Source organism: Rattus norvegicus, chromosome X (assembly GCF_021556685.1).
Source record: "Rattus norvegicus strain SHRSP/BbbUtx chromosome X, alternate assembly SHRSP_T2T, whole genome shotgun sequence".
NCBI classification, from domain to species: Eukaryota; Metazoa; Chordata; class Mammalia; order Rodentia; family Muridae; genus Rattus; species Rattus norvegicus.
This window is the reverse complement of record NC_141554.1, coordinates 156,264,513-157,386,876: the sequence shown is the minus strand read 5'-3', so window position 1 is coordinate 157,386,876 and position 1,122,364 is coordinate 156,264,513. Positions and strand designations below refer to the sequence as shown.

Sequence of the window (1,122,364 nt, the reverse complement as noted above, 5' to 3'; positions counted from 1 at the left end):
TACTACCTCCTTGTTGTGGCCTTACTTTAGACCATCTTTTCACATGCTCTGGAACCTTGGTCAATTGATTCCAGGGTCTTTGGAGACATGGTTTATAAATGCTTACCCTCATTTTTTATCCGCCTGTTCCGTGAAGTCAAAATACTAGTCAAATGTGAACCAATGCAGTCTTGTTCAGTGGAATGTTTACTGCAATAAAGATGTCTTGTATGAAATATTGTATGGATTCAGTTATAAATTCTTCTCATAAAAATCTGAAATGGTTAGAAACAATTTCTGAATTTAATATCATTAGTAAGGAAATAGTTATTTAACCAATGCTATACTGTCATTAGAAAAGATATGACTACGTTTATCTATTGATTTATGGACCATACATTCATGTATGCACTACTTTTTAAGTCTGTCACACACCTCATAAAGTGAGCAGGGCCAATTCACAAATGATGGAGCTGTTTGCTCCCTTCCCAGAGCTGTCTCTTTTCTGCTGAACAGATGCAGTGCTTTAAACCTCATGAACCACCTCTTAATCATTCACTTTTGGGTGGGGTAATATTTTCCAGGTTGCATTCAAATTTTTACCTCTGTTTGTAAAGAGTGACCTACTATATTAACAAATGGGTTGATGCAGTTCTTAGAATAGAAATGTATATTTTTGTCTCCATTCTGCCACATCTAAGCCATGATGCATGTATCTGAAGAACACAATTTGATTTTCCTGTATTTTGTGCTTATTTTTCATCAATTCATTTCTCTTTATCTTATGTAGGACTTCGAACTTCACCTCTCTCATATTTGAGAATTACAGTAATATATGTTCTAGGGAGTAACAAATAATCATACAGAGAAGACAAGAAGACATCTGATCTTACTAAGGGATAAAAATGTGTGGGGTATGGTGTGTGTGTGTGTGTGTGTGTGTGTGTGTGTGTGTGTGTGTGTGTGTGTGTGTGGTTTTGAATAAGACGGTTTCCTGTAAATAAATTCTAGTCAATATTGAATGCAAAAACCAACAAACTTTATGCTTTAATTATCTGGAAAGGGTTGTCACTATTCATCAGTTATATTTATAGATTAGAAACTGGGGAGGAAAAGGTCCTTAGCCTGGAAAAGGTTAAAATAGATTGTAACCAAAAGAATATGTCTAAGAGAGGTTTTTCCCCTTTGAGACTTAAATAAACTGAAAAAACCTGCCCTTCACTTAGAGGGATTGAATCCAGGTTTTCTCTTTAAAAAAAAAGGAAAAGAAATTGGAGACCTTCACCTCAAATAGCAAAGGTTTCTTATATTGAGCCTTGTGTAGGTAGGATCAGGTTTCCCTACTTGCAAACAAGATTGAATTGGAAACCAGCCTGAACTGATCTCCTATCCCCTTTCCACCTCCCACCCCCACCTGGAAGTGAACCCAAGCAATAATGTCAAACTTTTACATCTTAAGTTGCTATCATAGCCATCCCCCAGCCAGAGAAATGGTGTGCTTACAATATTTTTTTAAATAGAGCTAGTTAAAATTATCTTGAAATTGAATTTCCAACACTATAAGTAAATAGAGTATTGTGTCAATTTCACACTTCAAAAAATTGTGTTTGAATTTACTGGGTACATGGTTTTTTATCTGTATCGATCTGAATAAAAAACAATTTGTATTTTGAAATGAGAGAATTTTATTCAGCAGGGTAGGGAAGGGCAGATCTACTTTCAGTTTGTGTGTGTGTGTGTGTGTGTGTGTGTGTGTGTGTGTGTGTGTACAGAACAGGGGCATTTTGATACACATTAAATCCCCTACAAGCGAGTTAAAATTGACAACAAAATAACTTGTCACTTAGCCTTTAATTTTAGCAGAAGCTAATTATATAGTCAAAGGGTACTCTCTCTTACATGTTTACTGTGCAAACACTGCATTTTAATGCTTTCCAACGCAACACAAAATGTTCATTTATCCAGCACTCAATTGCCATGGCAAGAACCACTTTGGTACGAAATTTCCTGAGGGACACTCCCTACAACAAACATCATTCTGATTACCTCATGTTTTTAGCATCTGGAAGGCACATGAAAATTTTCCAACATGAAATAAGCCTTGGGGGTTGGGTATAATAGTGTGACTTGCTAAGTCAGTTTAACTGTTCATTCTAAGTGTCTACAATGGTGGTACAATTGTGTGCCATGTTAGGCCTTTCTCTTTTCTACCCACTGCTCTTGATGAGCTCGGTGTAGCTATGTGTGTTCTCGAGAAATCTGTTATCTTTGATTTGTATTAATCTGCCTTCAAAAGCTTGAATTTCTTTTGTGGAGGCTAAAAGTCTTAACAAGCGGAGCACAAAGCCAGTGGAAACAGAAATGTACAAAACAGAAGGATTGAGGCTGAAAATGAGCAAAAATTGAATCCTACTTTAAAGTAGAATTTGCAATATGAGGTGCCATTTGCTTGTGGATGTTGGTGGGAGATTAATCTTTTCCAAGTTTCGAATTTAAAGGGTTTCTTGCAGTAAAGAAAGGTTTGAGGAAAACAAACTCAAACTGCCATAAATGTGAGGCAAAAATGTTCTGAGTAGTAATGAGAGACATTTGGAAGTAATAGTGTTGTACGCTTCCTGAGCCTTGATTCTACAAAAGCAACTCTTTCTTCTTTTTTTTTTTTCTAAGAGAAAACCTTTTGAACTTTCCTAACTCTATTCATTTGTATTGATCCAGTTTTTCAAGGCTAAAAAGGCTGTCTGGGTGAAACTGACATTCATTTCTAGGCATAGATTATGTTTCCTGAGCAGATTACTGTTTTCCTGATTCCTCTCCACTGTTCTTCCTCACTGATGAGTCATTACATCGTGGGTTCCCACATCAGGCCATCCAAGAAGGTCTCCATATATCACCATGACCAGAATCTGTCACTTTTGAATGGCCCTTATTTTGAAGCCTGTGATCTGTTGTTGGGATAGTCAGCACCCTTTGACCTTTATGGTGTAACTCCTTCTATAGACTGCCTATGTAGCTTTAGACTCCTGATTAGACAGAGTGATTAAATCTCCCGGATATGTTCACTTACATTTAATATGTTTGGACATTAATTTTAATGCTCACTAGATGATTTGCCTTGATATGGTGTTAAGTGACCTAAACAGATAGGAAATATCCCAGGGACATAAAGCAGTCTCTCTCTCTCTCTCTCTCTCTCTCTCTCTCTCTCTCTCTCTCTGTGTGTGTGTGTGTGTGTGTGTGTGTGTGTGTGTGTGTGTGGTGTCACTCGTACATTTTCCATCTATTTTCACTTTAGGAAGCTCCTGACTTCTTGGTTTGTGGAAAGGTTGTGAGTGATGGCAGCATAATGTGAAAGGGCAAAGTGACGGCCAAATGTGCAAGCATCATTCACAGTGCAGACCTCAGAAATTATTGGGAGAAACATTTCATTTCTGAAAATAAATCTGGTTTGCTACTAAAATAACAAAAGCAATTCCCCCAAAGCAAAGCAATTCCATACATGATTATTTCTTTTCATGGCCAATGCCAAAGAAAGCAATAGACCATTTTTAATCTCCAAAATTGGCATGGTTTCTGTGACTTGCTTTTCAGAGACAAGGATTTCACATTCAGCTCATGACTGAGCCCATGGTATCTGAAAATCACATTTCAAGATGAAAATGTCAATTGACCCTCAATAACTAGTGCTAGAGAAAAAGTAAATTTTAATCTGTGATAGCTCTGCTTCCTGAAGTCATTGTGGAGCCATCAATATATATTAAAATGCATGTTAAAACAAAGATCACCAAGAAAATATTTTAATTCCTATTTAACAAGAGCAGAATCAATCACATAAAAACCAATAATGACCTTGGTGTGATCTAACTAATGAAATCTTTACTAATTTGACAAATCCTAGGAAAGGAACGTCAGCTAATTACTATGAACTTGTTTCATTTCATACACTTATTTCAGAAGAAAAAGTTAATAAGACATTCCCATTTCCAACTTATAATAGGTTTTACAGTTATCTAAACACAGCTTAAGTTTTCAAAATTTATAATAGTATATGGAGAGTAGCTCATGGACCTGTTTGGTACTCATTTTGGGTAGGTTCTAATAATACCAACATGGAAAAGGGAGGATTATTACAGAGAGTACTACATTAAAACATGTATGGTCACTAAAAATAATGTTTGAAGGTTAAATGTGAGTTCTCTCTCTCTTTCTCCCTCTCCCTCTCTCTCTCTCTCTCTCTCTCTCTCTCTCTCTCACACACACACACACACACACACACACACACACATACACACACACACATACACACACACACACACACACACACACACACAGGCAATTAACTGTATGGTAGAGTTAACATTAGAATTTGGTGTAAATTCAAGTCTCTTGAAGCCAAAATGAAGGAAAAGAGAGTTAGCAGAATTACCCACTTTGAGCAAAGGTATGAAGGAATGGAATGGAACAGATGGAGGAGGAAGCTTGTGTAGCATATTAATCAAAGGGATTATGTAATGTAAGGCTGGTAGGGTAATTTGAAGGCTAGTTGTAGGGTAACCTTGAATGGTCTAGCTAAAGTGAAAGTAAGTTGTAACTTTCCCCATCATTTTCTGCCTCCAAATTATGGTCAAATACAGTCATCTAAAATCAAAGAGTATAAAGATTGGCAAGACAAGGTAGCCTGGTAGAGTAACATAATATTAATTTAGTAGTTATTATTAATAGGAATATATGTACCCTAAAACAAGTTTCTACTCTGTCATTTATTTTACTTTAGCAAAGATTTAAATTATTATCAGTTTGTTTGCTCTGTAACAAAAAATGTTTACAAAATGAACTGCTCACTAAAGTTTCCTCACAGTTCAACAAATATTCAGTCAAACAAATATTCATCCAATATGTCCTCATTTCATGAGGTATGCCTTCATTTACCAGGTCTTGGGATTAGAAATAGCTGAAGTTATAGAGAATAATAAAAACATGCCATTAGACCTCAAGGAAATCACTTAATATATGGACAGGAAGAGGATTCCTATGTGGAAGTTAGTGTGTGTGGTGAGGGAGGGGTTTGCAGGTTAATATATAAGTGTGGCAGCAAGGTACGAAAGAAATGGCAATGCTTGAGTCAGATGATGATTCTCCTATGGAGCAAAACATGATCTAGATCTTGTCCCCATGAAACTAGTGCTTAGACATGAAGACAGAGCAACAAGCTGCCATAGCAAAAAGGCCCCAAATGAATGTTCAGCCCTGCTGAGTCAAGACCTGTGTAGTTTGGAGAGGTAATAGGTGATACCCATGGGATCTTTGAGGTTGACTGAGATTAAAGGTAAGAAATAATTGAGTGAGAGTGAAGCCCAGCATTATAAAAAGCAAAGGACATAGTTTTACTTTTATCTGGAAGCAAAATTTATCCTCTCATGCATTATCAAGTGTCCAAGTAGGGCTAGGAACATGGAATTATAGAAAACATAGGTACTGATGCCAATTACATAGTGGGTTGAACTAATCACCACCCTCTACTTAGTGCTAAGTATTCTGTAGAAGACCAGCTCCTCTGTATGCACATGGCTACAGAGTGATGACTAACAGGAGACCTGAGTAATGGTCAGATATATTGTGAAGAGGGGATCTTGAACACGGTGCTTTTCTCTTTTCCAGTTTACTCACCACATACCTTAGACTGTGTTCTGTTTCCCCAGCCCTGCTCCCTGAACTTCCACAGCGGAACTGATGCTAGTCTCTGCTCAGTGTTTGGTTGCAGTTCTAACTAATTGCATGTGGCAGAGCTGAGATTGGGTCTTGATTGCTCAGAAACACACCAGTTATTTGATGAAGGAGGTAGAATTAAGTGTTGGGCATCTGTGGCCTGGTCTGCAAGGAAGTTTGTAAAAACAGGCCTTGTATCTGTTGGTGAGAGTGGCCACAAAGATTTCTTTCTTGCCACAGCTACTCTTGACCTAGATGAAAAATAGGGCAGCAATTAAAAAAAAAAAACTTAGAGTCCCAGCCAAGAGGATTTTCTGAGGTTGGGACTGAGACCTGTTGATATAGAGGGGTAATCTCCAAGATTTAAACAATGCCAACAAGTATAGAAGAATCACTGTGTTGTTTTTTTCAGGTGTTACCTTGAAATCACACTGATCAAATGTCAACTTTTAGAATTAAACCTTTTTCTGGATGATTTACTAAAGATAATTGTTAATAAAATAACAAATCATTCGTTATATACTGCAGCATCAACTTGTGAATTGAAACAGGTGTTTATTATCACTCAAACAATTTCACATGATCCATGTAAATGATAGTAGATAAGAAGTGGACAGTCCTTGACTTTTCAATTCTTACTCATTGAGCACCTATGATGGTTACATAGTCATGCACTGTATTTAATTATCAAAATAGCATTTTGAGGCAAGCATTTTTTTTCTTTTTTATAATTTATTTTTTTTTCTTTTTTTTCTTTATTTTTTTTTATTAACTTGAGTATTTCTTATATACATTTCGAGTGTTATTCCCTTTCCCGGTTTCCGGGCAAACATCCCCCTCTCCCCTCCCCTTCCTTATGGGTGTTCCCCTCCCAACCCTCCCCCCATTGCCGCCCTCCCCCCATAGACTAGTTCACTGGGGGTTCAGTCTTAGCAGGACCCAGGGCTTCCCCTTCCACTGGTGCTCTTACTAGGATATTCATTGCTACCTATGGGGTCAGAGTCCAGGGTCAGTCCATGTATAGTCTTTAGGTAGTGGCTTAGTCCCTGGAAGCTCTGGTTGCTTGGCATTGTTGTACTTTTGGGGTCTCGAGCCCCTTCAAGCTCTTCCAGTTCTTTCTCTGATTCCTTCAATAGGGGACCTATTCTCAGTTCAGTGGTTTGCTGCTGGCATTCGCCTCTATATTTGCTGTATTCTGGCTGTGTCTCTCAGGAGCGATCTACATCCGGCTCCTGTCGGTCTGCACTTCTTTGCTTCATCCATCTTGTCTAATTGGGTGGCTGTATATGTATGGGCCACATGTGGGGCAGGCTCTGAATGGGTGTTCCTTCAGTTGAGGCAAGCATTTTTACTTGTACAGTAAAAAATATGAAAAAGCCTCAAAGAAGCAACTTTCGTGTAGTCATATTCCCATTATATCAAGTTCATATATTAAGTCACTATTTTAGTTTAATAATTTAAAAAGGTTTAATTTTCTCTGTCTACTCATGTCATGTTATTTAATTTGCATTCTTGCCACACTGCACTGGAGAAAGAGATTAACTTACAATATAAAGCACATGGATTTTCATCATCTTCATTATTTTGTCTTGCCTTCCAAACTGATTGAGTTTCTTGTGCTCCTTAAATGACTTTTTTGTGAGACTAATACTGTCCGGACAAGACAGTAAAACAGTTCAAAAGGGTCATGAGGAAGAACTTTGGAAAGCAAGTAATTTTGGATTTCTTGCTCTGGGTAGAGGGATTTCAGGAGGGGAGAAGATGTCACCTTGCAAAATTATTGATCTTTAGAGTCTTCTGTAGGTATTCTCTGCTTTTTAAAAATATCCTATCCTGTTTTTGTCCACTCCCCATATTTATTTTCTTTTTGTGTGCTTATTTGTTTTTATTTGATATTTCATGTATATACATTTCAAATGTTACCCCCTTTTCCCCCTTGCCCATCTCCCCTCCCCCTGTTTCTATGAAGATGTTCCCACACCCAAACATGCACTCCCACCTCAACACCTTGGCATTCCCCTACACTGGGGAAATGAGCCTTCACATGACCAAGGGCTTCTCCTCCTATTGATGCTAGACAATGTCATCCTCTGCTACATATGCAGTTGGAGCCATGGATCCCTCCATGTGTACTTTTTGGTTGGTGGTTTAGTCCCAGGGAGCTCTGAGAGGTCTGGTTGGTTGATATTATTGTTCTTCCTATGAGATTGCAAACACTTTCAGATCCTTCAGTCCTTTTCATAATTCCTCTATTGGGGTCCTTGTGCTCATTCTAATGGTTAGCTTGCAAGCATCCACATCTGTATCAGTAAGGCTCTTGGAAGAACCTCTCAGGAGACATCCATATCAGGCTCTTGTCAGCAAGCACTTGTTAGCATAAGCAATAGTGGCTGGGTTTGGCATCTGTATATGGAATAGATCCGCAGGTGGGGGCAGTCTCGGGATGACCTTTCCTTCAGTCCCTGCTCCACTCTTTATCCCTGTATTTCCTCTCATGAGTATTTTGTTCTCCCTTCTAAGAAGGACTGAAGCATCCATATTTTTTCTACCTTCTTGAGCTTCATATGGTCTGTGAATTTTTTCTTGGGTATTCCAAGATTTAGGGCTATTATCCACTTCTCAGTGAGTATATACCATGTGTGATTTTTGTGACTTGGTTACGTCACTCAGGAAGATATTTTCTAGTTCCATCCATTTGCCTATGAATTTCATGATGTCATTGTTTTTAATAGCTGAGTAGTACTCTATTGTGTAAATCTATCACATTTTTTGTAGCCATTCCTCCATTGAAGCGCACCTGGGTTGTTTTCAGCTTCTGGCTATTGTAAATTAGGCAGCTATGAACATAGTGGAGCATGTATCCTTGTTATAGGTTGTAGCATCATTTGGGTATATGCCCAAGAGAAGTATAGCTGGGTCCTCAGGTAGCATTATGTCCAATTTTCTGATGTATCTCCAGATTGATTTCCAGAGTGCTTGTACCAGCTTACAATCCTACCAACAATGGAGGAGTGTTTCTCTTTCTCCACATCCTCACCAGCATCTACTGTCACCTGAGATTTTTGTGTCAGCCATTCTGATTAGTGTGAGGTAGAATCTTAGGGCTGTTTTGATTTGCATTTCCCTCATGACTAAGGATGTTGAACATTTCTTTAGGTACTTCTCAGCCATTCAATATTCCTCAACTGTGAATTCTTTGTTTAGTTCTGTACCCCATTTTTTCTGTACTCCATGTTTAATAGGATTATTTGGTTCTCTGGAGTCTAACTTCTTGAGTTCTTTGTATATATTACACATTACCCATTTATGGGATGTAGAATTTGTAAAGATCTTTCCCCAATCTCTTGGTTGCCATTTTGTCCTATTGACAGTGTCATTTGCCTTACAGAAGCTTTGCAATTTTATGAGTTCCTATTTGTCAATTCTTGATCGTAGAGCATAAGCTATTGATGTTCTCTTCAGGAAACTTTCCCCTGTGCCCATGTGTTCAAGGCTCTTCCCCACTTTCTCTTCTATTAGTTTTACTATTAGTTTTAGTGTATCTGGTATTAGGTGGAGATCTTTGATCCATTTGGACTTGAGCTTTGTACAAGGAGAGGAGCATGGGTCAATTTGCATTCTTCTGAATGATGGCCTCCAGTTGAACCAGCACCATTTGTTGAAAGTGCTGAAGTGCTGTCTTTTTTTTTTCTTACTGGAGGGTTTTAGCTCCTTTGACAAAGATGAAGTGACCATAGGTGTGTGGGTTCATTTCTGGGTCTTCAATTCTGTTCCATTGATCTACCCACCTGTCTCCATACCAATATCATGCAGTTTTTATCAGGATTGCTTTGTAGTACTGCTTGAGGTCTGGGAGGGTCATTCCTCCAGAATTTCTTTTATTGTTGAGAATAGTTTTCACTATCCTGGGTTTTTTGTTATTCCAAATGAATTTGTAAATTGATCTTTCTAACTCTCTGAAGAATTGAATTAGAATTTTGAGCATTGAATCTGTAGATTGCTTGAGGCAAGATGACCATTTTTACTATATTAATCCTGCTGATCCATGAGCATGGAGATCTTTTCATTTTCTGGGATCTTCTTTCATTTCTTTCTTCAGAGACTTGAAGTTCTTGTCACAGAGAGCTTTCATTTGCTTGGTTAGAGGCACATCATGGTACTTTATGTTATTTGTGACTATTGTGAAGGGTGTCATTTCCCTAATTTCTTTCTCAGCCTGTTTATCCTTTGACTAGAGGAAGGCTACTGATTTGTTTGAGTTAATTTTTTATCCAGTCACTTTGCTGAAGTTGTTTATCAGGCTTAGTAGTTCTCTGGTGGAACTTTTGGGGTCACTTAAATATACTATAATATCATCTGCAAATAGTGATATTTTGACTTCTTCTTTTTCCATTTGTATCCCTGTGATATCCTTTTGTGTTCTAATTGCTCTGGCTAGTACTTCAAGTACTACATTGAATAGGTAGGGAGAGAGTGGGCAGCCTTTTTTAGTCCCCGATTTCAGTGGGATTGCATCAAGTTTCTCTCCATTTAGTTTGATGTTGGCTACTGGTTTGCTGTATATTGTGTTTACTGTGTTTAGGTAATGGCCTTGTGTTCCTGATATTTCCAAGACTTGTGTCTTGGAGGGATGTTGAATTTCGATTAGATGCTTTCTCAAGATCTAATGAGATGACCATACTTTTTTTTGTTGTTGTTCCTTTGAGTTTGTGTATATAGTGGATTACGTTGATGGATTTCCATATATTGAACCATCCCTGCATCCCTCATATGGAGCCTACTTTATCATGACGGATGATCATTTTGATGTGTTACTGGATTCTGTTTTGGAGAACTTCATTGAGTAATTTTGCATAGATATTCTTGAGGGAAATTGATTTGAAGTTCTTTTTCTTTGTTGGGTCTTTGTGTGGTTTAGATATAAGCATAATTGTGGCTTGATAGCATGATTTGGATAGTGTTTCCTGTGTTTCTATTTTCTGGAATATGTTTTAAAAACTTCTTACTGAGATAATCTCGGTTTCCTTTGGAAAACAAGAAGTCTGGTGTAATTCTAATTGGTATGCCTTTTCCCCTTACTGCTTTTAATATTCTTTGTTTTGTGTATTTGGTGTTTTGACTATTATGTGACAGGAGGAATTTCTTTTCTGGTCCAATCTATTTGGCATTCTGTGTGCTTCTTGTACGTTCATGGGCATCTCTTTCTTTAGGTTAGGGAAGTTTTATTCTATAATTTTGTGGAAGATATTTACTGGACCTTTAAATTGGGAGTCTTCGCTCTATTCTATATCTATTATGCTTAGATTTGGTGTTCTCATTGTGCCCTGGACTTTCTGGATGTTTTGGGTTAGGAGCCTTTTGCATTTTCTTTGACTATTGCATCAATGTTTTCTATGGTATCTTCTGCCCCTGAGATTCTCTCTTCTCTCCCTTGTATTCTGTTGGTGATGCTTGCTTCTCTGACTCCTGATCTCTTTCCTAGAATTTCTATATCCATAGTTGTCTCTCTTTATGATTTCTTTATTGTTTCTATTTCCATTTTTAGATCCTGAAAGGTTTTGTTTAATTCAGTTACATGCTTTTTTGTATGTGTTTTCCTGTAACTGTTTAAGGGATTTTGTGTTTACTCTTTAAGCATTTCTACATTTTTACCTGTGTTCTCCTGTATTTCTTTAAGGGAGTCATTTATGTCCTTCTTAAAGTCCTCTATCATCATCATGAGATGTGCTTTTAAATCATAATCTTGCTTTTCTGTTGGGTTGAGATATCCAGTACTTGCTTTGGTCAGAGAACAGGGTTCTGATGATGCCAAGTAGCTTTGGTTTCTGTTGCTTAGGTTCTTGTGCTTGCCTCTTACCATCTGGTTAACTTTGGTGTTTGTTGGACTTTCTGTTTCTAATTGGAGCTTGTACCTCCTGTGGGCCTGTGAGGCTGTGACTGTAAGAGTGAGAGCACTCCCAAGAGATCAGCTCTCTGCAGACAGGCTTTGGGCCTGGAGGGCTGTGGAACAGCTTTGGCTCTGGGAGCAAATGGAGACTGAAATGGTCCTGCCCCAGACTACTCTGTGGTTTCTGTGCCCTGTGTGCTTCTGGTAGGTTTCTCTTTGGAGAATTAGTGGAACCAAAGTGGGGTCTCACCTGTGGGCTTAGGAGTGAGAGCACTGTTGGGAGACCAGCTCTCTCCCCGCAGGTTCGGGGTCCCAAGGGTTATGTGACAGCCTTACCTCTGCCTGTATGTATTTTCTATTTCCACTTATAAACAATCTAGACAATAAAGAGCTATGACAAATAAGCAGAGAACTTGATGGAAAGGAGGCAAAAAGATTTCATAGAATTCAACCTGGAGCCCCTATTCTTTTAATCACTCTGATTTAGCCAATTGTATTCAATTAGCCTACTCATTACAACTTACCCTAACACATATTTGTCTTTTGCATCAAACTCCAAATGAATAGGTCTGATCCTTTGGTATGCTGTGGTCAGAACTGTAGATAGAGAAGGTTCAGAGGTTAAATGGCCTATTCTTTGCGAGAAGCAGCTTTTGAAAAGGAACACTGTCTCATCAGAACATTTCTGAGCTCTTATTCGTTAAACCTTGGAAAATACATGAAAGCACAAATGAGATATGAATGTTGGGAGGAATAGGGGGATCAGCATACAGGGGCAATTGAATGAGAGAACTATAAGAATAAATTACATACATGAATGCTATGAATGCTATAGTGAAATATATTTCTTTGTATTACAACTTTAAGGGATAAAGTTTGCTTTAAGATACAGGAAAATTAAAAAGGCAAAAGAAGTAAAAGGAAAAAGAGAAAATAATTAGAAAACAATCTGCTTGGCTGTTTTCTCCTAGGATGTAATAAGGGAACTGGTGGTGGCCAGTAGAGGAGCATTTATCTACCAGCTCTTTATTTCTCAACTGTGATAGCACCCAGACTCAGGGCATAACCAAAGAAGATAAGGAAAGAGGTAGCAGGAACCAATCCTCAGATTTTCTCTTCATCCCAAATTTGTGTTTCTCAAGTGTATTTTTCTCTTAATGTTGGCAAATGGCAATGAAGTGAGTAGAAGTCACTGTTTTGGGGTAGCCTGTTGCACCTAGGCCACAAAAGACCAACAAAACTAAACTACAACCACTCAAGCTAAGTTCCTGAAAAACTGAAACTTGTTCTAACTTTTTAAAAAATCTGTTAAGTCCAGAGAAATATTCAATTCAATCTATTATTATATAGGAGTTTTTGTCTATTCGAAAATTTCAAATAAAATCCAATTAAATCTCTAAATTAAGTTTTTCCCTGTAAGAACACTTATGTCCATTTTACAGATCAAGAAAGTGAAAATCAAGACAGAGAAATGATTTTCCAAGGAAGCATAAATACAGTATGGTCAAATCTAGGTAATAACTATTTTTCTACTCTGCCATAGTTTCTGTATACCAGAATCATATGCATAAAGGAGGTAAACATATGAACTGAATCAAGTAATATTATAGTAATTAGAAACTATCTCCCATTGTCAAAAAGAAACTCTAACATCACTTAAAATATGGTCAGTCAGGAGTTACAAGCACTTAAAATTGAAGGAACAAACCTAGATTCATCTGCCAAAAAATGTGGATTGTCAGAGAAGAGACACCATTTCTTTTTCTTTTCTTTTCTTTTTTTCTTTTTTTCTTTTTTTTCGGAGCTGGGGACCGAACCCAGGGCCTTGAGCTTGCTATGCAAGCGCTCTACCACTGAGCTAAATCCCCAACCCCCGAGACACCATTTCTATAAGCTTCAGTTTGTTTATTTGAAAACCACAGCTATATAAAAGAGTTGTTAAAAATCCCATGCAGACAAAATATCTTAGTCTGTTCAAGTAACAACAGAAGAATGCCATAAACTGGGTGATTTCGTTTCTGGTGAGTGTCCATTTCCTTGTGTAAAGATGATGCCTTCTCATTCTGTCCTCTTTAGAACATGGTTTCTAAACTTTCTTTCATTGGGAAATGGACCCTTCCATGAGTTCTTTGCCCTTATAACCTAAATTGCCTTCCACAGTCCCAACCTTTTACCACCACACATAGGAGATTAAGGTTTCAACAGAAATTCTGAGAATCTGTAAACACTGAGATAATAGCACTTAGGAAACCAGACAGTTTATGAAAAAGTATCTGGTGCATTTTCTGTGATAGAATTATTGCAAGGCAGGCTAGAGACAACGGCAAACAAAAATGCTGACAAAAATTAATTTGAGGTGAGTCAGAAGATGGAACAGTCACACCTGTCTATGAGAAACAGAAAAGACGCCACAGAAGAATTGACCTCTGACTTGTGTTTGGAAAGATTAAGGATGATTAGGATGGATAAGCAAGGGGTAGGAGCACAATGGACTACAGTGGAATCCACTGAAATGAACAGCCATAGCAAGACATCTGTTAGCTACAAGGGAAACAGCAAGAAGCTAAGCTGTAGGAGAGGCTGAACAATAGCAAAGTGGAAGTGTCATATTCTAGAGCTTCGGAACTTTCAGGAAGGTTGGCATCAAATGCTAGAACAAGGCAGTGGAACTCTTGGGTCAGCAGTGTGAATTCTTTCAAGCTTTCATGATGGAAATGAGAAGTAGAGACATATAATCAGTAGAATTTCAAACAAGCTTTGCAACAGTCTACAGCCTATGGGGTGGAAGAGCATGGGGGAGGGGTTGAATCACTACCTCCATAAAAGATAATGAGGTGCTGAGAGTAGGAACGCAAAGAGACAAGGAGATTAAAACCTACATAAGGCAGACACAAAACAGAAGTGTGGTGGTTCATGACTGTAACTTGCGCATTCTGTGAGCATGAGTTACAAGGATCATGCTTGTTCAAGGCCAGCTACGGTTTCATAGGAAGTTCTTAACCAGTGTGAAATACAGAATGAGACTGTGTCTCAATTGCAGCAGCCCATCCCAATCAAAGACAGAAAAGCAATAGAACACAGTGGTGATTAAGAAAAGCCAGATCAGAGGCGAGGGAAGAGCAAGTTATGATTTCAGGAGTGGGGTTAGCAGAACGGGAAGGGTGATGTGCTGGGGTGGAACAAAGCACAAATGTAATACACAGGAGCCCTGTGCCTGTACAGGTTGGCTTCTGCTGCTTAATAGAAACTAACAGGCTATTGACGCTCAGGTTCAATAAAGCCACTAGCATTTCCTTTTTCAGAGTCCCAGTTGTTCTAGCACTGATGATATTCTAGGTAAAAAGCACATAAGCTGAGTGCTCTCTAGGCCTTAATATATACTGTGAACACAATCCTGCATCTTTAAATGAACATAAAACACTTTCTCACCTCTGGCCTTGTCTTGGTTCTATTGTTAATATGATAGGCCCAGTAAAATGCTGTCAGAGCAGTATTATTTATACATGAAAGATATTGTCAGAAACGGTTGGGGAAATGTGTGAAGGAAAGAGGTATTTCCTTTGTCTTCATGTAACTCTTTAAAGCCTGTGAAAGTAGCAAGATGACTGTATTCTTCAATGAGCCTTTGATAAGGCATTAGGAAGCTGACATAGTAACTCTTGATGGGCCATTACTACCTGCTTTGGATGCTGAGGACTTTCATCCACTGCAGAGTATACTAATGAGGCAGGAAAGGCTATCGGAGAAATGAAACCATCATCTAAGCATGCCTTTTTGCTTTGTTAATCATCCCTTCTTTCTTTTTTCTCCTTTACATTTCAAAAGTTGGTCCGAGTACAGTGGAGCCTGCTGGGGTTTCAGGTATAAGAAACATATGCTATTGGCTCCCACTGGGCTTTACTGAAGATTTCTTTTCCTAGTACATGCCGGGTACAGTCATTTTGATGTTTGCCACTGGGTTGCTTTTCCAGGTACTTTCCTCCTCTTTTCCCTGGGCACCAAAGGGTAAATGAGGAGTCTGTGGCCACATTTAGCAGTTGAAATAGAAACAATGGCTTCTCAAAAGGGGTGCCCACAGAACAGAGTTTTAGAAGGTAGTTCTGCTGGCATTTTTGGGAGCAAGGAGAGTTGAGCTGTGCCTGGCAAGTTGCTTCATTCAGCAGAGCTTTGCCAGCATTCAGAAGACTTTTAACTGCAAGCCTCTGTATTTATTTTATATGAAAGGGGCAAGAAAAGAAATCAGGATCATTCTTCAGATGCAAGTCACTAGGAGGCCCTGCCTGTCTTTTGCACAGAAGTCTGTGTTAATCCCTAAAAAATTGATTTATGTCACTGCCAGTTATGTGCTCATGTGGAGACGAGAGCAGGCCCCATGGAGATGAAGGGCTGCTCTTCATGTGATATTCCTCTGTGAACTTAGCACAGAATTGCCCTCATCTCCTCAGCTCCCTTCTGGGAAAGACAGAGTCTGGGTGTGTTCAGGAATAGTGTTTGCTTAATGATGCACTTAATGAAAGTCTTTGATCAATGATAATTTGTGGGCTTTGAGTAGAGAAGGCCTGAAAAGCACAATCATTTAGCTGGTAACTATTTTCTCAGGCAAGAGGGTGTGTAAATCAATGCTTCAAGTCTAGCAATCTAAAATAATATGACAGAAAGATCTGGATGGCTAAATGCTATATAGACCAAAGCTGCAGACAAAGCTGAGTAGGGATGTACAAACCAAAGTGATAGTTGACAAAGTCGAGATGAAAAGTGGGATGGAGCTGCAGTTTGTGACATGAACCTAAGGAGAAAATTAGGCAGCAAGTATACTTACTGGAATCAACACATTTGGAAACAAAGAGAAAAAAGAACAATATGGAGATCAAAACAAAAATTAAATTGTCTCTAAAGAAGACAGGGTAATGGGAAATGGTGCATACACAGCCATTCAACATGTGACAGGTGGTAGTAGGAGGAGAACTGCTGTGGCAAGGAGAAGGACTGACATTGAAGGAGGACCAGAGGACTGATGCCTAGCAGTAACCCAGTAGGCTTTCCCCATGACACGGGTGGAGAAGGGATCTGTGATCCCAGCCCAAGACCTGCTTGCCACTTCTACCAGCCAAACAGAGAATCTTAATTCCTTAACCTCAAAGGACCATGTGATAGACAGACAATGTGGCCTCTTCCCATCAGGGGTACAAGTGTGTTATGTTCTCTGCTCTCCCTCACCTAGGAGACTGCCTTCCCTTTGTATTCTGCAGTTTGCATTCTGTCCTTGGCAATACAAAACAATCATTCCCCCTTTCTGTCTTCCTTTTGAAATCCAGAATCACACTGTGTAACCTGTGTTTTGGAATGTACACTGATTCCAGTACAGCTCTGCTTTGAGGAATGTGGCCACCCCACATGAGAGTCACTGACCTACCACATCTTCAAAAGGATAGAAAAAGGCAATTAATATGAAGCTTTATTTTCAGATTTTTAAAAAGCTACAGGGTGATTCATTTCATTGTGATGTTTCGTAAGTACACATATACACACACATATGTATATCAGCGTACTAATTCTTAGTTTAGGCCTCACTGCTTTCTCAGTCCCCACTAACTCATCTGGCTGGTCCTCTTCTCCTAACCCCCCAATTTTTATTCATATGACATATTCCATTGAGATCTTCCCACTCTCTTATTTCATTTGTCTTTCCTTTGACCTTTCCCTCTCCTCTCATAGTCCCCTTAATAATTTCAGGTCCTACAGAAAATACACATATATACATACATACACCCAGATTCCACATAAGAAATAAAACATTCACAATGACATCCTGGCACGTACGGGTTATATATGGAGCCCTGTCTTAAACAACCAAAAGAAAGAAAGAAAAGAAGGAAGAAAGAGAAGAGAACAGAACAGAACAGAAGAGAACAGAACAGAAAAGACGGAAACTAAGTTAAATTCTACCAAGAGCCTTTGCTTGCTCCATCCTAAGCTTGGAAATCTAGATTTCTCCCAAACTCTATTCCACATGTCCCAAAGAGTTCGAGGTAGCCCCCTGTGTGCACCTGTATTAATCGAAGTTCGTTAAAGGAATAGAACTGATAGAATGAATTTATGTGCATGTTGATATATATTTTAATTGTTGTTTATGCATATATATTCCTAAATAAAACCTGCTCCATCTATATAAGGTTATTTGTATGTAAGTTTTCAGAGCTGACAATTTGGTATTGGATAACCAACTGCTGCGCTCTTCCCTAGAGACAATTATCCTACTCTCAGTAGTCCTTAGTTGCTATAGTCTATGTCTAGGGTTGATTACCCATGGATTTGCCCAGCTAATCTACTTTAGCATGTCTATAATTTTGTACCTGTTCAGTACAAGTGACTAAATATATATAAAGTCTCACCAACATGACTGTCTAAACATGCAATCAACCCTAGACATAGACATATATATGTTATATGTTACATATTATGTGTTACATGTTACATGGTACATTATATATTATATATAAACTTCTGACATTCCTAGAAGACAGTATCACACAGTGTGTTAGTCACAGTTCTCTTGAGCAGTGGTTCTCAACTTTCCTTATGCTGTGACTCCCGAATATAGTTCTTCGTGTAGTTGTTGACACCTAATCATCAAATAATTTTTGTTGCTACTTCATAACCACACTTTTGTCACTGTTATGATCATGTTGTAAATATGTGATATGCAGGATATCTGACATGTGACTCACGTGAAGGGGTTGTTTGTTCCCTAAAGGATTCAGCATCCGCAGGTTCAGAATCAGTGCTCCAGAGTAACAGAATGTTTAGAAATACATACATACACACACACACACACACACACACACACACACACACACACACACACACACGTGTAGAAATTTATAGAGTGGCTTACAGGCTGGGGTTCAGCTAGCCCAACAATGGCTCTCTTCCAGCAGAATGACTGGAAATCCAGAAGTTGTTCAACCTATGAGGGTGGATGTATCAGCCAATTGTCAGTGTAAGCCAGAAATCCAAAGAAATGGCTGTTGCTAATGCCAGTAAAGCTAGAGGGATGGCAATTGGACAAAGAGAAAATGCTTACTTTCCCCATGTTATTATATAGGCTGCTAGCAGAAGGCATGACCCAGATTAAAGGTGTATCTTCCTATCACCACAGATTCAGATTGCAGGTGATCTTCCCACTTTAGACTACTCGTCAAGAAAAATTTGCCACAAGTATATCCAGTCACTTGGGTTTTAGACATAGTCAAATTGACAACCAAGAATAGCCATAATAGCACCTAAAAATGTCAGATTATTTTTCAAAATATTCTTTTCTCTGATATAGAATAGCTGTAAATATTAATGGGACAGTAAAACATTACAAGTATTCAATAAGCAACAATCATATCAGGTTAATTGGTATAATCACCATCTCAGACATCTGTCATTTCTTTGAACTAAGAACTTTCAAAAACTATGCAATTAGTGTTAATAACACTTTCGCTATAGAGTATAGGACTTTAGAAGATATTCCTATTTTTGGCATTGTTCTTAGAGCTGCCAGTAATGATATTTAGGTAAAAATAATTAAAGATGGAGAATTTTAGATCAGAGAGAAAAAGAGTAAAAGTGCTCCACATGACTGTAATATACAGAATGAGTCATTTTTTAAATACTGGGTTTGAACTCTAAAGTTGTGATATTTGCTATTCATTTCAGTGGCTCTTCCTTCTGCTTTCTTTTTCTAGACAGAATCTCAAGTATCTCAAACTGGCCTTGTCTTCTTAGGGTTTTACTGCTCTGAAGAGACACCATGACCAAAAGGCAAGATGGGGAGGAAAGGGTTTATTTAGCTTACACTTCCAGATCATAATTCGTTATTGTAGGAAGTCAGGACAGGAATTCAATCAGGGCTGAAACGGAGGAAAAGGCTGAAGCAGAGTTTGTTTCCTATGGCTTCCTCAGCCTACATAACCCAGGATCACCAGCCCACGGATGACACCACCCACAATGTGCCCTCCTCTATTAATCACTAACTGAGAAAATGCCTTACAGCTGCATCTCATGGAGGCATTTCTTCAACTGAAGCTCCTTTCCTTCTGATGATCTTAGCTTGTGCCAAATTGACACACAAAACCATCCAGTGTAGGCATCAGAACTCACTCTGGAGCCCGAGGATGAGTTTGGTCATTCTGCATCCACCTCTCAAATGCTGAGATGCTATATTTGTGTCAATATGCCTCACTTTCACTTACTTCAACTAGAACTAGGCTGAAATATGTGTGGGCTTGGTCTGGAAATTAGAAGTTAATTAAACACAAGAATTTTGTTACCCAAAGGCAAAAGTGTTATGTCTCATGTCTACAGTGGATATCTAGGCATGATATAGGAGCTAGGAATATCACCTTAGCAAAAGTCTGCTAGTGCAGACTTTATTTGTTGAATAAGCAAATGAATATGTAAATTATAAAAAAAAATCATTGCAGGTTGCAGGTCGGTGAGATGGCCCAGCAAGTGAAGGCATTTGCTGCCAAGCCTGGGCCTGGATTTCATCCTGGGATCACATATAGTACAAAAAGCGAACTCACTTTCCAAAGTTGTTCTCTAGCCTTTTCACATGTACCATTGAAAGGTAGAAGTTTTAAGGTTGCCTCCCCCCCTAGACAAAGGTTCAGAGTAGAAGAAAAAAAAAACAGTTAGGCCCTGGGATTGTATGTTCCAGGAAGCTTCTCCTAGGACCATAGAATGGGTAATTACATTGGCTGGTTCGACAACTCTCTCCCAGGAACTAGCTGACCATAGAGTTAGATTAAAATCTTAGAGAACAATCTTGAGAAGCAGGAAGCCTCTCCCAGGAACTGGAGGACCATAAAGTTAAACAATCTTGAGAAACAGGAAGCTCCTCCTTGTGATTTTTCACTGGTATTCTCGACATTTTCCAATGACGCCCTCCCTACCCCCTTGGGTTGTGGTTTCTTCCTTCAAATTCCCCTTCTCTTAGCTACTGGTGGTCGAACTCCACTGCCCCTGTGTGGGATATGAGTCTCGACCCCAGTGCACTGGTTCCTATCAACAAACCTCATGTTTATTACAGCAAGGATGGTCTCACATGAGTTCTTGGGGGGTCGTGTCAACCCAAAACTTGAGTGAGGGTCTCCCCGCTCCGGGGGTCTTTCACCATGGAGTGTATGTAGTACATACACACGTCAACACACACATTCAGAAGCATGATAAATAAGTAAATAAGTGTCACTTTAAAAACTCAGAAAATTGTGAAAAGCAAAAACAAAAACAAAAAAAAATCATTAGAAAACTGTTTTTGTCTAGTGTATTTCCTCTTACATAGGGGAACCTCCCTTTCCTAAGCTATCCGAGGAAGGTGGTGATAATCTTTGTTTTTAACAGTTCTTATGAAGTTCAAATGTGTAGCAATGGCATTGTAAACAGGGAATGCAAATACACAGAGATGCGGTGTTAGTTGGTGTGATAAGAAGCCCAGAGAACAGATATATAATCCCCAAATAAGAAATGGAATTATACAAATCCTTCCCCCACTGTGAATTCCCCTCAAGCAAAATTCTAGTGCATGTAGCTTTATCTCTGTATACTTTGCCAGAAATAAATCCCCATGTGAGTATACGTGAGTCATTCCTGATAGGGATAATTAAAGAAGCAGGCAGAGGAAAGGAAGAAGAGTTAAATGAGTATCAAAGCAGAAGTAAAGACTAGGTTATTGAAAAGCCCAGGAGAATATATGGGAAGACAATAACATGACTGTTAAAAATCACAGTACATATTTAAATATCTCTTTTCCTTAACATCTTGCTTATAATACACCTAATACAATTAAAAGGTCAGTGTGTTCTGTTTAAAATAAAAGCAACAAAGATGAAAAGCCTTTGTAGAATCTGACAAGACAGAGGAATAGTCTAGTAAGATTGCCTGTAAATAATTTGTAATACAAATAAACAAGTTATTTTCCCAATTTTATACACACACACACACACACACACACGCGCGCGCGCGCGCAAACACACACCTCTGTCAATACATGTGGCATTTATTTCTCGAGTGACAAATAATTTGAATCTATCACAATTTTTTTATTTATATTTGTTATTTTGTTGTGTGGGGCACATGTGGAGATCAAAGGACAGCTTGTAGGAGTCACTTGTTTCCTTCTACCATATTTTCCAGAACGTTTGAAGATCTGTTGTCTGATCGATTGCAAATGTTTTTATCTGTTTACCCATCATATGGCCTAATAATTTAATTCTTTACAAAACAAATTAAAAACAAGAAACATTGGTTTGAAGATGTCCAGGACAAAATTTAATCTATGTTTTTGAGTGGATGTCTGAAATTTTGACAAAGGCCTGCTGGGTTGAATTTAATCACATGTTTTTAGATAGGATGACACTTCTTTTGCATTGGTCTACTTGTGTGTATGTGAACATATGTTTGCATACATGCAACATAACATACATGGAAGATCAGAGGACAACTTGAGGGAGGTGGTTTTCTCCTTCTGTCATATGAGTTACCCAGATAGAACTCCGTTGCACGACTTGGCAGCACGTGATTTTTCTCCAGAACTCTCTAAGCTCAGGAAAGTTTCTGAACTTACATATATACAAACACAGAAAAATAAATTTCTTTTCCTTTTAAAAATCATATTTAACAAAGCAAACAAAATGAACAAAATATAGAAGCCTTTCCTTGGCCTGCTTGAAGAGTAAGATACAGGGAACTGTTCTCAGTTGTTTTTGTGTGTGTGTGTGTGTGTGTGTGTGTGTGTGTGTGTGTGTGTGTGTGTGTTCTGTCTTGACTGCTTTATTCCTGTGAATGAAGAAGGAATTGCTGAACATTTTCTGCATTTACTATTGTCTCACAAGACTATGTTGGAAGTAAAGTCTATCAGCTGCTGACTTCAGCATATACATAGACATTTTTGGTGGATAATTTTATATGTCATCTTCTTTGAATCAGAGAATCCCTAAAGAGCTGCCAAAATATTATTTCATGTGTACTTTGTATTTAGAGAGTGTTTCTGGAAAGAGAAATATTTGAATCAGTAAACTGAATAATGGTAACAGATCTTTTCTGTATGAGTTAGCGCTATCAAATCTATAGAACACAGTGGTGGAAGAAGGATGGATTTGTTCTTTGCTTGAGCTGGGCTATATTTTCTCTCTTATCCTTAAATATTAGAAGCCTAGGATCTCAGATATTTTGACTCAGACCTGGACCTGCATGTTTGGATTACACCTACTTCATAAATTGTCTTAAAACTGTACTTTGATAGCATTTATTGGCTCCTGTAATTTTACAGTCCAATACCTCATACATTCCTACATCTTTGCAGATCTTGCAGTTTGATTATCTGATAAAGTCTAATATACTTATCATAAAAAACTTGTGATTGTTGATATATTGCTCACTTAATAGAAGTTATCAATATTTGAGTCTTAGAAATGTCTCAAAAAGAGTGAATTGAGAGTGAGATGTGTCTAGATTTTGGGGACCTGATTTATAGTTGATAATTCAATGCCAGAGCTTGACTTAAGATTGAAATAGTATATATTAATAGTTAGAAATCGGTGGAAAATGAGGGATAGATTTTTGAATTAATGCTTGACAAGTTTCACTCACATGAAAAGCCTACTTAGACCCATTCTCATGGGTCCCTTGCTCTAATGAGGGGTACTCAAGAGTTATTTTATTAAAATTTATGGATTTTTATGATATCTCTAGAATGATCAAAATTATATATAATTCCCTTTTTGGATAAGAATTTCCTGTCATAGTAAAATTATATTCTTAATGCAGTCAAAATTAAAAATGCTACCATGGCTAAGTTTTAATTCTGTGGATGCAAAATTGATGGCATGGAACTCTAGCATAACATAAGATGGCATGACCACACTGTTCCCCATCTCTCCTACTTAATACAGACATAACATTTATAACCTACTTAGGAAATTGAAAAATAAATAGTAGAAAATTGAAGAAAAAACTAGAAATGAAAATACCACATATTGGTGGGTAAGTCTGCCCATTTTACTTCTAATACCAGTCTCCATCCCTGAGCACGCTATAGCCCAGTATCAAAGCTGGACTTCAGATACCTACTTCTTATTTAGAAAGCAGTAAACTGAGTGAGAAAGAAAACGTGGATAGGAATAAGACAGTTACCATTTCAGTTGTTTTTCCTCATTTTTTTCTTTTTATCACTTTAGGAAGATAATGTCACAGTGGTATTAGCGGAGCTTGCAGGTATCTAAAATTCTGAGAAAGAGAACCCTCACCTATTCTGAAGGGGCTCTACAGTAACCAGAATTTAATAAATTGAGAAAAAATATGATACAGGTGAAATTAGAGAAAAATACCTGCTTTTAAAGACATGAAAGATTCTAAAGTAAGAATTATAGCACTGTCTTGTTTAATTTTAAATGGGGTAAGAGACAAAGACAGGCAACCCAGTAAGGTTTTTACATTCTTCTGAAGTGGAAATCTAGTAGTTCTCAAGAGATTGAGAAAGTAAATAAGTGAGTATGTGAATCACTAAAGAAAAAAAGCTAATCGAAAGTATATAATCAAAACCATGACTGATAGATTAACATGCATTGGTAATGTTTAAATAACCCCAGAGAAGAAAGAAGAGTAAAAACAAATGAAAAAAAGTATGACAAACCTAACAACAAAAAACTCAAATAAAACAAAATAAATGATACACTAGAAACCAGATCTGTCTACAGTTAAATGCAAATAATTTGAATACCAATTAAAATATAAAACTTGTCAGAATAAGCTTAAACATCTACAGGACCCAATTACAGGCTGTACATAACAAACTCACTTTAAATATAATGACATAACTACATGGAAAGTAAAAGCCTGAAAACAACCCATCATCTGTCATTAACCAAATGAAAGTTCAAGGTGATAAATGAATATTAAACATATTTGAATCTCAAAAAAAGAAAATTATCAAGGATAAAGAGGACTATTACAAAGTGATAGAAAGGTTAATTTGCCAAGAAGAAATACGGAGAGAGCATATACACTGATAATAGAGATTTGTAATACATGATTCAAACCATGACAGAACTGAAAAGCTGACAAACTCATATGTGTAAATGGGGATTTTAACTCTCTCCTCTCTCAGGAACTGGTAGAACTGGAAGACGAAAGTAATCGTTTAAGTTAATCAAGGTAGTCAAGAACTGAAAAATGTCATCAGCTAACTATACAGCCTGAAAGGCACAATGGCTACTCTTTATAGGTGCACACAGAATATTGATCACAATAGATTAAATTCTGGATTGTAGAACAAATCTTACCAAATTTAAAGGAATGGAACCATACAGAATATGTTCTCTAACCACACTAAAACCTGTGGTATAAAACAATGAGTAAAAAATGAGTACAAATTCTAAATGCTTGGACATTGAACAATATACTATTAAATTATTAATTAATGAAGGAGGAAGTACTGAAAATCTAATTTGGATAAAAATATCACTGAAGGACTGTAGCTCTATGGTAAATAAATTGTTCAGCCTACACAAACACACAAGTTAGATCTCCAAAACTACCACCAAAACCAAAATCAAGCCATCAGTTCTCAAATCCTGTGAAATGTAACTGAAGCACTGATTACAGTAAAATTTGAAGCATTGTATTTTTACATGAGAAAGCAAGAGATGTCTCATGGCAATACTACAAAATCTCAACTCCTGAAGTTTAGAAAATTGAGATAAGCTTACATCAACAGTAAGAAATAACGAAGGTAAGAACAGAAATCAATGATGCTCAAAATAAAAGAGAAAAATCAATGAAATTAAAAGCTCAATTAAATCTATAAACATCTTGCAAGACCATTGAAAAGGAAAAGTTTAGAAAAGAAAACTCTAAAGCCCTTTTTCTCTCTTCTATTTTTTGCCAAATATCATGTTCATTTTGGAGACATTCTCAAAGTATATAAATAAAATCCTCTAAGGCCTAATAACTCAGTAAGTGAACCAAAAGTAGTAACCTTAGTTTTAAACCTGGCATTCAGTAATTGAAAAGTGAGATTTAAAGAAAAAGTAGACGCTGGAGTTCTGATTCTTCAGGTAAGGCACTTGCTGTGCAAGCATGAGAACCAAGCTTGGATCTCTAGCACCCACAGTAATGACTGCTGGATGTAATAGCCAGGATGTAATCCCAGTATGGTGAGGTGGAACTAGGGGATCCTGGATTAAACTTTCTAGTAATACTACTTGAAGCAGTAAGATCTCTGGGTTCAAGCGAGTGATCCTGCCCCAGTATATTATGTGGGGTGCAATTGAGAAAACACCCAGTGTCAACTATACAGACATTTGTTATGGGTAGCCTCTCAGGGACAATTTATAGCCAATTGAAAGTCTTTATTCCAGCCAGCTGGGACTATACTCAAGTATTTAGGGACCTAGGTATAGCTTGAGTGTCTAAAACACAAATATTTTGAAGGTAAAAATACCATCCTGCTATGTGCAGCTGCAGGGAAGTTTTGCTGAAGTAATCAGTTTAACAGAAGCTAACATAAGCAGTTAGCTGGAGGAGGCTCTTCCTGGACAGGCAGTTTAATATATGCTAGGAAAAACAGTTAAGTGGGACCTCTTGAACTTGGGTTCTTAGTATAGAACTGGGTAATTTTCCATGGAATTCTCCTTCAAGGAGATGAAATCTAGTTGAACATGGAATGACCTCTGCACTGTCTTGCTCTCTCTCTCTCTCTCTCTCTCTCTCTCTCTCTCTCTCTCTCTCTCTCTCTGTCTCTCATACATACATACATACATACATACATACATACATACATACACACACCAATATACACATTTGTACACAACATACATGCCAAAATAAGTAATAAATAAATAATGGTAGATACATTGCTTTAATATTAGGTGTCCCCCAAAAGTCTGTAATTATTTGGGCAATAGGATGCTCTTGACCAATAGGGAAGCATTACTGGAAAGTGCTGGAGACTTTATGAGCACAGAAGAGAGTTATTCTTGAATAGGATTGAGACTTCAGTCTTCTCTCTCTTGCTCTGTAACTGGCCTGAGGTGTGACTTGTTCCTATATGACCTTTTGTCATGATATGTGATTATTCTGTTACCACCATAACTGAGTCAGTGCCAGTATGATGCCTATGAACTACTAAAATTGTGAGATAAATCAACATTTTATCTTTATAAATTAGTTGTCTCATGTATTTCATTATAGTAGCATGAAGTTGGTTATACATGAATTCATATAGAATCTTTACCTCCAAGAAAATTAAAATGATATAGTGAAACATTTAAGTTATTATAAAAATATGACAGTAAATATAAAGGCTCTAAACAAAATACCATGCTCATGGATTATGGATGTGAATTCTTCCTAAACTGGATTTTTAATGTAACAGAATTCTGATAAAAATGGTAGAACATTTTTTAAAAGCAGATTGTTTGGTAAGTAGAGTAAAATCTGTAACAAAGCAGTTATACCGTATGGACATTTTCCAGAAAGAACGCCCTCAGCATCCTTGCCCTATCTTATTTAAATAACAAGTCAATGGACAGTGAAAAAAGATGTACAAGTGGCTTGGCAGGATGGAACACACAGGCAAAAGGGACTTTCGTACAGTTATGGCCAATCTATTTTTAAAAAATTAGTTTATTGAGGTATAATTTATATGAATGAAATGCACCCATCTTATATACATTTTAGTAAATTTGCTCATTTGTAAACTTCAGAAAAATTTTATTACCTTAATAAAATATCTCAATTCTTAAAACAAATTTACATTTTATTACCTTAATAAAATATCTCAATTCTTAAAAACAAATTTACTTTTCTTTAGATTTTTCTTTTTCTGTCATTTTATATAAATAGGATACTTCAATATCTTTGGGGGCTTACTGGCCTTATTTTAAATCTTAGAAAAATATGCTTAACTAATTTTATTGAGTATTCACTTTATGAAAGACATAATAAACTAGGTTTCTGGTGACCTAAAAGAGACATAAATATTATGATTCAGTGTGGAAAATGAACTATCCACACAATGATGTGAATAAATTCATAATTTTAACTGAATATTCTAATGGTCTGGGAATAGGACTGGAAGTAAAAGCAAAGCTTCCTTGAGGATGTCACATATGACTAAAAGTGAAAACTAGTAAAATCAACTCAGTAAAGACCAGAACATTTCTGATAAATGGAACTGGCTGTCCCCACTTAATCAAGTTCCTGAGAAAATGTTCAGAGAAGAAAAAAGGATGCTGAGACCAGCCTAGGACAAAAGATATGTTCAGGTTATATTAGAGCAATTGCAAAACCAATAGAAAACCACTGAAGTACCTTAAACAGGTTGTGGAGGGAAGGTGGGTGACATCACCCATTTGATTAGGAACAGTTTCTCACTGTACTGTTAAGAATGAATTGAAAGAGAGTCACCATGAAAAACAGGAAATAGGGGGAATTCTGAAGTTTATGAGTTCCCTTTGGATCTATACTGGCATGCAAAATGGGTCTCAGAGAATGGTCAGCTGTCACATACTAACCTTTAGGGTGCATTTTCCGAAGTCATTTAGCATGGTTGATTGAGGGAAATAATAGTGTATACATTCAGGATAAGAAAAAAATTACAAACCCTTTTATATGTTATTGGTGTGAGCACAAAATTGGTACATTAACTCTGGGATACAGTTTTTGCAATGATTTATGAAGTTAAATTCTTACTGATACTGAGTAGATGGGAACAGATTTTTCCCTGGGTAATTAGGCAATTGTTAAACCATGTTAAATTCACTAGCAGTGTTAAAATCCAGTTGTTTATTTTTATTGGATATTTTATTTATTTACATCTCAAATGTTATCCCATTTCCTGGTTTTCCCTCCAGAAACTCCCCCCCTTTGTCCCCCTTTTTCTGATGAAGGTGCTCCCCCTCCCATCCACCCACTCCCAACTCCCAACTCTAGCATTTCCCTACACTGGAGCATACAGCCTTCACAGGACCGAGGGCCTCTCCTCCAATTGATGTTGGACAAGGCCGTCCTCTGCTACATATATGGCTGGAGTCATGGGTCCCTCCATGTGTACTCTGGTTGGTGGTTTAGTCGCTGGGAGCTCTGGCGGGGTCTGGTTGGTTGATATTGTTGTTCTTCAGCTCCTTCAGTCCTTTCCCTAACTCCTCCATTGGCGTCCCCATGCTTACTCCAGTGGTTGGCTACAAGCTCCTCAACTGTATCAGTAAGGCTCTGGCAGAGCCTCTCAAGAGACAGCTATATATATTGTGTTCATTTTCATGTATATAAGCAAAGATGTTGGAGATGGGGCAGTCAACTAGTTATAAGCTATTGAACTTTCCCTTCCTGGCTGTGCTGCCTTAAGCAAAATGCCTATTTGTCTATCAGTCAAATGGGCCACTTTTTTTTTAATTAACTTGAGTATTTCTTATATACATTTCGAGTGTTATTCCCTTTCCCGGTTTCTGGGCAAACATCCCCCTAATCCCTCCCCCTCCCCTTCTTTATGGTTGTTCCCCTCACCATCCTCCCCCCATTGCCGCCTTCCCCTCAACAATCACGTTCACTGGGGGTTCAGTCTTAGCAGGACCCAGGGCTTCCCCTTCCACTGGTGCTCTTACAAGGATATTCATTGCTACCTATGAGGTCAGAGTCCAGGGTCAGTCCATGTATAGTCTTTAGGTAGTGGCTTAGTCCCTGGAAGCTCTGGTTGCTTGGCATTGTTGTACATATGGGATCTCGAGCCACTTCAAGTTCTTCCAGTTCTTTCTCTGATTCCTTCCACGGGGGTCCTGTTCTCAGTTCAGTGGTTTGCTGCTGGTATTCGCCTCTGTATTTGCTGTATTCTGGCTGTGTCTCTCAGGAGCGATCTACATCCGACTCCTGTCAGCCTGCACTTCTTTGCTTCATCCATCTTGTCTAATTGGATGGCTGTTTATGTATGGGCCACATGTGGGGCAGGCTCTGAATGAGTGTTCCTTCTGTGTCTGTTTTAATCTTTGCCTCTCTATTCCCTGCCAAGGGTATTCTTGTTCCCCTTTTAAAGAACGAGTGAAACATTCACATTTTGATCATCCGTCTTGAGTTTCATGTGTTCTAGGCATCTAGGGTAATTCAAGCATTGGGCTAATAGCCACTTATCAATGAGTGCATACCATGTGTGTTTTTATGTGATTGGGTTACCTCATTCAGGATGATATTTTCCAGTTCCATCCATTTGTCTACGAATTGCATAAAGTCATTGTTTTTGATAGCTGAGTAATATTCCACTGTGTAGATGTACCACATTTTCTGTATCCATTCCTCTGTTGAAGGGCATCTGGGTTCTTTCCAGCTTCTGGCTATTATAAATAAGGCTGCAATGAACATAGTGGAGCACGTGACTTTTTTATATGTTGGGGCATCTTTTGGGTATATGCCCAAGAGAGGTATAGCTGGATCCTCAGGCAGTTCAATGTCCAATTTTCTGAGGAACCTCCGGACTGATTTCCAGAATGGTTGTACCAGTCTGCAACCCCACCAACAATGGAGGAGTGTTCTTCTTTCTCCACATCCTCTCCAGCATCTGCTGTCACCTGAGTTTTTGATCTTAGCCATTCTCACTGGTGTGAGGTGAAATCTCAGGGTTATTTTGATTTGCATTTCCCTTATGACTAAAGATGTTGAACATTTCTTTAGGTGTTTCTCAGCCATTCGGCATTCCTCAGCTGTGAATTCTTTGTTTAGCTCTGAACCCCATTTTTTAATAGGGTTATTTGTCTCCCTGCGGTCTAACTTCTTGAGTTCTTTGTATATTTTGGATATAAGGCCTCTATCTGTTGTAGGATTGGTAAAGATCTTTTCCCAATCTGTTGGTTGCCGTTTTGTCCTAACCACAGTGTCCTTTGCCTTACAGAAGCTTTGCAGTTTTATGAGATCCCATTTGTCGATTCTTGATCTTAGAGCATAAGCCATTGATGTTTTGTTCAGGAAATTTTTTCCAGTGAAATGGGCCACTTTTAAGCACCAGTATTGCCTAACACTCCAGGAACACTGACACAACTGTAGGATGATTCAGAGTAGATTGTCCTTGCTCCTGAGTCCCTAGGTTCATCCAGGATTGCTTCAAATTGTACCAGACTTTTTGTTATTTCAAGCCTCAATTAACTCTGTCAGAAGGCAGTCATTTTTCATGAGGGCAGAGAGCAAGTACTTTTCCCAAGTAATCTAGCAAAATTACAAGCTGTGCTGGATGCTAAGTGGTAAGGTGATACTGACTCCACTTTCAATGTTTGTGATTGTTTCTAAGGAATGAGGCTGTGATTGGCTGAAACAAACTACTTGATTGTTCCAAAACAGGCTATGACTTGTTCAAATGAAAGGCTGTTACTGGTCAAAATATGTGGTCATAGTTATTCCAAACAAATGGCTGTTACAGGTCAATGGAAGTGGTATCTTTAAAGAAACAAGTATCTCAGACTCTGGCTGAGAGGTTGTGATGTTTAGCGATGTCAGTTTGATAGGACCTGGAATCATTTAGAAGACATGCCACCAAGGGTACCTGGAAGAGGTTATATTGATGAAGTTAATTGACTAGGAAGAATCACGGGAAAAATGGGCAGCACTATTTCCTGGGATCGAGTCCCAGTCTGTATAGGAAGGTAGTGATGAATAGCATTGCTTTCTTCTTGCCTAGAGGTGCGATATTACCAGCTGTTCCAGGTTCCTGGAGCCTTGACTTCTTCCCCGCCAGGATAGACTAGACCTTCAAACTGTGAGCTGAAATAAATCCTTCTTTCCTTAAGTTGCTTTTGTTGAAGTATTTCACCTAAGTGATAGGAAACGAAACTTAATGCAGAAGTGTCCCACTGGGACCTGATAACTGAGGTCTATGAAAAGACAGCAGTGCTACAGAGTACTATCGACTACTAGTTCTGGCTGTCCACTGTTGTCACTTACTGCTGCTAAGCACTGATGGAAGTGAGACCTGCCAGAGAAGAGCACTTGAGCTTCTCCTTCCCAACTCACAATTTTATTCAGGTAGTGTTAAAGAGCCCTCAGTTAGTTAATGGGTGATATTACTATATATTATTTAGTAACCTCTGCACTTAGAGAATGGAAAATAACCTTTTGTACAAAAACCTGCACATGGTGATTGTATGAGTACATTTATAATTACCAAAGGCCAGAAGAAATGCAAAGATCACTCAATGACCTATTGATTAAGCAAATTATAGTACAGTATAATACTACACAGTTGTAAAATGGAAATCTGATTGAGAAATAGGTTTGGGTGAAGTTCAAAGTCAAGTTGAAACAAAGAAGCAAATACCAAAATATTATCTACACTATGATATCATTTACGAAAGAAATACTCCTGCAGGGATGGTGACCCAATAGTGACAGTCACAGGCTGGGTAAATTAGGGGGGGGGTATCATTAAAAACTGAAAGAAGGGAGAGTTTTTAATGAGGTTATTTATCTTTCAGTATCCTGATTTTAGTACTGGTTACACGGACTTCTATGTTAAATTTCTTATATTATTTTAAAAAGGAGATAAGATATTAAGTATGTGAGTAAGCTAAAGTAGAGATCTTGAAACTCAATTGACAAAAGGATGATGATGGGAGGTAGTTTGTAAGATAGTTATTACAAGAAAAGTTATCTTGGTAAGTATATTTATTTTGTGCATGAGTTCAAATCTTATACTGTAAAAATAATGGTAACAACCTCTTTGGGATATTATATTGTCAATAAAGTTGGAGAAGATTTTGATGAAAAAAAAACATCTAGAGGAATCTGACTGAGAAAGGTCATATGACAGTGTCACTGAAACCAGATCATATGTGTCTCAGAACATGAACTGATACACAGCTCACACTGCCACTTTCCTTCCCAGAATCTTTTAACAGATATGTATGTCTTTTGCTCAGGGTATCATTCTCCCCATTAGCCTCCTTCCACAACACAGAATTATACCCTGCTGGCTCGTTCACAGCCCTAACAGAAAACAACCTGACTAGAGCTGCTTCCTCACCAGAAGACCTGATTCCAGAGCAAACTAATAGTAGCAACAATAACATCAACTAAGATGCTTGCTATTCTTTAATCCAATTATATGTTGCTATAAAATGGACCTAAACTATGATTTTCTTTCCTGGTGACAGCCTTATTTAGAGTGATGCATTTTAACATACGTTTGCTACACGATATAAATTATTTCTTGGCATCTCAATTTTTGTACCCTTCCATTTTATAGTCTTTTCTATACAGTGTTAAAGGAGAAAATTGTTGATTAATAAAGGGGTGAACAGGTGGCTACACTACCTCTAAAGCATCAGCAGCATGATAATTTCTTAATAATTATTATAGTCTGTAAGGGATTAAATACATGCTGATATATTTCTTTCTACTTCTGGTGCCCACTAGTTACTGGCATTCTGTTTCAGTTCCAATAATTAATGGGAAATGGGGTATCTCTATACATTTTCTTCCTCCTCTGTTAGTCTCTTAAGTAACCATCCTGTCACATTTGTGATGCAAATGCTGCAGCAGTCCATGGAATTCAGCAATATAGGAGACCGGAGACCGCCTCTCAGAAAGCCTTGAAGAACTTTTAGGAAATTAACATTTTACTCCCAAAAGCAGAATTTTCTCTATTCCTTTGAAAGAAGCAGATGAAAGCTGCGTAATTGCTGTGTTTTCATCAAGGTGAAGGAACCAATGAAACATTCAATGTATCAGACAATGGAGGGGAGAATAAGCTTGTCTTTCTGTCCACGGCTGATGTCTGTGAAAGGGCGCTAAATGTACAATTAGACACAGAGTACCTGCCATCCCTGTAATAACCACCCACTTTGTGGGATAAGTGCCCTGCCTGTCCAGATAAGGCTTGTGTTTGATTAAGGGAATCATTCAGTGTAAATGCTGGCCCATGTAGCCAATCAAAGCCAGAGTCAGTCTATCCATTATAGACCTGTCAATCATGTCTGTTTGCTTATTAAAGTTCCTTTAGTGAGCCCAGTGGCTTCCCTTTGGTATGCTAAGTAGCCCCAAACCTAGCTAACATCTTAGAGTGAAGTCACAGGCCTTTGAATGACTCTGGAAGAGTCTACAGGCCTAGCCCAATTTACCATTGCATTTTGTTCCAAAAGTTTGTTTGTAAGTCAGTTGTTTGGAAGTTGAGAAGCATTTTTCCCATGGAAACAATGTTACAAATGGTGGGAAGTTTCCCAGACCAGTCCACAAAAGCCTATTTAACCAAGAAGATGGCTGGACTATGAAGCCTATAGCACTGGGGAGCCAGTCACCATCAAGATGACTGTTTCTATGGGAAAATGCTCACTGAAGCTAATTGTGGATGCCAATAGCAATTTCCCAGCCTTGTCTAGCCTCTGGCAGATGGAGTCAGGACAACCTATATCCTGCTTTCCTTCAGACTAGTGAGATGGGATGATGGAAAATCCTGTGGGAATCAAAGAGCCAGAGAATGGAAGGAGTGGGGGTTGGGCAACAGATTTCTGAAGCGGATAGTGTGGCCAGATGAATAAATAGCAGTGAGTCACTAGTTAAACTGGACTTTCCGATCTATGGATGTTTTTAAATATGCTCAATAGAATTAGAATATAAACTTTGAAATTATTTTTTCATGGAAATTTCTGTTTTAACTGTATCCTGACACCACAATTTGAATGTGAAATGTGTCCTGAAGGGCTCATGCATTTCAATACTTGATCTCTGACTAGTGGCACTACTCTGGGAGTCTGTGGAACCTTTATACAGTGGGATGAGGTTAGAAAGGTATCACTGAGAACAGAGGGTCATAAGTGTTATATACAGCGTTGTCTTCGTTTCCTGTTCTGCCACTGTAATAAAATACTATGACACAACCAACTCGAGGGAGAAAGGATTAATTATGGTTCAGAGGTCAAAGAAGTCTATCATGATGGTGAAGACAAGGAAAGCAGAGCTTAAGGCAGCTAATCACTTTGTGTCCACAATCAGGAAACAAAATAGGTAGATGCACGCTGCTGCTCAGCTTCCTTCATTTATAAGAATGAGCAGACTTGACTGACTAATCCACAGACAGACTAAGTATGTCTCAGGTTAGCTATATAGGCTACTTACATAGTTTATCATCCCAGCCAGTGAATGATGCCACTCACACTCAGCAGGTCTTCTGACCTCAACTAATTCAATCAAGATAATCACTCACAGGCATGCCTAGGAGTCCGGTCCCCGGCTGATTTTAGATTCTATGAAGTTGATAATTCTGATTATCTAAGAACCCTACTTCTAACTCAACCTCATTCTCTCTGCTTCCTGGTCCACGGAGAAACCATGAGTCCCAGCCACAGGTCCCCCCGCTCCCTGCCCCAACACACACACACACACACACACCATTAATTCTATCAGGCTTTCCTTGCCACAGCTGATTGCACTCTCAAGTTGTAAACCAAGATAAATTCTTCTCCCTTAAGATTTTTCTCCAACATTTTGTCACAGTAATAGGAAGGTAACTAATACACCCAAATGCTAGTTAGGGTGCTTTAGAGCAACCGTGGGCCTATGCCCATTGCCTCATGGAAAGATTTGAGGGAAGAGTCATTAGACCTTCTGAGATTCAGGCACTTCATTCATACACACTTTCATGACTAGTAACTCTAGTTATTAATATTAAAGAAACCATATTCCAAATTATTATTCCCAGATTCCAAAGGAAGGGCACGTTAAATGTGTCAAATAATGTACAATTATTTTTAGAATCGCCACACATATTCAGAAGTAGAAGTCTCAGGTCTACTATAGACAAAATTGGTCACTACTGAAATTAGGCTATTGTCTATGTTACTTGTAGAGAACACCTGAAAAACAAGTACTGGGTCAATGGTACACTGAAGGAGCATCATATACTATTTTATGAGATGTGTTTGTATGTGGGGTAAGGGTATGACCCATACAGCTATACCATCAATGATATCAATGATATTTAACTGGCAAATGACAAGACAACATAAAACTCAGAGTGAGTTATCACTTAGGTAGGGCTCCTATGCTGAAGTATAATTGAGTCACATATAGAAAAGACAATCAATCTTGGGAAGATTTTGTTTTGTTTTGTTTTCAGGCTTGAGTGACTGTATTGGCTATAATCCTAGGGTTCTCTCAATTCAAATAAATTTGTTTGATGTACAAAATTTCCCTTAAATGATATGAGCTGATGATTTTTGATTGTCAGAAATTGTTTTTATTTCAGATAGGTTATAGGAGATGCTTTATTTGTGAGTAATTTTTTGATCATCTGGAAAGTATCATTTAGCCAATCATATGCATTGCTGCCAAAGAGAAGCTGTTTCAGAGGTTATCTGTTGTTCCTTTGTAAGTTGCACAGTTTTCTCTGACTTTTTTTGTTGTTTGTTTTAACTTTGTTGTAGTTTTTCTGTGTTCAGTGTATAGTATGATGGGTTTGTTTTTTTTATCACATGTTTTATCAGCTCTGTGTTTCTTCCTCCATCTCTGTCTTCCACTGTCTTTTTGAGACTTCATCTTTTTCTCTCTTTTTCTAAACACACACACACACACACACACACACACACACACACACAGTATAGGGATTTTCAAACCAATGTGTTTGTACATTAAACAATTGTGGAATTTTCTACTCAATATCTCTTTAAATAAGCAATTGCTCCTCTCTGTACTCTTTGTCTGGGATTTCAGTAAAATGAAATTTATACATTATTATTATACTAGGTCCCTCCATCTCTGGGCTTTTGTTTTGCATTTACTTTTTCATGCCATTTTTTATATTTTCCAAAAAAAATGATATTAATTTATGCTTGTACACTTACATGCCATCCTTCACATGTTGAAGTCTCAGGACAACTTGTGGGAGCCAGTTCTTTCTTACTACTATGTGAATTTCAGGGATCCAACTCAGTTGCACTATTTCTTTTATGCCACAAAACACTGAAATTCATGCATAGTAAGTCATTTATAGTATATAATGTGACAGGTACTTTGAGTTGAACATTAGAGGTTTACTCAAATTCTGCAGATCATGTCTTTAGTAGTTACTAGAATACTGACATCATAATAAAATAATTTGGATTAATTGTCATCAGATAATAACCCAAACGAGAAGCTAAAATTAGGCCCTGGGAAATTTGAGGCTGTAATTAACCTTTAAAAGATTATTGTATTCTCTCTATGATAAGCTTGTTTAAATTTTTCATTCATCGATAAGGGTAGGGCTTGAAAGCCTATATCTTAAAATCAAGTATGCTAGTTATTTTCATTATCCTTATGAAAAAATAACTTTGTGAAAAATTTTAAGAGGGCAGAGGTTTATTTGAACTCATAGTTCAGAGAAAGCAGCTCTTCATGAAGGGGAAGGCATGGTGGATGGTACAGTTCCACATCTGACAATTAGATCTTGTAAAACATTCTTGTTCCTATCTTAGCAAAAGAGGAAGTAGAGATCTTAGAGCATAACCAGAAGAGGAGGGTGTCTTCAAGGCTTCCTTAGGGTAATCTATAATCAGCCATCTAGGACCCATATCCCAATGGTTCCACAGTTTCCTAAAGCAATGCCAACATTTATGGACCAACTCTTTAAAAACATAAGTCTGCAAGGGACACTTTATATTCATACCATAACTCTAGCCTATGAATTACCATCAAAAGACAAAGTATTGTGGGGAGATTTTAGTCCTCATTCTCCACTTATTTATATTCTATTTCACTTCTCTGAACATAGAAAATTCCATAAGCATAATTTCTGCTTATATTCTCATTATAATACTCTTCATTTCCAGGTATATTTGCTAGAATTCCATTCAAATATAGGTCATATTTCAGAGGGTTTAAGTATGTATCCAGATAAATCACTCGATAGTAATTTTATGGATTTTTCTAACTGGTTACCCATCCCACAGCTATAATGAAAGAACTTTGCTCAGAAGTTCATGAGTCCCAGTCTTATCATGAATTGACTAAATGCAGGAGGGTAATGGATTAAGCCAGGACATAATATTCTATGACTTCTACTCCTCAAAGGGCTTGGACGGTTTTCCCTACTCAGAAACCCAACTTTAAGTCGCAGATGCTATTTGTGATCCTGACAAAAGTGAAGGAAACTATCAGTCTTTTATTGAGTCTGATTTGTGTATTTTCCCATCACATATTCATCCTGTCCCACCCTATAAATTCTAAAGAGAGCCATAAACAAGAGACATTTTAGTAATATCAAGTCAAATATCTATTGGCACCCTTCTATGTATAAAGGAACATTAAGTACACAGCCATTGGTGAATAAGCCCTACTTTGTGGCACTGTAGTTTAGGAAAAGAGATAAATAATATTCTACAAAATGTAAGAGATGATGTCAGTAGTAAGGCTAGTAAAGCAATTACTTTAGTAGTAATTGTCTTATATAGGATTATATAACAGAAGATTACCATGAGTGAGAGCACAGGTAAGAGGGAAAGTGATAGCAAGAGTTTTGTGTGTTTTATGAAATAGGTTGAACATATAAGAAATTCACTAGAGCTTGATCTCAGAATTGGTAAGTGTGAGATGGTAGAAAAGAGGAGGAAAGGAAATGGGCAAAAGGGAAAAGCTAAGCTCTGATCATTCTTCAACTATAGATTCATCTGAGTTCAAGGGAAGACAGACAGCCCTTGTGAGGTATGCTGTGTTGTAGCCAGGAGATGGGGCCTTTTTACACTCATATTTACTTGCTGTTCAATGAATGTTTTTTAGGGGAAAGTGGTGATTGTGAGTGGGAGCACTTCTTTTCAGGAAAAGGCAATTTTCAGTTAGCTAACCACTGAAAGCTATGATCTTTGTAACTTCTCTAGAAACTAGGGGAATAAATCCTTCAGTCAAGAAAGCTTTGATTAGGGCATCCTGACCACATAGACACAATTTTTTCATATAATAGAAGGAATGGTTTCCGAGCTCTTGGGGGTACAATTTTTGAGGATTATTTTGAAGAGAGAAGCTAATAGGGCAAACTGTATTCCCTACTGCTGTAGCTATTCTTCGGGCCTCAACTGACATTGCCCATCTCTTTTATGTAGCTTCTTTTACAGAGTCTTCTTGCCCTCAGCTAATGCCTCTACTAGTTTTGATGGCTTCACAAACAGATGACAAGTCTGAGACCCTGATCTCTGATGTTTCTAAAATCTTAGGCATCATTCTCTTTACAGATCAAACTAGCTCTTGTAAATTGAAAATAAAGATTAGACAACCAACTGGTCCGTCAAAGTTGCACACAAATTCTTTCCTATCTTTACTGGGTGATGTTTTCCTTTGTGTTTCCTTATGATTGGAACCACTTATTAGCACACAGTCACTTCTTGACTGCTTATTCCGTTGAACAAGAAGCAGGATGTGTCTAGGCTGCATTTTCATTTTATACTTCAATAAAAGAAATCTTTCTGTGCCTCTAGTAAAAGTGTTTTTCTTTTGATCTTGTTTTTCCTCAAACACGGTAAGGTCTCAATATGTCACCTAGGCTGGCATTAGTTTCCCAGTACCCCTATCTCAGCTTCCTAAGTGATGAGATTATGGATATGTGACACCACGCCTGGCTATTTTTACCCTTTGAGAATCCTGAACTCTCTATAAACAGATACAATAAAAATAAAATCTTCTAAACATCACTATCTTATAAGATAGGAAATAGGTTCTTCCAGAAGGGGCACTATATATTTATCCTTTGAGTTTATTATATCCAATGTATTAAATTTTTCAGTCACATAACAAACACTAAATGCAGGTCTTAATTTATAGTGTATACTATATGCTGGAAGAAAGTCAAAGGAATCATCTTTGAGCTGTGTCTTCCACTGTACTTTCGAGGGCCTGCACTATAACTGTTAGGAGGATACCTTTCAGCTAGTGTGGATGTGTTAAGACAAATGGGCTCTATAGCATGGTGTCCTCTTCAGCAACTCATCCACTTCAAAGTAACATTAGTTTGGCACAATATTATATACGGTATCATGTCAGTGAATCAAACATTCTTATGCTATCTGAGAGCATTTCTGGAGTATATGTTATTCTTTTGAAAATCAATCACTTGTTTAATGATTCACTTTCTCTGATTAGAAAAATTCCAAGGTTATTGTCTTGCTACCAGGTCATTGGCTATTTGCACAGAGTATTATATTGAAGACTACTGCTCTTGTTCTTGCAAGTTACGCATTCTTCTATAACAGCAGCTCAGCCTGGGTGAGTAGGAACCTGCTGCCTGTGCCCTGGACTACTGGCTGCCTGACCCTACCTGCCCTTGGGGGTTGAAGATGAGGTGGGTTGGAATCAAGGACAGAGACTCCAGGAGCAGGTGCAAGCTCTGAACATTGATGCAAACTCCGTTAATACCCTCCACCCATGACCCATTGGTCCCAAGAAAGCATCTCTTTTAACAGCAGTTCCCAATTGGCTGGCATTGTCTGCATCAGAAAACATTGGTCTGTCAGACAGTCTTCAATTAGGTCCTCCTGCAGGTGATGCCTTTGTGGCTGTGCAGCCCCTGGCATTTTCATAGAGGTATAACCAGTCAAAGGTGCTTTAGTTCTCTACCAGTCCTTATATTACGTTAAACCGCAGAATATTTTCTTTTTGCATAAAACAAATGACCAAATGTATCACTGGACTAATATACTTTTACAGTTGTCTTTTAAGGTCACTCCGGAATGAACTAAAAAGTACAGCCATGGTCAATTTTTAACTTGCATTCACATATGAGCCAACTTATCTGTGAAATCGTCCCAATTATACATTATATATATATATATATATAATTTATATATATACTTTTATATCAGCTTGTTTTCTAATGAATCTGGTTGGACACCTAACTTGATGACCCCTTAATAACTACTATCAAACACTTCTTTTCTACCAAAACCTGAACAGCATACAAGGTTCTGCTTTATATTTAAGAGTCTGAATAATTACCCAATATACATGTTATTGTCCTGTGCTTTCAACCCCATACTTGTTTATAGTGATTGTACTGTTTGAGCTTGCCATAAACCCAAGAGACATAAAAGTGAAATGTGAAAACCTATAAAAACCGAAAGAATTATGATCCAATATATGCTTGTTTTTACATTGCCTATCTCAATGACTAGCATTTCTACCTTGATCAATGTGGATTCTTTTGTTTTTATATAGTTATGAGACTTATTCAAAGTGTTTTCAGTGTTCTTGCCAGGATGATAGTCCTGTGTTTTTCATGAGTGCTACTATAATAATATCATTTATACAACTTTATATTCTGCTTCTCCTAATTCTCTCTGATGCAGTATTGTGTGAGGTGAGTTAAATGATTACTGACCTAGCTAGTTGGTTTATTCTAAATCCAGCAGCTGGTTTGAGGTCAAGTCCCATTCCTTCCTCAGGACCCAGTGACATAATCTCACTATTAGACTCTTAACTAGTAAGGGAGTTGCATAAAGGCTGATCCTGAAGTTGCACATGTCACTTTTAGAGGAGTTCCTTTGCATCATACTTCAGAATGGAAGGAACATTTGTAGTAAAGACCGAAGTATATCTACAAATGCAGAAGGCTTAGATGAAGACTGACCATTCCAGATTTGAGGGCATACAGTGCAAAGTATTCACTACTTATGATGTGGTATTCCATTCTGTTTCATTTAGATACCTGGCTTTTGCCTCATAGATATGTGATTGGGAGTTTAAGCTTCATTGGAGCTCTCTCTGTTGATTAGATGATTAATTTCTAGGACTGGGCAGCTTTCTCTCCTTCTCAAATTCTGGAGACTAACACCAAGTTTTCATTTATGAGAGAGGCTGTCTAGTCTTCACATTTGTCTTGTAACAGCAGATTCCTCATTGTCTTTTGTTACATTACTGCAAAGCATTGGTCACACTTTATAAAGCTCCCTATTTCTATTCTTGCTAGTGAATTTCCTTCCCCATGCATCATATCCCAGTTTCACATGTAAAAATGTTAACAATGAATTGTCTGTTTTATAGATTCCTGTGCCACCTCTCTCCAGTGAAGAGAGTCTCAGCGCCAGTTACACGGCAGATGGTCCAGCTTCAGGATGTCATGCCTAGGATTGCTTTTTCAGACCACTATTGCCAAGATTAGCAGCTTGAGTTAGGTTCAGCTTTGAGATGGAAGGAATATCCTGGAAGAATATCAATGAAAGCCACTAGGATCAACGTTTGAAAAAAAAAAAACAAAACAAAAACCCAGGAAGCTACACTGGTCCAAGAATTTGCTCTGTTACTTGTTCTTATCCAAGGCTTTAGTTTGCCCTTGGGAATGATCAGGGCTGAGAAAACCCTTGAGAGTTTCCCATGTTGCAGTGAGCTGGCTATATCCTTGAACTTTACCCGGAATGAGCTATTGGATATAGCCTGTCATTGGAAATATACAGTTTTTCCAGCCAAGGCCAAGTGCCAACAGGTTTCCCAGCAGCTAGGGAAATGAGCTTGTCAGTTTCTGAAGGCAAAGCACTCACATGGAGGTTCCCTTTGCATAAGGTTACCTCAAAAGTTGGTGAAGTCTTTGAAAGGAGTCCTGGATATCAAAAAGGTAGCAGTGTTGTGCGTGTTTTCTGGAAGACTGGCTTAAATATGAAGTCTCAGAGCTCTGAGGAAGAGGAGCTTCAATGTATTTGAAGAGCAAAAAGGTCAGTTGTTGAGAAGAGGAGTGCACTATGATTAACTGTGGAACAGGTACTTGTCAGGTAGGACAGAACGTTGCAAGTCATAAGAAATTTGATTTTCTTCCCGATACAGTGGGTAGATGTTAGAGACATTTCAGCAGAAGATACTGGATGGTTACACTTGCTTTATTTATTTATTTATTTATTTATTTATTTATTTATTTATTTATTATTTAGACACTGTAGGTCTGAATATCCCTATATATATGAGGCTGGCCTTGAACTCACAGATATCCTCATGCCCCTGCCTCCCTCCCAACTGTGTTAGACTTGTTTTTATTAAGATAGAAATGATGTAGTGCTCAGAATAGGCCAGTTATCCGTAACATTTTTTTTCTGTGCCTTGGGATTACCTGAGGAATGGGTCCTGCTAAGACTGAACCCCCAGTGAACATGATTGTTGGGGGGAGGGCGGCAATGGGGGGAGGATAGGGAGGGGAACACCCATAAGGAAGGGGAGGGGGGAGGGGGATGTTTGTCCGGAAACCGGGAAAGGGAATAACACTCGAAATGTATATAAGAAATACTCAAGTTAATAAAAAAAAAAAAGAAAACATATTGTTGTCTGGCTCCCATTCTTAGGCTTTCTTGTTTACTCTGAAATTGCACGAATGGGAGCACCACACCAAGGAAGTCACACAATATGGGAAACTATGACCCTTTAATACAGCTTCTAACCTACCCTACTCTCTTTGGACTCTGATGACTAATATTTCTCCCTTCATCTACTAAATGATCTTATGCTTCTAGTTGTAAGACATTTGTGCATCAACATATGTGTGCCACAATTAACCAGATATTTACTCAAAATTGTTTTGGATTTACCTATAAAGATATGTTTTGGTGAGTTTAACATTAAAATCAAAGGACTTTGAGTAAACGAAATTGTTTGCCATAGTATATGTGGACCTATCTAATTAGCTGAAAGAACAGATGGAAGACAAAAAGACAGGAATAGAGAATTATCCTAAATAATGCTTTTGGTCTTCATCTGCCTCACTAGCCATCAGCTGTTAAGTTCAGCAGCAGACTTCATTCCCACTCAAATATTAACTCTCCTAATCTATAGGCTGTCTATAAACACTGAAAAATTTTAACTTCCAACATAAGCCCGTTTTGTAAGAGTAAATATCTCTCTAAAGAGGATTCTCAGCTTTTGGGCTACTATTCAGTGATCCGTAAGTATATAGCATGTGTGATTTTTGGTTGATTGAGTTACCTCACTCTGCTTGATATTTTCTAGTTCCATCCATTTGCCTACGAATTTCATGAAGTCATGGTTTTTAATAGCTGAGTAGTACTCCATTGTGTAGATGTATCACAATTTCTGTATCCATTCCTCTGTTAGGGCATCTGGGTTCTTCCCAGCTTCTGGCTATTATAAATAAAGTTGCTATGAACATAGTGGAGCACGTTTCTTTTTTATATGTTGGGGTAACTTTTGAGTATATGCCCAGGAGAGGTATAGCTGGGTCCTTGGGTAGTAGAATGTCCAATTTTCTGAGGAACTACTAGACTGATTTCCAGAATGGTTGTACCAGTCTGCAATCCCACCAACAATGGAGGAGTGTTCCTCTTTCTCCACATCCTCGCCAGCATCTGCTGTCGCCGGAGTTTTTGATCTTAGCCATTATGACTGGTGTGAGGTGGAATCTCAGGGTTGTTTTGAAATGCATTTCCCTGATGGCTAAAGATGTGGAACATTTCTTTAGGTGTTTCTCAGCCATTTGGCATTCCTCAGCTGAGACTTCTTTGTTTAGCTCTGAGCCCCATTTTTTAATAGGGTTATTTGTCTCCCTGTGGTCTAACTTCTTGAGTTCTTTGTATATTTTGGATATAAGCCCTCTATCTGTTGTAGGATTGGTAAAGATCTTTTCCCAATCTGTTGGTTGCCGTTTTGTCCTAACCACAGTGTCCTTTGCCTTACAGAAGCTTTGCAGTTTTATGAGATCCCATTTGTCGATTCTTGATCTTAGAGCGTAAGCCATTGGTGTTTTGTTCAGGAAATTTTCTCCAGTGCCCATGTGTTTGAGTTGCTTCCCCACTTTTTCTTCTATTAGTTTGAGTGTATCTGGTTTGATGTGGAGGTCCTTGATCCACTTGGACTTAAGCTTTGTACAGGGTGATAAGCATGGATCGATCTGCATTCTTCTACATGTTGACCTCCAGTTGAACCAGCACCATTTGCTGAAAATGCTATCTTTTTTCCATTTGATGGTTTTGGCTCCTTTGTCAAAAATCAAGTGCCCATAGGTGTGTGGGTTCATTTCTGGGTCTTCAATTCTGTTCCACTGATCCACCTGCCTCAATTGAAATACTTCTCATATTTGTCAGAGTGTAAAGATTAAAAGGTAGACTTAGACAGCTGAGCTCCAAAACAGGTGGGAGAGTTATAGAAATTGACAATATTTGAAATGTAAATAAAGACAATATCCAATAAAAGAACAGAAAAAAGAAAAAAACAAAAATATGTCTATATAGAAATGTGCATATTTTCTGTTATGTCTGTTTCTTTGAAGAATGCTTTTTACTTGCTGTAGGTGGCTCCACCTTATCCAAACATAGAATAAGAAAAGGTCTCCCCTGCTGAAAACAGATTATTGTTCCCATGGGGCCTCATTGTTTCATTTAAAACAAGTCCTGTAGATCAGGATCCCATATGTTCAAGTACTAAAACGTATCATCTTTTAGCTGTATGCTCTGAGATGAACTTATTTTGACTATGGGTTAAAAATCAAAAGGACCTCACACAGTGCCCAAGAAGAATGACTGAGTTAAGATCTTTTAAGTCCATGCATGGCCCATAGTAGGATCTGGAGCTATTTAGAATGTTTACAGTTAGGCAGTAAAATGTGAATATTGATGCAGAGGCAGGGCAGGGAAATGAACAGAGCCAGCTCACAACCTAAACTGGGCAGTGCTAGTACTTAAAACCCTTTGCTACCTGTGGGTGGGACTTCATTAATGCATAAATGAATACAAAGACCAAATAAAAGCTCCCTAGATGATTCTAATGAATAATAAAATTTGGGAAAATATGCAGTAGAACAGAGAGACCAAGAATAAAAGCTGAAAGACCAATAAAAGAGGCTATAATAGGATTCTAGGCAAGAGACGGTGTCAGCACAGGCAAGCATAGTGTTACTAGTGGTAGTTAGAATCAGTCATTCTTGGCTAAATTCTTGACCTCTTCCCTTTCCATTATGGCACAAATGCTTCTTTTAGTGCAGCTGCTGAAATCACCAAGTTTGTTTATGTTTCACATCTTTGCATTTATTCTGTCATTTATCTGAACTCCTTGCACCACATCTTTGCAAGGCTTGCTGCCCTGGCACATGCACTCCTGGCTGGAAAACCACCTTCATTTTCTTTCAGAATAGTTTTACCCACAGCCGTGCTTCTTGTAGTCTCATCACTGCCTAATATTGCAAGTTCTCCTGCTTCCATCAGGAATTCAAGTAGAAACTTCAGGAGCAATATAGTTTTTGTTTTGTTTTTTTGTTTTGTTTTTCTCCATCATGTTCATCCCCTCTCTCCTCTGTGCCAGGATTGGATGTGTACCCATTATCTGGGAAGCTTCTGGCAACCCTGCTCACTGACGTAATGAGATTTATTACCATCATTGCAGTGCTCTTCATATATGTGTTCCAGTGCCATGTAAACCAGAAGGATGAGATGAGTTTGTTACGCCTGGGATTAATTGATGTTCCTGGTTTGCCTCTGTTTGTGCTCCCATCTTTTGTCCCAGCACTCAGAGCCCTGATTCTCTTCCTTTTGGCCTTGGGGGCTTGTAAGTTTATCTAAAGTATATTGATATAGATTAGAGCCTTTCAAAGCCATATCCATAGCTAAATGTTGACACCCAATCTGATTAAATTCTGATTCACTCAGTAATTCTATACCACAATTTCTTCTAACTAGTATCAATGTGCTTAGGTGTGCTCTGTGGTATCTAATTTTTATACCATCTGTTTTTACGTTTCATCTTCTGAGACTACCATGAAACTGTGTATGATTTCTTGTGTTTGAAAGCTTAAGACAAGTGATGCAGCCATTTCTCATGTCACCTTATGAATAAAAGGGAATGTGGACATTTACTGAGTTGTTTTTTTTTTTTTATGCCATACAGTTAGGTGGTGATATAGGCTGGCTATCCGAAAGAATCTATGAGTTACATGCCATTTACAAATGAAGAAAATGAAATTTAGCAGAAGAAATAATCTGCTGCATGTTTCACAACTAAGAAGTTGTAGCATCTTTGGACTTTAAAAATGCATATTTAGTGCATATATTTAAAAATGCTTTACAGATAAGAACAGATGATATGTAAAGCTGAGGCCAGACAGTAACTAATCCCAGACTACATTCATACAAGAAAATATCTGGAGAAGCACCAAGATCGTGTATGAGGCTTTAAGGAGGTCTTTGTTTTATGCATACAGATAATTCATATTTGCTTGTCATGATTTAATTGAAAAAAATGGAATGTCTGAAATTCAGATTAGGTTAGATTTTAAATTCAGTTTTTATTCCAGTATTTATAATAAACTATATCATCTATGGGTATTTGAAAATTTTGGCATGTATGTGATTATTACCAAATATTTATGTATTGCATAGTTGTTAATTTTGGACTGTTATTATTTATCCCAATTACATAGAGGGGGATATAGGGCCTCTCCATGACAAAGTGAGAAAACTAGTGAGAACTGGACTTTCAACCTCAGCACACTGGGGTCCCTAATTGTGACCAGTGTATCTCATTTATTCAGGTCATGTTAACCATTTGGCATAAATTCTGAAAATGCTAAAAATGAATGGTTTCTCAGCATGAGGAATATTGGTCCAGAGCTCAAGTCAATGGGGTACCTTTCTTTGAGCCTCACTCACCATATTTCTCTGCTATCCTACCACAAAACCAGAAGATAAACAAGTGGCATTGGATAAATGAGGTCAGTCAAGTATGTTATTCTTCTAAAATGCTGGACCTTCTTTCCTCAGACATTAGTAACCAATCATATTACCAACTATCTTAAGAATTATGGGCCCCACAATATATAGGCCTGAGCAGTCCAGTGTAATGTGCACTGAATGTCTGCTTTTCTCCAGTTCATGTTTAAATATTCTCAGCCTCAGTCATTGAAAACATGGTCTTTATGGAGTGAGTAGATCAAACACGGGGTTTATGACTTATAAATGAAGCTTGCTGAAGAGAACAAGCTCACTTTTTTGACAATAGGATACCAAAACATTACTCTACAACACAAAAGGGCCTAACCAGAATCTTACCATGTTGGCAACCTGATTTTAGCCTGCAAGCCTTCAGAGTACTGCAGTAATTTTTTTTTTTTTTTTTTTTTTTTTTTTGGAGCTGGGGACTGAACCCAGGGCCTTGCGCTTGCTAGGCAAGAGCTCTACCACTGAGCTAAATCCCCAACCCCAAGTAATTTATATTGTTTATAAGCTACACAAGCTAAGGAATTCTATTAATGGAAGCTAAAGTGGACAAGAGCGCACTGGCTTCACACTTCATTACTCTCTACCTATGTATGCCTCTACTCATGGGTTGGCAGGGCCTAACTTCAGTTGTGTTAGCGGGCACAAAAATTCAAAAATTTTGATATGTTGCTAGACAAAGTCCCCATTTTCTCATTAAAAGGAAGCGTGGTATAACCTAATACATGATGAAAATGCTAAAATTAGAAAAGTGCTAGAGACTAGCCTGGGTCTTCTTTTCCGTGGTTGCTGACTGCCATTAGCATAATACAAACCCATTATAGCCAGACATGCAACAACTGCTGATATGTCTCCAAATAAATGATTATCATTCAGTTATGATAAAAACACAAACTATGAAACTTACCACCTTACTAACTTTTAAGTGTATAGTGTAGGTTTAGAACAATTATTATTGAATAGCAGATTTTTGAAGTATTTCATCATACCAGCCACTGATACTCAGGCTTTTTCCCCCTATGAGTTTGACTACTTTAGATGTTACATGTGCATATTTTCTATTATTTCCCTTCTGTAATTAGCTGATTTCCTTCTTCATAATTTTCTTTAGGCTTAGCCATGTTGGAATATGACAGAGTTTGCTTCCTTTAAAGGCAGAAAGCTATTCTACTGTATATATTATATTAATTTCATTTCTGTTCTTGTCACTAAAATATGTCACAGGAACAATTAAAAGGAAGATCACAGTTCTAGAGGCTTTGAGTCCACCATTTCAGAGGAAGTGTGGCAGAGCATTTATACTGAAGTGGAAATTTCTGTTTTCTTCTATCTGTGGAATTGAAGTGCAAGACTGAGACATTTCATCACACAGCCTACCGGAAAACAAAGAGAGCAGGCTGGAACTTGGAGTGCATAATTTTTAAAGACCTCACCCCGATGTCCTACTTTTGCCAGTCTGTCACAACTCCCCAAAAGTTCCACACCTTTTATAATAGCACCACAAGCTGGAAAGCTATTGTTTACTTAAGGCTACAGGGTATAAGTTACACTTCAAATTCAAAACATAACATACAAATGACAGATTTTTCTTTCTCCCTCTACTCAGTCATCTGGTAATAAACATTTTAGATTGTTTAGATTGTGTATACTTTAAATGACATTACAATAAACACAGTACAGGCATCTATTGCGCCTACCAATTTCATGTCCTATGATTAATAAACAGAAGTAGGATTATAGGATCATATTATAATTCCCTGTTTAATATTTTGGGGCAAAACTTCATAATATTTTATGAAACAACTGCACCAATTTACATTCTCAACATTAGAGTACAGGGATTACCTTTTATCCATAGCCTCAATTGTTATCTTCTGTCTTGTTTTATGCTTTTTATGCAGTATTTGTAACAAGTGTGGATAAATTATATTTAATCACGTTTTAATATTGTATTTTTGGTGCAGGAGTGGGCCACTATCCTTGCAGACAAGAACTTAAAAACACAAGCACGAGCATCACAAGATTTTCAGGCTTTGTTTGTTTTTGAAAGGAAATTGTATTTGCCTTTCTGTGTTCTCAGTTTGAAGCATATTTGTTTAACAGGAACTATGTGTACTTATTCATGATTAGAATCTGTTGCACTGCAGAAAATTCATGACTTCTGAGAGTTAGTATCTCTAATGAAAGACAACTTAGATGAACACTGGGAATAGCTACTAATCCAGCCTACATTAGAGATCATTGATGACTGAAATCTGTCAGTCTTTTCAATTTAGAAGACTCGTTCTATTAAGTGTAAATGGTGAAATATAAGGTTTCCAAACTAGCCAGTGCACAAATTATATCAGGATTAAAGCACCTCCAAATTTGATCACCACCATTTTTACATAGCAGATGGGCAGATACAGCATTAGCTGAGAGCATGCTTTAATCTATGTCCTCTGAGAATAAGGCCCTCACACTATGTGCCATCTATAAAGGATCAGAATGTAATTTAGCTAGTGCTCTTAAGAGCACTGCCACATGTTAGAATTGGAGTGCCTGCCACAGTATTTATATTACTATGTCAAAGCCCATTTGTCACTATGTTTCAGTTATAAACACTAAGATTAGGCAAAATCTGTTTTGCACCAAATTTACCAAGTTATTTTTTAACGAATTCCTAAAACTGTCAAAGTGTGAGAAGCACTTTGTGAGTGTAGGCATACTGGTATGGTTTGGAATGGCAGGGCTACAAGCTACTTAGAAAATGGACTCATCTGCTCCACCTAATCTTAAAGCTTAGCAGAGGAGGAAATGATACAAAAGAAGCTCCTGTGTAAATTCTTACCAGGCACAAAATGCCTCTTTTCGTTAGTTTCTACTCAGAGACTCTATAAAAGGAATATATGGTGTGGTTTCTATTCTGCTTGGAAGGCAATAGATTATGAAAGGAGTAGGTTTGTGGTGCCCTCAGTGTACCATCTTCCAGAATATGGGCCCACCATGTTTGAAATCAGTTTTATCAGATCTTCCCATCTATTGGAATACATGAAGAAAAGCAAGGTTCCCCCCAAAAAAATCTCTTTGTTTCAGCAGATCTTTGTATGGCAAGAAAGTGAAATCTTACTCAAAGTTCTCCCCCGTCTTTTGCTGCTTTTGGAATCTTACAAGCATACTTTGCTTATCACATTTTCTTCTTGGTATTAGAATTTGTGAACACGTGAGGCAAAATCTCATCTAAACATTGAATCCATTACAATTATAAAAGGTCAAAAAGATGTTTTTGATGCCCTGACAATTTCCAAAGTCTTTGCCAACTTCTTTCTTTCCACCAAGAGGGAAAGAACAGCAGCAGGCTTTGGTGTGTTTATTTCAGAACATAGAAGTCAAGAGTATTCAAAAACTTCATCTCTAGCAGGCAATATATATTGTCTATTAGAGGGATAGTCTGTGTTTAAAACTATGGGTTTAATTGGCAAGTGAAGGAACTAGATCCATATGAGGTTTCCATGTACTAGGAAGAGGCTCCTTCCACTAATGTGTCAGTTTGGCATGCATGCCAGATTGGAAAACTATAGTGAATTTGAAAGAAGACCTGCTAGAAGTGTCCTATGCAACATACATTTATTTGCTGTTCGTGTCTTCATGTAAATTAGAAGTCATGCAATTGCTTTCAGCTGAGAAGTAACACTGCAGTAAGAGCCATGCCATTTTACTTAGCATTCTTACCCTTACTATAGGAATTCTGATGTCAGATGCCTGAGAGTAGAGACAAAACTCATTGCATAATATGGAAGACTACTATTAATTAAATCATGACTCCTATTTAAAACATTATTACAAATGTCAGGATTGCAACTGAAGATTTCTGAAATGAGTTATTAGAGCCATCAAAGATATGGTACTCCTCTGTGCTTGTATGCTCATAGAATCGTCTCTGGCTATATTTAAGTTTTCAATTACTACAGGAGATATAGTGTATTCATGTCTTATCCATATAACATACTAGATAAAATGTGTTTCTGGATATGGAGGAAAGGCATGGTGGGGCTCACCTCAGGTCTTCTGTTCCTAACAGCAAGCCAACAATATTGGCTGTCCTCACCTGAGATCACAAGAATTTTGTTTAAAGAGGTTTCCTAGTATGTCCAATGAAGCATTCATTTCTTGATGTTTACTGTTTGCTCACCCAAGAAGTATTGCACTAGTTAAACATTTAGAAGGCAGAATAAAACAGACCATGAAATATGAAAAAATATTGGAACACTGGGGAAAACATTTGTAGCTCAGAAAATTGTGAACTATTTACAGCTTAGAAAGCTGTTATTTACATGTTTGTAAACTTTGAAGAATTTTTGGACAGAGTATTCCAAAACCTAATAGAAAAACATGAAAAAAGACCCAAGAAGGTAACTCATAAAACAGATATCAAACTACCCTTTACCCATGTTAAATATTTATTTATTCATTCATTTTGTGGGGGTGTATGTGTGAGCCAAGTATCATGGTTTGTATGTAGAAGGGGACAATTCACAAAGCTCAGTTATTTCCATTGACGTTTGGGTTCTAAGTATCAAAATCCGATTGTCACTCTTGGAGGCAGGTACCTTAACCAACTCTGCCATCACACTGGCCACATTTACCCATTTTAAAGTTGTTTGGAGTGAGTGAGATGAGGTGGTTCAGTGGGAGCCACATGAGGAAGGGAGAGGACTCTTACATATTGTTCTCTGATCTCCATTTATGCTGTGTGTGCCCCTGTACACAATTGCATGCATAAAAATAGAAACAAAATAAAGTTGTTTAAGATTATTAAACTGAGTACAACAAACTGAATATCTTTATTTCTTAAATTTATAAGTTGAAATTCTGATAGATACGATTATAATAGAAGGTGGAACTATTGGGACTAGTTTGGGTGGAGATGCTGAACCTCATGGGTGGAATTAGTACCCTTAGAAAGTAAGGCACATAGTGATCCCTATCCACATCTGGCGTGTGAAACACAGTGAAGGTAAGATCTTTACATCATGAAACTCTAAATCTGATAATGACTTGGTGTCACATGGGACATTCTTTCAAACAGTGAAACATAATTGCTGTTGTATACCAGTCACCCAGTTTATGACTTTGTTACAACAACCCAGGATTCAAAATGCAAATTTAAAAATCTATCTCAAGGGAGAGAAATTGTCTTAAAATGGACATCCTTTAGAATTAGGTAAGAACATTAAAGTACTATAAGTGCATTTCACATGTTAGAAAACATTTTAGTAGGGTTATGGAACATAAGAAGGAATTCAGCATGTACTAATGGAGATGAAAACCACAGTGTCTATGATGAAGAATGCAATTTGTGGGATTAATAATAAATTATGCCTTCCCAGTCTGAACCAGTGCTCTAAGCAGACTTTGGGAACTGGCTCCGCAACCACCCCAACAACACCCAGAGGAAGCCAGACTCCCAGGTGCTCTGAAACACCCAGGATCACAGGAGAGGCCATGACATCTGCCCCCAAGCCCACCCCAACACCAGAAGTAACTGGGACCCCAGTATCCAGGGGAACAGGAACCACAACCCAGACAGGAGTATGTATTCCTTCCAGTCTGAAACAGTGCCCTGAGCAGACCTTGGGCACTGACTCAGCACCCAGTCCCAAAACAACCAGAGGAAGCTCAACTCTCAGGTACTCTTAACACACACAAGATCACAGGATCACAGAGGAGGCTCGACTCCTAGGAGATCAGACACAACCAGGATCTCAGGATCTCAGGATTTCAGGATCACAAGATCCCAGAATCATTGAATCACAGAGACAGGTGGAGTCTGAGGAGTTCTGATACAACCAGGATCACAGGAGGGACAGGGTGCAGTCAGAGACAGCAAGGGCAGGTAACACTAGAGATAGACAGATGGCAAGAAACAATCACAAGATCATAAGCAACAGAAACCAAAGCTACTTGGCATCATCAGAACCCAGTTCTCTCACTCCAGCAAGTTCTGGATGCCTCATCACATTGGGAAAGCAAAATCACATCTCATGATGGTGAGAGAGGACGTTAGGAAGGGCATAAATAACTCCTTTAAAGAAATACGGGAGAAAACAGGTAAATAGGTAGAAGCCTTTAAAGAGGAAATACAAAAATCCCTTAAAAAATTACAGGAAAATACAACCAAATGGGTCAAGGAATTGAACAAAACCACCCAGGATCTAAAAATAGAAATGGAAACAATAAAGGGAGACAACCTAGGAAAGAGATCAGAAGTCATATATGCAAGCATCACCAACAGAATACAAGAATACAAGAAATTGAAGAGAGAATCTCGGGGCAGAAGATACCATAGAAAATATTGACAAAACAGTCAAAGAAAATGCAAAAAACTCCTAACCCGAAATATCCAGGAAATCCAGGACACAATGAGAAGACCAAACATAAGGATAATAGGTATAGAAGAAAGCAAAGATTCCCAAATTAAAGAGCCAGTAAATATCTTCAATAAAATTATAGACTGGTACAGAAAAGAAACTCCTTCTGTCACATAATAATCAAAACACCAAAAGCACAAAACAAAGAAAGAATATTAAAAGCAGTAAGGGAAAAAGGTCAAGTAACATATAAAGGTAGACAAATTAGAATTACGCCAGACTTCTCAACAGAGACTATGAAAGCCAGAAGATCCTGGGCAGATTTCATACAGACCTTAAGTGAACACAAATGTCAGCCCAGGCTACTATACCCAGAAAAAGTCAATTAACATAGATGGAGAAACCAAGATATTCCATGACAAAACCAAATTTACAAAATATCTTCACACAAATCTAAACCTACAGAGGATGGAAAACTCCAACACAGGGAGGGAAAGTAAACCCTAGAAGAAGGAAGAAAGTAATCTTTCTTCAACAAGCCTCAAAGAGGATAGTCACGCAAATATAATTCCACCTCAAACAAACAAATAAAAATAACAGAAAGCAACAATCATGTTTCCTTGATATCTCTTAACATCAATGGATTCAATTCCCCCAATAAAAAGGCATAGACTTACTGTCTGGATACGTAAAGCGGACACAGCATTTTGTTGCATACAGGAAACACATCTCAGTGACAAAGAGAGACATTACCTGAGAGGAAAAGGTAGGAAAATTTTTTCCAAGCAAATGGTCCCAAGAAACAAGTTCAAGCAGTCATTCTAATATGAAATAAAATCGACATTCAACCAAAAGTTATCAAAAACAGCAAGGAAGGACACTTTATACTTGTCAAAGGAAAAATCTAGCAAGATGAACTTTCAATTCTGAACATCTATGCTCCAAATGCAAGAGCAGCCACATTCATAAAAGAAACTTTACTAAAGCTCAAATCACACATTGCACTTCACACAAAAATAGTGGAGACTTAAGCATCCCACTCTCATCAATGGACAGATCATGGAAACAGAAACTAAACAGAGACACAGTGAAACTAACAGAAGTTATAGACCAAATGGATTTAACCAATATCTATAGAACATTTCATCCTAAAACAAAAGAATATACCTTCTTCTCAGCACTTCACAGTACCTTCTCCAAAACTGACCATATAATTGGTCGCAAAACAGGCCTCAACAGATAAAAGGAGACTGAAATGACCTCTTGCATTCTATCAGATCACCATGTACTAAGGCTGGTCTTTAAAAACAACAAGAAAGAGAGAAAGTCCACATACACACAAAAGCTCTACATCACTCTACTAAATGATAACTTGGTCAACAAAGAAATAAAGAAAGAAATTAAAGATGTAGAATTTAATGAAAATGGAGTAACAACATAGCCAAACCTATAGGACACAATGAAAGCAGTGCTAAGAAAAGCATAGCTCTGAGTGCCTGAAAAAAAAAGTTAGCAGTTTGACAGCACATCTGAAAGCTCTAGGACAAAAAGAAAAAAAGATATACCCAAGACGAATAAATGGCAGGAAATAATCAAACTCAGAGCTGGAATCAACCAAGTAGAGGCAAAAAGAACTACAAAAAGAATCAACAAAACCAGGAGCTGGTTCTTTGAGAAAATCAGCAGGACAGATAAACCCTAATACTGACAAAACAGAGGGCACACAGAGAGTATTCAAATTACCAAAACCAGATATGAAAAGGGAGATGTAACAACAGAAACTGAGAAAATTAAAAAAAATCATCAGAGCCTACCAAAAGCATATATTCAACAAAACTGGAAAATCTGGATGAAATGGCCAATTTTCTAGATAGATATCAGATACCAAAGTTACATCAGTATAAGATAAACCATCTAAGCAGTACCATAACCCCTAAAGAAATAGAAACAGCCATTAAAAGTCTGCCAACCAAAAAAAGAAAAATAAAAGCTCAGTACTAAATTGTTTAGTGCAGAATTTTATCAGACCTTCAAAGAAGACCTAATACCAATGCTCTTCAAACTATTCCACAAAATCGAAACAGTTCATTCTATGAAGTCACAATCATGCTTATACTTAAAACACATAAAGACCCAACAAAAAAAGAACTTCACACCAATTTCTTTTATGAATATTGACACAAAAATTCTCAATAAAATTCTCACAAACCTAATCCAAGAACACATCAAAACGATCATCCATCATGATCAAGTAGGCTTTATCCCAGGGATGCAGTGATGGTTCAATATAAGGAAATCCATCAACATAATCCACTAGGTAAAAAAAAAATTCAAAGGAAAAAATCCACATGGTCATCTCATTAGATGCTGAGAAAGCATTTGACAAAACTCAACACCCATTCATGATAAAAATATTGGAAAGATCAAGAATTCTAGGCCCACACCTAAACATAGCAAAAGCAATATACAGCAAACCAGTAGCCAACATTAAACTAAATGGAGAGAAACATGAAACAATCCCACTAAAATAAGGGACTAGGTGCTGCCCACTCTCTCCCTACTTATTGAATATAGTACTTGAAGTCATAGCTAGAGCAATCGGACAATGAAAGGATGTCAAAGGGATAAAAATTGGAAAGGAAGAAGTGAAAATATCACTATTTACAGATGATATGATAGTATACTTAAGTGACCCCAAAAGTTCTACCAGAGAACTACTAAAACTGATAAACAACTTTAGCAAAGGGACTGGGTATAAAATCAACTGAAAGGAATCAGTAGCCTTCCTCTACTCAAAGGATAAACAGGCTGAGAAAGAAATTAGGGAAATGACACCATTCACAATACTCCCAAATAATAATAAATACCTTGGTGTGACTTTAACCAAGCAAATGAAAGATCTGTATGACAAGAACTTCAAGTCTCTGAAGAAAGAAATTGAGGAAGATCTCAGAAGATGGAAAGAACTTTCATGCTCATGGATTTACAGGATTAATATAGTAAAAATGGCCATTTTACCAAGAGCAACCTACAGATTCAATGCAATCCCCATCAAAAATCCTAAATTCTTCATAGAGTTAGTAAGAACAATTTGCAAATTCATTTAGAATAACGAAAAACCCAGGATAGTGAAAACTATCCTCAACAATAAAATAACTTCTGGGGTAATCACCATCCCTCACCTCAAGCAGCATTACAGAGCAATAGTGATAAAAACTCTGTAGTATTGATACAGAGACAGGCAGGTCGATCAGTGGAATAGAATTCAAGACCCAGAAATGAACCCACACACCTATGGCCACTTGATCTTTGACAAGGGAGCTAAATACATCCAATGAACAAGAGCATTTTCAACAAATGATGCTGGTTGAACTGGAGATCAACATGTAGAAAAATGCAATTGATCGATTCTTATTGCCCTGTACAAAGCTTACTTCCAAGTGGATCAAGGACCTCCACATCAAACCAGAGACACTCAAACTAATAGAAGAAAAAGTGGGGAAGAGCCTCCAACACATGGGCACTGGGGAAATTTCCAGAACAAAACACCGATGGCATATGTTCTAAGATAAAAAATCAACAATGAGACCTCAATAACAAAGTTTCTTTAAGGCAAAGCACAATGCCAATAGGATGAAACGGCAACCAACAGATTGGGAAAAAAATCTTTACAAATCTTGCATCTGATAGAGGGCTGATATCCAGTATATATAAAGAGCAGACAAAGTTAAACTCCAGAGAACCAGAAAACCCTATCAGAAAATGGGGTACAGAACTAAAAGAAATTTTTCTTTTTACATCCTTTTTTAATTAGATATATTTCTTTATTTACATTTCAAATGTTATTCCCTTTCTCAGTTTCCTGTTCATAAGACCCCTATCCCCTCCCCATCCCCCCTACGGGTGTTTCCCCCATCCACCACACCTTACCACCTCCCCCGACATTCCCCTGCACAGGGGTCCAACCTTGGCAGTACCAAGGACTTCCTCTTCCACTGGTGCCCCAACAAGGCTATTCTCTGCTACATATGCAGTTGGAGCCCTGGGTAAGTCCATGTATAGTCTTTGGGTAGTGGTTTAGTCCCTGGAAGCTCTGGTTGGTTGGCATTGTTGTTCTTATGGGGTTGCAAGCCCCTTCAGCTCTTTCAATCCTTCTTCTAATTCCCCCAAAGGGTGTCCTGTTCTCAGTTCAGAGGTTTGCTGCTAGAATTCACCTCTATATTTGATATGCTGTGGGTGTGTCTCTCAGGAGAGACCTATATCCAGTCCCTTTCACCATGCACTTTTTAGCTTTATCCATCTTATCTAGTTTTGATGGCTGTATATATATGGGCCACATGTGGGGCAGGCTCTGAATGACTGTTCCTTAGTGGCCTATCTCAGCATAAGGGCTGTAGGCTAGAAGTGTGAATACAGTAGCCCCACTGGTGATTCCCAGCAAGAGGAACAATGAGGGAAGGAGGTAGTGAGGTCTGTCAGCCAGAGATGAGCCACTGCACAGCAGGGCACTGTGCGCATGATCTCCCTTCCTGAATATAACCAGTTTTAGAAAGGAAAATCACTGAAATGTACTTATTCATATATGAAATAACACAAATCACAGCAAACATTCAGAATTAAGACCAAAGAAAGACTGGGGGTGTTATTCAATCACCAGCATCATTTGGTATTAAACAATGTAGAGGAAGATGGGCATAATAAAAACAGGGTCACTTTCTACTGCTCTGTTCACATCATGAAATTCTACAGATAGCATCTGCCAAGTGCAGTCCACGTTCACTGTTCCCACCCTCAGTAAGCCATGCTGTACCCAGAGCTCCTTAATGACAAAGTGCGTTAGATCCTCACCAAACACCATCATTTTGTCTTCCTGATAGATCTCAATAGGATCAGGGGGTTGCTGATTTTGGGGGCAGTTCTTTCTTTCCAGCTCAGGATCAGCTGGCTGTCAGTTGAGATCACTGTCTGCTGAGGTCACTGTCAGCTGAGGTCACTGTCTTCCTATTGTGCATGAATTGTCATCGTCATTATACATATCATACCAATCACCATCTGGGTTTCTCAACCTCCTATTGGTCAAGCCTGTAAGGGGAAATGTGTGTGCACTGACATGTTGTAACTAAATCCTTATTGTTGGCCTTTCTGCTTAGACGGGAAGGTGTATTGGAACTTGGAAGCATAGAAACCACAGCTCTTAGGGGGAGAAGGCATTCCCATTGTAGAAATTATTTAATCTTTACCTCGGGTTTGTACCCCACCTTTGACCAATTAGTTCTCAGATAAAAGATACACGCAACCTTTACATTTATAATAAGCCTTAAACAGCACAAGAGCTGGGCAGATGACTACCCTCTATGCTGTTAGAATCTGGTTTCCTATCAATAACACCAAGTTATTACTATGTTTCATCTGGACGGCTCTTAACTCTGGGTGGCCAGCCCTTAGGGCCATGTTTTTATGACTCCTAACCCATGGAGGTTTTTCTTTCTCCTACTCCTCCACCTTCTTCCTTTTTTCTTGGTTCTCCTTCAACCTCAAGCCCAGGAAACCTAAACCCCAACTATGTCTTTTCTTCCTAGTTATTGGCTGTTGTTATTGCTATTTGCCAATCAGAAATAACTAGGGGGCAGGGTCACTTGAGTCTACATCCAGACTCCAGGTCTTGGAAGCCAGCACTTAGCATTACAATAGACAGCAAGATCATACCTTGATAGTTTCCCTTTTGAGTCCAATTAAAGGCTCATTTTCTCATAAATAAATTTAATATGGTTATAAAAATTGTGAAAATTATAAGGTATCATATACATTTATGACATCCAGTCTATTATCTTTAGCAATTTAGATAAAGTATTTTATCATTTATCATAACTTAATGAGTTTATAATTCCGTACCTCGATCATCTTTGATTTTAACTTGTATTACCACCTAAAAACCATCCTTTTATATCTAGAACACCTTATTTAATGCTAATCAACTTACGTTTAATTGTGAGACCATAATTATCTAGTCTTCAATCCCATCAGAGATTTGAAAAGGAACAAATATTTGAGTATATAGGAAGTCCAAGAATACAGCTTCCAAAATTTAAACAATTGACAGAGCCAGCTGTCTGTCTGGAAAATCCCCAACATTCCTTACAACGTTGAAGCATCTATCTTCAGCTTTCTGGCCCAGAACATCTGACAGACCTTAAGTGAAGCAGGAATTATTAAGGGCTAGATTACCCTGACTTGGCAGAACTTAGTAATTTACTCTCCTACATCCCTTTGTCTTTGGGGACAGCATTCTTTCTGTAAATAAAATTGGGGCATTTCTTGCCTAGTGGCTAGCTTGCCACAATGGAAACAACGCCACATGGAGGTAGATATTTAAGCTCATCACCTTCGTCAAAGTGGAAGGAGGGCACTGTTGGGAGCAGATATGTCTCATAGACAAAATATATTTTAATAATGAAATAACCTTAAATATCATACTCTGTGGATCTCTGAGGCTTTTGAAACCATCTATCAACATAGAGCAACCTGAATTTTTAAATTGATTATTTGTAATGATTTACTATGTAACCTTGAAAACATTTTATTGTAATTAAGTAAATTAGAATCTAATATGACAGTGAGTGTGACTATTTGACTATTAACTTGCAATCCTATCGATAACCTTGAGTAATTGCTTACTGTGTTTCATCCAGGCTGCTCTTATCTCCAGTTGGCCAGCCCTTAGGGCCACAATATTTTGATTCTTAACCCTTGGCAGCTTTTCTGCCTCCTCCTCCACATTCATTTCTTTCATGGTTGTCCTTTGACCCCAAGCCCAAGAAACCTAAACCCTACCTATGTCTCTTTTGCCCAGCTATTGGCTGTTGGCATCTTTATTTACCAATCAGAAATAATGTGGGGGCAGAGTCACTTGAGCCTATGTGCAGACTCCAGGTCTTGGGGGCCCACAATTAACATTACAATAGATAGCAATACTAAACCTCAACACACCCCAATATAAGGGCATCCTGGAACACAGAAACCCAGGAACCACACACCTCTGAGGTGGGACAGTGTCCCAGTGGAAGGGTATCCTGAGACAAAGGAGCCCAGGACCTTACAGCTCTGAGAGGAAGCCTCCTCAGCACAGGCAATGCAGCTCCCAGGAAGTGTCCCCAGATGAGCTGAGCAGCTCAGGATCTTCAGCTCTGATCCTTCTCTGTGCTCCTTCCCTTCTTCTCTTCACTGCTTCTTGTCTTCTTCCAGTGAGAGAATCATACCACGCAGCAAATCTCATGAAAGAGATTTATTGGAGGGTCCAGGGTGTGGAAGGGTGAGTCCAGAAGTGGCTGCCAGTGCTCCTGAGAGGGAGCAGACAGCAGGGAATGGAACAAAGGACATTGCTTATTACATAGGGGTTCTAGCTGTGCAGCACATTCTTGGGTGGGATTTCAAGTCCTGAGCTTGGGGGTGGGGTCAGGGATTGGTGGGCTTTCCTGTTCAGGGGATTGGTGGGTTTTACTGTTCAGGTGGGGTTTGTTCAGACCTTTCACCTAAAATTAGCATAATCTGGGGAGGATCCTCTTGAAGGGCTGGAGGTGACCTTTGTGGCAGTTACAGAGGCTGGAAGAAAAATGATGACAGTTAGGGAAGTCTGGGATGCAGGTCCTGGCTGCTAGAGCTCCTCAGGCAGGGGCCTGGCCTCTTTCCTGCCTTGAGGGGTTTACAAAGTTTACAAAGGGAATCCACTGCAGGGAAAGTCTCTCCTGCCTCTTAGGTGGCCTGAATAGCCAACACTTATCTCCTACATCTGGTTCACCTAAGACTCTCAATCTCAGAGGACCCACCTCCTTCTCTCCCTATTTGTTTGCATCCTGCTCCACACTGCAAATGTCCTACCACCGTTCCCAACCATCCACCTTCCATACTCTCCTCCCATCCATATCCCCTCCTACCTCCCTCCCTCCTTCTCTCTCCTCCCCATTCTCTCACCCTTCCTAGCTTCACCCTCCCCATTTTCTCCACTCCCCAGACTCACATCAGAGAACACAGACTTAAGCAATCATTCCTAAGAGTTTGATTTTATTTCATCATCATCTGACCACCAAAGTTGCTGTCTTTACAGTTGCCCATTGGTCGGAGAGAAGACCTCTGGACATGTGACAGGTGGTTCTGAGGTTTCTGGCCTGCTTCACTGACTATCCAGGTCTGCACTGGTGGTGCTGCTGGTACTGCTGTCCTCGCTTTGGTCAACTTCATCCTGTACATTCTGGTTAAGCTTCTGGTTGAGCCGATGGTAAAGACCTAATCTTTGTGGCTTTTTTAATTTTTTCACCTTAACCAAGGGTGTCTGAGCTCTTGTGGGGAGTGGCTTTTTCACAAAGGCTTGATCGAATCTCTTCAGAGCCACTGGTTTCTTAGTTACCTGGAAGGAGATCACAGGAAGGGATTGGTTTGGAGAAAGAAGTGGGAGATGCAAACAGGAGCTCATGGGACAGGTTGAGGTCTCAGGGTGTTTGTGCCTGTGAGGACAGGGTAGGGAAACTAGACAAGAACCTGAGGTAGAGCAGCTCACCTTGACCTTAAATTTCGATTTCTCCTCCTTCTTCCCAACTTGGGTGGTGGCACTTTTTGAATCAGCCGTGTGAAATTCCTGTAACTTCGAATTTATCACCCCCATTTCGGTGTTTCTCAGGAATTCAGCCAGGACTGCAGACCCTTCTACTGAAACCCCTCTTGATGGACAAGGAGTAGCCACGCCCTTGCATTGTTTGATCGGCAAGCCACTTCCCTACCTAGTCCTGCCCTGGTGGGTGGGGGAAGGGTCTAAAAGGCACAGAGCACCAGTTTGTTGCCCCTGTAGGGGGAGTCCTGGCTAAGTGCTGCTTAGAGAAGAGAAGAATTTCCTTAGCTTTCTAGGGTATTCCATACTGGCATGCCCACCCATTCTCACTTCCTCACATGATTTTATGAGGGTGACAGGGCAAAGGGAGGGTGTTCCTCTCTATCTTTCCCATATGTATGAGATTCAGTTGTGTGTTCTGTGTTCTCTAGCTCTTACTTATTCTGTCCCTCTGGTGTGGTGGTGGTGGTGGTGGTGGTGTGTGTGTGTGTGTGTGTGTGTGTGTGTGTGTGTGTGTGTGTGTTAAAGTGACTGTACTTAACTATCTGTGGAGATGGGCTTCTGTGCCTCCCTTGACATTCTAGTGCCCCTCTATTGCCTCATTTCTTGCCCAGCCACTCAATTCCTTTGCTTTTTTTCCTAGAGTCTGCTCATATTGCCTTGGTTTTTTGTTTTCCAGTGAGAAATCGTTGCCTTTAGTCACTATGGGTAGACTTTCTGCCCTGGGAATCCTACTGTTCTTTCAGGTTTGAGGGTCATCCTAGTGCTCTACAAGATTTGGGATTTATAGTGTGTTTGGGGAAGGTGATGGTAGTGAGCTGAGGCAAATATTCATAAGCCAGAAATTGGCCATGCTGGAAATTATGATGGAAGACTAATGAGCATTCATGGTGAAGAAGTTTCCATAACCAAAGATATATAAGTCACAGGTTTAACAGTGTTCTCCACCAGTGCCAGGAGGAACCAGGGACTTTTCTTGCTACATTTTTTTACTCTCTCTCTCTTTACATCATACCTTCCTTTAAGCCCGTCTCACAATTCAGACTCTAGTGGATTTATTTTTGTGAATAGCTCTAACAAGATTCTTTTTTTCCTACATGGGGAACAGTGTAATTATATCTTACTGGGGTACTGTTAGTCCTCCAAGGTCTTATCCTATCTCAAGCCTCCTTAGGCATAGGGTACTTCCGGACCACTATTGGAGAGTCCTGTACTTTAAGTTCTACATGGACTGCGGGCTGATACTCAGCCCTGCCCACACCTGCTGTCTCTGCCCAGGCCTCAGGGAACTCGCAGAGCCACCTGTTCATTTCTTTATCTTTGGGGTGTATATGTTCAAAGAGTCTATATTCATCTTCTAGTTTAACAGTCAGGACTTTTATAGGCTCTCCTTTCTGTCCTTTAACCACAGGCCCTTTGTGGAGGAACTGGATTTGGACCTCCAACTTGGTGAGAAGATCTCATCCCAACAGTGTAGGTAGGGGCATTCTGGTATAACAAGGAATGCGGCCCACGCCTAGGTCCACCATTCTTCAGGTAGTCCATGAATATTGTTTGCTCTCAGTAGCTCCTTGGAACCATGATTTTTGGTGGGACAGGGGTCCATCAGTTTGCAATAAGACTGAGTGTAGTGCTCCTGTGTCCACCAAGAGATAGGTGGGATTCCCCTCCACTCTGAGAGTTACCCTGGGTTTGGGGAGTGGGTCCAAACCCCATCCCCACTAATCACTATCTTCTTGCACCGCCAACACTCTGGGGTGTGGGGTTCCCTTCTTTTTTTTGCTTCTTGGGGCATTCTCTTGCCCAATGCCCTTTCTCTTTCCAGTATGCGCACTGATCTTTAGCCAGGAGTTCGCTTTTGTTGCCAGGTACTATCTTACGAGACTCTCGAGACCCCCTGGCTTCTTTCACTACAGTGGCCAGGATTTTATGGAGATTTCTTTCCTGTCTCTTGTCCCTCTTTAGCTCTCTAGACTCTTGTTCTTTCTCTCTCCTTTCTTCCTTTACTCCCTTCATTTCTCTGTTATAAAACACTTTCTTGGCTAACTGCACAAGTTCCCTCAATGTCTTATCTTGCAACCCTTTTAACTGTAACTTTCTCTTTATATCTTTGGCTGACTGGTCTATGAAGGCCACAGTAACAGTGGCCTTATGTTCTTCTGCTGTAGGGTCATAGGGCATGAACTGACAGAAATCCTCCATCAAACTTTCCAAGAACGCTGAGTGGGATTCTGTCTGCCCTTGGACCGTTTCTGTTACCTTAGCCAAATTTGTGGAGCGTTATGCTGCCCCACGGAGACCCGCCATCAGAGTCTGATGGTAGACCCTCAGGTGCTCCCTACCTTCAGGAGAGTTGTAATCCCATGATGGCCTAGTAATGGGAAACCCAGCATCTATCTCACTGGGTAGAAAGGAGGGCCTCCCATCTGGTCTGTGTACATTCTTCCTAGCCTCAAGGAGGATCTGTTGCCTCTCTTCCATCGTGAAGAGAGTTTGCAGCAACTTTTGGCAGTCATCCCAGGTCAGTTGGTAAGAGAAGAGAATAGAATACAAAAGATCAGTCAAAGCCTAAGGGTTCTCAGAGAAGGAGTGGTTATGGGTTTTCCAGTTTTAGAGATCAGCTGAGGAAAATGGCCAATATTGGAGAGATTGGTTGCCTCAAACATCTGGGAGGCCATAGGCCTGGAGGGGTAAAATGGTGGGATCAGGGGTGGAATCAGGTGTCCCTACCTGCCTACTCCATGTTCCAGCTGCCAGGCCCTGCTCTGGGGAGCCAGTGCCAGTGGAGCCAGGGGGGCGGGGGCTCTGGAGCAGCTGCCTCTCCTGCTACTGGGGGCAGAGTGCGGGGGGGGGGGTAGGGAGGAGGGCTAAAAGAAGTGGGTCTGCATCTCCAGAGGTTAGGATAGTCTTAGTCTTCTTCTTCGTGTCTGTTTTCACAGCACACACTCTCAACAGACTTGAATCTGAAAGTAAAATGAAAGGACAAACCAGCAAAGGGGATGAGTAGGCCAAGTCCTCCCAGACAACAATATAGGGGACCTGGTCAGGGTGCTGCCCTGATCCCAGGAAAATCTTGTCTTTAACCTCCTCTAACTTGTTTAAACAGAAGGAGCCCTTCGATGGCCATCCAATTTGAAAGGATGGCCACTCCAGGTGCACAAAGTCTGCCACTTTCCCTTTTTAACTTCAACAGACAAATTGTGTGCCCTAGCTTTGACATCCGTCCAGTGGTCAAGGGTAATAGTCAAGGGAGTAGAAGTCGTCTGTCCCATCGTCTCATCCAAATTAAGCATCACAACAATACCACAGAAAACAAACAGGACAAACAAGACTAAAACAGGGCATCCTACACACAATTTCCACAGAAGTCTGATACTTTCCATATGAGGCAGCAGTTCAATTCTAGCTGCCACTGGGTTAAGAAGGACCATATCTGATCCTACTTCCCAACGGGATTCAGGAGTGTCCTCCAGCTTCCTGTGGGCTGTGACATCCCAGCACATCTAACTATCACAACGACCACCCAGACAGGTCTCTCTGAGAGCCCCAAAACCTGAGACCATCCACGAAGGGACTCGAACCCCTTGGGACCAACTTGGTCTTGTAGATAGCAAACACAGACAGTGGACGCAGACAACATAAAACAGAAAGTTAACACAGACCTTCTCAAGCGAACCTCTGATCTCTTAACAAAATGTGGGTCTGGAGGGAGCACGTTCCTGGCCAATGCACCAAATGTTAGACCTCCAAGGTCATAGCCTAGGTGTGCGACCCCACAGAACACACAACTTGATGACAGATCGATGCAATGGCAAGAGGTTTATTGATCGATGCACGTGGGGTTGCTCAGCCTCACAGGGAGAGTCAACCCTAAACTCAAAAAACACACATCTTTTATACCCTCCTTGTAAGGGGGTGAACTACTATATTATGATTGGTCAGCAAAGCAGCAGTAGATTAGCAGCATTAGATTTTAAACTCTTTGGTCAAAAAGGGAGGGGATTTTGGCAGTAAGGTTGTTGACAATTTGCGGTTCTTCTCGAAATTCAGCACAGGGAGGGGTGGGGGAGTTATTTCGAGAACATTTCTTTTTGTTTTGTCTTAACTTAGCTTGGTCAGAATAGCCTAGTTATTCTGACTGCTACAACTTTGTTTTTACATTTTCAGAACATTGTTTCTACATTCCCCAAAACTTTGTTTCCACAGTACCACACATTATGTAGTCTCCCATTTACCTTTTTGTCCCAAGAGAAAATGGGTTAGCTATAGGCACTATATTACTGAATAAGTAGCAAGTTTAGCCCGCCTGAGGTCTTCAACTCTATGAGTTTTCTGTGTCCACCCACTTTTGGCTTGTCCTCCTGGCATCCTCAGCCAGCTCTCTTACAGCCCCTGAGAGAGCTTTAGGACAGGGGTAGCACTGCCCACAGTGAGCTGAGCCCTCCCACATCATTCAGCAATCAAGAAAATATACCATAAAGCTCACTCACAGACCATTTTGGTGAGAATACTTTCTAAAGTGAAGTCATATCTTCCAAAATGACTCTGGCTTAGTCACTTTGTCAAGACTAAATGTCAAGATAACATCACATGAAACATCCAGAAACCATACTAGTAGTTGCCACATGTATAGAATGGAGTTAAAAACTGGCTCCTGAGAGTCTTTTCAAGCACCTGACCATACAAATGTGAAAGGTAGCAGCCAACCATCGGACTGAGCACAGCGACCCCAATGGAGGCGTTAGGGGAAGGACTGAAGTAGCAACCCCATAGGAAGAACAATATCAACCAACCAGACCCCTCAGAGTTCCCAGGGACTAAAGCACCAACCAAAGAGTACACATGGAGGACCAACGGCTCCAAATGCATATGTAGCAGAGGATGGCCTTATCTGGCATCAGTGGGAGGGGAGGACCTTGGTCTGTGAAGATTATGCCCCCGTGTAGGGGGATGGTAGGGCACTAAGGTAGGAGTGGGTGGGTGCATGGGGGAACACCCTCTTAGAAGCAGTGGTAGGAGGAGGGAAGAGGGGGGTTGTAGAGGGGAAACTGAGAAGGGGAACAGCATTTGAAATATAAATAAATAAATAAATAAATAAACAAACAAACTAATAAAAACATTGAGTGAGGGAGAAACAAGGAATATCTAAGAGTACTACAATTTTTGTGTTTGATACTCCGGCAGTAGATTAATAATATTATGTACCTGTCAAAATTCACAAAAAATGACAGTATGAATCTGAAACAACCACTTATGGAATTCTGCATTCTGATTAGAAGAATATAACACAAATGCTTATTGTGTTTATCCCTTTTCATTGATTAGTTGTTGGGGGGGTGTTGACTTCAGTGACCTTGGAAATGAGTAGAATCGTAAATATAACAAAATGCACTGTGCATAAGCACTGCATACTACTTGGTTGTTACTCACTATATGCGGGTCAGAATCCAGACATGGAAAAAAGACATTTTAAAAATAAATTAATAGATGAAGATAGAGTGAGATACATTTCTCACTGTTCATGTGGGAAGAACGTTGAAAGCAAGCTAGAATGACCCCAAAGGTCTATATTTGAGCCATAGACAACAGTTTTATTTGCATACACACATATGTTACATCTTATGTCTGGATAGATATAGAGACTGTTACTGAGCTAAATATATACATCAGTTTTAGGACAGAGGTATAGCACCATTTTTTTTAAGATGGAGGTATGTTACCTCTTTTTTTTTTTTACTGAGAAGGACTAAAAACAGTTACAGTTCCATAACAATAGGGCACTCAGGATTTGGTTTTGCAATGAAAGAAATTTGAGATCCTTAGCAAAATAGTGGATTATAATGCTGGAGAAGGAAATATAGAAAATGAGTATAGAACATCTTCTAAGGACAGAAAAGAAGAAAGTGATTAGAAAACAATGGGAAGAAACCATCAATGTAACCTGAACAGTGGCAAGAATGAAACAAGATGATTAACAAAATGTGTAAAATAATATTAAGCTTGAACTCAAAGCAAAAATATAAAAAATAGCCTAAAATCCATGATGATAAAAATAAACAGTTGGAAGAGTAAGTAAATGCAAACAGATGAATCTTGTATATCTAATTAGAATAATTTATGCAATTATTATCTACACCAGTAAGGAAAACATTGACTCCCTACTCATTAATGCTGGCTTCTTAAAAGTGTCTTTCTTACAATCATTATGTGTGGTGGAGGTAGAGGGGAATAGTAGAAGAATGTGTTTTTATAGTGGAGAAACCTGACAAACACTACCTCAGGTGATTGACGTGAACATGAACAGGTGTAAGTCATTCTGATCGCAGGTTCCATTGATTGCAGGTTCCATTGATAGGGTACAATGAAAACGGAACTTTCTCTGCACGGTCTTCTTCCTTAAGAAAACTGTAAGTCCAATCAGATCATAAGAAAAAAAAATCAGACAAATTCCAGTCGAGGTTCATTTAGCAAACTTTCTGAATTACTTCTCAAAACTGCCAAAATTGTTAGAAGAGACTTAGTTCTCTCAAAACCAAGAAGAACCTAAGCAGACAAGAGGACTGAATGTAATCCTGCATGAGGTCCTGCTAATTAGAGGGAAACTAAGGAAAATGGAAAAAGTCTGCATTTACGTTATAACAGTATATTAACATTGTGACAAATGTGTCACATTAATATAGCATATTAACCATAGGGGACATTTTTGTGGAGTGAATGAGTATTATTTTTACCATGTAATTTTCTAAAAGTCTAAACCTCTTCTAAAATAAAAATTTAACTGTAAAACACAAAAATAGTTCTCACTCTAAATGGCCCTGGAGTGACCTGTAAAATGGTCACTATTCTTGTGATACAGAACACCTCACAAGCTCATGTAAATTTAGAAGTTCAGATCTTAATGTTTATAGCAATACCTCTGGAACTGTCTACTACATTAAGGTTATACTACTCTGAAAACCCACCAGCTATCTAAAAGAAGCAGTGTAAAACATGCTGAGGATATACTGATGGACTTGGTAGATGAAACAACGGATTGGACATGAGGTTAGTAATGTAAAATGCAGCTTGAATTTTTGCTGCACTTGCTTAAATACACAAAGGGCAACATTGAACTGAATGTTTTAGAAGTGAATTCTGTGATCATTGGACAGATCCAGCTAAAACACCTCAGAAATGACACCCCATGTACAGAGATCCTGAAAAGAGTTTGTACAGAAAGGGGTGAGAGAGAGAGAGAGAGAGAGAGAGAGAGAGAGAGAGAGAGAGAGAGAGAGAGAGAGAGGAAGAAGAAGAGAAGGAGGGAGAGAGAGAGAGAGAGAGAGAGAGAGAGAGAGAGCGAGAGAGCGCAGAAGAAAATGAATAAATAAAAATTTAAGAAGATAGACCTGGTGGCTCACACATATAGAAGCAAACACTTAGACGGATGTGGCATCCACGTGAATATCTAGGCTAGCATGGCCTCTATAATGAGTTTGAAGTCATCATGGTCTATATAGCAAGATATGATCTCAAAATCCAAAACAACCAATCAAACAAAAAACATGTTAATAAATTCTGCATAAAATAAATGTAAATTTCAAAAAGCACTCCACAGATATAGCTGTTGCAGATCTATTTCACATACTTGAACATTGCTGAGATGAGAGAAGAAAACCAAAGTTTTGGAGATTTAAAATGATTAGTTCAATAATGTTGAAGTATGTACAGAAGAAACTAAGAACTACAACCATATCTTTCTAAGTCATAGTCTGTTTTTCTCCTTTTTGAGTTAAAGGGTAAAGAGAAGCCATTCTTTTCATGTTAGGCAATAGAAATGAAGATTCAGTTTCTGGTTCTATATACTTGTTCATCTAGACTCTCTCCTCAGGAAGAAAGGAAGCATACCACCACCACCATCTGGCCTTTCAGACCTGTGGCCTTTCACCACAATCTGTGTGAGCTACAGAGTGATTGATTCTTCACATCTTTAACCCATTTTTTTAAACCCTTACTTGAGTTGCCAAGGGATGAAAGATGAAAAGGGGTCAAGCCAAGATTTTCTAAGGCAAATATCTCCCCAATATTATCTTTCTCCTCTATCTTCCTTTCAGAAACTAAATAGAGTCATCACTTCTCACAATCCTCTTGCCACCTTTGTTCATTTCCTACAAGAACCTTCCAATTGGCCCTCATTTTCAGGTGAGGAAACTGACACTACCAAGTGAATGGTCAAAATGAAGAGTGGGACATGATGACATACTAGCATGTGGGGTGGCAAGAGGATAGAAAATAATGTGAAGTCCTGCCTCCTCCCTCTCCTCTTCTCCCTCTCCCTTCCCCTCCCCCCTCATGTGTGCCTGTGTGTGTGTGCATGTGCATTGATCACATATTTTTGTATATTAGGGTCCCAGGACAGAATATTTGTTGTAACTTCAGTTTGGCTCTGGAAACTAAGTAGTGCTTAGAAGAACTATTTAAAATAACAGAAATTCAAGAACATCCTGGTTAGCATCTTCTGTAGTTTGAGAGTATATGTAGTAGACAAGTTCAGTATATTTATATTTGCTCCCTAATTCAAAGTGGGCACTAGATGGGAGAGAAAATTATTTCAGTCAGTTTTTTGGAAAAAGAAAAGCCAACATATGATTTCCTGATCATTATTATTTTTATTTTTACTTTCAGATGATTTTATTGGCATTTAGACAGCCTGAGGTCTACAAGCCTGTAATTATCCAGAAAACAACTAAGTTGCTATTTTGTTTAATTATACAGGAAACACAAGGGAAAGGGAATTGTGGGTCTTTTTTTTTCAGGCTGAATTTTTATCCAATCTAAACTGTGTAAAATTTCAAGCCATTGCCAGGCCTGTGGACTTTGCAGTCTGGGTTTGTCTATGTGATTTGCAGCTTCTAAATCAACTACCAACCCAAATGGAACTGGGAATTACTGCACACACTTTATAAGCCAATTTGTATTGTAAAATATTTGATTACTTAAATACCTTTTCACAGAAGACATGAATACTTTACCTTTCTATGCTGAAAAATATAATTGAGCTGCTCAACCTCAGCCACCTCCATTTGCTTTTGCTGCCATAAAATCATGACTCAATGAAAAAGCCATGTAATTTGACTTAAAAGGTGATTATATAGCTCAGCTGAATTTCGTATTGTCTTCACTTTGTACAATTATACCACTATTTAGTAGGCATTCAAATGGAAAAGGGTATTTATCAGGTGAAGGCAAATCATGTTATATGCTAATTTGGTAAAAGTAAATGTGTTTTTTATGGTAAGTGCATACATATTTCATGTATCTTGGAACAATATACAATTATAAAAACACAATTTTATGAAAGTTTAAAATGTCCACCCATGTTGAGGATTTAGCTCAGTGGTAGAGCGCTTGCCTAGCAAGCGCAAGGCCCTGGGTTTGGTCCCCAGCTCTGAAAAAAAAGAAAAAATAATGTCCACCCATGTAGAAATAATTCCTAATTTTAGGAAGGAAAAGCTACTAAGTAATCATGGTCATGTAAGGGATTCCAACAAGAGCCTGAACAAGTCAATCTCAGATGACTGGATGAGAATCTCCTCTTGCTGGTAAGCCTTAGATTATGAACATCTCCGTGCTTACCGTAATTATCATGAGTACATAAGGTTCTTGAATAAATCTTGAGCGAAGGAAAATTCCTACTTTTGTTAACCACAATCACCAAAATAAATAAATAAATAAATAAATAAATAAATAAATAAAATAATTAATTAATTAAAATAAAGATGGAGTTTTGTGGAAGACAAAACAATAGCACTTCTCCCGAACCTGTAAATGTTACCTGTAACTAACATGACTATGAGTGTAGTGTGCTTAGTTCAATGAACCTTGGAAATAGAATTATAGTTTAGGGTCTGTAGATGGGACAGTTTTCCTAGATTATCCTTCTGTGTAATTGCATATAGTCTAGCTTATTTTCAATTGCTCTAACAGAAAACTGTAGCTGGCATAATCCACAGAGTTTCAAAGCTAATTCAAGATTTTAAAGGGTGGAATGCCCAAGAGCAAAGTATCAGTGCTATTTTTGTAGAAGGATCAGTTTCTTGCTGTATCACAACATGACAGAGAGGGGTCATGTGGCAAGATAGAGTAAACATGCCACAAAGAGTTGAATTTTAACATGAAGGCTTCTACCAGGATGAACCATTCATCCAGTGATGCATGAATGACCCCACCTTAAAATAAAAAAAAAAACTGTAAGTGTGAGGGTTAAGTATTATAGTGCATGAAATTGTGGGAACATAGTTAAGCTATTTCTTAATTCTAAACTGCTATTACAAACAGCTGATGGACACAGATACACATGTGCATATGCCTACATGTATGCATGTTACCCCTCACAAACACCCACACATTCTAAAGAGAAAATAGACAAGAGGACATCATAATATGTAATTAATGTCATTTTCTCAAATATTACTTGAGGTTTCCTTTTTTCTGAAAAAAAATCATGTTAGAAACTCCTTTGTTAAGATGTTTATATGTGTGGTTGGACTATTCATTCTTTAGTCACTGAGACATCCTAATCTAATATGTAACAAGAGTCTAAAAGCTAATCAATAATGGAACACAGATCTGCCTATGGAAATACACAGACTTCCTAGTAGAGGAAGCTGCACAAGACAGCAAGCCTCTAAAGGCTTGATATTTATTTTATGATGATTCAACTCTATGTGTAATTCTTTGTATTGTCACTTCCAATTATTTTTGGAACTAAAATGCCAGGGAAAAATGCATTCATATTTGATAAATAGCTTACAGATTAGAGAGAAGATGTTTACTGAAACCAGGATTCAAAGCTTTTTCCTGGTGATCAGAATAAACTACTAGATTAAGGATAACAAATCTGCACTGCTCAGACCATTGGAAGGTAATTGGACAGGGCTACACTAAGTTGTCTATGGAAGTAAGAGTGGTTTTACATGCCTGTGCCTGATATACAGCTCTGAAGAGGCTGCAACCATTTCTTAACTCTATGTTCAATAGTAGAACAAGGGGACGAAAGAGTAGACAAGGGTCTCTTCTGATTTAATGGATAAGATCCATCTTCCACTTTCAGGATCCTGTGTGTACACTACTTAATTGCTGAATGTTTTTTTCCTGAATTCTTAATTCTTTTTCTACTTCCATCCCATTGCACTGTGCAGGATTGGAAACTCAGATCATTTCCTTTGTGTGCTATGCTCTGGGTCCTGTTAAACAAAATATCTTTTACCTGAATGCTCTTTATTAAAAATATGTATCCCTGAACTCAAGGAGTACTACAGAGCAATAGTGATAAAAACTGCATGGTATTGGTACAGAGACAGACAGATAGACCAATGGAATAGAATTGAAGACCCAGAAATGAACCCACACACCTATGGTCACTTGATTTTTGACAAAGGAGCCAAAACCATCCAATGGAAAAAAGATAGCATTTTCAGCAAATGGTGCTGGTTCAACTGGAGGGCAACATGTAGAAGAATGCAGATCGATCCATGCTTATCACCCTGTACAAAGCTTAAGTCCAAGTGGATCAAGGACCTCCACATCAAACCAGATACACTCAAACTAATAGAAGAAAAACTAGGGCAGCATCTGGAACACATGGGCACTGGAAAAAATTTCCTGAACAAAACACCAATGGCTTATGCTCTAAGATCAAGAATTGACAAATGGGATCTCATAAAACTGCAAAGCTTCTGTAAGGCAAAGGACACTATGGTTAGGACAAAACGGCAACCAACAGATTGGGAAAAGATCTTTACCAATCCTACAACAGATAGAGGCCTTATATCCAAAATATACAAAGAACTCAAGAAGTTAGACCACAGGGAGACAAATAACCCTATTAAAAATGGGGTTCAGAGCTAAACAAAGAATTCACAGCTGAGGAATGCCGAATGGCTGAGAAACACCTAAAGAAATGTTCAACATCTTTAGTCATAAGGGAAATGCAAATCAAAACAACCCTGAGATTTCATCACACCAATGAGAATGGCTAAGATCAAAAACTCAGGTGACAGCAGATGCTGGCGAGGATGTGGAGAAAGAGGAACACTCCTCCATTGTTGGTGGGATTGCAGACTGGTACAACCATTCTGGAAATCAGTCTGGAGGTTCCTCAGAAAATTGGACATTGAACTGCCTGAGGATCCAGCTATACCTCTCTTGGGCATATACCCAAAAGATGCCCCAACATATAAAAAAGACACGTGCTTCACTATGTTCATAGCAGCCTTATTTATAATAGCCAGAAGCTGGAAAGAACCCAGATGCCCTTCAACAGAGGAATAGATACAGAAAATGTGGTACATCTACACAATGGAATATTACTCAGCTATCAAAAACAATGACTTTATGAAATTCATAGGCAAATGGTTGGAACTGGAAAACATCATCCTGAGTGAGGTAACCCAATCACAGAAAAACACACATGGTATGCACTCACTGATAAGTGGCTATTAGCCCAAATGCTTGAATTACCCTAGATGCACAGAACACATGAAACTCAAGATGGATGATCAAAATGTGAATGCTTCACTCCTTCTTTAAATGAGGAAAAAGAATACCCTTGGCAGGGAAGAGAGAGGCAAAGATTAAAACAGAGACTGAAGGAACACCCATTCAGAGCCTGCCCCACATGTGGCCCATACATATACAGCCACCCAATTAGACAAGATGGATGAAGCGAAGAAGTGCAGGCCGACAGGAGCTGGATGTAGATATCTCCTGAGAGATACAGCCAGAATACAGCGAATAGCTAGGTGAATGCCAGCAGCAAACCACTGAACTGAGAACGGGACCCCCATTGAAGGAATCAGAGAAAGAACTGGAAGAGCTTGAAGGGGCTCGAGACCCCATATGTACAACAATGCCAAGCAACCAGAGCTTCCAGGGACTAAGCCACTACCTAAAGACTATACATGGACTGACCCTGGACTCTGACCTCATAGGTAGCAATGAATATCCTAGTAAGAGCACCAGTGTAAGGGGAAGCCCTGGGTCCTGCTAAGACTGAACCCCCAGTGAACGTGATTGTTGGGGGGAGGGCGGCAATGGGGGGAGGATGGAGAGGAGAACACCCATAAAAAAGGGGAGGGGGAGGGGTTAGGGGGATGTTGGCCTGGAAACCCGGAAAGGGAATAACACTCGAAATGTAAATAAGAAATACTCAAGTTAATAAAAAAATATATGTTCTATTATTTGACATAAATACTTGCTGAAAAATTAACATATTTTGTTCATTCATTCATTCTCCATTCACTTACCTACTCCAGACATTTTTTTTTGGTTCTTTTTTTTCGGAGCTGGGGACCGAACCCAGGGCCTTGCGCTTCCTAGGTAAGCGCTCTACCACTGAGCTAAATCCCCAGCCCCTCCAGACATTTTTTTTTGTTTTTTTTTTTTTATTGATCATTTTGCTTATTTGTAGATATGGAGAACAGTTACTACCTAATCACTTCTTAAAAATTTTACTTACTAATGTTACAATGACAATTAAAATTCAAGATCAGTTTTGGAAAACCATTCAAACCATAGTGATCATTTAAACAGACAAATAATCCTGATATGGGAGACGTTGGTGTAAACCCATATTATTTCTACAAATAAAGTGCTATGAGCTGAGGTATACTGGTCGAGTTGGTACAACATAGTCTTCTGAGAGGGGGAGTGAGGATGATTATAGAAAAGATTGAAAAAAGATGCAAGAGACAGATAATGGGAGGCTATAGGTCAATAACTCTCCAACAGTGATTGTACTTCTCACAGGCTTCTCATACTTCAGTACCATGGGAAGCAAAGCCACGGACAGAAACAATCTTCAGGCCCTTACCTTGAACTGTAAGTGTGCCTCCTCTTACCATGAAAAAAAAAAAAAAAATATATATATATATATATATATATATATATATATATGACATTGTCTTTGCTCCAAACTTTGTCCCCATTTTTTTCCTTTAGACAGGAGCAATTCTGGGTTAAAAATTTGGAAATGAGTAGGTGGCTCCATCACCCAACAGGGGGCCTTGCCTAACCTCTGGATATGATCTCTATAGGTTCTCCCTTCTTATTGTTTGTCATTTCAGCTAATCTCATCCCTGTTGGGTCTGGGGAGCCTCTTGCTTTCCTAGCATTGGGGACTTTCTGGTGACTAACCCCAGTTCCCCACCCCCCATTGCCAAACACCTCTGTTCATTTTCCTGACTCTCTGTATATCATCCCTGTCCCCTCCAATACCTGATTCTGCCCGCCTTACCCCTACCGCTCCTCTCATCCTCCCAAGTCCCTCCCACTCTCTACCTCCTATGAGTATTTTGTTCCCCCTTCTAAGAAGGACTGAAACATCCACACTTTGGTCTTCCTTCTTCTTGAGCTTCATATTGTCTGTGAATTGTATCATGAATATTCTGAGGATTTTTCCTAATATCCACTTATCAGTAAGTACATTCCATTTGTGTTCTTTTGTGACTGGGTTGCCTCACTCGGGATGATATTTTCTAGTTCCCTCCATTTGCCTGCGAATTTCATGATGCCATTGTTTTTAATAGCTGAATAGTCTCCATTGTGTAAATGTACCACATTTTCCGTATCCATTCATCTGGCATCAATGAGAAGAAAGGCCCTTGGTCCTGTGAAGGCTGGATGCCCCAGTGTAGGGGAATCCCAGGGTAATGAAGTGGGAGTGGGTGGGTGGTTGGTGGAACCCCTTATAGAAGCAGGGCAGGGGGGATGGGATAGGGAGTTTGTGGAGGGGAAACTGGGAAAGGGGATAACATTTGAAACATAAATATATAAAATATCCACTAATAAAAAGAGACATTTGTTCCCATCAAAAAAATGCATCTCTTCCACCATAGTCAGTAGAATCTTCAGGCCCTTACACTGAGCCTAAGAAGTGTACCTCTTCTTACCATTCTATGCCTTAGCATGCTGGGCTATCTGCCAACAGACCCTGACCTGCCTTGACTTTGCCTGGCAGGCAGACATCCCTATCCCTCTCCTCCCTCTCCCTCTCCCTCTCCCTCTCCCTCTCCGCCCTCTCCGCCCTCTCCCTCTCCGCCCTCTCCCTCTCCCTCTCCCTCTCCCTCTCCCTCTCCCTCTCCCTCTCCCTCTCCCTCTCCGGTCCCCTACCTCTGCTTCAGAGAAGCAGACAAATAGCTCCTGTCATTGAGTGAAACTATGGTTTAGTCCAGGCAAGAAACTGGAGAGTAACCAAAAATGATCTGAAGCCTATAATAATGTTAGAATGCCATTAGAGTATACATGGGACAGTCCATGGCTCCTGCTACATGTGTAGGAGAGGATTGCCTCATCTGGCATCAGTGGGAAGGGATGCACTTGGTCCTGTGGAGGCTTGATGACCCCCAGAGAAGGGTAGTGTTAGAGGGGTGAGAGCAGAGGGGAATGGAGTCAAAGTTCATAGATGGGAGACCAGAAAGGGGAATAACATTTAATATGTAAACAAATAAAATGATTGATAAAAAAGAAAGAATGTCTGGAATAGGTGAGTGAACAAATATTCCAGAACTGTGAGAAAATGTATTTCTGTGCTTCACAAACCATGTCTGTCAGGCAGTAAGTTAGAGAAGCACAAGACAAGTCTAAAGAACTGAAGGAGCTGCATTTTCAGCTGTGGCATACAGAAGCTATCTAGACCTCTTTGAATATATAGGTCATTGAATTGTTGTATTAAAGAAGTGAAAACATGTAATGAATGTCCCTGCCATTATTTGCTGTGTCTGCCATATGACAAATTTTTAAAATGAGATGTTAGTTTAAATTATTAGATATGGTTAAGAAATAAATAGTAATTAAGATCAGGTCCATTTTAGGTGCAACTTGGAGCCTATGCTAACTAGTGGATCTACTGATTGCCCATGTGCTGCCTTTATAGGTTTTCAGTCAACTAATACAACTGGTGTGGAGATCATAATAATTCCTTGAGGAAGAAGCATTGTCTATATCATGCAGATGATACAAAAGAAATCTGTGTTGCAGAATTACTTTATCTAACATCTGCTACCATCCATGTTTATTGAAAGCGTCTCAGTGGCCAGGAACATGGGAAGGGGGACACTGGTGTAGTTTAAGTTTATTCCTGTGCTCAGTGTTACAGTCTCTTGCATCTCCAGAAGCTTATGAACTTATTGAACTATGTTTAAATATAGCAAGGACATTTTCATAAAATATTAGACACATTTGTTAATGAACAGTATATTTAGATAACAATAGCAAGAATATATTATGAACTTAATTCTATGTACCATGATTTGTGTTTTACACATATCATTGTTTCTTCACAAGAACACGATGAACTTGAAATTTTTCTTATTCTGTATATTAGGAAATAGTAATAGGAAAATGATTTATTTTGAAATTGAATGATCACTAATTAGAATACTGAGGATTTGTAATCTTGGTTTCTTGACACTCAGATTCCCCAGATTCCACACATTAGTGTCTCAGTGGCACTACATGCTTCCTAAGGACAAGGCTCAGACAGAGGTTTTCTCAGAATCTTTTCCCATTGACAGATGTATTCAGTAGAAGGGCTGGATAAAGCCTACCTTTGTGAACAAACCTCCTGGGGATCCATTCAATGCCAAAGAATTTTTGAGGCCTCCTTCTCCTCCTTAGAGAATAAGTCTTGCTGTGAGTAAGCACTGAGGGATTCCAGTTTTACTCTACGAGGGTATTCTCTGCCTTTCAGGGGGAATTGACCATTTAACATGCATACCATAGGTTCTTTTTTCAACTTAAATAGGAATACAATAGCTTCCATGTTAAGTTCTTGCTACAAAACTCTGATGACCTCTAGATCTCACTGTTTAAATATCATGTGGATGTTGAGCACATTGATCATTGTGCTGGGGCTGTTGCCTTCTCACTAAGCAGTTGTTAGTATGTCATGTTGCCAACAATATGTTAATTGGATGGAAAGTCTTTTAGAAACACAAAAAGGTCAAAATGAGATTTATATGTGACTTTCAGGTTTATCTTATTGTCACTCCGTGCTTTGTTTAAAAAATTAAAGTAGCATTAGTCTGAACAAAGGAACATCCAGCAGGATCTTCGTAGGAACACTAAGTATTATAAGTCTGTGCTTGATTAGGATTATAGTATAGTATCAGTACTTATATTTATACTTTTAAAATGTGGTATAAAATGTATATCATAAATTTTAGTATCTTAACTATTCAAGTTAACTATTTATAGTGCTGTAGTGTTAAGTCTTGTTATACAATCAATCTACAGAATATTTTCATCTTGCAAAACTGAAATCCACTAAGCAATAATATTCATTTTGACCTACCAATAATTCCTACAACTCACCATTGTGATTTCTGTCTTTATGAATTTGTCTGCCCTAAGGACTCCATAGAAACAGAACTCTGCTATATTTTATCCCAATTTTGCCTAGTGTAATGTTTTTAAGTTTGATCCATACTGTTTTACATGACAGAATTTCCTTCCTTTTGAGTTTCAAATAATAATATACTTTGTGGATAGACATTTTATTTATAGGTCAGAAGATATTTGGGTCACTTCTACCTCTTGGCTATTGTAAGTAATGCAACTATAAACATGGATATGCAAATATCTCTTTGACATTCTGTTTCTTGTGGCTATATACTCACTGGACTAAGATTGCAAATTAATATAGTAGTTGCATTTTGTAAGAGTTTTTAAGGAACTTAAACACTGTACCATTTTATATTTTCATTGACAAAACAGAAATCTCAATTTTGCCATATCCCCTTTATCATCTGAAGTTTCCTATTTTATTGGCAGCAGCCATTCTAATAAGTATGAAAGTGTCTTTATAGTTTCAAATTGTATCCTTATAGTACTTCTTAAGCATCTACAGATAAAATATGGCTTACCTTATACAGTATTATGAAAACAACAAGGAACAACATACTCTATACTTAGTACCAGTTACTTAGTAGCACTGAGAGATTTGGAATCTTAGAGAAAAAAATCTTAGTAGTGGCTTACTTCAAACATCATATTTATTACTAAATCCTACCCTTGAATGTACTCTCTAAATTGTCTAAATTATACCATTATTTGTTTATGTCTGCATCATATAGTATATGACTACCTTCAAGTAATTCTTTATTTACCTATTCAAAAGATAGCTATTTTCTAGGTACCTATTCACTCTGTACCTATGACTCAATATTCAGTACTGGTCTCTTCAATTGATCTCAGGGCACTGAGAATGTTTCTAGATGTATCATTTAATTGTGTGGAATATGGAGTCAGAATGCTGAGGTTCGACCTGTACTTAATACTGCAAGTTGGTTTATGACCTTGGGCAAATTATTCCCTTTATATTTGGACTTCAGTTTTTTCTCTCTTAAATCACGATTTTAACATAAACTTTATAACCATGTTGTGAGAAATAAATTAGTTATTATTTGTACACAGTTTGCCAAAGTATTTATAATAATATCTGAAGCATAATAGGAACTCAGATTTTTTTAAAACTCTTTATATATCTATAAGGACTGCCATTGCTATGTTACATTTCATTAAAGATTATATTTCCTAGGTAGTACATTCTAGCTTTACTTTGTCCTGGCTTCCAGTATCTACATTTAAAATAGGTCAATTCATAGACTACTGAAATTGATAATTTATGTCCTTGGCATTTGTGTTTAATGGTTCAGGAACACAGAGTTCCGAACTAATACTCCTGTTTAACAAGATTGCTTTTGTTGAACTTAGAAGTAATCTGGGTATGCTAGGAGATGACTTCTGCATTCCCTCAAAAATAAGGCATACCTTCATTTAAATTCTTTATGTAATGGGACAACAATGGGACTAGTAAGCATAGGCTAACAAATAAAAAGCCCCATACCAGGAATGAGTTAGCTCTTTAGGACATGTTAACCAGTGGGGTCCCATAGACATTCAAAAGAAAAAAAACCTACTGGCTATTGGCAATGCTTTTAGTTACTGTGAATAATTTCATGGTATGGCTTTCTTGTAAAGATACCAAATACTTGAGTCATAAAACTTGGAGAAATCAAGCTGGTACTCACCTGGAGGCTTCATCCGTACTAACTAACTTCTATAATGCTAGACAATGCTGTGTACCAAGTTGGAGAAGTACCGAAACTTACCTAGCTATGAGCCCTACAAGCTACAGTATTGAATGGTCTTATAAGGCATACTCACTAGTACAGTAGTGGCACAGAGGTCATAGGAGCAACCAGCCACTTTCTGATTGGAATTAAGGCTCATGCCATAAGTTGAAATCCATACCAGGCACTGTTATCAGGGCATAAAATTGTGGCTAGACAGGTCATAGGCCCTACAGAAAGATTTATTATGATCCCACTAAATCATCATAGAATTAACCTAATGACTAATGACATATTATTATACCTATAGTATTCTCTTAACCTTCATCAGAAATATTTCTTTTTGTGGTTTATGGCAATTAACATGGAGACTCACAGTTGGTAAAATGTAGAGAAAAAAAAGAGACTGTCAGCCCTAAATGAGTTATCCACAGAGCACATATTATCCTCTAAAGGCTCGGGGCTCAATGTGGTAGAAGGGGTAGAAATATTGTAAGAACCATCAGTGGTGAATGACTACAAGAAAAAAATGTTTATTAGATATGGAAAGGCATTTAATGTCACATATGAACTCAAAGCAGTTGTGATAACATGCATAATATCTTTATAATATCAAGGCAGAAAAAAGTCTCAACATAGAAGAGATGGACTCAAACTTTTATCCCTAACTAAGGCAATTGAGAGAGAAAGAGAGAGCCCTTTTGTTCCATAAATGTTGCCTTATATATACAGGCCACACTCCAGTGGAAGGCCATACACTCAAAAGTGAGTATACAAGCAGCACAAACTGTACTTGATGTATTAAAAATTATGAGTGGGTAGGGAAAGAAAGAATAGTAGATTTGGAAGGAATTAAAGTTGGAGGATATGATCACAATACATTGTATGAACATTTCAAATAAATAAGAAAATAAGAAAAATAAATCACAACTTATAAGGCAAGTATTTGTTAATTTTACAGTTGCAATCTCAAGTTTGTATTAAGGTCTAACTTAAATGATTCAAGCAATATATAAGAAAGGATGTCCTTTGTTCATTCTCTAGCTAGACTAATGAGTAACAGATGAAAGTCACTCTGTTATGAGGAAACTACTAGAAATGATCACTGAAGACACAGTTTATAGCCAAATGAAAGTCTTTATTTCAGTTGGAAGGACTAAACTTAGGTATTCAGGACGCAAGTATAGCCCTAGGCATGCACTTTTAAAATCAAAAAGCACATCTTGGTGACTTGCTTAGCAACTACAGGGGAAGGTTTTGTGCAAGCAAGCAGTTTAACAGAAGCTAAGTTGAGCTGTTGGCTACCGGGGGGATGTTTGTATAAGAGAGTTTAACAGAAGGTAAGATAAGCAGTTTGGAGGAGGGGGAGTTTTCCATAAATAGGCAGTTTAATGGAAGCTAAGATAAGTTAACTGGAGCATCTTGACCTCAGTTTCTTAGAATGGACTTGGTAATTTTCCACAGGATTCTCCATCAAGATCAAATTCTAGTTAAAACCTGAAATATCCTCAGCAAAAATATAAGATGGAAGAACCTCTGCACTCACTTGCTCTCTCACAACAGTTTTTCTACCCTTAATCAATCTCCAATAACTCCGGTATTTGAAACATTTGGAATCAGTGAGAGCATCATAAGAATATAACTTTTTCATTTTAGGTAATAGGTCCTCGGATTTATTTTTGTGAACCTATCAATTTTCATGGACATCTGCTTTTTGTGTAAACCAAATAATAAAGTCATGATAACTAAATGTTAAAGATGATCATTTTAGTATAACGTACTCAATTTTTACCACTACTGTTATCTGTCACTCAGCAAGCATACTTTAACTTCACCTGCACACAATTCATTTGAATCATGATTTTGCCAAGGGAGAAAGGGCATGGATCAATCAAATTTGTGAAAGATTCCTCACATAATATCAAGTATATGGTGATATAAAACATTTAAAACCCTGTTTTATGTCAAATTTGTATAGTTTTATATGAATTAGTTCACTTAATATTTAAAACAACCTTATCTGGGAGAAAAGCCTTATTAAACTATTGCCATCAGCTTAAAATGCAAAAATAAAAGCACAAGGAATTTAAGAAACCTGACTTGAGTACATATAGCTTCTAAGTAGTTCTGTACCTTCATAGATGTGATAACTATGAAATTATATAATTGTATAGGCAGTATAACTGAAGGACTCCTTAGTGACCTTATATAAATTCTTTTTTGCCATGACAAAAACACTGAGAGAAAGAACAATAGCTGTTTTAATTTGACCCTGGGGATGAAGGGCAAATCCAGGACAGTAACTCAGAGCTCCTGATTCTCACAATGCAGACCTTGTTTTCTATGCTTCCTATGGATGAACAGGAAGACACAAACCCTTTCTAGACCATTTCATCTACCTTCTTTTTTCACAAAAGTGTGCCGTTGTTATAGGACACAGAATAGTTTAGAAAGTAGTTTTCAAAATTCCTTTGTTAAGACTGCCAAATGACTTTGTTAGGAAATTTTTGGAAATGATATTGCAGAAGATTTTTTGTTCTCTTTCATTTTCAAAGGGCCTTTCATTTTTAAGATCTTCTTAATTTCAGGATTCTTCTTTTTGGACCCTGACTATGGGTTCTGTGATTTTAATGGAATGCACTTTGTTAGGTCTGAGATCCTTAGGGAAGAGCTGTGTGTCTTCTCAGGCGAGGCTGACCTTGTGTGAGTTCAGGAGGAAGAATTGCAGGCCTCTCAGACAAGAGCAGTGGCACATCTGGGACCTACTGGCAATCTGAAGAAGGAGATGAAGAAGGCAAGAGCAGTTTACCCTTCACAAATATGGATAATTACACAGAACGCAAAGCAGCAGAGAGATTAAGAAAGTTCAGCAGGAGTCTTGGGAGCTTTCCGAACTTGTGAGGATTTATCTATAATGAACCTTTACCCTTTTGCAGTTCACTGTCAGTTAATAAAAAGAAATCAATTGCAGTTATAATCGTGATGAGTTCTCCAAGAAAGAAGCTATCAGAGAGGACAGATCTTGAGATGTGTCTGACCTTGGAAAACTATCTAAATAAGGAAAGGCATTCATTTTTTTTAGACAGTACTTTCCTGGCAGACTGCCTTCCTATTTGTCATGCATGCAAATGTACCACATTTTCAGGTGAGTAAAGTTTTTCTTTCTTTTTTTTAGGATGGAAGACAAAGCAGTGCTGCCCTGTGTTCTGATGCCAGCATTCAGTAGGGGTCCAAGCTGAGACTTTGGCAGAGACCTGTCTGGATTGCAGATGAAGTCATACTTTTCTGAATCAAGAGTATACCAATATGAGAACAGTTCATTTCTTTTCCAATCAGCACATTGTGGCTCAATAGGCCTGAGATCCCATCTCAGATCTTATCTTTATGGCTGTCTCATCTGGTTTCTCTAGAAACCCCTGTATTTTTTTACTTGTATAAAATGAAAATTCTTTCAGTAGTACTATGAAGATTATTGCTTTTATAAAATTAAGTATAAGCCTCCCAGAGATTTGAAGTGCCAGGGTAGGGAAAGAACAAGGGGCCTCTACTTGCTCAGAGAAGAAGGGGATGGGGGAAGGATTGTAGAAGGGGGTGACCAGAAGGAGTCAGTGAAGGGAATATAAAATGAAGAAGTAAAAATGAGATAAAAATAAAACCAAAAGCAATCTACAGATTCAATGCAATCCCCATCAAAATACCAATCCAATTCTTCAAAGAGTTAGACAGAACAATTTGCAAATTCATCTGGAATAACAAAAAACCCACGATAGCTAAAGCTATCCTCAACAATAAAAGGACTTCAGGGGGAATCACTATCCTTGAACTCAAGCAGTATTACAGAGCAATAGTGATAAAAACTGCATGGTATTGGTACAGAGACAGACAGATAGACCAATGGAATAGAATTGAAGACCCAGAAATGAACCCACACACCTATGGGCACTTGATTTTTGACAAAGGAGCCAAAACCATCCAATGGAAAAAAGATAGCATTTTCAGCAAATGGTGCTGGTTCAACTGGAGGTCAACATGTAGAAGAATGCAGATCGATCCATGCTTATCACCCTGTATAAAGCTTAAGTCCAAGTGGATCAAGGACCTCCACATCAAACCAGACACACTCAAACTAATAGAAGAAAAACTAGGGAAGCATCTGGAACACATGGGCACTGGAAAAAATTTCCTAAACAAAACACCAATGGCTTACGCTCTAAGATCAAGAATTGACAAATGGGATCTCATAAAACTGCAAAGCTTCTGTAAGGCAAAGGACACTATGGTTAGGACAAAACGGCAACCAACAGATTGGGAAAAGATCTTTACCAATCCTACAACAGATAGAGGCCTTACATCCAAAATATACAAAGAAATCAAGAAGTTAGACCGCAGGGAAACAAATAACCCTATTAAAAAATGGGGTTCAGAGCTAAACAAAGAATTCACAGCTGAGGAATGCCGAATGGCTGAGAAACACCTAAAGAAATGTTCAACATCTTTAGTCATAAGGGAAATGCAAATCAAAACAACCCTGAGATTTCACCTCACACCAGTGAGAATGGCTAAGATCAAAAACTCAGGGGACAACAGATGCTGGCGAGGATGTGGAGAAAGAGGAACACTCCTCCATTGTTGGTGGGATTGCAAACTGGTACAACCATTCTGGAAATCAGTCTGGAGGATCCTCAGAAAATTGGACATTGAACTGCCTGAGGATCCAACTATACCTCTCTTGGACATATACCCAAAAGATGCCCCAACATATAAAAAAGACACGTGCTCCACTATGTTCATTGCAGCCTTATTTATAATAGCCAGAAGCTGGAAAGAACCCAGATGCCCTTCAACAGAGGAATGGATACAGAAAATGTGGTACATCTACACAATGGAATATTACTCAGCTATCAAAAACAACGACTTTATGAAATTCATAGGCAAATGGTTGGAACTGGAAAACATCATCCTGAGTGAGCTAACCCAATCACAGAAAGACATACATGGTATGCACTCATTGATAAGTGGCTATTAGCCCAAATGCTTGAATTACCCTAGATGCCTAGAACAAATGAAACTCAGGACGGATGATCAAAATGTGAATGCTTCACTCCTTCTTTAAAAGGGGAACAAGAATACCCTTGGCAGGGAATAGAGAGGCAAAGATTAAAACAGACACAGAAGGAACACCCATTCAGAGCCTGCCCCACATGTGGCCCATACATATACAGCCACCCAATTAGACAAGATGGATGAAGCAAAGAAGTGCAGACCGACAGGAGCCGGATGTAGATCGCTCCTGAGAGACACAGCCAGAATACAGCAAATACAGAGGCGAATGCCAGCAGCAAACCACTGAACTGAGAATAGGACCCCCGTTGAAGGAATCAGAGAAAGAACTGGAAGAGCTTGAAGGGGCTCGAGACCCCATATGTACAACAATGCCAAGCAACCAGAGCTTCCAGGGACTAAGCCACTACCTAAAGACTATACATGGACTGACCCTGGACTCTGACCTCATAGGTAGCAATGAATATCCTAGTAAGAGCACCAGTGGAAGGGGAAGCCCTGGGTCCTGCTAAGACTGAACCCCCAGTGAACTAGACTGGTGGGGGGTGGGCGGCAATGGGGGGAGGATGGTGAGGGGAACAACCATAAAGAAGGGGAGGGGGAGGGATTAGGGGGATGTTTGCCCAGAAACCGGGAAAGGGAATAACACTCGAAATGTATATAAGAAATACTCAAGTTAATAAAAAAAATAAAATAAAATAAAATATAATGTATATGAATCAAGTACTATTATGAACTAACCTAACCAGTTTTCTCGTGCATCATTAAATTGTCCCCACACTTCTAAAAGTAAGGCAGACTTAAGCAAAATTCAAGATATTTATTATTTAACTATTTTATGCAGTTCAAACTAATATGGCAGAGGATGGTAGTATCTTTACTGAGGCACCCAAACTTAATGTTTTGATTTCACAGATGAGAACAATGGGTCATATAAGAATAAGCTTTGTAAGTATAGAAGCAAAAATCTCTTACCACAAAGAGGAAGAAGTAGTATTCATTACATATTCATTACATAGAGCTATTATAAGGATTACCTGAGCTAATGTTATAAACTTAGTACAATGCCTAGGTGGAACAAAGGTTTAATATATTAAAGCTGCAGTTCATAGTAAGTCTTTGCTAAATTCAGGGGTGGATGCATAATTTTCAAAACTAAACAATAAATGAAGACAGGCTCTCAAGGATGGTGAGATGGCTCAGAGAGCTTAAAGTGTTTAGGCAATTTTCACTCAAAGCCAGACAACCTAACTTTAATCCCTAGAACCCACATAAAAGTAGAAGGTGTGCATTCCACAAAGTTATTTTTTAGGGTTTATATCATGTGACTTTTCCATTATACACCCATCATAATTATAATAGTTTAACAATAACAATATTTTTTTAATTAAGAAGAAAACATAGGCTTGTTGAATGTGAGTGAAAAAGTGATTTTGAGATTACAGAACTCTAACATGTTTTCCTTGTGATGTGTCTTGGTGACCCTCATGTGCCTTTGATGCCATGATCACAAACTTTGAAACTAAATACAGACTCTCAAAGATGTTCAGAGGATCCCATGATATCTCCTGGGTGCTAGCTTTCTTTTTCTTTTTATATTTTTTCAATCTTTTATTTTATTGTATTTTTCTTGGATAGTTTATGTACTTGCATTTCAAATCTTATCCTCTTTCCCCCTTCCAATATTCCTCCCCACTACCCCACCCCCGCTTCTGTGAGGATATTCCCACTCCCACCTCTATGCACTGACATTCCCCTACACTGGGGAAACTAGCCTTTAAATGACAAAGGGTTTTTCCTCCTATTGATGCTAGACAAAGCCATCCTCTGCTACATATGCAGCTGGAGCCATGTGTCCCTTCATGTGTACTCATCGGTTGGTGGTTTAGTTCCTGGAGGGGGTGGGAGAAGTCTAGTTGGTTGGTTGGGTTGTTATTGTTGTTCTCCCTATTGGGGTTGCAAACCCCTTCAGCTCCTTCACTCCTTTCTCTAACTCCTCTATTTGGCTCCCCGTGCTCAGTCCAATCCTTAGTCCAATTCTCATCTGTATCAGTGAGGATCTGGCAGAGTCTCTCAGGAGACAGCTATATCTGGCTCCTGTAAGCAATCACTTCTTGGTATCGGCAGTAGTGACTGGGTTTCGTGGCTGTATATGGGAAGGATGCTCAGGTGGGGCAGTCTCGGGATGACCTTTCCTTCAGTCCCTTCGCCACTCTTTGTCCCTATAATCCCTCCTTTGAGTATTTTTCTCCCTTCTAAGGACAGAAGTATCCACATTTTTAGTCTTCCTTCTTCTAGAGCTTCAGATGATCAGTGAATTTTAATTTTGGGGGGGAGGGCAGTATTCTGAGATTTTGAGATAATATCCACTTATCAATGAGTGCATAACATGTGTGTTATTTTGTGACTGGTTATCTCACTAAGGAGGATATTTTCTAGTTTCATCCATTTGAGGGCACATTTCATGAAGTCATTGTTTTTAGTAGCTGAGTAATACTCCATTGTGTAGATGTACCACATTTTCTGTATTCATTCCTCTGGTGAAGGGCATCTGGGTTCTTTCCAGCTTCTGGCCATTATAAATAAGGCTGCTATGAATACAGTGGAGCATGTGCCCTTGTTATATGTTGGAGCATCTTTTGGGTATATGCCCAGGAGTGGTATAGCTGAGTCCTTAGGTACTAGAATGTCCAATTTTCTGAGGAACATCCAGACTGATTTACAGAGTGGTTGTATCAGTTTGTAATCCCACCAACAATGGAGGAATGTTCCTCTTTCTCCATATCCTTGCCAGCATCTACTCTCACGTAATTTTTAATCTTAGCCTTTCTACAGGTGTGAGGTAGAATCTTAGGGTCATTTTAATTTGCATTTCCCTGATGACTAAGGATATTGAACATTTCTTTAGGTGCTTCTCAACCACTCAGTATTCCTCAACTGACAATTCTTTGTTTAACTCTGTAGCCCATTTTTAATAGGGTTATTTGGTTCTCTGGAGTCGAACTTCTTGAGTTCTTTTTATATACTGGATATTATCCCACTATCAGATGTAGGATTTGTAAAGATCTTTTCCTAATATCTTGGCTGCTGTTTACACCTATTCACAGTGTCCTTTGCCTTACAGAAACTTTACAATTTTATGAGTAGCTATTTGTCAATTCTTGGTCTTAGAACATAAGACATTGGTGTTCTATTCAGGAAATTTCCCCCTGTGCGTATATGTCCAGGCTCTTCACCACTTTCTCTTACATTAGTTTCAGTGTATCTGGTTTTATTTGGAGGTCTTTGAGCCACTTGGAGTTGAGCTTTGTACAAAGAGATAAGAATGGATCAATTTGAATTTTTCTACATGATGACCTACAGTTGAACCAGCATCATTTGTTGAAAATGCTATTTTCCCCAACTTTATGTCATTGTTTGTTTGCAAGAAAATGAACATTTTAACAAATGATTACAACATAAAACTAAAGAACCCATCACTAATACTAATAGTGATTTTAACAGCTTTTTTTTTGCTTTCTTTGGATAGCTTTTAAATTTACATTTCAAATGGTATCTGCTTTCCTGGGTTTCTCTCCATAAACGCCCTATCCCATTCCCCCTCCCCCTTCTTCTATGAGGGTGTTCCCCCACCAATCCACCCACCCCTTCCCACTTCCACGCCTTGACATTCCCCTACATTGGGAGGGGGGTCCAACCTTGGCAGGACAAAGGGCTTCTCACTCCATTGGTGCCCAACAAAGCCATCCTCTGCTACATATGCACCTGGAACCATGGGTCTGTCCATGTGTAGTCTTTGGGTAGTGGTTTAGTACCTAGGAGACCTGGTTGGTTAGTATTGTTGTTCTTATGGGATTGTGAGCCCCTTCGGCTCCTTCAATGCTTTCTGTAACTCCTCAAATGGGGATCCCGTACTCAGTTCAATAGTTGGCTGCAAGCATTCACCTCTATTTGTCATGCTCTGGCAGAGACTCTCAGGAGACAGCTGTATAAGGCTCCTGTCAGCATGCACTTCTTGGCATCAGCAATATTATTTGGGTTTGGTAGCTGAATATATATGGGCTGGATCCCTAGACAGGGCAGGCTCTAAATGACCATTACTTCAGTCTCTGCTCCAAGATTTGTTTCCATATCACCTTCTATGAATAATTTTGTTCCCCCTTCTAAGAAGGACTGAAGCATTCACACTTTGGTCATCCTTCTTTTTGATCTTCATGTGTTCTATGGACTGTACTTTGGGTAATCTGAACTTTTGAGCTAATATCTATTTATCAGTGAGTGTAGACCATGTGGGTTTTTTTTTTTTTTGTGATTGGGTTACCTCACTCAGGATGATATTTTCCAGTTCCATCCATTTGCCTATGAATTTCATGAAGTCATTGTTTTTGATAGCTCAGTAGTACTCCATTGTGTAGATGTTCCACATTTTCTATATCCATTCCTCTGTTGAAGGACATCTGGGTTCTTTCCACCTTCTGGCTATTCTAAATAAGGGTGCTATGAACTTAGTAGAGCATGTGTCCTTGTTATATGTTAGAGCATTTTTTGGGTATATGCCCAGGAGTTGGTATACCTGGGTGCTCAGGTAGTACTATGTCCAATTTTCTGAGGAACCACTAGACTGATTTCCAGAGTGGTTGTACCAGCTTAAAATCCCACCAACAATGCAGGATGCAATGCAGGAGTATTCGTCATTATCTACATCCTCTGCAGCATCTGCTATCACCTGAGTTTGACACACTTGGACTTGAGGTTTGTACAAAGTGATAAGAATCTATCAATTTGCATTCTTCTCCATGCTGACCTCCAGTTGAAACAGCACCATTTGTTAAAAATGCTGTCTTTATTCCACTAGATAGTATTAGCTCCTTTGTTAAAGATCAAGTTACCATATGTATGTGGGTTCCCTTTTGGGCTTTCAATGCTATTCCATTGATGTACCTGCCTGTCTCTATACTAATATCATATAGTTTGTATCATGATTTCTCTGTTATACTGCTTGAGGTCAGGGATGGTGATTCTTCCAGAGGTTCTTTTATTGTTCAGAATAGTTTTTTGTTATCCTGGGTTTTTTGTTATTTCAAATGAATTTGCAAATTGCTCTTTCTAACTCTATGAAGAATTGAGTTGGAATTTTGATGGGATTGCATCAAATGTGTAGATTGCTTTTGCCAAGATGATCATTTTTCCTATATTAATACTGCCAATTCATGAGCATGGGAATTCTTTCCACCTTCTGAGATTTTTTTTCTATTTCTTTCTTCAGAGACTTGAAGTTCTTCTCATGCAGATCTTGCTTGGTTAAAGTCACACCAAGGTATTATATATTATTAGTGACTATTGTGAAGGGTGTCATTTCCCTAATTTCTTTCTCATCCTGTTCATCCTTTGAATAGAGGAAGGCTAATGATTTGTTTGAGTTAATTTTATATCCAGCCACTTTGCTAAAGTTGTTTATCAGGCTTAGTAGTTCTCTGGTGGAACTTTTAGGGGTCACTTAGGTATACTATTATACCATCTGCAAATAGTGATATTTTGACTTTTTCCTTTCCAATTTGTATCCTTTTGATTGTCTTTGTTGTCTAATTTCTTTGGCTAGGACTTTCAGAACTATATTGAATAGGTAGAGAGAGAGTGAGCAGCCTTATCTAATCCCTGATTTTAGTGGAATTGTTTCAAGTTTTTCTTTATTTAGTTTGTTGTTGGCTACTGGTTTGGTGTATATTGCTCTTACAATGATTATGTATGGGACTTGCATTCCCAAACTTTCCAAGACGTTTATCATGAAGGGATATTGAATTATGTCAAATGCTTTCTGAGCATCTAGTGAGATGATCATGTGTGTTTTTTTTTCTTTGAGTCACTTATAGAGTGGATTACATTGATGTATTTCCTTATATTGAACCACCCTTCCATCCCTGGGATGAAGCCTACTTGATCATGATGAATAATGATTTTGATGTGTTCTAGATTTGGTTTTCAAGAATTGTTCATGAGGGAAATTGGTCTGAAGTTGTCTTTCTTTATAAAGTTTTTGTGTGGTTTCGATATAAGCATAATTTTGATTTCCAAGAACAAATTGGGTAATTTTCCTTCTGTTTCTATTTTTGTGGAATAGTTTGAAGAGTATTGGTATTAGGTCTTCTTTGAAGGTCTGATAGAATTCTGCACTAAACTCATCTGTTCCTGGGCTTTTTTTTTTTTTTTTTTTTTTTTTTTTTTGGTTTGCAGACTTTTGATGACTGCCTCTCTTCCTGGAGGAGTTGTGGTGTGTATATATACATATGGTTTATTTGATCCTGATTTAACTTTGGTACCTGGTATCTGTCTAGAAAATTGTCCATTTCATTTATGTTTTCCAGTTTTGTTGAGTATAGGCTTTTGGACTAAGATCGGATTTTTTTTTTAATTTCCTCAGTTTCTGTTTCTATGTCTCCCTTTTCATTTCTGATTTTGTTCTTTTGGATACACATTATGTGGCCTCTGGTCATTCTGTCTAAGGGTTTATCTATCTTGTTGATTTTCTCAAAGTACCAGTTCCTGATTTTGTTGATTCTTTGTACATTTCTTTTTGTTTCTACTTGGTTGATTTCAGTCCTGAGTTTGATTATTTCCTACCATGTACTCCTCTTGTGTATATTTGCTTCTTTTTGTTCTAGAGCTTTCAGGTGTGCTGTCATGCTGCTAGTGTATGGTCTTTCTATGTTATTATGCAGGCACTCAGAGCTATGCATTTCTTACTGTATCCCATACGTTTTGGTATGTTGTGCCTTCATTTTTATTAAATTCTAAAAAGTCTTTAATATCTTTATTTCTTCCTTGACCAAGTTGTCATTTAGTAGAACATTGTTCATCTTCCATATGTATATGGGCTCTCTGTTGTTTTTGTTGTTATTGAAGACCAGCCTTAGTCCTTGGTGACCTGATAGAATGCAGGGGGATTATTTTAATCATCTTGTATCTGTTGAGGCCTGTTTTGTGACCAATTAGATGGTCAATTTTGGAGAAGCTACCATGAAGTATTGAGAAGATATATTCTTTTGTTTTAGGATGAAATGTTCTATAGATATCTGTTGAATACATTTGATTTATAACCTCTGTTAGTTTCACTGTGACTCTGTTTAATTTCCACTTCCATGATCTATCCATTGAAGAAAGTAAGGTCTTCAATTCTCCCACTGTTATTGTGTGAGTTACAATGAATGCTTTGAGCTTTAGTAATGTTTCTCTTTTGAATGTGATTGACCTTGCATGTGGAGCATAGATATTTACAATTGAATGTTTATCTTGATAGTTTTTTTCTTTGATGTGTATGAAATGTCTTTCCTTATCTTTTTTGATTACTTTTGCTTGAAAGTTGATTTTAGTTAATATTAGAATGGCTACTGCCACTTGTTTCTTGGAATCATTTGCTTGGAAAAATTTCCCCTCCTTTTGCTCTTAAGTAGTTTCTGTCTTTGTCACTGAGGTATGTTTCCTGTATGCAGCAAAATGCTGGGTACTGTTTATGTATCCAATCTGTTAGTCTACATCTTTTATTGGTGAATTTGGTCCATCGATGTTAAGAGATATTAAGGAATAATGATAGTTGTTTCCCTTTTTTCCCCATCTTTATAAAATTGGGTATTACTTATTTACATTTCAAATGTTATTCCCTTTCCCTGTTTTCAGGCTAACATCAACCCTAACCCCTCTCCCTCCCCTTCTCTATGGGTGTTCCCTTCCCCATCCTCCCCCCATTACCGCACTCCACCCAAGAATCCCATTCACAGAGGGTCCAGCCTTGGTAGGACCAAGGGCTTCACCTTCTACTACTGCCCTTACTAGGCTATGCATTGCTACCTATGAAGTTGGAGCCCAGGGTCAGTCCATGTATAGTCTTGGGGTAGTGGCTTAGTCCCTGGAAGCTCTGGTTGGTTGGTATTGTTGTGCATATGGGGTCTAAGCCCCTTCAGCTCTTTTAGTCTTTCTCTAATTCCTTCAACAGGGGTTCTATTCTCAGTTCAGTAGTTTACTGCTGGCATTTGCCTATATATTTGCGGTATTCTGGCTGTGCCACTCAGGAGAGATCTACATCCAGTTCCTGTCAGTATGCGCTTCTTTGCTTCATCCATCTTAACTAGCTTGATGGCTGTATATGTATGGGCCACATGTCAGGCAGGCTCTGAGTCGGTGTTCCTTCAGCCTCTGTTCTAAACTTTGCCTCCCTATCCCCTCCCAAGGGTATTCTTGTTCCCCTTTTAAAGAAGGAGTAAAGCATCTGCATTTTGATCCTCCTTGAGTTTCATGTGTTCTGTGCATCTAGGGTAATTCGAGCATTTGGGTTAATATCCACTTATCAATGAGTACATACCTTGTGTGTTTTTCTGTGATTGGGTTACCTCACTCAGGATGATATTTTCCCAATTCCATCCATTTGCCTATGAATTTCATAAAATCATTGTTTTTGATAGCTGAGTAGTATTCCATTGTGTAGATGTTCCACATTTTCTGTATCCATTCCTCTGTTGAAGGACATCTGGGTTCTTTCCAGTTTCTGGCTATTATAAATAAGGCTGCTATAAATAAATATAGTGGAGCATGTGTCTTTGTTATATGTTGGAGCATCTTTTTGGTATATGCCCAAGAGGAGTATAGCTGGGTCCTTAGGTAGTGTAATGTCCAATTTTCTGAGGAACCTCCAGACTGATTTTCAGAATGGGTCTGCAATCCCACCAACAATGGAGGAGTGTCCCTCTTTTTCCACATCCTGGCCAGCATTTACTGTCACCTGAGTTTTTGTTCTTAGCCATTCTCACTGGTGTGAGGTGGAATCTCAGGGTTGTTTTGATTTGTATTTCCCTTATGACTAAAGATGTTGAACATTTCTTTAAGTGCTTCTCAGACATTCAACATTCCTCAGCTGTGAATTCTTTGTTTAGCTCTGAACCCCATTTTATAATAGGGTTATTTGTTTGCCTGCAGTATAACTTTGTGAGTTCTTTCTACATTTTGGAAATAAGCCCTCTATCACTGATAGGATTGGTAAAGATCTTTTCCCAATCATTTGGTTGTGATTTTGTCCTAACAACATTGTCCTTTGCCTTACAGAAGCTTTGTAGTTTTATGAGATCCCATTTGTTGATTCTTCATCTTAGAGCATAAGCCATTGGTATTTTGTTCAGGAAATTTTCTCCAGTGCCCATGTGTTCAAGATGCTTCCCCACTTTTTCTTCTACTAGTTTGAGTGTGTCTGGTTTGATGTGGAGGTCCTTGATCCACTTGGAGTTAAGCTTTGTACAGGGTGATAAGAATGGATCGATCTGCATTCTTCTACATGCTGACCTCCAGTTGAACCAACACCATTTGCTGAAAATGCTTTTTTCCACAGGATGTTTTTGGTTCCTTTGTCAAAAATGAAGTGACCGTAGGTGTGTGTATTCATTTCTGGGTCTTCAATTCTATTCCACTGGTCTATCTGCCTGTCTCTGTAATAATACATACAGTTTTTTTTTTATCACTATTGCTCTGTAATACTGCTTGATTTCAGGGATAGTGATTCCCCTGGGAAGTCCTTTTATTGTTGAGGATAGTTTTAGGTATCCTGGGATTTTTGTTATTCCTGATGAATTTGCAAATTGTTCTGTCTAATTCTATGAAATGCATAGGAATTTTGATGGGGATTGCATTGAATCTGTAGATCGCTTTTGGTAAAAATGGCCATTTTTACTATATTTATCCTGCCAATCCATGAGCATGGGAGATGTTTCCATCTTCTGATCTTCTGCAGTTTCTTTCTTCAGAGGCTGGAAGATCTCATCATACAGATCTTTCACTTGTTTGATTAAAGTCACACCGAGATATTTTATATTATTTGGAACTATTATTCAGGGTGTCATTTCCCTAATTTCTATCTCAGTTTGTTTCTCTTTTGCGTAGAGGAAGGCTACTAATTTATTTGAGTTAATTTTATACCCAGCCACTTTGCAGAAGGTGTTTATCAGGGATAGCAGTTCTCTGTTGGAACTTTTGGGATCACTTAAGTATACAATCATATTGTCTGTGATATTTTGACTTCTTCCTTTCCAATCTGTATCCCTTTGATCTCCTTTTGTTGTCTGATTGCTCTGGTTATGACTTCTAGAAATATAATGAATAAGTAGTGAGAGAGTGGGCAGCCTTGTCTAGTCCCTGATTTTAGTGGGATTGCTTCAAGTTTCTCTCCATTTAGTTTAATGTTAGCGACTGGTTTGCTGTAAATGGCTTTTACCATGTTTAAGTATGGGCCTTGAATTCCTATTCTTTCCAGAACTTTTATCATGAAGGGGTGTTGAATTTTGTCAAATGCTTTCTCAGCATCTAATGAAATGATCATGTGGTTTTGTTCTTTCAGTTTGTTTATATAATGGGTCACATTGATGGTTTTTCGTATATTAAACCATCCCTGCATGCCTGGGATGAAGCCTACTTGACCATGGTGAATGATTGTTTTGATGTGCTGTTGGATTCGGTTTGCCAGAATTTTATTGAGTATTTTTGCATCGATATTCATAAGGGAAAGTGGTCTGAAGTTCTCTTTCTTTGTTGGGTCCTTTGTGGTTTAGGTATAAGGGTAATTGTGGCTTCATAGAAGGAATTCAGTAGTGCTCCATCAGTTTCAATTTTGTGGAATAGTTTGGATAATATTGGTACGAGGTCTTCTATGAAGGTCTGATAGAATCTGCACTAAACCGGTCTGGACCTGGGCTCTTCTTGGTTGATGACCTTTAATGGCTGCTTCTATTTCCTTAGGAGTTATGGGGTTGTTTAACTGGTTTATCTGTTCCTGATTTAACTTCGGTACCTGGTACCTGTCTAGGAAATTGTCCATTTCCTGCAGATTTTCAAGTTTTGTTGAATATAGGCTTTTGTAGTAGGATCTGATGATTTTTTGAATTTCCTTTGATTCTGTAGTTATGTCTCCCTTTTCATTTCTGATTTTGTTAAATTGTACACACTCTCTGTGTCCTCTCATTAGTCTGGCTAAGGGTTCATCTATCTTGTTGATTTTCTCAAATAACCAACTTTTGGTTCTGTTGATTCTTTTTTTTTTTTCTCATTAAACTTGTTTTAATGGTCTCAAAATTCTGTGACAGATTTTTGGTCAAGTTGTTTCCATTAAAAAGTACTGATTTTGAAAACTAATAACTTAAAACTGCCACTCACAAAAAAAATGGTCCACAAAACATTCTTTCCTTCTGAAGGTTTTACGATGCATTGTTATCATTAACCAGTCTTTTACTATTAAACTTAAATGGCCAATTGAGACAAACAGTTCTGAGACCGTTCTTCCACCACTGATTAAGACTGGGGTGGCAGGTGTTAGGGATAATATTCATTTAGCCTTCTGAGCTTTCTGGGCAGACTTGGTGACTTTGCCAGCTCCTGCAGCCTTCTTGTCCACGGCTTTGATGACACCCACAGCAACTGTCTGCCTCATGTCACGAACAGCAAAACGACCAAGTGGAGGGTAGTCAGAGAAGCTTTCAACACACATGGGCTTGCCAGGGACCATGTCAACAATGGCAGCATCACCAGACTTCAAGAATTTGGGGCCATCTTCCAGCTTCTTACCAGAACGACGATCGATCTTCTCTTTAAGCTCGGCAAACTTGCATGCTATGTGGGCCGTGTGGCAGTCCAGAACAGGGGCATAGCCAGCACTGATCTGGCCTGGATGGTTCAGGATAATCACCTGAGCAGTGAAGCCAGCTACTTCCATTGGTGGGTCATTTTTGCTGTCCCCAGCAACATTGCCACGTCTAACGTCTTTGACAGACACGTTCTTTACGTTGAAGCCTACATTGTCCCCAGGCAGAGCTTCACTCAAAGCTTCATGGTGCATTTCCACAGACTTGACTTCAGTTGTTACATTGACTGGAGCAAAGGTAACCACCATACCAGGTTTGAGAACACCAGTTTCCACTCGGCCCACGGGGACAGTGCCAATGCCGCCAATTTTATAGACATCCTGGAGGGGCAGTCGCAGAGGCTTGTCAGTTGGACGAGTTGGCGGCAGAATGCAGTCCAAAGCTTCCAGCAGCGTGGTGCCACTGGCACTGCCATCTTTGCGGGTGACTTTCCATCCCTTGAACCACGGCATATTAGCACTTGGCTCCAGCATGTTGTCACCATTCCAACCAGAAATTGGCACAAATGCTACTGTGTCAGGGTTGTAGCCAATTTTCTTAATGTAGGTGCTGACTTCCTTAACGATTTCCTCGTATCTCTTCTGACTGTATGGTGGCTCGGTGGAATCCATTTTGTTGACACCAACAATTAGCTGTTTCACACCCAAAGTGTAAGCCAGAAGAGCATGCTCACGGGTCTGCCCGTTCTTGGAGATACCAGCTTCAAATTCACCAACACCAGCAGCAACAATCAGGACAGCGCAGTCAGCCTGAGATGTGCCTGTAATCATGTTCTTGATGAAGTCCCTGTGTCCTGGGGCATCAATGATAGTCACATAGTACTTGCTGGTCTCAAATTTCCACAGGGAGATGTCAATAGTGATACCACGCTCACGCTCAGCTTTCAGTTTGTCCAGGACCCAGGCATACTTTAAGGAGCCTTTTCCCATCTCCGCAGCCTCCTTCTCAAACTTTTCAATGGTTCTTTTGTCGATTCCACCACATTTGTAGATCAGGTGGCCGGTTGTGGTGGACTTGCCGGAATCTACGTGTCCAATTACGACGATGTTGATGTGAGTCTTTTCCTTTCCCATTTTTGCTTTGAATTAGCGGTGGCTTTCACAACACCTGCGTTCTGACGGCAAACCCGTTGCGAAAAAGCGGTTCTGTTGATTCTTTCTATGGTCCTTTTTTTTTCCTACTTGGTTGATTTCAGCTCTGAGTTTGATTATTTCCTGCCTTCTACTCCTCCTGGGTGTATTTGCTTGTTTTTGTTCTAGAGCTTTTAGGTGTGCTGTAAAGCTGCTGACATATGTTCTCTCCTGTTTCTTTTTGCAGGTACTCAGAGCTATGAGTTTTCCTCTTAGCACAGCTTTCAATGTATTCCAGAAGTGTGGGTGTGTTGTACCTTCATTTTCATTAAATTCTAAGAAGTCTGTAACTACTTTCTTTATTTCTTCCTTGACCAGGTTATCATTGAGTTGAGCATTGTTCAACTTCCATGTATATGTGGGCGTTCTTCCCTTATTGTTATTGAAGACCAGCTTAGCCCGTGGTGGTTTGATAGGACGCATGCGATTATTTCTATCTTTCTGTATCTGTTGAGGCCTGTTTTATGACCAATTATATGGTCAGTTTTGGAGAAAGTTCTATGAGGTGCTGAGAAGAATGTATATCCTTTTGCTTTAGGATAGAATGTTCTATAAATATCTGTTAAGTCCATTTGGTTCATGGCTTCTCTTAGTCTGTCTATGTCTCTGTTTAATTTCTGTTTCCATGATCTGTCCATTGATGAGAGTGGGGTGTTGAAATCTCCTACTATTATTGTGTGAGGTGCAATGTGTGTTTTGAGCTTTAGTAAGGTTTCTTTTATGTATGTAGGTGCCCTTGTATTGGAGCATATATATTTAGGATTGAGAGTTCATCTTGGTGGATTTTTCCTTTGATGAATATGAAGTGTCCTTCCTTACCTTTTTTGATGAGTTTTAGTTGAAAATCAATTTTATTCGATATTAGAATAGCTACTCCAGCTTGCTTCTTCTGCTTCTTGCTTCTGCATTTGCTCGGAAAGTTGTTTTCCAGCCTTTCACTCTGAGGTAGTGTCTGTCTTTGTCTCTGAGGTGTGTTTCCTGTAGGCAGCAGAATGCAGGGTTCTCATTGCATATCCTGTTTGTTAATCTATGTCTTTTTATTGGAGAGTTGAGACCATTGATGTTGAGAGATATTAAGGAATATTGATTATTGCTTCCTGTTTTATTCATATTCGGATGTGAGATGATGTTTCTGTGCTTTTCTTCTCTTTGTTTTGTTGCCAAGACGATTAGTTTCTTGCTTTTCCTAGGGTATAGCTTGCCTCCTTATGTTGGGCTTTCCTATTTATTATCCTTTGTAGTGCTGGATTTGTAGAAAGATATTGTGTAAATTTGGTTTTGTCATGGAATATCTTGGTTTCTCCATCTATGTTAATTGAGAGTTTTGCAGGATATAGTAACCTGGGATGGCATTTATGTTCTCTTAGGGTCTGTATGACATCTGTCCAGGATCTTCTGGCTTTCATAGTCTCTGGTGAGAAGTCTGGTGTGATTCTGATAGGTCTGCCTTTATATGTTACTTGACCTTTTCCCCTTAATGCTTTTAATATTCTTTCTTTATTTTGTGCATTTGGTGTTTTGACTATTATGTGACGGGAGGAGTTTCTTTTCTGGTCCAATCTATTTGGAGTTCTGTAGGCTTCTTGTATGTTTATGGGCATCTCTTTCTTTAGGTTAGGGAGGTTTTCTTCTATGATTTTGTTGAAGATATTTACTGGTCTTTTGAGCTGGGAGTCTTCACTCTCTTCTATACCTATTATCCTTAGGTTTGATCTTCTCATTGAGTCCTGGATTTCCTGTATGTTTTGGACCAGTAGCTTTTTCCATTTTCCATTATATTTGATCGTTGTGTCGATGATTTCTATGGAATCTTCTGCTCCTGAGATTCTCTCTTTTATCTCTTGTATTCTGTTGGTGATGCTTGTATCTATGGCTCCTTGTCTCTTCCTTTGCTTTTCTATATCCAGGGTTGTTTCCCTGTGTTCTTCCTTCATTGCTTTTATTTCCATTTCTAATTCCTTCAACTGTTTGATTGTTTTCCTGGAATTCTTTCAGGGATTTTTGTGAATCTTCTCTATAGGCTTCTACTTGTTTATTTATGTTTTCCTGCATTTCTGTAAGGGAGTTCTTCATGTCTTTCTTGAAGTCCTCCAGCATGATGATCAAATATGATTTTAAATCTAGATCTTGCTTTTCTGGTGTGTTTGGATATTCAGTGTTTGCTTTGGTGGGAGAATTGGGCTCCGAAGTTGCCATGTAGTCTTGGTTTCTGTTGCTTGGGTTCCTGTGCTTGTCTCTCGCCATCAGATTGTCTCTGGTGCTACTTTGTTCTGTTATTTCTGACAGTGGCTAGACTGTCCTATAAGCCTGTGTGTCAGGAATGCTGAAGTCCTGTTTTCCTGTTTTCTTTCAGCCAGTTATGGGAACAGAGTGTTCTGCTTTCGAGCGTGTAGTCTTTCCTGTCTACTGGTCTTCAGCTGTTCCTGTGGGCCTGTGTCCTGAGTCCACCAGGCAAGTTGCTTGAAACAGAAAAGTTGGTCTTACCTGTGGTCCCGTGGCTCAAGTTGCTTGTGGATGGTCGCTTTTGAGCTCTCTGTGGGGGCAGCAACCAGGAGGGCCTGTGATGCCTTTTCTGGGAGCCCCCGTGCAGCAGGGTCCCAGATGGCATTAGGTGTTTTCCTCTGGAGTCAGAAATGTGGGCAGAGTGTAGTCACTTCTGGCTTCCCAGGAGTGTCTGCCCCTCTGAAAGTTTAGCTCTCTCTCCCACTGGATTTGGGTGCAGAGAACTGTTGATCTGGTCCCTTCAGGTCTGGGCAGTGTCCGGAGCGTGGGGGACCTACAGCCATTTTCTTCCTTTTTTAAGAGTGTAGTTTCCCTCCTTGCGTTGGAGTTTTCCATCCATTATTCTTTGTAGGGCTGGATTTGTATGAAGATATTAAGTAAATTTGTTTTGTCAGGAAGTCTTTTGGTTCCCCCATCTATGTTTATTGAGAGTTTTGCTGGATATAGTAGCCTGTGATGGCATTTATGTTCTCTTTGTGTCTGTATGACATTTGTCCAGGATCTTCTAGCTTTCACAGTCTCTGTTGAGAAATCTGGTGTAATTGTGATAGGTGTACTTTTATATGTTTCTTGATCTTTTTCCCTTACTGCTTTTAGTATTTCTTTGATTACTGTATTTGGTGTATTGATTACTATTTGATGGGAAGAATTTCTTTTCTAGTCCAATATATTTGGAGTTTTGTATGGTTCTTGTACATCATGGACATCTTTTTCTTTAGGTTACTGAAATTTTCTTTTATAATTTTGTTGAAGATATTTACTGGCCCTTTAATTTGGGAATATTTGTTCTCTTCTATACCTATTATCATTCGGTTTGATCTTCTCATTGTGTCCCAAATTTTCTGGATGTGTTGGTTTAGGAGCTTTTTGCTCTTTACGTTTTCTTTGACTGTTTTGTGCATACTTGCTATGGTATCTTCTGCCCCAAGAGTCTCTCTTCTATCTCTTGTATTCTGTTGGTGATGTTTGCATCTATGACTCCTGATCTCTTCCCTATATTTCTGTCTCCAGGGTTGTCTCCCTTTGTGATTTCTTTATTGTTTCTATTTCCACTTTTAGATCCTAGATGGTTTCATTCAATTCCTTCACCTGTTTTGCTGTGTTTTCCTGTAATTCTTTAAGGGATTTTGTGTTTCCTCTTTAAGGGCTTTTACTTGTTTACCTGTGTTCTCCTGTATTTCTTTAAGGGAGTTATTTATGTCCTTCTTAACGTCCTCTGTCATCATCATAAGATCTATTTTTAAGTCCCAATTTTGCTTCTCTGGTGTGTTGGGATGTCTAGTATTTGCTGTGGTGGGAGAACTGGGTTCTGATGATGCCAAGTTGTCTTTGTTTCTGTTGCTTAGGTTATTGAGCTTGCCTCTCACCATTTTGTTATCTCTGAGGTTATTTGTTTGGTCTTACTGTCTCTGACTGGAGCTTGTCCCTCCTGTGAGGCTGTCAGTCTGTGAGCCTGTGATCTTAGGGTTGAGAGTGCTCCTGAGAGACTAGCTGTCTTTATTCAGGTTTGGTTTTGGAAGTCTTTGGGACAGCCTTAGCTCTGGCCACAAATGAAAAACAGAAGGGTCCTGTGCCAACCCCCGCCCCGGGTGGGTTCCTGTGGGTCTCTCCTTGGACATTTAATGGAGTGAATGTGGGGTCCCACCTGTGAATTTAGGAGTGAGAGTGCTTCTGGGAGAATAGTTCTCTGACGGTGGGTTTTTGGGTCCAGATGTCTGTGGGACAGCCCCAGCTCTGCTAACTTTCTTTGTACAAGCTCTAAAACATACACAGTGTATCCCAGCTTCTGTAATCTGCTTCTTACCATCCAGCCATTTCCTTTTATGGCATATGACAAATTTGTATGGATGGCAATATCCACTTCAGGAGACTTCTAATACCCGAATCACACTGGACTGGAGACTGATTGCTGTCGAAATGCTGATGAGCATTCCATGTTTTCTCCCTGATCTTCCATAGTACCTGACTCAGATTCTTATTATGTCCTTACTATGTAGTGAGGACCATTAATGTTCATGGTGGTAGTTACAAGAAGAGGCCAAATGATGCCTGGTGTACTAGAGTCAGAGGCATGGGTAACTGAGAGCTCATTTTATGGAGTTGTGGCAGAAGTGTTTGGAGTTGGTAAAACATACCTATCATTCTAACTAATTCAACATATAAAATGCAAATCTGAATAACAATGATTAAAAATTATACAACAGTGACCACAGAGCATTAGGCTGAGCACAGGTCCCTGAGTGCTCAACTTGGATCTTTGGTTGTACATCCGTGAAGCCAGCACTTACTCAGCATACCCACTGTATCTAGACTGGTGATAGTTGCAAAAGTGAGTATAAAGAGGAAACAGATCTATTTCTGTCTCAAAAGTGTAGTAGCCCAGCTATATAGGACAGCAAAGTTCCTACCTATTAAAGCAATGTGTAGTTTGGTTTTGTAAAAATGGGTTGACTCCAGAAAACCTTCAGAAAGGTGAGCACAGTAGCAAGCACAGTGCTGTCTGGCTGGCTTTTCTCTAGTCTGGTCCAGACCATCAGACTGTAGAGCTGATTAATTGGTCCATACTCACGGCTTCCATTCCTATCCTGTTGTACTTCACTTGAATGTTCCAAGCTTCTCACATGCCCATGAGTTTTCCTCAGGTTTACAAAAAGACAACTGCGAGGTCCAGTTTGGTATTAAAATTCTTAAGGTTTGCCTATAATAACAATTAAAACATATTATTATGTTATGATATATAATATTAGTATAACATCATTAGTAATAAAATTTTATACCATGGTTTTCTTTTTTGATGAATGTTTTATTTGCAGAAACACTGCTCATTACTGATTAAAAAATAAATAACAATAAACTGCCCAAAATGGTTCTTTATACCTGTAATCCCTACACTCAAAGAACAGAGGTAAAAGAAATTACAACTTTGTAAGATGCTGTTTCAAAAACAAAGAGATGGGGGAATAGAAAAATAATAAAAAGAAGTTGTTTTACAACCCAAATCGGAATCTATGGCTGTTTCATTATCTACTCCATCTCATGCTATTCTTACTGGGTTTCTGTTGTTATTATGAGCTCTGAAGCAAGAAAATATAAAATGCCTCCTTTCAATTACCAATAGTATAACTCTTTATGAGTTCTTTGAGTGCTTAGCATATAGTAATTAAGTGTAAGTACTACTATGTTTTTACTTAGAGAAAGGCAAAGTTTTGACAATGAGAGACGACAGTGAACTCAGCCCCAAATAAAGAATATGCTACAACCCTCTTTCAAAGTTTAGAGATCATTGTGGAAGAAGAGAATGGAAAATTATAAAAGTCTAAGGTAACAGATTACTGTAAAGATATATTATTCTCTGAATACAGTATATATCTTGACTTCTGAATCTGAAACGAATGGCACTTATCTCTCAGGGAATACTCTTTGCAAGCCTCCATTCTGACTAACCATGTAAAAGGCTTGAGAGATATACTCCAAAGAGACATGCTGTAGAGTTTATCTGGTTAATATAGTTAAAGTATTCAGAAGATAAAATGTGCTATATTAATTCTACATTCCATTATTGCTAATAAAGTCTCAACCTTCATACATTAGAATATCCAGAAAAGGACATTTGATTCATCATAAGTCAAGAGTGATTTAAAATGTTGACCCTGGCTCTAAGCATAGCCAGAGTTTTATGTGAATCATATAATGTAATAATTGCTATGGTAACCACTCATTTATATTAATTAGAGGAGTAAATAGAGTTCTGTAATACATATTCCAGAGTAATGCCGAGAGCATAAGTAAGATCTCCCCATTGAAAGGATTAATTGATGCACTTGCCTTGTAGAAAAATTTACTTTTTTCCCTCCATAGGTATATTTAGCCCATTTAAAGCAATTTTCTTTTATACTTGCTTTCCCTTCTGCTTTGCACTGCCTCTGGGATTTCGATGCAATTAGCCATTTGTGTTGAGGAAAAGGAGACCTTAATACGCAGGAACTCTGAGGTTTTTTTATGACTAAATAATGGCAACAAATGCTTCTGAAGCTTTGGATACTACAGCAATTCTCTTGTAAAGTACAAAAAGTTAAAGGCGATGTTATCAGGTGACTTTAAAGCTATCATTTGGAAAATAGGAAGTCATATCTATTTTGGATGTATTGAGTTCTTAACTTTGTCAGGAGACAAACAAAGAAACAAATTAAAAAACCCTAACAACAATAACATATTAACTAAACAGACCATTCTAGGTAATTGATGGGTCAGCCACAGATTGGCTATGTCCTTGTCAAATACATCTTCCACATGTCTCTATTCTGTCTTCCATAACCTAATTCTCTATTACTCACTACTCTAGCAAGCTTAGCTGAGGCACATCATGTATTTGTATGAACTTCTAGCTTCTACGAGGTAAAAGGTTAATATCTTGAGGCCTATTTTCTCATGTTAGAGATGGGGAAACTGGTAAGCTAGTGAGTTTGTGTGAGACTACCATACATCAGTGATAGACTTTGTGCTGTGGATCTCTGTGACTACCACGGCCAGCAAAGTCAAGAGACAAGAAGGCCGTTGAACATTGCTAGGTTGGTTAAAATTTCAGGAGTCTGACCCTGAGTAATTAATTGATTTTCAGTATATTTAAGCACAGCACAACTTGGTCAAAAATTTCCTGATGATAATTTACTCAATCCCATGTTCATAATAAAGTAAAAATTAATCTAAATAAATTTGGATATGGCTACACTGAAATGTTTTGTAAAGTACATGTGACAACTTCCATAAAGACGAGTTCTATACCTTGACTGAGAAAAGCAAGCTTACCATCAGCATCTGAGGAAGGTTCCTGTGTGGTCTCTGGTTACCAGGCCACAACTCTCAGCCTTCTGAGAGAATAGCAGGTTATGCACTCATTTGTTTGATGGAACAAACCTAAGTGTTTAACATTCCAGGTTCCTTAAGGCTTATCTGTGAGCACAAGCACATTTGTGCTTCTTAAAATTTAGGCCAATAGACTTAAGGTTCCTGGTCTCTGAGCTAAGGCTTTCTCTGTCATTTTATAAAAGCTTTCTTGTCGTCATTAGTTTGATTCATGTCAAATTTTTGCTGACACAGGCCCCACACCTCCATGAAAAGATGGTCATATGATTTCTATTTCCTTATTTCTGTATCTGAATCCCCTAATGTAGATTATTATTGCCATATGACATGTTATACATTTATTCATGTAGAGATTATTCATTCACTATTTATTTAATGGTATGATAGTTAGACTCAATTGTCAACTTTAATACAACCTAGAATTTCCTGGGAACAGAGTCTCAGTGAAGGATTATCTATGTTTTGTTAGCCTGTGGACCTGCCTGGGGAGGGACTTGTCTTAAGTTATTGAGGTAGAAAGACCCAGCCCCCTATTGGCATCACATTTTGTAGGCAGGGCTTCCTGAACTGTGTAAGAGTGGAGAAATTGAGATGAGAATACACAATCTATGGATTTGTTTATTTATTTACATTTATTTATTTATTTATTTATTTATTTATTTATTTATTTATTTATTTATTTCTGCACCCCAACTTTGTGGATATGGCATAACCAGTTGATTCAGGTTCCTGCCACTGTGGCTCCCCTGCAATGCTGAAGTTTTAAGGTTAAACAAATCCCCTTTTTCCCATAAGCTGGTTCTTCTTTGGGTATTTTGTCACAGAAACAGAAATAAAATGAAGACAGATGAGGTGATAGTCTTCATTGTCAAATTTATCAGATTTACAATCACCTTGGAAACACAGCTCTGGATGTGAGGCTGTTTCCAGAAAGATTTAACAAATAAAGGGACATCCACTCTGAATTTGGGTGGCACCATCCCATGGGATGGGGTTCTTTGTGAATAAGAAGGAAGAAGTGAGCTGATTGTGTGCATGCCATGTAACCTCCCTTTCATATCACTGCTGACACGCCTTCCCTGTCAGGGCAGAGTTTATTTACTCAAACTGTGAGCTAAACAACAACAAAAACCAAAAACACGAATCAAAAATCTTTTCTCCTTAAGTTGTTTTTGACTGAGAATTTTGGCAACAACAATGAGAAAAGGTAATAAAATGGATTTTATCCACAATATTTTCCAAGTGACTTAGTCCCTGTGCCTTAGCCTAATGAACTATCTAAGACTGGGTTATGCTGTGAAGAAAAGAGGTTCAAGTGCCAGTATCCAGTGGCGTTCTTCTTGTCAGAGTCTAAGTGCTTTGTGAGATATTGTATGGAAAGAGACAGAGTGTGCATGCAGTTATATTTTCCAGGCTGCCAAACAGATAATGCTAATTGCGTCCTAAAGGCCTCTTTCCTAAGCACTAGAGTTAGACTGGATTTTTACCATCTTTATACCTCATAATGGGGATTAAACTTCTAAACAGGAACACTTGGGGCCATGGCCAAATGCTATCTAAAACCTACAGTCTAGATAAGTTTTTCAGGGTCATGCTGGACTAATGTGACATTTAGGCAATAGTAGAAGGTTAAACAATGAGCAACAAACATTGAGCAAATGTTATTTTTCTCCTTTATTAATAAAATGCCTAAGAATGACTAAGACTTGGGCTTAATAGATCATTGACTATTTATTTGTTTGTTTGTTTGCTTAAACTTGTTAGTTTTCTCTGGTTGAATCTATGCACTGACTTCTCCCTATTGACTATTCAAAGCAAAGCAAGACTAATTCCTCAGAAACTGCACAGTGACAGAGTTGTAACAGGAACACTGCTCAAATTTGATAAGATTCTTTCAGAAACTTTCAAGGGAAATATTTCAAAGATGGCAGGCTAGTGCATGTGCAGTAACAAACAGCCTCAAATCTCAGTGCGATGCAATAAATGTTTATTTTTAACTCATGCTACATTTTTAACGTGGACCAGCAGAAAGGCTCCGCTAATTGCATATGTTTAGAGACTAAAGCTGGTAGAAGTTCAGCATCAATGTGTGTGATCTCATGTTTATCTTATCAAATGGGAGATTATGTAGCAAATTGCATCAAATATTAAAAGTGATATCTCCAGTCTCATGGTCAAATTGAACTTTAAATAAAAATAGGAAAATACAATTTTATCATCATCCTAGAAGATACACAGCAAATATATATAGTTTTAGCGGTAGTAATAGCAGAGAAAGAAACATTCAATCTTGTACAAACTAGTTTGGGGGAAGAGTTGGTGGAGGAGAAGGAGGAGGAGGAGAAGGAGGAGGAGAGGAGGAGAGGAGGAGGAAGAGGAGGGGTTGGGGAGGAGGACAGGGAGGAGGAGGAAGTAGGAGGAGGAGGGGTTGGGGAGGAGGAGGGGTTGGGGAGGAGGGGTTGGAGAGGACGGGGAGGAGGATACAACTGTATCCTTAGAACTTTGCCACCCCTCAGGATTCAAAAAGAATAAAGAGGGTTTGCTTAATTTAAAGTCATTCTTTTTTGGAGAGACATTTTTATTATAAAAGCAGGCATGGTTATAATATAAAAATATTTAAAAGGAAATCACTAGTAATCACTTTTCCCAGATGGTCATGGCATGCAGTTAGAAGTATATCCACACAATCTTGTTTTGCATTCATGTTTTCTTCTAGGTCTAAAAATATATTATCTAGGGTTTTTTTTTTTTTTCCTTAGCATCACTACTTGTTTTCCTCGTAGTGGCAATAAAGGAGAATATTAAAGTGGCATATGGACTAAAATCCCCAAGTTCCTTTTCTATTCTTGTAAAAATAGATTTTTAGTTGAGTGGCAGGAAATTTCAAATTGTCATATTAGATAAAAGTTCTTTATGATTTACATTTGCTGCAAATATCCGAGCTGCTTTGTTTATTGATTTACCATTGTCTTAATTCTTTATAAATGAAGGGGATTTCATCATAGTCAAAACTGTAATGCTGCTGCTTCTTCCTCCTCTCTCTCCTCCTCTTCCTTCCCTTTCCCTTCTTCCCCTTCTTCTCCTCTTCTCCCTCCTCTTCCTTTTCCTTCTTTCATCTTTTCCTCCTCTTCCTCTTTCTTCATTGGGTTTCCAAGACTGGGTTTCTCTGTGTGTTGCCCTGACTATCCTAGAATTCATTCTGTAGATCAAGCTGAACTCACATTTAGAGATCCATGTTCCTCTGCTTTCTGAGTGCTAGGATTAAAGTTGTGAGCCACCATCCTGCTGTGGTGCTTCTTTTTAAAATATTTTTCCCTAAGTCCTTTTGCCTATCCCAAAATGTGAAAATACTTTGTTTTCTACCAGTTTTTTCACTTTTCCTCCAACAATTTAAATATTATTACTCATGTAACTAATTTAATCTATTATGCATCTATTATTTCTAATTTGGAATTACCATCAATAACTTTTCTGATATTTCCTTAGTGTATATAAACTCCTTAGGTCTTAGAGCTGCTCTTTTTTATGTTTTTTTATTGATATGCATTAATATCTGTCTTTATGTACTTATTTTAGATTAAATATCCCCCAAATTAGTAATTTTATCTTTACCTATTTATAGCATATGCATTTTAAGTATTGAGGTTTACTTTCATATCTCATACACAGACACATACATATACATACACACATATACATACAGACATGAGTGGATAATTCCTAATTTCAACTATTTTAGTATCTTAATAATTACTTGTCCATTTCCTGACTTATGCTTTCCTTTGTCATTTTCATCATAAATTTACTTATTTGAAAGTTTCAGCCTAGTGATTTTTCATTAGCAATTATACAACATCCTCAGACCACAAGTATACGATAGATTTCCTTTCCCCTCTGTGATACTGGACAAGCTTATAGGCATTAATAGGTTGGACAAAGAGCTATTTGTTTTTTTCCCAGGAGCTTAGATGGGTTTTTATTTAAGCTGTATCCCAGATACAGTCAATAGCACTTTGTTTAAACCTCTTCTCACAGTGGAAGATGCCAATCATGGGAACATTTATACCGATTCACTGTATCAGGAAGTTCAGTCCATAGTCTGTGAAGGCATTATATCATGGGAAGGATATGGGAAAAAGGCTTGTAACCTCATGGCATCTAAGCAGGAAAGAACAAACAGAAAGGATCTAGGACAAGATATACTCTCCAATGATATACTTCTAGTGACTTACTCCTGCTAACGAGTCATCACCTGCAAATCAATGAATTAAGGGCCCTGATGATTCAGCATCCACAAAATAAGGGGACCAGTTGCAGACCAAGACTTGAATACATATGCCTTTGGAGGATGTTTTCCTACATAAACCACAATAGACAGGGAAAGAGAATGGGAAATATCACAAATCATGACTCAAATCATAAACCATAAATGGTTCCTTGATTAGAAATCACCAGTTTTTTTCTTGGAAAAATGTGCTGGGATCGTTATGTTTAACATTGAAGCAGTGATATGTTTTTCTGTAATTTGCTGTGTTTCCAATGTCTGTCATGTTATCTAATATTATTCCATAATTGCTCACTTCTATTTGTATTCTGCAAACCTGATTATGATCATCTTCATGTATAAGTCTTCATACTGTGTGTATTGAATGTGAAAAATGGTTCTTTGTCCTTCTGTAGCCACAGGATATCACAGAATCAGCTTCAGGAAATGGTTAATAAATTAGTAAGTTAGTGAATGAGTGATCTTTGGTCCTTATTAAATATGCATCCTTGAACAACACTATCTTTGACTGTGTGGAAGGATGTACAAATGAGTAGCTACTGGTGTTTTAATCTTCTTCGGCACTAGCTATATATGTAGAAGCTGACAATCCAGTTGATGATTATGTCTCTGTTTGTCATGCTGATATGATTCTATGACTTAACTGTGCAGTGTTTCTTGAACATTGATAGCTGGGTAACCACAGTAGAAGAGATCACATTTACTGAAAACTTCCAGTGTTGGAGTAAAGCTAAAGTATTTACTATTGAGATGAATTTCTCTTATTAAAACAATTACAACTGAAATTTACTTTGTATTGTTTTCTAAAGCAAGATAGCTGATCTTGGAAATTGCAGCATTAATTGCTGGGAGACCTTAATATCTATAGTCTGATTGAAACTTCAGAGTTCTTGAAGATTCCATATCAATTTACTATTCTTAATGCCATCCCTTGTCTTTTTGCTCTCACAAGTCTGCATCCTGTAAATCTGGAAACTACTCAGTGTGTATGCTGTTAACCACTAAAAATGTCAATGTGTTTATATAAATACTGTTACATCTCAAAAAATCTCTGTTCCTCATGAGAATCCCCCCAATATATCAGCATCGGCTATTATTAGTGATCTATATGGTCTATTTCATAGAACAATAACTAACAAGTGTGAAGAAGAGGGCGCCATGCAGTCAATCAAAGCTTGACCTAACACAATCAGGGGACACAAATCAAACTTAACATCTTGCTCCCCACTTCAGTCCTTCCCCTTGTTCACATAGTTAACAGCCACAGCCCTAGATCCTCTATTTTTACAATGGCCCTTAGAATTTTGGGGAGTTTGTGGAGAAGTCAGACTCAGCTATCAGGACCAAGAAGTGAAGAATCAGTTTTACAGAGCATAGATAAAAACGTAATGTTCCACAGACAAATCCATCTGTTTTCCTGCTTCTTTTTTAACCTACAGCCTCTGGGCATTTTGACATCTTCACCTGCTAGAGTCCCACTGAATCATAAATTTTTTCAGCTTTGATGAGCTTGCTGCTAAAATAAGTTCTAGAAGACTATTTGGAGAGCTTGAGCACTCCAAAAATAATTAAAATTTGAGATTATAATATAATGTTACCATTTCACCTTCCCTTCCTTCTCTCCAAACCTCTCCCATGTACCCTCCTTGCAGATTTGCTACCTCTCTTTCTTTAATTATTGATGGTTAAGGCACTATGTAAACTTCCAAAAGAGTCAACCAACAGTCCTACCCAGCTGTGATGCCCATGAGCCACTACAGCAACCAGCATTTCAATAGAATCCTAATGCTGCAATAGAGGCATGCCTACCTTGGTCATAACTATCTCCTTTTGAGTTGGAAGTTAACTGCACAGACACATGCAGGAGTAAGAAGATGTAAATTATTCAGTATGAGTTGCTGCAGAAGAGGCCTGGCAATGTTAGTGAGCACGGTGATGTTTCTTATTCCATGCTAGTCACCCATAGTGAACAATAAGTTATAAATAAGCAGTTATGCTTAGAGGAGCAAGATGTGGGGCCCAAACCCTTCCAGGACCTGCACATATACTTATAGCATAGCAAGATGGCATCTCAGTGCCCTGTCTTTCTCTGTCACATCGAATGAGATCTCAGGCATCCCTGTGATTTTTTCATGCCTATTCTCATCAAATATGTCATTTAAACAAGTGCCAATAAAAAGTTTTTTACTTGAGGCTCCAAATGCTCTAGGGACGGACAGCCTCTCTGAATAGCCCCTATCAATGTTGTTCTCTTTTCATTAATTAATTAGTTAATTAATTATTCTATATCTCCCCTCTGTCCCTCTCTCTGTGTGTTTGTGGACATGTGCACATGAGCATGTAGAGGGGTGAGGACACATTTCAAAGATTGATTCTTGACTTCCATTATATGAGTTCAGGGTAGTGAAGTCAGGTTTCATGCTTGGTGGTGAAGTCAGGACTTTCACAGGATAAGAATTAGGAACCTGGCCTGGCATGCATAGACCAAAGTCCATTGGGTGAGAACAAGGTTCACAAAGGAGGGTAGTATAGTCAAACTCAAGGAAGTAAGGAGTCTGCACATAAAGAGTAGGTGCCTGATACAATACCATGTGATCTTGGAGTTAATTCTATAGCTTTTGCCATTCACTAATTTATTCATTAATTTACTTATTTAATTGAACTACTAGCCACATATCATGCTCTGCCACAGTGAATGTTGTAGAACAGTCTTTCTTGTGGTCACGGCATCCATTCACTAAACACAAGAGAAAAACTTTCTGTATCTCTCTCTTGTACACAGCTCCTCTTTCTTGTCTGACCTCTGTGAACTTCCCTTCAAATATAAGATTTGGTTTTAGTTGTGACTCTCATGCAAGACGGTCTATACAAGTGTCTCAGAAAAGCTATTTGCTCTGCCTCATTCCTGTTCACTACAACCTGCCCTTCAGGGACAGCTTTCTCTCCCTGAGGGGCCTGCTCATGCCATTTCCTCTGTCAATAGACCTCATTAGGCCAGCATAGTAAGTATCTTAAAATGAAAAGTGAAATGGCCTTTTGCAAGAAAAAGAGTGAGATTTTCATGTTTCCAACTGAGCTCCCATTTAGTGGGCAATTTGAGGATCTCTGCCAATACTCCCTGCAGAGGGGGCTCTGTAAATGCAGCTTTTGCTTATCTCTGAAAGTAAAAGTGTTTCAAAAGAGATATAACCCATTCCTACACATACAGGAACCAGGACAATGGACAAATGGACTGTAGAGCTGAGTGGCCACCTTTAGTGAACCGTGTCATGTTCAGTTCTCCTCCCAAACCTTTCATTTGTTCGGCAAATATTAAATGAAGGCCTACCATGTACCACACACCACCATATGACAGGAATAGAGAGCAATGGACAGAATTCCTTTCTGACAATTTTCAGACTGGAAGGTTTGTCTATTTAGCAACAGATGCAATTCCATGCATATCAGGGTCTGGGGGGAAGGCTTTAAAAGCGGTGCTGGAAAAACCGCAGTTCAACGGTGACATGAAGAAAGGTGACTCACAGTCACATAGGTATTTTTCTAGAGCTCTTAAAGGAGTCTGTGTGGTGGGTACAGCCACTGTTGGTGCTTTTTGGGAGTCACCTTCTGCATGTACAGTATGAAAGCCACAATGGGTCATTTTACTAGGACTGAGGGCAGCTCACACAGTAACACTAAGCTGTATTAGTTTTGGCCTTTTCACTGCCAAACATGGGCAGTTAAAATAACAGTGATGACAACAACAACCACAAACAAAATTAGTTGCAATTAAGAATGCCCTTGATAATGAAGAAAAACAAGTATTAATTCAATTAAGCCTCGAACTTGGGTGCATTGGCTTCCTAAATCAGTCATGAAAATGGGAACTCTGTAAAGCACTTCTGCTGTAGTGTGCTGGAGGGCTGGAAGAGCAGCACAGGTGTAAATGAACTGACTGCTTCCTTGTTCTTGAATCCCATTTTCACTTGAAAGAATGGAAATACTGTGACAGTTTCAACTTGAGTATTTACTGACATTTTCTTTAAAATGAACAAACTAAGTCTGCCACCTCGGGGAAAACAATGGGCAGAAGTTTGTTTTAAATGATAAAAACTGAATGTTCAGGGAAAAGTGTGAATTTATAAAACTTGGACCCCTACACTACATCCACAGTAAGCTTGACAGTTTCCTGATTTTTAAAAAGACATTCCCGCTCAGCACTCAGATCTGTGGTGATACTTTTTAAAAAATTCTTTACAATATTTTGTAATGAAAAGTTCAATTCATGTGTTCTACGTGCTCAAATGCACAGTGCTATACAATAATGACTATTTAAAAGATCCATTCGAAGGGCAAGACGAATTATCTTATATCCGAGTACACAAATTCCATTGATAGACTTTCAGTTATTTCTATCTACCATTATTTTAAAACCCTTTTCTCTTTAAGATTTTTATTTTTAATCAAATAAGAATATTAGCAACTATTGGGCAATTATATTAAAATGCATTTTGAGTAAATTTGAAATATTTGGACTAATCTAAATCTAGATTTGTAGAGATAAATCATGAGGTTTGAAGACGAGGTCAAGTTTTCTGAACTATATGATGGCTGTATTAGATGGAAGAGCTTATGTCTCTGCCTCTCCCAAACTAATGCAATTGCCCAGGCTACACATGGATACCTTGGAGAGGGCCTGCTCTAGAAAGAGGAAAATTAAAACAAGGTGTTTTCCTTGAGTTCATCATAATGAACTCACTCAGAAGGAAACATGCATTACTGAGCTACCAACATTCATACTAGCCAGGTTCATGAACATCGTGATAGCAAACTACTGGAATCTGCAGAGAAAAATATACATGAATGTGTCACCATCAGGATAGACTTTATGTTGGACCTGACAATTCTTTGCTTCTTCTTTCTGGCTTGAATTTATATATCCTGTGTTGACTGTATAGTTGTCACAATAGTACATAAGGGGTAGAATATATTGGTAAATTCCCTGCATAGACAAGCAGGGAAGCTTGTAGTTTCTTCTGTACAGGTACACATAGGTAACTGCAGAGGGACTTAGTGGTTCCGGGTTCTAAAAATGAGAAAGCCTGGAACCCTGATAACGAGAATTTTGTAATTAAAGTCATGAAAGTTCCAGTGGACTTTAAAATGTTAGTACTGAGCCATAAAGACATTGGCACACTTGGAATTTGAGTTGCTGTTTGATAGGGCAGTGATAAAAGGCTGTCTGAAGCCCGTAGGAATTTGATCAATTGAGAAATATGCCCCAAGCGATCTACACCAGGGAGCATTGCCAGATTAGCCCAATTCCTGCACATTCTTCCAACTGACTGTTTCCAAATTAACACGAGTGTGTGATTTTTAATATCCTCCTCAGCATGAACTTCCTGCTTTATAATCTTAATGTTTTCCATATGAGGGAGACCTTGATCTTTCCATCTTTCACTGTAGACTAACTGGGTCTGAACACATTTTTAGAGATCTTCATGGGTGGTTGGTCTTTCTGACTTGTCATTTTGTTCTGTGAGTCTTCTTGTGACATTAACTAGCCCTCCTTGCTCATTGTCTTCTTTGATTAGGAGCATATTGGCTGTTCTCATTTGCCCATTCATTGTGGCCCAGGAATGAGTAGCAGAGACTGGACCTTTATGTACCTGTTTAGGTTAAGTTGTCACTTTCAGAGTTTATAGTACACGAGAGAACAAAGCAGTTCTGACATTTACATGCCTTTGAATGAAATTTTGGATGGCCAGAAGTCTTAAGATAGTAATTTTTTCTCTAGATGTGATCTAATAGTCTGTTATTCTGAGAAACCTTCTGGAGAGGGGTAATTTTCTCTTTTGAAAGGTATGGGCAACAGAGCAGCTTTTGGAACAGGATGGGGTGATTAGTAAATGAGAAAAGAAACAATCACCTCAAGCAAAGCATTCTGATCATTTTAAAGGAGGCGAGGAAAACCAAACACCTAAACAGAGAAGGAAACAGTATGGGAGATGTGTACTAGATAAGACAGAAGGCAGTTAGGGATGCCTAGCATAGAGAGGTCTATGCACGCCTGTTAGAGAGGTGAGGGAGGCTGGCAAAAGCTCCAGTTTAGTGAGAGACAGGTGGAACATGGAGGTTGTTGGGTTAAACATTTTAGTTTGAATTTTGTGAAAAATGTTTCCTGGAACACTGGAACATTTCATTCTAAGATGTGTGTGCCAACGTTCATAGCCTTCCCTTCTATCACAGTGGGTGGACAGTCTGTACTTGTATGTCGAGCCAACCTTCCCTTTCTTTTTCATTTGATCCTCTCCCCAGTCATCCTCTTGACCTACTTTAGCAGCAGTTACTACCTGATGTTCTAGATATATGAGTTTATATTGTGTATTGCCTATCTTTTTCACTGCTGTGAGCTTTGCTATAAGAGCAAAGACATTTTTGTCTTTTTGTTTCAATTGTGTATTCTCAACACCTATACTACTCTTAGCACAAAGAAAGCACTCACAAGTGGATGATGGATTAATGTTGTTAGTAGTTTTGCAACAACAGTCATAGTTAAATATCTGTAGGTACCTGAGAACTAACAGTGGGTTTACAGTTTTCCTCCAGGGAATTTTTGGAGTCTCTTAAATATTAATATACTAGAAAAAAAGCAGGTGTCTAACTTCATGGTGAATATGGGGGACGATGAAAGGAAGAGGTGGTTTACTGATCTATTTTAAAGGTAAAACTGGCAAGACTTTTAATGGATTGTATATAAATGATTATGGATAGAAGAAGAGCAAAGTAAACAGTGTGTGTGTGTGTGTGTGTGTGTGTGTGTGTGTGTGTGTGTGTGTGTGTGTTTATTTTAAGAACCCATGTTGACTGATTGCTGGCCCATTCACGGAACTGTTCCAGAGGTTGGGGATTGCATGGAGAAACAACAGATATCTGAACAGGGTAGAGATGGGGTCATGCCAGGTTTGTCAAATCACAGGAGGATTTCTGGAATGATAGCAAGTTTTTAAAATTTTTAAACAGAAAAAGGCATAATACAATTTACACCTTTAAAAGATAGCTGGTATGTAAACAGAATGTATTTATTTTGGCAAGAATATATACAAAAACAGGAGAAATTCTGGGGCTGAATGCTCCCGGGCTTGTAGCTTGCCAGCCAAGTGCCAGTCAGACCACCTGAGCCATTTTTAGATCTGACCAATTCAACATTTATGCAGTCTATTGTTCTTCACATCATTTCCCACATAAAACACTGGTTGTAATAGATTCTTCTCTACATATTTCTGTGGGCTGAGAGACTGTAGAGACCCAGAGCCTGTCCCCAGCACCCACAAGTGTCACTGAGTCTTGGACACATAGCCATGGATATGTCCTCAGAACAGCAGGTCTGCAGGGGTAACTTTACCCATCCTGATTCGCTGCCATTGTGATCCCATCAGTCAAAGCCTAGTCTCACTTTGCTATGTTTTTATAAATCACAACCTGTGATCTATAAAACTAAGAAACAAACAAAAATGCACAAAACACTCAACACACTCCACTATATGGAGGCTATGGTGTTATAGTGTAGCCAGAAAATACTGGACAAAGTGTGCCTGAGCCATTGTAGTTTGTGTATATTTGGATTTAGGAAGCTCTTCCCCACTTTCTTTCCTATTAGTTTGAGTGTATCTGGTTTGATGTGGAGGTCCTTGATCCACTTGGACTTAAGCTTTGTACAGGGTAATAAGAATGGATCAATTTGCATTCTTCTACATTCTGACTTCCAGTTGAACCAGCACCATTTGTTGAAAATACTGCCTTTTTCCCCACTGGATGGTTTTAGCTCTGTTGTCAAAGATCAAGTGTCCATAAAGTGTGTGGGTTCATTTCTGGGTCTTCGATTCTATTCCACTTATCTATCTTCCTTTCTCTGTACCAATACCATACAGGTTTTAATCATGATTACTCTGTAATACAGATTGAGGTCAGGGATGGCGATTCCCCCAGTAGTTCTTTTATTGTTGGGAATAGTTTTGGGTATCCTGGGTTTTTTGTTGTTCCATATGAATTTGCAAATTGCTCTTTCTAACTGTATGAAGAATTGAGTTAGAAATTTGATGGGGATTGTATTGAATCTATAGATTGCCTGACAAATACAGAGGCAGATGTTCACAGCGAACCATTGGGCAGAAAACGGGGTCCAAAATGGAGGAGTTAGAAAAAGTGCTGAAGGAGCTGGAGTACTGAAGGGGTTTGCAGCCCCATAGGAAGAACAACAATATCAACCAACCAGACCCCACCAGAGCTCCCAGGGACTAAACCACCAACCAAAGAGTACACATGGAGTGACTGATGGCTCCAGCCACATATGTAGCAGAGGTTGGCCTTGTCGGGCATCAGTTGGAGGAGAGGCCCTTGGTTCTGTGAAGGCTTGATGCTCCATTGTAGGGCAATGCCAGGGCCAGGAGGAGTGGATGGTTGAGTGGGGAAGGACCCTCATAGAATCAGGAGGAGGCGGGGATAGGATAGGAGGTTTCCAGAAAGGAAACCAGGAAAGAGGATAACATTTGTAATAAAAATAAAGAAAATATTCAATAAAAGAAAAAATGGACTTAGGAGGCCTATCAAAAGGTGTGAGGAGAAGATGGTTCCCTTGTATTCCTGGCTAAGATGTAGGCATGAGCCCAGGTAGATATACTCATGTCCCAGAGGCCCAGTGTATAAGTGCTGAAGAAGCAGCATTTAAAGAACACATACCCTTTTATTTATAAACAAGGAAACTGAAATACAAACATGGACTAGTTGCTCGTGCTCATGTAGCCTAGAAGGCAGTGATGGAAGCAAATAATACAGGAGATGGAAATAAAGAGCAAAGATCTGCCGCCACATTTGCAGACGTGCACTTAGTAGCTCTAGTCTGAACTCCCCCAAGGCTCATTCGCCTGATACATGATATTGAGCTCCTCACATAGGTATATCCAACAATTCTACAGTTTCCTCCCATGCCAGATTGATACCCTTCTCCCCCATGGGCAAGAATGACATTTCAAGCACAACAGTTTCAGACCAGTTCCTGTGCATTCAGTCCCTCAGTCCCTCATCAGTCCCAAGTTGCACAAAGGACATCTGAGAAAATCAGCCTGATTCCAGAAACTGGAATTCAATACAGTGAAAAAAAATATCCCTGCCTGTTCCAAAAGTTTAAACCTGAGCAAAAATAAAATTGTATCCAAACAGCAAACCTGCTAGGCTGCAAGTTTAATAAGCTATTAAACGGCACCATCTGAATCCTGCAATCAAAGCAAAAACACTGTAAAATAAATCAAGAGAGATAAGAAAAGATTTCACATTGTTAAAAGTTTATGCTATTTCTGACTTCCCCAAATGTTACCATTAACCTGGGAGTTAATCAGAGTTTTTCATTTACCTGTTGTTCAGAGCCATAATGAGCACTTTAACAGGGTAAATAAAAAGATCTAAAGAAGCAATAAACTCGAATGTCACAAGTGGCAATCATCTACCTTGTGAGGCTCATGCATTACAAAGCATAGCACAGTTGGAAACAAATGATTCCACAGAACACTGTAAATAACCTCCAAGCCCACTCCTAATTAAAGTGAAGCCCCATTTTCTCATGGGCATTGAATATATGAACCAATTAAGGAAATATCATTTATTTCCTGAAAGGGCCGAGTCTCCTTTCTCTTTTTCTCCCTCCTCCCTCTCTCCTGTCTCCATTCTGTCTCCGTTATGTTCTATCTTCCTTCTAAACTATTTTCCACCAAAGAGCTGGCCCCCAGTGTTCCTGAGCTGCAATAATGAGACATCCCTGCTTTAAGCAAATTTTGCACCTGTAACCTGCAGAAATATAGCCATAGCATTTGAAAAATTGCCTCCACACTGCACAGTGCCATGAAAATTTATCTTTGAGATGATTTTATTGCATGGTTACCCTAGGCAATTAAATCAATAAATCTTAACTGTCAGGAAGGCTGGCCCTGTGCCAGAAATAAATGAAATGCGCGAAATCAGTAAATAAAAGGTTCCTGACAACTCATTCCAGAAATTATTTAGCAGTTGCAGTTGCGTGTGTATGGGGGGGTGTGTTTCACTCCTTGGCCTTTATTGACATCTTTTCTGAGAAATGATTATGCTAACAAACACAATGGCTCGACTACAAAGAAGTCAGAGTTTCTCAGGCCATAAATTATAGTCCTTCAAAAGCAGGAAGGAAATACATCCACATGGCCAGAAGTGGTAGACTTGGAGCAGTTTTGGTTGGGGACAGGTTAGGGAATAGTTCTCTGGTGCCTTTGAAAGGGAACCAGTCAATGATTCTTGGCTCCTGCTTTGTCATGACTCTATCTAGCCTTAGCACTGACAGGAATTGCCCTCTGCCCAGGGAGTTCCACTGGCTTGCCTGGTATTATGTTATTTATAGGATTTCTAGAACATTTCTTCACTGCTGTGTTCTTCAGGTATTTTCAGTCGTAGGAAATGAGTTATTATACCCATTACACAAATGAAAAAAAAGGAGATCCAGCACAGTTAAGTATTGAGATGGCAGGCAAATTGAGCCAAGGCTAGCCTTGTTAGAGCCTGCCACACTGTACCTGGACTGCTTTAGTGTGCCTATCTTGGGCTCAGGAAGGAAAAACCTTAAACACTGTTTGGAGTCAGTTGCTCTGGCCAGGATCCTTATTACCTTTCTCTTTAGAGCTCCTCCCTCCTAGTCTCAGCTTAGCTTCCTTTAGTGAAGCTCCTCTAATAATGTCCTTTCACAGCTGACAATGGCAGAATGGCACTTACATGTTGCCTTTGAGGGTCACAGGCCTGTTTGAGAGCTAAGTGAGAATCTGAGCAGAGGCTTTGGCCTTTCTCAGGGTATCATGCCATTTCCTTCTTTTCTTTAGGCTTCCTAGGTTTCCTAAATTCAGTCCATTACTACCTCCTCAAGTGGAGCCTTTGTCATCGAGCAGGACCTTGCTAACACAAAAGTTTATAGAGCAAGAAATGATTTCTTTACCATTGTCCCCTTACTTGCAGTTTTACTTTTTTTTTTTATTCTTCTGAAGAATAACTTCATATCCTCATATCCTACTGGACAACAAGTTCCATGAGTGCAGGGAACCTTCATCCTGTGCGCATAATGACCAATTACCAAGTGATAAATGAGGAGAAGTATATTAATTTGCTAGGGCTGTCACATGAAAGCATGTGACCTTAAACGAAAGAGATCTTCTGTTTCACAGACTGGAGACTAGAAAGCAAAGATCCATGGCAGCAGGGCTCATTCTTTCTAAGGCTACAAGTGAAGTTCTGTTCTAGCTTAATTTCCCTAGTGATAATCATGTCCATATGACATTGTTCTTGTATGTGAACATGTCTCCAAATGTCCCCTACATGTTGAAGGATATCAGCCATATTAGGTTAGGACACCCCTTAATGATTACATTATTTACTTGATTATATTGATAAAGACACTATTTTGAACCCAGTTGCATTATGAGATATAAGGAATTAGAATTCTATCATATAAATTTCTAGGGGAGAGATATCAACCTGTTAGATAGGAACAACCGAACTCACACTTCTTTCTAGAAAGCCTTTAGAATTATCATCATCATCATCATCATCATCATCATCATCATGATCACCACCACCACCACCATCATCATCATCATTTTAGTGCAGAGGTAGAGTGAGTAGCAGATCCATTCCCAGCTTGCTCTGACAATTCTGTACACTGAAATAAAATCAATCCTTGAAAGGATCCCAGATGAGCTGCCTGGCTCTATCATCAATGGGAGAAGATGGCTAGAGTAACCCAAAGATGGGGAACAGCTTGGGGCCCCATCTCTTGCCTTCAAAGGGAGTGACAGAGCCACCACTGCAGCCAGGGTTGACGCTAGACACAAAGACTCAGGTTTGGGGATCTCTAGCTCAAGGTTTGTTTTCCTTTCAGTGTACACGTACTTAATAAGCCTTTCTACTGCTGTTCAGACAGTTCTTTATCAGCTCCCCCTGGGTCAGAAATATAGACACTGCACTAGATTTGGAGAGTGCTCATGGAAGAAAATATTTCAGAGGACCCTGTAGAGTAAGGGAGGGGAAAATCTTCCATAAGTATGAAAGTTATCTGTAGAATATAGATTCTCCATCAAGACAAGGATGGAGTTCAAGGAAGCAGTTTAGGAAATCATCAGTAGCTTAGTGGGCAAAAGTGGGCAGAAGGTGGAAGTAAAGGCCCATGGGAATGATGTGTAGCACCTTGTTATCTGGGGAGCAGGTCTTACATCTTCCAGGAAGGCTTAAGAAGCAAACACTAAGGAAAGAAGGCCACTGTTGGCAAGTCCCTAGGCAGAAAACACAGAATCATACAGGGGGCAACTATAGCTGTATCAGTAAAGAAAGTGATGCTGATTTGAAACTTACCCATGAGAACATCAGGGCCTTTGGGGGAATTCAAGAGATGCTAGAAATCTGTAAGCACAGCTTTTCTGTAATCCCTAGAGGGTAGGAGAGACAAACTGGTGAGAAGATATTCCTCCTGGTTGCTCATTAGTTCCCTCCTCAAGCTTCAACTAATACACATCTTTGTTTTTTCATAATTCTTGCTGGCAAGTTCCCAGGGCAAATAATTCCCTATCACGCACTAAGGTAGTTATTTTCAAATTAATGGTTTGAAGCAAAATACAAGCATTGTTATTGAGCTAGAGGCTGATAGACGGTAAAGGCGCAGTATCTAATAACTAAGTGTAGACTTTGCAATGACAGCCATATGATTTCAAAATAATAATAATTTACATTTCTATAGCACCTTTTGTCTGACTAATGAGCTTAACAAGATTAATTCATTAATTTACTGTGGTCCCATAGACAGCGAAGAAGTAACGATTGCTTGAATAATTTCTACCTGGAAAAACTAAGGCAGAAAGAAAAAAGATGTTGGCAGGTTACTGTTCCTAAGTCTTTAGGCTCACTGTTCCAGTGATCATGGGAGAGGGAAAAGTAAAGTCTTCCTTGCTTTAGTGATAAGAGTTAAGCAGAAGTTTGACATGTCCCTCAAGATTCTTGTCCCCCAGGATGTGTACCTGGCTAATACTTCTGGTGTGGCCAGGTGGTATGAATAGAATTAATATCATGTGTGTGGTGGGGTTCTGTAGGCATTATGTGATAGTACTTGGCATAATTGAAGTGATTTTACAGAAGAATCTAGGGCTGACAATCAGTTTGACTTGAGTTCACCAAAATGGAGATTATTGTGGCTGGGTGCATTTGCCATAATTAGATGAGTTCTTCAAAGGAATATCTAGAAGCCAGATACCACTTCCTATTTGCATTGAAGAAGCCAGGAGTCCCATAGCTGCAAGGAAATGACCTTGCAATGATCTAAGTTGGCTTGGAAGCCGTCAGAGCTACTCATAAGATCATAGCTTTGTCCAACATGCTGACTCTAGCTTTGAGAAGAGCCTGAGTTATTATGCAGCTAACTGATGCTAAGACTCTTGATGCATGAAATCTGTGAGGAAATAAATGCACATTATGCTTTAAGCCTCTGAGTCCGTGACACTTCATTACTCAGCAACAGAGAAGCAATATGAGGTATTACACACATGCCTCACAGATTTTTGTACTTTGTACTCTGAGCTGTCCCCAACTAAGGTTATAATCTAATAAGGCACTGGCTAACCTTAACTCAAATGGAAGAGCATTTTGTTCTTGACAGTTAAGCTGGTAAAGATTATCGTTATTTAGTGAGATGGCGATTGCTGTTGGTAACAGATTTGATAGGCTTTTTAAATGATGCTCAAGGATCCTTGGGGTAAGCCCCAGGGTTTGGATAGGACTTGTTGTAGTGGTTTAAATATACATGGCCCAGGGAGTGGCACTATTGGTAGGTGTGGCCTTGTTGGAAGAAGTTTGTTACTGTGGGCTTGGGCTTTGAGACCCTCTTCCTAGATGCCTGGAAGTCAGTCTTCTCCCATTTGCCCTTGGAACAAGATTTACAGTGCTCAGCTCCTTCTCCAGGATCATGTTCCTGCCTTGATGATAATGGACTGAACCTCTGAACCTGTAATCTGGTCCCAATTAAATTTCCTTTATGAGAGTTGCCTTGGTCAAGACGTCTCTTTACAGCAGTGGAAATCCTAACTAAGACAGATTTTGGTACCAGGTACTGGGTTATTGCTGCGATAAGCCTGACCATGTTTTTGTTTGGAAGAATGAGGATTTGGAGACTTTAGATTTGGAAATCAATGGAATGCTTTAAGTGGGAGTTAATGGGCCATACTAGTAGGAATATGGAAGACGTTGGAGCTGAGGGTGATTTAAACTGTGTGGGCTTAGACAGAGCTTTCAAAGGAGAAGAATGTTAATATGTGGCCTAGAGACTGTTCTTATGATATTTTGGTAAAGGATGTGGCTGAATTTGCCCTTGTCTGAAGAGTCTGCCTGATGCTTAAGTGGAAAAATTCAGATTAATTACATTGACAAAGAAAGTTTCAAAAAAGCCTATTTTAGACTTCGTCCTATGGTTCAGTTTTATGGAGAACATTTTGATCAAATATAGCAAGCTTAAAATGAAAAGATACAAAATGTATGGTTCAAAGAATAAAGGGTCACCAGGAAGTAGAATGGAGCTGAATCCTATGTTCAAGGAGATAAACAGAATAGGGGAATGGTGACTTGGGGCAAGATCCCACTCAGCTAAGTGTATTCTTTATGCTTTTGCAATTGAACAAGAGACTTGGTTATTGTTTTCATTTGGACTTTTAGTCTAGAATGAACTACAGTCCAGAAATGGAGGACAGAGGCTTTTGATCCAGATCTTGAAGAATAGTGGTCATGTAAAGTTTTGGCTCAGACATGGTGGTACACATTTTTAATCCCAGGAGACAAAGGCAAGCATATCTCTGAGTTCAAGGCAGTCCTAAGACAGTAAGATCTAGGTGAAGAAGAGATTAAATGCAGGTTGGTGGTACATGCCTTTAATCTCAGCATTCAAGAGACAGAGCCCTGTAGTTCAAGGTCAATTTACAGAGCAAGTTCCAGGACAGACAAGCTTAGGCAGTGAAGGAGTTGGAAAACAGGAAGCTGGTGATAATATAGTAGAACAAGGGGCCATGATCCAGCCCCAGTAAGCAGCAGAATTTGGCAGCTTTGGCCATGTGTTTCTGACTTTAGAGTCAAGAAGAGAAAGAAGTACTGGGACAATGGATGCTGGTTAGCTGAAGTTAAGAAATTAGTTGTGATTAAGAAGAGACCAGCATCACTGAGCATCAGTGAAAACTTCTGGAAAATGTTTTCTGAGAGCACAGATATGCTGTGTTCCAGAGATAGCCACGGTTGTACACTGTGCTGCAGCTGGACTTGGTAATGTGTTAAAAAAAATCACTGTTTTTGAAGGCATGATGGGGTCATGGAGAGCTTGGAAATATGAGAGACCGTGGAAGACCATTGGTGAAGGTCCAGCCTAAGTTTCAGTTGGTGGCCAAGGACTGATGTGGTCATGCAAAGAAATTGAAGTTTGGTGTCATGAAGAGAGCCTATGAGAGTCTATTGGTAAAGCCTATACAGCAGAAGACCCTCACGTGTTGGAGATGCCAGTGTCATGGGATAATTACCAAGAACAGCAGGGGGATAGAGTTAACCAGAGCTGAGAATGCCACAGAAAGCAGAGCTGGAGAAGAAACTCAAGCACTTTGGATTAGCTCAGAAGATCATGTGTGGATCCCAGACAATGGATCAAGAAGCTGTAAGTTGGCTTGGAGAACCCAAGATGTTAGAGATGGCAGAGTCATGGGATATCAACTGAAGAAGGCTGCTAGCAGATAGTCAAACTAGCCCAGGAGAAAAAGGTGTTGAAGTCAACAAAGAGGAAAGGAGTTGGAGATCTGAAGAGTGCCTTGCTATCAGACATGGAGATACAGAGTTTAGAGTTTGCCCAGCTGGCTTTTGGTCTTGGTTTCATCCAGTATTTCCTCACTATGGCATTTTGGAATGGTAATGTATATCCTGTGATATTGGATGTGTGTGATCTGCTTTTTTATTCTGATTTTTTAAAATTTTTATTAGATATATTTCTTTACTTACATTTCAAATGTTATTCCCCTTCCCGGTTTCCTGTCCATAAGCCTCCATCCCCTCCCCTCCCCCATACAGGTATTCCCCCCATACATCCCCCTTAATGCCCCCCATATTCCCATGCACTGGGGGTCCAACCTTGGACCAAGGGCTTCCTCTTCCACTGGTGCCACAACAAAGCTATTCTCTGCTACATATGAAGTTGGAGACCCTGGGTCAATCAATGTATAGTCTTTTGGTAGTGGTTTAGTCCCTGGAAGCTCTGGTTGGTTGACATTGTTGTTTTTATGGGGTTGCAAGCCCCTTCAACTCTTTCAATACTTCCTCTAATCCACCCCAAAGAGGGTCCTGTTCTCAGTTCAGTGGTTTGCTGCTAGCACTGTCCTCTGTATTGGACATGCTCTGGATGTGTCTCTCAGGAGAGATCTATATCCGGTTCCTGTCAGCATGCACTTCTTAGTTTCATCCATCTTATCTAATTTTGGTGGAGATTATATATATATATATATGGGCCACATGTTGGGCAGGCTCTGAATGGCTGTTCCTTCAGTCATTGCTCTAAACTTTGCTTCCATATCCCCTCCTATGGATATTTTTCCCCTTTTAAGAAGGAGTTGGAGCATCACATTTTGGTCATCCTTCTTCTTGAGCTTCCTGTGGTCTGTGCATTGCATCTTGGGTAATTTGAGCTTTTTGGCTAATATCCACTTAGGGTATTATGGTTAAGTGATTGGATAAACATCAGAAGAGACTTTGACCTTTGGACTTTTACCATTGTTGAGATTATGGTAGACTATGGGGACTTTTGAAATTAGACTAAATATAGTTTTCATTATGCTATGTCTAGGTATGGCCCCCATAGACTCATGTGTTTGAACAAGCCTATGGGGGTCAAGGAGTGAAATATAGTGGTTTCAATATGCATAGCCCAGGGAGTGGCACTATTGGGAGGTGTGGTCTTGTTGGAGGAAGTATGTCAATGTAGGCTTGGGCTTTGAGGCCCTCCTCCTAACTGCCTGAAAGTCTGCCTTCTCACTTTTGCCCTTAGAACAAAATGTTTTAGTTCCTTCTAAAGCACCATGTCTTCCTGGATGGTTCCATGTTTCTTGCCTTGATGATAATGGACAAAACCTCTAAACCTGTAAGCCAACCCCAATAAAATATTGTCCTTTGTAAGACATGCTTTGGCCACAGTGTCTCTTCACAGAACTTTCCAAGACAAAACATGTAATGACATTTTTTAAAAATGTATTTATTTTATATATGTGAGGACACTGTCACTATGTTCAGACACACCAGAAGAGAGTATTTCAGATAGTTGTGATCCACTAAGTGGTTGGTGGGAATTGAACTGAGGATCTCTGGAAGAGCAGTCAGTGCTCTTAATTGCTGAGCCATCTCTCCAGTCTATCCAATGACATTTTTAGTGATATATTTTGTTCTAATTTATGTGGATCTTTCTATGTCTGGGCACACAAGTGTGGGTACACACAGAGACCAGAAATGGTGTCATCCCTTGGAGCTAGAATTATAACTAGATGTAAGCTGCTCAACATAGGTGCTAGGATCTAAACCCTAGTCTTCTGTAAAAAGAGCAAGTCCTTTTTATTCACTGAGCCACCTCCCTAATCCTATCTATTAACTTGAGTGACCTTTAATCACTTACAAAAAAAGGTGAGAGGGCAGAAATTCAGCCATAAACAATGATTCTGCCCATAAAAAACTATACATTGGCATGAGTGAGGGTAAGAAGTTCTGCCCCAACTGGAGACACATTTGACTAGAAAACTGATTTTTTTCTTTTATTGGTTATTTTATTTATTTACATTTTTTTTCGGAGCTGGGGACCGAACCCAGGGCCTTGCGCTTGCTAGGGAAGCGCTCTACCACTGAACTAAATCCCCAACCCATTTATTTACATTTTATATGTTATCCTTCTTCTCAGTTTCCCCTATGAAAACCCCCTATACTCACCACCTCCCCTGTTCCTATAATAGTGCTCCCCCATCCACCCACTCCTGCCTCACCTCCCTAGCATTGCTCTATGCTGGGGCATTAAGCCTCCACAGGACCAAGGGTCTCCCCTCCCCTTGATGCCAGATAAGGCAGTCCTCTGCTACATATGCAGCTGGAGCCATGGGTCCTTCCATGTGTACTCTTTGGTTGGTGGTTTAGTCCCTTGGGAGCTTTGGGAGGTCTGGTTGGTTGATATTGTTGTTCTTCCTATGGGGTTGCAAACCTCTTCAGCTCTTTCAGTTCTTCCCCTATTTCCTCCATTGGGGTTTGTGTGCTCAGTCTGATGGTTGGCTGCAAACATTCACATCTGTATTGGTCAGGCTCTGGCAGTTCCTCTCAGGAGACCACTATATCAGGATCCTGTCAGCAATTACTTCCTGGTATCAGCAATAGTGTCTGTGCTTGGTGACTATGTGGGATGGATCCCCATGTGGGGCAGTCTCTGGATGGCTTTTTTTCAGTCTCTGCTCCACTCTTTGTCCCTGTATTTCCTTCAGACAAGAGGAAATCTGGGTTAAAATTTTGGAGATGGGTGGATAGCTCTATCTTTCAACTAGGGGCTGTGCCTAACCTCTGGCTATGGTCTCTACAGGTTCTTTCTTCCCTTTGTTGGGTATTTCAGCCAACATCATCCCCATTGGGGCCTGGGAGCCTATTGCTTTCCTGGAATCTGGGACTTGCTGGTGGCTACCACCAGTTCTCTATCCTCCATTGCTACACATATCTGTTCAATTTTCTGACTCTCTGTATATCTCCCCCATCTCCTCCCATACCTGATTCTAACCCCCCATCTCCTTCCCCTACTTGCTTCTTCTCAAGCTCTCCAACCCTCTACTTCCTGTGATTATTTTGTTCTCCCTTCCAGGTAGGATTGAATCATCAACACTTTGGTCTTCCTTCTTCTTGAGCTTCATATGGTCTGTGAGTTATATCATGGGTATTATGAGCTTTTTTTCCTAAAATCCACTTATCAGTGAGGATATACCAATTGTCTTCTTTTGTTCCTGGGTTACCTCATTCAGGATGATATTTTCTAGTTCCATCCATTTGCCTATAAATTTCATGAAGTCATTGTTTTTAATAGCTGAGTAGTACTCCATTGTATAAATATACCACATTTTCTGTATCTATTCCTTTGTTGAAGGGCATCTGGGTTCTTTCCAGCTTCTGGCTATTATAAATAAGGCTGCTATGAACATAGTGGAGCATGTGTCTTTGTTGTATGTTAGAGCATCTTTTGGGTATATGCCCAGCAGTGGCATAGCTGGGTCCTCAGGTAGTACTATGTCCAATTTTCTGAGGAACCTCCAGACTGATTTCCAGAGTGGTTGAACCAGCTTTCAATCCCACCAACAATGGAGAAGTGTTCCTCTTTCTCCACATCCTCACCAGCATCTGTTGTCACATAAGTTTTTTATCTTAGCCATTCTAACTAGTGTGAAGTGGAATCTCACCATCATTTTGATTTGATTTTCCTGATGACTAAGGATGTTGAACATTTCTTTAGGTGTTTTTTTTTTTTGCCATTTGATATTATTCAGTTGAGAATTCTCTGTTTAGCTTTGTACCCCATTTTTTAAATAGTGTTATTTAGCTCTGTAAAGCCTAACTTCCTGAGTTCCTTTTATATATTGGATATTGGATGCATGATTGGTAAAGGTCTTTTCCAAATCTGTTGGTTGTCATTTTGTCCTGATAACAGTGTCCTTTGCTTTACAGAAGGTTTTCAATTTTATGAGATCCCATTTTTCTACAGTTCATCTTAGAGTCTGGGCCATTGGTGTTCTTTTCAGGAAATTATCCCCTGTGTGATGTATTCAAGGTTCTTTCCCACTCTCTTTTCTAATAAATTCAGTGTATCTTGTTTTATGTGGAGGTCTTTGATCCACTTGGACTTGAGCTTTGTACAAAGAGATAAAAATGGGTCAATTTTCATTCTTTTACATGCTGACTACCACATAACCAGCACCATATGTTAGATATGCTGTTGTTTTTCCACTGAATGGTTTTGGCTTCTTTGTCAAAGATCAAGTGACCATAGGTGTGTGGGTTCATTTCTGGGTCTTCAAATTTATTCCATTGGTTTACCTGTCTATCTCTGTACCAATACCATGCAGGGTTTTTTTTATCACTTTTGCTTTGTAGTATAGCTTGAGGTCAGCGATGGTGGCTTGTTGACAATAGTTTTTGCTATCCTGGGATTTTATTATTCAAATGAATTTGAATATTGCGCTTACTACCTCTGTGAAGAATTGGCTTAGAATTTTGATGGGGATTGCATTGAATGTGTAGATTACTTTTGGTAAGGAAGCCATTTTCACTATGTTAATCCTTCCTATCCATGGGAGGTCTTTCCATCTTCTGAGATCTTCAATTTCTTTCTTCAGAGACTTGAAGTTCTTGTCTTACATTTCTTTCACTTGCTTGGTTAGAGTCACACCAAATTATTTCATTCTTAATCTTTATTAGATATTAGGACCATGTAGAGGATATTCACTAAACATATTATGTGGGATTAAGCATTTAATGGTGCCGGGACATGTTGATTTACACCTTTAATCCCAGCGCTTTGGATGTACAGGTTGGTGGATTTCTATGAGTTTGAGGCTAGCCTAGTTTATGTAACCATTCCAGTATAACCAGAGCTACTTAATAAGGAGACTCCTGTCTTAAAACAAACAAACAAACAAACAAACAAACAAGAGTTTGATGTTAGGGGAATACACTAAAGTCATATATGCATAGCAGATATTGGCCATTGTTTCATAGATATGTAAAGCTGTCAGGCTCTAAATATCTGAAACTATGTCTATATGGGCTAAATTTGTAGCAATTAGCTTTCATTTTGAGGTCAATGGACTTTAATGTGTGTTGTAAAAAATAGTATAATGTCTGATGTATACTGTCATTACTGTTGTGTATTCATATGTTCAATTGCCCTGTTTCTGGGAATCACTACTTTTTGTAGCCATATACTTCCTCTCCTCTGGCTTTTACACTCTTTCCACTTTTCCTTCTGCAATGATTTCTGATCACTTGGAGGAGACATGATATAGACACCTCATTTAGGGCTGAGCTTTCTGCAATCCAGACAAAATGGCACCATGGGGATGGGAGATGTATATCAAGTTCCATGTCCAGTTAAGAAGGTATTGGCAAGAGATAGCTTCTGTGGGGCAGGGGTCAATTTGGCTAAAGAGTTTAGCTCTTGGTATGTTAATCACATTTCAGTGGAAGACCATATATTCTAAAGTAAATGAGCTGCACAAATGGACTTGGGGGTTTAAGAAAAAAGGTGAAAAATTTGATTGGTTGGAACTAGGTAGTGCACATGGGAGTAGCTGGAGGAGGGAGGTGAACATAATCAAAATACATTGTATGAAATTCTGGAAGACCTACCAGAAATGAGAAATAAAAGAAATAACATAAGAGCCAATACATACTAAGCACTAAGAAATTCACTGGAAGCTTTGCCTGTATGTTTAATCTGTAATGTTCTTTCCTACAAATGATTTAGTCCAATAAGGAAAAGTGGAAGGACTATGTAAATGTACCCTTATGACAGATGTTTTCTTCCAGCTTTCTGAGTCATTGGTATATCCTGAGAGTTGGGAACTCTGTGATAAACATCACTATCTTTTACTCAAGTCCAAGCATGCTAATTGATATTGCCTCTAGAGATGTAGCCCTCCTTGAACATTTCCCTTCACATCTATGGCACGCTGTAAGGAAAATCTTATTGGTGGTAAAATGAGAATATGATCAGGAGATTGTCACTGAGATAACGCTATTCCTGGAGAGTTAAAAAAGAGGAAATGAATTATTTTACCTGAAGAAGAATACTTTATGTTGGTGTCCTATGGCTTGTGTCCTTGGAAGGTATGTAGGTTGAATAAGTAATGGGGCTTTTATCTGATGTGATCAGAGCAACAGTTCTTCATCTTGGTTTTATGTGAGAACAAACAATAGAACTTTAAAATTTATTAGCATCATCAAGGCCAGAACCTGTGGCTAGATAGGCCATGGGTCCTAGGGGAAAACCTACTACTATAGTTGTGCTAAATGGAGATAGCATTAAGTACAACCTTAATGACTTATTGCTAGACCCAAAGAGCAGTGCTTCTTTCAACAGGCACAAGAGAAGGTTTTCCTTGCATTAGATGACAGTTAACACAGACAATTAACACAGGGATTTATAATTGGTCAACAAACAGAGAATAAGAAACTTTGGAATGCTCAGCCTTAAATGGGATGTCTATATCACATCCTTCCAGATAAAATCTCAGGGATGTTTGTTGAAGAGGTGGCAGAAATATTTTAAGCATCTGAGGTGGTGGTTACTTCAAGAAATAGACTTTTCCAAATACAGAAAGACAGATAGATACACATAATAGCTCACAGCAGTTGGGATGGCATGCACAAGACTTGCTAAACTGGACAAAATTCCAATGTGAAGGAAGAGAAGTAGGAACGAAAACCTACCCTAAATGAGGAGCTACTGGCAGCTGATTGATGTTGGCATAGGCAAAGTCAGTTTTCTTGAGGATGTAAATCAACCAAGCTCCAGGACACGTACCATGACTAGGAGTACTTGGTCAATACAAACTGAACATCGTGCTTGATGTGTTTAAACAGACATGAAGGAAAGGAAGAAGAGAAAGAGGGAGGAGTAAGAGAGAGAGATAGAGATGGGGGATATTTGGGTAGGAGGTAGAGGATAATCTTTATGGAGTTAAAGAATTAATATGATCAAAACACATTATATAAAACTCATACAATTAATAGGAAAATATTATTAAAAAAGAAAATGTTATGGAATTGAGAAAGGATAATTCATAACAACTTGGAGACCATGCTAAAATCGCTCAATTGCATATTTTAAAATGATATAAATTGTGATATACTGGGGCATCGAGCCTTCACAGGACCAAGGATCTCTCTTCCCATTGATGCCCGATAAGGCTACATATGTGGCTGGAGCCATGGGTTGTTCCATGTGTACTCTGGTTCGTGGTTTAGTTTCTGGGAGCTCTGGGGGTGGGGGGTCTGGTTGGTTGATATTGTTGTTCTTCCTATGGGGTTGCAAACCCCTTCAGCTCCTTGAGTTATATCTCTAACTCTAGGGGAAAAAGGTACTGATGTCAGATACCTCTGACCCAGACCTCTGGAATAAGAATCACTTGAACTAGGCTTACATTGCACTTAAAAATTGCCCTCTAGGGTATTTTCACAGGGTGAAGAAACACAGAGGTATTATATTTTCCTTTCTAATGAAAAGAGAACCTCTTTTCTTTGTTATAGGTCAACTTTAATACATATGACACTTCTACAGTATTGTATTTCCATGTCTTCTAAAAATTTTTTTTAAAAATGTTTTTCATACAATATAGTTTTTATTGGATATTTTTAAATTTACATCTCAAATGTTATCCCCTTTCCCACTTTCCCTTCTGGAAACCCACTATCTCATCCTCCTTCCTCCATACAATACAGTTTGACCGTGTTTTCCCTTCACTATTTCTCTCAGATCTGTGCCACCTACCTACTGACCTAAGATCATATTCTCTCTCTCTCTCTCTCTCTCTCTCTCTCTCTCTCTCTCTCTCTCTCTCTCTCTCTGTGTGTGTGTGTCTTTTTCTCTCCCTCTTTCCTTTCCCTCTCCCCCTTTCTTCTCTTCCCTCCCTTTCTCTCCCTCCCTCTCTTTCTCTTAATAGTGTACAATAATAACTGAGCTTGGAATGACATGCCAACTGGTGCAGCAGTGGAAAGAACATTATCAGAGTAACCAGCCACTTCCTGTTAGACTCAAAGTCCTACCCCATGAGATGAAACCCATATCTGGAAACATTATTAGGCTCAGAATATATATCTAGATAAGTCATAGTCCCTAAGGGAGAACCTAGTACTATTATGTTGACATAGTATTACAGTGACTTTTAAGGATTTAGTGTTATACAAAACAAGTGGTCAGATAAGAGACTGTCCTATAGAGAAAATATATACTACATCTCTTTCCCAAGAAGGAGGGCAAAGAGGAAGAGGAGGAGTATGAAGAGAAGGAAGAAGAAGAGAAGGGAGAGGAAGAGAAGGAAGAGGAGAAGGAGGGACAGAAAGAAACTAAAAAGAGAAAGAAAGAAAGAGAGAAAGAAAGGAAGAAAGAAAGGAAGAAAGAAAGGAAGAGAGAGAAAGGGGGAGGGAGAGAGGGAGGGAAAGAGGGAGGGTGGGAAGGAAGGAAGGAAAGAAAGAAGGAAGGAAGGAAGATTATTAAAGTCAGAGGCAGTAAGTGACTACAAATACATTATTTTCTGAACACAGCAGAGTAGCTGCAAATATGAACTCACAGAAGTTGGGAGAGCATCCTCACTCAAGACCTGTGTAAGCCCAAACCAGACCAAATCCCAACATGGAGAAGGGAGTTGGACATAATTGTCATAGTGCTATTGGAAATTGTTAGCTGCTGAGAGCAGAGAGTTTAAGTGTCTTGGTAAGTCAACCAACTCTCCAGTGAAAGACCACGTATCAAGACCTTTTGGGAAACGAAATTGGTCTTTGAGGGTTTTTAAAAATAGGATATAGCTTTGATGGCTAGTGAAGGGGGTAGATTTTGGAAGAGTTGGAGTACAAGGAATAATATAACCTGAACATATTTTATGAAATTTTCAAAGAACTAGTCAAAATGGAAAAAAGAAAGGGGTGATATAATATTCTGTCTAAGCTCCAAATGTGTTTCTTGGAAGAATGTTGAAAGCATTTTCAGCCTTTTATGTGCTACACTGTGCCATGAACTACCCACCTGTGGCATATGTACTGCTGTAGCTTCAGCCTTGAAGCTGCTCTCCCTACTCTTAGACCTATAAGAGGATTGAGACTATTGGTCTTGATAATGACATTGTGTTAAACAAAAGATTTGGGAAAAAACTCTTCCAAGTTGCTGAGAGGAAGTATAGGGTGAGAAATTCTAGTATGAATATCCATGAAAAGGTTGATAGCAGATCCATTTCATAGAGAAAAGTAGAAGGCAGAGAGGTTACATTTCAGGTAGCAATAACCTGCTCTAGAATCCTGCCCCAAAGCCTCAAATCCTGCAGGAGTTAAGCAGTGTCTGGTTCTGTCTTCAAAGCATACTGATATTAAAGCTCCATCAGTCTGTGCCCTGACTGTCATTTCAGACTCAGCGGCTGGCCTATAAGGTGGGAACTTTACCTTTTTTTCTTCCAATCTAAAGAGGATTCATGCCACTGTGCCGTACCTGAGTTACAGGATCCTCTTGTGCCTTGGTCTCAATCTTCACTGAAGAATGCATTTCTGAAAGGCTGCCCCAGTGCCTGTCCTTTTATCATCAAAAGGATATCACTTCCTAAGCACTCAGACATCCTTTTTACTTTTGTTTTTATAATGAAAATGATACATCCTCCAGGGTCAAAGTTCAAGTCTTTTGCTACCACACAAGGTACAAATTTTAGCTTTGCAACTTTTGACAAGCAGCTTAACCATGTTGTGTCTCCACATGGCTATCTAACCAAGACATATAATACTTTTTCTTTATAGGGCCATTATAGGGATTTTATGCAAAACTGTGTATGAAAGTGCAAGAAGTGTGTTGGGTTACTAGTGTCTTTATTAGTGATAACAAGCCTAGAGGAACAGATCACTTCATTTAAACTCAGCACTTGACTTTTTAAAAACGCCATTCTGCATATTTTTCTAGTTTTCCATGTGCATGCATATTTTATGCATACATAATAATTTGTGGCATGTATTTTTGAGATGAGTAAGAAACAACATTATTACTCTATTTAGCTAAATTTACTAATGTAAATATATTTCTTTATCGCAACAAAAATTCATATTTGTGAATGTCATAGGTTTCAGATTAGGAAATGCTATTTCAATTCTTAGTGGTGATTCTCTATTAGATTTAAACACATTTAGGCCCATGAGTGTTCATACCTAGATTATGATTGTTATTTTGCAATGTCAACATATTTGAACAAACCCAAATATAGTGCATTTTTCCTTCACAGGACACTCAGCTAAAAGAATCGATGTCATATTTACTGACAGATGTTATATGTTATATGGTCTTCATATTGTGATTCTTCATTTCACATTGCTAGCTCCTATAGTCCGTATGTGTGGAATTTCGTAGTACCCAAAACATGTTTTTATCTATCTGGAAGATGTTGAACATTTAGGTGAAAAACATTCTAAATTAGATGGCATGTGCTTCTGACTGAATACAGAGAATATACTTAAAACAATGTAATCTCTTTCTGATAACTTGAAATTAATAGTGTGCTCTAAGATCATTATGTTGCCTTTCCAGGCTTGCAGCTACATGCCACTGCAATAAAAAGACACTACTGCTTGACCTTTTGAGGTTTTAGATTTACTTTATCAATTCTGCCATCTCTATTTACAGAGATGCCCTTATGCTTTTGAAAAAAATTTGCTTTTTAATTAAGAACCCAGAAAACAAAAATAATGAAAATTTTTTCTTAAATTAGAGGTTGTATGATTTACCTAGAGTCTATATTATAAAATGAGTTGGATCTGTGAGTTATTTATTTTTATAATGGTTCTTGATTTTATTATTGAGGTAAGTAGGAACACTGGGTCTGTCTTGTGATAAAGAGACAATAATGAGGTCCCTATTGTTGAAAAAGTCTGTAAGCACAGTAATGTACTTGTTGAAAATGAGATTTTCATAAAAAATTGATTTTGCATTTTTAAATAATTCAATGCATTAGCAGCATAGTCTGTACCTTTATGAGATAAACCAATGTACTGTGTAGCCAGTATCACTTTCCCAGAGCCATCTCGTTGAAAGATAATAAAGCACATGAAAATGATCATATGCTGTAGCTATCTTCAGACACAGTTGTCTTCAGAAGGGGGTGACATATCTCATTACAGATGTTGTGAGCCACCATGTGATTGCTGAGATTTGAACTCAGGATGTCTGGAAGAGCAGTCAGTGCTCTTAACCGCTGAGGCATATCTCCAGCCCTTGCCCCACGTGTGGCCCATAAATATACAGCCACCAAACTTAGATAAGATTGATGAAGTTAAGAAGTGCATGCTGACAGGAACCAGATATAGATGTCTCCTGAGGACACAGCCAGAGCATGTCAAACACAGAGCCAAATGCTAGCAGCAAACCATTGAACTAAGAACAGGACCTCTGTTGGAGGAATTAGAGTAAGGATTGAAGGAGCTGAAGGGGCTTGCAACCCCATAAGAACAACAATACCAACCAACCAGAGCTCACAGTAATTAAACCACTACCCAAAGACTATACATGGGCAGACCCATGGCTCCAGCTGCATTATATAGCAGAGGATGGTCTTTTTGGGCACCAGTGGAAGGAGAAGCCCTTGGTCCTGCCAAGGTTGGACCCCAAGTGTAGGAGAATGTTGGGGGTAGGTGGGAAGGTGGGTGGATGGAGAGGGGAACACCCTTATTGATGAAGGGGGGATGGGATAGGGGGCTTATGTCCAGGAAACTGAGAAAGGGAATAACATTTGAAATGTAAATAAAAAATCCAATAAAAGAAAATAAAAATAACTGTAATTTTCATGAAAAAGAGAAAATGATTTTATGTAGAGTTACTGTACTACAAAACAAACAAACAAAAAAACACGTGCGTACCACACATTTAATATGTGAAGCTGTTTGCGTATAGTTTATCCATATAAAGCACATGAAAAACAATTTTAAAAGCCATATAAGGGCTATTTCATTGTTTGACTGATTTTAAACAATTAGTTGAGCCTATACAGAATATCAAGACTCACTGAAATTCTGTTGAGACAAGTGTGCTTATTAAGAACACTGACAGCGAGCCTAAACTAAGTGTGACTATGGGTACCCTGCACCTATGAAGGAGTGCTTCAAAAGGGAAAATTGCTAAAGCCAAAAGGGTACCTCTTGTGCTATTGTTGCATTTTAATGGACTCCTGGAAGCCATCAGTATAGTAGAGACATCTTTTAGGGACAGGACCTCAGGAACTTGTTCTTGGGGGCTAGGCAAGGCTGGTACTAATCATATGTTCCTTTATTTGCTCAGGAAGAGCCCAGGCTAAATATTGACCCCATGGATCAAAGTAGCAGGTTGAAGCAAAATTATTCCTTCCATGAGTGGTCACCTGTTTGTGTTATTAGAGCTGAGATGGCCTTTGTTTTTCCTCACATGTTTCTTTACCCATTAAGTTTCTCTTGGAAACTATGTTAGATTTGAACAGAATCCATTACCTAACATCCATTTGAATGAGCCGTGATATTATGATATAAGCTCCCAAGAAGATAGAGTTTTTATTTTAAAATGCTCTCTCCATATACCGATACAGCCATTGCCTCCTATACCTGTGAAATAATGGTTTTCGGAAAGGAAAAGGTAAAGATCCCGTGGACATCCAGACACCACACACACACACACACACACACACACACACACACACACACACACACACACGCTATTTCTGTAATGTTGGTTTAACACAACAATGGTCTAGAGGCATAGTTGTCAGTGCCCTCATCATTCAGAAAATGCATAGGCTGACACATTACCATTTGTGTCTTAATTAATAAAAAATCCTTATAGGTACATATTCAATATCTGTTTTTAAAATATGCATGAAAATGTTAATTCTGTTCCCCTCCCGGAGGAATAAAAAATGTTACAGAATCACATTTTCATTTGTAACGTGTTCGAAGGACCTTTCTGGGAACATAAGATAATATAACTGTGCACACAAGATAAGAATGTGGCTCTTAGTTATGAATGCATGCACTATAGAACATAAAGAAGATGCTCATGGCAACTTTCATGGATGTTTATAGGTTTCAAGTAACTTATTGTAAGATAGGCATCCTTTATTAAACCATATTAAAGCTTGATGGCTATTATAAAACCACTCATTTGCAAAACTAGATTTTTTCCTTCCTACCATTTGTTCCTGTGGGAAGTAGGAGGACAAAACAAAGAAGGAGGACTCTCTTTTTTGCTAACCCATCAACATTTGTCAAGATTGCATTCCTGGATGATATGTTTCATAGCATAATTCAAGTTTACTAATAAGTGTAATTTCAATACTTTAAAAGGTAAAAGGGCTTTTCAATCAAAATAATTCTTCAGTGAGTAAGAAGAACCCACCTTTCAAAAATAAGAGAGAGAAAAGTAAATGAACATTAAAAAAGCTTTTAAATGAAGTGATCTAGGAAATTAATTGAAGAAAGATTTGTTATTGTATTTACAATGGTCAAAGCAGCATCTGAAAATGTTTGCAGTTGCCAGGCTCCCAATTAAAGTTCATCAAAACAGTCATGATATAAGCAACTTCATTTTCATTTGACAGCAACCATTCTACATGTTCCAAAAGTGTGTAACTAAGGCCAAATGTAGACAAATTATATCAGCATGTATATACACGCACACACACACACACACACACACACACACACAGACACACACTCACACAATGTAAAAGTGTAGTTTCATAATACAGCATGGCTTTCCAGGTGGTGCATTCTAAATCAGGACATACCTATTTTGACTAATTCTTTGTGTCTTAAAATCATGAACAAGTACAATTTAGAATTTCACAATTAATTCACACTGTGTTTGGAGAGAGAAGCATCATCATCAGGAATACCATTAGGGAGTGCTTGAAGGAAAGGGAGGAAGAAAGGGAAGCAGAGAGATGTAGGGAGAGAGGGAGGGAGGGAGGAGAGAGTGTGAGACAGATTACAATTAGCCATAGCCACTACTACAAGAACAAAAGAAATACCAGCTGGTCTCTTTCCTAGAAGATCCTAAGTATATATCACTCATGAAATGTGCAAAGAAAACAATTTTTGGTATCTTTTGAACCCAGGGTCTTTTTCTGAGTATTTTCTTTCTGTAAGCCTCAAATTTAACATGTTAATTTTATAGATGGCAACACCACATTGGAATAATTTTAAGAAGCATTATTATGATCAAAATGAGAACAGAAAGCAGTAATCCATAGCATTAAATAAATGCCTAGCATTTTATCTCAGAGATTTTCCTTCCTAATATCTAGAGTTTAGAACCCTCCAGGAAGAAAACTATTTGACAAATCATCTTGAGATAGAGTCAATCTCATTTGTAATATTCATGAGTGAGTATGATTTATTAGCAAGAATGGACCTGTAGTACCATTTGATGTTAAACACATTTTCAGTTCCTTGTAGCCACAAAAACCAGTCCATTGCCTGTGGCATACAGAGTCCCTATTTAACTGCAAGGCTGATTTAATGGGACCCAGATGTTACCATTCTCTGGCAGGAACAAAAGTTGCAGGAATATCATGAAGGGATTCAGCATCTATTCTCTAGCTGCAGAAATAATTATAGAAGCAAATAATATAAAGACCAAGAACCCTGAGCAAAAACCGCATCTCTTCCAAGGTTTGCACCGGTATGGAGACAGGCTCAGCCAGAATACTGGAGATGTTAAAGAATAGGATATTTTCTCGTCTTGGCAACAAAACAAAGAGAATGAAAGCACACAAACATAACCTCACATCAAATATGAATATAACGGGAAGCAATAATCACTATTCCTTAATATCTCTCAATATCAATGGCCTCAACTCCCCAATAAAAAGACATAGATTAACAAACTGGATACGCAACGAGGACCCTGCATTCTGCTGCCTACAGGAAACACACCTCAGAGACAAAGACAGACACTATCTCAGAGTGAAAGGCTGGAAAACAACTTTCCAAGCAAATGGTCAGAAGAAGCAAGCTGGAGTAGCCATTCTAATATCAAATAAAATCAATTTCCAACTAAAAGTCATCAAAAAAGATAAGGAAGGACACTTCATATTCATCAAAGGAAAAATCAACCAAGATGAACTCTCAATCCTAAATATCTATGCCCCAAATACAAGGGCACCTACATATGTAAAAGAAACCTTACTAAAGCTCAAAACACACATTGCACCTCACACAATAATAGTGGGAGATTTCAACACCCCACTCTCATCAATGGACAGATCATGGAAACAGAAATTAAACAGTGATGTAGACAGACTAAGAGAAGTCATGAGCCAAATGGACTTAACGGATATTTATAGAACATTCTATCCTAAAGCAAAAGGATATACCTTCTTCTCAGCTCCTCATGGTACTTTCTCCAAAATTGACCATATAATTGGTCAAAAAACGGGCCTCAACAGGTACAGAAAGATAGAAATAATCCCATGCGTGCTATCGGACCACCACGGCCTAAAACTGGTCTTCAATAACAATAAGGGAAGAATGCCCACATATACGTGGAAATTGAACAATGCTCTACTCAATGATAACCTGGTCAAGGAAGAAATAAAGAAAGAAATTAAAAACTTTTTAGAACTTAATGAAAATGAAGATACAACATACTCAAACTTATGGGACACAATGAAAGCTGTGCTAAGAGGAAAACTCATAGCGCTGAGTGCCTGCAGAAAGAAACAGGAAAGAGCATATGTCAGCAGCTTGACAGCACACCTAAAAGCTCTAGAACAAAAAGAAGCAAATACACCCAGGAGGAGTAGAAGGCAGGAAATAATCAAACTCAGAGCTGAAATCAACCAAGTAGAAACAAAAAGGACCATAGAAAGAATCAACAGAACCAAAAGTTGGTTCTTTGAGAAAATTAACAAGATAGATAAACCCTTAGCCAGACTAACGAGAGGACACAGAGAGTGTGTCCAAATTAACAAAATCAGAAATGAAAAGGGAGACATAACTACAGATTCGGAGGAAATTCAAAAAATCATCAGATCTTACTATAAAAACCTATATTCAACAAAATTTGAAAATCTTCAGGAAATGGACAATTTCCTAGACAGATACCAGGTATCGAAGTTAAATCAGGAACAGATAAACCAGTTAAACAACCCCATAACTCCTAAGGAAATAGAAGCAGTCATTAAAGGTCTCCCAACCAAAAAGAGCCCAGGTCCAGACGGGTTTAGTGCAGAATTCTATCAAACCTTCATAGAAGACCTCATACCAATATTATCCAAACTATTCCACAAAATTGAAACAGATGGAGCCCTACCGAATTCCTTCTATGAAGCCACAATTACTCTTATACCTAAACCACACAAAGACACAACAAAGAAAGAGAACTTCAGACCAATTTCCCTTATGAATATCGACGCAAAAATACTCAATAAAATTCTGGCAAACCGAATTCAAGAGCACATCAAAACAATCATCCACCATGATCAAGTAGGCTTCATCCCAGGCATGCAGGGATGGTTTAATATACGGAAAACCATCAACGTGATCCATTATATAAACAAACTGAAAGAACAGAACCACATGATCATTTCATTAGATGCTGAGAAAGCATTTGACAAAATTCAACACCCCTTCATGATAAAAGTCCTGGAAAGAATAGGAATTCAAGGCCCATACCTAAACATAGTAAAAGCCATATACAGCAAACCAGTTGCTAACATTAAACTAAATGGAGAGAAACTTGAAGCAATCCCACTAAAATCAGGGACTAGACAAGGCTGCCCACTCTCTCCCTACTTATTCAATATAGTTCTTGAAGTTCTAGCCAGAGCAATCAGACAACAAAAGGAGATCAAGGGGATACAGATCGGAAAAGAAGAGGTCAAAATATCACTATTTGCAGATGACATGATAGTATATTTAAGTGATCCCAAAAGTTCCACCAGAGAACTACTAAAGCTGATAAACAACTTCAGCAAAGTGGCTGGGTATAAAATTAACTCAAATAAATCAGTTGCCTTCCTCTATACAAAAGAGAAACAAGCCGAGAAAGAAATTAGGGAAACGACACCCTTCATAATAGACCCAAATAATATAAAGTACCTCGGTGTGACTTTAACCAAGCAAGTAAAAGATCTGTACAATAAGAACTTCAAGACACTGAGGAAAGAAATTGAAGAAGACCTCAGAAGATGGAAAGATCTCCCATGCTCATGGATTGGCAGGATTAATATGGTAAAAATGGCCATTTTACCAAAAGCAATCTACAGATTCAATGCAATCCCCATCAAAATACCAATCCAATTCTTCAAAGAGTTAGACAGAACAATTTGCAAATTCATCTGGAATAACAAAAAACCCAGGATAGCTAAAGCTATCCTCAACAATAAAAGGACTTCAGGGGGAATCACTATCCCTGAACTCAAGCAGTATAACAGAGCAATAGTGATAAAAACTGCATGGTATTGGTACAGAGACAGACAGATAGACCAATGGAATAGAATTGAAGACCCAGAAATGAACCCACACACCTATGGTCACTTGATTTTTGACAAAGGAGCCAAAACCATCCAATGGAAAAAAGATAGCATTTTCAGCAAATGGTGCTGGTTCAACTGGAGGGCAACATGTAGAAGAATGCAGATCGATCCATCCTTATCACCCTGTACAAAGCTTAAGTCCAAGTGGATCAAGGACCTCCACATCAAACCAGACACACTCAAACTAATAGAAGAAAAACTAGGGAAGCATCTGGAACACATGGGCACTGGAAAAAAATATCCTGAACAAAACACCAATGGCTTATGCTCTAAGATCAAGAATCGACAAATGGGATCTCATAAAACTGCAAAGCTTCTGTAAGGCAAAGGACACTGTGGTTAGGACAAAACGGCAACCAACAGATTGGGAAAAGATCTTTACCAATCCTACAACAGATAGAGGCCTTATTTCCAAAATATACAAAGAACTCAAGAAGTTAGACCGCAGGGAAACAAATAACCCTATTAAAAAATGGGGTTCAGAGCTAAACAAAGAATTCACAGCTGAGGAATGCCGAATGGCTGAGAAACACCTAAAGAAATGTTCAACATCTTTAGTCATAAGGGAAATGCAAATCAAAACAACCCTGAGATTTCACCTCACACCAGTGCGATTGGCTAAGATCAAAAACTCAGGTGACAGCAGATGCTGGCGAGGATGTGGAGAAAGAGGAACACTCCTCCATTGTTGGTGGGATTGCAGACTGGTAAAACCATTCTGGAAATCAGTCTGGAGGTTCCTCAGAAAATTGGACATTGAACTGCCTGAGGATCCAGCTATACCTCTCTTGGGCATATACCCAAAAGATGCCTCAACATATAAAAGAGACACGTGCTCCACTATGTTCATCGCAGCCTTATTTATAATAGCCAGAAAATGGAAAGAACCCAGATGCCCTTCAACAGAGGAATGGATACAGAAAATGTGGTACATCTACACAATGGAATATTACTCAGCTATCAAAAACAACGAGTTTATGAAATTCGTAGGCAAATGGTTGGAACTGGAAAATATCATCCTGAGTGAGCTAACCCAATCACAGAAAGACATACATGGTATGCACTCATTGATAAGTGGCTATTAGCCCAAATGCTTGAATTACCCTAGTTCCCTAGAACAAACGAAACTCAAGACGGATGATCAAAATGTGAATGCTTCACTCCTTCTTTAAATGAGGAAAAAGAATACCCTTGGCAGGGAAGGGAGAGGCAAAGATTAAAACAGAGACTGAAGGAACACCCATTCAGAGCCTGCCCCACATGTGGCCCATACATATACAGCCACCCAATTAGACAAGATGGATGAAGCAAAGAAGTGCAGACCGACAGGAGCCGGATGTAGATCACTCCTGAGAGACACAGCCAGAATACAGCAAATATAGAGGCGAATGCCAGCAGCAAACCACTGAACTGAGAATAGGTCCCCTATTGAAGGAATCAGAGAAAGAACTGGAAGAGCTTGAAGGGGCTCGAGACCCCAAAAGTACAACAATGCCAAGCAACCAGAGCTTCCAGGGACTAAGCCACTACCTAAAGACTATACATGGACTGACCCTGGACTCTGACCCCATAGGTAGCAATGAATATCCTAGTAAGAGCACCAGTGGAAGGGGAAGCCCTGGGTCCTGCTAAGACTGAACCCCCAGTGAACTAGTCTATGGGGGGAGGGCGGCAATGGGGGGAGGGTTGGGAGGGGAACACCCATAAGGAAGGGGAGGGGGGAGGGGGATGTTTGCCCGGAAACCGGGAAAGGGAATAACACCCGAAATGTTTATAAGAAATACTCAAGTAAATAAAAAAAAAAAAAAAAGAATAGGATATTAAGTCAAAGTTCTTCAATCTTTCTTCATGCAGAGCTCTTAATAATTTTAGAAGATTTGTAAGCCCAGGAAAATTAGTTCTTTGAGAGTTTATACTTACTCTCAAGATGATTAGTGGTAGTGGTCTAATGGAGTCCTATGCATGCTTTAATAGAAGCACTGTTTTCTTAGAAAATGAATATTATGTCTTCTTGTTCCTGACCTTAGTTTTCTTCATAACTGCTGGAAAACTGTCATTTTACACACAGGGTTATGTTATTGCTTCAGGAGATACTCTGTTTGAAATCAGAGCTAGAACAAAGTATACAGATTTTAACTATTAACAAATGTTAAAGATTTAACTGAAGTAAAAATTTGATCAATAATGTTCATATGACAAAATTACTGTTTCCATATTACAAAAAAATTAATTTTGGATTGTGCTTCTCAGCAAAGACCCTGTAACTATTTTACCTAAGTTACATTTAAAAATTAGAAACACTGCTTGGAGGATGAAAACTCATATTCATAAGATATATTTTTATCCTTTATATTTTTAGATGACTTATGGTAGCTTTTAAAGTATTAGTCTCACTTCCATATTGTCTTTGAGATACAGAGCCTATGCCTTCACACTAATCTATTTGTGTTGAGGATTTCATTCTGTCTAGTTAGCTCCAGATTAAAAGTCAGACTTCCAGAATTTCCTAGACCTCCAGGGCCTCATCACCCATCAGCTTCATTAATAGATTGTTTCTTATTTAAACTTATGTAATATATTTTAGTTACTAAAGTATGTGTGGACATGAATATCCACATAAACAAATATATGAAACATGAACCCTCTTTGGTTGGTAATGTGTTGTAGTCAGCTTACTTTAACTCACAGGAAATCATAGTGTTCATCTCTCTCAAGTTTGTTTTCAGTAGTCACAATTGCTAAATTTGGTTTCAGCATTTGTTGTTGGAAGGTAGACCATGTGAATTGGAAAATGCTATGAATGAGATGCACTGCATCAACTAGTTGGTAAAGTTGGCACACATTAAAGGTCCCAAGAGCATCAACCTATGATCTTGAGGTTTTACAAACTTTGTTTTCTTCATTGGAACCCCTGAAGAATCCCAGAAGGACCTGAGCGTCTGTGATGCATTTGGTTATTGTCACCGTATTGGGCTCTACTTTGATACATGCCAGTTTAGTAACCACCTAAGTGATGCAGGACAGAGACAACTCTGTAAAACACTGGAGTCACCTCTAGATATGGCAGGTGGTTTCTTTTAGTGGAGACCGAAGAACCCATGATTCCTCCATAAGAACAAGGTGAAAGCATCCAGTGGGCCATTCGCAAGATGCTTTGCTTGGTACCATGTACAGGCAACTGCTGACTGGTAAGCAGGCCTGGCGTTGCTGCTGCAGCATCCCACCACCAACCCATTAGCCAATTCCTTTTCCTTTCCCCTTCCCTCCTCCAAGTCTGAGACAATCAAAGAGCCAAGAGAATTGACAAAAGAGTTTGCAATTTTAAATGATTTTTATTAAACACCGTTAGTCTACACTGCACAGTTAATGAAACAGCAAAGCTCCAATCTCAGAGGAATGATTGATCATGGATCTGAAAAGCAGTTCAGTGTCCCCTAACCCAGTGTGAGCACTATGAATGATTCTTTAACAGTTTATGTCAGAAGCAGGAAGGGGCATGAACTGCAGTCTGGCCTCCAAGGGCTTCCCCACCCTCCACCCCCCACCCACACCCCCCTCTGCCCTCCCCACAATGCAGTTTTCTTTTTTTTTTTAAGATTACAGAGAAAAATGTGATGCTCTTGGTACAGAGGGCTTCTAGATTCATGAGGAGGGGAATGGAAAGGGAACTAACACTTTCTCTTTTGCTGGAAATATCAGATGGTAGGATTAATGTCTGAGACCAGCCTATCTGATTAGTCCCCTGCCAGGGTAAATGCTGATTATCAATACACAGATGCCACTTCTGTCATTGGAGTTTGCTAACACCAAAGAGAAAATGAATCAGAGTTTAATTATGACAATAAGGCTGTGCAAGTGGAAATGCGAAACAACAACAGCAACAACAAGAACAACGATGACAAAGAATCGAGTCTGCCAGTTGGAACACAACACTCACAACTGGCTCAATAGTTTTCCCCACAGAGTTGAATTTGGGGGCACTGAATCACCCATTTTTTCTCAATGGGGATAGTGATGCTTCTCTAAGCAAACAGTGTGTTGCTTTACTGAGTACTCCTACCCAGGGATCCAGTTTGGTTCTCCCACCTGCTAACTCATGCAGGTGATGTTTATTATGTCTGTTGAGAAGAAAGTAAGGGCTTCACCCTCACTACTTTATCGAGTCTGCCTTCAAAATGATTTTCAACTTCAAACTCTAACTTCAACCTCCGGGATCCAACTTTGAGAAAACAAAATCTAAATTTCCATAGCTTCAGGTACAGTAGAACTAAACTAGCATCTTTCCAATGCAGACCAATTCCAATGCCTTTAACCATCCATCCATTTGGAAACTCAGCAAAACACATTTTAGGCAATGGCATCTAATTTTGCTACCTTTGACTGAAGATTTGGATCTTTTCATTTCACTACATGAAAGAAAAAAAAGACATTTCAAAAAGCCACAGAAGCTAGTCTGCTTTCTCCAATTATGTTACCTGAATATAAAACTACTAGTTTTTCCCAATGAGATTATTAAGTAATTAACAGTCTATAGGCTGGCTAACAACATGCGTACAGGTAAATTCTACCCCAAGGACCACACTATCAAATTCTTTTCAAATTAATCCTACCTACAAAACTCAGACAGTAATATGACAAAACCACTAAAAAATCCAAAGCTAATTAAAGATACTAAGCCAAGCCAACATCATAACACAAACTTGTCAGACTCTCTGTGGTTGGAGCTTGTGTGATAAATGAAGGCATAATGCTGGCCCTACCTGGGTCATGTTGTAGGGCTGTGGTTGTTTCTTGTATTTGTTTGGGGGTTGGGGGTAGGCTGCCTATTACTCTGCCCATCACCACACCTTCATAAACTTGTTCAGATGTGACTCACCAAGCCTCCACCAACATCCAGAGGCACAATCTTTCACTGCCATCCTTAGGTCTCATATCCCTCCCACTTAACTGGTACTCTGAAGAGATTCCCTTGACAACATCTTAAATCTTTCAATCCTGCAGATAGCTGAACACCCATAATGCACATCACCATCTTTAGCATGATGACTAGAGTGCCTAGAAAACAGAAACAAATTTAACCAGGAGACCAAAGACTCCTCATCTCCAGGGATGTGAAGGTAATCAATTCATCCTCCATGTTTAACTTGTTTTTAAGCTATGTTACAGGCAGGTCTACTAAATAATCAGGTGATGAACTAGAACTCTCCTGTCACATTTGATAATCATACTGCTGACATGGCACTTTACAATCAGTTACCAGAGATGATGGAGTATTCTCTTGCCTCCTTGTTCTATATTAGAAGAAAAGATGAGTTACTGAAACTAGAGTAACAAGTCTTTCATCTATGTGAAATATGCTTGTTTCTATGGAAAACTGCTCCTACCACTCTAATTTCTAGTTCTTGGAGACTTAATTTCAAAAATAATCTGTGTGTAAATCTATGAAGGCCTAGGATGTGGAGTAGGCTTAATTTACAAGTCAAGCCAGGAGAGCTTCCTGGTTTGCCATGGAAAACAGAGAACTTGAGTTACTGCAAAGTCATCAGCTCATTTTATTTTCATGTGACACCCATTTGGGGTGTTCTGTCTTTCATATTTTTATTTTCCTCATTTAAGAGGCACAGAGAAGATTTAGATTTCATTTGTGTGTGTGTGTGTGTGTGTGTGTGTGTGTGTGCATAAGTAAGTGTTGTTGCTGAAACTGTAGGTTTAAAGCTCAACCACATTGGGAGCATAAAAAGTGCAGGCTTCAGCTGCTGGGGTACACCCATCAGCCATAGAAACAGCATGGCTTTAGCCATTGGAATGCAACTTCCTTAACTTTATTATACCACAAAGAGCCTTAAACTCAAATATGATCAGAGCAGAACTCAAATCTGGCTCTTTTGCAACTAGGGAAGTACCTAACTTTTACAGTGAGAATACAGAGTGATTGCCTGAAGTTCTTATCACAGACCTGCATGACTTGCTTTAGAAATCATACAAGTTTGCAATTTTCATGTACATATCTATTATTTATCTGGTCATAACTCAGTGAATAGAATTCAATAACTCAGCAGATTAAAGGTTATACAGAATTATATGCCAGCAGGCAATTACAAGTAACTAATGAATGCATAGTGTTTACTATAGCTGGAGAAATTTTCTGGTGAGGTGGAACACTGAAGATGGTATTTACAGGGTGATTTTAGGGCCATAAGATGAATGTAGAGAATCATAAAGAGAGATAGTCATAATTCATAAGGAAATGCTCCAAATTAGGTGAACTGTTCCCAAACTTCAAGATTCATTCCAAGGATCCTAGGGTGAAGCACTACCTAAGATTTTCATTTTATAAAAAGAAAATTAGGTATTACTTACAGAATTTAGTATTTTCTTTGGAATTTTCGTGTAAATGACTTATACTAATGTAAACTTTAACAAAAAACCATGACTGTATTTTAGCCAAGATCTTTGGAAAGAAATCATCAAGCAAAGCTGAAAGAAAAATATCTAAAAAATAAAAAATGTGGATAATAGTTAGAAAGTCCAGATAGCAAGGACACTGGGAAATAAATTGTGCATTATCAATTTAAAAAAGTCATAACTTGACTTTTGATTCCACAGATTTTATATGCACATCTATCAAAATATATGAAGTTATGGATTTGCCTACTGGCTGAAAATGAGGCCAAGGCATGGATTTCTGGGAGGACAGCTGTCAGTCCAGTCTGATTTCTTAAGTCTAGCTAAGTGTGAAATTTTGATGATGAAGATGTGCATCTTGTAAAGGAGAGTTTTGTGCAAAGACAATCTCAGGTGAGGAGTTAAGTTTTACATTGTTTATAACAGCTGATGGCAAAGTTATGGAATTAAGTTTTTCTCCTCTTCCTCACCATTAAAATAGTAGAAAAGCATAGGTAACCAGGAATAGGATGTTAACAAAAGAGTCTTGTGTGTCATTTCAAGAGTAGAATTCTTAGGCTTGTGTTTTGCTTGCTACCCTTGATTTTATCACGTGGTTAGAATATCAAATCTGTGGGTTTGACAATGGAGATTCTCACCTGAAGATTTAGTCTATGGGAACCACAGAAATTGTTTAACAATGAATTCTGAGATACATTCTTTTCTGGACCCAAGAGTCTAGTTTGGGGAATGGCTACTGCGGAGATCTCTGCAGGTCCCTTTTCCAGATGCATGTTAGATGCTTCTTTGAGTTCTCAGGGGCCTGTCATCATCACATGTGCTTCTCATTCTTTGTTTTGAATCGTGTGGACTTAACTCAATATTGTAGGGATTTTCATTCCATAAAGCACAAAAATAAGGAGATATGAGAAATGCATATCAAATATTAAAAAATAAAACATACACTTCTCTCACATTGTAGTGTTCACTTACAATGACTTCAGTTTTTCACAGATATCAAAAATGCATAAAAACAAACATAATGAAAGAGAACTTTTCCAAATGAGTGGAGTTCCACCAGTGACCATCAAGGCACTGGTAAAGGTAGAGGGATGAGTGCTGATCCGTGAGATGGGAGAGTGCCCACTATAACAAATGAGCATCAATGCGCAGCCAACACAGTCCCTGGCGAACATAGCGGACAAGATTGGTCATGCTGCTGTGCTGGGTCAGAGGCCCCATCAGTGTATCCAGATCACCAAAGAACTCTGAAAATGAGAGTAGTACTTGGTCAAGCCTTTATTGAACTCGATAAAACTATGCACCAGATTAAAATACCAGATTGTTGTATTAGTCAATACTATAATCACCTGGACATTGAAAGACTTAATCATTTGTTCATCCATCCTACTCCTTCATTCAAGAAAGATATAAAAGAATTACTAGGGAATCTAAATTATCTATGTATCTATCTATAAAACACACTCACACACACACATATATGAGAGAGAGAGTCTGCTTATAATTAAAATCAAATATTTAACAACAGAATGTTTATGTTATTGTGATTAGTGAACCAAAACTCAGTTAAATCTATTAATTCATGTTAAGTACATTTTATATGACTATATCCTTTCTCAAACATCATATTTTTAAAGTGCATTACCATCCTCTAGAAGTTTGTTACATTATCACACACAAACGTACAGACACATATATTTTTGGCTACATATTTCTGTAAATTTATGAAACTATTTATGTATTGTAAAGTGCACATAATGTATATACAGAAATAGTCAAATATCTTACTATAATAGCTTTATTTTTATGAATGCTTCCATATACAATGAGGAGGTCCAATAAACATCATAAATTCTCTGATGTAAAGATTTTTTTTAATTTTATATTCAATTAAATTAAAATATATTTTCCTTTGGTCCAAATGAACTTTTTCTCCTGACTTTTACTCACAGAGTATAGGAAACTTCAATGAAGCTAAACAGCAAATAGAAACATTGTCATCCAACATTAAATGGATGTCTTGGAAGAGTCTGAGTTAGGAAGTCTTAGTACTGATTTTGTAGTGGTAGAAAATGACCAGCAAGTATTTACCACATGACAACTTCTACCACCCTCTTGGGTATGGTTACATCTGGTTGACTTGGGAAATGGGGTGGTCCTGAAGCTACATTACTAACTATTCACCTCTGTGACTTGCATATTAAAATACCTGTTTTGGGGTGGTATATGTGGGGAAGACTATATGGTGTCTGAAAAACTTTCTAGGCACCCCTTTTTCCCACTTGACTTGACTGACACTTTGTCTCAAGAGGTCTTAGTAGCATTTTTTTCTTGTAAGCTCCCCACAGGAAAAGTAGCCTCAGCCTTCTCTAAGAAACTATGCCTGTGCTTGATGAAGATGAAAAATTAAAATCCAGGGTAGGGGTAGAACTGGAGAGGCTGTTTTAAGGTGGCTGAGACACCTTTCTGCCTTCTTAGAAAGCAATTTCTATGCGTAGATTACATGTACTTGATTGCTCAGCAGATGGTATTTCACTGGACAGTGCGTTTATTCTTTATGTTTTATAGAACATATGGGCTTCTTCTCCAGGTATCAACTTCATTTGATTATGTGATACTTTTTAACCTGAGCAATGCAATAAAAGGAATTTCTGCTGACAATGGAGTAAATTACTTCTGGCATCGAATATTTTTTCCTTGGTAACATAATACTAAGAAAAATGTTAAACAACTAGTCTTTGTTGAATGAATGTGAGCTTTATGTGAGCTAAGACATCCCCAGAAGATTCTGTGTAAAGCTGTCTTTGGCATTTTAAGTCAGACTGCCAAGTCATCATTTTAATGACTACTTCAATAGGATAATTTATGTAGCTGGAGTATATAGGGATAGGACTTTCTGAACAAAGGGCAGAAAGTAGATTAGTCCATTGGCTTGTTTCATGACAAGCCTTCTGTAATAAACTATCTGCAAGCACAAGAGTGGGCATGCACTGACAGGAATGGAGGTTTTCTACCAAAAGAGTCAACACTGCCCATCTCGATGTCACAGCTTTCTGTGAGTGGGATGTGAAGTTTCTATCCAAAGAGAAGCTCCCAAGTTATGTCACTTCTCTCTGCACCCAGTGGATATTAGAACACTCCTCACGTCCCAGCAAGTCATAAATGACATGTCTGCAGAATTAAAGGTGGTAAGCACAACATTCCAAATTAGAGTATTTTACTAGGCCACTGAAAAGTCAGTGGCACAATTATCAGAATGTATTCTCTCTGTTGGTACAGTGACAGTGTTGTTTGGATTCAATATTAGGCAAAGAATTTAGCAACTCCTTGGCAGGCTATGCTAATGACAAGATTAGTACTATTTCACCCTAGATTCAGCACAGTCATCATGCTGCTCTTGGAAAATTCTGCTCTTCACTTAAAAGAAACTACTTGAACAGATTTTTAAAGTGAATGCAATTATAAAGGAAATATATAAATATTAAAATCTCTCACTGATATAAAATAAGACAGATTAGAACCAGATAAACCAGACATATCTCAATATGCCTAGGTCTTTGTTCACAGTTCTAGAGCCTTTGTGGGGGCATAGTTACCTAGGCAACTTATATCTGGGTTTCTAGAAGTCTAGGAATGCAGACTATGTAAGACTTTCCTTTGTTCAGATAACTGAGTTCAAAGCTTTTACCAAAGGTCTCTAAACGCCTGCCTCAAAATATGTTTTCTAGATAAGTAGAGTATCCTATTGGTTTTAACTCATCAGATCCTTTGACATTCTTTTCCTGCTTCTGGCACACTTACAGAGTTCTGATACAATGGGAAAATGTTTAACCTCAAATATCCTCAGTGTCTTCATCTATAAAACAATGACAAATAAGACAACACACAACAAATAGTATAGTACCTTGGACATAGGACTCAATATACACAAGGATGTAAGGACGTGTATATGCTCTCAGGAGTCAGTACATATTGAAAGCTGGGTTCAGAGTCAAGTCTATGTCTCAAATAATGAAATGAGCTTTGGTAACCTAGAATTGTATGTGTTATATATACACGCATGTACTCCGATGCTTGCATAGGAGTGCACATATGTTTGTATGTGGAAGAGTTTGAGTTGTTTTCTTCTATAAATCACTTTCCACCTAAATTTATTTTACTCTACCTGTGCGGCGCACAAACAAGCGTGTGCATGTGTGTGTGTGTGTGTGTGTGTGTGTGTGTGTGTGTGTGTGTCCTGCATCCTCAAAGCTCATACTGCTCAGGACCTAGCAAAACTCATGTCAACCCCAAGCAACTTAGATTGTGGAGGAGGATAATTGTTTGCCACTGCTGGTATTATTTTTATTACTTTAGCCTGCTTGTTACCTCTTTCAGGTTTGGTTCTAATAGATCCCCAGGATTCTCTACCTTGTTTGCAATTAGTGGGCTAAAAGAGCCACAGCAAGTGAATAGCTAAACTGAAAGTGTGGTTTTCGTTTTACTTTCCAATGACATTAGGTTGTCGAGGCTTTATTTTGAGTCTGAATGATGGCTGGGGTCACAGATAGCAGCACAAGTCATCAATGATTATTGACCCTGGTAAAGCAGGGTCTTCTTTCCATTTGTTCTGTAGCACATCTTGTGTCTTCCCTTAAATAGAACCTTGATCTTCCTGTCAGGGTGTGAAGAAATTCCAGATGAACTTTACTCCTTACTTATAAATGCAAACTGTGTTGTCATGTATTCATCTGTAGCTGACGAGTATAATGAAGGTACTTGACCTTAGTTCCACCTCACCTTTCAAAATACAAACAGTAGCCAAGGGGACCTTAATTAATTTTTGAATCACTCACTCCTTTTGCCTTAGCAATTATTTCTCTATGATCCTTGTCACTGAGTGAAACTCTGAAACTGTCATTTGTGAATACATTACAGATTAGATTAGTTTAAGATTTAAAAGAGAAGAAATATTTAGACCTTGAATGAATCCAAGTGTTAAAATAAATTACTATGTCAGCTTTAAGCTAACTTCCTTTCACCTAAGACATAGAAATCAGAACTGAATAATATAAGGCTAACAGTCACAAGGGACCTAGTCCTTCAAGGCAAAGAATACACCAGATAACCATACCTTTATTGTCTCTTGTCAGCTTATCAGCCATATCCCAGTGTTCATAGCCCCGAAGCACATTACTGGTAATATTCACATGGCTAGCAGCCATGTGGTGGATGCGCTGGGGAATGGTGACTGGGCCATTGTTACAATTCCCCATTGAGTTGATGGGAGAGACATTGTTGAGAGACACTGGGGATGGGGTATTCCTGGAAAAAAAGGAAAGAGACAGGCCAGGTTAAGTTGGTAGGGAAGAGTGACTGCAGTTTTGGATGCAGAGAGCATGGAGGATCCCTTATCACACTGGGATAGCTCTTCAGAATACCACTAACCAAAGAGAACTTTAGTGTGAAAAAGATGCATGTCCATATCTCTTTGGTTCTTTTCAGATCCTACAGGTTCTTTCAACATCATATATTTATTCAGAGAATCTAGTGTAGGAGAAACATTTTGACACTGTAGGTCTATATTATCTGACTAACCCACCGAGGTCTATAGTGCTGGCCCTAAAAAAACTCATCTTTATTCATTTTTTTAACTAGAAACATTGAAATGCTCAGTGCCTCTAAAATTGGAGAGCCCTTGTGTATACTGCTGGGTTTTTTAAAATAGGAAAGACAGAGGGAAAGAAGGAGAGAGGGAGAGAGGGAGAGAAGGAAAGAGGGGGAGAGGGAGAGAGAGAGAGGAAGAAGGGGAATGACAGAGAAAGGGGGGCAGGGAGAGATAGAGAAAGGGAGGGAGAGAGGGAGGATAGGAGAGGGAGGGAGGGAGAGGAGAGGAGAGGAATGGGAGAGAGAGTGGGAGGGGAGAGTGAGAGGAAGAGGGAGGAGAAGAGGAATAGAGTGTTGGATAAATATTTTTACTTACAAATATGGCTCTAACTTTGAGTGTATAAGACATATAACAATGTTTAAGAAAAAGAAACCACTCAGAGCTTTGATGCTTTCTCTACCTGCTTCAGAATGGTAACTGACAGAAGACATGACTTACAATATTGGTCTATCTTCAAATTGTTTTGTAGAAACCACAGTGACAGGTCATTACAGATACATTTGCCACAATAAGCCAAGTGCAGTTTGTCAAAGCCCTTTGAGGTACAGCATTGGAGAAGCTAGAAAGAACAGTAAGACTTCAGGATTTTTTTAAAGATGTGCAACATAGATGGACTGTTCATTGATGACTTTATCATCATGCTGGTTTATAAGGAGGAGGCTTCAAAGTTCTTACTTTTGACAGTTCTAGTGTTTGGACAGATTTTCATTGAGTTCTTTAACATCAGTAACAATGAGTTACCTGTTGGGTACACACAGCAAGGATGTGATGTTTTTCAGGGCCTGAGTTTAGGATAGCCTGATGCAGACTTGCCTAAGGACAGGACTGAATACATGAGCAGCCACAAATATATACACTGTGTGCAAGACATTTTGAAGGAGTAAAACAAATAGGCATCCCTATGTGGCAATACAGTGCTGTAATTGCAGATACTTGAGAGGCTCAGAAGTGAAGGTTGTTGATGATGGGGATTTGAGACTAGCCTAGGCAACAAAACATACACATAACCAGCAGAAATGAATCAGAACTATGTTTAAGAGTCTGCCTTTTTGAAGAAACCTCTTCTCCACCCCAGAGCACCGTCAAGGGGCCCTGTATCATGTTCTATGCTCAGGTACTTTTCCAACTTTTTTTTTCCATGAGAATTGTCATTTATTCCCGAAGTTGCCAAAATCATCACCAAGGATTCACCAGGGGTGCCAAGGGAACGAGGAGGCTCAAACACTGATTGGGGGTTGTCAAGTTTAGAGGGAGGTGGGATGGGTGGGGGAACCCCAGCTGTCCCTCCCCCATCTAATGCCACAGAAAAGGGTCCTCCTCTGGCCGGCTCCCCTCCCCATGTCCAGTTTTTCTCAAGGGGAGGTGGGTTGGGGACTTGGGAAGAGGTTTTTCCACCTTTTATTATTGGAAATTTGGCATCTCCAAGGTGGCTGTGTTTCTCAGTCTACACCTGCTCAAATACATTTGATTTGGAAAATAGGTCACATATACCAAGATGCTGAAGTGCTGTTGATAAGCTCTGTGAAGAATAGAAGATGAAATCCTCTTCTTCGGACATATATAAATTGTTCCTTCCTTCATGAGAGAAAGTTCATGTATTTCTGTCTATCTTATGGAGAGTTCTGGTTTTGGTAGAAAGTAGATCTTCAAATCCACTATGAATATGTGTGGTATAAGAACATGTGAGGTGTCCCACCTATGTTTATGATTTCTGACATATTTTTCTGCTTCACCATAGTATGACTTATTCTCATGGCAGGATGGAATATGGGAATTTCCAAGTCGAGGAACAAGTAGCAAACAGGGCTAGTCATATGTACTATTTTATAATCTTTCTCTTTGATAATTATAATTAACTCCTAAATGTTAGTTTATAGCTAGCAATTCATACATTCTCTCATTTGTAATCTCTGGAGATAACAATCTGCCAGGAGATACGTGTTGAAAAAGGAACTATATGTGCTAGAATCCTAAGACGTCAGAACTCCAAACTCATCTTAGCACAAAATTGCCATTCTACTTGATAGGCCTTATTTTCCTACAATGTTTTCTGTCATGTTTGTAGATGAAAAGGGAGAAAGAGCACATGCTGCTTTGTTTTCTAGTTCTTGGAAAGTTTGGTTTTTTCCTCACACATCGAAGAGCAAGTGTAGAAAAAGAGCCTTTAGATGCAGTGAGGAGAATCACTGCAGTACGGGCTAAGAAGCTGGAAAATTGGAAAACTGATCCAAAATACAGTTATTTACATAAGAGGAATAAGGTGGAGTGTAGTACCATTTTTATGAACTTACTGTATTTTTTTTAAGGAGAGGGATTCTAAGATTATTAGTGAACGTAGGAAGTATATACTTAGAAACATGGCATTTTAATTATCTGGATTTGATCATTATATATTTTATATATGTATCAAACCATCACATTGCTCCCTTGCTCTCCCTTGACCTCATGGGGCACACACTCCCCTGTTGTGGTTTGCCCTGGGATAATCTGTATTTTGATGCTAATTCCACTGCCTCAAGGACAGCTGCCTAGTCACATACTCAGGACTCACATGACTTCACCAGAACCTTTTCCTCATTTAATTTGTAAAATACAGGTGAGGGCAGGTACAGGATAGGAGGAGGACTGCCATTGGATGAGAAGGAAGGATGGGCGGGAGAAAAGTTTGAAGGAAGAGGAGGAGACTGGAACGGAAAGAGGGAGAGACAGGAGGGACAGAGAGTAGCTGGTGGACAACATGGAGGCTGACGTTAAGATTCTGCTCCGTGTATTTACAGGTTGTTATTAATGTTCTTAAGGGATGGATGGTACTGGGCTTTGTATGTTTATGTGGGCAATTATATCATATCAATTGGGTCAAAAGTTATTGTGTTGTGTGTTCTTTCATGTATAGATTTAAGTGTAATGGAGTGTGGGGCATCTGGTCTGGGCCACCACGGAGTTGGGATGTGTGTTTCTGGCATGGAAACCTGCCTTGGGAACTAGATAGATGGATAGATTGCTGACAGCTCAGATACAGGCCTTTGGCAGTGTGATAGGGGATGGAGCAAAGCAGGTGAGAGACACTTTGCTGATTGAGATTAAGACATCCAGCAGTTATTTTGGCGCACTGTGGTGCCGGACCAAGTGGGGATAAAAGACTTTTATTTTTTATATTTTTACAATACTTCCCCCCATTTCTCTTTGCTTAGAAATCTCATTTCAGATATTCCATGACTTAATCACAATTGTACCACTGCTTCCTGTCTTGTTTCAGTCAATTTTTGACATTTTCCTCTTTTTAGCTCCTTCCATGAGATTAAGTATAATATAATATAATACAAATGTTAAGGCATTGAGCAAAAAGATTGAAGAACCAGAAGACAGATGGAACAACCTCCCATGTTTTTGGATTGGTAGGATTAATATTGTGAAAATGGCCATCCTCCCAGAAAAAATTTACAGAATAATGTAATCTGCACTGAAATTCCAATTCAATTCTTCATAGAAATTGAAAAATAATCTGAAATTTTATTTCTAAGTACACACACACACACACACACACACACACACACACTCCCTGTCCCACCTCATGCTACACCATACCACATCACAGCATGACTGTCAATCTAAATGTGTGTACTTTCATCAGGCTGAAGCTGCTCAAGAAGTATTACATGAGTCTTTTAATGTGACCTCACAAGCTTAGAATGTGTTTGTGTTCTTCAATTTCTGAATTTAATGCCCCACCCATATCTATATCTATCTATATCTATATCTATATCTATATCTATATCTATATCTATATCTATATCTATATCTATATCTATATCTATATCTATATCTATATCTATATTCTATATCTATATCTATATCTATATTCTATATCTATGTATATGTATATGTATATGTATATGTATATGTATATGTATATGTATATGTATATGTATATGTATATGTATATGTATATGTATATGTATATATATGTATATTATATATTAGTCCCAATGATTTTTACTAGCTGCTTACATGACCTTGCCCTTCCTTTATTCTGTGCTCAGAGAAAATAGCTTTCTCTGGTTCTTTCAGTGGTTATTTTTATTTTCTGAACTTCCAGAGAGAGAAACTGTCTTTCCTTTTGTTTGTCAATGTAAGAGTAAGACCTAATTCAACCATTGAAGTGGTGCTTTCTTTCAGCACAGTAATTGAGCTAATGCGTAGTTCTTAATGGATTTGTTCCCTCGCTCTGATCTCAGAGTAAAGTTCGCTGGCCCACGCTTTTGGAGTACACTTTGTAGATATTTATAGAGTGGCAGTCAAGGCTATTCTACTCATGAGGAAGGCGTTTTGATCAGAGGTGCAAGAATTTGATAAAAACTGGGAAAAAAACAGATATAACAGGTTCACTGTGTATGTGTCCACTGACTTCTAATTGTTCTTCCTATACAGACAGGAAATAAGCTTGGAAGAGATGGGATACTTTTGAAACAAGAGATGAGATGGCTAGTCAGGAAAGTTAGCAAAAGCACATTATGGAGACAGATTGGGCTTCATAATTGCCCTCTGTCAGGATCATCTCCTCCAAAGCCCCGAGTTAGCATAAAACTTGGCCCCTTTCATTTCAAAGGGTGAAGGGTAACTCTAGGAGAGTAGCCTTGATTCTATAGCAAGAGTCTCCCTCAGACTCTCTCTGTATTGTCCTGAAGTCTAGGGTGGACCCTAAGCTGATAGGACTCTAAATAAAGCTATAAGTCTGGATCCATCCGTGAGGTCTTACCTCAGTATCAGAGTACATCCTTTTCTATTAAGATCAAGGTCTTTTAGAACTGATATAAAAATCTCCATGAATGCCCAGATAATTGACTAAGTACCTTCACATTTTTAGCTCTATTATGCCTTTGGTTTTATTAAACATCACTTACCATATATCAATGAATATTTCATTGACTTTTCATTACCAAGTGAATCACTGACAAATCATTGCAGTGGATTTAACTTTATCCCACCTTCCAGAAATGGTATGTTGCTTGCCAGCTCATTAGCAGGTAGTTTATAGCAGTAATTTAGCTTATAGATCTTTGAGGAACCACATCATTTAAAACTTTCCTGTCTTTCCATCAGCTAAAACCTGGCTAGAATTCTGTGTGCAGAAAAATGACTGGAGTCTTGAAATTGTCCTTCACTCTTGAGCAATCAATGCAAAATATGTGGGGTCTGTCCAATCATTCATTTCCATGAAAAAGCAGTTTTTGGTAGCATACTCACTTTCCGTTGCCTACCCAAGGAGACGGGATCTGAGGAACTTTTGAAGCATTTTGCTGAAAGAGAGAGAGGGAAATAAGGACATCTATTTTGTGTTTATTAATTCAGAAACAGATGTAAGTGTGATTTAGAGTACATTAATATTGATTGCAGCATTTCGGGATGCAGAACTAGGATGTATGTGCACATCAGCACACCACGACGCACACTCGATGAAAATAGCTGGTTAGGATAATTAGTGGGCTCCAATCAGGACCATGAAAGTCACTTGATGAAAGATCTTATATACTAAAAGGCCCAGTGAAATCAGACTCAGTTCTCCAAGAAGTGGTTTAATTATCCTCATCTGAAATTTATTCTGCAAAAACAAGCCCTTCAGAGAACAAGTAAGTTTTTCCTTCACCTTTAGCATTAGTTGCAAACTTCTTCCATGGGATACAAGCTAGGCTGTAATGTCTGATATCTAAGGAAGATGTCAGAATCAAGCAATATATTTTGTTCACTCGTTTGTTTTCAGGACTCGTTGTGATTTATGGTCTTTACATGCAAATTTTCATGGCTGGTTGTTTTCTCTGTTTAGCAATGCAATTAGTTCAGAACTACATTGCAAAAGAAGTTGGAATTCAAAACCTTCTCTTGTTTCTCTGACAGAATCTAGCTGATTTAAAGTACAGGCTTCCTGGTTTTTGTTCGTTTGTTTCTTGGTTGGTTGGTTGGTTTGGGGTTCTGTTTGTTTGTTTGTTTTGTTTTGGGTTTTGGTCTTGGTTTGTTTTGTTTTCTAGCCACACCCTTTTGGAAGAAAGAAAAAACTGATATTCCAGCATATACCATTACAGGAGAGGGATCCACCTTATTGTGACCCCAGTGTGAGCCAGGCCTTCTCTTGGCAATTGTAGCCAGACTGGTGCCTTCTACCACCCTCTGGTCCTCTGCTCTTTCAATCCAGCCCCTCTTGCAAAAGGGGCCTTTGAAAGGATAGCTAGCATTTGCTAGAGTTAGTACAAATTCAGTGTTGCTCTGGGGTCACAGACATAGCGCGTATTCAGTTTAAAGCTAAATGAGCACAATACATTTACGGGCTACTTAGCATCTATCTGTTTGGTGTTTTCCAGTTCCCACACAAGGCCCAGAGGACAGCTAATTAGAACAGTGGCTATCAGTGAGATGAAAAGGCCAGCAGCATGAGAATTACTTGCAAAGTTGTTAGAAATGCACATCCTCTTTTTTTAATTGGATATTATTTTATTTACATTTCAAATGTTAATCCCTTTCCAGGTTTCCTGTCTATAAGCCCCTATCCCCTCCCACTTCCCTTCCTCTATAAGGGTGTTCTCCTCCCTATCCACTTCCCTCCCCACCACCACCACCCGCCAGACATTCCCATACACTAGGGGTCCAGACTTTATAGGACCAAGGGCTTCTCCTTCCTTTGGTGCCCAACAAGGCCATCCTCTGCTACATATACAGTTGGAGGCATGGGTCAGTCCATGTATACTCTTTGGGTAGTGGTTTAGTTCGTGGGAGCTCTGGTTGGTTGGTATTGTTGTTCTTATGGGGTTGCAAACTCCTTCAGCTCTTTCAATCCTTTCTCTAATTCCTCCAATGGGGGTCCGTTCTCAGTTCAGTGGTTTGCTGCTAGCATTTGCCTCTGTATTTGATATGCTCTGGCTGTTTCTCTCAGGAGACATCTATATCCGGTTCCTGTCAGCATGCACTTCTTATCTAGTTTTGGTGGCTGTGTGTGTATATATATGTATATATGCCATATGTGGGGCAGGCTCTGAATGACTGTTCCTTCTGTCAGAAATGCATAGTCTCAGAGACCTTAGCCAAGGGCACTTGTTTGGGGAATAGAACTTGACACTCTGGTTTCTTGATTTTTTTTTTGTTTGTTTTTTGGGGGTCTTTTCACCCACATGAGCACTACCTTCATGGCATTACATCCACACTATGTAGTAACTGGGAATCTTGTTCATAATCCCAAATGAATCACAGTGTCATCATGCAGACATACACTGGTACTCGTGGGATACTTGCTACAAGGTCATGATGTGGTTAACCTCAGACAACTACTAGGTGCATTGTGGCCAAGTGGTCTCACATATTTGCAAAAAGTAATTTTTCTTTAAGGTCAGGCCTAAAGAAAGGAGCAATGAATGACCTCAATTCTAAATTATGGACAGTGTTAATAGACTAAAGCCATATTAGAGCATAGAGTAGCCAAGTCTAGTACCAGACTACTGCTTGGATTTTATGTTGGTTTATTTTCAAATATTGGTATTGTACTTTGTGGTTACTTTCTTCATTTGTAAATTAAAACAAAACAAACAAAGTCCAACAACCTCATTTTTCTAGAGGATAACTTTGTCCATTTATTTTCTTTGGTAATCAATGCAATCAAATTCCTTAAACTGAAACCGTGGCACACCAAGGTTTCCCAAGGGCAAAAGACTTTCAGAGGCATAAACGGTTGTCCACCTGGTATCAATATGGCCATGTTGACTTCTGTCACAGCTAAATAATTTCTTGGCTAGAATTTTAAATGAGACTGTACACAAGTAATGATCACCTCCATTTCCTCTCACTGCAATCAAGAGGCTGCTGTAGACCATATGCATTACTTTGTATCTTCTCCCTAAAGAGTCGGAAGACTGTGGTGAGCTGAAGGAAAAGAGGTTAGGCTTATGGTGGTATCTCTCTTCTCTTAGTTATCTGACATCTGGTTAATATTTCCAGCCTGTTTCACTAGGATTTTGGTTACCGTCTACCTATGAATCATACAAAAGAATTACTACCTTAAAATATTCCATCAGTGATCTGGAATACTTCATAGCATGGTCCTTCTTCAGCTTAAACATCCTCAAGTAGAGAAGTGACAAGCATCGGTAGCTGGGTGAGGATAAAAGGATTAAATTAATGACAGGGTCTCATGAAGACCATATACTGTTAAATACAAGATGTCACATTTTATAGTCATTGTTTAATCTCAGATTGAGGAACATTTGGAAATAAAGACACTTAACAATAGGAGTCAAAATTATTAATATCCCATTTTGAGAAGGGTGCAAATTGCAGTGGAGTGGGGTGGAGGAGTAGATGTTTAGTAAGCAACTAAAGACATCCATTAGTTATCCTTTAACAGTTCACCAGAAAGCCAGAATGATGAGCTGAGGTAAGCTGCTTGAGTTGATGTGGAATATTCGCATCCCTCTACAACATTTCAGCAGTTTCCTTGTAGTCTCTGTGTGACTCACCATAATACTGCTAGCTTTTTGTCCCCATCAGAAGCTAAGGGGCTTGCAAAGTTCTTCAGTCTCATTGCGTACCTTTGAAAAAACATAAAGAAATACTTAAGTGGAATCTGGATTACCTTTCAAAATTCTGATTGCCAAAAATGACATAGGCTTCCCTCCTTTCCATTAAATGCAGAGGCCAGATGGTCCTTTCTTAAAATCATATACAAAAAGATTACTGACACAGCATAATGGAACATGATGTAACATAAAAAACTGAACTCTACAAAAGCCAGTTTAATTGTGGACTCATGCTTTAGAATAATGTTGTGGAAATTCCATGAGTTTCTGGCTATGTACAAATGCTGGCTGGCAAAACATTGTTTCTATGAGTTTGCTAGGTAAACAATATTATTGGTTTTATAGGTGGGCAAGGTGGGCAAATATGTCAGTCTCACTTCACTTTATGACAGATGATGCAACAATAAAGAACTACGTCTGACGTTGGCTAGAGAGACCTCAATCAGGTAAAGACTCTTTTCTAATGGCTCAAGTTTTGAATATGTTCTTACAGAAAGTGTGCATTCATGCATGCGTGCATTCGTGCATGTGTGTATGCTTCACATGGGTGTGTGGTATGCATAAATGTGTTTTAAAGGAGGGCTAATTTCACAGCATTTTAACGTCTAAGCAACTTTACTTTATGAGACTTGTATATTTTGCCTTCCTATTCTCTTTAATAGTTACCGTTTCATGCTGCAGTGATAAAAGATCAAGTGGTGCTTTTTTTTTCTTTTTTTCCCCTTCTAGTTGAGCACATTTCATTCTGAGCATTCAGAGTCTTGAGACATCAATCCATTGCATAAAATCATTGTCTGAGATTTAATGCAATTTCACGGGTACTTATAGGAGAATAAGTAATCGAGTTCACTGTGGCAGAAAAATGTGAAGAGCATGTGCAGGCTGCCCGGGTTATCCCTCATTTATGGAAGGCAATAGAGGGCCTGTAGTATCCTCTTACTTGCTACTTACAGCAGCCTCTCCAGAGCACCAGAGGCTGGCTCATCCCACTCAAGAGTCTATACTCCTCAGCATGTCATCTGCCCTGCGCTCATGGTAACTTCTCAGAATCTGTTGAGTGAATGTGTTTGGCAACGGGACTTACATACTTGATGCAGGTGCTTTCTGTTGTTACAATGGTGAGAAGTGGGGTTTTCATAATGTAATGTGTCTAACTTTTTTCAACAGCAGGATTACTAAAGTGTCAAGTCATTGTGGTGCATTCTTTTTTTCCCAAATACATTTCTATAGCAGATTCCCTGGGCTCAGGACAACTATAATTATTTGAAAGAAAAAATAGGACTCTCTTCTGTAGCTAGCATGTCATTGGGAAGACAGAAATAAAAATCTCTTCTACACAATATTGTACTACTAAAAAATATATTCATATTGCAGTCATCCCCTAATTGCAACCACATTCGAAAGTTACTAGATGGTGGAATTTCAATTGCTGAAATGGGCTTGAAGACCTAGTTTGTTTCAACTCATTTTATTCCCAAAAGAAATTCCTCTTATTAAAAAATATAAAGAATTCAGAAATGAGTTCTTGCAAAGTTGGGGAAAGTCTGAAATTAAAAAAAAGAATATCTTTGGTTATGTCAATGCCAGTGTCCTGGCTCTGATACTGAACTTCAACTATAGAGGATATTATGATTGCAGGAAATTTAGAGAAGGCTACACAAGAATTCCTCACATTAGTTCCTACCACGGTACCAGAATCTATAATTGACTCAAAATCAAGTTTAGAATATTGTCTTTGGAGAGAATTTTTAAAGAGTTCTCCATTGCCTTATACTAAGGTTCCACTAAAATACATTTCCTTGAATACTAATGCCTCATGTAAAGAAAATTATAAGTAGCAAAGAAAAATTATTTTAGGAATAATTAAGGAAGAAATATGTTTGAGTGAAAATAAATACTATTTAATAATTTACTTCATGCTTTTACCACAGAGTAAAATTTAGTGTTTACCTTGTGAATTTTAAGAACTTTTATTCTTTTGTGTGAGTTGTCTGTACAAGTTTATTTACACCATGTCCTTCATTCATGAAGCCCACAGCGGCCGGAAGAGTGTGTTAAAACCCCCAAAACTGGAATAAAACCTGGGTTCTTTTCAAGAGTAGCAAGCACCCTTAAATGTTAAACCATCTCTTTAGCCCCTACTTGTGGACTTTTAGAAGAATTTGCGCTTTCCTTAAAAAGGAATAAGAAGAAAAACATCCATAATGTTATACTTTCACAATTACAACTACAATTTTAATCTTAATTCTTTCTGCCTTAATTTAGATAAATACGAACATTTTTTCATTTTTTAATTTATATATAGATCTGCACCTAAATGGTTGTTTGAAGTACTAGAGATCAAATCTAGGGCCTCCCACATGATAGGCAAGCATTTACCAATGAGCTTTGCCTCAGGCCTTGATTTTACATTAATAGAATTCCACATTTTTATGTTACTGTTTAGGCTTAATACATTTGTATATTTTGTCAATGCTGCAAAGTATTTTTGAATGTTCAATGTTATTAAATTACTCTTCTAATATTTGTGTTACTTCTGAGTCTTGATATAGTATATATATGTATAATATGTATATATTGTACTTATAGAGTTATGTTTTTCTTTCTTTCCTTTATTTTGTCATCACAATTTAGTAGACTGTGACTTTCTTACAAACATTAAATGAAGAGAGTCCCAATAATTTTTTTAACATTTTGGAATTACCTCCTTGTCTCATTTTGAAGCTATGCAGTATTTTGGGAGAGATTGTTTTGTTCAAAAAAGGAAACGTACAATAATCATGCTTTGTGAAATGTCTTTAAGGAAATTTAAATTTCAAATTTAAATCTTGTGTCCAGAGATACAAATGCTTGCTTACATGGCTTCTTAATGTAATGTCAAATTGCTTGAAATTTTGAATGATAAATTTCTACTCTCATTAGCATTATAGAAAAAGGTCTACCATATGATTTTTGTTTATAAATAGGTATTAACATTGTAATATTTTCCTGTTATTTAGCATATTTTATTTGAATTTGCATAGTTTAGTCAGATGCCCCAGAGTGACATGCTATCCAAGGGGGGCTCCCCTTCTCCTGCAATGGGGTGGAGGGATTTGTAATGGTGGGACTGGGAAGAGAGGTGGGAGGGGGCTTGATCAGGATGTAAAATAATAAAAAATAAAAATGAAAAATAAAAGAAAATATGACTCTTAATAGAAATCTGGAGAGCACTAGTTTGTTTTGAAAAGGAAAGTCAATGGCAAATGATAAAATAATTATACTTTACTTTCACCTGCGACATCTTAACTTCAATTTTATGAATATTATCAATTATGAGACTCACATTATAACTTCTGAAGGGGATAATTTATAAAACAGTGTCCATCAATTATAAATATTCTATGGCATTAATAAAATGGCATGAACTAATTACAGTGGCTTTTGGACACATTAATTGTGGAAATGATAGTTAAGCAAAAAATATTAACAGCTTCTAAATGTTTAAGATTAATTTAAGACTATGACTCTGGGAAAGCCGTTTACCTGAGGAGCTCCACAGTCTCAGAATACATGGTATATGGGGACTTCGCTTCCAGAGGATCACGTTCCATGGCATTGCCACACTCAGTGAAGGACAAGGCTGCGTCTGCATAGTTCACAGCTTTGCCAAATTTCTCAAACTGAAATAGGAAAATGACTGTCAACATGATACCCTTTCTTTTTTCCTTCATATAAAGGAATAATTTCCAACTTGTGATTTATTTTTGTCCCTATGTTTCAGGGAACATTTATCATTTGGTAGGGGCACTTTAGGTAGTTACCACTGGGCAACAGGAGGCACCTAGAAGACAGATACCAGAGGTGCTGCTAAGCATGATGAAATGCAAGAGACAGTCTCTGCAATGAAGAACTAGCTGTTCCAGATATCCAAGCTGAGATATGAGGATACATCAACCCCAATACAGAGAGATAGCAGTGTAAAAATTGGTACCAGTGATAAAAGAGCTAGTTTAAGGTTCTATTGCTCTGAAACTATGGCTGGCTGAGAAAAGGAAAATGCAGCCAAGGCATCAAAATGGATTATGGCAACAGTGTTGATGTTCACATCAATTTTGGGCCAACTACAACCTAAATGCTTTGACTCATTCCAAATCAGTAAATATACTGAATTGGCCAGTTATTGAACTGTCATTTAGTCAGATCTTGCAACTAAGCTCTGCTTTTGTTATCTTCATAGTCTATGTCTTTCTTTAGAATGTCATGAGAATATCAATCCCATTCTAACGTAAAGAATAATAGATGGAAGAGGGAAAAGTTCTAGTGTGACAGTAGACAATAGTCACATCATTTTCATTGGAAATGATGGGTTGAAATGGTGTCAAAAATATAGCACTGTTAAATATTTTACTTTAGTAAGATATTATTGCAAAAGGTTTTAGCCCTGATAATGATCATGATTAAACTGGCTTAGCCATACTGATTTCTTTTTCATGTGTAATGAATATTATATATGACACTTTCATAGTGAGGATTTTATAACAGGATTTTACATCTTCAATTTTTGACAGTTGGATGTAAAAAAATCCACTAATACAGAACTTTATGTAAAAGAACAAGTATAATGCAGCTTTAACGATTTTAAATTTTGTATACCATTTATCCAAATATTGTGTATGCAATTGTGAAGATTTCAACTTTCAAAATGGCAGAGTAGCTGTCTCTGAAAAAGGAATAAATACAACCACACAATAATTAGTTGGAGGTCTTGAAGAATCTCTCATTGTAAATGACTTTACAATAATGTTCTTCAGTTTCTATGTACTGGAGAAATTCTGTGATTTCTGTAAGCCATTGAACAGAATTACCATTTTCTATTCATTCAATTTGATCTTCTGGAAACTGATATATATATATATATATATATATATATATATATATATATATAATGTGTGTGTGTGTGTGTGTGTGTGTGTGTGTATAAACTACTTTCTCTTGGTTTTACTGATTCCTTTGTGTCTTCATGCTTGCATGTAAACTTTTCTTTCTACTTTGTCTTATTAGGTAATTTCCTTATGTCTTCAGACTTCAAGTAGCTTTCCCTTTGGGGAATTAATTTCTACATCTTGGGTTTTGAAAGTGAGTTATCATTAAACATTATTAAGGTGAAACCTATCATTTTTTTCCAAAAGGAAAAGTTACTAAAATCCAGAAAGACAATTACATAGCCATGCCATCAGTTAATTTCCATTCACAAATTGAGAGGTTTAAACTATAAACATGTTTCTAACAGGAGGATAGATAAAAGCTCAAGGAAAATATTGTTCTTTTGATTATGTCTCAACCTTTTCCCTCCTGATCACATACCTCCAAAAACTTTTCTAAAAACATTTTATATATTACAAATAAAGCTTTAATAGCACAAAACACTGAGTTTCTCTTTATTTGATTGTTTTGAAGGGCCACAGCTCTATGCAGTAGCTAGAATTTTCTACTTTACCCTGAGAATCAATTTTTGCCACCATGGAAGCAGTTGCCAGTGATGTTACTTCTAACCACATTATGGGGATGTCTGTACATTTTATTTTTTTCCTAGTCCTTCAACTTTTTACCTTCATGGTCTTTCTTGTACATCCCAGTCTTTTTATCATTCCCTGTACCACCTTGTCAAATGGATATTCATGGACTTCCTTATTTTGATTTTAAAGAGGAAAAGCGGTGCTTTAAAAAGCTCTGGATGCTTCAGTCCTTCTTAGAAGGGGAAACAGAAATATTCACAGGAGGAGATACAGAGACAAAGTTTTGGAGCAGAGACTGAAGGAAAGGACATTCAGAGCCTGCCCCACTTGGGGATCCAGCCCACATACATACAGCCACCAAACCCAAACAATATTGCTGATGCCATGAAGTGCATGCTGACAGGAGCCTGATATAGCTGTCTCCTGAGAAGCTCTGTGAGAACATGACAAATATAGAGGTGAATGCTAGCAGCCAACCATTGAACTGAGAATAGGGTCCCCATTGGAGGAGTTAAAGAAAGAATCGAAGGAGCTGAAGGGGCTTGCATCCTCATAAGAACAACAATACCAACCAACCAGAGCTCCCAGGGACTAAACCACCATCCTGAGAGTACACATGGACAGACCCATGGCTCCAGCTGCATATGTAGCAGAGGAGGGCCTTGTTGGGCACCAATGGGTGGAGAAGTCCTTGGTCAGGCCAAAGCTGCACTCCCCAGTGTAAGGGCATGTCAGTGCAGGGAGGCAGGAAGGAGTGGGTGGTTGGGTGGGGGAACACCCACATCAGAGCAGGAAGAGGGGGATGGGATAGGGGATTTATGGATGGGAAACTTGAAAAGGGGATAATATTTGAAGTGCAAATAAAAAATATCCAATAAAAAAACAGTAACAAAAAAGAAGTAACTCATGAATTAAGTACAAAGAAAAAAAAAGCTCTGGGTGGTACTACCCTTATTTATTTGCCCTGTTTGTTTTTGTTTACAATATGGTACTTTAGAGAGTGAGACAATGAGAAGAAGAAACCTACCAGTGCATCAGCTTTGTGTTTCAGCTTCTTAGCCTCTTGCATGTAAAAATCAGCATTGTGAACACTAAAGGACAAAATACGCTCTTTTACAAACCAGCAGTTCATCTTTTCATCAGAAACTGAACAATACAAGTATTTTTTGACTATTCATTTCTACATGGTGCCTTGAAAAAGGCAGATTAATATTGTCATAGATAGTAGTGTATTATATCTATATATTACTGATACCAACCTTGAAATGACACTGTAACTGAACTTTGAAGTATAAGATAGCCTATTGGGAAAGAAACTTAGACCCTTTAACCCCAGTTACAGATATATATATATATATATATATATATATATATATATATATCACATAGTTATACATCTCTCCAAATAACTGAAGTCATGAATAGAAATGAATGAAAATAGCCCAGAGGAGAGAATCTGCCATAAGAAACAGTAAAAAGATGCAGGGTTAAAGTGGGCTAAAGACATTTATTACTCTTGATGGATGTATGTGTGTAGAATGGGTTTTCCTTTAACATTATAGGGCATGATGTAAATGTCTTATATGGGGTGACACATACCTGGCACTAGAAAATACATCCTACCCTCACCCCCAATCACCACTCCCAAAATGTGTCTGCAATAATCTGGGGACAACATACGAGTCATCAAAAGTGAGCTTGGGTCTCCGGACATTGGTGCTACTGCTGGCCAGGAGGGGCAGGGCTGCCCAGGATGTCATCTCCAGGTGACTGCTATCCATAAGGCCAGAAGTGATTGTAGGGGTGATGCTAGAAATAGTAGTGGTGGTTGTTGTGGTGGTGGCTGTGGCAGTGGTGGTGGCAGTAGCTGTGACAGTGGCAGTGACAATGGCAGGAGCAGTGGCAGTGGCAGTAGCAGTGGCAATAGCTGTATTGGCGACAGTAACGGTGGCAGAGGCAGGCTTTTTTGGAGCATCTCCCTCCTAGAAAAAAGGAAGACAAATAGCTTCCATTAGGTCTGGTTTTCTTAAACCATCTTTTTTTTTCATAAATCCTTTGAATGTCAAGCACAGTAGGAAACACAGCGTTAAAAAAAATGAAATAATACACATAGTTTGGGGATGTATAGGTAGGTGATCCTAGTAATATTTTATGAATATTGAGGATCATCAACTTTTGTTCTCTGGTGACATTAGACAGTAAGATAGCCAGGTTTTGTCATTATATAGCCTATAATTAGATTTAGACTGCCATGGCAAGGGTTTAAATCTAGAAGAATATATTAAAGAGGAAGGGAAGGAATAATAAATGGGGAGAAAAAGAAGAACATGGAAAAAGAGAGAGAGAAGTGAATTGAGGAGGGGGAATATCAGAAAACCTGGCACTGTTCTTCAATAGTCAGTGTCCTGGATGACAGGAGGCTGACACAGGCTTTCTTCCCTTGAGACACTTGACTGCTGTCAAAAGTGAATGGCATGCTATTTTGAAGTTTTCAGAGAGTAAAACCTCATTTGCACCAGGTCACATAACAAATGAATGAGAGATTTATTTGGGGTTTGCTTCGCACTGGCATTGCTGTAGAAAAGGATGGAACCCAGAAGGAAGTATGTGCTGAGAATTGTTAACTATGCATTCACGCAATGCCACAAGACTGTTGCCATGCTTATGTGACAGCCCACTTTTCTCCATTTGGCAACTGGACAATCCTGACTTTTAAATCTCTGATAATACTTTCCATGGTGCCATTTACTTGTTATACTCTTATTAGTTGGTATCTCCCTAAGATGGCTGTGCCTCAAAGTTTGACCCTCAGTTAACTTCTTTCTTGATCTGATTTTTCAAACTTGCATATGTTGATGCAGATTCAGCAATAAACAGTGATTCAAAAAATAGAAACATCAACCTTCCTCTTTGATGCTCTGAATCTGCAGTGACAACTTCTGAACACCAAGGTGGTCCAAATTTCTCTTAGACAATTCCTAGGAAGAACAATTCTTTTTATTTAATGACAAGATGGTGTTTCCTCTTGTCACATCGGAGCTTGCAATTGAGTTCACCAATTCCTGTGGTTGTCTCCAGGTTAGAGGCATTTCAACAGCCATGGTAGGGACAAATGCCTTCTCCACTAGACAAGCTGACTTGTGCGTGTATCCAGATGCACTTTCATTTCTCTTGTACCGTTCATGGGCCTGTCTCTCTTCCAGCCATTTTATGTTCTCCTTTGAACACAAGACTCATTATTCACATCAGATTAGAAGCTATTTCTGGTTTATGACTCTGCCCTTTCAGTCAGTACTCTTAGAATTTGCCAAGTGTGTCCAGACACATAGGTATACATTCTTGCCTTAGTTAAAGATGCCACTTTAAAGATAAAAGCTAAGTATAGTATTCCTTAAATACATGAAAATCAGTCTTTTCCACTTGATCCTTGACCTTCATGACTATCAGATAATTTTACTACCTAGGTCACATTGAGATAAACATATAAAACTGATATATATCTATAAATTCTTATGCTGTATACAGAAATATATTTTAAAGATTATCATAGATGTACATCTCTGAAAGACTCCTGTACCAGCTCCTTGTCTACACTCTTAGAGTCAGACTGACCCAGATCAAACAGTAAGGTTAGTGTCATAGTTATGGTTTTGCTGCTGTGAGCAGACACCATGACCAAGGCAACTCTTATAAAAACATTTAATTGGGGCTGGCTTATGGGTTCAGAGGTTCAGTCCATTATCATCAAAACAGGGGCATGGCAGCAACCAGGCAGGCATGGTGCAGCAGGAGATGAGAGTTCTACATCTTCATCTGAAGGCTACTAACAGAATACTAGCTTCCAGGCAACTAGGATGAGGGTCTTATAGCCTACCCTCACAATGACACTCCTACTCCAAAAGGGTCACACCTTCTAATAGTGCCACTCCCTTGGCCAAACACATACCAACCATCAGAAGTAGCTTAGAACACTATCAACTGTTTCTATGACCAAGATATATGACATGAACCTTGAAGCACTGCATATACCACACATATGGCATTGATATCAGTATAGAAACATCTAACTGGAAAATAGTAGATACAGTCATGATCTTAAAAAGTATGTGAACATGAAATATGCCTACAAATGAACTTGTTTTAATCATGGGAGGTAGAGATAGGGAGACACCTTGGTGGGAGAGGGTAGAGGACAGAAAAAGGGGGACAGCAACAGGTATTGGGGGGACAGGAGAGAGGCCTGGGGGCAGGAGCATGAATGGAAATATGCAGCTGGAATGAGTGGGGGTTTGGGGGGAAATATCTAGGAAGTCCAGGTGACCTTAACAGAAATGACCAGCAATGGGGATATGGAACCTGAAGAGACTACTCTCAGAACTCAGACAGGACCTCCAGTGGAGGGATGGGGACACCAACCCACCTACAATACTTTTGACTCAAAATTACTCCTGTTTAAAAGAAATGTAGGGAGACTGAAGGAAAGGCCAACCAGTGATCAGCCCAACTTGGGATCCACCCCATGGGCAGGTACCAAACCTTGATACTATTGCTGATGCCAAGATGTGCTTGCAGAAAAAAAAAGCCTAACATGGCTGTCCCCTCAGAAGCTATACCAGCAGCTGACTGAGATAGATGCAGATACTCAATGGCAACCATTTCAGGTCAGGGACTGAAGGAACTGAAAGGGATGGCAACAGAGTCAACCAACCTGGACACCTGGGAGCTCCTAGAGACTGAGCCACCAACCAAAAAGCATACATGAGCTAGTCCAAGGCCCCAGACATATATGTAGCAGAAGACTGCCTTGTTGGGTCTCAATGGGAGAGGATGTGCCTAATCCTGTAGAGAATTAAAGCTCCAGGGAGGGAGGATATCCGGGGCTGGGCATCCTCTCAGAGGCAAAAGGGAGGGAGAAGGGAGAACTCTGCAGGAGGGCACAACATTTGGGATATAAATAAATAAAATGTTTAATTAAAGAAAAAGAAATTTTGAACCATGAGAAATTGATAGTTTTTCCTGGCTAGCTAGTCATTCTTGGAAGAAATATTTTCTTTGATATTTGATATATCTGAATCTACAAGGAAGAGTAAATAATGCTGTATAGTTTTTCAGTACGGGATTTCCATTTGCATGAAAATGATTCCAAATAAAGATGTGTTGAGAGGGAAGGGAAAAGGACAAAAGAAAAAGGAAGGCAGCATTTGGGACACTCTCAAAAAAAGAGAATATACCCGTGGTCTCTGTCATATGTAGAAACGATTTGAAAAATAGCCTGAAATAAAAATGGGACTGTTAGTGATTGAGTATTAAATTGGGGCAGAGAAAAGAGGGGCACCTGAGAGAAAATGGAATGAACATCACAAAATCATGACATAGAAATTCCACCATGAAAGCCATTAATATTTTTAGTTGATAATTACCTTTGCAAAAGACTTGAATGTTTAAAGCAGTACCTCTGTTTAAGTTAATATACACTGAATGCATTATATATTTGCACCCGGTGATCTCATAACATCCCAGTCATGTACTATTTTGCTTTTCTGTATTAGTTAAAAATAAATTCAATTTACATTTCAAAGTAAAAAAAGAACTTAGATAAGTGTTATAAAACACAAAGGATGCATTTCTAGGACAAAATATACTGATATTTATAACATTACCCTAGTAATTTTTTGTCATGTGTATCTGACTGTAGTTTCTTGAAGCATTATGTTTGCCATAGTAAAATTTACAACATTTGCTTATATGAAACACAATCTAAGGCATCATAATTTATAATACCTAATTGTTTGTGACAATATGCTAGCAGTACACAAAGATAATTAATTCCCTTGCTATGTCCATGCCTTCCAAGATTTTGCAGTAGAAGACAGTATAAGAGTTTATGATATTAGTTATATTACACAGAGATAAACATGTCACCTGAGCCATCATAGATATTTTAGGCAATGGAGGCTTATATATCAGAAGAATGGATATATGGGAGTGCTATATCTGCATTTATCACGATATGTATTATGTATATTTATATGCATATATATTGGTCATTAACATTTTTAGTGAGGCTGTAGCTCATCATTTCAATAGCTCTTATTCTTATGTTTGAAAAGTGAAGTGAACTGGAAAATATCATCCTGAGTGAGGTAACCCAATCACAGAAAAACACACATGGTATGCACTCATTGATAAGTGGATATTAGCCCAAATGCTCGAATTACCCTAGATGCACAGAACACATGAAACTCAAGAAGGATGACCAAAATGTGAATGCTTCACTCCTTCTTTAAAAGGGGAACAAGAATACCCTTGGGAGGGAATAGGGAGGCAAAGTTTAGAACAGAGGCAGAAGGAACACCCATTTAGAGCCTGCCCCACATGTGGCCCATACATATACAGCCACCAAACTAGATAAGATGGATGAAGCAAAGAACTGCAGGCCAACAGGAACCCGATGTAGATCTCTCCTGAGAGACACAGCCAAATACATAGGTGAATGCCAGCAGCAAACCAGTGAACTGAGAATGGGACCCCCGTTGAAGGAATCAGAGAAAGGACTGGATGAGCTTGAAGGGGCTCGAGATCCCATATGAACAACAATGCCAACCAACCAGAGCTTCCAGGGACTAAGCCACTACCCAAAGACTATATACATGGACTGACCCTGGGCTTCAACCTCATAGGTAGCAATGAATAGCCTAGTAAGAGCACCAGTGGAAGGGGAAGCCCTTGGTCCTGCCAAGACTGAACCCCCAGTGAATGTGATTGTTGGGGGGAGGGCGGTAATGGGGCGGGAGGATGGGGAGGGGAACATCCATAGAGAGGAGGGGGGGAGAGGTTAGAGGGATGGTGGCCTGGAAACCGGGAAAGGGAATAACAATCGAAATGTAAATAAGAAATACTCAAGTTAATAAAGATGAAAAAAATACTAACAAAAACAACAACAAAAAAAGAAAAGTGAAGTGACGTTGTGTATGGATTTTGAAATTATATCATTCTATAGTCTATGCTAATCGAGATGCAGTATAGAACAAAGAACTGGAGAGTTGTTTAGCTTAGAGACATGATTGCGCCTTTTAGAAGAGACCCACCACAGAAAGTCAATCCTATTTTTCTAACAATTCACATTTGCAAATCTGAATAGTGGGAAGCAGCAATGTGGGGTTCCTATTCCTATTTAGTGACCTTGGACAACCTTGATTTCACCTATTTTTCTCACTAGAACAGCAGTTGTCAGCCTATGGGTCATGACCTCTTTCACAGGGATCACCTAAGACCATCTGCATATCAGATATACACATTATGACAGAAAACACCAGCATACTTAAAGTTATGAAGTAGCAACAAAAAATTTCACAGCATTAGGAAGGTGGGGAACCACTAGGTGAGAAGATCAGTGCCTACCACATAGCAGTTTCTTTGTTCAGTATTATGACAGTGCCCTTTCCACCCTCAAGGTATAGAGAGATCAAAGCGAAGGACACCCAGTGCCTTTGGAATAATAGAGAGTTTGAGTATTTCTATACAAAGACACACTTGGTTCTTCTGTGCCAATTCCTCCCTTGCAATATTCCCTTGGGAAAGTCGCACTAGTCCAGCTGCGTTAACTTATTTTTACTTGCCATAGTATTTCTTCGACGGTACTTACACTTATGGATATCCCTTTGAAAGTAGCACAGAATTTGCCTTCACTTCTTTTAGGTTTGGTAGAGGTGATTTGTCCAGCCATGGAGATATTTTTGTCTTGACTGAAGAACCCATTGTTGCCACTGACATTTCTGCGACGTGGAGGGTCCTCTGCCAGTGGGGAAAGTGCGGGAGGGAACAGCTTTTCTTCTCTTTTCCTGTTTGCTCTCCTGGATGAATTTCTGTGGAAGCAAAAAGTGTGTGGTGCCATAAAGTCTCATCTTGTTTCATTTGGAATTCTCATCACTATTATGGTCTCTTCAGCTAAAATGATGCATAACTTGATGATTTGTTATCTGTTTGAATGTGTGTGTGTGTGTGTGTATAATATATATATATATATATATATGGAAAGAATCTTGCTACATACATGTGAAGATATGTACATGAACACATCTCCAAGACCCATTCTCTCTGAGATACAGAGTCCTATGACCAATGTAGATACTTAATGAGAGGGCTACAGTTTGATATCTGAAATGTATCAAGATTAGTGTCAAGTAGCTGTACAAAACACAATGTAGTCTTCAACCTTTTCATTTTTCATGATACTCTCTTCTAAGACTTAACTAAACAGTTCAGCAATAAGTGGTGCAATAAACAATATATTCCACATTTAAACAAAATATTATGTATATACATTATGAAATAAACTACACCCTAAAGACTAGTGTAAAACTTTACAAATTGGCTTTAAAAATGCTCTATGCCAATGCCAAGATGTAAATACCCACTCACCTTAAATTGTTATATTGTAGTGTTGATTTAATACACTTGAAAATCCCATTTAAAATATTCTTTAGTGATATTGACAAGAGACATATGCAATATCAAAGTACCCCTGTGCTTTTAAAGTGATTTATCTGCCCATAAAATGGGTACCATCAAACAAACTGAGACTTCAAATAAAACAAAACAACTAAAATCTTATGCTAACTGCTTTACATGGTAATTGGGTCATGGATTTTCATTTTAGTTACTGTCTTGGCCTAATCAATGAAGATTACTTGAATTTTAATCTTTTCTTGGACAACTAATATTGCACTGTGCAGCCATTTGCTTTTCATGATTATTGACTGCAATTTTCCATAGCAAATTAAGTCAACAAGAATTTATGTTTTCCTTTTGGTCAATTTCAGTCAGTGTCTAGATATATAGATTTGCTGTATCACAGAGCAACAAATCAAGGATGAACAAGCATTCCGGTGGTCTGATTTCCTGAAGGAGAAATCAGTGAAAGCTTCTTGTTCCCCTTTCCTTTGTGATACATATTTGCTGATTATAATAGTACCATCCTTCTTCCTCATCTTTTGTCTCATTCATGTGGCTCTATTTTGTTGACATTTAGCGAACCTTTTCAAAAGGGAAAATAATTCTGCCATTATCATAAAATTAATGTAAAACACTTTCTAATTATTTTTGAAATTTCTTTGAAATATTAGCCATTTTACTATTATTGTGATGCCATCTAAAATGATAGTGGACAAATGGACCAACAGGTTTCTTTTTAGATTCATTTTATGTGTATCAGTGTTTTTCCTGCACATATGTGTTTGCTGGCACCTGAGGAGGTCAGAAGAAGGTGTTGAATTCCCTATAACTAGAGTTACTACAGGAGACTGCAAGTCACCGTGATGATGCTGGGAATCCAACCCAGATGTTCTTCAAGAGCAACAAGTGCTCTTGACCACTTAAAGACTTGTTTAGCCATATATCAGGATTCTTATCCATGAAGTTTCTCTAACAATAAAACACATAAAGTATAATAATTATAACGGTACTTGACCTTTGAAGATATGTATGCACACAAGTAAACCATTGCTATTTCCTCTATTATTTGTAACTAGCACCTCCCCCCACTTAAACTGGCTAAGAAGGTAATGTGGGCTGCAGGGTGAATAGCTGTTTTTGAGAGGTACTTGATAGTAAACTGGATATCAATCGTTTCCCATATTCTCCTGCTGATCAATGGAGAAAAGTCTAGTCCCTCTTATCTATTCAATAGCAAGCTAAAGGTTTGGGATATTTAATAATTTCATTGACAAAAGACTTTCAGGGTAGTTTTTTTCTAAGAAAGCTCACTGTGGTTGTTTTCAACCACAAGTCTTTATATATATATATATATATATATATATATATATATATATATACACACATATATATATATCCATCGTTATATAGGATAGAGAAGGACAGTAGATCAAAACAAAAGAACATTGCTATGACTATGTCAAGTTCTAAATGTGAGGTACTCAAAAGAGCTTCCTTTGAGTTGATGGGGTAACTCCAGTTGTCATAATCAGATATAGCGTCTTTACCAGGTTTAGTATATTCATTTATAAAGGAAAAGATTTTTTCTTAGGAGTTTCTAAGGATTTAGAGCAAAGGGTCAAAGAACAAGTGAACATATAAAGATTTCAAGAGTGTTTCCAAAAGAAGACCCTAAGTTCCAAGGAGTTCATATTGAGAGGCATAAGAACATGTCAAAGATCTAAGCTGAATGACAAATACTCCCAGGGAAATAGGAATTTCCCATTTACTCTAAGAACAGAGTGCATATAAAACCTGGGCCATTTCTCAATTGAGAGTTACTTTCTTCTTGATAGTGACTATTCCATAAATTGGACTAACAATTCCCTGGTAAGATTGCTTAGTAAAGCATTGAGGGTGTGGCAATTGTCCACTACCCTGTGCTCTCCCTTTAATCGGTAGGTGGTATGAACTGGGAACTAAGGAAGGATTGTATCACCACTATGACATTTTATCTTTCCTCCAGGAATGACTATGTTTGAACATCAAGATCCATGCTTCCTCATATACCTGGTCTGCGCCCAGCAAAAGGGATTCCAATTGCTTCACTGGGTATCTTTTTCTGAGAACTATGTTAATAGATCTTTTAAAGACAGATTGCACCAAAGACTACATACATATGTCACAAATAGTAAGTGATTTTCAGAGGTGGGGGCAGGCATCCTAGGGATCAAATGTTACTTTGTGGAAAAGGTCTAACAATAAGGAATCTGTTTCTACCTTTCATTTCAAAACAAGAAGCCAGACACATTCAAGCTGATAACTTCTTTCCAACATCTGATGTGTGACAGATTGATGCTGTATCACTGATGTTAAATAGTAATCTGTGAAATCAATTGTTAGTGGCAGTTGTCCAGATTGCCTCTCTGCTTTGGGCACTAATAGACTCTAAAACTGGGCTTTGATGGAAGTAATCTCCAATGTTGAATGAATTTATTGCAATAATTACATAGACAGAATGTCTCGAGTAGCTGACATGATTGTTGGTTAAGTAATATTTATAAAACAGAAAGGACTCAGTTATAATGCTTGCTAGAAACAGGGTTAGACTTCTCTGGAGAAAGATGATGTTCTTTGACTAGGGAAAGAACTAGGATTCCTCATGCTTAATTCTGGAAACTTGCCACAGACAAAGAAGAGGGAGGGGGACAGTTTGTTAGAATCAACGTACCTATCTCTACCAGCCTTTTCTCAATACAGAACTACCCTCATGGGGGTAGAGCACAATTTCCCAAACATGTCATTCTCCTGAGCTCTGTAGAGACAGGATACAAGGACTAGTCTTCTACTTTTGTATTAACACTAGGAAATGGCATTTAAAGTAGCAGCCTATCAAGATAAGGGAAATTGTCTAGTCACCTTTAGAACTGAGCCTTGGCCAAAAGCAGATTGATCTTATTAAGGTGATATGTGTTTTCTGATATTTCCTTTCTTTAATTCACTTTTTTATTTTCTGCTTGGTGCAGAATGTTCCCTGTGGTTAATTTTGATTATTGTTCTGAGTTGTAATAAAGAAATGGTTCTTAAAAATTCATATCCACCCTAAACATGATATCCCATATTCTGTTCTTAATTCATGTTAGACAATCTGCCAGAGATTGTTGTCAAGCCTAGATTAAGCCACTCTTGATTCTAGCCTGACATTCTAATGAGACAAGAAGCCCCTAATATGTTCAAACATGATTTTTTTTAAGTTAAAACAATCATGCAAGGCCCAGGACATGCACACAAGGAAAACTTACTCTCTAGTGTTGGGAGGCTTGTGGGGTGGGGCTGGTGAGATGCAAGGGGGAAGCAGGCAGATAGTAGTGTCCTCCAGGCGTTGCTTCTTCTCAGGGATTTTCTCTGCAGCTTCTGCTGGCTTTTACGGGGAAAAAAATATACAGAGCTTCAGATACATACACCATACATCCAGATAAGCCCCCCTCTCCTCTCTCTCTCTTCTCTCTCTCTCTCTCTCTCTCTCTCTCTCTCTCTCTCTCTCTCTCTCACACACACACACACACACACACACACCCCACACATGCCACACATGCACGCACACACAAATTGAACAAGGCAGTTTTCTTGGTTGGGGAGATAAGTGTATACCTTTGATTAGACAGAAAAACAATCAAATTTCCCTAATCTACTCCTACCAAAAAGTTAGCTGATGAGAGGTTTGAACTTTAATGTAAATATCTGATTAACCTTAAGATGTTACCTCCTGTAGCCAGGCAGGAACCCCATTTGGAGGGATAGAAATACCAGCCCACCCACAAAGCTTTCAACGCAAAATTTATCCTGTCTCCAAGAAATACAGGCATGGGGGATGGAGCAGAGACTGAGGGAATGGCCAATCAATAACCAGCCCAAATTGAGACCCATTCCTTGGGCAAGCACCAATCCCTGACAGTATTAATAATTCTCTGATATGCTTGCAGATTGGAGAATGTTGTCCTCTGAGAGGCTTTACCCAGCAGCTGACTCAGGCAGGTACAAAATACCCATAGCCAAACAGTAGATGGAACTTGGGGACTCTTATGGAAGAATAGCAGGAAGGATTGTGGGCTCTGAAGGGGATAGAAACTCCACAGGAAGGCCAACAGAGTCAACTAACCTAGACTATTGGGGCTCTCAGAGTCTGAACCACCAACCAGAAAATATACATAGACGGGACCTTGGCACCCCCATACATATGTATCAGATATGCAGCTTGACCTTCCTGTAGGTTCTGAACAACTGGAACGGGGTATCCCAAAAGCTGTTGCCTGTATGTGGGCTATGTTCTTCTAGCTGGGCTGCCTTGTCTGGTTTCAGTGGGAGAGGAAGCAACTGAGCTCTCAGAGACTGGAAGTGCCAGGGTAGGGCATACTCAGAGGGGATACTCAGAGGAGAAGGGAAGGGAGAATAGGGGAAGGATTGTGAGAGGGGGTGACCAAGAGAGGAGCAGTGAGTGGGATGTGAAGTAAATAAGTAAAAATAAATAATTAAATACATATCTGATTAAAGGTTGTGTGGCACAGGGACCTTATAATAAAAGTGAAGAGATTCTATAATTTTCATACACTTCTCTCATCAACAGTACCTTTACAAAGGATAGTTCAGAAATGAACATTGTAACCTTGACTTGACAGGAATTCTGTTGAACAACATGAGGCTTGTGCGTGGCTTATAAAGGCTGTCTATGCAATCAACAACATGTAAGTGAGAGGAGCATGTGAAAAGCCCTTAATTCTTAGATATATTCATTGCAGAGGCACATTTTCACTCTGTACAGTTCTACTCAATAAGAAAGAAGAAGCAAAGTAGGTCAAGAGTGCCACACTTCTTACTCACAAGTCTAGAATTCTTTGTATAGTTTAGTGCAGAAGTCAGTAGAGAACACTGGGAATTCTCTTCAGGACGCACCCGCCTCCTAGAATTGATCTGCCTTCATGTAGTCCGGTTGAGGCAGCCCCTCCAGCTCCCCAATCACACAGATTGTTTCATTTTCCTATCACTCAAATTCCTTCGAACTCTCCTGTCTTCTTGCATCCTCTTGTTGCCTGGGAAGGACCTACTTCTTAATATGACCCTGTGACATAGTCTTGCAGAATTTTCACCCTTCTCAATGCTTGATGCTCAATGTCATGCCACTATTCTACCCCTCCTAGTAATTTCTCAGGCATCTCCAGTCTCTTAAGACTATATAGTCTTCTTGTACTTTCTTGTCCTTTGGTGATCTCCAAGTTTTATCGTTTCTCGTCCCCTAGCATTCCCCAATTTCCTAAGTCCTAGTCATTAAGTATCCCAAGGTCATTCTTCTAGTACTGTCCAGTTTCTTAGAAATTGTGTGCATCCTAGCACTCCCTAGTCCCTTAGCGGACTGTATCTCCTAATACTCATTTTATATTCTCCTAGGACCTGTCTGCTGTATCCTGATGCTTCCCACACTCCTACTGCTGCCCGTTCTGCCAGAGCTCCCCTGCCTCTCAGTGCTCCATTATATCCTAGTAAGGCTCAGTATTCTATTGCTCCTCACTCTCTTAGTGTTCCTCAATCTCTAAAACTTGCTGTGGCTAGGGAACCTCGTCTCCTACTGTCTCCTACTTACCCTTAGCCTGCAAACATTGCAAAGACTGTTAGCTCTCTCCAGTCTCTGTACACTATACTTTTCAAGTTCTTGGCTCCAGCCTATCCCTAGATCGCTAGTATTTCATAGTTTCCCAGGACATGCAGTCTCCTAAAACACTCCAGTAACCTAGCATTCCCCATGTTCTAGCATTTGCCCAATTACCACAGTTCTGCATGCAATTCGTTGTCACAATGCACCTGAGTAGTGCTCAACAGTGGGAAAGATTTTCCCATTTTCCACTGTGATGTCTAGCAGCATTCCCGTTTCCTAGTTGTGCGAGAATTTTGTATTGCCCGTCTTTAAGCAGCCGCAGTCACAGGGGTCTCACCACTCTCCTAGACATTTTGTCTTACATGCCTCCCACCAAAATTCCAAGTATTTTCGTTTCCCCTATTACTCCAGCCTTTTAATGAGCTCAAGTCTCCAACTATTTTTCAGTGTACAATGTGTTTGGCTGAAATCCCTTGTAGCCTCAAAGTTGTCCCTGGTTTTATTCTCTAGAATCTATGGTATCCCCTCTTAGAAGGTTCCTCAGTATCCTGGTATTTCTCCTCTCTTAGTATTGCCTGTTTCTAGTGATACCATTTGCTAGGGCTTCTTACCACCCTCGTATCTCACAATCTAGCATGAGGCAATCATCAGTCATCACTTAGAAGTCCCCTGTTCTGAGTCCACCAAATGTCCTAGCCCTGCCCTGTCTCTGACTATTCCTCTGACTCCTAGCACTTCCCTGTCTTTAACAACAACCATGTATCTCATCTCTCTTGTGTCTCTGAGTACTCCATGTCTCATACAACTCCTCTGTGAGTATTCTCATGTCTCCTTACACAACCCTCTCTCTGAGTACTCCTATATGTTCCACTTCTGACTCTGATTACTATTCTGTATACTAACACCCCTCTGTCTCTGAATGCATCATGTATTCTAGAAATCCTGTCTCTTAATGCTCTCTGGTTTCCTAGCAATCCTCTCTGAGTGGTCCCCTGTCACTTAGCACTTCATTGTGTCATAGCACTCCCCTTGTCTCCTAGCACTCCTCTCTAAGTGCTCACCTGTATCCTAGTACTCCTGTGACTTGAGTACTCCCCTGTCTCCTATTATTCTCTGTCTCTTGATGCTACCCTGTCTTCTCACACTCCTCTGTCTCTAAGTATTTCTGTCTCCTAGCACTCCTCTATTTCCAATTGTTACAGTTCTCCTAGCTCCTCTCTCTCTCTGTCTCTCTCTGTCTCTCTGTCTCTCTCTGTCTCTCTGTCTCTCTCTGTCTCTCTGTCTCTCTGTCTCTCTGTCTCTCTCTGTCTCTCTCTGTCTCTCTCTGTCTCTCTGTCTCTCTCTGTCTCTCTCTGTCTCTCTGTCTCTCTCTCTCTCTCTCTCTCTCTCTCTCTCTCTCTCTCCCACACACACACACTGTCTGCTAGCACTCCCCTGTCTGAGTGCTCCTCTGTATCCTAGCATTACTCTGTCTATGACTATTAACCTATCACCTGGCACTCCTCTGTCTCCGAGAGTTCCCCTTGTTTCTCCTAGTACTCCTCTGATTCTGTGTGGCCTCATGTCTTCTAGACTTCTCTGTCTCTGTGTACTAGCCTGACCTAGCACTCCTCTGTGTCTTAGTGTCCCCACTGTGTCTTAGCACTTCTCTGTCTCTGAGTACTCCCATATTTTCTAGCATTCTTCTGTCTCTGAATGCTACCCTGTTACTTAGCACACATCTGTCTCTGATTGTTTCCCATCGTCTCCAAGTCTCCCTCTGTCTCTGTGTACTACTATGTCTCCTAGCATTCTTCTGTCTCTGTGTTCATGCTTGTCTTCTAGCACTCTTCTGTCTCTCAGTGCTCCCCATGTCACCTAGCACTCTTATGTCTTAGTGCTTCTCCTGTGTCCTAGCATTTTTCTCTGACTGCTCCCCTAGTCCTAGTATCTTTCTTTCTCTGAGTACTACCCTGTTTCTAAGCATTCTTCTGTCTGGGAGCTGCCCTGATACTCAGAAGTCCTCTGACTTTGAATGTTCCCCCATTTCCTTGCACTCCTGTTTCTGAGTGCTCACCTGTATCCTAGAACTCCCTTGTCTCTGAGTACTACCCTGTCTCCTTCTGTCTCTGAGTTCTCCACTGTCTTCAAGCACTCCTCTGTCTCATAGATCTCATTGGTCTCCCTTTACTTCTCTGTTTCTGAGTTCTACCTCTCTCCTAGCACTCCTCTGATACTGAGTGCTCCCTTGTCTGCTAGGAGTACTGTTTTATACTCCATGCCCTGGCTTATATCACCACTCTGTCTCTGAGTGCCCTTCTGACTCCTAATGTTCTCTGTCTCTGTTTATTACACTGTAGCCTAGCACTCCTATGTTTCTGAGTATTCCTTCTGTCTCCTACACTCCTGTCTCTGAGTCCTCTTTTACCCCCTAGCATTCTCTGCCTTCCTTTACTAACCTGTAGCCTAGCACTCCTTTGTTTCTGAATACTACCCTGTCTCTTAGCATTCCTCGGTCTCTGATTCTCACTAGACATGATGCACTCCTCCGTCTCCGAGTGTTCGCTGACTCTTAGTCCTCCTCTGTCTCTTAGTGATCCCCTGTATCCTAGCACTCATGAGTATTTTAGTGTTTCCCTCCTCCCCAGTCTCCTAGAATTCTTCTATCTCTTAGTGCTACCCTATTTCTGAGTATTCCTTTGTCTCTTAGTGTTCAGCCCTGTTTCCTAGTATTCTTCTTTCTCCTAGCGCTCACCTCTCTTGTAGCAAACCTGTCTCCTAGTGCTCCCCTATTTCCTAATACTCCTCTGTCTCTTAGTGTTCCTGACTTCAAACACTCCTCTCTCTCTTAGTTCACTCCCATCTCCTAGCACTCTTTTGTCTCTTAGTGTTCCCTGTCTCCTAGCTCTCCTCTAACCCTGAGTCCTCTTCTGCCTCCTAGCAATCTCTACCTTCCTTTACAAACGTAGCCTAGCACCCTCATGTCTCTGAGCATGACCTTGTCTCCTACCATTCCCCTCTCTCTGATTCTCCCCTGTCCTGTAGCACTCCTCTGTCTTTGAGTGTTCCATGACTACTAACACTCCTCTTGCTCCTAGTGCTCAACTTTCTGCTAACACTCCTCTGTCTCTTAGTCTGACTCCTAGCACTCTATTTGTGCTACCCTGTTCCTAATACTTCTATGTCTCTTACTGTTCACCCCTTGTCTCCTAGCACTCTTTTGTAACTTAGTGCTGTGCTGTTTCCAGCGTATATATTCCTGTGTCTCTCTTTTTTTTCCCCCATATTATGGGCCAACATCCTCCTAACCCCTCCCCCTCCCCTTCTCTATTAGTGTTCCCCTCCCCATCCTCCCCCCATTACGGCCCTCCCCCCAACAACTTAGTGTTTACCCCTGTCTCCTAGCACTCCTCTGTCTCTTAGTGATCCTGGTCTCCTAGCACTCCTCTGTCTCTTAGTGCTTCCTGTCATCTAGCATGCCTGTTTCTCTTAGTGTTCACTCCTGTCTCCTAGCACTCCTCTGTCACTCAGTCCTCTTCTGCCTCCTAAGACACTTGACTAACCTGTCTCCTAGCACTCCTTTCTCTCTGAGTACTACCCTGTCTCCTAGAAATCTTCTGTCACTCAGTGCTCCCTCCTCTATCTCTTAGTGCTCCCATGTCTCCTAACACTCCTCTGTCTCTGTCTGCACCCTGTCTCCTAAAACGCCTATTTCTTTTACTGTTCAGGCCTGTTTCCTAGCACTCCTCTCTCTCTGATTCTCCCCTGTCCTGTAGCACTCCTGTGTCTGTGAGTGTTCCCTGACTCCTAACACTCTTCTTTCTTCTAGTGCTCACCTCTCTCCTAACACTCTTCTGTATCTTAGTACTCCCCTGTTTCCTAGCACTCCTCTGTCTCTTAGTGTTCACCCCTGTCTCCTAGCAATCCTGTGTCTCTTAGTGCTCCCCTGTCACCAAGCATACCTATGTCTCTCTGTGGTCACCCCTGTCTCCTAGCACTCCTCCTCTGAGACTTCTTCTGCCTGCTAGCATTCACTGCCTTAGTTTAATAACCTGTAGCTTAGCAGTCATTTCTCTCTGAGTACAACCCAGGCTCTTGGCACTCCTCCGTCTCTGATTCTCTTGTCATGTAGCACTCCTCTGTCTCCAAGTGTTCCCTGACTCTTAAAGCCCTTCTTTCTTCTAGTGTTCACCTGTTTCCTACCACTCCAGTGGCTCTTAGTGATCATCTATCTCCTAGCACTCCTGTGTCTCTTACTTCTCCCCTGTCTCCTTGCAATACTCTTGCTCCTAGTGACACTCCTCTGTCTGTGAGTGTTCCCTGACTCCTACCACTCCTTTATCTCTTAGTGCTTCCCTGTCTCCTAGCACTCTTCTGACACTAAATCCTCTTCTGCCTCCTAGCATTCTCTGCCTTTGTTTAATAACCAGTAGCCTACCTGAGGACCCAGCTATACCTCTCTTGGGCGTATACCCGAAAGATGCCCCAACATATAACAAAGACACGTGCTCCACTATGTTCACAGCAGCCTTATTTATAATAGCCAGAAGCTGGAAAGAACCCAGATGCCCTTCAACAGAGGAATGGATACAGAAAATGTGGTACATCTACACAATGGAATATTACTCAGCTATCAAAAACAACGACTTTATGAAATTCATAGGCAAATGGATGGAGTTGGAAAATATCATCCTGAGTGAGGTAACCCAATCACAGAAAAACACACATGGTATGCACTCATTGATAAGTGGATATTAGCCCAAATGCTCGAATTACCCTAGAAGCACAGAATACATGAAACTCAAGAAGGATGACCAAAATGTGGATGCTTCACTCCTTCTTTAAAAGGGGAACAAGAATACCCTTGGGAGGGAATATGGAGGCAAAGTTTAGGATAGAGACTGAAGGGACGCCCATTCAGAGCCTGCCCCACATGTGGCCCATTCATATACAGCCACCAAACTAGATAGGATGGATGAAGCAAAGAAGTGCAGGCTGACAGGAACCCGATGTAGATCTCTCCTGAGAGACACAGCCAGAATATGGCAAACACATAGGCGAATGCCAGGAGCAAAACCACTGAACTGAGAATGGGACCCCCATTGAAGGAATCAGAGAAAGGACTGAAAGAGCTTGAAGGGGCTTGAGACCCCATATGAACAACAATGCCAACCAACCAGAGCTTCCAGGGACTAAGCCACTACCCAAAGACTATATACATGGACTGACCCTGGGCTCCAACTGCATAGGTAGCAATGATTAGCCTAGTAAGGGCACCAGTGGAAGGGGAAGCCCTTGGTCCTGCTAAGACTGAACCCCCAGTGAATGTGATTGTTGGGGGGAGGGCGGCAATGGGGGGAGGATGGGGAGCACTCCTCTGTCTCTTAGTGCTCCCCTGTCTCCTAGCACTCCCTGCTTCTAAGTGCTTCCCTGTTTCTAACACTCTTGTGCCTAAGAGTGCTCCCCTGTCTCCATGTTCTCCCTTTGTCTGAGCGCTCCCCTCTTACCTTGTACTTTCCTGTCTGAGTAGTGTCTCTTTTCCCATTACCCTTCTGTCTCCTAGCACTCTCCATTTTCCTAGTCATTTTTTGTCTCTCAGTGCTTCTGTCTCTCCTAGCAGTCCCTGTGTCTGAGTGTTCTCTTGCCTCCTACAACTGTCTCCGAGAAGTTCTATATCACTTATCTCTCCCAGTCCCTCCTGTTTTCCAACAACCCTCCATTTCCGAGTCCTTCCCTGTTTAGTGCCACTCCCTATCATTAATTCTCCCTGTTTAATAATACTCTTCCATCTCTGAATCTTCCCCTAGCTCCTAGAACTCCTTGTCTCCTGGCACTCCCTATTTCTGAGTCCTCTCTTTTCTCCAGAACTTCCTGTCTCCTAGCATTGCTGGCCTCTGAGTACTCCCCTGTCTGCTAGCACTCCCTTGTCTCAATGTCTCAATGCTCCACCATCTCCCAATACTCTGTAAAGTTCTACATCTCCTTTTCTTTTGTACACACCTCTGTCTCTCTGTCTGTTTCTCTCTCTCTCTCTCTCTCTCTCTCTCTCTCTCTCTCTCTCTCTCTTTATATTCATCTTTCTCGTGGTGTTCTAGTTGCCCTGGCATTTCTTAGTGTTCCACCATGCCAGCGTAACATTTCTTGTTGTTTTGGAACTTGTCAGTGTCCAACAACTTCTCACAGTTTGGCAGTATTTCCTATTAGCCCTCAGTCTTTAATAGCACTACCCAATGTGCAAGAGCTTCCTTATGTCAGTGTTCCTGTTTTGTTTTTGTTTTTTTTTACCATTGCCTATGTCTTAGTGTTCCAAGTACTGTACTCTAGTATGCTCAAGCTCCACAATCTCATAATGCTCATTTGTTTTGTTTTCTAGGGCTCTACTTCCTGGTCTCGCAGGACTTGTCTGTGTCTTAACGCTCCCCAGTGTCCTAAGGATTCCTCAACTCCCAGTTACTCCATATTTTCCTACAGTCACTTATTTCTTTGTATCCCCCATCTGGTCACACTCAGTCTCCTACAACTCCCTATTTACCCATCACTCTTGTTTCTTCAGCACTTTTCAGACTCTCCATGATTTCACAGAAGCCTTTTGTCTGCCTTTCCCCTGTGTCCTTGTGCCTTTCCTTCTTATATCACACCCCTGTCTCCTGATATTTCACTGTTTTTTAGGTACCTTCAGTCTCCTCTACTTTTAAACTCCTTAATTACAGGGGAATGAATTCATTTAGAGCACCCCATTCAATAAGTCGCTATTGTCTGTAGGTAATCTCTTTCTTTTGCTAAGCAACAGGAGCAATGGCCACATTTAAGACAACCCTTGCTGGAGAGAAATGGGGTGTGGGGATGAACAACGGATAAGAGTTGCATCTCTGGGCTGCTATGGTGCTATGAGGAATACTATTATCAAATCAGCACCACAGAGAACTTGATTCTGGAAAATTATCCCAAGATAAGGTGATGAATCAGAGTTTATTAGCTAAAAACTCTACACATATTTTAATTGGTAAAGGTAATTCTAGATTTCTTCTTCTTGTGACCCTATCTGAACCTAGAATTCATACCAGTGTATCTTCAGATGACATTTTCACAGACTAATCCTTTCAAGTAGGCCAATTATCCTAGAAGGTATATAAAGCTTTAGTGAGGTAGATACAAGGATAACCCCAGGATAGCGGACTTATGAATGCATTAATATTTGTCCAGAGAAATGAACAAATGCAGAAGATGCCCTTGACCATTATGGGCAGAGAGGCACCCTGCTAATGTTGAAGTGGTAAACTGTGAGCAAGAATAGAGGAGCCATTGACAGTAGGAGCAATCTAAGGCACTTGCTCCAGGGACTGCGTATCATAGCAAAGGTGCTTGTTTGTATACTTAGTTCGCATATATAATAATTTCTCTTATTCCTCTTAGAAATGTCTGTTTCTTTACCAAGGTTTGCAATCCTCTGTCATTGCTCTCTTAAAAAAAAAAGACTACAAACAATTTTAGTAGCCTCTGCTCACAACCACATGGGAGACTCCATTAGACAACTCACCTTGTGCTTACGTTTGCCCTTAGGGGCTGGTTTTTCCACAGTTATGGCAGCAGTTTGTCGCTTGGGTTTAGAGGCAGTCTCCTTGTGGTGGTCTGTCTTTGCAGGTGCTGCTGGGACTGAATTTTGGCCAGGTACTCTAGAAAGTAAGTCAAGGTCAATCTTCACCCAGAGGTTTTTTGGAATCTCATGATCGTGTACAGGGGTCAAAAGCTCAGTTTGCATGGCAGGAGGTGGTGAAAAAGCTGTCTCCTCATTGCTGGTGGACAAGTTGTTGCTGTTGTTGTTGCTGTTGCTGCTGGTCAAGGTGCTTAATGTTAGGCTGGCATTAGAAGTCTCCTTGGATTTAGAAGTATTACCTCCAGGTGCAATGCAAGGTGGCAGTACTTTGATCTGCAGGGTCTCTTCCTGATCTGTGCTTGAGTCAGATGTAGATGAATCTGTTTCAATAAATTCCCGGGACTTGGGAACAATCTTCCCAGGCCCTCTATACTTCTTCTTCTCAGTGGCCAGGGGGACATGTGGCCTTGGCTCTTTCCTAGGCACTGGTTTGTGGGCAGTAGCTTTGTTGCGGCTTCGTGGTGGGTCAGGAAGCTCCACACTTTCTTTTTCTTTGGGAGTACTGCTGGTAGTATTTGGTTTGGGCCAGATAAACTCCTCAAAGCTGGTGTTTTTCTCAACTTTTTTGGGTTGTTTCTTTCCAATTGTCCTTTGAGAAACTGAGTCAACTGATGTTGACAACTTATGCTTCAAGGCCTTTGTTTCTGGAGTTTTCTGTGTAGGCCTTGGTCGAGCTTTCTCCCTAATAAGACTGAGGAGGGGCCTTTCTTTGGGTACAGCCACAGATTGGCTAGGGTTTGGTTTTACTTTGACCTGGACCTCCACTGGTTGTATTATTGGAGGAGGCAGAGAAATGGTCTCTGTGGGTGTCTCATTTTGGCCACAAATAAATGACTTGTTCTGGGACGTGACTTTGTTCAGCCATTTGTCTAGCTGCCATTTGTTGGTTGAGGGTGGCTCAGGCTGTGGATTGAGAAACAGTAACAAGGATGCATTTCACACATGTAGAGACTTTCTGTATAGTGACTATACAGTGCTAAGAAATTATTAGATGCTGTGGGCTGGGAATAGATTTAGTAGAATACTTGCCCACTATGAGTGAAGCTCTGGGTTCCATTCTCAGAACCACATAAACCAGGTATGGTTGTAGAGGTAGTGGAGGATCAAATGTTTAAGGACATTTTTAGTTACATAGCAAGTTTGAGTTTGAAGCTATTTTGGGCTACATGAGACCTTGTAACCAACCAACCAAACAACAACAAAATCAGACTACTTTGGACTTTAAGTGATAGTCCCTACACAAACTTATACACATTCATTAATAAATATACTTTCGGTGAAGATTAAAGGAGTAATTTGTTTTCTCCTGTATCTGACTAGACAAAAACATACAACTACAAATCAAAGTTTGTTTTCTGTAAACACTACTTTCTACTGTTCCCTCAAAAATATTCTCTCCTCCAGCTAGTATATAATGGATTCTTCACAAGGAGATGCTTCAGTCTATAACCAAAGGCTCCTGAGAGTGAATTCTATTCCCAAAAGCTTTTGGTAAGAATCATTGTTCCACCTATCACCAGGAGCCAGAGGTTTTGGTATCTGTTCCTTAAAAGAAATCTAAGTGCATCTCAGGTGTATTCAGAAGGTAAAGAAGGGTGTACTACATGACAGTGTGATTCATTGAAAACATTACGACCTTTGTGTTTTTTACTGAAGGGTGAAATAAATTGATTCCCTCAACCACTATGCTTTCCTAACTATATGAGAAATAATCAATTTATGGAGATGTGCATGTAGACCTTGGAATTCACTATGAAACATTGGAAATGATATATCTAATTCACACACTTGATATTCCACTCTGATTTCTACTGATTAAACTGAAAAGCCATCATTTTATTAGAAGGGCTCTTTTTCTGAAAGCCACCAAGTATGTGGCACCAGTGAATAGAAGATGGCAGAATTTTAAATGAATTAAATAGGTGTGATCCCTGCCTACAGAAAACAATAGCAGGTAACTATTAAAGAAACTCTCTCAGCTGCTACTCTTTGGAGTGTAGTGCCAGGTTAAAAGCTAGCTCTGGTAGTATACTGGCCTGAGTCTAAGCCCTTGCTCTATTACCATATCTCTGTGAGATCTTGGGGCAGTTTTGGCTTAAACTCTCATAAACATACATTGCCACCTATAACATGTCCCACAGTGTGAGAGAGTATAGTATTGGGTTGTTAGTAAGAGTGGATGAGAAAATGTAAGTCAAGTGTCCAGCACAGCATTTGCTATTTTTAACAGCAATAAAATGACTACTGTCTCTATTATTCCTTTCTAGTTATTGAGAAAGAAATATATAAAGAGCCATGAGATGAATTTCCTTGTTGTACAACACGCAGACTCGTGGAACCAGAGAACTTAACCAGAGGATGAGAAGGTAAAAACTAAGTCTTCCATTTTAGAGTTATTGTTCTGATATTTGGGGTGCTAGGCTAAACATTTCATAACTTATTATTATCTGTCACATGATATAAACTGAAATAAGGAATGTGTGACTTCTTGAGTGGTATTTGAACTTTATGGAAAGAAATGTGTCTCAAGTCTTCCTTGCTTAGTATCCATTTGCCACTTTAAAACTTTAAAGTAAAGTAGCATTGGCATCTTCAGATATATAAGTGGCTCTTAGTTCACTTTAATAGTTAAGTTGCAAGCTTGATCATTCCTATCCTAGTTTTATGTGAGCTGAAGCTTGAGGCTCAGCATAGCTCAGTGACTCCCATAGAAAATCCATCACACAGCAAGCAACCTGTACAACTTAGAGTCACACAAAAGGAATCTATAAATGTTAGGGCATACACAAACATATGTTTGAAAGAAACAATCCTTCCAAGTCTCAAGCTACGTTTCTGAAGTAGTTATTGTACTAAAGTACAACTGGTGATATATCTGGCATGCACCTTACGCATCAGCACATAGATGGATCCTGAGGCCTGACAACTCACCTCTGGAGTAGCCACTCTAGGAGCCTCGTTGGATTCGCTGTCGGTGGTGCTGCTTTCAGTGTCTGAGTCTGATTCTGAGCTACTCTCTGACTCACTGGAGCTGCCAGACCCCACACTAGCTTGAGCTGCAGATGTAGGCTGTGGTGTGGCCAAGAGTGAGCTGAAAGAAAAATGACATCATTCATTACCTCATCAAGTCTCAGACTTGAAAGAAACAGACTGGTTCAATATAAACACTTATGATCTGTGAACTGCAGGAAGAGTAGATTACAGGATGCTCACCTGACAGAAACAAAATATAAGGTTCCAAGAGCCCAGTGTGAAGGCCAATGTCAAAAGTTTGATTCAAAGCAAGCACCTTGGCCCAGCACAGTTCCTCTCTTCCAGGAAACCCTTCCTTCCTTCATATTCCATATGAAAACTTTCAACAGAGATTTCATACTAGACTAAAGGCTGAGGCTCAGAGGTTTTATTGTTCCACTTATTTCAGTAAATTTCTCATATTCTGTTATTATATAGACCTCCACCCCAACTTCTTGGAGTATAGTCTAATGTAGTCATATTTCTAAGAACTGGTAACTTCAATTTTCCTTTTATTAGAGGAAACTGAGGCCTAGGGTTGAGAAGGGACTTGACTTCAGATATGGTACCACAGTGCCCTGGCTCCTTCAAAGGATAACGGCTGTGCTCATTACATGTTATTCCAGGTCCAAGGTATGGTCCTCAATTTCTTTCTCTTGGGTCCATGAATAAGGAAATGAGAAAATGTACTTCTTTGCATTCTTCGATATTATTTTTGTAATGTTTTGAAATTCTTATCGAGGAGCATAGACCTTGAGCAAAACATCCGTCTCTAATGCTTGATTTTTAAATTTGTAGAGGTGAGCCAACAGAGTATTTGAAGACCTGCACCATTTGCTATTCTGCCTTTATTGGGAATCAACTCTTCTTTACCAATCGTTTACTTTCTGTGTACTGCACCAAATCGACTTTAATTGTCTAATAGGATTCTGGAGCAAAGCATTGTTTTTTCTGTCCTTTTAACCATTGTCTCTTTGGATTGAATTCTGCTTCACTTTGTCTTAGGAACTGTGCAAAAAACAAACAAAGAGACAAACAAAACTTCAAGGAGGTTTCTAATCTCAGTAAATCTCTTTAACCTGGTCCTCCTTTGAAGATCAATTGAGCTCAATGTCGGCTTGTGGATAGCTCACTTCCCTAAGAGACTAAGTTTGATCCCTTCTGCTGGCTCCACCTTTACCCTATAATTCTCAAACACTTGGCAATTTTCTTGACTTTCCCACCTAACATTCTTCAAGTCTGAGGCAAAAGTTGAAACAAGCGGTCATGTTCTGACATTGGGGGGGGGGGCACCTAATTCTCCGGTTCCATCTTTAAACCTATGATAGAGACATTTCAAGAATTCTCTTGTTCAGAACTCTAGAAGCATGGACATTTATCCTTGCCTGAAGCTGTACCAGTCCATGCTCATCCCATACTCTCAATAGAGCCTCTTTCCAACTCTATGTCTCTCATCACTGAGCTGAAGATTTCCTCCCATACTGCTAAAAGGGAGGTAATCCATTTTAGGGCAGCACCGGCTTCTCAGCAGGCACCATTCAGCACAGAAAACCTTTTTGCACCAGGTTTAATGCCAATCCCTAAAGTCTGGTCTTTTAATTTCCTAGGTAGACATTTGCTTTCACAGAACAAAGACTCATCTTGAATTGCTAACTGCCAAGCAAATGCTCTCCACCAGTACATTCTCTGCCAAATATACCAAGAGATTGGAGGGAAGCACAAGAAATAGCGGACTGTATCTCTTGGGAGAATCTGTCTGTGTTTCTGTTACAGGGAAAGGGAGGAAGCCTGTAACCCAAGTGTTTGTACTTTTTTGCATTTCTTTACAGAACTCCATTTAAGTGCCAGTAATGACTCCATACTTATGCTAAGTACCTTTTAAATTGAATCAATTGGTTTTTAATCTTTAGTTACTAAATAAAGATTAAGAGAATATATCTAAGTGAGACTAATCCTGAGATTAAGCAAATTTGGCCTTAATTTCCCTCAAGTAAAGTAATAATATAATTTAGCACATCTGCAATGCTGAGAATACTGGGTGGTGGATTGAGGGATACAAATCTAATTTGGATCCAAGATGATTATTTTCCAGTAAAAGGCTGGTTCATCCATACATGAATTCATTGTGATTTCTTGTAAGAAGCTGTTCAGCCTGGTATTATTTACTGAAAACTGGTTCTGGATTTACTTTGGGATATTTTTGGATAGTGTTCCCATTTACTGGATTACTTTTGAGCAATTTCTCTTTCAGAGAGAGTCACTATTGAGTTTGTGCCCTTACAATAAAATGCACTAACATAATACACATAAAGCATAGCTAGTTTACTTACCAGAATCAACTTACTCATAAACTAAAAACTCAAGCTCTACAATACTAGGAGGAGACTGTGAATGTGTATGTTTAAAGTAAGTATGCTTTATCTAAAGATATTTGAAGACAAATGCATTTTCGTATGCAGATTTTTAAAACCTCAAAATTAATATGTTGAATGTAAGTCATACACAAATACATATAATGCGCCCAATCAGATCCCTTAATGAAACTCAATATTGCTTCAGTAACCTTCACATTGTGCTTGACATTAGTTTAGGTCAAGGGTGTCATCAGATGAATTTGTCTCAAACATAAAAAGAAAGTTCTAGAATTTTTCTGAACTTCGATTCATAATAATGTGATCATGGGCATTGAAAGAAACCACTACACTCATTCTACTAAGTAATGGAAAAAGTATAACCGAGTCTAAGCCTCACTTACTATGGACTTTTCCTAGAAACAAATGAAGCCAAGACTGAAATACTATCTTCAAAACATAACAAAATCAACATGAGAATAATTGCTTCAGGCCCTGACTCTTGTCTGGAATCTACTGTGGAACTTTCACGTCAGCAGAGCATCACTGAATTTCACTTAGTTGCTCAAAACTATTAGCTGGTCAGCTAAATTACCTCTTCTGCTACATTTATTTCCATATGTCCTTAATTTCTTTTTAAAATGTATACTAAACTGACTGTGAATGAATCCAGCCGATGTGATACTTGATTTTGCATAGAAGATGAAAGATTAGTGCATAATTTATATATCTCCATTTAACAAGGCTACATTAAAATTATTTCCCACACACTATTTATTTTCATATTTACATAAACTACATTTCTAAAGAATGCTAGTAGCTCCAGTGTGTGATATTAAGATCACTAATATTTAGTACATTAAATTAACTGCCTCATACTCTGAACTCTATGACTTAAATCTTAATGGAATATAACCTCTCAAAAGATACATGTTTGTAACAACTTCAAAGTCAATCTTTCATAGATCAGCTTTGCTACTGTATTCATCAGTGAGTCAGCCTTACTCAATGAAGCAAGGCCTCATTTTAATTCCAATTTCATTCATTTTTGTCTTTATGATTGCAGTGCAGACTAGAGGGAGAATTCAAAACTCAAGAGAGAGATCTGAGTAGGCCACTGGCAGGAAAATTTGAGAGGCATTAAAATGGCTTCTTTAGAAAGGATTGTCTCTGGTTTAAGGATCTTGAGTGGGCCGGGAAAAATTAAAGGATTTAAAAGATGACCCATCTACTGCATACTCTCTTCTAGATATGAATACATTTATGATTATATTGAATAAACAGTTCTAGAAACAATTGGGATCAATTTGTGACACCATAATTAATGAGTAGATGCAAGAAAAGCAGAGGATTGAAACAGTGTTGAAGAAACTGGGACCATTTGATGGAAAGAGTTGGGGTTAGAAACATGGGTAGATCATAGCACAAGAACAATCCAGAGGTCTGTCCTTTGAAAAAATGAGTGACATAAAGAATGCCCTCTAAGATAACTGGGCATCTAAGCATCTAGTGCGGAATATGTCACTTCATATTTTTAAATGTAATTTTCCAAATGTTGAAGTAAAATATTCTTTTCAAATCAGTGATCAGGTACCAAAATAGCAATGAAAAGTGTGATAGTAAGATCGAAAGTATGGTTTTAGAGTGGGCTTGGATGCTGTTTAAGATATCTTCTTACTCAAAGGTTCTGATCCTCTTAGAACTAAAGTGTGTAGGTCTCAAATAATCTTTCAACTGCATTTCATCAGTCACATAACTCTTGATAAACTGGAGTACTAAACGATGTATTATTGAAGAGCTAATTTTTTTAAAAAATAAGTTTATTCATTTTACATTCCAATATCATGCTCATCCTCCCAGTCCCCCATCACAAGTCTCTCCCCCAGTCTCCTCTTTCCTCCTCTGAGAAGGGGGAACCCTCTTGGGTATACCCCAATGTTGGCACATCAAATCATTATAGGATTAGGCACATCCTCTCCCACTGCAGCCAGGCAAGGCAGCCCAGTTAGGGGAACAGGATTTGCAGGCAAGCAAACAGCTTTAGGGATAGTCCCCTATTCCAGTTGTTCATGACCCACATGAAGACCAAGCTGCACAAATGCTACATATGTGCAGGGGTCCTAGGTCCAGCCTGTTTATGTTTGCTGGTTGGTGGTTCAGAATCTGAAGGCTTGAAGCCCCACGGGTCCAAAGGAGTTGTCTCTGTTGGTCTTCCTGTGGAGTTCCTATTCTGAAAGAGCTGTTTGATGGCTTAGGCTTTTCATTAATTCAGGTTAACAGCTTTACAAAAGTCAAACATTTGTATTAATGCTCTTCAAGTCTGCTCCAAATTCAACTGCAAGTTCCTTTCATAAGGAGTAAAGAAAAATTATGAACTAATCAATTTGCTTAATAAATACATGTGGGCATCAAAACAAAAATTCTAGAATCTATAATAGGTGGGAAATGTAAATAGGAAATTTTGACAAGAAAGTTCTGGAGATACTGATATTATCAACAAATGTCCAAAGACTTAGAGCTCGCAAAAGACATGCAGCATTGCATATATTTCAGGGTTGACTTGCATTAATTTTTTCTCTTAATTGAGACTTGTGCAAATTTTAACATCCTACTTTCCTAATTTTAGAAGGATCACATATCTGTCTACCAGCCAATTTAGAATAATTTTATATTTGAGTTCATAATTACATTGCAAAGAGATCTCTACTTGAACTTACCTCTCTCTTCCCCTAAAATTTTACTTTATAAATTTTTAAAAATAAAATTTAGTTTATAAAACTCTGCATTTGAGAATTCCAGGAATACATTTGCTTCATTAATGCTAAGTCAATAGGAGCAAACCTTCTGAGCCATGAACTTTTTCCATGGAGTGAGAACAAACCACTTTCTATGCTTTTTAAGAAGTTTGAATCTTCCCATATTTCTCCCAGGCCTGCAACCTTAATCCACTTGGCCAGTGGAAAGGATACAAAGAGTAGAAAGCAGTACAGAGGTTAAGCAGAAGCATAATGTATGATGTAGACAAAAAGTAGAGTTGCTCTGGTGGGAGTGGATGAAAAGAGAAAATAAGATGGCCCTTGAGCACCATTGAAAGGTGAAACATCTTATATACAAATATTATCATGGCCAGCAAAAATGAGGATATTTTTTTTAAATGCTTTGAAAATTAATGTCCACTTGTGATCTGTGTCCTAAATATAATATTTAATTTGCTAGCTGATCTTTGTTTTTGTAATGAAGTCTGATCCACATGTATTTACTCACGCATTCATTTTCATGAACCATTTACTGTATACTACAAGTTTTAAATCTGTGAATGATTGGAGAGGTCTGTGGTTGGCAAAATAACATCCACACCTTTATCCCTGTAACCAGTGAATATGTCACCTTAAGTATTCAATGGGAATTTGAATGTATCAATAAATTAAACATCTTGAGGTAAAAGATTATCCCAGGTTATCCAGATGAGTCTGGTTTGATCACAAGCATCCTTCCAAGAGAAAAAAGAATTTAGAAGACAAAGTAAGGCTGCGGGTGTAGTGTGAGGATTTCATCTGCTGGCTTCGATAATGGAGCAAAGTCAAGGAATATGACAGGCTCTAAAAGCTGGGAATCAAACTTAGTTTAGAGCCATCAAGAAAACTGAAGATAATAAACTGTGCCAATAGCACAAATAAGAAAGGAACTATTTATCCTTGTCGGCTTCAATAAAGAATGCAGCTCTCACCTTGATTTTTGCCTCGTGAGGCTCATGACCAAGTTTTGAACTCCAGAACTCTGATATCAAACTTGTATTGTTTGAAATAATTTCCTATGGTATAAAAGCTACTAATTTAAGGTAATGAAAAAAATACAAGATCCTAACACAAATGACTAAAATATTGAGCACAGCAGATTATACTTTAGCACAGTTATCTCTGTTTATGAAATATCATTTTCCTTTAAAGTCTATAAGCAAGACCACACTGAGAAGCATGAGAACCAACTGGTGAGTGAGGGAGCAGGTCTCTCAGACTCAGGAAGATGCCCAAGAAAAGGGCTGGATCAGTCAGGATAACTGCAAACTAGCCTTTTGAAGCTGTCAGAAATGAAAATGAGTGACAGTGTCTGTTTCTCCTCATTTACCAGAAGCTGTGTCCTTTCTGAAGAGATAATAATGAAAAATTGTGGTAATGGCTTTTCATAATTTCATATATTTATAAATCAATCAGTTCTGAGCTGTGATTTTAGTGAACTAACCAGATCATGATCCTTGGGATTTTCTTGCTTAGGCCCACTTTCAGTCCATTTAAATAGCTACAGTTCCCCTGAAAGCTTTAGAAAGAGTATATTATTATAACCAGGAAGAGTGCAAGGATGGATACCAGAGTATCTGATCTGGTTTTGGCACTTGACCATTATGTTACCTTAGGTTAGACACTCAACAATTAAGTCTCACTTTTTTATCTGTAAGTTGGGGATAATATACTACATACATTTTTAAAGAGGACAGTATGGGCATTCGAGTGATATTCTTTTAACTAGTGTATCTCAAACTTTATTGTGCGTGGGAATCACCTGGAGACCTTGTTAGTGTGCCAGATTGTATGTAAGGAAGCCTGAGGCAGGATCTGATTTCTACATTTCTAATGGAATCCCAATGATATCGATACTGCTGGTGGATTCCACTGAGATCAGCAAGGCTAAAATCTACTCAGGGCTAATCATGAAATAAGCTATTGAAAGAAAAATAAGTTAATGTGTTAGGAATTTGAAGTTATAGGCTAAAACACAATTTTGGTGTCATATATGCATTTCCATAATTATTTTTCCACCTTTAGTCACAAAAATTTGGCTGTTTTCTGTCATTTTTATTATATATGCTATACTTTAAGCTTTTATGTTAGGGTATGTGTAAGTGCATACAAGCACATGGGTGTGTAAAACCCATGTTTGTACATGTAGAGAGGCCAGAGATTAACACTGGGTGTCCTTCATTACTCTCTACCTCATTTTTTGGAGACAGGGTTTCTCATTAAACCTGAAACTAATTTATTTGCCTAGACTGGCTAGCCTGGGCAGTGTGGTGGTCTACAGAGCTAACTACCTGTCTTTGTCCCAACCCTTGCACAATTGCCAGAACAGAGGCGTTGGAGGTCCACACTGTGTTCCACTATAGCCAGCCTTTTATATAGGCGCTATAAATAACAACTCAGCTTCTCATGCTTGTGTAACAAGTACTTTACTTACTGAACCATCTCTTTAGCCTCTCTTTGCTTTCCCCTCACCCCCTTTAAGCTTTCTTTAAGCAATCATTCTTGAAGAATTTTTATTAGACACCTTCTGATAAGAAGGGGCTTCAGTTTGGTACTTTCTTTAGGCCTTTATCTGCTCCAATAGTTATCCAAACACATTACTTTTCCATGTTAATGTGCCTAAAGGATTATTAAAATGAGGTTCTGAAATGAGATGCTTCTGTCTAAACCAAAATTTTGGGTGGTTCCAGACTATACTGATGACTACTTCTAGTAAACAACTATTTCCACAGTGCTAGATATGGGTAAAACATACTATGTACTATGTACCAAGAACTGGGTTATTGAAATTTCCCTACATCCCTTTAATGCATGCCAACACTTACACCATACTGCTTCCATTTTACAGCTGGGAATACTGATGCCCACTATCCAACAATAGCAACACAAAGAATACTTTAGAAAAGTAACGAGAAAATAAAAACTGAATTCTGTTCCACCACAGTACCTAGTAAGATGGCACTAGGGAAGACTCTAGGAAGGCCAGCTAGTGTTTGCCAATGGCATGTTATATCTTAAAAGCATCAACATTTGTGTGGCATTTTAATTTTGCAACTTGGAATCCACATTAATCCCCAATAGTGACTGGGTTTGTTGACTGCATGCATGGCCACAAGAAGAGGGAGCAGAAGTCTACCAATTTTATCAGTGAAGTTCCAGAGCTTCTTAGCCATGTAGTTGGGGCCCGGGGAGAGAGAGAGAGAGAGAGAGAGAGAGAGAGGGGGGGGGGAACAAAAAAGTTGTTTTTATTGTTGTGCCAAAAAAAATCAATTCTACCTTGAGAAGATGAAAGCAATATGAACTGCACTATACAAAGCATCCTTTTAATTATATCAAGTGGTGCTAGGGCTGACTGTAGACATGCTTTCAATGCCAGCAGAGGTAGGAAAATCTTTGACTTCAATGACAGACTGGGTTCCAAAGTGAATTCTAGGTCAGCCAGGCACATAATTGGACCCTGTAGCAAAAGAGCTAATGATAATAATTTTTAAAAAGATAATAGTGACTTGGAGTTAATCCCAAATGTTTCCTCTGGTAACTTAGTGAGATAAATGGCTAGAAGTTGGTGTTGAAAATATTGACAGCCTGTACTTCTTTGCTGAGGAATATTTTGTTGCATTTAGTTCAAAGACACATACAAAATTTCTAAAATAAAAGGCATACATTGAATGAATCTTACTTCCTACTCATATCAGAAATATCTTGCAAAGATAAGTGTTAAATGTTCAAGTTGGTGACAAAACAGCAACCTGGAAATCAGTATTTCTAGCTTCCACAAAAGAGCCAGTCATACAATCTGGTGCTATGTTAGCAGAGAAAACCCTAGTGGCTATGCCACTAGTTCTCAAGAAAGAAACTGCTGTTGACTTTCTTCAATAAAATCACAAAGATTTTGTGAACACTTACCAGTTTGACTTCCTCATTATAAAGGTCTTTGGGCTCAGAACTATTACTATTTGTTTTCTAAAACTGCTGTTTAGTGGCATAGGAAATCTTTAATCTACATAATTCTCATTTCACATACGATATTCCTTATCTATTTTCAGTCTGCACTCTCTGATAAACGGAAAGCTATGCTCAAGTAGTTCTGTTTCAGTTCCATCAACAAAATGCAGCTTATTTTAAAAGTTATTTTTTCATGTGATTGGCATTTATGGAAATACCTTTCAATAGGTCACTGAGTGTACATATGTTCATGAGCATGGGAAATAAATGGTATGCCTCCTTCTGAAAATGGGTGCTACATGCAAACACACTGTCCTGTTTTATTTAAAACACAAATTCCCATCATTTTACTTTGTGTGAAATATGGGCTCCTCTCAGATCTTGATACATTAACCAGTCTAGACAGCACTGAGCCTAAGATTAACTGGTTTTCTACTTGATGCTTTTCAGTGCAATAATTAATTTGCTCATGGAGCAAAAAATATTCCATCAAGTTGAGATTAAATATGAAGTTGAGTTGAAGTATTTTCACGAAAGACAGGACTATATCCTTCAGCTCACATGCATTGTCAGTTATGACAGTCACATCCATGTTAGTAAGAAGAAAATGTTTCTTTCCTGTAAGCAATTGGCTTATGGAAAACATTCGTCCTAGCATTTATTATAATTCACAAAATATATTACTAAACAGAAAATACATTACTAAACAGAAAGAGAAAAATCTTAACAGTTTCTATAAGAATTTACTTCTATCTTTTGCCTAAACCCATCTATACCATTTATAACACTGACATCTTATACCTTTTGCACAAAAGCCCTCTTAGTAAAAAACCCTGGCTATTCTGAAAGGAATTCCCATACTTGTTATTTTGAGTGACAACAAAAGAAAGAGTAGATCTTTAGTCCATTAATACAACCTGTCTGAAAATTCTTACCATCTAGTTAACACAATCTCCATTCTCATCAATGCTAAATTGGAGGAGGTCAAGTGCAAAAGAGAAAAGAATGGACCGTACTTTCCCCGGGCTTGTAGCGCTCATGTGATCCTGTACATAAACCACTTTTACCATTAAGAAGAAAAGTCTGTTCAAGGCCATGAGGGATAAGAAAACTAAGTATAAGCAGCCTTCTTTCTAGTGAAATAGCTGGGCTCACAAGTAAATCTAGATCAGTAACCACAGAAATGGCAAGCCTGTGTCACAATGATTATACACAGTCAATTCCAAGCTGACTTAAAAAGAAATGGAAGCAAACAAGCATTTCACCAGGAACTACTAGTAGATTCAATAAAGGCAAAGGGGCTCATAGTAATAGGTCAGAATGATTTGTTTTATTATTAAGAGAAGTTTTAATGCAGGGGAATTTTTAACACTTAGCAATTCCAAAGATTGGAGAGGTTAGAATGAGAAGGATTTAAGTAGGCAAAAACAAACATCTTTTGTGACTCAGCAAATGATAATTGCATTTGATCACTTCATTAGAAAAAGCAGGGATTCATATGTTCTGAGTACAAGGCACATACCATTTCATAATGTTAACAGTAAACTAAAACAGTACAGGCTTTGCATCAGCTAAATTCATCAAGTGCATATTTTAGGCTTAGCTTCAGGTGGACTGTGAATGTCCAAAAGAAGAAAATTATGCTTACTTACAACCTTGAAAAATATACTTTCAGTGTGATATGAATAGCTATAACTTGAAAGTATGGTTATTCAAAATCTTAGTAGTGTTTCATGAGTCCTATACTATTCCAGCTTTATATTGATAAAGGTTGGATATGCTACTCTGCCAGTGGAAGTTTAGGTAACAAAATATGAGGCAAATAAATATTTCCTAGAAAGTTCTTGTGCTAAAATATTTTTTGTCTGTAATTACATTTAAATGTGTACTTTATATCATTTTATGTAAATCCAAGGTGTTTAAATGATAAATAATATGAATATGGGCATCTATACATTGATGGTTTTGTGTGTGTGTGTATGCTTGTGCATGTGTGTGCATGTTTGTATTTAAATGAGCATATATGTGAGGATAATTACTATTTACTAAAACCCAATACATCTGATAAAATGAATTAATCAATTTCAGCATTACTTTTCATTTACTTGATTTTTAATGCTGGGAATTTGGGCCTCACATAGTAGACAAACACTCTATCACTAAACTGTATCCTCAGCCCCTAGTTAAAACACTGAAATAGATGACTGGCTAAGAAAGAAAAATATGTTTTGGAAGCAGATCTCCAAATGATGCACATAATATTAATTAAAACAATATTACTATGATTTGGATAAAGGCTGAGGTATTGAGTTCTACATCACATACTAGACAATTAGTCATTTAATAAAAGGAGATATTGTTGTCTGCCAATGTTTATACCAATCCCCATTTGTGTTCTAACCATCTCTTCATTATCAGCATTGTGGCAATATATATTAGTTAACATATTTCAATCCTATAACAAGCTAACATTAAAATTAGAATACATAAAGACAAGGATACAATTCAAGCATGAAGGGTGAGAGTGATGGTTTGGTGTTTTAGAATACTATTTTATTTTCGAGAAGACCTAGGTTCCATTCCCAGCAGCTCCTAACCATCTGTAACTCCAGTTCCAGTGGACCTGACACTCTTTACTGGCTTAGTAGCAACCAGGAGTGCATGTAATGCACATACATGCCGGTAAAATACCATATGCATAAAATAGGAGTAAATAAACTGTTTTTAAATTCGAGAATGCAGGCTGAACAAGCTCATGAGGTCCCACCCCTAGCTGAAGTATAGTTGCCAGTTGATGGTTGCTGGGGGAGGCACAGTCACTTTTGGGTCTGGCCACTGATAAGTCATCCATGCATAGTAGTGAAGCCCCAACCGTGTGTATATGAGCCACACAACAGGAAGACATGACGTTGGAAGAGAAATGGGATAGAGATTTTAGGGAAAGCTTGATGTGGAGTGAGGAGTGGCTATAAGCACAATTCATTGTGTGTGGGGGGGTATAATATGTGTGTGTGGGGGGTTATGATGTGTGTGTGTATGTATGTATGTATGTATGTATGTATGTATGTATGTATGTATGAAAAGTTTAAGGAATAAAACCTTTAAAAGGCAAAATGTCTGATCGCCCTGCAAGTGGGATTGTTTCCAGATGTTGCTGTTGACTCACTTCATCCCCAGTCAGTCCGGTGCTAAGCAAAGCTAGCAAGAAGGCTTCTGGTTCCTCAGGGTAACAGGGATTGGTGGTTTCTATGGCATTGTCCTATTCTTCATTTATATGACCTCTTTAATCTTTTAGGCGGTTTTTAATCTTGTTCAAAATAAGGTTTCCTTCTTTCCTGTCTTCTTCCTGAGTCTCCCTTCCCATTCTTCTCACTTGTTCTTCATTACTTCCTAGTATCTTATAACAATCTCAACACTCAGTAGAATACTACTGATAGTGCAGCATCTTGATTACACTACACAGTGACTTCGAAAACTCTTTTCAGGAGTTCTTTCTCTCCTTGTGAATTATCGGAATCTTCATATAAGAAGTGGCATGAAAAATTATTCAAAAAATAAAAGATTTAAAAGCTTTTAATATCTGTGTTTCAAATGGTATTTAGTTAACTCCTTTTTAAAATGAACAGAAAGAAAGAATCTAGCCTCCTATAATTTGCATGCTTTTAATGTTGTTATAGAAGGGCAAGAAACGGCATGACTTCAACAGCTCCAACAGAAACCCAAGGAGGTTTTAAACCAATACTGCCTATGCTCTTTCTTTAGAGATTGCATCTTTGAGAACTCATTATGCCTTAATTGTGTATCCAAATTGTATCTGTGAGAGGAAAGCAAAGCTACTTTTGCTTTGTGATTTTACTTTCCTTTAATATGATATTTTATACACTGTGGTTTATTCATTTGTTGGTCGGATGGTTTTTATGAGATGTGATTCAACATAGATTCTTTTCTAGTATCATGTTTTATAAAGATATGGGGAATGTAATATAAGTCTGATACAATTATGGTTATATGCCATGCAAGACGATACTGTAAATATACAGAGAGTCTGAAAAGCTGCTTAGCAAAATGATTTTAATATACATGGCAGTGTGAAAATGTACAAGGAATCTATAATGACAACGAAGATTAGCCATTTGCTCTCTAACCTTATTTACAGAAGCAATCAGAGGTATTCAGGTCGAGTTAATGACCCTGTCTCCAATTAATTCAATTGTCTACAAACAACACTGGTGCAGTGGCTGTCTCTAAGTCTGCCTCACAGTCTCAGAGGGAATACATAAGACTCCATTAAAAGTGACAATAATAATGCATTTATTACTGAAACACTATTGTATTATAAATAAATTCTTCATGTTAAATTATGCTTCATGCTTTAACAGAAATTCAATTACTGAAATAATAAAAAGACGGTGTATTTGCCAAGTGCTTGGACTATAATTTGGCTGCTTGGTTACCAATGGTTGGCTGTTTTGCAGGTTTTTTTTTCTTCATAGACTATTTCTTTTGAATAAATGCCAGACTTTTTCATACAAATTTTATGAACAAGTTGGAAAATGAAATTTTGAGCTTTTGAATCCAATTATGAAAGACATAACTAAATCTATTATTGAAAAAAATTCTAGTAAGCCCTTTGTGCCACTGTTCAGAGCTGTCTGGTAATTGAGGTAAGCACAGGTGCTGCTCATTATGGACCATTGTGCACCATCTGAATTCTGGGAACTGTGGAATTCAGATGCTTTAAACTCTGTTTGTGTGAATAACAAACAGGCCTGATTCTGCACTTGTTTGTACAAGCTTGTACACAGCTCATTTGGGACATCGAAGACACCTGCTTACCCCTTTGGAGCCAAAACAGTACCACTCATGTTCTGGCTATCCTATTGATAACAATTTTGCAAAAGCAACATATTTTATATTTTCTCTTCTTTCCTATCATCTCTTACACCATAAAACAATGCCAACATACACTTGTCTTCAGTCATAGGGAAGTCAGTTGAATAAATCTACTTTAATTAGTCAATGACAAGGGGAAATACAAAGTTGTACAATATAGCCAGGGGGAATATCAAACCAATGCTTATTGTGGAAGGTTGCTTCTGACAGACAAGCTGATGTTCTGTATGTGTATGTATGTGTCTGTGCGCATATGTGTACATGTACATGCACAAGTGTGTAGAATGCATGTGCTCACATGTACACATGGTTAAGTACTAGAATTTCCTTCCTTCCTTGTTTTTGTTTTTTTTTTTTTCTCTCCAGAGTACTCATATGTGTCTTTGCAATATCTAATCCTATTCTTTAGATGGGTCATTTGGAAACAGAGAACCTCATAATTGTAAAGACTGGCTTCTGGTTTTCAGAATGCAAAGAAAAATTTACTCACAGCAGTAATTTGTAAAGCTGTACTCCCATCCCATAGGGCTAGAGCTGGACATGAAGCCGTCAATTGTACAGTCCTATAGCAGGATGCTGGAGCTTATACTGTTATTCTGAACTTCTGGCTAAAGTCATATTATCCTGAATATGCACACCCTACAATAGCTTAGCAATGTTCCTACTAACTTTAATAATTCAGCGAGTTTCAATTTTCTATGGCAGGTTTTACCTACTGGACAACCACTGCCCAGAAAACATGTGGCGATGTTCTGTTGTAGAGCAAAACATACATTTAGGTTACTCCTACTGCCAAATGCAATTCTGGGTCTCCTCAACTGCAGCTAGCCTTTTCCACAGCGATTAAACATAAGAAGCCAGACTTTCAGATCCTGTAGTCGTTAAGCCTTATGTTTGGCTTGTGTTTTCCTGTGAGAATTCATGAATTAAGTTTAAGGTTGGAGGTGTGGGAAGTATTAAAAGACACTACAGATATTAACACTGCTTACGGTTTTGAAGCTCTACCAGAAGACCCCATAGTTAAAACTAATTCTACCTATTTTACTATGCTTGCACTCCTAGTTCCCAGAGAATTCTCACACTGAAGAGGAGTAGACCAACCACACCTGCTTACACTGCCGCTTATTTTGTCAATCAGTAAATGCTATGGTTTTGATAGGATCTAATAAAGCTAGTAGGAATGGGATTCAACCAAAGTAAGTTCCTTGCTATCAGGGAATGACTATGGCTTATAGAGTTTGGCAGGGCTCCACAGATGTGGATTGGCATCTTACCTTTTCCCTTCTGTTACCACAGAGACTGAGTGCAAGGTAAAGCCCTGCAGGAATGTAAATCATTTGGAAACTCTCATGGACAATATTCTACTGTGTCTCATTTGCACTTAAAGAAAGCTGCCCTACGGATCTTGTGTACTTTTAAGATTTATCTGAAAGATACATGAAGAAGAATCCCAGTCAAAAATGTACATATTTAATGGAATTAGATCTCCAGGCAAGAAGATGTCAAAAGAAAAGGCAAAATATGAAAGTGAATGCGAAGTGTTCCTCTCCACAGCTATCTCCTGCTTTGAGAAATATCTTCTGGGATGCCATTTACTACACAATCGTGATTTTACTGAATTAAAAAAAAACTGAAGTATAAAATATACTTTCTATCGCCGAAGTAAATTGTTGTTTTCACATGTCTCTCTGAAGTCTGCTTTTGTCAGCCAGGAAACTTGATATTTGCCTTTAGATCTGCCTTTTTCAAATTATTCTTATTGAAACATAACAATTACTGTGAAACACTCAAATTGCAGTGAGGAGCAGAATTGGGGAGCTATGCTTACTGCAAGTCCTCATTTATGTTCTGGCCCCAAGAATGAGCAGCTTCACAAGGAATCCAAGTCTCTGGAGCTGGCTGGCTGGTGAGAGCAGCAGGAAAGCCTGCAATGTGCCTGTATGGCTTTTCTCATGAAAACCCAAAGCCCCAGTAGCATTACCTCCAAACACATGCTGTAGGTGGAGAAAAGGACGGTTGGGCTGTTACATGTTTAAAAGTCTTCAGGCTTTACACCCATATGTGTGCATTCATCTCTGTATATATGCACGCATGTAGAGAAGGAATGTCTCCTATTTTTTAAAAAATGCTTTTTATCTTACTGTGTCAACAACCTGCCACTTATAAAGAGAAATTCTACATACTAATAAAATATGTTATATTTGTATCCCCCTTGAGTTTGAAGTCTATGTGTTGAGACCTAATAAGTCAGTGATACTACATATAGAAATCTTTTCTCAAACATGGTTCTTTTACCACATTTATTATTTTTATTATACCAAATATTAACAATAATAACACTTCATTCCACCCACTTCCTCATATGCACTTTGACTCTGATCAAGGTCTCAGAGCTAGGAAGTAGCAGGGAAAAAACAACTCTGTTTTGGAAGTTTTTCTTTGTTTTGCCTATCAGGCAGTTTCCCATCCATATGTGTATTTTGAGAGGGATCTATCAAAAAACAAGTACTAATATCTTTAAACATATGTTTTCATACAATTCTCTGCAGACTTTTCAAGGTATTGCATTGACGGTTGAAGATGCTAGTTATTCTTCAGTTAACAGTGATGATGATGATGATGATGATGATGATGATGATGATGATGATGATGATGGGAATAGCTGCTGCTGACACACCTCTTACTGTGTGCCCTGCACAATAGCCACTTTTTATTATATTCCACTTAGCTCTCATAATAGATGCACAGACTGTTATTGCTCTCATTTCCAATGAGAGGGTGGCAGTTTAGAGAGGTTAAGCAGCTTCCTTTAAGATGCGAGGGAGACAAATAACCCTATTAAAAATGGGGTTCAGAGCTAAACAAAGAATTCACAGCTGAGGAATGCCGAATGGCTGAGAAACACCTAAAGAAATGTTCAACATCTTTAGTCATAAGGGAAATGCAAATCAAAACAACCCTGAGATTTCACCTCACACCAGTGAGAATGGCTAAGGTCAAAAACTCAGGGGACAGCAAATGCTGGCGAGGATGTGGAGAAAGAGGAACATTCCTCCATTGTTGGTGGGATTGCAGACTGGTACAACCATTCTGGAAATCAGTCTGGAGGTTCCTCAGAAAATTGGACATTGAACTGCCTGGGTAGTTCAATGCATATACCCAAAAGATGCTCCAACATATAAAAAAGACACGTGCTCCACAATGTTCATCGCAGCCTTATTTATAATAGCCAGAAGCTGGAAAGAACCCAGATGCCCTTCAACAGAGGAATGGATACAGAAAATGTGGTACATCTACACAATGGAATATTACTCAGCTATCAAAAACAATGACTTTATGAAATTCATAGGCAAATGGTTGGAACTGGAAAATATCATCCTGAGTGAGGTAACCCAATCACAGAGAAACACACATGGTATGCACTCATTGATAAGTGGCTATTAGCCCAAATGCTTGAATTACCCTAGATGCCTAGAACACATGAAACTCAAGACGGATGATCAAAATGTGAATGCTTCACTCCTTCTTTAAAAGGGGAACAAGAATACCCTTGGAGGGGATATGGAGGCAAAGATTAAAACAGAGACAGAAGGAACACCCATTCAGAGCCTGCCCCACATGTGGCCCATACATATACAGCCACCCAATTAGACAAGATGGATGAAGCAAAGAAGTGCAGACTGACAGGAGCCGGATGTAGATCTCTCCTGAGAGACACAGCCAGAATACAGCAAACACAGAGGCGAATGCCAGCAGCAAACCACTGAACTGAGAATAGGACCCCCGTTGAAGGAATCAGAGAAAGAACTGGAAGAGCTCGAAGGGGCTCGAGACCCTATATGAACAACAATGCCAAGCAACCAGAGCTTCCAGGGACTAAGCCACTACCTAAAGACTATACATGGACTGACCCTGGACTCTGACCTCATAGGTAGCATTGAATATCCTAGTAAGATCATCAGTGTAAGGGGAAGCCCTGGGTCCTGCTAAGACTGAATGTGATTGTTGAGGGGAGGGCGGCAATGGGGGGAGGATGGGGAGGGGAACACCCATAAAGAAGGGGAGAGGGAGGGATTAGGGGGATATTGGCCCGTAAACTGGGAAAGGGAATAACACTTGAAATGTAAATAAGAAATTCTCAAGTTAAAAAAATAAAATAAAATAAAATAAAATTAAATTAAAAAAAAAGATGCGAATGAGTGTCATTCTGATAACAAAGGCCATGAAAGTTTACTACTGGGTTGGAACGAATTGCCTCAAGATTCTAATACACAACTTAAAGATAATATACATCATTGTTTTATTAAGTTTCTGTTTTTGTAAATACCAGTTTTAAGAGGCAAATACTGCTTATATAAGGATCTCATAAGGGCATGGCAGAATCATAGAATTGTAGCTATAGAGGGCATTGGGAGTAAGAAATCTATCTCTGTACTATCTGAGGAGGACCTGACATTAATCAGTATACTCAGAAATAAAGGCCATTTAGGGAAATTCATCAATCTCAGGCACTGATCCCAATAAAATTTGTTGCAACCATTTTGCTTTGTTGGGAGACAGGAGCTGGTGCATACAGAAAACTTGCCACAGAAAATACTATGTCTAAGACAATCACCTTTCTTTTGAATCTTGGACAATGACCATGAGATGGGTCTTTAGTTGACTAAACTGTTTAAATACATGACATTGATAACTTGGTATCTGTGGTTATTTAGGAATATGTAGCCTTTAACCCTACATATACCTAATGTCCATATGTACACATAATCCATAGGAATGAAGTTATTTTTGAATAACACCCTTTTTGATTATTATGTGTGTCCATGTTTGGTAGGCATTGGTGTGGGACATGATAGTGTAGTCTAGACTTATGGAATCAAATAAATGGCCAGAAAGGAAAAGGAATGGGGAACACTGGTTAGGGTAGGGAAAATGGTTTTTTATACTTTAGATATTTATCCCTCCTAATAGAAAACAAAATAACAACAAAAAAAACAAAAACCCCATCACAAGTAGTTAATATTCTCTTAATCCATTTACTGACAAAAGCTTTTTAAATACTGTCACATTGTTTTATATTATTATGTAGTTGATAGCATTTGTAATAATCTAGTCAACAGCAAATAGCATCTTTACAGGTACGTGGGCTAGTCTTGGACTAATTCATGACTTCATCAGAGTATTTACATTGGATCCAATTAATTCATTAGTAGATTTGTAGTATTCCTCCTGGAAATATTCTTACTCCATCCACTTTCAACCAAAGTTCTTTTTTAATGACCACTACCTGTATGCCAAAACTATTACAATATACCACATACTGTGTTGACTTTTTCTTTTTTTATTGCATTTTTAATTTACGTTTTAAATGTTATGCCATTTTCCGTTTTCCCCTCCAGAGACCCGCTATCCCATCCTCCCTCCCCCTGATTCTACAAGGGTGCTCCCTCACTCACCCACCCACTCCCCCCCACCTCCCTGCCCTGACATTCCCCTACACTAAGGCATTGGACCTTTACAGGACCAAGGGCCTCTCCTCCCAGTGATGCCCGACAAGGCCATCCTCTGCTGCATATGCAGATGGAGCCATAGGTCCAATCCTGTGTTTTCTTGGGATGGTGGTTTAGTCCATGGGAGCTCAAAGTGCAGGGCTTCTGGTTGGTTGGTATTGTTCTTATGATGTTGCAAGCTCCTTCAGCTCCTTCAATCCTTTCTCTGACTCCTCCATTGGGGAACCTGTTTGCAGTTCAACGGTTGGCTGCGAGCATCCACCTTTGTATTTGTAAGACTCTGGCAGAGCCTCTCAGGAGACAGCTATATTAGGCTCCTGTCAGCATGTACTTCTTGGCATCTTCAATAGTGCCTAGGTTTGGAGGCTATATATGGAATCCCAACCTTCCTTCACTTCTTTCTTGATAGTTTTTTTTTTATGATCCTACCATGTCACAAATTGAATAATCTCTTTCTTCTGCTCAAAGTTCTCCAATATCTTCCAACTCATTCAAAGCCAAACTCTTTTCAATAGCTCATCAGCAATTCTATAATCTGATTCACAGCAAACTTTCCTATCTCATCTCTAAATATTCTTATCCGTGTTCACTCAGCTTCAGGCATCCCCTTTCTTTAATATTTCTATGGCACCTCAGGAACAACTGTGCCTCAGGGGTTTTGCATATGATGTTCTCTAAAGTATACCTCCTCCTCATTTTTAAGGCTTTTCTCAGATGCCAGTTCCTAGAGATGCTTTCATACACACCCTAGGCCTTTCTGACACTCAACCATGATTTATTTTCCTCTAATAGCATTTATCACACTCCAGTATATGTTGTTATTACATACCTGTGTTGTTCATCATTTGTTTCAACACAAGAGAATATAAACAGTGCTAGGGGAGAGATTCAGAGGAAATGTCAATATTTCTAGCTCATAAGAAATTACATAGCAGGAATGTGATAAATATTTACTAATGCAATCTTGAATGACTAAGAAGACAGTTCAAAATGATTGACCAAGCAAACCACTAACAACAGATTGTAAGAGTGTGCATGTATTGAGAAACTACTCCAGGCTAATGGCTAATCACTTGGTACAAATTACCCCAGCCTTCATATTAATTGTCTGGAGAGATAGGAATTATGTTAGATCCAGTTGAACACAACTAGAGAAAGAATGTATATGAGCTTAATGTGGATCAGGTAAAAATGTTTTGGTACATATTTAAATTAAGTTCTCAAGACACCAAGGCTCAGGTAGCATGAGAAAGATTTCCTAAGATTACCCAGCTAATTAGTTAGAAGAGCTGGCAACCAAATCCAGGTCTTCCTGGCTCCAAAGTTCTTTATCTCACACAGACAGGAACAATAGTGTGGCAATGCTCTAAGTCCTTGTCTTCCCCCAACCACCAACCCTTAAGAAGAGCAATGGCCTTTCACTATGATTGTAGTTTACTGCAAAGTCCCAAGAAATCAAGAGGGAGCTCTCTTAGATGACTAATGCAAAAAAATGTTTGGGAGAGTTTCTCAGGACAGGCCTATACTAAAGCTAAATGGTATCTTTAATCTCATATGATTTTATCATTGGAGGCAAATCCAAATAAAGCATTCTACGTGGAAATTTTCAGAGATATACTTAGAGACCATTTTAGGTATTCATTACCCCACTTTTCCGAAGAAAATACTGAAGCCCAGACTTGTTAACAGTGACACACCAAGTTAGAGAAAAATCTGTAAGGAAATTATATGCTTCTTAAATCCTAATAAAGTCTGCCACATATTTTTCACTGGCCTAAAACATACTTCACTTCTGCAGCAGCAGCATCAACAGAAGCAAAGAACAGAGAAATAAAGCTGCACGTAAACCAAAGTAGCAAATGAGCAGCCCCTATGGTTGGCTTTTAGGCTGAGCTGCCTGCGGTTACCATTCCTTATTGGAGTGGATATTTTCCTTAATGGCCTTCTCCTCTAGTGCTCAGACAGTCGGAAGAAAGGATTTTCTAAAGCACTTTCAGAAAAAGAAGCTCACCCACTCTTGGGTGTGATACAGTATCTAGAACAGAATATAAACATGTTTATCAGCCATTCTTTACCTTGTTAATGATCACAAGCCAAAACAAGATCTTTTCCTTTCTTAGCTGTGAAAATACATTTATTTCAACAATAGAATTATTATAGATGATAACGGTGGTGCAAGTCATATAAATTGGAAGATTCTAGTTGGTATGAACTGTGTTTATTAAGACTACTACCTAATTAAAGAGATATTTATAACTGTAGTATTCTGACAAATGGTTTACAATTATTAATATAACCTTTGTATTTTTATTCTAAAAGGCAAAACTATTACTTCAAGTATCAATATACTGCAATGTGTAAATAATTATCAAAAATGCAAATCACACTCATGTCTTGCATATCAATTGAATATGTCAATCTTAATAAAACTACTTGTAAAATACTGTGGTCTTTGATAAAATGAATCAAATCTATTATGCAAGATGCATTTGCAGCTTGCAAAACAAACAAAACAACAACAAACAAAACAAAATAAAACAAAATCCCCAATCATCCATCAACTTCAGTTCTGAAGCCAGGCACTAGTTACAGCTGAAGTAACACTGCCTTAGTGGTCAGAGGACCAGAAAAAATTCTGTTATCTAAAGCCTCCATCAGGTCAATGATTAGCAACATGATATGATACATCTTCATTCCAGTAACCAGAAGCCTCAAAGAGTCCCTGCTCTATTTGCCATGTCTATAGGTGGTTTGGGACCAATGTAATTGAAATTCAAAGGTCAGATGCCAGTGGTAAACAGAAATGGGGGACAAAGCACTTAGAAACACAGTAGCTTGTGGGCCGGACACTGTTGTAAATTGTTCCTGGCTACTTGACATGCACACCAGTTTTCTACATGCAGAGGAAATACTAGGGCAGTGGCTGCCATATAGTTCACAATGATGCTAGCTGATGTACAGACACAAAGGGCTCCTGTTAAACTCTGAGAAACTCTATTTTGACATAGAGATGGCAAGTGCAATGAATTCCCATGCTTTTACTTTGGAATATGAGGCTTTCCAGATTCATAAGACACTCTGATCTATACTGTATAGGTTCAGGCATAAACTTATCTGGTATAATATACCCCTTTGATGAATATATGGTGACCATAATTTTATGCTAACTTATGGCTTCAAACAACCTGTATACATCACGGGAAAAGTAGTTACTCTGTGCACTTTGACTTTATGAGAAAAAAAAAAACAAGAAATATCATCACCCCTTTTTGCAAGGCTCAGTATGCCAGTGAAGAAACTCGTGGCTCTTAAAAGACTTAACTAGTTCAAGAACACAGCATTGTGAGTGTCAGATTCATGGGTGTCAGAATAGTTCAGGTTTGTCTGATGCCTGGGTTTTTTTGTTTGTTTATTTGTTTGTTTGTTTTGTTTTGTTTTTACATTACAACTCTGCTTGAGGCTGCAATGCTACTTAACATACAAAGGGAATGCTGATCCAGTGAGATGGTTCCTGGCTCCTAATGTTTATACACTGCTGTGGTTCAACTCACTTTATAATGCCTTCTAGAAGCTGGAGTTAGGTACCAAAGAACATCCAAGTGTCTTTTAGATCACTCTTTTTATCTATCTTTGGTTGGTAGGCCAAGAAAGGGTGTAACATCAACTGAGTCTCAGGAACTGGGCTGGTCTCCAGCCCCACTAATACTAGTGACCCATTTGGTACCTTTCAGGCATGGATTTATGGGGCATAGGGATTATGGAAACCATAGAAGTAGGTATTTCTTTCTGGTCACAGAAAGGCTACTTAAGCTGAGCACAACAATTTGCTTTGCATTTTGAACAACACACTTCAGAAATACCGTGACTCTTGCATCACCTTCTTTACAAGCTAAAGACACTTAACATCAGATTTCCTTTTAATATTAAAAGAGGTAGCTTTATTTTGAGTTTTCTAAAGAAAACACAGATGGAATACAATGATATTTTCTTTCTTATTTTCATCCATAATATGCTGTTCCTTAAAGAGAAATGCTAACTTAAGGGAAAACAGAAACTATTTTTCTAATTCAGATGGAAAAAAATCTGGATAGCTTGGCTATGATTTGCTTGTAATCAACAGCAAATCAAAAAGATTCATGTTAAAGGAATTACAATCTAATTAGTTTTCTTACTGTTTGATGAGATTAATTTAGAGCTACATCAAGACATGCAGAATTGCATATAGCCAGAAGATCCACCAGTTTCAGTCTCCATTATGAGAAAATTTATAGAGTAATTCTCAACATTGCCAGGCCAAGTGTGTTAAAATAGGCATTTCGTGTGGCTCTGTCACTACCCAATCCATTAAGCTGAAAGAAGAGCCTGGAAAGAACCTAGATAGGATTACCATGCTACTGTGCGTTTGATTTTCAACCACTAATAAGTAACCTTTCTGAGCTTAGTATCCTCTTCTGTAAGAAGATAATCTTGTTTTTTTGTTTATTTTGTTTTCTTATTGGTTATTTTATTTATTTACATTTCGAATGTTATCCCCCTTCCTAGTTTCCCCTTCACAAACCCCCTATTCCCTCCCCCTTCCCTTGCTATGAGGGTGCTCCTGCACTTGCCCACTCACTCTTGCCTCAGTGCCCTAGCATTCCCCTACCCTGGGTCCTACAGCTTCCATAGGACCGAGGGTCTCCCCTCCCATTGATGCCAGATGAGGACATCCTCTGCTACATATGCAGCTGAGGCCATGGGTCCTTCAATGTGTCCTCTAATTGGTTGGTGGTTTAGTCCATGGAAGTGCTGGGATGTCTGGTTGGTTGATATTGTTGTTCTTCCTATGATAATGAATTCTTAAACAGATACTAAAGCAATTAGTGATGATGAAGCTGAATTTGTGGGGCTCAGCAGGCCCTCAATATAGATTGACATTATTACTACTACTATTCTCAAGGTCTTTAGATCATGAAATAAAGGTTGTAGACATTGCTTGACAGAATGGGATACCAAGTAGGGGTTTTTTCCGTGTGACATTTTGGTGTCTGTATTAGAACCTGAAAGCAGTGTCACTCTTTTGTTTATTCAATTTTATAACAATCCATTTGCCATTCACAAAATTTCTTTGAAAGGTAGAAAAGAAGCATCATGGCTTGATGTCTGAATTGTCACTGACAGGTGGCTGAATAATATAAGAAGCACTAATTGTTTGGACTTAATAAACAGTTTGTTGGCCTCAAATAATTGGTGCTTGTTTGGCTGGTATGATTATTGTTATCACAGTCTCTCTATATGATGTGATCTGGCAGAAGTTTCTATCTTTTACAAGTTTTAAATCCCAATAGAATTGACAGAAAAAGCTATAACTGAAAATTGGTTTGCAATTTTCCTCCTTCTTTCCAGTAAGTCCTGTATGGTTATATTATGAACCTTGCTTCACACAAACTGCTTGTGACTTTTATGGCCCTTTTGTGATCTAAATGGCTATCTCATAAGATATTCCATTGCAGCTTCTTTTTCAATTGCTTTTACTGTGAAATGCCCTTGTGGAGAGTTCTGGAGACAATTTCACACTTATGGTATTGATTTGCTAAACCTGATGATAGGTTTATATTTAAGATACAGTATTGCATATGAGCAGAGTGAGAAGCTTATGAAAAACAGAGCTCAAGCTTCCATGACAATATGTTAGACACCATTTTTTGTGCTTAAGACTACAATAGGAATTCCTCATTATCTTTACATTTATTTCAGAAATTCAGCCTATTGAAATTGATACTGAAAAATGAGTTTGTCCAGATGTCCCAAATTGTTCAATTCAAATGAAGTACAATTTACTAATGAATGTATAAAGCCATTATAAATATCATACAACATAATGTTGCATAATATTTTAGCGTGTTATACCATTCAAATGTTGTTTAATATTCCCACTTGTTCCATTTTTGAAAGTAGGTATTAGGTAGTGCTTTTGCTACAAACACTATTCATGACGTTTCATGAGAGAGAAGTCAACATTCAGCTGGGATTCGGATTTGCAAATACAAGTTTTCTGTGACTGAACTGCTGTTTAAGAGTTCAACATGAACACCAAGTGGACTGAGCAGTTGGCAGCTACTTAATCTCTCCGGTTCAGACTCTAATTATACTTTCATTTTGCAGACTACAGAATGACAACTAAGGTGTTTGATCTTTGATCTTTACAGCATGATAATATAAGGCAAAAGAAGAAAAGGAAAGAGAGGAGAGAACTACTAAGAAATAGGAAGTAAAGGGAGCAGGCATATGTAAGAGAAAAATTGTGAAGATGAGAAAAAAAGAATCTGAGGAATAGGCTATTGTAGAAGGCTTATTTATTTTAATGGGAAATTATAATGGCATCTATTTTTGCTGCTGTAAGATTTCTCCAAGAAACACCTCCTGCTTTGAACCTTGCCTCTACCATATTTCCATGTTTTGAGGAATTTCACACTCAAGCTCTCCCAACTTCTACTTAGAATCTATATTAGTTTTCTGTATATAATGAAAAGATTCTCATTCATATAAAATGCTAACATTATTCAAAAAGTTAAACAAATTATTCAAATTTATAAATACTTAATCACAATCACTAGAGAAAATGAGGTCTAAAATATCTGGGAAAGAAAAGCTGTGCATAGGACACTAACTGAAAGCTTTGTGTGCTTTTCAATTAGATCATCAGAGGAGAATACATAAACTTTGTTTTTCATGTGACTGTGTCATTGACACTGATTCTAATGGGTCACAAAGTTAATCTACTCATCTGTTTCCATGTAAGTAACAAAAATCAATAAATATGGATTGAAGTGGTGTGGGAGGTTTAGTCATTGAGAAAATGAAGAGATCATTGCAATCTAGCGTACTATGACATGGGAATGCATACATTACTGTGAGCACCAAGCAAGATGGACATTAATGAATATACCCTACAATTATGATTTATAAATTCTACTTCCATTTGTGAGCTCCATATGCTACGTCTTCATTTAGAAATCATCATTATCATTGATGGCTACTTCCATCTCAGCTCAGAAATGAAATTGATTTCCTATACATCCTCAATAAGAATAACAACTTCCTTTTCTGTGTTGAAGGGTGAAATAAACCTGATTGGGGTTTGAGGGTCTCCCTCCTAAATTGTGTCACCATCTGACACCGATCACTGATGGAAAGCTCATTGAGAAACGTGTGTTGTAGAGTATGAGAATTTCTACTCATCCTTTCTATCTCATCAGAGAAAAAGAGCATGGAGCTGTGAGGCTTTGATGTCTCAAGGTTGTTTTTGGCAAAGGCACCAACACATACTGTGTTGTTTTCTTTTATAATACAGCAAGCTTAGAACTAAAATGGAGTCTGTTTCAGCCTTGATGTCTCTTGCCCCCCTGGACTTAAGCTTGATATAATGAACAATGCATGGGCAAGAGCAGAGCTGCAATATCAGACAGAAAGTAACAGGAACATCATTGCCACAAAAAGGCAGCTGGCCTCTGTTGATTTCACTCCAAAGGCCTTCTCAATAGAGACTTATCCAGAAATTACAACAGGCAAGAATGTTTACACACAGAAGGTGATTTAATATTTAATGATAAGCCACAAAACAATTATGCAAAACATTATCTCTCTTTTCAAATAAAAAAACTAAGAATAAAAAAGATTATTCAATGCTAAAATCTAACTGATTTTCAAACCCAGGTGGTCTATCATGTCTAGAGTATTGGCCACTTAACAAACTGTAGTTTATCCACCACAGAAATAAACATCCCAGAAAACACTCATAGGTATACTGTTTCAAGTGCATTATATAGGTCAACATATCTAACAGCCACCACAATCCTATGAGGTATATATTAGCATAAGCTTCATGTCACATCGTAGAAAATGGAGGCAAATAGAGGTGAACCAACTTGGCCCAACTAGCACTAATGAACTATCAGCGCTTGCAAAATCTGTGAACTTTATCTCATGCCTTTTGTGATCCGGGTTCTTTGAAAGCCTTACCAAGGTCCTGGATTCCTGAGCTCAGGACCAGTACCCAGTATTCTGCTATGTAGGTAACTGTTTGAGAACTCTCATCTACTGATGTATATGTGTAATGTACTATGGAGTTACTATCCTGGAAGCTGAGGGTTTTTTGTTGTTATTATTTATTTCTCATAGTCATTCATTAAAACATATTAATCCCTGTGTGCTAGTCACTAAATCTTGATACACTAGTTTAGAAGTTCAAATTATGCTTTCTGATTAAAAAATTTTTTTCCAAATACACACTATTTCTTTAAGGTTTGGGATTAAATAACAAATGTTCTCAAATTTCTCCTACTGACAGAATGCCATACATTAGTGGATGAAGACTCATGGATCAGACATAAATAGAGCCACATGGATCCTTAGTGCTCCTGCAGTATCTCCCATATTTTGATCCAGGAATGGATGGGGACAAATGGTACAGCTGCTCTTAAAACAAAATCTAGAAATAATTTAATTTAAAATCATACAGGCCTAGTTTTTAATCACTGAATAATGGGGTTGTTAGATGTGTATGTGTGTGAAGTTGTCTTGCTATATACATAGATTTATTGCATAGAACTGGATGTTTAGATATATTAGGCTTCCATGAATCTTCTGGAAAATTTTGAGATAGAGGTAGAACACCGACATCAGAACTTATCTGAAACAGTGAGAACAGTTGTTACCTGATATTTCTAGAATTAGCGAGATTTGTTCAGGGTACTGGCTTGATTTTGGAATTTAATATGATTATACTGGTTTGGAAGCTATATGGAGACAGGAGCATCTCTGTATCTGAACGACTTCCTTTCTATATCTTATCAGTTCTGATACTCCTCTAAGTGTGCACCAGCTTTCATATTTTGTCATCTCTTAAAGCATTTGGAAGAGTAGAGATGATACACATTTCCATTTATTATATCACGTCATGCAGAACACTTTCCTTGCTGGTAGTACTGGTTGGCTGGCTTACCTCTGTTCTATAAATTGAAGTTTTGTTCGTCTAGTAGGGAGATATAAAACCAATAATCTTTCAAGTAAACAGATGCACTTTTCATGCCAGAAAGGTGGGGAGAGTAGAGGAAAAGAAGGAAATGGGGACAGATTTTCTACAAATTCTACTATCATAGTATTTTCCTTTTGTTATATGGAAAATTTAATCACTATATTTAGAAATCAAGTTCCTGACACAAATCAAAGCACATGTAATAAGAGATTTGTGTAGTTTGGGTCCTCGTGGTTGTTCATCCATGGGTAATTCTAAGAGTTGAAGGCCATCCAATATCAATATTGAATTCACTTACTTTGTAGACATAATTTAGTAGTTTGAATTGTTAGTTTTCTATAACCATGACCAAATACCAGAAATGAACAACTTCAACGAGGGAAGCTTTATTCAATGGTTAGTCAGCTGCTCCATTGCTGTGGGTCCTTGCAATGCTGAAATTGCATGCGGGAAGTGTATGATTGAAAAAGGCTGTTCATTCTACAGCACCCTGTAAAGAGTGAGACAAGCAAGAGCAACTTAAAAGGCATGCTACTAATAATGATCTTCTGGTGACCTACTTCCTTCAACAATGCCCTATATCCTTTAAATAACTATCATGATGTAATTCCATAAATGGATTAACCCTCTGATTATAACCTAATGACTAGATCCACAATCTGGGGAAGTATGGTTCCAACAAACAAGTGTTCAGAGCAAGACTTCATCTCCTAATCATTTGCAATAAATGTAAAATATAGTTTGCTCTTATATATTTGCTATCAATTGCCAAGGTCTATGTGTTAACTCCATTTTGGTGAATTATTTTCCAAAATAGTTACACACATCCATAGGAAGAGTCCTCCAACTACTTATTCTATACCAAATATGTTGTGTTCCTTCTACTGTGGTCAAGTTACCCACCAGGCCAATGCACATATGCCATCAGATAAGTTTTGTTCGGGTTTGGAGTGATCTGAGATTCTGTTGGTGAGTATATGATGCACTATGGATTCCATCATTTGGAACAAAAATGTTGCCAAAGCAAAGATTATATCCGTATAATATGGCAAACAATTCTGTGTTTTCTTAGTAGTCAAAATGTCTTTTCAATCCTCTATGCTTTGTCTGTGAAACACCATTTAACTATGCTAATATATACTTTGATTTTTCACACATGCTCTTACTTTGTCTATGATATGTTTAGTTTTACTTACTAGTAAGCTAGATATCATTTGCTATGTTTATGGTTTTGTATTTCTGAAATAGCACATGAGTTTAATACACTCAGAACTCACACTGTAAAGCTGACTCTAGAGACAACATTATGGGATGATTTTATTGGCGGAAACTATCTTTTACTAATTTCAAGAATTAAACTCATTGTGCCAGGCTTATTAAATATAAATCTTCTTTAGATCTAAATTTATAAATTTTGGTAGAAATAGTGTAATGGTATCAAAATATAATTCTATTTCTCCAATACAGATTATAATATTACAGACTCACTTCATCTTAGTAACTTTGGATTCAAAGCCTACATTCCTCATAGGTTTGGGTATATGAATCATCAATGTGCTTTATTATCTAAGAAATGTCTATGTACATTATACATGGTACCTGTATAACAATGAACACATCACTAGCTATAGGACATTAATGCCTAAACAATGCCAACCAATTGCTTGCTATAGTTTCAAAAGTCTGTCAGTGAAATCTGTGCTTTCCCATAATAAGTATGTTCTTCTACCCATGGCTGTTGAACCCTTGCAAGCCAATGAGTTGGAATCAAGAGGATATACTTTGGCAAAGAGAAAGCATTGAAAAATGAATAATAAATGCCATCTTCTCTGCTGGTGGGGTGGGATAGGGATTGGAGCGATTTTTCACTGGTGATTGACTTTGAGTGTCAGGCAGAAGGTTAGAGAAAAATGATAGGCGGGAAATAGAATTAACTGTCTTTGTTTTGCTGCGGATATCTTGATAATTGAGAAGAAAACAGGAAGGTGTGAGTGCCTGTTAATAAAAAGCACTGGACTATCCAAAACCTCTTGGTGAAATCATTCTAATACCTGAGAATGAAAAGATAAGAAAAAGAAATTTTTTAGATACGAGATCATTTCCATGTTTTTGCTTTTAACAGAGAAGATAAGAGAGACCAAGATGAAAGACATTCATTGTATTTCCAAAAACTAAACCATGCTCCATGAGGACCAAATGGTGCTGAATTTGAATTCGTTTTTAGCCACAAATTAGCACCTCTCAAGAGCTTCATGGTTTTGAGCCATTGATTTTGGATAAATCCTGATTGGCAAATGTGAGAACAGATGGAGGTGTGCCAGATGGTTTTTCCAGACATGTTCAGGTCTAACTGCCAGACTTTGAGCTGGCTAAAGCTGAGGATAGGAAGCAATTCTTTATTCTTTTTCTCCTGGCTCTGGGGAAGGTGCTATCTGTGCCCACTAGTTCATGTACTGTGTGCAATATCATCAATTTGAAAAAGAATCACCGACTCATCTTCTAGGCCAAAAGAAATACACAAATGAAGGGGAAACAGAAAGTAGCTTCCAAAAATTAAAATATGCTGGAAAACAGGGAAATATCCATTATCAGTTATGCAAGATTTTATGAGAAATTGCCTGAATCCTTTGAGCCAACAGTGTTTACAGTTACTGCAATGAAAATTCTAATTTTGGGCTCTAATGAACACAAAACAATCCATATTCAACCTTGGCAAAACTTATAATGACTATGTAATTGAACTGACTTTGCCATATTAAAATATTTTGTAAAATTATAGGAAGCTGCCAAAATGTAAGTACATGGAGTTTGAAGCCTTAGATATGTGGTAGGACAGTCAACCCACTTCCCCATATTTTCCAAGCAGACAGAACTGTCAAACAATGAAAACACCATCCACACTTAACACTACCTTACTAAGATGTGATAAAATACATTGAATGCTTTGGACAATGAGTCAAATAATGTATAGTTATTTTAAGCATCAAAATATATCAAGTTTGCATTTACTTTTATTTCAATATTTTTATTTCAATATTTTTCAAAATGCTTAAAGTGGTATCAAATTCTTTCTAGCTATACAGTTGAGATATACTAAAGCAAAGCTGTCTCCTGCCCCATAATATCCCCTTGCTGCAACTAGCTAATATTTATCACTCATACTGAAACATGGGAAAGATCTTGCCAAGTAAAAGAAGGTATGCACTACATGTAAAATGATTGCAATTCTGTGAAATATCCAGAAAAGGCCAGTCCGTGTAGTTAGATAGCAAGTATATTAATAGTCTGACCATGTTGGAGGAGACTATTAGAGTATTTAATGACTAAATTGGTCCCTCTGCAGATGATGGAGATGTTTTAAAACAAATCAAATCATTGCTAGAATTGGTAAATATACTATGTGCTATTGAATTATATATTTCAAATCTGTGAATTGTATGGCATATGAATATTATCTTAGTTAAGTTGAGGATTCTTGTAGTGAACAAATTTTTGAGAGAGGATAGGCATTACAGGGTGTCTACAGGGATAGAAACTACAGAATCTCCAATACTAATGTGTTCACCTAACTAAACCATAATGCTTCCCTTTTAAGCTTACTTTACCTGCTTATAGTGAGCCTATGTTTTAATGACTTTCTTTTCTGGACCATTATCATGGAGAGTTGATCATTTGGTAAGCTGGTGAACCTTCTATTATGTGTCCCAGAGTATCCATATGCCAAAAGCAGACTTGCTAAAGAAATGTTTGTTCCTGATAAGTGCAGATAGAGTCACATAAGAATTCTTTTTAACTCAACACACTGGTGAATTGAAATCACTTACACAGCCCACCGCTGTTTATTTCTGTATGCCTCAAAGTTGATTCTGATATATCAAAGGCATAAGGTTTTTATGGTCAAATGGTTTTTGAGATACTACAACCAACAGTTGTTTTCCTTCTTAGAGATGTCTACTGTATGTTATTAGCATGTTAGGGTTCAAAAATCAACCTAGGGGTAAACTTTCAGATAAAGAATTTCCCATACTTATTTAATGACTATTGAGAGACAAATCTTTTGGGTTTAGATGCCATCTTAGAGAACTTGAACTAAGGTTGAAATAAGGTTAACTAACAGGCTGGTACCTAGAACCAATTTCCAGGCTACTTCCCAATATGACCTGATTCTACCAGTTTCCAGGTTAGCCTGCCCCCGAAAAAACCTGCATCTAGAACCAGTTTTCAGGTTATTCCCCAACAAATCTGCACCCCTAGGTTACAAGCCTGTCTCTGGCACTTTGATTCCTAACAACCACCAATCAGGAGAAAAACTCAAGTTCAATTTATGGTTTGGCTCCCAGCACCAGCCAATTATGTGAAATAACATCATGGCCCCGAGCAAATGTGTACCAGGCTACATACCCACTTCTGAGAGAGAGAGAGAGAGAGAGAGAGAGAGAGAGAGAGAGAGAGAGAGAGAGAGAGAGAGAGAGAGAGAGACATGGGAGCACATACATTTGTTTTTATCTTCTGAAAGGTATCTATTTAACTACTGACATACTTAAAAATATTTTTTATGGATCATACTGGCTGTAAGGCTAAATTAACTAATACAATTCGCTGAATGAAAAGTTAACTGATTAATATTGTCTGAATCCTTTATCTCCCTTAACAACATTTTAATCTTAACAAAATAAGCACTAATATACACTGCTCCTATATATATATTTTTCATAACTTTCTATGCATAGGGGTGGGCTGGGGTATTATAACAGGCTAAATAAACAAGATGATTTTCAATCAAGATGCTTTAGATCTCATCACACAAGAGTTGTAAGGATCAACAAACATCCATCTCTGTAATATATACTAGTAAAAAGCCCTAGAGAAGTTCTGATCTCAACAGTATGTTGAAACTCCACCCCTGATTAAATGATTTTCATGTGGGTGAATTACCAAAGGGGTGGTTCAATACCAACCTACGAAATCAAGGATCATGACTGAATACTTGTAAAAATTAGGCTTAAACTGATTTTGTTTAAGTCCTTAGAAATGTTGAACACTTAATATTTTGTACAAATAGTATAATGAGAACTCATCATCACATTGGCAATCTTGTTTGGTCTACTTGATTATCAAAGGGATTAGAATGTGCATCATATTGCTTCATCATATGGGAATTTGGTATCTTTCAGTTCCTTAAAAAGCATTCTCTCTACATGTGGTATTTCCATTAATCAAATTACATTGATTAACCAGAGAATTTCTTTCCAGAGACCTGTCTAACATTATTGACAAAACCACAAATTTTCAAATACAACTATTTTGTCTTTATTACTCTTTGACTATATTATTCTTTTTTTGAAAGAACTGCTTGTATGTATGATTGTTAGAAGAAAATTGATTTCAAGGATCGTGTTTCTGAGTGTACCATATTATGCTTTCACTAGGAAGACAAATTGAATGTGACATGAAGTTTCATTATGAAGAAACTGTTACATAGAGTGACATTGGTTATTGAAAATTGAAATGAAGTGAGAAGAAGCTAACACCAATGTGTATGAGAGTTTTCTTTCTTCAAATGACACAAAGAACTCAATATATCTAATCATCTCTGCTATGCCCCCTGGGGACTGAGCTATAGTGATATTGCATGAGGTAGCTTCTTGATTGCTTGCAACCTAATTATTAAGCCATATGTCACTTATATGTAGATAAAACCTTTGTGTGACTGATAGTTCTTGGGAATTGATGTTTATTCACTCACGGCTAAAGTAAATAATATTAGTAATCTAGCCATGAAACTCATAATGTAAGAGGACAAACCACTCACTATAGACTGGCATTTTGGCTTTTACATCAACACATGCACTACTACAAACCTAGAAGTAGGCCTTGGTCACATTGTCTCTAAGCACATTTTCTTATGCTCCAAATGTCCTAAGCAGAGAGTCTTTTTAACAGGAATCCAATGGGGAATTTTCCCTCCTCTTGTGCTATGTGAGAAGCTCAAGGACTAGATTCAATTTATGTTTCTGAGTTCATCATTGTTTTTTCGGTCCTATCCACAAAACTATGCCTTCTGAGTCCCTTGGCAGATGATCCTCCCAAGCTTGCAAAATGAGTCATCATTTGATTATCCGTTCTTTGACTGCTAAAGCTAATGCCACCCAAAGATTATGAGGATCCCTCCTGATGGCGAGCATCTTTGTCATTTTCCTCTTTCTCTTCCTCCGTCTCATCCAAGAAGCTCAGTATATTCCCTTTAGTTATTTTATGTTTATAGCTGGATCTTTAGAGGTGGGGTGAACCTAAATGGGCATCTTGGTGAGATATGATACACAGCACCACCACGATGACTCTGATTATCTTTGTAATAAAAACCCCAATATAAGCTGGGCTTGGTGGCATCAGCATTAAGGAGACTACGTCTGGAAAAAAATCACAATTTTTAATTCAACCTGGGCTGTATAGAAAGGCTGTTCCCAAAAACAAAACCAGCATGAAGCAAATCCCAATGGACAGAGAATGATTGATGGATGAGCCATGCTTACATTAGAGTGAGGGCTTCATTACTAGATATGGCCATTCATTCTATCCTCTCTTGGACTTTTACTGTAATTTCCTCCTGTCATTTGAAATTATTTAGAGAAGTGGGTCATTATGCAAAAAGAGTTTTATGCTAAGCATTTGAAGTAAAAGTTATAGTGAGCCCTATTATTATAATAAAATATTTAATGTACATTTTTAGAACCACACTTTGATTGTTGACCTACTAAACCATAAGTCCTCCAAATAATTCAAAGTAAATTTTCCTAATGTGACTAGTTTTTACACCCTGCTTGAAGGAATGCTAATGAATGAGCTGCCTGAATGAACAGAGAGATTGCAAACTCAAACAGTGCTGGCCTGAATAATATGCCACTGTCACCAGAAATGAGTTCTTTCCTATGCAAAGTTTCCTCTGGAGTTATGCTCCTCACCCAGAGGTGATTTTCCAATAAAATCAGTTTTCATTATTGCAAGTGTAAGGACAATCCTTGAGGGAAGAAATCACACAATCCAACTCTAAAAATTGCCATATGAAGCAAAATTTACTTGGTGGGAGTTTTATTTTCTGAAATACAGTATTGCTTTTTTAGTATCCTTTGTACACATTGGTATTAAGTGAGCACATTTTTACCCCATAATTGAAATATTACCTATGGTTTGAGTTCCTTATATATTCATGAAAAATGAAAGGAATGTTGTTTAGTTGTATAATTCTACAGAGTTATTTCTTAAACTCTCGTAACAAGAAACATCTATGACTTAGTGTGTCAAGTCTGGATTAGTAACAACTTCATTTGCCCTGATTACTTTGGAGTTACACAACTTCAGTGACTATTAGCCAAAGAAAAGAGTTATGGAATCTCTCTTTCCCACTGTGATTGCACACTTTGACAGGAAAGAGTAGGGAAGAAGGAATAGCTCTCAGATTCCCCAACTCCTAGAGGGAAGCATAAGTGTATGTTCTGGCCTCACTGCTTCATGTCCAATCCTGTTCATTCCTAAGCATAAAGATGGCCTTTCAAAATAGGAACTATCATTATCATTTATAGTTTCACGGTTTCTTTTTTGTTTTCTTAACCCACGAGGTAAGAATTTGCTTTGGCATTCTTGGAAATACCTAATGATATCAAGCAAAACTGAGACTGCCCATATGTAACCCCCATCCAAAATGGGGACAGAGCCAAAGAATCACCTAAAATGGTTACAGCACTAGGTAAAAGTACTTACTTAAATGCAGCTTGCATTCTTGTGGAATGGCAATATTGTGGCTTAAATAAGAAATGTCTCCTATAGATATACATATTTGAACACAATGTCCTAGTTGGTGGTCCTGTTTGTGGAGCTTTTGGAACTTTTAGGACAGGAGTGTTGTTAGAGAAATATGTCACTAATTACATGCTTTAAGATTTGATACCTTGCCCCACTTTCATTTGTTTTTTCTGCTTCTCATATGCAGTTGAGATCTGATCTCTTAGCTCTGTCTCCTGTTGCCATTACAGATATGTATTCTTCAGGAGGCTTAAGGCAAAACACATTGTCAGGTTTCTTTTGCTTGTGATGTTTTTCAAAACAGCTAGTTATCTTGGGCCATTTATGTTGGAGGAATCATTTTAACAGTGTTGCTCAGACTCAATTCCCTTACAAAAATCCCCCTTTAGGTATTCTCTCTTGCAACAGGAGAGAATGACTCTTATTTTGAACTAACACCCACATTACTCACAATGAACATACATTCCAATAACCATTGTTCTTATTCACCATCTTGGACGAGTTTTTAGATGTTAAAATTATATTCTAAATTCTGCCAGCTATAATCAAAGGCCAGCAGAAAATTATCAGATATAGTTTTGATTGTACATTTCTTGATGCTCCCTCAGCAGGATCTGTTCCCAACAGTATTAATGTAGGGAGGGCTCAGTCGCTCTCTGCGATGTCATTGCAGAACAGTTCCCATTTGGGTGTTAACTGAAAACATATCATGCCATATTTTACAGGGTTTAGAAGTGATTGTTCACTTACTTTTTAAAGTGTTCTCTACAAACTTGTTCAACTCCTGTTAAATCCCTTCTTGAAATTAGGTAGGTTGTTAAACGAGTGTAGTGTGTCAGAAGTATATATTTACATCCATATACCCAAAGTAAGTCCATTAACAGATCTAATTTGCTTAGTAACGACCCTTGCATCAGTGTGTAAGTACTACATGCTAATAAACTGCATGTTTGGAACACTGCATCACTGTATAAGTAAGTTCAAATTTAATCTAATTTATGTTGAAAGTAACACACAGCTCAAGGTAGTAGAAAAGAGATGTATAAGGCATATTTCTATATATACAGTTATTCCCAGATTCCCAGGAACATGTGCTATAGGGTTCAACAATGCAAACCTGGAAACAGTTGGAATGAATCCACGCCTGCCATGAGTGTACCTCATAATGCTTTCATGTAGGGGTATTGTTATATACATTATGAACTGGCTCAAAGATTAGCTAAGAAACCCAACCAATTTTTCTGGAATATCGTTCAAAATATGTGAAATGTATTTATAAGTACATGGTATATAGAAGAAGCAAAATATTTAAAACTTTGTTAAGAGGTGAGAACTGAGAAAAATATTTCAGGGGTTGGTTAGATAGATTAATAGTAATCATTTTCTACATAATTGTAAGAACTAGAGTTGGGATCCCTAACACTAATGTGACATTCGGGTAGGTATGGCAGCTTGTCTATATAATCCCAATGCTGAGGAGATGGGGACAAAGGTTCCCTAGGCAAGCTGGTTAGCTAGAAAAGTCCAATCAGCAAGTTTTGAGTTCAAATGAGAAATGCTGCCTCAATATATAAGGTAGAGATGATTGAGGAAGATACAAAATGTCAACTTCTGGCCTCCACCTGTCCCTGCACACATGAACACATTCGCCAACACACATATTATTACTCATACATGTGTGAAGTTACATATATGTAAGTATGCATAACATGTACACACCTACATCTGAACATAAACACACCCAGACCCACATCCCGCACACACCTCAAAACTGAAAATTTTATTTACTTGTGGCTGTCTTTTCCTTCCTCATGCCAAGCAAAATTCTCTTAGCCTTATGTCACCCTCAGTATAAACATATATTACATGTAAACACTGGCTTGTGATAGCATGTAGTCAGCCACTGTTGTAAATTCTACAAATGAAAATGTTTTCCTGGGGAAGAGCACTTTTGTTTTTCTCCAAATGTGGGCTTTCTGGTTAATTGTTATTAGTTTAGGCCACAATTTTAAGAAAGCAGAAATTATCTGTTTCCTGGTTTAGTTTCTGGTTAAAATGACTCATGTCTATTCTTCTCAGTCCTGCAAAAAGTAGTCACCTACATAATAAGTTATCACCACAAGCTTTTGAACACACTGATTGACTCTTTGGAGCTTTGTGCTATCATAGAGGCACACATCATTTTCATAAGAATAAAAATAGTCCTACTATGCTTATGAATTTTTTTGGATAAAAATACATTTTGAAGAAAACTCATGTCTGTGGGAAAAATATTTTCTATAGCTAAAATAATATTATTATATGTAATGACAAAAATACATTTGAGCAATATGGAATTAAATGTGTGGAAGTCAATAAATTATCAATCAAGAATGCATGAAGCTACAAGAAATCAGCTAGATACTTAGAGAACTTCGGCATGAGTTGATATTTACTCAAAAGCCCACAGACAAAGATTAATCGGATATAATCAGATTTGATGTCAATTTTTGGAAGCCATTTAAAAAACGCTACTTTATGACTACTCCTGAACTTTAAACTATAACTAGTAAAGTAAGTAAATCTCTTCCAAACCTTCTTAGTTTTATCCACATTTCATTGTTCTCCACTTACCCATCAAACGCAGAATGCACATTTTGGGATTTCATCTCCTTGGCATTTGTCACTACTTGTTCCTTTCTTTCCTCTAACTCACAAATGGTATTTTCTGCTACTGTAAAAAATGGCCTCTCTCCTAAGCAGCTTCTGAGTAGCACACATTGCTTACAGCACAGCACCTGCTTTCTTCTTTTAGTGCCTTTTGAAAGTGTTATTTTACTCTCTTGAATGGCTTGTACTCCTACAGTTTATCAGGGGACTCCTGCTGCGACACGGAGAGCTGCTTCCAAGCAATTGCTCAGTCCTTCATGTGTACCTCACAGGATGCTGTATGAACTTCAATCACAGACCCAACCTGTTTCCATTTCAGTGGAATGATTTGTGAGTTTCCCTACCAGACTGTGAAGATTGCCTGGGCCGTGATCTTGTCTGACTCATCCCTCTAGAAATTGTGTTAAGCACATGATAGGTACATAATTAACATTTGTTAAAAGAACAAAGGTTTGTGGCTTTCCAGAGTTTTTAACAGATCAGCTATGCAACTCTGGATTTCTGACAGTTTTCTCAAAGATCACTGAATGGGGTCTGCAGATATAGCTCTATGGTTATGAGTTTTTGCTGCGCATTCATGAGAGTCCCACAAGTGTCTGTAACTACAGCCCCATGGCAGCTAATGAACTCTTTCTTCTATTTACTTACATAACTACATGCTAGTGCACATATGATCATGCAGGCACAAACATATCATACATACACAAATAAATAACATGCATTTTTAAAAGAGAAGGTAACAGAATGGCAATGTCAAAATATAATTTTTAGTATACCTGATCAATTTCAAAATGACTCATTTGAATAACAGCACATGGAATTGTCCATCCCTGTCTATAGAAAACACTAACCAGCGCAACAAGAAACCAGGATGTGAATCAGTCCCTATCAGAACCAAGGATGAGACTAAACATACTATGTTCACTTGCCTTTTGTTGACTTTCAGCATCATTAATTCTATAGATCATGCAGAGTAAAATACGATTAGTGTCCCACTAGATTAACTGTAGATAACCCCTCTGCTGTATGGGTCATGGTGGTAAAAACTGCCTCAGTTACTTTTCAAAGACCTGACAGCAACTCTTGGTGAAAGCACTGACTCTTCATCTGGTGCTTCAGGTGACCAACAGTGACTAAAACAGGCTGAACCTTACCTTCTCTACCATTAATAAGATTCCATGGCTGCTTTGTTACCTTAAACTTTTTTCCTCAGATTGTCTGATTAACTCTACAAACGAACATATTTACATTAAAATTCCCCCATCTCTTTTCTTCCCTTTCAAGCTTAGATAATAATAGTAACTAAGATGTTTTTAAGATGTACAAGGGTAATAGGAATAACCATCGATTCACATCCCATCTCATTCCAGATTATCAGCGATATACTAAGTGGTCTCTAGTTGTCTCACGGTTCCTTACTTAAATTACTTACTTAATCTTTCCCCTTTGCCTAAGGACAAAAGGCAATCAAGTCTGCTGAATGACAATGGTGCTTTCCAGACCTTAGCATCTTCCTGTTTTGCTGACATTCTGATGAAATCTTTTCTCCTTCAGAAACTTATTCTGGGTTTACTGGGTCCTTTTTATGTGCTACATATTTGATCTGGGTTTGTTAATAGGACCTTTAGATTGTTGTTGCTTACAAAAATGTAGCTTAATTTCCTTTCAAAGGTTTTGCTTTTACAACTTTAGGCTTACTTTAATGTTCCACAAATTTAGAAATAAAGAGGTGCTTCCTGTTTTTATTTCATCCTTGTGTTGATCAGGATGTTAATTTGCTACCTAAAGAGATATGTTTTTCATAAAGCTTTTGGAAAGGTGCGTGATAATAATGTTACAACTAAAATGCTTAAATCTTTGAAAGTATTCTTTACAGATATAATAAACCCCATGTAGCTGAAGTTGTTCTAAATGTTTAAGTGCCTTTCAATTTCATGAATCGTTAGTTATTGACACATTTGATACTAATTTTTGAAGAGAATGAACAGCTATGCAAAGTTATGTAATATAACTTTTTAAATCTTCCAAGCATTCAGAGGAATTTAAAATCAGTGTGTTTTTCCTAAATGGTAGTGGCCACTGTGTGAAGTATATAGAAACACGGGGTTCTGACCTCTCTGAGTTTCAGTTGTCTCCTTTTAGCTTATACATAGCATTTCTCTCAAACTCCAGGGGTGGAAGTACCAGAAAATTGTGCAGCAGTAACCTGGAAACTCGTGTAGCGTTTACTAAGCTGTGAGGATAAATTCTGAAAGCTTTTGTATCCAATTGTAGCTACTTTTACCCTATAAAAATACATATAATTTTACAGTGTAATTTTATGTAGCTGTTTAGAGAAATATATTTTGCTGTCTTCTCATTAGTTGGCTATGAAATAGAGGTGATTATAGATTGACTAGAGATTTATGAAGCATACTGCTGTGGGTATTTCACAGTTAAGATATGAGTGGACAGGTAATATTAAGGTATGAGTGGAGCCTGCCCCTCTGGTGTAGCACATTGAAGACTACAGGTCTTTGCCTATGGCATTCTGAGGGAGCCACATTTCCATGTTCCATAGTCTTGCTGGGGTGTGCACCAGGGGATATTTGCAACCCTTAGAAATGATTTGGAATGTGACAGTAAAAGAAATACAGGAGATATTTTGTAGCTTCATGACTTGGAGTTTACTTTCCATGAGACCTTTGAAGATAGTATGCTTAATTCAGGAACTCTCATTAAAGACTAGGTATGAGTTATTAGGGCACTGGATTTCTCAAACTACCTATGGAGACAAGGCTTCAGTGTGGCCACTTTTTTCCTATGGACTGATCTTCCCATTCAACATCCCACTATATATTTTTCAAAGTAAACATGTCCTCTGGCCAAACACATTTGGGAAACTCTTAGTAAAATAAATCTCAACTGAACAGTCTATAGGACTTCTCTGTGCTAAACCCCCATAGTGCATAGTCATATTGTTCTAAAGACAAACCCACAAGAGTAGTGTTTGGCAGAACCCAGTTGAGAAGTCATTGTCCTATCAGTATGAATGAGGGTGATAAATCCAATTCCATTCCATATATCTGCAATATGCATGCATGGAAAATCATTCAAAATGAATCTCTGAAAACTTTCATAAGGGATCATTTCAGAGTATCAGTCCAACATACTGATAGCCACAATTATTTTCAACCTTACAGATCTCTTTTAAGATATAATTATATAGGTTCTTGTCCTTTAATTCTCAGATGTGAAATGTAGAAATGATGGATGAGGATACAGTCATGTCTGTGCACAGAAACCCATCAGACTTTTTAAAAACTATAATTATATGGGTTATTACTCTCTAATTCTCAAATGTAAATTTTAAAAAATGATGGATGAGGATTTATATGTGTCTCTCTGTGTGTAGATGATATACTTATGTACAATGATTGTAGCATACATGCATGCTACTTCAAATTGGATTAAAGATTATCTAGAATGAGTATATTTATAAAACAAGTTTTTAAGCTTCTGTTTTTATTAAGATCTAGAGGACCTTGCTGAGATGTGGAGTGAGGAAGGGATGTATTCAATTTTATATGATAAACTAATGTCAACTTCAGGACTTGAACCCTATATTAACACTTCCTTGCTGTTTAAATGACTAAAGTACTAATTGATTGTTCATGTTCATAAGAAGATAAGAGCGCTTTAGTGCTATTTGACTCTACAAAGCTAATTCCTTTCACTTGAGTTTTCTACTTGTCCCTTCACTATCTTCACACCACTGGACAGTCAGAATTCTTTATATCCACTTCTATTCCTCAAATTAGTATCTTAAATCAGTAGTATTTGCACTCTTGATGCAAATGTTTCTCCTTTACCCTTTCCACCCCTAACTTTAACAGTGCTAAGTTTTCCCCTGAGAGCTCCCCCCTTGATTTTTCACTTCCTGCATACCAGAGTCATCCATCATTCTATCTTCTATTTAGCTCTTTACAAAAAGATATTTTTCACCACTACTAAATATTCTACTCCTCAAGAATAAGACTTGTGTCAGATTTACTCTTAGTTCTGTCAACATCCATCATAATTTCTAGAATTCTGCCAGTCTTAATAATAAAATACCCATTACATGAAATAATAAATGATATGCAAGCGACTGTCTAGAAAATCTTTCTGGGCATTTTTTTTTCATTTTCAACAATGAAACCACCATATCTATAAGATAGACCATTTTCCAAATAAAACTGTAATTTCATCATCTCAGTTGATTCTGACTCTGTTTTGTGAACGACAACTACCCCGTTCTTCAATGTTGTTAAAGTGTAAATTCAGGAGATAATTTTATGCTTTCTTCCCTATTTTTTTCTCTCAACAGATGTCAACCTCAGTTAGATTCAACTTAGCTTATTAGTGCATGGATTTTAGCCAAAAGCAATTCACATTTTCATAAATATACTATCACATAAGTCTTAATAACAGAAATGTAGATTTTTACTAAAAAATATATGTGATAAGTCACATATGGTGGGGGAAATGTGTACATCTCTCAGGCCTTGTTATTACAATGACAATCTATAATATAAAAGTGAATGGCTCTTCTCCTAACACATTACAGAGCTCTAGTTTTACTACATCCATCAAGATTTTCTGCTACTGTAGTTCCACTATATAGAGAAATAAAACAGACAACTCTTGGCTGATTGTTAATCTTAGGAACAATCACTTCGAGTCTGACTCTCAGAAGTAATATTTAATGGTCAAGGTAAGGTCATTATTATACATGAGGATATTACGCATTTACATTCCTTAAACATGTATGTGTTTATTCTCCTTTATATGGAATATTTACTGATGTGGACCATAGTTTCCCCACAGTGATGGAAAGAATACATACCCAGGAAGTTATTGAAAATAAATTGAATGAGTAGCTGAGAAATACGGAGGGCTTGAACTTTTATAGAAGAAACTGAGTGAAGTTAGTGAATAGTTTGCTACAAATCTAACAATAATTTATATAGCCTTAGGTAGATCTAGAAGTTACATAATTTATAAAAACCAATATGAATTTTGAATTGCAAAAGACTAGCAGTACATTGTAGATAAACATTCGTTGTTTTTTGCGATATCATTGCCTGATGATGCACCATGTATTCATTGGATCCTCAATAAAGAGTGAATTGTTTGTCTGTATTGATAACTACGTAGTATGTCAGTCCCAGAAAATCCTGAACACCCAGTAATGGCTCATTAAATGCCTATTTAGTGCCTAAGATTCTTTCTAATACTAGTATCCACCAAAGTAAAAGACTTGGTAGCTTAACCTGTAGTGTCTTTAAAAGTTCTTCTGCCTTTTCCTACCTGTCCAACTACATCCAAAGATAGGGAACTTGTAGCATATAGACTTATACAGTAAGCATGTAAAACTCTATACAGTATATAGTATTTTTTAACTATTCAACTTTGCCACTGCAGAATAAAAACCAATACAAATAATATACAAATGAAGAAATGAATCTATATTCCATTTACAATTTCACATGCAGATAGATATTGAAAAGTCATGTTAGTTTTCACATGACATGAAATATTCTTATTATATTTTGAATTTTTCTAAATATTTGCCATATTATACATAAAAGTACTATATAAAATCTCATCAAACAGTCATCTTCACAGCACTCTATATTTCAGTTGTTATTGATGCCATTAGACCTCAACTTCCACTGAGCGTGCATCAAAATTTTCTAATTGATGTTCCAATAATAGAACCAAATGCTCATTCTAGCTAGAGACTAAAAGACAAGTAAAAATATGAAAAGCCTCTAGAAGGAATAAGGGCATCATGTGGACAGTTTTAGACATGACATAAATAAGAGTAACAGGGAGTAGGTGAGGACACATTTACAACATATAAGCTCCTATTGCCTAATGGTGGCAACCTACTAGATGAGAGCTAACAACTTTGTTAAGCTTCTGGGCAAGCTTCCCAGAAAGACCATTTTCTGAATAATATGTAATCTATTCATTCATATGGAAAATGTGGCTCAAATTTTAATCTTGGGGGCAGGAAGTGCAATGAATGCAATAAAAATTTATTGACAGTCATTAGACATGAAGATCACTGTATATTAAACTTTAAAAAACTCTTTTGTTGTTCTTCTGCCTGCCAATGTAAATAATGCTGTAGAGTTTCTGCCCATGGAATGAGCTTGGGAAGATGGTTTTCTTCTTCAAGTGTCCACCTAATTGTGGCTGTCAACTGAATTTGATATTATGATTCAAAGTACAACAAGATACACTAAACTAATACCGGATTATTTAATTAGAAGACATTTCTAAATACTTAGTACTTTAACTTAACTTTATTACTAAGTAGACTTTTTAAATGTAGTTAAGAGCAGGAAGATCTACAATACTTTGAGCCTTCCAAGGTTTCTATCTTCTTTTAAAAACACTTTAAAGATCTAGTATTTGAAAGAATTTACATTACGAATTAATAAGAATTCATAAAATGTATAATTATATGTAGGGCCACAGTTTTACAATGATCAGGTAGAAAACAGGTCCCACTTCAGGTTATTAGATTATAATGTAATGTAGTCCCATAAAGAGATACTGGACTGTTCTATACATGCAATAGTGAAGCTTGGGCTCATTTCCTGTAGGAAGAGCTTAAACTTAGAGCAACTGAAAGCAAGATTTATACTCTGACAGCCCTTGCCTTACCCCTTGTAACCTGAAGCACACATCTGTATGCAACCATACAGGAGAGAAGGATGTAATCTGACTGTCTGTGAGGGGAAAACACCACTAATGAATCACCCAGGGTAAATTAATCCCTGCCTCATTAGCACCATCTTCTAATCTGTGGAGCTGTCCAGACAGAGGCTTACAGTGGAAGAGCTATCAGACTACACATGGAAAAGAAGCCAGGGTTCAGAGAAGATTCTAACCTCAATCATACAAGACTAAAACCTCAGTTACTAAACTGGTTCCCATAGGATCAGTATAGCATAATACACTTCCCAACTGTCGAGGGCCCTGGAAAGGGCTACAGACAGGTGAAATGAAATATAAGAGTACAGTATACATATGTTACCTCTGGAAAATGATTCTGGGTTTAGACTTAAGGGTATGCTAAACACTACCTGTATGACATAGAAAAGCTAATTCTCCCACACTATGGGAACAATCTTTTTATTCTTGACGTAGCTAATCCATTCTCCAAGAACTATTCAAAAAATGCATACTCCATCTCTGTATTTTATACTAGGTATAATGGAAGTTTGCTGGCATAAATTAACACACACTTTCTAAACATGTTATTGTTCTAGGCTTATAATAAACCAGTCAATACAGCAAGTCCTTCCTTGGCCATGTCCTTGACCAGAATGTTATGCATCATAAGATTGCAATCAAATGACACAAACCAAAAAGACAAGACAGCCATTTTTTTTAATTTCAAGAATCCTTCTAGAAAAGACAGGGTGTGTAACATGTACTATATTTAAGATGACAATGTATGCCTTATTAATAATTTGCATGTCCTACAAAACAGCTTAGTTACTGGTCTTTGTTAGCAACCACTACACACCATTCAGTTAAATGTATTTTTATGAGCTTTTCATTAACTGAGTACCAAGTCCTTGATGCCAAGGTGCTGCCCTCCCCACGTGGCTGGCGATCACTTGGCACATGTTCAGGCATTTACATCTCTGTCATAGGCCCAAAGTTTGCAATTAAAAATGTAATCTTTTTAGCATAAGAAAAAACCTTGAAGCAGTATGCATTGAATATGATTATAATATTACTTTGCAGCTATTCATAATGGCACATATTAATTTATGTAAACTGTATAAATTTGGAGCATTTCCTCATCAGGGACACATGGAAAATATATAAGCTGGTCCTTGCTCATTGGTGGGTGATTTACCCCCGTGTTTTGCTTTTGACTTTAAATGGTCATGAATAGAGATTAATGCAAAATACAAGTAATTTATGACCTTATTTTCCCCCATGCACAGAGTTCATTAAAATTAACATTTTCAACTAGCAAAAATAATAACTTACTTCACAGGATTATTCTTAGGTTTTGCCTTTTCAACAGCCTGCAAACAGAGAGAAAAATGCAATTAGACATTATTAACAGGCATAATCTTTGCAACTAGTAACCAAAACAATAAGCAGTATAAAATTAGAAAATGTTTTTAGAAACATTAGGAGTGAATTAAACAGGCTCCCATGGATAAGCAGTGATATAGAAAACAATTTTCTTCCCCGGGGATGTAGTTACTTGTCTAAGTGCTCAAACACAGATGGCCATTGTCAGAGCACCTGACAAAGTTCAGCAGGAGCCATACAAGGTGGTGGGTGCACAGAAAGATCCTTCCTTCCTCACCTCTTACTCTAACGTTACCCCAGGTGAGCCTGATTGAGTTGTAGTGACAGCTTGGGGGACTGACAAAGAAATGGTTGGTCTATGGCAGGGGACCATTAACCTTAGCTTTCTTCTTGACACCCAGACACACCTGCACTGTGAGAGAAATGCAAAAAAAATGTTCATTTTCAAAACTACTTTTAGCAGTAGACATTACAAAAGGGCAAGGAATTCCCAAATACTGAGATCAATTTCCTCCCCTTGGAACCTTTAGGAACACAAGCACCCAATCTGAAAATGAAGAAATTTCTGGGCCTCATGGCCTGAGTCACCTTAGACATGGAGACTGGTTCCAGTTTATTGCTGAGCCCATTGATCTGTATACAGTCCGTTTATCATTCATGAAAAGAGCTAGTGATCTTCACAGTATATTAGAAGGAACAACTCAGATCATCTGTCAACAGCCCTCTTATTTCTGTTTCCCTCTCCATGGGGATTTCATCTCCTTCGATTGTTCTGGAATTAAAATGTTGCTAAGCAACACAGCTGGGGGCGCTGATGGCAGAATGGCTACAGTCTATCAAACTGTTTAAGCACCTGGAGGGCCTAAGTGATGTTTTTTCCATATATCTGTAGCATAATTATGTAGTCAGAACTAAACCTGTACTCTACTAGACTTTATCAGGCTATCAGAATAACATTTAATATGGAGAGCAAAGAAGAAGCAGCTTGACCACCTTCAGGCCTGTTCACTTTTAAACAATATCCATTAGGGGACCTTGTTTGTGAATTGTGAAGTGGGTAGAGTCCAAGGGAGAGGAATGGTACTGTAAATTAGAACACTGAGGCAATCATTTTAACAGAGCTACTCTCATAGTGCACTTGACATTGTAGCTGATCACCAGTGAGATGCGATACATTGAACTCCTCTATGCCAAGTCAATGCATTTAATAGCAGCAAACAGTTCCCAATATTCATACATTAGAGACCTTCTTTCTTAAGTCTCAGTCTCTGTCACTATATAAAAACATCTGCTGATACTGGGCACTTACTTTGCCGTCATAGGCAAAAATCACTTTCTTTTTTTTATTAGATATATTTCTTTATTTACATTTCAAATGTTATATTCCCTTTCCCGGTTTCCTGTCTATGAGCCGCCTATCCCCTCCCCCTCCCCCATCCAGAGCATGTCAAATACAGAGGTGAATGCTAGCAGCAAACCACTGAACTGAGAACAGGACCCCCTTTAGGGGAATTAGAGGAAGGATTGAAAGAGCCGAAGGGGCTTACAACCCCATAAGAACAACAAAAATCACTTTCTTACTACCTATGCCTGAGTTTGTTTTCTGGCGAGTCCTATAAGAAGACAGTTAGGAAATGAGACAACAGATGAAAACAAGAAAACAAGAACTGTGTCTCGCCTCTCCAAATTCACATCTAATGCATATAGAGGACATGTGAGACCATTTTCATGCAATCCATGTAGACAAAAGTTGTTCTGTCAAGAAGTGCAATGATGACCATTAAACTTTCCTGTGGTAGTTATATTTGGTCTATATCAGCTTGCACACTCCCCTCTGCCCCAATTTCCCTCCTGTCATTCTTCCTTCCCCTCCCCTCCCCTCTCCTTTCCTTCCTCCTCCATTTCCTGTCCCTTTCCTTAGTGCTCTCTTCCTCCCCTCTCTCTCTTTCTTTCCTGTTACTTTCTTTCATACCTTCCTCCTCCTGCCTTCTCCAGGTTCCAGCCATCTCACATCTGTCTGGTTATGGGTAAGGTGTGGTAGTCAGCAGAAGATGCATTACTATGGAAATCATATTAATTCACTTTTCACAATTAAAATGCAAACAAGTCTGTCTTAGAAGCTGTAAGTAATCATAACATAATAAGCACTGTTCCAGTAGTTTCTCTTGCTTGATGTGCTAAAGTGAGCATGGTACTGGCAGATGAGATAGAAGGGAAAAATCAAATTAACATTGTAAACCCAGCTTTGATTCAGAGACAGTTTTTGAAAATGTCTTCTCCTTCTTGTTTCATAACTGTTAATTTTACACAGATATTTTTTCCTGATCAGAAGAGTATTATAGACCAGATTCTTCCAAACCTATGCCATTATGTACAGCCATTGGAAGAATATAACTTCATTCAAGTTATTTTTTTTCTGGATTGCGTGGCTATCGATCAGAAATGTTATATGCTTAGAGGTTCACTTTTCATTTGAAAGGAACTTACAATCATTTCAATGTCTCACAGTTAAAGCCAAATATACTCATGTCATCCCGTGTGCTCATCATGGGGAATTTCTCAACTAAGTGATGACAGGGAACCTATGTCAGATGAGACATGACTCACAATTTATATTCTTCACATTTGTGCAATTTTCTGTGTTATAGGCATGCTATGGGGGATTGTAATAGTAAAAAGATGTGGGGAAAATTTAAGCAGCTTTTTTGGATGCAAATTATACATGCCTTTAAGGCATAAAAATTACAAATTTTACAAGCTCTTATTTGAAACAAGCAAATATAAAAAGGCAATCTCATATTCCAAATACTCGTGGCAGGATGTGAGATGTGATGCAAAAGGAGGTAAATTAAAAGGAAATGACGCACTATAATTCACCAAGCATTAAGAACGTGGTGGAGGGAGTAACCTGGAAATGGGCTATCATTTGATATGTAAATGAATCAAATGATTAATAAAAAAGAAAGAAAAATATAAACAATAAAATATTATTACTAATATAAAAGAAAGACAGCTAAATTTAAGTTTAAAAACCTACATTAAACTAATTTAAACTGATTGGAAAAATGAATAGTGGATAGTTCACAGTTATGTTGCTTTAATTTAAAATTTCTGTATTCTTTGAAAAATCTATATTCTCCTTATTTTGCATCATATTTCTATGACATGATATATATCTCAACAAGGAGGACATTCTCATGTAAGGAAGAATAATGAAAGAACTTTTAAGGGTTATGCCCTAGAATGACATGATGAGAGGTAGTGTACTGTACAATAGTGCCCAATCACTTGACATTGTCATGTGCAAATGTGTAAGGATTTTTTCATAGCTACCTTGAAGTACATGTAGCCTCTGGACCAAAGGTTAGACCTACCTGCTAGTAGAAGAATAAGTTACTGGAAATGTTAATAAACTAAGTTGTGATTCTTGTTTTGCTACTTATGGTATTAGCAAGAGAACTCCAGTTTGCTCCTTTTGATAATGAAGATAACCTTTCTCATCCTTTCCATATTAGTGGCTATTGTTAGCATTCAGCATTGATGGCTATGCTCAGAAGAGTCAGTAGGCTAAGCAAATGCCTGCACATTTGTGAGTGCTTTCTACAAAGGAGTTGGTGAATTGAGAATAATGGTAGGACTATTTGTACATTTACCAAGTAGTCGTCAAGTCCCAGTATCAGCCATATTCAGTTACTATCATGAGATAAGAAATAATATGCTGCTTTCTCCATACCAGGAATAGCTCTGAGATGAAAATAATGCCCCTGTCTAGAAAGCAGTATTAACAGAAGACTCTGGGGTACTGAGAAGACATAACCATAATGAAGCAGGGGAGGGCCTTCTACTATTGTATAGGTATGAATCTTCCATGATTCTTGGAACTTAATGGCAGAACACTCAGGGCACTGGAGGTAGTGGTGTGGGTCCTAAGTATGTTTACATACCACTCAATCTCCCTCTCCTTCCCTTTTCCTTCCTTTCTTTCACTCCTTTCTCTTAGTGAAGCCTAGGATGATTGAATGATCCTTTGTGTTCTCTTACTACACATCCTAGTCTGGCATTGAACAGGTGATTGCTCTATTTCTGTCTCCCAAAGGTTGTGATTACAGCTTCATGCTACCATACTCTGCTCACTGAATCCTCATTTTCAGGTTACCCATCCTTCAGAAACCCCTCCTTCTACAACTCACACCATCATGGGTGTTTCCTTTCACTAACATGTTATGCAAAGCATATTGAAAAAGAACCATACGCCAGGGAAAAGACACTTCTCTTATTCTAAGGAATGTTTATTGTTTGAGTCATACCTCATTACCAGCACTGTACTATCCAAGGTATCCTGCTAAGCATCAAATTTATTTCCTCAGGATGGAAGATGTAGGTAGACTTATAGATGCTTATTCATTAAATCTCCCGTCTTATAAATAGGAAAATTTTCTGTTTTCTATAGAGAAACCACGAATTGCACTAAAGCTAAAATGTTTCAGGGACCACACTGTGTCACAAAAAGCACATGATGTGCAGTTCTCACCACAGAAAGGAAGAAATGAAGGGCAGTAAGTGGCTACCTCGTGAGCACCATCTACCACAGTGTACATAACATTTTGAGGAAGAAAATGCTACATGTAAGCAACTTAGAAAATTTGCTACTCATTTTCTCTATAATGCTAAAACTTTTTCAAAATACTTTAGGATAATTTTGACCTTGTGGTTTTGAAGAATTACAGTACTTTTCCATTAGACCACAGAGAATTTAGAGAGAGTTTGGAGGCTTTTCAGAAGGAAGGCCTGAATAGTTACATCCAGACTTGTACATTCCGCACCTTCTATGAATTATGGAAAACAAACATAATGCTTTATATTCCCTTTATGTGGAGGCTGTCAAAATGAGCACTCAGATGGCTTGGAGATATTGTCCCAGTGGACTCATTTAATAATGATATGTACTCACATACGGCTTTGTTCTGTAATAAATAATAATACTGTTAGCCAAACCTAAATTATTTTATTAGTATTTCTGTGCATAACTTCTAGTTTCCTACTGATATGCTTTTCTCTGTTATTCTACAAGCATGTGTGCCTACATTGAATGTTTATGCTTCTCTGTAAAAAAGGAAAATTTAATCATTCAGATAATTCCAAGTAACTGTTCATTAGGCAATGCAGAACTAAGACAAGATCGATATTATATTAGTTTTATATTCTTTATTGCTACCCATTTATATCTCTCTCTTTTTAACTTTTCACATAGTTGTGTTGCATGACACATTTATGTCCCAACCTAGAGACAAACATTGGTAAATTTCATTGATTACCATAGTTCAGCAAAGCACACCTTTATTGACAAATGGACTCATCAGTAAGGCATTCAGGTGGCTTCCAATCAATGCCTATAGAACTAGCTAAATCACCTGAAAAGATGTATACTGAGAACACTTGCCCAAATATGACAATGCATTTCACTTCAGTCAGTAAAATAAGAAGTCACCATATCCTGGAGACTGAGGTCTCAGCTAGCATAAAGTATACATACTCAGGATGAAAGAGTAAGAAAAAGTGTCACTCGATTTGTACAGAACCTGGATTCTTGGCTGTTTCTGACTTTCCATCCAGGGAGTAGGAAGATGCCAACTATCACTGTACTCTTAGTGGAACCTGAAAGCCAACGTGAAAGTTGTACCATACATGCAGGGCGCAGGAATGGAACTTTGGAGGAAAGTTAATGTAAGTTTGTACACTTAAAATGCTTATGATTTTTTTCTCTTGCTATAAATAAAAAAGTATATATGGGAGCCCAAGAATGAGGTAAACTCTCTGTTCCATTCAGAACATGATCCAACACCACATTTAAAGAGTGGCTTGTGGCTTTTCTAGCAGATGGCCAATACTTGGTGAGAGTTTAGGGTAAGAACACGTTTGACACCTCTACCAAAGCCTCAGTTACTTTTATTTCAAAGCTATCATATCAATTTAAACATCATATATCTTTAATTTGGAAATATTTTTATTACTAGTATTTATGGGACATGTTCATATTTCTATAATATAGTCTAGAATTTTGATTAAAATCAAAGCTTGGAAACTTCCCATAAATTCGGGCGCATGTGGTGCATTTCCCAGAGCTTGCTTACTAATGACTCCAAGATGCAACATCCAGGCATCACCCATGCATTAAGACAGAGGTTGGGAAGATAAAGAGTTTTAAAAGAAATAGCACAATTGAACCAAATGGAGTAGGGCGAGAGCAGAGACATGATGAGATGATCACTGCTCTTTGGCCAATTTCTTCAGCTTACGGTCAGTGACAAAAGAAATAAGGTCATGTCTCTTCCTTCTGACACTTCTATTCAGATGTGCATATAGTGATCTGTAGCTTCTCAGAGGTGGTTGATACTGTCTACTGCCACAATGTTTACAGAGGCAAATATGTGCTGTGTTTTGTGAATGAACAGCCCATGATCATTTTGTCATATGTGAATGTAATCCATCCAGACATGAAAATATTAGTTATTTTTTCAGTTTCAGTCTAGGACAAGCACTTTACTATGACAAATATCTGATTTAAATTTACTATGTAAAAAGTGTCAAGCTAAGCAAAAGAAGTATTGGGTTTCAATAACAATGTGCATAGATGGATAATTTATAAATTATCATGCACAATAACTAGGACATGGTTACTACTGATGATATGACAAACACACCATGAAAAATTTTTGGACTTCTCTACCTCTTTGCATATGACTTCTCTACCTCTTTGCATGCTCAGGCATTCCATTATATAGAGATAACAAGCCTAAATATTTGGTACTGAAAATGGAAAAAACATAATTACGATGAAAAAATGAGCATATGGGTTTCTAAATAGTCACAGACTTGCCAGAAGCATATTAAAAATCATACCATACAAGCCTTAAGCAGTTTTTTTATTAATCTAGTCTCTATGCTAATGCAACCAAATGGGAAACACAATCTTGGGAATATAAAAGCCAATGTTATTCTATTAACCTTGTATGTTATCCTATTTACTTTCTTGTCTTTAATGAATAAATTAAAATGTCCTGTCTTTCTCTAATTGCTGGGTAGTTTTAGTATGACAATGTATGGATTTTATTCTGTTACATTCTGTAACCTCAACAAGCCCCAACTCTATCATTTTGTGGGTATTTCAATGAAAGTCAATGACAGATAAACTGTTTACATTAAAAGACTCTATTAAAGTTATTTTGCAGCCAGTTTCAACCTAATCCATCTGCTGTTTCTCTAGCTCTGACAGGCTGACCTCTCTTGCTGTGTTTGCTGTATCAATGTCATTATAGAAGAGGCCTTCCCTTGCCTTTCTGCTGATAACAAAGTAAATGGAAATGTGGTGAAACCTTGGGGAGGTAACAACTTGTTCAGCACAATGAGGGAGAACTGTGGCCACAAAACAGGAATGATTACAGCAGGGAAGAGTATCTGTTGTCACAACGAATACATTCACTACACCATATCAACTCCAAAAAGAACCAGCGGATAGCATGAGTAAAATGTAATGCATTGTTTAGACTAGCAATTTTTCTACATAAAAGCAGACTTTCAGTTTAAGTTGGCTAATATATTTGGGAAGTTTAGTATATGTTTAAACAGCTCATCCAGAACCTTCCAGAATGCCCAGGATTTGCATGTCTAGGAATTTTGTGCCATTTGAAAGTATTTAAAAATCATCAACCTAGCCAGAAGGTAGTCCAGCAAGTAAATGCTTCATATATAAAACTAAAATTAAGAGTCAGGATTGAAAGCAAGCTTTTATATATGGGAGTTGTTTTAAATCTACAGAAAAAAATGACATAAAATAATGAAGTGAAGGGTAAAACATAAGAAAATACTTTTTTCTATAAACCTGATATGTTGGAGATAGACATACACACAATCTCCACTAACATGCTTTGAATTAAGTACATGTTTTAGAGTATAAGGAAGTTCTTATGGAACTAAATAAATTTGGGTACATTGGAGCTACTTAGATAATATATCCAGATATTAGAATGATTTTGTTCTCAAAGAAATTTTGAATTGTTTGGCTACTCTTTAAAGAAATTAAAACAAACTAATACAAACAATTTTTTTCAGAATATAGACCAATTTGGCCCTTTTGGAGAATTTTTTCAAACTATATACCATCTAATTTACTATAGGCTATATGCTTTTAAAACTTTAACAAACACACAACTCCAAAGATTAGCTACAGTTCTTTGGCGAAACTGACTTATTAACTGAAAATTTCCAATCACATTCAGTGTCTTGAACTTCTAAGTGGACTAAATGAAGTCTAGGATTTGTCTGATTCATATTAATAAAAAGATAACATTACAGTTAAAATGTTTTGATGGCAGTTTCTAGAAGCAAATGTGTGTGTGACTCTCTGTCTCTCTCTCTGTCTCTCTGTCTCTCTGTCTCTCTGTCTCTCTGTCTCTCTGTCTCTCTGTGTGTGTGTGTGTGTGTGTGTGTGTGTGTGTGTGTGTGTGTGTGTGTGTGTTTTGTGTATATTCTGAGGTGATTTGGGTTAAGAGAGTGCTATGTCCTTATCTGAGTAGGTTTCACATACTGGGCATGTCAGAACATCCTACGTCCAGAACATAGACTACAAACTTGGAGGTAGGTAGGTCAAAATACTATTAATGTTATCAATCAGTGAAATAATAAGCAGGTGATTATCTGTTTCTATGAACATATACTGGGCAAGTTTTCGAGTCTGATGCTGTACATTTGAAGTCTTCAGAACCAGTCAAATTCTAGAGTGCTTAAAACTTTAAAGACAGCAATTTTAATAATTTTGTCAATACAATTCTGTTGTTTTAAAAAAAAACAGTTGAGACTGATTAGCCTGCTTATATTGAAAGAGAAGCACAGTGTCTATATCTTTAGATCTGTTATTGAACTGCAAGCACAGCATCAATAACTGCTTCTCAGCTGTAAATGAAAATTGATTTCAGGTTTAACTCCTCATTTTCAGGAGTTCCTTTAATCCCAAGAAATGTAAGAAGAGAATTTTGACAAAAAGGGAAACAGAAGGTTTAGTCAGGGCCATGCAGAGAACATGGTATGTCCCCATTCATATGTAGTTCATCCCCTTGTATCCAGGCAATCCCGAGTGAACATTAGTGAGCTGATCATAGCACCATTGCTTGCCCTGGGTGACTGACATGAAAATGGAAATTCATTAAGTTTTGCAAGGGGAAGGCCAGAGATGGAAATATATCTGTAATGTCAACATCTGAGATGGCAATTAAAATTTTTATCAGCTTGGTGATGGAGAGCAACACCATTCCATTGATATCCACTTGTTCTCTCTCTCTCTCTCTCTCTCTCTCTCTCTCTGTCTCTCTCTCTCTCTCTCTTTCTTCCTTTCTTTGTTTCAAACACTATATTGCTACAGAAATGTTCACACAAACACTAATTACAAATCATTGTTTCTTATGCTAACACTGTTTTGGAACTTTCTAATGTTCGATATGAATTCTCGGTGCTATTCTATGTTATTTCAGATTATTTTCTGAGGGAAACAGTGGAAATATGGCATGACATAGGCCTTTATGACTATTTCTGAGAGCAGAACAGGAGCTATTTCAGAAAAGGAAGAGGCACACTGAATTCAATATGTGGGATTCAACTGTCCATCTACATCAGTTCTTGGAAGAAAAACTTACGGAGACATGTAATTTTCTGGAGGAATTGATACAGTGTCATTGATGACCTTATTCTTGGAGATGCTGACTTAAAAGTTGTCAGGACTCAGGGGAGTTAAGGTCATCTACACTTGACAGATATCTTTGAATGCCAGTTAGGACATCTAATCTAGTTCTTAGTAAACCCTATGGACACCTGAGTCAAAAGGAAATGTAATGCCTATTCTCTTGTATATCTAAGAGGGAATTTCAGTTAATGCTAAATGGGCTACAAGGAAGGATAACTACATACTTGCCATGCTTACAGTTTTACACATACTTTCGCATAGCTAAGCTTTGTCTGATCCTCACAACACTCCTATGAATGAGACAAGACTATTTTATCCTAATTTACTTGCAGGAAATCTGAGACTTGAGGATGTTTGGCAATTTCCCCAAGTGTGGTATAATTAGTATGTATGAAGTAGGACTTAAGATCAGGCTTTTCCATCCCAGAAACTAAATTCCTAATGATTACACTTTTAATTTCTCATGGCCAGGAGCACACAGCTAATAAACATTAAGACAAGACAGATTTTTCTCATTCAAGTTTGCCACATGCTGGGTATTTTTCATGTACCTAATTCAGCAGTTCTCTTTATCATCTGGTTCTTTATAAGAAAGGAAAGTGGAGAGACCTAGCACTTCCAAGCACTCTAGACTTTTTAAATAATCGGATGTACCACAACAATGATGAGTATCATGTAAAGTGCTGAGTACTTGACTACACCCTAGCTTTAGTGTCAAGTTCTTTGATATGTATTGGTCAATTGTTTCATTGAATCTACTATGACTCAATGAGTAGGTAGTTCTGTTACTTTTATTTCAGAGAAACTGATCTTTTGTTAGAATTCATTCAGTTTGAAAGTGGTAAGACTAGGATTAAAACATACATCTCTTTTGCTACTGTGAACTCATGTCAACATCCCTCAAAGTCCTGATTAAGAAGTAAAATGCAGATAAATGACTAGAGCCATATTATCTACATGGCGCTGTGTTACTCAGATGCAAACTATGCCTATGGTTCTTTTATTAAAAGCAAACATAAAATTAATATGAGACCCAGTGTTTCTACTTCTTTTTCAGGTTAAAAGGAGGCAATAAAAAATAGTTGGCTTTAAGTACCTACGACAGCACTAAATAATAGCTAAAAGCACAACTGACTAAAATATCATGAACAGATGAACAGATAAGCAAAATGTGCTTCATCCAAACAATAGAATATTATTTTTCCATAATACTAAATGAAGTGTTACTGTATGGTATAACCTGAAATAACATACAAACAAATCATTGTAGTAAGTGAAGAAGGTAGATATTTAAAACATCCAATATTGTATCATCCCATTATAGGGAATAGGCAAATCTATAAGGACAAAAAAGTAGGTCAGTGGGTGATCTTCAGGGGCTAAGTGAAAGGAGGAATGAGGATACTTCATATGTATTTAGTTTCCATTTAGGATAATGAAAATACTTTGGAATTGGTCATGGATAAACAAGTTTGTCAATAAACTGGATGTCACTAAACTCTAAGTTTATAATTCTTAAGTTTATGTTGTATAATGTTTAAAATAATAAAAAGAAAATAGTTTTAAGTCACATACTCTAGGGAAAAAGTGCTAAGCTTCATAAATCCACAGCTCACCAAATGTTGTCATTAATACCAATACTATAGCTTTCTAAGTCTCTTCACTTGTCCTCCAGACTCTCCCAAGCAGCTCATCTGTGAACACTTGCAATTTTGTAAGTACTTCCTGTTCCACAAACTCAACTGTATTACTTTGCTGTGCTGTGTTTCTACCATGTCAGATCTCCTATTCATTGAGAGAACTTTAGCCTTATGAAGGAAGGCATGTCTGGTCAGAAGGCAACAGGCCATAGGAGCTCCCAACTCCTCATTCCTGAGTATCCACATGTAACAGCACTTTCTATAATTTCAGCAAAGTTATATCAAAATTTCAGATGATTCAGCCCATGAGTCTGATGCCATTTCTTAATGTAATATAAAAATAATCCTATGAATTATAAAGCAAAAATGCATTCATATGTTTACAGAAAGAGAAAATCAATGTGCAAAATTTACTCTTTATTTTTGCTACATTCTGTTCTCAACATTTCCATTAAAATTTAAGGTTGCAGCTGTCAAAATCAATGATGTAGAATTTTTGCTTTGTTTTTGTTTTATTTACAAATGTGATGCTCTTGTTATTGGCATATTAAATGCAGAAAGCAGAAATGACAGACATTGCCAATGGAGTGTGTATTTCACATTTGTTATGCAGTCCACACTCAAGTAGAAAAGGGACGGCTTGTATTTGGTAAATGCACAGCAAGCACTTCAGAAATAGCTGTGAGACTGTGAGAGTGCCGGTAATCCTCTCCTTGTGCTTGTTCTTGATAGACCACCAAAACTTAAAATCAGGCAAACATCAAAATTGCCTTCTGTATTCCATATTTTGTGGCATAACAAACAGAAAAACTCTACATATGGGAAACAGTACAGGGATCATCTATATTATATATCATTGCTGATAATAGGGATTTACAGTGATGTTTTACTTTTAAAACCAAGGAATCCAATCTCATCAGAAATGATTAAAGATATCACATTATAATCATCTCTTCTGGGAAGAAAGTACTAGAAATTATTCAGACCAGAAGAAATCAAGGACAACTGAAAGCTTTTGTTGAATGCATGATGCTGCAACATACAGGGTATTTATTCTCAGCTCCGGAGTAATATGTCTGGGAGAAGAAAATGGAGCAGTGACATTTGCACCCAAATTATTGCCTGTAAATGCTAAGCTTCACTCTGGAGTTACCCAAAGGACATGCCACCCAATAAAACAATAGTTCAAAAGACAGAAAGACAATACTCTATTGCTTATTGATGAGCAGTATTTGTGTATAGAAAATGGAGAGAAATTCAATTGGTTTTGAAGAGCTTAGAATCCCTTGGCTGTAACTTTAAGAAAAAGGGCAGTTTATTTCATCTGTTCCCAAACACTGCTCATCTTTGTTTCTTTTCTCACTGCAAAAGGAAAAGCTTCTCTTTATGAAAGCTATTCTAGTCCCTTGTGCCCCACCCCCTTAAGTTCAATCCAAAGCCCTAAGCCCCTCCTACCTGGTAGAGCTCATTGGCTGTGCACTGTGTGGTCAAGGTCTTCACAGGTTCAAGGTCATCTTCATCACTGCTCAACTTCAGGTCGTCCTCAAGCATCCTGAAGTAAATCAGAGTGGCATTTGTGTTACAAAGCATCTTGCCTAAATTATCCTCAGATTCACTTTGCGATGAGAATAAAAATATTGTTACTGGAATCTGACAGCTGCAATAGTATAGAGGGAATCAAGAGTCTTTCAGCTAATTAGATATTTGAGCTCTTATAGGTATGTCATAACGTCACATATCTTCTATGGCTACCTTACCCTAAATCAAGGGGCAAATAGATGATTTCCTCATCTTCGAAGATGGCAGGAATCTATGTAAATGTATAATAAATGTACTGGTCAAGCACTACAAGGTGATGGGGAACGCTGCTCTGTAGAACAGTTTATTTTGACTTCCAGGCAAAAGGGTGGACAGGAATGACAGCATTGCTAAGCTGATCTGGGGACTAGGAAAGAGTGTTGGGGTTCTCTGAATGACAGATGTCAAGGAAACCTTCACTGCCTCTCTGTATAGGCATCTCAGTGACCACAAAACATCTGGGTGAGAAATAGCTAGTCATTAACCTTTTGATATATGATCCATCTCTTGCTGTAAAATATGATCCAAGAGATGTAAATCCATGTTGTATATATGAAATATTTCTTTCCTAAAGTGAGATACTCAGAAAATATGAGAAGTCTAGATATTCGTGATGAATTAGCACCTTCAAAACTGTTTACAGACCACACAAAGTTTCATCAGGAGTATTAACTTGAGTGATATCTGTCTCTGTTATCTTCAGGTTGGCGCTAGAGCAGGAAAGGCAGCTTATTATCTTAAAGTTTTAGGTGCATAGCCTTCAAAGACCAATTTGTGTTCATCTTTTAATTTATTAAATATGACTTTAGACCTTATCATCATGATGCAGGTAGAGGAAATCTCCATTGTTCTGGACCAGTTCTCAACTCCTAGGCATGTTCTGCTCCTCTCCCCATCCCCCTTTTGGCTCAGTATCAAACTTAACTTTAAAGTCCAAATTGTATTTTTTCAACTCTGGAAATCATCACTGTGCCGTCCCGTGGCTCATTCAGGCTTTTATTCCTTTACAAAAGTTTTCTAGAAATAATATTCTTTTTACACACACACACACACACACACACACACACACACACACTCCCCAATTTTTTTTTTACGTGATAAAAGCAATTTTATTTTTTTTCTTTTTTCTTTTTATTATTAACTTGAGTATTTCTTGTATACATTTCCAGTGTTATTCCCTTTCCCGGTTTCCGGGCAAACATCCCCCTCCCCCCTCCCCTTCTTTATGGGTGCTCCCCTCCCCATCCTCCCCCCATTGCCGCCCTCCCCGCAACAATCTAGTTCACTGGGGGTTCAGTCTTAGCAGGACCCAGGGCTTCCCCTTCCACTGGTGCTCTTACTAGGATATTCATTGCTACCTATGAGGTTAGAGTCCAGGGTCAGTCCATGTAGGTAGTGGCTTAGTCCCTGGAAGCTCTGGTTGCTTGGCATTGTTGTACATATGGGGTCTCGAGCCCCTTCAAGCTCTTCTAGTTCTTTCTCTGATTCCTTCAACGGAGGTCCTATTCTAAGTTCAGTGGTTTGCTGCTGGCATTCGCCTCTGTGTTTGCTGTATTCTGGCTGTGTCTCTCAGGAGCATCTACATCCGGCTCCTGTCAGCCTGCACTTCTTTGCTTCATCCATCTTGTCTAATTGGATGGCTGTATATGTATGGGCCACATGTGGGGCAGGCTCTGAATGGGTGTTCCTTCTGTGTCTGTTTTAATCTTTGCCTCTCTATTCCCTGCCAAGGGTATAGAAATAATATTCTTTAAAAAGAATCTCTCTTTCCAGAATCCATCTCAGTCAGGGTAAGTGCCAGAGCCAGGAATATTTCCTGGTACCTGGATTCCAGGTCAGCTTCTGTGATGCCTAGACGTAAGCAAGTCTCTCACCCTTTCTCTGTAAAATGGTGGTGGTGGCAGTGTGTTTTCTCTCTCTCTCTCTCTCTCTCTCTCTGGCCTTCCAGAATAAGGGAGGACTGCATGCTTCAGGCCACAGAGTCAGCTAAGCAGGTCACATAGGGTTTCACACAGACTGATGTGACAATCATGGCACAATTTTCCATAGTGTTTCCTCTCATTCCCATTAATCCTTAATGCTCAGGTGACTGACAGGGTGCCCTTGATTCACTTCCTTCTCCTGTATAACATTTTCTAGAAAGGATGGGGCCTACCAACTTCATTTTGGAGACAAGGAAGGAATGATTAAGATAGGTGAACTACTTTTCTCAAAGGTCACACAACTAGTTAGTATAACATCAATCTTAAAATTCCCATTTCTGGATTCCCATCTGTGTTATGTATCTGTAAGAAGAAAGATAAAAGGGGAGATGAGGTTTCTGATTTTATTTAGCATGGAATGTTATTTTATAGGTCTTGTTCAATTGTTGGAAAGGATTTTATGCCACAGTGGGCATGTAATAATCTCCAAAGAAAGCATAGCTCTCCCACTCCCAATGGAGACATCAAGGTCTAAACAGCAACAACCACAACCAATATAAAAGGATAATTGGTGAGGAGGACAATTATCTGAGTTGGTTTTAGATAAACTAATTTTTCAGGATTTATGGTGATTCTGCAAACAACTAATAGCTATTTTCAAGATATTAGAGGAGAAAATATGTATTTTGACATGTCTTTTGAAGTTTTCGGTTTGTGCTCTAAATACACATCTCAGGAAATGAAGACTATATCACTTTTACAGGCTGTAGAATCAAATCTTTTTAAATTATCTGCACTTCTAATTGTAAAATGGTTTGCTCTGCGTATGTATGTGCATGGGTTAAAGTATATGGAAGTGGTCAGCATAACAAATTATGCAGGATTCATCTATTTGTATTGGCTAATTTTCTATGTCAGGTATAGTGCTAAATATTTGATCTGTGGCGCAGAATTCAATACCTTCAAGAAGCTTATGATGAGAATCCATTACTAGTGACATTTCCTAAATGAGGTTTAAAGATGTTACAAAATGTTCTTATAATAAACGAGTAGAAGCCATGGAGGCAAACTTGGGACCCAAACCATCTGTAGCCACAATTTAGTTGTACATGTTTTCCTAGAGGACACAAATTATAAAGAATGGTGCATTAAATTCTATCAGAAACAAGAACAAAATGAACTCAAAGACTATATTAACATGAAATAACCTCAGGTATATCATAAGTTTGGGCATATTGTCTGAGTGATTATGACATCTAAGCCATGTGTACAGCACTTGTTTTACATACTTTGGTTATGAGCAATGTGAATCACAACTGGAGCTATAGTGAAGATACTTGACAAAATCATAAAATTCATCAGGGAAGATGTCAGCAATCTACGGAAAAACAATGATAATTCAGGAAATGTCTACTAGCATCTCAAGTTGGATCTAGAAATGGGATCATGGTTATATTATTTGCTTTCCTTAGGCAGAATGAAACCTCCAGGACAGAGACCCAAATTTGGGTTACTTTACTTCCTAGAATACAGCCTATGATTTTATCATGGAAATGAAATGTTCACCAATTTATAATTCTGAAAATACGCAGCTGCTGGACCAATTCTGTTCCTTAGGACTTTTAAAGAAAATGGTGTCATTTTGAGGTTATTCTATGCTTTCCAGTATATTCTATCTGCTTGCCTTAGGGATGTGGAGTAAGGGACTGTTTCATTCAAGTTTTAGACTTTAAGCTAAGGCCCACAGTCTCTGGTCCATCTAAGTATTTTGGGATCTTCTGATTACTTAGATTGTCATTGGCATACTGAGTACCAAGAGCTGATGGCAATCAGAGTAAGATCCTGATAGCTTCAGTTGCATCTCACAGCTGGGCTTGGGGATAATCATATCGTCCAAAGAGTCATAGGATACTTTAGGACTTATGCCTTCTCATCAGAGTCTCACTCTGTACCATCTTCTGGAATAGTAATTCAGCTCCTTGCAGTTCTGTGCCTTAAAGGATATTTCCTCCTAACAAAGCAATCTGGAGGGAATGAAATATGAGTGGTTTCATATTACTCAGGGGACTGTATATTTATCCTCCCTAGGTCTGCACTAGTTGGTAAAATGGTAGGTAACTATTTAAGAAGTGGTAATAATTTTCAGAGTATCAAGTTTGCTTTCCTAGGGTAAAGGTTCTGTGGCTTTTCCTCATATCTTAGAAAGAAGAACTTTATCTAATTTCTGAGATTTTAAATTATAAGTTTCTGATTCAATGATTATCTCACTGGGAATCTTGAGCAGTCTCAGCTTGAGGACCATGGGAAAGGGAAATTGGTTGAAAAAAGAGTATTACATTTTATGAAAGCCTCAAAGATCTATCAAGTGGAGCTATTGGCCCAAGTCCCTCATCCTAGGCCAAGAGCCTGTGACTGCCCCAGATGTTGTACCTACCATGTACATGTAGACCTTAGGAAAGACTATATTCTATAGCAGATGAATTGCTACAAATTGCAGAAAATAGGCATCTCCAAATATTTTGATAGCTTAGCATGAGAACAAAGTGTTTTCTCCCAGAGACTGTCTAGTCCAGACCTTTCTATGTTTCTGTACTGATAATGAGTGATCTGTTTTTTTTAAATGGGTGGGAGAAAAATACTATTTCTAACACAGGAAGATTGTATAGAAATCATATTTCAGTTTTCAGAAGTAAAGTTTTATTGGTATAAGCCATCTCCATTCATTATGTATTGGTTCTAGTTTCTTCCATGTCATAATGGTCAGGCTGACTAGTTGCAACAAAGATGAAAGCCAGTAAGATTTGCCTTTGTTGGAAAAATGTTTTCTGATCTTCCACATTAAGTCAGCATTTTCCAAATTTAAGGGAAAAAAGTTCTTTCTATACCAAGTGAAATCTTCTGCAAACAACAACAACAACAACAACAACAACAACAACAACAACAACAACAACAACAAACTCAAATAAAGGTATTTAAAATCAGGATTTCCTTAGCCTCAAAGATAAGTGTAATGGGGTTGGATGAGATGAATTCATTCAATAAAGTATCAAGTTATGGAGATAATTATGGCTTCATAGGTGTGGTATAGGATTCATTAAGAAAGCCCAACCTTGTTACTTAGCTTCTCTGAACCTCAGTTTACTCCTTTGCTCAATGGGGATAAAAACATGTGTCTCAGAGATGTAGTCACTATACGATTAATGCATTCTTTCACTTTCTTCTGCAACTCCTTTCATGTCACCTACTGCCTCTTCTCTCCCTCCCCTCCCCACACATTATAAATGCATAAATACAACATGCTGTGTACTTTTACTGTTGTTCATATGCATATGTGTTTAGAGCTGACCACTTTGTATTGGATAACGGAATAGAGAGATGATCTCTGGGAAAAATTGATTCTCCTCCTCTCATAAATCATTAATTCCCTGTATATCTTCATCTAGATGTAGGACCTGTGCTATTTCCTCAGCCATGTTGTGATGTCAACTAGTAGCCTCATGTAGGACTGTCTTGGCCGACCATACTGTTTAGATTTCATAGGTGCAGCTTCATGCTATATACAGAAGACATAATCTTGCAGCAAATGTTTTGTTCGTCTGGCCTTACAACTTTTCCACCTCATCTTATTCTAGTCTCCCTGAGACTTACAAATGGACGTTGTATCATAGAATGTATCAATTAGACCTGGACACTCCATGGTCAGTTGTTCTCTGTATTGTGACCAGTTGTAACTTCCTATAATAGTCTCCATTTACTACAAAGAGAAGCTTCTTTGATGCAGGATGACAGTTAAACCTTATCTATGTGTGTAAAACATCCTAAACAAGATAGCTGACCTTCCATTCTTTAGTGGAACATACAAGTCATCTAGATAGAATTTCTTGTGTGTCACATTTATCCAAGTGACATTAATTTCATTCACACATTTAATGGGCATGGAATTTTTGAGGGCTTTGCTTGAAACAGTGAATATAGGTTAAGAGGAAGAAAAATTTATTAAGAAAATTCACTTAGACAGTGGTAGTTACAGTCCAGGCAATAGATGGTAGTAGTAGGTTTCTACTCTCTAATTGGAATATCTAATATCTCCTCCTTTCCCCACTTCTTGGCAATACTCCTGCCTCAGCCTCCCAAATGCTGGGTTTTGGGCATAATGCATCAGACTAAGCATAGCTGATATTGTGCTCCAATAATATCCTTTAGGATCTTTGATTCCAGGTACTGCACTGTTTGTAGTACTCGCTTGTCTCTGGAAACAGGCCTGAGTAGCTTTATTCTCATTGGAAGGAAAATTTCACACTAAAATGCCACGATTTTGGGGTTATGCTTCTCATAATTTCTTAAGTTTCTAATCAGCCAAGAGCTGATTAGAGAAAGAAACCTTTGGGCATACCTCCAAAGTACCTCATGATCAGAAGGTGCTTCATTACTCATCTCCCAGATCAGCTTCAATTATTAAAGGATTAAGCAAAGAGCTCCTTTGTGGAGCTGGTCCCTTAATCTCCACCTAACCAACTCCTCAAAACTACTGAAGAATTTAGTTGGTGTTAAGGGCACTACAACTCACGTCTGCTTAAAATTACTTCACCTGAAATTAAACTTATTGGTGGCTAGGGCCAATACTTTACTTGTATCTGCAAACTCAAAGGCACTGACAACTGAACACTTTAACTGGAATGTTTCTAGAGAAAGGCTGAAGACAAGAGCTGTTTCCTGCATTGATATCACAGGCAGGGTTTCTTTTATGCTGATGCATAAAGAAATTACTTTTCATTTCCGATTATTTAAGCAAAATAGTCAGACTGGACAATTTAGGTTCAACTAAATTTTAACAACAGTGTTGCTCAGTTGTTTACACATATTCTACCAGATTTGTATGATCAGCTCTTTTTGCTGCCACTAAAAGTGACTCTTTACATTTCAAAGTACAAGGGGGTAAATTGCCTCATAACCCACATTGACAGGGCTTCAACTCTCTGCAATGCTACAGCTGGCATGTGTTGCCTATGACACATATAAATTGCATCAGTGAATGTATATACATACAAGATAGGACAATGTCAAGAACAAGTCTTGGCTGATTTACCTTTTAAAGCCACAAAGACTTATTTTCACATTTAAACTGTTTACTACTTACATGATGAACGTTAGGAAGAACAGCCGAAGTTACCTGCTCCTTTTAGATTCTTGGATTGGATCTACATACCCAAAGGGGTGTGCCAAATTCCAAGTGGCTCTGAGAAAACTTTAGAGTGAGTTATAGAATAGTCTGTAGCTGGGCTCTTCTGAACTGGAGCTCAGCAGATTTTTATGAGGAATTTCTATTCTTCAAGGACAGGGCAGGCTTTGTACCTCTGAAGAATCTGAGAAGCCATAGAAAACTGTCCTATGACAGCCTCCCACAGGAGATAGGAAGGCAAGTGGGAGATGGCCCTGAAGTCTATCATGTTTGTCTTCACTCTCTGAGAAGGGAGGATCACTAAGTGTTTCACTGAGATTCAGATTAGCTGCAGCTCAAGTTGCTGACTATGTGGTCTGTCTATATACCTTTAGTTCCCATGGTTGTATAGAAGACATATTTCCCACATTACCGTGCATCCTTAGCAGTTGGTAACTACATCTTACTGTACCTCCCTTGTAGATTCATGCTGAATATATTATATATTCATTTCACAGGGCATATATAATATCATATTTAATTTCTAGCAAAGACTAGGAAATGTATTATTATATAGGAGATAAGATCTAATAGATTTATTTTTCTGTTAAGAATGATATATATGAACTAAGATGGCATAGTAATGCAGCACCCCTTCAAGTCCAAGGATATAGACTGGCAAGAACTAGCCAATGTTCCTTAGCTTACCGAGTTCCTTTCTGGTACTATGGTTTCTGAATGCAGTAAAGTTCCTGGCTTATGAAATCATCTTTGCCTGAAGTCAGATAGACTGAAGCTCAAATCTTCACTAGCCAATTTACTTTATTCAAACCCCTTGAACTCTTGAGTGCCTAAGTGAATTGGGAACCATGATATACCACCTTAGTATATAGTTTCAAATATTAAATGAGATACTCAATATTGAACACTTACCATAAAAGAATTGGCCAATCTTTATCAGTCCTTGTGATTATTGACTCACAGTATTCCAGTTTAAATTACAATGAATACATCAAATACAATTCTGTTTAAAAAATGAGCTTCATGTTAAAATAAAACCCAGATGGTGAAGAGCTGCATCCTTTCACACGACTACACATCAGAAACCTCAGGAAACTATATTATTTTCTCAAGTTTTTCGATTTTAAACTATGTAAGTCTACACAAAATGCAACTGAATTTTAGACCACAAAATATACTAACCAATTACTTTCAATGGTTTTGTTGTTTTATTTTGTCATTTTGATTTTAAATTTCATTCTTTTCTCATATATTACATTCTGACCACAGTTTCCTTCTGTCCTCCAGTCCTACCCAAACCTCCTGTCTCCCACAAATCCACTCCCCCTTCATTTCCCAGGGACTCCCAGAAATATCAACTAAACAAGGCAATAGACTAGGCACAAATCCTCACATCAAGGCTTGATGAGACAACCAGTAGGAGGAAAGGGTCCCAAAGGCAGGCAAATGAGTCAGAGACAGTTCCTACTACCACTGTTAGGAGTCCCAAAGGAACACCAAGCTACACAAGCATATCACAAGATGTAGGGGTCCTATCTCAGAATCATATAGGCTCATTTTTTTCTCCCTCCCAAGTAAGATTGAGGCATCCTCACTTGGACCCTTCAGCTTGTTTCACATAGGCTCTTAATGTTTATTTTCATGATATATCCATGCCATCACCAAGCAAAATGATATAAACATATGATAATAAAAAATAGTATCTTATTTGATACAGCTCCAGAATGTTTCCAGATCCCTACTTTCAAAAAAAAAATTAGGTCAAGAAGAAAGAATTCATTCTATATAAGGAATGTGTAATGGTAAAGCATGAACTTCAACATTGGTTTCCATAAGTATGTCCATATTTGCATTAATACTTGAATATATATTTTAAAACAGAATTGGAAATTTAAGTGTTCTGATTCATTTTTAAGCAGAAAAACAGACTGGTATAATCCATTGGTAATATTTTTTAATAATTACACCAGTTTATATTATTATGCTTTGTACAGTTCAGAGAATGGTCTACCATAGCCATGTTTTTTGTTTGAAATGAGTAAAAGCAGCCAATAGTGAAGATAACAACACACAGAGTAAAATATCATCAAATTGATGTTTACAACATCTAGGTGAACTCAACTAAGGAAATGCTGTTAAAACTCTCACCCAAGTTATTAGTATGAGACTTGTTTTAGGAATAAGACTTTCTGTATACTCTCCATAGATTGACTTTCAATAGTAAAATATTATTATTATTACTTAGTAACAATAATCTAGAAAATATTGAACACAGAAAATAAAAGCATCTAAATGAATCACAAAAGACATCATATTAGTTTGTTTTTTCTTAGCCTGTCTATATCACTGTAACTGGAAAGAAAAAATAAAATCAAGGGTACCAAAGGCTCAGTGGGCAGAAACAAGAGCAGATAACAGGCATGCAGCAAATAAGTCTGAAGAAGAAAAAGAATATTCTATTTCATTTAGAGAAAAGCAGGCTAGGAGATGTTGCACAGACACAGAAAGCATTAAGATTCAACATGGCCCTCGTCTTGTCTCCTGCCTGAAGAAAACAAAATCCTCCCTTATAATGACAAATCCAACAAACTGTTGAAATTGAAGCAGTTGTTGCTATATGCGTTGCAGAGAGGGACTTCAGCATAGAGGAAAAAGCAAAAATACCTGATGTGCTGATTTGGTGCAAAACAGTGGATTTTTAAAAATTCCCTGATCATGAGAAATTCCGGAACCTTTTCTTATCTGCTTGGCCTTGCCCCAGTCCCAAATTCTCCATTGTTGGTTTAAGATGTAACACTTTAATGAATGATTTGGCCTTGAGACTGCTACTTTTTCTGATCATGTACTCAGGCACTTAGCATGCTGCTTGCAACTTCCCAGCTGTTAAGAGTTCTGAGACCAGCAGGTACCAGCCCACAGCAAGGGGAGAGGAAGGGGCTTAGCTCTTCTTGCTCATCTGTAACTCTGAAAAACTCTTAAGTACACCTCAAGCTGAAAATGGACACAATGACTTTTTTCTTCCATGTCCTCGAAAGCTGCTGTATCATTGTTTCTAGCTGTTGCTCCTGCACACTGTCTGGCAGCTGGTAATCCTATGCTTTGGTATCAGGTTGGGAACTGTGTTTTTCCAGACTTCTCCTTGGGATCTTGCAAATTAAGATAAGACTTTAGGCCAGATCAATCAATGACCAAGGGGCCAACCCTAGATAGGCAGGCTCACCTGAAGCCATGCTGAAGAGATAGATGACGCAATTAAGTTTTGAATTAGGGGCTTAGAGTTTCATCAAGACCAAACCACACCTTCTCACTTATCATACCAATAATTTACTATTACCAGAGACTTCAAAACATCTGCATATGCTGGGTGAGTTTGAAGAAAAAGAAATGGAAACATATAAAGAGAGAAGAAGTGCCAGAAAATTTTTTACAATCAAAAGTAGCTTGCCTGCCAAGGGCCAATGTTCCATATTCTTTTAAAACCAGTGAATCATGGAAGACTGTGAGGTCAGATTCCAGCCAATAGTGATAAGACACATTTACCACCTGCATTAGAATAAAAGCCAAGTGAACTTCCCTATCCTGCTGTGCTTACTAACCCAGTTTGGGTCATGGCACACACTGTTTTTGCAAAAGAAAGGGGCAATGCTAACCTAAAAATTTTAAACCAATTTAAACATTTTAGAGATATCGAATATAAATTTTACAAATAATCTTAAGGGGATGAAAAGCCGTACTGTCCATTTTCAAAAACCATCAAGCATTAAAGCACACCCTCATTCTATTGACAGTCAGGATTATCTGCAGGAGTCATAAATACAGAGATGCCAGTTAATGTAACGCAAAATTTGATCACACTGTTTTAACAAAGTAAGAATTGCTTTATAAGAGGCTCCATAATGTCTCCACTATATTTCCCTAAGTAACAGTCTAAGACATACATTCCCCCAGAGAATTCAATGTTCATGCTGAAGCTCTTGACTTCAAGGCCATTTTTGCATTGGGCTATATAATACAGAAGAATTTTTTTTAACATTTTGAGTAATGGGACTGATATAATTTAATGGCTCCTTCTGTGCATGTTAAATGAGTTGCATGATATATTAAGCTTTTGTAGAAGATTTGTTTATACTATAAATTGTAGTACATGGCATAATAACATTGTAGTAGAAGGCAGCCATGTTGAGTCATTCTGGCCATCTCTTTCCAAATTTCAACAGTGCAAATGAATTCTCTGTGTCTCAACACAACCTGAGTTTTTCTAAATGCAATGGCCTTTCTGTGATACATATAAGGCTAGCATCTTAGTACTGCCACTGAACCCTACAAAAGGACTGACCAGGTGGTCTGAGAGGATTCTCAAGATAGGGAATGGTTTGCTACAGAAAAGTGACATTGGTACATAGCTGTTGTGCTAATGTATTAACAGAAATCCAGGTTTTTAAATTAAGTTTGAGAGACTCCCCAAAAGTCATGCTAAGTAGATGAGAACCACATATTGAATGAATGAATGTGTGTGTGTTTGTGTGTGTGAGCAAGACCACATATTGATGGACTACATTTAAAGTAAGTAAACAGGTAGACACAAAAAGTAGCAAGGACTCTGGTTGTCAGAAGATGAGTGGAGGTAAACCAAGGAGTAGCCACTAATGTTAGAGAGATTCTTTGGGCTGGTAAAAATGGAGTTGGAAAATGGCGCTGGTTCATACTGCATGAGTATACTAAATAGCACTGAATTATACACTTTCAAGTGGTGAGTTTTATAGTATTGCATATCAAAAAGGCTGATTGTAAAATTCTGACTCACAGCTGGCCACAGGGAGGAGAGGTAGAATGTCAACCAATACCTTCCAGCTGCCATATTCCTGATCTCTCTAGTTGCTGCCCCGCATGACTGGGATTGGCAGATTGTCTCAGATGCACCCTGACATCTACAGAGAAATGTAGAAAATGAAGCCAGTTTGCCAACACAATCCCTTTCTCTCTCCATTTTTGTACATTGAAATTCCAATTGATGCAGCCACTACAAGCCACACTGTGGGGGAAAAAACAGCTTTATCCTTTCTGAGTGAGATAAAGCACTGCATTAAAGATGCAGCTGTTAGGATGGCGTGCATACCAAGCCAGGATCTCATCCACAGAGACTCCTCTACGCTTCTTGACTTCAGGATCTTCAGACCTGACTCTAATGATGAAAGGAATTTATGTAATCACTGGCTCCTTCTAGGCAGTACCAATTTCCTGTGCCTATACCCAAGAAGCCCTACAGACATGCAAGCATTTAACACAGACTGACAATGCCCATGAGCTGCTTTAATTGGAGTGCGGGGCTGGGAAAAGGAAACCCATATTTTAGTGGAGTAGAAGGATGAGGTTATTTATTTGGCAGTTGTACCAAGGGATTCCCAAAGCACAAGTGAGACAGGCACGCTTCTATCTCAGCACAGGAAAGGTAGCTGTCTGCCCTGGTCTTTAGTGTGGCTGCCTGGATGATAGCAGTTTCTCCTAGTCTCCCATCAGCTAATTTATTTTCTAGGCTGTGACACTTAGGATTAAGTTTACTCCTATGAGGGCCAAGCCCCAAGAATACAGGACCTACATGAATGCAAACGTCACAGATCACTCTTAAATTGAGTTTCTTGAGCCTGAGAGATAGATAATTGTTGTTTAATCCTCTCCTGATTGCCTGTCCTCTAACCTTCACAACCTCAGATTCAATATTGGGAAGCTGTCTATGTTCTTTTTCATGCAGAGGAGATCCCTCCACAAACACATACTCCAATAACAAGCAACTGTGTTTCTACTGATTATCAGCACTGTAAATTCTTTGCCTGTCTTGCAACTCTACAGATATTATTGTCATCTCCCCCCTGCGACCTTGCAATCCCAGATCTGGACAAAGAAAACACCCAGGGAAACTTGGAGGGATGATGTCTTGTCCACAGGCCTCTTCTCTGTGACTATGAAGGTCAGAGTGCCTTCAGTCTAGGACCAAGTAAGGAACAACCAATTGCCCTGTTGTTTTGCACTATGGGTGTTTCCATGTATCTTTCTTGACTTTGGTTATTTTTAAACACCCACTCATTCATCGTGGCCAAATCAGCTTGGAACTCTCTACCAGACTTGAATCTGACAGCGATACCTGCTGTTGTTTAATAAAAACCTGCATTCTACCCATTTACCTTACCTCAGTTTGACAGCTTCACAATAACTATCTTCCTTTGAAATAAAACTGATTTAGTGGAGAAAGAATGTGGGACAGCAACATGATCTGTCTCTTGATCTCCAGTGGGTTCTCTTGGCATAGTGTGATATCATGAAGCCAGAGAATGAACTTCCACAAGGAAAAAAAAAATGATGGTCAAAATCCAGGAACAATTAAGAACATAATAGAGTAGAACTGTTTGCAAAGAAAGTGGGATCAACTTCTGCAAATATTGTCTTTACAAGGAAAAGGAAAGTATACCATTTTCTTAGAAAATTTCATCAATTACCTAAGCATTGCTAGGGCGGGTTTTCTTAACTGAGTGATTATGGTAACTGTTATTGGGTAATTACCATTTGCAGATGGCTTGGACTTAGCTCCTTAACCCTATGTCATTTTGAGATATTAGAGAAGAAGGAAGTTCATGGGAGTTTTGGAGACAGGAGAGGGATCTGTGGTATGTAACTAAGTATCTGACAACTGCTATAATCTGAGAGTCATTAAAATTTGCAAATTCGTGAAGTGGTATTTTCAGCATTTGAACTGTGTTTTCCATCTTCACACACTCAATTCCAACCCTCAGTACCTTGGATTATAACCTGTTCAGAAGACAGGGATTGAAGGTATTACAGTAGATTCCAAAGCAAAGAAATGGACATGCATAAGAGGAACATGTGAAGAGAGACACAGGAAGCAGACAGCCATGGGTACAAGCCTAGAAGAGAGGTGTCAAACACATCCTTGCCTCAACAGACCTCATAGACAGGATATCTTATATTAATGCCTTGATTTTTAGATTCCTAGCCTGGAGAATTGTGAGACAATATATCACTATGATTTCGAGCATCCCAGCTTGAGGTTACCACATATAGTTCCTAGTTTCTATGAGTACTAGTTACTCTTCTATTGCTGTGATAAAGCGACATGACCATGACTTATAGAAGGGCTTTACTTGAGGTCTATAAGTTCCAGAGTGTTAAGAGTCCATGATAGTGGAGCAAAGGCATGGCAACGGTAATGGCTGACAGACCATGTTTTAAACAACAAGCAGGAGGCAGAGAGAGAGAGCTCACTACAAACCTCAAAGCCCATTCCCAGAGACATACTTCCTCCAGCAATGCTGTACCTCTTAATCTTTAACAAACAGTCACCAAAAGGGAAACAAATAGAATGGTATTTAGAATATCAAGTCAAAGCGCATTGTATAGCAAGTGGGCAGAGGGGAGGAAAGTAGGGGGAAGTGCTCACAAAGAGCAATTGGAGGAGTGGAACAGTTCCTACCTCCCCTTTCTCTTTCCACTTTGCTGGGGAGACAAATGTGGCCAAGTGTAGCCCATACATTCATGCTGCCCAAATTAGCTCACATTTGTTTCCTTGTATTTAGTTAGTGACTGCTGAGGGCTCCACTCCATATTACTCTCATCAGGGAAAAACACAGAGTTTTCCCTGAGACTAATAGGAGGCATCTCATTCAAACCACTGTGCCAGGTCCTCAAATTACGTTGTTGAGGCAATATGTTTATATCTCAAATAGGTATATTTTAATCTACCTCCCATCCATATCATTACATATAAAACAGAAACTTTATGGATATGATGTAAGTGTTCACAGCAAACAGCAACTAAATTGACACATAGATAGCATGATCAATTTTCTTAAGTAGAAAATAACTGAAATGTAAGTCATCTAGACTTCTTGAGTTCAAATCTCATCAAAACTCCAACTCAAAGCCCATTGTAGCCTCTACCCCCTTTGAGAGACTGTCATAGTCTAAGAGCTATTATTCATTGGCTTTTAGATATCTCATTTGCTTTCACCTTTGCTAGTTAGAAAGCTGGATTTTATTCCTAGGTACTTATGCCAGTACCATCTCATGGCATCTCTTTCAAGTATGTGACATTTTAAAACTTAATCATTCCCGGATCATGAGTTGTATCCTCTAGAAAGATTAAAGTGTCACCCCTTGAAACATTCTAGGCCAAAGACTTCAGAGGTAGTGCTGAGTCACACAGCATGATGGACCAAATACCAGAGAAGAGGACATAAGGGAAAATCTCATCAGGATGATTACTGTGCATGTAGAAATTATGGGCTACAATTTAGCTTGTCTTCTCTTTAGCAAAGATGGAGAGAAAGGGAGGAGGTAGGGGCTGTTCTGAGTTCCATTCCTCCATTTGCCCCCTGTTAGATTTCACCTTCTCCATGCTTTCTTCCCCTCTACCTACATGCACAAATGCTCCATTTTTGTACATTCCTCTCCATCTCCTAGCTGTTGTAATCTATGATCCTCACTCCTCCAGCTACATCTTCAGCCTAGCATACTCCTAATGAGTTCATCTTTCAAATCTAAGTCTGCCACAAATGGCTCAAGCCCAAATAAATTAAAACTGGACTTACTTTTTCCTTCTGTTGTTTATGGCTGTGTACATGTATTCATTCATCACTCCTTTATTCTTTATTTCTATCTATCTAAATATTATTAAATTTTCAACTTTGTGAATTTGTTTTGTGGTAGGTAGGTAATTATTATCATAGTAAAATAATACTTTGTATAATTTGTTGCTTTAAAATGGACTGTATGTTGCCTTTTAGAGCATTCACAATATTGGGCAATTATGACCATTATTGAGTTCTAGAACATGTCATAATTGTAGACACATCTTATAACTTTTGACTATGTAAATTTTAGCTATCACTCACCAAATCGCTATATAGCTTCCTACACTCAAGTCCTAGACAACTCCTTATCTGTTTTCCATCTATAGAAAGTAGTCTACCCTAGTAGACATCTTGTATGAATGAAGCTGTGTGCCTTTGTGTCTGGCTTCCTTCATTAAACATTCTGTTTCTGGTTCATTGACAGTGTATGATGATATTTCATTCTTTTTTTTTTATTAACTTGAGTATTTCTTATATACATTTTGAGTATTATTCCCTTTCCCGGTTTCCGGGCAAACATCCCCCTAATCCCTCCCCCTCCCCTTCTCTATGGGTGTTCATTCTTATGCTTTCATTTTTCCTCCTTTTTTATGCTTTGCATGTTTGTGCAACCTCTAAAAATCATGTAAAAATTTAACCCTTGATGCATTGCCATTATAAGGCAGGGACTCTTAGGCTTCAGAGAATCTTTGGATTAAGGGCATGGATAGGATTACAGGTGTTCCTCAATTCATGATAGTATTTCTTGATAATTCCATGACAAATACAAAACGGCAGTAGAACAGCCATTTAATATACTGAAAATAAGAGCTATAAATAGACAATTTGTAAAAATGGTGGGATTGGAAAACACAGAGAATAATATTTAATAAATACCACAGCAACACAATATCAGTTGTTTGCAATTCGATCTAGTGGATGGATGAGAGTTATAGCCTGCTGCTACAGCCAAGCATGTGAAGAGAGGTATTGATACCTGGGAAAAATATCAAAATCCAAAATTTGAAGCATAATTTCAGTTTCCATTGAATATTTTTTATAAAATCATAAGGGTCTAATGGTTAACTGGACCCATTGTAAGTCAGATCACTAGCAACACTTTATAAAAAAATTGAGGCTTTGCCAGAGCCTCACCAATATACACGCATATGCTCACAGCCAACCATTAGACTGAGCACAGGGACCCCAATGGAAGAGTTTTGGGAAGGACTGAAGGATCTGAAGGGGTTTGCAACCCCATAGGAAGAACAACAATGTCAACCAACCAGACACCCCAAAGCTCCCAGGGACTAAACCACCAACCAAAGAGTACACATGGAGGGATCCATGACTCCAGCTGCTTATGTAGCAGGGGATGGCCTTGTCAGACATCAATGGGAGGGTAAGCTCTTGGTTCTGTGAAGGCTGCGATGTCCCAGTGTAGGGGAATGCAATGGCTGAGAGGCAGGAGTGGGTTGGTGGATGGGGTAGCACCCTCAGGGAAGCGGACAGAGGGATGGGATAGGGGATTTGCAGAGGGGAAATCAGGAAAGGACATACCATTTGAAATGTAAATAAATAAAAATCAACAAAAAAACTTAACTGGAAGTAGCTAAGTCCTTTGATCTCACTTGCCTTGAGAGAACATCTTCTTTCTCCCTGATGGAGGATATAGGATAAAGGTGCTAACTTGAAAGTCAACACAATTCTTAGTAGACACTAAACATGCTACAGCCTTGGTCTTGGACTATCTATCTAGTTGCCAACTATGAAAATATATTTCTACCCTTTGTGAATTGTTGTTTAGGTACTTTGATGTTACTCATTCCTAAAATATCCCTAAAAAGCCACTGTCTCCATACATTACCAAGCAAACAAAACTTGGGATCATTTCAAAGTTTTACTTACCTTTGTTTTGTCAGTCACTCACTTCCTGTGATGAGAATTCACATGATCATCCTCTAGTCTGCTGCCACATATTTCAAGATTTCAGTATCTCTCACCTGAACCAGAGTGATGTTTCAGAAAGATAACTCTTGTCTGGTAATTCTCTTGACTAAGATACTGTAAGGGTAGCAAAGGCTAAAGCTACTAAAATCAGGGTTTTTTGGGGGGCAAAATATATGAATAGTAGTGTGGCTCTAAAGGAAGTAGTGTCTTGGCCATGTGGAGGAGGTTGCTAGGAAGTTCTCAAACTGGGGCAGTTCAATGCTAGCTGTTATTTTGATATACCAGAGGAGGGCTATGATCGTGGGTGAGTTGTAGTCTCAGCATCAGAGTGTGCTGATGGCCAGGCTTGCACGATGGAAAGGGGTGAGAAGAACTTCATCAGGCATTTAGGGCTCTGACTAAACTTATATTTCCACTTGTGGGATGTCCTTGATGGAAAAGAAGATGCCTGGAAAGGTACATAATACAGGGGGGCTCAGAGGAGATTCTAGAATATGGACATGAACTCACAATTGCTAGGAGATATGCCCTTTGGCAAGGAGAGGACAATGTACCTTTGATACTTGAACTAGTCATATTGTATCTGGTGTGATTTCTACTTGAGGTAGACATGCCAGGATTCCTTAAGTTAGGAATCTTTGTGTGCAATTCTAAGAGCCATAGAGGACAAGGATTTCTAGAGTACTATAGAGAAACAGACATCAAAACCCATGCAGTATAAAAAGGTATGGCCAGGTGTTAGCAAGAACAGATTCCAGAACACATATTTCCTATATCTCTGCATTATGTGAATATATAAGACCTTTAGAATCTGTGCATCTTTTCATACCTAAGATGCTGCTGTTAACTTTAAGGAAACTATTGTTCGGCTTATCTATATAATATTGGTGCTAATTGTTACAGGATTAAAAATATCAAATATAGACTTGTGATTTCTCACACTTGTGAGTTTTGATGGACATTCCTTGGTGGTATTTAATTTTGTAGATGCAATCTCTTTGTCTTCCTGACAGAAAACAAAGAGTTTGGGGGAGAATAATCTAAATATAAGACCCTTCCTAGCTCTTCAGAAATGAAAGTCAACATGGCACAATAGAAGGAAATCTGGCATATTCCTAAAATGCCACATGTGAAACACATGTGAAAGCCATTTTCCTCCTTATTAGTTCTCAATTGAATAAATGTAGACTAAGCATTTTGACATAACTCCAAAGCTTAAAATTATAGAAAAATTAGAATTTGCAGAAACTTAAAGCACATCTCTATGAAGGCTTTGTATGTAATATTTATTAGAATGTAGCTACAAGCTGTTTTTCCATCATGTATAATCTTGAGCGCCACTCACATGAGCACTAGTTTATAATAATATATCACTTTCCCCAAGATGTCCATATTCTCAGTAGACTGCTAACTTCTCAGGAAGTAATGGTAGTTTACCAGGGTTGATGCCAGCGCCAAACATCTTCTGGCTTATGTTGACATCTAGATTTGCTATGATGGTTTTTCTCATGTTTAAGTATGGCTTCATTTCTCCTTTTTTTAAAACCTGCTCTTTGAAGCAGTAACAGACTAACATAAAAGTGTCTATCATTCTATCACATTGGTTGTTTAGTACTAACTATATATTGTTTTATTAAAAACAAAAGCCAATGTATACCTTAGGAAAACAATCTAACTAGGCTGACAGCTTAGACATGTGAAGTCCTTTGTTGAGGGGAGGGTTACAAATAATCCCAGAAGCCTTAAAAACACAAATTTACCTACACTAAGTCCTGTCTTGAGAACAACTCCAGGAATCAGGAAGGGCAGTAGCCATAGAAATAACCTTGTCAATCCCTCTGCCAGCAAACAGCAATAATGACAGTTAAGGTTTCTCTCTACCTCCGCCTCTGCCTTTCCCTTTCCTCTCCTCTCTTTCCTCTCCCCTCTCCCTTTTCTGCTTTCTTCTCTCCCTTCTTCCCTCTCTTGGCCATTCTCCTCTTTCCATATACATTGTACTCAAACTTCCAGCTCATTTTACAAGGGCCTAAATATCAGACAGCAATTCACTTTAGTCTCTGCTAATGGAGTCTCATAAACTTATAAGAGGTTCTGAATACTTCTCTTGCTAGTCAGTCCCACTATTCCTGCTTACTCTACTATAAATTCATAGTTATCTCATTGTGACAAAGAGATGCTTTCATGAAGTCTGTGGCATACTGGCTAAGAAAAGAGGTGGCAAAGATAAAGCACAGGGACACAGGCTTCTTGCTTCTCCTGTATTCTCCATGATGCCTCATTTTTTCAAAAATAACGTGTATTGTTGCTCAAATAAATGGTTTTTGTTTTGTCTCTGAAAAAAGTCCTGGTGGGGTAAAGGACAGTGGGCTGCTGTTTAATTGAACCTATTCTGTGTCCACAAAGGCATTTGGTGATGCAAATGCAGGTGGTCCTGCTGTTTCTTTTTCCCTTTATAAAGTGGCCTTTCAATGTGTGTTTGGGACAGGACAAGACCCTGGTGACTCCCACCTTGTTTTACTCTGTGTGGCCCTAAGAGGAATTTCATTATTCCAGGGCAGCTTTATAATAACATGTTATCACAGACAGTACCTATGCTAGTCTGCTGTACTTTGTACTTTGAGAGATTTGCAGAATTCATCATAGACTGGGAAGACCATTTTATCTAGCAAAGTAGTCCTTTAATTTGGATGTTTCTCTGGATTCCATTATAAAGTCTTTGTCCTTTCACTTCAAAGTAAACAAACACAAGCACTGATCTTTAGAGAGCTATCAAATTTTACTGTAAAACACATTATTGCCCTATCATTTTCTTGAGTTCTCTAATAAAGTTATTTCACATTATTCAATTTGTGACCTGCCTTGTGCAGTGAAATGTCATGATTCTTCTCAGAGTGAGTTAAGAGTCTCATAAGAAGTAGAAAAATAAATGGATTTAAAGCATGATGGAGTCCCGGCTGCTAGCAGGCTGTAAATTGTTCTATTTTAAACATTTGAATTGGGCACACTTAAAATACAAGGGTGTATTTCTTCAGTATTCATGTTTTTCCCTTGACTTTTTCCAATGTTTCACCCATCAAATGATGAGAGAGAGCTTGTCTGGACAAATTACAGTTAATGGTACCTAATGATGCCTAAATACAATGGACTGGTTTTCTGATTTGTTTTACTTTTGCCAGAAAGAATGAAAGTATTACATGGACAACCATCATGGTGCTTGCAAAATTATGTCCCACCTCAATGGTAGGAAATATAAAGCTTGGTCTGGTTTATAAAACAATCCTTGTAATTTATATTTATGTTTTATTTAATCCACTCTATTAGCTTGAGCTAGGAATGAATTATAAAATATATCTCACAGACACAATTTGCCAAACTATGCCAAATTAATCTGCACAAGTTTACACCTGTGTTTCTAGGACTCTAGAATGAATACTGATGAAAAATAAATTTACTTATACTGTAGTACTTGTGGAATTTGGAAGATTTAACTTTAAATAACAACACCTAAGTTCTCAGAGGAAATAATGCCATCTATACTATCTACACCCGCTTAACACTGTAAGTTTTCAAGTTTTAAAAAAGAATTTGAAGATGTAAAGAAGTCTTTTCATCTTTGGCAGATCCAAAGTAATTCACTTGGATCTCCAACAAATTACCACTGGGTGTTGGTATAAACAGACAGATCAGTTGCCCATTTAAAGGAAATCTACTCAACTTTGAAGTAGGGAAACCAGAAGTTTGAAATGCACTGATTCCTCTACTTAAATCACTTTGAAAACAGTATTCTTTGTTGACCACACAAAAATGCTAATGATTTGTTCCCAGTGTACTGGATCTTCACAAAGCACTTGGACTACACTGAGTATATATATTTGAGACTTTCCTTGCTACTGCTACTGGTTAATTTATTTTTTTTCTCTTGGCTTTCATCAAATCCCAGCCAGAGTCAATAGAATGCAGTTAGGAAACACCTACCCCAAGGCCCATCTGGGGCTGATTTGTGAATAAAGTTTCAGCTTCTAAGAAAATGATTGCTATTTTTCATTATAGATAAAAATCATCTCTCCCGTAGACTCTTATATTTCCTGCTTCCTTGCTCCCATTGCCCTCTCTTTCCTTGTGAATGAGGACAGAACATCAAGAGGAAGCACTGTTCACACTGAGTGGCATTCTTGCATTGTGATTACCTCAACTGTAGAAACTAAACTCATGTCTGTATTTGTTCTTTGATCTGTCCTCAAATATGATATAGACTTGGCCATACATAGTGACATTTTATTGCTGTTCATTTAAGTGGTTTTAAGCATGTACCTTTTGCTCTGTCTATATTGTTTTTTTCAGTCTGATTGTCTGAAGCCTCCATGAGTAGACAAGTCATCTGCCATGGTTTACAAGTATGAAATGCAGCCGGACAGTCATTTCCTAACCCAAGAATCCATGGCAATGTAAAGTGAGTTTGTTTTGTGAATGGTTAGTTCAGATAGATTTGGTGTGTGACTGTTGGCTACGTTTGTTCAGCAGTTTCCAACCTCGAGGAGGGAAGGTACAGTCTTATAAATGACAATTTCATTCCAGCCTTGTAACACTTTATATTTCTATTTTCTTTATGATATGACTCATAGTTCTACTACCAAGTTTCAGAATTAAACATGCCAGGTTATAAATTAAATGCTATTTAAAAATGTTTATAAAATGTGTAAACTGGTGATATTACAAATAAAAATATCCACATAAAATTTAAAGTTAATCCCAGAAATAAAATTTTTAATATTTATCTTCCCCATGATAAACAGTAGTTTTTAATAGTCTAACTATAGCTACTAGATAATTTCTCTCTACACCCCCAGGATACATAATGCTGTATTGACTTTACATCAGGAATAAACACTATGAAAAATATTTTATTGGCAAACAATTAAACAGTCAACTAATCAGAACTTATTTCATTTCGTTTACTCAATAAATATTTTAGGTATTTTCCTATCAAATCAACTAATTACCTATGATCAGGCTTCAGATATAAATGAGGTAAAACAATGAAAATTATTAGTTGCTTGTATATTATTATTGCGAAATTTGTCCAACATTAATGTTTAAGCTAATAAAATAATTAAAGTGATAATTAAATGGAGTACCATGCACACAAAACACTCTTTGCTCGACATATGTAGATCAGAATACCAGCTCTCTTTTATCATGTCACAATAGGAGACTGTCAAGACTGTGCTGCAATAAAGGACACATTCTGGGCTTGGTTAAAATGAAGAGTTAGGTGCACAGAGAGAGCTACATCAGCTCTGCATGCCTGCAGCTCTGCAGTGTGTGCCTGATGCACACAGTGAAAAGCACAGAGAGATGCGAGACTGGAAGGCTCTGACTCTGTGCAACGCAGTAGTGTCTCACAACATTTCAAATTCTCTTCTTACTTGTGATGTTTTCCTTAGTTTCATGTTAGGGGAGCATGCATTCAACTAGCCCATTCTCACAGAGGGAAGGAGAAGACAGTTCTGAGCTGGCTTGGGAGGCTGCAGCAAGGCAAGTGGAGAAGACATAATTTAAAGTGGGCGACCATGTGTTAAGTTTTGAGAGTTGACTTCATTACCGCATTTTCAATAGTACTAGCATTCAAAGTGCTCTCAAAAGTCACTAGGATAATAGTACTATTATCTTTCTTGGCGGTATCTAATATAAAAAACCTGCTAAGCACTTCTAGTCCTAAGCACATCTAGTCCTTGGTTTTAGAAAGAAATGGCAGCAAATTATCTCCTGAGAATGTGTGAGAAGGCTGTGTTCTTTCTCTATTCAGCTTGCTTTTCTCCCTAGTGAGGGAAGATGCTCAGGAGCCAACAACCCGGGAGACAATGTACAGTTGCAGGTGGTCTGGCAGGGAGGGAGAAAGAAAGAAAGAAAAAGAAACAGACAAAAGGCTTTACATAAAAGAAATCTTCTGGGGAAACTTGGTGGGATTTCAGAACACCCTCCATATTATCAGTACAAAAATGAAGCTCCTTGAGTTTTGAATGCAAATTGTCTGTGATTTCACTTATCTGCTTGAATGGAACATTTGATTTAAAACAGACTCTCTGACAACTAGAGGAAAGGTGAGTGAAGGTGGCAAGATACAAATCAATGAGCAGCTACATTCTAGGTAGCTACTGACGCTGTACAAGCACAGAGAACTCACAAAGACGCACTCATCAACATTAGTATGGACCAAACTATTCCACAGTATTTAGATAGGTATTCTGAGGAAAAAAATTCTATGGCCAAATCAGTTTGGGAAACATTTCACATTCTACACCCATCCTCTTGTAGAGACACAGTGAACATTAGCATATTAAAAGCTCAAAGAATTCCTACAATGAAAAGACTTGTTGGGTTTTTGTTTAACCCACTGCTCCCCAAATATATTGTATCAAAAATTTGGAGGGAGGGAGAAAAGAAAAAAAAAAACAAATAGTATTTCTAAGTAACCATTTCCTGTCTGGACATTTAGTAAGTATTAATGTGGGTGTTTCATTCTTTAAAATAAGTTCATCATATGCATAGACATAACTGACTGTGAACTGAGGTTATTTCTTTCCCTCTGATTTTACTTGCCTCAAACATTCACATCGCTGATATGGTATAAATGAAACAACACATCCAGAGCTTCCAAAGAAAGACATTTGATGTTAATAGGGGGAGATTCTAATTCCACTAGATAAAACTTCCCCATTGGTTCATAGATGAGGGTTAGTCTTTTCACCTTTAATAGTACCCAGCAACACAAACATAAATCTTTTTTTTTTGAGTCACAGATAAATTTTAAGAAGGTAAAATTTTGAGAGGGGAAAATTAAGAGGCAACTCCATTTATGAAGTCTGAAAGTTCTTTATAAATAAGAACCCCAGGATCGACCTTTGTATAATCAATTCAGAATCATTTTTGATAAAGTTTTAAATTTGGATTCCACATGGAAAGGTAAAAATCTGTTAAATGTAGCTCTGGGGGTGAGTGCTTTAAATGCTTGGATTTATTTTAGGGGCAGAGGCATGAGTTTCTCAAAAAAAAAAAAGACCCTTAGAAGAATAAAGAATAAAAGCAGTCAATCTCAGTAGCACCAGAGTATTCCTGTCTGATTTGACCCTCTCTCAACAAAGATAGAACAATTTGCTTTAAAAATATTACTCAGCTATCAAAAACAACGAGTCTATGAAATTCGTAGGCAAATGGTTGGAACTGGAAAATATCATCCTGAGTGAGCTAACCCAATCACAGAAAGACATACATGGTATGCACTCATTGATAAGTGGCTATTAGCCCAAATGCTTGAATTACCCTAGATCCCTAGAACAAACGAAACTCAAGACGGATGATCAAAATGTGAATGCTTCACTCCTTCTTTAAATGAGGAAAAAGAATACCCTTGGCTGGGAAGGGAGAGGCAAAGATTAAAACAGAGACTGAAGGAACACCCATTCAGAGCCTGCCCCACAGGTGGCCCATACATATACAGCCACCCAATTGGACAAGATGGATGAAGCAAAGAAGTGCAGACCGACAGGAGCCGGATGTAGATTGCTCCTGAGAGACACAGCCAGAATACAGCAAATACAGAGGCGAATGCCAGCAGCAAACCACTGAACTGAGAATAGGTCCCCCGTTGAAGGAATCAGAGAAAGAACTGGAAGAGCTTGAAGGGGCTCGAGACCCCAAAAGTACAACAATGTCAAGCAACCAGAGCTTCCAGGGACTAAGCCACTACCTAAAGACTATATATGGACTGACCCTGGACTCTGACCCCATAGGTAGCAATGAATATCCTAGTAAGAGCACCAGTGGAAGGGGAAGCCCTGGGTCCTGCTAAGACTGAACCCCCAGTGAACTAGACTATGGGGGGAGGGCGGCAATGGGGGGAGGGTTGGGAGGGGAACACCCATAAGGAAGGGGAGGGGGGAGGGGGATTTTGCCCGGAAACCGGGAAAGGGAATAACACTTGAAATGTATATAAGAAATACTCAAGTTAATAAAAAAAAAATGATACTAGCCACCACTCCATATAAGACATTATTGTGAAAGAACAAGTCATGTCCTCTGTCTTCAAGAGGCACTGCACTTAGAGTTCCTGGGCAGACAGACATCAAGTGATGCTATATAACCCAGCCCTGCTGAGTTTCTAGTGCTGGTTTGTTTGCTTCTAATGGACTCCAGGTAAGCACTGTGCCTTGGCTCCAAGGATTCACTAGAGAGCTCTTTCTCTCTCACTCTCTCTCTCTCTCTCTCTCTCTCTCTCTCTCTCTCTCTCTCTCTCTCTCTCTCTCATCTCTTGAGGTATGACACACCATGCTTTCTGTATATTTTACAGTGGCTGCCATATCCTGAACACTCAAAATTGCATCCCATCTCAAAAGGTACTCTTGAAAACTGGTCGAATTTTCTCAGTAATTTATTGTTCGACTTTTCAGCTCATGCTATGTGTCCATGAACCAGACAAACTTAAGAAGGGACTGAAGGATTAGGTTCCCGTGAGAACAAGAACAAGACCATGGTTGATTGACTGCCGCTGAAATAGGGCATTTCTCTAATTATGAATGAGCATTATGGAACTACCTCTGAGGCAGCCTGTGGCATCTCCATCTCCACTTGTGTTAACAAAAACTGGTTGAATAGAAATGATTAATATTAATGTTGAAGAAACTATAAACCACGGACTATATTTTTTATAAAATAGCATTTGTTTTTTATCTTATGCAAGCAAGCATCAATTTGCACAATAGATTTATTGCTGAAAACTGCAAGTAAATTGATGTTTTGAAAATTAAGCCAGTTTGTAAATGGAGGAGATGGGCCTAGAATTTACAGGAAAACTGTGGCCAACTATTTTTAAAGTGAAGGATTCGTTTTAAGGGTGAAAAAGTACTTTTTTATATATTAGAAAATATATGCTGGAATCTTTGTGACAGCTTTGTGTCAAGTGGGAAAACATCTATATACAGCTTTTCTTTTTCTCTCCCACATAAAATGACGTTTCATAATGATTTAATAATATACTTCATGCAGCCAATCTACAGCATAATAGGGTAGGAACATGCATGTGTACTTCCTCAAATTGTTTTTCAGACATTTGCAACAATTCATCCACTTTATTGTTTGCTTTCTATTAAAAAAGTGAAATTCTACTTATAGGAAGCTGTGCTCCAAAATCTTTGTATCTATGGATCCCTGCCACCTTGGAATTAAACAAAGATTTTTATGCTATATGTTAAATCTTGAGAAACTACGTAATGGCTTTAGAGCTAAAGTGCTCTCAAATGTTTACAATGTGCATGATAAGGCATCTCATCTATCATATCCCTCTTGTTGAGGGGACCTCATCAATTTTTCTACATTGAATTAAGAGACAATAAACCTTAATTTAGATATGATTTGTAAAACCACATCACTTTATTTCAGACCTATAATTTTTAGTGAAAGCAATAGAAAGGTGCATGCTTAAGAACGGCTATTATTCCAGCATATTTTAATGGGGAGACTTTAACAGAAAATAACATGAAAATGTGTTTATTTACACTAGTGTACTTATTCTGCTTATGACTTCAGGCTCATAATAAAGCTGTCAGTAGTAAATGCTCTGGGTGTAAAATGCCAAGTTATATGGTAAGCTAGAAGGATTTAATTGAACCTCTTTTGATTCTACTCTAGGAAGTTAATTTATGTCACATTCAGAATCAAATTGCTAAAGACATTGCTTTGCTCAAAATCATTATCTTCTAAAATGAGTTTAGACCTTTACTTAATATGCCACTTAGCTAAATTTCTTACTGTGTACTTTTTCTAACAGGAGAACAAAAGAGTATCCTATTGGGCCTAAAGAAAACATTCTAAAATACACACAAATTTTTTAAACAGTGTACATCGACTTTATGGCAATAGGCTCTTTACTGAGTACTTAGGAATGAGGGAAATAGCACCTCAGTGGATTATTTTTCATAGTTCACTCAGCAATGTGTTTACTATGTCAGTTTCAATTACGTACTTATATATTTTGATATACAGTGTGTTCTACAGTGTGTGCCTTTTGAGATTCCATTCTTATTTTTAAAACCTATTTAAATATTACTTTATTTTTCCTCCCAGCAAAAAGGGAGCTTATTTCTCAGGGGACTCGTAGTCAAGCCTGATAATAATTAAAGGGAGACTCTGAAATGTCTTTTTAGACCATGGAAAGAGGAACAGATATGTGGAATCAAGAATAATATGACAAGGCAAGGGGATAGACTGTTTGTTTCATAGAACGAAAGCTTATTTGCACTTTGTACCCAGATGATTTCCCTTATGCATTCAAAGACCTAGAAATTTCAAAAATGATTCTGTTTACCTCATTAGAAATCTGGCAACACTCTTATGGTATTGCAAGTATAGTCATTCACAAATAAAATAAACCAAGCTATAAGCTTTGGCTCAAAGATGATTACAACAGTGGGTTTAGAATACAAAATGCTTTTGGTCAAGTTACCGTTCTCTACTGTTTTCTCTTGTGCCCCTGTGTTATCTCTGGAGAGGTATTGCTACCATCCAGGACAATTGAGTTCAAGTGGACTCTGGGTTTACAAATTGTATGAGCAGGCAGGAAGGACAGGTTTTAAGGGCTATTTTGAAATCAGTCAAACACAAGAAAATTCATGGACTTGTTGTTATAAACCATAATAATTTGAGATTCAGTACATGAACATTACTAATTCGACAGTAAAGTGTGGGTGACAATAATGAATGCATACCATTGACTTGCAACAAGCTAATTTTTTGGATATTTTATTTATTTGCATTTCAAATGTTATCCCTTTCCCCATTTCCCCTGTGGGAACCCCCATCCCATCCTCCCCCACCCACTCATGCACTTCCTCTTCTCTGCCCTGACATTCCTTTATACTGGGTCATCAAGCTTTCACAGGACCAAGGCCTTCTCCTCCCACTGATGTTCACCAAGGCCATCCTCTGCTACATATGCAGCTGGAGCCATGGGTGCCTCAATGTGTGCTCTTTGGTTGATGTCACCAGTTAATTTGATAGTAGATATGAAACATGCAATATCAATCCTAGCAGTTAATTTGTCTTATCTCTTACTTTTTAATACAACCAGGAAATAAAGGTAAATTGTCACTGTGATAATGTGCTATAGTAACATCTAAGAATAATAAGGTGTTCAGTATAAAAGTGTATGTATGTATGTATGCATGCATATATTTAAGGCAATTTATTTTATTTTATTTATTTATTTATTTATTTATTTATTTATTAACTTGAGTATTTCTTATATACATTTCAAGTGTTATTCCCTTTCCCGGTTTCCGGGCAAACATCCCCCTCCCCCCTCCCCTTCCTTATGGGTGTTCCCCTCCCAACCCTCCCCCCATTCTTATTTGCATTATTATAAACCAAGACTTCAGACAGAACTACTCCTCTCAAAGTTCTCTCCTATCTCCAGTGGATGAGAATTTCCATAGCTCTACTTCCTTAGCCAAAATTAACGAATATTCTCTAATAAGTTGAATTTGCTTGATATCTGCGATATGTAGAATTATGTTAACTTTCTTGAAAGTTTTACACTGAAATTGTTCCTTTCTGCTAGTTAGAAACATACAACAATGTCTTCTTATTGGCATGTAAGAAAGGAAAAGAGGAAAGGGAAGGATAATGAAAGAAAAGAAGAGGATGAAGAAAAACAGAGGAAAGGAGAAAAGAGAGAGGGTCTAAAGCACAGTTTCTCAACCTGTGGGCCACGGCTCCTGGGAGTCTAATAACCCTTTGTCAAGGATTGCCTAAGATCATGAGAAAATACAGATATTTATATTGTGATTCATAACAGTAGAAAATTACATTTATGATGTAGCTATGAAAATAATGTTATGATTGGGCATCACTGCAACATGGTGAACGGTATTAAACTGTCACAGCACTAAAAAGATTGAGAATCACTGATCTAAAGAAAGAAAAGCATGTTGCCTTAGAGCTATGGAACCACAGATGCATTTATAACTTACTGCAAAGGCTACAATGCCATGCTTCCCTTGGGACAGAAAGGTATAATGAAAATCCTAAAATTACCATTGTCTCGTTTCTTCATCTTCTTGAGAGGTAAGATACATCATATTTCTTGTTTTACTTCTCAGACTTGGAGAACAGTCATAGAATTCAAGTCTTTATGCTACAGGGTTATCTGTGACCACATGTCTTCTTGAACCGAAAATCCGTCAATCTGTTTCTCCACATTGTACAGATACCCAGATGCCTAGACATAATAGTCTGTCCATTAACTGTACCTGACATTTATGCCCTTGGTATAGTGAAGTTCAGCAGTACCTTTCTATCCTTACATCTTTATTGTGCCTCTTGGCTTCCTGCCACCATGAATACTGAACAACATGGTTCTTTCTGAATAGCATAAATTGAGCTGAAGTTGATTTAAATTTCATGGAAAAAACAGCTTTGCTTCAAACTGAAGCCAGTCCTTTTTTCAACAGTTAAAAAAACCTACACATATATAATCTTTCTCTTCTCTTTCTAATACACATAAACTTAACATTTTAGTCAATTGACATATGGATGATTTTCGTTAATAGGGTGTCCTTGTTGTGTGCCATCTATTTTTTTTCAAAGTTCACAGCAACAGCACACTTCTAAATTTCTTAGTGATTCTGTCAGGGTTTAATTTTGAAGGCACAGTTCCCATAGTAACAACCTGGAATTTTAATACACCAGTAAAGTGCAAGTCAGGTCACTTTTTAGGTCCTCTTCAATCTCAGAAATAAAAAAGCAGCATGAAGAAGGATGAGGATAAACGCAGGCCCAACCCTACATACAGTTCATATAACCATGAACTTGTATGAACCATGTGATTTTTAAAAATATTCAGATTATTCTACAAGTGCTTGAAGCATCATTATATTAAATAATGATTCAATGCATCTTAACAGAGTGGAAATATGCACTTTTATGAGAAATGTTTAAATATTTAGAAACATACTGAAAGTATAAAACTGGATGGGGGTAGCACATGCCATTATAGATTTAAATCTGTTGTCCTTTGACAGCATTGTCAGGCTGATTCCCTGATTCCAAGCACATTGACACAACACTTGTAAAACATGATGTTGAACGGCAAAAAAGAGCATCCAGCTGCAAGCCTAAAAGCTTAGGACTAAGCAACTACCAATACTACTTACTGTCTATGAACTTGGAAACCTCACCCAGCCTAGCTGAATCCAACTCTCATTTTCAATAGGGAAGGAACTTGGAAAATAGTTGAACTCAAAGCTCATCTGAAGACAATGTAGCCCACTAAAGAGTCTGAATAATGTATCATCTTTGCTTGTTCTTTTCTTTAAATGGAGAAACATATGCTAAGGAAAGCACAGAGTGAATTCAGCAGAGTATAGGACAGAGGACTTTAGAGAGGTGAAATTTGAATGACTCCCAGAAATAGAGGCCACACCTCTTGACCTAGACAATTTAGAAAATTCAAAATGCAACAATTACTAACATCGTACAATACTAAACAATAGCAGTTGCGTAGATTATAACCTTATATGGTTAAGCTAACACACCACAAGATGTTTGAGTTCTAAATTCAAGAGTCTTAGAATAAAATTTCAGTTCCCTTAAGAAGTAATTCTGTGATTTTTCAGCAAGTCATTTAATTTCTGTGAGATGAACTTGTGTGATTTTTCAGAAAGTCATTTAATTTCTTGAGATGAAATTTTCTTCTCCATAAAATTTGTTAAATCATATCCACCTCTCAGAATGTTGTGAGCATGCAGTATGATTAAGCACTGCTGTATGGCTTGTTACAGAGAACACTAGGTAGGCTTGAGTTCCACATTAGCATCAGCATTGATTACGTAAAAATGAAAGTTTGGACATGTCAGAGACCTGGAAAGACAATCACTGGACTGATACTGCTTTGAATATAATAGCATCTTGCAAGGTTGTGGTTAAAAGAAGAATTACTCTATGTGTGTCAACTATTTGTCACAGTGCCTGGAATTAAGTAGGTAACAGAAGAGTTAGCTATAATTATCTAAGCACATTAGTGATATATAGTTTATTTTCTTTATTTTATACTATATGTCCTATGAAAGTTACTGTCTGAACATTTAGAATCCCCTTCCAATATTCAGATAGCTTAGAGACTCTCTAGTTGTAATCATAAAAGTCCTTTTGTTCCTCTGAAAACCCTAGTAATACACATATTGAAGTATCTATCTAGGATTATATTTTTCAAATGTATACAACATTTTGCAGAATCAAGTAAGCTAACCTTATTAAAATGGGGTACAGAGCTAAACAAAGAATTCTCAACTGAGGTATTCTGAATGGCTGAGAAGCACCTAAAGAAATGTTCAACATCCTTAGTCATCAGGGAAATGCAAATTAAAACAACCCTGAGATTCCACCTCACACTAGTCAGAATGGCTAAGATCAAAAACTCAGGTGACCCATGGCTCCAGCTGCATATGTAGCAGAACATGGCCTTGTTGGGCATCAATAGGAGGAGAAGCCCTTGGTCCTATGAAAGCTTGTTTCCCTAGTATAGGGAATGCCAGGGAGATGTGGTAGGGAGTGGGTTGGAGGGGGATCATCCTCATAGAAACAGAGACAGGGGGATGGGAGAGGGGAACCAGGAAAGGGGATAACATTTAAAATGTAAATACATAAAATATCCAAAAAAAAACCTTAAATAAGTTACAAAAAATCTAGGCAATGAGGCTAGCAGAATTATTGTCTACAAAACCATTACATTCCACACTGCCTACTCATCTTCCTTTTCAACACAACTCTCTTAAGTTTGGTTCCTTCATCAAGGACATGACAGTGCAAAAGTACTATCCTGACAAATTGCTGGTATAGATATTCCATGGGTAGCAAATCCAATTCTATTTTATTCCATTGGCAGCAATTTTGAGACTCTTTCTTTTTGTATTCATGGCAAATAGAAATGGATTAGCCACAATGACAGTCATTTGATTTTTTGACTGATTTTCAGTCATAATTGTGTATGCATATGTGGTGCTTTACCAAAGCTGCTTCCTGCTTGTCAGTAACATTTAAAGGCTTTTAGCACTTTTAAAAATGTGTCAAAAGCAAAGCCTTTAAGTATGACATTCCTAACAGCACCTCTGTGATGCTTCATAGGATGGGAAAACCGAGCAGACAGTTTAGAAGTAGGGAAGATAGTTCGTGTCATCTCTCTGGCCTCAGTTGGACTTTTTCCTCTTCCTCGACATCCTTCTTCTCCTCTTCCTCTTTAATTTCTATTCTGCTGCCATTTTTTTTTTACCCATGACTGGAAGACTTACCAGAAATCTAATCAATGAGTTCTGGATTTGTTATCTTGGAAATCTGGGAACAAGGCAGACTATTCTACTGGTCGAACATTGTCTTCATATCTGGTCCTGGCTACTCTTAAGGTGGGAGAATTTGAGCAGGTATCTTGCACTCCCATGTCTGGTCTCTTCCGAGCCGGTCATTAATAAAACTGCTCTAATTACTTTCGGGAGGCTAATAGAATGGATGGAAGTGCTTTAAAATTGTCAGTCACACGCCAGAGGAAAAAGCCAAAGACCATCTGGAACCCTGGTGCACTGAAGCTCCCGGAAGGGGCGGCACAGGTCTTCCTGGTTGCTGCCGCTGCAGAGAGCCCCTGGGCAGCACCCCACGAGCGAACTTGAGCCTCAAGACCACAGGTAAGACCAAATTTTCTGCTGCAAGAAAGCTGCCTGGTGAACTCAAGACACAGGCCCACAGGAACAGCTGAAGACCTGTAGAGAGGAAAAACTACACGCCCGAAAGCAGAACACTCTGTCCCCATAACTGACTGAAAGAGAGGAAAACAGGTCTACAGCACTCCTGACACACAGGCTTATAGGACAGTCTAGCCACTGTCAGAAATAGCAGAACAAAGTAACACTAGAGATAATCTGATGGCGAGAGGCAAGCGCAGGAACCCAAGCAACAGAAACCAAGACTACATGCCATCATCGGAGCCCAATTCTCCCACCAAAACAAACATGGAATATCCAAACACACCAGAAAAGCAAGATCTAGTTTCAAAATCATATTTGATCATGATGCTGGAGGACTTCAAGAAAGACATGAACACACTTAGGGAAACACAGGAAAACATTAATAAACAAGTAGAAGCCTACAGAGAGGAATCGCAAAAATCCCTGAAAGAATTCCAGGAAAACACAATCAAACAGTTGAAGGAATTAAAAACGGAAATAGAAGCAATCAAGAAAGAACACATGGAAACAACCCTGGATATAGAAAACCAAAAGAAGAGACAAGGAGCTGTAGATACAAGCTTCACCAACAGAATACAAGAGATGGAAGAGAGAATCTCAGGAGCAGAAGATTCCATAGAAATCATTGACTCAACTGTCAAAGATAATGTAAAGCAGAAAAAGCTACTGGTCCAAAACATACAGGAAATCCAGGACTCAATGAGAAGATCAAACCTAAGGATAATAGGTATAGAAGAGAGTGAAGACTCCCAGCTCAAAGGACCAGTAAATATCTTCAACAAAATCATAGAAGAAAACTTCCCTAACCTAAAAAAAGAGATACCCATAGACATACAAGAAGCCTACAGAACTCCAAATAGATTGGACCAGAAAAGAAACACCTCCCGTCACATAATTGTCAAAACACCAAACGCACAAAATAAAGAAAGAATATTAAAAGCAGTAAGGGAAAAAGGTCAAGTAACATATAAAGGGAGACCTATCAGAATCACACCAGACTTCTCGCCAGAAACTATGAAGGCCAGAAGATCCTGGACTGATGTCATACAGACCCTAAGAGAACACAAATGCCAGCCCAGGTTACTGTATCCAGCAAAACTCTCAATTAACATTGATGGAGAAACCAAGATATTCCATGACAAAACCAAATTTACACAATATCTTTCTACAAATCCAGCACTACAAAGGATAATAAATGGTAAAGCCCAACATAAGGAGGCAAGCTATACCCTAGAAGAAGCAAGAAACTAATCGTCTTGGCAACAAAACAAAGAGAATGAAAGCACACAAACATAACCTCACATCCAAATATGAATATAACAGGAAGCAATAATCACTATTCCTTAATATCTCTCAACATCAATGGCCTCAACTCCCCAATAAAAAGACATAGATTAACAAACTGGATACGCAACGAGGACCCTGCATTCTGCTGCCTACAGGAAACACACCTCAGAGAAAAAGACAGACACTACCTCAGAGTGAAAGGCTGGAAAACAACTTTCCAAGCAAATGGTCGGAAGAAGCAAGCTGGAGTAGCCATTCTAATATCAAATAAAATCAATTTCCAACTAAAAGTCATCAAAAAAGATAAGGAAGGACACTTCATATTCATCAAAGGAAAAATCCACCAAGATGAACTCTCAATCCTAAATATCTATGCCCCAAATACAAGGGCACCTACATACGTAAAAGAAACCTTACTAAAGCTCAAAACACACATTGCACCTCACACAATAATAGTGGGAGATTTCAACACCCCACTCTCATCAATGGACAGATCATGGAAACAGAAATTAAACAGTGATGTCGACAGACTAAGAGAAGTCATGAGCCAAATGGACTTAACGGATATTTATAGAACATTCTATCCTAAAGCAAAAGGATATACCTTCTTCTCAGCTCCTAATGGTACTTTCTCCAAAACTGACCATATAATTGGTCAAAAAACGGGCCTCAAAAGGTACAGAAAGATAGAAATAATCCCATGCGTGCTATCGGACCACCACGGCCTAAAACTGGTCTTCAATAACAATAAGGGAAGAATGCCCACATATACGTGGAAATTGAACAATGCTCTACTAAATGATAACCTGGTCAAGGAAGAAATTAAGAAAGAAATTAAAAACTTTTTAGAATTTAATGAAAATGAAGATACAACATACTCAAACTTATGGAACACAATGAAAGCTGTGCTAAGAGGAAAACTCATAGCGCTGAGTGCCTGCAGAAAGAAACAGGAAAGAGCATATGTCAGCAGCTTGACAGCACACCTAAAAGCTCTAGAACAAAAAGAAGCAAATACACCCAGGAGGAGTAGAAGGCAGGAAATAATCAAACTCAGAGCTGAAATCAACCAAGTAGAAACAAAAAGGACCATAGAAAGAATCAACAGAACCAAAAGTTGGTTCTTTGAGAAAATCAACAAGATAGATAAACCCTTAGCCAGACTAAGGAGAGGACACAGAGAGTGCGTCCAAATTAACAAAATCAGAAATGAAAAGGGAGACATAACTACAGATTCAGAGGAAATTCAAAAAATCATCAGATCTTACTATAAAACCTATATTCAACAAAATTTGAAAATCTTCAGGAAATGGACAATTTCCTAGACAGATACCAGGTATCGAAGTTAAATCAGGAACAGATAAACCAGTTAAACAACCCCATAACTCCTAAGGAAATAGAAGCAGTCATTAAAGGTCCCCCAACCAAAAAGAGCCCAGGTCCAGATGGGTTTAGTGCAGAATTCTATCAAACCTTCATAGAAGACCTCATACCAATATTATCCAAACTATTCCACAAAATTGAAACAGATGGAGCACTACCGAATTCCTTCTACGAAGCCACAATTACTCTTATACCTAAACCACACAAAGACACAACAAAGAAAGAGAACTTCAGACCAATTTCCCTTATGAATATCGACGCAAAAATACTCAATAAAATTCTGGCAAACCGAATTCAAGAGCACATCAAAACAATCATCCACCATGATCAAGTAGGCTTCATCCCAGGCATGCAGGGATGGTTTAATATACGGAAAACCATCAACGTGATCCATTATTTAAACAAACTGAAAGAACAGAACCACATGATCATTTCATTAGATGCTGAGAAAGCATTTGACAAAATTCAACACCCCTTCATGATAAAAGTCCTGGAAAGAATAGGAATTCAAGGCCCATACCTAAACATAGTAAAAGCCATATACAACAAACCAGTTGCTAACATTAAACTAAATGGAGAGAAACTTGAAGCAATCCCACTAAAATCAGGGACTAGACAAGGCTGCCCACTCTCTCCCTACTTATTCAATATAGTTCTTGAAGTTCTAGCCAGAGCAATCAGACAACAAAAGGAGATCAAAGGGATACAGATCGGAAAAGAAGAGGTCAAAATATCACTATTTGCAGATGACATGATAGTATATTTAAGTGATCCCAAAAGTTCCACCAGAGAACTACTAAAGCTGATAAACAACTTCAGCAAAGTGGCTGGGTATAAAATTAACTCAAATAAATCAGTTGCCTTCCTCTATACAAAAGAGAAACAAGCCGAGAAAGAAATTAGGGAAACGACACCCTTCATAATAGACCCAAATAATATAAAGTACCTCGGTGTGACTTTAACCAAGCAAGTAAAAGATCTGTACAATAAGAACTTCAAGACACTGAGGAAAGAAATTGAAGAAGACCTCAGAAGATGGAAAGATCTCCCATGCTCATGGATTGGCAGGATTAATATAGTAAAAATGGCCATTTTACCAAAAGCAATCTACAGATTCAATGCAATCCCCATCAAAATACCAATCCAATTCTTCAAAGAGTTAGACAGAACAATTTGCAAATTCATCTGGAATAACAAAAAACCCAGGATAGCTAAAGCTATCCTCAACAATAAAAGGACTTCAGGGGGAATCACTATCCCTGAACTCAAGCAGTATTACAGAGCAATAGTGATAAAAACTGCATGGTATTGGTACAGAGACAGACAGATAGACCAATGGAATAGAATTGAAGACCCAGAAATGAACCCACACACCTATGGTCACTTGATTTTTGACAAAGGAGCCAAAACCATCAAATGGAAAAAAGATAGCATTTTCAGCAAATGGTGCTGGTTCAACTGGAGAGCAACATGTAGAAGAATGCAGATCGATCCATGCTTATCACCCTGTACAAAGCTTAAGTCCAAGTGGATCAAGGACCTCCACATCAAACCAAACACACTCAAACTAATAGAAGAAAAACTAGGGAAACATCTGGAACACATGGGCACTGGAAAAAATTTCCTGAACAAAACACCAATGGCTTATGCTCTAAGGTGAAGAATTGACACATGGGATCTCATAAAACTGCAAAGCTTCTGTAAGGCAAAGGACACTGTGGTTAGGACAAAACGGCAACCAACAGATTGGGAAAAGATCTTTACCAATCCTACAACAGATAGAGGCCTTATATCCAAAATATACAAAGAACTCAAGAAGTTAGACCGCAGGGAAACAAATAACCCTATTAAAAAATGGGGTTCAGAGCTAAACAAAGAATTCACAGCTGAGGAATGCCGAATGGCTGAGAAACACCTAAAGAAATGTTCAACATCTTTAGTCATAAGGGAAATGCAAATCAAAACAACCCTGAGATTTCACCTCACACCAGTGCGATTGGCTAAGATCAAAAACTCAGGTGACAGCAGATGCTGGCGAGGATGTGGAGAAAGAGGAACACTCCTCCATTGTTGGTGGGATTGCAGACTGGTAAAACCATTCTGGAAATCAGTCTGGAGGTTCCTCAGAAAATTGGACATTGAACTGCCTGAGGATCCAGCTATACCTCTCTTGGGCATATACCCAAAAGATGCCTCAACATATAAAAGAGACACGTGCTCCACTATGTTCATCGCAGCCTTATTTATAATAGCCAGAAAATGGAAAGAACCCAGATGCCCTTCAACAGAGGAATGGATACAGAAAATGTGGTACATCTACACAATGGAATATTACTCAGCTATCAAAAACAACGACTTTATGAAATTCGTAGGCAAATGGTTGGAACTGGAAAATATCATCCTGAGTGAGCTAACCCAATCACAGAAAGACATACATGGTATGCACTCATTGATAAGTGGCTATTAGCCCAAATGCTTGAATTACCCTAGATCCCTAGAACAAACGAAACTCAAGACGGATGATCAAAATGTGAATGCTTCACTCCTTCTTTAAATGAGGAAAAAGAATACCCTTGGCAGGGAAGGGAGAGGCAAAGATTAAAACAGAGACTGAAGGAACACCCATTCAGAGCCTGCCCCACATGTGGCCCATACATATACAGCCACCCAATTAGACAAGATGGATGAAGCAAAGAAGTGCAGACCGACAGGAGCCAGATGTAGATCGCTCCTGAGAGACACAGCCAGAATACAGCAAATACAGAGGCGAATGCCAGCAGCAAACCACTGAACTGAGAATAGGTCCTCTATTGAAGGAATCAGAGAATGAACTGGAAGAGCTTGAAGGGGCTCGAGACCCCAAAAGTACAACAATACCAAGCAACCAGAGCTTCCAGGGACTAAGCCACTACCTAAAGACTATGCATGGACTGACCCTGGACTCTGACCCCATAGGTAGCAATGAATATCCTAGTAGGAGCACCAGTGGAAGGGGAAGCCCTGGGTCCTGCTAAGACTGAACCCCCAGTGAACTAGTCTATGGGGGGAGGGCGGCAATGGGGGGAGGGTTGGGAGGGGAACACCCATAAGGAAGGGGAGGGGAGAGGGGGATGTTTGCCCGGAAACCGGGAAAGGGAATAACACTCGAAATGTATATAAGAAATACTCAAGTTAATAAAAAAAAAAAAAACATAACTCACATTATAACTAAGGACTGATTGGTATATGGTAATTTGTCTCAGGAGGAAATTTAATCTGTTGCATCGAGTTTATTAGCTTTATATAGATGAAGTACAATAAAAAATTAAAATAAATGCAAGTTTAGATTTAAAAAAAATTATCAGTCACAGATCATATGAAAAACATTTCTGATGACTATATTCTATGATCTAGTAAATGGAAAAGAGCATGCATGTATCCCCATTTATCCTACTAGATCAGACTGCATTAGAAGGCCCTCATTTTGGAACACAGAATGTATGTGCATCTGTGCAAAGCATATATGCGTTATCATAACACTTTTTAATTATGCATCTGAAATTATTTTAAATTTTGAATCTTAATAATTTTGTATATACTAACAGTATACAGTACTAAAGTCCTAGTTACAGTTCAAAACCGTGACGGAAACTCTAAAATATGGTTGAGGACAGATGGGAATTCCTTTTTTAAGTATACTATGAGAATGTAAAGCAACTTCCCAATCATTGAACAGGTTTCTGGGAATGAAAGGCAATGGTTAAACATTTCATAAAAGCAGTCCCATGTACTAGTTCTATATTTGTTTTACTTTAATATGAAAAGTGGAGATTTCCAGAGAGAAATTTGTTTGCATCACATGCCATAAAAAACCATCTTATGTGGATTTTTCATGATGATGTAAGTCCCTTGCAGGCATCGATCCTTTAGCCTCACTGTAGGGACATTTTACAATCTTTGTGATACAATCTGTCTGCAGTGTCTGAGATGAAGAAGTATCTGCTTCCTGAGTTTCCATATTAGCATGCATAGTCTAAACATTGCATGGAAGACTGAGCTCAACAGCACTTTGGAGATCCCTGATTTCAATTAAATTGTTAATTACCATATAGGTCTAAAGTGAGATTAGGTCTAATTATTGGATAAGGAATATCCTGACTTCAAATAGCTACTTCCTAAGTGGCCAAAGTAAGGTCTTAATGTAAAAAGGGTACACGCATGCAGTCAGTTCCAGCATTGACCTTTGCAAGAGTGGCTTTGTGTAACTTACTCAGTGACTCTGAACTTTGGTTTCTGCTTTGGTCATAATGGTCAACACTACAGACTTGCTGAACATAGAAAGACTGAATGGAATGTCCAGGCACACATTAGATACTCCATATGTATAAACTGGTGGAGTTATTGGTTTCTAATTTTACTGAGACTGTGAGCGCCTTGAAATAAAGATGGGCAGCATTCAGCCAGAGTTACAATATGTGACCCAGAGATCCATGTAGTAGGTGTTGTACACATATTTGTTGAAAGTAAGAAAGCCCTAAGAAAATAAATGAATGTAAGTCAAGTAGAAGAGGTACCTGACTTTTCTCAGAGACAGAAATAAAACATGTGCTTTTCTAATTAAATCGACATCTCAAAATCTATGTATAATATTTGAAGGCTAAGATAATGTTGGACCTTTGAAGAACGCCACAGAAATCAAACACGATCTTTCAACTACATTCATATCTGACTGTGAAAGCGAAAACCTCTAGCTTCCTTTACAGTTTACCCCGGTCTCAGCCTCAGCACCTATTAATCCACAGCAGCTTCAGCATGTCTTGATGTGAAGCTTCCAAATGCCAATATTGCTTGTCGAAACATTAGCCAATATACAACCTTCAATATAAAATCCTCTTAATGTCTGATTGCTCTTCTTAAGGAACTCATGCTGCTTCATTTCAAACTGTGAATTACCTTTAATTCACAGCTTGAACAGACTGCCAAATTTTGTTTTCTCTGCTCCCAGGTGGCTGTTCCTGATGCAGTGGAGAACTTCCAAAAATATATTAAGTCCTTTGGAGAGGTTGGCAAGATGTGAGACATAGGCATACAAGACAGGTTAAAAGCAAGTGTTAGCATTTTAAAAAATGTTTTGTTTTTGTTTTAGTTCAAAAATCTGACTGTCTGTGACTACTGAAAGACACTGAGGTTACCAGATTTTTCAGAGAAGTAAATTGTTGGATTAAATCAAAGTTATTATTAGCATTGCTAAATTCCAAGTACCAAATCATATGTTTTAATTAAGCATTAATCAGATTAAAAAGATAACATTTTATTCCTGCCATAACATAGCTATTTTGCTACCAAATTACATCCAAGCAGCAGACCAAATACCTACTTAGGAAGGAACATCTGAAATTGCTAGAGAATTTGGGTTATTGCTGTGCAATAAGGCAGAACAGTTCATAAATTTCAAATCAAATCCTCAAAGGAAACATTTTTGATGATGAAAGTTTTGGCAGGAAGATGGTCATAGCTATAATGAATATGAGGATTTTTTGTTGTTAAATTGGTGAAAATTCATCTAAAAATAATGTTTTCTTTCTATCGGTTATAGCATTCTGAAAGACACATTCTCATAAACTTGCTATTCTCTATGGTAATGAAATCTTCATAATATTTAGAGAAAGTTTAGAGATGATGATAGTTGAGTTAAATAAAGCAATTTTATCCAGTTTTGTATCTTCCAAAGCAGAGGGGTATAATTTCTTGTGGGGCCCATTCCTACCAACCAGCTCAGCTAGTCTCCTTAAAGTTTGTGTCATGAAACAAAAACCAATATGCATGCATGCACTCTGCTATATACTCCTACCTCTCCCTTTCTTTTCTTTAATTTTTCTTTTTGAAAGAGTCTCATTTGGCCCAGGCTGGCCTCAAACCTGAAACACTTTATTGTCTTGCTCTGACACCCTAAGTTCTGGGATTATAGGCACGTGCCAACAAACCTGGACAAAAGGCACAGTTGTCTCAAATTCCTGAACCCATTGGATCACAATGTAAAATAACAGCCAAGCCTTGCAGGAAATGAGGAAGATTTAAACACACAGGCTTTTACCCTAACTTCACAATTTCTTAGCTGAACAACACCATTATTTAAATAGTTCTCTGTAGCCCAAATGTCCTTTGGAGATAAGGGTGTGTGGTTAATTTATCTTCTAAGTGGGTTGCATAAGTTTTGGGGACAGAGACTCTATTATAGCTTCAGGATGACAGACAAGATCATCCTAACAGGTGTGCTCAAAACACAATGGTCATCACTTAAGGTTTCTGCCCTTTATGTAATGGCATAGCTCTCTTTCCTACTATGTAGAACTACATGCATGCATTTACTCATGGAAAAACATATTAACTGCACATATGGAAAGTATAGCTGGGAACAGCAAATCTGATTTCACATTGCTTATCATCAGTTCTCTAGTTCATGGTTTCAGACACATAGTCAGCAGTGTAAGTAAAGGTACTGGTTTTAAGGCAGGGAAAAAGCATCATGATTATATCTGACTTTATATTGGGGCCTGTATGGAAACTCTCCAGACATTGTCAATAGCATGCCTTAAAACACAGAGTTGCTTGGATAAGAGCGATTCTGGATGGTTTCCAGTTGGGCAGAGTCCAAATGCTAATAACCAAGTTTAACAAAGGAACTTGATATTTGGAGTTGCTGTCTTCTCAACAGTACTCACAGAATAACTGAGTTCAAAGGCTAACTGAATGAACATTTATAAGTTCATGGAAGCCATCTAGGATTCTTTTCAGGGCAACTGAATATATTTCATCTGTTGTTGTTTTAAATGCCTCTCCAAATTCAAATATAAAGAGACAAAGAGAAGCAAGTAAGAATGTTGCAGTGGAAAGTACCTGATGATATATTATTATCAATTTGATGAGGCAATGCAAAGAAAATATAGATTTTGTTTTCTCCTCTATTAGCCCTTAATATGTTCCTTAAGAGTCTATAAAGTAACATGATACCTGGTGTGTCCACTGAGAGACTGAATCTAGTAATTGATATATACAAAATGTACATGATATTCATGTTCAAACATATAAAACTCATATTCCTGAAAAAAAATTGAACATCTAACACTCATGCATTTTCCTTTTTGGAGAACAAAAGCCATTTCTGTAAGAGATTAGACATTTTGGATTTAGATTTAAGTCAGAGTATTTTAATGATTATAATTCAGACTCACTGAACACTGGCAGTGGGGGTGGCTGACTGCTGGGTCTTCAATTTTTCTAAAAATTATTAAGGATTAAAGTTTAACACACTTTTACATAGTTACATTTAATTACTAAAATATATGTTTATATTTGAAATCTAGGAAGCTTTTGTGGGGGTATATATGTTTATACATATTTTCTTAAGTTTCTTAATTTCCTTTAATAGATTCTTCGTACTTCCAAATAAAAATAAATTAGGCTGTGATTTAAACTCACATCTTCTATATCCAGTGCCCCTCCCACACACAAAATACCATGACTACAGTGGAACAGAGACTCGTAAATTCTCAAAGTCAGATTCTCTTGTCTAATGAAAATATATAGGTTCAACTGGAGCAGGTAGGAGCACTATATGTCAACAAAGAATAGCAAGTGAGTAGGAAAATACCTAATTCTCCAGAAGGCCAATTAAGTGTTTAGGTTTGCTCAAGGAAAAAGTAGCAAATGTCAAGAACAAATAGTGAGTCTAGGTAGTTGCAAGCCATGACTCAGACCCATAGATGAGAAAGATCACTGGATCAGTGGCCATGAGTGCAGTTCTTATAAACAATCCATACTTGAATGGAAGATCTGTATCTTGTCAGGCAGGGAAAGCAAATCAAGATGAGGAAAATAAATAGACTATCTCAGCAATTAAGGGATTGTGTTTTCCAAGGCTCTAAGCTCCTTCTGCTGTACTAAGAAGTAGGTTACATGCCTTAGACACTTGCTGGCCTTGAATGGGTGTTTCTCATAGCTTGCTTGACTTGAGAGTTACTTCTGACCAACTAACTTCCCAACTTTTGCATTTAGTCTATTCTCAGAATAGATTAATCACCCTCAGGATTACCCTGTCAAATGTAAAATCCTAGAAGTTGGCTTAATAGTATACCTAGGTAAAATATGAGAAAATAATAGTAATAATGTCTAACTGATAAGAATTTGAAAAGCTAAAACAAAAACAATTTTATCACAACTCCCATCTCCCATGCACTAAACAAATACCTTCCCATAATAAGGAAAGTTTCCAAATACAGTCTGATGGACAATACTTGGAGGAGGCTCAATCATAAAATGAATATAGTACCCTCAAGTCATGTTAATACTTATTAGAGAGAATTTTAGTCTTACCATCTGCACAGTATATTGTGCAGTAAATGCTATTCTCTGAAAAGCAGCCTCCAACTCTAAGCCACCTTTAACACATTTCTTTGTGTTAGATATAGACTACTGGGATATTTTAATCTCTAGCCTATTTGGTAAGCAGCATATTTCACAATGGAATATAGCAAACATGCTTTAGGAATAAGATCATTTTGCAATAAAAGTATAATTTCATATTCTTCCTTATTTGCAAACTTGCATTGAATTCTTGAAACCGTGTTTATGTATCTTATTATTTTTAGTAGGAAGATGGTAATTTAGGAATGGCAATAAACAAATAAGATCTATGGCTCATTCAGAACCACAAAAAGAACAGTTCATGTGATTAATGGAAAAACATGGAATGCATAGTATCAGGGACAATTTTGATTCCTGCAGGCCTATTAATGTGGCCATTACATCAAAACCTGATTTTATTATTCCATTTCCTTGTTTTGTTTTGTATTATAAAACTAAAGACTTTTTTGTGTTAAATTTTAGCTTTTAGTTACAAGGTATAGGTCAGCTGCAAAAATCAAATCCAAACAATAACAGCACCACAAAAAGACTGGTGTTCAGGTCAGGGATTTGAGATTTAATTACTACACTGCATCAAGAAGATGGAGTAGAAGCACCATTGGCTATGTCAGAGTCTTGGTTGACTTGGAGACAGTCCCAATTGTTTTATGCAATTATTCATGATCTTCCAAGAGGTGAGCAATTCACTTCAAGTGTATCATTAGACCACTTGTGTGTCATAAATTATTTCATTTTCAAAAATTTCAAGTATATACTATTACACAGAAAAGTCAACTTTCATTTTTTATTATCAGGAAAGATAGAAGTTATGACAAAAATACATTGATATACTCTTGGGCAAATGGATATTTAAAACAATCTACAATAGCTATAACTCCTCTTCTGGTTGACATTAATAAAAAACGAAGAGAGTGCAGAGTGAATTGCAAGGCTCTGACTTCTAAACTTCACTCTTATACTCTGCCATCTTTTTCTCAGCCTCCCTAGCTGTTCTTATTTGTCTATAACAAACAGATGACAGATGATCTACCATCAGTGGAGACTTGGCAAGCCACATTGACGTTCTTGTCCATTCTTTGTCCTTTCTAGTAACTAGACAGCCAGTTGTACTAAAGTTAAGTGAAGCTCAATACACCATCAAAATGTGAGAAACCGGTGTTTGGACTGTTTTCACTGAAGTCACAGCACTTTTCAGGTATTGACCTAGACCACGTCAACATCATTGGATAGCAGATTACTGACCCACGTTCACTTTTACTCTTACTTGCTGACCAGAGGCACTTCAGTTTAAATGATTGTGTCTACTAAAGATATATATTTGCTATCCTTCCCCAGGAGGTGACAGTACTAGGAGGTGGGACACTGAAGAGCTAATTCTGTCACAAAGTAGAGCCTTCATTAATAGGATTTGTGTCTTTATAAGAGCTCCTTCAGAGAGGGTCTTGCCACTACTACAATATGAGCTTAGAGTGAAAATGAGGCTATTTCAACAGACAGCTCTGACTTTACCTCTGCCTTTCTAGAATCTAGAACTGTTAGGCATCTATGTCTCCTATTGATAAACTGCTCAGCTTATGGTATATAAGCAACTGACATGTACAAAGGGAATGAGAATTTGATTACTCCCTTACAAGCTTGAAAAACAGGAGTAAAGGTTCATAGTCTCAAAGGAAAAATAGCAAGGGAGTGGCAGCTCAGCACTGTACTCTGGGAGGCCAAATACTCACGACTTGAGTGGTACTGACTTTGTTGAAGCTCTGCTGCTTGGGTCACTCCACTCTGAATAGAAAGGACACAAATAATTACTATTCATGCTTCTACTCTCAAATGAATATCCACAAGGAAATTACTTTCTAAACATGCAGCCCTGCCAGATGATTTTATACCCTTCTGTTATAGTAGTAGATGAAAAATAGGAACTAGAACAGTGAATCCCAATGATACCTTTGTTTCCATTATTCCTTTATGACTTAATGACATTAAGCAGAACAGAGGGGAAAAGTAAGGGAAGTGAGGATATTGATGGCTGCCATAAAAAGGAATTGGAAAAACAAAACCCACTTACTTTGTAAGGTGAATCCTGGAGTCAGATGCTGAGATTCCTGTAAGGAAGAACGTATAATATAGACATCACTAAAATGATATGGCAGGGGGAGTTATCTGTTATTTCTAAGGATATATCACTAATGTTTACAAATAAGAAAAACTGTTAAAATTACATTAGTTAAACTTCTCTATGTGGCTCTAGTTGTACCTACTACCCAAGGCTGCTGCAACAACTTTAGAAAGAATGCCACCTTATTATAATTCAAAGTTAATGTCTACCTATTTGGAACTGTAAACCACATGAGAACAAATGACCCATATATGTAAAATTCAAATGTATAACATCACTTAGTTAGGCAATGACACCTCTTAGAAAGTAAAGGAGACTTGGCTCAACCAAACACATGATCTTGCTTTGTGTAAAAGGACAAACATTAATAAATATATCTAGTTTCTTTCTTGGTGAAAAATAACTTCTTTTAAAATATGCAAGTTTCAACTTAGTTCAACAAAAGTGTTCATCAAACTTTATTAGAAGGCTCTTGAGATCAAGGAAGTTATTTGAAATATGTTATTGAAAGGATTTAAATTTTATTTCAAAGTACCTTTTACAAAATTCATTCACAGTTTTGAGAAATCTAGACTTGTACTTATGACTCTTTCGGGGAGCATGGTATATCTATGCAGATCTTGACAAATTTGGCATGTAAAAGCATTAAAATAATGCTCAGAAATGGTTTGAATGAGAATGTCTCCTGTGGTCTTTGACACTTTAAAAAACTTTGTCCCAAGTTGATGGTGCTGTTTTGGTAGTTTTAGGAGCTGTGGCCTTGCTTGAGGAAGTATGTCCCCAGAGGTAGACTTTGCGGTTCCAAGGTCATGTTCTATTACCAGATCACTCTTTAAGGTTAGAGATAAGAGCTCTATCTCATCATTCATATCTGCATACCTGCTTGCTGCCACACTTCCTTGTCATGATGTTGAAAGAGTTTTATCCCTCTGGAACCATAATGTCCAAGTAGACCCTTGCTTCTGTTACTTTCCTTGGTTATGATGTTTTATTACAGCAATAGAAAAGTAACAAATATATCGAGTCATACACAGTACTGTATGGAGAATATGCAAGGACTACAGAGCAAAGACAAAGGCAGTTAACTCAAGTAAGTTTCTGGGTTCTGTCACTATCACTGCAAAGAAAGTCAATATAAAATTGCCTTTCTCGGAGTAATGCATTCATTAGGACAGTTCTCACCCTACACAGAAGAAAAAGATCACAGCATAATTTATCTTAAAAAAATAAGCAAAGAACCATATGGCTATACTGTGCTTTATCTGAAAGTCAAGTTTTCAGTCTGTTTATTTATTGTACTCGTTTCACCAGAAGTTTGACTTCTGTGATCATCACTCTAGAAAACTACAATTAACTCAGCTAAAGACTGTCACTAATCCTGCTTAAAGTTTATGGTTAAAAGGCTTCTAAAATTGAAAGAGATCTGCCTGTGAATACTTTTGTTTGGTACTATAAACTTTGCGAAAAAAAAAAAACTAAACCAAACAAACCATGAGCTGGAAAGATAATTGCCCAGAGGAGGGGACCCACCATAGTTTATGCTACCCTCACTAAGGTACATGAAACTGCAGAAGAGAAAGAAGTATTTTAAGAGCCAGAAGAGAGGGAGAATGGATGTAAAATGCTATCTTCAAGACACTGCACAGCTATTGCACACATGATCTCATAGCAGGCTTGGTTGTTTGCACTGGGCCTGTACAAGATAGGTCTGTCAAAAGCTAATTGTGGATTGGAGAGAGGCTTCTGGAACCTATCTTCACTTCTGAAGCATTGGCTAGTAATGGATTGCAGGGGACAGATACTCATTGTCTTCAAGAATCCAAGGAATAACTTATAAACCTGTGACTACATAGAGGATCTGGGTTAAAATCATTAGGTCAGAAATAAAAAAATAAGGCATGTTTGTGGGTCAAGTACATGTAGTGGAGAAAGGACATATATAAGGTATGCCATATTTAGAAGGAAAATAAGAGAGTTGAGCACCGATCAGAGTAACTTAAATGTACTATATACATTACATGAAATTGTCACAAAAATTAATCACTAGAAAGGAAAAGTCATGGAAAACAAGTTATCATTCAGTATGACAGGTTTTATTACGTTTCCCACATATATATCATTGTACCCTTCTGATATTTACTTCCTCAGTACTATTTTATTGTCTTTTGTCCCTCTGTCACTAGAGAACTTGCTGCATTTTGACAAAAGTTCTCTAAAATGTTTTCTTTCTTTCTTTTCTTTTATTGGATATTTTCTTTATTTGCTTTCATATGTTAACCCCTTTAACAGTTTCCCCTCTGGGAACACCTTATTCTATCCCCCCTCCCCCTGCTTCTATGTGGGTGCTCTCCCTCACACCCCACTCCATCCTGCCTACCTGCCCTGGCATTCCCCTCCACTGGAGCATCAAGCACACATAGGACCAAGGGCCTCTCCTCCCACTGATGTCCAACAAGGCCATCCTCTGTCACATACATGGCTGGAGCAATCGGTCTGTCCATGTGGACTCTTTGGTGGTCCGGTGGATCTGGTTGCTTAATATTGTTTTTCTTCCTATGATGTTGCAAACCCCTTCAACTCCTTCAGTCCTTTCTCTAACTCCTCTATTGGGGACCCCATTCTCAGTCCAATGGTTGGCTGCCTCTGTATTTGTTAGGCTCTGGCAGAGTCCCTCAAAAGACAGCTATATCAGGTTCCTGTCACCAAACACCTCTTGGCATTCACGATAGTGTCAGGGTTTGGTGATTGCATATGGGATAGATCCCCCAGGTGGGGCAGTCTCTGAATGGCCTTTCTTTCAGTCTCTGCTCCACACTTTGTCTCCATATTTCTTCCTGAATTTTGATGCCCTTTATAAGAAGGACTGAACAAGCCATACTTCGGTCTTCCTTGTTTTTGAGCTTCATGTTGTCTGTAAATTGTATTTGGGGTATTCTGAGCTTTTGGGCTAATAGCCACTTATCAGTGAGTGCATACCACATGTGCTCTTGTTTGATTGGGTTACCTCACTCAGGATAATAGTTTCTAGTTCTACCCAATTGCCTAAGAATTTCATGAAGCCATTGCTTTTAATAGCTGAGTAGTACTCCATTGTGTAGATGCACCACATTTTCTGTATCCATTCCTCCGTTGAAGGGCATCTGTGTTCTTTTCAGCATCTGGCTATTCTAAATAAGGCTGCTATGAACATAGTGGAGCATGTATCTTTGTTATATGTTAGAGCATCTTTTGGGTATATGCCCAGGAGTGGTATAGCTGGGTCCTCAGGTAGTACTATGTCCAATTTTCTGAGGAACCTCCAGACTGATTTCCAGAATGGTTGTACCAGTCTGCAATCCCACCAACAATGGAGGGGTGTTCCTCTTTCTCCACATCCTCGCCAGCATCTGCTGTCACCTAAGTTTTTGATCTTAGCCATTCTGACTAGTGTGAGGTAGAATCTCAAGAGTTGTTTTGATTTAAATTTCCCTGATGACTAAGGATGTTGAACATTTCTTTTAGGTGATTCTCAGCCATTTGATATTCCTCAGCTGAGAATTCTTTGTTTAGCTCTGTACCTCATTTTTAATAGGGTTATTTGATTCTCTAGAGTCTAAGACTTCTTGAGTTCTTTGTATATATCCCTCTATCAGATGTAGGCTTGGTAACCGTCAGATCTATCCCTTAGCAAATTACAGATGGCAATAAAGAGAATTTGTAGGTAGAGGTCATGCCACTGAGAAAGTCCAATATGTTGTGAAAATTAACAGCATAAGAGCCCATGGAAAATGGGATAACAGAGTCAGAACTTTAAAACTATACAAGTCTGCATCCACTTAATGGGAGAAAAACATTCTTCTTTGTGTTCTCAACCCCTTAGGGCACAATTACTGCTTAATACAATGATTGGTGCCAATAATAGTATCAAAGTTTTAAAGAAAACCTATAGCAGGTTTGACATAATTTCTAAAGATGGAAGGAAATATTATACTTCAAAATAATCTCCATCATTTGGAGTCTCTGAAACTATCAGCTAATTTCAATTATCCAGACCACTTTTCTTACATACATAAAAATGAGTTGCTAACAGTTTGCTTCAGCTTAACTTTAAACAAATATTTCTACCTTTCCCTCAAAAGAATTTTATTACAAAGATGCAGAGCAACTTTAGACTTGTATAGCTTTAGGAAATTAAACACAGGTTCTAAAGTCAATCAAAACAAATATATGATAGGAGATTAAAACACACAGTCTTCATATTTGTCTTATAAACTTTTATTAATTGGCCTTTATGCTAAAACAATCAATTGCTTCCAAGCACTGAATGTAGTGAAACATAAAGCAAATAAGAGGATGAAGTCATTCCACAATTTTGTATAATTGATTTTATATATTATTGATATTGATTTTAATGCTTATCTTGATATAGCATTTTAAACAAGGTTTACAAATAAAGAAAACACTTTTAATTGATGCCAGCGTCACTGTATATAAATACATAACTGTAACTTTATGTATCATGATCCCGGAAAAAATTTACTTTGTTCACATAATAACTGTTATTGAATAGTATAAAAAAGTAATCAGACATGAATCTCAGTATTTCTTTCACAGAAATATCATATATGCCAGTACATAACAAGGCCAAGGAATATATACAGACTCATGTAAAGCTCTTTTTAAATAACTACCTGTATAACAAGAACATGATCTGGATTTTATAGGATCCAGATTTTAGAGTGTCAGCTAACTTTTCTCGTAGAGAGCTAGATGGTAAATATCTTGGGAATTTGTAATCATAGGGTCTTTGTCTTCATTGCCATTATAGTGTAAATGGCTGTGTTCTGAAAATGCTTGACTCATACACACATTACTCACCATAATGTGTTACTTTTCTTTTGATTTCATTTAGCATTTTAAAATGCAAAGATTCCAAGGGATCCAGTGCTATCTCTGTCCTAGAGGTCATCTGCCTGTGCCAACCTTCATCCAAGGATATTGTTGCTTTTTTGGTTCTACTTAGCATATGTTTGTTCTCCTTTTTGTGAAGATTTACATTCTCTATAAGAAATGGGAATTTTAAATTTGCAAATGTTCAGCAAACTTTTCTTTAACTGTCTTTGTCTTTGTAAGTTTACAGATTCATAAGTTGATTAACTTGAAAAATCACACACACACACACACACACACACACACAAACACACTTGGTATGGATGAAGAAAATGAAACTTAGAGGATTTTCAAAAAGATTAAGCAACATACAAATGGAAGAGTTAGATTAAAGGCATCCATGACTGTAGTTCTGTCCTATGGATGAGCTCTGTCATAGCTGAAAAACAAAACAAAACAAACAAATGCCTCCCCAAAGGCCCCTGAAGCCCCAAAAACCAAAAAAACAAAAGGGAATCACTGTCTTTTGCATATTGAGTGGAGACATCCACAGTTTAGAAGAAATACTTTTTAGTGAGAACCTACCGTGTATGTCCTTTTGGGTCTGAGTTACCTCACTCAGAATGGTATTTTCTAGTTCCATCCATTTGCCTGCAAAACTCATGATGTCCTTGTTCTTAATAGCTGAACAGTATTCCATTGAATAAATGAATCACATTCTCTGTGTCCATTCTTTGTGGGATATCTGAGTTGTTTCCACCTTATAGCTATTACAAATAAGGCCACTATGAACATAGAGGAACACATGCCCCTGTGGTATGGTGGGTCATCTTTTGGGTATATTCCCAAGAGTGGTATAGTTGGGTCTTTAGGTAGGTCTATTTCCAATTTTCTGAGGAAACTCCAGATTGATTTCCAGAGTGGTTGTACCATTTGCAATCCCACCAACAATGGAGGAGTGTTTCTCTTTCTGTACATCCTTGCCAATATATGTTGTCACCTGAGTTTTTGATTTTACCCATTTTGGTTGGTGTAAGGTAGAATCTCAGGGTCATTTTGATTTGCATTTCTCTGATCACTAAGGACTTTGAACATTTCTTTAAGTTCTTCTCAGCCATTCAAGATTCCTCTGTTATGAATTCTTAGTTTAGTTCTATACCCTATTTTTTTTGATTGGGTTGTTTAGTTTTTGGAGGTTAGCCTCTTGAGTTCTTTATATATTTTGGATATTAGCCCTCTCTTGATTTTTTTCCAGAACCATAGGTTGCTGATTTGTCCTATTGACTATGCCCTTTGCCTTACAGAATCTTTCCAGCTTCATGAGGTCCCATATATCAATTCTTTATTTTAGAACATAAGCCATTGAATTTCTGTTAAGGAAATTTTCCCCATGTGTCAGTGAGTTAAAGGCTCTTTCCCACTTTCTCTTCTATTAGATTCAGTGTATCTGGTTTTATGTTGAGGTCCTTGATCTACTTGGACCTGAGCTTTGAGCAAGGTAACAAATATGGGTCTATTTTCATTTTTCAGTTTCATGAGGCCCCATTTATCAATTCTTGGTCTTAAAACATGCATGGTATGTACTCACTAATAAGTGAATATTAGCCAAAAAAAGTACAGAATACCCAGGATACAATCTATAAAACTCAAGAAGGTTAACAAGCAGAAGGGCCCAAGTGAAGATGCTTCAATCCTACTTGGGAGAGGAAAATAATCACAGGATGCAGAGGGAGGAAGGGATCTGGGTAAGAGAGAGGAGCAGGAAGTGGAAAAGGGGGAACATGATTGGGTATGGGGGAGATAGAAGAAAAGCCCTGAGGGCCAGCCTAATGAGTGGAAATATGTAACCTCAGTGGGTGGGAGGTGAGGGAGCCCTCAAGAAGTTCCAGAGACCTGGGAGGTGAGAGACTCTCAGGACTCAAAGGGAGCTTAGATGAAATGCCCAACAGTGGGGAGAGGGAAGTAGAGTTCACCTCTAGCAGAAAGACTGGTCATTAACTGGAAAGATGTGGTTGCCCTCCCACAGTCAAAAACTCTGACCCAGAAATTGCTCTTGTCTAAAAGAACTTCAGGGAAAAAATGGACGAGACTAAGGTAAAAGAGATCCAGTGACCTGCCCAACTTGGATCTAACTTAAGGGGAGACTCCAAGGCCTGACACTATTACAGATGCTATGATGTACTTACAGACATGGTCCTGAGAGGCTCAACAATCAGCTGACTGAGACAGATACTGATACTTACGCCCCAACCAATGAATTGAAGTCCGGGACCCTTGGGGTTGAATTAGGGAAAGGCTGGAAGAAGCTGAGGAGGAGGAGGGTTACTCCATAGGAAGACCAGCAGTCTCAACTAACCTGGACCCCCAGGATCTCTCAGACACTGAGCCACCAACCATGAAGCATCCAAGAGCTGATACAAGCCCCTAACACATGTATAGCAGAGGACTGCAGGGTCTGGCTCAATGGGAGAAGATGTGCCTGACTCTTGAGAGACTTGAGGCCCCAGGCACTGGGAGGTCTGTTTGTGGTGGGGAACATCCTTTGGAGACAGCAGGAAGGAAAAATGGAATGAGGAACTGTGGGAGAGGGACAAGAATGGAGGCAATGGATGAACTGAAAAAATAAAATTAATAATAAAAAAGTAAAATAAGATATACTTTGAAATCAGGCATCTGTAATATTGCTGGAGAAAAAATACCATGTTTCTTAAATTTTGTATATTTTTCCTTTTCTTACCTCCATTTTTAATATTTTCAGTTTTTCCTTCTCTTCTTTCTCCTTTTCCTTCTTTTTTACATTCCCACCACAGTCCCCCACTTAGTAGGAGCTCTGGAGTACCTTACTTAATGTGCATGCCCCTTAGTTTTCTCCTCTGTAAATTACTCATGATCAAGTTACCAATGTCTCTGCTTGGTAGTGAGGATTGAATTACTTATTCCATATGAAGTGCTTAAGATGAGTTGAGACTACAGGAATGATGCAAGCCAGGGTACCTATGAGACTGAGGAAGCATGAATGAAAAAGATGAATGTCATGCTCCAGCCTAGGGCAGTGAGGGCTACTGGTTGACTTTGATTTCATCCAAAAAAGAATGGCTATTGAAATAATTTAAATGACAGATACTGTTAAAAACATGAGCATCCCATCTGCGAAATAAGTTTTTTTTTAATAAAAAGAGAAAAACTACTTATACAGCTTCCACATCATTTCACAGCAATGCACTCATTTCCCTAGAGTTTACTTCTATAATTGAGCCTCTAAAACCTCTAATTCAACCACTGTGGTATGCATACCTGTATGGATCACAACACCCTTCATTACTCTATCTTCATCGTGTCAGGCTTCTATAGGCAGTATTCTGTTGTGTCCTTTGCCACCACTCAGTCATAATTATTCTCTAAATATTTCCACCTCCATGATAACTACTTCCTCAAGTTCTCAAGGAAGAGCTGTATACTGTCCAGAGCCTTATGTTTACTTCGAAGACTTAACAGTTCTTTAGGACTGTCATGGATAGCTTAAGTGTATTATTTTACATTCCTAACTTTAAATGTACTTTATGGCTTTAGTAAATTATTTCAGAATAAGTAAATGATAATAGGAGGGAGGAAGGAAGGATAGAAGGAAGAAATATTCTTTTAAATTAAATTATTAGCCACATCTTTCCCTGTTTTATTGAAAAGAGGTTCTTTTCTCATTTAATCAACCTTAATAACAGTTTTCCCTCCCTCTACTCTTCCAAATTTTTCCTGTTCTCCCCTCCCATTCAGACCCACTTCCTTTCTGTCTCTCATTAGAAAATAACAGGTCTGTCTCTGATCCTCCCTGTTCCAGAGACAGCCGCATCTACTCCTGCAGTGCCAGCCTTGTCCTATAGAAAAGATGGTGAAGGTCGGTGTGAATGAATTTGGCCTTATTGGGCTCCTGGTTACCAGGGCTGCCTTCTGCTCTGCATCTGGCAAAGTGGAAATTCTTGCCATCAATGACCCCTTCATTGACATCAACTACATGGTCTACATGTTGTAGTATGACTCATGGCAAATTTAACAGCACAGTCAAGACTGAGAATGGGAAGTTTGTCATCAACAGGAAGCCCATGACCATCTTCCAGGAGCGAGATCCGACAAACATCAAATGGGGTGATGCTGATGCTGAATACGTTGTGGAGTCTTCTGGCATCTATACCACCATGGAGAAAGCCTGGGCCCACTTGAAGAGTGGGGCCAAAAGGGTCATTATCTTTGTCCCTTTGTCCAATACCCCATGTTCGTTTTTGTTGTGAACCATGAGAAATATGATAACTCACTGAAGATTGTCAGCAATGCATCCTGTACCAACTGCTTATCCCCAGCAGCCAATGTCATCCATGACAACTTTGGCGTCATGGAAGGGCTCATGACCACACTGCATGCCATCACAGCCACTCAGAAGACTGTAGATGGCCCCTCTGGAAAGCTGTGGAGTGATGGCCATGGGGCAGCGCAGAACATCACCCTGCAAGGTCAACCCAGAGCTGAATGGGAAGCTCACCGGTATGGCCTTCCATGTTCCTACTCCCAATGTATCTGTTGTGTATCTGACATGCTGCCTGGAGAAACCTGCCAAGAATAGTGACATCAAGAAGGTGGTGAAGCAGGAATCTGAGGGCCCACTAAAGGGCATCCAGGGTTACACTGAGGACCAGGTTGTCTCCTGCGACTTCAACAGCAACTCCCCTACTCTTCCACCTTTGATGCTGGGGCTAGCATTGCTCCCAATGACAACATTGTAAAGCTCATTTCCTAGTATGACAATGAATACAGTTACATACAGCAGTAGGGTTGTGGGCCTCAAAGCCTACAATGGCCTCCAAGGAGTAAGAAACCCTGGACTATGTACCCCAGCAAGGACACTGAGAGCAAGAGAGAGGCCCTCAGTTGCTGAGGAGCCATTTGCTGTCTCAACTCAACCCCAACACTGAGCATCTCCCTCACAAATTTTCATCATCCCAGACCCCCATAATAACAGGAGGGGCCTAAGGAGCCCTACCTACTCTCTTGAATACCATGAGTAAAGTTCAATGTACCCATCAGAGAGAGAGAGAGAGAGAGAGAGAGAGAGAGAGAGAGAGAGAGAAAGAACAGGATTCTAAGAGACAATAACAAAGAATAACAAACTAAAAGATATCAAGATAAAACAAAACCCCCACATCAAAGTTTGACAAGGCAAACCAACAGAAGGAAAAGCCTAATAGAAGGTACAACCACCAGAGACACACATGTTCAAATACTCAGGAATCCCTTAAAAATACCAAATGAAAGCCATAATATATAAACAGAGGACATGGTGGAGGCCCATGCCAGCCCTGTGAGTGTGCATGCTTCTCAGGTTCTGTGAGTTCATATGAGCCTTCTCCATTGATTTAGAGGACCTGTTCTCTGTCCTCCATCCACTCTGGGTCTTATACTTTTTCTGCTTCCTCTTCTGTGGAGCTCCCTGAGCTCAAAGGGTATGAATTTGATGAAGACATCTCACTTAGAGCTGACAATTCCAACTTCTCTTTCTTTATGCATAAAGTCTGAGAACAGCCATATGTATGACAAAAAACCAAAACAAATTAAAAACTAGTGGTGATAAATTGTTACTGGAAGCTGATAAAGAAGTTATTTCATGTCTTGACAATAGAATTGTAGAAGAAAAGGTTCTGCCTGTGTAATATTTTGGTAGAATCAGTCTGTTAGTAAGCAAGGACTGGAAAGGTAACAGAAAAATTAAAACCAAATGACATGAATGAAGAGTATAGCTTTCTTAAATTCAAAACTGTAGGTCGAATGGTGGATTATTTATCTGGTCTTCTTTAGGGGATGATCCTCTGTTTCCTTAGCTCTATGCACCATTTACTTGGACAGAGGTATTGCCTGGGTAGTGAGATATGTGTTGTTTTAAAGACTCTTCTTTAAATTTGTGGTACCATTATGAGGACAACAGAAACTTCAGATTATTTTTAAGGCACCTGAAGGTCAGTTTTATTTTATAATCATAAATCCCACTAGAGCATTGGTTCAATGAATACAATGACTGTAAGGGAGAAGAGCAGAATACAACTATTATATTTTGAGAGTGGAAATCTATTCTACTTAGAGATTCCAGCAATGTGGATGTCAGTGAGAGAAGCGGGCTCCAAATGTGTCATGCTCTATGAGGAAAAGCAGACCACCTTTCTTGTACAAAATGTAAGGATTTATTTTTAAAAAGATTATGCTTCCTGACATTGGCACTACTTAAGAATACCTATTTAATACCCCTTCTTTTTAGAGGGGGTTAGCATCATTTGGTCTCATTCTCTTTCTACTTGGTTATTGAAGACTATCTAAAACACAAAGGTCATCTAGTTTTTAATCTGGGTGTGTGTTGCCCATGGAACACACACACACACACACACACACACACACACACACACACACACACACACGTGCACACACAAAGGGAAGGAAGGAAGGAGGAAGAGAGAGGGAGAGAGGGAGGAGAGGGAAAAAGGGAGAGGGAGAGAGAGCTCATCATGGCTTGAAACAGGTCATCTAGCTCATGTGGAGACAGCTGGATCAGAATCTTCTCTTTTGCTTGTGAAGCTAAACACCTGTCTCACAAACAATTCTACCTAGAGAGAATAATTTGGAGGCATAGGGACTCAGTTCTTCCTCCTTCACTGCCAAAGACTTTCAGCTTTGGAAGACAGCAAGTTTGTTTGCTCCCTTGTGGTATGTATGTCTCTTACCCAGGTTGAGATATATTCTTGGCCTGCTCATTTACTTTCCAGAAACTTTAAACTTTTCTTCCAATATTTCAGCTTTGAATTCTATCACTATCTTAGATGTTCTGAAGGCAGGACTCCTGACTGCCTGGGCCTTTTTTACTTCTTAGTATCCTGCTCCAGGTATGATATGAGTTCCAGGAAGGGTAGCCCCTCACCATCTTCATTCTATATGCTCTGATACTCATCTTCTACCGATGCAGCCTAACAGGGAGTGACGAGATGATGTGCATGCTTTGTATTTTCCTCTGCACAGATGGGGCAGCTAAATCATATTCCTTCAGTCACAGAGAAGGCTACTGGGAAGTTGCTGCCTTGGCTCTTCCATACCACTCATACAGTGTATCTGTAAGTCCATGGCTCCAAACAGAAAAATCACCAGTGTTTCAGTCCTCTGTTATCAGCAGGCACACCTTCTCAGCTCTTTCAAACACTCTTTCGAAAAAAGAATGCTGTTCAAATCTTGGTCAAGTCTTAGGGCTCATAGCCACCATGCTTTACCGTAAGAACAGGGATAACTGAACTGCATGCTCACAATCCCAGCATTAGAGAGAAGCTTTGTGAAACAGGAGGGAGTCAGCATGTGTAGAGTTCGCCAAACATTTTCATATATAAACATTAAATATAAAAATCATTGTAATGGTAGAAATAAAGACTGATGCTGGGGCGGGGTATACAAAGATTAGTTAGTGAATATCTTTTTTTAATAAGTGAGTTACATAAGTCTTCCTTTCAGTCTTTACAGGTAACATAATTAGGCATTTCAAAGGTAATATTAGTAAGAACTCTCAGGTAGCACTAAAACATGTTTTTCCCTCCTATAATTACCCAGTTCAAAAGGAGCCTTTGATGTATGAAGAGCTGTAATGCAAGGAGATACTTCACAGCTTCATTCCCAGCAGCTCTGCTGAAGCAGAATTTGTAAGTATTATTCTGACAAGCGCTGACACAGAATTTTCCCCAGCACTATTTAAAATGGGGGAGGTAAATACATTAAACATGCACACAAGATTTAGAAGGGATGCTTAACCTACTTAAAAGATAGGCTGTCTCCAAGTGTTTTGACTTGGGCATTTGCATCCAGTTGATAACATTCATGACAAATGACAAATGCTACTTATATATTCATCAAAACTTGCCCCAAAGTAACTCTATGTGATAAGAGTTTTTGGAAGAATTCTAATTACTTGGTGTTTTTACAATACTTACTGATCTGTTTAAAATGTATATGGTTTTCCTGACTACAGCTGGTCTCTATAAAATAATCATTTAAATTATGCAAGAGGTTTTGTCAAAGTGTAAGCTGTTTTGGTTAGGAGAAAGAAGATGTGGAGTTCATTTTATAGAATTATAACATGTTATTAATATGGAGTAAACCCAAACATTAAGGTAATGCTTGAGATGATGATGATTCAGTTAAAGTGTGCTGATCATCCCACAAGGCAAATACATTGCACATCATTGTGTTATATTTCATACACACACACACACACACACACACACACACACACACACACACACACACACAACCGAAGTTCACTAAAGGGCTGTAAGCCTTATCCCAGGAAAGAAGTGGTAACTCCTTTCATCAACTAGGCTAATCAGAGACATATTTTATCCCCTTTACTACTGTTTTTCAGGGGTTCCCTTGTGTTATCTAAAGGTGTTTCATGCACTGCAAATAAGGAAATCACTTTTTGCAGGCATACCATTTCCCCTTGCTGTATTTTTACTCCATATGCTATGAATCAGATTATCTTGAATTACCAGTGGAATATTTCACACTGTTGGACAATCCACAAAGAAGTATATATACACTGTGGCACTTTCAATTTGAGCTGATTCTTTGTATTTGAAAACATGAAATTTCGTGCAACAGCTCACTGAGTCTATGTTGCCACAGGCACATTGGTGAGAGTGGGGGCAATGTGGTTCAAATATATATATATTTAATTCTCAAATATGTATATATTTAATTTGTGGTTCAAATATGTATATATATATATATAGTTTTCTGAAAGTTATCTTTAGTATGAAGCTTCAGCATATGTTCTTTCAACTCTCAAAATAAGTTAGACAAGTAATGTGTTTCAAGCTCACAGCACACTATAATACATTTTATTAAGAACTGAAAAGTATGAATCTATTGTCCTGTTTTTTACTACCCCTGAGATAAGAATGCCCATGCATGCTTAAACATGTACATAGTGTTCATTTGCCCATCCAGCACCGAGAGGTGAGGACCTGCTCAAAGAAAGTCAGAGGTTTTGCCATTAGATCTAATGCTGAGTAGCTATACTCAAACAAAGTATCACTTTCCCTTTATAAGAAATACATGTATGCATTTAAGATTGCTTGGGCCTCCATAAAGAAGACATTTTTTAAACCTCTGGACTCCTTTGCATCTCCTGCAGAGAGACAAAACAGATATTCTTCTATCTACTAGATCCCTAAGGATAATCAATATTCTGAGAAATGAGGTTCTTACTTAAAATTTCATGCTTCATTGGAATGAACACTTGTGGTCAGTTCCAAAGACATACTACACTAAATATATCTCCCCTTCATAATGTAGAGTAATATGGTTGATGAAAAAAGAGAGCTAAATATTGATATATTGCTTTTTAATACTTGAGAATGTATTTCATGAGTACTCTGCCATTCTGAACGGGCAAGACTTCAAAGTTAAATTCAGGAAAAAAATCACAAAATACTCAATTTTCTACCACATTAGACGTATCTTGGCTCTTTGACTAGGACTCCAAGAAATTAGAACAACTTGTGGGTAGCCCCGCTTTGCCCAGTTAAGACATGAAGGCTGTGTACTCTGTAGGCACAATGAGAAATGGTGTTAGCTGTTCTTTATGCTCTGCCTATCTCAATTGTATTCCATGCTATTCGAGAAGGTTCCATCTCAAATAACTGGTATATTGCCTTAGCCTTATAGTCTACAGATTTGATTCTTTAATTCCTAGTATGCAGGTATGAGTTGGTCCTTTTGCCTCACAAACTCAAGAAACAATATGTAGGATCATATACATTTGGCAAGAGGGGAGCACAACTGCAAAGATGCTAACCAAATGAGAGTGTTTGTACTTCTTTACTTTCACCTTAGTAACTTTTAATAAGTAGACATTATGTATTGGTCCCTCTTATACAGATATGATCAAGCCAAGTTCCTTTCCTGAAAAGTTTTCCTTCTAGTAAAAATTTTCAGGGAAACAGGAGCTGAAGGAAATCATTGTATGAAACACTTGGGAAAGACTTCATTTCATTGTGGGGTTGTAGGGAGAACAGTGTGTGTGTGTGTGTGTGTGTGTGATTTTCAGAAAAGTATACTATATCTCACACATTAACTATTTCAATAATGAAATACTCTGTTGATACTACAAATATTAACTATTTTATTTTCAGGGAATACAAATTTATGAGGCAATTATTCAAACAGTATTTTACTAAGATTAGATGATAGTAGCATGTTTATAGTACATTGATATTATATTTCAGTTACATCAGGAGGAGCCCAAAAGGCATGAGTGGAATGAAAAGAGCTACCTGGATGATCCCGGTCAAGTTGCTTGTCTACTCTGAGCCTGTTTTCCTTTTGTAACAAGAAGGCCTTGGCTTACACAGTCTAGATTTTTTAAAATTTATTGATGCTATTAACCTCTAATTTGACATACTTTTCTTATGCTCTATCACAGGAGAAGCATGTAAGAGATTTAGAAAATATATGGTTTTGAAAACATTTTTACTTCCAGGCTCACAGTCATGGCTACAGTATTGCTAATATGAGCTGTTAGATCTATGCTTCACAACAGGCCATGTAAGCTCTGTTCAGAGCTGATGAGATAAAGAGGTACCCATTCCCAGTTTTTCTTTTTACTGAGATATCAAAAAATATAATCAATGCAAATGTGGAGACATTTACAAATTCCTGCCATTAAGAGTAGTAAATATGAATACCTGAGTATTTTAAGATAAAATAAATCCCCAAAGTAAAGGTTTCTTTTCATAAGAACTTAGAATTAAATTACTCTCACAGCCTCTGAGATGTTTTGGGTTTATGTATCCTTTTTACTTTTAAGGGACTTTTCTTTCCAAAAGTGACATTTTACATCATGACCTTTACAAGTCAGCACAGCCTAAGGTTGCACAGATATTAGATTTTGAAAGCCTGAAAAAATGCTATCCGCATGCTTTGTTTGTGTGAAAGTGATCTTCATTTTGACAGGCACAATTGCCTTTTTTTTTTTAGTTAATGGGCTCCTCTCCTGAGAGAAAGAAATATGTAGTGGTGGGCAGAAGGTGCTATCTTACCATGAAACTAAATGACTAAGGCTCTGTATCCATGGTCTTTGACAGTTCTCCAGGGGCAGTTAGGCTATTAGGAAAGGGAAAGGCTTTGGGATTATCAGGAGTGGTATCCTAAGGACTCAACCTTAGGACAACAGCCAAATCTCTGCTCAGCCCCCAATCTGTTATCAGTTGGGTACTGGTCTGTCAGAAGCTGCCAGTCCCTAATAGGAGAGAGAGGCAGAAGCAATAGCACATTGTCTGCAGCCACCTTAGAATCAGTCACAGGAAATGATGCAAGAGCCAGGGTACACTTGTAAAGGACCCACAAAGGGCAGGAGCCAGGTACTTGCTAAGGTGAGGATTCATGAAAAGACTGTGGCCAGTCCAGGTTTCCATTCTCAGCCCCGGAAGGCAGCCACAAACTGTGCAGACACTAAGGAAATAAAGGTTTCCCAGTGGATCTTCTGGAAGTTGAAAGCTTTGGGTGATCATTGCTATAAGAGGGGACATCTTCATCAGTGTCCATGAATTTGGCTGTTCAACATGAGATTTCTCATAGAGCAGGGCACATGAGAGGATGTTCTATTATCTTTCTTCTCTGACCATTCTCAGGATAGACATTGCATTTTCCAGAACAAGTGAACTTTGCCTTGTATTAAAGCTTTCATGCAACATATACCATTAGCAATTAGCTCAAGGACCTTTCTCACCTCATGGAACTCAAATTTGTGCACTGATAACCTGCAAGAAACATGATCCTTTCAAGGAGAGTGGGAAATTGGTATTGACATAGTATATCTTGGCATTAGAAAACCAATTGTTGCATAAATGTCTTGCGGAATAGGATAGAAATGTGAAAACTGCATTAGTATGCACCACTGTAGAAGGAGATAAAACAGATTTTTAAATAAGCAAATTCAACCTAGAAGGAAAGTCTCTAAGGGTTTTTCATAAGGTTCTTCTCTGTGTGGTATACCATTTCTTCCCAGGGTGCTATGTCATCCTCAAGCAGAATTACTGAGGTGAACTACAGAGGGCCCTGGCCATTGGTCATTACAAAGGGATAAACAGACTACTACAACCCACAGCTAGGCCTATGGCAATGGTATGGAACTGTCAACATTTTCTGAAAAGACCATGGAGATTCACTGTATTCTCCTCTAAGATCTTATTCCCCACATCTTCTTACTGCAGCTGCATATGGTCTTGTGTGTGTGTGTGTGTGTGTGTGTGTGTGTGTGTGTGTGTGTAATGGGGAAAATGCTAGGATATATATCTTCAGTGGTACAGATGAGCATGAGTTGGCTGTACTAGAGATTGGATTGTTTGATGATGTAGCTACCTTTAAGTTCCAGTGCTCTTGTACATAATCCCTATAACTTCAATGGTTTCCTCAATTAAATAAATAGTTGTATCTTTGTCTCTCAAGAGAAAATCACATTACATCTGGTTGACCAGCTTCCTAATAACAACAAATAATAGCACAATGTTTTAAAGAAAGTTCTTTTAAAAGTCATATCATTAAATTAATAATTTAAAAGAGCATGTAAAAAGTCAAAATATTAGGACAAGAGTAATCAGATCAGGAGTGATCTTGAAACACTGGTGTGAAGCACACTGAACGATTTTATTTACAGCAAATGAAATGAGTGCAAAAGACTACATAATTTCACCATAATTCATGGCATAGTCCCATAAAGATTTCAGTTGTTACCTTATTTTAATTGTAACTATTTTGGAAGTTGAGAGAATGCATACTATTCTTAGGTGACATTTATTACAACTCTTACAATGTAGAAGGTAATAATTCTGCTGGATACCATATGAAAACATAACTGTTTGAAACTGGAGCATTATCCCACATTTTCCATTTCTGCAGAAGCATAGGAGTACTACATACAAGAGAGAGTTAGATGCTGTCAGAGGAATATTACTGTCAGAAAGAAGTTCGGGATCTGCATTGTGGACCAGGAGGATCATTACCCCTATGGATGAGAACAGGAGACAGAAACTGGTTTTACACTTTTAGGGCAGGGATCCCATAAGTAGGCAGCTCTAATTCATACCTTGGCCCAGCACCAGGAATGTCTTGGTTCTTTCTTGGTCAGAGACCAAGAATATCAGAAAGTAACATTCATTCCTAATCTGGTTCCTTTATATCTTTCTTCTCCTTTTACACAACCTAAATGACTAGCCTTACCTAGAAACTGTACAAGAGGATTCAATTGAAATTAAGACTCACCAGGATTCCTAATTCTGAGACTGACTGGACTGACCAGCTCATATTCTCATACCTCATAACAGTTATGACTAAAATCCCAGAAAAAAGAACCTAACTGGCAGCTTGGTAGTTTTGCTCCAGTGGCCTCTACCTTCTTTTTCCTGAGCTCATACCTGTAATTTATAATAAAACTATTTTTAGAACTCATCTTCATTTTGTCCTTTCTTTTCTTTCTTAAGTTTAAGAGGGAGAGATCCCAGGAGCTACTGGCATGGAGTAGTTCTGGTGGCCCTTGATTTTTGTCAGACACTTTAGGTCTCCAAGCTATGCACATACCTGAGGTAGGAAAGTTGCTGTCACACTCAAGGACTCCCTGTCCCTCTGTTTTACTGTCAGCAAAAGTCATCAGTAGAACAATTTTGGTCCAAACCAAGAGAGAAAATCCAATCATGTGAGTCCTCCAACCATTGAATTATCTATCTTAGAAAGCAGTGAATGAACACTATGTCATTTAAGGTAGAATGTTGACTAGCTTGAATAATGGAAAGGGAATTTCTAGAAAAGAGAGAAGGAAGGGAGGGAGGGAGGGAGGAATGAAAGAAAGAAAGAAAGGAAGAAAGAAAGAAAGAAAGAAAGAAAGAAAGAAAGGAAGAAAGAAAGAAAGTTGCAATGTAGCAAGCTGTCCATTCTTTATCTCCGTATAGTTAGCAATGTGTAAAAGGACTGTGTAATAAGCAACTGAGTGTATCTATCTGCTCCTCCTCCTCCTCCTCTCTCTCTCTGTGTGTGTGTGTGTGTGTGTGTGTGTGTGTGTGTGTTATACACATTAGATGACCAAATTGGCTAAGCAAATTCATCATTCTTCCAGATCCAGGGTTGGGAAGGCTGTAAGAGGAGAGCCTGCTGTCTCTTAGTGAGACTGCTTACTCTTAATTTGTCTGACTGCTCAAATTTTGGAAAATCCAACAACAATGGAAACCCAGACGTCCCTGGGTTTGATTGCTAACTATTTCTGCCAAGCCTCTCTACTGGTCAGAACATTGTACTGCACTTGTTTGAATGAACATTCCTCAGTAGTGATTTTAAGATAGCCTCCAGAGATTGGAGCCCTGATTTCTGTGCATCCTGGCAAGAGGAAGTAGAAAATCAAGGGTTACATTAAACACAGCTTCGCAACCGTGACATAACAACAGACCATACCAAATGCAATGCACCATACAAAAGGAGACTAATTATTTTAAAAGTCAAAACAAATTTATGTTTTCACTAATTTGTTACTAAAATTCTGACAATACTTCTTCAAATAAATCATTTTTGGGTTTATTCAAACTCTTTAGGGTTAGGAAGTGTTTCAGGAAATATGGGGAAGAAATCCCATTGGCTGTAGAACTGTGCACAGAAAATGTGTAGCTCATATAAGCTACTGTTATCCTAACAGCCCTAATCCACGATCCTACAGGAAAAGACACTAATTCTAATTCCCATGTGAGAAGCATGATCATCAGTGCCCCAGCAACACATTGTGTGCTTAATCAGACCATGCTTTTAGCTGATAAAATCAGTCTTACACTGAATGTAATAAGAACTTTTGTGACAAGGAGTAAAAGCAGTCTGTGAAACTTCCTTTTTTGTTTTTGTTTTTCAAGACAAAATTTATCTGTGCAGCCTTGACTATCCTGGAACATACTCTGGAGACCAGGCTGGCCTCAAACTCACAAATCTGCCTACCTCTGCCTCATGAGTGTCTGTGTAACTACTTTTGGGCCACTGGTTCTTACACATTCTATCCTCATACACTTTAGAGAATCCTGTCTATAGACAATGATAATAGAGTAGAAAATGACATACTGACGTAATGGGTGGCATTAATCATCCTTACTCACTAATGCAAGCAGTAGTACAATACTTTGTGATAAGATGTTTGATATTCCTAACAGATGCTGGCATTGTAAACTTCAACCCTTATCAGAACCCCTGTATAAGTTATATTGAACTAGTCAGGATAGAAAACTACACACATCACTAGGAAATGCTGTTAGACTATACAATGCTGAATTGTTTGGTGTCTGGGCTAAAGGTAAAATTGCACAAGTTCGAGGGTTGGAAATATAAGAACTGGCCATTGTGAAACTAGTTTTATAAGCAATAGGATCAAATAAGAATCTAGTTAGATAGTTTCTACTCAGTAGTCAGTTCAAATATCTGAGGATTGATAACTAGAACTTGTCTTCTTCATTCTTAATCAAATAGTGACATCAAAGTACTGCTACCACTGTTAGTCTTTACACCAATACTATCATGGGTGTAGCTATTCTCCCTTTATTATTTTGTTGAAAATTATGCTGAATGATTAGCACTTAAAATACAATGACTGAAGCCACTTCCCAAATCTTTTGTAATTTATCCTGTTGTCTTTCCCTTTCTTCGCAGTCATTTTCTATGTGGGATGCTGTGCTATATCCTCATAGAATGAGTGGCTTCTTTATGGTTGCCCTTCAGTTGCTACTTTATGTGCAGCTCAGGCAAACCAACAGAAGAAACAACACACCTCCATTCACTTTTCTACAAGCAGTTTATTGAATAATGTACATGTAATCTCATTCATTCAAAATATCACTTGTTGACTGGAAGGCATTGAAGAGCTAGCAGAATGGAATAGGCCTAGGACCAGAGTGCAACTGTCCTAGTAGTAGGTAGAATACTAGTAATCAGAATGTATGTTAAAATAATGAAAATTTATAGTTATCATTCAAACCAGAAAAAAATGACAGGTGCAAAATGGAGTTTATTATGTTGGCCACCTCATTGTTGCACAGTATAGAGGCAGCAACAGAGCTGTCCTTTTGGGATCCACCTTGGACTGTAAGTAGAAGGTATTATTAGTGAATGGCGACTGCAGGCCAAAGGGAGAAGAGAGATTTATTTCCTGCAATCCACAGTCCAAGGCTTTGCCAGGTATTAGCGTTCCATTACTAAGGGCTGCTGCAGCTTTTCAAATGTGGTAGCTTCCTTGTAGTTTACACTTATCACATTAAGAAAAAAATTGGTAATGAGGAGTTCATGACCACTGCTTCGAAGGAACAAAGGCTCACTTGCTGAGGATGGGAGGAGAAGTAATATGTATTTTCATGCAGTGAAGCCTCCAGTGAATAATTTGGCTGTAGCTTTGCTCTCTCATTATTGCTGGGCTCAGTAAAACGAAAGCACTGGCTGCAAGTACAGAGCAAACTCTATGCAGCACCGTTTACACGGAAGTGTCTTTTCATTGAAACAATTGCTTCAATTTTAGAATCACAGCAGCAAGGGGCCAAATGAAACTGGTTTGCTTCATTCACATGAAAATAAACTGCCAATACTATCAGAAGATGTCAGTCTGCTGAACACCCAGCCCTCCACTAACCTACAGACACCCCAATAAAAGTAACCAACAACACCAGATTCTTTACCATAGCCTGAAATAACATCAAATCCCTGTGAAGCTCCAAGTGAAACTCATTCACAAAAACCCCTCTGATTACTTCAAGTCCCTAAGAAGCTGAGTAGTCCTGAATGCCTGGGCAGGCCCTCCTCTTTTTCACATCCCTGTTACCCTAAAATCTTTCCGCATCACAAGGACTAGCTAGCATTTGTATCGTATATTAAAAGTGGTAAGGAAGAGGAAGCAGGAAAAGTGAGAGAAAGAAAAGTTTCTGATCACTCCCCTGGGATTAGGAGCATGGACAACTTGGTCCCATAGGCATATTATAGAGCTTCAATCTTGTTTCAAAACCAGGAAAGAAAATCCCTTCCTCCCATGGTGAAAGCAGATGCTTGTGATACTGTCTAAGTGTGCAGCAGATACATGCTATTATACTCCTGGAAATGGTAGTTGTAGAGATGCAATATATCAAATGTTTGCTAAAAATGTGTCCCGTTTGTTCATCCTACATTTTTCATTTTTTCTTTTTGAATTCTTTCTTTCTTTCTTTCTTTCTTTCTTTCTTTCTTTCTTTCTCTCTCTCTCTCTCTCTCTCTCTCTCTCTCTCTCTCTTTCTTTCCTTCCTTCCTTTCTTTCTTTCTTCCTTTTTTATTTTGCCATTGTTGTAGGGTTTTTGCTTGTTTGTTTAAACTTTTAATATAAAATGTGACAACCACATGTAGGCCTTACTGTGAACATATTTTTTATTAATAATCTCCCATTGACATCTTTGAGAGTACTCACATCTGGCAAGGCATTTTATCTCACTGAGGAAAGAGTACATCCACCTGATTCCTTTCATTGCCGCCAGAGCTTTTTAATAACCCTATGAGAATTCACCATCCGTGAATATCTCCAAATCCTCTGTAAATCTCTGTTTTCAGTCTATGCCAACTCTGGAGTAACCAGATCAATACTTTTACTTCCAACCATAAATTTAGTAAAGTACCAAATAGTAGATTCAAAAGGAACAATGTCAAACTCCTCACTGGGAAGGTTCTAGCAGGCAAATACAAGATTGTGCTGGAAGTACATAAAGAGTTCACAGAGGGCTGTCCTCACACACAGACATGTTTCTCAGGTCCAAGATCCAGGGTGTTGTGTGTAATCACTTTGTAATTCCTGTTGAAAAGCCAGTCGTCAGCCAGTGGTTTGGTACTGGCCTACAGCTTTCCTGCCAGTGATAGCATGCAGCAACCCGTCCATCACAACCCCTTGCCAGGGCTCCTTGCTTTTCCTGTCTCTTCTTCTACTTTCCTTCTACTTCTACAAAGTCATTATAAAACCATCTTAAGACAAATATCTGATAGAGGGCTAATATCCAAAATATACAAAGAACTCAAGAAGTTAGACTCCAGAGAGCCAAATCACCCTATTAAAAATGGGGTACAGAGCTAAACAAAACATTCTCAGCTGAGGATTATCGAATGGGCAAAAAGCACCTAACAAAATGTTCGACATCCTTAGTCATCAGGGAAATGCAAATCAAAACAACCCTGAGATTGTACCTCACACCAATCAGAATGACTAAGATCAAAAACTCAGGGGACAGCAAATGCTGGTGAGGATGTGGAGAAAGAGGAACAGTCCTCCATTGTTGGTGGGATTGCAGACTGGTAAAACCATTCTGGAAATCAGTCTGGAGGTTCCTAAGAAAGTTGGACATTACACTACCTGAGGATCCAGCTATACCTCTCTTGGGCATACACCTAAAAGATGCCCCAACGTATAACAAAGACGCATGCTCCACTATGTTCATAGCAGCCTTATTTATAATAGCCAGAAGCTGGAAAGAACCCAGATGCCCTTCAATAGAGGAATGGATTAAAAAAATGTGGTACATCTACACAATGGAGTACTACTCAGCTGTGGAATGAACTAGAAAATATCCTGAGCGAGGTAACCCAATCAAACAAAAACACACTTGGTATGCACTCATTGATAAGTGGATATTAGCCAAAAAGCTCAAATTTCCCAAGATGCAATCCACAGACCACAGGAAGCTCAAGAAGAAGGATGACCAAAATGCGGATGCTCCCACTCCTTCTTACAAGGGGGAAAATATTCATAGGAGGGGATATGGAAGCAAAGTTTAGAACAGCAACTCAAGGAATGGCCATTCAGAGCCTGACACACATGTGGCCCATATATATACAGCCACCAAATCTAGACAAGGTTGATGAAGCTAAAAAATGCATGCTGAAAGGGACTGGATATAGATCTCTCCTGAGAGACACATCCAGAGCATGTCCAATACAGAGGTCAATGCTAGCAAGAAACCACTGAACTGAGAACAGAACCCCCTTGGGGGGAATTAAAGGAAGTATTGAAAGAGGTGAAGGAGTTTGCAACCCAGAAAAACAACAATGCCAACTAACCAGAGCTTCCAGGGACTAAACCACTACCAAAAGACTCTACATGGACTGACCCAGGGCTCCAACTGCATATGTAGAAGAGAATAGCCTGTTTTAGGGCACCAGTGGAACGGGAAGCCCTTGGTTCTGCTAAGGTTGGACCCTCAGTGCAGGGGGATATGGGGGGCAGTAAGAGGAATGTATAGGGGGAATACCTGTATGGGGGAGGGGAAGGGGAGGGAATGGGGGCGTATGGACAGGAAACCGGGAAGGGGAATAACATTTGAAATGTAAGTAAAGAAATATATAATAAAATTTTTTTATAAAGACAAACAAACAGAACTTGGTAAGGAATTTGCAAGCAACCCACAAAGAATATTATGTAGCTGGCAAAAACTTGGCTAGGCTCTGTGCTAATTCAACAAGTGAGAGAAATAGAAAAACTGCAACGTGCCTTAGAACATTGGTATGGTTTAAACTTAAAATTACAAAACAAAAGCACCAGCATTCTATAAAGCTATGTGTGACTACTACAGAGGCAACTAAGTTCCTAAAGCACTTGCTATGAATCATTCAGGTCTGACTTTGGATTCTCAACACCTACATATAAAAGTAATGCATGATAATGCCCTACCCCTCAAGCTTGTACTTCTGGTGCTAGGGAAGCAGAGGCAGGAGAATACCCGAGGCTTTCTGGTCAGACAGTCTAGCTACATCAGTGTTATCTAGGTTTACCGAGAAACACATGCCAATGAAACAAGGCTGAGAATGACTGAAAAAGATATTCCGTGTCTAACTCTGGTGTCCACATGTGTATGCATAGACATGCAGGCATGTACACTAGCATATACATGTGTATATGCACATGATGCTTATATACATATGTGCCATACATACATGATAAAGACATTCAAGAGGCTTACATGATTAATAATTTAAAAAGTTATAGGTGTGATTTAAACTCCTCAGCTAAATCAAACTGTGAATCCATAAAGGATTTAACTATAAAATTCAGTCTTTGTTTTCAAATTTTGGTATTGCAATACAACAAGAGCGTGAATGTGTACAGGGGCTGGTATTTACCAATCAATTCACTTATGTTACTGTTTTAAATCCATCCATGAATGTGGTAGAGTACTTACTTATTTTTTCCCTTTGATTCATCAGATTATTAACTGTAGAGGACAAAAACATGCATCTCAAGAATGTCCACAAAGCAATATTCAGCCTTAAATGGGCATCTACAGCATACTCTTATTCCCAAGGCTCAGTGGCCAACCCAGAAGAGGGAAAGAAAGGTTATAAAAGAGAGAGGTCAGGAAGGACTGTTGTGAAACAGTATCTTCAGGACATGACAAGAAAGTTGTATTCATGACTTAAAAAAATATATATATATATGAAAAAATCATCTCTAAATGTGTTGCAATGGCAAATGCCAACCAACATTCCAACTAGATTTCTTGCTAAATTGTAAATTGAAATTGTAACTCTATAATTAATGGGAAAAGGAACAGGAGACGAACTAATTAAACCCTTTTAGATAAAGATGATGATTCAGACTATTCTATTTTATGAATTACTCCAAAGCTATACACATAAAAGAATTATTGTATTGACAAAGAGTCTGGCGACATGGGCCAAGAGGAAAGACTAGAGAGTCCAGGCACAAGTTGAATAAAAGTGCTTAGTTAAGTGTGTACAAAATGAAAAAGCAATTCAATGCAAGAAGACACGAACTCCAAATATTTTAATTTCATTATCTCTAACAGGTGGATGGTTTTAGACTTGATTCCAAGCATTAGTTTGGTGATTCTTTGTGTTTGTATGTGTGAAATATCTATAATAGTACTAGGTACCAAACATCAAACTAAAAACCTAGCTAAAGTAAATGTATGGTATTATTGTGTTTGTAGTTTGAATTTCAACCAGCACTGATATACAATTCTATATCAAGAGATAGTTAAGTTACTGACTGGGGAAATTTAGTCAACTTTTTTGAGACATCCAAGATGTCACATATCTGTTAATTAGTGGCTTCTGGTTAATGAGATATATAGTGTTGAAAATTACACAACATCTAAGTAGGAACTTGTCAAAATATATCTTTAGCTGCACTCAGAGCCTTGACAATAACTCATAATCTTCTTTGATTTCCTCTTTCTTTTTCTGTCTCTTTTTTCTTCAGCACTCCAGATTGAACCCATGGCTTTATAGATGCTAGACATTTTCCTGTACTTTTAAAGATATGTTTTTCTTCCTTTTAAACGTCTAGTCTCATTGAAACCTCTGATTTTCCCCTGAGTACCTCTTATCTTTGCTAGCTTATTCTGAAACATGGCCTAGAATTTAAAAAGACTCCAGCTCTCTCACACTTACTTCTAATGTTTTTATTTGTTAATACATGTAGAAGCAATATCATATGTTGTGAGGTGAGGAGTCAAGATTCACTTAGAAAAAAGAATGTTTGTGCTGTTTTCTTCCTTCCCAGGAACAGTAAGGCTTTTCACTTGTTGAAATATTCTTTTTATGTCTCTCACAGTATCTTATCTTGTTCATATATCCATGATACATTTACTGTTAAACTAAACTGTAAAATGTAACATATATTAGGTATAAATGGACTATTTTGAACATTAAATCTTAAACTTCTTTGTTTTATATTTAAAATATGTAAACAATTTATAAGTATCCATCCCATATATTTATTTTAGAGAAAGAAAGCTTCCCTGATTGTTGCGTTATTTATAAGTGAAATATTCTCATTTGTGCTGACAATGCTCCCTCCAGATTCAAAGACTATGAAATGAAAACCCCAACAGTAAACATGGGAATTTCTCTTTTGAGTTGTTGATCAGGGATTTCCAAGGTATTTCCAAAATATCACAGGTTACTGCTACTGCCGTCCAAAAAGTGGAAGGTAAGATCCTATTGCTGAAGATTAAATGTACTTCTGACACAGCACAGAGAGGACCCGGAGCTGGAAGTGACCTGGTTAGCCTCCTCCTTGGAGAGTAGTTTTCATAATAGAAGGAAGGAAGCAATCAATAGTCATACCCAGCTATGACACCTATGAACCACAAAACTGATCAGCATAACATGATGATTCTATGGGTACAGCAGTGGCATGTATACCTTGGTAGTAACCAGCATCTCTCTAATTTGACTTAAGACATACTAAACAAGAGGGAAATCATGTTGGGCACTGGAAACCTAGCCAACTACTCAGGGCTTGTAAAACCCTGAGAATTTTGGAGAACCTACAATTGTCACTTTCCTAAACTAGCATAATCCTTAACTATATTCTTAATATTTGCCCTTATTCTGACAGATAAATGTAGTTCTCACTTCTCATCAAGGAAACTTCTCTTTGAAACATATGGAGACCACTACAGAAAACTACAACCAATCAAAATGCACACATCTCCCATATCTGAGGCTCAGGGACTAGTGCAGAAAAGAGGGCAGAATGATTATAAGAGCCAGAGCACCAGGTAGTTTTCTGTGAGATAGTGTCTCATAATAATGTAGAGGCCACACACATAAAATCTCACCCATATGACTGCCTAGCATCAGCTGAACAAGGACAATAATAGTGGACTTGCCAGAGTAGACAAGGGAAGGATCCTGAGATTTCAATACTACAAAAGAACTACAGACAACTGAGAAATGTGGGGAGTGGGAGAAATAGTCCTACTGAGGAAAAAGCACACTTAGTTACCCAATACTAAGTGGTCAGCCCTGAAAACACACATACATGTAACCATTTCCTTTTTTAACTGCATTATGCCCCCTAAACTCTTTCAAATTCATGACCTGTTCTTTTTTAATTATTGTTCACACACACACACACACACACACACACACACACACACACACTGTTATGGCTAATGGCTAATCTTTACTGTCAACTTGATTGACTACATCTAAAATTAGCTAAAACCCAAGTAGCTGGGCATGCTTGTGAGGAATTTTCTTAATTGCATCATTTCAAGTGAAATCCTAAATCTGGGTTACACCTTTTGACAACAGTCCACATTAAAGTACATGTAACAAGGAAGTTTTTGCTTGATGGTAGCTTATCCTCAGTTTAACTGGCAAGCTCATTTATCCTGTTGCTGAGACATTCCTTGGCTGATAATATAACCTATCTCTTTATGATTCCAATATAAAAGACCATCAGGGGGCTGGAGAGATGGCTCAGCGGTTAAGAGCACTGACTGCTCTTCCAGAGGTCCTGAGTTCAATTCCCAGCAACCACATGGTGGCTCACAACCATCTGTAATGGGATCTGATGCCCTCTTCTGGTGTGTCTGAAGATAGCTACAGTGTGCTCACATACATGAAATAAATAAAATCTTTAAAAAAAAAAGACCATCAGCTCTTTAGGAATTCTCCAGGACTCACCACCATAACAGGACTGCTGAGATATCCAATCTCACAGAGTAAACAACTGTGTTATTCTTGGCCATTCTGCCAGGAGCCATTGTTGTATTGCTCAGACCACAACCATGTACTTTATTCTGTCATTTCTGGTCCTGCACAGAATCCTGACTAGCACACACACACAAAAAATACATACATGTGTATGTATGTATGTATGTATATATGCACACACACACACACACACACACACACACACACACACACACACACAGGCACAACCATATAACCTCCTGAGTCCATTTATTGTCACTTGTATGTATGTGATCTTATGGCTGACCCCAGCACCAGGCATGAGAAAACTTTGCTTCAAATCTTTGTTGAGAAGAAGGATCCAAAATATTTCTATAATAGTATAAACTATGGCTATCCCTCTTTGTTGCCTCCTAGAACTTAAAGACTCTACTGTAGAAGCAATTGCCCATTCCAGACTGAGTAACATGGAGAAATCCACTTGGAAGCCTCCAGAATGCTTTTTATAAATGAGAGGACTGATCTTTACTTTATTCTTCCAATTTTTCAAAACCAGAAGATGCCTACCATGTTGATTATGAAAAGGTTGCTACTTTGATGCATTTTTCAGACACTGGTCATATATTTGCAAAGTAGCAAACAGAATGGCAAAATTTCCTGTATTGCCATTTGTCTCTCCCAACTCAATTCTACTGGCAAAGTCAGGACCAAAATTCTGGTTCCCAAACAAAAGTCATAAGCTATTTCTTCTTTCAGATAAACCTAGAACCCTCTTTGCCAAGCCAATGCATTGTTTCATTGCCCTTTTCTGTTTACCTAAGATACAAAATCAGGTGTAAATTTTATACATAGCTTAAATTCTCACAGGCTCATTGAGTTCAATAGAAAACAATCAATCACCATATTCACAAAAAGAAACAGGTCGACAGAAAACAGACTCATTTTTATAGCTCAACTAAAATATATAGGGGCTCATATATCTACTCAGCTATTTTAAAGGGACTACTCTTGCTCCCTCCCTGGATAACTAAATGCTCTGTTGCTAAGTTACTGGTATTTGACATCATCTCTTTCCTGACATCTTCCCATGTGTGACAGGTTCTCATGATTCACTGAGCCAGTCACCTCGTTACTCACATTACTCACTTTCCCAATGACGTCTGTAAAATAATTTAAAATTCGCCTCATATGCTAGCTGTAAACCCTCAGATTCCACATGAAAATACTTCAGCTGCTTGCCAGGTTCTGGGTGCATTTGTAAGCACATCAGAGAGCTTACATTCATTGTTCACATAATAGATTTTATAATTAAATTTAGCATCTTTCTTCTAAGTTAGTTTATGCTAGAGAAAAGAGAAAATGATTACTGGGAAGCAAATAATGGACAATATACGTTATGGGCTAATTTGGTTCTATGAATAGCTCACCTCACATGTGCATGCTTTTTATTAGGTCCATTAGGGGTTTGAATTAGCTTCAGAAAAGGTAGTACTCCATATAATTTACCCAATCAAGGTCATTTTCACCTGCTGATAAATTTACATATTTCACAGTGTCATTAGGTAAGAGCTAGTTGTCAGATTAGGTGAGGGTAAAATCATTAGTTCATTTATTTGACTCTATCAATGTTAACATTAATTATAGTCTTAATTATGTAAAGCAATTGTCTTCATTGGATGTGCTATTTATATAGTATTTCAGAAAACTATAATTTGAAAAGCCCATACCAGAATGGGATAGATGCTTTTAGAGACATTCCAGAAATATTAATATTTAAGGGAATTATTACAAAAACATCTCCTACATGAATTCAATTTGAAAAGTATTTACAGACTCATTTGACAGGATATAAAATCAATTGCTTAATTATTGGTTAAATTTGTAAAAGAAATTTTTCTGAAAGGTACTGATTATTCTTTATAATTATGATAATATAATCAAATTTTCTTTCAGACATAATTGTCTGACCAATTTTGTTCCCTGATCCATTTTATCTCACACATAATATGGACTTTTTCATTAACCCCACTAAAGATTAAAAGTAACAAATACTGTATATGGCTATCCTATAATTATTTGGCAAGTTTGTTCCATGATAAAACTATAAACAAAAATATAAAGCTAATGAGTAGAATTGCCATAATTTAATATGCTGTAGAGACACAGATGAGCTGTAATCAAAAAGTGGTGCCTGTGTAGGTGTTTACCAACCTGATCCATATGGCAAAGGAAATTGTAAGAAAGCACAGTTTTTCAAATACAGTTCCTAAATCCTAGATAGTGAATTCAGCATTTTTCATAAACAGTGAATTACCCTTACAGATGTTTGCCTATGAAATTATCATCTACAGAAGGTACTTTGCTAGGAAACACAATCTGTTCAGCATCAAATCTAAGAGAAGCATGCTATCTGCATTTTTGACTCTAGAAAGGATTTAATTGATAGTGTGTTGACATTTTATGTAAATTCTTGCAAGATACAAATAAATCATATTGTTGCAGAACAAATAATCACTGAATATCCATCCTTAGCTGGTAGCATTTAGAGCATGCTATTCTCTTTGCCTTAATGCTCCCTGAAATGATGAGTCTATGATGCATAAAACCCCATAGAGCTCAGAAAAGAAGCTGCTGGTGTTGCCCATATTAATTACTTACAAGCAGTCTAGGAATCCCTGTATGATAAATGAATTGTAACTGCATAATACTATCACTGGGTAGAACTATTGTTATCTGTTTGCACTAGAGAGTAGCCTGACTCTAAAGAGCAAATGGCACACTGACAGAAATAAGTACATAAGCTAGGATGTAGTATCCAAATGGGGCTGCCTTCAAATTTCTAATGTATGAAATTTATAATAAGCAATAATACTCTTGTGAAGTGTCAAATGCACCTGCGTCTATATAGCTTGCTTTGTGGGTCAAAGTAGTTTTATGGAAAATTTTTGTAGGTGGATGCATTCTAGTATATTTGAAAAATTGAATATAAATAATATAATTTGTACATACTCTGTGCAAAATATATACATAATTAATGTTTTACATAATTTGCACAAAATTATGCCTTTAAAGGTTTCTCTGAGGATTCAAAGAATTGTACTTAAGTGCTATTCAGGTATTATTAACATTTCTTCTTTTGTCATGAGCAGTATATTTGCTATTGCTGTCTTTATTATCAACTGAAATGAAACTTGAAAATATTCAATAATGGCAAGGAGGAATTACTGTCATTAAGACTTGCTCAAACTCAGTTAAAGTTGTTAGTATTTTCTTTTTCAAATGCAAGAAATGCTATCCAGGGTATGAAGCATTTTTATATAATTTTTAAGAGATTCTCAATGAAAGCTGGTGGTGGCAGGGCAGTTGATAGCTAAATATAGTGCAGAGATCACTAGATTTCAACAACAAAGAAAGCCATGCTTTACTCCAGTTCAGCCTCATGCAAGCGCCCTATCCTTGCTAACAGGTCATTTAGCCTTGGGGACATTGGTTTACTGGAATTATAAATAACTACCTCATTTTCTCAATCAAAATAATGTTGTTGAAGTGCTTTGAACTGTAGTCACCTCCCACAGGAAAGTAAAGTTACCTATAAGGTCCCAGTTAGCCTTTTGTGACTGCTTGTAAGGGCATGGAGAAAAGAAGGAAAATGCTAGAAGATTAAACAGAGGGTGTTGGTATCTTATAAAGCCAAGGAATGAGAGAGAGAGAGAGAGAGAGAGAGAGAGAGAGAGAGAGAGAGAGAGAGAGAGAGAGAGAGAGACGCTGGTTTGAAGGGAAGCCGAGACCATTTTCAGAGAAATGGTGAAAGGGGCTTTCAATATATGTGAGTTGGTATGAACTTAGACAGTATTTTGAGAAATTGGGCCAAAACAGAATGCATGAAGCAAAAGTATTTCTAATGCTTATGAGACTAAAGGGTTGGCAGTAAGGAAGACTGAGGGTGTCACACCTGATTAATACAAAAAGCTGTCCTTGTGTTTCCAGGGAAAAGGAAATCATAGAGGGAAGAAAGTTAGAAGAATGAGTAAACTAAAATGTACATAATCAAATAGACTACTGTCACAAAACAATATGACATAAATGTGAGAAAGGAATCTATAGAGGGAATGGTTGACAGGGATGGGAGGGGGTACAAGATTGTGGGGGATAAGAGTAATCAGAATGAATTACATACAATATATATCAAATTGTCAAAGAAAAAATTTAATTAATAAAATTCCTTCACTAGGGGGTAGGCAGTGGGGTAGAAAGGGGGTAATCTTCCTTTGTGGTTTAGATAAACAGACTAATGCAGCTCCTGAGGAAAGAAATGCCAAGAGCAACTGGGAGCCAATTCTTTCTCCTCAGGGGGTTAGAGCCACATCTTCCAGCTACACAGTTATTTTACCTAGGAGAGATGAATCTGCTTTTAAATCAATTTAGTTTGAAAAGCACAGAAGGATTCAGAAGAAAAACTGAGCAAAGGAAAAGTTACTTTGCCTGAGTTGAATCAATTTAGTTTGAAAAGCACAGAGGGGTACAGTGGAATAGCTGAGAAAAAGAAAAAAATTATTTTCCCTGAAGAAGGACACAGATGGGGAGTACGGTGACAAACAGACTTCCTGTAGAACAAGTTACAGACAACAAGGTTCTGCAATCAGCAGCATGGACATGTCAATAAAACAAAGACCCACAGCATGCTCTGTCATGACATGAATTGTGGTCTACAACAATTTAAATATGAGTCATATGACTTGAGGAATAAACTTTGGAAAGTTAAATCTTGTTCCATGTATAGGGAATAAAACATTCCAGTCTTCCATAAAAGAAAATCTATCCGTTTATAACACTACTGAAGAAAATGAACCAAACAGAATTCTAAACAGTCGATTCCCCTTTCAAGACAAAACCAATCCACCAATCAAAACAGAAAACAAAAACACCAACTTTCCCTGGGTTCTTTTCTAAGAACAACAGTAAGATTTTTATTTCTTTTTCAATAGCAACTCCTTTTTATGAACTTACTAAGGCAACTGGCCTTTTTTTCCATGTTTATTTGAAAGGCTGCTGTTTCCCTAAGTGCTTAGACTCTGACAGGTGTTCTAGCTAATTCCCTCACTGTCACTGTGTGACACACTTAAGCACCAGGCTGGGTTGCCCTGAAGGAGAGAATTCAATAGTGACAAGTTAGATGGTGACTCTTAGATGGAGCTGACATTCTGGGTGTAAAGAAAAAGCCCTGACTGACAGACTTCATTTATGCTTGCCCATCAGGGAACCAAGAGTAGACTGAGGTTACCATGCCTACTGAGTAATCCATTTCTTTTCCTCTTGCCTTTCTTTAAGGATGCTGGATGATAGCAAGGAAGGTTTGTATGAATTTCCTGTATCTCCCCAATGGTACAAATAGCCAAGCTCCCAGGGTGTATCATGCTTGTAGATTTCACTATGATGGTTATGGCTCCTGCCAAGGCCCAGAACCCAAAGGACAGATACTGAACTAAATTGCTGGGCTCTTTTCTTACAAAAATGGCCACCATATCTTCAGTATATAGAGTATCATCTCCAATCAAACAGGTAAGGCTAATCTTTTTAATGCTCAAAAGCAAGGTCTTTTGACTGAAGCAGATTCAGAGACAGCCATAGGAAGCAAAAATGTTTAGCAGGCCAAGTTGACTTTAGGCAGCTAAATGTTCTTCACTATTCGTTGGCAGCAGGTAGGCAGGGATGGCTTCAAATACTAGGTTGCTGAGAATCCCTTACCTAGGAGCCAGTGCTTTAAGAGTTACACTGATGTTGAGAGAGGAAAAGGAATTGCTGAGTTTCACTGACACACATTTTGTCTTTTTTTCCCAAGAGGAAAACTTGCATGGTTTCTGAAGGCCAATTCTGGTCAACATTATCATAATAATGAGCATTTATATAATACTTGGCAGTTTATAAGAAAATTATGGTATTATAATCTTTGACAGACAAGAAAGGGGGATTCAGGAAGATGAAGTCATCTGTCCAAAGTCACAAAGTCACAAAAGTGACAAATGGTAAAGCTAGGACAGGAACTCCCTCCCGCTATTCATCTTCTTTAAATACTATATTACCATATGATTCCAACTGGCAAAGATAATAGGTAGATACATTTTTCTTCCTTCCTTGTGGTGTTTTACTGTGGTGCTAACTGCTATCTATTTTAACTTTGTTCTTCCTCTAAGCTCCTCCCATTCTTCTAAGTAGTACTGCCCATACATGCCAGGATTGGTCACCCTGCTCCTGCTCACTTTCCTCCACACAGTCTCTGTAACCATATTGCATTGTCAATGTATTCAAGTCCCAATGAGGTGCCACTGAGAGCTCCAAAACAGACAGGTGAGGTGAGGATTAAGGTAGGTGTGTGAATAGGGAATGTTTCCTAAATAACGTGAGTGCAACTTTGTTAAGAATTCTAAATTATGTCCTAGACCAGTGAAGAAATTGCCAGAACTTAAATTACTTTAGAGTGCAGAGTGATGAAAATGTAAAAAAAAATGAAGCAGGTGATATAAGCAGAAGACCATGGGTGTCAGGTGCAAGAGTACTTTCAACAATTTAGATAGATTGCTTTGATGTTAAAGGACACAGAAAAAAAAAGTTCAAACTCACCCGCAAGATTTCCTCAACACAGCTTGGCTCGCTGGTAAGGCTTACCTAAAATAAACAAAATATAATAAATATAACCAAATTACACTCAGAAAAGCTTACAGTGTCCAGTGTCAGATAAGCATGAAGACAGAAAAAAACCTAATAATATTATTTCCCTATTTTATGCAACAGTCTGAAATGGCTGATCTTGTACTATTCTAACAAATCAGGGAAGCCAAAGTGTACTATGTGGAAAGAAAGTGACTCCGTGCTCATTTACATGCACTATAGGATGCTGAATTGGTTTCCTCCTGTTCAGGTTTATCCGAAAAGGAAGCTTGACTCTCTGATTTCCCAGCCTTTCCACCCTGGAACATGGTTTAGCATACTATTATATTTAAAGATGAAGGCTACAAAAAAAACAACTCTGATTAATTGGATTCTTCTTCAATTTGGGCAGTCAAATAGATGCCTACTTTATTTTTAAAAATTATTATCATCATCATCATCATTATTATTATTATTATTATTATTATTATTATTATTAGTTTGCCCCATGACCACAGTTTCCTCTCCCATCTCTCCTCTCCGGACATACCCCTTCCCCAATCAACACCTTCTCCATTTCTAGATGCCAAAAGGCAGGCCTCCCAAACGTGGTGCAGTAAGACTAGGCACCTCCCGTCATGCCTACATTTCTTTTTATTACAAAATAAACTGAATTCCTGTGTGCATTGCAGATTTGCCTTGACATTCAGAGGGACTCTCAAACATATAGTAAGTGACTATCATGAGGCATTTTTCTGTCTCTCTCTGTGTGACATTTTCTTAATCAACCAAAATCCAACCCTAACATCAACATACTGAGGACTTGCTGTATGTCAAGCAAATGACATTTTTCTCCCAGGGCTTGGCAACCAGTGAAGACGATGAGCCATAAGATAGCAGTCACACTGTGTTGAACGATGAGGGACTTGGTACCATGTTTACTTGTGCAAGGTCTGAGCATCTAAACATTCTTGACTCTACTCTTTCAACCTTCCCCCTCTTCAGGATTAAAAAAATCCCATTACTCCTGTTCTGGGAAGGAAAACAGCAATTCTCTCTCATTAACTGCTTTGAGGGAGGACGGGAAAGTCCTGTATTGTGAACACGGAGGACGGCTACAGTATCTGTGAACCCAAGACCTCTTGCAAGGCTGCTTCATTATTATGCGCAGATTACAGATGAAGTTAAGAATACTTAACAAAGTTAAAGAAGATTTGAGTAAATCCAAAGGGGCCTGTGACACCAGTTTATTTTTCAACCTTAAAAAATGCACATGATATTATGTAAATCTTCAAGTATTATAGAATTCATTATTGAATAGCCATTGTTTTCCACCATAATTTATTGAATGTCTTCTACATGTAAGGGTCTCTGTTTCAGGAAGTATAAGATCCCAAGTAAACAAGACAGGCTGAGATGGTATCCAATAATGAGGTTAGCTACCTTGGATGACCACATACATTTCCAAGTTACACTTGTTATTCTATTATAATTATTAACTGTACTCCCTTTCACATTAAAAAGTTCTCCACTTTGGATGACGAATTATATAGTCATTCTTCCTAATGCAGTAACATTTGAATATGGGATAATAGAGACACTACAATTCAAGGCTCAAAAATTGGCTGGATACATGTTATAAAGAACCTTAAATTATAGGTTTCATATAGGGACTCAACAATGATTGGCCTAATGCAGTTTGTTATTGTTTAGTTTATTCAAGAAATACTTTTGAAAGGTCTTCTGAATCAGGTTGGCGATAGGCAGAAATGTAATAGGAAGCAAAAGAAGACATGTTTTTTCTTCCTCATTGACTTGGTATGTTTGATAGGAAGTTGGCTATGAAGATAATCCATATACAACTATGACTCTGTGTTACAAAGCTGTATAAAGGAGACTGTTCCATGTATATCCATATATGTATGTGTACCACATATGTACCTGGTACAAATGGAGGCAAGAAGAAAATGCCAGATCTCTTGAAATTGGAGATATGGATGCTTGTAGAAAGTGACAAGTACTCTTAACTGCTGAGTCATCTCTTCAGCTACTACTTTAGATTCTGACTTTTACATGAACAACTACTGATAGTTCACAGAATGTATATTTTCTGGCCTGGTATTTTATTCTACAACTTACAATTTGTTTTAATGGTAATTCTTAGTAAAAAATAAGATACCCACTAATTTCTCAATGATACAGCAATTGTGGTTTTCAAGATGATTCTTAAATTTTCAATTAATACCTTTCCCAAACACAAATGTCCAAATAGTTGCATGAAGACTTAAATTGTCATTGTTACATAGTGTCAGAGTCAATGCTATAGAGTAAATATTTGGCACCAAGACCCCCTTCCAGTGCCATTGCTTACCTTTTTATACAAATATATAAATATTCATTTTGAAACTAAAGAGAACTAAAACAACGATATTCATGAACATAAAGAGTACTCTCCTGAGCCAAAAACTTGGGGAAGAAACTTTGATAGGAGATATATTTAATAACTTTGCTTATCAAAGTTTCAGCATTTATACCAATAAAATATAATGTAATGTAAAGGAAAAGTAACAATAACTGATCCGCTTAAAATTCCTGGTGCCCCTGCATTTAGCAAGTGAAATGAGAAATGCTGAGTATGCTATAGCCCCTCTTGTGTGTGATTTCTCTTACTTCTAAGTGCAGCTGATAGCTGCCTCATGCCAGCTGCAAATAACATTCCTCCACCTGGAGTTACAGATGTTCATTTCATTATGGAAAGAAATTCTGTGAAGAAAAAGAGATGTGGACATAGAGATTGCAGAAAGTCAGATAATGACAATCAGAGTCAGAGACAGTATCATTGAGGATTGAGAAATATACAGACAAATCTTTATGTACCCACATGTAGTGTTTTTTTTTTTAAGAAAAGCTTGGAATGCTTCACTCCTTCTTTAAATGAGGAAAAAGAATACCCTTGGCAGGGAAGGGAGAGGCAAAGATTAAAACAGAGACTGAAGGAACACCCATTCAGAGCCTGCCCCACATGTGGCCCATACATATACAGCCACCCAATTAGACAAGATGGATGAAGCAAAGAAGTGCAGACCGACAGGAGCCGGATGTAGATCTCTCCTGAGAGACACAGCCAGAATACAGCAAATACAGAGGTGAATGCCAGCAGCAAACCACTGAACTGAGAATAGGTCCCCTATTGAAGGAATCAGAGAAAGAACTGGAAGAGCTTGAAGGGGCTCGAGACCCCAAAAGTACAACAATGCCAAGCAATCAGAGCTTCCAGGGACTAAGCCACTACCTAAAGACTATACATGGACTGACCCTGGACTCTGACCCCATAGGTAGCAATGAATATCCTAGTAAGAGCACCAGTGGAAGGGGAAGCCCTGGGTCCTGCTAAGACTGAACCCCCAGTGAACTAGTCTATGGGGGGAGGGCGGCAATGGGGGGAGGGTTGGGAGGGGAACACCCATAAGGAAGGGGAGGGGGGAGGGGGATGTTTGCCCGGAAACCGGGAAAGGGAATAACACTCGAAATGTATATAAGAAATACTCAAGTTAATAAAAAAAGAAAAAAGAAAAAAAAAGAGAAATATACAGACAAATCTTTATGTACCCACATATAGTGTTTTTTTTTTTTAAGAAAAGCTTGGAATCTTGTATTTCTCATGAAATCACTACTTCTGCAAATATCTAGCTCAGTCTGATAGCTGGTTTCTCTACAGACAACTCAAATAGAGCTGCAAGTGCTTCTTAACCAGTAAATACTTCCTAAGTGTTTGGATAAGTATTGGGCATGGGAGCTTACAGTGACAAATGCTGTGAGACCTAATCTGTATCTTAGAGTTAAACGTCTAGATGGAACAGGAAAAACAATTAGAAACCCACTGGGACATACATGGTAAGATAGTCTTGACAAGGGTAATAGAATCTCATTCATTCACACTCTGCCTATTCATCAGATCTCCCATTTACTTCTGTAGACAACAAGTCCTGATTGAACTCACACTGTGCTCAGGATGGTGTATTGGGGGTGGGGGATACTTAAAGATAAAAGACAATTGAAGACTCCATGCACATAAAGAGAAAGAGAAATTGTCTATTTACAGAAAAAATAGACAATAAGGAACTGGAGGACTCATTAAGTGCCAAGGAAAGAATAGCTATTGGTAGTCTTCTGATATTCTACTGGTATTCACTGACAAACTCATGTCCAACAGATGCTCCCAGCCCTGTGGTCCTCACTGTAGTCATCAAACCATATGGGAGTAAGAAGCCAGCGATTTAACATGACTGAGAAGTGCTGAGACCACCTGAGGCCACGTTAATTTCTGGGACCCCTGCAATACAGCACCACTCTAGTGTCACAGTGCCCTTTGGAAGAAATATACTAAAACCAAGGGTGAAATTTGTATTCTCACACACTGTCTCAAGCAAAATCACCCACAGGTTTCCTAGGAATTCTGGAGGAGAAGTTGTGGTAGTACTGGGATTAGAACAGCCACAGTGTCACTTAGGTTTGCAGCCATTCCCTCCTCTTTCTATGTCCACTGGAGTATTTGAATAGTCCACAAATCACAAGTCAGCCACTCAGAGCTGCAGCATGCTTTCAAGTCTCCCACTTCCATCCCCTCTTCCTAGAGTAGAAAGTAACTGCACAAGGATAGCATTCAGGGGAAACTTACTTCTGGCCCTAGATGACTCTCGTGCTGGGCATGGAAATGGTCTTCTGAGAGCCAGGGAAGGGAAGCATACACAAACAGGTGGTGAGTAGACTGATAATGCTCACAAGAACCTACCCTCTCTGAATCTAACCATGCACGCAGCTACTCCATGTAACCACAGAGAGGCTACATACATACAAAAGAGGCCTTTTGATATGTATGTGTGTGTATATATATATATATATATATATATATATATATATATATATATATATATATATATAGAGAGAGAGAGAGAGAGAGAGAAATAATTAGGGTACCTTTTAAATCATCAAATATTAAATTAACTCCAGCAACAATAAATAAATTTCATAGGATGTTTTAATCATTCTGGAATTAATCAGTTTGGAGCACCCTTCTTGGTGATTAGGGTAATAATACAAAATATGAAAAATATCCTGATTGTGGCATTGGGAGATATAATCGGTGACAAGAACTAATAAAAGACATGGAGATTAATATAAGACATAAAAAGAATAATGATCATCACATGTTTAACCCATAGGAGTTCAGTACATTCCTTTAAGTGCATTATTGCTAAGGGATTGTCAGGGAAGAAAGGTCATTTTTTTTTGCTATAAATCATCCAAAGGTTGTAACATAATATGTGGTAATCAAAGCCTACTATTCTGAGAATACTCTACCTTTGTAAAGATTTCTCAAAGTAAAACATAAAACTTATATAAGTTTAATTGTAAATTAAATAACTGGCTCAATTATATAATATGTACAATTGACACTGATAGCAACTTTCAAATGAATTCCATTTGTATTTTCATTAACAGATTACCACATTTATCCTCATAATTGAATTATGTGATACAGAGGTCCCTGACATAGTATTAATAATGAAGTGAAAATACATGTTATAATATTCTTAAAAATGAGCCTTTTTTTCAAATTGTTAATCTTCATCATTGGTCATTTGGAAATACGGAACCAGCAGCCTCTTGTTTCTTATTTGTATTTGCAGATCCTTGGATTTTCCCATCCAGAGAGTCCTAGGTTCCAAAATGAATTTGGAAACCACATTCACATTAAGATCTATTGCTGTCTCTGTTTCTTGCCTCATCTTAACCTGTCCCTAGTCTCATTTGTATTCGTGAATCTATGATTTAATAGGAGCGGTTAATATTGCATAAACTGCAGACAGAAGTCCTTGGGTAATAATCAAAACAACAACAACAACAACAACAACAACAACAACAACAACAACAAAGATTTGACAACAGTTAGATGCCAAATCAGATCATCTTCCAATTTTATTTTAATACAGAAGAACTCCTGTGTATGCACAGTATTGATGCTTACTTTAGAGTATGGTTCTTGGAAGGAGGTCATGAATTTGAAAGATAGCATTGGAGGAGAGGTATACAGGAAGAATTTAAGGGGAGCAGGGGAGGAGGGAAATGATGGAATTATATTATAATCTCAAGAATAAGCAATTATAAAAATGCTGCTCTTGAACAATTTTTCAGCAAGTCACATGATTGAAATACTCCACGTAAAACAGGCTAATAAATAGTATGCTATTCTCTCTAAGAAAGAAGAGGACAAAAAGCAGAATACAAAACTTAAAGGAATTCGACATATATCAAGATAAATAAAGAAAATGACTGTCTAAAATCATACAAGACAGTACAAGTAAAATGGAAAAGGTGGCAATAAGCTTTTGTTCATTACAAAATGCATGATATTATTTACTTTATTTTTTTGGAATCTCTAAGGCATCTTTGAAGTTCAACAGATTTTGATTCAAATTCCAGCTCTGAATCTTGCTTTTTGACCTTGGGGGAAAAATCACCCAAATGTCTGCCTCTGTTTACCTACCCACCTGAGAACAACTAAAATAAACTGCTTTAGGACATTCTGTGATGTTGAAATGAAGTAAGGTATGTGAGGGTACTTTAGCCCCAGTAGTAGTTTCATGCTCATGTTCATATTCTAAGTCCCTTAGGGAGGAGTCGGCATCCTCTTTCTAGAGAGCACAGAGGAGCTGCTGTTATAAGCTTGACACTGTGACATCTTCTGAATGTTGCTAATTAATCATTAAATCCTCTTTAGGGACTTAGTTCATAAGAAGCTTCAGGATGTTGATCCATCTGCTGGCTCTCACTGAAGGTGACAAAGGAGACTAGAGATGGGACTTAAGGGGATATGACAACAAAAATAAGAGGAGCGAGTGGTGGATAGGATGGGGAAGGGTGATCAATGTGTTTCATTATGAAGACGTCTCTTCACTGATTACATTAGGTATGGGCAACAGCAGAATGCATATGTAGAAAAGCCATCATCAGCTAAGAGTACCTAATGGCAGACAGAATTTAAAGTGAAGAGTACTTAATTCCATGGGTTCTGAATAGCCATTAGCATGCTGTTCATTTATGTGTTCTAATAACTACTTTCTATAGAAGAGGGAGCTATAATCAGGAGGGTGTTTTGCTTGCTTGCGTGTGTGTGTGTGTGTGTGTGTGTGTGTGTGTGTGTGTGTGAGAGAGAGAGAGAGAGAGAGAGAGAGAGAGAGAGAGAGAGAGAGAGAGAGAGAGAGAGAGAAAGAGATTTTACAAACAGAATAGTCATCTAGGAATATTATTATAAGTAACCAGGAACCAAGGAATGAGGAAAGTCCCTCTGGCTTGATCCACATTCTTTCAAGATTGTGTCTGCTCACTTAAGCTGACCTATGGGTTCATTACGGTTGTGTCTGCTACCATTGCCAGTACTCGAAATGTGTTGTTTCCTCCTCTGGGCAAGTTCTCAAATCTATAATCCCACTCCAATATTCTCTGTAATTTCACCTCCATTCCTTCAATCTAGGCTCAAAATTTGTGCCAAATCCTTATAGACTGTCAGCTTCCTAGATTCTGACCCAATTTGCTTGTTTTTCCTTTGTTGTACTCACCTCACCTAGTATCTACTTTACAGTTCTGCCTTACAAGAATGGGATTATGGGGATGGGGGATGAAGGGAAGAAAGGCTACACGGAAATGATGTAGTTATATTATAATCTCAATTAATGGAAATAATTTTATAGGTTGTGCTTTAAAATCTACAGACTTTCTACCCATGTCCTTTTCTTTTTGAAATATTTACATGAGTATACAACTCCCCCATGATTATGCGACAGCCACTTCCATCCCCTGGAAATCTTAGCTATATAACAATGACCATTTTAGACATAAAATGGATCCTACTGAATCTCTCCTTATTGCAGTTACGCCTGTAATTTCTTCTAGTCAAAGAAAAGAATGTAAAAATACAGATGTGCCTATTAGAATGAAATAAGGCAATTTCAGAACTAATACATGGCCCAAATATATGACAAAGATGTATCAGGAAGAACATTCATTTCTTAATTCCATCAACTAAAGAATAAATGTTTTGGTGTCTTAGAATTGCCATGCATTCCTGAGTTCTCCAATAATTACAACAGCCACTAGAATTGTTAAAATATTGTAAAGCACTGATCTCACTTTCTTGCAAAGTTTCTTATAAAATAGTAAAAATAACAAAACTCTGCCAGTCAAGATATGATCTTTGTATGTCAAACGTACATGCAAACCAAAGTAGCACTTTGCTTCTCAGCATCACTTTCTTTTCTTCCTACCACTTATTTAATTAACCACAGTTCACATATTTCCAACTGTTCTCATGTATAAAAAGCTTTATTCTGAATTTACAAGATAAGCAGAGAGGCCAAGAAGAGTAATATTAATAATTTGAAGAACCCACACTCATAATTCTGGTAATGTTATACAAGTCCAGATGAAATGAAACCCAGAGGCCAAATATATCCCCAAGGCTTGAGGATATATATATATGAGCCGAAATAAATTCAACCTTGTGTACAGAGGAATAAGGGGAACTACTTTTGCCTATATCTTTCTCCTAGAAATTAAACCTGTGCATTATCAGGAGGAGATTATAGATTTTAATATTTTAAATGTTTTAATTGTTTTAAATGAGGTTTTCAATCATTCTGATACTCTATATGTTAACAATATTTTATTTTTTAATTATTTCTTTTATTTTTTGAAATTATGATATAATCATATAATCACCCTTCCCCTTTTCGACTTGCTCTTTTTAAACTTCATGACCTTGTTTTTATTAATTATTGTCACATGCATATTTGTTTATGCATATAAATGCATATTCCTAAATATAAACTTTTCAGTCTGTATGTTATTTGTTTTTATTTTTTATTAATTATTTTTATTTACATTTCAAATGTTGTCCCCCCCTTCTAGGCCTCCCCTCCCAAATCCCCACTGAATCTCCTCTCTGTTTTGCCTCTACAAGGATGCTCCCTCACCCACCCACCTCACTCCTCTAGCATCCCTCTTCTCTGGGCATCAAGCCTCCACAGGACCAAGAGCCTCCTCTCCTATTGATGCCAGATAAAGCCATCCTCTACTACATATGTTGCAGGAGCCGTGGACTGGTCCATGTATACTCTTTGGTTGGTGGTTTAGTCCCTGGGACCTCTGAGAGGTCCAGTTAGTTGATAGTGTTGTTATTCCTATGGGTTTGCAATCCCTTTCAGCAACTTCAGTCCTTCCCCTAACTCTTCCATTGGGGTCTCCATGATCAGTCCAATGGTTAGCTGGGAGTATCTGCATCTGTCATAATCAGGTGCTGGCAGAGCCTATCAGAGACAGCCACACTAGGATCCTATCTGCAAGCACATCTTGGCAACAGCAGTAGTGTCAGGGTTTGGTGTCTGCAAATGGGAATGGATCCCAAGGTGGGACAGTCTCTGGATGGCCTTTCTTTGTGCTTTGCTTCTTTTTGTCCCTGCATTTCCTTTAGACAGTAAGAATTCTATATTAAAATTTTTGAGATGGGTGGGTGACCCCACCTTCACCTGGGGGCTGTGTCTATCTACTGGATGTGGTTTCTTCAGGTTCTATCTCCCTGTTGTTGAACATTCTGGCTAATGTCATTCCCACTGGGTCCTTGGAGCCCCTCATATCCCTGGTGTCTGGGACTTTCTGGTGGTTCCCCCACCCCATTCCCCACTCCCCACTGCTACATATTTCTATTCATTCTCCTGGCCCTCTGGCCTACTCTCCTTTCTCTTCCACCATACCTGATCATTCCCCCATTTTTCCCTCCTCATCCGCTGTCCAACCCAGGTAGCTTCCTCTCTCTGCATCTCATGATTATTATGTTCCCCTTTCTAAGTGAGACTGAAGCATCCACACTTTGGTTTTCCTTCTTATTAAGCTTCATAAGGTTTATGTGTAGTATTGTGGGTATTCTGAGCTTTTGGGCTAATATCCACTTATCAGTGAGGACATACCATGTGTATATTTGCATGTGTTGTATTGGTATAGGCTAAGTAATTAATGTGCTCATTCGTGGGAGAGACTATTTCAAAAATAATTTTATACATTTAATATATGATCACCAACATGGAGCATATTATAACATAATTATCTTTTATAATATATCTGGGTCTTCAAACATTTGTTGTTCTAAGATACGAAGATTTCTGTTTTTTGTTTGTTTGTTTGTTTGTTTTTAATGTGAAGCTGGCACTATGGTCTTTTGGGAAATTCCTGAAGACACTGCCACAGTTACTTGGTGAGGTCTTAAATTAACTGCTTTAATCACAATTTCAAGAGAAACTTAATTTTTTTTTATCTTTAGTTCCATTCTTTCAAAGTCCTTTAGAAAAGAAATGTCTTTCCTTGACTTTTGTGGTCGCTCACCCTAAAGAAATCTCTATGCTCTTCTGCTAAATACATAATTATTTAAATGCCAATTTTAGTATAAAGGAGACCAATTTCAGTTTGATTTTCTTAGTCTAATCTTCCTGGGGAAAAACATATAAGTAGAACTGACTTTAGAAATTATACTCACACATGCACTCAATAAAAATGTGACAACAGACTGCACTTGATAGAAAGTGGCTCCACTTTTAAAGTAACCTCCAATGAACTTGGTGCCTTATTGACTCTGAAAACCCTGCACTTAGGATTGTCTTAATTGCGAGAGGATGACATCGCAATTCCACAGGAACAGTTACAATTGCTCTTCTCTGACAGTGATGATCCCAAAGAACAAGCCATGTGCATGGGAAAGTGAAACCTTGCCAGCTCCCCTATTAGTTATAACTCTAATTAAAACACTTTTATCTATTAATGCTAAGTGACACTGCTAAATATATTCAAGGAAGTTCACATTTGTTCTATGTTTCTGAAATCTCTTAGGTCTGTGTCTACTTACACGTGCTCTAACTGCTCACTAAAATGAACCGATATCTAAGAATAACTTACTTCCATTAGATTTATAAATCTCATTAATTAATTCTACATCTCCAATGGTGTAAAACCCAAACTCAAATGCAAGATCTAATTAAAGAGAAGTAAAAAAAAATTGTTAAGGAATAACACTGAGATTGAAACACAGAAGTAACTGTTTAGCCTCAAATTAATGAGGCGCTGTGCTAAGTAAGCATGTCCATTAATCCCTAATGAGGATTTTAAACACATTAAAACTTCCTAATACAAAATGTTTGCCTTCTTTTTATCCAATAACAAATAAGCCAATAATTTTCTGACTCCAAATGACACTATTAACTGTCACGGCATGTTTTATTTGACAAACCCTCCATTCAAATACTGTAAAACCAATTAATCTGCTTGCTGTGAAATGTATTTCTTGATAGCTTCTATGTGAGGTTTTTGGTTTTTTTTTTTTTTCATTGCAAAGCAATGTAAATCGAAGGCCAATGTAGGTGCTTCCTTTGGTTTAAAAAAAAAATACGCTACAGTCGCTATAGGTTGTCAAATGTTTTTGCATTTCAAATGAATTGAAAGCCAACCTCTATTTTCAGGTCATCAATCACAGATTGGTCTCCTTATAAGTAAATTGCCTCAGAGTAATACTTTGGTTAATGTGAAGATGGTCACATCTTTAAGAAGGAACAGTAGGCAAAATTATTACTTTCTTCAATTATAAATAATGATGTGCAACCTGATCCTTCTTACTTTGTTAAGACAACTAGAATGCTATTGGAATTCTTCTTCTTACATGCAATCTCTCTCTAAACATTATATATTGTATAATGTATATACAATTATATATATAATTATATAATATAAACAATATATTTCTCATTTTATATAATATGCAATATATAACATATATAATATATAACATGCAATATACAATATATAATGTATAGGGTATATGGTATAATATATATGGTTCATGGTATAATATATAATAAATATATCATACATCATATGTTATATAATATACAATATTATAATATTTTAATATATAATACAGGAAATTATTTTATAAATTTGGAGTTCATTTATGATATTTTAATTTTTGCTCTTATTATTTTCAGTTCCTGTATAAAAGAGTGGGGGTTTTTTATAACTTTTCAACATGCATATCATTGTTCTTTGTTCATATTCTCCCCATCACCTTGGTCTCCTTTTCTGTATTCACTAATCTCATCCTTTCCCCCCAAAATATTCCTCTTTCTGATTTCTTGTCACACACACACACATGCTTTCACACACACAAACACACACACACATGTATTCTAGCATGAGAATATATATATATACCTTTACTACTACCCCCTTATTTTTTACATTCCTCATCATCATCCTCTTCCTCCTGTTCCTCTTTCTCCTCCTCCCCTCCTTCTCCTCTTCTTCTAAAATAGATTCATCTCTCATACAATGCATCCTGACTACAGTTTTCCCTTCCTCAACTCCTCCCAGAACCTCCCCATCTCAACTCTCCCCCAGATATATTTCCTTTCCATTCTCTTTATAAAAGAGTGACCCTCCAAGAGAGGACAGCCAAATAGTACTAAAGAAGATAAATTAAGACATCTATTCTTCTTATGAAATGTTTCATTTCCTATGCTATTATTAATAAGAATCTGTCTTTCCCTTCCTTCACAGGAGTCCCTGAAGTATCTTTAGCATTACTGCCTTTTTTGTTATTTGTTTTACTTTTTGCTTCTCTTGAAATATTTTTATTTCTCTGTGAGTTTCTAAGATAACTTTTTGGTCACAATATTATTGGTTAGTGGTTATTTTATTTAGGACTTGAAATATACAATTCTATGGTTTCTTGTCTAAATTAGTATCTCTATGTATATAGATTAGGATAGCTCTCAGACCTTATCAGAAAAGGTTTTCTTTTGCAGTGGAAGTCAGCTAATGTGGAGATTCATGACTGATCAAAGTGAAAAGAATAAGTGTTTGTGAGAATGTTCAGCCATAAATGGGAAGTCTACATCACCCTACACCTTCAAGAATGCTGAAAGCATCATGGAAGAGGGGCTAAAACAATGGTAAGAGCTAGGAGGAAGGGATGAACCAGGGTGAAATAATATCTTCTGGACATGTCAGGATCACTGCATTCATAAATTTACAGCTGCTGTGGTTGCCTACACAGTTCAATCTTTAATTTTGGGAAGATTATAATAATCATTTCGATGTTATTTAAAGAAAGTATATGTGACTCTCCCAGCCGATATGCCCCAGCCATGTGAGAGATGCTCAATGAGTTACGTGTGTGTACGTTGTTGCCAAAAGCAATAAACATATAGTATATGATTTGCTACATCAATATTTGAAGCCAAACCATGTAAAAATGACTGTTTGAAGTGATTTTCCTGAAGAAAATGCATGATGATTTCCAAATCTTCCACTGTAATCAAAGATTGCTCATATATGAAGATCACTAGAAATCATATGTCTTCTCATTCATTTCACCTGTCACAACAGACAGATTTTTATCTTATGTGAATCAACTCAAAATCTCAAAGGTTCAGTGCCAAAGCATGAATTCATTTCACTAGACATGTTGAAATTATAATTCAAAATTCAGTTTAGTTTTACGTATTTTGCTGCAATATTTTTGGCGCCCCAGGGCAGAAGGTGGAAACCTGGTTTCTAGTGAAATTGCCTGCATTGTGCCCTAAACATGGGCAGTGAAAATCCCTCATTGTCATGGCAAACAGCTGATACTGCATTCAATTACTCTTCTTCCAGTGACTACTACTTAGTCTTTGGAAGATTTGCTTTAGGTAAGGATGCTTACTTGCTGTTGGACCCCATTAAATAGAGACATAAGGTGACCTTCATATGCTTGAAGACTGAGAAATTTCTTTCATAGTTTTCATTTATTCTCATTGTTGTCAAAAGCAAAAAGGAAATGTGGTAAAGACATATACCTAGAATCATTAATAATTCAACTTTAATCAACCACATAAAGATGTTATAATATGAAGTATTATTTGCTGGTCTTTTTACAAATATTTTGTTCTGTTGATAACTTCTTCAGATATTTTATTTGCAGTGAATTTTATTGCTGTTTTAACCAGTAAAATAAATATGATTGCATTTTCATGATTTAATATTTGAAACATAAACATAAGAACAATTTGGAGTAACTCATTTGAAGTCAACATATAAAGTCCAGTCTTAATTCTTTTTTAATTAATCATTCCATTTGTTTACATTGCAAATGATATCCCCCTTTCTGGTTAACCCTCCATAACGCCCCTCCCACATCTGCCAACTCCCACCTTGCCTTTGCCTCTATGATGGTGCTCCCATACCCATACACCCTCTTCTGCCTCACAGCTCCATCATCCCCCTATGCTGTGGCATCAAACCTCCACAGGACCAAGGGCCTCCCCTCTCATTGTTGTCAGACAAGGCCATCATCTGCTATCTATGTATCTGGAGCCATGGATCCCTCCCTGTACACTCCTTAGTTAGAATCACTTTAAAAGTTTTTCTTCATCCAAAGTATTATCATAAAAATATAGATGGCATAACTAGTAATATTTATATTTTACTTAGTCAGAAATCTGTGCTTAATGACATAGTTAAAAAATAATGATGACCACACTAATAAGAAATTATATATCCTTTGCAGGAGTTAGAAAAAGGTTGAAGATCCGAAAGGGGTTTGCAACACCATAAGAACAATACCAATCAACCAGAACTCCCAGGGACTAAACTACTAACTACTCAAACACTACACTGGACAGACCCATGGCTCCAGCTGCATATGTAGCAGAGGATGGCCTTGTTGGGAACCAATGGGAGGAGAAGCCCTTGGTCCTGCTAAGGCTTGACCCTGCAGTGTAAGGGAATATCAAGGCAAGGAGGCAGAAAGGTGTGGGTGGACGGGTAGGGAAACATCCTTGTAGAAAAGGGGGAGGGGCATGGGATAGGGGGCTTATGGCCAGGAAACTGGGAAAGGGGATAACATTTGAAATGTAAATAAAAAAATCCAATAAAAAGGAAATTATATATCTTGACATACAAATATCAAATGTGTTACACTAACTTTTAAATAATTTGCCGTGTTTAGATTGTCCTCAAAAAGTAAGTATGATCTCTTCTCAACATGTTACAGTTTTAGAGCATTGTCTAGTGTATATTATCTAATGATTTAGTCTCCAGTTAACAGAATTGTAGAGAAGATTCTCACCCCTATAGTCATGGTGAAATCCCAAAAGACATTAGCCCTTAAATATAGCACCCCCATGACATATAAAAGAGAATAAGTGTATTTATATAAGTGTGTTATTAAATATGCCATTCGTGTTACTATCAACTACCACTTTTTTGGCATTTTATACAGTCATTATTAGATGAATACATACTTCTTTATCTTTCCTTACTGCTAATTTCATTGTTTTGTTACAATTTCTGAAAAGACAAAAACCATACATTAAGTTCCATCTTAAGATGAAAAAAATCAGGACTTCAAATAGTTACATGATTTGCCTGTTTTATGGCTAGTCATTGATGAAAACTAGCATTTGAGGTTTAAGCTATTCATAATAGTCTCTATGCCATGCTGTTGAATCTAAATATGAATTTTCCATGAAATTCCCATTAGGGTCACTGAAATCCACAATCTGTGTTCAAGAATAGTACTTCAATCTCAGATCAGGTGTTTCATTGAAATAAGGTAAATAATATTATCCCACACTCTGATATTTCCACAAATTTTCAAAACGGAAGAAAAAATATTAACGCTCTAAAATGAGACTTACAAACTGGCACATGGGAAAGTTGATAAGTTAAAAAGAGCATTTAGAGGGGACACTGCTTACACACTTTGAAGAATATTACTACCAAACCTAAGCTCTGAGGGCAGCACTGCTTTCCTTATCTTGGCACTGCAGTCATTTACTCTTTTTTGGCTTTTGTTTCCCAACTAGAGGAAATTTCAATAGTTACAAATGTGCCCCACCCTAAAATGTCTTTCTCCCAAAACCCATACTCAGAAGAATTGTAAATCTGTGGTAAAATGGGCTTGTTGGTATCGAGAAAGAGACGAGATACTTACTCACATAACCTAGCACATAATGTACTCTTTATGGAGTCTTAAAGAATTAAGAAGCAGCCAAATGGAGTTGACAAGTTCAAAATTTCCATCATAGAATTCTGGTTACTTATAATAAGGCATATAACTCCCCACAATGATTGCCCTTTTCACTTGACATAAACCATTAATGCTCTGACTGACAAATGCTAAATCTGATAGAACAGAGTAAGGAAAAGAGCTAAGTCATCCCAGAACTAACGATAACAATGTATCATCTTTTTCATGCAAGGTGAACATTACTGGTCCATTTGCATAGACTACTATTGAATTGCTTTTCTAGTTAAATTAATGTATTCAGCTCATAGACTCTTGTTACAAGAAAAAGCCTTGGCGTTATACATTCTAAAATTTTGCTCTCTGAACCATTTTAAAGAGAAGGACATTAAGAGGGCACGAGGTGAAATTATTTCTCCAAAGTCACAAAATTATGGTAATTGAAGACCTAAATACTAATTTTAATCCATCTACTTGAAAAACACCAAATTTGATCATTATATTTATGAATAGTGTTTATATGACTCTTATGATGGGAGATTCACTACTTCATGATCCTATTAGTTCAGGTTCAATTTACTTCAATTTAATTAATTTTTATCAAGAAGCTTGATGTGAACTGCCTTTGACTAGAAAATTTGATCTGTCAACGTTACCCACTCAGTATTCTGTTAAAAAATGGCAGAACATTTGTAACATATGTGAAAGTATGTCTCCAAAAATTCAAAGTTTGTGTGATGTATTGATTGTAGAATCATGATGAAAAGGTGCCTTTGGTAAGCAATATGGAAGCATAAAGAAACATTACTTGAAAGATGGGCTGGAAAGATGGATCTGGAGTTATCACAGGTGGTTGTGAATTTCCTAATGTGCTAAGAACCAAATGAGTTCCTCTGTAGGGAAAGTAAGCACTCAGAACAGCTTCTACTGGTTTCTGTGGCCATCTATACTCTAGTACACATACACAAACACCTACAAGCATATACTTAAAAAGGAAATGAAAACTTTAAAAACAAATTACAGAGAGGAGCGACTTGAGGCCCAAGACCAGAGATAGGACCAACTTTTCTTCTCTAAGTGACCTGCCTGGTGGACTCAGGACACACGCCCACAGGAACAGCTGAAGTCCAGTAGACAGGAAAGACTACACGCCTGAAAGCAGAACACTCTGTTCCCGTAACTGGCTGAAAGAAAACAGGAAAACAGGTCTGCAGCACTCCTGACAAACAGGTCTATAGGACAGACTAGCCACTGTCAGAAGTAGCAGAACAAAGTAACACCAGAGACAACCTGATGACGAGAGGCAAGCACAGGAACCCAAGCAACAGAAACCAAGACTACATGACATCATAGAAGCCCAATTGTCCCACCAAATCAAACAATGAATATCCAAACACACCAGAAAATCAAGATCTAGATTTAAAATCACATTTGATCATGGTGATGGAGGACTTCAAGAAAGACATAAAAAAACTCCCTTAGAGAAATGCAGGAAAACACAAATAAACAAGTAGAAGCCTATAGAGAGGAAACATGAAAATCCCTGAAATAATTACAGGAAAACACAATCAAACAGGTGAAGGAATTAAAAATAGAAACAGAAGCAATGAAGAAAGAACAAAGGGAGACAACCCAGGATATAGAAAAACCAAAGGAAGAGACAAGGAGCCTTAGATACAAGCATCACCAACAGAATACAAGAGATAGAAGAGAGAATCTCAGGAGCTGAAGATTCCATAGAAATCATTGACACAACTGTCAAGGATAATGTAAAATGGACAAAGCTACTGGCCCAAAGCATACAGGAAATCCAGAACACAATGAGAAGATCAAACCTAAGGATAATAGGTATAGAAGAGAGTGAAGACTCCCAACTCAAAGGACCAGTAAATATCTTCAACAAAATCATAGAAGAAAACTTTCCTAACCTAAAGAAAGAGATGCGAATAAGCATACAAGAAGCCTACAGAACTCCACATAGATTGGACCAGAAAAGAAACTCCTCCTGTCACATAATAGTCAAAACAGCAAATGCACAAAACAAAGAAAGAATATTAAAAGCAGCAAGGGAAAATGGTCAAGTAACATATAAAGGCAGACTTATCATAATTACACCAGACTTCTCAACAGAAACTATGAAAGCCAGAAGATCCTGGGCAGATGTCATACGGACCCTAAGAGAACACAAATGCCAGCCCAGGCTACTATATCCAGCAAAACTCTCAGTTAACATAGCTGGAGAAACCAAGATATTCCATGACAAAACCAAATGTACACAATATCTTTCTACAATAAAAGCCCAACAAAGGATAACAAATGGTAAAGCCCAACACAGAGAGTCAAGTTACGCCTTAGAAAATAATCGTTTTCAACAAAACAAAGAGAAGACAAGCACACAGACATAATCTCATGTCCAAATATGAAGATAACAGCAAGCAACAATCACTATTCCTTAATATCTTGCAACATCAATGGACTCAATTCCCCAATAAAAAGACAGAGATTAACAAACTGGATACACAATGAGGACCCAGCATTTTGCTGCCTACAGGAAACACACCTCATAGAAGAAGACAGATACTACCTCAGAGTGAAAGGCTAGAAAACAACTTTCCAAGCAAATAGTTTGAAGAAACAAGCTTGAATAGCCATTCTAATATTGAATAAAATCGATTTTCAACCAAAAGTCATCAAAAGATAAGGAAGGACACTTCATATTCATCAAAGGAAAAATCCACGAAGATGAACTCTCATTACTAAATATCTATGCTCCAAATACGAGGGTACCTAAATACATAAAAGAAACCTTACCCAAGCTCAAGACACACATTGCACCTCACACAATAAGAGTAGGAGATTTCAACACCCCACTCTCATTAATGGATAGGTCATGGAAACAGAAATTAAACAGAGACATAGACACACTAATAGAAGTCATGAACCAAATGCACTTAACAGATATTTATAGAACATTCTATCCTAAAACAAAAGGATATACCTTCTTCTCACCACCTCATGGTACTTTCTCCAAAAACAGGCTTCAAAAGATACAGAAAGATAGAAATAATCCCATGCGTCCTATCAGGCCACCAGAGGCTAAAGCTGGTCTTCAATAATAATAAGGAAAGAATGGCCATATTTACATGGAAGTTGAACATGCTCTACTCAATGATATCCTGGTCAAGGGAAAAAATAAAGAAAGAAATTAAAAACTTTTTTAGAATTTACTGAAAATGAAGGTACAACATACCCAAACTTATGGGACACAATGAAGGCTGTGCTAAGAGGAAAACTCATAGCTCTGAGTGCCTGCAGAAAGAAACAGGAGAGAGCATATGTCAGCAGCTTGACAGCACACCTAAAAGCTCTAGAATAAAAAGAAGCAAATACACACAAGAGGAGTAGAAGGTAGGAAATAATCAAACTCAGAGCTGAAATCAACGAAGTAGAAACAAAAAGGACTATACAAAGAATCAACAGAACGAAAAGCTGGTTCTTTGAGAAAATCAACAAGATAGATAAACCCCGACTAACCAGAGGACACAGAGAGCATGTCCAAATTAACTAAATCAGAAATGAAAAGGGAGACATAAAAACAGAATCAGAGGAAATTCAAAAAAATCATCAGATCCTACTACAAAAGCCTATACTCAACAAAACTTTAAAATCTGTAGGAAATGGACAATTTCCTAGACAGATACCAGGTACCTAAGTTAAATCAGGAAGAGGATATAGATCTTTCCTGAGAGACACAGCCAGAATATGGCAAATACATAGGCAAATGCCAGGAGTAAACTACTGAACTGTGAATGAGACCCCCGTTGAAGGAATCAGAGAAAGGACTGAAAGAGCTGAAGGGGTTTGAGATCCCATATGAACAAGAATGCCAACCAACCAGAGCTTCCAGGGACTAAGCCACCACCCAAAGACTATACATGGACTGACCCTGGCCTCCAATTGCATAGGTAGAAATGAATAGCCTAGTAAGGAGACCACTGGAAGGGGAAACCCTTGGTCGTGCCAAGACGAGACTCCCAGTGAATCGGATTCTTGGGGGGAGGAAGGTAATTGGGGGAGGAACACCCATATAGAATGAGAGAGGGTGGGGTTAGGGGGATGTTGGCATGGAAACCTGGAAATGGAATAACATTTGAAATATAAATAAGAAATACCCAATTATTAAAGGTAGAAAAAAAAACTTAATTAGGAAGTATTTTTGTGTGATTAGAAAGCTACTATTACTATACGTGAAGATGTATTTGTCTCCATATATTTTTGTACGTTGGTTAGAAATACAGCATATATTTACTTTGACATTATGTTGTTTTCAATTTGATACAATAAAAGTCTGTACTGAAACAAAAAAATGATTTACAGAAAAGAAAACGGTCTTTTGTCGTGCTTGATATCTTGATAATCAGCAATCTATGTTTTACCTTTACTCAATCATTTTGCCAAAAACTGGAACACCAGGAATTTAGAATCTATCTTTGCCATAACTAGAGGACAGCCTTAGAGGTATTGACTGCATATTCCAGTGAGGTAAACTGATGACCTGGGAGGTTATAGTTTTTGTCTTGGCTTTCCCATCATATCATTCTGTCTAAACAACTAACATAAACAAAGCAATTAGATGAGGTCATATAATGTTAGTGAATTAGATATATGAAGAAATTAGATGAACAAATACACTTTGTAATGTGTAAAATGAGAAACAACGATAGTACTTATTAACTTCTGGCATTTTCTTTTAAACAGCTATGAATTTCTCATTCCTCTAGAGGATCTTTCGGTGTCTATTTTCAAATGATATCTATGAGTTGCTTTTCTTTTCTCCTTTCCTTTCTTGGATACTCAAGTCACAAATGTAGCCCCAGAACAGCCTTCAAACAGGACAGCCATTACATTATTTACAATTTTGTTGGGATGCTTAAATATTGACAAGAAGTAATTTAAGGAAAAACCTTTACTGTAGCTTATAATTTGAATGGATACATGTCATAATGCTAGTGAAGACACAGAGGCAGGAGCTAGAAAAGATTTAATCACAGTGCACTCACAATTAGGAAGCAGGACAAGAACAAGGCATGGGCCCTGGCTATAAAACTGACAGACCCACCTCAGGGACCCACTTTCTTCTACAAAACTACCTTCTTAAGGTTCCACAACTTCCAAAACAGTAGTACCATCTGTTGTCAAAGTGTTCAAAGTGTTAGCATACATGCATCTATAAGAGATATTTCACATTCAAAACACAGCAGCCACAGTAAAGCAAATTGGCCCCTCCCTTTGGGACTCCCTATGTAGTGTCATTTATTCTGAGAGCCAAATTATGACCTAATTGTGACCTCTATATATTGTCCATTGGGTTTAATGCGTGTTTAGTTGTAGGTTTCTTAAAGTTATATACAATTCTGTATGGAAACCTTCCCAATATTGGAATTCACATTTAAAGAAAGAAATTATAGTCTGAGTTTAAGCTAATGAGAATGAAGCATATTCATGTATAAAAGACCTTTTCTATTAAAAAATTCCTATTTTATTAAAACAGCAACATAAATGTCTATTCTATAGAAATATTCCTTGAGCACAGATGATGAGTTCTTCATCTTACTTTTTATGAAAATCTGATGATATTACCATCATTATCCACATTCTATAGATGAAAATGAGGTTCATGGAGATTATATAATATTTCCAAGGTCACTTAAATCCAATGTGATAAATCTCATAAAATGATAATGCCACTACTTTAGGCCCTTAAAAAATCTGATAGCCATTGATAAAAATAAAAGTTCTTTTCTATTATTATTTTCATTTTATAGATTCATTTGTCTTAGAGATATAAGATAACATAATGATCAGGACAATAGAAAATAGTTCATTGAGGCTACTTTGTCTTGTAATGATGAATATGAAATGACCTATATGTAAATGTAGCTTGTCAGGATAAAAAGATACCATGATCATTTCTTTCTTCTATAACAACTATGGCCAAATACAATTTCTTCAAATCAATATATACATAAAGTATAATATTGAGCTCAATGAGCTATTTCATAAAATATCAACAAAAATCCAATTAAAACAGTCAAGGAATGATTTAGTGCCATTGTCCTCTCATGTAAGAAATGAGGAAAATTAGAAGGAAAGTGTTCATTGAGGCTATTGGTTAATGACAAGTAACACAGGAATCAGTGTTTAAAATTTTGCTTGTCTTTATTTTTTGCATGTATTTCGGTGTTGTGTATATGTATTCACACATGTGTGTGCATGTGAGTATGTATTGTGGTGTGTGTGTGTGTGTGTGTGTGTGTGTGTGTGTGTGTGTGTGTGTGAAGTCTCTGAGGGCCAGAGGACAGTGTGTTGAGTTGGTTCTCTACTATCCTACTGGCTTTGAACTTGAGCTTTCAGTTGTGGTGCCAGTGCCTTTACGGTCTGCGCCATCTTACTGGCCTGAATATTTAAAAATATAATTGGCCTCCTGTGGGTTCCTTTATTCGAAATCATAGTGTTTGAATGTAAAGAGAGCAAATACACATTGACCAACAATTGTTAACCCAGTGGCAAAAAAAGAGTCTTTTCAAAAATTCTCTCCCATTTATTTACAAGATATAAAGTTTATTGTAATTTACTAACTTTGAAGCAAACAAGGGAGGTAAACTCCTTAACAAACCAACTTCCCTTACATCCGGACTAAATAGTGTGGTAACAGGCTACAGAATAGTGGTGCTTACTGATTCCAAAGGTTTCACTTTTTTTATATGTTCTATCTAATGGGATCAATAGTGTTCACTTGGTTCCAATGGTTTCAAATGGAAGAAAACTCTGTTCTTCCTGCATTGGCTTTAAATGTATTTTGTGGTCTACTCTTTCTAAAAATGTTTCTTCAAACTTAAATCAAAGGTAACGTTTTAAAAACCAATTCCTTTGTTCATTCAAGGCATCAAAATTACATGTTGGAGAACTAGTTTGAAAATGAGTATTTCCGATAATGGACTTCATTATAAAATCACAATTAAAAAAAAAATGAGGTCAAGGGATTGGAGAAATGGCTCAGTGATTGAGAGCACTGGTCACTCTTTCAGAGGACCCAGGTTCAATTCCCAGCACCTATATTGTGGCTCACAAAGTGTAGCTCCAGTTCTAGGTTATATGACATTCTCTTTTGGCCTCCATGGGCACCACTATATGCATGTGGTATACAAACACACATGCATGCGAACATCCATATTCATCAAATTAAAAAAATGAAGTTGGAAAGTCTTGTTTCTATAACCTTGTCTCTATAACCTTGTCTCTAGACATTTCTCAGGTCCATAGTAAGCCTACTATAGTCCCTTGCAGTTTTTAATCTATTGAATGACCAGCTTTCAAGGTAAATATTCTACATTCTGTAATCTTTCACTAAATGGAAAAGTAGAACTGATTACTTACTGAATTGATTATACTTAAAATGGAGGTTGTAGATGATCTGGAAATATTCTGTAACACTGTGGATGTGAGGATGTGAGGACCTTTACCTTTACATTCAGAGCATTCCATAAGATTTGATTGTCAGATGGTCTTTATTTTACTGAAGCATGTTTTTACACAGGTATTTTGCTAAGTAGGTCCAGCAGGCTTCAAACTTAACATCTGCTTGTCGCATGTCTAATGTGCTGAGATTAACAGGTGGCCCTACAATGACTGGCTCTCAAGGTATCTCTTGATTATGTAAAATTCACCACTTGGGGCTCAAACCTTCTCTATTCTGTGGTTCATATTTCATCTAATTTTGTTTATCTTTCTGTGTAGCACTGATGAATCGCTGCTGCTCTCTGGGATATAGTCTTTTCTCTACGAAACAAAAGGGTTCTCTCTACAGTCTGTTATGGCTTCAGTGTTATATTTTTATGTATAGCTATTGTTCCTAAGGTTCCAAGGAGATTTCTGGTAAAATAATTATCTTTGGTAATAAATGGTATTTCTATTCATTTGACATATTGAAATTCCATTGGAATGTGGGTATGTTCAACTAGTCAGAAAGTAAATAGGAAACCTTGGTTTCCCTATCCTTTGACTATATCAATTTACTACAATAATCAGGGGTCGAGATAAGACTGCAAAAGATAGGATTCTTAATTGGCTAAAATACGGCATGAACACATTTGATAAAATTGACAGACCACATCTCTGTAGAAGTAACATGGTCTTAGAATGTAATTTAAAGTAATTTAAGCCAAATAACAATCATTTTCAAGAGAAAAGAGAAAAATAATATTCTTCCTCAGATCTGGTGGGAAATATACCATAACAGCTACTAAATACATAAGGAAGATTATTTCTCTCTCCTCACCATATCTAAGTGCATGTCATAATTCAGCTTTTTTTAACTCAGTTATATAAATGGGCACAATAACCTAGTCAAGCTTACCCATATAACACAAGCAACTAATGTTCGTAAGTTGTTTTTATGTACAAAAATAAAAAGCCAGAGTAAACATAACAGCTTAACATCAGGAACTAAGCAAAATAAGTTGTTTTTAATGAGTGCTGATTTCTCTACAAAGCCTTCTACATACTACCAAAATGGCATTAGCTTCCAGAATGCACAACTGATGGGAGTTGAGAGCAGTGCAGCAGCTGAAACAAAGAAGGCCTCATTACCATGCAAAGCACAGCATCCTTCAGTTGTGATGAGAAACGTGACTGCATGACAAACTGGTCCTGAGGAAATTTCAAAATATGACCACTCAAGCAAAAAGGAGAGTGTAGTGAGAACAGGAAGAGGGCAGTGGGAAGGTGGGTTAATCCTGCATTTAGGCCCCCACATATATGCAATGGTCTGCTGACCTGCAGATACGTCAGTTTTATATTAACAGAGATCCACACCAACACAGTTCTTGATATGTGGCTCTGTAAAACTGTGTAAAAATAGAGAAGTTAATGGAAGTAAAATTGTCATGCTTCATTTTTATTGTATTGGATCCTTTATTATGCATTTTAACTCGATATACTATATTGTTTTACAATATGAAACAAATTGTAGCCTCTGGATAATTGTAAAATCCTAACAGTTTCTAAAGTTCACGAATCCTTCACAGCGATTTGCACATTAGTTGTGTTGCCAAATGCACTTAAACTGTGACGAGTTGGGATTTATACAGTAGGGATTTATAGACCTCGAGAATGACAATCTAGGCATCAGCAGAGAAGGCTCACTTAAAAATGAAGCAAGTACCCTTAACTGATATACAGGTCTTCCTCTTCCAGCTAATGTACTATTGTATATTTATAGTACTGGAGGGACAAGATAACTGAGAAAGACCTTGCATATTCCTAAGCTCAGATCAATATGACTTCCTAGCTTGAGTCACTTTATTGGTGACAATCCTTTTATTATAGTGATTAGAGATTCCACATCTTTTAACAACCTTCAACACCAAAATTATGTCTTCTTATCTCTGTTATAGCAATTGACACAATGTAAAAATAATCAGTGATTTTCAAGTAGGATTTTTTCATGTTACTGATTTTCTGATTTATTTCAGCCTAGTAATAAGTGATAACATTAAGTAATTGTTACTATAGTGGTATAAACAACCAGAGAGGAATCTGACTTGGTTGTACAATTCCTTAGTTGTACCAATAAACTAAAGTAAACAAAGAACAAAGACAACACAACTTTACATTTTCTTAGTCGTTGAATAATTGCCTACTTTTTGCTTTCTGACTGCTGGGTATTACAAGCAAGCTGTGATGTAGTGTAGTAATTGGAAGGTTTTCACTCTTATAGAATGAAACACTGCTTTGAAAATGTAATAGATACCTTTTAACATGGAGTGATAAACTAGCTTTGCCTATGAACAAATAAATAGCACACATGTAGAGGGCGAATTGGACTATTCCATAAGAAAGTTGGATAACATTTTGAACCAGAACAACCATTACACCGATCTCTTATCATTACATATATCAGAATATAAAGTAATAAAATACAATTAAATTAAGGCCAATTTATCAAAGGAGTTTAATTTAATTTGCCAAATGCTTATAAGACACTTGGGTTCTACTCATTTTTAAACTAATTTTTAATCCATTATTCAGCAAAATGTTTGATTTACAACAAGCTTTATTCAGCATCTATTATGTAAAGGCATTTTGCGCGTGCACACAAACACACACACACACACACATATATATACATATATATACATATATATGTGTGTATATATATATATATATGCCTTTAGAATGTGTATAAAGGCAAGAATCGGAAACCTTACATACATTTTAGTGTAAAAATAGACTTGAATGGTCCATGGAAGAGAAATAAGATTAAAATCCACTCTTGTTTGCCTCTGAATAATGTCCATATTTAAAAAAAAAAACTATAGTCCACACACTGATCTAGACAATGTTGTTAAAGCTTTAAAACATATACAATACAAACTACATTGTTAATAACAGTTGTTAAGTATTATTTGTTCTGAACAAATGCATAATTTCTGCTTTCTGACTGTATTACAACCCAGCTTTTATAAATACAGTATTTGGGAGGTTTGCACTCCTATAAAATGGCAATGTAAGCATTAAGTATTAAAATGATAATAAGTATTATTGTTCTAAATTTCATATATATCATATATCTAACCTAATCATGTAGATATGGGAATGTGATCTCATATGTCAACAGCATCTTTATGGCAGTAATTATGTTAAAATGAGATCACTAGGCTAAGCTAATCTAATATGACTAGAATTCTTAGAGAAGTATAACTTAGACAAAAATATATGTAGAAGTATGATGATGGTCATCTAAACACCAAAAAGAAATCTAGACAAGATCCATATCTCATCGCTATAAGAGATAACCAACTATGATAGTACCTTGATCTTGGCATTCTAGTCACCAGATTGTCTTTGGGCACATGTTTAAGGTGTTTAAGGCACCCTTTTATTGACTATTTCCACATCTAAGTGTGAAGCTCCTGATGCTACTGATTTCTACCTTCATTCATAGGCATTATGAAATATATATACATATATGTGTGTGTGTGTGTGTTATAAAATAATAACTATACTTTCCTGATGGAGGAAACAAGGTAGAATGTGCACACATGAGTTGGGAGTATCATATTCTCTATAAGAGGGTCTGTTGTTAAAGTCCATAAGTATACAACCTTTGCCATCCCAAACATATCTTCTGTTCTCTCTTTCCTCCCTCCAGATCAACAAATCAACATGCTTGACTGCAAATATTTATTTTTAAATTACCAAATGCATTTTGAGTGATGGTCATGATAATAGTAAAAAATTGTAATGGCTTGACCATATTGTTTTAAACATAAAGGAAAAATTTATCAGCTCAGAGGTTTTGTGCAAATGTGAGTTAAGTATATTTTAATGCGATTTTTATTTATTTCATTCAGTGATGTGCATCAAATGAAAGTCCCTTCATGTAAGACTGCAAAGTGTGCTCAAATCACTTCAGAGAGGTGGCACTTAGAAATACCATCAAAACAAAGCACTTTTTTTTTTCCGGAGCTAAACAAAGCACTTTAAACATGGTGGCAAAACCCTTTAATTCCAATACTTGGGAGGCAGAGACAGATGGATTTCTAAGAGGTTAAGGCCAGCTTAGTGTACATAGTGGTTCTACACCACCAAAAAATACATAGTGAAAGTCTGTCTTAAAACAAAACAAACAAACAAACATAAAAACAATATTGTTAGATGGCAACACCTTGGCCATTAGTGAAGAGGCTTTATGGTGTGATATGGAATACATGAATGTTCTCCAGGGAACCTGAAATCATATTAACAAATTTTGTATGTATATCTACATGAATTTATGGTAAGAGATTCCATCATTTTGATAGAAATGTCAAAGATCTTGGGGACAACTGGCAGAATACTTGAAATTTGGCCAGCTTTGAGAAACGGAAGGCCTGTTTATAGCATATCTTTTTTACCAAATGAGCTATTAAACTGGTTATCAACCCACAGACAGAAAGAAGACTTCAACACTTATCAGAATTATAGATATGAATGTTGTACATGTGCTTTGTGACCAACCATAGGTTGACAAACAGAACCGAATGAAGGAATGAAGGAAAAGCATGAATGCGGTTCCGGTTTCCTGTTTGGTTCCATCAACATAAACCACTGAAATGTTCTAGAAGGCACATGATTTGCTTCTTATCTTTGGTACAGAATGGCTATTATGAACTGAGTGTAGTTAAATGAAATTTCCAAAACCAAATGGATGATAGGAAAAGACACGATTAAAATCCCTGGCCAAAAATTAATCTTTCTAGGCAAGGGAACCTTCATCAAAAGGACAAATAGTCCCAGCGCAGGAACTAATCTCTGCATGATACTGTGTTTAATGATATCTGTGACTGAATGCAAGCACCCAGGAGCTATACTCTATGCCTTACATTATTCTGCCTGGAAAAGATGAGCGCTCACTGGACATGCAAAAGGAAAATCAACTGCACTCATTCAAAGACCTGATCCTTCTCTAAATGTATATGTGGCTCCCAAGGGAAGACCGTTGCCAGGGGGACCTGCACTAACAGCCTGTGGCTTTGTGTATGTCAAGTACTTATATCTTTCTCTGAGAGGGGCAGCCCCTGTATGGAGACAGTAGGCTGATAGGGAGCTCCTTCTGCATGTGTAATTAGTCACGGTGCACCTGTACCTAACTGCATTAACAATTAACACAATTACACACACAATTGTGGAATTGCCCCCACTATTTGAATAATTAGTGAGCTAACAACATGATTTGCAGGTGCAATTGAGCAATTATGTACAGTTCCAAAGTGGAATGTGCATATTCAGAGGCTTGGATTGAAGCCCATTACTAAATCTTGTTCCAAATGGTCAAATTAATTTTATTATTAGAAGAACAGTACTCAGCAAAAACTATCTAATCCTGATGTACCGTAGCATTAGGTACTAGGAAGTGGTTCATCTCATCACAGTATTCATTCAGCTCTAGGGTTGCACCAACACAGACAGTCCAGCCACAAATCCACCAGTCTGTAGAGCTGTACCTCCTACTTTCCCCATCCTGCATGCAGCATGCATCTGGGGTGTGCTTCCAAATTTGCTCCTCTCCATCATTTGAAATGACTCCTTATAGTTCTTCCTAACTTAGTTCTCCTTTTTGCATTTAGGTTCAGAAATGCAACACTTCAATATAAGGAGTTGAACACATACATTAATTGAGGTGCCTACTGAAAGAAAGGAGGAAACCCAGAAAGGCAGGAACAGTGACTGGGTGCCACCCACAGCCACTCACAGTAAAGGGCAAAGCAGGGAATTATGTACAGCACTACTGGCTGCTGACAGCAATGGCTGTTGAGGCTCGATTTCTGGCATTAGAGAACTTTCCTCAAACTAGTCTGCCTTCTTTCCCCCTGCTGGCTATTGTAGTCTGCTTTGGCAATGAGAATGGCACTCACTAAAGACTGAAGTTTCAGATGTATACAGTAGGAAAATCAAGGAAATTCTGGGACATTTATTGTCCTAATTATAGAAAGTTCAACAGGAAAGCAGAGGGTCTATAGTTCTGAAACGTAGGAGAGAGACTTGGCTGCCACGGTCATAGAGGTATGCCCACTCAAGTCAACAGGCCCATAACATCCAGGCCTTGTTTTACCTCTGATCCCACAGGTTTCTAGAAGGGAAGCAGACAGTCTCAGGCAAGACTGTTTACCATGCTGGAAGTCATTCCCAGACTCTAGCTCTCTAAAAGAAACCCAAGGAATAAGCTACCCATGGCTCTAACTAGAATCATTGGCGATTCTCCCAGAGACTAAGACAATTATTTGAGAAGAAACTTAAAAGTCTTACATTTTAGATAGTTGTTACTTTCTAGAATGAACTCAAATCATGTTATATCTTCCATTACTCATTTCTGGGTGGTTATGATGTATCTATTGAGTGACAGAGTTCAGGAAATAAGATAGGTGGCCCTGCAATATGAACAGTAGAGTCTGCCAGTATGCAGAACGAACTTGCTCTTCAGACTACCATATAGTTACTAAGTGCTACTGACAGGGTTTGAGCAATATTTCTTTGTTGCTCATCTTAGTTTTGGTGTTACTTTATACCACAGAGAGACAAATAACGACTTCACCTGTCATCTAACAAACAAAATCCAATAGGAAGACTTGAGAGTCAAAATAAAAACTTGTCTTTTTGAAACCATGGATTTAGATTATAACATAAAAACAGAAATAAAGTCTAAACTGGGGTGTTTAACCAGATTCTAGAATGCTTATAAGCATGCACCCTGTTTTATGATGCTGCACACCAGGAAGAAGACAGTGATAGAATGGAAGCTCTGTTCACCATTCTCTCGAGTTCCTTATCACTGAGATTTTAGAAAGGTATATTTTAAGCCAACTTAGTGCCATATTTTATAGTTCAGCTGCATAAAAAATTACAGAATATGTTGAAATAGATTTCTTGACCCATGTATAGCTACATCAAACGGTGTAATTCAATGCAATCTAACTAAATTAACACCAATTAGACAGGCTAAATTAAAGGGTATGTTACTAATAAATTTTATGCTAAACATATTACTGATAATAAGATAACTAAAATATATAATCAAATAAAATATTCTCTTCAGCTTATCTTATTCCAAGCAATACTTAAAAGCTTTAAAAATGAGCTCGAGACCCCATATGTACAACAATGCCAAGCAACCAGAGCTTCCAGGGACTAAGCCACTACCTAAAGACTATACCTGGACTGACCCTGGACTCTGTCCCCATAGGTAGCAATGAATATCCTAGTAAGAGCACCAGTGGAAGGGGAAGCCCTGGGTCCTGCTAAGACTGAACCCCCAGTGAACTAGACTGTTGGGGGGAGGGGGACAATGGGGGCAGGGTTGGGAGGGGAACACCCATAAGGAAGGGGAGGGGGGAGGGGGATGTTTGCCCGGAAAGCGGGAAAGGGAATAACACTCGAAATGTATATAAGAAATACTCAAGTTAATTAAAAAAATAAATAAAAATAAAAATGAAATATATAAAATAAAACTTCCGTTTTCTTATAGAGAAATGGGAAAATGCAAATCTGTTTTATTAACATGGGTTCTGATGATTCATTTTGCACATGTTAGTGTGATTTTGTAATGGAAATTTCAGAACAACTCCTCTCTAGGGAACCTAGTATCCTAACCTCGGAAAGGCAAAGGGTACACTCAACTATTTCCCAATTTATTCTTGATCCAAGATAAAGTACATTTAATACAGCATTAGAAATAGTACATACTTTTTGGTATTATGGTACTTAGATTCCACTCATTCTCAATTTTTCCACTTATTAGTTGGATAAACTTTATGGGAGAACAAAAACGATCACCAAAAGGTATGATCACGTCAATGCCCTAGGATCCAAATAATAAAGTAGAAAAATTATGATAAATTTCTTTATATGGAAAAAGATGTGATCAGATTGAAGATCTTGAGAATACTTATTTCTAGTATATTTGAGTGGAGTTTAAATAAAATTACTTAAATCCTTATAGGACAGAAGAAGAGGGAGCCTTTTGGTACACACACTCACACATACACACACACACACACACACATGCATGCGTGGGGAGAGAGAGAGAGAGAGAGAGAGAGAGAGAGAGAGAGAGAGAGAGAGAGACAGAGAGACAGAGACAGAGGGAGAGACAAAGGTTGAGGGAGAGGAGGAGGAAATGCAGATGCCATCTGTTTATGTGAAGATGAAGTCAGAGAGAGAATGATGAATCCATAAATCAAAATATGGCAGCATATACATGCTTACATGGAAGTATAGAACTTAGAAATACAGTTTGCAAGACATTTTGAGCTCTGAGAGGCTCTACCTAGCAGCAAACTGAGACAGATGCAGACGCTCACAGCCAAGCATTAGACTGAGGTCCAGGATTCCTGTGGAAGGGTTAGGGAAAGATTTAAGGAGCTATAAAGGATGGCAACCTTATAGGAAGACCAACACGGTCTACTAACCTGGACGCCTGGGAGCTCCCAGAGACCAAGCCACCAACCGAAGAGCACACAAGGGCTGATCTGAGGCCCCAGCACATATGTAGTAGAGGGCTGTCTGGTCTGATCTCAATGGGAAAGGCTATACCTAATCCTGTAGAAACTTGATGCCCCAGGGTGGGTGAGATACCAGGAGCGTATTCTCAAAGAAGAACGGGGGTGGTGAGGAGATGAATTCTGAGAGGGGGGGACTTGAAGGGGGCAACATTTGGGATTCACAGCCAACCACTGGATTGAGAATGGAGATCCCAATGGAGGAGTTGAGAAAGAACTGAAGTAGCTGAAGGGGTTTGCAACCCCATAGGAAGAACAACAATATCAACATCAACCAACCAGACCCCACCAGAGCTCCCAGGAATTAAATCACCAACCAACGGGTACACAGGGGGTGCCCATGGCTCCAGCTGCATATGTAGTAGAGGATGGGCCTTATCAGGTATCAATGGGAGGAGAGGCCCTTGGTACTGTGAAGGCTCAATGTCCCAGTGTAGGGGAATGCCAGGGTGGGGAGGCAGGAATGGGTGGGTGGGTGAGTGGGTGGGTGGGGGAGCACCCTCACTGGGGCAGGGGGTAGGTGGATTGGATAGGTGGTTTCTGGAGGGGAAACCAGAAAAGAGGATAATATTTGAAGTGTAAATAAAGAAAATATACAATAAAAAACAAATATAAAAGAAAGAAATTTTGAACCAGGAGAAACTGTTTTTCCTGGTCCCTTAGTAACTCTTTTAAAGAAATGTTTCCTTTGATATTAGATATATCTGATTTTACAAGGTACAGTAAATAATGCTGTACAGCTTTTCAGTAAGGGATTTCCATTTGCATGAACAATGATTCCAAATTAAGATGTGTTGATTTTGCATAATTCCAATAAATCAAGCAAAAGAGCTGAAGTTCACAACCAATAGAATTTCTCTGCAGGTTTCAGTCCAATAACTTCTACCTCACTCTTTTCGCCAGTCTAAATGTTCCAAGAGTTCATTCCATGGTCTAATACTCACTGACTTTCATTTTCTCTGCTATCTGGCTAAAGAACAAGCAACAGCATTGGACAATAGCAATGTTTTACAGCCAGTATTTGCTTAGTAACTTATGAACTGCAGTCCTTCTCTGTCATTCTGGGCATAGTAGCACATGCTTTTAATCTCAGCACTAAGGAGGCATAGAAAGGAGAACTTTTGAGAGTTTAAGACTAGAACAGTTTATATAGTAAGTTCTATATACAGCAGGACCCTTTCTAAAAACACAAACAGAATGAAACAAACAAACACAAGCATGTTTAAAATATAAATAAGATAGAGAAGGTGCTTCTGGAATAATTATAATATTCTTCCAGAATAATTATATACATTTTAAATATTAACTATCAGTTTTATTGCAGCAGTAGCCAAGTTATTTAGAGTTGTGAAACATGTATAAATACTGATATAATTAGGAGAAAATATAGGACACAAAGTCAGCAAAGCAGGAAGGAAGATATGTTTGTTAAAAATGCTTGTCTTAAAACATATAAAATGTATCGATCAATGGGTTGCTAAATTCAAATCTTTCAAGACTTTTTATTTCAATGAAATTCTGCTGGTTGAAGACGTATGTAGTAGAGATGTCATGATGAAAATATGAGTACCAAACACAAATTAAGTGTTCAGTCATGGATGGCAACTACAGGTGAAATTCTTGGTGGTGTTATTCTTTATTCTAATGACAGTTATTATTTTTTCTATTTCATAGACTTTGAGGAAGAGTTATAACATAAACCAATAATGTAAAGTGAATTAAAAATGGCAGGATGTCAGAGCTGGAAAAATGGCTCAGTGATTAAGAATAAGAAGTGTTCTTGTGGAGGACCCAACTTTGGTTTCTAGAACCCACATAGGGTGGTTCAATGGTCACTACATTCACATGTTCATTCCCTACAAATACATATACACAGAATTAAAAACAGTAAAATTAAACCTATAAGATATGAATGGATATTTGTATCATTTCTGGCTAGTAGTACTACCAGATATCCTTGTAGTAACTATGGATGAATAATAAATAACTCTATACAAGGGAAAGTGTCAGAAATTGTAGCATTCTTTCACAAGCTTAAGTTGACCCACATGAAATAACTTATTAGAGGTGGGAAGTCCCACACCTTCCACTTTCAAATCCTTCAGGAAATGAACAATTTCTGTATGTAATTGTTTATGAAAATCCCAATTTTCAGTGGAAACAGACTTAGTTTCCCAATTTTCTACTCCTTTAGAATGCAGAGCAAACACATGTGACAAACACCTGGCAGAAAATGGCAAGCTATCTTCTCTATTATCATGACATCTCACTGCTCTCTGGAATCTTAAAAGAAAAGCCAATTTCACCAAACCATTGACAATGTCTTCTTTCCTTTTCCTTTTTATTTGGGGGGGGGGGAGCAGCTTTACATCTCTACAGAGCACTCATCATTTCTTTTTGTAACTCTGATTAATTACCTCCCTTATTTTGCATATCTAAGATGAACCCCAATTACTACTTAGGAGTCTACCCTCTTTTCAGGCACTTATGAAGTTGCCTTGTCCTCCATTTGGTATTCAGAGCCTGACTATTAAAAGCTTCAAATAATCTTCTTTGGAAGGTTATTTTCTTCTCATAGAGATTTGAGGAAATATAATCACAAATAATCATAGTAACCTTCATAGTTTACATATTGTTGTTTTTTAAAGAGGAATTTTTCTTCCATCTTGAAATAAAAAGGATGTTTATTTTAAATTAAGGAAACAGATTAAGATGTATAGTACTAGATTTATAGTGCTGTGTAGTCATCTAGTGGTTTTTACAAACTCTTATTTTTTCACAGTAAAAGAATGTTGCATATAATCTGTTGCTTCTTGAGCAATGGATACATGTTTAGCTACCATGTCCTTAGTTTACTCTTAATTTTCTTCCACAGGGTTATAGCTAGGTCTCTGGCAATACAAAACAAATAAGGCACCTGTTTTCTTAATCCCATTCTAGACTAAACATGTGCACTTCTTTACTGGCTTCAAAATATTTGGAAATCAATGCATGGTTTTCCTTTAGATGGTAAAAGGCTTACACAAACAGCCATTAGAATGATTCATCATTGAAAATTTAAAAAAATCAATTATCACACTGAAGAGTTGTGGGGGATTTAGGCAAAAAGTAATTGAAAATACAAGACACAACTATAACAATCACATGGTCTTTTATAGCCTCAGTGTTAAACTCATCGAAAGCATCATTCTGCCATTCTTTCCTTTTGGATCCCACGTTTCAAGTAAGCAAGCTGCTTTCAGATGCTTCTATTATCCTTTCTTCATGGCCACACACTGTGGTGCATAAAGGATGGAAAACAAACTTGTCAACTATTTGAGAATTTTAATGTATCAAACATCATTTCTAAATACATTCTATTTCATTTCAAAACACAAAACATGAGTGACTTGGTTTGAAGAAGTCAGTCTGGTTCATTAACCTATAATGGTACAAAAGCAAGAGTCAAGTACATTGCCACATCAGATGTGTGTTGAGATAATTTCCCTGAAAAGAAGATGTAAGTGTGTCCATAAAGGCAGTGAAATGTGACCTATTAAATCAGCCTCTAACTTATTTTGGGTCAAAAAACACATTTGTAAGGTCAGCAGTCTCCTGTCTACATCTAGTATTGCATGGATTCTGCAGGTGTTTTTTGCAAGTAAACTTTTAGTCTGTTATTTCTTGGAGTTCTGCCTGCCTACCTTCACTACACCTTGCTGCGATATGGATGTAGATATGTTCTTCACAGAATTAATTTTCTACTTAAAATTGCATCATTTGAAATCTACTGGCCTAACTGAATACAACATTAGGACAATTAAATGAGCAAGCCTCATTAAATGAGCAGAGGCTAATTTTGGTTCCTTTTCCTGTAAGCTCTCTTCTTGTTACTAATGAGTAACACTGATTTCCGTCTGCAAAAGCAACATTTGTTAAAAGAAAGCAAATGAATCAATGATCAAATTGAATCAACATCACCTGATATGAGAAGAAAATTAATTGCTATTGCCTATACCAGGATTACAACCAAATATTTCAGACAAAAATTAGTGGAGAGGTAAAAAGAGAGCCTCTATTCTGAATATTAGCCAGGGTAGAGGATGCTCGTTATTAGTTAACTTAGTACAGAAATAACAAGCTACTGTCTTGCAAATAGAGATGGAAAAGACAAACGCATGGCTATAATGAAGAAATTTGATTCTGATTCCTGTCTGTGGAGGCCTTCTACAAATTCATAGCATGCATTCAAAACTAGTACTTCAGTACTGAGGATGCAGTATTGTGGTAAAGCACTTGTCTGTGATGTGCAAGGCTTTTGAGTCTATCCCTGGTTTTCCAAGAATGTTTGTTATTCTCTTGGTTCAGAGGACACAAAGACCATATTATGTATATGTTAATTATGTATGATAAGATTTAAAACACCATCCATAATTTTAGAGAGAACTAAGAAGTACTTATAAGACTCAGCATATAATTATCTTATACCCAATGTTTATGATAGAAAAGCACTATATCACAGGACCTTAGAGAAGAAATTTATGCCTCCATGATGTCTGTATGAACAGTATAGGTTTGATAAGATATCTTTTTTTGTTTTTTATCTTTATTAACGTGAGTATTTCTGATTTACAGATTTCTTTTATTTTTAAAGTGTTCATTCCAAGGCCAAGATCCCAGAAGTCAGCTAGGAACTAAATTTGCAAGCAGGCTCTTTGCATGCAACATAAATGTTGCTATGTCAAGTCTTCTCTGCACAAATAAACCTACATTTCATAAACAGAAGCTCACCATGCAACAGAGAAGTCACCATAAAGGGAGACAAGGCTGTCTCTCTGTCTAAACATTTTGTATTCTACAAAGAAGACAGAGAAGCTTTCTGTATTGCATCTCTTCATATGTCCCATCCAAGACTTCACACATGTTCTGTCAAAGACATCTGAAGCCTTGCCAGACTTCAATAGTCATAACAATCTTTTCCCATACATTCCTGTTGATCTTGCAACATCACTAATAACCAGTTTTAAATGTATGTGAGTTTCTGCTCACCCATTTGCTCATGTGTTTATTATCCTGCCTTCATTTGTAGTACTTCCTGCTCTTGAAATCATACCTGAAAAACCACTATTATAAATTGTAATGATCACTCAACGTTTAGGTTCAATTACTTCTCTTGCTTTTGAAGTCTTTATGACCCTGTGTGAAATTAATTTGGCCCTTAAATGTCAGAACTATACTTTAAACTCTGACCATTTTTGCAGCTATCATGCTACACATAGGCTTTCCCTCCTCACCTGTAAGTCATATGAATATAGGTCTACTCTAATCATGATTGCTTGGTACAGTCTGTGATTTCTGTTTCATATCTCATTAATATCTAGCATAATATAGTAAGTCATTTTCTTGCTACTCTGACAATATGCCTGATAAAAGAAATTTAAGGATGGCACAGTTCGTTTTTCATCCAAGTTTAAGAGTCCAGACTGTCCTGGCAGGGAAGGCATGGTGGCAGGAGCATATGTTAACTAGTTGCATTGCAGGAGAGGAATGCCTGTGTTCAACTCAAATTCGCCTTTTTATGCAGCTGGTGCTTTGTACATTTAGGGTGGGTGTGATTTGTGTTTGGCTACTTTGTGGGTCCTTCTCTCTTATACCCTTCTTCTCTATCTTTTTCATTCTTCTCTTTCAAGTCCCTAACACTAGATAGGAGAGAAATAATATAGAGGAAGAGATCCCTGAATATTACTAGGGGTAGGAAAGGGGGACGATATTATGGTTAGACTATTCCTGCTGATTAGGGGTATCAAGTTCCTTGGGCTATGTTTGATCTTTACCATCAGGATATCTAAATTCTTCTTGTTACGTTTTCTTTGTACATGACTACATGATAAACTACATCCAACAACAACCAATAACAACCAACAGCCAACCAATACCCCTGCCCTGGCCGCCACCCCTCTGCCCCCTAGCATTTATATTCACTCTGAAAAATGCCCAGAATTCAAAAGGTCATGCAATCACAGAAATTATCTACCACTGGCAAATTCATGCCCCTGCTAGAGCCCAAGACAAATCATAGTCAGCTGCTATGGACAATCTGAAATAGATCTGACCCATATCCCACTTCTATGATTAAAATGAAAACATTCTATTTCTGTGGTTTTTTTTTTTTTAAGAAACGGAAATTCCAAAATTGTCACTACAGATGGGTTCTTCCACATCAACTGACTCAATCTAGAAACCTTCTCATAGACATATCTAGAGGTTTGATTTTTAGGTGACTCTGGGTTCTGTCAAATTGCACACAAAAGTAGTACATAATAGGAATATGGAAAATGCCTATTACCATATGGATGGATGACAATGATGGAGCAGTTGAAAATCTGGGAATCTCTCTCGGGAGATGGGCCACTATTTTGTATCAAGTCAACAAGGTAAGGTATAAATTTAAAAAGAATTCAACTGATATAGAGTGTTATTATGAATATGAAATATCCTTCTATGGGTCATTATCTGAGGGCTTGGCTTGCATTATCTGAAGGCTTTTGGAAAGTGATCAGATCATGATAACTACCTTCATGGATGAATTCATGCAAGGTAGATATATAGTATGTTGACATCATTGGGAGGTAGTAGGAGATTTTGGAAATGGGACGTAGTTGGTGGAAGTAGGCTTGTATTGTTGTTTTTCTATGTTACTCTTGCTCTTACATGCTTTTGAATGTCTGGTTGGAACTCTCTCTGAAGTTAAGTCAAGCAGAGGAAAAAGGAACCAAGTCTGGGGTAGAGGAGGAAGACTGTGTCTTAATTTAAGACTGAGAGGAGGCTTAATATTTCAAGCAACATACCTACCCAGTAACATGATGAGTCGGAAGATAAATGACTGTGCATTTTAAAACTGCCCAACAGTTTATCAGTAGAAACAGAAAGGACATTACTGTCAGTGCTTCCTATTACTCTGTCACCTGAGTTTCTTCTGTCACAGGTTTGTGTCTCTTCTGTTTATGAAAACCTTCCACACTTCCCACTTATTGGCAGCATTCATGCTGCTATAGCTGCCTTTTATCTCATGAATTCAAAATAGCCCCTTAACAGGAAAGCCGTACCTTGCCTTCCACAAAGCAGGGCCAATTGTAAAAACTTCTGTAGCAACTCTTTTTTAAATGCAAAAATCAAATTTATCTATTTTTAATATGATTTTTATCTATCAATTTCTTTCCAACAAAGCCTGCCTCCATTCAGGTGAGAGAGATGAGAAGCCACCCAGATAGCCTGAAGTTCATTCCAATAGATGGACACACACTAGTTGAATAAAAGCTGAGCTCCTTGGCCTCTCCGGATATCAATGTTTTCATCTTTAAATGGAATAGAATATCATCTACTTCAAAGCACTCTAGAGAAAGAATTAAAAGAGAAATTTGGGGATAAAAAATAAATGATACAGTGACAAAATCTGATTCTTGATCTTGATTTTGATCTTCATCTTGTGTCGTCATGGAGATGTATCCAGGGCACAGGTGAGACAGATGGGTGGAAGAAATCCTAGGCCTTTTCATGACAATTATTATAGTACAAAAGAAAAAAAAAGATGTTTCTCTAACTTTCTGCCACAGCAAATACATTTTGGTCAGTGAATCCAAAGGATACTTTATAGTCTTGATTTAATGGCTTAGAAAAGATTTTCCTCCAGCAGAAGTTATTATTGCTTTGAAAGGGAATGGTTCTATTAACTTACAAATATATGCATATGACTGTGGGTGCTCATGCACATTTCGGTCTTGTGTGAAGGAAAAGCTCTAAAGATCCTTTGTAAAATTGTCAAAAGCAGCAGCAGGAGTGGTAAACAGGAGGCTTGCAGCTCAGAAGACCTGGAAGTGCAGTCAAGGAGGTACAAAGTGCATTTAATTAGCACTTCTTTATCTTCAGCTGTTGTCTGGACAAAAGGATATGCAGGTAACCGGTGTGCATTCAAATATGTAGGGCAAAGGGGTTTCAGCCTGCTCCGAAAAGCACTGGTGCAGAGATTATTGTATTGATTATACTGATTATATATTATTGATTTTACTGATATTGATAGATATTTTAACAGCCATAGGAACAAGAGCAAGTCATTATCAACCACCAGCATTGAGACTGGGGCTAGGAAAAGAGCATGGAGGAGCAGGGAGAAACTTGTCTAGCAAAAGACCAGCTTGTGTAGGCTCTTATGGGCTGAAATAAAAGTTCATTGGGGAGAAAGAGTAAAGACATTCAATTATTCTAAGAAGACAACAATATCACGAAGAAGGCGTGTCAGCAGAGAAAGACAATAGTTAACCAATGAAATGCCAAATGCATTGCTTAATAGTCAAATGGGCACTCTCTATTCTCAACAAACCGGGGCCACAATTACAATCCTCTAGCCAGGGATGTTACACAGAGAAACCCTGTCTTGAAAAACCAACCAAGCAAGCAAATGGGAAAGAAGTCTAACAAAGCTTCCTTTGCAGAAGCTTTAGAAGGATAAAGAAAGGAAGTAAAATTGACTTCAATGATATCTGCAAATATAAAACACTATATAACTCTGTAATATTGCTCATTAAAAAAGCATTAAAAACCCTTTCACCTTCGTTACAAGCCAAGTTGTGAAAATAAAGCTGTCTTATTTCATTAAGAGTAACCAACTGAGTCGAGAATGTCAATAATCACCCTCTATCAAGATGGCGGTAATTTGCTTGTCAGCCCTTTTAAGTTGTTAGCAAATTAGTTTGTTCAGCATGTGGTTGCAACCATATGATGAAATCACAGACTTTGGAATGCCCAGTGCTCCTTTTTTTTTTTTTTTTGGAGCTGGGGACCGAACCCAGGGCCTTGTGCTTGCTAGGCAAGTGCTCTACTGCTGAGCTAAATCTCCAACCCCATGCCCAGTGCTCTTACAACAAGCTTTAGGTTGTTTAGGGCTTCAAGAGTAACTGCCCTATGAAATCCTATATTCTAATAGAAGCAAGTGAGCTCACAGGAGTAAATCTCTTTGAATTGAAAACTCTCTTCTGAATTCCTTGTTGGAAAGGCATTGATGATATATTAAAAACAGAACATTTTTGTAAATGGCCACGTTGATGCCACTTATTATATTACAATCACATTATATTCCTTGATTAGATTTTTCTTAAGGTATTTTGATTTAAGGACTGGTAAGCTTTTAAAACTACTCTTGACTATAGTTATTTAAGCTATACCCACTAATCAAATTAATAATACAAATAGGGCTTATGATGAATTTTTTAGCTTGTCATTTTTGTATCCAGTTTCATATTTATTATTGTTGTTATTTATTTAAAACTTTAATAGTTTTATTTATTTATATTCCAAATTTTGTCCTCCCTTCCTGGCTCCCCCTCCAAGAGTTCTTCACGCCCTCCCCCTCCCCTTTGCCTGTGAGGGGGTGCTCCCCTATCCACCTCAGCTTCCAACCTCCTTACCTGGGGCATCAAGTCCCATTAGGCAATCCTGTCCCTCTGAGACCAGACAAGGCAGTCCTCTGCTACATATGTGTCTTGGTGGGGGTTGGGGTGTGTGTGCAGGAAGGGGGAACAAACCAGCCCATGTATGTTCTTTGGTTGGTGGTTTATTCTCTAGGAGCTCTCACAGGTCCATGTTAGTTGTTAGTTGATCTTCCTATAGGGCTGCAATCTCTCCTTCTCTCTTACCCAGGTCCGTCTTTCCCTCTAATTTTTGGAACATGGAGCATCACTTATCCTTTAAAGTATTCTTCTTTAATACTATACAATGTAGGAATGTCATTTCCATGATTATGCTATTAACAATTTCTCACCAATAGAATTCAGTATTTAAATTAAGATGGTGTTTTAAATATCATGTTTCCTAAAATCTAATGAAAGTTACTCTTGACTTTATACCAAGACCAATAAATTGAGCTCAGGACATAAAACAAAATAGAAAGGACAAAGATACTGTTAGCCACATTTTAAGGTAGATTTCTACTTCAGTATGTCTTTTGACATTTTTCAGTACTGAGAAACTTGGAAAGAACAATAAACCAAGAAGAAACATCACAATGATCAGTTACAATGAAAGATGCCTGAGGCAGCAGCATCCTACAAAATCTTTGATAGATCAGAATCTTTCTTAGATAGGAAAGAAACTCACAACTTCACTTAGCCATCACTTGTAAAATTTTAATGACCCCCAGCTAGTAGGATATTCAATGTTATCCTAAACAGAAATTCTGTATGTTATACCATCATGTATACATGTTATTTTTGCAGAGAAAACTCTTTATTTGCAAACAGAAAATAAGCTTCAAAAGGAATTTTCATTGCTTAATATAGGACCATGTCTCTTTCCGGAAATCCACGTATTTCCAACAAAGATGAAGTTAGGAGTTTCACAATTCACAATGAAGTGAGGCACCGTGTGATAGAAACAGCTTATTGGAAATGAAGGAATTTGGCCTATAGGGTCTGTGGAGATTTAGGAAGAATATTTAACCAATTGCTGATACTGAAGTTATCAGACCACCTTAGCAAAAACAAAAGTCAGCATGAAACAAGGAAATGAGAGCAGAGAGAGAGGTGGGGGGACAAGAAATTAAGAAAAAACAAGGACACAGTAGTGAAGTACATATTACAAAGGTGATGCATTCTGAAGCCCCATTAAAATCTCAGATTTGCTGATCAACAGCTCATGCTTCTCTCAAATGCCAAGATCACTAGAGATGTCAAGCAGTTGAAGAGATTGACTCTAGTGCGGAAATTAGGAAGGAATATTTTAAAAAGATCTGTCATCAGGAAGCAACGTTTCCCTTTTAGTAAAACCATTCAGAACTGGTAAATTTTACTTCCAAGGTGAAACAATAGAAGTGTTTAAAAACATCTGCATGTATGAAATTGTTACCGGTACTTTTTATGTATGCTGAATGAAGAAGACCTGGATCCTGCCTTTCTGTGTGCAAAAAGGAGAGTTTTCAGGAGGAAACGAATGGTGTATTATAAAACTAAAATCATATTCAGAGAAAAAATCAACACAAAAGGAAACCAAGAGGATTACAAATAGTTACTGTCAAAACAACTTAACACCCATCATCCTACTGATATTATTCAAGTACTAATGTATTTCTAAACCCATTTACTACTGGAACCTTGAACAAACAGACAAACAAATTTGCATGTCCATATTTTAATTACTTAGACAACACTTTTTATGGTAAAACCCAGAATTCATCAGAAGTCTCATGTTTCAATGCTAATTCTAATTAGAACAAGCACTGCATTTTGTATGCTTTCCAATTATACATGAGAAAAGTCAGCATAAGTGTCCTCTCTTATCATAATTATCTGTTTCTAATTTCAATTTTGGCTATGACTTTGCACTCAATGATGTAAATGTAACTGTTCCTGTCAGATGAAGATTAATTTGATTTAAGCTTTCTTTGTTCTAATTATATATTCTATTTCGGCTCACTATGCAAGTTTCTTTTTAAGACACATCTGTATTTTATCACAACAATGGAAAGTTTCTTTGGTATTGAAAAGACCCCTACAACATTTCTTTTTGGCTCCATTATGACAACTTTGCTAAGCCCATGCCAATGGATTTCTCAGATTAATGTAACTATTAGTTGAATATTAAAGCATACATTTCCTCAGTGAAATCTATAAAAGACATTGTTCTAATTAGTTTCTCTGCTACCAGGAAAACATCATCACTGTTAGTTTATTACCTGAGTAAATTCCTTTTTGTGGGTGTTGAGACATTTGCTTAAACATTTCAACTCGTATCATTTTTCAGGAAGTGGCAAAAATAAAAGGTTTTTCAGTCAGGAATTAACCTTCCTTTTCTGTAGGCTGAGAATATGAAAATCTTATATAGTAATGCACAATTTATCTTTATAATTTCTAGCTTCATCATTTTAAAAAGATGCTCAGATGAAAATGAGGAAAAAGCAAGATAACACAAGTAATGTCAAACTTGAAAGTTTGTGGAATATGACATAATAAATAAGAACTGGTACCAGGAATCATTTTTGAAAGCTAAGCTGTTAAACCAGGCTTAACATTTGATTAGCATGTTCAACATGTATCTAAGAGACTAAAATTTGGAAGTTGTGATTTTTGCCATATTAAAAAAAATATCAGTCTGCAAATGTGTAATTCACCTTGATTCAGCAAACACTTTCTACATGTCCAAAACAATGAAAACACACTGATGGTTTTACTAAAAATTATTGTCAAGTCTAGATACCATTTGTTTGTAAAACACAGTGAAAGTTTCAATAATTAAATGGCTCTTTTTTTTCAGTCATCATTTCTTGTTTTGAGAATTGCCATGGTACATTTTTCTTTAAATATAAAGCAAGGCAACAAAGAAGGCATGGAGTTTGTTCCAGTAATGACCTTCTTTGGCCTGGTCTATGCAGGTCAGCTATCATGTACCACATACAGTTTTTATAGTTTATATTCTCAATACTGTTCTGTTAAGGAATAGATATGACAACTAATATCAACAGGATGGCAGGAAATGGGAGAAATGAAGATGGTGGGAGCAAGCCAAGATTAATAACTCACGTGCCCTTTCATAAAGCCTTCACAGTTCAGGCATGTCACAGAGTGCTCACTCAGTTTCCTGAGAGGGACTCCCGAGATTCAGAAAATACATGAACTCAACACAAGACAAGTATGTACTAAGTCTTTAACTTGGGTTAAAGCCTGTGGTCTTCTGGATTCATAGGACATAGCAGATTATGCATGTTTAAGCAGTGCCGTGATAGTAGGTGTCTTAGGAGGTACTTTATTGCCAGAGAAATTTTAAGACAGTTGTTATCACTCAATTTCTCAAAAATATATTCACTCTGACATTCATTGCCTACCCCTACATCCTATAGAGATCTGCGTTACTATAGACATGATGCTCAGCAACAAGGCAGCCACAACAGAAGGGGCATGCACTTCCGCTATATGCTGTGAGTGCACCATCCTACTCTGCTCACAGAACCTAGAGATGGATATCTCTGGCTCTACAAATGGTTATTGAAAATAAAGTTCAATGAGATTTAATTTTTCATAAGTAATTGATCCTATGTAAGTACTCAAAATGATACATATATATATGTGTATATATATATATATATATATATATATATATATATATATATGCAGCCAACATAATATTGACCTGATAGTCACAGTAAATCCATGAAGCATTATGGTGGAATAAAGTTAATTTACACATATGTATAAAACTATGGTTGTTCCACATGTTTTTTCTAATGCCACAAATAGATAATATGAGGAGGGTTCAATGTAGGCAAGTGAAACTTACATCTTCTCTTGGCCATTAGAAGTATTTCACAGTTGCAGTTTTAATATTCAATGTCAGATAAGAATATTATCAGTCCAGTTTCTATATTCTAAAGAAATAACAATATTTTGAGAAAAGTTGCATAAATTATTATTATCCTAACAGTCTATTCAACATAGTCCATTGACTACATTGAAACTGCTTTAATTGTTCAAGTAGATAGAAGAACATTTCACTATTTTACACATAGAACATTTCCAATTTAGTTGTAGTGGTTTAACTTCTTCTCAATAAGGCTTTTCCATTCACTGTCTCCTAACCCACTGACACGGTTGAGGTTTGAGCATGAAATTGAGAGTACAATTTTTTAAAAGCCCATTTTCCTATATATATTTGATAATGCCTGAATGCCAATGGATTTTTATGAGAAGTCAGTGACGTAGACACAGATGGAAGGGAGGAATCTTTGTGATTTCTTTCAGAAGATGATGTCTTATTTCTTACAATGATTTAAGTAATCAGGTTGTAGAGGGAGGAATCATAAACCTTTGAAAGGAGGCCCATAGAAAACTGCAGGATAGCGTCATTCAGTCCAGTTTCACAGGCTTCAAGGGATGTGCAACTGTTTCCATTGAAACCCAATTCTTGTTTGTTCTGTAGCTTATCTATTAAATCTGCCATAATAGATCGTAGCTTGAGGGTGAATTCTGCTTCCGACCTGATGAAAATTTCAACTACCGCAGAGATATTTGAACAAAGAAACAAACAAATGACTATGTTTTGATGTATTGTTTTTAACTTAAAAGATTGTTTGTTATTACAACAAACCACAGCAAAAATAGCCGGGGGGGGGGGGTAGATAGATTTGGTAGCAAATGAATAAGCTCAAGAGGTGAATTTTCAATTCTGTACTGTCTAACTGTGGCTTAAAGCAAAGGATGAAGAAAGCATATTTAATAAATTTGAGGGGCACTACAACTGCCATTAATCAGTTGCTTCAAAGTTTCTTTTCTAACATTCCCTTGAAGTTGATAAGATTAGTGAATTCTTTAGCCAAGCAATGATTTTCTATCCCAGGCTGAATGTGGCTGAGGTTTACAGACACAGTTCAGGCACTATTCTAATTACAATATGTTGGTGACATGAACTGCAACACACAAGTGATCCCTAGGATGACACAATGACCCTTGGAACTTCAATACACAATGAAAGGTGTTTCCACCCCACTTCTCTTGCTATGATTCGGATCAACTCTGTCCTCTTACAGGGCATTTTGTGGTCAGTACAATGTGAAGTGGGAGAACTATGTCAGCAAACATCCCATTATGAAATGCTTTACTTCTTTGAAATAATTTGGGTATCCATGACCACGCAAAGATTTCGTATCTCAGTAAAATCCTTGAACCTTCTTCACAGAGTTCTTGCAAAGCATATCCCTTTCAGGATTTCCTGGGTTTAATTAATTATATTTTTTTAGTTTGAAAGAATACAACGATTCCCCAGAACCTTCTTAAAACTGAGTAGTTTATGATTTCGTAAAGATTTTTCGAGGGCCATTAAAAGCTAAAAGGAATAACTTTCTCATGGACGTGTAGTTTATCATTATCAAGGCCTCCTTCAAAGTTCAAGCCCAATGCTAGCCAATGGAGAATGGAAATGTTTTGTAATGAACATTTATACTTTCAAAAAAAGCAAAATTCAAAAGTCATACTCCTTAGTGCTGTCAAGGAAGAGGGTCTGGCTATATTAGCATTCTAGGTTTCTGACAGGATTTTTTTCACAGTGGCAATACTTGCCTGGTGGACAGTTGGAAAACACACACCAATCTTCTTAAAACATTGAACCAATAATTATAGTCATAAAATTGTATTTGTTGAGTATAAATTGAGATGCTGATACCTGAGTCATGCAAATGTCTCAGGCTCTGATAGTGCTGAGATCAAGCAGATGGCTCACCATGAGGCTTTGCCCTGCATAGATAAGATTAAGCAAAATACTGTTACTGCATGCTTCTACATAGTAGCGGTAAAAACCTGAAGTAGATTATTCAAATTTTTCATTGCTGTGATCTGACACCTACTTAATATGAATCTACTTTTAATGTACTATTAAGATAAAATTTAGAAATTTTCATATTTTAATAAAAGTAGTTATTTTGAGTTCAGACTCTTGATGTGTAATATTAGACTACTGGTTTTATTTCCAGCTTATGAAGCAGAGACACATGAGAGTTCTATTTTAAAAAAGCTTAAAAACAGAAAAATGAGTGAGAAAATATGTTTTATAAAAATTTTAAGGCTTAGTTATTAAATGTTCTATTTAGGTTCTATTTAGGTGAAAATAAGGTCGATGTATGTATTTAGTTTTTAAAAATTAATAAGTCTTCTATTTCAAGTACTTATTAAAATTTCTTTCCTGTGGGGATCAACAGAAAAGCAGCCCCATTTAGTTTTCTTTTTGAAGAGTCAATTGTTTTAACATTAGTAACTTTTTAAAATCACTTCCTGAGGACCAACTCACATCATAGGCTCTTAGAACCTATAGAATTTTCATTATTATTTTCAATTTCATAGGTATGCTTGGTAATTTTATATTCATACATTGATAACTTTCTTGCTCTTACAGAACAGAAGGCAGTAAACATTTCTTGCCGGGGAATAGATTGCATATTTTTTCAATTTTATGGGTCCCATGGTATGTTTTTAAGTATACAACTCTAGATTTTTAACATTAAACAACCATAAAATATATTTAAATGAATTGAAATGTTTCATATTGATAAAACTTTATTTAAAACACAAGTATATGTGCTTTGTGAACCCATGGTGTATACTAAATAAAAGTTTAGTATAATACTGCCTACACTCAGAAAGTTTTACCCTGAAGGTAGCATTTATTGTAAAGCCAAACATTTTCCAAATACACAAGGATGCAGTTAGATAGGTTTTAATTTTAAAATTCAACAAGATCCTATAATTATTCTATCAGGGAATAAAGAATTCAGGTCATGTGACCATTTTGCTAGACACCATTTTTTATCATGTTATTTGGATGTTCTATGACATTTCTTAATTACCACCCTCTCCAAGGATTTACAGGTTAAATGTAGTAATGAGTTATTCAAGGGTTACATATTTATCATTCACTCATTATATGTATGTATCTCTTACCCAGTTAGGTCACCATCTGAAATATATCCTATATTCACACTTAAGCCCCTGTATATTATCCCTCAAAATACTGTGCTATGTAAATCGTCATCAGAGTAGGGAAGAGTTCCCTGTCAAACATGTTTCATTTCATTTATATTTAAAATCCCAAATCATAATTTTGCTTAACAAGCTTGGGCAGGTTTCTATATTATTCAGGGATAGTAAATAAAGGCTCAGACTCACTACCAAGGAAACATTATATTAAAATAGGTCAATTTATAAACTATCTTTTATTACTGTTTCAAACAAGTTATTTGCTGATTACGGGAGATACCAATAACCATTATTAAATGAAATGTTCTTATTTTGAACACATCAGTTTCGGAATTTTCACATTTCACCAGTAAAAGGCACAGGTCATTTAGCTGTCCTGTATGAGATCATTAACATAACTCACTTCACCAATTTGCTAACTTCTTAGGAAAGCTCTAGCCAACTCCCTTTTCAACCAAGACAACTCTATTTAAAGGTTAGGTTAGTCCATATATGTCACAGCACAGCTTTTGTGATAAAAATTTCCTGTGATCCTAATGCTGCAGGAGAGCACTATTATCCCCATTTCACAGATAATGAAAATTAGACTGTGGACACAAATACTTTTCACAAGTGTAATGATATAGCCCCTGGGTATAAATTCTGGTATTATATTATAAAGTCTATGTTATTCCAATTATATATCCTACATTGACCCTCAGTAAGAAGGGCATTTACCCCACCTTTATCAAGCCTATCTATCAAGCTTTTAAGAAATCGGTAACTGTAAACATTAAACTTAGCCAGTGCTTCACCTTAGCTATTTGACCTCACTGATTTTCCTTAACTGACCAAGTAGTGTAGGTATTCAACTACATTTTTTTCAGGAATGTATTTGAATGTTGCAAGCAGAATTTAAGAAGCATCCTATGATAACATAGTAGCCAAAGGCAGGGATGGATAGACAGACAAATAAATACTGGGTAACTTAATATGTGATAACTTTAATGATACTTAGAATTTTATTATTAGAGAATCCAATATGTATCATGTCCTAGTTAGATTTGTTAACTTGCCAAGGCATCTGAAAGGAAAACCAAAACTGAGGAATTGTCTAGATCATACTTTCATATGTGCACGTCAGTGAAAGATTGTCAACTGTCAATTGATGCAGAGAGGCCCTGCCTACTGTAAATAGCAGCAGTCCTTGCACAGTGGGCTGAAGGTTATATAAGGACGCTAACTATGGAGGAACCTGCAGATAAGTAAGTCAGCAGGCACTACTCTCAGATCTCAACTTCCCTCAGTGGAAGTTCCTGACCTAGAAGTGTAAACCAAACACTTTTCTCCCCAAGTTGCTTTCTGTCAGAATATTTTATCAGAACAGAAGATAGGAGACTAGAACACGCCCTTGTCCAAAGAGAGGCCCAATCACTGTAGTGTGATGATCAGATCTAAGAGCACCTGGGCATATGCAATGACCCTTTATATGTAAGACTTGGTATATACAGGTAAATAACTGACAATATGTGATTACCCTTAGTGAAGTACCTGTCACTCCCTCATCTGTTTGTGATTTAGCATAACCTGAAAAGGGACCAATCTATTCTTTTGTTGAGAGGAAAAAAAAAAAAAACACAGGATGGTCAGAGTTAAGGCTCTGATTAACAAAGACTGGAAAAAAATAAAAATGCTTTTCTGTAATTGAATATCTTAAGCCCCAAATAATGTGCTTTCTAAATGTCACAAAGATTTCAAAACAAAACCAATTAAGGCCGTTTGAATCCTTACCAAGCTATGCTTCGATGTATAAGATGGAAAGAACTGATGGTTCAGGAGTTGCTGGTTTGAGTGTTGGCAAGCCCAATGCTAATATGGTGAGCAAAATAGAAAGCAAGTTCCCAGTAACGATTCATTTATTTAACTCCGAAAACCTCCAAACCAGTAGAAAGGTAATCATTTTTTTTTGCAACTAATAGAAAAACTGTCCTCTGTGAGAACGGGATCCCAATAGGCATGTCTGTGATTTTGTCTAACTTGTGCATAGTCTGCAAAAGAATTATGGATAAGAGCCTTAGTATTTATGTCACTGTAAATTTTTGTACATTTAAATTAACTTTTCTATACATCTTAGACTTCTGGAGTGGTGTTAGGTGGGTAGTATTTATCTTATGGTCTCTAATAGTACATTTGAATTTAGTAATAAATGAACAAGAAAGCAAAGGACTATAAATCATAAGAAAACACCATTTTCAGCATTTTATACAACCCTATTCAACATTGATTAATTGTTCATCTATTATCCATATAATCACTACCTAAACAGTGAATGGATTTTATAACAGAGATGTATCCTGCTGGCATTGGGAGAGATAAGGAGAAGGACTATTACAAGAAGGAACAATAATATAATTCCCTCCATTAATTGTGCTAAAGGTCAAATGTTTGAATCAATAAATAGTAGTTGAGTCTTTAAGTCTAATAAATAAATCTTCTTCATTTTTTATACCTTCTCCCACTACCAATATAATTTGAAATTTAGGGATTTCTGTTATTCTTCACTGATGTTTCACCAATTCTGTCTTTTAAAGGAATTATTTTAGTGAGAGATATATAAAACTCAAAAAGGAAAGAACTAGTGTCTGAGAACTTATGGCACTGAGTTGAGGTATCTGTGTATGTTCAATATATAAATACATATATTTGTGAATTTCTAAATCCAAAGGTACAGTCTTGATGGTTTACAGTCTTGATGGTTTTCATTATAGAGGAATAACTAAAAATAATGATCAACTCAAATATCCTAGAAAGTAGTGATATGTGGAAAGGTAAACGAGCCTCAGATTTCCTGAAGAGTGTAATAAGACAACCCAACTAGTGATAATTAAGTGTTTAACTGATGATTATCAAAGAGAAAAAAATTGTTACATATCTTGACATTGCAGGGTCTATTATATAATCAATGAATATCATACGTTATTTTCTTATAGAAATATTTAGAACACAGCTTTGAAATTTTGTTGTTATTGAAACTTACACTTGAGAATTCTGCTTTCCTGGTTTATTCTTGATTAGCCAGAATGAGCTATATAATCAAGTCCAAGATAACCTATGCCCATTTGTCAAATTGTTCTTTCATATGCAAAAGAAGATTGTCTAAATATAAAAAGATTGCAGATTCTGTATTCTGAATAACTTGCCTAAACTTATGATTAGTAAAATTTGGAAGCCATGAATTAGGCAGGTGGAATAGAAGGGCTAAATGGCAGACCAGTAGGAGAGACTTCTACTGAGTGCAGATATAACTGATAGAAATTAGACATCATGTCCTATCACTTATTTGGATTTATGGTAAACTTTTCACTTAAGGACTTTGGCTGACATCTCAATATCAACTTAGAATGTTCATAAGAACTGCAGGCAACCAAACCGGTGGCAAAATTATTTTTCCCCAAAAAGCTATTATATGGGTGTTTTGACAGCCAAAGAAATCAGATACTACTACATGAAGAGTATGTCAGAATAAATTTAATAAGATAAATGGGGATATACTAAAGCATGTAAGACAAGAAGCATATCTTCTAGTATTAGCTGAGCCATGTTATCTGTCCCATAATCTATTTCATTATTGCCTTAAAAGTTTCTATGAGTGTTATATAATTGCATTTAAAATATATTCCATAGTATATAATTTTCTCACCAAAACCAAAAACTTAAAAAGTAGCCTCAGAACAATCAAAATAGCTACATCTCACAAATCCATTTGAAGAATTTAAAATCATATTATCAACTCCCAGTGGTAGGAATTTTTCTGAAACAAAAAGTAAAGAGCATCTTTCAAGGATTTCAGAAAAAATTCAACAAATTATGGATATTATAAAATGTTGAGTTGAGTGATTCTGGCACGGTTTCACTTCATTTAATCCTATTTCATTTCCTACAGACAAACAGCTGTCTCATAACATCATTCGAAGAACTTATGTAGAACTTACAAAGCAGTAAGCCTTATGAACAGCTGCCCAAGTCTACTCAAACTTGACCTACCATCCATGCTCACTGAGGAGGTTTGTCCCAGGAAATGGGGAGGATAAGCTCTATTGTGACTTTGTGAGGGCTTTAATATTGTTAAGATGGAATTTTAGGAATTGTAGTTGATGTCTAATTTTTTTTCAAGTCAATAAATCATTGTGAATAAATCAAGGCAATAAAAATCATTGTGAAGTTCCTGGAAGAATGTCAGATAATGTATTTAATAGGACAATTAAAACAATATAATGCTGATTCTATAATTAGAAACATATCCAAACATGTAATTTTTCTTCAATGCAGTTCAAAAAATCATGAATTTCAGTCAGTGTTCAATTAGCGTCTAGACTAGATAGCACTGCCACATTAAAGAGATGAGATTATCTACCACGAAGGTTAAATGAAAAGAAAAGCCAAAGCCCCAAATGGTATATGTTCTTCCATCACTACTTAGATTTTCACGCAGAATAATTAAATCAGGGATGTGTTGTGGCTAGTTCAATGGTAATATGACCATGGCATTCTCTCACTTGAAATCCAATTTTTAAAATTAGGATGCTATTCAAGAATACAAATAGAAGTGCAATCTCTATAGTTGGATCATTAACATGTCATTTGGTTCCCCAGTGAGTTTGCTAATTTCCTGGTTTTCCCTACCATCTTCACTTCCTCTCATCTTCTGTTTTCTCCATGAACATTGACAGAGTTGTCTGAAACTCTAACAGTGGATGGTGGGCAAGACTTTACAATGTTCACTCAAAAACTGGTTTTCTTTGTTGTTTGAAACAGATATAGGAAATGATTAGATGAGAAAATAAGGAGTATGATATTTCTGACAGTGGTCATAGCACATGTGACATGGTTAAAAGGTTTGTATCCCCAAATTTATATGTTAAAATCTTAATGGCAGAGATGATGTTTACCGAGAGTGGGGACATTAGGAAGCGATCATTTGCTCATGAGAGCAGAGAATCTATGTATAGGGCTACTGATGCTATAGAATAACCCCCAAAGCTGCCTTGACTTTTCTATTATGTAAGAAGATATTATGAAGGCTCTCACTTTGAATAAGGAATGTAGTCTTCATCACACTTCAAGTTTCCCCACACTACAAATAGGACTTTTCAGCCTCCTGAACTATTGGAACTGCTATAAATTACCTTTTCTATTTTATTATAGTAGCTTCAATATACTAATAAAACTTCCATAGAGACTGAACAAGCAGCTTGTTTCAGAAAAACAGCCAGCCTGACTATTTAGGAAGAGTCCAAAAGGTAGACATACAGACACACACACACAGAGAGAGAGAGAGAGAGAGAGAGAGAGAGAGAGAGAGAGAGAGAGAGACAGAGAGACAGAGAGACAGAGAGACAGAGAGACAGAGAGACAGAGAGAATGTAATGTATATGTAGATTAGAGGACAATGTACAGAGGTGGTTTCCTCTTTTCACCATGCAAGTTTCTGGAATCAAGTTGTCAGATTTGGTGGAAAGTGCCTATAATCACTTTAGCCATGTGGCTAGCACAGTACTACCATTTTAAAGCACCTGGTATTTGGACATCCAGGATAAATGTGTTATATAATTTAAAAAAACCCCAAATCCTACACATACGCAGATGATATTTATGATAGATATCTCCAGAACACAAACTCTATTAGGTACTTTTGACTCCAGTAATGCCACTGTAGTCACATGCTCTTTGCCATGGTCAGCAGGATGTCATAAAATTGTTCATAATTAATTTACATAATCTGGTAATCTCATTTTGCTCTTGAAGGACATATCATATTCATTCCCAAAGATAATACCTCAGTTGTAAAATAGCACCATGGCCTAGAAAGAAGGACACAGCACACACACACACACACACACACACACACACACACACACACACACACTCATACAAACACATACGCACACGCTCATACACACACACATATACACACACACGTACACACACATACACACACACAAGGATGATGCTATTAAAATAGATCGATGATGTTTTAATTCCATTTTCCCTGCAGCTAGTAACGTGATTAAGTCAAGACAGGAAGCACACCTCAGTTTTGGCATGACAGTTTCCTAAAGAAACTTGTTCTTTCCTTCAAATGTTACATAATGTAGGCAAGAGATTATTGCTTTATGCTGCAAACACTGTTATCTCTATGTGGATTCAAATGTACATTTATGAGCTGAAATATTTGGAAATAAGCGAAATTTGTTATGTTCTGCTCATAGAATGAAAACAAACTATTGCATTTGGCATCAAATAAGAAGTTGACCACGTGACATTTTATGGTGGCAGTTTGATAGATGCATAGTTTCTAGCTGCTCATGGAGAGTGTGACAAAGACAGGATATGCTCATTAAGAATGACAATGCACAGATCTATTTTCCTTCCCAGGAAGGTCTTTGCGTCTCCCTCTTATGCTGTACTTCTTACTTAGGCTGTTGGTCTGTGGATTACAGCATGATTGTTTTTTACTTTATAGCTAATAACCACTTACAAGTGAACATGCCATGTTTGTGTTTGTGTATATGGGTTACCTCACTCAGGGTGATGATTTTCTAATTACATTTATTTGTTAGCAAATTTTATGATGCCTTTTATTTTAATGGCTTATAATACTTGGTTTTACAAATATACCACATTTTTCAACTCTTTGTTTGAGAGACATCTAGGCTATTTCCAGCTTCTGAATCTTATGAATAAAGATCCTATGAACACGGTGAAAAAAATAAAGAATGACAATGCAAGGAATCTTGTGACATGTGACCTAACAGTAAATTCTAGTTTTAAGACTAGCCACTATTGTTTAGTGTTTACTATATACCACAATCTGTGCTCAGTCCTTTACAGTCTCATTTTAAATTCTATATGCTCTATAAGGAACTGTAACTATTTCCAAGTTACAAATGAGGAAATGGGGGCTTAGCAAATGTTCATCAGCTTTACTGAGTTTACTCAGCAAATATCTTATAGAAATCAGTTTTCAGTCCAAAGTTGGCACAAATGACAGCTAGATGTGCAAGAAGGGATTCTAGAAATGTGACATAAGTTGAAATGCCTGCTTAAGTGACTGGAATTTAAAAATGAATACATCAGATGACTGACAAGGACAAAGGTTAAGACACTGAAATGCTGATCCTTTATGATGTGGGCAGAAGAGAAAGACACAGCACAAGGGGCCTGGTATGCGTTCTGACAGAATTCAGTGTCATGGAATATCTTCAAACTGAACACTGTCATATGCTATTGCCTCTAAAAGAAATCAAGAAAAATGAGGTCTGACAAAGAATCATTGCTTTGGAGGCCTATGGACCAATGTTAAGATGTTGCTATTTGATATGATAGTGAAGAAAAGTGCTGGAAATTGCGAGAGAAGCAGCTGAAGTGGAAAGATCCTTGCTCAAATTGCCCATGATGTCTTCATTGCTTAGCTACTAATTAGCTGACATTCTTGAGCCTCATGTCCCTCCTTAAAATGCTAACTACCTTACATGTCCGCTTAGGTTTCAGGAAGAATCACGCCATATTGGAGCACCTCTTGTCTGTACATCGCAGATTGCAGTACCTGTTTGGTCACTTTTTGGCACTGCTCAGTTGCTTCAACACTCACCACGCACTGTTCTTATGAATGGTATAAAGTAGCCAATGCAGCCTTAAGAAATAATCTTTCCATAATGGTTATAATTATTATGATTAATAAAGTTTGAATTTGCTAGTTAGGGCATACTCTACAAAAGACTCAGAAAATATGTACTAAAAACCTCAAAGGAAAATAAAGACTTTTTGGGACATGTTCAATAGCATTGAGAGAAAGATAAGGAAGCACAATGTGTGGTGAATATGATTGATCAGAATACACACACACAGACACACAGAGACACATAGACACACACACAGACACACACGCACACAGACACACAGACACACACACACACACACACACACACACACACACACACACACACGAAACTGTCAAGGAATAAATAAGAAAATGTGTTTTAGACCACAAACTGGAAAGTCAACATGGGTTTCATTAGTTTGAGCAAAGCTCAGTCAATGAAATGACTACATCCCAAGTAATCTCAGAAGTGGAAAGCCAAAACAGCAGCACTTGTATTAAGGGAAACAAAGAGATGGAGATATATTGGAATGTCAGCTGTGTAATGGGGTCTCTCCTCTTAAAACTCTGTCAAGTGCAGATTTTATATTTTCTCTAGCAGGTAGAACCAAAAATGGGAGAGATTTTTCCCATGCCCAAAGGATATTATTCTTGGCAATAAAGAATTTTGAAATTAATGAGCTGTCTACTTGAGATCTACCATTAAAAATGTATATGAGAAAACCAGTCTATGCAAACTCCATCCCCTCAATCCGTAAACACTGTCCTGGGAGTTAATTCCGAATTTAACAAAAGTTCCATTAACTCTTGCAAACCTCCCTTATCTCAGTCAGCTGTGAATGCTGAATTTATTCCACCCTCTCTCTGCTGTGGCCTGCAAAAGAGTAAGCACTTTCCCAGGACACACATGGTTGTTTCCAACAAAGTTTCTATTTCCTCATTGGAGAGCTTTCTGTGACCTCTAAAATCAAGATAGGTCCTGCCTAAAGCAAGGGAAGGCACACATTCTCTACAAAAGATGGATAAGTGCCTATGATCATTAGTACCACACTTACTGCTTATATTGGAGAATGAAGAAATGCTAATGAAATTGCTTTTATGGGCTGACATTCATGGGTGGCAGAAAGGGACATCAGAGAATGACTGCAATATTTGCTCTTCTGAGTATTGAAGCTTTCAGAGAGGCTCAGTGGCAAAATGACATGAAAATCACATAGTAATACATGCACCATCTCACCGAAGTGTTAAAGGCCACTGGGTACTTGTTAATGTTGAAGTGGACATTTTTAAAAACTTGGTATTTGCCCCCAACAATACTCAAAGCTTCTTGTAAATCATATTCATATACTTAAGCATTAATTTACATACTTAATTTCTGACAGGCTGACAACCACAAGCCTTCTCCCCTCTTAGTGTAAAGTGAGAAGTCACTTGTTATTCAGTGTATCCGTTACAGTGGTGGTGCCGCTAACGGTATTTTATATAATGTGCTATCTGCAGAAAGGCAGATAAGAATTTGATTTAACATCCAATTAAAAGCCGTCATTGAAAAATTACTTCAAATAAGCCTTTTATTTTCTTTAATCAGTCTTCAATTCAAGCCTTCCTTGGACCTACTGAACCAAGCATCAGGACTCATGAATTTTGATTAAAAAATTTGAGCCCATTTCTAACTTAAGCAGATTTTTTTTGTTGCACTGTTTGATAGAAATTTAATAAATCTATGAATCCTAGCCTGCATCATTTATCATCTTTTTTTCCGCAAGACTGGCCTATTATACCTAGGCAGTAAATTATGAGGGAACCAGCAAACCAAAACTTTTCAGCCCGTTACTGAAGAAGAGATATAATCACTTGCATTGAACCATATAATTATAGTAGAATATGAAGCTCTGAAACATTAGGTCCTGTTTTGAATATGTAATGCCCATGCTTAGAGAGGCTAAAGATTCTGGATGATCTAATACAGCTCACTGTAGCACCATATTAAAGTATTTTTTATTAATGAAAATAACAAAAAAAGTAAAAATAAAACAAATCCAAAATGTTTGTAAACAAGAAACCTGAGAACTGAACCTGGCTTTTAAAAGACAGATCAAAAGCCAAGAGCTGTCAACTTGCTACTTGACAGCTAAATATCTTGTTATAAAGGTTTGGATTGTAATTTCCATCTACTCCTCCGAATAAAAAAATTATTTTCTTTCTTCTTCTTTTTAAAGTGATGCATGTTCAAGATTTCACATACGTCCCATATGGCACTTTAGTGTATGGAATATATACTACTTTGTTTGGTTCATTCAAAAAATGTTTCTTTACGCCTGTAGGGGACACATAGTATGTTTTGCTTTGAACTACAATTGTTCAAAACAAAAACAAAAACAAAAACAAAAACAGGCAAGCGTAACGTCTAATACCTATTAAGTAAAGAGTAATGTGGAAAGGTTTTGCACAGGCCCCTATGAGGGATGCAGAGTTCAGGGAAAGCTTCTTTACAACACTGTCATTTAAGGTAATTATTAAAAGGCAGGTAACAGTTTCTAAAGAGTAGTGCATGTTCTGCTACCAATGGCTTCTACTGATACCTGATATTTGGGAGGATGACACTGGAATATGTCATGTAGAATTCACAGGGTCACCATGAAAAAACAGTTGGAAAAGATTACATTGTCTCAGCAGTCACACTATATCTAATGCAGCTTTTCACTCTATAAATCAACTTACTTGCCCTTGCAGTTCTTGGTCACTATGTCAGTCACTTCTAACACTGGAATTCTTTAGTTTTAGGATAGGCCAGTCCTTTGCATATTTCTATGCTATTTATATAGTATTGTAGAATGTCAATCCTCACCAGTCTTTAGCAATAAATGAGATTGCAGTCTTTAAGAAAGGGAAATATTCAGAACAGCCTAACTGCTGTGTCTCCCCTTGGCTGAGTTCTCACAGAATCCTGGTAACCCTCTATTATATAACATAATATTACCATAGCTCATATACTTTTCTCTTCTACAAAATGTATGAAAGAACAAGTAAGGATGAATGGACTGATGAATAAAATACTTTACTGTAGTCTTAACTTCTTACTATGCTGACTTTTATGTTTCTGGTGATTCTGGAAGACAAAATTCTTAGCCAAACACTCTAGGCAGAGGTTTAAAATGCTCCAAAGGATGAACAACACTGATCCCCTTAGAAAATCCAACAATGATGAATTAACTATAGAACTAAGAGGGATTCTGCTTAGCTTCACAACTTGTGTTCTTTTATATGTAGTCTTCCTCAAACACTTTGGGCATAAAAGAAGGCAAATGATGTTTTAAAATGCTCATTTTCAAAAAGGTTGAAAGATAAAAATTTAATTCAAAGTCAGGAGAATAAAGTAGCATCTCACAAACGTGAGCTAATATTCCAAGAAGGAAAAAGGATGGTCAGTGAAAGGATGCTTCAATATTAATTGAGAAGAAAGATCCATATAATCGAGGACCACATGTTGGCTTCTACTTACAGCATTGCCACCATGCATCAGGCAGTAAGTTCTAATCATATTTTTATTTGAGTTTTTTAATTGATAAGCTACATTGCTCCCTTATTTTTATTTTTCCTGTTTAAGTTATGCAGTGTGATTGTCACTCTTTAGTGCAATGTAGTGTTAATATGCAGGTCATCCCTTATGTTTTAAAGACATGGGGGCAATAATCATTGCATTCATGTACAAGACACAGGCACAGGAATTCCAGCTTAAGCTTCAAGATACTCTTAAAAATATACCAAAACCTTTGTTTTATTTTAAGCCAATGGACATTCTAAATCAAATAGATTCCATATATTATTGATTCATTAAAAATTGTCTCATCAAAATAATATTAGCAAGATGTCATGAAGCAACTGGATTCTAAAATAAATCTTGGCATGGGGAAGATGAAATCTCTAGTTTGAGTTCTGTTGCTGTGATAAGCACCATGACCAAAAATCATGACTTTGGAAAGCAAGGATTTATTTGGCTGATATTTTATATCACAATCCATCACTGAAGGAAGTTAAGGAAGGAGTTCAAGTAGGCACTGAAGCAGAAACCAAGAAGAAACACTGTTCATTGTGTTGTATATTCTTGCATCTGCTGTGATAGTTTTCTTATAGAGCTCAGGATCCATTGCCTAGGGATGATCTCACCCAAGTGACAATCAAACTGACAATCAAAAAATGCCACACAGATATACCTAAAGCTCAATCAGACTGAGGCAACCTTGAAACAGATATTTACGCAGATAACTCTGAACTATGTCATAATAACTGTACTACTAACTAAGAGATTGTGATAAAAGCTCATGGATATAAGAATATCTTTTACTTTTACAATCTACCATTGTAGTTTTGTTGGAGGACTCATATCTTATCATTCACTAAATAGTATATTATAAAAGAACTATGCATTTAAATGAGGTCCTGTGGTGGCTTAAATGAGAATGCCTCAAGAAGCTCATGTATTTACATGTTTAGGTTCCAGTTGAACTGTTTGAAAGGATTAGTAGGAGTGGCCTTGTTGGAGGAGGTATGTCAATGGGATGGACTTTAAGGTTTCAAAATATCACACCAAGCTTGATATCTCACTCTCCCTCTCTTTCTGTTTCTCTCTCTCTCTCTCTCTCTCTCTCTCTCTCTTTCTCTCTCTCTCTCTCTCTCTCTCAGAGATCAGGTTGTGGATCAGGTTGTAGCTCTCTGCTACCTACAGGACCATACCTCCTTGCATGTTGCTATGCTTCCTTCTCTGATGATAATGGAGTAAAAACTCGGAAATCTGTAACCCAGCCCCAATTAAATGTCCATTTAAAAGAGTTGTTTGGTCATAGTGTCTCGTCACAGCAATAGAACAATGACTAAAACAAGTTAGGTAGTTCAATATCTTCATTTCAGAGATGAAGCAAGAGAGGAATTGAGGGGTTCACAGTTGCACAACTATACCAAAGCAAGATGGGAACCTTGAAGCATTGGCTCACCCTTGATTTACCAAAACATCTATACATGAGACTATCAGAGTAGGAAAGCGACATGGGTCCACATGAAGAAAGTATGGCGCCAGGCACAAAAGTGATCACCCCTAAAATACTGGAGAGATATCATGAGAAATTCTAGTATGTTCTGTGAATCTTCAAAATTCTGAGTCTTATGTGATTTTAACTCTTCCTTAAATCCCTTCTTCTTTGGAGTATCATTCCAACTTTACAAAAACAAATACACTGTAGGACAGGTAGAGACATGAGTAAGAGCCCTTGGCTGATTTTTCCAGAGGACCCTGATTTACTTACCAAAACTCACATTGTGACTCACAACTGTTTGTAACTCCAGTCCCAAAAGATCCGATAACCTTTTATGATTTCTGTGGGTACTATTTATTCATGTGGTACAGAGACATAATGTGTAGGCAAAATATGCATACACATAAAAAAAAAGAAATCACAAGAGACAAGGTCAGGACAAGTTTAGAGTTAAAGATAGAAGCATGGCCAGCTAAAATCTCAGCACATGTAAAAATTTCTTTTTCAATATTTTCCTTCTTGGTATGTGGTACAAACAAAATTAAAACAAGCCTCTACATTAGGATTTCCACAAGACAATATAATTGTATTATTGATGGCTCTTAGAGGGCCCTCATTTATGTGTATATATTAATTTTGGACAGTCAACTATGAGAGATGAACTCCTTGAAGGAGGATGACATGATCTGGAGAAGGTACTGGATTTTAAAATTGTTCTTCTGAAGGCTACCTAATAATATGCAGAAATGCTTATATTTTAGGAGGAAAACCAAAGGCGAGATAAGATTTCAGGAATAATCTCAATTTTTACCTTTGACCTACACATGCATGCATCTTCAAGTAAAAGAAACTGTTAGTAGTAGGTATTTCTAAATGATGATGCTTTTACCTTACTCACAGGATATTTAAGCAAGCAATCATAAAAAATGAAAGTGGAATGGATCATGTGGTAGTATTTGATTCTTTGTCTCACCAACGTCAAGTTACACGGCAAGAGCAGACAAGTTCCTTTTAAGTTTGCTATGGTCTGTATCTTTAAAAGGGTTTCTATCTTACTAGGCTATTTCACACAATGACTGAGCTTATGTGGGAAAAAAGGCAAATGAAAACAGATACAAGCAATCTTCGGTGGTTCTTAACATCATTATTGACATATAAAATTTGGGGATATGATTTCCTAGGCTATTTCTATACAGAAAACTTGGCATCATAATAGAAGATAATGTGTCCCATATATCACACACACTTTTTTTGAATTCTATTTCCTTTAGAAAATATCTTTCAAATAAATTCAGCCTAAAATTGACAGTTGTATTTCATGAACTTAAACCTGTAAGTAGCTGCAAATCTATTGAGATGGACACTATGTATGTGACTTTATTTTAAACAATATGTATAGCATAACCTATTCTGATCTTCAAAGAGTTCCTTTTCTAGGTCCTATAATGTTTTCTCATTGTATTTGTTGAGTTGGGGGGGAAATCTGGAGTCTTCCTATAAAATTTAAGAAACAAAAAGAGAAAGAGTATAGGACATTCATCATGTCTACTCAAGTCCAGCATGATACATTCACAAATATACCTTCCTGATACCCAGTAACTTACAAAGAGTTACTGGGAGTTGTATTTCATTGTTCAATGAGTCATAGAGAACAAAATACTATATACATTAAGAAAAATGGGAGGTGAGGGGTTGTATTATGTATGGGGGCAGTTTTCTTTTACTGTATTTAAAGCTTATAACCATTGAAATTCTAATATTTATGTAACAAAACATTGAAATTTTCAGCTATAAAGTCTTCACTTTCATTGATTGTCACAGGTGAGGGGCATCAATTGCTGCCCGTTACTTAAAATGAAATATCTCTTGATTGCTGCGTACTATTACCTCTTGAAAAACATCTCAGTCTCAAAGTGATTGGTTGAGCTGGAGCATTATAATGTAATGCCATTTGTTAAAAATCTCAGGTCCATAGGATTACTTAGGTTTATAGGGAAACTCAAGTGTATGCTGAAAAGCAAATATTAGTTGTAACATGAGATCCAGAGGAAGCATGTAAATGTAAATTTAGGGGCAATAATACCTAACTAAAAGGAGAGCTGTAAACAGATAAACATGACTAATCTCAGCCAAGAAACTAAAATTTGGAGGAAATCATGATAGAATTGGTACTCAACATTAGAAGAAAAACTAACTTTGGGATAAGTGACTGTCACAGCCTAGAACAGGATTCAGATAAGTTTCTGAAACTAAGAGAAATGGTTTGAAGAACACATAACCAGGCTTTGTTGAGGATTCTACAAGCAACAAAAATGACCTATTGGGATTTTCCTAACCAGTCATCCCATTCTTGTGGAAAAATAACCCTTAATTTTCTTCTTTTTCACCATAAATATAATTCTTAATCTCCCTACCTGAAATTCAGATGTAACATACCTAATGGTGTAATGTTAGAGCTAAAAGTGTAGTGTGTAAACTTGACCCCCATCTTTATTTCATAGGCCCCAAAATGTGGCCCAGTGAACTCTGATAGCAAGGTGTGATTGCTATACCAAAACATGTCATAGGCTCAAAAAACTGAATAAGGACTGCTTCCTTTAATTTTAGAGCCTTAAGTTATACTCTAAACATGATTTCTAATACCTTCTACAAACGGGCAAAATAGAATAATTGAACTAATAAAGGTTGCCTTTTCCTTTTCCCATTGACAACTGAAGTGCCATAATATGGAGGACATTGACAAGTCTATTTTTCATCCAGAAACAAGAAACTGGTTTCTTATGTAATGGTTTCATGTAAATATTGTTGAATGGTCATTTCTACTGTAATCTATAAAAAGTTGAGTTTAATAGCTTTTAAAAGACAGAGGCTTACCATTGAATTCATTTATAGCAAGAGATAGTATTTATTTGCATTGCTCACTTATTTGTAAAATTAAAAATCTACAATGAATTTAATTGAATTTTGATGTAAGTGAAAAATAGTACTTTCTAATACTTTCAGATACTTTAGTCCTTTGCCATGGTCAAAATTATAATCCTGATCAGCCTAACTAAGCCATGACAGTGACACATATTCAGTCACAGTCATCTGTGTTATCTGAGTTAATAAGTAATGTTGAAATAGGTTTAGTGTATTAGAGGTTTTCAAAAACACAAGGGCTATGAAGTTAACATGGATTTGACGTGGAATCTTGTCTCCATCCTTCACTGCATGGTTTTAGGAATAAGGCTGACTATTGTTTCAGTGAGACATAATATTAACTCATATTTCATGGAAATCTTTGGAAGTTCAAGTAAAATGAAGTGCCAAGCGTGACTATGCCTGCTAAGTTTCTTCTTCATTCATCCTGTTTCCTACTACTGTAGTTTTGGTTCTAGTCCCCAAAGTATGGACAAATTATTAGGCTCCAGTCATATAACAGCTCAAGTATAAGAGCCAAAGAAGTATCTGCTAAAGAATGAAAATGTTAAACAACACTGAAAGCAAAGGAATCACAGAGTAAACAGCTTAGCACATTCCCACAGGCATATACAAACTATCCTAAGATATCCCCATTGTGTGAGCAGAAGCCACAGTACATGTTGTGTCCCCAGATTTTGGTCCCATAGCATGCCATGAAAGGTCATCAGGAAGTCTAAGCAAGAAGAGTTTTTTTTTTTTTGGTTGGAATTCACACCACCGCATGAAAATAGTTTGGGTAGATGTTGGTCTCCTCCTATCAGGTTATAGGCCATGTACTATAAAATGGGCTAGTTGTATCTTCCTCAAACAAAAATTGATCAAGGCAACTATCAGATTAAGGTGTTAAATTATGCTTATGGAGACTTTCTGAAAGGTACAATTTCCATGCATTAATTATATATCCTAATAAAGTATGCATCTAATGATATAGTAACTAACTGGCAGCATTCCAAAATAAAATAGGTAAAACCTACAAATATATACCAATCATGGAGGTCTAGGATGTATGGCATTGACTTTGCTAACATATGGAAAAATGTTATTAGTTAATATGTTTTTCCCCTTCTTTTTCATTAACATTGTTATAAGCTCCATGTTAAGGATTATAGAGAATTCTACCAAGCTCCATTTCCAGAGTACTTGCAATGTTTATCATATGTAAGAGATCAATTCTAGTATTTATCAGAAATTGATGGATAGAGATATGGATATTGCATAAAACAAAGATGAGTACACTATGCTTAAAAAGACATAATGCATTAGGGAAGAAAATACTATATAGCATTTAGTTACTAAGATGACAGTGCAGGCGATATGGACATTGTATCACAAATATTTTAATGAATAAATGAATGACAATTTCACTCATCCACAACCAAATGCTTTTGAGAGATAATATAAAACAGGCAGGCAATATATTGCATGAGTAATCAAAATTAGCTACTTTTATTAATTTATTCTGAGCAGTTCATTAATAGGGAAAAGACAATGAACTTTACCTTCTGAGAAAATCTCACAGGTATAATACTAATTGTTATAATTGTTTCAGGATGACCACAGTCAGCGATGGGAAACTAATTGCATCTCTAAATCTGAGTCATTGATAACTTCTTAACCAAAGATCAAATTGTTTTGAACCTAGTTATATTTATATAGAAGGAAAAGGAAGCCACAAAGATGTCACTGGGTGTTCCTTAAATAGAAGAGTGGGCTGCAGGGTTATAGAATTCTTCCTGCCTCTACTGACAGGTAATTAACCTAAACGACTATGTATTCTCCGACTGAAATACATTCTTCTTCCCAAATAGAAAGTTGCAAATAATCAACCCTTTATATATTTTAAATAATGAATACATTCCTATAGAAATTACCCACTCATGTGAAGTCAAGTAGTGCTACTTTGTAATTTACATCACATAGGACCTTGCTCTTGGCCCTGATATACTCTGTGTTTCTAGCTTTCCTTGGTAATTATGCCATGATCGTGACATCTGTAATATTCTGACACCCTTACTGCAACCAGGCATCACCTTCACAGTTTCCCAGAATGGCACCTTGGAACCTTCTTCCAGTGAAAGGTCTGGCTTGGGAGTCTCTCTGAAACAAGTCCACTATGACTGCAAAACTAGTACCATAAGGGTGATGCTTTCAAGTTGCATTGACAGATTGAGATGCAGTGTAGTCCCTTTCTTTTTTTTATTTTATTTATTTTTTTTATTAACTTGAGTATTTCTTATTTACATTTCGAGTGTTATTCCCTTTCCCGGTTTCCCGGCAATCATCCCCCTAATCCCTCAGTCCCTTTCTAATGCAGCTATAGTGGCTTTTGTTCACATTGGCAGCTCAACCTGAGAAAATACATTCCCAAGATTTAGGACTAGGGCACAGGTAGACTAACCCCTACACTAGAAGTTTCATTTCAGGATCTCTCTTTTCATTAAAATGTATAGTTTCACAAGTTGTAGCTTGTCAATGAGTCTTGCTCCAAGCTACTTTTTAATGGACAAACTGTTAAACACAAGATTTCTCTCTAATTGGCATCAATCACTTTTAAAAATTATAGCTGCATTCCTACACCTGCCCTCTTTGCATCTTTAAACTCAACTATGTTTTTTTATTCATATTTTCTCTCACTATACAGCTAAGACCAGTGAGAAGTAATTATCACACAGTTTGGATGTTGTGGTGTCTTAAGGTCTCTTCTGCCAAAAAAAAAAAAAAAAAAAAAAAAAAAACTTAAATTATTTTGAATTCAGCTATACTCAATATTTCAGGACACGGATAGAATGAAGCATTTTTTCTTTTTTCTTTTTTTTTTTATTAACTTGAGTATTTCTTATATACATTTCGAGTGTTATTCCCTTTCCCGGTTTCCGGGCAAACATCACTCTCCCCCCTCCCCTTCCTTATGGGTGTTCCCCTCCAAACCATCCCCCCATTGTCCCCCTCCCCCCACCAGTATAGTTCACTGGGGGTTCAGTCTTAGCAGGACCCAGGGCTTCCCCTTCCACTGGTGCTCTTACTAGGATATTCATTGCTACCTATGAGGTCAGAGTCCAGGGTCAGTCCATGTATAGTCTTTAGGTAGTGGCTTAGTCCCTGGAAGCTCTGGTTGCTTGACATTGTTGTACATATGGGGTCTCGAGCCCCTTCAAGCTCTTCCAGTTCTTTCTCTGATTCCTTCAACAGGGGACCTATTCTCAGTTCAGTGGTTTGCTGCTGGCATTCGCCTCTGTATTTGCTCTATTCTGGCTGTGTCTCTCAGGAGCGATCTACATCCGGCTCCTGTCAGTCTGCACTTCTTTGCTTCATCCATCTTGTCTAATTGGGTGGCTGTATATGTATGGGCCACATGTGGGGCAGGCTCTGAATGGGTGTTCCTTCAGTCTCTGTTTTAATCTTTGCCTCTCCCTTCCCTGCCAAGGGTATTCTTTTTCCTCATTAAAAGAAGGAGTGAAGCATTCACATTTTGATCATCCGTCTTGAGTTTCGTTTGTTCTAGGGATCTAGGGTAATTCAAGCATTTGGGCTAATAGCCACTTATCAATGAGTGCATACCATGTATGTCTTTCTGTGATTGGCTTAGCTCACTCAGGATGATATTTTCCAGTTCCAACCATTTGCCTATGAATTTCATAAACTCGTTGTTTTTGATAGCTGAGTAATATTCCATTGTGTAGATGTACCACATTTTGTGTATCCATTCCTCTGTTGAAGGGCATCTGGGTTCTTTCCAGTTTCTGGCTATTATAAATAAGGCTGCAATGAACATAGTGGAGCACGTGTCTTTTTTATGTGTTGAGGCGTCTTTTGGGTATATGCCAAAGAGAGGTATAGCTGGATCCTCAGGCAGTTCAATGTCCAATTATCTGAGGATCCTCCAGACTGATTTCCAGAATGGTTGTACCAGTCTGCAATCCCACCAACAATGGAGGAGTGTTCCTCTTTCTCCACATCCTCGCCAGCATCTGCTGTCACCTGAGTTTTTGATCTTAGCCATTGTCACTGGTGTGAGGTGAAATCTCAGGGTTGTTTTGATATGCATTTCCCTTATGACTAAAGATGTTGAACATTTCTTTAGGTGTTTCTCAGCCATTCGGCATTCCTCAGCTGTGAATTCTTTGTTTAGCTCTGAACCCAATTTTTTAATAGGGTTATTTGTCTCCCTGCGGTCTAACTTCTTGAGTTCTTTGTATATTTTGGATATAAGGCCTCTATCTGTTGTAGGATTGGTAAAGATCTTTTCCCAATCTGTTGGTTGCCGTTTGGTCCTAACCACAGTGTCCTTTGCCTTACAGAAGCTTTGCAGTTTTATGAGATCCCATTTGTCGATTCTTGATCTTAGAGCGTAAGCCATTGGTGTTTTGTTCAGGAAATTTTTTCCAGTGCCCATGTGTTCCAGATGCTTCCCTAGTTTTTCTTCTATTAGTTTGAGTGTGTCCGGTTTGATGTGGAGGTCCTTGATCCACTTGGACTTAAGCTTTGTACAGGGTGATAAGCATGGATCGATCTGCATTCTTCTACATGTTGACCTCCAGTTGAACCAGCACCATTTGCTGAAAATGCTATCTTTTTTCCATTGGATGGTTTTGGCTCCTTTTTCAAAAATCAAGGGACCATAGGTGTGTGGGTTCATTTCTGGGTCTTCAATTCTATTCCATTGGTCTATCTGTCTGTCTCTGTACCAATACCATGCAGTTTTTATCACTATTGCTCTGTAATACTGCTTGAGTTCAGGGATAGTGATTCCCCCTGAAGTCCTTTTATTGTTGAGGATAGCTTTAGCTATCCTGGGTTTTTTGTTATTCCAGATGAATTTGCAAATTGTTCTGTCTAACTCTTTGAAGAATTGGATTGGTATTTTGATGGGGATTGCATTGAATCTGTAGATTGCTTTTGGTAAAATGGCCATTTTTACTATATTAATCCTGCCAATCCATGAGCATGGGAGATCTTTCCATCTTCTGAGGTCTTCTTCAATTTCTTTCCTCAGTGTCTTGAAGTTCTTATTGTACAGATCTTTTACTTGCTTGGTTAAAGTCACACCGAGGTACTTTATATTATTTGGGTCTATTATGAAGGGTATCGTTTCCCTAATTTCTTTCTCGGCTTGTTTCTCTTTTGTATAGAGGAAGGCAACTGATTTATTTGAGTTAATTTTATACCCAGCCACTTTGCTGAAGTTGTTTATCAGCTTTAGTAGTTCTCCGGTGGAACTTTTGGGATCACTTAAATATACTATCATATCATCTGCAAATAGTGATATTTTGACCTCTTCTTTTCCGATCTGTATCCCCTTGATCTCCTTTTGTTGTCTGATTGCTCTGGCTAGAACTTCAAGAACTATATTGAATAAGTAGGGAGAGAGTGGGCAGCCTTGTCTAGTCCCCGATTTTAGTGGGATTGCTTCAAGTTTCTCTCCATTTAGTTTAATGTTAGCAACTGGTTTGCTGTATATGGCTTTTACTATGTTTAGGTATGGGCCTTGAATTCCTATTCTTTCCAGGACTTTTATCATGAAGGGGTGTTGAATTTTGTCAAATGCTTTCTCAGCATCTAATGAAATGATCATGTGGTTCTGTTCTTTCAGTTTGTTTATATAATGGATCACGTTGATGGTTTTCCGTATATTAAACCATCCCTGCAAGCCTGGGATGAAGCCTACTTGATCATGGTGGATGATTGTTTTGATGTGCTCTTGAATTCGGTTTGCCAGAATTTTGTTGAGTATTTTTTCGTCGATATTCATAAGGGAAATTGGTCTGAAGTTCTCTTTCTTTGTTGTGTCTCTGTGTGGTTTAGGTATAAGAGTAATTGTGGCTTCGTAGAAGGTATTCGGTAGTGATCCATCTGTTTCAATTTTGTGGAATAGTTTGGATAATATTGGTATGAGGTCTTCTATGAAGGTTTGATAGAATTCTGCACTAAACCCGTCTGGACCTGAGCTCTTTTTGGTTGGGAGACCTTTAATGACTGCTTCTATTTCCTTAGGAGTTATGGGGTTGTTTAACTGGTTTATCTGTTCCTGATTTAACTTCGATACCTGGTATCTGTCTAGGAAATTGTCCATTTCCTGAAGATTTTCAAGTTTTGTTGAATAGAGGTTTTTATAGTAAGATCTGATGATTTTTTTAATTTCCTCTGAATCTGTAGTTATGTCTCCCTTTTCATTTCTGATTTTGTTAATTTGGATGCACTCTCTGTGTCCTCTCGTTAGTCTGGCGAAGGGTTTATCTATCTTGTTGATTTTCTCAAAGAACCAACTTTTGGTTCTGTTGATTCTTTCTATGGTCCTTTTTGTTTCTACTTGGTTGATTTCAGCTCTGAGTTTGATTATTTCCTGCCTTCTACTCCTCCTGGGTGTATTTGCTTCTTTTTGTTCTAGAGCTTTTAGGTGTGCTGTCAAGCTGCTGACATATGCTCTTTCCTGTTTCTTTCTGCAGGCACTCAGCGCTATGAGTTTTCCTCTTAGCACAGCTTTCATTGTGTCCCATAAGTTTGGGTATGTTGTAACTTCATTTTCATTAAATTCTAAAAAGTTTTTAATTTCTTTCTTTATTTCTTCCTTGACCAGGTTATCATTGAGTAAAGCATTGTTCAATTTCCACGTATATGTGGGCATTCTTCCCTTATTGTTATTGAAGACCAGTTTTAGGCCGTGGTGGTCCGATAGCACGCAGGGGATTATTTCTATCTTTCTGTACCTGTAGAGGCCCGTTTTTTGACCAATTATATGGTCAATTTTGGAGAAAGTACCATGAGGAGCTGAGAAGAAGGTATATCCTTTTGCTTTAGGATAGAATGTTCTATAAATATCCGTTAAGTCCATTTGGCTCATGACTTCTCTTAGTCTGTCGACATCACTGTTTAATTTCTGTTTCCATGATCTGTCCATTGATGAGAGTGGGGTGTTGGAATCTCCCACTATTATTGTGTGAGGTGCAATGTGTGTTTTGAGCTTTAGTAAGGTTTCTTTTACGTATGTAGGTGCCCTTGTATTTGGGGCATAGATATTTAGGACTGAGAGTTCATCTTGGTTGATTTTTCCTTTGATGACTATGAAGTGTCCTTCCTTATCTTTTTTAATGAATTTTAGTTAGAAATTGATTTTTTTTTGATATTAGAATGGCTACTCCAGCTTGCTTCTTCTGACCATTTGCTTAGAAAATTGTTTTCCAGCCTTTCACTCTGAGGTAATGTCTGTCTTTGTCTCTGAGGTGTGTTTCCTGTAGGCAGCAGAATGCAGGGTCCTCGTTGCGTATCCAGTTTGTTAATCTATGTCTTTTTATTGGGGAGTTGAGGCCATTGATGTTGAGAGATATTAAGGAATAGTGATTATTGCTTCCCGTTATATTCATATTTGGATGTGAGGTTATGTTTGTGTGCTTTCACTCTCTTTGTTTTGTTGCCAAGACGATTAGTTTCTTGCTTCTTCTAGGGTATAGCTTGCCTCCTTATGTTGGGCTTTACCATTTATTATCCTTTGTAGTGCTGGATTTGTAGAAAGATATTGTGTAAATTTGGTTTTGTCATGGAATATCTTGGTTTCTCCATCTATGTTAATTGAGAGTTTTGCAGGATACAGTAACCTGGGCTGACATTTGTGTTCTCTTAGGGTCTGTATGACATCAGTTCAGGATCTTCTGTCCTTCATAGTTTCTGGCGAGAAGTCTGGTGTGATTCTGACAGGTCTGCCTTTATATGTTACTTGACCTTTTTCCCTTACTGCTTTTAATATTCTTTCTTTATTTTGTGAGTTTGGTGTTTTGACAATTATGTGACGGGAGGTGTTTCTTTTCTGGTCCAATCTATTTGGAGTTCTGTAGGCTTCTTGTATGTCTATGGGTATCTCTTTTTTTAGGTTAGGGAAGTTTTCTTCTATGATTTTGTTGAAGATATTTACTGGTCCTTTGAGCTGGGAGTCTTCACTCTCTTCTATACCTATTATCCTTAGGTTTGATCTTCTCATTGAGTCCTGGATTTCCTGTATGTTTTGGACCAGTAGCTTTTTCTGCTTTACATTATCTTTGACAGTTGAGTCAATGATTTCTATGGAATCTTCTGCTCCTGAGATTCTCTCTTCCATCTCTTGTATTCTGTTGGTGAAGCTTGTATCTACAGCTCCTTGTCTCTTCTTTTGGTTTTCTATATCCAGGGTTGTTTCCATGTGTTCTTTCTTGATTGCTTCTATTTCCATTTTTAATTCCTTCAACTGTTTGATTGTGTTTTCCTGGAATTCTTTCAGGGATTTTTGCGATTCTTTCAGGGATTTTTGCGATTCCTTTCTGTAGGCTTCTACTTGTTTATTAATGTTTTCCTGTGTTTCCCTAAGGGAGTTCTTCACGTCTTTCTTGAAGTCCTCCAGCATCATGATCAAATATGATTTAAACTAGATCTTGCTTTTCTGGTGTGTTTGGATATTCCATGTTTGTTTTGGTGGGAGAATTGGGCTCCGATGATGCCATGTAGTCTTGGTTTCTGTTGCTTGGGTTCCTGCGCTTGCCTCTCGCCATCAGATTATCTCTAGTGTTACTTTGTTCTGCTATTTCTGACAGTGGCTAGACTGTCCTATAATCCTGTGTGTCAGGAGTGCTGTAGACCTGTTTTCCTCTCTTTCAGTCAGTTATGGGGACAGAGTGTTCTGCTTTCGGGCGTGTAGTTTTTCCTCTCTACAGGTCTTCAGCTGTTCCTGTGGGCCTGTGTCTTGAGTTCACCAGGCAGCTTTCTTGCAGCAGAAAAGTTGGTCTTACCTGTGGTCCCGAGGCTCAAGTTCGCTCGCGGGGTGCTGCCCACGGGCTCTTTGCGGTGGCAGCAACCAGGAAGACCTGTGCCGCCCCTTCCTGGAGCTTATGCAGCCTCAGGAGTGCCCACCTGAGCAGGCGGTGAGGTCTCTTTCCCACGGGGTCTGGGAGCAGAGAGCTGCTGCGGGCTGGGATCCGCGGGTGTGGGACTTCCGGTAAACACAGGACGTGCCGGTCCTAGAGGAATTCTGCCTCTGTGTGTCCCGATTTCACCAGGCAGCCTTCTTGCAACAGACAAGTTGGTCTTACCTGTGGTCCCGAGGCTCAAGTTTGCTCGCGGGGTACTGCCCAGGGGCTCTCTGCGGCGGCAGCAACCAGGAAGCTTTTTCTTTTTTCTTTTGGCCAAGGTATAATGTCAGGGACCTTTATGTCAGCTTCGGCTAGAGTCACCATATCCCTCTGAGGCCTTAAGAGCTTCACCACTGTTTTTACTCATCTTGGCATTCTGGTCTTCTAAACTCCTACTAGTATTCTTAGGCTTTCCTAACTATGGATCCAAAGTATTTGATATTTGCCATTCAGACAATTTTTAAAAGAATAGGAACTGTATGGTCAAACTTCTCTGTGTAGAACCCTGGGTCCTGGTGCCATTTTCCCATAATAATTATTTAGAAGTTACCATAGTAAAATGGTATAATCAACTGTATTGTGGAAGGAATGGCACTGAGCTGACTGTCGGTCTGCTGGATGGCATAAGTGTGAAGAGTCTGATCACGTTGGGTCCATAGACAAAATACTGATAGCAATAGTGCTTGCGTTTCACTTGCTGCCTTGATTTGACTCAGTCTTTTTCTTCTGTTTATGTGCTCTTAGAATCTAGCCCATTTAGTCATTCTGTACACAGAGTTTGTCTTTCCTCCTCAGTGAAAATCCTCTAGAATTACTCTTACAGGCTGTCCAAAAGTGTGTCACCATGATCATTCTAAATCCCATTAAATTGACAATCAAGATTAACAATTATACCATCTGCCTTCCTTTTACCTCCTGAGTTTATGCTTTGTTCTCCATCAGGATTAGAATATTTGAACATATACTTGTTTTTTTTCACAAACCAATATAATACACAATGAATCCATCCACTTTTCCCTAACTTAAACAGAATAGAAAATAATCTACTCACTGTGACATATAAATATTCTGTTAACTGGTCCATTTAGCCTTACCTCTTTTGATATTCCCCATGGAGACTATACAATATTTTCTTTTGTGTCTTTACCATTGTTTATTCAATAAGAAATGTCCTTCATCCACATTTCACTAGTTATTGTCATTAGCATCCTTCTTCAAAGTCCAGTAAACCTAGTGCATCTTTTATGATACATGTTTGCCTTTCAATCAGAATGTTCAGTCGTCTGTTCACTAACCCAATATATCAATTGATGCTCTGTTCTACATTTAGGTAATTCTACCCTGTTTATATTTCTGTATATACTCATGTTTGGATCTATCCTGTGAGGCTATACATTTCTGACAGGAAAAGACAATGTTTGATTAATCCTCATGTTTCATGTATATTGCAACAACTAGTATCATCCTTAGGCAACAGAAAAACATGTAACTGCCATGTAAATAAACATATGGGGAAGAACCAGCATAAGTAGAACAGTTTAAACCTCTGAAGTCATTAGATTTACCCGACGCTTGGATCTCAACACTATTTAGGGAACAAGTATGGAGTTACTTTTCTGTCTTAGTCCTTAACAACCCTCTTGAAGTTTATACAGTGAATTTTACAATGTCAGCTCATTCCCAATAAGTGACTTCTTTACCAAGTGTACATCTTTTTCATTTATCACATTGCTAGCCCTGTGTGAAGGGACGTTAAGAGGCATAGAATAATATAGTACTTACAAGCAACTGTCAAAAGCAGTGTACTAATAGATCTGCATTTGTGTGCACATTATTAAAATATACCTTAATGTGACTAGAGCATTTTCAAACAGCTGGCATATTCATCTGAAAAAAATAATTAGTTTTCAATGAAAGTTGCTTTTTATTACTCAGGAAAAGTCCTCCAGTGACTTTTAAGGATCTGCCAAGTAAAATTTCAAAATGAAAATAAAGTATCCCTGATGGCTACTGGCCAAGTGGAATGAAAAGACAAACACTAATTGTGCCAAGTCCTAGACACATTGTGAAGAGGCGAAGTAGGAAAGTACCCACCTGGTTTTAATTTTGCATAAGAAGGCTCAGTGTCCTTCCCAGCCCTACAGAAGACTGTCCACTGAGGCCAGTGGCCTATGGATTACAACAGTTTTATCTCTCTGACCTTATAGCTAGGAAATGAAAATGGGTTCAGGAGACAACAGAGAATTCTTTTATAAGTCAGTCTGTCTCTGAGAAGACTAATACCCAGAGAGTTGTTACATAGTCTAACAAAAAGGGCCCAGGAGAATAAGCTTAATGAGGCTGGGAGAATAGCTCTGTTTAAAAAGAGGCCTGCATGTGACTCCTCCCTTTAGCTAGTTCTTTAGAACCATGTGATAAACTGCTCTAGCTATGAATAATGGTTAGTAAGTCTTAGCAGTTTATGGCTTAACAACTTCCTTCTTGTTCCAGTGGTCTTTCTAATGTATACATCTGCCAAAATAGCAATATCATTAATTCCATTACCACCAACAAATATACAAACTTCTTATGAAATACTCTATTGATTTTTGTACCAAAAATTGAGGAATACCTAAATAGAAACATCAACCTTAAAAACTTAGTCTTGTTTTTAGAACATGAGCAAATCATCAACTAGGTTTTCTTCAATGTCATGAACTTTCTCATGCTGAAGCAAGGGATAGACCAGGAATTCAATAGTCAGTATTGCAACAAAGAAAACAACAACAAAAAAAACCCAAACAAAAAACTGTAGAGTACCTTCCACATTTCTTTCAATGGAAAGTTACACTGTAGATTTAACCTGTACTGCTGTAAATGACCTAACCATTAGCGAAACTTTGGTCTTTCAAAGACACCACGGGTATGCTTCCTTTGCAACTTCTCACTAACATGATGATACCTCATACCTGGAAAGATTTCAGGTCATGGGCTATTTCTAAATTAATGCCTCACAATAACAATTAAAGGTTCATTCAAAACTATAAGAAAGAAGTTCTTAATCTACCTTACTATGATAAATATAATTTTTGTGGGGCATATGAATTTCTAAAGAATAATAGATTTTTGTCTCAACTATTTCTATATTTAGATATCATTGATCCTGACATTACTTTTTCCTCTTCTTCATTAGTCTCCCTTCTATCATCAGATTGCTTTTGTTTCATATTTCACATAGAAGAGAAAACATACAACAAAAGGCAGATATAAATTTGGAGGTATATTAAGTGAGTTGTGTTATGAAAGAAAATGGGAAAAAGAAAAATGTACAAACATTTATCAAAGAATATTTCATTAGAAAAGTTGAAACGTGATCACATACCAACCATTCATTAGTTAAGTATTTTTTAGAGCAAGCACTTCATTTCTACTTGCCCATAAGGTTGACTTTCAGTATTCACTTGTCATCTAGTAAAACCATATAAAATAGAGGTCAACATGTGGGTAAACTGAACATAGGAATGATGAGGCCACGTAAATTGACATTGCTCCCAGATTCCTTGGATCGGGTTTTGGACTGGCATCTCCTTTCCTTATCCCACATCTGAGGTATTTTCTAGATTCTGATGCACTGTTAGATGGCTATGACTATCTTGGTTTGTTTTGAATCCTTTGGAATAGACTATTATCACTCATAGGCTCAAGAGTTGTAAAAAGAATGGATTTTCATGAGTCAAGCTTTTGAAATCCAGCAACCACATGCCATGTGACTTACCATTACCAAGAACCAGAGTGACTACAGTTTAATATAGCCATTCCGTATAAGGCTCAGCTACAAATAATAGTATTAAAAGTTCAGATGACTCACTGTTGCTGCCGTTCTGCTTTCTTTCATTTTTTTATTGGTAATTTTTTTTTTACATTTCAAATGTTATTCCCTTTCCCTGTTTCCCGGTAAAAAGCACCCTATCCAATCCCCCTTTCCTTCCTCTATAAGGGAGTTCCTGCTCCCCAACCACCTACCCTTCCTGCCTCCCTACCTTGACATTCCTCTATACTGGGGGATCCTACCATGGCAGGACCAAGGGTTTCTCCTCCCATTGGTGCCCAACAAAGCCATCCTCTGCTACATATGCAGCTGGAGCCAAGGGTCTGTCCATGTGTACCCTTTGGGTAGTGGTTTGGTGTCTAGGAGCTCTGGTTGGTTGGTATTGTTGTCCTTTTGGGGTTGCAAGCCCCTTTAGTTCTTTCAAACCTTTCTCTAACTCCTCCAATGGGAACCCTGTTCTCAGTTCAATCGTTTGCTGTTAGCATTCACCTCTGTATTTGTCATGCTCTGGCTGAACCTCTCAGAAAACAGCTATATCAGGCTCCTGTCAGCATGCTCTTCTTGGCTTCATCAATACTCAGGATATATGGACTGGATCCCCGGGTGGCAAAGGCACTGAATGACCATTCCTTCAATCTCTGCTCCAAACTTTATCTCGATATCCCCTCTTATGAATATTTTTGTTCCCCCTTTTAAGAAGGACTGAAGCACTGGAAAGGAAGAAGTCGAAATATCACTATTTGCAGATGATACAATATTTTAATTAAGTGACCCCAAAAGTTCCACCAGAGAAATACTAAACCTGATAAACAACTTTATCAAAGGGACTGGGTATAAAATTAACTGAAACAAATAAGTAGCCTTCCTCTACTCAAAGGATAAACAGGCTAAGAAAAAAATTAGGGAAATGACACCCTTCACAATAGTTCCAAATGACATAAAATACCTCGGTGTGACACTAACCAAGCAAGTAAAAGATCTGTATGACAAGAACTTCAAGTCTCTGAAGAAAGAAATTGAAGATCTCAGAAGATGGAAAGACCTCCCATGCTCATAGATTGGCAGGATTAATATAGAAAAAGTGGCCATTTTGCCAAAGGCGTCCTATCATTTCAATGCAATCCCCATCAAAATTCAAACTCAATTCTTCATAGCATTAGAAAAAGTAATTTGAAATTCATTTGGAATAACAAAAAAACCAGGATAGTGAAAACTATCCTCAACAATAAAAGAATGTCTAGAGGATATCATCATTTCTGTCTGCAAGCAGCATTACGGAACAAGAGTGATAAAAAAAAAACTGTATGGTATTGGTACAGAGACAGGAAGGTAGATCAAAGGAATGGAATTGAAGACTCAGAAATGAAGCCACACACCTATGACCACTTGATCTTTGACAATGGTACTAAAACCATCCAATGGAAGAAAGATAGCATTTTCAACAAATGGTTCTGGTTCAACTGTAGGCCAGCATGTAGAAGAATGCAAATCAACCCATTTTTATCGCCCTGTACAAAGCTTAAGTCCAAGTGGATCAATGACCTCCACATCAAACCAGATACACTCAAACTAATAGAAGAAAAAGTAGGGAAGAACCTTGAACACATGGGCACTGAGGAAAATTTCCTAAACAAAACACCAATGGCTCTTGCTCTAAGATCAAGAATTGACAAATGGGACCTTATAAGACTGCAAAGTTTCTGTAAGGCATAGGACACTGTTATTAGGACAAAACAGCAACCAACAGATTGGGAAAAGATCTTTACCAATCCTCCATCTGATAGAGAGTTAATATCGAAAATATACAAAGAACTCAAGAAGTTAACAGACTTCTGAGAATCAAATATCCCTATTAAAAATTGGATACAGAGCTAAACAAAGAATTCTCAGCTGAGGAATATTGAATGGCTGAGAAGTACCTAAAGAATTCGTCAACATCCTTAGTCATCAGGGAATTGCAAATCAAAACAACCCTGAGATTTCACTTCACACCAGTCAGAATGGCTAAGATACAAATCTCAGGTGACAACGGATGCTGGTGAGGATGTGGCCAAAGAGGAACACTCCTCCATTGTTGGTGGGATTGCAAGCTAGAAATCAGTCTGGAGGTTCCTCAGAAATTTGGACATTCCACTATCTGAAGACCCAGCAATACTACTACTGGGCATATATACAAATGATACTCCAACATACAAAAAAGAAAGATGCTCCACTATGTTCATAGCAGCCTTATTTATAATAGCCAGAAACTGGACAGAACCCAGATGCCCTTCAACAGAGTAATGGGTACAGAGAATGTGGTACATCTACACAATGGAGTACTGCTCAGCTATCAAAAACAAGGACTTAGTGAAATTCATAGGCAAATGGAATGAAGTAGAAAATATCATCCTGAGTGAGGTAACTCAATCACAGAAAAACACACATGGTATGCACTCACTGATAAATGGATATTAGACTAAAAGCTTGAATTACCCAAAATACAATTCACAGACCACATGAAGCTCAAAGAAGAAGGAAGAACAAAGTGTGGATGCCTTTCTGCTTCTATTTCTTTTCATTCCAGCCTGATTTCAGTAGCTTTCTTACTCTTCCACCAGTAGTAGGATATGCTTTTTTCCCCAAATATACAACAAGGAAAGAAAAAAATCTTTTCTATTCTCGAGTTCATTTATTCTTAAAGTTTGAAGACCTGTATTCAAATCAAATTTGTAAACTAATAATGTGTTCTATGTGTTTGCATCACTTTTCATTGATAACCTGGCATAGTAATATCTGTCATCAAGTTTGGTCATAATATTAATAATAATAGAGGTAAAGCTAACTGAATACTTCCCCTCAAACTGTCATATATGGACAACAAGGTATTATTCCTTCATAAAGTATGATATTTTGTCATTTTCCACAAAATGAGTATAACTGATATGAACCATGCTAGATGGAATGAGATAGATCCAGCAATATAATCAGTATCCTTTCCAACCATCTATGGAATCTGAAATTTTAAGGAATGAAAGTAGAGGTCAGACTCTTAGGAAGAAAGAAGGGGAAGAAGTGCAAGAGAAAGGGAAATCAGAAAGGGTGGAAAGAGGTAAGAATATGCTCAATGTACACGTTATACCTCTATGTAAAGTTACAATGCTAACTTATATTATAGATATATAAAAATTATAAAAATAAGGACACAAACTGTCAAAATATTGTGGCTAATATTGATATTGATAATACTACTCTCTTTCAGGTTCTGGGCTGGAGAGATGGCTCAGGGTATAAACATAGTTGATGCCAAAGTTGATGACCTACAATTGATCCCTGGGCACCACAATGTAGAAAAAGAGAGCCAACTCCTGAAAATTGTTTTTTGATCCCCACAGATGAGCTATGGTATACATGTCCCCAGTATACATTCATACAGACAAACAAATAAGTTAGAGTAATGAAACTTAAATTTTACTTTGTTAGTCTTAAAATGAGTATACAGCTACCCATTTATTATTTGAGGATGAGGTTACCAAAGTATCAATGCCATGTAAATCACTCAGAGGAAAGGAGGAATAGAATATATTTGACTATTATACTTCAAATATGTGCCCTGAGACCACCTGTACTACATGGGAGGTCACCCAATATCTAAGTCTTTTAAAGGACAGAAACTCAGTGATTATTCTAATAATATTTTCTTCAAATTATATACTATATGTTTGTGTATACACAGCTCAATGAAAATCACAAGCTTTTGATATTTTCATTACGTTTATTCATATTCTATTTTGCAGACTAGAAATGGGGTGTGAGAAAAACTGGACACTTGCTAGTGACCTATTCCAACTTCTCCAGAATATGCTTGGCAATTAGCATGACTCTGCAATTAACATGAGTAACATTGCTCCCTTATCATGTTCAATGTACCCAGCTAACATCAACAAAAAAGAAAAAAAAAAGAAGGGGACATTCACACTTCATTACAATTTTGGTTAAAGAACAATAAAGGACAGGTGACAAGCCCAGCTGGAAGGCCTCTTTTTCATTTTCCTGTGGCCACAAATCAGACATCTTGGGCTCACAGCAGGACAGGCTCCACTGGCAGTAATTGGCACCATCTGTAGCTGTCAGAGCACTGGCTGGCATTCCAGCATTTCATCTTTCTAGTCAAGGCATTCATCACTAGTCTAAAACTCAGCCAGCTGACACCGAAAGATGAACTTGCATTGATTTGCTTGGCTAAACTTGTCTGAGCTTCAGTTGGTACTGAGTATGCTTGTTTAATAGCTGTTTCCATTCAATATATTTACAAGGTAGATTGTGTACTGAATATTATCTCAATTATACTTAATGTACTCTCAATAATTATGGTGAATTAAAACATTCAAAGTAAGTATTCTATATGAACTATGTAGATCTCTGTTAAATGTCAACACATGGGCTGTGCCATGAAAAATTCCTCATCTTCTTCCCAAGTTAAACTAATGACTTCTCTTGCTAAAGGATTTGTAGAATGTAGAGGCAATATTCCCTCCTTAATAGCTGCCAAAAGAGATTGGAAGGCTGTCATCTTTAAGAAAATTCTAAACAATGTGATCGTTGCAAATAGACTCTCCATTCCAGCCCAGAACAGTTTCTTAGTTTTTCATCCTGGACCAGACTCGGTCAGCACTTAGTATAGCAGATAAAGAAAGACACATTCTAGTTCTCCTTAATTGTTCACTATGTGATGGAGTAGAAATTTGATTTAATTAATGATCATGATATTCCATGATATACAACAGAGTAAATGTTTAATTGCTGTTTTATTATTATTAGGACTATTAAGCACAGTTAAGCAACATTTTCTTATTTGCTGCATATAATAATGGCTTCTTAACCTCTAGTATTTGTGGATATAACCTTATATGGAAATATGGCCATAAAAAGTATGGTCACTTGACATATACAGAGTATCAACAGTATCAAGAAGTGACTATAGGAAGAAAAAACAGGTAGAAGAAAGGTAGAATGGGGTAGAGTGGTCTCTGAATCCAGTATGACTAATGGCGTTAAAAGAAGACAGAAATCCAGACCAGAGTGTGCAGAGGGATGATGGAAATTGAAGATGACACGCCTTCTGCTGCAAGCAAAAGAACATCTTGGGTTACAGAAGTCTAGCGGAAGTAAAGAAGATCATTCCTCTAAGGGTTTCAGAGGGACTATAGCTCTTGTCACATTGATTGTTGAGCTTAAGACTTCAAAACTGTGACATAATTTTCTGTTCCTTAAGCCATTTTGTATATGGTCCTTTTGTTATTTCAGTCCCAGAAAACTTATAAATTAAAACATAAGAAAACCTACATCCTCTATGAAGCTTCATTCAAGTCTCTTCAAGCCTGATATTATTTATCTTGACAAGTCAGAAAGTAATACTATCACTTAATCCTTTGCCTTCATCAATTCCTGATCTTATATCAATGGTCCCAACCTAGTGGGAGATTGACATGCATAATATGTCTAATAGTAAAATACTAATAACAACTCCCAATTATGAAGAGATTCAAAATACTAAATACTTTAAAGATTTTCTTTTGGGTACTCACAAATGATTTTAAATGCATTTGTTTTATTTGTACTCAAGATGATAATGAATCAATGCTTAGTATTATCTACAGCACATAGGTAAGGAAACTGACTTCCATGTAAGGGCTTTTTCCAATACCACATACATAATAAATATTAAGCCCAGTGGTTTCCATTTCCAAATCATGTGCTTTTCATGCCTATGGTCAAGATATTATTTGTTCATACCAATCTTTGCTAGATAGTTGCCCAATTTTGTCAAGATATATGCAACTTCTTTTTTATAGTTTGGTTCAGATTTTAAAATGTCTGTTGCTCATTGAGAAATATATACTCAGCAGCCATTTGTCCTCTAAATGATCAGATGAAATAATTTATATAAATATATTTAAAATCACAATGTTAAGAGGTAATAGGTCATACATATGTAGCATATTATATATATATGTATATATATATATGGAATAATTTTAGCTTCTGAGAACAAGGACAAAAACCTCATAATATACAGGGAAATCAACAATTGGGCAGGAGGGAGGAATTGCACAGATATGTTTTTTCTTTTTTAGCTTACTTGAAAACATAAATTAAAAATGTAACAATACTACACACTGTTTAAAGAAATGAAACTCCCAGCATTTGCATTGGAAAGCAAAGCAAGTGATAAATGACAAGTCTCATGGAAATTTTCACCCTCTTACTTGACAATGTAAATAAGATGATGTTCTTTGAATAAAAATGTGGGAGTCAAAATAACACAAATATTTATATAGATATTATCAATATATTATTAACAAATATGTTTCCATTATCAATATATTATCAACAAATATGTTTCCATCATCTTTTAGGAAGTAATTGATGACAACATTAATATTTAATTTTGTACTTGAGGAGAAAATCATTGGGAAATAGTAAATGAACTGCTTTATCTATTACTGCTATCTTTAACACTCATGAAACCATTCATGAAACAATAATCATAAATATGTATAAGTCCAAAGGGCAAAAATCAAGAAATATTTGACAAGATTTACAGATAGAAGATTAAATATATATATATGGATATAGATGGTACATGATTGAGGATTAGAGGGCAGGGGATGGGTAAAGAAAGGGTAATGAAAGAGAAAGAAAGAAAGAAATGGAAAGAAATGAAAAAGGATAGAGGAAAGGGAGAGAAAGAAGAAAAGGAAGAGAGGGGATGAGGGGCGTGTGTGTGTGTGTGTGTGTGTGTGTGTGAGAGAGAGAGAGAGAGAGAGAGAGAGAGAGAGAGAGAGAGAGAGAGAGAGAGAATCCACATGTGTACATGTGTAATGGCTTAAACATTCTCTGGAAATTGGTGGTGTGTTTTTATAGTTTGTCCAGCAACAACCTCTTACCATGCAAAATTTGAAAATGAGATTCCTTCAAAGATGAATTCAACAGCCACTTCAGCTAAGAGAGTTATTGTATGTGAATTGCCTTGTGTCCATATTTATAGCCTCCTGCATACTTGCGGGCAAGCACCACTTATTGTGGCTAATCTTGAGTTCTCATTTCTCAGTAACTAAATGCTGATAATAAGCCTTATTTTATGGAGTGGTTTTCAGGTTCAAATCAAATTTAAAAATTCCCAAACATGAAAACAAATAAAAATACTACCATCAAGACATAGCCATTTATCTACTCTTTAACTATTCATGGGTACAATAGTAGAGTGAGCCAGCAGCAATGGGTTGGGCTTTAATGTGACAATTAGCTTCTCTATTATCACCTGTGTTTTGCTGCTGTACCAGTAATACTAATGGTAGCAGCTAAGCACAGCATATCAAGAACTTAGCAGGATTTTTTTAGAACATAGTAAATACTCAATGAGAATTACATCACTCAGGGAGCACACTGGAAAGATACTTTGTGTACGTAGACCCTCCTAAAACCCTCTCTACATCTTGGATTTTATAGCATTAAAAAATAATAAAGAAACTTAGTTTCAGCATGTCCTTCTCCATGATCCTAAAACTCACCTGATCCCTCCCAGCACCTGAGCAAATGACCACAAAATGAAACATCGGAAACAGCAGCCCAAAATAAATCTTTCTTTCTTTCTGTTGAAAAGTTTTAAGGTACTCGTCATAGCAATATAAAGAGACAGCATAGTTAATATAAAAAACAACAATGCAAAAAAAAACCTTTAACTCTTCTAAAGAACTCAAGAGACTAGATGTCAAGAAATCAAATAAAACAATTAAAAATGAAATATAGCTCTAAACTGAGAATTCTCAGCAGAGGAATATTGAAGGGTTGAGAAGCACTTAAAGGAATGTTCAATATCCTTAGTCATCAGGGAAATGCAAATCAAAACGACCCTGAGATTCCACCTCACACAAATCAGAATGGCTAAGATCATCAAAAATTTAGGTGATAGCAGATGTTGTTGAGGATGTGGAGAAAGAGGAAAACTCCTCCATTGCTGGTGGCATTGCAAGCTGATACAACCACTCTGGAAATCAGTCTGGAGGTTCCTCAGAATACTGGAAATAGTTCTCCATGAGGACACAACCATACCTCTCCTGGGCATATAACTAAAAGTTGCTCCAACATACAACAAGGACACATGTTCCATTATGTTCATAGCCAGTTCACATAATAAACAGAAGCTGAAAAGAACCCAGATGCCCTTCAACAGAGGAATGGCAAGAGAAAGTTTGGGGCATTTACACAATGGAGTACTATCCTGCAATTAAAAACAATGACTTCATGAAATTCATAGGCAAATAGATATAACTAGAAAATATCATGCTGAGTGAAGTAACCTAGTCACAAAAGAAAGCACATGGTAAGCACTGATAAGTGAGTATTAGCCAAAAAAAAAAAAAAAAAAACTCAAAATACCCATGATATAACTCACAGATGATATGAAAACCAAAAAGAAGAAAGACCAAAGTGTGGCTGCTTCAGTCCTACTCAGAAAGGGGAAGAAAATAATCACTGGAGGTACAAGGAGGAAGAGATCTGGGAGGAAGTGAGGGAGGGAGGGGTGACAGGATCAGATGTGGTAGGACACTGAGAAGTACAGAGGGTCACGAAATTGAACAGTAGTGTGTAGCAGTGGGGGATGGGAAACTAGAGGTCAAAAGAGGCTTCCAGAACACAACAGGGCAGACTTTAGCCGAAATACTCAACAAAGGGGAGAAAACCTGTAGAGACCATATCCAGTGGCTAGGCACAGCCCCCAACTGAGAGATGGGGCCACACATCCATCTCAAAAATATTAATCTAGAATTTCTTCTGTCAAAGGGAAATGCAAGGACAAAGAGTGGAGCAGAAACTGAAGGAAAGGCCATCCAGAGACTGCCCCTGTGGGGATCCATCCCATCTGCAGACACCAAACCCAGACACTGTTGCTGATGCCAAGAAGTGCTTGCTTACAGGAGCCTGATATAGCTGCCCCCTGAGAGGCTGTATATGGACTGCAGACTGAGCACTGGGACCCAAATAGAAAAGTGAGGGCAAGGACTGTAGGAGCTGAAGGAGTTTGCAACCACACAGGAAGAACAACTATTAAAAGGCCTAAATACGTACAAACTTTACAGGAATCTGTGACCAAGAGGAAAGGATAGTTTATGATACAATTCTTGGACTCAGGGAAAATATGAAACATCTTTCTTTACCTCTCTACTACCTGTGTTGTCACCACTGCCAATCATGGCAATTATTTGGATCAACTATAGTAGGAAACTACTAAAATCAGAGATGAGGAAGGCAAAGGCTATTCCCATGGGCATTTCTTCAGTCATTCCCAGACACACTATCTCCATCTTGTCTTTTGGAGCTGCTAAACAGGTCCCCATTCAAAGGGGTATTACAATGGGCACTACCACCTTTACTTGTAATGGCCATATCCTGCAGGTTTAGCTCAGGTGGCAGCTTTGTCCAACTCTCCTCCATTGTATCATTAAAATTCCCCTAGGTTTCTCTAGTTTTCTATTTGAGATAACATTACAAAGCATAAAGTTAAATGTGACCCATTTAAGGACATATAATTTAATACTATGGATCACATTCACAATATTGTGTCACCACCACCACCATTGTGTTATTCTGGAACGTTCTCAAAAGGAGACACCAGCACATTGAAAGATCAATCTCCATTTCTCTCCCACTAGTCCTTAGGTAGTACAGGTCTCTTCTGATTTTTTGGACATTGCTGGTTTTGAATATATCACATCAATGTAAACATACAGTAAGTTACATTTCATTGTGACCTTTCACCCAGCCTTCTACAGTGAGGTGCATACATCTCTTAGTATGTATTAATAATTCATTCAGATTTTGTGGTAGGTATTTGAGGTGTTGCTACTTCTTGGATATTCTGAATAATGCTTTCATGCATCAAAAAGTTCTGTATGAAAATTTACAGTCAGTTTTCTTGTACAAGGGGGTAAATTATCCGGTCACATAATACTTTTACTGTTAATTTTTATGGAACTTTCATTTTTTCACTATTCTATATATCATATAATTTTCTTAATGTCTATTGTTTCATTTTTGCCTAATTGCTTTTTCTCCTTCTAAAATATTATTCCCATAAGAACATACTTTTTTCTTTAATGGATCTTCATGGTATAATCCCACCAAAAAGCATTATAGTAGATAAAGTCAGCCACAGTGACACCAAAAGGACCTGGCTGTAACCCTGAATGCCTGCCATGACCAAGTACCTGTATGGACAATAATGGAAGACCAGAGACACTCCCTTTCTTCAAAGGCAAGATATGTACTCAGGAATAAGAAGTAAGGAAATAAAGTAGTTCATTCTGCACTAGATGTGGGTTTGCATAGGATGACATTTTCTTTCAAATTAAATGTGCTTGTCTAGAGAGTTCTCTGGAGAATGTTAGTAAGTATGGGTATAAGCAAAACACTATTACATGGTTTTGTTAGGGCCAAACACCAATGGAGGTAGATGAGAGAGGAGGGGAGGGATGGAAGGAGGGAGGGAGAGAGACAGATGTTTATCTGAAGGCATTGAATTCAAAGCAGTTTTTATCTACAAAATCAGAAAGGATAAAAATTTCAGGCAAATATAAAAAGAAAAGGATTAGTTGATACCGTTGTTCTTTCTATTGGGTTGCCATTCCCTTTAGCTCTTGGGAAGAGGGGCAACATTTGGAATGTAAATACATAAAGTAATTTTAAAAAAAGAAAAAGAAAAGGAATCTGTGGCTTAGTTGAAGTGTTTGTATTTACAAATAGTGTCCGCCCATGTTTTCTGTGTAAGCAAACCCGCCTCAAAGTTATCAAATAACATTTATTTCTCTTGGGGAGATTGGGAAAGACCAAAGTCAAACATTTGGTCTTCAGACAGAGTGAAAAGCAGTTACTTTGGAGTGTAACTCTTCTAGTGTTTCTCACCATGTCACCTTGGCATTTGTTATTGTCCATAGGATTCTTGCTTGTAGAAAGACTTTTGCCAATGAAGACTCTGTTAGATTTATATTTCCTAAAATCCTTCTGATAATAACAGCAGTAAACAATAATCATGAAGAATAAGGCACTGCTTTTATCTCATTTTATGGTACACCTTGTTTTGCCATAGTGAGGTCTGCCTTGTGACTTCTCTGGCAAGATTATTGACATGATGTTTGAAAAGTCACAATGTACCTCATCTTAGAATCAAAGAGGCCTAACAGGGTCATACAACACATCAAATTACAAATATGAGATATCTCAGATGAAAGCTACCCACAGTTAACTTCTGTAGTAAAAACAGAAATGCTAGGATGGTGTTTTGTGCATGCATGAGCATGAGTGTCTCTCTCTCGCTCTCTGTCTCTCTGTTTCTGTCTCTCTGTCTCTGTCTCTCTGTCTCTGTCTCTGTCTCTCTCTCTGTCTCTCTCTCTCTGTCTCTCTGTCTCTGTCTCTGTCTCTGTCTCTGTCTCTCTCTCTCTCTCTCTCTCTCTCTCTCTCTCTGTGTGTGTGTTATCTACACAATGGATACCTAAATCTATGATGTAGCCACGCTTTGAATCCTTTTTCCTAGGGAACAGAATAAACAATTTTATGACTAAGCTATTGGCCATCGAATTCATCTATATAGATTCCTGAAGCCTATAATGAGGATAATATTGACCACAGTAAAGATCCTGCAAGTTCTTTGAGATCCCCCAGTGAGCATATATATAGGTTGCTGATTCTTGATAATTTTGTATTGTAGCCATGACACATGCCAGTTCATTTTGAAAATGCCAAATTATTTCCATACATAAAGCATCCTTTGAAGTAGGCACTGCAGCCACTGACTCTGACAGAATATAACTGTTGGAACCACTTTTGAATTAACATTAAATATCTTGAAGCAATAAAATAAATACAATTGCATAGTTTTACATCGACTTTCAGAGCTTACTACCTTAAAATGTAGGTATTAACAACTAAGTTTACAAAGTAGATATGAAACCTTTTGTTTGAGATAGAAGACCAGGTCAAAAGCATATTTTGCAGAATTAGGGAATAATTCATTAGATATAAGGGCATATATTAAATATAACTTCTCATATATTTCATCTTCTGAGTACCACAATTATTAATCAAAAGTTTACATGTTTTTTCATACTAATAAAATAAATGTGCACAACTCCAGTTAAATGTACTATGGAAATAAAAATGTTCTCACAGAAGTTTTTACTATGCCTAGCATAATTTATAGGATTTAAGTCACACAACTGGGGTATGTTTATATCATTGCAGCGAGTAATTTAAGAGTATAATGACCTACTTGAAATTATTTAGCTACACTATTACTTGGGTCACAACTAATGACAATATCCTCAATTAAAGCCATACTTCTTTAAAACATGCTCCCTTGTATCTGATCACCATGAGATTCACTTCTTTGCAGTTTCAAACTCTTAAAGGGATCATTATCACAGGACTTCATAAGCAGACCAAGGTTAACACATTTAAACTCAAGAGATTCATTTCAGGACATAATAATGGGAAATATGCCCCTTAAGACATAAACTATCCCCTTTCTTACATTTCTGTGGAGTCGAATTTGTCATTCTTTCCTCTATATTCCTGTCTACCTCCTCTATTTGTGCTGAGACTCCCTCAAATTGATTTTTCAACTCAAGTCAATATCTTGGCAGCTATTTCAAGTGTATCCCTGTCAGTGGTTGAGGTGATACCTAAAATGTCTATAATTGGGCTGATTGCAAGTGCTTTGAAATATATTGCTTTAGAAATTTTCCTTGTTGGACAAAATAGGAAGTACTATCAATTGTATAATATCTTATAATTGTACAATATATCTTATGGGATCTATTAATAATTATGTAAGTATTCTAATTCCACATTACTAATTATCCCTCTCCAAAGTGCTAGTCTTATGACATGTAAATTTTATGAAATCCTTTGTCTATATCAAGGGAAATGATTAACCATGATCCAACTTTGAATGCACTGAAATGCCTCACCAGAGCACCTTGCTTATGCTATGGAAAACCATCCAGTTGTTACTCAGTATAAGACACAGAACCCTTGTCAATGGTCTACAGGTGCTCCTGACCCATTCTTCTTATTCAAAACCAAATTAACATTCATTCTCCTGCCTCATTTGCTGCTATTGATCCTCCTCTCTTTTACAGTCTCCCTCAGATAGCTGATATTTTTTATAATTGTTTGTACTTACTACTATCTTTAACTGGAAGGCTGTCCCCCAACATGGTTTCTAGCTTGCTTCTTCACCTCATGGTCTCTGTTTAAAAGCTATTTCTGTTTGGTCTCTCTTACAAGAAGCTGAGCTCTTGTATAGAATTGTTTCATTATCAACTCCACAAAAAGAAAGAAAATGAGCCCTTATGTAATTCCTTAAACAATCACTGTATTTCACAACCCTAATCATTACCATATCTATTTTATATTTTTCACATTTGTTTTGTTAAATATCAACACATTCTACACATGGTTATAGAAGGCAGGTTTTTAACAATGTTTTATTCAATAATGTGTACCTAATCGCTATAAAAGAGATTATGAATACTTACTGTGTATAAATATGAAAATATATCTTTTTAAGTGAGTTAATTCAATATATACTGAACTTATGGTTAGAATCATTTAAAACTAGTAGCTAATATTTCTCTCAGAGCAGAGTTTTAAACCAGAAGGACAGTCTCAATGGAGGAACAGGAACAATGTGTCCTTTTAAGGTTCTTTCATTTTCCTTGGAAAAGGGTGATCTTCTTGAGTGTCATAAGAATAGAAAATTTTAGATTCTAAAGAAATGATACCAGGTTTTGAAAGAAGAATTTAGAAAAGGAGCTAATGTTTAAATATAATCTCTACTTGGTATGAGACGACATCTTTAAATCATCAGGACTCCTATTGATAAACACGTGTTCTTCATTTCCAAGTCATAGTAATGCATCTTACAGTAAGTTTACCAACTATTAGAATAAAATCCCTGGTAACATAAGCTAAGGTCACTCTTCTAAGTGGGGATGGATGTGAGTGTGATTGAATTTTGGAAACCATTATTTTTTGTTATCTGTATATTTTATTGGAATAGCAGCAAGGAGATAGATAATTCTTACTAATGCCAAGAAAATGTAGCTCAGTGCACCGGTGGATGGATAATCAGTACTATCACGACCGCGAAATCTGAAAGTATGTATGGTATTGAAAGAGAAGGATATATCATCACATAGTTAACGAAATAGTGGCGGGCCCTTGAACAAATACTCCACAAAGTCTTCAGAAGGTGACATAGAACAAGTTTCTCTGTAAGGAGGCATGTGTTAAGTGATATGAATGGGACATAGTACATACTACTATTTAAATAGTAGTACCACATAAGCTCAGTTTGATGGAGTGCTTCCATTTAAAGTTATTAATTGGGATAAATGGCTTGAACTCAATAAAAGGAATATATTGGATAAAAGAGAAAGTGGAACAATATTGTCTTCATTAACATAAAATCTTCCAGGTTTTCTAATATACTTCCCAAAGAGAATTGGAAAAATGCCTCAATTTTCACCAAATTTTTATAGTTTTATAGCAGCCCTGGATATGCATGAATTTCAGAATACATTTACTTGAAAATTCATTATATGAAACATTTATCCCATGAATAAATTAGAGAGTCTGGAATACAGTGTAATAAAACTTTTGCTGCTAGAAGAATTTTATGGGTGAAATAATGTGAAAATTAGTAGCATCAAATATGATTCCTCTTGACCTAGACTAGTCCTCCACACAATTATTTTGACATGGTCTGTCATACATAATAATGTAGCTTTTCAAATAATGCTACCAAAAGGGGTTATAACAATTCTTATCAGAATTTCAAAATCCATGAACAATCACAGGGTAAAGAAAATGCCAGTGTATCTATCTATTGTAGAAAATGATTTTCACAAAGCTCAATTGGATTGAATAACTTGTTCTGTCTTTATAAATTATCTATGATATATTTGCGCAAGAAAATAAAACCATTATACATAGCAAAAACATTTTCATCTCTGTTTACTCAATTGCACATGACTATGCTGTCTAAACTCAGCAAATGAAGCATTTCAATAATATTTGACTATGGGTAACACATTTAAACACATCATAATGCTGGTAATTTCATCAGGTGCAATTCATTATAGAAACAAGAGATTTCTAAACAATTGAACAACTTATAAAAATGACAGTCAGTATGTGCAGTATTAAACTGAGTATAGTCATTATTTTCAAGACAGATCATGATGCTAGACCATACAGTCAATTGACCTGAAGCCAAGGCCCAATCTTATCATGTGGAACTGTTATGATTTTGCTTATGCAAATATGTGAGAATTGCTTCCAAGGGAAATGACATAAATGTAAAACAAATAAAATAGTTGTTTAGATTTAATTATACAGGAAAGAATAAACCAACTGTGCAAATGATCCATGAGGAGATAAAGAACTACCTCCATACAATTTTCAAAAAATCAAGATGGATTTTCATTCCCAAAACGTAAGATTACAATGTTGTGTTTGAAATGATAGAAGAACTTTGGAGATAGATAAGGATGATGGCTTGCAACACTGTACATATTTTCTGCAATTGAATTGTAAACTAAACAGTTAAAAATGATAATATTTGTGGATGATTTTTTGAGCTAGGAAACAACTAATGCTACTTATAAATGACTAAGACTTTTATAACTTTACTCATTAAAGTTATAAAACATTTATAAATTAAATGCTTCCATTTGTCTCAGGTAGGAGGGAGAGCACAGACCCAAAAGTTACAAATGTTCTTAGAACTATATTGATGGATGGAAATTGCTATCAACAGAGACTGAGAGGTAGAGTTCGGAGAATCATTTTGGAAGATTCATTTTATTGCTCCACAATAAATACAATAAAAGTCTTACTTGTCTCCAGTTCAGTTTTGCCATTATGTCATTATTTTATAACAAGTTAGGTATGCAATGAGAATAATTTGATCAAGCTATCCAGAAGTTAAAAATCTAATTTCCAATTGGAATCTTCCTTTTAACTCATTGAGGGCTTAAGAGATGGTTCATTGATTAAGAGCACTCACTGCTTTTCCAGAGGATCGAGGTTTGATTACCAACGTCCATATAGTAGCTCACAACAAGTTGCAATTCCAGTTCCAGGGTATCCAATATCCACTTTTGAGCCAGATGGACAATAGGCATGCATGCAGTGAACAGACATACGTGCAGGAAAACACCCATACACAAAAATAAAATCAATTTAAGCTGCTTTTCTGGAGTGCCTTTTTAAAAAAACATATTCTTAAAAAAAGAAACAAGAAAAAGATTTTTAATGGACTTGAATGAATTGTAAGAGTATAAAAAATCAAGAAATTTTATAAAAGATTAGGTATCTTATCTATGAATATATATTTAGATCACCACTTATTGTCATGATCAGTGATCCTAGAATGGTTATTGATGGTTATAATTGATAAGATCTCTCATTTGAAAAACTTGACAATGAATATCTAATAAAATAAATTGCCCATGACCAAAGATATTTCTTTTTAATGATTGCTTTTATTTTATTTTTATGTGTTCTGGTGTTTTCCTGCATGTAATTCTATGTGCTATGTTTGTTTCTGATCTCCATGGGAGTCAAAAGAGAACACTGCATTTCCTGGAACTGAAGATACAGATGATTATGAGCCAGCCACCATGTGTGTACAAGGAATTGTACCCCTGAGTCCCCTGCAACAGCAACAAGTGTTGTTAACTGCTGCGCCCACTCATTAGCACAGTGTTTGCTTATTTTAAAGAACAGCATCCTTTGCCTTTAATGAACAACAATGCCAAGCAACCAGAGCTTCCAGGGACTAAGCCACTACCTAAAGACTATACATGGACTGACCCTGGACTCTGACCTCATAGGTAGCAATGAATATCCTAGTAAGAGCACCAGTGGAAGGGGAAGCCCTGGGTCCTGCTAAGACTGAACCCCCAGTGAACTAGACTGTTGGGGGGAGGGGGACAATGGGGGGAGGGTAGGGAGGGGAACACCGATAAGAAAGGGGAGGGGGGAGGGGGATGTTTGCCCGGAAACTGGGAAAGGGAATAACACTCGAAATGTATATAAGAAATACTCAAGTTAATAAAAAAAAAAAAAGAAGTCTAAGTACTATAATCCCTATCTCACAAACAAGAGAAGTGAAACAAGATAGACAACGATGATTTCTGAAATCAGAGAATATGAAATTGTAAAGTAAGTGGAGAAAGATTTCACATTCTACCACACCACACAGCATGTGCTTCTCTGTGTTCACATGAATGCATGTGTGTAATTTTAGAGTTTCATCAACAAAGATACTGTGAAGGGTAATTACTTGAGTATATACTTTTCTTTTTATATCAATTGACTGAAAATGTGCTAGACATTATTAATGATACTGAATTATATAATTTTATCTTTATATCATGATGCAAGACAGCTGACACAGTTATTGTATATAGGTCCTACATAGTATATTGAAGATTTTCCCCGATAGATATTCATAATAAATCAGTAAATTCATGATTCCATAAATATGCATTTATTTAATGCAAACCACCATAAGCATGTACGAGGCATCTTTTAAAAATAATCATTCTCGTCTTTTATTTTTCTATTTGTGTTCAAAGTAGTGAGCAAGGCAGGTGCTGCTTCTAGACTACTTGGCTAAAAAAGCCACTCAATAAAAAAGTTTGTTATTGTAAAGGTTAAAGAAGTAAATTGCATCATAAAATATGATCTAAAGCGGCCCACTTGCATCAGATTATCACATGCCTAGTGTTCACCGTCAGACCAAAGTAATTTAAAGATTTTCATTTATGTTGGAAGAAAAACGGCCAAGTCATGTGCTGAAGAATTTTTCTCGTTATTGCCTATGAATTTTAACTCATTTTTCGTTGATCAAAGAAGATGAGAAGACAGCCATTACTTATGAACTTTATCTTTCACTTATACTTTAATGTTATGTATTGTCTCTAATGGAGAGACTAGGATACAATTTTTCAGTTTATAACTTTGTTTTTACAGGAAACAACTTTATAAGATGATTCAAATATCTTTATACACTTTTGCGTTTCATTTATGTAAATTTACAAATGATCGTACTTTTAGTAGCTCAAAGATATTTCTTTATTAATCATTTTATCTGTTTACATTTCAAATGATATCCCTCTTCTTGGTTATCTCTCCACAACCCCCTCATCCCATCTTCTATCTCCCCCTCCCTTTTGCCTCTATGATGATGCTCCTCTACCCACTCACCCACTCCCACCACACCACTCTAGCATCCTCTTACACTGGGGCATCACACCTCCACAGAACCAAGGGCCTCCCCTCCATTTGATGTCATATAAGGCTATCCTCTGCTCCACATATATCTAGAGCCATGGACCCTCTATGTATACTCTTCTGCTGATGGTTTAGTCTCTGGGAGCTCTGGCTGTCCCAGGTAGTTCATATTCCTATGGGCTTGCAATCCCCTTCAGCTCCTTCAGTCCTTCCCCTAGCTCTTTCATTAGGATCTCTGGGCTCAGTCTGATGGTTGACTGTGAGAATCTGCATCTGGATTAGTCAGGTGTAGAGACTGAAAGAAAGGTCTTCCACCTAGGGAACCATGCCATCTGCAGACACCAACCCCCTTCACTATTTATTGCTGATGCCAAGAAGCACTTGCTCACAGGAGCCTGGTATGCCTGTACCCTGAGAGGGTTTACCAACACCTAACCAATACAGATGTGGATACTCAAAGATTTTTTCTTTAGAAAAAGCTAATTAGAAGACTACTTGGGAACAAGGGTTTAGATAATCATTAAACAGATAAGAACAAAGTCTCAGATACAGAAGGGTAACAATGATAAGCTAAGAATAGTAGTTAAAAATGGAAATGGTTTGAAAAACATTTAAGACACTGCAGAGTAATTCTGATGGTATCATTTGCTCTTTTTACTTTATATTTGTATTTGTTTTCTATTTAAAATAATTCAAAACTTTTCCCCTCTAATGTATTGTATCTTTAGAATGGGTGGTAAGCATCACACACTTTTAATGTTGACATTAGATCAGGACCAATATAAATAAAGCTAGATGCCATCCACAGCAAACTTGACAAATGTATATGCTAGACCAGAAAGGAACAGTTGGCAACCGGGGTATATTTAAGAACAAATCTTTTATTTTGTGATCCAGGGAAGATTTAATCTTTTTCAGATTCATTTTCAAAATTAAAAACATTGCGATGATAACATATTTCACAAAGAATCCCCCCCCCACACACACACAAAGAAGTTCGTAAGACAATTCAACTTTTGGCAAAGAAGATGCAAATCAACTTCTCCTACCAAATGAAAATGGTAAAAAGGCCAGGAAATATGAAGTATGGCTCAACAGTAGAAAACTTGACCTAAAAGTTCTGAATGCAATGCCCAGCATTTTACAAAAGGTAAAATTTAAAAATTACATTATTTTCTTTTTCTTTCTTTTTCTTCCTTTCCTTCTTTCCTTCCTTCCTCCCTCCTCCCTCCTTCCTTCCTTCCTTCCTTCCTTCCTTCCCTCCTTCTTCCCTCCTTCCTTCCCTCCCCCTTCTCTCTATTTGTTTCCTTCTTTCTTTTCTTGAGACAGGTTTCTCTCTGTAGCCCTGACTGTCCTGGAAACTGCTCCATAGAGCAGTCTGGCCTTAAACTCAGAGATCTACCTGCATCTGCCTCCTGATTGCTGTAATGATGGTCACATTATTTTGATTCCTGAAATAGTATAATAGTATATTATTTTCTCAATTGGCAAATAAAATGCCTAATTATAATATATAGAATTTTCAAATATAAAAGTGACACATAGTGCTTTCATAGAGAAATAATGTAATTTAATATGTTAAAACTACAATATATTTTAGTCTACAATAAATAGCTAAAACTTAATAAGAGTTATCTCTAGAGATCAGATATGGCTAAGTAGTAGAATGATTTTCCTGTGCATGGCATGTATGAGACTGGTAATGTCCTGACTTAAATTTCCAGCACAAAAGAAAAATAGATGCACAGATATATAGACATATACACAGAGACAGAAATAGAACAGGAGAGAGAGACACACACACAGAGTGACACACGGTGAGAGTTATACTAATATAAAAAGAAGAATAATTAATGAACTACCCACTCAAGGGACTCTCTAGCCTTTCCTTTGAATACTGTGACTGGAAAGATTTGTATGCTGTCAACAGGATGGATCTTCAAAATTGGCAGCCCTGAGGCTTTCATGAATGAAAAAGGAATCAATTACTATAGAGCTAAGTAGAACAAACTTGATTCGTCCTTTTTCTCCATTTAAGTTCCCTAGACTTTACTGTTCCGTAAGATCTCCAACTTGGGTTCACATGGTAATGCCTGAAAGTTTACTTAAGTCCCCTCTGCCCCATCTACATGGTGGCCCTTTTAAATGCAGCACAAAGCCCCCAGTGAAATTTTCACAGTGCAATGTGCATTGCATTGCACCAGGAAGTGTATTGCCTCTGTATGAGACCATGCCTGATCCATATCAACTTTGTACAATGATTTCCTAGGATAGCCTTTTCTAATCATCTTAACTCACAATGCTTATGGAATGACTACTGTATAAACAGTATTCCCCTTCTCTCCACAAAGTTAGTTTAGTGCCATTTCTGTTTGCTTGAATTTCTTTAGCCCAGTTACTCCTGGGCTACATCAAATTTCCTGTTTCTAAGCCTTGTAAGTCAACAGATTTAAGTAGAAGAAAATTTAGTGAGGAGGTTTAAATTATAAAAAATGAACCTTATTTATGAGAAAGTCCATTAACCAATTCTAAATTAAAGCGAGATGGAAATAAAATTATAGTAGAGCATGTATAAAAGAACATGTAATATTCACATGGATACCTAAGTGAATCCATTATCCTAAGTACTCTTCCAGTAGTAGCAAATGAATTCATAATGATGGCACACTTAAGAAATATGAAATCTAAAAATATAAATGTCAAAATATCTATATATGGTTCAGCCTTACAATTTACCTTTTCATTGCACTGCAAATACAGTGTCAAACTGAATCTATGCAAAGGATTTCACTCTAATACTTTCGGCTCATGAATTAGACTTGATTATTATAAATGGAGTTTTATGTAAATTAGAGGGACAGATGATAAATTTCATGGCTTGGTCTTGGCAAAGATGGCAAATTTCACAGTAAGTCTCAGGCTGATGTACATATACACAACCACAAATATAATCAATTCAACGGCTAAGTAAATTATACTTGAGGATTGAAACTCAGAATATGGATGTACCAGGGATTATTCTAGTTCAGATGCCCTGAAAACTCTACCCTAAACTGATGAATCGAGAAGTTTTTCTACAGCACAATAGTGATAGTCTATATAGTTCTCAAATCGTTTCATGTTTTTATTGCTACTTGGAAACACAGAAATTCATAAGTAATATTTGAAAATACTGATTTATATTTTAAATATGGGATCTTATTGAATTTGCTTTAATCATTTAAATATCACATGAACTACTTTAAGTTGTGTCACTTATCATTGGTGTAAAATTACCAAATTATGAGCATAGTGTTTGAATTAAGGAATGAATGGATATTAGATACTATGAGGCAAAACAAAAGGTCCTAGATGATTTTTGAGTCTGTTGAGAGCTTGTTACAAGCTAAAACTGACAAGCATTCAAACAGGCCTGAAAAGCAATATTTAACATTTTCCATATATAAGTTCATACTCATCAAAATGCTCATAGCACATCACTAAGAACAAAGTTTTTCTGTCTAATATCACATTCTTAAACATAGGGGGCAATTTCAATATCATGGACACAACACAATCGTTATCGCTATCATCACTGGTTTTTTACAGTTCAGTAGACTATGCTGAGGCAATTTACTGTAATAGTATAGGCAAATGTTCATATGAGCACAACACAGAGACAGAAACAGATACACATAGACATGCACACACACACACACACACACACACACACACACACACACACACACACACACACACATGCATAGGCACCCACACATACTTCATGTCATTATAGCTAAGAAATAAAGGTGCTCACAAAATACAACAATGATCTTAATGATGAACTCAAGTTTTATTTAGTAAATTCTACTTACTTTTGGGTTTTATAATCTCTAATAGGTGAAAGATTTTCATCCCCATAAAACATGTGATGGGGCATTTCCTAGTCAATTGATGTAGCTTCAGAAGTATTGCAACATAGTAGGGCCAAGTATAAGTAAACTATTTGGCCTGTGGTTTATACATAACTAAATTAGAATCTTAGAAAATAGATGAATTTTGGATGTTTTTTCAAAACAAGTGATAATATTTTTCTGCAGTTATATTCCCAAGCAACCCTTCTTTTCCAGGAAGAATCAAAAAAGGGGCATGGTCACAGTAGCTGTATCAGCATGAACAAATAATCAAAGGCAGTTTAGGAAGATTAGGAGTGCTTCATTGTCAAGATCGAGGCTGCTTTAGGATCAAGGTGTTAGTCCTGTCAGAATGGGTTCTCTCCCCATTTCAGCTATAGTTTCCAATTTTGGATCAATGTAGAGTTCAAATACTCTCTTGGATAACTTCACCATATTGGGTGCCTCACACATTTAATTAAGCTAAGTATAAGGAGAGCCTATCTGGGGAGACAGCCTGCTCGCCTGGCCTTGTTGCAAAGAAGGCTGGTTTGAACAGAGCATCAGAAATAGAGATTTGGCAATTTTTCAGCTCATCTGTTCAATGAAAGTGGCCAAAGTAGATTATTTTTTGTCTGAATCATGAAGTTTGGCTGTCTTTGTCAAAGAAATGACCCATAAAATTGCCAAATTTTCATTTCACCCAGTTCCACAACCCAGTCTTTTGAGGATCCCAGCACTTATCCTGACTTTGTCCCCATTTGTTAAATAGGATGAACAGTAACTGGAATCACATCTCATTAGAAAGCAATATAAACCCTTCAGGTGCGATCCAGAAATTACTATGTGCTTAAGACTGAACAGAAAACACAGTGGTAAAACCAAACACAAAGTATACTACTAAAATCTTGATATTGGATTGAATGTAGTTCATACTTACTGTGGTCTTCTTTGGAGTTATTATATGAATATTAGGTTCTCTTAGAAAATATATGGCAAGGGAGATGCAGAGTCAGGGCAGCACTGCATTTTTATCTGGTACTATTTTATTCTGGCAGACTTTCTAAGGACAAATGGTGGATGGAACTGAGCTAAGTTTGTAGAAGCCAATTTTCTCCTGTGAAGGACCTGAGCACAAACCCAGTATGAAAGTTCATCATTATCTCCCAAGAGCACTGACTTGCCCTGTCGTTTCTACCTCCTTCTGACTTTGTTGTAATAGTACTTTGCCACTAGAGAGGTATATTCCAAGCTCTTCCAAATATCATTGCCACCCTTCTGGCATTATGGGCCTCCTTTGCAAATCCTGCCTCAACATTTTCATTGACTGCTCTATGCAGTATAACTCGTATTGTAGCAGCTTCCTCTACATATATGTTTCTGCAATCTGACTGACAATAGTGTCAGAAAACAGTACAGATTGTGTGTGTTTATGTGTCTCTGTGTGTGCATGCATGTGTATGTGTGTGTATACTTTTATTTATTCACACATGCACACTCATGTAAAGATGTGTGCACATGCATTGATCATATTTAACATACTTGCTTGCTTTCTAAATTCTTCTGGAGAGAAATAAATGTATATTTTTCTCATTATGAAAAGCTGACAATTATTTCTATCAATTACATCCTGTATATACCCATCCAGTCCATCTCTGCCCTTAGTGTAGCCAGTGGCAACATGAAATCTGGTCAGTAAGCTACATGCTTACTAAAATACTAGTGTGGCTAATTCAACAGGAACGTTAGTGTTATACTCATCTGAGTAGAAGATGATGCAAATAACATGATGCACTCTAAAATAACCCACAGGAAGGCTTTTATTACTTCTTCCCATTGCTGTGCATTGTTCTCTCTCATTGAATAATAAACTGCACGCATTTGAAGAGTATATATCTACTTACCTTGCTGTTAAATCTTTAAATACTAGGCTAAGGTAAAGTGGAGAGGAAATACTAGAACATGGGAGATCCATAGGTTCGGTTCACATTTAATATGATTTCTATCTTGAGAAGAAGCAATACAGCTGTAAAATTTTCAAAGTTTCAACCATGATGCAGAAGAACTGACTACATTATTATCTATTCAGTTCACATAGTTTAACATTTGTTTATGCAAACCACATAATTGGAAACTCTGTCCGTTTTCTGCTTGTGCTAAGTGTTCTGTGTATAAATACTTTTTTCATAGTAGATAAATAGGGTTTTTATTTAGGTCTTATCACATTCATATTACATATTCATTGATTTCTAAACTGCCTTAAACAGCTCTGTAGCTAGGAAACATTATGAATGCAGCTTTGGCACCTTGGTATTAAATTTGCATACCAGGTCACGCGTCGCTTGACATACATGCAAAATTGCACTGCGGCTATTTTATTACAAGCCACAAAAGATATTCAGAAACTGCATACAACATCAAAAATAAATTAAAATGGATCAAAGACCAATAAGAAGCCACCTTTTTATTGTTTTGTGATGCCTAAAGCCATTTAGATGTTCTAGTCGGTAAACGAAAGTTAGACTAACAATTTTTAGTCTTCCTAGTTGTATATTGTAATTACCAAAGGTTAACACAATTTTTCTTTATAACATCAGAACTCTCTTTTGTAGTAAAGAGTTTAATATTAAATCCACTCTATTATGACACCAGCAATGACATGTATACTCTAGATATTCCTGTGCATGCTTGTCACCATAATAAAAGTATACTTTGTTGAAATATTCAGCATTTGCCCTTCTGAAATGATATGACATTTATTAAAATGTATCAACATCCCCTTATAAATTACCTGTCCTGGTATTTTGTATTTAAATAAATCAACAAAACATTTTCCATGCTAAGTCTGTGACATACAGTAGAAATGAGGAATGCTTATATTATTTCTAGATACACTGAAAATTTTTAATTATATAAAAGGCTCAGGATCATAGGCTGGATCTTGTGTCTTACATATACAACATGACTTCTAACCCTTTAACAACCCAATAGTCTAAGATACTCAAATATAAAAATGATTCACCACACTATCAAAAGTCAGAATTGTAGACTTACCTAAATTAGTTTGTCTGAGGAGAGAAACTAGAAATAAGATAATTTGCTACCCATCTGAAGAAGTTATGATTGTTTTTGATATATAGAGAAGAGAACATGGTAAGAGAAAGATGTACGAGCAATAGACTAGAAAACAAGTGTGCCTCTAAATCTTGTTCTGTCAATGACCCAGAGTATCTGCTGTAGATGGAGAAGTGGTGTTTAACTTTGGTTGCTGATTTGCAACAGTAACTTACAACCTGGAATGATTATACTCCCAAGTAAAAGGAAACCAAATGATTTCATGTAAATTCAATATCATAGTAGTTAGAACAATAAAAAGTAACTTTTCCCTAAGAAACTGTAAATGTATTTATAAACATTTTATCTCAAGGACATTGCATTTCACTAAGATGAACACTTGGATTTCTAGGACATTCATCTCACAGAATCCATACATATATAATATACCCTCTAAGATTACTCATTTGAGAATATTTAAAGTGGCTTAACAGCCCAAAGACATTTGAGAAAAATCTGAAGCACAAAACCTTTAAGTTTTTCATAACTTTTCCTTAATCTGAAATATATACCTTAATAAGACCTATTGTGATTGTCTTTGTTGAGACATGTAGGTATGATGGAATGGTACTAATATATTTTTCATACGGAATAGATGTGAGTCTTTTAGGGGTTATAAGACGAACTATGAGAGATCAAATAATGCCTTCCTTAATGTCGTTCACACCCCAAACCTTTGATCCTCCCAATATATTATTTTACATAAAAGTGTGAATAAATAAAGGCTCTTGAGATAAAGATGTTATTTTGAATCCTACTAGCCCATTGCAACGAATGAAACAGGTTCTTCAAAATGGAAGAGAGAGTAAAGAGAGTCCATGGGAGAAAAGATAATGTAACAGAAAACAAACAAACACAAAACAGAAGTATAGGTCACACCAGAAGCAAAAGTCAGGGAAAGATGTAAAATGTGGTATTGGCTCTGATTGTGATATGAGATCACATATTAAGGTAAAAAGAGATACAGGTTAGAATATCACTAGAAAACAATGCTAGAGTTTGTTCTTATGCATTGTGTTTAAAAAAGTTAATAAATTCAGTAAGTCAGAACTCAGGCCATTAAATTAGAAAGTGTTACTTATTCTTAGAAAGAAGTGGAATTTGTTTCTTGGTTTTGGGAATAGGTGTATATTTTTAATGAGGGATTTTATTTAAGTGACTGTACAATGCCAGCAGGTTAGATTTAGTTTAGATCTCGCATCAAAGTCTCTATTGTGTAGAAAAAATCTGTTGGCTGGTGAGGTAACTCACTTCTGGATTTTGCCTGGCTCCTCAGATATACCACTCCAGATAATGATTTCTAATCAGGATCACTTTCTCTAGACCATGCTTTTTAAAAGGAACAAATTTATTCAAAGCATTATTATAGACCACCATGTGAAATTCCCACATTCTTAGCAGTCTGAGAAATGTTTAATTTATGTTTATGTATTCTTATTCAAAATGTTAGTTAACAGTCTGTAGGGACCCAGTAATAGGACCTTTTTTCTTTTTTATGTTTATTAGCTACATTAATGACTGTTTCTGCAATTCCACAGCAAAGACTTTTGTTAATGAACGCCAATTAATTCTGAAATGATTTTAAACAAAGGGCGATGAGAATAACCAATCAACCATGACAGCTAGGAGAGCAAGCAAGCTGTTGTGGCCCAAATTTCCTGTGTTGATTATTTGCTGTCAGATGGTATTGTTATTCCTTAAGCCTGTCTTCAGATTCCATGGACATGAGTTCTCCTGGAGTGTCATTATCTCAGTCATACTTGGGGTCCTTCCTTCAGTGGCATACGGTTTGTATTTAGTAGATCATGTGCACAGTTGGAATGAGGGTAGAAGTAAAACCAAGTGCATAGAAAATTAAGTGGCCATGTTAAATGGCAGCTAAATTGTGCCTTATGATGCCTCTATTTCATGGTTCAAAGCAGATGTTCTATTTTCAAATTTAGAAAGCAACACATTCTCAAACATTGACTGTAACTATAATTTTCCTAAGCACATTCATTATAATTGATAACAGTTTACACACACACACACACACACACACACACACACACACACACACACGCATGCACAATGTATACTTATATTTCTAAAGCTAAAACATCAACACTTCAAATATGCTGCAGCTGATTCAGGTATAGTGACACCAATGTGTTATTTGTAGAATGAAAATACAAGTTTCACTCATAGTAGTTGCAGAGTCTATAAACTTCACTTCCTCCTCCTATCTATAATAACTCACAAGTTTGTGTACCCAGAGTTCTCTTCAAGTTTAAAAGCATTAGTGTCAGAGCACATACAGCTGAATTGAAGGTACTCTTTAATTAAAAGTGCATTCTTCATAAGAGGTCATGAACAGGCTAGTCCTAGGCAACAGTAGAGCTTTCCATATTTGGGCACTTCATTCTTTTAAACAACTCTGATTTACACAGACATTCATTCCATTGAAACAATAAATTATTTGTAGGAAACCTAATAAACCTCTTTCCCTTGTCAGGCAAGATCTAATGGACTTTGGATCTCACATGTACGAAAGATGTAATACTGTGTCTATATAAAGAAAGTGATGGCTTTTCTTCAAGTGGCTTTATCCAGAAGGCATTAATAAGCATTACATCAGGTTAGTTGAAAATGTGTATTTAAACAATTTACCTATGTGATGAATCTGCTGTGAAATGATGAAAAAACCTAGCATGTCAATTCCTAAGTTAAACACCTGTTATATGTATCAATATCAGTATTGCTTCCAGCAGATGCAGAGTATGCGTACTGGTGTAGATTCTCAAGTAGTGTCATAAGTGACCTAGGTCTTCTCTGACCTCATACTTAGAAGAACTCATACATCCTTTGCTACGAGAAGTGTTTACTAGCTACACAGGACTGAACCTCCATTCTTGGAATTATCCTTCACCGCCAAGAGCTACCAATACACACGGTTGGGACAACTTTCCTCAAAGCGTAATTACTGGTTGATATGGCAATATAAAAGCTTCAACTTGATTTTATCTCAGAGAAACATAAAGTGTTGGTTGTTCTATTTTCTTTGGAAGGGTTTCCTCCCAAATGCACTCTTGGAGAAACTTTCCACATAGATAAATGCCCATATCCTAGTCTGAAGACCAGTGAGAGCATTATTGGAAGCATCTTCTGACTCTGAGATATATTAAACATAAGCAAAGCAAGCAAGTAGGAAACATTTTACGTGTCAAGTCATATCTATGTGTAATTATGTGCACGCATTAACTTATATGTGCTTTAAACTTCCAAAAATTCAACTGTACATGATTCCTGGTCATTTAAGACTAATCTACCTCATTAATAGGCTCCTATTTCTCTCTGAATAAGACATGGATATTGAAACAGCACAAAAAATGGCAAGTCAAATTATCGAGAGTGCTCTGTATAACTCCTAGGTCCTATGATAATAATCTACAGTGCTGATCATACACCATGTCCTATTTACATGCCTTGTTACAAGAGAGGATAAACCCAGGGTTTTCTTTTGGGGTTATTAGAAAAAATAATACATTAGTTTTTGGCAAAACCATATATTCATTTTTAAAATATTCTAGACCAAGATTCCAATGACCATCATATGATGCTATAATTTGTAAATTTCATTGAATGTTAGGATCTCAATGAAGCCAGTTAACATAAAACAGAGAAATCTAATCTTTGTTTTTCAAGTAACAATTATAAATCTATGTAATTATGTCTGACCTAATTCAATTCTCCAGAAGAATATTTCTAACATATCTACAAATCAGCAAACGAAGTGTGTTGTATAAACTAAAAAAATGCAGCCTTAGGTTATGAATCTCAAGAATAGTAGTTTTTAGGTAAGGTGAATTTTTCTGTTAATTCTATTTATTAATAATTGGCATCCCCTGCAGCTAGACTAAAGACCAACTTTCACTGAGTGGTAACAGTTGTCTGAGTGACTGGACTTAGGTGGATTCAAAACTATAATAAGGATGAGTGGGAAGAAGTACTGTAATCAATTACTAATGTTTCTATTTTATTAGCCAGTTTAGTGAATATAATACTAGTCCACGTTGAAATACACAATTGTTCAGTCTCATCACATATAACTGTTATCAATCCAGCTGAAGCTTTGATTGTACTAAGCTATGGTGGGGCAATTGTTATCTTTAACACTTTGTAGCCTATGCATGTTTTTTTGTGTCACATCAAAATATTTCCTCATTGTTGGCTACTTGGTCAATTTTGGTTCATATTCTGTGATTTATCTTCTAAGTTAAATTTCCTAGAAAGTATTTCATGTTCTTTCTTAAATATGGCTTTATAATTTTGACATCTATAATTATGAGGAAATTTTTTTTTTGTTTTTTTGTTTTTTGTTTAAGCCACCAAATCTGTGATGATTTGTTTTGGCTTCTCTAGAAAAATGCATATAAACAGAAAGTGTCTTGCCAAAGTGTTAGTGTGGGGCTCCAACTGAGGAAATTTAGTTCTTGAGTCCATGCCATTAACTTCTAAGATTTATTGTTTCTTAAATGGAATTTATAGTTATAACATGCTAGAACTAGCAGATTGCTGCTAATTACGATGTGATGAAAGAGAAAAGTGAGAGTCAGAAGGAGCACACTTCTAGTGACTAACTCTAAGGAAGCCTCTAACCCTTCTCTGGACTTCAGTTCCACCAGATTTCTAAAAGGCTTCAACTAGGAGTCAGAGATAGTCTTTTGTTTCTTTGGTTCTGTGACTATATGATTCACATTGTCAGAGAACAGGTTGTACTAATCAGAAAGTTGAAAACAGAAAGAGCTATTTGCCAGATATTTACTTTCTTTTTTGATATTTACTTTCCAAAACCAAGAATACTTTCTAACCAGTTGCGGTATCATCTTACCAATTATTTTTTATCTCAACTGGTAAATCTATCTTGTTTTCTCAAGGTGACAATCCATCCTTTAAATTTTTAGTATTAGAATCAGTCTTTATCCTTTGGAAGAGCTATGACCCTACACATTTCATTTACTTTGACTCAAGAAGTCTAATGATATGCCAGGTCCATTGATTCAAACATACTTTCCACTAGGTAAATTGTGAAGCCTAGCTGAAAAACAAAGCCTATTTTTGAGACCATTTTAGTGCCATAAAACACATTAGTATGGTGTATACACACACACACACACACACACACACACACACACACAGAGAGAGAGAGAGAGAGAGAGAGAGAGAGAGAGAGAGAGAGAGAGAGAGAGACTTTAAAGGTTATAACAAGTGCTAGTGAATCCAACACACCAGAAAGAGAACAGTATATTGATAATTTATGTTTCTGAATAAAGAAACAATTGATGAATAACATACCCAACAAACAGGATAAAGAACCTATAAGAGACTATATCCAGAGGTTAGGTACAGCCCCCAGTTAACCCAGAATTGCTCCTGTCTACAGGAAATATAGGGACAAAGAGGGGAGCAGAGACTGAAGGAAAGGCCATCCAGAGACTGCCCCACCTGGGGATCCAGCCCATATACATATAGCCACCAAACCCAGACACTGTTGCTGATGCCAAGAAGTGTTTGCTGACAGGAACCTGATATAGCTGTCTTTTGAGGGGCTCTGCCAGAGCCTAACAAATACAGAGGCAGATAGATGCTCGCAGGCAAACATTGGACTGAGAACCGGGTCACCAATGGAGGAGTTAGAGAAAGGACTGAAGGCACTGAAGGGGTTTGCAACCCCATAGAAAGAACAACAATATCAACCAACCAGATGCCCCAGAGCTCACAGGGACTAAACTTCCAACCAAGGAATACATATTGAGCTATACCCATAGCTCCAGTTACATATATAGCAGAGGATGGTCTCATCTGACATCAATGTGAGGGGAGGCCCTTCGTCCTGTGAAGGTTGATGCCCCAGTGTAGGAGAATGCTAGGGGCTGCGAGATGGGAGTGGGTGGGCTGATCGGGGAGCACCCTCATAGAAGCAGGGGGAGGGGAAAGGGATTGAAGTTTTGTGGACAGAAAACTGGGAAAGGGGAAAACATTTAAAATGTAAATAAATAAAATATCCAAAAAAAATAATCTGTGATGTAACAAATAGACTAATGTCAGCCAATTAGTTTTTGAGTATCGATGTTTACTTTCCAAGTGACTCTACTTAGAGAATCTAAGAAGAAGACTTCTAAAGTACATATAGAAAAAAGTAAATGTTAGACTGCATCACACAAATATAGTATTCAGGCAATAGTTGCATGAAAATATTAAAATATGTTTTGGTTCCTAGAGAAAAGAACATGCCTAGGGTCTGACAAAACAATTGACATTAAAAGAAGATAGATCTTTATCTTTGGCCCTTAAAACACTCTATTGCTGTGGGAGCAAGAAGGCCAGTAGAATCTGTGAATTTGAAGAGTTTATTGCTCCAAATAGACTTGGAACACTCACACTCAAAGCCTGTAGACTCTGTGACTGTTTTCCTGGCTGTTGTGAGAGATGCACTGTAAATATTTTTATTTGTCCATAGTAAGAAGGTCTAAAGCAGTAAGTGGTCTACTGGAGTGTAAACATCGGAAAGAGAAACTGTGAGGCTAGATTGTATGCCCACAAATAATCTACGTTCAAAGAGAGCACCCAGAAATACCTCAGGATATGTTTGGCATTGGAAATAAAATCTTTAAATAGTAATTCAATTGAAAGGTGTTTACTTGTACTACTTGTTATGACTAGCCTGGAAAACTAATAAAGCAAGCCAGGTCACAGTTATTATTAATTGGGACTTTACATAAATTCTAAGCACTGCGCTAGGTAGGTGTGAGGAATATACAAGGAAATGAACTATCTATACTTCCTAACCTCAAAGAGTTTCCAGATTATTGCAGAAGAATCACTAACAAGCAATTAAATTCCAATGTAAAACATGCTTATATAGGGCACATATTACACATGGCAGAAGCATGGGTCTCACTTTATAAGTCTCACTGGAAAACGAGAAGCATAGAATGAGGCAAGACTGTGAGAGAGAACATTGGCTCATTTATACAGTTGGAAAACACTAGATGAGAGGATGTTGGGACAAGCTAGGAAGTAGAGTAATGAACAGGTCAAAAATTGTCAAGACCTATGGCTTTCTTGTCTACAAAATTGTAAGAATAAAAACCATCTATGGCTGCAACACAGAAAGTGCAGAGACGGGGTGAGGATGAGGTAAGAAAAACAGATGCAGAAAGATGCTGAGGAAATAAGGAAAGGAACACTAGGATTCTGGAACATGTAGTTCAAGAAAGAAATATCTAGAACACAACATACTGTACATAGAAGCAGGACATAGTAATGTCATAATATATGAAAAAGAAGAGAAACACAGAGTGTAAGGAGAGAAAATCTGGACCCTATGGAAGTCCAAATCGTTTTCAGTGAGTTTTCCTTAGCTAATTCAAATGCTTGAGCATCATTCCTTACTAAAGAGGAAGCACCTCTACAATCTTCAGTTGGGCCATGAAGAGAAAACACTGTTTAGTAAGATCCCAGGAAGTGAGAGAGACACATGCTGCTTGTTTCAAGAAGAATTAAACAGAAAGGAAGCCAGAGGCTTAAGGATAATGAGCTTGTACCTAAGTACCAATATCATCTTGAGGTGCAAACTAAATATGTAGAAAACACTAAGTATCATCAGCTAAATGATATTTGGAAATATGCCTTTCAATATTTTCTCTAGTATGAGAAGCGCAACTAAATTTTCTGTTGCTTCCAAATCAACATGTTGATTTGAATCTGAATGACTCTCATGAAAATAAAGAAACAATGACACCTCCAAAAAGTTCAGATTTTTGTCATCCAAATAGGTAACTTTGGATCACCAAAAAATTCAAATTTATGCCAAAGTGGAAAAATTACTGTTTAAATACTTAGTCTTCCCACATGTTGAAATAGTTTCCATTGAAATGTGATCTTGCTTGTTCTGTTTTTAAACATGGAAATCGTAGAATACTTGCCCCCTGTTCCTAAAATATACTGATACTTACATTACAACAAAAGCATAGAAATTTCACACATCTAAATACAGCCAAGAAATTTCCTTGTTCATCCCCATGGAAACAAACAGACTCATTAGTGTCAAGTGTCTCTATGAAGCCAAATACACAAAAAGAACTCCTTTAAGTTCCCCAGATTTCTAGTTCACTATTTGATGAAGATACTTTTGCTTTATATATTTGATTATATATTCTCCTCTTGTTTTTAAATTATTCTTGGCTGGAAGCAGTTTAACCCACAGCTAATGAAAAGTAACTCACACAGACAACCTAACACAGTGGTAGATGCTCGGTCACTATGTACTACTGAGGAGATGTACTCTGATTGAAGAGTGAGTGGTAAGGTCCCTCACATTCAGGTGAGAAATAGAACCCTAGGTATGAACCCCGGCATCAGTTTTTTCTTAACCTTTCATTAAGAGAAATAATATCAACTTTATTCTGTGATTTCTTGAATGCATTAAATACATCAGAATAGAAATACAATAAGTTATGGTTTTGTCAATGTGCATGCACACATTCATTTTGACTTTGTTAAAAGTTATAGAATTTATAATTTCTAGTATACTATGGAATTCTATCTCAGCTATTTCTGAAAATGAGCATGTGTGATTGGATTTTTTTATTTACAATTCAAATGTTATTCTCTTTCCTGGTTTCCTATTCATAAGCCTCCTATCTCATCCCTCTCCCCTTCTTCTATGAGGGTGTTCCCCCTCCCCATCCACCCACCACATTCTGCCTCCTCACCCTGACCATCCCCTATACTGAGGATCTAGCCTTGGCAGGACCAAGGGCTTCTCCTCCCATTGGTGCCCAACAAGGCCAAGGGATAGGTTTTTTATTTGGACAAATTTTATATCAAAGTTCTGAGAGTTTACAAAATAATTAAATTGGTTTGAATTTTATAAAGGGAATGTGTGATTACAGGTGGTTAGAAGGGAGAGATTTAGCAACTGTGAGAATTAATTTCCAAAAGCCATGGTGTTCCTTATATAAAGAACAGGGGTTATTTCTCCAATAAGAATTACTTGTATATTCAAGATTTCAAAGCTTTTATTTGATATTCATAGCACTGGATGCTTTCTCCTATATCCAAAGTGTCACGTTTATAATAAACCAGAATAGAATCACTATTCATGTTCTTTTCTGTAATTTGATGCCAAGACCTTGAAATCTCTGTGCAAATGTCATAGATGCCCCTGTATATTACTTTATCAGTATCCAATGGTTGCTGCCATGACATGGGCATAATTGTGATAATATTTTTCTGACTTTGTTAAAATAATATAGAAATTATACAATTATTAAAAATTATTTTCAGCCATGGTCATTGTTTTTTTATCTACTTTTTCTCTCCTCTCCTCAAGGAGGAAACACCGAGATATAAACTACACAGAGATCCTAACAGGACACTTCTCCTTGCCTAAGATTATGGTAAGGTGCATATTGGCCCATAGTAGTTTTGGGGTTTTAACATGGTAAATTTTCACATAAATGCCTAGTGTGTGTGTTTGTGTGCGCGTGTGACTTTTTAACAAGTATACATTAATTTCAAACTGACAGTTAGAATTGAGAACTTAAGAACTAATTTATTCTCTTAACATATAATATAGGTAATGTCTACGGAAGTATAAGTTGTAATAAGACCAAGGTTAAAAGATGGTTATTTTAACTAAAAGATAGATAATCCCATTTTTCAACAATACACCAATGCCATAATCATGTGGTTCTTTCCTTCTACCACGTGGTTCCAGGTGAGAAAACTCAAATCTATCTGACATTCTACATTTTTAGTCACAATGACTTTATTTCTATTTCACCAAAGAATTGTAAGTAAATTTTTATTTAACTGGCAAATACTCATTTTTTATTTTATTATTTATTCATCATTTTATTTATTTACCTGTCAAATGTTGTTACTCTTTTCAGTCTCCGCGCTGCAAATCTCCCCTGAATCTCTCGCTCCCTTTTTCTTCTAAGCTGATACTCCCACACCTCCCTACCCACTCATGCCTCACCCCGCTAGCATTACCCTTCTCTGGGTCAAGCCTTCACAGGAGCAAGCAACCCCCCATTGGTGCCCAACAAGGCCCTCCTCTGCTACACATGCAGCTGGAGCCATGGGTCTGTCCATGTGCACTCTTTGGTCGGTGCTTTAGTCCCTGGGAGCTCTGAGGGGTCTGTTAGTTGATAGTGTTCTTCTTCCTATGCTTGTTTTGCACACCAATGTTTGTACCATGAGGCTCACCTTAAAACTTTGTTGCTCTGCTCCAAAGAGATGAAGTGAAGTATAGAGTAGCAAGGTATAGGTTTATTCAAAGTTCCTATGAGCCTATTTTATTATATTTATTTTTATATGTCTGTATGTATTTAACATGTACATTTGTGCATATAAACTCACCAAGGTGTGTGAGTGGAGGTTGCAGGCAAATTTGCAGAAGTCAGTTCTCCCCTACTACCATGTGCATTTCAGGAATCAAATTAAGGTCCTCAGACTTGGCAGCCATCACCTTTATCCTCTGCTCCTGTTTGCTGACAGCTATTTAAGTGGTACAGGAATTTGTGCTTTAAATAGAGGGCCCAGGCTATCAATGTGGTCTCAGATCGTTAATTTATGCATGATTCCCTTATGTGTGAAACTTGCAATATATCTATTTAAAGCCATTTTAAAGAAATATATATCTACCTACAAAATCTCTTTGAGCTTCCACATAATAGTCCATGACTATGAACACTTTAAAACTGAAGGCACAAAGTTAAAGATAACCAAATCTTCCACCAGAAATAAAATTGTTCGGCCTTGCTAAATACAAAAAGAAACTAGTATTCAAAAGCCTGTTTATTAAGTGGGAATCATTGGGATTAGTGAAGGGCGATTATACTCATTAATCATTTTATAACCATAAGGATCATACCTTTTATTTTTTATTGGTTATTTTATTTATTTACTTTTTAAATGTTATCCCCCTTCCCTGAAGTTTTCCCTCCATAAAACCCCATCTCACCCTTACCCCATGCTTCTGTGGGGGTGCTCTCCCACCCACTCAACCATTCCTGCCTCACCAGCCTAGCATTCTCCTATACTGGGGCATCAAGCCTTCACAGGACCAAGGGTTTCTCCACACATTGATGCCCAACAATGTCATCCTCTGTTACATATGCAGCTGGAGCCATGGGTTCCTTCTAGCTTCCTTTTCAATGATAATGTTCTTAAATCTGTTATTGTCTTTCATATTTAAATTGTTGATACACCTAATTCATTTAACATAATAACATAGATAGTCCTTCCCAGAATAACTTCTGAAAAATTAGGTATGCCTGGATTTAATGTACACCAGAAAAAAATTTAGTTGGATGATGAATAGTCAAACAGAAAGCACAATTCTCCTGTGTAATAGATTTTTTTTAAGAAGACATGCTCTAAGTAGATTTCCAAGTCTCAAAAATCTAGTACTTTGAAAAGAGTGATATACCAAAAAAAAAAGTCTAGAATAGGTGTTTTGGATTAGGGATTGTTAGGAGAAAGATTGTGTTTTATGAAAGACAGCCAATTTGAGGAATCATACAGTTTAAATCTGTACTTAATCCTTCTTCAATAGTGAGGTGAAAATAGGACCAAGATACATACCTTATTTTAAAAGCCATGCTTCTCACCTAGTACCAATGCTACATGCACATTGAGAAAATAACCATAACAGTAACTCAATACCATTCCAAGCTTCCCAGCTCACAAGAACACAAAGAAATCCGTATATGAATATTCAAAGCTAGAGCTCAAAGCATGGTAGTTTAACTCCAAATGACAACCAATTCAGTCACTGTGTGCAATGTTAAATTACCCTTTCATATTCATAACCATAAATATTGAAAAATACACATGCAATTTTGATTGAACAGGTAAAAATGTCTAGAGGGTTCTACTGAAGATAACTGAAATCATCATATGCATACAAGACAATTTACAATTTGTACAGCACTTGAACATGTAGAACCATAGTAAATTTTCTCAGAGCTTCTTAAAAACCAAAGTAAATCAAGGATTCTTTCCCCCTCTAACAAAGCTGAGATGTACTTAGCTTGGAGAATAGATGTAAGTTGGTCAGTAAATGAGTAACTAGCACAAGACTCAAGAACCACTACCTAGAATAGCTTGATGGTAATAGTTTTCGCTGTTACTTTCCCACTAGCTCACCAGGAATGCAGTTTAGTGTACACCACATAACCTCCTTTATCCTTGATTCTCCAGAAAATGTTTCCCTCTAATAGTGAAAACAGTAATTGTATGATTTGCAAGCTCTTATGTATCACTCACTCTTTTCTGACAGTCTGCAAATCCACAGTCCTTACCAATTGCTATTTATCCAAATCACCAGCATTTTGGATTTTCTCAAATAAAGGCAAGACAAAATCAACTCACTTCATTAGCAATTCAGGAAGTTTCATATAAGTGTATAATACAGTATTGAGTATTAACTTTTGGCACAACAAATCACAAGTATTTTGTTCTTTAAAAATAGATTCGTGTCTCTTTCTCATGTAAACAAGTATGCTTTGATAAATTAGCATATAGATCCTAATCTTACTGTATCATTAGGTTTGCTTAACCATCCACCCATACATCCACCTGTCCACCCTTTTTTCCATGAAACAAATACCTACTGGTTGCCTCATTTCTGGCAAGACCTTGCTGCTCTCCAGGTCTTGCATTTTGCGTCTTTCTCAGGAGCAGGCTGGTCTGACAATCTTTTATTTCTCTTGAAACCTGGGACACTAAGGTTCACATGACACTTGACGGGTACCATGGTAGCAGGAGGGGGTCGCATTCACACTTTCATTCAAAGGACTTTAGATGTCAAGAGGAAGCTTAGCCCACATGGTGTGTGTGCTAAAAGTGTATTCAAATAATTACGCATTTTATTTTGGAGAAAATAACTACAAAGCAATGAAAAGCTCAATAGAAAGGCTTTGTGTATATAATGAGTATTAATTCCACCACTTTTCTTAAAATTGGGTTTGCATATTTTTAAGCTTAGGAATCAACATGTTCACAGTATACAAAGCCAATCTGAATCACCTGTACAATGACCAACTGAATAAGTTGATTTTAAAGCTAACCACCCACTGCTGCCCTCCTTTAATTTCCACATCAAATGTCATGTTTATAAAGCTACCTACATCATCACTTTGTATAACAACTACAGTATGTGTCATCTGCTGCAACCCTGTTTTTATGTATGATTGTGCCAATACATATATGCATGTTTCTCTGTAAATATGTATGTTCCTATACAGATTTTAAAAATGTTATTTTCTTCTTTCAAATAGAGTTTCATGTTATCCAGGCTGGCCTTGAACTGCTGATCTTGCTGCCTCTACTATACTACTAGTGGGAGTAGATGGGGGACCACAAACCTTCAGCTGTCCATTAGTAAGTCAACATAAACCATGGGCAAGTCCATTTTAAGTCCATTAGCAGGTGTGCAGGAGAAGTATGAAAGGCCAACAGTCTCCAATGGGGAGACAGAAATAAGATAAGCAAGAATGTCTAGTTTTGTATCATTCTAATGGTCCTTCATGTGTACATTCTATGCATTTTGGATTTATTAAACGTTTATTTAAACATTTGGGCTTGTTTTTTGATGGTTGTAATCTAGGAATTCAGTGTGGGCTTATATTTCCTCAGCTAATATTTCTCTGAGCACTCATAATTTTACCATTTTGATGGTTTTTAAAATCCAAATTGATCTGTTGGCTAGGACAGCATGAAAAACAGCTCTCAACATTAGTCTAGCAATGTAGAAAATTCCTTTTCCTTGATGGAAATACATAAAAAATATGGTAGCTATTGAGAATAGAAAAATATGTTTGGTGTTTGACAATGTGACTAAATGATTCTTATTAATACATTCAGTGCCAAACTCACTGAGAGGTTACTGTTATCTATATTTTACATAGGTGAAAACAGAGTGTAAGAACTTGAGAAATGTGCCCAAAGCAAAAAACTAATGGAAATAAGTTGAGCTGCAACTATGACTCTGACTCTTTCCCTAATCCTTGTTCAAGAATTGTGTTAAGTATCAGTGCATGGATTCTCTCAAAAAACCATAGGCTATCTTCAGGAAGTCAAAAACATTGTTTGCATAGTTCCACTTATTCTAGAGAGAGGAGCTAAATAACTTATTAGCACCTTGAACTGTTCTGAGACTCTCTAAGTTTATAAAGGACCATGTCTTCTGCTAGTGCCTTGATACAGTTCAGTGAGGTTCAATACGTCCCTACAGACATCCTAGATCTACTGTCATCCTTTTCTTATGTCTGTATGCATTTCATGCTCTCATGGGCTCCACTGGCATTGAAACCCTGCTAATTTACCTTCCTTTGGTGGTGGTAGAGGTGGTAGTGGTGGTGGTATGTGCATTTCTCCCTGCGATACACAAATTTCTTTGTTTTTGGTTTTGTTGGTTTTGGGTTTTTTTTCTTTTGCTTTATGGAAATTTTATTGGAACTCTCTAACCATGCATTATATTTTTCTTTTCAACATCTTGTTCTGCAGCTTCCTTTGCCATTTTGGCTTGGATGCCAAAGAGCCTGGCATTGGCACAAACCATGTGAAGGCTGACAAAATCCTTAAAGTTCTTCTCTTCTGTGATCAGTCTGGCCTTTTCCTTTAATATACATCCGGAAGGGCATCACAGGTCCTGTTAGCTGGTTGGCCAATTTAAATTCTTCAGCACAACTTTCTCCCTTCTGTGGAGCAGAAGGCTTCTTGGGGTAGAGTATGAGCTTGGGGCAATACTCCTTCAGGCCCTGCACGTTGGCCTGTAGTGATTCAATGGATTTGTTTCGCCTCCTTGGGTCCACAGAGATGCCGATGGTGCGAGCCATTTTCTTGTGGATACCAGCCAACCTGAGTTCCTCTGGGCGGAAGCCCCTGTCATTCCGGCCTTGGTGTGGTATCTAACTGTAGGGCACCACACAATGGGCCTGATTGGACAAGACAAGGGGCAGTGTGGCGCGCTTTAACCTGCCGGGCCTTGCTTCTGTGGATCTTGTGTGCTGGCTGATTGAACCAAGTGTCCTGCTGTCAATCTTTGTGGAAGTGAGGCTTCGGGATCATGGCATTCCAGCTGGGTGCTATGGGTGCGTGGAGACTATAACTATTGTATTTTCAATATTATCTCTTATAGTCTAAAAATGTACATATAGTAGAAGCTTGGCAAAAGCCTACTGGTGTTGATTTGTTCTCTTATCAAGTTGTACTTAATAAAACTGCTTAGTATGAATATTACTGACCGCATTCCTCTCTCTGAAGTTCAAAGGATTCTCTAGTTATGAAAAACCCCAGATTAAGAAAGTCTTGTGCATATATGAGTCTTATATTTTTGCCTTGTTACTACACTTCCACATACCTATTTTCTTATGATTATTCTTTAATTATGATCATATATGTGATGACCATGAGATTCATTCAGTTACAAAACATTGTTAAGGAGAACTGAGAAGAAACCTCTGTAATTGAAATCAAAGAAAAATGATCATGTCTTTTAACATTTTTGAGCCCTAACAAAGTTTAGAACTGTATCGTACACATTTATGTGCTCAATATTAATAACTGGATGAATAATAGCTGGATCAACTTTTCCAGGAAATTACTTTTGTTGTTCACAATGGCCAAGAATAGGCTAGCTGTATTGCTTTCATTTTTAGCAATACTGAGTTCCTTAGAAATATGAGTGCTTTTTCAGAATTACAATGCTTATGGGTTTATAAACTAGTTTTGACTGGTATATATGTAAGGAAATAATCACCTGCTGAGCCATAATTGAAATCAGATGTCACATAAATGACACCCAGAATTTACAAATATGCCTCCTCCAGTGAACAGAAGTGACAAAGCATACAGTTGAATGTCCTATGGCCTGGGCTTTACACATTCAGGAAGGCAGGTAAGAAGAAAAAAGAGATAGACAAAGAGAGCATCAGCGATACACTAGTACAATTTTAATTGATTGGTCAGATGCATGGGGAGTAGGCCTCCCTTGCCATCAAGAATGCTTCAGTAGTACAGGATACCATAACCTGGGCTAAGATTCCATCCCATTTATCTGGAAAGTCATTCTCTCATTGGCTTTAAGAACTTCCAAATGCTACATAATGAATAATTAAAGGGAAATTGGAAATAAATAAGAGTCCTTTAAAGTTATGTTCACAAGGCATCTCTATCCCATTTAAAATTTAAGCCTAATTGTAATGTCCACTGCAGAGAAAGTTAATACTAATTATTGAAATAAATATGGTTTATAAATTAAATGGCTATGCAAAATCGGAACTGCAGAATAGTAGTAAAATCAGAATGGTTTTTTCTAGCTCTAGTATCATATCCTCTTGATTTATGAAGATGTAATTTTAGACACCTATTAGTTAAACCTTTTTAACTTGCACCATTTTGAGTTTACAATTGAATCGTCATTGAAAATAACACGAATCTCTCCCTAACGGTGAACAAGTATGGTCTCTGCCAGCTTTTGTATAGCTTTAAAGGTATGTGATTTTATGATTTATAAATATATTCATCTACCTATATAAATGGCATAATAAATCATTTTATAATTAAAAGTAATAAACAATATCCATATTTTTTCAGCATTTCTCCTCAATGCAATATGTCATTTAGTGTTCCAAAGTATTACTAAGTAAGGCATAAAAATACTGTCATAGGTTTGATGAACTCTGCTTCAGAAATTAACTATGGTTTACATAAACAAAGTCACAGCTCTTGCCCTCAACGTGCTTTCTTCCCCGTCTCTTCCTCTCCACATTTCTCTCTCTCTCTCTCTCTCTCTCTCTCTCTCTCTCTCTCTCTCTCTCCCTTCTCCCCCTCTTTCGCTGTCTCTCTGTCTCTGTCTGTCTCTGTCTGTCTCTGTCTCTGTCTCTCTCTCTTTCTTTCTGTCTCTCTCTTTCTCTCTCTCACGCACACAGGCATTCTCTCTCTGATGCTGGCCTCAGTCTTTTTATCATGTTACCCTTTAAATGGTAATTCCAAGAAATATCTGAAACAGGCAGAAGCTAGCTATGATTGTCTTTAGACTCTCAAATAGCCATAGGTCTAATTCAAAATACAGATGTGAGATATTTTCTTAAATTGCTAGATTCATGTTTCCAAGAATATACTAAGTAAAGATCTAACATCTATATATTCAAAGTGTGGAAAACCATCAAGTGTCATGACCTACTTATTTTTGAAGCACTTTATTTGAGGTCAAGGTCCTATCTGTGGCCTTGAAAGACCTTTCAGAACAAGTAATGTATAGATCAAAAGATTGAAAATGTATTGTTAATGAGCCAGTAAACTTGTGCCATTCTTCCTGTAGTAAGATCATTTAACTGCATAAATAGAACCATTGCTATTGCCAGTCTTGCCACCACTCCCAGCCCCCACTCAAGAGACAAAGATGACTCCATTTTCTAGACATAGTGCAATTTCAACTCTGTGTATTAATTGCATATAAACTGTTTTGTAAAGTGTTTACTTTTATCCCCTTTTAGCTAACTGCATGGATTTGGAAGTAGAGTTCTAAAGTTTTGATTGTACAATCCGTTGCCATAAATGGCTTTTAGTAAAACCTCCTATCTGGCCTCTGGATTCTCCATTGAAAAAAGTGACCCTTTCAACTTCCAAACTCTTCTGTTCTATAGTAATGAAATATAAGAAAATGTATAGGCATTAATGAGAGAATTTCAAGCACATGGAAGTGGATTAGCAAACTTTAGCAAATACATTATGATTAATTTCTCTATATTAGAAAAATCACAATTTCAACCCAAGAAACTGTAGACTCTAAAAATGTTAGACACTTAATTGTATTCTTTTTCCCCAGCTTCCACAACCAAAACTTCATTGACCTTACTAGAATTCAATGACCATAATCACGAAATATATCAAGCAATATGTGAGATAACAATTTATATGGTCGAATGAAATAACCCTATATTAACTCCAATTCCAAGGACATGGTTGATGTATCCCACAATTTTACATCAAGTGGGTTGAGGCTGAGTGCAATGGTACCAAAATTCTTCATTCTAAGTCTGTAACTCTTTCAGACAGCTTCAGTCTAAAGAAGAGAAAGGTAGGAAGAACAAAAGCAAAGGTCATAACTCTCACTACAACTGAAAGCCTTCATGCCTATGATTTTTTTCCAGAAATATCCAACATAATTTCTGATGTTTGTGAACTCCTATAAAATTATTCCGAGATAAGTTATTAGTTTCTAAGTATCAAATAAAAATGTCATTTGTGTGAAATAAATTCTTCATGGATGCAAAAGAATTAATCAAGATTTTTGCACATAGATTTACACAAGAAGTTCCATGTAACCATTAACATAACAATGTTTAAATCTATGATATCATGATGGTATGGTAATAAAAGAGATAAAAATAGAAACTTACCTACTTTATGAAGATCTGAGTTTCAAGAGAGCAATCTTATATAATGGTACTATTACATTGAACAACCTCAATATTATTTTATATCTCTTTTCTAGCTTGCTCTTAATAGCCAATCTAATTGGCTACTTGATGCAATTGAATCAACTTTAAAAGTCTATCTCAGAAATGCTTCTAGTTCAAATTGCTAGCATTCTGTCCTGGCATATTGCAACAGCTTACTCACCTCTTGTCTCTAGTCTTAGCAGCCTTCTGAGGCTTCTGACACCCTTTCTCCCATTCTCCTGCCATTTTCTTCCTAACATGACTTTTGTAAAGTCATCACTCACGAAGCTCCAATCTCATACCTCTAAATGGATTAAATTTTTGCCTTATTGCCAGGAACTGGCACAGCACTCTTGATTTTTTTCCAGCTATTTTCCCTCAGAACTCTTCCAAAATTGCTACATATTATGAATTCCAGCATCATCAGGCCCACTTTTAACTTGCTCTGAGTTTGAATCATGAAAATGTCACAAACTAGTTCAATACCTAACATACAGTTATTTGGAAAAGCCTTCTGAAATACCCCCAGACACTATTAGATATCCTCTCTGCTTCCACAGAAGATTAAACATCTTCATTCCCCACTTAACTCTGTATGATTCTTTTCCATCTTGCTTCTATATTTCCTGATTTAAACTATCAACAGAGAGAATTTATCAAATTAGGTTTCTAGTTTGTAGCATAGTGTCTGATATAAGTACTTAATAAATGTATTTCTCAATGAATGAAAAAGAATAAAGCATAAAATAAATATAGGGTTTTATAAAATAGTTATTGTTTAAGGAGTCTTTCTATAAGTATACATAATCCATGGTAATTGAAATGTGACATTGCACTTTATATTTGTTCTTGGACTAATTTTTCCTTAGAGCATTCAAAAGCCTGTCCTATTCTACACATAATCAAGATATGTTGTGGAGTCAGACTAAAGTCTCTTCTGCAAACCCATTTTACCTATTAACCTTGAGTGAGAAGGAAAGTTAGATTTTTCTATCTTACCAAGAATCTGCAGGCTATATTTATTCCAATAAACAAGTATAGCCACACAAAGGCCATTTGGATGCCTCAATTTCAGGAGAACATTCTTGCCAGTTTCTTGGGTAGGTTTGCATGGAAAGACTAGAACTGTACAGGTAAAAAAGAAAAGAGAAAAAGAAAGAAAAGAAGAAAAACAAAAGAAAGAGAAAAAAGAAAAAGAAAACCTCCCGAGTAAACTTACACGAAGTCCTGGGTGAATACAAAAAAATCTTGACACATGAAAATATCAAAAAAGAGTTGTACTTTCAACACAGCACCATCTCTTTACCCAGCTCCAGAATTATTTCTCACATGGTATTCCATCTGAACAGTGATCCCCGAAACTATGTGATACGGCAGTCAATACTAACCTCTTTCAATAAAATTGCAACACTTTTAAAGTTGTATTATGCCCCCCATTTGAAATAGTGATCTGCCATCATACCTTTAAGTCATAGGAAGCTGGGTATATATATGCAGTCCATTTCAGGTGGCTAAGATACACTTTTTATCAACACAGGCATTACTCAAATGCCTTAGATCAACTTCCCTTCATCCTTAAAGCCATTTAGTCAGATCTTTTCCTACCACTCTTTCATTCTATACCACCTAAGAACGTAGGGATTTTCTGAAGCAGCAATCCATCACTTTCCAGCATTCCTCTGTACTATAGGATTTAGTATTTATTTACAACTGATGAAAAAGTCACTGTCTCTACCTACCCTTGGTAAGCATATTTATCAACTCCATATACTAAATAGTTTGTGAGGTCAGTGTAGTGGAGAAGCTCCAGCATTTGAGAGACTATTATCCCCTGAAATTGCTTGTCGTTGGGTTCAGATTTTACTGGTCTTTCATCTGTACCTAGATTCATCGTAATAATATTGGGATTTCGGCCACAAAAGTCTTGGTTGTTAGCTGTGCTATTTGGACATACTGTTAAATTATCTCAGCAAAGTGACAGAAACTCTGAAATCCTATGTGTGAATCAAAACATGTCCTCTAACAAGTTGTATCATATGTTACTCATTTAAAAATATGGAAAATGCATGGCTTCTTAACATATTTGTAAATGAAAAACATGTGACTATAACCTGTTTGCATGAGGAAAACTATTCCTTTTGTATGCTCAACCAAGCCCAGACTTTTGAAATATAAACCCCAGGGGATTTTAAGTTAAGCTGAATTCAGCTCATTATATCCATGCTCTATATGCGCTAACAGAGAAGCTATTTTTAGAAGAGTAACCAATTGTGCATATATTACTCTACCGTCTTCTAAATGCCATAGAAGAAATAACACTTTGCACCTAGATTTCAGGTCCAGCATGATCACCTGTGTTGATCTCAACGGCTGTGTGATTTTAGTCAAATAAAACTTGGTTGCTTTGAGACTTGGTTCCTTCATACATGAAAAGGGGATAATGATAATTTTAGGTCCTGTTGGGAGCAGGTCAAGATGAAACATTGTATTACAAGGAATAGGCGTTGTTTCCCATATTGCAAACTCAATAATGTCAATCAAAGCATACTCCATTTTTAAAACAATGGTGAATTAAAGATTAATCACCTTTGCAGTAAATATAAATACTAAACACTCAGCACCCATGAAATTTTTTATAAGTCATCTCTAGAACCCTTTGTATTTATTATTTTAGTGGGATCAATATGGTTATTTACCTGCCAATTTTTCTTATTATTTAACACGGAATGAAGGCTATCCTTTTTTATGGCTATCTCAGCAAGTACTGAACTAATGAGTCCAGTGATAACAAGATGATTTGGTACACACATTACAAAGGCTTATCCTGTCACTTTATACTGAACCTGTTCAAATATGTTTTTTAGATATAATACAAAGCAGATATTCTCTGTCCTCCATTATTTTAGTGAATGGTAACAAAATGATTACAAGGCTATTTGATGATTCCACAGCTTAGTGCTTTTGAATGAAATGCACCATGTACCTATTATTAAAAGTTGAACGTTGCTCTAGGCTTAATTTCAAATTATAACCCAAATATACTCAGTTTACTCATATTTTCCCAGTATCAATAACTCCTAGATTATTGTAAAATGTGGTGATGAGGAGTGTAAAGAGTGATATGCTCCCATTCTGTCTCCATGTGGATAATCTTGGGAAACTGGAAGGGACTGGTTAAACTTACGTTAGAAACAAAATCGAGTTAGACTTACCTTGCAAGGAGAAATGCACCTTCAGTGAACTAGAGACATTCTGATCTCACCACGGAACCAGTCTAATCCTGTGTGACAGGAGGTCCAGAAATGAACCTCTCAAATTTGCAAACCAAGGCAATCCAGTAGATCCTGTATGCCAGCATAAGTCATTGATATTATGCTTTGTGACTATACCACATATTCCCTCATAGACATATTTGCTTTCCGTTGTCTCATAAAGATTTACTAAACTGAATAAATAGTGATCTTTTAAGTTTTATCATTAATAATGGTGATCACTTAAATTTGTATAACACACTAGAAGTTGTATTACAGAATGAGGATTAAATAGTCTTTTGGCTTATTTTCATTCACAAAAAATTACTAGCAATGACAACATATTTAAAAACAAAGGACACCAAGAATAATCTGTGGAAAGCAACTGTCCTTTAACTTTGAGAAATGAAAGGCTGATGTAGCTGACAGTTGTTCAGGGGGCTGCTGGATATATTTCCAAAGAAAATGTTGCATATAGGAAAACAGTAGGACTTGGAGAAACAAGAAAGGGAAAAATCAGGAAACCAAAATGGTGTCAATGCCAGTGTTTCTACATACCACTGTTGATTAGTTCTAATGGGCAAATGAAGGGAGGAATGAAATAAATGAGCAGCAAGCATACACACTAGAATAGGCTTTCCCGCTTTTTCTTGGCTAGAGCTTTAAGGCATCTCACAGAGGAAAAGCTGCAGTATTGAAAAGAAAAAAATATAATGTTCTTTCTTATAAGGGAGCGGAGAACACACATAGGTGACTCAGAACTTCCCGGTGGGATTCTAAGGAAAATTAGCTTGTTGTAAAATACACCATAAATTTAAATAGGTTTACATTACTTTCCCCTTCCCTTTCCTCCTCCAACCCCCTCCCATGCCTTTTACTCACCAATTGATGGTGTCTTTTGCTTTAACTGTTATTGCTAAATATATCCACATGTATGCATGTATATGCACAAATTCATAATACAACCTACTGTGTTCATATTTGTTGTTATTTATGTTCTCAAGGATTACCATATTATATTGGACAATGAATAAGAAGACTTGATGTGGCTTTTTAGAGTTCTCTAATTAACCATTAAGTCAGAGAAACTGAAATGTCTAGTGGATAATTGTATTCTGACTGATTGCCACACTACCTATACATTCAACATAAAGAGTATTGTTTATTGTTGTTCTGACTGTTGTTTAGCCCTATCTCACCTTGGTCCTACAAACTGTTAGTTGTAGACAAACATGTCTTTCCCTAGAATATGTTTAGAATTTTTTATTGTCTTCCAGTTTTCTATGTGTCATCCCCTCTATCTACTAATGATATGCATATATATGACTTGACATACAGATTTGTAATTTGATTTAGCATTCAAGATCAAGTTCAAAATCTTTCTTTCAATCATTGTCTGTAAAACTTTGACTAGCTATTTCTATATACCAGTGATTTATAGAGCAATCCAACTATTTTAGGAAAGGTGCCGGCCTTCTCACCTCAGAACCCCTTTCCTCTTTACTTAAACGAAATAGTAAGAGTCCTCTTCTTGCATCAGTGACCTCACAAGAAATGCAGGCTATCCTTTGCTATCCTGTTCAAGTGCTCTGGTGGACTGGCTTCATTTAACTTCAGAAAACACTAAAATTAGGCAAAGCCAGAAATGATGTGTTTAGGAAAATGACTGTGAATATCATTAAGACTAGACAAGTTAGAATGTTTCATTCAAAATCTTTAAAAAAGCACAACTGTATGAGGACAAAATATTCTGTATTCTACACATGTGTAGAAACTTTTTTCTCATGTCTTGAATGTGTACGACCATACAGAGTGTGTCTATTCTTTTTTTGTAAGATTTATATTAGGCCACTTATAGCTGAAGCTGAATCCTTCTTTACTTCCCTAAGAATTAAATACACATCCAGTGAAAACACAGAAGATGTATTGCAGACACATCTAAACCAACATTGGAGAGATTCCAGCATTCTCTATAATAGTCACAGAAGGGATAAAAGTTTACCATTAACATCATGGTAACTAAAAATAAGTATTCTTACATGTTCATGTACAAGGCATAAAAATAAAAGGCATAATCATGAATGTGAACAAAATTTTTCAGCTAGGTGACAAAACTTCACAATCATTATCTATAAGTCCCATTAAACTTTTGTACAAAGTTCCTAGTTGTTAGGCAATTGGAGTCATCAGCAACCTTAATAAAAGCAAACAGAAGTTTGTGTAGCAAATTAGGATGATGTCACTCTATATGTTAGTGCTATGCTCGCAAATGTTTTTTAAGATACTCAGCATGAGATACTGGATTTCCCATATGTAAACAACACCAATAAGAAATTGAAATTGGACACAAGGAAGCAGAATTTCTCTAGGACCGGGCACGTTCTGTGTTTACCGGAAGTCCCACACCCTCGGATCCCGGCCCTCAGCAGCTCTCTGCTCCCAGAACCGGTGAGAGAGAGACCCAACCGCCTGGTCAGGTGGGCACTCCTGAGGCTGCAGAGCGGAAGAGACCACCAACACTGCTCACCCCTGCCCACATCCCTGGCCCAAGAGGAAACTGTATAAGGCCTCTGGGCTCCCTTGGGGGAGGGCCCAGGAGCAGCAGGACACCTGCCAGAGACACCGCCGGAACCTGAAAGAAACAGACCGGATAAACAGTTCTCTGCACCCAAATCCCGTGGGAGGGAGAGCTAAACCTTCAGAGAGGCAGACAAGCCTGGGAAACCAGAAGAGACTGCTCCCTGCACACACATCTCGGACGCCAGAGGAAAAAGCCAAAGACCATCTGGAACCCTGGTGCACTGAAGCTCCCGGAAGGGGCGGCACAGGTCTTCCTGGTTGCTGCCGCTGCAGAGAGCCCCTGGGCAGCACCCCACGAGCGAACCTGAGCCTCGGGACCACAGGTAAGACCAAATTTTCTGCTGCAAGAAAGCTGCCTGGTGAACTCAAGACACAGGCCCACAGGAACAGCTGAAGACCTGTAGAGAAGAAAAACTACACGCCCGAAAGCAGAACACTCTGTCCCCATAACTGACTGAAAGAGAGGAAAACAGGTCTATAGCACTCCTGACACACAGGCTTATAGGACAGTCTAGCCACTGTTAGAAATAGCAGAACAAAGTAACACTAGAGATAATCTGATGGCGAGAGGCAAGCGCAGGAACCCAAGCAACAGAAACCAAGACTACATGCCATCATCGGAGCCCAATTCTCCCACCAAAACAAACATGGAATATCCAAACACACCAGAAAAGCAAGATCTAGTTTCAAAATCATATTTGATCATGATGCTGGAGGACTTCAAGAAAGACATGAACACACTTAGGGAAACACAGGAAAACATTAATAAACAAGTAGAAGCCTACAGAGAAGAATCGCAAAAATCCCTGAAAGAATTCCAGGAAAACACAATCAAACAGTTGAAGGAATTAAAAATGGAAATAGAAGCAATCAAGAAAGAACACTTGGAAACAACCCTGGATATAGAAATCCAAAAGAAGAGACAAGGAGCTGTAAATACAACCTTCACCAACAGAATACAAGAGATGGAAGAGAGAATCTCAGGAGCAGAAGATTCCATAGAAATCATTGACTCAACTGTCAAAGATAATGTAAAGCGGAAAAAGCTACTGGTCCAAAACATACAGGAAATCCAGGACTCAATGAGAAGATCAAACCTAAGGATAATAGGTATAGAAGAGAGTGAAGACTCCCAGCTCAAAGGACCAGTAAATATCTTCAACAAAATCATAGAAGAAAACTTCCCTAACCTAAAAAAAGAGATACCCATAGGCATACAAGATGCCTACAGAACTCCAAATAGATTGGACCAGAAAAGAAACACCTCCCGTCACATAATTGTCAAAACACCAAACGCACAAAATAAAGAAAGAATATTAAAAGCAGTAAGGGAAAAAGGTCAAGTAACATATAAAGGGAGACCTATCAGAATCACACCAGACTTCTCGCCAGAAACTATGAAGGCCAGAAGATCCTGGACTGATGTCATACAGACCCTAAGAGAACACAAATGCCAGCCCAGGTTACTGTATCCAGCAAAACTCTCAATTAACACAGATGGAGAAACCAAGATATTCCATGACAAAACCAAATTTACACAATATCTTTCTACAAATCCAGCACTACAAAGGATAATAAATGGTAAAGCCCAACATAAGGAGGCAAGCTATACCCTAGAAGAAGCAAGAAACTAATCGTCTTGGGAACAAAACAAAGAGAATGAAAGCACACAAACATAACCTCACATCCAAATATGAATATAATGGGAAGCAATAATCACTATTCCTTAATATCTCTCAATATCAATGGCCTCAACTCCCCAATAAAAAGACATAGATTAACAAACTGGATACGCAACGAGGACCCTGCATTCTGCTGCCTACAGGAAACACACCTCAGAGACAAAGACAGACACTACCTCAGAGTGAAAGGCTGGAAAACAACTTTCCAAGCAAATGGTCAGAAGAAGCAAGCTGGAGTAGCCATTCTAATATCAAATAAAATCAATTTCCAACTAAAAGTCATCAAAAAAGATAAGGAAGGACACTTCATATTCATCAAAGGAAAAATCCACCAAGATGAACTCTCAATCCTAAATATCTATGCCCCAAATACAAGGGCACCTACATACGTAAAAGAAACCTTACTAAAGTTCAAAACACACATTGCACCTCACACAATAATAGTGGGAGATTTCAACACCCCACTCTCATCAATGGACAGATCATGGAAACAGAAATTAAACAGTGATGTTGACAGACTAAGAGAAGTCATGAGCCAAATGGACTTAACGGATATTTATAGAACATTCTATCCTAAAGCAAAAGGATATACCTTCTTCTAAGGTCCTCATGGTACTTTCTCCAAAATTGACCATATAATTGGTCAAAAAACGGGCCTCAACAGGTACAGAAAGATAGAAATAATCCCATGCGTGCTATCGGACCACCACGGCCTAAAACTGGTCTTCAATAACAATAAGGGAAGAATGCCCACATATACGTGGAAATTGAACAATGCTCTACTCAATGAAAACCTGGTCAAGGAAGAAATAAAGAAAGAAATTAAAAACTTTTTAGAATTTAATGAAAATGAAGGTACAACATACCCAAACTTATGGGACACAATGAAAGCTGTGCTAAGAGGAAAACTCATTGTGCTGAGTGCCTGCAGAAAGAAACAAGAAAGAGCATATGTCAGCAGCTTGACAGCACACCTAAAAGCTCTAGAACAAAAAGAAGCAAATACACCCAGGAGGAGTAGAAGGCAGGAAATAATCAAACTCAGAGCTGAAATCAACCAAGTAGAAACAAAAAGGACTATAGAAAGAATCAACAGAACCAAAAGTTGGTTCTTTGAGAAAATCAACAAGATAGATAAACCCTTAGCCAGACTAACAAGAGGACACAGAGAGTGCGTCCAAATTAACAAAATCAGAAATGAAAAGGGAGACATAACTACAGATTCAGAGGAAATTCAAAAAATCATCAGATCTTACTATAAAAACCTATATTCAACAAAATTTGAAAATCTTCAGGAAATGGACAATTTCCTAGACAGATACCAGGTATCGAAGTTAAATCAGGAACAGATAAACCAGTTAAACAACCCCATAACTCCTAAGGAAATAGAAGCAGTCATTAAAGGTCTCCAAAACAAAAAGAGCCCAGGTCCAGACGGGTTTAGTGCAGAATTCTATCAAACCTTCATAGAAGACCTCATACCAATATTATCCAAACTATTCCACAAAATTGAAACAGATGGAGCACTACCGAATTCCTTCTACGAAGCCACAATTACTCTTATACCTAAACCACACAAAGACACAACAAAGAAAGAGAACTTCAGACCAATTTCCCTTATGAATATCGACGCAAAAATACTCAATAAAATTCTGGCAAACCGAATTCAAGAGCACATCAAAACAATCATTCACCATGGTCAAGTAGGCTTCATCCCAGGCATGCAGGGATGGTTTAATATACGGAAAACCATCAACGTGATCCATTATATAAACAAACTGAAAGAACAGAACCACATGATCATTTCATTAGATGCTGAGAAAGCATTTGACAAAATTCAACACCCCTTCATGATAAAAGTCCTGGAAAGAATAGGAATTCAAGGCCCATACCTAAACATAGTAAAAGCCATATACAGCAAACCAGTTGCTAACATTAAACTAAATGGAGAGAAACTTGAAGCAATCCCACTAAAATCAGGGACTAGACAAGGCTGCCCACTCTCTCCCTACTTATTCAATATAGTTCTTGAAGTTCTAGCCAGAGCAATCAGACAACAAAAGGAGATCAAGAGGATACAGATCGGAAAAGAAGAGATCAAAATATCACTATTTGCAGACGACATGATAGTATATTTAAGTGATCCCCAAAGTTCCACCAGAGAACTACTAAAGCTGATAAACAACTTCAGCAAAGTGGCTGGGTATAAAATTAACTCAAATAAATCAGTTGCCTTCCTCTATACAAAAGAGAAACAAGCCGAGAAAGAAATTAGGGAAACGACACCCTTCATAATAGACCCAAATAATATGAAGTACCTCGGTGTGACTTTAACCAAGCAAGTAAAAGATCTGTACAATAAGAACTTCAAGACACTGAGGAAAGAAATTGAAGAAGACCTCAGAAGATGGAAAGATCTCCCATGCTCATGGATTGGCAGGATTAATATAGTAAAAGTGGCCATTTTACCAAAAGCAATCTACAGATTCAATGCAATCCCCATCAAAATACCAATCCAATTCTTCAAAGAGTTAGACAGAACAATTTGCAAATTCATCTGGAATAACAAAAAACCCAGGATAGCTAAAGCTATCCTCAACAATAAAAGGACTTCAGGGGGAATCACTATCCCTGAACTCAAGCAGTATTACAGAGCAATAGTGATAAAAACTGCATGGTATTGGTACAGAGACAGACAGATAGACCAATGGAATAGAATTGAAGACCCAGAAATGAACCCACACACCTATGGTCACTTGATTTTTGACAAAGGAGCCAAAACCATCCAATGGAAAAAAGATAGCATTTTCAGCAAATGGTGCTGGTTCAACTGGAGGGCAACATGTAGAAGAATGCAGATCGATCCATCCTTATCACCCTGTACAAAGCTTAAGTCCAAGTGGATCAAGGACCTCCACATCAAACCAGACACACTCAAACTAATAGAAGAAAAACTAGGGAAGCATCTGGAACACATGGGCACTGGAAAAAATTTCCTGAACAAAACACCAATGGCTTATGCTCTAAGATCAAGAATCGACAAATGGGATCTCATAAAACTGCAAAGCTTCTGTAAGGCAAAGGACACTGTGGTTAGGACAAAATGGCAACCAACAGATTGGGAAAAGATCTTTACCAATCCTACAACAGATAGAGGCCTTATATCCAAAATATACAAAGAACTCAAGAAGTTAGACCGCAGGGAAACAAATAACCCTATTAAAAAATGGGGTTCAGAGCTAAACAAAGAATTCACAGCTGAGGAATGCCGAATGGCTGAGAAACACCTAAAGAAATGTTCAACATCTTTAGTCATAAGGGAAATGCAAATCAAAACAACCCTGAGATTTCACCTCACACCAGTGCGATTGGCTAAGATCAAAAACTCAGGTGACAGCAGATGCTGGCGAGGATGTGGAGAAAGAGGAACACTCCTCCATTGTTGGTGGGATTGCAGACTGGTAAAACCATTCTGGAAATCAGTCTGGAGGTTCCTCAGAAAATTGGACATTGAACTGCCTGAGGATCCAGCTATACCTCTCTTGGGCATATACCCAAAAGATGCCTCAACATATAAAAGAGACACGTGCTCCACTATGTTCATCGCAGCCTTATTTATAATAGCCAGAAAATGGAAAGAACCCAGATGCCCTTCAACAGAGGAATGGATACAGAAAATGTGGTACATCTACACAATGGAATATTACTCAGCTATCAAAAACAACGAGTTTATGAAATTCGTAGGCAAATGGTTGGAACTGGAAAATATCATCCTGATTGAGCTAACCCAATCACAGAAAGACATACATGGTATGCACTCATTGATAAGTGGCTATTAGCCCAAATGCTTGAATTACCCTAGATCCCTAGAACAAACGAAACTCAAGACGGATGATCAAAATGTGAATGCTTCACTCCTTCTTTAAATGAGGAAAAAGAATACCCTTGGCAGGGAAGGGAGAGGCAAAGATTAAAACAGAGACTGAAGGAACACCCATTCAGAGCCTGCCCCACATGTGGCCCATACATATACAGCCACCCAATTAGACAAGATGGATGAAGCAAAGAAGTGCAGACCGACAGGAGCCGGATGTAGATCGCTCCTGAGAGACACAGCCAGAATACAGCAAATACAGAGGCGAATGCCAGCAGCAAACCACTGAACTGAGAATAGGTCCCCTATTGAAGGAATCAGAGAAAGAACTGGAAGAGCTTGAAGGGGCTCAAGACCCCAAAAGTACAACAATGCCAAGCAACCAGAGCTTCCAGGGACTAAGCCACTACCTAAAGACTATACATGGACTGACCCTGGACTCTGACCCCATAGGTAGCAATGAATATCCTAGTAAGAGCACCAGTGGAAGGGGAAGCCCTGGGTCCTGCTAAGACTGAACCCCCAGTGAACTAGTCTATGGGGGGAGGGCGGCAATGGGGGGAGGGTTGGGAGGGGAACACCCATAAGGAAGGGGAGGGGGGAGGGGCATGTTTGCCCGGAAACCGGGAAAGGGAATAACACTCGAAATGTATATAAGAAATACTCAAGTTAATAAAAAAGAAAAAGAAAAAAAAATAAATTGAATACCAGAGCCTGACAAATACAGAGTCAGGTGCTCACAGCCAACCATTGACCTGAGATCAGGGTCCCTAATGAAGGAGTTAGAGAAAGGACTGAAGGAGCTGAAGGGGTTTGCAACCCCATAGGAAGAACAACAATATCAACCAACCAGACCCCCCCGGGAGTTCCCAGAGACTAAACCATCAGACAAAGAGTACACATGGAGGGAGCTATGGATCCAGCCACATATGTAACAGAGGATGGCCTTGTCAAGCATCAGTGAAAGGAGAGGCCCTTGGCCCTGTGAAGGCTCAGTGCCCCCGTGTAGGGGAATGCCAGAGTGGGGAGATAGGAGAGAGTGGGTGGGTAGGTGGAGGAACACTCTCATAGAGGCAGGAGGAATAGGGAAGGGCTAGGGGGACTCCACAGGGGATATTGGAAAGGGGAGAACATCTGAAGTGTAAGTAAAGAAAATATCCAATAAAAGGGGAGGGGGGGAATCGACTGAAATTGCAACAAAATCCAAGCTATCCAAATGAGCATTTTCATCATAATGCAAAATGTAAAATAAGATGGAAAATACAATAAAACTAAACCTTTGGAACAGAATCATGTATAAAGGTCTATTTATTAACAATTTCATTTTAAGAAAACATAATTTGCAAATGACTTTGAGTTTCTCTTGGGTATAAATAAAGGCTTTACTATTTTCAGTTGCACTTTCTAGAAAATTCTTCTGTAGCCAACTATATAGTACATTGCTCTTCTTTGTTGGCATAAAATGTTAATAAATTTTTAACATGGTGTTTTTATCATTTGCTTAAATGTTAAGCCCCAATTGGACAGCTGACCTTTGCCATAAAGTTGGTTGTACATTTTGTCTTCTTACTGTAATATAGAAATTTTAAGAAATGAAGAATGGCTTCTTGAATGAGAAATAACCTTTTTCCCAATAAGTATAGGCCTAAATTAACATGAACACACACAAACACACACACACACATACACATACAAACACACACACAAATGCATATCAGGTTTAAAAAAATAATTTTAACTGATGGATATGTGAAGATTATCATGTCTGATTGTTTGTATGTGTCTGAGTTTCAGTGGTATGAGTGGTATCATCTAATTTTCCCTGCTCCTTAACCAGGCCAAATAAACTTCACTAAAGTGTCAGGTCCTGTCTCTAGAGCCAGGGAAAGAACTGCAAATGCTTAGATAAATACTGAAACTGCTCTGTAGATAAGTGTTCGGAGGAATAATTCAAAGTAATACTGGAAGCCATCAAAAATAGCTGTGCTGACAGGGACCCAGAACCAGTGGCCGAAATTCTGGTGTCATGAGCTAGAGCTGAATTCTAAAGCTAAGTGCTTTGAAAAAGTCCATCAATATTTAATAGGGTGAATTTTCAGAATTGGTCAGAATTTTAGCCACATTAATTCCATTAGGTTCAAAGCTCCATAATGCACTACCATGTCTATATTCATGTGCAAATTTCAACCTACAGCCTTCAAAGTTGTCTGTTGGGCTGTCTAAGGTCTCAATTTCTTTCCTCCTAATTTTGGTTCAATTACCTCTCAAATCTGTTTATTCCCTTAGCTTTAGGGCCCTAAGCTTCACTCTTCCTTCATCTGAAATCCTTTGAGACCTCTATTTCAAAATAAACACCCTCTTCACTCATCTCCTATCATGACTTTATTAACAGCTGACAAAGTTACACCAGAGTCCATTTGAACCATCACTAAGGCTGCATGAATATGACTGCTCCTTGGACAATCATATCCAGAGATGATACCAGCTCACTCAGAAAATGTACCTCTTGTAGCATTGAGGAAGAACCATGAAGTTATCTTTGTGTCTGGATCAGCTATTTTGTGTATATATAAGAGTGAAGTGTACAATGGAATGGATACCACTGGATGGGTGACCTGTCACTCTGTTAATGAGTTATGGAGCAGCCGAGCAGACTGCTTTATGGAGAAGCACTACTTGTAGGTCTGTGCTGAGTGATGCCACCGCAATATAAGGAGAGAACAGTAGTAGATACTAAGACAAGAGAAGGTTCAAAGGATATTTCAATTTCCTATTATTGTCCTCTTCCTTCAAAGCATGTCCATATTTAGTTCTTTTATATTAAAACCCAATATTAAGACATGCTGAAGAAATTAAAATTAAGATTCCTTGATGACTACATAAGAATATAACAGAGTAAGAAAGAGGCAGAAAAATTACAATTAAGTATTGCTGAAGACGTATTTTCTACCAAACAATTCCTTTAGTACCAGAAAGGAAAAGTCAAGTCAAAGCGTGAAGAGACTTAGACATGGAACTAAAACCACTGGAGATTGTTATGATAGTAATGACAATCCATTGAAGAATCCAAATAAGGGACTGGCATGTATGAAGAGAGGACTGTTTGGAGGAGGAGTGCGACAGGAGGAAGAGGCTCAGTTAGGAAAGGTTCCAGCAATCCACAGACAAAGGCACTGGGTATAGAGAACTGGAGCCAGATCACAGAAATATGGAGGTACAAGTTTGACAAGACTTTATGAATAATAATACAAAAATAAAAGTACCTCGATATGAGACAATATCAAAGCATAAGGTCCACAAAATACAACCATATGCCCTAGACCGCTCTTTCATTGTGTTTGTATCATTCACCAAAGTCATCATCAACATATCTACTGAGAATGAGGAGAAGATGAGAAGTTAAAATATGAAGTATGAGCTTATTGGCACTGACTCAGAATATCTAACAATTCAGACTGTTAGCCTATAACTTTCAATGATTGAGAAAGATAATGTGTTTTTTCCCTCTGTGTTTTTTCAAGCTTCTAGTGACCAGTCACAGAAATCTGACCCAAAGGCCATGGCTTCTTAAAAACCATGTGCTTGAAGTGGCAGCGAGCAGCTGTTTACATGAGATCATCTCAGGGGCAGCCTTATCTATTTCCTCCACTCAGGGCCCATAAGGCCTATCATAATCATTACCTATTTGTTTGCAAGAGGTGATGGTACCCCTAGACTTCTCATTTACAGGTAATGGTTCTTGAGTTAGACAAAGTATTAGTCATTTTAAGCATGGTAAAACTTGGTTGGATATAGCAAGGATAGAGGTAATTATGAAAAGGGCTATGTTGACATCTGTGGAAGAAAGTGGCACCATAAAGAAACTGGGAGATATGGAAGATATTATCAATACCTTGACAAATAATGCTCCTTTCAACAGACTCACACGACATGAAAGAAGTATTTAAAATGCCTTGTCATGCTAGGCCCTGAGTATTATGGTGTGTGCTTGTACTTGGAACATTTGGTAGGTTAAGGTGGAAGGATCAGGAATTTAAGGTCAGTTTTTATTTCTTTGTGAATTTTATACCAGCCTTTGCTATGTGAGGTCTTGTTTCAAAGAAAACATATTAATGCATTCATTCTAGAAAATGCGTTCATGTTGTACATAATTTTATTACAAGATAATTTTCTTAAATCATTCTTTAACTACCCCATTTCATTCACTCAACTCAACCATGCATTTCTTCATTACAAATTATGGAGACCTAACTGAACTTACAGAGTGTTACCTATTTGGGTCACAAGTTACCATAAAGTAAGAATGAAATTCACCTTGAAGACATCTATGCACACAGCTCAGTAAGATAAACGAATAGGTAACAAGTAGTTGATAATGGAGAATAGAAAACCCAACCATAAAATAAAAGAAAATGTTAAAAATTACTTACTTCACTTGTTTGCAGGATTGTGAACTTTGGCAGTTTGTTCTTTGTACTGGCTGCACTGGGTTTCCCATCCAACAGTGATCCAAAAGAGAGGTTTCCAAAACTGTTCTCAAATTCAATGGAAGGCTTCAGTGTCGGAGAGATGTCAGTTGCCTGGTCCTGCCCATCCATGGGCCTTACATATGCAGTTGGTTTTTGTTGTCCCATGCTTGTTTTGCAGTAAAGCCCTGGTGGGAAGGTTGGGACTGAAAGGCCACTGCTGGGAGCTAATAAAGATGAGGCAACTAGGGGAGACCCAGGAGCTTGGACTGTAAATTCTGATTCTTCTGGTGAATTAGACTGAAAGATTTCTTTGAAAGCATCTTCTCCACCTGAATTAGGGTTATTATCTTCCTTTGCAGATGGGTTAGATTTTTCAGCTGTACCAATTTGAGGTTGCTCAGCTGGGTAGACAAAGAAGTCTTCCAGGCGGGTTTGAGGTGGGTCTTGTGTGGATGTCTGTATCTTGTTTGGTTGACTGCTAGCCTGGCATGCTTGTCCAGGGCTAGTGTTATGATTATCTCGTGGCCACTCAGATTTTGATTTTCTGTTGCTGTTTATTAGCGTGGAATTGAGTATCACGACTGAAGGTGGAGGCATTGGTACTGAGGAGTGGGTATTCTCCTGGTGAGATGGGATCATCCGATTCTTTTGTTCTGGATACAAGCTTGCTTCACTTTTGCTGATGGGAGTTTGGGGCACCGAATTCTTTGGGATGCCCACCAGATGATTCTGGCTGGAATGGTTAGAGAGCAGATCCTTCATTTCATCATAACTTCCAAGAGTGTTCTGGACTCGGTTGGCAAGGGCGTCCCCTTTGTTTGTCTAAAGTAACAAAAAGATAGGGGTGGGAGGAGAGAAAAATTAATATGTGTCTGCTACCTAACATTAACACTTCAAATAGATGCCATATATAGTCCAGTAAACAAAGCTCTTTAAAATTGCCATACTATCACATAATTTCATACTTTGTGAACTAAGTGAGGAGAACATAAATATTATATTGAAAGGTATTTTGGATCCCGATTAGAATTTTTCACAGATCTTCAGTGACCATTTTTAAGTTTCATGTGGAGTCACATACATACACATACAAACTCTCTCTGTGTGTTTCTCTGTGTCTCTGTGTCTCTCTGTGTCTCTGTCTCGCTGTCTCTGTCTCTTTATCTCTGTCTGACTCTCTGTCTCTCTGTCTCAGTCTGTGTGTCCCTGTGTCTCTCTGTCTGTCTCTGTCTCTGCTTCTCTCTCTTTCTCTGTCTCTCTCTCACTCTGTCTCTCTCTCTTTCTCTCTCTCTCTCTCTCTAGAAAGGACAGATATATCTTCCTAAGAAAGGGAAAGAGAGAAAGTTATATATAAATGAGGATAGAGACTGGAATAGGAGGATCAGTTAGAGAGAGGGAGGAGGGGCCCAAGGAAGGAAATACAGGGAAAAATAGCTAAAACTAAGGGTCATTTGAAGGGTAGTATCAAAATCTAGTGTAATAGGCACTTCCATATATATATATATATATATATATATATATATATATATATATATGAAGGCAATCTAAATGAAATCACTAATTAATGGGGGAGACAGCAACCCATAAGACATAGCTTGTTACCAAATGAAGCTTCCAGAACTGGGATTGGGACATATATAACTAATTGAGTTGTTGGACAAAGGGGTCCCAAAGAAATCCCCGAACAATCCAGGATGTAGCCACAACTCTAAAATGCTCTCTACAAACTGATAGAAAGTTGACATTGCTGAAAACAAGATCTAAAATCTCACTGAACATGGAAGTCAATCTGTTGCCTACATAGAGTCTTTATCTTTAAGAGCTAGCATCTTTGGTATAGGGATGCTTCATACTACCAAAGGGGAGGTATAAACAGCAACAAAGACATAACCCTTTGATATGCAATGATTTCCTGCTTGCAAGAAAACTGAACAATATCTGATTTGACTGAAAGTCTATTCCATGAGAGAAACCAGTACCTGACCATGCTAGAGTGATAAAGAACCTATGACTAGATAAGACTAAATATTTCTGCTCTTTTAAAAAAGTAGCAATCAAATACTCCTTAAGACATTTCACATAGTCATATGTCAGTGCCCTGCCCAACCATCATCAAAGAAGCTTTCTCCTACAGCAGATTGGGGCAAATAAAGAGGCCCATGGTCAGATATTATGCAGAGAATGAGAAACTTTGGAACATTTAGCTTTAAAGGGGATGTCTAATCAAAGTCATCACCTTGGGGCTCAAGGGAGCCTATCAAAAGTGGAGATGGAAAGAGTGTAAAAGCAAGAGGGAATGGAGGATACCAAGAACACACAGCACTCTAAATCAACAGGATCAAAAATCGGATGGACGAAATAATAGAGACTGAGGCAGCATAGAAATTGTAGGGGTCTGTATATCGGGTCATAGGACTGAGAAAAGTAGTGGACCTAGACCCTCATCCTTAATCAAGAAACAATCTCCAACTAATAACCACTTGCAACTGAGTAGTTTCTTCTAAGGAGTTTCAGTGAGTATATAAACCACAATTTAGGTTAGGCCCCAGGCCTAAGAGTTGTTAGTTGGCCAACATAAAATGGTTTGAATGGTATTGTTTAGAACTTTATGTATCATTTTACATTGTTTTGGCAATTGTGTCCAATTAATCTTTTACTTGCTTACATATTGTGACTTTCAGTTTTAGTGTTTTATATGAGATTCCTTAGTGTGCAAATGAGTGTGGCTCTGTTTCTTGTACCTGCTCTTGAGCCCTTCTCCTCTTTGTTTTGTCATTTTGTTTTTGTGTTAGCACTCAGAAGCCAGCTTGTTTTCTAATGAGAGAAAGAAAAGGGGTGAATCTGGATTGGACAGTTGGTGGGGAGGAACTGAGAGTAGTAGACAGAGGGAAATCATAACCAGGATACATAATGTGAGACAAAAAGGTAGTTTGAATAAAAGAGGGGATTTAGAATGAATAGTGAGGGTAAGTGGTTGGTGTTCTTCATGTTCTGCCCTTAACACATTTATTGCAAGAGAATGTTAAGGCAAAGTGAGTAATTTAGCAAAACAATAATGAAATAAAAACAGAAAACCCCACTAATTGTGGGTTTGATGAGATGGACTGATGCATTGTACATTAAAATTAAAGCTATCTTCTTATTGGTGGTTGAGTCACAAGGAATGCTTGATTTGTGTGACATATTAATCTTCGTAATACATTATACCATAAAATGCAAAGCCTGTTTGATAGAGAAATCAGTTAAACTATTCCTTCCTCACTACACGAACTTTAAACAAGGCAATGGATTAAACAACGTCTAATTGAGCTAACTTATGACTAACATGAATCTAATTCCTTAATCAGAGAACTGTAGAAATTGCTGGGGCCTGCCTACATATTCTGGGGGCGGCTGTGTTTACACATTGATGATTCATACTCATTTACTTTGAAATGCTGCATTGTTCATCAACAGTGACTCAAGTTCTCCTGTGTCTTTCCAGTAGTTAGAACATTTTTTCAAGAATTTAAATGTGACTTAAGTAAATCAAAACAAAGTTATTTTTTCAAAGCAATGTTAGCCTAATGTGGAAGCGTCGAAGAGGCAACCAAATCAATCTTTTGAATAATCAGCTGCCTATCTCCATCATATCCTTGTAGGATATGCTAATCTCATAAAATGCCAGATTATTATTTTATGAAATAATTAGAGACTTATATTTTTGCAATGAAGAATCAAAGCTTTTATGACTAAAATAAGGATAGCTGTATACTTGGAAATAAATCTGATGAAATTCAGTTGCTAATTCTCAAAATTAACTTTTAAGCTTCTCTTTACATCTAAATAGGCTACCAAAAGAAGATGTTTAATTCAGAAAAGCAAAAGACTTCATTATGCCTATGTAGTACTATTGTGGCACCATATGTTACAAAAAGTAAAAGCTACCATTATCCTAGGTATCATTTGTCAATGGAGCCATTAGTTACTAAAGATCCCGTATTATATGGCCTTTATGTCATAGAAACCATGAGCATGCCATGCTTTCCATGCACAAAAGTAGAAGGCAATGTGGTCCATAAAAGTTAGATGTTCTACATTCAAAGTATTACAAATGCCCCCAATACTTCCTTCTCTCTTAGGCCACACGAGTGTTGTATTTATTCAAGTCTCAGATATTAATTTCTATTTAAGGATATATAACTCTATTGTCTTTGCATGTGAAGATGGGAAAATATGAGGAAGGATAAAGTGTGATAGATTAGAAATTGATGATATCTCCTAGAGAAAGAAAAAAAAATGGACTGAGAAGATTGGGCTCAAGCAAAACATTTGGAGCACATGCACTTTTAATAGACAGAGTCAAGAGGAGCCAGGAAAGGACAGCAAAAGGGAATAATCAGAGAGTGAATCAAACTAGGAACCTTGGCCTCATTATTAGAGTGATCTCCACATATTTAATTCATGTCATGTGTTAATTCTTAGACATTTGTAAAAAAAATTAGGGCAGTTAGAAAAATATGAATTTCAAAGACTATACAAAAATATGCTAAATATATGCTAGGAGATTTCTGTGGGGGATGGAGGTCATTAGAATTTGAATAAATACAAGTCAATTTTAGTTTGCTTATCATCAAGAACATCAAGAACATGGTTGCATCATATGCAACCATGGTGCCAAAGTAGTGATTAAACAATTAACATTCTATGGAATTCTCAGTAGAATAATTGCCCTGTTTTCAGAAGCACATTTGAAAGGCATATTTAAAAGATATAGAAGGGATAAATCATTTTTAGTCCCTAAAATTCCCTAGGTTTACCATTTTTATGACAGAAATTACTTTTTAGCAAAGACAAGAATAAACTCTTTGTGTATAGCAATTTCCTTCAACTGACTTACACAATGAACCATTTGGACAGCAGCCAAAGTCAGGATGTCTATTCACTCCCTAAATATAAAACAAAAAAATTCCATTGCCTTAAGATCCCACCAAGAATCTGATACAAGTCTGAAATATTTTCAGGGTTGTTCTACATTCTTAAAAACATCTATCTCTCAAGTCATATTATTGTATGTTACAAACACAGATACCTAGCTATGATCAAGGATCTCACTCTACCAGCAGAAACAAAGAAATTTAACTTCTCACTCAAAATATCATGGGCATGCTTAATGGATACAGTGGTAGTGCATTTCTACAAAATATCCTTATCCTTTCCCACTACTACCAGCACAACAATACCCCTTGCTGTGAGAAGTCACTCCACCCTCTAGATCCACATCATAAGGATCCACATACCTTCTATCTCATTTGCTTACAAGCAAGCTAGTAAAATGCCTGTTGTTATTTTGATGATATGTAGAAGACATATTTTTTTATCAGTAAGAAGAATAATGTCTAATTCTTAATGACTCTTCATTGATGTTTACCTATTAGAGTTACCTTAGTTTCTGAGGCAATTCTTAAAACATATTTTGAACAAAGAGAATTTCTAAACTGGCAAATATCTATCAATATGATGTCAAAATTAATAGAAGATTAATTTTTTTAAAAAGCCCAGAAATTAACATCTCGCTATTCAGTATATGTAGCAAAGGTACATTTTCATTTCCTGTCTAAACCTACAGCTATTAAAAACTTGAGGGATAAATCTGAGTCATCTTTATATCACCAAAAATTGCTACAACTTTAGTACAGTGATTCTTAACCTACCCAATGGTGAGATCCTTTAATAAAGTTTCTTGGATCGTAATGACCCCCAACCATAAAATTATTTTTGTTATGACTTCATAACTGTAATTTTCCTACTTATACGAATTGTAATAAAAATATTTGACACACAGGATGTCTATGTGAACCCTGTGAAACAGTTGTTTGACCCTCCAAAGGGGTTGTAACCCACAGGATAAGAACTACTTCTCTAGTATTAAATTATCAAATAAATTGTTGCAGAATTTAACAGAAAAAATTATATCCCATACTGTGCCTCCACCAAATGAAAGAACATATAATAACTTGAAGCAAGTGATACCCATAAAAGGCAAAGGGCATGTCAACTTGGTTACTACTGATTGAACAATAACTTGAAAATACCTTGGAAAAGTCCATGATATTAACGTTAGGTCAAAAATGAAAAGTTTAGGGGTTGGGGATTTAGCTCAGTGGTAGAACGCTTGCCTAGCAAGTGCAAGGCCCTGGGTTCGGTCCCCAGCCCCCCCCCCAAAAAAAGAAAAAGAAAAAAATGAAAAGTTTATAGGTTAAAATATAATATTTATCTATAAAAAGAAAAATATCACCACATATCATTAAGTAAGATAAAATAATATGTATGGTCTTAAAATGTAAAACGGGATTTCTATTATGGGCTCACCTATAAAAAATTTAAAGCAATTTAAAAATGATTTCTTTTTCCTTAGCACAGACTTTTGTGTAGAAAATACCAAGGTATTCCTTATATACATTTTTCATGAAGACAAAATCTATTTCAGTGAAAATGAGTGTTTATTTCAAGTTAGGAGTTAAACGATCCCAATAAGTTTCTGTAGCTTTTCTGTACACACAAGCTACAGGAGTCGACTAGAACAGTGGTAGCCTGTAAGAATGGAGGCTGCATTCCTCTTAGAAGAATTTCCTCAGCGAGCAATTGTTTCAGAAGGCCTCATGACAGGAATTCTATAGGAGATAATTTAAGGTTGAGTTTACTATCCAAGCTTTGTAAGTTAAAAAATGAAGATCTGCACAGTTTGCATAACAGATGTGCTGTGGCTACAAGTAGGATATACAGTGATCATCCATATGACAAATACTGGTAAGGAAAAACACTCACAAATTAAAGTTAGGCATAGACACATAGGCATAGATACATAGCCTCAAAATGTCCACTATTAACAACCACCAGACACTTCATAGTTCAGAACAGGTGGACAGGTCAATTTTCTGCCTCCCTACCATTGGAGAGGTGACTGTCATCTAATCTTATAATTTCTCAAAAACTAGGCATGACATAGAAAACCTAGTGGAGCCTGAAACACATCTCTCTACACCTACATTATCTCCTCTCACTATACACAATAGAAACTTCTGATGTACACTAAATGTTCCTTTTTTGCCCACCAGCAGCTTAGCAATCCTGTTAAGAAGGAAGATACTCTCACCAGACTTGTTTGAAAATTCTAAACATTTCAAAGATGGAATTTAGCTGTTTCAATCAATTATAGACTTCTTTAAATATGGCCAATACTTTACTTCTCATTCTACATAATTGGTTGATTCCTTAAAAGTAACCGGTGTAGCCATTATTTTCCAAGTAAACACAATCTCTCTATCATCAAGGAAATGCATTTCACAAGTATTTTCAAGCATGAATTACACGTCTGCTTTGTGGCTCATGACTAACAGCGCTGATTCATTTAAGCTTTCTGCTTCTCATTACCTTAGGAAATGCAAAGTTCCCTCAGTTTGCTTCTAATGTTATCTACAAATCTGTAGTGTAATTTCATTGCCAGACTAATGTGCTAAGAGGCTATTGTACCATATTATTTCCTTTTAATAAAATAAGCAAAATAATTCAAATTTCAAAGTTCATTTTTCTTCTTTTTTTTGTGGTATAACTGAAGTATGTAATTTAGTAATTTCCTTTTTTCCTAATTCTGATATTTTCACAGTTAATCTCTCTGGGCCATGAGTTGCCATTGCTTCCTCTACATATAATAATGGCACGAATAGAACTTTATGTACTTTATGGATTTTAAGGCAAGGTGTTCCAAGGCATTTCATTGGATCCTCACAACAATCATTCAAATAACCCTCCATCAGTCTTGGTCTTTACTTCCTTTAAAACAAATGTATTTGTATAAACCACTTAAACCTTTCTCTACTCCAGTTTCCTCATTTTTATTAAGTCATGAAAATCTGTAAAATAGCACTAGCAGTAGTAATTGTAGTAATAATAACAAGATCAATTTTTAAAAGGAGGACTAATGCACAAATGTTATGAGAGAAATTAACCACTTTTTGATTGGACTTAAGTTCCACTCCATGAAATGAAACTAATATCTGTCAGTGTTCAGGCAGTTAAGAACTTGAGACTACATAGGTCATTGACCTGCATGAAAACCAAACACCAAAACTTAATTTTGCTAAAGGAACATAGCAATCAAATGATTCTGAATGCTATTCTGCTATCAAACCCATAAATCGTTGCCTCATTCAACCTTCATGAGAGAAGCTTCTTCCCCTAGGTAAGTAACAAAAAGAACCACAACTCAATAGTATGCAGAGAATGTGAGTCTTCGTAATTCTCAGTCCTAAATGGAATGTCTTCATCAATCCCCTTCTTTCCTTCAATTTTCAGGACTCTATGCAGAAGAAAGAGCTAGAGACTCCAAGTGTCGTTCAGACACAGCAGGACTAATGTTCATATAAACTCACAGAGACTGTGACATATTCAGAAGCCCTGCAAGGTTCAAGCCAGATGGGGTCCTAGCACCAAGAGGAAGATAGGGACACTGGGCCCCAGCCCTAACCAAGAATCTATCCATAATTGATGACTGTTGGCAAAGGCAAAATAAGTTTCCTGCAAAGGGAATCCTACTGAGGATATAAACCACAGTTTATTTCAGTCCTCAAGCCCAGGATTAGTTAGTTGGACAACACAAAAATGGTTTCAATAGTATTTATATGGGTGGGGCTTTTTGTATCCTTTTACTTTGCTTTGCCATTTTCGTCTAATTTATCTTTTACTTGTTTATTTTGATTATTGTTTTTTGAGGGTTTTTGTGTGTCTTTCTAAGTTCTTTCTTTGTTTTTTGTTTTGAGAGAGAGAGAGAGAGAGAGAGAGAGAGAGAGAGAAACTATGACCCTGAGTAGACAGAGAGGTAGAGAAGGACTAGAATGAATTGGAGTAATGTATAACGTGATCAAAGTTATTGTGATTGTGTGATATTTTGTTGAAAAATAATAGCTAGGCAGTGGCTGCACACACCTTTAATTACAGCACATGGAAGGCAGAGGCACACAGATCTCTTGAGTTTGAGGCCAGCCTGGATTACTGAGTGAGTTCTAGTACTACCAGGGGCTACACCGAATAAAGCTTGTCTTGAAAATGAAAAGAGAAGAGAAGAAACAAAATAATAAAAACATAAACTTGAACAAAAAGGCAGAGAAAACTATGAAGCGAAGAAAATATGAAGATGCTGAGGAAACACCTAAGTTCTTAGACTTAAAATTCCTCAAAAAACATGGGGACAATTTGTACCCCACGTATTGTAAGGATTAAAAGTATACATATATAAAGCCCTAGTCTAGAGTAGGGGCATATTATTTCCTCACAAGTCTTTTTATTCTCATAAAGTCATGTCATATGGCTTCATTATTCTTAGGCCCCTTTCAAATCACTCTTGTCAACACCTTAGCAAAAACTTGAGTTTCAAAGACTCACACTACAAATATCCCCAGGGAGAAAGTTCCTATCAACAACCAAATCTTAAGAAAGTCAATATTCTTTCCACTGTGAATATGGCACAGTCCAAGAATAGAAATAAATTAGTAAACAGTATGAAAGAGTCCCATATTGCTCATCCTGCCAAGAAAAATCAGCAGGTGCAAGGGAATGTACCTATTATTGTCTATTTTTATGAACCATTGATAGTATTAGACATACTATAAAGTCCTGAGTTAAGTTTGGTACAGCTTGATGGCTGTCATTGCTATTGACATTTTTGGATTTTCCAAAGTCAGGATGTCCTTTCCCCATGCAAGATAAAGTCCATATTAATTACCTATTATTTTCTACTTAACCATTTCCTGTGCATTCTCCAATCCCTGGCAATTGTTTGCCCATAATTTTTCTATGGTCATAAATTATACTTAGACATTAGGTCCAATAATAAATTTATAGTTCTTATAGTCCCTTACTTCCTAGAGAAACAGTAGCAAATATGTTCACCAGAGAATTTTTTATTTCCTCGGTTCTCATTAAATGTTCCTTAACTTAAGAGTTCTGCCTATCAGTTTTCTTTCCAGGACTCAGCTCTTACCACCCTTTACTTCTTTTCTGATGTCACCCTTGGTAATGATGACAGTATCTATTCTCACAGCTTCCACATGTCCCTCAAATCTCTCCCTTGACCTCTCATATAAGCTCTAGATGTGGGTCTCCAGTGCCTTTTCTGTGTTATCCCACATGTATATCAAATGCAACATGGTCAAACTTGAATTATTTTTTTACACTACAGCATCAATGTTGCCTTCCTCTTAAACTACTTACTGATAACCACCATGTCTTCAGGTAAGAAACTAACAAAACAAAATGTAGACTAAATCCTCCGTTTTCCACATTACATTTAGTTAGGAACCGAGTCTTATCATTTCAACCTCCATACTTTATCATAAATCCATCCTGTAATAAGTTTCTCTTAACAAATAGTTCCTTAAACTTCCTCTCTCTCTTTCTATCACCAATGTCATCACTCACTTACAACATACTCTTGTCACTAGACTAGAATTTTCCTGAAGGTAGGGACCATATTTTGTTTCTATTTGTAAACTTGTCTAAGATACTCATCAGCTCATAGTGGACCTTCAAAACATATAAATAAACCATATATCTGAATATGCACAGATATGTGTACTACATAAAGCGGATCAATTGAAATTGGAAAAATGCTGTGTAACTATGGGAATTGCCAATCATTTAAAAATTAGTGGTTTATTCAGTCAGCCTTTGAAAACTTGAAAGGTACCCAAGTGTCTAAATCAAGAATTCTTTACTCATTCTTAACAAAGCAGCAAAACTCTTGACTTAGTAGCCACCAATGCAAACTGCTAGCTTTACACCAAAGCAGACTCTGAACCTACTCTGTATTTGTTGAGAATTTCCCGTTTCTAGAAGCTACTGTCTTTTAAATGATACCCTTCTTAAATCACCTTTTGAATTTTCATTCATTCATCTCATCTCTTTTATTGGTTTAGTCTCATTAAAAATTATACTACTAAAAAGTTTTACTTTAAAAAACAGCCAATTGCTAGTAATAACATTAAAACTCTTCCCTTCTAATCTCTTTCTAGTTACTTCTAATTTCTACCACCAAATAATCATCCTAAAATAAATACTTGGAGCTATACATGTTTGATCATTCATGAAACCTCATAGGAGGCTGGATGCCACTGGAAAAATCAACCTTACATCATTCTATAATCTGGTTGAACAATCTCCCTAGCCCATGCTTATTAGCCAGGAAGAAACATGATGGGTTTTTTTCCCCTTGCCAAGAAGCCAAGGATTTTCAAATGCTTATTAGAGCTACCTACCATGAATCCTAAACCGAACTGGAAAAACAAGGGGGAGCATCTGTTTTGCATTAGATGGCACTGATTGGGAAGATGAGTAGTCCTATCCATTGGCATTTTAATAAGGCCCACAAGATTTGCTCAGCTAAACACATAAAGAACAGAAAGAATTTTCTTATAACAAGTGTTGGGCTGTGAGGGGCTCTTTGAAGACAGAAAGTCTTACAAGTCAGAGAATATGAATTTTGTTCTTGCACACATCTTTTGAAACTTTTAATTGCCCCCAATTTAACAGTATCACTTTTAAAATAAGTTTTGTTGTTTGAAAATAAAGTTAGTATTAATAGGCAGGTTCAAAACTATAGCAAGAAAGTATTGTCCAAAAAGATAAATTACATACATATTCAGCTACCTTGTAGGGCTCCCCAAAAAGATCAAAGCCTGAAGAAAAAAGATCTTCTTCTTGTTGAACTTCTTGACTCCTTCGTTCCCATTCCCTTTTTTTAAGTGCACTACGGTCTTGTTCATAGTGACTGACATGAAAAGGAAAAGACAAACAGAGAAAATATTAATTAACCATGAAGAAATGTAGATCTCCCTATTTATGCCTAAGAAGAAAAAAAAGATGCAAAATCAATTCTTTCCAACACAGTGCTGCATAGAGAACCCTGTACTGAATTTAAAAATAAGGAAAAAAAACCCCAGAAATTTGTTGATTAGAAATTGTACTCGTGGCCGTAAAAGTATGTAGAAATCTTCTCTTTTGCCCTTTCGATTAGCAGATGCAGTTTCACAGTATGAAAAGGTAGTCTACTATGCAGAAGAGGGATAAATTACGGTCATGTCATGTTATTAACTACCTGGGGCCATGAATCCACATATGTCACACAATACAAAGAAATAAATTATTAAAGTATAAATCTTTGCGTAAAATAGAACTATTCCCAAAGCCTATACCATATTTTAATGATCACTGGTGAGTTTCCAGGCATTAAACCATCTTAAGTGGCAGTGGACACATATGAATCTTAACTAAATTATTTAAATACTTGGAATTCCTTTTTGATTGGAGACATATATGTGTATATGCATACATACATATGCATGTGTAAATGCATGTGCGCGTGTGCATGCACACACACACACACACACACACACACACACACACACACTTTACACTGCTCTAGGAACCCTTTGGGAAAACTTTTAAGAAAGGAAGGATCATAGCTAAACCAACAAATTATTGACTAGGAATGAAAGAGGTTTATGGCAGAAGAATTAATTGCACTCAATATAAAGGTGTTTTAATAACACCACTTCTAGAGTTTCATCAAATTTGAGGCTTTTCCATTGAAGTATTCAGAGATTCTAGACAACATTTAAGATCTAGTCTGTACCTCTGAGGGTTACAGAATTGATTGCTTCCATATTAAGAAAAATCTTAACCCACAAAAGGAACAAAGAGTGGAACTGAGAATGAAGGAATGACCATCCAGGGACTGCCTCACTGAGGGATCCATAAAATCTGCAGTCACCAAACCCAGTCACTATTCCTGCTGCCAAGAAGTGCTTGCTGACTGGAGCCGGTTATACTGGATTCCTGAGAGGCTCTGCCAGAGCCTGACAAATACAGAGTCAGATGCTTGCAGCCAACAATTGGACTTAGCATGGGGTTCCCAATGGAGGAATTAGAGGAAAGACTGAAGTAGCTGAAAGGGTTTGCAATCCCATAGGAAGAACAACAATATCAACCAACCAGACCCCCCCAGAGCTTCCAGGGACGAAACCACCAACCAAAGAGTACACATAGAAAGACACATGGCTCTAGCTGCATATGTAGCAGAGGATGGCATTGTCTGGCATCAATAGGAGAAGAATCCCTTGGTTCTGTGAAGGCTTGATTCCCCCCAGTGTAGGGGAATGCCAGGGCAGTGAGGCATGAGTGAGTGGGTGGGAAGGGAAGCATCCTCACTGAGTCAGGTGGGGGGAATGGGAGAGTGGGGTTCCAGAGGGGGAACCGGGAAAAAGGATAACATTGGAAATGTAAATACATAAAATATCCAAAAAAATTTAAAAATTAAAAAGGAAGTTATTCTCTCTACCATGCAATACTTCAAATTAAACTCTAAATGTATATGGGTTATACCAAAAGTTGAGAATCTCTAACACAAATATCTGAAACTCAAAATGCTACCAAATCTGAAACTTTTAAAGTGCTTACCTGATGCTACAAGTGGAAAATTCCCTAGTTAATGGTATGTATGAGAGGTCACAGTGAAAATTCAGGCACACAAATCATATTCCTTCACAGTGGGAACATATGATTTATATGCAACATAAATTTCCTGTCTTTTTCACATGATATCTATGTATGGATCTGGGAGGCACAATTACAACTAGCTTATCAAAACATACCCACTGGCATAATAGTGGGATAGGTGTTATAAGAGTAACGCTTTTGATTGAATTTAAATCCCAGTCCATAGGACAGATCCTATTACTGGCTAAGTCATAGACCATAAAGGAAAATCTAATTCCATTATTCTGCTTTTTAAAAGCACACACTATGGAATTGCATCTGGGATTTAATCATTAAAATTATAGATCAGTATAGTTTTCAACCCTTATCAGAGAAATTTACTTTTCAGTATATGGTAAGTAATCCTTTACTAATAAAATGCAGATGATAAAATATTGTGGAACTCTCACTCATAAATGAGGCACAAATTCCAGCACATCTGAGGCTCAGATGACACTTCAGAAGAGATGGTAGAACGATTCTAAGAGCCAGAGATAGTAGACACAGACATATTATTTACTCACTTTGTGGAGCTATTGTACACATGAACTTACAGCAACTCTGACTGTATGCGTATGAGATGCATAAGAACAATACATCAAAAATCCAAGCATGGATGAGGAAGGGGTTCATGAAGTTCTTCCCCTACTGGCAAATGTGGTTCTTTGAAGAGGAAGAGTCAGTTTTCTTAAGAATGTGGCCCCTGAGAGGCTACACATGCTATGCTCTAATAGATTGTCCTACATTCATGCACAGTTACTGGATTTAATAAAAAATGAACACATGTAATTGGGAGGAAAATTTAATGAGAGATAGGGAAGAAACTAAAAAGTAGGTACTATGGGTAGATTTGACCAAGCATAATATGCATGTATATGAAATTTTAAATAAATAGAGGCATGTATAGTGATGCAGGCCTTAACCACAGCATTGAAAAGACAAGGAGGCATGTGGATTTGTGTTGGTTTGAGTAATAATGGCCCCCATAAGCTCATCTATTTGAATACTTAGTCATCACAGAGTGGCACTACTTGTGAAGGATTAGGGGGTGTGGCCTTGTTGAGGTTGGTTGTACAATTTTTGCAGGAATTATGTCACTGGGGGTTGACTTTGAGGTTTCAGATGCTCAAGCTAGGCTCAGTTGCTCACTCTTGCTGCTGCCTGCAGATCTGAATGTAGAGCTTTTACTTCTCCGGCACCATGTTTGTGTGTCGCCATGCTCCCTGTGGTGGTGATAATGAACTAAACCTCAGAAACTATAAGCAAGGCCCAACTAAATGTGTTCTCTTATAAGAGTGCCTTTGGTCTTGGTGTCACTTCATAGCAGTAGAACACTAAGACAGGATCTCTGTGAGTTTGAGACGAGTTTGACCTCTATCCTGAGTTCCAGGTCAGTCATAGCTATATAGTGAAATTCCATTTCAAAAGAAAGAAAGAAAATATTTCAAAATTAGTGGAAAAATCAGAAACATGAAAGCGAATTTATTTATATAGTTATATAAATATGCATAACATGGCTATCAGGTAATTTACATATCTATACACATATATATGTATGTATTATTTATATGGATGAGTTTTCTGCCAAACACTAATACTATATTAAAGCATAAGTCATTGAAATACAATTTGCCATGATTGAAAACAGGGGTCAAAGATGTATATCAGTATACAAGTGGAGTTAGAGTTTCTGAATACATCATAAACTCGAGTGCCCAGTTAGCTAGTTCCCTTAGGAGTACTGTAGACATCATCTACAAAATAAGGGCCTTGAGCAGCAGTTCTCAACTGGTAGATCCTGACTCCTTTGGGGAATTGAACAATTCTCTCAGAGAGGTCAACTAAAACCACCCTGCATATCAGGTATTTACATTATGATTCATAACAATAGCAAAATTAGAGTTATTAAGTAGCAATGCAAATAATGTTATGGTTGAGGTCACTACAACATGATCAATCATATTAACAGGTCTAAGCATTATAAAGGTTCAGAACCACTTGTCTAGTGCATTAACTATGCACTTTAATATGTAAGGCATATGTGATGCTAATTCACTCTTCACAGAAATCTTTAAATTGTCAAACTCAGTACTTGAATTGATGGGGATATTGTCAACATAAATGACCGTTAGGTTTCCACTTTGAATTGATGACATTTCTAGAGTATTCAGCTGTACCTCCAACTTTCATAATATAGAATATGTATAGCTCATAATTCGTGAGGGGCACTCCTGAGTATGTTCTCAAGTAGTATCAGTTTGTTTGATCCCAGGCTGAGGTCAAAAACCTTACATATTGTGGCACCATGTGTTCAATGTCCATGTTGAAGGCTGATTTGAAATTAACCAGGCATAGTAAGAATTTCAGTCCTTTTACTGTGGCACTGTAACCTCAATACCACAAATAGCCACAGGTAAGAGAAACGTATCAGTTTGTCAGAAATATAAGAAAAATGTGTGCACAGTGAAATAGAATAACAATTTTAGGTAACATTTAGCATTGTAAAGGTGGGAGGATATTTTTTTTGCAATAGAGAAGGACATTAATTTCTTTGCTTTCCATAGCAGATGATTTTCAACACAAAAGCAAGAACTGAAGTCTCCTGCTTCTGAGTAAATGTGAGCAAGACGTCAGTTTCCTTGCTATCTGTTCATTTTTTGCACCTGACAGCTCAAAATGACAAGCTCATAGATCACATTTAATTCTCCCATGAAGAAAACTGAAGTGCTTTGGTCTCTTGGCTTTGCAAACTACCTTCTTTCTCCTCTGAGGGAAAGACATAATTAAAACCCTGAAGGCAAAAAAGGAGAGGGAGAAGAAAAGGAAATGTGCTTTAAGTTGCATGACAGCCCTTCAAGCGGCCAGCAATAAGGGTACTTTCGGGGCTTTAGCCCTAGCTTTCATTTGTTAGGAGGCTCTTGGCTGCATTTTGTATCAGTTCATTAGCTACCAAATTCCAGATGCAAATTTGAATAGCAGATTGAGCATGCACACGGGTGTTATCTGTTGCCGGCAAAACTGCCTGCTGCATTTTTTAACACATCTAACAAAGAACAGTTAATTCTCATATCTCCGGCGAGAAAGAATTTACTCTCCATAGAGTTCCACTGATCTTGGACAGCAACCAAATAGGTCCAACTTTTTCCTTTCAAGCCCAGCATGGTGTTGTATTGAAAGTTTCACACGGTGAAGTTTAATGAGGAATGAACTACACGGTGATGAGGTTTTCAGTGTATAACGTCACTGATTTCTGACTGAAACCAACATTACTAATTTGAAGCACCAGCTAATTAAAACCATAGCTATGTATTTAGCCTCTTGTTATACCTACTGCCGTTTATAATTATGAGGCCCTCTTTATCTACTCAATTAAAGTTCTTACAATTCATGCAGGTTGCATTTGAACCTGTGAACCCTGCAGAGACTGCAGCAAAGTCTGTCTATCCCCCTGAGGATTTGATGCATCTTTATTCTGGGACTTGTTTTTTCTTTCCCCGTGGAAGAGCAGCTGTGGAGCCTAAATAGAAAGCTCAAGCCAGAAAGGAGTTAAGGATCACATTGATGGACAGTCTGAGTTTGCTCAAGAAGACAAGGACAGGCTGAGTCAGTCTCATTAACACAAGAACCCATCTTCCTATTGAATAAAGTCCTAATAAAGCTTCTGTAAATTACTCTAGTACATATCATGAAGATGAGAAATCTCTCTCTCTCTCTTTCTCTCTCTCTCTCTCTCTCTCTCTCACACACACACACACACACACACACACACACAGAGTTTTTATATCTTTTATATGTTCCCCATCTCTGTTCCTCTCAAGCTTAAAATAGCAGATAAATTCCATTCCTTTATACCGGGGAAACATAAGATGAGGGGAGCTGTCCTAAGATTTAAGTGAGTGTCACAGAAGACCTGAACTTGACTTCCTCCTCTCTTCATGCTGAAGCCATTCCTTCTCGACTCTTCTCTTTCTCTCACACACTCTCCTAATCTTGTCCTTAAATCTGATCTCAAATGTAGGTAACTCTCATTTTGTACATTACAAGCCCCAGGTCCATTTGTGCAGCAATAAACCCAGGGCACATGCAGATTCGATGAGATCTGGAAAGTTCAATTGTACCATATCCATTAGCTCACAGTGGTAGCTTACTTGGCCGACAATGCAGACTTCTCTTTTAGAACAGGAGCGCTAAAGCAGAGAGACACTTTAGCAATCATCTGGCTGTGTTGCCCTCATTTTACAGATGAAGAAATTTAACTAAAAAGGGTAATGGGCTCCACAGCAGGTTCCAAGTAAAATTCCAAGCATGGAAGCCAGGTTTTCACATTTTCAGACCAGCTCTCTCCCTCCACTACTCAAGGTTTGACCGCCCAGTTCCCAGCATACTCAAGAATAAATGAGTCTTCTTTGTACACACCGGCAAACTTTCCTTAGGACTGCATTGCTTTAGAAACTGTCAACAGGGAAAATGTTTAGAAATTTGGTTTGGATTTGAGTAGAGTTAAAAAGGAACATTTACTTTTATATTCAAATGTACAGAACCTAAAATTACTATAAAAATTAACTTCATCTGCTGGGATTGATAGAATAATAATAATTTAAGTCTGATTTGCTTGAATATTTCATGAAACTTATTAAATGACTCTTGTTTGCTTCATTTACTATTTTACAAACATTAAAAAGTGCTAATATTTTTAAATATTTAAAATACAATATGTTAAAGTACTGCTGTATAATATGGGATTGACTGTGTTCTAATATAACAGCATTAAGCCCCTCTATACTAACATTTTTCAGTTTCTTAGAGGAATGGGCCAGTGGGCATCCTTTGGTTCCCTCTGATCTTTACTTAGTAAGACAATAGTTGCTCCAATACTACCAGAAATTATGGTGGAAGAACTTAGAATTTCAATAGAGGGTACCTTCTGAAAAATGGGAGTAGAGATACATTTTACCCAGAAAGCCTATAGAAGCACTCTGGGGAGAAGAGCAGACCTTTCCAAAGTCATGTGTCTGGCCTCTCATTCATGTCACCTGCTAGCCTTAGCCTCATGTCTTCTGTTTCTTTCTTTCCTTTTATCATACAGACTACATTTGTTGAAACACAATTCCTATCATGCAATTTCACCTATTTTAGGTGCACAGTGCAGTGACATTTATTATAATTACTGAATTTTACAACCATTGTGTTATGCTTTCAGGAAAAGCTTGACCGATCACAAAGGAAATTATATGTTTTAGAGATCATTCTGCCCTACAATTCTCTAGCCCATACAGATCATCAAGAGCTTAGAACTTTTTCATTTGTTTCTCCTTAATATTTTACCTTCATTGAATAATATATGTGGTCTTTTATATTTTGCTTTCTTCATTAAACTTAACTCTTCCAGGAATATCCATGTTGCATTGAGAAGTACCCAGTCCTTTCTGGAGTTGAATACATTCCATTTCCTGTATACTGATGGCTTTATACTACTTCTTAAAATGGATCAACTGGCACATTCTTTTTTTCAAATGTTTAATTTTTTACTTTATTTATTCACTTTATATCCTGCTTACTGTCCTCCTCTTAGTCACTCCCACCCACAATCCTTCTCATATCCCCCTTCTCCTCTGAGCCATTGGGGTACTCCTGTAGTATCTCCCTGCCCTGGCACTTCAAGATTATAAGAGGCTAAATGCATCCTCTCCCACTGAGGCCTATCAAGGCAGTCCAGCTAGAAGAAGACACCCAGTACAGTCAACAGCTTTTGGGATAGTCCCTGTTAACCAGCACATTTTTAATGGTTTAATTGTCATTGTCTATGCATCCCATTATTAAAGACAGAAGTTTATAAGTCCCTTCACAAAGACCAGGGACAAACACAAAGAAGTTTTTGTGTATATGTAAGCCACCTGTACAATCCCTTGGGACCCTCCAAACAAAGCTATTGTTGGGGATTTTGGTTGCTCTCCACAGAATGTCAATAAGGACCCATTGTTGAAGACAATATGTGTACTTCTCATTGAATCCAGAGAAATCAAGCTTGTGTCTACATAATGACTTCACCCCTACGGCCTAATGGTTATGGCACTGCAGTAGTAACCAATGACTGATTAGCTTTATGGCATAGTTCATGAGATGGGGACCATCCCCAACATTAGGTGGCCAAAATATCTGAGACTAGATAGGCCAGGCACCTAGGGGAAATCCAAATACTATTGTTGTGTTAAAGAAATGAAGACCTAAAAAGTATTCCCAATGACATTCTGCTGTAATCATAGATCAGTTCCTTGCTCAGCTATCAGAGAAGTTTCCTCCTTCAGCATAGGAAAACAAAAGCAGAGACTCACACCTGGACAATGTGCAGAGAGAGGGAGACCTTGAAACAGGTCTAAGTGGTATGTCTCCATCAAATCCCCCCCCCCTCCATCAAATGCTATGCTGATTTGTGGAAGGGAGTGACTAAGGGTACAGAGAACACTGAGGAAAAAGGCAAAAAGACTGTAAGAGTCAGAGGGTACTGAGGACATCAAGGAAACAAGCCCCACTAAATACAGCCGGACCAATGCACATATGAACTCACAATCGGTGGAAGCATCTACAGGGCCTGCATGGGTGTGCGACAAATGGAGTCCTAAAGCTAAAAGGAAGTGTAGACATGTGCCCCCATCAGTAACCCAGAAGCTATCTCCAGCTGACAACCATTCACAAATGAATAATTTGTTTTCTCTGAGGGAGTCTCGATAGAGAAACAAACCACTCTTAAGCACAGGCCCCATACCCAGCAATAGAAGGCCAACAGAAAATGAACTCAATGATGTCTTTAGAGGTTCCTTGTCTCAGTAGTTGGGACATTTATGGGTTTATTGCTTGCTTTCTTGCTTGTTTAGTTTTATGTTCAATTTTACAATTTAGCTATTTTTATCATTTTTTATTTACCCTGCAGGTGTTTTGTGTATATATTATGACTTCTGCTCTTGTGCTTTTATAGGATCCCTATATGTACAAATGTGTATGGTTTCACATCTATATGTGTTTCTCATGCTTTTTGTGTGACTCTTTTCTTTTTCTGTTTGCTTTGTCCTATGCTGCTTTGTTTTGGTTTATCTCATTATTATTCTTTATGTGCCTGTTGTTTTGTAACTAAAGGCAGAAGACTATATATGGGAAGGAAGGAGGATCTTAGAGTAGTTAGGGGAGGGAAAACCATAATCAGAATAAAATGTGCAAAAAATCTATTTGCATTAAAAAGAATAGAAGAAATGAACACTGAACTTGAACTCTTACCCTTGATTAGTACATCTTTCAACCTTCATTACATAAGCATCTTTTGGGATGTACTGCAATCTCTTCAGAGATGCAGTTAGTCAGTATGTAGAGAATTAGATACGGTGGACGTCTCAGGTTTAAACAGAGCATGCATATCACATCCTCTTCCCTAAGAATCAGATATCACCATGAAAGAGTGTCCAGAAAAATTGTAGGAGTCATAAGTAATTGGAGTCTACATCCAAAGAATATTTACTGGATATGAAAGAACTATTAAACACATGAACTCAATGTGTATAAAACCAGCTCAAGATTAAGACACCCCAAATCCCAGCATAAATAGGGACGTGCTCATGACTCCAAATATAACTTAGCAGCTACTGGCTTTTGATGACCAATGAAAGGAGTCAGTTTTCTTCAGGAATGTAGTCTGTGAGAGATGACCCACATTCCAGTACGAGATCCTACCCATGTATATACCAGTAGCATTAACTAGATTCCATGTATTGATGTGGGAGGAATCAGAGATGAGGGATTGGGGAAGCAGATTTGACCAAATCCCATTATATGCATGCATGAAACTCAATTTGTAAAAAAGAAAAGAAGTAGCATGTGGTCTAAATTTTAGACAAAATTATTTTGACTGGCCTACCAAAACTCCAAATGAATAGATATTATAGCCTCATAAATGACACTGTAATCTGTAACAAATGTCAAATATTAAGGCTGCAATGATAGTTAAAGTATTTACAAAGAGTAAAAGTCTAAAAGCAAGCAAATAAAAACCTGACATCCACTGAAAGAATACCATTTTGCTTTTACTGAGAAGAAATCCTTGAAGAACGGTACTACCCAATGAAGATCCCACACATACTCTTTCAGTTACTAAATGCTTTCTCAATTATATACCATTTACTGTCCATAAGCCTGGACTTTCTCGTGCATAAAATAGAAATACTGTTTATGCTCTCTTCCTTCCGTTAGTGTAAATGTTGACATGCTAGTGATTAAGAAAAGGTTCAGTGAACTATTGATGGTTGCACACAGCTAATAGACAACATCACTGCCACACTAATCGCGTTTAACCTTTACCATACAACATTTACCTACAGAGGCCCTTTGTAATGGCATGTGGACAACTAGTAAAGATAACAATGTTTATTTAAATATAAAAAACTTGGGATGAGAAAAATGTTGTCCTTACACTACCTATATATTCAACCATGATCTTTGAAATATCAGCACCAAATGATAATTAAATAAATTGAATTCACAAATCAATATCAGCCTGAATTTCCACATTATATAAATATTAGTTTTCTTTTTCTCTAACTTGGTTCTTCAGCTTGACTTACATTAGAAATAGCCCAGGAATAGTGTTTTTAAGCTGTCATGATAAAACCACATGTTAGATCAATTATATACTCTCCTGTGTGAGTCTCAAACATTTCACATGCAACAACTTCTGGTACTTGCTCAGGAAATAATCATTCATAAATAAATGTTTGTATTTGATTCATTTATGTGTGCCTAACTGATAGACTGGACCTAAAACAGCCATTTATTTCTGTATTACAAGAAAGCAAATCAAAGATCAGGCACCTTTGGGGAACTAAAGGATTCTATTATGAAAAATTCTACTTTGTTGATTGAAGAAATGCCTTCGAGGCAGAAGCAGTTATTACAAAAATAGACTTGTTATACTGAGAAACAACAACAATAACAGGAACTGAATCCAGAAGCCATCATCTGAGCCAAAAGAAGTTCATCTTCTCAATAAAAAGAACACTTGTAGAGTCACAGCCAAACATTTAAGCCCTACTCATACTTCAGAAACAGTACAATTTGGGGCTGGAGAGATGGCTCAGTGGTTAGAGCACTGACTGCTCTTCCAGAGGTCCTGAGTTCAAATTCCAGCAACCACATGGTGGCTCACAACAATCTGTAAATGAGATCTCATACCCTCTTTTCCTGTGCCTGAAAACAGCTACATTGTATTCATATATAATAAATAAATACATCTTTTTTTTAAAAAAAAAGAAACAATACAATTCATCCCGGGGTGTGTCTTAATCCTGAATTCCCTACAAAGTATCCTGGCTTGTAAAAGTGCTCTTGCAATACGATGGTATAGATTCTTTTTAGTAAAGCAAGCATAGGTGGATACGCAAATGAATTTTGATCATCAATGATACAGTAGGTGTACAATAAACTTCCATTATTGAATGATTTCATTCGAATACAAATGTCATTTTTCTATAGAACAACCATGACTTTAATATTCAAAGGTTGTCACTTTTTTACAATAGTACTCACCACATCAAGAACTTTGTAGAATAGAGTTAAAATGTATTCTGAAGGCAGTCTCTTTAATGAAACAGAGTTTTTCTGTTCACACCATAATTATTGTCTAAAAGGTGGGGCCTAATATCCAACATGCTTGATTGGGGTATCCCTCCCTGATAAAAAATGTTGCTTTTGTACTCTTGCAGGCAAATGAGAATGTATCCCATATCAGTTAGCATGTCTTTGACTTTCTGACTACTCCATAAAACCTATTGATTTGCCACTTCCACATGCACACCGACCTCTATAAGAGGCCTCTATTACACAATAGGCATTGAAGAATCTCTAAGTTTCCTTTTTCTTGGGTTATCTGTATGAGTTCTGCTTTTGAGCAAATCACTTAAAGTACATTAGAGTCGGCTTACTCGATAAACTGAGACTTCACTATAACACTTAATGGCTCACTGACTCATTAGAAATAGAACGCAAAGACATTTAAGCATCTTCCTCTCAGCATGGTCAAACCATGAGAGCTACAAGCAATTACTTGGTGTGAGAGTTTACCAAAATATATCTCAAGGAACAATAGAAGCCTTGAGTAGATACTATAAACCAAAAAAGCAAACAAATAATCAGAAAATAAAGCAAGCCTATTAATTTATATGTTTGTAGATTTTGAACAGGTTCCGCACTTTAAACTGTACGATGGTATATAATTAAAGTTATATAAAATATAAATAATGAGATAAAACATCATTGCTTCTACTCTTGTCATCTACCCTCTTTCCTGTTACTAATTAGAGGTAACAACTTATTAGAACCCCGTTGCTTTATGTCTCCCTGAATTCTACATGTGATCTTCAGTCAACTTGAACTTATTCATAATTCTCTCTTTAAATGAATCAGAGTTGATGGTGATGCTGTGATTTGAGGAGCTGCTAGATCTAAATCTTGATTTACTTTAGGATTATGTGTGCCTGTTCTTTTTAATCGGAAATGGTTGCGTGGATCTTGAGCTGATGAATCATAATGGAGGAAGTGGCAGGCTCTGAACACTTGCAATGGCTGTAAAGTATGCTATGAATTGTTTGAATTCTGGCTTGAGGCAGAGTTCTGTTTGTGTATTTTATGGTGCAGATAGTTCAGGAGGCTATGTTGTTGCTATTTTCATGATTAGCCTTGTTTTGGTTGCATTCAACGACCTTCCCCGACCTTACTGACCTGGGGAGTTAGGCATAGTCCTCTTCTTGGTATCCCTAACATTTTTGGTCCTCTGCCTTTATCTCCGCAGGCTCTGCCCTTGTTACCTATCCTGAGTCCATACCATTGGCACCTGCATCCATCATACTCCAAATCTCATTCTTTTGAGTTTAAAAAGTATTACCTGGATTAGTTCCTCTCCATGCTCATTAAATATTTTCCAAGTTAAAATCGTAATATAACCTCCAGGCTTCTCATAAATGACAATTTTAAAAGGTGTTTTATTTTCACTTAACTCTAAGTAAGGCAATTTCAATAACTACTTAATTTAAAACAATATTTTCTCAGAAATAGTATCCTTAATTACTTTTAAACTAAGAAAATTAATGCCCTTAAGGAGCAGTTTATAATTGACAATTTTAAACTGAGTGTTTTCTTGTCTCACTAAACCCTTTGATCCACAGACACTCACCAAATTTACCCAGCAGGTTTTACCCCCTGCAGGCCTATCCTTTGGCCTCTGTCTCTTTTCTTGCGTGCAGCACCACCCATGAAGCTTTGACTTAGGCATGAAACCAGAACAAGAGGAAAACTCTAGGCAGAATATGTCTGTTCTGTTCTCTGCAACTTATGACCCTGGATTTGTTTTCACACATGGGCCTATAGGTGTGATCTTCCCCTCTTGCCCTGAGAAGATGGCTGACAACAATCAGGATATTCTCCTACTGTGAGTTGAATTTCAGCAAGGCATACTCACATACTCTGGCCCTCAGCATGTCTGAAATGACCTTACTTGAAAATAAGATGCTTTAAATGTTAATTAGTTAAGAGAATAGCATATTGGAACAGTGAGAGTCCATAATATTGTATAATTCTCATTCTTAAAAAAATAATAATTGGCTTGTGTCTGCACTCCAAACAATGGAGATGTGGAAACAGGAAGATGGTAGGTTCAAGTCCATCACGGTCTTCTTACAAATTTCAAGGCCAGATTGAACTATACAAGACTTTGTCTCAAAAACAAACAAAAATAGAAAAGGAGCAGTAATGTTGACATAGAGACATAGAATTCTGTATGGAAATGATGATGGAAATTGGGGTGATACTGCTACAAGTCAAAGAGGCCAAAGATGATCACATATTACTATAAATTTGACCAGATCTCCTTTACAATGACCAAAAGGAATGAGATCAACATGCCAGTGCCTTGCTTGAGTTTTAGAATTCCAGCCTCCATAACTAGGAGATAAAAAGGTGTATTGCTAAAGTACTAATAGTTGTGGTAATTTGTAATCATTGCTTAAGCAAATAAATATATTCCAAGAAACCCCAACTACACGTTAAAGACAGTTCACTTGGAGTCATCAGGGAGGTATAGATGATCTAGCCTTAGGGACTGCCCTTTGTACTTCAGATAACATGCTATCAACCCTGTCCCCATTGATTCAGTACAACTTTCTTCTGGGCTTCCAACTCTGATCTCCTATTCAGGCTCTGTCTCAAAGAACTTGTGGGTGTTAAATGACACTGTCACCAGGGAAGAATAATGCATTTATTTCGTCTTCCCATTTATCTGGAAACTCACCAAGTTCAGTGTTTGGCTTTAAATACATATTTTTTGACCGAATGAATGAACAAATAGCAGGCATATTTTTCTGCCCAAGTTCAATAACACAAGTTGATGTATATCCATTCATACATTAATGACTCTAATCCACAAACGTTTACTGGGGATGACTATGTCATGACAGGTGCCATGGTAGGTTCTTGGGGTGGGGGTGAGACACAATAAAATCCTTCAAGAAATTCACACCTGAGAAAGTAAAAAGTATGCCAAAATGACATCAATGAGGGGTATAGCTTCCAATTTTTTGAGGTTATGAAAAGAAATCTTGAAGCTGTTTGCTACATAGGTCTTGAACAATAAGAGAGGTCATATGCTGCATGTGGCTAGTACAAATATTTATAAACCAAGTGGCACCAAAGAAGAGCCTCTGGGACAAATGAGTATGAATAAAAATATAAATAATTAAAAAGGCTATAGGCACAACCAAGATCAATCCTAGTGAATATTTATTTGATGTTTGGTGACAATGACCTAAAATCTTCTCAGAAAAATCAGTTTCTGTTCTTTGAGAAAGTTGAACAATAATAGTTTGACATTTATTTATTTATTTATTTATTTATTTATTTATTATTTATTTATTTATTTTTATTTTTATTTTTTTGGCAGCAGTGGCACACTTTATTCCTGTGGTCATCGGGTCCATCGACTGCACCTTCGTGGTACATCCACACCCACATTGGACCCTACCTGTGGGTTCCACAGCCCCTACCCTCACCAGGAGGCTTCTCAAAGAAACTGTGGCCTGAGTCTCAACAGAGGCACTGCTGTCTGAGCCCTCATCCTTCACGCTTAGAGGCCCTTGGGGGCATCTTCGGTGGGAGAGACGCGGAATCCTCTTCCGTAAGGTCGGCTAGCCAGCAGGAACGTGAGGCACTTGAGAGGGGTCCCCGGCTGCCCAGACAGCTGCTCATCACACGAGACACCCCTAGGAGCATCATCAAGCAACCCTTTGGGCGTGGCCCATCAGCACAGTAGTTTGACATTTATAAATGCTTATTTCAGTGTTCTAACTATACTTGCGATGGGAGGAATATCTTTACAAAAAGAAATGAACAATGAATATAAGCATGTAAATAGTAGGTTCACAAGAACTCGAAGTAATATTCAGAAGGAAACGTTTACTGTTTCCTCAGTAGAGCACACTGTCTCTCAATATGTTTAGATATCAGTCTCAGTTATCCAAAACTAGTATGAAATAAAGCATTTGTGCAGTTATGCTTCATTGATGTCAGCTAGGGGAGCATGAAAATCTCCATGAACATGGGTAATTGATGTGTAAATCAGAGCTCAATCACTCTGTAATAGAAATGGCCCCACTGAAAATATGCTTGTTGAACACAATCACACTAGAAGCCAAAGGGAGGGAGGGAAGTAGGGAGAGGATATAAGCCTTATTTATTAAAAATTATAATCACTGGCTATTTGTGCATTGTCTCTTCCACAGAAGATGTCAGAAATGGTTGTAAGTTGTGACCGATATATTGCAGTAGTTTCCTTCTGTTCTGATGAATGATTTGTTTTACTGAAGCAAGAGGAGGCTCGGTCGAGGTATTTAAAACACAAATGAAAACAAGACGATCATTTTTGAAACATGACACATATAAACGATGCCAGTGATAGTGGTATGGTGAATGATGCTCTCTTCCCCCCACATATAGGCTTCTTGGTTTTATTAAAATCTTTCTGCCAGTTTTCATTTGCTTCCTGAAGTGCACTGAATAAAAGTGGATGATACCAACCTTATAATTTAACATATTAATACAACATATTTTAAAGCAAAATACTTGCTTAAATTGCTGAAGAACAAGTACTTCTTATATCTGTCAATATTATAAACATTTTCCTCAGTAGTACTTTAGGTGTAATGATAGTATTTGATGGAAGACTTTTCTTCCCGTCTACCATAGTAACTGAAAATCAAAAGATGTCTCTACATCAATATGACCACGGTACTTTAAAATACGATTATCATTAATATCTGATACTATGAAAATCTATGAGCTCTTCATTCACCCTCCATTTCTGATTTAAAATCAGAAGCAGCTTTGTCTGTCTCGTGTTTCTCGGCGTGGATCTTATAAAGTTTGTGCATCTGGTGCATAAGCCACTCTTGAGCGTCAGCATCTCATGTGCATATTACACTCTTGGCAAGGACACTGTTAGTGGCAATACAGGAACAAGGATGCTGGTGCCAATGTGCTCTGTCTGCGAGCTTAACTGAGGTCATCAGCTCAACTTTACATTCGCATTGTGGATATTGCTGTAATCTACATGTTCTCACCTTAAGAAATATGTCTAGACTAGGCCCATCACCAGCTAGCACTGAAGTGGGAAGCCAGACACAAAGGATTGAGGAGCAATATCTGTAATGGTTTAGTTTTATTTTTTAATATGTTGTCTTGATCAAATATTATCAATTTTATTAGAATATAGTTGAGTATATTAGTAAGGGGTGTGTTGGGATTTTAAAGTTTGCTTCTCTTTGAAAAAGCAGTAGATCTCTTACATTTTATGGCCTTTATACCCATCTTTGGTTAGTGAGATTGGATTTTTGTGAGACTTCTGGGAATCCTGAAAAATAGGAAGAGAAATGCTGCATCTTCCCATTTTACAAATAAAGCCCCCAAGATTCAGAAAGGTGAGCACTTACTGTTATCTGTGACTCTGACAATGAGGTGAAAAATAAAGCCTGAAAGAAAAGTCTCTTAGCCCTGGTACAGTCTTCTCTTTGTGATACCACCCTTTTTACTAATCGCAAAACCATTTCATACTTTATTCATTCAGAACGTGGGGGAAGTGTTTTTACCTATGTGTTAAAACAGAAGCACTTCATTTTGAGGATTTGGGCAAATTACTTTTGTAGCTCATTAGTATGAAATGGCTAGTATGACAGGTAAAAATGTCCCGTTCATAATTGTGTGGCAGAAAGCCCTCAGACTGTTACAGATTATGTGACCCTAAGCATGTCTTCAGAGTACTATGAGGCTCAGGCTCCCACAGCTCAAATACTCCTACCCTCAAAGCATTAAAAACAAACTCTTCTCCAAATAACAACAAAATCAAAGAGTAGAAGGTGCAATCATAAAGAAACCATCAAAAATGGCATTGCCCAGCCAACCTCAAAACGTGCAGTTACTAGTCTGAATTTAAATGAACTGTAAGCTTAAATTGTGTTTTGCTGTCAAAACTTTAGTAAGAAACTAGCCAAGGCATTAATTATTTTGTACATGACCACATGTTGCAATGACATTTTTAGGTATTTTTTAAACAAAGGATACACAGTTCATCTACTTATACTTTAAAAGTTATTGCTAGTATCACATGTAAACTCACATATATGACTTATATCCGTTAGCTTTCATTATATTCCTTCTCAGCAGAGCTGCTTTAAGAGGAGAGATTATCCATCTGTACTAAACAAGCCAGACAAAACTTATGTAATTCTGTCCCTGTTCTCTACTTCTAAGTGACAAAACAGTGTCTGTCTGTTTGTGTGTGTGTGTGTGTGTCTGTGTGTGTGTGTGTGTGTGTCTGTGTGTCTGTGTGTCTGTGTCTGTGTGTGTGTCTGTGTGTGTGTCTGTGTGTGTGTGTGTCTGTGTGTGTGTGTCTGTATGTGTGTGTCTGTGTGTGTGTCTGTATGTGTGTGTCTGTGTGTGTGTGTCTGTATGTGTGTGTGTGTCTGTGTGTGTGTGTGTGTCTGTGTGTGTGTGTCTGTGTGTGTGTCTGTGTGTGTCTGTGTGTGTGTTCTTTTCTTATCCACTATTTTATCCTCTCTGTTTCCTCAATTCCATCTTCACCTGAAGGTTGGATGCATATGCCAGTGTTTATTATCTGCTGCATTATCTAATTGGGACATTGTGTTGTTGATCTTAATAATATGTGTGGTATTGAGCTCTGTTTGTGTAATATGTTTAATAGGCTTGTAACCAAAGGCACCATATGGAGGCACTGCACTGTCTATTATGACCGTATTAATGCTAAGATTCAATTGAATATCACTGGTGCATAGAAAACTAGGAAAATAAAATAGACCAAGTAGTTGCTAAACATCATTGTCTCAGTATTTTCATCCACATCACAGAGTATGTTGATGTGTCAGAGGTAGTAAATATACTTTGAAATACTCCATGATTCTATACTCTAGTCCAGGCTTGGTGGACTGTATTTGACTCTGGCATTTTTCTGGCACAGAATTACAGAGAACAAGTAATTAAATGAAACAATCTTTGACAACCATCTCTTAACTAGAAACATCGTGTAGTTGTGAGGTGCTTTAATTCTGTTCTGTTGTTTGCTTGTTTATTTTTACTTTTTAAACTCAAAGCATGTATATGAGCTTGGAATAATTCTGATTCACAAAAGCCACTGCTACTTGGGTTTTTCCTATACCCCTTCCATATATACACCACACATTACTTTTTAAACCACTCAGTTTGCTGATATTTTCTTGAAAAAAAAATGCCAGCTAATCTGTAGCAAAGTGAAACTGCCCTTGCAATACAAAACAACCATTGATTAGCACATACTGTTTAAGCCAGATGAATCAGCAGCCTAAAAGGATGAACCATTTTTTATCCACATACTCTGATAAATGCATTCATTTGCTGATGGGCACCACGACATTCAAGAGCACAGGCCCACATTTTACAGCACTTCATGCTTGTTCCTCAGCACACAGTGTGCTCAACAAGAATGCAGTCAAATGAACAATTTCCTGTGATTAGGTTAGTTTCATTTGTTAATTGCAGATTCAGTAAGAACTGAATGTGGGAGCTTTTCAAATATCAAATACCCATTGATCCATAGCCCACAACATGTTCAAGTAATACTAGAAGTCTAATATAATTTATTGTGACTTACAGAACTGATTGGCTACAAGGATTATACTCCAATAAATTATGGGGCTAGCATTGAATCTGCCTATAATTGCTTCTATTCATCATGATGCATGATCTGAGGCAGACTAGGAAGAAAAGAGATGATCTACTTCAAGTTTCAGCTGTTTCAAATTCCTCAGCATGTTGCTAAGTTAATGATATTGAATATCATGCTGACATACATGCTATGTTACACTAGATGTGTATGCTCATATGTAGATTCATGCACATCTATGGTCAGTGGCCACCAAATGAGCTTGCTTGCCTCATAGAAGAGATAAAAAGATTTTAGAGCTTTTGGAAAAAGTTAGAGAATCCTTAGGAATGAAGAGTCCTCTATCACTCTTTTCTCTGCCTTAATGTTCATGGAACTCCCAGGCTAAGATTAATTCCCTATGCTCAGTGATATCTAAAAAATCCATGTCTTGACTGGTAGCTTGTGCAGTGATTAGACACCTGTGACTCATTCCTTGGTACTTCCTCAAGTAAGACTTGTACAACACTCCACCTTTCGTCTGGAATCTAAACTTCCGAGTCTCCCTTAGCACTCCCCGGCATTCTACAGCTCCTTGTCAGCCACATTGATCTTATTTGGTAAAAGTGTTTACTTGCTATTTTCCCAAATAGTTAATGAATTCCTTGAGATGAGTATGACAGATTCTTTGCTTGGACTGCCAAATGACCATAAATGTGATGGCTTCTAAAGATATAAATCTATGGTCCTTCAGTACTAAAGGTTAAAGGTGCAAAAAAGGCCTTCATGGATTAAATTGAGCAGCTAATAGAACTGCTTTAGAACTTCTGTTTTCTTGCCTTTTATAGGTTCTTTCAGGCTAGCAGCATGAAGTTCTTGGTACCTCTGTGTTTATCTCTCTTTCCCTTCTGTTTCCTTCTCTGTTTCTCCCTCCTTCTATCATTACTCTCTTCCTTATCCTTATTATTTCCTCTGATTAGGATCTTTGCAATTACCCTGGACCCATCAAGACAATACACCATAATCCTATCAGCTCATGATCCAGAACTATTACATCTAACAATCCCACATTGCCATATAAGGTAACAAACACACAAGTTTTGGGAGTGGGACATAGACATCTCGAAAAAGGCCACGATTTTGTGTAAACACAGACACAATAGTTTATTTGATTTGGCTCTACTTTTGAGAACCATTGTACGACATGTAGTAGAGCTTAAAGATTCTTATTGGGATGAATGAACTCAGGAAAGTGATTTCTTGGAGCTTTAAAAGCTCTAGAGAATCACTGCACACCTGAACAATGCCCAATAGGTTGAGGCCAGGTAAAAATGAGGGACTTATGTAATGTCATCACTACATGCCTGTCATTTAATAATTGTAAAAAGGATGGCATTGTCTGGCATCAATAGGAGAAGTCCTTGGTCCTGTGAAGGCTCATTTCCCCAGTGTTGAGGTCGGAGTGGGTGAGTGGAAGTGGGAGCATCTTCATAGAAGGAGGGGGAGGGAGGATGGGAGAGGAGGGAAGGGGGATGACACTTGAAATGTAAATACACAAAATATCCAATAAAAATAAGTAATTGTAAAACATGGGTTGAGCTGTTTTAGATCTCCAAAGACAACTTTTCCAAACGTATTTCCAAGAATCATTATAACCCTCAGATAAGATATGCATATGAATGTCTGTTGAAAGTAATTGGTTTTATGCTTGCTATTTATCTTTATCTGAGTTATTTCCAATAAAAGGGAAAATAGATCTTTAACGGATGGAGAAAAGAGGGAACACTTCTGCTTATATAAAAGATGTTAGTTATTATTGCTTAGTAAATCTAAATAAAAATAATAAAGTGATCCTAGGGATATTCCATTCATATTCCAGAAGCTCAAGAGGCTGACATAAGACATTCAAATTATCTCAAACAACTAAGTTCTTAGTTTCTCAAGATAACTGGGGCAATGCTCACCCTCTTACATTTTAGTTGGATACAGCATCAAGTTCTTAAATAACCAATAAAAATATTATGTTAAAAAAGATTTATCACATTTATGTATTACAGTACTTTAAAAATCGGTAGCTACTCATTTATATAACCTTACACATCAGCCCATCAATTCTCTTGATTAACAAAATGATTAAGTGGCATTACAACAATGTCAATGACTATATAGCTTCCACTTCATTATACGTCAAACCAGAATGAAAAGACAGAAGAAAAACTGTATATGAAAACTAATGTCAATCAGTCTTCAGCATGTATTTAGATCAAAGCTATCATTTTTCTACTGTAGAGAAGATCAAGTACAATAAGAGGAAAAGGCTGCCCAATGTCATCCAGCTGCTTAGTGACATAACTTGGAACAGAAACCAGGTCTCCTGACAATTCAGTATTCTTTTTATTTCTTGTGCCACCCTTTGGGTTTCCTAACCTCTATCCAAGGCTTTTAGCTTGCCTCATGAGAGAATGGAAGGTGAAAGAAAAGTCAAAGAAGCATTCTCCCAGCCCTGTGGGTTTAAAACAGAAGGTTGAGCAGATACAATGAGTTTTGGAAGTTTCCTTTAAAATGCTCATGAATTACTAAAATCTAAACAGGACTTAGTGTCTGCAAGCAATCCACTTTGTGTGAAAAGGCTGCGGTATTTCAGACTGTGTGGGATTAGTTTAGGAGAGAAATAACTTGGAAGTCCTCCAAGGAAAGCCCATAGTTTGGCAGAAGGCCGAGAGTTATTAAATAAAGAAGAATGTGGAAACTAAATGGCCACGTGATTGACAGAACCCTTTCTTTGTAACGGGTTGTCTTCATGTTATCTTGTAGGCACAACCTGAGGCTATTAAACCAATGATATGGCTGAATATTGGCATATAGTGAATGCTAATGGTATTTCTATATGCATACATGCAAATGTGCATCTGTAATTCATAGCAGAGTATCAAAGTACAAGAGGCCACAGGAAACACACAGTTAAGCTGCCCAACCCTCCATTCAGTATGAAACATCGTTTCTGACAAGTGGCTGGGTCAGCTCTAGGGAGCTCTCTACCTCACAAGTTGGCTAAAATGGTACTTTGCACAACTGTGGCTGGGCAAGAAAGGACATTTAGTTTTCTCCATATAAGCTTAAGGCTTCAAAATACCCAGACTTGCATATGCTGCCATTTTTCACAGCACTCCTAAAACCAAGGTTTTAAGTGTTTTGAAGGAACTAAATATCATCTGCTTGTACTGTTCCCTCCAGCTGGCTCTTGAATGCTCTCTATACCTTGGTTAAGAAGGAATTTAGGAATGTTAGATCCAGGATGTCTTCTATTATTTATGTATGTATGAACAAGCAGTTAACCCCAGGTAAGCACTTGTGGGTTTCTAGCTACAGATGGTAAAGCTGTGTGGATCCTAGGTGAAGATGTGACATTTCTTAATTAAATGTAAAGGTGGCCAGAATCACAGTGGAGTTACTTATGTTAACACTAACAAAGATTAGAAAAGCTTTAAGGTATGGGCTGTCTAATAGTCCCTAGCATGAGATACTGCTAGAGGAACAAGCTTATACAGATGATACTGTAGCCTCATACAATAAGATTTTTTTTTTGTTCTTTTTTTCGGAGCTGGGACCGAACCCAGGGCCTTGCGCTTCCTAGGCAAGCGCTCTACCACTGAGCTAAATCCCCAACCCCATACAATAAGATTTTTATAAGGACTTCTGTCTAACCACTCTCTGTAATAGACTGCTACCAACTTTTATTAGTTATTATTGTAACTATTGATTTAAGATATATAATGAAATCATCCTTACTTTTATCTTTAAAAATGACCTTTTGTCTCATCTACCTTTTTGAGTATGTTCAGGTTTGCTAGGGCATAGCTACTCTCCCTGCACTGCTCTGTTTTTTACATTGCAAGAATATATTATCAAATAAATAGCAATTTGATTTTTAAGAAAGTCTTTGATTTCTTATTTTAATTCTATATTATTTCTATAAAGTAATGTTGCATTGTGATATTTTGTGTCTACATCTGAGAAACTTTGACCACCCTCCCAATACCCCTCCAGTTAGTTGCACACATCCTATCTGCTTCAATTCCCATTCCCTTTATAACTTTTATGTTCTTTTATTTAAAGAGTTCACATATGAGAGAAAACTATGATAAAATTTGCCTTATTAAGTCTGGCTAATGTTTAAACCTTAACATAGTGATTCCCAGATCCATCAACTTTCTGTTTTGTTGACTTGTAGTTACCATCACTGATCCTCAGTGACATTGAATAATTCATTTAACCTTTCTAAACCCCAGTTTCCTTATACATATAGGATACCTTTGTTACCAGAGAGGTAGCTCAGTGAGTACAGGAACTTGCTGCCAAACAAGATGATCTGATTTCCATCTCAGAACCCATATGGTGAAAGACAAAAAGTGACAATGGTAAATTGAGCTCTGACCTCCTCGTATACATAGAAATACATGTGTGCACATAAATAAATGTAATAAAATTTATGGATGGCCCTTGTACCAGATATTTTATGGAGTACTAAGCAAGTCTTACATACTGATATTTCTTTATTAGATTCATGGATTTGCAACTTCTACCTTTTATCTCTAAGCCAAACTAGCTCCAGCCTTTTCAGAGAAGACCCCTAGCAACCCCAGTGACTTCATTATCATCCAACAAAATTGATGGTATAGAGCATAAATCAGCTTTCCTTGAGTAGCTACCTTGTGGTGTAGTCAATGATAATCCAGTAAAAAAAAGTCTGGCACCATGAAAACTAAAACTCAAGTGAATACAAACTAAAATCATATACTGAGCTGTGTTTATACTTCCAAATCCATTGCTCAGATTTTTCCAGTATTGGTATTAAATAACCCTCAAATCTCTGAGTGTAATGACTATCATACTGTAATTTTAAGTAAAAAATCTATTCTATTTTGAATTCTACACTCTCAATCTGTTGCCTCATATAAATATTATACTATATAATATGTAAATATTAAATTTTTCCTTTAACAAGTTGAGTTACAGTCATTGGAATTCTGCCAAGACTCTAACACTTTTTCATTATTTCCAAAGAGAGACCAATTTAAGAAATGCGAGCCAGTTCCAAATCATTTCAAAATTTGGCTTGATGTCAAAGAAATTTTAATGAAATTCTGCTTAAGCATTAAACATGAAGGTATTTATTTGATTATTAAGGCAGCATTCAAGTTCAATTAAAATTAGTTTTGGGTTTCTCACTGCTGTGTTTAAAGGCCAGTGAAACACAAAGTGATAGCTGCATTACCACAAATCCCTCTTCTCATGATGTAGGCATTTAAATAGACACTAAGAGATATCAGCATTTATCTGTGTTTGCCTAGACTCTTAGTATTTGGGCATGGCGCTGGCATGTTGTTCTACCTGAAGACCCAGCTACACCACTGTTGAGCATATACACAAAGGATGCTCCAACATATAACAAAGACATATGTTCCACTATATCAGTCTTATTTATAATAGCCAGAAGCTGGAAAGAACCCAGATGCCCTTCAACAGAGGAATGGATACAGAAAATGTGGTGCATCTACACAATGGAATACTACTCAGCTATCAAAAACAATGACTTTATGAAATTCATAGGCAAATGGATGGAACTGGAAAATATCCTGAGTGAGGTAACCCAGTCACAAAAGAACACACATGCTATGCACTCACCAATAAGTAGATATTAGCCCCCAAATCAGAATACCCATGGTACAACTCACTGACCACATGAAGCTTAACAAGAAGTAAGAACAAAATGTGAATGCTTCAGTTCGACTTTTAGAAGAGGGAACAAAATAATCAATGGAGGTAGAGGAAGGGAGGGACCTGGGAGGGAGAGAGGAGGGGGAAGGAGAAAGGATGGCAGGATCAGGTATGGGAAGAGACAGGAAAGAAGTCTAGAAGGTTAGGAAAATTAATGCAAATATGTGGCAGTGGGGAGTAGTGAATGGGGGATCCACTAGAAAGCCCCAGACACCGGGTAGCAATAGGTTCTCATAAACCAATGGGGATGACATTAGCCAATATACCCAACAAAGGGGAGAGAGAATCTGTAGAGACCACCTACAGTAGATAGCCACAGCCTGCAGTTGCAGGATAGGGCCACTCACTCATCTCAAAAATTTTAATCTAGAATTGTTCCTGTCTTAAAGAAACACAAAGACAAAAAATGCAGCTGAGACTGAAGGAAAGGCCATCCAGAGACTTCCCCCACCTTGGAATCCATCCTATAAGTAGACACCAAGCATCAACACTATTGCTGATTCCAGAATCTTTTGTGTAGAGGATTGCTACTGATTTGTTTGAGCTAATTTTATACACACCACTTTGCTGAAGTTATTTGTCAGCTTTCAGGATCTCTCATGTATATAGTGTATATATACACTATCATATCATTTGCATATAGTGATATTTTTACTTCCTCCTTTCCAATTTATATCCCTTTGACCTCCTTTTATTGTCTAATTGCTCTGGCTAAAATTTCAAGAACTATATTGAACACATAGGGAGAGAGTAGGCAGCCGTGTCTTGTCCCTGATTTTAGTAGGATTGCTTCAATTTCTCTCCAGTTAACTAGATGGTGGTTATTGGTTTGCTGTATATTGCTTTCATTATGTTTAGGTAGCTGCCTTGAATTTCTATTCTCTCCAGAACTTTTAACATGAAGGAATATTTTATTTTGTTAAAGATTCTTTCAACATCTAATGAGATGATTATATGTTTTTTCCTTTGAGTTTTTTTTTAATATAGTGGATTGTGTTGATGGATTTCCATTTATATTGAACTATCCCTGCATCCCTTAGATGAAGCCTACTTCATCCAAGTAGTTGGGAACGATAGTTTTGATATGTTCTGGAATTTATGCATTGAACATTTTTGCATTAATATTCATAAGAGAAATAGGTTTGAAGGTCTCTTTGTTAGGTCTTTGTGTGGTTTAGGTATGAGCATAACTGTGGCTTCATAGGACGAATTTGGTAGTGTTCCTTCTGTTTCTATTTTGTGAAATAGTTTGAGAAGTATTGGTATTAGGTCTTCTTTGAAGGTCTGATAGAATTTTACATTAAAACCATCTGGCTTTGGGCTTTTTTTGGTTGGGAGACTTTTAATTACTACTTCTATTTTCTTAGGATTATGAACCAGAATCTTATGGAACAGAAAAAGCAATAGGCTCATTAAGAACAGAAAGGAAGACTATGCAAAATTGGCTCACCAGCAATTTTCTTTGGCACTCTATCTAGACACATGAGTAAGGAATGTATAGAAACGCACACTGGGTGATTGGGAACCCTAATGATTATGGAGGTGGCAGGAGGGGTTGTAGGTCTAAGAGCAGTTTTTCCTGTGGAAGTAAGTGCACAAGGGAAATATTCTAATCTTTTCAGACCTGAGCAGAGATTAGGGCAGTGAGGTGGGAAATACAGCTAGAGGTAGAATTTGGGTGGAAATAGAATTTGGGTGACCTCTAGAATTTCTTTCCTGTAGGAATGAAGGAATTCTTAGAAGAAAACAAAAGAAAATATTTCTCCTGGATGACCTATGACTAAAAGACAAAAGAAAAGGAAAACGTGAGTTTTTATATCTCCCCTTGTTGACCCAGATAATCACAAATCATTGCAACTAGTCTACATCCTGATGAAGGCTACCTTGAACTACAAAGCCTGTTAAGAGACTTTAGAGTTTCCTGTAAAATAACTGCCTGTTGAAACATTTGGTAGGGTTCTTCTTCCTTCATCAAAAAACTTCGCTAATGTGAACAAAAGTTTATAACAAAATAAAATAAAATGGATTCACAATCTTGACTAGACAGGGCCTTGCGAATCCTATAAGAGAAACCATTTATGTGCAGGTCTGTGTTCTTAAGGATTGGTGAACATTGGATGGGTGTTCTTTAAGAGAAACAGTAAACTCAAGGTCTGTGGGCACTTGTTGAAACAGAAACTGATGGTAAAAAGATATGATGCCAAGAACATACAGACTCTTTCTTTCAGTGTCTGAATGGCAGTCATTTTGAAGACAGTACAGCTGTTCTTGCTGACTCAAAAGAGCAAAGTACTAGAAGAGGAAGAGTCTACCTCCACCCAATGGCTCAGGAGTTATTGGCTGATGTACATAGAGTTAAGGAGGGGAACAAATTCTGGATAATCTTAGGAAGGCCCTCCCATCTAAAATTCTGAATTTCAGCTTGATAAAGACATTGTCAGCCATGTAGGCTGGCCAGTGCACCATTTTTCAAAAGCCTCCCTTTCCTTTTTTAAAAATCCACTGATCCCTTCCCTGGGAACTTATTCTTGCAGTTCATCTGTTTGTATAGCCTCAATCATCAAACCCTACCAATGTGCCTTTTATCATATATATATATATATATATATATATATATATATATATGTGTGTGTGTGTGTGTGTTTATATGTATATATATATATATATAATGGGATTTCAATTACAAATTTACATATTACCAACTGGAAATGAATAAACAACTTCTAATCAGCCAAAATAAGAAAATTAATGATGCAATTAATCAAACATTTGGCTTTTTAAAGTTTTGATTCATTGAAGTAAACTAATAATTTACTATTTGAAATCATGAATGATTTATCTCAACCCTTTAGTAATCTCAGTTGTTGTTCTGTTCATAATGTCAGAAGCATATAATATTTATAGCTGAAATTACTCAAAGAATTTAATGGGTCCTCACCTTTCATTTCATGAATGAAAAAACTGAGACATAGCGAGGATGTTACCTTTCTCATCCTATTTCACTATTTCAATAACTCTTACTATAAACACATACACCACACGTATACACACACATATTGAGCATGCACACATACATATACATAAACTTCTCTAATCTCTTGCAATATATTTATAATCCAAGGCCAATTAACATTGTTTACATTGTTTCTCTTACCCTTGGATAATAATTTTAAAAATGACTATATTTGGTGAAGTGGATATTACATCATACTGAGTTAGATCATGAGAAAAGGGTCAAGAAACATTACACTTAAATGTGTTGAAATTTTCATTTCTCTTGGCAACAGAGTCAAAGAAAGGAGAATTAAACAATATTTTGGCATACTAAAAGGTGCATGATATAGGTGATCCTAATCTTCTTTCAAGGGAAAATACAGCTTTCTAATATATCCAAGCCATTATAGTAATCTAGAGACAGTGTCAGAATCTTGATGACATCACCCCTATATCTTGACTGAAATCACTGTACCTCTATTAACATTGGGAGTCTATTGTGAAAGGCAAATATCGTAGCTTCATTTCCTTGCCCCCGTGTGACTACTTTTCTTGCCACAGTCACACACCTATGAGACATTTTTACAACTTTACCTATTATTAGTGTGAATTTGTGTATATGATGTGTGTGGATGTGGCAGGTGTGTGAATGTGTGGAGGTTAGAGAACAACTTTTAAAATTCGTTTAGAGTCAGTTCTCTCTTTCTACTATGGGTTCTGGAGATGGAACCTTGGGCATCAGCCACTCATGTGAAGCACTGTTAGCTGTTGGACAATCTTATCAGCCCTATGAGGATTTCATAATACCAACTCAAGGTATATAATGTAGGAAGAAATTTACTACGGTGGTTTCAAAAAGGCCAAATTAAACAAGATTGTTTGTTATTTAAAGCGAATATTTGAAAAACAAATAGCTTCTTCACATTTACCCTTATCAATTCATGCATACAACTGAATTCTTTAATACTCTACATTTTCATATGTTAAGTTATTCTTTCAGATGTTGATAAAATACAGCTCAAGCAGAAACTGCCACTACAACCACTTTTAGATGCTCAGTTCGCCTGGGTTACATGGATTCACAACGTTTTTTATCACCACTTCATACCAGTATTACTACTAGAAAATAGTGGGCACTAGCTCTGACCTGACCATCTGGTCTCTCATTCACTGTGTCTCTTCTCCTTGCTTCTTCCACCCTGAATGTGGAGGTTCTTAATCACTTCTCTTTTGTCTGTGCCATAAACTTTCACTTACCCACAGTGCCCAATCCCAAGACTTTGAAGAGTATACTATACCCAGCATCAAATAATTACTGTAAGATACCCCCCCTGATTTTAAGTCGAAGAGCCTCACTTGGTGAAGGGTTATTTCTGTGTGGACTTCTATTGTCTCCAAAATTACAGTATAAATTGTTCTTTTTTACTTGATTTTGTTCTTGTGTTGTTCATCATTTTAACAGATTTTCATGAGTTTCTCAGTTATCCAGTATTGATATTAGATCCTTATCTTTATCTTTATATCCTTACTTTTGCTTGCTTTATGCCATAGCGCATCTGTGATATATATATATATATATATACATATATATATATATATATATATACAAATTCCTAGATCATGTTACAGTTATGACTCTATCCTTTCAATCAATACTTATTTCTACTATTTGAACTCATATTTTTCCTACCTCCCTTATGAATGCTTTCATATCATCCTCTTTCATTTTATGGTCTTTCCTCAAACAGTGATCATCATATAGAAAATGTTCATTTGCTAAATTTCTTACTTCTATATGATGGTCACAGTAAAGCTCATTCCTATTCAATCCTAAAACATAACCCCTGCCCTCAAAATTCCATTGTCTTCTCTCTGTCCCCATGATATATTTTCCACATAGAAAGAGCTTTCTTTTGTAACTCTGGATGTAAAGGCTGTCACTTTCAGTAAGAAGACTCTAGTGGTCCTACTTGTAATTCACTCCCTGTAGCAGGTTGAATAATTATCTTCAACGGACATGTCAACTTAGAACTTGTAAATGCAAACTTATCTCGAAACGTGGGGATTTCTATATAGATGTAATTAATTTAAAATCCAGAAGTGAAATTATCTTGGATCTGTGGTAGATCCTAAATATAGTTACTAGTACCCTCATAAAAGAAAGGCAGAGAAAAAGGAGACACAAGATGTCCATATGAGTATGGAGGCAGATACTGCCTTATGCAATCACAGATCAAGAACTTTTAAGGCTACTAGATGTACTTTTATCTTTCACGTTTCAAGGAAAGTGTGGCCCTGGACACTTTAATGTTGGAATTCTGATATCCAGAAGTGTAAGAGTGAACAATACATACATGTTGTTTAAGATACCTAATTTGTGACCATTTGTTATAGCAGTCCCAGGAAACTAATGCACCACTTTCAATTATAGCTCAGAATTCCTATTCTTGAAATTCCCCACACTTCATATGAACTGTGCACCCATTCCAACAGCCTATCAAAGAGCACAACATCTGGCAGAAGGTAAATTCTTAATCAACATTGTTGATGAAGGTGCCAAAGAGGCAACAGATCTGGACCTATAGCAGCAGAGTGAAGAAGGTTGGAAAGCAGAAGACTGACCTGCCTTACCATCTCTTATTCTCACTTAGAGCCCAGTCTACAAAAACTAAGAGACTGGTGCTTTATGATAATGGAACCTGCCATCAGTATCCTTCAGTTCAATGTGTCTGGGATTAGCAGTCAATACACATTAGAGAAGGGACAGGCTGCCTATCTCAGCAACACCAATTTTTCACCAAAGATAGACATTTTTTAAAGGAAACGTTACATTTTCAAATTTACTTACCATTCCTTAGACTAAGATGCTATAAAATAAATCGATCAGAGCTCATTAATATAACTCATGTGCCTCTGGTTCTTTCAAGTTATAACTGCAATAATTAGCTATGAATGGATTTCCCAGTAATTAAATGACTGATAGGGGTTAACAGCCCTCTGGTTTTGCTGTGTGTCATCAGTTCCCTTGAGTCTGTCATTAATTCCCAGGAAGTACCTTGCTTAAACAGGTCATTGGTGATAATGGTCTGTGGTGTTTAAATGGAACTAATGTGTTTTCCTTTTTCTTTCTAAGTAAGTCAGCTTGGCTAAAAGATCCTCTATCTTTAATATAAAGACATTCTTCTCATGGAGGAAAGAAACATTTGATTATTTTCATCCCTATCACACTAGTAATAGAGAAATGAAAGAAAGGTACCTGACACCTGAATTCTTTGATAACCATCCAGTGCAGTGGAGGGAGAGACACATAGCACTATATCAGTAAATGAAGCAGCTTCCAATTGATAGGAAGCCAGATGTGACTGATAATGTGGCTGAGATACATGTTTTGTTTTGTTTGTTTTGTTATGCTTTTCTCTCAGTGGAAAGGGGTAACCAATCTTCCCTCCCTTGTTTCCTTCTACTCCACTGACCCTTGTGGAGAGTAACAAGTCAAAAGTCTGCATACTTTAGTACACCTTTCCCTGAGAAGATAACAACTCGACAAGTCAAATTATCCTCAAGGCAGGCCAGCTAACCAGCAATAGACTCATCAACCTGGCATCTCTAGAATACCTTGCAACATACTAACTAGAGGTTAGTATTCAAGTTAATGATAAAGTTTGGCAAGGTGGTTTACAGTTTCAAGTTACCGCCCCTGTGCAGAGTACTCAACCCTATGTTGAACAAAGTATGCAGGAAAAGTAAATTATTAGAACAACATCAGCAAAGACTGACAGGTTTCTTCTAACTGCAAAGAAATTTCACAGATGCCTGTGAGATATACACACAAGAGACACTTTGTCTGATTAGGATAAAAAGGCTGAGAATAATGGAGAAACTTGAGCAAATAATTAGGGATTCTAAGTGTTGGGCCTGGATTCCTGATATTCACTTGTATTTTTTATCAGCTGAGTGCAAACGAAATTTTATACATCCTTGTGCAAGTTTAACTCCATTCTCGAACACACAGTGATGTTTCTCTTGTTTTGTCGATGTAATTTATTTATTTATTTACATCCCAAGTACCGCCCCCCCCCCCGTCCCCACATCACATAGACCCTATCCTATCCCTGTCCACTTCTCCTCTGAACAAAATTTTAAGATTCAGATCATCTCCAAATATAAAGTGAACTGTCATTATATGAGCCCAAAACAAAATTTGACAAAATTGGTTCCCATTCGTCTTTATACAATAATAATTTTTTCTTGTATCAAATATTATTTGGGCACTAAAAACACTACTCATAGTTAAGGGGAAACAAATGTAAAGAGAAATACAAGTAACTTCACTTATTTGGATAATCTGCTGTTACTTTTCTCATAGGTACTATTAGTCTACAATAAATATAAGAGGATAATATAAAAATAAGTTTAAATCCATTCTCTTATTGTTGACCTGTTAAACCTGATCTGCATAGTCAATGTAAGAGGTGTATTGATGCTGAGATGTGAAGTAAAAAATGCCAGCAGCAAACCACTGAACTGAGAATAGGACCCCCGTTGAAGGAATCAGAGAAAGAACTGGAAGAGCTTGAAGGGGCTCGAGACCCCATATGTACAACAATGCCAAGCAACCAGAGCTTCCAGGGACTAAGCCACTACCTAAAGACTATACATGGACTGACCCTGGACTCCGACCCCATATGTAGCAATGAATATCCTAGTAAGAGCACCAGTGGAAGGGGAAGCCCTGGGTCCTGCTAAGACTGAACCCCCAGTGAACTAGACTGTTGGGGGGAGGGTGGCAATGGGGGGAGGGTTGGGAGGGGAACACCCATAAGGAAGGGGAGGGGGGAGGGGGATGTTTGCCCAGAAACCGGGAACGGGAATAACACTCGAAATGTATATAAGAAATACTCAAGTTAATAAAAAAAATGTAGACAATATAGTCTGTATCATTGTGAAATGACGGTACAAGCTCATGTCCTGAGAAAGCCTCAACATTAGAACAGATACAAACAAGTGCTTCTCTGATTTGCTGCAGTATGTGCTGCATAATGTGTACTGAAATGCACCAATCTGTAAAATTAACACAGAGCAATGAAAAGTTGTCCTAGGAAAACTAAAAGTCATTTTGAAACAAGACACACTGACATGAGTATAATTCTATGTATAGAGAAAGAACTGGAAGAGCTTGAAGGGGCTCGAGACCCCAAAAGTACAACAATGTCAAGCAACCAGAGCTTCCAGGGACTAAGCCACTACCTAAAGACTATACATGGACTGACCCTGGACTCTGACCCCATAGGTAGCAATGAATATCCTAGTAAGAGCACCAGTGGAAGGGGAAGCCCTGGGTCCTGCTAAGACTGAACCCCCAGTGAACTAGACTATGGGGGGAGGGTTGGGAGGGGAACACCCATAAGGAAGGGGAGGGGGGAGGGTGATGTTTGCCCGGAAACCGGGAAAGGGAATAACACTTGAAATGTATATAAGAAATACTCAAGTTAATAAAAAATAAATAAATAAAAAAAAAGAAAAGGACCAAGTTTCATGGTAAAGAAGAAGAGTTTAATATGAAGACTGGCCAGCTACAAATTTAGATGTAGGGATGGGAGTTGGAGCACAGCATGTAAAATATGTGATGATTCAAAAAGCTTCTGTATTAAAAATGTCATCTCTCAACACTTCAACACTAAATCAGAAATTATAAAGGCTTGTTTCTTTTTGAAAAGAATCCTATGCTGTTATTGATTACTAAAGTGCATTGGCCAGATCTATTGGCTTTCAAAATGTCTTATATGTGACATCTGCCAAATTGCTCTTATAAAAAAAATTACATGCTAGATCTTCCACTGACCTTGCAGAGGGGAAACCGATGATGATTTTGCACACTTGATTCATTTCTAAGAGATGTCTGTGTCATTAAATCTTTGCCACACTACCAACTCACACTGTCCCAAAATGCTTAAAGTATAACTGATATGAATGGAGAGGGACAATGAAGCTGAAACACTAGGAGCATGATTGTCAAAGCACATGACAGCTGAAAAGACTGAATGTTCACTCACTTTAAGGTAGGGGTGGGAAAAAGTGATATGAATGGAAAAACTGGACTACGTTGAAAATCTGGCATGAACTGGAAGATGGTCCTCTATTAGCTAAGGGTTCTATTGTAATGATGAAAAATCATGACCAAAGCAAGTTGAGAAGGAAAGAATTTGTGTGGCTTTCACTTCCACATCCTAATCCATCACTGAAGGAAGTTAGGAAAAGAACTTAAACAAGACAGAAACATGGATGCAGAAGCTTATGTAGAGGCCACAGAAGAATCCGGCTTACTGGCTTACTCCTTGTGACTTGACCAGCCACCCAGGCCTATCATCACATGGATGACCTCACTCACAGTGGTTTGAGCCATGCCACATTAATCACTAATTAAGAATCTATTCTATATACTTGCCTACAGCCCAATCTTACGGAGGCATGCATTTAACTGGGATTCCCTCTTCTAAGTTGATTCTAGCCTGTGTTAAATTGACAAAACTACACAGAAAACCACCCTACTGCAACAAAGATTTCTTTTTTTTATTATTAACTTGAGTATTTCTTATTTACATTTTGAATGTTTTTCCCTTTCCCAGTTTCCGGGCAAACATCCCCCTAACCCTCCTCTGTGTTTCACAAAGGACACTCCCCCTACCTGAAAGCCTTAAAAGCTGTAACGTTCACCCCAATAAACGAGACCTTGACAACAGAATCTTGCTTGGTCTCCTTCTTCTCTCGCCCCCCATTTAGGCCCAAGGGTAGCGCCCCTTCAAGACCCTGAATAACTGGGTCCCCGCTGGCAGAGACACCCATCCTCCCCGCCATTACCGCCCTCCCCCCGACAATTACATTCACTCGGGGTCCACTCAGGGTTCAGTCTTGGCAGGACCAAGGGCTTCCCCTTCCACTGGTGCTCTTACTAGGCTATTCATTGCTACCTATGAGGTTGGAGCCCAGGGTCAGTCCATGGATAGTCTTTGGGTAGTGGCTTAGTCCCTGGAAGCTCTGGTTGGTTGGCATTGTTGTACATATGGGGTCTCGAACCCCTTCAAGCTCTTCCAGTTCTTTCTCTGATTCCTTCAACGGGGGTCCCGTTCTCAGTTCAGTGGTTTGCTCCTGGCATTCGCCTATGTGTTTGCTGTATTCTTGCTGTGTCTCTCAGGAGAGATCTACATCCGGTTCCTGTTGGCCTTCACTTCTTTGCTTCATCCATCTTGTCTAATTGGGTGGCTGTATATGTATGGGCCACATGTGGGACAGGTCCTAAATGGGTGTTCCTTCTGCCTCTGTTTTAATCTTTGCCTCCCTATTCCCTGCCAAGGGTATTCTTGTTCCCCTTCTAAAGAAGTAGTGAAGCATTTGCATTTTGATCATCTGTCTTGAGTTTCATGTGTTCTGTGCATCTAGGGCTATTCAAGCATTTGGGCTAATAGCCACTTATCAGTGAGTGCATACCATGTGTGTTCTTCTGTGATTGGGTTACCTCACTCAGGATATTTTCCAGATCCATCCATTTGCCTATGAATTTCATAAAATCATTGTTTTTGATAGCTGAGTAATATTCCATTGTGTAGATGTACCACATTTTCTGTATCCATTCCTCGCAACAAAGCCTTGGCTAGCAGGACTCCAATGTGTAAAGAGAGAGCCCATCAGCAATCAGCACTGTTACTTGGGATGCAACAGCTTGACAAGGTTCTAGTTCCTAGATGACCACCCAAACACTAGTTTTGATGTGCTACAGTATTATACATGTGTTAAATGGTTCAATGGTTCAAATTAGTTCACTCTAAGCAGAGGAGGGTTTAATCCAGAATTTAGACAGCACTCATCTAATCAACTGAAGAACTTAGGGAAAACTGAAGTTCGCCAGAAACATTTTTTTTTTTTTTGCAATGAGTCTATAACAAAGACACGCTTTTCTTCCAAACTACATCAAAATTTAAATCTGGATTGAACTGACCTGCCCCATGGACTTTAGAATTGACAGTTCCCACAATTATACATCTTCCTCTCACTATTTAACTATACTTTCACATTTAGGAATGAACAGACACTACTGACAAACTTTTGAGAAAGAACCTCCGCCAGTACCTGTATTATCCCTCTAGGCTACAGAAAGTAGACAGGGACATGAGTAAACTGTCCTATTTACTTTTCATTGCAGAACACCAAAATACTTCCCTTCCTGTTAATTAATCTGTGTTCTTTACCATAAAGCTTCCTACCACAGTGGCTCCTTGATGTGACAGGACTGATATATTCACAAACTCACAGCAGTGGTGACTGTATACACAAGACCCACACAAGATGGAGGCAGTCAGCATTTCAGCATGAATGAAGGAGTGTGTCAAGGAGCATATGGGTTTAGTAATTGCATTTAGTGAATTATTTTACAAAGACGATATGAGGTTAGAAGGAGGTTATTATAAAGGGTCTGAGAGGAGTTAGAAGAGGGATTTGAAGGGTCAAAATAATCAAAATAGATTAAGATATATTATAGAAAAGACACAGCAGACAAATGTAATATTCTAGAAGCTTGACTGCAGACTCTAATAAATCAATTATAAAAATAATTCTGTATGTTTAAATAATAAGAATAAATCATTCTGGCAAATAAAAAGCAGAACTGAGCACAGTCCCTTGTGGTAAGCTGAGTCTCTGTTAAGTCCATTTTTTTACACTTTAACCTTCTGCCTGAGAACTGTGCAACCTCAAACAATGTAGCTGCTTCAAACTTTTTAGCCTTCTGAGACATAAAATCACATCCCTGGTCCTTACAAGTTCTCTAGACTGTTGTGATTCTGTTAAAAAAAGGATAAAATAATCCAAGATTTAATATTATTTTAACACACATACACATTAACAAGCACATATTTACAAATTGAATTAATCTCCTTAGTTATACCTTATATATTCTCACTAAATGATTTTCCCTTTTACAAAGTATCTATAAGTGGAAAGCAGCATTTGAAATTCAAGGCCATGGATCAGAATTTAGAGGACTTTTATTTTCTGTACTCTGGCAGCTAATATTTTTAGCTTCTTGGACTTAGAGCTTCGGTGTAAGGATCATTAGGGAGGTATATACAAGAGATATTTTATATGAGTACATTTAAGAAGCGTTTAAATCATGTCAATATTTTAAAAGGGGGAAGGGAGACTAGAGAGATGGCTTAGCTGTTAAGAACACTTGCTGTTCTTGTAGAGGTCCTAAGCGTAATTCCCAGAACACTGTTGGTAGCTCAAAACTATCTGTAACTGCAATTCCAGAATTCATTTGTCCCCCACAGACACCAGGAACACATGTGGTACACAGATAAACATACAGGCAAAACACACATATACACAAAATTAAAAATAAAATCCTGCCAACCAGTATTACTGCCTAAACATGAACTGAGCAAGGCGACAATAGACATGCTACAGTGAACAAGGGAAAGCTCTAAAGGCCTCAAGCCAGCACAAAGAACTTAAGGCAACTAAGGATGCTGACATCTGGAGAAATAGTCTTTCAATTGGTTATGCAATTCCAAACGGTCATCATTGAAAACTCTAATGCAAATAACAATATCTAGACTCAACAACTTATATTTAGGCATATATATGTGTGTATGCATGCACATGTAACAAGATTAATGTAAAACAAAGAAAGCCCACAAGTATGAAAGGCAAAAAGAAGGGTTATATGGGAGGATTTGGAACAGAAGAATGTAACTGTTTTATAGTCTCAAAAAATAAGAGGTACTGAAAATACAATAAGTAAATAAATATGTTTTAAAGGGCAGGGCCTTTGAAAATATTTTCTATTGATTTCATAATTAAAAACCTGAAATAAACAAAAAACAAAAACAAAAACAAACAGCTGGTTTTGCTTTTTTACAGGTTCTACCAGTGTAGTTCTAGATGTCAAACCATCTCTAAGCATCTAATTGATGGGAAAGATAAAGTAATATTCATTGAAAATGTGTCTGTGTCTGTCTCTGTCTCTGTCTCTCACTCTCACTCTTGCTCTCTGTGTGCATGTGTTTTCAGGGAGTAAAGAATTCACAGAACTTCACATTGCAATCATGTTTGAACTGTTTTAGTCTCCCACTATTCTCTAGCCTTCTTTCAATTTAATAAAGTAGATTCCCCCAAAATGTTACATGAATATCCTAAGAACACATAGCTAGCACATAGTGGATTTTCTAACTTGACTCAAAGTTATTCATCTAACAAATTATGGGACCACTGGAAAAGAGACAGTGTAATGTCAATTATTTATCTCAGAATTTGACAATTTCTCCTGACTCTTTGTTGGGAGAGGAACAGAAAAGCAGAACCAAATAAGAAATAGAAAAAGGTTTGTCACATTAAGTTTGTATATTACATAACCAGGGATAAGTTGTTTATATATTTGTTTGTTTTAGTTTTAATCCAGAGAGTGGACTCATAGACTGCGTCTCTATTTGTTAGACAGCTAGATGAAAAGGAAACTTAGTAAAAGAAAAACTATATTTACAAATATGTGCCTTCATCTAAATATTAGATTCTGTATAGACAGAACTTTAAAATAGGTACGTGAGAAATATAAAACTAAATTTTCCTATGATTGGGTGAATTGTTACCTTTGGTTGAGGACAAAGGAAGGGTGGTATGTTCAGTATGCATAGAGCATTTAGAGACGTTTGCTGTGATGGATATTTTAACACTCATTCTAACCATACATAGAATGCAGAATTAACACAAGACTGTCTTAATTTGGCTTATTTTATATACAAAAGAATAATGGGCTAAATGGTTTGGGATGGGTGCCATATTTATCCTTCCAGGGAGGAAAAACATGATGATTCACAGGCAGCTAAGCCAAGAGTACTGGGTCTGCTCATGAGTAGAATATCTTGTCTCATAATATTTTGCCTTCTAGTCCTGAAAGTTCCCCTAAAGGCACAAATAGAAAACACATGGAAAAATACAAAACTATTCATTTTAATTTCACATATAATAATTTTCTTTCATGGGTTCTATTATACAGATAAATCCTTGTAAACTTTAGCCATCCCAGAAGACACTATTTTCATAATGAGTCTTCAATTTTGGACGCATCTCCTATACGCCAGGATGTCAGTGGCAAGAGACTCTGTGTAGTTAAGTTAAGGAGACTCAAACTCAGCAATAGTAGATGATTTCAGTTCATCTGTTTTCTCCAGCAAATTCTTTGATTTTTGAGTGTTGCTACCTTTAGTGATTCTGTTTGTTTCACATTTACACTCATAATTATGTTTTACTGAGACTAAAATGGATTTGACTCTCTCAGAATAGAAGTCTCAGACAAAAGCAATAGGCATAAACTGTGCTGGGTGACAAGGACAGGTACAGTTGCTATAGATGCCCAGGAACTGATGATAAAGTATTCAGAGCTGAGCAAACCTTACATTAAGTGACACAGGTAGACTTTTCAGAACAACAAAAAAAAGGAATCACAGAATCATTTCTTCTACAGTTTGTGCAGAATCAAACGTCCCAGAAAACTGAGTAGGATTTTATGTGCAGAAAGAAAAGTGATGCACACTTTGTGTGGAAATTTAAGACAAATGGAGAAGCAAGAGGAGAAAGGAGGGAAGCAGAGGGAAAGCAGGAAGATCTGAGAGAAGGGTTTCCCCATATAAGACATATCTTTGACAGTAGTCTGTATTCTGTTCAATCTGAAAAATGATCATTCCAAATTGTGCTGTTAAGCATACATCAAATATGAATCTCATCTTGGCCAAGCAGGGACCTTTCCTCCAGGTGGAAAATGGTCATAGATCTCGTTTCTTTAACCTGAAAGGACATGACTTTCACTTGAACATTCAAGTCAACTCTTTCTAAATTCCTCCAACAACATGTTGGGTTTTAGAAAGGCAAAGCTCATAAAATCTAATTTGTAGGTATACTCCACTTTATAGGACACCTCATTTCTTACAGAGTAATATGTAAATGAAAGTATCAGCAATGAGTTCTCATTAAGCTTGGTTTTAGGTGATTTATTTTCATCACTAGTAGATAATAAACTAATAAACTGTCCCAACATTTCTTTCTCTGGAAAGGCCATTCAGTAGTTGCACTAAGTTGTTAAATATTTTATTTAAAGTTAAATGCTTAAGTTTTCTTATGCAAAGTTTTCCTATAAGCCAGCTATATTGGCCATATTACTCTTATTAAGTAAATGAATCGATTTCAAAATATTGGATTGGGATTTCCAGGAACGTATAAATGATTGAATGAAATACAGAACTCTCAAATTCAAGTCTAAGGTACAGAATGTTGAAAGGATATTACAAAGATTTGAATTTTTATTAGAAGGATATGGCAGGTTTCTTAGCAGAAGCATGGCCTTAAGGTATATCTTTCCATATTATATAAAGCACGAGAGAGAGAGAGAGAGAGAGAGAGAGAGAGAGAGAGAGAGAGGGAGAGGGAGAGGGAGAGGGAGAGGGAGAGAGAGAGAGAGAGAGAGAGAGAGAGAGAGAGAGAGAGAGAGAGAAGAGATGAGGAGAGCAGAACAGGAGATTGATTCATAAGCTTGTGCACTGTGAGAATCAAATTGTGCTGGGAATAGGATTCCTAACCCAAATTCATGGCCTTGATTTTGAATGGGATGGAGTAGCATGGAATACCAACCAATAATAAATTACTTTAGGCAGATAGCAAAGCTGAAGCACCTCTCTAATTGTCATTCCCATTGTGCCTTTGGAAGCTTACTGAAATCGATTTAGTGAGAAAGGTCTCTTTTGCCTAGTCAAAGATGTCAACACTTAGATGAGCATTTTTGTACCCATTTTCATCCCATCCATATTCTGTATCCATTTAATATTCTTTACACCAATCCTCTCACAAATTCCACACCCCTGTGTATAACGAGAGACCTATTTCTTAAGGCAATTCCCACCAAGAAATCCTTATGAATGCTTTCAAGATTTTGCACCTGCAATTGGCTAATTGCCAACACAATAGACCACTTGAGCTTACAAAATTAAGGATTTAACTATAAGTGGGGAACAGCAATGATAAATGAAAGGCTGAACTCACACTTCGGATTTCTATGGCCTAATATCTCAGGGGATGAAAATGGAGGCAGGTCATAATGAAGCCTAGAAGCGATCCTTATGTTCACCATTGAGTCTCCTGGAAACAGCCTCTCCAATTTAGAAACCAGAGTGAAAGACTGTCTTGAAAACTGTGATGTGATCATTATTAGAATCTCAAAAGGCAGCTCAGACACAAATAGAATGGTTATTTTGTAACTTCTCTGAAAGATTGACTACTTTCCTTTCCCTTCCCCTGGCTTACAAGAGCCAATTAAAAAAGACAAAAGAACCAAAGAATGAGTTCAGGAAGGGCACATTTTCCAGAGACTCAAAACAACCCGAGAATTTTCACCAACTGGTTCATAAATATTTGCACTTCAGTTATTTCCCTTTATTAATCAGAAAATTCCCTTGAATAAAATATTCTGTCTCAGCTTAGAACAGCAGTGCCCTAGGAACAAACTACAAATCCAAGATTTAAATAAGCCCTATGTCTAAAATTCATGTGGTAACTATGTCTCCACTTATGTTGGGATATCACACACACAGACACACACACACACACACACACACACACACACACACACACACACACACACAGTGACTGGCTTTGAAGCATCATCATTTGCTAAGGTGGCTGTATGCACTTTCCAGTTTGCCAATAACATTAATGGTATCAGGTTGACAATACTCTTTCTGGGAAACAATGTATTTCCAGTATCTTTGACAGGATACATCATACTTGGTTCTTTCATAGTAAGAGCATTCTTAGAAGAAATATCTATCAGACATAACAAGTTGGGATGGGGCGATCTCCATAAATAAGGATCTTTTTCACACAGGCAAGACTACGTGTGTGAACTGAAGCTCCAGGATGGTCTCTTCAAAACTACAAAAGGTGTCTGGCTTACACAATTTATTTGAAATTCTTTATGGCTTGACATTGGTTTCTTCCAGGTAAGCTGAATCAAAAAGAGATAGTGTAGTTAAATAGTGAGTTATAGTAGCATGTATAAATAGTCAGGGGAGAATATGGAGCTGTAGTGAATGGCAAAGCTGAGGTTTCTGGGGCAGGTCAACTGGTAGATAAAAGGTATTTCTATGTGCAAGCTAAGGAATTAAATGTCAATATGTTTAAAAAGCATAACATGCTTGATTAATAACATAGAAAAGTGAAGCCCAGAACAAAAGGATTGCAAAACTGATCCCTATTCATATGCACTGTTATAAAAATACATATTTCAGGCTTAACTAAATAGTCAACGGAGAACCTGCCTATATGAATGACATGCCTGATGATTTTAAGACTGTAATTACTTGGACGACTAAGACCTATTGACATATAAAGATAATTAACTAAATTAGATACCTTGTGACAACTGCTAAATAAGTGATAGCAATTTTAACGACTAGGGAACTCCAAAGAGGCAAGTATTTGCAGGCTGAAGTAAGAGAAGAAAGCTTTATGAGAGACGTGAAATTGGAGCTTTATTAGATGGAGAAAGGAAATAGCAAGTTTCAGGCAGAAAAGTGGGCCCAGCCCACCACAGTACAGTGGCTGACTGAGTCTGTCTAAAGATAGGAAAAGGAAGGAAGATGGGTTTTGGAAAGTTCGGTATGTGTCAGGAGAGTATGATGGACGGTGTAAGGTGCAGAGTCAGAAGCTCCAATCTTACCCAGTTGCCAAGGGCAGCAGCCATATTTGCCAGATAGCACAGTTCTCCCTCCACACTGGTGACAGGTTGCCAACTGGGTTCAAGGGAAGTAGACTACAAGCAGGAAAGTGTTTTAATTACCTGTGTTCAGTAGAATATACATGCTTGAGCTACGACACAATGAACGACTGATAAAGTGAGGTATTGTAGGCATTTCCAAGTTTTCCCATGTTTCAGATTTCAGCTAGCAGGTGGTTGTTAATCACTTTTATTCACACAGAAACTGTGGCCAGAGGAGTTTGTGAAGATGTGTTCCTAGTCTCTGAAGGGTGCTGTTGTTTGTAGACGTTTTACCTTGTCTTTATAAGTGACAATTCTGAGTCACAAAGATGTTAATCACACATATGTCAAGCTGAATAATGTATATAAATGTTCACACCCTAATCTCTCCTAAACCTGATCAGGCATAACAGACAACTCCATTAAGAAATGAATCTCGAAGATTATTCTGGATTATCCCAGGTGGAATCTGTGTGAATACGCAATCATTATTAGGGTGTAGCTGGAGGTGAGAGCCAATGGAAAAGACAGACAGTCAAGGGCAGCAAGTCAAAGGGAAATGTGGCTAATCACAATGTGAACAGCCTCTAGAAGTTGGGATGGTAAAGAAAGGGGATTCTAGAGTTTCCACAAAGAATGCTAATCCATTTTTTTGGTTTCTGACCTCCAGAACTACAAGAGAATACATTTGTGTTGTATAAAGTCAGTAAAGTGTATAATGATTTGTTATGGTAGCCCTAGGAAGCTAATATATCACATGTCTATAGAAACATATTTTTCATCTTCATAGACTTACTACTCTGACTGCCAGACCATACTGCCTGAATTTAATTTTTAATTTTGACAAATTGCACACATGACAGCAAGACATTGAGAGTCATCCAGAAGTAGCAGGCAATATGCCAGCTTTTTCCAGGAGAATACCTTCCAAATTCTAAATGACAGTAAAAAGTTTTACCTTCCAAAATCACAACATACTTGGTGCTGTCATTTGTAATCAATTAGAAAGCTATATCACAGGGCTCCACCATAGAAAGGATTACACTGCGTAATGCAACAATCATCTACTCAGTGCTTTCTTTATCTGTCATACACTTGACTATGAATGTCCAAACTCCTGCACACCAATATTCACTAGCCACCATCTAGCTCAGCTTCCTGCCTGACCATAGTGACACTATACACTTCGTGAATGCTCTTATCTTCTGTGTTCTCCCTGGAACATTAAGTTGGAGCAGTATTTGGAAAACATTGGCCTGAATTACAGGAATTTAAAACAATGTAATTTTTATGATATCCCTTGCCTTCAGTGTTTGCCAATATAATTACTGAATGTGGTACTTCTGTATTTATAGCATGCTCCCTAAATTACCTTTTAAGGGAAATGTATTGCTTCTGTGGAAGAGAAATAAAGTACATGAGGAATATATTTTATTCTATCTCTTACCAAATACAAAGTAGATTTTGAAAAACCAGACATGACTGTGGGCAAACATCCCACTAGAAATTAAATTATGATGGCAGGAACTCACCTGTGTGAATAAATCCCCAGATACCTCCATAAATCACTCATCTGTCCAGTTAAAAAAAAGAAAGTAAGCATACAACTTTCATGTACTAACACTGTTGCTCCCTCAGAGCCAAAGTGAAAAATAGAGAAAGAAATATGAATTCCTCTGCCCTCATTCAATGTTAATCATTCTCAACAGTCTTTGTTGTTATTTTGGTTGTTCTGGAATACAAAAAAATTTAGACATTCTTAAATAAGAAACATTGAGAAAACAAATATCAGGAACAGGAGCCTTTACAGTATTTAGTATTAAGTTCCTAAGTGTTAGGCTATTATAGCCTCTGTCACTTAATCGTTCACCATAAGGATTATTAATAGTAGGAAGAAGCTTAACAGTAATACTCCTAATGTGTTTGTAGTATAAACCAGCAGTGCATGCTTCAGTATTTCCTATGTGTGTTCTCCAAATCTTACAACAATCATGTGGGAAGGATGCTTGCACAGTTGGGTTTAGATTACTTAGCCTTGAATTTGGGAGGTGTTAGCGAAAAAAGAAAAAGGAAAACAAAAGCTTTCTTATATACTGCTTCCGCCTCCCTCTCAATCCCAAAGGACAAGCTGACGGAAGAAGACACAAAGAGCAGGCTATTGAACTCTGAGAAAAGTTTTATCTGTGAGTTAGAAGCTCGCTTGATACTGGCTCTCCATAGAAACAATGATGGTTCAGATTTCTTGACAATCCTCATCCTTACAGGTCTCAGGATCAGTCAGCTGAGCCAGTCACCAGGTCCATATCTGATGTCTGTGTCTCAAGATTCAGGCTTTTAAAGGGATCCTGTTCATTACTTTCCTAACTCTCCTGCACATAATAACTTAGAAAGTGTATGTGGCAAAGGTGAAGAGTTAGCAAGGGAAGTAAGTGCTTTAACATTTTTTTTTGTTTCCACAAAAAAATTGAAATGTTCCAAACAAGACAATATTAACAGTGTTTCAATTAAATCTTATTTCAGATCAAAAGCTAAGAAAATGGAGAAAAGCCCTTATAATCTAGCCAGTCACTTCTTCCACATAGTCACACTTGACCTTAGCCAAAAGGCCGAGAAGCGGTCTTCTTCCACATATTCAAATGGAACACAAATCAAATAATACCCTTAGAAGCACACACGTGTACATCCAAAGCTCAATGTAACCTAACTAGCACAAAAAGCAGGTGTTAACACTAGTCCCCAAACCACATTTCCACAGGATTTCAAAAATTTATAGCTTGTTATAAATTACACCAGGCCATGTATCAAAGAGAGAAAATCACCCATATTAAATTAATCAGAGATTTTAGAAAATTATACATTGCACATGGTTGAACATAATCCATTTAATGTTTCAATGTCATGGAACATTTGCTTTATAAATAAAATATGAAAGTGATTAAGCTCCCACAGACCCCAAGGAATATGACAAATCTACATGAGAACTCCCTAAGCTCTGGATTTGTATCTTTGCATTTTGGTTAGTGGGAAAAACTAAAAACTAAAAATTCATACAACTGAACTGGATTTCACAAGCTGGTGATACTCCAAAGGAAAGTCAATTTCAGGATGAGAAAAAGTGAAATTCAATATCCTAGCACTTAATACTTTGATTTCCTACAGCAGAATTCAAATGTTACCCTCAGCTCTAAAAGCTCAGTTGCAGCTTTCCTTTAATGGAAATTTAAGTGCACACTGAAGGCAAATTTTGTCTCAAAGACTCTCAGTACTGCACTAAACACTCCTGTTGTTAAAAGCACCTTTATACATACATGCCATTATGAACTAGGACTGAATTTCAGGATCAGAATATAAAAGGAAGACTTTGAAGAAGTCTGAAGAACAGATTAACATATTCCAACAACTCTTTTACCAAAAACTGAAGAAATAATTGACATCCCCCTCAAAAGCAACAACAAAACAACCAAATATGTCTCAGCATTCTTCCCAATCAAAAAATTATGCCAAAGTCACCAGATAATGATGACGTTGTTCAGATTCTGCGTAATTCTCTAGTTGTGCTTTTTTATTTTCCTATCATTTTTCCAATTCCTTTATAGCTCTCTGTATATAAATGTTAATTTTAGTGAATTTTGCTTTGAAAACTTTGAATAGGTTTTTAGCATTATCTGGAAAAAAACATTGACATTAAGTGACACTGGAGCATGTCAAGGGTTGTGAGCCCTGAAATATGTTTTATTCGACTTGATAATGCAATAACAGACCATGGCTTTCTTGTCAACTTTTCTAATCAAATGGCAGAAAGATAGGGAGATCAGAGTGACTATACTCTATTCCCTCGGTATGGTGGCTAGATTACAGCTGTAGGTTGACTTTGAAGGTCCTTAATTCAATTACCTCCTTTCATTCAGTATTTCTTTAAGTTGAATTTTAGCATACATTTCATTAATTATTTGAGAATTCCATACATGTATACAGTGCATTTTAAACATATGCAGTGATGCAGTGTCTTGCCTTTCCCCCAAGCCTCCTGATCCAGGATTTTTAAAGAGAGCAAGGCATTATCAGCTTCTCTCATAATTCATTCTTATTGAACAAACTGCACATGAAAAATAGGAAACATTTGGGTTTTCAAAACATCTTACATGCTTGATGAACTAGCAAACATCTGCTAAGCACATTCACATAATATACACAATCTAAGAAGAAACAAAGCAAGAAAATTTTTAGACCTGTTTTGAAAAATTTCTTCCCTTGTCCTTAAATACAAACTCAAGTTTTTATGTTATGAATAACAAGAGATGGTTTATAGCAGAACATATACCCATGACTCTTTTGGGATTTCTAAGGTAACCTTTGTATATAGCCATCAAGATCTCAAAGTATACTGAACCCTTCTAGGGACAATTTAGGATCCTGTGAAACATTGTGGAAAAGTGGAAGATTTGAGTGAAATTTGCATTTATAGGTTGTTTATTATCAAAATGAGCATACAAACCAATTACTCCATGCCTAGAACATTCAATTTCGTCATTTTGAATTACCCAACCCATAGCAGGAAGGATCTTAGTGTTCTTTATAAGTTGTTTGCTTTTGACATCTTCCTCTCTAGATCATGACCATGGTACTTGGCACACAGTAAACTTGTACTTGGAATTCAAGACAAGAGAATTGTATGATGCTCATAAACAGAATCAAGTGAGCTCAGAGTTAATACTTCCAAAAGGGAAAAGTTGCTTATTTTACTCTTCCTAGGCCAGAATTAAATGGAGAAAGTACTCTAAGAAAACTGTCATCTCCCAGCCTTGACACAGTTCTCTGTGGTCTCTTTGTTGTTCATTATCTTGATCCAGAAGATGAAATAATCCACTGGTCTATCTGCCTGTCTCTGTACCAACACCATAAAGTTTTTATCACTATTGCTCTGTAATACTGCTTGAGGTCAGGGATGGTGAATCCCCCAGAAGTTCTTTTATTGTTGAGGATAGTTTTAGCTGTCCTGGGTTTATTGCTATTCCAAATGAATTTACAAATTGTTCTATGTCTATGAAGAATTGGATTGGAATTTTGATGGAGATTGCATTGAATCTGTAGATTGCTTTTGATAAAATGGCCATTTTTACTATATTAATCCTGCCCATCAATGAGCATGGAAGATCTCTCCATCTTCTGAGATCTTCAATTTCTTTCTTCAGAGACTTAAATTCTTATCATACAAATCTTTCACTTGCTTGGTAAACTCACACTGAGGTATTTTATATTATTTGGGACTATTATGGAGGGTGTCATTTCATTAATTTCTTTCTCAGCCTGTTTATCTTTTGTGTAGAGGAAGGCTACTGATTTGTTTGAGTTAATTTTATACCCAGACACTTTGCTAAAGTTGCTTCTTTAGTAGTTCTCTGGTGGAACTTTTGGTGTCACATAAGTATACTATCATGTCATCTGCAAATAGTGATAATTTGACTTCTTCCTTTCCAATTTGTATCCCTTTGACCTCCTTTTGTTGTCTGATTGCTATGGCTAGGACTTTGAGAACTATATTGAACAAGTAGGGAGAGAGTGGGCAGCCTTGTCTAGTCCCTGATTTTAGTGTGATTGCTTCAAGTTTCTCTCCATTTAGTTTAATGTTGGCTACTGGTTTGCTGTATATGACTTTTACTATGTTTAGGTATGGGCCTTGAATTCTTATTCTTTCCAGGACTTGTATCATAAAGGGGTGTTGAATTTTGTCAAATGCTTTCTCGGCATCTAATGAAATGATCATGTGGTTTTTTATCTTTGGCTTTGTTTATATAGTGGATTGCGTTGATAGTTTTCCATATATTGAACCATCCCTTCTTCCCTGGGTTGAAGTCTACTTGATCATGATGGATAATCGCTTTAATGTATTCTTGGAATCGGTGTGCAATAACTTTATTGCACATTTTTGCATCAATATTCATAAAGGAAATTGATCTGAAGTTTTCTTTGTTGGGTCCTTGTGTGTTTTCGGTATAAGTGTAATTATGGTAGTGCTCTGTCTGTTCCAATTGTGGAATAGTTTGGACAGTATTGGTATGAGGCCTTCTATGAAGGTCTGATGGAATTCTGAATTAAACCCATCTGGTCTTTGGCTCTTTTTGGTTGGGAGACATGATTTTTGACAAAGGAGCCAAAACCATTCAATGGAAAAAAGATAGCATTTTCAACAAATGGTGCTGGTTCAACTGGAGGTCAGTATGTAGAAGAATGCAAATCAATCCATTCTTATTGCTCTCTACAAAGTCCAAGTGGATCAAGGACCTCCACATCAAACCAGACACACTCAAACTAATAGAGGAAAAAGTGGGAAAAAGTCTTAAACACATGGGCACTGGAAAAAATTTCCTGAACAGAACAGCAATGGCTTATGCTCTAAGATCAAGAATCGACAAATAGGACCTCATAAAACTGCAAAGCTTCTGTAAGGCAAAGGACACTGTCATTAGGACAAAATGGCAACCAACAGATTGGGAAAAGATCTTTACCAATCCTACATCTGATAGAGGGCTAATATCCAAAATATATAAAGAACTCATGAAGTTAGACTCTGGAGAGCCAAATAACCCTATTAAAAATGGAGTACAGAGCTAAACAAAGAATTCACAGCTGAGGAATATCGAATGGCTGAGAAGCACCTAAAAAATGTTCATCATCCTTAGTAAAGAGGGAAATGCAAATTAAAACAACCATGAGATTCCACCTCACATCAGTCAGAATGGCTAAGATAAAAAAACTCAGACAACAGCACATGCTGGTGAGGATGTGGAGAAAGAGGAACACTCCTCCATTGTTGGTGGGATTGCAAACTGGTACAACCTCTATGGAAATCAGTCTGGAGGTTCCTCAGAAAATTACACATTCCACTACCTGAGGACCCAGCTATACCTCTCTTGGGCATATACCCAAATGATGTTCCAACATACAAAAAAGACACATGCTCCACTATGTTCATAGCAGTCATAGTTATAATATCTAGAAGCTGAAAAGAACCCAGATACCCTTAAACAGAGGAATGGATACAGAAAATATGGTACATCTACACAATGGAGTACTACTCAGCTATCAAAAATAATGACTTCATGAAATTCATAGGCAAATGGACTGAACTAGAAAATATCATCCTGAGTGAGGTAACTCAATCACAGAAAAATACACATGGTATGCACTTATTGATAAGTTGATATTAGCCAAAATGCTGGAATTACCCAAAATGCACAGACCACATGAAACTCAAGAAGGATGAGCAAAATGTGGATGCTTCATTCCTTCTTTAAAAGGGGAACAAAATATCCATAGGATAGGAGGCAAAGTTTGCAGAAGGAACTGCCATTCAGAGCCTGCCCCACATTTGATATATATATATATATATATATATATATATATATATATATATCTCCACCAAAACTAGATAAGATGGATGAAGCTAAGAAGTACATTCTCACAGGAACCGGAGATTGATCTCTCTTGAGAGACACAGCCAGAACATGTCAAATACGGAGGCGAATGCCAGCAGCAAACCACGTTGGAGGAATTAGAGATAAGTCTGAAGGAGCTAAAGGGGCTTGCTACCCCATAAGAACAACAATGCCAACCAACCAGAGCTTCTAGGGACTAAACCACTACCCCAAGACTATACATTGACTGACCCTGGGTTCCAACTGAATAGAGCAGTGAATAACCTTGTTGGGGCACCAGTGGAAGGGGAATTCCTTGGTCCTGCCAAGGGTGGACACCCAGTGTAGGAGATTGTTGGGGGTAGTGGGGGGTGGTTGGGGAGGGGAACACCCATATAGAAGAGGAGAGGAAGGGGTTAAGGGGCTGCTGGACAGGAATCAGGGAAAGGGAATAACATTTGAAATGTAAATAAGAAATACCCAATTTAATAAAAATTAAAGAAAAAAAGAAGAAGAACTAAAGAATCATCAAAGATTCAGTTGCATCTTATCTAGATTTAGTTGTATGTGATTATTTAGAAATTGGTAAATCCTACATGGTATAAAAACTGAAAAATTTGACATATAGCCTTCATATGCTATCATGTCCTCAATACTTGGATCACAATGGAGAAAACACAGCCCATGTAAAGCAGACTCTTAGAAAGTTTTTTGAATCTATCTAAAACATGGACTTTATCTGTAAAACATGTTTAAATTATTTTATTTTAGAGAACAGTTATTAGCAAAGAATATTACTAACATTTTCTCAGTATACCACATTTGATGGTAGTATATCATACTGTTGATAATATTTGGATATGTTCTTAAAGTTATGTTTTCCCATTTTAATTATAATAAACTGAAAGGAGGTAATCTTGAGATTATGATGAAATTTCCCTTCAAACATGCATCCACAGACTTTAATATCCATCAGAAGACCTCTCCTGCACTTATGATACTTTTCCTAATGATAACTTTTAATTTCATTCATCAATTCACTTTTGTTATCCATTTTTATTAAATTGGGTATTTCTTATTTACAATTTCAATTGTCATTACCTTTCCCGGTTTCCAGGCCAACATCCCCCTAACCCCTCCCCTTCCCTTTCTATATCAATTCTCTCTTATAATGGCAGTATTACAACACATGTATGTATTTTAGTATATATGTGACAATTATAACGTCTATATTCTAACATCACCTGTTGGGTTGTGGGACCCTCGTCTGCCCTGCCACTGGGCAAAGCTGCTTGGGGAAGAAGGACTCAGGGAGTTTGATTCTTCTCATTCTACTCAACAGGTAGGAGCGAGTGTTGGGCTATAGGGAAGCACCTAGGCACTGATTCTGGGTGGGAAAGTGCAGTCTGAGGCTTAGGAAAGCCTGATCTGGTTCAGGAGCTTGCATGGGGAGGCCAAAAGCCCTGGGGTTCTCAGACCCTTGAATACTCAGGAGCCTCTGGGAGTCACAGAAGAGCAGAGAACAAAGGTAGGGGTTTGGGGACAGCATCTTGACAGGGGTGGGAGACAGTCTGGCTAGTCCTCTTGGGAATGTTGTTCTCTTGATGGTGAGCTGGCTTAGTAGTGGTTGTGGCTGGGAGGCCTTCTATCGGAGACTAGACTATGGCTCTGTAGGCTAAAGCCTTTTCCAGGGCTCCCCACAGGGGATCTTGATGAAAAGAGACAGACCATGTTCTATCCAGTTAATTGTTATGGTGGAAAGTTAATGTGTAAAATCTTACCCTACTTCTCAGGGTGGGCCTGAGATTAAATAGGTTTTGCAGGGAGGCATGTGTGGGAAGACAAGGTTATCAAATAAGCCCTCAAGGGCCTCTAGGAACCTCATTAGCATGGAGATCTCTGTTTTGGACTGAGATGTTAGGGATGCCCCAATCTACACCTGAAACGGCTTGGTGTGTTGCCCCTATGTGGCTGATAACCACAAGTCTGTGGGGGAAGGTGGCTATATAGCAGGGGCCTGGTGCCTGGAGCCCGCAAAGCTCCTACCATTCCTCCAGGGTCTCCATGGCTTCTTCAAGCCTATAGCTCAACAGAGGACCAGGCTTCCTCTCACAGTCCACTGCCCCAAAATCAGCTATCATTTAGAAAACATAAGTTTATGCTGATACACCAATTATAATTTAAAACCAGGTGTTTTATTCTAGTTTTCTATTTTGATTATTTGTAACTCATTTGCCAATATTGAGAAACCTGTACCCAGTGACATTTGTTCATATATATATTTACATGCTATTTACATAACAAAAAGTCACATATCTGATCTATCCTAACATGCACATGGTAGATTTAGAACTATTTGACCATTTGAACCTGCTGCTGGTGGTGGTGGTGGTGGTGGTGGTGGTGGTGGTGGTGGTGGTGGTGGTAGTGGTGTGTGTGTTTGTGTGTGTGTGTGTGTGTGTGTGTGTGTGTGTGTGTATGTGTATTTCAATTACAGCTTTATTCTTTTCATGAACCATGATTTGCTCAATTTTCTAAGTCAAGCAATGCCAGTTTTATCCATGTTAGAATTTGCATGGATGTTTGAAAAGTTATTAATTAAAGTGTTTATTACAATGCAAACTTAAAATTAATGAGAAAATACACAGGATAAATAATAGAAAAATAACAAAGTTGAAAGATGAAAATGTAAAATAATAAAATTTAGAATGAGTAAAAAGAAAGGCTAATCTAACTATTGTATCAAGGTTCAATATTTAAAATGCAAATAGAGGAACTGAACTCTCTTAATGAGAAAAAAGAAAAAGGAAACTGCATGAGATGTCAAAGAAGAAATAACCAATGGAGAAAAAGAAATGTAAAAATTAGACTAATCTACTTTTCAAACATCCATGCAAAATTGAAACATGGGTAAAACTGGCATTGCTTGATAGGTGTGCTTTTAATAATTTCAGATTTCAATAATGTAATGTTTCATTTCAATTATAAGTTTATAATTTCAATTTACATGTCTTAATTTATTCAGAAGTTGCTTAATACAAACCTCTTAAATTTTCTAGATGAAAATTATTTTCTGGTATTTATTTTGTTGATAATTTTTAGTTTTATTTATAATTAAGACAGTTATAATTTTCTATTTAATGAAATAATACATGTTAGTTATTACCAAAATATGATCAATTTTTAATGTATCATCTGATAAAAAATTAGTTACTGATTTCATCCAATTGTATGTACATTGCATAACATAATTGCTTTTAATAGCTCAGTATATTCCACCGTATAAATGTACCACAATTTCTTAATGCATTCTTAGTCCCCCCTTAATGTCCCTTAGTAGAGGTTTATTTAAGTTTTTTCCAGTTTCTGAAATTATGAATAAAGCTGCTATGAACATAGTTGAACAAATGTCCTCATGGTATGGTGAAGTATCCTTTAACTATATGCCCAGGAGTGGAATAGATGGGTCTTGAGTTAGATCTATTCCAAATCTTCCAAGAAACTGCCATGTTGATTTCCAAAGTAGTTTTGTACAAGTTTGCTCTCCCACTAGCAATGGAGAAGTATCCTCCTTGATCCATGTCATTGCCAGCATGGCTATCACTTGAGAATTTTTTTCCCTCTGTCTCTTATCCATTCTGATGTGTATAAGGATGGAATCTCAGCACTGTTTTGATTTGTGTTTCCCTGGATGCAAACCCAGAAAGACCAAAATAGTATGTGCTCGCTTATAAGTGGATATTAGTCATAAAGAAAAGTACAATGATGCTGCAATCCACAGACCTAAAGATGCTATGTAAAGAGGGAGCAAGGAGGGCTCAAGAGGGAGCACCTGAATCTCACCAGGAAGGGGAAATAGAATAGTCATCATGGGTAGGTGGAAGGGGAGAAAAGATTGGATGGGGAAAGGGTTGGAAATAGGAACAGAAGGGATCAGCTGGGTGGAGAGAGTGCAGGGATAGACAACTGGTACGGAGGGGTGCATCACTGGGAAAAGCTAGAAACCTAGTGCAATTGAAACCCACAGGAATCTATGATAACAAACTTAGCTAGGACTTGTAGCAATAGGGCTATGGAGCCTGAGGCAGCCATCTCCTGTAAATAGGCAAGACTTTCAATAGCGTGATTGGGATGCCAGCCCAGCCACAAAACCTTTGATTTACAATTTGCCCTGCCTATAAGATGTGCATGGGTTAAGATGGAGAATAAATCGAGAGAGTAACCAACCAAACACTGATCCAGCTTGAGACCCATGCCATGAGAGGGAACCCATCCCTGACACTGTTAATAATATTCAGCTATAGTTGAAAACAGAAGCCTAGCATAACCATCACCAGAGAGGATTAACCGAGAAACTAATGGAAACAAATGCAGAAACACTCCGGCAAACATTAGGTAGAGCCTGGGGAATCCTGCGGAAGAGTGGGAGGAAGGATTAGAAGAGCCAGAGGGGTCAATGGCACTACAAGAAAACCTACAGAATCAACTAGCCTGGGCCCCTAGAGGTTCATAGATACTTAACTACCAGCCAGGAGATATGCACAGGACCGACTTAGGCCCTCTGTTTATTTGTAACAAATGTGCACCTTGTTCTTCATGTGGGACCCCTAACAGCAAGAGCAGGGACTGTTACTGATGCAGCTTCCTGCCTTTATGGCCCTTTGTCCCTCCTGGGTTGCCTCATCTAGCCTCAACAGTAGATGTACCTAGTCTCACTGCAATGTGATATGCCAAGGCAGTTAGATACCTATGGGGGGAGGTACTCTCCTTTTCTGAAGAGTAAGGGAGAAGGAGTGGATAGGGTGGGGAGAACAGATGCGGGAAGGACTTGAAGGGGAAGCTGTGGACAGCATGCAAAGTAAATAAATAAATTAATTAATATTGTAAAAAGAAGTTAATGTCTAAATACTGTTAATTCAGGAGACCCTTAAGCCAAGACAGTTATTATGTAGAAAGTACAAAGAAATAATATAAAGAGAATTACGTAAACTCAGGGAAATTATTTCCTTATTTTAAATTAAATTGAGTGCTATTTGTGTATATGGATGCATTTCTACATACTTCTATGCACACTGTATCCGTACAGGGGCCCATGGAGGTCAGAAAAGGGAGTTGGGAGCCCTTGGAAGAGGAATTACAGGCAGTCGTGAGTGCTCAGTGTGTGTGCTGCCAATTAAACTCAGAGGCTTTGGAAGCGCTTAACCATTATGCCATGCCATTGGCACCAAGACTGGTAAGAGAAAAACCACTTTAAGTCAGAAAAGAAAATTTTAAAATAACAATTGTTTAAGTAAGAGGGCTAGAGAGATGGCTCAGTGGTTCTGATCAATTGCTGCTCTTGTAGAGGACATAGGTTCATTACCCAGCACCCACATGGTGGCTCACAATTGTCTGTAACCAGTTCCAGAAGGTCCAACACCCTCTTCTGTCCTCAGCTGACACTGCATGCACATGGTATACGTAAACACATACAAAATACTCAAAGAGTTTTCTTCCCTTTGCTCCCTCCAAACCCTTCCATATACCCTTCTGTGTTCTCCCTCAAAATCATGCCTCCTTTTCCTTCAATAATTATTGCATGTATACATTTACATGTGCATAGAAATCTATTCCTAAATATAACTTGTTTGTTCTGTATGTCACTGAACTCACAGAATTTTAAAAGCATTTTAAGCATAAAATGCATTAAGAAATTAAAAGTTAATTATAAAATTCAAGAAATAATATAAAGAACAGAAGTGTCTGAAAATTCGAAAATGTGACAAAAGTACACAAAAAAATAGATCCAAAGGAAAACTGATTTGCACTTATTGAAGAAAAGGCAAAAATGATCAGAAAGAAAGTAATAGAAATAAAATGAAGGTAAAAAAAAAGACGTAATTATGTATATTACCAGTCCCTTGAAAGACAAAAGAAAGCTAAGTTGGATTATTATTTAAAATCCTACTTAAAGAAAAGATACTTGAAATGAATAGAACCTCAGGCAACTCATAGTAGTGGCTTGCTATATATCTAGGAAGATCCATAATAATCAGCGAAACTACTAGGAAAATATTGATGAAACTCCTAGAATCTTTGAAGAAAAAGCAATTTATATAGGCAAAATAATTAGACTTGCATTAAAAATATCAAAACCAAGATACCAATGGTGAATCATTCTTAAAAAAGTAAGGCTTCCAATGAAAATGACTAGAATTAACCTGTAAGTGACCTATTGGTTAAATCAGAGCTACTGTTTTCAACATACAAGAACTCAGGGAAATCTGCACTTACCCCCTCTGAAATTGATTCAGTCTTTTCCACTTTCTGCAATGCTTGTGTCAGAGCAGGGGTGGTGACTGATAAGTTGAGAATTTTTGGTTTGTGTAAGATTTCCTATCCATATTTTGTTACTTCTTACTGTTTGACCAACTGGCATTCTTATTTCATTTTAAAAGTAAAAAATAAGAAATTCCAAACAGTTTTGTGAACTCATGATCGTGTAAAGTATTTCACCTACATTACTTTCATTATAATTTATTTTAAATGTTTATCATTAATTTTTTACAAACGATGAAGTATGACTTAGGAAAATAAGACAAGACTTTCTAACATTAGAACCAAGTGACCTGCATTCCAAAGTTGGGGCTTCCAGATATCACTCTAAATTGCCTATCAGTCAGTCTCAACCTAGCCTTGCTTTTTTCTGATGACACAATCACATTTTCATCTGACTTTCGCCAAAGCATATTCCTTTCTCTGGTTCAAATCACAATCAACTCTTACTCTTACCTAGACAGTCGCCATAATAATATATTATATAAAATATATTAATTCGTTCTCTTCTGTCCCGTATCATCTCCTCCAAAGCTGGAGCAAAATATTATTAATAAAGCATAAATCAAACCTTTTAATTCTAACATAAGGTCTGCAGTGACCTCCCACTGTGTTCAGAATAATGTCTAACTCCTGGCCATGGTCAGCCAACCCCTACAATGTCTGTGTTTGCTCACTTTCTTTCTTTTAAATCTCATTCCACTTAATTATTTTTTCTTGCAAATACTGGCTTCATTTCTCTTCCTTAAATTTGCCAATCACATTCACAGCTCCAAGTCTTGGCATTTTCTGTACACTTAGCAGAGAATGCTTACCCTAGCCTCTTCCTGCAAGTCTTTATTTGAATATCCCGGAATGACTTCCCTAGGTGTTCTCTCAAAGCTAAGGACGCCTCTTCATCATTGCAGGCCTCGATCCCTATCAGTGTTATGGATGATGTTCAATTAACCGCAGCAGAGTGTTCAGTTCTACTGTGCTGCTTGGTATATTCTCACGTACCTAAGAACATGGGACACAGAGAAGAAACCTGATGGAAATCTGATGAATGAGAATTAAATAATTTACACACTAGTCAAATTTTGAGTCCAATAATAAGGAGCAAATAAAATATTTCTATGCTGCTTGATGGAAAGGACATCTAGAATTTATCATTGGCATATTGAGATACTGAAATCTATAAGAAATGTTGGGGTTCATGGTACTTAGATAAATCTTTTAAAACAAAATATTTTTGAAAAACACAGAATTCATCCGAAAAGCAAATCCATTGCTAAAAGAACTTAAAGTCCTCTCTAGAAGGAAGGTAGTAACTGCCTATAAAATATGCATATGTAATTTATGTTGAGTGGCAGAAACTAAAAGCCAAGGGAATTGACCCAACATGGGAATGCTAAAAGATGAAGTTAGAATTGATCTTGAAGGATAGGAAAGAGTAAGAAAGCTTTCTTCACTGTATTTTTGTCCCTTTAAGGTACAGTTGGGTTAAAGCCACTGAATATGCCTATATGCCAGGCTCTCCTAAAGTACATACTACTTCTAACTGTGATTTCTTACAGGAAGCTTGTAGTTAGGTTACAGTTTCAAATATGAAGCAGATAACTTGCTACATAATACACCTAGCAGTCTCAAAGAACTCTTGCAGCCTCTTAAAATGCCTCATTCCCTAGGCAAATAGTAGCTTTACAATTCTGAGAATATGATTCATTAGCAATATATTGCTACATCTATAATTACAATTAGTACTTAAGTAGCAAGAACATTCTACACAGAAAAACAATTGTGAGAAAGAGATAAAGGGAATGTATCCCCAAAGACTTTTTAAAAGAACAGTATCCACTGTGTGGTGAAGACTCACTTACGTAACTGACTATGGGGGTTCCAGGAAGATAAGAGTTGCAGGTATTTGCACAAGGGAGGAGAGGAATTCCTTGGGATAGTGGTGAGGAACACATCGGAGTCCAATCCACCACATTGTGGGAGCAGGAGAATTGTCAGCAAACACTTCCTACACTTGATATCTTCTGTATGGAGAGCTGCACATTTAATAAAGAAGCAGCTGCCACTGCTGAACGATTAATCAATAGTGGTAGCTGACATTCGAAGAACTGCTGAACTGAAGCTTTTCTTCCCCGCTTGCATTTACAAATAAAGTGCTCACTATGGGACTACAGCCTGTTGACTTGACCAGAAAATATCAAGGTCCTATTTAAATGACATTTGGAGAAAATGAGATTTTCTTCTGGCCATTGCTCCTTATCGCTAATAATAACATCAGATTAGTGGGTTTAGGCTGGTGCAGGAGCCATGTCCTTCCTGATCCCTTCTTAAAGCAGCTCTTTCCTTCTGTCTAACCAGTGCTCCTCCCCATGCACACATATACAGTTGTACGAGCCTAACTGCAATTCCTAAATGGCCTTTCACTGAGGCCATGGTGACTTTCTATTTATAGACCTATTCGGATGCTCAGTTATTGCTGTTGAGCTCCCTCTATGATATCTACAAGTGTAACCCTTCCTCAAGAGAATTGCTACTAATGTTGAGTCATGAGATTTAAAACCAAAAAAATAATCCCAAGTGATAGAGATTTTCAAACACATTCCATTTGTCAATTAAATTTCACTTACCATCATTTCAGCTCACCAACAATTTGTCAAATTTTAACTGTGACTAAAGCTGTAATGGTTAATTGCTTTAGGGGAGGTAGACGTATGGCCCAACAGCTTCAAGATGCATATAAGGGAATATACCTTTACTACTGTTTAACATGAATTTTGAGAATTTGAATGCCAACATGATTTAAAACCTACTTGCCAGGTCCTACTAGAAAGAATGTAAATATTTCTAAAGCTTCCTCGTAAATAACCATTTTTAATATCCCCTTTCAACATTTGGCACTTTAAAAACCCTTTTATAATTCACACCTATGCTATTTAAGTTAATAGCTGACATTTTCTCTACAAAATACATAATGGAAACTTGAGTGTTTCTCTGAATCCCATAAGGCAGGAGAATCACTAGACTTAGTTCACTGCTATCTTTTTATGATCACAATTATTGCATATACTTTGTGCTAGCTTTGTATTTCAAAAAAGTATTCCCTATTTTTAACTTTGGCCAAAAAGGTTGCAATATAGTATCAAACTTCTTGCCAAGCAAAACCGTAGTAAGTTAAAGTGCTTGACACGAATTTTCAACAAAAATGAGTCTCTCCCTCTCCCTCTCCCTCTCCCTCTCCCTCTCCCTCTCCCTCTCCCTCTCCCTCTCCCTCTCCCTCTCCCTCTCCCTCTCCCTCTCCCTCTCCCTCTCCCTCTCCCTCTCCCTCTAACTTCAAAACTAGAAATTACCAACACATGAAGGAAAAACCAAGGCCTTGCATGCATCTTTTGTCCTTACCCATGTTTCTGTATATCCTCCTGGTGACTGTGGGGGAAATCCAAGGGTACTTATATGTTAAGGATGCATTCAACTGTTAAGTTATGTATGCCATAAAGTCAGTAATATATTCTGCAGAGGACACAATTCATCTTCATTCCCCGGGGTCACAATAAGTACATGACTACATTTCCTTCAGCAAGCCCAAAGATGCTCAAGCAGCAGTCATTATTTTGAAATAAACCAAGAGCACTCAGATAAACACCTTTAATAACAACGATTCAACTATTACTACTGGAGTTGAAATGGAAGGAAAATACTTTAACAAAGCAACATAATTGAAAAGACCAAAATTATTTTAGCTTAAAGGCAAGAAATGTGGAGTGAATCTGATTGTTTAAGACACAACTCAAGAAAAAATGGTGATTTTTAAATTTTTTAACTATTGTTTTTATTTTTGAGATTATAATATAATTACATCATTTCTCACTTCTTTTCTTTCCCCAAACTATCCTATATTCCTCCTTGTTCCTTTTCTAATTCATGGCCTCTTTTTTCATTAGTTGTTGTTACACACACACACACACACACACACACACACACACACACACATTTGCATGGATAATCACAACAGACAAGTTTGGTTGGTCAGTCTATCAAGCTTCTAGTGCACCTGCTTGTACTCGATGTAAAGGAAATCACTAGACACCCATTATATTCCATATACAATCTTTGTTGTTTAAAGATGTTGGTGCGACAGATAAGTTTATTTGATACTGTATTCTCTTAATATGACCTCAAACCTAACTCCGGCATTATTACTACCTTGAAAAACTAGCTTGTTGTCATGGCTAGTCCTCCCAGTATGCAATATGCAGGCAAGAATAAGTAAACTACAGGACAGTGACACCTCAAGTACCAGGGCTTTCTCACCCTGCCAACTGGTCCTGGCGCAGGAAACACATTGGCCATTTTGCTTTGTTTTTGTTTGTGTGGACTGGATCTTTCCAGTTCCCAGTCTGCAGTTGGCTGGGCATAGAAAGGAAGTTTTAGAGTTGGCAGAAAACTGAGATGGCTAAAACCTAACACATGTATTTTTTCCCTCTTTCTTAGACTTTGAAAATGAGGTACTGTACTATTTTGTTTCCATTTTTTTAAAATTCTAGTACCAAAAAAAGAACTTTCCTGTAGGACCGAACTTAACATGAGAAGCATGACCATTTGAAGACATTTCACACCCTGTGTATGTTCTCTTCAGAGTGTAAACAATCATTAATCCCCCACAACACCCGTGGAGGATGTGAGAACAGCATGACTGATTACATAACCTTCTAAAACATACAGTAATGCTGTCACTATTAATATAGGAAACCTTTATACTGGTATAAGCCATTTCCTGTGATCAAAGCCATTTTTCCTCAGTTCATTCCTGTGTAAAATGGCAAGAGTTTCTGATGAGCAGGAAGGCACTGGCTGCCTGGATTCCTGGCTGTCCACAGGTAATCATGACCCAGTGGAAGCAGAGCAACTTCTCTGGACCTTGTGCCTTCTGCCTCCTCAGGGCAGTGATTATCTCATGATAATTGTGTACCCCACCCTATTGTGACTTACAGATGAATTAACTACCACATAAAACATAGTTCTGTTTGGATCAACTTTATGTATAATATAATTGCCCTGAATTGCAGTTCTGAGATGAAAAAATAGTGGTTCAAATCACTACATATATTTTGTTTGATTAATCATGAAAAAAAATCATTAAGGGATTAAAGGGAAGCCATTTTACTCCTGCTGATCATGTTCAGCAATTTGAAATTATTTTATGATCCTGATCAATATAATTAATGAGAATGGCTGTTAATTAGTTACACTAGCAGGTGGGCCATGAAGAAATGTATTCACTTAATAATATCAAAGAACAACATGCGATTAAGGGCTCCTGTGCTAATTTTGCCTGGCTCAGAGAAAGCAAATTCCTGTCCAGCTCACCCTGTATGCTCTTTAATATCACCTCACTCCCTTCTTGGGGGCACTTCTGCTTCCCTGCCCTTTTGTAAGGTCTTTCCTAGGGCAACATACAAAACCAGCAGGGTGTGAGATTGTAAATGCAGGAAAGGAATGTGCGGCTGCAGAGCTCCTTTTCTGTTTGGACGCCCTGCAAGCAGAAGTTTCTGATAAACTCCAGGGAGGCACCAACCACGTCGAATTGACTAACTGTGCTGTCACCTCAGGAAATAGGGGAATTCATTCATCCTCATCTGCCCCATTTGATGTTATATATCTCCAGAGAGTCCTGCTCTGGTACTCTTAGGGGAGCTGATGATGATACACAGATAGGAAGACTTAACATGTTCTATCTTCCAAGTGATTTATTAGTAGTGCTCACCTTATCAAAGATTATTCTGTGTTATCACAAGATATCACGTTTCCCAAGAAGTTAGTTTAACATGCAGTAAACTCTACAAATTTTGATCATGCAACAATATAAGTAGAAAATAATAACAGTTTCAATAGTATCCTAGCTGAACTATTTAGTCATTCCAAGTAAGTGACAATAAATATATTTGTATATAATTTCGCTATGTACTTGGATTTCAATAAATTCTAACTGGCAATTAAGATCTGTACCAACACATCACTAGTTGGCCTAACTGAAGGAGCTGAGTTACTAAAAGATGAAGAAAATTCTGATTCCCATGGACAGGAGGAGATGGGGATATAGTAGTCCCACTGTATGCTTTTTGTAGGCTAAATCTCAAGTGTCTATTGTATTTGTGTTAGCTCCATTGGATTTTACAAGCAATTAGGAGGAAAGACCTGGCTTGATGAAGGGGTCTTTGTGCAACTTTGCAGGCTTCTAGGCTAGACACTCTCTCCAGTGCACAATGAAGTGGTCAGGGGCCTGGAGGTGCACTTTGGTATTAACTGCTTTTCTTGCAGAATTCAAAGTCTGATAGCAGCCTTCATTTTATAACTACCACCTGCACAGTAGGAGCTTCTATTACTACTTTGTTCATTTTCATTTTCAATCTCTAGGGAGTTTTAATTGTTGAATTTGAGAAAGGGAACAGTGAAGATGTTTAGAGTATTCTCAAACTGACCTTTACATGTGATGCTTGTAACAACCAACTAATTATAAAAGATTCTTTAAGACAAACGTGACCATGAAATACAGTTCTTCTGCATGATTTTTTAAGTTGATTTTTTGAGCATCTGATACCATTTTTCTGAATAACACAATTAAATTACTATTCCTTGATTTTTCTGTCTCGGGTGCTGATTGTTAACACTTAACATTCTGGCTTTCTTCTTTGATATCATAAGTTGAGGTATTTCTCATTCTCCTACCTTCCAAAAAGACTTACTCCAAAATTAAGCTCACTTAATATATTTTCTACATTGTCCAAGTCATGTTCTCAACTATAATCTTCTTTACTTAAAAATACTTTGATCTAAACTTCATAATTGGTTTTTATTATTTGGGGGATTATTTCCATGGTCACTAATACAAACTCAAAATCTATCAGTTTTATGAAACCTATCAAAGCATTATTCATAGCTCTCAAATCCACCTTCTTTATGAGCTTCATTCAGAACTCTCTGACCTGTTTCAGTCTCAGATCCTCAACACTCCAACTTTCCTTTGTCTTCTTTCCTTTGTTGAAGTTCCTTGTCCCCAGAGACAGTGTTTCTTCCTTGACTCATTCCCTTACTTGGTGACAAGATGCATCATGCTTATCATAAAAGGATAATTTAGAGAAAATTTTGTGAGATATTGAGTGTTTGAAATGGTTTGCATTTAATCAACTTGCTTTACAATTTGGCAGTTAGGCTAAAAAGTGTTTCCCTTCAGTGGTTTTCTAGTTTCCAGGATTACTATGAATTCCAAAGGCAGCCTGTTCTCTCACCCGCTCCTGCTTTTCCTACCTGAAAGCTTGCTGAATTTCCTCTTCCTGTCCATTTTTCCCTAAAGGTCACTAAGATTGCTGGCACCCACTCTGGGGAGGAAGGCTGATGGTGCCTACATTTAGCTAGTTGCATTTGTATGCGTTGACTTAGTATCCCTTTTTCTGGAAATATCTCAGGACAGTTTATTTCAGTCTATTCAAAGGAAGAAAGGCCCAAGAAGAGTCTCATAGGAGTCAAGAAATAGTGTACAAAGGAGGGAAAGCAGCCAGCTTTCCATCAATCCTTTGTATTCAAGATTCTTTCACTCCCCCCTTCTAGAAATAATATGTTACTATAAATTGTCAAACTTCTTAAAGACTCTACAGTCTGATTGGTGCTTAGCTTTTTCTAGTGCTAGGTTAGAATTTGTATTTTTACAGCTGCTAAAAATGTTACCTGTTTGTTTGTTTGTTTGTTTGTTTGTTTGTTTGAGAATTTACACATATTCCCAGTCCTTTTGGGTTACTCCTTAAAACCAAAAAGAACAACAACAAAAACCAAACCAAAACAAACAAAGAAACAAACAAACAAACAGCTTTATTGACATTGAGGGGAGAGCAATGGGGGATGATCAATCCACAGCTGAAAAACATCAACCTTGTCTCTCAACTCAACACTCAACTATATACGACACCATTAGCTCCAAAACTGAAAAAGAACATCAAATTTAGCAAACATAAACTGGAGACCAAACAGTCCTGAGGAAGTTGTCACAGATGTATTTCTGAATTGATTCCAGACCCAGGCTAGGGCTAAGCACCTCTAAAATTTCCCATGCTATTGTAACCAAAGCATGAGAACCCATGAATACAAAAGCTAAGTCCGACCCCTTTGTGCTGGTTTATCTGTGTCTCTTCAGCCTTGGCCATCCTGAAGCTGGAACACGTAGCTTATTTCTCTGACTGCTACCTCTACTAATGCACTCCTTCCATGTAGATATTTATGTGCAATTCATGGATGGTATAACATATCAACACACTTAATTTCCTACCCCTGAACATCATTGTGATGTCGTTCTTTTAAAAATGATTTTAAGGGAAGGGGCGGCACAGGTCTTCCTGGTTGCTGCCGCTGCAGAGAGCCCCTGGGCAGCACCCCACGAGCGAACCTGAGCCTCGGGACCACAGGTAAGACCAAATTTTCTGCTGCAAGAAAGCTGCCTGGTGAGCTTGGGACACACGGAAGCAGAATTTCTCTAGGACCGGGCACGTTCTGTGTTTACCGGAAGTCCCACTCCCGCGGATCCCGGCCCGCAGCAGCTCTCTGCTCCCAGACCCGGTGAGAGAGAGACCCAACCGCCTGGTCAGGTGGGCAATCCTGAGGCTGCAGAGCGGAAGAGACCACCAACACTGCCCACCCCTGCCCACATCCCTGGCCCAAGAGGAAACTGTATAAGGCCTCTGGGCTCCCGTGGGGGAGGGCCCAGGAGCGGCAGGACACCTGCCTGAGACACCGCCGGAAACTGAAAGAAACAGAACAGATAAACAGTTCTCTGCACCCAAATCCCGTGGGAGGGAGAGCTAAACCTTCAGAGAGGCAGACAAGCCTGGGAAACCAGAAGAGACTGCTCCCTGCACACACATCTCGGACGCCAGAGGAAAAAGCCAAAGACCATCTGGAACCCTGGTGCACTGAAGCTCCCGGAAGGGGCGGCACAGGTCTTCCTGGTTGCTGCCGCTGCAGAGAGCCCCTGGGCAGCACCCCACGAGCGAACCTGAGCCTCGGGACCACAGGTAAGACCAAATTTTCTGCTGCAAGAAAGCTGCCTGGTGAACTCAAGACACAGGCCCACAGGAACAGCTGAAGACCTGTAGAGAGGAAAAACTACACGCCCGAAAGCAGAACACTCTGTCCCCATAACTGACTGAAAGAGAGGAAAACAGGTCTACAGCACTCCTGACACACAGGCTTATAGGACAGTCTAGCCACTGTCAGAAATAGCAGAACAAAGTAACACTAGAGATAATCTGATGGCGAGAGGCAAGCGCAGGAACCCAAGCAACAGAAACCAAGACTACATGGCATCATCGGAGCCCAATTCTCCCACCAAAACAAACATGGAATATCCAAACACACCAGAAAAGCAAGATCTAGTTTCAAAATCATATTTGATCATGATGCTGGAGGACTTCAAGAAAGACATGAACACACTTAGGGAAACACAGGAAAACATTAATAAACAAGTAGAAGCCTACAGAGAGGAATCGCAAAAATCCCTGAAAGAATTCCAGGAAAACACAATCAAACAGTTGAAGGAATTAAAAATGGAAATAGAAGCAATCAAGAAAGAACACATGGAAACAACCCTGGATATAGAAAACCAAAAGAAGAGACAAGGAGCTGTAGATACAAGCTTCACCAACAGAATACAAGAGATGGAAGAGAGAATCTCAGGAGCAGAAGATTCCATAGAAATCATTGATTCAACTGTCAAAGATAATGTAAAGCAGAAAAAGCTACTGGTCCAAAACATACAGGAAATCCAGGACTAAATGAGAAGATCAAATCTAAGGATAATAGGTATAGAAGAGAGTGAAGACTCCCAGCTCAAAGGACCAGTAAATATCTTCAACAAAATCATAGAAGAAAACTTCCCTAACCTAAAAAAAGAGATACCCATAGGCATACAAGAAGCCTACAGAACTCCAAATAGATTGGACCAGAAAAGAAACACCTCCCGTCACATAATTGTCAAAACACCAAACGCACAAAATAAAGAAAGAATATTAAAAGCAGTAAGGGAAAAAGGTCAAGTAACATATAAAGGCAGACCTATCAGAATCACACAAGACTTCTCGCCAGAAACTATGAAGGCCAGAAGATCCTGGACTGATGTCATACAGACCCTAAGAGAACACAAACGCCAGCCCAGGTTACTGTATCCAGCAAAACTCTCAATTAACATTGATGGAGAAACCAAGATATTCCATGACAAAACCAAATTTACACAATATCTTTCTACAAATCCAGCACTACAAAGGATAATAAATGGTAAAGCCCAACATAATGAAGCAAGCCATACCCTAGAAGAAGCAAGAAACTAATCGTCTTGGCAACAAAACAAAGAGAATGAAAGCACACAAACATAACCTCACATCCAAATATGAATATAAAGGGAAACAATAATCACTATTCCTTAATATCTGTCAATATCAATGGCCTCAACTCCCCAATAAAAAGACATAGATTAACAAACTGGATACGCAACGAGGACCCTGCATTCTGCTGCCTACAGGAAACACACCTCAGAGACAAAGACAGACACTACCTCAGAGTGAAAGGCTGGAAAACAACTTTCCAAGCAAATGGTCAGAAGAAGCAAGCTGGAGTAGCCATTCTAATATCAAATAAAATCAATTTCCAACTAAAAGTCATCAAAAAAGATAAGGAAGGACACTTCATATTCATCAAAGGAAAAATCCACCAAGATGAACTCTCAATCCTAAATATCTATGTCCCAAATACAAGGGCACCTACATACGTAAAAGAAACCTTACTAAAGCTCAAAACACACATTGCACCTCACACAATAATAGTGGGAGATTTCAACACCCCACTCTCATCAATGGACAGATCATGGAAACAGAAATTAAACAGTGATGTCGACAGACTAAGAGAAGTCATGAGCCAAATGGACTTAACGGATATTTATAGAACATTCTATCCTAAAGCAAAAGGATATACCTTCTTCTCAGCTCCTCATGGTACTTTCTCCAAAATTGACCATATAATTGGTCAAAAAACGGGCCTCAACAGGTACAGAAAGATAGAAATAATCCCATGCGTGCTATCGGACCACCACGGCCTAAAACTGGTCTTCAATAACAATAAGGGAAGAATGCCCACATATACGTGGAAATTGAACAATGCTCTACTCAATGATAACCTGGTCAAGGAAGAAATAAAGAAAGAAATTAAAAACTTTTTAGAATTTAATGAAAATGAAGATACAACATACTCAAACTTATGGGACACAATGAAAGCTGTGCTAAGAGGAAAATTCATAGCGCTGAGTGCCTGCAGAAAGAAACAGGAAAGAGCATATGTCAGCAGCTTGACAGCACACCTAAAAGATCTAGAACAAAAAGAAGCAAATACACCCAGGAGGAGTAGAAGGCAGGAAATAATCAAACTCAGAGCTGAAATCAACCAAGTAGAAACAAAAAGGACCATAGAAAGAATCAACAGAACCAAAAGTTGGTTCTTTGAGAAAATCAACAAGATAGATAAACCCTTAGCCAGACTAACGAGAGGACACAGAGAGTGCGTCCAAATTAACGAAATCAGAAATGAAAAGGGAGACATAACTACAGATTCAGAGGAAATTCAAAAAATCATCAGATCTTACTATAAAAACCTATATTCAACAAAATTTGAAAATCTTCAGGAAATGGACAATTTCCTAGACAGATACCAGGTATCGAAGTTAAATCAGGAACAGATAAACCAGTTAAACAACCCCATAACTCCTAAGGAAATAGAAGCAGTCATTAAAGGTCTCCCAACCAAAAAGAGCCCAGGTCCAGACGGGTTTAGTGCAGAATTCTATCAAACCTTCATAGAAGACCTCATACCAATATTATCCAAACTATTCCACAAAATTGAAACAGATGGAGCCCTACCGAATTCCTTCTACAAAGCCACAATTACTCTTATACCTAAACAACACAAAGACACAACAAAGAAAGAGAACTTCAGACCAATTTCCCTTATGAATATCGACGCAAAAATACTCAATAAAATTCTGGCAAACCGAATTCAAGAGCACATCAAAACAATCATCCACCATGATCAAGTAGGCTTCATCCCAGGCATGCAGGGATGGTTTAATATACGGAAAACCATCAACGTGGTCCATTATATAAACAAACTGAAAGAACAGAACCACATGATCATTTCATTAGATGCTGAGAAAGCATTTGACAAAATTCAACACCCCTTCATGATAAAAGTCCTGGAAAGAATAGGAATTCAAGGCCCATACCTAAACATAGTAAAAGCCATATACAGCAAACCAGTTGCTAACATTAAACTAAATGGAGAGAAACTTGAAGCAATCCCACTAAAATCAGGGACTAGACAAGGCTGCCCACTCTCTCCCTACTTATTCAATATAGTTCTTGAAGTTCTAGCCAGAGCAATCAGACAACAAAAGGAGATCAAAGTGATACAGATCGGAAAGAAGAGGTCAAAATATCACTATTTGCAGATGACATGATAGTATATTTAAGTGATCCCAAAAGTTCCACCAGAGAACTACTAAAGCTGATAAACAACTTCAGCAAAGTGGCTGGGTATAAAATTAACTCAAATAAATCAGTTGCCTTCCTCTATACAAAAGAGAAACAAGCCGAGAAAGAAATTAGGGAAACGACACCCTTCATAATAGACCCAAATAATATAAAGTACCTCGGTGTGACTTTAACCAAGCAAGTAAAGGATCTGTACAATAAGAACTTCAAGACACTGAGGAAAGAAATTGAAGAAGACCTCAGAAGATGGAAAGATCTCCCATGCTCATGGATTGGCAGGATTAATATAGTAAAAATGGCCATTTTACCAAAAGCAATCTACAGATTCAATGCAATCCCCATCAAAATACCAATCCAATTCTTCAAAGAGTTAGACAGAACAATTTGCAAATTCATCTGGAATAACAAAAAACCCAGGATAGCTAAAGCTATCCTCAACAATAAAAGGACTTCAGGGGGAATCACTATCCCTGAACTCAAGCAGTATTACAGAGCAATAGTGATAAAAACTGCATGGTATTGGTACAGAGACAGACAGATAGACCAATGGAATAGAATTGAAGACCCAGAAATGAACCCACACACCTATGGTCACTTGATTTTTGACAAAGGAGCCAAAACCATCCAATGGAAAAAAGATAGCATTTTCAGCAAATGGTGCTGGTTCAACTGGAGGGCAACATGTAGAAGAATGCAGATCGATCCATTCTTATCACCCTGTACAAAGCTTAAGTCCAAGTGGATCAAGGACCTCCACATCAAACCAGACACACTCAAACTAATAGAAGAAAAACTAGGGAAGCATCTGGAACACATGGGCACTGGAAAAAATTTCCTAAACAAAACACCAATGGCTTATGCTCTAAGATCAAGAATCGACAAATGGGATCTCATAAAACTGCAAAGCTTCTGTAAGGCAAAGGACACTGTGGTTAGGACAAAACGGCAACCAACAGATTGGGAAAAGATCTTTACCAATCCTACAACAGATAGAGGCCTTATATCCAAAATATACAAAGAACTCAAGAAGTTAGACCGCAGGGAAACAAATAACCCTATTAAAAAATGGGGTTCAGAGCTAAACAAAGAATTCACAGCTGAGGAATGCCGAATGGCTGAGAAACACCTAAAGAAATGTTCAACATCTTTAGTCATAAGGGAAATGCAAATCAAAACAACCCTGAGATTTCACCTCACACCAGTGAGAATGGCTAAGATCAAAAACTCAGGTGACAGCAGATGCTGGCGAGGATGTGGAGAAAGAGGAACACCCCTCCATTGTTGGTGGGATTGCAGACTTGTAAAACCATTCTGGAAATCAGTGGAGGTTCCTCAGAAAATTGGACATTGAACTGCCTGAGGATCCAGCTATACCTCTCTTGGGCATATACCCAAAAGATGCCTCAACATATAAAAGAGACACGTGCTCCACTATGTTCATCGCAGCCTTATTTATAATAGCCAGAAAATGGAAAGAACCCAGATGCCCTTCAACAGAGGAATGGATACAGAAAATGTGGTACATCTACACAATGGAATATTACTCAGCTATCAAAAACAACGAGTTTATGAAATTCGTAGGCAAATGGTTGGAACTGGAAAATATCATCCTGAGTGAGCTAACCCAATCACAGAAAGACATACATGATATGCACTCATTGATAAGTGGCTATTAGCCCAAATGCTTGAATTACCCTAGATGCCTAGAACAAACGAAACTCAAGACGGATGATCAAAATGTGAATGCTTCACTCCTTCTTTAAATGAGGAAAAAGAATACCCTTGGCAGGGAAGGGAGAGGCAAAGATTAAAACAGAGACTTAAGGAACACCCATTCAGAGCCTGCCCCACATGTGGCCCATACATATACAGCCACCCAATTAGACAAGATGGATGAAGCAAAGAAGTGCAGACCGACAGGAGCTGGATGTAGATCGCTCCTGAGAGACACAGCCAGAATACAGCAAATACAGAGGCGAATGCCAGCAGCAAACCACTGAACTGAGAATAGGTCCCCTATTGAAGGAATCAGAGAAAGAACTGGAAGAGCTTGAAGGGGCTCAAGACCCCAAAAGTACAACAATGCCAAGCAACCAGAGCTTCCAGGGACTAAGCCACTACCTAAAAACTATACATGGACTGACCCTGGACTCTGACCCCATAGGTAGCAATGAATATCCTAGTAAGAGCACCAGTGGAAGGGGAAGCCCTGGGTCCTGCTAAGACTGAACCCCCAGTGAACTAGTCTATGGGGGGAGGGCGGCAATGGGGGGAGGGTTGGGAGGGGAACACCCATAAGGAATGGGAGGGGGGAGGGGGATGTTTGCCCGGAAACCGGGAAAGGGAATAACACTCGAAATGTATATAAGAAATACTCAAGTTAATAAAAAAAAATAAATAAAAAAAAAGAAAAAAAAACAAAAAAATGATTTTAAAATTAGCATGTAAGATACTATATATCATTATGACATTTTAAATGAAGTGTGGTATAGACTCTTCTCTGTCATTTCTCACAACCCCTTGTTACTCTTAGTTCTAATTCCCCAATGTAACTTCTAATCCCCACCACCACAATTCTCTTTTTCTTTTTATGTCGAATGTGTCATTTTTAGAATAATTGATAAGAGCTTAGATTCTGGAGCTACTGTCACATGGGTAAGACTTCTGGCTCCATATTGATAATTTGTAGGGCCACATAAATCAAACCAGTTCTTTGAGCCACACTTTTCCCATCTTTAAAATGGAGATTACTAGATTACTGAAACCTTTGGAAATTCATGTGGAAACTAAAAAGTGTTTATAAGATATTTAGCATAAGCACATAAAGGGGCAGAGAGAGAAAGGAAGTATTTGTCTTTGCAGGAGACCACTAATTCCTGTGGGTCGTCCCAGCTTCAAACCTGTATGGTGGAATGAGGTAGAGAGAGCTGCAGACAGATGAGGAGTAGGCAGACACCCAACCACAAGTGAGGAGAGAGTCACAGGGAGCCCTTGCTTGGCACTGAAGACAGATTGGAAAGGACAGAAATGCAGGTACTCCTGAGAATGCAGAGTCGACAAATTCTTTCTGCCCACATTCCTGACCCAAGAGAAAATCGCCTAGTACCATCTGTGCCCCCTGCACACAGGGACCTAGGAGCAGTCATGGGCAGGACCCTTCTGGTTTCTGCCTGTGCCAAGAGCTGAAAGCCAATTGTGGGGTGCGCCTAACACCTGAGAGTAGAGGTAAGACCAACTTTTCTGCTGCAAGTGACCTGCCTGGTGGCACCAAGACACACAAAGGCAGAAATCCTCTGGGACAAGACACTTCTGGTTTCTGGCTGTGCCCCAAACTTAACTGAACCAATCGCACAGCTCCCGGTACCCAAATGTCATGGAAGAGAGAGCTGAGCTCCCAGAAGTGCAGACAATCATGAGACCTCAGGACAGACTGCCACTTCTACCCACTTCTGCTCATTTCTACCCACATTCCTGGTCCAAGAAGAAGCTGCAAAGTGACTCTGGATACAGGAATATAGGAGCACTCAGTGACAGGAACTGAATGACTTCTGGTTGGGCCCAGAATTGAACTGAAATGGTCCCACAGCTCTCTGAAACCAAAACTCATGGGGGAGAGAGCTGGACCCTCAGAAGTACAGACAATCCTGAGAACTCAGAGGAGACAATAACTTTCTGCCCATATTAATGATCCAAGAGGAAATTGCCCAGTGCCTTCTGTGACCCCTGGGCACAGGAACCTAGGAGCAGTCAGGGGCAGGACCCTTCGAGTTTCTACCTGTGCCAAGAGCTGAAAGCCAGTTGCCTGGAGCACATACACACCGAAGAGCAAAGCTCTCTGTTCCCTGATCCAGCTGAAAGAAAACATGTCTACAGGAGTGCTAAAATACAGGCTTACAGGAGGGCCAAGCCACTTTCCAAATCAGCAAGACAAGCTAACACCAGAAACAGCCTGATGGTGAGAGGCAAGCACAGGAACCTTAGCAACAGAAACCAAGACTAACTTGGCTTCATCAGAGCCCAGTTCTCCCACCGAATAAAATAATGGATATCAAAACATACTGGAAAAGCAAGATTTCGATTTAAAGTCACATTTTATGAGGATGATAGAGGACTTTAAGAAGGACATAAATAACTCCCTTAAAGAAATACAGGACAACAAGTAAATAAATAGAAACCCTTAAAGAGGAAACACAAAAATCCCTTAAAGAATTACAGGAAAACACAAGCAAATAGGCGAAGGAAATGGACAAAACCATCCAGAATTTAAAAGTGGAAATAGAAACAATAAAGAAAGCATAAAGGGAGATATCCTGGAAATAGAAAAAAAAAAACAGATAAGAGATCAGGAGTCATAGACTCAAGCGTCACCAACAGAATACAAGAGATAGAAGAGAGAATCTCAGGGACAGAAGATACCATAGAAAACATCGACACAACCATCAAAGATAATGTAAAACACAAAAATCTCCTAGCCCAAAACATACAGGAAATCCAGGACATATTGAGAAGCTCAAGCCTAAGGAGAATAAGTATAGAAGAGAGTGAAGACTTCCAATTTAAAGGGCCAGTAAATATCTTCAACAAAATTATAGAAGAAAACTTCCTTAACCTAAAGAAAGAGATACCCATAAACATACAAGAAGACTACAGAACTCCAAATTTGAATGAGAGAAGAAATTACTCCTGTAACATAATAGTCAAAACACCAAATGCACAAAAGAAAAAAAGGAATTTTACAAGCAGTAAGGGAAAAAGATCAAGTGACACATAAAGGTAGACCAATCAGAATTATACCAGACTTCTCACCAGAGACCACAAAAGCCAGAAGATCCTGGGCAGATGTCATACAAACACTAAGAGAACACAAATGCCAGCCCAGGCTACTATATCCAGCAAAATTCTCGGTTAACATACATGAAGAAACCAAGATATTCCATAAGAAAACCAAATTTATACAATATCTCTCTACAAAACAATCCATAAAATTCTTGCAAACTGAATAAAAGAACACATCAAAACGATCCTCCATCATGAACATGTAGGCTTCATCCCAGGGATGAAGGGGTGTTTCCATCTACAGAAATCCATCAACAGAATTCACTAAGTAAAAAATCTCAAAAAAAGCACATGATTATTTTATTAGATGCTGAGAAAGCACTTGGCAAAATTCAACACCCCTTCATGATAAAAGTCCTGGAAAGAACAGGAATTCAAGGCCCATACCTAAACATAGTAAAAGCTATATACAGCAAACCAGTAGCTAATATTAAACTAAATGGAGAGAAACTTGAAGCAATTTCACTAAAATCAGGGACGAGACAAGACTGCCACTCTCTCCCTACTTATTCAATATAGTTCTCAAAGTCCTTAGCCAGAGCAATCACACAACAAAAGAAGGTCAAAGGGATATAAATTGGAAAGGAAGAAGTCAAAATATTACTATTTGCAGATGATATGATAGTATACTTAAGTGACCCCAAAAGTTCCACCAGAGAAATACTAAGCCTGATAAACAACTTCAGCAAAGTGGCTGGGTTTAAGGTTAACACAAACAAATCAGTAGCCTTCTTCAACTCAAAGGATAAACAGGCTGAGAAAGAAATTAGGGAAATGACACCCTTCACTATAGTCCCAAATAATATAAAATACCTCGGTATGACTCTAACCAAGCAAGTGAAAAATCTGTATAAAAAGAACTTCAAGTCTCTGAAGAAAGAAAATGAAGAAGATCTCAGAAGATGGAAAGACCTCCCATGCTCATGGATTGGCAGAATTAATATAGAAAAAAATGGCCATTTTACCAAAAAGCAATGTACAGATTCAATGCAATCACCATCAAAATTCCAACTCAAATCTTCATAGGGTTAGAAAGAGCAATGTGCAAATTCATTTGGAATAACAAAAAATTCAGGGTAGTGAAAACTATTCTCAACAACAAAAGAACTTCTGGGGAAATCACCACCTCTGATCTCAAATAGTATTATTGAGAAACAGTGATAAAAACTGTATAGTTTTGGTATGCAGACAGACAGGTAGATCAGTGGAATAGAATTGGAGACCCAGAGATGAACTCACACAACTATGGTCACTTGATCTCTTCCAAAGGAGATAAAACCATCCAATGTAGCATTTTCAACAAATGGTGCTGGTTCAACTGGAGGTCTGCATTTGGAAAAATGCAAATTGACCCATTCTTATTGCCCTGTACAAATATTAAGTCCAAGGGGACCAAGGACCTCCACATCAAACCAGATACACTCAAACTAACAGAAGAAAAAGTGGGGAATGCTCTCAATCACATAGGGACGGGGGAAATTTTCCTGAACAGAACAGCAATGGCTTATGTTCTAAGATCAAGAATCGACAAATAGGACCTCATAAAACTGCAAAGCTTCTGTAAGGCAAAGGACACTGTCATTAGGACAAAATGGCAACCAACATAACGGGAAATTATCTTTACCAATCCTACATCTGATAGAGGGCTAATATCCAAAATATACAAAGAACTCAAGAAGTTAGAATCCAGAGAGCCAAATAACCCTATTAAAAGTGGTGTTCAGAGCTAAACAAAGAATTCTCACCTGAGGAATATAGAATGCCTGAGAAGTACCTAAAGAAATGTTCAACATCCTTAGTCATCAGGGAAATACAAATCAAAACAACCCTGAGATTCCACCTCACACCACTCAGAATGGCTAAGATCAAAAACTCAGGTGACAGCAGATGCTGGCGAGGATGTGGAGAAAGAGGAACACTCCTCCATTGTTGGTGGGATTGCAGACTGTTACATCCATTCTGGAAATCAGTCTGGCGGTTGCTCAGAAAATTGGACATTAAACTGCCTGAGGATCCAGCTATACCTCTCCTGGGCATATACCCAAAAGATGCTCCAACATACAACAAAGACACATGCTCCACTATGTTCATAGCAACCTTATTTATAATAGCCAGAAGCTGGAAAGAACACAGATGCCCTTAAACAGAGGAATGGATACAGAAAATGTGGTACATTTACACAATGGAGTATCACTCAGCTATCAAAAACAATGACTTCATGAAATTCGTAGGCAAATGGATTGAACTAGAAAATATCACCCTGAGTGAGGTAACTCAATCACAGAAAAATATACTTGGCATGCACTCATTGATAAGTTGATATTAGCCCAAAAGCTCAAATTACCCAAGATACAATCCACAGACCACATGAGGCTCAAGAAGAAGGATGACCAAAGTGCCCATGCTTCACTCCTTCCTAAAAGAAGGAACAAAAATATTCATAGGAGGTGACATGGAGCCAAAGTTTGGAGCAGAGACTGAAGGAACGGATATTCAGAGCCTGTTCCACATGTGGTGTGCATATATATATATATATATATATATATATATATATATATATATATATATATGCCCACCAAAACTAGATAAGATTGATGAAGCTAAGAAATGCATGCTAACAAGAGCCAGATATAGATGTGTCCTGAGAGGCACAGTCAGAGCATGCAAAATACAGAGGTGAATGCTAGCAGCAAACTATTGAACTGAGAGTGTGACCCCTGTTGGAGGAATTAGAGGAAGGATTGAAAGAGCTGAAGGGGTTTGCAACCCCATAAGAACAACAATGCCAACCAACCAGAGCTCCCAGCGGCTAAATCACTACCTAAACACCATACAGGAACTGACTCATGGCTCCAACTGCATATGTAGCCCAGGATGGCCTTGTTGGGAACCAAAGGAAGGAGAAGCCCTTGGTACTGCCAAGATTGGACCCCCAGTGTAAGGGAATATTGTGGGTGGGTGAGAAGGGAGGATGGATGGGGAACACCCTTATAGAAGAAGGGGAGGGGGAGAAGATAGGGGGGCTATGGACAGGAAACCTGGAAAAGGAGTAACATTTGAAATGTAAATAAAGAAATATCCAATTTAAAAAAATTTTTCAACATAGTGGAGGTAAATCAGGAAGCCCTGGATAAATATTTCCATTTTCCAGCAAATGGCCTAATTTTGAACTTCTTTATGGCTTAGTCAAAATATCATATTTTCTTATAATGTATCCATTTGCTAATGGGCAATCAAACTTATTTCATAACTTTGTTTTTGTGAATAATGTTGTAAGAATGGTAGATGTGTAAGCATCTCTATGGTACACTTTCTTAGTGTCATTCCAGTATATATCCCAGGATACTATTCTATCTATGTCATATGGCCTATGTTTAGTTCTATTAGAACCTTGGTTAATGATTTCCATAGTGATCATACTAGTTCACACTGTACAACAACAAGAACAAAAATATTCAAAGCAATCCTATGAAAAATAAACAACAGTCTGGGTATCAGAACACATGATTTGAAACCATACTATAGAGTTATCATAAAAAAGACAGTCTTTCACTGACACAAAACAAACATGTAGAACAAATCAATAGAATATAACTAATACACAGTGTTAAAGCCTTTTGCATTTGGCAAAGTGTTAAAAAAACCTACAGTGAAGAAAAGCCAGCCCCTTCAACACATACTGGTGGGAAAATAAGATTTCCCCATATAGAAAAATGAAACTAGATCCAAATATTTCACTTCTAGAAAACATCATTCAAAATGGATCAAAGGAAAATGTTAATATGAGTTAAATATCTGAAAGTGTTATAGAAATCCCTAAGAACAATATCTTAAGATGGCATGTTTTGATTCTGAATTATTACTTTGTCTCTCACTCGTGGGCTAGATTTTTATTTGTAATACCTAATATGCTAATAATGTATTAGTTATAAAAAGTATTAAATTTAAAAATTACAAGAATTGTTCCCAAAGACAGTTGTTTGACTACTACAGGAAATGTCTGCTTTAAAGAAATAACAGCTTGTCAGAAAGAGCTAGAAATGAAGATGTCAAACTTCAGCTATGGAGTTGCCAAGACATCAAGAATTCATGGGGACGTTGTTTTTGTGAACAGTCTGGACTCCCCTGAAGGGTTGGCAGAGTAGTCGTTTTCCAACACTGTGGGGCAGCCTGAGCTGATGACCTACATGGTTTAGGTTTATGTGTTTCTAAGCAAGAATTAATACAAGAGGAGGCTGGACAGAGAAGCAAAAGAAAAGGTGTAAACAAATGGCCATTTATTAGAGAATGGGATGCCAAGAAGAGAAAGAAGGTTGCTTTAACCAAAAAGATTTCAGCAAAGAAGCTGACTGCACCTTAGAGGACATGGAATGAAGACCAAGGTTACAGAGCTGATTTCCCATGAGGCATATGCGAGGGCCCGAGTCCAATGGCACACACTACAACACCTTATGCCATACACTACCTCAGGATTCTCAGGAGTAGGCCAATAATGCGAGAAGGCATAAGCCGGCCACATCACTGAAGACCTATCTACAAAGTCAAGCAACAATCTCAGAATCAGAGAATTTCAAATATCACAGATTTTGTAATGATAAACATGGAGTTTTATGCTCCATAAGTGAACATTCATATTAAACTTTGTCTTCAGAAAAATCCTGTTTCCTATTATCAGGACCTGGACTTAGCATACTTCCTACCTAAGATCCAGACAAAAGTGATCTTGTTTAGAAGATGAAACAAAATAAAATGGGAGAGAAAAATGCTGAAAAGAGGGTGTGGGAAATCTTTATGCCAAGAACTTCTTACATAGTAAACCAGAGTTTGTTTCCATGAATCATGTCTCATTCTCATGGACTTGGCCCAAGTGTTTTTCACCTGTGAAACCTGCTCTAAAATTCTCTCTGCAAAACCAAATACTGTAGCCAGCACCTATTGGCCTCTTCAGATAAAAGATACTTGGCATTAGCCAGCTCCTGAGCACATTTCCATAATCACCCTGATCATGGGTTCATAGCAGCTGCTCAATTGATGTTGTTAGACAGGGAATAAAGAGAGATGCCAAGAGTGCCCTCAGAACTGACATAACGAGGCAAACATCAGTCATTTGGCTAAAAAGCTCAGAAAAGCTCCATCAGCTGTAACACAGGTGTCTGTCTTGGACAAAACTAATGAGGAAATGCAGCACTGTAAGCATTTCCCTTCGGTAAGAGCAAGTCTGTGAGCTGCATTTTCTGTAAGTAAAATATTAAGAGGAGCGGGAGGAAGAAGAGCAGCCGGTTGAAAACCCACTCTTAATCTGGCTCTGGTGAGAAAATGATACATCCATGTTTTGAAACAATTGAGAGGAAGCTTTCCCTTAAGTGTTCTACTTCATTTTCTAACTGTGCTCAAGAGGACATAAGATTGGTCCTTGCAAGTAGTCACTTCTATGATAAGCAACATTATACACGGTATAATCTTCACTTCCTCAGAAAAGGAAATTTCTTTGTTAATGGCACAATAAATCTAGTCCACGCCACGAAAGACCTGATCATGGCTGGAAGCCATCAAATAAAGGATTTGGATAGCAATCTAAAAGCTTTAGAAGTGGCCACCACATACGTGACTTTTGAGGGTGGGGTATTTCAAGCCCTTTTACAGTGCTTCATTTGATCTGCATTGACTAAAGCAGGGAAGAACCATTATTAGTTTCAGGTCACAGGGGAGGAGCATGGCATGGAAAAACATGGAGAAACAGTGCGACTGAGACATAGAGACAGAGCTAATTTTGCAAGATAATTCATTTAAAGCCCTACAAATAATCCGTAGTGGAATTAGGCCTGCAAACCAGTTCTGTTTTAGAATTCTAGCCCTCTTGACACTATTATTAAGCTAGAACACTGACTCTTAAAGAAGCTTGCAAGCAAACTAAAATGATTGTTTATCTTCCCCAAATTCAAACACTGCCCAAGAAAGTTGACATAAAGGAATATTGATGTAAGAGGAGGAGGGTATCCTCTATTTCCTCCTATTTTATACTAGGGGCAGGCTTTTGGTCCTCTGTTAGCATTACCAGTTGCAATAGTAGGAAAAGCTTTTGAATGATAACAATTAATATTTCAATGAAAAATCAAGCTTATTGCTAATACTGATAATGCCCATACCACCTAGATAGCATCAAGAGTAATTTGAATATGAACAAAAGCACTATACAAGTATATTAGAGAGGGGTGTTTCAAAATAATCTGCACCACCCCAATGGAATTGTTCTAGACAAGTATTTTCTGAAATTCTAATGTTTTGTGTGGATGTGTGCCTCTGAATCTGTTTCCATCAGCAGCTGGATAGGTGGAGCTCAGGAAATCTTGTAGAAGAGTTGGGAAAACTGATGAAAGAAGCCAGAGCGGTCAAGGACACCTCAGGAAGACCAACACAGTCAAATAACCAGGGTCACGGGGGCTCACAGAGGCTGAATCACCCACCAGAACGTGCATGGGGTGGATCTAGGCCCCCCTACATATACGTAGCAGACGTGCAGCTGGGTCCCTAACACTTGGAGCAGCTGCTGTCTCTGGCTCTGTTGCCGGCCTGCCTGGGAATCCCTTTCCCTTTGGTGGGCTGCCTTGCTTAGTCTTAGTGGGCGAGGATACACTTGATCCTGCTGCGACTTGATGTTCCAGGGCAAGTTGGTGCCTGGTGGAGCTCCCCTTCTCTAAGGGGCTGCAGTCAGAATGAAAAGTGAATACATAAACTAATGGAAAAAAACTTAATATAAACTATTTCTTGGGAGTAGAAAACAAATATAACATATGTGTAAATTCTTCAGTTTGGATGTGAGCATCCACCATGTTTTTTTCTAGCATACTCTGATAGCTCTTCAGGAAGAGCACATATACATTTTTTTACAGCCCCTGGGATAGTCTGAAGAACACTCCCACGCTGACAAATGCCAGAAGATCATGGTCAAGGCAAGAGGAAATTTCTCCTACTCCATAGTAATAAAGAATGTGAAGATGAAAAATGTAGGACCACTGAAGACATTGGAGCTCTAAAAATTAATGAGGAACTACTTGAGGAAAGGAAGAAGAGTGAAACAAGCCCTAAAATCATATAGAAGGCATGGACATGTAAAGACCTCTCGGGGACCACGAGAATCAACAGCTAGGTAAATGCTCACTCCTCGGGAAAGGTGAATTGCTATACAGGATAGAGTGGTAGATCAATGGGGTGCTTTGGTAGGGCCCATTGCACAGTATGATCTTTAGACAATAAAGAAAGACTAATTGCCCAGTGATGGTTTGCTTGCTAGTTTTCCTAATAGCTAATAATTCCTCTGCTCCTCAAATGCCAGAAAAGCTCAGAGTAGATCTCCTTCTCAGTGCCAGCTCAGCTCAGCTCTCTGTAGAAGATAGTAATATATTTTAATGCTGTTCCAGCTGCAGGTTTGTGGGCAAAGATGAGCAAGTACCCATAGTAACAGAAGACTGAATTCATGCTTTAGAGGTGGGCTTAACATGGGAACTTCTTTGTTATAGCCTTGAAATTTAACCCACTGAGTAACAAGGCTTTAGTTTTGACAAAAAGGTAAACTATTATGGCATTTGACTGTGTCATTGGCTTCCATGTCTAGGTAGGTTTCCTCTCTAACTTGGCCTTTGTAATTTACAGTCACATAAACTAAGAGCTATTGAACAGAAAGAGTTTTGCTCCCCTCTCCAATTATCTTACTTATAGCTGTACTATTTATATTGGTATTTTTTCACAGTTTACTTTCCTGCAGTGTATTTAGGATAACAAGATTGCTATTTAGAACAATCTATTAGGCTGATAGAACAGTGCCTACTTCCTAAGGAGCTGGGAGAATTTTCCTGAGAAACCAGTGCATAGCCTGGAGCCATATGCTCGGCATACTAAATGGTAGACAATTGCAGTGCTCTGCAAACTCACCAGTTAGCAGTGGTATGGAGTACACAATGACAGTAGAAGAACAGTGGTGCAGTAAGAACTACTTATTTCAAATTGCATAACATTGCAATATGCAAATAAATTTTCCTTTCCAAATGTCAGCAGCCATGTGATTTTTCAAGGCAGGTACACTTGTGCTTCCTTGAAACTGTCAAAGGGGTACCGTTTGAATCCTTGTGCTCTTGCATCATTCCTGGAAGTTCAAGATCCATTTTCTAAATACTGCATGGAGTAGCCCTTTGGGGAAGGATATTAATGAAGAGGTGCTCTCATGCCAGCACCTACTCTATCAGAGTGCAAATGATACAGTCTGTTTGGAGCAGCTTTTAATTTCTCATAATTAACCTTGCCAGAATTAACATCCACTGCTTCAGTGACAGCAAATTAAAAAAAAATCACATCAACATAGCTAAATGACTCACAGCAACTCCATGCCCCAGCCACCTTATGTGGAAAGATAAATTCTGAATGTGTTATATTTACTACAACCTTGTCTTTGCAATGAGACCTCCTGGGCTAGCTATTATGGGGCTTCTTTCTACCCCTTCCCCTTGTTATGAATGCCAACCTAGTTCAGTTCTTAACTGGCCACACTCCATATAGATCCGTGGCAGGGTTTCAGTTTCTTTTATGCAGTGACAGAGTGGGAGTCACCAAATGCGCACTGTGAGCACTTCGAACTGAAACCTGAGAATGTGGCATTCCTGCAAGTTCTAATTCTAACTCTATGGATGAAATGACCAGGAGGTCTGATGATTCGCTTGATCTAGACTTACACAAGTCTTCTCTAACAGTTTGGGATTTGAGGAGAAAATGGAAGATGACAGTGATAAGCAGATGAGCAAATGTGACATTACCCTGGCAAGCTACTGCAAGTTGTATAAGAGTTTGATAGTTCTGTTTTCAGTAAAAAAGACGGTATAATATTCAGATGTTATGGAAGAAACAATTCACTGAAGAATACACCTGCTCAGTATGCTCGTTGTGATTTCAGGATCCAGAAGCTAGTACCTTTTCTGTCCTCTATAAGTAGATCCCCCCCCCCCCGGTTTATCAAAAGAGCTAACAAATTAGAGACCTGCTAAGGTGAAAACAATTACGTGAATCTAGGGCTTTAGCATGTTCTGTGTGTCAGATTCTTAAGAAAATGATACTAAAATCACATCACCTTTTAAAGGAGAGAATGCAGTTGATTCAGATAATTCTATTAAATTCTCTACATATATTATGCATATTCTTGAGAAAGTAATGAAGCAAGCTATTTTCTTTCTGTTAAAAATATACCATCAGCATCCAAGGGCCATTCTCTGGCCTGATGAAACCATTATAGTTAATAGCACATGGATACTATTCTGAAAATGAGACTGGACAGCCTATTGAAGGAAACACAAACAGTTAATATCTCAGCAATCAAGAAACCCTTGTATATACAAAGTGTATGTGAGGTCCAGGAAAATAGGACATCCGAAGACACAGAGAATGGATTAATACCTAACAGATAATGCTGTCTAAGAAAACATGAAAATGGATCATTTCCAGATCAAGCATTTGGTTTTAACTGATGTACATGTCGCTGAGATTTGTCTCATTTGCAAAGGTGCTTAGGGCCAGGCAGGTGTGTAATACAGGTCTCCTATATTATATTATCGGCCATATTCCCTTGGCCATGACTTAAAGTAACATTAGTATGATCTTTCCTTTTAAGAGTTCAACTCAAAGTTTCACTACAAGACTTTTTTAAGATATACTTCTCTCATTCTCAAGTGATATGCCTTTTCTAGGAACCAATTAGGTCCTCAAACTAATGTTTAGAATCACCCTTTAGATTTCAATTATGAAATTTATAACATATTTCATACTAGACATTACAAAATCCTGGATTTGTCTCAGACATTTCACTTAATAAAACACCCATATACAAAACGCATGCTTTATCAACATGAGAAATATATTTAAAGTAATTTTCTATTGCTCATTCCATTTTAGAGTGGTTAGTACTTTCTGGCTCTGAGAACACTATCATAATGAAGATAAAAGTATATCTCGTCTTGTACATAGCCCCTAAAATATGGAAATTTTGCCTATATAAACTTATAGGCTTTTTTAATGTATGAATGATCTCTGCCAGTAGATTGTCTCATCCTGGGAATTACTAAGAGAATAATTCTGTAGGAAGCTTTAGTGTACAGACAACTGTTAAACACGTGGAGGAGATGTAGTTAGAACTAAAAGGAACAGTGCAACCATGTTTATGACGGGGCTTCAGTAGTAAGAATACAGCCTGAGTCCTGAAGATTCTAATACAGAGGTGTTTTGTAAAGGAAAAGAAAGAAGCAGGCAATGAGGGGAAAAGAAGAGAAAAAAGATAGGATAAAGTCTGTATGAAGTGTGTGATCATGGTCAAGGAAATTACTCTTTCAAGTCATTTATCCCAATAGTTGAACTGAGTGGACCAATAATTTCTAGAATATTTTGCCTGCTCTATAAGTCCAAAATTCAATGACTTAAAATGTCTATAATTATATGATAAAACTGTGTATATGGATATGTAATCTGTTTGAAATATCATGCCTCTTTTGTCTAAGATGTGTGCCATTCTCCAAACATTGAAGAATACTTTATTTCAAATATTTGAACTGTACAGGATGAAGTTGGTGTATATTTGCTTAATTTGTAGACTGACCACTCAAATTCAGAAGGTTTACTCAAACACTTACCAGAACTCTAGGTCAACATTTGAGTATTATCTTCTCATAATAATGTATGCTTATGAGGTAAAGAAAGCTATTGACACATAAAACGAATGCACAGAGAATATTAATTTCTTCAAGTTCTAAAAGCCTAGGAAGTATTTCTATCATGTTCTTTATCGATTAACCGTGCTATAAAATTTAAAGCTTGTTAGTATTTGTTTGCCAAACGGAGTCCTTACCAAGCTGCTTTAAAGAAACAAACAAAATTTTAGGGCCAGCAAGACGGCTCAGTCATTAGAAGTGATTGCAAAACAAGCCTGTTCGTTTGAATTAGGTCCTCAGGTGTCAGCAGGTGATACAAAGTGGTTCTCTGAACTTAACAGGCCTGAAGTGGCACAAAATGCATGTGTACACGTGCGCGCGCGCGCACACACACATACACACACACACACACACAAACACACAATACTTTTACTACTAATAATAACAATAATACTTTTAAAATATATTTTCTTGTACCTGAAAACATTATAAGACCATATGCATTCATCAACTAACCTCCTTAGGTATATATAATTTTAACTATGAAGAGATGATCAAGATATGAAACTGATATTCATTCATTCTCACCTCATCTCCCAGCCTTCTTGTCTCAGTAACATAGGGTGTGTGAGTGATACTTAAACTGAAGTAAACATATAACTAATGTTAATCATACTAACATATACTAAAAAAATTAGTAGCTCTCTATTACCTACAAAATGAACTTTAAACCTCATTTTGATACCAAGAAGCTTAGGAGCTGTGAAACAGCTGATAAGTTTCTTAACATTCCTTTGCTTGATTTATCCATCAGTAGCCAGCTAGAAATAGTGCTGATAGCTATATCACAAGGTTAGTGAGCAGAAGAAAGGACTGATATATGCAAAGCACATGGAACAGTATCCCATATTCCCTAACAATCTCAATATAGATTTCATGCTTTTCCTTCCACTGCTTCCATCTCAAATATTCTAAGCCATTAATGCTGCTTTATTCACTCTTTTGAGGTTATCTCATATTTTCTTACCTTAGAACTCTTGTTTTTTACATTAAATGGCAAATATTTACTGGGAGCATACTACATGCCATGCATTGCGACAAATGGTGCTCATATCACCTTCCTTAACTATCTTAGATATTAAGATGGCAGATACCATTGCCTTTGTGTTTCTCAGAGTAAGGTAACTAATGCCTGAGAGGGATAAGCAAGTTTACTAGAGTTGCAGTGGTTAATAAATCCAGAAGCAACACAGTGAAGTCCAGGCATAAGTATGGTTCTGGGTATTCCCTACAACCTACTGTAACACCCTCCCCATGATTCCGCTAACCATTGGGTTTTCTGCTTCTGCAACAGGCTTCATTCCATGAAATCACATGGGCTCCAAAGAACACTCAAACCCTAATCTATCCTTAGAAAACCCCTATACCACTCCTCCCAGTTCTTGGAGTGCTTGAGTAATGAATTCTCAGGGCAAAGTATGATCTACTCGAAAGCCATTAATCAATTAATTTTTTTAATTTCCTGGAATATAGATTCTAATTTTTTTAATTCTGAAAGGTTTTACTTTATCTTATACCAATCTGGTTTGTTTCTCCTATTACATCTTCTGATACTCTTCAAGGACAGAGGCCAAATATGTTTCTTTTATGCCCTACAGAGTATTGGTACAAAATAGGTATTTAATTTTAAAGTCATTTTTACTTTAGCCTTCCAGACAAATAACTAGATCAAAGTGACCTTGACTTCATACTTAAAAGCTGGTCAGCAAGCATAATAAAATTAAGGTTTTATTTTCCATTTTTCTCTTGATTATTCAATTATTACATCAGCCATTTCTCTGTTTTTCTTCTTTGGATGCTAATATTTCCTTTTGATTCTGTGGTACCGTATTTTCTTAGAACCTCATCTTTGGAAATAGATTTAAAATACATTTTTTAAAAAGTAGACTCTTACTGCATAAAAGGGATACATTTGAAAAACATACCACAATTTCATTTTTAAAAAGAAGAGAAAGAGACACAGGTGAGAAATAAATTTTTAGTGAAACTCAAATGGAAATAAATTAGACTAAACTACCACCACTGTAGTGGAGTGTGTGGGATAATCAGAAGCAAGAGCTTGCCCAGGGGTTGTTTACTCTTTCTTTCCAAACTGAATGTCCTTAGGCTAAAGACAAAAAAGAATTTAGCAAATGGTACATAGAAGTTGGTAAGCTGCCTCCATAGCCTCATTGGTTAGCAATGCAGAAAACACTGTCTGTGTATTGCAGAACTTAGCAAGTAAGTTAATATATGCTGAATAATTGGGTACAGGGCTCTCAATGTGAGGAAAGTGAGCTATAAATATGGAAAGAGTGAAAGGTAGAATACAATCTGTAGTAAGAATGGGAATTAAAGGTGTGAATAAAATTTTATGCTTTCCAATGTGTGCCCCTAACTAGCAAACTGTATATGAAAGAAAAACTGAATTTGTGTGTGTGTGTGTGTGTGCGTGTGCGTGCGTGCATGTGTGTGGTGTGTGTGCGCATTTTCTAGCTCTACCCTATTAAAAGGGCTTACCCTATTAAAAGGGCTTAGCAGTAGCAAGAGGCACATTCAGTGCTGAGATCTTGTTTTTTTCAACTTCATTTCCACTGAAAATGAATGTTTGGAAAAAAGCTGATTCCATGCTATAATAGGGAAAATACAGAATGGACTAGAAATAAATTTCATATTTTAGCAAAGAAAGACTTACCCAAAGATTATTAATGTCAGCATGTCAAAAAAGACATCGAGACTGCCGTATGGGGGTTGTCATAGGACAAACAGTAAATAGGCTGAGAATCAATATCTATAATGACAGGAAATGCACTCAATAAAAAAGTGATGAGAGGAAGAGGAGGAGCCAAGAGACAGAAAGGTGGAGGGCATCCAGAAACCAAGAAAGAGAGAAAGATGGGAAGGAAAGAACAAAAAAGAGTAAAGGTTTCGCATGAAGTGAAGGAAGGGAGAGAGAGAAGGGGATAGGGGAGAGGGGATACTCTGCGAAATCCAACAGAAATTTCAAGGGAATTAGGAGAATTTTTTTCAGTTATACGGATGCCAGCACTAAGCTACAACTCCAGAGCACTATGGGATTTTGAGACAGGTTATCACTATGAAGTCCAGTCTTGTGACCCTCCCAATCCCCTCTCCAGGGTGCTGGGATTACAGGTATGTATTACCAGTTAAGGCTGCTATGGTGAGAGATTAAATAATTATTTACAAAATACTGTTAGTGTGTTTACTATTATAATGTTGCATATATAGTACAGATTTATTTACAGACTTTGAATGTAAACCATCAGCCATGAATCCTGATGTAAAGCATGAACTTGGGTGGCAGTGATGTGCTAACATAGGCTCCTCACCTGTGCTGGGAGATATTAGTAGTGAGAAAATACATGAAAATATATGAGGAGAGTGCATATATGGGAAATTTGTGTACATTTGTTAGTGGTGCTGTGAAAGTCAAAGCGGTCTAATGGTTGTGATGTTTAGCACATGGTGTATACCACAATAAGCAGCTCGGGAGAATCAATGAGTGATAAAACTACTAACAGAAGCCTTGTATGTATCTGCTTTCTGAAAGTACAACTCACATAGCATATAGTCTACCATTTAAAGTATATAATTTAGTGGATTTTAGTGTATCAACAAGGTTATGCAATAATTGTCATTGATTCTAGATAATTTTTATTATCCCCAAAGGAAAACTTGTGATCATTAAGCATTTGTTTCCCATCTGCCTCTCTCTACCCTACAGCGATCATTAATCTTCTTTTTGTCATGGTAACTTTGTCTAATGTGAACATTTCATAGGAGTGGAATTATACAGTTTGTGGGGGCTTGTGGCTAGCTTCTTTTACATCCTGTGTTTTGTCAAATTTGTCCAGGTTGAACTACATAATATGGCATAGTTCTTTTCAGTGAATAATGTTTACTGGATGGCGAAGTCATAAATAGGCTGATAGACATTTGTTGTCACTTTTTATTAGTTCTTTCATGAACATTCATGTGCAAGTTTTAGTGTGAGCAAGGGCCTCATTATGGTTTTGATTTGCTTTCCTAGATGACTGATGGTGTTGATATAGCTTCATATGCTTTGGCCATTTGAATATCTTCATATTTTTACTAGGTTTGTGGGTGAAGTTTTGATGAGTAACAAGATAATAGCCTCAACTATTCATAACAAGATACTTCATGACTTCAGAAAGGACAATACTGAGTTTAAAAGAAATTTGTTTATTGATTAATGTATGAATGAATAGATGGATTAGTATGTGTGTATGCATATAGTCCATAATGCATGGGTGAAAGTCACAAGAAACCTATGGGATTGGATCTCTCCTTCCACTATGTGGGGATTGAATTCAGGTTTCAGCCTCAGCAGCAGGTGCTTTTACCCTCTGAGCCACCTCAGTGACCTGAAAAATACTGACTTCATATAAGATAAAACTGGTAGATACCACTTTAAGTAAGTGATCAAAATTAGTATTAGCATCACCAGTAACAGGACAATCAACACTATCTATGTATATCTCCATAAAATACAATGAAAAGAACACAAGTCCACTCCTGTGGATTTCCTGCCAAGAGAACAGAATGTGAAGGGATTCTCAAGAAACCTTAGAAAAATCCAAAATGAAGGACATTTTGCAAGATAAACTGGCTTCTGATGTTCAAATGTATCAAGGCCACAAAATATCAAAACACACTGAGGAGCTATTCTAAATTAGACATTTATAAGCAAATGGCTGAACGACCCCTGATATTTTAATAAAAAGATTTCACTTGAACAATTACCAAAATTATTAATTAATTAAACCATTTTATTAATTAAAACATAATTAAAGCCTCCAGTATCAATGTTAGCTTTCTAATTTTGATAGATATAGTATAGTTAAATAAAACAGTTTGTGTTCTTAGGAAATATTCATTTAACTGTTAAAGTAAAGAAATAGCATGTCTATGACTCCTTAGGAAAACAACTTAGGAAAGACATGTGTAAGTGCACAGATGCATGCATGCATACATTTTTGAGAAAGATTTAGAAAGCAATGTGGTAACATATTGACATTTATGAAGAAGAGTGAGGGGTATATAGAGATTCTTTGCATCATTCTTAAAAGTTTCCTGTGGGAAAACATAAAAAATATAAAAAGAAAACAAATTTTAATGATAAGATACAGTTGTTCTTTCTTGGTTTTACATTATAAATGTAATGAACTTCAACCATTTAATCAGAGACTCATCCTTTCTTTAATGAAGTGATTAATTGCAAGCAGGTTTTATTTGTATTCTTTGTCACTTCGACAACTGTATTTTAAATAAGCCATTATTTTAACAATAGAGAATGATAGATTTAAAAAATTCCATATTATATTTTTATTTGAAATTTTAAATTTGGAGATTTTTTTAAACCAAAGTGAATCTTTTACCAAAGAAGGTTCCAGTTCCAAAGATAATTCCCTTGCAAGCATAGCAAAGCTAAGCTTGAAGGATTTACTGGCTTATGACCAATTGCAACCATCTGGCAACTGGGAAGCACTAGGCTCAAAACCTCTAGTTATGAATGGAAAAGTATATCCATCCAGGCAGGTCTAGCACTTCTCTGAGGCATAACCAAAGTGTTACAGTGTAACTTTCTTAGGAAAACACCTTGATTTTCAATCAACAGAGAAGCACGTGTTCAGTTTGCAAGCACAGAGTGACTTGATAATGGGAAAGCTTGCACTAACCTAGCCTTGCACTGCTAAAAACTCAAACCCATACACTGTCTGTGAACGAAGGGTGATCTCCTTGGATCCAAAGAGAATCAGTTTAGTGAGAATACAGGAAAGATGCTGCCTGGCCTTCCCTTTCTCTGCTAGTGTTCTAGGCTGAATTCTGACACTGTGCTCTGTCCCAATTGTTTACCCTTGAGGATGCTTCATGTTTTATACTGTGTCTTTGGTCACATGACAGGCCGACTGCAAAGAAGCCCGACCAGAAGTTACGTAACAAGGTTCGCAGACTTAGTTTTACATTTTGGATTGCAGTGATTTCTCCTTTGTTTTCTTTACTCTAGTTTTCCCTAGAACACTGGAAGATTCTTTCTATAACATTGTATTTAACAGGACAAACTTGGAATGGCATTCACAGGAGGCTGTAAATGATTAATAGCATCATTTAAATAGATTGCTGTTGAGAACTCTCTTTTGAGTGAAGCAAATAGCAAAAATCACTTTATTTTTCAAAACATGTGTAGCAGTGATATACGTGCTGCTGATAAGAGCGTATTATTTACCAAATTAAATAATGTTTGGCCTTACATTGAACTCAGAGAAAAGTATGCACGTGCAGCTCAAGTAAGATTTAGCTGCTTATTGGTGCAGGCACACTCCAGTATTGTTCACAGATAAGGTATATTAAAAACAACTGGAAACTGATATAGGTGCTTTATTCAGCCATCTCAGCCATTAATTATAGACATACTTGGGTTTTCAGTTCAGCATATATAAAATAGCTACAATGCTTAATTATCACAAACATTTTCATTCAAACTGCTGTTTGATTTTGTCTGTAGCTACATTACTGCAAGGGTGCTTGAATTCCCAATCTTCCACACACTTTTATAAGTTTGCAAAGCATCAGAAGAGTTCCCATATGCTCTCAAGCACGGCTAAAGAGGACACGACTTTAGCCAGTCATCAAAATCGGCGAGAAGGGTTTAAGTGCAGGGCCAGAAGTAGACATAACTGAGCAATCCAGGTCAAGGTATGATCTTACCACACATCTGGGCTTCCATGTTTTCTAGAAGAGTCTCTGACAAGTGGTAAATTTCTTGCCTGGAGAGACAAGCTCCCCCTTCTGGCTGGTTGTGGATTTAGCCTTTTTACTTTTCTCAGTATGAGATTTTTAGTGGGATTCCATTATCTTTGGGCCATTATTTCAATAGTCTGATAGCCAAAGGGAGGGACACAAGTGGCTTCTTGTTCTCCTAAAAAGAACATATCTATAGGTAAAAAAATTAACTTCAGTAATACAAAACAAGAAGTTGAAACAGATTGAAGATCTTTAAAGAGTTAATATGGATCCAGTTATCACTAGAAAAATTCACTGGACAAATGCTATGAGCCTGAAACTTCATAAAGCTCTTGGAGTATGAAATAGCATATGTTCCTTGTCCTCAAGAACCTTAATGTTTCCAGGCAGTGGAGAGAAACATGAAAGCACAGAACAGTTGGTTCACAATGGATATGTATCACAGAATGCTAAGGGATGACCCTAAAATTCACCCCTCAAACAAGTAAGCCAGAATAAAAAGATGATTACAGAGAAGGAAGATGCTCTGAGTCTAAAAAGAAAAGGGGAAGGGCAATATTAAATATGACAGCCTAAGGAATAAAATAGAGGCATAAAATAACAAACCCTCATAAAGGTAAACTACAGGAACCCAAGATTTCAGCTTTGCAAAACCTAGAGCTTAAGAAAGATGTGTAAATGAGTACATCCAATTACATATATTTGCAATTTTCTGACTGAGTCAGTTCACAAAACATAAAGGCTATGAGCTCAATTAAGTGTAACACATGAACAACTAAAATGAGTAAGATACTGTGCCAACTCAGGACTCAGAGAAAGAATTTGAGGCTTTTGTCGAGGCATCGGTCCTTTTGCTGGATAATTCCAGAAAGCACAGCCAAAGCGCTGCAGCTTATCAACAGATGGAAGGACACAGGGCCAACGATGCAGTTAGAATTCTAATGAAAGCACACACACAGCCTCAGAGGAGAACCGTAGGTGGTACCTGATGCACATGGGACATGGTACTTAGATGGAAAAGGCTTTTGAAGGAAAATACAATAACACCTTTGAGTGTGCTTACCAGACAGCACCCATGGAATTAGAAAGGGAAGGCAGGACTCCCAGGATGCCTAGAATGTAATGTTTCTGGCAAAAGGGAATATACAACAAAACATCCCAAACATGGGAGAGTTTCCATGAGGTGGCAATTTGTTGTGATCAACTCAGTTTTAAATAGGCAGCAAACTGGCAGATATAATGAACGCAGGTCTTGCTTCCCTTTTTCCTTTTCCTCTTGCCTTATTTGTTAATGATATTGCTAATGACCTTTCATCAGTCCAGGATGGCAGAGAATTGGAAGTCTGGGACATGCAGTGCTTTGTAGAATAAACTTGAACAAAATAACAGCATGGTTTATGAAACCAGAGGGTTTACACTCTATAAATATCTTCCAGTTATTCTGATTCTTTACACGTACATTATTACTGAAGACTGGGTGATAGCTTTTTGCTATTGCCTAGTTGACTACACACACACACACACACACACACACACACACACACACACACACACCTCCTAAGTAATGACAATATTGATTCTGAAGAGGCACCTTTTTTAGACAAGTAAAAGAGCCATAAAAGTGGTCTAATAGAGCAGGTCTAGAAATGTCATACTAAGACTTCTGCTTTTTTCACCACTAACAATCATCCTAATGGACTCACAATTCCTACTTTTTAATAGGATCAGAGGTTTGCACTGATATCAGGAAGCATATGATACCTTAGAGATACTCAAGACAGTGAGTGGTCTGTGCTATTTTATTGTAAATTAAGTTCTACATTTTCTCTTTAATAAAAAAGTAATAACGTCTGACTAAACCACATTAGATAAAGCAAGAAAATAGAAGCTTGCATGTGAAAACATCTCAATTAAGTAGAGAATTCAAATATAGAGCAAAGGGACTCTATTAAGCAATTCAAACACAAAAATATGAAAATAATTTTATCATGAAGCATGGATTAGTTTCACATACCTATAAATTCATATTCACTTCACTAAAGCAGGGGAATTGTGGAAAATGATTTTGTCTTTGGGGGATAGCTACCTCTTTCAGTTAAATGTAATATTCAAAATGTGCCTAATTCTTATAATCCAAATGTGTGACACTGTTTGGGTTTCCATGACTACTGCTCTAAAAACCATATTAATTATTCAAGAGGTCCATGCCATTCTCCCTGTGTGCCCTAAGGAATGATGGGAACGGCAGCATGCCGTTATAAAGGGAATTGTTGTAAAACAGATTGCATGACTAAATCTAAATACGAAACTTATTCTCTTTGAGTACTGAACTCCATCACAGACAGCATTAAACAGTATCATTTAACCTCGTGAGAACAACAATGAAATAAGGGGATGCAAGAATTGTGCTTACATTTAATATCATCACATGTTTGTTAAGTAAGTATAGTTGCACACTCTATTTGTTTATCTTAGAGTTTTTTTATTTCATCAAATTGGCTTCCTTACATGCCAACCTGCTCATTCCAAGACCCTGTTGCCCCAAAGGCAACCACTGTAGAATTTTTAAACCAGATAATCAAGTTATTAAAACAATGCAATAGGAAATAAAATGCATGCAGGCCATTATTTTTATTCATTATAAATATTATCAAAGCAGAAGCAAATAGGTCTGTCTGTGATCAAACAACATGCACACTCTTACTGATTTCCTGTCATATTGAAATCCACAGTTTTGATCTCATAGCAGAGTAATAAAAAAATATATCAGTTCAGTTACACAGACTGGAAAGAGAGCTAAAGGCTATATGCTATTGAGCTCCTTCAGAATTCAGAGAAACACAGAACATTTCCATTTATTACTTGCAGCATTATAGTATTAGATAATAATTACATAATAAAATAGCCTGTTTATTTTGTTCAACTTGGATATATATGATCTTTTTATTTATACTCTGCATTTACTAGATATAGCTTTTGCAAGAGACAAAAGTACAAGTTCTAAAGTTCAAGTTTGAAATGTCTCTAAGTTGAAAATTAAAGAAAATCATGTTAGTATTGGATTTTTCCAATTCTGAATCATTATTTATTATATGCTTACAGGGACGAGAAAAAGGGTAAATTCGTCAGAAGTAAGGAATCTGAGAAAATTCAAAGTACTTTGAATACACTGAATTCTTTTCTGCATAATCTTGCAATCAAATTTCAAAACAATGTGATAAAAATTATACCCTGCAGAAATATAATCACCTGCCACAAATGATAATGAAGTAAAAATCAAATGATATGTACCAATTATCTAAAACATAGTGAATACTTTATTTGCTAATTAAAAGGAAACATATCATGTATTGTAATTATTATTCAATATTTAGTAATGTAATTTCTTCATAGTTAACTTGTGAGCCTTTTGTGAATTAAAAGTTGATGGAAAGAAGTAAAAACAATGACAAATGCTCATCCCACAAATAAACAACTTTTATTATTAATTATTCTTTCCATTTGCCATTTACCACCCAAACTATCAGAAGGCTAATTACAGAAGGAAAGCCACTTACAAAAGTTATTTGGTGAGATTTTAATTTAATTTAATTTAGCAACTATATTGAATCTGTTAGGCATTGGCAAACTACTCATCACAGGTCAGGATAAAAAATAAATAAAAATAATAAACAACACATGTATTTTATTCACTAATGTGTTTTATAAGCCGGACACTGCTTGCAATAATCAGTGACACATATACACACTCACTATCAGAGTTGTATGCTTATGTGCATGAGTATGCACACTGTCCTAAAAAAGACAGATAATAAGGTTATTTGTACAGCAATCTCAGTCTTTATTATTTCATAAACCCTAAAATGAAAACTATACTTGGTATTCCTTTGTTTTTTCCTAAGGCTTAATTTGCAAGGTTGAAAAAGACATAATTCAGTACCTGAACAAAAATAACAATTACCAGATATCAGCAGATAGATAAATGCTGAGGGTAAAGCTACCTAGCACTAAATTGTTCACTCGACATTTCTTTTTTAGCATAATGGCAGTAGACCAGCATTCTAATCCCTGTCCCAGGATATAACATTGTCAGTTAGGTCTTTTTCCTACAGCAATGTGACCCAAACAAGAATAAGTAAGTTTCTGAGATACAGGATGAATCTGGCACTTTTCTTAAGAGAGATTTCCATGTCACAGGGTAGGATCAAAGCAATTGGACCTAGAGCAGTGGTTAGGTCTGATACCTACACAAGACAATGAATTGTAATGAAGAATCCATTAACTTTGATTTTGTTGATATTCACATATTTCTCTTCAGTCAGATCCACTCACAACATGCTAGCCCATCCATTTGTCACTGGCGCAGAGGGGCTGAAAGCCATGAATATAGAAAATCATTTCATATATATCAGTAAATATTGGATATATATGGCCAAGAATGAATAAGGTGTTATAGAAGACCAAATTTTTTTATGAATGATTAGTATAGTATACACAAGGTATCAATTTTCAGGAACTATCCAAGAATAAAATAATTTTGTGGTTTTGTTGGGTTTTCTTGTTTGTTTGGTTTTTTGTTCATTTGTTTTTGTTGTTTGTTTGTTTTAACAGGATCTCACTTTCATAGTTCTGGCTAGCCTGGCACTTGTTATGTAGATCAGCCTGTCCTTGAACTCAGAGACATCTGATTGCTTCTTTCTTCTGTGCACTGGAATTAAATGCATGCACCCTCACACCTATCTGTATTGTTAAGTCCTAGATGAATATTTTAAACTCATTTTTGGATGATTTAGGTAATTGCAAATCATGATGCTGGTACAGTAAGTGTAGATTGGCCAATGTCTATTGTCTGTCAGGTAAGTTTGGTATTATACCCTCAAAAGAATGCTGCTGGCTTATCACGTTTCCTCCTCATCAAAATGTACCATAAGGTATTCACAATAAAAAATTCTCTCCCTGAGCTCTAAATTTTGGAGTGTTACTTTTGAGTTCACTGTCTGTTGAGAGCATGGCACTTAACAGTCATTTCTTTATTAAATCTACATTATTATTTTTGTAGTATACAAAATACTCCACAAGTCCCATACCTTAACTTTACTTTACCGAGAATAAAATTTAAAAGATATGTTTTGTTAAAGCAAAACTTGGTTCCAAACCTGGGAAAAAAGCATTAATGTTGCCCCACATTGTGAAAATGAGAGATATTAGCCTTAAATGGTTGCTGTTCACTTGAAGGCCTTTCTACTGCAAAGTTAACCTTGCTCCCATTTTTAATAAAAAAAATACATAATTGAAAAGGGCGATGTTGTTGGCTCCAAATGGATTCTAGTGTTAATATTCTTTGTATGCATATGCTGCAGATAGAAATTTTATCTCTAATGCCATTTTAAAGAGCAAAATTTAGTATTGAGTACTGCGTTTCAAAAATCACACAAGAAAGTGTTTGTCTTGCTATAATTTCAAGTGTTTATCATTACATGCAGCATTTCCTCCAAGTGTGACCTTAGTTCAGAGCACTATTTCCACCACGGATATATTGTAGCTCAAGTGCTCTGCTTTACTGACAGTTCTATGCAGGATTCTTCAGGATCCAGGAAGTAGGAATAAATAAAGCTCCCATCACGAAAGCCAGGGTAACCTGGGGTGGTGATTGTCTCTGCTGACTGGCCCAATACTAAAACATTTCTATGTATCTTTTTATTCTTCAGGAAACTAGGTGATTCATACAAAATAGGGTGATTAATGTGTTCCGTCATAATTCACCTAACAATTTGTTAAAGTCTGTCTGCTATTTAATATCACTATGCTGCAGCAATTCTAAATGCCAGTGATAAAACTCTCCTCCAAGGGGGGAAATTGTTGGTCTTGGTTGTAAACAACGATCTAGTTAATGATTCAGTGAATCATTTGTGAGTGATAAAGACAGCAAGTGAAAAGTATGTCTGACAGCATTATCGAGCTATAATATATATACAATACTGTTCATCATTTCAAAGTATATAATTTTCTAGTCCTTATATATTCAATGATGTGCAAATGATGAAAGAAATGCTGTGTCGATTAGCAATTACTCCATTTTCTATTCCTCATGTCTCCAGACATGAGAAAATACGCTATAGATTTTGCATTTTGCCTATCTAACGTAAATGGAACCATACAATATCTAACATTTTATATCTTTTTTACTTACTATAGTGTTTTCAGAGTTTATATATACTGCAGTTTTAATTGGTATTTTCTTCCTTTTGGTGATTCAATAAACTGCATTGCATAGACAGGTCATATTTGTTTATTTGTCAGGTGGCACATGTTTTGAAGTTACTCTCATTTTTAGATACTACAAATATTATTATGAATAGGTGGTACTAGTTTTTATGTAGACCTATATCTTTAATATATATGTTGAGAACTAGGAATATTGTGACATATGGTAACTCCATGTTTAAATATTTGAGGAAACGCCAACTTGTTTTCTGTAGTAGCTACATTGTGCACAGGGATTTTCACCTTCCAACAAGCTGAGCATTTCAAATTCTCTACTTCCTTACTTTTAAATGTGTATATTTTGGACAGAGTCACCCTTATGCATATGAAATAATATACCACTATGGTTCTTATTTACATTTTCCTCATAAAATGTATACTGGTTTCTCTCTCTCTCTCTCTCTCTCTCTCTCTCTCTCTCTCTCTCTCGCTCTCTCTCTCTTTCTCTCTCTCTCTCTCCCTGTGTGTGTGTATTCTTTGAAGAAATATCTATTTGTATGCTTTATCCATTTTAAATTGACTTACTCATGAGTATTAATTGTTCAAAATAATCAGAAAGAAACAAATCAGAGATACAGAGATACACTTTGCATCTATATGACACTGTATTCTCTCATAAAATGATGGGGCTTTGTACGCAACTATTACTAATTCCTAGCACCTTAAGTTACTTTGAGTCTCTGTGTTTATACTACATTTCACTGGAAAGAGAGGCTTCTTTGGTAAAGGATGAGAATACCATTTGTCTATGGATATAAACATAGATGTTCAGAAGGCATTTTGACACTACATGAATTTAATCATACAAAAGTAGTAGTAGGTTCCTCACTATGGCCTGTGACTACCTTAGTAACATTCTCTTTTTTATCAGATGCATAGTGACTTGTCTTGGTTCTGTCAACAATCAGTTGTGGATGGGGTTAGGGCTCATGGTACTTATTTTTTCCTGGGAACTATGGCCTAACCATGATTTTCAGAGAAGTGAAGTCATTATCTACAAGTTATTTGCCTACTGGTAAGCCAACAAAGTTCCAGTAGATAATTCCAAAGCCGTGGTCACCAAGATGACTCAAAGTAAACTCAGATCAGAAAAATAAAGAGACATGAATGTGGAAAAGGGATGATAGGAGGTGGGTTCACAAAGATAGGAGGTAAGAGTAATTACTTTATCCACATAGGAGAGCATTAAAGAAGTTCAATTAATAACAACAAAAAAATTAAAAGATACATTGAAGTCCTAATCCTCAGGACCCCAGAATGTGACTTTATTTGGAAGGAGGACAGTACAGAAATGCTCAGGCCAAAATGAGGTCATCAGGTTTTAACTGAATATAACCATAGCTGAAGAAGAATTGTGTTCTTGAAGAACTAGACAATGAATTCAGACACCAGCAGGACCACAGGGAAGACAATGTGAATATACAAGAAGCCAGGAGAGGACACCTGACCCTCCCAAAGCTAGAATACAAATATGGAAAGCACCTTTACTCGCATCTTTGATGACAGTGCAGACAGTGTTTCCATTTTTGACTTGTAGTCTGCAAACTGAGAGACCATAAACTTTTTATTGTTCTAAGCCACACACATTCGTGCAGTTTTATTTTAACAGCCCTAACACATTGTAATAGAGCTCCAAACACTATGAAAAGGGAAAAATTCCTGTCTCTGATAGAATGAAGAGTTGCTACTTGTCTACTAACTGCTCCTGTCACATTGGCCCATCCAAATAAATTGAAAAAAGAGTGAAACATGTATAGTTTCCACACTTCTCTAAAGCTGCTCATTGAATATGAAGAAATGTCAAGTCATGTGCATAGTAGATGCAAAATTGGAGTTGTTTGTGCCAAAGTGATGCATTTGTGAGCTTAATAAAGTAGTAAATCATCCATATGCATCCATAACTCATCCATAACTCAGTCAAATAACGATGACATTTTATTCACTGATATGAAATTTTATTATCACCATCATATCAATGATGGTCTGTAGCTTTGTAGACATGGTAATGATATACAGTTAGTGGGGTTCATGTAGGTTTGATAAAGATGGCAATGACAGTTTGACTGTTACAGATCAACAGGAATATAGAGCAGGTCATTTTAATTGAGAGAAATTATAGTCTGCCTCTCAATCCAAAATAAAGTCAAATACTAAGAGAAGCAATTAAGATAGCCTCCTTTTAGAAAATAGTGAATATAAGGACAAATTTGGTTCTGTTAAAAAAATTTCCTTAATCTTAAGTTAATTGAAGTATATGATGGATTGTGTATCCCAGGTGATAAATCGTTGGAATAAATTGTGTTGAGGGATTACGGGATATTACTTACTATATATGTGTCCTTCATTTAAGGAAATTTATTTTCTTTCCACCAAACTGTATTTTAGCAAAACTTTAGGCCTCAATAGCAGAGGGATGAGAGCCAATAGCTTGGTAAAAGGAGGGTACTAATATGGTTTCTTCATAAAAACAAGGGAAAGGAACAAGCCTCATATTGCACACTTCTCATGCCTTGAGTTTTCTTATCTATGCTTGATAGCAGCCCACTGATCCATCCTCTTCTTTCGTCCGCTTCTTATCATCACCCCCATCACTATTATCACCATTCTTTAATACAGATAAAGAAACTGAAGTCACAGGAGGGAAGTGATTTATCAGAATTCACACAGCCAGTGAAAGGGGACTCTATGAGCTAGCACATTGCACATCACTACCTCCACAAGTCAGTTTCCAGGATATCAAACAGCTTTTAACACCTGCTCACAAAATGTAGTTATCTTATACACATTTGAGCTAGCATCTTATTAATGTCACTCTACAGTGTTTATAACTTATAGTGTGTGAAATGTGTTCCTTCTATTTTATTATCCAGTCCCCTTGTGTCTTGTGTTTTCTTGTGACATATTTCAGATCTGAGGAAGTTCATATTTCAGAATGACTCATTCTGCTCTGCCAACTGAAAGCAAAGACTGCAATAAATACTCTCTTGTTGATCAAGTGTATATATTTGTGAACAGGAGGAAATACTATCTAAATTTGTGTCATGTTTTGAACCACCAGCAATTAATACATTGAGATGTCAATATACTGGCTTGTTTACTTACAAAGTAAATGTCAAGCAAAGAGAAAACTCTTTTGTCTATGGCTTGCTATTCCTTCTAGCTTCTGGGACTTGTCAGATTGAAGCAAAACAGGCTTGCCTCATCCTGTCAGTACATATGACCTCAACTTCATTTAAAAGACAAGAGAGATCATTTTAGAGTTGTAGTATTGATTAGGCTTTAGGAAATCATTCCTCTTAGAATTTGATTTTCTTAGCCAATATCCACTTGAGAAGAATGTTCCAGCTCTGAAAATTAAACTAAAATGCAGGCACTTAACTCTAATTTTATAACAAAAATATTTTATGGATGTAGGCAGATGATAAAGGAAAAAATACTGGTATGTAGTCCTGAGGCTTAAATGCATGCTTGAAAGAGTGAGTTGGGTGGAGACACAACTAGCAGCACTGCACTCAATGGCAAGGAGCCCACTTAAAGGTCTACAGTCATCAGATACTGAGTTTTCTTTCTGTTTACCTCTTTCTTCTTCTTTTGACAAGAGATTCCAGTTCAGAGGTTTTCTGGCTTTGATGCTGGATGACTGGGCTGTGACCCTGCTTTGCATGAGAAGAGGCAGGGATTTCCAGGCAGCTCTTCCCTACTGCCAATGACCTTAGAGAGATGCAGACCGAGGCATTTCCCCAGCACTTGGGCCTTGTACTGTGGTTCTCTAGCAAGCTAGGACCTGATGAGCAGGCCTTACTATCATATGGACTTGGGAAAGCACCTTTCTCCTCCTGATTACTACGTGTTTCTATAGAAACAAGAAGGAATGTGTTCCTGTGCTAAAAATTTCCCTAAATGTTTTACTAGTACTATATAAAACATCTGTATTTTTTTTTGCTATTACATTCCTCCATTTAGAGCATCATTTAACCAATCAAAGAACTATGGACTGCATAAAGATGAGTGGAAGTGTCACTGGAAAAAAATTCTATCTGCATGGTGTATGAAGCATCCGTGGTAGTTCATCTCTCTTGTGACACTTTAGGACTTAAGACTCCAGTATTCTAGTGTAAATATTTGAAACAATAGTATATCAGAAAGTTAAAAGGGGTCAACAAGGCATTTACTCAGCCAGGGGTTGAGTTTTTGAACATTGGAATACTTCAACATTTACAGTATTTAAATAAACTCTGCTCATCAGTGTCATCATAAATTATCCTAGACAACTCCAGAGCTCCTTACCACAGAAACACAAGTCACAGCCTCAATTCCTGTGTGACTTTGCTTCCAGATAATGGCTGTGTTTCCCTGCTTTATTACTGTGTGTCTCTCTCCAGGGATCACATTTGTTCAGGAGTTGTGAAAGCCAGTAAATATTGTATCTGTCTTCCTGTAATCACCCAGCAAACAGACTTGCTTTCTATCACATAAACTCCCAGAGCTGTTAGGTCCTGAAAAGGGTAGAATTAGGCTAGTGCTACAGAATTAGGAACACAGGTCTATGCGGTATAAATCAAGACTAAAAGCACTAGGTAACTCATGAACCTAGTTCTATATTTTTTTCATTTATTCCTGTATTAGTAAATATTGATTGAGTGTCCACTATTTTCCAGCTACGTGGTTTAACACTGCAGGCAAGGTGAAAAACTGAGCAATAAAATTATAGACTTTGTCCACCTAGAGTCTGTAGTCTATCATGGGAGACATGTATAACACACATAATGACACAAATAATTAATGAACTCCAAAGAGTAAGAAATGCTATGAAACAAAAAATACCATTGGTGCCTAATAGGTAGTCTGATATAGCCTGGAGAATATCAGACACATAGAGTAATTTTCTGGGACTTTATTTGTAAAGAAAAACAAAAACAAACAGAAAACCCACAACGTAGTGTTTTGCATAAGGCACAATGAACTTGAAACTTTAGCATATTTTCCAAAATCATAACATTGTTAGGCATTTTAACAACCTAATGGCTCTGCATTTGGGACTGAATAGCTTTTCTCCAGAAGTTCATTAAAGACTGGGGCATTTCAGCCTTCACCAGTAGCTTACATGGTGTTTAAACTCATTCTAAGTTGAGTTCCTGCCCAGCTACCAATAGACCTGCCATAAACTCACTTCTTCACTGCACGGCTACACTTCTTTGCTCAGACTCATGTAAAGTCAAGTAAAGGCAAATGTTTGAGAGCTGACACTACTCTCATTTAGAATCACAAGATTATGCATATAATAAAAGAAATCTATTTGTATTCTTAGCCAACTAATTTTGATGTGTAGCAATCATTTCATGCTTTTGTTATTTTTAAACTAAGTTATTCAAAACCTGTAATTCTTGGAAGAAATTGACGTATGGTTAAATTAAGGATATTTCCAGTGGATCATTGTTTAGACATTAACCACACTTGGGTTTGAGGACCGACTAGACTGCCTAGCAGAAAGTAAACTTAGGCAAAATAGTAGTGCTTCTGATGGCTGATTTCTATACATGTAACACCATGGGGAAATAGTATTCTACTGAAAGGAAGTATTACATAAAGCAATGCATATAAACTATTTGTCTTAATGCCTTAAACTGTGGTAAAGAAAATAACTAAAAAATGCACATACATTACACAAATTGTTTCTCATTTAATAGTACACATGCATGCTTACATATAATTCCAACATAGCTTATTGATATATATATATATAAGTATATATATATATGTGTGTGTGTGTATATATATTGATTGTTTTTACATCTAATCATCTTACAGTTTGAATGAGATGCATAATTGCTGTGCAATGAATTACTGTTGAAAACAAGGGTAGATGGGTGAAATTCATATTTAAATATAAAAAATTCAAAGGTTTATTGGTCTTTATTTTATGTGTCTAGGTGTTTTGCCTGTATGTACCTCTGTGTAGTGTATTGGTGCAGTGCTTTCGGGGGCAAGAGATGGCATTGGATCATGTGAGACTGTATTTAGAGACAGATAGTTGTAAGTGACCATGCAGGAGTTGATAACCCAAACTGGGTAATAAAAGCAATAAGAGCACTTAATCACCAAGCTGCCTCCTCAGGCCAAAAATTAAAGAAAATTAACATTTGAAGGCTGTGATGACTCTTTGTTACCATGGTATTTTCAATGGTGTTTTAACTACATGGACAAGAATTTGGACTTTTCTTTCTTTGAAGTTCCTCAGTGATGGTGGACCCAATAATTCTGCTGACTGGATGCAAATGTGATGAATAAAAAAATCGTAATTAAATGTCACTCTTATAGCCATCAAATCCTACATAAACATATAAGGAAGTATATTATGTTCCCCCCCCTAAAGTTACTTTAACACCTTAAGATGAAAACAGCTTATCACTATGAGGTTTAGTTATCAATGTTAACTTGAAATGGGAAAAGCTAAATACAGCAGGCAACTCAGAAGGTAAAAAGTAGCATATTCATACTACTTACTATGTCTTTAAAACATAATAAGCTAATGATCTTACATTTTTCTAGCTCTGTTTCTTAGGAATAAAAGTGAATCATCTACTATAAGATATTTGTAAATTTTTGCTACTAACGCCTAAGGGGGAATACTGAGTAAAGTGTTTGAAAGTTATTTTTTACAACCTAAGATGACAGAATATAGAAGAGGCAGATATTTTGCATTATAAATACATATTTTATTAAAAGATAAATTATAGAATACTCCTCCTAACACAGAGATATTCAGCTCTTCCACAATATACAATGACCCAATAATGTCTTTCTATAGTCTCAAAGGCAAGTACTGCTGGGTTCTTATTTAACATGAATGGGCCTGAAATTATAATTTTCCCCCAGGACACCCATGTTACAATTGAAAACAAGTATTGTGTTCTTGTCTCTTAATTTCAGTTCTGCGTAATACAGTTAAGTTTCCATTTACTTTAAACTCCTGCAAGGAGCATATTCAAGAGCAATCACCTCTACTCAAAGAGAATGATAAAAGGGATCTTGATATGATCATTACTCTATTTAAGCACTCCACAGATCTCTAGTGAACATCCCCGTATAAAATGCAAAAAGGACCATGGAAAAGAGTTAGCACAGAGATATGAGAAACAGCCACAGAATGTGAGCATAATAGAAGCTAGAGGAAACACAGAGAGAAGTATAAATGCAGAATGAGAAAGTCCAACATGACTGTTCAGAAGAGATTGTTTTTTAACTAAGCATTAAGATCTCTGAGTCTCTGGCAGGATAGAAGGTAAGGGAGCTCTTTTCCTTTCCGTCAGAAGGGCAAAAGGAAAGGAATAGGCAACAGATAAAAAATAAGTAGTAAACAAAGGGAAAAGGTGTCAAATTGCATAATAAGGGTAAAAGATAAATGGGGCATACAGAAGCATGTCAAGATGCCCCAAAAAAGGAGTGCCACATAATGCTGATGTTTTTTTTTCTCTAATGAAGTAGAAACAGCCAAATTCTTTGGTAGAAAATAGCTTTCTCTGCAGACAGCACATTCGTTCTATTGCACCACAGAGATGAGACAGCTCCTCTCTAACTGCATAGACACTTTGGACTTCCTTTTGTTAATCATTTCTTTATTAGTTACCAAATATAGCCTAATGATGGTACATTTCTCATCCTAAGTATCTCGCACACAAGAGGAATGGGAGTTTATCTAGGTCTGGATTCAATAGTAGTAGAGAATTGAAAAATATTGTGATACTGCAAGACATGTAAATGTCTCTATGGGTTTGTCAAAGCTTTGCACAGTGTTAGAAAATGATTTCCAGCATGCTTTGTTGTTATTCTATTCTTCCATGGGCAGTATAGCAAGGACTCATTTCTAATCTATAGGAAAGTCCTTATTGTATTTACCTTTACATATCCTACCACTGTAATGATAAGGAAAAAGTTGGGCAAAATTCTTTAGAGGGTTATTTATATTTCTTCCCCTCCTTTGCATGTGCAGAGAGCACACATCATTGTAAGATGGACCCACAGACACAGGAATAATCAAGGGAGTATGACACAGTATTCTGTCTACCATAAGTAGACTTCAGATTCAAACACACACTAAAATTGGGTCCACAGATGGTATACATCCTACAATGAAGTATGTGGAATTGGGAATACAGAGGAAGCACTGGAGGGATGCTAATTGTTTAATTTGATATCATTTTACTGTTGTCTCATTCATGAGAGAACTTTCTTAGAAGATATGAGCTCTTTTTTTTTAGAGTAGTCATTTCAATAGATTCTGTAGTTATAAACAAATAAAATATAACAAATGAGAACAAAACCTGGGAAGCCATACTCAGCTTCCCTTCCTCAATTCTATCGCACATGCGCGCGCGCGCACACACACACACACACACACACACACACACACGCACACACACACGGGGAGTGAGAAGATCTATTAGTAATACCTGACTCTCTTTTAACCTTTCAGGAGCTTCATTTATTACCCCCACCTCTACCTTCAGCAACATCCTCTAACTCCTCCTGCTTCTCTGTAGTTTATGCTCCACAAAGTAGCAACATACTAGAAAATGTCAGGTCATTCATCGACCCCTCCACAAACTCTTCCAAAAGCACCCAATTCAGGTAAATTAGAATTCAAATATCTTGTCTTGGTCTATGAAGTACCCATGAATCTGGTCCTTGTCTTTGTCCACTACCTCACCTTCTTTAGCATTACCATCTTCAAAGGGAACTTCTCATTCCTTCAACAAGTCACATGTGTCCATACACTGAAGCCTATTCCAATTATACCACTTTCTCCTTGAAATCTCTCCCTGAGATCCACTCATGGCCAACCATTTCTCAATATTCAGATCTCAGCTAAAACAGACCTATCTCAGACCACCCAGGCAAATATAACCTTTTTTATTTCTACTTCCAAAATCCTGTCTTGCTATCCTGTTTCATTCTCTACAAATCGCCTTTTGAAATATGAAGATGGGTTGTGTCTTTATTAATTTTGTCATAGATGCCCACCCATCAAAAATATAAGCCTCATGAAAATCAGCACCAACTTCCTTTGGTCTGTAAATCAGTGCAGATTAACACTGAGCTTTCTGCCTGTACTTTGCAAGGGATAGAAGTGGAGACATGTGTGGTGGCTGTGTATGGTTTTCATCCTAGTATCTACAAGGCTAGAGAAGGAAGACTGCCATAAGCTATAGACAAGATTATAGTATGTAAGTGAACTCCATGCCAAACTGGCTGTATTATTATTGAAAAAAGAGGCATGAGAAGGAGGAAGAGGAAGAAGGATGACCATTATAATTCTTGTAGATAAGGATGATTTAACAGCAACATGATACAATTATTTTCAGATTTGATCTTTAATAGCTCATTATATCTGTGGTCTTAGTTGTAAATTGGCCTGGGGCAATGAAGGAAAGGTGATTATATAGATCCCTTTTTTGACAAGCCAGGGAAGTTATGCCCTACAGTTTCTGGTTCAGTAGAGAGAAAGTGAAACATAGACATATTAAAATATATCTTGAGCAACACACAAGATTCAGAAGTATTGCTTTAACTGGGAGAGGACCATATCCCTTCAGGAAACTACTTAGAGCACACTGACTACTACCATTTGACAAAACATCATGACTGTTCTAAGACATTGGAAGGTTGCAGAAAATCTTCTTCCGTTTTTTCATAAGCAAAGGAGTGAAAACAATACTTGGGAAGGAGTTTTCAGAAGTGGCACTTATGCTTACATGGCTATTTAGTAACTTACACAGGGGGTCTTACCAACATACTTTGAGGAAAGGACATTCTCTGGTTAGTGATTATAATGAAAAATGTTCTAGAACCAGTTAGGTGTTCTCCATAGGATTTCCGGTTCCCAAATGGAAGGTCAAAAGGGACCACTGAAAGTTATATGTAGGAATATTAATCTATTAATGAATTTAAAATCTCAATCATTCTTATTTGCCTATTTAGTTTGCTCATTCATTTTACTGTTGTGTTGAACAACCAGAAATTATGTTTGAGTCCCAAATAACCTTTCATGAACACTGAATATACAAAGAACAAGAAGAGAAAGGTATTTTCTTTCTTTCAAAGGAGTGGTGCACTTTGTAAAAAGCAGGCTACCACAAAAAATTATAGTCACATGGCTGCAGCTGGAAGGATATCTACAACTTGCTTCAGAAATCTGATGGGAATACACTCTTACTAAGACCAAGAGAGATGGTCCAAGGAGGAATCAGAAAACAAACAACAGTAAAACAAAAACTTCAAAGATAGCAGCAGAGCTGAACTTTGAGAGACAGTAGGCTCTTCTCTCTCTCTCTCTCTCTCTCTCTCTCTCTCTCTCTCTCTCTCTCTCTCTCTCCTACACACACACACACACACACACATACACATATACACATACACTTACACATATACATATAGAGGTACACATACAAACCCAATCAAGAGTAATGTAATTGCATACAATATTTTAAAAATTAAAATTAAAGGATTTGGGAGTGAGTTGGTTTTAGGGTGTTTGTTTGTTTGTTTGTTTTGTCCCAGGCTCTAATATAGGTCAGAACTGCACTGTTCCAGATTCTGTGCCTATCTAAATGTTCATCTTTCGCTCGTTATAGAGAGCTGAGAATGGAAGGGCGCATCCTTCCACTCCTCCCAGGTCCTCCACACCTCCTCTTCCACCTGGATCCACTCCCTTTTTGTCTCTCATTAGAAAAAAACAGGATTCTGGGAGATAACAACCAAACATTACAAAACTAAACATAATCATCACATAGAGGCTGAAGAAGGCAATCTGACAGAAGAAAAATAAACTCAAGTGCAGACACAAGAGTCAGAGATCCAATCATTCATATACTCAGTAGTCCCATAAAAATACTAATCTGAGAGGTATAGTGTCTGAGCATAGGAGCTGAGGTATAGTGTCTGAGCATAGGAGCTGAGGTATAGTGTCTGAGCATAGGAGCTGAGGTATAGTGTCTGAGCATAGGAGCTGAGGTATAGTGTCTGAGCATAGGAGCTGAGGTATAGTGTCTGTCTGAGCATAGGAGCTGAGGTATAGTGTCTGTCTGAGCATAGGAGCTGAGGTATAGTGTCTGAGCATAGGAGCTGAGGTATAGTGTCTGAGCATAGGAGCTGAGGTATAGTGTCTGAGCATAGGAGCTGAGGTATAGTGTCTGAGCATAGGAGCTGAGGTATAGTGTCTGAGCATAGGAGCTGAGGTATAGTGTCTGAGCATAGGAGCTGAGGTATAGTGTCTGAGCATAGGAGCTGAGGTATAGTGTCTGAGAATAGGAGCTGAGGTATAGTGTCTGAGCATAGGAGCTGAGGTATAGTGTCTGAGCATAGGAGCTGAGGTATAGTGTCTGAGCATAGGAGCTGAGGTACAGTGTCTGAGCATAGGAGCTGAGGTATAGTGTCTGAGCATAGGAGCTGAGGCAGACAGGTGTAGGCTTTGTTCTTGCTGCAGCAGTCTCTGTGGGTTTTCATAAAGCATCCAAGAGGCTTGTCCCTGCCTGTCAACCCCTGTACAAGATGCTGGGTATTGGTTATTGTTTTCACTCAGTGAAGTCAGCACTTCAGAAAATAGTTATACTCAGTCACTAGGAAGCTGGATGGTGATCATTGCTCTTTTCACCCTTTTCTCTAAATTAATGCATTTGGCACTGGAAAATCAGTTTCCTCTAGCTGAGTAAAGCTAATGAGCTGGTGCAGTCTCTCTGAGAAGGAGGGAGAATTATTGGCAAGAATTCCAGGTTGTAACTTTTACATTTCAATGTAATTACAAAAAGGTGATTTTATTTGAAAGTTATAGAATTGTCTCTAACACAGTTGGAAGTGGCCATGTTCTCTGTTCTTTCTCACTATTTATCTTGCTATAAAGAAGAAGGTGGTATGGGGAACCAAGCTTAATGACAGAGAAGCTATATAGATAAGACTATGTGATAGACAGGAATACTTACCTTTCTGCAGAACAACATCCAAGAAGCTTAATTCTGACTTCAAATATTCAGCATGATAAGCAGGGAAAACACTTCGCATCCTCCACCCCCTGCTTCTTCATCTCATTGTTAGAGCACCTACCTCATTGATTTTTGTCTGAATTTATGACATCATCATTTGTTCCTCATCAGTGCCACTTGCCTGCACAAATCTACCAATCAAAAGTAAAATATAACCTAAATGGACCAAATAGAAGGAGAATAGAAAAATCAAAGAAGTAAGGTCTTGGAAAATCCACTGCTTTTGCAGGAATATTCCATTCATTTAACAGAGTTTGTTTTACTTTTTAAAATAATGTTCAAATGGTCCCTTTTATACCTGTACCAACCCAGGATACTGGGAAATGATAAGCAGGTCCCTAGGCACGTCTTTTTGAGTTTAAATGTTTTCTTTATCTTTCATAAGCTGTGCGTTTTGGTCAAGTTACTTAATATCTTTTTCCAGATATCCCACCACCAAGAAACTATGTGTTCAGCTGTCAAAATCATAGATAAATGAATTAAATAGTCATCATTGTCAAGAGCTGAAATATCTAAGGATGAAGAAATTCAGATGGAACCAGCCATTTAGGTTCCATGGCACTATTAAATAAAAATGGGTACGTGGGACCCAGTGTAAACAAAAGCAAGCTCAAGTGGAATGGGTGAAGTTCTGGTCAGAGGAGGTTAGTGTCAGCCACTTTTCACTTTATGGTCAACGCTGTAAAGACACTAAGGCAAGCACAAACTATTTCTAGCAGGTCAACTTTCTGACATAGCACCATGACCATGTACATTTGTCTAAATTAGGTTGTCTACTTTTGAGATTCTACACATAAACAGAAATTTTCAAGAGGATATTACCTCTGAAATAAAGTATTTTAGGGTTGCCTTAAGTGTAAAAAGGCTAATTTGATTCTGAATTAAACCAATGTGAAACTCAAATCTTTTCTGGGAAAGCAAAAATGAACCAGCAGAAAATCACCTTGTCCACACAGGGTTAATAAGGAAAATGCTGATACAACCTTAAGTATGATGGCGCCCGGATCCAGGGCTATAATTAATCTAAATGTACCGTAATTACACTAAATGTTACTTCTGTAGAATAGTTCCAAATCATGTGGCTTTTTAATGCTTAGATAACATGCAGTTTATTTTCAATCATGATGTAGGCATGATTTACGAAAGGAATATTAGGTCTGGAAGCAATATCTTAATCAAATCAGAATTTCTTCTGTAAAACAAATGTTTGCCCTTTGAAAAATTAGCAGTATCCAATGCCTAAGGCTAGAGATGTGAAACTGAGCTGGAGCCCTACCATTGGCTCTCCCTCTGTCTTCTGGCTTCCAGTCACTTACAAGTATGCAACTGTGTTGGTTTCTACCCACACACCTACACTTGCTATTGTCATAAACCACCACAAGTACATCTAAATTACACCCTTAAAACCCCCCATTCGAAATTACTTGTAGGAAAATTCACCTCACGTTGTTTATTCATGAACAGAAAACGGGTTCCTTTTGGAAAGTACTCACTTAAACAAAACCTAATAGCAAGCACCCATAAATTACAGGTCTGCCCTTATGTGCATAACTTGATGAATAAAAACTGAATGAATATTCTAGGACAGAAAAATTCAGATTCTTACATATGTACAAATATTTCTTATGGTGATTTGCATAGCTCACGGGATACATAAAATGGACTGAGCAACCTATAGTAATTGGCTTTTGGCCTTCCTCTCTTACTGCTCTTTACCCTAGGACTGTGGCCTTAATCAGTAACTATTTCTAAAACAGCCCAAATCTTGACAAACCAAAGTCTAGTGCTCAAACAGAGGATAACATGATAGATAGCAAAAGGTTGAGAAAAATTGCTGCATTGAAACTGACCTTGGAAACATTTTAGGCTAAAACACAGATATATTTTTGAAATGTAGAGAAGTGTGGGGTTAATTTTTTCCAATTTATCACACACAGTGATGATCAAGTGCTTAGATGAAAGACAGAGAAAGGAACAATGAAATAAGTACAGGTTCCAACAGAGACCAAAATCCTCTCAGTGCCTTTGCATCCCTTTTGCATTAACAAGTGCAGCTCTGCCACTACTATTGACAATGTACTCTGTTTTCCAATGTTTTGAGCTCCACTTCCCAAGTAGACTGCTGAGAAACTTATATTAAGTGTGGGTGTCAGGAGCCAAGAGTGTGGGAGTTAAAGGGTCACAGAGTTAGAAGTGTGAAGAAATATCAGTTCATGGAGTCAAACTCACTATTTTATGGCATGGGAGCAACAGGCCCAGAGGACATAAGTGACTGGCCAAGATCACAAGCAAATGATGGCAGAGAGAGATCAAGCATCATTACAGGCCAGAGATCCTTCTAATGATCAGTGAAGAGCTATTGGTCAGTATGTGTTGACTTACGTGATGACCTTGGTTAAACTAAATTGAGTGCTGAGACACAAAGTCTTAGTCCATTCATTTAACACATATTTGTTAACCATCCATTCTGTTCCAAGCCTACTGCTGCTGGGCATGCTTGAGATCCCAGCACTCAGAAAGGAGATGCAAGGGCATTATGAGCTTGGGACAAATTCCCAAATGTAACAAGACCTGTATTGAGAAATAATACAAGTGAAGCAGGGCCAGGAAGAGGGTGAAAAAGAAAAGTCTCTGAAGCCTCAACATCATTATCAGAGCACTTAGTGACATTAGGGTAAGAGAGTCTGATAGTGTAGGTTCCCTGGTTTTAAAAAGTGAAGTATGCCTGGTATACCCCAGCACATGCACATTAAACCAAAGTGTCTCCATGTTTCCCACTATACCTATGACAGAATAACTGACACAAGTTTCATTCAAATACACAAAGTATTCCAAATATTAGTAATTTTTGATAGTAATAGCAAATACAGATTGATAGATTTAGACCATTTCCAGCAGCAATGAAGTATACAGTGAGACATACATCCCAGTCCTCTACCAACCTCCGCTCTACTTTCCCTGGAGGCACAGGAAAATGGCATTTCAATGTCTCATTCTTTTTCCAAAATGCACCATGGCCTTTCTCATGTTGGCCTCCACTTACAACAATAAAACCCCCTATGAAGAAGACATTAAGTTTTGGAGTGACATGGGCCATGACTAAGTCATTTGTTGCTATATTGTCAGCAACTATTCTAATAGCTGGCACTTAATATATGTCTTGTGATATTTGTTAGTTGAATGAATAAAGCAATAATTGCAAAAATTTTAAAGAGTTTAATATTTGATAACTATAATAAATATGCATTATTTCTGGTGAGTTATTGAGAGAAGACTTAGAGAGCCAAAACCATTCACTCAATTTGATTTCTAATTCATGTTCTTATTTATGTATTTATTATTCTTTTACTTATTCACTTTATATCCCACTCACTGCCCCTTCCCGGTCAACTCCCCCAAAGCCTTCCCCTATTTCCCCTCATCCATGTTCTTGCCATTATTATTTTCTGTTCTTTCTTCTCATCACTTCTTTGACTTGAGTTCATAAGCATGGTTGCAGAATAGATTTGATCTTTAGAGGCTTACTGTATCCTGAGAACTATGGTATAATTCCATAAAATGATATGCAAAAAGATATTCTTCCACTTCCATCCTGTTCTAGACTGCTTCACAGATAGAATGATGTTATTGTCTTTCTTGTAGGAATAGCCATAATCACACACACGCACCCATGCACACAAGCACCCACTTATGTGCATACCATAGGTCACATTATAGAAAAAAAATCTAGTTCATTTATCCTTAGAGATGTGTTACAACATAGATGGGAGAAGCCCCTAAACACTGGTGAAATCCCCACCCACTAGGTATGAGGTATGATTCCCTATCTCACCTTCAAAGTGCAATTATCAGGATCTCATTTTTTCCTGTGGCTTTCTTTTTCTCTCCACAGCAACAAAGAATCCAAGTGAAGCTGTAACCCTGACTGACTTAAGTACAGTTGTCATAACAGAATCAGCAAGTAAAATAAGGTCCAATATCTACATACATAGACAAGAACATTGTTAAAACGAACCCACGATACAGAAAATTCACACACCATAAACTTTTCCTTACATTCTCTCAGATTTGAGTTTTTCTTTCACACAAAGGCATACATACTCTGAAGCTGAGATTCACTTCATAATACCAAACTAATTACTCCAATAAAAACCAAAACACTAAAGTGAACATGCCAAAAAGCATAGCAAGCGGCCCAAGAATATGGCTCAGAACCCACTGACAGGCAATGGCATCAGAAGCTACATCTCTATTCTGCTTACCTTGCAAATGACACCCTGTCAAATGTAGCCACAGGTGGGACTCTAGGGATATAAGATTCTAGCCAGTGGTCTCCCGAGGGAGAATGAATCCTCTGTCTGTAGGGAAACTTGTCCCTACACATGTCCTTTGGCTCCATCATCTCCTTGACCTCTAAAATCACTGGCTACTTATGAAGGACAAGCAGGAAAGCTCTCTCAGCTTTCAATGCTTTGCTTTTGTTGAGAGCCAGTCAGTAGGTGTGACGCACTCACATGCCTGACCTTAGTTATTCAGTCTCCAACTGCTTCAGTGGTCAGAGATAGTGAGTGACTCAAGGCCTCTACCTTAGACCACATTGTTAGCATAAACTAGCTGCAGTGGCCCAAGGTCTCAGGTATACACAGATACTGTTATCAGACAAGGTTGCCTCTCTGGAGCTGATGGAGGACTAGCACTTTTGTGCTAAGTTAACCCTTTATTATACAGAAGTCTTGCAGAAGGGAAGCAGTCTTCTTGATGGTACCTCTATTGTATAATGAGTCTCTGGAACAGAACTCAGAGTCACAATTCCAAAAATTACAGGCAGGGAGAACCTCCACTTTTTTCTGACCTCCTTTGTTTTAAAAATCCAAAAGGAGAGTCTACAGTATAGGAAAAGGGGCTTTGTGCCTAAAACTAATTAACAAGATGCTAATTTTTCATTATCAAACATACACATAGTAAGTGTGCGCTGAACATAGAAGAAATTTTTTATGTCCTTGGTTTTTATAATACGGAGAGAGTTAATGTCCTATCAATCATTCATATTATAAGAAAAATTTCAGAAACACCCATAAAAGGAGACAAGCTCAGATCCCAAAGGCCATTTATGGCCATGTGTGTACTCAAAGAAGTAGGGTGAAGTCAGAAGGATCCCCAGGCTCACCAGCTAGCAGACCTAGCTTACTGAGAAATTCCCAGGACAGTGTGAATCCTGTGAATAGCCTCTGAAGAACAACACCTGAGGTTGACCCCTAGTCTCCACATACTTGTACACACTTGCAGACATGCACCCGCACAAACATGAATACTCCTAGAAATATGTACACATATGTGTCACACAAGCACAGACACAAGTTGTGCTGGTATATAAGTGGGGTTTTTTTGTTTGTATTTATTTATTTACACCCCAAATGCTGTTCCCCCTTCCATACTTCCCTCAGAGTCTCTCTCCCTTCTCTTTCTCCACAGAGAGAATGGGCCCCCTCCCTGGGTATCCCCCTGCTCATCAAGTCTCTGCCAAATTAGGTGCATCCTCTCCCAGTAAGGCCAAACAGGCCAGTCATGAAGACTGAACTGCCTGTCTGCTACATGTGGGCCAGAGACCTCATTCCAGCTTGTGTATGCTTCACTGGTCTTCCTGTGGGGTTCCCATTCCCTTCAGGGCATTCAATCCTTCTCCCAACTCTTTCATAAGTGCCCCAACCTCCATCTAATGTTTGGTTGTGGACATCTGCATCTGTTTCAGACTGCTTCTGGGTAGAGCCTCTCAGATGACAATTATGCTAGGCTCCTGTCTGCAAGCATAACAGAGTATCATTAATAGTGTAAGAGATTGGTGTTTGCCCATAGGATGGGTTTTGAGTTGGATCAGCTATTGTTTGGCTTTCCCTTTGGTGTCTGCATCATCCCTGCATTTCTTCTAGACAGTACAAATTTTGGGTCAAAATTTTGTGGATGGATTGGTGTCCTCATCCTTTCATTGTGGATCTTGCCCATCTACAGGAGGTGACCTCCACAGGTTCCATGTCCCCACTGTTAGGCATCTCAGCTAAGGTCACCCACGCAGGACTATACAGTAGAAAGATGATTAAGACTCCTGGGATTCCTACTATCCTAGGTGTCTGAGACTTCCTAGAGATTCTTCTTCTCCATATCCCCACCCCTACCCACTCCCACCCCTACACCTGGCAGCTGCAGATTTCCATTCGTTCTCTTGGCCCTCAGACCTCTCTCCTGTCCTTCTTGAACCTAATCCTGCTTCCACATTCCCCTCCCCCATCCTCTCTCTCACCCAGTTCATATAAATGTTTCTTAGTGGGAGCTAAATTTATCCTAAACCTTTATGCTGATGGCACTTGGCAATGTTTAAAGACATTCTTGCTTGTTATAACATTGGCATAACAAGTATTAATTATATCAAGGGTCTAGAGACCATGATGCACAGGACTGTCCCTCACAAGAAAGTTACTCTGCTCCAAAGATAAGTTAGGCCAGTACTTGGTTCACATGCATACAATCCTTAAAGAAATATGTGAAAATATAAAAAATAAAAACTAAAACAGTCCATAGCCTCCTCATGTATTAATAACAGTACATTTTGATGCATGTCCTTCTAGTTTTCATCATGCACATATATGCATATATTATTTTAGTTCACATAATATCAGTCATGTTATTATTTTATTTATTATGAGAATACATAAAAATAACAAAGGATACTGTAAGAAAAAATTAAGAATCCCAATAGGGTAAAAAGAAGAAAAACATAATCAGAAAATCAAACCTTATGTAATTTTTCCCTTAATGTTTAATGTTTGAATGCTTTTTTTATTTCATGCTGTCTTTATGACTTAACCTGTATAAAATGTGTGAAAACTAACTCCCTTCCTCCACCAGGAGTCTTAGGCATTTAACATTTATCATCTATAAATCTATACTAGAAAGTCTTGCTTCCAGGATTGGATCATTTTCACAAAATTTCCTGGGTTAGTATGCCATTTGTTCTCACTCTTTAACATTTTACCAACACTGACACACTTCACTTAACTAAATCTGAATTCTGTCAACTCTCATTCTAACCAAACTGCAGTCATAGAGATAGGAAATACTCCTTTGGGGCCTAAACAATAGCAAATCAATATTTCCTGGCAAAGGACAATCTCTGAGGACCAGAATTGTATAGAAAGAGGGTGAAATATTTTTCCAGTTCTTAGAGGAAGCTATTTGAAAATGCATAATAAACTATTAGGTGTAGTGTTTTCAATATCCAGGACTGGAAGGTAGCAGCAAAAATGCATCCTCTGTTTTTGAGGCTGTCAAATTATAGACCAGTTCTAGAAATAGCAACTTGAAGAAAGCAGTGTAAAGAGGTGGATGATCTAGATTTTGAAATAAAAAGTCCCAGCACAAATTCAACCAAAGACCTATTGTCTTATGGTTTGCTTCATCCACTAATGATGTCTGTGATTACCGTCATCCAGGTTCCGAAGGCAAATGCTCACTAATCCCTCTTTAAATCTCACACTGGACTGTACAGCAGAGAGATGATAATGATGTGCTATGGGATCAGAGTACAGTGCAGAATCTTAGAGGCTCAGCGAGATGAACATAGAAATTGATGTGCAAAGGCTGTGATTATTCATCCAGAAGTATGAATTTAGGAAAGAATGAATATTTCTTTCAAATATAAAATGTGCAGTATGTTGTAGTAGAAACTCTAAAAACTGAATAAAAAAGATTTTCTCTGGAATGTGAAATAATTAGATGACCTCTAAAACATAATTTTCTAGGGCCTTTCATGTCTATTTGGTCATCTAAACCATAGGTATGTGTTTGGATCTTACTTGGTATTCAATTAATGCATTTCCAATAAACATTCATTGATTTACTTGACATATATTTGTCAAAGCTCTGATAATCTCAGGTAGGGGAATTGATACAGAAATAATTGTCATAACCCTACCATCATGGTTGTGAAACTGGATTTTAAGAATACCATTGGAACTCGACTACATTTAAGCTAATCACTGTAACAGAATAATTCAGATGAACTCCGAAAGTATGTCTTAGCTATTTGATCCTTATATTTTCATTCAAACAAAAATACTGTAAAATCATAAAACCAAAACATTTTTACCAATGTACTGCAATGTGACATCTTTGTAAACAAGAGTTATATCTAGCTAGTATATATCATAGCATAGTTTTTATTCTCTTAATTTTATGAATTTTTTTTAGAATTCATTCAAAGTACTAGAATTGTTCCCACCTGATGGAAATGCCTATCTTGAAGACTAGAACAAATGTTAGACTGAAAAGAGGAAACAACTGTTTATATAGTTTTATCGTTAGATATGAGTGGTCTCAATACTGGAGAAAACTCCAATATGCAGATAAAGAGAGCTCTGTGTGTTTCCCAGTAAGAGTACAGCATGTGTGTGTGTGTGTGTGTGTGTGTGTGTGTGTGTGTGTGTGTGTGTGTGTTTGCTGTTGTTGTTGTTTGTTTGATTTTTTGTTTGTTTTTTCAGTATCCTCAACACAGAATGTCAGTGGGAGCCCCCTGATTCAACAACTACAGATGGTAAGAACAGGAGTTGATTTCCTACTCACAAACTGGCAGAGTGTGACATGAATCCAGCACGATCCTTGTGGAAAGTACTTTTAGGAGACTACACCCTACTTGTGGTGGAGCGGTGGCTCAGCTGAACTGACCAGATAACAGTGAAATTCTCTGCCTAGTATATGACTTCCTATTAGTCAGCAGGAAGTATCCAGGGATAAAAGATCTTTGTATTTAGAACAGTAGAGAGTGGATAGATAGTAACTGGAGCAAGAGGAGATGTAAACCCTCTTCAGTATATCAGTAGGTAGACAGGGTAAGGACAATACTTCCAGCTAAAATACCATTCTCTGAAGAAAGGCTTCTTTGTTGTTTAAATGTGATTAAATTCCAGTATCTTGCAATGTTATGAACTTTAAACGGCGACCTAGGGACAGTTTAAAACTATTAACTACTTAAATCATTGTTTGTTGTTTAGAATATTTATTAGAAGCATTTTGAAGAGACTGTGTTCTGGAAAAAAAATAGAATTCATAGGTCTTGTTTAAGGTGAAAATCAAAGCATTGCCTTCATCCCTATGACATTTGAAACCATTGATAGTGATTCTTAGGCACACTAGGGTTTGACAGACAACCTATTATGATAGATTTCCAATATGAATCCTAAGCAAATACATATTCCTTATTTTAGAATTTTAAAAAATATCTGTAGTGTATAAGAGCATTTGTAAATTCATAGTGGTTGCATTACTACTGTATTGTTCTAACATGAATTCACATGAAAATATCCACTGAGAAAAATTTGCTTGGTCTAAAAACACAAAGGTATTCCAAATATCTATGTTACAGGTAGAATGCCATTGCTGAAATTGAAGCACTGGTTTGGCTTGCTTCATGACAGTACTTCCTAACCTCAACTATTTTAGCCACAGACACCCAGAACTAGGAATACAATTTCATGCTTACTTTCAACTTCATGCTTACTCCAACTGTGAGTAAAACACACCTGTTATCCCATGTTGAAGAACCAAGGTTGTGGGTAGTATGACCACAGTGTTATCTCAGGCTCTTTTATGCCTTCCCTCCTATTGTTTTATTCCTAAAGGAAGTCAATCCCCTTTATTTTAGCTAGCCAGTAGCCTCCTCCTTGTCCTTTTCACATAACTACCGAAATGATCTGCACATTGTTCCTTAGGCATTTTTTATCTATCTTCCACTGTGTCAGTGCGTATCTCTTCATGTACAAAATCAACAGCAAGGCCACTTGTCCTAACACTCCCAGAAGGGAGGATTACATTAGTTGTCTCAATGTCATATTCTTTCCAAAGGTCTCCTAACACTTAAAAACATGTCCTTTATTCATTTATTATAATTTTGTATATATATATATATATATATATATATATATATGCCAGACACAATACTGTGCATATGTGGTTCTTTCCTTCCACAAAGCATTCTATGGATCAAACTTAGGTAAGTGTGCTTATGCAGAAGACTTTTACACACCAGGCCATCTTGCAAGGCCTCATAAGGCCTAATTAAAAACTACTATAGTTTTGTTGTTGCTATTTTTCTGTTTGTTTGTTTGTTTTATGGGCATTTGTTATTTCCCTGACAAGTCTTTGACTCTTGGCCAGCAAGATCAACATCTTAGTAACTGCTCAGTAGATGAATGACTGATATCATTCAAATAAATATGAACAAATTAGTGCTAAGATGATAACAAACTACACCCCCCAAAAAAAGGTAGTTTCAAACACCTAAAAACAGTTTCAACTAAAATTTTCAGTATACCTGGCCTTCAGTAAAGGAAAACTAAGGTATAATTTCCTAAGACTTAGCTTATCATTCTGGGACTATATTTATTAAAAGGATTTTATGATTAGAATCATTGACATTCAAACATCTACAGGATACTCTTACATGGAGAAAGAGGAAATGATTAAAGTTTATATTATTAAAATGTCACAAAAGCAACAACAGGAAAATAACATTATTCAATGATGCACATTGGGTCTCAAATTTAGTTCTTATATCATGGGTGTTTTGTTATTGTTGTCCTTTCCTTGAAATAACCTTGCTAGGTAGCCAAGGATAACCTCAATTTTCAGATGCTCCTGGCTGCCACTCCTGAATGGTGGAGTGATAGGCCTGCAATACCATGCCTAGCATTACAATCTTTATGTATATTCTTCACCTACAATAGAGAACTATACACAAAGCATGGATCTAGCCTAAGAGTAGAGATGTCACTGTTGCACCATACTTTTTATACAAATTTTCTTTCTTTTTTTCTTTAAAGATTCTTTTATTTTGTGTATATTTTCTGTGGTGTGTGTGTGTGTGTGTGTGTGTGTGTGTGTGTGTGTTGCCTACATGTGTGTATGTGAAAAACATATGTACACTACCCAAAAAGGCCAGAAGAGGGAATTAGGCCTTTGGAACTGGAGCTACAGGTAGTTGTTAGCCATCATGTAGGGGCTGGGAATCAAACACAGGTTCTCTGGAAGAGCAGCTAAATGCCCTTAATCACTAAGCCATCAATCCTGCCCATACTTGAGTTCTTGAGTCTTGATTTCTCCTAAGTGTGTTGTCATCACCACTGCAATGTGTATCCAAATAGATACTTAACATTAAATTAAGCAAGTCATCTTGAGGTCCATTTATGTTCTTAGTACGTAATATAAACAAGACATTAGGTGGGTTGTCCAAGAGGGCAGGTATAAATCTGTCCTCAAATTCACTGTAGCAAAGGTTTGGGAATGGGGAATATTATCTCTCTTAGTAATTCTGTTTCTTTAAAAAAAAATAGAGTCAATGCAACATTAAAAAAGTACAAATATGGGTTGGGGATTTAGCTCAGTGGTAGAGCGCTTGCCTAGCAAGCGCAAGGCCCTGGGTTCGGTCCCCAGCTCCGAAAAAAAGAAAAGAAAACAAAAGTACAAATATGAAAAATGCTTTAGCAAGATTTCCAGGTTACATTCAAAATCAGGTTGTTGTATCTGACAATATTTAAGATTGTTAATGGTTGTTGTTCATACTGATGTCACTTTTATATACAGGGATATAATCATCAGTGCTGTTATTGCTATTATTGCTCTTATTCTTCTGCCAGTAAATGAATTTCTATAAACATAATTTAATAGATAGACTAATTTGAGTACTAGAGAGCTGGTTCAGCAAGTATGGGTGATAATTGACAAGACTGAGGACCCGAAATTTGGTTCCCAGGATCCACATGGTAGAAGAGAATCAACTTCCACAAGCTGTCCAGTGACCTTTACAGACATGTGCATTCACATGCACATGTGCTTGTGTGAATGAAGGCATGCACGAACAAACACAAATACACAGTGAGTATGAGAGAGCTAATAAATAAATGTAATTTAGAAAAATAAAGGGTTTTTTAAATAAATATTTTGTTTGACAACATGCCCATATCCAAAAATTATATTCTACTAACAAATATTAAAAATATCCACAACTAACACAGTTGCAGCAGGTGTAAGTCTACCTGATCTTCTTCTCCATAAAACCACCCCATACTCATATCTAGTTGTGGTCCTACATCCAGTGCCCTGATTTAGTCTGGCCACTACTGCTTGTGCCAACCTCGGCATTCAGGCATAGAAGAGGACCCTGCTGCATTCCCACAGACCCCTTACATGCCATATCCAGCCTCTCTACCCAGCCATATCCTTGATACCTTAATCTAGGGTCTACTAAGGTGAGTTCATCTAATGGTCATCCCCTTCATGAACCCTCGATAACTCCCAAATCTACCCTCAAAACATCAGGCTTAGACCAGGACATACATATGACATACCAGCCTAGCCCCCAAGTCTATCAGACTTTATTCCACCTAACTCACATCCAACCCTTAGATCCAACTTCACTTGCATATATTGTTCTCTGCCCCAGTCTTCCGTGTTTATATCAGAAACAGAGCTATTATAAGTTCACATACCTAGGTCTCATTGCAAAAGTACAAATAGTATGAAAGATTAAAGCAGTATTCCTATCCCAAAATCCACATCCTATAAAAATATTCTCTACTATGAATTACCTAAATTAACCACAGTGCAAATAATTTAAAAGAATAATCACAAATTCCATCAAACAAAGAAAGTTAAAGAAGACAGAAAGAAACAGTTCAATGAACCTTTAAAGATAATGGACACAAGACATAAAATACCAGAGACATGACCAAGAAAACACAAATTAAGCAGCCATTCCAGAATTTGAACATGGAATTCAATGAAATGATAGAAAAGTTGAAGAAAACTCAAGCTGGAGTTTAAAAACCCAAGACCCAAATAAAAAACTCTATGGAAAGCTTTACAAGTAGAATCAATAAAGTAGAAAGCAGAATATTAGGGCCCAAAGATGAAGTAGAAGAACAAGTAAGAAATATGAAAAAACATAAAAGCATGGGGAAGGAACATGCAGGAAACATGAGACATCATGAAATTATAGGAATAGATGTCAAAGAAGAATCTCAAGTCAAGGGCGTTGAACAGATCTTCAGCAATATCACAAAGTTCTCCAAACTAAAGAAAGATACATCCGTACATATACAAGAAGCACATAGAACACAAGATAGACAAGACCAGAAAAAAAAGTCCTCATAGCATATGTTAGGTGAAACTCTAAGAATACATTTTTTAAGAGCATATTTAAAGCTAAAAGAAGAAAATGATAGTCTATATATAATGGAAAACCGACATATTAACAGCTGATTTCTGAACGGAAATTCTTAAAGCCAGAAGAGCCAAGACTACTGTACCCAGTAAAACTACCTGCCACAATTGAAGAATAGAAATTACTATTCCACAGCATAAACAGCTTAAAAAATTATGTCTAACAGACCAAACCTCAAGAAAGGACAGAAAGAAGGGAATAAGAATAATCACGCTTATGTAGAAAGAAAATAATGAAGCAATAATTGCTAAAACACAAAGTATTACTAAAAAGACAAACACCAGAAGTCAACAATGCAATGACAGCCAAAACTTTCAATAATAACATTCAACATTAATGGCCTCACCTCTCCAACCAAATGGTATAGGTTGGCTGAATAGAACAGGAAAATAAATCACCTATCTGTTGTCTACAAGAAACTCAGCTTTGTCTTAAAGGGCACCACTTTAGGATGAAGGAAAGGACAAAAGTATTCCAATCCAAATGCGACCAGGAAGCAAGCAGTCACTGCAACTAAAACTAATCAAAAGTGTTTAATTAGGGATATTTCGTTCTAATCAAGTGAGAGGTTAACAAAGATAGTAGTATCCTAAACATATAGTTTCATAAAAGTGTGCAGCTGTAATGAAAGACATGGATTGACATCAAACCACTAATACTAGGTGATTTAAACTAATATACAAATCATTTGGACAAAATCTGTGCAGAGAAACATCAATTAAATGACATGATATATCAAATGGACTTAACAGATGTCTACACTACGTTCTACCCAAACACTGAAGAGTGTATATTCCACTCAGAAGCACACCAAAGCTTCTTTAAAATAGATCATATCTTGGAATACAAAACAAAACTTAACAAATTCAGAAAATTGAAATAACCCTGAGTATACTATCTGTCCACAATCTAAAAAAACTTAAAATTGACAGCAAACAAATCTCTAGTAAATAAACAAACTCGTGGAGATTAAAAACCTCATTACTAAATCATGAATGGGTGAAAGAAGAAATCCAGAAAGAAATAAAAATCCTTGAATTAAATGAGAACACAATACACACACACATACAGCATACAGAGAGAGAGAGAGAGAGAGAGAGAGAGAGAGAGAGAGAGAGAGAGAGAGAGAGACATAGACAAAGACAAAGACAAAGACAAAGAGAGACAGAGTATTTAATTTACTTGGTCCAAATGGAAAAAAAGCAAGAAGGATGACAGAAGGGGAGAGGGAGAGACGGGGGGACAGACAGACAGACACACAGAAAAAGAGACAAAGAAATAGATAAACTCGTTTGTTCTCTTGCTTCCTCTAAACAACAAAGCATTGGCCAAGTAGAACACTTTTATGAAAGTAATGAATACACATGGAAGAAGTTGTAGAAGTAATTCAAGTAACAAATTGATAAATTATTTAACTTCAGGGGATTTCATTTATAATTAATGGTGGTACACATTTTGTTAAAGAAAAACAAATGAAACAAACAAATGTGATTTTATAATGAATTCGTGCAGCCCATGCCTCTCCAGAATCTACCAGAGACCTGTAAAGTGTGAGACCCTCAGTATTCAAAATGGAGCCAGGGGAGTGGGGAGAACCTAGATGAAATGCCCTACAGTGGGGAGAGGGTACTTGTTGAGTCTACCTCCAGCAGAAAGACAGGGCACCAAGTGAGGGATGGGGTTGCTATCCCACAGTCAAACTTCTGACCCATAATTGTTCCTGTCTAAAAGAACTGCAGGGATGAAAATGGGGAAGAGCCTGAGGAAAAGAAAGTCCAGTGACAGGTCCAAAGTGGGATCCAGCTCAAGGGGAGGTCCCAAGGCCTGACACTATTACTGAGGCTATGGGTCATTCACAGAAAGGGTCCTATCATGACTGCCCTCTGAAAGACCCAACAAGTAGCTGAAAGAGTCAGATGTAGATATGTGTACCCAACCAATAAACAGAATCTGCTGACCCTGTGGTTGAATTAGGGAAAAGCTGGAGGGAGCTGAGGAGGAGGGCAACCTTGTAGAAGGAACAGCAGTCTCAACTAACCTGGACCCCTGAGATATCTCAGATACTGAACCAACAACCAGGCAGCATACACCAGCCGAGATGAGGCCTCACACCTATAGAGCAGAGGACTCCCGGGTCTGGGTTCAGTCAGAGAAGATAGAGACTAGAAGCCCCAGTGAGTTTAGAGGTCTAGTGGGGTGGGGGAGGATATGGACATCCTCTTGGAGACATGGAATGTGGAACAGTCAGAGGATTGACCCGGAGGAGGATAAAGTCTGAAGTGTAAAAAAAAAAAAAAGATTAAATTAAAAAAAAGAGAGAAAGAAACACAACACAACCCCTTATGAAGATATTTTCCTGTGAGGGCTTCTTCATTTTCACTGGGCTTCCATTCCATGTTCAATCCCACAGGTAGTGATGATTATTTACTCTAAGATGAAAGTTACTACCTTATCTCAAACTACAACAAATTACCGTCTTAAACTAAGTTGACCTTTTCCATGCTTTCTATCTTTCTAGAGACAGCCAGGGGAAGTAATTAACTATTGTGGCTTAAAAGACTTCTATCTTCATGAAACAAAGAGGACAGAAAATAAAGCAGTGGTGTGCATGGCAATTGCACAAGACTCCTTCACCCACTTCCACCATTTTAATAAAAACACCAAATTAAGCCATGCAGATAACTGAACATTCAGTGAAACATCTCAAAGCCTCTTTAAAACTCAACAGCTTCACACAATATTGCCAAATAGCATTTTTGCATGTTTATCAAGAGAAACAGAAGCACACTATCAAAACAATCTCACCATAATAATTAGAGCTATTAAATAGCATTAATGGAATCATTCTCTATCTTGGAGATACAGGCAGTTCTATCTATTCTCAATCTGCTATCTGCTCTCTCCTTCAGTATGCCATTGGGAAAAAAATTGAAATCTCATCATCTAAGAGTTAGCTATCATGTTTGACAATTATCCCCTGACCCTGAACATCGTGCTCTGTGTCGATAATTTACATGTCCGTAAGATGAGGAAGGCAACACTTCATTCCTAGAATGGCTATCAGGGGAAGCAAACAGGTATACAGTTGGGGATTGGTACTTGGTAGAACCTTGATCAAGTTCAGCTCCTTTTCCTTTTTTCTTTCTCTCTTTCTTTCTTTCTTTCTTTCTTTCTTTCTTTTTTTTTTTTTTTTGCAAAAGTAAAGCAGAATGCCATCATCTTTACCCATTCACTATACCCATTGAAGTGGCTATGTAGCCCCTGCAGTGGTATGCAATCGAGAGGATGGAGTGTTCAGTCTCAGCCGTACATGCCTTCCCCAGTTACCTTCAAATAATGCAGACTTAGAATGGGGATGCCTGTGCTGGCACCTCAAATTAGGCATTTCTCAGAGGTTATATCAAGTAAGGCATATGTGGCTGATCTGTGGATTCCACTTTAGGTGCCAAGTTCTACAATGAAGGGGCCCTGCTCTCAGACTTCAGCTTGCTTTCTAGAGTACAAAATGTCCTCAGCAAGATCTTGTCAGCTCATGAGAAAATGGCAAGGCCATCTGACTCCTATAACTGATTTTCTTGCAGCTTTACCATCAGTGATCCAACCTGTGTTATGGAAGAAAAAGTTCCAAATTTCACATGTAAGCACTCACTTCTAATGATGCCCAAATGGCCAAAGGTATCACAGACTGTGAAGAAGAAAAGCACCTAGCAAGTGAAACTTTCCTGTCATCTACTATTTGAACACATCTACCTTGTTTCTCCTATGCTTAGGGATTTAACCGACCCTCAGACAGGAAAATATGATAAGAAGAAGTCTTTTTCTCCTCCCAGACTATTTCCTTCCGTTATATGACTGCCAAGCTATACCCTGGTATAGAGGATGAAAAGCTGCAGTCTCTATCTATTTGTGCCTTTAAATATTGATGATACATACGCACCGGGGTTTGAATAGGCTAAGGTTAGTGATGTGAGAGGTTCAAACATTTTTTAGTACATAAAAGGTGAAGCATGACCCTGGCCTTACCATCCCTCTAAATGATACAATTAACAGTTACTTTGAAAACACTGGGTTTCTAAATGTTTTAAACCTCTATCTTTAAGAATGGTTTCCTCCTCTAAGAAGTAGTCTTCAGAGAACTTTACAGGAGCAAACACTTTGGGGATGGACTAAAGCCACCCAGAGAGCATGCTCCCTGGGTCTATATGCAATAAAAATAATCTCACCAATAGCATTTCTTCTTTTTCTTCAGAATCAATACAGAAAAGGCACACTATGTCCAAAAAAGCATGTACCTATTGTTTAACAAAATGGACAAAATCACTAAGTAGCTAGGACGAAGCAGACTTTATACTCATATAGCACAAGTCATACATTTTCAAAAGAACTGTGTTAACCAGAAGTCAGTTTCACTTTTACAACCAAGAACATACATGGAACAAACACCATTTATGTTATAAAATCTCAGGGGTGTATCTAAAAGGGAAACTTGTCTCCACACATCTACTAGCTGGCTAGCAATCCTTGTTCCTCAGGTAACATAGCCTTACTAAGCCTTAGTTCACTTATCTGTAAAATAGGAATGCACAATGTCTTTCTGAAGGTGTATAAAGGCACTTTGAATGCTATAGCATTTTTTCTCTTATGAGTAGAAGAGCATGTTATCTGCTGTAATGTGGTTTGTTTAAAAGTGGCCCGATGTGGTCCATCAATGAACACTTTCATAATGTTAATATAGTATGTTAGACTGACTAAAATTTCAACTATGCTATCCACCCCCATCTCCTTGGAAAATTAATGAATTAATGAATCTTTAAAGGACAGTCAGGGAGGCCTCAAAAAAAAGATGCCTTTTTGAGTAAGGAGAGAAAGTAGTGGATTACAACTTAATGGTTTCAGAATAATGATAATTTCCCTATTTTCTTCACTTGCCTTAGCTCAGCTAATGGCTTCATTAATGGCCACACTCCCTAGCGAATAATAGAGGCCCTTGTCACATCCATCATAGTCACGTCACAATAAAACCAGTAAAATACAATCTAGCACCCTATCTCATGCCAATCAGCAGAAGGAATCAGAATTAGGTGAATAGCCCATCTGAAAGACTATATGTTAAATTCTTAACAATAAGCACACAACAGGCTGCTACAATAAAATGTTAACTGTACTGCACATCCTGTATATGAATAGATAACTATGACAACACTCTAAAAGCTGCAAGGATGTGCTGTTCTTTATTACAAGTTGAACCACAATGTCTTTTTATTTCCTTCATTTTCCTTTAATCAAAGTAACATATTTTCTCACAATTAGCACAATCATGTCAAATCTGCAATGTCATATCATAATCTAAAGTGTCACTTTATAAAATCAAGCTGTTTGAATGACTGAGCTGTTTCTTTTCGAAAGCATCTGGTGTAACTGAAAGATCTTAAATTTTTACACAGTTATTTTTTTCTCTCCCATCTCAGCTGGGGAGAGGAAAACCAGCATTTGGAGGGCAGTTTAAGTTTGTCACGGATGTCAATATTTTGTATTAATCAAAGATGCCAAATGTAGTTGAGCCACAGTTTTGCACTAGATGTGACAGCATTCAAGAAGTTTCATACACAATCTCATTGCCTCTATTTTGCATTCTCCCTGAGCAAAAGCTTCTCCTGCAAGTTACTCTGCATTAGGCACTACATTCGTTCATTCAGGGGGCCACCAGAAAATCAGTAAGTATCCAAAAGCAATAGCTAACATAATGGTTCCCCAAAGACCTGGATTCAACTAGGAAAGCAGCTATCAAAAAATTGCTTTGTTTATTCCCAGGAAGTGGTGTCTGCTTATGGGGAAGCTGGGCTGATGGAGAAGACAAGAAAGGATCCTCTGCTGGGGGAAGTGGAAACTGAGCACCTGACACTCCACCAGCGTTGCTTCTCTCCCCTATATTTTACAACTACATTATAATGTACTTTAACGGGACTCCATATTTATATTCAGAGAAAATGAAGACGAGGAAAAGTCAATGTTTAAGTGGTCTTTGTTCCTTCCAATATTGCTATCTTTACTCCGCACCCAGCTCATTCCAGATAAGGATGTGTCCAGTTAGTTTTAAGATGTGAAGATGAAGCAGCTGCTCTTGGAAAGGGTTTAGGTATTTCATCTTCACTCTCATCTGGAAATACTGTTTATATTTAACATTTCTCTTTATTAGCAAATGTAATATAGAAAACCCTTTGCCATTCTCCTGAGTAGCCCCAGATTAAGGAAAGAACACATATTTTCTGCAGATGCCTTATGGCTGTTTCTAATTAAAACAAGTTGATATTTAAGGCTAGCAGAATAGAAAAAAAATGATGCTTTTTACCAAACGAATTAGATCACATCTTTTTAAACAAGGGACATAGATATACTACAATAACTTTCAATGTTACATTATCATATTTGCTCTTAATTAATGCAAAGTGAGAAGCAATCTTCTTTGAAACTATGGGGGCAAGGGAGAAAGGTATTAACCTGAAAATTCCTGTGTACAAATTGTGGCCTATGTAGGTAGGGTGTATTTGAGTTTTAGAGAAGCTTTAGTGTTGAAAAGAGAGCATTCCATTGGAAAGACAAATAGGACAGAATTTCATATTGCTTCCTTCTTATGGTCAAGAAAAATTAAAATAAACAGGTACCATATACTGAATCCCTAACCTCCACCAGGAATTATAATTTGCATACGTATGACTCTTTGAAGCATAGTTTTGGTATCCTTCACACCTCAAGTTTATCTTGAGCTGTGTGATTGAGCTGGTCAGTAAACGTCATAAAATATCATATATAAAAATAAGGAGAACAATTCTTACCTTCATAACATTTAAAAGATAAAGAGCAAGTCCATATGGAAACACGGTTGATAAGTGCCTAACATATTTTACATAGTTTCATCCTCTTGTAACCTCTTAGACATCCTAGGTTTAAAGGTTGCCCAAAGGGTAACAGAAAATTACAACTCTGCATTCTATCACATGCTTATTGGGAAATTTAAAATATACTGGTTTTCAGAGTACATAAAGGCCAATGAAGCATAGCAAGGAACATTATTAACAGAATACAGGCAATTTGAATACAAATTTAATGTAGTTTGAGGCACTTTTAAGGGTATACAGTTCACTGAAAAAGAGAAGCCAATGAGCTTTGAACAACACCACACCTGGTTTGTATCTGAAGTCTGTCATTTACTTATCTATGTGATTTGTGTAATCTCTCCTGGCCTTGGTTCTGCCTTGGTAAAATGAAGATTGTCTTCACTTAGTGTTGTAAAAACTAAATGAGATAACACAGGTGAAGGTCTTAGCACAAAACCCTGAACCTAGTAAGAACGCAAGAAACGATTGATATGTGGTCCAAGGGGTTACTGTCTTTTTGAATGCCATTCTAGAGAAATCAAGTCAGGTGAGCAAACCAATAGACTTTACTTAGACTATCAGTTGCATCTAGACAACACTTGGCTAGATCTCTCATACAGTCTATATTTTCACAAGATCAAGTGACAACTCATGTCTGTACTAAAACTGAGGCCAAACCTCTTAAGATAGCCTTTGACCTTACTCCTTCAAGCGTGGGGTAACACCAACAGAATAGACTCTTGCTAGAAGCTTTTTAGAAAGCTGACATCTCAGCTCCAAACTTGCACTGTAAGCATGTATTTGTTAGGGAAGTAGGAATTCTGATGTTCTACTGTTGCTGATTTAGCAGCATTTGGCATAATCCCAGGAATACAAAAAAAAAAAAATGTTTAGCACTGAGTCCCATCAAATTGGCTTGATTTAATGCCCTGAAAGTTACTAGATTAGAAGCAGTAAATTTTCTTGGGTCTACTTAAATATCATTGGGTGTTATATAAGAAGTTTTTATTTGTTTTCATTTTTTTGTTTTTGTTTTATTTTTTATAGTGGGGGATATAAGGACACTAAGTCCATATTTGGAGGTGGAAATATTGGTTAACACCTGTGCCACTTTCTTAACTTGCATCATTACAAATTATCAACTCCTTGAACATCTTAAGAGGCAACTCAAGGGCACAGTTATCAAAGCTTGCCTTTCAGAAAATGCAGCATTTACTACAATAAGATGCTGCATTATTTAATCTTGGCACTCCTGATGCTAGCACCTGGGATATTCCTTAAACTGCTGCTTTTCTCTGGGCTATCAGCACCTTATTTCTGGAAAACAAAATAAAGGGACACCCTCATTATCTTGATGTGTGCAAATGAAGCCAAGCTAGCAGGAACCAGAGAGCTAGCACCCTGGTGGACAAGCATCAAACACACACAGCAGGGGGTGTAGGAACAGTAAATAGCCTTGAGATAAAAGGTCTGCAAATCAACTAGAACTTTTAGTGTGTTGTTTTCCTTCGAGTGCAGCAGCAGCAGCAGCCAGCAGAGCTACAATTATATGAATATTAGCTAAAAAGAAGAAAATGTTTGAATGAGCATGAAAAAAAAATAGAAGTAATCCACCATTGTTTTCAATTCCTACAAATAGAAACAATGCTGGGCCAAGCTTTCTCAGCAACTTTTTCTTAACTATTCAAAGAATAATGGCAAAACTCAGTTCATTTTAGAATTTAATATGACCTAGCAGCCAGCAAATGTTCCATGAATGGGTGTGTCTGTTTGAGTCTAAGTGTCTTAGTTACTTTTCTGTATGTTGTGATAAGACACCATGACTAAGAAGAAAGAGCTTATTTGAAGCTTACAATTTCAGAGGCTCCATGACTATTGTTGCAGGGAACACAGCAAGCAGCAGGTACATAGGCATGGAGCTGGTGTGATAGCTGAGAGCTCAACTCTTGAGACAGAAGCATGAGGCAAAGAGAGCTAGTTGGAAATGGAATGGGATTTTAAACCATTCAAGTCAGCCTCCACTGACACACATCCTCCAATAAGGTCATACTCCTTAATTTTTCCCAAATAGTTCTACCAACTGAGAACTAAATATCAAAAGAAATGAGCCTTTGTGGGCCATTCTCATTTAACACGGCACAGTAAGCAATATTTCCACCAATGCTCTTCTTTTTGATAGTTCTTGTCTTTTAGATTGTGCTTGTTTTCAGGATATTAAGAAATCTTTTCAAGTTTTAACTACTGTAAGAAAACTTTACTAGCCAACTTTCAGAGTATTTGGGAGCTGAGGTGAAATTAAAATTTTAGTATTGTAGATCTGAGAGTTGGGCCAGCATATAAAGCCACATGTGGCTGAAAATGTGATAGCGAGAGTATGTGAACTAGAAAGTTGAGAGCTCTATGATCTTTATTTGATACACTGTGTAAGGTCAGGTACATTCGAAGTGGCAGGTTCTGTGAAAGGACACAGCCTTCTTATCCCTCATTCCACATCCAGAGTCACTTCCATATATCCAGGCCACACTGAGAAATTATCAACAGCATTGTAAATTTTAGTTCCCAAAATTAAATGTAATCAAAATGCACCATATACATGTATAAAATTGACATAATGCAACAAATCCTTATATACAATTAACATGTGGTAGTAAAAAGCAAAAATAGTTCTCATACTCAAATGGATATAAATTTGTTAATCTGTACCCCTTCTAGAGAGTACTCCAAAGGCAGCTGGGGAGGTGTTTGTAAATCATTTAGTGCTCAAGAAAAATACACTGTTCTGCTGTTTAAATAACACCAACGGAATTTCTGAAGTATATGTATTCTTTCCAAACAGGTACTTAACATATATGTGTACTCACTGACAAAATGGGTCTTTTCTGAGCAAAGTTTAAATTTAATTATATATTTACTTAATTAAAATGCAATTATTCTAGGACTTTAACAATAAAGTGTTTACAACAGACTGAAGAACAGCTCTTAGAAACGTTGGCAAGGGTAAGAATACTTTCAATTGCATGATATAGATTTAGATTTCATGGTGATGGGTAAATATCTTTACAGATCTATTGGATTGATCTCTTTTAAATAAAATATAGGTATCATGGTGGATGTTCAATATTCACACATAGAAATGGCAGCTCCTATCATTTACAACTACTAATTAGGTCACTTAGGTGATGTTCCCTTTACTCTTGAAATAAGTTTTACAGAATTTTAGCCAGCAAGGTGAAATTACTAACACAATGTTGATGTGGAGTAATGCTTTCTATGAAAATACTGATTATTCTCTTGATAAAACTTTCAACATATCTACTAAAAGTTTCTTTTAGTCTATAATGCAATAACCAATAAATATTTATGTTCATTTTTCATGGCAAGTAAGAGGAAGATTTGTCATCTGAATCAATCACTCTGACTACATAGCGACACTTGTTATCATTTTTCTGCTCAACAGCACAGGATGTTATTGGTAGAGGCATCCAAGTCTATTAAGCAAGCATACAGGAAGATTGGGTATATGATTCAGAGAAGATCATTATTGACATAAATCTAGGAAACACTAGACAACTCTATTGAGATTTGAAGAGCTGAACTTCTAGTAAATACTAAATACAAAGAGATAAAGCTTTCTTAGTTAGGTTTTAGTTCTTGAAAAAAATTGGGGGGGGGTGTTTTTAAATTTTGTTCTTATTAGTAGAATGTTTCCCAAGAGCAACAACTAACCTTTATGAAGTGACTTTTATGTGCCAAACATTATTCAAGCTTTACAATCTTGAGAGGTGGATTCTGTTATTTTCACAGGCTTGAAACCAGCTCTACAGAACCATGTGATATGGTCATGGTTTTAGAGCTCAGCAGGTGGAAGAAATAGTGCTGAATAAGCATGTGGTGTCAGACGTGTTATTTACTAGGCATAATCTTGCCATTGATATATCTTTTACAGAGACCAAAGGTCTTTCACATATGAACATCATTTGATCACAGAGAAGGGCAACCAGTTAGTATTTGAACGAAGTGACTAAAGTCATGAATGTGGTCCTCAGCATATATTTTCAGTGCCTGAGCCTTGTGCTAGCCCAAGCTTAGAGCAGTCTTCCCAACCGAGAGAAGAAATTTGTGAAGTAAGCCACTCACAGTTATTCTCTAATTGTTGAAGGAAGAATCCAGCGTGAAGCCTTCAGGGTACTAATCTAACTCGTTAGTTTGAAAGCACAGACTTCATTTAAAAACCTCATTTTCTTCAGTGGATTTTCCAAGGAAATGGAATATTTGGCAAAAGTAATTGTAGAAAGAGTTTCTTATAAGCAAAACCTGTGCAAAACAAACAAACAAACAAACAAAAACAACAACAACAACAACAACAACAACAACAACAACAACTATGGCCAATAAGCTGAGGCAGGAAATAGGAAGTGGCACATAGCAAGGAAGAGGATGATTCTGGGAAAGAGTGAGAAGCAGGAGAGATTTAGGCTAGAACATTCAGGAGATGGAGAGATGTTAACCAGTAGGTAGCTGAACTCAGGATAAAATAAAGAGGAGGTTCACCCCAGACTTTGATATTTGAAGCTAAGGAAAGTAACTATGTAGAAGACATTGATCGTTTGAGTGGGTTAAATAAGTTACAAGCTAGTCGGGGACTGAACGAAAGCTTATGGCCTAGGCATTTATTAATAAATAATTAGTCTCAGAGTTGTCATTCTGGGAGCCAGGGCTGGGGATGAGTAACTGGATTTTTGGAAGTGATGATGGTAATTACAATTCAGTATGACTTGCCTAATAAAACTGAACCATCTAGTGAGCTGTATTTTTACCATAAAATTTAAAGAGGAAGTCTTTTAGAATATTTATAATTAATTACAAATATATTAAGTAATAAATAAATACTGCAGTTTAGGATTTAGTCTTCAAAAATTTTCAGAGTAATGATAGCAGAAAAATAGCACAGATGTAACCATAGTAAAACTTTTGTAACTGAGGTGGTTTAAATGAGAATGGTCCGCCATAAGTTGATAGATTTGAATGTTTGGTCCTCATTTATGGAATTGCTTCAGAAGGATTATGTGGCATTGTCTTGTTGGAGGAGCTGTGTTCCTGAGGGCAGCCTTTGAGGTTTCAAAAGACTCTAACCATCCACCCAGGGCAGCCATCCACAGTGTGCCTCCTTGCCTCCTGATTGCAGAGCAAGATTTGGGCTCTCAGCTATTACTCTAGTGGCATACCAATCCTCTTGTTGCCATTCTTCCCATGTGATGAGCATAGATTCTTATTCTGCAGAACTGTGACCTCCAAATCAAACTCTTTCTTCTGTTAGTTGTCTTGGTTATGGTGCCTTATCATGGGAGAAAAAAACAAGGCAAAACAAAACAAACAAATAAACAAAACAAACCCAAAACCCCCCAAAACAAAAATACACCAAGACAGTAACAATCTCATTTTAGGAAGATCACTTGCTATGAATCTTTATTTCCATAATTCATTGCCAATTAGAGAAACTAAAATGAAATAAATTGCTAAAGGCTAGCACTATCCATTCATCATTCCATTGCTGCATTCCCACTTTAAAGCTGTTATTTCACCAGAAAATTATAATTTATGTACTCTTTAACACAGTAATTTGGGGTGAAAGAGAAGTTTATTCTCCTTTCATAATAATTGTGTCAATGTGTTTCACCTTTGCATTTGCAAAATCCCATCATCCTCTGACACAGAGTTGATTGGACCTGCGTTTTAGTTACTACCCATAGAGTATGACTGCAAGTTTCTGGTGTGTGGAAACATGGGCCAGGGTAAGCTTTTGTAGATTTAGCCTTCTGTAAAAACTTCATTGGAAACTGTCCGAGCTGGTCACCAGATTTTAACGCTACATCATTACCTAACATTTTATAGCATATGAAGACAATGTTCCCTTCATCTTGCATATTAATATCTCTCTTCTCCCTTCTTCCCTCTTGTTCCCCTTCCCTCTCCCTCCCGCTCTCTCACTCCCCTATCACTATTTTCATCTCTTCCTTTTCCCTAATCCCTCTCTCCTCATTAAGAATATTTATAGACAACAAAGTTATTTAGGGACAAAAACAATTGTATGCCATGCAAAAGCACACACAATTGATATCAAATTAGTGCTATATTTAACACACACACACACACACACACACACACACACACACACACACACACACAGGGAAGAGGTATCTAAATTGCAATCACCTCCATGTATTTTGCTCCAAAGTGTGAATAGGATGTTTTGACCTCTTAATAAGTTCTATTTCTTTCAATTATTCTGTACTATATCTCTCTAAGTGATTTCAACTGTTGATTTATACCTTTGTATAACTTCTGTAAATATTGTCCACTTTCATAGATAGAAGCTCTATTTTTTCTAAATAAACATCATAGAGCAATCCCTTGATTGTTATTCCAGTGTTTGTGTGGATTTTGGTTGTGTGCATATGGTTAAATAAATCTTAGTGAAATGCACAATAGTGTCATCTACAACCAATTACCATCAGCAATTGCTTTGTAAACACTCAACAATGAAACAATTTATTTTAGTGAACCGAGTCTCTGTCAGTCCAACATTAAGTTAAAAAATAGCATGGAATCCACCTCAACCACAGTAGTGCTTAATTGCTACTCAATTTGCATAATTTATACAAATTAATGTAGACTCAATAATTAGCATTTTCATATGGTTTATTGGAATCTAAAAGGCACAACAGTATGGTCTGTTAGCAATCTGAACATGTTTAAACAATATGTTTTGTGAGTCACTGGCATCTTAAGTTAGCCTTGCACAAAACTGGATTCAAGGAAACATACAGATGCCAGTTTGTATGCTCTGCTTGGGCCATGTTACTGGATCTAGATTTCAGTGGTGTACTTTCACGTGATGATAATGACATGATTAAAAAACCACCATTAAAGGGTGTTAACAACACTTATATAAATACGATGGGCAGATGCTAGTCCCGCATTTTATGTCTTTTTAAAGGATAATTCATGATATCTTGTAAATACTAATTCTTTGCACATGTGTATGTAACTATTGTAATGCAAATAAGTAAAAAAGTGAAGAAATCCAGCCAAGCTGTACTGATTTAAACAAAGCTTGATCACTGGTAATATGAAGATCGACATTTCTAATTCACTTTGTAGACAAATGTTGTGTAGCCATAATATTTCCAATCATTTTTAAGAATAGAAAATCACTCTTAAACTGTTATCTATCCATTCCTAATTTTATACCATTTAATAGTCTACAGGTGCTTTCATACACACTGCCCTTAAGGTTGTCAAAAGAACTCCATTGCACCTGTGAAGAGACCGAGGCTAAAAGAAGTATCCCATTCATTCATCCCCCTCCAGCACTTAATGTAGCTCCCCTAAAGATGAAATCTCAGGTCTTAGAACTCTAAATATTTCCCTACTGCATCTAGGCTGTAGATATGGCAAGTAAAGCATATATTTCCAACCCATTCTTTACATTTTACCTGAATACTCAGAGTTCTGGAACAGGATATTTCATTTAATTTTGATCAATACTAAATTTAATTTTCTGCTTTTGTGAAGTTAAATACTTAATGTTCTCAGAAATATAGGGTTTTCAGAAGACTATCTTAGATACAGAATAAGAATATCTCAGTCCCTGTGTTTGCTCACACATATCCCAAGGTGAATTGAATACCATGTCCATACTTTTGCCATATATTTCTTTGTGATAATATTTTAATATACCTTTAAATACATAGAGGCTATATTTTTTTCTGAATGTGTTACACTTAAAATAATTTCATGGCCATTGTTATGTGTATGAGTGAAAAAAAAGAAAAAGTTAAGTCAAATGTATTATTCTTCTCTGTTTTCATTGTTGGTCCTCATAGCAGTGAGTATTGCATTGCATTGCAAAAGTATCAAGGCTTTGCTCAATATAAGACTGGATGACTACAAATAAGTAATGCTAAGCTTTCAGTGCTTCTGTAAGGCTAGCATATCTCTAAGCTTTAATTGTTGCAAGCCAATTTATTTTACACAAAGACCAGTTTACCCACTTACTATGCATGGCATTGATTTCCCTTCCAAATTCTGAGCTTCCAGCCTTACACATTTGAAACTGATCATATCATGTGCTAGCTGTCAGCACCTGCTGGTGATGTAGAGAATTGCAGCTTAAATGTACAAGACTATTAAGCGGCCTAAAAAGAGGAAGAGGCAACTTAACAAGCCTTGCACCAGATTTCAATGTGTAGAATTCATTCATATGGAAAAAGCAAAGCACAGAAGATTAACTGATATTCACTCCAAGGTAGCAGTCATCAAACTCTTTCTAACTTGGAAAATGTTAAAAAGTCAAACAAATACAAGGTTGCAGGGTGTTTATGCTGTAAGTTTATGTTGTAATGCCACTCATATTTATTAACTCCAGTATGTCTCAGGCATAGTATCATATTATAATAGTAACTAGATAGTTACTATAGTAATTAATAGTAACTATAATAGTTACTAGATAGTGAACATCTAGTCTTCAAATAAAAAGTGGCAAACTTGCATACTCATGGCCTGATAATCAAAACACTTAGCATAGTAGCTGATATTTCCTTACTATTCAATGTAAATCAAATGGTACTTTACGGTACTCTGCTGGTAGGAAATCTTTCATTGTTCTTAGCTGCCTTGGAAAGTCATAGGCATCATTATTGCTACAAGCCAGACGCTCCTTTAAGCCCGTTCACATAGCAATATGCCTGGACAACATAAATAGCCTTTCTTTTAGGGTATGAAAAGGGAGACATGTAATAATGAAGGTGACAATGAGACTGAGGGAGACAATATGACTCCAGGACATGCTGAGTACTTGTTTGCTGTTTTCTCATCCTTTCAGCAGTTCTAAGAAAGTAGCTTTGTGTTTTCATTCCCCAAAACACAGTTAAAGAAAAATGTTCCAGTTTTCTTTTAATAATCTCTACAGTCACCTGGAAATGTTTAGTGAATCTAGGTGGATTTTTAAGGTACCTCATACGCTAGTCTGGAAGCTTGGGTATGATGTTACTAGATACTTCAAAGCTGGTTTTCATATGTTAGGGAGACTTCTACCTAGGCATAATTTAATTATACCTCCAATATCATTGGAGGAGTTGTGTTCATCAAAAGGTTGTTGGTAACAATCACTTTGACTGAAGACAAGTGAATAAGCACACACTCACTTTATCACTCTCTAGACCTGTTCTGATAAGCTGACAACCAGTAGTTATCAGAGCAGCAATGCCAGCACCAGCATAATGTACTCACTTTGATTAGCCAGTTGATGATGATATCTATGAACATGTTAACATAGAAAGCTCCATTTCATAGGCAGAGTAAAGCTAGATAAATAGTCTATCAATGTGTTTGCAACAAGAACTGACTGTCTTTTGTCCTTATTTATAAAACAGAGTTTCAGTGGACTAGGAGTGTTTTAGAGTCATCATGGCATTGTTTGTCCACCTATCAAAAGCCATCCCTGAGGTAACATACTAAATATTCCAGATGTTACTCCCTCCCGTGCTTCTGCTTATTCTCTTGAAATGTACAACAGGTACACTGCTTTCTAATGAGTTCTGTGTAAAAACTGATGCTTGGTGACATTTCAGATATGAAATTGAAGTGGAAATTTCTGGTTTCTTTGGAGACTTAGTGTGTCATGTGATGCTTTCCTGGAAGCTGTCTTATGAGTACATGTTTTGCTGAAGCAGACATGTGAGAGAGTGTTTTGCTGAGAACAAACATGTGGAAGGGCACGGGATAGTTTGCTGAAGCAAACACTTGAGAGGGCATGTGATATTTAGAGAGAATATAAATATAACCCCAGAGACAATGAGAGGAAGCTCTTGTATTGGTTCACCTTGCAGTGCTTTGCTGGTCTTCACCAATCCTTGCTTGATGTGACTTCTTAGAGAGAAAAGTGCCAAAGAACTTCTTGTGGTATTCTGGCTGCCTCTTGCCACATGTGTGGACTTGTGCTGAATGGAGCCTTGCAGTTTCTTCTGAATCAAGCCACTGCTACTGATTCATGTTTGGAATTTCTCCAAAGAACTACTTCTAAACAGGTCCACATCCCCCATTTTCTATTAACCTTTTTTCACCCCTATTTTTGATAGGTGGACTAGAAGGGAGATGAAAACATTTAAAATCCCTTATTAAAATAGGTTTAAAAAAATCTAAGCCTACATGGAAACTTGGGCCAAATTTGTACGTCTGTAATTTGAAACTACTAATCATAACTTAAGAGCATAGAAGAAAATGGACTTAATACTTAAAGGAAAATACTTTAAGTGGTTATATCAACATTAATCATGATATTATTTTAATCACTTGCAAGTTATTGCATGTATAGATATGTTCAGATAAGTATATGAAGAGAATTTATTATATTACACTTTTACTGTGTTTAGAAATGAAAATAAACAACTGCAAAGAAGCCAAACCTACAATTGACTTCACTAGTTCCGGACCTAAGTCTATATTTAAGGGCAAATAATATCTCTAAAAAATCATAAATCTATCAACCCTCTGTTTGCCCCCTTATTCTTTCTTTGCCAGAGGTCAACTTAAGAAATATAGAAGAAAGGGAGGGGGAATGGATAGGGGGTTATGTCCAGGAAACCGGGAAAGGGAATAACATTTGAAATGAAAATAAACAAATATCCAATATAAAAGTAAAAACTGGGAAGTCTCTGAAACGGAAAAAAAGAAATATGAATTCCTATAGGTTTTGCTAAGCTCCCCAGTACCTACTGTCATTTGTGTTTGGCTACTTTAGATCTGTTAGAGAAATTGAAATCTGCATTACAGAACACTACCTAAGGCAGCCAGCAGCACTGTTTCTCAGACCAGCTAGATAGAAGCAAATGGTCACGACTGATGGAGAATGAAGAAAGAGACATATTCAAGTTCCCCTCCGTTATTTTTCTGCAGATAAGAAAAGAATTGAATCTCGAAAAAAAGGCCATGACTGTTGATGAATCTAGATCAGCATTCAAGTGGGGCAGATAAGCCAGTCTTGTGGCTTAACAGGGACCTGTTTGCTCTTCCAACAGATGACAGGAGCAAATGAATATAATGAGAAGGATGAGGAGGGAGAGAAAAAACAAAACTCTTCTCATTTCTTTTTTTAATTTAATTAAGTATTTCTTTTTTTTTTTAGATCCAATTGATAAGATATAATTGCCCACTTAAACATACAAAGCCCGGTACCATCCATCCCTTAGGAACATTGATAACCTGTAAATACACAGAGCAGAATCTTAACGTCACCTGCCATGGTTTCTCACCCTCTCCTCTGTCCTGTCTCTTCCTTTCTCCTCTTTTATTAAGTATTTCTGTTTTAAAAGAAAACAGGCTTCTAGAAAAGTTCCCCCAAAAATTACAAAGAGTCTACTCCCTTCACATATTGTCAAGCTATAATCATGACACCTTCCTGTCTTTTAAGCTGTCAATGTTCGTTGCCTGAAATGAATTAAGCATTCCTCCATATAACCACAATAAAATAAAGCAAATAATGGTGATGGTCTACTATTATCTCATCTCCTTATTTCATTTAAAATTCACTAGCTGTCCCTTCTATCAACAAGAACACAAAGGACAGGGAGAAAAGATGTCAGATCCAGGATCCAATCTGGATTATCTAGAATTGTGCCTGTTATTAGTTCCAATATCTCTTTATTCTCCCTTAACCTGGAGCAGTTCTTTAGTTATCTGTTTGTTGTGACTTTGGCATTTTTAAAGACAGAAAACTTATTTCATACAACACCGTTTGATATTTCTGCCTGGGTAGATTGGGATTGTGTACTTTTTGCAGGAATTGCAGGGAAGTGATGGTCTTCTGTTCCTTTAATGCAGAGAATCAAGGTACACTTGAGATCATTGACTCTCATTGCTGATGATGGTGACTTTGATCACTTGGTTGAGGCTGTGTCTTCCTGATAGGTCTACTCTCAAGGTATTGTATCTTTCTCTTGCAAGGAATATCTCAGTTACATGAATGTACTTCAACACTATATTAGAGTTTTGCTATATTTCAACTTTCCTTACACTTGATGAGCCTTACCTGTAACAATTTTTCACAGTAGCCTATTTGGATGGAGCAAATATGCAGACATATTGTGTATGGAAATATATAATTTTGTTAGTTGCATGAAGAACAATCAATGAAAACAAAAGGGAAGACTGGGAATTTGCTATCATAGTATTTTAATACATATATAGATGGTAGCTACTGATTTAAAACATAGATGTGTGTACATGTATGTATATTTGTTTTGCATATCTAACACTTTCTGCTGACATAGTGTTTAAGAAGTGATACCCAGACCCTGAACTCTTCAGATTTCCCCACATCTTGTACTTTAATTACCATTTCCCTATAAAACAGAATGAGGAATTCTAAAAAATGTTCTAGAACTTAAACAAAGAAATTTTAAGATTACCTCAGAGTATCATGATCTAGAAATGAAAAATGTACTCAAAGATCAAAAGGATATAGCAACCTAATTGAAGTGTTTCCTATTGTTCAAACTTGGGGCAGTAGTGATGACGAAAAATAAGATTCTAGTATTAGATATTATACTTGTATTTTATAAAACTGGTAAAGGGTCCATAAAAATCTTTGTGTATTGATTTTGCAAAATATGTTCTTGCTTTCTTGTCTAAATCCACAATGATCTCAAACTTTAAAATAAATAAATCATGGTAAAAATGTGTACTTATTCTTTAAAACAAGAATATACTCCTTGGAGAACTAAGATATTTTGTGGGTTTTTGATCAACAGCTAACTTTTTTCATATTTCCTGTTTGACTTTTGCCAATGCCTTATCGCTCACTGATAATCTTTGTTGAGTCAAAACTGTTACTATTATTTTGCTGGGAAACAGCTGATGATTATACAAGGTCCAACAATGTTTCTAAACTGTGTTTAGTGCGTTTTTGATGGTGCAAAGTATTTAAAGACCGAAAATATACAGAGAAGAATGGTACCCTTTGCATGTAGCTCTAGGGATTCCCAGATGTCTTGGGTATCATTTTAGCCTGCTAATATTACATTTCTATACATTGTGTCTGTGCGTGTGTACATACAGAATATTTTCTGTTTCCTTCGTTTATCTTTAAAGTACATAAATTAATCAGAATGTCCTTCCTATATGTTATAGATTTCACAGTTCAATTGCTTTTTCTAACATTTCAAAACTTTGCTGTGGTCCATGTTTAATAATACTATAAGATTTCTCTAAATATCTTACTACATTAAATATCTCTTGTTACAGGCAAATAAGGATGAAGCCTAAAGCTCAAATCATGATTCATATTTATGAAGTCTTCTGTTCTAATTATTTAGCCATAAACTATTTATAAATACATAGTCACGTTGCAATATCTGACTAACAATGCTATTATCTTCTAAGAGTCAGCTCATTCACTAGGCTGAGCTTATCACCACATACTTGTATAGTGATAATTGAGTTATAAGTGTTACAATTTTGTTTGTTCTTATAAGCTTTAATATCAGCCAGCCCTTTTTGATTAAAGTCAATATTAGCAATGCAATATTGACATTGGCTGGAGTTCAGATTTTAAATGGTATGTCAAAGCTCATTCAGTGTCTTACGCCTGGTAATGGAAAAGTTAAAAAAAAAAAAAGGAAGTTGCCATACATGCCACAAACTGTCCACAAGATCTCTCTGTGTCTCTGTCACACACACACACACACACACACACACACACACACACACACACACACACACACACATGTTCACAGATGAAGATTTGCAGTTACTTGCTTGTACAGTTGCCAGAGTCAGTGTGAAAAAAATACCAAAATATCACCAGAGTTATTTTTCCTAATAGAATACAAACATCTTGTTTTCCATTATAAGCTACAATTATGAATGTAGTGCACACATTTTACCTGTCAATTTACCTTCCGAAAATACTACAAAATTCAATTGACCTAATTTATCACAACCTGTTCCCTTAAAAGAACACTTCGAGGGGAGAAGAACACATAGCATTTGTTATCTAACTAGATTGAGTGCTTTATCAGTGATGCCTCCAATTGGTGATGTGGCAGTACAGTCCCTAAGAAAAGAAAAAAGGCTCCATTTCTCAGGACATGCACACTGCTGCTGCCTGCTCTGTGAAAATCCAGGCATGTATCACTCAGATATAGTATCTCTTGGTGTTTATATATGAAATCTGCTAATGGAAATACACTCTTTATACTTAGCCTTTTAGTACTAAGTTTGTCCAGACATTGTCTCTGCATATTCTCTAGAAATGAGACTATTCTGCAATATATTTCAGTTCCTATATCTTAATGGAAATCAAGTATACAGATCCACTATGCATCTTTATTTATGAAATTGTTCTAAATTGGGGAAGGTGTGGTTCTGGGAAAATATCTCAACTCTACAGCCAAATTAATGAGTAAAAGTAACACTTTAAAATAATTTCTTTTGGGAATTCCTGATGGCACATTTGGAAATATAGATTGTAACATTTGGTTCCTAGGGATATGTCTATCTAAAAGACAGAGAAGAAATGAGAAGCAAACCGAACTTTTACCTTCCCCAAACATAATATATTCTAGAAAACATAAAATCATTAAAAATTCTTCAGAAACAGTACTTAGAATAGGAAAATTCAAAATGGAAAGGCCAAAATGACATTACCTAGAAAACAAATAAATAAATATGTAAAAATCGAAAATAATAAACAAATGTAATAATACAGTGGTTCCCTGTCTCTATTTTAATGTTATTTCCTCACATTTAACATGTACTTTATAAGCCATGAGTTAGCAGTGGGATACACATTATTGTCAGACTACCATAGTTACCTCCACATACACATATACTTATGTACTCTTACATGGACTTCAAGAGAAGGGTACCCAGTACTGAGGTAGCTAACAGTTTAAATGGCAAGAGGCCTGGTATCCAATGCTTTGAACAAGTATCATACTGGTTCATAACAGAGAGTTTCTTTGAAATTATCAGTCTGAGTGGGGCACTTCCCACCTTTCCAAATCAGTACTCAGACTTCTTTCTTTTTTTCCACCTCCTTATCTCTACCCAAATGATTACCCTGAGGAATTTGTCATTACTTTCTCAATCTGTAGAGGCTGGATTGAAAGGCTTTCTGGAGAGGAGACAAGGCTGAAACATCTGCTATGAACAACATGAAAGAGAAACAACAGTTATAATTCACTTTGCAACTTGCCCAGTTTTAAAACTGCCAAATAAAAAGATTAATATTTGGAAATTATTTTATGAGCAGGCATTCCAATGTTTTTGCATGAAATCAAACACAGTAGGCGTCATCTTTGATCCTAATTTCAAAACACTTCTGATAAATGGTTCATAACATCTTTATCTGTGGTGTAAGAGAGCTATTTTCACTTGAACTACACAGTATATAATTGAAATCAGAGTTGTAAATTACATAGCCATCTGTCCTTAAGCTGTCACAAATCATACATGGAGGAGCATATGTATAATGAGGATAGACTGACAAACTTTTTAGAGTTTACATGCTTCTGAGTTAATTAATCCTTTATCCCCACACATTTCCAAGATTCTTTAACAATTGGTTTAATTACATGAATAGGGTATATGTGGATGTGGATGGTTTATAATGTCAGTGTTACAAATCCAAAGAACACCATGCCATGTGATATATATATATATATATATGTGTGTGTGTGTGTGTGTGTGTGTGTGTGTGTGTGTGTGTGTGTGTGTATACAATATACATTGTTAATACGTCAGAAAGTATACAGCCACAATTTTGGAAAATACCTGAGATTCATTTAAAGTATCACTGACACTGAATGAAAATGGTAAAAATAGCAACAAGGAAACTGAAAAGGTTTCTACAATATGTTCCCAAAGCAGGAAAGAAATGAAGTTATATTCCAAAGTAGTGCTTCTCAACATGTGAATTGTGACTCCTTTGGGGGTTGCATATCAAATGTTCTGGATATCAGATATTTACATTTCGGTTCATAGGAGTATTAAAGATAAAGTTATAAAATAGCAGCGAAGTAATTTTATGGTTGGCAGGGTCATGACAGCATGAGAAACTATATTTAAGGGTCACAACATTAGCAGGGTTGAAACCTCTGCTTCCCAGCCGTTTCCCACCCCTGCTTTGCAGAAACAAGAAATCCCCTCGCTCCTCTTAATAAATAGGGCAAAGAGAATTTAAGTCATGTGAAATTGCCTTTATCATCAGATGGACAGAAGGCAAAAGCTGATCAATCTGCCTCACACAAATGCATTCCCCAAAGCTCTCAAGTGCTTCTGTGACAGCCCACACAATTAAATATAGCAGCATGCACCTGCAATCCTTGGAGAAGTAGTGAAGTAGGGGCAACCAATGTTTGTCACTGGGACAGGTCGCCAGCATACATCAGGCATGATTTGACTATTTTGCATCAAAAGTTTTTCAGGGCATACTTTGAGAAGCATGCCATGGAGTTTGTATGAACCCAAAGGCAAACTGGAACATACTGAAGTACAGTGCAGCCAGCTGTACGTCCTTGTGCAGCCATCAGAGAGGAGGCAAAGGCTTTTGCTCTTTAGCAATACGATCACAAATTTTGACACTCTAGCAGAGGTTTCAGAACCCTTTCTCCATTTGTCATCCTAACCTGGTAATGGCATGAACTCTGCACATCATCAATGTGAATAGCTGACCCATTTCAGAAGTACCATACCTCTCAAATGCAGTCAAGACTCCCAGATAGAACTTGCTTGTCTATATTCTTCCTTTTCCTACTTTGAATTCCAACACCTAACATATAAAAAATGTAATTATAATTAAACGCAATCTAATCTGAAATATTCATTGTAAGCCCATGTGGCCTCAAATGAAAGAAACTATATATGGTCACTTACATCAAGGCAAACCCAATGTGGGTAATGGACTAACATGGAAATCCACGGAGAAACTCATATATATGTATATAATCTATACATTGTAATTTGCTTATAATTTGTTCTAAATATTATAAGACCATGGTTCTATATCTTACTAACACAAACAATGGTATATAAAACTTTTTACTTTTTAAAAGCAAATCTTTTTTGTAAAAAAAAAATGGCAATTTTTTCAGGTTGTAAAACTATCTTGACTTATTCTTGAATATATCTTTAATTCTAGTACTTGCAGGAAGTTGTATTGAGTTTGTATTTTAGCCTTTCCATTATCATACAAACATACAAAAATGGCAAAAAGAACCCCTCCCACTTTAGATTCTTTTCAGAAGGTTTCTTGTGATTTATCAACACTTATGAATGGAACTCTGGACTGTTTTCCTTAAGCCAAACTCCTAAGAAGAGAAAATGTTATGGGCGGTTTCATTCTAACTGCACTTTCAGTCCGTAGTAGGCCATGCACTGAGAAATGGCCCCCCTCAACTTAGTCTTCTTTATGCTGTGCTAGTCTGTTTGACTTCCACATAAAGACCTCTTCACAGGGCCAGTATCTAGGGTTGTCAGAGGCCTTTGTAATTGTACCTATAAGCAAATTACTTTAGGAAACAGGCCAGAGCCACTAGCCATAATAAAAGCGCTTGTTCAAGAGTGCTCTTGATTACTGTATATCAGATTCCTTATTAAATAGGGAGAATAGCAAGTGTAGGTGAAGTGATTAATGTTTTAATGGAGATTTAATGACTAAAATAGAAGACATGCTGAAGAATGAGATTCTCTAAGACTTTTTTTTTCTTCTTACAGATGACAAAGTAGGAGAATGGTCTGTCTAAAAAAGACAAGTTCCCTGAAAGTTTGGTCAATGGGATAAAATTCCTTCTTCTATCAAGTTTATTTGAAAATATATTTGATTGCATCCAAAGCAGAGACAGCTGGGCCAGTACTAAGCAGAGCCAAGAGAATACGACCTGCTAAGCATAGTCAGGCCAGTACAGAAATGTAGGCGCCTGCTTCCTACCACCTGGACCCTCTAGCATACTCTGCTTAAGCAATTTTTAAAAAGACTCAATTTTGTTAGATAGTTTTGTTTGTTCAGCCTCAGTAAAATCAGACTTTCTGATGGGCAGTAGAGTGGGGGTAGTGAGGGAAGTTTTTAAAAGCCGATTTAAAAAAAAAATCCCTACTTCTAGAACATCAAATGGCTCTACGAAACGACATTTGATGATTTCAGTGTAAATGAATCAGAAACATATGGATTACATTTCCCTCCACATGCACACGGGTCTCAAAATTAAAGAGGGGAAAGAAAGGCTTCAGGCAACATGCATTTGGGGTTTTGCTAAACAAAAAAGCGTTTGAAAAGTCTAAACTATAGCATGCCCACAGTGCAGTTGGGTGTGTCCATCATGGACAGTAACACATTTTATAGGTTTTTAAAATATTAGATAATTAAAGGTCCATTCTTTAATGCTTCTAAAATGTAAGCTTATGTTATATGATTTTCCCCTGTAAGTGCACAAGTGCTTAGGGCAGCTGGCATTGATTATTTTACTGTAAAAAGTAATAGTTAAAATAAAATAATGGCATAAATTCTTCGACAAAACAATCTTCGATCAGGTAAAATGGTTACTAGAAAAAAAGTATATTTGTATATATTATAAAGAAGAAAGTTGGGAGGGGCTATTATGTTCATGTATCTTAAGAGGTCATTACACACAGCTTAGAACATAAAAACTAGCAGATGTACATATGCATGGTACATGTGTATACATGTGTGTATATGTAGGAAGATGTGTATATAACATATTTATGTAAGCACATACTTGTAAACATCAGTACTAATAAATTGTTTTATTGGGTCTCCAAATGGCCATTTTAAAATCTTAAATTGATACTAAATGCATATATATATATATATGTATACATAAATATATATATATCCTAATACACAGGTCCAAAATAGAGTTCAAATTCTCTGAGTTTGTAAGCTCTCTCATTTTGTCTCATTTCCTCTCCTTTGTGTAACTCTTATGTCTACATGACTGGAAGACATTTATTAAAAATGAAACTGAATCAGAAAAATTGCAAATTATTTCACTAGTGTTTTCAAAGACTGTAATATTTTTTCCAAGGTGTTATAATAAAGAAGAATAAGATTCTTAAGTTTTATTGTACAAGTATACAAAAGTAGGTAGATACAAGGGAGGTCAACATATATTGTCCATTATAAGAATAAAACCATCTGAATTCCTAAGTGTCTTCTAAGAATAACATTCCTCTAAGAAGCATGTCAGTCTAAGAAGTGATCAGATAGAGGAAGGTCCCATGCACAGTGGCAGGGCAGTGACAGTAAGCTGGGTTGCAAGAGGCAAATAGCTGCATGTCCACAATTTACATAAGATGCTGTTGAAGTGCAACAAGAGGGTGATAGTGATTAATAGGGTCTGTTTACTAAGCTCACGAAAGAGACAAAATGTCAGAGAAGGCTACATACAGAAGCACAACTCTAAGTTTTAAAAACTTGCAAATAAACTAATTTGGATTTGTACTATTAATTTCATTGTTTGCTATATTATAGACTACAATAATCTTTTTCTTATTTTCTACTATAAACTCCCCCGCTGGGCAAAATATTGTAAGTCATCTACCTTTAAAATTTAAACTAAACTTAATATGACTTGTGAATTATTTCCTGATCAGTTCAAACACTAGAATTATGAGATGCTAAAAAGCATTATAAGAATTCAGTGAATGAAATAATCTCAAAGGCATCTGGGTCCATCTTTATCTAATGTTGGCATCTTCTCAACAGTGTTCCTCATAGGGTCATCTAGCCTTCAACAAAAGATGTATGTGCACCGCCACATTAAACACTAGGTAACCTCCATTCAAACAGAAAGGTACCAAAAATCTACAGGCAGAACTTCCTTTCTCCATTAAAGGTCAGTGCTTTTGGCAGAGCAAAGAGAATATTGATTTAACAAATGACATATGGTTATGTACTGTTTCTGCCACAGAGGACAAGCACCATGGCAAGGATATATTGCAAATATAACAGACCATGGTCCAATTAAATACAATAAAATTCTCATCACAAATGCCATCATCTGTCATCTACACTTACCAATAAAGTAGATCGCTAGAAGAACTCGGCCCCCTTGGCAAAAAAAATCAGTATTGTAAAGTTGAATTCATAGGTTTCTAATAACTTATTGATAACAAAGCAGAAGACATGGCTTGTTGAGTAATGACTGAAAGATTACAGTAATTGACAATGTCATAAGGGCTAGGTTTTGACTTCAGAACACTCTTATGCAACAAGTTTTTAAAAAGCGAGCACTAGATACTGACAAAACCATTCAAGGCAACATTGGATCAGCCTTGACTCCTGGCAGACACAAAAGAAAGCCAGATGCCATGTGCAACGAGTTTCAACATATGATTGATGACTCCAGCCCTTTTGGAATAGAATCTTTGGAAATGGTTTACTGTGGTTCCAAACAATACTCTCTCATAAACTGACCAGTCACATAAATTTCAACTATGAGTTTACCAAAGTAGTGGTTCTTAAGGGAGCTAGGAAGACTGAGATATCTCTCTTTATTTTTATGATTTTTATTGATGTGCAAATGAATGTTTTTGTGTGCACACATGTGTGGAAGCCAGAAGATGGTGCTGAATCCCTTGGAGCTCAAGTTATGGAGTGACTGTGAGTTCCCCAGTGTGGGTGACAGATTCCAACTCTGGTTCTCTGTGAACCTCTGAGGCATCTCTCAAGCCCCACAAGATACCTGTTTCTTTTTTCACTTTAAAGTGCCATAAATTGTAACCAGAAGGATCCTTATGCATGACTTTGGGTAATTTAAAGAAATATAGGACATCTAACAAACTTTTGTTGCTTTTTTAAAGGATTTAGTTGCCAGGGGGCATTCACACAAGACTTACTATGATATAACTTGTAGCTGGCCCTTGATAACTATGCACAATATGGGTAATGAATAAATCAATGAGGGAATGATCATTCTTTTCTTTCTCAGGAGATATTACACCTTCTTTTCATTCTCAGGAGATATTATACCTGAATTTCACTCATCCTAAGTGCAGATTATCCTTTACCATACATATATTATTAAAAGAGTGTCAGTTCTTGAGGCTGTAGTGTTAAAGTGGTGGGACTTGAAACCTAATCTCTACCTTGCAAGATGAATGGATACTCATCACTTGGAAGCACAGCTTATGGATGAGCTTCCAATAGTAGATTTCTAAAGATATAACTAACAAGCAGTTATCTCAAAATGTATCTCTGGGAAACCACATAAAAATACAAGGTTTTGAGTGCTTAGACACTATGTTGTCTATTATCTACCTTTGTGATTTTAAGCAAATCAGTCAATCTTTCTGGACATCAACATCAGAAAAGCAATAGTAAACATGTATACTCTCACTGAAGCATTTAACAGGGTCTGAATGCAGAGACTTTATAGATTAGTATCTGGTATGTAGCAACCCCTCAATATGGGAGCCACTATTTTCTCTCAAGTCACACAACACACACACACACACACACACACACACACACACACACACACACACACACACACTTTCCCAGGAGGCATCAGGATTTGACATTAGGCTACTGATTTTTCCTGTTATGATTAGAGGGAATGGAGGAGAGATGCTTCCCTCAGAGAAAATGGTAGAAACCTGATTCTTGTCCCAAGTTTAGCTGAGCACTTGATGCTTATCTAATGGAAAGAACAAAAGCATTTAAGGAAAGAGAGTGTAACCACCTTCTAACCACATACCTCCAGCCCCACCCCGCCCCACCCCCATCCAGTGCTTTTCCTGGGCAAGGAATGCAGAAGGGGTACTTGCCCCCAAAGCTTGGTGAACCAAGTTGAACTGAAGAGCTTAGATTATTCTGTATTGCCTCCAGAGTACAGCTGCAATAAAGAGATTGAAGCTGTAAGACACACACATCCCACACCCCAAACTGAATGTCTTTCAGAACTGCCCAAATGGAAAGAAATCAGCTGCCTTGAGAAGTAAAAGCTGAATGCCTAACTGCTGGTAGGGAGACTGCAAAAGGATCTGGCCCGACTCTGAACCTCCTTAATGACCTTTACAGTTTGAAAGCTCTACAATTCTCACTGTTATTAGAACAAGGCTCCAGAAACACTGATGCCATGTGCTCTGCATGGAAATTGAGCCAGACAGTTTCAGGGCAACTGATCATAGATCTTTTCTTACTTTTATGACTTTTATGGTTTTAACATTTCAGTTTTTAAATGGGAAATTATCATTATGGAAAACAGGGCTAGCAGAAAGTCCCAATTCTCTTGTTATATTATGATGGAGGAGTATAGAATATCAGCACTGTAGCTAAAAATGCTTGGTGATCAGTTGTCTATGAAAGTTTAGTTGTATTGTTACACTGGAAATATAGACAAGTGTATCTTAATTTGCCACAGGAATGCAGCTAAAATATCCAGTGCTTTCAAATTTAGCAATTCAACTGTTTGAATTCAAAATTCCTCCTTGTTTTTATTTTTAACTGATGGGTCATAAATCAATATGAGTCATGATTTTTTTACCTGAACCTTAGAATACAGTGAAGCAATTTGCAAGATATTAAAGACTTCTGTCTCCTGAATGTCATCCCCCCTCCTTTCCCCCAGTGAGGAAACAGAGCGATTTGTTCATTACCCCTTCAGAATCAGCATATGAAAGGTAAAAATTGCTTATTTTCTTTTAAAATAATGTTAATTTTGTCCAATCCCCTCAATTATTCAGCATAAGCTGTTCCAATCACTACAACGTTTTAAAGATTTTCTTCATAAAATGAACAGAGTTTAGCAAAAAAAATGTTAAATGACTACAAAGCAATGATGATATTTTTCCTCTTTCAGATATCTGCTGTCAGCATCCAACCAAAGGCATAAAAACTCTGCAAGTATATCAGAAATATAAAAGATTATTAAAAGGAGAAGGATGAACCAGAACAAAGATGCCGATGTCAGGCTAGCTTCACCAAATCCCTTTTTTGAAATACCTAAGGACACAAGTGAGACAATGAACACAATGATGTTTATGAAAAGAAATGTCAGGAATTTATGAGATAGTGAAAGAAGTGAGTAGGTGAGGGAAAAGGGCGGGTTGTATACTTAAAAGGCACAGCAAGGCTTGTCTTCAAGGCCATTTGAAATCCACTGAGAACTTTGTTCACAAAGGAGGCAGGAGGAGCAACACATTAAAGGATAAAACACACACACACACACACAATCAATCAATCAATCAATCAATTCAACTTGCAGTTTCTCCACTTCCTACCCTTAGCACTGAAATGCACATTCACTGCTAGAAAGATTTATTTTTGAGAAGAAAATTATAGAAAAAATATATATGGGTGCGAAAAATGTGTAAAAGTATTCATTTTCAAAGATATACTTTATGATATATCACCCATTCCCATACCACAGTTTATAATAGAAGACTCAAACTCGCAAGTGAGGTCAATCACAAATATTCCCAGAAGGTAGAGAAAAGAAGATAGATGAAACACAAGAGGAAAAAGGAACACTTGCTTTGGCACTTCAGTTTTGTTCTCTGGCTGTTCATTTTTTTTTTTTGTTTTTGGTGTTTACACTTCTGTGGTGTCTGGTTGTCATCACTGTTAAGAATATGTGTTCAGATAAAAAATAACAATCACAGTGACCCTAAGACCTATTTCTGGGAAGTCTTGTAGGCATAGTCATTGCCCCCTCAAATTCCTATATAATCAACAACAAAACAAAAATGGCAATAATGGTGTGAATTAGTCAAAGCTCGATGAAGATTTATTAGCAAAGCCCTTTCCCATCTTCTGACCTAAAGTCTTTCTGAGAAATGCCATAAGCCATGACGTTTCTGACTTGCGGATCATTTATGATGCCCTTGGGAAATAGGCTCTCCCTAAGAAAACCAAGGCCCAGTGCCCCATAAGGTTCTCATTACAGACAGGAATGTGCCAGGCCAGATGTACTGAGGGTTGTCAAGCTTTGTGAACTCCCCCCTAAAGAACCTCTCATAAATTTTGCAGGATATATTGCTTTTCCTTGAATTTTTATGATTATGTTCAATTTAAGGAAACTTACCCCATGCTTCATCATTTACCTTATGTTTTAAGAGTTATGTGATGTCTGTGAACTTCTATGAACTTTTTCAGAATCATATTTTTCTATCTTAAAATATAAGCCCACATATTTCCATCCAAATATTAACGTAATAGCCTTTCATTTTTAGTAAGTAAACACAAGTTAGACAGAATTCAAAGTTTTTTAAAAAGGACACACTTACCTTTCTTTATCCCATTAATGTAATGAGTCTAATGAAATATGGAGGTAATAACTGATTAGAGTATTAAAATGACCAGGTCCTGGTATTACAGTCATATTTCGAGTGACAAGAAAAGCCTCAGAGGAACGCATGTGTCTTTAGCAGCCACTATTGTGTTTGCAGTCAGGGGCATTGAGTATTCATGGTGAGCTGTTTTGGACTTAGGCAAAACTTTGTGGCCCTGTTAATTTATTGCATTTTATAATAGTATGCACCAAATACTAAAATTGAGCATACAGTAAGAGAACAGTGCCATAGATTTGTATATATGGTGATTCTTAACTCTGAAGTCAACATTAGAGGGTTTTGTTTACATCCTAGTAACCTAGAGGCAGGGAACGGACTCAATGGACTGTTGTCATCAAGGAAGATAGCAGATAGGAGACTTACACGTCGTGCTCTATTGATAGGCACTGGGGATAGGAATATGTTGCAAAGATAGGTATAATCATTTTAAAAATCAGATTATGAGAAAAAGGCAAAATCACAACTTTGCTCAATGTGTCATTTATCCTGAGTGACTGTTGTATTATTTGTATGGAGTTAAAATTGAGCCTTGAGAAACTCTGAAATAAATCAAATGCCATATTTTATGTAATTTTAACAGACAGATCCCATTAGGAGTCTACTATGCATAGCTGTTGGTTAAAATCATTGACCAACATCCTTACAAATTAATCAGCTGAGGCAAGGCTGGCTTGGCTGTCATCGTTTGCTACTAAACTACATTTAGAGTTCATTTTAACTTTTCAAGCCATGTAAGTTCATCACATTTATCTTTTTGTTCAAGATATATGAGTCAGAGCAACTGTTTACAAATGGCTTTGTGGCAGAAGGGTGTAATGAGTGCATTTTTTTCAATGGCATTAGTGTATACATTGGCATTTCACTGTAACTCCTGGATAAGATGTTGACCAGAACCCAGTAAAAATGGTCTTCATCATGCTTAATGGGAGTTTTTATAATTTACAGTCTCAATCTACTTGCACTATTGATGTTTAAACTGTCATATAACTAAAAACAGACAAATAAACAAACAAATAAAAACTAGAGTCTAATTGTAGCAAAAGAGATCTGATTAACATTGTGCCCTTTTGGGTGGTAGGGACTGCTATGTGCATGTCATGGCTCTTGGACTTTTCTGCAGGATCTTTAACTTATGCAAGTGCTTGATCTCTACTTAGAATCCCATTAAATACTTACTAACTACTTTCCGAGGATATTTTCCAACATCTAGTTAATTTAGCCAGGTGGGTGTTAGAGATACCCACCTAAAATTTCCTAGATAGTTTCATTAACCTTTTCTCTGCCTTGCTGTCTTCTAGACCTGCATGTTATCACTTTAAATTTTGGACTCTGAAGAGAAAAATAGTCAGGGGATTCTAAGCATAGCCTTATTACTGAGATATCATTTATCAACTACACATCTGTAAAGGGAGGTGGCAGTAGGTAGGAGCACAGACATCACTTTCAGGAAACCTGAATTGTAATTAGGCTTCTGCAGTTTACCAATTGCAGGAATTTGTGGAATTGTGTCTCTCTCATCTTCAACTTCTAAGGCAGTAAAACAGGGGTAAAAGCACCTATTGTTAAGGTGTTTGTTCAGTGGGTGATGCCTACAAATGATATGACCTAATGGAATGTATGTTCTTATGCTTGTTGTTGACTGTGAAAACATCTTACAGAATTCTTAACATTTGGAACTTGGAAACTTTTCTGCACATCCGTGAGATGAAACTGTCATCTGAATCCTCCAGAGGCATAAATAGAAGATGTGCTCCATCTAAAAATATATGTTTGCAAAACCCAAATCCTAGGTTAGCCTCTCAAGAAGGAAAATTATAAAAACAGCATCTGGTTCAGTGTGGAGAAACTACTCAGGAGAAGTTCAAGGCATATTTGACTCCCTTTGTACTACATAAGCCTTAATTCAGTGATTGTGACATGCTAAGACACTTTTAACTGTGGTACATGGTCTCCAAAGTATAACCTTTCTTATTCTTAAATTCAATTTCTGTGAGAATGTCATACAAGAGTCCTGTATCTCTAACTCCTCTTGTGCCTCCTCCCAAATCCCTGCCCTCTTCTTTAGTTTTAGCCAGGAAACTAAGGGCTCTAAGAATGTTAGGTAAAAACTCTTCCACTAAGCCTTAGCCAAAAGAATCTTATCTAAAATCCTCAACACTAATCTATAAAATACCATATCAGATACTGGATGTACTTGTACATTATCAGGAGAAAATAGTGGATATAAAGTGTACAATTACAAATCTGATAGACTAAGCATATTTTTACACGGCATTTGCTTATCAACAAAGAATTCTCAAGAATCTTTGCAAATAAGATGCATGTAAGAAACATTTTATTTATAACAACTCTGGAAAAAATACTCACTGAAAATGAGACAACATATCTCTCTATTTCCAATACCTACCTATAAACTGTCAACTTTTGTGTTCTGTTAAAACTAAGTTTTACACCTCTGAGTTACATCTTCACAAATTCAACCACATAAAGTATGAAGCAAGTTGTTGTACAATAATCCATTTATATATACAACAAAATATAAACAAACACCTTCTGTGGATCAGTTACTGTTTGATGTGCTGGAGAAACACAGGGTTTCTCCACTGAAGCACTCAAATCTCTAACCTAATTGATCTCAGTTCTGATGTCTGAATTATGTTCAAGTTAACAGATCAGTGCAAACTCTGGAAAGCCCCAAATTTGCTGCATATAACAAAGAGGCACAGAATCATGAGTCTTCTTGGAGTAGATACCTCATTACTTATGCCTCATATTTGATTATGAATTTAAACCAAAAGTTAATTCATAAAACCTTCAAAAATGATCAGCAAAACCCTCATCACCAGACCACTGCAAAGTCCCACAAAAAGCAGAAGGGAATCATTGTGGGTTAGCAGAGTAGTTAAAGATTCACTATATTCTATATTAAGTCCATATCTACAAAATACTACCTCAGTTTCACCTGGGGCAATTCACTAGATCTCATTGGTACTGTATAAAATACAACACATATCAGAGCCTAGCACACAGTAAATTAATACTTTCACTTTTACTCTCAGTATTAATATTAGTGGTAGCAGTATTATTATCCCACCCAGATTTACAATTTTGAATAACTATCTCAACGACTGACTGAATTTAATAAATATATGATGCTCTACTTTGAACCAAGAAGTAATTATTACTCTAGGGGAAGCATTAGAAATGTAGAAAGAAGAGGCAAGTGACACACACAAGAACCCAGGTGAATAAAGACATCAAGAAAGTGAGACAGTGTACTGCAACCAAGACAAAAGTGTATTCAGAACACAGAAAAGGGGAATTTAAGATTAGGCAAGGGTATCTGAGTTGGAAAGGGACAGTAGCCTGGGGGATGCTCCTCTCTGGTTGCTCCATAGATAAACAGCTGAAATGTGAAGAATGAAATAACTAAAGAATTATTTGATGTTTAATCAGTTAATCATAAACACATATGGAAATAGCAATCAGATGGTATACTAGCTTACAATTTAGGGAAAATAAAGAAATGCAGAGAGCGAAATCCTGCTACATACCTTCTAAATAAAAGATCACATCATTTTTCTTTAAAAAGGAGAAAAGTGAAGGGAAGCTCTATATCTGAGACTATCTAAAATGCTATGGTATACACATCTATTGAAAACAGTTATTTGGCTCGTTAGTTGCCCATCTACAAACATTCATTTTAATTGTTTCAGAAAATCAAATTTTCATTTGGTATTTCTTAGAATAAGTGCACCTATGTTTCCACAGCTTGGGCAGTCAAAAGCATTTTTATGAGTTTCGTGGCCATCTCTCAGCAATGGTACTTGGTGTTACTAAGGAGTGGATGCAACTGCACAGCAAAACAAAGCACTGGCAACTGGGAGACAAATATGAGCCAGAGGAGGTAAGCCCATGTCTACAGGCAATCATTTCCTGTTGCAAACTGGATGCTCTAGGCCTTTTAAATAACACAGTTTGCACCTTTCTATTTTTGTTTGATTGTTTGGTTAATTTTGAAACAGGGTCGTAATGCTAGCCCTGGCAATCCCCTGCCTCAGGATTATAGTCATGCACCAACAAGCCTTGATAGCCACTTCAATTCTTCCTATATATAAATAAAAGCACTTAAAGCATTTCATGGGCCGGACGAAGATTGCTTCACCTACAGTAGGTCTTTGGAAATTTCTCGTTGACTTACAAACCTGTGCCACACTGTTTCTCCACATTTAAATCTCTATTCCAGTGTTAGATCCGTAAGGCCATAGAGGCCATTTCTGTTCTCTTAATTTGCTACTAAAACTGATACAAGCTGACTGACTAGGAAAGTCAATTTACTGTGCTGGGCCTCAGTCTCCTCGTCTGTACTAGGTCGATACAAGCCAAGAGGATTCTAAGGAGCCCCATAGCCTTTAAACAGTCGGTTCTAGGGATTGATTAATGTCTATGCACCAGAGCCAAGCATTTTGCCAGCAAATAAATAATCGCTAATTGATGAGACCTCTCCATGGCACTTCATCAGAGACATCCATCATGCTGAATCTAATTTAGTTACTGTGGCTGTGCCGACCTGGCATGAAAACAATCAGTCCCTTTGGAAAATTAATTTGTTCAAAAAATTAGTTGACTGACATGCTGGAGAGGGAAATAAAGCCCATGTGATTACACTTTTTACGTCGTTCAACAGATAGTTAGGTCATCCTGTACATGTTGCTGCAGTCTGCAGGTTAAACTGACCTCATAACATGCTCCATCTGAGTGGCCAGTTTGATCAAACCAGAAATGCAAAGATGAATGAGATGTCGAACTCCTAGCAAACTCTTCCTATGTTTCAAAAACCCAAACTACAATTTCATCCCTGCTACGAGACAGATAGTACTTTGTTTCTGTTTTCTTATTGTTTACATTAGAAAGAAAACATTTTGACTCTATTTCAAAGAGATATGCTGCCTACCAAAAGAAATTTTCTAACTCCAAGAAGAGATATAATAAGGTCACCAAAAGAAACATTATCTGCTCCTGAGATCAGCTTTTCATGGAGAAGGATAAATGATGCTGAGAAATATTCTTTGGAAATCTAACAAAACAAACCATTCTTCATTGCATAGACGTGATTTTTGGTCCAGAAAGGAATACTGAAGAATGAACAGATGAGTGATTTGGAGCCTGGAATGAAAACAAAGCCAATTGCTTTAGCATATTCCCCAAAGTATGGCTTATATACCATCACTTGCCTACTGAAAAGCAGAATCAAAGACTGCAGTAAAGCACTAGTTTATATTCGTTTTCAAACAAAACATAGTGATAAGTGTATTTTTAAAAATCCCATAACCTAAGCAATTTATAATCAAAATCAGGCTCTGTCTATAGTACTATTGTCAAGTCTGCTTAAACCACACAATTTTATTTAGGCTAATGGATAATTTTTCTCAACTCAGTAAGTTGGTAGGTGTTAGTAGCTAAAGTTATTGAAAAGATTTACTTTAAACAAATCCAACAATTCAGAGCATCACCTTCTCCACAGTGCGGTGTGCCTTACTTTGAACAAGCATATAAAATTTCATTAAAGTACAACATAAACGTTTAAAATAATATGGAGCCAGTGTTGGACCTTTGTTTAACAGTCATGATAATTTATGGTGTAGATCTGCAACAGTTAAGTAGAAAAACAGCTTTCGCATGATGAAATACAAGTCATAAAGGGTGAAACTCAAGGAAAGCTGAAGGATTCCCAACCCTCCAATCACTCATCCCTTCTTCAGATTTTTGTCACACATTCTTCTTTAACTTTCTCCATACAGACTGAGAGACAATAACACTGACTCCTGTAACTTCATGCTTTAAAAGTTATTCCTTCATGTTTTTAAATGCTAAACATATTTTATATTTCATAGAAATTGTGTTTTAAATTGCACCTATAGCATGGCTTCTATTTTTGTCTTTCCTATGAAGTTTTTGTGTAACTATTACTTTGTCTCATTATTTTCTTCTAAAGAGATCAGACTGCTAACAGACTTGACAGGAGTAAGAATTAATTAAAACACTACGATGCAAGTAGAAGCTAGTATTATCTCATGGACTTATTAAACAAGTGCTTTTGAAAGACGCACATTTGCATGGATCAGTCTTTGAGCCAGGTATAGCTCTGATGTAAATCAATAGACAGTTTTTCAATACCTCGGATGGGAAGGGACAGTGCTAGATGATGCAAAGGAGTGATATGCCATCACTTAGGAAGCGATGATTTTAAACATAAATTCCTTAATGTAACAGTTGTGAGGCAGTGAAAAATACAATGAGCACATTTCATTTAACCACTCATTTACTGTGCAAACTTCAGGAAGTCACTTAACCCCTCTGAACTTCAATTTTCTTCCCTTGAAAATGGAGTTAATTATACCAGTTCTTACAAAGTCTCAAGGTTACTGGTAGGATCAAAACAAAGAACAGATGTGACAGATTACAAAGCTTTGACAAGAAGTATTATGAACTTCCTACCCCCACTTGGGGGCTGCAAATAAACGTGAGAAGTGTATTGTGGTCATCTTTATAATCAATACCAAATTTAAGAAATTTGACCATTCAAAATATGTGGTCAATGCTCAATGATTTCAACTTTTAAACTTCAGTTTTCACTGTTACATATGTATATACGGTGTACCTGTATGCTATCACAACTATAATTTATGTATTCCATACTTCTAAAAAATGTGTTGATGTATACATGTATCTGTTAATATTCATAAATGTCTAAGAAAATGCATTTATGAAAGTAACTAGAAATGAAAAGATTGATTATGGTAAAAATATTATATACACAGATAAAATTGTCAAAATAAAATCCATTATTTTCTACAACTAATGTATGCTAAGAAAAGAGAAAAACATTTCAAGAGATTGTATCAATACATAAATTGTTCTTTTTTAACTAAAAGAAAAAAATCAGTGTTCTATAGCTGGTAATTGCACAAATTTATTTTTCTTATGTAAGTATAATCTACACAATTCAATCCATTTGATTTAGTGAGAACTACTTATCCTCAAAACACACAATAAGTTAACAGTCAATAATGTTTTGTGGAGGGGCATCTGATATATATTTCATAGATATGGAATTATGATCATATCCACCAGGCTGTGTGTACTCGAGTAAAGTGTACACTCGCCATGTCTAGAATCAAGTTTGCTCATCAGAAAAATGGGAACAACTCTGTCAGTTTCCAACTCATAATGATAAAAGGATGTGTCTATGGAATAGCAATGAACTTGTTGGAAATACTGTGTTAAAATGTCCTTGATGTCCACTCCATCTAGGATGAAACCTGACCTGCATTACTAAATAGCCGACATCTCTGAAAATAACTATCATCTTAGGCCATTGTGCTACAGAAATTGCTGGGAAGATTAAGTGAGGTAGAGTACTGAATGTATGAAGTATAGAGCTCCCCCAAATGAATGAATACTCAAACTACAATAGGGCTGATTAGCCTGAGTTCTACTGCAGCTGAAACACAGGCACATGTGCATGCCCTCAAGATACTTTCTTCAACTTCAATTCTTGATTTCGTTAATCTTCATCACACATTCTTTTTGCATTTACCAGTCAATACGTTCTTTTTTATGTTACGCTTCCTTTATCTCATAGGCACCACAGAAAGACAAAATTAAGAGAGAAAAATGTAATCACTGAGTTGTTTTGTCTACATGAGAAGTTAATCTAGTATATGGCGATTGACCCTTTGAAGTATGACCTAGAGTTACAATTTCTTAGGCAAACAGCATCAAGATTATTCTACAGATGATCATTTCATTGGAATTTTAGAATTTTTAAATTATATTAAACATGTGTAAATATTGCACACAAGAAATAGTCACATCTAAGAATAATGGAGATAAAAATAAAGATTCAACACATTATATCCAACAGTAATTAACATGTTTTAATACAATATAATCTTTATCCATCTATAAAATATTTAAATGTTTGGGGAGTCATGAATGCCTATAACTGACACATTTTGAGGCAGTCATTTTCTATCTTGATTTGTGTATTTTAAAGTTGTTAAATGCTTGACTGAACCATAAACAAAACAATTCATGTATCATTAAACTGATTTCTAACATGAGATAATTTTCTTTCTTGTCCAATAGCTGTAATTTTTAAGATTAGCTCAGACAGCCTTAATTCTCTGCAGGGATATCTGGAGATTGTAGGGGAGATCTTATCAAGAGCAAGTAATACCATTTTCAATATCTCCTTTCCATACCTTTCTTTAAAACATTATATACAAAATGGTTTACTGAGCACATACTCAAGCATACTGAAGAATACATATCACACTAGGCAAAAACATGAAATATAGAGAGTTTATTTTTAATGTACCAAAGAGTATAAAGGGGAAAAGATCAATGGCTGACAGCAGAGAACAGAGGTTCTGACAACCCACAGGCCTTAAAGAAAATGAGACTCCTCCCCCTTCCAGTGTTGTTCTAGTAGCCCCAAGCATGAGAAAAGTTGTACTCCCTCTATTTCCCACACTTTCCCATCCACAACCAGTCCTGTTCTACTTCTCTGGTAGAATGTAGCTAAGGAAGCCCCAGAAGACCTGTGTGGAACACAGGAGTGGGTGGAGGCAGATGGGCTGCTGTGGTACAAGCCATGCCTGGCTGGAGCTGGAACAGTTCACTTTTGTCTGGAAAGCAGGTCCCCTCCTCCAGCCCCCATGAGGTCCAGAAAACTTGGGAAAGTGTTAGCTGTTGGAGCAGGCCCTGGGGGTTGCCTTCCTCCAAATAGAAGAAGCCTGGCTGGCACATGGCCCCTTCTCAGCCTTGACAGCCTCACATAGACCTTTGAACTTTCTATTTATATAACAGTTTAGTGAGTTTAAGTCTCTTCCTGTATAACTGCCCGTTTGCAAGCTTGCCTCTAATTAGGCTACTTGTGAGACATCATATAAAATCTACAAACAACTGGTGTGGTTAGTCCTTTGCCACGAGAATCAGGCCACTATCACAATTTCTTAACAAAAGTACGTTTTAATATTTGGGGTTTGCAATCACGAGAGATTTTACATTTCTATTCTTAAAAATTATCAATGATTTTACCCACTGAACACACACACACACACACACACACACTTTATTTTTTAATAAAAAGGTAATTGCCTAACAAAAAGAAATTTGGCATACTACAAATAGGCACTTTAATGCTATGGAGGTAGGTGCTTACGTGAAAGAAAACCTGTACAATTTGTAAGCTTTTACATTTATATTAATGACTTTGCCATTGCTAATAAAGACAGCCAAATCTATCCACATGATCTTCAGACACCTCAAGAATTTGTTTACTTGTTTAACAAGGACGAATCTATGGAATGATTTAAAAATTGTGAACTGTTGTGCTTTCCTCCCTCTCCCTCCATATTTTTTCCTTCTTTTAAAAAGATAAAATGATGTATTAGGCAGACAAACATCTGTGCCTTCCTTTCCTTTCACAGAATGGTTCATATTAAATTCCAACTCAGGTGAACACTGCTCATGCATCCAAGGATCCTAAAGAACTTGAGCTTTTGCCCTTTAATGGAGTCCAGAGCATGACCCATTAAGCTACCATTGCAGTTTGTAAAAGCCATTGATACATTCTGTTAGGCATATGAGCATTCCCAGACACTGCACATACCTGCACCATGCAGCAGCATTCCTAACCCGTCCTTGGACTGCATACATTTCCTAATATGTTTATCAATGTGCACTCAGTTTTTTAAAATGTACTATAGCCAATGTTTGAAAATAATGCATATACCTGTATATTTGCAGCCATTCTTCATTAAGCCTAGAAAGTTGATTTGCGGTTTATTATTATTTTACTTTCTCAGCTCTCCTGTTGAATTTATTGATAGATATCTAGGTAGAGTTAACATAGAAATAGTTTCAAGCTTGCTGTTCCACAAGTGAATAAGTCAAATGCAAATGAGCTCTTTAACTTTTATGCCTTTCCCCCTCATCTGTCCTTCTATATACACGAGGCAGTGCATATCAGACCTTTAACCCTCTAGTTATGTTCATGAAATGGAAGTAAACATATAACAAACATGTATGTTTTGAAGGTTATATAGATTATCATTAGAATGATGTCAGGCTTTTCAGTTTATGCACAACAGTCGGATCTGTGTTTCTTTTCTCTGTGGAGGTACTTAAAACACAGAAGCACAACCACATTACAAATATTAAAAATAATAGACCCAGATTCATAAGAAACTTGCCCTTCGCAACCACGCAATAAGAAGGAAAACTGTGTAGATCATGTATACAGAAAGGGATGGCAGGATTTTCTTTTTTTATGTAGATATATTGTACCATTCCATCAGTATTTTCTGTCACATCTACCAAATCGGTCAGCATGCTCTAAAATGGATGTGACATAGTTACAGATCAGGAGGAAAATGGTTTTGTATTTTTCTTAAGAATAGGAATTTCTAAAGGGAAACAGGCACACATGTTCCTGAAAAACAGAAATTAAGCAAAAAGGTTTACATCCCCTTTAAATATTCAACTACACATGTATAATAATGAAGTAGAATTAAAACAGTAATATATGTGACTATGTTCAAAAACCTTAATTCCCAGTATATGCTTACATTTTCAGGTAAGCTTTTAAATCAATTATAACAATGTCTATTAAATCAGCCGTGTTCCTTAAAACATTTTAGACAAATTGCATGCAGATAATAATGCTGTGGTTATCTGTTGTCAGGAAAGTAAATTACTATAGCAGAATAAATGTTGTATTTAGAAATTTAGCATTAAGTTGAGCAGTAATTTCAGGAATTTTTTTAAAAATTAGTATGAACAGATTCATTATAACATGTTTTCCTCACAGCTAATAAAATCTCACATAGTTATAAAAATATCTATAGATAAATACTGATATATTGGATGATTTATTTAGAATTTCTATAAAACAAAATATAAGGTGTCTTGGGTTTGCAACCAAGCAGTCATGAGTGGCATAAAGAAGCTATTGGCCAAGCATCTGACCCCCTTTTAAAGAAGGAAATTGCCTAAAACGACATTGACAATGGAAATTCCTGCAAAAAAAAAAAAAAAAAAAAAAGGCACAGCATTCATGGCCAGCAGCTAGTAGCCTGAACATTGCAAAAGATTTCAAACTGTTGGTGGGCACTACAGATTCTTCTCACTACATTTAAAGGGCAAGAGTGCTACATCAAGTCTCTGCTGCTGTGCCTGCCTGCCTCGTCTAAATACTTGGGCATGGGTAGGGGGACTGCTATATTAAAATACTGTGACTTATAAAGAACGATAATGTTTGTAGTAAAGGGTGAAGTTTTTCTAAAGTTATTAGATCCGAGGAGCAGTAGGCATGAGCGTCTGTACATCAACACAGAGAGGAAGAACTTTCTGCTCCCCCACCCCCACCTCAGTCACCTTTGCACCATGTTTCAGGATCTCTCCGCAACTTTAGGGTATTTTGTTTAAAGCAGGCTAAACCTTGGGATTCTAGCTGTGTGTCCAATACACAAACCTAAGGCTGCCTCCCACTGGGAAGCCAATGGGGGTTCAGAGGCTAATTAAATGTTCATTGACTTCGGAGCTGTAGACTTTGGGGGCCAACTTCAAACACCCTTCCACTTGAAAGCCAAGCGCTAAAGGCAACCGGGCTGGAGGTCCCTAGTGCAGTGGCCCCTGAAGACGCTGCTCTGAGAAGGGGAACTTAGGCTGGATAGACATTAGGGAAGGTTTTGGACCCATGCCTTTCTGGGTGGGGATTGAGGTGGCAACAGCGTGGGCGGTGGCCGCTAAGCAAACTGAGGGTGGCCTCTGGGTACCTGGCTGTCGCTTTTTCTCCCGCCACTGGCTGCAGGCACTGGTAACTGGAAAGTTAAAGCATTTAGGACTGGATCCTACCCAAAAAACCGCTGGTGAGAAAAGACCCCAGGAGGTTGTTGTGCGGATGGGTGGCACTGGAGCTCCTATGGGCCAGCTGCAACTCTTTAGACTTGGAGTGCAAGGGGATGCTTTTGCCGGCATCTTTCCCTGTCCCTTTTCCCGCACCTCCCCCATCCCAGCACCAGACCAAGGAGTCACTGAAGCCAAAGCTAGAGGTGTCTGGGAGCAAGTGGGAGAGTGTCCGGGGCGCCCCCCACAACAGCCCAGGCTCCTCTTAACAAAGGCGAAAAGCCCAGACCAGACCGGGGATCCGACTCATCAAAAGAGAAGGCAAATTTTAATACCTACCACTGCTGCTCCAAGTCCCAATCCCTGAAAAAGTCGAATAGATCCATAGCGGCGGGGCGGCGGCGGCTGGCGGCCGTCTGTCCCTGCTCGCTGCCTGTCGGCGCGGCTCTGAGCTGCGCGGCTCTCTGGCTGCGGTCGGCGGCGCGGCTCTCTGGCCCTCCTGCCCGGTTAAAAGTGCTGGGGCCGCATTAGCGGCAGCGGCGGGAGCCCCGGGTACCTGGTCCTGCGCTCCGGAGCAGTGGCGGCGGCGGCGGCGGAAGCGATGGCACCGGGCAGGCAAGAGCCTGACCGCCCGCTCTGGTCCACTCGCTCCGCGGCTGCCCGCGTGCCCAGGGCGTCCGGGCTGCGGTGGCGGCCGCTTGGAGCTGGGGCCGGCTGGGCCGCCCGCCTGGCAGGCTGCGGGCGGGTGGCGACGGCAGAGGCGGGGGCGAGCGAGGCACTGGCAGTGGCGCGGCGCGGCAGCCGGGGCGGCAGCGGCGGTGGCGGCGGCTGCACAGGCGGCGGCGGCGGCCGAGACAGCATCACACACTTACACACTCACAGGGGGCGGAGCCTGGACAGCTCGAAGCCGCGACATGGAGCAGACACGTTATCATCCTTGGATCTGGCAGGGCTAGCCCCACCCGCCTGTGCTCTTGGATGCCCCCCACCCCCTGTCAAAATCAGCTGATGGGGGCAGTTGCAGAGCTGAAGAGTCAGACCCAGCCCAGGACCAGGAGGAGGTCCTGGGACACAGACACGGGGACACAGAAGGTGGTATCGCTGTACCAGAATGTAGAATGGCAGAATGGGACACCCCCACCCCAACCTACCACTGGGATGTAGTATTTGCCAAAAGGAAAGAGTGCACAAACTGCTGCAAGAACGGGCTAGCACCCTGCTGTTGTTGCCTGCAGTCACTGCTCAGACATTCTTTTCAGACCACTGGATCAAACTTTTGCGTCCCCAGCATCCCTCAGGGCTGCATCACGGGGCATATGTGTTCAGGGAGGGCAGGGCGGTCACCTTCACCGTTTCTGCGGTGCTGCGCATCCCAGCTCAAGTTCACGCTGCAATATCCTCTTAGGCTGAGGGAACACTGGTCGCTCAGTAGGTCCGCAAGCTCTGGGCCCTGGATCTAGCAAGCTGCAATGGGAGGGATAAAGGGCAGCCCTTTGAGTGGTGCTCGGGATAAGTGATTACAGCGCTAGTTTCTTCCAACCTTGTGCTTTGGGCAAAAACCTCCTGCATTTTCCTTCTCTGAGAAACAGGAAAACCGCTGGGTGTATGCCCACTATCCCACGCACCAGCTGCTTCTCTCTCTTCTGGCTTGAGAATGGTCTCTCTGCACGTGGAGGGCTTAACCACACCCCTCTCCTCCTTTCAGCTTGTCCTTCTAGTCCAGGAAAGGATGAATACATTACTTCAGCGAGTTCCTCAAAGGAAAAGTTTCCTCACCTACTCAAGAGAAAAAGGATATAGGGAATTGCAAAGGCTGCTCAGTTTGGAATCCCAGTTATCCGAATTGCTTCCCTACTGCCCTTACAGGAAAGGTGCAGTATTGGCACGATGCTGAAATCCTAGGGCTGGAAGTGAGCAGCGTGGTAGACAACATTGACAGAACCTCTTAGCCTCAGTTTTTCCATCTGTACAACTAAAGCGTTACCCTAGTGGCCATCTGTCTTATTCTGTTCTCTTCCCCTTTCCTCTTTGATTATTTGTTTTCAGTCATCTCATACCCTCAAAATTATCCAAATAGCCTTGCCTTTTGATCCTGATGAACTAAGATTCCCCACTAACTTATTTGCTCAAGATCTAATATTTCTCCTAGAGGGGGGTTGGGGGGTAGACTCAGATTGCAACCTTGGACCAGAGAAGTCATATAACCCTGTAGAAAGTACCACAGCTCTGTCTTTGGATTGCTTATGCCAGGGCTTATTTCATTTTATTTTATTTTTAAGGGGAAGAAAGCACATTGTTGGTGTGGAGAAGTGAAGCTCCAAGATGCTACAATTTCTGTATTCAGTGGGAATTTACCCAATGTGTCCTTTGCATGGAACTAAGTCTTCAACAGATACTATTAGATTGGCAGAAAATCAACCAATGGATAGCCAAAGGGAGAGCATGTTTCAAATCAGCTTGTTAACTGGCTACAGGTTATGTTAATTCCACTAGGATATGGCTGTTACTGCAGGATTTAAAGATAGGGATTACCGCATTTAAAAATAATGGGATTGGGGGTACAAATTATCTGTGTGTCTTGTTTATCTACTGTCTCAGATTGTGGGTCTTTCCTGTGACAAGAAATGCCCCATTCAGACACATGGCCCTCATACATTATGCCCTCAGTAAGTGATGCTCAAATTCCATTTGATTGCCAATAATGGGTTGGTGCTTGATCTGTTTAAAAATGCTTATGCAAAACCAGAACATATACAGTTAACATTTAACTGGGGACTATGGCCAATTGTTACCTGTTTTATTTTCATTAGAAGGATCTGTTGTTGGGGAAAAACAAACAAGCAATATTCTAAATGAATTCTCAACAGAAATAAAGCTGCTCCTTTAAGAGTTTCAAACCCCATCACCCCACTGGTGCACTTTCTTCCCAATCAGCAGGGGGACAGAGCAGAAGCAGAAGGAGCCAGCAAGAGGCACCACTCTGAACAGAAGTGCCTGCGGGAAGGAGAGAAGAGACAAGTGGTGCTGGCTGCTGCTTCAAAGAGGGGCAGGGGCTTTCCCTTCCTGAGATCAAAACCAAGTTAGAAGGCATGGGAGCAGCTCCCCTCCCCACCACCTCCTAACAGAGAGGAGAGTAAAAGAGCCAACACAGAAGAGGCCAGGCTGTCCCTGATGCCAGCAGCTCAGGTCCAGCACACACTAAGTGGGGGAAGCTTTTGTTATCTTAGATCTAAGGCTAGTTTTCTCCCTTAGTATTAGACATACCCAACGCTGCCTCTGATAGATGTTCCCTGGAGTCAGGGCTATCTGCAGCCATCATGCTAAAGACCATCTAGTCTCTAGAAGGACAAGTTACTTTTGTCCCATTCCACTTATTGGGCATCTTCCCCAAGGTAAAAGGGTCCTCTAGGACAGCTGTTGTCCTGGATTTGGCAGGCAAATTCCCTTAGTTGTCCCTGATTTCCTGACCTAGCAGGTCCTATGTTAGGCCACAGATTCACAGTTGTCAGTTCAATTCAGTATTTGCTAGCTGCACACTCCCTCTGCTCTGCCTGATCTTCCTCGCTATTAGTGTCTGTCATCTTGACTACCTTGTACATTGTACTTCACTAACCTTCCCCATTCACCAAATCCTCAGTCAAAGGGGGCCTGCTAGGATGGCCACTGTACAGCGTCTGCAGGCAGCACAAGATCAAAAGTGAGACTCCATATCTCAAGCCATGTAAGTAAAGCAAAAATTATTTTTACAGGTGTGACTTGAGAGAAATGCTGATTCTAAGATCTTCAGAAGGAAAATTTTCCCTTGAATTACTTTTTAAGGAGTTTAATTCAAAGTCTCCAAGTACTAATCTTCATTTCAAAGAACCTGAAACCTTCCATTCCTACAGCATTGCTAAAGGCATTGTCAGAGAGATTCTGATAGTGTCTAAAACTAAAATTAATTTTAAATAGTTTAACCATGCATGTCAGTTTCAGGAAAAGAACAAATTGACAGAGTGTGATATACATGTCATCCAGTTGTAACTCAGATTTCCGCTTTTGCTTCTGGCCTGGCATGTAGTAAGGCTGACTTACTTTCTAGGAAGAAATTACAATTTGTGTTAGTTCACATTAGTGAACCTCTTTAATGTAATTCCATGAACTACACTGGGAACATCAAGGACCTTTATGATAGAGAAACCTGGTCTTAGCTTGAGTTTACAATGGGCCACCATAACTGATGTTGGGGCAATTTCTTCAAATATGTAGCAACTTCCAGAATAATCCATGTTAATGGAGACTTCCATTTTTTTTTGTTTGTTGGCTTGTTTTTTGTTTTTGTTTTTTGGGTTTTTTTTCACTTCCAGATTTCTGTACTTACTTGTTCAAATCTGTTGTGTTCAACAACTACAGACCTCGAGGGCAGGGACAGAGACTATGCAATGAAACTCAGCACAGTGTTTGGGATCTACTGGGCCTCCCAGGGTTCATTCAACCAATCAGTGATGGTGGTGGTTCATAAGTTGATTTCAACTCAGCTCAGGGCAATTCTCTAAAAGTGTGATGATGCACCTTATAAATATACATGTGGTTTTTTTTCCCCACCATTCTACTTTGTACTTTGGATCTCAATCTTGTATTATAATTGAAAGTCTTTACCCTTGGGCTTTCTGGTTATCATAGAGAATGACCTGATTTCAGAGCTTTCCAAAGTTTCTGTCTCTGGGTTCCTGCTGGGTCTTAAATATCAGATACAATCATGCCCTTAATGATAGCCGAGAAGTGATGCTATTATGATTAAAAATTTAGATTTTTGTAATTCCTTCATTATATTTAGCATTGCAGTAAAACAGATTAAACTTGATTGTCTATCCAGACACTGGTCTAAACATACATTTGTTTGGTTATTTTTTTCATTTGTGCCTCAATGTGATTCTTTAATGTAGGTATTGCTATTAAGTCTCTTGCAGAGGGTAAGTATTTAATCAAACTCACAGAGTTCACAAGTGATATAACCAGGTTTTATACCCAGGTTTACTTGCTACCAAATCCTTGTACTAATACTTACTTAATGGAGGATTTCTTACTGTAACTATGGAAGGTTTGCAAGGCATTACTTTCATTTGACAGCCAAGAAAACCCAGGTTAAATGCCTCCATGAAGGTCACATAGTTGCACAGTTGAGTAGCTGAGTCTCAGATATTATTCTCTCCTAGCCATGCCCAGTACTAATTCTATTTGCCTTATTTTTATAGTCTTAAAGCCTAGGAGTTTGGGAGTGTAGTTGTATCATCAGTTAGCTGTTACATTTAAAAAAAAATTCTCATGATGCAATTTCCTGGATCTCAACTGTGGCTGAATCGCAGGAATCAGTTGGCTGAGCTAATTCCTATGTTAAAGAAAGTTGGTGTGAAAGGCAACAGGAAGCAAGAATATGGTGAAGCAATTCTTGCTCCATCATATAAGGAGAGCAAGGCGTGTCATTCTCCTGAAGATGAGAAATCTAGAGCTAGAAAACTTTTCTTTGGTAAACTTTTGAGGAACACTTGGTGGTTGGTGCTCTATAATCCACATCTATGGGGAACTGTCTTCTACATAAGATCAAATATATTTTAAGTGCAAATCCATAGCTATCTGTCTCCTAACTTACTAAGGAATCTATTTCCTTATGGAGAGGACTGGAAGTGGTTCACGTCTGATTCTATTTCATGTAGATTCCATGTCATGTAGATCGCACACTATAATGATTATGCAGGCATTGTGAAGAGTCAGTCACCTTGGTCACCAGATCAGTAATTTCCATTCCTGACCCTGTAGAGTAAGTTGTCTCTGTCCTGGAGCACTTTGATCAATGATCCTTGGCTTCCCTGCCCAATCCTTTCAACGGTGTGGCTACCAGAAGTCCTTTTACTGACTGATTCTACTACACAGGGATGTAGGACTGGGTTCCAGAGGCATGTCATTTTCATAGCTGTCAGCGAAGAAGACTATTGTACATGAAAGTGCTTTACAAATAGCAAAAGCCCAAATCAGTGTGTGCTCTTACCGCTTTTAGAGCTGGCATCTCAGAGGCCTCTCTGCAGGTGAGATCAGCAGTGTTCAGTGTACTAGCTGTGTTTGCAGGGCTTTCCTAAGAATATTTGCTTGTTTGCCAAAGGGTTTCCAGAGTGGGAGTTCTAGTATATGGCAATCTGGAAGTTTGATATTTTCAACTAGTAATTTAATAAGGAGTAAAAACTTCTGTACTTTTAGAGGAATGCTGGTCGTTATTTTTCACATTAAGATAAAAATGGTTTTAATTCAGTGTTTTTGTTTGAGTGATCTTGGTTCTGAATATTATTAGAACTATTTATTTGTCTAATAAATTACTGAGAGTGAAAACCTTAGGAGTAGCCATAGTAGGAATAAAATGAGTTTCTAAAGTGACCACATAACCATTTCTGCCTTGTTTCATTTTTAGGAAGCAGAATTCATTAACCTACTGAAGTTCTGAGTTATTCTAGAAAGCTTTGATGCTGGGCTTAGGAGTGATTGTCAAAGCTAGAAAGAATCTGTGGTGGTTCATGGGATGGCAGTGATTCTCAGCCGTGGGAACTTTTGTCTAATCAATTGACCTCCTAGCCATTGTTGTCCTAAAGAGATACGGCTGTCCTGTTATAAGAGATGATCCCTTCTCCTTTCCCTGCAATTGAATCCCATCAGAATAAGTAGTCAACCTGAAATGCAGTAGTGACATGACTAAGCAGGCTACTTATTACTTGCCCAATCACCCCATATAGGATCCTTCTACCTTAAGCCTGAAACAATCTTAATGAATACACTGCCTTGGTATTCACTGACAATGGTATTTGGGTCTACCTGTGATTGTTCTTGTGGATGCCTACTCATGTCAAATCTGACCTACTTCTTCATATGTTGTGAAGCATGTAAAGGTTGACTCCAGCCCAAAGTTTCTTCCTAACCTGAGAAAATATAGTCTAAAAGAGGTACATATCACTTACAAACCTGTACTTCATGCTGTCACATTTGGTTCACATAGAAGTAACATTTCCTGATGTAATTTGGCCATCTTATATAACTTTAACTGCTAGATCATGATTTCTTTCTTATTCCTTACACGCAAATTGATCAACAGAAGAATGACTCTTACAAGCTCTTTTTGTCTGCCACTATCTAGTTTTATATATCAAACGAACAGCTCCATCAGGAATTTTTGATTGTCCATACACTAATGGAGCCCTAAATTACTCATTAAGAGCTTTCAGAAAGTTTTATCAGATCTAGATTCATCAGAAAACTCCATCCAAAGATCATTAGCCATTGTGTTCTCTACCACTTTATATCATCAAATAGTTGTTACTTAAACCCTTAAGAAAAGCTTTATTTTTTGAGAAGAATGTAAATTTAACTCAAGACTCTATGAGATCCAAGTTGATTTATTTGAAAATTAATAATCTCTCTAGGCAAGGTAGAAGTAGGGTAGCCTATGCCTTTAATCCCAGCATTCAGTTGGCAGAGGCAAACAGATCTCTGTTAGTTCAAGGCCAGCCTGGACTACAAAGCAAGTTCCAGTCCAGTCAGGGCTGTTACACAGAGAAACCTTCTCTTGAAAATGGAAAAACATAATAATAATAACAACAACAACAACAACAACAATACCCTTAACAAATTATTGTCAGCAAATGTCCATTACTCTCCAAGAAGTTTCAGACTAAGCAAATCTTTGTCTCATACTACTGCTTGAAAATGTGTATGCTCTAAATAGAAAAGCATGCAGTCCACCTCATTTAAGAAACTACTAAGCATTATGTGAAAAAACAGTCAACTTATTTAAAGCCAGTATTCTTAGAATGAATTATATTAGTTCAACTAAGTATAAGTGCCAACAGAGTACTTAATTAAAATAATAAAATCAAACTAAAAAAACACATATTTATAGAGAGAAATGCTCTGTCCCTATTTTGATTTTCCATTAGTTTCATTAATAATGTGTTTTGACCAAAATGGTATCATTTGTACAGCTAATATGAGGTCTTCTTTCAATTTTCATGCCATCTTCCCCAATCCTCTCTCCAATATTATTTCCTTTTCTATTTTTGTCCATTCTGATTGGGCTCAAAGTCAAGCCAAGCTCATGCTAAGTAAACACTCTACCACTGACCCATGTCTCCAACCCCAGTTTTTCTATTTTCACCAGGAGAGAATACTATGTTCACTCTAATTTTTGGGGATTTTGGTAATACAAGTGTTCCACATAGGCCAGATGGAAACCATATTCTATATATGAAGCAGGCAAAAACTTTCCTATTTTACTCATTCATCTTCAATTCACTATGGCCAAAACTGTCACAGATGAGAATCTCTTGATCTGAAAAAGGAAGTAAAAACATAAAACATGTACCTCTCTTCCTGCAATTTTCATGTGCTTCATTTCTACTCACTGAATTGGCTTTTCATGAAAAGCACATGTAAATAAGCAGTTATTTCAACTCATTAACCACTATTAATAGGCTTCCAAGTAGCTAGTTGGAAGCTTTGCAGCATACTCACTAATGTCGCTTCCAGAAATTCAATGAAACAAACATGACAAAAACTTTCTGCTAGATTTGTGTCTGTACTTAACATTTTTAAGGTTGAATAAGCATCAAGATCATTTATAGGAACAAGAAGTTCACAGTCCCCATGAGCTTTGTAAGGAGACTGTGAAGTGAGTAACATTTTTCTGAGGCTATTAGTCAAGGGCCTTGTGTTCCTATGAACCATTAGCAGAACTTAAATCAATAAACAACATAATTAAAAGTACATAAGCTAATTGTGATGTTTAAATGATGTCTTTCTATACAACTGGACGTAACATATAAAACTTTTCAAAGATATTGTTTTAGAGTTTTAAAGTGGTAAATTATATGCCTATTGGGTATATATGCATGAAGCATTTTGAACTATAGAAACAAAACATATATAAAGGATGACATATCAGCACATAAATAGTAATAACATTGAGTGGCCCATACAATACTGGACATTGTTGAAAAACTTATTTTTAACAGTAATATATATGATGTCAGAAATTTAGACCTTAAATACCCTTGAGGATTCTGGATATAAGTTGGGGTATTTTTCAACTGAAAATGTCAGAAGTGTAAAGAAAAATAGGCATGATAAAGTTTAAAAGCTTTGGGATCTGTGGCTGGAAAGATATCACAGAGGTTTAGAGCACGTGATGTTCTTACAAAAGACCAAGGTTTAGTTTCCAGCATGTAAGTCTAGTTCCAGGGGGATCTGACACCCTCTTATGACTTCCATAAGTACAGGAATGGAGAGTATACAGACAAAATTCTCTTAAGCAAATAAATCTTTATAAGGAACAGAATGAGATTTCAAATGAATATCACCACTCTGCATCCTCTATCAAAAAGCCTTTCTGAAAAAAGCACCAGTATATGATGCCTTGCAACAAGGTTGTGGTGGTTTGAATAAATATTGTCCCTATAGGATGATAAATTGAAAGCTTAGTCACCATTGAGTTGCACTGTTTGAGAAGGATTAGAAGATATAGTCTTGTTGGAAGAAGTGTGGCCTTGTTGGAGGAAGTGTGTCCCTGGAAGTAATAACCTTTGAGGCTTCAAAATCTAGACCACACAAAGACCCAACAAAAAAGAGAACTTCAGACCAATCCGACTTATTAATATTGATGCACAAATACTTAATAATTTTCTAACAAGCAAAGAACACATCAAAACCACCATTCACCATGGTCAAGTATGCATCACACCAGGATTGCAGGGATGATTCGATATACTAAAGTACATCAACATAATACACTAAACAAACAAACTGGAGGAAAAAAGTCACATGATCATCTCATTAGATGCTGGAAAAGCTTTTGACAAAATACAGTGCCCTTCATGTTCAAAATCTCGGAGTGATCAGGAATTCAAAGCCCATACCTAAACATAATAAAAGCAATATATATCAAACCGTCAGCAAATATCAAATAAAATGGACAGAAACTTGAAGCAATCCCACTAAACTCTGGGACAAGACAATGCTGCCAACTCTCTCCATATCTATTCAATGTAGTACTTGAAGTTCTGGTCAGACTAATTAGAAAACAAAAGTAGATCAAGGAGATACAAATTAGAAAGGAAAAAGTCAAAATACCACTATTTGCAGATGATATGATAGTATACTTAAGTGACCCCTAAAATTCCACCAGAGAACACCTATCGCTGATAAACAACTTCAACACAGTGGCAGGATAAAAAAATTAACCAAACAAATCAGTAGCTTCCTTTATACAAATGATAAACAAGTTGAGAAAGAAATTAAGGAAATAACACCCTTCACAATAGCCATAGATAGCAAAAATATTTTGGTGCAACTGTTACCAAGCTAGTGAAAGATTTGTATGACAAGAACTATAAAACCCTGAAAAAAGAAATCAAAGAAGACTTCAGAAGAAGGAAAGATGTCCCATGCTCATGGATTTGTAGGAGTAACAGTGAAAATGGCTATCTTACCAAAAGCAATCCACAGATTCAATGCAATCCCCATGAAAATTCTAACACACTTACTTCTTCAAAGATGTGGAAAGAGAAATTCTCAACTTCATATGGAAAAACAAAATTCCCAGGTTAGCCAAAAAATTCTCAACAGTAAAAGAACTTCTGAGGGAATCACTATCCCTGACCTCAAGCTGTACTACAGAGCAATAGTGATAAAAACCACATGGTATTGGTACAAAAACAGAGAGCTCAACCAATGGAATAAAATCAAAGGCCCAGAAGTAAACCCACACCCCTATGGTCACTTGATCTTTGACAAAGAAGTCAAAACGTACAGTGGGAAAAGAAGACATCTTCAATAAATGGTGCTGGTCTAACTGGTGGTCTGTACGTAGGAGAATGAACATAGATCCATACTTATCATCCTGCACAGAGTTCAAGTTCAAGTGAGTCAATGACCTCAACATAATACCAGAAACACTGAGTCTTATAGAAAAAGGTGAGAAACAGCCAGCCTCAAACTCATGGGCATGGGGGAAATTTTCCTAAACAGAACTTGAATGGCTCAGGCACTAAGACCAACAATTGATACATGGGACCTCAGGAAACTGAAAAGTTTGTATAAGGCAAAAGACACCAAAAGTTTCAATAAGGCAAATCGGCAACCTATGAATTGAGAAAAATCACTAACCCTACAGAGGACTAATATCCAAAATATATAAAGAACTCAAGAAGTTAACCTCCAAAGAACCAAAATAACCCAATTTAAAAATGGGGTACAGAACAAGAGTAACAGAACTGTGCTGTTTTCTCGGGTTTTGTTTTTTTACTTTTTTTTTTTAATGGAGTGTGCTGGATGTCTCTACAGTTTTGTTCAGATGACTGCAGAACCTGGAAAAGCTGTTGCTGCTGTTGATGCATAACACACTGCTATTATTGGTCTTTTTATATAAATATAAATATATATATACAGATATATAATTTGAATTTTTTGAAACTTTAGCTGTGCTGTCAACTTTGGAAAAAAGTATCCCCGTTTACTGTGTTGAGTTGGCACTGTACAGAAATTAACAGCCATATTGGTCTAGAAATGTTGAACTTAAGTTTTTTCCATTTGTACAGGGGTAACACACTGTATTAAATATGTAAGGTCTTATCTATGTGGGTTTGATTACAAAAACTAATAAAGTATTCTCTAAATTAAAAAAATGGGGTACAGAGCTATACAGAGAATTCACAGCAGAGGAATCTGAATGGCTGAGAAGCACTTAAAGAAAGGTTCAAAGTCCTTAGTCATTCTACAAATCAAAACAACCCTGAGATTTCACCTCACACCAGTGAGAATGGCTAAGATCAAAAACTCAGGTGACAGCAGATGCTGGCGAGGATGTGGAGAAAGAGGAACACTCCTCCATTGTTGGTGGGATTGCAGACTGGTACAACCACTCTGGAAATCAGTCTGGAGGTTCCTCAGAAAATTGGATATAATTCTACCTGAAGACCCAACTACACTATTCTTGGGCCTATACCCAAAAGGTGCCCTACAATACCACATGCTCCACTATGTTCATAGCAGCCTTATTTGTAAGCTGTAACAACCCAGGTCTCCCTCAACCAAAAAATGGATATAGAAAATATGGTTCATTTACAGGATGGAATACAATTCAGCTATTAAAAATGAGGACGTCATGAATTTGCAGGCAAATGGATGGAACTAGAAAATATCATCTTGGGTGAGGTAACTCAGACCCAAAAGGACATGCATGGTATGTACTCAGTGATAAGTGTATATTAGCCAAAAGGTACAGAATATCTAGGATGCAACATACAGACTGTAAGAAGTGTAACAAGCAAAAATGCCCAAGCAAGCAGGTCTCAACCCCACTTAGAAGGGGAAGGCAATAATCACATGAGGTAGAGGGAGGGACCTGTAAGGGAGAGCAGAGGGAAAGGGGAAAAGGGCAACAGGATCAGATGGGGGGAGGGGACAGGAGAGAAGCCCAGTGGGCCAAGACAATGGAGATAAGCAGAATCTGGGGTGGGGTAGGGAGGTGGGGAGGGCTCTCTGGGAGGGGAACACCCTTATAGAAAAAGGGGAGGTGGATGGGATGGAGGCTTATATCTGGTAAACTGGGAAAGGGAATCACATTTGAAATGCAAAAAAATCCAATTAAAAAAAGAAATGCTAAAAAAAAAAGAAAAGGAAAGAAATAAAGAAAGAAAGAAAGAAAGAAAGGAAGGAAGGAAGGAAGGAAGGACAGAAAAAAGGAAGGAAGGAAGGGAGGAAGGAAAGGAAGAAAGAAAGGAAGAAAGAAAGAAAGAAAGGACCAGAAGGTGTAAGACTCTAAGGACTCACTGGTGGTAAAATTAGCAAAAATGCCCAACATTGAGGAAAGTGAACTCGAAGTGTCAATCTCTAGTAGATAGGGCCTCGTGGAGGGATAGAACTATTCCTGTCTAAAAGTACTGCAGGGACAAAAATGGAGAAGAGCCTGAAAGAAAAGAGGTCCAATGATTGGCCCAAATTGAAATCCTTCTTGTGTGTGTGTGTGTGTGTGTGTGTGTGTGTGTGTGTGTGTGTGTGTGTGTGTGTGTAAGGAGGGGTGGGAACCAAGGCCTGACACTAAACGGATGCTATGATATGCTTACAGGTAGGAGCCTAGCATGGCTGTCTTCTGAGAGGCCCTACGATCAGCTGACTGAAACAGAAGCAGATGATTGTACCCAACCATTGGACTGAAGCTGGTGGACACCTATTAGAGGAAGGATTGAAGAAGCTGAGGGGGAGAGCGACCCCATAGGAAGACCAGCAGTCTCAAAATAACCCAGACCCCAGGGAGCTCCCAGAGACTGAGCCACCAACCGGGAGCATACATGGGCTGGTCTGAGACACTTGGCATAAATATAGCAGAGGTCTGCCTGGCCTGGCCTCAGTGGGAGAGGATGCGTTTAATCCTAGAGAGACTTGAGGCCCCAGGGAAGGGGAAGAGTTGGTGGTGGTGATTGGTAATACACTCTTAGAGGCAAGAGCGGGGGGTTGAGGAATGGGATGAAGAATTGTGGTGGGGGAACTGGGACTCTTCATTATCTGAAGTTTTTGCTTCATAAGTGAGGTTGCTATGTTCTCCAGTACATAAAAAAACTATAAGTGATACATCTTCATTGTGAATTATGGCTTTCTGTACTAATATGCATGGTATTCCATTTTCCATCACTTACTTTTAACCTGTACATTTACTTGGATTTAAGAAGATTGATTATAGACATGAAGACACATATTAGTCAAAGAAAACCATAATGTTTAGAGAAGATGGATATTATAAAATAATTAATGCTCAATTCTTTATGAGAAAAATGCTCTTAAGCATGGACTTTATAATTAGACTTGAAAATGCACAAGAAAAATATGAAATTGAAAGAAAATTAAATATGTCCATGTTAGAATTGGGGACTTCAATACTCTTCTTTTAAGAACTGATAAAAAAGTGGGCAGATAATGAGGAAGCATACAGCTGACCTGAACAAGACTGTCAAGCCACTGTAAGTACTTGATGTTACTAAATGTTTTATCTAATAACAGAATTTTACACAGAGCATTCTCAAGGGTAGAAATTATTTTCTTTTATGTATATTAATAAAGTTGTGCCATTGTGCTGTTTTTCTTTCCCAAAGCCTCCAATAATATAAAACCATCCCTTCTTTGCCTTCCTCATCTCTACCTTTCTCGATGATAATTATTAATTTTCATTTTAGTCACTTCTTGAATCTCTTGTAATATTCTATAACGGTGACATTTGTCATTTTCATTCATTTATCAACATTTACAAAGTTTACTTGATGTTCTTTTGTGTTGCTCACAGTATTTATTTATCTTACTGTTCGTTTTTAAATTTATGGCTTAATATTTTCTAGCTTTAAGAGTTGTTTGTATATATTTAATCATCTTTTTCATTTTCTTAATGCTTTGTGAATAATTTTCAGGAGTGTCACCTTTTCCAGTCATAACCTTTAATTTCACTCTTCTCTGTTTCCTGTTTCTGGTACTGAACAATCTAATTTAATGTCACCTTCTTCTTGAAGAAGTCCCATATGTTTTGACTGTAATGCCTGAAATGGTCATGCTTAGATTTTGGGTTTTCCTCCAATATTGGGATTGCAGTTTCTCTCCTTTTCTCTTGGTTGGTGTTCTTTTTGACTATTTAATTGCCAAGTAGTCGTTTTGCTTCTTTTCACTTCTATTTTCTCCATCATACATGTTACATGTTTTTTTAATTAATCATTCCATTCGCTTACATTTCAAATGATATCCCACTTCCCGGTTACCCCTCCACAAACATCCCATTCCACATCTGCCCTCTCCGCTCTCACTCCTGCTTCTATGAGGGTGCTCCCCACCCTCCCACCCACCTACTCCTGCCTCACCGCCCTAGCATTCGCCTATGCCGGGGCATCAAACCTCCACAAGACCAAAGGGCTTCCCCTCCCATTGATGTCAGACAAGGCCATCTTCTGCTACATATGTATCTAGAGCCATAGATCCCTCTCTATACATTCCTTGGTTGGTGGTCTAGTACCCTGGAGCACTAGGTAGTCCAAGCAGCAGATGTTGTTCATCCTATGGGGTTGCAACCCTGTCTGCTCCTCCAGTCCTTCCACCAGTTCCTTCAATGGGGTCCCTGAGCTCAGACTGATGGTTGGCTCCAAGCATCTATATCTGCATTGGTCCGTTGGTGACTGAACCTCCCAAGGAACAGCCACACCAGTTGGCGCATTTTTGAAGATGCTTTCTTTCTGCCATCAATGCCTTTCTATATTGTTCCTCTGTTTAAATAGTACTCAATTTCTTTAAACCATGTGCGCCTCCCTTTAAATCATCAACAACTTGAATCTTTCTCTAGTTCTTGTACTATTATCCTAAAATATATTTGTTTATGGACTTTCAGATTTAGAGGGTTTTGTCTTTCTAGCAAGAGATTTAAAATGGACTTAGTATCTTTTGCTTTGTTTTCCGGTTGTATTTTTTGTTTCTTTCTTTGTTTTTGATTCTCCCCTCTAGATATGTTTTCTGATTTGCCATTGATTACCACAGACACTTCAAAAAGACATGTATGGGTGAAGATCAGGGGTGATCACACTCTGGGAATTGTATACTCTCTTACACCTAATTTGAGATTTAGACTTTTGTACCTAAGCTAAGGGTATTGTTTTCATGTGGAAGAATCTTCTACATTTCTTTTTTTCCCCACTAACAAAATGTATAAAGAAGCAGGTAATTATGTGGCAAATACTGTCAGCTACCTGATGTGTGTTTGTGTTTATTGTTTTAGGAAAGGCTTAACAATTCTTTTGCTTACAACTTTCATGAACTTTGTTAAGTATTGTTGCTGTAATCCAATATACATACATACATACACACACACACACACACACACACACACACACACACACACACACACACACGGACCACACACACACGGACTGACCATTAATGATGGAAACTTCAAAATTTAGGCAAAAAAATATGTCTAGCAAATGGTTCCACAGATCCCTCTTTTAATTATATTGTATTAAAGACTTTGCTTTGCTCCAAGATATAGACACTGGATGTTTATATAAAAAACATTTTCCCCCTTTTCAAAGCTGTCATGTAATCTTGTATTATGTAATTCAGATATTTTTGGTTAAAAGTATCTAATCACTAATGAAACGTATTTGAAACTACAAGAATATTTACTGTTAGTAACAATACATGTAAAATAGGTAAGTCTCATAGTTCAGCAGGTATTTTTATATTCTCAAGTATTCAGAGTTTCAGTTTCTATTTTGCTAAACTCTGCTTTTGTGTTATCTTTTATATTTTGGGGTAGAAATGTTTAGATTATGTCATCTCATGATCTCAACATGGCTGTTGTACCTTAATATATTATGTATGCTCTCTACTAGGGAAGATAAACACATGTGTCCTGCCACCAGGAATCCATACACATTTTTCTGAGTTAGCAGCAGATTTTGATCAAATCTAGTTACAAATACCTAGCTTTTCCAATATTTAAAGACAACAGTGAAAAAGGGAATTGAAAACGGCTGTTACATTTGTCAGCCATCAATGTCTGCCAATGGTTCCCATATAGTTGTCATTGAAAGCTTTAGCAAGACATTGAGTACTTCCAAAATAATGGCAGTTGTCAGCAGTTTATGATGACTTCCTATAACTAAGGTGGTTTCAAAGGTTTCCTCATTCTTATCTGTGGTTATACTTAAGTTTCATGTGGCCTAAGGAGGCTTACAATGCTATGTTCACATCCATGGGTGTTTTGAAAGGTAGCATGGGATCGTAACTGAAAGTGCTCGGTGTTTGTACACAAGGTATAGTCTAGTCACAGAACTCTAAGGCTACTGAAACATTTGTAGTTCTAAAGCTCTTTTTATTGTTATTTTTGTTTTTTTATGCTCTTGTATTTTTAAACCAGAATTTGGGAAAAAGAACTACAACATATCTAAATAGAATCATGGAACTCAGTTTTCCAAAGGCCTTTTCATAAAATTCTAACTGAAAAGAAGTTATATAATACAGAAACTGATTCTGGAAGAACTATGAGCTTACAACATTTACTAATCCTACCATTACTCATTACAATAGGATCTAGCTCCTTGTTTATCTGTTTTGACTTCAGTGTAAAGTATGCCAGCTGGCAACCTCATGACTATAAACATCCTATAGTTATTAAACAACAACAAATCATATTTTACTCATGACATGGAGATAAACAACCAACAATTTCTTCATTCTCTTAGGAGAATAGCAATAATCTTTCTCAACACTTATCAGGAATTTTATAGTTTAGAAAGATATTTCATTGGCTCCTCACAAGAAATAAAGAGCTATTTTCAAAGTTCATATGGGAAATGTGGGCTCAGAGGGGGGTGGGGGGAGGACTTGTCCAAAGTTGCCTAGATGTTTCCTGAAATTAGCAAGGCTTGGACTTAAGTTACCATAGTCTTGTTGTACTGTTATCTCTCTTTTCAAGATATTTCTGGGACTACTTTCAAGTCTAGGTTTCCAGAATAGAATACCCTTACTAGGATGCAGTCCCACTGTGCTAAATAAACTCGAAGATTAAAAACTGTGATTTACCTGTTACTTCTGTTTCAAAGAAATTAACCAGCATCAAATGTGCTGCCTAACTGTTCTAAGTAAAGTCACTTTGTCATTCTTGTGCATGTCCCATTCTTTTTTCACTACAAAATGGAATGAACAGTTCTCTGATACCACGACCAAAACCAATGGCTGATTTCATAACTGCACATTTTTTCTTGGATTTTTTAAAATTTATATTTTAAATATTACCCCTTTTCCCACTTTCCCCTCCAGAAACCTGCTATCCCATTCCCCTGCTTCTATGAGGGTGCTCTCTCATCCACCTACCCTCTCCCTCTCACTTCCCTACCCTGACAATCCCCTACACTGCAGGTTGAGCCTTGGCAGGACCAAGGGCTTCTCCTCCCATTGATGCCTAACAAGGCCCTCCTCTGCTACATATGCAGCTGGAGCCATGGGTCTGTCCATGTGTACTCATTGTTTGGTGGTTTAGTCCCTGGGAGCTCTGGTTGGTTGGCATTGTTGTTCTTATGGGGTTGCCAGCACCTTCAGTTCCTTCAATCCTTTCTCTAACTCATCCAAAGAGGACCATGTTCTCAATTCAATGGTTGCTTGCTAGCATTTGCCTCTGTGTTTGTCATGCTGTGGCAGAGCCTCTCAGGAGAGAGCTGTATCAGGCTCCTGTCAGCACGCACTTCTTGGCATTGCCAGTAGTGTCTGGGTTTGGTGGCTGTAAATGGGATGGATCCTCCAGGTAGGGCAATCTCTGGATGGCCTTTCCTTCAGTCTCTACTCCACACTTTGTCTCCATATTTCCTCTTGTGAATATTTTTGTTCCCAGGTCCGAAGCACCCAGACTTTGATCTTCCTTTTTGAGCTTCATGTGGTTTGTGAATTGTATCTTGGGTATTCCAAGCTTTTGGTTTAATATCCAGTAATCAGTAAGTGCATGTTCTTTCATGATTGGGTTACCTCACTCAGGATAATATTTTCTAGTTCCGTCCTAAGAATTGTCTAAGAACTTCATGAAGTCATAGCCCAAAAGCTTGAAATACCTAAGAAAAAATTTACAGATCATATGAAGCCCAAGAAGAAGTAAGAGCAAAATGTGGATGCTCCATTCCTTCTTAGAAGAGAGAACAAAATACTATTGGGAGGAAATACAGGGAAAAAGAGTGGAACAGAGACTGAAGGAAAGGCCATCCAGAGACTGTCCCACCTGGGGATCCATCCCAAATACAGCCACCAAACCCAGACACTATTGCTGATGCCAAGAAGTGTTTGCTGACAGGAGCCTGATATGGATGTCTCCTGAGAGACTCTGCCAGAGCCCTACTGATACAGATGATGGTGGTTTCAGCCAACCATTGGACTGAACAAGGGGACCCCAATGGAAGAATTAGAGAAAGTACAGCAAACAATATTAACCAACCAGACCCCACCAGAGCTCCCAGGGACTAAACCACCAACCAATGAATACACATGGAGGGACCCATGACACCAGCCATATATGTAGCAGAGGATGTCCAGCATCAATTGGAGGAAAGCCCTTGGTTCCCTGAAGACTCATTTTTCCAATGTAGGGTAATGTCAGGGCATTGAGGTTGGAGTGGGTGGGTGTGAGTGGGAGTATCCTCATAGAAGGAGGGGAGGGAAGTGGGTATGGGAGAGGGAAGAAAGGAGATAACATTTGAAATGAAAATACATAAAATATCCACAAAACATAAAATTTAAAAAAATAATTAAAAAATAGCTGAGTAGTATTCCATTGTGTAGATGTACCACATTTTCTGTATCCATTTCTCTTCCATTGTGTAGATGTACCACATTTTCTGTATCCATTCCTCTGTTGAAGGGCATCTGGGTTCTTTCCAGCTTCTGGCTATTATAAATAAGGCTGCTATGAACATGGTGGAGCATGCGTCTTTGTTGTTATGTTGGAGCATCTTTTGGGTATATGCCCAAGAGAAGTATAGCTGGGTCCTCAGGTAGTTCAATGTCCAATTTTCTGAGGAACCTCCAGACTGATTTCCAGAGTGCTTTTACCAGCTTGCAATCCCACCAGCAATTGAGGAGTGTTCCCCTTTCTCCACATCCTTGCCAGCATCTGTTATCACCTGAGCTATTGATCTTAGCCATTCTGACTGATGTGAGGTGGAATCTCAGGGTTGTTTTGAATTGCATTTCCCTGATGACTAAGGATGTTGAACATTTTTTTGGTGCTTCTCAGTCTATGTTGCTCAGCTGTGAATTCTTTGTTTAGATCTGTACATCATTTTTAATAGGATTATTTGATTCTCTGGAGTCTAACTTCTTAAGTTCTTTGTTTATATTGGATATTAGCCCTCTATCAGATGTAGGATTGCTAAAGACCTTTTTCCAATCTGTTGGTTGCTGTTTTGTCCTATTGACAGTGTCCTTTGCCTTACAGAAGCTTTGCAGTTTTATGAGGTCCTATTTGTCGATTCTTGATCTTAGAGCATAAGCCATTGCTGTTCTGTTCAGGAAATCTCCCTCTGGGCCCACGTGTTCAAGAATCCTACCCACTTTTCTCTTCTATTACCAACTGAGCATTTTTAAAACGATTTGGTCTTATAAGAAATGTCAACAGATAATGAGAAGACCTCTGAGATTGCAGTCATGTATCAACACAAAATCAAGAAACCAAAGTAAATATAATCTACTGTTCTAATTTTATTTTGTCCTCCTTAGTCTTACAAAGCATTAGCATTGTTTAGATTACTATGAGAATATATTCAGGAGAAACATACACATAAATACATAAATGCCTGTCTGTTACATACTCTAGTTACCTAGGGCATTTACTCTAGTTACCTAGAATGCAATATATATATATATATATATATATATATATATATATATTCCACCACAAATCTCAATATCAACTACTTTTATTTTTAAAAAAATTGAATAGGTACTGTAGGACCAACAAGAAAATAGGTCATTGTGTTTCTGTTTATTTTCTTTTGTTTTTGCATCATTCCTAGTGTCCAGAAATATTAAATTCTTCTTCTTCTTCTTCTTCTTCTTCTTCTTCTTCTTCTTCTTCTTCTTCTTCTTCTTCTTCTTCTTCTTCTTCTTCTTCTTCTTCTTCTTCTTCTTCTTCTTCTTCTTCTCTCATACATTTTAACCCAACTGCAGTTACTGAAGTGGAAAGTTCAGGTTTCTTTGGAGACTCAGTTGTGACAAGTGATTTTTTTCTGGAAAGTCTTTTTTTTAAATGGTTATTTTGTTAATTTACATTTCCAATGTTGTCCCCCTTCCAGGCTTCCTCACCTCAAACCCCTTATCTCATCCCCTTTCTCCTGCTTCTGTGAGGGCGCTGCTCCCCCACCTACCCACCTACTCTGGTCTCACTATCATACCATTCCCCTACACTGGGCCATAAAGCTTTCAACCTTACAGACTAAATGAAGCTCAAGAAGAAGGAAGACCAAAGTGTGGATGCTTCAGTACTTCTTAGAAGAGGGAACAAAATAATCACGGGCTATGATAGAGGGTGGGAGGTCTTGAGAGAAAAACGGGGGGGGTGAGGAAAACAGGGAGGGTGCAGAATCAGGTGTGGGAGGAGACAAGGGAGATATACAGAGGGTCAGGAAATTGAACAGTGTTGTGTTCAATCCCAATGAGGGATGTGGAACTGAGGATAGCCAACTGAAAACTGTCTTATGAGAGGATGTTTTTGCTAAAAGCAGAAAAGTGGTGTTTTTCTGGATGCTGCTTGGCAAAAGGGTATAAAATATTTTTCTATTCTAAAGTGCATGCTAGAAAGAACACATGATGTTTAGAAAGGGTATACCTATAACCTAGCAGACAGTGGATAATAGTATGGCATTGGTTTACTCTGCTGGTCTTCATTGGGCCTTGCTGATAAAGCTCTGGCATTGTTTCACCTTGGTGTCTTCACTGATCATCCTTTGCTGTGACTCTGAATATAGAAATGCACCGAAGAACTTCTGATATTCTGGAAGCTGCTTGCCACTCCTGTAGACTCAAGATGATTGGCGGCACCTCCTGGTTTCTTCTGGATCAAACTGCTCTTGCTGATCTGTGAATGGTATTTGTGAGTGGCTTGAGCTATTCCTGCAGATCCTGTGAACTGAACTGCTGATATCAATATCTGGACAATGCAGATTAAAATCTCCCCAAAGAACTATTTCTAAACAGGTCCACATCTTCCTTTGCCCTATTAACCTTTTCATTCTACTCTCTGGTGAGTGGTAGACTAGAAGGGAGTTTAAATCATTTAAAAACCCTTATTACAGTAGGTTTTAAAAACTATAGCCTACAAGCATGTGAGGCCATGCCTATGCTATCTACAGACTACAGCAAACAGCATATTTATGTGGCTTTCAACCCTTCCTTGCATTATTTTGCCTATTAACATCTATTTTCAAAACTGACATGTCATATTGATAAGCAAAGTGAAACAAAACAATAACAACAAAATGTCAAGGAAAACTGTCACTTTAGTATTAATTATTGAGGCCACTCAAATGAGATATTGAGATTAAATAAATAAATAAATAGCACATCCTGGTTCTACAAAGCTTTGGATCCAGGGGCTTAGCTACTAAATAAAGCTTGGTGAAAATAAAGAAACAGAAACCCTCATAAAGGCTCTCTCAGACACCTTTTCACTACCACACATCAAACACATGTAGTTGTGGCCTCCAATGCCTGCACTCTACCTCTTGGAGTTCACATTTAACCTTGTCTCTAATTAGCAGAGTGGCTCTTGTAACTACGGTTTACTTCTTTTTTTCATATTAGTGTATTCACTTCAATTTTCTTCTATCTAACCCAAGATCTTTTAAAATTATTTTTAACCTACCGTTTGTATATGCTTTACTATAAAAATATTTAGAGTGGATATATTTGAGGCAGCACAGCATTAAAAGTGCAGTCACCAATGAAGATGTAAATCAATTAAGAAACTGTCTGTTTAAATCAGAAGGCAGTACAGGGCTTAGCTGCCCAAACAATTCCAGGATTAAGGGTTTAAGGTATCTTTGTTCCAAGGACACACCAATCTTTGGATTAAGCTTTCTTTCAAAAACAGTATCCAAGATGTTCTTAGAGATTTCTTGTCACTGAGGGTTTGATGGCTGACATATTTATTTCATACAGCGAGAACTAACACCATGTGAAAAGAGCTAAAATGAGTGTTATCTAGCTCCTTTCCTGGCAATGAAATGACTCTGCCTTGTTTTTTTCTGGGAAAGTTGCCAGGTGAACACTGAAAGGCTAGCATGGCTGAGGTGATTGCTCTGGCAGTGAAGTTTCTTCTGGCACATAGAAGGGACTTGTTTAAGACCTGGGTATGAGGTATAAAATGTCTGCCCCTCATTCGATGGGGCCAAACTTGCTCTTACTTTATTAAAATTCAAATTTGTATACTCCCTCCAAAATCTCAGAAAGCAGAGTACCTCTGTACGGAGGTTGGGTATTACCTTTTGACAAAAAGACCTGATTGAAATTCTTCCTGGTATTGTGAGCTTAAGTAAGTCACTTAGCCTTTATCAGTCTCTATTTACAAAGCGATCATAGCATTAATTAATGCATAGATTTGAAAAGAAACAACGGTATGAACTTTAAGTATGTAAAATGTATGACTTATTTATTATAAGTCATTATATTTTCTTTTTATTGTTTCTTGTTTGGTTAGGTAGCAGGCTCACCTTTTCCAACAGATTAAAGGGCTTCTTCCACTTAGCACTGGCATTCCAGCATCTAGTGTGTCTGATTATCAATGAGTATCTTCATTTCAAATTGGAACCTTTTTAAATCATTTTTGTACTACTGTAGCAGAATATATGAGCCTGACTCATTTACTAAGAATAGAAATTTATTTTATCACAGCACAGTCTTTTGCTTTTATAATTTCTGGCTTCATTGTCAATTTTATGTGTGTATATAATGCAATCAGGTCATTTCCACATTTTGTTACCCTCTCTTTTTGTCTTCTGTCTTCTGCCAAGACCCTTCTTCTTCCTAACAGGTCTCCTTCTGCCTCCCTAACATGATTTTAGTCAGGATTACTTACATGAGCATGAGTGGGAGGTAAATAGTACATTTGAGCTTGCTGGATTTCTCAGTGTACCAAGTGTTCCCAAATGACTGAGCATTTACATCTGATGTGGTTGATCACACAGTTCAATTATTGAGACCAAATTCTAGTGGTATTTGTTTCAGTTTATCACACTGCCATTTCACTACAAATCCATTTTCCAAGAGCAGTTACTTTGCTCACCAAACCAAAGTCTTTCTATGGAGATGCAATAATATTCATAGAGCTCATTCACTGGAAAGACAATCATCAGTATGAAAAGAGCTAAACACTACTTCCATTCCACTTAGTTCATTTAAATGAAGCTATTGTATGCACAAACATATGTGATAAAAGTTTGTATTTAAATGTAAATGCAAACTGTACAAACCAGTTCTCAGGCATTATTAACATACATACATATATATATGTATATATATGTATGTATATACTTTACAATGCAGTAAAAAAACCCCAATATAGAGCATTTTAAAATTTAAAAATAGGCTATTTTTGTTTCCTTAGCTTACTGGCTAAGGGTCTAAAGGTTCTAAGAGAAGTTATATAGATCAGAAGGGTGAAAGACTGATCCAAGCTAACATGATACAGCACAAATATATTCTCAGAGACAAAATACAGGTGTGTTTTATGCCTTATAAAATTGGAAATAGGTTTCTTATAGTTAAGTTGAAATGTAAAAGCTACCTTAGTACAGATAACACTTAAAGCATCCTCTCTCTCTTTCTCTCTCTCCTCCCTCCTTCTTTTCCATCCCTCTTTCCCTTCCCCTCTCTCCCATTGTGTGTGTGTGTGTGTGTGTGTGTGTGTGTGTGTGTGTGTGTGTGTGTGTGTGTGTGTGTTTAAGTTGTTGAATACAGGGTATAAGCAGTTCTGTATTGCTAACAGCACAGTGAGTCCAACTTATTTGAGGCTTCTCCAGATAGTAAAATTAAATTTAACTTTAATTCATAAATAGTAGTTTTTGAGCCTCCACATGAATTTTGTCGACATTTGTCCACATTACCAAAATGCTGCACCAGATGACACATTTTGGCACTCCATTTAATCTCCATTTGAGAAACAGAGAATTGTAATGGGGACTTGGCAGAGGCGTATGTCTGTGTTTCTACTCGTTGTATCATCGTGTTCATCTTCAGAGCTCTAAAAGACATCACTTTTCCTAGGCTTTGAGAAAGTGGTGTGACTCTCTATGAAGCTGATGATTTTCCATTGCCAATTTATTTGGGACCCAAGAGTATGCTGGTCAACTATATATGGCACTTTAGCAAAATTACCAAGCTGTTAAATATGAGGTTTTTGGTCTAACAACTCCTCAAAAAAAGAGCTTCCCTAAAAGCCTAATTGTCATTCTTTGTTTATTTTAACAAGGGGATAGTTGTAAATACAATCTTTGAAGGAATTAGACATGAGTTTTCAGCCATTAGAAATCACCAACTCTATAGGGAGAAGACTCACAAAGAACAGAAGACCTACGTTTAGCCACATGGAACTGTCCAGTTAAGCATTGGACAGATATCACTTCCTGTGTGAGGGCTGTTGTCTTTGTGGTCATCACATAGTCAAACACTGTTTAATGGGACAACTGTGTGGGAGCTAATGCTTACATACATAGTGATCTGTGTCAACGGATAAACTAAAAAGGATGACATGGAAGTTTTTACTATGAACTGGTCTCCTCACACCAGTTTTTGTTATTGTTTTGCTTTCTTACAAAATGTGAAAGGAATGTGAAAATAGTCATAGGCTTACTATTTGATTTAATTGAAATATATACATATAAAGTAATCAAATCTTTCCATTAAGGAACTGAACACTGGCATGAGAACATTTTGTATAGAATCAAGTTACTTTTGTGTGGAGTAAGTTTTTTTTGAAAGCAGATATTACTATAGAGCATTTGAAGAGGAGGGATGGGAATTAACATTTAATTAGTTTCTACCCTGTAGTGATGCTTGAAAAGTAGGGCAGAATTCTGATTGTGAAGTATTGTGCAACCCTTTCACTCTGGAACATATATGTTATACTGCACTCCTGTCCTCTTCATTGGAACAAACAAAAGATATCATTACTGAAATAGAAAGAAAATGAGACCCAAATCCATGGCTTCTGAATTTCAGGTGCTAAGATTCAGGAGTTCTGAGCATGGGACCAGCCCAGTAAGCCCCTTCACCAAGGTGCTCAGTGCATGCCTTCAGAGGGACACTGTGATGTCATTTTCAGAATAGTAGTATGACAAACAAGCTACATATTCAAATCCTACTGACACCACATACAAGGCTCATCACCCCTCTTTCACCTCAGTTTCTTCATCTGCAAATGCTACAAATTGTAGTAGCCATATATATCACTGAGCTATTCTGAAAATTAAGTTTATAAAGTTTTAGAGTATTGGTAATACAAGATCCCAGCCATTGCATAAATGTTAGGCATGAGTGGAAGAAAGGAAGAGTAAGTTAAAGTGACTGTATATGCAAGATAAAAGGATCTCTGGACAGAGGAAGTTAGGATGATAAGAAATGCGAGCAGATGCTTGGATTCTAGTAACTGATGGGCTTTGGCTTGCAATTTTCAGGTGATAGATTAGGCAATAGTGAGTTTCACAGTGATCTCTCAGTTACCTCATCATTGCTCAGGGGCAATAGATTACAAATCATGTATAGCCCCAAGGTTGAAAATACAAAAGCAGCCTCATAGTAGTCCTCAGCTCAACCAACAGGAAAGAGTAATTGGACAGTTTCTCATTCACCACAAGTAAACCCTAGAGCTAAGAAAAAGTCAAGGTGAGGAGAGCACAGAGAAAAAGTTAAGGGAAGAACAGTGGCAACTTGTTTGAACATGTTGCACCTAGATGATTTGCCCCCTCTAAGCTCTATATTCAAACTGAACACCACACTGTCTATATTAAGAAGTAAAGTCTATGAGAGGTGATTAAGCTATGCAAACTCTGTTCTCATAGGTGATATCAATGCCTCAGTAAAAAAGCAATTTGAGCTGCACATATAGCTCAGCACTTTAACTTATCCTTCTTGTGCCCTAATTCTAATACCTGCTCACTAAAAATGCAGAGGAAATGTCAGGAAGAAGAAAAGTCTTGGCAGAAGACATATGAGAAAAGAAGAGGGTAAAAAAGTGTTGAAATGACCAGATTGCATTATATATACATATAAAATTGACAATGAAGCCAGAAACTATAAAACAAAATACCTGATGCCAAGTGTGGGGTATCTCCCTTCAAGTTATTGGTCAGGGTAGTACAAGAGATCCTCCACCCAAATCATACAGGCTATTGCCATTGCTCTTAGTTGTTTTCAAGAACCCGAGGGCAAAATCCCTTGATGAAGACATAATTCACTTTACTCATAACTCTGGTAGAAATTGAGCTGGTACTGAGTTGTAAACAACTCCCTAACTTTCACAGTTGGAACTGTGGCAGGGGAGATGAGAGAAGTAACCCACACCCAAAAGAATATGTGTGGTATATACTCACTGATAAGTGCATATTAGTCATAAAGTAGAGAATACCCACGATATCCCCCATAGACTCAATTCTTTGGGTCTAAAGAAGACCCAAACAAGAAATGAGGCCTAAGTAAGGATGATTCAGTCCCACTTAGAAGGGAGAACAAAATAATCATGGGAGCAGAGGGATGGAAGGAAGTGGGTGGGAGATTGGGAGAGTATGAGGAATGGGAAGACAGGATCAGGTTTTGGGGGAAACAGGAAAGAAACCCAGAAGACCAGGAGAGTAAATGGAAATCTGCAGCTGGAAGGGGTGGGGAGGAAGGGGCATCTCTAAGAGGTCCCAGTAACTTGGGATGGGAACAGGGTTCCTCGTAGTCAATGAAATTGACCTTAGCTGAGATGCCTAACAATGAGGACATGAAACCTGCAGAGGTCACTGCCTGTAGCCACGCAGGCCCCCAGTGGAGGGATAAGGACAGCAATCCACCCACCAAACTTTCAACCCAAAATTTGCCCTGTCTAGAAGAAATTCAGGTGAGAGCCATCCTATGGGCAAGCATGAATCCCTGACTCTAGGTTAAACTTGCAGACAGGAGTCTAACATAACATTCCTCTGAGAGGCTCTACCCAACAACTGACTGAAACAGATGCAGATACCCACAGCCAAACATTGGATGAAGGTCAGGACACTTATGGAAGAGTTGAGGACAGGGAAGGATTGACGGCCCTTTAAGGGGACTGGAACCCCATGGGAAAACCAGCAGAGTCAACTAACTGTGAGTCACCAACCAAAGAGCATACATAGGATGGACTGAGGTGTCCAGCACATATATAGCAGATGTGCTGCTCAGTCTCCATGGCTTCTTTGCCTAGTCTCAGTGGGAGAGGGGGTACATAATTCTGCAGAGACTTGGTGTAACAGAATGGGGGATACCTACTAGAGGCCCACCATCTCAGAGGAGAAGGGGAGGAGGTTTGAGGGGAGGGACTTTGTGATGAGGAACCAGGAGGGCAGTATTTGGAATGTAAATAAATTAGTTAAAAAATAAAATATAATACATTGAGCCATAAATACTGAATAGTATAATAATAACTATACAGTAAGATATGCCTACTGATGCATTTGGGAATCAATATCTTGTGGTTAGCTAAGAACTATATCAATGGACTGAAAACTTGCACAATCAGACTTTTGACCGATACTGTAAACCTAGCCAAAACTCATGGCTACGAGACTCATACTGTCCAGGAGCATACTCCTAATATTTTTATAAATGGATATAATATCAAAATGTCTTATAAATATTTACCCTTATATGTTTAGATTAGTGTACAACTTACCCCTTTCCAAAGAAGCTTCTTTTCACTGTGAACAACGACATTACAAAGAACAACAACTACTCAAAGTGCAGGGAGCAAGTGACTGCACAGTGCTCAGCCCTAAACTGAACGTCTACTTCATAATTCTTCTCTGCAAGAATTAGCAAACATCAGAGAAGAAGGAGTAGAAATATTGGGGGGAGAGACTGGGGCATGTGTGTTCTGGACATGACAGGGCTTCTGAACGTATGACTTCATTGCAGCTGTGTTTAGCTGTGATCAAGCCAGACATCATTCCATCATGATAAAGGATGAGTCTCATAAGATCCCACTGATAAGTAAGATGCTCTTGATGTTTCTGCTGAGGGAAAAAGAGCCAGTTTTCTTCAGAGATATATGTCTTGGTAGGCTTCCATGCTCCAGTGGATGACCCCATATCATATATATATATATGGACAGTACTAATTGGACTTATTGGGTATAAGAAAACCAAGAGGATATAAAGTATGGAAAGGGGTACATGGTTGAAGGGGTGTACATAGGTTGGAAAATGTCAATGGGTGATGTGTGTGTGTGTGTGTGTGTGTGTGTATGTGTGTGTGTGTGTGTGTACGTACACATATTTCTCAAAAAATAAGTAATTTTAAATTTTTTAATAGATATATTTCTTTACTTACATTTCAAATGTTATTCCCCTTCATGGTTTCCTGTCCATAAACCTCCATTCCATCCCTTCCCCCTCCCCCATGCAGGTATTCCCCCTATACATGCCCCTTATTGCCCCACCAATATTCCCTTGCACTGCGGATCCAACCTTGGCAGGACAAAGGGCTTCCCCTTCCCCTGTTGCCCCAACAAGGCTATTCTCTGCTACATATGCAATTGGAGCCCTGGATCAGTCCATGTATAGTCTTTCAGTAGTGGTTTAGTCCCTGGAGGCTCTGGTTCATTGGCATTGTTGTTTTTATGGGATTGCAAGCTCCTTCAACTCTTCCAATCCTTTCTCTAAATCCCCCCAAGGTGGTCCTGTTCTCAGTTTGGTGGTTTGTTGCTAGCATTGACCTCTGTATTGGACATGCTCTGGATGAGTCTCTCAGGAAAGACTATATCCAATTTCTTTCAGCATGCATTTTTTAGCTTCATCAATCTTATCTAGTTTGGTGGCTGTATATATATATATGGGCTACATGTGGGGCAGGCTCTGAATGGCCATTCCTTGAGTCGCCGCTGCTCTAAACTTTGCTTCCATATCCCCTCCTATGGATATTTTTCCCTTTTAAGAAAGAGTGGGAGCATCCAAATTTTGGCCATCCTTCTTCTTGAGCTTCCTTTGTTCTGTGGATTTTATCTTGGGTAATTTGAGCATTTTGGCTAATATCCACTTATCAATGAGTCCATACCAAGTGGTTTTTCTGTGATTGAGTTACCTCACTCAGGATGATGTTTTCTACTTCATTCCATTTGCCTATGAATTCCATGAAGTCTTTGTTTTTGATAGCTGAGTAGTACTCCATTGTATAGATGTACTACATTTTTTTTAATCCATTCCTCTGTCGAAGGGCATCTGGGTTCTTTCCAGCTTCTGGCTATTATAAATAAGGCTGCTATGAACATAGTGGAGCATGTGTCTTTGTTGTACGTTGTTGTGGTTTGCTCTGAAGGTATGTGTATTTTGATGCTAATTCCACTGCCCCAAGGACAGCTGCCTAGTCATGTACTCAGACAGAACTTAGGTGACTTCACCAGAACCACATCCCCATTGAATTTGTAAAGTACAGGTGAGGGGCAGGTACAGGATAGAAGGAGGCCTATCATTGGAGGAGAAGGAAGGATGGGCAGGAGAGAAGTTTGAAGGAAGAGGAAGAGACTAGGGGAACCGGTAGATAGGGGCACTGGAGCTGCAGGTCCCCTGCACCCGAGACACCACCGGAACCTGAAGGAACTGGATCAACAGTTCTCTGCATCCAAATCCCGTGGGAGGGAGAGCTAAACCTTCAGAGAGGCAGAAACACCTGGGAAGCCAGAAGAGACTACACTCTGCCCACATTTGTGACTCCAGAGGAAAACACCAAACGTCATCTGGGACCCTGGTGCACCGGGGCTCCCGGAAAGGACAGCACAGGTCCTCCTGGTTGCTGCCTTCGCAGAAAGCTCATAAGAAACACCCCACAAGCAAACTTGAGCATCGGGACCACAGGTAAGACCAACTTTTCTGCTTCAAGTGACCTGCCTGGTGAACTCAGGACACAGGCCCACAGGAACAGTTAAAGACCTGTAGACAGGAAAAACTACATGCCCGAAAGCAGAACACTCTGTTCCCATAACTGGCTGAAAGAAAACAAGAAAACAGGTCTACAGCACTCCTGACACACAGGCTTTTAGGACAGTCTAGCCACTGTCAGAAATAGCAGAACAAAGTTACACTAGAGATAATCTGATGGCGAGAGACAAGCGCAGGAACCCAAGCAACAGAAACCAAGACTACATGGCATTATTGGAGCCCAATTCCCCCACCAAAGCAAACACTGAATATCCAAACACACCAGAAAAGTAAGATCTAGATTTAAAATCACATTTTGTCATGATGATGGAGGACTTCAAGAAAGACATAAAGAACTCCCTTAGAGAAATACAAGAAAACACAAATAAACAAGTAGAAGCCTATAGAGGGGAATCACAAAAGTTATGTGTGTGTGTGTCTCTTCTTTTTTGTTCTGTTGCAAGGAGATTACTTTCTTGCTTTTTCTCGGGTGTAATTTCCCTCCCTGTGTTGGAGTTTTCCATCTATTATCCTTTGTATGGCCGTATTTGTAGAAAGATATTGTGTAAATTTAGTTTTAGTTTTGTCATGTAATATCTTGGTTTCTCCATCTATGTTAAATGAGAGTTTTGTTAGGTAGTAGCCTGAGCTGGCATTTGTGTTCTATAGTTTACTGATGATCTGCTTTTTATTGATTTCTTCTTTATTTTGTGTTAGATGGTTTCTTTCTTCACAATCCAAATTTGTTAATACTTTGTTATGCAATCTCATGTCTGCTATTAATCACAATCCCAAGTACATTTCACTTTAAACGTTATCATTTCTTCTTTTAGAAATTCAGTTTGAACCCCTTGTATCTTCCATCCTGTTTTCGATGCATAAATATAGCTTTCTTTAAAACCTAATAAAAATAAATGTCCATATAAGATATTCAAGTGTGCATCTTCTGTCTTTAACATATTCATTAGCTTCTTGACCAGATGAAATAACATCTTAATGCTCCTAATCTAATAGTCTTATCATCTTAGTTAGTTCCTCTCAGCATAGGTGAGAATTTATTTACTTTTTTGTGCGTTGGACATTTTTTTAATTTTAGAGGGACATGCAAGTTGGTAATTTCTTATACATGTATTTTTGGCGTGTGATTGTACTTCAGCTTTTGGAGGAATTATATTTGCTGATACTCACCAAGCCACATCATTTGAGCCTTTTTCTAAAAATGTAACTACATTGACAGAAATGACTCGTTCTGTCTATCTTACAAAGGTTTTTTGAACTAGGATTCTCACTTTTAATGCTCTTTCATCACTTTGCACATTTTGAGGTGATGAAGGTTTGTATTGCTACTGAAACTACTTTATTCATCTCCTCGTTTTTGTTTATCTAATACATTTTACTCCCTGATGTTTTTGCAATTGTTTGTGAAAGTGGCCTCTAATTATATTAATAAGGCTAAGGGCCTGTATGTATTTAAACTTCATGATAGTGAGCACAGATACATGATATCCTGTAATGTCCATCAGGAGTTCCTGTTAAAATTAGAACTTTTAAGGAAAAATTAAACAAACAACTACAAGTGAATATGTTAATACAAAGAATGTAGACATAAGCAGAATTTTTCAAGTTTCTAGAGAAAATCTGTTATTTTTCCTTCTGATCTAATTTTAATAAGGCATGATCAGTACATTAACAAAAATTGTGGTACAAAATATTGGTGACAAACAGAGTTTGATTGGACCCTTCCTGAATACAAACTATTGCTTTCTGATGTAAAGGGGAAAGAATTAGGGAGCACAAGTATTTTCTCTTTAAAGGTATTGTTGTATAATATTTATTTAGGAGAAAGAAAAAGATGATAGGTAATACTTAATTCTTTTCTTGTAGTGACAACACAGTATCTGGAGCCTAGCTGAAAATGAAGATCATATTTCTGAATAGAAAAAGTATTTCCATGGTGGTTAGATTCAATAAAAATTATAATAAAACTATATCAATTCATAAATACACATTTATTTGAAGTGAAACTTTAATAAAATGATGGAAATGTTTGTTTAGCAAATTTTTCCTAATATTTTAGACCATCCTTTTAAAAGACATTTGTGTGTGTGTGTGTGTGTGTGTGTGTGTGTATACCTTCCTAAGTTTGTTTGTACCACCTGCACAGACTTCAAAGGAGAGTTTCAGATCCCTCGAATTGTAGTTACAGGTGATTATGAGCTATCCAATATGGATGCTGGGAACTAAATTTAAGTTCTCTGGAGCAGCAAGCACTCTTTACTTCAGAAGCTTCTCCCTATACCCATTTGAGATAATTTTGATGACAAACATTTGTTTAGCCATTACCCATACTGTGTTGTATTCCTCATTATACTCAATCTGCCCATAATTTCATATAATTAATTTTGATCGCATATACTAATCCTGATTTCAAAATGCTAAAGCCCATGACCTCTCTTTGTAATGGTCCTGAATAAGGATAGAACACTTTTGACTTTATAAGGATATGTTTTTACTTCACTAAATCACCACAAATGATTATTTTCTTTCCATTTGCCAGATATGAATAATAATGTTCAGTGTCCTTGTCATACTAGTTATATTTGTCACACCTCAATGCAGATAGTTTGAGGGCATTTCCTAGCTTCTTTATGTTTTCATGGAGCCAGAAAACCACTACTGATCATTGAGGTGTTAGTGCAAATGATAAAATTCCCTTTGGGCTCAAAATTTAATTATCAAAGTCATATTTTCCATCGGTCTTGTTGGACCTCATCACAGTGTTTGGCAATGGTTGTAACTCTATGTGTTCAAAACTATAGTGGGCATGGAATAGAAGTTACACTGAAGCTTTCCAAAATCACTGTCTCATGATCACTGTGCATCTCCAAGAGACCAATAGCATGTTAAATTTTTGCAAGATTATTTGAATCATTTAATTTTCTTCCTATGTTTAGCTTCTATTATTTTGTCCATAGAGAACAAGTGCCGTGAGTCATAAACTTTGTCACAAAACAATTGTGATTCATGTAGAATTTGATGAGTCAGTGTGTTGATTAACTATACTAACTACTGACACATTCCCCTTTCATTTTTAGTTAACTAGACAAAACACTTTTTCTTTTTTTTTTTTTTTTTTTTTTGGAATAAAGATCTTGATATGCAGTCCAGGCTGTCCATCACTTTAAATATAAAATACTTTCTGATACTCAAACATGATTACTATTTGTGTTTTGGTTAGCTTTTTATCTTTGTAGTGTTGTTCTTGGTTATCTCTACAGGATGGAAAACTAAGCTATATAGAAAAACATCGATTCACTCGGTGAGTTGAATCACTTGATGTTTAATTATGAACTACTTGGAGATTGTTAAAAATTCATGCAGTCTTGTATTCATGGTGGTACAGGTTTAAAAGTCATTAAGAAACAGCATGACTAGCTTAGATAATTAATATTTGGCTTGAAAAAGAAAAACATTGCAATTATGAACAGCATGACCCATGGTCAATTATTTTTTCAAGTGAACTCTATAAACCAAGTGTATTTGTTGTAAAATTACCCATTTATTCATTTACTCAATAAATAGTTTATTATTGTTAGCTACTTAATGCCAGGAACTGTCAGGAGCATAGAAATGAACCAATTTCCCTGTCCTCAAAGAGCTTATTATCTATCAGAGGAGTTAACACAGCCAAAAAAAAAAAAAGTCTTTTAATTCAAGGTGCATGTACCAATGAATTTATTTAATTATTTAAATAACTCAAAGAAGATTAAATTTACTTTTACTGGGAGGAATATAGTGTGTGTGTGTGTGTGTGTGTGTGTGTGTGTGTGTGTGTGTGTATGTATGTATGCTAAAAAGCTATAATGGATTTTTAAAAAAAATTCAATCACACAGAAAGACTTAAAAGGTAATGTGCCTTCAAAGACTGATACTTAAAACTTTAACAGCTAAAAATACATAGAATATATAGCGACCGGAAATCCCACACCCGCGGATCCCGGCCCGCAGCAGCTCTCTGCTCCCAAACCCCGTGGGAGAGAGACCTCACCGCCTGATCAGGTGGGCACTCCTGAGGCTGCAGAGCGGAAGAGACCACCAACACTGCCCACCCCTGCCCACATCCCTGGCCCAAGAGGCAACTGTATAAGGCCTCTGGGTTCCCATAGGGGAGGGCCCAGGAGCGGCAGGACCCCTGCGCCTGAGACACCGCCGGAACCTGAAGGAAACAGACCGGATAAACAGTTCTCTGCACCCAAATCCCGTGGGAGGGAGAGCTGAACCTTCAGAGAGGCAGACACGATTGGGAAACCAGAAGAGACTGCACTCTGTGCACATCCAGACTCCAGAGGAAAACACCAAACGTCATCTGGAACCCTGGTGCACGGAGGCTCCCGGAAAGAGCAGCGCAGATCTTCCCGGTTGCTGCCGCCTCGGAGAGGACTTAGGCAGTACCCCACGAGCAAACTTGAGCCTTGGAACCACAGGTAGGACCAACTTTTCCCCTGCAAGAAACCTGCCTGGTGAACTCAAGACACAGGCCCACAGGAACAGCTGAAGACCTGTAGAGAGGAAAAACTACACGCCCGAAAGCAGAACACTCTGTCCCCATAACTGGCTGAAAGAAAACAGGAAAACAGGTCTACAGCACTCCTGACACACAGGCTTATAGGACAGTCTAGCCACGGTCAGAAATAGCAGAACAAAGTAACACTAGAGATAATCTGATGGCGAGAGGCAAGCGCAGGAACCCAAGCAACAGAAACCAAGCCTACATGGCATCATCGGAGCCCAATTCTCCCACCAAAGCAAACACGGAATATCCAAACACACCAGAAAAGCAAGATCTAGTTTCAAAATCATATTTGATCATGATGCTCGAGGACTTCAAGAAAGACTTAAAGAACTCCCTTAGAGAACAAGTAGAAGCCTACAGAGAGGAATCGCAAAAATGCCTGAAAGAATTCCAGGAAAACACAATCAAACAGTTGAAGGAATTAAAAATGGAAATAGAAGCAATCAAGAAAGAACACATGGAAACAACCTTGGACATAGAAAATCAAAAGAAAAGACAAGGAGCTGTAGATACAAGCTTCACCAACAGAATACAAGAGATGGAAGAGAGAATCTCAGGAGCAGAAGATTCCATAGAAATCATTGACTCAACTGTCAAAGATAATGTAAAGCAGAAAAAGCTACTGGTCCAAAACATACAGGAAATCCAGGACTCAATGAGAAGATCAAACCTAAGGATAATAGGTATAGAAGAGAGTGAAGACTCCCAGCTCAAAGGACCAGTAAATATCTTCAACAAAATCATAGAAGAAAACTTCCCTAACCTAAAAAAAGAGATACCCATAGGCATACAAGAAGCCTACAGAACTCCAAATAGATTGGACCAGAAAAGAAACACCTCCCGTCACATAATTGTCAAAACACCAAACACACAAAATAAAGAAAGAATATTAAAAGCAGTAAGGGAAAAAGGTCAAGTAACATATAAAGGCAGACCTATCAGAATCACACCAGACTTTTCGCCAGAAACTATGAAGGCCAGAAGATCCTGGACAGATGTCATACAGACCCTAAGAGAACACAAATGCCAGCCCAGGTTACTGTATCCTGCAAAACTCTCAATTAACATAGATGGAGAAACCAAGATATTCCATGACAAAACCAAATTTACACAATATCTTTCTACAAATCCAGCACTACAAAGGATAATAAAGGGTAAAGCCCAACATAAGGAGGCAAGCTATACCCTAGAAGAAGCAAGAAACTAATCATCTTGGCAACAAAACAAAGAGAAGAAAAGCACACAAACATAACCTCACATCCAAATATGAATATAACAGGAAGCAATAATCACTATTCCTTAATATCTCTCAACATCAATGGCCTCAACTCCCCAATAAAAAGACATAGATTAACAAACTGGATACGCAATGAGGACCCTGTATTCTGCTGCCTACAGGAAACACACCTCAGAGACAAAGACAGACACTACCTCAGAGTGAAAGGCTGGAAAACAACTTTCCAAGCAAATGGTCAGAAGAAGCAAGCTGGAGTAGCCATTCTAATATCAAATAAAATCAATTTTCAATTAAAAGTCATCAAAAAAGATAAGGAAGGACACTTCATATTCATCAAAGGAAAAATCCACCAAGATGAACTCTCAATCCTCATCTTCGGTTGGTTTATATACAAGTGTGCAATTTCTAGGCTTGAAAGTAAAATGATGCTATCTGGTGCTGGATAGAGGAGCCTTATTTTTTATTATGGCAGCTTGCTATTTTTGTAACATGGTGATTTGGTTGAACACAATAAAGTACAGTAGTAACTGATCTCCCCTTCTTCCTGGATGAGTGAGGAGATGATTAAATGTTGATGTCAGCATCCTTGAGCATATTCAGATGAGCTTCTGCTTCTGTTGAAAAGGATGCTGTGTTTGATTGTGGTCCGAAGCTTTGAAGCACTACTTGGCTTCTCCTTCCTTGGAGGTCTCACTGTTTAAACATAACAGATTTGATAGCTTGTTGGTAAGGTGAGGTCCAGCTTGTCTCCACTAGGTCATCTTCATGTGAATCCGGTGGTTATACTGTTTTGTTCTAGGGATATTTCATTTTTTTAATAACGGTTTTAGCTGACATTCATGGAGAGAATGAATCCTTAGAACTGTGCCACTTGTGAAAGGAAATCCTGTCTAGAGTATGTTTCTTTACAAAGCTGTGTCACACCATCCTTTGGGCCCTCTGCTGGAAAAGTAGAATCAAGTCTCAAATAATGCCTTTTAAATTGTATCCTCTAGTATTATAGATGTAGGACAGTACTGTATCATACCTCTGTGGATGTAAAATAGCTTGTACCTGCTTTATGATACGTAGTAGTGACCGTGCTTTATCAGAGCTGTTTTTAATGATGTTGCTCAGAATGTTTTCTTTCCAGATGATGATTGAGAAGCTAATTTTAAAAAAAAATGGTGCCAGGTACCACAAGAGTAACAGAACTGTGCTGTTTTCTCAGGTTTTGTTTTTTTACTTTTTTTTTTAATGGAGTGTGCTGGATGTCTCTACAGTTTTGTTCAGATGACTGCAGAACCTGGAAAAGCTGTTGCTGCTGTTGATGCATAACACACTGCTATTATTGGTATTTTTATATAAATATAAATATATATACAGATATATAATTTGAATTTTTTGAAACTTTAGCTGTGCTGTCAACTTTGGAAAAAAGTATCCCCGTTTACTGTGTTGAGTTGGCACTGTACAGAAATTAACAGCCATATTGGTCTAGAAATGTTGAACTTAAGTTTTTTCCATTTGTACAGGGGTAACACACTGTATTAAATATGTAAGGTCTTATCTACGTGGGTTTGATTACAAAAACTAATAAAGTATTCTCTAAATTAAAAAAAAAAGAATAGACAACATAGGCAGGAAATGAAGAGAGAAAAGAAGTCTAGAATGCAGTCACTGAGCAGGGAAAGAAGCTTTGGAATTCCTCACTGCTCCGAATCTGCATTTAGTGGTATTTGTGGTATGGGAAGGTTTTGTTTTTAAAGCATGCATCGTTATAATTTTTGTTCAATAACTTCCAATGATGCTCGCTTTTATTAAAAATTTTCATGTGAAAAAAAAAGAATATAGCAGTTTCTTCCCAAATCTGCTACTCTTGATGTTGATCTTGTTAACATGCAGATTAGTTTAGTAGGTCTAGTTTCCAGGGACTTTGCATTTCTATTCAGATCCTAAGTAACTATGTGCTTGGTCCATGAGACATATTTTGAGCAGTAAAACACTAGATCATTATTCTAAAAGTAAGAGACAACAGTATAATACAAATGATAAGGAACATAGTACTCCATGAGAACACAGTGTCAGTGAACACTAGAGTGTTAGCCAATGCCAAGCGGAAGAAATGCAGTCAGAGCTGGGAAGTGCAACCTGTAGGGAGACTTTGTGAAGGAGGTCAATATAGGTCATAATGTTAAAAGCATAGCTTAAATAGTGCCACAGAGAACCCAAATGGTAAAACAAAGAGGCTTCAGGATCAGCTTGCCCTTTGGCATGATAGGGATGCAGCCTGAAAAATCCAATAATAATACCCCAGGGGACAAATAAAAAAAAAAAAACACTACCATCATATGCCATGTGCTTACAGCACTGAGTTTGTCGGTAGGGAATACATCTACATTTCTGAATAAAGCTACCATATGGGGACCTGGCAAGGAAAGGGTGTAAAGTCAGTTTCTCGTTGGTATTGGAATCTATACAGGATATGCAAACTAGTATTTAGTAATATAGTATAACACGAGGTAAAATTAAAAGACTAGAGACTGGGAAGACCTATCAAGTGAAGGATTGATATTTTGTACACAATTAGGTACTCAGTTTTGGAAGATGATGAAATTGTCCACAGGAAAAAATGTAGACTGGACTTCTTAGGCTTCTTTGAATGCTAATGAAAGCAATAAATCCTTTCACACTAACAAAGAAACAAGTGCACAAACACAATATGGCAAAAACTTGTAGGGGTTTTCTGGAGTTTGATGAAGTGAAGTTTATTTCCTCTTATAATTAGAATCCTAATACATAAGACAAAATTGTTGCACTACAAAGTATTGGAATAAAAAGAAGGACATGTATGGAAAAATAAAACAAATCCTCAGAAGGTAAGAGAGGCAAAGCTTTTGTAAAGCAAAGGGCATGGTCATTAGGACAAAATGGCAGTCAACAGATTGGGAAAAGGTCTTTACCAATCCTACATCTGATAGAGGGCTAATATCCAAAATATACAAAGAACTCAATAAGTTAGACTCCAGAGAGTCAAATAACCCTATTACAAATTGGGTACAGAGGTAAAACATTCTCAGCTGAGGAATATTGAATGGCCAAAAAGCACCTAAAGAAATGTTCAACATCCTTAGTCATCAGGGAAATGCAAATCAAAAAAAATTCTGAGATTAAACCTCACACCAGTCAGAATGGCTAAGATCAAAAACTGAGGTGGTGAGGATGTGGTGAAAGAGGCACACTCCTCCATTGTTGGTTGGATTGCAAACTGGTACAACCATTCTAGAAATAACTGTGGAGGTTCCTCAGAAAATTGGACATTCCACTACCTGAGGACCCAGCTCTACCTCTTCTGGGCACATCCCAAAAGATACAACATACAACAAAGACTCATGCTCCACTGTGTTCATAGTAGCCTTATTTATAATAGCCAAAAGGTGAAATATACCCAGATGTCCTTCAACAGAGGAATGAATACAAAAATTGCAGTACATCTATACAGTGGATTACTACTCAGCCATCAAAAACAATGAAATGACTTCATGAAATTCATAGGCAAATAGATGGAACTAGAAAATATCACCCTGAGTGAGGTAACCCAGTAAAAGAAACACACATGGTATGCACTTACTGATAAATGGATATTAGCCCAAAAGCTTGAATTACCCAAATTACGTACCACAGACCACTTGAAGCTCAAGAAGAAGGATGGCCAAAGTGCCGCTGCTTCACTCCTTCTTAAAAGGGGGAACAAAAATATTCTCAGGAGGCAATATAGAGAAAAAGTTTGGAGCAGAGACTTAAGGAATGGCCATTCAATGCCTGCTCCAATATGGGTATACAATATATATATATATATATATATATATATATATATATATATATATTCACCAAAACTAGTTGATGCTAAGGAGTACGTGCTGACAGGAGCTTGATATAGCTGTCTCGTGAGAGGCACAGCCAAAGCATGACAAATACAGAAGTGAATGCTAGCAGCAAACCACTGAACTGAGAGGATGGCCTTGTTGGTCACCATTGGAAGGAGAAGCCCTTGATCCTGCTACAGCTGAACCCCCCAGTGTAGTGGAATACCAGGGGGGAGCAGGATGTGGTGTTTGTTGGGGAGGGGGAAGACCCCTATAGAAAAATGGGGTGGGAATGGATAGGCGGCTCCAGGAAACCGGGAATGGTAATACCATTTGAAATGTAAATGAAAAATATCCAATAAAAAAAAACCTTCCCTCACCATATTTTGCTCACAGTACTTTATGTTAACTAAGACTTTTGTAACAGAAGTGGAACATAAATTAGTCACATTACTTTCCAAAACATGACAAAACAGTCTGTAGGCTGTTGCTAATATTATTCACCTCTGAAACCTTTACATGATCTACATAGATCTCAACAATGCTGTCCCCAAAACTTATACTCTGTTGTTCCATTAAACTCTGCTTACAACATTCCTTTGTGTTTCTCATCCCAAATTGCAAAGCCTTCTACATTCTTAGAGTTAGACAGACAGACAGACAGACAGACAGACAGACAGACAAATGCATAGATGCATAGATACATAGATACATAGATACACGGAACAGCACAGTCAGGTTCTTCCATACTTCATTTCTGGTATCAATGTTGTTTTAGATACTTTGATAGTTTGTGATTAAACTCGATGTTCAACATAACTTATAGAAGGAAAACTTTGCTTCGGGTTTACAGTGCCAAAGGAAAAAAAGTCCATCAACATCATGGTGGGGAAACGACGGTAGATAGACATCCTGACCAGAGCAGCAAGCTGAAAATAGAAATTCTCTTAATTTGAAAATGAAAGCAAAGAAATAAGTAGAAATGACATCAAGCCTTTGAAATTTTAAATCCCACCCGGTCTATACTTCCTGCAGCAAAGCCTTGCCTCCTAGACTCTATCTAAACAGTTTTATCAACTGGAAATGAAACATTTTAACATCTGAATCTACAGGGGACATTATTATTAAAACTACCACACTGCAGATACAAAGAGGTGCTTTTTAGTAGTCCTAGTGAACATTACTTTGTATATTCACTGAAGTAGCAGCAATAGAAACTGCACTGGTCATATATTTGACAAGTTTTTTGATAAATCCCATATGATTTCCTTATGATTTGGACTTGCAATGTAAACACACTGAGAAATAATTTGAAGATTTTTTTGGTCTTAGAAAGTGAAAAACAAATTGTTTTAAATTGCTTCTGTTTTAAAGAAACATAGAGTTCAAACCATCCTATCAAGCCTAAAGCAACAGTTTTTTTTAAAAAAAATTTTCTCATTTAGAAGTCATTCATAATATTAAAGGTCAACCTTCCTAAATTGGCTCTTGAATGGGATGTGCAAGGAATTCTTTCTCTAACCAGTCTTCTAGCCTACTTCAGTATAACATGGAAATTTGTCAAAAATTCGGCAATTTATCTTGAAACCAAATGACATGGTTTGCTTTTTAATAATCATAGATGTCCTTTTTAACGAGGAGAACAGTTGGGATGTTTCAGAAGTTTCAGCTGCCAGTAGATTACCACAATGTCAGAGTTCAGGGTTGTTTTTGTGACTTGCCAACTGGCTGTAATAGAATGGTTTCCCAGCATCATTTACAACTCAGGAGTATTCTATGCTTATCATTCTCACTTGAGTGTTTTCTCATGCATCACCTGCCAGGCCAGCAGGAAAGAGTAGAAAGAAGTGATCTCTTTTTCAGGTGAACTGACTATATAAGTAGGATGCAGTTATGACAGAAGTTAGAAAGAGTATAACTCATGATACTTAATATTTTATTTATAAATGTTTAACTACTGTCATATTTTTTGTCACTAAAATAAAATGGATAACTCGTACCACAAGTATCATACTAAATTGAAAGCAACAGTTTGTAGAAAATTATACTTCTTCTGTTTGGAAACTTCCATATTAAGTTAAATTCGATACTTATTTGAGAACAGTTCCTAGTACCTTAGTATTTACCCACAAGCTGGATCAATGTGTGGTAAGGTGTCAAACAGCTCAGTCTTCCAAATGTGTATAAGACAATTTTTGATTTAGAAATTTTTGTGAAGACCCCTAAAGCACTGGACTAGGACCAGTGTATACATGCATGTGAAGAGCACAGGGCAAGGTGTTAAAAGGAGGATGGAAAAAAAACAAAGTGCTAACTAGAATTTGTATCTTATAGAGAGAATCACACATTAGTGGAGAAAATAGGTATGCAACTGTGTTATGAAACATGTTTCTGAGGTCCATCATAGGATCTTGCCATGATATCCTAGAGTCTTTCAGCACATTGAGCATTTGCTCAGAAGTCTGTCATATTTTGACATTTTAGGATGGTCACAGTGGTCAATTAGAATAGAAGCAAGTTTTGCTCTTTGTGTTTCCACTACTTGACCTTGTCAAAATTGCTCTTATGTAAAAGCAAAGCAAAACAAAACCACCATATAACATTCACTACAAGAGGACAATACTCAAGAAAAATTAATGGAAATGTTACTCTTGATGAAAGGAATCATATGCAGTGCTACCAAAATGAAATGTAATCCAAAAGGTGCCACATTTCTTGGCTCTGAGGAAGTTTCATAACTATCCTTAGGATGTCTTTTATTTGCATGCTGTTTTCAATGTTTCATGGCTTCTCAGTTCTAAAAACAGAAGCCACGTACGTGATAAAACCTGGGACTTATGGGGCCAACTCAATTGGAATTCTTACACATCGTGCTTTTAACTATATGCTGATTTATAATTTGGATATTAAAGAGACACAAATATGGTAATATATCCTGTCCTTAGTAGTGTCACAAATGACAACACTTTTGTCCTCTCATTGATTCAAAAAGTAGACAAACTTCAAGGTCTTCTCACTATTACTTACCTAAATTATGCAAATATCCCAGTCTACACTTCAGACTGTTCTGACAACATCATATAAAATTATTTTATTCAGTTTTATTGTTAATATAATCATAATTAATAAAGAGTTTTATCTCTATATCTGTCTATTTATTTATTTATCTATTGCTAAATTGGAAATTGAGTATATGGGAAAGGATATCGGAAAGTCATAGCAGGTTCATCATAGACTGGTAGAATTCAGCCTTTAATTTGTATTCAGCAAGAGAAACCAGTGGTAACAGGTATGAAGGACAGAGTCTCAAGGGGATAAAATTTGGCACAGTAAATGAACAACAAGCACAATTTTCTGGCTGTAACACTGGGGAGCTAATGTTGGACAATGTACACTAGATATATGTCACAAAGAATTTCATAGACCACATAAGACCCTAAGATCACAGAGAGAAGAGCTGATAGATTTTTATAATCTCTCTTCTTTTGTATATATTTTTTAATTCTAAGATAGGATCTGAATTTGCTGGACTTGTCTCATTAACACAATATTCCTTCCATAGCTTCCCAGATAGATGCAATACAGCCATCCACCGGTCTTCATAACTACTGACAAGTTTAAAAGGTTGTGTGTTGTTTTTTGGGGTAGGGATAGAGTGTGTGAGTTTTTTGAAAATGGTATGGATAGTCAGGAAAGCTAGGTTGTGATACATCAGATGAACCAGGGCTGTAATGGTAAAGTTGCATTTATTTATTTACTATATATTATTGCTTATCTGTTGCATACTAGTTACTCATTTTCTTCCCTGGCATGGTATATGTGTATGAGAGGAAATATCAATATTTAGATGGTGATGAAAAAGAAGAAAAGTTGATGATTATGCCTTTTATATACCATTCTTTGGGTATGGGTTTCTCATGAAATTCAACCTCTTCCACTAGAACTATTTGAGAGAAAACTCTCTTCCTTGGATTATTTAGCAGGTTTTTATCTTTGTTTATTTGTTTTTGGCAGCTTTTAACACCGCCTTGAAAACTTGCACGAACATAGAATGTGCTCCACAACTGCTAGCTATGAGACTGCAAATCATGCTATTATGAGAATTAGTGAAACCATCTTCAAACAGTTTAGGAAGTAATTTCATTACAAAATGCAAAGCTAGCCTATTTTTTAGTTGCTCCTTCATTCCTACCTGATCAATAAAAGTCACACAGAGTCAAAAACGTTAGCTCCTGTAAGTATTTAAGTTCTTGGAGCAGTACATTTCCTTTCATTCGTATTGCTTGTCATCATTGAAATTTTATGCCAAATTCTATTTATTCTAGTAACAGCTTTACCCCTTAAAGACAGTTCTGAGAGAGCAGGGAAAAGATTGTTATGTAGTTGTTGTTCAGTGTTGCAGCTATCAGAATTAAACATTTAAAAGATACTTTAAATGAATTTAAAACGATACTCAAAAATATTTACTAAGTAACTGAATAAATTGACAGATGGATGAAAGGTTGTGAGAAAGATTAATCAACATCAACTAGAGAAGATTGACAAAAACATTCTGGGTATTTGAGCAGGGACTTAAGAAGAAGGATTATCTATAGGAAAATGGTGGAAGATGGGGATGAAGAGCTGAAACAGAAAAGAAATAGAAAGCAATAAAAGAATAAGTCATAGATCCCAAGGACAAACCTACACCAAAGCTTCAGAGAACACAGTGTGCTCTGTTGTGCTTGGCACATGCAATGGGTACAGGCTGTTGATAAGCAATGAAGCTGGAAAAATGGGGTCTAAGTGTTTCAAAGACATAAAAGTAACAATGGCTACTTCCTTTCTTGTTGTAATAGGAAGGCTTCTAACAGCAATTGAATTTGACTCTGCAGAATCCTGTAACAGTGGTTCTGTACTGTAGTCCAAGGGTTCAGAACTTGTGAGGAATATTGATTCCTTTCTTAATTTGTCTTGGTGTGTGTGTGTGTGTGTGTGTGTGTGTGTGTGTGTGTGTGTGTGTGTGTGTGTGTATGTGTGTGTGTGTGTGTGTGTGTGTGTGTGTGTGTGTGTGTGTGTTTTGAGACAGGATTTCATTGTATAATTCATATGGGTTTAAACTCATTTTGTACCCCAACTTGGCATTGAATGTACAATGGTTCTCTTTCCTTTTATTTCTTAGTGCTGGGATTATAGATATAAGCTATCACTAGCTGAGAAACAGAAATTCTTGTGTCCATCACAACTCATAATCAGTGGTTCCAGGGTTGAGTCTCAACATTTTTTGCTTTAACAAACTCTCTGGAATTTAACTATGCATTAAAGCACATTAACCAATGCTTTGTATGTTAACAAACACATGCATACTTCATTGTTAAATAAACTAAACTTAATTATGTAATCTGCTTAATAGTATATGCTTAGTTAATTTTTGAGTACTTCATGTACGTCAAAGTCCTTGACCTTTCTCCTACATCACGTTACTTTACTCCTAAGAGTGGGTAGTTTTCTGAGCACATTAATGTGTTGCCTGATAATTTTTATGAGCAGAATAATTTAATTCTATTTGTGTTTTTATAAATACCAACTGGGTCCCAAAATGGCTGTATTGTGGAAGTGTTCTCGGGCAACTTAGGAAGTTGTTGGTATAGACCATTTAGAAGTATGTGAGCAAAAAATTATCATCCATTTTTAAAAAGGAGACATGATATAATATTCATACATATTCACATGCACATAAAAATATGCATAGTTCTTCCCTCTATGCTCCAATTGCAAAGGGATTGTATCTCTGAAATAAATGAGGACTGTTCATTCTGACTTATGTTTTCTAGAGCACAAATGTTAAAGCCATGCAAAAACTTTGGAAGTGTAAGGACAGCTTGGTGTTTCTATCAACAAGAGGGAAAAAACTCACAATTTTACAAAGTAGCTTACAAGTGATTATACTTTATATGTAGACTTGGGGCATGGTAGGTATGAAGGCTTAAATTCATATTCTTATCTTATAAATTTTAGTATTCCTCAATCTGGAGCCTCCTTTATTATTCTTTCCTTGATCTGGACCTAGGGAAGAAGGGTTTATAAATGTTGAAGCTACATCCCATTTTCATTAGCATAAACAAGTCCTTTCCCTGTTTTATTTATGTGTTTATTCCCTTTTATTTCTGCATGATTTTCTATCCTTATGTCACTTTAAACTCAAGGATAATTATTATAATACATTAAATGGCATCTTTTTGTTTATATTCTTATAAGGTATAGAGTCATTCTGCACATATATTTTTACTAGCTTTATTGAAGTATAATGAGTAATAAAAGCACATATATTTCTAGTGTACAACATAATGTTTGATATATGTATACATTGTAAAATGATTACCATAATTATGCAAATTAATGTATTCATCATTTCCCTGAGCTGCTCACATGCACATATTTTCATTTATGGAAATGATGCTGTATTATATGTAGCATGCAATTTTCTGCATTTCGCTGAGCACTTGGTAGGTCCATCTGTTTTATTACTTACCATTGTGTAGTATTCCACTGTATATTTACTTTGCCAAATTGTGCCAATTCAGTCCTCCACTAACATTTCCCAGAGCTTCCCCAATTCCCTACCATCTGGTGATTGTCAATATGGCTATGAACATCTTCCTGCCAGTTACTTGTTAACCTATGTGAATAATTTTTGGAGAAGCAAGTCCAGTAACTAAATTCTAAGCTATGGAGAGTATGTTTAACTTGTCCAAAACTACCTACCATATTCCTATGTGGTTTTCACTGCCAGAAACTTTTTAACCCCATGTCTCCATGAGAATTTACCACTGCCCACTCTTCTGAGTCTACCTGTACACTATCTCATTATTACTTGATTCTGTATTCTTCAAATAACTAATGAATTTGAGTATCCATTCAAATATTTTTCCAATCTTTGAATATTTTCTTCTCTAGCAATATTAACTACCCAGAGAAACAAGCTGATGATATACAACATTTTATATCCAGCTCTGACCATTCCCTGAATTCTATGCACAAACATGCAAGTCTGCTCTAGAATTTCTCAAAAATGATTTGTTTTCTTTTACCAGCAAACAATACTATTATCCACATAGTCTCCCAAGTCAGAAAATTAGGAACAATATTTAGAGGGAAAGACAGCTTTTATTTCCCTACATTTCATCTACCAATAAGCCACATGACCTTTTTTCTAAAATATATCCTTTTTTATTTATCCCTATCCCCACTCTTACAATACTGCTGTGCTATTAATGGCATTGAGTTTACATATTAGTAATATATAATTGATTCCTCTGCTTATTTATTTAGGACTTGTCTGCGTTCTCGCCCTGGTTATTATTTCCTAGAACAAACGACTATGTCTACCTTGGTTACTATTTGATCCCCAAATCCAGTAGAGCACAGGTATTCATTAAATGTTACACGATAAAAAATGTCTTTTATTTTTCACTTGGCTCTATGGGATGGTGAACAGGCATGCACCAATAAACAGCTATAGTGTCACTGGAAAAGTTGCTGTATATTGTGCAGATATTCAAATAACGTAATTCAAAACAACAGTATACATATCATTACTCTACAGAGATAGAACTTAGTACTTAATACTTGTTTTGGTACCATGATAATGTCCTTTAAGGTATCTAGTATATATAATACCTGTAATAGGTAGCATTGGAATTGATAAAACATGAAGGATAGTGAGTGTATGGAAAAATGGCTTCTCTGTGGATACATGACTGCACATATCACTCCTTGTTACACAGATCTCTTTATTAGACAGGAGCAGACTCAGAAATCTGCATTATTTCAAGTTCCCTATGTGACTGAGCTGCATTTTGAGAAAATCCACACTACAGAGATTGACTCAAACAATAATCTAGGAGAAAGACTGAAGATAGACTTCGGAATGGCTAGCACTCAGTTTAACAATGGCCAGAGATATGGCTTTGGACAATCAGAGAAAGGAGAGACTAACCCAGCGATGAAGGTTGCTTTTCTGAATTCAAGAATCACAGAATCATCCAGGTCAAGCACAAAGTCGCTGAAGATCAAGTAGCTTGGGTGCTTACATCTCTGAAGGTATTGTCTTGTAATCTGATTATCAATATCTCCATATAAATGTAATTAATTTGTTCATTAATTTTTTAAGCTCCTGAAATATTTTTGTACTAAGAAGTCTATCTACAAGGGCTTTAATTATTAATTTGAGGATAGGGATTTTTAAAAAGAAGCAAAGGCCCTTATATTTTAACTACTTCCCTAGATAAGATGAGGATCTTCTCAAAGACAGAGAACTGAGAAAGAAATATACACAAACAAAACTCCAGAATATTATCAAAATGATAGCTAATGGTCATTAATAATGAGACATTTCAAACCCCAATGAAGTAAAAATTATGATATTAGACAAGAGTTAAATTTAGAAAAAAATTCTAAAATATAAATCTTGACCCAAGATTTCAAAAAAACAGATTTTTATCTGAGAATCTATTTTATACTGTATTTATATAGTATAATAGATGCAATAAAATAAGAAAGGAAGAGAAAGCAAAGGCAAAGGATCTGCAAGGGATGGAGCCTTCATGCCCACTCTGTCCTGCTTGGCTCAAGGTCCAAATGTGAATTATTTATAGTCTGTTTTCTGAATTGTCATTAAACCTCTTAATTCCAATTCTGAGATTCTAGGCTTAAAAGATTTTATGATGGGATATTCAAACTCAGTTATCTTTGTTGACTCTACCACATAAGATTATATAAAAGCCAAATAATTTAGACAGTACCAAAATACTGAGAAGACTTTAGTTCATGATAGTACTTCTTTCCAGTACAAATATTATTCTAGCCTTTAGTAGCCCTTCAGGACTATTACTTTGCTATGTTGAACCTTCAACAAGAAACTTCTTCTGCATTCCATTTACAGTTATGCTCTTTGAGTTCTCCTATCTTCTCAACAGTATGGAGACATGTTTAACCTGTAACCTGTAAACCCCCAAGGCAAGAAATGGCCAAGCCTGGTAAGCAACTGAGAATCAGGTTGACATAGAAATATGTAAAATGAGATAAGTTTATTATATAACTATATATTTATATGTATTCTTACCTTTTCCATAATTAGAACACTAAAATTCCTTGATGTGGAATTCAGTTATATCCTCCAAACCTTGTCCAGAATCTCTTCAAAATGATTAAGGGGGAAACTGCATTTATAAACACTGATGCATTCATTCACTCTTGTTTTACATTGAGGTGGTGTATTTTATATGCTGCATTATGCCTTATGTCTGCAATTTTCATAACAAAATGACAGTTGAATTGTATCATCAACATTTGCTATGTTTTAAAATTAAGGTTGTAGAGATATACACCATAAGAGAATTTGAACTGCATAATTTTGTCTTGCCAAACTCAGTTTAAACCATGCATTAAAAATAACAAGTTACTACTAATGTAAATGCAGTGGAACTTTGATGTTGCACTAATTTCCTAGGCTCAGTGCTCAGCATCATTTCCTGATGCCAAGGTCTCTAGGCTTCCAGCTCTGGAGCCTATAAAGAGTGAGCTAAACATTCAAGATTCCTCTCAGAAATGAGAACAAGCCTGGTGCTACACAAGAGAGATGAAGAGATGATTAGAGCTATTTTGTGTATTTAAGACTTTCTAATAAACCCAGGTACTGATATTTAGCCAAAGTATCCCAAAGGTAATGTCTGATTGGGGTCTACATGACTTTAGAGATCAGCTCTTACTGTGTAGCCACTGCTTACATGTTTGATGTGGTAGCCATTTGTGGAATATTTACTTTCAAAAGCAAGTCTAATATCGGGATGTTTAGGTGTCTAAACAAGTAATGGTGTTTGCTGTCAAGCCTGAGGATATGAGTTCAATCCTAAGGACCCACATGGTGGAAGGAAAGATGTCAAATAACCTACAAAGCCAAGCTGTAGTATGCACAGCTGAGATCATACATGTTCTCTCTCTCTCTCTCTCTCTCTCTCTCTCTCTCTCTCTCTCTCTCTCTCTCCTTCTTTCTCTCTCTCCTTCTTTCTCTCTCTCTCTCTCTCTCTCTCTCTCTCAAATCAATGGTCTCTTTGTCATTATTATTTTTACATACAGGTAGGTATATGTTCATAGATACATAAATATATTAATAAAAGCTGATGAGTCAGTTTTTGTTGTTTGTTTTATATGATTTCTAAGCTTACTATTTGTATTAGATGAGCAATTAGGGCTCATCCCTTGGAGAAGCTAGTTTGTCTTCTCTCAGTCGTTATTAGTCACCTATAGTTCTTTGTCTATTGGTGGAGCTCTGTGAGATTTTCCCCTTTCCACATTATCATGTCTGTTGATACTGATATGATACTTGGAATGGCAATGTTTTTATTTTCACGATAGCTAAAATTTACCTAACAAACCTTAGTACTAATCATGAGAAAACTTGATTTGAGTTGTTGGTAAGAGTAATCCACCAACAACAAGTAATGATTCTTAGAACAATAAGGGTATTGCTGTTGCCCTTGGTTGACCTTCAGAGGTTGAAGGTAATTCCCTATTGCTAAAGGTGACATAGACTTTGGACAAAAGACTTGGATGAATTAAGATGGATTTAATTTGAAAATCTCCTTTCTGTGAAATAGGTTCCAAAGTACCAAAAAGTATGTAAGCTGTCAAGGCAGGGATGCAACAGATAGTCCTATCTATCTAGATTGCCTAAGAATCACAATGATGAGCATGGCAAGATACAAGTAAACCTCTAAGAGTAGCACTCACATGTTAGGAGTAACCATTGACAGTCCAGTTGGGATTAAAGACCATTTAATAGGAGGGAATTCATGCCTAATACTAGAAACGTAGCCAGCTATTTGGGACTAGTGAGGTAATGTATCTTAAAGGAGAATCTATTAGAGGCACATTAGTAACCAGCATATCCCCTAACTACATTCTGAAACTTATAATTTTACACAGAGATAAATATAGCTTTTACCCTTCATCAAGGAATCATCTCTTTATAGCAAATGGAAACCATTAAAGGAAACCACACTGGACACCATGCAAAGATCAAGGCATCATGGGGAGTCCAGGGTCAACAGATACATCTTCAACACAACTTCTAAAACATCAGTCCTACATAAGAGGGGAGTGAAAAGATTATAAGAGCCCAAGGACCAGGAAATCTGCTCTGAGACAGTGTTTGCTAGAAATGGCTGCTGTAAAAATCACCTGAACAAAATATAGCATCTAGCGATCACCTACTATTTGTATAGCACTTCCATCAGCACTGGATATAAAATAGTAACTGAAGCAGAAATTTATCCTTCTCTTAAAAGGAGGACAGAAGAATGAAATCACCTAGGTTTTGCTCCTTATTGATATATAACCTTAGGGTATCTACCTATCTTTCTGGTGTTTCTATTTTACATATCTGCAATAGGGTTGTTGTAGAAACACATTTTGAATTTGCTAAAAATAGAAGTAATTATTCATAAAATCCAATAGTATATAGAAAATTAGCAATCCTTAAATCTCATTATTTCAGATTTGGCCCAGATGGACAAAAATAAATGCATTAACTAATTCGACATAGTCATGAGGGCTGTGAAATCTATAAAGCATGTGGCAGACTGAAAATGATAGTACAGGAAAGAGCTTTAAGAGGAGCTATCAAACCCTGTCTAGAATATTTATTTTTCAAGGCCAAATCGAATTAAATTGGACAAATTGGATTATTGTTATGAACAAACTGAAGGAGGAAATTAGGTAAAGATTACTTTAAGCAGAGGAAAGAGGAATGGACCTGGTATTAGTAAGGTATTTGACTTGTTATAGGAACCATAAAATATTAGTGTGATAAAGTAATATGTGAAGTAAAGAGAATGGATAAAATCAATTGAATCAGAGAAAAATTTCCTGATACAGAGTTTGTTTATGGGTGAGCCTTGCCTCCATATTCCCTGATAGAGTACAGATGATCTTGGGCCCATATAAAACATATGGATTGCTAGGGCTTTTCCTTTAGAAATTCATATTGATTAGCCTCAATATCCATTAAATAGAAGATGTTCCTTAAAGAACTAGGGATATATCAAAACAGACAAAACACCTAGCTCAATGGGGCTTATTTTCCAATAAGCAAAGATTAAAAAGTGTCTTTGAAAATGATATAGTGCATTAGCTACTGATACATGCTAAAGGAGAAAGAAGCTATAACCTCATAAGTGGGATGGGAAATAACAAGGATGCAGTTTAAACAGGCTGATCAGTTCTGGATAGGACATACATATTTTTGATTTGTTAACAGGCAGATGGTGGTTAATGTGATGTGATTTAATTGGCTTAGATCACCAGATGAGTAAATGTAGACAGAGAAGTCCAAATAGTACTGTGAAGATGAGCAGGAACCAGCAAAGGAGACCAAGTGGTAGCAGTCAGTGAATGAGAAAAGAAAGCCAGGCTTAGCAGTACTCTGGTTATTGAGTAAAGAACATATTTCCAGGAGAAGAGAATGCCAGCTGTGTCAACAAGCTGTTGCTAGGTCAAGTAAGATGATGACTAAAACGTGACCATTAGCTTCAGCACAGTAGTTTATCATGATGACAGGAGCGAAGATATGTGGTGGCATAATAGCAAGACTTTGAGAAAGCTCTCAACCAATTGCTTCAATTTTCAGTGAATAATAGGAAGCTGCTTTGTGAGTTGAAAATGAAGCTGAGAAGAAGGAGATGGACACTTGGGGTGCACAAATATGTATGGATAATCAACTTTGAAAATGTGAAAGTTGGAAGGACCTGGAAAATTTTGTATGGCAGCCAAACTGCATTAAAAATCCACTTGAAGTTCATAGTCAGGACTTTTAAAGTGAGTCTGGCAAGCATAGCTGCAGGGTTTCTGCAAGTCATGCATACAGTCTGAGTACAATCCCAAACAGCATTGATAGAGATTGAACTTAGATTGTGGTTTTCCTCAATAGAGGAGGAGGACAGCGAGTTGACAATACATAGAGGGAGCAATTATAGTAGTGTTCATTTGTGGCATTGGGGAAGGAAGAGGGAAACATAAGATAAACATGAAAGAGGGTCACTAAAGCTGAACAAATGCTTGGAGACCAGATATAGACAGATTGAAGCATTGTGATAGCAAGTGAAAGAAAGAGAAGAGGAAAAATGAAACTGACATTGTAGGGGTTGGGCTTATTGGAAGTTATAAGTGCCATGAAGATGGTTTGAGGGAAGATAACTTCAGAAGAAGTCAAAGAAGAGAAGAGGCCAGTGTGCTAAAAGATCCACCCACCAATAATCAGTACAGGAAAACTATTTGGAAAATTGATATTGAGCCAGGAATGAAAATATTCACAGCAGGGAGGTAATCAAGGATTGGAAGAAAAGAAAAAAATGGCACAGAAGAGAAACTGTTAAACTCCAGCATATTTTCTCTTGAGGATAGTTTGCAAAATCCTCAGTGTAGCTTAGGTCATAGTATAAATTAATATCTAGCCATTTTTTATGCGTTTCACTTCCTGTTCTGCTCAAGAGTTGCTTAACTCACAGTCCCAATCTAGGGGAGCTCTGGTGTCATGTAAATTTTTGTTTGTTCTGCCTGTGTATCATGTTTTAAGCAGAGATCAAACCTAATTCAGAAATATAGACCACTTACTTTGAACTTCATTTAAAAGTTACAGAAGTTTTCTTTGTAGAACATAGGGCCATTAAATTAACAGGAAACAGACACTGCTCTTTATGAATAGAATATCATCAAAGAGGTAAGTAGAAACATGCCAAACTTCACATTCTGTGACAGAAGAATGTAGAAGTCGTTAACTTGAGCATAGTCATTTATAAAATAATTATTAAGTATCTTCTTTGTACAGTAACAATTGTTAAGAGTTACTGATGAGGTGGGAAAAGCCCTGATATGATTAAGATTTGCAGGCTAGAGAGGGAAGCTGGAATAAGTGAAGGAGTAAGCACATATACAAGTGTAGCTTGAAATGTGTAGATAAAAATGCTGAAACAGAAATCTGGTGAACGCATTCTAAAGTTCTATTCTACATGTTAGTCCACATCACATTTACAATAAGAATAATATTTGAAATGGTTATCAAATTTTACAGATTAAGCAATTGAGGCCCATGTAAATTAACTATCTATAGATTTGAAAAAAATGTGTATGTGGGAGGGAGCTTCTGCTTTTTCCCTTATAAAATGGGAAATAATAATAACAACATTGCCAGTATATGGATGGTTTTACAATAAAGGAGACTCCTATGTATAAAGGACTCAAAATGCTTCTTAGGACAGAGTAAATGGTGATTCTTATATTCATTTTTACCATGACAAAACTATTGTTTGGAAAGATTAAATATGAACCCAGTATATATTTTGAATATGTGAGCGAGTACATCTGTTCAATCAGCTTGTGCACTAGTCTGAGGGACAAAACAGGCCTCTTGTGTGTTTTCTATCCTATGCAAAACCCTTGTCTTATGCCCTACTGCATTTCTACACAGGCAAGCAAGACGTAAGGATGGTATAAAAATACATCGTATTTAAGTTCCCTTCTCCATGTCTGAAGATACTAATCAAACTGCATTGCAGAACTGGAACATGTGCAGTATTAGAGTGTGGCACAAAATCACAATGAAACAACTAGGGGAGAAAAGGGCATTCAGTAACATGAGAAAAAAAGGTGAGAAATAAGCAATATGTCCTTGTTTTTCTCATCGCCAGATTTTTTTTATAGTACTTCACAGTTTCTTCGACTCTTGTTTTCTATAGAAGAGAATCACGATATATATCCAAACAGCACATGGTTAAATTAAATTAGATATAAAAGACCCACTTTAAAAATTAAAGCTCTGTAATGAAGACAGGAATGGATTGCCCACTTTTTACTTTATAAGTTCCATAAAATTGACGATTCGGATAGATAAGATATGAACAACTACAACTCAGTCAAAGATTGCAGACCCCTTCAGGTTAGCTTTTAAATGTTGGCTCCTGCCCTACATGTTAGCCTGGGCATTTGCAATTGTAACATGCTAATGGTTCATGGACATTATGCTCTCTGCACTGGGATGCTTCCAGCACAAAAGACAGGAGTGCTAACCATCCCTCCTGTGTATAATGTGGCCTGCTCATATGCACTCCTCCTCATAGGGAAGACTTTCTCACATGGGGCTATCTCCACTGACCAGTCCCTACCAAGCAATGCTAACAATATATTCTCCCTTTCTATCATTGCCTCTGCCAATCCACATAGTTCTTTTAAGTTTAGATCTCTACAGTCTGCAAGCTCTCTGAGGACAGGGACAAAGCTAACGCCTCTCAGGTTCCTTACAAGTTAAACAAGCACTGAGATAGTATAGACAAAGGGACAAGGGCAGAAGATTGGGATGAGTAAAATAAATGGTAGTCTGTGATGTAGTCAGTCAGACGTTTGGCTGTTTCAACATGTTACTTCCAGCTATACCATGCTATTTCAGCTAAGAGACTTTAATGTTTGCACCAAAAGAGCCTCATGAAACTTCCAGTGATCTACTGTGAAAATAGAACTGTCCTCCATGCAAAGTGAAATACTGTATATAACATGAGTTATTTACTTGCACCATTTCCCTCTCCTCATTTTTCCCTTGGAATAAGAAGACTCAGTCAAAGGCCATTGAAGCTCTCCAATGCAGGGAAGATGGGCACCAGAAAAATCTATTAGGATTCAGAAGGCTTATGTGAGAATTTTCACTCTTTTTCTGCCCCCATCATTTTCTCCAATTCAGCGAAAAGAAAGACTTTTCAAGAGCCTGACTGAGAACAGACTTTTTTTTTTATTGCATTCAAAACCATCAGCATTGTTTCAGGCAATTTGTTTCCAAAACATACACATTAATTGGCATAGCATCCTTTCTAAAATTTGAGTTGCACCATTGTATACTTTCTTTTTTCAAGGCTGACCTCAGAATCTTCAAGGCTTTATGACAGCAAGTGATAGTGTGAAAAGCAGTTCTTTCTAAGTGCCAACAGAAGCATCTGCTGTAAGCACCCCTCAACCCCATCCCGGTCACAAGTGACAAAGGCTTTATTCCAAAATCTCAAATGTATTCAGCCTTCCACTGTTACCATGGATTAGCAGTGCCTCAGAAATGATGTCTCAGCATGGAGTCTTCCCATGTTATTTCACTCTGAAAGACCACCAAATCTCTTGGTTATTAATCTAAGCAAAGTGGCTATGAAAGCCAGTCCTAGACCCCATAGGAATAGATCCAATGGGGATAATTTGATTGGAAACTACACTTTATATCCTGACTGTCTTTTCCATCCTAAAAAGACTTTACAAAGTGCATGTGCAAGGCTTTTATAGTAGATTTTTATTGTTTAAGAGAATATAAATTAACATTCAAAATGCATTTTGAAATATTTTCTGTATCCAGGGCACTAGATATAAGCTCCACAAACCAGGAACTTTCTATCTCATCCATTTTACCTAATCTTGGAAGTATCTGTTTTGTATATCCAAAAACACAGCATATAGACAAAAGAATAACTCAAGCAACAAAGAATCAAAGAGAAACCTAGAAAAGCCTAAGACAAAAATTTTATCAGTATTGTATCGGTGTAGCTATCCATTAGTCATCAGAATCATTATTCCAAAATCAATCACTGAGGGCTGGACAGGTAGATGAGCCATTAAAGGCTAAGCTCTCCACCAATAAAACAAAATGTAGATGACCTGACCCCCTCTCTTGATTTTGTAATTGCTGTGTCATCTATGAGGGAAATGACTGAAATTCTTCATTTAAATGAGGAGCTGTGGGAATTTTCAATTTTAAAACTGATTATTGAGTAGATTTAATTACATTCCTCAGTATTACTGAATTCAAGAATATTTTCATTACCTAGAAAGGAAACCCTGTTACTTACTAAGGAATTTTTCAGTATTCATTGTTTCCTACATGATAATTGGTCTTATGTTGAACGATTCATCTCCAATAGACATTTAATATAAACATAATTATTCACTATGTGGTCTCTTATGCCTTACTCTTCATGTGATACAATAATTTCAACATTCATCCATACTGTCATGTGGAGTAGTACTTCATTCCTTTTTACATATGGACAATATCATATTGTATAGACACACTGCATTCGTGTGATATGCAACTTGCCTATTGATGGAGTTTGGGATGTTTTGATTTGGGGCACCATTATGGATCATGATGATACAAGCATTTGCTATGTGGATACCTGCTTTCTATTCTCTCTTCAGTGTGTAACCGGAGCAGGCATCAATTGAAGCCATGGAACAGGGAGACAGGATTTAGAAGAGCATACTTGTGCTCACACAAGAAGTCACTATCAGAGGCAAACTTCCCAGCCATGACAGTGCCCTTTCTCATCATGGCCATCTTACTGAGAAATCTGTGTGAACCTTTTAAAAATATTTCTTCCCAGGGATTTAGAAAGTATACACAGGGCAAGCTGTCATACCTGAATAGTCTGCCGTTGATGAGGGCTTGTCAGCAACTGGTTGAGTAACTGAACCTACCTAACAGTAACAACCTATTGGAAGTGAATGTATAGTTTCTTGGGGACCCTCACTCATGTAGCATAGGTTGAAAAGTAGACAATATAGCCATTGACTCTTCCACCTACAGAAAGTTAAGTTGCTTCTATTTCTGTCAGATACCCCAGAGAAGCATTGAGCACACTTTTTCTAGGAAATACTCCCCATTCTACCGACTACTATCATTGCTGAACTTGAACGTTTGAAGGAGAAACAGCCTGAGTTAAGGCACCAAGTTCTTTGGTGCGGCATGACTTGCAGGGGCAAATGTCCATTGGGGACTTATTTTCCAGGTACCAAATACTGATTGAAAGCTTAGTTAACTATGTATGAAATTTCAGCTCTCTCAATTAATTGGGGGCATTAAATTATGGCTGCTCCAAAGAGCAGAAAAGTCTTTATGAAAATTGAACCCGTTAAAGGGATTTCTCCCAGGTTAGTAGCAATAAACTGCAGCAGCCTGCAATGATGATGACATTTAGCAAGAACACCAGCTTCCCTGTCAGTGGAAAAGTATCAGAACACTGTCTTTGAGGTCATGCAGATCTGGCAAAATGCCAATACATTAAGGCTACACCAACTATTAGTTAGAAAACTAATTAGTTGCTTAATCGGCACTCAGGGTAACTACTTTTTTTCATATTTATGAAAAATACCCAATTCCTATTGTCTCTTTCCTCAGTGTTCATATGTTGAAATTGCAACTGGCCAAGGTTAGAATTAAAAATTACACACTTTTAGAAGGTGAATATGTCATAACTGTAAAGTTCTCATAAGTATAACTGGTACCTTTATTTTTTTTGGAGCCCAAATCCATTGTGAGGCTAGGCTAGAGATGGCATTTAAAAACCAATAAACAAACTTTCATCAAACATATAATATGCCAGATTAATGGTGGACTCCCTAGCCTTGAAAACTGTAAGAAATAATTTTATGCCTTTTAGAAAGCTATGTGGTCAAGCCTAACATGTCAAAATTCTGTAGTTCATCATTCTTGAGAACAAGGCAAGAAGATAATGAGTTCAAGGATAGTCTAGATCACATAGCAGGACCCTTTCCCACCCATTATTAAAAGGTACCCTTTGTTGTATTTGTTATGGTGGTCAAAATGTAGTAAGACACTAATAATAAATATGTTTTCTGTGCTTATCAGTAACTTTTGCCTCTGAGCTCAATTAAGCAAATGTCAAGTACAAGCTAGGAAATCAACAGGCAGTTTGAATTGATAAGCTGATAATGAATCTAAAGAATCTTCTGGAAAGCTGGCAATGAGCATAAATCAAATTCTATAAATTTTTCAAAGTGACAGTAGTAAGTGCATGGTAATAAGCTAGACAAATACAAAATATGGATTCACAAACCACAGGAAACATTAAAATAAGAATGAGTGTAGTGTCCAAAAGACATTACAAAATACCAGTCTTGAGTTGGTCTTAAGAACAACAATGCCAACCAACCAGAGCTTCCAGGGACTAAGCCACTACCCAAAGACTATACATGGACTGACCCTGGGCTCCAACCGCATAGGTAGCAATGAATAGCCTAGGAAGCGCACCAGTGGAAGGGGAAGCCCTTGGTCCTACCAAGACTGAACCCCCAGTGAACAGGATTGTTGGGGGCAGGGCGGTAAAGGGAGGAGGATGGGGAGGGAAACACCCATAAAGAAGGGGAGGAGGAGGGGTTAGGGGGATGTTGGCCCGGAAAACAGGAAAGGGAATAACAACTGAAATGTAAATAAGAAATACACAAGTTAATAAAGATGGAGAAAAAAAAAGAGAACAAGGCAAAGCCAAAAGCTTATGTAATATTAAAGTACTCAGGCATGAAAAAATGAAAAGTGGTCAGCATCCTTAAACATCAAAGAAATGAAAGTCAAAACTACCCTAGGTTTCTACATCATGCCAATCAGAACAGCTACCATTAAATGACAAGCAATGTTGACATGGATGTAGGGGACAAGGAACCCTCACATAGTACAGGCAAACAAATGCAGCCACTTTGAAAATAAGTATGGAAGTTTCTCAAAAAATAAAAATAGTTCTACCATATGGCCCAGCTATTGTGCCCCCATGTTTATTCCCAAAGGATTCTGAAAACTACAACAGAGACAATAAACCCATAGGAATTACAGGATATGAAATGAGATAAACACGGGAGTATGAAGAGAGTGTAAGCAAACTGAAAAGTAAGCCTCAGAAATAGACTGCCTTCCACTCTAATATGCCTTTCAAATGATATTTGGTCTTCATAGCTCATGGTTTCTGAATGATATCTTTAGTAGCATGTGATACACGTACCACTCTCTCTTTTTCTTTTTTTTTTTTTTTTTTTTTTTTTTTTACGAGCTGGGGCCCGAACCCAGGGCCTTGCACTTGCTAGGCAAGCACTCTACCACTGAGCTAAATCCCCAACCCCCCCTCCCCGTACCACTCTCTTAATACTGTATGTTGAAGTCGCTTTTTTCAAGTATGTTCATATAAACATTACTAGACCGATAGTTGTGTGTGCAATACCATTAAATAAGAAGTACTCTATGTATACATTTTTGGAGATTATGTGCTTGAAACATATAATCAGAACCAGATATGCAAATGATTCCTGGTAGTAATATTTGTATCCTATAGTATTATATGGGTTTTTTTTAAAGATGCTACTTTAATGAATGAAGAATCTCAAGATTTTGTTAGCAAAGTTGTGTGTATGTTTATGTACGTGTGTGTGTATAGTATAGTATATGTGTTTGTGTTTTTGAGTACAGTGAATTTAACACTGTGTGGTACACATATTATTTTTTTAGTTATATATGCTGATACAGTGTGTCTAAATGACAGAGGATGTTAGCCAAGGAATGGATGGTATGTAATCAGGGTTGATGAAAAAAGCAGGATCAGGGAAGAAAAGATATGTAAAGTAGAAACAAGAAGATTCACTAACCTCAAAAGAAATCTTCCTGAAAATAAGATACTGAACCTGGAAAACTGTATACTTTGAGATGATCTATTTATTGGCACATGACCTGTGTCACATAGTATTTGAAGAGTTCTACATGATGAATTCCATTTTCTTCACAAAAGCCATTTAACACTATTGTACAGAGAAACGGAGTCACCTAGTGCAGGTGGAAAACTCTTCAAGACACTAACAATGTAAAACCTGCTTTGTCACCATTAACTTTGAGTGTCACCTTATTTTTGAAATCAAAAATGGAGAATGAACATTTCAGAAACCAAAATCAAAGTCCTCATGGATGTTTGTATTATATGAAATGTACTGAGAGAGTGCTATCATGACAGAAAAAGAGTACATTAAAGAAGAAAAATATGAAACATGAGATAAAGTCCAAGTGAAGCACATTGACTTTAGCACTCAGTTCCTTGAAAATTATAGGAAAAGTTTGGATAGTATTTCAAGAAAAGAGAAACATTTGGGTAGTAATTGTAGGTTTACAATATTTTCTCTAAAATGGTGGTAACACTGTTGAAATTATTTTACAACAAACTGTGACTTGGAGATTAAGCATTTGAGTTTGAAGGAGGAAAATATTTCACAACGTGTAAGTTTTCACAGGCACAGTCTTCGGTATAGTAGTGTATCCCACTGAAGCATAGAAAGAGTTGCTTCCTTGGACTCTTTGCAGTTATTTTGGATAGTGTGTCTGGGTTTTTTGTAACTCATGTCAATGGAGTTAGGGGCCAGTAAGGTGGTATAAAAAAGTTTTCCATATCCCCTATTTCCTTGTGTCATTGACAATAAGCCTGTGCCTTGATATGATGACACCAAAAAATGACATGCAGAACACCTTGCTTTACTCCTTCTTAAAAGGGAGAACAAAAATATTCCGAGGAGGGGATATAGAGGCAACATTTGGAGCAGAGACTGGAGGAATGGCCATTCAGAGCCTGCCCCACATGTGGCCCATATATATACAGCCACCAAAACTAGATAAGATGGATGAAGCTAAGAAGTGCATGCTGACAGGATCCAGATATAGATGTCTCCTGAGAGTCACAGCCAGAGCATGTCCAATACAAAGGCGAATGCTAGCAGCAAACCATTGAACTGAGAAGGGGACCCCAATTGGAGGAATTAGAGAAAGGATTGAAAGAGATGAAGGGGCTTGCAACCCCAGAAGTCCAACAATGCCAACCAACCAGAAATCCAAGGGACTAAACCACTACCCAAAGACTACACATGGACAGACCCATGGTTCAAACTGCATATGATGCAGAGGATGGCCTTGATGGGCACTGAGAGGAGAAGCCCTTGAACCTGCCAAGGTTGGACCCCTCCCCCAGTGTAGGGGAATGTTCAGGGGGCTGGAAGGTGTAGTGGATAGGGAGGGGAATGGTCTTATTGAAGAAGGCGGGGGGGGGGGGGGGAGATGGGATAGGAGCCTTATATCTGGGAAACCAGGAAAGGGAATAATATTTGAAATGTAAATAAAAAAATCCAATAAAAAAGAAAAGGAAACATGTTTTACATTCAATTTATGAAACGTTGGGATTAATTTCTGCCCTTGCATTATTAGTAACAGACAGTAATCTAAGTCATGCTCTCAAGACAGAATCTTGATAACAATGATAGCCAAAGGACAGAGGAGGTCTGGGAAACAAAGAGTATGCAAGAGCTTCCATGGGAAGAAAACAGCCCAAATAATGGGGGTTCTGAAAACAATGCTCTGTAGGATTTATGCAAGTGCTGTACCCAAAGCCATAGAACTTCTGCTAAATAGGTAAGTGATATGAAGGTGGAACGTTTGTTGGATCCTGAAACATCTCAATAATTGGTGATCATAATAAAACTGGGAGAATTCAAAAGATACACGAGGGAAAAAGGAACAGTATAAGACATACGGCCCATTTGTTCATTTACTGTGGTGCCCCAAATAAACGAGACAGTGCTTTAAAGAGCATGTGGGATCCACAAGGGCATTTTCTTTCTTTCTTCCTTTCCTTCTTTCTTTCTTTCTTTCTTTCTTTCTTTCTTTCTTTCTTTCTTTCTTTTTTTATTGATAGAAGACATTTGAGAATATAGAAATGCTAATAGAAATACTGGAGAAATAATAGATAATGTGATTAGCTAACACATGCTGGGCACTGACTAAGCACTTTTCATGCATAATCTCATTGAAGCCTCACAGCATCCCTGTAAGATAGTGCTTTTATTATCCCTATTTCACAGTTGAAGGCATGGGGGGAGTAGAGGTTTTGAAAGGCCTGTCCAGTGTCTCACAGATGATAAGTGACAGAGCAAGAATACAAACCCAGGAAGCAAGAGCTCATGCTTTTAATTTCTCTTCTTCAGAGATAAAGAGGCTAAAGAGGCAAATGTAGGGTTGGCCACAAATTTTCAAATGCTCCAGAAGTAGTGATGGTCTCCACAGTACTAGCCTTTGACAACCCACTTCTCAGTGCTAATCAGCAGGTGAGGAGCAACACTTGGGGTATAGACAGTCAAACATATGGACTCATTGGTGGACTGTTGAAGGAGACATTTTATGATGACCTCTGTCTTGCTGTAATAGAACACCTGAATCAAATGCTGAATTTGAAAGGATGGACTGTGGTAATGTGCCCTAGGAAAATAGAAAAGATTCAAAACAGTAGACACAATAATCGAAGGAACAAACTCTGTTGAGAGCCCACTTAAGCATGGTAACCATGAATTTAAAGTAGAACCAACATACTGGGTTGTGTGAATTTCTCCAGCAGTGAACAGCTGTGGATGGAATAATAGCAGCTAACTTAATTGAATACTTAGCATGTGTGAGGCATTGTGTTAAGTACTTTACATGTGTTACCTCATTAAATGTGCTCAATAACTATGAAATACATTCAAGTACTGACTTAAAGAAGTCTTTTAACTCATATTATTTCAAATACAGCTGGGATTTTCTTTTCCTGTCATACCCTCAACCTGAACACCCTGTTGACCCTTTCCTAACACTTTTTGGATTTGTATGTTCTCCTAATTCCTCTGGTCAGTCTTTCTGAGTCCAAACCTAAACAACAGAAGCTCCTCTCCTAGTTAGCCTTTCTTCTCCAGCACTGTCCTGCTCCAGGGCCTTTTTCACATGGCCACTAGAGTAATCTGCTCTAAGGACACTAATATCTGATCAAAGTTTTGATAATATGGACTTCTCGGTAACAATTCTTAAATGGCACATCTGTACTACTCTATTCCCCAAACAGGGTCCCCAAAGAACGTCAGAGGAGATGGCAAAGAGAATTTAAATGATGGAGGATGGCAAAGAGTTTTGTGTAGTATTGTCATCCAAACATTTCAACCATGAACACAAAGCAGCTGTAGGCACCTGCACAGGATTCAATCTGCAAACTATCCACTGTGCATAGAGGAGGTGTTTCTGAAGCTGTAGTCCTTCCTGAGGAGCAAATAACTGTTAATGAATGCTGGGTAGAGGGGTATAGTATTTTTCATAGTCTAACTACAGGTAGACCATATACATAGAAAAGTCAGTTCAGAAGGAAGTGAAGAATACCAGTGGATAATTTGTGTACGTAAAATTACAACACATTGAAAACATGTATTAAACTGTCAAGAGTAAAAAAAAATATCTAAATGTAATGTCAATTTCTTTATAATGGTAAAATTCAAGAAGGTGTTTGTATTGATATTCAAGTTCCCTGTGCAACGTATATAACTAAATTTTAGTTAAGAGTATAATTACTAAAAATCAAGTAAAATTATAAAAAAAGAATTATTGGGTTGAAGGAGAACTATGATTTCATTGATTTCATTGCTCTTAGGCTCAAATATATAATGGCTTCTTATTTACTACATCTTTAATTAATAATCACATTTTCACATTAAGATTCAGAACCCAGGCTAACAGAAACCCTGCATGAACTTGCATTTAACAACCAGGACCCATATGGTGCAAAAAACAAAAAACAAAAAACACCTTCTGCAATTCATCCTATGATCTCTATATATGCACCATGGCATATGTGCCACACACAAGCACACCTTTGTATATCGCCACACATCCCCATGTATCCACACACATGCACAAGCACATGCATACACAAAAATGAACAAATGAATAATGTAGTAAAATTTTTTAAATATTTAGAATACTTTATTAAAGTTTCACTATCTTGTATCAATATTATCACAATTATCACTTAAAATTTTTTAGTAAAACAAAGTGTTTTTTTTTTTTTGAGTAAAGCGGAGATCACTCATAACTCTGAACCTAATGGGCTCTGTAAGTTTATTTTGTAGCTTTTAAATGTGTGGAACAGAAGTAACTCTAGAAAGTTTTTATTTTTCTCCCAAGCATAGAACATTATATCTGTGTTCACTTACAATTCAGAATTAATTGACTCTAGAAGTGAAACACCTGAGTTCTTTGGAGTCATAGACTATGAATTTGGTTAACTTTACCAGATATTGTCAATCAGTTTTTCAACCTTTTAGTAATTACTTATAATCCTTCCAGCATTGCACAAAAGGTCTAATTGTTCCACAACTTTGTCTATTCTTAATAATGTCAGCTTTCATAATTTCAACCATTCTTCTGGGAATGTAGTAATATCACATTGTGCTTTTAATGAGAAAGTCACTAATGACTAATAATATCTACTATGAAACCCTTTTCATGTTTTTTAACCGTTTATTATTATTCTTTTTTTTTTATTTTTTTTTTATTAACTTGAGTATTTCTTATATACATTTCAAGTGTTATTCCCTTTCCCGGTTTCCGGGCAAACATCCCCCTCCCCCCTCCCCTTCCTTATGGGTGTTCCCCTCCCAACCCTCCCCCCATTGCCGCCCTCCCCCCATAGACTAGTTCACTGGGGGTTCAGTCTTAGCAGGACCCAGGGCTTCCCCTTCCACTGGTGCTCTTACTAGGATATTCATTGCTACCTATGGGGTCAGAGTCCAGGGTCAGTCCATGTATAGTCTTTAGGTAGTGGCTTAGTCCCTGGAAGCTCTGGTTGCTTGGCATTGTTGTACTTTTGGGGTCTCGAGCCCCTTCAAGCTCTTCCAGTTCTTTCTCTGATTCCTTCAATAGGGGACCTATTCTCAGTTCAGTGGTTTGCTGCTGGCATTCGCCTCTATATTTGCTGTATTCTGGCTGTGTCTCTCAGGAGCGGTCTACATCCGGCTCCTGTCGGTCTGCACTTCTTTGCTTCATCCATCTTGTCTAATTGGGTGGCTGTATATGTATGGGCCACATGTGGGGCAGGCTCTGAATGGGTGTTCCTTCAGTCTCTGTTTTAATCTTTGCCTCTCCCTTCCCTGCCAAGGGTATTCTTTTTCCTCATTTAAAGAAGGAGTGAAGCATTCACATTTTGATCATCCGTCTTGAGTTTCGTTTGTTCTAGGGATCTAGGGTAATTCAAGCATTTGGGCTAATAGCCACTTATTAATGAGTGCATACCATGTATGTCTTTCTGTGATTGGGTTAGCTCACTCAGGATGATATTTTCCAGTTCCAACCATTTGCCTACGAATTTCATAAACTCGTTGTTTTTGATAGCTGAGTAATATTCCATTGTGTAGATGTACCACATTTTCTGTATCCATTCCTCTGTTGAAGGGCATCTGGGTTCTTTCCATTTTCTGGCTATTATAAATAAGGCTGCGATGAACATAGTGGAGCACGTGTCTCTTTTATATGTTGAGGCATCTTTTGGTATATGCCCAAGAGAGGTATAGCTGGATCCTCAGGCAGTTCAATGTCCAATTTTCTGAGGAACCTCCAGACTGATTTCCAGAATGGTTTTACCAGTCTGCAATCCCACCAACAATGGAGGAGTGTTCCTCTTTCTCCACATCCTCGCCAGCATCTGCTGTCACCTGAGTTTTTGATCTTAGCCATTCTCACTGGTGTGAGGTGAAATCTCAGGGTTGTTTTGATTTGCATTTCCCTTATGACTAAAGATGTTGAACATTTCTTTAGGTGTTTCTCAGCCATTCCGCATTCCTCAGCTGTGAATTCTTTGTTTAGCTCTGAACCCCATTTTTTAATAGGGTTATTTGTTTCCCTGCGGTCTAACTTCTTGAGTTCTTTGTATATTTTGGAAATAAGGCCTCTATCTGTTGTAGGATTGGTAAAGATCTTTTCCCAATCTGTTGGTTGCCGTTTTGTCCTAACCACAGTGTCCTTTGCCTTACAGAAGCTTTGCAGTTTTATGAGATCCCATTTGTCGATTCTTGATCTTAGAGCATAAGCCATTGGTGTTTTGTTCAGGAAATTTTTTCCAGTGCCCATGTGTTCCAGATGCTTCCCTAGTTTTTCTTCTATTAGTTTGAGTGTGTCTGGTTTGATGTGGAGGTCCTTGATCCACTTGGACTTAAGCTTTGTACAGGGTGATAAGGATGGATCGATCTGCATTCTTCTACATGTTGCCCTCCACTTGAACCAGCACCATTTGCTGAAAATGCTATCTTTTTTCCATTGAATGGTTTTGGCTCCTTTGTCAAAAATCAAGTGACCATAGGTGTGTGGGTTCATTTCTGGGTCTTCAATTCTATTCCATTGGTCTATCTGTCTGTCTCTGTACCAATACCATGCAGTTTTTATCACTATTGCTCTGTAATACTGCTTGAGTTCAGGGATAGTGATTCCCCCTGAAGTCCTTTTATTGTTGAGGATAGCTTTAGCTATCCTGGGTTTTTTGTTATTCCAGATGAATTTGCAAATTGTTCTGTCTAACTCTTTGAAGAATTGGATTGGTATTTTGATGGGGATTGCATTGAATCTGTAGATTGCTTTTGGTAAAATGGCCATTTTTACCATATTAATCCTGCCAATCCATGAGCATGGGAGATCTTTCCATCTTCTGAGGTCTTCTTCAATTTCTTTCCTCAGTGTCTTGAAGTTCTTATTGTACAGATCTTTTACTTGCTTGGTTAAAGTCACACCGAGGTACTTTATATTATTTGGGTCTATTATGAAGGGTGTCGTTTCCCTAATTTCTTTCTCGGCTTGTTTCTCTTTTGTATAGAGGAAGGCAACTGATTTATTTGAGTTAATTTTATACCCAGCCACTTTGCTGAAGTTGTTTATCAGCTTTAGTAGTTCTCTGGTGGAACTTTTGGGATCACTTAAATATACTATCATGTCATCTGCAAATAGTGATATTTTGACCTCTTCTTTTCCGATCTGTATCCCTTTGATCTCCTTTTGTTGTCTGATTGCTCTGGCTAGAACTTCAAGAACTATATTGAATAAGTAGGGAGAGAGTGGGCAGCCTTGTCTAGTCCCTGATTTTAGTGGGATTGCTTCAAGTTTCTCTCCATTTAGTTTAATGTTAGCAACTGGTTTGCTGTATATGGCTTTTACTATGTTTAGGTATGGGCCTTGAATTCCTATTCTTTCCAGGACTTTTATCATGAAGGGGTGTTGAATTTTGTCAAATGCTTTCTCAGCATCTAATGAAATGATCATGTGGTTCTGTTCTTTCAGTTTGTTTATATAATGGATCACGTTGATGGTTTTCCGTATATTAAACCATCCCTGCATGCCTGGGATGAAGCCTACTTGATCATGGTGGATGATTGTTTTGATGTGCTCTTGAATTCGGTTTGCCAGAATTTTATTGAGTATTTTTGCTTCGATATTCATAAGGGAAATTGGTCTGAAGTTCTCTTTCTTTGTTGTGTCTTTGTGTGGTTTAGGTATAAGAGTAATTGTGGCTTCGTAGAAGGAATTCGGTAGGGCTCCATCTGTTTCAATTTTGTGGAATAGTTTGGATAATATTGGTATGAGGTCTTCTATGAAGGTTTGATAGAATTCTGCACTAAACCCATCTGGACCTGGGCTCTTTATGGTTGGGAGACCTTTAATGACTGCTTCTATTTCCTTAGGAGTTATGGGGTTGTTTAACTGGTTTATCTGTTCCTGATTTAACTTCGATACCTGGTATCTGTCTAGGAAATTGTCCATTTCCTGAAGATTTTCAAATTTTGTTGAATATAGGTTTTTATAGTATATTATTATTCTTATAAAATGAATACTCAAGTGTTTCCCCAAACTTAAATTGTTATGTTGTCATAGTAATTGTGTTGCTATACTAAAATATAAAAGATGGTAACTTTATAAAGAAAAATGTTTTATTTGTTATGAAACTTGGATGGCAGAAATTCTAAGTGGGCTGAAACTTGTGTTCATTGTCTGGTGAAGGGCCTATCGTCTACATTTCAATGTAGGTGATAGAATCAAATGGCAGGAACACATACAAGAGAAATCACAAAGAAACACAGGTAGCAAGAACCTGCCCCCCAAAGGCTAAATTCACACTGCAACAACTCTCACAGGAACTAATGTAGCCCAGTGATAACTAACGTAGTCTCTTGAGAAAGTTACAACCCATTAGTGAAGATGCATGCCTCATGATCACCCAAACCACTGTAACAGCCTTACTACTTAATAAATATGTGTATAGTCCCCCAGTCTCTGCTTTACTTTCTCACTACCTATAATTCTGTGGCAAATAATTGTTGACAAACTCATGTAACACATACATCCAAGATTTATTCCAAATATGTTACCTCTTTCTATGTCCACCTTAATGTTGTAGCACTAGCCACAGTTGTCTCCTGTCCAAGGTAAGTGTTGCATCCTCTGAACTTGCTTCTTTACTATTAGAATCCTTCTAATTAATTTTTCATACTGAAGCCACACTGATATTTTCTAAATAGAATTCAAACATGTCAATTTTCTGTTCACAAAGTACATCAATACATTTCTATTTTTCATGGCAGAAAGTTTAATTTTTGAACATACTTTTGAAATATTTGAAATCCTTTATACTCTGGTTCTTCATCACAACTATTACTTCTGCTTCCACCAAGCCTATTTTCCAAGCTCTTCAGTCAGCTACATTGATTTTGTTAGTTCCTTGAATGGGCTATATGCTCTTTTTCCATTTAGGTCTTTATGCATGCATTTGCTGTTTCCTGATTACCTTTCACCAATACTATGTCTAAACTGTGCTAATTCATATTCATCTTTAATCATTTACTATGACTCACCTCCTGTGCGCATTCCCTTGAATCATCATGAGTAAGCTGAATGACTCTTCTAAGTGCTCTCATGACACCGAAGGTATGCTTCTATTTCATTGTATTGTAAATACCCATTTAGGATTCTGTTTCCTCTGTGTAACCATTAGCATCTTGCAGGCAAAGGCTGTATCTTATTTTGAAGCCTCGCTTTCAACACAATACCTGATATATGGCAAGTACCCAATAAGCAAATAAAAAAAGTAACAATACATGAATAAATGAATGAAATCATAATCAGGGATATTTCTAATATTTTACAGAATGGAATTATGCTATTGAAAAGAATTGACTCTGGTCACTGGCACTAAGACTACAGTCTCAATTGTCTCCAAGGAATTTTGTAATATCTTTCCCAAAGCTGAGATAAAAGCAATGTAGCTTTAAACTCTAGCTGTTCCCGGAGCCAGCAAGATCCATTGAGGAAAGCACTGCTTGTTGGAAAATATTTCTGAGATAACGCTAGGAAGTTGCCTACTCAAGGAACAAAGAGAAGAGTGCAAACACACATGATGTTCCATTCATGGAAATGTCAGAATATGTTGACAGATGGGATATGGGGAACTAAGCACATTGAGGTGCCAAAAGTCACTCTCTAGTTTTTCCCTTCTCACCCAATAGGTCTACCTACCTTGACTGTTAGACAACCCACAATTTATTACTCTATGGAGAAAAAGACAATATAAACTTTAGCATTGTATAATCAGTGTCCAGAATGTCCAGGCATCTGCTAGGATAATGGAATCCCTGGATAACTGGATGTGATTCAGGAGCATTGGAATACATTAAAATTCATGATGATCACAAAATATTAGATAGATGTTTTCACATCAGTGGTTTCCTACCTGTGGGCAGGAATAGTTTGGATTGTAAAACATGAAATATGAAGACTCAAGGACTCAGCCTGATTCACTTACTATTATCACCATACTTTATTAATTTAATTTATCCAATACTTATGTAACTCCTTTGAGATAAACATTATTTTAATTTGGGAGATATCAAACAAGAGCATATCATATAGAATTTGGATTTAGTCAAATAAAAAATGAAATAAAAAATTTGAGAGCACTACAAATTTAAAGATCAGGAGCTGTCCAGGGCACAGGCTGAGCAAGTGATATTAAAATATTTTCTCTATAATATAGTGAACTTTCTACTTCAAAAGGTTTCTAAAAATAAGAATTTATTGTCTCACATAAAAAAAATGGAAGCTAGGTAGGCTTCAGGGTTTGCTCATAAATATCTCAACATTGTCCTCAAAATTCCAAGCAGTCTTCAACTCTGCTTCAATCTTTAAGGATAATATTTTTCTTGGAACAAAATATGTCATCAATGTGCAATGTCATTGGAAGATACAACAAAAGACAGAGGAACTGAAGAGAAAATCTCCTGCATCTTTCATAAAGACAGAGGAAGAGTTTGCTTTGATATAAATGAAACTTCATTAGCTTCAGAGTCCCTCCATATATGAAATCTCAAGAAGGGATTAACAATTGGTTTGCAGACACCCGCGGATCCCGGCCCGCAGCAGCTCTCTGCTCCCAGACCCAGTGAGAGAGAGACCCAACCGCCTGGTCAGGTGGGCACTCCTGAGGCTGCAGAGAGGAAGAGAACACCAACACTGCTCACCCCTGCCCACATCCCTGGCCCAAGAGGAAACTGTATAAGGCCTCTGGGCTCCCGTGGGGGAGGGCCCAGGAGCGGCAGGACCCCTGCCTGAGACACCACCGGAACCTGAAAGAAACAGACCGGATAAACAGTTCTCTGCACCCAAATCCCGTGGGAGGGAGAGCTAAATCTTCAGAGAGGCAGACAAGCCTGGGAAACCAGAAGAGACTGCTCCCTGCACACACATCTCGGACGCCAGAGGAAAAAGCCAAAGACCATCTGGAACCCTGGTGCACTGAAGCTCCCGGAAGGGGCGGCACAGGTCTTCCTGGTTGCTGCCGCTGCAGAGAGCCCCTGGGCAGCACCCCACGAGCGAACCTGAGCCTCGGGACCACAGGTAAGACCAACTTTTCTGCTGCAAGAAAGCTGCCTGGTGAGCTTGGGACACACGGAAGCAGAATTCCTCTAGGACCTGGCACGTTCTGTGTTTACCGGAAGTACCACACCCGCGGATCCCGGGCCGCAGCAGCTCTCTGCTCCCAGACCCGGTGAGAGAGAGACCCAACCGCCTGGTCAGGTGGGCACTCCTGAGGCTGCAGAGAGGAAGAGACCACCAACACTGCTCACCCCTGCCCACATCCCTGGCCCAAGAGGAAACTGTATAAGGCCTCTGGGCTCCCGTGGGGGAGGGCCCAGGAGCGGCAGGACCCCTGCCTGAGACACCACCGGAACCTGAAAGAAACAGACCAGATAAACAGTTCTCTGCACCCAAATCCCGTGGGAGGGAGAGCTAAATCTTCAGAGAGGCAGACAAGCCTGGGAAACCAGAAGAGACTGCTCCCTGCACACACATCTCGGACGCCAGAGGAAAAAGCCAAAGACCATCTGGAACCCTGGTGCACTGAAGCTCCCGGAAGGGGCAGCACAGGTCTTCCTGGTTGCTGCCACTGCAGAGAGCCCCTGGGCAGCACCCCACGAGCGAACCTGAGACTCGGGACCACAGGTAAGACCAAATTTTCTGCTGCAAGAAAGCTGCCTGGTGAACTCAAGACACAGGCCCACAGGAACAGCTGAAGACCTGTAGAGAGGAAAAACTACACGCCCGAAAGCAGAACACTCTGTCCCCATAACTGACTGAAAGAGAGGAAAACAGGTCTACAGCACTCCTGACACACAGGCTTATAGGACAGTCTAGCCACTGTCAGAAATAGCAGAACAAAGTAACACTAGAGATAATCTGATGGCGAGAGGCAAGCGCAGGAAACCAAGCAACAGAAACCAAGACTACATGCCATCATCGGAGCCCAATTCTCCCACCAAAACAAACATGGAATATCCAAACACACCAGAAAAGCAAGATCTAGTTTCAAAATCATATTTGATCATGATGCTGGAGGACTTCAAGAAAGACATGAACACACTTAGGGAAGCACAGGAAAACATTAATAAACAAGTAAAAGCCTACAGAGAGGAATCGCAAAAATCCCTGAAAGAATTCCAGGAAAACACAATCAAACAGTTGAAGGAATTAAAAATGGAAATAGAAGCAATCAAGAAAGAACACAGGGAAACAACACTGGATATAGAAAACCGAAAGAAGAGACAAGGAGCTGTAGATACAAGATTCACCAACAGAATACAAGAGATGGAAGAGAGAATCTCAGGAGCAGAAGATTCCATAGAAATCATTGACTCAACTGTCAAAGATAATGTAAAGCAGAAAAAGCTACTGGTCCAAAACATACAGGAAATCCAGGACTCAATGAGAAGATCAAACCTAAGGATAATAGGTATAGAAGAGAGTGAAGACTCCCAGCTCAAAGGACCAGTAAATATCTTCAACAAAATCATAGAAGAAAACTTCCCTAACCTAAAAAAAGAGATACCCATAGACATACAAGAAGCCTACAGAACTCCAAATAGATTGGACCAGAAAAGAAACACCTCCCGTCACATAATTGTCAAAACACCAAACGCACAAAATAAAGAAAGAATATTAAAAGCAGTAAGGGAAAAAGGTCAAGTAACATATAAAGGCAGACCTATCAGAATCACACCAGACTTCTCGCCAGAAACTATGAAGGCCAGAAGATCCTGGACTGATGTCATACAGACCCTAAGAGAACACAAATGCCAGCCCAGGTTACTGTATCCAGCAAAACTCTCAATTAACATTGATGGAGAAACCAAGATGTTCCATGACAAAACCAAATTTACACAATATCTTTCCACAAATCCAGCACTACAAAGGATAATAAATGGTAAAGCCCAACATAAGGAGGCAAGCTATACCCTAGAAGAAGCAAGAAACTAATCGTCTTGGCAACAAAACAAAGAGAATGAAAGCACACAAACATAACCTCACATCCAAATATGAATATAACGGGAAGCAATAATCACTATTCCTTAATATCTCTCAATATCAATGGCCTCAACTCCCCAATAAAAAGACATAGATTAACAAACTGGATACACAAGGAGGACCCTGCATTCTGCTGCCTACAGGAAACACACCTCAGAGACAAAGACAGACACTACCTCAGAGTGAAAGGCTGGAAAACAACTTTCCAAGCAAATGGTCAGAAGAAGCAAGCTGGAGTAGCCATTCTAATATCAAATAAAATCAATTTCCAACTAAAAGTCATCAAAAAAGATAAGGAAGGACACTTCATATTCATCAAAGGAAAAATCCACCAAGATGAACTCTCAATCCTAAATATCTATGCCCCAAATACAAGGGCACCTACATACGTAAAAGAAACCTTACTAAAGCTCAAAACACACATTGCACCTCACACAATAATAGTGGGAGATTTCAACACCCCACACTCATCAATGGACAGATCATGGAAACAGAAATTAAACAGTGATGTCGACAGACTAAGAGAAGTCATGAGCCAAATGGACTTAACGGATATTTATAGAACATTCTATCCTAAAGCAAAAGGATATACCTTCTTCTCAGCTCCTCATGGCACTTTCTCCAAAATTGACCATATAATTGGTCAAAAAACGGGCCTCAACAGGTACAGAAAGATAGAAATAATCCCATGCGTGCTATCAGACCACCACGGCCTAAAACTGGTCTTCAATAACAATAAGGGAAGAATGCCTACATATACGTGGAAATTGAACAATGCTCTACTCAATGATAACCTGGTCAAGGAAGAAATAAAGAAAGAAATTAAAAACTTGTTAGAATTTAATGAAAATGAAGGTACAACATACCCAAACTTATGGGACACAATGAAAGCTGTGCTAAGAGGAAAACTCATAGCGCTGAGTGCCTGCAGAAAGAAACAGGAAAGAGCATATGTCAGCAGCTTGACAGCACACCTAAAAGCTCTAGAGCAAAAAGAAGCAAATACACCCAGGAGGAGTAGAAGGCAGGAAATAATCAAACTCAGAGCTGAAATCAACCAAGTAGAAACAAAAAGGACCATAGAAAGAATCAACAGAACCAAAAGTTGGTTCTTTGAGAAAATCAACAAGATAGATAAACCCTTAGCCAGACTAACGAGAGGACACAGAGAGTGCGTCCAAATTAACAAAATCAGAAAAGAAAAGGGAGACATAACTACAGATTCAGAGGAAATTCAAAAAATCATCAGATCTTACTATAAAAACCTATATTCAACAAAACTTGAAAATCTTCAGGAAATGGACAATTTCCTAGACAGATACCAGGTATCTAAGTTAAATCAGGAACAGATAAACCAGTTAAACAACCCCATAACTCCTAAGGAAATAGAAGCAGTCATTAAAGGTCTCCCAACCAAAAAGAGCCCAGGTCCAGACGGGTGTAGTGCAGAATTCTATCAAACCTTCATAGAAGACCTCATACCAATATTATCCAAACTATTCCACAAAATTGAAACAGATGGATCACTACCGAATACCTTCTACGAAGCCACAATTACTCTTATACCTAAACCACACAAAGACACAACAAAGAAAGAGAACATCAGACCAATTTCCCTTATGAATATCGACGCAAAAATACTCAATAAAATTCTGGCAAACCGAATCCAAGAGCACATCAAAATAATCATCCACCATGATCAAGTAGGCTTCATCCCAGGCATTCAGGGATGGTTTAATATACGGAAAACCATCAACGTGATCCATTATATAAACAAACTGAAAGAACAGAACCACATGATCATTTCATTAGATGCTGAGAAAGCATTTGACAAAATTCAACACCCCTTTATGATAAAAGTCCTGGAAAGAATAGGAATTCAAGGCCCATACCTAAACATAGTAAAAGCCATATACAGCAAACCAGTTGCTAATATTAAACTAAATGGAGAGAAATTTGAAGCAATCCCACTAAAATCCGGGACTAGACAAGGCTGCCCACTCTCTCCCTACTTATTCAATATAGTTCTTGAAGTTCTAGCCAGAGCAATCAGACAACAAAAGGAGATCAAGGGGATACAGATCGGAAAAGAGGAGGTCAAAATATCACTATTTGCAGATGACATTATAGTATATTTAAGTGATCCCAAACGTTCCACCAGAGAACTACTAAAGCTGATAAACAACTTCAGCAAAGTGGCTGGGTATAAAATTAACTCAAATAAATCAGTTGCCTTCCTCTATACAAAAGAGAAACAAGCCGAGAAAGAAATTAGGGAAACGACACCTTCATAATAGACCCAAATAATTTAAAGTACCTCCTTGTGACTTTAACCAAGCAAGTAAAAGATCTGTACAATAAGAACTTCAAGACACTGAGGAAAGAAATTGAAGAAGACCTCAGAAGATGGAAAGATCTCCCATGCTCATGGATTGGCAGGATTAATATAGTAAAAATGGCCATTTTACCAAAAGCGATCTACAGATTCAATGCAATCCCCATCAAAATTCCAATCCAATTCTTCAAAGAGTTAGACAGAACAATTTGCAAATTCATCTGGAATAACAAAAAACCCAGGATAGCTAAAGCTATCCTCAACAATAAAAGGACTTCAGGGGGAATCACTATCCCTGAACTCAAGCAGTATTACAGAGCAATACTGATAAAAACTGCATGGTATTGGTACAGAGACAGACAGATAGACCAATGGAATAGAATTGAAGACCCAGAAATGAACCCACACACCTATGGTCACTTGATTTTTGACAAAGGAGCAAAAACCATCCAATGGAAAAAAGATAGCATTTTCAGCAAATGGTGCTGGTTCAACTGGAGGGCAACATGTAGAATAATGCAGATCGATCCATCCTTATCACCCTGTACAAAGCTTAAGTCCAAGTGGATCAAGGACCTCCACATCAAACCAGACACACTCAAACTAATAGAAGAAAAACTAGGGAAGCATCTGGAACACATGGGCACTGGAAAAAATTTCCTGAACAAAACACCAATGGCTTATGCTCTAAGATCAAGAATCGACAAATGGGATCTCATAAAACTGCAAAGCTTCTGTAAGGCAAAGGACACTGTGGTTAGGACAAAACGGCAACCAACAGATTGGGAAAAGATCTTTACCAATCCTACAACAGATAGAGGACTTATATCCAAAATATACAAAGAACTCAAGAAGTTAGACCGCAGGGAAACAAATAACCCTATTAAAAAATGGGTTTCAGAGCTAAACAAAGAATTCACAGCTGAGGAATGCCGAATGGCTGAGAAACACCTAAAGAAATGTTCAACATCTTTAGTCATAAGGGAAATGCAAATCAAAACAACCCTGAGATTTCACCTCACACCAGTGAGAATGGCTAAGATCAAAAACTCAGGTGACAGCAGATGCTGGCGAGGATGTGGAGAAAGAGGAACACTCCTCCATTGTTGGTGGGATTGCAGACTGGTACAACCATTCTGGAAATCAGTCTGGAGGTTCCTCAGAAAATTGGACATTGAACTGCCTGAGGATACAGCTATACCTCTCTTGGCCATATACCCAAAATATTCGTCAACATACAAAAGAGACTCGTGCTCCACTATGTTCATCGCAGCCTTATTTATAATAGCCAGAAACTAGAAAGAACCCAGATGCCCTTCAACAGAGGAATGGATTCAGAAAATGTGGTACATCTACACAATGGAATATTACTCAGCTATCAAAAACGAGTTTATGAAATTCGTAGGCAAATGGTTGGAACTGGAAAATATCATCCTGAGTGAGGTAACCCAATCACAGAAAGACATACATGGTATGCACTCATTGATAACTGGCTATTAGCCCAAATGCTTGAATTACCCTAGATTCCTAGAACAAACGAAACTCAAGACGGATGATCAAAATGTGAATGCTTCACTCCTTCTTTAAATGAGGAAAAAGAATACCCTTGGCAGGTAAGGGAGAGGCAAAGATTAAAACAGAGACTGAAGGAACACCCATTCAGAGCCTGCCTCACATATGACCCATACATATACAGCCACCCAATTAGAGAAGATGGACGAAGCAAAGAAGTGCAGGCCTACAGGAACCGGATGTAGATCGCTCCTGAGAGACGCAGCCAGAATACAGCAAATACAGAGGCGAATGCCAGCAGCAAACCACTGAACTGAGAATAGGCCCCCGTTGAAGGAATCAGAGAAAGAACTGGAAGAGCTTGAAGGGGCTTGAGACCCCAAAAGTACAACAATGTCAAGCAACCAGAGCTTCCAGGGACTAAGCCACTACCTAAAGACTATACATGGACTGACCCTGGACTCTGACCCCATAGGCAGCAATGAATATCCTAGTAATAGCACCAGTGGAAGGGGAAGCCCTGGGTCCTGCTAAGACTGAACCCCCAGTGAACTAGTCTATGGGGGGAGGGCGGCAATGGGGAGAGGGTTGGGAGGGGAACACCCATAAGGAAGGGGAGGGGTAGGGGGATGTTTGCCCGGATACCGGGAAAGGGAATAACACTCGAAATGTATATAAGAAATACTCAAGTTAATAAAAAAAAAAAAAGTAAAACTAAAAAAAATAACAATTGGTTTGCAAAATCATAGGATGTTCTCTCTGTCTCTGTCTGTCTGTCTCTCCATCCATCCTTCCCTCCCCTGTGTGTATGTGTCTGTCTGTCTGTCTGTCTGTCTCTGTCTGTATGTGGTGCATACACATCAGATGTCAGTTCATACAAGGCCATACATAAGAAAAGGACATCCTGTGATCCTCTCTCTCTCTCTCTCTCTCTCTCTCTCTCTCTCTCTCTCTCTCTCTCTCTCTCTCTCTGTGTGTGTGTGTGTGTGTGTGTGTGTGTGTGTAATTTACTTAAGGTAGATTTCCCCACTAAATCTAAAGCTTGCCATTTTGGCTAAGCTGCCTAGTCAACAACATTCTGTGATCCATCTCTCCACTGCCACTCTGCAATGCTAGAGTTTAGGTACACAGAGCCATATCCATTTTTTTTTAACATGAGTTCTGGCAATTCAGATAGATCCTCACACTTTGATAGCAAGTGCTCTTACCTAGTGAGACATTTGTCCAGACCAAGATATTTTTGAAAATATAACATAAGTATTTAAACTACCTTCAGGTAAAGCCACAATCTCTTACCATTCTTGAAATCTTTAGCCTCATACTGCCCCTTGTATAATATCTGCGTATAGAAGTGCACAATAGGGCTGGAGAGATGGCTCAATGGTTAAGAGCACCGACTGCTCTTCCAGAGGTCCTGAGTTCAATTCCCAGCAACCACATGGTGGCTCACAACCATCTGTAATGAGATCCGATGCCCTCTTCTGGTGTGTCTGAAGATAGCGACAGTGTACTCATATACATTAAATAAATAAATTTAAAAAAAGAAGTGCATAATATATTATATATGTATAAGATTATATATCAGAGAAAGGCAGAAAAGGGGAAGATGCGGAGATGGGAAAAATGAAAATGTATGGATATCTTCACATATATATATATGTATTATGTTTTTCTTTAATCATAAGTATTATAAACTGGGACCTTTAAAAATCTTTTTTTAAATAATCACTTACACATCTATATGTAAGCACTCAGTTTTCCTCCAGCTGTAGACAGTATCAACTCATATTTTCTAGTTCTAAGATATAAACCACGATCTATACTTAGGTACATATACTATGACTCACAAATTTATGCCTTCAATATACACATATGCTTTGAATCTCCATAACCAAGTGCCCATTTGACATCACTATCTATACTTCTTATTAGCCTGTCAAACTTAAACTTCCATAACTGAATTCCTGACAACACCCCTTTTTTATTCAATATTCCCCCAAACCTCTGGTTTATCCAGTTATCTATTTACTTCATTTAACAGCAACTTCAATTTCCAATCTCCAAAAATAGTCTCTATAACATCCATTGTTTTCTTCTGCTTTAATTCACATTCATTTTATCAGGAAATTCTATTTAAAACTCTTCAAAATATGTCCAAAATCTTATAGCTTATAATCATGTCAGTGTCTGTATAGCCATTATCTTTCATGGTGTCATTGCTGCAATGTAGATCTTATTTCTCCCTTAGATCCATTTCAACCTCTTACTAGAATATATGCTCCATTAGGGTCAGTCCTCGTTTTGTTCACTGTTGTATCACCAGGCTGTAGAAGAGTAACTGATATATAGAAGGTATAGTTCTGGGAATTCAAAATTCCATTTCAACATTCAGCAGCTGCTAATGTTATAGTGTTAAGAGCATGATCCTTTAAGAAACTATTAGGTTGTTCCATCATACTCTGCCATTATGAACAGGACTGTGTTTCCTCATAAAAGACCATCAACTTCTATAGAGTGAAATATTCAAAGGGCATATTTAAAACCGTGTTGAGATTCTTATCAAACAATTGAGCCTGATGCTTTGTTCTTAGACATCTAGCTCCCAAAACCATGAGAAATAATTTTATATTGCTTATAAATTACTCAGCTTGTGACCATTTGTTAACACATTGCAGGATAACACATCTCTTGAGCTAAAGAATGCCCATTCTTAAAAAATTTGTATGTGAAAAAGGTCAGATATCCATTTTTTAAAAACAGGTGTGTTTGTGGTTAGGGTATGTATATTCTTTCTGTCTCACTCTGCCTCTCTCTTTCTGTCTGTCTGTCTGTCTCTGTCTCTTTCTGTCTCTTTCTCTTTGTCTCTGTCTCTGTCTGTCTCTGTCTCTGTCTGTCTCTCTCTGTCTCTGTCTCTCTGTCTCTGTCTCTCTCTGTCTCTCTGTCTCTGTCTCTCTATCTCTGTCTCTGTCTCTGTCTCTGTCTCTCTCTCTCTCTCTCTCTCTCTCTCTCTCTCTGTGTAATATGCCAAGACATGCATTTTTATATTTTTTTTTATTTTTTTTATTAACTTGAGTATTTCTTATATACATTTCGAGTGTTATTCCCTTTCCCGGTTTCCGGGCAAACATCCCCCTCCCCCCTCCCCTTCCTTATGGGTGTTCCCCTCCCAACCCTCCCCCCATTGCCGCCCTCCCCCCAACAGTCTAGTTCACTGGGGGTTCAGTCTTAGCAGGACCCAGGGCTTCCCCTTCCACTGGTGCTCTTGCTAGGATATTCATTGCTACCTATGGGGTCAGAGTCCAGGGTCAGTCCATGTATAGTCTTTAGGTAGTGGCTTAGTCCCTGGAAGCTCTGGTTGCTTGGCATTGTTGTACTTTTGGGGTCTCGAGCCCCTTCAAGCTCTTCCAGTTCTTTCTCTGATTCCTTCAACGGGGGTTCTATTCTCAGTTCAGTGGCTTGCTGCTGGCATTTGCCTCTGTATTTGCTGTATTCTGGCTGTGTCTCTCAGGAGCGATCTACATCCAGCTCCTGTCGGTCTGCACTTCTTTGCTTCATCCATCTTGTCTAATTGGGTGGCTGTATATGTATGGGCCACATGTGGCACAGGCTCTGAATGGGTGTTACTTCAGTCTCTGTTTTAATCTTTGCCTCTCTCTTCCCTGCCAAGGGTATTCTTGTTCCTCTTTAAAGAAGGCGTGAAACATTCACATTTTGATCATCCGTCTTGAGTTTCGTTTGTTCTAGGCATCTAGGGTAATTCAAGCATTTGGGCTAATAGCCACTTATCAATGAGTGCATACCATGTATGTCTTTCTGTGATTGGGTTAGCTCACTCAGTATGATATTTTCCAGTTCCAACCATTTGCCTAAGAATTTCATAAAGTCATTGTTTTTGATAGCTGAGTAATATTCCATTGTGTAGATGTACCACATTTTCTGTATCCATTCCTCTGTTGAAGGGCATCTGGGTTCTTTCCAGCTTCTGGCTATTATAAATAAGGCTGCGATGAACATAGTGGAGCACGTGTCTTTGTTATATGTTGGGGCATCTTTTGGGTATATGGCCAAGAGAGGTATAGCTGGATCCTCAGGCAGTTCAATGTCCAATTTTCTGAGGAACCTCCAGACTGCTTTCCAGAATGGTTGTACCAGTCTGCAATCCCACCAACAATGGAGGAGTGTTCCTCTTTCTCCGCATCCTCGCCAGCATTTGCTGTCACCTGAGTTTTTGATCTTAGCCATTCTCACTGGTGTGAGGTGAAATCTCAGGGTTGTTTTGATTTGCATTTCCCTTATGACTAAAGATGTTGAACATTTCTTTAGGTGTTTCTCAGCCATTCGGCATTCCTCAGCTGTGAATTCTTTGTTTAGCTCTGAACCCCATTTTTAATAGGGTTATTTGTCTCCCTGCGGTCTAACTTCTTGAGTTCTTTGTATATTTTGGATATAAGGCCTCTATCTGTTGTAGGATTGGTAAAGATCTTTTCCCAATCTGTTGGTTGCCGTTTTGTCCTAACCACAGTGTCCTTTGCCTTACAAAACCTTTGCAGTTTTATGAGATCCCATTTGTCGATTCTTGATCTTAGAGCATAAGCCATTGGTGTTTTGTTCAGGAAATTTTTTCCAGTGCCCATGTGTTCCAGATGCTTCCCTAGTTTTTCTTCTATTAGTTTGAGTGTGTCTGGTTTGATGTGGAGGTCCTTGATCCACTTGGACTTAAGCTTTGTACAGGGTGATAAGCATGGATCGATCTGCATTCTTCTACATATTGACCTCCAGTTGAACCAGCACCATTTGCTGAAAATGCTATCTTTTTTCCATTAGATGGTTTTGGCTCCTTTGTCAAAAATCAAGTGACCATAGATGTGTGGGTTCATTTCTGGGTCTTCAATTCTATTCCATTGGTCTATCTGTCTGTCTCTGTACCAATACCAGGCAGTTTTTATCACTATTGTTCTGTAATACTGCTTGAGTTCAGGGATAGTGATTCCCCCTGAAGTCCTTTTATTGTTGAGGATAGTTTTAGCTATCCTGGGTTTTTTGTTATTCCAGATGAATTTGCAAATTGTTCTAAGACATGCATTTTTAAATTAAAAGACAACTTTTCAGGAGCCAGTTTTCTCCTTCTGCCATGCAAGTTTGAAGAGCCCTGTGTATGTTGACAGCCAGATCAGCAATCACTGTTATCTGCTAGTCCATCTCAAGGTCCCCCACCATGACTTTTGATACAGAGATTATCACTATGCCTTAGGTCATCCATTGGCTAGCAGCTCTAGAGATCCACTGTTTTTGACCTCACTACACACACACATACCACTGCTTTGACTGTTAGCACTCACTGCCATTCCTAGCTTTTACATGGGTGTTTGGAACCCCAACATAGCTTCTTATGATTGCATATCAGACATTTTAACCAACTGAATCATCTTCCTGCCCAGGAATACCTATTTTCAGAATAGTGTCAGCAAAATGTTCTTTTAGTGTATAGAGCTGAGTGAAGTAAGTGTAAGTGCTGAAGGCAAGATTTACACTTCGTAAGCGATCTGTAACCTCTAGCACACAGGAGGAGATGGGCTAAGAATGAGGATGTTTCAGATACTATGATAAGGTAAGCAGATGACATTTTACCAGAGATCAGAATGATTAGGGAAACAATAAGATCCAGGGAAAATGATTTTCCAAGCAGTGGGAAGAGATATACAAAAGTCTTAAAACAGGTAAGACCTTTTTGGGTATGTGTGTTTCAAATGGTGTAAAAAATGCAATTTGGCCAGAGAAGAGGAAATAGTGTATAAGTCAGATGAAATGAACTTGAACTTGATAACTGACACTCGACCATCTTCAAGCCTTGGAAAAGCTTCATCCATGTAAAAACACATTAATAAGGCACTGATAGGTTGAGTAAAATTATTGGTCTGTCCTTTAAAAGAGTAATTTTATCTTTTAGATAGAAAATACATTGTAGAAGAGTCCAATAAGAAATCCACAGATCTATCTACCAGCCTTGTTAGAAATGACAGCATTTCACATTCCCTAGAATTAAAGTTTGGTCCTTACTACAATGACAAGGAATGCCTATGATAATTGCCCTCAAATCATAAAGTCTCTCAATGTGCTCTCCAAAAGCAAACTGTCTTAATAATCTCTTGCAATTCCATTTAAATTCAGTGTTTTGACATTCAGAGCTATATTATGTAACATGCAAGCATTTTCATGAAGATGATTTCTCAATTTTTCAGTTTTAATAACCTCACTTTATCCTTGGACCTAATAGTTTTGGTTTTATTTAAAGATGGTGTTAAATTATTGATGAAAACACATTAATATTAGAAATTTCCAGAAATACATAACAATGCCAACTCAGTATCTACTTGTGATATAGATTTTAGTCATTGATCAATGTATCACTGATTAAAATATTTTATGTGTTTTGTGGCTATATATCTACTCATATATCATCTCTCTATCTACATCTATCACCAAGTTTTGCTAATTTTTATAACCGTTGTGTGAAATTAGTATAGTTAACATAACATTTTATGTGAGCAAAAAACAAATAATGACAAAGGAAGAGGGCATACTTTTGGCAAACAAATGACATGGTTTAAGTCTGGTTTTCTGCTAATAGAAATTGATACAAGACTTAAAATCTTTACCTAAAAATATGAATTAGACTCAACCAATATATGTTAGAAGACCATAACCTGGGGTGAAAACCAATACCACTTAAAAATCTATAAAATCAATCTAATATGATATAGTATCACTATCATTGGAACCAACCATTCATATAATTTAAATATGTCTCTCAATAATATCAGGGATGTTATTAGCTTGTTAAAAATAGCATTTAAAATAACAACCTTCCAAATGATTGAATGTAGGTTCACTATGAAAGAGAAGAAACCCCACTGTTCTGATTAACATAAAGGAAAAAGAGTTAATTGGTCCCAAGTGTGCATGCATATCTATCTACTGAAACATTTCTTGCTACTGTTCTTTTATTAATAATTCAGGATGTGAAAAACTAAGCCTATCTATATTTTACAAAATACCTGAGATAATTCTTTCAGCCCTTTGGCATTGTTATCCAACAGTGAATTATAGCTCTCTATAAGAGAGCTTCTATTCTTTAGCATTTTAGGTGATGTCCTCACAAAGATCTTTGATTTTTGAGTGAGTGTTAGTCACTTTTACTCTTAAGAAAGCATATTTAAAACTTCCAATTTGTAAGGTTTCAATTGTGTTATACTCTTAGAATTTGAGAAAAAGTGAGCCATAATAAGCTAAAAGGAATCCCTAGATACTTCCAAAAATGGAAAGTATAGCAATTTTGTTAAATAGAAAAAATGAAGGATTAGTATTTTTCCATCATCAAGATTTCTTCCATCTGCTACTGTATTTGCTTACAAAAGAGATGGGAATTCTATTTAAAAGACGGAGTAAAAGGAAGATAATAACTGTACCAGTAATATTAAGAACATTCATTCTTTAGGAACAACCCCCTCAAGACTTTATTTGTTTGTTTGTTTGTTTGTTTGTTTAATGTTTATTTATTTGCATGAATGTGTGTACACATGAATGCTATGGCATGAGTGTGCAGATCAAAGGACAACTTATGAGAGTCGGTTCTTCCTTTCTATCATGTTAGGTCTGAGGATCAAACTTACGTGTAAGGCCTGCCTGTCATGAAATGCCTCTACACATCAAGCCACCTCTGTGGGCCATTCTTAGAAGTTCCTCAATAGTCTGTCACATGTCCTAACAAATGATGACAATATATAATGACCCTTACTGCATAGAGTGACTGTCATTACTCAAGACTACTCAACATTTAAGTAATTGAAATAAATAGAAGATTCCTGCTCACTAAGGAAGCATCAAAAATGATACTGCTGATGTGACTAGAGACAAGATTTCACAGCAAAGGCACCAATCCTCAGTCTATAACAGTCTTTGCACCACCCCCCATCCTGCATTGTTACTTTAACCTTAGTTAAAACCCGAAAAGAGGGTTTTACAGATGTATACACTTGGATGAGGCTCTGCATTTTCATTGTTTATGATGTCCTATAGTGGTCTCTATTTGTTGCAAAGAGAAGTTTCCTTGATGAAGGATGAAGACTATACTCATATGTATGTATAAAAACACATATTTAGAATATGTTTATGGACTGTGTTGGTTCAGCAAAGCACTAGTTATGAGTTCACTAGCCTTAGGTATTGAGGTAGGTGTCTAGGACCCGGTGACTCTCCCCAAATGAGAGCCCGACTGTGAGCTGAACAAGAATCATAACAATGCACACAACAAGGTGAATGGTGGAAAGCCCACAATGCCTCCACCCTAGACAAAAAACCACAGTCAGCTTAGGAACTTGAGGATACAAAGAGGTACACTTCCTTGGAAAAGAACACAGGAATTGCTGTGCTGAAGGTTAGTCCTTCAAACATACATAGAAGTACATGAATGTAGCAGGTTATATGTAGGAATATATGTATATGCATACATGTATGCCATAACAGTTAGTAAAAAAAGAGAAGGAATTAATTTGAAGAAAAGCAGGGAGGGGTACATGGGAGGACATTGAGGGAGGAAAGAATTGCCTCCATTTGTGTTTTCTTTATTGCTTCTATGTCCATTTTCAGGTCTGGAACAATTTTAGTCATTTCCTTCACCTATTTGATTGTATTTTCCTCTATTTCTTTATAACTACTCATTTTGTCTTTAAAGGCTTCTACATGTTTGATTGTGTTTTTCTGTAATTCTTTAAGGCATTAATTTATTTGCTCTTTAAAGGCCTCTATCATCTTCATAAGACAAGATTTTAGGCCATTGTCTTGCTTTTCAGCTGTGTTAGGAGATCCAGGGCTTGCTGTAATAGAAGAACTGGATTCTGATGATGCCATATTGACTTGGATTTTGTCAATTGTGTTCTTGTGTTGACCTTTAGCCATCTGGTTGTCTTTGGTGTTGACTGGCCTGGTAGTCCCTGGTGGTAGCAGGCCTCTGTGACTGTATGTAGAGCTATTAGTCCCTACTGGCAGCAGGTCTCTTGCTGTTTGATATGCTAGCAGGCCTCCAGGAAGGCAGGCAGGCCTGTGGACCTGAGAGTGGAGTGCAGATTCAGGATGACAGGTAGAGGTATGGAGCAGATGATGGAACACAGAGGGAACTGGGGAAAGTACAAAGCTGCTGGAACCAACAGACAAGAGATTGGCTATCTCACCTAGCTGTCTGTGGTGTCAGCAGACCTCTAAGTCGACTGGCAGAGCTGTGACCCAGTGAGTGGAACACAGATACAAGATTGTAGGCAGAGGTGTGGACAAGCAGATGGAACAGTGAGAGGATGGGGTAGACCTCCCTGAGGATGAAAGAAAACAGAGAATACTGTAACGAGATATTAATCTCAAAAAGAGAAGAAGAAAGCCCCGGTAGTATTGTGTATATTGTAAAAGGCACAATCATTTGTCTGGCTCACTTCTCATGAAACAATGGCAACATCAACAGTCACTGGAATAATGAGAAGGATGGTGAGGACCAAAATGAATGGGTTTCTGAATCATACTTAAATCTGTGAATTTTGTATGTCAGCTTGACAGGATCATGAAGTGGTTATATTAAACATATTCCTGCATATATCTGTGAGTTTATTTCTGTGTAAATACAGAATATAAACAAAAATTCCACTAAAACAATGTCTTTCCTAAATGGGGTTTGACCTCCACTCCACTGAGGGTTTGATAGAGCAAAACATGTCAGAATAGTATTTTGATTTTTTTATTCTACCATACTCCTTCACTTAGAAAATGTCATCTACTGCCTTCAGTTTAGAATTAATACCATCAGCCTCCTTGGTTCTCAGGCCTGGGTAGTCTTGATATAATTAGACCATTGCTATCCTGGCTTTGTAGCTGGCAGACAATAAACTATGAGACTTGTTAGTTCTGAACAAGTCCTTATAACGAACCAGTACTGACTCTGTTTTATAAATAATCCTAATTAATGAAGTCCATTTTATTGCAGAAACTGCTGTAGGCACTTCATGATGTTTAAAATTTTCTCTGATTAAAAAATAACACCTAAGCCCTCCAGGGCCCTGACCACAAAGTCCCCTGAAAGTACCCACAACAGTGGTAAATTGCACTCCATACCCTGCACTTCATTTCCTGCTCCACAAATCTGCCTGCTTTCCTTGAGGACTTGCAGGCCCAGGGACACCAGGTAAGGCCCTCTCATTCAATCACCTCCAAGCCCCTACATACCAAAGCTTCTAAAAGAACCTCCAAAAGCAGCAAATTACACCCATACCCTATACTCCATTTTCTGCCTCAAAACTCTGCCTGCATTCTTGAAGCCTGCAATCACTGGGGACAATCAGATATGACACTTCACCAAGCCTCTGGTCATCACATTCCCCTAAAACATACCTATCATCCTTAAACTACACCCCTTCTCCTGGACCCCATTTTTCAACCTGCAACCTGGCCTAATTTTCTAGACGCCTGCAAGCACCAGAGACCCTGAGTCAAGCTAGAACTAGGGACCTCAGAGGCAAGTATTACACCCCAAACCTCCTAAGAACACAAGCCACAAAAACTCCCAGGGGAGATACCCTACTGGACCTAAAGTCTAGCTAGTCACCACAACTCCAGATCACTCAGGCCAGTAAACAGACATGAAACAGAAACCATGGAGTAAACATCCAAACCCCACACATCCAACAAAGATAAGCTCAGAAGTCAGCATCTAAACCTCTAATAATGACAAAACCCAGATGGATAACCCATAAGAACTCAATCAACAAGAGCCAGGACAAGATGGTACCGCCATAGCCCAGCTAGCAAACTACAACAAGAACAAGCCTGGTGTTTATTAACATAGCTGAAACCCAAGAAAATGATCTTAATGCAATCTTATGAAGAAAATAAAGCCCTTTAAAGAGGAAATAAATAAATCCCTTAACGAAATACGGGAGAACACAATTAAACAGCTGAAGAGAAAGGATAAAACTGTTCAAAACGAGAAAATGAAAGTAGAAACAGTAAAGAAAGCACAAAAAGAGGAAATCCTGGAGATAGAAAACCTAGAGAAGAGAACAGGAACTACAGATGCAACACAATACAGGAGATGGAAGAGAGAATCTCAGGTGTAGATGATAGCATAGAAAAATGTGATACATCAAAGAAAAGGTTAAACATAAAAGGTTTGTGACACAAAACATCCAGGGAATCTGAGACATTAATACCAAACCTCAGAATAATAGGAACTAAAAAAAGAGGAGAATCACAGGTGGAAGGTACAAAAAATATTTTCAACAAAATCATAGAAAAAATTCCCTAACCTAAAGAAAGAGGTGCCTATAAGCATATAAGAAGCTTACAGAACAATAAATAGATTCAATCAGAAAAGAAGATCAACCTGCCACATAATAATCAAATCACTAAATATACAGAACAAAGAAAGAATATTAAAAGCTGCAAGGGATAAAGGTCAAGTAACAAAGGCAGACCTATTAAGAGTTACACCCAAATTCTCAACAAAGACTCTAAAAGCCAGAAGGGCCTGGGAAAATTATGTCTTACAATCTCTAAGGGACCACAGATGCCATTCCAGACAACCATACCAAGAAAAACTTTAAACCATCATATAAGGAATAAAAAACAAGATATTCCATGACAAAACCAATTTTTTTTATTTTAAATTATCAAAATATTTTTTTTTATTAACTTGAGTATTTCTTATATACATTTCGAGTGTTATTCCCTTTCCCGGTATCCGGGCAAACATCCCCCTCCCCCCTCGCCTTCCTTATGGGTGTTCCCCTCCCAACCATCCCCACATTGCCGCCCTCCCCCCACCAGTCTAGTTCACTGGGGGTTCAGTCTTAGCAGGACCCAGGGCTTCTCCTTCCACTGGTAGGTGCTCTTACTAGGATATTCATTGCTACCTATGAGGTCAGAGTCCAGGGTCAGTCCATGTATAGTCTTTAGGTAGTGGCTTAGTCCCTGGAAGCTCTGGTTGCTTAGCATTGCTGTACATATGGATTCTCGAGCCCCTTCAAGATCTTCCAGTTCTTTCTCTGATTCCTTCAACGGGGGTCCTATTCTCAGTTCAGTGGTTTGCTGCTGGCATTCACCTCTGTATTTGCTGTATTCTGGCTGTGTCTCTCAGGAGCAATCTACATCCGGCTCCTGTCGGTCTGCACTTCTTTGCTTCATCCATCTTGTCTAATTGGGTGGCTGTATATGTATGGGCAACATGTGGGGCAGGCTCTGAATGGGTGTTCCTTCAGTCTCTGTTTTAATCTTTGCCTCTCTCTTCCCTGCCAAGGGTATTCTTGTTCCCCTTTTAAAGAACCAGTGAAACATTCACATTTTGATCATCCGTCTTGAGTTTCATTTGTTCTAGGTATCTAGGATAATTCAAGCATTTGGGCTAATAGCCACTTATCAATGAGTGCATACCATGTATGTCTTTCTGTGATTGGGTTAGCTCACTCAGGATGATATTTTCCAGTTCCAACCATTTGCCTACGAATTTCATAAACTCGTTGTTTTTGATAGCTGAGTAATATTCCATTGTGTAGATGTACCACATTTTCTGTATCCATTCCTCTGTTGAAGGGCATCTGGGTTCTTTCCAGCTTCTGGCTATTATAAATAAGGCTGCGATGAACATAGTGGACCACGTGTCTTTTTTATATGTTGGGGCATCTTTTGGGTATATGGCCAAGAGAGGTATAGCTGGATCCTCAGGCAGTTCAATGTCCAATTTTCTGAGGAACCTCCAGACTGATTCCCAGAATGGTTGTGCCAGTTTGCAATCCCACAAACAATGGAGGAGTGTTCCTCTTTCTCCACATCCTCGCCAGCATCTGTTGTCCCCTGAGTTTTTGATCATAGCCATTCTCACTGGTGTGAGGTGAAATCTCAGGGTTGTTTTGATTTGCATTTCCCTTATGACTAAAGATGTTGAACATTTCTTTAGGTGTTTCTCAGCCATTCGGCATTCCTCAGCTGTGAATTCTTTGTTTAGCTCTGAACCCCATTTTTTAATAGGGTTATTTGTCTCCCTGCGGTCTAACTTCTTGGGTTCTTTGTGTATTTTGGATATAAGGCCTCTATCTGTTGTAGGAATGGTAAAGATTTTTTCCCAATCTGTTGGTTGCCATTTTGTCCTAACCACTGTGTCCTTTGCCTTACAGAAGCTTTGCAGTTTTATGAGATCCCATTTGTCGATTCTTGATCTTAGAGCATAAGCCATTGGTGTTTTGTTCAGTAAATTTTTTTCCAGTGCCCATGTGTTCCAGATGCTGCCCTAGTTTTTCTTCTATTAGTTTGAGTGTATCTGGTTTGATGTGGAGGTCCTTGATCCACTTGGACTTAAGCTTTGTAAAGGGTGATAAGCATGGATCGATCTGCATTCTTCTACATGTTGACCTCCAGTTGAACCAGCACTATTTGCTGAAAATGCTATCTTTTTTCCATTGGATGGTTTTGGCTCCTTTGTCAAAAATCAAGGGACCATAGGTGTGTGGGTTCATTTCTGGGTCTTCAATTCTATTCCATTGGTCTATCTGTCTGTCTCTGTACCAATACCATGCAGTTTTTATCATTATTGCTCTGTAATACTGCTTGAGTTCAGGGATAGTGATTCCCCCTGAAGCCCTTTTATTGTTGAGGATAGCTTTAGCTATCCGGGGTTTTTTGTTATTCCAGATGAATTTGCAAATTGTTCTGTCTAACTCTTTGAAGAATTGGATTGGTATTTTGATGGGGATTGCATTGAATCTGTAGATTGCTTTTGGTAAAATGGCCATTTTTACTATATTAATCCTGCCAATCCATGAGCATGGGAGATCTTTCCATCTTCTGAGGTCTTCTTCAATTTCCTTCTTCAGTGTCTTGAAGTTCTTATTGTACAGATCTTTTACTTGTTTTGTTAAAGTCACACCGAGGTACTTTATATTATTTGGGTCTATTATGAAGGGTGTCGTTTCCCAAATTTCTTTCTCAGCTTGTTTCTCTTTTGTATAGAGGAAGGCAACTGATTTATTTGAGTTAATTTTATACCCAGCCACTTTGCTGAAGTTGTTTATCAGCTTTAGTAGTTCTCTGGTGGAACGTTTGTGATCACTTAAATATACTATCATATCATCTGCAAATAGTGATATTTTGACTTCTTCTTTTCCGATCTGTATCCCCTTGATCTCCTTTTGTTGTCTGATTGCTCTGGCTAGAACTTCAAGAACTATATTGAATAAGTAGGGAGAGAGTGGGCAGCCTTGTCTAGTCCCTGATTTTAGTGGGATTGCTTCAAGTTTCTCTCCATTTAGTTTAATGTTAGCAACTGGTTTGCTGTATATGGCTTTTACTATGTTCAGGTATGGGCCTTGAATTCCTATTCTTTCCAGGACTTTTATCATGAAGGGGTGTTTAATTTTGTCAAATGCTTTCTCAGCGTCTAATGAAATGATCATGTGGTTTTGTTCTTTCAGTTTGTTTATATAATGGATCACGTTGATGGTTTTCCGTATATTAAACCATCCCTGCATGCCTGGGATGAAGCCTACTTGGTCATGGTGGAAGATTGTTTTGATGTGCTCTTGGATTCGGTTTGCCAGAATTTTGCTGAATATTTTTGCATCGATATTCATAAGGGAAATTGGTCTGAAGTTCTCTTTCTTTGTTGTGTCTTTGTGTGGTTTAGGTATAAGAGTAATTGTGGCTTCGTAGAAGGTATTCGGTAGTGATCCATCTGTTTCAATTTTGTGGAATAGTTTGGATAATATTGGTATGAGGTCTTCTATGAAGGTTTGATAGAATTCTGCACTAAACCCGTCTGGACCTGGGCTCTTTTTGGTTGGGAGACCTTTAATGACTGCTTCTATTTCCTTAGGAGTTATGGGGTTGTTTAACTGGTTTATCTGTTCCTGATTTAACTTCGATACCTGGTATCTGTCTAGGAAATTGTCCATTTCCTGAAGATTTTCAAGTTTTGTTGAATATAGGTTTTTATAGTAAGATCTGATGATTTTTTGAATTTTCTCTGAATCTGTTGTTATGTCTCCCTTTTCATTTCTGATTTTGTTAATTTGGACACACTCTCTGTGTCCTCTCGTTAGTCTGGCTAAGGGTTTATCTATCTTGTTGATTTTCTCAAAGAACCAACTTTTGGTTCTGTTGATTCTTTCTATGGTCCTTTTTGTTTCTACTTGGTTGATTTCAGCTCTGAGTTTGATTATTTCCTGCCTTCTACTCCTCCTGGGTGTATTTGCTTCTTTTTGTTCTAGAGCTTTTAGGTGCTGTCAAGCTGCTGACATATGCTCTTTCCTGTTTCTTTCTGCAGGCACTCAGCGCTATGACTTTTCCTCTTAGCACAGCTTTCATTGTGTCCCATAAGTTTGGGTATGTTGTACCTTCATTTTCATTAAATTCTAAAAAGTTTTTAATTTCTTTCTTTATTTCTTCCTTGACCAGGTTATCATTGAGTAGAGCATTGTTCAGTTTCCAAGTATATGTGGGCATTCTTCCTTGATTGTTATTGAAGACCAGTTTTAGGCCGTGGTGGTCCGATAGCACGCATGGGATTATTTCTATCTTTCTGTACCTGTTGAGGCCCGTTTTTTGACCAATCATATGGTCAATTTTGGAGAAAGTGCCATGAGGAGCTGAGAAGAAGGTATATCCTTTTGCTTTAGGATAGAATGTTCTATAAATATCTGTTAAGTCCATTTGGCTCATGACTTCTCTTAGTCTGTCTACATCTCTGTTTAATTTCTGTTTCCATGATCTGTCCATTGATGAGAGTGGGGTGTTGAAATCTCCCACTATTATTGTGTGAGGTGCAATGTGTGTTTTGAGCTTTAGTAAGGTTTCTTTTACGTATGTAGGTGCCCTTGTATTTGGGGCATAGATATTTAGGATTGAGAGTTCATCTTGGTGGATTTTTCCTTTGATGAATATGAAGAGTCCTTCCTTATCTTTTTTGATTACTTTTAGTTGAAAATTGATTTTATTTGATATTAGAATGGCTACCCCAGCTTGCTTCTTCTGACCATTTGCTTGGAAAATTGTTTTCCAGCCTTTCACTCTGAGGTAATGTCTGTCTTTGTCTCTGAGGTGTGTTTCCTGTAGGCAGCAGATTGCAGGGTCCTCGTTGCGTATCCAGTTTGTTAATCTATGTCTTTTTATTGGGGAGTTAAGGCCATTGATGTTGAGAGATATTAAGGAATAGTGATTATTGCTTCCCGTTATATTCATATTTGGATGTGAGGTTATGTTTGTGTGCTTTCATTCTCTTTGTTTTGTTGCCAAGACGATTAGTTTCTTGCTTCTTCTAGGGTATAGCTTGCCTCCTTATGTTGGGCTTTACCATTTATTATCCTTTGTAGTGCTGGATTTGTAGAAAGATATTGTGTAAATTTGGTTTTGTCATGGAATATCTTGGTTTCTCCATCTATGTTAATTGAGAGTTTTGCAGGATACAGTAACCTGGGCTGGCATTTGTGTTCTCTTAGGGTCTGTATGACATCAGTCCAGGATCTTCTGGCCTTCATAGTTTCTGGCGAGAAGTCTGGTGTGATTCTGATAGGTCTGCCTTTATATGTTACTTGACCTTTTTCCCTTACTGCTTTTAATATTCTTTCTTTATTTTGTGCGTTTGGTGTTTTGACTATTATGTGACGGGAGGTGTTTCTTTTCTCGTCCAATCTATTTGGAGTTCTGTAGGCTTCTTGTATGCCTATGGGTATCTCTTTTTTTAGGTTAGGGAAGTTTTCTTCTATGATTTTGTTGAAGATATTTACTGGTCCTTTGAGCTGGGAGTCTTCACTCTCTTCTATACCTATTATCCTTAGGTTTGATCTTCTCATTGAGTCCTGGATTTCCTGTATGTTTTGTACCAGTAGCTTTTTCCGCTTTACATTATCTTTGACAGTTGAGTCAATGATTTCTATGGAATCTTCTGCTCCCGAGATTCTCTCTTCCATCTCTTGTATTCTGTTGGTGATGCTTGTATCTACGGCTCCTTGTCTCTTCCTTTGGTTTTCTATATCCAGGGTTGTTTCCATGTGTTCTTTCTTGATTGCTTCTATTTCCATTTTTAATTCCTTCAACTGTTTGATTGTGTTTTCCTGGAATTCTTTCAGGGATTTTTGCGATTCCTCTCTGTAGGCTTCTACTTGTTCTCTAAGGGAGTTCTTCACGTCTTTCTTGAAGTCCTCCAGCATCATGATCAAATATGATTTTGAAACTAGATCTTGCTTTTCTGGTGTGTTTGGATATTCCATGTTTGTTTTGGTGGGAGAATTGGTCTCCGATGATGCCATGTAGTCTTGGTTTCTGTTGCTTGGGTTCCTGTGCTTGCCTCTCGCCATCAGATTATCTCTAGTGTTACTTCGTTCTGCTATTTCTGACAGTGGCTAGACTGTCCTATAAGCCTGTGTGTCAGGAGTGCTGTAGACCTGTTTTCCTCTCTTTCAGTTCGTTATGGGGACAGAGTGTTCTGCTTTCGGGCGTGTAGTTTTTCCTCTCTACAGGTCTTCAGCTGTTCCTGTGGGGCTGTGTCTGAGTTTACCAGGCGGGGTGCTGCCCAAGGGCTCTCTGTGGCGGCAGCAACCAGGAAGACCTGTGCCGCCCCTTCCGGGAGCTTCAGTGCACCAGGGTTCCAGATGGCCTTTGGTGTTTTCCTCTGGCGTCCGAGATGTATGTACAGAGAGCAGTCTCTTCTGGTTTCCCAGGCTTGTCTGCCTCTCTGAAGGTTCAGCTCTCCCTCCCACAGGATTTGGGTGCAGAGAACTGTTTATCCGGTCTGTTTCCCTCAGGTTCAGGCGGTGTCTCAGGCAGGGGTCCTGCCGCTCTTGGGCCCTCCCCCACGGGAGCCCAGAGGCCTTATACAGTTTCCTCTTGGGCCAGGGATGTGGGCAGGGGTGGGCAGTGTTGGTGGTCTCTTCCGGTCTGCAGCCTCAGGAGTGCCCACCTGATCAGGCAGTGAGGTCTCTTTCCCTCGGTTTCTGGGAGCAGAGAGCTGCTGCGGGCCAGGATCTGCGGGCGTGGGACCTCCGGCAAACACAGGACGTGCCTGGTCCTAGATGAACTCTGCCTCTGTGTGTCCCAATCTCACCAGGCAGCTCTCTTGCAGCAGACAAGTTGGTCTTACCTGTGGTCCCGAGGCTCAAGTTTGCTCGCGGGGTGCTGCCCAAGGGCTCTCTGTGGCGGCAGCAACCAGGAAGACCTGTGCCGCCCCTTCCGGGAGCTTCTGACAAAACCAAATTTAAACAATAACTATTCACAAATGAAGCCATGCCTAAGATATTAAAAGGAAAACTCCAACCCAAGGATGTTAATGACATCCAAGAAAAAAAAAAAAAATATATATATATATATATATATATATATATAAAATTTCACACCAGCACAACCAAAAGAAGAAAATGGCAAATGCACACATGTGAACATGAGCATGTGCAATCATGCGTGTGTGTGTGTGTGCGCGTGCACGCATGCACGTGTGTGCACACACCACTACCACCAACATCAAATATTATTATTGAGCATTAACATCTCTCAACACAGGAAAACAGGAGTTGGCTCTTTCTTAGGGGTCTCAAGTTGGACCAGTCATTGGTTAGCCATTCCCTAAGTCTCTGTTTCTTTATCCCTGCATTTCTTGAAGGGATGTCCTATTCCTTCCACTGGAAGTCCTGTCTAGCTATAGGAGGTGGCCACTTCAGTTTCTATATCCCCCTCTTGTAGGAATCTCAGCTAGGGTCACTCTGATAAACTCCTCCATTTCAGGTCTCCAACTAGTCCTAGATATGCACCTACAGATTTCAATTTTCACTCTTGCAGTTTCTCACACATACCTCCTATACGTGATCATCATCCTGTTATCCCTCCTCATCCCCTCTCCCTTAAAACGCAGCTCAAATGAGACTTTCTCTCTAAAGCTTCCTTGACTACTTAGAGTCAAGGTCCTTCAGAATGAAAATACTCTGTCTTCACTCTCTTTACTTCTCCTTCGCACCTGGGACAGACACGGTATTCTAGAAGAGTGATGCATGCTTATTAACTCAACTACATCATTTGTAGCTATATAACCTTCTAAGATAAAAAGTGAATTCAATTTTTTATGTTGAAAAGGAGGAATAGATATCACTACCAATGTTAACCCAGTGAAATTCAGACAAATTCTATCTGGATGTTTTTCTGAGATACAACTGCATCATCCAGGAATCACAGATGGAATATGGTCATTTAAATACTTACCAGAACCTCCACATCAAACCAGACACACTCAAACTAGTAGAAGAAAAACTAGGGAAGCATCTGGAACACATGGGCACTGGAAAAAATTTCCTAAACAAAACACCAATGGCTTATGCTCTAAGATCAAGAATCGACAAATGGGATCTCATAAAACTGCAAAGCTTCTGTAAGGCAAAGGACACTGTGGTTAGGACAAAACGGCAACCAACAGATTGGGAAAAGATCTTTACCAATCCTACAACAGATAGAGGACTTATATCCAAAATATACAAAGAGCTCAAGAAGTTAGATATTTTACTTTATACTATTAGCACATTGCAGATAAGTCATTTCTCCTTTGTAAGTGACGAATACAAAAAAAATCATAGCAGAAAACAGTCAAGAAGTTGAAAAAATAATTGAATAAAAAAATAAAAGGAGAGGGAGAAATTGTAGTGCTATAATTCAAATTATAAGTGAAAATTCAGATTCAACAGCAAACAGACCAGTACATATAAATCCTAACCCTTTCAAATGTGACCCAGATATTGATGTAAAATATCACTGGTCTCCGCAGGGAGACAAATAGCCCTATTAAAAAATGGGGTTCAGAGCTAAACAAAGAATTCACAGCTGAGGAATGCCGAATGGCTGAGAAACACCTAAAGAAATGTTCAACATCTTTAGTCATAAGGGAAATGCAAATCAAAACAACCCTGAGATTTCACCTCACACCAGTGAGAATGGCTATGATCAAAAACTCAGGGGACAACAGATGCTGGCGAGGATGTGGAGAAAGAAGAACACTCCTCCATTGTTGGTGGGATTGCAAACTGGCACAACCATTCTGGAAATCAGTCTGGAGGTTCCTCAGAAAATTGGACATTGAACTGCCTGAGGATCCAGCTATACCTCTCTTGGCCATATACCCAAAAGATGCCCCAACATATAACAAAGACACATGCTCCACTATGTTCATAGCAGCCTTATTTATAATAGCCAGAAGCTGGAGAGAACCCAGATGCCCTTCAACAGAGGAATGGATACAGAAAATGTGGTACATCTACACAATGGAATATTACTCAGCTATCAAAAAAAACGACTATATGAAATTCGTAGGCAAATGGTTGGAACTGGAAAATATCATCCTGAATGAGGTAACCCAATCACAGAAAAACACACATGGTATGCACTCATTGATAAGTGGCTATTAGCCCAAATGCTTGAATTACCCTAGATGCACAGAACACATGAAACTCAAGACAGATGATCAAAATGTGAATGCTTCACTCCTTCTTTAAAAGGGGAACAAGAGGGGTTGGGGATTTAGCTCAGCGGTTAGAGCGCTTGCCTAGGAAGCGCAGGGCCCTGGGTTCGGTCCCCAGCTCCGAAAAAAAGGGGGGGGGACAAGAATACCCTTGGCAGGGAATAGAGAAGAAAAGATTAAAACAGACACAGAAGGAACACCCATTCAGAGCCTGCCCCATATGTGGCCCATACATATACAGCCATCCAATTAGACAAGATGGGTGAAGCAAAGAAGTGCAGGCAGACAGGAGCCAGATGTAGATCTCTCCTGAGAGACACAGCCAGAATACAGCAAATACATGGGCGAATGCCAGCAGCAAACCACTGAACTGAGAACAGGACCCCCGTTGAAGGAATCAGAGAAAGGACTGGAAGAGCTTGAAGGGGCTCGAGACCCCATATGAACAACAATGCCAAGCAACCAGAGCTTCCCAGGTACTAAGCCACTACCCAAAGACTATGCATGGACTGACCTTGGACTCTGACCTCATAGGTAGCAATGAATAGCCTAGTAAGAGCACCAGTGGAAGGGGAAGCCCTTGGTCCTGCTAAGACTGAACCCCCAGTGAACGTGATTGTTGGGGGCAGGGCAGTAATGGGGGGAGGATGGGGAGGATGGGGAGGGGAAAACTCATTAAGAAAGGGAGGGGGAGGGGTTAGGGGTATTTTGGCCCGGAAACCGGGAAAGGGAATACACTCGAAATGTAAATAAGAAATACTCAAGTTAATAAAAAGAAATGTAAATAAGAAATACCCAATTTAATAAAGATGGAGAAAAAAATAAATAAATACTTACCAGAACCTATCTCAAGCCAGCTTGCTTGCCCTAGATAGAAAGCAACATTTTAGAAAATTATTGGATCTGAGCAAGCTTTCAACCATGAATATAGGAGATGTTGATTATACATTAATTTCCATTTATGAGATTATGTTATTTTTGCCTTATCCAAAATAAATCCATTTCCAAAGTTACAGCAGTTTTGATTTACCTTAGAAGTCAGCAAGTTAAGGTAATGATAGGCTATTTAGGAAAAAAATCTACAGATGTTCTGAATCAACTACTAACTATGATATCAATCAGTCATATCTAGACCAATATTTAGCGTAACCATAGCAAGCAAATATAGAAGTAATGTAGCTCAAAGAAGATGCTCAGTCATTGTTAGGAAATACAATTTGATTCATAGCTCCATGATCTTTGGATCTATCATAGAAGCTTTTGAATCTTTTTCTTTTTCCATTTTTTTTCTTATGAAAGGAAACATTTAATTGTGGCTTTTTTTCCTTTTTATAGTTTCAAAGGTTTACTTCATTATTAGCATGCTAGAAAGCCTGGTGGCATGCAGACAGACATGGTGCAGGAAAATTAACTGAGAAGTCTACGTGTGGACCCATAGGCAACAGTAAAAGGGAATAGACAATGGGCCTGGCTTGTGCTTCCAAATCCCCAAAGCCTACTCCCAGTGACACATTTTCTCCAACAAGGCCACACAGCCAAATCCTTCTCAAGTAGTGGCACTCCCTGATGACTAAGCATTCCAACATTTAAGTCTAAGGGGTTCATTCTTTTTTTTTTCTTTTCTTTTCTTTTTTTCAGAGCTGGGGACCAAACCCAGGGTCTTGAGCTTGCTAGGCAAGCACTCTACCACTGAGCTAAATCCCCAACCCCCTAAGGGGGTCATTTTTTTCAAAGCATCACAACCTAGAAATCTTACTCAGAAATATTTGTGCTGTAGGTGCCATTCATTTTCCCCTGTTATTAAACATAGACTTCTTTCTTATAAAAAATAATCTAAATGCAGTTTCCCCTTCCCTACTCCTCCAAGGTTGTTCCCATCTCCTCTCCCATCTGTAACTACTCTGTTTCTGTCTCTCATTCAAAAAGAACAGGCTTCTATGAGTTAGCAATAAAGCTTAACAAAAAGTACAATAAGATAAAACAAACAAGTAACTCAACTGTATCAAAGTTGGACACGACAAACCAGCCAAAAACTGAAAGAGACAAAGATAAGGCCCAAAAATCAGAGACCCACTCATTTCTACATTCAGAAGTCCCATAAAAGTATTAAACTGAAAGCTATAATACATATGCAGAGTACCTGCTGCAGACCTGTGTAAGCCATGTACATGCTGCTTTAGTTTCTGTGAGTTCATATTCACTTTGCTCAGTTGTATTACAGGGCCCTGTTTTCCAGGTATCCATTATTCTTCATTGTGAAAATGGTGAATGTTAAACCCCTGCTTTTCAGGTGTGTAATGACTAATAGGCTTCACAAATGTAGTTCAGAAAGTCCCATAGAAATATTAACTCTCAATATTTGTAGAACAGAAAGGCATTATGTATATATAAATTAGTTCAACATCCTGCTTTTGCATATAAAGGGGAAGCTTAAAGAGGGAAATGTTCAATAGTATTAAGTGTAGACCTTGCTATAGAATCAGTGTTGGCTTTAGCATATTTCTTGATCATTGTAACATACTTCATGCTAGGCAAGGAAAGCAAAATAGAAAATTAGCTCTCAGAACCTGGACTAGATCATTTGAGGTGTTGACTTAGTGACTCATCCTAAAAACAGATGTCGTTTTTTTTTGGCACATGCTATTTTCTTCCCCAAAATCACTTCTCTAGACCTCACTAAGAACACGTTCATTCTACTGAGTCATTCTTGCCTTGCGGCTCAGTGAGTCAGAACCTTATCTCTCCACATCAGAAGTTCAATTTGTTGTCAGGAATAAGATGAAATATAAAAAGAGATGCAGAGGCACAGAGAAGCCATTGCTTGCCTATCCTTGGGGCATAAAGTAATTTGAATAGAAGAGCACTAAAAGAGGGACACAATCATTAATTTTACTGCAGTACCCATTCCAGCTGTGGAAATAAATTGGTAAAAAATATGTAAAGAGTATCAGCTTATATATGAAGTGGTATTTGTGAAGTATAACAAGATTATCTGTCAGGAAAATGGGGGGCCTGGACTCCAGTAGTTTTCCTTTAGGAACTTCCCTTAATGTCAGAAACTCTTGGCCTTATCTCAGGGACTTATCTATGGTGACTAGATCTGCCACCTTTGTAGGACTGGGTAAGATTGAAATTTGACACAGATAAGGTGTGGGAATTTAAATGGATGTATAATCTAAAATTCCTAGTTGGTGCCAGATATAGCCAGTTTAGCTAAATAATTAAATGTTGTCTTTATAACTAACATAATTTAGTTTCTTTTATAGATATGTGCCCCTAATGAATAGCAAAACTACTTTTAAATAAAAAGAGGCATGGTAATGAGAGGCAAGGGTAGGACTAGATGTTCCAGGGTGAGGTGGTACCCAAGGCAGTCTCCCCTTCTCTGTGGAGAAGGGGAGGAGGCAGTAGAGGAAGAAATTTGTAAGGGTAGGATAGGGAAGAGATGAGGTCTGTGGTTGGGATGTAAAGTGAATACAATAGAAAAAAGTAAATTTTGTATACCCCTCCAAAAAAGGCAAAAGACAAGATAAATGTTGAAGAGTTGTGGTTGTTTATATTTGAAATAGAAACAAAGTTCTATTCCATGGCTTGATAATAAATTGAATGCAGACATGAGGTACTTACTTTTGCTACCATCAGTCAGCTCATGTACAAATTGAAATCACAGCCCTTACTACATTGGCCTGTTGTAAAGGCTAAATGGGATCATGTGTACAGTGGGTCAAAGGCCAGACCAATAGAAACTGCTGGATAATTTGTTAAAGTGATAAGATATATATTATACCATGCTATATCTAAGATAATGTAAACATGTACGGTTTTATTAGAATAAGTCTATATAGGTTCACTATAAGTCTGTGAAACTCCCCAAAACTTAATTGCTTAAGTATTACAGGAAACCCATTTAACTGTCCAAATACACACATTGCATTCCTTGATAGCAGTTTCTCCTACAGCTGTGCTGGTGATGAACTAGGGAAGCAGTAGAAATTTTCCTTTAAACACAGATGCTTTGTGTGTTATTGTCAACTTCTGCCTTTCTTTTCAGTTTGATATTTTGAGCTTGATCATTTATGCTCCTAAAATGGCCAGAGCAGCAGACATTTGGTGAAAGCGTAAATGAGCATTCTGAAGTGTTTTACAATCAGTATAAGTGCTTTCTCTCTAAAGCCCATGTTTTTTCCACATAATTACCTTGAAATCATTAGACTTAATATGTGAACTATCAAGAAACAAAAAAATTCTCTTTAGAATGTATGGAGGGAGATACTTTTAGAAATGTCTGATATTGTAATGAAAGTGAAGAAATAAATTTCTCATGCTGAATATTTTGAGGAAAATACAAATATATAGATAAGTATCTTGTTCGTTAGAATATTTTAATGGTTTGTGTATGCTTGGCCCAGGGAGTGGTGCTATTAGAAGGTGTAGCCTTGTTGGAGTATATGTGTCACATTGGGCTTTATTATCCTAGTCCTAGCTGCCTGGAAGTCAGTATTCTGTTAGAAGGCTTCAGATGAAGATGTAGAGCTCTCAGATCTGCCTGCACCATGTCTGCCTGGATGTTGTCATGCTCCTGCCTAACTAAGACAGATATTATACCAGTAAAATCTCATACACATTTCTACATGCATAATTAACATATGATTGAGTTTACGGTCTCCTTGGAACTTCTTTGGGTTTTCTGTCTATTGCAGACATTGGAATAGAAATAATTGTATAATTTGAATCCACCCAAAAGACCAAATTAATTTGAACTCTTCCTAAAACTAGAAACTCCACTTGATCCTCCAGAAGAGTCACTCTTTTCTAGTCAGAACAGTTAGTTTCTTGCTTATTTCAGCTCCACCTGAGGGAAGTGACTTCATTTGCTGGAAAATGGACATAGTTTTACATTATACTATTAAGTGAAATAATCCAGATTTGAGAAAATAAATACAATTTTCCTTTATTTGCTAATCCTAGATTTTGCATAGATACTCCCACCCCCCACAAACTATATTTATAGCATATATATGATATATTATGATAAATATATATGTATATAATATAAAAGAAAATATAAAATTGGGAAAAGAAGATGAGTAGCATGATAAAAGAAAGGGAAAAAGGAGAAAGATGAATATAATCAACGTACATACTACACTTGAAAAAAGTCTATGAATTATGAATAACAGTATTATGTATAATGAATATACAACAGTAAAAAAGAGAATGAACCAAAATAAATGCATGCTTTCTACATAGCTCTTAAAAGTGCTTTCGGCATTTATATAAAACAAAGGCTAGAAGACTGCAAAGTGGTTGTTAGGTGAAATTAGGGATAGGCATTTTAGAACTTGAATTAGTATGCTAGTACATTCTTAAAATTAGAGTATATTTTAACTGGAAGTAGCCTGGAAATAAGAGAATGTCTTGAAAATTTAATTACTCAAAATGAAGTCAAAATCACACTTTGGTATTTACATTGCTCCTAGAAACTTCCATCCTTCCACTTAGGGCATTGGCAACATTCCATGTTTAAGGGTAAAGTGCTGGTTTACAGAGTGTCAGTAAAATGCCAAATGCCAGGAAGTTTTTAATTCTAATGATACATTATATAAATAAATGGATTGTTAAATAAAAGTAAATTTAGTAGATTAATTAGACTACAGACATTCAAAGGAAGTGTGGTTTCAGGCAGCAAGAGATATTGTCAATCAAAATTAATTAAGAAATTATATATTAATCAATAATGTTCTTAAAAGTACAGTAATGACCTTTGTTACTCTGTTTAGGCATAAACAAGATAATCAACCATGTTACCTATCTGGAGATTAGGTCTTTTTCCAATTAACTTCATTTAATTAACTCTCAAAGGTACTGAACTAAAGATGCCCCAGACACTGTACTTTATTATTAGAATTGGAGACCACATTGAATTTACTGTGGTTTTTACCATTACAATTACATTTACTTATTATAAATATATACTTTAAAATTTAAATCTATGTTCATAGAAAATATTTATAAAATAAAAACCTATGAGCCCAATATAGACAATTGAAATAAATGGAAATTAAAGACTCTTGGGACCTGTCTTTGTTCCCTCATTAGGGGCCTTAGGAAAGTAAGCAGTCAATTTCTGATAACTACATGGAGCTATTTTAAGCAAGTGGCTTTAATCATTCTTCTATGTGTTGCTTTTCTTTCTGACCTCATAAAGACACTGCAAATGGGTGGAAAAGTCCTGAGATGACAATCAAAATACATGGAAAATTCCTCTTCAGACTCAATCTCTAATGATATTTCTTCCTTCTGCCTTGATAATAAAAGAAGATAGAATCCAGCCTTTTAGTTAAGCTCTATTTGAAGTGTAGCTATTTACTGTCATTTGCATCCCCATGTTCCCCATAGAGATGTTACTTTGTCCAGCAGTCAGTGTCTCTCTGGGTCTTTTCCACCCCCTTCCCCTCCCACCCCTCACCCACTGGTTCCTTGTTCTTTGTCAATACAAGAGTTTAGATCTTCTCAATAATTCAGTGACAATATGAAATGATTTTTGTGACATGCAAATGAAATGTCCCCTTCAACAGCTCATATATTTGATCACATGGTCCTATCTGGAAGCTTTAGGAAGGAAGAGCATAGAGAAAAGGAGTTACTGGAGGGCAGGTTGTGTGTTGTTACCTAGCATTGTTCTCACCTTGGTCTTTGCTTGCTGGTTTCATTGGAAGTGAATGGGCAGACTCATTTCTGCCAGCACAACTCTAAACCACTCCGACTGCTATGCCTTCACTGTCGGGATGAGCTTTCAAATTAACTTCTCTCTCCTAAGTTTCTCACCAGATATTTGATCTTAAAAAATAAAAAATTTACTAATGCATTCCTTTAATGATCCTTTATCCTTACCTTCTTACTCCTTGAAAGATTTCTCTGTCTCTTTGTATCTTCTTTCACAATGCATCACACCTCAAGTGGTTCATGCTTTCATTGTAACCCTGATGCTACTCTCATGAAATTCTTGATGACTTCTTAATCTATAGGCATTTCTCAGTCCTTGCCTTATTTTTGTACACTGAGGTAAAATTAACACTCACATTGTAAACTATATAACTCACTGGTGTTTAGCACATTCAGATATACAGCATTCACCTTCAATTTAAGAAAAAATAACTATCATACAACAAGGAGACCATATGAGCATTAAGCAGTTTTTCTCTGTTACTTCCCATTTCTAGCTCTGATAAACTACTCTCTGTCTCTGTGGATGTGTCTTTGCACTCACCTAATCTGTAGCCTTTTGTATCTGCTTGTTTCACTCAGGATACCATTTCAAGGATTATATACCTTGCAATACACATCTGTTCTGTATTCTTTTTGAGGATTAAATAGTATTCCATTGTATCAATTTATTGTATTTTGATGGTTAGTTCTCCTCTGTTGACAGCTACCATTTTGTTCTTTCACTTCTGACTGCTACAATGCAGCAGTTTCATCCTTGATATTCTGTATATCATTATTATTATTATTATTATTATTATTATTATTATTATTATTATCTTATCATTTCTTAGTTGAGTGAGCAAACATTATCAAGTAAACACCCAAAGACCCCTTCATTTATTTTGTAAGACTAATGAAACAGACATATTTGGAACCCTGAGTGCATACCATGTTGAAGAAATCTGCAGAGTAGTTTGTACTCACTCCTGTTACCCAATACCCTAAGGAAAGCCAGGTCACATGGCAGACTGAAAGATCTAGAACCCCAAGCTTCTTGTAATATTGTCCCTTATACAGTCCATTTTTTACCTTCAAACCACAGATGGTCAATATCAATTCAATGGGGAAAGAAGTCAAATAATATGTGTCCCAGGGCCAGAACAACTGGTTCCCTTGCTTTTCATTTTTCAATCTATTGCTTTGTTGTCAGACACAGCATCACTGTGAAATTTTATCAGCAGGTAGAATGTTCCATCTCAGAAGTTCATGTTTTTGTTATGTTGTCTTCTCCTAAAACTGACTCTCTTTTGCTAAAATATACAATCAGCCAACATTGACTCAAAGGACTGCACAATTTACATCTTAATACAAAGTAATAAGTCTCCTTGCAGTTCTTTTGACCATGAACTACTCTGACATATTTTTTGCCTTTTGCTTTCAGTTTAATTTTTATTTTTCCTTTGTTATTTTAAAGAGCAGCAAAGATTAATACTCTGTGTTTCATAGGGTAGAATAAAATTGGACAGCATTATATTAACAATTTCTCTTGGGGTTCCAACCCTTTATCAGGGGATAAAAGGGACAAATTATTTAAAATCATCATAAATATCTCATGAGGAATATCTTTTTGGTATGAACAAAGCTAACTGGATAGCACTCATTCAACATTTAATTACCATTCATTGTCTATCATGTTTTCTCATAGAATCCATTGCCTATATAGCTAACAGTGCATTTGACATATTAAATAGAAATTCTGTTACCTTTTTTATTTCTCTCCATTTTGCACATTGAACTTCCAAAGACTGTATCCTGTTCATCACTGGATTTCTCATACATGGTAAAAACAGGGGCTAATCCATACATCCAAGTATCAAACAGGTAGTTAGAGTGCTTACCATATGCCTGACATTCAATAAAGAAAAAAGACAACATCCTTGACTCTTCTAGTGCTTGCATTCAGAAGGGTTTCTGAGTGGTGAAATAGAAAATAGAGGACAGTACAATATGTGATATGTTGAATGGTGATAAGTTCCATGGACAGATGTGACATGGATACAAGAGAGGAAATATAGAGAAGAGCAAGTTGCACTTTCAAAATTATCATAAGGGAAGGTCATACTTAAATGCTGACATTTGAACAAAGGCCACAATAATATGCACATATATGTGTATCAATGGGGATACCTAGAGAGATATTTGGAATTGTTTGGGACTGAGATATAAACTAATTGCATCTCTAAGATGGACCTACTGAGACTCTAAAATGGTAACTCCATGAAGTATGAGTGCTATGTGGTGTGTTCCTATGAGAGGTTAATCCCAACTATAATCACTCTGGGCATTCCTTCAGGAGACCATCTTGATTAGTTAAGCTGAGATGCAAATACACACCCACTGTGCACAGTGCTAGGATCCTGAACTGTATAGAAAGGGGAAATTTTAGCTGAGCACAAGCATTCATCATTTACTGCTTCTTGGCTTTGGATGCAATGTGACTATCTGTCTTAAGTTCCTGCCACTATGACTTTCCTTTTAAGATGTACTGTAACCTTGAGCTGTGAGCCTAAACAGTTTTTTCCCAGAACTGGTGTTATCAATGTGTTTCATCACAGCAATATAAAAGTAACTAAGGTAATCCCTCAATGTACTCCCAGTATGTTGACTAGCATCTGGTACACACGGTAAAATCGTATGGCATTGTATGGAATAAATGTGAATGGCTCCCATCTCATTACATCATAGTAAACAACCCCAATGTTTCAAAGCAGGTAGAGCACTTTTTTATTTAAAAAATATTAATTTTATTAGTTTGATGAAAAATATATTTGTAATATCACATGATGTTTATATACCAAGTGTATTGTCCAAAATTAATCTGATTGCCATATATACTTAATATGCATATCTTTTTAATAAAAATAATTAAAATCTAGTATTGATGTTCAAGAGTACAACATAGTACTATAACTATAGTTGCCATGCTCTGCAATAGATTTCAAACTTCTTCTCATCTAATTTGAACTTTGTATTCTTTGACCAAAGTCAACCAATCCTTATCCCTCAAAGTCAACCTCACTCATCCCTGTCATACAGTAGAGTTTTGATTAGTAAGTTGATGGGTTCATAGGATTTTGATTCACAGAAACACAACATGTGTAATAAATATGTATGTCATTACGTGTACATTTAATATAAAAGTGACAGGCAATACACATTGGAAACACCAACAGCATTATCACAAATATCCCTTAAATCTATTTTCTAACATTTCTTTACATTTTTTAGAAACAACAGGATACCGTTAAGTATTATGAACACATCTGTTAAATCAAAGTTGCAGCTTAAAGGTGTCAGAGGGTGAATGTTTCATTCTTTGAGCTAAGTGGAAAATCACCCCCTTCTAATTAAAGACAGGTAGTGATAGAAAGCTTTTTTGATTCTGAGCACAGGGATGTGCTATATGGCTTTTCTCTTTAATTAGTTCTAAAAGCCAGTGCCTGGAATGGAAAGAAAACTATTGGCACCTGTGATTGCCCTAGGACGACCCTGACAATGAGTCCCTTGGAGCAGCTATCTTTAAAGAGGCTTGGAAGTGTATTGATTCTGTACTGCTTTGCAGTGATCATCTTGCATTGATATCTCTTGTTCCAGGTTTAGTGCTACATAATGCAGAACACACAGTTATGTACCCCCACTAAGTTCATAGCCTACTAGACGGTTCAAGAAACATAATTCTGGGAACAGTTTACAGAAGATATAATGGTGTTGCTCCAGAACATCTAGGAAAGGGCATAAATCAGCTCAGTGACATGATTCAAAGTAAGGATTTTTTTAAATTGTCATTGTGCTGGGGATTAAAAAATTAAGAGGCTTTTATGGAATTTCAAAATATAGACCTAAATAAAGATAATTTTATATTAAACAATTGTTTCCCCTCTTCTACAGTAATCAATTTTGTAAATTTCATTTACCTTTTCTCCATTTTTTGTTTGCTGGTGGTGTTTTTGTTGAAATGTTCAAGTTGAACCACACGCACCATGTCATTTCACCTTACACCTTATGATTCACCTTTTCTCACTTGCCAGAATAGTATGAACATAACAACCATGTCGCTTGACTCAATTAATAATAAGAATGTCTTTTGAAGGGAAATCCCATTTGAACACATGCCTAGAGGACATGAAAGATCAAGGTATAGGAAAGCAGTGGGCATATCTATTGATGTTTCTGACTGTGAGAAGAGTTCCATCAGACCTGGAGAGGAACAAGAATAAAAACTGTCTCTTGTGGGTAACCACAAGTACCTCGGTGATCTGAGCATAGCCAACCGAATGCAAAGGCTGGATGGCTCTGAACCAAAACTCCCATTCATACTATTTTGCTTAATCTTTTCAACAATGAGACTATGATGGCTACTAATAATTATCCCTAGATAGTTGAAGGAAGTGACAGTTGTTAGGTGAATGGCCCGTAATTCTGCAACAAAATAAACAGAAGAGATGTATTGTGAAGTCAGGTTCATCTGGTGACCTGTATGCTTACCAGGAACCACCCTAACTGCATGAACATGTGTGGTGCTCTCTACACAATTATCTCTAGTCAGTTAATTTGCTTCTTAAAGGAAAACTATCCAATCTCTTGAGTGCTGATTTTGCAAATCTGTTGCAGCAGCAATAGTGGCACCACAGTTCTGAAAACTCCTGCATTTTGCTATTTGAGAAACCCCAGTATTTGCTGATGCAGATATCCTAAGGTAAGAAAAGGCTAATTATTGTGTTTTCATGAGGACTGAATTTTGAATTTAATTAACAGATTAACTTATTCCCTGTTGCCAACAGGCACTGCTCTCAATGAAACCAAATATTATGACAATTGCCAAGTTTATTAGATAGCTCATTGTGTAAATGCTAAAGTCTATTTTATAGAGAATTTCCTCTGAATAGCTTCTCCTTCAAGCTGAGGCTTTGGATTTCACAATATACTACTGCGTTAGTTTGGCTGTATTGAAATACACAAGGCATACATTTAGTGTAGGTTTCCCCTTTAAAATGTAATAACAGAAAACCTGGAAATCTGAGACATTTGTTTGTATTTGTGAAATTTCTTTGCCCCCTTCAGTTATCACTGCAATGGAATCACAGAAAGGGAAACAAAGCATGGTAAGCCTACTTTATTACCTCACCATGTACCAGCAGGATATGGTGGCTGAGGGGTTTCTGACTCCAGGAAAACATGGGGAATTTTTCTAGTCCCCCCCAATAACAGGCTACCTCAGCTTCACATGCAGTTAAGCTGTCTATATTTTGGTAAGCTGCACATTTCCATTCTTCAGTATCCTCAGCTGCAGCAAAGGGATGGTTGGATAGCTCTGTAGCTCAGTGGTATGTATAGCCCTTACCTAGTAGGCATGGAGGACAAGTCTTATCAGCACAAAAGAAAACATAGGCTGGGGTGCTCATAACAGCACCTGGACACATAGCTGTAGTAAGAAAGGATGGACTCTTTATAAGAGAGATGCTAGCCTTCATCAATTCCCAGTGTCTCAAACTAGACAAGGACATTTTGTGTTTGTTGACAATGAAAGGCTGCAAAATCCTGCTATGTAAGTTATGAAACAAATTATAATTTTACCTGTTCCTTGTATACATGTAAGAGGAAAGGAAAACTGCAAGTTGCTCATAGTTATTGCCTCAACTGGGTTATAAGACCAGTCAGTACAGGTACCCCCAAACATGTTTTTGCAGTACCTTTGAGTGCTACCTCGACAATCAACAAGTCCACTCTTAGGAGTACAATCGACTGGGTTTCTTAGAAGCATCCTAGAAAAGAAGCTCATTTCTGAAGCTATGGAATACTGTTCTGAATGGAAAGTCAGTGAGGACAGTAAGACTACTGCCCACATCTAAACTAATGTTCACAGACTCAGTCCAGGATAGCCAGACAGAAAATAGGGCAAATGCAGGATCTTTATGTTGCCTAATAATAACCTGTGTTAGTATCCACTTATTTGTGAGTACATACCATGCATGTCCTTTTGGTTCTGATTTACCTCACTTAGCTACTCACTAATAAATGGATATTAGCCAAAAAGTACAGAATACCCAGGATACAGTCCATGGAACTAAAAAATGTTAACAAGACAAAGGGCCTAAGTTAGGATGCCTTAATCCCACTTGGGAAGGAAAAGAAAACAATAACTGAAGGGAGGAGAAATAGAGAGGTCTGGGAGGGAAAGGGGACAGGGGAGAGAAAAGGGGAACATGATTTGGTATTGGGGAAAGGATTGAAGCCCTGAGGGCCAGCAAAAATAATGGAAACAGGCAACTTCGGGAGATAGGAGGTGGGGGGACCCACCATAATATACTAGAGACCTGCGAGATGAGAGACTCTCAGGACCCAAAAGGGGAAACCTTAGATGACATGCCCTACAGTAGGGAGAGGGAACTTGTAGAGCCCACCTCCAGAAAAAATAATAATAACAACAGCAACAACATCATAATAATAACTTGTATTGTCCAGACAGACAGACACATGCACACATGCGCGCGCACACACACACACACACACACACACACACACACACACACACACACATATATGTGGGTGCACACATACACATGCTATTTAAGATTTTGAAAAACTGTCTTATTTAGAGAACATACTCCACTAGCCTTTCTAGAACGTTATATAAACAAGTTATATAATCCAAGTGACAAGTAACTTATTCCATATTTAGGAAGAAAAGAAAAGAGAAATAGAAGTCAAGGTAACAAAGTAAGAAACAAAAAAATGAAGCCAGGTAAGATGGCTCATATTTCAAGATTTATGAGGCTAAAGCAGGAAGGTTACTATAAGTTTGAGGACAGAATGGGGTATGTCCTTGCAAACCTGGACTGCAGTATGAGACCATGTCTCAAAATGAAATGAATATGATGGGTACAATAAAAAAGGATGGAATAAACTGAACATGTGTATGTGTACTATAGTTGTGTGGGAAGGAACCTGGACAAAAATGGATTCAAGAAATTAAACACAGAGGATATTCTGGGAAGTACCTCAACATTAGACATAGAAAGTTTCCAGTTTCAAATGTCTAACATGTACATCTTAAAGATGGGGAAACAATGCCAATCAACCAGAGCTTCCAGGGACTAAGGCACTACCCAAAGACTATACATGAACTGACCCTGGGTTCCAACTGCATAGGTAGCAATGAATAGCCTAGTAAGGGCACCAGAGGAAGGGGAAGCCCTTTGGTCCTACCAAGGTTGGACACCCAGTGTAGGGAACTGTTGGGGGTGGGGTAATGGGGGAAGGATGGGGAGGGAAACACCAATATAGAAGGGGAGAGGAAGGGGTTAGGGGGCTGATGGACAGGAAACCAGGAAAGAGAATAACATTTGAAATGTAAATAAGAAATACCCAATTTAATAAAAGGGGGAAAAAAGAGTGGTTTTGTATTGGATCACTTACATATTAATGTCCAAAGTACTAGAGCTTCTGGAATAAAAAAGATGGGGAAACTGAAACCTACCTTCCTATAGGTAAGGAATACTCACCACCTTCTTCTCTATCTAAGGTTCTAGAAATAGTTGTCACTTCTTTGGTGCACAGTTTGGGCAGAATGAGGACTCTTTCTTTTAGAATCCATGCATCAAATGGCAGGTTTATTTCTGACAGTTTTTTGCTCTAGAGGCCAAATCTCAGTTGACCTAATATGAACAGACCATTGTATATTGTCCTTTGTCATTCTTTAGTTGTAAGTCAGATTCTTTTGTTTGTTTTGCTTTGCTTTGCTTTTTTTTTTTAAAGAGAAGGTTTCTCTGTATAGCCATGACCTTCCTATACTTGCTCTGTAGAGTAGGCTGCCTTTAAACTCAGAGATTCTGTCTCCTTCGTGCTGGAACTAAAGGCATCAGGTTTTCTCTGTGTAGCTTTGACTGTCCTAGAACTTGTTCTATAGACCAGGCAGGCCTTAAACTCACAGAGATCTGTTAGCCTCTGCTTTCTGAGTGCTGGGATTAAAGATGTATGCCACCACTAAGCAGTGTAGGTTAAGTGCTAATAGAGTCCTAAAAGTGAAAAACAGCTCCATGGAAAACCTAGAAATAATGGTCATTTGTGCCCTACTGACCTGATGGAAACAAAGAAATATCTGAATCTTCTGTAACTTTATTAAATTACTAAAAGGGAAAAAAATGAGAATTCCTCTAAAATAGTGGTGCTTTCTAGTTTTATTAGAGGAACACTTCATGCTTCTTGGAACCCATGCTGGTATCATGGACAGATGATCTGTCCTACTTGTAGATAGTGAACTTGAAAGAAAAAATAGAAACAAAATTCTCTTCAAAGTGGCTTTGAATAAATATGAATATATTATATAAACATATATAATACTTTCACAATTTAGACCAAAAACAAAAGCATAACTACTTCTGAATACAATATTGACAGTCATTGTATCCAGAAATACATTTCCCCAATGAGTTTACTGACCACTAATTCTATTCTCTAATTCTAATTCTACATTAATGAACAACTCAGACTGTCACACAGCATCCTTCATCTGGTTTAAGCTTTAGGTTATGCAGTAATAGTTCATCTTTATTAATTTCACAACTATATTCCAGTAAAAACAAGATTGCTATCAATTTGTTTGATGTCCCTTGCAAGCTGCAATAGGACATTATTAATTTTCTCCCAAGACCTTTCCCCTCTCACAAAAGGATATAAACAGAGTTGTTCTAAACCATTTACTATGTTTTGACATTCTTTGCAGAATAATTACCCTAACCTGGCTATGAGAGCAAAGGAGGACATAAAAGAAAAAGACTGTCAGGGTTTAAGTCAAAGATCAGTTTAAATATCCAACACATGTCAAAAATAATATTTAGGAAAAAAAAGCACACCCAGAAACTATGTTATACTGATTTCTACCAGATTCAGAAGGTTAATGGGGCAGACCCCCCACTGAGGCTCAGAATGAAGGCCTAGACATCTGGCTGTATATGAATGAAAAGATGCAATGCATTAAGGAGTATAATGCTTTCTTTTGATGAACTATTAAAAATAAGATTAACAAATCTAATGTGTTTGCAGCAGTCATTTTAACATTGAAAGTTGGAATTCCTTTAAAATATCACTATAAGCAAGTAAAAAATATCAAGGACAATTTCCAATTTCCCTACTAATTCATAATGAGGAGTAGCCAAATCTGTTAGCCACTGGAGGATGGAGCTAAAATTTGTTCCTAAGCAATCAGAATCTAGAGCTATACTCTAGAGGCATTGCTGCTGCTGCTACTACGACAACCAGCACCAACTACTATTACTGCTAATTATTGTTTGTGCAAGCGTATGTACCTGACATATGTTTGGGTGCCTCTGCTATGTTCGTCATGTAGGGGTCAGAGGACAATCTTATGGAGTATGGTATTCCCTTCCACATACACTTGGGTTTCAGAGACTGGATCAAAGTCACCATACTTATTCAACAAGTACCTTTACCTGTTAAGCCATCTCATTAGCCTAATTTTATGTTCTTGACAAATGGGTTCAGATGAAGCTCAGATTTCGAGCTACGGTCTGTTAAAAGATATCACTCACCCTCCAAGTAACCCTAAAGGGTATATTAAGGAATAGAAGTTGTACTTCGGAAAAATGCGTGTTCTATGATTAATTAATTTATTTTGCATCTCAACCACAGTTTCTCCTCCGTCTTTTCCTCTCGTCCCTCACCTGCACCTCCTCTCTTTCCAGCCTCCCCCCCATCCACTTCTCCATTTCTGGTCCAAAAAGGGCAGTCCTCCCATGAATACCAACTGATCATAAAGTTGCAATAAGACTAGGCTCATCTATTGAGGCTAGACAAGTCAACTCAGTAGGAGGAAAGGTTCAAAAAGGCAGGCAACAGAGTCAGAGACAGCATCTGCTCCCATTGTTAAGAGTTCCACACAAAGCCCAAGCTACACAACTGTAACATACATGCAGAAGGCCCAGATAAGTCCCAGGCATGCTACCTGGTTAGCAGTTCAGTCTCTGCGAGCCACTATGGACCCAGAATAGTTGATTCACTAAGTTTCTTGTGGTGTTCATAATCCCTCTGGCTCCTACAATCCTTCCTCCTCTTCTTCAGTTAGATTTCCAAAACTCTGCATAATGTTTAGTTGTGAGTCTTTGTGTCTATTTCCATCAGTTTCTGGGTGAAGGCTCTCTGATGACAATTGGAGGAGATGCCAATATATGAGTATATCAGATTATCATTAGGCATCAGTACTTAACTATTGTTTCGCAATTTGTATTTGGTTCTATCCTATGTCTCTGGGTTATCCAGCCTCTGGTTCCTGGCTCTCCCTGCAGTGTCAGGGCATGACTCTCAAGCTGGATCAATCATTGGTTGGCTACTCTCACAATTTCTGGATCTCCTTTACACCAACACATCTTGTAGGCAGGACAAATTGTAGGTCTAAAGTTTCTGGCTGGCCTTTCCTCTAGTCTCTGCTCCAAACTTTGTCCCTCTATTTCTTCCTGTAAATAATTTTGTTCCCCCTTCTAAGAAGGAATGAAGGATCTGTACTTTGGTTGTCCTTCTTCTTGAGTTTCATATGGTCTATGGGTTGTATCGTGGGTAATTCGAGCTTTTTGGCTAATACTCACTTATCAATGAGTGTATACCATGTGTGTTTTTCTGTGATTACCTCACTCAGCATGATATTTTCTAGTTCAATCCATTTGCCTATTAATTTCATGAAGTCATTGTTTTTAATAGCCGAGTAGTACTCTACTGTGTAAATGTACCACATTTTCTATATCCATTCCTCTGTTGAGGGATATTTGGGTTCTTTTCAGCTCTGGCTATTATAAATAAGGCTGCTATTAATGTAGTGGAACATGTGTTTTTGTTGTATGTTGGAGCATCATATGCCCAGGAGTGGTATGGCTAAGGCCTTAGGTAGTACAATGTCCAATTTTCTGAGGAGCTTTCAGACAGATTTCCAGAGTGGTTGTACCAGCTTGCAATCCTGCCCATAGTGGAGGAATGTTCCTCTTTCTCCACATCCTAGCTAGCATCTCTTGTCACCTGAGATTTTGATCTTAGCCATTCTGACTGGAATGAGGTGGAATCTCAGGGTTGTTTTGATTTTCATTTCCCTGATGACTAAGGATGTTGAACATTTCTTTAGATGCTTCTCAGCCATTCAATATTCCTCAGCTGAGAAATTTTGTTTAACTCTATACCCCATTTTTAATAGGGTTATTCGATCTCTGGAGTCTAACTGCTTGAGTTCTTTGCATATATTGAATATTAGTCCCCTATCAGATGTAAGTTTGGTAAAGATCTTTTCCCAATCTGTTGGGTACCGTCCTAATGATGGTGTCCTTTGCCTTACAGAAGCTTTGTAATTTTATGAAGTCCCATTTGTCCATAGTTGATGTTAGAGCAAAAGCTATTGGTGTTCTGTTCAGGAAATTTTCCCCAATGCCCATGTGTCAGAGGCTCTTCCCACTTTTTTTCTGACATTATTGCTGATGCCAATTAAGTGCAAGCTGACAGGAAGCTGATATATTTGTCTCCTAAGAGGCTCTTCCAGAGCACGACAAATACAGAGGTAGATGCTTACAGCCAACATTGAACTAAGAACAGGGTCAAGGAAGGATTAAAGGAGCTGAAGGTGTTTTCAACCCCATAAGAATAACCATACCAACCAACCAGAGCTCCCAGGGACTAAACCACCAACCAAAGAGTACACATGGACAGACCCACGACTCCAGCTGCCTATATAGAAGAGAATGACCTTGTTGGACATCAATGAGAGGAGAAGCCCTTGGTTCAGCCAAGGCTCGATGTCTGAGTGTAGAGGAATGTCAGGGTGGGGAGGAGTATAGGGGTGGGTAGGTGGGGGAACAATATCATCAAAGCAGGGGGGATAGGATGAGGGTTTATGGACAGAAAACCGGGAAAGAGGATAACATTTGAAATGTAAATTTAAAAAAATCCAATAAAAAATGAAAAAAACTTCTAAAATTTGTCTAATATAAGTACTGTCATTGAATAGCCATTGGTTATTATCTTCTATTTCAAGAAAGAGATTATCAAAAATACGTAATTTTTATAAGACACTTTTAAAAATTGAACTGTGTTCCCCAAAGCACTAACTCCTGGTGTTAATGAATGGGACTTTATTTTGAAAGATGGTAAGTTAAGATTAAGCCATGTTAAGTTAGATTGAGAACTTAGTAATGTTCTCACAAGTCAAGTTAGGCTGATTATTACTGGCTACAAGCTGGCTGAGACAAGGAAGGTAAACTCCCCTGATACTTCTTGCAAACAACTACATCTCAAACTTCTTGATGCTTGAATAATCAATGGGACAATGTGTGTAGTTTTTTTTTTTTAGTTTGTTTTGTTTTTTTGAATAGGAGTTAAATGTTTTATGTCAGTTCTTCTTTTCCATTTGTCCATATTCTCTATTTTGTATTTATACTTTTTTCATATAATACATCCCCACTGAGGTTTTCTCTCCTCAGTCTCGCCAGTCTCTCACAATTTGTCTCTATCCTGGATCTACTGCTCCTCTGGAAAAGAGCAAGCCTCCCAGTGATATCAACTGAGCACCACAAAACAAGATGCAATTATACTAAGACAATATATTTTAAAAATAAATTTTAAATCACCAAATAGGTTTTTAATGAAAACCTCAAGAACTAAATATTACTCTTTTGCCTTACCTTATGGAACACAGTTACTTTTCCATTGAATAATGCTTAGCACTTCTATTTAAAGAATAGACTCCTAGGAGGCTGGAGAGGTGGCTCAGTGGTTAAGAGCACTGACTGCTCTTCCAGAGGTCCTGAGTTCAATTCCCAGCAACCACATGGTGGCTCACAACCATCTGTAATGGGATCTGGCGTCCTCTTCTGGTGTGTCTGAAGACAGCTACAGTGTACTCATAGAAATAAAATAAATAAATATCTTTTTAAAGGAAAGAAAGAAAAGAAAGCTGGCTGAGCATGAACCAGAAAGAGGAGGCTGGGGAGATCCTTTGGATGATATTAACTGACTAAAGCTTTTATTTCTGAGGTGATATGACTGTGACTCTACTACAAACTAGAAGATTCATATTTATTATATCAGGTTTTAAGTCAACTTGTGAACAATTTCACATCAAAAAATGAATGAACTAATTAAAGGAATAAGCAATATATTTTATATCTATCAAAGCATAAGGCATAGTTATTCCATTTTAACTAATTTTTAAAACAATGTCCAAATTTTTAAAACTGAAGTATATAATGTATGCTAGTTCCTGATAAGTGTACTAAGAGGAAGGAAACTATGTTTTAATAAAATTAACACTCATAACTTTCACAACGAAAATCCTAACTGCATAATCGATCCTTATGAAGTCACTGAAGATTAGTAAGGTTTTGCTACCTAATAGGTATCTCTGGTATAATGACCACAATACGCTGTGATAGAGTGCATTATAACTAAGAAACCATTTGAAACTCCATTTAACTACATCAAGTCCCGTGGCAAGCAGTTATAAACCCATGCATCAAAAACTAAAAGTGTGTCATTTGAGATCGCATATTGTCAGTAAATGGAATTCCTTTGCTCTTTGGTGACATCAAAACTTTCATTTATTTAAGATTGTTTACTTCACAGAATAAATTTACTATGCAGAACTTTTTCAGTCAAATCAAATTCCCGAATTTCTAGTTCTAAATCGTTTTAACGTTTGCATCACTAGCAGTTATAGCATCCGTGTTTCTGTGGAGACCCATTGTAGACAATAGAGGAGACACTGCTGTTCATCCAAGCAAAGAGGATGGTCTAACAGCATCTTAGGCTTCCCACACACTGCTGTTTGCACCTTTGGTGTTATAAACTGAATGCTAATTAGGCCTTACACTTGTAATTAGATGGTTTATTCATGCCGCTTTAATGTTTTTTTTTTCTTTTCCAAATTTGGCTTCCTAGTTACCACTTTCCAGATGATTGCCTGAGTTTTTGTGACATCACTGGTAACTTCCTAGAGCCTTCATCAACATTATCTGTACATTAGTTGAATGAACAGTTTCTTCAGAATCCAAATAAATTCAGTAAATTTTTGTATTTACTGAAATAACTCCTTAATCTTGTCATGTTCTTTCTATCCTTGATATCCCCTGCTATACTTATACTATGTCCTCAGTTCTGCTTTCAGAGGGGTGCTCCTAAAATGACAATGAGTCCACGGACTCTGTGTATAGATTCCTCCAGTAGCTTATCATTTCACTCAGAATAAAAGCCAACATGTTCCAGGATTTCTGATCTACCAGTCTTAGATGCCTTTGGCCTATCAATTTTCTGACTTCTCCCCTACTCTCCTATTGTTTTTTGCTTGTTTGTTTGTTTTTGCCATGTTAACATTCTTTCTTACAAATCCCTCCATTATTGAAAAATGCCCATGCTTGAAGGTCACATTAGAACACCAATAGTACCAAGTTTCTTCTTGTAGATACAAGCATGACAAATCTCTAATATATTTAACCCAGGTCTTTACATCCCTATTCCAACTCTGTCCTCCATTATTTGGCTATTTTCATATATGACGACAACTATGACAGAAAATGAATAGACTATAGACATACATATATATGTATGTATATAAATACCAATGCTACCTAAAATTGATATGCAAGTTTAACACCATTTCTATTACAAGCTTAGTAGAGTTCTTTTGTGGTTAGAGCTAGGAATTGATTCTATCACATATATGGAAAAGTAAAGGATGATCAGAAAAACTTAGAAAATGGAAAGACAATTTAAAAAAACATTATACCTGATTTTAAGATATGGATTGGCAAAGCAGAAAATAAATAACTTAGAACCAGACCTACACAATCATGGCCAAGAAACTTGTAACAAAGTTACAAAGGCAGTTTAGTAGAAGAAAGATAGTCATCCAATCACAGGTTAGAGAAACAACTGTACATGCACCAGCACAAAAACAAACCATACATAGAATTTACTGTAAATGGAAAACTGCTGCAATATAAAACATAAAAACGTAAACTGGTGTGCATATATCTTAATTTTAAAGGAAGTAATTAGAAATTAGACTTTATCAAAATTAAAATTTTTCTTCTTCCAAGAAAACCACAGGTTGAAGAAAAATATGTGTAAGCAAATAACTGTCCAATATGTAGCCAGAATTCATAAAGAACTATTAAAATTCAATAAAGAAGGAATAATAAACCTCTTTTCAAAAATATAATAAATTTGAACTAAAATTTCACAGAAAGACTGCATGTAAATAATCACATGAAAAAATTTACATATCATCACCCATTCATCAGATGCATGTCAAAACCTTGCTAAGAATCACTACATGGATAATCAAAGTTCATTGCTGGTGGGAGTGCAAAATGATATAGTCACATTGAAAGGCAATTTGGTTAGTTCTTACAAGTTTAAACATACATTTGCTATACAGCTCAATGAGACAGTTTTTAAGGTATTTACTCAAGTAAGGTGAAAAATTATGTTCACAGAAAACTTTTATCTGCACATTTGGAGTATAATAATTGCCCCAAACTGAAAGTGAGAAAGATGTCACTCCATGGCTGAACGGTTAAAGAAAATTAAATGGACTATTACTCAGAGTTAGCAGAAAAAGAGAAGCTGTTAATCTACCGAACCAAAAGGATGAATAGTAAATGCATTTTCTTAAGTAGAATCTTCTAGATTAAGAAGAAAATCAAGTTTCTTATTTCATTCTATGGGTCATTTTAATGGAAAAACCATTAGAGATGAAAATATTAGTGATGGAAATTATGGGGGAAAGGAATTAACTAGAAGTGAGGGTACAGAATTGATTTTTATGGCAATAGAATTATCTCTGTGGTATAATTGTTGACACAATGATGGGATGCATGTTAAATGTCCTTTGAAGTATAAACTATGAAGATTAAATTTTACAAATCTATCAAGACCCCAGAAAAAATGTGAAGGAACATAGATTTTGATGCATGAATCTCACCATTTTCCACATATGTCATATTATCTCACAGTTAAAAAACAGATAAGGAGATGAAGGTAGTAGAACTCAGTAATTCTGGAAAGCAGTAATTTTTGAATTATAAAGTTATTTTATGTACAGTAATAGGTAAATCAATTTCTCATAGAGGTACAAACTTGTACAAATCAAGAGAAGAGTTTATGCCAAGGACTAGCTTTCTCACAGCTAAAAAGGAACTTGGAAAACATCAACTTGATTTACAAATTAGTTGTACATTTTGCACCCCACCGACAATGAGGGACTCTCCCCTTGCTCCAGATCCTCGTCAGTGTGTGCTGTCACTTGAGTTCTTGATCTCAGCCATTCTGAAGGGTATAAGATGGAGCCTCAGGGCTGTTTTGATTTCCCTGATGACTAAGGACTTTGAACATCTCTTCAAGTACTTCTCGGCCATTTGAGATTCCTTTATTGAGAATTCTCTGCTTAGTTTGTGACCCTCCTTTTTTAAATTTTCATTTTCTTGTAGACCTTATTACTTACATTTCAAATGTTATTCCTTTTCCTCCCTCTCCTATACCCCCTCCGCCCTCCCTCTCCTTCTACGAGGGTGCTCCCACTCCCACCCACCCACTCCAACTTCAACACTCTGGCATTACCTACAATGGGGAAACTAGCCTTCACAGGACCAAGGGATTTTCCTCTTATTGATGCTGGACAATGCCATCCTCTGCTACATAAGTGGCTGGAGTCATGGGTCCTTCCATGCATATTCATTGGCTAGTTGTTTAGTCGCAGGGAGCTCTGGTGGGGTCTGGTTGGTTGATACTGTTGTTCTTCCTATGGTATTGCAGCTCCTTCATTCTTTTCTCTAACCCCTCCATTGGGGTCCCCTTGTTGGGTTATTTGGGTTGTTGGTGTCTAACTTCTACCTCATGACCCAACTATACCATTCCTGGTCACATAACCCCCCCCCACCAAAGATGCCCCACTATATCACAGGAACACTTGCTTAACTATATTCATAGCAGTTTTAGTCATAGTAGCCAGAAACTGGAAATGACCTAATTATCCTTCAACTGAAGAATAGATAATGGAAATGTGTTTCATTTACACAATGGAATACTTCTCAGCTATTAAAAACAAGGACATCATGATCTTTGCAGGTAAATGGATGGGACTTAAGAATATCATCCTGAGTGTGGTAACTCAGACCCAAAAGGACATACATTGTATATATGCACTTCTAAGTAGATTTTAGTCATAAAATACAGGATTCCCATGCTACACTCCATAAATCCAAAGAAGCTGAACAAGAAGGAAGGCCCAAGCATAGGTGATTAAATATCACTTAGAAGGGGGAATATAACACAGTATAGTCATAGGAGGCAGATAGAGGGAAGCAACTGGGAGGGAGAGGGGATGAGGAGGGGAATCAGGGTGTTTAGGATCATATGTGGAGAGAGACAAGAGAGATGGACATGAGAACAAATGGAAATCTGCAACTGGTTGTGATGGGGAGGTGGGGCGTAAGGGCATCTGGAGGACATGCCAGAGAGCTGAGATAGGAGAGATGCTCAAGAGTCAATGGAGATAATCTTAGCTGAGACTCACAGCATTGGATATATGAAATCACAACCTCCTGTAGCCAGGCAGGAACCTCAGTGGAGTGATAGGGACACCAACCCACCCACAAAACTTTCCACCCAAAATGTATCTTGTCTACAAGAAATTGCAGTGACAGGGAATGGAGCAGAGACTGAGGGAATGGTTGAGCAATAACCAGACCAACTTGAAACCCATGCCTTGTACAATCACTAGTCTCTGACACTAATTAATGATAATCTGTCATCTTGCAGACAAGAGTCTAGCATGGCTGTCCTCTGAGAGGCTCTACCCAGCAGCTGACTTAGGATGCAGTTACCCACAGCCAAACATTGGATGGAGCTTGGGAACTCTTATGGAAGTGTTGGGGAAAGGATTGCAAGCCCCTAAGAAGGTAGGAACTTCACAGAAAGACCAACAGAGTCAACTAATCTGGACCTTTTGTACTCTCAGTCTGAACTACAAACCAAAAAACATACCCGGATTGGACCTAGCCCACCCATCCCGAACATATGTACCAAATGTGCAGCTTGTTCATTATGTGGGTCTCAAACAACCAGAATTGGGGCTATCCCTAAAGCTATTCCCTGTCTTTGGACTATGTTCTTCTAGCTGGGATGCCTTGTCTGGCCTCAGTGGAAAAGGATATGCCTAGACCTGCACTGACTTGATGTGCCAAGGCGGGGCATGTCAAGGCCAAGGTGGACCTCCACCCTCTCAGAGGAGAAAGGGAGAGGGGATGTGAGAAGGAACTGTGGGAGGGTATGCCAGGAAGGGGGCAGAAATTGGCAATTGTAATATAAAGTGAATAAAGAAAAGAATGAGAATAGAACTTAAGAGAAAGGAAAGGTAGAAATACTAGAAAATGAATCATATGTTGTCGAACCAGTCAGAACTATCATTACAAACATTGTATATATATGATATATGATATATATGTCAAATACATACAGGAGCTAAATGTGTATCCAAATATACTAATATAGATTACTATTTATATACTTTTACTTTAAGATAAAATGGAAAGAGGGGAGAGAGAGAGAGAGAGAGAGAGAGAGATATTCTGGTATAGTTATGCATTATAAAGTAAATAAATAAACCTAATAGAGTCCAGCACTTCACTACTTTATGCTGAAAACACTAGTATAGTTATGCATTATAAAGTAAATAAATAAACCTAATAGAGTCCAGCACTTCACTACTTTATGCTGAAAACACTAGGATATATGCTCAGTAATTTTCAAGTGTGAAATGTATTATTGTTATAATGTTATCAAGAAAGTATTCATCCTCCCTAACTGAAGTTTTGTCCCTTTTGATCCACACACCCCCATTATTCTCCACCCCTATTCTTTCCTCTGCTTCGATGAGTTCAAATTCTTCATTCCAACACAGAAGGCAGATGAGATAGAATTTGTATTTATATTTCTGCTTAATTTCATTTCGTCTGTTATAAATGTTTAAATATCTCTATTCTATATTATGTTTTCTGACCCATTTTTCACATATTATCCATAATTAACTAACGTTGGACATGTAGACTAATTTCCTATCTTAGCTACTTTGAATAATGCTTCAGTTAACATGAAAGCACAAATATCTCTTTAACATAACTTTAGCTCCATGATACTAGTTCTATCTTTAATTTTCTCAGGAACTTCTAGATAGTTTCCTATGATGATTGTGTGGACAGTGTAGAAGATATCCTCCTGAAGCTATCTAAATCAAGGTTATGCCTTGGCATTTTGATACATCTGACTGACATTCTTCCTGCAGTCAGGATAGTTCCTTTTATAAATTAGGAGGAGTGAACTGGAACCATTCCAACAAGACAGTGTAACAAAATTTATATGAATGTTGTGCTTTTCTCCCTCTTGAAATATTTTACTATATCTATATCCTTTTCACTTTGTTTATATGAAATGGCACAATGAGTATGCAAGGAACCAGAGGGGCTTCAACAGGGGTGCTCTTCTAAGCATAGTAGATTCATAATATGAAAACAGATTTCCATTACCTGCCCATATTCTAGCATCAATTTGACCAAAGCAAATGAGTTTGCCTTTGTGATACCTAAATTTTAGCAATAAGCAATGTTACCTTTCACCAGCATGTTTGCACACCATCTGCTTCCTAAAGCAAGGCTTGTCTGTTGTGAGAAAATTGGCAAGCATGATTATGAAACTTTGCATTCCAGATATTAAATGTTCAAATATTAATTTGTTCTGAAATGCTTACCAAAGTTACCAGTGCGTTCATTACAACCTTCATAATTAAAGTTAATATCTACTAATAAAATCAACAGGATAGTATTGTACCACCAATTATGTTGTGCTGAAAGGAAAATCTCTTCTTTTCTTCCTGTGTCATTTTGTTCTTCCCTGTTAGAGCAGTGAAGCATATGAGATGGTAAATAATAAATAATATGACATGCTTTATTGACAAAACATTTTTAAAAATCATGCCAGTAGCTATAGATGACATCACATGCACAGAGAAAAGATGTTTCAATGGGAAAAATACAAAAAATAATAAAACAAAGCAGCAATATTGATAATGGGAAGGTATTTTGCTGAAAGGAAAAATTTTGATTTAGAAATTGACTATAAGTAGGCATATCATAAAGTGTCTGTATATTAGCACTAACAATTAGCATTTCTATATTTGTATCTAACATTATTCATTGCTTCCAAACAAATTTCCCATATTTCCCATGTCCTAGAGAATGAGTAGTATAAACTTCTCAACCTCCCCACAAAAATAATGGCTGCCACTGATTGAATACATCTCTGCTGAGCACTGCCTGCATTAGCTTGCTTACACAAAATGCAGTCCTAAAAGGCAGATCTCACTATTTTCTCTATTTTACTAATGAGAAAACTGAAGGTGACAAGTTTTGAACATTGTTCCATTATGTAACTAGGAAGTAGGGAAGTAGAAGATTTCATCTCTGCAGTATCCAAATCGCATTTTTTGATTACTATAATATCATCCTCATGCCCCCCTCATGTTCTCATATAAACAGTTCACAAGGTATGACTGGAAACTCTAGTAATAGTGATGCAATAATTTACTTGGAAAAAGTATGAAAAACCCAAAGCTCTGTGGAAATTGATGACAATATCTAGAAGCTAATTAAGGGGAAAGATAAATCTCACTATTCACTGTATCTAGAGGTTTTGTTGATTGAATTTTTCTGAGACGAGAAAAGCTCAAAGAAAACCTTTATTGTTTTGTAACTTCAACGTTATAGTATTTGTTAGAAAGTTTCACATTGTTTTTGAGTGTGGAAATTATCATTAGGGGAATATTTTTAAAAGTTGTCTTAAAGTACATATCACCTGTTCTCTTAAAAGATAACAAAGGAACAATTCAAATTCTTTTCCATCGGACACTAAGCAGTACTATCTGGGACAAAAGAGAAAAGAGCAAGAACCTGTTTACAATCTGGTTTTGTAAAGTTTTTGAGTAGGCAACAGAGAAGGGTAGGAAACCTTTTTCTTTACTAATTTGGAAAAAGGAAGCAAATTTGTTAGTGAGCAAAGATTTGGAAAAAAACTTATTAGGAAGGAAATCCTTACCTCAGACTCACATGTCAGTTTAGGGGATTTCAACAGAAGCAGCTAGATGCAACACACATATGAGTTGAAGCAACTTATTGTACAGAAGAGTGGAATATTGGCAAATTATGACATTCCTGCTATTTACATTAAGTTATTGTTCAATTTTTCCTACTGGAAATGTGTATAATCAAATTTTATCCTGTTCATCTTGAGTTTGCTTGCCTCTGTTGTAGACTTTTCTGTGAGAAAACATTCTCCAAATTCTTGAAGAGATTTTTGTTACCAGTGACCAAATGTAAGATTGGTAAGAAACACCTTATCAGGAAGGAAAATACATCTGAATGTTTAATGGTGTCACAAACACATGCTGAACAAAGCAAGAGCTTTGCCTCACTTGATGACAACATCTCCTACCACTGAGGGAGATAGTACGTCATCAACATCAGCAGTTTATTTGCGTATCAGCACTAGCCACACGCGCTGATTCTTCTTCCAATTCCCCGTCTTTTCTGATTTTCGCTTTCTAGTTCACACAGCATGGCACTGCTTCTGATTCTGTCTGTTGCCATAGGAATCAACTCTCATACTAATATGTAAGTGCCACTGACTCACCTTCTGTTGGAAGGACATCCCTCTTTCTAAAAGAACCAGATACCTACACAGATGCTCCCTGGGTTACAGAAATGCAGACACCCAATTTTTTCTACTAACTCAGTTGTTCATAGCATAGGTCATCCATTTTCCCATCTCCATGAGACCATGTCCCAGTAAAATACTGAGAAGCATTATACTCATTTTTATTTATAAACATGGAAACTAAGGCGCCAAGGCATTCTAACTAACCAAAGTTCCCATGGAAAATTAGATATACTCTTGAGCAATGCTTCTCAACCTTCTTAATACTGTGACCCTTTAAAAGAGTTTCTCATGTTGTAGTGACCCCAACCATAAAATTATTTTCATTGATACTTCACAACTGTAATTTGACTACTGTTATGTATTAAAATGAAAATATCTTAAAAGAAGGATATGTGATATGCCAATCCCTGGGAAAGTGTCATTTGGCCTGCCTTCAAAGTTATTGTATGTAACCCAAGGGTTGGGAACTGCTATTCTTGAAGTTCATCTTCAAAGTCTTCATTTCTCAGTGTAGACCGATTCTAGAGCACCTACCTGTTAAGGAAAAAACATCAGGGACATTTCTATAGCCTAGGTCAGATGTCAGGAAACGATTGCAAAATGTGGCATTTTACATATCTTTCAAAATAAAGTGTTATCAAAACACAGCTATAATTACACATTTATATATAATTCCTGATTGCTTGTACACTATAACAACACAGTTGTTATGGTAGAAACCATTTGGTTGCTAACCCCCTAACATTTATTGGCTCTTCAAAGAATTAAAATGGACTATTTTCTGGCTAAAAGCATAGACTCAGAATTCCCACATTCTGAGGTCAGAATTCCCACATTCTGAGGTCAGAATTTTATCTGTGCAATTTTTCAAGTAAGATACCTTGGAAATTTGAACTTCCTGAGCTTCAGTTTCCCCATATGGATAATGAAATATATTTTTCTCTGACCTTTCTTCTTCTAAGAAGCTATGACCAATAAAACTTATAGAAGAAAGGGTTTTTTGGGGGGGCTTCAAGTTTCAGAGGATTAAGAGTTCATAACAAATCATTCCAAGAAACATGGCATCAGCTAGGTGGACATGACAGTCCAACAGTCCCTAAAAGCTTAAATTACAAGGCACGGGGGGAGGGGTGGTCAAGGAGAGAGGGATGGAACTGGGAATGGTATAGGATTTTGAAACCTCACCACCACCATCACCCCTGCCCAGTGACACACCTCCAACTACACTACACTATACTTCCTAATATTTCCCAGTTTCACAAGCTGCAGACCAAGTATTCAGATATGTGTACCTATGGGGTCCATTCTCCTTAAAATCACCATACCTTGGCAAGTTACTTCATTTTCCTGAGCCTCAGTTTCCCCATATGAAAAATGAAACAAAATTGTGCCAGTTATAGAAGGGTGTTATTTATCCTATATCAAAGGATGTTATTTATCTTATATAGAAGGGTGTTATTCACAAAAGTCAGAAGTACACTCAGAGCTTGGCATGTGGCAATCTATTCTTCTTTTTCTTCCACTCGGGGGACAAATAATTCTTGTACTTTGGGGGCATGTGTGATTACAGCAGCATGGTGCCAGCCATACACTATGCATATCCCAATGTGCCAAAAAGGGGAAGATAAAAGGACAGTGGAAGACCGTAGCAGCCCAATGTCCCAAGGAACAACTCTACTGTGTATATATAGGTCCACTCCAAACCTCTCTCGGAGAGCAGCGTGTTTCAATGGTAACCTTTGGTACAAGTGAGGCAGATCAGTGACTGCCTTGTCTGACTGATTTTCTTGTGTATGGTAAGGTGCAGTCAGCTTTACATTGCTCTGTTGCAAAAACCTAAATGCCAAGGCCTACCTGCCCCTCCTTCACATTCCTCCTGAAGTCCTGCTTGCTATGAGAGAAACTATGTCTGATTTGGTTTCTGAGCTTGATTATCAGTACTCAGACCTTTCCTCTGATAGTTAACGACATGACTGCTGTTTCTGCTTAGACACTGTTGCTATGCTTGGGATTTTTACCCTCACTGGATCTGAGCATGCAAGCAGGACATAGCCTGTGATGATAAGTAGAAGGTGAGAATTATACATTTTAGTGAAGGAATGGAACCCAAAATCCATGCCCCCTCCCGTGTGTGTGTGTGTGTGTGTGTGTGTGTGTGTGTGTGAGAGAGAGAGAGAGAGAGAGAGAGAGAGATTTTGTCATGTTTCTGTTGTTTAAAGGTATCCAAATCATATGAAGTAACTGACTATTGTGCTTACAGCTTTTATATGAAAAATGGGTTATCCCTAGTCCAGAGATGCTATGATGGCTTGGAGGGAAAGGGAAATATGGTCACTGCATATCTTCATGTATGAACTGAAAGGATAGGAATTATTAGAAGCCCCAATGTGTTCCTGACAAGGTAGTATTAGGTTATTAATTATTACCTAAGTTAAACCATTCACTCACCAAGCCCAATCTTCTCATGATCAAGGTCAAATTTTTTTCAAGAAAATTCTTCTATAAATATTTTAGGGGAATACAACATTTTGAAATATTCTGAATGACCAAAACGAATTTTTTACTTGACTAATCTCTTTCAATTTTATCTATGAGGTAATAATTTACCATTGTTCTCTTTAGAAATGTGACTGTGGGTAAGTTGATCCTTTCAATTAATTTTTTTGCCTATATGACATGGCATTGATTTCCTTATCTCAAAGATGAAGGAAAAATCAGTAGTTACTCCAAGGTTATTGTGAAGGTTAAATGGGCTAGAATAGTGTATGGCACGTGGTGCATGCTTAGTCATACTTAGATTTGATGACTATAAAGATGTGGCTAAATTATAGCATTGAACCAGGATTGACAGTCCTAACTACATGCCAGACAAATTTGAAAGTGCCTTCAGGGTATTTTTCAGGGGCAGGGTTGGTGGTTAGGTAGAATATGAAAATTATATCTTGATCTGGGGGGATTTATATTTGTTTTGGAGAATAGCCTCCTGACCTTTTTTCTTCCCTACAGACACTTAAATGTAAACAGACCATTCTAGACTCATATTAGCAGGCTCTACAACTTTAAAAACTAGTATTCCCACACCCTAACCCAGGGACACAGAAAACAAATACCTTTATTTTAATTTTCTCCTTTCAGCTATAGGGTTTACACACAGTATACTGGGAAGTTGTACATCTGTTTCTGAATCCCAGGATTAATTAGTACATTCTAGATGATATATCTATATCATTCAAGAGGAGAGTGGGCTTTCATGGATGCTAGGAATGTCAGATTTAATTAGTACAGCTGTGGATTATGTTCATGGCCCTGCTGCTCTTAGGCTCTTGTACTCCAGATATGTTTTTTTCCAGTCTTAGAGCCTCAGTGTCTTCAAGTTCAAAGTGAAGTAATGCTGAAACCCACATGTGATGATTAATCTCAGTTGTCAACTTGAGATGCAGAAGCACCTGACAGATGTGCATATGGGTATATTTGCGGGTAGTTGTCTGGATTAGGCCAATTGAAGTGGGAAGCCCTGACTAGTGTGAGTGGTAGTGTTCCCCAAGTTGAACTATCAGCCTCTATGGAATGGCTTAAGTGGGCAAGGCGCAAGTATTCACTGTTTTCTTCTTTCTTACTTTAGATGCAACATAACTATTTGCTACAAGATGCTGCTACCTTGACTTCTGCCATGATGGGTTGTTCACTGAACTGTGAGCCAAACAAATCCTTTCTTTGTCAGGATGCTTTATGTTATTGTGGAAACAAGAAAAATCACCAAGACAACATATTACTTTATCGATGGGAATAGAAAAAAAGGCAACACATATGCCATAGCTAGAGTAGTCCTGAGGAAGACGATATTCATAAAGGGGAGAGAGAGCTCTATCACTATCTAGCCACTCTTGTCTCATCCTTATCAAAATAACCAGAATATTTTCTCCTCTAAGTCCTTGTCTTTTCAGATTGAAATGTACAAGTCCAGACCTCTACCATGTGTCTAATTATGAGGCAAATAATAACATGCATCTAGATAAACTTAAGTCTCAATTCATTTGGAGAAAGGTGGGTAAATTAAGAGTACAAGAAATTCCAATACAACAGTATTTTTGTGTATAATCAAAATCATGCAGAATTGAGATTGAGTTGAAGATACTATTTCAAAAGTCTGTTGTCTTCTTTGATAGTCATATCTACTTACTATAACACCAGAAAACATTCATACTCATCTATATTCATCAGAAACCTTTTACACAAACCTTAGAATAATTGCAATGTGGCTTTATATGAATCCTGATATGCCCCATACTAAGATACATGATACATGCATCACTCCAGACAAAGTTAGGAGAAAAATTGGAAAACTCATGGCCCATAATACTCAGGGTACGTCGCATTATCTAATAAGTTATTCCTCAAGCTTTATGTAGCAATCCAAAGCTACTACTATGGACGAGCTATTCCTAGGATTATATTTAATTACTTGTGGATGGAAGTTCCATACTGTACCAGGACTGTGCACATATGCTAGCTATCTTATACTGCCATAATAAAATACCACAGTGACAGTTGCTTAAGCAATAAAAAGTAGTATTCACTCAGTTTTGGAGTCCAAAAGTCTTGTAGGATTGGAACCTTTTGAAGCTACTTTCTTTGTCTTCTAAATAAACAACTGTACATGTGCATGCGTGTGTGTGTGTATGTGTGTGTGTGTGTGTGTGTGTGTGTGTGTGTTACAGTGGGTTTCCTTTTATACATATATACATATATATTGTGTCCTAAACTCTGCTTAAAAAGATTCCAGTCTGGTTGGTTAAAGTCCTGCCCTACTGACCTTTTTTTTTTTTTTTTATTAACTTGAGTGTTTCTTATTTACATTTCAAGTGTTATTCCCTTTCCCTACTGACCTTTTTTAATAGAATCATTTTAATGAAGATCCTAATTTCTCTCATCCATGGCTTCTGTACCAGTAGATTTAAACACTCCAGGCTTGAAAACAGTGAGGAAAGATATGTTAATACTGAACATGTACAGGCATATTTTTTCTTTTATTAATCATGAAAGAATACAGAAGAACAAATATTTGCATAGCATTCTTACTGTATTCAGTATTATAGGCAATGTAAATATTAATTATACACAAAGAGGTTGTCTATGGGTCAGAGTAAAACATGCCATTTTATACAAGGGAAAATGCATTAGTGTTTCTGCTGTCCTCTGATGACAGCAAACTCTACATTCTGAAGTACTCAGGGTAGTACTTTATTATATGGACTAGGTGGTTGTGATCCAGTCTATTATTGCTTCTGTTTCCACATGTAATATTCCTGAAGCTGCAGCATCTAGAGTGAGTGAGGTCTGAGAGGGACTTGTCCTAGGTTGTTCCTTAAAATGTGATTTTCTTTCTTCTCTACTGTATTTGCCAAAATGGATATCTTGTTATATATTAATTGATTTATGTATTCACTTTACATCCGTGTAGTGGCCCTCCTCCAAGATCTCCCTCACATAGCCTCTGCCCCTCTACTTCTCTTCTGAGAAGACAGAGCCCCCCCCCCATCATCCCATCCTAGTACAGCAAGTCACTGCAAGACTAGGTACACCCTCTCACACTAAGGTCAGGCAAGGTGATCTAGTTAAGGGAACGAGATCCACAGTCGGGCAACAAATTCAGGGAGAGTTCCTATTCTAGTTACTGGGGACCTGCATGAAGACCAAGCTTCATAGCCACTATATATATGTGAGGGACTTAGCAAGCAACGCATGCTTGCTCTTTAGTTGGTAGTTCAGGAGCTCCAAGGGTCCTGGTTAGTTGAGTTTGTTGGTCTTCTTGTGGAGTTCCTATCTTCACCCCTCCAGGCCTCTCAATCCTTCCCCCAAATCTTTCACAAGACATTTTGAGCTTGAAGTTTCAGCTAGACTCATTCCCATAGACTCAATGGGGTTTCCCTCTTTCCCAAGTCTTGGGCACATCCTAGAAACACACACACACACACACACACACACACACACACACACACACACACATACACACACACACACACACAACCTGCATGCCTCTGATTTCCATTCTCCCTCCCTCTCTATGCTTGATCTTCAACCCTGCTCCACTCCCCATCCCCTCTCCCATCTAGTCCTCTCCCTCCATCAATCTCAGGTGTCTATTTTATTTCCCGTTCTGAGTAAGATTCATTATTTAATGTCTCTGCTATCATCTTACTTTATTCGAGTTGTAAAATATATACAAACCCTATGGCTTTAATATCACCTGTCCATGACAATTTTTTGGCCCATTTACTCCAAAGTACAGCTCATTACGCTTTGCTTTAGTTAAAAAGTGTATGTGTATTGGGTGTAGCTATACCCAAGGAACATATGAGCATTTTCAGCAAAGTCCAGATTAGAAACACTTTAATATCATTCTAAGACTATGTTACTGATTATGGTTCTCACTTTGGGATTTGGGAAATGTGGACACTGTAGAGGCCATACTTCTTTACAGGCATATGCATAATTGTGTATAAATAATGTACCTCCACAGATGCATAATGAATGATAATTAAGATATTTACATTGTACATATGTGCTCTCAGTCTCAAAACTCCAATTCAAAATGCCAATTGTCTCTTAACACAAAAAGAGATTCAAAACAAATCTTTCTAGAACTTTATGACAAACGTTTTCCTTTAGTTTTATGGAACATAAAGAGAGAAGAGTGATAATTGTTGGGTATATCACACCACACATGTTGAATTTTTCCAAGGCAGTGCCAATTTTAAAGTGCAGATCACATTTTGGGGGTTACAAAATCCAATTTTGTAATTGCAGCAGTCATTTAACCTTGAGATTTGGTTGATTCACTTTCTGAATAAAAATCCCCATTTTTGAAGAGGCTGATGGGAACACCAGAGAATGACGATTGCTTTCTGTCTTTTTCTGACAATTGCTTTCTATTTTCTCTCTCATTCTCAGTTACCTCCAAGGATGAAAGCTCAGAATATCTCTAGCTATGGGTCTGAATAAAATGTTGGGAAAGGCTCTATCATTAATATGCATCCTATTTCCTGCATGATTGAGTGTTGTTAAAGAATTCTAACTATCATTCAGCTCTGATAACCTTTCTATTGACTGCTTAGTTAAGTGGTGATAAGAGAATAAATATTTACTTGTCAATAATGAAGGGTAAAGGACATCCTATAATATATAATTAATGAGATAATAGAATAAATGCAGTTGGTACTGCTTCTGTGTGTCTGGTGCGTGGGATGCAGAGGGGCAGCAGCAGAATTGGAATAAAGACAATTAAAATAACAATTTTTCCTTTTACCATATAACGTTTTATTAGAGAATTCAGATATACAACAAAACTGAAATAATTTTAAAGTGACTAATAGCCAGATGTCTTTGAACTACGAAAATAGCCCTTTCTTTCTGTTTTCTCGGTGCACCATGGTTAGGTAAACATGGGCTAGAGCTATGTTGTTTTCTGTCCTTGTGAATAGCGTGCACCTAAGAGGAGTATCTACCTTCTCAGAAACACAGATAAACATGGTAGATTTCTGAAATTTTCCATAGCTCATTGCTGCATCAATACAACTGGCCGCTCCCTTCCCCAGCCTCATGATCCTTCAACTGCCCACCATTCCGTTCACCCCCCTTCATATTCTTAATGTCAAATGTTTGAGAACACGACAATCCAGACCACAAGAAATACTCAGCTGCTACCTAGTACAGACAGTTTAACGAAGCTGGAAGTACGTTCCTAAAGCAAATGTCACAGAAAACGTCAAGAAATATGAGGTCACCTCGTTAGGCATAGAAATGTTTCTCCTCAGGTTTATTTGGCTCCTGATTCCTGTCAAGCTTGAATAAATGATAACACTGGGTTGTTCAAGTTTATCCTGTTAAAAATTCAGGGAAGATTACTAAATTTATAAAATGCAAGTGGCATAATGGAGTTGGTTATGACTAGTGTCCATATCAATTGAGGTATTATTCCAAAAGAGTCAGAACTCTGGATAAACTAGAAAATATCTGTCAAAAGTATTATATTAAGGAGTTATATTTTCAAGAAGTTCTAGCTGTATATCTGTATTGAAAATATGTATGCATTTAACTATATGTATGTATACTGTATACATATATGAATATAGTAAAAATGATAATCTTACCATATTTTTTTATTTTTAACTCAAAGACTCCAAGAAAGTTTATTAAGTATTAACTCTTACAATTTTTCTGTAAGGCAACATATATATATATATATATGAAGCATATGTATCCATTTGTATTTATTAATGAGTGCTCTATAAACCATATTTACTTAGCTTTTAAAATTCACCATGACTAATAACTCTAGTGTATATATGATAATATATCACACACTTATAATACCTTTCTTCTAAGAGCTTAGTGTATTTAACAGTTCTCTTTACAAAAGTTTTGGGGCTAGCTGGAAAGAGACACTATCACTCTGAACTTGTAAAAGCAAGCATAGAAAAATAGATGTTGAGTTGCATTGACACACACCACATTAGTGAAAAACCAACGTCCATTTTCTCACTCCAGAGGTATAACAGGAACCAGTTCCTACCACAAATTCAGTTTAAAGTGCTACAATCTCAGATGAAAAACCGAAACATTCTCAGGTGGTCATTTCTTTCCTGACCTTAGTAGGAGAAATGTAATCCAATTGTTTTATTGTAAAACAGGACACTTTAAAAATAAATTCTTATTCAACTCCTGTTCGCTGTGTTCTTACTATGTATTCTTTATGTTTAGAACAATAAGAAAAAATGGTTTCCTGGTCTGAAGAAGCTTCACAAATATTGGTTTTTAAAGGGTATCATCTTGTTGATGGGATATATGTTATAACACTGGGTGACAAAGAATTTACCTAGCACTTCCACAAATTTATTCCAGAGTTCCTTCAAACTAAGGAAAATTGGTTTGATAGACATGACTTTATCAAAACATGGGTTTAATGAAAAGGATTGCAAGATTTGTTTGTTGGCCCTAGAAGAATAGGTACTTTCTTTGTCCCAGTTCCTAAGTATTCTGAAGAGGGAGCATCAATGTACTAGGGCATTTGGAATAAAAGGATACATGAGCAGAAAACATGTTGGCAATCATTAATGTTATGTAGTATGTACCCATGTTTAGAAACACTGTAAAGCCCAAAGACATATCAAGTTCCTAACACTCATAATGAAGTGAATAATCTAGAGTAACGTTAAATAAAATGTGTGTTTGATTCTGTTGGTATACAGACTGAACTCAGGACCATATATCACAATGTAAGTGCCTACCACTAAAGCTGAACAACTGCCCTCTCTTGACAGAGTATAGATTCTTCATTAAGACACAAGATAAACACATGGGTTTAGTCACATTTTCTTGACTTGGTGCCCTAAAACTAGAGAGAATTTTGATATGTATTTAAATCTATTTAAAGGAGCAAAGAATTAATATCTAAGAATTCAAACAAGTGAAGAGCAGATCTGGCACTAAAATTCAGACTTTGTTATTCTAAGTTGCATGGTTTTTTTTCCTGCTGCACTTCTTTTTCTTTTATTGAAAATAGATTTTTATACCTATATTCTGATTACAATTCCTCCATCTTAATCTTCCCTGGTCCCCCCTACTTCCTTCCCATCCAGATCCACTATCTCTCTGTTTCTCATTAGAAAATAAGCATTCCAGAGGGGTGATAAAACAACACAAACGTAAGAGTACGACAAAGTAAACAGGAGAAAAAGTCAAAGGACAAGGACAAGAAACAACATATACACAGAAAGACACGCATATTAAGATATCAGGAATCCCATAAAAGTACATTAGATTCACAGTATATAGGCAAAGGATCTGTAAGGTAAATAAGTAAGTAAGTAAGTATGTAAGTAAATAAATAACTAAATAAAGAGAGTGCTCTGACACAAGTGTAGAGGAATTTTAATCCATCAATATGGCTACTCTGGAAAGGGATCACATTCAAAGGCCTTCTATGTTCATGCAATCAATCTGGAATGAAGCTGGTTTAATTCATCTAGCTGTTGTACACACCTTTAATTTCCTTTTTTGTTTTTGTAATTTTTATTGATTATTTTATTTATTTACATTGAAAATGTTATTCCCCCTTCCCAGCTTCCCCTCCACTGTGACCCTTGCTTCTATGAGGGTGTTCCCCCACACACAAACTCACTCCTGCCTCACTGCCCTAGCTCTCCTCTATGCTGGGTCATCAAAACTCCACATGACCAAAGGGCCCCTCCCAGTGATGCCAGATAAGGAGATCCTCTACTACATATCCAGAAGGAGCCATGGGTCCCTACCCCCATGCCATGTACTCTTTGGTTGGTGGTTTAGTCCCTGGGAACTTTGAGGCGGGTCTGGTTGGTTGTTATTGTTGTTCTTCCTATGGGGTTGCAAACCCCTTCATCTCCTAAAGTCCTTGCCCTAACTTCAAGGTTAGGTAGTAGAAGGAATCAGCCATGTTTGAAGTGTTGAACGTGATGTCTTATTGACAAAGTGACCAATCAGAGAAAGATTTGACAGAATGAGTCAGAAATAGAATATGCCCAACTCTTACAAAAACAGACAGGAAAGGGGGGCGGGTAAAGAAAAGTTGAATCGGTTTAACCCAGTCATTTTTAAGTCAGGGCAGTGAGTGCAGTGCAGTGGAGTTAAGTTTGTTCATTATCTCATGCAGTTCAGTGCAGGTCAGCAGAGGTAGCTAAAGTCAGAGAATAAGGAGCCAAAATTTAGAATAAATTTCCAGAAGAAGTTTGAGGCCAAGCAGTGAGCAATTCAGTGGGAAACTTAGAGAAGCCAGTGTGACTCAGTCAGCTGGGAGAGGGGTTTGAGTCAGAAGAGCTGAGTTAAACTAGCCAGTCAGAGTTCAGAAAGAACTAGCAAGGGTGTGAGCTTGTTCAGCCTCTGAGACAATAATTACATTTAGTCAATCAAAGATACCTTTACACACATTATGAGACAAGGAACCTCCAACCATGCCACCGCGTCCACTTTCTGTTGACTGTGTTCTGCTCGACTTGGGGCCTACTTTTAAGAGTTGCTTTCTTCTCTTGTGAGACTCAATTAGAGAAGAGTAAGTTTTCATTTGCAAGTGGCTATTAATTGGAGAAAGCTTCTGAGTTAGAGATGGGTCTTGCATTGACCTTTCCTTTCAGCTCTAGGACCCCAACTGGTACAAACGCATACAGGCCCTGTGCATGCTGCCTCAGTCTCTCTGAGCTCATATGTGTATCTGTCATGCTGTGCTTAGGAGGTCTTGTTTCTTTGGTGTTCTTTATACCCTATGGCTCTTACAATCTTTCTGTTTACTCTTTCCTAGAGTTCCCTGAGCTTCGAGGAGGGTGGATTTGATGGAGACATCCCATTTAGGGCTGAACATTCCAAGGCCTCTTGCTTGCTGCATATTTTCTGATTGTAGGTCCCTGCATTTATCTCTATCTACCCCAGAAAGAAGCTTCCTTGATGGCTGAGCAAGACACTGATCTATGAGTACAGAAATATGTTATTAGGAATCATGTTATTTCTGCATTCTTTCAGCAGAACAGTAGTATTTGGTTTTCCTCTAGGTCCATGACCTACCTATTTTCAGGTTAACCACCTGACCAGCATCAGGTATGGGTTCCTTCTCATGCAGTGGACCTTAAATTAAATCAGATATTGGTTGCTTACTCCTGTAGTCTTTGTGCCACCAGTTTATCTATGTATCTCTTAAGCAGGAAACCATTGTACATTGAAGGGTTTATAGCTGGTTAGGTGTTTACCTTTCTCCTTTGGTAGCATACTGCATCATTTACATATAATTATTAAAGGAAAATAAATCAGAGGAGACACAAAGTGGTGATGTTTTGCACACATAAAATTTGAATATTCAAGCACTCAATGGCCTAGACTTAAATATATCACAGCATCACAATTTCAATTCATCCTCTACTAATTTATTAGCCTTTTTTTTTCTTTTTCGGTTTTTTGAGACAGGGGTTCTCTGTGTAGGCTTGGCTGTTCTGAAACTCATTCTATAGACCAACTGGCCTCAAACTCACAGAGATCCATCTGCCTCTGCCTCCCAAGTTCTGGGAAAAAAGTCATGTGCCACCATAGCCTGGCTATTAGCCCCATTTTGAAATGTACTTGGTTACCAGTCTTCTTTTCCCATCCCAGTAAGTTATATCAAATTAGAAACTTGGAACCATTTTTTCTTTATTTTTTCCTATTGTGCTCCACGATCCAACCAATCAACTTTAATGATACTGTGTCCTTCAACTTTGTAGCTGGCATAAATGTCCCTCTTTATGCGACCATCCTACAGATTCTGATACATGCTCATATTTAGGAATTGCTTGTTTAAGGTTTGGTCTTGAGTTAGACACAGTAAGTGTCAATCAGGAGCTCCTTTAAATATCAGCTATTTGTGGACTCATATGAAGGAAAGAAAGGCTTAAATCTTCTTGAGGGCTTTGATACTGGAGTGCTCAATACAACAATTGGTGAAATTTACTTTAACACTTTCTGGAAATTTACTTTAACAATTTCTGGAAAATTCTCAACACTTAGAAATGTTTGGCAGGAAGGACTCATATTAATTATACCACTTACAAAGAACACTTATTTTTTGACCAATTTACCACACAAGTAATTAGGCATATCTTATTTTAACATTGTAACATGTTTTATTTGATACAATACTAATTTTTACATGTGTGCTCAATTTTCACAGTTTATCATTCATGTACCAAGACCATCTGCCTCCAACTTAGAAAATTAGAGAGACCCTGTGAAAATATTAACCCAATCAACCTGAACACATGAAGACAGTAATTAGCAGCTCCATGGACTCACATGCAAATAGGATTCGGTTCAAGCAAACTTGTAATGCCAATGACAATAGTCATACCTCAAAATAAATACTCACATTGAAATAATTTATTCTACAATAATGGCTATTGTATGTCAATTCAAATCTCTACTGTTTATATGTGTGTCCATAATTGACAATTATAAGCATACCTACTCCATAACTGAGGGCATTTCTACACTAGCCTCAGGATCCTGATGGGAATTCATTGGGAAACCCAAGAGCACCATTTGGAGTCCAGATTATTCTGAGTACTGTTTCAAATCCAAGTCTCTTCCTGGAGATTTCTAACTGATGCCAAAAGAAGCTTCTTTTATGAAAGCTAGAAACTCTGGCAAGGTACAAGTGTGAGAATCAATTGCTAGCACTTTGGGAAGGGAAGGATCTTATTATGGTTCTACATTCCATCTCAAAAATGTTATTTTAAAGAAATATTTATATTATTAATGAAGGCAGGACCTATATAAATCTTGGGAACTGAATTGTCATGAAATGAAGCCATTGCTCAGAGTACTGATTAACCCACCAGGTCAGTCAATTCATTCTGCCCACTTTATAATGATAAATAGCTCACGAAGTGTTCTGTCTGGCAGTGCCTTTCCTTATTTATAGTGTCTTACACAATCAAATGGGAAATCCCTTGTCTTGCATGTAAAATTGATACTCAATTATGTGGTCAGCTTCAGCCCTTCAGCCCATGCCTTCTAGCCAAGCAGCCTTCTTCCTGCATACCAGTTCAGGTTCAGAGAAAACCAGCTAAATTGCTATTGGAAAGAAACCATTTATAGTAGATCGCCTTGAATTAGACCCCCAGATTATCTTTCTAATTCTCATGTAGTTAGATTGATTGCATAATCCTGAAATTAGCCTTATCCATCAAAAAAGAGAGAAATTGAAAATACTATAAAGGGTGGGTGTCAGGAATAGAAAGGAATTGGCTATCACTCCAAAAGTACAAACAATTGATAAATGGTTTTCCTTCACTGATTCTTAACCTTGAGGAGATGAGTCAAGGAACTCTAAGACTGATGAAAGCTGACTCCTTCATTCTTAGCAATATCCTTACATGTATGTATGGTGCTTCCCATCCAACTTTGCTGAGTTAATTAACTTCTAATATTGCATCTATTAAACATAAGGTCAAAAGTCATCAGTAATCATAACTACCTATGTATGAATCTTATAACACTGATTTGAGAATATTTTATGATTGCTGATATTCTTCTGGGGCTCTTTCAGTAGTCTAATTCTTTTCAAGCAGAATACTTGTCTCCCCAGCTCTCTTTCTTTCCCTCTCCTTCTTCCTCTCCCTCTCATTCTCTCTCTGCCAATGACTAGTCATTATCTGTGTTTATGAAATGCAAAAAAGTAACAAAACCTTTCCTCAGCAAATGCACTCTATGTGCATATCTTTCTGTGTATTCCCTGTAATTCTAGGCACAGCTTAGAGGGAATCATATCACTATGGACAAAGAACTTCCAGACATTTGACATTTTCACTTTAGCTTTAAATCAATTCCACTTTGAGTTTTCAAATACCTAAAAAATCTTGTCTCAGAACTTCTTCACTTCTAACTTCATTATGGAAATCTTTGTGAATCTCCCATTGCTGAAAGGCCTTGTAACTTCACACATACAGCCAGAAAAAGCTCAGTCTAGTTCTCTAAGACCTTGCCTGCCACAGCTCTCTAGAACATTGGGCATCAATGGGAAGGGAGGCATTGGACCACTGTACTCAACTGGGGGCTGAATCACCTTCTTTCATTAACTTACTAATTCCCACATCTTTGAATTTGGTGCTATTTTTAACACAATGTGATTGAATAGAGCTTAGTCCTGAAGATGGTCAATGTGCCTGTGCCTGTTTGTCTGTACAGTGGTTCACTTCTCCTTTCACCCTTTCACATATGAAGTTCAATACTACAAGTAAAAGAGTTCAAACTTTGCAGTCAAGAGGAAAGAAATCAAAGCTCTGCCAGGGTGTTTTACATCAAATTATTTAATCTTCCCAAGCCTTAGTTCACAATCTGTAAAATAGGGTCAATAATGACTTCTCTGCAGGATTGGCTTAAGGATATGTATGAATGAAATGATGGCTTATAAAAGAACTTTGTTATCTCTTTTGGTATATAACTGATTCTGAACAAACAGACAAGAAACACGGAGGAAACAAGGGAGTTTAAACTGCATTCTAAGTAAGTACTAGTGGGCACTCACATGAAGCCCTTCTTCACTAAGGCCATTCATTCCTAAGGTTAAAAGCACATTTCTCGGGTTTACACAGTGAGTAAGTAATGGCTACTGCTGTCATCTCTGATACTCTATTTGAAATCAATATGGTTTAGACAAAGTGAAAAGGCCACAGGCTAAGAGGTGGGATTTTTCACTTCTAATCTAAGGTCTTGCCCTTTTATGCCACAAAGAGTGGCAGCAATGTGTCATACAGTGAATACTACCTGTTCAATTGCTCCAACAGGATTAAATTGACTTTAATGATTACAAGGTAAAGAAAAACATCTGAAGAATAGCAGTAGCGTAAAGAGGGGAGAAAGGAAATGTGAACCAGGAAGATATAAACAAAAAAGCAAGTACTTAATGACAACAGCATTGCCTCCTTTGGGCCCCAGGGGACCTTGGTCACTAATTCAATTGGTATGAACCCTTGGGACATATTTGTCATAATTAAATTCTCAGAAAGTAAAAGAGTTTGACACAAAGCAGATGAACAGAAAAAAATGAATTTATTTTGGAGGGTATGCTAAGAGAAAACACAACAGGAATGTTGTGGATATGATAATATAAGAAGTTCAGGGAAAGAAAATCTTTGCTTTTCTGAGGAATATAATCATAGATGTGAGCAAGGTTTGAAAATGATTCAGACAAATACAAGCAAGCAAGGAGAAGAACGTTGGCTTTGAGATTTGAACTGTTGAATCTTAAGCGAGAAGGGGAGTTTGCATCCATTCAATGGAAGAACATTTTGACCTTGATTATTCACTGTGCTTCAGGCCTCGGCCTATCTGCTATGCATAGTTATAACCACTGGAAAACTGTACAATGTGCATCCACCAGAAATCAGAGTGCATAGCCCAGAAAGTACTGAGTATTATATGATACAAACCCATTAAACCCTACAGTGTCCTTAAGGGCTAGTTGTTCACTTAATACAGATGAGCCATAGGTGGGATCCAAGATCTATATCTTGGTCAGAATGATTGACCTCTATTTACACTGAGTACCTCCCTGATGCTATGGAACCTTTTGGCTGACTGTTCTGCAGGGTTGGTAAGTTGCTTACAAAGAGAGGGCCACAAGTCTGTAACAAATGCAGACAAGCAACAACAATGTGAGAGACAAGGAAGAAGTGGAGTTTCATCAAAGAGGATAAGAAACTAATAGGAATAGAAAGAAATGCTATAGAGAACCAGGAGGAGCCAAAAATAAGATACAAGCTAGGTGGCTGAATCTTTTCTTTTTTAAAGAAGATAGTGTCTACAGAAGACTGTAGGGTGGTGGTTTTAGCCCATTTTCTATTTAAAATAACCTAATAGCAAAAAGGTGTGTAAATTGGGGTGGGTATAGTGGACAGGGAATTTAGTAAGAATTCACAAGACTTGACCTGGGCATAAGATGTGAGGTCTAGAGTAGGTCTAGAGTTTACAGGTGACATGGGTGCCTGGAGTGAACTAGGAGGGGAGAGAAAATGCTGGTGTCCATGTTTCTGCCACATGTGTATATGGGGTCCCTGGTAAAAAGCAGGGTTAAGATCAGCATTGAGTTCCAAAAGAATGAGGATGAGCTGGAAGCAAGAGCTGAAAGTGGCAGCTCAGGATGATGGTTTTGCTCCAAGATCAAGGGCTCACATCAGAATCTTATAGTAGTTTGGCTTTGTATAGTGAGTAATAGAGAATCTGTGCATGTGTTCGTTCTCTCTCTCTCTCTCTCTCTCTCTCTCTCTCTCTCTCTCTCTCTCTCTCTCTCTCTCATCTTTCTGAAAAGAGGCCGGGATTTCATAATGTGACTGTAACAGTAGTTTTCAAATTACAGTTATTTCCAAAAGTTTTCAAATCTAAACACCATATTCAGTTTAAGTTCATGGACTTTTAAATATCTCACAATGGGAAATGATTTCAACACATTAAACCTGAGGGACATTCAAGCCAGATTAATACTGCAGTAGTGAAAGCAGAACATGTAGAAAATGGGAAGCTCCAAGAGATGACTGGTCATCAACAAAAAAGAAAGGCAGAACAGAGCTTGAGGCTACAGGCCTAGCCATTTAATATGAACAGAAGGAATTAAGTAAGAGTAGTAGCTAAGGGAAGATAAGAGAAGTTGAGAGGGAGAGTGAGAGGGAGAGGGAGAGGGAGAGGGAAAGGGAGAGAGAGAGAGAACCAAAATTTGCACCAGAGAAAAGCATATTTCTAAATAGGCAATATAAACAACCTAAGAACCAAGGAAATTCCACATACAGCCTATAAGACTTTAAGAGCAAGGAAATGAGGCTGGTTACAAAGGACGACATGCATTTGGCCTGAAAGGACTCAGCTTGCAGTATCCTCTGCTGCATCATAACTATGTACAACAGAAAAACTAGATTTTTGCTCTTACTATGTCAAATATTTGGGACTGAGTTGGGGTATGCATATAGAGAACAGAAATACATCCTGCATACTCAGCTCTGTAAACAATATATGTCATTGTTTAGTGCTGGAATTGAGAGACTCTTGACTGAGACAAATTAGTCTCTCCAGCGAAAAAATAGTCATACCTGGTGTGTGTGTGTGTGTGTGTGTGTGTGTGTGTGTGTGTGTGTATGCACATGTGCGTGCACATGGATGAACTGCAGCTTTGTTCATCCATTTACTATTTGATAGACATTTAGGGAAATAAAAGACTCTTTCAAAGTGGCTACACCATTTTCTCTTCCTGCCAGCAGCATAGTTTCAGCTCTGCATGTTTGTCAGCATTTGGATTGCTTTTCCCCCCTGTATAGCCCCTAATTTAGTTTGACTGGTCTTTCATGATATCAAAAGAACTTCGGAGGGTTAAGGATGTTGTGTGGTAGAGTGATTGTCTAGCATGCCAAAAGCCCTGAATTTGATCTCCAGAACCACAAATATTTATTCATGAGTAAGTAAAAATAGAAAATAAATTTGGAAATTCAAGGCTTTTTGTCTCCAAAGGTCACTGTCTCCCTGAGGACTGAAAAACATCTAAAGTCCAATAAGTACTCTCTTTGAAAAACCTGTAACTAGACTTCTGTGAAGAACTGAAAATCGCTGATTTTTATGTGTGAATTTATTGGAGGGTATTTTAGGACATTATCAGAAGAATAAAATACAATATTGATTGTTTTCAGCAATGCTTTATTAATGCACTCACACTTGTGAGTGAGATTAAAAAGCAATGCCACATGACCCTTAGAATACAGAGAAAAGCATTTAAAGGTTATTTGATAAAGAATAATATCAGCAGGTAGTATAAACTGTATGGAGGTAAAATATGCTAGTGTTAAAAGCAGCAGTAAACACACCAAATATCTCCAACTTGTATAGAGGAATAGCAAAATTAAGTCTACTTCAAAATATCTTCAGAGAAAACAAATTTATACATAAAAAAGGAAGACTGTCAGTATAGCCAGGCAAGAGATATCATAAGAACAGATGATTTATAATCAAATGAGAATATTGAATTTTGTATGTTCTAGGTATAATTCAAATTAATTTCTCCAAAAATATAGTGGATGTATAAAGGTTATATGTAAATCCCCATTAGAGGAGGGCATAATATAATTTAGATAAGAGAGAGGATCAAAGAAAGCAATATTTCTTGCTGTCTAAGATATAAGATTGGTCTAAGACCTGACAAAAAAACTGTCATGATCCAAGAAATTTGCCTTCAATATGGAATCATAAGTATAAAGCTTAAGAAATTATAGTGTCAGGAAAGCAGACTATTTAAGGAAATCTGCAGCCTGGTGTTATGGAAGGAGCTTTTCCACTCAGACAAGAATTAAAGTTTGTCTTTATAAGCTTTATAAAGCCAAGGTGGACATCATCATGAACCTAAGATTGTTTATCTCAATATTGGACATGGTGTTTATTCCACATTTATTGGGTTGTTCAGAGGATATAACATTTGTAAAGTGTTCAGTTTGTGGCAGGCATTCACTATATGATAATTCTTAGAATTATTATTAAGCATAATCATGGGACTTTTAAAAGACATCTCTATAAGGCTATAGAGATGGACAAAGATACATACTCTTCCATCTCTCAGGAATATGGGCTGAGAACTGTCGGGCTGGCAGAACACATTGAAGAGATAGCCAGGCCAGCATTTGTGGCATTGGTATTGTGTTCTTTACCATCACTAGTTCATGAACTAAAGGTCTGCCACTGTGATCTTCATCTTCAGATAATGAGTCATTTGTATGTGATGTGAGGATATTTAGAGTTGGAGCCTCTCTTGGTAAACTAGGATCTGGTAAAGTGCTAAAGGCAGGGTCCTCATGATGCCAAGAGAGAGAGAGAGAGAGAGAGAGAGAGAGAGAGAGAGAGAGAGAGAGAGAGAGAGAGAGAACTTCTGCTGTGTTGTTCTCTCTCACCACCTGTTCACATGTGTTCTCAGAGCAAGACCCTGCAATTACAAAAGAAAACGTCCTTATGTAAGCCATGAAGAATAGACCCCTCACCCAAGCCTTACCTTGCTAACACATTGATTTCAGATTTTTAGCCTTTAGAACTGTGAGGAGTACATTTCTATCATTTAAAACACCCATTCTCTGGCATTCAAGAAAGACAAAATTAGTATTTAGCACCCACAGCAACTTTTTGTCTATATAGCACAGATTTCAGGAACCATATTCTCTGGGTCTGGTGTCTTGCTTTTTAAACTTTCAATTCGTACTTCAATGCGTTTAATGGGGCAATCTTCTATTTCTTCAGATTTAATAAAGGGCTTCAGAGTTTTCTACTTTAGTCCACAGTGAGAACTCCTCTGGCCAAGCCTGATGTGAACAAGTTACAGTTCAGGAAGATGATGTGTTACATTATATGGCAGTCACAGAGATGAAAGGCATCTTGAACTGGAAATATCTACATGGATTTAAGTAGTAGGATTCAAATTGGTTGAAAGAAAACATAAAACAAGTAAAAGATCACCCACATTCCAGTTGCAAAGGTGTGAAGAGTTTTACAAGTCTTTGAAGGGGAAAATGATTCTAAAAAGGAACTGGTCCATGAGAATAAAAATTGCATAAAAGAAAAGTATCATTTGGAGGGTTTGGGAATTTTCCATTAGGAAATTATAGAACTAGTCAAGCAAGTTTTCAGTGTAGCTCTTCATATGAAGCAGGACCTTGTGAGATGGGAGATCAGTTGACCCCTCTACTTTGTTATTAAATACCAAGTAGACCATGTACACACATACACATGCACACATGGATGTACACACATACACATTCATGCATGCATGTATACTCAGTACTAAGTGTACTTAACAGTAAACATGTAAAAGTAATAAAGAAAAAGAGGCCAAGGATTTGAGAAGTGGGGTACATGTAAAAGAAATAAGTTGGAGAAAGGAGAGAGAGGGAAAGTAATTTGAAATAATACTTTTAAGGATAGGGGGCTCATGCCCGGGAAACTGGGAAAGGGAATAACATTTGAAATGTAAATAAAAATATCCAATAAAATTTGATGAATGAAATTAAAATATAAAGAAGAAAGTAGTTTCCTGTTTACTGCATAATAGCTGCTTTCACTTACCGTGACTTTATATTACAGAAATACTCTTAGGAATAGTTCACGGATTCATTGAAGAAATGCTTAAATAAAGGTAGAAGTTTAGATTTTATTCTTCACTTTCTCACCTACTATGCATTTAACCTCTTTAAACTTTATTATTATTATTAACTTGTATGTGTGTATGCATATTTGTGTCTATGCACAGTTGTCCTTGTGTGTGTGTGTGTGTGTGTGTGTGTGTGTGGCTAGAAGTTGACTTTGGCTGTATTTCTCAATCACTATGTGCCTTATTTTTTACTATTTCTTTTATGTTTTAAGATTATAATAAAATTACATCTTTTCCCCTTCCATTTTCTCCTTCCAAACCCTCCTATATACCCTTGTTGCTGTCTTTCAAACTCACGGTCTTTTTAAAATTAATTGCCGGTTGTTTACATTTAGTCTTAATCAGAGTTACTATTGTGACAAATCACTATGATGAAAGCAACTTGGGGAGGAATGGATTGAGTTGACTTACACTACCACATTGCTGCTCATCACCAAAGGAAGTCAGAACAAGAACTCACACAGGGCAGAAACCTGGAGGCAGGAGCAGAGGCCATGGTGAGGTGCTGCTTACTGGCTTGTTCTCCGTGGCTTCCTCAGTCTGTTTTCTTATAGAAAACAGAACAACTAGCCCACAAATGGGCTCTCAGAGTTGTTTTGATTTGCATTTCCCTTATGACTAAAGATGTTGAACATTTCTTTAGGTGTTCCTCAGCCATTCGGCATTCCTCAGCTGTGAATTGTTTGTTTAGCTCTGAACCCCATTTTTTAATAGGGTTATTTGTCTCCCTGTGGAGACCAGTGATATTTTACATCAATATCTGGGTCACCTTTGAAAGGGTTAGGGTTTATATGTACTGGTCTGTTTGCTGTTGAATCTGAATTTTCACTTATAATTTGAATTATAGCACTACAATTTCTCCCTCTCCTTTTATTTTTTTATTCAATTATTTTTTCAACTTCTTGACTGTTTTCTGCTATGATTTTTTTTTGTATTCATCACTTACAAAGGAGAAATGACTTATCTGCAATGTGCTAATAGTATAAAGTAAAATATCACTATAACATTGTCATCAGAAATACTAAGAATTTAGAGGACCTTGATAATTCAGCCTTGTCATTTAGTAGCAAGCTGGAGACATGTTGTAGTAGATCAGATTTCCTGATTCTTTCTCTCAGCAAATTGTCATTTTTCATTGCAAAAACAATCATAATTCTAGAGCTTTGACACATTTTGTTTTAGGAATTTAAGGTAGTTTTTAAAATAGCAAAAGGCCAAAAACTAGGGTTTAAGCCCATACCCTTACTAAATCATAGTGAATCTGTATCCATATTTTCTTCACTGCTATGAGATAGGGGAAAAGGAGACAGAATTTAGTATTTAGTCTATTCAAATAATGATCTAAAAGTCAAAACATGATGTACACACTGGCTTTATATATTCCCTTGGCAACTCCAAACACATAGCTGCATTAGAGTCTTAAAGATTTAAACAGCATACATATTGATTGCATATATGATATAGGATGGGGTTCTATATGCTTTATGTGAGGGTTGGAAATCTCAACTGCTTGTCCACATCAAAGTCATATTGAAAATGATGTTTAGATATTTAAAAAATTGGCAAATTTGCAGCAACAGACTATATGTTAAATTAAGTCTGGGTCACTTATGAGTGTTCACATAATGTACTTATACTTACAACCCTTCTCTAGATATTGGAAGCCTTTTTTAATCCACAAAAACAAGGTTGATCCAAGCAACATCTGGCCTAAGACACTGTTTGTTATTTAGGTCCCTAGAAGGCCTCTTAAAACGTCAATATGTATTCTGTATGTCAGGCCAATTAAATCAAAATCATTAGGACTGGGAGATAAGCATCAATGTTTTAAGACATGTTTTGACATGAAATTCACATAATATATAACATACTCATTTAATGTATAACATGGATTTTCTGTCACACACAAACACAAAAAATTATACAAAAATCCCCACTACTAATTTGTAGAACAGTTACCCAGCCTGATTCCTCATACCTATTAATAGTGGCTCTCCTTCTTTGTTAGTGTTCACCTCTCAACATTTGAAGGCTATTTTCTTCTGTCTCTACATTTGTGAAATTTAAACATATCAAATAAGTAGATTAAAGTCATATGTACCCTTAGTGTATGACTTCTCTCCAGCATGCATATTTTTAAAATATCCCTAGATGATTCAAGTGCCAACAGGGATGATTTACGGAGACTTGAAATGTAAGAGTGTTTGTTCCATGCTTCATCTCATTTTTTATGTCTCTTTGCTTACTAGACTATGTGATCTTTGAAGGACAGGGCCCCATCTTTTATATACTCTCTAAACACTTAGCCCTAATACACAATTGATATTGGTAATTTTATAGTTATGCAATCATAATAAATAATGAACATTTTTCTACCCATTGAATGAGTTTATTTATCTATTTTAAATGGCATTCTTTTTTCCCTTTGGTTTTTTTATGTTTTACTCTTTTGTTTTTATTGGAAATATTTCTTTATTTACATTTCAAATGTTTTTCCCTTTCTTGGTTGCCTGTCAATAACCCCCCTGTCCTCTCCAACCCCTCCCCGATAACAGTGCCTCCCCATCCACCCCTCCTTACCATCCCCAGGACAATCCCCTGCAGTGGGTGTCCAAACTTGGCAGGATCAAGGGCATCTCCTTCCACTGGTGCCCAACAAGACCATCCTCTGCTACATATGCAGTTGGAGCCATGGGTCAGTTCATTTGTACAGTCTTTGGGTAGTGGTTTAGTCCCTGGAAACTCTGGTTGGTTGGCATTGTTGTTTTTATGGGGTTGCAAGCCCCTTCAGCTCTTTCAACCCTTTCTTTAATTTTTCCAACGGAGGTCCTGTTCTCAGATCAATGGTTGATTGCTAGCATTCGCCTCTGTATTTGACATGCTCTGGTATATCTCTCAGGAGAGACCTATATCCGGTTCCTGTCAGCATGCACTTCTTAGCTTCATCAATCTTATCTAGTTTTGGTGGCTGTATATATATATTGGCCCCCTGTGGGGCAGGCTCTGAATGGCCATTCCTTCAGTCTCTGCCCTAAACTTTGCCTCCATATCCCCTCCTATGGATATTTTTGTTCCCCTTTTAAGAAGGAGTGAAGCATCTGCATTTTGACCATCCTTCTTCTTGAATTTCATGTGATCTGGGGAATGCACCTTGGGTAATTCGAACCTTTGGCCTAATATCCACTTATCAGTGAGTGTATACCATGTATGTTTTTCTGTGATTGGATTATTTTCACTAAAGATGATATTCTCTAGTTCAATAAATTTGCCTATGAATTTCATGAAGTCATTGTTTTTGATAGCTGAGTAGTAAACCATTGTGTAGATATATCACATTTACTGAAACTATTCCTCTTTTGAAGGGTATCTGGGTTCTTTCCAGCTTCTGGCTATTTGGATATTAATCATCTATTGGATGTAGGATTGGTAAAGACCTTTCCCCAATCTGTTGGTTGCTGTTTTGTCCTAATGACAGTGTCCTTTGCCTTACAGAAGCTTTGCAGTTTTATGAGGTTCCATTTATCGACTCTTGATCTTAGAGCATAAGCCATTGGTGTTTTGTTCAGAAAATTTGCCCCAGTGCCCAAGTGTTCTAGATTCTTCCCTAGTTATTCTTCTATTAGTTTGAGTGTATCTGGTTTGATGTGGAGGTCCTTTATCCACTTGGACTTAAGCTTTGTACAGGGTGATAAGAATGGATTGAATTGCACTCTTTTTTTTCATTTAATTCATTATTTTTATTATTATTATTTTGACTCATTATCAACTTGGAATACAAATACATCACTTTTATGATTTTTCCTTTTTTGCCTAAGATCACACATGAACATCAACAGCACAATATAAAACATGTCACAGACTTTAAAAGTTCCACACAGTCTTTACAATAAAGACTTTAAAATTCAAACTCGAAAAGTTCAAAGTCTCTTTTTTTTATTATTATTTTTTTATTAACTTGAGTATTTCTTATATACATTTCAAGTGTTATTCCCTTTCCCGGTTTCCGGGCAAACATCCCCCTCCCCCCTCCCCTTCCTTATGGGTGTTCCCCTCCCAACCCTCCCCCCATTGCCGCCCTCCCCCCAACAGCCTAGTTCACGGGGGTTCAGTCTTAGCAGGACCCAGGGCTTCCCCTTCCACTGGTGCTCTTACTAGGATATTCATTGCTACCTATGAGGTCAGAGTCCAGGGTCAGTCCATGTATAGTCCTTAGGTATTGGCTTAGTCCCTGGAAGCTCTGGTTGCTTGGCATTGTTGTACATATGGGGTCTTGAGCCTCTTCAAGCTCTTCCAGTTCTTTCTCTGATTCCTTCAACTGGGGTCCTATTCTCAGTTCAGTGGTTTGCTGCTGGCATTCGCCTCTGTATTTGCTGTATTCTGGCTGTGTCTCTCAGGAGCGATCTACATCCGGCTCCTGTCGGTCTGCACTTCTTTGCTTCATCCATCTTGTCTAATTGGGTGGCTATATATGTATGGGCCACATGTGGGGCAGGCTCTGAATGGGTGTTCCTTCAGTCTCTGTTTTAATCTTTGCCTCTCTCTTCCCTGCCAAGGGTATTCTTGTTCCCCTTTTAAAGAAGGAGTGAAGCATTCACATTTTGATCATCCGTCTTGAGTTTCATTTGTTCTAGGCATCTAGGGTAATTCAAGCATTTGGGCTAATAGCCACTTATCAATGAGTGCATACCATGTATGTCTTTCTGTGATTGGGTTAGCTCACTCAGGATGATATTTCCCAGTTCCAACCATTTGCCTACGAATTTGATAAAGCCGTTGTTTTTGATAGCTGAGTAATATTCCATTGTGTAGACGTACCACATTTTCTGTATCCATTCCTCTGTTGAAGGGCATCTGGGTTCTTTCCAGCTTCTGGCTATTATAAATAAGGCTGCGATGAACATAGTGGAGCACGTGTCTTTTTTATATGTTGGGGCATCTTTTGGGTATATGCCCAAGAGAGATATAGCTGGATCCTCAGGCAGTTCAATGTCCAATTTTTTGAGGAACCTCCAGACTGATTTCCAGAATGGTTGTACCAGTCTGCAATCCCACCAACAATGGAGGAGTGTTCCTCTTTCTCCGCATCCTCGCCAGCATCTGCTGTCACCTGAGTTTTTGATCTTAGCCATTCTCACTGGTGTGAGGTGAAATCTCAGGGTTGTTTTGATTTGCATTTCCCTTATGACTAAAGATGTTGAACATTTCTTTAGGTGTTTCTCAGCCATTCAGCATTCCTCAGCTGTGAATTCTTTGTTTAGCTCTGAACCCCATTTTTTAATAGGGTTATTTGTCTCCCTGCGGTCTAACTTCTTGAGTTCTTTGTATATTTTGGATATAAGGCCTCTATCTGTTGTAGGATTGGTAAAGATCTTTTCCCAATCTGTTGGTTGCCGATTTGTCCTAACCACAGTGTCCTTTGCCTTACAGAAGCTTTGCAGTTTTATGAGATCCCATTTTTCAATTCTTGATCTTATAGCATAAGCCATTGGTGTTTTGTTCAGGAAATTTTCTCCAGTGCCCATGTGTTCGAGCCTCTTCCCCACTTTTTCTTCTATTAGTTTGAGTGTGTCTGGTTTGATGTGGAGGTCCTTGATCCACTTGGACTTAAGCTTTGTAAAGGGTGATAAGCATGGATCAATCTGCATTCTTCTACATGTTGACCTCCTGTTGAACCAGCACCATTTGCTGAAAATGCTATCTTTTTTCCATTGGATGGTTTTGGCTCCTTTGTCAAAAATCAAGTGACCATAGGTGTGTGGGTTCATTTCTGGGTCTTCAATTCTATTCCATTGGTCTATCTGTCTGTCTCTGTACCAATACCATGCAGTTTTTATCACTATTGCTCTGTAATACTGTTGAGTTCAGAAATAGTGATTCCCCCTGAAGTCCTTTTATTGTTGAGCATAGTTTTAGCTATCCTGGGTTTTTTGTTATTCCAGATGAGTTTACAAATTGTTCTGTCTAACTCTTTGAAGAATTGGATTGGTATTTTGATGGGGATTGCATTGAATCAGTATATCACTTTTGGTAAAATGGCCATTTTTACTATATTAATCCTGCCAATCCATGAGCATGGGAGATCTTTCCATCTTCTGAGGACTTCTTCAATTTCTTTCTTCAGAGTCTTGAAGTTCTTATTGTACAAATCTTTTACTTGCTTGGTTAAAGTCACACCAAGGGACTTTATATTATTTGGGTCTATTAGGAAGGGTGTCGTTTCCCTAATTTCTTTCTCGGCTTGTTTCTCTTTTGTGTAGAGGAAGGCTACTGATTTATTTGAGTTACTTTTATACCCAGCCACTTTGCTGAAGTTGTTTATCAGCTTTAGTAGTTCTCTGGTGGAACTTTTGGGATCACTTAAATAAACTATCATGTCATCTGCAAATAGTGATATTTTGACTTCTTCTTTTCCGATCTGTGTCTCAGGCTCAGGGGTCCTGCTGCTCCTGGGCCCTCCCCTACGGGAACCCAGAGGCCTTATACAGTTTCCTCTTGGGCCAGGGATGTGGGCAGGGGTGGGCAGTGTTGGTGGTCTCTTCTGCTCTGCAGCCTCAGGAGTGCCCACCTGACCAGACGGTGAGGTCTCTCTCCCACGGGGTTTGGGAGCAGAGCCTCTCTCCCATGGTGTTTGGGAGCAGAGCGAATTGCACTCTTCTACATGTTGAGATCCAGTTGAACCAACACCGTTTGTTGATAATGCTATCTTTTTTCCATTGGATGGTTTAGCTCCTTTGTCAAAGATCAAGTGACCATAGGTATGAGGGTTTATTTCTGAGTCTTAAATTCTATTCCACTGATCAATCTGCCTGTCTCTATACCAATACCATATACTTTTTATGACTACTGCTCTATAATACTGCTTGAAGTCAGGGATGGTGATTCCTCCAGAAGTTCTTTTATTGTTGACTATCATTTCCGTTATCCTGACTTTTTTGTTCCTCCAAATGAATTTACAAATTGCTTTTTCTATCTCTATGAAGAATTGAGTTGGAATTTTCATGGGTATTGCACTGAATCTGTAGATTGCTTTTGGCAAAATGGCCATTTTTACTATATTAATCCTGCCAATCCATTGCCATGGGAGGTCTTACCGTCTTCTGAGATCTTCTTCAATTTCTTTCTTCAGAAACTTGTCATAGCTTTTACTTGCTTGGTTAGATTTACACCGAGGTATTTTATGTTATTTGGGAGTATTGTGAAGGGTTTCATTTCCCTAATTTCTTTCTTAGCCTGCTGTTCCTTTGAGTAGAAAAAGGCTACTGATTTGTTTGAGTTAATTTTATACCCAGCCACTTTGCTGAAGTTGCTTATCAGGTTTAGTAGTTCTGTGGTAGAATTTTGGGGTCACTTAGGTATACTATCATACCATCTGCTTATAGTGATATTTTGACTTCTTCCTTTCCAATTTGTAACCCTTTCACCTCCTTTTGTTGTCTGATTGCTCTAGCTAGGATTTCGAGTACTATACTAATTAGGTGGGGAGAGAATGGGAAGCCTTGTCTAGTTCCTGATTTTAGTGGGATTGCTTCAAGATTCTCTCCATTTAGTTTGATGTTAGCTACTAGTTTGCTATATACTGCTTTTACTATGTTTAGGTATGGGCCTTGAATAACTGATCTTTCCAGGAATTTTATCATGGAGGGGTGTTGAATTTTGATAAATACCTTCTCAGCATCTAATGAAATGATCATGTGGTTTTCATCTCCGAGTTTCTTTATATAGTGGATTGCATTGACGGATTTCTGTATATTAAAGTATCACTACATCCCTGGAATGAAGCCTACTTGATCATGATGGATGATCATTTTGATGTGTTCTTTTACACATTGCAAGAGGTTAATTGAGTAAATTTGTATTGATATTCATAAGGAAAATTGGTCTGAAGTTTACTTTCTTTTTTGGATCTTTCAATGGTTTAGGTATAAGAGTAATTGTGGGTTCATAGAAGGAATTTGGTAGTGCTCTGTCTGTTTCTATTTTGTGGAATAATTTGGACAGCATTGGTATGAGGTCTTCTATGAAGGTCTGATAAAATTCTGCACTAAGCCCATCTGGACCTGGGTTCTTTTTGGTTGTGAGACTTTTAAGAACTGCTTCTATTTCTTTAGGAGTTATGGGGTTATTTAGATGGTTTATCTATTTCTGATTTAACTTTGATACTTGGTATTTATCTAGAAAATTGTCCATTTCCTCCAGATTTTCCAGTTTTGTTGAATAAAGGCTTTTGTAGTAGGATCTGATGAATTTTTTTTGAATTTCTTCAGATTCCATTGTGATGTCTCCCTTTTCATTTCTGAATTTGTTAATTTGGATAAACACTCTGTGCCCTCTAGTTATCCTGGCTAAGAGTTTATCTATCTTGTTGACTCTCTCAAAGAACCAGTTCCTCGTTTTACTGATTCTTTATATAGTCCTTTTTGTTTCTACTTCTTTGATTTCAGCCCTGAGTTTGATTATTTCTTGCCTTCTACTACTCTTGGGTGTATTTGCTTCTTTTTCTTCTAGAGCTTTTAGGTGTGCTGTCAAGCTGCTAATGTATGCTATGCTCTCTCCAGTTTCATTTTGGAGGCACTCAGACCTATGAGTTTTCCTCTTAGCACAGCTTTCATTGTGTCCCATAAGTTTGGGTATGTTGTACCTTCATTTTCATTAAATTCTAAGAAGTCTTTAATTTCTTTATTCATTTCTTCCTTGACCAAGTTGTCATTGAATAGAGCATTGTTCATCTTCCTTGTATATGTGGGTGTTCTGTCATTATTGTTGTTGTTGGAGACAAATCAGTGTGTGGTGATCTGATAGGATGCATGGGATTATTTCTATCTTCCTGTATCTGTTGAGGCCTGTTTTGAGACCAATTATATGGTCAATTTTGGACAAGGTACCTTGAGATGCTGAGAAGAAGGTATATCCTTTTGTTTTAGGATGAAATGTTCCATAAATATCTGCTAAATCCATTTGGTTCATAACTTCTCTTAGTCTGTCTATGTCTCTGTTTAATTTCTGTTTGCATGATCTGTCCATTGATGAGAGTGGGGTGTTGAAATCTCCTACTATTATTGTGTGAGGTGTAATGTGTGCTTTGAGCTTCAGTAAGGTTTTCTTTATGAATGTAGGTGCCCTTGCATTTGGAGCATAGATATTTAGGATTGAGAGTTCATCTTGGTGAATTTTTCCTTTGATGAATATGAAGTGTCCCTCCTTTTGGTTGAAAGTTGATTTTATTTGATATTAGAATGGCTACTGTAATTTGTTTCTTCTTCAGATGATTTGCTTGGAAAGTTGTTTTCCAGCCTTTTACTCTGAGGTAGTGTCTGTCTTTGTCTCTGAGGTGTGCTTCCTATATGCTGCAAAATGCTGGGTCCTCTTTACATATCCAGTCTGTTAGTCTATGTCTTTTTATTGAGAAACTGAGTCCACTGATGTTGAGAGATATTAAGGAATAGTGATTATTGCTTTTTGTTATTTTTGTTGGTAACTTTGGAATAATGTGTGTGTGTGTGTGTGTGTGTGTGTGTGTGTGTGTATGTGTGTGTGTGTGTCTTTCTTCTTTTGGTTTGGTTGCAAGCAGATTACTTTCTTGCTTTTTCTACAGGGTAGTTTCCCTCCTTATGTTGGAGTTTTCCATCTATTATCCTTTGTAGGGCTGGATTTGTAGAGAGATATTGTGTAAATTTGGTTTTGTCATGGAATATCTTGGATTCTCCATCTATGTTAATTAAAAATTTTGCTGGATATAGTAGCCTGGGCTGGCATTTTTCATTTGTGTTTTCTAAGGGTCTGTATGACATCTGTCCAGGATTCTATGGCTTTCAGTCTCTAGTAAGAAGTCTGGTGTAATCCTTATAGGTCTGTCTTTATATGCCACTTGACCTTTTCCCCTTACTGCTTTTAATATTCTTTCTTTGTTTTGTGCACTTCGTGTTTTGACTATAATGTGACAGGAGGAATTTCTCTTCTGGTCCAATCTATTTGGAGTTCTGTAGGCCTCTTGTATGTTTATGGGTATCTCTTGCTTTAGGTTAGGGAAGTTTTCTTCTCTAATTTTGTTGAAGATATATCCTGGACCTTTAAGTTGGGAGTCTTCACTCTCTTCTATACCTATTATCCTTAGGTTTTATCATTTCATTGTGTCCTATATTTCCTGGATGTTTTTGGGCTAGGAGCTTTTTGTGTTTTACATTTTCTTTGACTTTCATGTCGATGGTATCTTCTGCCCCTGAGATTCTCTCTTCTAGCTCTTGTATTCTGTTGGTGATGTTTGTATCTATGACTTCTAATCTCTTCCCTAGGTTTTCCATCTCCAGGGTTGTCTCACTTTGTGCTTTCTTTATTGTGTCTCTTTTCATTTTTCAATCCTGGTTGATTTTGTTCAATTCCTTCACCTGTTTGGCTGTGTTTTTCTGTAATTCTTTCAGGGATTTTTGTGTTTCCTCTTTAAGGGCTTCTACTTGTTTACTTGTGTTATACTGTATTTCTTTAAGGGAGTTGTTTATGTCCTTCTTGAAGTCCTCCATCCTCATCATAAAATGTGATTTTAAATCTACATCTTGCTTTTCTGATGTGTTTGCATACCCAGTATTGTCTCTGTTGGGATTACTGGGTCCTCATGATGCCAAGTAGTATTGGTTTCTGTTGCTTAGGTTCCTGTGCTTGCCTCTCACCATCAGGTTTTCTCTGGTGTTAGCTTGTCTTGATGTTTCTGTCGGGGGCTTGACCCTCCTGTAGGCCTCTGTGTCAGCACTCCTTGTAGCCCTGATTTCCTGTTTTCTTTCAGCCAGGTATGGGAGCAGAGTGCTCTGCTCTCAGGTGTGTAGGAGCTCCTGGTGACTGTCTTTCAGATCTTGGTACAGGCAGGAATCAGAAGGGTCCTGCCCTTGACTGCTCCTAGGTCCCTATGCCCAGGGGGCACAGCTGGCACTAGTTCATTCCCTCTTGGGTCGGGAATGTAGGCAGAGGGTAGTCTCCTCTGATTTCTCAGGAGTGTCTGCACTTCCGATGGTCCAGCTCTCTCCTCCATGATATCTGTGTGTAGGGAGCTGTTTGATAGGTTCAATTCTGTTCCAGCACAAACCAGAACCTCAGGTACCTACAGCTGACTGCTCCTATATTCCTGTGTCCAGTGGTAGTATGCAGTTTCCCCTTGGGCCAGGAATGTGGGCAAAGGTGGGCAGAAGTGGCAGCCTGTCCTGCAGTCTCAGGATGGTCTGCAATTCTGGGTGTTCAGCTCTCTCTCCCATGGGATTTGAATGCAGGGACCTGTTTGACCGGTTCTTAAATGGCATTCTTAAAGAAACAAAAATTACTACATTCTTACAAACTTTTAATATACCCTTATCCAAGACCTACTTCCTATATTTAGGGTTGCTAAGAACTTCAAATATGATTTAAATATCATAATAAAGAAATTTTATGTTCTCTCGGAACTTAATGTCTAATAGGGGACTCAATCAGGTCACAAAGAAGAAAGTGGCAATGCAGGGTCATTTCAAATGTCATTAACTAGTCTGTGATGGGACAACTAAGCGACGAAAGGTCTGTATATAGGGGGAGAAGTGGGCCACTTTAGACATCTGGTACCTGAGAGTCACTTCTTCAGATTGATTTCATGTGTAGAAACTGATCCAAATTCATCTGGTAGACAGGACGTCCAAAGTACAGAGAAACATTGTGTTCAATAAGAGCATAATATGAAGAAAGAACAGTGGCTTCAGATGTCATGGCAGTGTTTTCCTTCAGTATGTCACTCTCAGGAGTAGTAGAGATGAAGTATATGATATCCTCTTTTAAATCTAAATGCCCATGACCAATTCAGTAAAGGCACAAACCTGCATTCGCCTTGAATATAATGGCACAGATCATTCAAAGGACAAGGACATTAACAGGGAGCTTGTACCAGTATTGTACAATCTAACTCTTTGGTAAATGAAACTATGGGTGAATTTTCCATTTATTGTTATTGATGGGCTACATAGCTGAGAAATGCAACTTATTAAGAATTTGATGTATTATTTATGCCTCTCCACCAACCCTCTTTATTGTCAACTTTCTATAAGTTGCTGATTCTTTACCAATAAGCAATTAGATGAACTCCAGCCTCCATCATTTTAGAAATTCTGCCAAGATCCTACACACTTCTTCAGTGTCACTGGAATTTTTAGCCAGAGACAAAAGATACATTGGTGAGATTAATGAATTTTAGTGAAAACCCTTTTAAGGGTAAAATTAAGTGTGATAATACAAAGTTTCTATTCTCCAAACTCAAGATAGAAATGACTATATGTTCCTACCTCAAAGTTCAAACAGTGAACAAGACTACTCAGTAATTATTCTAATCTACTGATTACAAGAAGAGTGTTATCTACTGGAAATAGACTTACCTAAATACCCAGAAATACCACTCTGGAGAATATACCCAAAAGATGCCCCACCATGCCACAGGAACACATGTTCCACTATGTTCATAGTGGCCTTATTTGCAATAGCCAGAAACTGGAAACAACCTAGATAGCCCATGACAAAAGAATAGATCCAGAAAATGTGGTTCATTTACACAATGGAATACTAATCAGCTATTAAGAATGAAGACATCCTGAGTTTTGCAGGCAAATGGATGGAACTAGAAAATATCCTCCTGAGTGAGGCAACTCAGAGCCAAAAGGACATGCATGGTATATACTCGCTAATAAGTGAATATTAGCCAAATAAAAGTATAGAACACCCAAAGTACAGTCCACAGAACTCAAAAAGGTCAACAAGCCGAAGGGCCCAAGTAAGGGCACCTCAGTCCCACTTGGAAGTGAGAAGGAAACAACCACAAGAGGGGAGGGAGGGAGGGACAGGGAAGGGAAAGGGAATAGGGGTGGTGGAAGTGGGGAACATGATCTGGTATTTAGTGGGGGGAAAGGATTGAAGTTCTTAGGGCCAGCAGAAAGAATGGAAACAGGCGACCTTGGGAGGAAGGAGGTTGGGAGGATCCTCCAGAATGTACCAGAGACCTGGAAAGGGAGAGACTCTTAGGACTCAATTTGGGGGACCTTAGATGAAATGCCCTACAGTGGGGTGAGGAAACTTGTTGAGCCCACCTCCAGCAGAAAGACAGTGCATCAAGTGAGGAATGGGGTTGGTACCATAGTCAAAACTGACCAATAATTCTGTCTGGAAGAAATGCAGGGATGGAAACAGAGAAAAGCCTGAGGAAAAGAAGGTCCAGTGACAGGCCCAAAGTGGGATTCAGCTCAAGGGGAGGGCCTGTGACCTAACACCATTACTGAGGCTATGGGCTGCTCACAAAAAGGGTCCTATCATGACTGTCGTCCAAAAGATTCAACAAGCAGCTGTGTCAGATGCAGATATTTGAAGCCAACCAATGAACAGAAGCTGCTGACCCGTCTGTTGATTTAGGGAAGAGCTGGAGGAAGCTGAGGAGGAGGGCAATCCTGTAGGAGAACCAGCAGTCTCAATTAACCTGGACCCCTGAGATCTCTCAGATACTGGATCACCAACCAGGCAGCATACACCAGCTGAGATGAGGCCCCCAACAAATATACAGCAGAGGACTCCCGAGTCTGGACTAAGTCAGAGAAGATGCACCTAGCCCTCAAGAGAATGGAGGCCCTAGGATGTTGAGAAGTTTCTGGGTCAGGGGTGGCGACATCCTCATGGAGACGGGGGTAGGAGGTAGGAGGTATAGTATGTGTAACAGTCAGGGCATGGACTGGGAGGGGAATAAAATCTGGATGTAAAAATAAATAAAATTAAATTAAAATAACTGAATCTAAAAAAAAAAAATCCAGAAAGGGGGGGAGGAGGAAGGAGTAGCATGCAGATTGGGAGGTGGAGCTATATTAACATCAACCCCTCTTCCTCTGTAAGTTCTCATGAGTCAATGGTGCTGAAATGGCGGACTGCTTGAGTTAAGTCTCCAAGTTCCTGCATGTAACAGAGTTCTTGATACAAAGCAAAGGGAAGTGAATAACTAATCATAATATAACTCTTTGCCTTCAGTAAGATAAAGAAAAAAAAAACAATGACATAAAATGCCAAATGGCTTGGAGTATTGGAAAGCAGACCATTATTTCAAAGACTACAAGTACCACAACTTGCTTGTGTTTTCTAATTTTCTACCACACTAACGTGCAGATGTTCCTTTTATAGTAATTTCTTGTTGGCCTAGTTCTTGGTATTTGAAATAACAATTGTTTAATTGGCCTTAATTTAATGCCATTTTTTACCTTGGACAGCTGTATTGGAAGAAAAGTCATGCGGAAAGAAGCTGTATTTCAAATTAGAGGGAGCTGGGGGCTAGGACAAGACTTGGAGAGACATATTGTGATTGATTAGTGAGCAAATGACCAAAGAATACAACAGGACTATGCTTTTTGGTGATAAAATAGGACATTGAGTTTCATAGGAAGAGAAAGAAGGGGAAAAGGAGAAGATGAAGCTGAAACTTAACTGTGCACTGGATCAAAGCCAGGGAACTAGAGATAAAGCATCAACCTTTGATAAAGGCACCAATTGTTCTGCAATTGCTTCAAAGACAATTTGAGAAAATTACAAGGAACATGTTGTCTAAACTAGCTAAAATATTTTTAAAAGGATAAGGTTAAATAAGAATTTGTGATTCTTTTACTCAATTGTATAACCTAATAATAATTAAAATTCTCTTGCTATCTCTTCTAGTAAACTAAATGCCTTTAAAAGTTCAAGCTTCTTTTACTTGTTTTAAGTGTAAATCATAAGTATATTAGAACAACTATAATATTCAGGTAAAGAACACAACCTGAAGGCTGCCTACCAGAGGCCTGCTACACCAGGATCATCCAGGGACAACCACGTGGCTAAAGGCAAGCATAAGAACACAATCAACAAAAGCCAGGGCAATATGGCACATTTAGATCACAGCTATCCTACAACAGCAAACCCTGCATATCCCAACACAACAAAACCACAAGAAAATGACCTTAAATCCAATCTTATAAAGATGATAGAGGCCTTTAAAGAGGAAATGAATAAATCCTTTGAAGAAATAGAGGATAAAACAATCAAACAGGTGAAGGAAATGAATAAAACTATTTAGACCTGAAATTGGAAATAGAAGCAATAAAGAAAATTCAAATTGAGGGATTCCTGGAGATGGAGAATACATGGAATACTATAAAAATACCTAACCAAAGAATAATAGGTATAGAAAAAGGTGAAGAGTCCCAGCTAAAAGAAAGACAAAATATTTTTAACAAAATCATAGAAGAAAATTTACCCAACCTAAAGAAAGAGATACCTATACAACATACAAGAAGCTTATGGAACACCAATTAGATTGGGACAGAAAAGAAAATCATCCAGACAATCATTAATCAAAATACTAAATGTATAGAGCAAAGAAAGATTATTAAAAGCTGCAAGGAAAGAGCCAAGTAACAAAGTCAGAGTTAACAAAATTACAATTTTTCTCTAAAAGCTAGAAATATCTGCACAGATATCTCGTAGCCTAAGAAACTGCAGATGAAATCCTAGACTCCTATACCCTGCAAAACTCTCAGTCACTATAGATAAAGAACAAAATATTTCAAGACAAAACCGAATTTAAACAATATCTACCTAAAAATCCAGCCCTATAGAGGATAGTAGAAGGAAAACTCCAACAAAAAGAGGTTAATTACACCCAAGAAAACACAGGAAATACATAATTCCACACCAGGAAACACCTAAATCCATGCCAGCAAAAACAAAATAAGGAAAGCAAACACACACACACACACACACACACACACACACACACACACACACTAACATGACCAACATCAACATGACAGGATTAGCAATCATTTGGTCATTAACATCTCTCTACTTCAGTAGATTCAGTTCCTCAATAAAAAGGCATAGGCTAACATAATGGATGTGAAAACAGATTCCATCATTCTGCTGTGTACAAAAACACACCTCAGCAACAACATAGGTATTACCTCCCTGTAAAGGGCTAGGAAAAAGTTGTCCAAACAAACAGACCCAGGAAGCAAGCTGGAGTAGCCATTCTATCATCTAATAAAATAGAATTTAAACTAAAAATAATCTAAAGAGATGTCCAGGAAGGACACTTCATACTCATTAAAAAAAAAACCTCCACAAAGATGATGTCTCAATTTTTAATATCTATGCCCCAAATATAAAACTCAAACACAGTCATTTTGTTACCTAAACCACACAAAGTTTCAACAAAGAAAGAGAACCTGAGACCATTTCTCATATGAACATTTATATAAAAATACTCAATAAAATACAAATGGAATCCAAGAATACATAAAAATTATTACCCACCATGATCAAGTAGGCTTCATCACACAGGGATGCAGGGGTGGTGCAAAGTGATCCATCTGGTAAACAAAATGAAAGAAAAAAATCACATAATCATCTCATTAGATGGTGAAAAAGCCTCTGACAAACTCCAACATCCATTCATGATAAAAGTGTTGAAGATATGAGAGATAAAAGGTGCATACCTAAACATGATAAAAGCAAAATACAGCCAGCCAGTAGCCAACATCAAATTAAATGGAAAGTTAAAGCAAGTCCATATGGAAAGCAATTCATATGGAAAAACAAAAAACTCAGGATAGCTAACACAATTCTGAACAATAAAAGAACTTCTGAAGGCATCACCATCCCTGATTTCAAGCTGTACTACAGAGGAATAGTAATAAAAACTGCATGATATTAGCATAAAAACGGACAGGTTGATCAATGGAAGCAAAAAGAAGATCCCAAAATAAACCCACACGCCTAAAGATACTTGATATTGACAAAGCCAAAACCATATAATGGGAAAATGAAAACAACTTCAACAAATGGTGCTGGTCTAACTTGATATTTGCAAGTAAGAGAATGCAAATAGACACATACCTATCACATTAAATTTAATTGACAAGAAAGTGGAGAACTGCCTTGAACACGTTGGCACAGGCGACAAATTCCTGAACAGAACACCAGTAGGTCGGGTACTAATCAATAATTAATAAAAGGGACCTAATGAAACTGAAAAACTTGTTAGGTGAAGAACACCAACAATAGGACAAAAAGTGTCTTCACCAACCCTAAATCTGACAAAAGACTAATACTCAACATATAAAAGGAACACAAGAAATTCGACATAAATCCAGTAACCCGATTTTAAAATGGGGTACAGTGATAAAAAGAGAATTCTCAACAGAGGGAACCGTAATGGCCGAGAAACACATAGAGAAATGTTAAACATCTTTTGTCATCAGGTAAATACAAATCAAAATAACTCTGAGATCCCACTTGACACCAATCAGAATGGCTAAAATCAAAAACACAAGTGACAGCAATAGCTGAGGATTTGGAGCAAGGAGAACACTCCATTGCTGGTTGTAGTGCAAACTTCTACCACTACCATGGTAATCCATTTGATAGCTTTTCAGAAAATTGGGAATAGTTTTATCTCAAGACCAAGCTATACTATTTATGGGCATATCCCCAAATGATGCCCTGTGATATCGCCAGGACACTTGCTCAACTATATTTATAGCAGGTCTATTCAAAATAGCCAGAAAGTGGGAATAACCTTAGATGTTCCTCAACTAAAGAATGGATAAGAAAATGTGGTACAACTACGTCATGGAATACTATTATAAACAAAGCTATCATGGAATTTGCAGGCAAGTTGATGTAACTACAAAGCATCACCCTGCGTGAGGTAACCTAGACCCAGAATGACACTTATGGTATGTACTTTCCAATAAGTAGTCATTAGCCTTAAAGTACAGGATAACCATGCTTCAATCTACAGACTCAACTAAACTAAGTAATACAGATGGCCCAAGGGAGGATTAGTGAATCTCCTTCAGAAGGGAAAACAAAATAGTCATTGGAGTTGGATGGAGAAAGGAAACGGGATGGGACAGGGGGTGAGGAGGGGAAAATTATGGTGGCAAGAAGAATGCTAGGAGTGAGAATGAAAATCAGTTCGGGGAATCTCTGGGACTAGCTGGAGACCTAGATGGGAGAGGCTCCAGGGAGGTTCTGGGGGTGACACTGTACCAGTGAATATATGGAAACTGACCTCCTGTAATGTTGTGAGTCTTCCAGTGGAGATAGGGGAACATCAACCCGCCAAAAAACCTTCAACTCAAAATTTGTCCTGCCTACAAGACCTACAGCCATAAAGAAGGGCCAGAGTTTGAGAGAATGCCTTAACTGAGAACCATCCCGTGTGAGAAAGTTAACCCCTGACACTATTAACAATACTCTAGTACGCTTGTAGACAGTAGCCTAGCTTACCTGACTCCTGAGACGGTTCATTCTGCAGCAGATAGAAACAGATGTGGAGGCCCACAGCCAATCATCAGGTAGAGCTTAGGGAGTCTTGTAGTAGAGTGGGAGATAGAATTGAGTGAGCTGGCGGGGTCAAGGACACCACAAGAAGACCTACAGAGTCAATTCTCCTGGACTCATGGGGACTGAACTACCTAGCAAAGAGCATATATTAGTTGGACCTAGGTCCCTTAATATTTGTAGCAGATGTGCAGTTTGGTCTTCATGTGGGTTCCATAACAATTGGAAAAGGGGCTGACTTTGACTCTGTTGCCTGCGATTTAATCCAGTTCCCCTAACTGAACTGCATCTTTGGGCTTTGGTGCTTAGTCCTCTGAGGAGAAAGAAATGGGGCAGTGATGGGGGACATTTGAAAGGGTAGGACTTCGAGAAGGGAGGAAGATATAAAGTGATAGGGATATAAAGTGTATAAATTAATTACTTAATGAAAAAATACATGACCTACTATAAGTAATATGTGTATGTGTATATATACATATGTGTATGTGTGTATGTATATATTTCTCCCTATGAACCATATCTTTAATTTATTAATGTATCAAGTCATTAAAACATGGCTGATTAGTTTAAAATTATGAATTATACAGGAGGGAACTATTTTGCTGACAGAAATTACACTATAGAATTCAGTAGATCATTTGTGTCAAGTACATATTTATAAGTAATTCTGGTAATATTTGTAGTAATACATGAACTATAACAAATTATGAGTGCTTGGTCCCATCTTTCTAGATATTTTCAGCTCCACAATTCTTAGGAAAGTACTTAATCACCCACATCAAGCCATTAAATGAATGCAGCCTGTGATGCTTTCTTCTTAAAGGAAATAAAATGTTACCTTCCACAGGTACAAGGAGCTACCCATTGGATTCTAGATCCATCAGACCCTATTTCAAAGCTGCAGCAAATTGGGTCAATACTACACCTTCCTCATATCTCTTTCTCCAGGACACATCACAAATGATGCCTATCATAGAGCAAGAACCATGTGAATGGCTGTGAGATAGTAATAATCATTTTCAGTTTTCCTCTCTAACATTCCTATGATGACCACAGCTGAAGTGGAGATTGGATGTTACCGGAAAATATTCTGCTAAGTTAGTAGACTCTTGTCATAGAGAGCAAAATCACAACTAATTTCCAGGAATTTATGCAGTATCAGTTAAAGATATTGTTTCATTATTGTCCTTATCTGTGAAATTGATGCACGCATCACCCCCATGCCACAATCACCTGCTCCAGTCACTTAATTATACTGAAAAAATATATGGTCAGAAATAGACTATATTAGAAAACTTAAGCTGTAATGCACCTTAGGTTCAAATCTTCACTTTGTATAGTAAAGAGAATATTTTATTCCACAAGTCATCAAGATAGATTTTTTATTAAGCTGCAGCAGGGATTCATTTAAAATCACAGTGGTTGCTGTTCCTTGTACTTTTGTTGGTAGAGATGTGCAGTAGAGTGTGTGTGTGTGTGTGTGTGTGTGTGTGTGTGTGTGTGTGTGTGTACATGTGTGAGTGAGAAAGAGAGACAGAGATGGACAGAGACAATGAAAGCTGGGGTCGGAGAGGAGAGATTCTTAATATTTTATCTGAAACATACAGGTTAAGAGGTTTAATTTCAACCTTATGACATACAATCCAAAGAGCATGATATTAAATAATTGTAACTCCTTGTCATTCTAATAGGAGCTCTATGTTGGAAAGATGTGCCTAAATTTTGTGAGACCATTCTCTGTATATTTAGAAATACATATTGGCAGACTTCTACAGATATGAATGCAATAATTTTTAATAACAAAAGACCCTCTGAATTTAAAGAAGATTGTAAGGGGGTATATGAGAGGGTTTGGAGTGAGAAGCAGAAAGGGAGGAAAGTTGTAATTATAATATCAAAAATCTTGGTTGGCATAAATATGTAATCCTGTTTAGTGGGATTCTTTAGTGTAGAGCAATCCCTTAATAATTTATTCTTTGGTAAAAATCAGTTACAAAGATAACTTCTGTTCCTGACCTTTGATGGCATTTTAGCTTATGGACAAAGTCATTCCAATCCATTCCCAAAGACACAAAACCTTTCGTTAGTCATTCTTCCCAAAGCACTGTCTCCTAGCTGCTAGAAGCTAGCATTCCATAGATGAAGCATGAGTTTCCTGCTCTAGAGACGTGACCCTTCACTCTCTCTTCCAATCATCATCCTAACCTTTGACTCTCTTAGGGAGGTAAACCCATAGGTGACAATAAGCTTTAAAAACAGGAAGCAGAATAAGTAACTAAAATATTCCTCAAATGGTAATATAAATTTTTAGTCTTAATACAGGTTCAAAACAGTGGAAAATACCAAATCCTAATACTATTAGCTTTCCCTTAATCTTCTCTGTATAATTCTCAAAGAATAGAAAAATAGTTTTAATTCTTTCTATATTAACTTTAAACTCTACATTTAGTACAATGTGGGAATTAAGAAGCAGGGTTTCAGAGCTGTCTGCCTGGGTTCACACCTGTTCTACTTTACAACTGCCTCTATTCCCACACTGGAAAAAGTGCTTTACCACAGAGAATTACAAGCAAAGTAAAGTGAGTCAATATGTATAAATATCTGTAACTGTCTCTGATAGAATAAACATACAGCTAGCTCCCATCATCATGAGTGATATTTCATCCGTTATTGGTCTGCTCATGTGTAGTTAATAATGGTTCTTTCTGTTTATAGGATCACCACCATTTCTTCATGAATTCCGGGCACATTTTCTTCAGCACTCACTGTCCTATAGTGTGCTATACACTGAGAAGTGAAAAGCCAGAGTTACAAAAATAAGCCCTACCAGGTTCCTGCACTTAAGAAGAATCCCTTCACCTTGTCTTTCATCATCCCCTAGACCGATATGCCAGTCTATAAATTATAATATTGGTGTGGGTACAGAAATCTCATGAGTTGGTGCCATTATTTCCTCATCTGTGACATTCCTTGGCTTTCCTTCAACTCTACTCACTATGTTTAACAAAAATCTACCCAGAAAAATGTGTATCATCACTATTTTCTTACAATGTTTTAAGCTTTAGAAATACCCAAAATAAAACAGAAATTCCTGCTCATGAACTTTATATTTAGTACAGGGGGAAGGGTGATTTTTTTACTGTTCAAAAGTTAGAAACTCTAATGGAAACAAACCATAATAGGGAGTGTTAGTGAGTGTGGTTATTATATAACTAGCATGATCATCATGGATCTCACAAAGAATGTGAGTGCAGAAATGCTGCATGCAACACTAGTAACACCTAGGTGAAAAGGGCATGGGCAGTGGCTGAGAGAACATCCAGTGCCAAGTCCCTGATGAGAAGGCTGCTACAGTCTAGAAACAGTTGGATGGACAATGAAGTTTGAGTATCAACAATAGCTGAGGGGCAAAAAATGTTCTTAGATATAATGCGTAACTAGAGCATGCTATTGTGGAAAATTTTACTCTGAGGATGTAGAGGCTTTTAAAGAGAGCAGGAATTGACTGAGAATCTTGTATTTTCCACTTTTAAGCCATAGTAGTCATGTAGCTTCATGTGGTTTTCACTGGGATTTTCAGGCATGCATACAACTTGCTTTGTTGGATTCCCACCTTCTCCTGTCCAGTCTTGCATCCTCCTGCTACCTTGCTCTTTTGGCTCCCTTTTCCCTTTCCTACTAGTCCCTCTTCTAATTGTTGACTGGCTTAGTTTGGATTTTTGTGCTTTGATTAGATGCCATGACTATGAAAACTCTTAGAAAGAAAAAAATATTTCGTTGGTGCTGGCTCAGTTCAGAGATTTAGTACATTATCTTCTTGCAGGGAAGCACGGTGGCATGTAGCCAGACATGGTGCTGGAGACACGGTATCTGGCTCCACAGACAGCAGGAAGAAAAGTGAGCCACTAGGCCTGGTGTGAACTTCTGAGACCTTAAAGCCAACACACCCACCAGTGACACACTTCCTCCAAAGAGTCTATACCTATTCTAACAATCCACACCTCCTAATAGTGCCACTCCTTATGGGCCTGTGGGGGCCACTTTCATCCAAACCATAACACTTAATCACATTTTATCAGGATCTCTATGATAAGACTAAAGGAGAGGAAAGGGGAGCAGCAAGATCAGAAAAGAACAATGTGAACAATGTACAGGAGCAAACACATGGCAATGCATGTAGGAGCTAATGGTGACAGAATAGGCCAGGCTGGTAGAAGCAAAATATGGGTTGATGGAGTAGAACGCATATTTTGAAGGAACAGTCATATAGGTCTTACAAATCAACAGTGTATGGTGTAAAAAGAGAGACTTCAGAGAGCTCATCAGGGTGACCAGGCTTCATGAGCAATCAGAATTATCCAATAAGCCTTGAGTAGGGAACATCAAGCCTTCTTTTTGTAATCCATTGCACTAGAAATAAGTTTTATCTATCCCAGCAAAGGCACTAGGTACTCAGTGAGACAGATGATGATTTTCAGGTTTCATTGTTCTCCTGCAGGCATCATGACTAAGCCCTGCCCCCAGCTCCAATCTGTGAATTTAGCAATGAGGTGCAGGTACAATGGGAAAATACACCAGATGTAGCTTTTGTGACAAAATGAAAGTCCTTTCAGATCTGAGTCTCGTTTTCTTTATTCATAAGAATGGGCATTGTAAAACCTAGCAGCCTCCCTTACATGAAAAAAAAAACTTGTACATGACAAAAAACTTGTGTAATCTTTGCAAAGAAACACAGAATATCAGGCTACCAAAATGTGCAAGCTACAGAGCAAATGCCTCACCTCCACTAACAGGATGCTGCCTTTGGGTTACTTAAGGCAGACTCCTGTCTCCAAACGCTGATCCCTCAGATTTCTGCAAATTTAGATCTATGTTTTAACCAAAAGATGCATAGTATTCTCAAGGATGCTAGAGGTTTAATTAGAAAGGAAGGAGCTTATCAGTGTCCTGCCCTTACCTATCTGTCATCTATAGACAACTTCCAAATAACACAGGGTGGAAATCAGACTCAATAACAAACCTGAAGATCTGCTCAAAGTAGATAGAGAAAGTGATATTTTTCTCCATAAAAATGTACTTTCCGTGGCTCAGAGAGCTAAGATGACTTGCTTGTGTCACGAGTGGCAGAGCCTTAAGGTTTGTTCACCATTATATAAAGTCTTTGCAGGTTTTTCTTGCAGGGATAACATATGACCTTTATTCATGACAACAGCTGGTTATGTATCTCTGAGCATTTGCCAGAAAGTATGTGTGAATCTGTAGGATTCTTACTTTCAGGCAATAAATAGAAAAGATTGTCAGTATTAGAAAAAGTATTAAGATTGCACATTAGTGTTTCATCCTCTTCTTTTGGATGTTGAATGAGTATGAGACTAGGGAAGCAAGGTCCAGAATGGCTATCTGATCCAAAGCATGAAACTCAAAGATGGACCTGTTCCCTTCACTCAGCGAGAGACCAACAGAAAAAACTGTATTTAGGTCTTAGATATCATAGTGAGATTTCAGATGAATCCACAATTCAGAAAGTGGCATCTGAAGAAACAGAAACTCATGAAACGAGCTAGCAGCCTTTCCTGTGCATAGGTATATGTATATGTGTGTTTAACAGTGAACACACATGCTTAACAGAACAAGAAGGGGTGGATGCAAACTATCATGGAGTGAATTGATTTATTAGATTGTTTTACCTTAACTATTTCTTCCCTCCAGTGAACTCGGATTTTCCAACTTCATGAACACTCAAAGTACAGCAAAACCTTATTGTTTTGGATATTCATTTGAATATATGCAACGTCTAACTTCATGAGCAATGAGAATTGTCCAATAAACCCTGAGTTACCTCCAAATAGTGCCACTCCGTACAGGCCTGTGGGGGCTATGTTCATCCAAACCACAATGCTTACACACATTTCATCAGGATCTCTATGGTAAGACTAAAGGAGAGGAAATAGGACCAGTGAGGTCAGAAAAGAGCACTATATGAGTACAAATACAAAGCAATGCATGGGAAAGCTGATAGTCAGCAGAGTGAACTGCACACACTGTCAGAGCCTTGGAAATTGACATCAAGTTCTGTAAGCACATGATTCATTATAAACAATAGGCTGTCACTGCTCTCTAATACCATTTCAGTGAAGCGCCCTAAACAGCCAAGTTCTCAAGAACACATTCAGCATAAAGGACTCAGCAGTATTTATAGGGACGCTAACCCTGTCTTTCTACATCTAAGTAGATAATAGAATTGAGAGAAAGAAAATGAAATAAAGATGAATTTATCTCAAAAACTTTGAAAAGCTGGTCAGATGAGTAAAGGTTTCTTTTATAAAACAGACTAAAGTTTCCCAGACAAGAGCCAGCACTACAAGTTAAAATATACTGATAACGCTACCAGAATGTGTATGGTCATGTGTGTATATGTGTGAACACATATGTGCATGAATATGTGTGTACATGTAGTATACATTTTGTTAGAGACATGATCCAAGGCCTTATGTATGCAAGCCATTGAGCTATACATCTTCTCATTTCCTGTGAGCTAGATTTCACTGTGTTGCTCAGGCTGGCTTGGAACTCTTGGTCTCAAGCAGTCATCTTACATAAGTTTCTCACATAAAAAGGATGGAACAAAAACAATTGACATAGCTGAAAGTGAGTTTAATATTTCTTTGATTATACTTGTGATTATTGTAAGAAGATTTGCATTGTGCAAATGAAAACCAGTGTTGCTGTAAAGTTATAAAAAAGACTGTCTTTTACTCCCACTATGTCCGGCACTGCAGTGCCCCAAGATATCTGGTAGATACCCTGCCATTAACACACATCCCAATTCCATGGCAACCTAGTATCCAAGCCGTCACACACTCATTAAATTGCTACATGAAAGAACACACAACATATTAACCTCTGATCCAATTGATAAAATATAATTGCCCACCTAAACATACAAAGTCCTATACACATCTATCCCATAAGAGTATTCATAACAACCTGTAAATGCACAGAGTAGAATCTTAATGTTAGCCTCCATATTCTCTCCACAGCTTCTCTCCCATCTTGTTCTGGTCTCCTCCTCTTCCCTCAAACTTTTCTCCAGCCCATCCTTCCTTCTCCAATGACAGGCCTTGTTCTATCTTGCACCTGCCTTCACCTGCATTATGAAATCATCCCACAAGCCAGTCCTGTTCTATTTATGACATAAAATTCTGTAAGACAAAACGTCCAGCCTTCTAACTGTTTGCTCTCTCCCATTCGGATGAGTCAGTTCATCCTTTTGATTTGCCATGTGACTATCAAGTTTAAGTGTCTCTGAAAATATCATTGTTCTTCTTGACAGGACTGTGGTGAGGATCTGATGAGATCATAGGAGTTTGAAGCCATTATGTGTGTCCAACACACTAGGGCTTCAGTTAGTGACAGCTGTTATGAATTCACATTGCTGAGTATTTGCATATAGCTCAACCCAGTAACCCTGTAAATGAGTACAGTTTACTAATATCATTAAATATCGTCAGTCTTTTCCAGCCTGATAGTTGGCTTTTATGTCCTATTACTGTCCTGTTCTAACTGCTTGCTGCACCCAAACTTCTCATCTCAAAATCCTGTTCTGGTTCCCATGTTGTAAGAATAAAGGCCCCATTTTTTCCTGAGCCCTATAAAGCTATGCATGGCCCATGACCTCTGACTGGTCAACTTCAGCTGCACTTTTCTCACCCCCCTCCAGTCTCTTCCTGGCCGATCTTCAAACTGGACAGGCAGAATCCCATCATTAGACTCAGCACTTGTTGGCCCTTCATCTTGAAACAGTCAAATGGGCACATAGGCAGTGCATTTTCCTACTTCCATGAGGAATATGTTCAAAAAGATGGCATGATGTGTGTGGCCTTCCATTGCTACTCTGAAGGAGACTTTTTTTGTTTGTTTGCAGGGGCGGGTGTGTTTTTACTTTGCTTTGCTTTTTTAAAAAAAATAGGATTAGAAGCTTTAAATTTTATTGTTGCTTAATTTCCACAGAAGTTAATCTCCATTTGAGTAAGAAACTGATGGAATGTAGTATATTAAAGAAATATTCATATAATATAACTGAAAACTTGAAGTTAATACTATGGAAATTTAGAGTGTAAGCTACTTAAATTGGTTTTAAAAATATAGAGTTCAAGGGAATTTGTATCTTAGTGGGTTGTAGAAATAGTAAACACAAGTAAGAAATTTTATTTTTATGGTTCGATTGTTATTATTTGATAGTGTTTCACTAAGTAGCTCTGAGTGGTCTGGAATTCACTATGTAGATCTTGAACTCACAGAGATCTGTTTGCCCTACTTTCCAAGTTCTTGTGATTAGTGGTATATGCCACTATGACTGGTTAATCAAAAAGCATTTTATGACGATATATACTATTTTCATTTGTAATATAAAATCTTTCAAATGCATTTCAGCTGTAATGAATTGGTAGGGGGTGAGGAGAGGAACACCATTATAGAAGAAGGGGAGGGGGATGGGATAAGGGACTTATGTCCCCTTATCCCATTGGAAAGGGAATACCATTTGACATGTAAATAAAAAACAAATATCCAATAAAAAATCAGATATCATTAACTTGGCAGTGGTGGTGCACGTCTTTAATCCCAGCACTCAGGAGACAGAGGCAGAGGCAGGTGAACCTCTGAGATCCAGGACTGCCTGGTCTACAGAGTCAGTTCCAGGACAGCCAGAGATCCACAGAAAAATCGCAAAAACAAAAACAAACAACAAAAAAAACCCAAAAAAACAATTCAGATATCCACAAATAGACCCATGGAAATGTGGAAACATCCTGGCATGAACACAATTGGGAGGTCACAATGCTGTAAACCTTCCAGTACTAGAAGCATGAATCCGTGGCACAATCTTACCTATTCCATGAGTAAGTCCTTGTGCAAGTGAGCATACATCTGAGTGTGTGGTATTAAACGACATGGCAGTGAGTGAAAATTCTCTACAAACCAAATGAACTAGATAATGACAACTCACTTTACAGAAGAACTCTGCAATTCTGCAAACCACTTCATATAATCATTCTTTTTAAAGTTAGCTAACTGAGGCCACAAAAAATAAGTGTGACTGACCCATGTAATGAGACTAACATTCTATGTGATTCATAGAATACATCCATGTATGAGCATGCCGGAATGTCTATGGACATACACCCACACATAAATAATGCATTGAACAAACATCCCTAATTGAATTTAAGCAATGGTTAGCCAATTTTTTTTCTGCAAAGATATAAATAGTAAGCATGTTGAGTTTCTCAGGTTACATGATTTTTGTACCCACAGATAATCTGTAAACAAATAGGCATAGTTGTGTTCTAATAAAATTTTATTTACAATGGTAGAAGATTGGCTGGATTTGTCTGCTGGGCCATAGATTACTAACCCATTATGGGGATTAAAGAATATATATTCAATAGAATTGTATAAACACTCACTAAACAAACACTCTTGTATGAAGATGAAAAGCCATTGAAGAGAAGTGAAGAAAGCCAGTGCAAAGTTCTCTGTGTATATAAACAGACTATACATGTGTGTATATGAAAAAGAGGTCTATAGGAAACAAGCACTGAATGATTGACAGAGAGAGATAGCTGTTTCCAAAAGCATGGGAGCAGTGGAAATAAGAAACAGCCAAAGCCTATGATGTGTTTCCACAATTCTATAAGTTTTTTTTAAAGAGAAAGCATGTATTTTCAACCAGAAAAGCATCACAGCTATTTAAAGCAGTATATGTGTGCTTTAAAATCTCTAAGGATCTATAAAAGTGTTTTTATTTAAGTTTTTCAAGAAAAAGTGTCCTGTATATGTTAACCATTTCCCTCTTTTTTGATGCTAACTTCTGTGATGGCAAGGGCTGCAGTTCATTGTTTCCACCCATGTATCGTCAGCATACATGCACAGATGTACAAATCACACACACACACACACACACACACACACACACACACACACAGTTAGAAATTGTTAGAGGTCATAGTTTCATACACAAAGGCAAAGTAATAAACTCCAAATCACTCTGTGTGTGTGTGTATGTATGTATGTATGTATATATATATATATATATATATATATATATATATATGCAATCACAGGGGAAGGGGAAGGAAGCAGAAAGAAAGAAAAAGGGGGGAGAGAGAAAGAGTGGTGAGAGACAGACAGACATACACAGATACACATACATAGAGTGGGGGACAAAGTACAAAGTAGGTGGCCCAGGCACACACACACACACACACACACACACACACACACACACAAACACACACACACAGTGTCCTTAGTTCTTGGTGCTTAAAGAATCTCTCGATTGGTACTGAACCATGGAGTTTGTTTTAGAAATTGTTAGAGGTCATAGTTTCATACACAAAGGCCAAGTAATAAACTCCACATCACTGGGTGTTTATTAGAAATGTCATATTGCATTACAAAGGTGTTTTCTGTTGCTTAAGTTACATCTATCTCGTATTATATTTAAAAACAACCTTTCAGCAAGTTGACATAAAAATATACATAGAAGAAAAACTAGACTGTTTGGTGGTAGGAACATAGAAGACATAGAAATGTGTTTATTTCTAAACCAAAGCCAATAGGGCTTGTTCATTTTCACCAACCTGCCTGGCGTGATAGATTCTTCCCTATGCCCTTTACTGGCTCATTTTTATTTGTGTATTTTTTTATTTTTTTTATTAAGTATTCCATTCATTTACATCTCAAATGATATCCCACTTCCTGGTTACCCCCTCCACTAATCTCCCATTCCACATCAGCCCTTTTTTCCCTCCCCTTTGCCTGTATGACAGTGCTGCCCCTCCCACACTCTCCCACCGCACCCCTCCAGAGTTTCCCTACACTGGCCTATATTGGGGCTTCAAACCTTCCTGGGACCAAGGGACTTCCCTCCTGTTGCTGTCAGGCAAGGTCATTTTTCTGCTACATATGTTTCTGCAGCCATGGGTCCCTCCAGGTACACTCCTTGGTTGGTAGTCTAGACTCTGGGAGAACTGGGTGGTCAGGCCAGTCTATGCTGTTCTTCCAATGGAGTTGAAATCCCCCTCTGCTCCTCCAATCCTTCTGCCAGTTCCCCTACCAGGATCCCTGAGCTCAGTTTGATGGTTGGCTCCAAGCATCCACATCTGCATTGGTCAGTTGCTGGCTGGACCTCCTCAGGAACCACCACACTAAGTTTCTATCTGCAAGCATCTCTTGACCACAGAAAGTGCTGGGTTTGGTTTCTGCAGACATAATGTAGCCCCTGGTGACTAGTTTTTAAAGTTAACACTTAATGTAGTGTCCTTTTCCTACAGGGGCAACTTTTATTTTTCTATTTAAATATATTATGAATTTACATTCCAAATGCTAGCCCTTCTCCCAGACCCACATCACAGGGTTCCTTCCCCCACCCCACTTCTACTCTGAGACAGTTCCCCACCCCACCCCCAGGTATTTTTCCACACTGGGGCATCAAGTCTCTGCAGGGCCAGCATATCCTCTCCAGCCGAGTCCAATGCAACTCTCTACTACATGGGTGCAGGAGGCATAAGACCAGCCTGTTATATGCTCTTTGGTTGCTAGCTCAGTCTCTGGGGGCTTCTAGGGGTCTAGCTGAGTTGACACTCTTGGACTTCCTGTGGGGTTGCCATTGCCTTTGGGGCTTCCAATCTGCCCCCTAACTTTTCCATAGGGGTCCCCAACCTCTGTCCAATGTTTGGCTGTGGGTATCTGTATAGAGAGAGGGGGGGAGAGAGATACTACTGGGTAGAGCCTCTCAAAGAACATTCATGCTAGGCTTCTGCCTGCAAGAACAATATAGCATCAGTAAGAGTGTCACGGATTTTTGCCTGCTGATAGGATGGATCTCAAGGTGGGTCTGTCACTGGTGGCCCAGTCCTTCAATCTCTGCTCCATTTTTGTCCCTCTGTTTGTTTTCGACAGAAACAGATTTGACTTCAAAATCTTATAGGTGGGTTGGTGTTCCCATACCTCTACTGGGGGGATCCTCTCTGGCTACTGGAGGTAGTCTCTTCAGGTTTCATATTTCCACTGTTAGGAATTTCAGCTATGGTTACCTGCATTGACTACTAGACGCTCGCCTAGTAATAGTAGTAGACCCCATCCCAGGTCTCTGTTACACCAATCAGAATGGCAAATATCAAAAAATCACATGCTGGTTAGGATATGGAAAAAAGGGAATATTCCTCCATTTCTGGTAGGATTGTAAACTTGTACAAACACTCTGGAAATCAATCTGGCAATTTTCCAGGAAACTGTAAATAGTTCTATCTGAAGACCCAGCTATACTACTCCTGCACATACCCAAAAGATTCTCCACAAGGCCACATACTCCATTATGTTCATAGGAGCTTTATTCATAATAGCCAGAAACTAGAAGCAACTCAGATGTTCATCAACCAAAGAAAGTGTCCAAACAATGTGGTTCCTTTACACAATGAACTAGCTATTAAAAAGGACATAAGGAATTTCTTCCATTTTCATGGGGCAATTATTATGATCTAAAAGCTACTTAAGTAATATTATATGCATTTATTTATTTATTTATTTATTTATTTATCCAGGTAAATGGATGAAACTAGAAAATATACTGAGTAAGGTAACACAGATCCCAAAGGATGTGCATAGTATGTACTCACTGATAAGTGGATATTAGCCAAAAGTTAAGAATACACATAACATACCCCCAAACCAAAAGATGATAAACAAGAAGGAAGGCCCAAGTGAGGATGTCTGAATCACACTTAGAAGGGACACAAAATAGTCATGGAAAGCAGATGGAGGGAGAAGCCTGGGTTGCAGAGCGAGGGGGGAATAAGGCTTAGTATCAGGTGTGGGGAGAGACAGAAGAGAAGCCTAGAGGCCCAGGAGAATGAATAGAAATATGCAGCTGCTGGGGATGGGGGTGAGGGGAATTTCTAAGAAATCCCAGGGACAACTTTTTATTCTTTACTTTTTCCCCAAGTGAGAGAACATACTCAGACAACAATACACCCTCCAAGGACGCTTAAAGGATACTTTGGGTGGTTTCTATGCATAAAACACATTGAATTCAGTACAAAAAGCACCAAGCTTGGGAGTCAAGACACCTAGACTCTAATCCTGTGTGTTCTAGAGATGTATGATCTTGGGGAAAAAAGCCTTGACTCTTAGGATCTAAGTTTCCTTACCACTAAAATGGAATAATTTTCCCCATAGGTTGCTGTGCTGATAGAACATTCTTCTTGGCACAATGTGAGTTCTCAAAAGGCTGATGGTCAATATACTCCCACAAGTTGTCTTCTAGTCTTCACACATCAGTTGTGCGCTTGTATGCTTATACACAAGCTTACATATATGCATACCCATAGAGAAACACAAACACCAAAAGAAAGAAAGAGAGAAAGGAAGAAAGAAAGAAAGAAAGAAAGAAAGAAAGAAAGAAAGAAAGAAAGAAAGAGAGAAAGGAAGGAAGGAAGAAAGGAAGGAAGGAAGAAAGAAAGAAAGGAAGGAAGGAAGGAAGAAAGAAAATGCATATAAGTTTACTATCTCATTTATCTCTCAGAGGATAAAAAATAGTTTTTTGAACATAATTAATTGCCTCATAAAATGGAAGAAATAGGCGCTGAGCCTAGGCCACACAGAAAACATGCAAGATGAGAGCCACAAAGAAATTTGCCTTCATTTCTTCAGTTCCTTGGATTCAACGCATAAATATTCCTACATCTCTACTCTTTACACTGGATAAGGAATAAGAACCAGACCTGGTCTTGGGGGAATCTAGAAGTTGTAAAAGAATGTTGCACTGCAGACTAATCTAATTGGCACCCAATAGGATAAGCAATTTGAGCAGATGCCTTTAAGCTTCCACAGGGATAGATTAGTGCAGCTCTCAGACATCAAAGAAGTGTGTGTGTGTGTGTGTGTGTGTGTGTGTGTGTGTGTGTGTGTGTGCTTGTGTTGGGGTTCATTTGTGTGTTGTTTAACCAATCTGCTGTAAAGAATGCTACCCATTATTTCCTGATTGATCAGCAAATGGCTGGGGCTTATGACTGGGAAGGCAGGATAGAGGATAGAAAGGACATAGAATCCAATGAGGGGTCAAGAGAGACCACAGGAGGGAACAAGAGAGAAAACAGAGAGAGGAGGGGGGAGGAAGAGGTTGCCATTAGATAAGATGAACCAGGAGCCATATGTCCAAGAGAGATTCACCATGAGGACACACTGATGGAACAAAAGCATCCTGGAAGAGAGCAGATTGGATACTTACATAGGTTTTAACAGGTGAACTGATTAGCATAGCTCAGAATCTGAGCAATATAGTGTATACAACTCATTAACAAATTGCATTGTCTCTATGTAGTAGTATATTCTTGGGAGTTATATGGGCAAAAGTTGGATAGAAACCCCCGATAGATATTTAGGAGTAAAGGGGATGGTATAACAGTCTCCCAAAAACAATTTTGTTGTCTCTCTCTCTCTCTCTCTCTCTCTCTCTCTCTCTCTGTGTGTGTGTGTGTGTGTGTGTGTGTTTGAGCATGTGCATGTGTGTAGAATGAGGTGGTCAACACAGAAATTCACAAAAAGCTAAAATACAGTGAGTGTCTATGGACTATTTAGCCATAAATCTAACATTTATATTACCCTTTCCTTGCAAAGTTCAGGGTCCATTGTGGAAGACAGGGTGTAAGAACCAGGAGTCAAGGAAGAAACAGTGTCTTCTAGACATACCATGACTATAGACATACATTTCTGCAGATTAATAAACGCTCAACCTCTTCTTTTGCCCACCACCCACCATTGGTGGTGGAAAAGTTATTAGATATGGGGGAAATGGACCTGTTTAGCAATAGTTCTTTGGGGACTTACTCAATCTTCTTTGTCAGCAGTTCAGTCCTCTAGCAAACACCAAATATGAACCAGCAGCTGAAGTCCAGTCCTCTTGGCAGGCAGAGGCCATGCACAAACCAGCAGCTATAGTTCAGTCCTGAAGAAACTGCAAGGCTCACCAACCAGCCTGAGGCCTTTGAAGCAGCAAAAGGCCACAGTAACCTCATGAGCAGTTCTTTGGCTAGTTTCTTTTGATGTCAGCATTACCACAAGTTGAGCTCAACAATGCTAGGTAAGTGAACTAATACATGAGTGTCCTTAGTGAAGAATAGCTAGGCAGAGCAAACCAAACCAATGCTCCAGCTCCTACTGTCTGTGGAATCATTTTTATACTTCTTCATCCAGGGTCCTCTTATGGGTCTGCTCTAGCAAAACATCCTTTCACCTGTGTCTGCTTCAGGAAAACGTTTTTTTATGTGTCTGCTTTAGCAAGACGTCCTTTCACCTGTGTGTTTCAGCAAACCAACATTTGGCATAACTGACTTTCCAAAGAAACTAGAAGTTTCCACTTCACATGACCACTGTACTCATGGAGCCACATCACCTGTCGTTGCCTGCAGAAGACCTGAACATGATATAGCCAGTAAAATCTGTACTATTGAAGATGAAAGGGTTCACATGTCCCTACCATTATTGGAACAGGTGGAGAGTCAGTTTTCTTCAGGGGTGTGACACCTGGTAGGTTGACTAAGTCTTCAATGGATGAGCCCACCAACCCAGGAGTATACGGCCAGCACAACTTAGACTTGGTGGTTATTTAAACAAAAGCAGGCATGGAAGTAGAATAGGACTGGAGAGGTGGGGTTGGATCTGGGTGGAGACAGGGAAAATGTGAGGTGGATATGCTCAAAATACATTATATTGTATATTAGCGTCTCACGTGGAAATACTATTTGTTTAAAAAAATGATTATGCTTTCAACATCTTTTAGTTTCCTGTAGTTGTGTGTGTGTGTGTGTGTAGGGTTAAGGTGTCTTCAGCTTTCACCAATTCACATTACTATGTCTGTTCTTTTCTAGGGAAGAATAATTTCATCAGTCATCCAATACCAAATGGATAGTGCATTCAAGTAATATAAAGACTGAGCAGTAATCAGTCTCTTGGCTTAAATGTTCACTGGTTTTGCTTTGACACAGTTGAACAGCACTGGGGTTCAGTTCCTGATGGTTGTGTTTGCAATATATATTAACCATATTTTAAGAGTATCATTCTGGCTTTTTATGGAAAAGATAAAAATCAAACAGTATATTCCTTTGAGGGTTTTTTTAATACGTAAATATATATAAATATAATATATGATGGATTTTTTCTAATTTTTTATATTTCCTTACAATTTGGTGGCTATTATTCTAACTCCTCTTTGGCATATACTAAGTAGCTAGTCTGGGCTTTCAAGAATATGCATGGGCATTTCAGTTTTTATTAGCTGAATGAGGACATTTTGAATTCTCTTAAGTCACCTGATTATTAAATAACAATGTTTATTTTTAAAACTAACTATTTGTTGTGTCTTATTACACATTACACAGTCCTAAAGGTGCGGCTCTGATGTCTGCGAGCTGTGGGCCAAGTATTCTGTTATCAGTTCTATAGCACAGAACACTGACTAGAAATGTAAAGAGATACCCACACCAATGTTCTGTTACTGTTTTTCCAACTGATTTAGGTGTCCATTGAGTGACGTAACTTAAATGTTGGGGGAGTGGCGTGTCAGAACCAGTTATCTGGCTTCTGTTTTGTCCATAGCTTAGATTTGTTCTATTGTCAAAACTGTCCCCTGCCCTCCCCGCCCGTAACAATGGTGTGACACATACTCATGCATAAACTGTTAAATGAGCATCTTTGTATTTGTATTGTTTTCAACATTGCCAAGGTGCTATGGGAAATTAAAATTACAAAATTAGAAAAAATAAAATTATTGAAAAACAAAACAAAAAAAAAACAAAAAAAAAGATTGAGCAGGTTGAATGGTGTTGTGTGTGTGTGTGTGTGTGTGTGTGTGTGTGTGTGTGTGTGTGTGTATAAAAACAATGAATGAAAAAGGAGGCAATGAATTATAAAGAGAGCAAGGGACCATCCACAGGAAGGATTGGAGGAAGGAAAGGGAAGAAGGAAATGATGTAATTATGTTAGAATCTCAAAAACTAAAAGAAAATAAAAGAAATCTAAAAGAATGATTCTATGAGGTGTCATGAGGAGGAGCAGAGCTAGTATAAACTGCCTCAAAACCCCCTCACAAATAGGGAAGTCTTAATCCTAAGAAAATAAAATATTTAATTAAAAATCTTTTCAGAAGTATCTCTATAGGAAAGAAAAATATTAAAAATGACAATTTCACATATGAAAAATATTCCTCCTTCTCTTCATTCAGTCTATGCTGTGTTCTCATTACTCTAATTTCTAAAAGAAATATAATTACCCTAGTGGGTTTCTAACATATGTCCTAAATGCACAAGAAGATCTCAGGGCAAAGAATGACTAAGTGACAAGAGACAGATGGCCTAGGGGGTGTTCTAAAAATAAACAGGCTCATGTTATCATGGAATGAAAGGGCACTGTGAATCAGGAGACCTCGGTTTTGTGGTAACTCTGCTACTCAGCTCTGTACAACCGTGCCTGAGTCATTCCTCTCCTCTGGGCCCCAGTGGCTGTGTCTGTCAAATAAAACCCATGAGTTAGTTTGTCATTGAGGTATTCTTCAGAAAACTATGATATTCAAGAATGCCTCGCATATGCTATTTATTCATGGATATTTTATTAAAAGCATTGTTGCTAAATTATAGTTTGGTGCTATTCTTGGGACTATAAAGGCATTAGAACCAATGACTATTTTGACTTATTCTCACTCACAGTGTTCTTCACCTGATAACTTATTCTTAAAGCTTCAGATTAACAATGTTAGTTTGATTTGACTCCTAAGTAATTTCAAAACAAATAAATAAAATTTTGTCTTTGCTATTGCCTATATAAAAATACCCAGAGACTAAAATTCAAATTCTGCTGTGTATAAGAGCTAGGTAAGAATGTATTTGTGGGCTATTTGATAGGGATATAGCTCAGGTGGAAGAGGGTTTGCCTAACATGCATGACCCATTGTTTTGAATCATAGCACTGCATAAACTACCTGTGTCCATGCGCACCTGTAATCTCAGCAGTCTAGAGATGGAGGCAGAAGGATCAGAAATTCAAGGATGTTCTCAACTTTATAGCTATTTCACAGACAGGTTGGGCTACAAAAGACCTTGTCTCAAAAGGCAAGAATATGTGGGTATATGTGTAAGCATTCATGCAGAGATATCAATCCCTCCACCCCCCCACACACACAAAACATGACCAACCTGTCCTTCTAGCTAAGTGTCACAAACTGCCTCAAAACCATGTTGTGATAAGTAAAACAATAAGGCAATTCTTATGGCAAAAGGTACGTTCTTTCCTGTTTCTTTCCAAGGAAATTTCAATTCCCTCTGTAGCCTCAAACAGAAAATTACACAGGTACATCCTTTGAGCTACACCATGCTACACAAGCATCTCTTGGCCACACATGCTCATAGTCACCAGCGCACCTTTCCCCAACACAGCAGTTCTTGACCGTTCTCTTCCCACTTCCCAGTGATAGGCAGGAGAGTAGCTATATAAAGGCACAATGTTTATTTTACTTTCCCTCCTCCCAGTCTCTGGAGGTTTCTGCAGCATGGACTTTGTGGTTGATTTCGACAATAATTCCATGACATTGTTTACATCAAAAGAACGATTTCTAGAAATCCTTCCCTTGGTTACTATTACCCTTTCTAGTTTCCTTTCTTTCTGCATCCAGATTTTCCTGTTTTCATTTTTTATTTTCTGATAATTGTGGCAATCTGAGCATTTTAAGGCTGCTGCAGATCAATCCTAGGGCTGCATGCTTCCTCAGCATACACGTCCAGCTCACTGACATTCTGAAATGTACAAGATAGGCCTATTTCCTAGTTTGTTCTGTGTGCCCAACCACTGGCACTATCAGCAGCACAGTAGGAATAACACACATTTATTGAACCCTTATGTCTGCAATGCTGTACTGAATCATCCCTGTCAGTATCTGGCATTTTCCTTACCAGTTTCTGTGAAACAGGCAATCCAGATTTTTCAATTTACATAACTTGGTTAAAGTTACAGATACAAAAAGCACAGTAGCAAATTTTACAACTGCATCTATATAGAAACCAAACTACATATTCTTTAAAACAATTATTATATGGCCTCAAATTGCACCAAACTATATAGCCTAGAGAATACAGCACCCAATAATCTGATTTCATATTTTTAAACAAATGGTCTGATATTTCTTTTTTAATTGGATTTTATTATTTACATTTCAAATGTTATTGCATTTCCCCAGTTCCTACCCATAAGCCTCCTATTCCCTTCCCCTACCCCATAAAAGTGTTCCCGCCATCAACTCTCCCTTACCACCCCCAGAGACATATCCCTGCACTGGGGGTCGAACCTTGGCTTCCCTTTCCACTGGTGCCCAATGAGGCTATCCTCTGCTACATATGCACTTGGAGCACTGGGTCAGTTTGGAAGCTCTGGTTGTTGGCAATGTTGTTCTTATGGGGTTGCAAGCCCCTTCAGCTCTTTCAAACCTTTCTCTAATTTCCCCAAAGAGGGTCCCATTCTGTTCAGCATTTGCCTCTGTATTTCACATGTTCTGATTATGTCTCTCAAGAGAGATCTATATCCGGTTCCTGTCAGCATGCACTCCTTAGCCTTATCAATCTTACCTAGTTTTGGTGGCTGTATATATATGGGCCATATGTGAGACAGGCTCTGAATGGCCATTCTTTCAGTATCTGCTCTAAACTTTGCCTCCATAACCCTTCCTATGGATATTTTTGTTCTCCCTTTAAGAAGGACTAAAGCATCCACATTTTGGTAATCCTTCACTTGAGCTTCATGTGATCTGTGGATTGCATCCTGGGTAATTCAAGATTTGGGGCTAATACTTATCAATGAGTGCATACCATGCATGCTTTTCTGTAATTGGGTTTCCTCACTCAGGATGATATCATCTAATTCAATCCATTTGCCTAGGAATTTCATGAAGTAATTGTAGTACTCCATTGTGTAGATGTACCACATTTTCTGTATCCATTCCTCTGTTGAAGGGCATCTGGGTTCTTTCCAGCTTCTGGCTATTATAGATAAGGCTGCTATGAACATAGTGGAGCATGTATCTTTGTTATATGTTGGAGAATCTTTTGGGTATATGCCTAGAAGAGGTATAGCTGGATCCTCAGGTTGTGCAATGTCCAATTTTCTGAGGAATCTCCAGACTGATTTCCAGAATGGTTTTACCAGTCTGCAATCCCAGCAACAATGGAGGAGTGTTCCTCTTTCTCCACATCTTTGTGAGCATCTGTGTCACCTGAGTTTTTGATCTTAGCCATTGTGACTGGTGTGAGGTGGAATCTCAGGGTTGCTTTGATTTGCATCTCCCTGATGACTAAGGATGTTGAACATTTCTTTAGGTGCTTCTCAGGCATTTGATATTCCTCAGCTGAGAATTCTTTGATTAGCTCCTTACCCAATTTTAATAGGGTTATTTGGCTTTCTGCAGTCTAACTTCTTGAGTTCTTTGTATATTTTCGATATTAGCCCTCATTGGATATAGAATTGGTAAAGATTTTTTTCCCAATCTGTTGGTTGCCCTTTTGTCCTAATGACCATGTCCTTTGCCTTACAGAATCTTTGCAGTTTTATGAGGTCCCATTTGTCGATTCTTGATCTTAGAGCATAAGCCATTGGTGTTTTGTTCAGGAAATTTTCTCCAGTGCCCATGTGTTCGAGCCTCTTCCCCACTTTTTCTTCTATTAGTTTGAGTGTATCTGGTTTTATGTGGAGATCCTTGATCTACTTGGACTTAAGCTTTGTACCTGGTGATAAGAATGGATTGATATGCATTCTTCTACATGTTGACCTCCAGTTGAACCAGCACCATTTGTTGAAAATACTATCTTTTTTTCCATTGGATGATTTTAGCTCCTTTGTCAAAAATCAAGTGACCACAGGTGTGTGGGTTTATTTCTGGGTCTTCAATTCTATTCCACGGGTCTACCTGTCTGTCTCTGTACCAATACCATGCAGTTTTTATCACTATTGCTCTGTAATACTGTTGAGTTCAGGGATAGTGATTCCCCTAGAAGTCCTTTTATTGTTGAGGATAGTTTTAGCTATCCTGGGTTTTTCGTTATTCCAGATGAATTTGCAAATTGTTCTGTCTAACTCTCTGAAGAATTGGATTGGTATTTTGATGGGGATTGCATTGAATCTGTAGATTGCTTTTGTTAAAATGGCCATTTTTACTATGTTAATCTTGCCAATCCATGAGCATGGGAGATCTTTCCATCTTCTGATGTCTTCTTCAATTTCTTTCTTCAGAGGCTTGAAGTTCTTATCATACAGATCTTTTACTTGCTTGGTTATAGTCACACTGAGGTATTTTCTATTATTTGGGACTATTATGAAGGGTGTCGTTTCCCTAATTTCTTTCTCAGCCTGTTAATCTTTTTTCCTTCCTTTCTGTAATACCTCAGTTCAAGGCCATAGGTCTACTTTATTTGGGTGCATTTGTTGACGTAAATTTCTACATCCTGCATAATCAAGGGACTTGATCACAAAAGAGACCACATAGGGAAATTATATAAACACATAGATATGTTTCAAGTGATCTCCTAAACTCACCATCACATTCATTTAGGGGGAATCACTTATCCTATTAGTGTCTGTCCTTCCTAATAGACGTCTTGAATATGTCAGCAATGGCTGCATATTCCCTAGTCAAGATTTGTGCTGAATATTATTGTGTATTTAAGTTGTCTCATTCACATTTTCCTAAATGCTCTCATATCTTCTGTTAATAACAGAGTTATTTTCTTTTTTGTTTGTTTTATTTATTTTTTTCATCTTTATTAAATTGGGTATTTCTTATTTACATTTCAAATGTTATTCCCTTTCTTGGTTTCCAGGCCAACATTCCCCTAAACCCTCACCCTCCCCTTCTATGTGAACGTTCCCCTGCCCATCCTCCCCCCATTACTGCCCTCCTCCCAACAATCCCATTCACGGGGGTCCATTACGTCAATGGATTTCTGTATATTGAACCATTTTGCATCCTTGGGATGAAGCCTACTTGATAATGATGGATGATCATTTTGATGTGTTCTCAGATTCAGTTTACAAGAATTTTATTGAGTATTTTTGCGTCGATATTCATAAGGGAAATTGGTCTGAAGTCTCTTTCTTTGTTGGGTCTTTGTGTGGTTTAGGTATAAGAGTAATTGTGGCTTCATAGAAGGAATTCGGTAGTGCTCCATCTGTTTCAATTTTGTGGAATAGTTTGGACTGTATTGATATGAGGCCTTCTATGAAGGTCTAATAGAATTCTGCACTGAACCCATCTGGTCCTCAGTTCTTTTTGGTTGGGAGACTTTTAATAACTGTTTCTATTTCTTTAGGAGTTATGGGGTTGTTTAGATGGTTTATCTGTTCCTGATTTAACTTCAGTACCTGGTATTTGTCTAGAAAATTGTCCATTTCCTCCAGATTTTCCAATTTTGTTGAATATATACTTTTGTAGTAGGATCTGATGATTTTTTGAATTTCCTCAGATTCTGTTGTTATGTTTCTCTTTTCATTTCTGATTTTCTTAATTTGGATCAACTCTCTGTGCCTTCTGGCTAGTCTCTCTAAGGTTTTATCTATCTTGTTGATTTTCTCAAAGAACCAGCTCCTGGTATTGTTGATTCTTTCTATGGTCCTTTTTGTTTCTACTTGGTTGATTTCAGCCCTGAATTTGATTATTTCCTGCCTTCAACTCCTCTTGGGTGTATTTGTTTCTTTTTGTTCTAGAGCTTTTAAGTGTGCTGTCAAGCTGCTGATGTATGATCTCTCCTGTTTCTTTTTGCAGGCACTCAGAGCTATGAGCTTTCCTCTTAGCACTACTTTCATTGTGCCCCATAAGTTTGGCTAGGTTGTATTTTCATTTTCAATAAATTCTAAGAAGTCTTTAATTTCTTTCTTTATTTCTGCCTTGACCAAGTTGTCATTGAGTAGAGCGTTGTTAAACTTCCTTGTATATGTGGTTGTTCTTTGGTTATTGTTGTTATTGAATAGCAGCCTTAATCCTTGGTGAACTGATAGGATGTATGAGATAATTTCTATCTTCCTATATCTGCTGAGGCCTGTTTTGTGACCAATTATATGGTCAATTTTGGACAAGGTACCATGAGGTGCTGACAAAAAGGTATATCCTTTTGTTTTAGAGTGGAATGTTTTATAAATATGTGTTAAATCCATTTGGTTTATAACATGTTAGTTTCTCTATGTCTCTGTTTAACTTCTGCTTTCATGATCTGTCCGTTGATGAGATTGAGGTGTTGAAATATCCTAATATTATTGTGTGAGGTGCACTGTATGATTTGAGCTTTATAAGTGTAGGTGCCCTTGTATTTGGAGCATAGATATTTAGGATTGATAATTCATCTTGGTGGATTTTTCCTTTGATGCATATGAAGTGTCCTTCCTTATCTTTTTTGATGACTTTGGTTGACTGCCAATTTTATTTGATAATAGAATGACTACTCCAGCTTGTTTCTTTGGACCATTTGCTTGGAAAGTGGTTTTCGAGCCATTTACTCTGACATAGTATCTGTCTTTGTCTCTCAGGTGGGTCCTCTTTACATATCCAGTCTTAGTCTATGTCTTTTTATTGGAGAATTGATTCCACGATGTTGAGAGATATTCAGGAATAGTGATTGATGCTTCCTGTTATTTTTGATTTTAGAGGGGGAATTATATTTGTGTGTCTCTCTTCTTTTGGTTTCATTGCAAGGAGATTAATTTCTTGCTTTTTCTGCAAGGTAGTTTTCCTCCTTGTGTTGGAGTTTTCCATCTATTATCCTTTGAAGGGCTGGATTTGTAGAAAGATATTGTGTAAATATGGTTTTGTCATGGAATATCTTGGATTCCCCATCTATGTTAATTGAGAGTTTTGCTTTCAAAAGACCAATAATAAAAGGAGTTGTTTCCTATCATTTATACCCACTGCATTTTAAATGTATGGTGTAAATCTATCATTATTAAAATGCAAAGGCATAGAAACAAATATCAACACAGATTAACAAAATTTCATTTATCATCCATGCTCATCTTATTATGTACATGGAACCACTGTGAGATAAAGGAAGTACTTCAAACCACTGTGAGATAAAGGAAGTACTTCAAATCACAGGGTAAGAAACAGAATACTAACAAATGGTATTGGGACATGTAGTTATCTAGAGAAAATAAATGGAATCATTTATTGTGAACCATAAAGTAAATTATAAATGTATTATTGAGAAAATTGTTTAAGAAACGTGGGCCATAAAACCAGAAGAAAATAGAAATAAATATTTATCAAATGTCTAATGGGAATAGAAATTTCTAAGCTGGAAATAATGGAATAAATAATTTAAACCATTAATAAACCTGACTTTATACAGATTAAAAGCCCTTATAAAACAACCAAATCATCCACCATTCCATAATCAAACTTAAAGGGCAATCTGAAAAATAATCAAAAATTTTACAACAAATAAGCAAAGGATTGCTATCTTTAACATACAAAGCACCCAATAAGAAAGGAAAACATGATTATGTTATGCACATATGTGGATGTAATTGGGGAATTTGGTACATAGACTGGCGATGAGACCTTTAACTAGAACTGTTAGAACTATACTTCTGAGCCATGGCACTTCACACTTTATACCTCATCCTCCAGAGAATGGGACTAAGAATTATATCCAAGCAATACTGTGAAGGAATACTCACTGTAGAAAGCAAAATGACTTCAGAAAGAAGATACAGTGAATAACAAGACTAGCAGCCACAAGAACAATAGAGAATAATTTGAGGGTATAAGACTCTCATTTAAAGCATTAGCATTGGGATAGAAGGCTGTAATTCACAAGATGCTTAAGATAGTTCATACAAGATGAAATTCAAGTGACTTATGCAGAAAACACATTCAATCTTATCAATACTTAAAGGAATATATTTCAAAATAAATTTCCAAATTATTACAAAAATCAAATATTTTTACAACTAATAATAAATAATACTGGCCATATTGAAGTTAAAGATCTTTGTATATTGGTTTAATTACTACTTAAAAGTCAAAGTGCAAGAAAATAATTTTATTACTGATGTTACCACTCTGGAAATTTTATAATGATGCATACAAATGCTTAGATTCATACATTTCATCAACACAAGTAACTTCTGTTACTAGGAATAGAGCGTGGTAACTATTTTTACACCAATGAAAAATGTATAAGTTTTTTTTTACCCTCTTGCTGTAGATACCACATTTTGAATTGTGGAACATGGAGAAATCTAGTTGGTATTCCTCTGGAAACTTCATTTGTACAGGTTGCCTTTCATTGTACTGGAAGATGCAATGAAGGCTACAAGAGGAAAAGGTATTCATTAGCCTTAACCAGCTGTAAACCATGCAACCTACAGTAGTGATTGTTTTGGCAATTAATACCTACCAGTATAACATCATAGATGCTTTTGGCTGTATTTAAGCCCCATTCAATAAGATGAAACCATAGGTAGGACTATTGTTGTGTCAAGAACCCATGACTAGATCGGTCATAGGATAAATGAAAGAGCCTAATACTATTACTCTGCTAAACAGATATATTTAAAATGACTTATAATTATACTCATAGATTAGTGCATCTCTCAACCATCATCAGAGAAACTTCTATTGGCAGGAGGAGATGGTAATTAACACAGAGAGGCACCTGGCGAAAATGCAGAGAATAAGTTATTGTGGAATGCTGACATTACTGGGGCATCTATAATCAAATCTCCTCTTCCCAGTGCTCAGGGATCATTGGGAAAGATGGGTAGAAGGACTTTAAGAGTAAGATGTTGTGGATGAATATAAGTAAAACAGGATTTTCAGTAAAGAGTTGGTCAGCAGTACATAAGAACTCATAGCAGTTATGACAGCATGCACAAGACTTTACAAGCTTAGGCCATCTCAAATCCCAGCATAGAGAGAGGATGGAAAAAAGGAGTTACATCCCTAGCCAGGGAAGTATTGGTAAATGATAGATGCTGGGAGAAAGCATCAATTTTCTTTAAAGATGTTTCCCCTAGTAGATAAATCAATCACCAGTGGAAGGCCACATATTCATGAAAATATGGGAAGCAATTAAATTGACTTAATTAATGGAAAAAAGCTGAGGACCAAGTTGGGTAAGTACGGAAAGGGCATGACTTTGGAAAGAGTTAGGGAAGGGGATAGATATGGCCAAGATTAGTTTAAAAATGTAAAATCTAATACTATAAACTAAAAAGAAAAATAAACAAATTGGTCAAGCCCTCATAAAAGTTAACTTCTTTTTTATTTATTGGATATTTTTTATTTACATTTCAAATATTAACCCCTTTCCCTCACCCACCCACCCATCCCTTCCCACCTCCCTGCCCTGACATTCCCCTACACTGGGAGGTTCAGCTTTAGCAGGACCAAAGGATTCTCCTCCCATTGGTACCCAACAAGGCCATCCTCTGCTACATATGCAGCCGGAGCCATGGGTCTGTCCATGTGCACTGTTTGGATGGTGGTTTAGTCCCTGGAAGCTCTGATTGGTTGGTATTGTTCTTATGGTGTTGCAAACCCCTTCACCTCCCTCAATCCTTTCTCTAACTCCTGCAACGGGAACCACATTCTCAATTTAATTGTTGGCTGTTAGCATTCGCCTCTGTATTTCTCATCCTCTGCCTGAGCCTCTTAGGAGATGGCTATATCAGGCTTCTGTCAGCATGGAATTGACTCCACTGATGTTAAGAGATATTAAGGAATAGTGATTATTGTTTCCTGTTATGCTTGTTGTTAGAGGTGGAATTATGCTTATGTGACTCTCTTCTTTTGGGTTTGTTGCAAGAAGATTACTTTCTTGCTTTTTCTGGGGTATTGTTTCCCCTCCATGTGTTGGAGTTTTCCATCAATTATCCTTTGTAAGGCTGGATTTGTGAAAATATATTTTGTCAATTTGGTTTTGACATGGAACACCTTGGTTTCTCCATGTATGTTAATTTAGAGATTTGCTGGATATAGTAGCCTGGGCTGGCATTTGTGTTCTCTTAGGGTCTGTATGTCATCTGCTCAGGATCTTCTGGCTTTCATAGTCTCTGGTGAGAAGTGTAGTATAATTCTGATAGGTCTGCTTTTATATGTCACTTGGCCCTTTTCCCTTACTGATCTTAATATTCTTTCTTTGTTTTGTGTGTTTGATGTTTTGACTATTATGTGACTGGAGGAATTTCTTCTCTGGTCCAATCTATTTGGAGTTCTGTAGGCTTCTTGTATGTTCATGGGAATCTCTTTCTTTAGGTTAGGGAAGTTTTATTCTATAGTTTTGTTGAAGATATTTACTGGCCCTTTAAGTTGGGAATTTTTGCTCTCTTCTACGCCAAATATCCTTAGGTTTAATCTTCTCACTGTGTCCTGGATTTCCTGGATGTTTTGTTTTAGGAGCTCTTTGCATTTTACATTTTCTTTGACAGTTGTATCAGTGTTTTCTACGGTGTCTTCTGCCCCTGAGAGTCTCTCTTCTATCTCTTATATTCTGTTGGTGATGTTTGTGTCTATGACTCCTGATCTTTTCTCTAGGTTTTCTATCTCCAGGGTTGTCTCCCTTTGTCTTTATTGTTTCTATTTCCATTTTTAGATTCTTTAAGGGATTTTTGTGTTTCCTCTTTAAGGGCTTCTATCTGTTTGCCTCTGTTTTCCTGTATTTCTTTAAGGGAGTTACATATGTCCTTCATAAAGTCAGCTATCATCATGATGAGATGTGATTTTAACTCCAAATCTTGCTTTTCTGACCTGTTGTGATATACAGTATTTGCTTTGTTGGGAGAACTGGGCTCTGATGATGTCCAGTAGTCTTGGTTTCTTATGCTTAGGTTCCTGCACTTGCCTCTTGCCATCAGGTTGTCTCTGGTGTTAGCTGGTCTTGCTGTTCTAACAGTGGCTTGACCCTCCTGTAAGCCTGTGTATAAGCACTTCTGGAGACCAGCTTTCTCCCAGGAGGATATGCATACAGAAAGCTGTGTCACAGGGTCAGCTCAAGGTGCAGGTAGAAACTGGAAGGATCCTGCCCCAGACTGCTCCTTGATCCCTCTGTCCAGAGGGCTCCAGGCGGGTTCCTCTTGGGTCAGGAATGTGAGCTGAAGTGGTGATGGTACCCACTGAGCTCTCAGGATTTTCTGTGCTTCTGAGAGTACCCCCCATGGGATTTGGGTACAGAGAGTTGTGGTACAGGGTTATCTCTGGGAACAGGTGGAAACCTGAAGCATCCGGCCACAGATTGCTGACTGTTACTAGGTTCATGTATTTTGAGGGCTCTAGATGGGTCCCTCCGGGCAGAAGTGGTAATCGTACCAGTGCTCTCAGGTGTGTAAAAGTTAACTTCTACTGGAAGATACAGATGATAAATTATAACTGAAATAATTTACCTGATAATAGTAAATGGTGAAGAGCAATTATAATGACAGAAACAAAATATAGAAAGAGATTGAACATACCAAGCTATATAATGTAATATATCTCTAAATAGGCATTGTAAGCAGAGTTTTTTCAGAAGAACTTGCATTAACTACATAAAGACTAGAAGAAAGGACAAGAAAAACAAAGGAATAAATTACTGTTGATGCACTGAAAAGTAAAAACAAAGGATGTGCTTGATAATGGAAATTTTTTTAATTTTTTATTAGATATATTTCTTTACTTACATTTCAAATGTTATCTTCCTGCCTGGTTTCCTGTTATATGTCTCCATTCCCTCCCCTCCCCCTCCCCCATATGGGTGTTCCCCCTATACATCCCCCTTACTGCCTTCCATATTCCCTGCACTGGGGGTCCAACCTTGGCAGGACCATGGGGCTTCCCCTTCCACTGGCGCCCCAACAAGGCTATTCTCTGCTACATGTGCAGTTGGAGCCCTGGGTCAGTCCATGTATAGTCTTTGGGTAGTGGTTTAATCCCTGGAAGCTCTGGTTTGTTGGCATTGCTGTTCTTATGGAGTTGCAAGCCCCTTCAGCTCTTTCAATCCTTTCTCTAATTCCCCCCAAGGCAATCCTGTTCTCAGTTCAGTGGTTTGATGCTAGCATTGACCTTTGTATTGGACATAATTGATAAGTGGATATTAGCCCAAAAGCTTGAATATTCCAAGGTGCAATCCACAGACCATAGGAAGCTCAAGAAGAAGGATGCACAAAATGTGGATGTTCCTACTCCTTCTTAAAAGTGGGAGGGGATATGGAAGCAAAGTTTAGAGCAGCGACTGAAGGAACAGACATTCAGAGCCTGCCCCGCATGTGGCATATATATATATATATATATATATATATATATAGATAGATCTCTCCTGAGAGACATGTCCAGATCCTGTCCAATAATGAGGAAAATGTTTTTAAGTACATATTAAAAGCAGGACAGGAATGGTAGGGAGGCAAGACAGGAGAGTTGAGCAAAAGCTTGATCAACCAATATCTTGTAGATCTTATCAGGGAGTGTAAATTTTATTCTAAATGCAAAGGTAAGCTATTTTGATCTTTAATTTTTTTGAAGAGTAACTATGTCAATGTGGTCTCAAATTCTAAACAATATAATCATCCCATGGTACTGGAATCTCCAACACACTGGCGTCTTTCTGCTGCATCTAGGATGCACCTTTACCAATAGCCCTGTCTCTCCTGTGCTCTCTTCAGGGACTTCAAACCTGCATCAAAGCATCAAACCACAGCTGTCCTCATGACTCCTTGACATTTCAAAACCAATACCACCTGGGTGCCTTGTATAGTACCAAATTCAGCTTTTAGCACAAGGTACAACTTTGGCCACCCCTGGAACACAGCTGACTCTCATTCCAATGATGCTGGTCAATTCTTGATCACCACTAATGTCTCAGGTCCAATTAATCAGCATTAAGTATCCCAGCAAAGCAAAGGTTTCCCTTTAGTAGTTCTGGCCTCTTGTTGATCACAGCTGGATGTTCAGCCCCAAATGACCAGAACCAAAGAATCTTCATTCAGAATAACAAATGGCCTCTTTATAGACCTGAAACTTCTCTCTGAAACTTCACAAGCCAGGCCTCAATTGTCTGCATTGCCCTCAACATTCTTATCTTCTACACTCCCACAGAACAGTACCAGTTATCTGAATGGAGTCCTTTTTCTGTATCTAGATGTGAATTTTAGGGTAAGTAAAGTTCTTCCAGCATTTCCAGTCCTGTACAAAGCCCTAAGAGCTGAATTAGCAGAATTAAAATCTTATTTCTCTGAAATGGGAAGCCTCTGTCTTTAGAAACTGAAAATATAATTTAGGTACTTGGATTCCAGGTGTGTTGCTCTAGGCTTTAAATCAATAGTTCATCCCCTTGCCCATACCCATGTGCTTGGCAGCAATTGCAATCCTTGGTTGTAAGGAACAAAGGGCATTGGCAATAGACAACAGACAGTAGCATCAGGTAATGTCTGTTAGTGTTACAGCTCTCAAGACAGACTAGGTACTGGATCCTTGGCCCTACAACAGGAAGTATTATAACTCTGAGGCCTAAGTTGTTGATATCTTCAGGCTCTGACAATGTTTTGTTGTAACAGCTTTTGGGTCTGAAATTCTTGAAGCTTGGAAACTGCATTATACTCTTTTGGTGACCAGATCCTTCACTTTTACTTGTTTTTTTAGCATTGTCTGCCTCTGGCTGTTTTATGAAGCCCCCCAGCTGCTCTAGAATTGTCACTGCCCCCTTCTTACTGCTGTTACTACCACAGGAGCTCTTGCCACGTTTGTGGCTGTTTGCTCTGCTCTGCTGATATTTTTATCTTCTCTTCTTATTACTAACTCAGCCTCCTCTGCAAATAATAAAGGTTAAAAGTAGGCAAGTAAATAGCTTTCATGAGAAGCGCTTGATTGGACCTGACAGTGTCTACACAGGAAGATTTCTTCTGACTAACATAAACATAAGGCAAAAGCTAGTATACATTCAAGAAAGAGGGTATAGTATGGCATTTACAGAAACCTTGAAAGACCTGTCTTGTTTTGCAAATGGAAGACTATTTGACTCAGTAATGACAGAGTTCTTCTCCAAAGATGAGAACTTATTTCCATCTGTCACATTCCTTGTGGGGTGCCGTCAGAGGACATGTACTAATTCTGTCCTGGGTTTAAATAAGTACAGTGTCATCTAGAGCTTCTGTTGGTAATACGTGTAGCAAAATCTATCTGAAGCTGTCATGGTTTGGCATGGTACATCCTGGAGACAATGTTGTACTTGCACACCAAGCAGCTACCGTTGCTGCTGTGAAGTGCATCCATGGAATGTTCAGAGGATTCTAGTTGGCAAGAGGGTAATGTGGTATCTATCTCCCTGATAGCACTCTACTCACAGTAGAGCTACTCAAAGACAGACCTAACAGCGACCAACTAACAAGCTCAATCCAGCTTAACCTGATTTAAAGGGTAATTCGATGTTAAAATATTAGCTTACAATAACAACTTATAATCAATATTATCAGGGTCTGCAAGATGAAAGTCAATGGGTAAAATCCCTTCCTACCAAGTCTGCTGACTTTAATTTGATTGCCAGGATCCACAAGACAATAGAAGAGAACTAATTCTCAAACAATGTTCTCTGTCCTCAGAACTCACACAGTGGTAAATATGCAAGCACTCACACACATGTCCACAAAAAATTAAATTTAATTAATATTTACAACAACAATGTTTAACTTCTGGTGTAATGTCCAAGGAACAAGGGAGACATAACAACAAAAGCTGAAAAAATTTAAAAAACTCATCAGATACAACTAAAAAAGCCTATACTGGACAAAAGGATTAAGAGGTATATCCTTGTTGGAGGAGATGCACCACTGGGGGTGGGCTTTGAAGTCTCAAAAGACTCATGCCATTCCTAGTCCTCTCCCTCCACCATAGACTCTACCGCCATGAAATGAAAGTATAATTCCAAATGAAACCTTTTTCATAAGTTAGAGTTTTATTACTCCAAATAAACTTAAGGAAGACAAGGACCAATGAAACTTTTGAAAGAACATGTTTGGTTGAGCTTATTGTTTAAGAAGGTCAGAATTCATGATGGTAGAGCAACGACATGAAAGCAGGAATTGCTGAGAGCTCATATCTTTAAACTGTAAGCAGGAGACTAAGAGCACAATAGAAATGATAACACCCTTATAGAAGAAGGGAAGGGGGATGAACTAGAGGGCTTATGGATTGGAAACTGGGAAAGGAAATAACATTTGAACTGTCAATAAAAAATAACAAATTTTAAAAAAAGGAAAAAAAGAAGCTTCTGAAGTCGCAATGTCCACCCCTGTGACACACTTGCTCCAACAAGACCAACCCCCTAACACTTCCCAAACAGTTTTACCAACTGAGACCAACTATTCAAATATAGGAGGCTATGGGAGCCATTCTTGTTCAATCCACCACATTGCATGACTAGGTCATAGGCTTATGACCCTCTCATGATATAAAATGCATTTAGTCCAACATCAAAAGTCCCCAGTCTTTCATGGTCTCAACACACATAAATTCAAGTTTCATCTCTGATTCAAAAATTTTTCTCAATTGAAAGTCCATGTAAAACCAAAACGTAAATTACATACTTCCAGACTACATTGGCTAGAATATATATTACTATTCCAAACGAGAGGAATGGAGAAATAGGAAACCCTGCCAAAAAAGATCAAAGCCTAGTAAAGCAAACTCCAAATCTTGTAGTTTCATGTGTGGTGTCAAATGGCTTAGATGTTTCTTCTCTTCCTTTGCAGCTTTCCTTGGCAGATGTCCCACGGCTCTGGAACTTTGCACACATTGGTGTACCCAACACAACTCATAACTTTAGGAAATCACCCATCAGGCTTTCTTGCCCTCTAAGGACTTCATTCGGAAACTGCCCTGCCACATATTACATGGCCAACAACTTACCTTAAACACAGAGGAAAAGTCAAGAATCATTTTACTAATGTATTTTTTCATGACTCTAAAGGCAGAACCATGTGAGCTACATTGTCAGATTTCGCTATTAACTTGGGATGAACCTTGGACACCTTGAATCACACTGGCAGTTGCTTTGATTTGTTGTCACTTTCTATAAGTAGGAAATTCATTAGTCCTCTTCTTTTTACAAGTTGGAAGCTTAGCTGGGTTAGAACTATCCTGAGGGCACTCTCTTTATTCCAACGCAGATCAGACCTTTCTATAACTTCCTTGTGTTTCCCAGCACAATCTTTGACTCCAACATTAAATCTCCTGGTGATCTTTTCCTCTTCAAACCATCTATTTTGTATTTCTCTTTGTTCCACAAAAACCTCCTTTTAATTGGAGAGATACATCATACTGCTTCCTAATAACCACATATCAGAGTTAATAGTAGGCTTCCTTGAAATATCCTCCAACAAAGAAACTAATCACTTTTAAATCTAGCCCCAGAAAAATTATTATGACAAGGGCAGAAGGTACCCAGATTATTTGCCAAAATATCACAATAATGGCCTCCAGTGCAGTTACTGTTCAAGTCCTTGCTTTTCTCTAAAGCCTCTTGGTCAGAGCATCCATAACCCACATAGTGTCTTCCAAGATTCTAATAGCTTCCATTAAGCTCTGCTTACAATAATCACTTGTATTTGTGTTCTTGTCTAAATCTTCAAATTCTTCCATATTCCTCCAATAAACTACTCGGTCAGATCTGTCACTATGATAGCCCACTTCCTGGTACCATTGGTACCACTGTACCAAGGTAACTTATAAAAGAAAGTGTTTAGTTGTGCTTATGGTTTCACAGGGTTAGAGTCCATGATGCAGACAAAATACCTGTTGACAGGAACAGCAAAAAACTCATATACTAAAACCACAAGCAGCTGGCAGTAAGAAATAATGTGGATGATGGGAGGCTTTTGGCACCATAAAGCCTATTTGTGTGACACATCTTATTCTTCTCAAATAGTTCCACCAACTGGAGACTGGATTTAAAGTCATGAAAAATACATTAGTAAAAATGGTTGTTGACTCTTCCTCTGTGTTTAGGGAAAGTTGATGAGGCCATGTTATATGTGCCAGGGCAGTTTCTGGATGAAGGCCCTGAGAGGGCAAGAAGGCCCAAGAGGTGATTTCCTAAATATTCTCATTCCAACCACCAGAGCCATGGTACCTTATCACAGCAATAGAAAGATAACTAATACAAGACAGAAATCAGAGGAAAGCTAGGAAAGTATTATGATAAAGATGCCATATCATAAAAGTATTTCAGGAAGGAAGAAGGAGGCTGTAACTAATGAAATGAAAGAGATAAGAACAAAAAATTGTAAATTATGAAGAGTAGAGTGAGTCTGCAAACTGTAAATTTCCCTAATTTCCTTAAGTATAATTACATATTTATATCCTATAAGTACACATATATAATATATATCAATATGGCTATATATATACATATTCACATATAAATGCATATCTATATACACATAAAAAATCATTACAATAGAAATAAACAAAAAGAAATATGTACAAAGAGTCTAAATAGCCAGTTTAAAAACTTAAATCATTTCTCCTTTTATTTTATTTTTCTGTACTTTCCAAATTTTCTATAATGAATATTTATTTACATTTTCATTCTTTTGCTCTCTCTTTCAATACGATCTCGCTTTGTAGTTCAAGATATCATTGCAATTCTCCTGCCTCAGTTTTCTTAGAGTTAGAGGCATGAGCCACCATGATAGGCTCCAATATTTTTTTAATTGAAAAACCAGTTTTATAGAATTTCTTAGCTGACTGTCAGGTAGCCCATACTGGAGACTACAATATGACTGATGTTGTTTAGATGCCTATGTCAATTGCTCAAAGGTGAAATGTGCATCTTGAGAATGATTCACAATTGGTGGTTTATCTGTCAATGAAGTGTGGGTACTGAAGAGAAGAGTAATATGATCTAAGATGCTAATCATACTTTCTTATTATAAGCTTTTGGGTTCTTTTACACTTTCTGTTTTCTCCCTGTCTTAAGATTCATACTTTCTTGCTTCTGTCTGAAATGTGAGCAAGATATGTTTAGAGAGTTCTCTGCCCTTCCTTTCCCTATATAACTTGCTGAAAAATCTCAAGGTTATCATCCTGGAGGCAACAGGCTTGGTTTGCTGACTAGTTCCAACTTCGTTAGTTTCATAGACACCAGAGTAGTCACTGATTTGACTAATTAAAAAAAATCTCTCCTAAATACATATGGGGCCTGTATCACTAGTCATCTCTCCAGATGGCCATCACACTGCATTTGGCTAGGACTCTGTCAAGATCTAACATTTCTAGTCATACTCTAGCTTTGATTTCTTGCAGCCAAAAAGCAAAAGAAAAGGAAAAGAAAGACAAGAAAGGAAAGGAAAGGAAAAGAAAGACAAGGAAAGGAAAGGAAAGGAAAGGGAAGGAAAGGAAAGGAAAGGAAAGGAAAGACAAGGAAAGGAAAGGAAAGGAAAGGAAAGGAACAACCCACCAGGAAACTTGACAAGTATCTACTTTGGCAAGATAAACCATTCTACAGATTTCACCCAAAGATTATATTTGGAAACAATCAAAAAGCTCTAAGACTCAATAGGGATAAGTATCTCACTTACCTGACCTTAGCCTAAAAGCTGTATAGGTGAATAGCATGAATCATGTTATTCCTCATTCATTTAAAATTCTGTCTTCTAGCAGATTCACTTCTGTATCCCTAGTACTGATCAAAGGGCCTGGCACGGGAGAAGTGTTCAATACATTTTACATGAATATATAGACTTCTAAGTTGTCATGTGTATTAAAATATGTAAAGGAAACATTTTAGGAAAAGTTAAAAATGTGTCTATACATGTATATATATGTAAACACAAATACACATGAATATTGAGCATTTCTAATTTCTCTAATCTGAAAAACATAAATCCATCACATTCCAAAGAGTGTTAGATTTTGGATCATTTTAGATTTGAGATTTTGAGATTAGGAATACATAATCAGTAAAATATATGTAAATATTCTAAAATCTGAACTCCAAAATTAGAAATACTTTTGGTGCCAAATATTTTATATAAAGGATATTCAACCTGTACATACATATAGAGAGATTTTTAAATATATTTTAATATAATGTATGTATCACATATGAAAATTTTACCTGAGTTTGTAGACACTGAAACCCCTTACTCACACCCAAACAAATCTAAATGAATTGGCAAATTCTGACAGTATCCTCATGTCTAAATGCAGAATGAAAACAAACTTTTATTGAGTGGGGATAGAATCGCCCTGCTTCTCAAAGTTTATAGGTAACCGAATGGCATGGTAAGCCATCAGGATCCAGGCAACAAAGGCAACTGTGAATCTTCAAGATTAGGCTGGAGTCAAACTGCCATTCCAGGCCCATCAAAAGGCAAGCTAGAAACCTAGATTACTTACTGGGACTCCAGATGGTGTCAAGTCAAGGAGTGCAAGCAGTCGTCAGTGGCTGAGAGAGTAAAGGAACAGACTCTTCTGCTTTGTTTTTAAATTGTGAAATGGAAACTATTATGTGTAGCTTACAGGGAACTTCGGTATATTTATAAGTCACTGATAATATTTGTGGAGGTTTCCCCTATTATCTACTGAGTTTTCACAACTATGAACGGTATAATAATTGTGCTATTCTTTGGACACATAGAAATGACTCACCTAGGAAGTGTATATTTTCTAGCATCCCAGAGTTCTAATTCCCTATTATACTGCCTTCCTGCTTTTCTGGCATTATATGAAATAATAGGAAAGACAAGGAAAGTGAATTAATTTGAAAGTATTATTATGTAGACATTTAAACTGTGCTCATTTTGGTGCATGAAAATATGAATGTGATCACTTTGTTCCTTAATCTGAACATAAAACAGAACTTTAATTGCCTTTCTTTAAAAACCGGAAATTAATTTGAAGTGACTTGCTCCCCTTCTGATCTTCTGAACTCATATAAGCTATTCCAACAAAAACATCAATGAAAAACATAACCTTGGGAAAACTCAGTGAGGATTTAATTGTATTGTGTAACTTTTCACAACACAATAGAGTGCATTTTTTGATGTAGCACTATTTCAATTCCTTCTCAAGTATTTTAGATCATTTTTCTATGTGATTGTTTTCAGTCTTTCATTTTCTAGGTCTATCAAAAATTCCTGCTTTAGTTCATTCATAAGAATCCAATATCTCAAGGGGCAAGAATATCTGTACTATACTGTAATCATGCAAACGGATTTTCTTCCTTTCTTTTTTTCTACTCCTACACTGTCTGCTATGCATATTCTGACATAAAATATACCCTCTCATTGAATTTATAAATACCTTTAATTAAATTACAAGATAAACTTCAGGGTAGTTCACAGGCCAGATTTAAACATTATGTTTTAACTTGTAAATTTTAAACCTTCACCATTTTAACATCATTTCCTAGTAACTGCCAGACAGGCTGCAACTGAACAGCATCTAGAGTTGGTTTAATGAAATTTAGGGAAATGGGCTCATTAATGCAGCTTTGGAAGCAACTTCCATTTTCTACATCACAAGACATGATTTTTACCATCTTTTAGCACTTACATTAAAATGCTTTAGATTCCACTAAGGTGCCAAGTCATAGAGTATGTGGAAATCTAAAAATTCCTCCAATTGCTTGTAAAAAGAAATTTCCATCTTATTCTTTCTCAATATGGGATTATAAAGGGCATGTCCCTAAGTGTGACTGGGAGCTAAGCATGGCGTTTCTTTCAGATTTGTGTTGTAAGTAAGTGACAGCGAGGAGAAGAAAGAAGAAACAGAAAGTTAAATCAGATGCTTAGTATTAGCAGATCACATTCTGCTTTTCTGATTAGAGTGACACTGATGGCTTTTTTGCTACCTACTTGGTTTCTATATAGCTTTTGGAGGAGAGCTGAATTAATGATTCAATGAATTGAACAAATTTGTTTAAAATGTCAATCCAGCCAGTCAGTCATTACTGTGGACAAATAAGAAGAGATACACAGTCTTATTTTTTTTTCATTTATGTTGCACTTAAGATTTTTTGGAAGCACTTTTATACTTCTTTCTCATTTGAAGTGATGAAAAGCAGAACAGCAATTCTCAGGAATTTTTCTTGTTCTTTTTTCAAGCTTAACAAAAACATTTTGATAGGATCATGCTTGTACTTGCATAGTTAATTTGTCTCACTTTCTCCAAATCTTGGCCCTGTTATATTCTATCTTTAACATGTAGTATTTGGTTCACCATAAGTAATAATGTATTTACTATGGAGTGAATATTGATGGGGCAGTTAGTCCAATAGAACAATAAAGAATATGTTCTGAGGTACTCTGTGCCAATAATATTGGGCCTTTAGAGGAGTAGGCAGTCAGATAACTTAATTACAATGAGATCCTTGAACTATGCAGCTGCCAGCATCACAGATAAATACATTACAGAGCAAAGCAGGGAAGTATGAGTAGTAGCAGTTAAGGGAAGATATACCATTCAAAGATTAAAGTACACAGGAGTGGATTCTGTCACCACTGTAGTATTGCTGTATGTCCCCTATGCTCTTTCTCTGTGTCCCTGCAGGCAGAAATTGTCTGTTAGCAATCAGCAATGAAATCACCATATGAAAATGTAATACATATACACTATAGAATACAATTTTGCTACAAAGAAAAGTTAAATCATGAACTTTGTGGGTAAAGGTATATAACTAGATCACACAGACTGAAGTAACATAGACCAAGAAGGCAAACAACACATTCTCTCTTATCAGTAGCTCTTAGCTCCATATTTTCAGATGTGATTATATAACCTACAGTAACTTCAGAAACTAGGAAAGTAAAAAGGGGCCAATTTAGAAGTAGGGGTCTGGGCAACAACAGAGAAGGGACTAGCAGGATAAAATTATTCTAATCAAGAAAATGAAAGGGTGACTCTAATTAGGGAAGGGAGGATAAATATAGAAGTGAGAGGGTAAGTAGCAGCAATGAGGATGTCTGAAAGTCAAAACAGATACATCATTAACTATTTATCTTAAAATCCTATAGAATACATAAGTCTGTGTACAAATATACATATATGGTTTCAGTGAAAATTTCTCATCTGGGCTAACAATCTTCCCTCCAAGAGAGAAGACTCAAAAAAGAAAAAAATCAATACAGGGCATGAAAGGCTTTCTTGAGATTTTGATCAGCATTATCCAAAAGACTAACACAATATAAAACCTATTGCTGTTGGCCTTGATTGACCCAGAGGAAGACGGCAACTGCCTGTAGACACCATGCACTACATATACACGGCCAGAGGCCTCTATGCTGGAATTGAATGCATTCTCCTTAAGACTAGATTTGATGTTCATTGCTACCTATGAGGTTAGTCTTTAGGTAGTGGCTTAGTCCCTGGAAGCTCTGGTTGCTTGGCATTGTTGTACATATGGGGTCTCAAGCCCCTTCAAGCTCTTCCAGTTCTTTCTCTGATTCCTTCAACGGCGGTCCTATTCTCAGTTCAGTGGTTTGCTGCTGGTATTCGCCTCTGTATTTGCTGTATTCTGGCTGTGTCTCTCAGGAGCGATCTACATCCGGCTCCTGTCGGTCTGCACTTCTTTGCTTCATCCATCTTGTCTAATTGGATGGCTGTATATGCATGGGCCACATGTGGGGCAGACTCTGAATGGGTGTTCCTTCAGTCTCTGTTTTAATCTTTGCCTCTCTCTTCCCTGCCAAGGGTATTCTTGTTCCCCTTTTAAAGAAGGAGTGAACAATTCACATTTTGATCATCTGTCTTGAGTTTCATTTGTTCTAGGCATTTAGGGTAATTCAAGCATTTGGGCTAATAGCCACTTATCAGTGAGTGCATACCATGTATGTCTTTCTGTGTTTGGGTTAGCTCACTCAGGATGATATTTTCCAGTTCCAGCCATTTGCCTACGAATTTCATAAAGTCATTGTTTTTGATAGCTGAGTAATATTCCATTGTGTAGATGTACCAAGTTTTCTGTATCCATTCCTCTGTTGAAGGGCATCTGGGTTCTTTCCAGCTTCTGGCTATTATAAATAAGGCTGCAATGAACATAGTGGAGCACGTGTCTTTTTTATATGTTGGGGCATCTTTTGGGTATATGCCCAAGAGAGGTATAGCTGGATCCTCAGGCAGTTCAATGTCCAATTTTCTGAGGATCCTCCAGACTGATTTCCAGAATGGTTGTACCAGTTTGCAATCCCACCAACAATGGAGGAGTGTTCCTCTTTCTCCACATCCTCGCCAGCATCTGTTGTCCCCTGAGTTTTTGATCTTAGCCATTGTCACTGGTGTGAGGTGAAATCTCAGGGTTGTTTTGATTTGCATTTCCCTTATGACTAAAGATGTTGAACATTTCTTTAGGTGTTTCTCCGCCATTCGGCATTCACCAGTGGAAGGGGAAGCCCTGGGTCCTGCTAAGACTGAACCCCCAGTGAATTAGACTGTTGGGGGGAGGGGGACAATGGGGGGACGGTGGGGAGGGGAACACCGATAAGAAAGGGGAGGGGGGAGGGGGATGTTTGCCTGGAAACTGGGAAAGGGAATAACACTCGAAATGTATATAAGAAATACTCAAGTTAATAAAAAAAAAAAAAAGACTAGCTTTGATGTTATCAGAATGCCCAAGGAAACTTTCTAAAGGAAGGAAGCAAGAGTCCTACTCATTTATGACATTTATGAACTACCACAATGAACAACATTACAAGGTAACCCTGAGAGGTAGAGTAGTGACGTGACACAAATACCTTGGAAGTAACCAATAGTTCTATAATTGGCCTTAAGATTCACTCAACAAGAGGGAGAACATTCCTGCTAATGGAATGAAGCTAAGTACTCAGTATTAGTGAAATAAGTTATTGTAGGAGAATCTACAACCACTAATATACTAAACCAGTATAATCCCTAGCAACATTCTAAATATTTGTCTTTAATATTAGCAGAGAAGTGTAGTCCTCACCTCTTATCAAGGAAATTTCTCTTTGCCTAATATATCACTTTAGAAAACAACCAACCAATCAAATGCAGACTTGTGGCACTCAGTACCAATGGATATATCTATAAAATACTCTTGCACTTCAGACTTAAGGGACATTTCAAAAGAATTGTGAGAGCCAAAGGATCAGAGAATTTGTTGTGTGATTGTGTCTTCTAATAATGTCAGTAGATACACCCATTATATCTAATCAACACGACTATTTAAACATGACCCGAATAAGCACAATAATAGACACACAAAAGTACACGGAAAAAATCCCTACACAAAGCAACTACAAGAAAATGAGGAAGACTGAGAATGTGGGCAATTGTCTTCCCCAGGGCAGAGTATACCAATTGTTTGCCTAGTGCTGCATGGCCATTCCTTAAAATATTCAATTTTTATTTTTCACAGAAATATAAAACTAGTTCTAACATTCATATGGAAGCATAAAGTAGTGTAAATAGCCAACAAAATTCTTAGCATACAGAACCTGGAAAGATCCCAGATGCCCTTCAACTGAGGAATGGATACAAAAAAATGTGGTACATCTACACAATGGAGTACTACTCAGCTATCAAAAACAGTGACTTCATGAAATTCATAGGCAAATGGATGGAACTAGAAAATATCATCCTGAGTGAGGTAACCCAATCACAGAAAAACACAGATGGTATGCACTCATTGATAAGTGCATATTAGCTCAAATGCTCAGATTACCCAAGATGCACAGACCATATGAAACTCAAGAAGAATGACCAAAATGCAGATGCTTCACTCCTTCTTTAAAAGGGGAACAAAAATATCCATAGGAGGGGATAGGGAGGCAAAGTGTAGAGCAGAGACTGAAGGAATAGCCATTCAGAGCCTACCCCCACATGTGGCCCATACATATACAGTGACTAAAACTAGATAAGATGGATGAAGCTAAGAAGTGCATGCTGACAGGAACTGGATATAGATCTCTCCTGAGAGACACAACCAGAACATGTCAATGCAGAGGCGAAAGCCAGCACCAAACCACTGAACTGAGAACGGGACCCCCACTGGAGGAATCAGAGAAAGGACTGGAAGAGCTTGAAGGGGCTCGAGACCCCATATGTACAACAATGCCAACCAACCAGAGCTTCCAGGGACTAAACCACTACCCAAAGACTATACATGGACTGACCCTGGGCTCCAGCTGCATAGGTAGTAGTGAATAGCCTTGTTGGGACACCAGTGGAAGGGAAAGCCTTTGGTCCTGCCAAGGCTGGACTCCCCGTGTAGGGGATTGTTGCGGGGGGCAGTAATGGGGGTTGGACGGAGAGGGGAACAACCAATATAGAAGGGGAGGGAGAGAGGTTAGGGGGCTGATGGACAGGAAACCGGGAAAGGGAATAACATTTGAAATGTAAATAATACCCAATTTAATAAAAATGGAAGAAAAAAATCTTTAGCATAAAGAACTTTGCTGGGAGTATCACAATAAGGAATCTCAAATTATAATATTGAGCCATGTTATTAGAGAGAGAGAATATATGTGTGTGTGTGTGTGTGTGTGTGTGTGTGTAATACATATAGATATAGATATACAGCAGAAATAAAATCACATACATGTAATTAATTTTCAATAAAATATATCATAATCATACATTGGAAAAAGACATTCTCTTCATCTAATGTGTATGAACAGACAGGATTTCTACCTGTACAAGAAGGACAGTTTGGTTTCTGTCACCTTGCCCCAAGTCAATTCAAAATAGACAATCTTAATGAAAAGAGATATTTGAGATGGTTAAACAAAATATGGAAAGCATTTTAAGATATTGTCAAGTATTTTCTTTAAAAGGGACTCCAATAGCTTGTAACCTAGAATCAAAAGTTGACAAATGGAATTATAGTAAATGTCCTGCAAAAAAAGAAAAGCAATCACAGAATGAAGAGATAGCCTACAGTAGTTCTCAATATTCCTAGTGCTGTGACCTTTAAATGCAGTAATGCATGTTGTGTTGACCCCCAACTATATAATTATTTTCATTGCTACTTTATAACCCCAATTTTGATACTCTTATGAATGATAATATAAATATCTGATACATGGGATATTTGATATATGATTCCTATGAAAGAGTCATTAGACTCCCAAAAGGATCACAATCTGCAGGTTGAGAACCACTGGTATATAGAATAGGAAAAATGTCTCCCGCAACAGAGAAATTCATTAAAATGTCTGTCTACAACAGACAAATTAAGATCTAGGGTATATTCATAACTACAACCTAGTAGGCTGATGTTATAGTGAAGAGTATAATATCTATAATTCCTTAGTACAATAGCACGTTTCCTAAACAGAGTATGATATTTACATCCAAAAAGCCAATACCATGGACATTGTAGCAAGACAAAGCAGCAAACTATGCAGTGTGAGTGATCCTATGCCTCTTCTAGAGTGCAACAAAAGCAGGGAAAGCTGACATCTACCTAATAGAATAATCACTGTGACCATAATAGAGTTAATTTTTTCATCCATTATCATGAATTTTAATGTTTATACTCATGAATTATATTTCACATCTTTATCTTGGACTTGCCTACTGAATCCAGATTAGCATATATGACTACCTATTTGACATTTCAAATTTAATACATAATATTGGAATTTGGATAGCTCAATGAGCTCCGCTGCTTAGGAAGACTCCATTTCAAATTTCCTTTATATACATACCTTAATTAGACCACGTATTCAACTCTCCAGGAAAATAACCTTGTATTTATCCTTCACCTCCCTCCCTTACTGAACATTCAGAAAATTCTGTTGTCTCAGTTTTGAAATGTACTCAAGTTAGATTCTATTAATATCAGTACAATATTTCCTATCCTATTCACAGTAGAAGCATGTCTTTATTCTAAACCTCAAGCTTTTCCATGGTTTGTCCATTATCCCCTTGACTTTTCTCCTACTACACACATTTCATTCAATTGATTGATCAAACTGGAACTTTTACTGTTTCTGAAACACAGTCTCTAGTATCAGATTTTCCTGTGGGTTTTTATTTTTCTTAACAATCTTTATTATCAAATATTGGTGGGGTGATTTTATCCTCATGATTTCTTCAGACCTTTATTCAAAATTTGCCTTTCCAGTGAAGCTTTTCTACACAACTTTATCTAATGATATAATCACTTCCCAGAGTACTTTTTCTCTCCTCTCTATTTCCCAAGATTTATGACCATCCTTAGACGATACTAGGTATTTACCTCCTTATCATCTTTACCCAATGAAAACTTAACTGTATGGGACATGAGTTTGGCCTATAAAATGAATGGATAACATTTTGTTCAATTTAATAAATACATAGTCTCAAATGGTTCTTTGCAGATAACAAATATTTCATAAACATTTGCAAAGCAGATAAACAAATGAGACTTTTTTCATTATAAAAAAAGAGAATTTACATCTCTGATTGACCAATGATCACATTAGTGGTACTTTCCTTGTTAAAACTACAAACCCTCAGAGCTTCATAATTTAAAATTACTTGAGCCTAGAATTCTACATTTTTTAAAATATTTAAAAATTATTAACTGGAAGAACCAAGTAAAACTATTTTTCAGTACAAAATAAACTTAAAAATGTAAGTTCTAATTTTTTTATTTTGGAGAAAACATTCAGAAATTTATTTTCAAAATAGGCAGCAATATATCCCAGAAAAGTAGAAGGTAATATAATTTGTTTAATCTGAACATAAAACGAGAAGGATTAATGAAAACCACTTTCAGGGAGAGAAATTTCTATGTTCTGTATGGCTGAAAAATTCTAGGTTCTTAGAGATGAAATACTGGTCAATCCTCCACCCTTGAAGTAAAGAAAGTCTTCTCTGAATATGTAGCAATTATATGGCATTTCTGAATAAAGTATTCTTAATTTTAATCTGAGTATTAAAAATAATGAATTTGATATGATATTTTTGATGGTGCCAAATATATTTTTATGAAAGATATCACTTAATTAATATTTTTTTATTAACTTGAGTATTTCTTATTTACATTTCGAATGTTATTCCCTTTCCCGCTAATCCCCCTATTTCCCATCCCCCTAATCCCTCCCCCTCCCCTTCTTTATGGGTGTTCCCCTCCACACCCTCCCCCCATTGCCGCCCTCCCCCCAATCACGTTCACTGGGGGTTCAGTCTTAGCAGGACCCAGGGCTTCCCCTTCCACTGGTGCTCTTACTAGGATATTAATTGCTACCTATGAGGTCAGAGTCCAGGGTCAGTCCATGTATAGTCTTTAGGTAGTGGCTTAGTCCCTGGAAGCTCTGGTTGCTTGGCATTGTTTACATATGGGGTCTCGAGCCCCTTCAAGCTCTTCCAGTTCTTTCTCTGATTCCTTCAACGGGGGACCTATTCTCAGTTCAGTGGTTTGCTGCTGGCATTCGCCTCTGTATTTGCTGTATTCTGGCTGTGTCTCTCAGGAGCGATCTACATCCAGCTCCTGTCGGCCTGCACTTCTTTGCTTCATCTATCTTGTCTAATTGGATGGCTGTATATGTGTGGGCCACATGTGGGGCAGGCTCTGAATGGGTGTTCCTTCTGTCTCTGTTTTAATCTTTGCCTCTCTATTCCCTGCCACGGGTATTCTTATTCCCCTTTTAAAGAAGGAGTGAAGCATTCACATTTTGATCATCCGTCTTGAGTTTCATGTGTTCTATGCATCTAGGGTAATATTTATGAGCACCTATTACATACTTGACATTGTCTTAGTCACTGAGTACATAAATGAGTATAAACAAAAAGATTTTTTAAATGCTCTAACATAATGGAGCTAACATTCATATATTGGGAAAGAGATGTGGTAAGCCATGACTATATAAGAGAAATAGGATAAGAAACAAGAATATGGTTACAGATAAGTAAAGGTAGGGTTATATGTGGAAGTGTGAGTTTCCTTCATTTGCAAGGAAGAGATGAAATCAATAGTGTTAAAACTTGATGAAACAAGAAACAGAGCTGGGATATATATTTTGCAAATTTGAAAATGAAATCACTGGAGTATATTTTTAAAATAACGTAGTTCTGGTATTCTTCACAGTAGGATAATGACAGTTAACAATAATGTATATTATGAAATAATCATAAGAGAGCTTTTTGAATGTTCTTACCACAAAGATGAAATAAATATATGAGGTTATAGGTAAACTAAATAATTTGGCTTAATTGTTATACATTATACATACATATAAACACCATGGTATACCTTGCAACTATGTATAATTACTCTGTTATAATTTTAAAAAATGCATGTATGATGGCCAGTGAAATGGCTCAACAGCTAAAATGACTGTTTCATCAAATGGTCAACTAAGTCCAATTTCCAGAACCCACAGCTAAAGAATAGAAACAACTTCAGAAAATTGTCCTCTGACATCCTCATGGATGACAAAGCATATATGTCATATGTCCCTACTAAACAAGCAGACAAATACACACACACACACACACACACACACACACACGCATACACACACACACATACACACACACACATACACATACACACACACACACGCACGCACATGCACACACAAGAGAGAGAGAGAGAGAGAGAGAGAGAGAGAGAGACAGAGAGAGAGACAGAGAGAGACTCCTCACTTATAATAACCAAAAATGCATTAAATGCATACTCTCTGCTATGGATAAATCAAAGAAAGTGCATGAATGTCTTTAACATTATGCTGATAAATTCTGATTCAAAAATAGCTCTTCTCCTACTTCTTCACCCCCTTAATTCCTTCTTCTCCTCCCTGCTTCCTCCAATGAACCTCTTCTCATAGAAAAAAATAGCTCCTCTCTGAAATGGAAGTAAAGACAAAGCAAAACAGGAGAGCAAATATTCATTGTTAATCTTAGGATAACTAAAAAATTTTCTTACAAGTATTAGTTGTAAAATTAACAATGAAAATAGCAATAGCATATTTTACTGTCTGTTTTGGCACCGTCTAAAATGAAATGGTGAGTTTCTGGGTATGCTTTCTTTGACTGGCTATACCACAAAATCTCACACAGCCTTTTATTTTGTTCTCTGGGTTCTGCATTCTATAACAATGGTGTTATTTAAATATCTGAACCACAAAATTCCTACCAGGCTGATATGTCTCCTTCACCTAAAGGAAGAGATAAAAAGCTGCAACAAATTTGAGGGCAGGGAACCAAAGAAAAATTTCCCTCATAATTTGTAAATGTACTCATTAAAATGTGGAAGTTATCAACTCTTAACCTAAATTTAATGAAAGGTTTAGGTAGGTTTTTTTTTTATTTTGATCTTGTGGCATTTCATAGCGTCTCAAGTTTTGAAGGAGCATTGTGAATTTTATCCTTCACCCTACAAGAAACATCAATAAATGTTACTCTGAAATACAAAAATGTGCATCATTCATTGTTGTGATTCAGAAGAATGTGCTGGCATAGAAGAGTTTTGAAATAGGCAACAGATTTCCCCATGTGCAGGGATTGTGTTCATACACTGAAATGGAATTACTAGAATAAATAAATGTTCTGACCATTTGGCAATTTTTATATGTGCTACCTGTTTCTCTTTCCTATAAAGATATCCATAATATTTCCCTACATTTATTTCATTTGGGAGCTGTTTTCATCATGCACATATGCTTGTAAAATAAAGTCTTTACTTTTTACATTGAATAATGTCTTTGGTTACTCACCAATTTTTGACTCTGGTTATATATTTTTATATACTCCAAGTCACAAGAGCAAGAAGTAGATTTCTTCCAATCTTTTGACAGTGACTGGGGATTACTTGCCCATTGATATTGAGCAAAATGCCCACTGCCTTAGTGATCTTCTTGGTTGTTTAACAGGGAAATGGAAGCCCTTAGTAAGATGAAAAAATTTGCTTATAATCAACATCTTATCTCAAGTGTAAGTCTCTCCTATGAAGGATAAAAGAGAAAGTGGCAAAATTCAACTCTTGTGGGTTTTCAAAATCATTTTTTAGTTGTAAAATTTCTGCCTCCCTTATCCTGATGATGCAATTGATCTTTCAAGTCTATACCAACATGTTTGTTGATGCAACAAAATCTGTGAAATTCTAACAAATATTAGCCCTTTCAAAGAAATTTCTTTTTTTCTATCTCTTCTCCTGATCTTTCCAATCCTATAAATTCATTTTCATAGATTTCCAAGGTTTTGAATTTCAGTTCCCAGAATACTACTAAAATTGGAAAGAAACCAAAAGAAAGGAACATTCTACACAATGGGCTCAGAAAGTGATTTGTTTATTATCTCTTGTTTCAAGGCATATGCTTAGTTGGTATACAAAGCTTTCAATTTTACATAGGGCACTTCTGATAATTCATCTCTCAGTCTTTCAATACTAGTTCTTAAATCTTTACACTATGGTAGCAAACCCATCCACAGAATCTGAGTTGAGGGTAACCCATATGAAGTCTTAAAGACTAAAATAAGGCTCCTCTAGGTCAGTTATGTTTTAAACCCAAGGTTGAAACAAGCTTTTCAATGAGACCTCCTGATATAAAGGGACCAGGCCAGTGCATTAGTGAGCTCTGAGTACCAGGACCCTGGTGAGACACTGAGTTTGGAAGATAGAGTGTCATTGTGCAAATGGTTTTAAAATGTGTGTGTTTGTGTGTGTGTGTGTGTGTGTGTGTTTGGAAAAGCACCAAAATGTTGTAGTCACTTGATTATGGCACAACTAAGTCATTTAAAAACCCTAATAGAGGAAGAAAGTGGTGCATCAAACAATGATCATCTCCGGACATAGAAGCAAGAAGGAAGCAAACAGTTCTGTTTGGTGCTGGAAAAGGGCTCTCACAAAATGCCAACACTTAGATGCAAGAAAGACTATTTTATCTACTATTTAAAGCCATAGCCTGCTGTTTCCAAAATGCTTCCTTGAATCAAATGTTTATGGCACAATTTTGCCTATTAAAGAGGGATGGCTAGCCAAGTTCCAAGAGCTTCATCATGATGTATAGATATAAAAATATTTTTAGTACAAAAATAGCAGTTTGTCCTTAGGGATGTAGGTAAGGAAGAGGGATAAAAGAAAACAGTGTGCTTCTATTTTGTCCCTTCTCAAGATAGAATTTTAGCACACTATGTGCTCTCTAACAACAACTTTCAACAAGGACAATCTATCTGTGGCGTGTAGTAAAATAACACTGTGGGTGTTTTGCTAGCACAGGGTTTAGTATCATACAAGTGCACCAATCAAAATCAAGAAAAAAATCAAGCTCTTGAAATTTCAGTATAGCACGCACACACACACACACACACACACACACACACACACACACACACACAGAGAGAGAGAGAGAGAGAGAGAGAGAGAGACAGAAACAGAGACAGAGACAGAGACAGAGAGAGAGAGAGAGAGAGAGAGAGAAAGAGTCCTCTCTATTATATGAGCTCAAACATTTCAATCTAAATTAAATCCAATTAGAGGTAATCATAGTGGATCATATTAAAATAATTCTCAGACAGGAAAGATTATAATTTTAAATGGCTCCATAAACCACTAATGAAAAAAATCACTTATTTCAATTAAGTAGACCAATAACCAATAGTTAAAGGTCAGTGAAAAACTGCCTGTGTGGCTATTTCGCTCTTCTCTCTGAATCTCAGCTGAGCTATCAAAGCCCAGTTTTCCGAAACAAGATCTTCCTGTGATGGGATTGAGTGTAAAGCTCTCCATCAAGCTAGACTGAGTGGTCTCAGACCTTAGTAATGACAGGGGTGATTACCCCTCGAGGTGGATGTAATAGAGCACTGCAGAACTTAGATGCATAACTACTTTTCTATTACTGCATCTTCCTTTTGTACTTGATGTGTTTTAGCCAATGCTTCTATAACTTATCAAGCAACTTTATCTACTGTAAGAAGCCCCACTGGTAAATACAACTAATCTTTACTACTTCTCCCTTGAACTGAAAGCTCCCATGGAGTGACCAGACAAAATTTGCCTTGTTTTCCACTCTTCAATTGTCTAGATAATGGATGGAAAATTAAGGCAACTTCACCCTTTGTGTTAATTATTTCTGAAAGTTGCCACAAAGTGATTATTTCAGAGGCATGAAGAACTGAGCCTATTTTTGCCAACAAGCAGGTGGCCGATAATATCTTGGCTCTAGCCTAACTTAGAAGATCTGGGTTCCAGTACTGAACACAACCTCTGCTTTGCTAGTTTTAGGATCTCTGCCAAATAATTGCACTACCCTATGCCTTGGTAAACCATCTGAAAAATTGATTTTTTAATCACACCTGCTATTTCAGTATGCAACTAAGGTGCCTTAGGGGTGACTTCTGTAGAGATGAGGGGAGCTGCTGAATCAAACTCCTGTCTCCACTTTCAGTAATGTTCATTTGCCTTCATCCACAGATAATGGGAGGCCTTAACAGAAGATTTCATCTTGAAAACAGCTTTGTTGCTAAATAGTTTAAGCCAATCGTGTTTAAGGTCTAAACATGAAAGTTGAAAATAATATATAAAATGTGCTCTAGTAGAATTAAACAAAATAAGTGTTCAATAAATATCAACTTGTAAATTAGAAGAGGCCCCATATAATCTACAGAGAAACTTGGTATTCAGACAATGGAACACATGCATGCATGCTACAATTATTATGTATTTAAATACACAAAATGGGATTTTTCAATACAGAAATTGAATATATATATATATATATATATATATACACATACATACATACGAATGATGAAAGGCTTGATCTCTAGCTGGAGTCCCTGTTGGGAACTGGCATAAACTTTGAGTCAGAGCCTTGTTGGAAGTGGTAAATGGGACACTATCAATACACTTTTGGAGGGTACACATCATTCCACCCTCCCTCCCCTTTTTCTCTTTCCAGTTTCCATGAAATGAACAAGCTTTTCTCACCATATTTTTCTGGTTTTGATATTTTTTTTCTCACCATAGTCCCTGTAACAATAGTTTCAAATGACCCAGCAGTGAAAATTGAAATCATGAATCAAGTAAGATTTCACTTCTTCACATTATTTCTTCACTATTTTCTCACAGTGGTGGAAAGGAAGCATACTATTGTAGCATAATTTTTTTAAGGAAAGCACCTCTGTGTGCTTTTGGTTGGCAGATAATGTTTCTCCATTTGTGGATATAGAAAAGGTGAATACGTAATGATATCAGTGAAATTTTATAGTGTGTGATGACATCCATACTACTCATGAAAAGGGTCTTGAAAGAAGTCTATACAACCCACTTAATTGCTTAGAAATCTTCCATTAGTAAAGTGCTTGCACCTTAAGGAGAAGCTACCTCTATCAGCTATGCTGCCTTTTACACTAACCTGGGATTATGTAGAGAGAGTCAAAACTGAGAGCCCAAATCAGAATTCCATATAGAAATTACCATAACTATTCCCTACTCAACTCTCAGCCACCTTATCTGACACTGGGATCCAGGACCACATAGACTTAGAACCCTAGCTAGAGACTCCTGTGATCCAGTCCCTTCCCCACCTATTGGGTACACAACCTACCATACAAGTCACACACCATGAGCTACCCTGCATAGAATTGCAAAGTAGTTCTAAGGCTGAGAAAACAAGCATCATTTATCTGGCCCACTGCCTAACATGCTAAGGTAACACCAAAGATTCAAAAACCCAATGAAAATAAGATCATATATCCCCACCAAGTAAGGCCACAAAGGGCATACTTCTTTACAGACCTTGGAAGAACAATTCTCAACTTCATATGGAAAAACAAAAAGCCAGGATAACTAAGACAATCTCATACAATAAAAAAATCTTATTGATAATATTTTCTAGTTTCATCCATTTGCCTATGAATTTCATGAGGTCATTGTTTTGAATAACTGAGTAGTACTCCACTGTGTAAATGTACCACATTTTCTGTATCATCCTGAATGAAGTAACCCAATCACACACACACACACACACACACACACACACACACACACAAAACCCACACATGGTATGTACTCACTGATAAGTGGATATTAGCTCAAAAGTTCAGATTACCCAAAGTACAATCCATGGGCCACATGAAGCTCAAGAAGAAGGACAACGAAATGCAGATGCTTCAGTCTTTCTTAAAAGGGGGAACAAAAATATTCATAGGAGGAGATATGAAGACAAAGTTTGGAGCAGAGGCTGAAGGAAAGGCCACCCACAGACTGACCCAACTGGGGATCCAGCCCATAAACATACAGCTACCAAACCCAGACAATATTGCTGAGGCCAAGAAGTGCATGCTGACAGGATACAGCTGTCTCCTGACAGAGGTGGATGCTTGAAGCCAACCATTGAACTGAGAATGGGGTCCCCATTGGAGGAGTTAGAGAAAGGATTAAAAGAGCTCAAGGGGTTTACAACCCTGTAAGAACAACAATACCAACCAACCAGAGTTCCCAGGGACTAAACCACCATCCAAAGAGTGCACATGGACTGACTCATGGCTCCAGCTGCATATGTAGCAGAGGATGGACTTGTTGGGCACCAGTGGGAGGAAAAGCCTTTGGTCCTGCGAAGGCTGGACCCCCCCCCCCAGTGCAGAGGAATGTCAGGGCAGGGAGGCAGGAAAGTGTGAGTGGATGAGTGGGGGATCACCCTCATAGAAGAAAGGGGAGGGGAATGGGATAGGGGACACCAGGAAAGGGGATAACATTTGAAATGTAAATAAATAAAAAATATGCAATATAAAAGTACAGAACTGTGTAAACATGAAGGGAGAAGTTAAAGAGCACATAGAAGGGGAAAGCAGAGTTGAGGCTTAAAGAAGGATGAGAACGTGGTAGAAAATAGAGAGGAGATGGAGGCCAGTGTTTCACACACTTGCCTTCATCACAGCAGCACATGGAGGCAAAGACTATCACCCCTGAGACAAGGGAGAGTTAAATATATGTTCACCACTCTGGTTGGATCTTTATGTTAGGTGCACATTTACCAATCATCAAACTATAGCCCAAGATTTCATGTAATAAAGGTAATATAAGAAGTATAAAGGATAGGGCTAGATAGCCACATTAAAAACACAAGTCTTGAAGAGATCATCGCTACAAGGGACATGCGTAAACAAAATAAAAGCAATAAACAGCAAGGCAACAAGCAATATCAAATTAAACAGAGAGAAAAGTAATGCAATTCCACCAAAATCAGGCACAAAACAAAGCTGTCCATTATCTAGCATTATCTAGCTGTTGAATATATCTATTCAATATAGTACTTGAAGTTCTAGCTAGAGCAAAAAGACAACTAAAGGAAATCAAAAGAATACAAATTCTAAAATAAGTCAGTCACTATTTGCATATGCTACAATAGCATACATATGTGACCTCCAAAATTCTACCAGAGAACTCCTACAGCTGACAAAAAAAGAAACATAGAAAAAGGAAAAATTTTGAGAAATGCTACTGTCGGTGTAAGAAAAAAGGAAAAACAATTTCCTGCTGGAAGAATTATAAGCTCTTGAAGCCACTAGAGGAGCAAGCGTGGAACTTCCTCAAAAAGTCCGAAAGTAGATCTACTTCAAGATCTACTATCCGTCTGTAGTATTCTTATGCATATACCCACAGGAACATGTCTTTCCACAATGATGCTCAATCCTCCATGTTCACTGTTGTGCTACTCACAACAGTCAGGAAAAAGAAACTGCCAAGATGTCCATCAACTTATAAATAGTAAGGAAAATGTGGTGCATTTACAAAATTGAATAATATTCAGCCAGTAAGAAGCATGAAATTATGACATTTGGAGGTAAATGAAGATACCTGGAAAAAAACCACCCTGAGTGAGGTAACCCAAATTCAGAAAGACATACATCATGTTTTCTCTCATGTGCGGATGGTAGACTAGAAGCTTTAGATATATGAACTTAATTTAAAATACTCATAGAAGTTAGGTAGCTAGTAAGATACCACCGGGTATGAAGGCATGTTTTTCAAGGAAGGGGGAATAGACTTTAGTTCTACAAAGAGAGAAGGGAGAAAATGGAACAGCAGCATTGAATGAAGTAAGGGATGGAAAGACAGAATGTAGAAGGGATTAGGATGAGAGACAACTAACACTAAAGGCCAATTGAAAAAGCCTTATGGAAACCTACAACTGTAGAAGCAACCTAAATTATATACATATTTATATGCACACATAAAGGTTTTAAATGGAGTTAGCCCATAGAGGTAGAACAATATTTCCATTAGTCAAAATACATTGCCCACTAAAGCTCCCAGTACCACAAATGGGTTACCTCTTATTCAATTCTTGGTCATTGGAGTCTGATAACCCCTGAAACATAGGTTGCTCCTCATGCTATTGTCTACTCTCTAGATCTTTATGGTAAGATCCTATATGGGAAGACACCACACACTTCAGCCATAGAACACAGAGAATTCATCTTCATTCCTACTGTCTAGCTTTCATAGTGCTCAAAAGTGCTATGCTACTTAAGGGGAAAAGTAATCAATATCATTCAGTTACGAACCCTCAGAGCTAAAATAAAACACCTCGTGAGATACTGGCCTGAATGTTATGGGAAAAACCAGGCTCCTTTTATGAGATGGAATATACCTAACCTTGTTAATGAGGCCTAGAACATGTGGCTAGATATATCATAGACCCTAGAGGAAAACCTGCCACTCTTAGGCTACAAAATGAACATAAGAATAAAAGGACTACTAATGGCATATTGCTATGCTCATAGATAAGTACACTGCTCATCTTCCTCAGAGAACCTCCTTTCAGTAGATGTTATTACACAAATACCAATCAAAATTCAACGTGGTCAGAATGTGAGGCTTTGAAGTACTCATCCCTAAATGGAATGTCTGCATCACACCCCTCCTCTCAAAACCAAAGGATTTACATGGAACAAGGGACAGGAAGATTTTAAGAGCAAAAGGTGGTGGATGACCACAAGGCAAAATTCTTTCCCAGATGCAACAGGGAAGATTCAAATGTGCACTTTTACTACTTGTAAAAAACATGCACAGGGACTGCATAAGCTCACTCCAGAGAAAAGTCCTAGCATGGGGGAGGGTGAGTGTATGTGAAATACTACTCGTACTTGAAGAGAGACTTAAATATGATTTCTGTTGGGAAAAAATAGGTTTACTTCAGTGATCTGACATCTGGTATGTCAACCACACTCCAGGACATACCACATGCCCAGAATTAGTTGATCAATACAAACTAGAATCAGCAGCGCTCTCTCTCTCTCTCTCTCTCTCTCTCTCTCTCTCTCTCTCTCTCTCTCTCTCTCTCTCTCTCTCTCTGTATTTCTATGTATGTGTTAGTTTGAATAGGTATGGCCCACATAAACTCATGTTTTTTAATGCTTGGACTATAGGAAGTGGCAATATTAGGAAGTGTGGCTTTCTTTGAGTTGGTTTGAACTTGTTGGAGGAAGTGTGACACTTGTGGGATTATGTGTGGGCTTTGAGGTCACCTATGCTCAAGCAACATCCAGTGACACAGTCTCTCCTTTCTGACTGAAGAGACAGATATACAACTGTTGGCTCTTCAAGGATCATGCCTGCTTGCATACTGCAATGCTTCCCAGCATGGCGAGAGTTGACTAAACCTCTGAAATTGTAAGCCAGCCCCAATTAAATGTTTCCTTTATAAGAGTTGTCATGGTCATGGTGTTTCACAGCAAATATATATGTGTCAAAGATATAGATATAGATATAGGTATAGATAAGAGAGAGGGGGAGGGGGAGAGAGAGAAGAAAAATATCAAATTGAGTGGTAGATAGAAAATATCTAAGACCAGATGTTGTTGGGTCTGGAGTTTGATTGTCTTCTTTTCCTGTTCGTCATTATCTTTCCGGTTCAAGTCAACCAAGCATTTCTTTAGGACTGCACAATCAAGCTGCACCCCCTTTCTCTCCTGCTTCAGTGTGACCAACTTCTTCATAAAAGTCTTCACCATGACCATCTGGCTGTGTAGGTTGCAGTAGAAGTTAATCTCCTTCTTGAGCTCCTGGATATTTTGAGGGATCTCAATGTTCTCCAACTGTAAGTTGGGTAATAATGACATGAAATCCTTCTCCTTTATCTTCAATTTTTCGTAAAATGGGTTTGGCCTAAAGTAAGGCCTCTTGTTCATGGAGTCCCCTGCTGACCAACAGCCACAGCATTTTTTGGATGAATATTCTTCCTCTTAGATAATTTCATCTGTGTTTAGAGACCATAACTTTATATATCAGTAATCCAGTCTGTCTGGTTGAGGAATTAATCTCTTTCTTGAACTGACACCACAACTTGAGGGAGAACTGTGTTGACTGCCTTGTCACCAAGTGTCCTATGAGAGAAACAGGTTGTTGGACTTCTAAATGTTCATTAAGAGGCCGCTGCCTAGAAATATTTTTTTGTTACAGTTTTCATTGAATTTTTTAGTTGTTTGGTTTTTTTCATGTTAAAGTTAGTTATATGTTATTGTTCCTGTTTTTCATTTTTGATAAGACTTTTAACTTGTTATACAAACTGTTCACTAAAAGCCTGTTTTCTGAAAATTGTATTGCTTATGAATAAAAATTGAATTCTTAAAAAAAAGAAAATATCTAAAAAGGTTGGGAGAATACTATAAAATTGATTAAAATATGTTGTTTGGTATTCTCAAAAATTTAATAAAAACATTTAAAAGGAAGGTACCTCAATCATATCTTTCATTTTAAATGAAACAAGAATATTCACAAAGTGCCATATTTTATTCATCACTTACCCCTGAAATTCACACGTGTTCAGAGTTCTACCGGCATGACTTACTTTTTGCATATTATTCCTTTAAATCACCCAATACATGATAGCTTTTGTACAAAAATGACTGATGATGGAGTTTTCTTTTTAGCATAACCATTAAATCGGCAGCTTCTCCACTGATCTGATGCAGAATGTAACAAGCACCTGATAGAGTTGTGTTCCCTTTGAGAAAAAGAGTTTTTTCTTTACTCTCTTAGTCACTTTATTTGAATGAAATCAAAGATTTTACTCCATTAGTCTTCTTAAATATCTTGCCAGTGTGTAGGAAATTGAAGCAATAAACCACAACTTGTTTGTAGTGGTGTTAACATTATTAAGTACTCAGCTAGCTGACAAGAGCCCCATTTTCCCATTAAACTGCAATCACAGCTTCATGCATATTTAGCTCTTTGGCACTTTTCTTATTTTTCCCCCTGATGACTGGTTTGAAAAGTTGACCTCAAATTCACTACACTTCACTTCACTTTGCACATAATCAAAGTTATGACATATTAGCTTAGCAAATTGCCATTGTCTTTTTATTACTAGTTTTTAAATCCAACTCAACTGCCCGTTCTCTGGAAGGACATACATAGCAATCTTTCCTCTGTATTGCCAGTTAATGGAACTGGACCTTGAAATTGTACTACTGAATTCTAAAGGATTGGGTTTTATGACTAGATATTTCTAAATTCTGTATTATTATTATTATTATTATTATTATTATTATTATTATTATTATTATTAAGAAATGTTGTAAGTCAGCTGCATTTTCATTTGATTGAGTAGTTTGTTTCATTGAGTGGTTTGAATGACTTCCAGAATTCAGGTTTTGAAAACTTAATCCTATTACAATAGTGTCGAGAAATGGGCCCAAATGAAAGGTATTTAGATAATGAAGGTAGAAAAGTCATGAATTAATGACCACATAAAAAGTGCTCAAGTAAATGGGTTTGTCCTATTATTTTTGCTATTCCATCTTCTGCCTTCTGTTAGCAAAGCAATAAGGGACAGACAAGATGCTCATTTCTTTGTACTGGACATTCCAGTCTCCAAAAGAGTGAGCTACTAAATTTCTTTTTTTTTTTATTAACTTGAGTATTTCTTATATACATTTCGAGTGTTATTCCCTTTCCCGGTATCCGGGCAAACATCCCCCTCCCCCTCCCTTTCCTTATGGGTGTTTCCCTCCCAACCCTCCCCCCATTGCCGCCCTCCCCCCATAGTTTAGTTCACTGGGGGTTCAGTCTTGGCAGGACCCAGGGCTTCCCCTTCCACTGGTGCTCTTACTAGGATATTAATTGCTACCTATGAGGTCAGAGTCCAGGGTCGGTCCATGTATACTCTTTAGGTAGTGGCTTTGTCCCTGGATGCTCTGGTTGCTTGGCATTGTTGTACATATGGGGTCTCGAGCCCCTTCAAGCTCTTCCAGTTCTTTCTCTGATTCCTTCAACGGGGGACCTATTCTCAGTTCAGTGGTTTGCTGCTGGCATTCGCCTCTGTGTTTGCTCTATTCTGGCTGTGTCTCTCAGGAGCGATCTACATCCGGCTCCTGTCGGTCTGCACTTCTTTGCTTCATCCATCTTGTCTAATTGGGTGGCTGTATATGTATGGGCCACATGTGGGGCAGGCTCTGAATGGGTGTTCCTTCAGTCTCTGTTTTAATCTTTGCCTCTCTCTTCCCTGCCAAGGGTATTCTTGTTCCCCTTTTAAAGAAGGAGTGAAGCATTCACATTTTGATCATCCGTCTTGAGTTTCATTTGTTCTAGGCATCTAGGGTAATTCAAGCGTTTGGGCTAATAGCCACTTATCACTGAGTGCATACCATGTATGTCTTTCTGTGATTGGGTTAGCTCACTCAGGATGATGTTTTCCAGTTCCAACCATTTGCCTACGAATTTCATAAAGTCATTGTTTTTGATAGCTGAGTAATATTCCATTGTGTAGATGTACCACATTTTCTGTATCCATTCCTCTGTTGAAGGGCATCTGGGTTCTTTCCAGCTTCTGGCTATTATAAATAAGGCTGCGATGAACATAGTGGAGCACGTGTCTCTTTTATATGTTGAGGCATCTTTTGGGTATATGCCCAAGAGAGGTATAGCTGGATCCTCAGGAAGTTCAATGTCCAATTTTCTGAGGAACCTCCAGACTGATTTCCAGAATGGTTGTACCAGTCTGCAACCCCACCACCAATGGAGGAGTGTTCCTCTTTCTCCACATCCTCGCCAGCATCTGTTGTCCCCTGAGTTTTTGATCTTAGCCATTCTCACTGGTGTGAGGTGAAATCTCAGGGTTGTTTTGATTTGCATTTCCCTTATGACTAAAGATGTTGAACATTTCTTTAGGTGTTTCTCAGCCATTCGGCATTCCTCAGCTGTGAATTCTTTGTTTAGCTCTGACCCCCATTTTTAATAGGGTTATTTGTTTCCCTGCGGTCTAACTTCTTGAGTTCTTTATATATTTTGGATAGAAGGCCTCTATCTATTGTAGGATTGGTAAAGCTCTTTTCCCAATCTGTTGGTTGCCGATTGGTCCTAACCACAGTGTCCTTTGCCTTACAGAAGCTTTGCAGTTTTATGAGATCCCATTTGTCGATTCTTGATCTTAGAGCGTAAGCCATTGGTGTTTTGTTTAGGAAATTTTTTCCAGTGCCCATGTGTTCCAGATGCTTCCCTAGTTTTTCTTCTATTAGTTTGAGTGTGTCTGGTTTGATGTGGAGGTCCTTGATCCACTTGGACTTAAGCTTTGTACAGGGTGATAAGCATGGATCAATCTGCATTCTTCTACTTGTTGCCCTCCAGTTGAACCAGCACCATTTGCTGAAAATGCTATCTTTTTTCCATTTGATGGTTTTGGCTCCTTTGTCAAAAATCAAGTGACCATAGGTGTGTGGGTTCATTTCTGGGTCTTCAATTCTATTCCATTGGTCTATCTGTCTGTCTCTGTACCAATACCATGCAGTTTTTATCACTATTGCTCTGTAATACTGCTTGAGTTCAGGGATAGTGATTCCCCCTGAAGTCCTTTTATTGTTGAGGATAGCTTTAGCTATCCTGGGTTTTTTGTTATTCCAGATGAATTTGCAAATTGTTCTGTCTAACTCTTTGAAGAATTGGATTGGTATTTTGATGGGGATTGCATTGAATCTGTAGATTGCTTTTGGTAAAATGGCCATTTTTACTATATTAATCCTGCCAATCCATGAGCATGGGAGATCTTTCCATCTTCTGAGGTCTTCTTCAATTTCCTTCTTCAGTGTCTTAAAGTTCTTATTGTACAGATCTTTTACTTGCTTTGTTAAAGTCACACCGAGTTACTTTATATTATTTGGGTCTATTATGAAGGGTGTCGTTTCCCTAATTTCTTTCTCGGCTTGTTTCTCTTTTGTATAGAGGAAGGCAACTGATTTATTTGAGTTAATTTTATACCCGGCCACTTTGCTGAAGTTGCTTATCAGCTTTGGTAGTTCTCTGGTGGAACTTTTGGGATCACTTAAATATACTATCATATCATCTGCAAATAGTGATATTTTGACTTCTTCTTTTCCGATCTGTATCCCCTTGACCTCCTTTTGTTGTCTGATTGCTCTGGCTAGAACTTCAAGAACTATATTGAATAAGTAGGGTGAGAGTGGGCAGCCTTGTCTAGTCCCTGATTTTAGTGGGATTGCTTCAAGTTTCTCTCCATTTAGTTTAATGTTAGGAACTGGTTTGCTGTATATGGCTTTTACTATGTTCAGGTATGGGCCTTGAATTCCTATTCTTTCCAGGACTTTTATCATGAAGGGGTGTTGAATTTTGTCAAATGCTTTCTCAGCCTCTAATGAAATGATCATGTGGTTTTGTTCTTTCAGTTTGTTTATATAATGGATCACGTTGATGGTTTTCCGTATATTAAACCATCCCTGCATGCCTGGGATGAAGCCTACTTGATCATGGAGGATGATTGTTTTGATGTGCTCTTGGATTCGGTTTGCCAGAATTTTGTTGAGTATTTTTGCATCGATATTCATAAGGGAAATTGGTCTGAAGTTCTCTTTCTTTGTTGGGTCTTTGTGTGGTTTAGGTATAAGAGTAATTGTGGCTTCATAGAAGGTATTCGGTAGTGATCCATCTGTTTCAATTTTATGGAATAGTTTGGATAATATTGGTATGAGGTCTTCTATGAAGGTTTGATAGAATTCTGCACTAAACCCGTCTGGACCTGGGCTCTTTTTGGTTGGGAGACCTTTAATGACTGCTTCTATTTCCTTAGGAGTTATGGGGTTGTTTAACTGGTTTATCTGTTCCTGATTTAACTTCGGTACCTGGTATCTGTCTAGGAAATTGTCCATTTCCTGAAGATTTTCAAGTTTTGTTGAATATAGGTTTTTATAGTAAGATCTCATGATTTTTTGAATTTCCTCTTAATCTGTTGTTATGTCTCCCTTTTCATTTCTGATTTTGTTAATTTGGACGCACTCTCTGTGTCCTCTCGTTAGTCTGGCTAAGGGTTTATCTATCTTGTTGATTTTCTCAAAGAACCAACTTTTGGTTCTGTTGATTCTTTCTATGGTCCTTTTTGTTTCTACTTGGTTGATTTCAGCTCTGAGTTTGATTATTTCCTGCCTTCTACTCCTCCAGGGTGCATTTGCTTCTTTTTGTTCTAGAGCTTTTAGGTGTGCTGTCAAGCTGCTGATATATGCTCTTTCCTGTTTCTCTCTGCAGGCATTCAGCGCTATGAGTTTTCCTCTTAGCACAGCTTTCATTGTGTCCCATAAGTTTGGGTATGTTGTACCTTCATTTTCATTAAATTCTAAAAAGTTTTTAATTTCTTTCTTTATTTCTTCCTTGACCAGGTTATCATTGAGTAGAGCATTCTTCAATTTCCAAGTATATGTGGGCATTCTTCCTTGATTGTTATTGAAGACCAGTTTTAGGCCGTGGTGGTCCGATAGCACGCATGGGATTATTTCTATCTTTCTGTACCTGTTGAGGCCCGTTTTTTGACCAATTATATGGTCAATTTTGGAGAAAGTACCATGAGAGCTGAGAAGAAGGTATATCCTTTTGCTTTAGGATAGAATGTTCTATAAATATCCGTTAAGTCCATTTGGCTCATGACTTCTCTTAGTCTGTCTACATCTCTGTTTAATTTCTGTTTCCATGATCTGTCTGTCCATTGATGAGAGTGGGGTGTTGAAATCTCCCACTATTATTGTGTGAGGTGCAATGTGTGCTTTGAGCTTTATTAAAGTTTCTTTTACATATGTAGGTGCCCTTGTATTTGGGGCATAGATATTTAGGATTGAGAGTTCATCTTGGTGGATTTTTCCTTTGATGAATATGATGTGTCCTTCCTTATCTTTTTTGATGACTTTTAGTTGAAAATTGATTTTATTTGATATTAGAATGGCTACTCCAGCTTGCTTCTTCTGACCATTTGCTTGGAAAATTGTTTTCCAGCCTTTCACTCTGAGGTAATGTCTGTCTCTATCTCTGAGGTGTGTTTCCTGTAGGCAGCAGAATGCAGGGTCCTCGTTGCGTATCCAGTTTGTTAATCTATGTCTTTTTATTGGGGAGTTGAGGCCATTGATGTTGAGAGATATTAAGGAATAGTGATTATTGCTTCCGGTTATATTCATATTTGGATGTGAGGTTATGTTTGTGTGCTTTCATTCTCTTTGTTTTGTTGCCAAGACGATTAGTTTCTTGCTTCTTCTAGGGTATAGCTTGCCTCCTTATGTTGGGCTTTACCATTTATTATCCTTTGTAGTGCTGGGTTTGTAGAAAGATATTGTGTAAATTTGGTTTTGTCATGGAATACCTTGGTTTCTCCATCAATGTTAATTGAGAGTTTTGCAGGATACAGTAACCTGGGCTGGCATTTGTGTTCTCTTAGGGTCTGTATGTCATCAGTCCAGGATCTTCTGGCCTTCATAGTTTCTGGCGAGAAGTCTGGTGTGATTCTGATAGGTCTGCTTTTATATGTTACTTGACCTTTTTCCCTTACTGCTTTTAATATTCTTTCTTTATTTTGTGCGTTTGGTGTTTTGACTATCATGTGACAGGAGGTGTTTCTTTTCTGGTCCAATCTATTTGGAGTTCTGTAGGCTTTTTGTATGCCTATGGGTATCTCTTTTTTTAGGTTAGGGAAGTTTTCTTCTATGATTTTGTTGAAGATATTTACTGGTCCTTTGAGCTGGGAGTCTTCACTCTCTTCTATACCTATTATCCTTAGGTTTGATCTTCTCATTGAGTCCTGGATTTCCTGTATGTTTTGGACCAGTAGCTTTTTCCGCTTTACATTATCTTTGACAGTTGAATCAATGATTTCTATGGAATCTTCTGCTCCTGAGATTCTCTCTTCCATCTCTTGTATTCTGTTGGTGAAGCTTGTATCTACAGCTCCTTGTCTCTTCTTTTGGTTTTCTATATCCAGGGTTGTTTCCATGTGTTCTTTCTTGATTGCTTCTATTTCCATTTTTAATTCCTTCAACTGTTTGATTGTGTTTTCCTGGAATTCTTTCAGGGATTTTTGTGATTCCTCTCTGTAGGCTTCTACTTGTTTATTAATGTTTTCCTGTGTTTCCCTAAGGGAGTTCTTCACGTCTTTCTTGAAGTCCTCCAGCATCATGATCAAATATGATTTTGAAACTAGATCTTGCTTTTCTGGTGTGTTTGGATATTCCATGTTTGTTTTGGTGGGAGAATTGGGCTCCGATGATGCCCTGTAGTCTTGGTTTCTGTTGCTTGGGTTCCTGTGCTTGCCTCTCGCCATCAGATTATCTCTAGTGTTACTTTGTTCTGCTATTTCTGACAGTGGCTAGACTGTCCTATAAGCCTGTGTGTCAGGAGTGCTGTAGACCTGTTTTCCTCTCTTTCAGTCAGTTATGGGGACAGAGTGTTCTGCTTTCGGGCGTGTAGTTTTTCCTCTCTACAGGTCTTCAGCTGTTCCTGTGGGCCTGTGTCTTGAGTTCACCAGGCAGCTTTCTTTCAGCAGAAAAGTTGGTCTTACCTGTGGTCCCGAGGCTCAAGTTCGCTCGCGGGGTGGTGCCCACGGGCTCTCTGCAGCGGCAGCAACCAGGAAGATATGCGCCGCCCCTTCTTGGAGCTTCAGTGCACCAGGTTTCTTTTTGTTTCTACTTGGTTGATTTCAGCTCTGAGTTTGATTATTTCCTGCCTTCTACTCCTCCAGGGTGCATTTGCTTCTTTTTGTTCTAGAGCTTTTAGGTGTGCTGTCAAGCTGCTGATATATGCTCTTTCCTGTTTCTCTCTGCAGGCATTCAGCGCTATGAGTTTTCCTCTTAGCACAGCTTTCATTGTGTCCCATAAGTTTGGGTATGTTGTACCTTCATTTTCATTAAATTCTAAAAAGTTTTTAATTTCTTTCTTTATTTCTTCCTTGACCAGGTTATCATTGAGTAGAGCTTTGTTCAATTTCCAAGTATATGTGGGCATTCTTCCTTGATTGTTATTGAAGACCAGTTTTAGGCCGTGGTGGTCCGATAGCACGCATGGGATTATTTCTATCTTTCTGTACCTGTTGAGGCCCGTTTTTTGACCAATTATATGGTCAATTTTGGAGAAAGTACCATGAGAGCTGAGAAGAAGGTATATCCTTTTGCTTTAGGATAGAATGTTCTATAAATATCCGTTAAGTCCATTTGGCTCATGACTTCTCTTAGTCTGTCTACATCTCTGTTTAATTTCTGTTTCCATGATCTGTCTGTCCATTGATGAGAGTGGGGTGTTGAAATCTCCCACTATTATTGTGTGAGGTGCAATGTGTGCTTTGAGCTTTATTAAAGTTTCTTTTACATATGTAGGTGCCCTTGTATTTGGGGCATAGATATTTAGGATTGAGAGTTCATCTTGGTGGATTTTTCCTTTGATGAATATGATGTGTCCTTCCTTATCTTTTTTGATGACTTTTAGTTGAAAATTGATTTTATTTGATATTAGAATGGTTACTCCAGCTTGCTTCTTCTGACCATTTGCTTGGAAAATTGTTTTCCAGCCTTTCACTCTGAGGTAATGTCTGTCTCTATCTCTGAGGTGTGTTTCCTGTAGGCAGCAGAATGCAGGGTCCTCGTTGCGTATCCAGTTTGTTAATCTATGTCTTTTTATTGGGGAGTTGAGGCCATTGATGTTGAGAGATATTAAGGAATAGTGATTATTGCTTCCGGTTATATTCATATTTGGATGTGAGGTTATGTTTGTGTGCTTTCATTCTCTTTGTTTTGTTGCCAAGACGATTAGTTTCTTGCTTCTTCTAGGGTATAGCTTGCCTCCTTATGTTGGGCTTTACCATTTATTATCCTTTGTAGTGCTGGGTTTGTAGAAAGATATTGTGTAAATTTGGTTTTGTCATGGAATACCTTGGTTTCTCCATCAATGTTAATTGAGAGTTTTGCAGGATACAGTAACCTGGGCTGGCATTTGTGTTCTCTTAGGGTCTGTATGTCATCAGTCCAGGATCTTCTGGCCTTCATAGTTTCTGGCGAGAAGTCTGGTGTGATTCTGATAGGTCTGCTTTTATATGTTACTTGACCTTTTTCCCTTACTGCTTTTAATATTCTTTCTTTATTTTGTGCGTTTGGTGTTTTGACTATCATGTGACAGGAGGTGTTTCTTTTCTGGTCCAATCTATTTGGAGTTCTGTAGGCTTTTTGTATGCCTATGGGTATCTCTTTTTTTAGGTTAGGGAAGTTTTCTTCTATGATTTTGTTGAAGATATTTACTGGTCCTTTGAGCTGGGAGTCTTCACTCTCTTCTATACCTATTATCCTTAGGTTTGATCTTCTCATTGAGTCCTGGATTTCCTGTATGTTTTGGACCAGTAGCTTTTTCCGCTTTACATTATCTTTGACAGTTGAATCAATGATTTCTATGGAATCTTCTGCTCCTGAGATTCTCTCTTCCATCTCTTGTATTCTGTTGGTGAAGCTTGTATCTACAGCTCCTTGTCTCTTCTTTTGGTTTTCTATATCCAGGGTTGTTTCCATGTGTTCTTTCTTGATTGCTTCTATTTCCATTTTTAATTCCTTCAACTGTTTGATTGTGTTTTCCTGGAATTCTTTCAGGGATTTTTGTGATTCCTCTCTGTAGGCTTCTACTTGTTTATTAATGTTTTCCTGTGTTTCCCTAAGGGAGTTCTTCACGTCTTTCTTGAAGTCCTCCAGCATCATGATCAAATATGATTTTGAAACTAGATCTTGCTTTTCTGGTGTGTTTGGATATTCCATGTTTGTTTTGGTGGGAGAATTGGGCTCCGATGATGCCCTGTAGTCTTGGTTTCTGTTGCTTGGGTTCCTGTGCTTGCCTCTCGCCATCAGATTATCTCTAGTGTTACTTTGTTCTGCTATTTCTGACAGTGGCTAGACTGTCCTATAAGCCTGTGTGTCAGGAGTGCTGTAGACCTGTTTTCCTCTCTTTCAGTCAGTTATGGGGACAGAGTGTTCTGCTTTCGGGCGTGTAGTTTTTCCTCTCTACAGGTCTTCAGCTGTTCCTGTGGGCCTGTGTCTTGAGTTCACCAGGCAGCTTTCTTTCAGCAGAAAAGTTGGTCTTACCTGTGGTCCCGAGGCTCAAGTTCGCTCGCGGGGTGGTGCCCACGGGCTCTCTGCAGCGGCAGCAACCAGGAAGATATGCGCCGCCCCTTCTTGGAGCTTCAGTGCACCAGGTTTCCAGATGGCCTTTGGTGTTTTCCTCTGGCATCCGAGATGTGTGTGCAGAGAGCAGTCTCTTCTGGTTTCCCAGGCTTGTCTGCCTCTCTGAAGGTTTAGCTCTCCCTCCCACGGGATTGGGTGCAGAGAACTGTTTATCCGATCTGTTTCCTTCAGGTTCTGGCGGTGTCTCAGGCAGGGGTCCTGCCGCTCCTGGGCCCTCCCCCACGGGAGCCCAGAGGCCTTATACAGTTTCCTCTTGGGCCAGGGATGTGGGCAGGAGTGGGCAGTGTTGGTGGTCTCTTCCGCTCTGCAGCCTCAGGAGTGCCCACCTGACCAGGCAGTGAGGTCTCTTTCCCACGGGGTCTGGGAGCAGAGAGCTGCTGCAGGCCGGGATCTGCGGGTGTGGGACTTCCGGTAAACACAGGACATGCCCGGTCCTAGAGGAATTCTGCCTCTGTGTGTCCCGATTTCACCAGGCAGCTTTCTTGCAGCAGACAAGTTGGTCTTACCTGTGGTCCCGAGGCTCAAGTTTGCTCGCGGGTTGCTGCCCACGGGCTCTCTGCAGAGGCAGCAACCAGGAAGACCTGTGCCGCCCCTTCCAGGAGCTTCAGTGCACCAGGGTTCCAGATGGCCTTTGGTGTTTTCCTCTGGCGTCTGAGATGTATGTACAGAGAGCAGTCTCTTCTGGTTTCCCAGGCTTGTCTGCCTCTCTGAAGGTTTAGCTCTCCCTCCCATGGGATTTGGGTGCAGAGAACTGTTTATCCGGTCTGTTTCCTTCAGGTTCTGGCGGTGTCTCAGGCAGGGGTCCTGCCGCTCCTGGGCCCTCCCCCACGGGAGCCCAGAGGCCTTATACAGTTTCATCTTGGGCCAGGGATGTGGGCAGGGGTGGGCAGTGTTGGTGGTCTCTTCCGCTCTGCAGCCTCAGGAGTGCCCACCTGACCAGGTGGTGAGGTCTCTTTCCCACGGGGTCTGGGAGCAGAGAGCTGCTGCGAGCCGGGATCCGCGGGTGTGGGAGCTACTAAATTTCTATGTTATCACATCTTAGGAAATTTATCACAGTAATAGAGAACAGTCTAAGACAATCCAAATATGAAATTGTTCTATCTTAAAAGGTAAAGTGATCTTTCTGCCTACTCTTATGCTGGCAGAAAATAGTATGGATTTCATGGTAGGACACTTCTGCAATGGATTATTTGGATATGACAGATACTTTGTATAAGAGAAGTCAAAAACAATTGCCTATAACCTCTGGGTCTAGTGTACTGGATTTGTTTTTAAAAATTCAAGACTTGTGTGTTGTATTTTAAAATCCCATTTCGTTATCTTTTTTAAAACTTACAATTCCTAGTAGGCTTCTTATTTCTCCCAACAGAGCTACTATGTTATTCTATTGTTATCTTTTAATTGTTGTTTCCTATATTTCCAAGGCCCAAAAACCTGTGTAAAATTTTTTGTAATAATTTCTTCACTGTATTTCCAGTACACCTGAAAGATCTCGGATCTTCATCACTTTATTCAAAAGCAGCTATACTAATTTCACTGGTGCTAGTTTGTCATATTAACAACTGCCAGGGTTATTTTCCTAAGTCACTGTTGTAATTTAGCCTGGCTAAGAACTGAGTTAGTCTAAGTTGGCAGACTCTTGTTTTGTTGAGCTTCTATTATATATCTGAGAGTCTAACTACAGGTATTCATCTCTTCTGAAAGTTAATGTTGCCCCCAGTAGCTAGTGTACCATACTATAAGAACTTTTCATGCAGTAGTAGGACTTTTCATTATGTAGCTCTAAATCACCTCTTTGTTTTCTACTACCATCTCATAAGAAATCTATGTATTAGCATTATCCATTTAATAACTAATCATATAAATGCTCCTTGTCATTACGCTCCAGTCAGAGCATAGAACCACTGATACTCAGAATTCATCATGAGATTAGCTTACATGGCTCAGTGGGTAATATGCTTGCCTCAAAAGATTGATGACCTGAGCTCAATCCTCAAAAGCCTGTGTTGAAAGACATAACTCACTCTTGAAAACTTTCCTCTGACCTCCACACATGTGGTGTGCTACATTCCCATGCTTATGCACATAAAACATGCACAATAATGATAATATAATTATAAGTACATTTAAACAAACAAAGAATCCAGTCTAAAAATTTCTCAGTGATAGAACCTAAATTGAAAGGTCTCATTAAGAGTGCTTCTTACATTCTATTCCATAGTTTAAATGAACTCTTCCTACGGTGTAGTCAATTGTTTCTGTAGTTATTCTGTTGTGCAATAATTATATGTACTGTTGAGTAGACTATTATTAGCACCTAGGAAACAAAGTATCATTCTGTTCTTGTTTCCCAGAAGCTAGCACAGTGTCTAAAACATAATAGCTTCTCAATTATTGAGTGACTGAGTTCATGAAAGAAGAATGTTGAAACAATTTTCTCCAGGCAAAATTAAAGCTCTCTTCAGAATGATAGTGTTTAAATCAAATAAAGAAAACTATCCATTGACATGAAAGTTAAAACAGATTCATCAGACACTTAGTTGGTACTGAAATATCAGATATTATGTGACTAGTCAAGTGAAGTTTTGTAAGTAAGACACTGTAATAGTGGAGTAGGACTTGAAAATGATCATCCTTCTATAGAAACCTCAATATGAATACTTCATTCATGCATAATGAAATACTTTTACTAACTAAGGACACCAAAGGATAGATTATAGTACCTGGTTGTAGAATAATAATAATAATAATATTTATTATTCATTACATGCATTTTTAATAAAGAAATGACTAATAACAATTATTAGTATTATTATATAATAGATGCTTCAAAAAGTGTAAGAAGTACACTTGTCTTACTATTTTTATCACTTTTTCGAGCTGTGTAAGCATATTATATAGGAAAATACTCTTTTCATAAGAGAAAGCAGTGGAAGTAAGCAGAGAAACTGTATTGAACCACAGTATTACTCATGCTACAATAAAGTTGAGTGCTGGAATATCTTTGATCCCATATTCCAAGAATAAATCTGTAGATTGAACCTCTAGACATGCGTTGTGACCATGTAGGATCACATGTTTCCTGAATAAAATCCCCATGGAAAATTAAATCCCTGGCCCACATCACTACCAGGCAAATGTCAATAGGTTCTAGAAGTTCTTCAACTACAGCCAGGCTTCAGTGACTCTGGCCTTCAGTTATATCCCTCCAGTCATACATGTTTTGTGTGTTTCCTAATATCTTAGTCCATCACATCGCTAGGTTAGAAATGTGATAGTACCTCACCAGCTACAGTATCCTTTTGCTTCTGTATACCCAGACGAAGCCAATTTGAAAAGAAAAAAATGAGGAAGATATATACCTAATTCAAATGAGCATTTATGAAGAAAGAATATCACATCACAAGTGTAAGGAAAAAGGGTGCCCATGACTTACCTTAAAGAAATAGTAATATATAAATCCCCTCACCCCAAGGCCAAGGGATCATCACTGAACAGAGGATCAAAAGACTATAAGAAAGAAGTAGTAGGTGTCTACACTAAAATAGTATTTGTCTGACATGACAAGGCTGTTACATATGTAACACATATCAACTATGACTGCATGCATAAGATCTGCACAAGATCAGGCCAGTCAAAATCCCAGTGTACAGAGGTAGGGGAGAAGCTCAAGGAGTATCACCCTACCTGAAGAGTTCCTGGTGATTGACAAGTGTTACGGGTAAGACAATCCATTTTCATCAGTGATACAGGCACTGAGAGTCTACTCACACTCTATAGGTTGCTCTATATCCATGCACAGACAGTAAACATTAAACAAACTCAATTGGCTTTAAAAAGCACCATATAAATTTTGTAGGGAAGTGATCAATGTGTTATAAAAAGAATTAGAGGAGAGAGAATAGGGCTTGTTTTTGATTAAAATAACTATCTTTTTAGTGAAATTCTCAAAACTAAAATACATTCAAGGGTATTAAATGTATAAATATAAAATTATGGTTTAATTTATTCAAAAAACTAAATAATCTTTGAAGAAGTTTTCTATAATTGGAACTATAAATTTATAAGGCAAAATTATTTATATATAACAATAAAAAGTTTTATGTACATTTTCATATTAGGTTACATATTGAGAATAGTCAAAAGAGTGCTGATACTGACAGTGATAAATTTATAATTTGGTTGACAGAAATAAGATTTACTGAGATATATATATATATAATCCAAGACCAACCTGAGTTTCTTACTTACTTTTCTATTGCCTTGAAGAGACATCATGGCCAAGGCAACTAATTAGGACTATAGTTCCAGAAGGTGAGTCCATGATTACCATGGCAGGGAGTATGGCAACAGGCAGGAAGTCATGACATTGGATGAAAGCTCAGAGTTTACATCTAATCTACAAAGCAATCTTGGACAAAGGACAAAGCAGATATGACATGGGGATTTGAAACTTCCTTCAATAAATCTCATTTCCTAATCATTTAAATAGTTCTACCAAGTAGGGACCAGTCATTTAAATAATGAGCCAATGGAGGTCATTTTCATTAAACTACAACACTAAGAATCTCAGTGAGACCTTTTCTTGAATTAAAAATGTATAAGGTACAGAAGCAAAAACAATAGAAAAGAAAATGATGGGAAAGGAGAAGCAACGGGGTGGGGGAAATCAAGCAAAAGGAAATGTGTATGAAAATGCCCTGTGGAAACATGTAACTTTGTAAGATAATAAAGCATAAATAAAAATGGTGGTTATGAACTACCTGATAATATCTTCTATTTTGTTTCACTGGTCCACATGTCTATTTTTGTTCCAGTACTATATTACTTTTATTAATATAGCTTTGCCAAATAATCATAATGGCTATTTAAGGGAGCTTAGCAAGAAAATTTAGAAAAATAGTTCAGCAAAATAATATTTTAGTAAAATGATGAATTGCACAGTTTGAAACAATAAAACAAAAATTGAAATCTAGCCTATAAAGTAGAAAATGAAAGAAATAAAAATTCAATAGAGAATATAATCACTAAATTATATCTGGCAAAATAAATAACCTATAACTTGAAGGCAAGTCATTGGAAAATATAATGCGAGGGAAAAAAGAAGGAAGAAGAAAAGTTATAACGGTCTGTTCAGAAGGTCCTTCCCTACACCTATATCTTGTAGGGCACTGCCTGTTTCCTTCTATTGTGTTCAGGTTTCTCACTGATGTCTTTGACTCATTTAGGGTTACTTGTTGTTTGGGAGATAATGGTACAGGTCTAATTTCTTTTTTTTTTTTACATTTGAATATCTAGCTTACCCATCACTATTTGTTGAAGATGTTTTATTTTCTCCAGTTTACCTTTTTGCTGCTTTGGCAAATATCAGATAGCCATAGTTAGTTATGTGAACTCAGGTTTGGGCCTTTTATTTTGTTTCATTGGTCAACATATCTATTGTTTGTGCCAGTACCGTCTTGTTTTTATTGTTATGTCTCAGCACTATATCTTCATATCTGGAATAGAAATTTCTCCAGCATTGTTCCTTTTGCTCAAGATTTATTCAGCCATCTTCTGTTTTCTGTGTTTCCAAAAGAATTTTCAGATAATTTTTTCTACTTCTGTGAAAAAATAAAATGCACATTTTGATTGGAACCGAATTAAATTTACTAAGGGATTAAGACAAATAATTGGCAACTGAGACTTCATAAAATTAAAAATCTTCTGTACAGCTGAATAAACAATCAACTTAGTTAAAAGGAACCCATAGAGTGAGAGAGTCTTTGCCAACTATAAATCTGACAAAAATTAATATCCAGAATATACAAAAAAAAACCCTCAAAATACAAAGAATCAAAAAACAAATGATCCATTACAAAATAAACTAGGGACCTGAACAGCATTCTCAAAAGAAGAAAAATGTCTCAAAAGACTCTCCATCCCACTACAGAAGACACTCGCTCACTAGTGTTTGTTGCTGCTCTAGTCATAATAGCCAGAAATTAGAGATAGCCAATTTTCATCAACAGATGAAATATATTTTTATCAGCAGATTAGTGAATAATGAAATCATAGTGCATTTACACAGGGGGATAGTGTTCAGCTGTTAAGATAAATTTAATGATGAAATTTGCAGGTAATGAGTGGAGCTAGAAACATTCCTCCATAGTGAGGTACTCCAGAGCAAGAAGGATACATATTGCATGCTTCATTTCATCTGTAGATATTAGATTGGAATCTTCAGATATTTGTGTTTCATTTGAAATATCCATAAAGGTCAAGAAAGTGGTAAGTGACCATGGAGGTCTTTCAAGGGAGAGGATAGAACACAGTAGCATAAAGGCTCAAATGGGAATAAAGGAACAAATATGTTAAGTTGGGTGTTTGTAGGGGAAAGCACATTAGAGGAGAAACTACAGGGCGGTATACATAACAATATTGACTTTTCAAAACGTCATAGACAAACCTACTACTATTCTAATATATATCAAAGAGTTATAATGGAGTTACCCTATAATAGGATGGCCATGCCCCTACTGGACAACATGGCCTAACAACAGTCCAGTGCCTTGAATGCATTACCTCTTCTTGTCAAGAGAAGCCCCAGAGAATGCCAAATATTACAGGTTACTTCCAATACTATAGCTTACTATCACTAAAATCAGGGACTAGACAAGGCTGCCCACTCTCTCCCTACTTATTCAATATAGTTCTTGAAGTTCTAGCCAGAGCAATCAGACAACAAAAGGAGATCAAGGGGATACAGATCGGAAAAGAAGAGGTCAAAATATCACTATTTGCAGATGACATGATAGTATATATAAGTGATCCCAAAATTTCCACCAGAGAACTACTAAAGCTGATAAACAACTTCAGCAAAGTGGCTGGGTATAAAATTAACTCAAATAAATCAGTTGCCTTCCTCTATACAAAAGAGAAACAAGCCGAGAAAGAAATTAGGGAAACGACACCCTTCATAATAGACCCAAATAATATAAAGTACCTCGGTGTGACTTTAACCAAGCAAGTAAAAGATCTGTACAATAAGAACTTCAAGACACTGAGGAAAGAAATTGAAGAAGACCTCAGAAGATGGAAAGATCTCCCATGCTCATGGATTGGCAGGATTAATATAGTAAAAATGGCCATTTTACCAAAAGCAATCTACAGATTCAATGCAATCCCCATCAAAATACCAATCCAATTCTTCAAAGAGTTAGACAGAACAATTTGCAAACTCATCTGGAATAACAAAAAACCCAGGATAGCTAAAGCTATCCTCAACAATAAAAGGACTTCAGGGGGAATCACTATCCCTGAACTCAAGCAGTATTACAGAGCAATAGTGATAAAAACTGCATGGTATTGGTACAGAGACAGACAGATAGACCAATGGAATAGAATTGAAGACCCAGAAATGAACCCACACACCTATGGTCACTTGATTTTTGACAAAGGAGCCAAAACCATCCAATGGAAAAAAGATAGCATTTTCAGCAAATGGTGCTGGTTCAACTGGAGGGCAACATGTAGAAGAATGCAGATTGATCCATGCTTATCACCCTGTACAAAGCTTAAGTCCAAGTGGATCAAGGACCTCCACATCAAACCAGACACACTCAAACTAATAGAAGAAAAACTAGGGAAGCATCTGGAACACATGGGCACTGGAAAAAATTTCCTGAACAAAACACCAATGGCTTATGCTCTAAGATCAAGAATCGACAAATGGGATCTCATAAAACTGCAAAGCTTCTGTGAGGCAAAGGACACTGTGGTTAGGACAAAACGGCAACCAACAGATTGGGAAAAGATCTTTACCAATCCTACAACAGATAGAGGCCTTATATCCAAAATATACAAAGAACTCAAGAAGTTAGACCGCAGGGAAACAAATAACCCTATTAAAAAATGGGGTTCAGAGCTAAACAAAGAATTCACAGCTGAGGAATGCCGAATGGCTGAGAAACACCTAAAGAAATGTTCAACATCTTTAGTCATAAGGGAAATGCAAATCAAAACAACCCTGAGATTTCACCTCACACCAGTGCGATTGGCTAAGATCAAAAACTCAGGTGACAGCAGATGCTGGCGAGGATGTGGAGAAAGAGGAACACTCCTCCATTGTTGGTGGGATTGCAGACTGGTAAAACCATTCTGGAAATCAGTCTGGAGGTTCCTCAGAAAATTGGACATTGAACTGCCTGAGGATCCAGCTATACCTCTCTTGGGCATATACCCAAAAGATGCCTCAACATATAAAAGAGACACGTGCTCCACTATGTTCATCGCAGCCTTATTTATAATAGACAGAAAATGTAAAGAACCCAGATGCCCTTCAACAGAGGAATGGATACAGAAAACTTGGTACATCTACACAATGGAATATTACTCAGCTATCAAAAACAATGACTTTATGAAATTCGTAGGCAAATGGTTGGAACTGGAAAATATCATCCTGAGTGAGCTAACTCAATCACAGAAAGACATACATGGTATGCACTCATTGATAAGTGGCTATTAGCCCAAATGCTTGAATTACCCTAGATCCCTAGAACAAACGAAACTCAAGACGGATGATCAAAATGTGAATGCTTCACTCCTTCTTTAAATGAGGAAAAAGAATACCCTTGGCAGGGAAGAGAGAGGCAAAGATTAAAACAGAGACTGAAGGAACACCCATTCAGAGCCTGCCCCACATGTGGCCCATACATATACAGCCACCCAATTGGACAAGATGGATGAAGCAAAGAAGTGCAGACCGACAGGAGCCAGATGTAGATCTCTCCTGAGAGACACAGCCAGAATACAGCAAATACAGAGGCGAATGCCAGCAGCAAACCACTGAACTGAGAATAGGTCCCCCGTTGAAGGAATCAGAGAAAGAACTGGAAGAGCTTGAAGGGGCTCGAGACCCCAAAAGTACAACAATGCCAAGCAACCAGAGCTTCCAGGGACTAAGCCACTACCTAAAGACTATACATGGACTGACCCTGGACTCTGACCCCATAGGTAGCAATGAATATCCTAGTAAGAGCACCAGTGGAAGGGGAAGCCCTGGGTCCTGCTAAGACTGAACCCCCAGTGAACTAGTCTATGGGGGGAGGGCGGCAATGGGGGGAGGGTTGGGAGGGGAACACCCCTTAAGGAAGGGGAGGGGGGAGGGGGATGTTTGCCCGGAAACCGGGAAAGGGAATAACACTTGAAATGTATATAAGAAATACTCAAGTTAATAAAAAACAAAAACAAAAAAAAAAACAAAAAAAAAGAACTTGGTGACAAGATCCTATATCTGATGACAACACATAGCAGAGTCATTGAATATGGGGATAACAAGCTGTTACCAACATAGAGATTTCATACATACCAGCTATCTTTCATGTTGTGGGAAGGTACCATGTGTTATTGCTGGAGTAAAAAAAAAACAAAAACAAAAACAAAAATGTAATCATTAGTCTTACCCAGTTGTGAGCTATGCAAGCTGCAATAATGACCAGCCTGGCAAGATACGCCGATTCATGCAAGAGTAGTGCAAATATCATGGAAGTTATTAACCATTGATTGGATTTAGTTGTGACTTCAAAAGATGAAACTCACGCCTGGCATCATTGTAGGAGAAAAGAACTCTTGAGTAGATAGCTCATGGTCAGTAGGGAAAATCCTACTAGTATTATTCTGCTAAATGGAGATATTACTAAACTTACTCCTAATATACTATTATTATACCTATAGATTAGTGCAAGTGCAAACAATAAGATGCTGTGGGCATCTATAACAAATGGGTATCTATAGACACTTCTTCCTGCCATCACTTAGGGACCATCGTGTAACAGGGGTGGAATAACTGTGAATAGATACAAGGAAACAGTCTTTTCAAGATACAGAAATGCAACTGTATATGTGAATTTCTTGCACATGTAACAGCATGCACTAGACTTGTGCAAGATCAAGGCAGACAGATCCAAGCATGGAAAGAGGTGGTGGACAGGAAGTTACATAGTGAGCCAAGGAGATGCTGATATTTGATAACTGCTGGGGGAGCGGGGGTTTGAAGAGTATAGCCTCTGGTAATCATTTTGCAGTGCAATGTCTCATCTAATTATATATGTGCAGCATGAATTGTACTTACTGAATTAAAACAATAGTGGACACTGCTAAGCAAGTAGGGAAAAGGTAGATAGATCTTGGAGATTTGAGAGAGAAAGTGAGTACCATCAAAGTACATTCTATGACAGTACTTTCGATTAAAATTTCTAAACCAAAGAAACCAATGGGATTTCCTTGCTTCAAAGCAGCAAATCTAGCAATTTTAGGGATTAAAGAACGTGTGGCATAAGGGAAGAGACAGAAAGCATATTAAATAGTAAAAGATGGTGAGATACACTTTTAGTCTTTGTTATAGGAAGGGAAAAGCAGGAAAATCCTATATCTGAGGCTTCCCTGGGCTGTGAAAGAAAAGCAAATCTCAAAAGATAGAAGCAATCAAATAAAAGGCTTATTTAAATAAATATAAAGGAAACATTACAGATTTATGAAAAGACATTAATATCCAGGTACATTTCAGTCAAGTGTCTAGTTATATTCAACTGAAATAAATTGAACACAAAATATATTCTAATCAAGTTGCCAAAAATAAAGACAAATAAACCAATCTTAGTGGAACATGCCTGTAATCTTAGCAAGAAGAGGATTGTCAAGGGTTGCCATGGCCACAAAATGAATTCAAGGCCAGTCTGACCCAAACTGATTGAGATCCTGTCACAAAATTAAAGTAAAAAGTAGAGCTCATGATGTGGGCCAGTGGTGGAGTACTTGCCTAACATATTGAACACCATGATTTCAATTCCTGGTACTACAAAATAGATATATAGATGATAGATAGAAAGATGATAGATAGATAGATAGATAGATAGATAGATAGATAGATAGATAGATAGATAGATAGATAATAGATAGATAGATAGATAGATAGATAGATAGATAGATGACAATAACTACAATTACAATTTAAAAACACTAAAATTACCAAATAAAAGAGGAAGCAACAGTATAGGGATGTCCTAGTATAGTCATACAAAGAATTTTTTTCCTTTTTTATTGGATATTTTATGTATTTACATTTCAAATGTTATTCCCTTTCCCCCTCTCCAATCCCCCTCCTCCTGCTTCTTTGAAGATGTTCCCACTCCTGCCCATGACTCCCACCCACCCATTCCCACCTCAACACCCTGGCATTCCCCTACACTGGGGAAATGAGCCTCCACAGGATCAGGGGCTTCTCCTCCTATTAATGCCAGACAATGCCATTCTCTGCTACATACGCGTCTTAGAGCCATGTGTCCCTCCATGTTTACTCTTTGGATGGTGGTTTAGTTCATGGGAGCTCTAGGGGGGTCTGATTGGTTGATATTGTTGTTCTTCCTATGGGGATGCAAACTACTTCAGCTCTTTCAGTTCTTTCTCTAACTCATACACAGAATTCTTAACAGAAACATTATAGATCAGAAGAGAGTGGGATCACACACCTCATATCCAGATGGAAAAAGAAACTGTTAAGGAGAAAAATGAATCCATCAAAGCTGTCATTCAGAAATAAAAGAGAATTAAAGACTTTCACAGAGAAACAAAATATTAGGGTAACCACTGCCATGAGATTTGTCATAAAAATGCTAAAGGAATGACTGCTTCAAGACTGGAGAAAGGCAAGCTAGTGATGAAACAAAAGCATCTACAATTACAAAATCGAGTGGACAAACACCAGTTTGCAAACATCTTAATACTAAAATAACTGTGTATAAATCATGCATGTTATTAGCATACAGGCTAAAATAGTAATAAACCAAAGCTACAATAATTTAATAAAGAACGTGCAATGAAAGCATATGATCGCAACATCAAAATTCAAAGTGGTATGGAATAAAGAAAACCTTGTGTCAGAATTTTTGCGATTAGTTAATTTTCACTTAATTGAATATAAGTCAATTCAATTGTCTAAAGACAGAATGGCTCCTCTTTCAGCAATGGAGCCAGATAATTCAGGCAGAAAATCAATAAAGACACATTAGACATAACTATTCTTGATCAAGTGGACCTATCAGACATCTACAGAACATTGCTTCTAAGAGAAACAAAATACATGCTCTTCTCCACTGCACACAGAAGATTCTCTAGGAAGGAGCAAATGATCTCTCAGGAAGTGAACTTTAGCAAATTTAACAAGACTGAAATCTTATTAAGCATCTTTTTTGACTAAAGTGATATACAATTGAAATTCAATAACAGGAAGATCTTTCCAAAATGCACATACATGTACAAAGCATACAATACTATCTTCAAATATTCATGAGTCAATAAAAAGTTAAAAGGCAACTTTCAGTGTCTTAAGAGAAAATAAATTAAAGTATGTCAAAACCTATGTTTTATAGAAATGCAGTTCTAAGAAGTGCACTGATTTTATAAAGGAAGAAAAAGATATTCTTTCAAATACCTTAAGGGAGTAAAAAAAATTGCCAATATCCTAAATGTAAAAGAAAAAATCATTCATGAATGTCAGGTCAGGAACAAGAAACAACACAGGAAAAAATAGAGGTAAAAAGTGAAAACAAAAGTTTTGTTTTTGAAAAGCGAATATTTAAAACATTTAGGTAAATGGAGGTTTTTAAAAGTTTAAATTAATAAAATTATAAATAAGAAAATCAAACAGATAATATAAAGATTTATGAGAAAGTATTATGAAAAATTATATTCTAAAAAACCTTAAAAAAAACACCAATGAATTTCTCCTTTAGTTTTCTTTCAGAATCTTTCCTACTAAGCCATGTCAGCCTATCCCTGTCAGTCTTCCTGCTTTCGCCACTTGAGTGACAAGATTAGAGGTACACATGTTTATACTTCATTTGAACTAATGAGCCTGAATTATGAAGAAAAAGATCTTAGCAGGTCATTGACGAGTTAGATTAAATAAATAACAAAAAGTGTACCTTCAAATTCAAACACCTAATGGCTTTCCTGATAAGGTCTATCAAACAGTGGAAGAAGAAATAGCAAAAATCCTTTCAAACTCTTCCAAAAATTAAAGAAGAAATACTAGTTCCAATCAGATTTTATATGACCAACATCTCTTTGATACTAAAGTGAGACAAAGAAAACATAGAAAACAACTCTAAACTAACATTCCTTATGAACATGGAAGTAAAAACAATCAACAGTATAGTAGTAAATTGAATGTAAAACACATTGAAAATAGTATTCACAGGCCAGTGACATGGGGCCAGTGGGTGGTTACTTGCCACCAAACCGGACCACATGAGTTTGATCTCCTGAACCCACATGGTGGAAGGAGAGATCCAGCTCCTGCAGGTTGCCTTCTGACTTCCACAAGTGAACTGTGGTGCGCACACACACAGACACACACAGACACACAGACACACACACACACACACACACACACACACAATTTTAAAAATAAAACGCCATTTTTAAAATAAGGATCAATTGTCATAAGTAAGAGTTGCCCTCAGAAAAACAAGGTTATGTGTAATATTTAAAAGAAAAAGTATAATGTATTGCATTAACATGACAAATACAAAAGCCATATTATTTCAATAGATGAAAATATGATGAAATTCAATATCCTTTCATCATTAAGAAAATCAGCAAATTTGTATAGAAGAAATATACCTCAACATGATAAATACCATGTGTAACTCATCTACAGGTAAGATGATGCCAGATAAAGAAAGGCAGATAGATGGCTGTTTCTTGGGAATCCAAAGCAAATGAGGGTAACGACAATGCCCACTTATAGTGAATAGATCACTGAAGGTCCAAGCCACGCTGGGTAAAATGAAGGAATGAAATATGTTCAAATTATAAGTACATTAAATTATACTTATTCAGACACACCAGGATCTTAAAGAAAATTCTAAAAAAAGAAATGATCATTTTAATAAACTTGAAAAATGTACAGTGACTATATTACAAATAATGAATAAACATGTATAACAGTAAAGAACACTGACTACTCCAAAAAAAAAAACAAAGAAAAAGCAATGACATCTAAAATTGCTATATGGTTTAAAATAAATTGTGGTGGAGCTTCTATGTGATATCTGTAAATATTCCATAATCGAATAAGAGGCTTAGTAGATGCTGCTGCTGGATTTCTTGGATGTCTTAGCCACCAGCAGTACTATGAACAACATAACCTGAAGGAAGGAGAGAATTCAGTTGTCCTTCCCTCCCATATACTAAGTCATTCAAGGGATTCTGCTTTGCCCTTTTGAACTGTCTACTCAGATGAAAACCATTCAGCAGCTTTCACACAGCTCTAACAGAGAGGTCCACTTAGTGATAATTGAGGTATTATGTGAAGAGCAACAAAGAACTAAAGTTCTGTGAATAGTCAAAAGAAAGAGCCATATTGGAAAGACTCCCTCAACCATTGTAAAGTCTTAGATGTACAAGCTAACACTTTTAGTATAATGTCATAAAGACTGATCTAAAACCACTGCCTTAAACTGTGAAATAATTTGTTTGCTTAAGCCACTACATTATAAGACTTTTTTTTTTCGGAGCTGGGGACCGAACCCAGGGCCTTGTGCTTCCTAGGTAAGCGCTCTACCACTGAGCTAAATCCCCAGCCCCATAAGACTTTTAAATATAATAATAGATCAGTAATTCCACAGAACTTATTAAAGTAGATGAATTTTATCCAATGATAAAAAATTATCTATACACTGGGAACAATAAAGTATTGATAGAAATTGAAAAAGACACAAATAGAAAGTTTTCTTTGTTCAAGGGTTAAAAAATGTAATATTTAAATGTCCAAGCTACCTCAAATGTTCTAACAAATTTTACACAATCAACATTAAAATTCCAATTACATTAGTCACAGAAAAGGGAAATGGTAAAACTCACAAAACATGCTGAATTACAAAATCAATCTTGAGAAGAAAGACCAAAGTTAGAGGTATACCACCTGATTTCAAAATATACAACAAAGCTTCATTGATACTGGCTACTCCTGATCTTGCCAGAAGATAACTATGTAGGCTACCTGGGGAAATTTGCCATAAACAGTTTTATTCAACTACGGATTATCTGTGTAACAATACTGAATGCCCAAGTACAAATGTTCTTCTTTGTAAAAGGGATGTCTCTTATGGAGGTAACCAACTGCTTCTCAACCAGTGAGGTGTCAAGAATAAACAGGGAACTGATTCTCTTTAATAAATGTTGTTAAGGGTGGAAGAATGAAATCAGAGACCTCTTAAAACAATATACAAAATTCCACAGAAGGGAATTCACATCTGATATATAAAATCCACTCAAAGCTTGTGAACGAGGAGATTATAGACTCTATTCGAGAATTTACTACTGATATTTAGTGAAATGTATTTGAAATACCTATCAAATTACTTTCTAAATGACTATGTACCCACCGAAAGAATAACACCGCTGTCAGCTTTGGTGAGAAAAGTTTATCTTTGTAATAGTTAGAGGTAACTGTAGAGACTCACTATTGGTCAAAGTACACAAAATAATTTGACTGTTAAACACATAGCCATAAATGTGGCATCTGTATCACATATTCTCTAAAACTCAAGGAACATTATGGAAGAAGGAACAAAAGAAATGTTGAGGTGTCTACTTTGTGGAACACTAGTTTCTAGGTGTGACACGGCTTTTCTTCTCTTCAGTTCATGACTTCTGTAGCTACCTGCAAAAGAGCTACATAAAATTGGTCTCATCAACACTTTTTCATGGCAGTTGGAGGGTCTCATGATGCCTTTACTTTTGCTGAGCATTTAAAGGTAACAATTGATGGGGGAGAAAATTACATTCTATAGTGGTGTGACCATGGGAAGTCACTGATACTTCTCTAAACAAGGTCCCACATGTGTTCCTGTAAAGAAATTCAAATAAAATCCATTGGATAACACAATAAAATCCATTGGATAGCACAATAAAATCCATTGGATAACAAAATAAAATCCATTGGATAACACACACACACACACACACACACACACACACAGAGAGAGAGAGAGAGAGAGAGAGAGAGAGAGAGAGAGTCATTGAGAAGAAGAGAGGCTAATATTAGTCTCTAGGTTAATGAAATAGAATTAACAACCCCAAAATAACTCTTCATACATCTTTCTAACTGCTTTTCAATAAATAAGGAATCAATCCCCTCTTTATTAAGTGTTGTTAAGTATAGAAGAATGAAATTAACTCTCTCACACAATATACAAAAAGAACTCTATTGGGGAAGCAAAGTAAACAACGCATAAGAGGAAGCACTAAGTGAGGGGAATACAGAGGCACATGAGAGTAGGCATCAAAATGCTGCAATAAAACCCATTTTCCCAATTAATGTGTGCTGATTTAAATAGGAAAAATGTGCAAATGAACTGAATGGAAATTTACCAAAAGAAGCTCCTGGCAAATGGCTACTAAAAATCTAAATGTGCTCAACATTGCTTACTATTATTAAAATTCAAATTAAACTCACAGCAAGATACTGTCACATAACTGGTAAAATCGGCACCACCAAAACCACAATAGAAGACAAAGCCATTGCTGATGGTTGGTGTGAATGCAAGTTATTGTAGTCACTTTAGAAAGCAGTGGGAATTTCCTCCATTGTTGAAAATAGAGCTACCACATTATCCACAAATCCTTTTATTAACTGTATAACGGAAATTAAATCAATTCATCAAAGGTACATCTGAACTCATAAGGACATCTGAACAACATAAGCAGCTATAAGTTGATGAATGGAAAAAGTATAATAAACATACACAATTAAATAATAACCAAACATAGGAAGAAAAAAACCTACCATTTGTGACAGTGGAAATAATCCGTCGGACATTGTGGTAATTGAAATAGGCTAAACACATAAACAAAGAAAAAATGTCATGTGATCTAATTTATATGCAAAACCTAAAAGATGATATCCTACAAACAGAGAACAAAATAATCCTAGCATGGGTTTGTGATAGTAGGAGTAAGGTTAGAAGATTCCACTCAAAGAATGTAAAATTTCAGCTAAACACAAAAGATAAGCTTAAGAATCATCATACAACTTGGAAACTAAAATAATATACTGTATTCTTGGAAAACACTAGGAAATGGGTGAAGGGTTGTCACTACAAAAAAGATACATAGATGAGGTAAGTATACATTTCTTACTCAGATGGTCATTACATCTTGTATTCAAACTTCAAATCATGGCTTACATAGTAAACAGAATTTTATGTATTTACTTTTAAAACTTAAAAAATCAGACTGTTAATATTTTTCTTTAGAAGATGTTATTTGTAAATGCATTTAATGTTTATTTTTACATCTATACCAGCATATATTTCCATACATATCTGAAAAGGCATCTTAACCATCCAACTATTTTCTGCTTCAAATAATAGTTCTTTTTAAAATAACTTGGAAGATACTTTTTCAAAAGAAAAGAATATGAACAAAACCATAAGCTTTGTGAAATCCCAAGGGGAGTCCCAAGTTTGGAGCCAGGTGCTATTACCAGCCACTATACATCATTCGAATACAGTGTTTAAGGAGGGAACCATAACCCATAGGGATCAAGTGGAAGAATTTGCAATTCATCATCTGTAGTTTGAAGTCTGGAACTGTAGTCTGTCTAACCCCATTAAATGTTCCCTCCATCATAAGCTCACAGGCATCCCTCCTCATTAGAAACATATAGAACATCTGATTTTTAAATAGGTAGCTGAACTAGATATCTCCTGATTATGATATACTTAGTTTTATAAGAAATATTCCACCATTTCTGAGTTAACAAGATAACAAGATAACAAGATTTTCTTCCTTATTCTAGGAGTTTGAACATTATATTAAGGTTTTCATAAAAATGAATAAAACAATAGCCATGTGAATAACAACTCTTCTTTCTAGGCAGCAGAACTAAGTTGCATCATTTTTTCCACTGAAGAAAAACCATCACAACCTACATTATATTATTTCCACTTCTTTTTAAAATAATACCTGAGCCTACATAGTCTGAGTTTTTACTGAGCCTATATAACTTTTGTGATAATAAATACAAATTTATTTTCATTGGTTACATATTTATGTATATATGGGCAGTGATAACTGAACAGGAGGTTAATTGTAATAAAAATAATAAAAAGTAAATTGATTAGAAAACATCTATTGATATGCTAGAGAAGCTGCACCTATTAAATTTCAACAATGTGGACATCTAAACAAGATCTTAATAAGACCAATTGACATTCCAATGTAGGTGGGGGAAAATCTCATGAGACCCCATTACTGATAAAAAGCTGTATGCAATTAATAACTGCAGAGAGTGAGTGAGAATTAGTTTTCCTTGGTTATCCTATAGGAAGTGGCTATACCTGAACATAAATATACACAAGCAACACAAATTGGACTTAGCAGGTTGTATTTATATATTTATTCACATATATAATAATTAAAGAGACTGAATTTGAGAAAGAGTAAGATGTCTGGTTGGAAGTGAGAGCATTTAGGAAACATTTTCCCTCCTGTCTAAGAGGGGGGAAAGTAATGATATTATCCGATTTTAATTAAATAAAAAATAACTTAAACAGGGACTTGATGTATACCTCAAACAAAACAATAACCATTTGGAAAGCAAGTCATAAAGTCTACCCACCAACAACAGACATTACTGAGAAAGTATATATACCAGATGGATTAGAAACATCAATGAAAATTATAGAAGCAATGTTTGCAGTAACACCACCACAGATTGTATATTATACAGACTCAATATGTTCCACCTTAATAATAAAATCATAAAAGAACAATATGCATTCAGATAAGATCAGGTAAATTATGACTTAGGAGTTCATATTGGGTCTGTGAGAAGGTTCGGTAGGTAAAGGTTCCTGCTATGAAACCTAATGACCTAAGTTCAATCCCAGGGTCCCACACGGCCAAAAGAAGAACTACCTTCTCCACGTTGTCTTCTGACTTCCAGATATGTACCAATGTCTGTGTGGTTCCCACCAGAATGACATAGGCACACCCAAAAATAAAACAAAAAATTAAAATATATTACTATTCATATCCAAGAAGTAAACAGAAACTAAACAGACATCATCTATAATTTGTTCTTTTGAAATAAAAAAAGATTTGTCCCTACCAAAATTTTGTTCAGGCTTTGTCTCTAGTGCAATAATATCTAAAGATGATAGAGTAATTATGGTCATTGGGAATCAACCTTCATGAATAGACTACTGTTTTTCTTGTGGTAATGTTTTTATTATATCAGGATTGGGTCACTTTTCCCACTCATCTGCACATACCACTTTCTTTCAACAGTGCAAAGAACAGCATGAAAATCACAGAGGAGGCTGAGAGAATAATAGCACCATGATCATGGACCTTCAGAGTAGCGAGTTAAAACAAACCTTTCTCCATTATGCATTGTATAGTCTTTGTATATACTATTACAGCAACATAAAACAGATGAAGTCAACCAACAGAAGACAAAGACACAGTAACTTCATGGGTTTGAGAAAGAATACTAGTGGGGCTGGGGATTTAGCTCAGTGGTAGAGCGCTTGCCTAGGAAGCGCAAGGCCCTGGGTTCGGTCCCCAGCTCCGGAAAAAAAAAAGAACCAAAAAAAAAAAAAAGAAAAAAAAAGAGAAAGAATACTAGTAAACTAGGAATTTCTATTTAGTAAAGTTGGTTATGATATGTAAAAGCCACAGAAATGTTACCTGAAAGACCTTAAAGATGCCAGATACTTTCCCTCTAAGAGATTGTGTTGATTACTAAATATGAAAATAAGTAAACAGGGCATGAGATGGGCTTTAAGAGGGTGGAATGGTTTTGACAATGAACAAAATGTCATTCAAAGACATTTAGAGGCAGAAAGGTCACAGTTGGTAGGGAAAACAGGGGTGATACAAAGGGTGGGGGGAGCCAGAAGCAAGGCTACTTTTCTTTATTGTAAATTTCAGATATTTATGTAACAAACTAGATATATAATTAAGCTAATTAAAGAGATTTGCAAGAAAAATAAAGAACTAAAATGGTTTTATTACAAGGAAGACAACATTGTAAAAGGAATGTTATGAGAAACTTTGGATTTGAATGTTATGAAAACTCTCTGACACCATGACCTAGCATACTGATTGGTATGAAACAGGTACTTTCTAAAGATTTATGGAATGCATAAAGAGCACCGAAAATATGTTGGTCAATTGTGTTATCACTGGATTGAATATATTTTTACAGGTACTAGTTTGAATGCTAATGCTTATTTAGAGAGAGAAATTTTCTAGTATGCTGAATTTGAAATCATACAAATAAAGGCACTATTAAACTAACTTAACAAAACACACTCATATTCTTGATATCCCTCTTAATTTAAGAGGAATGAGGGGGATATGGGAGGGTATGGAAGAAGGAAAAAGAAGGGGTAAAGAATGCAGTTGTGTTTTAATTTAAAAAATAAAAAGGAAAAGAAATCAGTGTTTTTATTAGATAGTAACATTTTGAAGTTGATAATTTTAAAAACAATGCACCATATGTCATGTATTAGACATGACAGGAAATAATAATCAAATTTGTTCTGTTTAATTAATTTACTGAGTTTATGAATATATTCTTAGCCCAAATGCCAATCATTATTTAATTAGGTCCTCCTGCTTTATGAAATGCCAACTTAAACCCAAGAAAATTGGGATGCACTTGCCTGTATTATACATGCCTGACTTGTGATTATCAGATTTACCTACAAAAGACATGGCTACCATTGGCCCAGGAGCTCTTCTCAGCTCAGACTACTTAATCTTCCTTTACTCCATCTGTGGCAAGGATGCAAGTTGTCCTGAAGCTTTTTAAATATTCAAATTTCATTAACATATATAATAAAATAAACACAGAGTTTCATTCTATTATAGTTCCCTTTGTTCTGTGAAGGTTTATTGAGTAACCCCATATGTTCAAGAAGTAAAGCAGCCATGCCAAGAAATACACATCATTTTGGGTTATTACACAAATGAGACAGCTGTGCTGGGTCAGACGAATCATCTATCTAGTCTGGTACTTGAGGTTATCCAATAACTTTCAAAAATATATGGATTATGTTTCAATTAAAATTAAAAATTGGTAATGAGTTAAATATTGTACTTTAGCTATGGTTTTCATCAAAAAGCATGCTTTCAAGAATAGGCAGAACTGACAATGTATTATATTATATAATGTATATAACAGATAATACATATTTTAGTATAAACTATTAAACCCTACCAAGGAAAACTGTTTTTAGTCCTCTTGTGATGAGCTGTGTTATCCAATAGCAGCATCTGCCATGCAATAATGAGAAGGTGGGTGGTTTCTTTTGCTGTTAGGTAACTTATTTAAATCCCCTGCTAGTTAAGAACACCAGCATATCTTTTAGGTCATTTTTGTCTTGCAGGGAGATTCCACATACATACATACATACATACATACATACATACATACATACATACATGCATGCATATATATGGTACTAAACTTATAAGACTACCAATTTTTTGTCTTCTCTTAGCTATCCTTAGTGAAGAGAGCAGTACAGTGAGGTTTTCTCTATAGCTCTTCTCTCACATTGCTAATTATGTTTCAGTATTGTTATGGGGATTTCCTCTGCTAGTGTTTATTGTCTGGTACTTAGTTTCTATGCATGGAATATGCGATAGGCACAGTGTGAATTTAGTTCCTTTCTTAGAAAAATTAAGAATTCTTATTGCAGTATTTTAGAATTCAGTATATTCTTCCAATAAAGAACTAAGAATTGCAAGAAAGTCTAGTGATTAAACTCGATCTTAAAGCTCAATTTTTTGTCTTTTCTAGCCTCTGCCTTTGAGTATAAAAACTGAAGACAGAATGAAAGGGAGGTGAAGGCTAGAGGAGTTTGCAGTACTGAGAATCCACACTGGGAGCAAATATTTCCCAAGGCTAATTAGCAAGTTAAAAAGTCAAATGTGGAATGCATTTGAGACTGCAAACGAAGTCACATGACAAGGGGAAATGCAAGTAGACGTGTGCAGCATGTAGTTGTAGAAGAGGAATTGCTACCGCCATTGAAAAAGTGAGAGACTTAGAGAAAATTAATGAAGTGAAAACTAAATTAGTTAATGAAGTAAGAGCCACAAAATTAATGAAGCAAAGGCTAGAAGAGCACATATTCAGAAAGTAACTCTTCACGCACAAATTTGAAGCTTAGCCTTCACATATTTTGAGAAGCTGGCCACCCAAGACAGAAATGAGAAATATATTGTTAATAATATTTCCTTTCTAAGAATATCAATAAGGATATACCAGCAGATTTTTTAAGCCATGGCTCTATTTCCATCCTGCTGGAAAGGTTAGTAGGAAATTGAATTAGACCAGACAGCATAGTAATAAAAGGGGAGTAGGTGAGAAAAATACCCATTTAGACAATAATCACTGTGCTTCAAAGGCTTGCTTTAAATCACTCACTCCATCTGCAAACCTTTAGACACAGGTGCCTTTGCCATTGTCAAGGTTATGAAGAGACACTAAAAAGTGACACTGAAGCCGTAGATAAGCTACATATTGAACAGCCCTTTCAATTGTATTCCAACCCCTACCCACATTTAGGCTAATAATGGGTATTCCTTCATCCTGTTCTTTGCTTCACCTCCCTTTGAAAGCTCTTTGATCTTTTCTACCAAGAATTCTTGCCAGTCGTTATTGAGTGCTTTCCACTGTGGTGCTTTATTTAAGCAACTTTACATATGGGAAAGTTCATTGTAAACATTTGGGGCCCTTTTAAATTCCATTTTTCATAAGTTTTTCTCTATTAGAATTCATCAAAATTTACAGAGAAATTACTGGGGAGAACCTGTATGCTTCCAACCTCATGACAAGTTTCCCTACTACACTTAATTAAGATCAAATTTCTTACTTTTTTCCTATAATCATGACCCTTTTCTGTACCAGCATCCTGCATTCGGTGATTATGTTTCCTGTGGTTTTTCTTGGCTCTGACAATTTCTTAAGTTTTTATTTTTTTATTGAATGTGATAGATCTAAAGAAAACTTATCAACTATTCTATAGGATACAGCTCAATTTTGATTTGTCTTGTACTTTTTAATGAGTAGATTGAGGTTGTGGGTTTCAAGACAAATACCATAGGATATAAACATGGGTAATTACTGCTCATGTTGAACTTGGACCAACTGGATGGTGTAACTTTTCCAGTTTCTACACTGGAAAAACGGATTATTATTTCTCCTTCCTCCTCTATAACCCTTAGAAAAAGATCACTATTTCCAGTACACAATGAAGTAATGACATGCTATACTATATCTCCTTGACAGCAGAGCTTCTAGAGAATTGCCATTCATAGGACAAGCCTTCTCCTCTCAATTTACTGTTTTACTATCCAAGAATTTCCTTGTATTAACATGGATTTCTGAGCATTTAGTTTACCCTTTTTTTCTGTATAGTTGTCAAATTGTCCTAACTTTAGGCATGTCTGGATAGGTTATTTGGGATTTTTATTCATTTGAATATATTCTTTATAATATTTTAAGAATACTAGGTTACTTTCTAGCACTAAAAGATGTTTCAAGCTTATGTGAATCTCCTACCCAACACCAAATACCAACCATTCATTCACAGAGTCAAGAAATAAGGTTGTGGAAACTATTTTTGAACATTGGAAATGTTCATTACTACTGGGGAGTCATTGCTTGTAGATGCTCTTAGCAAACAAAGGAAAAAGAATTATATGTGTAGTAACCAAGTATATTTACATATTTATAAATAAGTTTTCTTCATTACCATTTATACCCACACTAAGTTCAAAAATTCATGCCATACCAGTTCTTTACTCTTCCCAAGCATGCCAAACAAACCTCTTTCTCAGAATTGTAATAGTACTTCCCTTTCTTAGGATACCCATCCACATGTAGCTTCTTGCCTGATTTTGATACTGCCTGTACATCTTTTTTCAGATGTCACCTTCTCTACAAGTCTAATTTTCTAGAACATTGTATCAGTATTCTAACATTTTAGAGAACACCCATAACTCCATCTGTTGCATCCATATGTGTTGAGCATATCAGAGACTAAAACAATTCAGAAATTGTAGGTCTGAGGGTTATGTCCATCCTTCTCATCTCAAGAAAAAATACTTGGTTTCCTTTTAATCCTCTCTTTCTCAGATACTACTATATGAAACTAAATTCAGTGAATAAAAAGCAGTACCAATTCTCTCATTCAAGATGCAGTCATTGGAAGGTCCCCCAGCTCCCTGGACACAAATCCCAAGGGGGAGAGAGCTGGACCCTCAGAAGTGTGGACAATCCTGAGACCTCAGGGGAGACAACTACTTCTGTCAAAATTCCTGGCCCAAGAAAAAAACAACCAGTGCCTTCTGACCCCTCTGGGCACAGGGACCTAGGAGCACTCAGGGGCAGGAACTTTTGGGGTTCTGCCTGCACCAAGAGTTGAAAGCCAATCGGCAGGAAGGCCTATACACCTGAGAGCATAGGTAAGACCAACTTTTCTGCTCCAAGTGACCAGCCTGGCGGACTCAGGACACACAAAAGCAGAATTCCTCTGGGACAGGACACTTCCAGTTTCTGGCTATGCTTGGAGCTGAACTAGACCCACAGTTCCCTGCACACAAATCCCTTAGAAGAGAGAGCTGGATTCTCAAAGCTCAGACAATCCTGAGACCTCTGGGTAGACCAAAACTTCTGCTCACATTCCTGGCCAAAGAGGAACCTGCCTAGTAGCCTCTGGATACAGGAATATAGGGGAAGTCAGAGGCAGGAACCTCCTGATTTCTGCCTGCACCCAGAACTGAATTGAATCAGGCCCACAGCTCCCTGCACCCACATCCGATGGGGGAGAGAGCTGGACCCTTAGAAGTGTGGACAATCCTGAGACCTCAGGGAAGACTGCCACTTCTGCTGACCTTCCTGACCCAACAGGAACCCGCCTACTGCTGTCTGAGCACTCTGGGCACAGGGACCTAGGAGCAGTAAGGGGAAAGAAACTTCAGGTTTCAGCCTGGACTTAAAGCTGAAAGTCAGCTGCCAGGAGCACCTACACACCTGAGAACAGAGGTAAAACTAACTCTTCTGCCCCAAGCAACCAGCCTAGAGGATTCAGGTCACACAAACTGAGGGGCAACTCTCTGCTACCAGGTCTTGCTAAAAGAAAACAGGTCTAACAGAGGGTCAAGCCCTTGTCAGAGACAGCAAAACAAGATAATACCAGACACAACCTGATGGCGAGAGGCAAGTGCAGGAACCAAAGCAACAGAAACCAATACTACTTGGCATCATCGGAGCCCAGTTCTCCAAACAAAGCAAATACTGGATATCCAAACATCAGAGAAACAAGATTTGTATTTAAAATCACATCTCATGATGATGATAGGGGACTTTAAGAAGGACATAAACAACTCCCTTAAAGAAATACAGGACAACACAGGTTTAAAAAAAAAAAAGTCAAAGCCCTTAAAGAGAAAACATGAAAATCCATTAACGCATTACAGGAAAACACAACCAAACTGGTGAAGAAATTAAACGAAACATTCAGGATTTAAAAATGGAAAGAGAAACAAAAAAAAACAATAAAGACAAAGGGAGACAACCCTGGAGATCAAAAACCTAGGGAAGAGATCAGGAGTCATAGACACGAGCATCACCTACAAAATGCAAGAGATAGAAGAGAGACTCTCAGGGGCACAAGATACCATAGAAAACATCAACACGACGGTCAAAGATAATGTAAAACAAAAAACAAAACAAAACAAAAAAACAAAAAAACAAAAAAACAAACAAAAAAAAAAGCTCCTAGCCCAAAACATGCAGGAAATCCAGGACACAATGAGAAGATAATAAACCAAAGGATAATTGGTATGGAAGAGAGTTAAGATTCCCAACCTAAAGGGCCAGTAAATAACTTCAACAAAATTATAGAAGAAAACTTACCTAACCTAAAGAAAGAGATGCCCATAATTATACAAGAGGCCTATAGAACTCCAAAGAGATTGGACCAGAAAAGAAATTCTTCCTGTCACAATAGTGAAAACACCAAATGCACAAAATAAAGAAAGAATATTAAAAGCAGTAATGGGAAAAGGTCAAATGACATATAAAAGCAGACCTCTAAGAATTACACCAGACTTCTCACCAGAGACTATGAAAGCCAGAAGATGTTATACAGACCTGAAGAAAACACAAATGCCAGCCCAGGCTACTATATCCCACAAAATTCTCAATTAACATAGATGGAGAAGCAAGATATTCCATGACAAAACCAAATATACACAATATCATTCTACAAATCCGTCCCTACAAAGAATAATAGATGGAAAACTCCAACATAAGAAGAGAAACTACACCATACAAAAAGCAAGAATGTAATTTCCTTGCAATGAAACCAATAGAGAGACAAACAAACATAATTCGACCTCTAACAATGAAAATAACAGGAAACGAAAATCACTATCTTTAATATCTCTTAACATCAATGGACTCAATTCCCCAATTAAAAAAACATAGACTAACAGACAGGATATGGAAGGAGGTCCCAGCATTTTACTGCATACAGAAAACATACCTTAGAGACAAAGACAGAAACTATCTCAGAGTAAAAGGCAAGAAAACAACTTTGCAAGCAAATGGTCAGAGGAAAGAAGCTGGAGTAACCATTCTAATGTGGAATAAAATTGACTTTCATCCAAATGTTATCAAAAAAGATAAGGAAGGACACTTCATATTCATCAAAGTAAAAGTCTACCAAGATGAACTCTCAATCCTAAATATCTATGCTCCAAATGCAAGGGCACATACATTCATAAAAGAAACCTTACTAAAGTTCAAAGAACACATTGCAACTCACAAAATAATACTAGGAAATTTCAACACTCCACTCTCATCAATGGACAGATCATGGAAACAGAAAATAAACACAAAGTGAAACGAACAGAAGTTATGAACCAAATGGATTTAACAGATAGTTATAGAACATTTCATCCTAAAAATATATAACTTCTCACAACCTCATGGTACCTTCTCCAAAATTGACCATATAATTGGTCACAAAACAGGCACAAACAGATACAAGAAGATTTAAATAATCCCATGCATCCTATCAGATCACCACAGACTAAGGCTGGTCTTCGATAACAATAATGAGAGAAAGCCCATATTTACATGGAAGTTGGACAACACTCTACAAAATGATAACTTAGTCAAGGAAGAAATAAAGAAAGAAAGAGATTAAAGACCTTTTTTTAGAATTTAGTGAAAATGAAGGAAGAACATACCCAAACTTGTGGGACACAATGAAAGCACTGCTAAGAGGAAAACACATAACTCTGAGTGCCTGCAAACAAAAAAGCTCTAGAACACCCAAGCTGAGCAGAAGGCAGGAAATTGTCAAACTCGGGGCTGAAAACAACCAAGTAGAAACAAAAAGGACTATAACAAGAATCTACAAACTCAGGAGCTGGTTTTTTGAGAAAATCATCAAGATAGATAAACCCTTAGTCAGACAACCCACAGAGACAGTATTCAAATTAACAAAATCAGAAATGAAAAGCAAGACATAACAACTGAATCTGAGGAAATTCTGGAGGAAATGAACAATACAAAGTACCAAAGTTAAATCAGGATCAGATAAACCATCTAAACAATCCTATAATGCCTAAAGAAATAGAAGCAGTTTTTAAAATTCTTGCAACCAAAAAGAGCCCAAGATCAGATAGGTTTGGTGCAGGATTCTATCAGACCTTCATAGAAGACATCACACTACTACTGTCCAAACTATTCCACAAAATATAAACAGAAGGAACACTGCTCAATTCCTTCAGTGAAGACACAATTATGCTTAAAACTAAACCACACAAAGACCCAATAAAGAAAGAGAACTTCAGACCAATTTCCCTTATGAATAGTGACACAAAAAATATTCAATAAATTTCTCGAAAACCAAATCCAAGAACACATCAAATGATCATCCAACCTGAACAAGTAGGCTTCATCCCAGGGATGCAGGGATTGTTCAATATACAGAAATCCATTAACATAGTCTACTATACAAACATACTCAAAAAAATGATCTTCTCATTAGATGCTGAGAAAGCATTTGACAAAATTCAACACCCCTTTTTTCATGATAAGTCTTGGAAAGATCAGGAATTCGAGGCCCATTCCTAAACATAGTAAAATCAATACAGAGCAAACCAGTAGCCAACATCAAACTAAATGGAGAGAAACTTGAAGCAATTCAACTAAAATCAGGGACTAGACAAGGCTGCCCACTCTCTCCCTACTTATTCAATATAGTACTCAAAGTTCTATCCAGAGCAATCAGACAATGAAAAGAGGTCAAAGGGATACAAATTAGAAAGGAAAAAGTCAAAAATATCACTATTTGCAGATGATATGATAGTATACTTAAGTGCCCCAAAAATTCTAACAGAGAACTACTAATCCTGATAAACAACTTCAGCAATGTTGCTGGGTATAAAATTAACTCAAACAAATCAGTAACCTTCCTCTACTCAAAGGATAAACAGGCTGAGAAAGAAATTAGGGAAATGACACCCTTCACAATAGTCCCAAATATCATAAAATACCTCTGTGTGACTCTAACCAAGCAAGTGAAAGATCTGTTGACAAGAACATCAAGTCTCTGAAGAAAAAAATTGAAGAAGATCTCAGAAGATGACCCATGCTCATGATTGGCAGGATTAATATAGTAAAAGTGACCATTTTGCCAAAAGCAATCCACAGATTCATTGCAATCCCCATCAAAATTCCTACTCAATTCTTCTTAGATTTAGAAAGAGTAATTCAAAAATTCATTTGGAATAATAAAAACTGGGGACAGTGAAAACTATCCTCAACAATAAAAGGACTTCTGTGGGAATCACTATCCCTGACCTCAAGCAGTATTACAGAGCAATAGTGATAAAAAACTGTATGGTATTAGTACAGAGACAGGCAGATAGATCAATGGAATAGAATTGAATACTCAAAAATGAATCCACACACCTATGGTCACTTGATCTTTGACAAAGAAGCTAAAACCATCCAGTGGAAAAAAGATGGCATTTTCAACAAATGGTGCTGGTTCAACTCGTGGTCAGGATGTAGAGGAATGCAAATTGACCCATTCTTATCACTCTCTAAAAACCTTTAGTCCAAGTGGATCAAGGTCCTCCACATAAAACCAGATACACTTAAACTAACCGAAGAAAAAGTAGGGAAAATCCATGAACACATGGGCACTGGGGAAATTTTCATGAACAAAACACCAATGGCTTATGTTCTAAGATTAAAAATTGACAAATGGGACCTCATAAAACTACAAAGCTTCTGTAAGTCAAAGGACACTGCCATTAGGACAAAATGGCAACCAACAGATTGGGAAAAGATTTTTACCACTCTTACATCTGATAGAGGGCTAATATCCAATATATACAAACAACTCAAGAAGGTAGACTCCAGAGAGCAAAATAACCCTATTAAAAAAGGAGTACAGATTGGGAAAAGATCTTTACCAATCCTACAACAGATAGAGGCCTTATATCCAAAATATACAAAGAACTCAAGAAGTTAGAACACAGGGAAACAAATAACCCTATTAAAAAATGGGGCTCAGAGCTAAACAAAGAATTCACAGCTGAGGAATGCCGAATGGCGGAGAAACACCTAAAGAAATGTTCAACATCTTTAGTCATAAGGGAAATGCAAATCAAAACAACCCTGAGATTTCACCTCACACCAGTGACAATGGCTAAGATCAAAAACTCAGGGGACAACAGATGCTGGCGAGGATGTGGAGAAAGAGGAACACTCCTCCATTGTTGGTAGGATTGCAAACTGGTACAACCATTCTGGAAATCAGTCTGGAGGATCCTCAGAAAATTGGACATTGAACTGCCTGAGGTCCAGCTATACCTCTCTTGGGCATATACCCAAAAGATGCCCCAACATATAAAAAAGACACGTGCTCCACTATGTTCATTGCAGCCTTATTTATAATAGCCAGAAGCTGGAAAGAACCCAGATGCCCTTCAACAGAGGAATGGATACAGAAAATGTGGTACATCTACACAATGGAATATTACTCAGCTATCAAAAACAACGACTTTATGAAATTCGTAGGCAAATGGCTGGAACTGGAAAATATCATCCTGAGTGAGCTAACCCAAACACAGAAAGACATACATGGTATGCACTCACTGATAAGTGGCTATTAGCCCAAATGCTTGAATTACCCTAAATGCCTAGAACAAATGAAACTCAAGACAGATGATCAAAATGTGAATGGTTCACTCCTTCTTTAAAAGGGGAACAAGAATACCCTTGGCAGGGAAGAGAGAGGCAAAGATTAAAACAGAGACTGAAGGAACACCCATTCAGAGTCTGCCCCACATGTGGCCCATGCATATACAGCCATCCAATTAGACAAGATGGATGAAGCAAAGAAGTGCAGACCGACAGGAGCCGGATGTAGATCGCTCCTGAGAGACACAGCCAGAATACAGCAAATACAGAGGCGAATACCAGCAGCAAACCACTGAACTGAGAATAGGACCCCCGTTGAAGGAATCAGAGAAAGAACTGGAAGAGCTTGAAGGGGCTCGAGACCCCATATGTACAACAATGCCAAGCAACCAGAGCTTCCAGGGACTAAGCCACTACCTAAAGACTATACATGGACTGACCCTGGACTCTGACCTCATAGGTAGCAATGAATATCCTAGTAAGAGCACCAGTGGAAGGGGAAGCCCTGGGTCCTGCTAAGACTGAACCCCCAGTGAACTAGACTGTTGGGGGGAGGGGGACAATGGGGGGAGGGTGGGGAGGGAACACCGATAAGAAAGGGGAGGGGGGAGGGGGATGTTTGCCCGGAAACTGGGAAAGGGAATAACACTCGAAATGTATATAAGAAATACTCAAGTTAATAAAAAAAAAAAAGGGGAGTACAGAGCTAAACAAAGAATGTTCAACTGAGGAATGTTGAATGGCCAAGAAGTACCTAAAGAAATGTTCAACATCCTTAGTCATCAGGGAAATGCAAATCAAAACAAACCTGAGATTCCACTCATACCAGTCAGAATGGCTAAGATCAAAATCTCAGGTGATAACAGATGCTGGCAAGGATGTGGAGAAAGAGGAATACCCCTCTATTGTTTGTGGGATTCTCATCTTGTACAACCATTCTGGAAATCAGTCTAGAGTTTCCTCAGAATATTGGACATTGTACTATCTGAGAACCTAGCTATACCTCTCCTGGGCATATACACAAAGGATTCTCTTACATACAACAAGGACACATCCTTATTTCATAGCAGCCTTACTTATAATAGACAGAAGCTGGAAAGAATCCAACTTCAACAAGCATATTGTTGAAGGCAACAAAGGAACAGATAAAGAACATGAAGTACATCTACACAGTGGAGTACTATGCAGCTATCAAAAACAATGACTTCATGAAACTCATAGGCAAATGGATGGAACTAGAAAATATCATCCTGAATCAGGTAACTCAATCAGAAAAAACACACATGGTATACATCACTGATAAGTTGATGTTAGCCCAAAAGCTTGAATTACCTAAGATACAATCCAGAGACCACATGAAGCTCAAGAAGAAGGACAACCAAAGTGCAGATGCTTCAGTCCTTCTTAAAGGAGGAATAAAAATATTCATGGGAGGGGATATGGATACAAAGTTTGGAGCAGAGACTGAAGGAATGGCCATTCAGAGCCTGCCCCACCTGTGTATATAGCCCATTTATATACAGTCACCAAAACTAGATAATATTGAAGAAGCAAAGAAATCCATGCTGACAGGAGCCTAACATAGCTATCTCCTGAGAGGCTCAGCCAGAGCATGTCAAATACAGAGGTGAATGCTAACAGGATTCCTGTTGGAGGAATTAAAGAAAGGATTGAAAGAGCTGAAGGGGCTTGCAACCCCATAAGAACAACATTTGCAATTAACCAGAGATCCCAGGTACTAAACCACTACCCAAAGACTGTACATGGACAGACCATGGCTCCAACTGCATATGTAGCAGAGGATGCCCTTGTTGGGCACCAATGAGAGGAGAAGCCCTTAGTCCTGCCAAAGGTGGAACACCCATTGCAGGGGAATGTGGGTGGTTGGGGAGGGGGAGCACCCTTATAGAAGAAGGGTTGGGGGATGGGGTAGGGGTCTTATGGCCAGTAAACTGGGAAAGGGAATAACATTTGAAATGCAAATAAAAATATTCAATAAAAAAGAAGGAAATTAAAAAAATCAGTCTTTCAAAAGAAGTCACCAAAGTTAGAAGAACTTGCTTTCTGATATAATATAGCAATTTTTACTCTGAGGGGGAAAAGAAAGAACATCTAGTTAATGAATATTGTTCACTGAGAAACTGGCAACCATTCAGGAAATTTTCCCCTGTGCCATTGTGTTCGAGGTTGTTTCTCACTTTCTCTTTTATTACATTTATCATATCTGGTTTTATTTGGAGGTTCTTGATCCACTTGGACTTCAACGTTGTACAAGAAGATAAGAATGAATCAATTTGCATTCTTCTATATCCTGACCATCAGTTGAATCAGCACCATTTGTTGAAAATGCTTTCGTTTTCCCACTGGATTCTTTTGGCTACTTTGTCAAAGATCAAGTGGCCAAAGTGTGTGGGTTCATTTTTGGGTCTTCAATTCTATTCCACTGATCTATATGCCAATCTCTGTACCAATATCGTGTGGTTATTATCACTATTTCTCTGTAGTGAAGCTTGAGGTCAGAGATGGTGATTCCCCAGAAGCTCATTTATTGTTGAGAATTGTGAGGGTAGATAAAACCTATAGAGACCACATCCAGTGGATAGGCACAGGCCCTGGATGAGAAGTGGGGCCACACATCCACCTCAAAAATATTAATCCAGAATTCCTCCTATCAAAAGGAAATGTAGGGACAAAGAGTGGAGCAAAGACTGAAGGAAAGGGTATCCAGTGACTGCCCCACCTGGGGATCCTATTCCATATCCCAAGCTCAGACAGTATTGCTGATGCCAAGTAGTGCTTGCTGAAAGGAACATGGTACAGCTGTCCCCTGTGTAGCTCTGTCAGAGCTTGACCAATACAGATGTGGATGTACGCAGTGAACCACTGGACTGAGTATGGGGACCCCAATGGAGAAGTTAGGGAAAGGACTGAGGAGCTGAAGGGGTTTGCAATGTCATAGAAAGAACAGCAATATCAACCAACCAGAATCCCCAAAGCTCCCAAAGACTAAAGTATCAACCAAAACATACACATGGGGGAAACCCCTGGCTCCAGTTAGATATGAAGCAGAGGATGGCCTTATTGGCCATCACTGGCAGGGGAGCCACTTGGTCCTGTGGATGAGCCTGGGTAGGGTATTGATAGGGCACTGAGACAGGAGTGGGTGGGCAGGTGGGGGAGCACCCTCATAGAGGCAGGGAGAGGGTAGATGACTTTGGAAATGTGAACGGTTCCTTCGTTGTTGGAAAGCAAATGAAAAGCCAGAGAGAAAAGTTCTAGTTCTCTACCACCATTACCAACAATTTTCCCCAGCCCATCTATTCACTTAGCTATCATCCCATGGCTTCTAATTTGCCTCTGCCAGCTTCTTTCCTCCTTGTTTTCAGGACTGGATCTCACTTTTTTTCTTCTTTTAATGCCCTGATATACTGAGCTCAGCCTCCCTTCTTGAGTTTTCTTGTACCCGATGCTGCAAAGAAGATAAGTCTTCCCACCAACTTCATCCCAAGAAAGACCCAAACATATAGCTGCAGCCAGGCTAGGATCTTCAGTTCTGCCAGCAAACATGCACAGTATAAAGGATTCTTTATACAGAGCAATAAGACATTTAGATTAGGAACATCCCACAAGATGGACAAAAAGAAATATTAGGGATAATTTTTATGGTAAATAAATCGGAAGAGCTTGTTTTTGTGAGTATTTGTCATTTTGTCTCCCTGATCCTCTGAATCATATCTCCCAGTTTCAAAATTATTAAATATCTTTTACATGAGAGACATTTAACTCTCTGGTGAAGGCAAGCAGGATGGTAACTCTAGTAATCCCTGAAATTAACAACACAAAGGCAAGAAATGGCTTCAAAACTGTTGACTAAAAAACTAAATCTAAATCCATTACAAAAGTAAATAATATCATTTGTCAGATTCTTCATACCAATATTGATATCTGTAAGGGGTTAAGACCCTGTGAGTCCTAATTGCACTGACAATGTCATTTGCAAAGTGGTAAAATATGCAAAATAAAATGCAACAAAACTAAGGCTGTGAGAAATTTGCATCTGTAAGCTCAGACCCCAGACTTCTTTAGCTTTAATGAAATTGTTTTCATTCCATTGAAAATGAACATGATCTTACAGTTGATATCATACCCACCAATAAAGGAATAGGGTAAAAAGAAGACACATGTTGTGAAAGATACAGCTAAGTTCAAACAAATGAGATAAAGATATTTATACAAATATCAACGAAAGCTCAAGCCAACAGAGATCAGGATTTCTAGAGTTTTCTTACAGTTTTGTCAGTTGTATTTAGAAAACATGAAATTCATGTCTCTTTTTGTAGAATCATAAACTAACTTTATTTTTCCGTTAGAAAAGTAGCATCTTTAAAGTATCCTTAAGGAAATCTATGGCCTGACAGAAGCTGTCAGAAGGGCCAGAGCCTCTTGGTGAAGCTGGTGGCAGCCACAGCACAGACACTTCTGCAATTGTGATTGTGTTCAGCCCACAGGTCAGGTTGCTTGATCTCACTTCTTCCTCACTAGACAAAAAGAGCAATCACTTCAACATCCACAGGTGACGGGTTTAACTAAAAAGGTTGTAGAAAGATTAGTTACTTGGAAAGTTTCATGACAAGCAACTCAACAATCAATTGGAACAAGTTTGATAAGTTGGGAGAAAATAGGAACTTACACCACTGAGAAAAACATCCTAGGATTTTCAATACTTACTCACAAATGACAGTATCTTCTGTTAAAGCTGCTCTCTGGACACCACTAACAGGGAGAATCAACTTTTCACTTTACCTACTCTGAAAGAATAAAAGACTGTGTTGACAGAGCTCATCCTAAAAACTGTGGTTTATGGGCCTTAGATCTACCTAAACCAGGCCCTCTAGCAAAGGGGCAGGGATCACTGTGAATGGATAAACAAACCATTCCCTAAAGTAAATTCTAATTCTTTCACCTAATAATTCAGACTTTACAGTCCTCAGAAATATGAGATGGAGTGATGGAACATTAAGCCAAAATAAATGCTGTAAGTGCCAGGGAACTAAAGAAACAACACTGAAAATTTACAAAAGGAATTAGCAGCACATGAGTAAGCAGAGCATAAGGCAGAAAACAGCAAGAAAAACTGCCCAGGTCATTTCTGTCCTATTATTTCCTGTAATAATCACAGGAATTCATTCTTCTCATCCATGTTTTCACTCACTCATCTATTTATTTTTAAGAAAAAAAATCACAGAATAACTATGTGCCAGGTAATGTTCCAGGTACTAGAAAGATGGTGGATATAAGACGGAAATTGTCTTTACTTTCATGCAGCCCATCTCTGGCAATTGGCAATAAGCATGAAACACATAGATAAATTGTACAGATGCAAGTATTATAAATAAAATGGAAATGGACTGATGTCACAGGGAGGATACGGGTGTAGACACTCCTTTTCATGAATCAATACGTCTAAGGACTAAGTCCAAGTTCAAGCCTCATGGATGGAAGGAGCCAGTCATGCAAATAAAAGTTGTTAAGTACTATATTTTCTGTTTGTATTTTTGTTAAGGGGTTTTATGTTACCTTATGTATTAGTCAACCTATAAATCCTTGTCTTTTGATATACCATTTGTATTATAAAATTCTTTGCAATGTATCTTGTCCATATTCACACATATTCCTCCTAAGTATAACTCTCATGTCATGTACTCCATTTCTCTATTTTCTTTCAGAAGAATCTGTCCTGTAGCAAAATACAAACATACAAAACACAAAACATGGCCTTTCCAAGTTTACCCTCAACGAAAATACAAACAGGAAATGCAAATATATGAAAAATAATACTCTGAGAAGAGGGGATATCTAGGGAAATGTAATGTCTTCACAAATAAAAGCTTACATTCAGAGGAGCTGGAACTTATCAAGCCTGGTGAGTATAACAGATAAAGTCAGAGAAACTGGCAGGAACAGACTGGTAAAGACCTCATAAGCACTGGATAAGAATGCAGAGTGTAGATTGTATCCCAGGCACAATATCATAAATTTGTGTTTTAGAAGATTTTTTTACTTAGCCAAAGAGATTAGTGACAGATAAGGATGGGTATACGATGAGAATGAAAGTGCAGTAAAGAGAGGAATAGATATTGGCCAGTGTCGTGCTAGAAAAAGAGAGACGTAAACAAAGTTTGGCTCAGCTTTAATGTGGAACTCATGAGACTTGCTACTGGATTCACTGTGAATAGAGATTGAAAGAAAGGAGTCAAGAGCTTACGTAGGAACTGATTAGATAGTGGTACCAGGTTTCTGGAATGAGGGGCAATAAAAGAAGACGATTAGAAGTCTATTATGATTATCTAATAATACTGCAATAAATTGTTTTAATTTTGTTTATAGATAAGAGGACTATGTCAGAAGGCCATGTAGCCAGAGTACCCATGCTGTCCTGGCTAGTTTCCCAGGCTATAGAATGTCCCAGGGTCAAGTAGCAAATATCTCTTCCCAGGTTCTTTTCTTCCCCACAACGTCTACTAAGGAAACATCCCCCCACTGACTTTATCCTGCTGCCAAGCTCCTTTCCTGTCTTCTCATTACTCAGCTACTTCTTACCCACTGGTCCAAGCCCCAACTTCTGGAGTTATTGAAAATTACTCCATTACACACTGCAACACGGGCAAACGCAACTTCAGTAAAGGCTTTTCAAATCTCATGGTAATTTTGAGTGGCTCGTGTTTACCTCCAGTAAACAACAGCAACAAAAGCAAAGTAAAACAAACAAATGAAAACTATGCTCATACATAGAACATGAAAGCTAGAGTGATGCTGCCTCCTTTCATATTTCGTTTGCTTATCATCACATTATAAACATTGTTTAAACGCTCTTTTGTCCTAAGAATTAATATGCAGACTCCTGGATGTTTAAAAACAATTTGTAAAAGTACTATCGTATGGGTATTTAAAATAACATTTCATATGTGGGTGTGTGTCATAGTTTAATAAAAGCTATGATAAGTGGGATGACAATCTTCTTCCTCCAAAATCCATTCTCAGTCTAACACAGAGTGACAGGTACAGGAAACCTTTGGTCAAATTTTTGGTTAGGGTAGTCCAAGAGACTTCTAAAATGATATACACTATTGACATCACCCTTGGTTGCCTCAAAAAAAATGGAGATAAGAGAGGGGGGATGGGATAGGGGGTTTATGAACTAGAAACCAGGAAAGGGGATAACATTTGAAATGTAAATAAAAATATCCAATAAAAATGGAGATAAGACCCTGTGGCTGAATATAATATACACTTCGGACACAAGCTTTGGAGGAATCATTCTGGATCTGCCCTGGAAACCACCTCACTGAGGACTAGCTCTCATGGTTTTGGAAAGAGCAATTAAAGGTACCATCAGAGAAAAGCAATTGAATAGTCCTATCCAGCCGAAACACCAAGGAACGACCATGACCAGTATGGCAAGATATTCAGAAAGTACAATAGTAGTATTCAGATCTTAGAGATAAGCAACAAACTGCTCAATTGAATATTAAGGCCTATTCAATAAGAGGTAATCTATGTCTGGTACTATAAATTTAGTTAACTACCTTTGAGAGATGAGACCACAGAATCCACAGGATAACCTACTACAACCAGTTTCCTAAAGCAGGACAAGCTCTAATGGCATACTAAATATTTATCTTTATATCCATAGATATCTGTAGCTCTTGTGCATTATCCAGGAAACCTCTTTTTGCAGTAGGTTTATATCATTAAAAACGCCACAACTAGCAATTTCTACAAAAGAAATGTAGAAGTCACCTGATAATAGTATATCTAGCTTCAATGTGTCTACAACACAGCTACTATACTTACTACTCAAGGAATATCTCAGAAGAAGTGGATGGAAATATTTGAAAGCCAAGTGATCAGGACATTTGCTACAGGACAGATTCTTCTGAAAGAAAATAGAGAAATGGAGAACATGACATGGATGAGTTATACTTAGGAGGACTATGTGTGAATATGGACAAGATATATTGTAAAGAATTTTCATAATACAAATGGTATATCAAAAGACAAGGATTCATAAGTTGATTAATACAAAAAGTAACATAAAACCCCTTAACAAAAATAAAAACAGAAAACATCATTGACTAGACATGAGCATACTGTCATAGATTTTTTTTTACTGGAATGGATCATTTATTCTGAAACTTGGAGTTGTAAAGCTTGCATCTTTCATTGTAGCAACAAGTCTGTCTTCAAGAAGAAAAGGACACTGTCACTTGGTTCTCTTTTAAGTAAAGGGCATAGATGTTAATATTGAGCTATCCTTGGAAGTGAACAGAGAGCTCCGAAAGCTAGTTTAGCATAGATGGAAGACACAGTGTTTTGTGCTTGGCTTTCCTCTACTCAGAAGTGCTTCTTTGGCCCAGCTGATGTTTTAAAGGCCGCTCTAGAGGGCAGCCTCAAGGAGGTCAGGTCAGGAGGTTAGAATATGATGTGGTGAGAGGTCCTGGGGTCAGCTTTGGAGAAAAACAAAACACAAAGAGGAAATAGTTGTTACCCACTACAGAGGGAACTGACATTTACAAATACATCTGTTCCCAGAGAGTTCAGTGGAAATGGGGTTCAAAGATCATTTGTTGTCTGTGAGCTCAGACAGTCACAGAACACAACTCTGAGCATGCAGCATTCCATTCTGGTGCCATGATTCCCAGATTCATGTCTGGAGCTAATCCTTTCCAATAGCAGTAAGTATATCACATGCAGCTCTTTTCTTAAAACTTCAAGCTTAAGTTTGTTTTCCTCTCAAGCTCCTCAGCACACATCTTGACAGTTACTTTCCACATTTAAGATTACCTATTCTACCACCAATACAGGCCTTATCGTTACAGTGGGACTCTCATAATCACTTAATCACACTCATTATTATCACTTTACGACGTAGTTCCCAGAGTATCCTGAAAGCAATCTATAAGCCAAATACGCAGCATGTCAAGTCTCACACATTCAGTTTCAAAGGAAGCATCAAGGAGCTGAACTTTCTCATGTCCTTTCCCACTGTCAACTCTACCATGTTCCCATAAATGATGGGACAGTTATTCAGCTACCTTCTAGGCAGGACTCATGACCATCAAGGGTATTGACTCTCAACCTTCTTAATGCTGTGACCTTTTAAAACAGTTCCTCATATTATGGTGACCCGACCATAAAACGATTTTAATTGTTACTTTATAACTGTAGTTTGCTACTGTTATGAATCATCCCATTATGAATTGTAATGTAAATATATTTGGAGACAGATTTCCAAAGCAGTTTCTACTCATAGTTAGAGAACTGATATTCTAGAGTAATGGATGGGTTAGGGAGAAAATGACAGCATGTCTTACAAAACTTAGATCGAAATTTAACAGAAGCCAATAGGAATGTCTGTAGCATGTAGATAATGTGAAATCAGTTAAGGGTGAAATCTGGTGTTCTTATTTATAAAACTTCCCAGCATTGGACTTTTATGCAACAAAATAATAAAATAAAAGGGACATGTGGAAATAGGCAAATACATTCTTGGAGTAATGAGCTACTTCTAAAGACGTAATTGGACCAGGGGTCATGTTGAGATTTTTCTTAAAACAAGTAAAGGAAAGCAAGGATGTGAGAAAGTGGAATGCACTTACAATTACATTTAAGAATTTCCAGTTTCAAAGCACAAGGTCCCCAGGAGTCAATCTAGTGGGTAAATGAGGCCTTTAACTGAAGAACAAACCCAGGTGATGTTTGAGAAGATTATAGAATACACTGGAGAGAATCTACAACTCCTGGTGAACAGGCCCAATGTCACCTACTGTTTCCAACTGCACAATGACCGAGTGTATTCTGTGAGTGAGATGACCCTAAAGCTGACTGCTAGCATCTCCAGAGATAAGCAAGTGTCACTGGGGATGTGTTTTGGAAAGTTATACTAAGACCCACAAGTTCTGGTTACTTGTTACAGTTCTGGGTTACCTTGCACCCTTATGCCAAGTATAAAGTGTGGCTAAAGTCTGGAGCAGAGCAGTCTTTTAGTATGGAAAACATGTGTTGAAATCCGGTCTGGGTCAAATCACTGAAAACATGTCTCAGTACCAAGGAGTGGTGGTTTATTCCATGGCAGACATTCCTTTGGGTTTTGGGGTGGCAGCAAAGTCTACCCAAGGCTTCAAAAAAGTGGAACCATAAGCCAACTGTGGTGTTCCATTAAGGAGACATTGAGGAATATGGATGCCATGATGAGACTGACTTAAGATGGTCTTCCCAACAACGTTTTGCTGTGTGAGAGGACTTAGCCTTGTTTCCTGTGTACAGGCCACCATGTTAAATCTGGATAACAGCTTGTATTCTTATCAACAGAAATGGCTCAAAAATAGGGTTTCTGGCCCTCTAGCGGCAAAAGCAGGTGGATCAAAAGTGTAAGTCTGGCTCAGGATACTTGGCAAGTTCAGGGCTAGCCTGAGCTACCTAGTGACACTTATCTAAAATCTAAAATAAACAAACCAGAACCTGTGAGTGTTTGTGAGAATAAATATTGTTTCAACTTTGTATCTGCACAGTCTTTGTTTGAATCAGAAGACTTGTTCTGAGCAATGGTTCCTAACTTACTTCACTGAGGACAGGGGTGATCTTACTGATATCTGTGATAACACTGTTTTCCAGGCTCATAATAGCACAGTGAACTTTCTATTGTTTATTAATATTAAAGGTAGAAACAACCATATAAGGTTGGTAGGCTATGCCTGTGGTTTTACATAGGGAATTTAATAAATTTTGATGGTCTTGTATTAAAAAAAGAATTTCCAGTTTCAAGGGAAAATAGATAAACAAAGAACTTTTGTCCTGTGAAGCTCCTGTGAACACAAAGGGAGAGAGCTGTAAGAACATGGAAATAGATGGCTTTCCACAGAAACAGCGCAAGACCCAGGGTACTGCCTATCCTTGCAATGCAGAGGAAAACTTTAAGCATGACCTCTGAGGGGGAAATTCCTGGATATGTCAGGTGATGGAGATTCATATGGTGTTTTGCTGTGGCTGACTCACGTGTTGTTTTGCTAAGGCAAGACCCATGGGAGGACATGTAATGTTTAGCAAAAACATAAATAGAACTCAGTGGACAATGATAATATGCTTACATAGCTTGCTTTGCAATGTTTCTTTGTTCTTGTATTTTCCTTCTCATTTTTCATATCTTCATGTTATTGAGAGAGAGAGATGAGAGCTCTTGGCAACGCAGCTGGTCCTGATCACTGCCATTGATTCGTGCACATTGGGCAGCAGAAGGCTGGCATTTCTGCTAGATTGTGCCACCACTGCTGATTCGTGTTGGGTATCTTGACACTACTGAACTGGACTGCTGGTGTTCTGACAGAGATTGCAATTGCCCTAAATACTACTTCCAAACAGGTCCACATCCCCTTGTCCTATTTACCATCTTTTCTCCCCTATCTTTGGACAGTGGGCTAAAAGGGAGGTTGAAGTGTTTAAAAAAGCCCTTATCAAAAGTAGGTTTTAAAAATCTAAGGCCCCAACATCTATGCAGCAGAGGACTGCCTGGTCTGGTCTCAGTGAGAGAAGATGCACCTAACCCTTGAGAGACTTGGGGCCCCAGGAAGTACAGAAGTCTGGTGGATTGTTGGGGCTGTGGGGGTATGGGGACATCCTCTTGGAGATGGGGGAAGAAGGATGTGATGGGTAACTGTTGGAGTGAAGAACAAGAGGGAGATAGTGAATGGACTGTGAGGAAAGATTAAAGATAATATTAAGTTAAAAAAACGTAAGCCTACAGACCCCAGTACCATGGCTGACTACAGGGACCTAATCTAGATAGTTGTGCTAGTTGCTGACAGTGAGAACATCTCCATGTGACATTTCCCTTCTCCTGTTTATTTCCCACATACAGTTTTTCTTTTTCACTGTGTTTCTGTTTGTTCAGTTCCACTCTGTTCTGAGTTGTGTTATCCTGGAACCCAAGCTTCCCTGGAACTCCTTCTTCACCTCCTTCGAGTCCCTAAGTCCTGAGACTGTAGGCAAATAGCACCATGTCTCCCTCCCACTTGCCATCCTGTACAGGTTGGCAAGGTTTCCCGAAACCTAAAAGTACTAATTGTCCTTCCTATGTGAGGGTTATGCTACATTTTATAATTTTTCAAAAAGATATACTCATCTCAAATATTCTCAGTGTATGTATTTGGTGTGAGAGCTAATTTGGTCCTCAGTGTGACTGGATTTAGAAATATCTAGATTAGTAAAGCACAATTTCGGGTATACCTGTGATGATCTTTCCAGTTAATTGACTACTGAAGATATGCTGTGAAGTGTGCCACAATTCAATGGTTTGCGAGGCTGAAATGGAACAAATGCAGAAAAATGGTAAAGCAATCTGACTACTATCCCTGTCTGTTTCCTGACCTGCTATATGATCTCACACATGTATGTACTCACACATACAATCACACAAGCACATTACCACCACCATGCTCTTCCTGCTTTAGGGGATCGACACCTGTAAAACAATAAAACACATGCTGCTGCTTCATTTTAATCAGCTCTCTAGTATTTTGCTAGCAATTATGTAAAGTAACTGCCACATTTGATAAAAGTGTCTGTTTGTGGATGTGATTAAATTAAGTACTGGAGTTGTGTTATTGGCAGGGGATCAAATGCCCAAATGGTTGTTATAATAAAAGAGAAGACTGAGATCCAGAGACATACAAAGAAGACCAGGCTACATATTCACACAGGTAGTCATTAATGTGTCTACAAAGCAAGGTACATGCAAGCACAGCAAGCATGGCTATAACCATATCTTGATCTGGACACAGTAAAGCTGACTGGACTTTCAACACAAGGCCTATGAAAGAATACATTTTTGTTATTGGAAACCGATCTTTAGGATGCTGTCTTAGGGCTGGCATAGGAAGCAAATATCAAAGAGAAGTAGATAGAAGTGCTCCTGCCCTCATAGATAATTGGCATCAATACAGGAGCCAGACGTTAGGATGAAAGGAAGAGAACATTCTGTGAAAAAAAAAAACTTGTTTTCATAAAGAGAATTTGTATGCTCAGGCAAAAGCTTTTAAAGAGCCCAGTGGAAAAAATTCTGAAAGAAAGACCAGATTGCCAGGAAAAGGGAAGTAGGGAAGAAGCCCAGAATGGGGCTGCTAGGAAGATGACAAGGACCCTGGGCTAGAGACACATATCTGAGAGGAGATGTAGGGACACTGACACTGACAGGGAACACCTGCCCTCTAATCCATGCAAGACACTCTGATGAATCCTCTTCTTCAACTTACTTCTTAACCATTGCAGTGCATTTTCTCAGTAGCTCTTATTATGAGCTGTGAAACTTTGCTGTGTCCTGGTTTGTAAATATGTAACTCCTATCATTTTCTACCTTCACAAAATGTGCTTTTTTTTTTTGGTTTTTTTTTTTTTTAGCTTCTGTTCAACTTAATTTTATTTTCTTTTATCTCTTTTTGTTGGTTTTCAAACATTTTTTTTCTTTTTTTTTTTATTAACTTGAGTATTTCTTATATACATTTCGAGTGTTATTCCCTTTCCCGGTTTCCGGGCAAACATCCCCCTCCCCCCTCCCCTTCCTTATGGGTGTTCCCCTCCCAACCCTCCCCCCATTGCCGCCCTCCCCCCATAGACTAGTTCACTGGGGGTTCAGTCTTAGCAGGACCCAGGGCTTCCCCTTCCACTGGTGCTCTTACTAGGATATTCATTGCTACCTATGGGGTCAGAGTCCAGGGTCAGTCCATGTATAGTCTTTAGGTAGTGGCTTAGTCCCTGGAAGCTCTGGTTGCTTGGCATTGTTGTACTTTTGGGGTCTCGAGCCCCTTCAAGCTCTTCCAGTTCTTTCTCTGATTCCTTCAATAGGGGACCTATTCTCAGTTCAGTGGTTTGCTGCTGGCATTCGCCTCTATATTTGGTGTATTCTGGCTGTGTCTCTCAGGAGCGGTCTACATCCGGCTCCTGTCGGTCTGCACTTCTTTGCTTCATCCATCTTGTCTAATTGGGTGGCTGTATATGTATGGGCCACATGTGGGGCAGGCTCTGAATGGGTGTTCCTTCAGTCTCTGTTTTAATCTTTGCCTCTCCCTTCCCTGCCAAGGGTATTCTTTTTCCTCATTTAAAGAAGGAGTGAAGCATTCACATTTTGATCATCCGTCTTGAGTTTCGTTTGTTCTAGGGATCTAGGGTAATTCAAGCATTTGGGCTAATAGCCACTTATCAATGAGTGCATACCATGTATGTCTTTCTGTGATTGGGTTAGCTCACTCAGGATGATATTTTCCAGTTCCAACCATTTGCCTACGAATTTCATAAACTCGTTGTTTTTGATAGCTGAGTAATATTCCATTGTGTAGATGTACCACATTTTCTGTATCCATTCCTCTATTGAAGGGCATCTGGGTTCTTTCCATTTTCTGGCTATTATAAATAAGGCTGCGATGAACATAGTGGAGCACGTGTCTCTTTTATATGTTGAGGCATCTTTTGGTATATGCCCAAGAGAGGTATAGCTGGATCCTCAGGCAGTTCAATGTCCAATTGTCTGAGGAACCTCCAGACTGATTTCCAGAATGGTTTTACCAGTCTACAATCCCACCAACAATGGAGGAGTGTTCCTCTTTCTCCACATCCTCGCCAGCATCTGCTGTCACCTGAGTTTTTGATCTTAGCCAATCGCACTGGTGTGAGGTGAAATCTCAGGGTTGTTTTGATTTGCATTTCCCTTATGACTAAAGATGTTGAACATTTCTTTAGGTGTTTCTCAGCCATTCGGCATTCCTCAGCTGTGAATTCTTTGTTTAGCTCTGAACCCCATTTTTTAATAGGGTTATTTGTTTCCCTGCGGTCTAACTTCTTGAGTTCTTTCTATATTTTGGATATAAGGCCTCTATCTGTTGTAGGATTGGTAAAGATCTTTTCCCAATCTGTTGGTTGCCGTTTTGTCCTAACCACAGTGTCCTTTGCCTTACAGAAGCTTTGCAGTTTTATGAGATCCCATTTGTCGATTCTTGATCTTAGAGCATGAGCCATTGGTGTTTTGTTCAGGAAATTTTTTCCAGTGCCCATGTGTTCCAGATGCTTCCCTAGTTTTTCTTCTATTAGTTTGAGTGTGTCTGGTTTGATGTGGAGGTCCTTGATCCATTTGGACTTAAGCTTTGTACAGGGTGATAAGCATGGATCGATCTGCATTCTTCTACATGTTGCCCTCCAGTTGAACCAGCACCATTTGCTGAAAATGCTATCTTTTTTCCATTGGATGGTTTTGGCTCCTTTGTCAAAAATCAAGTGACCATAGGTGTGTGGGTTCATTTCTGGGTCTTCAATTCTATTCCATTGGTCTATCTGTCTGTCTCTGTACCAATACCATGCAGTTTTTATCACTATTGATCTGTAATACTGCTTGAGTTCAGGGATAGTGATTCCCCCTGAAGTTCTTTTATTGTTGAGGATAGCTTTAGCTATCCTGGGTTTTTTGTTATTCCAGATGAATTTGCAAATTGTTCTGTCTAACTCTTTGAAGAATTGGATTGGTATTTTGATGGGGATTGCATTGAATCTGTAGATTGCTTTTGGTAAAATGGCCATTTTTACTATATTAATCCTGCCAATCCATGAGCATGGGAGATCTTTCCATCTTCTGAGGTCTTCTTCAATTTCTTTCCTCAGTGTCTTGAAGTTCTTATTGTAAAAAATGTGCTTTTAAGTAATATGGTTTCACAATTTCATACATTCAGATAATGTTTTGTCAAGATCCCCTGCTACTAACCTCTCTTTTACCACCCTGCCTCAAGTAAATCCCTTCTCCTTCCTGATCATCATGTTTCTGCATGCATGTGAACCCCTGCTGCATGGTTGTACTTTCTGTGTTCTCTGCTTACTTTCCCTTTCTTTTTTTTTAATTTTTTTGTATTAACTTGAGTATATCTTATATACATTTCGAGTGTTATTCCCTTTCCCGGTTTCCGGGCAAACATCCCCCTTCCTCCTCCCCTTCCTTATGGGTGTTCCCCTCCCAACCCTCCCCCCATTGCCGCCCTCCCCCCATAGACTAGTTCACTGGGGGTTCAGTCTTAGCAGGACCCAGGGCTTCCCCTTCCACTGGTGCTCTTACTAGGATATTCATTGCTACCTATGAGGTCAGAGTCCAGGGTCAGTCCATGTATAGTCTTTAGGTAGTGGCTTAGTCCCTGGAAGCTCTGGTTGCTTGGCATTGTTGTACTTTTGGGGTCTCGAGCCCCTTCAAGCTCTTCCAGTTCTTTCTCTGATTCCTTCAATAGGGGACCTATTCTCAGTTCAGTGGTTTGCTGCTGGCATTCGCCTCTGTATTTGCTGTATTCTGGCTGTGTCTCTCAGGAGCGATCTACATCCGGCTCCTGTCGGTCTTCACTTCTTTGCTTCATCCATCTTGTCTAATTGGGTGGCTGTATATGTATGGGCCACATGTGGGGCAGGCTCTGAATGGGTGTTCCTTCAGTCTCTGTTTTAATCTTTGCCTCTCCCTTCCCTGCCAAGGGTATTCTTTTTCCTCATTTAAAGAAGGAGTGAAGCATTCACATTTTGATCGTCCGTCTTGAGTTACGTTTGTTCTAGGGATCTAGGGTAATTCAAGCATTTGGGCTAATAGCCACTTATCAATGAGTGCATACCATGTATGTCTTTCTGTGATTGGGTTAGCTCACTCAGGATGATATTTTCCAGTTCCAACCATTTGCCTACGAATTTCATAAACTCGTTGTTTTTGATAGCTGAGTAATATTCCATTGTGTAGATGTACCACATTTTCTGTATCCATTCCTCTGTTGAAGGGCATCTGGGTTCTTTCCATTTTCTGGCTATTATAAATAAGGCTGCGATGAACATAGTGGAGCACGTGTCTCTTTTATATGTTGAGGCATCTTTTGGGTATATGCCCAAGAGAGGTATAGCTGGATCCTCAGGCAGTTCAATGTCCAATTGTCTGAGGAACCTCCAGACTGATTTCCAGAATGGTGTTACCAGTCTGCAATCCCACCAACAATGGAGGAGTGTTCCTCTTTCTCCACATCCTCGCCAGCATCTGCTGTCACCTGAGTTTTTGATCTTAGCCAATCGCACTGGTGTGAGGTGAAATCTCAGGGTTGTTTTGATTTGCATTTCCCTTATGACTAAAGATGTTGAACATTTCTTTAGGTGTTTCTCAGCCATTCGGCATTCCTCAGCTGTGAATTCTTTGTTTAGCTCTGAACCCCATTTTTAATAGGGTTATTTGTTTCCCTGTGGTCTAACTTCTTGAGTTCTTTGTATATTTTGGATATAAGGCCTCTATCTGTTGTAGGATTGGTAAAGATCTTTTCCCAATCTGTTGGTTGCCGTTTTGTCCTAACCACAGTGTCCTTTGCCTTACAGAAGCTTTGCAGTTTTATGAGATCCCATTTGTCGATTCTTGATCTTAGAGCATAAGCCATTGGTGTTTTGTTCAGGAAATTTTTTCCAGTGCCCATGTGTTCCAGATGCTTCCCTAGTTTTTCTTCTATTAGTTTGAGTGTGTCTGGTTTGATGTGGAGGTCCTTGATCCACTTGGACTTAAGCTTTGTACAGGGTTATAAGCATGGATCGATCTGCATTCTTCTACTTGTTGCCCTCCAGTTGAACCAGCACCATTTGCTGAAAATGCTATCTTTTTTCCATTGGATGGTTTTGGCTCCTTTGTCAAAAATCAAGTGACCATGGCTGTGTGGGTTCATTTCTGGGTCTTCAATTCTATTCCATTGGTCTATCTGTCTGTCTCTGTACCAATACCATGCAGTTTTTACCACTATTGCTCTGTAATACTGCTTGAGTTCAGGGATAGTGATTCCCCCTGAAGTCCTTTTATTGTTGAGGATAGCTTTAGCTATCCTGGGTTTTTTGTTATTCCAGATGAATTTGCAAATTGTTCTGTCTAACTCTTTGAAGAATTGCATTGGTATTTTGATGGGGATTGCATTGAATCTGTAGCTTGCTTTTGGTAAAATGGCCATTTTGACTATATTAATCCTGCCAATCCATGAGCATGGGAGATCTTTCCATCTTCTGAGGTCTTCTTCAATTTCTTTCCTCAGTGTCTTGAAGTTCTTATTGTACAGATCTTTTACTTGCTTGGTTAAAGTCACACCGAGGTACTTTATATTATTTGGGTCTATTATGAATGGTGTCGTTTCCCTAATTTCTTTCTCGGCTTGTTTCTCTTTTGTATAGAGGAAGGCAACTGATTTATTTGAGTTAATTTTATACCCAGCCAATTTGCTGAAGTTGTTTATCAGCTTTAGTAGTTCTCTGGTGGAACTTTTGGGATCACTTAAATATACTATCATGTCATCTGCAAATAGTGATATTTTGACCTCTTCTTTTCTGATCTGTATCCCTTTGATCTCCTTTTGTTGTCTGATTGCTCTGGCTAGAACTTCAAGAACTATATTGAATAAGTAGGGAGAGAGTGTACAGCCTTGTCTAGTCCCTGATTTTAGTGGGATTGCTTCAAGTTTCTCTCCATTTAGTTTAATGTTAGCAACTGGTTTGCTGTATATGGCTTTTACTATGTTTAGGTGTGGGCATTGAATTCCTATTCTTTCCAAGACTTTTATCATGAAGGGGTATTGAATTTTGACAAATGCTTTCTCAGCATCTAATGAAATGATCATGTGGTTTTGTTCTTTCAGTTTGTTTATATAATGGATCACGTTGATGGTTTTCCGTATATTAAACCATCCCTGCATGCCTGGGATGAAGCCTACTTGATCATGGTGGATGATTGTTTTGATGTGCTCTTGAATTCGGTTTGCCAGAATTTTATTGAGTATTTTTGCGTCGATATTCATAAGGGAAATTGGTCTGAAGTTCTCTTTCTTTGTTGTGTCTTTGTGTGGTTTAGGTATAAGAGTAATTGTGGCTTCGTAGAAGGAATTCGGTAGGGCTCCATCTGTTTCAATTTTGTGGAATAGTTTGGATAATATTGGTATGAGGTCTTCTATGAAGGTTTGATAGAATTCTGCACTAAACCCGTCTGGACCTGGGCTCTTTTTGGTTGGGAGACCTTTAATGACTGCTTCTATTTCCTTAGGAGTTATGGGGTTGTTTAACTGGTTTATCTGTTCCTGATTTAACTTCGATACCTGGTATCTGTCTAGGAAATTGTCCATTTCCTGAAGATTTTCAAATTTTGTTGAATATAGGTTTTTATAGTAAGATCTGATGATTTTTTGAATTTCCTCTGAATCTGTAGTTATGTCTCCCTTTTCATTTCTGATTTTCTTAATTTGGACGCACTCTCTGTGTCCTCTCGTTAGTCTGGCTAAGGGTTTATCTATCTTGTTGATTTTCTCAAAGAACCAACTTTTGGTTCTGTTGATTCTTTCTATGGTCCTTTTTGTTTCTACTTGGTTGATTTCAGCTCTAAGTTTGATTATTTCCTGCCTTCTACTCCTCCTGGGTGTGTTTGCTTCTTTTTTTTCTAGAGCTTTTAGGTGTGCTGTCAAGCTGCTGACATATGCTCTTTCCTGTTTCTTTCTGCAGGCACTCAGCGCTATGAGTTTTCCTCTTAGCACAGCTTTCATTGTGTCCCATAAGTTTGGGTATGTTGTATCTTCATTTTCATTAAATTCTAAAAAGTTTTTAATTTCTTTCTTTATTTCTTCCTTGACCAGGTTATCATTGAGTAGACCATTGTTCAATTTCCACGTATATGTGGGCATTCTTCCCTTATTGTTATTGAAGACCAGTTTTAGGCCGTGGTGGTCCGATAGCACGCATGGGATTATTTCTATCTTTCTGTACCTGTTGAGGCCCGTTTTTTGACCAATTATATGGTCAATTTTGGAGAAAGTACCATGAGGAGCTGAGAAGAAGGTATATCCTTTTGCTTTAGGATAGAATGTTCTATAAATATCCGTTAAGCCCATTTGGCTCATGACTTCTCTTAGTCTGTCGACATCACTGTTTAATTTCTGTTTCCATGATCTGTCCATTGATGAGAGTGGGGTGTTGAAATCTCCCACTATTATTGTGTGAGGTGCAATGTGTGTTTTGAGCTTTAGTAAGGTTTCTTTTACGTATGTAGGTGCCCTTGTATTTGGGGCATAGATATTTAGGATTGAGAGTTCATCTTGGTGGATTTTTCCTTTGATGAATATGAAGTGTCCTTCCTTATCTTTTTTGATGACTTTTAGTTGGAAATTGATTTTATTTGATATTAGAATGGCTACACCAGCTTGCTTCTTCTGACCATTTGCTTGGAAAGTTGTTTTCCAGCCTTTCACTCTGAGGTAGTGTCTGTCTTTGTCTCTGAGGTGTGTTTCCTGTAGGCAGCAGAATGCAGGGTCCTCGTTGCGTATCCAGTTTGTTAATCTATGTCTTTTTATTGGGGAGTTGAGGCCATTGATATTGAGAGATATTAAGGAATAGTGATTATTGTTTCCCTTTATATTCATATTTGGATGTGAGGTTATGTTTGTGTGCTTTCATTCTCTTTGTTTTGTTGCCAAGATGATTAGTTTCTTGCTACTTCTAGGGTATAGCTTGCCTCCTTATGTTGGGCTTTACCATTTATTATCCTTTGTAGTGCTGGATTTGTAGAAAGATATTGTGTAAATTTGGTTTTGTCATGGAATATCTTGGTTTCTCCATCAATGTTAATTGAGAGTTTTGCTGTATACAGTAACCTGGGCTGGCATTTGTGTTCTCTTAGGGTCTGTATGACATCAGTCCAGGATCTTCTGGCCTTCATAGTTTCTGGCGAGAAATCTGGTGTGATTCTGATAGGTCTCCCTTTATATGTTACTTGACCTTTTTCCCTTACTGCTTTTAATATTCTTTCTTTATTTTGTGCGTTTGGTGTTTTGACAATTATGTGACAGGAGGTGTTTCTTTTCTGGTCCAATCTATTTGGAGTTCTGTAGGCTTCTTGTATGTCTATGGGTATCTCTTTTTTTAGGTTAGGGAAGTTTTCTTCTAAGATTTTGTTGAAGATATTTACTGGTCCTTTGAGCTGGGAGTCTTCACTCTCTTCTATACCTATTATCCTTAGGTTTGATCTTCTCATTGAGTCCTGGATTTCCTGTATGTTTTGGACCAGTAGCTTTTTCCGCTTTACATTATCTTTGACAGTTGAGTCAATGATTTCTATGGAATCTTCTGCTCCTGAGATTCTCTCTTCCATCTCTTGTATTCTGTTGATGAAGCTTGTATCTACAGCTCCTTGTCTCTTCTTTTGGTTTTCTATATCCAGGGTTGTTTCCATGTGTTCTTTCTTGATTGCTTCTATTTCCATTTTTAATTCCTTCAACTGTTTGATTGTGTTTTCCTGGAATTCTTTCAGGGATTTTTGCGATTCCTCTCTGTAGGCTTCTACTTGTTTATTAATGTTTTCCTGTGTTTCCCTAAGTGTGTTCATGTCTTTCTTGAAGTCCTCCAGCATCATGATCAAATATGATTTTGAAACTAGATCTTGCTTTTCTGGTGTGTTTGGATATTCCATGTTTGTTTTGGTGGGAGAATTGGGCTCCGATGATGGCATGTAGTCTTGGTTTCTGTTGCTTGGGTTCCTGTGCTTGCCTCTCGCCATCAGATTATCTCTAGTGTTACTTTGTTCTGCTATTTCTGACAGTGGCTAGACTGTCCTATAAGCCTGTGTGTCAGGAGTGCTGTAGACCTGTTTTCCTCTCTTTCAGTCAGTTATGGGGACAGTGTGTTCTGCTTTCGGGCGTGTAGTTTTTCCTCTCTACAGGTCTTCAGCTGTTCCTGTGGGCCTCTGTCTTGAGTTCACCAGGCAGCTTTCTTGCAGCAGAAAATTTGGCCTTACCTGTGGTCCCGAGGCTCAGGTTCGCTCGTGGGGTGCTGCCCACGGGCTCTCTGCAGCGGCAGCAACCAGGAAGACCTGTGCCGCCCCTTCCGGGAGCTTCAGTGCACCAGGGTTCCAGATGGTCTTTGCTTTTTCCTCTGGCGTCCGAGATGTGTGTGCAGGGAGCAGTCTCTTCTGGTTTCCCAGGCTTGTCTGCCTCTCTGAAGGTTTAGCTCTCCCTCCCACGAGATTTGGGTGCAGAGAACTGTTTATCTGGTCTGTTTCTTTCAGGTTCAGGCGGTGTCTCAGGCAGGGGTCCTGCCGCTCCTGGCCCTCCCCCACGGGAGCCCAGAGGCCTTATACAGTTTCCTCTTGGGCCAGGGATGTGGGCAGGGGTGAGCAGTGTTGGTGGTCTCTTCTGCTCTGCAGCCTCAGGAGTGCCCACCTGACCAGGCGGTTGGGTCTCTCTCTCACCGGGTCTGGGAGCAGAGAGCTGCTGCGGGCCGGGATCCGCGGGTGTGGGACTTCCTTACTCTCCCTTTCTGATAAGAATACAATCATTCAGTATAAAGCACACCTTTAATTGAGTACTGTGGTATTTACCTATTTTTTTGAAACCCTTCCTCCAACTAGGTCATTTTTTAAGGTTCCAGGTACACTTGAACTTTCAAGGGACCCTATCAAATGTAATTCACACAGAATTATCTATAAGCCATAGATAAAGAATTTTGCTTATATTGAACCATACCATTATTACTAGCTACATCTTCTATATGAGGAAAGTGAGGATTGCAATGAGGTTAAGCAAACATCCTGGAGTCACACAGGGCATCAGCCCTAGTTTCAACCCTAAACAATTTGGTCCCAAAAAGTCATGCTCCAAAAGCATTGGAATAATCTGGTATGAACAACTTCTTTTCAAAGAGAAAGCTATTTCATTTCTTATGCCTATCTTTCATAGGAGATCAAATTCAAGCAATATTACTAACACTTCTTCTTCTGTTTAGACAGAACATAATCCCTAAATTATCAGCTTGTTTGTTTCATTATAAACAGAAGGATGACTCATGAATTTGTTCAGTGATCTTCCCTGTTGCAGATGCCAGCTGTATGATATGGAAATAACTTATTTTCTCTGTATCATTATGTGATTTTTTTCATTATTAATTATTTATTTATATTCCAAATGTTTCCTGCCTTCCCGATCCCCCTTGCAGATTTCTTTGTCTCATTCTCTCTCCACTTTGCCTCTGAAAGGTTGTCCCTCTTTCCTCCCCCTGGGAATCCCCCTTCCCCCCTTCCCTGGGAAATGAACTCTTCATAGGATTAGGCACATCCTCTCCCACTGAGGCCAGACAGGCAAGCTTCTGTTACACCTGTGCTAGGGGCTAGATCCAGCCCGTGTATGTTCTTTGGCTGGTGGCTTAGTCTCTGAGAGCTCAAGGAGTCCAGATGTCTTAGTTAGGATTTTACTTCTGTGAACAGATTCTATGACCAAGGAAAGGCTCATAAAGAACAACATTTCATTGGGGCTGGCTTACAGGTCAGAGGTTCAGTCTGGTATCATTGAGGCAGGAGCATGGCAGCCTCCAGGCAGGCATGGTGCAGGAGGAGCTGAGAGTTCAACATCTTATTATGAAGGCTGCTAGTGGAAGACTGACTTTTAGGCAGTTAGGATGAGGGTCTTAAGCCCATGCCCACAGTGACATACCTACCCTAACAAGGCCACACCTACTCCAACAAGGCCACACCTAATATTGCCACTCTTTGGGCCGAGCCCATACAAAACATCACACCAGGTTAGTTGACACTGTTGGTCTTCCTATGGGTTGTCACCCCCTTTAGCCCATCCAATACTTCCCCTACCTTTTCCTAGGGGTCCCCAACCTCAGTCCAATGGTTAGCTATAAGTATCTGGATCTGTCTCAGTCAGCTGCTCATAAAGCCTCTCAGAGGGCAGCAATACTAGGCTCCTGTCTGCAAGCACAACATTGCATCAGTAATAGCATCTGCATTTGGTACCAGCCCTTGGGATGGATCCCAAGTTGGGCTGGTCACTGTACAGTCTTTGCTTCAGTCTCTGATTCATTTTTGTCCCTACATTTCTGTTAGACAGGAACTGGGTTAGAAATTTTGAAAATGTGCTGGTGACCCTGTCCCTCCACTGGAGGCCCCGTCTATCTACTGTGAATTATTTTTCTTTTTTTTTTTTTATTAACTTGAGTATTTCTTATATACATTTCAAGTGTTATTCCCTTTCCCGGTTTCCGGGCAAAATCCCCCTCCCCCCTCCCCTTCCTTATGGGTGTTCCCCTCCCAATCCTCCCCCCATTGCCGCCCTCCCCCCATAGTCTAGTTCACTGGGGGTTCAGTCTTAGCAGGACCCAGGGCTTCCCCTTCCACTGGTGCTCTTACTAGGATATTCATTGCTACCTATGGGGTCAGAGTCCAGGGTCAGTCCATATATAGTCTTTAGGTAGTGGCTTAGTCCCTGGAAGCTCTGGTTGCTTGACATTGTTGTACTTTTGGGGTCTCGAGCCCCTTCAAGCTCTTCCAGTTCTTTCTCTGATTCCTTCAACGGGGGACCTATTCTCAGTTCAGTGGTTTGCTGCTGGCATTCGCCTCTGTATTTGCTGTATTCTGGCTGTGTCTCTCAGGAGCGATCTACATCCGGCTCCTGTCGGTCTGCACTTCTTTGCTTCATCCACCTTGTCCAATTGGGTGGCTGTATATGTATGGGCCACCTGTGGGGCAGGCTCTGAATGGGTGTTCCTTCAGTCTCTGTTTTAATCTTTGCCTCTCCCTTCCCAGCCAAGGGTATTCTTTTTCCTCATTTAAAGAAGGAGTGAAGCATTCACATTTTGATCATCTGTCTTGAGTTTCGTTTGTTCTAGGGATCTTGGGTAATTCAAGCATTTGGGCTAATAGCCACTTATCAATGAGTGCATACCATGTATGTCTTTCTGTGATTGGGTTAGCTCACTCAGGATGATATTTTCCAGTTCCAACCATTTGCCTACGAATTTCATAGACTCGTTGTTTTTGATAGCTGAGTAATATTCCATTGTGTAGATGTACCACAATTTCTGTATCCATTCCTCTGTTGAAGGGCATCTCGGTTCTTTCCATTTTCTGGCTATTATAAATAAGGCTGCGATGAACATAGTGGAGCACGTGTCTCTTTTATATGTTGAGGCATCTTTTGGGTATATGCCCAAGAGAGGTATAGCTGGATCCTCAGGCAGTTCAATGTCCAATTTTCTGAGGAACCTCCAGACTGATTTCCAGAATGGTTTTACCAGTCTGCAATCCCACCAACAATGGAGGAGTGTTCCTCTTTCTCCACATCCTCGCCAGCATCTGCTGTCACCTGAGTTTTTGATCTTAGCCATTCTCACTGGTGTGAGGTGAAATCTCAGGGTTGTTTTGATTTGCATTTCGCTTATGACTAAAGATGTTGAACATTTCTTTAGGTGTTTCTCAGCCATTCGGCATTCCTCAGCTGTGAATTCTTTGTTTAGCTCTGAACCCCATTTTTTAATAGGGTTATTTGTTTCCCTGTGGTCTAACTTCTTGAGTTCTTTGTATATTTTGGATATAAGGCCTCTATCTGTTGTAGGATTGGTAAAGATCTTTTCCCAATCTGTTGGTTGCCGTTTTGTCCTAACCACCGTGTCCTTTGCCTTACAGAAGCTTTGCAGTTTTATGAGATCCCATTTGTCGATTCTTGATCTTAGAGCATAAGCCATTGGTGTTTTGTTCAGGAAATTTTTTCCAGTGCCCATGTGTTCCAGATGCTTCCCTAGTTTTTCTTCTATTAGTTTGAGTGTGTCTGGTTTGATGTGGAGGTCCTTGATCCACTTGGACTTAAGCTTTGTACAGGGTGATAAGCATGGATCGATCTGCATTCTTCTACATGTTGCCCTCCAGTTGAACCAGCACCATTTGCTGAAAATGCTATCTTTTTTCCATTGGATGGTTTTGGCTCCTTTGTCAAAAATCAAGTGACCATAGGTGTGTGGGTTCATTTCTGGGTCTTCAATTCTATTCCATTGGTCTATCTGTCTGTCTCTGTACCAATACCATGCAGTTTTTATCACTATTGCTCTGTAATACTGCTTGAGTTCAGGGATAGTGATTCCCCCTGAAGTCCTTTTATTGTTGAGGATAGCTTTAGCTATCCTGGGTTTTTTGTTATTCCAGATGAATTTGCAAATTGTTCTGTCTAACTCTTTGAAGAATTGGATTGGTATTTTGATGGGGATTGCATTGAATCTGTAGATTGCTTTTGGTAAAATGGCCATTTTTACAATATTAATCCTGCCAATCCATGAGCATGGGAGATCTTTCCATCTTCTGAGGTCTTCTTCAATTTCTTTCCTCAGTGTCTTGAAGTTCTTATTGTACAGATCTTTTACTTGCTTGGTTAAAGTCACACCGAGGTACTTTATATTATTTGGGTCTATTATGAAGGGTGTCGTTTCCCTAATTTCTTTCTCGGCTTGTTTCTCTTTTGTATAGAGGAAGGCAACTGATTTATTTGAGTTAATTTTATACCCAGCCACTTTGCTGAAGTTGTTTATCAGCTTTAGTAGTTCTCTGGTGGAACTTTTGGGATCACTTAAATATACTATCATGTCATCTGCAAATAGTGATATTTTGACTTCTTCTTTTCCGATCTGTATCCCCTTGATCTCCTTTTGTTGTCTGATTGCTCTGGCTAGAACTTCAAGAACTATATTGAATAAGTAGGGAGAGAGTGGGCAGCCTTGTCTAGTCCCTGATTTTAGTGGGATTGCTTCAAGTTTCTCTCCATTTAGTTTAATGTTAGCAACTGGTTTGCTGTATATGGCTTTTACTATGTTTAGGTATGGGCCTTGAATTCCTATTCTTTCCAGGACTTTTATCATGAAGGGGTGTTGAATTTTGTCAAATGCTTTCTCAGCATCTAATGAAATGATCATGTGGTTTTGTTCTTTCAGTTTGTTTATATGATGGATCACGTTGATGGTTTTTCGTATATTAAACCATCCCTGCATGCCTGGGATGAAGCCTACTTGATCATGGTGGATGATTGTTTTGATGTGCTCTTGAATTCGGTTTGCCAGAATTTTATTGAGTATTTTTGCGTCGATATTCATAAGGGAAATTGGTCTGAAGTTCTCTTTCTTTGTTGTGTCTTTGTGTGGTTTAGGTATAAGAGTAATTGTGGCTTTGTAGAAGGAATTCGGTAGTGCTCCATCTGTTTCAATTTTGTGGAATAGTTTGGATAATATTGGTATGAGGTCTTCTATGAAGGTTTGATAGAATTCTGCACTAAACCCGTCTGGACCTGGGCTCTTTTTGGTTGGGAGACCTTTAATGACTGCTTCTATTTCCTTAGGAGTTATGGGGTTGTTTAACTGGTTTATCTGTTCCTGATTTAACTTCGATACCTGGTATCTGTCTAGGAAATTGTCCATTTCCTGAAGATTTTCAAATTTTGTTGAATATAGGTTTTTATAGTAAGATCTGATGATTTTTTGAATTTCCTCTGAATCTGTAGTTATGTCTCCCTTTTCATTTCTAATTTTGTTAATTTGGACGCACTCTCTGTGTCCTCTCGTTAGTCTGGCTAAGGGTTTATCTATCCTGTTGATTTTCTCAAAGAACCAACTTTTGGTTCTGTTGATTCTTTCTATGGTCCTTTTTGTTTCTACTTGGTTGATTTCAGCTCTGAGTTTGATTATTTCCTGCCTTCTACTCCTGCTTGGTGTATTTGCTTCTTTTTGTTCTAGAGCTTTTAGGTGTGCTGTCAAGCTGCTCACATATGCTCTTTCCTGTTTCTTTCTGCAGGCACTCAGCGCTATGAGTTTTCCTCTTAGCACAGCTTTCATTGTGTCCCATAAGTTTGGGTATGTTGTATCTTCATTTTCATTAAATTCTAAAAAGTTTTTAATTTCTTTCTTTATTTCTTCCTTGACCAGGTTATCATTGAGTAGAGCATTGTTCAATTTCCACGTATATGTGGGCATTCTTCCCTTATTGTTATTGAAGACCAGTTTTAGGCCGTGGTGGTCCGATAGCACGCATGGGATTATCTCTATCTTTCTGTACCTGTTGAGGCCCGTTTTTTGACCAATTATATGGTCAATTTTGGAGAAAGTACCATGAGGAGCTGAGAAGAAGGTATATCCTTTTGCTTTAGGATAGAATGTTCTATAAATATCCGTTAAGTCCATTTGGCTCATGACTTCTCTTAGTCTGTCGACATCACTGTTTAATTTCTGTTTCCATGATCTGTCCATTGATGAGAGTGGGGTGTTGAAGTCTCCCACTATTATTGTGTGAGGTGCAATGTGTGTTTTGAGCTTTAGTAAGGTTTCTTTTACGTATGTAGGTGCCCTTGTATTTGGGGCATAGATATTTAGGATTGAGAGTTCATCTTGGTGGATTTTTCCTTTGATGAATATGAAGTGTCCTTCCTTATCTTTTTTGATGACTTTTAGTTGGAAATTCATTTTATTTGATATTAGAATGGCTACTCCAGCTTGCTTCTTCTGACCATTTGCTTGGAAAGTTGTTTTCCAGCCTTTCACTCTGAGGTAGTGTCTGTCTTTGTCTCTGAGGTGTGTTTCCTGTAGGCAGCAGAATGCAGGGTCCTCATTGCGTATCCAGTTTGTTAATCTATGTCTTTTTATTGGGGAGTTGAGGCCATTGATATTGAGAGATATTAAGGAATAGTGATTATTGCTTCCCTTTATATTCATATTTGGATGTGAGGTTATTTTTGTGTGCTTTCATTCTCTTTGTTTTGTTGCCAAGACGATTAGTTTCTTGCTTCTTCTAGGGTATAGTTTGCCTCCTTATGTTGGGCTTTACCATTTATTATCCTTTGTAGTGCTGGATTTGTAGAAAGATATTGTGTAAATTTGGTTTTGTCATGGAATATCTTGGTTTCTCCATCAATGTTAATTGGGAGTTTTGCTGGATACAGTAACCTGGGCTGGCATTTGTGTTCTCTTAGGGTCTGTATGACCTCAGTCCAGGATCTTCTGGCCTTCATAGTTTCTGGCGAGAAGTCTGGTGTGATTCTGATAGGTCTCCCTTTATATGTTACTTGACCTTTTTCCCTTACTGCTTTTAATATTCTTTCTTTATTTTGTGCGTTTGGTGTTTTGACAATTATGTGACGGGAGGTGTTTCTTTTCTGGTCCAATCTATTTGGAGTTCTGTAGGCTTCTTGTATGTCTATGGGTATCTCTTTTTTTAGGTTAGGGAAGTTTTCTTCTATGATTTTGTTGAAGATATTTACTGGTCCTTTGAGCTGGGAGTCTTCACTCTCTTCTATACCTATTATCCTTAGGTTTGATCTTCTCATTGAGTCCTGGATTTCCTGTATGTTTTGGACCAGTAGCTTTTTCCGCTTTACATTATCTTTGACAGTTGAGTCAATGATTTCTATGGAATCTTCTGCTCCTGAGATTCTCTCTTCCATCTCTTGAATTCTGTTGGTAAGGCTTGTATCTACAGCTCCTTGTCTCTTCTTTTGGTTTTCTATATCCAGGGTTGTTTCCATGTGTTCTTTCTTGATTGCTTCTATTTCCATTTTTAATTCCTTCAACTGTTTGATTGTGTTTTCCTGGAATTCTTTCAGGGATTTTTGCGATTCCTCTCTGTAGGCTTTTACTTGTTTATTAGTGTTTTCCTGTGCTTCCCTAAGTGTGTTCATGTCTTTCTTGAAGTCCTCCAGCATCATGATCAAATATGATTTTGAAACTAGATCTTGCTTTTCTGGTGTGTTTGGATATTCCATGTTTGTTTTGGTGGGAGAATTGGGCTCCGATGATGGCATGTAGTCTTGGTTTCTGTTGCTTGGGTTCCTGTGCTTGCCTCTCGCCATCAGATTATCTCTAGTGTTACTTTGTTCTGCTATTTCTGACAGTGGCTAGACTGTCCTATAAGCCTGTGTGACAGGAGTGCTGTAGACCTGTTTTCCTCTCTTTCAGTCAGTTATGGGGACAGAGTGTTCTGCTTTCTGGCGTGTAGTTTTTCCTCTCTACAGGTCTTCAGCTGTTCCTGTGGGCCTGTGTCTTGAGTTCACCAGGCAACTTTCTTGCAGCAGAAAATTTGGTCTTACCTGTGGTCCCGAGGCTCAGGTTCGCTCGTGGGGTGCTGCCCATGGGCTCTCTGCAGCGGCAGCAACCAGGAAGACCTGTGCCGCCCCTTCCGGGAACTTCAGTGCACCAGGGTTCCAGATGGTCTTTGGCTTTTTCCTCTGGCGTCCGAGATGTGTGTGCAGGGAGCAGTCACTTCTGGTTTCCCAGGCTTGTCTGCCTCTCTGAAGGTTTAGCTCTCCCTCCCACGGGATTTGGGTGCAGAGAACTATTTATCCGGTCTGTTTCTTTCAGGTTCCGGCGGTGTCTCAGGCACAGGGGTCCTGCCGCTCCTGGGCCCTTCCCCACGGGAGCCCAGAGGCCTTATACAGTTTCCTCTTGGGCCAGGGATGTGGGCAGGGGTGAGCAGAGTTGGTGGTCTCTTCCGCTCTGCAGCCTCAGGAGTGCCCACCTGACCAGGCGGTTGGGTCTCTCTCTCACCGGGTCTGGGAGCAGATAGCTGCTGCGGGCCGGGATCCGCAGGTGTGGGACTTCCGGTAAACACAGAACGTGCCCGGTCCTAGAGAAATTCTGCTTTCCTGTGTCCCAAGCTCACCAGGCAGCTTTCTTGCAGCAGAAAATTTGGTCTTACCTGTGGTCCCGAGGCTCAGGTTCGCTCGTGGGGTGCTCCCCACGGGCTCTCTGCAGCGGCAGCAACCAGGAAGACCTGTGCCGCCCCTTCCGGGAGCTTCAGTGCACCAGGGTTCCAGATGGTCTTTGGCTTTTTCCTCTGGCGTCCGAGATGTGTGTGCAGGGAGCAGTCACTTCTGGTTTCCCAGGCTTGTCTGCCTCTCTGAAGGTTTAGCTCTCCCTCCCACGGGATTTGGGTGCAGAGAACTGTTTATCCGGTCTGTTTCTTTCAGGTTCCGGCGGTGTCTCCTGTGAATTATTTTTCATTGAGCACCTTATACATACTGGGCAATGGACTAGGTGTAAAAATGTGCATGATGCATGAGGGAAACAAAAGCCTCAGTCTTGAATGTTAAAGAGAAATCCAATTAACCATTAACCAAAGAGTTGCTCAGAACATTTGCTTGTAAGAGGATGACATGTAGGCCTCATATCATGGGGAAAATCCAACGCAGAAGTCTCTAAAGGGAATTGCTGAAATGAAAATCTGAAGGATCTGTGCAAGGCAATAAATGCCTCTCCGAGAAAGTCACCTTGACCTGAGAGAAAACTAAAGAACATCCAAGAAGCCAGATGGTGGATCAGTTGAAGATGGAGCAAGAATTGAACAAATGAAGGAAAATCACTGGATATACCATCAGGTAATATTTCCTTAGTATCTTTTCTGTAATGTTTTGCATTGTTCTCATTAAGTCACCCTAACGAATGGATTGTGATCAATATTCTTCACCTCAGTTTTTCAGTTGGTGCAAACTGAAACTCTGAGCACCTTTTGAACATAGGCTATTGTTGATGGTGGCACTGTTCAGACTCAGTTTCTTCCTTGACCCATTTAAAGATGACTGCATAATCACTGTAACTATTAACAGTGTCTTCCATTTAAAGATATTAAAGCGGGCTTCCTTCATACTTCAGTATTTTGTAGCAGCCTTAAACCTAAACTAAAATATAACCTAATATCTATTTTTCCAAATGAACTCATTTTCCTCCTACACATAACATTTAGTAAGTCCAACAAATCTGTCTTCTGGCTCATGGTAAGTATTTTTTTTCTTTTGAGTTAAATAAAAACAGTGAATTCTCTAGGGACAAAAACACTTACTTCTCTTTAAGAATTCCACGTGTTTTACTTTTCTTCTTGGAAAGTTATACAACACACAGTGGATGTGTCAGCTGTACTTAGTGACCATGGGACATTACCAAAAGCATAATTTTAATAAAAACTGTCATATATATAGTTAACTATCTCATTACAATATATAGTGCATTAGGTCTGCTGCCTAAACAAATGCAAGTTTAAATCCTGAAAGCAGACTAGTTACTATTCATCAGTTCCATACTATAAATGCTGCTCTAAGCATAAATAAGTAAAGATCTTTTCTGTCTATTCATTGGGACATAAACATTTGGAGCCTTTATTCTGCTATAAAAATAAGCTTGAGTAACCTAACTCGGCCATGCAGTGAGGAAGCTAACCCACAAGAGTAGCCATGAAAAAAATGTTCTAGTGGCAGCCCTGGTCTCTGACTCACCCATATGAAGCCAGCAGATATAAAGGAATATTAGATTATCTGCACAAGCTCATATGCCAGATGCATGTCAGTAAGTGACATTACTCTATGTCATAAGTAGTAATGAATCACATGTATTTATATTTCCAAGAAGCTAGGAGACTAATTAAATGGTTACAAATGATAAGCAACTACGTTTTGAGGTTGCTATGTAGTAACAATGATTGAAAGAAAAAGCCACCACATTAGCACCATTTCACTGAGCCAACATGAGCTTGGGAAGGACCTTGGGTACAATGTTGCAGAAGAGTGAAAAGAGCAACATCAGCAGTGATGAGTTTATAGAAAGGTCTTACTCATCACTAGCTAGTTCTCCCGGTTATTTGTGTATATGTACTCCTCTATTCCTCTCTATGGCCCTGTGACATAGGGGCTCCTATCTCCAGGGCAGACAGGAGGAAATTGAGATAGATAAAGAGAGGTAATTTGATCAATTTCCTACAAACATCAGTAGTAAAGCAAGCTTTGCTACAAATAATCTTCTGTCAGAATCTCTACAAGTCACCAAACTACTCACAACATCTCTAGTAAAATATGGAATGGAAACCTTAAAGAGTGCCTCCAACCCCTAAATCCAGTGGTTCAATGGGAGGAAAGGATTTACAATAGGTGTACGGCAGACTTACTGGTCCTTCTTTTGTCCACCAGATCCAACTGTAACACTCCTTTTTAGATAAACGAGCACAAAAAAGCTTAGTGATAGAGAATTTGACTGCAGATAGCACAGTGTGGGATGTTCTGCTCCTGGGTCAGTGTGACTCTGAATCATATTCATGTTTTTCCACATGGCAAGCCCCATATTTGGAAAGTACATACCCTCTTTCCTTCAATTATTTTGGGAGCCTCTAACGTTCTTCTGGAAGTCCATGAGAATTTACACATCACAGAGTCCCTGTTAATGTGACATGGAACAAGACTGTCAGTGATGTGCTACAAGTGAAGGGAAGACTTACAATAGCACCTAAAATCACCAGCATGGTGTGCTTGGCAGGCAAGTCTGATACACTGCCACTCTTCACCAAAGGAAATAGAAGCTCATGGACAATAACTAAACTGACCAAGAGCTCACACAGTAACACAAGACAACAAAAAGTTGGACCTCTATTGGTGTAACACTAATGTTAACCTACACTACTGGGAAAATATGCCAAAATACAATGAAAGACTGATGCTAAATATGCACATGAACTGCGTTGTCTTCCTGGACTGATCAAACCTCCACCTGTTCCTGCTTTCATTGTTTCACTTCTGTCTCGTGCAATATATGAATAATTAAATACTACTGCTTTTACTCCTATATTTGTATAAAAGTAAATGTAAAGATAAGTTAATAAAATGTCTTGATTCATATAAAAAACAAATATAAAGACAAGTTGATAAAATGTCTTGCATAGGAATGCACATGACAGCGTACTGATAATTGCTGTGAAACTTTAAACAGCTGAGATGCATTCAGTTCAGGGACAGATAAAATAATTGAGGTACATCCATACTGTGGACTATTTATTAATCATAAAAGAATGATGTACTTATAATGTGTATAAGCCTATAAAATATGATTCTAAGTGAAAGAAGATGGATAAAAAGGTCGTATATTCTGGTGCTTTGTTGATATAAAATATCCAGAGCAGTTAAATTTGCAGAGAATCAAAAAACTGCTTAGTGGTTTCCAAGGTTCAGGAGGAGGAAGAATGAAAACTGACTGGTAATGTGATTTCTTGGGGAGGAATGAATTATCCTGAACTGGATTGTAGTGGTTTTTGCTTAAACCTAGAAATGCACTATAAAAACCATGGTATTGTGTAAAATAAATGGGTGGCTTTAATAGTACATAAATTAAACCTCAAAAATGTGTTCTTAAAATAGTGTTTTAGTACAAGAAGTTATTTTTTGGCATAAAAGAATCAAATAGCAAGACCTATACCTGCCAATTAATTAGCATTGAATACAATTTAGCTGTCTTTATATTTAAAAAGTATAGCATATCCAGAATAGTCTAGAAATATTGACTTGTGTTTTTGCCCCACAAATCATATTAAATTTTCACTCTAATCATATTAAATTTTCACTCTAATTTTCAGTTAAACCTGATAGTTTTAACTCCCTTTTATCCTGTCGTCTGTGAGAGATGGCAAACTGCAGTGAAGAAATAAGAGAGAAACAAAAGCAAAAGGAACCCATTTTATTGGGAAATACCAAATATAGTAGATAAATATCTCCTCCTCCTCCTGTGTATATTTCTAGTTTTGATTATTTACCAGGAAGATACTTTTGACTTTCCTATGCTGCCTCCTCTTTGATGTCCTGCCTCTCTCTCCCTCAAAAGATTCATCTGTCTTTAAACAGCTCTGCCTTTAGAACTGCAAAGTAGGGCATTTACAGGATAGCATCAGTGTGTTTTGCAGACCTATAGCAACAATTTTTCTTAGTACTCTGTCGAAATTGAAGTAGTAAAGAATCTCCAAGCCCCAGCTGTTGATTGGACAAGACACAGCTGAAGCTTTGGGAATGTGAAGGACAGCTTTGGGACTGTGTCTGTCTGCACATCACCGAGCTTCTACATCAACCATAGCTGCAAAAGGGAAAGGGAAATGTAAAAGTACCTCAAGGAGCTAGGGAATGAAGCAAACACTTCCACCTTTCCCAAAGGTCTCATTTAACTTTAATTATGGAAATTAGACTGTGTTGTTTGCAGCTGTTCTGCAGTTAGCTTTCCTTGGCCTTGGCTTTATATCTGAGTAGGCATGTCCCTCAAATAGTATCAGCATGTCACAGAGGGCAGGGCTTTCTGACACTTTCTTTTCTTTAGATTTTAGAAGCAAAGGCTAATTTGGAGGACAGTTATGTGTTGGTTATGGTTTTCTAGAGTAACAGAACTTATAGAATGACTGTCTTTATCTCTCTCTCTCTCTCTCTCTCTCTCTCATGTGTGTGTGTGTGTGTGTGTGTGTGTGTTGTTTGTATGTCTGTGAACAAGATTTATTAAAATGACTTACAGGCTGCAGTCCAGCTAATACAACAATGGCTAACTGTAAACAGAATGTCGAAGAAACCAGTATTCTTCAATATATGCTAAAATCCTAGAGAACTGGTATCTAATGTCAATAAAAGAATAGACCTGATAGTAAGGTGAGGGTAAAGCAAGAACAAAGACTTTCTTCTTCAATGTCAGTAGAAGGTATAACTCAGATTAGATTTGGTTTAAAGATCTGGATTAAAGTGTGTCTTTCTACCTCAAAGATTTGGGTTAGAAATGGATATTCTTATGAGAAATCAGTCAAACTTACCTTGCAGGTGCGACCACCATTTTTGGCTATTAGTTCCAGATGTAGTCAATTTGACAACTAAGAAGAGTCATTGTAAGTCCAGCCCTTGTCAACATCTGGTCATATCTCTCCTTATGCTCTGGTTAATTTCCAAAGAATAGAAGCAGGTCACAAAGATACCTAAACATGAGACAACTACCCCATATACAACTGCAAATGCATTATATATTGAACCAGGTCATAATTATGCCAACCATAATATAACCAACTACCCCTTGTATAACTGCAAATTAATTATAAATTTTTATTAGGTGGCAATGTCCCTTCAGAAACATTGAGTAACTCAAACTTAAATATGGTAACTCTTAATTGATCTTCATTGATGTCACATCACTTGACAAATAAATGAAAGAAAACACAAATATTTGTACAAATGCATCCTTAATAACATATGTGAGAAACACTCATGCTGATTACAATCTTTTTCTGTAATTGTTCATGTGGCTTTAGCTGACATTTATAACTACCTTCCTATGCTACTCATTCTGTATTTTCTCCACCCTTAACAAGCTCCTCAGCCAGTCCTGATTCTGTTCCTTGAAGAATGGCCTATACCTTCATTCCTGAAGAGTTCCTGCCCTTGTCATCCTGTCTTGATTAAGCTGTTGTAGTTGCCCATTGACTTTAATCACAGGACATGGTAGCACCAAGAGATGCCCTAAAGGATCTCCTACACTCCAAACAAAATCCTTAGTACCCTCATTTTGAAGAGTCAATCCAATTTCCCCATGGTAATCTGGATCAGTCATCCATTCTAACACTGTTATTCCTGTCTTGGCCTATTGGTTTAAGGGCATTTATTGAAGTTCGTAGCAGAAATGATCTTCCCACCTCCAAACCAAAACTTCTGGGCCAACAGAATTTAAGGTTGTGAGAACAGGAAACAAAGACTTTCCTAGTGGATCAAATAGATGCGGGGGTTGGGGATTTAGCTCAGTGGTAGAGCGCTTGCCTAGCAAGCGCAAGGCCCTGGGTTCAGTCCCCAGCTCCAAAAAAAGAAAAAGAAAAAAAAAAGAGTGATAATGAGTGGAACTATTCTCTTATCTACCCCTTTATTCCTGGACCCATGGATTCTGACTATGGGAGAAACTCTACCATATATTGGATGCTGATTCAAAGCATATACTGCCTTCCAGAGAACCCTGCCTCAACTTTGCAGGCTGCTTCCACCTAATTGGTGCTATTGAATCTTCAAAAATTCATTCTATCTTTCTACTGGCTCCCTAGAATGGTGGGGAGCATGATAAGACCAGTGGATTTCATGATCATGGGCTCACGCTCACATTTCTATGGCTATGAAGTGAGTTCCTCAGTCAGAGGCAATACTACATGGATAAGGCACTCTGTCAGTTCTGTAAGCCCATGGATAATGATTTTCGCAAAATCATTTTATGAAGGAAAGGCAAATCTATAACCAGAATAAGTATCCACTCAAGTAAGGAAATACTGTTGTCCTTTACACAGAGTCACAGATTAAAAAGTCCAATGTAGTTGATCTGCCACCAGATGCCTGGCCCATCACCACAGGAAATGGTGCCATATCTTGAGCTCAGTGTTGGTCACTGCTGGTGGCAGATCTGGCACTCAGCAGCAGCTGTCACCAAGTCAGCTTTAGTTAGTAGACATCTATATTGTTGTACCCTGTGTTACATAAACCCCATCTCTGCCACCATGGCCACTTTGTCCTTAGGCTCATTAGGCAATAACCAGGATGTCTGGGAAAACAGACTAAATGTCCAAACAGCAGGTCATTCCATCTATTTGATTATCGAACTCCTCTTCTCGACCTGCTTGAGCCCAGTCATATATACACCACTTCCATTTGATAATAGATTTCTGCTTTGCATGTTGTATTATATGACTTGGTGGATCAGATAGAACCCAGCTCAGGATGGTCAGCTCATGTTACTTGGTAATATGGTGACTCCTTTTCAAACATTCAGTTTCCCCTAAAGCACCATAGCAGGTCAAAAGCAGTGAGGCAGTCCTTTTATTGTTACCTTGCTAACCAAGATCACAAGTGGTAGTCAATATACAAGTAATTTAAGTACTGGCATTCCAACAAAAGGTTCATGATTCTTTGCCCCAGACATTTGCAGCTTAGTGTCCAGAAATTTGAATTATTTTAATTTAAGAAGTGCAGTTCAAAGCACATAATTGTACATGGTGCAAGAGCTACACTGGAGGCAGGAATAGAACCCAGTAGTTGAGGTAGCAACATTTTTTTGGTGACATACCTATAGTATAACTAGGATAAAGAATTTTAAATATTGACTGTGGGCTACAATCTTGCTGTAAATTAATTAATTAATTAATGAAAAAATAATCTTAAATGTCTACATGGGTAGCTATGTCTTGATCTGATTCCAAAGAAGTTATTTAGAAATTAGTAAAAGTCTAGTTTACAATATATGTGGGAAGGCCAGCAAGATGGCTCAACATGTAAAGGAGTTTGCTGACAAATCTGACTTATGAGATTTTATTAAAGTCTGATTTTCAGGTGATCTGAATAAAAAGAAGAAATGTGCAAGTGGAAGGCAGCTCTTTCAGGTCTGGATTTTCTGTGCTTGATCACTAGATATATGCAGTAGAAAGAAAAAACCATCTCCTATTCCACATTGAATTTGAATATGACAAAAAATGAAGGGGTTGTTTACCATAACTTAGTATACATAGCATCTCCCTTGCATTCATGAACCATTTCTACACCTAAGTTTCCTCATCTTCTTCACATTAGTTGCTTCATACTAGAAGAACCCATGCTTATAAACCTTGGAGCAATTCTTTGCACGTGACAACAGCTCCATAATTTAAGTATGGGTACTATCACCAAGCTTACCACTTCAGAGACTATGATGAGCATCATTCTCAAACAGTAGCAACTGAAAGGGACTAAGAAGTGAGTGCCTCAAATTTGTTCAACAATGGTTAATTTTCAGATGTTATAAATAATAAAGAAATTTGTCATGTTGGAGAGCAGATAGATCTCTCTGTTCTGGATTCTCCAGTCTTAATGCCCATGTACAAAGGGTTTGTGTTCAGAGGCTTGTCAGTCATATCAGCCTGTCAGTAATACCTGCCCAGCATTGTTCTATTTCTTATCTGATAGATCCTAACCATAGTTCTAGTCAGAATAGGATGTTTCTATAACTATAACAAACTGATTTTCCCAAGACCCTGAGACAACTGAGGAATGGCAGCTCCGTGATTCTCTCCAATCATCTCTACTTACTGTGTAAGTTATCTAATGTGTCTGTCAAGAGAACATGGACTTGGTCGTTTGGTAGACACAAAAAGGAGAACCTGATAGATATAAACATAGTAACTCAGAGACTCATGCTCTCATACACTTCACTATTTAAAGCTCATAGATGAGGAAACATTTTACTCCAATTCCCCTGATTGTGTGTGTGTGTGTGTGTGTGTGTGTGTGTGTGTGTGTGTGTGTGTGTGTGTGTATGTGTGTATGTGTGGTCTTTTGGAGTGAGAATAGGGAGGCTGATTATTCTTATGAAATTTCATTATGGTTTAATTATTTTTTTCATGAGATAAGCCCAGAAGGCCTTTGTTTCAAATATTATTTCTAATTATTCATAGCTTATGAATGCAATCACAAATAAGGGTGAGAAGGTAGGTTTATTATTTAATCAACTGCATAAAAATGATGTACTATTCAAATTTAAAAGGAAAGAAAGTCATCTTATAATTAAAGCCCTACTCAGATAATGAGGTCTCTTTGGCTATATCTATTCTCTGCTTGCTAGAACTTTTGAAGAGTAAAGCAACAGAATAATCACCCTACATAGGCATGCATAGAAGTCCAATCAAAGGAATCTGAAAGCCCCAACCCTCAGGAAAGTACTTAGAGGTCAGTTCCAACCGCCATCTTTTTTTGCAGTGAGTCTTTCTTAAACACAGGTACTACTTGACAATTGTGTATATACTCTAAATGAGGGAAAGCTCACCATCTGACAACGGACCGTTGTTCCTCAGTTGAGCAACTTGATGGATCAGGAACCATCACCATGTACTAAACTGAACAAATAAAATCAAGTTTATCTGTGCCTTCATCTTTCATATATAATTTTATTACTCTGCAAGACTCACACTCAATTCTCTTTTCTATGTTGTCAAATATGTGAACATAGGGACCACAGATGCAAGGCCTCACATACATGCATACATACATACATACAGACAGACAGACATAAAAACACACCACACACAAGCAAAGCAAACAGACAAAAGACCTTGCTTTCCTAATCTATGCTAAGCATTTATTGCATTTGTTTCTCATATGGCATGGTTTCTAGCTCACTTCTGAGGCTTAGAGGACATCATGGAAGAAGGGACAAAAAGACTTAGTTTGAAGATAGGCAACAGTGATATGAAATAATGGGTTTCTTGGATACAACAAGGGTGTTATCCGGGCCCACTCAAATTGAGTGATGTTTAACTATACAAAACTAGGCCGATCAACCTCATAGATGGGGAAAGGGCTTGTGTGGTCCCATCCCTCCTGAGAAGCTATATATAGCTAACGATTGCTGGGGAAAGGAGTCCTTTCTTAAAGGAGGACCACTGGTAATTTGCCTTAGCTCAAGTAAATAATCCACCACCAATGCACGTGCAAGTAAATCTTATTAAACTCAGTGAACTCACACACAAAAGAAACCATAGACATAGGAGAAAAGATTTACTGGAAAGATGGTGTCCAGCAGAAGGGGATAAAAGTAAATAATGGTGGGAGTGTAATATGATCAAAGTAATTTGTATGCATATATATGTATAATTTCTAACATTCATGAGAGGCTTCAGATTTCAATTAGAAACATGGGATCCCAACCCACAATTTTACCATATTCAATTCATAAAATGTACTTGAGGTCCCATCATTGTGGCAATGTGAAAGGCCAAGATGTAGGATGTATGTTTAGAAGTATAGCTTTCTAAAATATTATGCTCAGTTATTGTCATTCTTATGTAGGGCAAGGTTTATTCCTAAACGACATTGAAGCGTTCACTTTCACTTCATCATCTCTTTGGTGACTAATAAGTCCTCCTATTCTCTGTACAGAAGATTCTGGCTACTTAACTTTTCTAGTTCCAGGAAGTGAGATTTAGTACACTGTTTTTAAACAAAGATCTTCTACAAGGGCAAGAAAAATGGCTCAGTTGGTAAAAGCATATGCTGCTCAAGCATAACAAATTAAGTTCAAGCCCTGGAAGGAATATCAAGGAAGGAGAGGACAGATGTCACAAAGCTATACTCTAATCTCTACATCTGTGTTATGACATGCACACATATATGCAAATAATAATAACAACAATAGTAATAATAACAGCCATTATAATATGCTAAAGTAGGAATTTTATACTGATCATGATCATTAAAGGAAAAAAATGAATATAAATGCATGAATTTCAAAACCACCTAGGTAAACACCTTTAGCTGGGCACTGCCTTGTGACTTTGGTTCCCATATTGGATTTTGTGTTTGTAGCCACACTAGTGCCAATAAGAAATATTTTAAGTATATCAGCCTAATGAGAAAATAACAGAGATCCTCTTTGCTGAAGAGCCAGGATTTAAATCCAGATCTGTGATTATACAGCCTGTGCTTTTTATTTTCTTGGCAGTCTCTGTTCTTAAGCACCATGAAGTAATTTGCTTCTTTTGAAGAAATAGTAACATCTTTCATTAGACTTCTGGAATTCAGTGTTTCTCAGGGTGTCATTAAATGGCTGATTCTCAGAGATCCTGAAATCTTGTAAGAACTATTCAGTTTTATATATGAATTCATTTTTATAATCTAAACTAATCACTTTCCTTTTGTAGCCATCCCTATAACTAAGTACTATTATATCATTTTAGAACCTTCAGTACCAAAGTTCTTGTGCAAAAAAGCAAGGGTGTCAAAAGCCATCATGGAGAAAAGACATTAGTCCCAAAAATGTGATTAAGATGGACTCACTGAAATTATAGGTGTTCTTCAATCTATTAGCACTGAAAGTACCCCAAACATGCATAACAAGCAGATAATCTCATAAGGCAAAAAGATCTATCAATCATGGTGCTCAATTGTAAAAATTTTAGTAAGTAAATATAAATTTCTATTTAAATGGCATCATGTATTTGCTGTGTAGCAGTTTTTCTTCTGAATTTATGGCCTAGTCATTAAAGGAAACTTCTTAAGAGAAAGGATATAAAATTTAAAATTTAAAAAACAGGATTTTTAAAACTTTTTAAATTGAAAATTCATACAATATATTCTGATCAAACTGTTACGTCTACTATATCCCCCCAAGTCTTCCCCAATTCTCCACCCATCAAACTTCATAAATACATTCCTTCTCTCTCTTTGGAAAACCAACAGGCAAATCAAAACCCAGAACTTTTTAAAAAGAAAAATTAGAAGAAATGTACACACAAAAAAATAACCCTTCTAAAAATACAAAATCTGAAATCATAACATACAAGCTAAAAACCAGCAAGATAAACAATGCACAATGAAAGCAATATGAGACAGAAAAACCCTACAAAAACAACATTGAGTTCATTTTGTTTTGACCATCTGCTGCTGGGCACAAGCCCTACCCTTAAGTGTAGTTTGTGTACACATTGAGAAGCCACTAGAGAAGACTGATTTCTACTTGGCAAGTGGCTGTCAATTGGAGATAGATAGAAACTTGTTTAGAGATGGGAAATACTGCTGACTTCCCTTTCTTAGCGCTGGTACTCTGTCTGTCTTGAATCTGTATAGCCCCTGTACATGCTGCATACTCTATGAGTTAAATTGTGCATCAGTCCTGTTGTATCTGGAAGATACCATTTCCTTTGTGTCATCCATTCTCCTGGCTTACAGGTAGTATTTGGTTTCCCACTAGACATGTTCTTGGCCAGCTTAGCAGTGTAAGGCATGGGTTCTAGCTCATGGAATGAGCCTTAAGTCCAATATAATAGTGCTTAGTTCCTATCACAACATTTCTGCCACTACTGAGCCAGCATACCATGCAGGCAGGTCATCCCTGTAGATCACAGGATTTGCACCTGAATTGATAATTTCCATTCTCCTCTGTTAGAGTACAAGCCTTCCAAAACCATGAACACTAGTCAGAAGAGTTGAAGGCTCTAGTTAGGCACCAGGTTGACTTCTCCAACTTCAATAAGATATGTTAAGTGTTGTCTTTAGCAATGGGGCCTTAGCATCAATTTTTGGAGAACAATCAAATAACCTTAGCAATATCTTGATTTGTTTGCATGTTCCCATGGGTCACTTTTCTGGCCAACAACTCAATTAGATGTAATCCATTACTGGTTTCACTTGGTGGGAAATGATGTATCCTTGGAGCATTATGTCCCTATTACTGGGTGGCAACTTTAGATTTCTTCGATATATGTATATATTTTAAGAAGCGTCTACTGTAGTCGGTTTGTTGTTCCTTCCTGTTTCCTCCTGTTACTCCCATTCCCTCTCCTTCCTGCTCTTTACCCACTGTCTCATTGTGACTATATATAATATTTCCCATCCCTTCAGAGATCCACCCATGCCCCTTTTCCTTGACTCTATACCTATCCTCTGTGGTTATTCAGATTCTAGCATGCCCATAGAATATTTAAAGGCTAATGTCTACATAGAAGAGAATGTCTGACACTGCCTAGATGTCCAGGAACCAGACACTGGATGTCCAGAGACCTTGGGGAGAACCGAATGTCAATGAATTGATGCCTAATGGTATTCTGCTATACTCATAGGCCCAGCCTAGTTGTCATCATGGAGACTTCCTCAAGCAACTGACAGAAACAGATACAGAGACCCACAGCCAAACATTAGGTGGAGATTACGAACCCCAAAGAAGAGCAGGGAGGATTGTAAGGGCAAGAGAAGTTGAGGACACCAGAAGAACACAGCCAGTTAACCAACTAGCAAGGGCTCACAGAGGCTCACAGAGACTAAAGTGGTGCAGAGCCCACATAAATCTGCACTACGTCCCCTGCACATATGTTGTGGTAGTTTCACTTGGGGTTTTGTGGAACTCCTAAAAATGAGAGCAGGGTTGTCTGACTATATTGCCTGTTTTGGGGTCTTTTTCCTTCTAATGGGTTGTCTCTTCGATCCTTAATATGAGGCTAGCTGCCCAGTTTTATTGGAAATCATTATGCTGTGTTTGGTTGATATCCCTGTGAGGCCCGCCCTTTTCTGGAGGGGAACCAGAGAAGCACTGCATCAGATGGAAAACAGGGTGGTTGGAAGGAAGTAGCTGCTGAGACATATTATGTCGCAGAAAAATATATTTCTTTCTAAATCTTTATTAACTTGGGTATTTTTTAATCCATATTAACTTGAGTATTCCTTATTTACATTTCGATTGTTATTCCCCTTCCTGGTTTCCGGGTCAACATCCCCCTAACCCCTCCACCTCCCCTTATATATGGGCTTCCCCTCCTCATCCTCCCCCCATTACTAACCTTCCCCCAACAATCACATTCAACGGAGGTTCAGTATTGGCAGGACCAAGGGCTTCCCCTTCCACTGGTACTCTTACTAGGCTATTCATTGCTACCTATGAGGATGGATCCCAGGATCAGTCCATGTATAGGCTTTCGGTAGTGCCTTAGTCCATCAAAGCTCTGGTTGGTAGGCATTGTTGTTCATATGGGATCTCAAGCCCCTTCAGGCTGATTCAACTAGAGGTCAGCATGTAGGAGAATGCAGATCGATGCATGCTTATCACCCTGTAAAAAGCATAAGTCCAAGTGGATCAAGGACCTCCACATCAAACCAGATACACTCAAACTAATAGAAGAAAAAGTGGAGAAGCATCTCGAACACATGGGCACTGGAGAAAATTTCCTGAACAAAACACCAATGGCTTATGCTCTAAGATCAAGAATCGACAAATGGAATCTCATAAAACTGCGAAGCGTCTGTAAGGCAAAGGACACTGTGGTTAGGACAAAATGACAACCAACAGATTGGGAAAAGATCTTTACCAATCCTACAACAGATAGAGGCCTTATATCCAAAATATATAAAGAACTCAAGAAGTTACACCACAGGAAAACAAATAACCGTATTAAAAAATGGGGTTCAGAGCTAAACAAAGAATTCACAACTGAGGAATGCCTGAATGGCTGAGAAACACCTAAAGAAATGTTCAACATCTTTAGTCATAAGGGAAATGCAAATCAAAACAACCCTGAGATTTCACCTCACACCAGTGAGAATGGCTAAGATCAAAAACTTGGGTGACAGCAAATGTTGGCAAGGATGTGGAGAAAGAGGAACACTCCTCCATTGTTGGTGGGACTGCAGACTGGTACAACCATTCTGGAAATCAGTCTGGAGGTTCCTCAGAAAATTGGACATTGAACTGCCTGAGGATCCAGCTATACCTCTCTTGGCCATATACCCAAAAGATGCCCCAACATATAAAAAAGACACGTGCTCCACTATGTTCATAGCAGCCTTATTTATAATAGCCAGAAGCTGGAAAGAACCCAGATGCCCTTCAACAGAGGAATGGATACAGAAAATGTGGTACAGCTACACAATGGAATATTACTCAGCTATCAAAAACAATGACTTTATGAAATTCATAGGAAATGGATAGAACTGGAAAATATCATCCTGAGTGAAGTAACCCAATCACAGAAAAACACACATGGTATGCACTCATTGATAAGTGGTTATTAGCCCAAATGCTTGAATTACCCTAGATGCACAGAAAACATGAATCTCAATAAGGATGACCAAAATGTGAATGCTTCACTCCTTCTTTATAAGGGGAACAAGAATACCCTTGGCAGGGAATAGGGAGGCAAAGTTTAGAACAGAGGCAGAAGGAACACCCATTCAGAGCCTGTCCCACATGTGGCCCATACATATATAGCCACCGAACTAGATAAGCTGGATGAAGCAAAGAAGTGCAGGCCGAGAGGAACCGGATGTAGATCTCTCCTGAGAGACACAGCCAGAATACAGCAAATACATAGGCGAATGCCAGCAGCAATCCACTAAACTGAGAATGGGACCCCCGTTTAAGGAATCAGAGAAAGAACTGGAAGAGCTTGAAGGGGCTTGGGATCCCATATGAATGACAATGCCATTTACCAGTGAATTTATAATTTCAGAAATTTTAAACAGGTAAATAATATTCCATTGTATAACAATATTATATTTTCATTATCCATTAATCAGTTGAGGACATCTAGGCTGTTTCCATTTTCTAGCTATTGTGAATACAATAATAACTAATGTGGATGAACAAGTATCTCAATAACAGGGTGTAGAGCGTTCTTTGGGTATATATCCAAATGTGGGATATATTCCCGGCTCTCAGTGTGGAATGGGTACACTGGTATGCTTATTTTTTGTATCCAGTTTTTTGAGTTCCCTCCATATACTAGATAGTGTCCCTCTACCAGATGTGTAATTGGAAACAGTGTTCCCGAATTCCTTCTATGAAGCCACAATTACTCTTATACCTAAACCACACAAAGACCCGACAAAGAAAGAGAACTTCAGACCAATTTCCCTTATGAATATCAACGCAAAAATACTCAATAAAATTCTGGCAAACCGAATCCAAGAGCACATCAAAAGAATCATCCACCATGATCAAGTAGGTTTCATCCCAGGCATGCAGGGATGGTTTAATATATGGAAAACCATCAACGTGATCCATTATGTAAACAAACTGAAAGAACAAAACCACATGATCATTTCATTAGATGCTGAGAAAGCATTTGTCAAAATTCAACACCCCTTCATGATAAAAGTCCTGGAAAGAATAGGAATTCAAGGCCCATACCTAAACATAGTAAAAGCCATATACAGCAAACCAGTTACTAACATTAAACTAAATGGAGAGAAACTTGAAGCAATCCCACTAAAATCAGGGACTAGACAAGGCTGCCCACTCTCTCCCTACTTAATCAATATAGTTCTTGAAGTTCTAGCCAGAGCAATCAGACAACAAAAGGAGATCAAGGGGATACAGATCGGAAAAGAAGAAGTCAAAATATCACTATTTGCAGATGATATGATAGTATATTTAAGTGATCCCAAAAGTTCCACCAGAGAACTACTGAAGCTGATAAACAACTTCAGCAAACTGGCTGGGTATAAAATTAACTCAAATAAATCGTTGCCTTCCTCTACACAAAAGAGAAACAAGCCGAGAAAGAAATTAGTGAAACAACACCCTTCATAATAGACTCAAATAATATAAAGTACCTCGGTGTGACTTTAACCAAGCAAGTAAAAGATCTGTACAATAAGAACTTCAAGACTCTGAAGAAAGAAATTGAAGAAGACCTCAGAAGATGGAAAGATCTCCCATGCTCATGGATTAGAAGGATTAATATAGTAAAAATGGCCATTTTACCAAAAGCGATGTACAGATTCAATGCAATCCCCATCAAAATACCAATCCAATTCGTCAAAGAGATAAACAGAACAAATTGCAAATTCATCTGGAATAACAAAAAATCCAGGATAGATAAAACTATCCTCAACAATAAAAGGACTTCAGGGGGAATCACTATCCCTGAACTCAAGCAGTATTACAGAGCAATAGTGATAAAACCTTCATGGCATTGGTACAGAGAAAGACAGATAGACCAATGGAACAGAATTGAAGACCCAGAAATGAACCCACACACCTATGGTCACTTGATTTTTGACAAAGGAGCCAAAACCATCCAATGGAAAAAAGATGGCATTTTCAGCAAATGGTGCTGGTTCAACTGGAGGGCAACATGTAGAAGAATGCAGATCGATCCATGCTTATCACCCTGTACAAAGCTTAAGTCCAAGTGGATCAAGGACCTCCACATCAAACCAGACACACTCAAACTAATAGAAGAAAAACTAGGGAAGCATCTGGAACACATGGGCACTGGAAAAAATTTCCTGAACAAAACACCAATGGCTTATGCTCTAAGATCAAGAATCGACAAATGGGATCTCATAAAACTGCAAAGCTTCTGTAAGGCAAAGGACACTGTGGTTAGGACAAAACGGCAACCAACAGATTGGGAAAAGATCTTTACCAATCCTACAACAGATAGAGGCCTTATATCCAAAATATACAAAGAACTCAAGAAGTTAGACCGCAGGGAAACAAATAACCCTATTAAAAAATGGGGTTCAGAGCTAAACAAAGAATTCACAGCTGAGGAATGCCGAATGGCTGAGAAACACCTAAAGAAATGTTCAACATCTTTAGTCATAAGGGAAATGCAAATCAAAACAACCCTGAGATTTCACCTCACACCAGTGCGATTGGCTAAGATCAAAAACTCAGGTGACAGCAGATGCTGGCGAGGATGTGGAGAAAGAGGAACACCTCTCCATTGTTGGTGGGATTGCAGACTGGTAAAACCATTCTGGAAATCAGTCTGGAGGTTCCTCAGAAAATTGGACATTGAACTGCCTGAGGATCCAGCTATACCTCTCTTGGCCATATACCCAAAAGATGCCTCAACATATAAAAGAGACACGTGCTCCACTATGTTCATCGCAGCCTTATTTATAATAGCCAGAAGCTGGAAAGAACCCAGATGCCCTTCAACAGAGGAATGGATACAGAAAATGTGGTACATCTACACAATGGAATATTACTCAGCTATCAAAAACAACGAGTTTATGAAATTCGTAGGCAAATGGTTGGAACTGGAAAATATCATCCTGAGTGAGCTAACCCAATCACAGAAAGACATACATGGTATGCACTCATTGATAAGTGGCTATTAGCCCAAATGCTTGAATTACCCTAGATCCCTAGAACAAACGAAACTCAAGACGGATGATCAAAATGTGAATGCTTCACTCCTTCTTTAAATGAGGAAAAAGAATACCCTTGGCAGGGAAGGGAGAGGCAAAGATTAAAACAGAGACTGAAGGAACACCCATTCAGAGCCTGCCCCACATGTGGCCCATACATATACAGCCACCCAATTAGACAAGATGGATGAAGCAAAGAAGTGCAGACCGACAGGAGCCGGATGTAGATCGCTCCTGAGAGACACAGCCAGAATACAGCAAATACAGAGGCGAATGCCAGCAGCAAACCACTGAACTGAGAATAGGTCCCCTATTGAAGGAATCAGAGAAAGAACTGGAAGAGCTTGAAGGGGCTCGAGACCCCAAAAGTACAACAATGCCAAGCAACCAGAGCTTCCAGGGACTAAGCCACTACCTAAAGACTATACATGGACTGACGCTGGACTCTGACCCCATAGGTAGCAATGAATATCCTAGTAAGAGCACCAGTGGAAGGGGAAGCCCTGGGTCCTGCTATGACTGAACCCCCAGTGAACTAGTCTATGGGGGGAGGGCGGCAATGGGGGGAGGGTTGAGAGGGGAACACCCATAAGGAAGGGGAGGGGGGAGGGGGATGTTTGCCCGGAAACCGGGAAAGGGAATAACACTCGAAATGTATATAAGAAATACTCAAGTTAATAAAAAAAAAAGAAATACTCAAGTTAATATAAATAAATAAATAAATAAATAAATAAATAAATAGCTTCAAGAAAGCTCTGAAACTGACCCCATTCCTAGTGCTATGCCCAACCCAAGTATCCAGAAACTGAGAATTGCTAAGAATCACTCTTAGACAAGCCATTATGCAAGGAAGAGTCTCAGATAAGCCCAGGCACCTGAAAGAATCAGAGTGGCCAAGCTGCCTGGAAGAAGCAGAGACCAGCTGAATTGCTCAGAAAAACATAAAGACCAGCTGAGCTGCCTGGAAAAGGTTCAAACCTACTGAGCCACCTGGAAAGTATACTCTCCAACCTATTGGGCTGCCTACAGGCTGTGCAGTGTGCTCCAAGTTTCCAGCTTTGTGAGCTGTCATCCATGCAGGGGACTGGTGGTAATGCAGCTGTCTTTGAGTCATTTCTACCCCTGTAAGAAACTCCTCACCCGTATTACAATAAGTAACTCCAATAAAATGTATTGGTTCATCAAACTGGACTTTGGTGGTGTCTGTACTTTGTTCTATCAGTATCCTATCTTGTGTGAGTAGATAGTTGTTACATGTATCTCCAGGAATAGTGTCACACAACTCTACTGTAGTGTTATATTTCTGGCTATTAAATTTATTGTTTTTATCACATGATTATTTAGAAGCTGATCCTTTGCAAAAGTAACCATAATAATAAATGCCAAAATTCAAATGGTCTATTAAGCTATAAAAGGAAAGAAGAAAGGAAGAGGGCCTAAAAATTAAATTTTAACAGAAATCTTCTACCATATTGCTGTAGATGATCCAGATCTTCATGTCAGTTTTCTCTTACAGTGCCAATACAGACACTCAAGCTGAGATATATACACACTAGGACTGATAATAGATCTCTTGTTAAAATCATAGAAAATTTGTAAGTCATTGACACTCTACTGCATAGCCTATTCAATGACATACTCTCTAATATATAAGGATACAGAATTTTACTTCCTGCTAAGACTCTAGTAGCTCAGTTATATTACTATTTCCTAATGTGAAAAGTGGATCACTATCCCTCTATTTAATGAGATAACTTTCTAATAGAATCGCAAGTTTGTTCTTCACATACCCCATCCATATAATTTCCCTTTGTTCACTGAAAGAAAAAATGTGATTAGCAGGAAATGCCAGGGTAGAGTGTATATACGTGTATGTGGATGGGTGATCTTATAAATGTAATTAGAAGTTTGTGTCAGAAGAACTACGTTTCCTTAAGACTTTGATCTAGTTGAGTATTTTTTCCTAGAAAATGTTAAAAGGTATATGAAATTCATTTAGTTGTAATAACTGATTTTTAAAACTTTAAACTAGATACATATGACTTGAAAAGAGAAAAGGACCAAATTGTGAAAACAAAACGACCAGTAGGAGATGAGGGAGATAATAATAGACTAGACTGAGGAATGAGGATCAATTTCAATGTATAAAATGCCACAATGTCTTTTTTTGTTATGCTGATACTTTGAAATGGATGAACATTAAATTATGACTGAAGATGAAATTTATTTCATAATGGAAACTCAGAAGTATACTATAAACCTGTTGTGTATATGTCTATTTCATTCCAATGCAGTAATATTATGTATATGAATATTGCTTCTCATAAACCCTTTTTCAACTAAAAATTAGGTTGTTTCTATGAAGAATATATATGATGATTACAAGGTTAGACATGATCTGTGTTGTCATTATGTTAGACCTATAACCCAAGGTGCTCTATTTTTCCTATTAATGTTTACATAGCTGTATCATTGAAATAACAATTATTAAATAGTTCTTATTCATAAAGCTACTATGAAAAATAAATGAATAAATGCAAACAAAACAATTTAAAGTTTTCTTGGCTTGCAACAAGTATTATTAAAGTATTATCCATTATGAATATGGTTATGATTATTTGACCAGAACAAAGAAATTGAAATCAATGTTGCAGTCAAGTGCAGCAGTTCATGGTAGGTTACTCAGAACTTCCCCAACTTTTGCACTGATTCATAAATCACATTGGATATAATGGCTCTTTCAGCTAGGAATTCCTTTAATCATCACACTTTCTGTTTTCAGCTCTCTACCTTCAATATGTTATTCTCATTCTGCTTTCAGTAAATTTCAAGATAGTTACTAAGTTTGAATAATATGTTATGCCCCTGCTTCCACTCTAGTCAGACTGAACTCTATAATTTTTCAAACACCAACATATTTTCAAACACATATAGCTCAGGACTTTAATATTTGATGCTCCTTCTACTTAAGATACTCTACCCAGACAGCCATGTGATTCTCCCCATTTTTGCCTTAGGTCTCTGATCAAAATTTTAGCAAGGACTTCACATCCCACCTCGAATTGTACTGGCTATTTAAACTGTCTTGTTTCCTGTTAATAGAACATCAGCTCCAAGAAGCATGAACTCTGGCTGTTCTGCCTAGCTCTGTGTCCTCTAGTGTTTAGAACAGTACTTAATCCAGAGCAACAGACAGTAGCCATTAAATATTGGTCATCTAAGTAAATATCACTGTGAAGAATGACAGATGTCCTATATCTAGCAATAATATCCTAAAAAGGTTCTAACAACAGAGTTTTAAAAGTCCTTTGAAATGGATAGTTAAAGCATTAAATTTAGTTTAGCATGAATTACTCTCAGTGAACATAGAATTTTATACATAATAAAACAACTCTGCCATTTGTAGTACATGGCACATGAAACCCTATTAAACACTACTCTGTTGCATTTGGAGATATTGTCACAGCCTTTGGCTTTGTGACCAGAAATCAGCTCTGGCCAAATGGCCTTGAAACATCATTGATAGGCATCTCAGTTCTGCTTCAGCAGGTTCTCACTGGCACCCCAGATAAAATAAAGGTAGAAATTTCCAGGTATTTGAGCACAGGGTAAAGCAAGGACATATCTTAGAAGAGCTTCTATTCAACTTTCACATTAATGCCGTACTTAATCTTGAAATCAGTAAAGAGTATTGCATTACAACCAAACACTTCTGAGTTGCTATTGTAGGCAGGTAAACAAGTTTTGACTCGAATTTATCATTTCCCTTATTTACTCTATTGATGATATCTGTGTTTTCTGACTATTTTCTGTCATTTAAAACATTTGAAGTACATCTAGGACTTAATTTCTATTGCCAGTGTAGTGGCAAATAGTAGTAGAACTTGCTATTTAATATTGGAGTTCTAAAAAAACTTGAAATAGATACTTTCTTATATTTTAATGCAAAAATCTAGAATAAGTAGCAACGAAACTTTCATTCTTAGGAAGGATTTTGTAAAATATCATACCATATTTTTATTCTGCATTGTTCAAGACAATCAAACACCAAAATTGCAAAAGAAGTTTTGCCACTAAAAATGTCTATCCCTGTGCTTTTAATATTTTATAACAGCTTGAAACTTGCATATCCTAGACTTTTAAAAACATTTATTTAATCTTACCCTCTTTTACGTTGCCTTAACTCCTTTGTAAAATAGTGTACTGTAAATACATATTAACATATTCATTTAAAGAATGTGTGTCTGTGTATGTGTGTGTATTTTGCATGATATGATTCACTTATACAATCATCATTACATATTAATTGCCAGAAAGGTAAATTAATGGTTAGGAGAAGAGAAAACTAGCAATTTGATGATAATTACATTATCAGCATCAATTGGTAGGTACTAGCTATTCAGAAACCTAGATACATGCTATAGGGAAAGTCTTCACTGGAAATGGCATGCTAAGGCAATAAAGGACATTGCCACTAAAGCCATAAGAGCCAGACTGAAATCACGTTGCACCGAAGGGGGTCACTTAATGGATTTTATTCTAAAAAATCTTCAGCATGGTTGATGACTCAGTGACAAAATTGTAAATGAATACACATAGATAAGATAATAAAAGAGGAAAAATCTTGAAACAATTTAGGAATTATTTTTTCTATTATTGGATATTTTGTTATTAACAGTTCAAATGTTATTCCCTTTCCTGGTTTCCTGGACATAGCCTCCTATCCCATCCCCCTCCCATTTTTCTATAAGGGTGTTCCATTCCCCATCCATAACCTTCCTGCCCCCCGGCATTCTCCCTACACTGAGGGGGTCCAACTTGACAGGACCAAGGGCTTCTCCTTCCACTGGTGACCAACAAGACCATCCTCTGCTATATATGCAGCTGGAGCCAGGGGTCTAGTCCATCTATAAATATAGTCTTTGGGTAGTGGTTTAGTCCCTGGAAGATCTGGTTGGTTGACATTGTTGTTCTTATGGGGTTCCAAGCCCCTTCAGCTCCTTCAATCTTTTCTCTAATTCCAGCAACAGGATCCTGTTCTCAGTTCAATGGTTTGTTGCTAGTATTCGCTTCTATATTTGACATGCCCTGGCTGTACCTCTGAGGAGACATCTCTATCCAGTTCCTGTCAACATGCCCTTCTTAGCTTCATTAATCTTATCTAGTTTTGGTGGCTCTCTCTATATATATGGCCCACATGTGGGGCAGGCGCTGAATGGCCATTCCTTCAGTCTCTGCTATAAGCTTTGCCTCCATATCCTATCCTAGAAATATTTTTGTTCCCCCTTTTAAGAAGGAGTGAAACATCTGCACTTTGGTCATCATTCTTCTTGAGCTTCATGTGGTCTGTGGATAGTATCTTGTGTAATTTGAGCATTTGGGCTAATATCTACTTCACAGTGAGTGTATACCATGTGTGTTTTTCTGTGATTGGGTTACCTCACTCAGGATGATACTTTCTAGTTCCATCCATATGCCTATGAATTTCAGGAAGTCATCGTTTTTGATAGCTGAGTAATATTCCATTCTGCAGATGTACCAAAATTTCTTATATCCATTCTTCTGTTGAAGGGCATCTGGGTTCTTTCCAGCTTCTGGCTATTATAAACAAGGCATCTACAAACATAGTGGAGCATGTGCCTTTGTTATATGTTGGAACAACTTTTGGGTATATGCCCAGGAGAGGTATAGCTGGGTCCTCAAGTAGTGCAATGTCCAATTTTCTAAGGAACCTCCAGGCTGATTTCCAGAGTGTTTGTACCATTTTATAATCCCACCAAAAATGGAGGAATGTTCCTCTTTCTCCACATCCTCAACAGCATCTTTTGTCACCTGTGTTTTTATCTTAGCCATTCTGACTGGTGTGAGGTGAAATCTCAGGGCTATTTTGATTTGCATTTCCTTGATGACTAAGGATGTTGAGCACTTCTTTAGGTGCTTCTCAGTCATTTGATATTCCTCAACTGTGAATTCTTTTTTTTAATTTTTTTAATTTTTTTTATTATTTTTATGTCTCAGTTTTTTTTTTATTAACTTGAGTATTTCTTATATACATTTCGAGTGTTATTCCCTTTCCCGGTTTCCGGGCAAACATCCCCCTTCCCCCTCCCCTTTCTTATCGGTGTTCCCTCCCCATCCTCCCCCCATTGCCGCCCTCCCCCCAACAATCTAGTTCACTGGGGGTTCAGTCTTAGCAGGACCCAGGGCTTCCCCTTCCACTGGTGCTCTTACTAGGATATTCATTGCTTCCTATAAGGTCAGAGTCCAGGGTCAGTCCATGTATAGTCTTTAGGTAGTGGCTTAGTCCCTGGAAGCTCTGGTTGCTTGGAATTGTTGTTCATAAGGGGTCACGAGCCCCTTCAAGCTCTTCCAGTTCTTTCTCTGATTCCTTCAACTGGGGTCGTATTCTCAGTTCAGTGGTTTGCTGCTGGCATTCGCCTCTGTGTTTGCTGTATTCTGGCTGTGTCTCTCAGGAGAGATCTACATCCAGTTCCTGTCGGCCTGCACTTCTTTGCTTCATCCATCTTGTCTAATTGGATGGCTGTATATGTATGGGCCACATGTGGGGCAGGCTCTGAATGGGTGTTCCTTCTGTGTCTGTTTTAATCTTTGAATTCTTTGTTTAGCTCTGTACCCCATTTTTAATAGGGTTATTTGGCTCTCTGGAGTCTAACTTCTTGAGTTCTTTGTATATTTTGGACATTAGCCCTCTATCATATGTAGGATTGGTGAAGGGTTGGGTGCTGCTCTATCCTAATAACAGTGTCCCCTACCTTACAGAAACTTCACAGTTTTATGAGATCCTTTTTATCAATTCTTAATCTTAGAGCATAAGCCATTGGTGCTCTGTTTAGGAAATCTTCCCCTTTGCCAATATTCAGGATTCTTTCCCACTTTCTCTTCTATTATATTCATTTTATCTTGTTTTATGTGGAGTTCTTGATCCACTTGAACTTGAGCTTTATACAAGGAGCTAAGAGTGGGTCAATTTGCAATCTTCTACATGGTGACCCCCATTTGAACCAGCACCATTTGTTGAAAATGCTATATTTTTCCTAATGGATGGTTTTGGCTCCTTTGTCAAAAATCAGGGGCCATAGGTATGTGGGTTCATTTCTGGGTCTCCAATTCTATTTCATTGATCTACTTGTCTTCCTATGTACCAATACCATGTGGTTTTTATCACTACTGCACTGTAGTAAAAATTGATGTCAGGGATGTTGATTCCCCCAGAAGTTCTTTCATTGGGGAGGAATAAATAGAGAAAATGTGGTACATTTACACAGTGGAGTACTAGTCAGTTATAAAACAATGATTTCAAAAAAAATGATTTCATGAAATTCATGGGCAAATGGATGGAACTTGAAATTATCATCCTAAGTGAGGTAACCCAGTCATAAAAGAACACACATGGTAGGTACTCACTGATAAGCATATATTAGCTAAAAAGAAGCTCAGAATACCCACAATACAACTAACTCACAGACCATGTGAAACTCAAGAAGAAAGAAGATCCCACCAAAGTGTGAACGCTACAGTACACTACTCAGTAGGGGGAAGTGAGTAATCTCTGCAAAGTAGAGGGAGAGAGGGATATGAAAAGGAGAAAGGAGGTGGAGGCAAAATGGAGACCAGTTCAGATATGGGAGGAGATGAGGGAGAGGTACAGAGGATCAGGCATTTGAGAGAAGGTGTGTAGCAGTGGGGGAGGGTGAACTGGGAGTAGCCACTAGAAAATTCCAGAAGCCAGGGACCCAAGGGTTTCCAAGGACCAAATATGGAGGACTTTAGACAAAATACCCAACAAAGGGGAGGGAACCTGTAGAGACCATATCCAGTAGATAGGCACAGCCCCCAGTTGAGGGATGGGGCCACCCACCTCGAAAATATTAATCCAGAATTCCTCCTGTGTAAAAGAAATGCAGGGGCAAAGAATGAAGCAAAAACTGAAGGAAAGGCCCTTTTACCATCCAGAGACTGCCCCGCCTAAGGATCCATCCTATCTGCTGACACCAAACCCAGACAGCATTGCTGATGCCAAGAAGTGCTTACTGACAGGAGTCTGGTATATCTGTTCCCTGAGAGGCTCTGCCAGACCTGGACCAATACAGATGCTGATGTACACAGCCAAACACCGAACTGAGTGCGGGGACACCAATGGGGAAGTTAGGGCAAGGACTGAAGGATCTGAAGAGGTTTGCAACCTCATACGAATAACAATATCAACCAACCAGAACACCGCCCCCCAGAGCTCCTAGGGACTAAACCACCAGCCAAAGAGTACACATGGGGGTACTCATTGCTCCAGCTGGATATGTACCAGAGGATCGCCTTATCTGGCATCACTGGGAGGGGAGCCCCTTAGTCATGTGAAGGCCTGATGACCCAGGATAGGGAAATGCTAGGCCACTGAGGCAGGAGTGGGTGGGTGGGTGGGGGAGCACCCTTATAGAGGCAGGGGATGGGGAGGAACAGGGGATAGGTGTGCTATGGAGGAGAAACTGGGAAGGGGGATAACTTGTGAAATGAAAATAAATACATAAAATAACCAATAAAAAGAAGAGCCCATTAGATAACTTTATGCATAGGCCTGTATTACGGGAGAAAAATTAAGTCAAGACTGCTGAGTGAGCTCAGTGAGTTAAGTCATGAGATACATAACCCTGAAAACCTGAATTTGATTCCTAGAACCTATGGTGGAAGGAGATTATTGACTCCCAACTGTTGTCCTCTGACATCCACATACATATCATGGCACATGTGTGTCTTCACCCAAAACCAAATACCATATGCATACGCATATATAATATTAAATAGTATAATAATAAGTTAAAACATCAAAGAAACAAATGTAAAATCAAAATGAGTATACGTGAATTGATCGTTGGATAAGTTGGCTCTTGTAGGTACATATCTGATCAAGATTCAGATTCAACACTATTCGACAAAGCCCTTATTACTTTGACAAATTATTATTCTATAAGGAAAACAAACAACAACAAAAGGAGTGGTTTGAGAAACATGCCTTTCAGAAACAAGCCTCTAAAGAAGTTTTTAATTTCAGCTACTCGGTGGAATCATCTTTTAAGAATCTAAAACCCAGATCATGTGCTAGGTAAAACGAGTCAGAATCACAAGTAATGTGACCCACCGCACTTTCTAAATATCCCCTATGGGATTGAAATGTGTAGTGCCCTTTCCCAGAGCAATCTCGCATCAATGACTGAAAGCAAGGTAACCTATAATGTCCCACCCTGGAAAGGTTTGTACATGGGAGACAAGTTCATGCATAAACAAATTCATCAGTTTCTAAAAATAGCCCAAAAGTTTGGAGACTAATCCTTACTTTAGGGACACCTTGCAGGCTTATATCTTATGTCCATTTGTAGTGGGTTCATTATTGAAGCACAAGATATTGGAAACTCTAGTTAAAGCAGTCAAGGATTTCCTCTAGGAAAACAATATGAAAATAGAGCCAATCCTTGCTCTCAGAAATTTACTCTTAGTTTCAATCTTTCTAATCTATTTTTTGAAATAACATTGTATCTATACTTTGCTCTATAAATCCTATAACGGCCTTTGGCCAAAAGCGCTAAAATTCTGACCTGAAGATATGTAATGAGAAATGTTTTGCTGTTCTTTCCCCCAGCAACCTAATAAAAACCATATACTGTGAGCAAACGTCATTATGCTCTATTATGATGTCAAATCAGTGGTGTTTCCTCAGGATGATTGTAGTGGGTTTTAGAGAAAAAAAAAAAAACAAGCAGTGACAAGTTTTCTTCTTTGCACCCTTCCCTCAGAACTTGTTGGATTCAGGTCCTGAAAAGTGTGTACCAAATTCAGACTTAATTGAAGCCAGTTATGCTGGGTCTCAATGGCACCTAATAGATATCCATGTTAACCTTGGCTAAGTTGTTTTTCAAAATCTTAGAAACAAAGTGACCTTCTAAGATAACAAAATCTAACTTTCCACTTGTACATATGCACATATGAGAGGCAGAGAAGGGCAAAGAGTTCTCAAAGTTACAAATGAACAGAACCCACTCCTAATGCTAATTTACTTCTCTTTTAATTGAGCTCTGTTGGACCTTAGATACCCATAGGAATAATGAGACCTATCGCTAAATAATACATCATTCAGAAAAAATTCCCATCTTATGATAGTGGCTACTGCTGAATAGGAAGAACAAATCTTAGAGTAGATCCTCAGACTTCCATCCAAACTCTATCACCCTGCTAGATATAAAACTTGTGGATAGAAACCAAAGATTGCGAGTTCCCTGCACCCAAATCCCTTGGGGAAGAGAGTGGACCTCCCAGGCATGCAGACATCCCGAGGCCACGGGAAAGACTACCACCTCTGTACACCTTGGCACACATCGCTGGTCCAAGGGGAAACTGCACAGTACCTCTGGACACAGGGATATAGGAACAGGCAGCCACCTGTAACCATGGTTCTGATCTGCGCTCAGGACTGAACTCATCCTGCCAAACAGCTCCCTGCATCCAAATCCCCTGGGGGAGAGAGGTGGAACCTCAAAAGTGTGGATACTCCTGAGAAGTCAAAGGAGAATACCCTTTGCCCATAGTCCAGACCCAAGAGGGAATCACATAGTGCCAACTGTGCCTGCTGGGTGCAAGGACCCACAAGCAATCAGGGGCAGGACCCTTTGATTCCTGCCGGCTCCTAGACCTGGAAGACAGACTCTAGGAGCACTTACACAGCTGAAAGCAGAGCACCTGTTCTCAGGAAATGCTGAAAGAAAACAGGAAAACTGTTCTACAGAAGTGCTGAAACAGAAACCTACAGCAGGGCCAAGTCACTCCCAGAAACAGCAAGACAACTAAACACCAGAGACAACCCAATGGCTAAAAGCAAGCGCAGAAACCTAATCAACAAAAACCAAAACAACTTGGCATCATCAGAGCCCAGTTTTCCCAACAAAGAAAATACTGGATATCCAAGCACACCAGAAAAGCAAGATTTAGATTTGAAATCACATCTTTTGATAACGATGGAGGACTTTAAGAAATACATAAAGAACACCCTTAGAGAAATGCAGGAAAGCACAAGTAAACAAGTAGAAGCTCTTAGAGAGGAAACACAAAAATTCCTGAAAGAATTACAGGAAAACACAACCAAACAGGTAAAGGAATTGAAAATGGAAATAGAAACAATAAAGAAAGCACAAAGGGAAGCAACCCTGGATATAGAAAACCAAAGAAAGAGACAATGAGCCATAGCTACAAGCATCGCCAACAGAATACAAGAGATAGAAGACAGAATCTCAGGGGCAGAAGATACCATAGAAAACATTGACACAACCATCAAAGATAATGTGAAATGCAAAAAGCTCCTAGCTCAAAACATAAAGGAAATCCAGGACACAATGAGATCAAACCTAAGGATAATAGGTATAGAAGAAAGTGAAGACTCCCAACTTAAGGGGCCAGTAAATATATTCAACAAAATTATAGAAGAAAATTTCCTTAACCTAAAGAAAGAGATGCCCATAAACATACAAGAAGCCTACAAAACTCCAAATAGATTGGACCAGAAGAGAAATTCCTCCCGTCATATATAAGTTTAAAAAATGCACAAAACAAAGAAAGAATATTAAAAGCAGTAAGGGAAAAAGGTCAAGTAACATATAAAGGCAGACCTACAAGAATAACACCAGACTTCTCACCAGAGACTATGAAAGCCAGAAGATCTGATCCTGGACAGATGTCATACAGACCCTAAGAGAATACAAATGCCATCCCAAGTTATTGTATCCAGCAAAAACTTCAATTAACATAGATGGAGAAACCAAGATATTCCATGACAAAACCAAATTTACACAATATCTTTCTACAAATCCAGCCCTACAAAGGATAATAGATGGAAAACTACAATACAACGACAGAAACTACACCATACAGAAAGCAAGACTATAATTTCTTGCAATGAAACCAAAACAGAGACAAACAAACAATTCCAACCTTAACAAGAAAAATAACAGGAAGGGACAATCACTATTCCTTAATATCTCTCAACATCAACGGACTCGATTCCCCAAGAAAAAGACATAGACTAACAGACTGGATATGTAAAGAGGATCCACCATTTTGCTGCATGCAGGAAACACACCTCAGAGACAAAGACAAACACTACCTCAGAGTAAGTGGCTGGAAAACAATTTTCCAAGCAAATGACCCAAAGAAACAAGCTGGAGTTGTCATTCTAATATCAAATAAAATTGACTTTCAACCAAGAGTTATTAAAAAAGATAAGGAAGGACACTTCATATTCCTCGAAGGAAAAATCCACCAAGATGAACTCTCAATCCTAAATATCTATGCTCCAAATGCAGGGACACCTACATTCAAAAAAGAAACCTTACTAAAGCCCAAAGCACATATTGAACCTTACACAATAATAGTAAGAAATTTAAACACCCCATTCTCATCACTGGACAGATCATGGAAATGGAAATTAAACAGAGACATTGAGAAACCAATGGAAGTTATGAACCAATTGGATTTAACAGATATTTATAGAACATTCCATCCTAAAAGAAAAGAATATACCTTCTTCTCAGCACCTCATGATACCTTCTCCAAAATCAATCATATAATCGGTCACAAAACAGGCCTCAACAGATACAGGAAGATAGAAAGAATCCCATGCATCCTACCAGATCACCACACACTGACTTGTCTCCAATAACAACAATAATGACAGAAAGTCCACATATACATGGAAGTTGAACAATGTTGTACTCAATGCCAACTTGGTCTAGGAAGAAATAAAGAAATTAAAGACTTCTTAGAATTTAATGAAAATGAAGATGCAACATTCCCAAATTTATGGGACACAATGAAAGAGGTACTAAGAGGAAAACTCATAGCTCTGAATGCCTGCAAAAAGAAACAGGAGAGAGAATATGTCAGCAGCTTGACAGCACACCTTAAAGAAATAGAACAAAAAGAAATAAATAAACCAAAGAGAAGTAGAAGGCAGGAAATAATCAAACTCAGAGCTGAAATCAACCAAGTAGAAACGAAAGGTACTATACAAAGAATCAACAAAAGCAGGAACTGGTTCTTTGAGGAAATCAACAAGATAGATAAACCCTTAGCCAGACTAACCAGAGGACACAGAGAGTGTATCCAAATTAAGAAAATCAGAAATGAAAAGGGGGACATAACAACAGAATCTGAAGAAATTTAAATAAAAAATCAGATCCTACTTCAAAAACCTATATTCAACAAAACTGGAAAATCTGGAGGAAATGGACAATTTTCTAGACAGATACCAGGTACCAAGATAAATCAGGAACAAATAAATCATTTAAACAATCCCATATCTCATAAAGAAATAGAAGCAGTTATTAAAAGTCTCCCAATGAAAAAGAGCCCAGGTCCAGATGGGTTCAGTGCAGAATTCTATCAGACCTTCATAGAAGACCTCATGCCAATACTGTCCAAACTATTCCAAAAAATTGAAACAGACAGAGCACTATAAAATTCCTTAGATAAAGCCACAATTACTCTTATACCAAAAACACACAAAGACCCAACTTCAGAACCAATTTCCCTTATGAATGTTGATGCAAAAATACTCAATAAAATTCTTCAAACTGAATTCAAGAACACATCAAAACGATCATCCCTCATGATCAAGTAAGCTTCATCCCTGGGATGCAGGGATGGTTTAATATACAGAAATCCATCAGTGTAATCCACTATATAAACAAACTCAAAGATAAGAACCACATGGTCATTTCATTAGATGCTGTGAAAGCATATGACAAAATTCAACTCCCCTTCATGATAAAAGTCCTGGAAAAATCAGGAATTCAAGGCCCATATCTAAACATAGTAAAAGCAATATACAGCAAACCAGTAGCTAACATCAAACTAAATGGAGAGAAACTTGAAGCAATCCCACTAAAATCAGGGACTAGACAAGGCTGCCCACTCTCTCCCTACTTATTCAATATAGTTCTTGAAGTTCTAGCCAGAGCAATCAGAAAACAAAAGGAGATCAAGGGGATACAGATCGGAAAGAAAAAGTCAAAATATCACTATTTGCAGATGATATGATAGTGTACTTAAGCAACCCCAAAACTTCCACCACAGAACTACTTAACCTGATAAACAACTTCAGCAAAGTAGCTGGATATAAAATTAACTCAAACAAATCAGTAGCCTTCCTCTACTCAAAGGATAAACAGGCTGAGAAAGAAATTAATGAAATGACACTCTTCACAATATTCCCAAATAACATAAAATATCTTGGTGTGACTTTCACCAAGCAAGTGAAAGATCTGTGTGATAAGAACTTCAAGCCTCTGAAGAAAGAAACTGAAGATCTCAGAAGATGGAAAGATCCCCCATGCTCATGGATTGGCAGGATTAACATAGTAAAAATGACCATTTTACCAAAAGCAATCTACAGATTCAATGTAATCCCCATCAAAATCCCAACCCAATTCTTCATAAAGTTAGACAGAACAATTTGCAAATTCATCAGGAATAAAAAAAAAAAACCCAGGATAGCTAAAACTATCCTCAACAATAAAAGGAATTCTGGGGGAATCACTATCCCTGAACTCAAGCAGTATTACAGAGCAATAGTGAAAAAACTGTATGGTATTGGTACAGAGACAGGCAGGTAGATCAGTGGAACAGAATTGAAGACCCAGAAATGAACCCACATACTTATGGTCACTTGATCTTTGACAAAGGATCTAAAACCATCAGTTGATGAAAGAGCATTTTCAGCAAATGGTGCTGGTTCAACTGGAAATCAGCATGTAGAAGAATGCAAATCGATCCATTCTTATCACCCTGTACAAAGCTTAAGTCCAAGTGGATCAAGGACCTCCACATCAAACCAGATACACTCAAACTAATAGAAGAAAAATACCCATCTCAAACACATGGTCACTGGAGAAAATTTCCTGAACAAAACACCAATGGCTTTCTGCTCTAAGATCAAGAATCGACAAATGGGATCTCAAAACTGCAAAGCTTCTGTAAGGCAAAGGACACTGTCATTAGGACAAAAGGCAACCAACAGATTGGGAAAAGGTCTTGACCAATACTACATCTGATAGAAGGGCTAATATCCAAAATATACAAAGAACTCAAGAAATTAGACTCCAGAGAGCCAAATCATCCTATTAAAAATGGGCTACAGAGCTAAACAAAACATTCTCAGCTGAGTATTATTGAATGGTCAAAAATCACCTAAAGAAATGTTCAACATTCTTAATCATCAGATAAATGCAAATCAAAACAACCCTGAGATTTCACCTCACACCAGTGAAAATGGCTAAGATCAAAAACTCCAGTGACAGCAGATGCTGGCAAGGATGTGGAGAAAGAGGAACACTCCTCCATTGTTGGTGGGATTGCAAACTGGTACAGCCACTCTGGAAATCAGTTTGGAGGTTCCTCAGAATTTTGGGCATTACACTATCTGAGGACCCAGCTATGCCTCTCTTGAGCATGTACCCAAAAGATTCTCTGACATACAACAAAGACACGTGCTCCACTATGTTTAGCCTTATTTATAATAGCCAGAAGCTGGAAAGAACCCAGATGCCCTTCAACAGAGGAATGGATTCAGAAAAATGTACATCTACACAATGGAGTACTACTCAGCTATTAAAAACAGTGACTTCATGAAATTCATAGGCAAATGAAATGAACTAGAAAATATCATACTGAGTGAGGTTACTCAATCACAGAAAAACACACTTGCTATGCACTCATTGATAAGTGGATATTAGCCAAAAAGCTCAAATTACCCAAGATCCAATCTACAGACCACAGGAATTTCAAGAAGAAGGAAGACCAAAATGTGGGTGCTCCCACTCCTTCTTAAAAGGAGGGAAATATTCATAGGAGGGGATATGGAAGCAAAGTTTAGAGGAGGGACTCAAGGAATCACCATTCAGAGCCTAACTCACATGTGGCCCATATATATACAGCCACCAAACCTAGATAAGATTGATGAAGCTAAACAATGCATGTGGAAAGGGACTGGATATAGGTCTCTCCTGAGAAACACATCCAGATCATGTCCAATACAGAGGTCAATGCTAGCAGAAAACCATGGAACTGAGAATAGGACCCCCTTGGGGGGAATTAGAGGAAGTATTGAATGAGTTGAAGGAGCTTGCAACCCCATAAAATCAACAATGCCAACGAACCAGAGCTTCCAGGGACTAAACCACTATCGAAAGACTATTCATGGACTGACCCAGGATTCCAACTGCATATGTAGCATATAATAGCCTTGTTGGGGTACCGTGGAAGGGAAAGCCCTTGATCCTGCCAAGGTTGGACCCCCAGTAAAGGGGAATATGGGAGCGGGTGCAGTAAGGGGGATGGATGGGAATACCCATATGGCGAAGGGGGAGGGGATGGGGGGCTTATGGACAGGAAACCAGGAATGAGAATAACATTTGAAATGTAAATAAGAAATACCCAATTTAATAAAAATGGAAAAAAATAAAAAAAAAAAAGAAACTGAAGATTTCAAATGTGAATTAATCTACCTCCCAGGTAATTCAAGGCTAACCCTAAAGCTCTCTGCTGATCACACTATATAACAGAAATCATCCATGGAGGAAGTTAGGAATTGTACCACATATGCCACTAATTCTCAGAACCCCAACTTCCACATTTATTAAATGTATATAACAAAATCTCCATTCTGGATGATCAGGAGATCACAGTAGAGCAGAGAGAGCAGAGTCCCCTGACCTCCAGCATCAGGCCCAGTGCTCTCTGTCTTTGCAAGGAGGCCAGCAAAGGCCCCAGAAACATCCAGGTTAGACCACCCCTTACCAATCCCCATATTCTTCCTTCTTCTTGCCTTCAGAAGGAGGCCTTTAGGGACCCGGCAAAACCATCTAGAACATTGCCAGGCCAATCCAGTGCCGATGAGGACCACCTGGTGTAAAGCCAGCAAAGGTATAGAGCATGCTGTTCCCTGAGACCCATTGTTAGGTACATGGCTCTGCCTCCCTCCCCTAGGAGTTCTGCCAGCATCAGGATCATCCAGCCAACAACAAGAACAAACAAATGGCTAAAGGCCAGAATAAGAATTGAATTAATAAGATCCTGGGCAATATGGCACTACCAAAACCCAGCAAGACTTGGATATCATATGACAGCTGAAGAATCCAACATTATAAAGATGATAGAAGCCTTTAAAGAGAAAATAAGTTAATCCCTTACATAAAGGAAAATACAATCAAACATATGAAGAAATGAATACAATATTATAAGAACTAAAAATGGCAATAGAAGCAATAAAGAAAACACAAACTAAGAGAATCCTTGAGATAGAAAACCTAGGGAAGAAAACAGGAGATGCAAGCATCAGCAACAGAATACAAGAGGTAGAAGATAGATGACTCTCGGGCATCGAATATATGATTGAAAAGATAGATACATTGGTCACAGAAAATGCTATATAATTAAAAGTTCGTGTCAAAAACATCAAAGAAATCTGAAATACTATGAAAAGACAAAACCTAAGAAAAATAGCAATGGAAGAATATTCCCACATTAAAGGCCCAGAAAATATTTTTAAAACCATACAATAAAATTTCCCTAACCTAAAGAAAGATGTCCCTATAAAAGCACAAGAAGCTTAAAGAAAGTCAAATATATTTGACCAGAAAACAAAATTCTCCTGCCACATAATAATTAAAACAACACAAAATGTAAACAAAAAGAAAGAAATTTAAAAGCTGTGAGGGAAAAAGGCGAAGTAACATACAAAGGCAGAGCTATCAGAATTGCCCTCCACTTCTCAACAGACACTCTAAAGGACAGAAAGGCCTGGCAGATATCTTGCAAACCCTAAGAGATCACAGATGTCAGCTCAGACTACTAAACTAAGCAAAACTTTCAATCACCATAGATGTAGAAACCAAGACAACCCATGAAAAAAACAAATTTTAAAATAACTTTCTACAAATCCAGCCCTACAGAAGATACTAGAAGGAAAATTCCAACACAAACAGGCTAACTACACCAAAGAAATACATAAAATAATTAAGCCCATACAAACAAAGCAAAGGAAGGAACACACACACACACACACACACACACACACACAGAGAGAGAGAGAGAGAGAGAGAGACTCTAATACCTCCAATATCAAAATGACAAGAATTAACAATCATTGGTAAATAGTATCTCTCAACATTGATATACTCAAATTCTCCAATAAAAAGGCAGGCTAAGAGAATGGATGCAAAAACAGGATCCATCATTCTGTTGCATACAAGAACAAACCTTAACAACAAAAATAGTACTTCAAATTAAAGTACTTTGCTGGGATGAGGTTTGCCAAGCAAATGGAGACAAGAAACAAGCTGGTATAGCCACCTGAATATCTAATAAAATAGACTTTCAATGGAAATTAATCAAAAGAGATGGGGAAGGATACTTCATACCCATCAAAGAACAAATTCACCAAATTAACACCTCAACTCTGAACATCTATGCACCAAATGCAAAGGCAGCAACATTCATAAAAGAAATGTTTCTAGACCAGATAAACAGTTCTCTGCACCCAAATCCCATGGGAGGGAGAGCTAAACCTACAGAGAGGCAGACACGCCTGGGAAACCAGAAGAGACTGCACTCTGCACACATCCAGACGCCAGAGGAAAACACCAAACGCCATCTGGAACCCTGGTGCACGGAGGCTCCTGGAAAGAGCGGCGCAGATATTCCTGGTTGCTGCCCCCACGGAGAGGACTTAGGCAGTACCCCACTAGCAAACTTGAGCCTCGGTACCACAGATAAGAGCAACTTTTCTGCTGCAAGAAACCTGCCTGGTGAACTCAGGACACACAGAGGCAAAATTCTTCTAGGACCAGGCACTTCCTGTGTTTACCGGAAGTCCCACACCCGCGGATCCCGGCCCGCAGCTGCTCTTTGCACCCAAACCCCGTGGGAAAGAGACCTCACTGCCTGGTCAGGTGGGCACTCCTGAGGCTGCAGAGCAGAAGAGACCACCAACACTGCCCACCCCTGCCCACATCCCTGGCCCAAGAGGAAACTGTATAAGGCCTCCGGGTTCCCGTAGGGGAGGGCCCAGAAGTGGCAGGACCCCTGCGCCTGAGACACCGCTGGAACCTGAAGGAAACAGACCAGAAAAACAGTTCTCTGCACCCAAATCCCGTGGGAGGGAGAGCTAAACCTTCAGAGAGGCAGACACGCCTGGGAAACCAGAAGAGACTGCACTCTGCACACACATCTCAGACGCCAGAGGAAAACACCAAACGCCATCTGGAGCCCTAGTGCACGGAAGCTCCCGGAAAGGGCGGCGCAGATCTACCTGGTTGCTGCCGCTGCAGAGAGCTCGTGGGCAGCACCCCGCGAGCAAACTTGAGCCTTGGGACCACAGGTAAGACCAACTTTTCTGCTGCAAGTGACCTGCCTGGTGAACTCAAGACACAGGCCCACAGAAATAGCTCAAGACCTGTAGAGAGGAAAAACTACACGCCCGAAAGCAGAACACTCTGTCCCCATAACTGGCTGAAAGAAAACAGGAAAACAGGTCTACAGCACTCCTGACACACAGGCTTATAGGACAGTCTAGCCACTGTCAGAAATAGCAGAACAAAGTAACACTAGAGATAATCTGATGGCAAGAGGCAAGCGCAGGAACCCAAGCAACAGAAACCAAGACTACATGGCATCATCGGAGCCCAATTCTCCCACCAAAACAAACATGGAATATCCAAACACACCAGAAAAGCAAGATCTAGTTTCAAAATCATATTTGATCATGATGCTGGAGGACTTCAAGAAAGACGTGAAGAACTCCCTTAGAGAAACACAGGAAAACATTAATAAACAAGTAGAAGCATACAGAGAGGATTCGCAAAAATCCCTGAAAGAATTCCAGGAAAACACAATCAAACAGTTGAAGGAATTAAAAATGGAAATAGAAGCAATCAAGAAAGAACACATGGAAACAACCCTGGATATAGAAAACCAAAAGAAGAGACAAGGAGCTGTAGATACAAACTTCACCAACAGAATACAAGAGATGGAAGAGAGAATCTCAGGAGCAGAAGATTCCATAGAAATCATTGACTCAACTGTCAAAGATAATGTAAAGCGGAAAAAGCTACTGGTCCAAAACATACAGGAAATCCAGGACTCAATGAGAAGATCAAATCTAAGGATAATAGGTAGAGAAGAGAGTGAAGACTCCCAGCTCAAAGGACCAGTAAATATCTTCAACAAAATCATAGAAGAAAACTTCCCTAACTTAAAAAAAGAAATACCCATAGGCATACAAAAAGCCTACAGAACTCCAAATAGATTGGACCGGAAAAGAAACACCTCCCGTCACATAATAGTCAAAACACCAACGCAAAAAATAAAGAAAGAATATTAAAAGCAGTAAGGGAAAAAGGTCAAGTAACATATAAAGGCAGACCTATCAGAATCACACCAGACTTTTCGCCAGAAACTATGAAGGCCAGAAGATCCTGGACAGATGTCATACAGACCCAAAAAGAACACAAATGCCAGCCCAGGTTACTGTATCCTGCAAAACTCTCAATTAACATAGATGGAGAAACCAAGATATTCCATGACAAAACCAAATTTACACAATATCTTTCTACAAATCCAGCACTACAAAGGATAATAAATGGTAAAGCCCAACATAAGGAGGCAAGCTATACCCTAGAAGAAGCAAGAAACTAATTGTCTTGGCAACAAAACAAAGAGAAGAAAAGCACACAAACATGACCTCACATCCAAATATGAATATAACAGGAAGCAATAATCACTATTCCTTAATATCTCTCAACATCAATGGCCTCAACTCCCCAATAAAAAGACATAGATTAACAAACTGGATACGCAACGAGGACCCTGCATTCTGCTGCCTACAGGAAACACACCTCAGAGACAAAGACAGACACTACCTCAGAGTGAAAGGCAGGAAAACAACTTTCCAAGCAAATGGTCAGAAGAAGCAAGCTGGAGTAGCCATTCTAATATCAAATAAAATCAATTTTCAACTAAAAGTCATCAAAAAAGATAAGGAAGGACACTTCATATTCATCAAAGGAAAAATCCACCAAGATGAACTCTCAATCCTAAATATCTATGCCCCAAATAAAAGGGCACCTACATACATAAAAGAAACCTTACTAAAGCTCAAAACACACATTGCACCTCACACAATAATAGTGGGAGATTTCAACACCCCACTCTCATCAATGGACAGATCATGGAAACAGAAATTAAAGTGATGTCGACAGACTAAGAGAAGTCATGAGCCAAATGGACTTAACGGATATTTATAGAACATTCTATCCTAAAGCAAAAGGATATACCTTCTTCTCAGCTCCTCATGGTACTTTCTCCAAAATTGACCATATAGTTGGTCAAAAAACGGGCCTCAACAGGTACAGAAAGACATAAATAATCTCATGCGTGCTATCAGACCACCACGGCCTAAAACTGGTCTTCAATAACAATAAGGGAAGAATGCCCACATATACGTGGAAATTGAATAATGCTCTACTCAATGAAAACCTGGTCAAGGAAGAAATAAAGAAAGAAATTAAAAACTTTTTAGAATTTAATGAAAATGAAGGTACAACATACCCAAACTTATGGGACACAATGAAAGCTGGGCTAAGAGGAAAACTCATAGCTCTGAGTGCCTGCAGAAAGAAACAGGAAAGAGCATATGTCAGCAGCTTGACAGCACACCTAAAATCTCTAGAAAAAAAGAAGCAAACACACCCAGGAGGAGTAGAAGGCAGGAAATAATCAAACTCAGAGCTAAAATCAACCAAGTAGAAACAAAAAGGACCATAGAAAGGATCACCAGAACCAAAAGTTGGTTCTTTGACAAAATCAACAAGATAGATAAACCCTTAGCCAGACTAATGAGAGGACACAGAGAATGTGTCCAAATTAAGAAAATCAGAAATGAAAAGGGAGACATACCTACAGAATCAGAGGAAATTCAAAAAATCATCAGCTCTTACTATAAAAGCCTATATTCAACAAAACTTGAAAATCTGCAGGAAATGGACAATTTCCTAGACAGATACCAGGTACCGTAGTTAAATCAGGAACAGATAAACCAGTTAAACAATCCCATAACTCCTAAGGAAATAGAAGCAGTCATTAAAGGTCTCCAAACCAAAAAGAGCCCAGGTCCAGATGGGTTTAGTGCAGAATTCTATCAAACATTCATAGAAGACCTCATACCAATATTATCCAAACTATTCCACAAAATTGAAACAGATGGATCACTCCCGAATTCCTTCTATGAAGCCAAAATTACTCTTATACATAAACCACACAAAGACCCAACAAAGAAAGAGAACTTCAGACCAATTTCCCTTATGAATATCGACGCAAAAATACTTAATAAAATTCTGGCAAATCGAATCCTAGAGCACATCAAAACAATCATCCACCATGACCAAGTAGGCTTCATCCCAGGCATGCAGGGATGGTTTAATATACGGAAAACCATCAACGTGATCCATTATATAAACAAACTGAAAGAACAAAATCACATGATCATTTCACTAGATGCTGAGAAAGCATTTGTCAAAATTCAACACCCCTTCATGATAAAAGTCCTGGAAAGAATAGGAATTCAAGGCCCATACCTAAACATAGTAAAAGCCATATACAGCAAACCAGTTGCTAACATTAAACTAAATGGAGAGAAACTTGAAGCAACCCCACTAAAATCAGGGACTAGACAAGGCTGCCCACTCTCTCCCTACTTATTCAATATAGTTCTTGAAGTTCTAGCCAGAGCAATCAAACAACCAAAGGAGGTCAAGGGGATACAGATCGGAAAAGAAGAAGTCAAAATATCACTATTTGCAGATGATATGATAGTTTATTTAAGTGATCCCAAAAGTTCCATCAGACAACTACTAAACCTGATAAACAACTTCAGCAAAGTGGCTGGGTATAAAATTAACTCAAATAAATCAGTAGCCTTCCTCTACACAAAAGAGAAACAAGCCGAGAAAGAAATTAGGGAAACGACACCCTTCATAATAGACCCAAATAATATAAAGTACCTCGGTGTGACTTTAACCAAGCAAGTAAAAGATCTGTACAATAAGAACTTCAAGACACTGAAGAAAGAAATTGAAGAAGACCTCAGAAGATGGAAAGATCTCCCATGCTCATCGATTGGCAGGATTAATATAGTAAAAATGGCCATTTTACCAAAAGCAATCTACAGATTCAATGCAATCCCCATCAAAATACCAATCCAATTCTTCAAAGAGTTAGACAGAACAATTTGCAAATTCATCTGGAATAACAAAAAACCCAGGATAGCTAAAACTATCCTCAACAATAAAAGGACTTCAGGGGGAATCACTATCCCTGAACTCAAGCAGTATTACAGAGCAATAGTGATAAAAACTGCATGGTATTGGTACAGAGACTGACAGATAGACCAATGGAATAGAATTGAAGACCCAGAAATGAACCTACACACCTATGGTCACTTGATTTTTGACAAAGGAGCCAAAATCATGCAATGGAAAAAAGATAGCATTTCCAGCAAATGGGGCTGGTTCAACTGGAGGTCAACATGTAGAAGAATGCAGATCGATCCATGCTTATCACCCTGTACAAAGCTTAAGTCCAAGTGGATCAAGGACCTCCACATTGAACCAGATACACTCAAACAAATAGAAGAAATAGTGGGGAAGAATCTCAAACACATGGGCACTGGAGAAAATTTCCTGAATTGGGGAGGGCGGCAATGGGGGGAGGGTTAGGAGGGGAACACCCATAAGGAAGGGGAGGGGGGAGGGGGATGTTTGCCCGGATACCGGGAAAGGGAATAACACTCGAAATGTATATAAGAAATACTCAAGTTAATAAAAAAAAAAAAGAAATGTTTCTAAAGCTTACATCACACATCAAATGCCACACAGTAATTGTAGGGAGCTGCGACGTGCTGAGCCTCAAAGATGGCGCTGTTTTCCGCCTTCCACCCTCTGGATGGTGAGCGCTCCTTGTAGTAAACAAGTCCTTATTTGGCTATGCCTGCCTGGCCTGCTAGGTTCTGCATAGTGATAGCCTGTCTGCATGACCCACGTAGCATGTTGGGGTTGGTTGGCATTGAGTACTTAAGCTGATGTAGGGCATTCCCCGGGGTAGAAGATTGTATCAAGGTTCCTGAATAAACTGCTTAAGGAAGATCTCCTTTGGTCATGTCTTCCTTGCTCGTCAAGGTTGGTCGTGACAAGTAATAATGGGAGACTTCAACACCCCACTCTCAACAATGGATAGGTCATCCAGACAGAAACTAAACAGAGAAAGAATGAAATTAGCAGAGGTTAAAAATCAAGTGAACCTAAGAGATAACTACAGAACATTTTACCCAAAGACAAAAGAATATACATTCTTTTCAACACCTCCTGGAACAGTCTCCAAAATTGATCATGTAATAGGAGATAAAGCAAGCCTCAACAGATAAAACAAAATTGAAATAACACCTTGTATCTTAACAGACCACTAAAAATTAAAGATAGACTTCAACAACACCAGAAACAAAAAAAGGCTAAAACCTCCTGGAAACTGAACAACTCTCTACTCAATGAACACTGGGTTCAGGAAGAAATAAAGACAGAAATTAAAGACCTTCTTGAATTCAATGATAGCAAAGGCACAATGTGCCCAGCATTTTGGGATACCATGAAATCAGTACTAAGAGGAAAATTCATAGTAGTATGTGTCTTCATAAAAAAAATGGAGAGATCTTATACTAGCAACTTAAAATAACATCTGAAGGTCCTAGAACAAAAAGAAGCAAACACATTTAAGAAAGGAAGATGACGGAAAATATACAAACTAAGAACTGAAATCAATAAATCAGAAACAAAGAGAACAGTACAACAAATCAATGAAACTAAGAGCTGGTTCTTTGAGAAAATCAACACAATAGAGAAACCCTTAGTCAAACTAATTAAATGGCAGAGAGACGATATTCATATTAACAAAATCAGAAATGAAATAGGTAACATAACAACAGACACTGAGGAAAGCCAAAGAATCATTAGGTCTTACTTGGAAAAGCCTGTACTCCACAAAAATTGGAAAATCTAAATGAAATGGATTTTCTTGATTGATACCATTTACCAAAGTTAAATGAGGATCAGATAAACAATTTCAATAGCCCTATAACCACTAGGGAAATAGAAGAAGTTTCACAACAGCATGTTGTCCTCGGAGAGGTTCCACCCAGCAGTAGACTCAGTCAGATACAGAGACCCACAGCCAAATACTGAATGGAGCTTGGGGACTCTTATGGAAGAATAGGAGAAAGTATTGTGGGCCCCAAAGGAGAAGAGGATAGGAATGCCATAGGAAGACCAACAGAGTCAACTAATCTGGACCCCTGTGTCTCTCAGAGACTGAAATAGCAACCAAAAGCATACATAGGCTGGACTTAGGCCTCCCCACACATATGTAGCAGATGTGTAGCTTGGTCTTCATGAGGATCCTGAACAAATGGGGAAGGGACAGGAAACGACACCATTTGCAATAGCCACAACTGATATAAAATATCTTGGTGTAACTCTAACCAAAAGTGAAATATCTGTATGACAAGAACTTCAAGTCTCTGAAGAAATTGAGGAAGATGTCAGAAGACAAAAGATCTCCCATGTCCATGATTTAGTATGATTAACAGAACAAAAATGGCCATCTTAGAAAAAGTGACCTACAGATTCAATGCAATTCCTCCCATCAAAATTCCATCACAATTCTTTACAGCCCAAGAATCACTTAAAGAAATGTTCAATGTCCTTAGTCAACAGGAAAATGCAAATCAAAATAATTTTGAGATTCCACCTTACGTTCTCAGAATGGCTAAGATCAAAAACTGAAGGGATAGTACATGTTGGAGAAGATGTGGAGAAAGAGAAACACTCCGCCATTGCTATTGGGAGTACAAAGTTGTACAACTATTCTGGAAATCAATCTGGTGGTTTCTCAGAAAACTGGATATAGTCCTAACCTAAGACCACTTCTGGAAATATACTCAAAGATGCTCCACCACAGCACAAGTTGAGACACTTGCTGATCTAGGTTCATAGCAGCTTTTTGGCAATAGTCAGAAACTGGAAACTACCTAGATATCCCTGGAAGAATGGATAGACAAAATATGGTACATTTAAATGATGGAATACTACTCAGGTATTAAAAAGAAAGACATCATGAAACTTGAAGGTAAAAGAGTGGAACTAAAAAATGTTATCCTGTATGAGGTAACCCAGACCCAGAAAGATAAAAATGGTATGTATTCATTTATAAGTGAACATTAGTCATAAAGTACAGGATAATCACCCTATAATCCACAGACCGAAAGAAGCTAACTAACAAGGAGTACCCAAGGAAGGACGCTTGAATTTCACTCGGAGGGAAAATAAAATAGACATCAGATTTGGAGGGAGGGAGGGAACTGAGTGAGAGAGGGTGTGAGGAATGGAATGGAGGTGGGTATCAGGTGTGGGAGAAGTCGGGGAGAGATAAGAGAAATTGTTGGGGGAGCATCTCTTGATTGAGCCAGAGACCTGGAATGTGGGTTCCTGGGAGTATATGGGGTGACCCTAGCTGAGATTTCTAGTAGCTGTGGATATAGAGATTAAGTGGCCACATTTTGTATCCAGGAAGGACTTCCAGTAGAGAGCAGAGAACACCAACTCATCCCTAAAAATTGACCCAAAATTTGCCCTGCCTCCAAGAATGGAGCAGAGACTGAGGGAATGACCAACCAATGACAGGCCCAATATGAGACCCATCCCATGGGAGAGAGCCACCCTCTGACAGTATTAATGATACTATGCTATGCTTGCGGACAGGAGCCTAGCATAACTGTCTCCTGAGAGGATTCATCCATTAGAAAGTGGAAACAGATGCAGAGACCCATAGCCAAATCCCCAGAGAGCCCAAGGAGTCTTAAGGAAAAGTAGCCAATAGGATTGACTGAGCAGGAGGAGTCAAGCACACTACAAGACCTAGAGTTAACTAATCTGGGCCCTTGGGGAATCACAGTGACTGAACCTCCAATCAGGGAGCACACAGAGCTAGACCTAGGCCCCCTGCTCATATGTAGCAGGAGTACAGCTTGGTTTTCATGTGGGTCCTCTGACAATTGTAGTAGGGGCTGTCTCTGGCTCTGTTGCTGCCTTTCAATGCCCTCTCCTAGCAAGACTGTCCTGTCCAGCCTCAATTGGAGGATACACTTAGTCTTGCTGCAATATGAAGTGCCAGGGAGGATTGGTACCCATGGGTGTGCTTCTCTGAGGAGAAGAAGTAAGGTAATGGGGAGAAGCATGTGTGAGTGTGGGACTGGGAGGAGAGGAGATGTGGTGGCAATTGGTATGTAAAATGAATGAACAAATAAAGATTAAAAAGAGAAAAGATTACATTAGAGCAATGGCTCTCACATGGTGATGAATTCGTTCCCCCTAAGGGAACCTGATTAACAATTACACACATTATGGTTTACTATAACTGAGGAAAGAGGTGTAACTGCTCTCCAATGAGTAAAGACCAAGGATATCACTAATTATCATATAAGGTATCCTATAGTTTCCTACAAAGTATTTTCAGCCCCAAATGCTTACAGAGCTGAGAAAGTTTGTGCTAGAGGGATGAATACTGCACTGAGCTGTGTTGTTGGAGAAATTGCTCATAAAAATTAGCTGTGAGCTTGGCTCTGTGTGTACACTGCTTTGTAATTGGTCCAGGAGAATATTTAAGCAGCCTTCCCAAACAAGGATTAGAAAGCAAAGCAACTGTATATTTGTCCTAAAAGCCAATTTCCCCAAACAGAGCCCAACTTCCAAGTAAAGAAAATCCTATATGGGTCTGTAATGAGATAATGTCCCAGTGATGTCACCAACTTTTCAGTATTGCTAAAACCTTTCCTCCTAAATTAGGTATAAAACTTTGAAAACCTAGTCCAAAAGAAAGAACTGTAAAAGCAATGGGAAATAAGAAGATGAAAGTCTTTCTCTAGATAATGTACACAGAGTTTTTCTATGTACTAAAATGTTTCCAGGTTAAATATTGCAGTTAAAGCTAGAAACTTCTATTAAACTTGTCATGAGACACTGGCATTTTTATTCATTTGAGGTGAACCTACACACATGCGTGTACACACATACAAGCATGTGTGCCAATAGCAACAGGTCTAGCTAGTTGCCGTGTGAAGCCTATTATTTGAAGCTGGCAAGCATGATCATCTTCACTCTCCACAATCCTCAGGACTTTTTCCAGGTATGTAGGAGGCAGGCTGCTTGGAGCCAGTATAATGCTCATTCCCAGCATGATCTGCTTCATTAAATACTCTTTTAATACAACATTAATCACAATTATAAAATTGCAGTTCAAAATATTTGATAACAGCACAGTATGGAATGGAAGTGTTACTATTATTTCCTTTATAGAAGTCAGTGGGAAGCAGGTAGCTCAAGGCAGCAGTGTGCACACCACTTGATGGTCTTCCAAAAAAGAAAAGAAAGAAAAAGAAAAGAGGAAAAAATTAAAAATGAGATTGCTTAAGCTTCAAGAGATAGGACAATAGCTAGGTGCTAATATCTGTTTCAAGGAAATACACATTGTAGGTATTTAAATAATTGGAGTCAGAGAAAAGAGAAAGAACAAATCACCTAAGGATCAATTTAAAGTAAATTAAATTTTATTAAAAGAAGCTACTCCTCACTATCACCATGTTTCAACAGAGGTGATTTTCTCTCTATGGTATTAATTTAGAGGAAACTAACATAACTGAAAGCATAAGTATTGTGCTCTGTGCCTTCTTTCTTAGTGGCTTGTACACATCTGAAAAAAAAGTGAATAAATAGTTGATTAATTCTGAAAATGAACCGGAAAGAGATGGCAGCTCAGCAGCTGCCTGTTCACTCTGTAGCTATTGTACTTACACCCTAAGGTGACCCTGGTGGTCGCTAAATCCATTGGGTGGCCAGCTGCTTATACAGTCACCAAAAAGGTCTCCCTGTCCAAGATTTGTTCCATCTAACTTGTTTTCATATCCACCTTTGAAAGAATACAAATACATCTTTTTGTTTCCCATCCTTCAAAGACGTTTTTTATTTTGCACATGTGTTTTGATCATATTCACCACACCTCCAACTCCTCCAAGATCTACCCCTACTTTACATCCTTTAAAATCTCAAACCCATCGAGTCAAATTTGTGAGGCACATATATTCTTGTATGTGTGATCTCCTGGAGCCTGCTCAATCTAGCAGGAGATTACCCTTTAAAAAACTACTCTCCCTCTTCTAGCAGCTATCATTTGTCAAGGAGTTCCTTTGATACAGGTGAGACTTTCGCCCAAGTCCCCCCCTATGTTGGGATTGATATGGCTTGATTATGCACAGGCCTTGTGCATGCTGTCACAATCTCCATAAATCCAGACACGCAGCTGCCCTATTGTGTCCAGAAGTCACTGTTTTCTTATTGCCGTCTATGTGTCTGGCTCTTAAAGTATTTCTACTCTCTCTTCTGTAATGATCTCTAAGGCTTAGAAGAAAAAGTTTGATGCAAATGTCTCCTTTAGAGATGACCATTTTACATTTAATTTCTATACCTTGACCAACTGTGAGTCTCTGTGTTAATTACAATCTATTACAAATAAAACTTCTCTGATAAATTTTGAGAGATTCATTAATCTATGGGTAAAATGATTATTTTAATACTATGTCCATTTAGCAGAAAAATAGCAGTAGGTTCTTTCCTATGGTCTATGAACCATCTAGGAATATAGGCCAAATAATGATGCCAAGTACAAAGTTTATATTGGATAACAGCCTTGAACACAGTCAGAAAGCCGTTGGTTACTTCTAAAACTTATTGGTTACTGCTGCTGCTATTGGTTACTGTTAAGAACATGATACTAAGACCATATTGATGAAATCACAACATATCTGAGTCTTGAGACAAGGAGCTGTAAATCTGGTCCTGGGTTAGAAGCTTCATCATTAATGGCTAGCAGTCCCAGTGCTGGAAAGAGAAAACGAATCCATCTTACCCAGATGAGAAACTTAAAAACTACAAAAACAACTGGCTTGGCAGAGACATTTTCTTGGACTACCATTTACAGGCATACTCTACTGTAACAGCATATATGAGAATATATCTTTGTTTATGAAATTAGTGAGTACTCAGGAGGTCTACCCATACTGAGCCATGGTTCAAGGACACTCAGAATACAGCATCCAACAAGAGTGCTAGTCTACTGTGAAAAGATGACTATGGAAAAGCTAGGTAACAAAGCTAAATACCTTGTCAATTTGGTTTTGCCCAGATCCTACAAACTCTATCAGTGGTTCTCTTTTTAGGAGAGACTCAAATACTGTCAGAGAACTCCAAGGACGCAGGCTTCTGGACTCTGCAATAGATTAATCCCCATGCTCTGACAGAGGAAAAGCCTGCATTTCATGTGGTCACAAACAGCACAGCTGCTGAAGAATAGTTATAATTCGTTGTTGACAACTCTTTCCCAGAGGCATTGCCACAAACAAATCTAAAGTCTGACCAACCACAATCAACTAGGCCATTTTAATGTTCCCTCTGGGTAGTAAGGTTTCATATAATTGAAAATACAATTTCCCAAATAAGGGTGTGTTGTGCTGAACAGCTAAATTAGTGCAAACAAAAGTCACAGATATTGAGTTTTCTTCATTTTACTGACATTTGTTCAAAGAACCAGGATTATATTGGAATCTTTCATTTACTCTGTCTTCTTTGATATTTGTAAAATTATTTAAATTTAATATTGGGATACAGTGAGTAAGAATCTTATTCATGAACACTTTGTAACCATAGAGGGATTATAACCCTTGAGTTGATTCAAATTACAAATTTTAAAATAACTATGGTACTGTGATTATAGTGTGTTGATGTGTATTTATCACTAATCCTTTCTAACTAGAACAATACTTCTATATTTTCACTATATATATATATATATATATATATGAACAGATATGTTCTTTCTGGAGTCAAGGATAGAACTGAAGGTCTTGTGTTTACAATACAAGTATTTTACTTCTGTGCCAAATACATGGTCTCTTTTACAATAATGGTTAATGTGTGTGTGTGTGTGTGTGTGTGTGTGTGTGTGTGTGTGTGTGTGTATCCTTACATGCTACTGGTATATAGAATCAACATGGAGATTACCCCCAAAAGAAGCAAACAAAAAACTCAGTGAAGATAAAGCTTTCATTTGATCCCATTTATACAATCATTGAATATATACCTGAAGGAATCTGTTAACACCACAGATTCCAGCAAATTTATTGTTGTGCTATTAATAATAGAAAACATATAGCACCAGCATAGATATGTAAAAAGAGGTGAATAAAGAAAATATTATATATGTGTGTATGTATTACATATACATAGTTGACTTCTATCATGATAGAGAAAACCAAAATGATGTGATTTTTAAGAATGAAATTATGTCATTTAAAGAAAAATGGCTAAAAGCGAAGATTATTACATTAAAAAACCTTCAAACCTTCTTAGAAGGGGGAAAAAAGAAAAACAAAATGCAAAAGACCAACATTGCATGTCTTCTTTCATGTTAAATCTCTCTCTCTCTCTCTCTCTCTCTCTCTCTCTCTCTCTCTCTCTCACACACACACACACACACACACACACACACACACACACACACAATGAAAACCAAGGGTGCAGTACTATTTGGTACTAGCAAAAAAGGGACTAGCAAAAGAGTGAAAGGGAACCTGAGAGAGTATTAAGGAACAGATATGGTCAATGCTTGGGAAACAGTAGAGAGTAATAGGATATGAATATGGTAATGAAATCCATTTTTGAACAGTAAATATAAACTAATTAAAGTAAACTTAATGAAAATTAAAAAAATGATCTGGAAATGGCTTAGCTGGGCCCTTTGTTAAGTGCCACAAGACTGCAATTACAGACATTGTTCAGGGATGGATTCTCATGCACAGACTTAGTCAAAGATTCACTTTCAAGATCACTCACATTACTAACAAATGGTTTTTTCTGTGGCAGTAACATTTAAGCCAAATTTCTTTTCAAATGTCAATGACAGAGAATAAAAGGCTCCAGAAACCGTATGCTATAAAGATGGCTTGATAAAATGTTGGATTTTCAAGATAATGATTTATCTAATCAACAATATCTTAGTTTAGGACATGCTCCTTCCTTATTCCAAGTTTAAGACAGGTATTACCTGCTCCTTCCTTGTAAAAGTGACCTCATAACTCAGTCTTGTAAGTAGGCAATTAAAAGAGAAATGTATTAAGGAGAAGCAGGGCATGACTATCCAGGAGGTCTCCTGTACAAATGTGTTTTGTAAAATAATTGTCAAAGTTAGCTTCAAAATAAGAGTGGTAAAATTCTATTCTGCTCAAATGGTCTAGAACAGAATCCATGGAGTATGGTATAGGTTTGCCCCATTTTGCTCCCTTCAATGGTCATGATAGTGAGAGTAGCTAGAACAGCTGAGACTGTTACTTTCAATCTTGAGCAACACTTATGTAATGAAAAAGTTCTGAGAAAACATCATTACACACTAGCTGTTTTATCGCATAAGGAACTGGAGAAAAACTGCTGCATAGTTTTGAATTAGCAGAGAATTAAATCTGGTAATTTTCACCTTCTCTTTTTGTAATAATACCAGATGGTGTATTCGATGTGCAGTTGTTGGTAGCTTGCTGCCCTCTGCTATTTACACTATGTCTTGGTTGTCATTGTTGGTGATTATTGCCAATAAAGAGAAGGGAAACTATTTTTCCTTTGTATAAAGCCAAATGGAGCATATGATAATATCATTTGAGATACTGGCTTCCTAACTAGTAGGAAGCCAAATTAATTTGTTCTTAACAAGGAAAATTGTAGCTGTAGATTATCAAGAGTGTACCAGGAATGATACCATTGGGGTTTATGGGACGGCACTACTGATGTCTTGTTTCATTTCATGTGAACTTGTAAAATGACTACTAAACTCATAAAATGAATTAGAACATGAGGAGTCCCTGTAACTTGACTCAGTATTAATATCTGTACTCCTCTACCCATGTTCACCATGGCATGATATTTAGTGCCATCTAGATATCTCTTCATAAATTCATACTTTATAATATAAAAAGAAGTAAGAGATAATTTTGATAATATTGAAAATCCAACTGTTAGAAATTTAGCTATCCAGTATAGGAAGTCAGAACCTTTGAGATCTCTCAGACACTGAGCCACCAACAAGACAGCATTCACCAATTGGTATGATGCCCCCAACACATATACAACAGAAGACATCCTGGTCTGGCCTCAGTGAAAGAAGATGCACCTAATCCTTAAAAAACTTGAAGTCTAGTGTGTGGGGATGGGGACATCCTCTTGGAAAGGAGGAACAGAATGGGATCAGGAACTGTCAGAGGGTAGACTGGGACAGTGAAAATAACTGGATTGTAAAACAAAATTAAAGATTATCTAGAAAGAAAGAAAGAAAGAAAGAAAGAAAGAAAGAAAGAAAGAAAGAAAGAGAGAGAGAAAGAGAGAAAGAAAGAAAAGTGCAAACTAGAACCCAAGGTCTGAAGAATGTTTTCAAGACTATAAAATTACATAAGACATATTAAAATGAGTATGACTGGAATATTTAAAAAATCATTTTCATGGTGGTGGAAGGAGATATAGTGCAGGAAGTAATCATCAATTTAACTAAAGGGAACCTTGTGAGCGACTATGATGATGCCCACTAGTATAAAAGTGAGATGAAAATCATGAGGGTAACCAATTACTTACTGATTGGACTTGAGGCCAGCTCCACATGATGAAACCATCGTATCTCATACCAATATGGGCCAAGAAACTATAGATAGATGAGACTTAGACCCTAGGAACCACCTAATATTATTTTGCTAAATGGATATATTAAGAAAATTCCTTATGATTTAACATCATACCTCTAGATTTAAGCACCATATTAAGACAATTCCTTATGACTCAACATAATACTTCTAGTTTAAAGCACCTCTCAGCCTTCATGAGAGAAGTTTCTGTTTCTAGTAGCTATGACTAACACAGACACCTACAACTGTCTAAAATGTAGAGCATGAGACTGTCCTAAATGTCCTAAATGTCCTCTCCTCCAAAGATTCAGAAATCAATGTGAAAGAGGATTCAGAAAGAGTATAAGAGCCATAGATGGTGTGTGAATACAAGGACACAGTGTATTCTGTCCATATGAACTCATAGTAATTATAATAGCATGCAGAACACCTGTGTGACTCTAAGACCGCTCAAACCCAGAATGAAGAGGGAAGTTGAGCATGAAGTTTCAGATTTAGTCATGGAGCTATTGCCAAGTGTTAGTTCCTTGGAAAGGAAGGGTTAATGTTCTCTAAGAGTGTCAGGCTCTCTTAATCCTCTATAAACCAACCATACTACATACAATCACCCATATTTAAGATTATTTCAACAATACACATTGAGCTTGATGATCCCCCACCCCCTAAAAAAATACACCGGTTGATTTGGACAGAGAGGGGCACGGATCTAGGAACAGTTGAGGAAGATAGGGTGAATATGACAAAACTCATTGTACAAACTCAAAAAATGAAGTTAATTTTATTCACTTACACATCTTTAAATTATTTTTAAAACAGTGTAATACTTTCTCAGATCTCTAGCTTTGGTAATTAATATTGAATTTCAGCTGACAGTAAACTCTAATAATTTGTTTTTTGCAACTAAAAAAACAGAAATTGAAAGAAATTTAAAAAAACCAATTTATTTGGTATATACATACCATCAAGAATGAGGAATTCATTGTTATGAAACCTGAGCAAATACCTCATTAAACTGTATTTATATGTAATCTAACTTAGAATACATTGAAAAAGGAGAAAGAATTTATATACTACTCTCCAGCCTGAAATTTAGGGTAACATATTCATTGTTTATAAACATGGCCAGGCTGTGATATTTTTTAGGCTGGAAGAGAGAACCAGAAAGAGAAGCATTAGAAAAATCACAGATAGAACCTGACTGTAAAAAGATAAGATGGGTAATTTCCAATCTTTTCAGAGCATAGAACATTATCTTGTTATTTTTTATATGCTGCTTTCATTGTCTCCTCTCCTCTGAAAGAAAATGTTTTTTTCCTTAAGGAGACATAGCCTTTGGAAGCTATATTGTAGCATGAACATAGTAAAAAACATCACACTGATAGACAAGTTCACTGGAAACACTTGGGTATATCAGATAATTTAAGCTGAAAATATATCTATCAACATTGAGGTATATATCCATGGCATCAGGAAAATAGTTAATGAAACTTTCTTTAAAATGTTAAAAATAGCAAGTTTATTAGTATTTTGGTGACACTATGAAGCCAATAATTTCAACAGGGAGAAAAGAATAGAAAATTTCTTCATCCAACTGTAGTTATTTGTACATCAAATAAAAAGTTAACTTTTTCAAACACACAAACCTGCTATATTTCCAACAAAAACATATATTCATATACACAATATCAGCTTATATGCAAAGTATACCCATTCTTATTTATTGATCTTTGGATTCATTAATCATAATTATCATTCATTAGTCATAATTCATCTTTGGATTATTAATACATTTCATTAGCTGCAGAGATTAAAACATGAGTAGAATGAGCAAATTAATGAATAGAGGCCTATGGATATAGTGGGTGGAATTTCTAAACATTTGTCTTTTTGATGCGACACACAAATATTTCAGTCTTTGTTAATCTTTCCATTAAAGTAACTCTAGCCATAGAGAACCCCTCTGGACAGGAGCTGGATTGATAACTCTTATATTTGGCTTTATTTTCCTTAAAAACTTTGCTTTCATCTATTTAATAAATAGTTATTGAAGGTACAGCATATGCTCGACAGTAACCTATGCTTTTAGGGGTCTTGGGTGAACAATATTGTTATAATCCTTGCCTCTTTGGAGTTCACATTCTAGAGGCAAAAGAAACAAGACAAAATTACAGTAACTGTGATGATTACCATCTAGAAAGCTACTAAGGTTCTACAAGACTTCCAATATAAAAGCTTAGGCTAATCTGGGAAAATAAATAAAACATTCAAAGGAAATTACTTTAGACTGAGGTCTCACAAAAGAAGAAGTCCCTAAAAAGGAGGAAGACTCTTCTGAGAATATTTAACAGTTCAAACAAAAAGATTCCAAGGAATGCAAGAGTCCTTTTTAAAAATTAGGAAATATTAATATAGGTGTATTAGAGCGACATAAATTACAGAAGAAAAACAGGTTGGGGATGGATTATGGGGGACTGCCAGGATAAGTGTGACATCTTCTAAAATCTTAAGTGTAGGAAACGCTAAAGGATAAGAAAGTGGAAAGTCCAGAAAGAGGTGTGAAACAGGTCTAACCAAATCTATCTGCTATTCCTTTGATGAAATAACTTCAACCAATTCTGGACACTTTACTCTTAAGCTGATATTCCTAGAACACCTATTGGACCATTTCTTGCCAATAGGGTATCTTCCTGATTTGTAAACAAAAATTAGTTGCAACTGAGAAGGAATAGTAAATACAGCCTGCTCAAAGCTCATAATGTCTGCCATAACTTTGTATGAACCGTTACTCAAATTGATAGAAAGCCATATTATGGGTACTTACCAATACCCTAATTGCAGGGGAAACATGTAGAAGCTGTTAAATAGGTGGGCTGGTGGCATGAGGTCCACTTTTTTAAATGACCCCCTGGTTGATTTGTAAACACTGGATAAGAATGGGGCAATACTTCAAAGATCATGGCAACTTTACCACATACAACCCTGTCCAAGGCCATGTACTAAGTGGCTTTACATGACACAAGTAAGTGTGGCATTCTCAGCTCAATGATAGTGTGTATACTCCCACTGTGAAGCTTAGTTCCTCTGAAGAGTGTACATACTCTCCTTAGTTTATATTTTGCAATAGGGCTGCCTTATCCTGCAAACATGGCTACCTTTCCAGGGGAAGAAGCCTTCCAGGGTGCTTTCACCCTTCTACTGGCTATGATATAGCATCCTGCCTGTGGGAGTAAAAGTCCTACTGCATCTCAAATTTACTTACACTTGCTCTGATATACAACTCCTATACTTGGTGGGGAGTAGTGGATTCAGAGATTCTCCCTACCTCATCCTCTTCTCAAGTCTCATTCAACAAAAAAGAATTTTACTTAAACCTGTTTCTAAAAGTATACACTGTCACATAATACCAAGATATTTCTATTAGGATTTCCAAAGCAGATTAAGTTTATATAAACATTTGTTCATATAGGAGGCTACAGCTTAATTTATCTTATTTCTACAAGACCCTGGCTTCTATGTCACATTAAAGTCCATAAAGGAAGCATCTTCCTATTATTAAGTTGCTACCAGAGGCTGTGAAAGTGGGATGGTAGGCATATTTGCTGCATGCTATTAGCACTAGAATGGAGGAGTGATGTACCCAGAGGACTATGTGCTTTCTCATTCCCTCAAGAGTTCTTCTATCGCATACAATCACATACAGGCTACTATAACTTCAATAAGAAATGCCTCTTCAAACTCCCATGCAAGTAGAAACTTGGATGATGTTTAATCCCCAGGGCTCTGACTTAATCAATATATTAAGTCATTAATGGATTCATAATGTAGCACTATTGAAAGGGGGTAAAAGGTAAGAAGGTGGACCTAGTCAAAATACATAGGTTACTAGAGGCAAGTCGTGAAAAGATGTGTCTTGTTTCTTGCCCCTTTTCTACTTTTCTGCTTCATGCTTGCCATGAGGTAAGCAATTATGCTCTCTCTCCACACCCACCCACCCCCTTGTGGTGTGTGTGTGTGTGTGTTTGTGTGTGTGTGTGTGTGTGTGTGTGTGTAAGTGCACATGCATGTGCATGTACATGTTCACACACTTGCATGTGCATGTGTGTGTCTATAAAATCTTTTGTTAGGTACAAAAGTGATGGGGCAAAGAACCATGAAATGAAACATCTCAAGCCATGAATCAAAAGAACTGTTTCCTCCTTCAATAAAGGTTCAAAAGAATTGGGCAACAATGGAGACAGAATTGAAGTTAAGCAATAGTTACTGCGGATGTGCAGCACACTGTAGCTGGGGAGGTGAGAAACAGTGGCATTAGTACACCTTAGAGGTATAGTCTGCAAGACTTAGGGTTTTTAATGAGGTGTGAAATGGATGGAATTGCAAGTTTAGTGCTGATGATGTATCTACAAAATATCCATTTGTTTTTCTAAGAAATGTGTCCTGATTTTGGAACAGATTATCATGAGATGGAACTTTCACAATTTATTTCTAAGAACTTATTCATTTGAAGGGAACAGACTCTAAACTGCTTGTAAAGGAGAAGTCTTATTTCTGTAGATATTCCGTAAGGAGGGAAACTACCCTTTGGGAAACAGAATCCCTATTCCACATTTTAAAAACAAAACATTTCTAGATGTTTAAAGCACACAAACATCCTTGGACGAGAACTATAAAACTGAGACTGATTCTGAAAAGACAATCCAAATCATGTGCTATTCTATAACTACTGAAAGTATAATTGTGATAATGATTTTAGAGATTAGACATATAAATATTCAGATAACATTTATTATGTATTTATCCTATTCTTATTACCATAATAAAAATATGTTTGTGCATTGTTTATTTCAATCCTCATGAAACTATCAATAGATACTGTGTTTTCCCCCATAAATACATGAAAAGACAGATAGATAAGAATAGCAGTGGTTATGAAGAGATTTAATAAAGGAATATATCATTAATGAATATATACCATCATTTTATTTTATAGTACTAAATCTATCTATCTATCTATCTATCTATCTATCTATCTATCTATCTACCTACCTACCTACCTAAGTACCTACCTCTATTATCTATCTGTCACTTTCAAATCGGAATTTCTGATTCACATTTGCATTTAAGGATGGGATCTCTTTCAGTTTCATGTTTCTGTTGCCATGGCTAGCACTTGCTGTCATGACTCCTTACCATGATGGTTTCTTACATCTCTTTTTTTTTTTTCCTTTTTTTATTTTATTTTTTTTTACGTTTTTTTTATTAACTTGAGTATTTCTTATATACATTTCGAATGTTATTCCCTTTCCCGGTTTCCGGGCAAACATCCCCCTCCCCCCTCCCCTTCCTTATGGGTGTTCCCCTCCCAACCCTCCCCCCATTGCCGCCCTCCCCCCATAGACTAGTTCACTGGGGGTTCAGTCTTAGCAGGACCCAGGGCTTCCCCTTCCACTGGTGCTCTTACTAGGATATTCATTGCTACGTATGGGGTCAGAGTCCAGGGTCAGTCCATGTATAGTCTTTAGGTAGTGACTTAGTCCCTGGAAGCTCTGGTTGCTTGGCATTGTTGTACTTTTGGGGTCTCGAGCCCCTTCAAGCTCTTCCAGTTCTCTCTCTGATTCCTTCAACGGGGGTCCTATTCTCAGTTCAGTGGTTTGCTGCTGGCATTCGCCTCTGTATTTGCTGTATTCTGGCTGTGTCTCTCAGGAGCGATCTACATCCGGCTCCTGTCGGTCTGCACTTCTTTGCTTCATCCATCTTGTCTAATTGGGTGGCTGTATATGTATGGGCCACATGTGGGGCAGGCTCTGAATGGGTGTTCCTTCAGTCTCTGTTTTAATATTTGCCTCTCCCTTCCCTGCCAAGGGTATTCTTTTTCCTCATTTAAAGAAGGAGTGAAGCATTCACATTTTGATCATCCGTCTTGAGTTTCGTTTGTTCTAGGGATCTAGGGTAATTCAAGCATTTGGGCTAATAGCCACTTATCAATGAGTGCATACCATGTATGTCTTTCTGTGATTGGGTTAGCTCACTCAGGATGATATTTTCCAGTTCCAACCATTTGCCTACGAATTTCATAAACTCGTTGTTTTTGATAGCTGAGTAATATTCCATTGTGTAGATGTACCACATTTTCTGTATCCATTCCTCTGTTGAAGGGCATCTGGGTTCTTTCCAGCTTCTGGCTATTATAAATAAGGCTGCAATGAACATAGTGGAGCACGTGTCTCTTTTATATGTTGAGGCATCTTTTGGGTATATGCCCAAGAGAGGTATAGCTGGATCCTCAGGCAGTTCAATGTCCAATTTTCTGAGGAACCTCCAGACTGATTTCCAGAATGGTTTTACCAGTCTGCAATCCCACCAACAATGGAGGAGTGTTCCTCTTTCTCCACATCCTCGCCAGCATCTGTTGTCATCTGAGTTTTTGATCTTAGCCAATCGCACTGGTGTGAGGTGAAATCTCAGGGTTGTTTTGATTTGCATTTCCCTTATGACTAAAGATGTTGAACATTTCTTTAGGTGTTTCTCCGCCATTCGGCATTCCTCAGCTGTGAATTCTTTGTTTAGCTCTGAACCCCATTTTTTAATAGGGTTATTTGTTTCCCTGCGGTCTAACTTCTTGAGTTCTTTGTATATTTTGGATATAAGGCCTCTATCTGTTGTAGGATTGGTAAAGATCTTTTCCCAATCTGTTGGTTGCCGTTTTGTCCTAACCACAGTGTCCTTTGCCTTACAGAAGCTTTGCAGTTTTATGAGATCCCATTTGTCGATTCTTGATCTTAGAGCATAAGCCATTGGTGTCTTGTTCAGGGATTTTTTTCCAGTGCCCATGTGTTCCAGATGCTTCCCTAGTTTTTCTTCTATTAGTTTGAGTGTGTCTGGTTTGATGTGGAGGTCCTTGATCCACTTGGACTTAAGCTTTGTACAGGGTGATAAGCATGGATCGATCTGCATTCTTCTACATGTTGCCCTCCAGTTGAACCAGCACCATTTGCTGAAAATGCTATCTTTTTTCCATTGGATGGTTTTGGCTCCTTTGTCAAAAATCAAGTGACCATAGGTGTGTGGGTTCATTTCTGGGTCTTCAATTCTATTCCATTGGTCTATCTGTCTGTCTCTGTACCAATACCATGCAGTTTTTATCACTATTCCTCTGTAATACTGCTTGAGTTCAGGGATAGTGATTCCCCCTGAAGTCCTTTTATTGTTGAGGATAGCTTTAGCTATCCTGGGTTTTTTGTTATTCCAGATGAATTTGCAAATTGTTCTGTCTAACTCTTTGAAGAATTGGATTGGTATTTTGATGGGGATTGCATTGAATCTGTAGATTGCTTTTGGTAAAATGGCCATTTTGACTATATTAATCCTGCCAATCCATGAGCATGGGAGATCTTTCCATCTTCTGAGGTCTTCTTCAATTTCTTTCTTCAGTGTCTTGAAGTTCTTATTGTACAGATCTTTTACTTGCTTGGTTAAAGTCACACCGAGGTACTTTATATTATTTGGGTCTATTATGAAGGGTGTCGTTTCCCTAATTTCTTTCTCGGCTTGTTTCTCTTTTGTATAGAGGAAGGCAACTGATTTATTTGAGTTAATTTTATACCCAGCCACTTTGCTGAAGTTGTTTATCAGCTTTAGTAGTTCTCTGGTGGAACATTTGGGATCACTTAAATATACTATCATGTCATCTGCAAAGAGTGATATTTTGACCTCTTCTTTTCCAATCTGTATCCCCTTGATCTCCTTTTGTTGTCTGATTGCTCTGGCTAGAACTTCAAGAACTATATTGAATAAGTAGGGAGAGAGTGGGCAGCCTTGTCTAGTCCCTGATTTTAGTGGGATTGCTTCAAGTTTCTCTCCATTTAGTTTAATGTTAGCAACTGGTTTGCTGTATATGGCTTTTACTATGTTTAGGTATGGGCCTTGAATTCCTATTCTTTCCAGGACTTTTATCATGAAGGGGTGTTGAATTTTGTCAAATGCTTTCTCAGCATCTAATGAAATGATCATGTGGTTCTGTTCTTTCAGTTTGTTTATATAATGGATCACGTTGATGGTTTTCCGTATATTAAACCATCCCTGCATGCCTGGGATGAAGCCTACTTGATCATGGTGGATGATTGTTTTGATGTGCTCTTGAATTCGGTTTGCCAGAATTTTATTGAGTATTTTTGCGTCGATATTCATAAGGGAAATTGGTCAGAAGTTCTCTTTCTTTGTTGTGTCTTTGTGTGGTTTAGGTATAAGAGTAATTGTGGCATCGTAGAAGGAATTCGGTAGGGCTCCATCTGTTTCAATTTTGTGGAATAGTTTGGATAATATTGGTATGAGGTCTTCTATGAAGGTTTGATAGAATTCTGCACTAAACCCGTCTGGACCTGGGCTCTTTTTGGTTGGAAGACCTTTAATGACTGCTTCTATTTCCTTAGCAGTTATGGGGTTGTTTAACTGGTTTATCTGTTCCTGATTTAACTTCGATACCTGGTATCTGTCTAGGAAATTGTCCATTTCCTGAAGATTTTCAAATTTTGTTGAATATAGGTTTTTATAGTAAGATCTGATGATTTTTTGAATTTCCTCTGAATCTGTAGTCATGTCTCCCTTTTCATTTCTGATTTTGTTAATTTGGACGCACTCTCTGTGTCCTCTCGTTAGTCTGGCTAAGGGTTTATCTATCTTGTTGATTTTCTCAAAGAACCAACTTTTGGTTCTGTTGATTCTTTCTATGGTCCTTTTTGTTTCTACTGGTTGATTTCAGCTCTGAGTTTGATTATTTCCTGCCTTCTCCTCCTCCTGGGTGTATTTGCTTCTTTTTGTTCTAGAGCTTTTAGGTGTGCTGTCAAGCTGCTGACATATGCTCTTTCCTGTTTCTTTCTGCAGGCACTCAGCGCTATGAGTTTTCCTCTTAGCACAGCTTTCATTGTGTCCCAAGAGTTTGGGTATGTTGTATCTTCATTTTCATTAAATTCTAAAAAGTTTTTAATTTCTTTCTTTATTTCTTCCTTGACCAGGTTTTCATTGAGTAGAGCATTGTTCAATTTCCACGTATATGTGGGCATTCTTCCCTTACTGTTATTGAAGACCAGTTTTAGGCCGTGGTGGTCCGATAGCACGCATGGGATTATTTCTATCTTTCTGTACCTGTTGAGGCCCGTTTTTTGACCAATTATATGCTCAATTTTGGAGAAAGTACCATGAGGAGCTGAGAAGAAGGTATATCCTTTTGCTTTAGGATAGAATGTTCTATAAATATCCGTTAAGTCCATTTGGCTCATGACTTCTCTTAGTCTGTCGACATCACTGTTTAATTTCTGTTTCCATGATCTGTCCATTGATGAGAGTGGGGTGTTGAAATCTCCCACTATTATTGTGTGAGGTGCAATGTGTGTTTTGAGCTTTAGTAAGGTTTCTTTTACGTATGTAGGTGCCCTTGTATTTGGGGCAGAGATATTTAGGATTGAGAGTTCATCTTGGTGGATTTTTCCTTTGATGAATATGAAGTGTCCTTCCTTATCTTTTTTGATGACTTTTAGTTGGAAATTGATTTTAGTTGATATTAGAATGGCTACTCCAGCTTGCTTCTTCTGACCATTTGCTTGGAAAGTTGTTTTCCAGCCTTTCACTCTGAGGTAGTGTCTGTCTTTGTCTCTGAGTTGTGTTTCCTGTAGGCAGCAAAATGCAGGGTCCTCGTTGCGTATCCAGTTTGTTAATCTATGTCTTTTTATTGGGGAGTTGATGCCATTGATATTGAGAGATATTAAGGAATAGTGATTATTGTTTCCCTTTATATTCATATTTGGATGTGAGGTTATTTTTGTGTGCTTTCATTCTCTTTGTTTTGTTGCCAAGACGATTAGTTTCTTGCTTCTTCTAGGGTATAGCTTGCCTCCTTATGTTGGGCTTTACCATTTATTATCCTTTGTAGTGCTGGATTTGTAGAAAGATATTGTGTAAATTTGGTTTTGTCATGGAATATCTTGGTTTCTCCATCAATGTTAATTGAGAGTTTTGCTGGATACAGTAACCTGGGCTGGCATTTGTGTTCTCTTAGGGTCTGTATGACCTCAGTCCAGGATCTTCTGGCCTTCATAGTTTCTGGCGAGAAGTCTGGTGTGATTCTGATAGGTCTCCCTTTATATGTTACTTGACCTTTTTCCCTTACTGCTTTTAATATTCTTTCTTTATTTTGTGTGTTTGGTGTTTTGACAATTATGTGACAGGAGGTGTTTCTTTTCTGGTCCAATCTATTTGGAGTTCTGTAGGCTTCTTGTATGTCTATGGGTATCTCTTTTTTTAGGTTAGGGAAATTTTCTTCTATGATTTTGTTGAAGATATTTACTGGTCCTTTGAGCTGGGAGTCTTCACTCTCTTCTATGCCTATTATCCTTAGGTTTGATCTTCTCATTGAGTCCTGGATTTCCTGTATGTTTTGGACCAGTAGCTTTTTCCGCTTTACATTATCTTTGACAGTTGAGTCAATGATTTCTATGGAATCTTCTGCTCCTGAGATTCTCTCTTCCATCTCTTGTATTCTGTTGGTGAAGCTTGTATCTACAGCTCCTTGTCTCTTCTTTTGGTTTTCTATATCCAGGGTTGTTTCCATGTGTTCTTTCTTGATTGCTTCTATTTCCATTTTTAATTCCTTCAACTGTTTGATTGTGTTTTCCTGGAATTCTTTCAGGGATTTTTGTGTCTCCTCTCTATGGGCTTCTACTTGTTTATTTATGTTTTCCTGGAATTCTTTCAGGGATTTTTGTGATTCTTTCAGGCATTTTTGCGATTCCTCTCTGTAGGCTTCTACTTGTTCTCTAAGGGAGTTCTTCATGTCTTTCTTGAAGTCCTCCAGCATCATGATCAAAAATGATTTGGAACTAGATCTTGCTTTTCTGGTGTGTTTAGATATTCCATGTTTGTTTTGATGGGAGAATTGGGCTCCGATGGTGCCATGTAGTCTTGGTTTCTGTTGCTTGGGTTCCTCGCTTGCCTCTCGCCATCAGATTATCTCTAGTGTTACTTTGTTCTGCTATTTCTGACAGTGGCTAGACTGTCCTATAAGCCTGTGTGTCAGGAGTGCTGTAGACCTGTTTTCCTCTCTTTCAGTCAGTTATGGGGACAGAGTGTTCTGCTTTCGGGCGTGTAGTTTTTCCTCTCTACAGGTCTTCAGCTGTTCCTGTGGGCCTGTGTCTTGAGTTCACCAGGCAGCTTTCTTGCAGCAGAAAATTTGGTCTTACCTGTGGTCCTGAGGCTCAAGTTCGCTCGTGGGGTGCTGCCCACGGGCTCTCTGCAGCGGCAGCAACCAGGGAGACCTGTGCCGCCCCTTCCGGGAGCTTCAGTGCACCAGGGTTCCAGATGGTCTTTGGCTTTTTCCTCTGGCGTCCGAGATATGTGTGCAGGGAGCAGTCTCTTCTGGTTTCCCAGGCTTGTCTGCCTCTCTGAAGGTTTAGCTCTCCCTCCCACGGGATTTGGGTGCAGAGAACTGTTTATCCGGTCTGTTGTTCCGGTGGTGTCTCAGGCAGGGGTCCTGCCGCTCCTGGGCCCTCCCCCACGGGAGCCCAGAGGCCTTATACAGTTTCCTCTTGGGCCAGGGATGTGGGCAGGGGTGAGCAGTGTTGGTGGTCTCTTCTGCTCTGCAGCCTCAGGAGTGCCCACCTGACCAGGCGGTTGGGTCTCTCTCTCACCGTGTCTGGCAGGTTTCTTACATCTCTTAACCCAAAGTCTAAAATAAAGTCTTTTATACATCACTTTAGATCATGGCATTTTGGCATAACAACAAAAAATTAACTAATATAGTCAGAGCCAGAAGCCTAAGCTTCACATTGCCAAGGCAGGAAATAACATTCCATAATCTATTGATCTATCTATTACTTATGCAACTATATAGATACACTGAGGATGAATCCTCCCCCCTGGTCATGTACTAGTCACTGACTAAAAATTATGAGTTTCTAGATATATCTTGGTCCAGACTTGAGGGACCACATAAGATTAGTCAGGACACCATGTATTTTGGTACTCAACTTTGCTGGATAACAACCAGGAGTGCTACAATTGAGCACTAAGCTAACTTCTGCCGGGAAGGTCTTTTATCTGTAGATGTTAAGGAATGGAAATATTTCTGGGCACTAATGGTGCCCACTTCAATAAAATTGAAAGGACTTAAGAGCACAGCTGAAGTTTCTCTTGGAAAAGTAGTTGAGTGCTTTCTGGACACAGCTTCATACTGTGCCCAAGGAATGTAATCTGCCTTTCTTAAAGATTGTTTTATTCAAACTTGATTAGCTAACCACACAAGTGTGACTCTTTTGAAACATATTTCTTGCTGGTGGTGTTCTTTGGTGAAAACCTGACTGATACAGGCATGTTTCATGAATCATTCTATTCAATACTTCCAACAATCCTAATGATGGGCATGGCCATTGCATCCATTTTACAGAGCACAAATAAAAATGCCAGATTAGGGAAGCTTAATCCCCAACTTGTACTGCTCAATCATTTTAGAGGCAGGATTTGGTCCTGCTTCTGAAGATCAAACTGTTGCTTTGCAGCACTAGGTCATAAACATTGTGTGATGTATTTAGAGACCCTGGACTCTAATAGAATCCCGAAATTTCTCCCCAGTTTTAAAAAAAAAGTATTGAATGCACTTAGTGCCAAGGTTTATGTATGTCAACAACAATCACTTAGGGTCATGATGCTTGCTCATTAATGTTATTCATAGGCCTCATAGCCGAATAAGAGTGCTGATTGTCTTGCTCCTTTGGAGGCTTGTAGATTACAGTTAGGGATAATATATAATTAATATATAAATTATGCCTTTTTCAGATTTGATAATTTTCTGTTGGATAAGCAAATAGGCAAGCATCCCTATGGAAAAATAACTCTCCAACTCTAAGCATTCCTTTGTTGCATGAAGTTCATTGTCTAGTGGTGGGGCCCAGCACCAGTTTCAGGTATGAATTAGATAGAAAACAATTCTCTGAAAGTATTCCTACTTTTTGGAATCTCCTCTGTGTCCTACTTCTGCTTTCTGACTCACTCTTAAGTCAATGGCTCCTACTGCATTCAGAAACCAAAGTGTGTGCTCTATTCCTAGTGGAAGTGGAAACTCGATGACCTATCATGCTCATTATTTCCTAGGTAACTCAAATCAGCGAACGTTTCCTTCACATACATGTATCAAGCACTGTTTTAGTTACTTCAGAAAGATCACTTTTAAAGCTTTAATATGAACACAAATCACATGTAAGCCTTTAAATATAGATTGGAAGTTAACAGTTCTGCGGTGGAATCTGAGATCTTATACTCCTACTGAGCTGGACCTTAGCCCACATTTTATCTCAAACGGTAAACACAAGGAATTATCTATCCCCAAGGCATGTATAATTTAGTTAGATAAATGAGAGGGGCAGTTAACATCAGGCAAACCATGTTGGGCAAGCTGTGATTAAACAAAAATGTTGGATATTTAGTCAGGATATGAAAAAACATACTGCTGTGTAATCCCTAAAGGAGAGTGTGTTTATATTGGGAGTCAGGTACTAGGGAACAGAAAGAAACTATAGGAGGTTTATGATATAAAGTCTGAAAGATGAATAGGATTTCAACAAGTAAAACACATGAAGACAAGAGTATTGGCCAAGAAAACAATAGGAGTAAGTACTAAAAGATAAGAGAGCATTAAGTGTGTTTGTAAAGGAGACAGTAGTCCTATTCACATGGCCAGGAGAAGTGATGGAAAATCAAGCAGTATAGGAATCTTGGAGATGTCAACAGAGAGTTTAAAGGCTGTAAAGAATGGGCAGTATTTATTTTGACAGATGATAGGCAAGTATTAAAGATTTTAGACCCATGACCTTATAGAACCTATCATTCAGAAAACCTGAATGTGGCTATATAATTCTAACTGGGGTGCATAGCCTCAAATCATCATGTTTACCTGAGAACTTGCTATCCATGTGGATCTGTTGTGGAATCCTGGAGTTACAAAATCTGAGAATGGTGTCCATCACTGCATTTAAATTCTGTCCCTAAGGATTCTGTTGTACCTCAAGTGGGAGAAGCACAACCCTCAACAATAGGTCACACTATACAGTGATTATGATAATTACCTGGGTAGGGTAAACAAAACCAAATTGAATCTTTATGCACAAAACACCTAGCATAGGTGATTCATTGAGATGGGATGTAAAAATGAGCATATATAAAGCAATTCAAGTTATTCTTATAGAGAATGAGTGTTGTATATCATTGAACTGAAGCAACAGCTTTAGCGAGTATGAAACTGAGTGCAGATGCCAAGAAGAATTTTGCAATAATTTGGTAAACAAACGATAAATTCCACACTAAGGTTCTTATGTGGGTCACTTGGGATAGCAACAGTGACATATTGAAGAAGACGAAGAGAAGGAGGACAGGGAGAGGAGGGGGAGGAGCAAAAAGAAGTAAGATAGGAAAGAAGAGAGGAGAGGAGAGGAGAGGAGAGGAGAGGAGAGGAGAGGAGAGAAGAGAAGAGAAGAGAAGAGAAGAGAAGAGAAGAGAAGAGAAGAGAAGAGAAAAAAGAAAAGACAAGACAAGACAAGACAAGAAAAGAAAAGAAAATTAAGTCTTCCAGGGTAAGCAAGGTGCAGGTACAATGTTGTTAAAACAACTGTTAATGTAAAAAAAAAAAGAGGATTCAACAATTTCAAAGCTTTTTTTAAATGAAAATAGTTTATCTGCTATGCTTTCCACATAAGGTATTCCACCCTAAAAAGAAGTCGTGCTTAGCACTGAGGTTTTGGGGAAGTGATTAGCTCAGGAGCACTCTTCTATCAATATTACATTACTGCATTGATTGATTCCAGTTTTATACACCATATTAAGAGGTGATGAAACTACAAAAAGTGGAGCCTGGTTGGAGGAAGTTGATTGATGGGAGCATAGCTATGTGCAGTATTCATTAATCTGGTCCCTTCTTGTCATTTTGCTGTTTGTTTTGTGTTGGTACTGAGTGTTATTTTGCCTCATGGCCAAAACACAGAATCACCTAGCTATGGCAAGGAACCCCCAAAACCTAGACCCAACATACATATTTATTCCGCTATTTTGTATGAACTATTTACTACAGTAACAGAACGTCTAATACATTGTTAAAGATGATAAGCTCAGGATAGCAAAAGCTATCCTCAACAATAAAAGAACTTCTGGGGGAATCACCATCCCTGATTTCAAGCAGTATTACAGAGCAATAGTGATAAAAACGGTATGGTATTCGTACAAGACAGGCAGATAGATCAGTGGAACAGAATTGAAGACCCAGAAATGAACCACACAACTATGGCCACTTGATCTTTGACAAAGGAGCTAAAACCATCCAATGGAAAAAAAGATAGCATTTTCAACAAATGGTGCTGGTTCAACTAGAAGTCAATATGTAGAAGAATGCAAGTCTATCCATTCTTATTGTCCTGTACAAAGTTTAGGTCTAAGTGGATCAAGGACCTCCACATAAAACCAGATACACCCAAACTAATAGAAGAAAAAGTGGGTCAGAGTCTCAATCACATGGGCATTATGGAAATTTTCCTGAACAGAACACAAATGGCTATTGTTCTAAAATCAAGAATCGACAAATGAGACTTCATAAAATTGCAAAGCTTCTGTATGGCAAAGGACACTGTCATTAGGACAAAATTGTAACCAATAGATAGGGAAAAGATCTTTACCAATCTTACATCCACTATCGGGCTAATATCTAATATATACAAAGAACTCAAGAAGTTAGACTCAAAAGATTCAAGTAACCCTATTAAAAATAGGGTACAGAGCTAAACAAAGAATTCTCAACTGAGGAGTTAGAAATGGCCAAGAAGCACCTAAAGAAATATTCAATGTCCTTAGTCATCAGGGAAATACAAATCAAAACAACCCTGACACCAGTCAGATACAATCCACAGACCATATGAAGCTCAGGAAGAAGGATGAACAAATTGTGGATGCTTCAGTCCTTCTCTAAAAGGGGGAACAAAAATATTCATAGGAGGGAATATGGAGACAAAGTTTGGATCAGAGACTGAAGGAATCATGATTCAGAGCCTGCCCCACGTAGGGATCCAGCCCATATACATATAACTACCAAACCCAGACAATATTGCTGATGCTAAAAAGTGCATGCTGACAGGAGCCTAGTATAGCTGTCTCCTGAGAGGTTCTGCGTGAGCATGACAAATAAAGAGGTAGACGCTCACAGCCAACTATTGAACTGAAAGTGGGGTCCCCACTGAAGGATTTAGAGAAAGGACTGGAGGAGCTGAAGGGGTTTGCAACAATAACAACCAGGAACCAAAACCACCATCCAAAGTTCACATAGATAAACCCATGGCTCCAGCTGCATATGTAGCAGAGGATGACCTTGCTGGGCACCAATAGGAGGAGAAGCCCTTGGTCCTTCCTGACAAAGCTGGAACCCCCAGTGTAGGAGAATGTAAGGGGGAGGGTGGGAGGCAGGAGGAGGGTAGATGGCTGAGGAACACCCTCATAGAAGAATGGGGAGTGGGGATGGGATAGGGGGTTATGGACAGGAAACATGGAAAAGCTATAACATTTGAAATGTAAATGAAGAAAATAATCCAATAAAAAATGATTTCTACAGAGACATTTAAAGCATAGCTACATCCCAAGGTGTAGTATTTGTTTTTTGACAGGATTCATAATTTTTAATGCAGCATTTTAGCAGCAATATGAATTAAGTTTAAGGAAGTATCAGCAGAGAGATTAGACTAATCATAATGAGAGGCCAGATATGGCTTAGGAGGGCTCTGGGATTCTGGGACTAAAGCAAATCCTTGTATTGTAATCTCTCATATCATTTTGTAGATCTCTGCTAAATTGTTCACCACAAGCTCCATGTGAGTAAAGGTTGCGTTTTACCTTTCCTTCCTCTGGCTGCCTAGTGCATAGTGGATATTTACTAAATGTCTACTCCTTAAAATCTCACTCTTACTCTTCTTAAATCCAGAGGCAAGCTAAAATAAAATGACATTAAAATGTCATAGTCAAACATCCCTAAATTCTACTTCTGCCTGGGATATGCCATATGTTTGACAGCATCATAATCCCAGGATTGCCCCTGGTATGCAGCACACTTCTAATACTCACTTGATTGCTACTCTAAAATGAAAGGCACCAAATACTAAGTTGAGAAGTACTATGGCTGAAACAATTTTTGAGACAGACAGAGAGAGGGGGGGGGGGGAAGGACTTAAAGGTCCCTTTTTACATTTTATTTTTAAGATTACAGTATAACTCTAATTTATCCCTCACTTTCCTCCTCCCAAACCCTTTCATGTAACCCTCCTTTGCATTTTTCAAAATCATGGCTTCTTTTTTCATTAATTGTGATTGCATGTATAAATGTATATACTTTTATATTCCTAAAGCTATTTTGATACAGAACATAGAAAATATTGAAAATAAAATGGACCCTTGGGGCTCTTGGATACTGAACCACCAACCAAAGAGCATACATGGCCTGGACCTAGACTTCCCAGCACATATTTAGCAGATTTGCAGCTTGGTCTGCATGTGGGTTCTGAACAACTGGAGGAAGGGCTATCCCAAAGCTTTTTCCAGTAGGTGGAATATGTTCTAGCTGAGCTGCCTTGTCTGGCCTCAATGGGAGAGGATGTGCCTAGCCTAGCAGAGACCTGATGTGCCAGGGTGAAGGGATACCCATGGGGCCCCCCTCACTCAGAGAAGGAGATGGGGGACTGGGAAGGATTGTGAAAGGGTGATTGAGAGGGTCAGTAAGCAGGATGTAAATTGAATAAGTAAATAAATGTATATATTAAATATATATTAATTTATATAATTAATTTTAACTATATATAATTAAATATAAATATGTTTTAAAAACTATGCATCAACGATGAAACCAAATATATTTATCAACAATTACAATCATCCCAAACTCAGATGCATAGACAACAATACAAAAACATAATCAAAAACAGTTGAGATAGTATGTCTACATTACAGCCCTGCAAGCCTACTACAACAGGCCCTGACTATTCCAGCATAACTCACACACACACACACACACACACACACACACACACACACACACACACACACACACACCTTAAAATAGTATTTAAGAACTTATATAGCAAAGGGCTGCCTTGTCTGGCCTCAGTGGGAGAGGATGTGCCTAATCCTGAAGTGTAGGGGGCACCTGGAGTCACCCTCTCAGAGGCAAAGGGGAGGGAGAGGGGGAGAGAACTCTTTTAGGCAGGCAGGGAGGGGAGCAATATTTGGGATATAAATAAATAAAATAATTGATTAATGAAAAGTAACATAAAATGAAAATAAAAAGATAGTGACCCTTAAAGAGAAAATTAATAAATCCCATAAAGTAATCTATAATATCACAAGCAGTAAAGGAAAATAAACAAAACCATTCAAGACCTGAAACTGTAAATAGACTTAATAAAGAGAGCACAAACTGAGGGAAGTTGGGAAATGAAAAATTTAGGAATTTGAACAAGGAACTTCATAAATAAGCCTACTAACAAAACACAAGAAATGAAAGAGAGATCTTCAAGTATTGGAGACACTATAGAAGACATGACTACTACAGTTAGAGAAAATGTCAACTCTGCAATTCTCCTACCACAAAATATCAAGGAAATCTGAGACACTATAAAAGTCCAAATCTAAGAACAATAGGAATAGAGGAAGGAAAAGAAACTCAAATCAAATGCGCAAAAAACATTTCCACCAAATCCTAAAGAAAATTTCACTAGCCTAAAAGAGATGCCTATCTATATGCAAGAGGCATACAGAATACCAAATAGACTGGACCAGAGAATAAATTGTCCCAGGCCCATAATAGTCAAAACATCAAACGTACAGAACAAAGAAAGAATATTAAAAGCTGCAAAGGGAAAAGACTAAGTAACATAGAAGGCAGATCTATTAGAATTGCACCTGACTCCTCAATGGAGACTTCAAAAGCCCTATATATGATGTGTGTGTGTGTGTGTGTGTGTGTGTGTGTGTGTGTGTGTGTGTGTGTGTGTGTGTGTTTGTGTGTGTGTGTGTGTGTGTGAGAGAGAGAGAGAGAGAGAGAGAGAGAGAGAGAGAAAGAGAGAGAGAAGAGATGCTTAACAACAATCAAAGTAAGAGAGGCCATTACTTTGAGAAAACATGGTGTACAAGGAAAAGGTTGGTTCCCAAGGTTTTAATTCCAGCAATATGACTGATAGATGGATGCTAAACCTAAACCTAGAGAATAGTTCACCTACAGTAGTACCTCTGTTGACTAACAAAACCACATAAATCATCTATAAATAAATGTCTAAATCACACATCTATGAAATTCTCACAGATTAAATTTGGCCAAATAGAAGCATGCGATCATAATATGTAAGCTTGCAAAGAAAAAATGTGAGCAAGATGAATAACAAAAAGAACAGATTTGTACATTTAAATATTTTAGACATCACTGATTATATACAACTGGATTTTCAAATAAATAAAAGACAGAGGCAAAAAATGAGCAGAATAAAGGATTTTCAAAACTAAGCACAAATATTTGAGAATTAAAAATAGAAACAGATTTTAATACAACCACAAACACTAAATCTTAATGAAGGGCTTCAAGAACAGCTGAAATATCAGTATCCAGACAACAGAGCAATATCAATATAAAGAACCTGAGCAGACAGATGTAAAGTCAAGGAAGCTGAGAGAAGCAGAATATAATATGTAAAATTTTATACCAAATTTTAAAATGCTGGCCAGAATCAAGAAGGATGTAAGACCTTATAATTTTCTAGAACTAAACATGATAATCTACAGTTTCCAAAATACAACTTTTAAGTGTGAAAATTCAAAGAAAATTCCATCCACAGAGATGTCATAGGAGGAAAGGGAAGGCTATATAAAAACAGAAAAATATCAACAATAGAAATAAGAGGAGAGTGGAAGAAGAAAAGCTAAACCCAGAAAAAAAAATGTGGTTCGGGAAGGAAATGAAAAGAGAAAGTCATGTTTAAAATACCAAAAGCAGAATTTGCCACCAACAGAGCCTCAATAAAGGAAATTCAAAAGGATGCACTTCAAGCAGAAGGATAATGATCACAGATGGAACAACGTCTGAGACACAAGAAGTATTTTTAAAGGAAGTAAGTGTGTGGGCAAATAGAAGAGGTACTGATTATATAAAACTGGAATAAAAGCATCCAGTGCACTTGAAAACAAGACAGAAGTAAAATGTTTAATAATGATGTAAGTCAGAAAGGGTAGAAGCAAAGTGAAATACCTTCATTTCTCCTCCGTGTATTAGTGTAAAATTGTTCATCACCCTCAGACTTTGATAAAGTAACCATTCATTATGATAAACTAAAATAATATAAACAAAGTTTTATATGAATTTTCAAATATAACAATAGATGCACAACTTCTGAGTGAATATAAGAATTCACTTGGAATCAAAACGCATGTAGTCATTTCTGAAAGATGAAAATTAATAAAGAGAAAAGTAAACAATCAAGAAGAATGCACAAGAATATTAGATGCAATGTTATGTTCCAAATATATCATTAATTACAAGAAACAGAAGCTAAATGTTCCTGTGAAAAGACTTAAATGGCTGATGTGAATTTTGAAAACAGCCATTCTGCTAGTTACAAGTCATGTCTCCAAACATAAGAAACCTGAAAAGTTGAAAGCAGCAGAGAGGGAAAAGCTTCATCAGGTAAGTAATTTTAGACAAATTACAGTGGATAGAAGGAACATGGTTGACAATAAGGGTGAGACACGGGTTACTTTACTGCTGTTTGTAATGTTTCTCTCTTAAATTACAATTTTCTGTATAACCAATAAAATTATAGATATATATCCTCCTTTATATGTATTATGAAATATATCAAAACATTTAATAATAGAAATATTACTTGTATAAGGAGAGCAGCTTGCTTCATCCTCTATTCATTCTGGGATCGCAGACTATGATATCATGGCGCCCACACTGTCCCATGTAAACTAACCTATTCTAGAAATGCCCTCCACAGCATGCTCAGAGATTAGTGGTGATTCCCAGTCAAGTTGACAGGGAAAACTAACCTTCACAATATTCAATATCGATTTAGTGACCACAAAACTTAGAAATATTCTAAATTTTTATTGCTTATTTTACATTACTATATCTGTAATCTGAATGTATAAATAATTGGTAGAAATAAAAGAAAATGATGTGAACTTTTAAATGTTACTTCCTAATTAAAAAGAGAAATTCTTGTCTTTGCCAGTCAACTTTGCCTTTCTTCCTAAATTTTCAAAACCTCTTCCAAACTCTCCTTGTTTTCCTATATGTCATATAGAGTTCTGTTTCCCTTATGCCTCATGTACCTAACCTGTAATGTAGTCTGAAACACACAAAGGTATAATAACCATATTTCAGAGTCAAGCAATACACTGCAGCACAGCCCTGAAAGAGAACACTGGATAATGAGTGACTTGTGGTCTGTCTCATTCTTAGTTGAAAATAATTCTTTAATAAAGAAATAACACATAGATAATGCATAAAACACATGCTTTAATAGCATTTCAATCTACCTATTTTCCTATACATACATTCTAGACATGTTGCTGAACATCACACATGGTTGTTTTCTAGATGTTACATTTAATAATGCAAAGTAAAATGTGTTATATAAGCTTGTGATGTGTGTCTTTGGTTTTAATATAGTTTATAATAAAGTTTAAGATTGCAGAAGATGGAAATCAGGAGATGACAAGAGAAATATTATTTTTCTGGCCAGGAAGTAGCTTTGTTCCTGAATTTAGGTATTCCCAGTCCAGAAGCAGAATGAATGAAGAACAAGTAAAAGCATTAATTGATGATAGAATGCCCCCTAGCATCAACAGATGTGATCCCTTGTAATGAAGCATGTGGGTCTAATTTGGCTTCACTAACCACTTGGAGGATCTCCTTGCTGAGTTCTTGCAGGCTATCCTTCTGAACCTATGTTTGGCTGGCACCTGTGCCCTGTTGAAACTGGCATACCACCCTATGGGTGGGCACAGTGCCACTCTAACAGATGGTCATGAGTGTCACCATGCCAGATAGCTACTATTGTTTCTAGCAAGTTTAACTTAACAACAATTGGCATATACAAAAGAATGGCAAAATGGCAGCCTATGTTTCTGTGGAAGATAAACTATGACCTAAAGTTGACATGCCTGAAATTGAAATTTCTGAATCATTTTAAAGATTCAATGAAAATCCACAAAGGAAGATATAGAATTGTTACAATAGCATATTGCTACTGACATGTTAGCAAAAGAAGGAATGGCACACTTCAAGATGTCACATGAATTCAGCATCCCAGTTAGCCTATAAAGAAAATAAATAATTCAAATCCCTCATCATTATAAGTAATGTTTGGAAGCATTATGCAAGCTTGCTGCTTGGTTACATGTCTAGGTCAACTCCCACTGAAAAACTACTTTTGTTCCATGAACCACCACTTAATGACTTGAGAAATGTTTCTTGTTTGTGTTTTTTGGGGGATAGTGTTAACTTTATAATTCACATATTGAAAAAATAGTTGGAAATGTTGTAAAAGAGGCCAAAAGACTACAGGGATCATGTCAGACAATATGAGGATGAATGGCTTAAATTATCTGATGGATTCTGTATACAATGAACCTCCAAACTAGGGATGAAAACCACAGTGATGCAAGGGACCATAGGGAGGTTATTAGTAACTGAAGGTACTCCATGAATAACTTCAATCAACCCTAATGTTTGTGTGAGAATGTGGATCCAGATTAAGTGGAAAGAAAAGGGAACTTAAGTTCTATGATTACCTGTTCTGTGTCAAGTATAATGAGATAGAAGTAACAAAAAAAGGTAGTAACAAGCAGTGTTTGTGCTGTGCTACTTCAACACACAAATTTTAATCACTATAATGCAGTTAAATATCACTAGTTACCCAACAGCAGAGATTAAAATTTAGTTATTATAGCACATTAACCATAAATGATTGCATGAAAGGCAAGCTTCATCACTGGCTCTTTAGTGCACAGATTTACTGTGATATAAAATATGCAGCATGACTACTTACCAGTTCAGTAACTCCCTTTGAAGTCTGTCACCAGTGATTGGTCCCCAAGCATCTGTTATTCAGAAAGTATATAGTTGTTTCACCTCCTTTTCCTCCAGTGAAAAATCCACATGGCATCACACAAGTAATAAGTAAAATGAATTAACCAATAAATGCAACAAATAAACTGCAAATGCTAATTCTTAACACGACACCTAAATCGAATAAATACACTCATAGAGGAAATAGCTGGCAATGGCAACATTTATATCATCACTGACCAAGAGGCCCTAAATATGGTATCAAAGGAACTTAGAGTAAGGTCATCAAGAACACGAGGAAGGGATTAGTAAAATCTGAGAAGATTCAACCAAAGAAGTCACAGGCAAATCTCCACATTAAAATCACCCTTAGAAACATATTGTAGAGGGGAAGATGCTGTGGCAGGACAATATGGCAGGTGACGTTAAGATTCTGCTCTCTGTATTTACAGGTTGTTATCAATGTTCCTAAGGGATGGATGGTACTGGGCTTTGTATGTTTAAGTGGGCAATTATATCTTATCAATTGGATCTAAGATTATTGTGTTGTGTGTTCTTTTATGTGATGGTTTGAGTGTAGGAAAGTGTGCGGCGGCAGGAAACACTGGGCAACCAAGGAATTGGGATGTGTTTCCGCCAAGATATCTAGCAGATATCTTGGGGCACCATGTGATGGACCTAGAGAGGTAAAAGACCACAATACTTTTTTTATTTTTTATATTTTACAACAACAGATGGCACCCATGGCAAACCAATGTGATGGGCAAGAATCCAGTAGTAATCCAAAGACTTGAGAGAAAGTTTTTATTTTCTAAGTAAGAGGAGGCCAGCGCCATATTAAGTCATGTGATATCTCAAGGGCTAGAATTCAAACAAAGAAACAGGAAGCCACCTGGGCTGGCAGGCTGTAGGGCCTCTGCTGTGTGATAAGTAATGGCAGCTCAGAGAGTTGGAGATTAAAAGTTGCTTTTTAAAGAAAGTTGTTTAGAAAGTCTTTCAGGATACTCATATTCTTTTTAACATGAGCTCCACAGGAATTTTGGGTTGAAATCCTAGTTAGATGAGCTACTTCTTAATTACAGGTATTATTAAAAGGTGATTAAGTTTGTTTTAAAAAGAAGAGAGTAAAGAGATTACCTGAATCAGGTGGGGATTTTTATCCACGGTTCAGAACTTAGATAGGAAAAATTAGTCACTACCTCCAAGTAGAGAGTTGTGATGAATGTCTGTAACACCAGGGAGAGTGAATGCAGACATATATTATAGAAGTTATTAAGGTTAAATAAAAATCTGTGGCTCTGGGTAGAGAGCTTAACAGATGGATATATTTTAGACTAAAGTCCGGGTTTGATGTGTTGCTCATTGATATTGGAATTGATAGAAGGTATTTGGTTTGTTTTATGAATTACCCCGCTAAAGGCCATATGGCTCGTTGATGCCAGCTAGCAAGGGTTTGTGGTTACTTTTGATATTTACCACAACAGGAAACTCGAATTCTCTTAACGTGGATTCCATGGGAATTTTGGGTTCATTTCCTGCTATCATAGAGTACAAAAGCCTATCGGGCTCCTTTTTTAGCTTACTTCCTTTTTAAAAAAAATTGTTTAATCTTCATAATGGTGTGACTTTGAGTTTTATGATTATATTATTACTCTGAAAGAGAGTGCACGATACAAACTTTTCTGGTTATAGACTAAGGAACACAGTATTTTGGGAGAAAGATTTTGTCTTTGTGTTTTTAAAAACTGTGATTAGGCTCCTCACAGAATCATACTAATCAGATTTGATAGAGGTAGACTGCCTGAAAAATTTATTCAGGAGAATCAAACAAAAATATATCTTGATTCTAAACTTTTGTCTTGAGAGTTGTATTTTACAGAATATGCCTACTTGGATTCCTGGTCTCAAGGACTTTCAGCTGGGTCCAGTCAGGACACATCAGCTACAGCATTTGCTTCATCCTTCCTACCCCCTACCCCCAAGAATACCTCAACGCCCATGTACAGCTTGAAGAAGTTATAGAGGAGTCGTCGCCCCAATTCCCTGGACTTCGGGGGGCTGAAAGTGGTTATTCTAAAGTTGTTTTTATGAGGAATTTAGAAATGGTTGTAATTTAACAGGGAGGGATTAGGTAGATTGAGTTATACAGTCGTAATCTTATTTGTTAACTAAGCTAAAATCATATTTTTGCTTTGATATAGAACTTATTTGTTAAAAGTTTAAAAGTACAAGGTTTAGAGCCAGTCCCTCTATTGACGTCATTACAAACTTCTGAGTTGACTACACATGTGAGTTAAGGGCCAAGTAGCAAACGTATTACTGACTTTGTGAGAGAACTTTCAAGATATTATTAAGATATAAAGACAATAGTCCAGATTGTCTTATATAGATAGATGGTTTTCAAAAACGTTAGAAATCCACAAAATTTGAGATTTAAAGTTATTTAAAAGATTTAAAGTTATTCTTTTGTTGAGACATATCTGCCCCTACAGTTCCCCTGACTCGCGCTCACATGTTGCTAACAGGGGACTGTGCCAGTGGAGATTTGTCTCTACAATCTCTCAGTTCTAGAAGCCGTGTTAGGCTTCCTATATGTATAGATATTTGGTCATTCTCAGATTTCTGAAGGTGTTGAAGACTGATTACAGTCTCATAGCCTATCAGGCTGTTTAACTCTGAAAATACATATTTTATTAGATAATTATCAGAGAGTATACAAGCTAGCCAAGATATAATATAGATTTTAAGTCTTTCTTAAGCTGGAATGGATAACTAAATGTTCTGTTTAATTGATATAGTGATGAACTGAGTGTTGAGTATGTCATATGCTTTATAAATTGTAGAATGGTAATAATTGTACTCAATTTATGTATAAGTGAAAAGGCTTTTTAACTGGACAAAAAAAAGGGGAAATGTTGTGGTTTGCCCTGAAGTTATCTGTATTTTGATGCTAATTCCACTGCCCCAAGGACAGTTGCCTGGTCAGGTACTCAGGAATCAGGTGACTTCACCAGAACCTTCTCCCCATTGAATTTGTAATGTACAGGAGAGGGGCAGGTACAGGATAGAAGGAGGCCTGTCATTGGAGGAGAAGGAAGGATGGGCGGGAGAGAAGTTTGAAGGAAGAGGAGGAGACTAGAACAGAAAAGAAGGACAGGAGGGAGAGAGAGAGGCAGGGAGAAGCCGTGGCAGGACAATATGGCAGGTGACATTAAGATTCTGTTCTGTGTATTTACAGGTTTTTATCAATGTTCCGAAGGGATGGATTGTGCTGAGCTTTGTATGTTTAAGTGGGCAATTATCAATTGGATCTAAAAAAAAACATATTGTAATGGTAGCAGTGCTATATACAGAGATAGATAGATAGATAGATAGATAGATAGATAGATAGATAGATAGATAGATAGATAGATAGATAGATAGATACAGACAGACAGACAGACACACACACACACACACACACACACACACACACACACACACACACACACACACATGGCTGGAAAGATGGCTTATATAGTAAAGATGCTTGCTGCCAAGCCTGATGACCTGAGATCATTTCTAAGAACCTACATGGAAAAAAAAAGAGAACTGACTCCTACAATTTGTCCACCAACCTTCACTTATGTGCCACGGCATTTACATGCATGTGTGTACCACACAGACACACATACACACACACACACAAACATAGAAGCGGGGAGAGACAGAGACACAGAGACAGAGAGACATACAAAGAGAGAGAAGAGAGACAGACAGAAACAGATAAATGAATGTAGTTTTAATTTTTTAAAACATATTAGGAAACAATTCAAATTTAGCAAGGTGTAGAACAGGCCATCAATAGAACAAAATGCCCAAGCAATATTGAAAATCACATGTCAAGGCAAACACTTCAAACAACCCTTCTCCTCTGCTTCCACCTCCACCTCCACCTCCTCCTCCTCCTGTTCCATCATCACCACTACTTCCTCCTCATCTGCTTGAAATTTACCTTCATATTGATTTTCCATTTTTTGAAAAAAAAATATAATGAGCATCATGTAGAAATATTAATGACATAATCCACTATGTAAACAAACTCAAAGGGGGGAAAATGATCATTTCATTGGATGCTGAGAAAGCACTTGACAAAATTCAATACCCCTTCATGTCAAAAGTCTTAGAAAGATTAGAAATTCAAGGCCCATACCTAAACATAGTAAAAGCCATATACAGCAAACCAGTAGCTAATATTAAACTAAATGGAGAGAAACTTGAAGCAATCTCACTAAAATCAGGGAATAGACAAGGCTGTCGACCCTCTCCTTACCTATTCACTAAGTTACTTTAATACCCAGCCAGAGCAATTAGACAATGAAAAAGGGTCAAAGGGATACAAATTGGAAAGGAAGAAGTAAAAATAACACTATTTGTAGATGATATGATGGTATACTTCTGTGACCCAAAAAATTCCACCACAGACCTCCTACAGCTGATAAACAGCTCCAGCAAAGTAGATGGATATAAAATTAACTCAAACAAAGCAGTAGCCTTCATTACTCAAAGGATAAACAGGCTGAGAGGGAAATTAGGGAAATGATACCCTTCACAATAGTCACAAATAACATAAAATACCTCGGTGTGACTCTAACCAAGCAAATGAAAGATCTTGACGTCTCCAAAGAAAGAAATTAAAGAAGATCTCAGAAGATGGAAAGACCTCCTATGCTCACAGATTGGCAGGATTAATATAGTAAAAATGGTCATTTTGCTAAGAGAAATATATAGATTCAATGCAATCCTCATCAAAATTCCAACTCAATTCTTCATAGAGTTAGATCCAGCAATTTGCAAATTCATTTGGAATAACAAAAACAAAATAGGATAGCAAAAATGATCCTTAACAATAAAAGAACTTCTGGCAGAATCACCATCCCTGACCTCAAGCAGTATTACAGAGCAATAGTGATAAAAAACTGTATGGTATTGGAACATAGATAGGCAGGTAGATCAAAGGAATAGAATTGAAGACCCAGAAATGAACCCACACACCTATGGTCACTTGAATTTTGACAAAAGTGCTAAAACCAACCAGTGGAAAAAAGGTAGCATTTTCAACAAATGGTGCTGGTGCAACTGGAGGTCAACCCATTCATATCACCCTATTCAAAGCTTAAGTCCAAGTGGATCAAGAACCTCCACATCAAACCAGATATACTCAAATTAATAGAAAAAATAGTGGGGAAGAGTCTCGAACACATGGGCACTGGGGGAATTTTCCTGAACAAAACACCAATGACTTAAGCTCTAAGATCAAGAATGGACAAATGGGACTTCATAAAACTGCAAACCCTCTGTATGGGAAAGGACACTGTCAATAGGACAAAATGGCAATGAACAGATGGGGAAAAGGTCTTTACCAATCTTACATATGATAGAGGGCTAATATCAAATACATACAAAGAACTCAAGAAGTTGGACTCCAGAGAGACAAATACACAAATATGCCTATTAAAAATGGGATACAAAGCTAAACAAAGAATTCTCAACTGAGGAATATCAAGGAAATGCAAATCAAAACAATCCTGAGATTCTACCTCACACAAGTCAGAATGGCTAAGATTAAAAACACAGGTGACACAGTTGCTGTTGAGGCTATGGAGAAAGAGGAACACTCCTCCATTGTTGGTGGGATTGCAGACTGGTACATCTCTGTAAATCATTCTTGAGGTTCCTCAGAAAATGGGACATAGTACTTCCTGAGGACTCAACTATACCTCTCCTGGGCATATAACCAAAAGGTGCTCCAGCGTACAACAAAGACACATGCTTCACTATGTTCATAGCAGCCTTATTTATAATAGCCAGAAGCTTGAAAGAACCCAGATGTCCTTCAACAGAGGAATGGATACAGAAAATGTGGTACATCTACACAATGGAGTACTACTCAGCTATCAAAAACATTGACTTCATGAAATTCATAGGCAAATGAATGGAACTAAAAAATATCATCCTGAGTGAGGTAACCCAATCACAGGAAAAAAAACACATGTTATGCACTCATTAATAAGTGGGTATTAGCCCAAAAGCTTGTATTACCCATGATAAAATCCACAAACCACATGAAACTCAAGAAGGATGACCAAAGTTTGGATGCTTCAGTCCTTCTTAAAAGGGGGAGCAAAAATATTCATAGAAGGAAATATGGAGACAAAGTGTGGAACAGAGACTGAAGGGATGGCCATTCAGAGCCTGCCCCACCTGGGTATACAGCCCATATATATACAATCACCAAACCCAGGTAATATTGCTGATGCCAAGAAGTGCATACTGCTAGGAGCCTGATATAGCTGTCTCCTGAGAGGTACCACCAGAGCATGTCAAATACAGAGGCGAATACTAACAGCAAACCATTGAATTGAGAACAGGACCCCCGTTGGACGAATTAGAGAAAGGACTGAAAGAACTTGAAGGGGCTTGAGACCCCATATGAACAAGAATACCAACCAACCAGAGCTCCCAGGGACTAAACCACTACCCAAAAACTACACCTGGACAGACCCATGGCTTCAGCTGATATGTAACAGAGGAAGGCCTTGTTGGGCACCAATGGGAAGTTCTGCCCTTGATCCTGCCAAGGCTGGACCCCCCAGTGTAAGGGAATGTCTTGGCTAGAGGTGGGAAGGGAGGGTGTTTTGGGAGGGGGGAGGATATAAGGGGCTTATAGACAGAAAACATGGAATTTTTATTTAAAATGCAAACTAAAATATCCAATAAAAATAAATAAACATATCAAATATAATTAATACTTTCTACATAAAAAAAGAAATATTTATGGCATCTATTCAAAGATACTCTCATCAAATTCTTGATATTACATTCTTTTTCTATTGGTTATCTTATTTATTTACGTTCCAAATGTTGTTCCCTTTCCAGTTTCCCTTCCACAAAACCCCTATTCCACCCCTACCCCTGCCTCTATGAGGTGCTCCCCCTATACCTGCCTCACTGCCCTAGAAACAAAACACTTTTAAAAAGCATTTTCAGTGTTTCAAATAATAAAATATTAAGTATACACTATTTGTTTATTTATGGAGATATAGATATATATATATATAGAAAGAGAGAGAGAGAGAGAGAGAGAGAGAGAGAGAGAGTTGCTAAAACTTTTAAAGGCCTCAAAACTATGACATTTTCCCATTTAAACAATGGGTCCACATCATCATCTTCAGGTAACATTGTCTTTTTTCTGAAAATGTACTAGTGTACATAGCACAGAAGCATCATTTTATTTCACTGGAAACCTAAGGTATCCTTGGGAAGAGAGGCAGCATCCAAGTTTCACCGGTGAAGAGGGAGATTAAGTGAATAAGTAAAGGTCACATAATTTAGAGCCAAAAGAAGTACATAGAAAACCCCTTGCAAGTATTAGGCACATACATCTTATTTGTGGGACAATGATGAAAGAATTTCAATAACAATGACCAAAGATTTAAGGCTTGTGGAGTCCTTTACCTTTTAAGGTTAAATTGCAAAAATTATGGATGTCTTTTTTATAAATTTTTAAGTGTTGAGAAAGTATGTATGAGGATAAAGAAACAGCTCAGTGATTATAAGAGCCTATTTATTTTTCCTATAGAGAACATCCACGTTCAGTTTCCAACATCCACATCAGAGGGCTAAAACCTGCCTGTGACTCTAGCTCCAGCATATCTCAAATTCTCTTCTGGCTTCCTCAGGGACCTGAATCCACTTGCACATAATGACATATTTACATAACTAAAAGCAAAATAAGTCTTCTGTAAAAAATCTAATAAATAATAATAATAAAGAATAATAAATAAGAAAAAAAATTTTTCTGTTGGAACACAGTCCAGGAATGCAACTGTGAGAAGAGTATTCTGGGAGCTTGTGAGAAAAGCTCAAGAAAACAAGACAAGTGTCTTGTGGCCTCAGTTTCTTTAAGAACATGTTATTGTTCTTGGAATGTGTTTTCATGTTCCTCCCAGGTGTAGTGGATAGTAAGGTATTTACTTTAGGGATTATTATTTATATGACTCTATGAAAAAACCTGTCTTTGCCATGTGTGGCTTGTCCTTGTGATTGACACCTTACTCGTGTGATTCTTAATGCTCAGAGTATAAATTGCTTGATGCTCTAAATAAAGTTGTCTATTTTATGAAACTTTATAGATTTACACAATCAACTGGAACAATACAGTTCTTTCAATGTACGTTTGGATTTAATACTGTGCTTTTACCACTAGATACCATAGCCTCCTTAATTGTCTCCTTAAATAGAATTGAGAAAATGAATCTAATATATGTAATATAATATATGATATAAAATAGTTTGAAAAAATGAGTTCTTTAACTTATGATGGTGTCTTCTCGACGAGATCACATTTAAGGAAAAAAATCTTGGTCCACCACTAACCACATGACATGTAGAATTTCATAATAAGAACCTAATGCTGAAGACATATCTTACTGCAGTTACAAGACATGAAGAAATCAACTTGCTTCTGACTAGGAAGGTTCCTCCTTATTCACTGGTTTTCACAGTACTGGAAAGGACTGTGTAAGATACTGGAACAAAAATAAAGCACCGATAGTCCTATCCAACACTGAATACCAAGAGAGGCCCACCAGTGCAATAGTGTCATGAATATTATGTATGTAACCAACTTCTTTCTGACTGGATTTAAGGCCAATTTCCCAAGAGGAAATGCAAACCTGCTACTATATATTATCCCATGGTTAGGTAGCTCATATTTTCCCACGGTAAATCTACTACTTACTATACTACATTTTTGTTTGTTTTTCAAAGACAGGATTTCTCTGTATAGCCCTAATTGTGCTGGAGCCCACTTTATAGATGAAAAGAGAGATATAACAACATAAACTGAGGACATTCAAGAACTACATCCAATCCTACTACAAAAGCATATACTCAACAGAACTAGAAAATCTAGATGAAATGAATGATTTTCTAAACAGATACCACATACCAAAGTTAAATCAAGAACAGGTAATCTATCTAAACAAACTCATATCACCTAAGAAAAGTTATGATTGCAAGCTGGTACAACCACTGTGGAAATCAGTCTGGTAGTTCCTCAGAAAATTGCATATGCAGTACCTGAGAATCCAGCTATACCACTCCTGGCATACACCTAAATTATGCTCCAGAATACAACAAAGACACATGCTCCACTATGTTCATAGCAGCCTTATTTATAATTGCCAGAAGCTCAAAAGAACCCATATGTCCCTTCAATAAAGGAATGGATACAGAAAATGTGGTACATCTACACAATGGAGTACTACTCAGCTATCAAAAACAATGACTTCATGAAATTCATAGGCAAATGGATGGAACTAGAAAATACCGACCTAAGTGAGAGAACCCAATCACAAAAGAACACACATGGTATGCACTCGCAGATAAGTTGATATTACCCAAAAGTTTGGAAAACCCAGTATACAATTCATAGACCATATGAAGCTCAAGAAGGAAGACCAAAATGTGGATGCTTCAGTCCTTAGAAGAGGGAAGAAAATACTGACTTCAGGAAACACTGAGACAAAGAGTAGAGCAGGGACTGAAAGAAAGGTCATCCAGAAACTGTTCCACCTGCAGATCCATCTCATACGCAGCCACCAAACCCAGTCACTATTGCTGATGCCAAGAAGTGCTTGCTGACAAGAGCCTTATATGGATGTCTCCTGAGAGGCTCTGACAAAGCCTTACTGATACAGATGAGGATGCTTGCAGCTAACCATCGGACTGAGCATAGGCACCCCATTGGAGGAGTTAGAAAAAGGACTGAAGGAGCTGAAGGGGTTTGCCCCATAGGAAGAACAATGATATCAACCAAGCAGACCCCCGAGCTCCCAGGGACTAAACCACCAACCAAAGAGTACACATGGAGGGACCCATTGCTCCAGCCACATATGTAACAGAGGATGGCATTGTCTGGCATAAATAAGGAGAGAAGCCTTTGGTCCTGTGAAGGCTCATTTCCCTAGTGTAGGGGAATACCAGGGTGTTGAGGTGGGAGCGGGAGCATCTTCATAGAAGCAGGGGTAGGGAAGAGGAAGTATGGGAGAGGAGGGAAAGAGGATAACATTTGAAATGCAAATATGTAAAATATCCAATAAAAAATTTAAAAAAAAACTCCCAACCGAAAGAAGTCCATGGCCAGATGGCTTTAGTGGAGAATTCTACCAGACCTTCAAAGAAGAGCTAATGCCAACATTCCTCAAACTATTCCATAAAACAGAAACAGAAGGAACACTACCTAATTCATTATATGAAGCCACAATTACTCTGATATGTAACCCACAAAAAGACCCAACAAAGAATGAGAACTTCAGATTAATTTTAGTTGTGAATATCTCTGCAAAAGAAAAAAAAACTCAGAAAAATTCTACCAAACCGAATAGAAGAACACATCAAAACTGTCATTCACCATGAACAAGTAGACTTCATCCCAGTGATGCAAGGTTGGTTCAATATATGAAAATCCATTAACATAATCCACTATATAAACAAACTCAAAGAAAAAAATCACATGATCATCTCATTAGATGCTGAAAAATTATTTGATAAAATACAACATCCCTTCATGTCAATAGTATTGGAGAGATCAGGAATTCAAGACCCATACTTAAATATAATAAAAAGCAATATAAGGAAACCAACAACCAACATCAAATTAAATGGAGAGATACTTGAAGCAATCTCACTAAACTCAGGCATAAGACATGGATGCCAGCACTCCCCATATCTATTTAATATAGTACTTGAAGTTCTAGCTAGAGTAAGACAACTAACAGATACCAAGGTGATATAGATTAGCAAAGAACAAGTTAATGTATCACTATTTGCAGATGATATGATAGTATAACTGATTCTACCAAAAATTATACCAGAGAATCTCTACAGCTGATAAACAACTTCAGCAAAATGGCTGGATATAAAATTAACTCAAACAAATCAGTAGCTTTCCTATATACAAATGATAAATTGGCTGAGAGGCTGGTCTTGAAATAAAAGATTAGCCTGCCTCTGTCTCACAAGTACTGGGATTAAAGGTATGTACCAGCATGCTTAACCTGTCTTCTACAATTATTCTTCAAAAGGCACTCTAAATACATATTTTCATGCCCATAGATTAGTGAAACTCTTAGACATCATTGGAAATCTTCTTTGTGAAGTGGACAGTCAATAATACAAAAAATTACAACACATCAAAGTGTAGAGAATAAGTTCCTGTGAAGTGGTCTTTCATAAATGGGGCACTTACATCACATCCCTTCCCTCCCTCTGTGACCAAAGGGTCAGAAAAAGCCAGAGGTTAACAAAACAAGAGCAAACCAGTAGTATCTTTATGACATGATAGGACTGTTTTACTCACGAGCTTACTATAGCTGTGTCTGACTGCAAAAGATATGAGCAAACCAAACCAGTCAACAAATATGAAAGAGGAAGGTCTCATAGGTGTTCACCCCTGAGGATCTACTGGTGGTTGATGGCTTCTGGGGAAAGGATATTCAGTTTTCCTTAAGGGTGTGCCCCATAATATGTCCACATACTCCCATTGATATCCATGAGTATATGGGCAGCAAAAATTAGACTCAGTGAGTTACTTGAAAGAAAAAAAAACAAAAAACAAAACAAAACAAAAGGAGCTAGCCACTGGGAGTTTATTCATGCTCCAGCGAGTGTGTGAGCAACACACATTGGACTTACAAGTTTATTTTCCTTTTTCCTCTCTTTCTTTTTTTGTTGTTTGGAAGAGGAGGATTACAAGGTTGGGGCATAGACCTGGTAGGATGGGAAAGTGAGAGTGATCAGGGTTCCTTATGTGAAATTCCCAAATAATCAATAAAATATTGTGTTGGAGAAAATCAGGAGGGCAAGTTAACAGTAGGAGAGTGTGAATCTGAGAAGAGTCAATGGCAAGACATGGGGACAAAGATGATAAAAATAGTTTGTATGCTTGTAGGAGTTCTAAAAAAAATACATTTTAAAATGGACCACAACGGATACTGAAGTTTATGAGATGATATCAAAAGTTTCATTCTTAGTTCCAATTCTATTTAGCTTTTCATAAGAAAGCTTCAGTCAGATTAAAGAAAACAGCAAGATCACAATGGTTATAAAAGATTCCTCATATTATGATATATCATGAGGTGAAAAATGCTTAATATGACATTAGAAATAGAAAACAAAGTCTAGAAATATTTAAATATGTGAAACTAATAATTAAAATTTGCATAGTGTAAAAAATACCTCGATGCATAAATAAAAATGACAAGTAGCAAAATATTTCCAACCCCTGAGATAGGAAAAGGAAATAGATTCCCAATATAAAATAAGCCAGTAGAAAGTGAAAATGTGACTAACAGGAGCTGGGATCAGTAGATCAGTAGTTATCCACTGTATATCATACTGTATATCATAAACATGGTGTTGGGGCTAATCCCTAGCACACCATAAAAACAAACTCAAAGAAAAAATTATTGAACAAAGAAGAGTGTCGAAAGGTACATTGTAAAATAAGAAAAGCTAAGTGGCAATGAACATATAAAATGGATTCCACTGTTAATCTTTTTTTTTCATTTTTGGTCATTAAAGTAGACAACAGAATTAAATATGCAGTATGTTATCCTTTATACACTCAATTGAGTGGCACCAATTGTACAGATTTATGTGACTTGGCACTCTCATATATAAATGTGGATTTGTATGATGCATATTCAATCATCATTTGAATCCGTTTCGATAATTTCTTCAAAGCCTGAGAGACTATTTCAATGCACACAAAATATCATTAAAGATAATATTTAGCATGGAGTAAATGTGAAGGATCTGTATTTGGTATAAGGAAAACTTTCAACCTACCTGATGGGCACCATCTAAATAAGGCATGTGAATATTCATCTATGGCATTGATCTAAAAGTCAGCTCACAAGTCACTATTGAAGAACAATGATGAGTTACACTGAGAAAAGAATTAATACAAATCTTCTAAGTTCTGATGATAGAACTGATAAAGATCTGCTAAGTTACTATTTTATAAGTTTATTCTCTTGAGTTAGCATGCAAACATGCATGTGTGTACATGTAAATTTACATATGGATATTATGACCAGAAATTGATTTAAATAATTCTGTTCAATTTTGAATATTTTTTCCTTTCTTATTCTTTTGTCAAGCCCATCTTGGACTTTCATAATCATGGTCTGAGTTTAGCATTACATATAATATTTAAAGTTAAGGAAAAAAAGACAAGAGGCTGTAATTGGTCCCCGAATCATTTTTTGTCTAAGTCATTGATCTAATAAAAGACAATATCTGAGTACTGACCCTGATAGAATACAATCCATTTACACTTTTCCTTCCCACATTCAATGTACTTTCTCTTATATGTTGTCTTATGATACCTATTTTAATTTAGCATGTTTTACTTAATAAGCAACACAATTCCAAAGGTGATTTCCTACGCATAGAAATTGTCTACATAAATTACAAAATGCATAATAGTTACTAAAAATATGCTTACTTGATCTTTATATCAAAAATTACATAAAAATTAGAGCTTTGGTTTAAAGGAAGTCTGTTTTCTACTTTCTGCCTCCACATCCGGAGATGGATCTTGAGAAGTTGACCAAGCAGGATTCAAAACAGGAGTACTTTTTGTTACTTTAAAAGCATTATTTAGCTTCTCTGAGCCTTGCCGAGTTTCAGTTCTAGGAATTGGTTATATGGTTACTCTATTAATAGCATATGACTATATTTCAAATTATACAAATATAAGCTGTTGTTTAATATTAGAATACAAACATGTTGCCACCTTAACTCTTCCTGTTTAAAAACCATCCAGCAGAGGGATGATCCACAGAAATCAAGTATTGGTTTTTCTTTCAGGTTAAGAGGTACAAGAAAATTCACTGTGAGACCCTTGATTGCTGCCACTTTCCAAAGCATCATTATGTAACAGCAAGCAAGAACTTGGATTCCAATTGTGCCTTTACTTGGGTATAGAAGCCAGGACATTTACCTTCACTGAGCTGTGGGGGAGAACTAGCTCCTAGCAATTTGGTAGAGGTAAGAGGAGAGGAATTAAGAGGGAGATCTGGGAATAACATTTGAAATGTAAATAAGAAATACCCAATAAAAAAAGAGAAAAAAGAGGGAGATCTGCCCTTCAGCAAGCATATGAGAACGTTAGTAATTATAGGGAAGAACTGAAAGAAATAGTCTTATTTGCACCCTAAACTAGTGTAACATTTCACATACCTTGAATGTCATATAAAGACAGTTCTCCTCTGGCTCTTCATAAGTTTTCAAGAAAATGAATGATATTTTAGTGAGAGCAAAAAAGAAAATCTCCGCACCATTTCAAAATTATATCAACGGTTTCTACAATGAATCACACATATTTTTAACATTTAAGTCATTTTCTAAAAAAAACCCAAAAGGCTATTATATGAGATATAAGATGAGATTACATTAGCTTGACTTGATAATTCTTTACGGTAACTTCAATATTAGAAAATATGAAATTCCAACCCATTTAAAAATATAAACTATTTTTCACAGAAAAGAGCATTGAAAAAACAGGCAATGTAAGGACAAAATATACAAGCAAAGTTGCCTTGGAACAAATGAGAGTAAAACTGAGTTCTTCTTCATTTAACTCAGACATGTTTATTTAATTACATGCATATCTATTTTAGCACACTAGTGTGTTACTATATCATAACATTTTCAATTCAAAGCGAGACTTGCTGGGAGCGTGGTTTAGCACTCTACAAAACAACTGCACATCAACCCGTGCAGGCAAACCCAAACCCATGCTACTGGTTTCAATGTAATGCAGACTTCAACACCAGAAGCTGCCAGGAAATAAAGCAATCTAAGTTAAGAACTCCAAGGGAAGCAAGAAGATGAGTGCCAAAAATGAAACCATATGTTTCCCAAGAGCCACTGAGTTTAAGGCAAGAGGAACACTTATTCCTTGGGTATAATTCCTTTGCAAGAAACAGCCCTACAATACAAAATATCCTTACATGTAATTGGACTCTCTTCCTATGTGTAAACTTGATGCTATAACATTTTGACTACCTCGTGTAACCTTTTATTAATATTCTTTAGCCTTTAAAAGTAATCGTCTTCTCCTAATAAGGGCCTGTTATAAGGCAATCAGGTTATACGGCTCTTTCACATTTCAATGAAACCCAGAGTAATTGCCCTTCTTATAATGCACACAATGTGGGAGCCAGCTTCTGAGCCAGGGCCTTTCCTACACTTAGTCAGATGAGCATTGCTTTCTATAGCACTGAAGCTGAAAAGCCACCATGCATACAGAGAAACACATTCTTCACAATATGGATACACTTGAAACCCTGTGCATCTAAAACAACTGTTCTTAGAAAGATAACAACTGAACAAGGAAAATGATAGTTGGAATTTTTTTCCCTTCGTTTGTTTAACAATTAATTTATTTTATATTGAAAAACTAAAGCAATATACATTTGCTGATGTTTTAAACTCTGTATATCTCCTGTTTTTTCTCTAATTGTTTATCTTAAAGAACTTTTGAAATTATCCAAAGTAATACAAATCAGCAATAAAATGAATGGAAAGGATTTTATATCTTGTGCTACATCTTGCTATGATCCAGACTAGAAACATATTAGGTGATGAACATTAATGCCACGTTCATTTTCCACTTCAAATTAACTTGATGGTGTTTCATTAGGCTAGAAACCATCAACATAAATCAAACGAGAATGGAGTCCCCCCTAAATAATAAGTAAAGAAATATGATAGGGTAGGAAAATACCAGATTAGCTAAAATTTTCCATCTCATTGTTTTCTGTAAAATAAAATTTTATAATGAACATGTTCCATACAAGCTGTGCTGCTAGGTCTTGCTTCCAAAAGCACTCACAGAGCAGTAATAAAAAGCAAGCATGAACTCTAGGACATCTGCTATAGCATTGTTATCAAATGCAATCATTTTGGTCACAAATCTATACTCGCTTCAACTTTTTGTTGAAATATTAGTTTGTCTGCAGCATCTCCAATCTGGCACATGAGGGCTGACAGATGCTCTGGTTTCACCTCATCTTCAACTTACACGGCTTCTCATTATACTAGCTAGAGCTCAGCAAACTATTCCTCTGTTTTGGAAGGAGGACAAAATGCCATCTGTCTCTGCATGGTTATCAAAACGGATACTGCAGTGTGAAGAAACTCGTTTCCAAAATGGGAGTGTGAGAAGTTGTACCCCATTCTCATCCTATTACAAATTATATATTTATACATACATAGTGTGCAAAGTCTCACCACTCAAGTTTTCCAGTAATTCCTTGATGTGAACACTTCAACCAAAAGGCATATCTCACCTTTCCTAGCTCTCTTTGTAACTCACACAGTTTCTATCATCTGACACTAATTACTAGCTAGAAGGCAAAGGAGCTCTGTTTCCCTAGCAAGATTCCAAGGTCATTCTGCAACAGAAAGCAGGTGGGAGTCTTACTATAAAAAATCAGGCTAGATACAGAGACAATAGCGAGAAAGAAAAGGAAAAGCCTTTAACAAAAATGGAAGGACAAGCAAATTTCAGCAACAACTGATAGCTGTAGAAAGTACAAACTAGGAGAAACAGAGGGAGGAGGGACTGAAGCTGACACCACAGAGAACCTAGGACTTGCAATGTTGACTGTTGGCTTTGATACCACTTACAGTGAAGCTAGGAGAGTGACTAGGAAAGGTAACTGCACAGAAGCACTGTCAGCTGTTCCACTCATAGCTGCAACAAAGTGTGAGAACTAGAATTTGGGGTGTGACAGTATGCTTAACTTTGATTTTCAAGCAGCCTGAGATTTGAAAGCACAGAAATGAGGAGGAACTTTCAACCTGGAAAGGAATTGTATAAATTTTAAAGCCACAGTTTTCTTCAGTGGAAACATTAAAAATGAAGATCAATTATATTGAAGAAATTGAGATTTGGAGACTGCCTTCTGGGAAATTCATCCTTTTCCTCCTTGGTTGACATTTAAAGTTGCCTGCTCAGAGCCAACAATACATTCTTGCTAACAACTGATAGGAACCAAAGTCCTCCTGGCATCCACATGAAGTCTTGTCATTTAAAAACTAAATCTTCCTCTGAACTCCTCACCCCAGACATCTGCCTAAATATTTGATGAGGATTAGAAATCCAAGTGGTGTGAAAAGAAGAGTCCTTGATGAGGGAGAGATCTCCTCTTATCTTTGGGTATAAGGATAAGTATTAAGAATGAAACAGGAAATTATACTGGTTTAGGGTTTAGGCATTAGTAGGCTCTCCTCTGAGATCGCCTCATTCGCCACTTGTAGTTGGACAAGTCATTACATGGCATGATTTTCCTCCTGTTGAACAAGACTGAAAGTCCAATTAGAGAACAATTGGTTACTCCAAGACATGAGCATCACTACTGTACCTTTAAGGATGCTTTGCTTATTGTTGTGGTTCATAGACATCACCACAGGGTGGAACTGCCTTTCTTCCTTTGCAAATTACATAGAATCTTCTGGTGATATGAAAGCTAATTCCAGGGTAGGACACAGTTTCAGTTCAATTTCTCAGAGACCTGTGTCCAAAGTGCATGTTGTGCTCAGCAATAGGAACTTACCTTCAAATTCTTGGAGGCAATCAAGAGCAACAATACCTTGTATTGTTGGAGAGTTGCTTGAAATCCCATGATGAGCAACCCAAAAGGAGTTTTCCTAACTCCTGGTACAGGGATTTTTACTACTTGCTCTATGACTTTTAAGGGGAGCATTTTATTTATTTTTTTTAATTTTTTTAATCTTTATTAACTTAAGTATTTCTTATTTCATTTCGATTGTTATTCCCCTTCCCAGTTTCCAGGCCAACATCCCCCTAATCCCTCCCCCTTCCCCTTCTTTATGGGTGTTCCCCTCCCCACCCTCCCCCCATTGCCGCCCTCCCCCCAACAATCTAGTTCACTGGGGGTTCAGTCTTAGCAGGACCCAGGGCTTCCCCTTCCACTGGTGCTCTTACTAGGATATTCATTGCTACCTATGGGGTCAGAGTCCAGGGTCAGTCCATGTATAGTCTTTGGGTAGTGGTTTAGTCCCTGGAAGCTCTGGTTGCTTGGCATTGTTGTACATATGGGGTCTCGAGCCCCTTCAAGCTCTTCCAGTTCTTTCTCTGATTCCTTCAACGGGGGTCCTATTCTCAGTTCAGTGGTTTGCTGCTGGCATTCGCCTATGTATTTGCTGTATTCTGGCTGTGTCTCTCAGGAGCGATCTACATCCGGTTCCTGTCGGCCTGCACTTCTTTGCTTCATCCATCTTGTCTAATTGGGTGGCTGTATATGTATGGGCCACATGTGGGGCAGGCTCTGAATGGGTGTTCCTTCTGCCTCTGTTCTAAACTTTGCCTCCCTATTCCCTGCCAAGGGTATTCTTGTTCCCCTTTTAAAGAAGGAGTGAAGCATTCACATTTTGATCATCCGTCTTGAGTTTCATTTGTTCTAGGCATCTAGGGTAATTCAAGCATTTGGGCTAATAGCCACTTATCAATGAGTGCATACCATGTGTGTTTTCCTGTGATTGGGTTACCTCACTCAGGATGATATTTTCCAGTTCCATCCATTCGACTAGGAATTACATAAAGGCATTGTTTTTGATAATTGTGTAATATTCCATTGTGTAGATGTACCACATTTTCTGTATCCATTCCTCTGTTGAAGGGCATCTGGGTTCTTTCCAGCTTCTGACTATTATAAATAAGGCTGCTATGAACATAGTGGAGCACGTGTCTTTTTTATATGTTGGGGCATCTTTTGGGTATATGCCCAAGAGAGGTATAGCTGGATCCTCAGGCAGTTCAATGTCCAATTTTCTGAGGAACCTCCAGACTGATTTCCAGAAGGGTTGTACCAGTCTGCAATCCCACCAACAATGGAGGAGTTCCTCTTTCTCCGAATCCTCGACAGCATCTGCTGTCACCTGAGTTTTTGATCTTAGCCATTCTCACTGGTGTGAGGTGAAATCTCAGGGTTGTTTTGATTTGCATTTCTAAGGGGAGCATTTTAATTCAAGTGTTAGAACTTCCTCTGTGTGTGTGCACACAAGCATGTGTGCGTTTTAATATATGTAACTTCAGGTAAATATAAGATAATATGATTCCCTTTCTTTTTTTAAACAGTGTTATTTACCACTCCTCCCTTGCTCTCCTTCTGCACTATCTTCTTTCTCCGCTCCCTAAAGACCTCTGCACCCATGTTCCCATTGCTTCCTTCATAGCAAGTAGACAGAAACCATTACAGAGAGCTACAACTGGTAACAATGCAGAGAACAGCTGACAATGCTCTTCTCCAATACAACCCCTACACCTAAGACTCAGGGAACATCAAGTAAGATTGGGAAGAAAGACTATAAGAACCAGAGACCTAGGAAGTCTGCTGTCTGATTATATTGTCTGTATGTACCAGGGAAGCTGTTTCAAGTAAACTCAACAGTGTGATTGTCTAAACAAGAGCTCAATAATGTTAGTACCAGTTGACATACCAATGTGAATAGAGAAAACTTAAGAGGCTCCACTACTAAATGAAGAGGTATAGCCATTTAAAGACTGGCCACAAAAAATGCCTCATCTAATACCAAGAAAAATGACACAATGGGACTTACTTTCAATTTCCTGGAAGCAATCAAGAACAGCCAAAGCCAGTGGTTTGGAAATTGCTTAGAATCTCCTGACCTGTCCTTATTCAAATCTTTCTTCTTTTTTCAATTGAATGTAATCAGAGGCTGGAGGTGTAACTTTGGGTTAGAGCACTTAACTAGGATACAGTAAGCCCTTGATTCTATGCGCAGCAAAGAATAAACAAATGAATGAAATTATTATAATGATATTACCTCTTTTCTTGGTAGAAAACATCTAACACAGAACAGGTGCTCAATAAATATTTATTAACACATTAAAAGAATTAGAAACATAAATGCCATCAAAGTATAACATGGCAATAAAGCATTGTGACTGCTACAGATTATTTTAAATATCTCGGAGATTTTCAATATTTCCACCAAATATCAAGATGATAGAAACTGTCAACTGAAAAAATACCTGAATGCAATAATAATAAGTACATTCAAATTTATTTTAAAAATAAATAATGGGATTCTAATATGATGATAATAAGGAGGGTGAAAATGATGATCATTATCAATTGGCACAATTTCCTGCATACTTACTCTAAGTTTGCTATTTATGTACAGTTTGGTTTACCTTACAGTAACATTGCAATGCATATATGATTATAATGATTTTACAGATATGAAGCTACAGCTCAAAGAAGTTAAACTGCTCTCCAATGTTCTACAGCTAGGATTTTGATCATAAGGCTTTGAAGTTCCAACAGCTTCTGATAACACAGTCTTGTTCATTGTGCATCCAATATCTTACCCAATACACAGACTCAATGGATGCCTAATTCAATCAATGCTTATTGAATGAGAGACTAACTCCAGAATAAGTATTCTTGGTATTCTATGTGCTGTCATTTACAATACCTAATCTTTTTCTTTGGTTTCTGATGCTATGTGTTTAGCTGTATATGTTCTCTTTATATTTATTTAGAGAAACTTCAAAACAACTGTAATCATTCCAGTTTTAGAAATGATGAACCTGAAATTTGTAGCATGTGTGCAATCTACGTAAATGTCCAAATAAACATAACCAGGAGTCGTGAAATTTTTGAATTCTGATAAGGATAGTTCCAAATCTTGATATTCTTATAAATATTTGAAGTTATGTTTTAATTATAAATCATTAAAGAAAGCAAAACTACAATATATATACATATATATATGCGTGACAGAGCTGTATATTAAGACTTCATGGTCATTTCGTAACCACCTCGCACCACTGTAAATGCAGACATACCTACCAAAGCATCTGGCTTCTTAGATTATAGATTTAGCATCATTTGAACCCACAGCTGAATCACAGACCAGACTTTATTCACAGCACTACCATCAGAAGTATCTTGTCAGAACAAAAATCACAGAAGAGACCTGCTTGACAGTGTCTTGTATCAATTCCATAGTTTCTTATTACCATAAAAGCAAACAAAATCATGTTGTAAAACATTCAGCATTACAAACAGAAAATGATGGCTTGTCTTACTCTTCATCGGGTAAGAAATGAAGAAAGGCAAAGTGCTTTTTTTATTTCACACACAGTTATTCTTATAAATCTGTCAATATTGGTTATTTAGGACTGAGTGAATTCATAATTTCCACTGAAATAGTGCAAAGAAGAAACGCAGCATTAGGACTGCTGCAGGTTTTAAATGATTATAGGAGAAAGGTCTGGGCATGAAACACCCTCCACAGGAAGCGCTTTGATGTGACATGTAGCATGCTACTGACATTAGCAAATAGAGTTTATAGAGGCATATGAGAGGTGACTATGTTCTATCATCTTCCACTTTGCTTGAAGTGCCTTTGATTGAAGCCACCTGTCGTACAACCCCAGTGTAATACACCCAGTATAAAAATTCCCCTCTGAGAAGGTATGTATACCTGGTACCGAAAATACCCCCTTACTCATTCACCTGAGCTTTTCTACCTGACACAATTATGCTATGCTTTCCTCTCTGCGTCTTTCACACTAGCCAAATGTCAGTTATTTCAGATCTCTATTTTGCATGCTGTCTCCCTCTATTAGCATGACCTTTCTGCTCTCACACTTTTTCTCACCATAATCCCTATGAATAACCAGGCTCCATCCATGCCTACCATGATGCTTCAAATCACCCATAACCTTCTATTCCTGTTTGTTTTACTGAATGATAAAGTCTTAGATGATAGCAGCTGTCTTCAGTCCATCTTTTGGCCTCTGGGCCTAGGCTCTGTAGGGATTGGCACCTATTAGATGCATAATAGTGCAGAGAAGAGGGGAAGAGAGATGACTTAATAAGTAAAGTGCTGTCCTTGTGAATAAAAACCTGATTTTGAGCCCCAGATCCCATATAGCAAAGCCAGCTGTGATGGCTTACACTTGTAACTTAAGCACTTGGAACATGGAAGTGTGTGGAATGCTTAGTCCAGCTTCTTCCGTAGACTCCAGACCATCAAGAAAGTCTTTCGCACAACAGAATAGATGGATCCTGAACATTTACTTCCAAGGTTGACCTCTGGCCTCCACAAGCATGAGCACATATGTGAACCTGCATGCATACATGTACTCATACAAATATACACAAGTGATAAAAAATAAGTTATGTGACTAAATACATCTCAACTCTTGAAAGATAGTATGTCCATTTCCCCTAGTTGTTCAAGCAGAAAAATTCAAAAGGGCACTTCAGTGGCATCTGTTTGATGCAGCTGCCTAATTAAATGTGTTCTCTTCCTATAGAAGGTCATCATTTTGTCTTCAGAAAGGCACAGGAAGGACAATATAAGTTTACCTTAAAGTGAAGTGTCTCCATTCCAAATGACAAAATGAGATGATCAGAAAGAGCACAGAATTTAAAAGTAAACTATGATCTAACAGGAAATGTGAGGGTCAGCTTTTAGAGCTGTTTCCCTATTCCAGATCTTTCCATATTATAAGGACTGAGATTTCCAAGTGCTTGCCTACACACTAGGCTTTTTAGACATGAGATCTGGAGAATCTAACTGAGGTTTTCACACATAAAGCAAACACTTAACTGAGCCGTCTCTTTGTCCCATTCACTGAACTACAGAGTAAATAGGTGCCAAAGATTTCAGAAACAAGAGCCGCAGATTACTGTGATTTGTATTTTGTCTTCAAGTTTGTTTGTCATTCCATTTGTTCATTCATTTGTTCTGGAGTTAATCATCCTTTCCATTTATCTATGTAAAATATCTCACACTTCTAGAGGACTTTGCTCTTTACCTACCACCAAAAGCAGTTAAAAGTAAACCTCGATACTAGCCACTTAACAGTGCACCTGGAACCTGTAGAAAAAAAAGAATCAAACACACCCAATACTAGATGGCAGGAAGTAACCAAACTCATGGCTAAAATCAATAAATTAGAAACAAAGAGGACAATTCAAAAAAATCAAGGAAACCAAGAGCTGTTCCTTTAAGAAAAATCAAAAAGAATTTAGGTAAACCCTTACCAAACTAGCTAAAAGGGAAAAATATAGTAACTCTCCAAATTAATGAAATCAGAGATGAAAGGGGAGAGATAACAACAGACACTAGAGAAATTCAAAAGATCATTTGGTCTTATTTCAAAAGGCTGTACTCCACAAACTTTGAAAATCTAAGCACAATGGTTGATTTTCTAAATAAATACCACTCACTAAAGTTAAATAAAGTAAAATAAATATAGGCAAACTATTTAAATAGTCCTATAACCACTGAAAAGCAGTCATTAAAGTCCCCAAACAAACAAACAAACAAACAAAAAACCAGGACCAGGTTTTAGCAAAGAATTCTTTCATTCTTTCACAGACAAAGCTAACACCAATACTCCTCAAACTACTTCACAAAATAGAAACAGAAGGAACACTGCTAAACTCGTTCTATTAGGCCAATTTTACCCTGATACCTTGAACACAGAAAGAATCAACAAAGAAAGAGAATTTCAGACCAATTTCCCTTATGAACACTAATCCAAAAATACTCAATAACATACTTGCAAACTGAATCCAAGAACATATCAAAAACATCACCCACCATGATCAAGTAGGCTTTATCTCAAGGATGAAGGGATGGTTCAATATATAAAAATCGATCAACATAATCCACCAGATTAAAAAAAAACTTAAAAAAACCACACAATGCTCATACATATATAGCCACCAAACTAGATAAGATGGATGAAGCAAAGAAGTGCAGGCGGACAGGAACTGGATGTAGATCTCTCCTGAGAGACACACCCAGAATACAGTGAATACAGAGGCAAATGCCAGCAGCAATCCACTGAACTGAGAACGGGGGTCCCGTTGAAGGAATCAGAGAAAGGACTAGAAGAGCTTGTAGGGGCTCAAGATCCCATATGAACAACAATGCCAACCAACCAGAGTTCCAGGGACTAAGCCACTACCCAAAGATTATTCATGGACTGACCCTGGGCTCCAACCTCATAGGTAGCAATTAATAGCCTAGTAAGAGCACCAGTGGAAGGGGAAGCCCTTGGTCCTGCCAAGACTGAACCCCCAGTGAACGTGATTGTTGGGAGGAGGGCAGTAATGGGGGGAGGATGGGGAGGGGAACACCCATAAAGAAGGGGAGGGGAGGGGTTAGGGGGATGTTGGCCTGGAAACCAGGACGGGGAATAACAATCAAAATGTAAATAAGAAATACTCAAGTTAATAGAGATAAAAAAAAAAAAACACACAATCATCTCATTAGACACAGAACATGCCTTTGACCAATTCCAACACTCCTTCATGATATAACTGTTGGCAAGTTCAGGGATAGAAGAGCAAAACACAGTAAAAGTAAATATATATATATATATATATATATATATATATATATATATATATATATATATATATCAAGATGATAGCCAACATCAAATTAAATAGAGAGAAAAAGAAATTCTACTAGAGGACAAGGCAAACTTATCCTCTCTCTCTCTCTCTCTCTCTCTCTCTCTCTCTCTCTCTCTCTCTCTCTCTCTCTTCAGTATAATACTTGATGTTCTAGCTAGAGAAATAAGACAACTAAAGGAGATCAATGGAATACAAGTTGGAAGGGAAAAAGTCAAAGTATCACTATTCATGGATGATATGATAGCATATATAAGTGATCATCAAAATTCTACCAGACAATTCCTATGAGGATGTGGAGCAAGGGGAACACATCTCCACTGATGGTGGGAGTACAAAATTGTACAACCATTTTTGAAATCAATTTGGCAGTTTCTCAGAAAAAATGGGAAAAGTTCTACCTCAAGACCTCACTATACCTCTTCTAGGCATATGCTCAAAAGAAGTCCCAATATACCACAGGATCACTTGCTCAACTATGTTCATAGCAGATTTATTCATAATATTCAGAAACTGGAAACAATGTAGGTGTCCCTCAACTGAAGAATGGATAAATAATTGTGGTACCAAGGACACCTGCTCCACTATGTTCAAAGCAATCTTAGTCATAATAGCCAGAAACTAGAAACAAGTCAGATGTCCCTCAACTGAAGAATAGATACAGAAAACATGGTTCATTTACACAGTGGAATACTATTCAGCTGTTAACAATGAGGACGTTATGAATTTTGCAGGAAAATGGATGGAAATCTAAAATATCATCCTTAGTCAAGTAGCCCCGACCTAAGTGGACATGCATAGTATGTACTCACTAATATGTGGATATTAGCCAAAAAGTACAGAATACCCAGGATACAACTCACAGACTATAGGAAATTTAACAAGAAGGAAGGTCCAAGTGTAAATGCTGCAATCCCACTTAGAATAGGCAACAAAATAATCACTGGAGGCAGAGAGAGGAAGGGAGGGAGGGAAGGAGGAAGGGAGGGAGGGAGGGAGGGAGGGAGGGAGGGAGGGGAAAGGGGGCAGGATCAGGTATGGGGGGAGACAGGAGAGAAGCCCAGAGGGCCAGCAGAATGAGTGGAAGCATGCAGCTGCTGGGTTGGAGGGCATGGGGAACCTCTAGAAAGTCCCAAAGACCTTTAATGTGAGAGACTCCCAGCACTCAGTAAGGATCACTTTAGCCAAAATGCCCAAAAGTGTGGAGATGGAACCTTAAGAGCCCTCTTTCAGTAGATAGGTCCCCCAGTAGAGGGATGGGGTCACCAAAGTACCTTTAAATTTTTTAACTTAGAATTTTTCCTGACAGAAATGCAGGGACAAATGTGGAGCAGAGACAGATGAAAAGGCCATCCAGTGACAAGCCCAAATTGAGATCCATCCCATGGGCTGGTATCAAACCCTGACACTATTACTGATGCCATGTTGTGCTTGAAGACAAGAGCCTAGCATGGCTGTCCTCTGAGAGGCTTTACTAGCAGCTGACTGTGGTATATGCAGATATTTCCATTGGAATGAGTTTGGGAACCCCTATCTAAGGGGAAGGATTGAAGGAGTTGAAAGTTAGAGCAACCCCATAGGAAGACCAACAGTGTCAACTAACCTGGATTCCTGGACAATCCCAGAGATCAAGTCATCAAAGAGCATACAGGATTTGGTCTGTGGCCCCCAGCACATATGTAGCAGAGGACTGCATTGCCTGGCCTCCGTGAGAGAGGATGTGCCTAATCCAGTAGATACTTGATCCAGAGGGTAGGGGGTTGCCCAGAGGGGAGTGCATGGGAAAGGAGCACACTCTCAGAGGAAAAGAGGACAGGGGATTGGGTGAAGGGCTCTGGGAAGTGACCAGGAGGGGGCAACATTCAGAATGTAAATAAATAAAATAATTTTTTAAAAGGAAAGGAAATTTGGGCTCTTTTAAACTTGTCTATAGTTTTGCACCTTGAAGGCAAACTACATTTAAATGAGAATACTCAAAACAAAAAATTGCATATATATGTTTATACATGAGCACATTTAGAATGCACATACTCATGTACATATTAGCAAGCATAAACATTAATTCACATATTAGCAAGTACAAACATGCTAATTCACCATTTATCTATCCCTTCATAAATAAAACAAAGAAATTAATAAGGTCCAAGTAGAAATTGAAGAGATTCAGTATCCCTGGGGAGAGCATCATTAAATGCACCTTTCTGTCTCTTTGCTGAGGTGCTTCATTAATTAAAGATACTTTGATAGGAGTGTAAAGTGGTACAACCACTCTGGAAGTCAATTTGGTGGTTTCTCAGAAAATTTGGAATAGTTTTACCTCAAGACTCAGCTATACCACTCCTGGCCATTCACCCAAAGGATGCTCTAATATATAACAAGGACACATGCTCCATTAAGTTCATAACATCCTTAATTATAATAACCAGAAGCTGGAAAGAACCCAGATGTCCTCAACCAAGGAATGGATATGAAAATATGGTACATTTGCACAATGGAATACTATTCAGCTACTAAAAATAATGACATCATAAATTTTGCAAGCAGATGGCTGAAACTAGAAAATATCCTGAGTCAGATAACCTAGGACATGTGCGGTATGTAATCACTTATAAGTGGATATTAGCTAAAACATACAAGTTAACCTTGCTACAATCCATAGATCCAGAGAAGCAAAATAACAAGGAGGGCCCAAGGGGTGCTAGTTGACTATTTCTCAGAAGGGGAAATAAAATAGATATCAGAGGCAGAGAAACAGAGGAACCCAGGTAGAAGAAGGGATGGGAAGAGGGGTGAGGGAGGAATCAGGTATAGGGAGAATAGGGAAGAAAGAATGTAAATTGGCAGTGGGCAGAGGGGCCCTCTCTAAGACATGTCTGAGACCTGGGACAGGGGGATGCCCCAGGGTACCTATAATGGTTACTCTAGCTGAAACTCCTAGGAGTAAGAGATGTGGATGCTAAAGTAGCTACTGACAGTAGCCATGCAGGACTCCCAGTGAAGAGATAAGGACAGCAACCCACCCACAAAACCTACAATCTAAAATAGGTCCTACCTGCAAGAAGGGCAGAGACAAAGATCAAGCAGAGACTGAGGGAATGACCAATCAATGACCGCCTAAAATGAGACCCATCCCATGGGCAAAAACTGGTCCTTGACACTATTAATGATACTCTGTTATGGTTGCAGACAGGATCCTACCATAACTGTCCTCTGAGAAGTCCCACCAACAGCCAATGGAAAGAGATGGAGACTCACATCCAAGCATTAGGTGGAGCTTCCAGAATCTTGTGGAAGGACTGAGGAACCCAGAGAGGATAGAGACTCAACAGGAAGACCAACAGAGACAAGTAACCTAAACACTTGGGAATTCTCAGAGACTGAACCATTAACCAAAGAACAAGTATGGGCTGGACCTAGGACCCTCTGCACATATGTACCAGATGTACAACTTGGTCTTGATGTGGGTCTCCCAACAAATGGAGCATGAGCTATCCCAGAATCTCTTGCCTGCTTGTGGATCCCATTCCCCTCACTGGGAGACTTTTTCTGGCCTTAGTGAGAGAGGATGTCACTAGTTCTGTAACCACTGGGGTGCATGGGATTAGAATATGCAGGGGAAGCTCTCCTTATCAAAAGAGAGTTGCAGGGCAAATGGGGGGCTAGCTGTGAGAGGAGCCTGGGAGGTAAGGGAGCCGGCTGATAACGGGATGTAAATTCAATAAATTAATTTTATAAAGATACTCTTGTAATTTTTTATACCCAACCATATTTTGCAATTGCATTTGGGGGAAAATAAAATATTCTGTCACTTAAAACATCTCAGATTCACATTTGACTTCCATTGGGAAAAAAGGACTTTGAAAGAATAGAAATTAAAAGAGGGGGGACATTGACAGGGAAAAAAAGTGTCAAAAATACATTGGAACAAAGATAACCATATCCTTCCAAGGAGCTGGAGCCCAAATGACAGCACTGCTCTTTCTAAAGAAAAAACCAGGACAGTACCCCAAACCACTACTTGTGATTTTCAATAGCAAGGGTTCACATACACTACACATATCTTGCTATTTCTAGTATACTATCAACTTTCTGTAACTTAAAATGAAGTGATAAACCTCAACTTGATAACTGTGTATCTTGCATGTATGCTCTACTAGATTTTGTCCACGGGTCTAAGAATAGCTTTTTTGAAGCTTTGTTGTGTTGCAGAAATGATTTTATGTCACTCTGAGCTTTGTAACACTCTATATTTTCTTTGCAATACTGTCATGAATTAACTGCATTTGTGTATGTCTGTGTATTTTAATTTCACAAGTCTACCTCATCCAAGACAAAGCCAGTGAAGTACTACATTGATTTTTTTCCAAGTTACAAATGAGTATAATTATATGTTGAAAAGAAAACTCCATTAAATAAATCAACACAAATCCACAGCCACCTATTGGTGTGTAAGAAAATCCATCCAATCATTCTCATATAATTATTCTTCAATTTAAAAGGTTTATTGAATATTGAAAAGGAATTAATGGGTCTCATACAAGTTCAGAAACAGTAATTAAATTATCCAAGGCTAGTTATGTGAAGTTTGCTTCTGGTTTTAGCTCAAAATTTCTTTCACTCCTAGCTAATAATTTTGATTTGATTGAAGCATATAATCAACAATAGTAGAAATTAGATTGTGACCACTTTGTTAAAGCTAAAGAGCATGTTTGAAGTAGAATTTATAAGACTAAACTCAAATGAATCTACTTTTTTATTGAATATTTTCTTTATATACATTTCAAATGTTATCTCCCTTCTTGATTCCCCCTCTGGAATCCCCCTATCCCTTCCCCCTCCCCCTGCCTCTATCAGAGTGTTTCCCCACCCAGTCACCCATGACATTCCCCTACACTAGGGTATTGAGCCTTTGCAGGACCAAGGGCCTCTCCTCCCACTGGTGCCCCACAAAGCCATCCTCTGCTACATATGCAGCTGGAGCCATATGTCTATCCCTGTGTACTCATAGGATGGTGATTTAGTCCTTGTTAGTTCTGGGAGGTCTGGTTGGTTGATATTGCTGTTCTTCCTTTGGAGTTGAAAACCCCTTCAGCTCCTTCAGTCCTTTTTTCTAATTCCTCCACTGGGGATCCCATTTTCAGTCCAATCTACTTCTTAAGGGTATAAAGTACAGCATTTCTTCTTCAATACCCATGAAGGCAGAACTAACCTTTTACCCTTACAAATGACAGAACATTTTGAATAATAAATGACATCTAGTATGTTCTAAAACATTGCCAAATTTAAGAATATGGGCCTAGGCCTTGATATCCTTTTAATCTAATGGTATTTATATAGAGCCTTCACCCCTATGTTTTAGCATCTTTGGTATATGAAGATACACTGCAGGCTAACAAAAAAGAAATGTAAAAACAAATATATCACCAAACACTTTGATCTACAAGGCTTTCCTGTCTAAAAATTATTATAGGACAATGTCAGCATAAAGCTTGTGTGAGAAACCAACCAATATCTGGTTTGACTTCAGGCCCCCTCTATGAGATGTGACCGTTTCCAACACTGCTTAGGTAACCAAGAATTTGAGAGTAGATAGCTCAGGGACTCAGAGCAAATCCAAATAATAGTGGTCTAAAAATAAATAGCAATAAAATGACCCCTAATATTATTCTGCTGTACTCATAGATCTATGGGAACAAATGGAGAGGCCCCGATCCAAACATGCAGAGAATGAGGGACCTTAGGACACTCAGCCCTAAGTGAATGCCTCCATTAAATCCTTCCCCTCAGGGAAGGGGAACCTTGTGGAAGAGGAGACAGAAATGTTCTGAGAGCCAGAGGGCATGGAGGACACCAAGAAAACCTCTAAATCAGCTGATCAATGCCCATATGAACTCACAGAGACTGAGACAGTAAGCATAATGCCCACATGGGTCTGAACCAGGTCCTTTGTGTATATATTGTGGCTTCCAGTTTAGTCTTTTTATGGGACTCCTTATTGTGTGAATGAGTGGGTCTCTGTTTCTTGTGCCTTCTCTTGGGCTTTTGTTCTTCTGTTTGTTTGGTTTGTCCAATTCTGATGTTTTAGTGTTTGTTTTATCTTACATTTTCTTTTAGTTATTATGTTTTATTATTATCCCTTAGAAGCCTGATTTTTTTTCTAATGAGAGACAGAAAGGAAGTGGATTCAGATAGGCAGAGAGAGGGGAGGACCTGAAAGGAGTAGATAGAGGCATAGAAAACCATAATCAGGACATATTACATGAGAATTTATTTTCAATAAAAGGAAAGATGAGAGTACACATAAATTGCAAGAACACAAAGGCAATCGATAATATATGTCCATTCAAACTAAAAGTATAATGCTACTAAACCACACAGGAGGTGAAGTGGCATTTTACAATGAGGATCAAAGCACAGAAAGTCATCTAGAAAGTAAAATTGGATCAAAGTTCAAAAGATGGTAAAACAGTTAAGAAAGATTTTTATGTACTGGAAATATCAGAAGCAAGAAAGGACAGAATCCTCGTGCATACTCATGGAATGACAAATAACAGACATCCAGTTTAATATATTATGTAGGAGATTAGGAAGTACCCTAAGAAAAGCTGACAGTTCCTGTATGTGAACTTAAAGAATTTAGGCATTGTTTAGTATGTGATTTGGTAAAAAATCTGCCATAAGATTCCTGAAGATTTATAAGCATATAATAAAAGTAACTATTTCAAAGCAAGTAGTTGTAAAACATACCAGCGTAACTCAATATCATATTCTAAAGTTAGAGAAAATATTAAAAGCCTAAGATAACTCTAGCTAGGAAATATGCAAAGTATCTAAAATGTATATATATATATATATATATATATATATATATATATGATTAAATTGAAACACACAAAGCATGGATCTAACTAGAACAGAAACCTGGTTAGGTACAACACTATTTGGCCATCTCAGTAGATGGCAAATCAGATATCACTAAACAAGGAGTAGCTTCTAAAATTGCTAATAAAAGTAAATGTAGGAGAGCAGCTACACGCTGCTCTGAGACATTCAACACTCATCAGACAGATGAGAACAGATTAAGTTTAACTTTTATGTCTCAAGACATGAGGCAAATGGAAGCATCCATTGAACTCAGCACGATGAAAGACATAATTCTATAAAATATATTCCCACAGAAACAGCAATTATAGGAATGCAGATAGTTGTGTGTACCATGTAAGTGTGTGTGAGTGTGTGTGTGTGTGTGTGTGTGTGTCTGTGTCTGTGTGTGTGTGTGTGTGTTTGTAAAGAGCCCTGTGAATGGTAAGTATCAAAATCTGTTCATCACAGGAGCTTGGTTACAAAAAAAGTACATTGCCAAGCCAGATGTGGTGCCACATGCATTAATCCATACTTTGAAAACAGAGGCAGGCGAGTCTCTGAGAGTTCAAAGCCAGCCTTCTCTACACAAGTTCTAGACCTGCTGGAGCTACATGTTGAGAATCTATATCCAAAATAAGAACACATTTTCAATTTCCCTGCTCCAGACATGATATAGCATACTTGTGATGAGGTCTCAAGATTTTTGTTTTATTAACTGTGTTTTTTAAAACACCAAAATTACCATATTAACCAATTTCAAATGTACAGTGTAGTAATATTGAATATATTCACATAATTATGGAGCAAAACTCTGTGTTGAATAACTCCACATTTCCTTTCCCTTCATCCTTTGGTATCTACCATTTTATTTTCTGTTTGTGTAAATTTGGTTACTCTGGGGACCACATAACTAGAATTCATAAAATTCATATCATTTAGCATATAGGTTTTTGTGGCTGATTTGTTTCATGTGGCAGTAATGTGTTCATGATCAATCCATTTTCTAGTGTAGGTCAAATTTTCCTTCCTTTTTATGGATAAGTAATGTTCCATTATGTAGATAAATCATTATATATACTATATATTATGTATAATATATGATATATATAATTATGGATACTGAGTGTTTGCTGCCTCTTGGGTATTATAAATAATGATGTGTGTGTATGTGTGTGTGTATGTGTGTGTGTGTGTGTGTGTGTGTGTTCTACATGTTTATTTCATTCCCATCGAGTGGGATTTTTACATCACATGGTAGATAAATTTCTTTTTCGGATATCACCACATTATTTGAATACCAACTTCAGTCTAGTCCCACCAAAAGACCAAAATAATGAAAGCAAAAATTCAAAATAGGGTTTGAGTTACATTAATTATGTTTGATGTGTCAACATTTACACTGGTGGACGAATGACCTAGTATAGGAAAAAGCATGTGTCCTCCATGTGTAAATATCACCCTTTCATATCGAAACAGGATTTTGTGTTCCATAATTAGCACAGTATTTGCAACACAGCAGGAAGATATTAACCAAAAAAATCAGATTTTAATTTTCAAATTCATTGTAGGTATAACTATGAATTTATGTTCAGTCTTCAAAAATAGATTAGAAATATTCATTTTATGAGAAGTAGATGAATAAAAGTTTTAGATTCTGAATATATGATTAACTTATATATAAGTTAATAAATGATCAAAAATGTTTTCCTTTTGTTTCTGGGTATTTTACTTGCATGTATGTAGGTGTGCATATCATGAGTGTGCCTGATGCCCACAGAGGCAATAAGAGGGCATAAGATCTGCTAGAATTGGAGATGTAGAGAGTTGTGAGCTCCCATATGGGTGTTGTGAATTGAATCCCAGTTCTCTACAAGAGCAGGAATTGCTCTTAACCACTGATCCATTTCTCCAGCCCTCAAAAACATTTTCTGATTTCAGGTTTTAGAAAATGTTCTCTCTCTTTTTTTTTATTTGTTTCATTTATTTTTGAGATTATAATCATATTATATCTCAGTTCTACTTCCTCTTTCTAAACTCTTCAATATAACTCTCCTTGCTCTTTTTTTCCCATTAATTGCTGTTATACTCAGATGTGTATATGCATATACATGTATGTTCCTAAATTTAACCTGCTCAGTCTATATAATGTACTGTATAAATGTGTTTTCAGGGCTAACCATTTGGTATTGGATAAACAATTGTATGCAGCTCCTTAGAGAAGACTATTTTCTTGCACTCTTGGAATTACTCAGTTACCTATAGTTCTTTGTGTAGGTTTAGAGCGCCATTGACTTTCTCAGTCCACTTTGTGACTGTCATTATTCAGCTTATGTTTGGCAGTCATGTTGGTGAGACTTTATGAATATGTCATAAGAAATTTCTAAGATGCTTTGCTCCCTACCCCTTCTTGTGCAATGTTTCCTGAGCGTTAGGTGTGAGAGTGTTTTGTAGATGTAGGACTGGGCTCCACAATTATGCATTTTAATTGGTTATGTTTTTCTGTAATATTCTCCAACAAAAAGAATTTTCTGTTATAAGTGGTGAAAATACACAATTATCTGTGGATATAAGGAAAGATATTTATAGATTGTCAATAGGGGTCATGTTGGTTGAGTAAATTAGTGGTTGTAGACTCTCCAATAACCATGATCTACTAGTACTGATTAATTACCTAGGTTTCCAGTACTAAGAATGATGTCCCTCTCATAATACAGTTCTAATTAGAGAGTTGCTGCTTATCACCAAGGTATGTGACTAGTGAACTTGTATGATTATCAGGACATGGTGGACATTGATATGGTTCATAGGTATCATAGCTGGGTAGGACTATTGGTTGTCTCTTTCTTACAGTACCATAAAAGCTAGTCCCAAGGGAGGGAAAATTAAGGTCAGTATCAGCTCACAAGTTTCAGAGGCTTGTTTCTGAAGTAAATGATGTCTTCAGCAAACACAACTTACATTCCACCTTTGGGTAGTGGGTAATAAATGGCAAAAGCAACAGGCTATATGTTTATAGAATACCTAGGACAGCAATAGCCAACAATTCAAAAGTAAGTCTTTCTCATGCCTAGTACTGGGATTTTTTTAATTTACTGTTCATGGTTATTTTATGTATTTAATTTGAAATGTTATACACATTTGTCCCCCTCCCATACTCCCTCCCACCCTCCCTGCTTCTCTGAGGATTCTCCTACACGCACCCACCTACTCCAAGCTCAATGCCTTGACATTAACCTACATTGGGGAAATGAGCCTTCACAGGACAGGATCAAAGGCTTTTCCAACTATTGATGATGGACAACACCATCTTCTGATACACACACACACACACACACACACAAACACACACACACACACACACACACACACACACACACACACACAAACGCCAGGAGTCATGGGTCCCTCCATGTGTATGCATTGGTTGGTAGTTTAGATAGACGAGGGGAGCTCTGGTGGGGTCTGGTTGATTAATATTGTTGTTCTTCCTATGGTGTTGCAAACCTCTTCAGCTCCTTTAGTCTTTTCTCTAACTTTTCCATTGGAAGCCCGTGGTTCAGTCCAATGGTTAGCTACAACCATCCTCATATGTATCAGTAGGGCTCAGACAGAGTCTCTCAGGTGACACACATATAAGCCTCCTGTCAGCAAGCACTTTGTGGCATCAGCAATAGTGACTGCGTTTGGTGACTGCATGTGGGACATATCCTCAGATGAGCAGTTGCTGGATTACCTTTTCTTCTGTCCCTGCTAAACTCGTTGTCCCTGTATTTCCTCCAGAGAGTATTTTGTTCTCCATTCAAAGAAGGAATGAAGCATCTAAATTTTGCTCTTCCTTCTCTTTGGACTTCATATGATCTGTGAATTTCTTTCTTAGGTATTCTAGGCTCTTGGGCTAATATCTAGCTCAGTGATTGCACAACGTGTGTGTTCTTTTGTGACTGGCTTACCTCCCTCAAGATATTTTCTAATTCCATTCATTTTCCTAAGAATTCCATGTAGTCATTGTTTACAATACCTGAATAGTAGTACATTGTACAAATGTACAACATTTTCTGTTTCGATTCCTTTCTTGAAGGACATCTGGATTTGTTCCAGCTTCTGGTTATTATAAATAAGGCTGCTCTGAACATACTAGAGCATGTGCCCTTGTAATATGTTGGAGCATCTTTTAGATATATGCCCAGGAGAGTTATAGCTGGTTCCTCTGGTAGTGCAATGTTCAATTTTCTGAGGAACCTCCAGATTGATTTCCAGAATGGTTGTACCAGTCTGCAATCCTACCAACAATAGAGGAGTGTTCCTCTTTCTTCACAGCCTCAACAGCATCTGCTGTCACCTGAGTTTTTAATCTTAGCCATTCTGACTGCTGTGAGGTGTTAGGTATCTCAAGGTTGTTTTGATTTGCATTTCCTTGATGATTAAGGATGTTGAACACTTCTTTACATGCTTCTTAGCCATTTGGTATTCCTTGGTTGAGAATTAATGTTCAAAACAACAATGGCTCATGCTTTAAGATCAAGAATCAACAAATGAGACCTAATAAAACTGTAAAGCTCCTGTAATGTAAAGGACACTGTCATTAGGGCAAATCAGCAACCAACAGATTGGGAAAAGATCTTTACCAATCCTACATGAGATAGAGGACTAATATCAAATATATACAAAGAACTCGAGAAATTAGACTCCAGAAAGCTCAATAACCCTATTAAAATATAGAGTACAAAGCTAAACAAAACATTCTCAGCTGAGGAATATCAAATGACTGAAGAGTACCTAAAGAAATGTTCAACATCCTTAGTCATCTGGGAAATGCAAATCAAAACAATCCTGAGATTCTACCTCGTACCAGTCAGAATGACTAAGATTAAAAACTCAGGTGACAACAGATGCTGGCGAGGATGTGAAGAAAGAGGAACATTCCTCTATTGTTGGTGGGATTGCAAGCTAGTTCAACCACTCTGTAAATCAATCTGGAGGTTCCTCAGAAAATTAAACATTGCACTACCAGAGGAACCAGCTATACCTCTCCTGGGCATATTTCTAAAAGATGCTCCAACATATTAGAAGGGCACATGCTCTAGTATGTTCAGAGCAGCCTTATTTATAATAACCAGAAGCTGGAACAAATCCAGATGCACTTCAAGGAATGGATACAGAAAATGTGGTACATCGACACAATGGAGTACCACTCAGCTATTAAAAACAATGACTTCATGAAATTCATAGACAATGGGATGGAACTATAAATATCATCCTGAGTGAGGTAACCAAATCAAAAAAACACACACGGTATGCAGTCACTGATAAGTGGATATTAGCTAAAAATCTCGAATTACCCATGAAAAATCCACAGACTACATGAAGCTCAAGAAGGATGACCAAAGAGTGGATGCTTCATTCCTTCTCAAAAGGGGAAACAAAAATATTCATAGGAGCGGATATGGAGACAAAGTTTGGAGAAGAGACTGAGGGAATGGCCATTCAGAGCCTGCCCCAACTTGGGATTCAGCCCATATATATATATATATATATATATATATATATATATATATATATATATATATATATATATATACAGTCACCAAAACTAGACAATATTGATGAAATAAAGAAGTGCATGCTGACAGGAGCCTGATAAAGCTGTCATCTGAGAGGCTTAGCCAGAGCCTCAAAAATACAGAGGCGAGTGCTAGCCCCAAACCACTGAACTGAGAACGGGATTCCCATTAGAAGAATTAGAGAAAGAATTGAAAGAGCTCAAGGGGCTTGCGACCCCATAAGAACAACAATATCAACCAACCAGAGCTCCCAGGTACTAAACCACTACCCAAAGACCACACATGAACAGACCCATGGCTCCAGCTGCATATGTAGCAGAGGATGGCCTTGTTGGGCACAAATGGGCAGAGAAGCCCTTTGTCTTGTCAAGGCTGGACCACAGTGTAGGGGAATGTCAGGGTAGGGAGGCAGGAAGGGGAATGCTTGGAGAGGGGGAATACCCTTATAGAAGAAGAGGAGGGAGATGAGTTAGGAGGCTTATGGACAGGAAACCAGGAAAGGGAATAACATTTGAAATGTAAAATATATATATATATATATATATATATATATCCAATAAAAAAGAGAGAGAGAATACATTGTTTAGCTCTGTAGCCCATTTTTAATAGGATTATTTGATTCTCTGGAGTCTAACTTTTTGAGTTCTTCGTGTATATTAGATATTAGCCTTCTATCAAATGTAGGATTGGTAAAGACCTTTTCCCAATATATTGGTTGCTGTTTTGTCACTGTCCTTTGCCTTACAGATGCTTTGCAATTTGGGCAGGTCCCATTTCTCACTTCTTGATCTTAGAGTTTAAGTCATATGTGTTCTGTTCAAGAAATTTTCCAATGTGCCTATGTATTTGTGATTCTTCCCCAATTTTTCTTCTATTAGCTTCAGTATATCTGGTTTTATATGGAAGTCCTTGATCCACTTGGACTTAAGCTTTGTACAGGGTGATAAGAATGGATCGATTTGCATTCTTCTACATGCTGACCTCCAGTTGAACCAGCACTATTTGTTAAAAATGCTATCCTTTTTCCTTTGGTTGGTTTTAGCTCCTTTGTCAAAAATCAAGTGACCATAGGTGTGTAGGTTCATTTCTGGGTCTTCAATTCTATTCCTTTGATCTACCTGCCTGTCAATGTTCCAATACCATACAGTTATTATCATTAGTGCTCTGTCATATGGCTTGAGGTCAGGGATGGTGATTCCCCAAGTAGTTCTTTTATTGTTGAGAATAGTTTTCAATATCTTGGGTTTTTTTCTTTTCCAAATGAATTTTCCAATTGTTCTTTATATTTCTATGAATAATAGAGTTGGAATTTTGATAGGGATTGAATTGAATCTGTAGATTGCTTTTGGCAAGAGGCCCATTTTTAATATATAAATCCTGCCAATCCATGAGCATGGGAAATCCTTCCATCTTCTGATATCTTCAATTTCTTTCTTTAGAGAGTTGAAGTTCTTGTCATACAAATCTTTCACTTGCTTGGTTAGAGTCACACCAAGGTATTTGATACTATTTGTGGCTATTTTGAAGTGTGTCAATTCCCTAATTTCTTTTTCAGCCTGTTTATTCTTTGAGTAAAAGAAGGCTACTGATTTGTATGGGTTAATTTTATATCCAGGAACTTATTTACCAGCTGTAGGAGTTTTCTGGTGAAATTTTTGGTGTCGCAATTTTTGGTGTCCCTATTCATTGTCTAATTGCTCTGACTGAAAATTCAAGTACTATACAGAATAGGTAGGGAGAGAATGTGTAGTCTTGTCTAGCCCTGATTTTAGTGGGATTGCTTCAAGTTTCTCTCCATTTAGTTTCATATTGGCTACTGGTTTGCTGTATATTGCTTTTAATATTATTAGGTATGAGCCTTGAATGTCTGATCTTTCTAAGACTTTTTATCATAAAAGGGTGTTGAATTTTGTCAAATGGTTTCTAAGCATCCAATGATATGATCATGTCTTTTTTTCCTTGAGTTTGTTTATATAGTGGATTTGGTTGATGAATTTCATATATTGAACCATCCTTCCATCCCTAGGATGAAGCCTACTTGATCAAGGTGAATGATTGTTTTGATATGTTCTTGGATTCAGTTTGGGAGAATTTTATTGAGTGTTTTTGCATCAAAATTCATAAGGGAAATTGATCTGAAGTTCTCTTTCTTTGTTGGGTCTTTGAGCGGTTTAGGTATAAATGTAATTGTGACGTCATAGAAGGAGTTGGGTAGTGTTCCTTCTGTTTCTATTTTGTGTAATAATTTGAAGAGTATTGGTATGAGATCTTCTATGAAGGTCTGATAGAATTCTGCACTAAACCTGTCTGATCTTGGGCACATTTTGGTTGTGAGACTGTTAATAAATGCTTCTATTTCTTTTGGGTTTATGGGATTGTTTAGATGGTTTATCTGATCCTGATTTTACTTTGGTACCTTGTATCTGTCTAGAAAGTTGTCCATTTCCTCCAGATTTTCCATTTTTTGAGTATAGTCTTTTGTAGTAGGATCTGATAATTTTTGGTACTCCCTAGGTTTCTGTTGTTATATCTCCCTTTTCATTTCTGATTTTGTTAATTTGCATACTCTTTTTGTGCCCTCTGGTTAGTCTGGCTAAGGGATTATCTTGTTGATTTTCTCAAAGAACCAGCTCCTGGTTTGGTTGATTTTTGTATGGTTTGTTTATTTCTACTTGGTTGATTTCATCTCTGAGTTTGATCATTTCCAACTGTCTACTCACTCCTCTTGGTTAAATGTGCTGCCTTTTGTTCTAGAGCTTTCGGGTGCGCTGTCAAGTTGTTAGTGTACACTCTTTCCAATTTCTTTTTGGAGTCACTCTGAGGTATGAGCTTTCCTCTTAGCACTGCTTTCAGTGTATCCCATAAGTTTGGGCACGTTGTGCCTTTATTTTCATTAAATTTTAAAAGTATTTAATTTCTTTCTTTATTTCTTCCTTGACCAAGTTTTCATTGAGTAGAGCATTGTTCAGCTTCCATGTGTATGTGGGCTGTCTGTTGTTTTTGTTGTTATTGAAGACCAACCTTAGTCAATGGTGATATGATAGAATGCATGGGGTTATTTCAATCTCCTTGTATCTATTGAGGCCTGTTATGTGAACAATTATATGATCAATTTTGGAGAGGTACCATGAGGTGCTGAGAAGAAAGTATATTCTTTTATTTTAGGATAAAATGTTCTATAGATGTCTATTAAATCCATTTGGTTCATAACTCTGTTTCTCTATGTCTCTGTTTAGTTTCTGTTTCCATGATCTCTCCACTAATGAGAGTGGGGTGTTTAAGTTTCCCACTATTATTATGTGTAGTACAATGTATGCTTTGAGCAGTAGTAAAGTTTCTTTTATGAATGTGGGTGCCCTTGCATTTCAAGCATGGATGTTCAGAATCGAGAGTTCATCTTGCTAAATTTTTCCTTTGATGAGTATGAAATGTGCTTCCTTAATTTTTGTTAACTTTTGGTTGAAAGTCAATTTTATTCGATATTAGAAATACTACTCCAGCTTCTTTCTTGTGACTATTTGCTTGCAAAAAAAATTTCCCAGTCTTTTACTCTTAGAATAGTGTCTCTTAGATAGTGTCTGTCTTTGTCACTGAGGTATATTTCCTGTATGCAGCAAAATGCTGGGTCCTATTTATGTATCCAGTCTGTTAGACTATGTCTTTTTACTGGGGAGTTGAGTCCATTAATGTAGAGATATTAAGAAATAATGGTTGTTGTTTCCTCTTTTGTTTTGTTGTTGTTGTTGTTTTTAGAAGTGGAATTGTGTTTGTGTGGCTATCTTCTTTTGGATTTGTTGCAAGAATAATTTCTTGTTTTTTTTCTAGGGTGTAGTTTCTATCCTTGTGTTGAAGTTTTCCATCCATTACCCTTGGTAGGTCTGAATTTGTAGAAAAATATTGTGTAAATTTGGTTTTTTGACGGAATATCTTGCTTTCTCCATCTATTGTAATTGAGAGTTTTGTTGGGTATAGTAGCCTGGGCTGGCCTTTGTGTTCTCTTGGGGTCTGTATGACATCTGTTCAGGATCTTCTAGCTTGCATAGTCTGGTGAGAAGTCTGGCATAATTCTGGTAGGTCTGCTTTTATATGTTACTTGACCTTTTTCCCTTACTGCTTTTAATATTCTTTCTTTGTTTTGCTTATTTGTTGTTTTGACTATTATGTGAAGGGAGGAATTTCTTGTCTGGTCCAATCTATTTGGAGCTCTGTAGGCTTCTTGTATGTTTATAGGCATCTCTTTCTTTAGGTTAGGGAAGTTTTCTCCTATAATTTTGTTGAAGATATTTACTTTAAGAGATTCCCTTTAAGTTGGGAATCTTCAGTCTCTTCTATTCCTCTTATCCTTAGGTTTGGTCTTCTCATTGTGTCCTGGATTTCCTGCATGTTTTGAGTTAGGAGCTTTTTGCTTTTTGCAGTTTTTTGACTATTATATCAGTGTTTTCTATGGTATCTTCTGCCCCTGAGATTCTCTTCAATCTCTTGTGCTCTGCTGGTAATGCTTGCATCTATGACTCCTGATCTCTTTCCTAGGTTTTTCTATCTCCAAGATTGTCTCCTGTTATGATTACTTTATTGTTTCTATTTCCATTTTTAAATCCTGTATGATGTTGTTCAATTCTTTCCCTGTTTGCTTGTGTTTTCCAATAACACTTTAAAGGTTTTTTGTGTTTCCTCTTTAAGTGCTTCTACTTGTTTACCTTTGTTCTATATTTCTTTAAGAGAGTTATTTATGTCCTGCTTAAAGTCCTCTATCATCACGATGAGATGTAATTTTTAAATCAAACTTGCTTTTCGGATGTGTTCGGGTATCCAGTATTTGCTTTGGTTGGAGAACTGGGTTTTGATGATGCCAAGTAGTCTTGGTTTCTGTTGCTTAGTTTCTTCAGGTTGTCTCTCACCATCTGGTTATCTCTGATGTTAGTTGGTCTTGCTGTCTCTGACTGGAGCTTGTCCCTCTTGTGGTCCTGTGAGACTGGGATCTTTGGAGTGAGAGTGCTTCTGGCAGACCAGCTCTCTACAGACAGGTTTTGTGTCTGAGGGCCGTGTTACAACCCCAGCTCTGGGTTCAGATAGAGACCTGAAAGGTCATGTCCCATGCTCCCCTGCAGCTTCCAAGCCCTGTGCACTTCCAGTGGGTTTCTCCTTGGACAGTCAATGGGGAGAAAGTGAGGTCCCACCTGTGGTCTGTGGGCTTAGGAGGTAGACTACTCCTAGAAGACGCTCTCTCTGGAGGCAGGTTTTGTGTCCTAGTACTGGGATTTTATTAATGCTCCTTGGTTCTTGGAATGAACACTGTCAGCACAGATGTGAAAAGATAGATAGATAGATAGATAGATAGATAGATAGATAGATAGAGATAGATATATGTGCATTATGGAATATTTAAGTAAATAGTTAATAGTATGAATACTTGTGGGTTTTTTTCAACATCTGTATTGTTATTTTACTCAACTCCCTGCTTCTTTTGCATTTACCTCTCTTCTCTCTAAAGATATCCTCCTTTTCTCATTTTTTAGATCAATGTCGCCCTTAAACATTCGACATATATACCCTTGTAATTACTATTTATTCACAGTAAATGGACCAGTTGATATTAAACCCTAAGTTTCTAAAATTATTTGATAAAGACTGTATCATGAATTGGAATAGTATTCTAATTCCAGTGATAAAATAACAAGAAAATGAAAATTATGTAGAAATAAAATTGGGCATGGATCAGGGTACAAAACAATTAGTGATGAGCAAAACAGAGATGTAAAGAGTGAAATTATCTCTCAGTAATTATTCATACTATAAACATCATCTTATTCTTAGAAACCTTGCTCTTCAACATGTCTGTACATTTATAGCTATGTTTCTAGCGCTGATGGATGGGCATTATTCATAAGAGATTCAAACTTGAATTTGCATCATTCTAGGGGTTCTCTAATAAGAAAAGAATGTACAAAATGTATTACTGAGTAATATGTAGAAAAGAAATATTCTTAATGCCACAATACCTAAGTCAGATGGATGTTCTCAAATGGATTTTCTTTTAGCATAGATCCTGAAAGTATAATGTCCATATTACTCTCTCACCATTCTTACTGAAAGCATTGGCTATTTTTAAGCTAGAACAAGAATTTACAAAATATTTGAGAATAAAGTGGAACTGTTCTTTAAAATGTAGATAATCTCAGAGAAATGTAAACCAGAACCATAAGGAGATACTTTATTGCAATAATAATTTGCATATTAGGATTACTACTCTACATAAAAGAGGAAACTGCATTGGAACATATTCACAAAACTTGACTTGAAATTCTTTGTAATTATGCAGACCTCTTATTTGGAATTAGTATCAACATCCCTATGTTTCCATGGTGGCACTCACTGAGTAATTGTTTTCATTCAATTATTCTTAAGGCAACTTATTATGTTAAAAATATGATAGGGGATCCTCAAATGGCTCAATAGTTAAAGGCATTTGATGATCAAATATTGATGACTGGGACTTATATGATGAAAGGAGAAAATACTCCTGCATGCTGCCTTCTGATTTGTTCACAACACTATGGCATATATAATTTATAATAAACTGTTCCCACTTTCATGTCTTATAAACAGACCATGCTATACTGAGGCAAAACATTAACATTGTATCTAAGTTTACATATCATATATTCTTGACTTCAGGAACAGAAATATGAAAATTCAATTTACAAAAAGTCTGATAAAATCAACTAGACGGGCATAAAAATCAAGGGTAGTTAATAGGCAGAATGGTTTATACAGACCATCAGTTTAGGGTATAGACACAATTCCCCACACCCAAAGACAGTTCAAAATTCTAATCATTAGAAACAAAACCTGTACATTCTGAATGATTTGGCTCTTATTCAAAAGTATATTTTTCCAGGCAGTAGATCTTAAATTACCCTAGTTAGTTTTAAAATATTCTGGCATGTAGAGTGAAATATATGTTTCATTTTGCAAAAATATGGGATGGTCCCTCTGGGTCAAAATTCCTGGGAGCATGGTAACAAAACCATTCAGACTGCTGGTTACCATGCTGTGAAGAGAATTTAAGCCTCTTCATTGTCAGAATGTACTCCATAAATCAGTAATTTATCCAATTGTTAAAAAACAAAAAGTTATTCTGAAATATGAATCACTCCCTTTTTTATACGCAAAGATAATATTTCACCATTAACCTTCATTAATTACTTCCCCTGCATCTTAGCTCTGCAATATACCCACCATAGTGAATTAGAATGAGTGTCTAACATTTATCTTTGTTGAAGACATATTTGGTAATAAATACAGTATGCCAGCTACTGTTATTTCTCTTTAGTTAATATGTGGCACCCTGCAGTTTCAATGAGAAACCAAAAAAACATTATCATTTCACAGCAGAAATTTAAAAATCTAAAAGCTCAGAAATGTGTTCAAATTTCACATTAATTTAATGCTAATGCTAGGAAAGGACTTGACTAATGACTGTGTTTTCAGATAAAGAATCTGACATAATCCCATTTAGAACTGACAAAATTCATAACCATGACAAGGTCATCTATATATGTCTAGGCTCAAAAAGAGCTGTGATTATTGAATAGGAAGATAGATATACTAGGGCCTATATCTGCAAAAACACTTTTAAACATACATGACAGATACAGTTTATGGTATTTTGAATAAAATATGAGTACCTTGGTTCCTACTTTGTGGTGCTGTTTGAAGAAGCATAGAAATTGTGACCTTCCTGTAATAAGTATGTCAGTGAAGTATGTCATAGAACTACATCAGACTATTTAAATTTGAAGCCCCATTCCATTTATACATTCCTCTCTGTGTTTTCCTGCTTGTGGTTCAAAGTGTGATGCTCTCCACTTGCTGCTCCAGCCTGCTACCTCTGCTTCACCATCATTGGACACTAAACCTCTGTAACTGTAAACTCAAACCCTTCTATCTATAAGTTACCTTAGTCTTGGTGTTTTGTGATACCATTAAGACAGTAACTAATACACAACCCATAGTGAATTTAACTAGGAAATAGCTAGATGTCTACTATCCATTCCTGTTCAATATTGTACTTAAAGTCCTAGCTAGAGTAGAAAGACAAAAGGAGATAAAGTGATATAAAAAAGAAGGGCAAAAGTAAAAGCATTTTTTTGTTTGCAGATGATATGATTTTATACTTTAGTGACTCCATCAGACAATACTACTACAGTTGGTTAATATTTTCAGAAAGAAATAGAATGCAAAAGAAATAGACAAATAGAAGTATTCCCATATACATGGACAAATATACAAAATAAATTAGAGAAACAATCTCTTTATAATAAACTCAGAAAAAATAAACCTACAGTAACTATATTCTTAATCTAGTCAAGTGAAAGACTTGTACAATGAAAACATTAAGATCCTGAAAACAGAAAATGAAGAAAATGTCTGAATAGGAAAGGAAGACCTCCCATGTTATAGGATTAATATTGATAAAATTGTCAACCAACCAAAAGCAGTGTACATATTCAACACAATTCTCATCAAAATCCCAACATGATTCTTCACAAAAATTAAAACACCAATATTAAATTTCACTTGGAAATAGAAAATATAGTCAAAATATTCAAGAACAATAAAAATGTCACTGGAGGTATCCTCTTACCAGATTTCATGTCACACTGAGATATGTAATAAAAACAGCATGGTACTGACATGAAAAATAGACACATTGATCAATGAAATGTGACTGGTGGTTCAAATATAAGCACATATTCCTATAGCTACTGGCTTTTTGACAAAAGAGGTTAAAAAGACATAGTGGAGAAAAAAATGCTATCTTCAACAAATGGCATTGTTCTAACTAGAACGCAGAAGAATGAATATGGATCTCAGTCTCTTGATTCTCACAAAACTAAACTCCAGGTAGGTCAAGAACCTAAACATAAGCCCTGATACCATGAATCTATTAGAGGAGAAAACATAAAATATTCTTCAAATTAAGGGCAATGAAAGGATTCTCTAAGGAGACTCAAGAAAATACAGGCATGAAGATTAACAACAGATAGATGAGACCATGTAAAACTTATAATCTTCTATACAGACAAATTGGACCTCATGAAATTGCAAAACTTCTGTAAGGCAAAAGACCCAACTATATCATACTTAGGAATATACCCAAAAGATGCTCCAACATCCAACAAAGAGACATCCTCCACTATGTTCATAGCAGCCTTATTTATAATAACCAGAAGCTGGAAAGAACCCAGATGCCCTTTCACAGAGGAATGGATTCAGAAAATGTGGTACACCTACACAATGGAGTACTACTCAGCTATCAAAAACAATGACTTCATGAAATACATAGGTAAATAGAGTGAACTAGAAAGTATCATCCTGAGTGAGGTAACCCAATCACAGAAAAGCACACATGGTGTGCACTCATTGATAAGTGAATATTAGCCCAAAATCTCAACTTACCCAAGATGCAATCCACAGACCACAGGAAGCTCAAGAAGAAAGATGACCAAAATGCTGATGCTTCATTCCTTCTTAAAAGGAGGAACAAACATATCCAAAGGAGGGGATATGGGGCAAAGTTTAAAGCAGATGGCCATTCAGAGCCTGCTCTACATGTGGCCCATATATATACAGCCACCTAAACTGATAAGATTGAAGCTCAGAAGTGCATGCTGACAGGAACCATATATATATATATATATATATATATATATATATATATATATATATATATATATATATATAGCCTGAGAGACATAACCAGAACATGTCAAATACAGAGCAAATGCTAGCAGCAAATCACTGAACTGAGAACGGGACCCCCATTGAAGGAATCAGAGAAAGGACTGAAAGAGCTTGAAGGGGCTTGAGACCCCATATGAACAACAATGCCAACCAACCAGAGCTTGCAGTGACTAAACTACTACCCAAAGACTATACATGGACTGACCCAGAGCTCCAACTGCATATGTAGCAGAGGATGGCCTTGTTGGGCACCAGTAGAAAGGGAAGTCCTTAGTCCTGCCCAGGTTGGACCACCAGTGCAGGGTAATGTCTGGGGAGGTAAGGGGAGGTGGATGGGGGGGGAACAGCCTCATGGGGGAGGGGGACCGAATAGGGGGCTTATGAACAGGAAGCCAGGAAAGGGAATAACATTTGAAATGTAAATAAAGAAATATATCCAATAAAAAATATTTACAAAAATATTTTCTGGCTATATACAAAGAACTAAAAAATCTAAACATCATGAAAATAAATATTATAAATAAAAACTAGAGCAAGGAACTAAACAGAGACTTCTCAGGAGAGAAATACAAAAAAATTGACAAATATGTTTTAAATATCTGATACCCTCAGTTATCAGAGAGTCACCTACCTGTCTTGCAATCTCTTCTTGACTCATTCACAACAGCTAAGACCAGAAAAAAAGAAAGAAAATAAAATGAAAGGAAAGGAAAGGAAAGGAAAGGAAAGGAAAGGAAAGGAAAGGAAAGGAAAGGAAAGGAAGGGAAAGGAAAGAGATAAATTCTGGCATTACTTGAGGTTGTTGTTGGGGAATATTTACTTGTTCGCTATTTGTGGGGCTGCAAACTGGTACAACCAATATAGCAATAAACAAAGAGTTTCCTCCAAACCCTGGAAAAAGAATGACATAGCTATGCCACTTCTGAGCATATTCCCCAAAGACTCTACATCCTACTAGAGAGATATTTTTCTCATCTATGTTTTCTACCACTGTATTTACATGGCCAGGAAATTTAAATAGGCTAGATATTCTTCAATTGGTGTATAGTTAATGAAAACAAGGTACACACCTACAATGGAATGTCAGTTATTAATAAAAATGAAATTCACAGAAAGATGGGTGGAGCTGTATATAATCATTTTTAGTGAGATAACTTAGATCAAGAAAGACAAATGTCATGAGGTGAGGAGGTTCCCTAATTGCTGGTTGGCTAAATAAAGATGGCAGAAGCCAATTGCTGGGAAAAGATAAGGTGGGATTTCCAGGCAGGATAGGAAGAGAAGATTAGGGGTCGGACCAGGCAAGAGTGGATAAGAAGTTGCAGACATGTAGGTTGCTCAGGGCACAGATAATTTGTAGCATCCGCAGGTAACTGTAGTGGCCAAGTGCGATGGGGAACAATATTCTTCACCAATCCTTTGAGTTATCTGTCCAGTTTTAAAATATAAAGGTCTCTAGTGTTTTCCTTCCATGGGGTTAATGGTAGCTAAGTAAAGTGGCCATTGCCTCACTGGTTGAGCAACAAGCAGAGACCTGGAGAGCTAGCATGGGAGCTGAGTGAGACCAGGGTGTTTGTTGGCAGCTTGGTGGAGCTAGTCTTGAGAGGTTTAAAGAGCTTGGGTGGAGCTCTCAAGAAGGAGCAAACATGGGTGGTGGTCATGGGAAAACGCCAGCTGGCATGAGGTGGCTGTTCTAAGAGCATAGCCAGGAAGGGGCTCCCAGTGTTTGTGGGAAAAGTGTTAGCTAGCAGGCTGGTGGCTGCTAGTCCCAGAGCCTAGCCAGAACTAGCATGGTTTTCTAAAATTACACACAACAATGTCACATGTTCTCGCTTATATGGAGATGCTAGCATTGACTCTTCAGATTTGTGAATGTTGACATTTAAAGTAGTCATAAAAGTCATGAAAATACTAGGAGGCCAATGGTGATAGTGTATGGGAAGATTTCAAAGGAATTGGTAAAGAAAGCATCTGGTGTTGAGAGGGAAGGAGAATAATGGACTCAAAAAGATTAAACTGGATGGAAAATGGAAGGCCAGGCTAAAGGGAGTTAATTATAGAGAGGATAGAGGATACAGTGAAGGACAGGTATAAAGATTTTGAAAGAGCCATATGGAAACCTTTAATATAGGTTTCTAAAATATAAAGAAATGCAAAAGTATTGTGAATGGAGTTACCTTCTAATAGGTAGACAATGCCTCTTCCCAATGTTATAAACTATAAAATAGGCACTTAGCACAGAATTATTCATTAATGTTTGTTTATCATTAGCTTAATATTGCCTCAAATGGATAAAATTGTTCTCAATATGTTTAGATGAAGGTTTTTCAATAGATATCCAAACACTAGTGGCACTCATGAAATTAACACTAGGTTTGAGTAATCCAATAATTATCCCCAAATATGTGTAAACAGCAAAAGCTACAAGAGAGCACATCATTTTACCCAACACAGTCTGACTCTCAGGAAGACTCTGCTCTGCTCTCCTCTCCCTTCTCCTCCCTCCCCTCCCCTCCCCTTCACTTCCTTCCCCTTCCCTCCACTCCACCCAACACTGCTCTGTTCCTTACCACGTGAAGTGACATGTAGGATAGTGAACTGACCAATGCTACTGAGAGTGCATGTGATGCAATGAGGGCTGCCATGATCTCTAGAGTTTTAAAAGACTGCCCCTAGCAGGCAACACTAAAATACAGACTATGGTTCTAGCTCTGAAAATGAGGGAATAGATAAGTCTTAAAGGAGTAAAGGGCTTCAGAAACAGGAAGACAACAAACAAGGAAGACAGCAGTAGGAAGATCTCTGGAAGCCATGGTACTGGAAGCATGGAACAAAGAGGCCTGAGAAGTTATTTGTGACCCTATGATTTAAAGTCATATTGCACCGTGCTTGGATATAGAGAAAATAAAATGATACAAAAGGCTCATTCAAGTTTTCTCTTCCTTGTGATACACAGAAAGTTAGAAATGATAATAAAATTGAAGAGGAATGAAGAAAATGTAGTCTATGTCAACAATTACATTCTTTTTAGCTATAAAGAAGAATGAAATTATGTTACTTGCAGAAAATACATGCGTTATCATCATGTTAGACAAATTGGGTCAGTCTCAGAGAGACAAATACATGTTTTCTGTTATATATTGTTCTTCTATTTAAATGGATGTATAAAATCATGTATCTGTATATGACATGAAAGAAGAAAAATGTCTAGAGGAAAAGGGAGGATAAGGAAATGTTGTATAAAGAGGCAAGGGGGAATATTGCAAATGTATGTTACATACTCATATGTAAATGCCCTTATGTAACTACATACTGTGTATTATGTGTGCAATGACTTTTTTCAAAACAATGTCTCCCTAGCTATACTGGAACTTATGTAAATCAATCTGCTCTTGAACTCACAAAGATCCTCCTGCCTCTGCCCCTACAGTATTGGATTAAGGTATTTGCCACCACCCCAAGCTACAATGACATTTTAAAAAGGGAAATTAACAAAGGATAAGTTTTAAAACTAAGCATTATATTAAACTACCCATCAAGTAGCCTGTTTTATGAAAACCAGTTCCCATCCTTCCTAAGGGAAACCATGAGCTATTCACTAGGTCAATAAATATATTAGAAGTTGCCTGTGAGCAAACAGAATAGAAAGTCCCTAAGCAATGTTAGAAAATTTCACAGAATGCATTCCACAAGACTTAACACAAGCATGACAACATCATTATGTGGCCCTTCTAAAATTTAAAAAATGTCAATATTTTACATATTCTGGGTGATATAACATGAGTGTTAATGAGCTCTGGCTTTTAGGCAGATGATTTTTGGTATGGCTACTGTGTTAGTTCTTTCCATACTGCTGTTACCAGAACACAAAAGAATAACTTTTTTAAAATCATTACTTTTTTATCTCATGGTATCAAATGGGCCAGTCCATGGTCACTTAGTCTGATCCAATTGGCTATGGCATCTTGGCAGTGGGAATGTGTGGTTGTTCTCTGACCCTTATCATCTCATAGTGAATCAGGATTCAAAGAATGAGACAAGAAATGGCTAGAAATAACAGGTCTATAAATTTTGAAAAGAGGAAACTGAAATGGCTAAAAATACTTAAATGTTCAACACACCCTAGCAATCATGGGAATACAAATTAAAACTACTTTGAGATTTCATCTTAAACCCATCAAGAATGCCTAAGACCAATAAAAATAAGCGACAACTCATACTGTGGAGGGTATAGAACAAAAGGAAATCCTGCCCATTGTTGGTGTGACAACAAACTTGTACAAAACTGTGAAAATTGGTGTGGTAAATCCAGAGTAAGATGGGAACTGAGCTACATAAAAACCCTACTACATCATTCTTGGGCACATATACAAGGAACCCTTCTTTCTACCATAAAGACATCTACTAAATTATGCTTATTGAAGGTATACCATCATAAACAAAAATTTGAAACAACCTAAATGTCCCTCAACAGAAAAACAAATAAAGAAAATGTAATATATGTACGCAATGGAGTATTGCTCTGCTGTTCAAAAAAGGAAAACATGAAATATGCAGACAAATACATAGAATGAGGAAAAAACCTGACTGAGGTATTTCAGACCCAGAAAATCAAATATGCCAGTTGATTATATGTTAATATTCACTAATATGCTTAAGATAACTGAGCTAGAAGCCAAAGAAGCACCAGGCTTACCTATAGAATAAGCAACTGTGGGTAGGGGACAGATAAATCTCTCTAGGAAAGAAAAATGTAATAAATTGTTATGGTTGTGTGTGTGTGTGTGTGTGTGTGTGTGTGTGTGTGTGTGTGTGTGTGTGTGTGTGTAGGTCATCTAAATGAAATTGCCAAAAAACTGGAGAGTCCACCTCAATAGACCACTTCACATAACCAAATGAATCTTCCAATCTCAGGATTGAGTTACATCTAATTGAGATGCTGGCCAAAGGACCCCCAAACAATCCAGGCTAAGATGATAAGATTCTATAATGACAAAGCCCATTTGTGAAGATAATACCTACACAACTCACTGAACACTGAAAATCAAGCTGTGGCTACACAGAGCCTTTATCCCTAAAATTCTAGCATCTTTATTACTAGATGATACTCTGCATGCTTCCAAAAAAGAAATATAAAGACAAAACCAGCCATGAAGCCTTTCATCTACACTGATACCATACATATAAGATATGCTAGTGCTATGGTGGCACAAAGCTTGTGGGAGTAACTTGACATCAGGCCCCCTCTATGAGATGTGACCGTTTCCAACACTGCTTAGGTAACCAAGAACTTGAGAGTAGATAGCTCAGGGACTCAGAGCAAATCCAAATAATAGTGGTCTAAAAATAAATAGCAATAAAATGACCCCTAATATTATTCTGCTGTACTCATAGATCTATGGGAACAAACGGAGAGGCCCCGATCCAAACATGCAGAGAATGAGGGACCTTAGGACACTCAGCCCTAAGTGAATGCCTCCATTAAATCCTTCCCCTCAGGGAAGGGGAACCTTGTGGAAGAGGAGGCAGAAAGGTTCTGAGAGCCAGAGGGCATGGAGGACACCAAGAAAACCTCTAAATCAGCTGATCAATGCCCATAGGAACTCACAGAGACTGAGGCAGTAAGCATAATGCCCACATGGGTCTGAACCAGGTCCTTTGTGTATATATTGTGGCTTCCAGTTTAGTCTTTTTATGGGACTCCTTATTGTGTGAATGAGTGGGTCTCTGTTTCTTGTGCCTTCTCTTGGGCTTTTGTTCTTCTGTTTGTTTGGTTTGTCCAATTCTGATGTTTTAGTGTTTGTTTTATCTTACATTTTCTTTTAGTTATTATGTTTTATTATTATCCCTTAGAAGCCTGGTTTTTTTCTAATGAGAGACAGAAAGGAAGTGCATTCAGATGGGAGGAGAGGAGTGGAGGAGCTGGGAGAAGTAGAGGGGAATCTATTTTCATGATAAGGGAGAGAGAGCCAAGGACCCACTTCACTGGTCTATTTCTTCTTCCCTTGCCCCTGTTTCTTAGTTTCCATAGCATCTTTTGACTAGGTTGTTAAAATATGAGCTTTCGGGGGCATTATATGTTCAAATCAAAATACCTATCAACTGTTATGATGTTACAACTATATGGAAATGTTATCCTTAAGTGAGCATAGTGGAGTAAAGAAGGAGACAACATTGTGTCCTGCTAAAACAGCTGAGTCAACTCTGGTGCCATTTAAGATTTCTAGAGTAGAATGTTGGCCAGTGTTTGTTAACTCGATTAGGAAAGCAAGAGTATTGTGATGTTATTTCCAGTATAACACTGACAGATCTTAAGAGTTAATGTTGAAAACTGTCCAGATGTTGTAATAGGCTATAAAATGTTACAGAATTGCCCATTTCTAACGAAGAATCATCTATTATAGAGAACTTAAGAAAAAAGGTCCTAAGAGTAAAAAGTTTGTTCAATGACCTCAAATAATTATCTGAAGTTCTGGGATCACAAGAAAATGGGGACGTTTCCAGGTAGTTGTATATTTAAAAAGACTAATATCTCAACTTGGTTTCACTTTCATTATAGTCAAAGTTTTTGAGATACTGAAAAGGAATTGAGGCAATAGCTTCATAAGATGAGATGTGTAAAGCCAATTAATCCCTTCAATTATTTTAAACAGATATTTCTAACTTGGAATAATCCCAGAAGCAGCTTTGGACCCAAAGGTGAGAGACTTCATATCCAAAGATAGAGAAGGTCAGTTATTGGCTAGTGGCCAAATTACAAATCCAAGGACAATAGTATTCACTTAATTAGAGGTCACTAAATCTAATCTCCTAGCCAGAGTTAGCGTGAGCACAGAAGAGCCCAGGGAGATCATAAAACATATTAACACTGGAATAAATAATTAGAAAATTCCTAGAACTATATCAGGTCCAACTTCAAGGTTACAGCCAAGGAGAATCAGCATTCGCCCATTCTGCACCTCCTCAGACAGAATTAGGCAGATTGTGAAAGGAAACTCAATATCATATTAGGACAGAAGATAACATAAACAAAATGTGTTACTAGTTACAAAGAAAAATATTGTAATAACTTAAGGAAAAGGAGTGAAGAAAAGCTTCCTGATAGACTTAAGAGGAAAATAAGAATCTTTGTTTATGTCTTCAGCCTCCTTATTCTGATTATATTTTTTTCAACCCAATGCAGAAAAGCATATTGCAATTAAATATAAATGTGGTTATTTTTGTCAGTTGTAGTAACAATTTCTAAAACTTAGAATGTTACTATGTATGGTCAGAATCAAATGACTATCATTTCCATCAGTTTCTTACATTAAAATGCAAATTAGGTAGTTTGTCTATAGAATTAAAAGAAAAGTTGATTAGTTTCCTTTGGGGAATTTCCTGGAATGGAATAAGTTCACATGAATCTAGCTGCTCATTCCACTCAGGTCTGCCCACTTTGAGGCAAGAAGGATGGATCAATCCCTTCCGGGAGCACTGGCTCACCAGAGAGGTATTTTCTTTCCTATGTTTTGCTTTCCTAGTTTGTCAGCACAACTTGCTTCAGCAGTTGTTTTTCTATTGCAGTGGCAGAGTCCTACACATACACAGGACAAAGAGGTGGAATGACCTGCTTAGAAGTTATACAGCTTAAGATGGTCAAGGCTAGAAGTAAACCATATCCATGACTCTCTAGTCAATGTTTCTGTCATGTAGCACGATCCCTGCAAGTGAACAGGAACCAGGAGCACAGATGTGTAGAAGCACAGAGCTATCCACTGCTCATAGAGGATTCACTAAGGTATAAACTAATGCCTCCTGGTTGTACAGGAAGAACAGAAATGAGTATCAGGTTATAAAAGTCATGCAATAAAAACATGGAAATAATGGCAAGATGGAAGAGAGTAAGCCATTTGTAAGTGGTGAGCGTGAGGCAAGTCAGGACCTTGCTGTAATGCCCTCTTCCTCCCTTCCTCCCTTCCTTCCTCCCTTCCTTCCTTCTTCCCTCCTTCCTTCCTTCTTCCTTCCTTCCCTTCCTTGCTTGGTTGATTGATTGCTTTCATTCTCTCTTTCTTTTCTTTCTTTTCAGGAAGTTTGAAATACTTTAGTATCTTCCCATATGCTTCCTAACAGGCTCAGTCCTCCTAACAGTTAGACATAGATTAAAATGACTCATAGATTAAAATGTTCATGACCCAAAAATGTAAAGCAACTTCCCACAGCTCATCTTTTACATTAAAAACCCTGAGTGGTTGGGGCTGGGGATTTAGCTCAGTGGTAGAGCGCTTACCTAGGAAGCGTAAGGCCCTGGGTTCGGTCCCCAGCTCCGAAAAAAAAAGAACTAAAAAAAAAAAAAAAAAAAACCCTGAGTGGCCAAGGAGGTAGGTCAGTGAGTGAAGTGCTTATTACCAAGAATGGAAATGTGTATTCGGATACTTAGATATCACATAAAACTCAAGCATGCAACATGAGCCTATAACAACAGCTCAAGAGCACTGAGGCAAGCTAATCCTGGAAGCCAGCATAGCCCAGACACCATGCTCCCTTTTCAGTGAAATACCTTATCTCAATAACAGAGGTAGAGAGGTGATTAAGGAAGACATCTTCCTGTCAACTTCTGGCATAAATATCTGCATGCACACACACACACACACACACACACACACACACACACACACACTGACACACAGACACACACACATTGACACACATACATATTGACACACATCGACATACACCAACACACACACACACACACACACACAAAACCATGCCTGTACATATATGTTTGCACATGCATACAACCCATACAACAATACCAATGAAAATGAAATACAGGTACCATGCTACACTACACAGGCCCAAAGAAGCTAAACAAGAAGGAAGGCCCAATTGAGGAAGCTTGAATCTCACTTAGAAAGGGGAATAAAATAGTCATAAGAGGCAAAAAAGGGTGGAAACAGGGAAGGGGGATGGGGAGGGGAATGGGGGATTCAGGATCAGGTGTGAGGAAGGACAGGAGATGAATAGTGACCATGAAAATGAATGGAAATTGAACTTGACAGGAGTTAGGAAGTAAGGGGCAAGTCCAGGAAGAGGCAAAGACCTGGGATAAGGGAGGCACCCAAGAATCAATAGAGGTGACCTTAACTGTGACTCACAGCATTGGGGATATGGACCCTGAAGGAGCCACTCCTGTAGTCAGGCAGGAACCCCAGTGGAGCGAAAGGAACATGAACCTGCCCACAAAACTTTCAACCCAAAATGTTTCCTGTCTACAAGAAATTGGGCATGGAGGATGGAGCAGAGACTGAAGGAATGGACAAGCAATAAGCAGCCCAACTTGAGACCTACCCCATGGGCAAGCTCAAATCACTGACAGTATTAATGATGCTCTGTTATGCTTGCAGACAGGAGCATGTTGTCCTCTGAGAGACTCCACCCAGCAGCTGACTCAGATGCAGACACCCACGGTCAAACAGTGGATGGAGCTTGGGGACTCCTATGGAAGAATAGGAGGAAGGATTGCAGGCCCCAAAGGGGATAAGATCTCCACAGGAAGACCAACAGTGGATCCTTGGGGCTCTCAGAAACAGAACCAACCAAAGAACATACATGAACTGGACCAAGACCTCCCCACACATATATAGTAGATGTGCAGCTTGGCCTTCAAGTGGGTTCTGAATAATTGGAGTAAGGGCTATCCCAAAAGGGGTCGCCTGTACAAGGAATATGTTCTTCTAGCTGGGCTGCTTTGTCTGGCCTCAGCGGGGGAGGGAGGATGCCCCTAGCCTTGATGTGCCAAGGTGAAGAGATACTCAGGGTTCCTCCACCCACTCAGAGGAGAAGGGGGTAATGAAGAAAATATTGTGGGAGATGGTGACCAGGAAGGGGCAGTGAGTGGGATGAAAAGTGAATAAAAAACAAACAAAATTAAAAGGTAGAAATATTTTAAAGCCAGTGTTCCTCCCACTGATTAAGGACACTATACTCTAGAAAATCCAAGAGTGCAGATGGCACTTGCAATAGAAATGTCTTTATAGGAAATAGAGTTTCCTCCAAAAGGGAACAGTAGGAGTACATTCTTGAAAATGGGCTAGAGGAGTGCACAAGGAGGATGAGCAGAAGGGGCAGTGGACCCCTGGGGAAAGAGAGCTGTGAGTGCCATATCTGACATGATCTGATTCTCTGGAGTCCATGGCTATGCGGGTGAAGGGAAGAGACCATCTGCTCCACCTTCAAAACATCTGTTATTAAATAAGACTGATGGCATGTGTCATGTCAGGAGGATCTTGTGAAAGAAACTGCTGAGCCGTACATGATCTGAGCTAATGGAGAAGTCCCCAAGGTTTGAAGACCTAGATTCTAATCCCAATTCAACTACCAATTTACTATGGAACAATGGGAAACTGCCTAACCCTGTCTGTCTTAAGTTCTCCATTAGCAAAGGGACAGTAAAATAAACACTCTTGGGAATATTCAGAAATCACATTTTTGTATTCCTGATAGGTACAATATATCTACAAAATCCTATAAAGACAATTCATCCTTTTCCATTTCAAAAGTCTCTCTTTGTTTCAATCCAAAGAACACAAACCTAAATTATTCTGTGGAAAAATAGAAAAATGTAACATATTAGTCTTCTGACAAAAATGGTTTGAATACACTAAGAAAAATTCACAATCATGATCTCATTGCATATTTATCCTCACAACTAGAGAAACAATCTCTATTCTTTATATTTGAGATCATATAAATATTCCATTTAAAATACAAAGCAAGAATGGTTATATAGTGATATAGTTATAACCAAGAAGGTTATATAGTTGTAACAAATTCTTGTATTTCCACCTATAAATTCCCTTGAAAATAATATAGAATAGATCAGTACTTGCCCCTGAATTTATCACACTAACAAATTATGCTTTGGTGATAATAAATGTAGTTTCTTAATATGAGTTCACAGTAAAAGACATCAAACAAATTGACTAACACTCATTTGGTGTTTTCAGTTCAAGCTAGAAAACCTCTGTGGAGGAGCTAAAATAGCAACTACTCATCATCTTCATTTCTAGAAGAAAGAAGCTTTAAAATATATTAATTTGGTTCATATCCTGTCTTCTGATTAGCTGCAAATATTTGTCTATATGAAGTAAATTTACCTAAAACAGAGGATCATTTTTCTGTCAATGCATACCTTTTATTTGAACAGGTAAGAAAGGAAAAAGAACTGTTGAGGAAGAAGTAGAAGTTTTGTTAGTTTTCTTTCTGACTAGAAGCCCAGACAAGATCCAGTTTAGAAAGGGCTAGTGTCCACAACGCCAACCTTAGGTTCAACAGTTCCAGTTAATTGTTATAAAGAACAAAGCCTAAAACGAGCAACACAGATTAAGTAACATTTACATAGGCTTTGTTGTGGCATAAGGAATCTACCAATGGCCACATCCTCAAGAATAATCCGCACTATTCTCATAGCTATCAACTTCCAATAGCTCCTTAGCAAGCAGTGGAGCCTGGAGAGCATCTCGTCCAACTGGATTTTAATTTTGGCTAGACTAATTTTGTGGATGATCAAAATAAATACATGAAGTCAAGAAAGGGCTATGTTGGGAATTATTTTAGGAACTGCAGGGGAATATAGGAAGTAGATATTTCATAATATACATTATTCTCAAGAATAAAGAAAATCATATAAAACAATAGAACTTTCCCTGAAACAACAATTTATTAAGTTGCTGTCATTTTAGTACGAATCTAACATATAGCATTATCACTCAAGTAACGATTGGCAGTGGGCATGATTTGAGAACACTGGTCCCATAAATGAACAAAATGTAAACGTTTTACTTGAAATCCACTTCCATATCTTGTAAAATTATTCACAATAATCAAGATATATAGTCTACACAAACTGAATCCAACCTGCTCATTAGATGAATGAATAAAAAAAAATCACACACATACAGGCCCTGAGGAGAAGTATTATTCAAGTTTTCCAGAGTATGAAATCCTAACATTTGTGACAATACAAATAAACCTGAAGAATGTTATACTAAGTGAAATAAGCCAGACACAGAAAGACAAGAAACACATGTTCTCATATGGGACCTAGCAATGTTAACTGAGAAGTAGGGGTGCTTAGCAGGGCTAAGGGATGTGCTGGAAAATTGTGAAATGTTGATCAAAAGGTAGAAATTTTATGTGAGCAGGAAGATTAAGTTGTGGAAGTATGTTGTACAATGTGCTAATTATAGTTAATGACAATTAATTGCATACTTGGAATAATCTTAGATAATATATATAAAATAGTCTTACCACACAAGTAAAAAGAAAATCATATGAAGTGATGTATATATGAATTTGCTTGATTATGATAATCATTTCTCAATATGTATCTTGAAATATATTGTACATGACAAAAAATTAATTTGTCAAATATATTTCAATATAGCTTTAGGGAAAGATTCATGTTACAGAACAAAGACTAGATTGATAAGTCTCAAATGGTCTTTTATATACACATATTAAAGACTTGAACCTAGAAGACAATAAGCAACTGACAAAAGAGGGGATACAATACCCAGAAAGTAGATACTGGAAGGACATTAAAGGGAAACATGGACATACAGTACTCAAACAATTCCTCCTTCATCATCAGGCCTTCACCAAGCACTGACAGTATATGACATCTCATAAGTGCATTCTGGTGCAGCACTATATGGTAACATTTACACCAAAACAAGAAGTGTATCCAGTGAGATTGCAACAATGTTTAAAAAGGAAAATAATAAATGTTCATAGTGTTAGAACTTACTATGTTGTAGGACAGCTATGGAAATGACAATAGTGGCTCTGCTATAAATTTAATTAGAAATGATGTATCTTCGTATATTATTTGGCCAGTTATCTAGGCAAACTAAAACCTATCCAAATTGACATATAAAAGTCATCATCACAAATGTTCATTGCATCACCTGATTCACAGTATCCAAGGAACAACACAATACATAAAAGAATGGACAGCGAACCCATACAAGAAAATGTTATTCATCTTTAAAACAGGATGATGTTCTTGGTGTTCGTACATATTCTAACATGAGTAAATCTCAAATACCATATCCTAAGAAGTCAGTAACAAAGAATGTATATTGAATAATTATGTTTATATTAATTATTCACAACAAATTAGTGGTTTCCATGGACTGCCTGGAGACCTCAAAGGGAACAGAGAAGGACAACTCAACTTCTATGGGGTGATACAAGTATTCTGGAAACACAAAGCATTAATTGTTGCACCACATTCTGAATTTGCTAAAATGTGCTCTTTAAAGTTATTTAAAAGGGTGCTGGATATATAGTTTAATGTTTACAAGCACTGGCCATGCTCTTCCAGAGGACCCAATTCAATTTCTAGCACCTCAATGGCAGCTCACAATGGTCTGTAAGTTCAGGGAATCCAGCACTCTCTTCTAGCCTCCGTGTGCACTACATGCATATGGTACATAGACACAGAGGCAGCTAAAACACTCATGCACACAAAGTAAAAGTCAACATATCTGTTTTCACTTAAAAATGATTTATGTAGTAAAAATTATATGCATTTTATCACAATTTTAAAAATTCAAATGGTTCAAGATTTAGATCACTATTTTCAAAGCAAAATATTTGATTCATAGTGCTTCCAAAAAGGTCAGTTGATAAGAATTACATAGAATTATATTTTTTGGTTCTAAAAGCAATGCATAGGTACTAAAGTTGAAAGCAAAACAAAATCAATATACAAAATTAATATACTAGGGAAATTAGTATTTTCATCTTGATGGGTACATTCAATTCATTACAAAATGAATATTTCCTGATATGTGGGACTTTCTGATGTTTAGAATAATGCAAATAATTTTCCAAAAATAAAATTTAAATGGGCACCAAAATCAAATAATATGAAGCAAACATAAGTGTTGGTCTGTGAGTGTAAAGACAGAGCAAAAAGTATGTTTGTAAAACTGCAAGGGTGACAGACAAGACCATTCCATCTATTTCTAGATGTATTTTTTTCCTCTGTCTTTCTTGCTATAAATTACATTGCTATGCCACCCTTGGGATAGAGCCATGAGCCTGCTTGGTAATACTGAATCTATGATTCACCAAAGTGTTTCTAGTACTGCTAGTGATTGAACACATTGGCTCTGCTCCAGAGTGTTTAATGCCAAGTTTCATGCTATGTACTGTTTAGAGAAGGTTGTGTGACGTTTGGAGGCCCATATGGCATATTCTTGTTCCAACCCTTCTATTATTGTGTAATACAAGATCTTTCCAACAAAAAGAAATACACTGAATTGATTTAAGAATCCTCTATTCCTCTTGACGCCCAGGAGTTAAAAACTGTATGTTAAGAGGAGAAGACCCAATGATTTACTTGAAGCTCTATTATATGTAACACAGGAACCCCAAATCAGGAAATACTGGAAAAAAGTAAATTGAAAAGGTAATAGAGAAAGAAGACTGAGTTGTAGAAAGCACCCGATTATATTTAAAGAGAGGGACACCCCTCAGATCTGATAGATAGAAGTTGCTGATTAATTTCTCTATTCGTGCTTTTTATTTGGTATTCATAAGCTCTACTATGAAAATCAGTCAAATATAAAACAAAAAGGAAAAAGCAAGTTTTGAACCACTAAACAAAAAGAAATATCTCACATTCCTTGACTTCAGCAATATTCTAATATATGCAAACAGTAGATTAAAGTATGTAAATTTAAAAATACTATCCCATTGATGGTGAGCTTCTAGGATACATAACAACTGTTTACATCCACCATGTCATTGGTTATTGAACACAAATAACTTGAAGTTTTCTTACTAAACAGTCTTCTAGCATGAATATGTTCACTCTAATATTTTCTTTTCTTTTATTAATGTATTTCTTTATTCATTTACATCCCAATCGTGGCCCCCCATCCCTCCTCTTCTCCAAGTCCCATTCTTGCAAATACCTTCCCAGATTACCCCTCTCATTCTCCTCACAAAAATATACTAATATTTTCTAATCAAAAGTATTCCATATTCAGTGGATGATGCCACGGTCTATGAATTATTTTGACAGTGGACTTAAAATGTCAAATTTTACATTAAAAAAAATTAAAAGTTACAGCAACCTCCAAGCACAGATCTGTTGAAGGCCACAAAATACCTGTCTTGTTTTATAAACATATAAACTCTATATACAAATATGACTTGGTATCTAATACAATGGGCATAATGATGGCTCAGTGAACAAGCATAGAGCCCACAGAAATAAAATATCAGCCTCTATGCTTAGGGGACCCAAAGTTCACACCTACGGTTAGCATCCTTGCACTCTTTAAAATTCAAAATCCTCACTCCCTCACCTGTGCAAGCCACATAGCACTCTAGCCTGGCTGAGTTCTGCCTGGGAAAGTCTGCCTAATGGTGATGCATAAACCTTGATGTGGTTGAATTGAGAATGGGGCTCATCTAACCTGTGACACTGCTTCCAGTTTCTCACTTAGGCAACTGAATGATGAGGATTCAGAGAAAAGAGTATTTTTCCAAGCAGAGTGACAGAAGTGCTCTTTGCATTCTTTAACTGAGGAGAGGGCAATGGAAAGGGACTTTTAAAATTACATTTTAAAGAAAACTTGAATTAGGAAACAAATTGAAGAGGGAAAGTGCATTTCTTAGCGGACAGGGGAGACTCTCCCAAACATTAAAGCTATCTTCCAACCTTGACTTCTGTGATTATTTGAGATATCCGCAGCTTCTCCTCTTCCTGGATATAAAGCAAAGTTTCTCCCCTGTGCTCATGATTATGCTGTCAGCAAAATGATCAATCACACTATCACCAATTTTGCATCGTGACTCCACATCAGGGTGAAATCAGAGCATAAAATGGCTGTGGGGGATGAATTTGTTTAAATATAGCTAGTTTAGGAAACCAGCAAAATGGTAAGAAAAATGATGAAAAACATATGAAGTGTAAATGCATCTATCTTTAAGGCAGATCCATTTCAAAGCTTTCCACAGCATGAAAGCCATTGTATGATGCATCTGAGTGTTTAGTCTAGTAAAATACTGTAATCAGGTTGCTACTAAATGCCAATATTTCACTCTCTCGGCGGTGGGCACTGATTTGTATTTACTGCATGTTTCTAAAGTATCTAAATACACTGAAGGCTACTTAGAAAATGAAGCTTGATTTTATATTTACAACCAGGAAGATGTCTTGAGGAAATCCAACTGCCACAAATTCCAAGACCTAAAAAGGGAATCAGGAAGGAGCTTGGTAACATGTGGCCAAATGATAAGGGCACTTCGGAATGCCAACATAGATTTAAGAGTGAGATGTGAAAACGAGCTCTGTGATAAGAATATTCCAGCAGTAGTTTGGAAACAAGGGATTCAAGGAAAAGGAAAACAAACGCAGGTTCTAATTCAGAACTGAGCTGCTACAATGTAACTTCAGCAAGCAACGCTTACTTCGTTTTAATATAGATATTTCACTTAAAGGCAGGTTTTAGATAACTTGTTTAAAAATATTCAACTGTTAGAAATGATCTACTATTACAAGAGTTTCTCGTGCTCATTTAAAATCAATCATTGTAACTCTGCCTTTGTAGTAAAATCATGATACAATCCTTTCTCCCTGCAAAGCCTTCTATTAACTCTAATGTTATCCTGCCCTCTACTGGTGATAAATGAAGTGAACACCCCTTTGCTAGGAAAAGGCCTAATTAACTTCTTCTCCTGGGCTCGCAATCAAGTTTATTACAACATCTCTCCCATGCACAGCACACCAGTGGGAAGCCGAGGTGCACCAAGAAACACACGGTCTCAGGAGGTCTGAACACCACCTTTGCAGGGTATTGGGCTCACTCAGAGGAAAGGCCCTCAGTTACACAACAGTAACACTAGGGCTAGCTTTAAGGTCAACTTAAAAATATGTATTACATAAACAGTGGACAGAGTTGGATAGAATCTTGACTTTAAATTAAAACAATCTCGTGAATATGAATGAGATGTATAGTACCTTACACAGCATTCTTTTTTCTTCGTTTTTCTTTTTTTCTTTTTCTTTTCTTTTCATTTTTTTTTTCATCAGTAAAAAAGGAACCATGGTGTCTATCTTGCCTATACCATTTGGGCAGTTAAAAGGTCTATCTGCTCTTCCAAAGGTCCTGGGTTCAATTCTCAGCAACCACAGTTTCTTCTGGGATGCGGGTATAAATTAGAGTACTCACATTAAAGAAAATAAATGGTAAAACATAAAAAAAATACATAGTGATCAAAAAGAAATAAAATTGTGGATAAGATAAACATAAAATTAATAAAACATTTATAAAACTTAAGTGCTTGTTTGAAAGTTCTAGCAGGGTGAAAAGAGTTTGGACAAGGAGGGAGAGCTAAACCTTCAGAGAGGCAGACAAGCCTGGGAAACCAGAAGAGACTGCTCTCTGCACACACATCTCGGACGCCAGAGGAAAAAGCCAAAGACCATCTGGAACCCTGGTGCACTGAAGCTCCCGGAAGGGGCAGCACAGGTCTTCCTGGTTGCTGCCCCTCCAGAGAGCCCGTGGGCAGCACCCCACGAGCGAACTTGAGCCTTGGGACCACAGGTAAGACCAACTATTCTGCTGCAAGGAAGCTGCCTGGTGAGCTTGGGACACACGGACGCAGAATTCCTCTAGGACCGGGCACGTTCTGTGTTTACCGGAAGTCCCACACCCGCGGATCCCGACCCGCAGCAGCTCTCTGCTCCCAGACCCCGTGAGAGAGAGACCCAACAGCCTGGTCAGGTGGGCACTCCTGAGGCTGCAGAGCGGAAGAGACCACCAACACTGCTCACCACTGCCCACATCCCTGGCCCAAGAGGAAACTGTATAAGGCCTCTGGGCTCCCATGGGGGAGGGCCCAGGAGCGGCAGGACCCCTGCCTGAGACACCACCGGAACCTGAAGGAAACAGACCGGATAAACAGTTCTCTGCACCCAAATCCCGAGAGAGGGAGAGCTAAAACTTCAGAGAGGCAGACAAGCCTGGGAAACCAGAAGAGACTGCTCTCTGCACACACATCTCGGACTCCAGAGGAAAAAGCCAAAGACCATCTGGAACCCTGGTGCACTGAAGCTCACGGAAGGGGCGGCACAGGTCTTCCTGGTTGCTGTGGCTGCAGGGAGCGCGTGGGCAGCACCCCACGAGCGAACTTGAGCCTCAGGACCACAGGTAAGACCAAATTTTCTGCTGCAAGAAAGCTGCCTGGTGAACTCAAGACACAGGCCCACAGGAACAGCTGAAGACCTGTAGAGAGGAAAAACTACACGCTCGAAAGCAGAACACTCTGTCCCCATAACTGACTGAAAGAGAGGAAAACAGGTCTACAGCACTCCTGACACACAGGCTTATAGGACAGTCTAGCCACTGTCAGAAATAGCAGGAACAAAGTAACACTAGAGATAATCTGATGGCGAGAGGCAAGCTCAGGAATCCAAGCAACGGAAACCAAGACTACATGGCACCATCGGAGCCCAATTCTCCCATCAAAACAAACATGGAATATCCAAACACACCAGAAAAGCAAGATCTAGTTTCAAAATCATTTTTGATCATGATGCTGGAGGACTTCAAGAAAGACGTGAAGAACTCCCTTAGAGAACAAGTAGAAGCCTACAGAGAGGAATCCCAAAAATGCCTGAAAGAATTCCAGGAAAACATAAATAAACAAGCAGAAGCCCATAGAGAGGAGACACAAAAATCCCTGAAAGAATTCCAGGAAAACACAATCAAACAGTTGAAGGAATTAAAAATGGAAATAGAAGCAATCAAGAAAGAACACAGGGAAACAACACTGGATATAGAAAACCAAAAGAAGAGACAAGGAGCTGTAGATACAAGCTTCACCAACAGAATACAAGAGATGGAAGAGAGAATCTCAGGAGCAGAAGATTCCATAGAAATCATTGACTCAACTGTCAAAGATAATGTAAAGCGGAAAAAGCTACTGGTCCAAAACATACAGGAAATCCAGGACTCAATGAGAAAATCAAACCTAAGGATAATAGGTATAGAAGAGAGTGAAGTCTCCCAGCTCAAAGGACCAGTAAATATCTTCAACAAAATCATAGAAGAAAACTTCCCTAACCTAAAAAAAGAGATACCCATAGACATACAAGAAGCCTACAGAACTCCAAATAGATTGGACCAGAAAAGAAACACCTCCCATCACATAATTGTCAAAACAGCAAACGCACAAAATAAAGAAAGAATATTAAAAGCAGTAAGGGAAAAAGGTCAAGTAACATATAAAGGCAGACCTATCAGAATCACACAAGACTTCTCGCCAGAAACTATGAAGGCCAGAAGATCCTGGACTGATGTCATACAGACCGTAAGAGAACACAAATGCCAGCCTAGGTTACTGTATCCTGCAAAACTCTCAATTAACATTGATGGAGAAACCAAGATATTTCATGACAAAACCAAATTTACACAATATCTTTCTACAAATCCAGCACTACAAAGGATAATAAATGGTAAAGCCCAACATAAGGAGGCAAGCTATACCCTAGAAGAAGCAAGAAACTAATCGTCTTGGCAACAAAACAAAGAGAATGAAAGCACACAAACATAACCTCAGATCCAAATATGTATATAACGGGAAGCAATAATCACTATTCCTTAATATCTCTCAATATCAATGGCCTCAACTCCCCAATAAAAAGACATAGATTAACAAACTGGATACGCAACAAGGACCCTGCATTCTGCTGCCTACAGGAAACACACCTCAGAGACAAAGACAGACACTACCTCAGAGTGAAAGGCTGGAAAACAACTTTCCAAGCAAATGGTCAGAAGAAGCAAGCTGGAGTAGCCATTCTAATATCAAATAAAATCAATTTCCAACTAAAAGTCATCAAAAAAGATAAGGAAGGACACTTCATATTCATCAAAGGAAAAATCCACCAAGATGAACTCTCAATCCTAAATATCTCTGCCCCAAATACAAGGGCACCTACATACGTAAAAGAAACCTTACTAAAGCTCAAAACACACATTGCACCTCACACAATAATAGTGGGAGATTTCAACACCCCACTCTCATCAATGGACAGATCATGGAAACAGAAATTAAACAGTGATGTCGACAGACTAAGAGAAGTCATGAGCCAAATGGACTTAACGGATATTTATAGAACATTCTATCCTAAAGCAAAAGGATATACCTTCTTCTCAGCTCCTCATGGTACTTTCTCCAAAATTGACCATATAATTGGTCAAAAAAACGGGCCTCAACAGGTACAGAAAGATAGAAATAATCCCATGCGTGCTATCGGACCACCACGGCCTAAAACTGGTCTTCAATAAAAATAAGGGAAGAATGCCCACATATACGTGGAAATTGAACAATGCTCTACTCAATGAAAACCTGGTCAAGGAAGAAATAAAGAAAGAAATTAAAAACTTTTTAGAATTTAATGAAAATGAAGGTACAACATACCCAAACTTATGGGACACAATGAAAGCTGTGCTAAGAGGAAAACTCATTGTGCTGAGTGCCTGCAGAAAGAAACAGGAAAGAGCATATGTCAGCAGCTTGACAGCACACCTAAAAGCTCTAGAACAAAAAGAAGCAAATACACCCAGGAGGAGTAGAAGGCAGGAAATAATCAAACTCAGAGCTGAAATCAACCAAGTAGAAACAAAAAGGACTATAGAAAGAATCAACAGAACCAAAAGTTGGTTCTTTGAGAAAATCAACAAGATAGATAAACCCTTAGCCAGACTAACGAGAGGACACAGAGAGTGCGTCCAAATTAACAAAATCAGAAATGAAAAGGGAGACATAACTACAGATTCAGAGGAAATTCAAAAAATCATCAGATCTTACTATAAAAACCTATATTCAACAAAACCTGAAAATCTTCAGGAAATGGACAATTGCCTAGACAGATACCAGGTATCGAATTTAAATCAGGAACAGATAAACCAGTTAAACAACCCCATAACTCCTAAGGAAATAGAAGCAGTCATTAAAGGTCTCCCAACCAAAAAGAGCCCAGGTCCAGACGGGTTTAGTGCAGAATTCTATCAAACCTTCATAGAAGACCTCATACCAATATTATCCAAACTATTCCACAAAATTGAAACAGATGGAGCCCTACCGAATTCCTTCTACAAAGCCACAATTACTCTTATACCTAAACAACAAAAAGACACAACAAAGAAAGAGACCTTCAGACCCATTTCCCTTATGAATATCGACGCAAAAATACTCAATAAAATTCTGGCAAACCGAATTCAAGAACACATCAAAACAATCATCCACCATGATCAAGTAGGCTTCATCCCAGGCATGCAGGGATGGTTTAATATACGGAAAACCATCAACGTGATCCATTATATAAACAAACTGAAAGAACAGAACCACATGATCATTTCATTAGATGCTGAGAAAGCATTTGACAAAATTCAACACCCCTTCATGATAAAAGTCCTGGAAAAAATAGGAATTCAAGGCCCATACCTAAACATAGTAAAGGCCATATACAGCAAACCAGTTGCTAACATTAAACTAAATGGAGAGAAACTTGAAGCAATCCCACTAAAATCAGGGACTAGACAAGGCTGCCCACTCTCTCCCTACTTATTCAATATAGTTCTTGAAGTTCTAGCCAAAGCAATCAGACAACAAAAGGAGATCAAGGGGATACAGATCAAAAAAGAAGAAGTCAAAATATCACTATTTGCAGATGATATGATAGTATATTTAAGTGATCCCAAAAGTTCCACCAGAGAACTACTAAAGCTGATAAACAACTTCAGCAAAGTGGCTGGGTATAAAATTAACCCAAATAAGTCAGTTGCCTTCCTCTATACAAAAGAGAAACAAGCTGAGAAACAATTTAGGGAAACGACACCCTTCATAATAGACCCAAATAATATAAAGTACCTCGGTGTGACTTTAACCAAGCAAGTAAAAGATCTGTACAATAAGAACTTCAAGACACTGAAGAAAGAAATTGAAGAAGACCTCAGAAGATGGAAAGATCTCCCATGCTCATGTATATTGGCAGGCTTAATATAGTAAAAATGGCCATTTTACCAAAAGCGATCTACAGATTCAATGCAATCCCCATCAAAATACCAATCCAATTCTTCCAAGAGTTAGACAGAACAATTTGCAAATTCATCTGGAATAACAAAAAACCCAGGATAGCTAAAGCTATCCTCAACAATAAAAGGACTTCAGGGGGAATCACTATCCCTGAACTCAAGCAGTATTACAGAGGAATAGTGATAAAAACTGCATGGTATTGGTACAGAGACAGACAGATAGACCAATGGAATAGAATTGAAGACCCAGAAATGAACCCACACACCTATGGTCACTTGATTTTTGACAAAGGAGCCAAAACCATCCAATGGAAAAAAGATAGCATTTTCAGCAAATCGTGCTGGTTCAACTGGAGGGCAACATGTAGAAGAATGCAGATCGATCCATCCTTATCACCCTGTACAAAGCTTAAGTTCAAGTGGATCAAGGACCTCCACATCAAACCAGACACACTCAAACTAATAGAAGAAAAACTAGGGCAGCATCTGGAACACATGGGCACTGGAAAACATTTCCTGAACAAAACACCAATGGCTTATGCTCTAAGATCAAGAATCGACAAATGGGATCTCATAAAACTGCAAAGCTTCTGTAAGGCAAAGGACACTGTGGTTAGGACAAAACGGCAATCAACAGATTTGGAAAAGATCTGTACCAATCCTACAACAGATAGAGGCCTTATATCCAAAATATACAAAGAACTCAAGAAGTTAGACCACAGGGAAACAAATAACCCTATTAAAAAATGGGGTTCAGAGCTAAACAAAGAATTCACAGCTGAGGAATGCCGAATGGCTGAGAAACACCTAAAGAAATGTTCAACATCTTTAGTCATAAGGGAAATGCATATCAAAACAACCCTGAGATTTCACGTCACACCAGTGAGAATGGCTAAGATCAAAAACTCAGGTGACAGCAGATGCTGGTGAGGATGTGGAGAAAGAGGAACACTCCTCCATTGTTGGTGGGATTGCAGACTGGTAAAACCATTCTGGAAAGCAGTCTGGAGATTCCTCAGAAAATTGGACATTGAACTGCCTGAGGATCCAGCTATACCTCTCTTGGGCATATACCCAAAAGATGCCTCAACATATAAAAGAGACACGTGCTCCACTATGTTCATCGCAGCCTTATTTATAATAGCCAGAAACTGGAAAGAACCCAGATGCCCTTCAACAGAGGAATGGATACAGAAAATGTGGTACATCTACACAATGGAATATTACTCAGCTATCAAAAACGAGTTTATGAAATTCATAGGCAAGTGTTTGGAACTGGAAAATATCATCCTGAGTGAGCTAACCCAATCACAGAAAGACATACATGGTATGCACTCATTGATAAGTGGCTATTAGCCCAAATGCTTGAATTACCCTAGATCCCTAGAACAAACGAAACTCAAGACAGATGATCAAAATGTGAATGCTTCACTCCTTCTTTAAATGAGGAAAAAGAATACCCTTGGCAGGGAAGGAAGAGGCAAAGATTAAAACAGAGACTGAAGGAACACCCATTCAGAGCCTGCCCCACATGTGGCCCATACATATACAGCCACCCAATTAGACAAGATGGATGAAGCAAAGAAGTGCAGAGCGACAGGAGCCGGATGTAGATCGCTCCTGAGAGACACAGCCAGAATACAGCAAATACAGAGGCGAATGCCAGCAGCAAACCACTGAACTGGGAATAGGTCCCCCGTTGAAGGAATCAGAGAAAGAACTGGAAGAGCTTGAGGGGGCTCGAGACCCCAAAAGTACAACAATGTCAAGCAACCAGAGCTTCCAGGGACTGGGCCTCTACCTAAAGACTATCCATGGACTGACCCTGGACTCTGACCCCATAGGTAGCAATGAATATCCTAGTAAGAGCACCAGTGGAAGGGGAAGCCCTGGGTCCTGCTAAGACTGAACCCCCAGTGAACTAGACTATGGGGGGAGGGCGGCAATGGGGGGAGGGTTGGGAGGGGAACACCCATAAGGAAAGGGAGGGGGGAGGGGGATGTTTGCCCGGAAACCGGGAAAGGGAATAACACTTGAAATGTATATAAGAAATACTCAAGTTAATAAAAAAAAAAAAAAGAGTTTGGACAAAAGAGGGATAGGAATGAGCTTGTGTTTCCCAGGGAAACTCCATGTCTCAAATCTCATGAACATGCTGCCTCAGCAAGACCTCAGCATAGATGACATCGATGGATACGCTAACATAAAAGGAGAAAATCTCATGCATACCCCAACTCTACACAGTTTATGCATTTTATTACCAGAATTTTATTATGTAAGTTCAATTGCTATTATTAACAAGTCAGTTCATGGAAATTGACTAATATTCACAAAGCCCTGTTCAATGCCTCAACCTCAAGCAAACTCCTATTGTATATAGAATACTTTTAAAAATTAAAATATAGGGAGTCCCAAACCCGCGGATCCCTGCCTGCAGCAGCTCTCTGCTCCCAAACCCCGTGGGAGAGAGGCCTCACTGCCTGATCAGGTGGGCACTCCTGAGACTGCAGAGCAGAAGAGACCACCAACACTGCCAACCCCTGCCCACATCCCTGGCCCAAGAGGAAACAGTATACGGCCTCTGGGTTCCCTTGGATAAGGGCACAGCAGCAGGAAATCCGCTGCGCCTGAGACACCGCTGGAACCTGAAGGAACTGGATAAACAGTTCTCTGCACCCAAATCCCTTGGGAGGGAGAGCTAAACCTTCAGAGAGGCAGACACGCCTGGGAAACCAGAAGAGACTGCACTCTGCACACATTACTGATTCCAGAGGAAAACACCAAACGCCATCTGGAACCCTGGTGCACGGAAGCTCCCGGAAAGGGCGGCACAGATCTCCCTGGTTGCTACCCCCGCAGAGAGCTCTTAGGCAGCACCCCACGAGCAAACTTGAGCCTCGGGACCACAGGTAAGACCAACTTTTCTGCTCCAAATGACCTGCCTGGTGATCTCAAGACACAGGCCGACAGGAACAGCTGAAGACCTGTAGATAGTAAAAACTACACGCCTGAAAGCAGAACACTCTGTCCCCATAACTGGCTGAAAGAAAACAGGAAAACAGGTCTACAGCACCCCTGACACAGAGACTTATAGGACAATCTAGCCACTGTCAGAAATAGAAGAACAAAGTAACATTAGAGAAAATCTGATGGCGAGAGGCAAACACAGGAATCCAAGCAACGGAAACCAAGACTACATGGCATCATCGGAGCCCAATTCTCCCACCAAAGCAAAAACGGAATATCCAAACACACCAGAAAAGCAAGATCTAGTTTCAAAATCATATTTGATCATGATGCTGGAGGACTTCAAGAAAGACGTGAAGAACCTCCTTAGAGAAACACAGGAAAACATTAATAAACAAGTAGAAGCCTACAGAGAGGAATCCCAAAGATCCCTGAAAGAATTCCAGGAAAACATAAATAAACAAGTAGAAGCCCATAAAGAGGAGACACAAAAATCTCTGAAAGAATTCCAGGAAAACACAATCAAAGAGTTGAAGGAATTAAAAATGGAAATAGAAGCAATCAAGAAAGAGCACATGGAAACATCCCTGGATATAGAAAACCAAAAGAAGAGGCAAGGAGCTGTAGATACGAGCTTCACCAACAGAATACAAGAGATGGAAGAGAGAATCTCAGGAGGAGAAGATTGCATAGAAATCATCAACTCAACTGTCAAAGGTAATGTAAAGCAGAAAAAGCTACTGGTCCAAAACATACAGGAAACCCAGGTCTCAATGAGAAGATCAAACCTAAGGATAATAGGTATAGAAGAGAGTGAAGATTCCCAGCTCAAAGGACCAGTAAAGATCTTCAACAAAATCATAGAAGAAAACTTCCCTAACCTAAAGAAAGAGATACCCATAAGCATACAAGAAGCCTACAGAACTCCAAATAGATTGGACCAGAAAAGAAACTCCTCCCGTCACATAATAGTCAAAACACCAAAAACACAAAATAAAGAAAGAATATTAAAAGCAGTAAGGGAAAAAGGTCAAGTAACATATAAAGGGAGACCTATCAGAATCACACCAGACTTGTCGCCAGAAACTATGAAGGCCAGAAGATCTTGGACAGATGTCATACAGACCCTAAGAGAACACAAATGCCAGCCCAGGTTACTGTATCCTGCAAAACTCTCTATTAACATAGATGGAGAAACCAAGATATTCCATGACAAAACCAAATTGACACAATATCTTTCTACAAATCCAGAGCTACAAAGGATAATAAATGGTAAAGCCCAACATAAGGAGGCAAGCTACACCCTAGAAGAAGCAAGAAACTAATCGTCTTGGCAACAAAACAAAGAGAAGAAAAGCACACAAACATAACCTCATATCCAAATATGAATATAACAGGAAGCAATAATCACTATTCCTTAATATCTCTCAACATCAATGGCCTCAACTCCCCAATAAAAAGACATAGATTAACAAACTGGATACGCAACGAGGACCCTGCATTCTGCTGCCTACAGGAAACACACCTCAGAGACAAAGACAGACACTACCTCAGAGTGAAAGGCTGGAAAACAACTTTCCAAGCAAATGGTCAGAAGAAGCAAGCTGGAGTTGCCATTCTAATATCAGATAAAATCAATTTTCAACTGAAAGGCATCAAAAAAGATAAAGAAGGACACTTCATATTCATCAAAGGAAAAATCCACCAAGATGAACTCTCAATCCTAAATATCTATGCCCCAAATACAAGGGCACCTACATACGTAAAAGAAACCTTAATAAAGCTCAAAACAAACACTGAACCTCACAGAATAATAGTAGGAGATTTCAACACTCCACTCTCATCAATGGACAGATCATGGAAACAGAAATTAATCAGAGACGTAGACAGACTAAGAGAAGTCATGAGCCAAATGGACTTAACAAATATTTATAGAACATTCTATCCTAAAGCAAAAGGATATACCTTCTTCTCAGCTCCTCATGGTACTTTCTCCAAAACTGACCATATAATTGGTCAAAAAACAGGCCTCAACAGGTACAGAAAGATAGAAATAATCCCATGCGTGCTATCGGACCACCACGGCCTAAAACTGGTCTTCAATAACAATAAGGGAAGAATGCCCACAGATACGTGGAAATTGAACGATGCTCTACTCAATGAAAACCTGGTCAAGGAAGAAATAAAGAAAGAAATTAAAAACTTTTTAGAATTTAATGAAAATGAAGGTACAACATACCAAAACTTATGGGACACAATGGAAGCTCTGCTAAGAGGAAATCTCATAGCGCTGAGTGCCTGCAGAAAGAAACAGGAAAGAGCATATGTCACCAACTTGACAGCACACCTAAAAGCTCTAGAACAAAATGAAGCAAATACACCCAGGAGAAGTAGAAGGCAGGAAATAATCAAACTCAGAGCTGAAATCAACCAAGTAGAAACAAAAAGGACCATAGAAAGAATCAACAGAACCAAAAGTTGGTTCTTTGAGAAAATCAACAAGATAGATAAACCCTTAGCCAGACTAACGAGAGGACACAGAGAGTGTGTCCAAATTAACAAAATCAGATATGAAAAGGGAGACATAACTACAGATTCAGAGGAAATTCAAAAACTCATCAGATCTTACTATAAAAGCCTATATTCAACAAAATTTGAAAATCTGCAGGAAATGGACAATTTCCTAGACAGATACCAGGTACCAAAGTTAAATCAGGAACAGATAAACCAGTTAAACAACCCCATAACTCCTAAAGAAATAAAGGCAGTCACTAAAGGTCTCCCAACCAAAAAAAGCTCAGGTCCAGACGGGTTTAGTGCAGAATTCTATCAGACCTTCATAGAAGACCTCATTCCAATATTATCCAAACTATTCCACAAAATTGAAACAGATGGATCACTCCCGAATTCCTTCTATGAAGCCACAATTACTCTAATACCTAAACCACACAAAGACCCAACAAAGAAAGAGACCTTCAGACCAATTTCCCTTATGAATATCGACACAAAAATACTCAATAAAATTCTGGCAAACCGTATCCAAGAGCACATCAAAACAATCATCCATCATGATCAAGTAGGCTTCATCCCAGGCATGCAGGGATGGTTTAATATACAGAAAACCATCAACGTGATCCATTATATAAACAAACTGAAAGAACAAAACCACATGATCATTTCATTAGATGCTGAGAAAGCATTTGACAAAATTCAACACCCCTTCAAGATAAAAGTCCTGGAAAGAATAGGAATTCAAGGCCCATACCTAAACATAGTAAAAGCCATATACAGCAAACCAGTTGCTAACATTAAACTAAATGGAGAGAAACTTGAAGCAATCCCACTAAAATCAGGGACTAGACAAGGCTGCCCACTCTCTCCCTACTTATTCAATATAGTTCTTGAAGTTCTAGCCAGAGCAATCAGACAACAAAAGGAGATCAAGGGGATACAGATCGGAAAAGAAGAAGTCAAAATATCACTATTTGCAAATGACATGATAGTATATTTAAGTGATCCCAAAAGTTCCACCAGAGAATTACTAAAGCTGATAAACAACTTCAGCAAAGTGGCTGGGTATAAAATTAACTCAAATAAATGAGTTGCCTTCCTCTATACAAAAGAGAAACAAGCCGAGAAACAAATTAGGGAAACGACACCCTTCATAATAGACCCAAATAATATAAAGTACCTCGGTGTGACTTTAACCAAGCAAGTAAAAGTTCTGTACAATAAGAACTTCAAGACACTGAAGAAAGAAATTGAAGAAGACCTCAGAAGATGGAAAGATCTCCCATGCTCATGGATTGGCAGGATTAATATAGTAAAAATGGCCATTTTACCAAAACCGATCTACAGATTCAATGCAATCCCCATCAAAATACCAATCCATTTCTTCGAAGAGTTAGGCAGAACAATTTGCAAATTCATCTGGAATAACAAAAAACCCAGGATAGCTAAAACTATCCTCAACAATAAAAGGACTTCAGGGGGAATCACTATCCCTGAACTCAAGCAGTATTACAGAGCAATAGTGATAAAAACTGCATGGTATTGGTACAGAAACAGACAGATAGACCAATGGAACAGAATTGAAGATCCAGAAATGAACCCACACACCTATGGGCACTTGATTTTTGACAAAGGAGCCAAAACCATCCAATGGAAAAAAGATAGCATTTTCAGCAAATGGTGCTGGTTCAACTGGAGGTCAACATGTAGAAGAATGCAGATCGATCCTTGCTTATCACCCTGTACAAAGCTTAAGTCCAAGTGGATAAAGGAGCTCCACATCAAACCAGATACACTCAAACTAATAGAAGAAAAACTAGGGCAGCATCTGGAACACATGGGCACTGGAAAATATTTCCTGAACAAAACACCAATGGCTTATGCTCTAAGATCAAGAATCATCAAATGGGATCTCATAAAACTGCAAAGCTTCTGTAAGGCAAAGGACACTGTGGTTAGGACAAAACGGCAACCAACAGATTGGGAAAAAATCTTTACCAATCCAACAACAGATAGAGGCCTTATATCCAAAATACACAAAGAACTCAAGAAGTTAGACCGCAGGGAGACAAATAACCCTATTAAAAAATGGGGTTCAGGGGCTGGGGATTTAGCTCAGTGGTAGAGCGCTTACCTAGAAAGCACAAGGCCCTGGGTTCGGTCCCCAGCTCTGAAAAAAGAACCAAAAAAAATGGGGTTCAGAGCTAAACAAAGAATTCACAGCTGAGGAATGCCGAATGGCTGAGAAACACCTAAAGAAATGTTCAACATCTTTAGTCATAAGGGAAATGCATATCAAAACAACCCTGAGATTTCACCTCACACCAGTGAGAATGGCTAAGGTCAAAAACTCAGGTGACAGCAAATGCTGGCGAGGATGTGGAGAAAGAGGAACACTCCTCCATTGTTGGTGGGATTGCAGACTGGTAAAACCATTCTGGAAATCAGTCTGGAGGTTCCTCAGAAAATTGGACATTGAACTGCCTGAGGATCCAGCTATACCTCTCTTGGGCATATACCCAAAAGATGCCCCAACATATAAAAAAGACACCTGCTCCACTATGTTCATAGCAGTCTCATTTATAATAGCCAGAAGCTGGAAAGAACCCAGATGCCCTTCAACAGAGGAATGGATACAAAAAATGTGGTACATCTACACAATGGAATATTACTCAGCTATCAAAAACAATGACTTTATGAAATTCGTAGGCAAATGGTTGGAACTGGAAAATATCATCCTGAGTGAGGTAACCCAATCACAGAAAAACACACATGGTATGCACTCATTGATAAGTGGCTATTAGCCCAAATGCTTGAATTACCCTAGATGACTAGAACAAATGAAACTCAAGACGGATGATCAAAATGTGAATGCTTCACTCCTTCTTTAAAAGGGGAACAAGAATACCCTTGGCAGGGAACAGAGAGGCAAAGATTAAAACAGACACAGAAGGAACACCCATTCAGAGCCTGCCCCACATGTGGCCCATACATATACAGCCACCCAATTAGACAAGATGGATGAAGCAAAGAAGTGCAGGCTGACAGGAGCCGGATGTAGATTTCTCCTGAGAGACACAGCCGGAATACAGCAAACACAGAGGCGAATGCCAGCAGCAAACCACTGAACTGAGAATAGGACCCCTGTTGAAGGAATCAGAGAAAGAACTGGAAGAGCTCGAAGGGGCTCGAGACCCCTTATGAACAACAATGCCAAGCAACCAGAGCTTCCAGGGACTAAGCCACTACCTAAAGACTATACATGGACTGACCCTGGTCTCTGATCTCATAGGTAGCAATGAATATCCTAGTAAGAGCACCAGTGAAGGGGAAGCCCTGGGTCCTGCTAAGACTGAACCCCCAGTGAACTAATTGTTGGGGGGAGGGCGGCAATGTGGGGAGGATGGGGAAGGGAACACCCATAAGGAAGGGGAGGGGCAGGGATTAGGGGGATGTTTGCCGGGAAACTGGGAAAGGGAATAACACTCGAAATGTAAATAAGAAATACTCAAGTTAATAAAAAAAAAATAAAATGTAACTGTATTAGTTTCCTCTTCCTTCCTTTCCTCCCTCCAACCTTAGCTATGTTGCCTCCCAACTCTTGTGCAAATTCATGGCCTTTGACCCTCCTTTAATATTTAATTGTATAATATATCCATATTATCCATATTTATGAATACATTTAAAAACATATACCAATGATATATTTCTACATATAAGAAATACAGGGTCATGGCTGTGAGTTGCACTGAAATTTACCTCCATGCCTAATTTCTAAACTTCTTTTTCAATATCAGAAATATTATGTTTCATAGGACAATTACCTAGAAATATATTTTTCGAGTTGCCACAAGTCACAGCATTTTTGCCAAACAAAATGACCTGGAGCCTTTTTTCCTAAATGATATAACAATAATTATGGCTCATAAATAGTATTTATGTACTAATTGTTTCTCTAGATATTTAATGTATATTACCTCTATTTTCAGAATATCCCAATAAGGAAATTATATTTCAGATAAGGAACTTAGACGAGAAGAAATTGAACAGCTTACTCAATGTGGCACAGTGAAATCTGGTGTCAGATTCTATGGTTGGCACCATTTTGAGCTCTTGCCTTATAGAAAAAAATGTTTCCTTGGAGGGTGACTCATCAACACTAATAACTGAAAGAAACCAAGATTAGTAGAACATGTCAGACTTCAAGTTCAACAATGAAGAGTGTTCTCAACCAACATCAATCATTACTAGTTAGCAAATGACTTTCCTAATACACCTCTTTCTGACAATATTAGTTTTTAAATAGAAGGGATACCTGAATGCCTATTTCTCAAGTAATCTCTGGACATTTCAAAACAACCATATTTATTTTATGTTCTATAATAATTCCAACTTCACTTTTTTAATTTTCTGAAAAAAAAACAGCCATAATCTTAGTAATATTAGAAACACATATTTTCAGATTGCATCCCTTCTGAATAATAAAATTTAGACAATAATATTCCAAAGTTGCCTTAGCACCAAACAGACACCCCAAAAATCTTCAAACAAAAACCCCTTTGTCAATTAGGAATTTTTACATAGTAATTGTCATCAAGTAGAAAATCTCAGGTGAATACAATGTGGTAGCTTCTTAAACATGTTCAAATGTGGAGAGTAAACAAGAGGACAATGGGTCCAGACAGGAAAGGATTATCCCCTAGTTAGAGCACCAGGATGCTTGAGGTCCTACTTTTAAAGGGCTATTGTGGTGCAAAAGCTAAGAACTTTTGCAACTAAGAACAAAGGCACCTGGGCAAATATTTAGGACAAAACTAATTCTAGGAAGAAATTGGGAGCCCAGACTCACAAAATGACTTAACGTGGTGAAAGCGGGACAAGCCCATTGGGAAACTTGTGAAAGAATAAAGAACACTTATGCTATACTAAATACTCAGTGTCAGTGGAAATGAGAGTAATCCCAAAATCCAGCAGCTACAAGGATAATTTGGCTCTGTTCAGATTAGAGCATCTCACAAAGCCAACTGTACTCCATCCTGTAGACAGCTGCAAAGTGATTTCTCTCCAAAACAATGAGGCCAACAAGATATCACCGTGCAGTCATATCCACAAACAGCCAACATACATTTGTACATGTGTACACATTCTGGCACATGTGATTTGGAAACTTCCCAAATCATTTGCTGCTCTCAATTCTCACTATTCAAACATGAACCACAAAGCATCTGGACACCTTTTCTAAGATAAGTACACCTGTAGTCTTATGCAATTGTTTCTCAACAACTCTGTTGACAATTACTGTAGTTGTTCTCTTATCCTATGCTAGCCTTCAAAGCTCTTAAACCTGTTCTCTTAATTAGTAACTACAGAAGGAGAGATTCAAACCCTCTGGGCCAACATGGGGAGAAACCCTATATTTTCTTTACTGTCCTCTGCTTTGGGGCTGGCAAAATGCTCTTGTTTAGAAGAGCACAAACATCTGGCAATAACTTTAACACAACCATTGAGGACAAACTTTAAGGCAAATTATTAGGAGGATTTTTCATTTCACCTACTACTCAGCTAACGATATACCTAACTTGGTTAACACTTAAACTCAATGCCGCATCTCAAAAATATTCTCCTTAAAACCCAAACTTATGCTCCATAGGGCATTGAAGTGACTAAATTGATATAGGGAGACATGGTAATTTCCAGTTTTATCCATTCCAGTCTTTTGGCACCAAACTATGCAGCAGATGTGTATGTCTGGATCTTGCTAAATCAAGGGATACTGGAAAGCTGACAAGATACTGCTGTGAAAATGTTTCCTATCCCTTAGTGTCAGCTCTACTTCTTTATTTTCATATTTTGTTTCTCATGTAGGAAATAAATATATGAAGAATTACATGTGAAAATGCCTTTAATCTGTACATAGGTTAAATGAGTGGCTTGGCAAAGTATTTAAAACAATCCCACTCCCTTCAACAATGAGGATGGTCATCCTTTAGCAACTGCCAGCCTATTTTCTCTCAAATGGCTCTATCTGTAATAACAATAGCTCATTAAGATCTAGGTACCAGAAAAAGGAAAGAGAGTAGTGAATGTACTTATAAGCAGAAGTTTCTTAAGGGCTGCAGCTCCTCATGAAGGACATGAACCATTCCTCCCTAGATTGCAATAGGAAATTGGCCTGCTGAGAGTTCATAGGTCAGATGGTTCTAAGTGAGACTTACAAGCTAAGTTCCAAGTGTGTGGCCAATTTGCTTTGTCCATTATTACTTATAAGGAAATAAAATACTTCTTTTAATTTTCCTTTTATTAGATTCCTGTGAAAGGAAAGATTATTTAAGCTTACAATAAATATTTTCTCATTATTTATTCATATGCATGTTAAGTTTCATGAACTCCAGTTGCCAAAAATTAACCTGCTATTGAGGGTGAGTCCTCTTGTAGTCCATCTGTTAATGCTCAGACGTTAGCTTGCATTTCCACACTTAAAGCCCTGAGTCTGAACACACCCACATAGTCCTAGTTATACAATGGTATTCACTTTCCTTACATACAATAGTGAAACAGAAAGAGATATGCTTCAAGTACGGTCAATTAATAACCAACACACAAATCCCAAACCTTGATTTCTATAGTTTACATTCCTGCCTATCTAGCCAAACAGGAAGCTAATTGTTTTCAACTTCCAGCTCTCTCTCTCTCTCTCTCTCTCTCTCTCTCTCTCTCTCTCTCTCTCTCTCTCTGTGTGTGTGTGTGTGTCTGTCTGTCTGTCTGTCTGTCTGTCTTTGAAGGCAGATATAAGACTATCATACATGATAGAGTGAGCCTTCTTCGCCCTGGAAGATGAGAGTGTGGTAAGTCCTCTGTCCACAAAGATGGGTGCTTTAGCCATTGTAAATAAGTTCTGGAAAGCTGGAGAACACTAGAGAGCTTCTAGTGTTCAATTCACAATGGAAAGCCATAGAAGTTGAAATTTATTGTTAGCAGAGAATGGCATTAGCAGTTACAGGTGCCTGCATTCACACACATACAGAGAAAAGTAGGCTGCCAAGTTTAATTTCTTTTACCTTAGTCCTCCAGCTAGAAGACACAGTCCACTTTGAAAGTAGAGCTTCCTCTTCAGTTATACCCTCCTGGGAATTCCATCACAGACACATCCATAGGCACCTTCCCCATTTTATGTCTAAAACTATCAAGTTGGCAAGATCAAGAAGCACTAGGTATGTATAAGTGATTATCTATATTAATTTCACTGAAGAAAGAAGAGCAGATGTGAATCCAGGAAGCACCATTACATAGACTGTCATCCCAGACAAAATGAAATTGAAGAAAATGAGCTGAACATATCCATCCATTACTCTTTGCTTCTTGACTGTGGATGCAATTGGACTAACTGCCTCAAACTCCTGCCAATGACTACTGCACATGATGGACCTATTTCCTCAAACTGTAAACCCAAATAAACCTCTCCTAACTTGAGCAAGTTTTATAGGGATTTTTGTCACAGTGGAAAAAATAATGAAAATGAACACTTTTGGGAGAATACTACCACCAACTCTGTGTCTCCAACCTGCCTTGCAGATTTTGAACTTGCCAATTCTTTATATCTATGTTAGATCATTTCTTATGCTAAATCTCTCTTTATTATGCATATATCCTAATATGCCTTTTTTTCTCTGGAAGGTCCTAACTAATAGATAGGTTAATTGTCATCTAGCAATAAGCATCTTCTCTTCATGCTAATTCTACCCTTGGGAAAAAGCACTTGTAAACAATTATGAGTATTCAAAATGCCTAACATTTTCCTGATTAATGTTACATATCACTGAGTAATTTGTACTTACTAGGCAATTAATAAATATTTGCTGAGTAAATTAATTTGTATTAGAAATCTATCTGACTTCCATTATAATATCCTGTTTAACATTAGACTTGGGTTTATTTATACTTCAAATAAGGGAGTTGAAATGCATGAATTTTAAGGAAAACCTGATCTTATAGTTTCACTCTATATAGAAATCATTGTGCAAATGGCTAGAAGTTTACAATCTTTCAATACTGTCTGATAACAAGTAAGATGCATCAGTTGTTTATTACTCCACAGCAACTTACCATAAGCAACTTACCAACAACTTAAGAACAGACATGTTTTTAGGTTCCGTAAGGTTAAAAGCTCATGCTAACTTACCTGGGATCTCTGAGGAAGGTCACTCCAAGGCAAAATCAAGGTGTCAAAGATGTAAAACTCATCAAGATAAGCTGAATTGGAGTTTATACTGTAAGACTAAATAAGATTGTATCTACATGCTCACTCAGGTTCTTGGCAGAACTCAGTTCCTAGTAACTATAAGAATGATGTACCTACTTTATTCTTGGGTATTTATCATGGGTTACCCTCAACCTCAATAAGCACCTCTAAGTCCTTCCCATGATATCCCTCCACATTCATGCCAGCCAAAATGCTTCTCATCCATTCACTGTCGTTATTTCAATGTCTCTGCCTTCATCTTCTGCTACCATTTGAAGTAATAATAAGGTTCTGTCAGCTCCAAAGGGTCCTGAGAGTCAACTGTTTTGTAACCATGAGTACAGTGGCAGTATTACTGTTGTCACTTACCATAATCACTACAGTAAACAATTGGAATAAACGTTATGTTGGCATCTTAGCTGTCTTCCTACCACAAAGACCCATGCCAACTATTAAGAGAAATATCCTCACATTTGTTAAATAATAAGACTTTAGGATGATTATAACTCTCAGGATGTTCAGGATGTTAAAGAGAAATTATTCTGACATTTAATCATAATAATAAAGAAGGCTTTCTGGTGAATTCATAGTGAAAAAACGACTGAAATAAGAGAAAGAGAAAGTGGACACAAGCCCAAAAATGGCAAAATTAGAAATTTCTTTCTGATAATTAGAATAGGGTGATCACTGAATGAAAAATTATTAAGTGGAATTTGATTAAATATCAGAAGGCAAAAATAGACTTTCTACACTGACTTCATAAGTTTTTTTTTAGTAAAGATAAACTAATGACTTATAAACCAATGGGGAGAATTAGGATCTTGATAAAAAAAAAGACAAGGGTGGGACAAGATATAACAAGTAGAGATTCTCAATAAATTTATTTAGCACCACTCTGTTAAATTGGAATCAATAGGCCAAGGTTAAGTCTACTTCAGACAAAGGCTCCAGGGAACCTGAATGAAAGTTGGTTGAATATTTGTTAAAATATATCATTATGATTAGGCATGATACCTCATGCCTATTTTCTCAGCATTTGGGAGATTGAAGAAAGAGGATTGCCACTAATTTGAGCCACAGAACCCACTAAATTCTGGGAATGATGGCACATATTCCTAATCCTAGGCAAAGACAGGGACATCCACAGGAGATCACTAGCCAGAAATTTAGCCTAATCGGTGAGCTTTGTGCCAATTAGAAGACCCTGTCTCGAAGTAGACAGCCCTTCCTAAGAATAACACCAGATATTGCCCTCTGGTCTCTACATGCATTTATACATGTACATGTGAACATGCATGAACTCACATAGACAGTAAGTGATTTAATTAATCCATTTTAAAGAGTTATCCTCTTATATAAATAATTACATATGTTTGGAATATAAATATAAGAACTGGCAAAATCACACAGGAAGTAAGGATGCTTGCTGTCAGGCATAACCATCTGAGTTTAATCCTAGGAACCCACATAGTTCCACAAACTATCCTCTGACCTCCATATGTGCATCATGACACACAAGATAGATGATAGATAGGTAGATGATAGATAGATAGATAGATAGATAGATAGATAGATAGATAGATAGATAGACAGACAGACAGACAGACAGAATGAGTAACTTTTTAAGTCGTCATGAAACTAAAAACCTTAAAGCTGGAAGAGTGAAGAATCTTAGAGATCACCTAGTTGCTGAAACCCATCAATATTCAGAAGAGCTTCATACAAGGAGTATAAGTCTCTCTGGTACTGGAGTTCTACAATCAAAGTCCCAGGTGAGATTTCCAACAAACCAGGCTTTATCAGCTGTGCCTAACCCCTAATCAAGGAGACAAAGAGGATGGGGGACTGGAGGCTAGTTCAAAAGTCAAAAGGGACCTACTGCTATTGCAGAAGACTTAAGTTTAGTGGTAAGCACCCTTATTAGGTAGCACATGAGTACCATAACCCCAACTGCAAGGAATGTAATATCATCTTCTCAGGCCTCCACATGAAATCATAAATGTGCTTAAATACACAGAGAAAGTGAAGTGGCAGTGAAGGACAGAAACAAAAAGAGTTTTAATTACCAGAGCCATGTTTGTAAGAATATTTAAAGGCATCAGTATTCCAAAGTCAGTCTTCACTGGGCTTCACAGGAACTTTGAGATGTCACAGAAATGGGAAATAGACTAAAAAAGAAAGTTAGTGACGATAACTTGATAACTTCAGGTCTGGCGTCCAGCTTCATCACTAGGTAATTGACTTTATTTGAGAGAGCATGGTCTGTCCTGTAAGACTCAGTATTGCTTGCAGTAGTTTTCACCCCTCGTTATACAGGTATTTAGGGGACAAGTACTATTGATCTTGGGTTCAAAAATAAAGAAGAAAATGACTCAAAAGAAAGGCTGACAAGGCAAATAAAGCCTTCATTCGATGCTTCTATGATCTTGTTCATGTTATCACCCAGAATTAAGAGGCTCTTTCCTTTATCTTGCCTGCATCTGTCCCCCATTCTACTACTTCCATGGAGAAAACATTGCTTCTACTATATTAGCAATTTACAATAAGACATTATTATTTTTAAATGCCTGTCTTTTCCTGAACACCAGAAACTAAGCCATACATTCTATATATTACTTACCTATAGTATCCTATAGAAATATTCCAGAAACTTATTGTGTATTGACTTCTTGTTTGGTTAGTGGGTCAACATGAAGATAGATATATGGTTGGTTCATATGTTTCCCTAAAGAGTCCTACTTTTCTCCCCAGAAAGTGCAATCCAATGAGGCTATTTTGGTTTTTATTTGTTTTTATTTTTTTTTTTTTTGCCTTTTACTCAGTTAGAAAGCATGGTTGTAGCACCTCAAGAAAAATTAATCTAAACTCAAATCCTGATCTCATTATCCCCACTGCCCAAAATGTGCCCTTAAGAATGGCAGTGTCACATGTGGCCCATACATATACAGCCACCCAATTAGACAAGATGGATGAAGCAAAGAAGTGCAGACCGACAGGAGCCGGATGTAGATCGCTCCTGAGAGACACAGCCAGAATACAGCAAATATAGAGGCGAATGCCAGCAGCAAACCACTGAACTGAGAATAGGTCCCCTATTGAAGGAATCAGAGAAAGAACTGGAAGAGCTTGAAGGGGCTCGAGACCCCAAAAGTACAACAATGCCAAGCAACCAGAGCTTCCAGGGACTAAGCCACTACCTAAAGACTATACATGGACTGACCCTGGACTCTGACCCCATAGGTAGCAATGAATATCCTAGTAAGAGCACCAGTGGAAAGGGAAGCCCTGGGTCCTGCTAAGACTGAACCCACAGTGAACTAGTCTATGGGGGGAGGGCGGCAATGGGGGGAGGGTTGGGAGGGGAACACCCATAAGGAAGGGGAGGGGGGAGGGGGATGTTTGCCCGGAAACCGGGAAAGGGAATAACACTCGAAATGTATATAAGAAATACTCAAGTTAATAAAAAAAAAAAAAAAAAAAAAAAAGAATGGCAGTGTCAGTTAAAAATCTGTTGAGGACTTTAAGTCCAGAAGTAATCCATAGATGGTTTAGGAACTGAGTCAGTGTGGCTCTGAACGTATAAACATAAATGGTTTGCGGTATCCTTTAGTGCTTGGAAACCCTCCAAAAGAGTGTGTTATCTTTGGAAGCACAATTCCATTCTCACATTTAAGAAGTGGTTAGCCATTATATTTTTTGGCAGCTACAAATATATTGTAGTAAGCTATACATTCAGTCGCACTCAGAATGCTGAGTGGTTTGATGGTACTCTCATTCAGTTCCATGATGTAAGTGCCACACTGTTTCTACTTGTCAATAGTCTATTGAATAAAACAAATGGTTGCATATTGGTGTATTTTGCTGACAGAAAGGCCTTATATGTCTGAAAACAGTTTTTTAATACTATCTACTATGGTACCTCTACTGTCTATTTGTATTATGAAAAAGAGATTCAGGCTTTCAATTACAGCTACTCTGCAGGCTACCACACCATCTTACAAGTGCTTATTCTTAATACCTATCCTGTCAGAATGAATCAATACCAACTTTTCTTACATTTCTCTTGCTGTTTATTCTCTATTTCAAGCTTCTAAGAGCTTGTCAACTTTGAACAACATTGTTACAAACAAGTAACTGTCATATGTACAGACCTTTGCCCATACATGATTATGAAGAAGAATGATGATTAAATTTTTTGTTCCTGTTTAAAAATACAGAGGGTTAGAGACACAAATACTTAGCCATTACTTGGCTGTTCCTTCAGTCCCAGGACCTCAGAAGGTGAAAGCAATAAGCTTTCAGTATTTTCTTAAGGTTGAATTCCACATTCACTAATTCAGATAGATATACAGCTATGGATAGCATTAGAATAGTTACATAATTGTCTGTACTACATTATTATATACTACATTACATAAAACAAAACAAATAAAAAACTCACAACTTTTCCTCCTACAGAAACACAAAAAATGGGGCTACAAGAAAAGGAATATCTTAAATTGATAGTTTCTGAAGGTTAGGTGAGAATGAAGTTTTAGTGGGGCATATCAAAATGTGTACACTCCATTTCTAACAGTCTCCCTACTAAGACATCTATGGGTGATTCTAAATTATATGCTGCATAGCAAGGAGTTGTCTCTATCCCTAAATACTGTCTCCTGACTTGTAAAAATGTTCATTCCCCCCATAAGCATATAGAGACTTTGGACTTTGTCCTTTTTATTTATTTATTCCATTCCTAAGTTCCTCCTGCTCCTCCTTCTTGTCCTCCTCCTCCTCCTCCTCCTCCTCCTTCTTCTCCTTCTCTCTCTCTCTCTCTCTCTCTCTCTCTCTCTCTCTCGATTATTTTTTTGTTATAGATTGTCAGGTCAACATGAACTAGGCTGTCTGTTATTCTTTTTTCCTATTCTCTGTGTTTTTTGTATTACTTCAATTTTAAAAAAGAATAGGAAGGCTCTGTACAATCGGAAAAGAAGAAGTCAAAATATCACTATTTGCAGATGATATGATAGTATATGTAAGTGATCCCAAAAGTTCCACCAGAGAACTACTAAAGCTGATAAACAACTTCAGCAAAGTGGCTGGGTATAAAATTAACTCAATAAATCAGTAGCCTTCCTCTACACAAAAGAGAAGCAAGCCGAGAAAGAAATTAGGAAAACGACACCCTTCATAATAGACCCAAATAATATAAAGTACTTCGGTGTGACTTTAACCAAGCAAGTAAAAGATTTGTACAATAAGAACTTCAAGACTCTGAAGAAAGAAATTGAAGAAGACCTCAGAAGATGGAAAGATCTCCCATGCTCATGGATTGGCAGGATTAATATAGTAAAAATGGCCATTTTACCAAAACCGATCTACAGATTCAATGCAATCCCCATCAAAATACCAATCCAATTCTTCCAAGAGTTAGACAGAACAATTTGCAAATTCATCTGGAATAACAAAAAACCCAGGATAGCTAAAACTATCCTCAACAATAAAAGGACTTCAGGGGGAATCACTATCCCTGAACTCAAGCAGTATTACAGAGCAATAGTGATAAAAACTGCATGGTATTGGTATAGAGACAGACAGATAGACCAATGGAACAGAATTGAAGATCCAGAAATGAACCCACACACCTATGGGCACTTGATTTTTGACAAAGGAGCCAAAACCATCCAATGGAAAAAAGATAGCATTTTCAGCAAATGGTGCTGGTTCAACTGGAGGTCAACATGTAGAAGAATGCAGATCGATCCTTGCTTATCACCCTGTACAAAGCTTAAGTCCAAGTGGATAAAGGAGCTCCACATCAAACCAGATACACTCAAACTAATAGAAGAAAAACTAGGGCAGCATCTGGAACACATGGGCACTGGAAAATATTTCCTGAACAAAACACCAATGGCTTATGCTCTAAGATCAAGAATCAACAAATGGGATCTCATAAAACTGCAAAGCTTCTGTAAGGCAAAGGACACTGTGGTTAGGACAAAACGGCAACCAACAGATTGGGAAAAGATCTTTACCAATCCTACAACAGATAGAGGCCTTATATCCAAAATACACAAAGAACTCAAGAAGTTAGACCTCAGGCAGACAAATAACCCTATTAAAAATGGAGTTCAGAGCTAAACAAAGAATTCACAGCTGAGGAATGCCAAATGGCTGAGAAACACCTAAAGAAATGTTCAACATCTTTAGTCATAAGGGAAATGCAAATCAAAACAACCCTGAGATTTCACCTCACACCAGTGAGAATGGGTAAGATCAAAAACTCAGGTGACAGCAAATGCTGGCGAGGATGTGGAGAAAGAGGAACACTCCTCCATTGTTGGTGGGATTGCAGACTGATACAACCATTCTGGAAATCAGTCTGGAGGTTCCTCAGAAAATTGGACATTGAACTGCCTGAGGATCCAGCTATACCTCTCTTGGGCATATACCCAAAAGATGCCCCAACATATAAAAAAGACACGTGGTCCACTATGTTCATCGCAGCCTTATTTATAATAGCCAGAAGCTGGAAAGAACCCAGATGCCCTTCAACAGAGGAATGGATACAGAAAATGTGGTACATCTACACAATGGAATATTACTCAGCTATCAAAAAACATGACTTTATGAAATTCGTAGGCAAATGGTTGGAACTGGAAAATACCATCCTGAGTGAGGTAACCCAATCACAGAAAAACACACATGGTATGCACTCATTGATAAGTGGCTATTAGCCCAAATGCTTGAATTACCCTAGATGCCTAGAACATATGAAACTCAAGACGGATGATCAACATGTGAATGCTTCACTCCTTCTTTAAAAGGGGAACAAGAATACCCTTGGCAGGGAATAGAGAGGCAAAGATTAAAACAGACACAGAAGGAACACCCATTCAGAGCCTGCCCCACATGTGGCCTGTGCATATACAGCCACCCAATTAGACAAGATGGATGAAGCAAAGAAGTGCAGGCTGACAGGAGCCGTATGTAGATCTCTCCTGAGAGACACAGCCAGAATACAGTAAATACAGAGGCGAATGCCAGCAACAAACCACTGAATGAGAATAGGACCCCCATTGAAGGAATCAGAGAAAGAACTGGAAGAGCTTGAAGGGGCTCGAGACCCCATATGTACAACAATGCCAAGCAACCAGAGCTTCCAGGGACTAAGCCACTACCTAAAGACTATAAACAAAATATAGTTGCCTTAACTGTTGTGCCAATAAAACACCTATCCAAAAGAGCACAAATGATTAAAATAGCATGAGATGGCTCAGTGCACAGCACTTGACTTGCATGCACTATCAAAATTGGGGGCATTTTCTGTCTTATTTGAAAGATCATATATAATTCCTTGATGAAAGAGTTAACATCTTTTTCATTCTGACAAAGCCTTCAAACAATACATACTAGATAGTTTGGGGGTTTGTTGTTTTGCTTTTTTTTGTTTTGTTTTGTTCTGTTTTTTACATTACAGTTCTTAAAGACTTGAGTAAGCTCACAAGGACTTAATGCTTACCGTACAATTTTTTGTATTTAGTATTTCAGCAAATTTAGTGATCCAGTATTTCTAAAATTCAGAAAGTGTTCAACCGTCTACATTTGCATGGACCAAAAATCTGTATGATTTGTACTCTGAGGTTCATTTTAGAAAAGTTTGCAAGTGTAAAAGAAGTCAAAAGTCTTAATAAAAAATTCATCCAACTAACTGTTTCTCTACTTTTCACACTTGAAAAAAAAGGCTTTCTGAACATTTCAGGAAAACAATTCATTAAAGGAAGTCTGACAGAAGTTCCTACCCTAAGTTACTAAATTAACATTTATTCTCCAGAATATATTGTGTTAAATACCTCTGATTTTTATTAAGACAAAACTGGAACAAGTTTTTCAAATAATGGTATCTCTCTCACCATATTTATCATGAAAGTATCAACCATACAATTGTTTGCCATTCTTACTTTCCATGTTACTAAAAATGAAATTTGTTCCTACCTTGAATGCTCAAGTTCACAAACTAAGATCAGTGAAGACCTAAGCCCCTGTTGTGTTGCTTTTCCTCACAAGCAGAATGAACTTTGATAAAGAGCCTACCTCCCTGAGACCTCATGATATTCACTACAGTTTGTGGGGATTAGAAAAATATGCGAGAAGCTATGTACCAGCACTGGGCAGAAAAGTCAGAGGTCATTAAATTCAGCTATTGTCCTCTCTGTGCCTATGTTTCTGTCTTCAGTCTGATAGGTACCCCATAACTTACAGGGTTATGAAAGTGAACACTTTCTTTGCCTTATATTTTCTTTAAGTTTGATAGTGTATTTTGTTTAGTAGATAGTGTCATAGACTCTCAGTATGCAACTCATGTTGGCCTTGAAGTCATAACGATTCTCCTGCTTCTGCCTTTCAAGTGTTATGATTACAGGCATGTACCCCATCTACATAAATGCCTTGATTTCTGTCTGCAATTGCAATGTATTTGAAATATTGACTGCCACCCAAGAAGTGATATGTATTGGCTTTTTGCTTCTTGCCTTTCTGTTTTCTATCTTTCTTATATTTTTTCTTTTCCATGCTGGAGATGGAACCCATGACCTTAGTCATTCAAGTTATAGTTCAACCACTAGGCCAAATCCCAATCCTATCAGTATAATTTTTAATTAAATTTGTTCTTTGACATTTTAATCAAACATGTATAAAATACATTGTGATTACTGTTGCCCCCTACTCTCTTGTCTTTCTTATGACTTTATAAATCCCTCTCTTCCTCTAGAAGTCATTTTTCTTATTCGTTTATTTTTGTGTTCTTTTGAGACCCAATGAGCTTAACAGGAACCATCTGTGTGACAGTGATTTGGGAACTGACCATTGGACCTGTTCATCAGTGAGTACACAGCTATTGGCAGTGACTCCCCAGTTTCCAAAATCTATCAGTGGCCTTTCCTACCCATCACCCTGTATACCAATTTCTTACACTACCTATGACTACATTTTTTGTAATGATCATTATGGCAATAGTTCATTTCACTCTATAAGAAAATAATGCATAACTACACTAACCTCCAGCCCCCAGTGCAAAAATCTCTAGGGAATTCAAACCCACAGCTGCTCTTATCTAGGGATAAGCATATACCCTACTGTAGAGGCTCTTGCCCATTCTACTTTAGAATATACCTACGATTTTAGCAAAATACAGTCCTAAGACCGATAACCCGGAATCAGTCTCCAAGATGAGGTGTGCACATCTGTGTTACAAAAGCCACAGATAATTCTGGCACATGCCACATTCTGGGCAGCAATACCTAAAATATTTCTCATGGATCTATCAAACACTATAAGACTACTCATTACAAAAGACAGAATCACTTTTTATAATTAGAAGCCCAGGAAATAGACCAAGGTGTATGAAAATAGCAGCTACAATGAAGGATAAACTGTTTAACGGAAAGCAGTGAGTCTAACAGGGAGCTTAATCTTGAAGTCGATGGGGGGTCTACAGGACAGTGATGATGTTTGTGCTCCCTATCTATTTGGGTAGAACAAGACAAATAAATCAACAGTCTAGGGATGTTACAAATCAATCAATAGATTGTTATCCAATGAGTTGTAGACTGCTAAAATGTTATGTGTAAGCTAATACTTAGGTGGCACCTTCGGTATTAACCATTAACCATCCTCAGCGGTGGAGTGACAGTGCTACTCTTATCACTATCTTATCTGCTGTTAAAGATAAGACAAAGAGAAATTAAGTGACTTGTGTTAAGAGAAAAATTCCTTAAACCAATTACATTCAGTAGAGTTTGTGAGAGCAAAGTTCAACAAAACCCTTTCCAAATTGGACTGCTACTAGAACCTAAGCAAATTAACAAACACTAAGTAATGAGATAACCCACATAAATAGGGGAAAATGAGAAAAGGAAAACAACTTACCAGCCTAGTCAATCAACCAGTCAAACAGTCACAGCTTACTGTTTACAACCGAATCAGGCAACTGGCAACTAGCCTGCTAAGCTAGTGGGACCGCACCCTGGTTTGGTTTGGTCTGTTAGGCCTGGTGCAAGGACTCAATCCAAATACATGCCTTCCCACAGAATTTTATTTACTATTTGTCAACTTTCATACAACCTAAAAATGTTGGAGACAACATCTGACCCCAGAAAGTGCTGTGTTTATAGCCATCCTCCAGTATTATTAAAATCACTTGTCTGCAGGACTCCAGGATGACAGTGCTTGAGTTTATAGCTACTTGATATCCTCAGTACAACTGAGTGTTTGGCTAAAAGTCAAGAATTTAGAATTTTATGCTGCTTATTTATAGAGTTGAGAAGCCTCTAATGTATCTTTTTTATATATTTAAATTGGTCAGTATTTTTAATATCCTAAATATGCATAAGGTAGAGATGAATGATATATACTACTCCCAGAAAATTTCCTATTAGATATATAAAAGTATTTCAAATCTTTCAAATCCTATTTCTTCCTATGTGGGGTCTTTTCCACATTATAATGACGCTGTTTTGTAGTCTTTGATATTTTTATTAACCGTGGCAAATGTTGCTACATGCACTATCTGTTTGATGTATATAGACTGCTAAATGTAAATTAATTATGGAAGTTTCTCCAGCATTACCACAAGCTGTCATGGTATACATTCAATGGTTTATGATGATGATTGCATAGATAATTTATTGCTAGTGATGTAGCTCATCAAAGTGATCTATCATTAATATTGCACATAAAATCTGGATTAACAATTTTTAAAATATCAATGAAAGTATTTTGGGGTAAAAGAATGTATTGGAAGTACTTTAACTATAGCTATATCCAGTTCTAGTCTTGTCCTCTTAGAGATTGGAAATACTTAGCAATGTGAATGATGGGAAAACTTTTTTAAAAATGTAAGGTGAGGATTTGCTTCATTAGAAAGCTATGAAAAAGTCCCTGGGCAAACAAAATGTTAGTTGCTAGAGTACCTGAATTAGCTTATGGTACAAGGTTCTTGCATTTGACACGCCAGCGTTTGAAGAAAACAAACAGATCCTGGCTCAGACTATGACTTTCTCCATTCCCTCAGAAAGACGCAGGCTGTCAGAGTGCACAAAACCAGGAACAAAGCTTGGAAATACGCTTGAATAGAACAAAAAGATGAGAAAGAGATTTTCTGCTTAACTGAACCTGGAAAGTGTTGGGGATAGTTTGTTGCCCAAAATTACTTTAGTGCATATCCTAGGTGATTTGTTAACTAGCACTGTAAGTCATACATTAGTGGATCCTCAATTTTTGAAGGATTAAAATTAAGTGCCTATCATTGAGACTACATCAAATGTCAGTTACTTTTATTTTAGTGATTTGTAATATAAAATGAAATTTTGCTATAGGCTTTCATAATTTCTTTATTCAAGACCCTGGATGGAAACAATCTAAGAGGAAAAAACTAACTCCTGGTACTAATGTCAAGAAAACTACAAAATAGCTTGCTTACAAATACTGTTCACTGTATACCCAATATCTAGCTGAAGGGAAGATAATCTAACTGAATTTTAGAGGGCAGATAAAAGGATGTAATAATGGCATATATATATATATATATATATATATATATATATATATATATATGATGAATCAACGGAAAAGCAACCCCTCACTGAGATCCCTTAAAAGGTGAGGGCATGGAAGACTGCGCAATTTCCAGTAAAAAAAAGTATACCATAAAAATACTATGGTCGGAAAACAAGCATCCATACAACTAAAGCAAAGAGATGTATTGGAGATGGGTAGAGGAAGTAAAGAGACATATCAACAAATGATCATGGGTGAGATTAATCATGCTCCTTAAAAACATATATCTTGAATTTGTATATATTTAATATCAACTGAACTTTGAAAGGAAAAATTAAGACTATCTCACCCCTCCACCATCCTCTTCTATTTCTCATGTAGTTTACCTTCTCAGGTAAAGAGAGCATACAAACAATACAGTCCTTTGATTTGGTGTTATCCTTAACTTTGAACTTCAAATACTTGAGAATCTGCTTTAGCCAAAATTCAGATGGTGCAACTATTTTATACAACAAATTTGAGTTCTAGCTTTGTAATACCAAAGAGAGGGTATACTCAAAAAGGCAAGGCATAAGCAGGGGAAGGAGAATGATTGTGGAGCCAGTGCTGACCATCGGACAGAAGCTGGATGTCCAGGCTATATACCAAGAGATGAAAAATATCCAACAAGAACAAAACTGGAGAACACATGAAAGGCCTGACTGGCTGGAGCCTTTTGTGTACTCCAAGTTTAATGTCAATATACAGTAGGCTCTGGAGTAGTAGTCAGGAAACAAAGCCATAGCCAGGAGGCAGAGATCAGTGAGAAACCCAGAAGGTGGCAAGAAATATTTGTACATCTGCTTCCAGACACTGCAGTGAAACCTGCCTGAGCTAGTGAGCATGTGTGCTACTTTAGCTTGTTTCATATGCCACTTGTTACTTATTAGCCTATTATGAGATCATCTTAAAGTATGGGCTCTGTGAGAAATTGTCAGACTGATGAACAATGAGCTACAAACTAGGAAAATACAACTTGCATACCACATATCTAAAAGATAACTATTGCCCTATAGAATCCGTTGAGAACTTTATGCAGACACTTGCACCTTGTGTAACTTTGCTGCAAAATAAAAGTCAGAGGACTGACATTGGTCCAACACTGCTGACTAGACTGCAAGCCCTAAATAGTGCATATAAGAGACTTTCAAAAGTCAGTGAGTCCAAAAAAAGACATAAATAGGCAGATGAACAAAAGGAAGCTATGGGTAGCAAATAATCATGCAAAAAGACTCAACCATATCAGCCACCATGAAAATGCACACTAAAATTATTTAGCATCACTATCTACTATCAGGATCACTAAAACAAAAACAGTGACAATTCCAAATTATGCCAGTGAAGTGCTGATAATCTATTATAGCTGCTAGTGAGGTATAAAATGATAGTCACTCTAGAGAAATGTGTGTTTGTTTCTTATAAAACTCTATATTCGGCTACCACACAAGCCGGAAAAAATAGAACCAGAAAAAATAGAAAACTGGCACATGAATATTTATATCATTTTATTCATACAAATTTAGAACTAAGTGACCAAACTATCCCTAGTACAAATCCTGGATAATGGAATACTATTCAGCCGCACAAATGAATAAAATACTGTATATGCATCAACCTAAATGTATCTTCAATGCATCATTCCAAATGGCTAATAGGAAACTGAAAAACTGCATTCAGTATTATTGCTATTATATAATATACTTTAAAATGTAGAATCATAAAGAGGGACTAGAGAGATGACTCAGTGGTTTAGAGCACTTGTTCTTGCAGAAGACCTGAGTTCAATTCTCAGCATCCACAGAGTTCCTCAGAACCATCCATAACTCCAGTTCCAGGGGATCGAAAACCTTCAGGTACTGGGCATACATGTAGTACAAATATATACATATTCATATGCATAAAATAAAGGAAACATGTTTAAATTTTAAACATAAAATCATCAAAATGGAGAACAGAATAATGATTTCCAGGAGATAAGGTGGGGGCTGTGAGTATGAAGGAGTAGCAGGTGAAAGTTCTTTTCTGGTCATATAATAGTTTACACCCTAATTATTACATTAATACACAAAGTATATATTAAATATATCTTTACATATACACACATGCACATAAGCAGTTATAAAACTATTGAAATTATATTTTGAATATATGTACATGTATTTCTGCATAAGAGGTTTGCACTCTGACACTGTTATATAATTACCTGTACATTAGAATGTGCTAATAAATATTTGATAGAGGAATGAATCCATGACTAAATGAGCAAACTACTATATGTATACCAGGTCTGTCCTCAAACAGTACACTATTAATATCAATTTCTTGGCTTTGACATTATAATGCAGTTAGGTATGATCTCAGCATTAGGAAAATTGTTTCTATATAGTCTAGTATTACCTTTCCATTTTGCTATAAATATATAATCATTTCAAAGTAAAGAATTCAGAAAAATCCTGATCAGAAGGAATGTCATAACAAGCATGTTTCTGTACAGTTGTGAAGGGTAAGTTCTTGGAACAATTGAGTTATACATATCAAGATTACCACAATAATTCTTATCAGTTAAACCCATGGAAATGTATTTTTAAGTGGTAATCAGAGATCTGCTTGAATGCACATGCAAGGATTTTCAGAGCATTGCCAATGAGAAGGAAACAACCTGACTTTGTAATAATAGAGTTATGACTAAGAAAATGAAACATTTTACTTACTGTAGATTACTATGTAGCCAATAAAGCATGATTTGGTATATTTAGAATGTATGAAAATGTGAGATAACAATCCAGATACACAGGCATCTGTGTAATATAAATATATAAATATAAAAATTATGAATAAAATACTAGGGAAATACCATAATTTTCAGAGGACTTACCTCTATGTTAGATTATATGAAGTCTTTTTCTTTTCCTTACACCTTATTAAGATTTTCCAAATATTATACAATGTACATGCTCACACATGTATGATGAAAATATATTAGACTCAAGGGAAATTAACTAAAGCATTAACAAGTATATTTAGTGGTTACAGTATTATATCATTTATTCATGAATTTATACCACTTTTGTTTTGCACATTGTCTATAAGTCTATAATATTTATACCACCCAGAAAACTAATGAATGTCTGTGGCATAATTTGGGGCTACTTTATTGAATTCTATAATTTACCACCCTTATAACCCCCAACACAAGGTAAAAGAGAAAGAAAATTAGAGCAGATAGGGGGCATAGACCTCTTTAGACTACTTCCTGCTGATTAGGGGAATGGGGTTCCTAGGGGCTCTTCCAATCTCAGTCATCAGGATATCTCCAAGCAGCAATCCAGCAAAACAGCAATCCAACAATAGCAAAAGGAACAACAAGGTGACCCAGCGAGAGCAAGGGAGAGCAAGGGAGAGTGAGGGCATTCAGAGCCCTGCCACACCACCCTCTAAGGGCTCTTGCATGTATACCCATCTCCAAAAGTCCCAAGCACAAACTATCTGCAGCTGGCAAAAATCACACAACTCCTAGAGCATGTGACAATCATAGTTAGTGGCTGTGGACAATCTGAAAGCAGCCCCATGTCCCACACTTGGGATTCAAACACAAACATAGTCATACAACAGAACTTGGTTTTAAAGAAAACAAAATTCTTTTTATTATTATTTTATTATATTTACAATCCAGTTATTGCCCCTTGCCCTGCTCCCACAGTTCCTCATCCATTCCTTTTCCCCTGTCTCTGAGAGGATGCTTCCCCTCACCAGGCCTCCCTACTCCCTGGGTCCTCAAGTCTCCAGAGAATTAGTCCTCTGTTATATATTTGTTAGTTACCTCAGACCAGCTAGTGCACGCTGCCTGATTGGTGGCTCGGTGTCTGGGTTCCCAAGGGTCCGAGTTAGTTGAGACTGCTGGTCTTCCTATAGGCTCGCCCTTCTTCTCAGCTTCTTCCATCCTTCCCCTAATTCAACCATAAGGGTCCCCGACTTCAATCAAATGGTTGGGTATAAGTATCTGCTTCTGTCTCAGTCAGCTGCTTTTAAGGCCTCTCAGAGGCCAGCCATGCCAGTAAGTACAGCATGACATCAGTAATAGTGTTAGGTCTTGGTGCCTCCCATGAGATGGATCCCAAGATGGGCCTATCATTGAACCTCCTTTCCCTCATTCTTTCCCCCATCTTTATCCCTGCAGTTCTTTTAGACAGGAACAACTCTAGGTCAGAAATTTTGACTGTGGGTTGGCAACCCCATCCCTCTGCTTGAGGCCCTGTCTACTGGAGGTGGATTCTTCCAGTTCTCTCTCCCTCTCTCTCATATCTTTCAGATATGTGGTCAACTAAGGTCACTCACATTGAATCCTGGGAGTATCTTCCAGGTCTCTGATACTTTTTAAAGGGTCCCCACCTTCCACCCCCCAAGATTGCTATTTCCATTCATTCTGCTGGCCCCTCTGGGCTTCTTTCCTGCCCCCTACTATGTCAATTTGTCCTACTGACAGTGCCTTTTGTCTTACAGAAGCTTTTCAGTTTCATGAGGCCCCATTTTATCTATCGTTGATCTTAGAGGCTGAGCCATTGGAGTCCTATTTAGGAAATCCTCACCCCACCCGCATCCAATGAGTTCGAGGCTCTTTCCCACTTTCTGTTCTATTTGATTCAGTGTATCTAGGTTTATGTTAAGATCCTTGATACACTCAGACCTGAACTTTGTACAAATGTCGTTCGAAAGAAACTTTTGTAGCCTAGATCACCCTGATAACCCTGCCATTGTAATTCTTGCCCCTGCATTCAATTGTTCTGAAGATCACACTGCTTTTCACAACCTCCTCTAACTCAGCCTTCATTTGTTTGATCATTTAGTCACTAATTCATCCCTCCATCATGTGGATATCTACCATTATATGTCAGCACAGAGCCAGGCAATGAATAAATGAAAAATGCAGGCACGACCTTTGCCCAGTTACGGTTTGATGTGCAAAGTCTTCCTTAGGTTTGTTTGTTTGAACACTTGGCCTCTTATTAATGCTGCTGTTTGAGGTTGTAGAACCTCAGAATATAGGTGGAGAAAGTGAGTAGCTGTGAGTTGGGCTCTGAGTATCAAAAGACAGCCTTGCTTTGAAACAGTCCCCTCCCTCTTATTCTATAAGAAATGATGAATTCATAACACAAATTCCTCCCATCATCCTTCCCCTCTAACTTTTAGCTAGAATCAAGTCTTTCTTTTCTATGTTACTCTGTCATGCCAGTGAGAAAAGAATGTAATACAGACACATAAAATGTATATTAATGGGTTGAATTTAAGCTAATTGTAAGATTCATTAACTATCAATAGTTCCTAGGACTTCCTATTATATCTAGTCACATCTACTCTGCTTAGTCCTATCATTTCTGTATAGATGTCACTTGCTCAACACAATTAATATCCTAAGTATGAGTCTTTATTAAGCAATCTAGAAGCAGTTAATGCTGATACCTCTTTAATTAATTAATTAAATATTAATGTTCATTGAAATAATTGAAGACTGACAGTTATAATAAACAATACAGAAACATTTCATAAGCATTTTACTCATTTTTGTTTCATAATTCTTTGCAAAAATATAAATAAATTCAGTTTACTGATGTTGCTATTATCTATCTTAGTAATCGCCCCCTCCCCCAGTTTTTATATATTCACTTGTGTGTACATATGCAAGTGCATTGTTTCCATGTCACTGTATAAGCTTGTATGGTCATGTGGCTACCACCATAGTCAAGATACACAAAAGTTCTATCACCATAAGGATAAATTAGTCACTGTGGGTGTGGGCTATAAGACTCTCACCCTAGCTGTCTGGAAGTCAGTCTTCTGCTAGCAGCCATCAGATGAAGATGTAGAACTCTCAGCTCCTCCTGCACCATGTCTGCCTGGATGCTGCCATGTTCCCACCTTGATGATAATGGACTGAACCTCTGAACCTGTAAGCCAGTCCCAATTAAATGTTGTCTTTATAAGAATTGCCTTGGTCATGGTGTCTATTCACAGCAGTAAAACTCTAAGACAGAAGATGATACCAGGGACTGGGGTATTTCTGTGATCATAGATGATACATAACTGGATCATGATTTTGCTTGGAAGAATGTGGGTTTCGGGACTTTGGATTTTAAAAGCCATGGAATGCTTTAAGTGGAGCTTAATGGGCCAACCCAGTAAGAATAAGGAAGACAGTGGTGCTGAGGATCATTTGAATTGTGTAGGCCTGCTGGCCCAAGAGGTTAGAGCAGAGAAGAACATCCCAGAGACTGTTTCTGTGATGCTTTGGTGAAGACCATGCTGCTTTTTGCCATTGTTTGAAAAGACTGTCTAAGACTTAAGTTAAAAAGACTTATATTAATTGCATCAACAAAGGAAGTCTCAAAAAAGTCCAACAGAGACTTTTTTCTCTGGTTAAGTCTAATGAAGAGCATTTTGAACAAATGTAGCAAGCTTAGAAAGGAAAAATATAAACTATATAGTTTGAGTATTAAAGGGAAATCTGGAAGTGAAATGGAGCTAAATTCTGTGCTCAAGGATATTAAACTGAATTAAAGGAGTGGGTTCCTTAGGGCAAGGTACTAACCAGCTAAGATCAGTTGATGACCCAGGTCTGAAGGGGTCATGCAAAGGAGTTCAGGCTTGGCACCATGAAGAGAGCCTATGAGAAGCTATTGATGAAGCTGAGTTGCAGCAGAAGAACCCAGTGTATTGGAGATGCAAGTATCATAGGATGATCACCACCAACAGCAGCAGCAGTGGAGTGAATCAACCTGAACTTAGAATGCTACAGATGGCAGAGCTAGAGAAGTGACGCTAGTGCTTTGGAGGAGCTCAGAAGGTCATGTGTGGATCCCAGACATTGAAACAAGACGCTGTAAATACTGAAGCTGTCTTGGAGACCTCAAGATGTTTGAAATGCCAGAGCTGTGGGCTTTCTGCTGAGGAAAACTGCTAGCAGGGAGTGGAACCAGCCCAGGAGAAAGACGTTCGTTACAGTCAACAAAGATGAAAAAGGAGTAGGAGATCTGAAGACCACTTTGACATCACCATAGAGATGCAAGGTTGGAGTTTGCCCAGCTGGTTTCCTGTCTTTCTTTGGAAATCACAGTTATGTGATTGGATGAATCTCAGAACAGACATTGAACTTTGGACTCTGTTGAGTCTGCTATAGACTTTGGGGACTTTTGTAGTTGGACTAAATCTATTTTTATTATGCTATGTTTAGGTATGATCCCCACAGACTTGTGTGTTTAAACAAGCCTATGGGGGCCAGGGAGTGGAATGTGATGCTTTGTACATGCTCAGCCCAGAGAGGGTCACTATTAAAAGGTGTGGCCCTGTTGGAGTAGGTGTGGGTATGGGCTTAATACCCTAGCCCTAGCTAGCTGAATGGAAGTGAGTATTCTGCTAGCAGCCTTCAGATGAAGATGTTGAACTCTCAGCTCCTCCTGCACCATCCCTGCCTTGATGATACTGGACTGAACCTCTGAACCTGTAAGCCAGCCCCAATTAAATATTGTCCTTATAAGAAAAAATAAAGATAAATATGTTGATATTTATAACCTTACCCATCTTCTTCCTTCTAATCTTCCCTACCAATATGTCTTAACCCTGATAAACACAACATATAAATGAGAAAAGATATGTCAAAGATGATATACTGATGGCAAACACATAAAAAGATGTTCAACACTATTCATGTTAGGAAAGTAATGGAGACAGCCTACACACATCAACTGAAGAATTAGTTCTTAAATGTGGTATATAGGTGTATGAGAACCAACTACTATATGATGTAATTTTAATATGCCATTACAAAAGAAGAAAGGAGCTGAAAAATGGCTCAGCACTTATGAAGACTTGCACCTCTGACAGAATATCAGAGTTTGGTTTTCAATAATCATGTCAGTGAGCTCATGCTTACCTATAATTCCAGTTCCGTGTGGTTAGATGCCTCTTCTGACATCTCTGGGTAACTTCACACATGTGCATATACTCATACAGGCAAACACAGATTGACATAAATAAGATGTGGCTCCTGAGTTGCTGCCCGTATTCTAGTTGATGGCCCTATACCCACACATATAATGAAAGTTCTGAGTGGTTTTAGTGAGAAAAAAGAAAAAGAAAAACATGGCATTAGGTGGTAGGGAGTCTTGTGGAAGAGTGTGGGATAGAAGCAAGCCAGAGGGGCAAGGACACCACAAGAAGACCTACAGAGTCAACTAACCTGGACCCATGAGAGCTTATAGAGACTGAACACAAACCAGACAGCATTCATGGGTTGGACCTAAGTCCCCTACACATATGTAGCAGATGTGCAGCTGGGACGTCATATGGGTTTCCTAACAATTGGAGCAGAGCTTGTTTCTCGCTCTGTTGCTTGCCATTGTTTTGAAATAAATGTCTCAGTACCCAGTGCAGTTGTTTCCTATGAATTGTTGGCTAAAGAGTCCCCAGAGGCTCTCAATACGATGCGGGCTTCTTCTTGGTTATCTCCTAGAAGTTCGTGGAAGATGCTATTGTCAAAAGCACCAAATATTTTGAATATAGGGGGCAGAAAGTTAAGCAGGATTGAAGGGGAAGCCTCCTTTATGCTGGCACACAGTCATAGTAATGGAAAGTACTATACAGGTTTCTAACAGGGTAAAATCATCAACCTAGTTATGGACTGTATGGTACAATTCAAACCTGTCAAGCAAGGTATGCTCAGTGACACCACAGTGCTATTATTGTATACAGTATCCACGTACTTCCTGATTGTATTTAAGCCCATTCTACAGAAAGGAACGCATCTGATCAAAAGCCTGTGGCTGAAGAGTCACAGGCCATAGGAGGGAACATGCTAATGAAGTTTTGTTAAATGGAAAGATAGTCAAGTTGTCTTTTAATACGTTTATCTATATCTCTAGATTAGTGATACACTCCACATAGATCAAAGAAGCTTCTTTTAACAATGGACAATAGTGAGTGCAGACTCAGAACAAGTCAAAGAAGAGTCTACACTAGTGAATGCTCAGCCCAGAACAGGCGACCTAATCCCTTCCAAGGCCCAAAGAACATCATGGAAGAGAAGCATAAAAGAATGTAAAAGCTGGATGATGGAAAACTGCTATGAAATGCTTTCTTCTGGATATGATGTGGCCATTTCAAACATGAATATAGAGAAGCTTTACCACCTG

General features: G+C 37.8%; 2 protein-coding genes, 1 long non-coding RNA gene and 3 pseudogenes across 5 annotated transcripts in view; 2 read left to right on the top strand and 4 right to left on the bottom strand.

Moving 5' to 3' along the window:
• Positions 1 to 41,784, top strand: part of LOC147998398 (uncharacterized) — a 60,130-nt gene extending 18,346 nt beyond the window's left edge. The window contains exon 4 of the long non-coding RNA XR_015646815.1: positions 41,588 to 41,784. This is a non-coding gene — a long non-coding RNA (uncharacterized LOC147998398). The remainder of the gene's footprint in view (positions 1 to 41,587) is intronic.
• Positions 41,785 to 61,635: 19,851 nt separating this feature from the next.
• On the bottom strand, positions 61,636 to 62,650 carry LOC147998397 (uncharacterized). Its single transcript, XM_087601254.1, has 2 exons — positions 62,146 to 62,650; positions 61,636 to 61,995 (listed from the first exon to the last, which is right to left on the bottom strand). The coding sequence occupies exons 1-2, from the start codon at positions 62,248 to 62,250 to the stop codon at positions 61,762 to 61,764; spliced, it is 339 nt and encodes a 112-aa protein (XP_087457380.1). The 5' UTR covers positions 62,251 to 62,650; the 3' UTR covers positions 61,636 to 61,761.
• Positions 62,651 to 97,424: 34,774 nt separating this feature from the next.
• Eef1a1l1 (eukaryotic translation elongation factor 1 alpha 1 like 1) lies at positions 97,425 to 99,173 on the bottom strand (annotated as a pseudogene). Its single transcript, XR_015646814.1, has one exon. The product of XR_015646814.1 is annotated as a eukaryotic translation elongation factor 1 alpha 1 like 1 (transcript).
• A 48,313-nt stretch (positions 99,174 to 147,486) lies between these two features.
• Positions 147,487 to 651,981, bottom strand: Aff2 (ALF transcription elongation factor 2). 2 transcript variants are annotated; one of them, NM_001427288.1, is made up of 20 exons: positions 651,457 to 651,981; positions 485,061 to 485,193; positions 473,352 to 474,212; positions 336,677 to 336,721; positions 301,604 to 301,640; positions 301,284 to 301,317; positions 254,886 to 254,982; positions 242,007 to 242,044; positions 194,924 to 195,083; positions 191,876 to 192,895; positions 182,015 to 182,133; positions 177,925 to 178,144; positions 171,960 to 172,261; positions 171,307 to 171,370; positions 168,307 to 168,443; positions 164,722 to 164,793; positions 164,263 to 164,356; positions 161,471 to 161,523; positions 155,693 to 155,883; positions 147,487 to 151,826 (listed from the first exon to the last, which is right to left on the bottom strand). In NM_001427288.1, the coding sequence occupies exons 1-20, from the start codon at positions 651,501 to 651,503 to the stop codon at positions 151,705 to 151,707; spliced, it is 3,846 nt and encodes a 1,281-aa protein (NP_001414217.1). In that variant the 5' UTR covers positions 651,504 to 651,981; the 3' UTR covers positions 147,487 to 151,704. The 2 variants fall into 2 exon arrangements, with proteins under 2 accessions (NP_001414217.1, XP_087455376.1); XM_087599250.1 differs by having other exon boundaries at positions 485,073 to 485,193; positions 651,457 to 651,951.
• LOC147998396 (large ribosomal subunit protein eL13 pseudogene) lies at positions 453,476 to 457,780 on the bottom strand (annotated as a pseudogene).
• Positions 651,982 to 923,447: 271,466 nt separating the features above from the next.
• Positions 923,448 to 924,022, top strand: Nip7-ps14 (nucleolar pre-rRNA processing protein NIP7, pseudogene 14; annotated as a pseudogene).
• The last annotated feature ends 198,342 nt before the right edge of the window (positions 924,023 to 1,122,364 follow it).

Excerpts from the sequence above, each read along its gene's own strand:
- Aff2 (NM_001427288.1), bottom strand. The coding sequence starts at position 651,503 with ATGGATCTATTCGACTTTTTCAGGGATTGGGACTTGGAGCAGCAGTG. Across the intron at positions 474,213-485,060 it reads CCTACAAGGTAGCTGAATAT|ACAAACAAAGGGGACGCCCT; the intron begins GTATGTAATTTA and ends TTGTTACTTTAG. Across the intron at positions 301,641-336,676 it reads GTGTTGAGGAAATCTTGCGG|GAATCTCAGCATCTGACTCC; the intron begins GTGAGTTTGAAC and ends TCTTCCTTACAG.
- LOC147998397 (XM_087601254.1), bottom strand. The coding sequence starts at position 62,250 with ATGGGGGTGATAAATTCGAAGTTACAGGAATTTCACACGGCTGATTCA. Across the intron at positions 61,996-62,145 it reads AATCGAAATTTAAGGTCAAG|GTAACTAAGAAACCAGTGGC; the intron begins GTGAGCTGCTCT and ends ATCTCCTTCCAG.